The 1,125,303-nt window shown below is 41.1% G+C and overlaps 114 protein-coding genes, 4 long non-coding RNA genes and 1 other non-coding gene across 218 annotated transcripts in view; 54 read left to right on the top strand and 65 right to left on the bottom strand.

Moving 5' to 3' along the window:
• Positions 1–4,495, top strand: part of LOC119557699 (transmembrane protein 120 homolog) — an 8,830-nt gene extending 4,335 nt beyond the window's left edge. The window contains exons 4-8 of the mRNA XM_037870573.1: positions 2,011–2,143; positions 2,416–2,555; positions 2,625–2,842; positions 3,202–3,581; positions 4,166–4,495. Coding sequence (XP_037726501.1) covers positions 2,011–2,143; positions 2,416–2,555; positions 2,625–2,842; positions 3,202–3,581; positions 4,166–4,279 — 985 coding nt within the window. The 3' untranslated portion in view covers positions 4,280–4,495. The remainder of the gene's footprint in view (positions 1–2,010; positions 2,144–2,415; positions 2,556–2,624; positions 2,843–3,201; positions 3,582–4,165) is intronic.
• A 35,988-nt stretch (positions 4,496–40,483) lies between these two features.
• Positions 40,484–42,081, bottom strand: LOC119555849. Its single transcript, XM_037867480.1, has 2 exons — positions 41,532–42,081; positions 40,484–40,524 (listed from the first exon to the last, which is right to left on the bottom strand). The coding sequence occupies exons 1-2, from the start codon at positions 42,079–42,081 to the stop codon at positions 40,484–40,486; spliced, it is 591 nt and encodes a 196-aa protein (XP_037723408.1).
• A 10,554-nt stretch (positions 42,082–52,635) lies between these two features.
• LOC119555848 lies at positions 52,636–54,299 on the top strand. The gene is made up of 3 exons (XM_037867479.1): positions 52,636–52,755; positions 52,828–52,905; positions 52,961–54,299. The coding sequence occupies exons 1-3, from the start codon at positions 52,670–52,672 to the stop codon at positions 54,297–54,299; spliced, it is 1,503 nt and encodes a 500-aa protein (XP_037723407.1). The 5' UTR covers positions 52,636–52,669.
• An 8,708-nt stretch (positions 54,300–63,007) lies between these two features.
• Positions 63,008–67,542, top strand: LOC119557873 (syntaxin-4). Of its 2 annotated transcripts, none has more exons than XM_037870874.1 (8): positions 63,008–63,230; positions 63,420–63,592; positions 64,903–65,127; positions 65,975–66,068; positions 66,128–66,370; positions 66,604–66,677; positions 67,084–67,332; positions 67,397–67,542. In XM_037870874.1, the coding sequence occupies exons 2-8, from the start codon at positions 63,560–63,562 to the stop codon at positions 67,466–67,468; spliced, it is 990 nt and encodes a 329-aa protein (XP_037726802.1). In that variant the 5' UTR covers positions 63,008–63,230; positions 63,420–63,559; the 3' UTR covers positions 67,469–67,542. The 2 variants fall into 2 exon arrangements, with proteins under 2 accessions (XP_037726802.1, XP_037726801.1); XM_037870873.1 differs by having other exon boundaries at positions 63,008–63,362.
• A 797-nt stretch (positions 67,543–68,339) lies between these two features.
• On the top strand, positions 68,340–72,866 carry LOC119556675 (protein cramped). The gene is made up of 7 exons (XM_037869039.1): positions 68,340–68,441; positions 68,631–69,171; positions 69,535–69,738; positions 69,795–71,365; positions 71,428–71,800; positions 72,026–72,177; positions 72,241–72,866. The coding sequence occupies exons 2-7, from the start codon at positions 68,658–68,660 to the stop codon at positions 72,340–72,342; spliced, it is 2,916 nt and encodes a 971-aa protein (XP_037724967.1). The 5' UTR covers positions 68,340–68,441; positions 68,631–68,657; the 3' UTR covers positions 72,343–72,866.
• Positions 72,867–72,985: 119 nt separating this feature from the next.
• Positions 72,986–75,265, bottom strand: LOC119556676 (zinc finger protein 28 homolog). Its single transcript, XM_037869040.1, has 3 exons — positions 74,479–75,265; positions 74,190–74,414; positions 72,986–74,130 (listed from the first exon to the last, which is right to left on the bottom strand). The coding sequence occupies exons 1-3, from the start codon at positions 75,196–75,198 to the stop codon at positions 73,504–73,506; spliced, it is 1,572 nt and encodes a 523-aa protein (XP_037724968.1). The 5' UTR covers positions 75,199–75,265; the 3' UTR covers positions 72,986–73,503.
• Positions 75,266–76,073: 808 nt separating this feature from the next.
• On the top strand, positions 76,074–78,197 carry LOC119556856 (mitochondrial import inner membrane translocase subunit TIM50-C). Its single transcript, XM_037869328.1, has 5 exons — positions 76,074–76,582; positions 76,649–76,841; positions 76,914–77,442; positions 77,503–77,626; positions 77,690–78,197. Exons 1-5 carry the CDS (start codon positions 76,399–76,401, stop codon positions 77,878–77,880), a joined length of 1,221 nt encoding a protein of 406 aa, XP_037725256.1. The 5' UTR covers positions 76,074–76,398; the 3' UTR covers positions 77,881–78,197.
• A 184-nt stretch (positions 78,198–78,381) lies between these two features.
• LOC119556855 (zinc finger protein 660) lies at positions 78,382–80,927 on the bottom strand. Its single transcript, XM_037869327.1, has 3 exons — positions 80,338–80,927; positions 79,467–79,844; positions 78,382–79,405 (listed from the first exon to the last, which is right to left on the bottom strand). The coding sequence occupies exons 1-3, from the start codon at positions 80,770–80,772 to the stop codon at positions 78,497–78,499; spliced, it is 1,722 nt and encodes a 573-aa protein (XP_037725255.1). The 5' UTR covers positions 80,773–80,927; the 3' UTR covers positions 78,382–78,496.
• LOC119556857 lies at positions 79,293–80,031 on the top strand. The gene is made up of 2 exons (XR_005220003.1): positions 79,293–79,421; positions 79,470–80,031. It is a non-coding gene; the product is annotated as an uncharacterized LOC119556857 (long non-coding RNA).
• Positions 80,928–81,366: 439 nt separating the features above from the next.
• Positions 81,367–82,768, bottom strand: LOC119557356 (RING finger protein vilya). Its single transcript, XM_037870093.1, has 3 exons — positions 82,349–82,768; positions 81,670–81,827; positions 81,367–81,607 (listed from the first exon to the last, which is right to left on the bottom strand). Exons 1-3 carry the CDS (start codon positions 82,730–82,732, stop codon positions 81,400–81,402), a joined length of 750 nt encoding a protein of 249 aa, XP_037726021.1. The 5' UTR covers positions 82,733–82,768; the 3' UTR covers positions 81,367–81,399.
• Positions 82,769–83,103: 335 nt separating this feature from the next.
• LOC119557874 (mitosis initiation protein fs(1)Ya) lies at positions 83,104–85,403 on the bottom strand. The gene is made up of 2 exons (XM_037870875.1): positions 85,296–85,403; positions 83,104–85,240 (listed from the first exon to the last, which is right to left on the bottom strand). Exons 1-2 carry the CDS (start codon positions 85,335–85,337, stop codon positions 83,177–83,179), a joined length of 2,106 nt encoding a protein of 701 aa, XP_037726803.1. The 5' UTR covers positions 85,338–85,403; the 3' UTR covers positions 83,104–83,176.
• Positions 85,404–85,902: 499 nt separating this feature from the next.
• On the bottom strand, positions 85,903–90,540 carry LOC119556666 (putative ATP-dependent RNA helicase SoYb). Its single transcript, XM_037869016.1, has 4 exons — positions 90,156–90,540; positions 87,264–89,717; positions 86,877–87,185; positions 85,903–86,387 (listed from the first exon to the last, which is right to left on the bottom strand). The coding sequence occupies exons 1-4, from the start codon at positions 90,435–90,437 to the stop codon at positions 86,061–86,063; spliced, it is 3,372 nt and encodes a 1,123-aa protein (XP_037724944.1). The 5' UTR covers positions 90,438–90,540; the 3' UTR covers positions 85,903–86,060.
• A 491-nt stretch (positions 90,541–91,031) lies between these two features.
• Positions 91,032–93,952, top strand: LOC119556735 (activating signal cointegrator 1 complex subunit 2). The gene is made up of 5 exons (XM_037869140.1): positions 91,032–91,373; positions 91,428–91,588; positions 91,659–92,261; positions 92,336–92,614; positions 92,675–93,952. The coding sequence occupies exons 1-5, from the start codon at positions 91,257–91,259 to the stop codon at positions 93,753–93,755; spliced, it is 2,241 nt and encodes a 746-aa protein (XP_037725068.1). The 5' UTR covers positions 91,032–91,256; the 3' UTR covers positions 93,756–93,952.
• Positions 93,953–93,960: 8 nt separating this feature from the next.
• On the bottom strand, positions 93,961–97,981 carry LOC119556736. Of its 5 annotated transcripts, XM_037869143.1 has the most exons (8): positions 97,971–97,981; positions 97,520–97,913; positions 97,358–97,447; positions 97,055–97,129; positions 96,754–96,843; positions 95,033–95,884; positions 94,633–94,975; positions 93,961–94,502 (listed from the first exon to the last, which is right to left on the bottom strand). In XM_037869143.1, exons 2-8 carry the CDS (start codon positions 97,899–97,901, stop codon positions 94,160–94,162), a joined length of 2,175 nt encoding a protein of 724 aa, XP_037725071.1. In that variant the 5' UTR covers positions 97,902–97,913; positions 97,971–97,981; the 3' UTR covers positions 93,961–94,159. The 5 variants fall into 5 exon arrangements, with proteins under 5 accessions (XP_037725071.1, XP_037725070.1, XP_037725072.1 ...); XM_037869142.1 differs by having other exon boundaries at positions 97,520–97,971; XM_037869144.1 differs by lacking the exon at positions 97,055–97,129 and having other exon boundaries at positions 97,520–97,971.
• A 762-nt stretch (positions 97,982–98,743) lies between these two features.
• LOC119556375 (WW domain-binding protein 11) lies at positions 98,744–100,914 on the top strand. The gene is made up of 5 exons (XM_037868543.1): positions 98,744–98,978; positions 99,045–99,170; positions 99,236–99,333; positions 99,400–100,586; positions 100,655–100,914. The coding sequence occupies exons 1-5, from the start codon at positions 98,915–98,917 to the stop codon at positions 100,845–100,847; spliced, it is 1,668 nt and encodes a 555-aa protein (XP_037724471.1). The 5' UTR covers positions 98,744–98,914; the 3' UTR covers positions 100,848–100,914.
• A 161-nt stretch (positions 100,915–101,075) lies between these two features.
• Positions 101,076–105,147, bottom strand: LOC119556374. Of its 2 annotated transcripts, none has more exons than XM_037868541.1 (3): positions 104,029–105,147; positions 102,736–103,317; positions 101,076–101,845 (listed from the first exon to the last, which is right to left on the bottom strand). In XM_037868541.1, exons 1-3 carry the CDS (start codon positions 104,827–104,829, stop codon positions 101,276–101,278), a joined length of 1,953 nt encoding a protein of 650 aa, XP_037724469.1. In that variant the 5' UTR covers positions 104,830–105,147; the 3' UTR covers positions 101,076–101,275. The 2 variants fall into 2 exon arrangements, with proteins under 2 accessions (XP_037724469.1, XP_037724470.1); XM_037868542.1 differs by having other exon boundaries at positions 101,077–101,842; positions 104,029–105,146.
• Positions 105,148–106,604: 1,457 nt separating this feature from the next.
• On the top strand, positions 106,605–108,134 carry LOC119556377 (phosphoglycolate phosphatase 2). The gene is made up of 2 exons (XM_037868545.1): positions 106,605–107,083; positions 107,354–108,134. The coding sequence occupies exons 1-2, from the start codon at positions 106,694–106,696 to the stop codon at positions 107,879–107,881; spliced, it is 918 nt and encodes a 305-aa protein (XP_037724473.1). The 5' UTR covers positions 106,605–106,693; the 3' UTR covers positions 107,882–108,134.
• An 11-nt stretch (positions 108,135–108,145) lies between these two features.
• On the bottom strand, positions 108,146–109,778 carry LOC119556376 (translation initiation factor eIF-2B subunit beta). Its single transcript, XM_037868544.1, has 5 exons — positions 109,620–109,778; positions 109,473–109,559; positions 108,945–109,401; positions 108,401–108,786; positions 108,146–108,327 (listed from the first exon to the last, which is right to left on the bottom strand). Exons 1-5 carry the CDS (start codon positions 109,673–109,675, stop codon positions 108,255–108,257), a joined length of 1,059 nt encoding a protein of 352 aa, XP_037724472.1. The 5' UTR covers positions 109,676–109,778; the 3' UTR covers positions 108,146–108,254.
• A 900-nt stretch (positions 109,779–110,678) lies between these two features.
• On the top strand, positions 110,679–114,089 carry LOC119557053 (UDP-N-acetylglucosamine transporter). Of its 2 annotated transcripts, XM_037869601.1 has the most exons (3): positions 110,679–110,950; positions 111,048–111,167; positions 112,086–114,089. In XM_037869601.1, the coding sequence occupies exons 1-3, from the start codon at positions 110,938–110,940 to the stop codon at positions 113,021–113,023; spliced, it is 1,071 nt and encodes a 356-aa protein (XP_037725529.1). In that variant the 5' UTR covers positions 110,679–110,937; the 3' UTR covers positions 113,024–114,089. The 2 variants fall into 2 exon arrangements, with proteins under 2 accessions (XP_037725529.1, XP_037725528.1); XM_037869600.1 differs by lacking the exon at positions 110,679–110,950 and having other exon boundaries at positions 110,999–111,167.
• LOC119557052 (histone-lysine N-methyltransferase 2D) lies at positions 114,059–116,661 on the bottom strand. Its single transcript, XM_037869598.1, has 3 exons — positions 116,381–116,661; positions 115,994–116,315; positions 114,059–115,202 (listed from the first exon to the last, which is right to left on the bottom strand). Exons 1-3 carry the CDS (start codon positions 116,570–116,572, stop codon positions 114,298–114,300), a joined length of 1,419 nt encoding a protein of 472 aa, XP_037725526.1. The 5' UTR covers positions 116,573–116,661; the 3' UTR covers positions 114,059–114,297.
• Positions 116,662–117,941: 1,280 nt separating this feature from the next.
• On the bottom strand, positions 117,942–120,627 carry LOC119557662 (protein RFT1 homolog). The gene is made up of 4 exons (XM_037870521.1): positions 120,424–120,627; positions 120,117–120,331; positions 118,373–119,630; positions 117,942–118,309 (listed from the first exon to the last, which is right to left on the bottom strand). Exons 1-4 carry the CDS (start codon positions 120,481–120,483, stop codon positions 118,172–118,174), a joined length of 1,671 nt encoding a protein of 556 aa, XP_037726449.1. The 5' UTR covers positions 120,484–120,627; the 3' UTR covers positions 117,942–118,171.
• A 4,326-nt stretch (positions 120,628–124,953) lies between these two features.
• Positions 124,954–140,361, top strand: LOC119557547 (A disintegrin and metalloproteinase with thrombospondin motifs 7). 4 transcript variants are annotated; one of them, XM_037870321.1, is made up of 13 exons: positions 124,954–125,201; positions 125,300–125,525; positions 131,389–132,035; positions 132,570–132,689; positions 132,749–133,308; positions 133,553–133,651; positions 133,722–133,835; positions 136,335–136,481; positions 137,482–138,047; positions 138,780–138,907; positions 138,973–139,347; positions 139,794–139,971; positions 140,034–140,361. In XM_037870321.1, the coding sequence occupies exons 3-13, from the start codon at positions 131,517–131,519 to the stop codon at positions 140,327–140,329; spliced, it is 3,102 nt and encodes a 1,033-aa protein (XP_037726249.1). In that variant the 5' UTR covers positions 124,954–125,201; positions 125,300–125,525; positions 131,389–131,516; the 3' UTR covers positions 140,330–140,361. The 4 variants fall into 4 exon arrangements, with proteins under 4 accessions (XP_037726249.1, XP_037726251.1, XP_037726250.1 ...); XM_037870323.1 differs by lacking the exon at positions 125,300–125,525; XM_037870322.1 differs by having other exon boundaries at positions 124,954–125,525; positions 131,393–132,035.
• On the bottom strand, positions 140,348–152,037 carry LOC119557548 (myogenesis-regulating glycosidase). Of its 5 annotated transcripts, none has more exons than XM_037870325.1 (6): positions 151,648–152,037; positions 147,852–148,024; positions 144,257–144,425; positions 144,095–144,190; positions 141,468–143,313; positions 140,348–140,833 (listed from the first exon to the last, which is right to left on the bottom strand). In XM_037870325.1, exons 1-6 carry the CDS (start codon positions 152,035–152,037, stop codon positions 140,697–140,699), a joined length of 2,811 nt encoding a protein of 936 aa, XP_037726253.1. In that variant the 3' UTR covers positions 140,348–140,696. The 5 variants fall into 5 exon arrangements, with proteins under 5 accessions (XP_037726253.1, XP_037726254.1, XP_037726255.1 ...); XM_037870326.1 differs by lacking the exon at positions 151,648–152,037 and adding an exon at positions 148,362–148,990 and having other exon boundaries at positions 140,697–140,833; XM_037870327.1 differs by lacking the exon at positions 151,648–152,037 and adding an exon at positions 148,358–148,498 and having other exon boundaries at positions 140,697–140,833.
• A 4,365-nt stretch (positions 152,038–156,402) lies between these two features.
• On the bottom strand, positions 156,403–172,091 carry LOC119557549 (sorting nexin-27). 2 transcript variants are annotated; one of them, XM_037870331.1, is made up of 6 exons: positions 171,294–172,091; positions 159,017–159,119; positions 158,575–158,657; positions 157,673–158,508; positions 157,032–157,210; positions 156,403–156,609 (listed from the first exon to the last, which is right to left on the bottom strand). In XM_037870331.1, exons 1-6 carry the CDS (start codon positions 171,602–171,604, stop codon positions 156,541–156,543), a joined length of 1,581 nt encoding a protein of 526 aa, XP_037726259.1. In that variant the 5' UTR covers positions 171,605–172,091; the 3' UTR covers positions 156,403–156,540. The 2 variants fall into 2 exon arrangements, with proteins under 2 accessions (XP_037726259.1, XP_037726260.1); XM_037870332.1 differs by lacking the exon at positions 171,294–172,091 and adding an exon at positions 159,205–159,281.
• Positions 165,073–167,813, top strand: LOC119558287. Its single transcript, XM_037871671.1, has 2 exons — positions 165,073–166,224; positions 166,927–167,813. The coding sequence occupies exons 1-2, from the start codon at positions 165,276–165,278 to the stop codon at positions 167,373–167,375; spliced, it is 1,398 nt and encodes a 465-aa protein (XP_037727599.1). The 5' UTR covers positions 165,073–165,275; the 3' UTR covers positions 167,376–167,813.
• Positions 172,092–173,493: 1,402 nt separating the features above from the next.
• Positions 173,494–182,491, bottom strand: LOC119556192 (integrator complex subunit 6). Of its 6 annotated transcripts, XM_037868138.1 has the most exons (4): positions 181,284–181,565; positions 181,055–181,224; positions 179,594–179,926; positions 173,494–178,593 (listed from the first exon to the last, which is right to left on the bottom strand). In XM_037868138.1, exon 4 carries the CDS (start codon positions 178,529–178,531, stop codon positions 174,659–174,661), a length of 3,873 nt encoding a protein of 1,290 aa, XP_037724066.1. In that variant the 5' UTR covers positions 178,532–178,593; positions 179,594–179,926; positions 181,055–181,224; positions 181,284–181,565; the 3' UTR covers positions 173,494–174,658. The 6 variants fall into 6 exon arrangements, with proteins under 6 accessions (XP_037724066.1, XP_037724064.1, XP_037724063.1 ...); XM_037868136.1 differs by lacking the exons at positions 181,055–181,224; positions 181,284–181,565 and adding an exon at positions 182,354–182,491; XM_037868135.1 differs by lacking the exons at positions 181,055–181,224; positions 181,284–181,565 and adding an exon at positions 182,340–182,479.
• A 1,254-nt stretch (positions 182,492–183,745) lies between these two features.
• On the bottom strand, positions 183,746–186,353 carry LOC119557897 (PHD finger protein 7). Its single transcript, XM_037870903.1, has 3 exons — positions 186,136–186,353; positions 185,541–186,040; positions 183,746–185,471 (listed from the first exon to the last, which is right to left on the bottom strand). The coding sequence occupies exons 1-3, from the start codon at positions 186,238–186,240 to the stop codon at positions 184,391–184,393; spliced, it is 1,686 nt and encodes a 561-aa protein (XP_037726831.1). The 5' UTR covers positions 186,241–186,353; the 3' UTR covers positions 183,746–184,390.
• Positions 186,354–187,530: 1,177 nt separating this feature from the next.
• On the top strand, positions 187,531–188,955 carry LOC119556323 (delta(3,5)-Delta(2,4)-dienoyl-CoA isomerase, mitochondrial). The gene is made up of 4 exons (XM_037868411.1): positions 187,531–187,673; positions 187,828–188,002; positions 188,073–188,697; positions 188,758–188,955. The coding sequence occupies exons 1-4, from the start codon at positions 187,622–187,624 to the stop codon at positions 188,854–188,856; spliced, it is 951 nt and encodes a 316-aa protein (XP_037724339.1). The 5' UTR covers positions 187,531–187,621; the 3' UTR covers positions 188,857–188,955.
• On the bottom strand, positions 188,878–190,861 carry LOC119556321 (xaa-Pro aminopeptidase 3). The gene is made up of 2 exons (XM_037868408.1): positions 190,359–190,861; positions 188,878–190,299 (listed from the first exon to the last, which is right to left on the bottom strand). The coding sequence occupies exons 1-2, from the start codon at positions 190,722–190,724 to the stop codon at positions 189,034–189,036; spliced, it is 1,632 nt and encodes a 543-aa protein (XP_037724336.1). The 5' UTR covers positions 190,725–190,861; the 3' UTR covers positions 188,878–189,033.
• Positions 190,862–191,109: 248 nt separating this feature from the next.
• On the top strand, positions 191,110–192,957 carry LOC119556324 (TIP41-like protein). Of its 2 annotated transcripts, none has more exons than XM_037868413.1 (4): positions 191,110–191,234; positions 191,295–191,629; positions 192,060–192,279; positions 192,345–192,957. In XM_037868413.1, exons 1-4 carry the CDS (start codon positions 191,223–191,225, stop codon positions 192,591–192,593), a joined length of 816 nt encoding a protein of 271 aa, XP_037724341.1. In that variant the 5' UTR covers positions 191,110–191,222; the 3' UTR covers positions 192,594–192,957. The 2 variants fall into 2 exon arrangements, with proteins under 2 accessions (XP_037724341.1, XP_037724340.1); XM_037868412.1 differs by having other exon boundaries at positions 191,119–191,234; positions 191,292–191,629.
• On the bottom strand, positions 192,636–195,218 carry LOC119556322 (annexin B10). 2 transcript variants are annotated; one of them, XM_037868409.1, is made up of 5 exons: positions 195,056–195,218; positions 193,863–194,574; positions 193,221–193,402; positions 193,110–193,112; positions 192,636–192,845 (listed from the first exon to the last, which is right to left on the bottom strand). In XM_037868409.1, the coding sequence occupies exons 1-5, from the start codon at positions 195,065–195,067 to the stop codon at positions 192,789–192,791; spliced, it is 966 nt and encodes a 321-aa protein (XP_037724337.1). In that variant the 5' UTR covers positions 195,068–195,218; the 3' UTR covers positions 192,636–192,788. The 2 variants fall into 2 exon arrangements, with proteins under 2 accessions (XP_037724337.1, XP_037724338.1); XM_037868410.1 differs by lacking the exon at positions 193,110–193,112.
• Positions 195,219–196,673: 1,455 nt separating this feature from the next.
• On the bottom strand, positions 196,674–205,744 carry LOC119556003 (cytoplasmic dynein 1 intermediate chain). 29 transcript variants are annotated; one of them, XM_037867739.1, is made up of 10 exons: positions 205,585–205,744; positions 205,010–205,249; positions 204,781–204,927; positions 204,141–204,268; positions 203,706–203,768; positions 202,620–202,673; positions 201,300–201,347; positions 199,621–199,776; positions 197,761–198,683; positions 196,674–197,682 (listed from the first exon to the last, which is right to left on the bottom strand). In XM_037867739.1, the coding sequence occupies exons 2-10, from the start codon at positions 205,162–205,164 to the stop codon at positions 197,329–197,331; spliced, it is 2,028 nt and encodes a 675-aa protein (XP_037723667.1). In that variant the 5' UTR covers positions 205,165–205,249; positions 205,585–205,744; the 3' UTR covers positions 196,674–197,328. The 29 variants fall into 29 exon arrangements, with proteins under 29 accessions (XP_037723667.1, XP_037723665.1, XP_037723668.1 ...); XM_037867737.1 differs by having other exon boundaries at positions 199,621–199,797; positions 202,620–202,670; XM_037867740.1 differs by having other exon boundaries at positions 202,620–202,670.
• A 5,042-nt stretch (positions 205,745–210,786) lies between these two features.
• Positions 210,787–213,912, top strand: LOC119557700 (protein obstructor-E). The gene is made up of 4 exons (XM_037870574.1): positions 210,787–210,964; positions 212,184–212,387; positions 212,999–213,202; positions 213,261–213,912. The coding sequence occupies exons 1-4, from the start codon at positions 210,916–210,918 to the stop codon at positions 213,515–213,517; spliced, it is 714 nt and encodes a 237-aa protein (XP_037726502.1). The 5' UTR covers positions 210,787–210,915; the 3' UTR covers positions 213,518–213,912.
• A 2,346-nt stretch (positions 213,913–216,258) lies between these two features.
• Positions 216,259–221,342, top strand: LOC119556962 (protein obstructor-E). Its single transcript, XM_037869469.1, has 5 exons — positions 216,259–216,374; positions 216,471–216,533; positions 219,301–219,516; positions 219,581–219,775; positions 220,670–221,342. Exons 2-5 carry the CDS (start codon positions 216,482–216,484, stop codon positions 220,897–220,899), a joined length of 693 nt encoding a protein of 230 aa, XP_037725397.1. The 5' UTR covers positions 216,259–216,374; positions 216,471–216,481; the 3' UTR covers positions 220,900–221,342.
• A 514-nt stretch (positions 221,343–221,856) lies between these two features.
• Positions 221,857–224,349, bottom strand: LOC119556960. Its single transcript, XM_037869468.1, has one exon. It carries the CDS (start codon positions 224,214–224,216, stop codon positions 222,120–222,122), a length of 2,097 nt encoding a protein of 698 aa, XP_037725396.1. The 5' UTR covers positions 224,217–224,349; the 3' UTR covers positions 221,857–222,119.
• A 735-nt stretch (positions 224,350–225,084) lies between these two features.
• LOC119557308 (ras-related protein Rab-10) lies at positions 225,085–228,712 on the top strand. Its single transcript, XM_037870020.1, has 4 exons — positions 225,085–225,455; positions 225,930–226,129; positions 226,196–226,285; positions 227,296–228,712. Exons 1-4 carry the CDS (start codon positions 225,329–225,331, stop codon positions 227,491–227,493), a joined length of 615 nt encoding a protein of 204 aa, XP_037725948.1. The 5' UTR covers positions 225,085–225,328; the 3' UTR covers positions 227,494–228,712.
• Positions 228,713–228,778: 66 nt separating this feature from the next.
• Positions 228,779–231,320, bottom strand: LOC119557965 (N-acetylglucosamine-6-phosphate deacetylase). Its single transcript, XM_037871010.1, has 4 exons — positions 230,967–231,320; positions 229,792–230,060; positions 229,140–229,680; positions 228,779–229,078 (listed from the first exon to the last, which is right to left on the bottom strand). The coding sequence occupies exons 1-4, from the start codon at positions 231,223–231,225 to the stop codon at positions 228,897–228,899; spliced, it is 1,251 nt and encodes a 416-aa protein (XP_037726938.1). The 5' UTR covers positions 231,226–231,320; the 3' UTR covers positions 228,779–228,896.
• A 10,544-nt stretch (positions 231,321–241,864) lies between these two features.
• On the bottom strand, positions 241,865–243,879 carry LOC119556996 (innexin inx6). The gene is made up of 2 exons (XM_037869526.1): positions 243,099–243,879; positions 241,865–242,714 (listed from the first exon to the last, which is right to left on the bottom strand). Exons 1-2 carry the CDS (start codon positions 243,771–243,773, stop codon positions 241,953–241,955), a joined length of 1,437 nt encoding a protein of 478 aa, XP_037725454.1. The 5' UTR covers positions 243,774–243,879; the 3' UTR covers positions 241,865–241,952.
• Positions 243,880–269,565: 25,686 nt separating this feature from the next.
• LOC119556524 (chondroadherin) lies at positions 269,566–301,949 on the bottom strand. Of its 2 annotated transcripts, none has more exons than XM_037868800.1 (5): positions 301,671–301,949; positions 300,885–301,197; positions 284,825–285,436; positions 278,009–279,192; positions 269,566–271,656 (listed from the first exon to the last, which is right to left on the bottom strand). In XM_037868800.1, the coding sequence occupies exons 3-4, from the start codon at positions 284,945–284,947 to the stop codon at positions 278,038–278,040; spliced, it is 1,278 nt and encodes a 425-aa protein (XP_037724728.1). In that variant the 5' UTR covers positions 284,948–285,436; positions 300,885–301,197; positions 301,671–301,949; the 3' UTR covers positions 269,566–271,656; positions 278,009–278,037. The 2 variants fall into 2 exon arrangements, with proteins under 2 accessions (XP_037724728.1, XP_037724729.1); XM_037868801.1 differs by having other exon boundaries at positions 301,825–301,890.
• Positions 299,356–300,173, top strand: LOC119556525 (clumping factor B). Its single transcript, XM_037868802.1, has 2 exons — positions 299,356–299,618; positions 299,671–300,173. The coding sequence occupies exons 1-2, from the start codon at positions 299,438–299,440 to the stop codon at positions 300,165–300,167; spliced, it is 678 nt and encodes a 225-aa protein (XP_037724730.1). The 5' UTR covers positions 299,356–299,437; the 3' UTR covers positions 300,168–300,173.
• Positions 301,950–348,487: 46,538 nt separating the features above from the next.
• LOC119555846 (calcineurin subunit B-like) lies at positions 348,488–349,003 on the bottom strand. Its single transcript, XM_037867474.1, has one exon. It carries the CDS (start codon positions 349,001–349,003, stop codon positions 348,488–348,490), a length of 516 nt encoding a protein of 171 aa, XP_037723402.1.
• Positions 349,004–356,326: 7,323 nt separating this feature from the next.
• Positions 356,327–357,093, bottom strand: LOC119557214. Its single transcript, XM_037869872.1, has one exon. The coding sequence runs from the start codon at positions 356,951–356,953 to the stop codon at positions 356,381–356,383; it is 573 nt and encodes a 190-aa protein (XP_037725800.1). The 5' UTR covers positions 356,954–357,093; the 3' UTR covers positions 356,327–356,380.
• A 12,557-nt stretch (positions 357,094–369,650) lies between these two features.
• On the top strand, positions 369,651–370,582 carry LOC119557681 (RNA-binding protein pno1). Its single transcript, XM_037870553.1, has one exon. The coding sequence runs from the start codon at positions 369,761–369,763 to the stop codon at positions 370,481–370,483; it is 723 nt and encodes a 240-aa protein (XP_037726481.1). The 5' UTR covers positions 369,651–369,760; the 3' UTR covers positions 370,484–370,582.
• Positions 370,544–371,885, bottom strand: LOC119557680 (syntaxin-16). The gene is made up of 3 exons (XM_037870552.1): positions 371,720–371,885; positions 371,515–371,648; positions 370,544–371,455 (listed from the first exon to the last, which is right to left on the bottom strand). Exons 1-3 carry the CDS (start codon positions 371,798–371,800, stop codon positions 370,612–370,614), a joined length of 1,059 nt encoding a protein of 352 aa, XP_037726480.1. The 5' UTR covers positions 371,801–371,885; the 3' UTR covers positions 370,544–370,611.
• A 1,108-nt stretch (positions 371,886–372,993) lies between these two features.
• Positions 372,994–390,396, top strand: LOC119557588 (probable E3 ubiquitin-protein ligase HERC2). Of its 2 annotated transcripts, XM_037870389.1 has the most exons (12): positions 372,994–375,350; positions 376,001–376,569; positions 376,629–377,177; positions 377,262–378,199; positions 378,270–378,420; positions 378,476–380,244; positions 380,314–380,687; positions 380,783–382,992; positions 383,053–388,487; positions 388,574–389,057; positions 389,279–389,455; positions 389,525–390,396. In XM_037870389.1, the coding sequence occupies exons 1-12, from the start codon at positions 373,472–373,474 to the stop codon at positions 389,675–389,677; spliced, it is 14,688 nt and encodes a 4,895-aa protein (XP_037726317.1). In that variant the 5' UTR covers positions 372,994–373,471; the 3' UTR covers positions 389,678–390,396. The 2 variants fall into 2 exon arrangements, with proteins under 2 accessions (XP_037726317.1, XP_037726316.1); XM_037870388.1 differs by having other exon boundaries at positions 380,783–388,487.
• Positions 390,397–390,489: 93 nt separating this feature from the next.
• Positions 390,490–392,092, bottom strand: LOC119557518. The gene is made up of 2 exons (XM_037870291.1): positions 391,936–392,092; positions 390,490–391,419 (listed from the first exon to the last, which is right to left on the bottom strand). Exons 1-2 carry the CDS (start codon positions 391,990–391,992, stop codon positions 390,535–390,537), a joined length of 942 nt encoding a protein of 313 aa, XP_037726219.1. The 5' UTR covers positions 391,993–392,092; the 3' UTR covers positions 390,490–390,534.
• A 61-nt stretch (positions 392,093–392,153) lies between these two features.
• LOC119557521 (putative 60S ribosomal protein L33) lies at positions 392,154–392,717 on the bottom strand. Its single transcript, XM_037870295.1, has 2 exons — positions 392,507–392,717; positions 392,154–392,450 (listed from the first exon to the last, which is right to left on the bottom strand). The coding sequence occupies exons 1-2, from the start codon at positions 392,567–392,569 to the stop codon at positions 392,322–392,324; spliced, it is 192 nt and encodes a 63-aa protein (XP_037726223.1). The 5' UTR covers positions 392,570–392,717; the 3' UTR covers positions 392,154–392,321.
• A 342-nt stretch (positions 392,718–393,059) lies between these two features.
• Positions 393,060–393,645, top strand: LOC119557522. 2 transcript variants are annotated; one of them, XR_005220091.1, is made up of 3 exons: positions 393,060–393,115; positions 393,177–393,241; positions 393,332–393,645. It is a non-coding gene; the product is annotated as an uncharacterized LOC119557522 (long non-coding RNA). The 2 variants fall into 2 exon arrangements; XR_005220092.1 differs by having other exon boundaries at positions 393,061–393,115; positions 393,316–393,645.
• Positions 393,646–394,566: 921 nt separating this feature from the next.
• LOC119557520 (general odorant-binding protein 19a) lies at positions 394,567–395,905 on the top strand. The gene is made up of 3 exons (XM_037870294.1): positions 394,567–394,707; positions 394,770–394,937; positions 395,594–395,905. The coding sequence occupies exons 1-3, from the start codon at positions 394,606–394,608 to the stop codon at positions 395,795–395,797; spliced, it is 474 nt and encodes a 157-aa protein (XP_037726222.1). The 5' UTR covers positions 394,567–394,605; the 3' UTR covers positions 395,798–395,905.
• Positions 395,906–396,094: 189 nt separating this feature from the next.
• LOC119557519 lies at positions 396,095–397,350 on the top strand. The gene is made up of 3 exons (XM_037870293.1): positions 396,095–396,302; positions 396,362–396,584; positions 397,134–397,350. Exons 1-3 carry the CDS (start codon positions 396,125–396,127, stop codon positions 397,216–397,218), a joined length of 486 nt encoding a protein of 161 aa, XP_037726221.1. The 5' UTR covers positions 396,095–396,124; the 3' UTR covers positions 397,219–397,350.
• A 174-nt stretch (positions 397,351–397,524) lies between these two features.
• Positions 397,525–398,715, bottom strand: LOC119556423. Its single transcript, XM_037868639.1, has 2 exons — positions 398,369–398,715; positions 397,525–398,291 (listed from the first exon to the last, which is right to left on the bottom strand). The coding sequence occupies exons 1-2, from the start codon at positions 398,669–398,671 to the stop codon at positions 398,079–398,081; spliced, it is 516 nt and encodes a 171-aa protein (XP_037724567.1). The 5' UTR covers positions 398,672–398,715; the 3' UTR covers positions 397,525–398,078.
• A 1,446-nt stretch (positions 398,716–400,161) lies between these two features.
• Positions 400,162–401,751, top strand: LOC119556424 (general odorant-binding protein 19d). Of its 2 annotated transcripts, XM_037868640.1 has the most exons (4): positions 400,171–400,372; positions 401,085–401,173; positions 401,239–401,375; positions 401,441–401,751. In XM_037868640.1, the coding sequence occupies exons 1-4, from the start codon at positions 400,222–400,224 to the stop codon at positions 401,517–401,519; spliced, it is 456 nt and encodes a 151-aa protein (XP_037724568.1). In that variant the 5' UTR covers positions 400,171–400,221; the 3' UTR covers positions 401,520–401,751. The 2 variants fall into 2 exon arrangements, with proteins under 2 accessions (XP_037724571.1, XP_037724568.1); XM_037868643.1 differs by lacking the exons at positions 401,085–401,173; positions 401,239–401,375; positions 401,441–401,751 and adding an exon at positions 400,535–400,577 and having other exon boundaries at positions 400,162–400,469.
• On the bottom strand, positions 401,748–404,596 carry LOC119556422 (serine/threonine-protein phosphatase 4 catalytic subunit). The gene is made up of 3 exons (XM_037868638.1): positions 404,462–404,596; positions 402,859–403,754; positions 401,748–402,798 (listed from the first exon to the last, which is right to left on the bottom strand). The coding sequence occupies exons 2-3, from the start codon at positions 403,650–403,652 to the stop codon at positions 402,669–402,671; spliced, it is 924 nt and encodes a 307-aa protein (XP_037724566.1). The 5' UTR covers positions 403,653–403,754; positions 404,462–404,596; the 3' UTR covers positions 401,748–402,668.
• Positions 404,597–404,820: 224 nt separating this feature from the next.
• On the top strand, positions 404,821–407,306 carry LOC119556999. Its single transcript, XM_037869530.1, has 4 exons — positions 404,821–405,190; positions 405,255–405,399; positions 405,464–406,470; positions 407,002–407,306. Exons 1-4 carry the CDS (start codon positions 405,014–405,016, stop codon positions 407,185–407,187), a joined length of 1,515 nt encoding a protein of 504 aa, XP_037725458.1. The 5' UTR covers positions 404,821–405,013; the 3' UTR covers positions 407,188–407,306.
• Positions 407,307–407,436: 130 nt separating this feature from the next.
• LOC119557000 (putative hydroxypyruvate isomerase) lies at positions 407,437–408,404 on the bottom strand. Its single transcript, XM_037869531.1, has one exon. It carries the CDS (start codon positions 408,333–408,335, stop codon positions 407,541–407,543), a length of 795 nt encoding a protein of 264 aa, XP_037725459.1. The 5' UTR covers positions 408,336–408,404; the 3' UTR covers positions 407,437–407,540.
• Positions 408,405–409,381: 977 nt separating this feature from the next.
• On the bottom strand, positions 409,382–413,262 carry LOC119558008 (probable serine/threonine-protein kinase kinX). The gene is made up of 2 exons (XM_037871117.1): positions 413,070–413,262; positions 409,382–413,007 (listed from the first exon to the last, which is right to left on the bottom strand). The coding sequence occupies exon 2, from the start codon at positions 412,982–412,984 to the stop codon at positions 409,553–409,555; it is 3,432 nt and encodes a 1,143-aa protein (XP_037727045.1). The 5' UTR covers positions 412,985–413,007; positions 413,070–413,262; the 3' UTR covers positions 409,382–409,552.
• A 3,299-nt stretch (positions 413,263–416,561) lies between these two features.
• LOC119556513 (titin-like) lies at positions 416,562–420,079 on the bottom strand. 2 transcript variants are annotated; one of them, XM_037868782.1, is made up of 3 exons: positions 419,888–420,079; positions 418,509–419,825; positions 416,562–418,445 (listed from the first exon to the last, which is right to left on the bottom strand). In XM_037868782.1, the coding sequence occupies exons 2-3, from the start codon at positions 419,800–419,802 to the stop codon at positions 416,743–416,745; spliced, it is 2,997 nt and encodes a 998-aa protein (XP_037724710.1). In that variant the 5' UTR covers positions 419,803–419,825; positions 419,888–420,079; the 3' UTR covers positions 416,562–416,742. The 2 variants fall into 2 exon arrangements, with proteins under 2 accessions (XP_037724710.1, XP_037724709.1); XM_037868781.1 differs by having other exon boundaries at positions 416,562–419,825.
• Positions 420,080–422,447: 2,368 nt separating this feature from the next.
• Positions 422,448–438,611, top strand: LOC119557391. Its single transcript, XM_037870135.1, is given in 3 exon segments — positions 422,448–425,694; positions 434,494–434,679; positions 437,730–438,611. Coding segments are annotated over 3 exon segments (1,416 nt in total). The 5' UTR covers positions 422,448–425,105; the 3' UTR covers positions 438,371–438,611.
• A 573-nt stretch (positions 438,612–439,184) lies between these two features.
• LOC119558420 lies at positions 439,185–439,394 on the top strand. Its single transcript, XR_005220190.1, has one exon. It is a non-coding gene; the product is annotated as a small nucleolar RNA U3 (small nucleolar RNA).
• A 511-nt stretch (positions 439,395–439,905) lies between these two features.
• On the bottom strand, positions 439,906–452,097 carry LOC119556326 (plexin domain-containing protein 2). 2 transcript variants are annotated; one of them, XM_037868414.1, is made up of 8 exons: positions 451,942–452,097; positions 443,799–444,683; positions 443,083–443,292; positions 442,873–443,024; positions 442,726–442,798; positions 442,254–442,663; positions 442,151–442,168; positions 439,906–441,481 (listed from the first exon to the last, which is right to left on the bottom strand). In XM_037868414.1, exons 1-8 carry the CDS (start codon positions 452,015–452,017, stop codon positions 441,413–441,415), a joined length of 1,893 nt encoding a protein of 630 aa, XP_037724342.1. In that variant the 5' UTR covers positions 452,018–452,097; the 3' UTR covers positions 439,906–441,412. The 2 variants fall into 2 exon arrangements, with proteins under 2 accessions (XP_037724342.1, XP_037724343.1); XM_037868415.1 differs by lacking the exon at positions 442,151–442,168.
• A 599-nt stretch (positions 452,098–452,696) lies between these two features.
• On the top strand, positions 452,697–455,515 carry LOC119557178. The gene is made up of 7 exons (XM_037869791.1): positions 452,697–452,924; positions 452,985–453,101; positions 453,366–453,626; positions 454,267–454,389; positions 454,622–454,741; positions 454,984–455,088; positions 455,152–455,515. The coding sequence occupies exons 1-7, from the start codon at positions 452,845–452,847 to the stop codon at positions 455,465–455,467; spliced, it is 1,122 nt and encodes a 373-aa protein (XP_037725719.1). The 5' UTR covers positions 452,697–452,844; the 3' UTR covers positions 455,468–455,515.
• A 223-nt stretch (positions 455,516–455,738) lies between these two features.
• LOC119555839 (antigen 5 like allergen Cul n 1) lies at positions 455,739–457,227 on the bottom strand. The gene is made up of 3 exons (XM_037867467.1): positions 457,093–457,227; positions 456,129–456,508; positions 455,739–455,991 (listed from the first exon to the last, which is right to left on the bottom strand). The coding sequence occupies exons 1-3, from the start codon at positions 457,225–457,227 to the stop codon at positions 455,739–455,741; spliced, it is 768 nt and encodes a 255-aa protein (XP_037723395.1).
• Positions 457,228–458,256: 1,029 nt separating this feature from the next.
• LOC119555815 (ceramide synthase) lies at positions 458,257–475,672 on the top strand. Its single transcript, XM_037867433.1, has 4 exons — positions 458,257–458,906; positions 473,662–474,112; positions 474,185–474,514; positions 474,802–475,672. The coding sequence occupies exons 1-4, from the start codon at positions 458,530–458,532 to the stop codon at positions 474,898–474,900; spliced, it is 1,257 nt and encodes a 418-aa protein (XP_037723361.1). The 5' UTR covers positions 458,257–458,529; the 3' UTR covers positions 474,901–475,672.
• LOC119555814 (serine/arginine repetitive matrix protein 2) lies at positions 462,374–466,008 on the bottom strand. Its single transcript, XM_037867432.1, has one exon. The coding sequence runs from the start codon at positions 465,863–465,865 to the stop codon at positions 462,536–462,538; it is 3,330 nt and encodes a 1,109-aa protein (XP_037723360.1). The 5' UTR covers positions 465,866–466,008; the 3' UTR covers positions 462,374–462,535.
• LOC119555816 lies at positions 466,601–467,826 on the top strand. The gene has a single exon (XM_037867434.1). It carries the CDS (start codon positions 466,696–466,698, stop codon positions 467,728–467,730), a length of 1,035 nt encoding a protein of 344 aa, XP_037723362.1. The 5' UTR covers positions 466,601–466,695; the 3' UTR covers positions 467,731–467,826.
• LOC119555813 lies at positions 467,969–473,084 on the bottom strand. Its single transcript, XM_037867431.1, has one exon. It carries the CDS (start codon positions 472,921–472,923, stop codon positions 468,094–468,096), a length of 4,830 nt encoding a protein of 1,609 aa, XP_037723359.1. The 5' UTR covers positions 472,924–473,084; the 3' UTR covers positions 467,969–468,093.
• Positions 475,672–478,066, bottom strand: LOC119555818 (probable DNA replication complex GINS protein PSF3). The gene is made up of 3 exons (XM_037867435.1): positions 477,874–478,066; positions 477,420–477,814; positions 475,672–476,697 (listed from the first exon to the last, which is right to left on the bottom strand). Exons 1-3 carry the CDS (start codon positions 477,965–477,967, stop codon positions 476,557–476,559), a joined length of 630 nt encoding a protein of 209 aa, XP_037723363.1. The 5' UTR covers positions 477,968–478,066; the 3' UTR covers positions 475,672–476,556.
• A 2,515-nt stretch (positions 478,067–480,581) lies between these two features.
• Positions 480,582–507,030, top strand: LOC119556017 (serine/threonine-protein phosphatase beta isoform). Of its 3 annotated transcripts, XM_037867789.1 has the most exons (7): positions 480,582–481,139; positions 484,291–484,719; positions 485,564–485,596; positions 504,057–504,404; positions 504,493–504,836; positions 504,897–505,031; positions 505,094–507,030. In XM_037867789.1, the coding sequence occupies exons 1-7, from the start codon at positions 481,088–481,090 to the stop codon at positions 505,205–505,207; spliced, it is 1,455 nt and encodes a 484-aa protein (XP_037723717.1). In that variant the 5' UTR covers positions 480,582–481,087; the 3' UTR covers positions 505,208–507,030. The 3 variants fall into 3 exon arrangements, with proteins under 3 accessions (XP_037723717.1, XP_037723718.1, XP_037723719.1); XM_037867790.1 differs by lacking the exon at positions 485,564–485,596 and having other exon boundaries at positions 480,583–481,139; XM_037867791.1 differs by lacking the exons at positions 484,291–484,719; positions 485,564–485,596 and having other exon boundaries at positions 480,585–481,139.
• Positions 507,031–510,644: 3,614 nt separating this feature from the next.
• On the bottom strand, positions 510,645–559,670 carry LOC119557187. Of its 4 annotated transcripts, none has more exons than XM_037869834.1 (8): positions 559,371–559,670; positions 556,657–557,060; positions 528,184–528,381; positions 527,969–528,089; positions 525,464–525,611; positions 521,264–521,685; positions 520,356–520,592; positions 510,645–514,249 (listed from the first exon to the last, which is right to left on the bottom strand). In XM_037869834.1, the coding sequence occupies exons 2-8, from the start codon at positions 556,941–556,943 to the stop codon at positions 513,212–513,214; spliced, it is 2,451 nt and encodes an 816-aa protein (XP_037725762.1). In that variant the 5' UTR covers positions 556,944–557,060; positions 559,371–559,670; the 3' UTR covers positions 510,645–513,211. The 4 variants fall into 4 exon arrangements, with proteins under 4 accessions (XP_037725762.1, XP_037725763.1, XP_037725764.1 ...); XM_037869835.1 differs by having other exon boundaries at positions 556,657–557,057; XM_037869836.1 differs by having other exon boundaries at positions 559,600–559,617.
• LOC119558284 lies at positions 534,208–534,501 on the bottom strand. The gene has a single exon (XM_037871660.1). The coding sequence runs from the start codon at positions 534,499–534,501 to the stop codon at positions 534,208–534,210; it is 294 nt and encodes a 97-aa protein (XP_037727588.1).
• Positions 559,671–565,661: 5,991 nt separating the features above from the next.
• LOC119557078 (odorant receptor 9a) lies at positions 565,662–568,742 on the bottom strand. Its single transcript, XM_037869631.1, has 5 exons — positions 568,661–568,742; positions 567,934–568,329; positions 567,275–567,540; positions 566,269–566,790; positions 565,662–565,793 (listed from the first exon to the last, which is right to left on the bottom strand). The coding sequence occupies exons 2-5, from the start codon at positions 568,271–568,273 to the stop codon at positions 565,740–565,742; spliced, it is 1,182 nt and encodes a 393-aa protein (XP_037725559.1). The 5' UTR covers positions 568,274–568,329; positions 568,661–568,742; the 3' UTR covers positions 565,662–565,739.
• Positions 568,743–569,547: 805 nt separating this feature from the next.
• LOC119556811 (ATP synthase membrane subunit DAPIT, mitochondrial) lies at positions 569,548–570,126 on the top strand. The gene is made up of 3 exons (XM_037869264.1): positions 569,548–569,679; positions 569,750–569,826; positions 569,913–570,126. The coding sequence occupies exons 2-3, from the start codon at positions 569,752–569,754 to the stop codon at positions 569,982–569,984; spliced, it is 147 nt and encodes a 48-aa protein (XP_037725192.1). The 5' UTR covers positions 569,548–569,679; positions 569,750–569,751; the 3' UTR covers positions 569,985–570,126.
• Positions 570,127–571,894: 1,768 nt separating this feature from the next.
• LOC119556233 (neurogenic protein mastermind) lies at positions 571,895–585,246 on the bottom strand. Of its 4 annotated transcripts, none has more exons than XM_037868259.1 (6): positions 584,591–585,245; positions 582,214–582,480; positions 581,977–582,142; positions 575,897–581,907; positions 574,481–574,585; positions 571,895–574,405 (listed from the first exon to the last, which is right to left on the bottom strand). In XM_037868259.1, exons 2-6 carry the CDS (start codon positions 582,301–582,303, stop codon positions 573,749–573,751), a joined length of 7,029 nt encoding a protein of 2,342 aa, XP_037724187.1. In that variant the 5' UTR covers positions 582,304–582,480; positions 584,591–585,245; the 3' UTR covers positions 571,895–573,748. The 4 variants fall into 4 exon arrangements, with proteins under 4 accessions (XP_037724187.1, XP_037724188.1, XP_037724189.1 ...); XM_037868260.1 differs by lacking the exon at positions 584,591–585,245 and adding an exon at positions 583,902–584,057; XM_037868261.1 differs by lacking the exon at positions 584,591–585,245 and adding an exon at positions 583,802–584,052.
• Positions 585,247–585,490: 244 nt separating this feature from the next.
• On the top strand, positions 585,491–588,347 carry LOC119556239 (transcription factor grauzone). Its single transcript, XM_037868273.1, has 5 exons — positions 585,491–585,752; positions 585,812–586,208; positions 586,268–586,724; positions 586,785–586,997; positions 587,748–588,347. Exons 1-5 carry the CDS (start codon positions 585,630–585,632, stop codon positions 588,295–588,297), a joined length of 1,740 nt encoding a protein of 579 aa, XP_037724201.1. The 5' UTR covers positions 585,491–585,629; the 3' UTR covers positions 588,298–588,347.
• A 1,517-nt stretch (positions 588,348–589,864) lies between these two features.
• LOC119556238 (serine/threonine-protein phosphatase 4 regulatory subunit 2) lies at positions 589,865–594,184 on the top strand. The gene is made up of 5 exons (XM_037868272.1): positions 589,865–589,998; positions 590,340–590,658; positions 591,186–591,434; positions 592,027–592,215; positions 592,286–594,184. Exons 3-5 carry the CDS (start codon positions 591,218–591,220, stop codon positions 593,719–593,721), a joined length of 1,842 nt encoding a protein of 613 aa, XP_037724200.1. The 5' UTR covers positions 589,865–589,998; positions 590,340–590,658; positions 591,186–591,217; the 3' UTR covers positions 593,722–594,184.
• A 249-nt stretch (positions 594,185–594,433) lies between these two features.
• Positions 594,434–599,648, bottom strand: LOC119556241 (leucine-rich repeat-containing protein 58). The gene is made up of 3 exons (XM_037868275.1): positions 598,787–599,648; positions 596,019–596,235; positions 594,434–595,787 (listed from the first exon to the last, which is right to left on the bottom strand). Exons 1-3 carry the CDS (start codon positions 599,302–599,304, stop codon positions 595,407–595,409), a joined length of 1,116 nt encoding a protein of 371 aa, XP_037724203.1. The 5' UTR covers positions 599,305–599,648; the 3' UTR covers positions 594,434–595,406.
• Positions 599,649–604,374: 4,726 nt separating this feature from the next.
• On the bottom strand, positions 604,375–719,296 carry LOC119556234 (protein sprint). Of its 6 annotated transcripts, XM_037868263.1 has the most exons (11): positions 718,758–719,296; positions 709,139–709,482; positions 705,814–706,589; positions 645,629–646,474; positions 641,285–641,699; positions 628,936–629,193; positions 613,535–614,990; positions 612,011–613,012; positions 611,690–611,944; positions 605,731–606,557; positions 604,375–605,013 (listed from the first exon to the last, which is right to left on the bottom strand). In XM_037868263.1, the coding sequence occupies exons 2-11, from the start codon at positions 709,166–709,168 to the stop codon at positions 604,684–604,686; spliced, it is 6,195 nt and encodes a 2,064-aa protein (XP_037724191.1). In that variant the 5' UTR covers positions 709,169–709,482; positions 718,758–719,296; the 3' UTR covers positions 604,375–604,683. The 6 variants fall into 6 exon arrangements, with proteins under 6 accessions (XP_037724191.1, XP_037724194.1, XP_037724192.1 ...); XM_037868266.1 differs by lacking the exon at positions 645,629–646,474 and having other exon boundaries at positions 718,758–719,293; XM_037868264.1 differs by lacking the exons at positions 705,814–706,589; positions 709,139–709,482; positions 718,758–719,296 and adding exons at positions 675,283–675,476; positions 677,591–677,745.
• On the bottom strand, positions 691,724–692,557 carry LOC119556243 (MICOS complex subunit MIC13 homolog QIL1). Its single transcript, XM_037868277.1, has 2 exons — positions 692,484–692,557; positions 691,724–692,412 (listed from the first exon to the last, which is right to left on the bottom strand). The coding sequence occupies exon 2, from the start codon at positions 692,353–692,355 to the stop codon at positions 691,843–691,845; it is 513 nt and encodes a 170-aa protein (XP_037724205.1). The 5' UTR covers positions 692,356–692,412; positions 692,484–692,557; the 3' UTR covers positions 691,724–691,842.
• Positions 719,297–724,600: 5,304 nt separating the features above from the next.
• On the top strand, positions 724,601–725,565 carry LOC119556242 (GTP-binding protein yptV1). The gene is made up of 2 exons (XM_037868276.1): positions 724,601–724,701; positions 724,795–725,565. Exons 1-2 carry the CDS (start codon positions 724,671–724,673, stop codon positions 725,520–725,522), a joined length of 759 nt encoding a protein of 252 aa, XP_037724204.1. The 5' UTR covers positions 724,601–724,670; the 3' UTR covers positions 725,523–725,565.
• A 1,002-nt stretch (positions 725,566–726,567) lies between these two features.
• On the bottom strand, positions 726,568–732,360 carry LOC119556236. Its single transcript, XM_037868269.1, has 5 exons — positions 732,013–732,360; positions 728,950–731,949; positions 728,549–728,890; positions 727,784–728,479; positions 726,568–727,246 (listed from the first exon to the last, which is right to left on the bottom strand). Exons 1-5 carry the CDS (start codon positions 732,068–732,070, stop codon positions 726,849–726,851), a joined length of 4,494 nt encoding a protein of 1,497 aa, XP_037724197.1. The 5' UTR covers positions 732,071–732,360; the 3' UTR covers positions 726,568–726,848.
• A 2,962-nt stretch (positions 732,361–735,322) lies between these two features.
• Positions 735,323–737,497, top strand: LOC119556237 (FAST kinase domain-containing protein 5, mitochondrial). Its single transcript, XM_037868271.1, has 2 exons — positions 735,323–737,225; positions 737,357–737,497. The coding sequence occupies exons 1-2, from the start codon at positions 735,420–735,422 to the stop codon at positions 737,444–737,446; spliced, it is 1,896 nt and encodes a 631-aa protein (XP_037724199.1). The 5' UTR covers positions 735,323–735,419; the 3' UTR covers positions 737,447–737,497.
• Positions 737,498–737,555: 58 nt separating this feature from the next.
• LOC119556240 (mitochondrial ornithine transporter 1) lies at positions 737,556–743,413 on the bottom strand. The gene is made up of 4 exons (XM_037868274.1): positions 743,065–743,413; positions 741,043–741,718; positions 738,710–738,815; positions 737,556–738,039 (listed from the first exon to the last, which is right to left on the bottom strand). The coding sequence occupies exons 1-4, from the start codon at positions 743,311–743,313 to the stop codon at positions 737,748–737,750; spliced, it is 1,323 nt and encodes a 440-aa protein (XP_037724202.1). The 5' UTR covers positions 743,314–743,413; the 3' UTR covers positions 737,556–737,747.
• A 291-nt stretch (positions 743,414–743,704) lies between these two features.
• LOC119556245 lies at positions 743,705–767,305 on the bottom strand. Its single transcript, XM_037868278.1, has 11 exons — positions 767,047–767,305; positions 765,727–765,980; positions 765,089–765,624; positions 761,920–763,244; positions 754,030–755,714; positions 753,003–753,359; positions 750,798–750,999; positions 750,570–750,733; positions 748,543–750,488; positions 747,336–748,174; positions 743,705–746,509 (listed from the first exon to the last, which is right to left on the bottom strand). The coding sequence occupies exons 2-11, from the start codon at positions 765,863–765,865 to the stop codon at positions 745,414–745,416; spliced, it is 8,289 nt and encodes a 2,762-aa protein (XP_037724206.1). The 5' UTR covers positions 765,866–765,980; positions 767,047–767,305; the 3' UTR covers positions 743,705–745,413.
• Positions 767,306–771,561: 4,256 nt separating this feature from the next.
• LOC119555837 (aminopeptidase N) lies at positions 771,562–777,582 on the bottom strand. The gene is made up of 6 exons (XM_037867465.1): positions 776,936–777,582; positions 775,979–776,258; positions 775,491–775,883; positions 774,195–774,920; positions 771,980–772,476; positions 771,562–771,924 (listed from the first exon to the last, which is right to left on the bottom strand). Exons 1-6 carry the CDS (start codon positions 777,580–777,582, stop codon positions 771,669–771,671), a joined length of 2,799 nt encoding a protein of 932 aa, XP_037723393.1. The 3' UTR covers positions 771,562–771,668.
• A 711-nt stretch (positions 777,583–778,293) lies between these two features.
• On the top strand, positions 778,294–779,691 carry LOC119557073. The gene is made up of 4 exons (XM_037869625.1): positions 778,294–778,506; positions 778,673–779,052; positions 779,231–779,525; positions 779,582–779,691. Exons 1-4 carry the CDS (start codon positions 778,389–778,391, stop codon positions 779,590–779,592), a joined length of 804 nt encoding a protein of 267 aa, XP_037725553.1. The 5' UTR covers positions 778,294–778,388; the 3' UTR covers positions 779,593–779,691.
• A 535-nt stretch (positions 779,692–780,226) lies between these two features.
• LOC119557458 (dnaJ protein homolog 1) lies at positions 780,227–781,256 on the bottom strand. Its single transcript, XM_037870223.1, has 2 exons — positions 781,184–781,256; positions 780,227–781,131 (listed from the first exon to the last, which is right to left on the bottom strand). The coding sequence occupies exon 2, from the start codon at positions 781,116–781,118 to the stop codon at positions 780,279–780,281; it is 840 nt and encodes a 279-aa protein (XP_037726151.1). The 5' UTR covers positions 781,119–781,131; positions 781,184–781,256; the 3' UTR covers positions 780,227–780,278.
• Positions 781,257–785,241: 3,985 nt separating this feature from the next.
• Positions 785,242–875,317, top strand: LOC119558415. Of its 14 annotated transcripts, none has more exons than XM_037871951.1 (15): positions 785,242–785,259; positions 787,847–787,897; positions 845,592–845,638; positions 862,780–864,620; positions 865,538–865,732; positions 866,489–866,889; positions 867,612–868,301; positions 868,584–869,130; positions 869,771–870,277; positions 870,865–872,148; positions 872,985–873,115; positions 873,833–873,838; positions 874,103–874,870; positions 875,001–875,141; positions 875,196–875,317. In XM_037871951.1, the coding sequence occupies exons 4-15, from the start codon at positions 862,796–862,798 to the stop codon at positions 875,265–875,267; spliced, it is 6,567 nt and encodes a 2,188-aa protein (XP_037727879.1). In that variant the 5' UTR covers positions 785,242–785,259; positions 787,847–787,897; positions 845,592–845,638; positions 862,780–862,795; the 3' UTR covers positions 875,268–875,317. The 14 variants fall into 14 exon arrangements, with proteins under 14 accessions (XP_037727879.1, XP_037727877.1, XP_037727881.1 ...); XM_037871949.1 differs by lacking the exon at positions 785,242–785,259 and adding an exon at positions 785,264–785,340 and having other exon boundaries at positions 787,456–787,897; XM_037871953.1 differs by lacking the exon at positions 785,242–785,259 and adding an exon at positions 785,299–785,340.
• On the top strand, positions 821,823–825,931 carry LOC119558416 (thyrotropin-releasing hormone-degrading ectoenzyme). 2 transcript variants are annotated; one of them, XM_037871965.1, is made up of 5 exons: positions 821,982–822,112; positions 822,189–822,427; positions 822,908–824,342; positions 824,759–825,252; positions 825,325–825,931. In XM_037871965.1, the coding sequence occupies exons 2-5, from the start codon at positions 822,402–822,404 to the stop codon at positions 825,587–825,589; spliced, it is 2,220 nt and encodes a 739-aa protein (XP_037727893.1). In that variant the 5' UTR covers positions 821,982–822,112; positions 822,189–822,401; the 3' UTR covers positions 825,590–825,931. The 2 variants fall into 2 exon arrangements, with proteins under 2 accessions (XP_037727892.1, XP_037727893.1); XM_037871964.1 differs by having other exon boundaries at positions 821,823–822,427.
• On the bottom strand, positions 838,704–839,696 carry LOC119558417. Its single transcript, XM_037871966.1, has one exon. The coding sequence runs from the start codon at positions 839,594–839,596 to the stop codon at positions 838,727–838,729; it is 870 nt and encodes a 289-aa protein (XP_037727894.1). The 5' UTR covers positions 839,597–839,696; the 3' UTR covers positions 838,704–838,726.
• Positions 875,318–880,206: 4,889 nt separating the features above from the next.
• LOC119555938 (midnolin homolog) lies at positions 880,207–919,281 on the bottom strand. Its single transcript, XM_037867644.1, has 4 exons — positions 918,080–919,281; positions 895,522–895,609; positions 882,400–884,613; positions 880,207–882,335 (listed from the first exon to the last, which is right to left on the bottom strand). Exons 1-4 carry the CDS (start codon positions 918,445–918,447, stop codon positions 881,568–881,570), a joined length of 3,438 nt encoding a protein of 1,145 aa, XP_037723572.1. The 5' UTR covers positions 918,448–919,281; the 3' UTR covers positions 880,207–881,567.
• Positions 900,452–901,791, top strand: LOC119555939. The gene is made up of 3 exons (XR_005219946.1): positions 900,452–900,625; positions 901,206–901,348; positions 901,547–901,791. It is a non-coding gene; the product is annotated as an uncharacterized LOC119555939 (long non-coding RNA).
• A 976-nt stretch (positions 919,282–920,257) lies between the features above and the next one.
• LOC119557525 (histone acetyltransferase p300-like) lies at positions 920,258–920,959 on the top strand. Its single transcript, XM_037870298.1, has 2 exons — positions 920,258–920,428; positions 920,493–920,959. Exons 1-2 carry the CDS (start codon positions 920,416–920,418, stop codon positions 920,882–920,884), a joined length of 405 nt encoding a protein of 134 aa, XP_037726226.1. The 5' UTR covers positions 920,258–920,415; the 3' UTR covers positions 920,885–920,959.
• Positions 920,960–921,414: 455 nt separating this feature from the next.
• LOC119556809 (histone acetyltransferase p300-like) lies at positions 921,415–922,178 on the top strand. The gene is made up of 2 exons (XM_037869262.1): positions 921,415–921,563; positions 921,630–922,178. Exons 1-2 carry the CDS (start codon positions 921,551–921,553, stop codon positions 921,971–921,973), a joined length of 357 nt encoding a protein of 118 aa, XP_037725190.1. The 5' UTR covers positions 921,415–921,550; the 3' UTR covers positions 921,974–922,178.
• Positions 922,179–923,107: 929 nt separating this feature from the next.
• On the top strand, positions 923,108–923,847 carry LOC119556799 (histone acetyltransferase p300-like). The gene is made up of 2 exons (XM_037869237.1): positions 923,108–923,278; positions 923,343–923,847. The coding sequence occupies exons 1-2, from the start codon at positions 923,230–923,232 to the stop codon at positions 923,759–923,761; spliced, it is 468 nt and encodes a 155-aa protein (XP_037725165.1). The 5' UTR covers positions 923,108–923,229; the 3' UTR covers positions 923,762–923,847.
• A 1,478-nt stretch (positions 923,848–925,325) lies between these two features.
• On the top strand, positions 925,326–929,269 carry LOC119558395 (inosine-5'-monophosphate dehydrogenase). Its single transcript, XM_037871922.1, has 6 exons — positions 925,326–925,399; positions 925,592–925,896; positions 925,986–926,136; positions 926,328–926,979; positions 927,936–928,476; positions 928,539–929,269. The coding sequence occupies exons 2-6, from the start codon at positions 925,745–925,747 to the stop codon at positions 928,642–928,644; spliced, it is 1,602 nt and encodes a 533-aa protein (XP_037727850.1). The 5' UTR covers positions 925,326–925,399; positions 925,592–925,744; the 3' UTR covers positions 928,645–929,269.
• A 411-nt stretch (positions 929,270–929,680) lies between these two features.
• On the bottom strand, positions 929,681–940,569 carry LOC119558394 (rabphilin-3A). Its single transcript, XM_037871921.1, has 5 exons — positions 940,338–940,569; positions 934,547–935,010; positions 932,039–932,907; positions 930,851–931,065; positions 929,681–930,788 (listed from the first exon to the last, which is right to left on the bottom strand). Exons 1-5 carry the CDS (start codon positions 940,412–940,414, stop codon positions 930,485–930,487), a joined length of 1,929 nt encoding a protein of 642 aa, XP_037727849.1. The 5' UTR covers positions 940,415–940,569; the 3' UTR covers positions 929,681–930,484.
• Positions 940,570–944,742: 4,173 nt separating this feature from the next.
• LOC119558396 (vacuole membrane protein 1) lies at positions 944,743–950,539 on the bottom strand. Its single transcript, XM_037871923.1, has 5 exons — positions 950,423–950,539; positions 947,372–947,834; positions 947,030–947,311; positions 946,269–946,575; positions 944,743–945,788 (listed from the first exon to the last, which is right to left on the bottom strand). The coding sequence occupies exons 2-5, from the start codon at positions 947,809–947,811 to the stop codon at positions 945,270–945,272; spliced, it is 1,548 nt and encodes a 515-aa protein (XP_037727851.1). The 5' UTR covers positions 947,812–947,834; positions 950,423–950,539; the 3' UTR covers positions 944,743–945,269.
• Positions 950,540–951,279: 740 nt separating this feature from the next.
• On the bottom strand, positions 951,280–954,676 carry LOC119556113 (gamma-aminobutyric acid receptor-associated protein). The gene is made up of 3 exons (XM_037867985.1): positions 954,412–954,676; positions 951,960–952,157; positions 951,280–951,897 (listed from the first exon to the last, which is right to left on the bottom strand). The coding sequence occupies exons 1-3, from the start codon at positions 954,499–954,501 to the stop codon at positions 951,820–951,822; spliced, it is 366 nt and encodes a 121-aa protein (XP_037723913.1). The 5' UTR covers positions 954,502–954,676; the 3' UTR covers positions 951,280–951,819.
• A 376-nt stretch (positions 954,677–955,052) lies between these two features.
• Positions 955,053–957,872, top strand: LOC119556112 (BTB/POZ domain-containing protein 9). The gene is made up of 4 exons (XM_037867984.1): positions 955,053–955,808; positions 955,864–956,502; positions 956,580–957,026; positions 957,083–957,872. The coding sequence occupies exons 1-4, from the start codon at positions 955,182–955,184 to the stop codon at positions 957,620–957,622; spliced, it is 2,253 nt and encodes a 750-aa protein (XP_037723912.1). The 5' UTR covers positions 955,053–955,181; the 3' UTR covers positions 957,623–957,872.
• A 794-nt stretch (positions 957,873–958,666) lies between these two features.
• Positions 958,667–959,789, bottom strand: LOC119556114. The gene is made up of 3 exons (XR_005219955.1): positions 959,489–959,789; positions 959,234–959,420; positions 958,667–959,169 (listed from the first exon to the last, which is right to left on the bottom strand). It is a non-coding gene; the product is annotated as an uncharacterized LOC119556114 (long non-coding RNA).
• Positions 959,790–959,979: 190 nt separating this feature from the next.
• Positions 959,980–962,307, top strand: LOC119557469. The gene is made up of 2 exons (XM_037870235.1): positions 959,980–961,685; positions 961,745–962,307. Exons 1-2 carry the CDS (start codon positions 959,980–959,982, stop codon positions 962,022–962,024), a joined length of 1,986 nt encoding a protein of 661 aa, XP_037726163.1. The 3' UTR covers positions 962,025–962,307.
• Positions 962,308–964,853: 2,546 nt separating this feature from the next.
• LOC119556853 lies at positions 964,854–972,484 on the top strand. Of its 2 annotated transcripts, none has more exons than XM_037869324.1 (3): positions 964,854–965,343; positions 971,851–972,018; positions 972,079–972,484. In XM_037869324.1, exons 1-3 carry the CDS (start codon positions 965,176–965,178, stop codon positions 972,274–972,276), a joined length of 534 nt encoding a protein of 177 aa, XP_037725252.1. In that variant the 5' UTR covers positions 964,854–965,175; the 3' UTR covers positions 972,277–972,484. The 2 variants fall into 2 exon arrangements, with proteins under 2 accessions (XP_037725252.1, XP_037725253.1); XM_037869325.1 differs by lacking the exon at positions 964,854–965,343 and adding an exon at positions 968,689–968,939.
• A 378-nt stretch (positions 972,485–972,862) lies between these two features.
• LOC119556852 (ADP,ATP carrier protein) lies at positions 972,863–975,012 on the bottom strand. The gene is made up of 3 exons (XM_037869323.1): positions 974,538–975,012; positions 974,334–974,461; positions 972,863–973,622 (listed from the first exon to the last, which is right to left on the bottom strand). The coding sequence occupies exons 1-3, from the start codon at positions 974,856–974,858 to the stop codon at positions 973,148–973,150; spliced, it is 924 nt and encodes a 307-aa protein (XP_037725251.1). The 5' UTR covers positions 974,859–975,012; the 3' UTR covers positions 972,863–973,147.
• Positions 975,013–976,391: 1,379 nt separating this feature from the next.
• Positions 976,392–982,057, bottom strand: LOC119556075 (ADP,ATP carrier protein). 2 transcript variants are annotated; one of them, XM_037867899.1, is made up of 4 exons: positions 981,923–982,057; positions 977,374–977,674; positions 977,172–977,299; positions 976,392–977,100 (listed from the first exon to the last, which is right to left on the bottom strand). In XM_037867899.1, the coding sequence occupies exons 2-4, from the start codon at positions 977,668–977,670 to the stop codon at positions 976,626–976,628; spliced, it is 900 nt and encodes a 299-aa protein (XP_037723827.1). In that variant the 5' UTR covers positions 977,671–977,674; positions 981,923–982,057; the 3' UTR covers positions 976,392–976,625. The 2 variants fall into 2 exon arrangements, with proteins under 2 accessions (XP_037723827.1, XP_037723826.1); XM_037867898.1 differs by lacking the exon at positions 981,923–982,057 and adding an exon at positions 979,501–979,655.
• Positions 982,058–988,709: 6,652 nt separating this feature from the next.
• On the bottom strand, positions 988,710–1,023,112 carry LOC119557659 (insulin-like growth factor 2 mRNA-binding protein 1). 6 transcript variants are annotated; one of them, XM_037870516.1, is made up of 8 exons: positions 1,022,879–1,023,112; positions 1,022,679–1,022,817; positions 1,022,407–1,022,593; positions 995,936–996,109; positions 994,827–995,201; positions 994,054–994,762; positions 993,751–993,906; positions 988,710–993,674 (listed from the first exon to the last, which is right to left on the bottom strand). In XM_037870516.1, exons 3-8 carry the CDS (start codon positions 1,022,466–1,022,468, stop codon positions 993,261–993,263), a joined length of 1,890 nt encoding a protein of 629 aa, XP_037726444.1. In that variant the 5' UTR covers positions 1,022,469–1,022,593; positions 1,022,679–1,022,817; positions 1,022,879–1,023,112; the 3' UTR covers positions 988,710–993,260. The 6 variants fall into 6 exon arrangements, with proteins under 6 accessions (XP_037726444.1, XP_037726447.1, XP_037726442.1 ...); XM_037870519.1 differs by lacking the exon at positions 995,936–996,109 and having other exon boundaries at positions 1,022,879–1,023,110; XM_037870514.1 differs by lacking the exons at positions 1,022,679–1,022,817; positions 1,022,879–1,023,112 and adding an exon at positions 1,011,767–1,012,671 and having other exon boundaries at positions 1,022,407–1,022,555.
• A 14,507-nt stretch (positions 1,023,113–1,037,619) lies between these two features.
• On the bottom strand, positions 1,037,620–1,054,903 carry LOC119558242 (nuclear RNA export factor 1). Of its 2 annotated transcripts, none has more exons than XM_037871567.1 (10): positions 1,054,274–1,054,903; positions 1,054,016–1,054,176; positions 1,053,839–1,053,931; positions 1,042,600–1,043,121; positions 1,042,410–1,042,519; positions 1,040,729–1,040,765; positions 1,040,155–1,040,384; positions 1,039,903–1,040,074; positions 1,038,661–1,039,181; positions 1,037,620–1,038,592 (listed from the first exon to the last, which is right to left on the bottom strand). In XM_037871567.1, exons 1-10 carry the CDS (start codon positions 1,054,377–1,054,379, stop codon positions 1,038,493–1,038,495), a joined length of 2,052 nt encoding a protein of 683 aa, XP_037727495.1. In that variant the 5' UTR covers positions 1,054,380–1,054,903; the 3' UTR covers positions 1,037,620–1,038,492. The 2 variants fall into 2 exon arrangements, with proteins under 2 accessions (XP_037727495.1, XP_037727494.1); XM_037871566.1 differs by having other exon boundaries at positions 1,053,839–1,053,934; positions 1,054,274–1,054,902.
• LOC119558247 lies at positions 1,045,878–1,046,600 on the top strand. The gene is made up of 2 exons (XM_037871572.1): positions 1,045,878–1,046,119; positions 1,046,200–1,046,600. Exons 1-2 carry the CDS (start codon positions 1,046,051–1,046,053, stop codon positions 1,046,335–1,046,337), a joined length of 207 nt encoding a protein of 68 aa, XP_037727500.1. The 5' UTR covers positions 1,045,878–1,046,050; the 3' UTR covers positions 1,046,338–1,046,600.
• Positions 1,049,941–1,050,691, top strand: LOC119558246. Its single transcript, XM_037871571.1, has one exon. The coding sequence runs from the start codon at positions 1,049,994–1,049,996 to the stop codon at positions 1,050,411–1,050,413; it is 420 nt and encodes a 139-aa protein (XP_037727499.1). The 5' UTR covers positions 1,049,941–1,049,993; the 3' UTR covers positions 1,050,414–1,050,691.
• On the bottom strand, positions 1,050,414–1,053,192 carry LOC119558244 (putative sodium-dependent multivitamin transporter). The gene has a single exon (XM_037871568.1). It carries the CDS (start codon positions 1,052,660–1,052,662, stop codon positions 1,050,863–1,050,865), a length of 1,800 nt encoding a protein of 599 aa, XP_037727496.1. The 5' UTR covers positions 1,052,663–1,053,192; the 3' UTR covers positions 1,050,414–1,050,862.
• A 555-nt stretch (positions 1,054,904–1,055,458) lies between the features above and the next one.
• On the top strand, positions 1,055,459–1,056,658 carry LOC119558245 (probable 6-phosphogluconolactonase). The gene is made up of 3 exons (XM_037871569.1): positions 1,055,459–1,055,628; positions 1,055,769–1,056,244; positions 1,056,492–1,056,658. The coding sequence occupies exons 1-3, from the start codon at positions 1,055,490–1,055,492 to the stop codon at positions 1,056,594–1,056,596; spliced, it is 720 nt and encodes a 239-aa protein (XP_037727497.1). The 5' UTR covers positions 1,055,459–1,055,489; the 3' UTR covers positions 1,056,597–1,056,658.
• A 207-nt stretch (positions 1,056,659–1,056,865) lies between these two features.
• LOC119557406 (zinc finger and BTB domain-containing protein 17) lies at positions 1,056,866–1,060,390 on the top strand. Its single transcript, XM_037870153.1, has 5 exons — positions 1,056,866–1,056,950; positions 1,057,016–1,058,137; positions 1,058,206–1,059,154; positions 1,059,268–1,059,872; positions 1,059,937–1,060,390. Exons 2-5 carry the CDS (start codon positions 1,057,042–1,057,044, stop codon positions 1,060,002–1,060,004), a joined length of 2,718 nt encoding a protein of 905 aa, XP_037726081.1. The 5' UTR covers positions 1,056,866–1,056,950; positions 1,057,016–1,057,041; the 3' UTR covers positions 1,060,005–1,060,390.
• A 422-nt stretch (positions 1,060,391–1,060,812) lies between these two features.
• LOC119557710 (protein regulator of cytokinesis 1) lies at positions 1,060,813–1,063,236 on the bottom strand. Its single transcript, XM_037870591.1, has one exon. It carries the CDS (start codon positions 1,062,971–1,062,973, stop codon positions 1,060,955–1,060,957), a length of 2,019 nt encoding a protein of 672 aa, XP_037726519.1. The 5' UTR covers positions 1,062,974–1,063,236; the 3' UTR covers positions 1,060,813–1,060,954.
• Positions 1,063,237–1,063,764: 528 nt separating this feature from the next.
• On the bottom strand, positions 1,063,765–1,066,259 carry LOC119555878 (protein regulator of cytokinesis 1). Its single transcript, XM_037867533.1, has one exon. It carries the CDS (start codon positions 1,066,135–1,066,137, stop codon positions 1,064,131–1,064,133), a length of 2,007 nt encoding a protein of 668 aa, XP_037723461.1. The 5' UTR covers positions 1,066,138–1,066,259; the 3' UTR covers positions 1,063,765–1,064,130.
• A 570-nt stretch (positions 1,066,260–1,066,829) lies between these two features.
• Positions 1,066,830–1,072,378, top strand: LOC119555877 (serine/arginine repetitive matrix protein 1). Of its 2 annotated transcripts, XM_037867532.1 has the most exons (7): positions 1,066,830–1,067,099; positions 1,067,443–1,067,534; positions 1,067,598–1,068,335; positions 1,068,402–1,068,596; positions 1,068,798–1,070,104; positions 1,070,177–1,070,305; positions 1,070,866–1,072,378. In XM_037867532.1, the coding sequence occupies exons 1-7, from the start codon at positions 1,067,086–1,067,088 to the stop codon at positions 1,071,862–1,071,864; spliced, it is 3,474 nt and encodes a 1,157-aa protein (XP_037723460.1). In that variant the 5' UTR covers positions 1,066,830–1,067,085; the 3' UTR covers positions 1,071,865–1,072,378. The 2 variants fall into 2 exon arrangements, with proteins under 2 accessions (XP_037723460.1, XP_037723459.1); XM_037867531.1 differs by having other exon boundaries at positions 1,068,402–1,070,104.
• Positions 1,072,379–1,079,148: 6,770 nt separating this feature from the next.
• Positions 1,079,149–1,080,719, top strand: LOC119556015 (glycine-rich cell wall structural protein 2). 2 transcript variants are annotated; one of them, XM_037867785.1, is made up of 3 exons: positions 1,079,149–1,079,243; positions 1,079,811–1,080,150; positions 1,080,229–1,080,719. In XM_037867785.1, the coding sequence occupies exons 1-3, from the start codon at positions 1,079,232–1,079,234 to the stop codon at positions 1,080,591–1,080,593; spliced, it is 717 nt and encodes a 238-aa protein (XP_037723713.1). In that variant the 5' UTR covers positions 1,079,149–1,079,231; the 3' UTR covers positions 1,080,594–1,080,719. The 2 variants fall into 2 exon arrangements, with proteins under 2 accessions (XP_037723713.1, XP_037723712.1); XM_037867784.1 differs by having other exon boundaries at positions 1,079,811–1,080,156.
• On the bottom strand, positions 1,080,690–1,089,624 carry LOC119556013 (acid phosphatase type 7). Of its 3 annotated transcripts, none has more exons than XM_037867783.1 (4): positions 1,089,208–1,089,613; positions 1,081,606–1,082,116; positions 1,080,980–1,081,541; positions 1,080,690–1,080,916 (listed from the first exon to the last, which is right to left on the bottom strand). In XM_037867783.1, the coding sequence occupies exons 1-4, from the start codon at positions 1,089,353–1,089,355 to the stop codon at positions 1,080,776–1,080,778; spliced, it is 1,362 nt and encodes a 453-aa protein (XP_037723711.1). In that variant the 5' UTR covers positions 1,089,356–1,089,613; the 3' UTR covers positions 1,080,690–1,080,775. The 3 variants fall into 3 exon arrangements, with proteins under 3 accessions (XP_037723711.1, XP_037723710.1, XP_037723709.1); XM_037867782.1 differs by lacking the exons at positions 1,080,690–1,080,916; positions 1,080,980–1,081,541; positions 1,081,606–1,082,116 and adding exons at positions 1,082,285–1,083,204; positions 1,083,589–1,083,932; positions 1,084,581–1,084,744 and having other exon boundaries at positions 1,089,208–1,089,624; XM_037867781.1 differs by lacking the exons at positions 1,080,690–1,080,916; positions 1,080,980–1,081,541; positions 1,081,606–1,082,116 and adding exons at positions 1,084,979–1,086,429; positions 1,086,490–1,086,836; positions 1,087,386–1,087,579 and having other exon boundaries at positions 1,089,208–1,089,620.
• Positions 1,089,625–1,090,050: 426 nt separating this feature from the next.
• On the bottom strand, positions 1,090,051–1,105,259 carry LOC119558037 (open rectifier potassium channel protein 1). Of its 5 annotated transcripts, XM_037871185.1 has the most exons (8): positions 1,104,483–1,104,751; positions 1,099,775–1,099,938; positions 1,094,516–1,094,811; positions 1,094,099–1,094,350; positions 1,093,915–1,094,018; positions 1,093,617–1,093,764; positions 1,092,971–1,093,043; positions 1,090,051–1,092,611 (listed from the first exon to the last, which is right to left on the bottom strand). In XM_037871185.1, exons 2-8 carry the CDS (start codon positions 1,099,914–1,099,916, stop codon positions 1,090,516–1,090,518), a joined length of 3,111 nt encoding a protein of 1,036 aa, XP_037727113.1. In that variant the 5' UTR covers positions 1,099,917–1,099,938; positions 1,104,483–1,104,751; the 3' UTR covers positions 1,090,051–1,090,515. The 5 variants fall into 5 exon arrangements, with proteins under 5 accessions (XP_037727113.1, XP_037727110.1, XP_037727109.1 ...); XM_037871182.1 differs by lacking the exons at positions 1,092,971–1,093,043; positions 1,104,483–1,104,751 and adding an exon at positions 1,105,245–1,105,259 and having other exon boundaries at positions 1,090,051–1,092,630; XM_037871181.1 differs by lacking the exon at positions 1,092,971–1,093,043 and having other exon boundaries at positions 1,090,051–1,092,630; positions 1,099,775–1,099,950.
• A 4,090-nt stretch (positions 1,105,260–1,109,349) lies between these two features.
• LOC119558035 (putative ATP-dependent RNA helicase DHX57) lies at positions 1,109,350–1,113,772 on the bottom strand. Its single transcript, XM_037871179.1, has 6 exons — positions 1,113,620–1,113,772; positions 1,112,759–1,113,543; positions 1,111,411–1,112,697; positions 1,110,380–1,111,341; positions 1,110,117–1,110,318; positions 1,109,350–1,110,049 (listed from the first exon to the last, which is right to left on the bottom strand). Exons 1-6 carry the CDS (start codon positions 1,113,685–1,113,687, stop codon positions 1,109,484–1,109,486), a joined length of 3,870 nt encoding a protein of 1,289 aa, XP_037727107.1. The 5' UTR covers positions 1,113,688–1,113,772; the 3' UTR covers positions 1,109,350–1,109,483.
• Positions 1,113,773–1,118,148: 4,376 nt separating this feature from the next.
• LOC119558038 lies at positions 1,118,149–1,120,015 on the top strand. The gene is made up of 2 exons (XM_037871186.1): positions 1,118,149–1,118,304; positions 1,118,510–1,120,015. The coding sequence occupies exon 2, from the start codon at positions 1,118,522–1,118,524 to the stop codon at positions 1,119,752–1,119,754; it is 1,233 nt and encodes a 410-aa protein (XP_037727114.1). The 5' UTR covers positions 1,118,149–1,118,304; positions 1,118,510–1,118,521; the 3' UTR covers positions 1,119,755–1,120,015.
• The last annotated feature ends 5,288 nt before the right edge of the window (positions 1,120,016–1,125,303 follow it).

Here is a 1,125,303-nt window from a genome sequence, read left to right as displayed (position 1 = left end):
CAAAAAAGGTTCGAGTGCAAACAATGGCAAACAAGACAATTGCATTTAGCGTCATCACTTGACAAGCTCCACCGAAAACTCAATTATTGTTTACACACTAATGATCAAATAGAGTTGGGTAAGCCCGTTTTGTAACGATTTTGTTGGCTAGGTATCTCAGTTAATTGTAATTATAGAGTTGGGTGTGTGTACATAAGCTTCTAATTTGTTTGCATTTTTAAGTGTTTTTTGTTTTAGAGGTTCTGTGAATTTGAGAGAGGCTTCTTTGAATACTTTGTAGACTTTTTTATGGTTAAGTTGTGACTTTTGGCTGTGCTTTATGCCTAATTCAGACCTTTTTTGAGGTGGCTGAGCATTATCAAAAAACCTGTAAAAAATTGTACAATTTTTATTTAGACCTTATACTTATTGCCTTTCTAGATAATTATAATTCTGTTGCGACTTTTAATAATTGCAGAGGTAGGAAAATTTCCTGTTATCTTTTCCGAAATTATCTCGGAAAGTTTCCATGAAAACCATTAAACAATTTAGTTCCTCAACAATTTAAAGAATCTTAACTCTGGAGAACCGATATCATGTGGATAGTTTAGTTAACGATTTCTAGGGAAATATATTTTTTGTAATATGTACTCTTCCTATTACGAAATAATTTCCGAGAAATCGTAAAAAAAAGGTTTGTGCTTCCATAGTTTTTGGACTCTGCCATGGAAATTTCCCATTATCTTGTACAAAATAATCTGGCAGTCAACATCCCAGACGAGATTGGTGGAAGAAGGGTTAGTAGCGTTCCCATAAGCAAATGGAGCGGAAACTAATTTAATCGAACCACTTTGTATGGCCACCTCCATTATACCACTATACCGTATCGCCACCGTTCGGGATTCGTTATCTATCCATCGGCTTCAACGGGGTATTAGGAGTGTTTAAAAATAAAACATGAACTATAGAAGCGGCCTGATAAATGACCAGCCAGCCGGGCCAGTGCCATAATAAATCTACCTTTGAGGCGCCATATAGATGTGCATATACTGAAAGCGGAACCCACGTTTATGGTAACTGTTAATTGACCGCATAAACCCGCCCACTTTGTCCATCAATTATGTGCATCTAAATTGAACTTTGACGTTAGAAATTGCTCTACTATTCCATCCCCATTCACCTCATCTTTTTTTTTGTTGGCCGCGCAATAAACAAATAATTATAGGCGAATAAATTACAAAAATATAGCTAAAAATCATGCGTGTATCAATCAATAAAACAATAAACATAAATTCGAACAAAGTCCGAAATATTATTTTATGTTAATTTATGGGAATCTAAAAAAAAAATAGTGTCAACTGATACGATAGTTTAAGTGCGTTATACGCACATTATCTAATCGACTTCTGTCTCGAAATCAATCCATCCAAATCACGAGTAAAAGATTGTTTAAGGTTTTAAATTTATAGATAAATCGTAAATTTAGCATGTACTTTTACCTTGGAAAAAATAGTAGGTGCAAAATATATACATTTAGAGAAATAATCTAATCTATTAAAAATGTCTTGGATTGTTTTATATTTAATCACAAGTTGCAGTTTAATATGCTTCTGTAAACTTTCAGTTGGACTGTGAAATGAAGACTATACTTTATCTTATTCAAATTCAAAGATTTTTCTATCTTATGCTTTCTATCTTATCACATATTTTATTTACAACATTTTGTACATTTACCTTGTATAGACTTAAGAGAATTAAAATTTTTAGATATTTAGTGATACATTATAGGCGAATAATATTCTGGTATATAAATAATAGATGTTTTTTACGAACCGTAAAGATACCGTAAACCGTAAAAAAGATATTTGTAGTAAATTTGGGACTTAAATAGTAGTCTCGGCAAACAGATAAATGTTAAGAACTGACCATCAAATTAATACGATGTTAGATATAGCGAATATGGGTTATAAAAAAAATGTATTTCTGTATATTAAAAGCTAAAATATTAACCCCTATCTATGGCATTTTTAGGTTCAAAGGCCACTCCGTTCCGGCGGAGGACAAGGAAAAGGTCGATGACCTGCAAAAGATGACCTTGAAGCGCAAGGCGCAACTGCACGAAATTGAGCAATCCTTACCAGCGAAATCCGGCCGTTACTTGCAGGTGAGTCCCCAGTTCCGAAGTCGACAGACCCTCATATAAATGTCCGCCCACGCCATAAAAAACGAGAACTTTTCCTTGAAGTGGAAACGGAAAACAAGTAAAGTAAAAAGTTCTTTCCTGCGCGACAATCTGCGCGTCTTGAGACTTGGTCTTGGTCCTGGTATTTCACTTGGACTTCACTCCACTCGAGTTGACTCAACTCGACGCGACTTGACTTGAAGTTGACCCACTGAAACTCAATTGCGACCTCTGCCCTCCGCTTGCCTTTGCAGATAATCCTGGGCGATGTGAATGTCTCGATTCTGAACAGAAACGACAAAGTTCGCTATAAAGATGACTATGAAAAGTTTAAATTAATACTCAACGTAATTGGACTGATAATGGCCTTCTTCAATTTGATATTCAACTACAGGTAAGTGGCTACCCCCAAGCAATCCGTAGAGATTTCTTTAAGATTTCTCTTTAATTTCGTTTCCCCCAGGGCCCTGGAGCTGGCCTTCATATTCCTGCTGGTCTGGTACTACTGCACGCTGACCATCCGCGAGTCCATCCTGAAGGTGAACGGATCGAGGATCAAGGGCTGGTGGCGGGCCCACCACTTCATCTCCACGGTGGCCGCCGGTGTTCTTTTGGTTTGGCCCCAGGGCGAGCACTGGCAGATCTTCCGGATGCAGTTCATGTACTTCAACGTCTACATCAGTGAGTCTATTTCAAAACCTAAGTAGAACACTTGTAAAGTTTCTCGTCCGGGATTGTTTTGAATTGTCTTTAATATAATGGAGTATTTGTAGTGCCTCTCAAGTTAAGGCTGGCCTTTTTATTCCATTCTTAAGAGGAAAGAGAAGCCAGCTTTTAAAGTAAACTAGGGTTTTGTGATTATTTTTGGAATTTCGGCATGGGTAGCCTAATTTAATTTATTTATACATATGTATAGAAAAAAATAATAATCAAATTTCAGAGATTCCTGGAACCTCTGCTTTCTGATTATATACATAAAACTCCTTTTGTTTTGAGTTCACAACGAGTAATCGGTGGAAAACCCGCCCTTTTCTTTGCAGGCATCGTGCAGTATCTGCAGTTCGGCTACCAGAAGGGCCTGCTCTACCGACTGAAGGCCCTCGGGGAGCGGCACAACATGGACATCACCATCGAGGGCTTCCACTCGTGGATGTGGCGCGGCCTGAGCTTCCTGCTGCCCTTCCTGTTCATCGGCTATGGCTTCCAGGCGTACAACGCCTGGACGCTCTATAAGCTGGCCTACAGCCCGGCGGACGCACCGTGGCACGTGGCCGTGATGTGCGGACTGTTCCTGCTGCTGTTCGTGGGCAACATGGCCACCACGCTGTGGGTGGTGCCCGAGAAGATCCGGGAGCGGGCCAAGGAGCGGTACCGCCTCCAGAGCATGGGCAAATCGATGAAGCTGCGCAAGGAGATGAAGGTGAGCGGCCGCGGCGGCGGCGACTGGAGCTTTGTGAGCCTGTGTCCCCTTCCCAGCCAGTTGAGAGAGCTCTTTTAGCCGGAAATCTCATTGCAAAAAACATGCAAGCAATATTGTGGAAAATCCAAACGAAGACCCAAGCAAGTTAACAAAAGTACATTGAAACTGAAACACATAGTTCATATTGCAAAATTCAAATTGTTTATATTTAGTTTGTATATTTTTTAGGCCTTTTAAGGAATACAAAGCCATCAAATGTATTGTTTAATTGCATTAGCGAGGCTTAAATATGGGTTTGGCATTTACTATATACCACATATTTAACGTATCAAGGTAGCTTAAAAATTACTTTTGCTTTGTTGCCAAATGAATGGCAATTTATGTGCCACAAACAAATGTGTTCGCTTCAAGTATTTTGTTAGAATTGCAACGGCCACAAAACAATAAAGTAATAGAATGTATTAAAGAGTGAATTGTGCAATTGAGAGAAGGAGACGCAGGCATATTAACCCCTTGCAGCCGAAGTGCAACCCATACTTATGTTTTTCTGGTCTTCGTTCTTTTTTCTTAATATTTCCTTACAGAACAGTGCCAGTGATTTGGATATATCCAGTGGATCGAAACTTTCGCCGACTGGGGTTACGACTACTTCCATTGCGACTGCGACGCAAACACCCGCCGATAAGAAGGAAATTTAAACAAATCAATGGTTCTGTTTAGCCTGGCATTTCAATTATACATATATATTTACTGTTTTTACCATTTTTTTTTCCTATTTATTAACTTATCCCCTTTGGTTTTGTTCCTCTATCCCCCTTCCACTGAACTATGCTCTTTTCCATTTCATACACGCAATGTAAAACTGATGTACATTTGAAGCAACAAAAAACACTACATAAGCTGAAAAACAACAATATATAGTCATAATACACATTTTTTTTTTCGCCTAATTGTAAGTATGAACAAGGAAGAACGCTATAGTCGAGTACCTCGACTATCAGATACCCGTTACTCAGCTAAAGAGACCAAAGGGAAATGGAGATATGCAAGCAGCAAAGCGAGATTTAAATGCGCCACCTACCGGCGGAAGACAGATTTAAGCATTGTGGGCGTTAGGGTAGGCGTGGCAAATTTTTTTTTGGATCAATCGATAGGCATTGACGAGACCAATACATTTCACTTAAAATTTTTAATCTAGCATCAAAACTGTAGAAGCCACAGTTTTGGGCGGTTTGTGGGCGTTAGAGTGGGCGTGGCACTCTACTGAAACAAACTTGCGCTGCGTAAGAAGCTCAGGAATCTGCTCGCCAAATCTCAACAGCCTAGCTCTCATAGTTTCCAAGATCTCAGCGTTCATCCGGACAGACGGACAGACGGACAGACGGACAGACGGACAGACGGACAGACGGACAGACGGACAGACGGACATGGCTAGATCGACTCGGCTAGTGATCCTGATCAAGAATATATATACTTTATGGGGTCGGAAACGCTTCCTTCTGCCTGTTACATACTTTCCGACGAATCTAGTATACCCTTTTACTCTACGAGTAACGGGTATAAAAATGAGAAGATGAAATATTAAATGGAATTGAAGTGACCCGTTTTTGTTTATTTTTTATGCGTAGACTAAGATTGAAATGGAAGCTGAAAAAGACAAATAAACGAACAAGTGGTAAATAAATATGACTTTTGTTTTGTATTTATGAGAAGTGCGGAAGTGAAATTTAAAACAAAAAACGAGGCTCAGAGGGGAAAAAATGGTGCAAAATCATATAAAACAAATGTGAATATCAACAGCTTAGCTTTGTAATCAAAAGCTTATTGTTAATATAATACAAATTGCAAAATCCTAAATTAGAGTTTTCACAAAAATAATACAAATTTCGAGTTTTTCTTTAATGATAAATTTAAATGACATTATTTTCTAATAAAAAATAAAAAGTAAGTAATATTTTATTGAAATATATCGTTTGTGTTTTTTCAAACATTTTATATCAATTACATTTTTTTGGAAGTGATTTTAAATGCCGAAAGTAACAAAGGGATTTTGTTTTAAAAACAAAGAACTATGGAATAAAACCAAAATTTCGAATGTAGTCGGTTTGCCTGGGGTGCAAATGTTTCCAAAAAGTGGATGGCGACGTGGTGACAAGGCTTAGGTGATGTCGCCTTGTTTTACTGGCGGCCATTAATGCGGCTCCCTGATGGCCACTCCCCCTTCCGGAAAAAGGGGATCTCCCTGGCTTTTCCGAGCCCCCCCACCCTGCTCCCCTCCGCACACCCCCTCACATTTTGTGCAACAAAGGTTCGCCTCCTGCAATGCGGCAAAAAGCGGCGCGGTTTTTGCAGCTCCATTTTGCCATCGCCCGCCTCGACCGCGAAAACCACAAACCCAGTGTCTCTGTATGAGTGCGTTCATACACAGCGAGAAAATACGTGCAAGGTTTTTGTTTAGCGATGCAGTAACAATTTGGTACAGAAACCTATAATTACCTTGTCCAACAAAGAATTGAAACTATTATATAGCCATTTCTAAGGAAACCTTTTTAGTTTATTACAGTATATAATAAATATAAATATATTATAATATATAATACTATATATATAATATACTTTTAGTAGACGTCAGGTTTTATGTGAAATCATTTTCTTAAAAAACACATTTCTGCCACATTTTATTGCTCAATAATTTTTCATAAATATATAAATCGATTTAGGTCTAATGAAATTTATTTATGGTGAAGAATTTGTAACCAATCAGGGATCGCTAAAGTTCGTATTATAAATAAAAATAACATATAATAATATTTTAGTATTTAAGTATTTCTGTGACTTAAAAATAACCAATAATAATATTAAAAATAAATATTCATGAAAGGTGTTATTAAACAAATAAAATCCGAATGGGATGGGGCTTGATTAATTTGAAGAGTGAGGTATATTTTCGCGCAGTGCATGTGGCTCCGTGCAGTGGGTCCCGGATCCGGGATCCCGGGATCCTGGCCATTTTGCTTGTCTGCCTGTCTGCCGCAGCCTAATTTGGCGAGAGTTCATTAATTGCGTAAACGGCGCGCGCTTTTAATTATGTCGAACGTTGAGCGGTGGGTGGTGGGGGTGGTTGGGTGGTGCTGCTCGTATTTTGTGCATTTGTGGCACTGTTTGCATTGTTGTTACCAACCCACTGAGCCCACCACCACCCACTGTTTTTCTGCGGCAAATGGCAACAACGGAATTTACGACTTTTGGCCAACGCCGCCGCAGCGACCATCAAAAAGGAAGCGGCAAGGGTTAAGGCTGGGGGCGGGGGCGGTGATGGGTTAAGGGGGTGACCAACTATAACCCCCCCCCCCCCCCCCCCCCCCAAGCGATTATCATTTATATGCAACCACATACGCTCGCGGAAGGCGAAAAATGCCGGACGGGGGGGCCATTGTAAAAGCGGGTAATTCGATAATTTGATAAGCATACGCCATGTTGCACCGCCACCGATTGAAAATCACGCAGTACCAAATGGGGAAAAATGCAAAATAATGTCAAATGAGTGGCAGAAGAATTGATAATACCAATTCCCGAACACTAGGGAGTAGATTGATGAACCGTGGTTTCTGGTGTACCAAATAAATAATGTACAAATACCTTTATTTTATGATATTACCCTTGGCTTCTTATTATTAATAAAATACAACAATATTTATATGCTGCTCAAAAATGTTAGTACTTAGTACATAGTACTTTGTTGTATACAATACTAATTAGATACAATTTGTTTGACGACTTATTCAGTTGCACCTCTGGGACGAATTGCCAAATTTTTTGAAATGGAATATTTTGAGAAAAGCATTCTGCCGCCGATGCTGAATTTTCCGCACTCCTGTGGTCCTTTGGACGCCATGACGACCAGTCGGCCCGAATTGGCCGAAAGCAATTCGCAATGGTCCAAACCACAGGACGCGTGGGCGCTGACAGTCCGCTTTCGGCCAATAATTCTGATTTAATTTATGCGCGAAAAATCGCACTTAATCAGCATTTGATTTACGCATCGCACGGCAAAACGAGGGCATGCCAAAAATTATGTATTTTTCATTTTAAATATCAAACTTAAGGTTAAATATTAAGTCTTAATATATAAACATTGTATTTACTTTTTACTTACTATCAGGTTAGTACATTTGTTACAGCCTTTATTTACCATCAGAGGGTTAATCAGAATTTTAGAATCCTTTGAAATACAGTATGTACATTGTACATATTCTTGGTGAGCATCAAGATTACTATCCCTTATTTTGATTGTCAGTCCTATCATATTAATAAGAGAACCTAATATTCTATTACCAATAATATTAACAAATATTATTTTTAAGTTTTCTTCCCATTTTTTTTACTGAAAAAAACACTTTATTTATTTTAGCTTGAAAATACCATGATTCATCTAATGAAAGATGAATTATACAATCTATAAGTAAATTTGCAAAATACATTAAAATGTTGTTTATGTTTTTACCCGGAAAAAATTTAATCTACTTTAGCATTGAAAGACGCAGATTCTTTGAATGACAAAAACAAGAACAAATAATCAAAGTTCTGTAGACGCATATTCATCACGGAATGAAATCATACAATTTCTTGACCTCTAGAAACTGACCTATTCGTCATATAAAGATAGACATTTCTTATTACGTAGCACTTGGGCAGGTATATTACCTATAAAAACCCTGGTCTTATTCATTGCATTTTAAAGCTTCTCCTCGAGTGGTCATATCTATTCAAAATGCTGAAGTTGGTATTCCTTTTCTGGAGCTATCTCGTTCTCCTGAATTCGCAAGGATCATTTGGAGATTCCCAGGACAATAACCGATCCGTTTGTCTACTGACCGATCCCTCGAACCAGTGCGGACAGTTCTGCCTATCCAAACTCCATCCGATGATCGACTTAATTCCTGAAACCAATATAAAGTTAAGTGGCATCCAAGGCGAACAGCTGTCTACACAGATGAAACTAGTGGCGGTGCAGTCCAGGCTGGAGGCCCAGAGGATACAAATCCAGAATTTCATCAAAATGATACCCACGAAGGAGGACTTCGAGTCGGGATTCAATGGAACAGCAGGACAACTTATGGCGGTTAATTCAGAATTGAAGAATCAATTGCTGGGGCTTCAATCAAAAATGGAGGACCAACACACTGAAATTCAGGAATCTTTTAAAAAGACCAGCACACAAGAGGACCTTGAGGTGGTTCTAAACCGGACCCAAGAACAGGCTGTGCTCATAGATTTGGAATTAAAGAACCAACATCTGATTCTACAGAAAGGCCTGGAAGACCGGATGCAGATCCTGCTGAATGTGCAGCTTGGGGAGGTGCGAACAACACTGAATGATCAGAAAGAAGCCCTTTATGATTATTTTAAAAGCGAAATGGAAGGACAACTTATGACGGTAAAATCCGAGATGAAAAACCAGCAGGCGGAACTTCAGGAATCTTTTAAAAAGACCAGCACACAAGAGGACTTTGAGGTGGTTCTAAACCGGACCCAAGAACAGGCTGTGCTCATAGATTTGGAATTAAAGAACCAACATCTGATTCTACAGAAAGGCTTGGAAGACCGGATGCAGATCCTGCTGGATGTGCAGCTTGGGGAGGTGCGAACAACACTGAATGATCAGAAAAAAGCCCTTTATGATTATTTTAAAAGCGAAATGGAAGGACAACTTGTGGCGGTAAAATCCGAGATGAAAAACCAGCAGGCAGAACTTCAGGAATCCTATAAAAAGACCCAAGTAGATATCGAGGTGAGGATGAATCAAAAGGAGGAACAACTTCTGTTGCTCCAGACGACGACGGAGGACCGGCATCTGGAAATAAAAAGCGCTTTGCAAGATCTACTGGCTAAACTAGAGAACCAACAAAAGAGCCTTCAAGAAAACCTTCTCAAAACACTTTCCACTACCAAAGTACAAGTTATTCCACCCAAGTTCGAAGAAATTGGCACGGAATACTATTACATAGAAAGAACCAAAGGGCATAATTGGAGAGAAGCTTCATCCATTTGCCGTCAAATGGGTGGCTTTCTTGCGTCATTCCAAAACATACAAGAAATTGAAGCCATCATTCCGAAACTGTTCAGGCATAAAATTTACTGGGTTGGCAGCAGCGATCTAAAATATGAGGGCCTTTTCATATCTGAGGCCTCCGGAGAGCAGGAAAGATTTATAAATTGGGGTGAGGGAGAACCCAACAACAAAAACGATGAGGATTGCGTTGTTTTAACAAGCGATGGCTTAATGAATGATCATTCGTGTTCCGTTGAATTCGATTTTATTTGCAAAGCTGTGATCTAGTGATCTAAAGAAAACAAAAATAGTAGTCATTTTGGCAAATATATGATTTTAAATCATATTTTATACCTCTTTTGTGAAGTTTTAAATTAAATAAATTTGTAAAATCTGTTTATTAAATGTATGTGAACTGTTTGTATAATTTATGTTCTTCCTTTATTCACTAAAAAAAGAGATGTGCTCAAACAAAAAACACAAAATGAAATTGAAATTCTCAAATCAAATCAAACGAGCACAATAAACAATAATAAAATAGAGGCAAAGGCAATTTGTGTCTGTTTGAAATATGAATATAAACGCATGCATATGCGGTCTATTAACAATTGAACGGAATAAAAAATGAAATTAATTTTGAAATTAAATTTTGCCAACAATGGAAATGAATTTGGGCAGCAGAGGACAACAACAATGGGATGGCCGGAAAAAGTCATCAAAAGAAAATTCAATTTTCAAAAGAGCCAAAAACTTTTGCGGCACAAAAAGAGAGGGAAAAATCGAGAGAGATGAAAGAAATGGCAAATTAAATCGAGCAATCAAATGAGCATAATAAGTTAATCAAGAACTTGGCCAGGATCAATGGGGGTCAGTTTCTGGCCCTTCAATTTTTCCTTTCCTTTTTTGTATCCTTTTCTCTCGCAAAATTGAAAAGGAGACAAACAGGTTGACATACAAGCAAATAAATAAATGCACTCAACTATGTAATATGGCCAGCAACAATAGGGTGGAGGTGTGTGTGTAAGGGGGGGCTTTTTGGAATGTCCATGGTCAGACATTGTCTCCCCCAAAAAACCCCCCCCCCCTCTTTTTTTTTACTTCCTTCGAGCAGCAAATGTAGCGTGAAATCGTTAGTTTCGTTTTGGCCCGGTCCGGATTTTAAACCACGTAATCAGTCGCCTTTCCGCCCTTAGCCCCCTTTTTGGACCCCCACCATTACCCCACCGCCCATGTTTCATCCTGATTTATAGCCGACACACGATTTTCGGTTGCCAACAAAATGTTTGCAGCATTTCTTCGCCTTCGGTCTGTCGGCAACAATTGAAAATCAGATCAATGCACCAAGATACAAGAGTTCCGGAAGGATCGAGAAAAGACCACGAAAGGGGAAAGGTTTTAGCGTGGGGATAGTTTGGGTTAAGCTGGTGCTAAGATAGGGCTAATATGGGCTTAATATGCAGTTATGCTATTCGAATCTAACCCGCTAAGCACAACCCTAACTATATTTCAACCCCAATCCTATCTAAGTCCCAGCCCTATCTTACCAACCTCATGTTAACTCCACTTAAAATCTTAAGTTGCATAGAGACAAAGAAGCCTTATCAAGGGTTTAATAAGGGGCTTTGGAATCTGAATCTAACCACTGACCCAGTAACCCCTACTCCATCTTAACCCTAACCTTACCTAAACCTCAACCACCAAAAAACCAATTGGCATAAAGGCATTTTTGCCTCATTAAATAACTTTATCACAAGATCAGAGACAAATCACAAATATTGTAAAATAAAACAAGATGCCCTCGACTATTAGATACCCCTTACTTAGCTAAACGGAGTGCGAGAGGAATGGAGATACTGCCTTTTTTTTACTAACAAACCTAGTCTATAGCGCCACCTAGCCTGTAACGTCAAATAGCCCAAACAAACGGCTAATGATACTGATCAAGAATATGTAAACTTATCGGAATTTCCGACGAGTCTGGTATACCCTTTTTACTCTACCAATAACGGGTATATTTATTACATTACTTATATATTTTTTTGGTAATTTGAATAGTTTTTTCGGTTACAAACAACATTCAATTGCCTAGTATTTCGAAACTTGGTGGCATTTAACCTCTGACCGCATTTTTTTCAATTTAAATCACTGTATGGCATTGCGAAATCCAATTATAATTACGGTTTCCGCTCGTGGGTGTCAGACCACGTGACCCTTAACCCCTGGCTGCCAAACATCCCGGTCATTTTCCCATTCCACCCCCCCAACCCTACAAAACCCACAATTTCTAGCTTTGGTTTGAATTATGTGCCGCATTAGTTGGTCCTTTTTGGCGGGAAATGGTGTTTGGAGTGGGGGTATAATAAGGAGGTGGTAAGAAAAGCAAGGACGGGGGTCGCCTAAAAATTCTCCACCACGCACTGGCGAAACTTTCACACAAATTGAATTATGCAGTCGCCAGTCGCAGACACAAAGGGTCATTTTTGGGGAACGGGTTGAAAGAGTGAAAGAGATAGACAGTCATTAGGTGGGCGGTGGGTGGTGGGTGGTGGTTGGTGGTTGGTGTGCTGTGTGTGGACCTTCACCGCCCACCCAAGGCCACTCGGACTTTGTCAAATGTAACTGTAATTTATTGAAATTTGTTAGCAGACACAAAACCAGCCACAAAAGACCGCAGCTCCTCTGCGTCACTAAACCACTCCTCCTCCATATTTTTTGCAAACAAAAAGTACAAAAAAAAAGTTCGGGTCACGCTTTTTGTCACGCTTTCGCTGCCCGCGGTCAAAAGTCAGACGGTATCCACTCATCCTTTTTAGTTTTATTCAGTTTTTTTTTTTTGTTTTTTTGCGGTAGGAACCATCTAACGACAGCTCTGCGGCTCCTATTGTCAGTTGTCAGAACTCTACCGTATTACATCCCACCATATTATAGACCTTATGGGAAAAATACAATTTTTTATTCATAGAGGAATTTCTTTTCAATTGTTCTTTTTTAGGTTTTACATTTTTTGAGTCCTCGATCAAGTTCACCAATCAAATTTAATCGTCTGTTTATTAATATACAATATATTATTATTTTATTACTTTAACACTATTTTTAAAGCCAGTTAATATTAGATTTATACAATGGGAAAAATACAATTTTTTATTCATAGAGGAATTTCTTTTCAATTGTTCTTTTTTAGGTTTTACATTTTTTGAGTCCTCGATCAAGTTCACCAATCAAATTTAATCGTCTGTTTATTAATATACAATATATTATTATTTTATTACTTTAACACTATTTTTAAAGCCAGTTAATATTAGATTTATACAATGGGAAAAATACAATTTTTTATTCATAGAGGAATTTCTTTTCAATTGTTCTTTTTTAGGTTTTACATTTTTTGAGTCCTCGATCAAGTTCACCAATCAAATTTAATCGTCTGTTTATTAATATACAATATATTATTATTTTATTACTTTAACACTATTTTTAAAGCCAGTTAATACTAGATTTATAAAATGGGAAAAATACAATTTTTTATTCATATGAATATGAATTCAAATCAAAAACTATTTTAAATTTATTAGAAGCTCATTTGAATTCAAATCAAAAACTATTTTAAATTTATTAGATGCTCATTTGAATTCAAATCAAATGACTATTTAAAATAAATAAGAAGCACAATAAATGTAAGAATATTATTCAATTGATTTATATTAATTTATTATGTATAACGACTAAATATTTTTAAAATAAATTACGTGCCAAGCCATTTTTTAATCTGTTTTAAAATAACTTAAATAAGCTAATACAAATAAAGCATTGTAAATTGAAAATTAGTCTTAGTCTTTAACATACTATATTGTGATTTTAAAATTTTCATATATTTTCGAGGATAGATTTTCCTGAAATGCAGTGAAATAATTTAGCCGATAGGGTGTTTTTAGGGTCGTCAATGGAGGGCGATAAGTTGGCTCTGTACTTTTAATTGCTGACAGGCTTTGGTCATGACCAGGGACAACCCACTGGGGACCACCTTTTACAAGACCACCCCCCTCCCCGTCACACACACAATTTCGGGTTGTGCTTTCATTTTTTTTTTTTGGGTACCCGAAAAAGTTTGCCAGCTGCAACGTTTCGCGGTTGCATGCTAAAAAGTTTTAAGTGCCCCGCTCGACCAGTCACCACCCACCGCCCACTGCCCACTGCCAGCCAGCCGCTTTTCCACCCGATTTTCCAACCGATTTCCACCCGATTTTTGCCCCTCCCAATCTTCTTAACCGAACAATGCCCCCTTCGCTTTTCCCATACGCTTCAGTTTTTCTATTAAGCATCCCAGGCTCGTCTCATTTGTTGCCTATTTGTCCATGGCTCCCCTGGTTTTCCCAGCGTTTTCCCTCAGTTTTCCCCAGCCCGTTTTCCCTTGCCCATTTTCCCCCGGCCCCTTTTGCCTTTCACAGGGACATCGTAAAAATGCCAATGAGCCGACCTGAGCGGGCGGCGTTAAAAACTTTTCTCATTTATCAGGCGATGGAGGGACCAGAGCGGTTACCCCTGGACCACACCCTCCCCACATAGCACACCACCACCCACCACCAACCACCCACCACCACCCACCTCTCCAGTGGCGTCAGGTAAATTGATTGTCGCCGCCAACGAACTTCGACGGTTGTTGGTCAACTCACTTCAACTCAAGCTGAAGACACTGGAAAATGCATTTTCGAGGTCCATTTTAGTATCTATAAGTTCAAAACCTTACAAAAAATCTTAATTTAATATTAAATATGTTTAATGGAAATATTTAAAACTATTTTTTTAACATTTTAAAATTTAATATACATAACGTTAATAACTACTTAAATAAAAGTATGGAAAAGAGAAAAGATATTTAAAAAGTCTCTTTCTATTTGATGGTCATGCATTTGTGTATAGCGTAATGGGATATTTGGGACATTTTTAATGATATATTTAAAACAAGTTTAATGTAAAATATTAAAAAACAATATATAAATATTAAAAAATGGTCATACTCAAACATAAATGTAATTCTCCCTGAAATAATGGGCTTAAAACTTTGAATGGACATACATAAAATAATTATAAATTAATAATAATAATTGTGTTATAAAAAAAGCTCCTATAGTTTTTTTTCAATGTAGCCACGCCCTCCTGGGCCGCCTTAAAGTTTTCGCACGCCCAGTATTTAATTGCTGCAGTTTCCCCCAATATTTCCCGCCTTTCTCCGCACTCTTTCACACTCTTTCTGGATTTTTAAAAACGACAACAATGGCCGGCAAGTGGCAAAAGTTTTTGGGTCAGCTGGGGGCGTCAAAGGGTTAAGGGTTTCGGCCGAACTGCAGTTGAAGTTGAAGCCGGTTAATGGCCAGGCAAATGAGCAAGCTGGACAAGCGGCTAATGAGCAGCCGCCAAAGAGTTGGGCGAACAAATTTATACACAAATATGAAAAAAGTAAAAGAGTATGCCAGGCAGACACTAAAAACGGGGGTAAAAATAATGGGCAAAACGTACAGTTGCCTCAATAAAAAAAATATGTTCAAAGGGTAGGAAAAAAGTTAATGTTAAATGCGAATCGGATGGAATCAGGATGTTTTCAAAAAAAAAAGTGTTGAAATTATCACATTAAAGGCTCAGTCTGCATGTAAGTTACAGATTAAATTATTATTTTTTATGATTTAATACGGTACAAATGCATTCCAAATGCTTTTAGATGACTGGCTATTTAATGTACAATATTTCCCAGCTTTCTACCCCAAACTTAGATTTTTAAGTCCTTCCTTACGTATTTCAATTAACCCACAACGATCGCTTCTGTGGCCATTCGGTGGGGCTTTCGCCCGACGCCAATTCCTTTTAATAAATATTCGCACATTAACGAAAACTCATCGACATCAATTCCGGCAAAAGACCCTTTCGTGGCACTTTTCCACCTCCGCTTTTCCGACTTTCCACGCATTTGCGCAGCGCTAATGGCAAAAACAATAAATTTCCAGCCATCCCATCGATATCCTTTCGATCCTTGTATACATTTCGTTATTTCGGGCGTTTCCCACACACCCCCCCCCCCATTTTTACAGCATTTAAAATGCGGCAAAATGAATTGACAGCGATTTCCGTTGCTGAGCAGACGCCTTTAGTTTAATTATTTGTGCAGTTTAACCCGAGGATAAAGGATAAAGGAGCCACTGCACACATGTGTCAATTAATTATAAAAAAGTATTCACATTTATTCCAGCGCCATGGGACTGAAGCGAAGAAAAACAAACAGAAGGCGGCGGCTGGCGCAAGGATGTGCCAGGATATATACAGATTTAAATACACATACAGACACCCGACTCGCACGCGTTTTCATAATAAAGCGTTAATCATGTTGACGCGCCACTGTTCGCCACGCCCCCTCATTTGGGGGCCCGCCCCCCAATCCGATGAGGCTCAAGCCAAACTAACAAGATTTGGTGAAAAATGTGTTAAGGCCTTCGGATACATATATGCACGAAAATTAATTCCCTGCCATGGGAATGGATGGGCCGGAGGCTCCAGTCCTGGCCACTTTAAGGACCTTAAGGCCTCACAAAAGGGCAAAGGGAAGCAGATTTTAGCATTTCCATTCTACTATACTTAAATTTTATAAAAGATATTTACATATCTATTTTATTTTATTTCGCAGTTTCTTGGATCGAAACACTCCGCACAGTTGTTATTATTTTTAATTAAGCACTCTCTTTCTTTGATATATTTGAAATATGATCTGCCTGTACTTCTAATGTTTTTCAATTATTCTTTAGCATTTAATAGGAAACTTACTTGATCTTATCGAATTAGCTTAAATATTATCTATTGGAAACAAAACAATTTTCATTTCAGAAGACTCAAGTAATGAAAAGCGACTTAAAGGTCAAAGTATCATTATAAAAAACGTATTATTATACTTTAATATATTTTAATCAATATTTATCCATCTTCCCGTAGTTCTGATGATTTTAAATTATTATTTAACTTTTAATGGATAGTTTATGAAACAATATTAAATGTTTTCTATTGGAAACAATTCTGTAAGTCTGTAAAGACAAAGTATTATAAGAACATACAAAGTATTATAATGACATAATAATTAATTAAAAAAAGAAGTAAAAGTTATAATTACTCTTGGTTTTTCAATTAACAACCAATCTTAAACCTTCGTAACTGGTGCTGGCGGACTGTTTAAAATTCACTTCGATTTAATGATGGTAAATATTAAAAACCTGATATTGTAAGACCAATTAGATGGCATATTGTAGTGCCAGCGCTTCGAGGACCGTTGACGAAGGATCTGCGTGTCTCGTTGAATGCCGTATAGTCATTTCGACTGGCCCCTTGAAGTATGCAATGTTGGCAAACTCCTGACATGCATGGTCGCCAAAGGGGGTGGAAAATGGGGTGGCAATGGTTTGACGAGTGGGTGGAAGGGGGCGGGCTTGTTCTGTGGCAGATTCAACGAGCCAACGAGGACAGGCGGCAAAGCAAACAAACAAACCAGCCAAGCAAAATGAAAACAAAAACAAAACGACGGCAAACAGAAGCAACAACTGTGATCTCGCACACATACGGCAGACCAGCATTTTCCAGAAATGTCGTTTGATGGACGGGGAAAATTCGGCGCGGAGGGGTGGGGCTGGGAATGGCAACTCCAACTCCAAGTATCTGGCATTGTCCATAGCCTTGTTCAGGTGACAGCCGCCTCTCGCACAAATGATAATAACTGGGCAAGCAAAATAATGTACGACACAAGTTGGCAAATAAAAGCCAGAGGGGCTAAAAAGAATGGCACAGGGAAATGGCCAATGGGTATACACACTGCGGTAAAATCATTTTTAATCTCATAATTTTTCTATCTTTTAGTTTTGTGCCCCACTGCGTATGAGTGATGCATGTCTAGGAGTATATTACTCATACGCTGTGTATGATTTTGAAATTGTTTCAAATTAAAAATTTCTAAAGTATTAATAAAAAAAAAAAATAATTAAAAATTATTATTTTTATCATTAATATTAACATTATTGCTAATTTATCTTTTAGTTGTTTGCCCCACTGCGTATGAGTGATGCATGTCTAGCAGTATATTACTCATACGCAGTGTATGATTTTGAAATTGTTTCAAATTAAAAATTCCAAAAATTGTTATTAAAAATAAAATATTTACTAAGTATTATTATAATTATCATTAATATTAATATTATTGTTAATTTATAATGCCTTGTCTTATTTGGTTTCCACAATATTTATTTTTACTAGAGGTTTTTATTATTATTAGGTAGTTTTTCCTTAGCGAATACAACATATTATTGTTATAACAATAATATATATTATTTTTATAATATTAATAATATTAATATTATTGTTTATCAAATACCTTGTCTTATTTAGGTTCTACCATATTTGGGTATATTTTTTTCTCCACTAACATAGAGTTTTTTATATGTGTGATATTTTCCCGATCTGTACATTTTCTTCTCGTTTCCTTTTCGAGAGTGCCAAAAATATAAATATGTTCCACGGCCTTACGCCATTTTATACACTCTCCTCTAGGATTCACTTCCTTTGCTCCTTCTAATCCTTTGCACCTCACTTTCTTTTATTTCCATACCACCCCCCCCCCCCCCTTTATTTATTTTTTTCATATTTTTTTCGGCTTTGTCGCGTCGTGTGTTTTCTATGTGTTTGTGTCATGCAGTTGACGTGCGCTTATTTTCTATTCCGCTCCATATGTCACACTCACACATGTGCGCACACATGTACACTGTACAGACACGGAGAAAGCGGTGAGAAAGCGGTGAGAAAGCGGCGAGAAAGTGGGGAGAAAGCGGGCAGAAATGCAGAAGCGGCGGCGCTTTTGTTGTGCATCGCTTCAATATTTCGTGTTCACTTCTTTCTTCTGCTTTTTACTGCTTTTTTCTGCTCAGTTTTTGTTTGCCTTTAAAAAATATACCCTATGTGCATGAATAAGTTAAAATCTTTGTCTCCCAAAAGTGAAAAAAATACATTTTGTTTTGTCCAAATAAAAAACAATAGAAAGTAAGATTATAAAATAAAAGTTAATCTGAAACATTTGTTGTCCAAACAAAAAACAATAGAAAGTAGGATTATAAATTATAAGCTAATCTCAAAAACCCAATAATAAAACAGGTATTTATATCAAAAATGTCTAAAATGGCTTGCAGTAATTTTTAACGTGTTAAAAACTTAATAGAATCACAAAGTAAGTTCATATTAAACTTATAAAGAACAACTTAAAAATAAAAAATTATTCTAGTTCGCATTTTATATTTTTGAATTCCAAGAGCTAAGACATTTGATATATTTTTTATAGGAAGAAAAAAGAAAACTAATTGCTAAATGTATATTCATTTGGTAAGAGTATTTCAGGTGCATCCTAACGTTTTTTATTTTTAGCTTTTTCGGTTTCTGAGCATGTGTGTGAATATGTGCATATGTGTGGATTGCATTTGTGTGCGCCTGTGTCTGGAATTTTGTTGTATAAATTGCGTTGGGAATAAGAATTGAGTTCTAAAGAGATTTAATGGCACATTCTGTCTTACTCCCTCGCCCCTTTCGTCTCTTTCTATTCTTGGGCAACCGTCTCTTTCTGCCTTTCATCTTCTGTCTCTATCAGTTGGCTGTGAAACATCTTAGTTGACTTCTGCTTCCTCTCCATCGCAAATGGGTCTAAACAATATGTGCTTATATAAAGCATTTTGGCATTGTCAATTTTGCATTTTCATTCTGAGAGTTTGTGCAAAAGGGGCGGCCGGAAAGGGGGGCGGGGCTGAGGGTCAGGGGATTTGAGAAGCATGCAATTCTGGTCAAATCACTCGAGTCCCCATTTCGGTGTCCTATTAATGCACTGTGTTGCGAATCGTTTCATCTTTGTGTCAATATGAGTCTGTCTAAATTTAAGAATGAAACGTAATGATTTCAGTCGTATAGAAAAAAAAAAATTGAAATATAAAGTGGTGTACTGGACAAATACAAGGAATTTCAGGATTACTTGTAATTGTAAATGCCAGAGTTTTAATGGAACTTTAAAATTAATATGGGAAGAAAACATTTTAAAAATATTTGAATATTTCCTAATTTGATTTCAATTTAAACTACATTTAGTAAATATTCTTATACAAAAATATAAAATTTATAAAAGACACAAATGTAGATATGAACTTGAAAGATATTATTATTATTATTCATCTAAAACATTAGCTGATTTGTAATAATGTAATATTATAATAAGCTGAATATGTACCTAGAAAAATTAAGGTTTAATAACTAGCTGGTATAGAGTTAAATTCGCATATTATCCATTTGGCAGTACGTTGGGGTCCAAGAACCAGTTCTACAAATCCCTGCCAGACGAAAAGCTTTGTGTGCTAACTATAATCTGAAACCGAATCGTGTTAAGAACATTTCCCATTTTTTCACATGCAGCGTTCGATGGAGCCTCTTTAAACCATTTTTTTCCCCCGCTCGAAATGCGTTCAACGAACTCTCTGTGCCAACAAAGGGTTAAGGCGCAGGGGCGTGTCCGGGGTCGGTTAAAATCGCCTGCAGTTTTTCGAAAGCCTGGTAATATGAAAATTGCACTGGCTGTTAACCCTATTTGCAGTTGCTTTTGTGCCATAAACGCAGTCCTTCCCCACCCCTTCATTTTTTTTTTCTACCCCTCTTGGCACTACGCCCCTGACGCTCCTGCTCTTCCTACTCCTCGTGTTGTTGTTGTTGTTGTTGTTTATGCTGATTTCGTATCATCAGAGATTTCAGCTTGATGGCCTGTCAGGCTCCTGGCTTTGAAATGCAAGCTGGCAGAGCGTAAAGGAGCAAGAGGAAGCTATTTCTGCACTCAAAAAATTACATATCATATTTTTGATCTGGCTTGAAAAACAATAGCGGGGTGTACACTTAGAGAACTAATAAAGAACTAATAATGAAATCCTTATTTATAAGGTGAAATTTTTAGTCTAGTTTTAGCACTGATGTTCTAATACCTTTTATTGTACTTAGATTTGAATGGATATACAAAAATTAAAATTTGTTTAAGTTTATCATAGGGGTTTTACAAAAAGTTCACAAAAACTGGGGAAAATTAAGTTTAAATTTGTAAAATCACATTAAAAATTTGGTAAGCAGTGGAGGTTTTCACCAAAAAAAAGGGTTACTTCTTATGATGTACTAGCTTTATCTAGAGGACATTTTGTTGAGTGTAGTCATTGGGGCTAAAAAGTGTAGCATACTTTCAGCGCTGCCTGATTATATGAAGCAGAGCCTCGCTGGCGGGCACTAAAAAGGGGTTCGGTCCGAAATGTAAAGGGGGGGGGGGGGGGGGGGGGGGGGGGGGGGTATCGCAGCAAGTGTGGAAGAATGTGATGCAGCTGAGGGCTAAAAGGTGGCTGGTGGACCCAGGGGGTGGAGTGCGACTGCTAGCCAAGCACAAAACTGGGCTGCTATCTGCCAACAGGGCAGGGACGGGGGCGGTCTTGTTTTCCGAGGGGGTGGCACACATGCGTGCATCCTTAGACCCCAAGCCCCAACCCCCATCCCCAACCCCATCTCCCACCCATCCAGCACTCGTATTATCTTTGGCCAGCGGCGTGTAAATCATTTTGTATGCATTAAATCGTCTTCCACCTGTTAAGCCCCCCCTCTCAACCCACCCCCTCCCAGCCCACGCCCTTGGGCCAACTCATTCATATACATGGATTCCTGTTCTTACATATATTTTTTCTAGCACCCATTTTTTGTCTACATTTTTAGGGTTCTCATCGCTGGTTAGTTTTTAAGCAAACCAAATTAGTAACGCATGTGTGCCACAAAAGGCGAATTTCCGCTAATTTACTGAGCTGCATTACAAAAACCCTGAAGCCATGTCAGAAGCAGTGTATTTTCAGAGAGCGAATGGATATTGAAATTGAAGATTCATTTCAATTTAATTATCTAGAAGCAAGTTTTCAGCATGTTAATTTCATGGCCCAAATAGAACAATAGCTTTCTCATAAAATTTGTAATAAATCAAATTACACAAACTACTCAAAAAAACTTTTTGAAACTAAATCATAATTTTTTAAAGTTAAGTAAGGAAAGAAATTAAATTTCAACCCATACTGTCCCCAGATGGCGAAGGTATCCGGAAACCCCTGTCAGTGGACTTTTCACAACTTCCGGTGTAAAGAAAAGATTTCCACACACACACACACTCGCACGGCACTTTAACAAAGACAAATGCCAATTTGCCTGTGGCAACATTTCTGGCCAGAGGAAAACTGCCAGTGTTGGCAAGTTTATTAATGTTTGACCAAAGGACCTAGAAGAAAAACCCCCGAAAAAAAAACATTTGTGGTGTGCGTGTGTCAACTGCTTTCTCTAATTTGTCTCCAAGGAAATCATCACTGGGTTCGCGGAACTTTTTTTTTATTAGGTTTGTCTTGAATATGCTCACTTTTTATGACCTGAAAATTTCCACAAGCCAAAATCATTATAATTTCGAGCGAAATTTGTTGGAAAAGTTGGAAATTAATTAGGCGAAAGGAAGAGCAGGAGGAGAACACTTATTCCGTGTCGTTGAATATGGAATCCATTTGTTTTGCTTGTGTTGTTTTTAAAAACACTTGTGCTTGCTTATTTAGCAGAACGAATTTATACAGAACAAAAAATGTAAATAGACATGTTCTAATCATAGGATAATAATAAAAAACATATGGATTATATTTATTATTAAAACACTTAACAATACGACATGTGTATAAGTATTTGGGAAAACACAAAAGAGAAGCTAACTTCAGGAAGCCAAAGTGTGTATACACTTAAAAAAAAGTACAATCTAGATTATATTTGGAGCTATATGCGTTTTTAATTTTTTTAACAAAAAGAATGTCTATTTTCCTTCTTATTTTCTGATATTTTCTTGGCACACATATCATAGAGTCCTCTGATTTTGTCTTTAAGGCTCTGTTTCTTAGGATCCATTTCGCTCAGTGCATCGTGTGCGTGTGAGTTGAATGAATTTAAATTCATGTGCGTGTGAGTGCTACTCCTTTTGTGTGTGTGTGAGTGAGGCCAGCATTCATATGCATATTTTATGTTCGGCAGTTTATTTATGAGAAAACGTTTATACAACCGCTGGGCAGAGGTTGCCCCCGCCACGCCCCCTTCATTGCCGCCCCTTGGGAAACGGTACACAATGGAACATGGGTATAGTGACACATTTAGCCCTTAAAACACTCGACTGTTGCTTTTCCTTTCACATTTTGACAAGTGATTTTGAGGCCAAAGGTGAGGGAAATAAAAGTGCAAAAAGAAAGTTGTTGTGAACAATAATAATATATAATAATTAAGCAGCAAACTAACTTAAATATTAGAAGTAAGCACTCATTTAAAAACCTTAGAAAATGGGTAAAGTATTGTCCCTTTCTTAAAATTATTTATATATAATCCTTATAAATAAACACGTTAAAATTCATTTTAGAATACAAAACTGTTATCTACATATAAATATTGTGTTTAATGTTTATTTTATGATATAGAAGCTTCATTTTTTAATTTTAATTTACTTTAAAAAACCAAAAAAAGAAAAAAATAACTGCTTACTACTTCATGATTTGCTGATAGATTTCCATTGGTAATAACTAAAACTTCAAACTGTAACCTCAAACTACTTTAAACAAATTTCCATGGGAAATGTTCTATATACATATATACTTTCCCCCCTCCATTTTATTGTATATTTTTTCCTGTGAACACGAACCATTTCATCGAGTGAAGTTCGTTTTCCACACGTCAAGTTAGACCATCAGCCCCCCTTGGAGACCCCGCCCGTGGTAAAAGCGAAGATCCCCCCTTTCGTGTGGCGTGTTGAGTGCCTAATAAAATCATAAAATAGCAGGTGTTTAGCGCGCCACAAAACGCCCAAAAGGACAACCCAGGACTCGGCCCAAAAATGAGACAAAGGAGGAGAGGTCCTCCATATAATGGCCGCCCAGCGTCAAATTTGATATTATTAATAACCCTTTTTCTAAATGAAATTTTGTGGCAGCAAACATTTCGCTTGTCATTTTGCCAAGGGGAAACGAATGACACAAGTACATCACACAGGCGCCCAGACGAATCCCCAGTCACTTATATATATATATATGTATGTATAATGATATATACATAAGTATATATATGAACATAATCTGTCCCTTTGATACCCTGTGTCCTCATAGTAAAGTATTCCTCAAAATTGGCTTAACCTGTCTTATATACAATATATTATTTATCTAACTGGATACATGATTTTCAATTATACTTTAATTTTCGGAATTAAAATTATCTACAAATTGTAACATTTTTTAAACTTATTTTTATTTTATCTTAACAGCTCTGAAGAAGATACGTTTTCATATAATAAATCTAAACAACTTTTAAATAAAGCACACGCAGTTTTATAAAATCGTGAAACTTATTATTTATCGGAAATAATAATAATATTTTCTGGAATTTTTTATAGTTACCATGTTTTTATTTTATATATGTATATATATTTTTTTTTTCTTAACATATTTTTTTTATATTTCCCATTGTTTATTATTAACATATATTTCAAGGGTGTTTTCCAAATCGTCCTGTGTGTGAAGCGATTTTCCCTTGTCTTCGCCCGTTGACTGTTAGTAAGTTAGTTAGTTAGTTACCCTCTGATCCGGATCGGCCCCTCTAGCACCCCTTTTTTTGGCACCCCCCTTTTTTGCACCCCCCTTTTTTGCCCTTTTGACAGGACGTTTTTGGCGCTTTGATTCGAAGCGCTGCGGTGGTGGCAAAGGGCAAGGGAAATGGCTGAAAGCCTATGAAAAATGATGTATATCAGGTTGGGAGTGGGTGGCAGGGGCTGGTGGGGGGTGGTGGGGAGGTGCCTGGCACCGTTTCTCATGTCGAGTGGCCAGCATGGAAGTATTAGTGAGTATCTATGTGTGGCATGTCATACATTTTTCGTTCGTTTGTTAATTGAAAAATGTTGCCTACACGAGGGTGTGGGTTTTGGGAATAAAAGGGGGGCGCACATCACCAAAACTTGTCAAAGTCACACACCGACCCCTGACCCCATAACACCCCCTACCGCCCTTTGACACCACCTAACCCCCGCTATGTGCCGAAAACATGTCTTGGAAATTATAATTTATAGCTTGTCGCTGGCTTCCTTCGTCTCTGCTTTTGGTCTGATTTTATTTTTATAGGGCAGGATACTCTTACGTGAAATTATAAGGACACAGAAAATTAGTCAAGTCGAAAGAAATAAATACATTATGTATAAAAAATGCTATAAAATATAGCTATTTTTATATTTTGCCATTGAAGATATTTTTTACTTAAGAAAATTATTTTTGGTTCTTACAATTGAGATTTTGTATATATTTCTTTGACTTACAACAAATAAGTAATGATAAAAGATTTTTTTTTTTTAATTTTAAACAAATTTTTTTAAAAATGAGAAGCAAAATATTGCATATTACTTTTGAAGAGCATCATCGTTCAGCACTTAACCGTTCTTCTACTTAAGACATGGCCGGAAATTGAAAATTTTCATAGATGGTGGCTATGCGGGTGTGCCGGTCTATTTACAAGGACTTATTTATATATATACGTATTTATATATATATATATATGCACTCCAGCATGCAGGTTAATTAATTAGAAATATGCAGCTCAGCAGATTGCCTGGCAAAAGAACAAAACCGCAGCATCCTTGAAGCGTCCTTCCACCCACCGCCGCCTTCACCTCGCCACCACCCCCTCACTTTCTCCCATTTTCCGGCATTTTAAAAACTGCAAGCTGCATGTCACTAATATCTCTTCTAGCGCTAGAGCGAGATGACCAAAGCTACACTGAGCTAAACTACTTACCATTTTGAAAAACCTGTTTATATAAAAAGATTAAATATAATACAACAAAAATCTGAAAGTTGTCTACCGTTCTAAAGAATTCCAAGTCTACCATAATATTTAATTTTAAAACTGTTATAAAAATGCTAATTTTTTAATATTTGTAGAATAATCCAATTTATGAATAGCAAAATAAATAATTAAAAACGCTGAAACAAAATGTAATGTAAATTGTTCTCTTTTTTAAACTGTCGATATGATATAGGTTTAATAACTATTTATAAAAAAAGGTGAACATTTTTTATTAGGATTTAAAATTCTATTTTTTTGCAAGTGTTTGCTTCGTTTTCTTTGGTGTATTTGTGTGTGTGGCCTGGAAATTAATTAGCAACGGAAATTGCGCTAATAAACTAACAAATTTACGAGCTGCATTCACGCCAGACCAGCCAACCCCCATCCCCTTTAGCCGCCGCCCCTGCCACGCCCCCGATGCTGCTGCCAATGCCGATGGCTTTCCTTTTGGCTTTTCCCATTTTCCCAACCCTTGCGCTTTAGCATCGTTGGCAGGCGGAAACACTGAAGTGGCCATCATTAGAAGGCAGCGAAAAAAGGCAAAAAACAGGAAGCAAAGTGAAAAAAAGGGAAAAGTTTGGCGGAAAAATGTTTATAAATAGAAGAGTCTCGATTTAAATATCTTATAAAAAACCGCAACTTAGAAATTAAAGAAGAACTTTGAAAGTTATTGGTTCTCATTTTAAGATAAAGATATTTCTTATTTCATTTTAAATGAACAGATTTATATACAATATATAACACAAAATTGGCGGTAAGATGGTTTTAAATAGAAGAGTCTTTATTTAAATATCTTATACCTAACTTAAAAAACCGTAAGTTAAGAAATTATTTATAACTTAGAAAATAAAGAAGAACAAGAAAATTTTAAATGAACAAATGTATAACGTTTTGCATTTATTATGTCTAATTCTTTTGCAAAAATGCCAATTTAAAATGCTGTTTAATATTTAAAAGAATATTTTTACATGTAAATTTAATTTTGGTTTGCTTACTACTATTGAAGAGAACAAATGCCAAACAAACAAAAATAAGATGTCAAAAATAAAGAAAACGTGCGATTTATATATATTGTTTTGTCGCCAAAAAATAGGCAACACGAAACACTAGAGAGCAAAATAAATAGCTCGCCCACAAAAACGGAAATCAAATAATTTAAATCGCATTTCCGCTTTGCTGCCACAAACAGCCGCAGTATAAAAGCTGATCAAAAATAAAGCCAAAACAATCAAGTGCATATAAAACTATTTCTGTATAAACATATATAGCTACAGATGTGGTAAGATTGCTAGGAGTATTTCCATGACTTAGGATGTGATAAAAATGTGAGGGCAATTTATGTAAGTATACTTGTCTTTTCGGTTTTAATAAATCAAGTGATTAAGTAAATCAGCAAAAATTAAACATATTTTTTATCAGAATAAGCTGTACTTTTATTTTGATCACAGCTTTATACTCAAATATGTGGAATGGGTTGGAAAAAGTGAAAACAGCACGCTTATTTCGCTGTTTTCCGTATTTTTTCCTTTTGTGTTCATTTCTGTTTTTCGACTGCCAGTCAGCGAATTGTCTGTGCAGCGGGTCCGTCCCCGATGTGCCACGCCCCTTTGGGCAGTCACCTGCTGACAGCAGCCTGTGTGCAGCGGGAATCCTTTGCAGCATCAACGCATCGTTGCCTTTAAATGGTCAGGGAAAATAAGGGAAAAAAATAGGAGGCGCGGGCGAAGTGGGCGGCAAAAGCGGAAGTGGGCGGAAAAATCATGGAAGGCTGAACAAAATTGAAAAAAAAAAAAATGGTAGGGAGTTTGGAGGAGGCGTCAAGCGCCCGAAAGTGGATAACACGCTCGACACAATTTTGGGGGCTATGGTTGGGAGCAATCGAAAGTAACAGATGCTGGAGGTATTTGCCTACGAAAAATGGAGGGAGATATCAAGAAAGCTAGAAATAATACCATTAAAAAATCTTAAGATAAAGGAAAGTCATAATGAAAATGTTTAAAAATTGGTTAAAGTACTAGCACGGTTATTACCTTTTTTTTGTTATATAAAAGTATATTAATATTATTATATTATAATAAGAATTATTCTGATTTTAAAGTATGGAATTGTCAAATTTTAATATTTTTTATTAAATATACATAAATGCTTGACTATTTAAATTACTAATTCATTATAAAAGTTTTTTCTATAATAACTTATATTTCTATTTAATCATACCAAAATGTTTTTAGTTAATGAATTTGTAATATTTACACGCAGATTTATCAAGGGAGTTTGCATAAATAATTGCGACATTTTTCATGCAATTATAAAAAAATCAAAAAAAAAAGCTACTACTACTTTTTCTAAGCCCATCGCTGCCCAACTTGAATCTCGACGCCACGGCCCGTTTTCCACCAAATTTCCACCCACTTTTCATCCATTTTCCCCGCTCATCTGCATGCACAAATGCAATTTCACATGCATTCGGAATTTCATTTATTCGTTTTCGGTTTTACCGCTGGTAATGCGCTCCAGGTGATGGATGCCAATTTCACCCAACTTGCCCCGAAAATTCCACGCTGGGATTTCCCTATTTTTGTTTTCTATGGTCTACAGGGCTGCAGAAAGTGACAATAATTTCTGGAGCGAATGAAATGGAAAACGGAAATCAATATAGTGGGGAAAACATGTAAGTCAATTTTCAGATTTATCTTAATTAATGTTTTTATACGAATAAAACTAAAGTAAATGATTGATTATCCTTACTTTCAGATTTTATTCTTAATTTAATTTAAAGTCCAGTCCAGCCCTGAATTTAGCCTACACTTGCAGAAGAACAACAGCGCCATGAGGGTGTATTGGGGGCTGTTTGGCCCCCAATACCAGACCCCCCCCCCATATTATGAAGTAAACATCCCAATCGTTTTTACAACTGTCGGCAATCTGAGTCGCGTTGCCAATGACATTTCCGCCCGCAGCGCAATGTTACCCCCCTTTTTACCATCCGGCCACCCATGGCATTTGCCCCGCCCACATGACCCCCGCCCCCCTGATGGTCTCTTCAATCACAAAAGCGAAGCAATTTTTTATGGCATGTCGCTGTGCGATTTTAGTCGTGTCTTGTTTTGATTTACTTTCAATATTCGTTTACATTCCATTTTCGGCATATTATTGTTGCATTTTCCGATAAGTGTGCGTTTGAAAATTGAACACGATTTTTGTTATGTTTTTAATGAGTACATTAAAAAGTAAATTATGGTGTATGTGTGCCAAAGTTTAGTACTGAAAATATTACAAGTCTTTAAGGCAACACGACTAGAATGTCCTTGATCTTCCTGCTCAAGAAACAAAACTACTAACAAAACTAAAAGCCCGACCCGTGGGCAATATCCACTTGGAAATTGCCTACGAAAATAGCCCAAGTTTTCATTCTGCTCCATCGCTGCTCACATTTTCCCCCCATTTTTTGTCCTGTCCCCAAAATCTTTTTCTTGTTTCTTATTACGTTGGCAATTTGGCAATTGCATTGGCAGGACAAAAGGATTCGGTGCAAGGATTGTTTGCTCACTTCGTTGTCAGCGATTTGCATATCGTTGTTTTGTTATTGCACTTTTTGTTCTTATACCTCCACTTCATATTGCTGCTATTGTTCGGATTCTTATTTTACTTGGGGCACTGTGGATATTTCAAACTTACGTATGCAAATATTTTGTGAGAAAAAAAAAGTCAACCTCATATTTATAAATGGTCTGATTTGTTAAAAGCCTTTTTATAAGATAACAAATAATATTAAGAAAATACAATAAAATGTGTCTGATTTAATAATCCTTTTTAAATAAAACCAATATTAATTGGAAAAAATGTTTAATTATAAATTGATTTATACAATATAACTTATTCAAACATTTGTTTATTGTGTGATTTCATTTTTAAAAATTAAAAAAAAAATGGTATGGTTTTTTTAAAGCCTGTTTATATATTTAAGAATAATGTTTAAAATACCCTGAATGTAATTTGATTTAACTATAATAAAATTATAATATTAATAGTCCTTTGCAATAATCAAACTTGTTTAATTATTAAAATTAAAAGTACTCATAATATCTTGAACAAAAGTGATATTTCTTTCAGTGCACTCGGGCAGTCATTGTTGTTGCTGTCCATGCAGCAAACAGTTTTATTGCTGCCCTCCATTTGCGCTGTGGTCTCTCGATTTTCCATCTGCAGCCCTCTCTTTCTTGCCACCTATAGCCCTCTCTTTCTTTGTGCGGCATCAACCTTTTGTCTCATCATTTCCGCATTCGACAGTCGACGTGACTCAAAATGTTTGAGAAGGGAAATCTGCTGTTGCCAAAATTGTATTGCATAATATGCCTTGACATCAGCAGCACAAACACAACCTCAGGCAGGAAAATGCCGGGGGAGGGGGGGATGGTGTGGAAAATCGGGGTATTTTCTGGGGTAACCCCCTGCTGACTGCTGCACTTCCGCTTGCAACGTTTTACACTTCAATTATCTTCAATTTTGCCGGGCGAATGTCTCAAGAACAATGGTCCTGCTGATTGGAATTCTTTAACCCGCTGCATGTGCTCGGAAAAACCCCTACCGCTTTTCCGGGCTGTCTGAAGGGGCGGGGTGGATGCGACCGGTGCAAGACAGTTACAAAATGCGACAACATTGTTGCCCTTTGAACTAAGCCAGACTTTCCACAGCATTTGCCCGCCGCCTCAAGTGAAAATGGGGAAAATCGAACTGACGCAATGGCGTCTTGCTGATGGCATTCACTTTATTTTCGATCTCACATCGTTTTCATCTGTTTTTCCAATTTTTTTGTGCCCTCCACTTTGTGTTGCAATTGTGTGCGAATTTGTTGCAATTTGATTTTCTATTATCGAATAATTTGTCGAAATTCTCACGAAGAAAGGAGCAACAGGGAGAAATAAATTGGTTTTCAGCATATCTATAGATTTTAACCTTGATAGAAATTATATTTAATAAAGTTTCTGAACATCTGCGATATGTTTTTATCAATATCCTCTGATTTCAAATCAATTTAATTATTATCCGCATTATGCAATGAATATTTAAACCTAATTATTTTTCTATGTAAGTTAATAGGTTCATTAGAATTCAGAAAAATATTTAATTTAAAATATGTTCGAAATTAAATTAAATTCAATGCCCCATAAATAAGCGGATTACTTCCATTTTGATGCTGCAGAGATAACTTATGTCCGAAAAATACTTGTAATTTAGCTTGTTACGATTGGAATTCCGCTCCTGTCAACGTCATTAAAATGCCAAGTCAAATGTGATTTCACAGGGCGAATGGAAATTGGAATGGGAATGCCACTGAGGCAAACAAAGCAGGACCAAGCAATGAAATCTCTGCAGCAAACAAAATCAACAAAAATACGAGGAAAAAAAAGGAGTTTGGACCGGAGGGATCAGAAAAAAAAAGGACGTAGAGGCCGCCCGTGGAAAATGACAAAAGCAAACGAAATCAAAAAGCGAGAGACAATGGGCAACAGTATTGCATATTGATTGCGAACGGCAGCAGACCTGAAACCCCCTTTCCTTTCCCCCATTTTTTTTTTTTTACCATTTTACCCCTTCGTTCCCAACACACCCTCTAACCCCTGGCAAATCAAATTGATTTGGAAATCCTTTTGGACGGCGGCGAGTGCAACAGAGAAAAGGAGTCGCAAAAGTGGAGTTGGTGGCCGGAGATATACTAGGGAAGTGCACTACGAAAACCCAGAAGATTACTTTTAATTTGAGTGTTTGCATTTTATTTTGAGACATAATTGAGTTATGTATTTTTTTGTATTTTTTTCTGTGTGCAATCTTTATTTTTGATTTAATATACCATCATCGTTTATCTATTTATTATATTTATTTTGGTATAATATAAACTTCTTTGAACTTCAAATGTTTTTACTTCCCTTTATTTTTTTTATTTCTATGAATGTTTAGAAAACTAAGACTTATTAGACTTATTATTCATAATTTTTAAGTAAGGGTAATATGTATGTGCTTAAAAGTTACTTTAATGTTAAGTAAACTTTAAAATACTCGGGCAAAAATTCAAATAAAATAAAAAATACTAAAAATATACAAACACATTTTTCAAAAACTATTTGTTATAAACATAAACTATCTAGTTTTAGCACAGTTTTTTCTCAGTGCATATGCAATGCCTTCCCCCTTGACAACTGGAAAAATGACAAACCATTGTTGTTGCTGGCTGCTCCGCTTCGCTGTGATGTGATTTTTGGGCATTGCAATTTTCTAAGCGGCTTAAAGGTGTTCATTCCGAGTCATTGACTCGTCAGCTTCCCCACCCATTTTCCCCCGAAAAAAAAAACCCGACCTTATGCAATTTGTGTAGCTTAAAGCTACACGACAAAAAACATAAAAAAGCAATGTCCCCAGCGGCAAATATTTGAAGGTAACGTGGTTTTTATACATTTCGATCTGTACATATCACGGTGGTTATGTTTCACGAAGTACAGGGTATCAAGGGTTTACGGGCATAGAAAAAATGCTTTTAATATTTAAATAAGAGTATGGCAGGCTGTGCTATCAACTAAACATGATTTTAGATCCTTTAACATTTTTAAAATGAAACAAATGTATTAAAATATTTTTCATTTGGCTGATGCAATATTTTATGACCCAAATCGCATTAGAACTAAATAAAATAGTTAGTATTTTAATAGCACAAGAAAATTTAGAAATAAATAACCAAAGTACATTGCAATGTTTTCAAATATTAAACACATTAGTTTTTTTAAACGCACTTTTCACAGTGGGTAAAAAATATTCGTTTAAATTAAAGGCTATTGTTTTTGTTTTATTTTTTATTGCTCTTGTTTTTCGGCCCACCAACAACTGACCGCAAAAGTATATTTAAAATACTGTAGACAAGTGTAAAAAGTGGCAAAACGTTACGCGGTTGCATTCAATCGTTTTGTGGCTTGGTTTGTGTTATCCACTGCACCGCCCACATTGTGGTTTGACAATTTATGGAGCTGACCGTACATTTTCCACCCCCCTCGAAAAAAAAAGAAAATACAACGTGCCAAAAAAGTCGAGTCGATGGAAATTTCCATTGCGAAAAATAATTAGAAAATCGTCTTGCAGGCCCACAAAATTGTATGTCAGTGCACTTTATTTAGTGTTTGTCTATTATCTATGGTCAAAATATGTTGCAAATAAATTCCTTAGCACAAATGCGCCAACGAGGCGTATGTGTAATATTTCAATCGATTCAATTTAATTGTTTTCCATTTCAAAACAAGGTCTGCAGTCAGGCAAACTTAAATCTTGAACAAGCTTAGAACAAAACATTTCGATAATCATTAAATTAACAAGCTCAAACATTTTAAAATAACAAAAACTATTGTACAACATGTCTTTAGTATATTGGTAAGCTCGTTGGATGCTTCAATAGAATCTTGCTTTATGTAGAGAGTTTATAAACTTTTTTAATAATAAAACCTTTTTGTATAGATTGAAGCTAATTTAATTAAATGTTGTAAAATATTTCTACTCACTTTAGCTGCTTATTCCCAAGCTATTTATTCAATGCGCTTGTAAACACCCATTTTACGTAGAGAAAATGTGGGGAATATACAAAGCTCGCTAATTAGTCAAAGGCAAAAATTGTTTGCAAATGTTTCTCGCAAATAGATAATTGCAGCCGTGGTGTTTTGGGGGGCTTTTGAGGGGTTTCGAGTGTAAATGCTGTGGCAACTAATGTCGCATACGTTCACCAGGACACTGTCTTAATATGACATGTGGGCGGGTTTATTCCGCAGAAGTCCTGCCGCAGACAGAGAAGCCGCAAGAAGGCAACAGGGGAAAGTGGCAAGGACACCTTTTGGTGCGCCACCCACCACCCAAATAACCCTACAAAACCACCCAAGAAAACCGACGCACAAACCTCAAACCCTTCAACGCCAGCAATCTCAAGTTTCCCGCTGAGATAGCCCGGGTTTTTCCGCGTAAAAGGAGTTGTAAGATATCTGTCACTTTTAAATCACATTTAAAATGTAAGTAAATGATTTAATTTTTATTATAAAAATATTACTATTAGGCTAAGAATTTCTACTAATAGAACCTGAATTTATTAATTTATTAAAATAAATATGCAATTAATAGCAAATACTTATTAGTTTTAATATCGCTGTGACACAAAACCGTCTTGCTCCAATACATTCTTCAATATTTTTATACAATTATATTTCAAAATTTCTTACATAAGTCTTAGGCTTACTTACAGTAAGGCTTACTTATTACAGTAAGCACATAAAAAATAAATATAATTGAAATTTCAAAACCTTAAAAGTTTTAATTTTCATCTGATACAAAACTATCTTGTTTCATTACATTATTGAATATGTATTATATACTTTAGTCTTTGAAATTTTGATAATTCTGAAATGATTCTTTGGCTGATTTGACAAATATTCTTTAAAATCTGCAAATTCAAAGCAGTAAAGCTTTCAAGTGAAATAAATTTATTGATAAAAGGATAACATATATTTCAAATCCATATATGTATGCTTCAATTTTGCAACGATATATAACCATCTTGTTCAATTACATTTTTGAATAGCCTATTTCACAATTATTCGATAGAATCTTCCAAATTTAGAGCAATAAAGCTCTCAAGTGTTATTATTATATTTTTGTACCTATAAACGTGGCAAATTTCCCCCATGAAATCAAAGTCTTGGCCATAAACGAGCTGAGTACTCAGCACCCACATCTCCTGCAGCGTCATGCGCCCCCTGCGGATCCAGGGCCACCCTGACATACCCGTTCCATCTTCAGGCCCTCAAGGATCCGGGGATCTGGGGTCCTCCGTCGTCGCTGTCGTGAAGGTGTCGTGTTGAACATGTTAGGTGTCTTGTCGCTTATCATGTTAAGTGGGTGCACCCACGACTACGTGCCCGGCATTTGAGGAACCCCCATCCGCCGGCGAAAGGGGGCGGGACGGCGGCCATGTGTCTATGGTAATTTTCATAGAAAATATGTAAAATTTACAAGACACACAGACAGACAGACAGTTAAAGAAAAACAAAAAAACAAGAGCAGAGCAAGTGGGGAAATTAGCAACAACATTTGCCACTCATCTCGATACTAAGAGCACTCAGAAAAATTCTAATTCAAATCTTATAAAAGAATAATTCGTGATGTTTAATAATTAAATTTTTTTTTAATAATTTTAAAAAAGTTACATTTAATATTTTCTCATTACCCACTACATATTTCAAATATATATTTTTAAAGATCCGACATTATAAAATTACCCAAACATATAACTTTTACTTAAATATTAAATATGTTTTCAAATATTTCCAATATATATTTCTAAAGAACTGAAATTTTAAAAAATATTGCTTTTAAATTATAAAATTAACATGTTACTTTAACTTAAATATAAAATATGTTCAATATATGGAATTTTTATTAAATAATGTTTGTATATAGTTTTAAGTTAATGATTGTAGCCAGAAAAGAGTTATCCATTGCCGATTAATTAATAAATAAATAAATGATACTAAATTTAAGGTAAATGCAATTTAATAAGTAAAATATTTATGGAAAAACATGTTCAACGTTTAATTATTAATTCAATTATGCAAGCATTAAAAATGTACAATTAGAAATTAGAAAATAACAGAGTAGAAGTTATCAATACAAAAAAATCATGGTGACCCTTGACCAAGCAAAAATTTCACTTGAGAAATATTCAAATTATGTGTAGTATTTACCGATCTAGAACTGCGACAAGTGCAGGACTTTTTCGCACAGTGTTCTCTTGAGCCGGGCGCTCCTTGGGTCCTCTGCCACTTGGCCTACTCCTGGCAGCTAATTTCTTTTTAAAGTGCGCGACTCTGGCTCCTTGGGCTACACGGTGCGATGAAGCTGATGCTGATGCCGGGACAAGCTCATTTGCACCTCATTAAATGCTGCCACTCGACCCGATGACGACAACGAGTGGAACAAGAAGCGACAGCAGCTAAATCAGTTCCCAAAGAATACGACATGTAAGCATTTCCACATCTACATAACCCCGAGGAGAAGGGGCAGCCCAAGCCAGTGTTTACATCTCGCGGGCTAATGAAGCCCCATCTTGTTTTTGGGGGATCGCATGTTGTGTCAATTGATGGAATTCCACGGTGTGGCCAAAAAGAATCATAAATGACTAGATAAACCGCTGAGGTAATGGCTATATTAGCTTTATTATTATTCAAACACACATCAGATGAAAATATCTCAGCTTTTACAAATTAAAAACAAATTTTTAGAAACCAAAATAAATTGTAGGTCTTCTTTTTGATTAATAAATTCAAATTAATCAGAGGTGTCACAAAGCTCACTTATAAGGTGTTGAAAAGTATGCAACAATATATCATCAACTATATTTGCACTGCATACTTTTAGACACCAATGTACCATAATTTACTTGTCATATATATTTCGATAATGAAAAAATGTGTGGACAGTAAATAAATATAAAATAATTGTATTAATTTGCAAAGTGACAAATGAAATTGTTGTAAAAATATATGGAATATGTGGTGTGAAGAGGCATTGTGAATTCAAGTGAATGGTTCTCCAAATAGAAGTCTTTGGCAATTAGGCTGTGTTTTAATTGAACTGCATTGTTGGCATTTGGGTTCTCGAAGCGCTCGACTTACACACTCAAACCCCCGATCGCAATTATAACCATCCGCCAGCCGGGGCTCGCGTTGCCCATTAAATCAAATTAAGTTAATTTGCCGCACTGCGCACACAATAACGTCATCAGAGAGTGCCATTGCCATCCCACTAGCCCACTAGCCCACTGGCCCCACCATCCTTCCCTCGAGTGTGTCTGAGCACTGCTAATAAACGTCATCGATGCAATGATGCATGCCAATTAGCAGGAGGAGCTGTACACTGGGAATAACCATCATGGACATGGAGCCTACTCCTACTCCACCAACTCCTCCTACCGCTGCATCGATCTGCTGATGACGCTGCATCATCTTTGGCACAAAAACTCAACTGCAATTGCCGCATTAATTGCAACTGTCAACCGGCTGTGACCCGCTTAACCCTTGACTGCCTGCCTCCTCCGACGACTCCACCTCCTGTCAAGCATCCTGTCAACCCAGCCACCTGCCTGGCAGGCATCCTTCCGCCATCCTTCCACGGAAATCCCCGCGGCCGGAGTCAATCATCCGGACAGGCAGGCATCACGGTTTTCAGTACAGTGAACCACCGAAGGAGCCTAGTAATAATGTCCCAAAGAAAAGTGTTAATGAAAATAAAAAAATTTTAGGCAATTGTTTTAATACAATTTGTTTTAGTTTTCTAGTTTTCTAGTTTTAAAACTATCATATATATTTTTTCCACATTTAGAATTAATACTGTATTGAGAGTAGGCAAGCTGCTCAGTTTGATAAACAAATATATTTTAGGTATAACATATTTGGATTTATATTTAAATTTTTAAAATAAACTATGTGCCTTTTGCCCCAGGTTCATCAATGTTTTGGAAGACAAACAAATTAGTGATGTGCTAAATTCATAATATATTCATAAGTGGGGCTTTAAAATAAAATCGTCGCTGATTAATCAATAATTTGGTATACATAAATAAGTAAATAAACTCTTTAGATTTAGTAAAGCTTAAATAAATGTACAGCTGCACAACTGTTCACAAATATAAAAGGATTTTGCATAGATCCAAATTCATTTGCCGTTTAAAGAAACTTAATAGATGCATCCTTTTTTCCGTTGTCCCTAATCCATCTCGACAAGTTGACAATCTCCGCTATGGTATTGTGCCATCATCCAGGCCGAGGATAAAATGAAGATCATCCATCAGCAAATCATTGACCATCAAGGAGTTATTGTCCGGGCAGGGATTGTGCCTTACTTTACGTCCAGGCCATTTCTTTGCCATTTATTCTGAGCCGGGCTTAAAGTGTTTTCAAAGGAGGAGAACAGGGACGGGGCGGGAAACTTTTAAAAGCAAATTTCCCCGAGGATCCAAGGAGCAGGAGCTCCGGCTGCCGTCGACTATAAACGTCATCGGAATTCCCCAAAGCCATTAAGCGCAAATGTATGCAACACCCAAGCCAACCGGAAAAAAAAGAGGAGCTGGAGCTGGAGCTGGGGCTGGAGCTTCAGATGGAACTAAAACTGGTGCTGAAACTGAGACTGAACTGAAATAACTGAAAAATGTGAGCTGGCATGTCCCGCCAATATCTCACGCCCCCTTTCCGCCCACCAATCTTGGCAACACTTCATTAGCAAGCTCCGGAAAAAAGCGCCAGGACCTCCTCCTCCTCGGCAATAATTTCATTTTGCAACACTATTGGCTCGCCTTGAACTAAAAAGTAATTTCATTGATTACATAACAAGCCAAGCCAGCTACCAAACGAAAGCCCTACACTGTTGATTACAGTTTACAATAAGTCCGAACACAGTAAAAATCCTTATTTATTAGTTATCGAAGTAACAAATATATTAATTATGGTATATTGAAAGAATCAGTGTGCAAAAGAGCTGGAAATCAAAAGTAAAAATATATTTAAAATCAAAAAAAAAATATATTAGGAATTAGGGAATGTGTGTAGGTATGTTATTTACCTTTTTGGTAATTGTTGATATTGATATTTAAAATAAATTATAAATGTTATGTATAAATTATGTATTTTATGTATCTTTGTTTAATTTTTATATTAAACTATGTCCTCTGAATTAAGAAATATTGTAAGTACACTGTTTTAAAAATCCATGTTAAGCATGTCTGAAATATATCTATAACTTTATTCTTAGGTTATTATATTTAATTAGGTACACACTCAATACCACATATATCTCCATTAAAAAGAAGCTTAAAATTTAATTTTTAAATATTTAAAAAGTGTTCAAATTCGTTTAATTCAAGTAGCATCAAACGTATTTAAGTAAATAGAATATGCGACTTAATTTTAAGAAGTGTCATAGCAAGAAGGTATTTTTTCGAGCAGTGTAATCAGCCAAAAGCCAAGCCATAACCCAACCGAACCCAAACAGAAGCGAAGCGAGCAACGACACCAGCCACTTGGGATTCGGCGGGGGAGTGGATATTGTTCCTGGTCCTGGTCCTCGTTTTGGTCCTTCCTCGACCTCGTCCTCCGCATGCTCCTCCTCATCCTCATCCTGATTCCCTTTTTCGTCCTGGCATTGGCATATTGGAGAGGGTTCCAGGACTGCGGTTATTCCGGAATGGTTGGGGATTCCGATATGGCATCCATTGTTGCGCTGTAAGTAGCACTTTCATAAGCAAACACAACGAGCGCAAATCAAAATCGTAAAGCGTTCTAAGAAATCGAAGTAAATCAAATAAAAATAAAACAAATCATCTATAGACTACAATAGACACTCGCACATTGGCATGGGGTTGCGCATAACGAATGTGTTCTTTTATTCCTATTCCTTTTAATAAAATAAAATAAATATTTTCGTATTTAACAAATTTTATACACAACATTTTAATCTTTGATGAAATATTAATTAGGACTGTTAAAATATGTTGAAAAATAACACACATTGCGTATGCGCAATATTTATTTTCTCTCAAATGTTTAGCATTTCAATCATTTTAATTGAACATTAATAACTTAGGAAATTATTTAATAGGATTAATCTGAAAGATTTCTATCACGATGGTTCCTTTCATGAATATTCCCCTTTTAAGGGATGACCTTAACATTAAAATTCAATTAAAATGTTTAAGTCTGAGGAATGTATTTAAAATGTAGTTTAAAATATTTTCAAACAAGGCAAAACCACTGTATTAAACAAATGGATGACTGACTGTCAGCCTGGTGACTTTCCCATCCTTTTCCCCATTTTCCCTACTCCACCCACTTACTGGGCAATCAAACTGTCCTGCCCTTTCGACCCCTTACAGAAAATGAATGATTGGATCAATGACGATGAGTGACTGAATGGGGGTTATTATTTTGGGGTCAGGGGGGCGAAGGTCCTGCGTCTTTGTAACTTTGAATGCCCCCAGTTTATCCCGAGTTTTCCCGCAGTTTTCCCCAGTTTTTCGCCCATTTCCCCCGCCCCCTTGAACCATCCACACAAAGCGCTTTAATGGCTTTGTTGCCGTGGGAGTCCTTTTGGCTGTGTGTTCGAGCCAAGGAATCGTTTCCAATGCCTTTAATGATAAGCTGGCAGTTTTCCCGGCCATCCCTTCGATTCCCCTTGCCCTTTCTAACGGCGAAAATTAACTTATCAAACATACATTACCGACCCAGAGTTAACATTTAACAGCATTAACGTTAACACACAACCGAGAACTCAAGTGGGGATTCCCCCATTTTCCTCGCCGATTTCTACACCTCTTTTCTTACATGTTTTACACAGTAAATATTGGTGAATTTGTATTTATTCATTAGATGTTTATTCAAATCTAAATAGATTAAGCTATAATTTTCTATCCAATACATAAATATTTAATCAACAAAATATGTTATCTTTTAGGTTATATGATAATAAAGATCCATATTCAATGATATTATTTAATCTTTAGCTGGCTAAGAAGTGTATTTTTATTATGTCAAATGAAGATGATATACTTTTTGATGCTTGACAATTAAAAGTTAATGTTTTGCAGTACTTAAGCCATTAAAAACAATTTAAAAGCCCTAGCTTGTAGTTATTTACTATTTATTTTTCCGTGTGTGCCTCCTTTTCAGCCAACAATCGACCTCAACCTTAACTAATGGCAGAAAACGTTCTCTGCGAATTCCCCAAACAATTGAAAGTTGCCGAGAAGCTGCGCCTGACAGGGTTGGAAAATGTGGAAAAACGGGTGCGGAAAAGCGTGGTAAAAGAAAAGCACACATTGCCTCTAGCTGTTGTTGGTCGCTGATTGAGTTGGAGTTCCAGCTCCTCTGGATAATGGATAATGGAGATCGCAAGTCTTAGAATAAAATTCAATTTAACTCTAACAAACAGCCAATATGAAATATATTTTTGCGTTAATAAATACATTATTTAAAAATAAAATAAAGATATTTTTAACTAGTTTGCATACGTATTACCTTTTAAAAAATACTATCATAAATTGTGTGTTTTAGCTGGACCTTCTACCGTAATATTTTTCCAAAATGAAAACGTATGGCTAGATGTCTCTAGACTTTCGTCTGTATTTTGCTCACCATCTGTCTGCCGTCGGAATTAAATGATTTAATGGCCAAGGCCCGAACAATAAGTCTAAGTGCGACCAATATTTCAGCAGCACATGGACGTGGAGTCCTCGACCCCCTTTCATTCCCCAAATCCCAGCCCTCGAGACCCCCTTCCCTTTGTCCAGAGAACCTATTGGAAAATTCATTAATAAGCGAACGGGAAATGGGAAAATTGCGCGAACGCAGCTAAACAACAGAAACGCAAGACGGCAGAAGTACACTGAAATCAATTGGCTTAATTGAAATTTCAAAAAAGGTCTAACTCTTAATTATAATCTAAAATATTATAAGGTTTTTTTAAATAAATATTTAAAATATATTAAAATGTTGACTACAAATATGTTAAAAAATAAATGTAAATACTTTTTAGAAGCTTTATATAATACTACAAAAATTATCTTGGATATTTAGGAAATTACCTAACATTTTTACCTTTTCAAAATATCTGATATACAAAGACTTTGAAACTATACAAATAAGACCATTGGGAAAACCTTTTTATAACTTTTGTATTTGTTTTTATTATAAAAATATTGTATATATTAATACGACTTAATATTATTGGGCTATTATAATGATATTAGGTTCAGTTGACTTTGTTCTATACTTCCTTGTCTGCCTGGCAAATGAAATAAGTTTTATATGTACAATAGAAATCATGCATTTCGCCGTTGGAAAGCCAAACGCAGTTCACATTTTCAGCGTAACCTCTGGGATATCCGATGTGCCATTTCAAAAATATGGCCGGCTTTCCGGAGGCCAATGACATAAAGTCCTCCTTTAAGCCCCGATTGTGAATGCCAAGCCAGTAATAGGAGTCTGCGCTGAGTTTTTCCTTAATGGCATTAAGTTCCACTTCGTCTTGGATGGATGCCAAATAACCGCCCATCTGGCGACAGGTCTCTCCAGCTGTAGCCCAATCCTGAATAATATCATTTTCTATATAAAAATATCTCGAGCCGATTTGCTCGAACTTCGGAGGGATATGTTGTGAATTGCCTTTCTGAGGCAGTTTGTTCTGAAGTTCTTTGAAACGGGTCTGAAGCGTCAGAAATTCACCATCCAGCTGGTTTTGTAAGACCTGCAATCTCGTCTCGAAGTCTTCTTTTGTTATTATCGTCTTCAGGGATTCCTGAAGAGCTGTGTTTTGATCTCTAATCCCATCCAACTTTTTCTGGATTTCAAAATCTTGGAAATCGGCCAACGATTGATGCACGACAATAAGGAGGCACAAATAAAAAGCTGCAGGCTGCCACATTTTTGAAAAATGAATAAACATTTAAAAAAATTAAACACGCTTTTATAATGGAACATAATCAGTTTTGTAATCGCATGTTTTTGTGGCTTTACCAAATGTTTCTTTGTTTAAAAATATGTCTTTGTTTTGTTTCTTTGTTTTGAAGATAGTATGAAAACACTCATATGTTTTGCTATATAAATTTAGACTTGTAGTTATTTGAATTTATAATATTCAGATATTAACAGATATGCCTAAATACTTTTCCATTCCTATTTTTTAAGCACAGCTTTATTTTATTTCATATACTAGTAAGAATAAAACTAAGTTTAGTCTCAAATCAAGACTACTTTAAAGGCAGTTTTATGTATAAAGATGATACTTATTTCTCGCAGTGCTCAGCGGCGGAAGCGGAGATGAGTTGAGGCTGCCAGATGGACAGAGAGACAGTTTGGTTTAATTGCACCCACATGGACTCCCTCACACACACACACGCGCGCTATCTCACACACACCATCCCATCCACACACACACACACACACATAGGCAGCTTCTGTTTTGTGTTTAGGCTGCATGAATAATTGGCAAACTGGCTTCGCAGGCCGCGAGGTGCATTTTACTGGGGGACTGGAGGGATGTGGGGAATTCGTGGGCCTCGGGGGCTGCAGGATCCCCCAGGATTGTCGAAAGCCGAAACGGCACTTAAATCATCAATGAATGAGCAAATGGACGAGTGAACGATTGGAACATGAATTGCAAAGCAGCGAAAGGCAATTGGCCAAATGAGCGAGCACGGGGCAAATTAACATGTGTAAAATTCAGGAAAAATATCTTCAACTCAAGGAAACGTAAGGAAAAACACATGAAATTCTACCTTATGTAATTCTAATGAATATTAAAATCAGCTGTCCACTTCGTAATCAATGTTTTTAAAATGAGTAACATTTTAAAACAAAGCAATATTTTGATAAACCACAAGAAATAAAAACACTATACAAAATACATTTATCTTTAATTTGCTTATCAACTTTAAGTTATTTCAACTTGCCAAATTGTAAATAATATAACATTATTAAATGGAAAAAAAAACTCAATAAATTGTAGGTATTTGATAAATATTTATTAAAAATTAAATGTGGAAAGAGTTCAAAGTTAAATGCTGCGAAAATAATTTTTTTTAAATGAGTAACATTTTATTCAACAAAGAAATATTTTGGCAAAAATATACAAAGAAACAATACAAAATGCTCTTATCTTTAATTTGCTAATCAACTCAAAGTTTTCTTGGTTTTCAGAAATTAAGAAATTAACTGCATGACTTTTACAACACTCGATTGAATAAAACATCTCAATGAATTGCAAGTAAATGGCATATAAATGTGATAAACTAGAGTTAAAATGTGGGAAGAGGGCCAAGTTGAATGCAGCAGCACACGCAGGTTTCGAATGCAGTGAATAAAGTCGAGGAACCCCTTGACCAACTGGCCAACTGGACCAATCCGATCACTGACTACTGACCGAGACACGGAGAATCCCCCACTGGCACCTCAAGTTGTTGCCACATTCTTTCGAATTTGTTGCAAGTTCTTTGTGCCCAGGGCGGAGGGCAAAGGTCACGCGACCGCAGAAGTATCACAATCCCCCGAAAGCTGACCACAGCCACGGGTCTTGGCTCGGTCTGGTTCTGCGTCTGAGTCCGGGGACTTGGCCCCTTCCCGAGGCCAAGGAATCCACAACTGACTACGTGCCCAGATAATGCACTCGAAGAAATTACGCAAAACTATTCGAAAAAATCACCAAAAAATCGAAAGCTTTGTTGAAATTATATCATCAGTAAGATCAGTCCCAAAACTGGAACACTTTATAATTTTCTTCATTCTTTTAAGCAGTCAATCATTTACTAACTTCTTTAATTATCAAATCCCTAACTATAAAAATATATAAGTTTAGTAATTTTATTATTTATTATCAAAGTAAAATATACAAATATTTACATACATACATACCACATACTAGACATAGTTCTTATTATTATATAAAATTTAATAAATAGTATCACTTGAAAATTCTCTGAATGTGCCTTTGCCGCTCGACTGCAGATACTCCTCTGTATATTTTATTTGGTTTTATTGATTTTATAAAAAGGTTATATCTATGACTTCCACGGGGAACGCTGGTTGATCGGGCGGTATATATATATATATATATATATATATAAATAGAGGAGGGGTGAATAGGGAGCAGCCAAGTTGAGGCATTTTGGCTTTTAATTTCAATTTGACAAGCAAAACAGTTGGCACTTTTTCCCTCTCTCTCTTTGAATACGTGCAAATCGTTTCGGGAGTCTGGGGAGTTTTCCATTTTCCGCTTTCCCCGCTTATCTCCACTCTTCGCCCATCCTCGATATATTCCCGTCCGCATTAGAGTCGCAATTGAAGAACTCGACGTTTTACAATAACTCACGGCATTTGATGACGTCTTCTGGTATTCCCCATCTTTCCTTATCACTGTAAGGTGCGGTTCGGGAAAATTAGGTTTAATATACAAACAAAAGATAGCCTTTGAGTAAAATATTCAATAAATAAACAAGAACAATATATATATAGTTATGCTATAGGTCCTTGGGATTTATTGCCACAGAAAACTTTTAAAGTCTTTTAAATTGATTTTCAAACCCTAATGATTTCTAATAGTTTGTCATATTCCCATATCCCCATCGTCCGAAGTGGGTTTTTTAGCTCACTTAAGTGGTATTTCCCATTTAAATATTTTCTATATTAGCCGGAAAAATTATGAATCGACTGAAACGCACTGTCTGAGTTTTCTTTGGCCCCATGTACGTGCGTTTAAATCTTCGATAACTTTTCCGTCGGTACGTGACTAAAATGCAATGCGACCTATAGAGACTACCAAATGTCCAAATGGCTCGGATATATGTGCACATCTCCGGGATTTTTGTGTGTGTGGGATATGATTTTGGGATTTTACCAAAAATGAACAAGTCGGAATGGAAAGCGATGGGGGCTTTCTTGTGAGAAAAATGAAATGGAATGGAAAATGGAGAAGGAGCTGGGTAAACCGGAGTCGAATGTCTGCCCCGAGGCTTTTGTTCCTGCATCTCGATATGTATTCAACATTAGATCTCGGTTTAAAGTTCCCCTTAGAATTAAGTGCAAAAGGCCTACGGAATCATCAAACATTGATTTTTAGATGGTACATACTTGCCCCAGTCGCCCAATAAAAGCGATTGATAAACGAGCACCGGTGAAAGGTGATTAAGTGGATGTGAAATGGCTCGAATGGGAGACGATTGGCTCTTTGGGGGGCCAAGTGCTCATAAAATAAACCATTTGGGGTTTTGTACTTCAAGTCTATTATATTGAAAATGTTTTCAAAATATTAACACAAATTAAACTAGAGATAGGTGCATTTAATACTGTCTTACTCCTGATTTTATCCCTATTAAAATTACCTAAGCACCTCATTTATTCTGTTTATCTATCTAGTTAACTATTTCAAAGTAATTTGTGATTTATTCATATATCTACGCACTGCCTAATAAATTATATAAAACATTGCAACACACATTGTATGCATTACACAAACAAACATTAATTTAAATCGAACTTGTGCTTTGCATCCTTTATCTAATCAATCAACGTTATTAAATTATTATTTGGCCATTCCTTATTGAAACATGCACTTTAAATTCAATTTGGCAAGCTAGTGATAAATATGTATTACTGGAGAAATGCCACAGATTATCAATAGACATAGATCGATTTTTGGCACACATGGCAGGCACTTAAATCCTTTTGAATTGTGGCAAGGACATATGTTTGCAGCTAAAAAGGCGCAAAACTTCCGTTTTGAAATCGAACATTTTTCGGAGAAACTTTCCAACTTCCCAACTTGTTTCCGGATCCATAGACTGTCCCCTTTAGCCTTCTAAAAATTTTCTGAACACAGCTGGCCATTAAATGCCTTCTCTTTCTCTACACTGCAAATAAGGTTTATAGCTTCACTTTCGATTTGGAACCAGTGGCTTATTATAAAGACAGAATACAATTTATATATTTATTTTTAATCCATAAAACTATGAACATAATAAAGAATGTCAGGAAAAAAGGAATGCCTTCTTTCGGATTGAGTTCTTCAACTTCGGGCCCTAAATTATATTATTGCATAATTTAAGACACCTTTGTAAAACAACTCAACCGTGAAATATTATGTTAATTTTTTCATATTTCTTGAACCCTTTCGGGGATTATAGAGACTTAAGTATACAATTTATATTTGGTTAAATGTGTATACAAGTAAGCAGGAAAGAAAGAAATGCCATCTTTAGGAACTGATTCGCCAACTTCAATTAAATTGTTGCATAATTTAAGACACATTTATAAAATAATTCAGCCGTGATTTATTATGTAGATTTTTTCAATATATCTTTTTTACTTATTAGAACCATTTGCAGACTATAGACTCTTAATCCATACAACTTTAAATCTAGTAAAGGTGCCCAAAAGTAGGCAAGGAAAATTGGAATGTCATCTTTCGTAATGAATCCGTTGGCTTCAGGTCCTATTTTACATTGATAGATACTTTTAGCCACCTTTATAAAAGAATCCAACCGTGAAATATTATGTTGGATTTCCTTCCAGTGCATCCTTGCTGGACAAGGAGGAAAACTATTGAAGATGGCCTGCAGCAGATGTGGGTGTTGACATCTATGTCCTTCTATCTCTGTGTGTGTGTGGTGGGGGAGGGGGTTTCGGGTGTTTGTGTATGTGTATTGGTGTTGCCTGTGGGAAAATGTGCAAGGAAAATGCAATGACAAATAGGCGACAAAACGAAATGAGAAATATCCAAGGAGGAGCAAAGCGAGATGAAGAAATGCTCGAAGAAGGCAATGGTTCCAGCTGAGATTAGAAAAGCATTTGTTCCAATCAAAAAGCCAACAAAAGGGAAACAACACACCAGATAGAGATAGAGAGAGAGAGGGGGCTACGCGGTGCGAAAGAGACGGGTGACAAGGCCACCAAGGCGGCGTGTCCTTTGGCCCGGCCAAACAAAATGAAGGAACAAAGGACAAATGTGTGAAGATAAACTGCCGAGGCACGTGAATGTGGTTGACTTGCTGATGGAGAATCCAAAGGAATCGGAGGTATGGGGGGGGGGGGGGTTTGCTTGGAAAATGAGTGAAAAATGGGTGGAAAACGAATGAAAAACGGGTGGAGGACGGGACGTTAAGGCGTCAAGGCAAGGCCAAGTTTCAATTAGTGTTGCAAAACTTAATTAAGCCATAATGGCCGCAGCTATTCCGCACTTTTGTCAAGCCATTGCATAAATAACAAGGACATTTAAAAAGAAAAACTAACCTAAGACAATGGGTCAGGAAAAACAATTACAGACGCTTTGAATAGCTTCATATGGGATTTAAAAAAGCCGCAGCTCAAATTCAAAAAAGATTGCAAAACTGTTATGATCTACTAATATTAACATTCCATGAATTATAAAAAATTCATATTAAAAAGTAATTTATAATTTTAGAAATGATCGCCTATCTCAGATATATACTTATATGGCCCTTTTCTGCCCTTTAATAGTTTCTTACAATAAAGCACACCTTACAGAAGGTTTCAATCATCCTATTTAACCATTAGATAAAGGCGTCTCTTAACAAGATTCTATTTAAAAGAGGATTGACCAAGTTATGACTGGAACTTGGGTGCCTTTCACACGGCATTACCCCATCAATCCAGGCAATAGATGAATGGCCAGCTGACTGACTGGATGAGCAAGTGAATGGTGGCTGGGTGACCGAATGGATGGCTGAGTGAATGGCGGTGGACAACCCATGGTCTCAACTGTAACTGCATCTGCATCTTGGTGTTGGCGCTGGCGTCTCCTATTGTTAAATGCATGAAAAATTGCTGACACGGCGGCGTAATCCTTCAAGGTGCCGTAACTCATACGCCGCGTTGCCCGGCGATTTATGGCCAACGACTGCAAATGAACAATGCCAGTAGACCAGTCCATCTCCGCGCTTACTGTCTCCCTGACAATCACCAAAATGCACTTTAATAATAACGAGTAGCCTTAGGAAAGATCAAACTCAGCAGATCCTTAAATAAAAGATCTGAAACTCCGTCAGTTAACTAAAACATGTACCAACATTATTGAGAAACTAGGGGTTTTGCTTTACTACATTTGATTTTATTATAATTATCCTGTCTAGGTATAACTATAAAACCTTACTTATGTAGAACTACAAGTTTAAGGGAATATGCTTAGTAACTTTTATGATTTTTTATGATTTAGTTGAATTATTATTTATTTAAATTAGATTATTTGCCTGGCAAATAAAATTAGTCACACTTTGGCAATCGTAATCGTACATGTATCCGTCATTTAGGTAAACACAAAGCTGTTTATTTAATTCGTTGTCATATTTCTTGGGATACAATTTTAAAAATGTTGAAGGCATTTCGAAGGATATAATTTCGCCCTCGCCTTTAGCTTTATTATTCAGGCCAAGCAAATAAAACCGATCTTTCTTGAGTTTTCCTATAATGGCATTAAATTCCCCTTCATTTTTGATTAGGGCAAGATATCCACCCATATTTCGACAGGTGACAGCAGCCGTAGTCCAATTTTGCATAATATTATATTCGATGTAAAAATATCCAGAGCCAATTAGTTGAAACTGCGAGTAAAGGATTTTTAAATTGGTTTTGACCAGGCTTTCCTTAAGATCTGCCGTTTTATTCAGAAGGGTTTCATTTAAAGATTGAGCATTTTTAATAATTATGACCACTCAAGAGAAGCGTTTATTATACACTGAAGTGATTTATTTGTTAAAGAAGCCATAACCAAACTGATAAATTTATTTATTTATCGGTTATATTTTTGTGGTTTCTTAAATATATTTTTGTTGGCGAAAACTGTGATAAACATTTTAGTTTTGATTGCAAAAGCAAACATTAATGTGTCATGCAATGGTTATTCGTTTTTCAAATTTAAGGTACTGCTGATTTGTCATTAAAATTTGATATTTGAGTTTTAAATTACCTAATGTTCATATTTTCACAAAGTCATTCAGGTAAAGTGAGTTTTTTTTAATAAGCACTTTGTTTCTCTTTTGACAAATTGCATTGGTGGCTATGTATTCAATTACACAGGCAGCGGTTAATGGACAGGTAAAGGAGAAAGGGGGCGTGGCAGGATGGAGAGATGGCCGCTCCATCAGCTGTGGCATCCACTTCGGTTTCCATGGCCTTTAATTAACCAAGCGGCCAACGAATTAATTAGCTGTAATGAGAGTCTTACACTGCACCAAAAGGTGAACGAAAGTGTATTAAAGCTAAAGCACTGCACAAAAATAGATCTACCAAAATATTGAATTCTTTTTATTACTTATAATGGTGCTTAAAGACGTTTAACCAAATTTTATACTTACATTAAAGTCCAACTATATGCACAATAGGTGGAAAAATAAAAATACTTACTTTTAGGTATGCTGAAATTTGTGTTTAAATTGAATGAACAATTTATCTGATTGTAGTAACTTGACACAATTTTTAATTAACCCTTACAGCCTAATATTATTTTCAAAAATGTATTGTTCCGCATTAAATGCCTCTGGCATTATAAAGTATGATTGTGACTAAAACAGATTAATTTGTAAATCGCGATTTGTAGACCCATTTCCAGTGTTCACCAAACAAGACCTCCTGGCATCGGACACACCCGTTCTTGTGGTTCAAATCAATTTGCTTGGCCTAACACGCTGTGAACTATGGCGATTTGTGTTTAATTAGCAAAATCCCCTGCTGGAGGGGAATTATAGAATCCGGGAATCGGTTAACAGGGTGAAACGGGGGAGAACAGGGGTACCCACGGACCTCGATGGACACAAGTCGCCTCAGGTGGGACAAGAGCCATTTGCATTTAATGCGCCACATTTGTTCGTGCCTGTTCGCGTGGCCAACTCAATGGAAAGATATATGCGAATAATGCGAAGGACTCATCCTGGGGATCAGGGATAATGGTTTCTCCTGCCCAAAGCCCAGGGACTATGAAGTTGAAGTTTACCCTTACCAGCTAGTCCCTATATCCCTTTAAATAAAAAAGTTTGGCATAATATTTATAGAAAAAACTTGATTTTAAACATAAAAAACAGGTCAGAGATTAAATATTTTATAACTACAATTATTAAAAATAAATAATTAGTGTGGGTGAGAGTGTGTTTCAGCGAATATATTTAAGATACATCCAGTTATGTAGGCAAACATAGTTTTTTTCTATTCTTAGCCATAACCAAAAACCTGTAGGTGTTGAAAAATAAGTTTGTATGGAACTTTACTCCGCAGCACCCAAATATCATAGAAAACTAGAAATGGTTAGTGAAAATTTCTCAAAGTTCAATTTTGTCTTCCTGTGTAATTTAATCTAAAGTTACATTTTCCTATTTATACCATACAGGTCTGTATATAATCCCCTTATCAGCTTGACTTAATTGTCCGTAGTTTTCTGTCATTATTCTGTTAACTATATCCAAACCAAAATCGTTAGAGAACAATAGCCGTAAATCGGTTGACTTCTTATAACCTGCGTGCTGCTAAATCGTTCTTGAAAAGGGAATGGAATGTGGGGGGAAAATCAAGGGGTTCAACGGGCGGAAATGACTTAATAACCAATAAACTTTTGTTTTATTTATTCGCAAATAAAGCGTTAAATCAGCATAATAATTATTAGGGTGGGTGCGGTGGCGAAACTCGGTTGTGGGGATTACCGTTTCGAGGACTACTTTGCGGTAATTGAAGTTTTTGAATAGTAAATAAGAGCCTTGTTTAGCAAATGCCACGCCCCCATCCGCTGAACATTCACCACCTCCCCCCCAATTGCTCATTGTTTTTTTTTGCCCACGGCTCGGTAATATATCAGAGGTCAGACTTGGCTCGCTTTTCCAAGAATTTCCCCGCTTTTCCCCAAAACGATACCAGCAAATAAAATAAGTAAAAATTAAGTGCTTAAGAATGGTTGTACTCGACGAAGGAACTACTGTGGAAAAATAAATATTTGTTGTGATTTATTTCGTGGTGCATACCCATATGCTTTTAACATGATACATATGCTACAAATTAATAATTTTAAACTTTTAAAATGTTTTTAAAGCTCTAAAGATTTTTTAAAAAAAATTTATAATCAATCATGATTATATTATATCAGCAACACAATAAAATAACAAAAACAATGCAATCTCTTGAAATAACCTTTGGCAAATAAAATAATTAAAATCTTAAATCTTTAATATGGTCAAAATATTTCTTTGAATATTCATATAATTAAATAATAACATTTGCTGGGTACATTTGAAATTGAATCTTGGTTTTTTTTTTGGAACAGGTAGCGGGCATAATAAAAATATTTGCAGAAATGTTGAGACCGAAAGGTGGAGCTGCGCTGATTGTGTGCGGCTCACGTAGTCGAACCGCAATAAATATTGATGAGCACACAAACACAACATTAAAACATTGTGCGTAAAAGGGACGAGGTCCTGCCGGACCTAGGACCTTTTACCACCCACACGTATCCCCTGGCTTCCCCTAATTTGTCTGGCACCCGCAGCAACAGTTAAAGGCAGTAAAATTTAATAACAATAATAATGCTAGTCCAGGAAATTCGAGGACTTCGCTTTATTTTTATGCCAATTGCCGTTGGGGAGTGGGCACTTTCGGCCCCAGAAAGGTTAGATGCTAAGGTGAAAGCTTTACGGAAATGGCCCGGGAAATATATATTAAATATTTACAGCCACAAAGAGGGGAATATGTCTTAAATTACACTCCAGCCAAATTATAGAAGAATGGGTGGTTTCAAGAGTTCGCGAGTGTGTGTTTTCTTTAAAGGTTTGTGGTCATATATCTAATAATCGGTCTTAACTCGCAATCACTTAAAAGAACTTGCTTTTTTTGACTAATTCCCATTTTTCGTAGAAGTTTACGTCACATTTTTTTTGCGAAAATTGACAAAAATGGCAACGAATGGGAAACTAAGCTACTAGCTCGATGAGGTCCCTGATTCGGACCATTTAATGCATTATGCAGGATTTTAGTCAAAAATGCTATTATTCTTTGTTATTTTTCAATACTATGCAATGCTTACTATTCTATTTGAAAACCAAACCAATATAAAAACTCATGTTCGGGAAAAATAACCTGGGTATTCCCCAAACGGCTGAAATGCTAGGTTTTAAATTCAGCAGAAGATTTCAGCAATTGAGAAAACGACCCTAAATGGCTCCTGTTAGATTTTAAAGTAAATGCCTAAAGCTATTAATAAGGAAATAAGAACTAAAATATACTTTCTAAATTGGTTTTAAAATAAATAATGCTTACTGACTATATCAAAATGTTACAGAGTTGCCATTGCTTTTAAGGAAATAGGGTGACAACTCTGGTTTTCAGCAGATGTTATCGAACGACAATTGCTAACGCAGCAAGCCGAGAGTTCTTGAAAAATGTTATGTCTGACAATTCAGTTCGACATTTCTCATTAATCAACCTGATCTGAAGCTGTTAAGACCTCAATTAATAATTTTCTTCACACGATGCCACGTCGGTCGAAAGTCGAATTTCGTACTCCCAAGAAGAAGAGCCATAAGAAGCGCAGAAGGAATTCCAAGTGTTTTGACAGGTAGGAACGGAACAGATAATTTAATTTCTAGCTAAACACATGGGCTTTCTTACACTTATTTCATATATTTAGTGCCCCAGTGCCTGTAGAACGTCCAGAAATAAATGAACCCGTGCAAAAAGACTCCCCCTCTGAACTTCTTTCGTCCTGGTAAGCCCTCTTTACTGAATTAGGTAAGTCATTGTATTGCTAAAACCCATTGTAGTGCCCCGATTTCAGAACCATGGCCAGACCAGTTTTGTCTTGAGGGTGTCGTATTATATTTTGGTATCCAGGGGAACACCGAACCCGTCCACATGAAATCCGACGCGGAGCTCATGCCTCCACCAAAATCATGGATTGTACTGAAGGCCCGACCGAAAGTTAATGCTGTGGAGTCGCATGAAATGATCGCGAAAAATGAAGACGATGAATCCAAAGATGACGAATCCAAAGACGACGAATCCAAAGACGACGAATCCGAAGACTACAAAGAGATAATTCGTGAAATGCAACTAAAGGATCCTACGCCAGTTCGATTAGGATCCGTTCCTCCAAGGCCCCAGGATGAGGCCGCGACTGAGGGGTGGCTTCAGGACTGTAATAAGACCATTTCCGAGCAACTGCTACTTCTAGTAATTAAGGAGAGTGCCAAGCCATCTTCCGCAGACCCAGAGTCTGTTTACCAGATGATCCAGATGAACCAGATGAACCAGATGAAGCCCCGTAGCTCGAAAAAGTCTGGGATCGTAGTGGGTGCCGCCAAGAACGTGTGGCATGTTAGCTACCTACTTCGCAACGCGGACTTTGAGAGGAGTTTGGAACTCTACACCTGGAAGTACGGGGATCCCGAAGCCAATCGACTATTGGCCAAGTGGAAAGAGGTTTACGGCTCCGAGACGGCAAAGAAGTTGGACAGAACGTTGGTGCTTGCGCCCTTGCCAGTTCGTCAGGAGCAGAGCCTCCAGAAGTCAGGGATCCTAGGACGTCCCGCTGAACGCCAAAGCGAGACCGTGCGCTTGCGCCTGGAAATGAAGGTCTGCAAACTGTTTTGTACCCTGCAGATGCACAGACATGTGGATCTTGAGACAGCCGTAAAGAGCCTCGACAACGCCATCTACAGAAGCGACGTGGGTGTGATAGAAGTCAGATTCGAAGTCGGAAGTCAGGTAGGCTGGATTTGGGATAATGGCACAGTCATGATAATAGACGGGCTAAGTAAGGACGATTTAGCCGATGCCCTACAAGAAATAGTAGCCAAGACCATGGGCAAGGAGAATTTCCAGCTCGATCCGGGTCACAGGCTGCTACACCTGCGTCTCAACTCTGGCGCCTTCTTCCCCTGGAGCGTCGACTTGCAGGAGTTTGCTAAGGCCCACTCTCTTTCTTCGGATCTATGCCTTCATGAGACGAACTTTGCCCACTATGTGAACAAGAATATGCCCGGAGTGGCAGCCAGACTCCAAGAGTCTGGTTTAATTAAGGTATATGCCATGTCCCCGGGTGAGGGGGATGAAATGGTGAGGCAAATGTACCTGATTTCGGCCCAATATCGAAAATGTTAAATAAAGAATTTATTTTCATAATTCTCATGAACAAAATATTAATGAATATGAATATTTTTTGGAGTTCCGAATTTAAGCAAAAATCAAAGTTTAGCCAAATCAAGGCATACAGAAAACAGACGGACTGTTTTGAGCTCATTGCTATCTATTTTGCTATTTTAAAAAGGGGTCACATTACGTTTTTTAGCGAGAGTTGGGGAAAATTAAACATTTTCAATGCGAATGGATTTGAAATTAAACAACGAGATTATTGTGGTATGACAATCCTCGTTCTGACTTTTATTTTCTTTAAAGCAGCCAAGAAACTCATTTTTTATTGCGAAAAAATGGGATTCAGATTTAGTCAAAAATACGAGATTTAGAATTTAGTCAAAAATTACATTTTTCTTTCCCGTTTTTCGATCGTAATTTAGCCAAATCAAGGCGTACAGCTAAAACTTTAAGAAAAATTAATTTTTTGACCAATTTTCGCGTTTTTTGTAAGGGGTTACATCACTTTTTTTTTCCGAAAATTGGCAAAATGGAAATTTTTCAGGTTTGAATGCCTATCGATTGGAAATTAAACAACGAGCTCAACGAGGTATAGCATTCCTCGTTCTGAGGGTTATTTTCTTCATAGCAGCCAAAAAACTGATTTTTTATGGGGAAAAAATGGGAATCAGATTTTGTCAAAAATACAGAGACTCAGATTTTAGTCAAAACCAATGAAGAACCTTCTAACAATGATTTGAATTATACCAGCCAAAACAAAGATTTTTTTAGAAATACTCAAATTCTTAGCAGTTTTTAGCTGCGCTTCAATCGCAATTTGTTAAACCAACCCGATCTCCAATTTAAATTAGTACACACCAAATTTCTTATCTTCACTTTAATTACTTTATGATCCACCCTCTTCTTCGTAGAGTAATTGAAATACCCCCGCTCAGGTGGGTGGGCGTGTATGTGGGTGTTTTTCTGTCTGTGTTTCTTACTTAGGGGTTCACGTTTCTTTTATAGGCCTAACTCAATCTACGAGGACATAAGGTCCTCCACAGAATTCACCCACCCCACAGAATGTTTAAAAATCAAGATTTTACTTAACTTGGCAGGATATTCGTGAGTTTCCCTCCACAGAAACAGTGGCAAGTGATAGAAGAGACGACCACAATTAATTTGCGGCCCGGCTGCAATTGATAATTATCGAAATAATTGATGTAATTGCCGGCGTTTGACCAAAGCGAATACCACAATCAATGTCGCCCCAACCGCACGTTGTGTGGCAACAGGGGTCGTCTTATTAAGTGCACTGAAACAAATATTAGATGATATGGCTGTCACTATTTCACTGAAATCACTAACAAAGGTTCCTAAAAATATACTGAAATATATATTCAATCCAAAATTTTTGTTTCTTTAATATTCTGTAAATAGTGATTTTATAATACATATCAATTTACTGTGAAACAAATATTGGATGATAAGCAACAAAAGGATCTGTTTCACTTTAAAAACGCAAGGCATCATATCATTTGGGTTCTAAAATTACAAGCAAAGGTGTCTAAAAGTATGCAACAATATATTTTTATTACATTTAAGTCTTCGTGTACTGGACTAAATATGAGATAATAAACATTTTTACTAATTTACGAAAATCGCTAATAAGGGGTCCTTAAAGTATAGTGAAATATATTTCAATCCAACATTTTTTTTCTTTAATATTCTGTTATTAGTGATTTTATAATACATATCATTTTAGAGTAAAAAAAATATTAGATGATAAACAACAAAGGGATATATTTCACTATAAAAACGCAAACCACCAATTCGTTTGGGTTCTAAAACTACAAGCAAATGTGTCCAAAAGTATGCTAAAATATATTTGTAATGCAACAGTCCCATATATTCCATTTAAGATATTAAGTTTTTCTTCAAAATCGTTTATCTGAATTATTTTTTAATTACTAACATATATCATTTTACTGGAAATGGTGGATTGGCAACAAGGGCTTGTAAAGGGGTATATAGGGCGATTTTGCCTTTTCAGCAGTTGCCCTACTGACTTAAGCGGTAATCATCAATGGGCTGTGTTCTCTGAGCTCTAGAATAGGATCTCCAATATACGGGGAGTTAAATGTCTGTGGCTCCCTTGTAACACACTAAACAAGCAACTTGTGGTCGCTTGACACTTGTCTCTTATGTCTTAAATGGAACGTGAAGGCTAACCGCTGCAAATACAATTGGTAAATCATTCTTATTGCCAACAAACAACAAATTTTAATGTTCGTTGAGCTTTCCAAAATATTTATACCAACTTATATACTTTTAGATATATAAGAATATATGCAGTGAATAAAGTGTAATTATCTTTTTGAAAGAATTCATACTATTTCTGAATTTAGACACCTGATTTCAAAACCCATGTGATTTGTTAGGTATCCCCAATAGTATTTCTTTTAACATTCCAACATATTTTGTACAAAGGTTATGGCTCTTGCGATGAAAACATCCCAACATTTTGTATGTGTCAAATGGCATTTCGAACCTCAGTTGTGAAAATCTGCGATAAATCCGTCGGATGCTCTTCAATTTTTAAGCTGCCCAGCGAAATCCTTCGCCATTGCCCCATTCAGCCCACTTGCTTAAATGCATTTTCTAGCATTTTCCTCTCCATATGCGAGTGATTTTCCCCGGCGAGCGAAGCAAAATAAAAGAGATTTCAGTTAACAAGTTTTAGTCTCTTCATATGCTTTGACAAATCCTTTGGCTGCGGCAAGGACAAAGAATGAAATTTGTCTTCGGACAGGACAATTGCTGGCCCAGCTAGCCGGGCGAAATAAGGAAAAATCAAGGGAAGGTGCTGGAAAAGGCATTGAGTGGAAAGACGTGTTGGCCAAAAGGTCCTTTTCGAGGGAGGACCTCCTCTGGGGGGGGAGGGGGCTGTGTGGGTTAAGTGTGGCAGCATCAGGACAACATGTTGTTGCGGCACTAAATCCAGGGCTCTGATTACAAAGTAAGTCGTTTACTTTGCTGTATCCTCGGTTGGAGTTTTGCTTTATACAATCAGCTTGCTCCGAGAACGCCATGAACATAGTTTTATAAAGGAATAAATAAACCCTAATGGGATAAGAAACTGCATGTTAAAAATAAGGAGAGTAAACACACATATGGTTTTGCTACTTGGATATAGCAAAAACCATGTTTTAGAGAATAATCTTTTTAATTTTATGAACTTGTTATTAAGAGCAAATTATCTGTTAACTATTTGTATATGCATGTACAAGTTTGATACATTTTTTTCCAATAATTTTCCTGGCTAAATTCTGAGTGCTTGGATTAAGTGCACCCTTAGGTTATTTTTTTGGTACCCCTGCAGCTCTCTCGATTTTTCCCAGGACTACGGGTATCCATCGGCTTGGCAAACGTGTCACTTCCTGTGGCCGTTCATCACCGTCCCGCATTTTCCTATCGGCGAAGAGTGCTTTGTTGTTCTTTTGTGACTTTATTATAAACAAATAGGAGTAAAAATTTCCTTGGCTCTCAGCGAGCTTCTATCGTCTGCTGACAATGACAAGGCAGAACACAGGATGCACACACAAAAATAGGGCACTGGCACAAATGTATTGGTATTTGCCCTATAAAATTTTTGTTTTACACAGTCTATCAAAACAATTTTAATCGACTCAAGGTAAGACGCACAAATCAACTCTTGAAAATTTTAAAAAAGATTAATCTATAAATTACTATAAAGGAGTATGCCACATTTTCTGGACGATCAGGATACAAGGAGTACGGTTTGACTTTAAAATCTGAAATAATAAACCGAAATCAGAACATTCTTTGTGAAAAGCTTACAATCTGTATATCTATCTATGTTCTATCTTTAACTACATTTAGTTTTATTGAAGTGTTTAATGTTTAAAATGATATAATATTTTTTGTGATGCTTCGATTTATGTATATTTTCACTTATATGAATTAAAATGTTAAATTATTTTTGGTATTAAAAACGCGTAGTGCTTAGATTTTTTTCAGTGTATGGAGAGTGGGCGGGACGGGGGGCGGTGGCAAGGCGCTAAGAGGATGCAGGGCAAAGCAAAATATTGTCGCCTGCAATAAATGCCAAGCATCCGCTGCGACAAGAAGAACCGGAGCGTCGACAGGAAGCGACCGAACCACCAACCGCCATTATGAATGCAGCGCCATTTTGTGTTGGCCCCTTTCCGCTCTATCTATCCATCTATGTGTGAGTGTGTGTGTGTTTGAGTATATGTGTGTGTATGTGTGTATTATACCCCCCGATGCGTATACAATAAATAATGCGACTTGGCCATTTTCATTGCCTGCCTGTGGGTTTCATGCCTTTTTTGAAGATCCAACTTTAATTTTTCAATATTTAAAGTTAAAATATTATTAGAAAAATGTGTGCTTGAAATAATACAAATGTTACAAGCGATCTTTTAGAAAATTCCTGACTTCCCATTAATTTATTTATGTACAGAAGCATAACTTTCTTAATTAAAAAATAAAAATAAAAAAAATATATGACATTACGCATACGCTCTGTGTTACAAAGAAAATACAAATACTGCAAAAAATTAATATTAAAATTATAAGAAATTCTTAAAAATTTATTGATTCCCAAGCTTACATTTTCCCAGTGAAATACCAAAGTATAAATCTTAGCGAAAATCTGTCATGTCTGACTATTCATTACTCATACGCCCCATGGGTTTCATGAGGAAGTCCCCCGACCTTTGAATAAAAACAGCACTCACCCCATGACAACCAACAAGTTTAATTAAAACATAAACTAAAAGCATAAACAAATGAATAATTCAAATTATGATGAGATGCACGCCCCACGTGAAGGACGCTCCAGTGGAAACCATCGAAACCAAACACTTATCCTGACCGCAACTAGACAAAAAAATTTGCATTAGCAACAACAGCAAAAAATAGTGAAAAAACCCAGCAAAAGGGAATTTTTTGGCTTTTGGTTTCGTTGGTGTGACTTTTATGCAAATGGAAAGAGAAATATGAAATTTCGTTGCATAGTTTTGGGCGCACATTTAAATTGGTGCGGATCAACCTTCGCATCCTTTTTCCATCGTCCTGCACTTGCAGCATGCCTTAAAGGCTTTAAAAGCAATTTGTCTAGAGTTTTTTTGGTACGTGAAATATTTGGATATTTTTCGCTGCCAATATGGGAAGAATGCATGGGCATATCGACACATTTAAAGGTATTTTTTGTAGGCCAGCTAAATATTATAATTCTTTTTTTGTTCCATTCAAGGTCTAATTAATAATAATTAATGTCAAAGCGAAACAATATCGCTAAGATTGATAATAATAATTCTCATTACTTTTAAAGCGATATTTATCCACTCAAATGTTTCACTTTATAAGATAAAATCAATATTGTTTGAAAGAATGCTTTATAGAATGGGAAAACCCACTTTGATTATTACTTTAAATAAATATAAATATAAATTTTAAATATTGTTCTTTTTTTTAAATTAAATGCATAATTATTACTTACGTACAATAAATAAATCAAATAACTACCAAAAAATGCTACATAAATACAAATAGCTACCATTGTTTAAATTAAAATATATTTTATATATACTTTAAGCAATTATGGGCTTGCTTAAAGTATATACAAAATATAAATAAATATGATTTTTTTTAAATCAAATACATAATTATTATTTACATAATTATTATTTATTTAATAAATAAAGTACCGACCAAATAGATAACTACCCTTGTTTGAATTGAACTATATTTTATTATTTTGACATTAAAAAAGAAAAATTACAGGGCACCTTAAAGTCTAAGCCTTTCCACCAAGGCTCAATTATTTATTATATTTTTTGTATCATTCTACGTGGCCGTATACAAAAGTGCATTTTTTGTAGTTTTTTGGCGAGTGCGAATTTAATCAAAAGTCAAAAAGCGCACACACCAGCCCCCCACACCGCCCCATTTGATTTTCCCAAAGCTATCGCTTTTCCCCAGCTCCACCGGCTTTCCAGCGAATTTTCCTTTCTCGTTTTGTGCGTGAGGCCAAAAAAAAAACAAACATGAAATAACAACAGAAGTGGTAACTAAGGTGGGGACAACGCACAAAAGGCCTCATCAAAAACTCATAAATTTGCCATTTTCGACACATGACAAAGTAAATTGTAAACAAAAGGAAAGCGCGAGAGCCGCGAAAACTAACAAACGCCAGGACCACAAACTTGACTACCTATGGTAATGTTTTCCCTTCAGAGGCCTCCTTTTTTATAGTAAATCAATGAAACAATGTGTGAAAAGGGTGCTAAACGTAAAACTGCCACGGAACCAACAAATATTTCTCAACAAATGTTTTAATAATAAGAGATAATAAGGCACTTGAATGAAAAATTCGACTTAATTAAAATATTAAGAAGAGAACAAGTAACGGTTTTCATTAAATTGGCACTTTTATCTCTGTTGCATTAATATTAACTAAACTTGGTGAATCCCACGACTTTATAAAAATAAACTGGTTTCAAGGAAATGTATTGTATAGCAGTTATCGCCACTCTACTTAAATTAAATTTAGCTTTATTAAGTGTATTTCATTTACGCAATACAAAAGCATACAATTTCTTCATTGAGTCCGAGTTGTACATATGTATATATATATTGAAGTGGATATACAACTTTCAAGCAATTTAATGCCTTTTGATAACCGTTTAGCAAAAACTCGTTGATGAATCACAGGGGGAAAAAGGGAGAGGGGTATTACCCATTGGCATTTCACAGGTAAATGACACTTGGACGTCATATATGACTCCAAAGAATTTAGCTGATAAGCGGTTGAAAGTCCAAAGTATTATCGAGGGGTAAAAATATATAATTAGATCTTAGATCAAAAATACTTTGTGGATAAAAAGTAATACTGACCCAGAAGAACATTCATTATTATAAACATAAGATTTTATGAGCCCTGAAGCTTTTATTTCCTTACAAGTATTAGCCTATCAAATACACAATATTTTTTATTTAAATATACAAAAGTTTAAAACATGTATTATAGGGTATTTAAGATTTCCCATAGCTCACACTAAACTTACAGATTGATTAAAATGCTTTAAAATACAACAGTTCAATTCAACGTGTCAATATATCACACACACCATACACTTTTTGTAGAATCATTAGAGAGAGATGAATTCTCCTTGATTTTCTTTTATCCGTCTCTTTCACCTGACATGGCAACTTGAGAAGAATTAAAAAAAAAAAGAAATGGAAATTCGCAACTGTCTGGTGTTTATGGCTTTACTTTTTTATTGTTATTGTTGACGTAGTTGAGGGCAGTTCATAAGCTTCATTTTGCAACCACAAGAATTGCAAAAAAAAAAGAGGGTACACTTTGAAAATATCCTGTAAGCTATAAGGTTATAAGTATTTTATTATTTTAAAACACACGGCTAATGCTGTAAATATATATTTCATGAATGTTATGTTTTAAGAATATTTGTAATTTAAATTGGTGCTAATATTTTTGCTTAAGAATAACAACCATAGATAAATACTAAAAACTAAAATATTTATACTTTTAAATGTTTTTAAACTTAAATAAATTTTAATTAATTCAATGATTTTACTAAATGTCTTTCTTTTTACAAAGAAGTTAATCTTAAGAATTAGAAATGACAAAGTTGTATAGTAAACTACAAATATTTTATGGCATTTATACTCCACAGAAACTGTGTCAATGAATAAACCCTTGACCCAAATCAGTCGGACTCGTTGATACCCTGTAAAATGCATATGCGGGTATTATAGCAAGCAAACGGCAGTAGAAAAAATTCAAATAATTAGCGCAAGTGACTTTTGAACGTTGTCGTCGCAGGTTTGTGTACGTTTTTTTTTTCAATTTTATTTTATTTTTTTTCAATTGAACAGCGACATTGAGCGTGAAAAGTTCTGCCACAACAACATTGTCAGAACAGTGTGGAAATATCTACCATATAACAGAGTAATAATAATAAAAACAATTAACACATTTTTCTCCGCTGCCTAACCAGTTTTCGGGGGCAAAAGACGATTTATTCATTTTATTTGAAGACAGCAGAAAAATGTAGATCGTAACTAACTACACATAGTATAGTACGAGTCTCTTTATCGCTCTCCAGCAACACGAACGTATGAATTACACCCCAGTTCAACAAGAATGTATTATTTCAATGATTTCAGAATGCAAGAAATATCTCTTACAAGTTGTTAAAAAAAGCCAATTGCTTTTTGAACTTAAACACGAACATTTTATTTTAGATTAATATATGTAATATAATATATAAAAATAATATTCTGTGTTAAATGTATAGTTATGCGTATTTTTTAACTCATTTGTAGTATGTCCCATATTACGAGTGTTTGTAATAAAATAATATCTTATTAAAAAAAATTACCAAACAAAATTGTTATTATTTTAATTAATTAATTTAAATTATATTATAATTATGTATACTAATTTAAAAATTTAAATCATCATTATGATTTTAATAAAGTGTTCCTTATTATCCCATGTTTTTTGGAAAGTGGGGCTTGAAAAATTCAGAATGTTGCAGATAAATGCTATTATCTTGAACCCAGCTGTACGCAGAGTGTTTGCTGTCTTTAATCTTTTTAAATTGAAGAAATCTCGCCGCGACTCGAGGCTCTGCGGTATTGTGCCGGCGTCGATTTCTTAGTTCAAAAACGAATGCGGCCCGGTCAAGACAAAGGAATCGATTTTCAATAAATCGAATAGCGACAGAAGATGTGGCGGAAAAATCAATATAATAATATTTAAAAATATATAGAGGCAGCTATTTTTTTTTCAAATAAATCATTTTTCTTTGTGTTGTGAAAATGTGTGTGGAAACGCGAGAGCGAGGAAATTAGAAAAAAGAGCGGCAAATTTATGGAATAAAGGTGATAAGTGATACTCGCTGTCTCTTTCCAACGTACCACCCCTCTCTTTCGCCTTGTGAAGGGCATTCCGTGAATATTTAGGCGGCTCTTATCAGAAGCCCCGCCAGCTGATAAGCTTTGTTAGCAGATAAGGTGACAAGTTCCCCTCTCTTTCGTGCTCTCAATCTTAACTTTCTCATTCGCGAACAGCTGTTGAAGGCAAAAATAACACCTAAATTAAGCACAAAGCTCGACAAGCAGCTGAATATAAATTTTAAAAAATTAATGAACAAGAAAAAATACTATTTTTAAACAAATTAAAATAATAATCATTCGGAGAAAGACTCAAAATGGGAAAAGATCGACTGCCTGAGCTTTTACAGGTAAGTGAAATAACAATAGGAAAATATTGGATATGTGGGCGGTTGGGAGGTGTGCGGATGAGGTAACTGCTAATTAGCTTGAGGCACACTGGGTAAACAGCACTTAAAGCCGAGTAAAAATAATTTTAAAATTAAAAACACCTGTTTTACGGTGTTACTATATTTTAAAAAAATCTTATAAGTAACACTGTGCAACATTTTAGGGTCGTGGAAATTCTGAAAGTGCTCATCGAAATGATTCAGACCCCAGTTGGTGATCCCCCAGCATTGTAAAGATTTTAGGGAAAAATTCTTCCATAATAATATGGTATAGTCATAAATATTCAAAGTGCAAAACAAAGTTTTTTACGAACCTATAGGTTATAGGTTATGTATAGTGAAATAGGATTTAAAATCTCGGAATTATACTATATTGAATTTAATGTGGTAAAATACCAAATGCTATATATCTTATACATTGTTGAGTCTACATTTGTATATTCACTGTTCTAAAAAAAATTATTAATATTTTTTACTTCTCTATGTTTTTGAGTAAAATATCATTGAGGACCTATACCGGAAATCTGTATGGCCTTAAGAGACATTGTCCTTATAAAACGAGTCTTACATCAAATCCTTAAGTCGCTTTATTATTTAAAAGCAAGCCAAGTCGGAGAAACGACAAAAGATTCGTTTCGATGAGTAGTTTTAGATTTTAAAATCGAAACTGCGGTTAGCCGAAAACCACATCGTATGGAAACTCGATCTGTCTTTGTTGATCATCAAAAGTTATTTTAGATCTCTGTCATTTCTCATTTTCCAAAACATTCAAAAGACGAAATAAATCGCAAAATATTAAACATTTTGCCATTAATAAAACGTAAGACATAGGTGCTCTTTTTTTTAAGTACATTCTGACCAATGTTCAGCCGTCTTTTCTACAATTTGCTCAATTTCTCACCATTCTGTGGCCGCTTTTGGCACTATTTCGACTTGAGAACCCAAGGGGTTTGGCAAGGGGGTTCTCTATGGCATTTATCAGATCGGCCAGAGATAACGGCGATAATGGGGCCTCACATCACACTTACGGGACACCACCCCCGTACTCCCCAACAAACTTTTCGCACTAAGTGAATTCCAGCACCGAAGTCATTTTTATTGTTCATTTACACCGCGCCAGATTGTGAACACACAAACGTAAATAAACTCAACCAAAGTTGGTAGTTTCTATTCAGTTTTTTTTTTTTCTCAGTTTTTCACTGCAGTTCGTTAGGATCGCATGGACATATTTTGATTTTTTTTCGGATTTTTTTTTTTCGTTTTCATTTCAGCGCTCATTGAGCACGAACTCTTCGAATTCGTCGTCCAATGGTTCACTGCTTTTGAACGTGTACAGTGGAACCACGGAGTTCATCCTCAACAACACCGGCGGGACCAATAATAGCTACAGTGTGGTCAGCCAAAACAACAACAATAATAATAGTGGCGAATCCAAGGATCGGTTAAGTTCGAAAATGGCGCAATATGGAACAAATGTGGACGATATACTCAATCCGGTGAGTTTATAACAAGGATTTGTGATTAAACTAAATATATAAATAGATTGTTACTCGTTATGAATGGTGGACAGAGTGAATAATGTTTTATATGTTTTTTAGATATACATAAGTGAATATAGGTATTACTAAATCCCCATGCACAATACATATATCTGTAAGATATTTTCCTCTATCAAATTGGAGCATCATTATGCATAAGCTTGACAAAAATATATACATACAAATCTGTTGATATCCAGTTAGATGGTCTAATATTTCTCTCAATGAGAATTAAAGTTCAGAGAGCCAGAAAGAGAGATATATCGTTTCATTATATGAATCAGCTGTATTACTCAATCGTTGCCGGCGTAGCGCTAAAACTCGTGATAAGTGTAGAAAAAACCTTTTTCCATTAAGTACCTATGCCAGTTTTTGTTGTGGTCGCGGGAAGTTGAGAGAGCAATATGGAGAGAAAAGTACCGCCCACTTTATAGGGGGTTTCTAAACTCTCTGTTACTGTAAACAAATATTTCGCACTTGACAACCGGCAGAAAATCGTATGAGAAGTGAAGCAAGAGAACCTGCTCTCTTGCACTAGAAAAATAGGGTTGTAAAACTCTATTAAAAAATTTGGAACGAATCCCTAGAAGATTTAAGGTTTTAAGAAGTATTATTGAGGTTTTTACCTACTCTTGGTAACTCTCATTTAAATATATTTTTATACTGTTAAAATATCTTAGCTTAGAAAATTAATAACACAAATATATATATTACTTTTTTAACATCTTTGCTAAATATATCGAAAGATATATTTTACAAAATATTTTTAGATTGGAAGATATATTTTTTACTTTAATCCTTTCAGTACACGGAGATTCGCCAACAGCTCGCTCAGATAGCCTGCAATTTGGAGGCGATGAACCGCATGTCCCAGACCATTAATCTGCGAACGTTTAATGGTAAGAATTTCAACTTAAGACATGGAAAACTTTATAAAATCATCCAAAACCATCCCCAGAAAACGAGCTGGATGAGCTGCACAGCAAAAACCTGAGACTGGGAAATACGCTGATGACGAGATTCAAGGACTTCAAGACAAATCTTCCAGCGGAAAACGATTACAGTTTGGAGGCGAGGATGAAAAGGACCCTCTTCTACGGCCTCCACCAGACTTTTATCAATCTCTGGCATAAAAACGAGCTGTTCCTGCAGAATTACGAGACCAAAGTCAAAAAGAATCTGAGACTACATACGAAAATCAGTAAGTATAAAAGGAAATAGTTGAATCATTTACTCAACTTTTTTTAGATAGTACGATAAGATGTTTTCAATATTATTAAATTATTTAAGTAGAGAGAAGAGTTAATAGTTTCAATGCATTGTAGAATATCTGTTAGATACTTTGGCCAGCTTTATTAATTATAATATATCATTTATTTATATTTATAAATCATTAATTTGTTTGATCAGTTTCTAAATACTTATATATTTCAGTCAATTCAGAGGCCAGCGAACAAGAAATTGAGTTACTCATCGAGAACAAGACAACAAAACTCTTTGTGGATAATGTGAGTAAACAGAAAATGATACATGCGAATACTTACAACAGATACATCTGTTTAATATTTTTTCTTATCACTTAAATTAAAACAAAAAATAAAAAATATTCAAACATTCTTTTCGCGTGGAATAACGGGATCGTACTTCATTCTTTTAGAAATTGAGATATTTTTTTTAAATTTCATGATATTTAAATTATATTTTTTACGTAAACAAATGGAATTTGTATGAAATTTTCTAAAAAGCAAGACAAGATTGCTATAAACAACACAGCGATGAGCAGATATAGTATATGTTAAATATTTTTGGCTTTATAAGGACCTATGAATTTTTTTTGGAACACTTTCAAATATATTTGGTTTCGTTAATTTCTTATTTGGGAGAAGTTAGTAATCTTTGGTCTTACACTTCCAGTTCCTGCAGGAAACGGAGAAGGAGCGGCAGGTTCTGCGCGAAATGATGGACCGATTCAACGAGCTGCGCCGCCTGGAAAAGTCCATCGAGGAGGTCCACGCCCTGTTCATGCGCATCCAGACCCTGGTACTGGAGCAGAGCGAGGTGATCCAGCGGGTGGAGTTCCACGCCCAGCAGGCCACCCTCTACGTGGACAAGGGGGCGGACGAACTGGACCAGGCGGAACAGCACCAGAAAAGGGCGCGCAAGGTGGATAGATCCCAAATACCCGAAAACCGCTTTTCCACTGATTCCATTTGATCTCTATTTGCAGAAAAAAATAATCCTCATCGCTATAATTGCAGCCATTCTGTTGGTATTACTCTTTGTTGGTATTTATTTGTGATGCATGTGAGACAATTGCTTTTTTTTGCTTATTTTTAAGAATTATTTTTAAGAAAATAAACTTTAGAACCAGAACTAGAAATGGAATTCATTGTTAATACCTTATGTGAGTTGTCAACAGGTAAGTCGAATAGCATATGTTTTTGTTTTTTTAAGTAAGTAAATATTTTAATATTATACATTTTCTACAACATATGTATCTGTGTCCCCTTTTTTCTTTCTTATCTTCAGATTCTCCCAATACTTTTGTCAATACATCTTTAGAAACCCCAGTAGTTTTTATAAATATATTGTTTTAAGACTTTCAACATCTTACTTATTTTTTATGATTGTTGTTTCGTTTAAAAAATATTTTTTTAAGAAATAAAAATTCTGGCAAACAACAACAATAACGGCATATATTACTCTGTTAAGGCACACTGTAGCTAACTGCACTTGGCGCCATCTGCTGGAATGCAATTTAATTTTGATATATCTGATTTAGCGTTGTTCGGTATTTTATTTATGGTAATGTTTAATTTTTATTTTAGAACAAACCACTAACCAAATTGTCAAAACAATATTACGATATAAATATTTGTATTCAAAAAACATGCCGAACTAAATGTTTTATTTAAAAAAAAAAAAGCATATCTTATTTGATATGATATATTCCATGGCATATGTAGAACATTTTCTACAGAGCCACTAGAACTATTAGAAAGACAATCAGACACATTTTTTATATTTCAATTTATTTGCATTGGCACTCAAGTTTACAATTTTTAGCTTTGATCTTCCTACATTGTTTTGTTCAGTGTAAATTTTCAAAATATGTTATCGATAAGATAGCACGATAGGATAGTTGTTTGTTTGGAAAAACTATCGATAGGCTGATATTTTGATATATTTTTCACATCTCTAATCCCTGGCGTCTCGTTAATAATCTTTTTTATATAGCCATAAAGCACCGATTTTCCATGTCCGATTTCTAGGTGAGTGCCCGCCGGAGCTTTGCAAAGAGTCGCGGACCACCTCTGGTCAGTGGTGGATTTTCCCGGGTGAACGGTCTGGCGACAATAACAAACAATCCGACAGTCCGGCGGCGGCAAGCGCCATTTTTTGCCACTTTTCCCAGAAGACTACGCAGTTTAATTGATATTATAATTATTAAAATCGTGCAGGCGACAAGCGGATGTGGTTTGGCCAACATGGAGGATCCGTGCAAGGCGCCACCGTCAGCCATTGCCATCGAGGAGCCGCTGCCAAATGGCAAAGGAGCAGCAGGAGGAGGAGGAGCTGTGCACTGCAAGACCGAGCTGCCCGAGGAGGAGCTCCTGGGCTCGGTGACCACGCACAATTGTCCGGGAACGCGGGCCAGTGCCCGGGTCATCCAGAAGATGAAGCAGGACCAGACGCGCCCGATGACCCCGCCGCCCAGCGAGAGGGAGATGAGCAAGAAGGACGAGAAGGCCGCCCAGAAGACGCCCAGCCAGCTGAGGGCGGGCAGTGGGAAGACCACCTGGACGAATGTCGAGCGCAACTGCTTCTTCGATGCCCTCAATGAGTTCGGCAAGGACTTCGAGGCGGTGGCCAACTGCATCAATGCCAAGCTGAAGCGACGCAACGCCAACAGCGACTACAGCTTCAAGACCAAGGATCAGGTGCGCCAGCACTACTACCAGACCTATCACAAGATCTGCAAGTATGTGCGCTACTCGGAAGGTAAGCAGGGTCCATCATTCGCTGGTCAGTGGAACGTTCTCGACTTTCATAGTGTGAAAATCGGTAATTAGGTCAACAAATCTGCGCAGCATTCTTCTGAAAAATACAAGTTGTAATGAGTTCTTAAATATTAGGCTCGTAAATTGATAAATTTGTTTATAAGCTACTCTAAAAAGCTTTGAACATCAATAATATATGTAGAAAAGCGTCGTAGTTGGCGTCGTTATTTCTCGGAAAAATAGAATTTGCGCGCTAAAAATTCATGTTTTTACATGTTTAAACTGGGTCAACAAATCTGCGCAGCATTCGTTTATAAAAAAAAACTTAAAACCCACACATCTAATAACTTCTTTACTTTTTCAGAGTTAAAAAAGCCCGCCCAAGAATTGTACACGCTGATCAACTACGGCGAAATGCGTCGCAAGTTGCAGTTCCTCACAGAGAAGCACTTCATGAAGCTGAAGCAACTGGTTTACCAGGGACAGATCATCGTGCGCTGCAAGGGGAAGAACATCCGCATCAAGACGCCATCGTGCAAGGCGCTCCGGCGCCTCAATCAATTGGATGGTGAGTTCCCTTCTAGAGATTTTCGCCACTCGTATGTAATGCTTGCCAACCCATAGATTCCCTTGAGGACATTCGTCTGCCCAGCAAAGTGGAGGTGGTGGTGACGCCCGCCAATATGGAGGCCTTCGGTCGGGTGCAATCCCTGGCTCAGAATCCGCGCGGCAGGATCATTGTTCCGCTGCACAAGAAACTGATTAGCTTGATCAAAACATTCGAGTACAAATGGCGGAGTGCCAATCAGCGTCTGTACGAGGAGAAGAGCGTATTTATCCCCAGCAGCCTGGCAACGACTGCCTCCAACGCCACCAGCAACAACAACAACAATGAACCGGAGCCACTGCAGCCGGCGGCGTCATCGCTTGATCCCTTCCTGTGCTTCCAGCCCAGGCCTGGAGTGGCCATCCACCGACCTTTGCTCAGCATCACCGCCTATTTGAGCAGCATTAACATCTGCCTTACCGCTTACGAGGAGCGTTTGGGATTCAAAGTGCGCAGCGAGACGTTGGGCAACCTACCCGGCATTACGGTGGCGGCCAGCAAGAGACCCAGAACCGAAAGCGGCTCCGAGAAGCGTTCACCGGAGACAAAGAAACCCAAATCGGGTGCCAGTCCGCCGCTGGAGAAGAGTTTGGATGATGTGCCAGAGGGAAATCTGGTGAAGCTGGAGAATAGCAGCGGAGACGAGTTGGGCGAGGAGATTCACGAGTTTCTCGGTGACATAATGGAGGTCACGGCTCAAACACAGGCAGCCACAATTCCAGCTCTTCAATCCACCTCTGATGCCTCAGCTGTTGCCCCGGAAACTTCCACGGATCCTGTTACGCAGGCTCCTCCAGCCACCACCGAGCTACCTACTCCATCGGTAACCTCAGTCCTGCAAGCTCCAGCTGCCGCCGCTACTTCAACTGTTCCCGCACCTACAACTCCTTCAGCTGGTCCCTTCGTCGCCCAGCCGCCAGCTCGCTCCAAGCGCAAAGAAGCCAAAGAGGCGGCGGCCGCGGCTCAGGCGAGAAACTTTAAGCCCCTGCTCAGCGATGATATCCTTAAGCGAATCCGCAAGGGATGGACGGAGGCCAATGCGGCGGATATAACCATAGGCGACCTGTATGTGGTTTTTGGCCAGGACTCCAAGCTGGAGCTGGAGTACTATTGGTGTGAGATGGAGAGTTCGACGGCCTTGGCATCCAGCACTGCCTCGGCCAACGCTGTGGCAGCCAGCTCCTCATCGGTGGCCACCCAAACAGGTCCCTCCTCCTCCTCCGCCGCCGCTCAAGCAACCGCATCTTCCATCCCCTCCCCCGCCATCACCGCGAGTTCCTCCTCGCTACCCTACAATCCCAACGACTGTGATAGCGTGGAACGCGTCAAGGCCGTCACCACATCGTCGGTGAGCAATAAGCTGAAGCACCTGCTGCTGGTGGCCAATCTCAGCGAGCGTGTGCGCAAGCGCCAGTGCAACTGCGGCCACACCTGCGATCGGAAGCGGGACCTGATGAGCAAGGCGCAGCAGATGACGGAAGCGGCGGCAGCCGGCGCAGTGGGCGTGACGGAGGGCAACTTCCGCACCCCGATGTTGCCGGTGAGGCGACCGATAGCCAACATCGATCCCGTTCGACAGCTTTCAGCGGTGAGTGGGTTTTGTTAGTGACTTGGCTCAAAATCCCTTTGTAAATTAATTAATCTTCTCAGCTCACACGACAAAAGATCAGTCGTCACGTGCTCGTGCAGCGTCGACTCCTGCCCCCCGCATCCATTGGCGATCGTCCGTACGATTTGTTGAGTGTCCGCCAGCTGCACAGCGGCCTTTTCGAACCGATCGATCGCATGGGCAGAACCAGTTCCAGTGGGATCAGCTCCTGCGGCTCCGAATCCGATTGCAGCATGGGTTTGGCGATGCCATCGCAGAGTCAGCAGCAAGTGGATCAGCAGGCGATTCAGCTTTTCAGCGATGAAACCGATCAGAGCAGCGGACGAGATATGCCCAACCTGGACTACTGTGTGGCCACCAGCACCGCCGGCGTCAGCAGTTCCCTGGCCGAGGCGGTCCAGGATGAGAGCACAAGTAAGAAGATATACATTTAAGCCCGGTTTCGGGTTTTACAAACTATACTACTACTATTTGGTATTTTTTTAAATTGAGGCTTTCATTAAATGTATGTTTTTTTTATTGAATTCGAATATTTGCTTTGTTTTATCAGTACTTAAACATATTTAATGTAAATCCGTTAAGAATAAACCACGCCTTACATTTTGTTCCTCCTATTAAATATTGTCTATTCCCTGCTAGCACAAAATTTCTTCCATGGCAGTGTAAGCCCGATGCACTTGCTTAGAGACTCAACATCCAATGCGCGCTGGCTGGAGGACAACATCAATGATTTCTCACTGACATCGCTGCTGGGTCATCTGGATGAGATTGATGCCACTAGGGATATACTGGTAATTCTGATTGCAAAACTTATTCTTGAAAGAAATGTTTAAATATCATTTAACCATTTAAAGGATCCCTCGTCGAGCATGTCGGTGATCAGCGAGAGCAGCGTGGACTTTCGGCACAAGTTCCAGGAGATTGCCGCCCTGCTGCAGCAGCAGGAGAAGGATTAGCAGTGGCAACTGCGGGAATCCGGTCGTGTCTTCTTCGTTTACTTACACGGATCCGGACCCTGAGAAAAGATGAGAGGGATGCGATCATCGAAGTGGGAACCCATGAGTGCCTGCTGCACGTCTCATGTCCTTTTTTATTTTAACTCACTGATATTATTCATCCCATATGTTATATGAATTAACATCTATGTTTTTATGCGACTTTTTGTGATCTATTCTCATTTTATGTATGCCAAGTATTAGCAAGCACTCACATTGTCTAAACATATATATTTATTTATACATTAACTTTATGTATCATGCGATAGAACGCAATAACTCCCCATTTTTCGAAGAATTCTCAGCCCTTATGTTTGTCTATTCGCTCGCACACTCGTTCTGCACTCCTCTAATTGGTTTCTAGCTTGTAAGATCGGTTCAGTATAGTTAAGCCTGTAACACCAAACCCAATCGAAACTTCCATATGTATAGAGATTCTCCGCATGATAAAATAAATCACCTAAGAAATCCAATTCCCGAAAAAAGACTCGAACGTTTTAGAAGTCTGGAAATGGTTACCCCTTCCACGCCTCCCGCCCCTTGTTAACCATATTTAATATATATACATTAAATAAGTTAGGTGAGAACAGAGGAACAACATATAATCCTAGGGCGTATTTTATAACAGTAACATTTAAAACTTGTTATTTTACAGAGGCGAATACCGAAAATAAAAGCAAACTTAAAATACAACTTATTGTTATCCATGGAACTTATCTGGTAATGGTTAAGAAGCTGCGCAATTTAAATGTAAAATAAATGGATAGTAAAAATGTAATATGCCATTGTGGTAATGGCAAATGAATGATAACGAACCAAAGAGTAATGTATATGGTTTTCTTCTGATAATAGGAACGATTTTAGGTAACAAAAAAGAACTTCAACATAAAACCTGATACTCACCTCATTCAAAAAGGGGACGAAACAAAAATTTCCATACAAGAATGGCAGACGAAAAATTTTGTGAACCAATTTTGTATAGAGATTTTCGGTTCGTAGCCTTTTTGATTTGGGTAAGTATAAGGCTTAAAACAAAACAAAAATGTGAAAGTGTAAACCGGAGCACGCCCCAAAAATAAGAAGTATATGAAGAGATTCAAATGGTCTAGTCTATGTTTGTGATCAGGTCTCCTCCAGTGGATCGTCCACTTTTTGGTCCAGCTTCCTCCGCTTCCTACCCTCCTTATGCGACTGCAGGTGAATGTTGAGGGATACCTGTCGCTTGAAGGACTTGCCGCACTCCTCACAGCCAAACGGCCGTTCGCTGCTGTGCACGAGCATGTGGCGATTGAGCTCGGAACGGCTACCGAAACTCCGCTTCTGGCACACCTGACAATGATGCGGCTTCTCCTGGCTGTGACACCTTTTATGCGCAATCAGGTTGCTTGAGTACCGAAATCTTCGTCCGCAGATATCACAACAATGTGGCTTCTCGCCTGTGTGGGTAAGCATGTGCTTCTTGTAGCCAGACTTTTGGGTCAGCCTTTTGCCGCAGATGTTGCACTCGAACGGCTTGATGCCGGTGTGGATTAAGAGATGTGTGCGTAGTGATGAGGCCTGCCTGTAAACCTTGTAGCAGGTGGGACACCTGTTCGGATTGTTCACATCGTGCAGCGTTACATGGCCGTCGTGGGCATTGCGCGTCTTGAAGGACTCGCCGCAGATCTTGCAAACGTATGGCGTGGCCGTGCCATGGAGCTGCATGTGGTACTTGAACGAGTTGGTGGTGCTCAGTTGCTTGCCGCAGATCTGCCAAAGAAAGGGCTTGTCATCTTTGGTTTGTAATTATGTGCGTTTAGTCAACTTACCTGGCACTGCAATGAGGGGTTTTGTGGTTTCCATTGCCTGCTCCTGCTGGGCGAAGGCTGCTGGCCCTCCACTGCTCGTTGCTCTGTTTCCTCCACAATCTCGTAGAGATCTTTACCAGCTTTGCCCTGCGAAAGTGGCTCTGTTCGAAGGGATTCTTTAATTCTCTGAGGTTTTCTTGGTGGGTCATGTAGCGCTATGTGGTACTGAAAGGTCCTTTTGCGGATCTGCAGAAATAGGAAGACTGTTGAAGGGTTTTATATATACTTATTCCTAATTTAGCCAACATACCTGACACTGAGGCGACGAATTGGACGTCTTTCCGTGCCTGATTTTGCTGGCCAAGGGCTCTAGGATTTGTTCTTTCTCGCCGACAATCTCGTAGAGATCTTCACTAGATTTGGCCTCCAAGTGAAGCAGCTCTTCTTGGTCTGCCATCTCTGGAAACTCTTTCTGGACTTCCAGTCGCACACCCAGCCTATCCTGATGCAGGCTTGGCACTATCTCCCGACTTTCCTCTGGATCTTCTTCAATAACCAGCTGTTCCTCTTCATTTGGGATGGGTTCTACGAGCTCCTCCGCCACTTCCTGGTCATCGATCACAAAGACAACATCCTCGGTGGTTTCATGACAGATCCCGACGTTAGATGTCGACTGTTTAATCCTTTTGGTGCGGCAAAAGTCAGCATGGCTTTGCCTAAGCGTCCTGTCCATTCGGTGGACACTCCGCTTGAATTCCAGCGAGAGCCGCAGTTTGGCCACACATGCCGGGCAAATGTGATGGGGCAGGAAGAGCTCCGTCTCCAGGATCTTCAGACCGGTGCAGTAGCTCAAAATGTTGGCCAGAGTCGTTAGCTTTCCGGATATCAAGTTGTTGAGTGGTTTGAAGAGGGGCAAGCAGCACGGCGATGAAATGTGGCAAACGCGGCACAGGGCGTCCTTGGGCGTTTGGAGCCGTGACATGGGGCTGGCCGGCAGCTCCATGGAATCAGCCAGTGACGCGGTTGCCATTGCTTAGACTTCAGTGGCGATTACAAAATTCAAAACTAACTTTAGCGTCCCAAACTCAAGTTTTGTTTTCAAATGTCGTTAGAGATCAGCTGATCCATTAGTGTTGGCACTCAAAAAAGCTAGATCGATGACAACACAACAGCTTGAAGTTCGCTAAATAACAACACGATATCTGATTACTGATCCATCAATAATCAGTGATCAAATTTTTTTAAAAAAGTAAAACATTTTACCTGAAAAACTCCGTTATGCAATTCAAATTTCTTTTTAAATTGGTCCTAGGGTAGGGTTTTGACAGTAACTTTATAAGCCATTTTTTTTATAATAATTTAATTCTTTTTTTAATAATTATAATAATAATTATGTTAAATCTAACCGAAATTTTTCTCGTCGATACAAGCCAGCAGCAGTTTATCATGTATCACGAAAAGAAAGCGTATTATTTTTACGCACCCTTTTTACTGATCATAATGCAAGAATTTTTGCACCGTGATTAGTTATCATGTGCGTCCAGCAGAACTGTCACCAGAATTCCATCAGTAATCAGGTATCATGTTCCGCTGAACGCGACCAATAATTTAATAGTTACAATTTTTAAAAATAAATTAAACTCAACCAAATTTATAAATATTCAAAAAATGTCTATTCCTTACTTTACACACAAGAGTTAAAAAACTAGATAAATTATAAATTTTTATACATATGTATCACTTTTCTGTGAAAATTTGTTTTCAACCATAATAGGTACTAAAACAATCACTTTTTCTTTGCTTTCTTTGTAAAACACTTGATGTCAAGACTTTTCTGTTTCAGTACATTTATGAATATAAAAGTCCTAACATCAAATGTTTTTTGTATAAATTGATTAATTGCTTTATTAAACATTGGGCCGAGTTTGCCCAGCCACCATACATTAGTTATTCTAAAATTGAAAGTTATTAACCTTTTGTTATTGTGGTGCTGTATAAGAACGGCAAAGAACAAAATTCGTCGGAACTGGCTTGAAAGTAGCCGCTTTGGAATAACGGAGCACCACGTGCTGAATGTACTAACGCCTGCTGGCGACTGGCCACCAAATATCCCTAACGCCATCGCCGTGCCGGTGCGAGGTTGAAATCTTTCATTGGAAATTCTGTGAGAAAAAGTCCCTGCTAGGCGGGCAGGACTCGAAATCGGCGCAAGGACACGAATCCAAGAAGCATGACCATGGCACCGGCCACCGTCCTCCAGATGCTGCGCGGCCTGACCTCGCCGCGCGTTCTTACCCGAATCCGCCAGCCAAGCGCATTGGGTAATCACCCAGCCCACCACCACCGCCGTGCTTCATCGCGCCTGTCCACTTCCACATCGCTGCCATCGGCTCGCGGCTATAGCAGCACCACCAGTAAGTGATCCCCACTGCACAAGCCACCAGATCCACATCCAATCATTTGCCTTTTCCACATTACAGAGCAGGAGACTGGAGGAGCCGCCGGAGGAGCCACCTCCGAGGCCAACCCACCCGTCTCGAATGCTCCTCTGCTGGCCAAGCTCTTTCCACAGACCTCGCCCGAGGTGGACAGCACCGCCGAACAGGAGCGCCAGAAGCGCGAGGAGGAGGAGGCCAAGGAGAATGAGCGCGCCTGGAAACGCATGAAGCTGGGGTAGGTTCCCTGGCCTTTTTCTCTCTTGATCACATCTTTACTTATCCAAATTGGAATTCCGTTCTCCTGCAGCTTCGCAATCTTTGGCGGCGGCGGTGTGGCCGCTGGCCTTTGGGCCGTCTACGAGTTCGGCAAGCCCGAGGTTGATCCCAACGGGCAGACCATCGAGGATGATTTCACACACAAGCCGCTGGTGCAGCAATATCTGCAGCGAATGTGGAAGAGCATGCACTACTATCAGCGCATGATTCAGGAGCCGTCGCGAGCCAAGCTGCTACCCGATCCGCTCAAGCCGCCGTATGTGCAGCCGCGCTATACGCTCGTCCTGGAAATGAAGGACGTTCTGGTGCATCCGGACTGGACGTACCAGACGGGCTGGCGCTTCAAGAAGCGTCCCGGCGTTGATCACTTTTTGGCCGAGTGCGCCAAAGAGTTCGAAATTGTTGTGTTCACCGCCGAACAGGGCATGACCGTATTCCCCATCCTAGACGCCCTCGATCCCAACGGGTACATCATGTACCGCCTGGTCAGGGATGCCACACACTTTGTGGACGGGCATCACGTGAAGAACCTGGACAACCTGAATCGCGACTTGAAGAAGGTGTGTGCTCAATATGCCCGCTTGAAAACCAGTCTCTTTAAAACACTTGAGTCATTTTAGGTAATTGTAATTGACTGGGATGCGAATGCCACCAAAATGCATCCAGACAACACATTCGGCTTGGCTCGCTGGCATGGAAATGATGATGATGGTCAACTGCTGGACTTGATTGCCTTCCTGAAGAGTGAGTTTTACTGTTGATCAAGGTTAAGTTCGAGAAGTATTTATTGAGCCTTGTTTTCCCTAGTTATTGCCCAGAACAACGTGGACGACGTGCGTGAGGTTCTCCACTACTATCGCCAATTCGACGATCCCATCAGTCAGTTCCGGGACAACCAGCGCAAATTGGCCGAGCAAATGCAGGAGGCGGAACGCATCGAGCAGACGAAGACCAAGCCCATGGTCAAGCAGTGGTCGCGCAACATTCTGGGGCGTTAGGAGGCTGGCCATCCCGCATACCCCGTTCCATATCCATACCTTAACCTTCCGCCTGTCCCCAAGCACAGAAATCGGGATACGCAACGAACATACCCCCTGCAGCAGCACACTGGCCATAAATTTCGTCGGTTAAGAAAGGGAGTAGGGCGCAGGAAAGGAAGGCACGCTCTTTTTATTACTCCTTTGGGATAAGGATAAGGCGAATGTTTTTGTTTAAATAAATAACTAAACTTGCTTGTTTTTGTTGTTTGGCAATGTAATCATAATAATACTATTATAAACAGATGACCTTAAAGCGAAACCAAAAACAAAAAGAACCCATGTGTTTTATTACAGAAGTAATGACCATATTTAAAAGCCATTGGATTATAGACCCACTGGTACGATGTGTGATCTTATCAAAGATAGTGATTACACTATACACTATTACACTTAATACACACTTCCAAAATATTAAAAAGGAGACTCGTTTTGTGTGGGTAGAAAAATACATGTACATGGTACAGCGTCATTACTTTTTATTGTGTTTGATTTCTAACAGCTCCACGTAGTCGTAAATGTAAAAACCTTAGACTAGTCTTACAATATACAGCCGCACCCTCCGGCTGGTGCCCGCTCAAAGCACCACCACCACTTTGGAGGTGGACACCGGTTGCTCAGGTACATCGGTTAGGTGCAGGTTAGCGGCTCCTCCGGCGCCTGCTCCTCCAGCCACCGCCCGTCGGCGGTTATCGATTGACTGCCCGCCGGCGGTGGCCATCACCGGCGTCTCCTTGTTGTGGACACGCAAATGGCTATTCAGACGCTTCTTTGTGGGAAAGGCCTTCATGCAGATCTCGCACTTGAACGGCTTTTCGCCGGAATGCAGACGGACGTGGGCATTGAGGTTGCTGGTAAAGGTAAAGGCCCGTCCGCAGATGGGACACTTGTGCGGCTTGGCGCCGGTGTGGACGAGCAGATGCTTCTTGTAGCCCGACTTCTGGGACAGCCCCACGCCGCAGATCTCGCAGGTGAAGGCCTTCTCGCCGGTATGGCTAATCTTGTGCTGGCGCAGGGAGGACGAATCGTAGTACGCCTTGTCGCACAGATCACAGGCGTAGGGTCTTTCACCCGTGTGGGTGAGCTTGTGACGTCTCAGGTGATCGTAGGCCGCATATCCACGGCCGCACTGATCGCAGTTATAGGGCTTCTCCTCAGCATGCGTTCTCTTGTGGGCTGCCAGACTAGAGGTGGTGCGATAGAACCGATCGCAGATGTTGCACTGATGCGGCTTGACATTGGTATGGGTCAGCATGTGCTCCTTGTAGTTGCGCAGGTGCTTCAGTCGCTTGCCACACTCCTCGCACTCGTAATGCTTTTCGTCGACGTGGGAGCGCATGTGCTGGTTCAGTCGGCACTGCTGGCGGAACGCCTTTTGGCACACGGAGCACACATGCGGAAGAGCTTCGCCCGTGGTCAGAGGCGTTGAGTCCAGCGACTCCTCCAGGAAGTCCTCCTCCTCGCAGACATCCTCTCCGTCCGGCAGCTGTGGGTAAGGAATTGTGAGTGAGTGGTCTCCTTGAGTAAGTTATACCTTAACCACCTACCAGATGCTCTTCGCGCTCGTTCTCGTCTAGCTCGATGGCCTCCTCCCCGATTACCTCGTCTATGGCTCCTTCAGCGGGTATCACAATCATCTGGCCGTCCAGTATCTCGTCGTGTGCTCCGGACTCTTCCATTATCTCGATCTCATCCTCCTCGGTGACGATCGTTTCGAACTCATCCTTAATCGTCACGTACTCAACTTCAGCGGGCTGAAACTCATGAACACTCTCCATGGTGATGTGCTCCTCCTGGCCGCCCGCCTGCTCATGCTGTTGATCCTCCTCCGTCAGCTCCTCCTCATGATCGGCCACTTCCTCGATGACGAATTCCTCCTCGTTTATGTGCTCGTGAGGATCGGCCTCAACTTCTTGTTCTTCCAACTACAAGAGATCGAAGTCATTAAGGGTATTATTTTATAATTGGCTGTTTAATGTTAACTTAATGCAATGATTAAGGATCGTGTGTGAGACTTTTATATGGCATTCTACCTGAAACTTGGCAAAAGCCCTTCGTTTTATCAAATGCAATTATAAATTCAAATGAAAATATCTTGGAATTTGCATAAAACGTCTTAGACTTGTTAATTATTCGAGATTCTTACAGCAATCAAACCTACCCCACTCTATTTTTGACTGCCCCCATACAAATGTGTTCGTTAGAATCCAATTAACCAAGCTCTTACGATCTACCTCAAAAATATTAGTCATTAGAGTGGCCACGGCCCAGCTCCTATTTCTCATTGAAATAAGCCCTACAAACTCGTACTGAGCGACTCGATCCTGACCAAATCCCATTGGGAGTCTATTCTAGAAGGGTCCACAAACAACACTACCCATTGCTATCTTAAAAGTACAATATATTATAATTATTTACAGTGCCGGGCTCCTGCTCCTCGTTGAGCATCTCGATCATGAGGTACTCCTCGCTGGGATCGCCGGCGTGCTGTTGCTGGTCGTGATTCTCGTGGTGCTGCAGCTGGTTTTGCTGGCACTGCTGATTCTGTTGATGGCTGGTACCGTGCGCCTCGTCCAGGCCCAGGCGGAGCAGCTCATCGGAGTCGATGACCATGCGCTTGAAGTTGAACGCCTGCTCGAGGAGCTGCAGGCAATTGAGGCAGATGTGCTGCGGCATGGCGGCGCCGTCCTGCGGCTCGAAGGAGAGCCCGGCGCAGTAGTTGAGCATGCTGGCCAGCGTGGTGCTGCCCTCCGGTCCCAGTTCGATCTCCTCATCCAGCGGCTTGTGCTGCTTGCAGGCACGCGTGCACGTCCGGCAGTTAAGCACCACCACCCCGCCCGCCTTACCGGTCATCTTCCACTCCGTATCCGTACCCGGTGTCCTTATCCTGGTTCGCAGCGTCGGGAAGCGCCGGATTCGCCGCTCTTTGACGTTTGGCTTCTTTTTTTAATTCACTTTTTTTATGCGTTTTTTGCAGATGTTTAGTCGTTACAATCGATATTTTTGGCATCGATTGTGTTTACTGTGTTGTTTCACGAAGCGATATATCGATAAAGTCTTAACGTTCCTCTTAATGTTAACCGGCAATGGTAACAGCGAATGTTAATTTAACAGTAATGTGCAGGAAATTAATATAAATGCATAGCAAATTGCATGTTCTAACTTCTAATATTTGTAGTTAAAAACTTTTTAACCTTTTTACCTGACATGTTCTTGTACTCATTGTGTTAACATCTTATTTTTGTGGTTCCAGGCTATATATTTGCATGTGAATTAACTTTCATGTTTAAACTAAACTATTATTTAGATGTTCTTATTGATAATGTAAATAAAGGTTCATGTACTTTTGATTACAAACAAAAACGAATTGTAGGTTACCAGAACATCTAACTTTCTTAGTCTCAAGCTATTTACATGAGTTTCAGGCTAATTTACTTAACGATATTGTAAGGGTAACAGTTTTTTTATTCAAATATTAGATTAAAGATTGAAAGAGTGGTTTGGCTGATGCCTGAAGCCGGTGACCTGCCTTCGGTTAGCTTGAGAGCTGCGAATCGAGTCCTTGGAACTTCGACGACTTGGGGCCTGGGAGGCTCCACGACCTCGAATGCGTCCACGAATTGAGACCGGTGCAGGTGACGATGACTTTGTCGTCTCCAATGAGCGGTTCAGTTTGGCCTGGGCACTTCTAAGGACGATAGAAGTAAAACACGTCACAGGGATAAAAGAAATGTATATACCAATTCGAACCTTTGCATTTCCGCCTTTTGATTTGCCAGTTTGATATGCCGCATCCGCTGCGAAAGCTTCTTGCGCTCCACGCGCAGCATCTGCATCTCCAGCAAGCGCTTTTGGCACAAGGACTTGGCCAACTCGATGTCCTTGCTCAACTTGTTCATCTCCATCTCCTGCGGAGATAAAAGAATAAAATATTTTTTATATTTATATAGAGCTAAATTAAACATTAAAACTTAATTATAGAGCGCTAGCGACTAAGACCTTCGGGTCAATAAAATGGTCAATGGTCAAAAAGTCATCAAATATTTAGTAGAACTTTTATAAAATTTAGATTCTTCTGCTAGAACTTGAAAAGTTTTTATAAATAAGTAGTTTTATCATATCGAATATTATTCTGTAGGTTACTTTGGTTTTTTTTCTTAATGTTCCAAATTAATTTAAGAGATTTTTTAAGGTCTAGATGGATTTAAAGACCACGTAATTGCCTTATTGAATGAATGTTTTGCAAGAGTAATTTTTAAGCAACATTTACAATGGTACATAGGTAATAATATAATTCATGTACATTATGCTGATCCGCACCTCTGTTTTCTAGTACCTGTCTTAAAGGTATGGAAACTTTTACTGTGTATCCTGTGATATGTTTTGCAAGATCTTTGTTGTAAGGATCGTAGCATATACTTATCCGCACCTTCCTCTCCTTGAACCTGTCGAAGTGCAGGTGGTTGCGCCGCTGGAACTTCTCGGTAAAATCGTCGGCCAGGATGTGGGGCTCCGGGTGGAAGAAGTCCTTGAAGTGTTTGGGCATCGTGTTGGTCAGCTGGCGGCCGCGGACACTTTGCTTGCAGGTGGAGCACTCGTAGATGGGGGCGTCGGTGGGCGTGCGCCCGGCCGCCACCTTGATGCACTTTTCGCAGAACACGTGGTGGCAGGCGAGCAGGAAGAAGGCGAACTTCTTCTCGACAAACAGTTCGTAGCACCTGCTGCAGTGGATCCACAGCTTGCAGGCCTCCGCCTCATCGAAACTAGCGTCGCAGGCGGGCGCCTGATGCGCACCAGACCTCGGCTTGGACATCCCACAATCGGTGCTTGTTTAATCTAATCCAATTTCCAATTAAATTAATTCCGCTTTGTTTTGTTTTGGCGTCTGCACAGGATTATTCTGTCCATATGGCAGCTCTGCTTAGGGCCCCTCTACACGAGACAAGTTCTAAGCTGAGCTTTCGGGTTTCATTGGGCTCTAATTAGCTTAAATTAAATAGTGCCCCATCAAATAAAGGGTGTAAATATATTTACAGAATTCTTTATCATAGCTTCGTAAGGTTGTAATATACTGGAAAATTCTTAAAAGGCCTTAAATAAAGCTGCCAGAGTTGCTACTCCGACAAAGTGATCCTGTTCCGTAACTTATCGAACAGGTGGCAACGCTCCGCATAACGGCAAATGCAAGACCAAACATTTATTAAAAAAGAAATTCACAATAGCAATACACACAAATATGCAAATAAAACCTTAAATACTAGTGGCGTCGCATGCGCTCGATGGGCTCCCTGGGCCGGATGCGGTAGCGCTTCGAGGAGCTGGACGGCGACAGCGGGCTGCAGTACTGGTTGTCCAGCGTCTGGGTGCGCTTCCTCTTGAGGCTCTGGTTGTCGTCCATGGAGGACGACTCCTTGCCACCGGGACGCACCAGAGAGCCAGCGATGGAGGCGCAGCGGCGGATAAGTGAGACCGAGCCGGCGTTCTCCTTGTCCTGATCCAGATCCCTGCTATCCGTGTCCTTTTCGCCGCGCAGACTGGCCGGCAGCCGCATCATGGAGGTCATCAGCGACCACAGACGGCCGGAGTTGGGCGGCTCCTGCTTCTTATCGTTGCGCGTGGAGGCGTTCGTGGGCCGGAACACCTCGTCCTCCTCTTCGTCCGGGTCCTCCGACCCGCCCACATCCTGCACACCGCTAAAAACCCTACGCTGACGACACTCGCGCAACGGAGGACGCATCCTTGGCTGTTGCAATGGCGGCGAGACCAGAGCCAAAACCGCCATCTCCTTCTCTTTGGCCTTCATCTTCTTGGGTGAAAACTCACCGCTCAGCTGGCGCGGAACAATCGCCTGACGATGACGCCGATCTGGTCGTTCCGGCGTCCCAGGATCCGGTGTGAAGAACTGATCCTTGGTTTCGTCGCCCTCGCCATGCGCCACCAACTCCTGGCTTCCGCCCTTTGGCGGCGTCTCAAACTTGATCTGCTTCTTATTGATCCCAGCGCCAGTCACACGGATGGGCGTTATGGCCGGCACATGGACATGGACGTCGGCCGATTCCGAAGTGGAGCGTATGATCTCCACACTCTCGCACGAATTGTACACCGTGGAGGAGCTCTCCTGCGAGTTGGAGTTCATTCGGGTGATGATGATCGATTCGGTGGTGAGTTTCTGGGCGGACAGCAGAAACGGACGCTTGTAGAGATCGGTATTACGCGAGCAGCTGGAGCTGCTGCTGACCTCCGAGGTGATGGACTCGCTCTGGGTGCGCCGCATGGCTGGCGAGAGTCGTAGGTCCAGGGCGGACGATCCTGCCGCATCGCAGGAACTGTGCTCGCTTAGATCGAGGCGGACGCGACGTTGAATCACCGCGGATGGTGGCTGGTGGACCAGCATACCGCCGTGCTCCACGAAGGCCTTCTGTATGCTCTTCGACATGACCTGGCGCAATGGTGTGGCGGCGCTCATCTTATTCCGGGCGCCCATCTTCCAGGCGCGCTGCTGCAACGGCTGCTGCTGCTGCTGCTGCTGCTGCTGGACGGGATTGCTCTCCAAAGCCGGACTGGGCTCCTCGTGATAGATACTAGACACATGACCGCCATTGGAGGCATTGAAGACAATCGGCTCCTTGGGCTTGGCGAACACGGATTCCACATGCAGTGGCGTGGAGGTGGATCGTATTACCTTTCCCTTGCCCGCAGTTTCCGGCGGATTCACGCTCAGGTGGCCAATGGAGCGACGAATGGAGCTGTTGCTTAACGAGGACAGGTTGCGTATGGAGGAGACGCTGTCGCTGATGAACTCCTCATGGGTGACGCGGCTCTTGGCCTTCCACCGCATATTGATCAGCGAAATGGGCGTTACGCCCGGCGATGTTTGCGTCGATATGGCGGTGGTATTTGGTGCCTTCTTCACCGTCACCTTGGAAGTTTCCGTGTCGCCGGTGAGATCATTGCAGCTGGTCTCCGTGCAGCTCTGCTGCTGATCCACACACTTGCTAAACTCTCGCAGATCATCGACGCGCGTATAGTTACGCTGGCATTTTCGGCATCTCATCGGAAGGTGACAGGTCTCGATGTGGGCCAGCAGCTCGCCGTGCATCTCCTCGCGGAGCACCAGGGGTTGCCGCTCGCAAATGGGGCAGAATACATAGATAGTGGTCGCTCCGGACGCCATTTGATGGCGGTACTCCGTGATTCCGCCGCCGCCAATGGAGCCTCTCAATCCCAATGGTTCCCGCACAGCAATGGCGTGGGCCTTGAACTGATGATTCTGTCGGCATTTGCCGCAACAGAAAACCCGCTTACAGATGTGGCACTTGCCCTGAAAAACGAGGAGGAATCACTACTTGCGACAATAGGATGCCCTTGGAGCCTACCTCATGGGGCTGTCGCATGATTAGGACATTAGAAAACGACATTAATTGCGCGAACTTAACACATGGACATACACTTTCACATGAAAATCAAACGGTTCTTCAGTTAGATATGGAAGTTATAGAGATATACATATGTACATATGTAGGTAAACTAATGGGTGTTATTATAATATCGATTATTGTCCAAATATTTAACACTTAAGTGAGTTAAAATATTCATTTGACCGTCTTTGTACTCTTCATTAATTATATACATAGATCACATTAATATATGAAATATTAAGTTTTGGTGCTATAAGTAAGATTTATTAGTAATTCACATATCAACAACTTAATCAGCTCTAAAATGTTTTAATCAGTCCTTTTGAAATATTTGATTTTTTAATAAAATCAAGTCAAAAGTTTATGTTTTCATGCTTTTCAATTATCCCCAACACATTTAAAGACTTTGTTAAGTTCTTGCATTTTATTATACGAAAAGATCATTGCAAATATAATAAAAGCAAGCAGAAATTACATCAAGTATCATGATTAATAGAGTAATACAATGTCAGAATGAGGAATGTATAATTGTTCCATAATAAAATATTATGTAATAAATGCAGGAATAATCAAATGCAATTGTTCAATAAATTTCAAAAATCAGATCAAAATGTGAAAACGATTTCGTTTCAAGTTTAAATGCAAGCACATTATTATATAAGAGAATCGAAGTCAATTGTAAGGAGTTGAAAAATGTTTAGACAAGCAGGATTCAATATTAAATTAGTGGCTTATTGGGCATGGTTTGGGCACGGAGCTCTGCACCATCCTAATAAGTTTATCCAGGCAACGCTTTTCCTGATAAACGCGAAAGCGATTTGTAAGGAAGGTGCGGAGGTCGTTGCCTTCACAATCGTACACATCCCGAACGAAGATGGTATCCTTGATGGTGGCCTGCACAACGGCGAAGAACTCGCGGCTCCTTCTATTCTGCGTTCTGCTGAAGAACTGGTTGCGCACCACATTGCGCACATCCTCCGGCCAGATGCGATCTAGGCTTCCTGGCTCAAGGCCTGTGATCCTCACTTCCATCGCTTCCCTCGGTTGATCCTGTAATGGTTTCAAGATACAATAAGAAACGATGTTGAATGGAATATGATATTTTTTAAGATCTAATTGGGATAAAATATGCTAATACATATGGACAGTGCGAGTTTGTTTTTACTTAGGATCTATCAATTAAAATCATATTTATTTATTATTTAGTATAATATATGTATGTATTTAGTATAATTATAATATTATTGAAGATCAACCTGGGACGAAATATGATATGACATAGAGTCTAAAAATTTCGGTATGTGTTAGGACATAAATTCACTTAAGACAACAGTTATAAGTCTTATAATTAAACATATGATTAAGTTTAATGTTCTGTAGATATTACTTAGGATGCAATAAAAACTTGAATACAATCATATATCATTTCATATTAAAATATACTCATATATCATTCTATAATAATATAATAATAAACAGATATGATTCATAATTATTATAATTTAATATTTTAATGTTACAGCATATTATATTGATTACCTTAAAAATCTTTTCGCAGATGTACACTTGGCTGGCGTTGTAGCTAAGGACTTCAATGGACGTGTCCAACAGTTGCACCGTGACCTTGCTGTTCTCCACTTCCAGGATGACCACCCGCTCGTAGCGGTTAAGGTTCTTTACCACCGCCCTCTCCCCGCGCACAGGACTCGGGTGCCTGTGTCGGTTCTCCTCCAGTTCGTAGTGCCGCTGCACTTGCTGCCCCAGATTGGTCATCGGAACGTTGAGGAAGTGGGCCATCGTGGGGAATTGCTCGTTCAGACGCACCGATAGATTGGCTGGGCTGTTGCACTGGGGAGCACATTGAAAGTGAGTTAGAAAATGAGTTTGCTTCATGCTTTTGCTTAAAATCATACACAAAATACTTACAGCTAGGACCGTAAAGCGAATCTCGCCCTTGGTGGGATAGTGATCCGGTGGTAGCACCTCCGGCCGCCACATTTGATGGCGGTACCTGCAGCTGTTCCTCAGGCAATCCCCATAAGCGGTCATCTGGTGGCACAGCTTGAGCTTAGCCGGATGAAGCGGTTCAGCCAGGCGACGCTGGGCCAGGATGTTCAGCAAATGGGTGGGCCTCGGAAGGCCATGCTTCAGCAGGAAGTCGGACATCAGCCATATGGCATCCACATCGGTTTCCCGGGCGAAGATAACGGATTGACCGCGTTGCCATTGCGGAATCGCCTTGTAGTTATCGTAGAACAGGCTGAAGCGGTTCTTAAAACGCATCCAACTAGTGGACCAGCTGTAATGGATGAGCAGGGTTATGGAACCACACCTCAGTTTCGTCACCACATCATCTGTGACCAGGAGCAGGCAGGCCAGGGATTGCCGCCGCCATTGGGTGACTTGGGGGTAGCACGCCTCCGAGATGCAGGTCTGCACATCTATTCCTATCTTCTCCAGCGTATGGCGAAGAAGGAGAACTTCGGCTGCGCTTGAGCAGACCACAACCGTACGCTCCTCGGCGAGATTGGTGTCCCTGATCACAGCCACCAAGTGCTTGACTTTCTGCTCATCCGGCACTATCCTAGTGTCCAGCTCAACGCCGCCATAGATGCTGGCCTCCAAGGCGTCATCGAATAGGATAAGGACATCGGGCATCAGCGGCAGAATGCGCTGCACCATCAAATCATTCAGCCAATTCCGACCGGACACAAAGAGTTGGCACTTATTCTGGGCAAAGTCAAACATTTCGGGCAACCGTTTAAGCACCTTCATCGTGTCATCCGGCAAAAGGCGCACCATGTCATTCAGGTTATCCAGGGCTATATACTTCACCGCTCGGACATCGAAAATTGGCGACTTCTTGGAGTGATGCGACAACAGTTGGAGCAGCAGGTCCACGCTGGTCAGCAGGATTCCAACGGGCTGACTGAGCCGGCAGGCGATGTCCGCCACTTTGTCCTTGTCCCAGCAGGTGACCACTTCCTCCAGGGCCACCTCATTGCCCAGCGAACGGAGGAGCGAGCCCATCCAGCGGCCGATCTGATTGCCCTGCGATTGACTGAAGCACACAAAGATGCTGGTGGGCCCATGGCCATCTACTGGACGGCGTTGCAGCTCCTCGTGGCTCCGCTGGCAAAAGATGGGCAGATAGCACCAGGTCTTGCCGATCTGCATATTGCCCACAACGATCACGGGCTTCCCCGATGAGACATGTGGCCAGGCGAATCTTTGGACGGCCTTGGCCCGCGACTTGGCCACACCCAGCTGGTGTATGGCATTCCTGAGGGTGTTGCTTATGCCCGCCACTCCGCCCAGATCGTAGCACGGAACGACCACCTGGCGACTCCAGGCCAGAACGCCATAATTATAGACAGTCGTTCCCCCTGCAGTAAGAGAATCCTCCGTGGAAGCGAGAGGAGAGTCCTCCACACTTTGGTACGAATCCAGGGAATTGGTATCATCAATGCCTCCGAGATCAGGAGGCAGCTTCAGGGAGAGGGACTCTCCAATGGGAGCAATGGGAGGAGAAGGTACAGGCTTTAAGCCTTGAGGAGCACTTTGAAGTCTACATGCCATCAACAAGCTCTGCAACTCAACTTCCGAAGTCTGTGTTGGATATTTGGAACTCAACACGGAAAGGTTTTCTGCCGGAAAGTGTTTTGGAGGAGATTCGACTTTTGAAGGACTACATTTTGGAAGCATTATAGCCATATTTTCTTCGACTTTTAAAGAACTTGGTTCCTGATCAAGATTTGGGGTTTCTGGATTTTGGGACTTAACGTAGCCCAATTTGAGAAACTTTTCCATAAAGTCGTCTACCTTTAAGGATGATTGATCCTTATTTTCATCCAGTTGGATATCATCCAAAGGTTTTGGGATTCTCTCGAGGGCTACAGGAGAATTGAAGTCTTTTATACCAGAGAACGGACCGGATGGATAAAAAACAGCTTTTGCAAAGGCCTCCATCTGCGCTTTACCATCTTTTGAAGATTTAAACATTTCGATATCCTTTTCACTTAGGTTCTGCAAATATTTGGGGTCCATCTTGACCACTGGTTTTATATCTTTGAAGGACTTATTTTGCGGAGGTAGTTGCACTTCCGGATCAGGTTTACTTTCCATTTTGGGACTACCATTTACTTCGATCTTTGGGGATTCCCCCATATCTGCCTTTGGTTTTATTTCAGAAACCTCATTTTCCCCGCTTTGTGCAGTTATAACCAACATCTCGGCTTTAATTTCCGACTTGCTAAGCCTCTCCAAACGTTCCTCAAACTTTTTCAACGGCGGCAGCGTTGTGTGGATCACGAAATTTACCTCAAATCCCTCAAGAAAGTTAAGCATGGGATCGCAAAGAATCAGAGCTTGGTGGATGTACTGGAAGTGGGATACAATAAACGTATCATTAATAATGAGTGACCAAGAAAGGTCAAGACCTATTTAAACACGAATTATTTACTTTTAAATTTTCAATAATTTGTAATATATATATATTTTTTTACTTTTTTACTTGGTAATTAAAACATTTATTTACAGGAAAATCAATTTTACAACAAATTTAAGGCTTACAAATGTGTTTTTTATAGCACAAATAGAAATCTTTAAAACGATTGCGAATAAAAAAAAAGGGAAGACCTTCAATGTTTTTAGTTTTCAGGAAAAGTGCTTTCATGACAAACAAAAGGCAAAAACATACATACAATACATATTTCCATATGTCATTATTAGTCCACTATTTAAATTTCTCTGTGTACAACAGCCATTTTGGGGCCATATTATGAATGTTTAGAAATCGGATTTTCAGCCCAAACTTACCCCTTTTGACCAGAGGAGCAGCACTTGGTGGGCCATCGGGTCATCCGCCTCCAGGAGAATAGTGTTCACATCACGACCGGCGAGCTCCGATTTCAGATGCTCGGCCTCGGAGTTTTGCTGACAAATCAAAATAGTTCTGCATGCGCTTGGGTCTTTTCCTCTGATCGTTTGCGCTAAAAAGTCGAAGGAGGCTTCTCCGAGTTTCGGACTGGCGTACGTGAAAGTGGTTCCCTGGTACTCCACCGTAAAGTGGGGAGCTTTGAGATCTTCAAATGGCTTCATTGCTGCACTTTCTAGTCCGCGTAATCACTTTTAATTTGAATATATCACGAGCACAATCCAAGCACATAAAATAAAGAAATCCCAATTTTAATGGGGTTTTGATGGACAAACACTTCAAAGAGTTTCGATCGAACTGAAATATTTTGGAGTCTAGCGTTTGAAGTTTGACAACTTATCGATGCCACTTATCGATAACATTCACTATTTATAAGAAGCTTTATGATAATGTGTATCCTGTAATTAGGTAAAAATTACCTATTTTTTGGATTTCCCTAAAACGTAGGTTTTAAATTCAGTTTTTTGCCTTTTGTTTGTCGAGAAAGAACTTTTCCTGAAAACTAAAAATTTGAAGGTCTCTCCTTTCTTTTTTATTCGCAATCCTTTTGAAGATTTCTATTTGTGCTATAAAAAAAAAAACACTTTTTTATGAAACGTTGTAAGCCTTAAATTTGTTGTAAAATTGATTTTCCTGTAAATAAATGTTTTAATTACCAAGTAAAAAACAAATACTTTTTAAAATTGTATAATAACTTTGTTTTTTCCTTCAAAATTATTTACGCATATGTGTATATAACAGAGTTCAAATATCTTTCGTTATCTTTATATTATAGCTTTTTTCTCGCTAGACACCGCTGGCTCTCTTCCCGCCAACCCTCTGGCAACGCTCCGCCAAAACATTCGACGTCACAAGTTGCATTTTCGAGCGTCACCTCGCCAACCTGCGGCCACCTTGCGCTGCATGAAATTCGCGAAAGTTCACGTTCCATTAGGCCAATTATCCTAGTACTTAATTAATCCTAGCTAAGTTAAGCAACCGCCATGCTGGACAACGACGCCAGCAACAACAACAGCTGCAACCCACAAAAGCTGCCGCTGGGCGACCTGAAGCTAGCGCTTTCTGGACAGGATGGGGTGCGCAGACATGTTCCGGCACTGGTAGGTGATCATTGTGGTCTTTTCGGCCATGAATTAATGTGTGTACATTGGCAGGACGAGCACTGGGTGCGCCGCGAGAAGCCCTTTGGCAGCTACATCTGCCTGATGGGCTCCTACGGCCACCTGAAATCCGGAGCAGCGCTGGAGGAGTGGACCTTTGCGGCCAACAATTGCCGCCAGGACATGGAGTTCCTGCTGAGCCTGAGTCAGCACGAGTGAGTGCTGCAGTCCGATCCGTTTCTCCCTCATTGTATTAATACAATACTCCTTTGCAATCCCCGCCAGATTCTGGTCCTATATGGTGTACGAGGAGTCGGCCATGGCGGCCATTGTCACATTCTTGCAGCGCGCCAATCCCTACTACAGACAAACAGAGGCCAGCCAGGACAAGGAGTTGGAGCAGGCCAATCTGCTGTACGGGCAGCTCCTCGATCTAGTCGTGCGTCTGGTGATGCGACTGTGCACCGGTAAGGAGTCGGATTCGGAGTGGATCAGCCCCCAGCAGCACAGCAGCCTATTGTACAGCAACTACCTGATCTCTGTGCCAATGCTCTTTGATCTGCTCATTGCCGTGGGCGATGCGGAGCCCACCAATGTGGAACTGCTGCGCGAGATTTTCGAGAAAGTACTGCGTCTGCAGCCGGAGTACCGAAAGGATCTAAAGGAGGCACTGGCCTTCTACGAGAGCGCCTTCCTCAGCATGCAGATCCAGGTGGAGAACGAGGGCTGCGAGGGCGCCGGCGGCGGGGCGCCTTTGGATGCGGACTTGGAGACGCCCTACGACGATGTGGTGCTCTTCGCCATGGACTGCGCCTACACGCTGCGCCTGCTCCTACTCCTGTGCCCCGAGCTGGTGGAGACCATCGAACAATTGCGTTTGGGTCAGAGGTGCGCTGCGTTTCGAGTGCTCTAGTATTTTTTTTTTTGCGAGATTATATTTGACATCCCTTTCTCTTTCGCAGCATTGCCAATTTCTATGACATGACCGTGCCCATGTTGTACAAGAACATCTATATGGTCAACCCGGGCGCCAGCTCCCTGCGTTGGCTGAACGAGACGCGCCAGCAGTTCCTCTTCGTCTTCCGTCGCATTGTCAGCCTGCAAATGGAGACGGGTCGGGGCCAGCAACTGGTGGAACTGCTGCAGGAGTGCCTATCCGCCCAGACCTTCGTGGTGGACTACCAGCGACAGTTTCCCCTGGAGCACGATATGGAGTTGCTGCTCCAACGTTGCCCCAATATGTGAGTTATATATTTTATTTGAAAGCCAATCTGTGTTATTAGCCATCTTTCCACCGCCAGCAAAAACTACAAGGTGGACTTTGTGATAGCCGGCTACCAGAAGGCCCTAAGCAGCTGCCCCGGCGGCATAATGGCCGACGACATGGTCAGCAACCTGGACACCGAGGAGGAGGACGAATACGAGGACGAGGACTCCTCGCGCACATCTCCACAGTCGGGTACGACGGCCAACGGAGCCACCAGGGACATCGACTTGGAGGTGACTGCCGTGCTGGACGTGCTGCCCGATCTGGGCACGGGCTTTATCCGGCGCCTGCTCACCCGCTACGAGAATAGCGAGCAGGCGATTGCCGCCATACTGGACGACAATCTGCCACCGGATCTGGCGCAGATGGATCGACGGGAGGTATTTGTGCCACCCGATCCGCAGGACAAGCTGCAACGCCAAACGGGCGTGCGCCACTTCAATGTTCATGATGGCGATCGCTATGACGTGCTGACGCGTGATCAGCCGGAGTGCATCATAAAGCAGGGCAAGGGCTTGCCCGGAGCGCCGCGCAATGCGGAGCAGCTGCTCGACGACAAGAGTGATATGAAGCAACTGAAGGAGCGCTACCAGCAGTACGCCATGGTGGAGGAGACCCCGCTGGAGAGTGGCGAGTATGACGATGAGTACGACGACAGCTACGAGGCTTTGAACGAGGGTCAGGCGCCGCCAGTGAGCCTGCTGCGGGCCAGACTGCAGGGCGCTGCCTCCAATTCCGCCTACGAGGCACAGGATCAGGTGGAAGACGACGACGAGGAGAGCTCGAACAGCGGATCGGATACGGAGACGGCCAGGCGTAACAACAAGGACTTTTGTGAAAATCCAGAGGTTATACGCGCCCGTTATCAGCAACGCCAGATGGCCAAGTACGGCCAGAAAAGCGGAGGAGGAGGAGGAGGAGGTGGCGGAAGCGGAAGCGGAGGAGGTGCTGGACAGCAGTCCAACCCCTCTGTGGTGGGAGCACCCAAGGGGCAGGGACAGTCCCAGCAAACCCAACGCAACCGCGGGCAGAAGGAGGCCCACAAATCCTCGCGTGCCAATCACAATCGCAAGGCAGGAGCGGCCTTCAAACGCAGCAAGGGAATGATGGGTTAGCCTGGGCCCAAGAAATCCATTTGGAAGATTATAAAATAAATGTATTTATATATATAGAAAATCCATGTTGACTTTACTTTGGTAAGCGTTGAATTTGAACTAGACTCCTAAAACTGAAAAACGAGTCGATATATTTTTTGTATGGAACTGATACTCGCCTAACTAAACGCTATGTATATTCCGTTTAATTAAACCATGAACCAGCTAAGTTAAAGCTCTGTTTATTTTGTTTCAAAAAAAATCTTAAGTTTCTACTAAAAAATAATAAGTATGTCACAGTATTTCTTAAAGCCGCCTGCATTCTTGTGAGGGTCCTAAGTTAGTATTCATTCGTCGTTAATTTGTGAATTGGTAGTTAACATAAAATATATAAACTAATTTAAACGTAACAAAGGCGCTGCGCTCTAGCCCGTCGGAGCGTTCATCTTGTTGTACTCTTCGTTAAGCAGTCTCATCTTCGAGCTGTGCGTGCTGCCGCCCTCCTCGCCCAGCTTCAAGTAGTTTTCGCGGACGAAGGACTTGAAGGGGGTTATCTTGAAATCCGGCCGGGTGCCGTGGCAGATGACGTCCTTGCGACATAGCTTCACGCCCACCTCGAACTGACAGTGGTGGCAGCGCAGCCGATCCCTCTCGAATTCGATCCTGCCGTACGAGCAGCGGGAGCACATGGTGCAGGTATACTTGAAGGTGGCCTGGCAGTCCTCGATCACCGGAAGCTCCGGCATCGCGCTCTTCGCCTGGTAGACCCTAAGGAATGGAGGATACAGGTGAGTGAACGATGATAATGACATATAACAAATGATGTGGCTAACTGATCTACAATAACCCCTAAAGGAAGACCTATCTAAATGTATTACATCTAAGATCTGGATCTCACCATCTGCGGCAATTGTCGCCGTGTCCCGTCTCCCGGTTGAAAACGAAGGCCGCCGCATGGCACATCTCATGGAGCAGCGGCTTGATGAGCATTCCCGGCTGAGTGATGTTCTCCCACAGCAGAATGCGAGCGGTGCGCCTTCCGGAGGCGGCAACTTCCAGTTCGCTTTTGCAGTACGTGGTCATGCCGCGCTTCCAAACGATTGGCGCTATCAGTCCGCAGTGGAAGATGGCGTGATTGAACATATTAAACAAGACTTTGGCCAGTGCCACTTTGCAGTCGTTGAAGTTTTTCTCCCTATAGGTCATCGCCAGCGGATGACACATGTTGATCGAGGTCCTCGCTGAAAGGCAGAGGCTAAGTAAGCAGACTGAAACCCTGGAACACACACACAACTCACGGTTGAGCGACTCGACGAATCTGTAGAAGAGCGGATGCTGCTCCAGGCAGGCAATGCTGCTCTTGTGTCGGCGGCAGATGACGGCCACTTGTTTCCGGCTCGGAAGATCGCTCAGGTCGATGGGCTCCTTGAGGAAATCCGGCGTTTGCTCCTCGTACGAATTGGCATTGGCCTGCAACACCATGTCGTCGAACACCTTCGTCTGGCGCTCCTCCAGGGTTGGGCGACGTCGATGCGATAAGTTCAGGCTTGACCAAGTGGGGGTCGGTGTTCTGGGAGACTGAGTAAGGCGCTTGGGTGACGGAGTAATAAGGCCTGTGGCCGAGGAACGGGATAAATCCAACAAACGACTGACCGATATGTCATTCTCATTCTCCTCCGGTTCCTCCGGATTAAGATTAGTATCTGGATTGTACAGCCTGCGACGTGACGCCATCAAACCCAAAAACTTATGCACCTGCGTCTTGAGTTCCCCATCATCCTCGAGAACGATATTGGCCTTTGGCTCGTCCCTCACAATGGCGACTTGCTCGCCCAATTCGAGATAGATAATCGGCGGCACTGCCTCCGGCGAGCAGTGGCTTTCATCGGTGCTGCATAGACTGCTGCTGCTATTCCCCAGGCTGCGCCGCTTGGACGCATGCCACTTGGGCTGGACGAATTCGAAAGCCTGCTGGTATTCCTCGTCGTCGGTCTCCAGCGACTGATCATCGGACTCCTCCTCGCCATCGTCCTTTGACTGCGAGGACGAGTAGTCGAACTCGTGGTTCATGCGCAACACAACTGCACGACCGCTGCGCGTCACCACCGAACGATTCGAGGGGGTGGCCATCTCCTCCAGAGTTCGATGAACTGCGTAATGACAATACGAAAAAAATTGGTTTTATTAAAACGAAACAAGAAGCAGTTTGTTGGGTTTTTATTATTATTAGTGGAACTAAGACATTTTAAGACAATTGCGTCATTTATATTATCAAGTTAAGGATACCCAAAATCGACGTTATATTTTTTAAACTATTATTACATTTAATATTATCATATGTACATGGGTATGTTATCTTAATTATTGTTACAAAGATTCTTGGTTGGTCCTTCAATATACTTACTGCACTTCAGTTGTCCTCTTAAGATATTTAAATATTTTGGTGATTTTTACTTCGCATGTTCTAATAATAAATATATATGTGATGATTTAAATTTGTTAAAATCGCTTCTTATTTAACTAAGAATGCCCCTTATATCGACAATAAAATGGAATCTGAACATTGTAAATGTAATATTTCCTAAAATAAATAAACTTTACACTTTTAACAAATTTAAATATGTAAATAAATCAGGCAACGTAAATAAAAGTTACTTCTGATTTTTACTTTAAAAGGCCTACTGCGATTTTTAATTGTAAACGTTAAATATAACGCTCTCTTTTATCTAGTTGACGAAGAAACAAACCATCAACCCATTCGTAAAACAAACAAAACTATATTAACGCTTTTCTAATTCCCGCCTAACTGATTCAAAAAATCCCAGTAGGCCTTTTTAAAAAAAAACCTCTTATTTACCGTGTCTGAATTAAATAAAGATAAAGATTTCGTACAAGTTGAAACAGCACTCGCATTAGGAAGAAGTACTATTTTCAGCTTTCAAAATCTTTCAGTCTTACTATACCAGAAGGTAATCGTGTACTTTCACAGACCTAAATCGTTTTCAATACATCAACTCACGTTTCTTACAAGCCGGATCATTGTCATTATGATCCGAAGACCTTCTCTTCCTCATTGTGGCGACGTCAGTGGAGGCACTAGTACTAGGACCTAAGAATTACGACCCACGAATAGTTATTTTAATAGTATTCTCTAAAGAAACAATATCAAGTGGACTGCTCAACGGTCCAATGCTGTGTAAGATTATTCAAAACAGCCAACAACTATATAATAGGATATGAATCATAACTACAAATACTACTATACTGTTTGAATGGCAAGCGAAACAAATGGTTTGAGCATTGAGACACTAAGTATTCACCAATAGCATCTTCGTTCTGTGTTTTCTTCATCTCCACCTCACATTTCTGAGTCTCAAAATGACTGTCATCATGATCTAAGAGGTACTTAATTATTGATGAGGTATTCTCTACAGAAAATATATAAAGTGGAACCCATTTAGGTCCCTTCAGACACAGTTCCACGTAAAAAGATTACCCTTTTAAGGGACAATCGTTTAAAGTTTACAATGGAGTTGCTAGATCTTAACATATAAGGCAAACCCTTTCGAAACACGGATTGAAGTTGGAGCCTCTCACGCTTCCCCACTTAACCAACCACTCACATTTCTTGATCTCAAGATCATGTTCCGCGGGATCCGGGGAGTGTCGCTTCAATGTGAGCTTCGGCTTGTCCATGTCGTCGGCACCAGGACCTACGGCAATCGGAACAAGAATGTGCATGTTAGGAGTGACCTGGCCTAGTTGCTTTGACGCTGGGCACTCACGGCTGGTGTCCGAATCCAGTGAACAGTGTCCAAACTCGCAGTCAGTGGTCTCCTCGATGGTTATGGGCTCCTGGGAGGTGCTGTGGTGATGCTCGGACGAGTGAAGGCAGCTGACCAACGACTCATCGGACACTCCAGATGACACCAAAATAACGCTGCTGTCGCTGGTGATGTCGGCGTCCACAAATAAAAAACTGTCGTTGTGCACCGACTGGATTTCAGTTTGGGGCACCTTGCACGGCGACTTCAAATGAACCAGTTGGGATCGGGTTGTACTGGCCGGGCTGACGGATAGGTCACAGCCTGCCGGGTCCTCATTCTCGTCCCCCAGGCGGCAGTCCATGAGCAGATCCGCCAGACTGTTGTCCGGATTCCCAGACATTTTCTCGAACAACTAACAATATTGTTATTAATAATAGTATAAATGAATCGATTGGCTTCTGCCGCTAACAAACAAACAAAAATCGCCGGGCCGCCAGTGCTGGGAAACGGCAGGAAGTGACTTATAGCGGGTAAATTAAAAGCCATTATCGCCAGTTTGCATGGGCCTTAACTTTTTCTGTCTACAAAGTGTCACGCTTTTAAGGATTTCACTCACAAGTTCCATTAAATATAGTACTTTAATATAGTGCTAACACTTGATAAATAGTTTTCAGGCAAGTCGGTTGTATAAAAGTGCAGCTGGTATCAGTCAATTCAATAAAAGAGGTTACTTTCAATGGAAATCATATTAAAGAAACCTTATATATCACCTTATAAAAGCAATGTGCTTGTGGTAATAGTTCCATTTTTACGTTTAAAAAGGTGTATGTGTATTTGTAAATAAAGAAAATGTTCCATATTTTTCAATTAGTTTAATTTCTGACTATAAATAAAATTCCAATACCAACGTATGTTATGAACTTAACATCTAAAAAAGTTATATTTCCTAAAAGCTCATATGGTTGAATCCTTGAATCTTGATACTGTGCTTGTCGACTATTTTACGCAAATTCAAATGTGACAAAAATTGAATATACACAATTTTGTATCCAGGCGATCCTATGTATATGAATATATATATGAAGAAAAAATTTGAAATAAATAAATATTGAAATATTTAGCTTTTAGCTACTTCCCGCCAGATTTAAATGTGGTTGCCACACTGTCAGCAATAGAGTAGTGTTAATTTCCACACTGGACTATCGCCTTTGAAAAATCGATATCAGCATGCGTTCTATCGGACCTATCGTTCTGCGATAACATAATCCAAACGAATAATAAATAAATAAAAGCATTATTATTAAAGAAAAATTAAACGCCGGGCAGGAGGAAACTGCCGGACAACAAGATTAAAAAGACGCCAATCGGTTTTGATATTTCGTTGAGTTGCAGCCACCGTAAATCGCCAGGAAGATGGGGCGCCGCTCCATCAACACCACCAAGAGTGGCAAGTACATGAATCCCACGGACCAGGCGCGTAAGTACCACCATTGGACCCACATTCAACATTGAAGCCAACACGCGTACTTACCCCCTCTTTCAGGCAAGGAGGCGCGCAAGAAGGAGCTCAAGAAGAACAAGAGGCAGCGCCAAATGGTGCGGGCGGCGGTCCTGAAGAACAAGGATCCCTCACAGATTCTCGAGGAGATGGAGAAGATCGACGAGATGGGTGGGTAACCGCGAGAGCAAGCATTGATCCCTTCCAGCCACTGATGCAGTGCCTTCCATTTACAGAGTACAACGTGCTGCAGCCATCCCCACTCAACGAGAAGGTGCTGCGCGACAAGCGGAAAAAGCTGAAGGAGACCTTCGACCGCGTGATGCGACTCTATGTAAGATTGGTCCAATATTTGCCGAAATGAATTGCCGCTCTCAACACCCTCTTATCCATTTTCCAGCACAATGACGAGCCCGAGCACTGGGCGGACCTCAAGCGCAAAGAGGTGGAGTACGAGAAGAAGCGCCTGAAGAAGCAGCAGTACTACGAAAGCGTCAAACACGCCCAGAGCGTGCAGATCGATGAGATTCCCCTGCCCGCACCGGTGTCGGCGGCTATTCCAGGCGCACCTGCCGGCCAAGCTGGCGGTCCGGTCGTCCCGGGATTCGGTGCCGCCGTTGGTATTCGCCTTCCCCCGCCGCCCATGACAATGGCTCTGCCGCCCTATGCCCCCGGTGCTCCGCCAGGCGTGGCCAAGAACAGCGATTCAGCTGCTAGCGAGGCACAGGCGGAGAAGTCCAAGGAGGACGAGGAAAAGGATTGGCTGGGTGTGCCCCCGGGACCGCCGCCGGATCTGTTTGCCATGTCCGAACTCGATTCTGATGCGGAGGGCAATACGGACTACGATGGCGAGGGCGAGGAAGAAGAGCAGGAGTCATTGAGGAAGAGCAAGGACAAGGACAAGGAGGCCACGGAACCCAATAACCAAAACATCGATGATTTCATGAAGGAAATGGAGCATGTGCACAAGCGAAAGCATCGCAAGCTAGCGGCCAAGGAGGACGAGGAGGACAAACAACGGGAGGACGACGAGGACGATGATGACTCCGAGAAGCGTTTGGAACGAGCCTCTAGCTCGGACAGAAAATCCGCCAGCAGTAGCGAAAGCGACGACGACGATCAGGATGAGGATGAAGACGAAGAGATTGCCGAACCGCCTACCAAGCCAGCATCTGTGAAATCCTCCTCCACAACGGCAGCGCAACCAGCACCGGCTCCTCCGACGGCGCCGACACTGCCGACTATTCCGTTGCCCCCGGCGTCGTCAGTGCCAGCGCCACCACAACTGCCGCAACTCCCGCCTATTCACAATCTTGGGCCGCCGGGCATTATGTACCGACCTCCACCCTTGCGACCACCACATGCTGGGTCCGGTTTTGGCATACGCATGCCGCCTGGACCACCGCCCGGTGCGAGGCCACCACATGGCCTGGGACCAATGCCCCGCATGGGCATCAGGATGCCGCCGGGACCGCCACCGGGCCTGCCACCTCGCCTCGCCCACCATAACAAGCAGGGAGGCGGCGGCGGTCCGCCCAAGGACTCAGCCAAGGGTGTGACCACCATTACAGCAAAGCCACAAATCAGGTGGGTTTTTTTGGATATCCTTTAGATTTTGTTTTATACCCAAGTACTGACATTGTCCGTTTTACCAGGAATCTGAGTGCGGATGTCACCCGCTTTGTGCCGTCCACGTTGCGAGTGAAGCGCGAGGATCAGCGGCGGACGGCGAGGCCCAGGCATGCGGCCAACGATGGTCACCACGCCCCCACGGAGTCACACACCAAGCCGCCCACCAAGGACGACGCTTATATGCAGTTCATGAACGAGATGCAGGGCTTGCTGTAGCGTTTGAAGGGAGTCCTGTAAATTGTGTAGTCTAAGTCCTAGATAAAGCGAGTCATTCGAACCAATATCCAATGCGTTTCATTGATAGCTTCAGGAATAGTTTTTTTTGTAAGAATATGACAAACCGTAAAGTAAACTTGTATTTTCGTTCTCACTCTATAAAAGTTTTAAAATGAACTGAAAACAGTTTCACACCCATTTTGGTTTGAGTTTCTTTAATTTTACTTTCGAATACTTTGCACGTTTATTAGAATGGTTTAACGAAAATATTAAAAATTATATTGTATATATTATAAGTTATTTCTTTATGGTTTTGGTATACATTTCAATAGATTTAAATCATTTGCTATATTTACATGCTTTTGACCGAAGTGTTAAATATGATGTATAATTAAGACAAAAAAAAAAGGAAAGCGCACATGGAATCACTAGGTGCCATTGGCTTCGACGGGAGAGGAGGATCCTGCCTTGATTGACTTCTTGCTGAACGGCCGCATCTCCACAATGTCCGCCTTGAGGGCCCGGAAACTCCTTCGCAGCGAATCGGAAACCTTTTTCGTATAACTCGTACTATTGCTGCACTGGGAGAGCTTGTCGTCGCCATTTCCATTGCGCAAATCCGTAGCCAGGGGACGCAGTTCATCCTCAGCAGGCGTGGAGTCATTCAGAGTGTTCCGCAGATATTTGCGGTTGAAGTGCAGCTGCGGTGTGCCCCACTTGCGCTCGAGTTCCAGGCTACCATCGCCACCACCTCCGACGGACGACGCATCCTCCTCCAAGTCCGGCGTGGCCACCGCCTCCTTGGTCTGGGCAGCCACCTCGCCGATGGCTTCCTTGTAGGTGCGCGTAATGATCATGCTGGTCGGCACGCTCTTTCCATTGACTCCTCCATTCGGGGTCTGCTCCAGGTCCACGGGCTGCGGGAGACTCTGTCTAGGGGGCTTCGCTCGGCGCGGTGACTTGACCGCCAGCACACTCACGCGGTAGTGGAGAACCTGCTGCGTTACAAGGTGAGTTAGCAAATGCAAAGCCACAGGTTCGATTTCGATCAATAAAAAAACATTTCTGTATAAAAACTGTATAAAGAAACGTGTTCTCCCTATACTTTGCAATATCGTATGACTATCAGATCTATAGGAAATTTTTCCAAACATATATAGGATACTGGTATAGGTAGGTATATAAAAAAAAACACTTGCAAAAATGTAGCCCAACTTTTGGACCAAATTAAAAATTTTTTATAACGATTACTTCTTGTATAAATCTTAATATATACACAATGAAAATGTTTATATATATTTCTATTACTTCTTACGTTTAAAGCTCTTTGATTTTAAACTTTAAATATAAATATAAACATTTAGTAAATAGTTTCCTATTAGTAATATGTATTTTTTAATTACTCAAGTTCTCTGAAAGTGGTGTTCAACGCAACCGTTCCCCAAATTTTTTCTTATCGCCAATAGCTGGAATAAATTATCGAACATTATCTGGCCCTACAAGTGCAATTTATTTTACTAGCTCCGAAAAGCATTTTAGCAAAAATAGAATAAACCCTGCAGGAAAAATGTGAACTAATTGGGGCAAAGATAATAAACCGGTCTTTAAAAAGGTTAACAAAGTCGGATTTACTTGAACCTCCTTTCTAACGTTTTTTTTCGCTTAAGAGGCGAATATATAGTTTGCAAAAAAATATAAACTCTAAAGTTTGGAAACAAATTGCTCAGAACCAACTGGTTTTAGACTATGATAGCTTGATTAAAAAATGAAACTATAAAACCTTTCTTAACTAGTATTTTAAGAGACCAGAAGCGAAGGGTTTTTATAGGCTATACTTTTGAGTTTCAAACATGGGGATGAGATGTCATAATCGGTATTCAGAACTCACCTTGTCCTGGTCCAGGAACCGATTAAGCTCCGTCATGGGAATGCTGACACAGGTGCCCTCCATGAGGATGTCCTTGTCGTACTCGCTGTGCACGGGGAACTTCTGGGTCATGGACAGCGCCTCGTTGTCCGGCTGGAGCACGGTCACCTCGTAGGCGTAGTTGTACTTGCTGTCCCGCCGGTTCGAGGTGCAGGTCATGGTGAACAGGATGCGCTGCCGGTCGTGGATCTCGTAGAAGTTGAACATCTCGTCGTGCGCCTGGAAGACGTAGTAGCCGGTCAGCGGTTTCCGCCGCGTGGCCAGATTCCACTCCAGATCCGCGCTGCTCGAGCGGAACAGTCGGTCATCGTGGTTCTCCTCCAGATGCTCCTTCCACTGCACCTCGCGTCCCTGCCAGCGGCAGTCGCCCCACACGCGACCCATGAAGCACTTCATCGGCTTGTACATGCACTGCTGTTCGTGCCACGGCAGCAGGACCACTGGCATCCGCACCTGGCAGCCGCCGGAAGCGTGTCCGCACCGAAAGTGAGCCTTGGCACAGAGGGCCTCCACAGTCAGCGAACGGGAGTGGGTGAAGGGTTCCTTAAAAGAAGAGGATATCCCATCGTTATTGGTTACTTATATTAACTTTGAATGGATATGTAGGCCGGGTTAATATTATATAATATATTATATAAAGATCAATAACTATACTCTCTACTTTTTCGTAATAAATCATACAAATAATGATAGTAACTTGTGAATTTCTATGGAAATATTACTCAAGTATAAGCTTTTTATGACTTTATCTGCCTTTACCGATGGGTATACAAGTTTGTGATATATTTGGCAAGTAGAAAGCAAACAAGTAAGTCTTCACTCAGATGGTGATGGTTTTAAGTCCCGGGTAATATGTACTTAAGAGAATAAACTAACAAAAACGATAAAGACTCGAAATATTCCAAATTCGTTATAGTGTATAGAACCGTTTTTAAGAGAATATTTTATCTGCAGTACGATGCCTAATAACCCTACATACTATAGAAAGTATTAACAATCGGAGAAGCTATATTTATACTACTTTATAGTGCTGATAGTGGGTCCTCTTGAGAATTGATTGGAACACCCTCCATAAGGCAATAAAATTAATCGCAACTGGAGATCACTCTATCTTGCGCCTGTCAAAGATCGCAATCTCCGTCTAATTTTTGTTAGTTTCTACCTATATTTGCACGTCACCAGATAAGAAAAATATGGAGGGGATATGATATTGATAACCGAACATGGGGACATGGGACTGACGTCAATTTTTACCTTGCACAGTGGGCACATGAGCAGAATGCGGGTGCACTGTTCGCAGACACTGTGTCCGCTCTTGCAGAGGAGTATGGGTGCCTTCATGGCGCCGGCACAACCGGGACACCTCAGCTCCTCGATGAGTCCCTCGTAGTGGCGGGCGGAAACGGTGGCCGGTGCTTCGTCAATGGGAGTGACTGGGGTTTTCGCCGCCTTGCTGGATGAGAGCACACCCTCGGGAAAGCTCTGGCGCATCAGGGAGTTGTCGGGCGAGAGGGCGCCATTGCTCTTGCCATCGCCGGCACCTATGCTCCGGGTGCGACCCAGCATGGGCGGCTTGGGTGGCGGCGAGAGCGGGGATCGCAGGCTCACCACATTGGGACTCGGTAGGGTGGCGTATTTAACATTTAGGGTGAGCGTATTCGGTGGCTGGGGCTTGGACTGCTCCGCCTTTTCGGGCACCTTCTCCTGCTCCTTTTTTGGGGTCGCCTCTGGTGTTTTCTCCGCCACCTCCTCGGGAACTGTCTTCAACTCCGGCTTCTCCTCGGGAACTGTCTTCAACTCCGGCTTCTCCTCGGGAACTGTCTTCAACTCCGGCTTCTCCTCGGGAACTGTCTTCGGCTCCAGCTCCTCTAACTGCTTCAGATCCTTCTCCACGTCCTCCTCCTGAATCGTGGCACCATTCATGTCCTCCGTAACCTCCTCGTTGATCGTGCTGTTGAGGAATTTGCGGCGCTGCTCGTTGATCTGCTCGATGCTCTTCAGTTGACTCAGAATTTTCAGATCCTCATCTTGTCCTCCATTGGCTAGCGCAGACATTTTTCGAAATTTTTTTTTTGGTTGATTGGTAGTGGTTGTATAACCGGCGGGAACAGTTGCTCCAAGCTCGGGGGCCAGAATGTGCTTTTCTTCTGGCAGAATTCTCCGCTGGCGTTCGCCACTCGTACTCCCGTATCTTATCAGAGAGACGCCTAACTAAACTAGCTGGCCCGGCAATCGATTTCGACTTGTGATGTGTGGTGATATACCCAAAGCCCAAACCGAAACCGAAACCAAAACCAAACCTACATATCAAGTGCACGCCCTGTTGGCCTGTTCTTTTGCCTTCTCCGCCGTGGAAACCATTGTCTTCCGGACACCACCAATTGAAATGTTGCATTTGAATTTGAATTATTGGCCATTTGTGGTTTCCCCCTATTTCGGTTTCTTTTACATTCCATTCCTTTCCTTTTCGCCACTTCCGTTGGGCAAATACCGCAGCAATCAATGTCAAGGTGTTGACGTGTGGTGAGGGTCTGGGGCACAGTACAGTGGCTATCCGTATGATGAACCAGTTGCTGCAGGGAAAACACACACCTGAAAATAGACAATCAATAAATATTTTTTTTTTAAATGTATAAAATTAATTATAATTAAAATCTACATTTGAAAACATCTCGCATTTCAAAGCATATTACCTAACTTTTCTGTTAAAAAATAAACGTAGATTTTCGTTTTTAGGTGCTCTTAAACTCGAGAAACTTAATTTATTAAACGTCAAATGTACTTTCGTTCATCAAACTGAAACACGTTCATGCATGTACCAATCCTGCTTTTTAAACATTGTTCTATATAATTATAATACAATTTTTATTGGTTAAGTAATCAGTTAATAAATATCAACCTTTTCGAGTCATTACTGTACATGTTTGTGCATGCAATAGTTATAAGCTTGAACAGAACAACAAAGAGCAACAAGCAACTACATGAAAACAAAACGCAGATACATCGATCGATTATCCTGTCAATCGCCTTCAATCTAAGTAATTTTAAGATTAATGGAATTTTTAGTGATATGGAATAACTTAGAAAAAGGCAATAGCAAGTACCAATATTATTTAGCTAAAATTTTCGTACATTTAAAATTTTTAAATGTAAAATTAAAAATTTGCCAGGGGAAATAAGTGACTGTTCAATTAGCTTGGCATTATTTCAAATTCGATACTTTTAAGTGCGTACTTAAATTGAACTAGTTCCTTTAAATTAAATTAAATAGGACTATTATAAATAAAATACATCAAATAAATTCATAAAGATATACCTCACATAAATATTAAACTATTTCTCATATTTACCATTATATTCATAAGAACTTTAAAATCGATAGCTTTTACATACATACAGAAGTGTGCATATCGAACCACATAACGTTCTATTGAAAATTCCGTTAAATTCAAACCAAAATTTAAAAGAGAAGATTATTACTTATTGTAGATGCCAAACAAAAAATGAGACAAAAAACTTTTTAAAAAATTTAAAATCACGTCTATGGTTGTTGACAAAAACCCGATAGCTAGGAAGCAAGGGAGATATTTTTCGGATTGTTTTCATTGTTTTGCGAAAGATAACACCAGGAAGTAGCCAAAGCACGCGTCTTCCATGCCGCTTCCCACTCAGAAGAAGCATCTATTTACATAAGAAATCTTATCGGACGAGCCACTCAGCTCGCTTAGCTAAATCGTGTAATAAAAGATACAACACATATGTATATAGGTATTTCAGTGACCGAGGAATCGGGGGAACAATGTCAATGCGTTGACATTGAAGGTTAAATGCCGGCAAAGGCAGTCAGTCGGCTGTTGAATTTCGGTGCGCGCGCAACCAGCATCAGTTCATATATAGCCACATATAGCCGCCCATATCCATGTCGCCGCCACGTCACATTCTGAAGCTCAGCCTGGAGGAGCAGCGCCAGTTCATCGATTCCTTTGACCTGGTCATCAGCGACTGCGATGGCGTTGTCTGGCTCCTGGTGGGCTGGATTCCCAACACCGGGCCCGCCGTCAATGCCTTGAAAGCGGCCGGCAAGCAAATCAAGTTCGTGTCCAACAACAGCTTCCGTTCCGAGGAGGCTTACATGGAGAAGTTCCGGCACATAGGCGCCAAGAATATCCAGGAGGACGACATCGTTCATCCGGTGAAGACCATTGTCAGGTACCTGAAGAAGCACAAGCCGGGAGAGCGGGTGTTCTCCCTCATGTCCCTGGAGGCCAATGAGACGTTGCGTAAGCACAACATCGAGTTCGAGTCGCTGGTAAGAGAAAAAAGTTATAAGTAACAGCAAAGTACATATATTTATAAATGGGGCTTTGCTGTGACTTGCATTTCACATTTCGGATTTTTCTAGTATCCTTATAACTTTAACATAAGTTTAAATAGTTTTAAAAGAGTATCTAGGCATTTTAGTAAAGCCATTAGCATCTTAACATATGACTTTGAAAGGGTACAAACTTGTTAAATAGTTAGTGGCTACACAATTATTTTCGAATTTATTGAATACCTAAACGGACTTTCTTCCTTCCAGCAAGTCAAGGAGCACCTCACGGCAGCCTCGCTAGTGGATCACCTTGCCATTGAAAAGCCCGTAGGCGCTGTGCTCTTCGACATCCACCTGGATCTCTCTTATGTGGAGTTGGCCAAGGCCATCCGACATCTGCAGGAGAACGAGGACTGCCAGTTGATAGCCGGTGGCAGCGATGTCATCATGCCGCTGGCGGAGAATCTCAATGTGGCCGGGTTCTTTGACTTCCTGGAGCATGTGAAGCGTTATACTCAACGGGAGGCCACATTCCTGGGTAAACCATCGCCCATTTTGGGCGAGATGTTTAACGAAATGTTTGAGATCCGGGAGCCCAAGCGCTGCATCTTTATCGGCGACACTTTGGTCCAGGATGTGCAGTTCGGCAAGGCTTGCGGCTTCCAATCCCTCCTGGTGCTCAGTGGCTGCCTGACCAAGGAGGATATGCTGAATGCCCCGGTGGAAGCACAGCCGGATTACTATGCAGACAGCTTGGCAGACTTTACGCAGCTGCTTGAAAATATTCAAAAATAGATTCAAGATCCTACACAGCAGGAACATCAAAAGAAGAAAGCTACCTGAAAGAAACTTTAAAATCATAAGAGTGGAAACTAATACATTTCTAAACCGAAAACCGATCCACCGCAATGTTAGATGTTTTGTTATGGCTTTTAAGTAACGCCTAAAAACCTATTTAATATTGTTAAACCAGAAACTATTTGTAACCACTGTTATACTGTAAAATAGGCATTTACTTTCGAATGCATAAAAGGCGAATTTAAAATGAGTTTATAAATGTTTACTATCAAGAAGTTAATGAATTTATTTGGGAAAGGTCTGTTTCTAAACATTTCAGGGTCAGCCTTTATTAGTCGAGTTTTGTAAACATAACGAGACAAACACGTTTTTAGATTTCCAGGTCTTCGGGATGATACAGTTCCGTGAGTAGGCGGTACACATAAGAGGGGGCGTGGCCACCGCTGAAGGGAAATATCATAAATAGTATAATAAAGCCATTGAAAGGCAGAGATATAGTGAAGTATTACTACGTACGTATTGGATATGAAAAGGGTGACCAGCTCTGGTGGCACATAGTCGAACATGGGACTGTAGACCTTGGCCTCGCGGGCGGGAATCGAATCGTAGGGGATCACATCCTCCGCACAGCCGACCATGTTGAAGGCATCCTGCTCGCACAGATGCAGCGGGGATAGTTTGTACATGGGCGCCAGTACGATGACCGGCACGGAGTAGTGCTTGGCAGCCAGGGCCACCGTGTAGGCTCCGCAGGCCGCTCTCAGACCTCCATTGGCCAGGACACTGTGCGTGCCGATGATTACCTTGTTGACGCGCGACATCATCGCAAAGATGGCTGCATCCGGGATCACAACGATCTCCACGTTCTTCTCACCCGCCAAGCTAGCTGCCAAATTGTGACCCTGCAATGGGAAAAGCGATTTTAGTATGGTAAGGTGATAAGCATAAGCGACAAGGAACTGGAGCTTGCTACTCTATTGCTTTTGAGTCTCCTCTAACTTTAGAGTTAGCCCCAAGCCCGCTCATGTCAATAGAAGGATCTTCGGATCCCCCAACTCACCCGACATGCTGGCGCACACTCGGCCACGATGATAGTAAGGAACTGGCGCTTCTTAATCGCCCGCTTGAGGAAGTTCTCGACGCTGCGTGAGTGGCCCAGGGTTAATATGATCTCCGACGAGTGGATGTGCTCCTCGGCCTGCACACTAATGTTCTCCGAACTGGTTTCCAGCTCCGTTTCCACCTCCTGCAGATGGTCGAGCAGGGCCTCCCGCAATCCCTGCTGCGGCAAGGAGTAGTCCACGCTCACGTTGCTCTCGCTGGTCTGGGTGACCAGTTTGTGGAGCGACAGCGAGGCCTGCGAGTCGTCCGCAAAGTGCTGCACCTTGGCGTGCAGCAGGTCGAACTCTTCGCGTGTCAGCTTCAGGATCCGCCTGGCAATGTTCGAGGTGACCGTCTCCTGGGGCAGAGCTGCCTGCAGGATTTTGCACTGGCCGCGTACAATCTGCATGAGGGCACTGCCAAAATGGAGGGATATGAATCAGTTAGTGGGTCATCCTTGGCGGTGGCAGTCAAAGGCTCAACTCACTCCGCATTCTGCCAGCTTTTGCTCATGATGATGTACTTGAAGATGTCTAGTGTCTTGTTGGTTATGCTGTAGGATCCCTCCACCAGCCTGCAGGAGATTGCCCACTTTAGTGCCCGGCCGTAAAGCAATGCCTTCCCACAGACTTACCCCACTTTGATGGCGTGGATCAGCTGGGTGACCTCCTTCAGTGGCTGTTCCCTCATCCTGACCTGGCTTCTTTGAGTTTCACAATTGACAAACAAGTTGCCTGGTATTTACCTGTAAAAATGCAAGCGAAATCGCACACGGACGTGTGTTATCGATAAACGAGCTGGCGAAAGCACACGCTAGTGATGAGCAGCCCGGTTTCGATTACAATCAGCTGCTTTGTGTAAATAGAAAAAGCTAAACAAATGAGAATGAACGTTTTGTATTAATTGTATATCTAAATTTAATGTATTTATTTTCCCTAAATATAAATACAAGCATTTTGCCTTAAATACATCAAGCCGTAAACTAATTTCCGGTTCCTCTGGATTTCTTTTTTATGTGATTGATGATGAATGGCCTTCATCAACTTCTTGTTGTGACGTATGTTTGGCCGCACCTGTATCAACAAAAATAATGTAAGCCCTCTTTGTGCGGTGGTCTCCTAAACAAAATTCATATAATTCTCATTGCTTTTGAATTGTTACTTGAAAAGAATATTTTTGTTTGCTTTTGTTATTTATTGTTCTTTTCTCTTCGCGCCTACAACACAGAAAAACAACAGACGGAATAAACAATGGAATCTTAAAATAGTGTTCTTTTTATTTAGCTTAAGAATCTTGATCAGTTTGTTTAACTAGCTATAGAAATGCTTTCAATGCACCGTTTAGCCTTTTTTGCAAGTGGCTCTAGCTTTTTTTGCAAGCACCGATGTAATGTGCACGCAAATACCGCTGCAATGCCAACACTGTGGCTATCGAAGAGCCGGCCTCTGCCGCAAAAGCAACAACAACAGTTGAACGCATAGGCGTAGCGCGAAAGTGAATTTGAGGGGTTCCGCTAGATCATTAAAAATGTAAATTAAATTTAATTTAACTTAGTGTAAGTAAAAAAAGACTTGCTCAGATTGTTTTCTCTATATTGATTTTCCGCCCCCCTGATTAAAGTCCAAGCTACGCCCCTGGCCGCGGCAACAACAACCACATGGGCGGCGATAAAAAGTCGCCGCTGGCAGAAGCTTCGGGCTCAGATTGTTGTTTACGTGTCGCCCGGTACGGTGTGGAGTCTTCTTCTCTTCTGCTCTTCTGGCCAAAGCCACAGCCCAACCAAATCGCACGGAACGAACCGCCGAACGGAACGGCCCGCCGTCGACTGATCTTGGCCAGAAACTGAATCCACACATATTGTGTACCAAACCCAACTCCGGCATTTGTTTGCCTTTGGTTTTTATTGGTTTTTGAGTTGGGGACAAAAGCAAGGGAGTTTGACGCGGAGCAGCATGAATATACACAGTGAGTAGATGGCCTTTAGTCGATTGGCGTTGCTCCAGCGGTACTGACATGGCGCTCCTGCCCGCCCCCGTCTCCTATTCCTATTCCCATCGACCAGTGAACGCCAATACCCTGAAGTACATCAGCCTGCTGACGCTGACCCTGCAGAATGCGATCCTGGGCCTCAGCATGCGGTATGCCCGCACCCGACCAGGCGACATCTTCCTCAGCTCCACGGGTGAGTGCTAGCAGGTCAACGGGGTCATCCGGTTGACCGGGCTCATCAGGTTCAACCGGTGGCCGAGCGGCAGTTCCACGAAACCTCAACGTGGGTCTGTCCACGCAAGCAGTAACATCAGCAGAAAAAGCCAAAGAAAATGGAGTGGGAGGAGGAGTAGTAGTAGCAATTGCCGTTCGGGGAGATGTGGAATGGCCGAGGAAGCTGATAAGCAGCCACTTCCGCAAGTGGCACCTAATAGTTAGATAACATTGTTTGCGTCTTCTAGTGGAGCTATTTCTTCAGGGTTTCTTAAAGGTTCTTAGCTCACATTTTTGTGTTCGTTCGGTTTTCTGATCACTTAGTAATGGTACTTTAAAGATTCATAGTTGATCATTTTTCATTTACCCAAAATACATAAAAATAGTTTGGGGTCTCTCATCTCTTATCTTTTTTAATTTACTTCTTGAAATGATTTTTCATAATTTTGAATACAAATGTTTTAATATTCTATTTTCCCCAATTTTTACAAATGAAATTAATGCGCTAGTAGTTCTGAATCTAAATCAAACGGTTGTGTTTTTTCGAATAAAAACTATATGTTTTAAAAAATGTAGTTTCTAATTCTAACTTAACACAAATTCTAAAATATTTTGTAATACCTTCTGCTAAGGTTACGGATACCATAATTTCAAACACGTAATTCCTGTTTTTATTTTGTTTGGATTGTTTTGATTCTTAATTAGTGGCTATAGATAAGCTACATATCTCTACACTTTTTTAATTGTATCGAGGACAATTAGGGTCGTTTGACTCATTAGAAAATCCAAAAAACAACAATCAAATTTTAATGGAAGTAGCTGAGTAGGTTTAATTGCCATAGGCTTTATCACTTTCTTCCGAATCTTTACTGATTGATTCTCTCACCTCCGTTTGCAGCCGTGCTAATGGCCGAGTTCGCCAAGCTGGTCACGTGCCTGTTCCTGGTCTTCAATGAGGAGGGCAAGGATGCCCAGAAGTTCGTCCGTTCGCTGCACAAGACCATCATTGCCAATCCCATGGACACGCTGAAGGTGTGTGTGCCCTCGCTGGTCTACATCGTACAAAACAACCTGCTGTATGTGTCCGCCTCCCATTTGGATGCAGCCACCTACCAGGTGACGTACCAGCTGAAGATCCTCACCACGGCCATGTTTGCGGTTGTGATCTTGCGCCGCAAGCTGCTCAATACCCAGTGGGGTGCATTGCTGCTCCTGGTGATGGGCATTGTCCTGGTGCAGTTGGCCCAAACAGTGGGACCATCGAGTGGTTCATCCGGTGGAGCTGCAGCAGCGGCCACGGCCGCCTCCTCGGGAGGAGCACCGGAACAGAACAGGATGTTGGGTCTGTGGGCCGCACTGGGCGCCTGTTTTCTTTCCGGTTTCGCGGGCATCTACTTCGAGAAGATCCTCAAGGGCGCCGAGATCTCCGTGTGGATGAGGAACGTTCAGTTGAGTCTGCTCAGCATTCCCTTCGGCCTGATCACCTGCTTCGTAAACGACGGCAGTAGGATCTTCGACCGGGGATTCTTCAATGGCTACGATGTGTTTGTCTGGTACCTAGTTCTGCTGCAGGCCGGCGGTGGCTTGATAGTGGCCGTGGTGGTCAAGTATGCGGACAACATTCTGAAGGGCTTCGCCACCTCGCTGGCCATCATCATCTCATGTGTGGCCTCCATCTACATCTTTGAGTTCAATCTCACGCTGCAGTTCAGCTTCGGAGCTGGCCTGGTCATCGCTTCGATCTTCCTATATGGCTATGATCCGGGCAGATCGGCGCCAAAGTCGACTATGCAGGGTCCTGGCGGCGATGAGGAGAAGCTGCTGCCACGCGTCTAGCTCTGGAGGAATCCGGATCTGTCAACAGTATTTGTCTACAACCCGGAGGCCGTTCGATGATTGCATCTAATGTTCTTGATATTCCCCACGTTGTGTGTATATATGTTAGGATGGATATTAGTGTCTGGACAATTCGTAGCACTTTCCCCTTGGAAGCGATAGTTCTAATGTAAAGCAAACGAGAAACGATAAAAATACTTAATTATTTATGTAATTTAAATATAATTAGGGTATTCAATAGCTAACGTAAAGTATAGATTATAAAATGATAAATTCGAAATGCACAATTTTATATATCATTTTACTTGTTACTTTATACAAGCAAAAGAATACCGAAAACATTTACTGGACACATATTCTTTTCCTATTCTTTTGTAAATATCAACTTGGAGTTGATTAGGTTGAGAACTCATAACAATTTATAGTTTTAATGTTACAAGAGAATTTTTGGACAATTCCTTGCCGTATTTTTCAATAATTTTTACAAAAGTTATATTTATATAAAGCTTATTGAAAGCTTCGAATTGTCCAAAAAAGATTTTTTGCACCCCTTTACTATTATATTTAATGTGCAATTATACATTATCACCTTATTTTCGAAAAATTGTAATATTTGTACTAAAGTCGAATTACTCGCCAAGCGTTATAAGTATGATTCCATATCGAGTCAACGCAACTCTCAATATTTTGTCACTTTGTTCAAATAAAAATAAGACAAATTATAAAAAGGTTTTTAATTCGGGAGTAGGTGTAAAGACAAAATTAGTAGAATTTATGTTTTTATTTAATTATTGACAAAAATTACATTAAATTTATATGTATTTCCTCGAAATCTGAAAGACACCCTGTTTTTACTAAAGAATTCCAAGTCGTTAAACTTAAATGCTCGTAACATTTTAATGATACCATCCCAAACTGTTTTTAATGAGGCTAATTGCCCACAGAATTGTCACGTGCCTTGGTTTATCTATCTTTTTGATAGCTTTAGTCAATAAACTAGGAAAATGTTGGCCTTCCCCACTTTTAAAAAAATAATTTAAATAAAAGTCATATAATTTTTTGCAAATATAGCAGATATCATTTACAAAGTATGTGCATTTGCAGGTGTAGAATTACAGAACATCTTAAAAACTGGAACGAAATTGAAGTCATCCGGCAGAAGACTTAATATAAGCTTTATGTGTTGCCACCGGGTGAGCGATGGCTCCAGATGAGAGTATTGAATTAAAGTTACAATATGGTGCATGACCTTAGGTGCTAACGAGGTGGGGACGTTACTCGAACCAGGCGAGTCTCACGTCATCAGAGCGACTCTGCAGGGACATCACCAGTTCGAAGACGCGCAGCGCCGGGCCCAGCTTCAGGCCGAATCCGTTCATCACATCCTGGCGGGTGAGCAGCAGCAGGGAGGCGCCATCGATGTCCTGGTATCGGAACACGTTCGCCTCCTTTGGATAGTGCTGGGCAACAAAGCCGACAACCTGTTCCACGGACCAGGTGGCTACCGGCTGGTCCTTTATGTCCACAGGGCTTTCTGCAGTTGCAGGTGGCGGTGGCGGTGGAGGTGGCGTCAAACGTGCGGGAGACGATTCCTGACTTTGCTCCGGCTGGTCATGAATCTCCGTCTGTACAGGCTCAATATCCACCGTCTCCTCCTTCTCTATCTTCTCCAGCTTGACCTCAGCTGGTTGTTCGCGCAGCTCCTCCTTTTTGGCCTCCTTCTTTTCCTCCTTCTTGTCTTTTTTCTCGTCCGCTTTCAGCAGTGGACTGCGTTTCCCCAGCTTTTCAATCTTCGCTGGCTTCTCTTGACCAGTGGGATCGGATTGGACACGCTTTTTCCTGCCGGCATTCGATTTCCTGGGCACAACTGGAGGGTCGTCGCGGCTTGCGTTAGACTTCCTGCCCCCCGTCTGCTCCTCGCTGGATGGGCTGGTGTTATTGCCACTATTACTCGCCTCGCATCGGAAACACTTCCACTTGGGATTGGTATCGACGACTTTGAATTGCTTGATGGTGGGATCATTGCAGTCCGCATGGTAGGCCTCCACGCACACACTGCAAATGGGCAGATCCCGACCCCTAACGTTGCACACCTGGCAGTAGCGACACTTTTCGCACTTGTACTTCTTGCGGGCCGTGCTCTGGTTCTGGAAATTGATCGGCAAACACGGAAAGTGCCCTGAAAGAAGACAAAAAAAAGATGGTGATACATATTGATACAGATTTTATTGTTTATTCTAAATCATCTGATGGATGATATGGCTGTTAGTCGCAGACAACACTGTCGCATTGACCCGGATACTGGATTAATAGTCCTTGAAAAAAACTCTAGTGAAATTGACAGCAAAATGAAAAAGTTGTCAAATGTGAACTTTGATTGGACGGACACACTTGATTTGACAGACACACTTGGCCTGATGACAGACGAACGATTTTTGTAAAATTTAATATAGTGTTCTCTGTGAGCTGCATTGCTTTTTACTATCTTTGTGCGAAGAAAATATGGGTTTGTTTTATCATTAAGCTGTGGAGATGTTTGAAGTGATATGAGCCAAACAATATACATTAAATAAAATACATTTTAAAGTGAATTATTAACTATCAAGACTTCATATCATAAACCATTGACCCAAATAACTACAATACTAACTGGGGTATACTATCTACTTTGTAGACCTGTTGCAAACATTTGATCTTATCTTATGTTAATGGTTGCATAAAGTGCGGACATGGACGATGTTCCTTCTGTTATGACATTGCTAATTGGTATGTATTCTTAATCATACTTTAACGTATTTATTTGCCTTCTACGAACACTGTATACATAAAAACTTTATTTTCCCTGTAGCAATTTTTGCGGATCTGGTGAACTATGGATCTTAAACACCTTGCCTTTCTTGAAAATCTGATACTTCTGTAAGATAGCATTCCGTTTTTCTAAAGTTAAGTGGGACACTGATAGATATTTACATTTCTGCATGCATCCTTTGCAGGTGAGGAAGTTGCTCTTGTGACCGGAGCCGCGTTTGGGTTCACTTTTGCCACACTTCTGGCACGTGTCGAAGTTGCGATTCTGCGCCGCCTGCTGCTCCGAAACGGCCGGACTAGGTGTGGACTCCTGCGAATCGCTGGTCTCCTTGGCAGTTGCATTGGCAGGTGGTGACTGGACATTGCCGGTGGACGCAGCAGCAGCAGCAGCGGCTGAAGATGCCCCTGTTGCGCCGAGGGAATTGCGATTGCTGCTGGCCCGGGACACATAGTTGTCCGAGGGATCGTAAACCTGCTTGGGTTTCTGCAGCAGATGGATGGATGGTGAGCCGGAGTGTTGACAGAGGCAGAGATGCAGGCCGAACTCACCTTGACGCGGCCCGTCGTGCGAACGGAGGCTCCTGGTATCGAAGCATCCGAAACGGCTGCGGATGAAGTGGCCGCCGATGCAGTGGTGGCCACGGGAGATGTGGCCTCGTGGCCGTTGCTGCCGGCACTGCTGTTGTGCGCCGCCGGTTGGGCCGGCGCCTCCTCCTTGTCCTCGTCCTTGGTTCGCTTCATGGTCGCCGCTGAGTCCTCGGAAAGCGTTGCAAACAAAACAAAAATTACTTGCGCGCTCGGATGGAGTGTGACCGTCACCGCCAAGTTCAAATACCAGCCCGGTATTGGTAAGGCCAGATTCTGCGAGCTAGTATTTTCGTAATTTGCTCCAATATTTTGTATTTCCCCCAAATATTACTCCTTTACCATGGACTTTTATTGCACACTCTATTTTTTCATGTATGTTTCCTATTATAAAATAACACATTTTCGTTAATTCTTCGCAGCAGTTTCGTATAAAACTATGATTATTTATTACTGATATTTTGGTATTTTCTTTTACTCACTCCACCGTAGGACGCGTTAGTACGTTATCTACAAACTTTTAGTCTTGAAATAAAATATTTTGAAATTAATTAAATAAAAATATCTGCCTCAGTTTAATGTTATTGATAAGCTGGAGGCGGGCAAGTTGTGATAATGAAATAAGGAAATCATGTACTTTTATTTATTTATGGGAATGCGTTATTTAGATCCGTTTTCTCATCGGCATGTTTCAGTAAAATAAGATTTTCAATTTTAAATTTCCATACGTTTTCTAAGCTTAAAAACTAATTTTAGGTATATACATATGCGGACGAGGAAACCTTAAAGTGTAAAATAAATCATGGTACTTCAAAAGACGCCCTTAATTGTATACCATTGCAGAGGATATTGTAATTTTTGTAGGAAATTTGCAACGCGGATAAGAAGTCCTTTCCGAACACATAAAGTATACATACATACATATGTGTGTATTCTTGATCAGCATCGGTAGCCAAGTCCGTTCTAAAGCAATCCTTTAGTTGTAAATTTGTCGGGATAAAGCTATCTCAAGTGTCTTCTGCCGAATTACAACGTTTCTTAAGTCTATGTATCACCGAACTAACCTTGCAAATTCAGGACAATACAAGAGCTTCAGAATAGGATTGCTGATTTAAGCAATTTCATTTATTACAGCCATGTAAAATTAGGTTTAAGAATGTAGTTAATTAAGATGATTATCTAATCATTGAAGGAATAACAAACTCTCAAGTATTGCGGATAATAGGCTGTCAATTTTTCTTCGTTATTGTTAAGAATGTTATTATGACTTTAAAAACAAAAAATACAAAAATTGCTAAGCTAGATATTTCAGATTTGAGTTTCATGAAGGAAGGATTATCTGAACATGTTAACCTAAATAGCGAGTTATATTTAGAAAGCATTGCTGTAGCCAGCAACAAATTATTATGGTTATGTAAAAAAGTAAATGGTGCTGACAAGGGGATTTAGTTTTTTTTCCAAAATTCCCAAGAATGTTGAAATGCCTAAAAAATATAAATTGAAAAACAAAGAAATCCATTCCTTGTAATTTTAAAAAATACTTTGTAAACAGTAATCGTTGTCTTTTAATGCATGTCTTAACGTTAAATAAGCAATCAAGGCTCTACAAACACTCAATAAGTACACAACTTAATTTTGGAATTAATTTACAATTGTCAGCTATGTATAAATATGTCGGTATTTCTCAAACTGTGCGTTTTATTGCGGTTCATCTGTGCGAGGGAAGCGAGGAAATCAATCCAAACGGCAAGGCCCCTAATCGATCTTGATGCGGCGTCCATAACGCCAGGCCAGACGCACCAGATCCCGATGGGACAGTGCCCAGGACAGAAGGCAGGCCAGCCCAGCCAGGACACCCACGCCCAGATGTGTGGCAAGGCCAGAACTTTGGTACTGCAAAGAGTGGGGACATATAGTAAATAAGCAGCATACTCGCGAGTACTTTCAAAAACTTACCCAGTAACAGACTATCCCGGCCAGGAAGAGCGTGCCTCCGAAGAGTTTTCCCGGCCAGAGGCCCAGCAGCGGATCCAGCGAAAGCGGTCGATACTGATGCCTGATATAATAGGTGCTGTACAGAATCCTGCTCAGCATGTTTATGCAGTTGGCGAAGATGAAGCCCACCGGGCCAAAGATCCCCGTCAAAATGTAGGAGAGCACCAGGAAGCTGATCGAAAAGATGGCCATAAGATAGTTGTACTTGTCGATATCCCGACTGGTGTTCGTGGCGAACATATATCCCTCGCTGATCCCATTCACGGCTAGCAGATAGATCGCCAGGCAGTGCCATTGCAGCAGGCTCTGCGGCAAACCACCGGCCACAAAGTCTGGGCCGCCGTAGAGCAGCAGCACTGGATACGAGTAGCTCTGCCCGAAGGTAAACGCAATCAGGCCAATGGAGCTCACGCCCAGGAGCAGATTGTTCAGGACACTGCTTGCCTGGCGGACGCGCTCCTGCGGCTGCTTGGCCAATTTGGTGTCCCGGGTCAACGTCTGCGTGAAGTAGAAGTACGAACTGTCTTCGATGGGCCGGAAGATGAAACGGGCCGCCATGCTGCCCAGATTGTTAACCACATCGTAGGTGGCCTGTTCCCCGAAGCTCAGCACCGGCGACACGGACATCACATATTTCTCGCCCTCCGTGAGGATTTGCTTGAGCACGCCCTGCTTCACGAAGCTCAGGGTTAGCGTTTGCAGTTCCCGGTTGAAATGCTTTCCATTCGGATTGAACATCACGCCGGGCAGAAAATCGTTCAGCTGCTTGAAGGGGAAGTCATCCATGTGCTCGTAGAGGGAAACCTGCCACGCTTTCGGAGTCACCGGCTTCTTTCTCGCCTGCTGGGCCACGAAATCCTTAAAGCCCTTCAGGTAAAAGTAAAAGAAGCCATATTGACCCAGGACAATGGTCACAGCGCTGGAGAGCTGAGCAATCGCGAAGGCATTGATTGCTGCACTGCGATCACCGGTGACGATCCACAGGAAGATGGCGGAACGCACAAGAATGTGCAGCGTATTCAGCAGGATCTTCAGCTTTACAAAGCAAAAGACCTGAGCCACAAACACAGCAGACTCGGCTAGCAGTTCTAGAACGCAGGAGAAGGCCACGGCATAGCAGGCGAACTCGTACTGCGAGGCGTAGATGGCGTCCACCGCCGACAGCCAATTAAGCCAGATGTACAAGCAAGGAGCACACAGAACAGCGCAGATGGGCACCCTGAAAATAGAACACGGATTAGTGGGTAATCGAGCCACGGATAAAAGGTTCATAGTAGGATATGGGGAAGGTATCCCTTGCCATTGAATACAAATTCCATGTTATTTAAAACAGGATATGGGAAGGTAAGCCTTATCATTGACTGTGATCTTTGGAAGTAAATGGTACACGTAACACAACTTCTACAACTAAAACATATCTTATTTAATGGCGGTAAAGGCTAAGAATGTATAACTTTTACATGACGTCAGGCAGGACACCTAGATACTATCCAAGCTCTTGTCCTGGCCCTTGGACACTCAATAAGTAGGATCGGGGATCTTAATCCAAGGCATTAACGGACAACCAAACACATTTCTAAAGTGGCATAAGCTATGAAGGTGGACCTTTCACAGGACGTCAGGCGGGACACCTCGCAGGCAACAACAGGGTTGTCCCAGCAGAAATAGACGTAGATCCCCTGGTGCCCAGACCCCAGGTACTTACGTGAGCCACATCTGGTTGATCAGCTGCGCCCAGGAGCAGCGGTCGCCCTGCTGGGCATTGGCGCTCAGGGCCGCCCGGTTGATGGCCTCGCGGGACAGGAAGAGCAGGGTGCTCTCCAGGAGCAGCAGGCGCACGTTCATGATGCCCAGCACCTCGCGACCCACATGTCGCACGATGTACGCGTTGATGCCGAAGGTGAGGATGCGGCACAGTATCTGCGGGGCAATAAGATGACGACGGATGGATGAGTAATGGATGGCCGAGGTACTGGGTGAAAACACAAAATAGATTTGGATTGTGCGCTCACCTGAAAGATGATGCTGAAGCCGGCGCCCAGCAGGCTGCTCTCGAGCACATTGCGCGCCATTCGACCCCGTTGGAAAGGCTCCTCCAAGCAGGGTCACAGTGCCCGTGTGTCCGAGTGGCAAAAGCAGGAAGAATCAGGGCCCAATTAGTTGGCCAAAACAACACAAAAATTCTCTCACATCTGGATTCTATTGCCTATCGATAATTGACAGGTGCTGTGAATCAGCTGTTATGCTATCGAACTTCGATACCCAAGCGCGCCTTCTGGTATCGATAAATGGTTATTTGAAAACTGAACTGACGTGGCACTTGAAATATTTTTGAAAGTAAACCTAATTTCGCGAAAGCCAGTTGTCTTACTTTTAGAGTGGATTTTCTTTTCATGTGGATTTGATGTACGTTGTATTATAATTCAGATAAGGTATCATTTTTACCTTATGAGCCTCTTTTTGCCTTTGTTTGATATTATTCTAACCTAACATATCATTATTTTGAAGAGTAAACTATTTTTAAGCTATAGACATCCACTTAACTAGTTTGAATAGAGAAAATTGTATGGCTTATTTGTTTACCATTTACAGGAATTTTGGGTTATTGTACAAAATAAGATTTCTTATCTTAAATGAATATGTTCTTCTTTAAGATGCTCTTTGGGACTTGATAAAGCCGAAGTTGAGTTTTTACAATTTATTTGCGTAATTCCCATACTAATGAAGCTTTTAAGTCGGGACACGGGCGGCGTCGCATTGATGAGACCTGGAGACCTGGGGACTTGGAGACTGACGCCACCAGGCCAGTGAGATCTGCTAAAGATCAAATCTTGACATGGGAGTCACGCGAAAAATTACATAGACCACAAACAACAACCACAACCAGAAGAAACAATGCCAACAGCACGGATGACGGACAGACGAGCAATGATGTTGTTCCAGTCGCTTGGAGTCGCCTTGCCGCAGATACAAAGATACAATATCTGTGTGTCGGGACGGGTCGGACTAACGCACGATTCTGTTGGATCGGTTGGTTGTGGGACCTGGCTCCCATTTGGTCCCTGGCGGCCGGCGCCACTGTCTGCCATTCAGCTTCCTGTGGGTGGTCACGTGACACGGGCTGAGGAGCACTTTAGCCGATGGATATGATATAGATAGATATGAATCTGGGCTTTATAAAAGGTAAGTTATAATACAGGGCTTTCGATTTATATTAATAGCCGATAAAATCGATTAAGCCCCAAAAGGAGGATTGTTATATCATAATCAAGAGTTAGTACCTTTTTTTTATAGCATTTTTAAAATTCTCGAACTTTTTTTTACGATTTTTTTAAGGACATGGTCCCCAATAATGTTCTAATAAGAGTAATGTAAGCTTAAAACGCACATTTTAGACATTTTCTAAAATGATTTACCTGGCTATCGGTAATGATTTCGGGTCCACCTCTAGAGCGCAGCCAGGTAATCAGATAAAAATATATTATGACGTACCAGACCGACTTTTCATTGTTAATTGAGCGGCAGCGGCAGCTTCGTAAACGTAAACCTTTCCCGGAGCCCGGCCCTGAATGATTGAGATTGAGACGTGCTTGATATCTGTTGGCATCGCAGCGTCAGAGTCGGCAGTACACTGAAAAAAAAGTCTTTATGCACACATCTTCTATGATGAATTAATACTTATCGAAAATATCTGAAAGATACAAAAGTATCTGAAAGATACTTAAGAGATCTTATGTGAAATATATTCCTGATTTATGTAAATAAATTCACTTTTTCAGTGTAGGGGCGATGCTGCGTCTTCGTCTGCGTCGTTGTTGTTGTAGTTGTTTTTTTTTTGTCTGGCGTCTCCCTTATCTTGTATCTCTATCTCGACTGCTCCCCTCTCGCTCTCACTGCCTTGGTTTTTTTTCTCCTTTGCCTTATCGCCTTGTATCGCTGCTCATGTGTGTGAATGTGTGCACTCAAAGAAACGAAAAACGTACTCGATAAAAGCGAATTTATATATATATAGATACATTTTGTACTAATTTGATTGCATTGAAGATACAATTTATGAAACAAATACAATTGCTGGGTACACATAGATGTGAATTAAAAAGATATGTTATATGTATATAAACGATCACAAGTTGATATTGTGGCTTGTCCTTATTTGATATAACCTTTCAAAACTTTTCTCTTATATATGTAAGCAAATGTAAATAAAATGTAAGGTCAACAGAAAAAGTTATACAAGCGTTGTGATATCGTAATTGATCAAATCCAATTAAACTCTTTTTAATTTTAGGCCGATTATTTTTTTTAAGCTTTTAGCAAAATAATATCAAACATTATAATATTTTGTATTGCTATAATAATTGTCTTTTAAACAAAAAAATATTTAAAATGATACATATTTAAGCATGATAAGTATTCAAGCACTTAACTCTTTTTTCATTTCACTCCGATTTCTTTTATTTAAGTTCTTATCAAAATATATTTTAAATATTCAAGCGATTAAAAATAGCCAAATTATAAAAATCACTTATCGTTTATACCATAAATTCTATGTAAAAAAGAAATTGATTTGGCGCATTTGCTTAAACTGGTTAGGTTCCACAGAAATAGTATGGATCACCCAGAAATGTGTCGAAAAGTATGCAATGAAAATGGGATTAGTCCATTTTATGCAGTTTGCTGCATACTTTTAGTCACGTCGGGTGAGTGACTTCAAAACCAACGAGATTTCTTTGGCCCCCCTTATAGCATGCATTCTTAATTTGTGCTAACAGGGTGGCCCACTTTTCGCGCAGTGCACTGTTGAATGCTGCTGCCACGCTCCAGACGTGTCGCCGCAATTTGCAGCCAAACGCCGGCGACATCGGCTTGGCGCCTAAAATCAAACGGGGGCCGAACGAAACGAAAAATTTTAAAAATAACGTGCAACAACGACGGCGGCTAATAATGTGATTTGTTTTGTCTTCGGCGGAGATGGCCAAGGAGCACTTCCCTGGGTTCCTTGTCTCCGCTGCGACGCATCCTCGCGGCGTCTTTAGTATGTGATAATTTTAAACAATTTACTCCCCTTTTTTTTGCGCTGCCCCGCCGGCAATTGTCCGCATTTAACGGTGTGTCCTTGGCGGGATACACCGCCCCTTTATCCACCTCCATGGACGTGGACGTGGACGTGGGGACTTGGGACATGGACTGGGACAGGGACCCTCTCCCTGGATATTCGCGCTGTTTCTGGAAGCACCGAGATAAGGCAGCAATTTCTGCGGATCGACGCCATAAAGCAGATATGCATGATACGATTATAATTATACGGCAAACACGCATGGCAACAGTCTGCGAGGACACAGTGAGAACTGGCTAAAGGAAACATAGGAAAATACCTGCGAAATGGCTTTAAAAATGTATTTAAGCGTTGTGAAAATCATTCAATAAAATTAAGTGTTTTATATTTGAAGAATCACTTTGGATATTACACCATAAATTAGCGGGTTTTCGAATAAAACTAATCTTATAATTCGGACCGGACTTTATTGATACACTTAAATTATTTCCTACTTTTAAGGGTCTGCATTCTTTAACAAATATATGATTTAAGTAAGATATAAAAAATCAGAAAAGAATTTGTATAGAATGTTGCATTATTTCAATAGGACTCCAATTGGTTCAAGGATCTTATCATTTTTGCCCAATTTGTTTTTATTTGGGTTCTGAAAAATTCAGGATAAGGATAACAGAGGATATTTCTCAAATGTCTTCACTGTACAATTTGGCAATATATTTTAAATTAAATCTTATTGAATACAAATGGTGATCTTTGTTATAATGTTAACCAACTTTGTCTTAAACAAAACTAAGTTTTTTAATTAAGTTTTTGATTATTTTAATGAGCATTTTTAATGGAAATATATTAAGAAAGTGCCAAAGGCAAAGGAAAGACTTAAGTCGAGCCTTTTCCCCAAATTTTGGTCAGCTGTTCAGTCAAGGACACTTGCAGATTATTTTCACTGTTAACGCGAAGAGCTCTCTCTCTTGGCCAAGTAAAGTTCGACATCGAACCTGGCTCGAACCGGTTGGGAGAGATCGCCAGTGCTGCGTAATCATTGTCATTAAATTATTAAAAATGGTAGGAAAATAACTATTTTAAAAATACACAGCATGTTTCTGAAATTAAAAATATATAAATTAAATTATAGTAATTAAGCTGGAACATGTAGCGGAAATTAAAAAAATATCAGTAAAATATTAATATTTTAATGTTACATAAAATTAAAATAGAAATAATAGACTTTTCGTTTTTTACCATGCATATATATCATTGTTTTAATAACTTAAAATTTCCGCAATGTCAAATGCATAATTTTAGGAACAAGAAAATTAAGTAAAATTTTTGAGAAATTTTTTTCATGGACTTTAAATTTTTATATTTGAAAATAAATAGTCTAAATCGGCAACACTGGATCAGGTTCGATGTCGAGCCGAACAGATCGACAAGAAAATCTATTTAAGCAACACACAACAGCCGACACTTTGTATTTGCACGATATCTTTTCACCCGCGCTGCTTGTGCTGCTGCCTCGCTTCTTATAGAGAGCGTTTAAGAAACTATCTGAGAAGAACCTCGATATATCCGATACGACGCCGGAGAAAACTGAGTCCCTCGAAGAAAGTGTGGATAATATGATATATTGATTTAGTTTCGAACAGCCTCTGTGTGAACTTGCCTCTGCTGCACAGAAATGCATATTGTATGTGCATACAAGATATAGGAATATAAGGCCTGTGCGCATGCCTATATGTGAGTGTTATTGATTCGAAACGTAACATCAGTGTTTTGAAAAACGCGCTTTTTTTTTGCCCTGTTTGGGCATTTCTTTTTTTACCTGTGAACCAAAGTGAACCGAAGTTCGCGACTTGTGAAATCTTCGGCCATTGTTGTGAAAGAGCGGTTGTCTGGGTTTGGGTTCTCCTACCTGGCGTTATAATCGCCGCCTCTAAAATAAAAAAAGCTTAAGCTAAACTGCTGCCGTCGGGCTTTTGCTTTTATTTGCGGTTAAAATATTTGCGGGCTTCACCAACGGCGCCTTTCGGAATTGGATATTCCAGTTCGAATTCGGAATCGGTGAGTCGGGGCATCCGAAGAATGTGATATATCTTCGATACAGCGATGGTATAAGATATGTATCTTTCATGCTTGTTTTGTTGCTGGTTAAATATTATTGAAACTTTAATATAGTTTTAAAAATATTTATAAGGATCTGATTAGCTGTTTTAGTGGTTAAATTCACTCTGTTGGGTTTTAATGTAGAACGTTTAATATTTATTGCATCCAGTGATCCAGTAAGCTTAATAATAAAATTAATCAATTTGGTGTGCAGTTTTTGGAATACCATTATCATTTCTTAAAATTAAAATCTAAAACTTAATAGATCCAAACATTACTTAGTTAGTTTAATGTAGCAGAAGATTTAAATATATATAAAAGCTTAGTTATTGTTAAATAGATTTCACTAATCTCATTACCAAACTAAGCTGCTAAAGAATGTAATTATAAAGGTTCGGACTCTAACGAGCCATTCAAAATAAATATAAAGTTAACCAATGTTTTGCCTCAAATTATCTCATAAATGGTAAAGATTGATCAACAGACTTTAGATCATTGATAAGTGATTCCAATAAATAGCGAACTAAATGATCATTATAACACCCCCATCTATTGTATTTTGGTATCATATCAACACCATCGATCTATGACTTTTAGGGCTTTTGCTATTCCCACTTCCTCTGCCTTTTTTGTGCCCCAGTCAATTTCCTGTGTGATCTCAGCATGGCGACAAACAAAAAGAAAAAAAATGGAAACACACACTTTTATCTCACAGACAGAGTCGAAAATAAAAAAAAAATAAAATACGACTCCCAAAAAGGGTAAAAATAAATCCAGTCATGTATGGTCACAAGCGACGAGATGGCAACAATGTCATGACAAATAAACTGAAATTAAATGATTTGCTTTGTAGTATTTTGTATTTTGGCCGGGACCAGTTGGCCCATCCGATCCGTCGTCGGTCCATAAAGACGGCCAGAACATCCCCAAGAAATGCCAGTGCAAAAAATATATATACATATATAAAAAACAAGATAAACCCTCTTACCATCGGACATGTGTGTACTCGCTAATAACACAAACAGAAAACAAATGAAATAATAAATCGAACGACGTTGCCATAAAAATACATTTTCGGCCCACATGCGAGCGAAGCCATAGAGATTCAAATGTGCCCCGAGATATAGGAGCGAAAACATCGGAGTAACGTGCGATCCGGCGAGGGCGGGGCCGCGAAATTATAGAAGGGGGGGGGTTGGGTTCGGTTCGGAGATTCGGGGATCGGGGCTATGGGGAACCCAGCCAACCCAACCATAGCCGAGCGAGCAATATGGAATCGTCGTTTTACGTGAAAAGCTTCATTTCATTCATAAAAAAAACGCCATAAATGAAAAAGAAACGAGAAAGGAAGTCAATGTTTGGCGATACGAAGTTTTTACACCCTCGCATGTGTCCATTTACTAAATAGATCTTGTTGCCAGCTTATAAAGCCAATATAATATTTATGAAGACATTGTCTTGAAAAACAAAATGCATCCTATTAATTTTTCTTTATCTGCCTAATAATTATATATTATTGGAAACATTTAAATATATCATTTTGTAAAAACCTATTTACAATATAAATCATATAGATTTTGATTAAAATATTCACTTAAAAATGATTAAAATAGAGTTTGTGATTATACTGGGCTTATTTAAACTAATCCTAACGTAGTTTCTAAAAACAATACAAATTCCTTGAAAAATCTTATCGACTCTTAGTCGGTTATGCCTCCTTTATAGGGCATTGAAAAACTGAAACCGTGTGCCAGCTCCATATGCGTTTGTATGAGTTTCTCAATGAAACTACAATGCATGAATGGCAAGACATATCAATGGAGCTTCCAGCCAATCCACTCGTATCCCCAAGCCACGAACTCCGGATCCCCCCGAAAAAAAAAAAAACACCCCAGCCATCCACATCCAACTCCAATCCATTTTGGTCCGGTCTGTGGCCTAGTCTGAATCCAAAGTCTGGGGACTCGGTGCTGTGTGTACTGGGAACTGTGTGTCTTAAATACTGGGATCTTGGATCCGATCTGGCCAACTGGTGGGCGTACAAATTGCTTCGCCTCTCGGCTGGAGGCCTCCACAGAGTGAAATCGGAAATTTGCCAGCCAGAGGGTATTTCAGCTCTTTTTTTTTGCTCTTTTTCATTTCTCATGTATGTGGTCTTGGCCGCCAGGAAAGAGGAGGAGGAGTACGTGTATCCGATCTTGATTTGGCCTTTCATTAGCATAAATATTCGTCACCAATGATCGATGGTTGGCTTGACCAAAAAACCAGAGGTGACAAATCTTGTGATAAATGTTGAAAATCGCCCAAAGACCAAGAAATAAAAACGCCAACGTCTGAATAATATAGAAATTAGGAAGTTTTGGTAGACTTTGCGGAGGTGGGGCCATTTCGACTTGACCAACTGATGGGAAAAGTAAAGACTTAATTCAAGTGAAATTTCCGAAACGAACCCATTTGCTATGGGCGAAGTCAATATCACATGAGATCATGCGGCATTTGATGGGGACATTTCCGAGAATTTCGATTGCACAATCCATCCCCCTCTCAGTGAATTCAACCATTAAATATATGATAAGTTATTCAATATAAGCTTTGGGGTTTTGGGAATAAGGGGAAGTACCTTAAAAACACATAAAAATCGTTATCAAATTAGGGTAGGCATACATTAAAATCTAAAAATTTAAGATATAACAAGGTCTTGAATTTTAGAAAATTAGGATTAAGTTTGAAAAAACGCTATAGCGCCACCTATCGTTCATTCCTATCGGCTGATTTGGAGATTTCACTTACACCCTAGGTGGCGCTAGTGAAATTTTGTAAGGAACCGATTTGCTGTATAAATATGTCTCCATCCCTCTCGCACTTTATTTAGTTTGATAATTATTTATTATTGTTTGGTTATATCTTTTTAATGAATGGTCCGAATTGAAAAATTTTTGACACGTAGATGGGTATTGACAGTAAGATTTTTACAAAATATTTAAAAATGTATGCGGGTAACGGGTAGAAAAAGCATATTAAAACAATCAATTTATTATTTTAATTTTTATTATTTTTTTATTTTTATTTATTTTTTTTTATTACAAAAATGTAGTTTTACACAGTTTAAAGAGAACTTGTTTTTTGATTTAATGCAAAAGAATACGATAATTGGAAAAAGATTAAAAATATTAGATTTCGATTATTATAATCCACATATAGTGATTTATCAAAATATTCATAAACGTTTTTCTAAAATATTTTCGATGATTGATGGTATACTCAAAAGGTAGTGTTCGTCCTGTTCCCCCGATGCTTTCCATTTCCCTGCACCCCATCAAAATGCACCCAGTGAAGCCTGAAGAAGGGGAATAATGGGGGCCACGAGGTGGATATATATATATGTATGTACCTATATCTCGATCGGGCGGGGCGGAAGGGGAAGCGAGGGGAGTGGCAGACAGTCTGCAATCAATTGGCTGACATTTAATGGAGGGAGCCGTCGGGCGGCAGTGATTGATTGATTGATAATTAAGAGTGGCGCCTACTGGCATCCACCATTCAACCATTCAGCCATTCAGCCGGCTGAATGGGAGGCACTGCAGCATAATGGGACAAACGGAGAAGCGGACAAACGGATGGATGGACAATGGCCACATTTTAATATACGATCATGTGGCGCTTGCTAATTTAGCTGGGAAGTCTTTCAAGTTTCGCCGCGTCTCGAATTAGATCCACCGAATAAATATCGAAACAGGAATGGTCGTTGGGAGTGGGAATTTCGGGTATATCCAATATTTAAGCGCATATTTTATTGCCATCATTATGGCCCATGATGAGTTCGCATTGAATTCGGAATTAAGAACGGCACCTGCGCCTCAGGCGCCATCTCCAAGGTCATTGGCGTTCCATATATGCTCTTTCTAATATCGATGGGGTATCTTCGACTTTCGATGTTCCAATAAAATATTTTTTAGCTTTTAATTCTTATTTAAAAAGAAAGAAGATCATACCGTTTTTATTGAAGTGTGATAAATACAAAATAAAATATTTAATAATGGTTTTCTACACATTTTACTATCTATAGTGAAAAAAAATTGTATCTAAATAGATTAAAACGTTTGCCTGAACTTGAAATTTTGTAATGTTCTAATACTTCAATACTTTTCAGAGGTGGTTTCAAATTTTTTCAAATCAATATTTAATTTTTTCAATTCATTATGTCTATTTAAAAATATTTTTTTTGAAAATGAACTGCCTAACATGATCCCAAGATATCCTTCAAAAGTGCATATATTGCGATAATTGTAGGTAATCGATAATGCGATCAATGGCGTCATTTTAGACAAGCTGGTATTTCCCAAAGTGTGCGTCATTCCGGAGAAAAGAAGAATTTTAAACCCATGCTTTGAGATCTCCAGAAAAATGAATCCATTTTCAGGGTATGCAAATTTTGAAGGTGACAAGAAGTCCGATCTTTTGCTCTTCCTTCGATTGCAAATCGGCTTTTGAAGCTAATGAGCTTTTGTTTAATTTTATTAATGGAATTGCCAACATTTATCATAAATTACAAATCGTGATCGTGATAAGAGTGCGTCAATCTTTTGAATAATTAAGTTGTCCAGTCGCTTTGATAATGACTAGCCAGTGCTTTTTTTGCTGTTGTTTTTATTGTTTTGGTTGTTGGTGTCTTTGAAGAGCCGCATTCGGTAAAAAATTTGCTTTATTTTATGGCCCGTGGCTTTAGTGTTTTTTTTTTTTTTTTTGTTTTTCGCCTAACCATTGTCTCTGATCCAACTCGAAAGTGTTTCTGCTAAAAGCCAAAAAGCAAATCACCTTTTATTTATTATATCTGGAAGTGGTCTCTTTCTTTTTATGGCCTCTATATGCCAGACCAGAGGTTAATCCCAGCCCAAATCAGCCGGATTGGGTGGGTTTGGATTGGATTGGATGTCTATGACAACAACTTGTGGATTGGATGGCGCCAGGTCTACATCGAAACCACAATGATAGGCAAAAAAAGAACCGCAAAAGTAGGCACAGTACTTCAAAGATTGATTGCCTCATTACCACTCAGAAACTGAGGCACTTGGGAATCATAAATAATCTCTAATTTGCTACTGAAATCGAAAGGGAACGTATCGAAAAAACACTTCGATTTTTACCCAAAGCAAGCAGAGCTTCAGAGAATATATATAAAAGATTATACATTTAATACGAATTTTATGTGATTTTTGATATTAAATTAAAATAAAGTTAAATTTTATCAAGTATACAAGGATGTTATGATTTGAATAGTGGTTTTTGGTGTTTTGCAAAGGGATTATAGTCTTATGAACTCAAATAGCCTTTTAACATGAATAGAAATTGATTAGAAAAATACATATTTAATATTTAGCATTTTTAGAATATGTTTTTTTTTAAAATAAAATATTTTTATAATATTGCAAGAGGGGAATTTTAAAAGAAATTAAATAAAAATGTAAAGTAAATATTTCATTTAAAAATATTCACTAATTTAAATTAAGTAAGATATATTAAATATGATATTAGTTAAATTTATTTTAATATATTATGTTATGTTATGTCAAAGTATTCAAATTAACGTCGATTATCAAACGATAATTTTAAAACTTTGACATAACATAACATAAAATATTGAAATAAATTTTACTAATATCACATTTAATATTTCTTACTTAATTTAAATTAGATCAATAATTGATTTCAATATGTAATTCGAAACTTAGAATTCATAATGCCATTGTTTTTTAGTGTAATAATTTCTAATGAAAACTGAGATCATATTTGCAAAAATCCTAATTGAAATCTTTTTTTTTAGCCAGAGCTGATCTTGACCAGCCCAAGATCCGTAGTATGCGACCGCTGCCATGCTGCTGAGACAACGGCTGGACAACGGCTAGGGCTGTGGACAAGGATCTAGATCAGGATCAGGATCGGGATCGGTTCATGGTCATGGAGTGCAACAGGATGCGGATCAGGAGTCGCTGGTTGGGTCTGCTAATCTGCCTTTGGCTGTTCGTGAAAACACATGGTGTAAATGGGGGAGGAGGAGGAGGAGCACCTAGTGGCCCTCTGTACGGTCTCCATTCCGACGAACTGGTGGCGGGTGAGGGGCAGCTGGTGGTGCCACGGCGAGTCCATCCCGATGGGTCGTTTATGACCCACTCGCTGGAGTTTGCCCACGATCGTGACCATCGGCGGCATCGCCAGAGGCGTAGTTTGGCCACGGAACAGGATGCCCAGCCGGTGGATCTGCACCTCCAAGTGCCGCTGGCGAATGAGACACTGCATCTGGAGCTCACGGCGCACAGCTACTTCTTGGCCCCCAATTTGGTGGTGGAGCGGCATCGACGGGACTTGCGCACGCGGTCACCTTTGACCCCGAGGCACCTCAACTGCCACTTCCATGGCAAGGTGCGCGGCCAAACGGACACCAATGTGGCCATCTCCACCTGCTCCGGACTGGTGAGTGGCCCGGATTATTTCAATCTTGCTGGTTATTAAGGAAAGGTTATTAAATAGTTAGAGCCATGCATGATTTTTTGCAAGCAATAGATTTTTCTTTAAAAAATATTTTCTACATTACGTTAACCGTTTTACATTTTTTTTTAATTTATGTATAACATAGTTTTAAAAAAGCAATACTAGCATTTACATTGATAAACACCAATTTATAATAAATAGTCTTAGCTGTAAATCTAAAAATTAACACACTTAATGTTCAAAGACTAAGCAGAATAATTTTTTTTATCATTTCTTCAATATTAATAAAATGGCTTGTGATACTTTGATATATCAAGAAAGCTTCTGTGCTTAAAAAAATTCTTAAAGAAAACAAATATTTGCTTATATTATGTTATAAACGTAAAGTATTTTTGGACCCAGGGGCTGTCCATATATTATGTTATCATAGCTTTGCCGTTTTTTCCCCAACAAATATTATAGAAATGGATATGTTAGGCAAAAGAAAACCATCTGAACATCTGTATTTTTTACCAGGTGGGTCACATCCGGACGTCCAGCAACGAGTACTTCATCGAGCCCTCCAAGCAACACGATCCACATCCGGCTAACGGTCATCCGCACGTGGTCTTCCAGCGCTCCTCCGTGAGACCGAAGGTGAGATGGTTATTCCAGTTCCATGCAGTTATTACATTCCAATGATATTGATCCAAAAGCATCCGTCGAGGAAACGGAACAAAAACAAGCGCAAACGGGTCGGAGCATCGGGATCCGGAGCTGAGGTCAGCAACTGCGGAACCCGGGAGCCTCGCCGGCGAATGGAGACGCGGCTGGAGTGGCAGTCCAGGGGCAAGGTGAAGATCCAGGGAGGTCGCCAGATAAGGCGGCACCACAAGCACAAGTTCCAACATCATCAGCAGCAGCAGCAGCAGAAAAGCCATCGGGTGCCGCATACCAAGTTCAAGTACGAGACGCAGTTCCAAGCGGAGCAGGATCCTCATCTGGAGATCCCTCCCAGACGGCGACGATCCATCAGCAGTCCAAGGCATGTGGAAACCCTGATTGTGGCCGATGCCACCATGTCGGCCTTTCACAAGGACCTCAATGGCTACCTGCTGACCATCATGAATATGGTGTCCGCCTTGTACAAGGATCCCAGCATCGGCAACTCCATCGAGATCGTGGTGGTGCGCATCATCCAACTGGACGAGGAGGAGTCCCAGCTCCAGCTGAATCTCACCCAGAATGCCCAGAAGAACTTGGATCGGTTCTGCAGGTGGGTTTTATTATTAAATGCAAGTACTTAAAAAAGGATTATCTGAATAATATCTAACTTAAAGAACTTAAAGATCTTTAAGGATATTATTTTGGAACATCTATTACCTTGTTTGTTTTTTCTGAGTACATTGAATAAAGTTCTAAAGAATCCTGATCTTAAGAACATGTAGTGACGGCATATATATATTATATTTAACAAATTGATAATTTTTCTTATATAACCCATCCAAATCCCTCCAAAGTTGGCAGCACAAGTTGAACAAGGGCAGCGAGAAGGATCCGCACCATCACGACGTGGCCATCCTCATCACGCGAAAGAACATCTGCGCCAACAACTGCATGTGAGTGCTTGTGGGGAAGGATGATAATGATGATATAGGGGTTCCAAAACTATATCCGATTAATCCGCAGGACCCTCGGCCTGGCCAACGTGGGTGGCATGTGCAAGCCGAAGCAATCCTGCAGCGTCAACGAGGACAACGGCATCATGCTCTCCCACACGATCACCCATGAATTGGGCCACAAGTAAGTCAGTTACTTAATAGTAGATTCCATTTTTTGTATCTCAATTTTGGGGGCTTTTTGGGAGAATACTGATTACTTGGAGTCGCATCATTCCGAATTGAAAAAATCCTAGTTCTTAAGGCAATACTAAAAAAATTATTGGATATATATAAGAAAGCACAAATAATCTTTCATTTAAGCAATCCCAAATAAAATAATACAAAGAAATGGTCTTATAACTCAAATAGATAAATGTTGTAATAAAATGACTTGTAGAAAATCTATTTTTTTTACCTTGGCTGACCAGTTATGATCTTTGAATGAAGTTTAAGTGTTGAGCCAGGTAACGTAGACAGGTAGCCGGCAGCGATTTGCATTGCCACCTGCGGCGCCAGACGTTGACCAACACAAACAAACAAACAACACACTTGCCCCACGCGCTGCGATCCAATCCGATTTCCGATCCCCATCCCCAATCCGATCCACTGGCCAAGATTTATGGCCAGCCCAATTCGTTTAATGAATGAATTGCCAGCAAGATACAAAAAAAAAATAAATACGAAATACAACCAAGAGCACGGTTTACTTGAGTTCCACCGAGGCGGCTAAGTGGACGCGACGGATGCTTTGACACCTGCGTGTGGTTTTCTGCGACAATGATCGCCTGCGTTGCATATTGCATATTCAGATTTATATTCAGATATACTCACATATATGTGTATATTCGCGATCGGATCACCTCTCGGTGCCCCTGCTTCCTGCTCGATTCAAACTCAATTAGTCGAGACACCAAGAAAACAGCAGAGATGATCAATAGGTCACTGTGATCTCGGAGTCACTTGAACGAATAAAATATGGGTACACCCCACTAGAAAACTCTGTCAATTTAGGTTCATTTCCACACTTTCATTTTATTTTATTTAACAATTTTATTTAAATATATTTCAACAAGATATATATATATTTTTTTATTTATTACATTAAATGATTAATTTATTAGAATCATTAAAAACGATTTTATTAAAAAGCATAGCACACTATTTGGATACCAAAAAATAAGAATTCTAAAAACATTTTTAAAGGTATCAGCAATACAAAACTATAAAATTTTGTATGTTAGTTTATTTTACAACAAAATTTCTTTAAATAAAATTTTTAAAATAGATACAGTGTCTAAATTTTACTACGGTTATTTAACTTTGTTTTTTTTTCCTTTGCTGTTTTTAAAGGTATCCAAAAGTATGCAAGAAAAAGTTGGACGCCGTATTTGGATTGGATTGCATCCTTTCATTATGGAAATATTATTTTTAATGGAAAAGTAGACCTTCTCAGATAGTTAACTTAAAAAGAATTAAGTTATTTAATGATTAGGAAAACTGCCGCGACCACTTCTCGACTTAAGTAGTAGAATTACGACCTAATTTTCCGTTGACCCTTATACAATACTTGAAAAGGGAAAATAAACTATTATCGGCAATTACTGGGAACCGAGTGATTCACAGTGATCACAGCATCGAAGTCGATCGGCACACCCAGACACTCCGTCTCATTCCAACTCACACCCATTCGACAGCCGGGTCCGGTTTTTTTCTGGCTTATCGGGGGAGCTGCGGATTCGGATCGGAATGGATCCGATCGGATTGGCTTGGCTTGGATTGGGTCGGTCGTTCGATGATCGCGCCAGGCTGCCAAGCTTTCCAGTTTCCAAGTGGCTGGCTGTGGGCCGCCTTCTGTGCCAGCGTACACTCGGAAAAATTCAAGATCAATTTTCGTGAATCTAAAATTAATATATATTTTTTAGAAAATTTTACTAGTTGCTATAAAAATCTTCGTTCTAACAAATGTTAAACACTGAATAGATTAAACATTTAAAAGCAAATATGATTTGCATTATAAAGAAAAGTTTTTTGGCCAATACTAGAAAAAAGAGATATATATTAGTTTAGCTTACAAGGCGATTTACCTTATTTTAAGGTCTTTTTGCCAGCTTCAACCCAAAAATTAGGGACTTCTAATAAATATTTGCAGGCAGTCTCAATTTTTTTAGAACTTTTTTTTTCCTTTCTATGATGAAAAAAATTTTACCTCACCTCTTTTTCTCTGAGTGCCGCCCAGGGGCCGTCAGTCAGTCTAGCGTGCTCCGTCCGCGATTGACTCAGCACACCCCCTCTTTGGGTCCGATCCCTCCGATCGGCCAAGATATAGTGGCGATGGGTTGTGTAAGCCGACCGGAATCGGAATCTCCCTGGGCGGGAGAAACAGGTGGTTTGTTTTTGTATTGCTTGGTACTCGTTTAATCGGATATATCTGCTTGTGTATGTTAGAAACGATTTGCTCCGAATTGGCTATTATTCTATTAAAATATTCCGGTTTTTTGAGTGACAGAGGGGCTTTGGTATGGGGGGATTTCCTCATCGACTATTTGCTACTTTGTATCTACGCTCGGGCTCCCCAACTCTTCGTTTTTTTGCTTAGACAAACATAAACCCACATATTTCCTTTAATATATTTTCCCCACAGCTTTGGGATGTTCCACGATACCGCGAAGATTGGCTGCCATCCGCGTGTGGGTCCCATTGTGCACATCATGACGCCCACTTTCGGGGCGGACACCCTGCAGGTTTGCTGGTCGAACTGCAGCCGCAAGTACATCACGCACTTCCTGGAGTAAGTAGTCCATGTAAATTATGTGAAGATATAGAACTAAGTTTACCGCACTTTTTGCATACGCAAAAAATCATAGAGTTCTTGTAGGTAGAAAAATCTGATATTTTTCGGTGTTCTAAAGGTAAGTTTGTTTAAGGCCTTTAGAACCCAAAGTATAAGAATTTGAAACTTTTTTAAACAATTAAAGTATTCAAAAGAATTTCATCTTTTTAACTATTCATTTTTTTTTAAAAAGAAAATACCAATGAACGTTGTACAGATATCACTAGTTTACAATTTAAAATCCAAACGATATTTTTTTCATAGCAGCCAAAAAACTGATTTTTTACTGCGAAAAAATGGGATTCAGATATTGTCAAAAGTACGAGGTTCAGATTTTAGTCAAAAATACCATTTTCCTGGCCCGTTTTACGATCGCAGTTTGGCCAAATCAAGGCGTACAGATAAAAGAATGACTGTTTTAAGCAGCTTGCTAAAAATGCTAACGATCCTCATCACTTTAAGGAAAATTCATTTTTTGGCCAATTTTCGCATTTTGTAAGGGGTTACATCATCCATTTTTGCGAAAAATGGCAAAAATTAAAAATTTCCAGGTTTGAATGTCAATGGATTGGAAATTAAACTACGAGTCCAAAGAGGTATGGCATTCCTCGTTCTGACATTTATTTTCTTCATAGCAGCCATAAAACTGATTTTTTATGGCAAAAAAATGGCATTCAGATTTTTAAAAAATACAAGATTCAGATTTCCGTCAAAAATACCATTTATCTTTCCCGTTTTTCTATCGTAGTTTGGCCAAATCAAGGCGTACAGCTAAAAGACCGACTGTTTGGAGCAGTTTGCTATCTATGCTAACGATCGCCATCACATTTCGGAACGTTTATTTTTTGACCGATTCTCGCATATTTTATGGGGTCGGTCATCATGATTTTTTCATATACTGTAGTTTCGGACGCCCATTAGTGTCCTATCTAATTTTGAAAAATTCCCTGATTTTCAGCCAAGGACTGGGCGAGTGCCTGGACGACCCGCCGACGCCGCTGGACGAGTACAACTACACGGGCGAGCTGCCGGGTATGCGGTACAATGCGAGGGGCCAGTGTCGCCTCCAGTTCAACCTGACCACCGACAGCGAGGTGGGCGCCTGCTCCACCCCCAACGAGTTCTGCTCGACGCTGTGGTGCAGGGTCAACGGCGAGTGCGTCACCCACATGCGGCCCACCGCACCGGGAACGCTGTGCGGGCGGAACAAGTGGTGCCAGAACGGCAAGTGCGTCCGCCGGGAGGAGCTGGCGGCGGTCAACGGGGGATGGGGCGACTGGAGCGAGTGGAGCGAGTGCTCGCGGAGCTGCGGCGGCGGGGTGTCCACCCAGCAGAGGGAGTGCGACAATCCGGTGCCGGCGAACGGTGGGGTCTTCTGCATCGGCGAGCGGAAGCGGTACAAGATCTGCCGGAAGCGGCCGTGTCCGGAGGAGGAGCCCAGCTTCCGGGCGCAGCAGTGTGCCCGATTCGACAACGTCAGCTACCAAGGAGCCACCTACAAGTGGCTGCCCTTCTTTGACAAGAGTGAGTCCTCAAAACCTTTAGATTATCTCTTAAACTTTGATTTTAAAATAAAACTATTTTTTTGTTGATATAAGTCTTTAAAATATTAAAATATTACTAACAAGTATCTAGTTATTATTTAATATTGTGTTTTTTAAACTTAATTTTGACTGGAATTTTTTTTAAATGACCTCAAAACCTTTAAATTATCTCTTAAACTTTGACTTTAATATAAAACTATTTTTTTGTTGATATAAGTCTTTCAAATATTAACATATTACTAAAAAGTATCTAATTATTATTTAATATTGGGTTTTTTGTATTTAATTTTAAGTGGAATTCATTAAAAATTACGTTTTAATACGAAATTTTTATTTAAAAGTGGAAATATTTGTTTTTAGCATTCCTTTTCAATCACTGTAGTATCATTAAATGAAAACCCTAAATTATTTATCAGTCCTTCTTAGGTTAAATGTCACATATATCGCTAAACCAATAGGGCTTAAGATTTTCTAAAAATATTATACAAATAGGTTATAGAAATTATTAAAAACAGCGGTCGGCAGAGTCCTATTAAGTGGGCATAGAATAAAGCTCTGCTCAGTCTCTGCCGCAACACAAACAGTATACAATACATTGCCCAGTGCAAATTATCATTTAGGGTACAAGCATTAATAATGTATTTAGAGCATGATAAATACATTTGTTAGAATATGATGCCTGAACAAATTACCAATCTGTTATATCCCCCAGATAATCCCTGCAAGCTGTTCTGCAGCGACGTGGACGACACGATAATCGCCAACTGGGGCTCCACGGTGCTGGACGGTACGCCCTGCACGCTGGGCACGAACAACATGTGCATCGACGGCATCTGCAAGGTAGGGTATCCCAAATCCCATGTACGATATAATTGAGCCCTGAGCCCGAACCGCCTTTTGTTCAGAAAGTTGGTTGCGATTGGATCGTCGACTCGGAGGTGCAGGACGATCGCTGCGGTGTCTGCGGCGGTTCTGGCGATCAGTGCCAGCCGGTGAGGGAGACCTTCGCGGATCCGTTTGCCGCCAAGGATGGCGCCTACGTGGAGATCGTCACCATTCCGGCGCGGGCCAGGAACATCCTCATCCGGGAGCAGGCCAACTCGGCGCACTTCCTCGCCATCGCCACGGCCAGCGGGGATCGGTTCTATCTGAACGGGGATAGCCTCATCTCGATGCCCGGCGAGTTCGAGATCGCCGGCGCCGAGAGCCTCTACGATCGCGTCGACGAGCAGGAGACCATCACAATACCTCAGCCCATCCAGCATTCCATATCGCTATACGTAAGTGGACTTAAATGAAAAAACAAGAAAGAACGCTATAGTCGACGGCCCCCGCTACTCAGCTAAAGGTAGTGCGAGGGAGATGGAGATATGCATGCAGCAAATCGGCTGTTTCCGAGATTGCACACTTTATTTGCTTATAGCCTTTTACTGAATGGTCCGATTTTAACAATTTTTGGCATGTAAGTGGGTATTGATAATCAGAACAGAATCAAAATATTTAAAAATGTGGGCGCTAGATAGAGTGCCGAGATCAAGAATATATAAACATTATAGGGTCGAAAACGCTTTGTAAGTCAAATAAATTGATTTATTTCTTCGGGTTAAAAAGCTGGATACCAATTAATATTCTGATGTCCTAATTTAGAACACCTAGGGCTAAACTACATTTCTTTTTAGATATTTAAAATCCTAGAGATTTCACTGATTTTCATTTGTTTTCCCAGGCAATTGTGCGCGGCAATGAGAGCAACTCTGGCATTTTCTACGAGTTCACGCTGCCCGCGCTGAATGTGAGTGCCGGCAGGCAGTTCCTGTGGCGCCTGGGCAACTGGACCACGTGCTCCGCCAGCTGTGGGGGCGGAGTCCAGCACCGGGAGCCCATCTGCCAGGAGAACGGCAAGGGTGAGTCCACCTATTTCCACCGGTATATGATTAGTTATACTAAATAATCTACGATCCCAAAGGTCTGGGTGATACATTGCCCTGTTGGACGCACGCCAAGAACAAGAGGCCTCTCCGGCAGTCGCGAGGATGTGGCGAGCAGCCGTGTCCTGCCCACTGGTGGCCAGGTCCTTGGCAATTCTGTCCCCTGACCTGTCGTCCCCTGGGAGGATCAGCCACTCCTCCACTCCGCCGAAGATCCGTCGTCTGTTTGGATCAACACGATGTGGTGGTGGCCGATGCGGAATGCGGACTCCTGCAGAAGCCACCGGAAATGGAACCCTGCGAATCCTCGCTGCCCGATTGCAGAACCAAGTAGCAAAAGCAAAACCCTATATTTATTGACAGTACTTGAACAGTACTTTATAATCGAACATATTTATTCAGCGAGTAAGCGATCATCCCAGATGTACTTAACTAATCATACGCACAAACGAACAAACAAAAAAAAAATCGGAAATTACATAGGCTAAGGATAATGCTTAAGCGCTAGCGATAAGGCATCTTATGTATTACGATCGCGGGCTTATCGATAGATATATATATATATGTAGTATTTAGTTTACTCAATACAGAATAGATGTATGCGGAATTGCCGGCTGTCTATGAAGTTCATATCACATGGGTTGTGGTTCTGGGGCAGCTATACGATAATGGATAATGGATGAGGTGGATAAGGAGTTATCCTAGAAGCGAGTGTTATCCGGCATCTTGCGGAAGTAGGCTATCTTATCCGTGGGCACCCGGTAGCCGTGCATCCAGCGGCTGCCCTTCCTCAGCGATCCATCGATGCCATCCTTCCACACGCCCTGCGGCAGGTAAACTGAAAATATAGATACCGAATTAATAATGTTTTATTTAAATCTGGATCTGTATACCAAAGTTTTTGATATATCACATATTTCCCACCCCATAACTTGCCTTACCAATATTGTAGATTTTTGAAATAAGATAGACTGAGATTTGAAAACAAAAGATTCATTGCAGATTAAATAAAATAACTTTTAGTGATATACAACTCCAAGATCTTTTGAAAAATAATATTTTGCTATGATCTGAGAAACTCAAATTGTATTAATTTTGCAAAATTAAAAAATTATTTTATAAATACAAAAAAAAAAACATGAAATACCATACCAATACCCCATTAACAAATAATGAAGTTCCAATTAGAGAGTTTTAAAACTTTAGAAAATGACAAATATCTTTAAAAATATCTGGTTCAATTTAAACAATATATCTTTTAGAGATACCTATACCACTTCAAAAACGTTGAAAATAATAATGTTATGATGAAAGACAGTCATATCCTAGAAATCCATAAAAGGTAAAAATCGTTTAAAAATCGGATATAAAACTAAAAACACATCCTTACCTAGGCCCATATAAGAACAAAAGTGATATAAATATTCCCATAAAAAGGACTTGAATATCAGTTTCTTATAGCTAGGACTCACCCTCTCTCTCCTGACGCTTGGCATGTAGAATGGGCGCCACGATCAGCTCCTCGCCCACGGAGAACTCATCGCTGACGATAAGGCAGGCGGGATCGTGGGGATCCATCATCCAGAGCGGACGCACCAGGGGCAAGCCCTCGTCCATCGACGACTTCAAGTACTTCTTGAGCAGCGGAATCACATCGTTGGTGCGCACCTCCTTCAGCTCCTGAGCCACCCGGGTGACCAGGTCACTGCGATACTCCGAGGGCAGGTGGCTGAACTGCATGGCCGGCATAAAGGTGGCCAACTGAAGCCACCGGATGAAGAGTTCCGGATCGGGCAACGGGGGCTGGGCCATCGAATAGAAGGAGACCATCTTGGAGAGCGGTCGCTGCAGCAGATAGTCGCCTCCAATCACGCCGGGCAGGACAAAGGGATAGCCAATCACGCCGTAATTGAGCACAGCTCCCAGGGTCTCCCTCAATCCCTCCCAGGTGGCATTCGCCGGTGGGGTGCTGAGGAAAGTGGGCGGTTTGGGCACCACACTCGCCGTGGAAACGGCCATCAAACCGGCTCCCTCCAAGCTGGCGGTGAATAGCCTGGCATACGTATCCGGATTATCCAGGGTCTGGCGGCATTGATAGTAATGCGGCAGATTATAACCGGTACCCAAATCCAGATAGAAGCTCTGCACTCCATACTCCTCCTTCAAGCGCTGCAACTTCTCCAGCAGCCAGGGCACCGAGGCATTATTGGTGATATCCAACACGCCGGCACTGGAGCTACTCTTGTACCTGGTCAGGGCGGGAATACTCCGCTCCGAGTGGCGTTCGTAGATCAGTAGCTTTCGCCTCACTGCATCCTTGAAATTAGCACTATCCGTGCTGATGAAGGGCTGTATGGTTAGGACCACCTTGAAGCCCCTGCGATCGAGCACACGTATGGTGTCCTTGAGAGTGGGAAACCTGGCCTTGTCCACCGTAAAGTCCCCAATATTCTCCTGCCAGAACTCATTGATCACTATGTGACCCAAACCCATGGCAATGGCACTTTCCGAATAATCACAAATGGCGGTTTCGTTGAGCGAGTCGGGGGTTTCGGCATGCGGTATGCGCCAAACGGGTTCCTCGAGAAGGGAATTCAACACTTCCATGTCCAGCTTCTTGAGGCCATCCCACAGGCTCTGCTGCGTCATCAGCATGTGGAGACTTCGCATATCCTCGGTGGTGCAAATGCGGTAGTCCAACTGGGGCAGTGGGGTCAAATGATTCACAAAGGTGAACTCATCGTTGGCCGCCCGCAGGCAGAATCTATTCTCCGTCCGGTTGACGCCCAATTGCAGCGGAGTCCTCTCGCTCACCTGCATGGCCACCCCTATGGAGTTGATGAAGTACCTCTTCACCCCATTGCCAAACTGATGGATCTTACTGTCACCCGAGGCATAGGGGGCAAAATCAAAGTTGGCATAGCTCAGCGACCACTCCTGACCCTTGGTGACCCCGCCGCCGAACCACAACCCATTGTCCCGCTTCAGTTCATAGCAATCGGTGGGCAACAGACCCTGGGTCAAGGCCTGCCACTGCAGCGTGTAGCATCGGAAGACCCCCTTGTCCTCGAAGTTCAGATGCAGGCGGGCCACTCCGTTCCACTCGATGCACACGCTGCCATCACTCCGCCGATTCTCCTCCAGGCAGTGGAACGGAGCCGTGTCGAAGCCCAGGGTCACGCCCAACTGGCCCGATATCACCTCCTTGTCCTCGTGACTCAGGATCCGGAAGATACGGTCGTGCGAGTTGAACTTGATCTTCTGGAAGTAGCTCTTCGTGAGCATCTGCTGGTGGTAGGCCACATACGCATAGCCGATCTGTAAGAAAAGAGTTATATATTAGAAATGGGTTTCTGAGATGGTATTGTATATGGCAATTGGTTAGGTGGTTTCTTGAAACGAGGTAGAGATAGTGAAAAGTTAAATATGAAATATTATATTATGAAAACAACACCCGCATGATATACTACCTTGATGGTCTACTAAATACCAAAAACAAATTAGTATGATCCTAATGAATTTAATTTTCAATTTTGGAGTGTGAGGCCAAGATATAAGTAAGTTAAAATAATTTTAAATTTACAATTAATAAAAAATAAAGAAATTCTTTTGAACTACATTCATCCCCTACTACCACAAAAATAAACGATGAATGAATTTTAAAAGAATTTCCTCGAAGATACCAGTATCAGTTCGTTATATTTTTAGGGCCGTCAAAATATGACACTTTTTAGAGCTCTTTTAAAATAAAAAGCAATATGATAAACAGCTCAAATGAGGGCTTGAGACTTCAACATCTATTTTTGAGCACTCAGAAAGCCCATTAAGCAGCCTTTATCTAAACAAATGAAATACTTTTATCTTTGAAAGCCAGTTCAATGCCTTCAGTTCGTTTTGACAAGCTTAAATCAGCCCCTAAAACATCAATCGAAATTACATAGTCATCGTCTTATTGATTGTATGAGAATGTTCCTTTGTAAATAATCTAGAAATTCTATTAAAAGCTCTTCATCATGTTTATGATCACTCATTATGCTGGTGATCTGAAGTACTGAGTGATTGAATGAACAGATTGCTGAAACAGATTCAATATGCTTACCAGAAATATGATCATGAAAAACATGATGATGACGAATATCTTGATTTTGTAGTCCTTGGTCTCCCGTTTTTTCTTTCTTATCAGTTGTGGAAAGGCCTAAGAAGACGTATATTTATATTTGAAAATGACCTTTGAACCCTGAAAGAGATAGAGCGGACCCACCTGCATCTTTTCGCGCAGTAAACTGGCCAGGGAATTGACACTGGTGATGGAGGCCTGGTTGGAGGCCACACTGTGGCTATCGAAGTCGCTGGCCAACATCTCCTTGGAGTTCAATCGCAGGGCGGGCAGAGGGGCAATCGAGGCACGTCTCCGGCTGCGGAAACGATCGCTGCAGAAAGAAATCCACATATGTTTACAATATTACCATAAATATATCTTTTAAAATATTAATTATTTTCTTACAATCCAAACAACGTTTGGAAAGGTTTTCCAGTTTATTGTAAGTATGATATGTAAAAGGTTTTACGTTTGGTAAAATCTTCAAAGTGAATGTTTGTTATCCATGAGCATAGGTATATCCCCTCATATATTTGCTCTCATAAATATTACAAAAATTGTTCATTTTATAGACACGATCATAACATTTTTTCTGAGAACCAATAAAAACGAAGAATACCTCCGCTTGTTGTCTCTTTGATATACCTACAGTTCATCAAGCGATAGTACCTTAATAAATTTATGACACCGATAAGCAAAGCTGTCATATATACTCCCAAGTCAGCTGATGTGCATTATATACATAAGAATACAATCGGCTTTAATTAAAAGAAAAAAAACTTTGCAAAAAAAATTTTAAATCATAAATGGATGAAAGATAAGAACATGATGGAGGTATAGTTTGTAGGTGTTTATTCGAAAAATACCAATATTAAACAATTTTTGTACGGATAATCAAAGTTTCGCCTCTTTCAAACCGATTAGATCAAATTTGTATTGCGTGCAGAGATTGCTGAATCTTACAAGTTTCCAATAAGATAAGAAAAGATGCAATCGTATGCTATGGACCCTGAACTTGCAACGGCTTATCGCCCTTATCGGGGGCGGAAGACGGTCGTTAAGCCCACTTCGCGAGGCCCCAGACCATTTTTTTGTTTGCATAACGCACACTTTTCACTCCGTCGGTATGCAAATCTCGCGTAAACAAATCGCAGAACCCAAAAGTGGCAAAAAGCGAGACACGAAAATCTGGGCAGCTGATATTGTGCCATATAATTATATTATATATACTTGCTTGGCCTGATTTATTTACAGTTGATAAGCGGCTTGGCTGCTCTCAAAGTCGTAAACACTCCCCGGGGCCTATAGCCGATATATATATATATATATATATATATATATATGTTTATATATAACTCGAATGCAGTTTGAAATACAGATATACGGATGCTATCACGCCCAATCACGATCATCAACTGAGCCGAGACTCGTTTATGTCGCCATAGCCCAGTAAAAAGATACAGCTCCAGATCTGTAGAGTCCGGGTCGCGTACTTTTGCTGGGGCTTCCTCGCCTCCAAATTAACTTATCATCCGCGAGCAGATTGGAGACCCGTCGCTGTGCCTAAGCACTTAAATTGCCCTCATCGCGTGTGTGTGCCGGCAAAAGCCGTATGACACGGGTCTTTGGAGAGATCTTACAGAGTTCCACTAGTATTTTGTAGTATTACTGATATACCCTGTTTATAAGAAAGCTGTGTGACATAGGAACTGGGAGATATCTAAAAGATTATGAGCTTTATTTCTAAGTATACCTTTTTATCACTACCTTAAGATCTGAAAAACGTAGTATTTTAGAGAAATATCACAAAATTCCAGAGGTGTATTTGAGAATAACTGATATACCTTTTTATCAAAACAATCTAGAGAGTTGTTTTGGGCAAATCAGATTTTTTTTGTTGAAAATTGAATATCATCGAATTTTGTATATAATAAAAAAGCAGTAACGTACAGTTTTTTTTACCAAATGTGTTAATGATCTCTGTTTTTTTAGCATTCCTATTATAATAATATTTTGGCACTTTTTAATACCCTTTGTTTCTGTGGGTCAAATCAGTAATGAGAGAGCACAGACGAACTAAGCGTTTTCTATTACAAATAAGCAGGAAATGGTTAGTTGATTTGTGTACTGACATTGATTTCTTTAACTAGGCATTATGCACGCATAACACTGAAGTCAAAAGATACTTTGAGATACTATATGAAACAATTTTTAAATTAATAATACCTTTTTATATTTTACAAGGCTTTATGGCAAAAGTTGACTTCATCTTATATGTTTGTTGAAGTTGCTATGCTGATTTGTAATCACTCAAAAACTTACAATGCAATTTCTGATAACAGAACCCTTGAAAAAAGAATTATAAGTGTTAGAGTCAGCTGGTTTTAGCTGCTTTAAATTGGCATGGAACTAGATGATTAGTATAGTATTAAGTATATGTAATGGGAATACAAAAGTTCGTTAAGAGAATTTTCATTTGAGAGAGTGCCGTCTTTTGAATATGCATGATGGATTTTTAAGATTTATCGCCAGAGCAGCTTATTAAAAAACCTTTAAAAATGCACAGAAAATATTTATAAATTTTAAAGTCAATTTAAAATGTTATATTTTCCTTGATCCATAATTTAGATATAAATAAATATAGTAAGTATATATATTTATTTCCCTATGTTATAATATCTTGTTAATAATAACTGTTGTTCGGCCAACACTTGCCCGATTCCGAATAGGTAATCATAGGAATTCACGGCGCAACTCGGTTGAAATTGCCCAGGCGGGGAAAAATCGAATGAAAATTGCAATTGAATTAGCATGGAAGTGGGCAATAACTGTAACCGATACTGATGCTTGGTATGGGGCGTTGGAAATCGGGCGTTAATATCGGGGGGAATGTTGGGAAAGGCACGTTCCACTCGATGTAGACGCCACAATTGAATTACTGTCGTTCGGAGACAAAAGGCAGCGGCTTTCAATTAATTAATCTAATTGCCCGATGAATCAAATGGGAAATGTGCAGAATGACAGCGTGAGTTAAGATTAAAGTATGTTTATTCTGGATTCTGGTTGGAAGACTAGCGAAGAATTTGGGTATCCTGTCGGCGAACCTTTATCTTTAAGGATCTAAAGAACGCACATTTGGGTTAATCATCATTAGCATTTAAAACAATGTGATTAAATTAGTTGACTCACTCTTTAATGCGAATTAATATTAACACATTGCTTTCGATTTGGGATATCAATTAAGATATCATTTAGTTTTTCTGTTAATATTGTAAAGAGTTAGGTAATTATAATTTTGATCAGTGGAAAGTTTTCATGTACCTTATAATTAAAATAAACAAATTTTAAGATCAATTGTTTTTCAATGAGCTTTAAAAATTATAATATTAAGATTAACAAAATATAATAATATATGTTTACTTAACAAAAAAGGTATACATATAGTTGTAATAATAATGATCGTACTGCAGTTAAAAAAAAGTTTTCATAATTTAAAATATTAATAGGTAAATATTGGCTCCTTAATTCGATCTTATAGATTTTAAAAAGGTTTAAAAAAAATCCTTATAAAGGTTTTGAATAAATATGGCAAATAAAAGTATACCCAGTTAAAAGGAAAAGTATATCAATGAAATAATCTATTATATTACAAATCGATACAAAAACCACATTTGAGATATACAAAATTTGTAAAATGGGCTAATGTGGTATTCTTTTTGGGACATATGTTTATGTGGTATCAGAACAAATCACTCACCGGTGGACTGGTCTTCTGGCGTTCCCGAACTCGTCTTCGCTGTCATCGTTGGCGCTGCTGGCATTGGCGAAATTGATGGCCGTACCGCTGACGGCCTTATCCGGCGTATTCGCCGATGTCGTCGGCGCCGTAACGCCCGGAGTGCCCAGGCTGGAGGCCGTATCATCGGCTATCTGAAAAACAGGAATTTATATAGCCAATACTCGCATTTGGTTCGTTACACTATCCACCATATTATAGATAATGCAAACAGTAAACAATTGTAACTGAAAGTGTGTGGGATTTTGGAGGGGCATAATATATATATGGGGGTACATATACTGGATCGGTTCTGCTTGGGGTGCTGGGCTTTTGGCACCTGCCTGCACTTGGGCGAGGTGAGTACAATTAGCACGAAGGCGTTACCGCAGCGGGCCCCGTCAAGGTGGCTCAATATAACCGCAAAACCCCGGGCCAGTAATATCATCCGATTGGATAATTTATAAGCTGACAGCCAGACTTAGTACCTGCCTTATCCTTATCCAAATCCGCACTGATATCGAGTATTATATCGGTTTTTACATCTTTATCCGGTGGCTGATCTTCGCTGGGAACACTCGACAGGATAAACCGACTGTTGGGTGAGCTCATTTTTGGCACTTAATGGTTTTATTTATAACACTGAATATAATTTATGCAATATGATATTTCGAATATCGTTTATAAAAATATATTTTTTATAGGTATAACTATTAACGTTTTATAAATTGTATAATGTTTGTATAGCCTTATAAGTAATCAATCACATATTAAATTTTATCACATTTCACAAAGCCATTGTTTAGCATATAGTTATATAGTTTATTTTGTTTTTTTTTAAATAAATTTTGGTATCCAAAAAAAATATAAGTCACCGAAACGATTTTTCCTATCTGTGCTTAAATGGGTTTGTTTTTCTTGAGATGTCAAAATTTTGTAAAACCTAATTTAGCAAACCGATTTAATATTTCTGCTTGTATATTTGGCGTATGATTTTATTTTAATTATGTATTTCTTGTCTTCGAAGTCGAGAGTATTCGAAAGTTTGCAAATAATTAAATAGGGCGCCGAACCGAACGCTGTTAATGCCGCGATCGTACTGTTAACCGTTGATAATTGCTGGATTGCTATTGCCTGAATATTGTTTTTGAAGCCTCAATTTATGCGTTTTAATCGCTCCGCTCTCGCCGTCGCTGCCTCTGCCACCGCCGCTGCCTCAGTCGACGCCGACGTTGGCAGCGCAGTCACAGTGGTTCGTTGAGTGGGAATATTCACACCCACACTCAGAATAATCGCCACCAAGTTGAAGCGACTCAAATGGCCAGGCGAAAAGCCCGCCAGTGAGAGTGAATTTGATTTTGATAGAATTACCCGGTAGTCGTAAATTAATTGTGATACCCAGATTGGTTATGTACATACCACTTTAGCTTTATTTTTTTTTAGCGCCGAACGGTGGCGCTCGATTTAGCCTTTAACCGCGGCGACTGGCCATAAATACACTGCTACACTGATAATTAAATCTATGCACAAGTCATATTCAAGGGGAAAACATTTTTTTAAGTATCCTTAAGAAATGTGGCAAAGCCATATGCTTTTTGGCAATTTATTTATATATGTATTATATGTATATTATATTTTTTTTAAAAATGTATCTGGGTGTAAGCAATTTAATTAGAATGTTGGAATCTTGTTGGGTTTGAAACCAAAGTGTAAAGTATAAAATATTATATTTATTTTGCCACAAATTTATGCACAAAAACCTTTTAAAATTCATTTTTTTTATATGCTTGTCTAAGAATATATATATATTTATATAAGAATATAGAATATTTAATTTCAAAAAATAAGTATTTATAATTTTTGAAACAATTCAAAAACATTTTAATTTTTATTATATAATTTGTTTTGTTTTTATTGGCTTGATCTCAAATTGCTCTACTTTTTTGCTACCTTTTTTCTTTTAGTCATACACATATAACTACTTCTATAAATTGTTGGTTTTTTCAAAGCCTTACCGAGCTAAAATGATTGCTATTGCTAAATTTTTAACTAACAATAAGTGAGAGTTAAAGACAGAACAACTCGCTAATTAAATCTGCGTGGCTTGTCATTTATTTTGCCCTTTAAATATTTATTTATTCATTACTTTCTCGGCTCTCTTCGCTTTGAAAGCAGAAAGTTTCCTGTCCCCCAAGGCAGTCAGACAAAAACAATTGCATACTTTCGGGCAGACGTTGCAAAGACCACACTGCGTATGTGTGATTTTTGGCTTGTGTGACATTTGATTGCTCGGCTACATCACACATACGCCGCGTTGGCCTGGCCACGCCCCCTTCGCCCGCCCGACGGCTCGTTTGCATCTCTATAATTAGCGCAAGTCATACACCGCTTCTTTCTGACATCAGTAATGAGTTTGAGTGCTAACACATCTAACAAGTAATGGGCATAATCTCCCAAGGAAAAGGTATTGCTCGCGCTAATAATTCAATTTGAGTATTCCAGATGGGGTGGGATCGCGAAAATAGTGAAATATCACTAATCAATCATTATTTTATCACTTCGATCAATCAATCAATTTATGGGTATCCATAACATGCTAGTTTTATATTTATTTGCAGATCAAAAACAAGTTTTAACCTTTAAATGGCTTTGTTACCAACTTGTTTGAATTTGTTCAAAATTAAATTCTTTCAGATGATAATATCTTGTTAGCATAAATGCTTATGCTAATATCGGAACCACTCGGAAGCTATGAATTCGTATTTGGAGCACTATGCATACATTAATGGTTTTTTAATTTGATATATTATAAGTTTTAAGCGAGCCAGTCAGCCTGAAATTCTTGGAAATATTTTAAATAACTTTTTCTGTAAGCAAACAAATGTGTTGTATAACTAAAGTGCTAAAAATAATGGTGCCCATTTGTACCTTAGGACCATCATGTGACTATTAACTGGATTTCGGGCTTTTGTCACATGTGGTTTGTTTGTCAACTTCATATAATTAAGGCTCAATTAACGGTTGGATATTATTTTGGGGAACTTTCTGTAAACCGGCGAGAATCGCAGACTAGAGGCGATGACGCCTCGCTTAATTACGCATTGTATTTTAATTTCGAATGAGGCTTAGCTGCCCAACTGGTTTGCTGCAATTAAATACTTAAAAGTACAAAAAGATACAAAATGAATGAAGGAACGCCTTTTTTTTAATGTTCCGATTGTAAAATACCCTAGACTTAAAGAGCTTTAAAAAAAAGTATGTTAACTACTTTAACTCAACGTTTTATGGCCATTACATTTTAGTATTATACTAAAAAAATTCTACTTTAAAGAAGTGTATAAATAAAACAATCAAATATGGTAACTTTCTTATAAATTGTTGAAAATTATAAAAGCATATGAAAAAAATTGTATATAGCTTATTACAATTTTACAACCCCCTTTTTAAAGCTCCCAAAAAAAGTACATCTATTTTAGTTTCCAATTAAAATAAAAAGACAGACAATTCGTCAATATAGAACTATCTGTTAATGGATTTATGGTTCTTTTTTTAGCCTTTTGCTCTATAATTCTATATCCCATTGAGTAATAATATTAAAATTTAGAACTTATGTTTATATTTTTCTCCATTACGTTAAAATCATTTGAGAAAATGTAAAAAAAAAAAATACTATATGAAGTCTAAGCCTAAAATAATATATAGTATATATTCCAAAAAGATTCCAACTGACATGGGTATGGAAAGGCCCTAGAAATACAGATACCAGAACAATACTCACAATCTCCTCGTGCAGCGCATCCTGTGGCTGCATCTGGTGTCGCAGACGCAGTGCCTCCAGATCCAGGGCATTGATGCCCGATGGCATGGATATCGAGTTCCGGCGGAGTCCCGGGGCAAAGGCCTCCGGCGAGGGCGTGGGCGTGGGTTCCTCCAGATCCTCCCGTTCCTCCGGTTCCTTCTCATTGACCACCTTCAAAAGTGGCAGCTCCACATTGCGTCGCTCGCCCAGTGACTGCTTCCTGGCCATGTTTCCCAACAGCTTTCGCTGCTCCGGCCTTTCAGCCCTTCCATCCCGCTCATCCTCATCCGTGTCTGCGTCCGCGAAGGCAAATTCCGGATTTTGGCCATTCAGCGCCTGCGCGGCTCCCGATTGCGAGGAGTGGGCCATTTCTCCCACCGCTTCTCAGTTCCAGCGGCTGCGTTCCAAGCCCGATCGCGTTCCACTAGCGAATGAAAAGGGTTGAGCGCCAAGCGGAACCCCAAATCGCCGGCAGAGCGAAAGAGAGCTATGGTTGGAGGGAGGGGGGGAGGTGTGGGGGAGCGGCAGCGAGCGGACGGATTCGATTGCCATCGCTGTTTGCCTTTAATCAGCGCTTATCATCGGCCAGCGATAATCGCACACCTACCGAAATAAAGTTGGCAAAGTAATACTATATTTAGATTATACTTATACTTAGGTTTTTTCTAAATTATACTGGTAAAATCAGGGAAAGAAATATTATATTGAAAGATAGGTCCAAAAGGTAAGTAATACAAGCTTGTTCTGATTTTTACTTTTAAGATATTTCATCGAATTCGATACTCGGAAAATAATATAATAAAGTGTCTAATATCATCTGAACCTTTTTATAATAATTAAATACTTTTCCTTAAAAAGAATTCTTTTAAATCTCTTAAAAAAATTCGGAAATTAAAACCGTAATGGTTCTGATATTAACATAAACCTATCTAATAATTAACAACAATTGTTAAGACTTTTTCGAAATGTTTACAAAATATTTTCAAAATCTCAAAAGGCTTTTCTAAAATTTTTTTAAATTTAAACAACATAATCCTTTCTCTACTACCTTGTTTGGTAATAACAGTTATCCAATCACATATTTTTTTTCATAGTTCCTTAGTTCTTTGATCTCAAGTCGGATTTCTCAGTGTATTTTTATTGAATCGTAGTGCAGCGGTTACGCAGATATAGCTGATCCGCCTCTTAACTGCCCCCTTGAACACCTTTTCGGAATGCTTTGTGTCGCCACTGTTTGAACTCTGCGATTGTTCTCTTATTGATTCGGCTAATTAAATTCGTTTTCTTGGCCATAAGTCCATGCCGTTGATCGCATTTGTTTGCCCACCTAATTAGGCGTAATCTCGCTCTCTCCCGCAAAATTCTCGACCTTGTTTCAGCAGTAAGCGTACACGAAATAATAAAAAAAAATCATACCTTAAAATTAATCAACTGACAAAGTCAAGAGCGAAACTCGTTCGTCTGCCGATCCGATCGATTCAATCGAGCAGCGTCAGCGAGGGGTTTTTAATAATTACATGTGTTACCTGATAAGGTAAACAAAACCAACCCAATCACCCACATCCAGGCGTCCCCATCTCGAACCCCCTTTCGCATAAACATCCCCTGCTCGGAATAGTAATCTCACGGGGCCCGGAATGCTACAACTAATTCGCAATATTGTTTAACAAATTACACTCATAAATTCTCTCGAAGTGGGCAAATATTTGACGATTGAGCTATATTTATGATCAGCGCAACAAAAAAAGGGAAGAAGAGGAGAAAGCAGAGGTACGGAGATGTCTAGAAAAAGTTGACGCTACCCGGAAGCGTTATAAGGAAGTTTTAAATAAAAAAAAATTAAATATCTTATAACACTTTATAAGTAGGTTGTTTAACTATAACAAAACAAAAGGGGTTTGTATTTTTTTTATAATTAATTTATAGGTAGAGCCCTTTATTAATAGTTGTAAGGTAAATTTCTTTAAACGAAAGCCAAAGATTTTCACATTAGCCAGTGCTCACTGTACCTAAGCCATAACGCAATCAGACAGAATTAAATATTAGAGCCGGTAATAAAACGATTAAGTGAAACCAAAAAAAAACCTGGCAAACTTTTACAGCTCCTGATAAAACCCACTACAGTGGAGCTAGAAATAGGTTCCCAATCGGCACTCTATCACAGAAATACTTTCCCCAAAGTGAAGTTACCGAACCTGAAACTTAACTTATTTAAGATGAGTTTACTAATATTATGAAATGGTTCCAATTATAACTTGTATCTTCTAAGAGGTTTCACTGTCCCACGTGAAAAGCCACTAGGCCAACACTCTACCGACTGATGAAAAATCGAATTGCGAAAATAAACTGGGATTGCGAATTAATAAACACTTAAACGACTCGTTATAATGCCGTGAGGCGATGCCTGAGTTCAGAATTAATGAACCCAGATAATTGAAATGCAGCCCGCGATTCAAAGTCACCACCAAAGTTGGTCAACTCTCGAAATTTATTCGATATTATTATTTTTAGCTCTTACAGACTTTACCATGAATTTTGTATGACTATTGTAGTAGTCTATAAAGACTTTCTGAATATTATAAGACTTTTTCTTATTTTCCTTATATTTTAATCTGTAAAAAAGAAGCACAGTAATACAAACCATGAGCTGCCAAAAAACCATCAATCAAATATGGGAAAATGGTTGGTATGCCAAATTAAGTACTTCAGATAATTAATTTACCGCAGTCGCACAGGATATTATTTAAGTAATTTTGAAAAGGGGAAAAATGCAATGCTTTTATTATTATTTTTGTTTTCAATAAATTATTTTTAAATTTGTTCATTTAGTTTAGTTGTACACTTAAACATTTGATGAATTTTCCAGTTCTTATACGCTTTTATTTTTAGTTTGTCGTTAGCATATTTCTGCCGCGCTTTGTTGCCGTATTAGATGTGTAAGAAAACATTGATAATTATTTTCGTATTTTTCTTTAAGGAATGTATCTTTTTGTTAGCGTATATATACGTTTTCGATATATGTTGCCCCTGGCTGTCTTCACGGTCCCCGAGACGCCCAACAGCATATGTTTTGCTCAACAGTTACGTGACACAGAAACAATAATCAAATAAATAACGACAGAGCGAAGTTAGTTGTATAGTGTTATTAATTATTATATGGAATACACACAAATCTAAAGTAAGCGCTTGCTACATGTAAATGGCCAAAAATAGAAAAACAAAAAAAAAAATAGCATAATAAGAATAAACATAATTTTAAATTCACATTATTGTAGGACTATAACTAAACATAATAAATACATTACGTGGACTACGCACATGGAGAGATTAACAAATCCAATACAGATACAGATATACGAAAAAGATATGGAATCAATTAAATAATATGTAAAATTAATCGTAATAATTGTGTAAATTGTAAATATCACAAGCAGACGTCACTTGCATCGTTGATAAATGTATGCCCTATATGCCATTCTATAAGTATGCGGGTGTGTAATTATGTTCTGCCTTAAATCGTGTGAAATTGTTTGCTTTTTTTTTGTGAATTTTGTGGGTTTTCGACGTGAAAGAAAGCCATATTCGCTATTTGTGTTCTGCCCCTCTCTCTCTCTCTCTCTTTCTTTTGCCCGCCTGCCGTCTCTTTCTAGGTTAATTTTTGAGTTGGGTTTTGAGTTTTGTTGAGTTTTGAGTCTCGTTTTCGCATTTGTTCAATAACTATTAACGTTACCTTAAATTTAACTAACAATTTCTATAGAAAGTTTTCGAATGAGTACATTATTTTCAACATTTCATCGCTTTAGTTTTCTATTAAATTAATATTGTTTCGTTTAGCATTTGCTTGTTGCCAACCCGCTTTTCATATTCGTTCACTCTTGGCTGACTTTCTGATTTCGGTTTCTTGCTTTCATTTGAGTAGTTCCTTTCTAGGCTTTCCTACGTACATACAAATAAATAAATGATCAATGTTTGTTGATTTGTTTGCTAAACATTTATGTATATATGTATATATATATGATGTATCTTTGTGTATAATTAAAATTGACTTTTTACAATTTATTCTTCATAGATTTTCCATTTAGCCGCTGCTTTGCTATGAGCAAAACAAATATACAAACAAAAACGGAACAAAGGGTGTTTGGAAAAAATACGAATTAAATATTACGCTGAGGTTGGCTTAAATATACTCTTCTATATATTTTCCTTTTTGTTTATAATGTATGCGTGTCTGTGAGTGGTGTGTGTATATATATATATACGTATATATACCTATATATATTGTATAATGAGAATCGTCGGTTCTGCTTGATCGAAATTGGTGCCTGTGTTTGCTCTACGTGCTAAGTGCCGAAAACATTTGAAACATTTTTGTTGCTGCTGTTAACATTTTCCAACTCCATTCGATCCCTGGACCTGGCCAGACCAGACCAGAACATCCGCATCCCAAATTGGAGCATCGAGAGCCAAGGCGATTGCAATTGCTTGTCAATTTAAAAATTATATAAATGTATATATGTCAGTGCCAAATATACTTTACAATATATATGGGTTGAGGCTTTGGGTGCATTAAGCAGCGGGCAAGAGCACGAATCTGAATCCACAGATTCCGGAGCCCTCGATGAACTGACCAGCCGGAATATGGCAAGCTAACCGATGGGGATGGTGTGGTATGTGGGGCTTAGAAGCAGGGTGGCCCCATCCAACGACCCACTAACGAACAATGTGCAATGCCTCGGCCCGCCTGGTGATATTCGGTATGGTACTGGGTGGTTTAATCTGTGCTTCCTGCCGTCGACGCCGCCGTTGCTGCTCCTGCTGCTCCACTGGCTCCAGATTCTGCTTCTGCTCCTCCTGCAGCGCCTTTCGCCTTCCCTAGTCGCCGCTGTCGTCCCACTTGCGCTCCTCCATGATGCGATCAAAGCAGTCCGCAAGGAATGCATGCTGCAGGATTGAAAACCACATTAATTAAATGCTTTTCATTCGGGGGTTGGCATGGATTTGTGGTCTCTATATATGTATATACAGTGCGCAGCTGAACTTCTCTAATGTATCGAGTTCTAATCAACCCGAAAATTAATTATAGCCTCATTTGAATATGCAATGGGTTTGTCTATTTGATGCACACAAAGGGAATTATCTGCATTTGTAATTAACCCAAATACTCCTAGTACAACAATAGCCTATTAATTTGTAGCTTGTTGGCTTAAATATTTATGAAAATCACATATTTGAGATATTTTGATCAAAATCAAACTTTAGTTTAGACCAATTAAAACACCAAAAAGGGCTACCAACTATTTAAAGGTAATCTAGAGTTAAGCAGCGCAATATATAAGACAGAGCTTTTAAAGGATCCAACATACATATGGCGTGTAGACTTTGACCCAACGTGCTGGCTTATCTGGACGATTGTACTGAAAGCAGAATGACATGGACTCCTCGTCGCTCTCGTAGCGCGTGATGCTATCCCAGGTCAGCTCGACCATTTGCGCCTCCAGCGAGCCATCCTCACGGCAGGCGTGCAGCCGAAAGCTCTTCATGCCTGTCAGGAAATGGGAGTAATTAAAAGTGAAGGTATTAATAAAAGCAGGATACAACGAAAACCACTTTAAAATGACTTTTTTAGTTCGATTCTTAAATCATTAAAGCTCACAAGAAGGATAAGAAAAATATAAGAAATAATTTTACTGTGATATTTAAGAGTCGTTTAGAGGCGTTTCGAGAACTGTAATCAAAATGTATGTGTTTTGGAGCCTTATCTCGAAAAGTTTTATCAACCACAATAAATTTTTCAAAAAGAAACAGCCTGTTATACTTTTCAGAAATATTTTTTTCTGCCATATGTTTCTAATTTAACCGTATCTCAAATTTTTTTAAAGAATTTATCACAATATGGTAATCACCATGGCATGTAGCTTTATCTTGAATAGTTCTCATAATAATTTGACCCATTTTGTTGAGCCCTTTAAAATGTTTCCGATAAAACAAGTGCAAAGCCACTCACCCACGGCGGGCACCACGTGGCCCTCCTTGCGACTATCACAGGAGCAGTGGGGAAAGACAACGTCCCCGTATCCTGGCAGTGTGCGGGCCAAAGCCAGATAGTCGCCCGCCTTCTTGGCGTCCTGCAGCGCCTTCAGCTCGTACAGGCGTCCATCGGCCCGGATATTGCCGCGATTCACCTCATCGACCGCCTGATAGAAGACAAACCGGGCAGCCTGTTCGCCATCGGGCAGCGTCAGCTCCTTGGCCACCGAGAAGAGCCAGCGGCGGACGCACAGGCAGGTGGACGAGGCGGTACTATAGTTCTGCACGTACAGCTGATGCGGAATCTCATGCGGCTGCAGTTTTCGCTCGAAATTGTATTCGACAATCTCGAACAGATAGAAATACTGCTGCGTGTAGGCGGTTAAATTGGCGCGCTGCACCAGAATCTCCCATACCACCTGGGCATTGGAGGATTTCTTCACCGACACGGTGCTCACTTCATGGTCGGGCAGCATCACCTTAATGTCCACCGGCGAGGCGGATATATCGTCCTCGGTGTCGGTGAGAAAGTCCTGCACAGCATCACTTTCGGCAATCACCCGCACCGCGCACACCTTCTCCAGATACTGCTCCAGACCACGGCGCCTCGTGTCCAGCTGCTGTTCGCTCAGCTGGAAGGGCCACTTGCCGGGCAGCTTGGGGAAGTTGAAGCCGGAGAACTCCTTGCGCAGCAGGGAGTGCAGATTGGCGAACTCCCGATAGCGACGCGAACACAGCTGCCTTCCAGCCATATGTATATTGAAGACGATGTACCGCTCGCCATTCCGGTTCACAATCCCATAGTCGGGTATACTAAAAAAAAAAGGGGGGAAATATTAATGATCTTGGAAGGAGATCCTTTGCTGTGCAGGCACTCACCTAATGGGCAGCGAGCGTTTGTCCGAGTAATCAATGTAGGAGTAGCCGGTCTGATCCTCCTGCGGCTCCAGTCGATCGGCCTCCTAAAAAGGTTTAGGAAAAAGTAGATTTATATAGATTTAATCGAAATTATAGCATGTTGCGTTAAGAAATATTTTTTAAATGTTTTCTTTTATTCCAAGGTATTTTCTATATATGTATGTATGTATATAAAACTCTAGTTATTTTTAAAGGAACCAACGCAGTGCCTTAAATAGTAGAGCTACTCCATTCAATTGCTTGCTACATATACTTCTTGTCTTGTAGGTTAGTGCTATGAACCGATTTATCCCTAACTTGATAAAACAAATTTTTTAAAGGTATATAAACTGAAAACCAAAATGTTCTTAATTCATTTTTTTAATGATATTCCTAGGGCATATCTATTTATATTTTCTCTCACCTGCTGTGTCACCGATATCACTGTCAGAGTTAGGCAGTCACCGCCGGATTTGATCAGATCCACGACCTGTTTATGTGTGGCTCCCTCCACGCTGACGCCGTTTCTGCAAAGTAATAGATACAAGCATTAAAACATCTTTCTTTACATAGCAAGATATATATATTATAGGATCTAGAATGAAATCGAACCGAAGACAGCGCCTCTCTAAAGCTGTCAACTGTGCAAACTGAACGGAATGAAAAGGCAGCATTTCGCTGGAAATTGAAAATCGAGAGTGGAATCGATTGCGAACGATGGTCGCTGGCGGATTAAAGGCGTTGCCAACGACCACAGATCAATTTAAGCGAAAATTATAGCTGTTGGAGCCCAGAGATAGCGCCGATAATGGTTGCATTGACATCGGTGGAGCGTTGATAAGAAAACGACTCTGGACAGGCGGTCGATTGCGTTCTATTCGGGTCAAGTTGGAAGCACACGTATCATATCTTTCTAGGATCGAAGCTCTCGACTGAACTTGAAGGTTGATAGACAGAGAAAAAGATAAGGAGAAAACAGGGGATCACATATTGAATAAACCTATTTTAGTGATAAGAAATAAATTGGCATGTTGTAAAAATGACAGGGAATTATTAAAAAAAAGAAGAGATGTTTATATAAATACTAAAATGCAGGGGTCTTTAAATTCAGTAAGAATCCGAGTGAAAACATATTTATTGCATTGCATAGAGTACAGCGAAATCAATTCAATTAAGTGGGGGCTTTGAAAATGAAATGGGTACGTCAACAAGTAGCACAAATGTTATTTACACGACCGAGAATCATATTAAGTGAAATCAAATTGATTGCAATAAAAGGCAACAACAACAAGTGGGCCTTTGATAAGCGCAAAGTATCCAACCCACAGCCACATGAACACCCACATCCTCATCCACATCATCGTCCATTCCTCGAGTTCCACCACTCCACTCCTCCGGTGGAGTCTGTGTGCGATGTCTTTCCGGTTTGCAATTTGCCAACCGTGCCCGAATGCGAAGTAAATAAGTAAATAAATCCAAGCAGATATCACCACAATGTGACGCACTGTGGAACGCTTGAAAAGCTCCAGAGAGCCTCACAGCGTGACTCACATAGCGACATGTCAGAAATCCAGAAATCAGGCGACCAAGGCATACCATAATACTGGATGCCATTCGTATAATGGCCGATAAACCCGGGGGGAGATGAGATGAGAGCTGTAGGGGTGCAGAATCGGAGACGTGGAGGAGACCCAGTGCAGGAGACAGGCGCAGACAACTGAAAGCCTGAAATTGAAACTTATACCGAGACGATACTTTGCTCCGGAAACCTGTTTGCAATGGAACCCAGCCACTTGGTAAAAATAGTTAAAAAAAAAAAACAAAGCAAAGCAAAGCAAAGCACAATCATAGAGAAACACAAAGCTATCTATGCATTTATTTATAGGCAAATGCAAATGCAAATGCCTTTCCCTCTTAATTGTACTCGACAATATGCGGCGAATGTTTTCTTGTTTACCGAGAGACTATATCCACTTTCCGCTGATGGTTGATGGTTTAAATTAAAACATTTGAGCCATCTTTAACAACACCTCTTGTGGGTGTGATTAAAAGCTAAATAGGCGAGAAAAGCTTGTAAGCTGGCGCACAGTGGGACTAGGTGGCGCTGCACAGTGGGCGGCCACCCACAAATTGTGACGTGTGTGAAACAACATCTGGGGGCGTTGCGTTTCGTATTATTATAAACAGCTCCTGAGGGCATTCCCATATCGATTGATATTTTCTCATGAACATTTTGAACTGAAAGCATTATATTTATTTAAGGGGACCTCCCCCAATCTCAGTTTCAAGTGTTCGCGATTTTCAATGGGATGCCAAATGAAGTCTAATTATGTTAGCAAGTTTGTTATTTTATTAGAAAGCGGTATTTTAAGGAAAACATTTTTAATGTTTAATGTAAAGAGGTTTGAAGGTTTGACAATCTTTTTTGATGCGATAACTCTATATATTTAAAACACAATATCGTAGATATATCAAACATTACGTTAAAAACAAGAGAAAACGCTATAGTCAATGCCCTCGACTATTAGATACCCGTTACTCAGCTAAAGGGAGTGCGAGAGGGATGGAGATATGCTTGCAGCAAATCGGCTGTTTTCGCTAACACGCCACCAAGCCTATAGACGCTAGGGGGCGCTACAGGCTAGGTGGCGTGTTAGTAGCATAACAATAAAAAAAATGTTTTTAAGTGAATTAAAAGGGTTTATAAGCAGTGTTTCTACTAAAAGGTCAAAAAAATAGATAATTCCTAGACAAATAATTTTTGCTAAGAATTTAAGCTTAATATTTTTGTTTGGTTAAGAGTCATACTTATAAAAGTATTCTTCAAGTTAATTTTACAACCTACAATTTTAATTTATTCAAAATTTTGGATTATACATTTTTTGTAAAACCCCAAACCTCTTGAGAAGCCTATCCTTCAGAAGAGTTAAGATACAAAGCCAAATAAAAAAATCCCTTGGACTGTTTACACAGGGTATCTCGAAAGTCGTTAGGCCAAAGCAACTGTCTTGGACAAATACTAATGGCATTTCTATATTCATTTCGGTCAATGTTTATTCGCGATTTGTGTGCTTTCCTCCAGCACTAATTGGACATGGTAATGCGACTGTGCGATGGCATATATGGGGTATTACGGGGAATGCAATTGTTTGAGTTGAGCAAATCGAATAAATATTTGCCAGACACCGAACCAATAATGAAATCGAAAGAAAAAAAAATGTTTATACACAGATTTTTAATAGTTGCGGGCGAAATGAAAATATAATACGCATCTATAGGCTATACGGGGAGTGGATTTGAATGTCTAAAAATATGCAGAGATAGGTGGAGAGCGTATAATATCTGCTCGAACAACGACTGAACGAGAACATCATCCCCCTGGATATTCGCAATCAACGAACAAAGCTGGCATATGTCTGCATTTATATTTAATTTACCTTGGACACGTACTCGCTGCTACTTGCAACTGAAATGTAATTCCATTAACGGGAATGGAAATCGAAAATTAATTAAGCCCAACAGGAATCCGTTGGAAGGACTTGACATGAGTGCTTAACAAGTGTCCTTCGGCCATTGCTTAATTCTCGTTTTCTGTTTCTGTTTGATGTGTATTCTCCCCCATTGGAATTGAACTCGAACTCGAGAAATCGACCCCCCCCATTCCCGTTTACCCACTGTCAGGTTTATTTCTGGCTTAGTTTGGTCCGAATGAAACCGAAAAGTGAAACCTGAAAACATGAAAACCTGAAACCGCCACCGACGAACTCTAGGAAATGCGGAAATGTGGGCCAGCCAGCCAGAGCCAGGCAACCAAGTCGAAACAAAAACGACTAACACGACCACATCGCACTCCCCATACAATCCAAGTCCATCCAGTGACGTAAATCTATTGATTATTGTCGGGGCATATGCCACAAACCAGCAACAACAACTGTAACAACATTGACACAGAACCAAACCGCAAACACAAATTCGTGGCAGCATAAAAAAAACATGCAGGACGACTTGGAGGCAAAGGTCTCGATTTAACAATACCCAATAAATACTTGATTCAAAAACTTAAAGCGACTTCAAAAACCTTTATTAATTACTACTTATTTCCGAATATCGGTTTTTGATTTAAGGTTTGTATGTCGAACCGAAAAATATACTTTTCTCTTATAGCTATTCTTCAAATGATTTGTGGTACTAATATGATTACACATACATATGTATTTTATATTTTTTTAAACATATTTTATTTTAGAATATTCATACAGTATTTATATGGGTTAAAAGACTCTATTAATAACTACAAATTATTAGATTTGTATATGAAACTTTGATACTCCATAAAAATATACCCTTATTTTATACTTATACTTGGTTAAATTAGTTTTTTAACCCCTAGACTTTTGGGTAGCACACTAGTCCATATGACACGTACAGAATAAGGTAACTCGAGCTCCTTATAGGTGGTTCATATGGTTGGACAAATGTGCTGGCTACAAATCAGCTAATGACCCTTCAATAACTCAAGCCATATGCCACAAAACATTCGACCCGTGTGGCAAGTTTGAGTTGGGAAATTGTCTGCCACTTGCGTGTTTAAAGGCTTCTTAACACTCAATTTAGTTTGGGCCCAAGAAGATGAACTTTAAATTGTTGGCTTAAACTTGTACATACCAAAAAAAAAAAAAAAAAACGTATATGGTACGTACTTGTTTGTGAAGGGAAAATACCTTGGGAGTAATAGGATGAAAGCACAGGAGTTGAAAAAGAAAAGAAACGGAGAAAGGAGGGAACAAAAGTGAAGGAAATTTCCGGTTGAAGATGCAATTGTTCCTCTTGGTTTCAATCAAGTTCCTTTTTTTTTATTGTTTGCAATACTGGCAAAGTTGTTCTCTGTATTCTTTGGATGAATTTTTTCGTGTATCTTGGATACACACACTGAAAGAAATTTTATTATGCAGGGGAAAGATGGAAAACAGATGGTAAAAGTGGGTTTTTCCTTTTAAAGTTTTTTTTTTTAAATTGAATTCTTTTGAATGCCACGTTTTATAACAATATAAATGCCCTTGTATTTTCTCTTTTTACTTTTTAGTTTTGTTTTATTGTTATATTTATTTAAATGTTTCTATTTGTGCATTTTTTCATTGGCATGTCTGTTGTGGATTCCTTTAGCGGGCACTGCTGAGGGGGCGAAACGAAAGGCAGTCTGAAAATAGTACATAATCCCCATTGATTGAATCCCACAACCTCAGAACAACTACCCACGACCTCCCAGTTCCAAGTACAATGCCAAGTGGGCTGGGGGATGGCCAAGTGCAAGACGGCGTGCACAAAAGATGCAGTTGGAATATGGCAAAAAAGGACTGTCTGACTGCCGGGGGGTCCTTGGGGTCCTCAATTATGTCATGTATCCAGAAGTATCCATTCACAGGACCCGTTTTCATCGAGAGATGTCTCGAAAGGCTGCTGCCAAAAGGGTTCAGCGATTCATCAAACCCTCTTCAGGATTAACCCTAAACGAGGGTCAACGGACTCATCCATTTCCTTCTTAAACATCCAATAGTCAGTCATATTGTCATTTGAAGGCTCTATTACATGCTTGACAAACGCAAGTTCAAAGTGCAGTTAGTTAGTTGTGCCATTAAATCATCCGAAAAGTTTAACATCTCGACATTATACTATCAGGCCAAAAACTAAGTGACACATGCAATTGATGGCCCATTTTCTCGTTGAAATAAATTACGCTTTATGTATGAGTTAATTCAGTCAACAAAGTTGACACGGAGCTAACACAAATTGTCCAAGGAATTTATTTATTCAATTTAAATGGACAACAAAGCGAAGTGGGGATGTGAAACTTTCTTCGCTGCAATGTGGGTTAAATTCTCAGGCAAATTGAGTTTTCTTTATGCAAAAGTTTATAATATTTAATTGCCTTACTAAAGTGAAGGCAAGGATAAACATTAAATTGATTACATTTTAGATTGTTTGCACCATCAGGGCAATTGAAATTGACCTTTGATTTTATTTTATTACAAAGTGAAATACAGAGTGAACTGTGACTTGTGGTCAAAGTATTAAATCGACGAATAAATTTTAATTACTTGAGGGATTTACGTATCTAAATAAAGTGATTAAATGAGTTACATACATAACATTGGATACATTTTTTAACCATCTCCTGGTGTGGAAAGTATAGGTTAAGACTTTTATTGATTCCATTTTAAGGATAACGCTTTAAAGCCTATCTTATGTAGTAATGTTTTCCCGCAGAGACAATTTTTAGTTAAAATTTAATTTTAAAGATAATATATTAAATTTTCTAATGGTATCTTTATAGTTTAAGTTGTATTAGGTAAAGCCGAAATGGCAGGTGAAAAACAAAAAATTACCCAACCTACAGACCTAACCCCCACTAAATAGTAATACCACATTGTCCATCTCCGGATCTAGATCAATTTGTTTACTTTTATTTCTAGAACCAGTCAGCACTCCTCGATGAAATCTTCAGCACCATCGGGACCCACACAGAAATACCCATTTCGAAAACCTATGCGGACCAATCAGTGCGATCTTGAGACCACTTGAGATTCAAAGACCTATCTAATCGCCCCGTATAGCCTGTATTAATACTTAGCCACTAGTTCTTTCTGTCAGCCAGTTTGCCCGACGATTTGAAACCGATTAGAACGATGGCTAGGAGGCGAACATTGAATTCCCATTGCCAACTGCTATTCCTTATAGTGGGTGGACTGCTCATCGTGGGCTTGGCCATTGTGGACTCTTTGGAGTGCTACGCCTGCGATTCCGCTGAGAATTCAGAATGTGCCACTCGACCGGGTCAACAGCTGGAAGTGGAGGAGTGTTCCCAGGCGAATGACGAGTGTGTCATCTCCATTTCGGCGGGACTAACGCGACGCGGCTGCCTGGCTCGACTCTATCCCAATGGCTATTGTGCCGCTCCATGTGACCGTTGTAATACGAGTCTGTGCAATCGACACGTTTATCCCACGGATCGTTTGCGATGCTATCAGTGCCTCGGTTCAGACTGCATCGATGTGACCAATATACCGCAGTATCTGTTGCCATGTCCGGTCTATAAAGAGGGCGATAGATGCTACACGAACGTGGTCCACATGTCCACCACCCAGCGTGGCTGTGAGGCCACCAATATACCGGATACATGTCCTCATATCTGCCTTAAGTGCAACTACAATGGCTGCAATATGGAGAAGACCGTCACCGAATCGCGTTGCCTTCAATGCTCCCACAATCGATTGTCTCCTAATCCGGATTGCCTGAGGAATCAGGCCGATTCGGTGGATGTGCAACCAAGGTGCTCGCTGGACAACACAACGGTCACACATTGTGTCAACAAGGTGATGTACGGACATCGGGAGAACTGCTTTAGCTATGAGAACACCCAAACGGAGGTCGTACAGAGGGGCTGCTCCACCACAATGGGATTCTATTCCAGCGGCGAGGTGACCCAATGCCATGGTGAATTCTGTAATGCCAATTGCCAGGATATCGTCTGTGCCACCTGCAATTCCACCGCTGATCCGAGCTGTCGGGCGGGCCGGAACTTGCCCACGGAAAAATGTGCAGCTGGCACTACGGCCTGCTATTCCTGCGAGCAAGGTTAGGGTGAGTGGGTGGTTCTGGGGAATCGGTTCTGGAAATACCCATTCCGAAAACCCAATTTTCAGTATAAATAAAATGTTAGAAAAACAAAGCATCTCTTGAAGAAGTTTTAGTGGCGTGGAATCAAAAATAAAAGTCATCTTTGGAGAAAACATCACTAATTTTAGATACTTTTTGGTGATACATCTTCGGCATTTTCTTACAAATATGGAATATATAATAAAAGTTAAAAAAAAATGCAGTTAAAGTTAAAACCTTTAGACTAAACTATTCTAGCTGTAGAATAAGGTTAAAAAATATTACATTTATCAAAAATGTCCCTATTTTAATGCTTTCAAAAATGTTTTTCAAAATGTTTGGGATTTTAAAATTTTTAAATCTTTATAAAAATACCTTAAATTAAATTAAGAAATATATAATGGCCAAATATAAATATTCAACAAAAGTGTAACATAAAAACATTTAATTAGCCAGAAACCTGCCTATTCTAATGCCTAAAAATAATAAAAATTGAATATCATATATAAGAATTCAAAAAATGAATGTTCACTCAAAGTTGAACCCCTAGAACTAAAACAATAGCTGTAAAAGGTTGTAAAAGATTCAATTTACCACGAATTGGTCTCTTATAATGGCTTACAAATGTTGTTTTTAAATTTTCATAACATTCTAGATATAAATATTCCCCTATTTTTGCAGATACCTTTCTGCGGCGTGGCTGTGCGGATGCGAATTTTGCACCTGCTGGGCTGGGCGACAGTTGCCAATTGTGTCGGGATGCCGATGGGTGCAATCGCTACTCCGTCCGGAGTTGCTATCGCTGCAATGCCCAGGATCAGGACACGGATTGTGCGGCCATGGACTTGCCCTCGGCGATGACCACCAGCAATTGCTCCAGCCCGACGGAGCTGTGTGTCAGCACGGTGGTCAGTCGGCTGGACGGGATCTATACGGTGCGGGGATGCGAGGGTGAGGTGCCGGAGTGCTCCGCCAATGATCCGTACTGCGTCCGGTGCAACGGAAGTCTGTGCAACGATGCACCAACTCTTTGGAGGCAGACGCAAGTCGGTTTGGCTACGGATCGGGATAACCAGCTGGATAACTGGTGGTCACTTCTACAGTACTGGTGGTCCCGGAAACTACGATAATAACCTCCAATAAAGTGTAATGATAACTTTTTTAGGGGCAACGCCCCCCACATAATAAACCATATCATTCAGATAACCAAGGCAAGGTTGACTATACGGGCAATCTATTCGTTATCCCAAAAAACAATAGATATTGTCCCCTTGAGAGGCCTTATATACATGTACAGAAACACAAAAATAGCTCAAACTTTGAAATCACTTTGAAAGGCATTTAAAAGTATGCTATAATTTATTTTCAATACAAAACTGCTATGGTTTTATAACTAAGCATTAAATCCATTAGTAGTACAATGTGGTAGTTCTATCTAAAATGTACTTTGAAATAAAGTTCGTACACAGAAAAAATGCTGACGTTCTCATCTGAGTTGAAAATGTTCTTAAAAATAGAACATTTTTTAGTTGATATGTTTTTAATTTGCTCGTATCAAGTTGAATTGGCGGTATTTAAGTACATTGTATGTACAAGTAAACTATTAGTTCAGTCCTTAGTGTATACTTATCTAAAAGTTGTTAAATAAACTCAATTTAACTTTTCTCTTCTCATTATTTTGTTCTTATTTTGATACCAAAACGTACTTACACGGTTTTTAAGAACGAATGTTCTCAATTCAAGAACAATGTTCTCAATTCAAGAACAATGTTCTCAATTCAAGACAAATGTTCTCAATTCAAGAACCATGGTTCTCAATTCAAGAACAATGGTTCTCAAATTAAGAACATTGTTCTTGGATAGTTTTCTCTGTGTAGTTATAAAAATTGATTATTTATTAAACAAGGTTTTTATACGTTTTAGACGTACAAAAAAAATTTAATTTCTTTTTCAATGCCAATTGATAGGTTTTTTTTTTACGTAGTTGTGAATGCTAATTACCCATAGGTCATAACAAGCTAGAGTCCAAAAGCCAGTTTGCTTTTAATGTATATACTCATAATTTTAGTAAAATTTTTAGCAAATTTTTATGTCTTTTATATTCAGTAAAGTAAAAGAAAGATAAAAAGAATAAATTACCGGGATTTAAGCGCTTGGTTCCAGTTGAAAACTGGTTCGCAAAAGGCGGAAACCAAATGCAAATTTGTTTGCTTTTGCTTTCTGCTTTTTGCCTGCCCTCTGCAGTTTTTGCTTTTTTGTTGCTTTTGCTTTGCTTCTGCTTTTGTTAGCTCACGCGCAGCCGAATTATGTGTGTTGTTGTTGTTGTTTTTGTTGCTATTTTCGCTGATAATGAAATGATGGACACTGCAAAAAGCAACAACGAGCCGCATAATAGACAACCGCACCCCCCGGCCCTTCCACCACCACTCACGCCATTTTTGCACGTCACACATTCTGTTTGCAATGGGGAAAAGTGTGGAAAATTTGCGAATTTTTCGTTGCCGACGAGAAGGTGACGATGATAATTAAGTTTGCGTTGAGCGCCGAGCGTCGAGCGACGAAACTTTGGCAAAATTTATTAATTGAATTTTATCCCGAACAGAGGAGATAGTGGGCACTGTAGGCTAGAAAGAGAGAGCGTAACCACACCCACGTTGAAAATAAATTGAAACTACAAGAGTAACGAACTACAGTGAGGATTTTATTAGATCGAATTTTGTGGGAGTGACTTGATAGCGGGTGTTTGTTATATCATATCCTAATGTGTTTTTAAAAGGATAAATCCTATTAATAAAACTTTAAAACAGTGATTTAATTTTCAAATGATGTAAATTAAATGATTTTAAAAATGCAAGTCTTTTAAACAAAAACTTTTTATAGTGAATTAATTTTGGCATTTTTTTGTATCAATCATATGATATAACAATTAATAAATAAGAATAATTATTTTTATTCTTTTTAAAAATATAGACCTATTAAATAAGAACACTGGTCTACCTGGTCGAGTGTTTACTGTAAATGAGAAACGAATTAAAATTAAATGATTGATGGACAGCCTTGAATGTGAAGAAAGGGAAGGAAAGAGAGAGAATTAGAGAGAGAGGGACTGAGCTTGGCCACTGATAACGGGTATCGAGACTTAAATGTCAAAGATGCTAAACAAAAGCTTTGCTAGACAGGGATAGAAAATACTGACAAATAGCTGAGTAAAAGAAAACAGAAACAATGCAAAATATGAAAAGAAAATTCAAGTGAGCATTTTAATTAGCCTGCATGCAATAGTGTTGGAATGAGTGCCCATGTGTGTGTCATAATATTATGCCATTCAAGAAAACATAACGGCGAATAGTAGAAGAAAGAGGAGTAGTCATATAATAAGGTTAGGTTTTAAAGTAGGGAAAGGATAAACATTCAATATAAACATTGTCTCAAAAACAAAGCGAATATTTGCAATCATTAAACATCTTTATAGGCCATTTATAAAATTAATTTTTGATTTTTGACTGACTGATTGGACTTACATACATACATTTGTATATTATTATATTTTTAACACAAATCCAGCCAATAAGTCAAATATCAAGCTAGTATCAGGCCTTTAACCCCTTATCAACATTCCACTGGCTCATTTTTCTCCACCATAGAACTTCCTCATTCCAGTTTTTTATTTTAATGGGAATTCTTAGAAAGCGATAAATGCCTGATAACATTTCATTATTAGAAAGAAACATTAGCTTTGCAGCTGTAGCTTGACTTTATCTTATCCTACCAACGTATTTCATTTGAATCTGTTGTTTACATATTAACTGATATTTAAATTTGAATATGTTGTTTAAATATCAACTGATAGTTAATAAAATAAATATTTTATGTTACCTCACATTATAATGACTGGAATGGAATGGAACTAAAACCATATTTTTTGGTTCCGATCCAATAATCACTACATATAAATTTCTCATCCTTTGGCTCCTTTTTATCCATAGAAATACCTGTTCAAGTGCCTCCCATTTTTTAAACTTCGGATAGCAACCCCTTAAAATGGGTGGATAAATCCAATGGAACAACAACAAAAGCAACAACCACCTCATACAGAAAAAAAGCAACATACACACATACAGGCAAAAGTGTTTATTGATATTCCCGGGCATTTTTGACCCACTACAAACTCACTTCCATCTGGCTCAAACGCCCTGTTTCCACCCAAAAAGTGGGCGGGGTCAGAGGTTGGACATGCAAGCCCTTCGTTGGGTTAACTTCACTTACTTAACCCCTGGACACCCCAATAATGCCAACACCCTAAGCCCTGCGCTTAAAGAGCTTATTCTGAAGATTGCTTTTTGAATTTTGACAACTTTTTGTCAGTTTTTTCATTTCCACCAGGGGTTTAGCAAACAGCCTTCTGTACTAAAAACTATACACATAGTTCGAGCTATAATTTGATAAAACAAGAGTACTAAACTAGAACCAAGTTTTAAATCAAATTATCAACACACTTAAAACGAGCAGGCCATCATGTTATAACATCAACTTTTACCCATTTTCCAAATTGGTCATTTGCAATAACTAGGTAACGAATGAACTCAAAGTTTCAAAGGATGTCAGTGCTTGGAAAGGTTTACTTAGAAGCAAGAAGGTTACTTTTTGCTTTATACAGATGTTAGTGATTTTAGATGTCAAAAATACAATTTTAGAAACAAAAACAATTCATTTTACAATCATTGATTGCAAATAACTATGAATATTCGTTAGAACGCATAGTTAGGAGGATAAATTCTAGATAGAACTTGAAGTGTACCCGAAAAGATTTCCATATCACTCTTCGATTCAGAATATTAGAGATCAAGTAATTAAGATTTGGGTTCCAAAGACTGTCCGGTCCGAATTACCAACTTAATATAATGTAGAAATATGAAACTTTGCCACAAGCTGTCCTACGGAGTCCTTCATCGGAACTACTACCTGACATCTGGAAATTCTCAGCCCAGATGCGCAAATGAGTGATCCAAACCCCTCTTGGTATTAAAAACTGTGGGAATAATACTTACACTTCCAGTATGCGGTCGCCTTTTTTGATGCCCGCCTTCTCGGCTGCTCCGTTTTCAAGGACGGCGCTCACGTGCTGAAGGGGGGCGTACAGCTCGCCATTGATCGAGCGCAGTTGACCCCCCTCGGAAACTTGACCGCGCACATTGAATCCGAATCCCGTTTCCGTCTTGTAAATGGTGACGACACGGGGTCCATTTGCTGTGGTTACGCCTACGCCCATGACACCCCCTCCGGCTGATGATGCGGACACTACCACTGTGCTGGCGGGGGTTGGGGGTGGGAGGGGGTGGTTCTCGCCAACGATGCTCATTGCGCCGGTCGTTCTATCTCGCTTGCACTCACTGGTTCTACACTCGTCTTCCTCACCCCTCTCCGTCACCGACTCACCTACGCCTTCGCCCTCCTCTTTGTTGTTTGCACAATATCTTTTGTTATGTTGTGGTTATTTTTCTCTTTTATTTTGCGTAATGTTTTTCTGCAACTTCTTTTTGGCACACAGCAACACACACGCGGCACTCACGCACACACACACACACGTATAGAGACAGGCACCGCCACTTTTACTTTTCCCCCCTCCTTTTCCACTATGTTTCTCTCCACCTCCACTACTCTACAGAAACTCCTCTCCCTCGTTCGCTCTCCTCGGCTGCTCTGCCTCACCTCACACACACGCACGCACACACCGCAAAAAAATATATAATTTAGTGTGTTTTTCCTTTTATTTAACACGTATCGCGCTGCGCATTTTGTTGCTGGCTTCGCTTCTAGCCGTTGATTTTGCGTTTGGTTTTAGTTGGGTTAGTGATGCACAAACACATCGACGCATCGGGCATCGATATTTTTGGCGATGCCTATCGATGTTTTCTGTAAAATCGATATTTGACAGTGCTGCCAACTTTGAAAAAGCAGCTGATCAGCAACGATAAAGATAAAATAAAAACAAACCAAACAAAATCAAAGAAGAGAAAGTTAAAATTAAGTCAATAAAATGTATAATATTTCGAAGCTTAATACCCCTAGTGATTTATTCGCAGCTTATGATTTGTCCATTGCTGTTAACGAATCGACATATGTATGTTTATTTATTAATCAACCATTTCCCTTTAAAAAGCCCATTTTGCAACAAAATGCATCTACTTCTATTCGCTGTTTCAGAATTTTGGTTGTTTGGAATACGCTTTTATATTGAGAGAGTTTAGTGATATCGCAGTCCTTGGACATCGATATATCGGTGGGCGTTCTTTCGCGCATATCTGATCAGCTGACCTGCAATCGATACCTATCGGGCTGACCAACACTGTTATCGGTAGCCATGAACGTGACGAGAGCAATCAAAGCACCCGGAAATTTCAAAAGTGCATAGTAAGGTAAGGAATGAAATGTAATAAAATGAAAATACTTAAAAAATGCATTCAATTAACGAATTAATTTGTTTCCTTAAATGCTATTCAGTATTTCAGAACAAAACTTAGAACTTACATTTTTGGAAAATAATATACACCATAAGTTTTTAGAACTGAACGCTAAACTAGACTAAAGCGGTATTTTAAAAAAATTCAATTTTCGAAGAATCAATTCTACCCATCAGAAGGCAACAATTCCCATTATATTTAAAAATAGCTCGTTTCACCTAGCTTTTTAAACAAACGAAAAAAATATAAGAAAATCAAAGTTTCATGTGACTCATTGAATTTTATTATATTTATTACTTTAAAAAAAAATGTATATATTTTCCAAATTGTATGTGTACAATGCACTCTTGTGTAAAGATTTCAAGATTTTATAAATCTGATTTAAGCATATGCCCATCGTTTTTAACGATATGCTTCGGAAAAATCGTTGCATCTGTCCAAACCCCATTGAACAATATCTTCCACCAAAATTCAATGACTAAAAGTAATATAATGAATAACGAAGGTTTTGGAGGCGTCACTGCGACCATGAAAAGGGATCATTCATAATTCATACATGGGGCATGGTCGCCGACGCTTTTGGACGAGGATGGGGAAGCTGAAAAATTATGTTTCATAGGGGACGATGATTTTGGGGTCTCAAAAACCATAGATACTACCCACCCAACACATTATGTTGAATGCAATGCTCCTCTTTTTATTTTCGTTTGATTTCGTATTGTTTTCGGTTTGTTTTACTGCTGTTCTGTTGTTGATGTCTTATGAAATTTGTTAGATACGCAATGTCTAAGTTGTACATATTTATTTAATCCTGAAGCAGTACTAAAATCACTGCCCTCCGCCTAACTACTAGTAAACGTTTCCTCTTTTTGTTGTTATTACTCAATTACTCACAGGTCATGCATACAAACATACACGTAAAAAAATAGTGCAAAAATGTATTACTTTTTCTTGTTTTTATATATGTATATAACAAACGGTACGTTTTTCTTTTGCTTATCGTTTTATCTGCCTTTTAAATAATTATTGCGGGTTCTTATAGGCAATGCTCACACTGCAATTTGCATTAATATTTAATAAAGTATACAATTACATAAGAGCAAAAAGAATGGAAGGGTTCGAAGAAACCAAAAATACATAATAATACAATTATTTTAGATAATGAAACGCTGACCCGATTTAGGCAATAAATATATATATGTATACATATGTGTGTAAAGTGCTTTTCTTTTTACCTTCTCTATTCGTTTTGGCTAAAATCAAAGCGAATTGTTCTTGAAACATGTCCAACAAAAATTGGCTAAAACGTATGAGGCTCAATAAGCTCAAGCTTTTCCTAAACTTTCCCTTTTTTTTTATACACATACAATATACAATTAATTTGATAAAAGTCTAATTAAAATAATTCCTAAGTCCTTAGACGTACAAGAGAAAAATAATTGTATAAGTATTACTAAGTAAAAAAAAAACACAACTTAATCGGCTGCTACAAAAATCTTTTCGTTTTTTTCTTTTTCTTTTAAGTTTTATCGTTAACTAACGGCTAGCTTAGGTATTTATGTATATCATAATTACATGTATCTTGCCTTCTCGACGAGTGGATTTTAATCCGCACGCCCTACAAAATTCCTAAACTCATTAAATACTAAGAAATCACCCTCAAAAATGTGGTGTTCTCTCTGCTTTAGAATTGTTGCTGCTTGTTGATTTTGTTGTTGCTTATGTTGTTGTTGTTGGTTGTTTGGTATGCGATATAGTGGCTATATCCCCGGCGTTAATCCCGATCGCGATCCAGATCCTGTGGACTGGCTGTAATGCCATCTATTTACAGTACATGGAAATTGACGAGAATTTTTGGCTGCCGCGGCTGCTCTCCGATTTCGATTTCGTTGACATCACAGACAGATGGATTGGATGACCCCGCAGGCTCAGTGGTGCCACATGAGCCATCGTTAACTCTTGGCGACGGCCTGCTCCGCGTTGCCCGCTGGTCCAATGATTCCACTCGCCAATTCAGCAGTTAACTGCTGCTTTCGATCCCACCATTCTTGGATGCTGGACACCATGCGATGCCGGCGGAAGCGCAACGATTCCCCGATACACATCTCCACGAAATCAGACTGCATCTCTTGATCGCCCTTCACCAGATTCATGTGCTCCAGCAGCTGGCTATAATCACGTCCGGGTCGCCGAATATCCCGGAAGATCTGGAGGCGCAGTTCAATGTTGTGCACCCGGGCCGCTTCGCGTTGCTCCTCGCTGAGAGTGAGAGGCAGTGATTGTCCCGGCGAATTCATCCCCCCGTTGTTGTGCGTCGGTGACGATCCGCAGCTGGAGCTGCCCTTGACCTCCAGTTTGCAGGGACTACTATTATTGTGGCCCCGGTGGTTGTGATTGTTGCTTATCACAGAAGTGCCTGCTGTTCCAACGGCACTGTTATTGTTGTTATTATTGTGATGATTGAGACCACTGGCCCAATAATAGTGGGGATTCCCCGCTCCAGTGCCGCCCACAAGTCCCGCAGTTCGTTTAAGGGCATCAAAACTGTTGCCACCCAGCGAGGTATGATCCTCCGGTGAGGTTCCTCCACTTTCCGTACTCCCATTGCCGTTCAAATTGCTATTAATGGCTCCCGCTCCTCCCGAGGAGCCACTGCTGGTTCCATTGTGGCAGGTCTGAAGTATCCGTGAGATCTCCGAGGCATCGTTGATGTCGTTGTGGCTGAAGTAGGTGGAACTGGAACTAGAGCTGGAGCTCGATAATCCTGAGGAGCTGGATGCGACTACACCACTTGTTGCCAGAGGCGTTGGTGGCACCAACGACAATGGCGATGGTGGAGAGATGACTGAACTGTGCGCATGTCCATAGCCATTGACCAACGGCAGCGATCCTGGCTTGTTGATACTCAGTAACCCTGCTCCTGCACCAGTCACCGCTCCACCCAGGGAACTGAGGTTGTCCAGCGGCGAGCTCAGGCCGCCCAGATTGCTGCTGTAGGCCGCATGGGTGGTCAGCCCGTTGAGGGGTACATAGAGAACACCCGAGGAACTGGCGCTAGAACTGGTGCTGGAACTGGTGGAAGTACTGCTGCCTGCTACGGCGACGGGGCAAACTTCGCTGCCATTGCTGGCCTGGATCACAGATGCTGGTGGTGTTGCTGCTATCACAGCTGGTGATGCTCCAGCTGTCGGTTCGTTAGCTGGAGATGCCCCCGGCAGGGAAACACCGCCTTGTACCGGTTCCGCTTCCGCCGTTGTCGAATCATCGCTGATGCCATTGATAAAGTTGTGCACATAGCCATTGAGCGGTGTGTCCTGGTCGCTGGTCTCCTCCTCGTTGAAATCGAAACCAATGCCCAAACGATCCGTATGCGACATGGACATCCCGGAATCACTTGACGATGCCTCCGATGTGGAGCTCACAAAACTGCTGTTGCTATTGCTGTCCTCGTCGAAACAACTGGCATTGGGACTGCCATCGGCTCCACCGGAGGAATCGCAGCCGGCTATGGATGACGTGGCTCCTGGTATTGGTGATCCCGGTGCACTGCCCGTTGTTGAGGAGACGGAGCTGGAGCAGGAAGATCGCGAATCCGTTGACATTCGACGAAATTCAAAGGCACGTGGCAGCGGACCGGCTTTCCTTTTTCGCCCCCTCGACGTACCGTCGAGTTTCTTGGATGAACCACCACTGCCACTGGCTCCAAGCATGAGTCCGGACATTCCGCCGCCCATTCCAGGCATCCCAGGACCCGAACCACCGCCTGGCGAAGAACCCGGGGCCGAGGGTCCTCCTCCAGTGGGCGAGCCCGATCCGGAAGGAGAACCGGGTGGTGCACCACCTGGTCCATTGCCATTTGGCGACTTCATTGGCGCCACATCGCTCAGATCCGCCTCGTCAACCATCACCATGTGCTTGTCCTTTTTGTACGGATTGCCAAACATGTGCTGCCGCACATTCGTCGGCTCGATCTCACGCAGCGGATTGTCCTTGTTCTTGAGGTACTCCTGGTAGTTGCCCATTTCGGCAATGGGCAGGCAGTGGCCCGAATCCTTGGCCACCAGCGAGGCGGGTCGCAGGAATGTCTCCCGCATCCTGGCTATTTCCTCCACCAAATCCCGCCTTGGTATATCGAATGGATTGCGATACGTCTTGGCGGACGATTGATGTGTCAGTTGCGGCACCACAATCGTATAGTTATCCAACGGCTCAATTTCCGCATGCAACTTGGCGAATGTGTCTCGCAGCAGTGGATGTCGCACCAAATCCCTCCGCAACGCAGCTCCCGAGCAAAGTTTGGCCGTCTCCACTTGGCGATACGGTGGCTTTGGCTGTTTTAATTGCTTATAGACCTTCAGGCAGAGGTTCTCTTGATCCTGCTTGGCCGTGTTCTTGATGTGCTTCAGCTGATTGGCGATCGTCGGCGACAAGTAGTTGTCCACATTCTCCGGCAGCAGGAACTGCAACAGCTGATACGGCACATTGATGTTGACCAGCGCTTTGCGCAAAAACGGGCAGTAATACGGCGGTATCGAACGCACATATGCGTTAAATTTGTACATCAGATCGTTTGGCGGACTCATATTGTACTTGTGGATAAGGTCGTGCAGGATGGGCAGCAACGCTGGATAATTGTAGGCCAATACGTAGAGGTGCACCTGCGAGAAGTTCGGCGCCGCTTTGAGATAACCAAAGGGCAGCTCGAATCCATGCATCCCGTTGGTAACAATCACCTGCCAGCACTTGTTCATCTCCCGCTTATTGAGAATCTGCAGCGTCAACGGACAGCCCTCAATCTCATACTTGTCCACGGGGAAGCTGCGCACCAACTGCGGCTCATCCACTGCCGGCGTCAGGATCTTCAGCTTGGGATGTGCGTCGCGAGGCGGCAATGTGATCGCCTTGGAGTCCGGCCAATAGGGCTCCGGCAGTGGCCAATAGCCGATGGGGAAGGTCTTCTGCGTGATGTGCTTCTGCACGTAGATCATCTTCTTCACCGGTTGGAAGACAATGTCGGGTGGGGGATCCGCTCCGGACGTTAAGGAAATCGAACCCGTACCCGCCGATCCACCGGAGGTCGTACTGGCGCCCGCCTCCTTCGGAAGCAGTGGCTCAAACTGCAGCACCACACCCGGTTGGACCTTTTGGACAAGACTTTCGATGCACTGGTTGAGGACGTAGTGGCTTCGTACTCGATATGACCGACCACCCGTCACCTCGCACATCCGTTCGATGGGGGAATCATCGTGCGGCACCTTGCCATCCACTCGCTCGTCGATCTTGTTGCCCGGCATTCGGAGGACCAGCGAAAATAATCGCTGATCCCATCGAAAGGGCTCCTTGGTGAACTTTGTACCCGGTATTTGGTTGCTAAGCGGCAGTATGATCTCCTGGTGGACACCGTTTCGGTACGAATACCGTCCGCCGTCCGTAATCACAATGATGACCGATGGTTCCAGGTAAAAGGGACACCTGCCCTGACCATACGTATCGATACCCGACTGCATCCGATTCAGATTCAGCAGATCGAAGGCGTTGCGCAGCGATTCACCCATTGAGGTGAGGCCGTGGCTCTGGAGGTTCTTCAGTTCGTTCATAAAGGTGGCATGGTTCTCCTTCCACCCAGCCTTCACATTCGCCGGTGGCTCCTCGAATGTGAGCAGCATGTAGCGATCACCCAGGCAATCCTGCGTCCGCTGGCGATACTTCAAGAATGTCTCCACAGCGCCCTTGGCAATGTCCAGATACGTCTTTTGCACCCCATTCACATACGCCTTCTGGCACATGGACGACGAGGTGTCCACCAGGAAGAGTATGATTGTCATGGCGGTGATTGATCCTGCGTTATATTGACCTCCTTTCCCGAGCCGGGAATTGCTCTGTTATCCTTTAAAAAAAGAGACAAGTTTTTAGAAAGAGCTAAAAGTTGATTGGTTTATCTTAAAAAAGGGTTGCACAACGATTTTACAACAGCTGGTATGAGTTATGGGGCTTCGTTTTTGTGATAAAATCTAGTCCCTGAAAAGGATTATTTTCATATTGCTATTTGTATACCATTAATAATTTTTTTTAGTTTTGCGTGTTCAACCAAGTAACTGTGTTAAAGTATTCAAATTTACTTTTCTGTAATAATTTTTTTAAAATACAATATCATAGTAATTATTCAAACGTAGTCTTTACTATGGAGTGAGTAAAAGTCGGTTAAACGTTACAATTTCTTGGTACTTCCATAATAGGGTTATTATACCTTTAATCATTCTTTAAAACTTTCCTGTTCTACCTGTGTTAAGGATTTCAAATTTCCTTTACTTCAATCAAATTTTCAAAAATACAATTTTATAATATCTGAAAAGTTTTGCTTACCATAGAGTACGTAACGGTCGGTTAAACATTACGATGTCTTGGTACTTCTATAATACAAGTATTCATACATAATTAAATTAAACCATGACGCAATTTTTTTCTAAGACAAAACAAATTGAAATCTCACAGTGATGCACCAAAATAAAATGAGTAGAGTTTAGACTTTAAAGCCCAAAAATAGATTTGTTATACAAAATATAGGCAAAAATACGGGTTTAAGAACCGTGTTTATAAACAACAAACAGAAACCAAAGACGAAATGTAATTAAATTTAGCTGCTAAGCGCTTTTGTCAATCAATTGACATTTCACCAGTTCTCATAAGAAGCTAAAGTCCATAAACGAAAATTGCCGTTTTTTTAATTTAAGACTACTTTAAAAGTAAATTATAGTTTTATAAAAAGTTTGACTCCCGGAAAACTAGTTTTGTAATTTGATTTTCCAATTTCACAAAGTTTTGAAAGCGTTATCGGTAAGAAAATTCGTATCGATTTGCGAACCAATCGATAATCGAGCTTTACTTACTTGATCGGTTATCGTTGATCTTCCTTTATCCCTCGTTCTCTTTTCACTGAGCTCGGTTGCGATTTCTCCTTCTCTTTTCCTCGCTCTCTTTCTTCTTGCTGTCTTTTTATTGATGCTATCTCCCTTTATGTGTATGTGTGTGTTTAGTTTTTGTTTACGTTGTTAGCAGCTCTCTTCATCTGCTTGTTGTTGCTTCTGCTGATTCTCTTGCTTTTGCTGTTCTTGTCCTGGGCTTGATCGATTTGCTCTTTTTCTGCGTTTCGCTGTCCCGCTTTTATGGTACATGTTGCGTGAAACAGCTGACATTTGGACTGGATAAACAACAACAACGAACTGCAAATGGAAAGGGGGAAAAAAAAAACGAAATGGTAATGAAACGCGCATGCAACTGGTTGTTCGATATCAATAGGTTGCGCATACGCACTGTGTGCAATCGATTAAGGGGTTAATATATAAACACGTAGAGATAATGGAACTGCGTAATCACCGCTATCACACAAATGCTACGAATTCTTGTTGTATAAAACAAGTGCTAATTAAACAACAAAATGCAATTAAATTCCCAGGGGGTCCGTAGTAGTTGGTCCTCGAGAGCGGCGTTTCGTGGAAATTTATGGGGGCGGGGGGTGGTAAATCGCTTTGACACAAATCCAAATCCACTCCACTCACTGGCCATCACTCCTTCACTGCCCCCCCTCTCCTCTCGCCGCGTTCCATCTAATTTGTCTGTGCCCCTTCCTCTTTCTCTTTCTATTGATGCCCCACTACGGAGTCATTCACTCGATGCCACTGCCACCACTACTACGCTCTGCTGGCATCGCCTAGAGATGAGCGCGTGAGCCAGGTGGACGAGACTCGTGAGCGGATTGTCAAAAAATTGGACTAAAAACAATACATAATTCTAACTATGACCTGGTAAATCACTCTTTCTCGACCGTCTTACAAAATACTAACTGTTTTCAGCAATTGAATAATATATATTATTCACATATCAAAGAGACTGATCCTAAAACATTTTAATAGACGTTGGGGAGGCAATCATATGCAAATTTACCCCCTCCAGAAGTATTTTATTACAATTTTATTACAATCTCCACATTTGATTTATTTCTTACTCTCTTTAGCGATATAGATAACTCTCCTCACCATTCCCAAAAAAAAAACAAGCTAAAAGGTAACCGTAGAGTAAATCGATTACACAATGCCAACGCTCACGATCGTGAGTGTGTGTGCGAGAGGAGCGGAGCGGAGCACGACCTACGCATCTCTGGCGGAGAGCAAGGGAGATGGATGCCGAAAGAAGTACAAGGAGGAGGAGGAGGGGAAAGGAGGATGCCAGGGGGAGGAATGCGGGAGCGATTAACAAATGCCGGGTTAACGATCACTCGGCGATCGCACGCTTAAACCATATATCCCTGCACTGGAAATTAGGGCAAGTGCCCAGTTAAGAAATGTTATTACCAGGGGAGCCGTAATTGTCTCGAATCCGAGTGCAAAACATTCAATTTCTATTTGAATAAGAGCGCAAACACACACAGGCACTAGCGCACATGGATATGCACACGCAAACACACTGGCAGAGCGACATAGGGTTGCCAGACGTTCCCAGTCTTCGACAGGTGACAAAAAGGCTGCGGAATTTAAAGGATTCCTTATTAGATTCACTAAATGGTCTTGAGAAGATAATCACAGTTTCTGGGTTAAACGACTGGTGTGTGATTTATCGCCGATCTGGCAACCCTGCGGCCGTGTGGGTGGGGTGACGGGCGGCTGCGGGGGGCGAGTCGAGTCGAGTCGGCCTATTGTGTTCGATGGCAATCCACAAAGCTCACACACACGTCTCTAAAACGTTGATATAGGGCCGAGCACTTCAAGTAATCGAGTTTTTGCGGCTAATTAATCTCAACGCAGCTATGTTTTGGCCAACAAAATGACACGGCTCCCCGACTGAATTCACTTATGCAGCCGCGCCAGGGTTGCCAAGGCACGGCGCTCGGCGAGCAGGCGATAAACCAAACACACCGTTTTCATGTGTTTATAAAAAGGGGGCGTTCGAAAAGGGGTGCACAGCCTTTGATTGGTGGTCATTTTTCATTTGGATGACCTTAATTTGCATGTGATAATGCTGATTAGTGCGGCCGCGTTATCGCCCGAGCAATCGTTATCGCCAGAGTTGCAACCCGCACGCGTATCGACTGCCCGCCAAAGCTTTCGAATTTCGAAATGCCTGCTGTGGTAAATGTGCGATTTTTAAGGATCTCATGCTTAATATTTAAGTTTTCGATTTTTACTCTCTCTCAATAAAAAAAACAACACTCGCACACATTCACACCGGCAGCCAGCATCTTCAGGTAATAGTTTAGTGGGGGAAAAAAAAAAAACAAAAATAAAAAAAAATCACTCAACAAAAAGAATGTCTCTCTCCTCCCAATATACTTGCAATAATTTTCGATTAGCTTCTATATGCCGCGCCACGATTTTTTATTCTGTTATATTTTTACTTTGTGCCAACAGAAATTTATCACCACCGCGCGAGAGCGAGAACACACATCCACACACACACGCCACACACGGCACACTGAGCGGTAGGAGTATGTGGCGCTCTCTTTCGCTCTGCCGCGAAGGTGCATGAGCGAGAACGACCGACAGAACAGACGCGACTAACGGTCAGACCGACTGAACGACCGTCGCTATTGCCATCCCCCTCTCGCACGTTGGATTCGTATATCGGGGAGTTGTTGCTTACACGCACACACATACACAAGCACACGCACACTGGCGCCTCGTCACTGTTGTTGCGTTGCCGTCGTCCGCTCCTGCTTCTTCTTCGTATTATTCGTCTCGTTCTCTTCGGATTTTCCTTTGCCTTTGCTAACACAACACAACCTTATTCACGAGCAGCGCTCTGATTACTGTGCTTCGAAGCGAGCAACAACAAATGACCAAGTCGTTGGGGGTGGCACTGCGATCTATCGATACAGTCGATACTATCGTGTTATTGGGTGCCGATAGAACTCAGAAAAAAATTTGGAAATTTTGGTTTTACATTTATGTCGGTATATCGCAGTACTTCAATAATAGCACAGTGCAACCCGGAAAATGTAAACGCAGTTTGGATTTCAAAATCTGAAAGTAACCATCAAAACGAGTCCTCTAAGCCCCTTAAAATTTCTGCACTGTTGAAGGTAAACTCATAGAGAAGTTCAAAGTATTATTCTTTTATTATCAAAATGTACTAAAAAACTAATGGCTATTTTTTCGACATTTCACGATAACATCAGTTTTTCCTTAAATTTGGTTTTGCTTTTAAATCCCCATAGTAAGTCTGAAGACATAAAAATTCAAATTCAATCGGCTCTATAGATATAGCGAATTTTTACTCGAAATCTTAAGAACCGCAAGTTTAAGCGAAATGCGGTTACACTCCAAAACCCTTAAAATGTGGCTATTAGAATTGTACATTTTTTCGATTCCATGAACACATTTTACACATTCATGTGAGTGGCCAAAACTGAGCGGCTTGCTTGGAATTAAAATTTTAAAAATAATTTGCACCAATATGTATGTATAACTTATAAAAAGAGCGCTGAAAGGCAAAATACAGTGCTTCAATAAAAGTAATAATATCGTTAACCCCTAACATTGTTATGCTATTTATAGACACATTTTGAAACATTTTGCATAAGGGAAATGTTGCTTTTAAAGTTTAAAGTGAATATTAAATGTGTCGTGTCTAGAAATCATTCGCCCGGAACGATTCTGTTAGGGCTATCGATATTTCGTCAGATTGTGAAGCGCCATCTTCTCAGCGCTCTTTTCAAAAACTATATTAATTTTTTTTGACGGATAAATAAAACGTGAATTGATAGCTTTCCCATTTTTTAAGCTTAAAAACGATTTTTTTGTTAAATTTAAATCAACAAAAAACCAAGTCATGTCAGATGATTAAAAAAAAATTGTATCAAACTAAAAAGTACATGTTTTGGTAATCTATCAGTTTTAATAGTTTTCAGTTTATGTTTTAAATGAGTATTATTTTTTATTATTAAAAATAGTTTGAGGTATTTTAATTTCATTTCATATCTTTCTTTTTCCATTTTCCCTTTACGCGTCTAGCCGTTAATTCGCATTAAATATTTAACGATTTACCAATTATGTATCACCCTTGTTTTATTCTTATTTGTGTACCGTCCATTTGTACATTTGTATGTGAACATGTTAATATAATAAATTTGTACTGTGTCAAAAAAATGTGTTACAGTCATTCAAAACTCGTATTTATGTTCGTATTTATTCATTAAAAAAAAAAAATTTTTGGCCGGGGTCATACAAGGGGATTCGTTCTATTAAATTTCAAAAAAAAAAAGGAATGTGAAATTTGGAAGAAAAAAAATAAGTAACACAAATTTTGTTGAATGTTTTTCATAAACCATTGGTATAGGTATTTTGTCAGTTGCAATTACATCTTATTGTATGCATTGTTTAACACCAGTTTTAAACTGAAATGCTACAAGTACAAATAATTTATAAAAAAAAAAAAATGAATGAATGACGAATAAATACGTTTTTGAATGACTTAAAAGAAAGTATCCCTAACTCTTAGTAATACATTTCGTTTTTCGTTTTGAGATCAGGGTTCACCTACCACTAGCGTTTTGTGGTACGTGTAGTGTAAACGATGTAAAAACATAACAAACTAAAATAGCAGCAGCGGATGGAACGCACGCATTGGGATCCGCTGCATGGTCAATGTTTCTATACATGGAATGTTTTATGTAGAGTATAAGTTGGCCATCTCTACTTGCGATGGGCCATGTAGCTAGGCAAGCGGTTGCGAGTTCTGTTCGCCACGCAAGACACATCCATGTTGCGAGTCGGATTCGAGTCGGCCACTGTCCTGCGGCGCATGTTTCTCCCTGGTGGCGATTGGGCGTTGGAGCGACTTGGTGCGGCCTCCGGAGTGGTGGGGCACAAGTTGTCGTTCATTCTAGGCTCCGGCGTGATGGCTTGGATGTTGCGCACGTTGGACGCATTCGGCGTGATGGAGCGCAAGGAGCGCCTGTTTGCTCGCATAGCAGGTGGGGAGGGCGATGCGGCGCGCTTCTTCGGTTTGCGCTTGTTCTTCTTTTCGACATCGGTATCAGATTCATCGTCTGTATCAAGCATTCTGGCTGGCATTGTGCGACGGGAGCGCATAGAACGCCTGCTGGTCTGAGATGAGGAGCTGGCTGGCTCGGTGTTCTCTTGGTTGTTTTGGGCCAACAGTCTAAGGCTGCTGCGACGTGGTGCAGCTCGGGACGATCCGCTCGCTGCAGTGGAACGGGTGGACCTGCGGACAACTAACTGCGCAGCCGCCGCAGAGGTAGATGGCTGCTCATCGGACGAATCCTCGGGTAATTCGGCGATTGTCTGGTGACGTTCCTGGATTTCGGCCACACGCTGGAACACTTCATCATCGTCCTCGGTGTCATCGCCATCATTAAGATCCCAGCCGGAGGAATGCAGCTTGGGCTGGACATTATCGCGTTCAGTGGTCAAGGTGGTTGCGTTATGATTTCTCGGCGGTGTATGGTTGGAAGCCGCCTGAGCGAACGACTCGAAAGTGTCGCTGTCATCGGAGTTCATCGACTCGTTCTCAGATTCAACCAGGGACGGCGCAACGGGCGAGACAACCGCGCAAACATGGCAGACGTAACTATCAAATGCTTGGCCGATGCACAAAGCGTGTGCCGGATTTGAGCCGCAAGTGTTGCAGTACAGCAGAAGTATTGAATTGTCTGCGCGGCCGGCCAGCGCCATGCATTCTTCGGCAACGCACACCATGTCGCGACGGAAATGTTCGGCGAATGCATTGGGCTCGGTCTCCCAACTGGCGTCCCTGGCAAAAAGTTGGAATATTAGTATGAGGTATATATATATATATATATACATGCGATCCCGGACTTACTGGCTGGACAATGCGACGCCCCAGAGGCTCACGTCGTGGAACTCCTCGTTGTTGTTGCATAGTGGGCACTTGAAGAAGTACCCGGAAGTGTTCGCATACATTTGCAGGCATCTGCGGTGGTACCAGCCGTTCCGGCAGCATGGCGAATAAAGCATGTTCACCACATTGAAACGCTCACCCTCCTCGACCAGCAGCTCTGTGCAGATGGTGCAGATGGTGTCCGCGCTGGTCGGACGACGGCGATGGGTTTTCACATGGCGGTGGCAATACGACTTGTATGTCCCACGGAACTGATTCTGGGCAAGATGGTCAATGCCGCACTTTGTGTGAAATGTGCGACGGCATCCGGACTTGCAGCAGCCGATGTTGGCGCCCGGGCGTTGACAATAAACGCATATGAGATGGCTGCAACGCCTGGCCTCAGCGAAGATGTCTTCCACCAGGAAGCGCAAAATGCCGACACGGTTGTTGCCGCGCTGGACGAGATTGGAGCTCAGGTACTGCAAGGGGGTTGGAGAGGGGAAGCGAGAGACAGGGCGAAGGAGGGTTATAGACGGTTTTCCCCGGCATTTCCTTAAAAATTAATTGCACTTACCAGACAGTTGTGGTGCACCATAATATTTCCTTCCTCGATGGTGCGGCCGAAGGACAATGGGTCCTCCGTTTCGCTGCTGCAACACAGCATACACTTCTTGGCCATGGTTGCCTTTTAGTTTTCTCAACTTTTCTCGGTGAATTTAACTTAACAAATCGAAAACTAAATTCGCCGAACTGCTGACAAGAAAAGGGCCGAGACGAGAGCTGTCGCGCGCTAAATGCTATACATCGGAAAGCAACCCTGCTGTCACTGTCACCAGTGTGACCAGTCCGCACCACGCCAACCCCGCCACAATTTGAATTATGTTCCTATCGATATTTTTTATTGTTGTGCTAAGTATTATTATAGTCAGGCAAAACATTTAATTTGAGTTCAAGTGTATTTTTCGATGCCTGGCTTGTCTTTAATTTAGCTAACCTTAATAGTAATAATAAATAAATATAACAAACAATTAACTTGTTTCCCGATATCAATGGCCGCGATCAGCAGAACAATATGATAGATTAGTAAAAAAAAAAAAGGAGCGTTAAAATAGTACCATACCTTTTCTTGATTCATAGTACATTCCTGCTGGCGTGTATGGGTGAGAGAAATATCGATAGAGATCAGTAGTAATATTAAACACCGTGAGGTAAGTTAAATTCTTTACAACTGCTCAGCCCTTTTTGATTTTTACGTATCCACAATTTCTGTGCGCAATACTGTTGTTGCGGTTGCAATAGATATCGATTTTAAATCTTTAAATAAAAATATATGTGAAATATCGATAAGAATTGACAGAATTTTGTATAAAAAAACCTTGAATTAAGTTAAATTTTTGAGAATTGTTCATGCTATTTTAATTTTTACTTGTCAGCGGTTGCTGTGCGCAATGCTACAGTTGCGGTATCGGTTTTCAAACTTTTAATAAAAACCGATAAGTTAAATATCGATAAGAACTAACAGAATTATTATCAAAAGTCCACGAATTAAGTTAAAATTATAATCAAATGTTCGGGCCTTTATGATTTTTATGTATTTACGGTTGCTGTGCGCAATGCTGCAGTTGCGGTATCGTTTTTAAAACTTTTAATAAAAAACGATAAGTGAAATATCGATAAGAATTAAAACAATTATTATCAAAAAATAATGAATAAAGTTAAAATTATAAACAAATGTTCGGGCCTGTTTGATTTTTATGTATTCACGGTTGCTGTGCGCAATGCTACAGTTGCGGTGCCAATAGATATCGTTTTTCAAACTTTTAATAAAAAACCATTTGCTTATAAAGTGACTGTGCATGCAGTTTCGAAGTAACTTCTTTTTGACGTCGTAATGTGATTACCGATAAAACAGTGAACCGTGATTATGTTGTTCTGCTGACCGCGGCCAATTTGAATTCCGCAGCCAGGTGGCATCACTACCACTTATCGATAAGCAAACAAAACAAATTTCGCTCCCGCAACAAGTTTATTTGATTTCAAATAAGTTTATTTCCACAATAATGTCGCTCTCCCGAATGAATACGCTGATGAAGCTGGCACCCAAGTCCACCGGTAGGTGCCTATGACTCCGATAATCTGAAATCCCGCCCGGCGGATCCAAGATCTGGGTTCGGTTCAAAGTCCGAAAGTGTCGGTGAACTGAACCTTTGACTTTGTGTGAACTCCATAGCGTAGTGTAACATCCATTCTATTCCATTTCCACCAGCCATCCGAACCATCCAGATGCAGCCCCACAGGAACCTCTCTGCCCACGCCCACCCGGAATCCGGACCCACTGGCCACTTCAAGACCCTGGCCATCAGTTCGCCCAAGCCGTTCGTCTTCCATGTGGAGCTCCATCGTCCCAGCAAGTTCAATGCCATCAACAAGCAGATGTGGCTGTGGGTTTAGTAGTAGCTCTAGCTCAGATCCCGTTCCCGGATTCCTGGCTAACCTCCATTCCGTTTCCAGGGAGATCAAGGAGTGCATCGACGGACTGGCCATCAATCCAGATTGTCGAGCCATAGTTGTGTCCGCCGCTGGAAAGCACTTCACCGCCGGCATCGATCTCAACGACATGATGAGCCTGGGCCAGACGCTGGCCGAGACCGACGACTATGCCCGCAAGGGCGTTATCCTGGAGCGAATGATCAAGCTGTACCAGGACTCGATCAGCAGCCTGGAGCAGTGCCCCAAGCCAGTGATCACGGCAGTGCACAAGGCGTGCATTGGTGCCGGCGTGGACCTGATCACCGCCTCCGACATCCGCTACTGCACCGAGGACGCCTTCTTCCAGGTCAAGGAGGTGGACATCGGCATGGCCGCCGATGTGGGCACTCTACAGCGTCTGCCCAAGGCGGTGGGCAGCCAGTCTCTTGCCCGGGAGCTCTGCTACACCGGCCGTAAGTTCGAGGCGGCCGAGGCCCATTCCTCCGGTCTGGTGAGTCGCGTCTTTCCGGACAAGGAGTCCCTGCTGAGCGGAGCCTTGGCCCTGGCCGAAGTCATTGCCAGCAAGAGCCCCATCGCCGTGCAGACAACCAAGGAAAATCTCACCTACTCGCTGGAGCACACCAACCAGGAGGGATTGGATCACATTGTAGGCATACAAATATCTCAAGAAAGAAAAATACAGCTAACTAATGTTTATCCTTTATAGCGCCTGCTAAACAAGCTCAATTTGCAGTCGGAGGACTTTGCCCAGGCCGTGGCCGCCCAGTTGACCAAGGATGAGAAGCCCGTGTTCGCCAAGCTGTGATCTGTGATTAAAACCCAACGGCAGGGGGTTCGAATTTACAATGTATTTGTCTTGTATGCATTCATAAATACACCAGCTGCCTTTACTTTAAGTCTAGGACTACTGGCGTGCGAAATTATTGGGTGGATGATTGAAGGACGCACCGTCTTATGACTAGGAATTTTAAGCTCTGAGGGATCACAACGAAGCGGAAGCGCCGGAGTCCGAATCCCTTTGCTGCTGTTGGCACAGTTCCTGCAGAGCGCGTGGATCCTTGACGCAGGCGTCCGTGAGGACCTCCACCTGGCCGCGTTCGTTGATCAGCAGGTCGTCCTCGATGCGGATGCCAATGCCGCGGAACTCGGGCGGCACGTCGCCGCAATCCTGACCGATATAGATGCCCGGCTCCACGGTGAAGACCATGCCGGGCACGATGCGTGTGTTGCGCGGCACATGTGGCGTGTCGTGGACGTCCATGCCCAGGTAGTGGGAGACGTGGTGCGGACAGAAGCGGTATCCCTGGCCGGCCAGCTCCTTGTAGTCGCTCACAGATTTGCTCACCAGGCCGATCTCCTGCAGGTATTTGCCCAGCTTGTAGCAGGTGGTCTCGAACAGTTGGTCGAGTGTTTCGCCGCCCGGCTTCATCACGGTGCCAATGATCTCGGCCTGCAGCTGGTGCAGCATCTCGTACAGTGTGCGCTGCGGCTCTGTGAACTGCCCGCTAGCCGGCCAGGTACGTGTGATATCGCTGGTGTAGCCGCCGTACTCGCAGCCGGCGTCCATCAGGACCATATCCTGGGGCCCCAGCAATTGGCTGTTGCTCACGTAGTGGATCACCGTGGCATTCTTGCCGGCGGCCACAACGGGCGGATAGGCCAGGTGGCTGGCGTTGCGCATGCGGCACTTGTAGTCAATGGCCGCGAACAGGTGATGCTCCGATTGTCCGGGCCGCGACTCGGCCATCACCTCGTTGAAGGAGCGAGAGGCTATGTCGCAGGTGCGTCGCATCAGCTGCATCTCGGCGCGGGACTTGAGCAGTCGCATGGCCTCCAGGAAAGTGTAGGCGGGCAACAACGGACGCTGCTCCACGCCACTCAGGCGCTGCATGTCCTCCGCCAGCGACGGCAGATCGGTGGTCTTCTTGTCGAACCAAATGTGTGGCTTCAGGGCGGCAGCTCTCTTGGCCAGCACCGTCTCCAGCATGAACAGCGGATGGGCTTCCGTGACGCCGAACAGCGGCACGGCCAACTCGGGCCCCGTACGCGGACCATCCCAGAGCTCGGCATGCGGATCCTTGGGGCGCATGAACAGTTCGGACTGTACGTTTTGAGCCTCGTCGATGGTCAGCAGGAGCACGGCGTCCGGCTCCAGGCAACCGGTGAGGTAGTAGAAGTCTGAGTTCTGCCGGAACACGTAGGGGATCTTGCCACTCATATACTTCTTGGATGCGGCGCCCAGGACGAACTAAGAACGGTTTGGTTTTAATTATTAAAGACATGTATGTTTTCTAGAGCGGATCTCACCATATGGCAGGGACTCGAGTGGCCGTTGAACTCGCCGCCGAAGCTGCGCGCATAGGCACGGATGTTCTGCATCAGCTGTAAACGCCGCTCCTTGATCTCGCCCAGCTCCACGCCGGGAACCAGCTCATCCGGCTGGATGAGGTGCGGATGCGAGACGCTGGTGGGCTGGCCCAGGTTGCCCTTCTGCTGGCGCAGGATCTGGGCCACGCCGCGCACCTCGGCCGCATTCACCGTGGCGCTGGAGCTGCGACTCCCGGAGGAGCTCGTCGTGGTTTGGTTCCTGCGCGGCCACAGGCATGTGGAGATGGCGGCGCTGCGGCGGGCGGTCGGTGCCATTAGGCGGTCCAGGCGCCTCAGGGCATTCATTGTGCTTCCGGTTCCTTTACTTGCCTTGCCTTGCCGCTTAGAATCTACAAATTTCCCACATAAGAAATCCAAACGGACAAAAACAATAACAACAAGGAACGGAATAAAAACAAAACCGAAAAGGGGTTGCCAGACTGTTGGGTAACAAGTGTTCCACCGATTGACAGGTGAAGCTATCGATAGCTTTTGCGCGCTTGAATTTTAAAACAAAAGTGGTTTCTCTTTTAAGCAATTATTTAAAAAATAAGATTGGTGGTTTTTTTCTTGTTTCAACTGGTCAATTGAATAGTTATATGATTAATGATTTTTGATTTTCAAATAAATTGCGATAATCGAAAGTTTTCGATGGTACCGGCTAAGCTTTTAAGGTCATCGATGCATAAAAACACTATAATGTTGTTATCGATAATAAAAAAGTGCAATATTCTTTAATGACTTTTTGAACGGGATTTACGCTTTGTATACAGAGTCTTTAAGAGTTTTTGGTAAATCCGGACAATGTCGAACGAGGTAGGTGGTGGTACTTGCTATGTCCAATGGCCAATCTCAACCCAATCCCTCTGCCAGCAGTGCTTTGTGCCCCGGCTGCCGTTGGACAGAGAGGCGATCCAGTTCCATGGCTGGGCCATTAGCTACGAGAAGTCGCACATCCTGAAGAGCAGCTGCAAGCTGGGCACCACCGAGTGCTGCCCCAAGGAGGCCGCCGACCGCTGTGACCTCTGCCACTACCAGTACTCCCTGGAGCTGCCCCACCTGCCCGACATGGTGTTCCACAAGAACAACCTGGTGCTCAAGCATAAGGACGGCGCCGTCATCGAGTTCCGGCCCATGGAGGCGCTGGCCATGGTGTCCAACGGAAAGCAGCCGCTGGAGGTTGCCTGCGCCCAGGAGTGGCGGGAAACCCGGTGGGTACTCCCGCTTATCTATATACATTCGTTGGGAAACACGGGTCTCCGTTTTTTTTATAAGAGTATTCCAAGAGATCTGATCAACTTCGTAGTTCCGTCTGCATCCAAAACTTTGCCAAAAAAAAACATATCCCTAATTGGGGCATACATATCTATAATTCTAACAAGTACAAACGCTGTGATAATGATACATTTTCAGAAGTTTTTCAAACTTACCTTCAGAAATTGCTGGTAAACCCCAGTGTATCATTTGTCTCGTTATAAATCCATAAACTTATTAAGTCCATAGACCTATTTTCTCCAAAATGTCGAATCGGTTCCAGTTACATTTTATAAATTAGAGCCTTTGGATGATCACCAACTAAGACCTTTCCTTTTAGTGTTATTAAACAATTTACCACTCTAATTATGGCGTCCTTTTCTTTAGTTCCGAGCAAACAATCGAGGAGAAGTTCAAGCCCTTCGACTGGACATTCACATCCACCTACCAGGGCACCATGAACGATAAGGTGCGTTCGGAGAGCACGGATCAGACACTCAACAAGTTCAAGCTGATGCAGCGCGAGAATATCATGTTCTACCATGATCTTACCCTCTTCGAGGACGAACTGCACGACCATGGCATCTCCGTGATGAGCGTGCGAATCGTAAGTACACAGTTATCATCATAGAGAGATGCCTTTTTTAAGAAACCCCACTCCTCCTCCGACAGCGCGTGATGCCCTCTGGTTTCTTTATACTTTTGCGCCATTTCCTGCGTGTGGACGACGTGCTCATACGGATGCACGACACGCGCTTCCACTACGAGATCGAGAACGACTTTATACTGAAGGAGTACATCCACCGGGAGGCGCCCTGTTCAGAGCTCCAGAGCTCCGTGGCCTTTTGGACCAACCCAGATGAAATGCAGAACTTTTTGCCCGTTAAGAGCAAGCAGATGCACAAGCTGTTCTTTAAGTAGTCCACTGATGCCCAGCCCCCCAGGCCTTTGTCAAACTCCGTATTAGTTAGAACTGCTGCTATTTGCGTTTATTTAATGCCACCGGGTGTGCGCATGCGCAGACATTAAAAGCGATTTACCTAAAAGGCACCACTACAAGTAAGGCTATTAATACGGATAAAATATTGGGCGGACCAGCTGCCAACATGCCAAGGTTTAGACGGTTCCAAGAAGGGCGGTCAGGGCCCGTTTGTAGTCGCCAGAGGTCTCCGCCTGAAAAAGAATTAAAAACGAGATGAAAGGAACTCCGAACTGGGCTTGATTTATGCCCTAATTACACTACAATTACTTTTTCAAACTTAAGATTATATATAGTTTTTAGTAAGCCAATAATGAAATTTTTGAAAAATAACCGGGTGTAGAGAGTTTTTGGAAAAATCTATCCTACGATAGTCTAGCAAGTGTAGTGTAAGAGAAAGCATTTGAGACCGAAATTGGGATTGCAACCGTTACACCAATGGCGTGGCCAATACTTACGTCCTAGGACAACACAAACACCGCAACAAATACCGAATACGAGTAAAGAAAGGGGAAAGGGATGCATTAACCAGGTGCAAGGCACTCTCTTCCATCGCGAGATGCACTTACCTCCACGGCGCTGTGCAGCGTCCGGTTGTAGATCCGCTCGAACTCCTGCTTAATCGTCTCCAGGTCGATCTCCGAGCGACTGATGATGATCCGGATGAGGGTGGCGTCATCGGTGCCAGCTCCATTCATGGCCTTGTACAGACGATTGGCGAAGAAGGCCGCCGGTGACTGGACGCACTCAACTAGAAAACATTAAGGATACATTCAAGAACTTGTAGGCATGTAAAAAAAAGAAGGAAATCAATGCTAGCTTTTAAAACTTAACCTCAATTAACTGACATTTAATGCGCGAGTTCTTCAGTAGTTTTCTCTCACATAAACATTTTTCATATTTCAATACGCAGTTAAGAGATATTATAGTTACATTTTTTAAAATGTATTCTTGCCTTTCGATTTAACATTAAATTTGTTTTTTAATTTATAACTACTATTTATAATACAAAAAAAGTTTGTTAAGATGTAGATTAGCAATGGATAACGCCGTAAAAGTGATATCTCACCAGATAATAAGAAAATTAGATAACGATGCTTAAGGAGACTTGTTCATTTTGCGAATACTCTCTATTTACTAAAAAGTCTTCTAATTCTGTTGGCAGCCTACAAATAAGCCAAAATGGGTTGCTCAGGATAATAGTTACTGACCTATGGCCATCATGGCCTCGTGTAGCTCGTCGGACATCTCATGCTTGATGGCCTGCTCGATGGTCTGTCCGGAGAGCTCCTTGTACTCCTCGAAGACGAGTCGCAGCTGCGGGAAGCTGGCATGCGACATGATCCGGTTGAAGACCTCCTCGTCCGTTCCCAGCTTGGCCTCGCCGGCGGAGTACAGCTGGGCGGCCTGCTCCTTGGCCTCGTCGGCATTGACGGGTGTTCTCAGACCGTCGCGAACTCCGGTCACGATTAATGTAAGCAGGCGGCGGAAAAATCCGGACGTCTCGCTGCACATCTGCTCCGCCAAAGGGCGCTGGTAACGCTCCTCGTAGGTAGCCACAATCTCGGCCATCTCCTCGTTGCTCTTGGTGCAGAGGATCTCCACGAGAGTCGCCTCCTCGGTTCCCATTCCCGCCATGGCGGCGTGCAGCTGCTTGCACAGGTACTCCACCGGTGGCAACATCAGGCCCACGATCACGTCCTCGAACTTGCCGCCCAACTCGTCCTTGAGGTCATCGACCAGGTCCCGCTCGAATTCCGCATCGTAGATACCCCTGATGGCCTGCCTCTGCTGGTTGCTCCTGCCGGCGAGGATCTCGATGATCTCCTGCTCATCAGTGCCGAATCCCTTCATCGCTGCCCTCAGCACCTGGGCGTCCTGGGAGGCGTCGAAGGGGCTGGCGTTCTTCACCGTGGGCACTGGCTACACGGAAAAAAACAAGAAAACTCTCGATATCATATGTACATATAAAAACAGATAAGTGAATGGTATTAAAAATATATGTATCAGATTAAAAAATCATATTTCATTACGTTTTTAAATTTTATACATAGAATATTGTCATATCTGATAACATAGGACCGGGTTCAACTACCACCACAGCCCAAAAAACTTTTGTTTTATTCAGCCTTGTAAATACCATGCTGTTTCCAACGGACATTATAAAGTCCATACAATACATATCCCATAACTTTTAGACGAACTAGTAGTAAAGTTGTGAGTTGTAAGTTTTTTACTTATCAAAAGAAAGTGCTGGTATCTAACCCTAAATGCTGTGTAAAATCATCAAATGTATCATCCATACCACATTTTCTTTCTGTGTAGCTTATGACGCATCGAAGTGGGAAATCAATAAGTGCAATGGTGCAATAGAATCAACATAGTTCATCAGGTATCCACTTACATGATAGTCCATTATGTAGCTGGAAGATTTCTAAGTAATGTACGGATTTCTTCGGTGTTTTAGATGGCCGATTCACGAAAATCAACGTTTTTCTTGGGGTCTATTTATCTATTCCTCTTGCGACGTCTTGTTGTCTCCGCCTGCTTTCGGTGAATAATTCCGAATAGGAGGTATGTACTACTGCACTGGGGTCTCTTTGCGGCGCTCTCTGCATTTTACTCACTACAGAGCACAAGTTTTACACGGAAAAATAACTATATCATCTTGCGAATTATATCATATCAGGCTTAATCATTTATTTGAAATTCTTAACATAGAAGAAATGGAAAATAAAAAAATATCCAATCCATTCTTTGGTTGCTAAGAATTATCCAAATTAGATAGCACAAAATAATATAAAATATTTATAATTGTATCATCTTGCGAATTATATCATATCAGGCTTAATTATTTATTTGATATGTCAAACACAGAAAAAACGAAAAATATAAAAATATCCAATCCATTCTTTGGTTGCTAAGAATTATCCAAGTTAGATAGCACAAAATAATATAAAATATTTATAATTGTATCATCTTGCGAACTATATCATATCGGGCTTAATCATTTATTTGAAATTCTTAACATAGAAGAAATGGAAAATAAAAAAATATCCAATCCATTCATTGGTTGCTAAGACTTACCCAAATTAGATAGCACAAAATAATATAAAATATTTGTAACTATTGTTTTACCTGATAATTTCTATCAGAATTTTTTTTCTGTGTAAAAGCTTTTGTGAGCGCGACTTTCACGGGAGAGCTTTTAATTCCACTTCTAATGGGCCTGCACTTGAATTCCAAAGCAAGTGAATCATTCGGCACATTCTTTGAATTAATTAATTAAAACCTGCTGACGAGATCGTAAAAATAACGTATGCCTGCCACACTTTTGAAAGAGATATGTTCAAACATTTCGGTTCCAATGAAATACATGACTATTTAGAAAGTCATGACTCTCCTGAAATAAATTGAAAAAATGGAATTTGATTTGACTACTTGCATTGAAAAAGGCGCGCCTTACAATTTTAAAGAGTTCATCAAGCAATTAATATAGACACTAAGATAAAAAAGAGATTGTCTTAAAATTATATTTTTCGTAGAATTTTGCGACCATATAAGCCATACGAGTATTCCTGATTAGGATAAACAGAAAAAATGGAATTTTGAGTAATTCAGTAGAAATTCTTACTTACTTTCAGAAATCTGCTAAATTTGTTTCATTAATCCGACCACTAAAGTTAAAATGTTTATATGCTTTCTCTCCGATGAAACATTTTTATTTGTTGTTAAGACAACATTTTGTTGTGAGATGATCTCGTCAGAGGGTAATTCCACTTTATCTCCTTGTAAGTAAGTGCCAATCAAAAGACGTTATCACCTTGTATGTGTATATAGATATTATGTTTATTTAATCTCGTTAAATAGGCTTCGCTCTAATACATTTACATTTGGGCTCCTTCGGTCGAGTGGATGTAGCTTCATCTTCAGTTTTAGTGCTCTTACTCCCGAGCCCCCTTTCCTGTCCGACTTTCTTTATCTCTGTCTTTCTTCTTCTCAGGTTTAAGCTTAATACGTTGTTGTATATAATATTTAGCATTTAATTTATTTATGTGTGTGCTCTCAGCCTGCCTGACAGTCGAATAAATGATCATTCTTCAATCTTTTTAGTTCCACAACTTGAAATTAAAAATAAAAATCCCATTTACAGATCCGTTCCCATTATCGAACGAATTTGGCAAGACCGGAATTGATATTGCTGATACAGACCAAATAGGTTGCGATTGAAAATGGGAACAAATCTGGGAAAATAGCAATGGAATGAAACCAATATCTAATTACAAATGAATGAATATACCAATCAAACATGCGGGGAGACCAACTTCTAGTTCTTCTTCCACTGCTCTTCATATATATATATAATCTATATTCTGTCGAGTTTCATTTAATAAACTTTCTAATACAGTTACTGTGTTGGTTACCTAGAGAATGTTGCAGTTTCCCTCGATAGCTTGGGGATATATTCTGGAGGGGATGTGGTCAAGCGAATTGTGAGCATTTGGACTGCGGATGAGTTTTTAAGTTATGGGCTATACACAACTAAGGAGCAGTGGGATCACAAAAGATACAAAAAATATTAATTAAATTTCATTCAAGGACGCTCCTTCTCGGATTCCCTCAAGAATCGCAGAATTGGTATCAACTATTAACTACTACCAGTTAACAACTATTGTCCTAGACCTCGTCGCTCTGGTTCAGCTTGATCTCGTTAAGATGGGTATTAAACCGCGACCATTCATCGCGCGACGGTTGCGCCAGATTCTCGGCCACATCGTAGACGTACAGCTTGCCAGCCTCGTCGCCGATGCAGACGTGCAGACCAGATGGGGTCCAGGAGACGCGATTCAGGGCCGGGGCACCAGCCACAACAATTGAGGCTGTTGGCACCTCCGTGTCCTGGTTGAGGTTCCATAGGTCCAGGCGTCCGCTGCCGTCAACGGCGGCAAAGAGGGCGGGATGCACGGGCGACCAGGCGACGTCCATCACGTAATCCGAATTGTCCTCGAAGGAGTACAGCGGCTTTGTGTCCTGGAATGTGGAATGTATATCATTTTATAACAGAGCACTAAGTTGAGTTGTCTTTTCTTAACGGAAACTCTATATTACCTTGAGTGACCAGAGTTTGATGGTCCAGTCAATTGACGAGGTAAGGAATAGGTGGCCAAAGTCTGGCGACAGCTGGTTGTAGTGCGTGGATATTCCGGTGATGGGGCCCAGATGGCGTTCGTACACCTCGTTGACGCCGGAACGCAGGCCATGGCGCGAGGCGGAGTAGACATAGCCATCCTCACTGCCCATCACCAGACTGTTGATCTCGTTGGCCGGGAAGGCCATCGATGTGATGGCAATGGCCTTCGATTGGCGCTGCTGCAGCTCGAGCGTGTCCTGCGGCTGCGACAGCATGTCCAACGACCAGGAGCACAGTTTGCCGTCCGAGGATATGGAGATGACATTGTGCGCATTCTGGGTGCCCACCATTTGGAGGCAGTAGACGGGATGCGTGTGCGCTGCGGCACTGAGTGGTGTACGCTGAATGGGCGTGCGCTTCTGGACGCGATTGTCCCACAACACAATTTGGCCCGAATAGGTGCCGCCGAGGATTAGGTTGGGATTGAATTTGGCAAAGCAGGTGGACATCACCGCGCTCTGACAGTGGAAGACATCCTCCGGCGTGGTCTTCTTGAATTTGGTGTTCCACACCATAACCACACCATCGGGCTCATTGGGGCTCTCCTCGTTGTTGTGATAGGAGGCCACCACCAGCTCCGGGAAGTGGGTGGACCAGTCCATGCTGGTGATGCAGCGATTCTTCGACCAGCGTTCGTCGTAGAAGACGCGATTCAGCGAGAGACGGGCGTGGGATCGCTCGTCGTTCGCCTCCTCGCTGTCGCCGCCACCGATGTAGTCCGTGTAGATGTCCACGTTCTCCGAGAGGGCCCGCTCGATGACGCGGCCGGCGCGCACCACGAACCGCTGGAAGTCCTCCGACAGGATGATCATTTGCTTCTGCTCCTCGGACAGCTCGTTGACTGAAAGAGTTGTAAGAAGGGGAAGTTTAATGTGTGGATTATATACATATTTAGGAAATGGTTTACAAACTACAGAATATTACATTTTTTTCTGTATCCCTAGAAGGCTTAGATCCCAAGTAGGCTTTGGATATAACTAAAATGACACTTCAAAGTCTTCCTTCTTGACTAACCCAGAACATATTTCATTATTCGATCCAGCTCGGTTGTGTACGGACGTCTCAATTGAATCAATTTTTCTTCCAAAAAAAAAAGTATACAATTTTTTTTCGAGTAAAAAAATATTAACAAAATGTCGATATACGATAAGAATATGGCTCGTCTTGTGATTGAGTCGATGGGTGCCATGGGTGGTTCGGCATCCAAGGAAGTCATTCTTCAGATAATGAGCACGGCCACCGACACCGATATTCTCGAGTTATCCAGTGGTGTGAATAACGTAATCGACTATTTGATGGCAAAAGGAGTGTTCCGTGAGGAGAACGGAGTGTATTTTGTGGCCGATAAGCCGGATCCCCAAAGTGAGTTATTTCCAGACAGTTAAATTGTGGGAACAAAAAATCTATAGATTGATCTCAACTCTAGTCGTAAAGGAACTGATGGGAGAACAATCCCAGGAGGAGATTGAGCTTGATTCTAGCGATTAAGGATGGTGAAAAGAAAGGTATGATCACTTGAAGAACAAATTGTATATCATTTAATTTTTTTGTAGTTTCCTCTTTTCAGAAAATGATTCGTTAATGACCCTTTAAATTTGATGTGTTCTAATACAAGATACAAGAACGATTTGATGATATAATGGTATTTTTGGACTCTTGCGAAGGTTGGGCAAGCCGAGACACAACCTTACGTATCGTTTATCTGGGCGTCAGGTTATTCAGTTAATAAAATAGTTACAATACAAATATATAGATATCTTGACGACTTGATTACTCACCCTCCTTCTTCACCTCGGTCTCCTTCTTGATCTCGAGGGGCGTGATGGCCGGGGCAACGTCCTTGACGGTGGGCAGGCCGTGGGTGAGATAGCCCGGTGGCAGCTTGGAGGTGAATCCATTGTCCAGGTTCTGCAGCGAGCTCTCTTCGTCGTCTCCTTGGGCATCAAATGCAAGCACTGTTTAAGGTATAAAACTAACACAGCTAGAGGAACATGACAATCGACAGAACAGGAACAATTCTACTTTCGGCTCTTTCTTTTTATTGATTCGATTCGAGTTTGAGTATGATTTTGATTTGTTTTTGAGTTGATTCTTTTTTTTTTTGATTTGATTCTTTTTTCATTTTGCGTTCTTCTTCGTCTTCGTTTTGCTTGGCTAGGAACTGCAATTTTCTGAGGCTTTTGGCTTTGTTCATTTTTAATTCTTTATGGGTTTCTTGAGGAGAGATTTCCGGATTGGGTAGGATTATGTTATGATTGGTGGGGAGGGGGGGTTTCTTTAAGGCTTGGAGTGTGAGAGGGACAGCAGGATGGAGAAGAGAGAGAGCAAGAGCGGGAGAGATGCAGGTGCAGCACATCGATTCTTCTCACTGGGTTCTTCCTCTTTGGAGTGTGGGTGTGTGCGTGCGTGCGTAAAATCGGGAAAGGGAGAGATAGAGAGAGAGAGGGGGAGATGTGGCGGCAGGTGCATGGCTGTTAATAAACTGTTAAACACTGTTAAAGGCACTCACACAGGTGCATATATCAGACTGTAATTTGTTATCGATATATACAATGTTAGGGCATGGACAGGTGAGTATGCGAATGTGTGCGATTGCAGTGATTTTTCGGTTCTTTGGTTTTTTCGCTTTTTTCCACCTATTTAATACACAAAGCCAATTACTGAAATTAAAAAATTTACAATTTCCCTGCTTCGGTTTAGCTCTGTTTCTGCTTCGATTAACTGTATCAACGTTATCGCTATTGTACATCGTTTTTTTTTTTTGCATTTTCTCCACCCATTTTATAATTGCTTGCACTTAAAATTATTTAGTTTTATGCTAGAAATATATTACACATATATTAAACAAGGTAAAGTTAACGGCCGATTGATCGCTTTCGTTTCTGTTACAGTGCTGTAATTTAAGAGGGTATCGGTTATCGGGATCGATAGCTTACAGAGAGAGAGAGAGAGAGACAGGGTATCGCTCGCTGCCAAGTTTGTGTGAGAATGAGTGAAATAGAGCAAGCCTAGCATCCTGTCGCTGCTGCTGTTGTTTCTTTTCTTTTTGTTTATGAGAAAGGTTAGTGGTTAGGACAGAGTTATCTCGGGTTTTAGGATGAGTGATAGGAATTAGCAACACGACACACAGGGGAGGGAAGGGGCGGGGCAGGAGCATTAGCAGTCATGCAAATCTAGGCTGTACACAAGCAGAGATGGAGCGAGAGAGAGGCAAGGCAGGGCGCGGGTCCGTTATTTTTAGTGTTGTGAGCGCGAGTGTGTGTTTGCGTTTCAATTCACTTTTCAACACTGACACCTATAGGATCGATTTTCAACGCGCTTTCTTTTCTTTTCTGTTCTGTGCTTTTGATCTGATTTCGTTTCGCTTGCAAAGTGAGAATTGGAACGTTCCTATTTTGCTTCATGTCGATTCCGTCACTGCTCAATATTTTGGTTCGGGCGGCTGGCCTGTACCTACCTGTGAATTCATCCTCCCACTCTAAACCCGGATTAAGATTGTATTCATCTTGAAGAAATATAAAGAAATAAATATATTGTACATACATTGCTGGTAGTTTGGTATTTTGTGACTTCAAATCAAAACGAAAAAAAATTATGAGTTTGGCTTTAGCATACCGCCCATTTAAATTGATAAATCAATCGATAGTCAATGTTTTAACAAAATGCATACGGTAAAAAAGTGAAAAATGTTGGTTTTTAGTGTGCTTAACTTTTGTTGCTTGGCGAAATTATCACACGAATACATATGTATAAATATAAATATATATGGTATATGTATAAGAACTATTAGCACACAAGCCTGGCTTATATGATAGAACACAAAATGTAGCGGGGAGGAGAAAGAGTTTATAAAACAGCATAGGATGGTTAACTAATATATCTGATAGTTAATCATACAAACGATATAAAGATAAAGGCTCCGAATTCGTGCTTACAGGTGGAGTTTTTTTTTATACGTGTGTGTGTGTTTGGGTTATGTTTGTTTCTTAGAGGTTATCATAGACTTAAAATAACTGTTGGAAAAGTAAATCCAATATGTTATAGTTTTGATATGCTAAAAAAAACAAGAAAACTTAAAATGATAGCTTTCTATCAACTGTTATATGGAAACCCTTATTACTTACATGGGATATACGTAAACTAAAACTATGAATTAATAAAAAAAACATAAAACTCAACTTAAAATGATTACGAAAACTACTTAAACGAATTAAAAACTTATAAATTGGGTGGAGAATACAAATTTGTTGTTGATTTTCATTTCGATATAATCGCTTATCACACGAAATCTATTTGATCTGATACAAACTGAATCTCTTACCATGTGGTTCTAGAGCTAATTGAAACAAATCAGATATAAATCAATATAAAATGTGTACAAAGATAAATATGTATATAAAATCCCGAATGGGAAACAAATTAAACGACCGAATTGGAAACGAAGATCGAAGAAGCAACTACAAGAAGCTAGGGCATAAAAGTAGATATATATACTATTGATAGGATATAGGATAATAACACGATATCAGGCATACTCTAGGCAAGTCAGAAGAATTCTTAAGAGGAGCATAGAGTGTGTTTTGTGGGAAAAGATAGATAGCAAACTACACAAATACATAATGCGAGTAAATAGAGAAAGGTTCAGATTTAAGGTAGATATATACGGTTACAGGTTATAGGTTATAGGCATACGATACGCTTTACGGGTGGTACACAGACCGCTACGGAGGCTGAAAGTTCTAAGTACAAAATTACGCATACAACGGGGACTACTCACCATAATAATCCGTAGCATGAGCTGCAGTTTTTTTTGCGTGCGTGCCAAAAACAGATAAGGGGGAGAGAGAGAAAGTAAATAGACAAATTATTAAATGCGCTCGAACGGTGTAAACGCTAATGATCTAATGATCTATGGACACGGATAGATATGCATATGGATATGGATGATTGGGTGGCATAACTGATGGATGCTGGACAAAGGAGAATGTGCCGGAAATGAGTCGATACTGCAGCGGAAATGAATCGAAATTAAACCAATGGGTGAGATGATTTGAGGGGACGTAGTGCTACCAACAACCTTTTACAGAAAACGGGACATGTCGATCGAAAAAGTAATTAAAATAGGTAGTTATTGAAAAAGGCTTGAGGGAGAACATGACACATTGCTTTGAAATACACCTTAAAAAGTTTAAATGCATTATTAGACATTACACAGATACAGGGACGATATAAGGATACACATTTGTAATATTTTGGTTTAAAGTGTGTCAATTGTGTGCTAAGCTTTGCTATAAATAGTAAGTATAATAATCAGTTTTGAAATAATATGGTAATGCCAAGGATTGTACTTTTATATGAATCTTCTACATATCTTGATAACTTTAATTTTGAAAATGATCCCGTTTATAAATGCTCTTTCACTTCAATAAATATTGGTATATTAAAACTAAAACTCAAAATAATATATTACAAATCTATATACTTTTAAAAGAACGGTCTAAAAGGCCTAAATTGGCAGCACTGGAGGTCAAAATAAAATAAAGATGGGGCAAAGCAGGGGAAAGCTATTGTTATATGATCGATGGCCCAGTGAGTACTGTTCTTGGGGATCGTAACCAAATCGAGTTGAAGCAAAGCATAAGGAAGCTGTTCATAATTTGAACAATCGATTAAATAATCCATTAAATTGTCTACGTTTATACGATATTCTAATATCCTTCTGCCTTCAGAATTTTACAGGAATTTTCAACTAAATCGTATGGCTCTCTTCGTATACACATGTTTTCCGTTTCGTTTTTGTCAAACCAAAATTCGTGTGGTGGTGTGATTAGGTGTGGAGTTTGCTTAAAATTAAGATTAGTACCTTTACGTGGACGCCACCAGTCCTCCATATATCCTGACAGAGGCGAGGAGTGGCAAGAAAGAACTGTATTTGTTATTTTATTTCACTATGGATTATGGTTTTCGGTTTGTATCTTTGTTTTTTTCTCTGCTGGGAGGGGACGGGTTAGATGGGGACGCTTGATGGGCGGGATAAAGCGCGGAAACGGGGTCAACATGCAGCAATATGAACAAGCGCCAGGCAGAAGGGGACAGTCGGGTGTACAGATATGGACAGAAAAAGAGAGAGAGTTAGTTCCTCCGACGGACGGGGACGGGAACGCAGGGAAGCCAAACACAGTTAACAACGAGACCAAGAATAAGAACGGCAACGGTAGCGAAATATGGAGTCAAACTATGGATAGTGGTTACAGTAGAGAGCCCAGACCAGCTCCCCTTCCCCGGGGGCAATACGCACCATCGCCGTTTCCTCCGCCGGTACTGGTCGTCTGGGTCTGTTTCGTGTAGACCAGCGTCTCCTTTGGTGGAATGTTCGTAGCCTGGACATTGTAGACGCTCAGGTTCAGGGGCTGCTTCTTTCCGCCGCTGGGGAAGCACATTAGAAATCAGTTTCAGACAAATAATGAGGCTAGACCTTACAGAGGCTGTGCTGCATCCCAAAATATCGAAGCTATTTCTTTCCTAATAAGCTAATTACTCATTTTTAACATTTAGATAGATTATAAAACGGTTTGATTTAAAGAACCCAAAGGATATCTATCCAAAGTAAAAGTAAATTATGTTAGACTGCTCTTAAGGGATTTTAAATAAGCATCAAATATCTTTTTATACCCAAATGGTGGTGAAGTTTTTTTCTTTGTGAAATCCCCTTTAAACTTATTTTTATGATCACAATTATCCCTGCACCTATGTAATACAAAACCGAAAATTCCTAAGTAGGCTGAATTTAACTAATGTGGAACTTTCTTCAAGGAAAAGGCTGGGAAATGTCTTTTGCTGGTTTGGTATACATAAGCGCCTTGTAGAGTGAGATTTATAAGTAGTTCTGGCTAAGATGACAGCTTCCTCTGCAAGGCTTTACTGGTAACTGGGCTCACCTCTGGCCATTCACGGTGGCTTGTAGGCTGGCATCGGGGGTCTGTGTGTTGGAGTTGTCCGAGGTCATCGAATTGACGGAGGAGAGTGAGGAAAGGACCTCGGAGACGGGGGCCACACCCAGCGAAGACAGCATTTCGTCGAGATCCCTGAAAGAAGGCGGGGGGGAATAGATGATTGAATGGCGATGATGAGTCAAGTTTTTGGTTAGAAGGAGTTGGCAAAACCCACTTGCGCTGATCCTTGTCGATGCCTCCACCGCCGCCAATGCGACCGGCCGCCTCCTCCATGTCCTTGATCTCCTTCTCGCGGCGCCGGCGATCCTTCTCCTCGCGCAGGGCGGCCAACTTGGCCTTCTTGCGTTCCAGCTCAGCCTTACGATCCATGTTGCCAGTGGTTTACCTTCTGGGATTCGGAGTTTGAGTGGGTGTTCGGTGTGGGGGGATCTCGATCTCTAGCGGGCCAAGTTCTCTGAAAGTTGGTGGTATGCATGATTAATGGTCGCCAATATTGGTAGCTCTGATGATGTCACCAACTGCTGGCCAGAAGTCAAGAAAGTGGGTGCGCTCATTGGTTTTTGTTTTGTTTATGGTTTGCTAGAAATAGCAACCACATATGGTTTTTGGCATCTTGAATCGCACATTTCCCCGAAGTAACCCAGTAAATCGCAGTCACCACACTTTCTTTGCAAAAAAAAATCAATAATCTAGTGATTGAGTGTGACGTCTTTTCTTCCATGCACTTGCATTCTTTTTCGCTTTGAGCATAACCCCCTTGATATTTCAATCAAATACTAGAAAACCCACCTCTTGACGTTCTAAATGCGTTGTTCGGCTGCTGTTCAAGTACTTAAATCCGCATTTTTCAACCAGACGACAGAAGGTAAAAATGTTTTAATGTTTTGACTAACTATGAGAGAAACTAGGGATGGAACTTGGCCAGCGACCCGTTACTGGTCACTGTTATAGTCACTGCAGTTAGAACAGCAAATGGAATTGGATTATAGGGAACCCTTTAAGAGCAATATTAGTAATGAAAACTAGGACCCTTGAGGATTGTCCTGAAATATCACGTATTTTACACAAATAGTACTTTTCTTTACTTATTGGCGATAGCAGTGAACAGCTGTCGTGACAGCGATGGTTTAACAGCTCTGAATCAGCGATCTGGCAGCTCTCTTGCGCTTAACAGCTCACTGTTAATAACAGCTACATTTTCGATACATTTCAGCGCGTTTTAGATGCTTGTATATTTTGGCGAAAACAAAATTAAATAAATTTCATGAAAATAAATTAAGAATATCTGGGGTGTATTTGAAATAGTTAAATATTTTGTTCAAAACTAAAGTGATGAAAAAACATTCCGTGCCATTAGAAAGCGGTTACATTCCGATAACTTCGAACATTTGATGTCTATCGGTCATCATTTATCACTTATCTGTCTATTATTCAAATTAATCATCACTAGCAAAGTGGGATGGAGGGAGAAAATAAATTTAAGTGTAATATGGTATTTAGAATCTAAATTAAAGCCACTTAACAATAAAAAAAAACATTCCAGGTTATACTTGAAGTAAATATATTATATTATAGACTACAGATATACTATGTTTTAATAATGTATTCAATTGTGAGATAGGAAACAATTATGATAAGCCAAACTATTTAAAACCAAATTCATGAAACTCCAACTAAAAGAGTGAGGTATTTATTTAACAATTATGCTTACATACAGGTTTAATTTCTAGATATTCTCCCAACACTGCTAATTACATTCCATATGCGTTTGTTGGCAAGTGAAAACACAAGAACCTGCCATGAAAATAGAAAGCGCCATTAAATGATTTGTCTTTCTATAATTTATGCCACCAATGCCAGCTGTTGCTGGTGACTTAGCTGTAAAACCGAGTACGTATAAATGTACGTGCTTTCGCTGGCAATTACCTGTAAATTGCTTTTCTGACCCGACCCCAAAATGCCAAAGAATCTCCCGCAAAGGGCAAACGACCCCAACGATCTCTTTAAAGTTTATTTTTGGTTCGATTTTGGCGCATCTGCATTTAAATGCCAGCATTTGACGACCCAAAAACTGAAGTCCAATGCATATAACGACGGGGTCTTGAGTGGCTGCGGCTCATTTCGTAATCGCATTGATAAACCGGACTGGAATCGATCCCCATACGAAACGATACGATGCGATACGAACCGATCCCATGTTGCAGTAAAAACCTTGAATTGCCAAATCTTTAACTGCTTTTTGCTCCAGGCTGACAAATCTTGCATATGGGAAGTTGCCAAACCGAAGAGCGGCATTTTAATTTTGAATTTTTCTTTTTTTTTCTCTCGTTTTTTTTTTTTTTTTGCTAATTGCAAACCAAACCAGTCGCATATAACACACGCACACTATCGAGATTTAATCGTGATTAGTTTACAAATTAATTTGCCAATTGAATTTCAGATTTAGATTTCTGAGCTTCCAAGAACCACCTCTATAAGATCGGGCGAGAGTAAAAGTGTATTTTTAATTAGCCACTCCACGCCGCGAACCTAAACTAGTTTTCCAGCCCGTCTGGTTTTGCCGCATCTGTGATGTCTGATGTTGTATATTTTTTTTGATTTTTTTGATCGGAACGGATCGCATCTCCCAAGGACAGCTGCTTTTGGGTCATTGCGTGGATGTTTAGCATATTTATGCATATATTATGTACATATATTACCGGCATGCTCCGGTCTTTCAGTGGAAACATCGGGATGTGACACAGTTTTCCTTCCACATAGGCGGGGAAAAAAAGACCTGAAAGATCTATCAGATATGCCACAAAAACTTTCTTGTATTTTGGACCAAATGAAACTATTTTTAACATTGTTAGTATCTTGTATTTTCTGTACGTGAATAATAATAAATATATATCAATCAAGGCATTTTGATTTTTTAACAGGCTAATCTATATATCATTATACGTTTAGTGATCTTGGATCATACTATTCTTATATATTAAAAGTTTAAGTACAGCAAATTTTAGATTGTAAATTTTTTTTAAATATTGTTAATTTTCCGGAAGCATTAATGGAAAAAAAGCAATCTACTGAATGTAGAAATTGACAATGCAAACCTATTCCGCCTGAAATTATGCGAGTGAAGGCGTATCAGCATTTTTGATTTGCGGGAGTGGTAAAATATTTAAATATACCTAATATTACTCTGCGATTAATGGGTTTATTATAATGTGCATAATCAAGAAAAAAGATTTTTTTTTTTAAATTTAGGAAAATTATGAATGCTACGCCCATGGCGAATCCTCTTCAGCCTTGAAGCCATTTTTTGGCTGGAGTTTTGGACAAAAGGACGGCCCGGTCTTTCACTTCATCTCAGCGCCAATTTTGCTGTTTTGTATGATTATTCGTTTTTTTTTTTACTTAATTTGTTATGGTCTTTTGTGAGGTGGCCTTTTATCGGTGTAACGCCATTTGCATGCGGCCCATCAACTCAATTCAATTCAACCCAACTAAACTCACAATCGGCCCGGGGACCGTTGCCGCATATGAATTTGTTTATGTTCATTTTCGTATCGCTTTTTCGGCCACATCGACACACTGATCGCTGGGAACGGGCACCCTACCCAAACAGGATCCATTGGTCCATAGATGGTGGCTAACTTTTGAACGAAACAGCAAGACCCGGAAATATGTATCACATAGAAGCTGTTTTTTTTGTGCTATTCAACTAATTGGTACCCTATTCTCAAATGACTGCATTAAGCTTATATCGAATTTAAGTATGTATAAAAAAATGAAGTTTTACTTACGCTTACCCCCTCTGTTTTGTCAATAACACTAGTTCCACTTAGATTTGGATAGCAAAGCTAAAGAATTCGAGACCAGATATAAATTATTTTTTATTTTTTAATACACTCAAAAAAAAAATCACCATAAATATTAGAAATTCGCCCGTGATTTTAAAACGCCATTGAATTAAGAAATATTTTCTTGAATTAAGAAATATTTTCTTGATTATAGAAAAAGTTTCTAAAATTTACGGAATTTCGCCATATTTTTTTTTCTTTGTAAAGAAGAAGAGGAAGAATAAAAATTTTTCTTTAACTAATGGCGAATTTTTCTTGATTTTTTTTCTTGAAATAATGGTAAATTCTTACTTAAATTTAGTAAAGAAATACCCATATTTTAAGGAAAAAGTGACTTTTTTTTATACATTTTGATGGTGGTCTAGCTGGTAAAGACGTCCGGTCAATAAATAATCGTACAAAAGTACCTGGTTCGAGCCCACGCCACGGCTAGTCTACCCTTTGTTTATTTATTTTTCTTTTTTTTTAAATTTATTTAATTTTTATTTTTATTAGTTTCACTTTTCTATTTACCAAATTGTTTAAACGGTTGTTAAAAGAGTTTAGATTAGAATAAACGTTATTGGTATGCGTAAAGCTGGACCAAAAGCACCATAGCCCTCTTTAGTCATTGTATGACAAGAAGCACGCGTGGCCGAATGGTTAAGACGTCTGGCTATGGTGTGAGCAGTTGCGGGTTCGAGTTCACGCCGGGGTTGTCTGAGGTAAGGATTTTTCCATTTGTTATTTATATGTTTATAAAAAGTATTTATATAAAATAAATCTTACATAAATACAGGTAAATATAAAAATGTACATATATACTATATTACCATGTAATAATTGCCTTTAAAATTAGAAACGGTTTTATCCATTTAAAATCCAAAATTGGTATACAAAACCAACCAAATTCCTCAAATGTAGAAAAAGGTAATCTTACAAAATAAATATTTTTTTCTTATTTTAAGAAAATTTTCCTTAATTTTAAGGTTATTTACCATACATTTAAGAAAAATTTGTCATTATTTCCAGAAATGGCAAACCATAAATTCAAGAAAATTATTTACTTAAAATAAAGGCGAGTCGCCGTTGGCTCAAAATCATAGGCGATTTTCTTGATTTAAGGGCGAATTTCTTGATTTAAGGGCGAATTTTTTTTTGGGTGTAGGTTTAAAATATGTACAATGTAGAAATATTTGATATATACGATGTATTAATAATTGATATATTTAACCATCAAGTGGCACCTTATCTTGAGATTAAGCAAAAGGCGCACTGAAGAATTCGCGTTAAAATATTTTGGTTGCCTTTCAGATGCATGTATTGAATTAGAAATTAAACATCACCTAAAATCACTTCACCACATAAGTCTAATTGCTATTTCTGGCCGTTAGATGGTGCTTTATACTAAGACTGAGCGGTGCCTGCACTAAAGAATTCGAATGATGAAATTAACATCATACAAAATCACATAACCAAATAAAAATAGTTTCCTTTTCCGACCGTTAGATGGAGCTTTTTACTGAGATCGGGTGGTGCCCTTCCTGAAGAATTCGCGAAAATATATTTATGTTTTATTTTAGATGCATGTAAGTAACGTCATCCAAATAAAAAAAGATGCCATTTCTATCCGTTAGACGGTGCTTTACAGCCAGACGAGCGGTGCGGGCTCTGAAGAATTCGCGTAGTTGTATTTAAGTATCTTTTAAGATGCATATGAAGCTAGGAACGTCATCCAAATAAAAAAAGATGCCATTTGTGGCCGTTAGATGGTGACTTACAGCCAGACGTGCGGTGCGGGCTCTGAAGAATTCGCGTGGTTGTATTTAAGTATATTTTAAGATGCACATGAAGCTAGGGCATATCGCCAGCGGCTTGCTGCACCTCGTCTCTGGAACTTTCTTGTTTTTGTGCCATTACATCTGCGGCTCGCCTTTCTTCGCCGCCTTTGGAGCCCCGGTCCCAGCCCAGCTCCAGCTCCAGCTCGTTTTGGCCCGGCTTGGTGGAAGTGGCAGTGGCAGTGGCGGGGGCAGGGGCGGGGGCGGGGGCGGTAATGGCCCCGCCCATTGGCATCGGCTCTGCCGCGGCCGGCGCTGCCGTCGACGTCGCCGTCGATCGGAGCCGGTAAAAAGTCTTGAAAAGTGCGCCTCTTTGGCGTTCCGTTGTTAGTTTAGTTTAACCATCGCAGCGCTTGAGTCGCGATCAGTTGCTCAGGCCCAGTACCAAGTTCCCAGCTCCCAGGATCGTCTCTCTTTTGTTTTTTATTTTTTGTTTTAAGTCAGCATTCGAGTCAAAAATGAAGTTATTTTTATGTGCCATTGCTGTGACGCTGTGTGTGGCCACAAGTGAGTGTGAATCGGAATTAAACAATGGATATGGATCCGTGGGATAAGCAGTGTTGATGTGATTTCTGGTCAATTTCGATCCGAGCCATAGAAGTAGCAACTTGTTGCTAATTACTTTGACACTGACACCAAAATGTGTTGTTATTTTTTTTTGCCAGTCGTTTGGTTTTAGCCATAGCTCTAAGGCTAGATGGTATAAGCCATAAGCTTCAAGCTTTAACCAATGACATTTAGACGTCTCGCTAGATTGCGTTCCAGCTTTAAGTCGAGTCGCGTTTTCGGATCCAATCCATAAACATAAACGAGTTGGAGATGGAGGGCTGGTTTTTCTTTTTCCGTCTGGAAAAACTGGAATGCTGGCCAAGCCCAAGAGACGCTGGCTGTCTGGGCCGCTGGTTATGCAACTCCTGCAGTCTGTTGGCCAAGTCGAAGTCAAAAGAAAACCTTACTTTTCTAAGCCGTTAAACCGCGTTCATCTCTGTGGCCAAATGGTAACCGGAAGAGGGCATTGAACTCGGTCTGGTCTTGGTACATTTTGGTGTTTTAAAATATTAAAGCAAGTTAAATCTCTTGAGATTTGAAATCACTTAAAATAGGGTTTCCAAAAGTATACTGTGATAAAAAGATCGGACTACTTCCTAGCATACTTTTAGATACTTTCATAGGTGGTTTGGAATCTATAGAGATTTGACTTGAATCGTTGGGACTATACCTTTTTCGGATATATCTTAAGATTCTTTAACAAGTTAAACGATTTATAATCCTACTTTCATAGGTGGTTTGGAATCTATAGAGATTTGACTTAAATCGTTAAGACTATACTTTTTTCGGATATATCTTAACATACTTTAACATGTTAAACCATGTATAATCTGTAAAGATTTCAAATATTCCGTAACATCATATCCCTTTTTTTTATATTATTGAGATCTTGATAAGGAAATTCAATAGATTTCGTATTTCCATCAGATTCTGATCTGATTTATCCATTATTCCTTATGCTATCTTGTCTTCAAGTAACCTGTTTCCTGAAAACCATTGCTCATTTCTTGAGCAGGAAACCGCAAATGCGGAATTGCCATCGATGAATCGAGTGCTCGTTCGATCTTGTTACACTTTCGTGTGTGACTGGGGCCACCAGTTGCACCAAGAAAGTGAAAGTGGGAAAACAAGTTGACTCAATCTTTATCTGTTTGTACCTTTTTTTTTCCCCCCACAGCCGTTTCCGCCGCCAACTTTGAGTGCCCCAAGGCAAATGGCCAGTTCGCCGATGAAGTGCAGTGCGACAAGTTCTACGTCTGCGACGATGGAGTGGCCAAGGCGAAGCTCTGTCCCGATGGCCTGGTCTTCGATCCCCTCAACCGCAAGTTCAACAAGTGCGACCAGCCCTTCAATGTAGACTGCGAGGACCGCACGGAGCTCCGTAAGTCGGCCATCCTCTATAATTAAGTACCCATCTTATCTGACCCTTTGGGAGTAAACCAGTTTATGCAACATAAGTATTACGTATACGAAGTAACTATGTCAAGGCAAAGTCAACTTGGCAATGTGTATAACAGATCAGACTTAGTGGGCGGGCAGAAGGTCTTCTTTTTATGTCATGATGTTCGGGATAATGCTTCCTTTTCATTTTTTTATAATCATATTAAGGTTATTTTAGTTTTGAACTTCTTAAATTTGTTTTTATTTGAAACATTATTATCTAAAATGTATTAGTTCTAGTACAAATGTATTTTCAAATAGTGGATGTTATAGTTTTGGATTATCATATTATCTCATAATATATTTTGGCAATCTTTTTGGCTTTTTGTCTTTAAAAGTTTGAAAAAACTTTATAAAGATGTCTAAAAGTTTGCTGGAAATTATAAGACTTTATGCTTCAGCTTTGCAAAATAGAACTTCTGGTTTAAAAACATATTTTAGCATTCCATTGCACAACCTTATAAGGTATTTCAGATCTCTACAGATCTGTTTAAGTTGCCTTAGATCTATAGAAATTCAAGATCTAACCCAATATGATTTCCATTTATACAGAGGAGCCCAAGTCCAGCAAGTACTGCCCACGCAAGAACGGATTCTTCGCCCATCCCGATCCCGCCGTGTGCAACATCTTCTACAACTGCATCGAAGGCGACGCCCTGGAGACCAAGTGCACCGTGGGTCTGCACTTCGATGAGTACTCGGGCACCTGTGTGTGGCCCGATACCGCCAAACGCGAGGGCTGCAACCCAGAGCAGAGTAGGTCCACCCTGAAAATAGAGTGAGGTTTCTGGAAATAATCTATATATTTTTACAGGAACTTCCGAGACCGGCTTCGTGTGCCCCAAGGATCAGCCGAAGACCGATGACCGCGGCCAGGTGGTGACCCATCCCAAGTATCCCCATCCCACCGACTGCCAGAAGTTCTACGTGTGCCTGAACGGCGAGGATCCCAGGGATCTGGGCTGCCAGCTGGGCGAGGTCTACAACGATGCCACCGAGATGTGCGATGCCCCCGAGAATGTGCCCGGCTGCGAGGACTGGTACAAGGATGTCGATGACAAGAAGGACTAAGCCAGTTCCGGCTGACCTTTCCCATCACATCCACACTCACACTCATGCACACAAGCACACTGAGAAACAAAAAAAAAACAATCGAAACAAAACACAACACCGATTCGCGTCTTAGTCACTTAAATTTAGTAGTTCTAGCCCATTTCCTATAGAACGTATGTGTAGCAGTTAAACTTCAATACTCTGTTTACTCTCAATCTGATCTAACTCTCTACTGTTCTTTCTCTTTCCTTACTATCTGATCTGTCTCAAATTACCTCCTTTCCTACTACCTATATCTATTTATCTCTGTGCCCAACCGAATTCTACCAAAATTGTTGTGTATATATTTCCCACTTCCAGACTTTCAACCTAATTTTATACAAAAGAATAAACTGATTTTTTTATAAACTATACCTACCAAAATTATCTATCTTTCCCACTCCTCTGACTCTGATCTCTACACTTTCCTTACTATGTTTTAGCTATTTCTATGTGCTTTTCTCTGAACAATTTTCCACTTTGAATCGTTTTCTAAAAATATATATTTATTTATTTTTCCTAATCGTATTCTATATCAAACTTTTCTGACTTCTTTAATTGTTTATTTTTCTATATTTTATAAAAATTCTCTAAACATTATTTCTTTGTCATTTTGCCTTTATCATTGTATTTTAAACCACATTGATTTTTTTCAAAACTTTCAACACCATTTACTTACAATCTTATTCCAATTCTTATATTTCTTCTTCAAGTTTTAAGCTTTTATTTTCAATATCTTTTAGTGTTCTATACATTCCACATTTCTTGTCTAATTTTCTCCTTTAAATTCATATTTTTTCAAATACTCATTAGACTATGCTACTTTATAGTTCGAATTCGACAAACCCCAGGCTATTTATTGATTAATTTCTAGACTGTTATTTTTTCGAATGCATTGTGTGCAAAGCCTACAATATTTGCCTTAATCTAGTTTCTACATTTCTACTTTTACCTAATTTATTTAAGGCATCACTCATTCGACAGTAAATCTCTAAATGTAAGAAAATCCCTTCCGTAAGCCAACTTCATCCCAGTAATTTTCACTTTGTCTTTGATTAAAAACTGATTTCGAATCTATACAAAATAAGTGTGCATCTCGTTTGGGCATAATAATGATGGCTATTGAAGAGAGTGATCGACTAATCAATCAAACCTTTCACTGCGCACGCAACTCTGGGAATATATATATGGACGTAATATCGGGTAAATTTTTTGTTTGTGGTGGGGGGGGGGGGGGGGTTCCTGGTTGGTCCATCCATTATAGCCCTTTGTCAATCCAACGGACACAAAGAGTCGTTAATTACCCGGGTGGCCAAAGCAAAGCGAAAATAAAAAGCAGCCAAGAGATGTTATGCAATCGCCGAAGCAAAGCAGCAGCAAAGCAAAGCAAAAGCAAGAGTTTTGCAATAGTTAACAATGTAACAGCAATCAGCAAACGGGAGACCCAATCATGAATGAAGCTTATGGTCTGCGCGAGCTTTGCCTTTTACTTTCAATCACACATGTTGCCAGAGAAGCCCGATTTCCTCCTCAGACACGCAGTGCTGGCGGTTTTTCTACCAGGAGTGGATTAGCTATCTTAGTTTAACTGGCAAAGGCTAGATGTTGATCATAAACGTAAATCTTGGGGCGAAACTGACCCTAAAAACTTCAGGGAAATCATTTAAATGCTTAAAAGTATGCAATAAGATATTATGATGTCAAAAATCCCATGAATTTGTCCTAAAACTCGAGGTTATTCTTTTCACTGCATACTTTTTGGCACCTTTATAAGTGATTTCAATACCCCAGTGATATATAAGCATCATTTATAGTAAGAACTTTAATAATATAGTAAGACTTCTAAGATTTATAAAAAAGGTTGCTGGAACTACACATGGATGGATTCGTGACTTTTTTAAGACATTACTTTCAAATATCTCTTAAATTTATCATGATATACTTACAAGCATGAGTAAAATTATTTTAAGTTAGAGAATTTGCATTTCCCATCTTAAATTTCTAACGAAAAAATAAAATATCTGCAAACTTTTTGACGGTAGTCTTAGGCTTTGAATACAAGTTTTGGAAAGTCTTAAAAGAGTGTCTAAAAGTATTTCAAGCTATAAGGCTTCTACTTTTCACAGCATACTTTTAGACATATTTTTAAGAGGTCCTAAACCTCTAAAAATTTAACTGAAAGCCCTGCTTACGATTATTATGTTTGCATCCGGATCGATATGAAATTTGGTATATGGGTGCAAATAAGAAAAACAAATCAGAAACCTATATCTCTCCAAAGTTTTGATTTACTTATGGTTCATATTTGATGGAGAAAATGGCTGAATTGGCAGCACTGGACAACCCAAATCCCGTTTTGCATCCAAAGCAACCACCAACAATGCAACAACAATGGCAGCTGTGACAACACACAGCACCACCCACAAAACCCCGCACCCCCCCATATCACCCCCTATATCACGAACCCAAAAAATAAAAGCCAAATTTTAAGTTTTGCAAAACTTTGGTGTCGTTTGTGGGTTTTTTTTTTTTGTATTTGTTTCGATATCGGTTTGGTTCGGTTTTTTACTTAGTCGGTTTTTTGACCACGTTTCTTCTGTTTTTTTTTGTATTTTTATCATTTGGCTTGTGTTTTTTGCTGCCAACAGCAAAAACAACCGTCGAAGTCAACGCTGCGCAGTCGCAGCTCGGCCGCTTCTTCTTCTTCTTCTTGGAGCGCGGTATAAATCTTTTCAGTTGAGTTTGGAACGCGTAACCGTTAAAACGTACAGACCTCTTGGAGCGGAAGTTTCAACTTTTATCTGCGCGTATTTGAATATATATATATTTTTTTACGGTGCGTGTGTGTTGGTTATATTTGGTGTTTTCTTGCATTTCCTCAACTATTATTATATCAGGCATATAACATATAAATTATATATTCAAACATTAGGAAACAAAAACATGCAGCGATTCGAAGTTTGCAGTGTCCTAATCCTGGCCTGGATTGCCTGTGGTATGTATTATTATTGTTTATTATTATGATTATTTTTTGTAGGGCCTTGGTCGCCGCAAAACGATTATAATTTTTTTCAACTCCCGCTCACAATTAGCGCAACCTTTCAATTACTCGCGTGTGTGTGCCTCGAAAATGGAAGCTTTTACTTTCAAAAATTCCAATGCAATCGCGTGAAGTGTCCAAATGCGATATATTGGCGGTACATTAGTGCCTATAGTATGTACAAATGCCCCTTCGAATCAGCCAGACCGTTAGCTCTTTTGTTCTCACCTCGAAAATCGAGTTCGGATCTTAATATATATTAATTACTGGTTTTGAGCCGAAGGCTAGGCCGCAGATTAGCAGCCCGCCTGCTCCACTTTAACCGCCAGACACCCCGATCTTTGGCTATATCCATATAGCAATGGGCTATACCTGATTTGGCATGCAGATCATGTGCTCGATCACTTTTGCTTTTGTTTCCACCTAACTGACTCACTTGGCCGATCCGAGATCTTGGTGCTGGGCGCGGATAATACTCTATATGTGTATATATATATATATATATATCAGCAGGCAATCCGATCCAATCCGGCAAGTTAATGGGCTAAATAAAACAAATGCCAAACCCAGTCAAAAGTAGAACTTGGGCCCGTCAAACCAGTTGACAATTAAGTACGATAGCGTTCACATTATACGATCTAGTTCTGGGTTAACCAAGGCAACCAGTTTCAAACAACCCGGGTCCAACCGAAAGGTTGATAGGATCTAATAATTCGCCACACGCTTTGGCCTTTTCGATAAGAGATCAAAGTTACTTACGTCACAAGAAGACTCCTTAAGCTCGTTTCTAAGATATTTAGAATGATAATATTTTCAAACCTATATAGGTTTCTGAAAATAAATCACTTACACTTGTCTGATACCCATAAGATAGTTAAAATCTATTAAAATTAATCTGTTTTAATAGGAATTTCTTTAAAAAGCCACCATAACTACGAAACCTTAAAATATAAGTAACCGTTATATGATTTTGATTGACCTAAAACAAAAGATAGGTGAGATCTATTATAATAGAGCTATAATAAAAGGTTCCTAAAGTAAATTACTATTATTTGATTGCCAGTACCCATGAGATAGATAATATCTATTACAATCGATCTGTAATAGGATAATTATCTTTAAAAATCAACTGATAACTAAGAAACCTTAAGAGATAAGTCACTGTTATTTGAATTGGATTGACATTAGACATAGGATAGGTAAGATTTTGTATAATTGAGCTATTAAAAGTGAATTATCTTAGAGACCAATCGGTTTTTAAGCGACCAATCAAATAATCAAAGTTTTCCAGAATTAATAACACTCATTGTCGATTATTTAATGGTAATGACCTAAACAATTTACAGATTTTAGCAAATTAGCTTTCTTTATATTATTTGAATAGATCACGCATATCCTCTGTGATAAGGAACCAAATGATATGGGATCGATGACATTTTCACTAAATGATATTTCTTTCATTTCGAGACCAAGACAAATTACCGGAAATCTTTAAAGATTTAAATATATATGCATATGCATGTTTTGCCTTTGATTTTCGACTGTGGGCTTCGAGAAAATTGTGTGCAGACAGGCAGACAGTCAACAATCAACAATCAACCTGTTGCCCGATCTCGATGGCATCGGCATTTCGAGCTTACATCACACCAGCTCCAAAGCTCCATCTCCATCTCCACTTCCATCTCCATCTCCACCTCCAAAGCGATTCGAATCGCTAGACGCGGTGCGAAGATGCGCGAAAGTGTCGTGGTCGCAATTGTGGCGTCACTTGCACTTGCATCAAAACCAGTTGGGCAGGTGGAAAGGTGGACCGGTGACGATCCACCCGGGGATCGGTTGGAGGGGGCTAACGGATAGAGATAGACCGACTGGCGGACAGGAAGGAAGTAGACGCCACTGCGATTCGGGTTTGATAATGGTTAATGGTGGGAAACCGTTGGTAGCGTTTAAAAACAACCGATACTAAATAATCGGTTTGCCTACCATCCCAAAACTCTATAGAGCCCTTCTGAGCACGCCTTAAACAGACTCACCTAAACCCAGCTTCGAATTAGATCTACACAGAGAGAAATAACGCATTAGTGGACTATTAGCCGATCTGTTTAAATAGTTATATGTTGCTTACCCAAATGGCGAAACCAATATTATTTTTATAAATCCAATTAAAGAAAATACCAAAAACAGCTATCTAATATAGTATTTCGCTAGTTTAATATCATGTTAGATTCTGTATATCCTATTGAAATCAATATTGAATGTTATTTATGGGTCTACAAGTATGTAGTGTTTAAAGGATAGGCCTCACTCTGGATAAATTCATTGTACTTCTGATTTTATAATACATTGTTGCCTACTTTTAGACACCCAGAATGACATTTAAGAGGGATTTAAAATCCCTAGTGCTTTATCTGGTACACCAAAAAGAAAAGTATTATTATAATGTAGAGTTTCTAGAATAAAACAAAAGTTTGGGCTTCATTGGCCTCGCAAGTTAAATATGTACCATGACAGAGTCCAATACCGTATGACCATATAATGATAACTTCCTTGTGTACCTTTTATAATCCGATTAGTAAAATATACCAAAATATTTATGTATATTAAAAAGATGTTGAAATTTTAAAGCAGTTGAACTACGTATGTAAAACAGAACAATCTTGTTCTAGTTTTCTTAAAGTGATATCCTTTGACTCACCGCCACTTTATTGGAATCCATTTTCAGGACATGCCCTGGCCGTGGGATCTCCGGAGTGCCCCGAGAAGTACGGCGTGCAGGCCTACGCCCACACGGAGAACTGCGACCAGTTCTTCCTCTGCACCAACGGCACCCTGACCCTGGAGACCTGCGAGAACGGACTGCTCTTCGATGGCAAGGGCGCGGTGCACAACCACTGCAACTACAACTGGGCGGTGGACTGCAAGGGTCGCCAGTGGGATCGTGAGTCCTTGGGTTCCTGAGCACATCTCAAGCCGTTTACTAAATGGGTATCCTCTCCACCTAGCCACTCCCATCTCCACGCCGGCCTGCGAGTACCAGTTCGGTCTGTATGCGGTTTCCAAGGACTGCTCCACCACCTACATCAAGTGCGCCCACGGAGAGCCCCATGAGCAGGACTGCGACGCCGGATTGGCCTACGACGAGAGGATCCACGGCTGCAACTGGCCGGATCAGCTGCTGGATCACTGCAATCCCGAGGGTGAGTCACCAGTTGCACCACATACATTTATTGTTTTTGAAAACTTCAAAATATATAGGGCTTTTATAGGTGATTACAAACCAATAGGGATTTTTTAGAAATAAAATAAAATTCATAATGGCAAACAAATCTCATACATTTTTGAAGCCGTCTTTAACAAAATTAATAGCATTCTTTGAGGCACTTAAATGACGTTTATAGAGTTTTTGAAACCAACTTCAAAATAATGAATAGTTGCATATTTTTAGGGTCTTTTTTAGGTGATTTCAAACCTCTAGGGATTTTTTAAAAAATGAAATAAAATTCATGGTGTCATACAAATCTCGAAAATTTTAGAAACCACTTAAGTGATTTAAAGACTTTAAAGTTTTTTTAAAATATTAATATCATGGTGACACTTAAATCTTGTGAGTCTTTAAGACCAGCTAAAACCCGCCAAAAATATTATGTCGCTCGGTTTCGGTTCGAAAATATAATGTTTGGAGTCCCTTGAAATAACTGAAAAAGTAAAATACCAAATTAAAATCGAAGAATTTTTGAAAACATTTAAAAAGCTTACTAAAAGTGTGCTGTTGAAATAATATGTCGCTTGGTTTGGGTTCTAAAAAAAATCGTTGCATAATTTTAGACACTTTTATAGGTGATTTCAAACCTCTAGAGATTAATTATTATCTTAAGTATATAAGTATAAAAGTTCAAAAACCACATTTTAGTCAAAAAATTCAGTTTTTCAATGCATTGTCTAATGAATAAAGTTTTACCAGATACAAGTTTAAGTGTGCCCTTTACATTCACGCATTATTTTAAACTAAAAACCATCTATTGTATTAATGCATATGAAAACATTTCAAATATAATATATAATATATTAAACCATTCCTTTGAACAATCCAGCTGTCGTCGGCTTCAAGTGCCCCACCAAGGTGGACCCGAACTCGGTGGCCGCCCGCTTCTGGCCCTTCCCCCGCTTCCCGGTCTCCGGCGACTGCCACCGCCTGATCACCTGCGTCGAGGGCCATCCGCGCCTGATCAGCTGCGGCGAGGACAAGGTCTTCGACGAGCACACGCTCACCTGCGAGGAGCCGGAGTACGCCAGCGGCAGCTGCGCCAACTACGGCAAATAGGGATCGCCGATCGTTCCGTACATGTATATACTCACGAACCAACTACAGTGCAATCTCGATTATGTGAATGCTAAAATTAAAAAATATTATTTGTTTGCTGCAAATTTCGAACGAGTTGTTGTTGAAAAATATGTTGTTTGTTTTTTTTTTTTGTTTGCAAACCAATACTCCCTAGGTTTTTATTGATTCGCTGATTCGAGTGTGCACTGTACTGTGTTGTAAGGATCAAAGCTCCGACTAACTGCTGCGTCCACTCTTCTTCCGTATCTAGGTTTCACTGTATTAAAAAAACTTCCTAGCCCAATAGCTTGTTAACCTCTTTGCTTTTTAACCGTCTCCACATTATTGTCACTTTTTCCTTTATTCTTAACTTGTTTGCTGTTTGGTCTCTTTTGTATATGAATCACAATAAAGTTAATTTTATTTATTGTACATTTTTTAAAGGCACAACAAGTTATTTTTGGGTAAGATGGAGGAATCCATAAGGCCATTAGAAGAAATATTCTCTTAACTTTATGGTCTTTATATTTTTCGGGGTCGGTTTCGCCCCATATTCAAGTATAAAAGGGTATTACGATAACCTTCCTTTAAAATTGTTCGATTTTTAAATTGTATATTTAAAATTATAACTTTTAATAGGTAAGGTACGTAAACACATTTGTATGAAAGTTATATTCCCATAAATAACAAAAGTCGTAGTGTTGTTAATAAATCTATGAAATATATTTTATTAAATTGAAGTATACCAGTTTAGTCTTGTGTACATCCTAAAATATTAGCTTGTTGATCCACAAAAACCTAAATATTAAACATATATGTTTGGAAGCAAAATATTTAAGTGATGTTTGTCAGAAGAGATGTTTACATATCATTATTATTTGGCAGCTTAAATCAAACATGCGAAAAAATAAATGCACAAATTGGCTGCAGCTTTTCGGAACTAATTGACGTTGGCAATAAACTTGTAAAGAATATGTATTTAAATGTTATTGCAATTAAATAATACTAATAATGAATTTAGATAAGGAACACAAACAATCTACAAAAATATTTTAAGTGATGTATAAAACAATGCAGAATTAGTTCCCACCTTGTAAATATGAAATGGGAAATAATTCAGCTTACAGATCCATTAATTCCCATGGCCAAAGACGCCCACCGAAGCCTATCACATCGAAAATACAAAAAATAAACCATCTTAACTAATTATTGCTCCGGATTCAGTCGACCAGGTGACGGCCATGGTCCTGGGGCGTGGAGAAGATGATTGCGTAGATGAGGCCGTCGCGAACGGATTCCGTGGGATTGCCCACATTGAACATGAACTTGACGCGATTGCAGTTGGCGTCGGGCACACAGGAGTACATGGGATACCAGCCGGTCTTGTTAAACACCACATAGATCTTGTAGATCTGATTCCTGTAGATGTACACGGGTCGGTCGAAGGTGATGTCCAGCAGCGAGTCGTAGCGCACTCGCGCCGTGCAGTGGGTGTACGTGATCCTTGAGCCGTGCATGTCCTGGATGTGGGCGTACAGCACCTCGGTGTAGCGCTCCGTGAAGCCGGCCGACGTCATCAGCTCGCCGCACAGCACTCGCGTTGGCACCTGGACGCCCAGGATCCAGATGTTCGTGTCCACTTGGAAGGTCACGCCAGCGTCCGTAACGCTGGTGTTGCGGAAGTCAAACTGTCGGGTTAGGGAGCGCATGCAGTATGCGCGAACCATGTCGTTGTGCGAATTGCCAGCAGCGGATCCAGCTCCACCAGCTGGTGCTCCCCCAGCGGGCGCCGGTCCTCCTCGTTCGCCGCTCTCGTCCTCGTTGGCTGGCGCCGGAACAGCTGCCCCGCCCTCGTAGCCCTCGCCGAAGCGCAGCGGGGCGGGAGCTGGCGCGGCATCGGGTTGCACGCCCACTGGTTCGGGGGGGCGCATACCCAGGTCCTCGCCTACAAAGCTGAATCCCGCGGTGATAGATCCGAAACGCGGCATAACGCCCATCATTCCGCCGCCGCCACAGCCAGGACCTGCGCCGCGGACTGACGGACCCGGTCCCAGGAAGCCGACGCCGCCCGGGGCAGCAGCTCCAGTGCGGTACGAGGAGGACAGCTCCCGCTGGGCGTGTCGGTGGCCCGACTCGTAGAAGTTGCGCGTGCTGCGCGACACACAGAAGCCTTCGGGCATGTGGCAGTCGTTAAGCGATGGACTCGAGATCTTGATCAGGATGGAGAGGGCCTCGTGCTGCTGCAGCAGCTTGGAACGAGCCGGACCCTCGGCAAACTGTTGCGGTGTCATGGTAAGGAAGCGTATCTTTTTCACCGCCTGCCGGAGCATGGCTCCGTCCAGAATGGTACGTTGGGCGTCCATGATGTTGATCATATTGGCGGCAGCATCGGCGGAGGCATCGCTGTCGATAATCACCAGATCGTCGGAGCCCGAGGCCACGTCCAGAGGCGGCGAGGCAGCCGCGGGAGCAGCAGCAGCAGAAGCCGCTGAGGAAGTGGAGGCCATGCCGGCGTCCGTCTCGAAGCTGTCACCCTCGTCGTCCTGGTGCATGTGCTGCACCATGGCCGCCACATCGGGCTCCATCTTGATCTCCTCAACCAGCACATGGCCGGCGGTGGTGTCGGGCGACTCCTTGGTCGGCTGCCCAACCTGCCCGCCGGCGGCGCTCTCCTCCTGCCCGGATTCGTTGAGGATGCCCCGCTCGCTGGCGAACTTCAGCAGGCAGTTGAACAGATCCAGCTCAGAGTCGATATTCAGGCGGTTCTGATCGAGTATGGCCATCAGGGTGGAGACCTCGATGTCCAGGAAGCTGGGATCAGACAGCACCTCGCGCGTATTGGCCGCGATCAGGTCCATGCTGCTCTGCATGAGGCGCGGCTCATCGAAGAGCTTGGCGAACTCGTACGCCCGGCAGGCGTTCTTCGGACTAAGGTCCGCCCAGAGGAAGTGGGTGCAGCGGGTGACCACGTGGGGCAGCATGTACTTCTTGGCGACGTAGCACAGCTCGCAGGCCTTGTCGAAGGATCCGATGGTGATGCGGTCCGTGTAGATGTACTCCAGCATCGCCTCGAATGCCTCCGGCTGCACGTCCGGGATGACGATGGGATCGGTCTTGTCCGGCAGATTGCCGTAGAACATCCGCTCGAAGACCGGCGAGGCCATCGCCAGCAGCAGCTTGTGGCCGGCGATGAGCCGCTGGCTCGGCGAGGAACCCGATCCCACCAGGAAGCGGCAGTCGGCCCACTTCTCCGAGTGCAGCAGGTACTGGCCCCGGTCCTTCAGCTCGGTGAGGCTGTTCTGCCAGTCGATGTCCATTGCGGATGCGGTTGTGTGCGGTCAGGATTGCTTGAGACCAGGCGTTTGCCCCTCGGTTTTGTGCGAAAACTCCCCGTAAATACAACACGATACAATATTTAACCACCTCACCTCGATATCGATTAACGATGGGTTAGATGTCGGGTCAACTGATATCGATAACGATTTCAGTCAGTTTGCAAACCTTCAGAACTTGAAGTTTGACTTTAGGCTAGCGGTATTTGTGATATTTCGAAATCATGTATAACTGCAATTTATGATATCTCAAGCATTATAGGTCTTTAAAATTAATTTAAGTTAAGGTAATATGACAGTTAATAAAAATCCTGTCTTAAAATTAATTCCCATTTACTTAATCTTCGAAGACTTAAACTTTATTTCTTAAATATTTTGCAAAGGTTCTATAGCTAATAGTCAAGCTATCAGAGGTTAACATAAGCATGTTTTTTTTTAATGTATTATTATTTAAATCTTTTTTATTTTATGGACGTAATATCGCGCAAGGTTATTCACAGAGTAATTACTTTTCTATTCTATTTCATTTTCCCAGCTAAATTTCGGACTCATTTTAATTTTATATAGGTATATATGTATAAACCTATTGGCAAAACATACGGATCCGTAGCAATGAAATGGATAGTCCAAATATGTGACTTTTGGAAGACCTTGATTTTAGCAAACCTGTTTGTTTTTCCATGTTTTTATTGTTGTATACCCAAAAACTGAAAGATCTTTATGAAAATGGGTATTATGTTTAATTTAAAATAATAATAGTAATTTCGTTGTCTGTAATCGATATTTGCAGGGTTAACATTCAAGGAGTTGCCACACTTTCGGAATCATCGATAGTCTTGAATAATCATCGTTTATTGTACCAGCTCTAGTTATAATAGCAACAATTGAAAACGAAAATATAAAGTAATTCGGCGCATTTAAAAACCGCGAAGAAGACAATTGCATAAAGGAGGTGATAACGAAAATAGCGAGAAGAACAGACGTGAAAATAATAATATCGTTAGTCACCTGCATTCCCGTGTGTGTGTGTTTGTGTGTGCGTTAGTGCGTGTTCGTGTGTTCGTGCTTTGTTCTGCGAGCGTGTCGTTTTGGTTGAAATGGCAAAGAAAACCTACGACCTGCTCTTCAAACTCTTGCTGATCGGCGACTCGGGAGTGGGAAAGACGTGCATATTGTTCCGATTCTCGGATGATGCGTTTACGTCCACATTTATATCGACCATCGGTGAGTAACGGCACCTTGCATACATACATACACACATGTCAGCTGCACAGCCAGGATATGTGCGCCTGTGTGGGTGGGTGGGTGTGAGGGTGTGTGTGTGTGCCTGGGCGTGGCACTGCCTTATCGACTGGCGGACGCACTGCTTGCTTCGATCACCTTGTGGAATTGACATGAATTTCAGCAATTTAAGAAATGTTAACCCACTATGTACATACATATGTGACTCCCTTAATCCAGCACTAAAATAAAATCGAAACACGTAACACGAACGTGAAAAGATTTAGTTGGAATTTCTGCTCGATATGCTAGTGATTCATCACTGGTGCGGGGAGGGGGGACTTTATAAATTTACCAAACTTCAAGTTCTATTCCACAAACGTAATCGATAACATTACCGTGACGTCATTGGGGCTAATTTAATGTTTGTTTTTCCGCACCAAAACAATCGTTGTATTTGAAAAACCTTTCTTGCAGGCATCGATTTCAAAATCAAAACAGTCGAGCTGCGCGGCAAGAAGATCAAGCTGCAAATATGGGATACCGCCGGTCAGGAGCGATTCCACACGATAACCACCTCGTATTATCGGGGGGCCATGGGCATAATGCTCGTGTATGACATAACGAACGAGAAGAGTTTCGAGAATATAGTCAAATGGTTACGGAATATAGACGAGGTAAGTGATCCCCATGCTGCCGCAAGACCTATCATTCTAAATGTATGCCGGAATTTTCATTTCCAGCACGCCAACGAGGATGTGGAGAAGATGATCTTGGGCAACAAGTGCGATATGACGGACAAGCGGGTGGTCAACAAGGAGCGCGGCGAAGCGGTGAGCATCTTCCAAACCCGGGATCCCTTTACCCGTTTAGAGATTAGAGATCGTTAGCTAGGAAATACCTTTCAGATCGTTGGCATACATCCATTAAGAAAGGAATTATAAAAGCTTACGGTTCTAAACTGTTCTTCAATTCTATAGCAAATATTTCTTTACTGTCCTCTTATTCCTGGGTTCTATAAGTTTCAAACCAAAATGTTTTTGTTAACTAATCAATCATACAAATAATAGGATTCTTTGCATATTTTTAAAATCATGGCTAATATACATATTTAAAAAGCTTACACTACCCTCGAATTCCTGGATTCTATAAATATAAAACAAACATGTTTTTGTTAACTAATCAATCATACAAAAAATAGGATTCTTTGCATATTTTTAAAATCATGGCTAATATATTTAAATAGTTTCTAATAATTTAGGGGAACATAATTCTTCGTATATGTTGAAATCATTTAGCGAATAACTTGGTCCTATTATCCGTCTTTCTTTAGATAGACTGGTTTTATCACATTCTTTAGATATCTAGAAAGATAAACTGGCTTACGTTTCCAACGAATGTCCTATTAAATTCCATCAGAAAGCTATAATGTTAAACTGATTCGCTTACTTGAATGTTTCCAATACTTGAAGAGATTATAATTCTTGAATAAAAAAGAAAATATATTTTTCCTATCACAGTCTTATGGTATCTAAAAAAATACATTGATTTGCGTTTCTTATAGTTTAAAATCAATAAAGAGAAAAGAATTCTCTTTTTTTTCAGACAGCTAGAAAGTTAAACTGATTTACGTTCTTTATAGTTTCCAAATTAACCAAACAAACCAGAGGAAATTCCCCGGCAAACACAAACAGCCAATTTGCGTTAGAACTCATATGGTTATTTATTTATTGATTGCTGCTCGATGATCACATATGTGTATATACGATCCATGCCTGTTTTGATCAATTTGTTTACCGATTGTATAACCCCCTCTCCTCTTCCATTTCTCCAACGCGTTTAGATTGCCCGTGAGCATGGCATTCGGTTTATGGAAACATCCGCCAAGTCGAACATAAACATCGAGCGGGCCTTCTGCGAGCTGGCCGAGGCCATTCTGGACAAGACATCGGGACGCGAGTCGGCGGAGAATCCGGAGCGTGTGATCATCGATCGGCGGAACAACGAGAAGGCGCAGGGCTACAGCAAGTGCTGTGCGTAAAAAGCGGCATTCGAGGCGAACGGGGCGTGGTTTTGGCCCGGTTTGTGTGCTTAGCTGTGCGTGGGGAAGACGGCGGAAGACGGCGAAGGATGAATGGAATTGGAATTGTATTAGATCGGATTGGAATGCGTTGGGGATCGGTTTCTGAAACTGATCCGCACAAACGAAATGGGGAAACAAAGCAATAAACCCGGGGTCACTCGCGCACGGTGGGTACTTACTTACGCAGATGGAACAAGCAACAGAAACAACCTACCTAAAGTTTAACAACAGATATTGTAATACAAACATTTGGATGAATCTTTACAAAAAACAAAAAAAAAAAAACCCAGACGATTGGTGGTCAGATCAGATAGCAAGTGGAATGGGCTACGTTAGCACAGCTCCAATATAGGTGGGGTTTATTTGCATTTCGGGTTGCATTCTTTCGGTCAGCTAACGTGGAAACAGAAGATCAGTTCCAGGGACTTAAGATAAACAAAGACGGCAGACATAAGCAACTTTTGTAACGTAACTTTTGATACATATATAGTCTTACGATTCCTGTACTCAGTCGTTCGTTCGTTCGCCATCACTCGCACTACTCCCCTGCCGACCCCCGCTTAGTGTTTTGTTTTTGTTTTGCGTTTCAGCCTAGATATAACACCTATAAATAATATACATCGGGTAGTGTATAGCTTAGGATGTACCTAGCTTGCTTTCGCTTTGTTTTCAACGATACTAAGATACTAAGATTTCGATGGAGGGGGGCGGTAGGGGTTATTAGATAGTAGATTCGTACATAGATCCTCTCTGCAGTCACTCCACTCATCAAGCCCTGGGTCAGAGTTCGAGCTGTTCCGAAATTGTTTTCTGATTATTGCCTATATATAAATATGAACCATATATTGCATCGTTTTTATATGCATTATTCGCGCCCGCACACCCAATATTATAAGATATGTGTACACTTAAAGGGGGCGTGGGTGTGCGCGCGTGTATATCTCCATGTATGTGTATGTATGTAAGGACGGTGCACGCCATGAATGTAGCATCCGCAAGGGAGGGGCGCCCAACCCCAAACGCACCGACGTGCGCTCGCCTCCTGTCTCCTTGTAATATTATTCTACATATATTTTTTTTTCGTGTAAACCAATTATTTGTAACTGTATATGGATTTAGTTTAGTTGTCTACACCAAATGATTTACCGATTAAAAATATAAAGAACAACCTAAACCATGTCATATAATCGAAGGACTATCATTTTTGGGAGGTTAAGAGTTCCAAACATAAGAAATCCTTCCATTTGGAATGTATAAATTTAACAATTTAATTGGAGAATCTTCGGTGTAAAATACATCCTGCATCAGGTATATAAAAAAAAGTTTTAACTTATTTGCAAGTCTATTGTACATTTGATGTACTACTTGGCAGTGCGATGGACACATGTCCCTGCTATCCAGGTGGACAGCACCTGCAGCTCATCGTCCAGGAGAATAAAGTCCGCATCTGAGCCAAAGTCCAGGGTGCCCTTCTGTTTCTCGATCTTCAGACACTGAGCGGGATGCAAAGTGGCCGCCTCAATGGCGTAGACAACGGAGCAGCCTGCAAGATGGAGCATTCAGTGAGTGAGAATTCTAGCAAGGATCAGCTGCAAGGATCTCACCGGTGGCCTTCTGGAAGATCCGCACGCACTCGTCCATGGGGGCAATGCTGCCGCACAGGGTCTCCGTGCCGGCGATAAATGCTTTGCCCTGCTTCACCTGCAGCGGCAGTTGTCCTATGTGGTGGACACCCTCCTCCAGGCCCAGCGCCGATATGGCGTCCGTGACCAGGATCAGGCCCTGCGGATGCGTTCGATAGGCAATCCTCAGTGCCGCCGGATGCGTGTGCACACCGTCCGAAATGAGGCCAAAGTAAACGGTCCGCCCGCGAGGCACTGCGTCCGAGGCGAGCAATCCAACCAGGCCGGGATCGCGGTGATGGAACGGCAGCATGGCGTTGAACAGATGCGTGATTAGCGTGGCCCCCTGCTGCACGGCACGCTCTCCATCGTTCAGTGAGGCCATCGAGTGGCCCAGGGCCACAGTGATACCTCGATCAGCCAGCTGGCCAATTACCTCCGGGTCGGTGACCTTCTCCGGCGCCAGGGTGATGATCTTGATGCGCTCCAAGGAGCCGTAGGTGCTCTCCAGCGAGCTCAGTCCCTTTTTGAAGGATAAATAAAGAAGGTTTATTAATAGGATTCAAATAATTCTGAAAAGCTCTAAAGATGTTATGTTAGATTAAACAGCAGATCTAAAGAGTTAGGAACCCACCTTATCAATGGTCTGAATGCAGTTCTCCGGATGCGCACCCTTCTTCTGCGGATTTATGAAGGGACCCTCGGCATGGATGCCCAGGATTCCGGCGCCCTTTGGAACATCCTTGGGAATGCGCGGCAGTATTGTGTGGTAGCTCTCGTTGGGCGAGGTCACCAGCGTGGGACAGAAGGAGGTGACCCCGCTTTTGACCAGGCCAAGAGCCACCGTGGTCACGCCCTCCTCGATGGTCTCCGTGTCGTAGGAGAAGTCCACGCCATAGCCACCTTAAGAAAAGAAATTATAGATTTAATATTAAATTTTAAAATGATATGATACCGAAATGAATTCTTATATGCTAACCAAAACAGGAATTTGTATATCTAATAGTGAAAATAGATTATCTTTATCGCCATATCCCTCCATTGTCTCTAAAAGACAAAGAACCAGCTTATCGCGACTTAAGTTTAACCCCAGTGGGCCCTCGCTGCAAATGCCCACTGTATTTGTGGTTGAGCTGCTGCTTGGGGCCTTTGAAGTCACGATAAGATTAACTCGCTCCGATTACGAGTGCTCCATATTGCGGCTCGTCAAGGGGTAAACAGAAACGATGACCTTGGCGGCTGATTGAACCGCGGCGAAAGTACCAATTACTGGGATCGCCGGCAGAATAACAGCTCAATATCATCTATCATATCATTCTAATAAAGGAACATTTTTAAATAGAGATGAATATTATTTTTTGTAGGGTTGAAGGCATCTGAGTATAATAACTGAGTTAAAATACCACTGCCAACCTAAGATTTTTCTTTTCATCTTTACTATTAAATGTATTTTACCATCAAATTGAAGTGTATTTAAACATATTGGTAAAAAGTATGGCAAACATTTAATGATCTCATCACTCTTTATCATGATATACATGAAATGAAAAGGGAATATGATAATGATTATTATAATATGATTATTTTATTGATTTTATCCATATAATATTGGATCCATTGTGGGGCTTAGTTATAATTCCGAATACATGTCGTCCCAAAAATCATGAGATATGCAAATATGTGTTTGACCTTTCGGCATACATTTGTATTTTTTTTAACTATGTAGAAATGCTTTAAAAGTATATGGTTCTTCATATTAATCATATGGATATTTTCTGATATAAGGATAGTAAGGTCTGGGGAACTCACCGTTGATCTGGAGGTCGATGTAGCCGGGTGCGATGATGGCGCCTCCGCAGTCGATGCGGCAGTGGGACTTCACCTGCTCGTCGAAGAAGACGGGCTCCGGATTCACGATCCTTCCGTCGCGAACCCACAGGTCGTCGTGGATGATCCGGTGGCCCCGAACCAGGCGGCAGTTGGTGAACTGCAGCAGGCGGTGGCTTCTCTCAGGGATCTCCCCATCCGTCGCCTGCTCCTCGCAGGTGCAGTTCGTCCGGACGTCCATGGGAGGCTAAGGGCAGGGGGCGGGGCTGGCGATCCGGGCGGAATGAGCGATGGCTCACAAATAAACAACTGAAAAGAAAAGTAAACTAAACGAACCAAAAAAAAAAAACGTACTTATCAATCAGCTGTAGGCTGGCCAGCTGGCTATTTTATAGCCAGCAATATTAGCTATTTTTTAACTGGGTTTAAACACAAACAAATTTTATTTGGTTAAACCTTCAAGACATTTGGTTAATATAATTCCTAGATTTATTTTTATAATTTTTTTTTTTTTTAAATATACACTCTGTAAAGAAATTTCTTATTAGTTATTAGTTATTAGTTAGCTGCCTTTAGCTACATCTAGCTACATTTTAATACTTAGCGTGAGATGGAGTGCATTAGCTGACAGCCCTTAGGCGTAAGCATTCGATTGCCGTTAATCGTTATCGACTAGATTCAAATTTAAATTCCGCGAATTAACTAAATTTATAGCGGGGCAAACAACATTTTGTTTAATCATTCGTCGCGGCCTTGTGCCCCCGTCCCCGTCCAATTTGTTTTTATAGCCATAGTGTCGACTCCTTCGATGGCATCTCGTGGACGCTGCATAAAATGGCAATATTTACCCAACCAGCCGACAGTGAGCAGGCCGAAAATGCAAATGCAAATGATAATGACGACACGGCACCCAAACAGCAACAACAAAGAGCTTCAGGTGACAATGTGCACTGGGAAAAATATATTTTAAGTTTAACTTGTAACTAAATAGCTGAAGTTCAAAGTAATATATGGTAAAATTATAAAAAATTTGATCATTTGGCATATGTAAATTGAAAAACATTGAGAAAGGTAATAATAGAAGGTTGCCTATAGAATAGCATTTATTTTTAATTTTATAGTGTAATCAATTTGCTTTCCATTGTTTAAAGGATAAACAACTTAAAAAAACACAACAAACGTTTTTTAAACGTAAAATAGCTATTTTACCTTATGGAGAGTAGTTATAAAACAATTAAAAAATAAATAGGACTGAGCGCTCCCACATTTAAATCAAATGTATAAGGCAAGGTTTCACCAATAAAAATGTAATAAAAAAAAGTTCTTTAGATATATGTATGATCTCCCGGTTCCTAAATGCTCTTTTTTTCGAGTGTCCTGTTTTTGACGTGCTTTTGGGCTCCTCTGTCTCAGCTAATCCACAATGGCCGACATTTTAAATACAAATTGCAGCGCTGTTGCTGTTGTGCCCATCCAGCCCGTCCACATGGCCCATTCAGTCCACTTCCACTTCCACTACCACGTCCTCCTCCAAATGAGTTGCAATTTTTGCACTCTCCCAAACACACATTGTACACCCGGTTCCTGAAACATGAACTGCACTCGAGGTGGGGATAGGTTCGTTCTTTTTTGTCTATTGGCAACTGATTAGCATTTAAATTAAAATGTCGCAAAGTGGCCTTAGCAAAATGTTCCACACATTGGTGTGCTCGCTCCATGTTTCCCCTTTATGGCCACAGAAACCTCTAGTGATTTCAAATCACTTGAAAATGTGTACAAAAGAATGCTTTAAACATTGTACTTTGACTTTTAATAGATAAACTTGGATAGATAGATAGATAAATAAAATCATATGCCTTCTAACATTGTTCGTGTTTTAACATTATTATTTTTAAAATTCGTTGTACAAAATGAGTTGTATAAAATATACATATACTTATTGCTTATCTTTTATATACAACTAATTTTGTATAGTTGTATATAAGGGTTTAGAAATAAGTAATTGTTTTTTAATCAATTGAGAACTTTCATTTGCTTTGAAATATAGTAAATCAAAACCGTCTTTCTGAGTAATACGTAAGTACTATCCTTAGGGCACAATAATCTTTTACATCAAGCTGCAAAAAAACAAGTATAGTTTTTATTATTTAGTTTGTTTAATATTTTCATCAGAACACGAATCAAATCAATAGCAATTTTCTCTTTGATGGTAAAAAAAAAAGATATGAAATCGCCTGTTGCTAAAAGTATACAAATAAAGGCTTAAACAAAAGCTTTTAAACAAATTAGTTCTTCCCATGTTTTAATTAAATTGGATTCAATTTTTTTCTAGTTATTTTTAAAATTAAAATAACATTAAAATGAAATAAATAACTCACATTACTTTTCGCGCATATCAAATTACTGGTCGTTAAAGATAATCTTCCAAATGTTTGGGATTATCCCTGGCTGGAAATTCTAAAAGGGGAACCCCGGAAAAAGCTATATGTATCCGCGTTCAGCCCTGAGCTTTTCATTTTCAATCCATTAACTGTGAGTAGCGTAAACAAATATTGTAGTTTTTAATCAAATAAATTGTAAATCATATTTTTACGGGACTGCTCAGGTTTCAAGCAAACAAAAAACCATTTTAAATGTTTACTTTAATATTTGCCCAACTTCAATCAATTATTTTACACTGTAAAAAGAGGGTAAAAATGCTACATATTTTTAGGAAAATCAATCTTTTACCATACTAATTACCAAGTTCTGTGTGACCCACAATGGTATGCCCAGTGACTCGCCGTGCAAAATTGATTTGTCTCCTTGACATTGATCGAGTCCCATTACCAATCGATGTCTCGACTCCTGTCCATTTTTCATGGTCAGTTATTGTCCCTTTTTTGGGGCGGGAGGCCTTCTGTTCCGAATCCCCGGCCGATATCCTTGGGCCCCCAGTGGGCCGCACTCCTGAAAAGGACCATATGCATATGTGTGCGAGATTGTGTGTCATCTATGCTCACGTATCAATAAGTGCTCGAGACGTGGGCTGAATTTTTTATTAGAGTTTGTGTATGCACAATAGTGGATGCCCCCGGACCAATGCCAGGTCCAAAACCAGGACCAAAGCGATGGCGAAGACGAAGACGTTCCTCGTGGGCGTGTGTGGGGATGCGAAATTGCCTGTGAAATATTTTTTATATACACACACATATCGAGGCAATACCGACATCCACAATGCAGGTCGTCACATTAGGAGCAAGGCTTATTTAAATGAAGAAAAATATGCACACTGTTATTTATTCGTTTTATTTATTTATTCTCAGGTTAAAAGGCAATTGAAAATGACGTATAACCTATGTTTCTTATTGCAGCTTTAGCTGCTGTGGCCTTAAGCTAAGTTTATTATAAAGATATTTACATTTTGCTGCACACTGTTAATTATTTTAACTTAAAGATTGTCTTGTTGTGAAAATGTGTTGAAAATCTATTAGTGTTAAATTTTGAATGGAGTTCCTAAATTCAGAAAAGCAATCAGTCCAAAATGGGAGAAATGTACCTGATAATCACGGTTAACATAAAATTAAAGAAGGTTTTTTTTTAGGTTCTCGCAATTTTTTTTAGTCTGAGTGCACTCTAACAAACATTTATTTGTAACTTTTAAACATTTTGTATTATATTTGTATTTTATTTTAACAAATTAAAGCTAGTAAATAATACTAAAATTAATGTTTGATAATTATTTGGTACATTTTTTATTCATATACATTTTTTTTTGACAATTAAAAAAAATTTTTTTTTTTTTTTTTTTTATTGTACTCTGTTGCCAAAAGTTTCAAACTTAAGATACAGGGAGGAATCGGCCATAGTTGCTATGACTTTCGGCCGGACTAAATTATTATTACAGGTTTACTTAATAACTACAATTTTATATAATTTTTTTTTTTTTTTTTTATGATCTTAGAAAAACTTAATTAACTGCAAATCAGTGGTTATTTTCTAAAATTCAGGGTGAAAATTTTTTGGGTGTGCAAACGGTTAGTAAACTGAAAACAATTTACAGCCAGTGCTAGTTTTGTGACCTCATCTGTGCCGATAAGTCCTTTTTGCGGGATGTGGAGGGTCGAAGGAGTGTTTTTAAGTCGTTCTCTTTGTTATGGAGCGCTTAGCTGTAGGCGTGGCAGCACGCCCAGCAAAGGAAAATCGGCCGAGATGAAATCAAATCAGTTGCAAACTTAACCAGCCGTGGCTGAGGATGGGAATATGGGACCCGAATGGGGGCTAAGGAGTTTAATGCCCCCTATAATGGCGATTCACGACTAATACTAATCCAGATCGGCATTATGGGGCGGCATAAGTGATTAGCCTTGGTCCTGCCATTGTGTGATCCCATCTCCAGATTTTTGGCAGGACCACAAAGTTTTCGAGACATTCGGGAGCCAAAATCGCTTTCAGGTAATTTGCCTTTATTAATTACGGTCAGCATTTTACGGGGGCTAGCCTTCGGGTGGTAGATCCCGGGGAATCCCCGGGGCCTGCAATTGATTTATAAATCAATGAAACGATGTGCATAAATATTTGCCAAGACATTCTAAATAAATTACAGTGCAGTTTCTCTTCCCCCCTCCGCGCCCCCTGAAAAATCTCATGCAAAATGCATGCGAAATATAGACAAAGCCGGATAAATGCTATGGCTTACTTATTAACTGGCCTTAGGTCTCCATTCATATCCATTGTGTACATGTACATGTGTCCGTCTGTCAGATTTACTTTACTTGGGGCCAAAATTTGATGCATTGTACAATATGGAACGCAATTTAAATATGTGCGCAATTACGTAAAATGTTTGCCAGCCGTCCTCCAAATTTGTGTGGGTCGGTATATCTCCACCCAGATTTCAGTAAAACCAGTAGCCGTAGATGTAGCTGTAGCTGTTGTGGAACCAAGAGGCCCAAAACCCACATCCTACATCCGTTGCTGTGTGTTCGGTTGACCAAAACGATTCCGACCATTTCGGACGTTGTAGATGATTGAGGCAGGTGCCAACTAATCAAAAATGCTAGCAATTATAATTGATTAAAACGGTACGGATGATGACCACGACGAGGATGTGTGTGGATGCGGATGCGGATGTGGATGTTGTCCAGGGAATCCGATGATGGCGTTGAAGGCTCCTGAACGGCGAAAAGGCAACGGGAGTGGGGATGCGGAAAATGCAATTGCATCAGCACTGTTTACGGCTGTTTCTGGTCGAGCGTTTAGCCACCGCACATTGGCACTGCAACTGGAATTTTGGCAAAAATCTATTTTTAAAAAATTAAGGAAGTAAGTATGGCTCACCCTAAAATACATATTGAGTTAATTTTTGAAAATGGTTAATTTGGAGGTTACAAAATCACTTTTAAAAGCAGTTTAGGTGTCTAAAAGTATTCAACAACATATGTTAAACTAAGAAATACAATGAATTCATTCAGAAAGACAACTATTCTTTATTCACTGCTTTCTTTTAGACAACTAAAATTACATTTAAAAGAGATTTCAAAACCCGTTTGTAATAGTTTTCAAGCTTAGAAATTTTGACCTTGTAAATAGAACGATAAAACGTATAACATCAGTTAAGGGAAATGGTTTGGATTTACATCAATGATAACCTACACCCAAAAGAAAAAGTTCTTGATTTAAGTCTATCCACATTCATTTTAGAAAAATTTGACTAAACGGGATAAGTACTGGCCTTAATGATCTGCTCGATCTCTGCCGCAACACTTACTGTGTACAACAGCGTTGGGCAATCACATATACATGTGTGAACTCTTTCTTCCCATATTCCTTAAATTCATGATTAAAATCAAGAAACTTTTTTTCTCAGTGTACTTATTTTTAAATTTGACATTCCCGGAATTTTTTATTCATACATTCTTATGATTTTTATTTCTTTAAGATTTTTATATTACATATTATATTTTTTTTTGTATCTCTTATTCCTTAAGGGTTTTAAAACGTATAAACGAAAAATAAAGCAATTCGAAAAATTCACCCATTTGGTTAAAAATACATATACAGTATAAATTGTATTTTCTTTATAATTATCAGTTGATTGAAAATAAAAACTTTTTATATTTCTTAGCAAAAAACATTTTTTTGGCCAATGTGCAATGGATGAAGCAATCCCATCGCATTTCGAGCTTTGGACGCGCTATTTCATGCGGTCCGGTGGTTTGCAATATTTATGCCTTTATATCCAAGCAAAAAGTGTTTAAGTCAACATACCCAGTTTTAAATTGTTATTAAAGATTAACGGCCTGGCGCAGCTGCAGAATTAAATTACTGTCAGTGCTAAAACCACATATGCACATCTAATTTGGGGGTGATTCCAAATTAATTGGCTTAAAAAAATAATGAAAATCAAAATAGGGATGCCAAAAAAATATGAAATAAGGCCAGAAAAGGGCGAGATAGAAACTTAGTCGGAAGTAAAACATATTTTTATTTTTATTTATTATTTGCCAATGCTTTATCACCCATTTCCCTATATTATATACATAAATATTTTTGAGCTCACCTTCACTTCCTGCTGTTCATGTGATCAATGGTCATTCAAAATGCTTTGCATTCGCATCCGCAAAAATTCCACGGAATCAATTTTGCAGCAAATTTTCGATATGCAACAATGGAGCGGCGTGAATGCCGCCCACTTAGCACTTGTCCTTTGGGTCCCTCTGTTCTGGTCCTGGTGGCAGCCACCTGCTCCTCCTACTTCTGCTCCTCCACGACCATCCATACACCTGGCATGTGGTCATGGTCGCTTTTTAAAGGACCAAAAACCCCGGACCGCACACGAAAACCCGAAAATGTAATTGAAAAATGATTTTGTTGCACATGTCCCACATATGTAGGCCGGAATCCGGATGCGGACGTGGACCTGGAGATGGACCGGTACTGGGTGCCCCAAAACCAGGACGGGGCACTCGAATTGGGATTGCATTTTCTGGGCTTGGGCTTTTGTCCAGTGGCGGTGGCGCTTTTTGCAAATTTTTTGCGGCAAGGCAAAAAAGTTTAATTAATTCGTTGAGCGGCTGGCCGGGAACTTGAAACTTGCAAATGTTGCAGCGAAGCTATCCTGGCAGATGGATGGATAAATAGATAGATGGACGGATGGATGGATGGCACCTCCTTGAGCCGCCTTAATTAGCATATAAATGACATTGTCGCTTCCACCGCTTTGCCAGTTCCTTTCAAATATGTTGTGTTTGTTTATTGATTTAGCATTAATTGTTAATTGTTAATAACCGGCGGCGACCGCATCGGGAACCGCACAGTTTAACGCACCTGACAAACCGCAACGCTTTCGACACCATCATGGGGAGATGGAGATAGAGATGGGATGGCTAAATTATTCAGGATACAATACACAGGGTCCAGGACTCAGCTTCAGAACATGAATTACTAAAGTCACTCAATTTACTACCTAGTAAAATGGTATCTACACCGAAAAACAGTTCTTAAGAGATTTTCCAATACTCGAAATCGGTCCCTAAACCATATATATAAAATATTTGCATAGTAGAAAAGTAATACAAAATGATACATTATAAGTGTCATTTAAGTGAACAAAGGGTATGTTTAGCGTCCAGAATTGTTCTTTTCATTAAAAGCGTTTAGAGTTATTTGAGGATTCCCAATTTATCATAGGAAATCAATTTATAGCTTTACAAATTAAAATATATAAGAAATATGATTAGTGTCATTTGCTGTGCCTTGATTATTGATTTTGGATGGATAGCTTTACATATATAGAAGATAATGAACTTTGCAAATCGATTTTCAAAAATATTAAACTTTCTTAATAAGGAAATAATACCAGAAAGAAATATTTTAAGCATTTTTTGACATTTGCTATTATTTTTATATAATGATCAGTCTTCCATTTTCGATTTTACTTTAATTTCACTATAAGAAATATCTTAGGCTAGCTTTAAAGGCCTTAAGGGAAATGTAAACCTTTCGCTTGCAGTATCAATACCATATTTTGACCGCAATTGCGGGGGCTCCAGTGTCACCTGGCGACTCCCCCCGATTATTGGCCAAAAGGTGGGTTTCCTCTGAGGTCTCGGCTTTCGGGCCCCGTCTGTTTGGGATCGCTTTCGTTCGCCGCCTGAGCACGAAACTCAATTAACTTGTTAATTTATTTGAAATTTTCTTTGTTCGTCCTTCGCCATTGAAAACCACTCTGCCGGGGTTACCAAGGTGATGGTTCAGATGGGGGGTTACGGTTCAGCTGGGTGTAGCGTTGCTTGAGCAAGGGGTTTCGGCTGCTCAGTCTCTGTTAATTTGGCAATCTAATGCGCCAATAAGTTGGCAGTATATCAAATTATAGTGATGTATCGAGGGAATCCATAGAATCAATTTTGAATCTGTTAATAATTGTTGAACGTCTTAGAAAGAGTTTTAATTCTTAAGTTTTACCAAGTAAAGTTGGTTCTAACCTTATATAATATAATATAATATTATAAATAAAACTCTATAAGGGATTATTAACTTAGAGAACGGTCATGAAAGACATGTTTTCTGAATGGAAAGTACTGTACTCAAACAACATTAAAAAAAAGAACCAGCTTAAAACTAAAATGATCCTGGGGGATCAGGTTAACTTCCATATCTTCCACAGCACTTATGCTCAAAACTATTTTGGCATCTCAATCGCAGTTTGTTCAGCTACTTCTTCAAAATCTCTTCGAGGAGTTTCCCTTGAAACGCGAAAGGATCTGGTGGCTGTGTAATTTCCATGTGGATTGGGGATTGTGGTTAGCTAAAAATCGTTTACCGTTGCTCACTTCAAACTTTGATGCCGAAGGAGGGTAGGGGGTGGTTGTGGAAATGGTTGGTGGGAAATGGGAAATGGGAAAGTGGGTGGCAAAGTGTAGGCAAAGTGCGGGTATAAGTGCTTGGTATAATTAAAACTAGGCAAGAACGGCGTTGAAGACAAACGGAATTGTTTACATGTGTCTTTGTTACAGTTACAGTTATCCATTGGTGGGTGTGGATGGGGGTTTTCAGGGGGGTGGTTAGGGTGGTTTTGGGGGTCGGAGAAGGAATATGTTATGTTTCAGCCTACATTTCAGCTGTTCGTTTTTAGCTGGAGGCATCTTTCCTCTGCCACTCTACATATCTATCCCTGTCTGTGTTGCCTTGTTGAACATTTTCAGGACAGAGTTTCCTAATTTCTTAAAGGGGAAAAATATTGCAAAGGCCAACAATAAGTGATATACCTTTAATGCCGCTTAAATTTCTTAACTGTCTTCCAAATTAGTGCCCAAAAACATCTTAAAAAGATTATAAATTATGTAATGCCCGAAAAAGTAGGCTATACAAATTTATGGCCTGATATATTACGTATACGTATTATTACGTATACGCATTTATATAATTTTTTAAATAACTTAAAGTTATGAGTCGTACTCATCTAGTTATCTTTATTTGTTTTAGCTTTTTTTTTGGGTTTGCTGGCAGCACTGATCACTCTTTTTTTTATCTATTTTCTTCTGTTTATCGCAGTTGCATATTCAAGTCTTCCTGCTCACTCCAACGGCGTCATCGTCATCGTTATCGTCATCGGCTTCGCTGAGTCACTTCGTGCACGCCCATTTTATTTAGCATTTTGTTGTTTTTTCGGTTTCCTGCGGTTTTTAATTAAAATTAACTTTGTTTATTTTGCGCTTTTACCCACGCCACCTTTCTCCCTCACACACTCTCTCTTCTCGGCCGCCTCAGCTCAGACAAAGTGATGTTGACTTTGCCCGCGTCTTTCTTTTGCGCTCTGTCTCCGTCTGTCTCTCTCTCTCTCGCTCTCTCCTTTTCTCTTCCTCTCTTTGCTGTTGTTGTGTTATTGTTGATGCTGTAGCTGCATGTAATTGCCGCCATTTGCGTTGTCGTCGCCTCTTCTCCTGCCTCCTCTTCCGCTCCCAATCCCTCTCTTTCTGTTACGGCCAGTGGGGCTAATTCAGCTATTTAAAAGCCAGATCTGGTTATTGTAAGCCGTTTTATTTATTTAAGGTGATTTGGAAAGTGTATTAAGACAATGATTTGTTTTATTTGTTTCGATTTTTCAACATACAATTTAATTAAATAATTCAATAAAATAATAATTAAAAATAATAATTTAATGGATAATTTTTTCATTTCAATTTATTTTTTACTTAGGTATTATTTTTATTTTTAGCTATTCAGATGCGCTTAGAAATCTACAGTTGGCAGCACTGACACCTGCCCTCTCCACCTCTCCCAACTTGTTGTTGTTAGTTTTACCTGTTGGCAGACAGACAAAAGCTTAACCAGCGGAAGAGAAGAGTTTTGCAATCATCGCCATCATCTCTCAGCGAGAGAGAACGCTACACAACTTCTTCCCACAACTCGGCTTGTTTAACTTTTGTAAGTTTGTTAAAGTTTTTGTTATGCCTGCCGGTATTTGGTATTTACCCCGCTGGCCACCCCGCTGTCATTTTGATTAGTGCATTTTATTTGCATTCTGATGCAATTCACTTATTTACAAAACTGATAAAGCTTAAGAAGGGGAAAAAAGGCGGGGGAAGGCATTAGAAAAGATACGGGCGCGATTTTGCATACGTAAACTGGTGTAATGTGTTAAGGAACTACATCTGTATGTGTGCAAACAATGTGGAGTACAGTTGCTCCTTAACAGAGTAGTTAACATGCCGTTAAAGAGCTTAATGGACTTGTGATTTATGGCAAGGTCATCCGTTGGGCGCCATTTCTGTAAAAGTCAATTTATGAATAAAGGTAATTTCACAGAGAAAAAGTGAAATAATCAACTTTGCATATAAGTTAACATTAAGTAAAGTAAATTATAAATTAAATAATGTAATTTTGTATCACGATCCTAGTCAGTTGAGGCCATTACGCTTTATTCTAGATCCTAATATTTGATACAAATTCATAGAATATCAAATAACGTTACAGAAAGTCCATATCCTAGGCATGGCTCTCGTGGTAGAAGCGATCCATGCTGATGATTTCGTCGTTGGGCGCCATTAAATTGAGGGTCGGGGCCGTGGCTCTTGTGGGCACCTCCTGACGACGGCTGCTCACCGAGCTAATGGAGTTGCGATCGGTTACTGGATCGATACCAATGCTGCAATTGTGACTGACGCTCCTATCGAACTTGGTCTGCAGTTGCTGCGAAGGATGTCCGATCTCTGCGGATGGGGACACGGATACTGTTTCCATATCCATGGAACGAGCCTGCCTCTGTTTGGCATAGAGCTGCTCGACAAGCTCCCGAAAGAGTGAGGTATTCACATTGATGCTCACACACATCAGAACGAACCAGTCACCATATCCTGCATTGGCTAGGACCTCGCGCACATGCGCCTTGGGCATTAAGCGCAGGTGGGTGCGCAGCAGTTGGAGCCGCAACTCGGAGCAGAAGAAGAGCAGCAGGCGGTACAGGATATTAATCGCCGCCAGCATCGCGATGAACAGGAACCACACATACAGCACCGCGAAGATCTTCTCGTTCAGGATGTTCAGCGGTAGGACGCACAGAATGTCCAGGATATTCGGAGTGCCGCTTGGCCCGTAGACAAACATCTCGCACTTGGCCACCTTGGGAAAGACCCGCGACGTCATCAGGTTCCACAAATTCCAATCGTAAACGGGTATGGCGGCCAGGGCGTGGATATATTTGTGCCAGAACCCGTTGAACACCACGTCCATCAGCCAGAAGTTCAGAAGCTGTGAGGGTAGTAATGTTACATATGTAGATTAGGGTGGTCCACATTTGAATGGACATTTTTAGTAAACAGCGCGCTTTAGGGCATTCAAATTTCAGAAATTCGGCGTCAATGGCGTTTTTTTAAATTTAAAAACAAAACTCTTTCCTTAAAGATTTTTTCATTATTTAGGAAAAAGAAAGATTTTTTTGAATGTTATACGTTTCGAATGAGAATTTAAAAAAATCTAAGCGCGTTGCGAAATGGCTAAATCGAAATATATAATTTTTTACATTTAATATACCATATTTAAGGGTGAGAATTAAATAATTTTTTGATTAACTCCTTATTGTGTACATTAGGGTGGACCAAAAAATACAATTTTTGAAAAGTGGAATAAACTTACGCTAATAACGAGATTGAGAAGCTCGCAGAAGGCGTACTTCAGCGAGTAGCAGCAGTGGATGGGCGAGAACTGGGCGCGGAAGTACTTGGTGAGCATCTGGAGGCGGGTGCGGTAGGTGGACTCCAGGATGAGGGCGTCGCCGACCTCGCTGCAGAGCTGCTCCATGCGCTGCCCCTCCCACACCTTCCACAGGAACGAGGGGAAGTAGAAGAGCAGCGACTGGAAGAGCAGGATCATAAAGACCCACTGGTAGTAGCGTAGATACAACCGCTTGGTAACGCCCCTAGTTTCGGGACCCACACCCTCGGCAATCGAGATGACCCGGGCATACTGCTCATTGTGGGCCACCAGGGCACGCAGGCTGCTCAGATTGAAGGCCTCGGCGGTGGAGGACGAGTAGAAGCCAAAGTCCCAGCTGCTGGAGCTCTCCCTGTCGCCCTCGACGGGCAGGATGTAGGTGCCCATGGTCCAGCAGTAGGATTGCACGTACTCCGTGTGCTTCTCGGAGCTGATGCACAGGATCGGCTCACCGAAGTACTGTTTCGCCGACAGCAGGAAGGTGCACGTCAGCAGGATCACGATGGTGCACTTGGAATGCAGCGTGAAGATGGGATCGTATATGCGCACCGTCTTCAGGCGCAGGTACTTGGAGAGGGGCTTCACGGCTGCATACATCGCGCTCTTCCAGATGATTGTATTATATTTCGTTCTCAAAAGCACTTACTTTGGCTCGACTATTTATTTGTAGCTGTCCGAAACTATGTGTTACAGTAACTCTACTGTCATTATTCGTTGGGATTCAGAGTTGCCAGGTATTTGATTGGCATTATGAACTTGGGGTACGGTCAGGCATTGATATTATTTGAACAAAAAAATCAAGGATTGCCAAGTTTTAAAATGGAAAATTATTTAGTAAATTTATAATATATATTTTATATATAACAATTTCCTAAATTATTATCCATTGCATATTTGTATATTGTATATATTTTTTTGCACGTACATTTTATAGTCTGACATTACACTGTTGTCCTATTTTTGAAATATTAATGAACATATGTAAAGTAATATGTAATGTATTATTACACATACACAGCTTTCGAGTTTTGTTATGATTTTTATTATAATAGGTATTGTCATAGTTAAAGATAAACATACTTCATAAACGTGGTTATTAATGAAGTCTATGACAGTTTCTGGGATTCTTTTTTATGAAAAAACAACTTTAATTGATTCCTAATAATAAATGTTAAAAAAAAGTACTTTTTAGTTCTTATGTATAAGTATAAGTATAATATACCATCCCAATTTTATAAAGAAATCGGCGCAACCAGCGATTTGGAACCATATTATCAACAAAATACTTGTTAGCCTCTTTTGGCAGTCGTTTTCAAACGAATTCAATAAACATCCCATCCATTGAGCACATTTTCCCTGATTATGTACGATTATGAACAACATTTTCGATTCCATCAGTCCCGAGTGCGGACTTTTCAAAACTCGTATGTATGAGGATCACGAGCTATGGGAACGCCAACGAATGGCAATAATAATAAAATGATTAATCGATGCTACATGACTGCATATACGAATAATTCCCAGCGGTGTGTCGTCATCAGCGTCATTACCCACATCGTCGTCATCATCATCGTCATCATCATAATCAGCAGTTGGGGTGGAAGGTTTGTGGGGTATGGGTACGATTTTACCAGCATATACATCGTCATCAATATAATCATCATCATCATCTGCTCGTTGGTTGCCGGTGGAAATGTTTATTGTGGGAATTGGTTGTCTGCGACGTGTCGAGTGGCGACTCCAGCATCGGTTGCTCCTCCTGGCCAAGTCCCATTCCCAATCCCATCTCCAGTTTCAGTTCCCGTTCCATACCACATCGATCCAACCATCCTGCCATCCTAATCGCGCCACAACTCTGGCACAAAAATTAAATTTATGAATTGTTTCGTTAGTGCGTGACCAGAGATTTACAATAATCAGAAATCAGGGAACACGCTCAGGAGACTAATTAGTCCTGGTCGTAACGGTTATACGTATACGGTGCCAAACTGTAATTATAATTTCTCGTGTCTGCCGATTGCCGACAGTGGCAGTCCCTTGGATCTCGCCTCATTGATTGTTTGGCCACAAAACGAGTATGACAATGAAATATGATTCGAAGTTCGAGCCAGTGGAAACGGTTGGAAATCAAATGGAGAAGTCATACAATTGGCCAAATTCGATGGGGCTAATTAATAATAAATCATATTTGCAGGACTTGAAGAAATATTACTTTACTTATTAAAGATAATAGTAATGTTGGCAAAGCTGCGACTTACATGGGGGATTACTTACTTACTTACTTATGTACTTTTAAAGGAAAATATAGTATATTTGCAACGATTTTTAAAACAACTATTTGTTAACTATTAATATTAACTATTTTATTTATTATTATTATTATATATTTGCTCAATTAATTTATTTATGAATAATAGTACCTGATAAAAAGCATTTAAATGCTTTTTTAAGATTTTATATCTGAGTTACATCTTATATTTAACACTAATAAACGTACTTTATGCATTTTTCCATTGACCTTTACACTACATACTCAGATTAGCTAAGATTCCTACGTTTTAAGATAGAGTTCTATAAATAAGAACAGATTAATAAGTTATATAATAATTTAGCCAACTTCCTACCATTTTTCTATGTACGTATAGATATTCAAAACGATTAAGAATTCACCATTACCGAACCAAAGATTTCCTTTTGATTGCCAGTAGGTCATGGCTGAAAACAATGGGGCGTTAACCGACACCAATCAATGGCTGCCAGGTGCTGATCCTGATATAGTCACCCTGTTCAACTCAAACAACTCCATTCGGCCGGCCATTTGGAGCCCATAAAAGTTCGCTGACAGCTTTTTAAATATTTATTTAAATAAAATGCATTATTTAAAGCGATTTTTCATTGACCACAAAAACCGAAAAACGTTTGCTGTACCGTCGAGAGCTATTGCAATAGCAATAGCGGGTGTTTTTCCATATGGGGGGTGTTTCAAAGAGGGGTTTCCCGGGGTTTTGGATGGTCAGAATGATGGCATGATGGCCAGGATGGATGGCCAGGAAGGATCTGGGGGGGAAAAAACCCCCATTGCCCAGCGTTTTTCTGTGCGAACATTGCGTTGGGCCATGGGCTACGCATTTCGTGCTTAAATAAATAAATTTAACAATTATGCGTGGTTGCGGTTGTTTTGGCTTTGATGGAGCCCAGGCATAATCCTATTACCGGGCGATTCGCCAGTTGCCACGTTTCCATTTGACAGTGCCCCGATGACGACTCCCCATTGCCATTTCCAGTGCCACTCCCCATGGATGTAACTCCCCGATGCGGTGACTGCTATATGGTCAACGGTCGATGGTCCGATGGCGGTTTACTTTTCTGCATAAATATGGCAAAGCCAAAGCAGCTGGCCGGGCTTCGCCTCGGGTTGGCTTAAACGGGCCCTCGATTATTTGATGTCCAATTTAGTTAACATTTGTTAAAGGTAACTGCGATTTGGCCAAAAATGTACGAGGCTTGTTTGCATTTTCATAATTGTTTGGGTATGTTGGGTGTTTTTAGATTTAGTTGCTGTTAGCCGGCCATAATATGTTTATAAAATATAAAAGCTTTTAATTATCAGCTCGTATTCATTTGATTGTTGTTTATTATCTGCAGCAATTCTCATTAAATGATTTGTTTGAATATAACGCATTCGTTTTTATTAACTTTGTTAATTATGGGTTTCAATTAGGCGCTCGAAATCGATATATCTAATGAAGGAAACTAGTTTTTTTTCTTAATTTGAAAACAGAATGTGTCTTATGGCAATAAAGTTTTTACTGCAAGAACTTGATTTAATGACAGATGACAGGTATAAACAATTGAAAATTTGCAATGGAAGAAAAATAATAACATGTCACTACATTTTAGCCTGAAAGGCAGCATTTTGTTCAATGGTGAAACTCATTATTGAATTATTTGGTTGGCTTAACACGCGTGAATAGATTATTCCGACTATTCAGTACCTGACAAAAGGGTTTGCTCAATTAAAATTATTTGGGCACGTTTTTATAAAATAATACCTGTGCTTCTTCTGAAGAATTCGCGTTTCTATTTTGTTGTATAAGTCACACCTGCACGAAATATATTTTATAAAAAATGTATATTAAATTTGAATATTTGTATATATACTAAGAAAAAAAATTTTGCGTTTTTGCAATTGTAGTTTCGTCAAATCGAAGCGTACAGCAAAAAGAGCAACTGTTTTGGGCAGCTTGCTACCTATGCTATCACATTAAGTAAAATTAACTTTTTAACCAATTTTTGCAATTTTCATATGGAGGACATCACCTATTTTTTGCGAAAAATGTTAAAAGTTAAACATGCCAATAAATTGGAAATCAAACAACGAGCCTAACAAAGTATGACATTTCCCAATCTGAGTTTTTTTTTGCATTATGCCAGCCAAAACACTGACGTTTTAATAATTTTTGCCAGGGTTTTTATGTATTATTTAATGCTTGTGCTGAAGAACTCGGATTTTTATTTTTTTGCTTGCTTGATACCTACGCTAAATATTTATGATTTAATAATTTAATTAGCTTACATAGTTAATACTATTTTTTGGCCAAAGTTATTGACTTTGCTTTGAGGGCCAATGCAATTTTCGGTCCCCTGTCTGTCACCATTCCAGTGAGACTCTTCCGCCTACTGGCTCCTCAAAGAGCTGCAATTGCCCTAAGTTACAAGTATTCTCCTGGCCAATGGGCCGTGATGGCTGATGAAAGGACCCGTAAGCAGTTCTAAAGAGATATGCGGTTCTCGGTCCTCGGTTCTGTACCGACCCATCCGCCTCCGCAATTTCCATCGCCGGGGCTCCTTGTCAAATGCACTTGAAATGCGCGACCACTTACCGACCGCCGTCACTCGGAAAAGGATTTCCCCGGCGCATCGTCCTGCCTCCCAAAATGCTCCTGTTTCGGGGTTCCCTGCCACTTGACTCGAAATTTATGCGTTTAATAATGCATTGTACAGTCGGACATCGGACGTTCAAGTTCCTGGAAGCGGTTCTCGCGTTGACATTGCTTACCTCAAAGGCCACACCACCATCATCATCATCATCATCATCATCATCATCATCATCAACATAATCGTCTTTGGGGGCCCTGGCCGTTATTATGTGCCAACATGGTCGTCAATATGATGTCGTTCGTTGGCCAACACAAGGACAAAGACGCAGGCCAAGTTAAATTAAAGGCGACGATATCAGCATATGTTACGAGTGTGTGTCCCGACATGTTCCTGCCGTGCATTGTTCGATTAATGACTTAACGACGTGAGTTGAATAACTTTGATTTAGTGTCATCTCATTTTGCGTGCCGCACAGAATACACCGAACTCTGGAGTTCTGGCACACTGGAGATCCTTCCCTCCAGACTCCCAACTAATTATATTTATTTACTGGGCGTGCCCAGAGTCGTATAAGGAGTGTTGGACAAGGGAGACATCTCCAAGGCAGTGGGTCCCCGCCTTGAGCCTTTAATTATTATCAGAATCCCCGTAGCAATCATACGGTGGCGCATGATGAACATATTTGATATGAAATTGCCAACCGGGAACCATATAAAAAAGGGATTAGGAAAGAAAGATCTTGAGAGCGGGGTAAGACATTTCAAGTGGAAAGAGTTTACCGTTTTAATTTAATAAAAAGCACATGGGTTAGGGAATATAATCTGAAGATTAGATTGGTTTATTTAGTAATTGGATGTCACTGTGCGTTCTTCTCCTTATTTATTGTATTATTTAAAGTTATTTTTGATAAAGAACATTTTGCAATGTACGTATATTAAACAAATACTCGATAACATTAAATAATGGTAGTACATGAGTTTTACGAAAGCATACGAAATCCGGGCAGATGATTATGTTTGCAACGGTTTCTTTTTGCTGCAGCCGAACGTATACGGATATGAATTAGGAGCAAAAGGTCCTGTTCCGGTTCTGATCACGTTTAATTATGCCTAATGAATGGCCAGTTGACAGGGCACGTCTCCCCTTTCCTAAATTTCTCTTTTCGAGGGCAGCCTGGCGGTGGAATTTCCCACACGATTTTCTATTAGTACATAACGCCCAGCACCCCAGTTCCTCTCCACCCGAAATCTATTCTAGACTATGGTTTTTGGCTCGTTATTTGTAATTTGCTGGAAGTTTTCGTTTCAGTTTTTATACTCGATACCTCGATAGCCCAGGTTTGGAAGGGTATATTGCATTCGTGCAAATATTATGTAAGCTTTAATATAAACAAAAATTATAGAAATACTATCTACATATTTTCCCTTGATTTTTTTAAATAAAAATATGATAATATTTGTTCTAAAACATATTTATGACTTATATTTTTGAACTTACACAGAGAGAAATATTAAATTACATTGTTCTTGAATTGAGAACATTCGTTCTTAAAAACCGTGTAAGTACATTTTGGTTTCAATGTTTTTAATACTGGAACTAAATGGTGAGAAGAGAAAGGTTAAGTTAAGTTAAGTTTGTTGAGATATACAATTTAACTCGATTTAATTAAAATGAAAACATTTTCAACTTCAAAAATGTCGTCATATTTTTAAGAACATTTTCAACTCAGATGAAAACGTCAGAATTTCTCTGTTCATATATTATTTTATGGCTTTTAAAGGATAATGGCTAATCCATTTTATTGTGGTAGGGAGAGGTCTGTAGGTTGAGTCGGTCATTAAGTTGGAACAGTCAACTTTCTTCTAATTTGTTCATTTTTAAGTTGGGACACCCTATGCAGTATCACTTTTCCCCAGAGAAAACCACATATTTTTTTTTAGGTACTGGACACTGGGTAATGGGTATTTCGTAGTCGGGGCACATGATCTTTGTGTTCTATTCTGTTATTGTTAATGTTGTAGTGGGCTCCGGGTTTGCCAGTCGCCACACATGCTGTCCACACTCCCTGCCCTTCCTTGAACCCTCTAAACCCCTCTGAACCCCACTGAACCCCACTGCCCTCTGCTATCCCCCCACTCTCCCCTTTGCCACCTCGACTAGAGGACCGTCGTTGTTTTTATCGACATTGAAATGTGGCCCCAAAACAGTTTCAGCTCATAAAAATACAATTTGCTGCTGCTTATTTTTTACGATGCACCAGAGGGCGATGCTTGGTTGCTCCCGGGGTCTTGGCTCTGTCTCATATCCTGTCCGATTAGCTCGGACTCCAGCCCCAGCTCCATCTCCATCTCCAGCTCCAGTTCCTCCTGGCAGCCAGCACCAACGCCTTGCCCAATCGTTGGCCAAAAACTATTTTCGAGCACGAAATGGTGCGGACACATGCTCCAAGTGCGTCCAATGTCCACTTTTTCCTGTTCCCATACGCTTCCTGGAGAACAGGGTCCTTCGCAGATGCAATCGGTGTTGTCAAAGAGTTTTTGAAAATAGTTACTATCCATTTAAGGTTAGAGCTCACTAAGCTTTAAAGAACATCTTAACAATGAGCTAATTTAACTTAAACAAAATACTAATTTTAATATAACACTAATTGGATTCTAAAGCAATATTCATACAAGTATTTTGATGAGTTACTCTTAAATACAAAGAAAAATTACTATAAAATAGGTATATTATAAACAACACTAAAAACCAAAAGAAAATCCATTAACTTCATTGTGAATATAAATATTTTTGCATTCATTTTCATCCATTGCGGTTTTTATTCATTTGAAAATTAAATATAGCAGATAAAATTAATGTAAGGATAAAAATCTTTAATACGAAATTACATTTTATTATATTACTTACAGAGCCCGAGAACAAAATGCAGCTGTCAAGCACGAATTTTCAAGACCGAAAATATTAGGTTTTGGAACCTTTCGGTCTACAATCAAGTAAGAATAATTCTTAAATCTAGTCAAGTTGGTACTAAAAACAAGAACGATTTAATAATAAAGTAAAAAAGTTGCAAGCGTGATTTAAAGACGAATAATTCTTAAATCAATATACATATATGTATTGGAAACTGAAATAAACGAGATGTTTCCAAATAATATTAATATTTTAAGTTTAAATTGTTCTTGAATCAAGACTGTTTGCACTTGATTATAGCACGGTGTTTTCCCTGAGTGTACATAAACATTTCATTTTGAAAAATAAATCGAGTTCGAATTGAAGGTATTGTGGGTTTTAGCCCTTAGGATAGTGTATAAATAGTTCGCCTGACCAAGGCCAATACACCAATGCCTTTTCCTTTGTTTTGTCTATTTGGTGCTCTTTTTTTTGGTTCGGTTTCCGTTGCGTTTGTGGTGGTTCGGAGGGGGCGTGGCCACATGCAGCTGGGCTCCGGCATTTAAAACGTTTAAGGGATTTGTTTATGTGCCGAACCGAGTTGGACCAAACGGGACTAGTTCAGGTGGCTGGATATATTTCGGTTCCGTTTCTCCATTTGGAATTGGCAAAAGTTTGCCCAAAACATAAAAACAATGAGCGGCCAGAGCGAGAACGGCCTGAATGAATGAGCCTATCTATTCATATTCCTGCTTAATAATCCTATGAGCCATTCGGATCCTTCATCCTCCTGCCCATATCCCTGACTTCCATTTGCCCCGACTCCTTGTTTTGACATTTCCGGGAGGTCAAGGGATATTAAATAAATTAGCCTCAAATCGGAAAAAGAGTTGGGTACGACTGGTCATTCGGTGGAGTTGCAAAAGGACTATGCTGAATTATAGGGGAAGTTTTTATATTTAAGGAACATTTTTTTAAAGAATACATAATATTGATATATGGAAATGTGCAAAAAAATTAATTTTCCAATACAATATGCGGTAAAAAAATATATTTTGAATTATTAAGAACAGGGAATTCTTCTTAAGTCTTATGTTTTCCAAATGTATTTTGGTTTGTTTTTATTAACTCATTTTGAAATATATTTAAATATTTATTTATTTTTATATATAGAAAACTATTTGTCAAAGAAACATCGATCAAAGGGGGATTTCACAAATCCATGTTAAAATTTCTGAGCCGAAATAATACTTTTTGCTGTTTTTTTTTTTAAATATTAAATATAATGATACAATTATTTTTAGAACCCTTTTTATTTCTGCCACCGATTGGACTCCATTTTTAAGCTTATTGCGAATAAGTGGCCCCTTTTCAATATCAATATATGCATATTATCCTTTGCATTCGATGGGACCCACACCATGTGTGTGTGTGTGTGGTGTGTGCACACAGGCCACATCAAAGCTATATTTGTGCATGGAAAGTATATGCATTTGGAAGGGCGGTAGATGGGCGTGGCAATAGTGGGCGGGGAAGTGCGTGCGGTTGGCGATAGATGGCGTGGTGGTCGGTTGTCGGTGGGCGGAAGAACGCTGCAAAGTCGGTGCAGAGCCATTGCACTTATTGTATAATTATGCAGTTTAATGAATACTAAAAAGATGCCAGTCTGGGGTGTTTTTCGCAATAAATACAAAGCTGTGAAGGGGGGAGGAGGGGGGGGGGGGGGGCTAGAATAAGCCGCAGCACGGAAAAAGCAAACAAAAAAGCAGCAAAATGAAAATAAACGTATGTACAAAATTAAGAAAACGAAATGAAGAACATGCAACAGCAGTGTATCTGTGTGAGAGGGTGTCCTTGTGTGAGTGTGTTTGTGCCATGTTGATTATTATAGTTATTATTGCGCCCGGCTAGGGACTTCTGGGTCTTCAACTTCAGCGAACGAGCGCTGCAGTGCAACACACAAATGTGTTGCAGCATTTCAGGCGCCGTGGGCCACAAAACCGGTCAACTAGACTCTGCCACTTCACCAGTAGACTCCTCCTTCTTTGCCCCCTTCTTTACCCCTTCTTTCACCCCTTCTTTCACCCCTTCTTTTACCCCTTCTTTCACCCCTTCTTTTACCCCTTCTCATCCCCTTCCCCATAGAGATAACGATGCGGTATTTAACATAAAACGTTTTGCTTATTGCCCTGCCTCGCCATCGCACTCGACCCATGCCCATCTCGAGCTCACATCTGGAGCTATTTTCCTGTTTTAAGGGAAAAATTGATACTCTCGGTTCGGATTGGGTTCCTGCCACTTGGCTTAAGTGAATTCCACAAGCTATTGTATCTCTTTTCGCCAATGCTTTATATGTGGGTGTATTAGCATAAAAAGAAAGATAATTGAAAATTGAAAAGAACTTGTACTTAGGAATATGACAGACTTTTTCAAGCTGATTGCCTCAAGTTTAATTTTATGAATGGGTTAATACATTTTCAAAAAAAGTTACACATTCGCGACCCCATAAATTATAATTAAAACGGAAAATTAACATTTAATCATGAAAAATATATATTATGATTTTATTTTCCCTAAATATAAATACCATTATGTTTTGTTTACCTTTGAAATTTCTTAGAAAAGAAATTGCGCTAATGTTTCGATTTTTATTTTCTTTTTAATTTTTGTAAAGCATTAATTCATTTTGATCGAACATTTTTTAAGCCCCTTATTTATTTTATTTATAAGCAATCACGCTCTTTTGGTCTAATATTTATTTTATAAGAAATACAAGACACCACAAAATGGGCGTTAATTCACTGGGCGTTATTGCATGCAGCCGTTATTTTTTCGCCAAAAATGTTAATGCCTTTTTGGGAAGCATAGTCAAAATTTCTGGAAAGTGAAATCTGAAACAGGCCTGTAAATAACTTTTCTTTTTATCCGATCTTACAACTTTTTCTACGTAATTAGTATTCCTTGAATATCCGCGGAGCATCCGCAGTGGAAGTTGTTGGGCAGATAGCGCGCGATATCCGCAGCCATTCGCAGCAGACTTAAGCTTGAACTTTACACTTTCCACTCTCTATTTTCTGGCCATCCTGCCACTGCGTTTTTTAATTTGGTTCCTCCTTGAGCTGCGTATGTGTGTGTGTGTGGGGGGGGGGGGGGGGGGGGGGGGGGGGGTACGGCTGTAAGTGTGTGTGTCATTTTATGCATGAATTTTTTAATAGCTTAAATATGCGCCAATAAAACTTTAGCACGCTCATCTTATCGCCAGTGCCTAGGAAGTTCTGAAGACCCAGAGAACCCCAACCCCATCCCGCCAGATGACCTCCTCCCCCGCCCAGCTTCCACCCTTTGTGACCGCCTCACGTAGCTAATAAAACCCGATGGTGGGGGTGGGGGTGGGTTGGTTTTTGGGTGGAAGAATCGTTCCCAGCTGCCGACATGGCGCCATGCACGTGCTCATCCACCTGCATCAGGTGATTCCCCTCTCCACAAACCCCTTCCAAAACCCCTTCCAAAACCCCTTCCGAAACCCCTTCCAAAACCCCTTCTTTTCCACCCGCCACTTGGTGGCATCTTGACTTTTAACTAGCTAACTTGATAAAACTACAAAACTATACAATAAATATGCAAAAAAGCTGGAAAAAAAATACAGCGTGTGAAAAGAAGCGCAAGGTGGAATAAAGCCGGTAACCAGGACTAAAGTGGCAGAGTACAGAGTAAAGAACACAAGGAAAGGAGCTCGGAAGGAGGACCGAATCCTGCAAAGCATTTCGAGTGTCCCATAAGTGAGGCGGAAGGCTTTGAATTTATTTTGTTACACTTGAAAAAGCAACGAGTCATGAGCTCGGCATTTGGAGTTCCACTTCACTTAACCATTCCAAGTATTATCTACGTACACTGGCAACAAAAGTTATCCCATCAGTATTAGACGACTTTGAAAAGCATCGATAGCTTTCCCTATCGATAGTGGCCATAGATAGTGACTATCGATATTATCGATTGTATTCCATATTGTTCAGCATCAGAGATAATAAATGACAACTGCGAAATACTAAAATACCATCATTGATACTTTTCAAGAAAACACTTCAAATACTTTTGTTGTTTTAAAGAAATACCTTAATTACATGTATGGCTGAGCGATACTTAAAGCTTTACTTCAAAATCATCGATAGTGCTTACTTTTTTTTAACCAAACTTAAGGTAAACAATTTTACAGTCAGGTCGTAATTTGGTTTACTTATTCAAGGAATAAAAATATATAGCTTTATTCTAATTAAGCTTTAAATGATATCTTGGCCAGCCAGCTCTTTATTATAAATAAAAATATGAAATAGTAAATCAGATTTCAAATGCGCACGTTAGATGCAGTTATATTCACATTTTCAAAAACAGATTTCAAACATAGTAAAACAGAAAATACATTTGCATTTTCTGTTCTTGGTACACATAATAACAGGGTTTTATGTTCCCTTCCAATTATTTAATGTATCCAGAAAAATAACAACATTTCAAAATGTTGCTGTACTTCATATACATTCAATGAAATTCATTAAATTGGAAAATTGTCCGCAGCACACCTGGCCTTCTGATTTTATTCCATTTTACCCTCTCAATTCGGGGTTTCCATTTAATGTGGCCCCCCTTTTATACTTTTCACCTCCGCCCGGGATGCCAAAATTCCGGAGATGTGCGTGCGTGTGAATGGGTATGGAAATGGAATTGGGAATTGGCATTGACATTGGCATAGTTTTTATTCTTTCACACTTCCATTTGCCAATGTTCTCGACTTATTTCCAGCATTATAGGCTTGTTATTTCATTAGCATAATCGAATCGCCGGAGGCAAGGAACCTGGGGAGCTCGTTAAAAGGCGAATAGGGATGGTATGGGGATGATCGTAGGTATATTTTAATTCTTTTCCATGGCACTTGAGCACTGTGTCCCTCCACTATTCAATCAATTCCCATCGCTCTTACCGTTGTTTCTCTCAACGCCTTTGTGTCATTTACTCCTACTTTCACCCCTTTCTCCCCAGCTTTCACCGCGCCCCCTTCACAACTGTCGTTCCGGTGGCAAATCTCTGCTGAACGCCATCATCTTCGAGGCAATGTCGGTGACATAACAAGGACAACCCCAAGCCCAATTCCGAACCCGATCCCAATCCCAATCCCAAACCTAAAAGTTGAAGTTCCAGCTGAATCACAAGCTGTTTGCGCTTTTCTCGCCAAGACGCAACATAGATGTGCACTTGAAAAAATAAAATTTAAGAATAAAAAATGAAATAAAAGCTACTATCTAGGGAAATATTTATTTAAAAATGTGTTTACTTATAATTTTAATAATATTTTAAATTAATTAAATTAAAACTTTATAAGAAAATATATAATCCTACATAAGATTTTCATTATTATTTGTTTGTAGAGTTGCTTCACAGAAAAAAATTTTGTAATCTAAAGTTTTTCTTAAGAAAATGGCTTGTAAGTGTTTAGATATTTCATTAAGCTTGACAATTTAAAAATTAAAAGTTATGGCTAAAACACAACTATCGTACTGTTATAAAGTCTAACAAGCACCTTAAATCACTCTTATTTTTTATATTTCTGTCATAAAAATTATTAATGTTGGATTCCTTAAAAATACCAAAAAATAAAAATATTTATCTTTCGAAATTGGTTAAATAATAAAGGTTATTTTATTTAGAAACTTTATTAAAATTGAAGTCATTGACTTACAGCTATTTTAGACATAAACAAACAAATGTTGAAAGATAAAAGTTTTTTATGCTTTATAAAATGCTTTATACAAAACAAATTTTTACTTTTATTTTAAAGTGATAGGAATAGATACATTATTTAAAACAATATTTTGTAGGCTATTTTGTAAATTAAGATATCTTATAAGTATTTATATATATGAAAATATTTCGCTCAGTGTTCGGGGTGTGACGCCATAGTGAGAAGTAAAAAAGTAGCGCGTTTTGCATAAAGTGCGCTTATCCCCGCAGGATATGACTGGCAATGACGCGAGGCAGTCTCATGCCCATGCCCATATAGCATGCCCACATACCCGTATACCCGTATACCCATCGCCTCCGGGAGGATCTCAGATCCCTGCTTTCGGTTGATATCCCGATGTCCTGGTGGTGACGCTTCTGGTTATGCTCTGTCTAATTTCGCTCAAAGACGGCGAAGGAGCACTGTGACAACTGCGTACTTCTTGGGGGCCGCTCATCGCCTTGGCTTTTCAATTGCACGTGCCGAAATGCAGGTGGATGGCTGTCAGGTGGCATTTCCGTTTGCCACGCCCCCCTGCGGTCCACGTCACAAGGATGCAGCTACGTTTCCCAGCCATTTGTGTGTGTGTGTGTGTCTATATCTGTGTCTGTCTGTATGGATGTCCTTTTTCCTGCCGCTTTGTGTGTGTGTGTGTGTGTTAGTCTGTATGTGGGCTTCTGGTTGTGTCTCTGCGCCTGTCGCTCGCTTTTGAGCTGCAAGCTTTGATTTATGTTAACGCCACCTGAAAACCCCCGCTCGCCAAATCCCCCTCCCTTTAAAACCATTGTGCCACTGTGATCCGCCCCCCCGCCGAAATTGAAATTGCCTGCATCTGGTGAGAACAAGGCATAATGGTCAAGTGAAATACGGCCAACAAACTCGGGGAAACACATTCGCGATTTGCGAGCATTCACTGGCCTAGTTTATGGAAAAGGGGTTTGAATAGGATTTTTCGGACACCTTTCTAGGTGAACTATCCCTTCAACCAATCAGTTTTCTAAATAAATGCACATGACAATGGCTTAAATTTCAACTAATCGACTGGTTTAATTACAAAAGTGATAGCAATCCATAGGATATTTAGTATACCCATTTTTACGAGGCTTCCATGACGGTATTTAAAAATTCCAAAAATGTAGGCATGTGTTATATGGCCATAATCACTTAAATATATCTAGTTAATTATATCATCTTGCTTTTATTTATTCCCCATCTTCTTTATAATAGAACCTTGCCCCTTTTGGCAATGTCTCTGCCATTTGAAGATATCTACGTACTCTTAAGTGGATGGGCATTTCCATTGAGCTCTCGTTTAGGTATTCGCAGGTGTCTCAGCGTCCTCCAATTGATGGGTCTTTATCCGCTAATGCCTGGTACTTGAGTGTGCGTGGGTGCAAGGCCACTGCCTTTGTGTCCTGTGCCTTGAGTCCTGCGAGGACCTGTCAGATGGATTAAAATGGCTCAGTTCAGCCAAAGCAGTCAGAAACGGTTGGTAGTGCTTAAATTAGCACACAAAATAAAATGAATTTAACTTTATATAGCATATCTCCTGTGAAATATTCCCACGTATTAGAAAAATACATGTTTTTATATACGATAATATTTAAAAATCTTAAATAAATAATATAAAATATTTCTAAAATTTGTTTATAATTCTTTCTATCCTTTTGGTAAAATTTTACTAGTCGAGTTTAACCAGTTGCTGAAATGCCGCGAAATATTCTATTAATTTAGAAACATGAATATTATTATATCAGTAAATATTTTTATATCTGTTATAATTAATATTGTATTTTTAAAATTATCATTTTTGTTATCAATTTTGCCATTTAACCAGTTTTCCCTATCCCAGTTAAAATAAAATTTAATACAAGATAGTTTAGGGTGAAGGAATTTAATTTAAAAGTCACAACTAAAGACTGCACATACCAGAATCGCCAGGACACACTTTCTGCAGTTAAATTTAAAATTAAGCCTTTCCGCAGATGGGAAACTGAAGTGGCGTCTTCTGCATGGCATGTGTCCTCAATTTTCCCCCGGGCCGTAGTATAGGCCACAAATGGATACACAGATGCATCTGCAAGATGCACAATGCGAGGCAATCACAATGTAAACAATTGCCCAACGGCGAGTCCAGTATTTATTTTTTGGTGAATTAATCAAATTTCAGTTCCGTTCAGCATCCTTTCGTTCCTTGTCCTTCGTCCTGGGTTCTCATTTTTATACCCGTTACTCGTAGAGTAAAAGGGTATACTAGATTCGTCGGAAAGTATGTAACAGGCAGAAGGAAGCGTTTCCGACCCCATAAAGTATATATATTCTTGATCAGGATCACTAGCCGAGTCGATCTAGCCATGTCCGTCTGTCCGTCTGTCCGTCTGTCCGTCTGTCCGTCTGTCCGTCTGTCCGTATGAACGCTGAGATCTTGGAAACTATAAGAGCTACAATACTGGGATTAGGCATGCAGATTCCTGAGATTCCTGCGCAGCGCAAGTTTGTTTCAAAAGAGTGCCACGCCCACTTTAACGCATACAAACCGCCCAAAACTGTGGCTCCTACAGTTTTGATGCTAGAACAAAAATTTTAACTGAAATGTATTGTTCTCATCAATACCTACCGACTGACCTAAAAAAAAGTTTGCCACGCCCACTTGGACGCCCACAAACCGCCCACAAACTTCAAAAAATCGTAAGTATGAACGCGGATATCTCGGAAAATATCAAAGATAGAGATTTCAGATTTAGATTCCGTAGGCTTGAGCGCAGCGCAAGTTTATTACGCGAATATGCCACGCCCACTCCAACGCCCACAAACCGCCCAAGTCTGTGGCGCCCACAATTTTCATGGTAGATAAAAAATTTAAACTGAAATGTATTTGCCTCGTCAATACCTATCGATTCATTTAAAAAAAAGTTTGACACGTCCACTCTAACGCCCACAAACCGCCCAAGCCTGTGACGCCCACAATTTTCGTGCTAGATAAAAAATTTTTAATTAAATGTATTGGTCTCGTCAATACCTATCGATTGATTTAAAAAAAACTTTGCCACGCCCACTCTAATGCCCACAACGCTTAAATCTGTCTACCGCCGGTAGGTGGCGCATTTGCTGCTTGCATATCTCCATTTTCCTTTGGTCCCTTTAGCTGAGTAACGGGTATCTGATAGTCGAGGTACTCGACTATAGCGTTCTTCCTTGTTTTTTTATATATTGTTATTTCTGCCGCCGTTGTTATCGGTGTGCGGAAGCGCTTGCAACTTTCAAATTGAATCAAATCAATTTCGCTTCATTGAATGTTTACCATTTTCAGTTACTTTCGTGCTTTTTTCCCGTTGCCGCCTTTTACGTGAATTTTCCGGACACCGACTCGAAGGACAAGGACAAGGGCAAGGACGTGCAGGCGTCACGGTTGAACATCGGTTAACAGGAAGTTCTGCAGAATACCCCACGCCCCAAATTTTTCGGTGGCATGGTGACCCAGTGGTCCATGAAGGTGTTTTTCAACCTGACTGACCCGTGCTCTCTCTTTCTCTTCCCAAGCTAATTATAAAGAATCCAGATCTGCGATCTAAAGTTGCAGTCCGAGTCCCATATGGCGACAAAAGTTTCCACCACCTCTTTTGTCCTTTCTTTGGCGAAAGCAACTCGGTGTGATATTAAATTGTGAATTAAGAGCCATGTCCTCTTGGCCACCCACTGGGTAGGACCACCCCCTGGGAGTACAAGGTTAAAGCAGCTGACAGCGATTACAGCGACAGGCGACAAGGACGCAGGATGCAGGACCTGGTATTTGGGATTTTGGGAATACTGCTGTTAATTCGCTGGTATCGCTACGATTTGGGACTGGTCTAACAATTCTTGAATGCAAGTTGTGGGTCACATCGCAACTAGTTAGTAAATGTCCACTAGTCGGGCTAAAAGGGATATACAAATTGTTGAATGGTTTAATTATACAAAATATTATTACCTCTAAAACGTTGTGGTATTACTAAAAAAATCGAATGATCCAGCATTTTCCAATTTGCCGAACTGTGTGTAGAAATATTAGCGAACACCTAGGGTGTATATTATATATGCATTAAAAATTGTATTACCTATATTTTAAGGATACAATTTTGCCTTAACGAAGATTGCCAAGCTGTGATGGGAAATATTTGCAAGCGTGTAGGATGTATATCTATAAAAACATTTTATTATATATTAAGCTGATTAATTTTTTTAAGCAAAGAAGAAAATTTGGCGACAATGAAAATTTTAAATGTAAATATACATAAAGTAACAATAAAATTGTATTACAATTTAAAAAATTTATAATCCGTTTATAAAATTTATTAATAGGTTCGATTTCCATCTCAACATAGCTAAGCTAAAGTAAGATTGCCAAGCATTGATGGTAAATATTTGCAAACGTGTAGGATGTATATCTATTGTATATCTATAAAAACATTTTATTATATAATAAGCTGATTAATTCTTTTAAGCAAATAAAAAAACTTGGCAACAATGAAAATATTAAATGTAAATATAAATATTGTAACAATAAAATTGTATTACAATTTAAAATATTTATAATCCGTTTAAAAAATTTAATAATCGGTTCGATTTCCATCTCAACATAGCTAAGCTAAGATAACATAATTGAACGTGCAGTTTCCTAGAATTCTCACCTTTAAGCATTAAATTGAATCTGTTTTTTGTTAAGCCATTTCCTTGAGCTGAAACAGGTGACCAATCCGCGTTAATCGGTGAACAAAGTCTGTAATGGCCGTGGCCAGGACATCGATGATTTTGGGTATTCCATGGGGGAACAGCTGTCGGCTGCGGGAAACGGGGTATCCGTTGGTCCAGAATTAGTTGGCACTGCCACTGCAAGGTAGTTATGGCTTACACACACCCCCACACACACACACACTTTGTCGCCGTGCGGAAACTCTTTGGCCATTTTCAGTAAATTGAAAAAGTATTAAATCAATAAATAAAAGTTGAACCAACCATCGATGGGAACGTGTAACTTTTTGGCCATGTGCGTGGCTCCCCAGTCTGCTCCATATTGCAGCGCTTACGTTGCACATTTGCACAGTCCCAGTTCCATTCCCATACCCATTCCCCGAACCCAAACCCACTCCCAGAATCCCCAGCCACGCCCCCCTCCGCCCACACACGGTATAACCATTTGGGGTTACACACGCCGCGTGTTAATTACTCAGAACATTTTAAACGGCACAAGGATCAGATGGCCCGGGGGCAGCAAACGGAAGATGGAGCCAGAAAAGAGCCAGGAAAATGGGGGAAATCCCAGACTCCCTCTTTCCCCTTTTTCCCTCACCCCCCACCAACCATCCATGGCGACCCGCGAAATTTTTTGTATTGATTTAAAACGCGAGACAGGATAGCCACAGCAGCCAGGAGCATAGTTGCAGGTGGCTGACAGGTGGCAATCAATGCAACCGAACGGGGCACGTAAGCAGCGATGCCACCGACACCTGGATCACTCGGGTCTGGAGGCATACCCATCAATGTGGTACTCCTTTTAAGCCACAAATTATATAGCCCTAGGTAGTAAACCATGCACTACAAATGAGCTAGGCCCAGCCACAGATAGCATAAGTTATTAATAAATAACCCCTTAAAATACCCGAATTGCACAGAAGTAAACCAAAGTTGTACAATGTGATATAATAATATGCAAGATTATTCATATTCACCTAGATTACATTGAAAGAAAGTCGAGATCTAGACCTTAACTTCGATTTTAATGTTCTTTAAAAATGTTTTTATATAGGCGGTACAATATGTAGCAATACAAGACTATAATATTAGTTCATAAGAAAAATTCCAGAATCTCCCAGACGAAATTAACAACTTTAAAATGTGATTTGATTAATATTAGACAACTTAAATTCATGCAGACAACATTGATGGTCCCAAGAATTTCAAGAAAGTCGATACCTCCTGTATGATACCATGTTTTTTAATCCCTTTTTTATAGACCCAATAATATTTAGCGGAGAAGTAAGTCTGGCCTCAAAAATATATTAAAACTTCAAATAATACCGCATACTTTTACATAATTATAATGCATTAACTGTGTATATACGGTATATAAACATTTCTATATATGCGATCAACCATATACAGTTCCTTGAAATTATAATTATATTTATGTATAGGTAGTAAAATATGAAGCAAGGCCCTTAGAATTTTTCCATCCTTATATGTATGTACTCCAATTTAGTAATTAAAAAATAATAATCTTTTGAGTTCCTCCAGATAGGGTTCCCGAGAACCAGAATGCCCTGCATTACCCAGCAAAAAAGCGCGATGACGAGAGTGAGTTTTAAAAATGCAACCAGTGCAGAAAGAGACGTGGGAAACAGGACGAAAAAGAGAGCAGCGCAAGAAAGCAATACTAGCAAATAAAAAACAATTGAATGGCAAATATAAAACGAATTGTGGGATACCATCGGTGGCGAGTTGGAATCCAGGAATCGGGAATCAGGAATGAGGGATTGGGAATCGGGAATAAGGAATCGGGAATCGTGGGAGTCATCTACATGGATTGCCGGCATTGTAAAAGGGCGACAAGGAATTTCATCAGATTTTCCCCTTTTATATCTGAGGATAGAGCAGCTAAAATGTCTTTGTCAGTGCGTTGTCAGGGATATTTGCCCCCCTGATAAGATGATTGTTCTTGAGGCATGGGAATCCCCATACCATACCTTTTCACTACCGGAGAGGTTTATTAAAAACGAATGCAAATTTCTAGCAGCCCTGGCAATTTAATTAGCAGCAAATTCAACAATTTACATGCACACACAAAGGGTGAGAAGAAATGGCTCGTTATTAGAAGGACAAAACCCCCGCACCCCCCTCCCTACACGGCAGGACTTCCACTTTCCACTTTCTTTCTGCCTTCAAAAAGGGATGACACGGCCAGTGGGTGGTCCTCAGTCGGTGGAGGACAATTTTTATTAGAATCGTAAATAGTCTTTACGAGTTGTACGTGCTCAAAATTTGCAATAAGCCAAAAATATTCGGCTAACAGCAACAACAAATTATCGGCTATGCCTACATCCTTTCCATCGTCCTTCGTCTTCACTTCTTCTTCTCCTTGAAGGACTCGTCCCCCCCCCCCTTCATTATGATAATCATAATAATTATTATGTAAGCAATGTTTATGGCCCTGCAGCTAAAAACAATCTGATGAATTGGAAACTTGTTGACCGGCCATTACACATTCCAATGGAAATGGGGCACTTGAAATTCTCAGCAAGTTTTGCATTACCGAATGCCTTCTTAAAGTAATTATTGTGTATTTCACTGTAATCCAGAAAGCTTATTCCTATGATATTTGTTTTGAAAATTGCCTAACTCGATATGGAGCAAAGTGGAAATGACAGAGAAAGTGTCAGAAGCATTTAGCTCAAATTTATGCACAATGAATAAAAATACAATAACATAAATGTGACTTGACTAGTAAAATCAATATTTCTAATTTCCACAACCTGGATACCCTAAAGTCTATTAAATAAAAATAATTAAATTAGCTGTCCACTAAAACCAACTGGAAATTATAATTAAATACAAATTTAAATTTGGTTTGATTAATTTACATGGTTTTTCCGTTTTTATCAAATGGCTTGTTCGAGTATGATTGCTTATTTCCGCCTCGTCGCCAACGCACTTATGATTCCCAATCAGTTCAAGCCGTCGAAATACACACATATGTAAATATATTTTTGTCGATGAATATACAGTGAATAACTTTTCCTTTTCCATTCATTCATGGACTCTTCATGCACTCAACAATGCTCGGGGGTGAGAAGCAGCAGCGGCATAGATAAAAGTGTAAATATTTATAGCATTAAATAACGAAAACAAACACCGTTTTTGACATTTTAATTGAATAAAATCGTTTTGTGGTCTTTTAAGGATCATTTCATGGCCAGCAGATGCTTTTGCCATGTGAGAGCTCCATTCAGGACAACCCCCCCCCATTCCTCTGTCGTTGAGTGTTTGTCTGGGGCATCCAAAATGCAAAATGCATTGCATGCAATTGCAGTTCAATTGGTGTTTGTTGTGTTTGTGCAGCAAGTGAAAACAGTGGCAGGGGGGGGGTTTGGGGGGCTCGGTAACCCCCCCCCCCTCCCAAACACACACGCACAGTAGCCAAAGCCTGCTTTGCACACACATACATATACCAACATATATAAGCCATGCACATCGATCATGTTCGTACACAAAGAGAAATAGGTCACTCTTAAACTAATTTCAAGCGACCTTGATTTGACTAATTGGTCCTAATCAAATTATACTTGAGAAGTCATGGCCGACAAACTTATCTTTACCTAAGAGGGCTGTTTAAAGTTGCCAATTTCATATTTGTGTTTATTGGTTGACCATGACACCAGATGCCCTTCTTGATACCAAATGAACTTTAATGGTATTCTTTATCAATCTATTTAGGAGATTTGTATATATTAATAATTATTTTAGAATTGAAATGGTGAGCATTTATTATTTTGTTAGAATATTTAATGTACGACAGAACCATTAGAAGATGAAAAAGTATCCTGTTATGATATAACATAATATAATACATTTTTGAAACTTCCTTTCTTCATCTATCAAAATTATACTTGAGAAGCCATGGCCGACAAACTTATGTTAACTTAAGAGGGCTGTTTAAGATGCCAATTTCATATTTGTGTTTATTGGTTGACCATGACTCTAGATGCCCTTCTTGATATCACCCAAAAAATTAACCTAAATGGTACCCTTTATCATTCTGTTTAGGAGATTTGGGTATTTTAATAATTATTTTGGCATTGAAATGGTGAGCACTTAATATTTTGTTAGAATATTTAATGTATGACAGAACCAATAGGAGATGAAAAATTATCCTGATATGATATAATATAATATAATACATTTTTATAAAATCCTTTCTTCATCTATCAACATATCGGTATTATATCAATTTTACAAACATAAAAAAAGATTTCTTTTTCTAAGTGTAAGATTTGAATACCTTTTACAAGGGCTTACAATTGAGAAATAAGTGGTAAGATAGAGGAAATTGATTGAAATACCGGTGAAATTTAAGTGAAAAGCAGCACATTTCTCCGGGTGTAGTAATACATAAGGTGAGTGCTGGTTTGGTTGTGTTTACCTATGTGCATTTACGGATGGCGATAACGATGATAGTGATGACGATGATGATGACGATGCTGCTGATGACGATGATGCATGACCGACCAAACTAAACAACCAGCTGGCCATAGAAATAACAGCCAGCTCAAGTGACACCCAACAATCCCACCCACCGATCCACAGGGGCTCTTTTTACCAAAAACACACCATCCCCCCACCTGGATACACACACATACACATATGTGTTTATCCTTTTTGTCGGCTGATTTGCATTTAATTTCAATGATTTTTTGAGGACTCGAAAGCAGCACACACATACATAGATACACGCCTCCAAAGTAGCTTTTTGTGTGCAGTCAGTCACACCACCCACGCCTTTTCCCGCCCACTCGGACTTTTCCCTGGCCAGACTGTTTTTGTTTGGCTCTGTTTTGTTTCGTGTTCATCGCTTAAGCTGCTTTAAATTTATTGGTTTGCACAGTTTAAGCGATATTCGTTTTGTATTTTACATTTGCAGACCGTTTCACCATCCCATCGCGAGTTTCGCAAAACCTAATACCGAATACCGAATACCGAATACCGAATACCGAATACCGCATACCATGCCATACAGCACAACTACTCTCATTCTTTTTCGTCCTCGGTAACCATTACCAATGGATACAACTTGCCAATTATGTTCGTTCTCTGGCCAATAGACTGGACCCCCCTTTAAGCCCCCCTTGATAAACCCCCCTTCCCCCCTCACCAGTGAGTATGCAACTGCTCATATTCGCGTGGCATATGCCAATGTCGAGTGTGGGCTTTTGTTGTTGTTGGGCACTATAGATGGTTCCTACATCCCATCCAAAAAAGTAAAAAAAAAAAAAGAATACTTTCGGGGCGCTTTAAGCCCCGCTCATTTCATGGCAGTTTCCCAGAAGGGGGGGACTAAGGGGGGTCCAACGTCAGCATTGTCGCCAGCGCTAAATGTGGCATTAAAATTTTCGACCAACAAAACTAGTAGAGTCCGCGGTGGAAAAAAGTAGAGCTGTCCACTAGAGATGGCCACTATCTATGATTTTTTCAACACGACATAATTGGAGGTCCAATAAAAAATATTTTGTATTAATAAACCATGCAAAGGACTTATAGCTTATTAGCTTATAAAGCAAAAACATGTGATAAAAAGAAGTCGGATTATATGAGTAATCCAATTTGAAACATACAATTTTCTATGTTACTTGTTTATTAAAGGCCTTATTACACTTGCTTGATTTTTTACTAACAGACTCGATTTATTTCAATGTAATGGGTAACTTTAGAAGAAGCGGCAAAGGGCCTAACAAATTTATTTAGCAAGTCTCATAACCCTTTACAATTTTTTTAAAGAGATAATAATTATTTTAAGCCCTTATATAATTATGATTCTAAAAACGTGTCAGGAGAATGCTAGAAAACTGACGCCTTAAAAGTTATTTCACTTATAAATCGACGTCTAGTGATAAGTTTGAAAATTTTTGATTTGAGGTTGAATGGAAAATGATTCATGCTCTTTATTTAATAGATAAAATAATGGTGTCTTAGGTATTAAGGATTGTTTTTAGATGTACATATACAATCTCAGTCGGTATATGCTTACAAAAAAGACATAATACTTTCCAATATAAAGTGCGATGAGACACGAAACCGCAGCTTATTTCCACCTCTAATGGCAACGCACAAATGTAGTGGGTGGTGCAGGGGGTGGTGGGTAGGGGGCGGAGAAGGCGGAAGGCCATACACAACTGCTAACTGTACAGTAAAAATATGGCACGCTAGCTTCACTGCGCTTTTCTCTGTCGGTATGTGTGTGTCGCATTGTTGTAGTTCATATACTTACACAGACATTCACGGATGTAAAGGGTAGACAGGGGTAACATTTTTATTTTTAAGTCTTGGGGAATATTTTCTACATCTCGATAGATGGTTTTGAACCTATGTCTAGGTCAAAAATAAAACATATTATTGTTTTTATACCAAAACTTATATGGTATTCAGTGCTATTAACCCGTATTTTAAAAATACTAGTTCTATCTATTAAATGTTTAATAATACTATCTTATACAGATTTCCCTAATGGCAAGCGAACATCTAGTCAGTTTCAAATACTGAGTCATTACTTGGCCTGTTCTGTTACATTTTTTAAGGATTTCTTAGGACCCATCAATCTTGTAGTCCCTTGAGCTAGGGTATTAACTGGCTGACCCATCGCTCTATGTCGTTTTACAACAGTTCTCGTTGATAGTTTGCCGCGGCTGCTTCCGCACTTAGCAGTACTTTGGACTAATTTTTAATGCCGCTCATATTTTGCGCACAGGAGCAGCCGAAAACCGAAGGACTAACTGTGCATCTGCCCCTGTGAGTGTGTGTGTGAGTGCGATACAGGTGCCGCTAAAAGTAATTGGCCAAAAGAGTGCCATCAAGCAGGGCGGCACGATAGTATTCATCACCCGGCGATAGTTTTTCCTCCTTCCTTTCCCCTTCAAAAATGGGGGAAAAAATGTTATAGCGCCGCTGCAATAAGTTACCTGGAACTTTGTTTAGCTGACATCAAGGAAACTTCAACAATTTAGATAATAAATCATATATTATAATCTTTAAATAAAAAAAAAATTTTTTTTTCTTAAATCTTTTGTTTTATGTTTTACCTTTCTATTCTGGACATTGCTAGCTTAATAAAAAGATTGTTTAATAATACTGTGATGACAGTAACAACTTAAAAAGAATTTTTGAGTAAATAAAAAATTATAAAAATTATTAGAGGATTAAGCATCACTGTTTTTTTTTTTATTTTTTTATCTTTTTCGCGGTGCAGGAATGGGAATTCCCCGGTTTTGCGGAACTGTGCCTCAAAATGCGGCAAGCACTGGGTGAAATCATTTCAGCAGACACTGCGTTGGCGACTTATGCATACATTTGTCTTTTTCAAGAGGGGGGGCATTTGGGCGGAGAACTTGGCGGCGAAAAAAAGACAGCGTTTTGTGCGGCTCCTGTTTTTTTTTTTATTTTGTTTTCTGTTTTTTGTGTCATTTTTTGTCGTTTTTTTTTTTTTTTGCATTTGGCTGTGGCTGCGGTTGACTTGAGATATTTATTATTGTTGCTGAAATTGCTGTGTATCCTCTCGCCGGGAGTCCCCCTTTCCCGAGGACCTCCCCTGGGTTGTCCTGGTATTTTTGTGCTGCTGCTGGTAACGCATTTAAAGCTTTTGCATCATATAAATAAAAAACTAGCAAAGCGGAACAAGAAACATAAAATGAAGCAGCCGAGGCGGCCAGAGGAAGATGTTAAAAAAGACAAAGGCTTCGTGGGAAAGGGTTTGGGAAGGGGTTGGGAAGGGGTTGGGAAGGGGTTGGGAAGGGGTTGGGAAGGGGTTGGGAAGGGGTTGGGAAGGGGTTGGGAAGGGGTTGGGAAGGGGCTGGGGAAGGGGACTTTAAGCTTCGGCCAGCGTGGCGAAGAAGAGCATCTGTGATGCGCCAATGCTTGATTTATTGGACTCTGGCAACCCTTATCCGCCGCCGCCCATTCAACCACGCCTACTTACTGCGAACAGGACCCGCATTTATTGTCATCCCACCTCCATATCCACCAGAAATAAATAATCCTTTGGCTTGGCTTTTGAATTTATTATGTTTGTTTTTGTTTCGCTCATTCTGTTTTTTTTTTTTTTTTGGCTTCCTCATCGATAGTAGGTTTGATTATTATTATTATTATAGATTATCAATTTTTTCATAGGTTTAGTTTGGTATTCGGTTTTGCCTTTCTTGGGTTTAGTTTTCTTTTTGTAGCTTGGTATCTCATTATCGTTATCGTTATGCACCTGTATATCTCATATTTAGCCTACAGTTAACATTATATATATTTAGTATTATAATGCAATGTGCTTATGATGGCTCTCCCATTCACCTCCAACTCGATTCTCAAGTTTAGACACAAAATAATGATGATGGGAACTTACTTAGGTCACACATTTATGCTATTTTACATTTAATCGAAGACGTTATCGCAGTATTAACAATCGATATTTTCTAGTTTTACTTTTCACTATAAGTATTATTAGTTTGGTATAAGACTTGTTTTTTTTTATAGCAGCTTAAGGGTTGACAAGGAAAAGGTTTCTCATAAATACTATGGGTGACAAAAAAAATCTTCGATATCTATACGTTAAGTATTATTTGTATATCTAAGTGTATATATCGCACATATCTTGTGTGTTATTTTTCGCAATGCTCTCGCTCGTTAACACGTCTAATTGGAATAACAATTCTCCTGGGCCTCAAAAAAAGGATATGCAAACACACACACACAAAAACGCAGGCCAACACAGATATTACTCATACACCTAGAAAACAATTTGCTTGGAAAGATTTTTTTTTTATTTGCCGGAACAAATCGGTTGTTCTGTTTCGTATCATTTGATTTCCGTTTTGCGGCAAATTGTTTGGACAAATTGTTTCAATTTACATTTAATTCTCTGTTAGATCGAATTGAATTTCGTAGGCTGACTTATAAATATAGTTGGGTTAGTTTGGGTTTCGCTATAAAATGTACATGGTAGTTACCTTTGTTTTACATTTCCGATAAGCAAGTTAGTAATTGATAAGAGTTGTCCACCTGTAACCTGTTGATATGTACAGCCTGCAGTGCGGGTAAAAATGGGCGGCAAGAATAGATATAGCCATGGCTATAGGCCATAGCGTACCGCCCATTCCACCCAGATCTGTGAGTTTGTGGCATTGCAAACGTTTTATCACATATTTATCCATATAATAATAGTGTGTGCTCCGTATATAGCGGACTCGTATAGTTTCACTCGATTTATAAAATAAGTACAAATGTTTGTTTGTTTTCGTTTTTGCTAGCTTTAGAATAGCCATCGTAGATACAAAGATACAAGATACAGTGGCATTAATTGACTAGACAGGCTATGCATATGGATGTATGCATATATACTATATCCATCTGGCTAGGTAATGCAGATTATGTCTCTGCTGTTGTTTAATTTCACATATATAGATGTTTGTATAAATTGCATCTTTATTAATTGGCCAATAAATATCCCAGTTATTTATGAACTATCAACTATGATAAAAAAAAAAAAATTCTCCATCGTACATATAGCTATATGTTTATATATTTATCTGTCACATATACAAATACAAATAGAAATGGAAATACAAATACGCTTACATTGGATTTTGTCTATGCCGTCGTCCATATGTGTTCACTTTATGATTTACACACATTTGACTCGAAATTTGATATAATAATTTAGTGTTCAATCGGCAGTCCGCATTTTGTATTGTGGATTTTGCATTTCGCATTTCGCAGTTCGCATTGCGCAGACTGCCACTGCCCGCGTTTCACATTTAACGCAAACAGAACGAAATGGCAACACAAGCGTAAACAACTAACAATCAAATGTAGTTGGGCCCCCGGGCGAAGGATATGCAGGATGCAGTATCCTGGCTGCAGGATTAGCCTAGGCTTCAGCATTTTTCGGGATAGGAATGGCGAATGGCGAATGGCAAGAAGGGTTCCAGTTCCAGTTCGAGCGACATCAACAGAACCTCAGATTTCGCATGATGATAGCAAAAAACTGCAGCGTTTTGCTTTTGGCAATCTATGGCCCGCCTTTTCACTCTACATAAACACCAAGTTTATCTAGTCGATGACGGATACAACTGGCGAAGTCAATAATCGGAATGGACTTAATGGCAGGGAAAGATGATGCTTGAATTCGGTTCTTGAGATGTAGTCTGCAGTTCTCTGAAAGGAAAAAAAAATGAAGAAGAAAGTTGCATGTTAATGATCAGTATTTGAAAAGTATTTTAGATTTTCACTTAAGTAGACATATAACTGCAATGTGGCAGCCAAAGTGAACATAAAACCAAAAGCCAAGAGATCTTAAAAAAGATTACGAAAAGTTCACCAACAGTGAAATCCCCAAGTTGGCTAAAGTTTCTTCAGTAGCGAACCGCCCGTGACTTTTGGAAGCCTTTTAAGTTTCAACTTTAAACTGATTCGAAACGCAACTTGTCAAGTAATAAACAAACTGCTCAGTCGAAAAACTTGAGAAGCAAGCCCGTTTAGCTCGTTGAATTGGCAGTTCACAGGGTCTCCAACTAGTTGAGCTCTTCAAGGGACATTCGCCATTTTTATATGTATGTAGGACCTCTGCCCCCTCCCCCCCCCCCCCCCCCCCCCCCCCCCCCCCCCCCTATAACTCTATTTGTCTGTGTGTTTACAACAATAAAACGCTTCGTTGTCATAGCTCAAGCAGATTGATGTTCAACACAGCATTTTCCAGACTCCAGGCAAGGACGAACAGGAGAAGAATGACTACAGAGGGGGTGGATGTCCCCATCACAGGATGATGACGATGTCATCATCGCAACAAGCAACATTCGAGTGCACTTACATGCCTATCTATCGTATATATCGTATATCTATATGAACAGATATATCTGTGTGCGCCCATCTCCCCTGACATTGGTATGGCGGGTGTCCTGGATGTCCTAGATGTCCTGGATGTCCTGGCTGTGCCCTGTGCTCTGTACTCTGCACCGACTGTCCCGAACTGGTCGAGCAAGTGCAGTGCAAAGTTGCCGGCGCCTTGATTTATGTCCCAGTTGAAGGTCTGTCTCTGGACCCTGAATCCCTAGATCCCTCCCCCCCCCCCCTGTACTACTCCCCTGCCTCTGCCTTGGATTTTCGGGCATGGCAATCTCTCTATGGAGTTTACTTGAATTGTGTACACACTCGCGGCTTGTTTGTGCTTTTGATTTGATTTATATTGCCGACTCAAGAGCATGAAGATGTTGTTGATGTGGATGGAGATGTGAATGTGAATGTGGATGTGGATTTGAATGCTGATGCGAGTGGAGGCCAGGACTTTCGCTACGGCGATGATGATGATCTCTGTCTGGTGTCGGCCGGTCTGAGTGAGATGATCGGTCTGGATTTGTGAAATTTGAACCAGATTCGCACCGACACAACCGACTGGGAAGCACTTAGGCGGCCATAGAGCCTGGCTCATGTGATTTGCATGTGTCACATCAGGTCGCATCTCGAATCACCCATCTCGAATCTTTCATCTCCCATCTCGCACGCACTGGGGTGGCTAAAAAGTTTCTGGCAACTGAGACAAGTCGAGCCTCGGGCATAGGCGATTTTTCAATTAGTTGGCAGCAGTCAGCAGCCCCCCAGCACTCGACTTTACTCCACTTTTGCTACAGTTTGCCACACTCCCCAAAACAAAACACACTGACAACTACAAATTTCGCAGGGCTTTGGGCCATGAGCCCAGGCCAGAGAAAACTCAAATCCTACATAATTAAAATACTTAAAGGCTTTAAAGGCAGCAGCCAAAGTTTTTAACTTTTAAATTGTTGAGCCCGGCCCATGTTACCTTTCGCGACCCGCTTTGCCCCGCTCTTATTGAGTTTCATTGTAGCATACAAAAGGGCGCACATGTGTAGAAATGTTTTATGGGTTAAGAGGAGTTCGGAGGTGGCAGTTGGGCGGTGGGTGGTGTGGGCTCAACTCACTAAGCTTACTTAAGCATTTTTGCCTCGGCCTCGACTGTGTGTCAGTCGCAATCGCAGTCTTCAGTTAGCGGCCAAAATCGCGTTGATAAAGTTGTTCCTTGGCTCCCTTCTGAACTCTGAGTTATCGAGACTGACAGGCGGCTATGAAGGTGGAGGCTTTTTCTCCAACCCCTTTTATAAAGCTGGCTGGGCAGAAATTACCTGAATTGATTTATTTAAAGACGTCTGCCACATTTTAACATGTTAGCCTTTTAATTTAGATTTAATTAGCCATCCCTAGTTAATTAATATTAAATGACACCTGGCACCTTTATAATTTTTTTGGCTTGATAGAAAATACCTAGCTATAGATATAACTACAAAGCATTATCATTTGTTTATCTATTTCCGATTATTTCTCCTCGATTGGTCACGTCAAAGACCTATCATATCAAAGTATCCATTCCTAGTTAATTAATATTATATAATTATATTAATCACACCAAAAACTTGTATCATTTTGATGGTTTGATAAAGAATACCTAGCAATATATATCATTACAAGGCAATATTCCCTCTGATTATTTCTCCTCAATTGGTCATCCATTTCTAGTTAATTAATATTATATAATTATATTAATCACACCAAAAACGTGTATCATTTTGATGGTTTGATAAGGAATACCTAGCAATATATATCATTACAAAGCAATACCATTTGTCCATCATTCCCTATGATTATTTCTCCTCAATTGGTCATTCATTTCTAGTTAATTAATATTATATAATTATATTAATCACACCAAAAACTTGTATCATTTTGATGACTTGATAAAGAATACCTAGCAATATATATCATTACATAGCAATACCATTTGTCCATCATTCCCTCTGATTATTTCTCCTCCATTGGTCACGTCAATGACCTATCCTATCCAATATCCGCCCCCCAAAATAATCCCCTGGCCCGCATTACTCATACGCCCGATGTGCCTGCGCCTGACTGTGTGCCATTCGCCTCATTACAGGCGACGTTAATTGACAGGACACCCACATAGATTTTCATAATTTTTGTTATTAGATAAACACACAACGCACACCAAAATTAGCAGTTGTTCGGTGTGGGGATTTCATCCGTTGGGGTCATCTGGGTGCATATTTTATTAGATTTGTGTTTAACCCGAGGTCGTCTCTACCATCCCTTTCGATACTTTACCCAACCAGCAGTTTTAGTATCCCCCATTTCATTCCCTTCCATTTCGACCCCCGGCTTAACGATTTTGCTTTGTCATTTGGCCGTTTAATTATGTGCATGGAAATTTATGTGCGACTCCTTGACTTTAAATGAAGTGTAAGGACCAATGCCAATCCTTTTGGGCCGCCAGCTGTTGGACTCGCTATGGCAACTGCTAAAACGACCCCGACCTTGGACCCAGACTTCAACTGTGGACCTTACTTTCAGTTATTTATGGTGGCCTCGAGTCTGATAATACACAGAAAAGTGCAGAAAATCCGGGTGGGGAGCAAAAAAGGGGCAATAAAGTGGACTGGGACAGAATGGCAGAGAGAAGGAGGAATCGGAATATGGGCTGATTAAATTTTGTATTAGCCCAATAAATTCTCGACCAGGCAAATATGTATAAAAATGCCCTATGACACGCAAATGGACGTCGCTTAACGCGCCACTGGCCGTTGTCATATTTCAGGCGCACTCGACCAGAGTCTTATAGCCATTGTGGTCGGCTTTTAATTTATGTCGCTGGTAATTTGCCAGAGATTTCAGCACAGTGGTGTGGGAAGGGTTTGCAAAACGGGGGTAGCATCTGATGAGTAAGCAGTGATTCAGGGGGGGGGGGGGGGGGGGGGGTGACTCAGATAAAGATGATGGAGCATTACCTCTTTGGCAGAGGATTATTCCGGATGGGTTCTTAAAAGGAGGGAGTACTTAGTGCATAGATGTGTGGAAATTCCCCTTCGTTAATAACGCAAGTTAACCATCATCATTTGGGTGGCCCACAGCTATTTGGCTATCGGTTGGCTGGGAACACTTACTCTGGATTAATCTGCAAAAATTCCTCCTCAGGCGCCATCACAAAAATAACCCTACCCTTTTCAATTTGCAACTCTCTCAATTGCATTTCACTTTTCGCTCCACGATTTTTACAGCTCGCCGTAGTCGTCGATGATTTTATTTATCACCCTTCACTTTCCCATGTTTGCTTTGGCTCTGGACCCGGGCTGAACATTTATCACAGCTTTGCAGGGGTACGGATATGGTATGCTATGGTATGGTATGGTATGGTATAGCTATCATATACATATAGATAGATGGATGGACGGGATGGACAGCTACGGCTACAGCTGCGGGGTAACTAGAACGCTGATTCGGGACTCCAATTTAAGCTTGTGAATGGCAAATGGAGGAAATGGGGAAATGGGAAATCGGGAAATCCGGCGGTGTGGCCACCTAGTCCATGTTGGCCTCGCGTTAATTACGCGACTTTTGCTGCGGTCGCCTATTTGCTGATTGCATGACAGCGTCAACGTTGGCCGAGGCACGCACGACTTGCGCCCTCTAGTGGCTGCCACATGGGGTAGTCAACCCCCCTCCCCATATACACATCCTCATCCGATTCTCCGCCTGAAGCTCAGCAGCTCATCCGCAATGCTCACATCGCTTCCAGAGCTGAGTTAGTCACGCCAATTTTATTGCATTCCTGTTCCTGTTCCTGTTCCTGTGTCTCTTCCTCTTCCCGCCATAGGCGTTTGCCAGGGGGGGGGGGGGTGGGCCTTAAGGGGGCGTGGTCACGGCCATTCACGACTATCAGTCGCAACAATAGCGTTGGCAGTTTTCGGATTTCAAGCGGAACAATTAAGTTAACGATCTGCGGACGAGTGCCAAAGCGCCAAAGAGCAAAGTGCGCCTACAACATGGTCCACCCTAGAGGATTCGAGTAGGGGGGGGGGGGGGTGGGCGTTGTAGGGATTCAGTGGGCGTGGCAGGACGAAACCGGGGGAACGTGTTAAGCCAGCCACATTGGCGACCATCGCACGTTCATGTCGCCTTTTGCCAAACGAGGAGTGGCTTTAAGTCTTTAAGTGGACTCAAATTGCCGCATCCTGCCCGCCGGCCACTGGCTGTCCTTCAATTAGCCAAAGAAAAAAGAAGTCGGGGGGTAAAAAATGAAACTGATTAAGTGAATAGGCCATCTAATGTGGCCAGCAAGGAGGGCCATGCAAATGCAAACAGAACGGGCTCGGTGCACAAAAAAAAAATTGCCCTCTTTTTCTTTCCTTTCCTTTCTTGAACTTTTTAGCCCAGCTTGTGATACTGATTCTGTTTCTGAATCGACCTCTTATTCAACTGCTGCTCCTCAGACGAGAAAGGGCTTAAAAGTAAACAAAGTTTTAATTTCCTTCAATGATTTCTCTGGGCATTTGTTTTAGGCCGGCCAGGATCCGAAAGCCTTTCCCCTGGCCCAAGGAAGCCAGATGGAAAGGAACCCCCTGCCGGCCTCATAATCAAGTTAGATAAATCTAAATCCTTTGCGATAAGCGGCTGAAGAATAGCCTGGCTCCTGGCTCCTGGCTCCCCTCTTCCGCACCCAAGGACTCCCAACGTCTCCATCAAAGTTGCTCCGTTTGCTCTTGACTGCAAGGCTAAATGGGTTAGGCGATTGGGTGGCCCGGGGGCACAGGACTTCGGATTGAGGACTCCCGGACTCCCGGACTCTGAAGTGGGGCACCCTCCCACCTACAGCAGCTACGGCTACGAATTAGAGTGCCACAGTCGGGCGAGTGAATAGAATTTGTAATTTCCGTTTTCGTTTTGTATGCTAACCCGACAAACCACCCTGCAGCACACTCTTAAAGCGCTCCACAATGAAACTGTATCCGAGAACTGATGTTGGCTGCACTGCAGCACGGTTTCTGGTCCTTCAAGCTGTTCAATTGCTTTCGGGGTGCCGGCGGATTGGTTGGGATTGGGCTGCATGGAATACTTATGACGATGACTAAACACTTTGCTGGCCATGTTTGCGATTGCATTTAAAGATGAGAGGCCATTGAAACCGTTTTCCACTTGCCGACTGGCCACATTTTGTGGCACTCGGGGATTTTGAGACTAGAAAGTAAGAGCTGAGCAGGTGTCGCTTTACTTGCAACTTACACCGAAAACAAAATCGGTTTGTAATGATAATTGATTATCCGGCTCGAAGGACCAGTTTATAAACTAGCAGCAGATAAATATCCAGCTTGCTATTAAATATATATTATTTCGGATCATATATATATTAATATGCTATTCATTATGTGGCTAATTCCAATGCAAATTCAATCCGGCTCGTAGGACCAGTTTCAAAACTATAATACACGGATCAGAAACCATTGCAGCTTGCTTTTAAGTAGATATTTTGCGCTGAAATATAATTTGCTACACTATTCATATAGCTTTGTGATATGATTTCTGTTAAAAACAATCAAATCTGCTGGTTAAGCGCATCCGGCTCGAAGGACCAGCACCCAAATAATGTGGATTCAGGTCAAAAACTATGTGTAAAATGGTATGGTTTTTGCCACGTTAAGTTACCTACCTCCGCTAGTCGGTGCAGGAGACATCCGTCTAATTGCCCTTCCGCCGTTTTCGACGCCTTCGCCAGGCCACATGGCCAAGGAGCTGGGCCAGCCGGTGGGCCAAAAGACGGACGTGGCGCCACTCCGCGCAGCTGGCCACCGCGATGAGCAGCATCGAGTTGATCCCGAGGGCCAGCGAGGCCGCCGAGCTGCCCAGGTTGCCCTTGGTCAGCTGATCGGAGCAGCGGCCAATGGAGTCGATGTCCAGTTCGCTCATCACCCGCCCATTGACCTCCAGCGGCGATATGCAATAGTTCTTCTGCAGGAAGTCGCTCAGATTGTGGGCACCCTCGGCCAGGGGTCCGTCCAGCAGGGTGTGAATGTGACAGCCGCAGGGAAAATGGTTGCTCACCAGCTGCAGGTGCTCCACCCCATCGACGATGATCGCATTGGGATCGGGCGTCTCCAGCACATGATTGCCGAAGAACTTCAGGTGCTTAATGGCCGCCGTGCTGGTGAAGTTCAGTTCCTCAATTGAGTCGATCTTGTTGTTCAGGATCTGCAACGTCTCCACCTGGGTGAGTCCGGTGAAGGCATCTGCGCAAATCACCCCCAGATCCGATTCCTGCAGGGTGAGCAGAAGGACATTCGAGAGCCCACGGAATGTGAAGGGCCCGACCTCCTTGAGGTCCATGTAGGCCAGCTTTAGAAGACCCACCGTGTCCATGCCGAAGAAGGCGTCCTGTTCGATGCTCCGGATGCCTGATGGCAGGATCAGATGACCCACGTTCGTCAAACTGGAGAAGGCCGAACTGTCGATGCGGATCAGGGGGTTGTTGGTCAGCAGGATCAGCTTGATGTTCGAGGTGCCGGCGAAGGCGTTGCCCTCGATCCGCTGGATCTGGTTGTGGCTCAGCAGGATGGTGGAGAGATTCTGCAGCCCGGCGAACGCGAACTGGGCCACCATCTGGAGCGGCGTGTACTGGATGGAGAGCTCCTTGAGGCGCGGCAGGCCGCGGAAGGCGAACTGCTTGATCCGCGTGATGTTGTTCCCGTCCAGCGAGAGCTTCTTCAGCGCCCGCAGGCCGGCGAACGAGTCCGGCTTGATGATCGGAAAGTTGTTCTTGGTCAGCGCCAGGTTCTCCACCGTCGCCGGCAGCTGGCGCAGGGGGATCTGCTCGAGGCCGCCCGTGTTACACAGCACCTGGGGGGAAAAAGGGGGTTTCTCTTAAGTCAGAGGTCTATAATATAAGAGGTTTCAACCATACAAGTCACCTAGTCGGGTAAGACAATAATTTTCCATTTTAAACTAATTTAAGAATGGATATCTTATTGATTTCTGACCTACACTTTTTAGGAACAGGTATTTTAAGAGATAACTAATAAAGGTACTACAGATAATCTTCAAACTACAAACTAAAATTATTGTTCACTATTGAATTATAATTCCCGAAAAGTTCTAGCGTTGCATGCTTGATGAACTGACCTCGAATTGGCTTAAACTTCTCACTATTACACACCTTTTAAAAACAAATCCCTAGTAAATTTAGCTTGTAAGAGTTAGGGATTAATTAGGTATTCTAAAACAGAGCTACTTAGGGAACTAAAAAAACATAAGGTCAACATCAATTTCAGATTATAATTCAATCTAAGAATATTAATTTGTATTCAAAAAAATATCATTCTGATTGAAAAAGCAGTTTCGTATACATCTGATTCATATTTCCTATTTATTTCAGGAAAAAGGGCGAGCTATACTATTATATATATCAAAATAACATTAATCAATAAGAACTTAGTATTTGTAATATCGAGAGTTTTTGGATATGAATAGTATCAATTTGATTTGATTACCTTTAGACTTGAATAATATTAAACAAGCATTATATAAAACGATATGATTATATGTTTTTGCAATAAAATCGAGGTGTTTCCTTTGATTAGATTACCTCATGGCCGACAAAATCTGTTTATTTGCTTATCACTAGCATGCTCTACCCGGCTCCAGCTACATTGTTTGGGTCACCTTTTGATGTTACATTTATTCAGCCGCCATGAGATGGAGGTGGAGACCCCGACCAATGAAAGTTGTCAGCTTTGTCAGCGGACTCATCGACTCATCAAAGGTTTTCGCTCTTAATCAGTTTGTGTTTTCTTGCTTTATGACATTTCCCCGCCCGCTTTTCCCGTGGGCGCCATTGATGGCTCCGCCGTAGACTTCTCCGTGGCAACTGACAGCCGTTGGGCAATCAGATCAGACGCCACATCGGAGTGAGGGATGCGGGGTCGAAGGACGAAGGACGATGGACGATGGGCCGAGGAACAAGGAGCACGGAACCCGCAGTTGGACTTTGTTTGATGCGTGGCGCGAAAATTGAATTTGTGGCTTTATTGCTCAAAATAAAATTAAATCGAATTCTTGTTTTTTGGCGGTGGAGCGAGTCCGTGGTTACTAGGGAGGATATCCTTGTCTAGCATTGTTTTTCGCACTTCCTTCGCTCTCCGTCTTCCCTTTGGCCCTCATCCTTGTCTTCGTCCTTGGTCATTCTGCTTTGTGCCTTCATTTTTTATAACTTTTATGTGCTGATGTGTGCCGTTTTCCTGCCAGGCATTTTCTTCTGCTTACACTTTGAGAAAATGTTATAGTGTCTAAATTAACCCTCTGAAAACCCATTGTGAAATAGTTAAGCATATTCAATCTTATAGTACCTTGCACCTAGGAGATACATCTTTACAGTTAATAGCAGTGGTTGTTTGTGGTGGCGGGCACTTTGAGTTCTTGCGCTGTTAAAGCTTTAGGATTAAAATAGGTATTTACAACTTTTATACCCGTTACTCGTAGATCAAAAGGGTATTCTAGATTAGTCGGAAAGTATGTAACGGGAAGAAGAAAGTGTTTTGGACCCCATATATATATATATATATATCTAGAAATTTTTATCTATATGTCAAAAATTATTGAAATCGGATCAGTCTTTAAATACAGTGGTCGGCATAAGTATTTTGACAAAATAAAAGTTAAGTATACTCATAACTTGAATTTACTTCTTGTAAACTATAGGCATCAATGGAAAGGTAATTTCAATGCCGTTTGAATGATACAATACATTTCTTTACCCATTCAGTACTTATTGAAAAGGACAAATTTGTGTAAATCAACTTTTAAATTTTTTTTTCAAACTTTTTTCCTCGACTTGAAAACTTAAACTTTTTGATGCAAAAAGTTTCTTCAAACAAAAATAATAGTAACTGCAAAAAGAATTTTTCAAAAATCATTTTCCTTATATTTTTTATGATTTTTTGAAGGTGACAATGTCGGAAAAAATTTGTATGAAAAAGAGAAAAATATGGCTCAAATGCCTGTTTTTAAGCATTTTCAAAAATTCATAAAAAATATAAGAAAAATGATTTTTGAAAAATTCTTTTTGCAGTTACTATTGTTTTTGTTTGAAGAAACTTTTTGCATCAAAAAATTTAAGTTTTCAAGACGAAGAAAAAAGTTTGAAAAAAAAATTTAAAAGTTGATTTACACAAATTTGTCCTTTTCAATAAGTACTGAATGGGTAAAGAAATGTATTGTATCATTCAAACGGCATTGAAATTACCTTTCCATTGATGCCTATAGTTTACAAGAAGTAAATTCAAGTTATGAGTATACTTAACTTGTATTTTGTCAAAATACATATGCCGACCACTGTAGTTACAGCCAAATAAGAATCAATATTTTGCAATTCAATCGAGATTGAACATGCAGCAAATCAACTGTTTTCACTAATACGCCACCAAGCCGCTAGGGGCGCTATGGGCTAGTTGGAGATATAGGTGGCGCTATAGGTGGCGCTATAGGCTAGCAGAAAAAAGCAGAGTTGCTTTAAGCTTATCCTTATCACTATCGAGGCCATCGACTGTAGCAAGTTCTTATGTTTTTTCAATACAAAATTCGATAAACTTTTCCAACCGTTTCAAAAGAAAATGTACATAGAAAATTAAGTAGGCTTAAGTAGTGTTGGGCCTTGTTAAAATATTATTTAATAATCCTAATTAAAAATAGCATGTACAACAGTTTTAAAGGGATATATTAAAAAAAGGGTACTTCTGGATTTCTGTAGTAGGTAAGATGTCTAAATTCTTATTTACTTATTTTCTAAGTATATGCCAAATGTTATTTTTTAGATTATCATAAAACAATTATATGGTAATTAAAAAAATTTTTTATTTTTTCGAAGGCAAAATCATTTTTCGAGTGTATGTTTTGGGCCTGGCCTGAAGTCGACAGGTCGCCAAGTAACTGTGCATAACTGTCCATCGCCTGTCACGTTCCTCTTGACCCCGCCCCCAGTCCGATTCTTCTTCTACCTTCCATACCCCTCGATAAACCCCCTCCCCACCTTGGCTGCACTTCTTGCGTAACATTTGCACAATTTTCATACGCTTCACCTTTTTAAATGAACGAATTAAAAGTTTTCTTTCCTTGGCTCTCCACTTCCTTGGGAGAGGTCCTTTCCCTTTCACCCGAACAATCTACAACCCCACCCCACTGAATTGTTATTTTTACCTCGGTTCCGTTACGTTCTGTTTCGGTTCTGTTCTGTTCCGTTTAATGAAATTTCGTTTCTATGCATTCAGAGTTGCGAATTCAAGCGACACGGTTAAAAAGTCCCTTGTTCGCTGAACTTTAACTGGCACTGTTGGCGGGAAAGAATAAGGATGGGGATGGTGCTGGCGATGAGAATGGGTAGGATGGCAAGAACGAGGTGGCGAACATGGGGCCTGACCCCAAAAAGTGTGCTTCACTTTAGTTACCTTTCTTTTTTTTTTTTGGGGGGGGGGGGGGGGGGAAAGGGGGGCCTGAACTAATTTCTCCTCTTCAATACAGTTAACTAGGTGCCTCAAAAAAAAAAATAAAAAATAAAATAGAGCATCCAAAAAACAAAGAAGATGCGGCCAGAGCTCTCCAAGTGGAGAGTGGAGAGCGGATAGAGATAAGTGGAGAACAAGAGCTGAGTAAATCATTGCATTGTCTATAATCCGGAATAATGAAATCACTTAAGTTCTCAATTTGCTAGAAATGACGATGCCAAGTTCCCTCTGGTAATAAGGATGCGCATTAAGCGTGCTCCAAAACTCTCGCGGGACACCATTGAATACGGCCACATACAAAAATGCGGGTAGAAAGGCGCCTGGAGAAAGGAGCTCAGAAAGTATAGACGCAGAAACAAAAGGAAAATAACCATTTTCCTGCATTTTCGATTAATTTTCTACGCTCATCACTGTGCCGTGGAGGCCGACGAGCAGCTGTGGCCATTGCCTGACCACCAGTTCCCCAGAGATCCTCCCGATTCTCCAGCTCCATCTCCAGCTCCTTCTACTGCATCTGTTCCAGCTCTTTCTCCCGTCTTCAGTCCCCCCTTCCTTGACCACTTCTCCACTGAGAAGCTCCTGATGATGATTCTGCATACAACTCGACCGCACTGTGGAGCCAAGTGCCCTCACCATTTTTGGTCCAACTTGAGATTATGAGTCTGACCAGTTGCACTTGTGCTTAAGCTCGCTTAAATGTTAAGTGCTATGGTTTTTTTACTAGCCAAAACTTAATAAGCTGCCAGTTTTTTACAAAATAAAACTAGAACGAAACTTATCTTCAGCTAATCGCAGCATTTGTGCTCTTGCAGCTATCACTAAAATCTATTGGTATATATATATAATATACTTTTACTTGAATATATCATACTAGGTTGTTTCTATTAAATCTTGAATATCATATGATATTATGGGCTTTTTTCTTTTACTATTATAGTCGCACTGAAAAGAAAACTTAAAAAAAAATTACATTTATTTTTGGTTTTTCTGATAGCTCTGCAAAAATGCAATTAGCGAATGCAAAAGCGATAGCTTTTTATTTTCGACTACCGGAAAATATTTTTATTGCAGTATTTTTGTTTCGCCCTTTTTTATTTGCCATTCTTGCGTTGTTTTGTAGTCCTTAAAACAACGTGGTTAAGTTAAATGATTTTCTAGCGGTATAACAGACTGTTATATAATACTAAACGGAATTTAAAATATTTATTTTAACTTATAAATCGTATCTTTTAACTTAAAGATCTATTATATTTACAACCCCATCTAACCCCTGTAATTACTCGACTTGCATGAATACTTTTTGATTAATTAAAAAACGAAAATATGTGAAGATGTCTTTATAATGGAACTAGACTTCAGAATGAAGTGCATTGATAACATATCCAAGTAAGCACTTTCATAGTTAAAATAAATAGTTCTAAGTACTATATATCTGTGATACTTATCTAGGTATTTTATAAATAAAACAAAATAAGATATGAGTACTAAGTTTTAAGCAGATTTCCTGGAGATCTCTGATATTTAAAAATATAGTTAGCTAGTTCCCAAAGAAGTTCTTAAGTAGTCCCATTATATGATAGATTTTTAAAACAAATACTTATGATATCAAATAAAAAACAAGTATTAACAAGGTAATGGGTTTTTAAAATATAGTTAGCTAGTTCCTTAAGAAGTTCTTAAGTAGACCAATTATATGATTGATGCTTAAAACAAAAACTTACGATATCAAATAAAAACACCCCTTAAAAAGGTAAGGGATCGTGACGATCGCACCTTTAACATTCAAAAGTTCTGATACCAAATTTGCTGGTACATTCCACTGAGTAAATACTAGATAATCTAGATACCATATAGTAGATGGTAAAATCTTTAGTTCTGCGTAATCAGGACCACTGTGCAGCGTTGCCACCCTTCACAGACCCCCTCGTAATTCCCGGCCCTTGGCCCTGGGAGTACAAGTAGATTGTTAAGCTTACTTGAGTCTGGGACAAGCAGATGCACTCGGCTGGGCATGATTTGGATGTTTCGGTTTGTTGCGAGTTCCACAGGCAGACGACAACGGAGAGCGCAATTATGAGCACCAGCCAGGAATTGCACATTTCACGTTGTTGCTGACACGACAGTTTGGCGGCGTAATTGAGCTCTATTCTCTCTTGTCCGGCTGCCCAGCTCTGCTTCTCTTTCTCCCGGGTCCTTGGCCAGATTCTGCTGCTTATCCTGGAGCGGAGCTTCCTCTCGGGGGGCGGCAAACGGGGGGTAGTTCCAAATGCAGGCCTCACCTTATAGTATCTTCGGCCAGCCTCACGGATTCTCGGCTGCCGTTTTTTTGTTGCCTACTTTTTTGGGCTCTACTCTTCGCTGGCCCCTTCGACTGCTTCTTCTTCTTCGGCTCTTTCCTTAGTTATTTATGTTTTTTATATTGCGTTATTTCATTTAAACTTTCCCTTCTCCTCGCTTCGTCTTCTCCCCTTTATTATATATTCTTAAGCTTTATCATATTTATTTACGCTTCTTCTTCCGGCTCCTGGTTCTGTTTCCTGTTCCAGCCCCTTTTTGCTACGCTCGGCGGGGGCGTGGCATGCCAATAACTGCAAGAGATGGAAAAGGAAAGATAGTTATAGAGTCTGTGGAGTGAATTTGGTTGGCTTAAAAGGTGGGGGCTTGGTAGGCGGAAATTGGGGGATTTTGGTAGAGTTGTAGAGTTTGCAGTTTCAAAGTCCAAAGGCCGAGAGTGAAGCAATGCGACACTTAAAAGTTATGACTTACTCGATCTAAATAGAAATACAATGCTCTTGGACATTGCAGTATATAAACACGCTTCCAGTATATACATAGGTATTGGGCTTTGAATAAACCACTGAAATAATGAAACGTGAGCGTAATTTGTATAAAACTGGAATGAGACGGACCAATTATTGCTTTGACAGCGACGAAATTTATACATCAGTTATATTATAATTAAACGAAATAGATCCTCCCGAAACCCATGCCAAACGTCAATTTAAGCCATCATTTTCAGTTAAACGAATGTCTGGCCTGGGTAAAAACATGGTATAATCATTTGGTGAAGTTGGGTAAAATTACAATACGAGTACATTAGGTAAATGACAAATGGTAGTTTAATATTATAGATGAACGAACAACGAAATGCAATAGTTCGTATTATCAATGAGCCATATTAGGAACTAATTAGATTATGTTCTTTATAGGTAACTACTTTCCAGTTTCGAATTTCAAGCTCTTTTTGAGTCAAGTTAAAATACTAAAAGTTAAAGCTAAAAACGTGCTTAAACTGAGTCATTTTATTTGTCTAGTTTTATATAAAACTCATAGAATAAAGATAATATCATACATTTTATTTTCAAAATCAAAAAATTGCTTAAAACTTATAAAGAGGGTCTTTAAAATATAAAATCAAACGAAACCCCTAGTTAAGTATGAACTGCACAAGATTAATTTAGCATCTGAGTATGTTTAATTTGTTGTGTTATATGTAAAACTTATAAAATATTGATTACTTTAAAAGTTTTATTTTAAAATCAGGAAAAAAATAATACAAATTTTCATTTAAAAGAAAATGAGTCTAACCCCCGGTTAAAAACTATGGAGTATTATGTTCGACTTGGTAGCTGAGAGAGTTTTTTGGTGTTTTGAATATTAAGCTCCTATAATAAGGATTATTTCACAAGTATTTTTTAAAAATCAAGAAAAATTTATTATAAAGGGACTTTCAAATAAAGTAAAGCCTAACCGCTGGTTAAATTTAATTAATTAACCAAGATCGACTTCGCAGCTGAGTGCGAAGAAGGGCTTGTATAAGACTTATCAATGCATATGTATCTGTGGTCGCTTCTAACGTTCGAGGCTTCACTGTGCACAGGCCGCAGGTGGCATTAAATCGCTTCTCTGCTGGTCGTCCTGTGGCAGGCTCAGTCTTTCCGGCCTTGTCCGCTCAAAGCCTTCGACACATGAAACATTTATGGCCGGATTAGAAGACAGCTGGCGGGGTGAGGGGGGAGCAGGAGGTGACAGGACAAGCGGCAGGACAAATGCCACATGTGACAGCCGAGATGGAAGCCCGGCCTCAGGATCTCAGCAGTTGCGGATAGAGATGCAGTTGCAGATGCAAAATGTTCGATGCAGATGCCTCGAATTGAGCCAGCTCCGCTCTGCTCTCCAGCAAATAGCTGCTTGTTAATCATTTATAATAAATAATGCCCAGGTAGGAGTTAAGTTGCTGCAGCAGCAGCAGCAGCAGCATCAGCAAGAACAAGGATGAACAAAGCCAAAGCAATATAATAACTGAAATTACTCTAAAGAGAATTTGCAATGAGGCAATGTCGCTTGCACTTGCCACTGCCACTTGGAAAATGGGCTGATGGGCTGATGGGTGGCGGTGGGCCTTTGGCATAGCAGAATGGTGGGTTGGCACAGCTTGTTTGAAATGTTTAAATGCACAAATCAAATATGCAAGCAGTCCGAACTGCGAACCAAAACTCCGAGCATGGCTGAGAAGTGCACCTGATGTTAAAGGAGTTAGCCCCCTGTTAACCCCAGTCGCCCCCCAGTACGACCCGTGTCCGAATCCTTGCAGCAGCATCGGCTTTTAATTGGACACCGAGGATGGCAAAAAGGAGCTGGCTGGCAGGAGCGGCAGGACATCTGAGGATTTGAGCCTTGGATGGAGCGGGCAGCATCAGCACAATAATACTTAAATAAGCGCAGGCATAAATGCGTGACATTATAATTGAAAACCAACAAAGCAGGTCAAGCGAAATGCAAAAGGCGCCGTGAAAGCTGGAAAAGCTGGAAAAGCTGGGAAAGCCAGGGAACGCTGGGAAAGATGGTGTTTCTGAGATGGCTTGCCTAATGTAATTCACAGATGCATTCGCAAGCACAAGCTGTGGAGGATTTTCGAAATTCTAGCAAGCTACTTTTAAATAAGGCTCATTGAGCGAGATACAAAGTAGTGACTTTCAGTTCACTTAGCTGCTTCAAATGAATTATGAAGAGAATTTTGTGCACCCCTAAATTAAATCAGAAGCATTACAAGGTTATTAAATTAATTATTAAGCCAATTCGTGCACCTATCCATAAAAAAAACCGAAATGAAATCACACGTGATAGCATTAAAATATTACAAAATGAATTACCTAAATGATTTGTACACCTCCCAATAAAAACACCTAAAAGCCTAAAAATATTCGATATTTAAAGTAAATAAAATCGCATATGATGCCTAAAAATATTATAAAATTGGGAATTATCTTTCTTAACAAATTATATTTTGGGAAAAGTATTTCTTCATCTATCAATAAAAAATATACGTAAAATCATAGTTGAGTGTCTTAAAATATTATAAAATTATTGATCATCTTACTTCAAACATTCTTTTATAGGCAATTTGCTAATGAGTAAAAATAAGGTCTATAAAACAGGAAGTCTATTTCAAAGACACATTTTTAATGTGCATTGAAAATGTATACCAACATTTATAGAATGTTTGTTTTATGATAACTTACTTGTTTTTAAGCTTTAAAATATACATTTTAGCTCTCAATATACCATTTGATTATCAAACATAACAAATCCTGTTTGCTTGTCGATTGAACCTCTTTAGCTTGGCAAAAGAAAGCCATAGCATTTGAAAAAAAAATTGACTTTTTCCGTGGGAAGTAGAGCGCGAGATATTTGTCTTTCTCGACTTACAGACGGTTCTATGCTTATTTTGGAAAATCGCACAAGAATGGCGGGGATTTGTTTGCCACTTGCTGGCGATAAATACATACATTTCTTTTTTTTACCAGATTCCTGGCTACCTTTTCGGCAAGTGCAGTTGTCAGTTGCAAAAGGATTCGCGACTTGCCATCCCATACCCGTCTCTTTCTGTGCCTGTGTATATCTATCTCTATCTATATCTCTGTCCTTGTCCCTATCTCGCTTTGTCTGAATCTGTACCCGTCCCAAGCCATCGCATACTTTGCGTTGCCTTCATCTAAAAGGATAAAGCGAAATAACAAATGCCAGCACAAACTCAAATAATGTACAGACAATTGTGTAAGCAGACGACGGCAGGAGGGGCAGAAAAAGCAAAAGCAAAAGCAAAAGCAGCCAGGACTTAGACCAGGACTCCATCGGATCCATCGTAAGTGAGTTCTATCTACTCACGTGTACATATGTGGCATCAGGACAATGGCAAAAGGAATCGCAAATGTGGCAGAAGGAACTCAGAAGGACGAGCTCAGCATGGGAGTCTGCGATATGGCTTAGCATCCACTTGGAGCAGGAATCAAGCCGGGGCATCAATGCCTTTAAATAAGCATGTGGAATATGCGATCACCAGGATACCGCCAGGACCCCCTCCTCCTTTGATGACGACATCGTCTGCCCTGTGCAGCTAATCAATCAATTTCAACAGGCATTTTATTTAATTTGCACGGGGTGGACCAAGTGGAGTTAGAGGCCCAGACAGAAAGCATCACTATCACTAATTTAGCAGTTTTTTAAAGCTGCTGAAAATATTGATACCATTTAAGTCACTGTGTTAAAGTATCTTAAATAAAGTATTGTATTTTCATTTGAATTGGATTGTTTGTTTTGGGTTTATTTTTGTTAAATTAATAATATTATATAATCAGTAAAAAGAAATTCACATTATTAGAAAATGCGTAACCTCTTTAAAATAAAAAAAATTTATAAAACAATGTTTTATTCACCATCAAACTAATTTAGACAACCTAAATAATGTATCTCAAGTTAAATATAAAATATATTATTACTAACTTATTCATTAACTTTAATGGTGTTCTTATATATTTTCATACCCTTGCAGATAATTTTCTACTATGTTGTTTTTAGGATAATTAAACGAATAACCATTTTAAAACGTTAGTATATGTTTTAAAATAGTTTTCAGTTTGAGTTCTTGATGCCAACTCAAATTTATCGAAACCTAAATCAAACCTGATATTATAAAATACAATTGTGTTTAAAAAACACAAACGTCTACTCGGGCAACATATTTTTTTTAAGACACATTTTGCCAAAACAGTTCAACTTCTATAAAACAAGAGTGACAAGAAAACATGGTCAAAAGAGTAAATCAATTTGGACGGGTAGTGCGATTAGTGGCCGGGTCATTCGAATGCAGGTTATTAAAAATCAAAAACTAAATCCGCAAATTGAAATCAAAACGAAAGCAATCAGTGCAGCTGGCCCCTGAATGAATGCAAACATATGCCAATGAATAAACCAAAGATGAAAATCAAAACCAAAATCAAAATTTCAAAATAAATAAATAAAATTTCAATTTACACTCACCTTAAATTTACCGCCCCCTTTTTTTTCCCTTGGGTGGCCTTTTTACCTGGTTCTTAACTGCCGGCACTCAAGAGTTTTCTTTTATGGCCACCCCAGTGAAGGATTATTTTGGGTTAAACTATTGCGATAACCAACTGCCAAATGCCATTTTTTTTTTTTGTTTGTGGAAGAAAACTTTGAAAGTTACTTGGAAATATCGTAGGTCGTGGCCTTGTAATATTCATAGGCCACAATTCCAATTACGCTAGTTGCATTGAAATACCCTTTGCATTTTACACCAGTTAACACAATGAGTTGAATTGATTTCCCAATAAACACTATTGTGATTTGCTGTTTTACTGCTTTACCATCGGTTCGTTTAATGCAAATACAAATTTAACCTTTATGGGTAAGTTGTGATTGGGTATATGAAATAACCTTTACTTGGGTGTGAACGGATAACATTCTAAGTAATGCAAAATTGTACAGCATACACGTAGATTCCAAGTCCTTGCAATAGAGCTCAAAAGCAATAAGTTCTGTTTGGTTATTGGTTTGCCCTTTCAGTCATGTCCTGCCAACAAATGAAGTGAAAGCCGCTTTAAAGTCCAGACGCTAAGACAGGACTTTAGTGTTTTGAATGCAAGCATTGCTTAAGGCATTTCCCAAGTTTCTGCCTTTAAGATTCTTATTCTGAAATCATGTTGATGTTGTGTGTTCACTGGTATTTGAAAGCATCGATATAACTGTAGCTACAACTGATTCATAAATGCTGCAATTTCCAATGGGTTTGGTTGAGGAGTTTCCTCCAGTTTTGTCTGGGCCACTGCTAATTCCTACGATTCCTGCAATGTTAAGCACAGTGAGGGTCATAACTCACCGCCCAGCTAACTGTGGCAGCTGCAACAAGATGGAGGAGAAAATAAATAGGAAATAAATAAAAAAACGCAGTCGAATAAAACAAACATCTTTAGCTGGCTAAGTGATAAAAAGAAGCCAGTAAATGGAATTATTTGCGCAAAGGGAAGAGAATTCACGATGTAGTCCTCCATGGAGAGGTCCTCTATTCAATTGCCGGCACACTGGGAATATAGATGGGGGATGGGGGTTGGCTGGTGAGTGGAATAGCCCTCGGACCCATGGGGAATATTCCAGAGACCTCAGGGGGCAGACACACGCATTGGAGGCACCGAGAAAGTCCGGGAGTCCGGGAGGTCAACGCATTAGAGAAGCCGGCTGCTCTGCTCTGCGGTTGAAGCTCTTTAAATTGCCATGTCCTGGCCCGGAGGACACTTCATTAATGATCGACTGCCAGGGCACCGGTTTAGTTCCTGTTTCACTTCCACATCCCCTTCCTTTTTACCTTCCCCTTCCCGTTTCCGTTCCTGTTTCATGTGCAACTGGCAATCTGCTACATTCCTGGCAAGGTGGCTAAACGAGTCCGACGCATCCTTTAATTTAATTGCAACTTTGGCCATTTGCCAGGCAGTGTCCAGTGTCCACTATCCAGTATCCAGTATCCACTGTCCAGTGTCCAATTGCCATGTGTGTGCTGGTGTGTGCATTCCTTATCTTTTCACCCAAATGCCTGTGCAGAATGTCACTAATCAAATTATGGGATGTTTGTTAACCAAGACCCGGCAGTTAAAAACGGTGACTCGACCGAGGACAATGAGCGAGCAATGATGATGGGCAGATTGATAAGGCCGAGGGGGTTACTACCTGGTCACAGCTAAACTGACCGGGCTCCAAGCCGATAACAAAACCACATAACCCCCTTAAATTGCATCCAGAAATTCGCATAAATGTGGGAATATATTTGAGCAAACCGTTAGACGCTTTCGACTACTTTCGAGCGTCTGGGATTTCCCACCAGCACCTTCGCAACGAGAACCAGATGCACAAGACGCCCCCAGACAGCCTTTGGCCCCCAAAATGGCTCAGACTTGTCTGGGAGGCCGACCTTCTTGTCCTCCTTCCTTCCTAGCACTCCGCCGACGGCTTTGCCAGGCCAAAATTTGTGGCTGTCAACGACACTGCCAAGCCTCCAAAATCCCCCCCTGCCCCTGAGAAACACGGCGACTGACACCTTTGTCTAAGCATCTTATCTTGGCCATATTCTCCTAAAAGCCAAGTGCGTGACCTCCCACCATGTCAGCCAAAATCTGCCCAAGGAGGGCTTAGTTTCCCTTTTGGCTGGTGGATCACCAAAATGTTTCAGTTGATTTTAAAGACCTCTTTATGATAAGACATCAAAACCATATAAGCAAGGTGAGATAATTTAAGGCAAGCGAATGTTCAACTGGAATTTGAATATGATGTATGTCTATCTCAAAATGAAAATAAGTTCCCTTGATCGTTACCTTGATATACAGAATATTCTATAGTGTTTTGATCAGAAGTTCTGTATTGAAATAAGATTATCGATACTGCCTTCTAATATTTGGGTTGAACTAGTTAAACATTTAACGAATGGAATGTATTTTTATGAACCATACATGACATCATCGCCTGCAAAAGAAATTTTAACTATATGTAACATTTACAGATTGTTAAGACTAGCTCAAATACCCACATACTACTTAAAAAGACAGTCAATTATTTTGAATTTCTTTAAGTTCAAATTTTTTTGGCCTTACGACACTTGCATGATTTTTTGCCAACTGACTGGATTTATTTAAACAAGTCTTGGTAACCTAGGGAATAAAGGTTTTCAGGATTAACAACATTTTATGAATTTTTATATGATATCATGTTTAGTTTGTCCTGTCAGTTAGTCAATGATCAAGCAGGTGTGATAAGGCCTTGAAGACTATTCCAAATATTTTCAACATTCTACATTCAACTACAAGTTTTTTTGTTAGTCTTAACATCAAGAAAAAACATATCTTGTAGTTTTTCTAATCACTATTCTTAAGCTAGGACTCTGACCTATAAAAATTCCGCTCATATACGGCTAATTTCCAAAATGCCCCGAACTCATGGTTCAGTTTAACCCTTGAACAATCAATGACTTTGATAAATTTGTCTGATAACCTCCTCTTCCTCCTCAAGGAAAAAGAAAAAAATCAAAAGACAGGACTAAGCCCCGGCTTGTTGGCATATCGAATGGGCCCTTCCACACATGAGTGAAAAGATGTGTGGGCGTGTTTATTGCCATTTCTGGCTAAATAATTGGGCAAAGGTCAAAGGTTACATCACATTTTGGCATTTTTCGCTGCGGCTAGAGCACACAAGGAGGTTGGGTCGATCGCATAATTCAATCATTTAGTCAAATAATCAATCATTTAAGTGAATCATTAATTAATTCAGCATCAACCATTTGGCTTTGACCCCAGACCAAGCGCCCTAGGAAAACACTTTGCCACAGCAGGGGGGATGGAGATGGATATGGGATGGGATGGTAAGTGGGCGGTGGTGGTGGTTAGTGGGCGCCGGTTAGTGGGTGGCTGTGGGTCACCGGATAAGCGGAGCAGCCTGGATCTCGTCCTGGCGCCAATCTGGGTCCTTGGCCCGGCTCTTGTGTATTTGTAATTAACTGTTATTTAATACGATTTGCTTGATTTCGTCGGATGATGGGAAACAAACCGGTTGAGGGAAATCCCCAAGAGGATTCAGTCCCAACTGCGGTTATCCACACCACATCCTGCCCTGTCCTTTGTTTAAGCCCCCAACCACCGAACCACCCGGTATATTTTAAGCACCGATTTAATTTGCCAAACTTCCCGACGCCTTCGCTTCGGCCTCATCATTTGTTTGCCAGCCCGCCTGCCTGCTGTTTGTTTGTTTGATTGTTTGCTCGTCCGCCCGACTGTTCTGTTTGCCATTGATAAATGTTTGCCGGGCCGATGTTCGTTAATGATGACACTTCTTATTGTCAACTCGCCGGACTCACTTGGTGATTTGTCAGCCATAAGCGGGTGAGTCCTGTCCTATCCTCGCTGGCATCTTGACAGGTAAAGTCATGGGGCCCTTGGTCGGTCATTAGGTCCGGCTGATTAAGCGATTCAATTCGATTCTATTCGAATTGATTCGAGCCGACTGACTCACACAATCGAGCTGTTGAATGACACCACAATAAGTTGATCGGGCCACCAAGGGCACGCCCAGGATATAGGCAAGGACTTTCTGTCGAGCTTCAACCACAGAGACGATGACGATGGAGATGGCGATGACGTTGGCGAAAACAAAAGGGAATTCCGTAGCTACTGCGATAATCGAGCGGAACTCGACAGTAAAATATCTAGTAATTACAAAGGTGGTTTTATAATATAAAAACCATGTTGTAAACTTTAAGAAGTACCTATAAGAACTTATAACTTATAAGAGAGCACCCTGAAAAATAAAAACCAAAGAAAAGCCAAGATCAAACTATCTGAATTTGAGGAGAAGTGTTCTTAAAATCAAGACGAAATTGCTCTTAATTTTGTTTTTTGAGACGAAGGGAATTTGAAATAGATGTATGTAGACTTGATCTCCTTATCACCACTTTGAGAATTTTTGGATTGAATCGTACTTGTCTCACTTAAGAGACCGAAGACTATTATTAAACATAAGTTCTGGCACAGATGAGTCATTTAAAGAATATGAATTATTTTTCTTTGTTGCCCTTTAATAGATAATATAAAAAATTCTACTTTTTATTAAAGCACTGTATGACAACCTGATGTATTTAAATTACTTAGGAAACCTCCTTTCTGACTTTGCTGGCAGCTCTCTCCTTTGTGTTTACCCGGAGATGGGAAACCCTTTAGCGAAGCCCCTTAAATCAAAATGCTTGCTTAGCCGTCAACTAATCCACCCGGGGTGCCGGCGGTGCTGGGACAACAGGGTACTCCTGGAAAAACAGGTTATAAAAACATGTGTAACTAGACGACTTACAAGGATCACGCACTCCAGTGACACTTAATGCCGCCACGTCGACGCCGGAGACGAGAGGGCAATGGAAGTGGGCGTACTGGGTGTCGATAGGGCGGGGCAAGGACGATGAGGAGGCCAAATGTCACCAACTAACACAGACAAACGCAATTAGCTTTTAGCCATCATAACATTATGAAAGGCAGGCGACAGGCAGCGAAGGAGACGACGACGTCGTCTGAATGCTAACTGCTAATGACAAGGATGTGGATGATGAGGACGAGGAGGGGAATCCGGTGGCTGAAACTGAAACTAGGGATAGTCCTTTTTCGAGGGGCGTACGTGGGGGGGCACAGATAGGAAGGTCCCCGAAAGGAGCTGCGATGCGATGCGATGCGGTTAGGATGGATACCGAGCGAGCTGTGCCCATTATGTTGAGTTAGAGCGGCAGGACGAAGGACGAAGGGCTCGGCAAAGCTCACGGATGGCACGCGGCTGCCAACAATGCTGTTAACTTGTGTCGAGATTAAAATAAGGACACTCGGAGAGCAGAAAAAGCCCCCAAGACCCAGCCAGGACCTGCTCCTGCTCCTGCTACTGCTTCTCCTCCACCGGATGGACGTGCCCTCAACACGCAGTCGTCGGTGGCAGTTGACTCGCATGAGTTGCGAGCTGAAGCTTTGTTTATTATGCTGAATATGCTGGGGAACTGGGTACTGGGCTCTAGATCCTGGGAACTGCTAAATGGGTGCTGCAGTTGCCTTTTGACTGAGGCCAAAGTGTCCTTGTCCTGCGGTTGAATTGGATAATTCCGACGAGGGGAGCGGGGACAGCCGGGCCTCATCATCCAGTTGGCTTCTAAAAATTACTGCGTAAATGATGATATGAGATTTGGAGCATTTCTGCGGAATCATTCAACGGAAGCGGATGTCCCGACACGAAGTCGCTTGGTGGCTGGATGTTGTCGCCACCGGAAGGAAGTTATTTAACGCATACCCACACACTCGCACACTTGCACACTCACAAAGGGAAATGGGTTTGCGGATGCGGATGAGGGGATTATGTGGCACGATAATCATATTACGATTACGTCGCGTAAAATTTTCCCCACTGTCGTCACTGTGAGTGAATGAGTGAGGTTTAAGTGGAAGTTACCGGCTACAGCTATAGATAGAGAGTTATGCCAGATATATGGTTAACTGAGAGAGCAAAAAATCGAATAATTAGTGGAATACAAGGGGTATTCGACTGACTTTCGACAGGACATTGCATTGGAACATTCCAAATTATGTCATGCCAAATTTAAATCCGCCAAGGATTCCTTTCATATCCACACCGAACTAAGAACAATTAAGGATCCTTTGATATTTGCATGATAAGTATAATTTTTAATGGTATTTCTTGGAAATCCTCTCTTTGATTATTTTAAAGAATATAGAAAAGAGCAAGACAGCGCCTAAAATTACTCTGGGCAAGAGAGATATGGCAACATTCGTATCTCCCCGAAATAGAGACATAAAGGGCAAGAAGCAAGATGACAAACATACAAAATAGATATTGCATTTCATAAAATGAATCATCGCATATTTTAAATTCGTGTTGTCTGTGCAGAGCCTTTTTCCATAATTGTTTAATTTTATTTCATTGACTGTCGGGGACCCCGGGCTCCCACATTCGCTCCCGCGAAGCCTGTCACTGTCGCCAATCGTCGTCAACGTCGAGCTCCCATTCCCATTACTTTCGGGATGTGGATGTGGATGTGGATGTGGAGTGGTGGGAACGAGTTGCGGATCGCTTAGCATTAATGTCTTTCATTTATTATCATTGTTGTTAATGTTTTTTGTGCTGTGCATGGGAAAAAAGCATTTGCATTTAAGCGTTGCGAACGCGGCGAATGGAAAGGGTACCTCCAGTGGGTTTTGCTGGGTTACTTGGCGGGTGGGTTGGTGGGTTTTTCTGCGTTTCTCTGTGGCCGGAGCAGAGATTTTGCTTGGATGATTTTTATTGCTCGTTTGTAGTAAATTTGGTGTGTAATTAGAGAGAAAAGGGTTATTATGTTCGTTAACGCAGTGGGCTCCATTCCCCCTTGCCTCTGATTACGGCTTTAAGCTGGATATTGCCGGGGAAGGAGGACGAGATGGTAGTGGATTCTGGGAAGTGGATTCTGGGCCAGGGAATTTCAGGCGACACAATGCCGACCAGAGACGCACCACAAAACGACTGCCTCTGACGACCGGAAGGCCTAGCAACAGACAGAAGAAAGCGAAACAGCTGAACTACTGAACTGCTGCAAAAAACTGCACCGAGACCAAAACAGAAATTAAATTGTGGTTCGCCATAGTGGTACTGGCTAGGTCCTAACTGGGTCCTGGCTGTGTCCTGGGTCAAGGGAATGCGAGTGAAAATGGAAATGGGAACGGGCGAAAGTTCAGAGCCAGTGCAGTTCACCCAAGGGGTATATTAGTTGAGTCGGGGTCACCATTTCCCACCTAATGACATTAAAGTGGAACGAACAACTTCAGTTGAACAACTTCAAAAATTATCACCTACTAATGAAATAGAATTTAAATAGAGATTATATTTATATATATAAATAGAGATTATTATATTATAAAAGAATTCAAATTTAGCCAGTCTTAAGTTTTGTTTACTTTTTGTTAAGCCATCACATCATGCAAAAGATGTTTGATGTTCTTTGCCTCAAGCCTAGTGAACTTTGTTATTAAACTGGCGATCTTCTAAGAAAATGAGATGCTGGTATGATATAAAATGAAGTGGAATATCTTAATGAAGATTTATAATATTGTCACATATGCCTCATAACTCATCTCTTTAAAACAAATTATAGCTACTTTAATTCTAGTTCGTCTATTTAGTACACTTTTTTCTCGCCAACAAAACAAATGAAAGCACTGTTCAAGGAATAAATAACCAAAACAAATGGGAAAATATTAATTAACTCGTGAGCGCTCACTTTAGTCCCCCTGAAAAAAGTTTTGAGGTGAAAAACGAGGAATTGAATTAAATGTACTCGCGCCGCCATCGATACGATAATTACTTTCATAATAATTTATATCAATTTATGAATTTCATTTAAGCCCCGTTTGCTGTCTGGTAATTTGTGCCTATCCTATTAAGTGGCTAGCGAGCAAGGCTGCGGTCGAGACCCCCATTCCCCCACCGGAAGTCCCTGCATTGGGATGAGGTACAGAGGGCAGGAGGAGGGGACTGGGGAGGCGGAGGCGGAGGAGGCGTGTCGTCTGGCCCAGATGAGAGTGATACCATGATAACGACTCCTGACTCTGCAGAGGGAACCGGGTCAGAGGCAACTACTATGTGGCTCGCTTTTATACCCTAACAGATGGCAATATAATATGCGTCAGAAGTTCGCAACTCAGAGCAGCAGATATTTCGGACGTTATAAATCATATAATTCTTGATCAACATAAACAGCCGTGTCGGTAAGTTCATTTGTTTCTATGAAAACAAGTCTATCAGATTGTAAGCTATTTTCTAAAACCTTCCCAAATGTCTTCCCTTTATTCCAGGTACTACATAAATTGGAACTGGCCGTATAGAAACACTATAACTTGTAGCTTCCATACACACATAGAATTTGGTTGGTAAAATTGACCAATGCAGATAGTTTAGTAACTATACAAAATTGTTCTTTACTTTTATAAATGGTCGTATATGTATTTGTTTTTTGCTTTGCTTACTATTTAATAAATAAGCCACTAAAGAATTGACCAAAAAAAATCCTTTGCGTATCTGTTATAGGATCTATCTTCTTTTTAACAAGTCTGCTTCAGCTATTCGATTTATACGGCTTTTGTAATATAATTTTAATAGGTCTAGCTGCAAGGGTATATAAACGTCGGCTAGCCACGACAGCTTCTTTTCTTGTTATTTGTTGCATTTTTAGCCCCGGCCATGGAAATAAAATTTCAAATGTAACTTTGCTGCGGTAGCCAGTTCGTGAATGCGTCCCCGCACGAGTGTGTGTGTGTCCTGTGTATGTCCTTTTGGCAGTTTTAGTGTGCATGTGGAGCGCGGCCTGCGGCCTGTGACGATTCCGCAGTTAGCCGGTCCCCGACTACGGCTACGACTCCATCTTGGCCCTGTCTCCGTGGCGCTTTCCGTTTCGAGGACCTTTGCCATCGCCTTTAAGGGCAATGCAGTTGGCATAAAATTTAATTCTCCGTCCTTGGAGGAAGCGCCCAGGACATTACGTGCCGGCAGCATAGTTTCCTGCTCCCATCTCGAGCCCTAAAAACCAAAACAAACCAAACGAAAACCAATCCCAGTTTGCCGGGCAAAGCATTTCCAGCACGCATAGTAACAAGTTGGGAATCTCAACGGGAGGCAGTCAGATAGTCAGACAGATACATATAACATATATAGATATAGGAGCATATGCAGGGCTAGAGAAGATGACCGGCGATGCTGCCAAGTCGAAGCGGCACTGCTCCTTCAGGACCCAGATGGAAATGGCTGTGGCAACGGAGGGCCCCACGTTGGGCGCCATTTCCTTGAACGAGGATGCAGAGCCATCGAGTACCAGTGGCAGTGAGCAGCCAACCAGCTCTGGAGAAACGGATAGCGAAGCTGATGGTATTGATGCTAATAGCATTCCATGTCCTAAGATATTTTATCCCATTTTTAGCCAACAGCACATCCGATCCAGATGCGAACGCCAAAGTGGATGACACTGGCGATCCTCAGACTAATCTATACAGTCCACTAGCCGGAGATTCGGACAACGACCAGGATGAGGCGGACATTTTCAGCGAGGAGACCATCTCCCTGCTGGCCCACGAGATCCTCTGCTGCGAGGGCGAAAGTGACTCGGAAACGGAGGCGGAAACGGAAACCGACGGCGAAGAGGACACCGATGAGGCCAAGGAGAGTGACAAGCTGGAGGATATCCTGGAGTACGGGCTGCACAATCCCTATCAGCTGATGTTCAGCGAGGAGGACGACGAGAATCTCAATGAGAGTGAAGGTACAGAGAACACCCTGCCGATCGTCAGCGAGACAACCGTCCTCCTGGATGAGGATCAACAGAGCGAGGATAAGCCCGAGGCAAATATGGACCTGGCTCCCTCCAATTTATCATCTCCAGGCGGTTTTCACATTTCTACCAACATAAGCTTTAAATAAAATTCTTTGGGGTTATAGCTAAACTATTTATGGTGACCCGACGTATGGGTGTTTTAATATTTCCTTGTTAAAATAATTGCTATTATTTTCGAAACCAACCGCGGGACAATTCACTTTGGCATTTTATTTTAAGCCTCATATATATGTATTCATTCGAATTTACATGCAGTGTTTTATGCATAAGCTCCACAAACCACCGAAAGCGGTGAAAGTGTGACTCCCGCACGGAACAAAGAGTCTAGCTTTATTGTATAAATAAACATAATCTTTTCATTAACATGCTATAAAGGTATTTAATTTGTATGCCGAAAATTTCTAGACATGAAGTTCTATGCCTCAAAAGATTTTGGATCATACATAGAAGCCAAATTAAAATGAAAGACTGATGCCGAATATAAATTCAGCAGTTTAACCATACGTTTTTAAATAACCTATCTTGATTTAAAGTATTTTTTAGTACTATCTGTTTATATAAAGTATATGGACTATTTTTCAAATTAACCTTTCCATTTATTTAAAAGAATTTGCTGTCATTTAGTGGTAACCAATGTTATCCAAAAGGGGCTAAGAGATAAACTATTCTTATTTAAATTCAAAGAGGGTGTTATCCTGATAAATTCTTGATTTATTCAATTTTTGGTGGTGCCATAAAGTTTTGCCATAGCCAAGTCCCCATCTGCGATCCCTTTTGGGGTCTCTTTTCACGTTGTCACTCACCTGTTCACACTGAAAGTGGCTGGATGGTCGCTCAGGACACCTGAGGGAGATGCAGATCCTGATGGTGATGGCTGTGACGGTGACTGCGACTGTGGATGCGATTGTGACTGCGACTGGGGCAGTAACTTCAACAAAATGCTGACAGGCAACAGGCGGACTGAACTGGCTTTCCCTGGGCGGCTGGCATTTAGTATTTAATATTTCGCCTCTCGGTTATGGTTCTTTAAGTCCCACAGCCCCTCACTGTTTGCCATTTGCATTGGGGCTGGTCTTTAATTGCAAACTGGCAGCAGCAATTGCTGGCAACTAAAAACTAAAAAGCGACGACAAAGGATGAGAAAATGCGAATGCGAAAATGAAATACAACTTCATGCGGAAAGCGAAATGCGGAATGTTCAGCAGCCTGCTGATGATGATTATGATTCTGTATCCGATTCGGAATACCATTCCCATTTCCATTCCATTTTGCGTTAACAACCTCCCTTTCGATATAGTAATCGGCGTTTCGGTGTTGGCTTCCAAATTGCCCGCGACCACGTCAAAGCGACCACAAAACTAGCTGAACGGACAACCAACAACCATCGACCATCGGGGATCGGGAGTCGGGAAACGGGAGTCCGTGGCTTTGGCCCAGCTACTGATGGTGTTCTATCACCGTGGTTTAGTTTGGTTTTAGCTACGGTTTTTGTTTTGGTTTAGTTGGGCTTCATTCGGATTGTTGCTCTTAGTTTGAGGTGTAGCGTTTAAAGCGTTTGCAACGAAACAAAAACCAACAAAATCACTCACCTCGCACTCCAAACAAAAAGACACACATCACACACACCACGGGGGTACCGGGAAAAAAAAAAACCAAAAAAAAAAAGGGAACCAAAATAAACAAGGTAAGAAAGTGACAGAAAAAAATGATGCTAGATCTTCTCACGCAGAACAACTGAACAACCGCTGAGCTCTAAACTATGAACTTGTGTGTGGGGTCGCGTCAAGTCAGGACTTGTCGAGATTTGGCGAGAGAATTGCGGGCCACGCACGTGTCCGCATCCGCATCCGGTACCCGGTACTGATGTCAACAAGCTACCACACGCAACTAATTCGAGGAATCCAGCGAACGGATTACGGCCACCGAGGTCGAAGGAGTCGCCAATAGTGTGGCTCGGCGATTCGCGAGTACGTTTCCGAGGCACAAACGAGTCCTTCGGCTCCGGTTCGCCGGGTATCGGGTGTGATTCGTTGGCATTCGGTTGGACCACTCGTTTCCCATCGTTGGCCGTCGTTTGGAAGCAGTTCTTCAGTCGTTGGTCGCCAGCGGAGTGGTTCGCACGTGGCCAGGCGATGGTATATCACCCCCCTTCCCCCTTTAAAAGGATTCCCTTCATCTCACTGCCATCCAGACAAACGAGTATTAACCTGCTCGACGTTTTATTTGAAAAAAAAAAAGCAGCTTAACCCGCTTCTGTGACCTTTTCCCTTTTGGCCAAACACGTGGCATCAACAGCATCACCGGTAGCCCCACATTTGTCCACACATCACTCCTTTATCGACGGCAATGGATGGATGGATGGACGGACTGCCTCCGTCTGCGCCATGCGTGTTGATAAATGAGTTTTTATTTTGATTTTATTCACTGTTTGCCCTGCTTTTGCATATTCATTCACGGGGGCTTCGACTGTGATTCCGTTGGCGATTCCGATTCCGATTCAGAATCCAGAATCCCAATACCTTTCGCCTCCTGGTTTCAGAATCGACTGCAAATCCTCTGCCACCTATTGCCTTTCGGCCAGGACCATGCTGAAATGGTTTTCAATTTATTAGCAATCAGTGGCATTAACTGGCGAGTGCGATGCTGTTGCTCCGCAGCGGATACGGCCACTCGGATTATGGCCAGGTCAGTTGGACAGTCGCCGTCGCAGATAGGAAGCCAGTTGCCAATGGCCAACAGCCGGTTGTCACTGATCATTGACCAGGTCGATAAGGCGGGCCACAAGGCGACAGAAGCCCGCTGCGATGGGTGTGCGAAAATATGTGGTCAGCTGCTGTGCGAAAGCCGAGGTTTAAGCATTTAAGCATTGGCATCAGGATCACTTAAGGAATTATTGGCATCAGAGCAAGCGAAGAACGAAGCGCCAGTTGAGGGTCTTCATTAAGTATTTAATAAATTATAATCAAGTCTTAATGCAGTCCTCTGCAGACTGGTTTCAAATTATGTATATTGTTAATTACTTTAAGGGTACCGACAATACCCTTTCCGAAATGTTGTCTTTATAACATTTAAGCATTGATTTTGTATGTTTAATGTCGGTTGGTAAGATGTTACGAGTTCTATAAAATTTTCGACTATTATATATATACAGTGGTCGGCATAAGTATTTTGACAAAATAAAAGTTAAGTATACTCATAACTTGAATATACTTCTTGTAAACTATAGGCATCAATGGAAAGGTAATTTCAATGCCGTTTGAATGATACAATACATTTCTTTACCCATTCAGTACTTATTGAAAAGGACGAATTTGTGTAAATCAACTTTGAAAAAAAAAAAAAAAACTTTTTTCCTCGTCTTGAAAACTTAAATTTTTTGATGCAAAAAGTTTCTTCAAACAAAAATAATAGTAACTGCAAAAAGAATTTTTCAAATATCATTTTGCTTATATTTTTTATGATTTTTTGAAGGTGACAATGTCGGAAAAAATTTGTATGAAAAAGACAAAAATATGGCTCAAATGCCTGTTTTTAAGCATTTTCAAAAATTCATAAAAAATATAAGAAAAATGATATTTGAAAAATTCTTTTTGCAGTTACTATTGTTTTTGTTTGAAGAAACTTTTTGCATCAAAAAATTTAAGTTTTCAAGACGAGGAAAAAAGTTTTTTTTTTTTTTTTTCAAAGTTGATTTACACAAATTCGTCCTTTTCAATAAGTACTGAATGGGTAAAGAAATGTATTGTATCATTCAAACGGCATTGAAATTACCTTTCCATTGATGCCTATAGTTTACAAGAAGTATATTCAAGTTATGAGTATACTTAACTTTTATTTTGTCAAAATACATATGCCGACCAGTGTATATAAATATAATGTTATATTAAAAGAAGCTTACAAAAAAGATTTGCAATTGCCCCTAACCAGAAAGAAACTTTTTTAATTGTATTTTTTTTAATAAAAAAAAAAAATGCATAAAAAATATATATATTAAATTATACAAAAATATTAAAGAACAAATAGGGTACTTGCCAATTAAATACATTCTTTATCCATTTCAATTAGTATTGCTTAATAATATAATTTGTAGAGTAGTGGTAACCAAAGTTAAATCTTTTGAAATGTATGAAGTATTATGGTAAAAAATAATGCTCCTAATATAACCGTCAATTTAGTGCGTCTGTCTCTATTCAAATTGATTTATTTTAAATATTTAGAAAGGCTCAATTATGAACCACCTAAAATACTATTTTAAGTATTTAGAAGTGTCATATGTTTGCCCTCCTATCCAACTGCTGACCCCCTAATCTTGAACCTATGCCCAAAGTGGTAGACTGGTACATATGCTCAATGGCATCGCCCGGCGTCCTTCGTAGTTCGATTTGGCTTAGGGTCCCCACGATCGGTAATGCCGGGTGGACTTGCCCCACTGTGCGATGCCCTAATGCGCTCAACCCGGAACCGCAGGGGCGGCAAATTGGTCAAGTCGGTTGCTGGCCACGTAGCCAGTGTCTTGCGGCTGCAATTCCCGTTACCAATCCAATGCCAATGGCAACGGATATGCAGATGCAAATGTAGATGTAGATCTATATGTCCATGTGGATGTCGATGCAAATGGCAGGAAATGCGTGATAACGACCGGCAGCACACATAGAAAATATTGAAAATTTGAATGAGGCACACGGATAGAAGGAGCGAGTCGATTTTCGAGATGGAAATGAATGGCGGACGAGGGGCAAAGCCATATCCTGGTCTTGACTCTGATGTCTTTGTGGATGTGTCGATGTGTGGATGTTGTGAAAGTGTCGACACCAGTCCCGGCCAGGCCAAACACATGGCAAATGGCACATGGCACATGGCACATGGCAGACGCCTCTCGTCCAGTGTCCTGCCCCGACCACGCCCACCCATCGCCAGCAATCTTTCCCGCAGAAGCTTTCCCTGTTTGTGTCGCCGCCTAGTGTAAAGGAACGAGCATAAAGAACCGCAAAATCATGAAATGCAATAATGAAGGCTTCATGGTCGATCGCTCAAACACTCGCTCACACACACACACACCCGTGGCCCCTGTGATAGAGTCACACAAAAGAGGAGCTCAGGACGAAAAGGACGAAGTGTGAAGGACGAGGGGGATGCGGCTGATGCATAGGCAGCGTACCCAGCTAGCCTCTGGATGAGGGCCAGGCAAGACGTGCAATCGACACGACTGTCAATGCACTCGAAAAAATCAATGGAACTTATGGAATAGCCTAAGTTCACCTAAGGGCATTGCATCTTTTTGATTTTAAATCTTCTTTGAACACATAGTAAACCTCTTTATTTAGAGGATAGGTCTTGACAAGCAAGCAGTGCTGCATCAAACACTTCGGAATTATAAGAGCAGCATCATTATTTTTGGCAGTTTGTCTACTATTAATGCTTTATAATACATGTTTAATAAATTAGTTAAGAAAATGATTTTCCTGTATGTTAAAATACATATATGTGTTGAGAAGATAGGATTGCAAATGCAAGCAGTGCTGAAATAGGATTGGAAATGCAAGCAGTGCTGGAATAAACACTTGGGAATTATAAGAGCAGCTTCATTATTTTGGGCAGTTTGTCTACTAGTAATGCCTAATAATAAATGTTTAATAAACCAATGAAGAAAATAAGTTTCCTGTTTGTTCAAAAACATATTTGTTGAGAAAATAGGATTGAAAATGCAAGCAGTGCTGAAATAGGATTGAAAATGCAAGCAGTGCTGGAATAAACACTTGGGAATTATAAGGACTCTAGTGCTAAATGGGCCTTCAAAATAAATAAGCTAAGGAAGACAAAAGTGAGTGCAATTTATAAATGTATCTTTCCATGTACTCAAATGCCAACTTTTTCCCAGTGCTGGATTGCGGCAATGTGTGCGTGAGGGTATCTATGAGCCACCATTTGAGTGTGAGAGTGTGTCTGTCGACACCACAAAGTTGCCATATTTAAAGCATAAAAGCAACATTTCCGTTTGTCGCATGCCGATGAAGCGACAGGAAAACAGAGCAGCAGGCGAAGCTGCGGGCATGGTCGTTCGAAAGTCCTGGAATCGAGAAAGGAGAATGGAGGACGAAGGATTCCGGGTTGGGATGGGGGGTGCTCCACAGAACTAAGCAGAGGTCGAGGCCTACCTCCTTTTGGGGCATGTCCATGTGTATGCCTAGGTATGTGTGTGTCAATTTGTGTGCGTGCGCGTTGCAGTCATGTTCAACATGCAACAAACGTGAGAAACTAAAATGAGTGCAATTTGTATTCCACGTTTACGTACAAAAAGGAGTCGAAAGGGGGATGCCCGGTTTGGTTATAGGATATCTGAATATCTGGGTATCTGGAAAGGCGCCTCATCAAATCATCAAGCCTCCCCCCCCCCCCCCCCCCCCCTCCCCCCGCCACAATCCCGACCACAGAGCGCATCTTTACCCATTTTGCGGATGGGACAAATTTCATTTTTCCCTCAATTGTCGCATAAAATTTACAGATTTACACACAGAGGCCGAGGCGCTCTCGGTTCGCTGTCCTTGTTCGTCATTAAATTATATTGGGGCATGCATTTTCAAAAGAACAAAACTCGACCTGTTTGGGTCACCAGCAGCGGTACTTGGGTCACCACTTGCTACCCATTCGCTTTATTTTTTTTTTGTTGCCCCCTCCCTCTCCGTTGCAGCTGTTCGTGTGCCTTGGTAATTGTTTAAAGTAACTGCAACAAATTGAAATGGAATGCCAGCCAGCTAGCCATCCAGCCAGTGGAGAAGACAAGCAGCCGAAAAGAAAAGAGGGACCCGAAACACCGAAACACCGAAAACTGGAAACCGAAAACTGAAACTGCACGACCAAGTCAAAGACTGCATACCCTCACCGAGTTGCGGTGACTCAGTGGCTTCAATTAGCCCAGGGAACTTGGTGTGGAGCCCAAAGACAGGCAGCCATCTCGAAGGCAGCCACCGCTTCCTTGCCCGTGACCATCATTTGGAATTAGGAATCATTGTCTGGCTGGGGCAAAAAGTTCGAGGACTCCCTTCCATGGCAGTTAAAGAGGAGCCGCATGACATGGGTGGCAGAACCAGGAGCAGGAGAAGGATCAGGAGGAGGAGCAGGAGCAGGAGGAGCAGGAGGTGTCGCGCTGGGGCATAATAATTTCGAGCATTGTTTCCATTTCATTCCATGCCGTTCGTGGGGTGGCCTTTCATGTTATTTCGCTATTTTGGTCTTAAAATTAAAGGCCGACCCAGAGAGAGCGAGCCGAAAGAAGCAGCCTTTAACCACTCTGGATAGCTTGTGGGCTGTGGACTGTGGATTGGGTTTGGGCTTGGGTTTGGGAGCCCCGAAGCCATCAGAGACTGGGGCTACAAGTCTACAATGCACTTCGGTTATCCTTCGCCATTCTCTGCACCATTCACATGGGGATGAGGATGTGGATAAGGATGGGTTGGCAGACGGGCTCTGTGCGTGCGATGAACAAGTGCGGAATGTGCAGCGAGTTGAGGGAGTCGGCTACATTATTGCTATCTACACTCAAAACCAGCGTTCAAAGCCTACCTCTCCGACCTTGAATAATGTAAATACTATCCATAACACAAGCGTTATGCGAAAAACGGCAAAAATAAAAAAAAGCCAGGTGTGAATGCCAATAGATTGAAAATTAAACTACGAGCACAACAATGATTTTGTAGAATTTAGTCAGAAATGCGAAAATATGAAAAATACGAGATTCAGATTTTAGTCAAAAATACAATTTTTCTTTCCAGTTTTTCAATCGTAGTTTGGTCAAAACAAGGCGTACAGCTAAAAGACCGACTGCTGTGAGCAGCTGACAATCTATGCTAACAATCCCCATCACTTTCCGGAAATTTAATTTTTGACAATTTTTTTTCATTTTTTGTAAAGGGGTTCACGTCTTTTTTGCGAAAATTGCGAAAAGTTGAAAATTTTCAGGTTTAATTGCCAATGGATTAGAAATTAAGCAACAAGTTCAACGAGGTATGACATTCCTCATTCTGACTTTTATTTTTATTACGGCAGCCAAAAAACGGAATTTTTAGGGCCAAAAAATGGGATTCCGAGTTTAGTCAAAAATACGATTTTTCTTTCCAGTTTTTCAATCGTAGTTTGGTCAAATCAAGGCGTACAGCTAAAAGACCGACTGTTTTGAGCAGGTGACAACCTATGCTAACAATCCCTATCACTTTCCGGAAAATTTAAATTTTGAAAAATTTTTTCATTTTTTGTAAGGGGTTACATCGTCCTTTTTTGCGAAAATTGCGAAAAGTTAAAAATTTCCAGGCTTAAATGCCAATGGATTGAAAAATAAACAACGAGCTCAACGAGGTATGACATTCCTCATTCTGACTTTTATTTTTATTACGGCAGCCAAAAAACTGAATTTTTAGGGCCAAAAAACGAGATTCCGATTTTAGTCAAAAATACAATTTTTCTTTACCGTTTTTCAATCGTAGTTTAGCAAAATCAAGGCATACAGCTAAAGGACCGACTGTTTTGAGCAGCGTGCTAAATATGCTAACGATTCCTATCACCTTAAGAAAAATTTATTTTTTGACCAATTTTCGAATTTTTTGTAAGGGGTTACATCACTTTTTTTGCGAATATTGACAAAATTGGAAAATTTTCAGGTTGGAATGCCAATCGATTGGAAATTAAACATCGAGCTCAACGAGGTATGACATTCCTCATTCTGACTTTTATTTTTATTATGGCAGCCAAAAAACAACATTTTTATGGCGAAAAAATAGGGTCCAGATTTTTCTCAAAAATACCATGTTCAGATTTCAGTCAAAAATGCGATTTTTCTTTCCGGTTTTTCAATCGTAGTTTAGCCAAATCAAGGCGTACAGCAAAAAGACCGACTGTTTTGAGCAGCTTGCTAAATATGCTAACGATTCCTATCACTTTAAGGAAAATTTATTTTTTAACCAATTTTCGCATTTTTTGTAAGGGGTTACATCACTTTTTTTGCGAAAATTGCGAAAAGTTAAAAGTTTCCAGGTTTGAATGCCAATGGGTTGAAAATTAAGCAACGAGTTCAACAAGGTATGACATTCCTCGTTCTGACGTTTATTTTCTTTATGGCAGCCAAAAAACTGATATTTTATGGCAAAAAAATGGGATTCATATTTTGTCAAAAGTACAAAATTCAGATTTTAGTCAAAAATACCATTTTTCTGTTCCGTTTTTCGATCGTAGTTTGGCCAAATCAAGGCGTACAGCTACAAGAGGTACATTCTTATGTTTATTCAGCATTTCTTAGTAATATTAAACTCATTAAAGTTCTTAAAGCTATTTTGTTTTGTGTGTAAGCTGCGCTGCGTGGCTTCTGTTGGTCCAAGTCGGGGCCCTGGGATTCGCCAAACCGAATCTAATTTAGTTCGTCAGGAGACAATGCCTTGTTCTCTTGTCTGTCACGCATCCTTTTTGCGTCTCCTTGCCGGATGGCTGGCTGGCTGCAAGGATACAAGGATACAAGGACACAAGGATGCAGTTAAGCCAGATACAAGATGCAGGCGCATATTTATTTTTTCGTGCTGTCTGGCAAATGCCATAATTAAGGTGTCGCCTCAGTTAGACAAGCCGTAGCGATCTATTTCCCAATCGTCTCGATGGTTCCTGGCCCGAGGATAAATACTAGATCAAAGGGGCGGTGGCAATGGCCATGGGGCCAGTTTCAATTCCACTTGTGCACAGCTCGGAGATTAAGATGTCGACTCGATGCGACTATGAAAATGGCTGATGGAATCCCTTAGCTAACCGCAGGGCCTCGAGCTCTCCTACTTCTGTACTAGTACTCCACCTGGCACATGGAGTGGGGGATGTAAAAATATACTAAATATAAATGCACATAAAAATTCAATTTCTCTAAAGTGTAGCTAAGCATGTAATTGAATTTGTAATGGGGAACATCGTTGAGAATATCGCTTGCTCCCACCCTTTCTCCATTCGTTCACGAATTCACGTTAGCAAAATGTCTGTCCCATTGACAGACGGACCAACTGACTGACTGACTGACTGACGAAGTGACTGACTGACGAACTGAGTACCTCTCGTATGCATGGGAGATCCCGCTCCTGCTGTTTCCGTTGAGTGTGTGTGAATGAGTCATACAATCGAGTAGGTCTGTGTGACATTTGACATAGGATTCCATTCAAATTCTCCACTTGGCCCCTCGAACGTTGCCATTATGTCTGCGTGGCAATTTTTCGCTCCTCTTTCGATTACCGCCTGCTTTTCGTACTCCGCTTACCCCATTTGCTGTCAGCCGGGACACAAAGAGGCCAAAGGAAACGTAAACCAAACACCGGCTCACTGAGATATAGATGTGTCTGCGGATGACAAAATTAATTTGTATTTTGTATGCACATCAATTGCTAATAAGAAAAGGAAAGCGCACAGGCGGGCTTAAGCGCTCCAAGCCCTTCCCATTCCTTTAGCCCTTTTCCTGTTGGCCCCACGTTGGGCGCCACTTTTTCATTTTGCGCCCGTAAGAAACTCTTTAAAGGGCATTCGCGCTCGCAGCTGCCGTTGGGGGTTTCATTTCGGTCATCCGGTCCGTTTTATTGGCAAATTAAATGCGACTTCTGCGGCTGTGGCTGCTGCGGGCGAGTCCGTTTAAGTGCTGCACAACCAATCTCGAGGTCAACGCCGTCGCCAACGAGTCGCACTAAAAGTAACGGCGCACAAAATGGATGTGAATGTGAGGCAGTCACGCCTCGTGCATCCGTCAATCAGGCAGTCAGTCGGTCAGTCAATCAGCGGCATTGACAGGCCATAAAATTGGGCAGGTCAATCAATTAGTGAGCGACCCCGAGCCCGACTCTCCATGGGGGCCGGGGCGAAACAGTCGATGTCTCGACGATCTTCGGCCGACATCATTATCGCCTGTCGACGCCAGTCAGGACATGTCAGGCGGCGTTCAGGTTCTGGTCCACATCCACATCCACGTCCTCGTCCAGATACAGATTCATTCCCAGGACCTGGCCATTGTCCAATGTCCCGTGTCCATTGTCCACTCACTTCCACTCGCCTGAGTCGGCATGTAAATTTCAGAGGACTTGTGGCGAAGGGGAGCAGCCAGAGCAGTCAGTGCAGCCGGAGCTCAAAAGGAAACAATTATGCTGAGCCAATGAAGCAAACTTCATCCGCCCTGTTGCCGTGACACGACTCCTGTCAGAGCCGTGACACGTCGGTGCCGCTTCCTGCCCTTTTCCCATTCATCCTCTCAGCCCCGAACCCTTAACAGCCGCTTGTCGAGGAGGCACTTTGCAAAATAAACAAGAACGTGAATTGTAGTCGAGTTACTCGACTATCACTAACCCATTAATCTCTTGTCATAAAAAAGAATAGGTTTAGTAAATGTCTAAGGGCAAACACTTGTAAAATATATCATCTTAACAGTAATACCCGCTAATCTCCTGTATTAAAAATACAAAAGCCATAAAAATGGATAAATAAATAAAGCGGCTTAGCAAAGGTCTAAACTTACAAAAACTTGTTAAATATTATTTTTTAAATATTAAATATTATATTTTCTCAGATCCAGCTTAGCAAAAGTGCAAACGAATCGATCCTTATTAAGGTCTGATCAAAAATATACGTACCACATACATACTTGATAGGGTCGGAAACGCTTGATGCCCTTTTTTTTCTTCCCGTGTAACGGGTGTAATAAAATGAAAATTTGCTACTTCCGGACGAGGCCGGGGTCCCATCTCCAGCTCCAGCTCCACCTCCTTCTCCCTCCCAACGTATCCGAATCAGCCGCATCCGTGACCATGTCCGTGTGTTATTTCTGCTGCTCCGCCTCCGTCTGCTTTTCTTTTCAACATAATTTTTAATGGGACGCAACGAAACGAAAAGTGAGAAAGCTGCAATGCACAGTGACGTGACATGCGCATTAAATGAGATGGCTAAGATAACAATTTATTTAATGTATTTAACTTAATCTATTTCCGCATTTCTGAATATATTTGCTAGTGCCCAAACTCAACAGCAGCTTTAAAATTACCTTAAATGTGTTGTTGTGGGTATTTAATTCAACAAATTTGTTTATTTTCCCCTCTAAGGTTTTCAATTAGCGATATAGCAATTATAGCATCACTAGCAAACATCATTGTATGACTAGGAACTACGTCGTTATTTATTCAATTTTAATTTATAAACAGATCTTTTTTGTTTATAAAAGTATAACTTGTCTTACAATTTTTTATTAGGTTCAGTACAGAATCTCTACCATGACAAAAAATTCAAAATTCTATTATTTTGGTTGTCACAATGTTTTATGAAGTTAATTGTTTTGGAGGCAATTTTTTAATTGAGTACTGAGGATAGTTCTTTTTTAATCATGGTTACAGATATAGAAATATAGATATATATATACAGATACAGATATATATATATACAAGGGTGGTCAAAAGTATTTTCACAAAAAAAAAGTTAAATATACTCATAATTTGAACTTACATCTTGTTAACTTTGGCATCAATGGAAAGGTAATTTAAATGCCGTTTAAATGATAATATACATTTCTTAACCCATTCAGTACTTATTGAAAAGGACGAATTTGTGTGAAAATGTCCTTTTTGAACTTTTTTTCTCGACTTGAAAACTTAAATTTTTTGATGCAAAAAGTTTCTTCAAACAAAAATAATAGTAACTGCAAAAAGAATTTTTCAAAAATCATTTTGCTTATATTTTTTATGATTTTTTAAAGGTGACAATGTCGGAAAAAATTTGTATGAAAAAGAGAAAAAAATGGCTAAAATGCATGTTTCTAAGCATTTTCAAAAAATCTTAAAAAATATAAGCAAAATGATTTTTGAAAAATTCTTTTTGCAGTTACTACTATTTTTGTTTGAAGAAACTTTTTGCATCAAAAAATTTAAGTTTTTAAGTCGAGAAAAAAAGTTTAAAAAGGACATTTTCACACAAATTCGTCCTTTTCAATAAGTACTGAATGGGTTAAGAAATGTATAGTATCATTCAATTGGCATTTAAATTACCTTTCCATTGATAGCAAAGTTAACAAGATGTAAGTTCAAATTATGAGTATATTTAACTTTCTTTTTGTGAAAATACTTTTGACCACCCTTGTACAATATTTGCCCAGTGATTTAACGCCCAGTAGCTTACCACTTGGGTTCTAAGTGCTGATCCCCCAGAAGTGTTAATACTTATCACCAATTTTCTCAACATTTCAACCACTGTACCTCCCATACCCGTATGCCTACCCCTCCAGACCCATCCGGAACTCACTTCCGCAGCCCAACTAACTGTTAACGTGCGTGTGGGTGAGTGGGTGGTTGTGCGTGGAAATGCAAATGATGCTATCTGTGCCCCGTCCTCCTGCTCCTCCTCTTCCAACTCGGCTCACACTTATCCTGGAGGAGTCCTGGTGCTCCGGCATCCTGGCATTCTGGCATCCTGGCCTGCTTGACATTCCGCAGCCGTGCGCTCAGCTTACTTCGCAGAAAAGTTTTCATTGCCGTTAAGAAATTGATCAAGTGAAAAGGTGAAAATTGATTTTGCTACATGTGTTGTGTGCGCCCCCAGATCCGCCCTGCCGTATAAGTGTCAATTGTTTATCAAACAGAGACATGCGAGAGCCCAAGTGACTTTCACATGTACGCCCTGGTGACTTTTTACCGACTTACTTCGTTTAACTCGCCCGCAGGATGGATGGTATAGGGGCTGGGACTTGGTCTTGGGCCTGGGGATTGGGGATTGCGGATGGTATAGGGATTGAGGATGGGGATGAGTCGGCCGTCGTCAAGTGACTGCCTCTCTGGATGACTGACATATGGCGTGTCATTCGATTACGTTAATCAAATGATGCACAAACACAAGGCCACTCCCCAGCAATTTCTCGAAAAACGCCGCCGCCCACTGGAAAGCCCACCTTCATTTGTGTTTATACAATCGCAACAGGATAACATGACTTTATAATACACCCTCGGGGGCCAACTGAAAACCCATCATCCTTTCACCGAGAAGACAGAAATTGTGCTTTGATAAGATCCTAAATATCATAGAAATTCCAGTGGCAAAGCATTTACCAAATAATGTTTAAATGTGGAAAATAAATCATGGATTTTATTCGATAAGCAAGTCAAGATTTGTTTCTAACCTCTATTTAAATTCACCGAAGACAACTTTAGTGGTCATAACTAGAACAATGTTTTATATTAGTTGTTTGTATTGCACTTAAGATGACCTGAAAGATTCTCAATTTTATGATATATTGTGTAACTAAAAACACGAATTTTGTATCTTAAAGTATTATATTTTAGTTAGTTTCAGTTTTAATATTCATGTGTGCATTCCGATAATTACCTTTTCTCATTTAATTAAAATCAAAGCCTTAATATATGTTTTTCCACGTATTCATATGCATATGAATCGGTGTTTTTATATAAAACATTTACAAATAAATGTTAATTTCACACCATGTGCATTGAAGCGTAACCCGCATAAATAGTCGACACTCTCGAAAAGGCATACATACATACATCAAATACGTATATATCACCCAAAAATGGGCAGAGGGTTGGGGGGTTTGGGAATCCACTGAAATAAGTGTTAAATAGTTGGCATTTACCATAAACTTCGGCCACGTCTAGATGGCCGCACCATATATATATATATATATATATATAGTGGCATTTATGAGGGCCGCGGGGGCTGTGAGAGCTGAAACATCTGAAAAACAGGGTACTGGCTATGATGATGATGATTATGGCCCAGCAGCTGCTGTGGGCAATATATGAAATGAAAATCTCAGCACCCGCACTTGACTCACTTTGGCCGCACAATTCATTGCCCCGTTCACGAACCCAATCCCAATCCCAATCCCAAACCCAAACCCCATTCCTATCCCACACTTCCTATCCCCACCGTTGTTAAACGCTTTTTTATGGCCTGCCAAAATCATATTGAATACAAATGAAAGCGAGTCGGCTGTCCCGGAGCAAAACGGACGAACAGGATGTGGCCAGCAGTATAATATCGTTGCGGGTATTCGAGGAATATCGAGATTCCTAAAAAGTTAAACCAAAAAAAAAAAAAAAGAAAAAACCAGCACAATCAATTGCCATCCACATGCACAGCCCCTAAATGCAAAGTTCAACAACTGCAGATTGTGGATGTAAGTCCTTTGGCCTTCTTGCCGCAGCCTTTTGTTTCAACTCGATGGCAAATTGCAGGGTAAAACTTTATCGTGTAATCATTTTAAGTTCACTTCCTTATTATTTTTGCACAACAAGTTGCAACAATTGCAGTTGCCTATGTCATTTTCCAAGTGCTTAGTAGTGGCCCCCAGTCCTTCGTCCTTCGTCCTTGCTGCACTTGCCCCACTTGATTCCTGTTCCTGCCCGCCTCACAGTGGGTAATTGTTGCTGCTGCCGCTGCAGCTACTTCTTAAGTTTTGTGTACAACTTTTATGACACTTTGTCGTATTGTTTCTTGTTTTTTGTTTTTTGTTTGCCTTCTGCCGTACTTTGCGGCGAACGTGTCATATTCAGTTATGTATTTATTCCTGGCCCAGTTCCATTCCTCCCCGAGATCCAGCCTCAGCTCCATCTTACCAGCTTTGAGTCTCCACTTTCAGATTTGCCAGTCTCAAAACTATTCCCCACAGATCGCCCACGCCGCCACCAGGATGGGAAAGGGTTGAGGTTGAGTTCGGGGTTTGGGGTTTGGGCGGAGGCAGAGGCAGAGGCAGCTGTCAGAAAAACGCTTTGAGCACGAATCAAGTGTTTTTTTGTCCTGATTTTTCAGTTGCCAGCTTTTATTTTCCAGACGGGCTGAGCAATTTGGATCACAGCAGCAACTGGGGTTTCTCCCTCAGATGGACTGCTTATCGCTAGGAATGCGGGGACGAGCAGAGCGGGCACGTAAAGGTATTCATAATCGATTCGGGACTACGTATTACTCGCTAAGATATTTTGCTATTTTACCGAGGCTTGCAGGAAAAACAGGCTAGGATATTTGCTTTAAGATTCAATACTAACAGCAGTAAAAAAAAAAAAAAAAAAAAAAAAAAATTGTACTAACTGGCTGAAGTTTTTTTAAAATATCTTGGCAACTTTGATAAAATAGGTCATATTCTCCAAAACATTTTATAATTGTGCATGCGGCTTTCTAAAGCCAATCAGTTAGTTGAAATATAGCCATAACCGAATTTGTATTGTCATCATGTATTAAAGAATATCTCTACAGGTATAATTTCATAATAGTATAGTTTAAAGTATAACATCTCCTCTAACAACTCAGGAAACAAATTTGTAGGAACTTTTTACCAATATGCTTTTTTGGATAAACCATTTCTATATTAGTAATATGAACTGTGCCCTATGACAAACAATATGAACATAGGTTGGGTGTTAATTTCTTAGAACATCTTACGATGATAAAAAATCTGACAAAAAATAAAACAACTCAAATATGATTTTTTTTTGAAAAGATAGCCTAAAAATCAATACAATTGTGTTTATTTAAAGACCTCTACTTTTTTTTACAATAAAATAGGAGTCGAAGCATAGCAAGGTCAGTAATTTTAAAAAGTTATAATTGAGTTACGAGGAATGAACAGATTTGTACCCCTGCAAGCACCTTAACGATGTGATTACATCCTAAAGCTTCAATTAATTCGGCACGCCACTCCCACAACCCTCAAGTTATTTAAATGGGGGGGGGTTCTAGAATTCACTTACTGAAAGCGATTACACAGAAACAATTCAATCGAGCCGGCTGCTCAGTGCCTATCCGTGATCTCACTGGGTCATAGTTTGCCGACCCAGGACTCCTCCTACCGCGACCTTTCCCCCCGGCAAATCAGTGCCACCCCTGGGGATTTCGGCATTGCGATAAGGAGGTCGTCGAGTCAGCTCCCCAGCTTCCCAGCTCCTTGGCTGCTCAGCTTGTGGGCTCCCTGGCTCGCTGGTTCCATCCAGCCATTGGATTGGTCCCTGTAAGTGCTCGAAAGTCAATTTTGAATTTAAAATACACCACGTAACGCAATATGTTGATCTTTTGAATACGAATGCGGCAGCCACGTTGTTCGATGTTTCGATGTTCGGGGGAGGTCCCTTAAAATGGCAGCACAAGCACAAATACCCAGACACACATCTTTAACGAATTTAAATAAACTTTACTAATAAAATGTCGTTTACAAGTGGCAAGTGTCGAAGTGGCTGACTGAGTGACTGACTGAGTGACTGACTGAGTGACTGACTGACTGGGTGACATGGGTGGATGGTGAAGAAGTGGTTGGGATGCATGAGTTGATGCCAACAACGTATTAATTTTGTGTATCAAAATAAACTTATTGCTCTGGCATTCTGCCCGAACGCCACAAAAAACGAAGAGCCCAAGCCCCAGCACCAGAGAGACAAACAATGCAAGGAAGCTGAGGGGAATCCGGCTGGTTCCTTACCCGGTTGGTTGGGGTTACAGCCATATCTATAGGATAGGATGGAAATGGAACTGCGGCAACGGCAAAGGGCAAAGGGCAAAGGGCAAAGGGCTGAGACGAGGGCCAAAACCAAAACCAAAGGCAACGTCAATGGCAACGAAACGGCTACGGCATGTATAAATATCTACATCACGTTCCAAGCTCGGAATGCCAATGTAAATATTTTCAAACTTTGATGAAATAATCAAGGTAAACAGTAAATGTCGTCGTTGTCGTTGTCGTTCTCGTTCTAGTTCTCGTTCAGGTCCTCATCTCCTCCAGCTTTGGATTCAGCCCCAGAAACAAACTCCTCATTCTACCGACGACTACTGCATACAGTTAAAAAAACAGTTAAGCATTTAAGTATTTTTTAGTTTTTAGTATAGTTTAGTTAGTTTGCATAAGCATACATTTTATTTTATTTTATTAGAACATGTACATTGTACAGTTTGTTGTAAAATTTTTAAATATTTTAAACCAAATGTAAACTATATTTGACTATATATATACAACATTTTGGGAGTTTTCGCAACTGACTTGTATTAGTTTAAAGATCCTTAGGTACATTTTATATCATATCAAATAGTTTTTCTTGGAGATTAATTTAACATCCTGTCATAATGGTACATTACTTACATTTTAAGAAATTCTCAGAAAGTTTTTTTTTATAAATAGTTTGATTTCTTTTTATAGGACAATACATTTCAAACAAATAAATCCCAGTGTACTTCCTCGATGGAGAGAAGGGGTATTGAGGGAGTGCTGGAGCGTTTGCGGCTCGTGTGGACTTTAGTGTTGCAGGCGGATGCTCGTTTTAGGCAGTCCCCCCTTACAATTGTTTTCCCAGCCCACCGGGCATATCCCACCCACCAACCACCAAAAACACCACCCACCACCCACCAGTGTACTGACCATTCTGTTTGTTTGGCAGACATAAATGTTTAACAGCCGGACGAGATTCGGAACAGACTCGACCGCAGATGGGACAACTTCTGATGCAGGGAAAGTCACCGGAGGTGTGGTCATCCGGAGCGGATCCGAGCGGAGATCCCCTGCAGCGAACCCGAAATCTGAAATCTGAAACCCAAAACCTGACCAGATCCTCTACCAGTCCCAACTGCAGGCCACATCGTCAATCACCCGGCAGACCTTCGGTCTTAGCTGCCGATGATAATGATGAGCCCAACCCAAGCGAATCGAACTCTGAACTGCTGCTCAGTCGGGCATGAGATCGTCAAGGCTGCTGGCGATGGCCTTTAAATTGCCACCTCCGCACGGACAGGTTCCACACATGCAGGTGCGAAAAAGAAGTGGCCAAGCCGCTAGGGTGGACCTTGTGACTAAAAGATTATTCAAATTTTGCACAAAGCCCTAGGACAGTCGGTAAAAATACCGCAACTAATATATAAAATAGTATTATCATCCAAAAATCAAAGTTACTTTTAAAGATCTATGTCTGCAAGTCCCTTACCGTCTCACTGTGGGTAATTGCTGCTGTTACTTTCTAAGTTTTGTATACAACTTTTATGACACTTTGTCACATTGTTTTTCTTTGCCTGCTGCCTTACTTTGCGGCGAACGTGTCATATTCAGTTATATATTTATTCCTTGACCAGTTCCATTCCTCCTCCGTTCTCGGTTTTCACTTGAGATCCAGACTCAGCTCCAGCTTTTCAGTTTAGAGTCTCCACTTTCAGATGTGCCAGCCTCCAAACTATATCCCACAAATCACCCAAGGAAAAGGGTTGAGTTTAGGGTTTAAGCAGAGGCAGCTGTCAGAAAAACGCTTTGACCACGAATCAAGTATTTTCGTCCTGATTTTTCAGTTGCCAGCTTTTATTTGTCAGAGAGAAACGGCTGGTTATTAATGGAAATGAAAATATAAGTAGAATAATACTAGCTTTATAATGGCGATCATTTAGATGGGGAACTCATTGCAGCCCGTCACAAACTGCATCCCTTTGTCATCTCTTATTCAGAATCTGAAGGATAAAGCAGCCCCTTCAAAATATGAGGCGTATTTTGAAGATTCAGCCTTATCCTTCAAATTCTGAAAGATGATCTTTGTCTCTATCCATAACTAAGAATGACAAATTTTCTGGGATTTCAGAATTATCCTCCAGATTCTAAAAGATGATCTTTGCCTCTATCCATAACTAAGAATAAAAAACTTTCTGGGATTCATTTAAAGCACAAATAAAACGTCTATATCAATTGTTGGATTATTGGTTAAGGTCCAGTCTATTTGGTTCAGTCTGGAGGCTCCGGGATGCCAGCGATTGTCACCTCGGCGCCTTCCAGCGATTGGGTCGCCGGTGGCAGAGGTTGGGGGAATGGGAAGTGGGAAATGGGATATGGGATATGGGATATGGGACATGGGATATGAAGACAGGCTAAACGCTTTCGCTCACCACCTCCAGCACCTCCAGCACCTATGCACACTCCAAGTTCACCGAGATAAGCCACCATAAATCTGTTGCCATCATTTTAAAGCGATTACTACAAATGGATGTGCACACGGCAACGGCGATGCGACTGCGATGACAACAAAAATGGGGAAAAGCCAGCTGGATGTGCTGGTGTGTGTGTGTGTATGAAAAGCATGTGGAAATACAGTCTGTCTGCCTGTATTTTCGCACGCTTTTCATACGTTTGCTTTTGTGTTGGCTTTTCCAGCGTTGTCATCGCAGCAGAGTCGCAAATGCCGAGCAGCAGTCAAAACGTAAGCAGAGCAGACCAATGGAAATGAAAGGGTCATCGGCGCACTAAAACAAAAATCCAGGCCAAACAGCACTAGAAGAAATGGTCTATTGTTGGGGAATATTTGAATTCTAATACCCAATCTTAAAAATTAATAATCTCATAAAAAAGGTAATCATCTCAAGAGGTATTCTAAACACTTGTTCTTAAGAACACCAAATGAAATGAAGACAGCTTGATGAATATGTAATCAGTAGCTGCTTTTTTGATGAAAATCTTCTCAGGGCTAAGTTAATTCAAGGGATCTAGAAATATTTCAAAAATCCCAGAGATATATTGATATATTGATTCCCAGCGCCTAAGGAGATTCGTTCTTTTAGTGTACCGATTGCGAGGAGTGGGGGGTCCTTTTAGAGGAAAGTGGTCTGGAGATGGGCAGTATGTGAGCCTCGGTTTGAATATTGGGTCTAACAAGAGCACAAAACCCCGGGACACCAACAACTGCAAAGAAGTCGAAAACAAAAAAAAGGGAACCGAGCCAGCAATAACAAAAGCAACGATATCATCGTCAGGATGAAAAAATGCATCCACCAAACAGGATAGAAAAAAGGAAGTGCGAGGAGACAGGAGCAACAAAACAACTGCGCAGAATAAAAAATAAAACAAAAAACAGTAGAGCTCGCCAGTAAATTGCTCTGGCGAGCATGTGAGGCGTTTCGATTGCGGTAGGTTGCCCACAACAGGGTGCCTCTGAAAATTCCCACATCCCATACAGATCCCGATATCCACGATATAAAGAAATTCCAAAATCTAAAATCTAAAATCTAATCTAAAATTGACCAATATAACAGCAAGAATCCAACAATCCACTTATTATTGCTTCTTATTTGAGGATACTAATAAACCTGTTTCAAAAATTAGACCTTTAAAGCAACAAAAAATGTAGATAAGAAGTTAACCCTGATATAAAATATATATATTGCTTAAGAAGGTCAAAACATAAAAAAAATACCAAAATACCTAAAAAGGTAAAAAGAAATATAGAAAATTTTAAGGTAGGTATATTTAAACCGATAAAAATGCTTAACCCTTTCTTTTTCTTGTTTTTGATATAAGAAGCTTGTCTTGTATTTGGACACAGGGAGAAATATTCAAGGACATTGTTCTTGAATTGAGAACATTCGATCTTAAAAACATTTTGGTATTAATTTTCTCAATATTAGAACCAAATGGTGCAAAGACAAAAGTTTAATTGAGTTTATTTAACAACTTTTTAATAAGTATACACAACTTACTGGACTAATAGTATATCTGTTGAGGTATACAATGTAAATAACGCCAATTCAACTTGATTCAAGCAAAATGAAAACATTTTCAACTTCAAAAGTATCGTTTTATTTTTAAGAACATTTTTAACTCAGATAAGAGCGTAAGAATTTTCTATGTGTACTCTTCTTTTCAACGAAGACTTGGAGCCAAATTTTGGATAGAAGTAATACCACTCTCAAATTAATCATTATTTCTAAGCTGTTCTAGTTTTGATTTTCTACAAAATAAGGATTATAAAGAATACAATGAAGAAATTGATACATACTCTTTGTAAGAGTGATAAAAGTAACCTAAATTAACATAAGTTATGGCTACCCCTGAGCTTAATTTTAGTAAAAGCAACATTTGACTGTACACCCTGTTGTTGCGGTGTCAATTTGTCAATGTGTCAATGAAATTTAATGAGCCAATTTAAAGCTGCGCCATATTTATAAACTATCTGAAACGCAATTAATTTGCCAGCTTCAGCTGCAATGAAGTGGAGCTGCAGGATCAGGATTGCGGAGATTGTGGGGTTTATTTTTGGAGTTCTGGAGGTCAGAGGATGGGGGATGGAGGAGGGCGGAGTCGGGATCAGGGTGCCTTGTTTGGGCAAGTGCGATTGTTCAATTATCGTTCAAATCTGCAGCTAATTGTTGGGGATTACCAATCTGAGTTCGCCGAGGCGCCGGCTGAATGTGAATCCCCCATTTGACGGCATTCTCGCCCGGTGGCCAAAACTAAATGAAACGAAATCAAGTGCAATCGCACAGAAATGATGAAATCGCTGGCGGAGCAGCATTCACATCCACTTGCACAGCCACATCCACTAAAATGCTCTGGTGATGGAAGCTCGGCGGGATGCTCTGCCAGGAATTGATTCAATGCAACAAAGTGGCAAAGTGTGCGGTCAGGAGAAGGTTGCACCAGGTGGCCCAGTTCCCAATAGGAGCTTCAGTCCCAATCCCAATCCCAATCCCAATCCCGTTCGGCGCTCGCCGTTCGCCATTCCCGCCCTCTACTGTCTTTGAGAATGTCCGTGTCCGTGTCCTGGCAGTGCTTATGTTTGCATTCCTTTTTGGCATTTTTGCACTTGAATAACTTTGAAATATGGGATTAAATCGTCTCTTATGGGATTTCCTCGATTACAGCTATCATGGCGAACGGGGGAATAGACGGTGGGGATTCGGGGCTCGGGACTCGGGACTTGGGACTCGGGATTGGGCATTGGGCGTTTGAGTGGGTGAATGTCCGCGCAAGGTTCGCCACTGAACCTGAACTCGACTGGCCCGTAGATCTCACTCCCACGACCTCCAGCCGAGGGAACAAAGTGTTGGGAATCTCGCCAAGCGTGTGGCCACCGGCCAGTCACGTCTCCAGACTCACTGCGATGTGCACTGAAAAAAAACTATCGTAATCATAAAAGTGACTTATGATTTTATATGGGTTTTATGAAAATAATTGATTTTTCCATAATTTGAAAAAGTGTATTTAGTGTGTAATATTCATATATATATTTTTTATCACCGATGTATTGCATATAATTAGTCAATTTAAGCCTCTATAATTACATAATACATAAAAAAAGCTACTATTACTCAAGTAACAATTTTATTGAACCATTTTAATTAATGGAATTGCAATTGTAGGATAAAATTTTTCATAAATAAAGTTCCAACCGGTCCAAGAAATTATATTTTTCAGATTTAATTTGATCTGCAAAGAGGTTTATCGGCTAAATGCCTGGACTTACTTAAAATAGTAATGGAAATTGGAAAAATTAGCTTTTATTTGAGATTACATATCGATGTTTACAGATATGCTTGATATAAGCAGCCGTGACTTTTTTAAGTAAATCTAGTCAGTTAGGATATTACGAAAATGCTTTATTTTCAGCTAACTCTCTGGGTTTATTATTAAAAATTCAAAAATGAATGACACTTCAAAAAATCCATAAATGTATGATACCCTAGTTGAACAAAAAGAATACAGGGTGACCTTACCAAAATTGGTTCGACTTTTAGTAAAGTAAAGTATCAAGTAAATTGAGTATTTTATATTTAAAGTGTAAAGATCAAGCTGAAAATATTTATATATTATTACTTACATCTTAATAATCGCCTGAAGTCTTAGGATCAAGTGCGCTGCTCATTGGTATTTTTCGTGCAGCACTTTATTTTTTCTTCAATATTTTTCTTGCCGTGTAGAGTCCGCTGAGCCAGTGGAAGAATCTGCAGGAGCAATTGGGGCAGGAGCGTCCCCAGACTGGACTTGACCAAAGCTAAGCAGTAAAACAAAGCGTCGAGCAAAAGCTTAACACTCGCACACACACACACAAACACACACACACACACTGGCAGTCCATGGTAGATGGTACACATACATATGTACTTGGAGTGCGGGCAGCAGCTGCGGAATTTTCACTTGAACGCGTAGCTGCCGCCGCTAATGTTGGTGTTACTGCTGTTGTTGCTGTTGCTGCTGTTGCTGTTGCTGCTGCAGTAGCTGTTGCTACTGCTTCTGATGTTGCTGTTGCTGTTGCTGTTGCTGTTGCTGTTGCTGTTGCTGTTGCTGTTGCTGTTGCTGTTGCTGTTGCTGTTGCTGTTGCTGTTGCTGTTGCTGTTGCTGTTGCTGTTGCTGTTGCTGTTGCTGTTGCTGTTGCTGTTGCTGTTGCTGTTGCTGTTGCTGTTGCTGTTGCTGTTGCTGTTGCTGTTGCTGTTGCTGTTGCTGTTGCTGTTGCTGTTGCTGTTGCTGTTGCTGTTGCTGTTGCTGTTGCTGTTGCTGTTGCTGTTGCTGTTGCTGTTGCTGTTGCTGTTGCTGTTGCTGTTGCTGTTGCTGTTGCTGTTGCTGTTGCTGTTGCTGTTGCTGTTGCTGTTGCTGTTGCTGTTGCTGTTGCTGTTGCTGATGCTGCTGCTGTTGCTGCTGTTGCTGTTGTTGCTCTTGCTGCTGGTGTTGCTGTTGCTGCTGCAGTTGCTGTTGCTACTGCTTTTGCTGTTGCTGTTGCTGCTGCTGTTGCTGCTTTTGATGTTGCTGTTGCTCTTGGTGCTGCTGTTGCTGCTGCTGTTGTTGCTGTTGCTGCTGCCGCCGCTAAGCTGCAACTTTCATTGCTGCCCGAAATGATGGAGGGCAATGTCCAGCTCGCTGTCTGTCAGTGGTTCGTGGCGCAACGGGAAAGAGGTATCCTAGCGGACCAAAAAGATGAAGCGTACTGCTCAAATAAAAAAACAAAAAAAAAAGAAAGGAACTCACACAGACACGGACAAGTAAAGAAATCTGCTCACCGAAAAATCGTAGAACATATTCAGCGACGAAGAAACTTTAAAGAGGGTAAACTCTTTCAAGTTGTTGAACAAACAGGCACCAACTTATTGAACTTCTTGACCATCTCAGCTATCCAAATAGATTAAAATTATCTTATATTGCATTTAGATTCGCCCTGTATAAAAAAGGTATGGGATTTAAATACATGAATGTTATTTGGCCCTTGAACGCGTAAGCAATTATTTTTAAAGACAAAAAATTGCAACCCCTATATGACCAAGTGCCATTCTTATCACTAAATAAATATGTAAAGATGGACCTTAGGGAACTATGAAGTACTGAATGGTACTCAAGAGCTGGAACCAATGTTACTTTAACATTTGATAAAACATTTTTTTGAGAAATGATAGTTATTTCAATTAAATAGTTAAATTTAAGAAAATTCTTAACTAAAATATGATATGATATAATAATAGTAATTCCGTTATAAGAAGGAAAGGCCAAAAAATTGTAATTCACCTGGGGATTTAGCAAGGTTCCAAGAAACTTTTACAGAATGAGGTGATACTTCCACATAACCTTGTTTCAATTCAACCGATAATCAGTATCATCTACTTCAAACTATTTCTTAAGCAACACTGCATTTATTTCTTAGATTGCAAAGTGTAAGCTAATACATTTCTTGGTGTGCACCTCTGGATTAAATCTCAATTGCCACTCAGTTCCCAGAACTTTTGCGAATTAAAGTTATAGTGGGAAAACTTGGACTCCGAGTTCGATTTGGCCATCGAGTGTGGACCCAGGGGAATCGGGCACACTTTCGGCTGGGACGCGTGGCAAAGGTCAGGCGACTTTCCATGCGAGTGCGGAAACCAACTCACCTCCCACCACCACCCACCGCCCACTGGCACCCACCACCCACCAGTCTGTTGATATTGCCATTGCCTGCGGCAGCAATGAAAATAAATTTCCACCAAGATGACGACTATGAGGCGAGACATTGCACAAAGTGCTACACCAGAATACCCGGCATCCTTCCGCAAATGCACAGAGAGAATCAAGGCTTAAGATCTTCTAATTTTCATCATCATTGCATTGAAGTTATTTTAAAGACAATACTCGTTTTATTGAACTTGGGAACCAAAAAAAAAACTGGATTCTTAAAAATATGTAAAAAAAAATCCCTTTTTATCTAATCAACATTTTTAATTACCCATGTTCTATAACAGGAATAACAGTTTACAAATCCTAATTATTCGGATCAATATCCCAAAGCCTAATGTGGTTTTTGATTATCTGGAAAAACAAGAAAGATTTGTATATTCCCATCTGTAGGCACCAAATGTTTCTTAACTTTTAATTTATATAAAGGCTAAAGGGTCTTAAGTTAGTAATTGGTTTGCAACCTTTTCTGTTTAGAAAGCATAAGTATTAGATTCCAAAATGAAATATTTTTGTTTATGGACTAAAAAAGTCTTTTTTTAGATATAACAGATTTTAAGGGCATGAAATCTTAATTTAAGATTTTCCGCTGTGTAGCCCTCTCGCTCACACGCCGTCACAGACGGGTGTGTGTGTGTCTGAGAATGTCCCTTGGCATGTCCTTTAGCATGTCCATCTGGTCGAGTGAGTGCATTTGCCATTTTGGTTGCCGCTTTATGCGCAAACATTAAGTCAACACAATTTCAAATTTAGTTTTTATAGAAAATTGTCTCTGTCTGCACTCGCCTCGTGCCCCCCATCGACTTTCTACCACCGCCTCCTTCACGAGACTTCCCTGCTCTCTCTGTGCTTTCTTTCAATTTGCAAAATCGTTGCCCGCACCAATTACCGTTTGATTATGCCCCCAATGTGCCGGAAAAGCGAGGAAAACTAAGGAGACCGAGCAGAGAGTGGTGGGAAAATGCTAGTCAGAGTCGGAGGAAAAGCGTGAGGAGTCCACTTCATAAACTGTTGACACTCCGTTTCCCATTTTCCATTTCCCATTGCACGACTTAACCCTGCCCCTCCCATTGCCCCTCCCCCTCCCCAGCCCCAGCCCCTGCCCCATTCCCCTCCACCTTCCAATTACCCCAACGCCCCCTTTTCCACGGGCAGCATGCCAGGCAATAATTAAGGCAAGTGCGCCTCCAGGAATAGCAAGATGCACACTCACACTCAGACACCCACACACACTCCAAGGAACCCCCCACCCACACACACGTACGCACACACACACATTCCACTGGTGCTCGACTTAATAAATCCGAGAAGCCAGCATCGTTACACTGAGCAAAACGGGTTTCTATATAATCCTTGGGCCAACATTTCCAAACAACTTATTGAAGCTTTTTGAGTTCTTATACCCGTTACTCGTAGAGTAAAAGGGTGTACTAGATTCGTCGGGTAAAAGGAATAAGTACCAACATGCCAAAAATTGTTGAAATCGGACCATTCATTGAAAAGTTATAAGCCATTAAAGTGTTCAATCACTGAAACAGCCGATTTGCTGCATGCATATCTCCGTCTTCCTCACACTCTCGTTAGCTAAGTAACAGGAACCTAACAGTCGAGGCCATCGACTAAAGCGTTCTTTCTAGTTATATCCTATATTTTATAGATATGTACAATTTATTAGGGCTATTATTTCTAATTCTTATTATTATTGTTCCTTTACTGCTATATTTAACAAGCTAATATAAATTAATCGAAAATATACATTTTAATATTTTTCATGGCTGGTAAAAATGTTGGTAACCATTTTTCCCCTTTAAGCAGACCATTACAAACCATTTCAAATAATTTTTTCTTAATAATACCAAAATTAAACCTTCTTTAATACCCAAGTAAGATACGACTAGAATGAAAATGTTAGTTTCCTAAAATCAGTTGTTATTCAGAACTCATCTGATGTGGTCTGTTTCCATTTCAACCCAACAATCCTGATCAAAAAGTTACTGCACCTTTAGTGCCTTTCTGCTCCATCGGCTTTGGCATACGCTTTACAGTTTCGCCCAGTGTAGTGGTGCCGTGGAGTCACCAGTTTGAAGCCAAACTCGAAGCTGCCACATCAAACACTGCAAATATTTATGTCGCCCCCACTTGTGCCCACTTCACCCCACTTTCACCCTCCTCCCAACCAACTCCCTTGCCCCGCAGAGGCATCAAAATGCAAATGCCTAAACGTTCCCGGAATGAGGATGTCGGCGGGGCAGGACGAAGGACGAACGTGAAACGCGAGGCCGCTGATTGCGCAACGCTCGAGCTCCGTTCAGCTCGAGTGTTGAATTGCAAATGCGTCAATTGTCAACTGTGTGGGGTGCCCCAACCCCCCTGCTGCTCTCCTCTCCCCCCCCCCCTTTTCGGGTAAGGAAATCGAAATGGGAACGGAAATGAAAACGGCCTTTTGTTACAATTTCTTGGGCACTTTTCTTGTTCTTTGTATGCAATTAACGCTGCAATTTGTAAGAGCAGATACCCCGCCATCCCCACGGAATTTCCGACTCACTTTCCAGGCTGTGGGTAAAAAGCCTTCCCTTTTTGGCCATCATTTTTGGAAGTGGGGTGTGTGGGTCCCAAGTCTGGCTGGGTCATCATTTTAACTGCTGCCAAGTCCTGACTTCATTATTAAAGCCGCCCAGAGAATTAAACTGTGGCCTTTAACCCCAAAAGCACACACATGTTGCATGCACACCACAACCCCTGGCAAAAAGCTGACAAAGTTTTCCACTAAAAAGGGAGCATAAAAAATAAAAAGAGATATGCCATATAGAAAAATAGATTTCCTTGTTGCTCTCTCTCTCTCTGGCTGTAAAATAAAGTATTTGTTAAATATTTACGTTCCATGGGTTTAATATGTCCGAAGCTGTCCCTAAACATCCACATACCCCCGACCACTGCCTGCACCTTGAGGCAACCGCACACACGCATATGGTGGAAAAGTCGATTAATGGGTGGGTGAGTGGGTGAGTGGGCGGGTTGGGTGGCTAAAAGGCCAATCAAAGGCCACTCACGAGCGGCTTAGGCGGCGACTTTTGTCTCCCATACATCCACATCCACATCCACATCCAGTAGGGCAGCCAGCCATCCAGAGATTAGACTTGGCACGGAATTGACTATGGGTTGACCATCCACCAGCAATATGGAAAAACCAAAATGATAAGCGGGGCTAACAATAGAAAAGTTCGCGGCAACTGGAAGGGGTCAAGAGGTCGGAGGGCAACTATTGAAACAGGCCATTGAAATCGATAGATTACTTCAGTGAATTAAGAAAGGCGCTTAAGCGGTGACTCAAGCTTTAAGCCTTAAATGAGTACTGCCTTTAATTTGACATCAGAAATGGAAAATCACCAATAATAACCGTCTGCTAATAATTATCATCCATTTAAAAAATTATCCAATTAAGGGCAACGGCTTTTAATTGTCTTTAAAATAAAATGAACTTTGAAATATTGAATGACTCAATCGAGTTCCATAACCAAGTGCCACAGAAAAGAGTAGCCAGCTTAAGCTGACCAAGAATAAAATCATGTTTACTCTAAGGAAAACACCAATAACAACCGTTTGCTTACTGTTATTATATTACAAAACAATCCAATTAAGGAAAATTCTCTTAATTGTATCTAAATTAGTAATAAATTCGAAATATTGAATAAGTCATTGAGTTCAATCACCAAATGTGACATAAAGGAGTTGCCAACTTAAACAGCCCAACCGTAAAATCATGTTTACTTTACTTACAAAAGGGAATTCACTGCCCTTTCCATCTTTCTTGACCGCAATATGCATATCCTTATGCATATCCTTTTGCATATCCTTGTGTGCGTATAAAATGCCACCTCTTCAGGCGCTTATCGCAGCTTAATAAAAAATCCAATCCAATTGATGGGATTGAATCTTTTGTTTGTGCGTTACCTTGCGCCTCGCAGCAATTGATGTTCTTGTTACCGTTGTTTCATTTGCCATTGTCCTTGTTGTTGTCCTTGTTGCCATTGTTGTACATTAAGCTGGTAATAATTGTAAAAAGATTAAAGGGAATTTTAATTAAAAATTATATTTATTTGATTTAATTTTTATTGGCGCTTTTTAAAAAGCCATTTAACGACTTGGGCCTCACACACACAGACAGCACACAGACAAAGGGATTGGATTGGCCAGAGGAGTGGTGAGGTGAGAGTGGGTGAAAGTGGGCTGGAAGTGGGCGGTATGCCTGCAGTCGAGTGCGCCCCACGTTGGGCGCCACATAAGTGTGAATTCAACAACGCAAGGAAATTAATCTTAAGCCGCAGACAGCGAAAAGCCAAAAATAAATCAACAATGCAATAATTTATCAGAAAATATGTGTCCATTGCAGTCTCTCTCTCTCCCTCTCTCTCGCTCACTCGCTCTGTACTTTGTCTGTGTGTGTGTGTGTTTGGGTATGTGGATGTTGGTTGCAGCGGGCAAAAGTATGCAACAGTGTTTGCGTTTGAATTTGGAGCGTCAGCAGAATGAGTCAGCTGAATATATCAAGCGTACGCACACACACACACACACACACACACTCTCGCTCACACAGATACACTACCACCAGCAGCTGGCACTTAAGTATCTGTAAAATCCACTGTCATGGCAACGCAATGGACAAAAACAGCATCCACATTCACATACACAACGGCAGCATCATGGGCCCGACGGAAACGAGACTGTGGGAAAACGAAATATGAGCAGCAGTCCAGGACACACTTTTCTCTTTGTGTGTGTGTGTGTGTGGGTGAGCGTAGTGTGCGGTGCAAGTGTTGGTGCTCAGGGACGTCAGAACATGTTGCAGCTATTGCGGCGCTCAGGTTCAGGTTGGTGGCCAGGCTCGTTGCCAGTTCATGAATCAGTAGCAGGGACCAAGTCAGTTAGTCACTCAGCCTTTCAGACGGACAGCCATACGGACAAACGGACGGACAGCCATACGGACAAACGGACTAACGGACAGACGGACGGACAGACAGTCATGGGCCGACGTTAGTCGTCAGTTGGCAGTCGGCAATCAACACCAACTCACTCACGGCATGTCCTCCAAGTTCCCAGTTCCCAACCTCGTATTCCCGACACCCATCTCCAAAGCTCCCCTCCAATGTATTTGCGCATTTGCGCCTGGTTAAAATTTTGCTGCTTCATTATCTGGCCGGGGCAGCGCTGGCTCAGCTCCGCCTGCTGTTGGCCATTGCCCATCGCCATTGGCTACTGGCCAGGTTGGAACCAGGAGCTGGATCTACACTTGGAAAAAGTACAGTTCGCAGCCCATCTAAGCTTTGGAGTGGGATAGTTAAAGCTTTTGTGAACTCTAAATGGAACTTTAATTAAATTTTCAGAAGTATTAGAGTCGATTAATTGTGTAAATTCGAAATTGTGATATTACTTATATTAACTAGATAGTATAAGAAGTTGGTAAAAAGTTGATGATTTCGGTATAGCATGACAAGAAGTATCTAAAATTTTGAATGATCCATAGTATCGATAGTAAGTAGCATATAAGAAATTCATATACTCAATATTTTATCAGTGTGTTTAAAAACTTACACTCAATCGTCCGACAAATGTATGATATAATTTTCTTCAGATACTGCTGTCAAAATAATTAATTAAGTACAAATAATATGGCAATATTTATAGTTAAGAGTTGCCAACTTCCTCTTGACCGAATCGCCGAAGTTTGCTGAGTACAAAAAATATTGTGAGGGACTATTTTAGTTATGCTATTTTGATCGTTTGTTGTTATAAAGTAGATTGTATTATGTGGCTTTAGATCGTTAAGTTTTCTGCATGAGCAGAACATATGCTTTTGTATATTGATAACTGTAAGCTTCCTTCTTGGCAAATAGTAACTTGCTAACTTAATGACAACTTTAGTTTTCTGTGTGCAATAATGTGGTAACCGTTTCAGCACCTTGCCAGGCCGCTACGGTCCGTCATCCGCATCGCTGTCGTCCTTGTCTTTGTCATCGGGGGCGCATCCTTGTCGGCGGTGTCCGTGCTCGCATGTTCATTCCCCCTACCAACTACCAACTACCAACTGCCCCCTGTCCCACTCCCATATTTCGCATTTCGCATCCTCTTCCCTTTCCGCTGGCGTTGCACAAATTGCTTAAATTATGCAAAATATGCGCGCCACATCATTCGGGCTGCTCCTGCTGAACCTGCTCCCTTTAATCCCTTCGATCCCCGCCATATCTCAGCCACACACACACACCGACACACAGACACAAGGACAACAACAACAACAACAATGGCAACACTTTCAAATTCATTTTCGAAATTGATGAAAGTTGAGTGCAAAGTGTTAGGAATGTGTGTGACTGTGTGTTTGGGGCTGGCCACAAAATCCATGACGGGATCTCGACTTTGAAGTTGTTAATGGGATCGATTGGAATAGCAGGTGTGCCATCGCCATCCCTCGTCCTTGTTCCCAGTACCCGGTACCCGGTACCCATTTTCCACCTCCCACTGTTCGTCCTTGTGGACGACATTCGTCCTTCCTCGCCCTCCCGACCATCCCGACACTCGACTCGCTTTGTATTCACAAATCCAATCCAATTTGAGAGTGTAATTACATCAATTAAACTTAATCAAACTGTTTCAAAGTAAGAGCGCGACGCAAATGAAAACGAAAAGGAAAGCCAACTTCAATGTGCCAGCACAGTGGGTCCAGCATTGCACCATAATGATCAGAATATTTAGTTATGTCTTCTTTAGTACATAAAGAAACCATTTAATGGTCCCGTTTAGTGATAGTAGAGATGGTTAAGTAACTTAAGAAATGGTAATAGGCTTTTTTAAGACTCCTATTTTACTTTATATTCCCGATCAAAGAGCTAGATTGACCTGTATTTTCCGTTATTATTTCCTCTATTTACTATACACTCGACTTGACATCCCTACCAAAATTTTTGTTGCTTAATGCTAAGAGTTTACGGAAGTCCGGTTAACTAAAAGGGGTGATTTATTAAATATGAATGGATAAATAATAAGTATTAAAAATAGTTTGAAAACAGAGTTCCATAAGTAAACATAACTAAACATTTATAAAATAAATGTAACAATAAAGAGCAGCTGATTCTGTTGAAATTAAAGTGTTGATTTTAAGCAGTTATCAGGCTCTGTTCATTTATCACTGCTCGTCCTGTTCTTGTTGACTTCCCCATTTCGTTCCAATCAGTCTCTCTAAGTCGAAGCCCTGACCCCAACCCCCAATCACACACTTATGAAAATTCACGTTCCCGAAATTTGCGCACACTAATTAAGCGCTGCCAACTAAGTAAAGTAAGTTGCCCCATGAAGACCGGCGACTGAGGCCCGAAAGGAAGGCATATGATAGTGTCGAAAGGGAGGAACACCACCCCGCAGCCGACGAGCCGAGCAAGCCGGCAAAATGGGAATGAGAATTGAAATGGGAATGGGAACGGGAACCCACTCGTCACCTCGTTTGCCCCAGGCATCAGCTTCCTTCGCCTTTGCTTTATATAATTTATGTTGCATTTGCTGGCTGGCATAACTTTGGCTCGACTTCGTCTCCGTCTCCGTCTACGTCTTGGTTTTGGTCTGGGTCATGGTTGGAAGGAAGAAGGAGTAGGACTACGAGTACGGCTGTCAGTTAGTCAGTCAGTGGCGGGCCAGTCACTTTGTGTTCCATATCAAGTTGCCACACACCCCGCACACCCCGCACACTCCTCACACACCACGCACACACCCTGCACGACCCGCACACCCCACACACACACCTGCAGGATTGGCGTGCGCCCGAGGTGAGATGGCAGAGAATATGGCACGTGACTTAAATAAATTGCAAAAATCTTTCTCACAGCATCCTTCGCATAGTTTGCCATTTTCTACTCCCCCTTACCCCCTTGCTTTTTTTTCGGCCGACGCTCCTGCTCCTTGGCCTTTGTTGCTCGCCAAACGGCGGCATTTATGTAGTCCTGTGTGTGTGGGGGGGGGGTGTGTGTTTTCATGACTTTATTAGCAAGCAGCTTGAAAAGTTCCCTCGAGGCTCGAGGAACCGAACACCCGGTCGCCACCTGTCGGCAGGCGAAAACTTTGGCAAAGACACACACATAATCAACACCTAATCAAAGTAATAGAAACTTATTGGATTAATCGCTGTATAGAATTTCTATTTGCCGATCAAAGGGAGTCCGTGATTGTGCGATTGTGCCATTAGACTGTATGTGGGGGGGAGGGGGGGGGAGGTCTAACGCTTTAGGGCAATACTAATTGTGCAAATTCTCGGACCCACTTTCAAAGTCTCTTTCCCACCCAATCTCGACTCCTCATGCCCGGATCCGTGCTAATTGTCAAAATTGGAAAATCTCCGACCACCGATGACAGCTGTCAACGGCGGTATGACAATGGCAATGCAATCTAGCCATCAATTTTGATTAGGCTTCCATTCGTTTGCGATGATTCTGGTGTTCATGAGGCCGATGATATTGCCGATTCCGATTTCGATTCCGGTGACGCTGCTCTCGGCCAGTGGGTGGCTGGCGGAAAAGTTGATAGAGTTGATGGCTCCAGTCGATAATTGAAATTATGCAACTGCTGACAACTTTGATGGCAAACGGCTCTGGCCAAGAAGAGGGACAAGAAGCAGTCGTCAAGTTGCTTGGCTGCATTAAAATCACGAAGGATGTTCGGGGCGGCACTTTACTCAAATACTTATTATAAGTTCTGTCTAAGAAACTTGGAAAACTTCGGAAATTTTGAGCTTACGTTAGGGAGTGTCTTTAAAATGCAAAACAATTTACAGAATTTTCAAAATACCTCTGAGACATTGTTGGTTTTTGATCAGCTCACACAACTATAACTTCTTTTTTAAATGTTAAAAAATAGCTCAAGCTTTTTGTCAAATGAAAGCAATTTGCAATCGATAATTATTTAAAAATTCTCTTTGAAAAGGTAAATTTTGACAAGAATATTATGGTCAGCAATTTTCGAGACTCTCCGAAATCAAAATAGAGAGAAGAAAACAAGATGAAGAACATATGGATTTGATACTGCATTTCATCAAACTGATCATCATATCTTACCAATGATTTTCTCTGTGCGAATTCATAATCTGAATCAGTTAATCAAGCAAATCTTATAGGATTGCAAGATTACTAGAACAATTGTTTTTAAGTCCCTTGAGGTCTCTCAATTTGCAGCTTTGTCCACCCTCGAAAGTAATTGTCAGGCCCAAGTATATTCGGTCCGAAGCCACCACAAAGTGGGCGGAATGGTGGTGGAGGGGGCGTGGCTGGAGATGCTGCATCAGCAGATGAATCCGCTTCAAAGTCCACCTTTGTCTCCATCCCCATTTCGTCGGGACCATCGTTTCTGTGTCATCGTAGTGAAGTAAATAAAAAAAAAGATGTATTTAGACCAAGGCATAATTATACAAATTGGGAATGCAATTAAATTTAATTGTTCCAGCGTTCTTAACAGTCTGTCTTCTGTATGTGCTGCATGTGAGTGTTTGAGTGTTTGAATGTTCCAGTGTTTCAGTGTTCAGTGTTCAGTGTTCAGTGAGTGTTCCTTGGCCCCCATTGCTCCCTCAGTCGATAAAATGTAAAAACGTTTTGAGCACGAACCTTATCTTCCACTGTCGCCCGCCTCGCAGGATTCCAGGACTCCGGGACTCCGGGACTTCGGGACTCCAGGACTTCAGTACAAGTGCGCGTAAGTGCCGTAAATAAAACAAGCTGAAATTATAACAGGCGGGCGACGAAGTGCCGCTGGGATAAGGGGCCGAAAGGGGGGACAACTATCACCCAACTCCCCCGAGCCAAAAAAGTAAAAGGACCCAGGCAACGAAACAAAAACATCTTTTAATGATACATTAGGCAAGCAGACTGGGCCTATAATGAGGCACAAAGTGTGAGGAAACAAATCGCAAGAAACGAGCCACGTGCCATAAGGACAATGGTCCGATTGAGCCCAGGATATAAGGCCAGCCAGGAGTTCCTGGGATAACAGAGACCCAGCCCAGGAAATATTCAAGCAAAAAACAAAAATTGATGCTTACCATTTCTTGCTGCATTGGATTGTCAATTCGGAGTGACAGTTTGCTCTTATCATCTTTGGTCTTGGCTTCCCTACAAAAACTATTTGAAAACCCAATATACACAAGATCGTTATTTATACGAAACATAATCTAAGGAATACCTTAAGTTTAAGGAATAGCATAACTGAGCTACGAAAAACATCTGTGGAATAAGAAACATTTAATTACTATTGAAATAAATTTAGGTTAGCCAAAATTGGTTACGGGAACTCGAGATAGAAAATAAAATATTCATGAACAAATCTAAGGAAGATTCAAAGTGCACTTAAGGAAAAGCTTTTGATCATATGTACATAAAATTAGATATTTTTAATTCTGATATTCGTCCTAGAAAAGGCAAATGGTTTATTAAGATAAAAAGCATTTCTTACACTCCAAAATCAGCATTTTTTGGTGGTATAATAAAAAAGTTATAAGTAGAGCTTATACTGTGCGTATTTTAATACAAACACTTCACCAATATAATAATTTATTTGATAAATAAACCATTACCAATAAAAACGAGTGTTATTTATAAAGAAGTGCTATCGATTTTTGCCAGTGTAGAACTGAAGGAAACGCAGGGATGCCGGCGGGCGTTGGCAGTCTGAATCGGAGGTTCGTGGCATAATATCTTAATTATTTCTTTACATGTGTTTTAATTTTTAGTAAGCACTTGCTTCCCTGCAGTGGCTGCCGCTCCTCCCAGTCGCTTGGAATTTCAGTCACGTGCTGCAACTAATCCCCGGCTCCACACGCGCCTGCCACCTGGGCTCCACCAGGAGCAGGGCCAGGACCAGAAAGGAGCACCGAAACCGGGACCAGGAGTTTCCAATGGCAACAGATGAGATGGGCACAAAGACCAAGACGAAGTCGGGGGGGCAGGACGAGGACGAGGACGAGGACGAGGATGTCAGGATGCTCGCTGGCAAAGGTAAATGCCAAAGCAACTAACTGTGTATGCACTCGAGCAGTCGAGGCTGGTGAGGATTGGCAGGATTGGGAGGATTCGGGGGGTTCGGCTGGGACCCGGATGGGCTCTGGCCGGAGGAACGGGTAAAGTGGTGGCACTGAGAGGACAGTCAGCTCGTTTGCAGACTGAGTTTGCCCCTAAATCGTTTATGCGGAGAAGTCAAACTACTCAGAATAACCACTATTGATAAGTTTAAAAATACCTTAAAAATTAAGCAGACAGCCATTTTGATAAATTAATAATAATTCATAATATAATGTGTTTTTTAATGACTGATTCGATTCTTTATTTAAATTCAATTAGTTCTATACCTTGACATAATCTCATAAGCATTGCAGAATGGCCAGAATCAAAAAGTACCTTCATGGCTTAAAGCTAAAATAATTTAATTATATAATTGGGAACTTATTCTGTGAGACCACATATTTTGCGGAATTACTTTTTATTTGTTTATAAAAATTCTAAGACATCGTTTTCCAAGATATTCGCTTATTTATATTATTTGTATAAGCGTTTATAACAAACAAACGAAATCGCCTTTTGGGGAGCTAAAAAGTAGTGACTATCCCACCTTGGGATTTAATATTATGCGACGAAAAATGATTTAGTATTCGACTAAGCAAATACTGTATTTACTAAAATGTTTTCATTTGGTTAGCTGCATTTAAAGATTAAAGTATTTAATATATATTGCTCTAATACAAATAAGTAGTTCTTAACAAGACTTGGTATTTACGATATTTAAGAAAGAAAGTATCATAAGTTCCTACTAGCTTCCTGAAATGCTCCACAGGCTGTTCTCATATTTGAATGTGGGTAAGTCCTTGGCTGATCGTGATATCAGGGCAGGCATAAACCATGTTCGAGCTGTCGAGACCGACACTTGCGTCGAGTTTTCTCAATTACTCGGGCCGGTCTCAGCCTCCTCGGAGCGTCCTCTGCGTATGTTGATTAAACTTAAAAGGCGAATGGGAAACTATGGGACTGTGTGTGTGTGCTAGTGCATGCCAGTGTGTGTTAGTGTGTGCCAGTGTGTGTGCCCTTGCCAGCGCCCTCTGTTTGTATTAATCCAACATAATTAAGAAATTTAATTAAAGTGCAGCACGCGCAGAATGCGGAATAGCTAGTTTGGCGCTAAGGGAAGGCAGCTCGGCAACTAGTCGCCGGATTCGGATTCGGATTCCGATTTGGATTCGGATTCCAAAATGAATTGGGTGGAGCTGGTTCTGCCACGCGTCAGCCCTAAATCGGTGGCATCAGATAGACTTCCTCCCTCCACAACGACCACCAAAAAAGATATCAGTTCCCAAGAATCACGAATGTCGCTGTACTTAATGTCCACCATTAATTGCGATCAGGTACTTGATAGAAAGTAAGCTGTAGAACTTAGATAACTGATTTTGGGGGTAAGTCTTTTTTAAGCTCTAAGTTCTGGCCAAAATAATTACGTTGTACCAATATACAAAAGTATCTTTTTAGCAAAACCACCGACGAGCTATCCATTGGAGAACCGGGCTCCGCATCTTTTGAATATTGCTTGATCTGAGAGAATTTTCAAAGAAATTTTCAAAGGATATCCAAAAAATTGTAAAAATTATCCATATACAAAGCTAAACACTAAAAATACTTAACAAATTTATTTTTCTGTGTGAAAATGGTTCCGTTGTTAATGATTGATGCTGTTTTTAATTCGGTTGTTATTTTTTATCGGTTATATATTATTGTTTCATAATTAAGCTGTTATTCTTGTTCATCAGATGAGAGATAAAAAAAAATATTTTATAATGTTTGTCGTCTGCCAAGAAGCATTACTGCTAATAAAATAAATAATCAACAACACAAACTCTTAACAATATTGGCTGTGAGCCAAAGGAACTTTCTCGAATGGCCAACGAATCGACGGAATTTGGTTCCGAAAGATTTATCCTATAACCCATTGTAACCATTGTCGGAGTGTGGAATGTATATCGGTTGATTGTTTAACAAAGTCCCCCGGGTGGCAAAGGCCAAGTTGCCACTTCAGCGGTCAAAAACCGACCAGCAGATATCGGAAATCAGACATGCGGGGTCAAAGATCAGCGCCTGTGCTAACGGGCACAACGACAAGTGGTCGAAAAGCAATCATCGATGGGGTAACGAAAATGTGCGAAAATGTTGCCGTCATTTCTGCACAAAATATGCATAAATACGAACATAAATATATGTCGAAATGGGCACACACACGCACACTGATTCGCACTCGAATCCCATCCATATTCGGGGCATGACTGTGTGGGTTACTGACTCTGTCTGTCTGTCTGTGTGTGTGTGCCACCAGCCACCCACTCCTCCCCCTCCACCCACTCCTCCCACCTTGCGTCCTTGCCCCAAACATCTCCTTTGAGGTTAATACACCCCTTACTTTTGCAAAAAGCTTGTATTATATTTTTGCAAGGTAGGCAAGAGTGTTTGGTAGCACTACTTCTTTTAAATCCGATATATCTTTTTAAAACTTGACATATATACTCTTTTTTTATTTTCTTAAGTTTAAAAAATACTTTAAAAACAAAAGTTTAATTCGAGGTTTTATGACTATATGACATCTCAAAAAGAGTTACCTATGGCTAGGATCGTATAAACGTTGATCAGGTAGACAGAGAGATATATTCAGGTACATTGTTCTTGAATTGAGAACATTCGTTCTTAAAAGCCATGTTAATACATTTTGGTATCAATGTTCTCAATGTTAGAACAAAATAGTTAGAAGAGAAAAGTTAAATTGAGTTTATTTAACAACTTTTGAATAAGTGTACACTACTGACTGCACTAATAGTTTAGCTGTTGATATATACAATGTAAATACCGCCAATTCAACTTGATTCAAGCACAATAAAAACATTTTAAACTTCAAAAACTTCGTTATATTTTTAAGACCGCCAAAGTTCCCTCTGTGTAGTGTTATAAATTAATTTGTACTTCAATTTTTTTCTGAAAACTATTTCAGTAGAACATTTATATCAATTTTGTATAGCTTGCAGCCTTTTTCGGTGTGTTGTTCATATATTGAGTATCTTGTAGTCGACTAAGTACTTGCACATATATATTTTTGCGGTTGGCTTGGCCTTTCGATGATTTTTGCTCACTTAGCCCCCCCATCGAATCGAATTTGTTGCCATTTTCGTACCCATTGATCCAAGCGTTCATGAGCATTGTTCTTGCCCCTAATGATTTGCAAGGAATGTCAGTGGTTGTTGGCCACTTAAATAACCTTTGCACATGCACAGGAACATTTTAAGACATCGAAGAAGGAAATATTTAAGAAATGTATTTTATGTCTATTAAATGTATAAAGTGCTCGATGTTTAAATTTTCTGGTTGACTTACCTTAGCTCTGGGCAACACTGCGTATGAGTGATAGACTTGAAAGTAGCTTTCACTAATACGTAGCCGATAAGCATTGAACACCCAGTGTTAAGTTGCCCTTTATCCTCCTCTGTCTTGCTTGACTTAATACTTAAAATAATACAAAAAGAGCAAAAAAAGACAAAATAATAAATGCTCAACACCCATACATCTTGATAAACGTTATGAAAAGTGAACAGATTTCGGTTTTTATTTATATTTTATGAATATGCAAATACTTTATGGACCTTTTTCATAGACATTTTCTCTTGGTTTGCCTTTTTGTTTTCTGTTTGCATTAAAGTTACGCATTTTACCTTTGCTTCACCTGACTTTTCCCCTGCCATCCGTGTGTGTGTGTTTGTGAAGTGTACAATAAACGCGGATTTCCCTGCCAATATTTGCCGGCAATCATTTTGGCCTGTCGGCAGTTCACAGAATCCGACTGTCTGTCTGTCTGAGTGGCTGGCTGCCCTCTTTCCAATTCCTCGGAGGGGATTTTGCCTGGATTCGCCACTTCCTTCCAACCAGGCCAGACCAATAAAACCTCCGCCATCAGTAGCAAGCAGTAACCTTCGAAAGCAGCAATATCCAGGAACTGCCAGTCGATTAACACTCTCACAATTTTTTTCAGGATCATGCTAGACGATTTCTTACGTCATTAGTTAGTTAATGCTAACTGCCAGCTATGGATCTATAAATAAATTTATTTTATAACTTTTTTCCTATTTTATTGATATTAAAAATCTCATTAAAACCCTTTGAAAAATCATTCACTGATATTAAACGAAATAGATACAAATATTTCAAATTTAATTTAAATACATTTTGCTATCCATTTTGGATTGTATTCACTTTTAACATGAAGATATTTAATTGAACAATAGGAGTTAATTTAACTATTTTAAAATTTGAATTCAGTATGAACCTATTCTTTTTAATGAAATAAAATATTTAGAGAAAGTATGACTAACATCTAAACTAATATTTTCATATTAAATTATGTGCTTGTAGTTAGTTTAAATATTTAATAAGAGTTCCATGTGCAGATATTTATTTCTACCACTCCACTTTCGGATTAGTATTGTCTTGGTTACAACTGAATTTCTTCTTCGATTAATGAACTGCATTAAGTTCTATGTTAACTTAAGCCAGTAAGCCAATGGTAATTGCAATTAGCCAGCTCCCTGTGGCCCAATAAATCCCAGCCAGTCAGTCAGTCAGTTGAACTTTAAGCCAGTGTCATTGGGCCTTTGGGAATTGCAAAAAAAATCCTAATTAAACAATAAACAAATCATTTATAACAGCTTAAAATCTACCTACTCGATCGAAATAATGAAGGAAATTGTAGTTTTCTGTACCAATTAGCCTCAATTAAAGGATCATTACGAGTTGCAAACGATAAACAAAAGGACACAGGTTATCCTTCACATCGCCATTCAAAGGGATAGAGTCTACCACCCAACCAGCACCCTACTTTCCCCATTTTGGACAACAGGCAAAAGCGATAACTAACTAAATAAATAACATAAATTAACTAAATTTGTTGACAATTTAGTCTGCTAAGTGTAAAAGTTTTTTGTTTTCCCTGTCGCTGTTTTCATTTTAGTTTCTACTCCTTTTTTTGGGGCCATTGTCATTGCTACCGTTTTTGTTGTTGCTGTTTTTTTGTTACTGGCACTTTTGCACTGGCCAAAAACGGGGGGTTCTACAAAAGTGAAAGGGGATTTTGGTTTTTACGGGCAGGGGAGCCAAGTTTTGGTAACGGTTTTGTGCATTTTTGTAGCTTTTGAAGCAAAAACAAGAAAGGAAGTTAGCTTCGGCAAGCCGAAGCTTATATACCCTTGCAGCTATAATTATTAAATTTAAAAACACAAAAAATGATATTCCCAATAGTATAAGATAATATGTCAAAAAACACCGAAGCTATAATTTGTTTCATATTATTTTCCTACCAATTTTCCGATCGTTCCTATGGCAGCTATATGATATAGTCGTCCGATTTTGATAAAATTAAATTCGAAACTCAGAACTAATTAAAAAATGTTATTTCCAAGCGTAGGAGGTTATATGTTAAAAAACACCGAAGCTATAATTTGTTTCATATTATTTTCCTACCAATTTTGCGATCGTTCCTATGGCAGCTATATGACATAGTCGTCCGATTTTGATAAAATTTAATTCGAAATTCAGAACTAATTAAAAAATGTTATTTCCAAGCGTTGGAGGTTATATGTTGAAAAACACCGAAGCTAAAATTTTTTTCATATTATTTTTCCACAAATTTTCTGATCGTTCCTATGGCAGCTATATGATATAGTCGTCCGATTTCGATAAAATTTAATTCAAAATTCAAAATTATTTAAAAATTGTTATTTCCAAGCTTAGGAGTTTATATGCTAAAAAACACCAAAGATATAATTTTTTTTCATTTTTTTGTCCGATTATTCCTATGGGAGCTATAAGATATAGTTGTCCGATCCGGCTGGTTCCGACTTATATACTACCTGCAAAAGATATAAGTCTTTTGGGAAAGTTTCAGCCCAAAAGCTTTAAAACTGAGAGACTAGTTTGCGTAGAAACGGACGGACAGACGGACAGACGGACAGACGGACAGACGGACAGACGGACAGACGGACAGACGGACAGACGGACAGACGGACAGACGGACAGACGGACATGGCTAGATCGACTCGTCTAGTCATGCTGATCAAGAATATATATACTTTATGGGGTCGGAAACGTCTCCTTCACTGCGTTGCAAACTTCTGACTGAAATCAATATACCCTCTGCAAGGGTATAAAAAAAAAGAGAGTAAAAAGGATACGCTTGGATCGGACCCAGTTTGGGGCTCCTGTCCGGACCGCTCTTATGTCACCGTTCAAGGATGCGCCCAGCCAGGACACCCAGGACACCCAGGACACCGAGGACACCGAGGACACCCGGGACACACACACACTGGGGCACTCCAGAAAGAAAGTCGAAAGGGGCCGGAAGGGGCATGCAGTGTTGTGACATCAAATGTTCATGTTAACAACTTTTCCAAAACTCAATGAGCTGTTGTTTGTGTTGTTTGGCGCCCAAGTGTGTGAGCCAGAATACTGGCTGCAGGATATAGGAAAGCGAGATGGAGATACAGAGATACGATAGAGATGGCCATAGAGATGTAGAAAGAGAAAGCTAGAGGGCAGGCAGCCAGGCGCAAACACGAATCGAGTGTTTTGTAGCAAATAATTTTGCACAAAGTTCTCGCCTTAACGATTTGAACACATGTTAACATGAAGAGTAACAACAGTTGCAGCAACTCCTGCTCTGGATCCCCATCCTATGGCTCCTCCTGTCCAAACACTGGGCCAAGGACCAGCAAGGATAACACTTCGACACGATAATAAATATGCTTGAGGCCCGAGGATGAGCCAAATGAAGGCGATTGCAGCAGCGACAGCTCCTTTAATCCTTATTCTCGCACAGGATCTTAGATCTCAAGCCATAATTAGAGTGGCACCATCACCCAAAAAATAATAATGTTGATACTAGGGACCTGTGCCACTTTAAATCATACATTATTTGTTAGAAATTTGTTACAATTTGCTTTGCCTGTAACTTCATTGATTCACATTGATTCTTATTAAACAAATATTTCTTAGTTTTATTACACAGCGTTATTTTAATTTAATTAACATTTTTTGATTCTCCTTTAAATCATTATTATTTGGAAGTTCTTTGTTTCAATAATTTAATTTAACTGTTCTAAAGCTAATTATACTATCCAAAATTAATTCTACTTAACTTTATGAAGTACGGAACTATTTTAATATAATTATTAAATCAAAAAATTTTTAAATTGTGTTGCTTTAACAATCCTACCGCTAAAAGTATTTACACACATGGATACATTAAACCTTATTAAATACATTTATAACATAACATTTTAATTTAATTCATATTTTCTATAGAAATTGCACACATTTAGATGGACTCTTTTATTTACAGAATATTACTAATATTTATTTTGCAAAATAATGGGGTGAAAATTAAATGGCAGCTTAACAGCATTTTCAATTTTATATTAAAACCGTAGTAACTTTAAGGCTATGTACAATTTTGTTTTACACTTTAAACTATTACAATGATGCCATTAGGAAATTTATAAATTATTCATATGTTCCAACAACCAGTTACATACTTTACAAACAATTTTCATTTATTAGCATAGACATCAGCGACACCACTATTATTGTAACCACAATTGTGGTTGGGTGGAGTGTAAAATGTCAGTGGTATAACATGTTTATATGATGTCTAATAAAATGAAGCGCGAAAAATGTGAAATTCGTATTCCGAGGAGCTTCGAGGAGCCACTTCCTTCAGTTACTCCTCAGCCCGCGACGGCATGGTAAATTCGCATACCAAATTCACGCCAAATTCAGCTCTCATCGGGTGGGAGGAAATTGCGTATTTGAAACACGTTTAAGCAGCTGCAGGAGCATAAAAAGGATAAGGGACTGGCGCAGGAGTGGTGCGAAAGAATCCTGCACATGCAGCTTTCTTGGCTTCCCTTTTTTTTTTGAAACCCCCACTCACACCCCCCCAATTTTCCCATCCCAAAAAAGCAACCGCGATGCATAAAACTTGCAACGAAGACAAATCGTGACACAAAATATGGCAAATTGTAAGCGAAATTATTTGGCAGGGTGGACCAAAAAAAAAAAAGGGTGAATTCTTGGGGGGTACGTGGCCCGATTGAATTACGCTCGCGGCCCAGTTGGCCAAACCATCGGCTCAATCACTGATTGGCATCGCCTCGATTGATCAGCGAGGCAATCAAAGCCGCAGGCTTCTGGGCAGTGGCGCACACAAAAGGGGGGCGACAAGAAGGGGCGCAATTATCACCCTTGATTACCAGCCAGACATTCTCGCCAAAATTAATATAGTCTCTGCAGCCTGTGGTGTTATTAGTTATCCAGAAATAGTACATCCATAGAAGCCTTTCTAATATTTTGTATTCTCATCTAGAGGAAAAGGTCCTTAAAAAGTGTGCATTGGAATTAATGTCATTACCCGATAAGTCCCTTTACGATATTTCACTATTGCAGGCTCATTTTCAAACCGATTGCGCTACAAAGCACATCCAAAGTAAGAACAGAAAGTAAAATACTTCTATAAAAAGTGGATAATAATTTAACCATAGGAACTCATCGCATCTTTTGTCGTCTGAAGGGCAACGGTGGACCCTCACAATATGCGGAGTATTGTGAAGGACTAGCGTTATCCTTCAGATTCTGATAGATCGTCTTGGTCTCTATCCTTAAGGGAGGCAAACTAGTTTTCTGATATTTATTAAAAACGTACAAATAAAAGTAGATGCTTAGAAATAGCTATGAGCATCATTGCGCATCCTTCTAAAAATTGGATATTTGCTTGGTAAATTTATTAAGTATCATCGAATAGAGAGAAAATATCGAGGTATCGAGCCAGCAATATTCGAAACTAACCAAAGTAGAAATAAAAGGGGCAAAAAGCAATATGGCAAACATAACAGAGTGAATGCATCCCGATATAATTGATATTGAATTTCATAAAAATGATCATCAAATATAATGAATTTTGTTATCTGTATATTTATAAAAACCAAGATATACATATATTACAATCAAAAACAGAAAAGTGAAACTTGTTAAGGGGACTAAATCACTCTACGCCCATGGTTCTCCAAACTCAAGGCTTGTTCCTAACTCCAAACTCCAAACCCCCAACTTAACCCTTTGCTCTGATCCTCTGAGTGGATGGGATGGCTTAGGCGGCACTTGAAGACTCCAGGAGGAGAACCAAGCACAGAAACGATGGTAAATAGGTGGTAACACATCCTTAAATATTTACCCGACGGTGGGTGAGCTGTTGGGGATGTCTTGACCGGGTAAGCCGCTAAGCTAACCTTGTTACACACGCCACATCCACATCCGCATCCACATCCACATCCTCGACGGATGCTGATGGTGTCGGCGGTCGGGAGAACCGATTTGCCATGTGTCAGGTGGATGAAGCGCGGCGGCAAAGGAGCAGCGTTAACAAGTTGCCCACCTGGGCACATGCGAGGAGATTTACTGCGGGGGCAGGGGGAACTCCGGGAGGTCCTGGGAAGTCCCAGCTGTCTGGCTTCCCAGTGGATGCCAGCTGTCTGTCCCGATCCAATCCCATCGGCTCCGCTCGTCTGCATCCTTTGTCTTTGCCATCGAACAGGGATTTCGGGGTTGGGGGATATGATATAGGGTACAGGGTATAGTGTATATAGGGTGTAGGGGATTCCGGGATAGGAGACTCGGGGACAACTGACAGCCAGTTCCGCGGTGCACACCCCCCCCCCCTTTTCCCCATACACTTTTACCGTGCGCTTTTATTATTATAAAATACGCATGAGTTAGTGTGCATATTTCATGGATTTTGTGTATAAAAGGGATAAAAATGCAATCAGTTGCAAAAACCAGCAAAGTGAAACGGACATAGGATGGAGCTGCAGGTGGAGGAGCAGTCTGCTTTCACCCATCCACCCCTGCATATCACACCTTTTTTTTCACGACTATCCAAAACGAATCCCCGCCAGCTGTCACCCGCAAAATCTCCGCGAAATCCCAGCTGAAATCTTCCGTACAATGCGATTTGTCCACACAAAAAGACCTTGATCCTGGCTAATTTCATAATGGATATCTATGAGCTAGTGTGAAGTGGCTGTGGATGAAGTGGAATCCCCAGAATTTTATTCTCTGCATTATTCCTTTCATTTCTCCATTTTCAGCATAAGTTAGAGTGGTGTACTTTTAATGTTGTGACCTAAATTTAAATTTACCTAAACTTAAATACGGAAAATACCCAATTAGCCAAAGAATGTCCATTATCAACACCTAATTAATATCGATTATCATTAAAGTTGGTATCATAATTCTTGTAAGCTGGTACTCCACCGTTTTGGGACTCCCCCAGACAGCGCAGGAAAATCCACATTTCAGGGTCATCCACTGATTTGAACCATGTGTATAATCGAACCCGGGGCCAATTACTCAATATGATGGATGACCCACCGAATGCTCAAATGAGTTGCCCGAACCAAAACCCTCTAGAGCACACTGAAAAGCGGGCGGAGGTGGTGGTGGTGACCCACACACGCACCGTAACAGGTGACCTCAACCAGAGCAAATGAGCAAATGTCGGATTAAACAGAACTTGAAGCCCGTGGAAAGGTGAAAAGAGAATAGCTTCAAGTGGATGGGTCTAAGATGGTCTAGTTCCGGTGCCAAAGCAAACACTCGCAAAAAATCACGATATGCATAAAGTATGGTAAATGGAAGACCTAAATCCAATTATTTCCCTTACAAGTTCATTTCTAACATTTGGTGTTTTACACTTGAATAGGTTCCTTTGATGATATACTGATTTCACTGTGCCTAAAATCGTATAAAAAAAGGGAAATTACTTTTAAAGTCTTTCGCGATCTCTGAATAGCTACAAACTATTTATATTTATGGTTTTATAAAGATTAAGACTACAATTATTTGTGATTTTATGCAAAAAATGTATAGCTTATCAGATCTGAAAATCGGATATTAAACTATAAGCCCCTGTCTGGTCAAAAATTACCATTCTTAATAATGGGGAAATATGTGTCATTAAAATACAACTAGAGGAGAAGCCAATGGTCATGAAAAAATCATTAGATCATATTTATGTTATAATCACTTGGAGATTGTATGCTTAAAAAACGATTACCATATGTTCTGTTTATATTTCATTTTTAATTGTGGGCTAGTAATCACCTTAAAATTACTTGAATATTGGAAAAGCATAAGAACCAGTACCCCCTTTTTTCGCCCAGTGTTGAAATGGAGCCAGGGCATATGCATGTGTGAGTGCTGCCTGGTTAAGGACACAAAAGTCATGACTGGCATGAGAACGAGCTCAAGTGCCATTGAGGAGGAGTGCTCATATTCCCAGACCCGCCACGCCCCCTGCCACGACCGCCCGCCCACCAAAAGGAGCGGCGCAAGTGCGCGAGTAAATTCAAGAAACAATTTTCAGGAATGACTTAACTTTTGCGTTTATGTGAAAAGTTTCGCAACGTGATGTTATGCGAGAGCGGCGAAAGGATATGCAATTCACTGGCATCGTTTGTGTTGGTGTGGGTGCTGATGTGTGTGTCTCTGTGTGTGTGTGTGTGTGTGTGTGTCACTGTGTATCTGTGTGGGTGAAGTGGTTGAAGGTGATTCACTAGAACCACTCGAATCAGTGGAATCGCAGCGAGAGACTCTGCTCCAGGTCCAGGCCCCTGGTGATGTGGCCAAAGTCCTCGGCATTCAGTTTATCCTTCTCGGCCAGGATCTGATTAAGGCGCCAGCGCATCCCGCGCGATTCCCGCCGCGTTGCCGGTAGGCGGGCCAAAAGGGCGTGGCACTGCTCGGCACTCAGCAGCCCATCGCCATCCTCGTCGAACAACCGCAGCGTGGAGGCCAACTTCCGGTCAAGCGGTTCGCCGCGCCGGAAATTGGCCAGGCCGCTCACGAAATGCCGGAAGCCCAGCGACGGATGCAACATGGCGTCCACCAGACGCTCCTTCAACGGATGCGTGGCCACCGGCGGCACTCGCAGCAGTTCGCTCCTCAAGACCCGATCCTCCGAGTCGCGATCGAGGGACTGGTAATGCCCGTACAGGTAGTCAAGTCGTGCCAGCGAGAATCCCGTCTCCGCCTGGATTTCCAGCAGCTCCTCGCCGGTCAGGTGACGGGAGGCGGCCGTGCCCATCGCATCGATTCGCCTGGTCCTTCGTGCAGTTCGATAATACGAAAATATATATGAGATTACTTCTGGTTATTTTTATGGAGCGCTTTTCCTGTGTATGTGGGTGTAGCCTTGGGGTGTGTGTAAATGTGTGTGACACTCCCGGGGGGAGCGATCGATGGAGAAAGGCCTTGTTCGATCGGAAAACTGATCAGAGATCACTGTAGGTAGTAGTTGACAAATTTTCCTGTATTTTATAAGGGTTTTTATCATCGTTTTTTTTGCAAGAAATGGAAAAATAAAATGCCAATAGATTGGAAATTAAATTACGAGCTTATTTTGACCTTTTCTTTGTATTATGCCAGCTGAAACACAGAACTTTTAAGGCGTAAAAGTGGTATTTAGATTTTAGTTAAAAATACTTAATTTTTCTTGTTTCATATCTGTATATTTGTTTTATTTAATCATTATAGGTCTTAATTTTTTTATGATTTACAGGTTGGCTTACCAACATAAAGTGTTAATTAAGTTTTGCAATATATCTTAAATATGTCAAGCCGAGTAATAATAAACGTGTCTCATTTAGCTATGATACGGCTAATGGCTAAGGATGTCCATACAAAGCCATGACGTTGTCATGGGAATTAGCTCACATATCTCAGCCACGGCGGAATGATAACATATTATATAATTTTGAGTCGGAGCGCGGCGACACCTGACAGCCGCCACTTACCCCTGATCCGGATGTTCTGGACAAAGCCCTCACTCATTGTGGCATGTGTCAAAATTAATTTCGTAGGCAATATTTTGACGGGCTTTCATGCTAAGCTGAGAGGGTCACGCCCTTTCCATCCCACCTCTAAACCGACACATCTTACCCCGCTTTGAAATTTCGGGGAATGTGTTAGCATCGTATGATTAGGTAGCACTTCTTGTTGTACCCTGTAATTGGGGGGGTACTCTAGATCCATAGGATATTAATATATCACGCAGAAAGGAGGTAAACGGTAATGAATTTTTAGCTGAAGGCCTAGCTGACGAGACTTATTTTAAAAGGTCATTATAACCTTTCAAAAAAATCGTATACAGCTTTACAAAATTTTTTTAAATTTATGTATGAAGTCATTTTTTGAGTTGCCATATCTCTAAACAATAAATGCATTTAGTTAGTCAAAAATCAGGAGAGTGTCAAAAGCCTTAGCCAAATTTAAATATCGTAAAAATCGAAGCACACTTTCAAGAGATTTTAACGAACCTAAATCTTTAAATTAGAAGAAAACAACAGAAAATACTTTAACAATCTTTATTAGTTTTCAAACAAATAGACTTGACTGAATTTGAAATATAATATGGGGTCGGAAACTCTTCGTCTATGTCTTATAATGGGTATGAAAATGTAACCATGGCAAGGTTTTAGAAAATAAGTGTTTACGGAGTGTATCTAGATACTTTCCGTCACTAATACTCACATGCAAAGTTAACTTTGCCCTCTGGCTTCATATCCCCCGCTTGGTATTGGATTGTTTGGCTCTAGTTTGGGTTTCGTTTGGTGAGGTTTAGATTTTGTTGTTTTGTACGTTTTTTTTTGGGCAGTCATTGCCCGAATCTGGTAGAATGGAATTTTTTCCACATCATCCGAGGGATTTGGGAATGGGTAAGAGATGGAGGACCCAAAACCCCAGCTTCTCCTGATGGCATCACTCCCACAGTATGCAAATCTCATTGCGACGCATTGAAGGGACCACAAAATGGGGGGGGGGGGGGGGGGTGGGTTGGCACTGATGTCCTGATAGCTGATATTAAAACCATTACTCCGATGCCTGGTGACCCATCCCATACCACCCAATCCACAGTGTCTTCTTCCAAACTCCTCACAGCAAGGCAACAAATTACAAAAATTAAGAGAACATTTTTGTGGATGAAAGGCATTTGGTTGTGGGTTGCGGAATGGTATTCCTCACCCCCCAAGGAGGTGTGACGTTCCTGGGCCACGCCCCCCACCTACGCCCCTTTTGCGGGTGCCAGTGGGTGTGTGCAAATTAATTAAATTAAATCGTCTTTATTTGATGGTCGTGAGAACCGGAGAAAAGAATTAACTCGTCGTCACCACAGGACGCATGACAAATATCCTAATGGAACGCAGACTGAAATAAAAGAGGACTCTCTGCAGGTGTACTTCAAATGAAAGCAACATTGTTTGAAAACCGAAAATAAGGGGGGAGACTGATGTCCTGATAGCTGATATTAAAACCATTACTCCGATGCCTGGTGACCCATCCCATACCACCCAATCCACAGTGTCTTCTTCCAAACTCCTCACAGCAAGGCAACAAATTACAAAAATTAAGAGAACATTTTTGTGGATGAAAGGCATTTGGTTGTGGGTTGCGGAATGGTATTCCTCACCCCCCAAGGAGGTGTGACGTTCCTGGGCCACGCCCCCCACCTACGCCCCTTTTGCGGGTGCCAGTGGGTGTGTGCAAATTAATTAAATTAAATCGTCTTTATTTGATGGTCGTGAGAACCGGAGAAAAGAATTAACTCGTCGTCACCACAGGACGCATGACAAATATCCTAATGGAACGCAGACTGAAATAAAAGAGGACTCTCTGCAGGTGTACTTCAAATGAAAGCAACATTGTTTGAAAACCGAAAATAAGGGGGGAGACTTTCGGAAATAACAATAATAAAATGACAAGATTAGAGAAGTGCGAATTGGACATTCAAAGGGGATTCCATCTCGATAAACAAATATTAAAGAAAAGTTAAAGAGCAGATCACAAATGAAAAGAAAAGAAAAAATGCACGGAAAACCAATCATCAAACAAACAGTATACCAAAATATAAATTTTAAATTATATATTATTTATTTAATGAACTATCTGACTAAGGACTGATTTGGCTATTCCAAACACTTTTAAAGCATGCTTATTTTAATACTGTGATGTGTTTTTACCCTTAAACTTCCTATGATTTTTGGTTAAAGTCTAGTTGGACCCCAAAGGCTTTCAAACCAGGGCATACCCACTTCGATCCCATGTCGAAAAATCCAAATATCGTCTCGACTGGATGGCTGAATTAAATGGGAATGGGAATCGGGATGGGATATACGTATTGGGTGAACGCAGATTGCGTTTTCACTTTCATCATTGCATTTAATACGGATGAAATTGTTTGGTGATGGGATCCGAAACGTGATGAGAATACCCAGAATTAATTGCAATCGGAGAGACGGCGACCAAGGAATCAAGCCGATTTCCAGGGAGCCAGCAATCCTACGCTCATAATATCGTTGGATTCCCCACCGTTTTCTGTTCTTTGTGCCCTGTCCCACGTCGCCCTTTCTGCATGCTGGGTGCTACACTGGGGGAAAAAATTTGAATTACGTAGCGAAACCTTTTCATGGAGGTATTACTTTGTTATACTGATATAGGTATTCATTCATGAGGTAATAAATATTAAAAACAAATTATAAAAATTAATATTTAAGGCACTGGTAAGGCAGTGTTCTATATGAAAGATACTGAAGATACTGAAGATACTGAAGATACTGAAGATACTGAAGATACTGAAGATACTGAAGATACTGAAGATACTGAAGATACTGAAGATACTGAAGATACTGAAGATACTGAAGATACTGAAGATACTGAAGATACTGAAGATACTGAAGATACTGAAGATACTGAAGATACTGAAGATACTGAAGATACTGAAGATACTGAAGATACTGAAGATACTGAAGATACTGAAGATACTGAAGATACTGAAGATACTGCAGATACTGAAGATACTGAAGATACTTAAAGAAGCAAATAAAATTTAAAAACTTAAGACATAAAATTTATCTATATTATTATTCGCACCATCATCATTATAACTTATTACCACCATTATAATAATACTATTATTTGTAGTATTTTCCTTTACTTTTCTAAAGACTTCCTTAAGGAAAGTTTCTTAGCTGTGGCAAACGTTCTTTCGCTCAGTGTGCCGACTCGATGGTGTCGGTAAATGTTGCCAGTGGCTTTCTTTTGTCGCTGGCCGCACAAAAGCAGCGGGGCAAAGGACACCACACCACAACAACACAACACCTTTTTCCGGCTGCCCCCGTCCTCCTGCCACGCCCACAGCCTAACGCTGGGGAATCCCCCATCCCCATCCCCATACCCATACCCATGCCCATCTAGAGTTCCATTTCCATTTCCGGCACCCGTGTGGGAATCGCCCGCTGATCTTTGCAAAAGGTGCCCAGCAGCCGGTACTAATTCCAATCCCCCCCCAAATCTCCCCATTTTTGTACAGCCCAGCGGATCCAATGGACAACAGAAATTAGCAACTAGAATCAACAGACAAACGACAATTAACGGATGGGAATGAGCATTAGGTGGGTGAGCTGGGGGCGCGGGTCGGATTGAGTGGAAATGAATAAGTAAGTGAGTGAACCGTCTGTGGGTGGGTGCTCTCAGGTGCTTTCAGGTGCTTTCCGGGTGGGGCGCATCGCAAATTGTTTGGAACAAACGCCGTTGCAAACAGAAGGGAACAGCACCGAAAAGTGAAGGTGGCTCCATGGGCATTTGGTCCCGAAAACGGAAAGAAAGACGGAGGTGTGACCACCACCTGGCGATTTGGTATTTTGGGCTTTCCCCTTTCGGCTCTGCCAGTGCCTTTGGACCATTGTGGTCGCTTTTCCAAAAAAAAAAAAATAGGAATGAAAAAAAGAAGGCGGTAGATATGCATAGATGGTTGCTCTATGTGTCCGACCAGGCTGCTTTATTGTTCTTTGCCATGTCTGTTTTCTGGGCCAACTGCGGGCCACTCAAGCTCTTAAATTTTTGCGCAGAGCATTCAGTATTCAGATTTTCTATTTCATGGAATTTTAGTTTTTACAATAAAAGCTTAAGAATACAGACTAGAAAAATATTCCTTTTCAATCCACATAAAACAAGACAACTTCTTCTAACGATTAAAAAAAACTAAACTTATAGAACACATTTGAAACCTTTCCTACTCTCTAAGCAGTCCATTAACAATTAATATCTCATTTCGAATACATTTTAATTTATTTGAGGACATATGATAATGACAAAATGTTACAAAACTAATTTTAAATATATTTGAGCTTATTCGTAATAAAATAAAAATAACATGGTTCAATTATTTTGTTAATTTTTTAACATTTTTATACTTTAACATTCTTTGGTTAATCACTCATTCATTAGTGTTTTAGAATTTGTAAAGTATTTGGAAGCATGGCTCCCACAAAAATCGGAGGGAACAACTTAATAACTGCAGAGAAGTCTCCAAAGATATGTCTAAGCTGTCAGATAATTGCAAGAAAAATAATTAAGTCAGGTCTTAAGTTAGTGTTTTATTATAAGATTCGCAGAATTGTCTTAAGATAATGCTCTCTACTTTTTTGCCCAATCTATTGTATACAGATAAGATATTTTGGGCTATTTTGGGTAAGGAAACTTAAAGTGGCGCCCGCATTCACAGTACAAACTTACCTTTCCCAGCAACCCACCCCCTTCCCTAAACCCACCATCTTGTTCGGCCCACGCGGCGTATGAGGAATGCGAAATTGCTCATACCGCCCGTGGTCCCGCATTTAAGAAACTGGGTGACAGTTGATTTGCCTGTCGGCAGTCGCAGCTCGCAGTTCGCTTTTCGGAGCACTAGAAGGAGTAGTAGGTGGCACTGGGAGCTGGGAAGCCCTGGGAGCCCTAAAGGCGGCACTGCGGGCACTGCAATTACGGCGACTACAGATTTTTCTAAGAAAACCGCACAAGGCGACGACGGCATTCCAAAGTAAATTACAAACAAAAATGTTGCAACGAAAACGAAATCGCAAAGCAGAAACCGCAACAGCCAACAAAAATGTAAACAAGGGTTTGGGGGTTTGGGGGTAGGGTTGATTTTGGGGCGGAAAAACAGAGCACAGCTAAAAAAAAAAAAAAGAAGGGCAGGAAAAAATCAAATTGAAAATGAAATGCAGGGGGTGGAGACGGAATGGGGCGGTTGGAATTTCAAGAGCCTTGGCGGCCAAGCGACTGACGGCGTCCGTCTTCCAGTCTTTCAGTCGCCAAGGACCGAACATCCATCCCTCCAGCCATCCCTCACCCCGTGAGAACCGCCCTATTTCCGCCGCCCTCGGTGGCCTTGCCTTGCTTATGCAATTTGGTATGTGTTTCCCAAGAAACCTTTGTTGCATTATTGCCGCAATTTGCAGAAGTGGTGACGTGAGAGCCATCAGAGTGCTGCGTCCACGAATATTGCCCTGCCCTGCCCCGCCCTGCCCTGCCCCTCCTTTGCCTCCCGAGTCCTTCGTCCTTCGTCCTGGCTTCTTCATCCTTCGAGCCCCTCGAGCCGCCTCCTTTCCGCGCTGCCCCTTCAGCCAGACAGCGAACAAATAACAACTAAGTTGGCAATTTGAAGTCGCGCGAGAAGGCCACTTGGCCACTGTAAACCGAAGTTTGATACCCTTGATTATATGAAGGCATTTTTATAATATTATTTATAATTATATCTAAAATATTTTTTTACTTTTATCATTTTAATATTTAATCCTGGACAGCTACTCGTACATTAATTTTTCCGCAGGGCTTTATAAAAAATAATCTTAATGTTGTCCTAACATTTTCAAGATTATGAAATTTGTAAACTATTCATTTGTTTTATTTATTTAACCCCAACTAATTAATCAATTTTTTTTTAATATTATCAAAAGAACTCTTATTAATTTGAGTGACTTTTTGAGTAGTTTTTAGCTAACTCAAGGAATTGTTAATATATTTTATATATTTTTTAATATAATAATTTAAGAAAACACGTATAAGTTTTTATTATTATTAAGTCCTGGCCAGCTAGAAGAATTTATCAACAGGACTTAGTCACAATACACTAGTCACTTGCATATCTAAGTTTAAGGAGTTTTAATTTTATTTTTAGCTAATATTTTTTAGAAAACAAAATTATTTGTATTTAATTCAAGAATTTATTAAAAGGATTTGATCAAAATGAACTCATTACTTTTCTAACATTTATAAGTTTAAAGATTTTTTATTTTATTTTATATTATTTAATTTTAGCTATTCATTTTACAAAACAATTTGATTTGTAATTGATATTTAAGCCCGGCTACAAGAATTTACCAAAAGGTTTTTATCAAAAATAAAACTATTATATTTCTTAGAAAAGTTTTATTAAAATTATATTATTAATTTCTCTGCTTTAGCTATTATATATTTTTTCATCCTATGAAAATATGGTTCTATAATCAAAACCCCTTTTAATATCAGATACAGTACTCCCATCCAATTTATCATCTCGAAATAAGAGCCACAATTTAGTTAGATTTTTTGTTTATTCCCCGAAAGAATCAATTTGAAGTTTAAGCGATTAACCCTCGGTGAGTGCGTAGGTCATAAGGGCCAGGATTCCAGCATTTCCCAGGGTGGCCACTTGGGCGCCGAAGCCCTCGACGAAGCGATCGGCCAGGGCTGCTCCATATCGGGCCATGAAAGCGGTGGCCGCCACGCCGAAGTACAGATGATTACCATTATTGATCGCCAGATACAGGGTGGACCCAATGTTGCCCAGCAGGGCGAGATCCTTGAGCGTCTCCGTGGAACTGTCCCAGTCGTCGCCCATCTTACCGATCATGTCGTAGAACAGTGGGATTAACGATAGGCCATGCACCAGCGCCACTCCCGATTGATCGGATACCAGGTAGAACTCGATGTTTGCCAGCGGTAGCGGGATGACCTCCAGAATGCTGGCCGAGATCATGAAGGTGCGCCCACACTCGTCGGGCTCCTCCGTGTAGGAGCGCACCAGGCCCAGCAGGCCATGGACCAGGCTAAACGATGCCGCCAAATAGCCGTACGGATGGTCCGCCGGGGTCAGCGAGTACATCGCGTAGATGCAGGCCGAGATCAGCAGCAGATTGACTAGAGCCCCAACCACATGCATTTCGCAGCTTTTTTTTTTGCTTTTTCGAATTTTTACTAAAATATCACGATCCGATAAATCACTTATTTCGTCCGAACACTAACACTAGGAATTTTGAATGTTGCTTGCTTGAGACTGAGTTGTGGAATGACTGAAACCCAATGGCTCTCTGTCGATAAGGTTTTGAGTGGCATGTCATAGCCCACTTTATAAGCATTAAAAAAAAAAACAAAGGGCAGAGTAGACCACATTTCGTTTGTTCTGAAGAATTCGCTTTTAAGCAACACATGTTATTTCTGATTTTATCGTTTCTAAGCAATGCAAGTTTGTTCTGAAGAATTCGCGTAGAGGCAAATGCGTGTTCTTTTTGATTTAATAGTTTCTGTGAAAATGTAGTATAATTTCTTTACTTCCTGATTTTTAATTATTATATATTTTCTTGAGATGGTACAACTTAAACACAAATAGTCTCCATCAATAAGGTTTTGAGTAAGGTTTTGTCAAGGCCACTATAATTTTTTTTTACATATAACTAAGGCCAGGGTCAACTACTATTATGTTGTTCTGAAGAATTCGCTATAAAACAAATACATGTTATTTGTAATCTTATCGTTTCTAGGCAATTTTGGTATTAAATTAGCAAAATAAGTTTGTTTTGAAGAATTCGCGTAGAAGCAAATGCGTGATTTGATTTACTAGTTTCTGTGAAAATGTAGTATATTTTCTTTGTTTCCTGGCTTTTAATTATTATTAATTTTCTTGAGATGTACAACTAAAACACAATAGTCTCCATCAATAAGGTTTTGAGTAACTTGTCATTTCCACAATAATTTTTTTTTCTACAATTTCCTACAATTCTAACGCCAGTTTCGACTTTTATTATGTTTTTCTAAAGAATTCGCGTTGCAGCAAATGCATATTATTTCAGATCTTAGTGCTTCCATAAAAGCATAGTATTAACCCACCAAAACAAGTGTTTTTTCAAGGGTATATAAACCGCAACTTAAGTTTCTGGGCTTTCCCCTTTTATAATTTTTATTAATTTTCTTTCACCTGAATTCCTAAACCCAATAGGGTTGGAAATGTAGGGTATTTGCAGGCATGCCACCAACCACACCCGGAATGGGGAATGTGGAATGTGGAGCTAAGGGCAGCTCATCTCCAAAGTGGTTAACGTTGGCCTCCTCAGTTCCGGATTGAGCCGGGGATTACGCCCAAGGGCGGATATTGGCAGGGGTACGAAGTTCCTGGCTGAGTGGTCAAGGAGCACAACAGGGCACAAGGACATCGATCATAACACCTGAACGCAGTTCATGAATAATAACCAACCCTTGGTTTAATTTTCTTCATAATCCCGAGCGCCTTTTTCGGGATACCATTGCTTCAATAAAACTGCAAAGTGCCAATTACAAAAATAACAAGTTTGCCCCCAGAAACTTATGTTGGCCACCCGGCAGCCCAGTGTTTCTTCGTATCGTATCGTATCGTTTCGTTTGTTTTTCTTTTTGGTTTGGTTTCTTCTGTATTTGTTTGCCCCGATGCATTATTAAGTTTATACCCAGAAATTGGCAGTGTGCAATGTATGTTTGTACACGAATGTGTGTTTGTGAGTGTGGCATTTAGCTGGCAAGGACATTTTCATGGTTTTCCAGTTCCGTTCCGACAGCAAAAGCAACTTTTTCGTAGCATACTTTTGCCGGCGCATTGATTGGCCCCGGGCATTTGTTGGACTGGCAGCAGGAGTCAACTAGCAGCTAACTTGATCCATCTGCAGGCCTGCAGCCAAAGTGCAGGAGTCAGGATTCAGGAGTCAGGAGTCAGGAGCCAGGACTCTGGATTCAGGACTCTGGACTCTGGATGCTCATGGGGTGGTCAACTCAAATTGACTGCAGCTGGGGCCACAACACCCAGAACTTTTGCCATCGCACCCCAAAAACAAAGCCCCAAGTACGAGTGCCAACTTGAAATGTTAAGGGTGTATGGGGGGGGGGATGGTTGATTTGAAGTATTGGGGGCTGGGATTAGGCAGCCATTGTAAAAGGGGTAGGGAAAAATATTGACGGGTGCAGGACAAACTGTGGCATGACCAACGAAAATAATATGAAATAATTTCCAATAGAGCATCCGAAGAATGAGAAGTTGAGTGGGCTTGAGCTGAGGTCAATTGGGTATTGGGGTGAGGATGGGGATGGGGATGGGGACTGGGATTGGGATTGGCCAAGATGAGTGGCCAGAGGTCGGGTCGGGTCGGGTTAGGCTTGAAGGGCGGACTGCAAAAGGGCCGGCGACCAACAAATCCTTACAAATTGAATAAGAACTCAATCTTGGCTACTGTGCGAACAACTTTCCTTGGAAAGGACCCGAGACCAAGGCGGAATGATAAAAACACAGGCACACGCCCAAGATGCGGAAAAACATAAAGTACAGGAGGGGTAGTAGGAGCAAAGGGGAGGCCACTTTCCCGACCGAATGATACTTTTCAACTTAATACACTGACCATGAAAATGCGGGCAATAATGTCAATAAAATATAAAAAACCTGTATGAATGAAATTCAATAACCCTCAGGTGCATTTTATAATATCACATTAGGAGGAGTTCTATTTTTGGAATATTAATCTGGATATTAAACCTATTTAATAAAATAACAAACTAAGCGTTAAAAAAAATAGTATATATAAATAGCAGGCTATTGTAATCAAAGTTGCGAATTACATATTTGTATATATTACAAAAGATATACAATTGCACGTTATCTCTTTTGAAAATATTCAAATAAATAAAATATTAGGTACAATCTAAATCATACTTACCTAATACTTAATACAAAACTTATAAAATAGTATTATCACATTTGGGAATATATGAATTAAGGTGGAATACATTGGAAATAATCTTATTCATATATACGTTAAACATTGTATAAAAGTAAATAAGGTTTATATTAAAAATTAAGTATTAAGTTTTTAGATTAGATATAAGGGATATTTCCGTATTTAAAATAATATTATATATTTTAACTGGATAAGAATTCTCTTGATTAACTACTCACAAAATATCAGCATAGTAAATCAATGAGATATTCAAGTTATAATAAAATTGCAAAGTGATTTTTGGATATGACTTTGAATTATTAATTTGTCACCTCCCTATTCCCTAGATAGAACATGCCCAAAATCGTTCCGATAGATGGGTACGAAAAGAAATTGAATTGAAATTCCTTGGCAATTGTTTGTGTATCATTATGGTCATCATCAGTGACCACGACGTTGGACTGTGTGTTTGTTTGTTTGTTTGTTTGCGCCCGATGTTATTATTATGGCTATCGATGCAGCAGGCCCCGATGAATGGGTCCGGCTTTAAAGTCGGTCTTACTTGGTACCGCGGGCACGTAGCCATAACCTAACTCAAGATATGCCGGCTTTAAGGACGCGTATTTCGGGGGTTCTGGGGGTTCGCATTGGATTGGATGGGATGGAATGGAATGGGGTTCCCCCGACCCCCATCAATTGATTTAGCTTCTTCTCGGGTGTTCGGCGTTTGGCACTCGGCTTTGTCGGCCTGTCGACGCACGCGGCACTATTAATTATCATGTTAAAATGTAATTAATTAAAGATGTCATCAACGTGCGTTTGCACATAACTTTCAATGAAAAGTTAATAAATTACATAGTGCCGAAAACGAAATTACGAGCCACGACAGCCGCATTAACAAAAAAAAAATCCAAAAAAAAAGAAAGCAAAAAAAAACCCAGCCAACAATGATAACAAATCAAACGAAAATGTTTAACCTGAACCACTGACATCCATTGACGGTAGTATCTGAATATATCTGTATATCTGTATTATGATATGGGGGGGGGGGGAAACCACAGCAAAACAAATTAATAAATGCATAATAAATATGCGTAATAATAATGACTAAAGAAAAATCAGAAACAATAAATATTATTTGAGTAGTGTCGCCCCGGTTTTGTTGGCCCACAAAAACCGAAGGCAACCGGCGGAATTGAAGGAGGATGGCCCCCCTCACATGTCATAAACGTTTATAAATGTTCATGTGCGTAAATAAAATCGTAACAATATTAAAACTGATGCGTTGTCGCTGTATTAAATAGATGTCTGCGGTGCCCTAGAGGGTCGGAAAACGGAAGAGTGGAAAAGTGGAAAGCGATGGAAAGCGGAAAGCGCGCTTTAAAATAATTTATCGCGTGCAATATTCACACACATGCTCAATACGTGCGCGAGTCCTCAAGTGCGTGACGCCCTCGTCCGCTTGGAATTTCCACCACCCCCCGATTTCCATCCCATTTTCCCCACCCCCACCCCCATTTTCCATGATCTTTGGCCCCGAGTCAAGGCGAACATTTGTAAGCAAGTCAGGCAATCGCTTGCCCAATTAAGTGCCATGGAGCACCGGCTGAGCAGCGAAACATCGAAACAACACACAACACACAACCCCTGAGCGGACTCATAAATGTTATCACAATGGCTAATTCGACAAAGTCAAAACACTCGGCACGCCGCCAGGAATCCACAAAACAGGAAACACGCCTCCCCTTCTCGCAGCTCAATTAAAAGCGGCAAGCACATAAAAAGCTCCTTAAACTCGCAAACATTCACTTTGATTCAAAAACGTCCTTAAAGAGCGGTAGCACTGGGTTCCAAGACAATCACAGCAGTGAGGTGGTAATTCTTTAGACCTATCACTATCGTATGATATGGTAAGATACGATATGATACGATATGATATGATATGATATTATATGATATGATATATGATATGATATATGATATGATATATGATATGATATATGATATGATATATGATATGATATATGATATGATATATGATATGATATATGATATGATATATGATATGATATATGATATGATATATGATATGATATGATATGATATGATACTATATGATATGATATGATATGATACTATATGATATGATATGATATGATATGATATGATATGAAATGATATGATATGATATGATATGATGTGATATATGATATGATACGATATGATATATGATATTAAACACCAACAACTTAAGGATTTTATTAAACAGTTTGAAATATTTCAGAATAAGCGTTCAGAAGAGCCCCATAAAGAATGTATTTCGATATAACAGGTAGATGGTAATTCATATATTATGTTAAGAACTATCAGAGGTTTTGTTTTATTACAAGGGAAAATATATGATATATGATGATAAGATAATAATGAGTTTATTAAAAAGTTTGTAATATTTCAGAATAAGCGTTCAGAATAGAGTCTTTCAAAATGTATTTCTATAAAGCAGAAATAAAAAATTGAGCTATTATCTTAAGATCTATCAAAGATTTTCTTTTATAGTTAATATATATGATAACAAGCACCAAAACTTTAAGCATTCCAAATATAGTCTTTACAAATTTATTTCGATTAAGTAAATATTTAACATTCCTATTAAATTACCTTTCTAACTTTCATATCTATATAAAACAGGAAATTCAACTGCAAAACAAGCAAGCATTTTCTAAAAAACTAAACTTGTTATGTACCTAGTGTTTCTATGTAGAAAACTATCTATGAATTAATATCCGATTGACCTTCACTTCATATTCAAATTTATTCCTGAACAACGGAGGATAAGTGCTATCGGGCACAGACCACATATTCGCATTTATCTTGTCTGCGCATTTTGCCTCCTCAACTCTTTTCCTGTTTCTTTCGCTTTTGTTATTTGCGACTTTTGAGAAGTCACACCGCAGTTCAGTAAAAATCCAATGGAGAGCTTCTAACCCTTTAAAAGCACTCAAAATTATTGGTTAGTATCTATGAAACTTAACTTTTAACAGTTAGAAAGGCTTTGGATGTTAATCCTATTTGTTTTGTAGCATATTGCATAATATTTACATCAAACAAGCTCTTACTAAAATTGAGTCACATATACATCAACCATAGTCATGAGTCATGATAATATAAACCTTACTTAAAATATTGGTTAAGTATGGATCATACTTCATTCAAATATGGAACATATTTTAATCCAGTATGGTTCATGTATGGATCATTCTTACCCTTATTAATTTATGTATGATACATAATTGATTTAAATTAAGGAACCCTTTAAACCATAATATAATTTATACCTGGGGCAAACTTAAATACTAGAATCATACATGAATAAACAAATACACAAATCTTAAATGAACAAAGGATTATAATTGTACTTAAATAAAGTATGGACCAAACTAAAATCATATTTCAATTATTAATAAATCATACTTCAATTTATCGTTGGTGATACATTAATTAATAATGGATCATACCTAGATCATATTGGTTACTATAGATCATTCTATCACCTTTGATATTAGCTTAACCAAATGGAGGTTATTTTGTTTGATAAGTGAGTGATAAAATACGATAAAATTGTTTTCCGTGCAGGATCGAGGGTAAATGCGATTTTGAGGGGAAGTGGAATATACTGCGATGCGTTGCCGTTTATCAAATCCTTTGGAATGTTGTGTGATGTGTTCCAGACGCGACGCGTTTATCTCTGACCCCTTTCTCCTTTCTCCGTTCTCCAACCACTTTACTTTTCGCCCCATTCCGGCCACTTTCACCACCACCCCCTCGCTTTTGCGGCTGAGAAAAAGCGCAAATCAGCCACAATTGCCGCTGACAGACGCAAGCATCCTGCTTTGGCTTTGTGTGCGTCCTGTCACAGGACGAATGCCGTGTGTGTTGGTGTGTGTGAGAGCCTCACTTTGTGACTGCCTTCAAATCCTCCTGTTTCCCCCTGTCTATGTGTGTGTGCGCTTGGCTTTGACATTATTTGTGCTGCAAGCTGACAGATTTTCGTTACGGCAGCATTAAATTGAATTTTGACATTTCTTTGCATGCATATCGAAGCAGTCCCCCTACGAAAATCCCACCCCCTCGAGTGCATTGCGGGCTGGAAAATTTTGGGAAAAGCCAAAAATACCTCAACAACATATGGCAGTCTGGAGAACAAATATTTCCCCAAGGCCTTTAAATTCAGTGTAAACAATGCAATCAGATTAAAAGTTTACAACAAAAAAGTAATAAATATCATAAACAAATCTTGTAAACGAATAAAACAAAATGTGTTACATTTTTGATTTGCATTCCAATATATATATATATATATATTCTAAATGCATTTATCGAATGCTGATGCGGAATATAAATACAAAAAGTATATTTTACAATACTACAAACTTATTGTATACATTGTATTACCCGCTGAACTGATACAAAAAAGTTGAGCTAAATTTTTGAGTAAGGAAAACTGTATTAAAATGTCTTTAAGGTATCTGAAAAAAAATCTTTAAAAATCCGAAAGGCTCATACCTCAATCTAACTTATAACTACCTATTAAAATATGAAAGTATATACAATGGCAACAAGGACTAGGCGAAATATTTTAATTTTGTACTAATTTTTTAATTTAAAAATGTAAGTAATTGAAATTATAAAAATATCAACAAATATTTTATAAGTTTCAATCTAAATAGAGTCTAAAAACACACTGAAATTGAAATTTCTTCGATCGAAAAATAAAAATCATCTCGTATGCAGATGGCCAACTAAGATGAGAAAGTAATTTCGGGACTCTTCTTCGGGATTCGCAGCGCAGGCGAGTCAAACTGTTCCGTGGCCACATTACAAATTAATTTCTCACGTTTCACGTACAATTTGTATGGCCGGAAGCGTTTTCAATCCGTTGCGGTGCTGCGGGCGTCGTTTTCGCAGCACCTCCACCTGCAACTCCACCTCCGAAAAGCAGTTCGCTAATGAAGGTTTCATATTGCTCTTGGATCTGATGTTGCTGATGCTGTGGATGCGGCTGCCTGTTGTTGCCGCCAGTTGTGGCACGGCATTGTAAGGGCACCCAAATCGCCGCACGTAGCAGCAGCTCAACTTCTCCGTCTCTCCCCTTAACGGGACTGCAGTCCAGACTCCGGACTTTGGACAACGGACTCTGGACTCCGGAACACTTACACGGACATGCCAGGGGCAACGGCAGCATATCTTCCTTGGGGTCCAACGAGGGGCCAATTCAGAAGATTCTAGCTTGGCTGCAACACTTGTTGCCACCATTTACTCACACATTTTTATTCACCAGTTAGGACTAGTTAATTTTTTGATATAGGATAAGATAATACTGAAGAATACAAACCAAATTCCTAGCAATAAATAAAATAAGGATAATTTTTAGGCATATTATCTTCAGGGGTATCTTTAAAATCCTATAGCCCCCTTTCTTTTAAAATGGTATACCTACTTTTCTGGCCTTTTGGCTTCCACTATTAATAAGAACTAAAAGTTTTCTTGTTAGATCATCAAAGATTGTCCTTAGGCCAATGTAAATTCATCAATCTATTATCCTAAATTATATTATAAAGCTGTTATCTAATGTCATGTTCAAAAAAATGAAAATAAAATCCGGTTGGTAGGACCAAAATAACTGAATTACTTGAAAATGCAATAAGCAGCATCCATTTGACTAGGACTCGAACTCTGGCCTTAACTCTGGACCCTCTGGAGTAGTGGGGTTCTTAAGCCCCCCTTTTTCGACCGCCCCTGACGCACGCACACAACCACACACACACACACACATTTGTTTCGTATTTGTAGCGTGTAAAGTGATTTTTGTGCTGGTGTTGTTGTTTTTCGAATGCTGGTCCTGCTGCCGTTTGCTTTGGTTTCGTTCGGTTATTATTAGCTTCCACTGGGCTTCGTGTTCTTGGGATTCCCCATTTTACCCACCATACCAAACCATACCATACCATTCCATTCCGTTGGCGTGTGTGTTTGTCCGAATTGCACAGGATTATGGGTCTTAATTTTATGATTGCTTCTTTAATCAGCCTCCGTAACTGCACGCCAATTACGTCCTGCTCCGTGCTAATTGTTTCTGTTTCTGTTTCTGTTTCTATTCCTGCTGCTATTTCTGTTGGCGTTTTTCTGCTTTCTGTTTTTGGTCGAGGCCTTCCTTGGGTCTTCATTCCCATCCCCATCACCGGCCCCGCCCCCTTTTACGCCCCTCTTTTTCGTGGGTATATGTGCCTTGTAATCGATGTGTGTTATTTGCGATTAGTCGGGCACCAAATGAGTTGGACGAAAACGAAAACGGGATCGAGAACCGCACGTCACGTTTTCCGCCTTCGATGGAAGCCAGCAAGGATTTGTCTTGCATTGGTGGTTGGAAAGTCAAGATTCTTAGAATTCATTAAGATAAAACTTAAACAAAATTCATGGGGAACTTGGAAATCTCTCTTAAATGACAATTAAGGTGTTTAAAAGTATGCAACAATAAATTTCCGACGAGTTCATTCAGATTGATGACTATCCTATACTCGCTGCATACTTCTAGGCACTTACTTACTACTACTACTTTCTCGTGTTTTCAAAAAGACAATCAAAATTATAACATTTGAGCAACCTGCCTGCCCGCTATTAATTTTTAATAGTCGATGAGAATGTTGCGGTACATAATACAACTGGCAGAACATGGATATCTCTCAGCCTCAGAGGAATCTATGATGAAGCCTTTTCTTTTTCCCTCCCCCGATTAGCCACAGCAAACTACATATAAGTGGTTAGTGCTTACAACCTTTCTAATTTGACAGTGGAATGATTAGTTCGATAATCAATCAAAATAAAAGCATTTATAAATATAAAGTGTCTAAAGGTATGCAGTTTCAGGATGAACCCATCAAACGTTAGTATTTAAAATATATTATTGCATACTTTTAGACATCTTTATAAAAAGTGTTAGAACTCTTTTAAAATTTGAATCACCCTCCATTTTAATGATTCCATGTGGATTTCAGATCTATTTTTGTTGCTGTGTCTTTAATTTCAGTCCATATACCATACAAGCCATTACATTTATCGTTAATTTTTTACCCTTTCATATTCGTTATATTCTATAATTATTTAATTTACTTATACGAACTTATATTGCCCGATTAAAGGGTATATGGATAAATATGATCACTGCGCACAAGTAATTCTACCAAAAATCATAAACTTCTTCCCTCGGTTACAGTTTAGTTAATAACCTACGCTTAATGTCCACTGTGCCTCTGCAAGATGTCAACTGATTTCCTCAATTTCGCCGAACAACAGAGCTATAAAATATTTTACATTCTTCCAGGCCGCAATCATTTCGCCCTGTGCTCCGGGCTGCGGAATACCTACGGAAAACGAAAGGATTCGGGGAGTCCTTGGGGCGACACCCGCTAGTCAAAACTCTGCCACAAAGTAAAACTTGTGCCACAGGCCCTTTTACGGGAGTCCCTACCAAAACTCGGCGGAGAAGCCAAATGAGAGCGAAAGAAAAACCCAAATGGGCCTCGGTTAATCAGATTATCCTTGCTGGCACAGGACATGCGAATAATGCACGGAAACAAAAATCATAAATCATTTTGTAAGCAAATGTAAATACTTTGTAAAATGCCTTTCTAACAAATTAAATACAAAGTGGATACTATCTTATTGTAAAATATTAACGGCCGTTTTCTCGTCTGCATGTTAAACTAAATGTTGGTTTTAAACTGTTATATTACCCACGTTCTCTAGGTTTAAAACTTACTTTTAGTTTAACATGCGGATGAGAAAAAGGCTTCTTAGTTTAATGACCTTTCTAGCTTATTTAATATATTATTAATATCCCATTATGAAATATCTTGGGTTGACTTATTTTAATGTGGATTTATTTCCTGTGTGGCTCACCCAGAGATATATGTTGGCCTTTGAGGTCCTGTGTCCCGAATCTAACCTCAACTAATTATAACTTTTATGCAGTTCGTCCAGAACCTTTGAAGCCCTTACGCGTGTTTCGCGAATTTTGCGTTTTCAGTTTAGTCGTCAGTTCCACAGCGACGGCAACCAAGGACAACGTCGCCGAAAAGGTCCTCAAAGGGGGCGGTGGGCGGTGTGGCTGGGGGAGTGGCAGTACCGCCGCCCCATCAGCTGACCTGGCAGCTCGAGAACCGAGCGCTTTTAGGCGATTTTCCTGGCAAAATCATGTGCAGCCAAAGCTTCGAGAGTCATTAAGTTTATTAAGTGGGCGAGCAGATAAACCAAATGAGTGCATGCCAAATGAAAGCCAACGCAATTTGCACTCATATCGCCCCCACGATTTTTCCGCACTGAGAAAAAACTTAGTTGAGTTTCTTGAAGAAAAAAACTGTAACTAAAGACAAATAATTTGGAAAAAGAATATATTTTAAAATTTTTAAAAATATATATATTTTTTTAAAAAAAAAGGCATTGTTTTTTTAAGAACCCATATATATATTATCATATATAAAAAGTCAACTTTTACTGTTGCTTAAAGATGGCATATAATAAAAATAAAATGATATAATGAAAATTATTATGAAAATTATATAAATCCTGAAGAGCCTACTTCTATTATAGCTCATGCCCACTTTTAGCGAATAGTTTACAATTAGTATAATATATTTCCATATTTATGTTGATTTTATAAAGACTACGCTAATCAATTAATAAAAAGTCCTAACTTAATTTAAATTACATCAAAAGAATGTATATCAAAATATAATAAAGTCCCTTAAGTTTGAAAATTTTTTTAAATACATGAAATGGAAAATTTTGTAGGCAAGACAAATTTATATAACATTTTCCCCAGTGCCCTTATTCAAATAGCTCATGCTCGAGGAAAAGTTTCCCCAAGAGCCCGAAAGTAGGGCCAAAAGCGGGAGAAGGGAGAAACAGGGAAACGGAGGAGATAACAAACAAATTGCCAGTGCTATTGCAAACTTGAGATTATCGCCCGCCTTCGGTGGCCGCATTACTCGTACTTAACTTTACTTAACTCCACTTTGGCTTACTTAACTTTGCATTGAAGGGCCGGAAAAACAGGAGGCATTCCGAAATGCAATGGCCTGCTTATCGCAGCGGCTGATGCAAAAATAACTTCCATTGTTGCCAAAGAAACTTTTAATGGCTATAAGATGAGCGCCGACAACGGTGACCACAATTAATCTCAAAACTTTGCAGTCGCCCGAGGATATTGATATTGAATCTTCCCGCGTACTCGATTGGCAACTTTCGATAACGATGGGCGATCAAAACGCTTAAGGCTGCCTGATATAGCACTCATCACTACTAAAGTACGGTTCACACTACCTCTATACGCATTTCTGAAAACAGTGATGCCAAGCATTTTATTATACAAAAATTTCAATTTATTTCTATAAAAATCACTATAACTCATACTTATCTGAATATCAGTATAGCTTAAACTATATTTACTTAGATAGTGAAGTGCAGAAGAAGTCCAGTGCTCTTGACTGGTAATTTGTAATAATATTGTACTATGCCATTTAATTATAAACATATCATAATTTAATATTATTATATAAGACTAAAAAATTTTCTATAAGGTTTTTATCCATAACATTGGACAGCAGAGCAACATGATACCTGATCACTGATGGAATTCTAACGATAGATCCACTAAACGCACATAATTAATATTCATGATGCAAAAATTCTTGCAATTCTTCCATCTTTTAACATCGTGGTTTGGTTTTGATATTTGTAAATATAACTATTTTATTTAAGAGTCATTTAAAAATTTGAAAAATTGTTTGATCACACTGCAGCTCAAGCTGAAATCGATAGCCGATAGGTAGCAATAGGTCAAACCCGATGGCCGATAATTTCAGTAATAAATAAATATCGAACTCCAGCACGTGGAAATAAATATTGCTGAAAAACAACGCAATTTGCGAGGAAAAAGGAGCCACAACAGACCCAATCCCAACATGGAGGTAGAGAACATCAAGGCGGACGCATTCGAGCCGACGAAGCGGGCACCCAAGCGCGGAGCCACCGGTGGTGGGCAGCAGGACGTGGAGATGCAGGTGGACGAGGCCACCGGCATTGAGGGCCAGGTGCTGGAATCCCTGCGAGCCTCGGCTCCGCCCAAGGCCAAGCGCGCCAGGAGCGAGCTGCGCAAGGTGTCGGTGCCGCCGCACAGGTACTCCTCGCTGAAGGAGCACTGGATGAAGATCTTCACGCCCGTGGTGGAGCACATGAAGCTGCAGATCCGCTTCAACATGAAGGCGCGCCAGGTGGAGCTGCGCGTCGGCCCCGAGACGCCGGACATTGCCAACCTGCAGCGCGGTGCGGACTTCGTGCGCGCCTTCCTCTGCGGCTTCGAGGTGGACGACGCCCTGGCCCTGCTACGGCTGGAGGACCTCTTTGTCGAGTCGTTCGAGATCAAGGACGTGAAGACGCTGCGCGGTGACCACCAGTCGCGTGCCATTGGTCGCCTGGCCGGCAAGGGTGGACGCACCAAGTTCACCATCGAGAACGTGACCAAGACCCGCATCGTGCTAGCCGACAGCAAGATCCACATACTCGGCAGCTACCAGAACATCCAGCTGGCACGTCGGGCGGTCTGCAACCTCATCCTGGGATCGCCGCCCAGCAAGGTGTACGGCAACCTGAGGGCCGTCGCCTCGCGCCTCTCGGAGCGCATGTGATCGGGGGATTGGGAGTTGAGATGGAGAAGTAGTTGCATCTTTTTTTTAGCATTAGCAATAAATAATAAATATAACATGTATTCATACATTTACAATATACACACATAAACACGGGAATGACTGGATAACTAGAGCTTGGTCAGGATGAGCAGCAGCAGCATGAAGAAGGTGACTGCGGCCAGGATCAGGATGACGCACATCTTGCGGTTCTTGCGCTGATACATCTCGGCCTTGTGCAGCTGGCGCAATCCCTCCGAGACACGCGTCTGCGTCTGCTCCACATTGTAGTCGATGCGATCGAGCACGGTGCCCTGCTCCTGGACCATGTGCCCCAGATCCTTGAAGATGTCGTTCAGGTCGTAGATGGACTTGACTATCTTGGTCACCTCCTGCTCGCGGTGCTGCGCCACCCGTGAGTTCTCCTCCTCGAAGAGCAGCAGCTGCTGCTGGGTCATCCGGCTGGCCGGCGGCCTCTGGAAGTGATCATCGATGGCCTCATCGTCTTCCTCGAACAGGTAGCTGTTGCCATTGCTGCCCTTGCCCTCCGCCGGCGGCTGCAGGAAGTTGTCAAAGGAGTCGACGAAGTTCTCGACGCCCTGGTCGCCTAGTTCCACATTTGTGAAGACATCGCCGGCGCCGCCTCCGTCGTCAAAGTACTTTTGCGAGCGCTCCTCGCGGGAGTTGAGCTGCAGCAGGTAGGCATTCTGGCTGGCCCGGAACTTCACCGTCAGCTCCTGCAGCTGGAGCAGGGCGCAGTGCACCGCGTTGGCGGTCAGACACTGCTCCACCTTGGTGCCCACGCCGATGCTGGAGCGCACGCACTGGATATGCCGGTGCGTAGAGGTGATCAGCTTGGAGACAATCTGGCTAAGCACCTCGATGTCGCACTCGTCGTCCCGCTGGTCATCGAAGGCGGGTCGCAGCAGGTGGCGGGCGTGCAGGGAGCCCAGTTCGTCCAGCTTTGGCTTGATCCTGCAGGTGGGAGTGAGTGAGTGAAATCTATCATAAAGTTTGGACTACCGATTACCCACTTGGACATGGTGTACTGCGCCTCCTCAAACTTGTCCAGCCAGGCGGGCGGTGTGCCGTAGTCGTCCTGCAGCTCCAGTCCCTCCTCCGCCTCCCGCACCGTGTGCTTCAGCAGGCGCTCCGCATCACTGCCCCTCTGCAAACCCAATCACGAAAACAACATATGCTTAATCACAGACCCACATTGACCCCAGATTTCGGACTTACCCGGTCGTCGTAGTGGTTCCGGTTCTTGGAAGCATTGTTGCGCATGATGACAAACACCTCCGTCAGGTTGCGGGACGTCATCCTGGCTGTCTGCTCCCGATTTCTGGAGGAGATCAATAATTTGGAAGTTTCCGATTGGAATTCTGTTTGGGATTTGCAGTGTGCCCGCCGCTTGTTCCGCCCGAAATACCTTGTGTGTGGTGACACTAGCATTTTTTGGCGCTACTCTATTAATTTTATGATAATTGATAATACTTAAAGTGCGAACTTAAAGGGATTCCGAAAATTTATCCGTCCACTTTGATTGAACCAACTCCATCACTTTCTGGATAATTTATATTTGTTCATGTTTTTTGTTAAGAAGGGGCCAAAATATAATTTCGAAAACTGAAAAAAATGAACAACTCTCAGGCTGGAGTCCCAATTGAATGGAAATTAAACTAAGAGCTTAAAAGGTATGAGTCATTCAGACTTTTATTTTTATTATGGCACCCAAAAAACAGAATTTTTAGGGCGAAAATAGGTTTCAGATTTTTGTGTAAAAGACGAGATTCAGATTTCTGTTAAAAATGACACATTTTCTTTGATTTTTTCATCGTAATTTAGCCAAATCAAGGCGTACAGCTAAAAGACCGACTGTTTTGAGCAGCTTGCTAAATATGCTAACGATTCCTACCACTTTAAGGAAAATTTATTTTTTGACCAATTTTCGCATTTTTTGTAAGGGGTTACATCACTTTTTTTTTGCGAAAATTGGCAAAAATGGAAATTGTTCAGGTTTGAATGCCAATCGATTGGAAATTAAACAACGAGCTCAACGAGGTATGCCATTCCTCATTCTGTCTTTTATTTTTAGTTTGGCAGCCAATAAACTGATTTTTTATGGCGAAAAAATAGGGTCCAGATGTTTCTTCAAAAATACGATTTTCAGATTTAACGATCGCCATCACATTAGGGTTGAAGTCTAACAGTTTACAATTTAAGCCTTGTTTTACATCAAAAATAAGTCCAACTCCTCAACCAAAGTCAACGTAAAACCCTATTCTTATATTCATATGTAAAAATGCATCTTCAAGTTTGTTTACGTTTTGCGGAACAAAGAAAATCAAGCACAGGTAGCCAGTACCCACTGTATTGTTTTGTTTCCCTAGCAGTGACTGCTATCCAGACCAGTGACTGGAAACGGGTCACGGCTAAAAACTATCGCCCATTGAGGCATATCGATAGTCTGCACTACTCGAAATCGATTGCCTGATGGGTAGTTTGCACCTCCCCCTGATATCGATTGCCACAATTTTATTTCATTTTAAAATAATTCTTTGATTTAAATTCGCATTGTACTGGCAATTGGGAGGTCGTTATAAACGGAAAGTGCGAATATCGGAGAGTGCGAGTGCAGGGGAACCAGTGTGGGTGTCGTAACTCCGGGAGGAGTAACAGAATGACCAGTGCGAAAAAGGATAACAACGGACTATCCTGATCCTGGACTCGGACTCCCGAGTGCAGTTGTGTGCGTGCCCTGCGTGCGCCCCCGCGAGTGCGTGCATCTGTGTGTGTAGTGTGTGTGCCAGTGACGACATTGACCCGCCCCCGCCCACAACACACAACACACAGCCCCCTCCGCCCCCGCAAACACCAACCCCTTCGCAGGGAAAATGTGCCATGCCATTGCTGTTGTTGTGGCTTTGCTTATTGTTTCTAGGCTAACTGAGGCGGGGGAGCACTAGAAAAAGTCAAGGCCCAGAAAAAACCATGTTCAATCGCCAAGCGAGCGGAGGAGCCGGATCCAGTGGCCAGGGAGCTGGCACCAGCTCCCAGGCAGCTCCCGCACCAACAGCCAATGCAGCTGGAGGAGGAGGAGGTGGATCCGCATCTGCATCTGGATCATCCGGATCCGGATCATCACAGCCGCTTAGCCAATCGCCCGATCTCTACCTGCGCCCGCTGCCCTTCCTCGACGCCAAGTGGCTTCGCGCCGATCTCATCGCCTCCCTGCGCAACGCCGCCAATGGCTCCGTGCTGTGGAACCACCTGATCCAGGACTGTGAGCTGGTCTCCTCGCCCACCGCCCCCCTCCTGAATGCCCGCGGCCAGCTGTCCTACCTGGGCGACGATGGCAAGCACTACTGTGGCGCCCAGCAGCTCAAGTGCTCCTGCTGCCAGCCGGAATACTGTGGTCCACTCTCCGCCTGCAACTGCGATGGCTGCCGACCCCTGGACTCGGACACGGCCATCAAGAAGCTCACCACCCAGGCCGCAGCCCAGCAGGCGGCCCATCTCAGCCAGGCCACCGACATGGTCCTCAGCGGCTGGCTCTGGTGTCAGCCGCCGTCGCAGCAGGCGCGCCTGGACTGCCAGCGTTCCATGATCTCTGAGCTGCAGGAGCTGGCCCTGCGCGCAGCCGGCAACTGCCTGTCCGCCCAGCATCTTCGCCAGCAACTATTTATCTACGAGCGCTACTTTGTCGCCCTGAAGAGGGAACGGGAACGGGAGCGCCCGCCTGCGACAAGCACACAGACGGTGCCGGCCAGCAACACCGCTGCCACCGCTAGCACCGCCATTGTCGCCGCCACCAATGCCATCAATGTAGCGGAGCCACAGCCGACGGAGCAGCCGGAGCACGGAGCCCTCGGCTTGGCAAGAGTGGCCACCAGGGCCGCCCTGAACTTCAGCTTCGCCTTCCTGCGGCGCGCCTGGCGCTCTGGCGAGGACATGGAAATGTGCAGCGAACTGCTAAGCGAGGCGCTGGCTTCTCTGCAGGAACTGCCGGAGGCCACACTCTTCGAGGCAGCCGTCGTCTCGTCGCTCTGGATGGAGGTTATGGAGCGCTCCATCAAATTCCTGCGGCTGGTGGCGCTCGGTGATCCGATGGGTGGTCGCTGTACTGCACCGCTTAACGATCGCCACACAGCACTGTGTCTGCTCCTGGAGCTGGGCGTCCAGAAGGGCACGCTGGCTGCCACGCTCGAGTGCGTTGTTTTGTTGCTGATGCTCTGGGAAAAGGATCGCGCCGGCAACGACAATCGGGACATGCCGCGCAAGACGGGCGCCCCGCTACAACGCATCCTGCTGCGCTACCAGAAGATTGGAGTCACATGCAAGGGAGGTGGCCTCGTCGGTGGAGAACCTGCTCCAGTGGCCAGTGCCACCGAAACCTTCCTGCGCTTTCTCTCGCTGCCCAAGAGCAGTGCAGCCATTGTGGACCTTCGTCGCGCAGCCGTCGTCATCATTTCTCACCTGGACCGGATGGTACAGCCGCTGGTGCCGCGCTGTCTGCTCCGTGGTGGTCACGCCCCTGCCGCATCGTCCAGTTCGGCACCCCAGCAGAGGGTCTATGCCCTGGGCTGGCCATCGCTCTCCAAGGATCAGCAGGGATTTAGCGCTGAGCCGACCCTCAGCTGGAGTGGAGAAGCGTCATCGGTGCCCACGCTCAACTGCCGCTTCCAGATCAAGCAGGTGGCCTGCTGCGAGAGCCAGATGCTCCTCCTTAGCCAGGAGGGCAAGCTGCACACCTGGCGTCTGGCCAAGCCGGAAGCGGAACCGCTGCCCATGGAGGAGGTCGCCCAGGAGGTGTTCATCAGCATCGCCGGCCACTGCGAGGGTCGTCACTTTCTGGCCATTGATAGCAACCGTAAGTGGAAGAAAAAGGCTACCCAGGAGTGGGTTTCAGCTGCTTGGAAGAGCATGTTTATGTATTAATACTTGATCCGTTTTAACTAGCATATTTGTTAAACCAAATTTGTATTACCATCAGTAATACAGGAAAGAATCTATATAACTTTTATTAGATGGCTATAAAAGGATCGATAAAGTATCAAATAATTATTTACCATGTAGCGCTCAATATCGCTATTCAGTAACCTAAGATTGTATACTTTGTAGGTATGTACCAGGGTAAAGATTCTTGAAACTTTCTACTTTACTGTTGCAATGTCTGGAATATTGTGTAAATAATCCTATAAAAGCCACTCTAATTTCTGTCTTACGTTGCATGTACAAATATTTCTGAACAAATGGTTTATATAAATATTTATTTAAAAGCGGTGATCACCTGTGGTGCCAAAGAAGATATAAAGTTGCATAGGTTATTTGTTGTTATAAGAAAAGTATTCGAAGTATTCGCTAAGGACTGATAAGGACTTTTAAAAAGTTGATAAGAAAAGTGTAGCATGCTTTTTAGCGTTATCAAAGTTTTAGTTGGTGGGTAGAAACTATAAAATGAAACATTAGCGTAAGGTAACAATACACTATTCCTAATCCCAATCTCCTTACTCCTTGCAGACAATGCTTACTCCTGGGGCACTGGCGAGGATCACCGCCTGGGCCATGGGGACACGCATGCCCGCGCCGTGCCCACCAAGATCGCTGCCCTGGAGCAGCACTGCGTCCAGTCCGTCTACTGCGGCTGCTCCTACAGCGCGGCCATCACCTGCGGCGGGAACCTGCTGACGTGGGGACGCGGAACGTATGCCCGCCTGGGCCACGGCAACAGCGACGACCGCTGCTTGCCCACTCTCGTGGCGGCGCTGGCCGAGCACATGGTGGTGGACGTGGCCCTGGGCAGCGGCGATGCCCACTCACTGGCCCTCACATCCAAGGGATTGGTGTTTGCCTGGGGCGATGGTGACTACGGCAAGCTGGGCAATGGCAATTGCAACGGCAGCTTGCAGCCGATCCTTGTGGAATCGCTACCCCGGGTGCAGCGCATCTTTGCGGGCTCCCAGTTCTCGGTGGCTCTGAGCAGCGAGGGCCAGCTCTTCACCTGGGGCAAGGCCACCTGCCTGGGCCACCAGTTGGTGGAGCGCAGTGTCCAGGGTTGCAGTGTTCCGCGTCTCGTCACCAGTTTGCAGGTGAGTTATTTCAAGGTTGCATCTATGCTTCTATCTCACTTGCGCATCTTTGCTTTTAGCACAAACGCATCGTAGACGTGGCCGTGGGTGTGGCTCATTGTCTAGCGCTCTCCAGCAGCGGGGAAGTCTTTGGATGGGGCCGTAACGACAGCCAGCAAATCTGTCCAGCCTCCGTGTCCAGCGAACCGTTGTTGCGGACGCCCATCCTTGTGGCATTGCCCACGCTCCCCGCAAGCGGAATCGCCTGCACCAGCGCCCAAAGTCTGGTGTGGACCCAGAGCTCCCAACAGGGTGTTCCGCTGCGCGCCCCCTTTGTCATCGATTTGGGGGAGCCCACGTTCCGCCTGCTCGACCAACTGTTGAGCATGTGCAGCAGCCAGGACAACCGCCAGACTCCGAATCAGGAAAGCGAGTGCATCGCCGTGGCCTGCCTCAATTTGATCCGCCTGCAGCTGCTCGCTCTCATCGCCAATGGAGTTGAGCCACGCCAGGTGGGCCTCGCCAGTGGCAGTCGCCTCCTCGGCAGCCTGAAGACGCGTGTCCTCGGGTTGGCTGGTGGCAGCCAAGTGCTACGCACAATCCAAGTGGCCGCTCAACAGGCATTGCAGGTAAGAGGAGCTGGGTTTAGGTTTAGTTAGTTTATTTACAGTTTTCTTGAACTAGTACAAACCTTATCTTACCTTTCCCCATAGGACGGTTGGAGTGTCCTGCTGCCGACAGCAGCAGAGCGTGCCCAGACGCTCACCTCTCTGCTGCCCTCGGAACCGGGACAGGCGTCCTCCGCTGGCCACCGCTTCATGACGGACCTCCTAGTCAGCTCCCTGATGGCCGAAGGCGGTTTGGAGTCCGCGCTGCAGCACGCCATCCGCCTGGAGACCAGTTCCTGCTCCGCGGACTGCGGTGACGGAGTCCATTTGCCTTTGCTGCAGCTAATCACACGACTGCTGGGCAATAACGCCGCTCTCTCGCAGACACGACTCTCGCCCACTTTGGGCAAGCAGCAGGAGAAGGAGGAGGAGGAGCGCGAGCAGCAGCACCAGGAACCGAGCACCACTCCCAGCTTGAGCCTGCTGCACCGCTTTCAGCGCCTGCTGTTGGCCCACATCCACCAGGCGGAGCCTGAGGAGGAGACCACTGGTGCCGAAGCGCTATTGTTGCAATACCTACACGCCCTAATCCCCGCTTGCGTGAGCACTCTGCAGAAGGCCTACGAATTGGCGCTGCAGTGTCGGGAGCCTGGCGAACATTCCCTAAGTCATCAGGTCGGTCATCTGGGGCGCGTCCTCCAGGCGGACATTTCAGACGCTCTGCTGCACGAGCTGCTAGTGGGCCTGGTGCTCCTCAAGCGCGATCGTCCCCAGTGTCTGGGTGGTCTGCGTTGGGCGCGCCTGTTCCTGCCCCTGCTCCGCGTCCTGGACAGACTCAATCGGGCCCTCGGCGAGGGAGAGCTGCGCGATGGCGACGACATGGGTTGGCCCGGCATTATCTGTCGCGGTGGACCCAAGGGCGGACCACCGCCGACCGATCTTGAGACGCACTACGTGCGCCGCGCGGACATGGAGAATTTAATGCTCGACGGTAGTCGCTGCATCATCCTGGCCGGCTATGTCTGCGATCTCAGCGGATATAAGTGAGTAATCTTATTTAAACTTATAAAGCTCCAACTCATGCTCCTTTTTTTTGACATTCACCCATTGCAGCTGCGAGTCGGAGACGCTACGAAGCATTTTGGATGCGGGCCTAGGTAAGGATCTTACGGCCGAGATGAGCAACCACAGGAGCGCCATGGAATACATTCTTCAGCACCACAAGCTTGGCAAGTACATGGCGCAGGCTAGCAACGAAGAGAAGGTATGATCTAGATAAGACTACAATATTCCTTGACTAATGATCTAATTTTATATAGACGTCGGCGCCTGGACCCAGCCGTCTCACCCACTTTAGCTCGGAGTGTGCTCTGGCGCAGCTGCTTGGTCTGGTGGCAAATCTCATGTGCAGCGGTCCGGCCCTGCAGCCGGCGGAGCTGCAATGCCGCCAGCTGGACAAGTCCAATCTGCTAAGCGGTGGCCTACAGTTGCTCCAGCCGAGCAATCCGTTCGACGAGGAGAAGGGTGAGGCGCGCAGCAGCCAAAGTTGTCACAGCACGGCGGGGAACACGCCTACGGAGCAACCGCCTCCGTTGCCTCTGCAACAGCAACTGGCTCCGGGACGTGGGAAGTCCCAGCTGCAGCAGCGGGCAGATGCTTTTATCAGCGGTCTGGCAGAGGCCCGGCTTACCGAGCCGCCGGTGGCCGCTTGGCTGGCGCTCACCGAGCGCTACTGCAAGGCGCATAACTTGATGTGGCACCAGGAGTTCGCCACGGAACATCCCGTCCAGGAGCTGGAGCGCTTGCTGAGCGCCGTGCTCATCCGGCACCAGTATCTGGGCGGTCTGGTGCTGAGCGCACTGGAGGCGACAGAGTCGCCTCCGCCAAGACAACTAGGAGAAATCATTAGGCTGGTTCACCAGGCCAAGTGGTCGGTGGTTCGCACACGACAGCAACTGAACCGCAGTTACAAGGAGGTGTGTGCCCCCATTCTGGAGCGCTTGCGCTTCCTGCTCTACGAGGTGCGACCGGCGGTCAGCCCACAACAGCGTGGTTTACGTCGCCTGCCCATTCTGCAGCGTCCGCCGCGCTTCCGCATGCTGGTTCGTCGTCTCCTCCAGGAGCTGCGCTCCTCGCGGCAGCCGGCCAAACCGGAGGACCTGGTCAATGCCACTATTCAGCAGGAGCAGGAGAAGAAGCCCCAGGCCATGCCCAAACAGGAGCTAGAGGAGCAGGAAGAGGAGGAGACGCTGCTGCGACGGCTTAATGAACGCCAGATGCACGGCGAGGGAGAGCTGGACCCGGGACTCATGCAGGACATTGTGGACTTTGCCCTGCAGGATAGCTGCGACGTAGAGACAGCACGACGGGCCATGTACTGCCAAATGCAGCGATACCAACTGAGACTGGCCGGGCTCCAGCTTGTTCAGCAACTGCTGGAACTGCATGGCCTGTTGGATGCGGCGCAGTACAGTCTGCTAAACGGTTTCCTCGGACTGCACTTAAAAGCCACATGCGCCGAAAGAGGAGGATCTGCGGGATCCGGGAGCTCCCTGCATGTTCTTGGCCAGCTGAACATGATAAGTGCCTACCAGAAGGCCAGACTACTGCTGGCACAAGCCCGCGTCCTCGACTGGGCGGTCCGGGAGCTGCGTCGTCTGGTTAACCAGGAGCAGCAGGGCCACGCCCGCGGCAAGGACAGCACCAATCTGGGCACCTATGTCCTCGTGAAGCGCTTGCCGCGTGCCCGCTTCCTCTTGAGCGTATTCGGACTGCTGGCCAAGGAACTGGGCCCCAACGAGCTGGGCCTGCTCATCAACTCCGGCCTGTTGGGCACCGTGTTAGGATTGCTTGCGCAGACGGGCGGCGATGGCGTTACCGGTGGCCAGATGCACGGCGAGCTGAGTATCCTTTACGAAGACAGCGTGCTGAAGCAAAAGTCCAGCAAGGCGCAGCTCAGTGGACCCGATTTGGCCAAACTCATGAAAATCGGCACCAGGATTGTGAGGGGAACGGACTGGAAGTGGGGTGACCAGGATGGCAATCCACCCGGCGAGGGGCGCATCATTAGTGAGGTGGGCGAGGACGGGTAAGTTCTGAGACACTGATTTCTGCATCTGATTTCCCAACTTATTCGTTTTGCTTTTTTTTTTTTCAGATGGGTGCGTGTGGAATGGTACACGGGAGCCACCAACTCGTATCGCATGGGAAAGGAGGGACAGTACGATCTCCAGCTAGCTGACAGCGCTCTCAATGTTGCATCACCCACGGAGCCAGAGCGGGAGGATGTCTCTGGTAGCGAAGCCTCGCCTAGCAGCGATTCGCATCCATCGAAATTGTTGCGTCACTGTGCCGCCAAGCTTCTCCAAATCCTGGCCGTGGGAAGTGGACTGCACGGTGCTCAGCTGGATAAGCACGCCCTGCGCGGCATGACCAGCATGTTCCGGGCCATAATTTACCCCAAACCATCTATGTCCAACATCTCTCATTCGTTGGGTTGGCTGAACCTAGGATTCATTCGAGCCATTTCTGGTGAGTGTCATCTGTGTGACATAAACAACAATATTGGGAATGTGTAAACATATTTAAAAAAATGAAATCCACTAAAATCTCTTTAACCCTCCCAGGCGATTGCCCACGTCTTTGCCTGGAGCTGAGCACCCCGGGGTGGTTGAGTCACTACCTTTCGCTGCTGGAGCAGCCAGCGGGCAATGAGGCTGGCGTCTATCGGCAGCTCCACTGCCTGCGCCTGCTGCAGTTCATCCTGGCGCAGTGGGGTGTCGAGGAGGAGCCACGGATGCCCGCGCTGGTCCACCAACTGTTCGCCACTCTGGGACGCATCGCGCTCCACTGTCCCGGTGATGCCAGTCTGTTGCCCACGGCCGAGGGCAAGGCGCGCGTCCTGCTCACCGCCTCCCATTCGGGCAGCGTGGCCGAGGAGCTGGTGGCCCTATTGCGCCGCCTGCACACGTTACCCTCTTGGAATCCCGTCATCAATTCCTTCCTGGCGCAGAAACTCTGCGTGGCCGCCGAACTGCTGGCAGAGCAATCGCCGCACTCCACGCCGCTGGACAGTGAACAAGTGTTCGTGCTGGGTGTGCTGGGCGCCATGGGTGGCCACGATCTGCGGCCCCGCGTGGGCCTCAACTGCTTCCACGAAGGCAGCCACATGGTGATCGCCAGCTTCACGCCCAAGGGACGCTGTCTCCTGGCGCCCGGCGGCGTGGGTTCTGGCGTGGGATTCGTGAAGGTGCAACTGCCGGCGGTTATGCCCCATTTGGATCACAGCGTCTTTAGCCTGAGTCGTCTGCCGATGAACGAAATGCTACTGAATGCCTGGACAGTGCTGCTTTACGGACCAGCACCGGAACTCCGGGACCAGCCCAGCAGCCCGGATGGTCGCCTGGACTTGGCCCTTCTCCGGGCCCAGCAACTCCAGTTGGCAGTGCTGCATACGAATGGAGTGCTCTATCGCCACCAAGTCGCTTTGCGTCGCATCCTCAAGCAACGTGCTCCGGGCAGCATCTATGCATCTGCCGAGGAAACGGACCGAAGCGTCCCGGATTCGCAGCAGCAGCCAGTGGAGCAGCAGGAGCCAGAGCAACAGCAGCTGTCGGCAGGAAGTAGCCAGGAATCGCAGCTCTTGATACAGTGCATCCTTTTGCGAGCCACCCAGGCGTCGCCAGTGAAAGCCTGCTACAGCTACATGGATCTGGCGACAGCTGCCCTCAACTGCATCCAATCTCTGGCCACTCAGGCTCACCAGGAACTGAGCGAGGGTGGCAACGTAGCTCCCAACGCCCATTCCCTGTCAACACCCCCTCAACCGACGATGGTGCACGGAGTGCCGGTCTACAATGTGGCCAAGAAGGAGCAGAAGCCTCCGGAGCAAGTGGAGACCAAGTCCAAGTGGCCGGCAGCGGCCACCGATGCCCAGCTTATTGGGCAGATTATGGAGATGGGATTCACCCGTCGCACCGTGGAATTTGCCCTCAAGCAACTGTCGCTGCAGGCGGAGATCATGACCACCCCCGAGCAGATAGTGCAGTGGATCCTGGAGCATCCGGACGTGTGTGCCAACACCATTGAAGAGGATACGCTGCCACTGGCGTCTTCAAACTCGTCGCACGATCCGGAGGCGGATTCGGATAATGAGTGTCCTAGCTCGGATTCAACGACCTCATCCTCATCATCCTCATCCTCCTCCTCGGACACCGTAGAGGGTCAGCCGGTGGCCGCCAGCGGAGCCATTCCTCAGATAAAATATCAGACTCGCAAGGATTTCCAGACCGCAGATCTCTACGCCTTGTATGTGCGCGGACTGGTTCGCCCGGGAATGACGGTGCGCTGCTGTCGGGACTTTGAGGAAATCAAGCAAGGCGACATGGGCACCGTACTCATTGTGGACACCGAGGGGCTTCACGATCTCAACGTCCAAGTCGATTGGCGCAATCATGGCAGCACCTATTGGGTGTGCTTCGTACACATTGAACTGGTGGAGGCGGCGCAGATCCAGCACCAACCGCGTCCCCCGCCAATTGCGGTTGGTGCACGGGTGAGGCTGCGCGCCTCAGCGCTACGGTATGGATTGCTGTGCCAGCTGCGTCTGGGCAGGACTCAGGGATCGACGGCCATTGGAGTGGTGAGCTCAGTGCGCAGCAAACAACTTACTGTGGACTTTCCGGACCTGCCCGCCTGGCAGGGTCACATTAACGAGGTGGAACTGGTGGCCCCGCTGCCCACGTCAATGAACAACCCTTCCTTGAGCGATACCTGCAGTCCGGCGGCGCCCAGCGATCTCATCGAGGATTGGTCGCGATGCATTCGGTCGCTAACGGTGAGTTCCAATGAGGCAGCTGCCAAGCATTTGCTTAATGGCAGCAACCAACCGTGGCAGAGCTGCTCCAGCGGTGCCAGTCGCCATTGGATCCGTCTGGAGCTGCATGACCGCATCCTCGTCCACAGCCTGACCCTTAAGGTTAGCCCAGAGGATCACTCGCACATGCCATCGCTGCTGGAGATCCGTGTGGGCGAATGTGTCGATAGCCTGAAGGAGTATACCTGGATCCCGGTGCCGGCGGGTGCGAGCCGAGTGCTGCTCATGCAGCACGTGCCAACGTACTACCCCTGGGTGGAAGTGGTGGTCAAGCAGTGCCAGAACAATGGCATTCAGTGCAAGGTACACGGCATCAAGTTCGTGGGTCGCCGCCAGCAGCCGGATCTCCACCACATACTGGCCAACGCCCAGTTCCTGGCCAGCGAGTACGGCGGCGGAGTGGGACCGACCTCGGCAGGAGCCGGATCCGGAGCGCTGAGCACATCCCACGTAGAACCTGGAGCTGCGCCCGAGCAGGATCTGCCCTGCACCGTAATGGTGTGGGGCCTTAACGACAAGGAGCAGCTGGGCGGCCTCAAGGGCTCCAAAGTGAAGGTTCCAACCTTCTCACAGACCATCAGTCGGCTGCGCCCCATCCACATTGCCGGCGGATCCAAGAGTCTTTTCATTGTGAGCCAGGATGGCAAGGTTTACGCCTGCGGCGAGGGAACCAACGGAAGACTTGGCCTGGGCGTAACCCACAATGTGCCAATGCCCCACCAACTGCCAGTGCTGCATCAGTATGTGGTGAAGAAAGTGGCCGTCCACTCTGGCGGAAAGCACGCTCTGGCCCTCACGCTCGACGGCAAGGTGTTCTCCTGGGGCGAGGGTGAAGATGGCAAACTTGGCCATGGCAACCGAACAACGTTGGACAAGCCACGACTGGTGGAGGCGCTGCGAGCCAAGAAGATTCGCGATGTGGCCTGTGGCTCATCCCATTCGGCGGCCATAAGCAGCCAGGGTGAGCTCTACACTTGGGGCCTGGGGGAGTACGGACGCCTGGGGCATGGAGATAATGCCACGCAGCTGAAGCCCAAGTTGGTGGCAGCGTTGGCCGGAAGAAGGGTCGTTCAAGTGGCCTGCGGCAGTCGGGATGCACAAACCCTTGCCCTCACGGAGGACGGAGCTGTGTTTTCGTGGGGCGACGGCGATTTCGGAAAACTAGGGCGCGGCGGCAGCGAGGGATCGGATACGCCGCATGAGATCGAAAGGCTATCGGGGATCGGAGTGGTGCAGATCGAGTGCGGTGCCCAGTTCAGCTTGGCCCTAACACGAGCCGGAGAAGTATGGACTTGGGGCAAGGGCGACTACTATCGCCTGGGCCACGGCGGAGATCAGCACGTTCGCAAGCCGCAACCCATTGGAGGATTGCGCGGCCGACGGGTTATCCACGTGGCCGTGGGTGCCCTGCACTGCTTGGCGGTCACGGACGCCGGTCAGGTGTACGCCTGGGGAGACAACGACCACGGACAACAAGGCAGTGGCAATACGTTTGTAAACAAGAAGCCAGCTTTGGTTATCGGATTGGATGCGGTGTTCGTGAATCGGGTGGCCTGCGGCAGTTCGCACTCCATCGCCTGGGGATTGCCCAACACATCTCTGGATGAGGAGAAGCGAGGCCCGGTGCCCTTTGGCAGCACGCGGGATCCCTTGGGAGGAAGCAGCCTTGGCATCTACGAATCGGAGACGGTGCAATCGCTAAAGCAGGATACCAAGCCGGTGAATCTGTCAAGCCTAAGCGAGAGCCTGGCACTAGAGAGTCCAGCGGCCAGGCAGGCCGCTCTGGGTCACGTCCTCCGAGCAATGAGCATCCTGCAAGCACGCCAGCTCATCGTGGCCGCGTTAACCAGCCACAGCAAGGTGAACTACAAGGAGCGGGGAGCAGCCGGTGGCGAGGAGGATCAACTGACGGGTGGAACGATGATGGGAGCACCGCTCCAACTGGCAGAAACGATTGCCCAGGGAGGCGGCGAGGCGCCCGCCGATGCCACAGATGCCGCTTTGCAGGAGCACAGTCCCGAGGCAGCCATGGATGCGCTGACCGGAGGCGTAGGAGTGTCCGGTGGAGCTGCCACACTGCCGCCACTCACCGCTGGCCCACTGAGCGCCTTCCAGAGCCTAACCGGATCCCTGTCCATGTCGGGATCGCTCTCCAGCAGCGCCCTGCCCCAGCACAAGCACTCCCGTATGTCGGCCAGCGCCATGTCCGTGATGGCCGCCACCATGACGCAGCAGGAGGAGATTCTATCGCACATTGGCCACTGCCACGGTCTGGACGATTTTGGCGGACTGCTTGGTGAGCCGGAGGCCAAGAGCCTGGTGGAGCTGCTCAAGTTGGCCGTGTGCGGACGATGCGGACCGCCGAGCACCGCCCAGACCATCGGCGACACCCTAATTTCCCTGGGAGCTGGATCACCGCCGGTGGCCGCCATGCTTCTGGAGACATGTATCACAGAACTGGAGGACTTGTGCACCTCGCGCCATTGCCTGGGTAAGTCACCCAAGCCAATTATGCAGGAGAGTAGCCACCCGTATGTGGATAACGTCAATGTGACCGGAGTTGTGCGCATTCCCGGAGCAGAGATGCTGCGCCTGGAGTTCGACAGCCAGTGCAGCACGGAGAAGCGCAACGATCCTTTGGTGATAATGGACGACGTTGGTCGGGTGCTGGCCATGCGCTCGGGCAGGGAGTTCGCCCACTGGGCTCCGGAAATTCGGGTGCCGGGAGACGAGATGCGCTGGAAGTTCTCTTCGGACAGCTCGGTGAACGGATGGGGCTGGCGCTTCTGGGTGCACGCCATCATGCCGGCGGCCACGCTGGGCGAGAGCGGATCGGATAGGGCGGTGCTGTCGCAACCCTCTATGGCGTTGGTCATGTCGCTGCTGGATTCCCGGCTCGCTCCTCGCCAGCCGACCGTTCTGCTCCGTTTGGCCTCCGCCTTGGCCGCCTGCTCCCAACTGGGAGCCCTCACCACCGCCCAGAGAATATGGTCTCTGCGCAAACTTCATGCCGTTTTGCTTCTGGAACAGGCACCTCGTCCACAGGATCCTGCACTGTCCACGCTGCTCCAGCCCCTGATACCGGAGCTATTGCGGCAGTACGAGTACGAGGAGCCTCAGGTGCGTGGTGGAATCCATCTGATGCACTCGGATTACTTTAAGACCCTGGCTGCCCTGGCCTGCGACATGCAGCTGGATGCCACGCTGCCCGCCACTTCATCATCCTCGGCCGCAGCAGCAGGCTCCTCTTCCTCAACCGGAGATGTGCACAAGTGGGCCTGGTTCAAGCGCTACTGCATTGCCGTCCGAGTGGCCCAATCCCTCATCCGGCGCACGGAGCTGCCACGAGCCTTTTGCCTGGAGATTCGCAAGAAGTTTGCCGAAATGCTGCCCAGTTCCAGCACAAACTCGCATACTAATCCGGGTGGCCAATCGCCAGGTGCCTCCATGTTAAACTCCACAACTTCACTGTCGTCAAGCACGGCCAGCAATGTGTCCCCGCCGCCGGGTACCATTAGCGAGCATCACGATCTGCACTGCCATGCCCACCACTTGGAGTCCACCAGCACGCTGCTGCACGAGGATCACACGCTGTTCCAAGCGCCACACGATGCTCAACTGCTGCAGTGGCTCAACCGGCGACCCGACGACTGGGCACTCAGTTGGGGTGGAGCCAGCACCATCTACGGATGGGGACACAACCATCGCGGCCAGCTGGGCGGACTGGAAGGCAGCCGGATTAAGACGCCAACGCCCTGCGAGGCGCTAAGCCTGCTGCGTCCGGTTCAGTTGGCCGGCGGAGAGCAATCCCTGTTCGCCGTGACGCCCGATGGCAAGCTCTTTGCCACGGGCTACGGATCCGGCGGACGACTGGGCGTCGGTGGCAGCGACAGCTGGGCCATTCCTACGCTGCTAGGATCGCTGCAGCACGTGTTCGTCAAGAAGGTGGCCGTGAACTCTGGCGGAAAGCACTGCCTGGCGCTGACCACCGAGGGCGAAGTGTACGCCTGGGGCGAAGGCGAGGACGGAAAGCTGGGTCACGGCAACCGGATGAGCTACGACCGGCCCAAGCTGGTGGAGCACCTGAATGGGATGAGCGTGGCGGACATAGCTTGCGGCAGTGCCCACTCGGCGGCGATCACGGCCAGCGGCCATGTGCTCACCTGGGGCAAGGGACGCTACGGTCGACTGGGACACGGCGACTCCGAGGATCAGCTGCGTCCCAAGTTAGTTGAGGCGTTGCTCGGTTACCGTGCCATCGACATTGCCTGCGGCTCTGGAGATGCACAGACGCTATGCATCACCGACGACGATAACGTTTGGAGCTGGGGCGACGGCGACTACGGGAAGCTGGGACGTGGCGGAAGCGATGGCTGCAAGTTGCCCTACAAGATCGAGAGTCTGGCCGGACTGGGAGTGGTCAAGGTGGAGTGCGGCTCGCAGTTCTCAGTGGCGCTCACCAAGTCCGGAGCGGTGTACACCTGGGGCAAGGGCGACTTCCATCGCCTGGGTCACGGATCCGTGGACCATGTCCGCCGTCCCAAGAAGGTGGCCGCCTTGCAGGGCAAGAAGATCATTTCGATTGCCACCGGTTCGCTGCACTGCGTTGCCTGTAGCGACTCCGGTGAGGTGTATACCTGGGGCGACAACGACGAGGGCCAATTAGGTGACGGCACCGTCACTGCCATCCAACGTCCACGCCTGGTGGCCGCCCTTCAGGGCAAGCACATCGTGAAGGTCACCTGCGGATCCGCGCACACCCTTGCCCTATCCACATCGCAGCTGAGCGAGCGACTGCGTCCGCTGCCCAATCCGCCACTGGAGTACGACTTGGTGCGCGATCTGGCACCGGAGGCCCTGCACGCCCGCCTCATCCTGCTGCACCACTTCTCGGAGCTGGTGTGCCCCTGCCTGGCCATGCTGCCCATCTCCGGCGACCTGAGTTTGGGCGCCCTGAAGGATGTGCTCGTCTACAACATCAAGGAGGCCGCCTTCCGTAAGGTCATCCAAACGACCATGGTGCGAGACAAGCAGCACGGACCCGTCATCGAGCTGAACCGCATCCAGGTGAAGCGTTCACGCAGCCGGTGCAACGGACTGGCCGGCGTGGATGGGATGAAGAGCGTTTTTGGCCAGATGGTGCAGAAGCTGCCGCTGCTCACCCAAGAGGCACTGGCGCTGCCCCATCGCGTCTGGAAGGTGAAGTTTGTGGGTGAGAGTGTCGACGACTGCGGCGGTGGCTACAGCGAGTCCATCGCCGAGATGTGCGACGAGTTGCAGAACGGCAGCGTGCCGCTGCTGATCAACACGCCTAACGGACGCGGCGAGGCGGGCGCCAATCGCGACTGCTTCCTGCTGGACCCCACCCTGTCCTCGGTGCTCCAGATGAACATGTTCCGCTTCCTGGGCGTCCTCATGGGCATCGCCGTACGCACCGGATCGCCGCTGAGCATTAAGTGAGTATGGATGGGATTAATTCCCTTTGTGGCCCTACTCCTTGATCCTTGGATAAGACACTAATACTTTCTCGTTGCCCTTTCAGTCTGGCGGAGCCCGTCTGGCGACAGCTGACCGGCGAGATACTGCGTCCCACGGATCTTACCGAGGTGGACCGCGACTATGTGGCCGGGCTGCTCTGCATCCGCAACATGGACGACGACCCGAAGTTGTTCAACACGCTGGAGCTGCCATTCTCGACGTCCTCGGCCCGCGGCCACGAGGTGCCGCTGTCCACGCGCTACACGCACATCTCGCCCAGGAACCGGTCGGAGTACGTCCGCCTAGCACTCGGTTTCCGGCTGCACGAGTTCGACGAGCAGGTGAAGGCGGTACGGGACGGCATGTCCAAGGTGATTCCAGTGCCTTTGCTCTCGCTCTTCTCCGCCGCGGAGTTGCAGGCAATGGTCTGCGGCTCGCCGGACATCCCGCTGGGCCTGCTAAAGTCGGTGGCCACCTACAAGGGCTTCGATCCCAGCTCGGCCCTGGTCACCTGGTTCTGGGAGGTGATGGAGGAGTTTACGAATCAGGTGGGTCAGCTGATAACCTTATACACTTATCATATCTGTCGGAAACCAAAGAAAAGGAAGCTAAAATCGCCAAGCCGAATTTTATATACCCATGCAGCTGAAACTATATTAATAATATATCAGAAACCGATTAAAACTATAGTATAGTTATGATGATGATGATATATGATGATATGATATTGTAAAATTCGAATACTTACTTATACTTACATAACTTTCAGGAGCGCTCTCTATTCCTACGCTTCGTCTGGGGTCGCACCCGTTTGCCGCGCACCATTGCCGACTTCCGCGGCCGTGACTTTGTGCTGCAAGTGCTCGAGAAGAATCCGCCTGACCACTTCCTGCCCGAGAGCTATACCTGCTTCTTCCTGCTCAAGATGCCGCGCTACTCGTGCAAGGTAAGAGGACAGGCAATCGATTGCCATCCTTGGGAACTTTACTAACGATGTGTGTTTGTTTGGTTTTAGGCCGTGCTCCTGGAGAAGCTCAAGTATGCCATTCACTTCTGCAAGAGCATCGACACGGACGAGTATGCACGCGTGGCCATGGGCGAACCCACCGAGGCGACCGGCAGCGAGGACAACAGCGACCTGGAGTCGGTGGCCAGCCACGAGGGCTAAACCCACTGTCCATCCACGTTCATCCGGCCCACACCGATCCAACCTGCCTGACCTGAACAACTGGAAAACTGAATAACCGAACAAATGGAGCAAGAGTCAACCGATGACCTTGGACACCTGGCGAATCTCCCAGCATTTTATGATGATCCTGAACCACTAGGATACACGAAGCCTTCAAGTTAAACCCACTCACGCAACACGTACACATATATACACGTATAAACATATATTTTAAATTAGCACTTGAATCTGAGCAAGACGACGAATCGAGCGAGAGAGACGGCATGTGAGCGAGAGAAAGAGAGAGAGACAGAAACAGAGAGAGAGAGAGATAGACGGCGAGAGAGCGAAAAAGAAGTAATGATCGGTCGATCGCGTAATGAAACCAAAAAGCAAAGCGTTAAAGTTATTTCCATATTACATATATTATATTATATATATACATATAAATTTAAATATAAATGTTAGTTGAAGTCCACTCATAATTATACACAAGGCTTAAACGTTAGACGCAATCCAATCCATTCCCATCCATCCCGAGTACGAACCCGGCCCCCCAAACAGTTAATAAGCTAATTGATATTGATAACCCTAAAGCCCTAAAGGGGCTAAATCCGTTTCTAATGATGATCTATTCAAAAGTTAGATGCGCCCTCAAAGCGCTGCAAAGAAAACTATCTGAACTAAACTGAAGCTAAATAAAATACTATGAAATGCAAGAAACCCTGTTTTCGATCAATTGAAATCCACCCGGGGGCGCCAAAAGGTTGAAATAAGGATCACATTTCATATTTATTTGTAAACTATGAATTTAGCAGATCCCAAGAGGCATAGAACGTGGCCACCAGTGGAGTTCCTTACTTCTCGTCGCTGGTGAAGTACAGGCCGGAGGCGAAGCCATCGCTAAAGGCGTTGTACTCCGCCTGTTCCTCCGACTGGGCACCTGCCTGTTCCCGGCTCAGCTCCTCCGGCTGTCCCGAGGCGTTCTCCTGGCCGCCACTGCTGGTTGGCACACAAGACCGCGGAGCGGTGCGGCGCTTCAGCGGCGACTCATCGCTGTTCTCGTAATCCTGACCGTCGTAGCGCTCGTCATCCTCCAGCTCATCCGTAGAGACTCCAGCTCCGGCTGCCTGACTGGAGGCATCGGTGGCGGAACCCGCCCCGCTGGTGTTGACCGCCGCGGTACCCAAAACAGCCCCGACGACTCCTTGCAGCACCCTGTAGAAGGCGTCGTGCACTTGGCCCATCACCTGGCTGGCTGGACGCACTTGCTCCGCCTCGGGCTGCCTGTACTGGTGGTACTGGTAGGGCGGCTGCATCTGCTGGTTTCGCGCCCTGCTGCTGTTGCTGCTGCTATTGCTATTGCTGCTGTGCTTCAGGGATCCATCGGCTCGCCGCTGCTGCTCCTCGCAGGGGCACTTGCGTCGCGGAGCTGAGCCGGATCCACCGGATGCAGGTGGAGGGGGTGGAGGCGGGGGATCGTCGCGGCAGCCACCGTCATCCTCGCCCGCCGCCCGGCGTTGCTGCTCGCGGTCATACTCGGTCATCGCCCGCTCCGATCGCTCCCGGCATACGGAGCAGTCGGGATCCACGCCATAGGCACCGATGTCGCTATTGACCGACGGATCCTGGTCCGATTCGCAGCTGCACTTGCCGCCGGCCAGTTCGCTGGACTTGGACCCGCGGCGCATCCGGTAAAAGATGAACAGCAGGGCCAACGTGGCGTATGTGGCCTTGGCCACCTGCAACAGTTTTGGAGGTATGTTATGTATACAATAAAGGATTTTTAACAATGGACCTAGTATAAAGTAAAAATTGAAAATGATTAATTTTATTTTCAAAAACTTTTTTACGAACTGGAATTTGAACTTGTTTTGTAAACTATTATATTATCTTAAGGCTATAGATATTTAAAAAATATATATTACTTTTAAAAGCATTTTTCGAAAACTTGTATATTATCTAAAAGCTATAGATATTCGCAATGAATTGTTTATTTTTCTAAACTTGTTTAAAGCAAATGCAAATTATAAATTCAAGTTTAAGAAGAAACAAAAATTGCACGCCTATTCGATATTACGTACTATATGTAATTCCTAAGAGACGGTGATGGTAACTTAAGTTATTGTTGATGAAATGTAAAATAAATCTTATGAAATAAGACAACGAGAAATTCTAAATATGGAAAATATTTTGATAGATGTACTAATTTCTATAAAATCGGATCCATAATGAAACCACATTTTATTCTTTCTTACGTTAGCGCGTCCATTGATGGTTGTCCCATTGAAGTACTTCTTGAAGCCGTCGGCCATTGTTTGGCGCTCTGGGAGCTAAGAATCTGGGAACTGGGGATCTGGGATTGGGTCCGGGTGCTAGGTGTGTGTATTCTGTCTCCGGGCGAGGGCCTGATAGAATGGGGATGACAAGGGACGAAGTCTATGGACAGGCCTACTCGAGTGAAAAATTCGGTTCGTTGTCAGGATTTGAAATTTATTAGACTCTACAGGGTACACGAGGATTGGGGACTGGCAGGGCCATCAACTAGGGGACTGCAAACTGGGCCGCTAGCTACAGGATTCTTGACGGATCAGTGGGGTATGGCCTGGGGGCTGGGTTAGCGGTTAGTTGGTGGTATCGCCCCCTAGCCGTGCAGCATTGCCTGCTGGCAGCCCTTGCAGTAAAGCTTGGCCTCGCGACGCTTCGAGTTGCGCCGGTGCATCTTGACCAGGACATAGACCAGGCCCACCGAGGCCCAGGTGGCCTTGGCTACCTGTGGGATTCGGTTTTGGTGGGATCCTCTAGACTATTGGATGCTGGGTGACTTACATTGGCGCGACCGCGCATGGTTTGGCTATTGAAGGCGTCGTTAAACTTGAACTGTTCGGACATCTTTGTATCGTTTTGGACCGGACTCCACGCAATTGGGGGGCAAAAGATTAAAATTTGGATACGATATTCGACCTATACTTTTAACCGGATTTCGGATTGTGCTTGGAATACAAATTTACAATCACTAAACTCTCGACAAAGCCAACTTAAAACTTGGGTCCCCTATTTGTATTCATAAATTATATTTACTTGTCCAGTCTTAAGAGTAGTATTTCCTATATTTACCATACCTTACTAGTTACAATACTATAATCGCATTGCTGCAAAAGAGACAATCGGGCTTAATAATCGATTGGTTGTTGAAGATAATATTATGTTTAACAGAAGTTAAAAATCGCAGGCGGTAATATCACTTGCTTTAAGACTAAACGAATTTTTCATATCGATATGACTAAGAACAGCTCACGACATATTTTATTTACCTGGTAAAAAGTTACTAACAGAGTGGGCCTTGGAATTAATGTCATTCCCCGAAAAGTCCCTTTACCACATTTCTCTAACGCAGTCTCATTCCTAATTCGGTTGTGCTTCAATACAGACCTCATAGTAAGAACAGAAAATAAAATATTTATATAAAAAGTGGCTAAAAATCTAGTTTTTCTTTTAGCAAACAAAGATATCAACACGAAAACGTAAAAAAACAGCCAACAAAACGTAGAAAACACATATTAGGTGAGTGTTATTATGTACATATTGTATATACACTATCTTAAACTGAAATTATTTTGTAGTATTTTTATTATCAGTCTCTCATCTTTGCAGTGGAACTCACAATGGTTGTGGTATATCATCGCTGATTTTTCCACCAGACTTCATCAGACTCATCAGCTTTTACATCTTCCTTGGACGATCTCAAACAGATCTCTATAACGCCGATCGTCCGTGGTTTCACTTAGCTGGGGAACTCATCGCTGCTCGTCACGTAATGCATCTATTTTCGTCTTAAGGGAAACGCTGGGCCTTCAAAATATGCGGCGTATTTTGAAGGACGACCTTGGTCTCTGTCCTAAAAAAAAAACTAATTTTCTGCCATTTATTTAAAACGTACAAATAAAAATAAAATGTTTAAATAAAAATTAAATGTGTTACGGGATGAGGATATGGGAAATGGGATATGTGGGGAAATGAATGAAGAACTGTATATATCAAAAATAATTGACAACAGTGAGTACTGAAACACCCTCTACGTCGCCATTACCTAATATCCCAGCTTGCTTCTAGTTTTAATTATTTGCTTGCACTTCATAAATAAGCAATTCAAATTTTGTATTGCCCTCTTAATCAATTATTTTGATTCATGCCACACGCAATTGTAATTCAACGTCATCAGTCGTACAAACTGCACAAATTAAAGTTATTCCCATAATAAATAGCGACTGGCAACTAATTTAAATGGTATTCAAATGTACCTACTTATTTTGAAATACGGTACTGCGCCTTTATAAAGGTATACCAAACGTTACACATTCTTGATATACTAAAGGCACTTTTATAGGTGTTCTTTAAAGCTTAAAGAGGAACCCTTACCCTTACCAAGGTGAGGGACAAGAGAACTAAGAATCACCATGGTAACAATTTTTTTAGAGCTAACCATCAGAAAACCTATATGAAGTCTTAAGACTATAAAACCGCGAATTCAGTCAGAACAAGAAGAAGCAACCGAGTTCCAACAGATGGGAACATTATAATTCGGGGGCTAGGTAGCTATATTTCGAGCTCATAGGCTTGGCAACCGCCCCAGCAGACCTCTGATTGAAATCTTGTTTGCATTCGAATGATCGGAAACAGTCGGAAGGTGAGGCACATCAGTCAACCCATCTCGGCCAGAATAGCGCCTCGCATGTCACCTGGCATGGTGACCCAACACCAAACGGTCAATTAATGTGGCAAGATTATAGCCCGGCCAGGGATTTCGATATGGAAATAAGCAGTGGGCGGTTATTTGCGCTTGACCCATAATTTCCACACCCACTAATGGGCTCGATTCAATATCAATTCATTTGCATGTCGGGAGTCGCGTATAAAAGGAGATTCGAATGGCTTGCGGATTCCACAGTATCGTCTCGAAAATGAAGTTCCATTTGCTGCTGATCGGTGTCGCCATATTTTTGGGTTCGCTGCCCGGTTCGGAGGCAGGGGTAGGTGCTCAAGCCCCCCGCCAAAGTTCGCCCTTACGGACACCTTTGCTATCCACTTCCAGGTGACGGAGGAGCAGATGTGGTCCGCCGGCAAACTGATGCGCGACGTCTGCCTGCCCAAGTATCCCAAGGTCAGCAAGGAGGTCGCCGACAACATCCGCAACGGGAATATACCCAATAGCAAGGACAGCAACTGCTACATCAATTGCATCCTGGAAATGATGCAGGCGGTACGTAAAAGCATGCACCAAAACAATCAACTTGGTGTCTTTGGTTACTAAAACAGTACACTAAAAAAGTTTAATTTTTATTTTATATAATTTATAGTAAAATTATAAGGAATTTTGAAAATTGAGTTAAAAACCATTTGTTTCTAATTGGCCAAAAATAAAATTTTTTAAAATCTTATCTTACTAGAACATATTTTAATTTTTAAAGATACCATTTTCCTGCTTTTTTGTAATTTAATGAAAATTATAAGAAATCTTTTAACGCAGAGGAAAAATGTTTTATTATATCATAGATATAATAGTTAATCATTTAAAAAATACATTAAAATAAATTTGTTTTCTTCCGATTTTAACTGAAATCATTCAATTAAATTATTTTAAAAATATGATATGATATATAATATTGCACATTAGAGTGCTGGATAACAAAGACGTTTGACCAAACCCTTCTAAGTTTCAATTAAGCGATAATATATGGATTTATATTTAATAGCAATAAAATTAAGCAAATAAGGCTTGCTAGCTTCTACATATATAAGCTTAATAGATATCGCCATTCGATCCGACTCTTGTTATATCCAGAACCATATTGATAGTACCAACTTATTAAAACCCAATCCCTGCTCGATTAAATCCTCTGACTCGATCCCATTCAGATCAAGAAGGGCAAGTTCCAGCTGGAGCCGACCCTCAAGCAGATGGACATCATGCTGCCGGACAACTACAAGGACGAGTACCGCAAGGGTATCAACCTGTGCAAGGACTCCACGGTGGGCCTCAAAAACGCACCCAACTGCGATCCCGCCCATGCCTTGCTCTCCTGCCTGAAGAACAACATCAAGGTGTTCGTGTTTCCCTAGGAATCCGCATCCGCAGCAGATATATCAGATCAAAAGTATCCATTGAGCACAGAACCCCTACCCTTCCCTCGACCAGATCAATAAAGGTTAGCCGGAGGGCTACGTAAATTGTGATGCATTCTGATTGGGCTGCGATGGTTTGTGGGTTGTGGTGTTGGAGTTCTGGTTGGGCTTGCATGATCCGCCCCAGCAATGTCATGGCTATCGCCGAAAGATCTACAACCCGGGGGCGATTGGCATGTACCGGATGTGCCGGACACGATTGCTATGGGTATAAAATGTCCAGCGGGCATCGCTGGCCGTCCACTAACCACAAGAGAGGCGAAAATGATGCAGAACAACCGGATGACGATGACGAACCTCCTCCTAATGGCACTGGCCAGCGCCGTAGTGCTGATGGGATCGCCGGCGAGGGCGGAGGAGGAAGAGGTCTCCATGACCGTCGACGAGGTGGTCGAGCTAATAGAGCCCTTTGGCGATGGCTGCACTCCCAAACCGTTGAGGGGTAAGCCCATTTGATCCTTCAAATACCACTTAGCTTAGCCACAATTCTGTAATCCACAGAGCACATCGTCGAGATGGTGCTAAACAAGGAGGACGCCAAGCACGAGTCCAAGTGCTTCCGCCACTGCATGCTGCAGCAGTTCGAACTGATGCCCGAGGGTCAGTTGCAGTTCAACGAGGACAAGACCGTCGAAATGATCAACATGATGTTCCCGGATCGCGAGGAGGATGGCCGTCGCATCATCAAGACCTGCAACGAAGCGATGAAGGCGGAGAAGGACAAGTGAGTGGACCAAGGGTATTTAAAAGTCTGGTTAAACCTATTCCGAAAGACGGGAAAAATCCCCAAATTCGATGATGTTTATTTATAGAGTTTGTAAAGGATATAATCTGCAATGTTTCAGAAATCTCAGATGATTTTAGGGACAGTTGGTTTGAAGAATCACAGAATCTTAGAGTTTTATTTGTGTTTCCGAGTAAATTTGCTCTGATTTTAGGAACCTCGTTTTTCAAAACATATTATTTGTATAGTCTTACTCCAAAAATCCCCAAGTTTTTTTTAAAGGATATAATTTATGCTGCACAGAAACCTCAGACGGTTCGCCGGGTTCACAAAATCCATCGATTTATATTTGTTTCGGATAAAATTTTTTCTTATTTTAGAAACATTTTTATATATATTTTAAATCGTCTTTTATATTTTGAAACGGTTTCTGTGACATCGGGGTTTGCTTCTAGGGGGCAATTAGGTTGGAGGAGATTTTTGAGACACCCAAAAATATATTTTAGGTATATTATTCTATACATTTTCTTTGTATATCCCTGTTTTTAGGTGCGAGGCTGCCCACGGCATCGCCATGTGCATGCTCCGCGAGATGCGCTCCTCCGGCTTCAAGATTCCCGAAATCAAGGAATAAGGTCTCTGAGCTGACCTTCTATTGCCTGTACTTCATTTTTTTTTGTGTATTAGTCCGGTTTAATTTAATTAGAAACAGCTCGAGAATTTGGGGTGGTTCCCAACACAAATAAAAAGCGCCCAACCAACGAAATGCTGAATATTTATTGGGTGGGATGGGAGTAAGTGTAGCTACATACCAAATTTAACATGCCACTTTGAATATAATGAACCCTAGCAGAGGCAGTGGGTATTATAATTTGAGTCTAAACTATAAAGTATACCCGACCCTATAGGCACTTGATGAAAAAGTAAAAAAAAAAAATTGTTTTTATATTTTTAGATTTTATTAATATTATTCTGCAAACTAAACAACCTTTTGTTAAAACTAAAAACATTTGTTGAATCATTCTAATGATTAATACAAAATACTTGGAGTACAGTTCACATTATAACAATTTTGTGAATGCATGTAGTATTTTTGGTACACTGATAGAAAAACGGAATGGTAAAAATAATTATCTTCTTATTGATTTTAAATATTCGTATTTAATATTTAAGTTTAATTTCAAAGTTTCATAGCAAATCAAAGTTTAAAATGCCTAAATTAGTTATAGTTGTTAAACTAAATATTTCTATATTCAAAATAAAAAAACACCGCATTTAATGAAAGTCAAAGCGAAAATGTTTAAATTAAATATGTAGTCCTTGGACTTACTACGTTTTTTTTATCAGTTTACGAATAATATGAACGAATCTTCACCAGATCATATTATAAGTTATAATTAATAGTATGGCCCATGTACTTGGAGTATTGTTCACATTCCCGCACTTTAGTTAAATTTTAGTGGTTCAATTTTAGTAGAAGATAATCCCTTTGCCCTACCAGACCAGCTTCACGTTGTTGCGCTCCAACTGGCGACCGATGCACTGGTTGAAAAAGTGGGCCGCCTCGCAGGCGTTCTTGGAGGAGATGCCCCGGTTGCAGGCCGAGGCCATGCTGCTGCTGACGGCGATGGCCACCTTGTTGTCCTGGGTCACCAGGCTGGTCAGCTTCTCCACCTGACCAATGTTTAGCTTGTTGTTCTCGTCCATCTGGGGATTGTAATGGATGGAAATTGGAGAGGGGGAGTCAAGCCCATCTTCCCTACATCTGCACCGATTCCACTCACCAGTTTGATCTTCTTAAGCACGCACTCCGCGAGGCACTTCTCCTTCTCGCTGGGATTGGACACCTTCATCAGCGGCCGCTGATCTCTGGGAAGGTTGAGCTTCTGGACGCACTCCTTCCTGGCCGCGCTGATCATCTCCTGCACCTGCGGCAAGTTGCGATCGATCACCGCCCAGACGGGCTCCGCTCCTGTTTTGGGCAGCAGCTTGGTGAGATCGAACGCCTGGTTCTGGCCCTGGATGCAGTGCATCTGCAGGAGCACTCCCATCACGATCGTTATCAGCGTAATGGCGGATGGTTTCATCTTTGCACCGGCTTGTTCTTTGGTTTTTGACTTAATTGGGTTCTTGGTTTCTTGGCTTATATAGTTGCCCATCACCCGAAACGTATTCTTCTGCACATGTCTTTTCTCCGCTTGATTTTGCTGATGACAGCGACTTTTCCAATGTCAAGTCCATTATTCTCAGTGTCGCCCCCTTAAGTCACGCTCCAAAGACGATCTTTCACTTTGCCAACGCTACCCAGCAAATGGGTCAGTTCTGTTTAGGTAATGGTAATCGCATTAATGTATGTTGATATTTAATCTTACAACTCTCAAGGAAATCTTTGTACACGAAAGTTTGTAAGGTATATATATTATTGATCACTATTCTCACGGCTTAGCAAAAAGGACAAGTATTTAAAAATAATAAATATTGTAAGTAGTGATTATGATTTTAATCGCCCCTTCATTTCCCTAGGAATACAAATGTTAAATCACAAGAAATGTAAATTTAAAAACCCTTGAAGACCTATTTCAAAATATTGAAAATTTCTTTTTTGGAGAATGTTTTATTTTTTAATTGGCCTGATACAAATTTTATTTATATTTAAAGTCCGAGTGTTTAAACACATGATTTTATTCATTTTTTTTAAGTTTAGATTCAAATTTATATTTCATTCATAAAATACAAATATTTTTATTACATTATTTGAAAGGCGGAAACCATCTCATTAAAACTCGATTATATATATGTTCGAGCATGAATAACTCTCAAAGTGTTCACTTATTTGAATTAAGGCAATTTTAAACTTGTTAATACCGAAAACTTGCAAACCTTCTTCAACCTTATAGCACTAGAAAATTGGCACGCAACATGCTTGCACGATATTGGAAATAGTCCAATTTTAGCGTTCGATTGTACAATATAGATTGCGTGCCCTGAAATTTCCACTCGGTGGAAATAGCAAATAGACTGTCCAACATACAGAATATTCCAGTGAATTATCAGACAAACTGGGAAACAGACAGGCAACAGATCAAGGGTACATTATGGCCTAAACGGCCAATTTGCCTGGATGAAACCCAGTGGGGGATCGGGAATCCATATAATAATATAATAGCTGGCATGGCCACGCCAGTCACAATCACTCATCTCACCCAGAGCTGTTGATCGATTTAATTACAAGCGGTACTTTGCATTTTGCATTTTCATTTCCATTTCTATACCCATTTCCAGTGATTTCATGCCAGTCACCAATTAAGCAGGTAAGTGGAGATCGGTGGGCCATCTCATCTCGCAGCTCGGGCGGAGTGTCACTTGTTCACACGATGCCCAGTCGAGGGCATCTCCGGCGGATCCCGTCCAGAGCGGCGGAGTGGAGTGGTGTCATGTGCTGCCCATGTAGTTCATAATTGCGGGTAATTGCCGTAGCGGCTTGAGACGCGCCTGCCGGAGATTAGCAATTGATCCGATCTGCCAAGTCAATCACGGGACCCGGCATTTGGGTGTTGCTCCTATAAAACGCCGGTGTCGCCAGCCATTCGCATCCAAGTCAGAGTTCGTACGTCGCGCAGTTCAATCGCAAATCGAAATGTCGCGTCTGGTCAACCAATCCGTTCTGCTCCTCCTGGTCCTGGTGTGCCTCCTGGGAGCCGCCTCCGCCAAGCCGCACGAGGAGCTGACCAAGGACCATGTCACCGAGCTGGCCAACGAGTGCAAGGCTGAGACGGGCGCCAGCGATGGTGGGTGGTCCAGATGGGGGCAGCCAGGATTATCAGGATGGGGAAGATCCAAAAAAATATATCAACAAATTGATTTATTAATAGTGACCTGGAAAAAGTATTAGGATTTTTATCAGGATGCAAAGATACAAAAATAATTTCAAAACTTTTTTTTATTAATAGTCGCCTGGAGTTTTTTGAAACTTTATAAGGGCACCATATTGGATATCCGATTATTAGGATTTTTATCAGAATAGGAAAGATACAAAATAAAATAAGATATATCAAGTATGTTATCCAATTATTAAAATTTGGATTTTGCATGCATAGGATTTTTATCAGAATAGGGAAGATGCAAAAAATATATCAAGAAAAAAAAGTCTGAAACATTTTTAGGGCACCAAATATCAAAATTCTACTACATTTATACAGAAAATTATACAAATATATGTATTTATCTCAAAAAATATAGGTAAAAAATGCCAAAGAAAAGGTTGTGATGATATGATTACCAACTTAATGATATTAAATTTCATTTTAGAACACACTTAAGCATTTCAATATTTGAAATTGATCAATTGGAAATTTACACTTAAGTTCTAAAAGTTTGTACCAATTTATACATTTTTGTAGAAAACACTTAGTTAATACCAGGGTATTGGTATCCTAAACACATTTATGAACAGATTTCAAAATCATCTTAAACCTAACACTACTCACATATCCATTACAGAGGATGTGAAACAGATGATGGACCACGAGGCGGCCGAGGGACACGAGGGCAAGTGCCTGCGCGCCTGCGTGATGAAGAAGTTCCAGATTGTAAGTGCTGCTCCAGTGATCCAGCGGTGATTGGCGATGGTGGTGACCATCTTCTCCCTTTGCAGATGGATGAGTCCGGCAAGCTGAACAAGGAGCACGCCGTGGAGATGATCAAGGCCATGAGCAAGCACGATGCTGAGAAGGAGGACGCCCCCGCCGAGGTGGTGGACAAATGCGAGGCCATCGAAGCACCCGAGGATCAGTGAGTAGTTTGGGCCCACCTCTGATTCGGCTCAACAGCCGCCATAATCCCCATATCCTTTTCAGTTGCGATGCTGCCGTCGCTTTTGAATCCTGCCTGTACGAGCAAATGAAGGAGCACGGACTCGAGCTGGAGGAACACTGAAAACCGATTTGAGACCCTTCCTGAACCCGTTACTGAATCACAAGCGCCCCCTGTGGAATATAACCATCTATTTTTTTTATGTATAAACATATAACTAGTCTCTAAGTAACTGATAAACTGAAAACTGCAGAAGATAATGGCAAAAGTGAGTTGGAAAGGGAATATTTTGGATGGCCTTTCTTGGGCAGAAGAAAACATTAGCATTACCATGCTAAGTATTCGGAATTATAAAGTTATAAGTGTTTTTTATTATCCTCGCGGTTCTGAAAACATACGGAACTCTTGATCAATTGCGACCTCAGCTTACAATCTTTATTTTAAATATAAGTATATATAATTAACTTGTATATAATATCCCAATCTGGGGCGTACTTAAAATTTCTTACATTCTACGAATTACTACAGTACTTTCTTCGTATCTGGTCTTTACCAGCTGTTTCTTGCTGAGAAATTCCGTCGCAGGCATGCATGCAAAGTCGTTTTCAAATCTGTTAACATATTGAGGACCTAACACTTCTCCTCCTAATTCCTTTCTAACTCTGCCGACTTCATGCAATCTGTTGGCCAATATAGCTTATTGCTTTAACCTACGTGTATGTGTATAGTAAGTGGACCGATCTCGGGGGAATTCGCATCGAGAAGACGACAGTTACGGGTGTGAATGCAAACCGTCCGCGTCTGCGCCAGGCGAATTCGGAGGAGCCTCGGAGAAAGGTCATTAATCCTATTAGTTAGTAGCTATATGCAATGCGCAGGTTGCATAGGCGATCCACGATGATGTTAAATCCTTCGCTCACACGGAACACGCAACAGCACAAACAGCCAACAAAAGAACGCGAATTGCAGATGAAACACAGAGGTAAAATGATGGTAAAAAAAAAATGTATATGTAAGATATCTAGATAATTTATGTAAAACTGAACGTGGAACTGTGTCTGGCTGCTCGGGATGCAAGTGCAGTCTGTCGTTGGTCGCCGTTTCATATCCTAGCTTACGTGTATGTTACAAATGTTTCTCCTTGTACCTGCAGTTGCAGTTCGTGTTTGCTTTTCTTTGCTTAGGCATGCTGGCAGTTTGTATTTTCTCTTTATATTTTGTGCTCCACGTTCGTAAGCGGAGCCGGAGTGGTTTGTGGCGACTGCGCGCGTCTTACAGGAAGTAATCCGCCTGGGGCTTCTTCGAGGGTATGCCACGACTCTCCTGAGGAGCCGCCTCGAAGATGACAAAGTCGCGGTGCAGGTACTCGTTCAGCTCCAAAATGGCAGCCACATTGCCGCATCTGCAAGTGGATAAGATAGTTACTAAATAAATTCGATCAGTTTGCATGCGGCTAACTCACCGATAGCAGTAGTTGGGCGCCGACCAGACGGTGAGGACAGTCTCGTTGAAGTGCCACTTAAAGCCCTCCATCACCAGCTGGTGCGCACGGCAAATCATGTCGATCTCGTTGGTGCGATTGAACTGAGAGACCACGTCCGAGCCAAAGAGGTAGCCAGCGCCGCGCGGCGACACGCCCCAGCCGGTCTGGTCCTCCGGATCGCTCCAGAGCAGATCGCACATGGGCCCATCGTGCGGCACCTCCTGCTTGCGATCGATGCTACGGATCTGGTCCAGGTACTGGATGGACGGCGACAGGCCGCCGTGCACGCAAAATATCTTGCCGTCGATGATCGCTGACAGGCTGAGGTAGTCAAAGATCTCCGTGCAGTAGCGCCACACGGCCGTCGAGCCGTATTTGCGCAGGCACTCGTCATAGAAGCCGTACACCTGGGTGATCTGGCGAGACTCATGGTTGCCGCGGATCAGTGTGATGCGATCCGGATAGCGCACCTTCAGCGCCAGGAGCAGCAGGAACGTCTCCACGCTGTAGTAGCCGCGGTCCACAAAGTCACCCATGAAGAGATAATTCTTCTCGGGCACATCGCCGCCAACCTTGAACAGCTCCTTCAGATCGTAGAACTGACCGTGGATGTCGCCGCACACGGTCACCGGTGAGTCCACCCGCTGCACATTGCCCTCCTCCACAAGGATCTCGCGTGCCTTGGCGCACAGGGCCTTAACCTCGTTCTCCTTGATGATCTCGCAGCGTTTAAGCTGCTCGATCTGGCGGTCAAGGTCGCTGTAGTCGGACATCTTCACGCGGAGGATGGCGGCAGCCGAGGCAACGGGATAGCGATGAATCGGACAGCTGTCTTTGACGGGGCGGAGGGACAGCGTCTTAAGTCGTTCACCGGGCTGGAGTGGGTGGTTCGCAGGGGGCAGCAGGATACCAAGAGGGAGAAACCAATATAAAAGGCACAATGAATATCAATTTGTATCGATTGCTAAACCAAAGGCTGGTACACTTATGATCGATTTCTAAAATATATGTTTTAAGAACTATGTACCCAAACTTTGACACTTGTTGAAGAACCTACTTCCTTTAAGAAACTTCTGTGGTACTTATTAAAGGTACGATGGGAAAACGACTAAATATCATTGTGATTAAGGTTTTTAGCAGAGACTAGGCTATCTCCAAGTCGACTATATACATATGTAGGTATTCCCAGTTTGTGTTTCAATATTAACCATAAATTTGGTGACCGCGAGTACGGTATTCCAAAGTCGACTACCGTGCTATCCTCAAGGTTGTATCAAACCGGAACATTTCTAGAGAAGTTACCACTTAAGCTTGGTTTTTGTAATCTGCCCGGTTGAAGTCTGGGCAAGACATATGTATACACAGCGTATGTACGATGTAGGGTATCCCCTAGTCGACCAAAAGCGAAATTTTTTGTTTGTGTTTCAGTTTTTGCATGCGCTGTGCGTGCGCCTGTGTGCGTCGGCTTTGTGCGGGTCTTGTGTGTGTGTGGCTTGTCGCTGGCCTTTTGCCGCGCGCAATTTCCACCGTCTGCCGTGGTTTTCCCGGCTTTCCCGACCGTTTCCGCGGAAACGCTACTTACTCAGCGCAGTGCTTGGGCTCGCTCAACAATCCTTTGGCTGGTGGCTCGGCTCTCGTGCTCGCAAATCCGTAAAAAAAAATGAAAACTCAATTTTTTTATGCCGTGCCAGTAGTCACATTCGATTGCCTTGATGTTTTTAAGGCAAATATTCGATTGACACGATAGCATCGATGTTGTATCATTTTTTAGCTTCCTATCGATAGCCGATAGTTTTACACACCTAGTATCGATATAAAGGCTGTAATCTGGAATAATATCGTCGCGTTTATAGAATTTTCAGGAGTTCTCTGTTATTAAGAAAGTGCAGCATACCGAAAAAGCGCAAGTTTTCATATAAAAACACCGGGAAAAACACCCTCTGGCCGGAAAAGTGAAAGTGGCTTGGTGTTGCCAGACCAAGCCAGAATAATTTCATGTTTTTGGGAAAGACGATTTTACTTCTTGCCTATCGATATCACTGCACTTGGGGCTTTTATAAAATGCCGCCCCAATCTCCACCCCCAAACCATTTAAACACAATTGTGAAATCAAAACACAACGCACTCGAGAGCCATGTCCACCTTTGGAGCTGATGTTGACCAAGTTTGGCCCGCGATCACCGGGGATTCCCTGCCGCTGACCAATTTCGGACGCAAATTGCTAAAGGATTGCCGGCAGGTGAAGAAGCCTGTTGCTGGAGACAATGATTTGGAAAATGTGATGGCCAAATCCCAGGAGTTTCCTCTGGAGGTGGGTGGTAGTGGCAGTCAGTTCAGGTGGTCGCTATTTAAAGCTGTCTTTCCTCATCCTTCAGTTTGGTGTGGAGAGTGTCCGGGTGAAGAGGCAATCTCCTATGCGGCTGACCAGGATCAACGAGGAGGTAGCCTCCGCCTATCCGGTGATACACGAACGCACTCTGGGCCTCTATCTGCAGTATCTGGAGCACAAGTGCCACTGGGGTGAGTACCCCTCCTCCTTCCATTAATCATCTCAAACTAATGCATTTCCCACCTCTGGATGCAGGGAACTCCGTGGAGAAGCCCATCTACAGGCCACTCTCTCTCTGTGGATTTGTGCAGCGCCTCCTGGAGAAGCGCTGCGCCAGCTTCTTTGCCCGCAACGACAAGTTCCTGCTGCTGAGCGGTGAGACGGGGGCCAGTGGCTTTGAATCCGTGGGCACGCCGGAGGAAAAGGCACCCCTGGTGCTGGCCGACGTCCTGAGCTACGACGACATCAAGTTGTCCGCCCTGCTCTCCGTGAGCTCACACACTGAGTTCGTTAACGAGGGCGAGCGGACCAATTGCGGTCACGTTGACTTGCACACCAAGACGCTGGAGCGGACAGGCGTTATAGTGGGCATGATTGGAGCTCGGCTGTCGCGGCGCAATCTCATGGAGTTCCAGGACATTGTCATTGCACGCCAGCAGAATACGCGGGAAAACGGCTATGGAATGGCCTTGGATGAGTCGTCTAAAACGCGAAAAGAGGACTACCGGCGCCTGTGGCGCGGATTCTATGCCACGCGTGATCTCATCCACGGCGAGGCTGTGATCAACAACAGACGCTTTGGACCCTCAAGGAACAAGCAGGACGTCTTCGATAACCTGGTGATGAAGCGGCGCTACGCCATCAGCTTCGACATGCTGCTGCTGGAGGCGCAGGCGAGGGCTCAGCGCGCCAAGAAGCTGGCCTACATCCATGTGGTGGGCTTCGGCCTGGGTGTGTGGAAAGCAGCTGCTCAGCAGGAGCGCATCTTCCTGGAGACCTTCGAGCAGCGCATGCGCACGCTGGGCAACAAGCTCAATCATGTGGGTCTCGTGCACTTCTCCTGGTTTTCGATCACCGACTGCGGCGGACTGCGCAACGGATCGCTGGTGGAGATCCCCGGCCATCCGAAGGACGGCATCAGGGTGCTCATTTCCAAGCGCAATCCCGCACGGAAGTTGACTGACCCCGAGCACGCCGGAATGCTCCTAGTGGTGTCCTACGCCTGGGACGGCAACGCACTACCGGGCAACGAGTTCTGGATGGTGAGTAGCCTAGCAAAATTAAATTCATTTATTTACCTAAGGACATATTATATCAAATTATCATACCATGCCCTAGCCACAAAAATAAGATAACGACCTACCTAACTAAAGAATGGTTTTCAATGAAGCTAAAGCCTGGTTAAATTTGTGCGGTTTTTGGCTTTTGTATATCTCAATATCTTTATGAAAGCTGTTTAAAATGAGGACAATCATTATCAGCTTAGACATTAGTTCGCTTGTAATCTTAATTTAGTTATGTATACGTGCTAATTGCAAACAGAAATAGAGTTAAACAACAATTCCTTCCTTAATCATTTATTCACTTATCAGTTATTCAGAGTTTAACCTTTGGGGAAAGTGTCTTGACATTTAGCACATTAGCTATGAGGCAGCATCATTCAGATCTGAACTTTACAGTCTTTCTTTATGAACTGAGTTATGAAAAAAAATATAATTGAAATAATAAATTCCATTTATGATATATGCATTCTCCCTATACTAAAACTTTTTTGAAAAATTGTTTCGTTTTAGAAAATGCTCAAGTCCACAGGCGACTCCTCGACAGCCTGCTCCACGTTGGTGGCCGAGCTGCACAATCCTTACATCAACACGGTTTTCTGCAACGGGGACAACCTGCACATCGCCTCCCCGGAGCTCGGCGTGCTCCACATCGCGGAATATGCCAAACGGGTGATTCGGAGCGAGAGTGACGGCTGACGAGATATGGGAATCTGCCCACTATCTAATCTTATCTTATCCTATACGCGTAGCTACTGTTTTATTCCACACTTGCTGTAGGTCAATTCCATGACCTTTTGACCGATGCATGACAATTCCTTGAGAAAGAACGGGATCATATGATTTTCATTTAAATAGGGAATGCAGAGAAAAACTATTAATTTTTGAAAGGAACTAGAAACCATTGTAAGAATACATGAAAATGCCTTGGAAAAACTCGATACAGAGTATTAGAATAGAGAATATTGGTTCAACCATCTTTATGTTTGTAAAAAGTGTAAATACATGTGTGTAAATGCAATCCCCAGTGTCTTTCGTGACCTTCGCGATGATCAGAGCGTGTAGCCCAGCTTGCTGACCCAGCCCAAGCCCTCGACCGTCGTCGTCTTAGGCTTGTACTCGCAGCCCACCCAGTCCTGGTAGCCGAACTCCTGGAGGGCCTTAAAGACGTAGCCGTAGTCCAGCTCCCCGGAAACGTCCGGCTCGTGGCGATGCGGCACCTGGGCAATCTGGAAGTGACCGATGAGTGACTTGTACTCCTCGAGCGTCTTGGACACATTGCCGTGCAGATGCTGCAGATGGTAGAGATCGGCCAGCAGCCGGATGTTGTCGGCACCCACATCGGCCAGCACTCCGGCGGCCTTGGCGTACGAGTTCATATAGTAGCCGGGCACGGCGTACTTGTTAATTGGCTCAATCACGCCAATCATCTTGCTCGCCCTGAGGCTATCGGCGGCGATCTTCAGATTGGAGGTGTACGTCCTCGTGTAGTCGCTCTCCTGGCCGCCCTTGAAGAGTCCGGCGGTGAGGTGGATCTTGCCGCAGTCCACCTGGCGGGCAAACTCAATGGTGGCGTCCAGCTGGCTGCGGAAGAGCTGCTCCGATCCCGGCACACTGGTGGAGCCGAAGCGCAGCTGGTCGTCGGTCTTGTCGAAGGCCAGGTTCACCAGGCTGACCACCATGCCCGTCTCCTTGACGGCGGCCACCACGTCCCCCGTCTCGCCCTCCGGATAGGGGATCTCCACGGCCCGGAATCCGCTCTGGTGGGCCAGCCTGATCCGCTCCGCGATCGTCACCGCTCGCTCTGTGAACAAAAAGTTCAGATTCGCCGCAAACTTGAGTGCCATTTCACGGGTCTTGCGTCTATATCCCCTAATCACCGCCTGCGTTCACGCTTGGTAAACAACTGTGGAGCGTTTGCGATTACCCGTTTTTTATATTATATCTTGGGGGCTGGGTTACGTAATCGCTTGTTGTCGGGCAAAAGGTTACTGCTGTGAAACAAATAAGTTTGTCGTTTGAAAAAATAATAACATGATTGATTTTACTTCAATAATATGAGTTCTTGAGCATAATACATCATAATAATTTAGAGGTATATTTTATATGTACTGCAAGCATTTTAAATATTAAATATATCAAAAATTGGTTTATGTTTATTTCGTTTTTAACCAAATTATTGTCATATTATTTTAAGAGACTATGTATCAGGTCAATGTTATTTCAGCATAAGCATTTTATGATTTAATTTCAAATCCAGCAATGAATAAAATAAAATAACAATTTTTCTAGCGCCATCTGTTGAACGCTTTCAGAAGGCTAACAGTGCAAATTTTGTTGTTAAGCAGAAAAATATTTAAATAAATAAATCGTTATTTCTTATAGCTATAAATATGCTATTTATATTTAAAATTAATAGATACATAAATAATAAATAAAACAATAAAGGGATGCATAAATGTGTTGTATTAATAATATATTTATTTTTAATTTATTTATATATATTATTATGTATTTTCGCATTTTTTGGAAGGGACTCCAGGCATGAAATGCCAGGTAAGAGGTATGACATTCCTTGTTCTGAAGTTTAATTTCTTCATAGCAGCCAAAAACGGATTTTTTATGGCGAAAAAATGGGATTTGGTTTTTGTCAAAAATACGAGATTCAGATTTTAGTCAAAAATACCATTTATCTTTCCCGTTTTTCGATCGTATTTTGGCCAAATCAAGGCCTATTTATCCCCGATTTATTTCTTGACCAAGTTTCGCTTACAAATACAGATTGCTTGCCTTCTCTTGCACTTGTTAAATGAATACATCTAAAAATGAATTAAGTAATATCTTAAGTTTCACCCACTTAATTCTCCCATTCGAAAACTCGGCTTTAAAAATGTAGATTCCAAAAGGCTTAATTTTATATTATAGATTTTACAAAACCTAATTTAGCTGCTTATGTAACAAGGACAAGATTTTAAACATAAAAAAGAGATACGGTAATTTAGCTGTGCTTTGAGAAGGGTCTCCTAACGAAGGGCGACCGGAAGATAGAATTCGTTGGCAATTATTAGGAACGGTCGTCCGCCGAGGTGCAGCAGGCAACGTCCTGTCTACTGGTGGCTACGGCTACATCGGCGACCCTAACGAGATCGGGTTTTCTAATCAATAAACGAATGCCACAATGAAGCCGCACTTCGGCCATGATCTGCTCACTGGTGAGATTGTCCTGAGCTAGCACATTGGCCAGATCTACAAAAAGACCATCTACTACCATCGAACTGGCCAGACTCGTCCGGCTCGCAGGTTCATATGGGGAACTGTTGCTTGGATGAGGGTTCCATCTGTCCAGTGAGAGTTCCTCGTCCTCCTTCGCCTCCTGTGCGACTTCCATCTCGCTGGAATCTTCTCTGAAAATCGGGGACCTGTAGATCTCGATGAGTTCATGTTCACCCTCGATTTCTAAGGTATTCCGGATCGTCTTGGGTAGTTTGGATTCCTCCTCAACTGTCGTTTCAATACCTTTGTCCTTATTAGTATTGTAGTTGTTATCCATACACTGGGTACTGTCTATGTCTATCTGATTTTCTATGTTAGAAATATTGTCCTTGTTATCGTTGAACTGGGTAGAAATATTGTCCTTGCTATTGTTATCGTTGAACTGGGTATTGTCATCTATGGACGAATGGGAAAGTCTACCTATATCACCCAGTTTAGCACTCAACCCATCATATTCCATTTTCAGCTCTTCGACTCTCTGCCTGATGAACTTTGTTCTGGGCGACTCCAATGCCGTTTGCTTGGCTTCTTCGAACCGCTTGACTCGGTCCCTTACGCCTTCAAATCCCTCCGCACCTTTTCCAAAATTCTCCTCTATACGGCGGACTTCATCCTTGACGCTCACCAATGGCTTCTTGAAGTATTCCAGGGATTTCATTGGTTGTTTGATCTCAATTGGTTGTTTGATCTCAATTGGTTGTTTGATCTCAATTGGTTGTTTGATCTCAATTGGTTGTTTGATCTCCACTGGTTGTTTGATCTTCAATTGTTGTTTGATCTCCATTAATTTTTTGATCTCCCATGGTTCTTCGATATTCGATGGTTCTTCGATCTCCACTGGTTTGTTGTTCACATGTGGTTTCTTTTCCTGCCAGGGCTTCATCAATGGTTCTTCGATCTCTAGTTCCTCCGGTTCTTCGAACTCATCTGATTCTACGATCTCCTGTGGTTCTTCGATCTTCACTGGCATTTTCTTCTCCCAAGGCTTCTGCTTAGTTCCTGGTTTTTTAAGAACCACTTGTTTTTGATAAACAACTTTGATCTCCAAAGTTTCTTCGATCTCCAATGGTTCTTCGATCTCCACTGGTTTTTTGTTCACATGTGGTTTCTTTTTCTGCCAGGGCTTCTTCAATGGTTCTTCGATCTCTGGTTCCTCCGGTTCTTCGAACTCGTCTGATTCTACGATCTCCTGTGGTTCTTCGATCTTCACTGGCATTTTCTTCTCCCAAGGCTTCTGCTTAGCTCCTGGTTTTTTAAGAACCACTTGTTTTTGATTAACAACGTTGATCTCCAATGGTTTTTCGATCTCCACTTGTTTTTTGTTCACATGTGGTTTCTTCTTCTGCCATGGCTTTTGTTTTTTATTAACCAACGGTTGTTCGATCTCCAATGGTTCTTCGATTTCCAATGGTTCTTCGATCTCCACTGGCTTTATGTTCTCACATGGCTTCTTTTGCCGTGGCTTCTGTTTAGCTATTTGTTTTTGACAAGCCAATGGTTTTTTTTTAACCACTTTGATCTCTAAAGGTTCTTCCATCTCCAATGGTTCTTCGACCTCCACTGGTTTTTTGTTCACGTGTGGTTTCTTTTTCTGCCAGGGTTTTTCTTTAATCTCGATCTCTGGTTCCTCCGGTTCTTCGAACTCGTCCGATTCTTCGATCTCCTCTGGATCTTTGATCACCACTGGTTTTTTCTTCTCCCAAGGCTTTTGCTTAGCTCCTGGTTTTTGACGAACCACTTGTGGTTTCTTTTTCTGCCAGGGTTTTTCTTTAACCTCGATCTCTGGTTCCTCCGATTCTTCGAACTCGTCCGGTTCTTCGATCTCCACTGGTTTTTTCTTCTCCCAAGGCTTCTGCTTAGCTCCTGGTTTTTGACGAACCACTTCTTTTTTATTACCAACTTTGATCTCCAAAGGTTCTTCGACCTCCACTGGTTTTTTGTTCACGTGTGGTTTCTTTTTCTGCCAGGGTTTTTCTTTAATCTCGATCTCTGGTTCCTCCGATTCTTCGAACTCGTCCGATTCTTCGAACTCGTCCGATTCTTCGATCACCACTGGTTTTTTCTTCTCCCAAGGCTTCTGCTTAGCTCCTGGTTTTGGTTTAGCCACAGCTTTCTGGTTAGGGACGGGCTTCCGGTTAACCACTGCCTTCTGTTCAACATCCGGCTTCTGGTTAACCACCGGCTTCTTGTTAACTACAGGCTTCTTGTGAACCACCGTCTTTTTGTTCTTCACTGGCTCCATAAGCTCCAATGGCTCCTCACTTACCGACGGCGGAACAGGATTCAGTTTACGGTTGCCCTTGATTAATAGCTTTTTTTGACATATCTTGACTTTTTCCTGCACTGCGTTCGGTTCATCGTCTGAAGTGTGTACAATCTCCATGGGAGAAAGAAATTCCTCCACTTCCATGTCATTGTTCAGAAAGAAGAGTGAAGCTTTATCCTCGTGGACTCGAGGCTGGGTCTTGCCCAGCTTTGGCGAAAGGGGTCCATTCTTGCCCTTCGGCTGCCTCCCGACCTCCGGCTTTTGCTGCTTTCCGAGTGCCGGCCTACGTGGAGTTTCCAAACGATCCCGGACAGGAGGCTTTCGGGGAGTCTCCAAACGGTTCTGGATAGGAGGCTTTCGTGCAGACATCATGCCATCCTCGACATCCTCGACATCCTCGACATCCTCGACATCCTCTCGAGCTGCAGTCACCCCCTTAGCGATCCTGGGCGTGGCCACTAAAGGCTTCCGTCGATGAGCAAAGGGTCTGGCACTTTGTGGCGTATTGGATCGCGAGGCACCCACTCCTATATCCTGTTGGCCACGGGCAGCCAATGGATCGTAGTCGCAGCAGTCGGCCTCATTGTAATTGGCCGTGAAGAAGTGGCGGAACCAGACGGCGAATTCAAAGTTATCCTGGAAGCGACCCTTGATCAGTTGGGCCACCGGGATGGGCGCATTGACCTTGGCCCGATTGAAGCAAATCTGGAGTTCCTTGAAGTTGGCAATGTATTCGTATTCCTGATTCGAGAGGAACTTGACGCGACTCAGGTTGACCAGGCCGGGAAAGAGCATGTCCATCAGGTGGCAGTAGGCAGCCCCGGTGCACAGGTGCTCGACCTTACTGATCCTGCACTGGAGCATATCGTTGCACCACTCCAAGATGTCCTGACGCGACCACTGGACCAAGGAGTTGTGGGTGACGGTCACGTTGCGGGCCCGCACGAGTCTCGACATTTCGGCGCGATGTTGTTCTAGAGCTATTCAATTGAATTTATTAGCAATTGTATTTTTGAATGGTGTCGTTTCACTGCTCACTCACCTGATGTTTGTATATCGGCTGGGTATATTAGGTTTATTGTGCTACAATGAAATTGGTGTACCGCAATACACGCTTTGTAAATTCCGAATTACTTTTAGTGAGTGAAAAGTATTGTATGGAATTGTATAAACTTTAGAAATGTGTTTGGTAAAACTGTGTAGTTTACTGTTGGACGGCTCTAAAATAATGATTTTCTGACCGGCGAACACAGCCCACATCGGTTGAAAAATTGACGTTTCATTCCAAGGCCCACCTGATTTGGAAAAATTTAACTTTGTTTTCCGGTGAAAAATACCTTTTCGTTCCAAGGCCCACCTGATTTGGAAATATTTCACTGTGTTTTCCGGTGACTACTCTCAAAAAAAAACCTTTTAAAAATGATTTTCATCAAGTAAATCTAATTTATTTAAAAGTAAAGTCTTGTGTCAATTAACTCCGAATTCAGGGAGAGAACTTTTTGCAAATCAAATTTGAATTTAAGCCACGTATTTTGGCCTTTAAAAGCCAGCACTCAATTTCTGCTGGCAATCCAATAGCCATTGGCTGCAAACAATTCAATACTTTTGCCAAAAAGCTGGACAAGGATTAGGGAAATTTAATTGGTTTGTCTAACCAGGCAGAATCGGGCAACCCCATGTGGGCCATTTAAAAACAGGACTTTACGCAAAATACGGAAAAAATGAGGAAAATATTCTAAAACGGACATGTCGTTGTAATAGCACAAATTAATTGCGCAAATTTAAATAAATTATAACATGTTTGATTTTACTTCAATAATATGAGCTCTTGAGCATAATACATCATAATAATTTAGAGGTATATTTTATATGTACTGCATTTTAAATATTAAATATATCATAAATTGGTTTATGTTTATTTAGTTTTTAACCAAATTATTGTCATATTATTTTAAGAGACTATGTATTAAGTCAACGTTATTTCAGCATAAGCATTTTTTGATTTAATTTCAAATCCAGTAATGAATAAAATAAAATAATTTTCCTAGCGCCATCTGTTGAACGCTTTTAGAAGGTTTAAAGTGCAAATTTTGTTGTTAAGCAAAAAAATATTTAAATAAATAAATCGTTATTTCTTATAGCTATAAATATGCTGTTTATATTTAAAATTAATAGATACATAAATAATAAATAAAACAATAAAGAGATGCATAAATGTGTTGTATTAATAATATATTTAACTTTAATTTATTTATATAAATTATTATGTATGTATTTGTCATGTATATATTTTCTTCATAACTGATTTTTTATGGCGTAAAAATGGGATTCTGATTTTGTGAAAAATACGAGTTTCAGATTTTAGTCAAAAATACCATTTATCTTTCCTGTTTTTCGATCGTAGTTTAGCCAAATCAAGGCGTACAGCCAAAAGACCGACTGTTTTGAGCAGCTTGCTACATATGCTAATGATCGCTATGACTTTAACAAACATTTATTTTTAGACCAATTTTTGCATTTTTTATGGGAAAAGTGTGAAAAATTAAACATTTTTAGGTTTGAACGCCAATGGATTGGAAATTAAACAACGAGCTCAACGAGGTATGACATTCCTCGTTCTGACGTTTATTTTCTTCATAGCAGTCAAAAAACTGATTTTTTATGGCGGTAAAATGGGATTCAGATCTTGTCAAAAATACGATATTCAGATTTTAGTCAAAATTGCGATTTTCTTTCCAGTTTTTCAATCGTAGTTTAGCCAAATCAAGGCGTACAGCTAAAAGACCGACTGCTTTGAACAGCTTACTAAATATGCTAACGATCCCATTCACTTTAAAAAAAAATTATTTTTTGTCCAATTTTCGCATTTTTTGTAAGGGGTTACGTCTTGTCTTGCGAAAATTGTGAAAAGTTAAAAATGTCCAGGTTTGAATGCCAATGGATTGGAAATTAAGCAACGAGCTCAACGAGGTATGACATTCCTCATTCTGACTTTTATTTTTATTACGGCAGCCAAAAAACGGAATTTTTAGGGCCAAAAAATGGGATTCCGATTTTAGTCAAAAATATGATTTTTCTTTCCAGTTTTTCGATCTTAGTTTGGTCAAATCAAGGCGTACAGCTAAAAGACCGACTGTTTTGAGCAGCTGACAACCTATGCTAACAATCCCCATCACTTTCCGGGAAATTTAATTTTTGACAAATTTTTTTTATTTTTTGTAAGGGGAAGACATCGTTTTTTTTTTGGCGAAAATTGCGAAAAGTTCAAAATTTCCAGGTTTTAATGCCAATAGATTGGAAATTAAGCAACGAGCTCAACGATGTGTGACATTCCTCGATCTGACGCTTATGTTCTTTATAGCAGTCAAAAAACTGACTTTTTAGAGCGAAAAAATGGGATTGAGATTTTGCCATAAATACGATATTCAGATTTTAGCCAAAATTGCGATTTTCTTTCCAGTTTTTCAATCGTAGTTTAGCCAAATCAAGGCGTACAGCAAAAAGACCGACTGTTTTTAGCAGCTTGTTAAATATGCTAAGGATTCCTATCACTTTAAGAAAAATGTATTTTTTGACCAATTTTCGCATTTTTTGTAAGGGGTTACATCACTTTTTTTTGCGAAAATTGACGAAATTGGAAAATTTTCAGGTTTGAATGCCAATCGATTGTAAATTAAACAACGAGCTCAACGAGGTACGACATTCCTCATTCTGATTTTTATTTTTATTTCGGCAGCCAAGAAACAACATTTTTATGACGAAAAAATAGGGTCCAGATTTTTTTCAAAAATGCCATATTCAGATTTCAGTCAAAAATGCAATTTTTCTTTCCGGTTTTTCAATCGTAGTTTAGCCAAATCAAGGCGTTCAGCTAAAAGACCGACTGTTTTGAGCAGCTTGCTAAATATGCTAACGATTCCTATCACTTTAAGGAAAATTGATTTTTAGACCAATTTTCGCATTTTTTGCGAAAATTGGCAAAAATGGAAATTCTTTCCGGTTTTTCAATCGTAGTTTAGCCAAATTAAGGCGTACAGCTAAAAGACCGACTGTTTTGAGCAGCTTGCTAAATATGCTAACGATTGCCATCACAATAAGGAACATTTATTTTTTGACCAATGTTCTCATTTTTTATGGGTTCGGCATTTTTTGGGAAAAATGTGAAAAATTAAACATTTCCAGGTTTGAATGCCAACGGATTGGAAATCAAACAACGAGCTCATCGAGCTCAATCCTCGTTCTGACGTTTATTTTCTTCAAAGCAGCCAAAAAACTGATTCTTCGGTGTTTTTCGACATATTATCTTACACTATTGGGAATATCTTTTTTGTATTTTTAAATTTAATAATTATAACTGCAAGGGTACACAAACTTCGGCTTGCCGAAGTTAACTTCCTTTCTTGTTTTTTCCAATTTTCGCTTACAAATTCAGATTACTTGCCTTCTTTTACACTTGTTAAATGAACACATCTAAAAATGAATTAGGTAATACCTTAAGTTTCACCCACTTAATTCGCCCATTCGAAAACTCGGCTTTAAAAACTTAGATTCCAAAAGGCTTAATTTTATATTATAGATATTACAAAACCTAATTTAGCTGCTTATGTAACAAGGACAAGATTTTAAACATAAAAAAGAGATACTGGTAATTTAGCTGTGCTTTGAGAAGGGCTCCTAACGAAGGGCGACCGGAAGATAGAATTCTTTGGCAATTATTAGGAACGGTCGTCCGCCGAGGTGCAGCAGGCAACGTCCTGTCTACTGGTGGCTACGGCTACATCGGCTACCCTAACGAGATCGGGTTTTCTAATCAATAAACGAATGCCACAATGAAGCCGCACTTCGGCCATGATCTGCTCACTGGTGAGATTGTCCTGAGCTAGCACATTGGCCATATCTGCAGAAAGACCATCTACTACCATCGGACTGGCCAGACTCGTCCGGCTCGCAGGTTCATATGGGGAACTGTTGTTTGAATGAGGGTTCCATCCGACCAGTGAGAGTTCCTCGTCCTCCTTTGCCTCCTGTGCGACTTCCATCTCGCTGGCATCGTCTCTGAAAATCGGGGACCTGTAGATCTCAATGAGTTCATGTTCACCCTCGATTTCTAAGGTCTTCCGGATCGTCTTGGGTAGTTTGGATTCCTCCTCAACTGTCGTTTCATTACCCTTGTCCTTATTAGTTTTGTAGTTGTTATCCATACACTGGGTACTGTCTATGTCTATCTGATTTTCTATGTTAGAAATATTGTCCTTGTTATCGTTGAACTGGGTATTGTCATCTATGGACGATTCGGAAAGTCTACCTATATCACCCAGTTTAGCACTCAACCCATCATATTCCAGCTTCAGCTCTTCGACTCTCTGCCTGATGAACTTTGTTCTGGGCGACTCCAATGCCGTTTGCTTGGCTTCTTCGAACCGCTTGACTCGGTCCCTTACGCTTTCAAATCCCTCCGCCCCCTTTCCAAAATTCTCCTCTATACGGCGGACTTCATCCTTGACGCTCACCAATGGCTTCTTGAAGTATTCCAGGGATTTCATTGGTTGCATGATCTCAATTGGTTGTTTGGTCTCAATTGGTTGTTTGATCTCAATTGGTTGTTTGATCTCCACTGGTTGTTTGATCTTCAATTGTTGTTTGATCTCCATTAGTTGTTTGATCTCCCATGGTTCTTCGACATCCGATCGTCCTTCGACATCAGATGGGCCTTCGACATCAGATGGTCCTTCGACATCAGATGGTCCTTCGATATCAGATGGTTCTTGGATATCAGATGGCTCTTGGATATCAGATGGCTCTTGGATATCCGATGGTTCTTCGATATCCGATGGTTCTTCGATATCAGATGGTTCTTCGATCTCCAATGGTTTTTTGATCACACGTGGTTTCGTTTTCTGCCAGGGCTTCTTCAATGGTTCTTCGATCTCTGGTTCCTCCGGTTCTTCGAACTCGTCTGATTCTACGATCTCCTGTGGTTCTTCGATTATCACTGGCTTTTTCTTCTCCCAAGGCTTCTGCTTAGCTCCTGCTTTTTGACGAACCACTTGTTTTTTCTGAACAACTTTGATCTGCAAAGGTTCTTCGACCTTCACTGGTTTTTTGTTCACGTGTGATTTTTTTTTCTGCCAGGGTTTTTCTTTAATCTCGATCTCTGGTTCCTCCGGTTCTTCGAACTCGTCCGATTCTTCGATCTCCTCTGGTTCTTCGATCACCACTGGTTTTTTCTTCTCCCAAGGCTTCTGCTTAGCTCCTGGTTTTTGACGAACCACTTGTGGTTTCTTTTTCTGCCAGGGTTTTTCTTTAATCTCGATCTCTGGTTCCTCCGATTCTTCGAACTCGTCCGATTCTTCGATCACCACTGGTTTTTTCTTCTCCCAAGGCTTCTGCTTAGCTCCTGGTTTTTGACGAACCACTTCTTTTTTATTACCAACTTTGATCTCCAAAGGTTCGTCGACCTCCACTGGTTTTTTGTTCACGTGTGGTTTCTTTTTCTGCCAAGGTTTTTCTTTAATCTCGATCTCTGGTTCCTCCGATTCTTCGAACTCGTCCGATTCTTCGAACTCGTCCGATTCTTCGAACTCGTCCGATTCTTCGATCACCACTGGTTTTTTCTTCTCCCAAGGCTTCTGCTTAGCTCCTGGTTTTGGTTTAGCCACAGCTTTCTGGTTAGGGACGGGCTTCCGGTTAACCACTGCCTTCTGTTCAACATCCGGCTTCTGGTTAACCACCGGCTTCTTGTTAACTACAGGCTTCTTGTGAACCACCGTCTTTTTGTTCTTCACTGGCTCCATAAGCTCCAATGGCTCCTCACTTACCGACGGCGGAACAGGATTCAGTTTACGGTTGCCCTTGATTAATAGCTTTTTTTGACATATCTTGACTTTTTCCTGCACTGCGTTCGGTTCATCGTCTGAAGTGTGTACAATCTCCATGGGAGAAAGAAATTCCTCCACTTCCATGTCATTGTTCAGAAAGAAGAGTGAAGCTTTATCCTCGTGGACTCGAGGCTGGGTCTTGCCCAGCTTTGGCGAAAGGGGTCCATTCTTGCCCTTCGGCTGCCTCCCGACCTCCGGCTTTTGCTGCTTTCCGAGTGCCGGCCTACGTGGAGTTTCCAAACGATCCCGGACAGGAGGCTTTCGGGGAGTCTCCAAACGGTTCTGGATAGGAGGCTTTCGTGCAGACATCATGCCATCCTCGACATCCTCGACATCCTCGACATCCTCGACATCCTCTCGAGCTGCAGTCACCCCCTTAGCGATCCTGGGCGTGGCCACTAAAGGCTTCCGTCGATGAGCAAAGGGTCTGGCACTTTGTGGCGTATTGGATCGCGAGGCACCCACTCCTATATCCTGTTGGCCACGGGCAGCCAATGGATCGTAGTCGCAGCAGTCGGCCTCATTGTAATTGGCCGTGAAGAAGTGGCGGAACCAGACGGCGAATTCAAAGTTATCCTGGAAGCGACCCTTGATCAGTTGGGCCACCGGGATGGGCGCATTGACCTTGGCCCGATTGAAGCAAATCTGGAGTTCCTTGAAGTTGGCAATGTATTCGTATTCCTGATTCGAGAGGAACTTGACGCGACTCAGGTTGACCAGGCCGGGAAAGAGCATGTCCATCAGGTGGCAGTAGGCAGCCCCGGTGCACAGGTGCTCGACCTTACTGATCCTGCACTGGAGCATATCGTTGCACCACTCCAAGATGTCCTGACGCGACCACTGGACCAAGGAGTTGTGGGTGACGGTCACGTTGCGGGCCCGCACGAGTCTCGACATTTCGGCGCGATGTTGTTCTAGAGCTATTCAATTGAATTTATTAGCAATTGTATTTTTGAATGGTGTCGTTTCACTGCTCACTCACCTGATGTTTGTATATCGGCTGGGTATATTAGGTTTATTGTGCTACAATGAAATTGGTGTACCGCAATACACGCTTTGTAAATTCCGAATTACTTTTAGTGAGTGAAAAGTATTGTATGGAATTGTATAAACTTTAGAAATGTGTTTGGTAAAACTGTGTAGTTTACTGTTGGACGGCTCTAAAATAATGATTTTCTGACCGGCGAACACAGCCCACATCGGTTGAAAAATTGACGTTTCATTCCAAGGCCCACCTGATTTGGAAAAATTGATCTTTGTTTTCCGGTGAAAAATACCTTTTCGTTCCAAGGCCCATCTGATTTGGAAATATTCCACTGTGTTTTCCGGTGACTACTCTCAAAAAAAACTTATTAAAAATGATTTTCATCAAGTAAATCTAATTTATTTAAAAGTAAAGTCTTGTGTCAATTAACTCCGAATTCAGGGAGAGAACTTTTTGCAAATCAAATTTGAATTTAAGCCACGTATTTTGGCCTTTAAAAGCCACCACTCAATTTCTGCTGGCAATCCAATAGCCATTGGCTGCAAACAATTCAATACTTTTGCCAAAAAGCTGGACAAGGATTAGGGAAATTGAATTGGTTTGTCTAACCAGGCAGAATCGGGCAACCCCATGTGGGCCATTTAAATACAGGACTTTACGCAAAATACGGAAAAAATGAGGAAAATATTCTGAAACGGAATGCGTATGCTACTGTTTTAGTTGGCATAACAGCACAAATTAATTGCGCAAATATATATTCACCAAATGCTGAGGAAGCCTTACCAAAATGTTCAATTGTTTTGGGCATTTTCCTATGGATCAAACCATTTTCGTTTCCATTTTCCCAAATGCATTTCCCCAATCGGTTACGGACCATAAACAAAGGCAATTAAATTTTGTAAAATTCCGCAACGAGTGAAAAGTGAAAAGTGCAATGTGCAATGTGCAATGTGCAATGTGCAATGTGCTACCTGTGTCCCTGTTGATTAGCCAGATGCTGTTTTGGCAGTTGGCCTTTATATTTAAAATTGATTGCATTTGGCATAGAAATTGGATTGCAAAACCAGGTGACATTTGGCTAGCTTTCATCGGTCGTGGCAGGTGACTTTAGTTAATGAGAAAACCAACAATTAGAATGGAAATTGGATTTCTACGATGTGCTGTCCAAAGATAAACAGTAAATTTTATGCTGAACGGAGTGCCTCAAATATGATAAAAGCTGGAAAATCCTGTTCTAATATTAATTTAATATTCTCTTAGTTGTTCCCCTTAATAAAAATGATTTTTTTTTTAATTCTTAAAATCACATTGACAAACTGAAAATTATTTAGAATTTAAAAACGTTCCAATGATTTTATTATGTCCCCATAAAAGAGCCTAGGTCACCAAATTGAAAATTTATCTTGTATTTCGCCTGTATTTGTTTAGCCGGTTTCGATCAAACCATGAACTGTTTGAAAATTCATCGAGTGGCACGTATTTTTATGGCAATTTGCATCGAATCGAATCAAACACGAATATATTACGCGAGCTTCGGTCCGGAAATTTTCAATCGTGTTTGTTGTTTGTTGTTGCTGGCATCGAATCGGAAAAGTGTGAAAACCAGCCAAACACCAACTTGACCCACTTCGGCAGATTGCACCACAACACATACCACACTTAACCGAAAAAGAATTCAATGGCTGAAGGTCTTTAGTACTCTATGACCAGAAGTATTTGTAAAAAGAATGGTATCGAAAATTCATTCAAAATTCTTCTTAAATAGGGTTTAACTTTTGTGTAGAGTTTTCAGGCAAGAGTCTCCAGGCAAAATAATATAATTTCCATGACATATCCATTTCGAAAATTGCAATTTTCACTTTCTCTCTACAGCTTTTTCTGTAATATATTATTTGTAATTTCAAAAGAGGCTCTAAAAATATTTTGTTAAATATTTTTAAAGTAATTGTTTTCGTAGTAGAGATACAAAAACAATGTATCTTATTATTACAGACACAACCGATTTAAGCAATTTGAATTGAACTTCCATAATTCCAGCAGATTCTGAAATTGATTTGTATTAAGAGAGATTGGAATCAAGTTGGTTAAAAAAAAGAAATTACATTCTTTAGGGGAACCGCAAAATCGGTTAGAGACTTAAGCAGATTTAAGTTTTGATGCCGTTTACATAGTCTTTAAGAATATTTTGTGGCATACTTTTGTGCACCTTTCATTGGAAATTTCAAACCTGTAGCCTTTTCATTTGTTGTGGGCGTATATTTAATGTTTATAAATGAAATTGGGTCAAAGTGATTTAAAATTCGTGAGTGGAAAATCGGAATTAATTAAAGAACCTGGCCGTTTTGTCGACGACCTGAACAAAAGCATTGACTTGTGTTTGTCTTTCGACTTGAACAATAAATAACGAATTTCTGAATTTCTTGTGAATTTCCAGCTGGCCAAGAGAGGGGAGAGTTTTACCCAGATGGCCATTTTCTCTTTTGGGGAAATTGCTGATGGGGGAAATTTTGCGGCTATAAAAGCCCATCGCTTTCGGCGCGCGCGTCACAAAGGCAGGCGGACTGCCGACGCGAGTGGAGCGGATAGGGCGGATAAAAGCGGTTTCAAGGAGGCGCGGATAAAAGTACGAACGGTTAAAAGGACGAAACCAAAGGCTAACGGTTAACGGCGAACGGCGAACGGCAGGCGACAAACGACGTAAAGTGTTATTCCGTTGTTAACCATTACAGTTATTTCGGTTGCTCCGCGATCCTTCCTAACGGTTCGCTGCTTTTTTTTTGTCCCTTTCTTTTCCTGTGTGTGCCATCCTTGTTTTGTCCAGATTCTCAGATTCACAGTTTCAGAGATTCACTGAGACAAAAGTGACAAAGTATACTTCACATTTGAATGGGCATCGCATCGACACATGAAGCGCCGAAGGACGCGCGCTTTTATAACCCTCCCCCCCTCTACGGAACCATCCTCAATTCGTTAGAACCTCAAGCGAACCCCCCGGAAAGCCATTCATCCATCCTATATCATCCCCGTACCCAGCAGTTCCATTTCCCGCTGGGATAGTTTCTGTTTGCGGTTCGTGCATTCCAACCAGCCACACTGTTCAAAAAGTATGGCTCCTATATCAGCAGAGAGATAAGTGCGAAACGGTATTGCCATTAAAACCAAGGGGGAAGCGCAGATTTATTATCCGATTAGGAGTTTCTAGATATTTATGGGTATTTAAACCCAAGCCAAGCCTAAAGCTAATAAAGATTTTGTAAGGCACCCCCAAAAAGGGCTATAAAAACATAACTCATATAACAACCCTGTAATACTTGTACAGGTTTCTTCCCCAAGATACCTTTGTTATAATATTATTACCCTTAAAGCCAAAAGAAAAACCTATTTAACGGTGCTTCCCGTAATCTTATTAATTATCCCCCAAGGAAGATAGAAAAAAGTCAGGTCTTTTATAAGAAACCATTTCCGTATAATAATATAATAATAAATATCTATAAAAGGGATTTGCGTGGAGGAACTAAAAGGTATTGCAATTGTTAGAAATCTATGGCAAGGCATACTCACCAAGGTATCGTCACTCTCTTTATAGATATATTACAAATTATCAGAAAGCGGTAAAAACGATTATTCCCGAAAGTCTAGTATTTATCTGTGTAATTTGTGATCAGAAAATAGGTTAATTGTAGTCCTAGCCTTAAGGCTTTAAGAAAGCCATTTAAGGAAAGTAATAAGAGGTTTTTTTGAACTTACTTCCCATAAGAACATCCAGGGAAGCTAGAATATTTAGAGTTTTGAATTATTCCCGATCAGTGATAAGGTTTTTTTTGGACTTACTTCCCATAAGAACATCCAGGGGTGCTAGAATATTTAGAGCTTTGAATTATACCCGATTAGTGATAAGAAAACCTTTTCTTTTGGCGTTATGGGAAGGCCTAAAGCAACATTTTTCCCTTGATAGTATCAAATTGTTCTCTCTGCATAAGGAATCGTGCTTGGCCATTTAATTGTGGTCTCTGGTGACCAGGGAGGTGGATGAGGACGAGGATGTAGACGTGAATGTGGCAGTAGAATGGCGCTTCCTTCGATTCAATTCGATTTGTCGTAATGAAGCTAGTCCACAGAGCCCCATGCAATAGTTAACATATTTTTATTGCCTGTTGTCGCCAAAGTGTCCTCCCGCCAGATCCCCATCCGCATTCGCATTCGCATCCGTTTCTCCATCCCAGGCGACCATCCCATAGCCATACCCCCACCGATATATATTCATCTATAGCCCCGCTCCCTCGGCAGATTCGGTTTCAAGTGCCATTGGAGCTGAAGCTCCAACGGATTGCTCACTTGATGGCCGAGGGTTGGCCGATTCAATGTTTGCGCTCTTGCGTATCCAACAAGTGCGGGGTATTGGTATAGGGGGTATTGAAAGTGGGGGATCTGGTGGATTGACAATGGGTTTGGGGAGGTCAAGAGCCGGTCATTCGGGAGCCGGGCTTAGGTCGAGGGCTTTCCCCCAAAAATAAGTTGCTTACATCACTTTCGGGGTTTTTAAAAGTCATGTCCTCCCGTTAACAAATCCCGACTAATCAACGATGACAGGAACAGCAATATATATTGTTGGGATTTAGGGTTCGGAATTTATGGAGCATCAAATATGGCAGAATAAAGCTATGTGTAGCTGCCTATGTGAGTGGAGTACTTGAAATATTTAGGGAATGTAGCATAGAAAATATAGATAGTTTAATCAAAACCTCTTCTAACGTATCTGTGAGTACGGAATTCCATTTACAAAATATTTTAGTTATTTTATGATGTTGTTATTTGAAGTGGAGTCCCAAAAATAGTTATGAATTTCTTGGTTTAGTGCGGTATATTTAAGAGAAAGGTTTTCATTTGTGCTTCGGTAAATCCATGGGTTGCATCCTCTGCAGAAACCTTCACCATGGTGACCCCTGATCGCAATCAATCGTGGTTGTTCAAACTTTCGCCATCCGAGACTTCCACTTTCCCCCTACTTTCACCCACTTTATCCCACATTTCCCAACAAAAACACACACACTCTGTTTGGCCAAGTGATTCATTAAAGCAATTAGCAAAGTCCTGTGTCCGGAGTCCTTCGTCCGGAGTCCTGTGACCGGAATCCGCGGCTGAGGACAAACATTTAGCAACACTTCTCTTGCATGCAGCCGGGATTCAGGATTTAAGGAGAGTGCGAAACCACCTAATGCTCATTGAAATTTACGATTATGCTGCGAAATTATTAAACAATATGACCGCCAGAGGAGTGAGGGAACCATCAGCCGGCGGAGGCGTAGGCGGAGGCGGAGGCGAAGGCCAGGAGACCATTAATAACGAATCTGCGGGGAATCTGAGTCTGAATGTGAGGGGCATGCTGAAACGCACCCTGGCCAGAGTGGCCCGGGCCAATCCCGCCCAGCACGTGACCAACCTGCCCGTTTCCGCCCTGCTGCTCCAGGCCCTCGACGCGACGGACGTGGCCCAGGGCCAGGACATCGATCCATCGACCGGTGGGCCAGAGGTGGATGTGCCCGAGCAGCCATTCCCATTTCCGTTCCCCAATGCCACTGGCAATCCGTTGGCGGGGAATGGGGACGCCGGCACGGACGTTTATCTGCCCGCGGGCAATCTCAGCGGTTTCATTGAGTCCTCGACAACGGCGGTGATGAGCACGCTACCGCTCCCGATCCCCACCAGCAGCACCATGGCCACATTCCACGCCCAAACGGTGGCCACCTTCATCGCCGCCACCGGCACCAAAAATCGCCCAACGACCATCGTTGTCTACCCAACGGGTGAGTTCTTAAATTTTTCCTTGAATTCAATTAAAATATCTCTACACTCGAAATAAAAACCGAGAAATAGATAAGGAAAATTCTGAATATCTCGGTAAATTTAATATTACTTGGCAGAAAAACGCGAGTTCTTTATTATTATTAAGAACATTTAGATTCTAATCTTTAGATCTTATCTACTAGATTCAAGTAAACTCAAAATGTATTTATACTTAGTTTTAAAAGTTTTTACCAGGCCAGCTCCGATTTCGATATATTTAAGAAATGTCTAATTTCATTTTATTGTGAATCTGTTAAAAAAAAAAAAGTTAAGTTAATATTGTTATGTATTTCTTACTTTCTTAAGTATTTAATACTTAATATTAAGGTTTGTGAAAATGGAAATCGAGTAAAAGATTCGGAAACATGTACATCATAAAATGAAAATCACATTTTTAAACAACGAATTTGAATTAAAAATGTAAGTAAGGAACAACAGGTTTTTTTAAGTGTGGCAATTCTCCTTAAAAAGTCACATGAACTTTAGAATTTAAGATATTGTTTTATATTTTCCAACATTTTATCTTTCTGGGCCAACTTTAGTCATAAATACTGAAAGAACTGTGAACAAAAATTTGTTCATTTACATTTTTTAACAATTTTCCAGATTTTATGGCATTTCTTATTGTGGGCAAATGGGCATTTTATTGTTCGTCTACTTAAGGAAGTAATTACAATGCTAATTGCTATGCATTTTCATGAATTTTTGAGTATGTGAAATCAAAATCACTTCCTGTTAAAGCGCAACTGGCGAATTAAATATGCATGATGATGTGGTGAATCCTTAACAGAACAGAATGTAATTCCTTTCGTCAGCAAGAACGTATCCATGGGAAAATTACCTTTAAATTTAATTTAAGGTGTCTAAAAGTATGCTGCAAAATATTTCAAGCACAGAAGTACAATGAATTCTTTCAGAAAGATGGCTATGCTTGTTTTTACTGCATACTTTTAGGCACCTAAAACCTTATTTAGTGAGAAAGTGTTAGTTTTTGGTTTGATACCTCGTAAAATATTCAGAAGAATTAAAATATATTTCTTAAATAAATAATCATATCTGAATCATATCTGAAAAAACAACCATTTCTGAAAGTACTTACCAACTTTCAAGGCACGTTTAATCAGCAATGAACTCTGATTGAATTTGTCACTGTTTAAGGCAGTAAACAGTCGCATCTCCCCCAAATTAAAAGACTCTTAACGGCCCTAAGTTAATTAGGGACATTTGCCGGATCGGATAAGGCCGGAGTTCCTGCCCCTGCGATGGCCCACTGAGGTAATCAAATCAGTGCAGTCAGTCAGCCATCGAGGTCGCGTGCCAGTCTCAGATCCCTGCCAAGACCAGGAGTCTTCTCCAGCTCCAGATCCTTCTCCTCCTCCTCCTCCTCCTCCTCATCCATTCCCACACCCATCCCAATTAGTCGCCCCGTTGGCGGCGTTAATTTGCATGAACTGACAACCAAGTCCTCATTATCCGCATTGACTCCTCCAAATTCTCGGGCTGCCACGTCAACTTATTTTTTATAGTTTCGAAAGTTTGCCTGGCTTTCGGCCTGACTTGGGCCAATCCGAAAGTTGCCCCAAGAGTTTCACGACAGAGATCCCAATCCCCAGCCCTAGCCCCCTCCATTGCCACTCCCCTACCCATTCAGCAATTAGACAAGTCTAAGTCGCAGTAATTGCAAAGAGTCGCACTCGAATTTAGCTGTTGATTGTTCGAGGCAAGTGTCGCCATCAGTTGAATGTGGGTGGTGGAAAAGTGGGTTGGGGAAAAGTGTGTCGTCGTGGGTGGGCAAAATGGTTGGGCAGCTCCTGGGCCTCTGCAGCCGGCGCCAATGTCGTAGCGCCCCGAGCCATTCACAAATTAGAGTCTTAAAAAAGGCTGCACGGTAAATAAATAATATTCACTTCAGTGGTGTCCCCAAATTTTCTGGTCGGAAAAACACTCGTTGGGCAAGAATTAAAAATGTTGTTTCCGATTCAATTTCTTTCCGATTCAATTTCCTAAGTCCTTTTTAAAGAAATCTTTGATTTAAAAGGTTTATATAAGCTGAAGAGATTTTTATGTAAAATGTATGTGCAGTTGAAAAGGTAGAAAAGAAGTAATGGTTTTTCTTTTTAAGAAAAGGTTTAAAGATTTATATATAAATATGATTAAGTACTTCTTTGTAGATTAGTAGCTTTTAAATGATACAACCAATTGGATTCCGTTTTAATTTCCTAAGATCTTTTGGAATAACTCTTTTGTTTAAAAGTTTCACACCCAAAAAACGGATTATACATACAAATTGAGAGCGGATTGTTCTTGAATCATGAAAAATAATTTTTTTCATTTCTCGGTTCTTTTTTTCTGGCTGTACAGATATTAAGTATTTAGATTACTGCCATTGTGGGAAGATATACTTGAATATATGATAAATTTTTTTAATTCTTATTGACACACCCCAAAAAATAACTATTAGAAATGTTCAAGAACCAAGCCTAGATGGCGTATAAAGTTTACGTCATTCGAGCTTAAAAGTTTAAAAAGATTTCGCAACCAAAATATTCCTTTAAACAAATATCTACCAATTTGTATTGAAAGATATATTATAAGATATTAAATAAGCAATAAGTTCCTTTTGAACAACTTTTTGTTTAGTTTAAAATCTTTTACTTAAATTTGAGAGATTTCTATATATTTCTATATATATACGCAGTTAAAAAATTATTTTTTTTTGTTCCAAATATATAATTGAAAATAATATAATATATATATTTAAGGAATGATCTGTGGATTTTAAATAAAGATGTTGCCATATAAAATTAACTTTGGCTTTTCCCCCTTCCGAAATTGGTTTGTTTGGGAGCTGTTTAAAAATTAAACAAAATCAAGTGGATTTTCTTTTCAAATTAATTGAATTAAATTACATTTTTTTGTGTGTGTGTTTGGCTGGGGTCTTTATTAAGCGAACTGGCTCCTTCATTCCACTGCCAAGGCTTCGGTGCCAGCGAAATTTGTCGACAACATTGCCGACTTTCCTGCTCGCCTTATCAGACTGTGGAGTCTGTAGGCCCATAACCATCTCATTTCCCCAATTCCCACTACAATCAGTCGTATATCTGCAGCATTATCGAGAGCAAAAAGCGAGGGGGTGGGGATTATTTTGGGGAAATGGGAAAATGGGAGGCACGTCAATGTCAGCGCCCTGAATGGCCTGTGGGCGTGGCTCTCGAGCTGCTGCCACCTTGTCAGTTCGACACAAGATACAACTTTTCGTCCATGACAGCAAAATGAAAAATACAAAAAAATCAAACAAAACAAAACAAAAAGAATCGCAGATGGGGGGGAAAAAAAAACTTGGCCATTACAATTTTCGCCAACAAAAAGTGCGTAAATTCATCCGATAAAATGGTGTAGCAGGAATGAGATGTCCTTCAGCTCCATTGATAAGTTAACAATGCATTCTACTTAGCGAAACACTCGAATGCCTGTTCGCTTTTTGGGGGAGTTCTCGTTTTTTCAATCAGATGCGAAGAGGGATGTTTTTCGGCGAACAATACTCAAATATTCGCTTTATTTCACATACACAGAGAACGGGCTACTGATATCAGCTTACTTTAATAGTTGTTGCCTTTATATGAAACTTTTTTAAAAGGCAAATCGATTAAACATAAATTAAACGCATCAGTTTTGGTACTTGTTTCACAGAAATCGCTTATAAATATTTTAGGGTTCCAAAAAGTAGGCAACAGTTATTTATAAAAGCCCAAACCACGACAAACCTTATTTCACTGCGTACTTTTAGACACCTTTTTATTGATTTTTGTAAACCCTAGTGTGCTCTCATATTTTATTTAATCAATTCGCAATGTGGCTTTAATTAAAATTCTTGCTTTTCCGACTAAATAATATATTTTTTCGTATGCCGGGCCTCCATACTCATTTTCTTCTTTTACTTTATTCTAATTGATTACTTCTTTTGTTCAGCTTCACTTTCTCTTTACGACCGCATCCTTTTTTTTATTTATAATATAAAAAGAATCCCTCTGATGAGTTAATCAAGTTAATGTGTTCACCAGTGTTATAAGGGTTGGAGCAAAGACGTCCTTTTGTCCTTTATTGAACCGAGGAATTCGGTGTAAGCCCGAGAGCTTAGGGCTTTAAGGACTTTGGCTAACAATTTGAATGGTTTGTATTTGAGTTTAAAAACGGTTATGTAAAAACCACATTTTACTGGTCACCCTGAGTGTCTCAGCTTATGCCAAAGTCCAGTCAACAACAGACCAAAACTGACTTTGATTCGGGCGAAATTCGGTAAGCTGAAGCCCCGAAACAAAGTGAAACTTTGGGGCTGTATTAAATGCAAACTATCTTCCGAAGTTGGTCCTCTCACGTCCTTCCACTTCCATTTCCTACTTAACTTGCCTCGAGTTGAACCGCAATCAAGCTCGAGTTGACTTTGATGGGAATATATTCGAGCTGGAGAAATCACTTTGTGCAACTATATGTACCCAAGTATCTGTCTGTGCCGTTAAGTCAATACACTCGAAAAAGAATTAGATATTTATAGGGTGAAAATAGCCCACAAAACTGCCAATGTGGGAAGATCAAATGGGAAATAACATAAATTTACTTAATACTCATTGGCACACCCAGAAAAATAACGATAAGAAATGCTCAAGATTCAAGGGGTAAGAAGATTAAGACATTGTTTGCTTTTACTCGACATCGTTCACTCCCATTAACTGAGTATACATACAAATTGAGAGCGGATTGTTCTTGAATCTTGAAAAAAAATTCTTCCATTTCTCCTATATCTTTTCTGGGTGTACAGATATTTAGGATTTAGATTACCGCTATTGTGGGAAGATATGATATGATTTTCATTTATCCGTTCTTTTTTTCTGGGTTTACATATATTTAGAATTTAGATTACTGCCATTGTGGGTAGATATACTGGGAAATATGATAAATTTATTTTATACGTATTAACACACCCCGAAAAATAAACATTAGAAATGTTCAAGAACCAAGCTTAGATGGCGTATAAAGTTTACGACATTGTTTATTTTTAATTCCACAACGTTCACACCTTTAAATTCTGTATACATCAAAATTGAGAGCGGAGTGTTCTTGAATCATATAAAATGATTTTTTCATTTATTTTTCTGGGTGTACAGATATTTAGTATATAGATAAATTTTTATTATTTTAGCTATTAAAACAGGTTGTCTATTAACTTTTTTCACAAGAAATATGTATCTGGGAAATAGTCCCCGATTTTTCCGGGTGCACTATGTGTGTACATTTGCTGCGCACATTCGAATATTGCCTCTCTGCCTTCGATGGGCTTTGTTTGTAGCGCATTCCTCCGTCGACGTCAAATATGCAAACATTTAATTTCCATTCAAAGGGCACGTCTGCCTGAGTGGGGAAGAGGCATTATTTTTATTGTATTTATTGAAAATTTCTGGCATCAAACGATTCCTGATGACTCGGCTTGAATGGCGGCTCCTTCTCCAGCAGCATCTGCTCCTTTTCGCCCTCCGCGACTTCAAGATTCCTTCGTGGCAGCAAACTAAAGTGAACTAAGGACTAAGGACTCGAGACTCGAGACTCAGGACTCGGGACTCCCCCCTCCGCGCCATCAATTTGTGTAAATTTGAACTGTCACTTTGAAGGCGTTAATTGGATTCAGTGGCACAGGTTCCCCGAGAGCTGGAGTAGCAGAAGGGTCCTGTCCAGAAGCCCGGATCCTTTTCCGTGAGGAGCACCTCGTCCGGGTGACAGAGTACAAGTTAAGTAAAGTAAACCCAGCTGAGGCGCTGATAACGCCGCAGCAAACATTTCCCGTCTGCTCTTCCGATCGAATTCGGATTTAATCGAATAATGTCAGGCCAACAACGAGTGCTCCATTTACCCTGGGGGCGGGGTTATCCAAGTTTAAAGGAGTGCTGGCCCCGTGTCGATAAAGTAAACACCACTCAACCGGAATTTATCCCATTTGTATGCCTTGAATAAGTTCTGATAATATTCCATATTGTTTCCACTGCTTTTAAATTGTTTTAAAAATTATTATTGAAAAATACATTATTATTTGTGGCGAATCCGATTTAAGCAAAAAATTTATGTATAGTTTGATTGTTAAAAAAGACATTTGGAGGCTGTAACTTTGGAAGTAAAGGCTCTGCATTGATTCTTAAAATTATAATGAGAGTTTTATACATAAACATAAATTGTTAATATATTTTTATGAATTCAAAAATAAATTATCAGCATTAGGCTCGTTAGCTTTTAAACTAAACAGTGGTATACATATGTATATGATATATCAGCTATACCTTCCTTCAAATATGCTTATTTTATTGTAGTTATACTTTCAATATAGTAATTGTTTAAGTAGATTCCTGTTTTATAAAATCAACACCAATATAGTTTCGAAACTTTATTCCTTTCAGACATAACACAAAGGAAATGCGTTTTAAAAAACTTTTCAGAGCATTCCCATTTCGGCACTTTCTATTCGATTTGGTTTCCTTTATGCTACTTTTTCGACAAACAAAATTTGGGCCATGGCTTTTGTGGCTTAGATTAGAGCATCCTTTGGCAAGGACGCTTGGCGATGGTGGCGGTGGAAGTGGAATGTGGAAGTGGATGTGACTTATGAGTGGCTGAGGATGGTAAATGAGGTCGGCGGGCCAGGGGATTGGGTTTTTGCTGTCGCGCGTAGGATGGTGGGCGGAGTTCGCCAGGTGGATCAGGCCGGGCTGCAGATCCTGGCGAAATATGTAAAGCGACAAATGGAAGCCGCCACGTGTTTCGGGCTTAAATATTCTACCCAAGCCTGAGCTTAATCCTATAAATCTTCTAGCCAAGCTGGGATTCTATACATTTTACAAAAATATTTAATATTTATTTTATTTTGCAGTACCTTCAAATATGTTTTTTAATATTGAGTTCAAAATTTAAGTGCTGTTTTAAGCCTCATAACTATAAATATCTGATATTATATGTATATCTACACTGAAAACAGTATTTAAGACTCTGAAATGTACGTGTATCTTCAAGAGCAACGCTTCTTAAAGTCTAAGTACATGATATTAAGAACTTTTTAGGAGCGAAACATGTTGAGAAATGTTTCGTGTCCACATGTTTGGGGAATAAATGTTTTTTGTATTTGCTAATTATACCTAATGGAATAAGGGACGCTGAGGGCCGAGCGGTGGGAGATGCAGATTTGCCTCGACTTAGTTTATGACTGAGAGCCGAAATTAAAGAGGCAAACGAAACGTTAGCGGAGGAAAATGCAAATGGCTTAAAAGGAATGCGCCCCCGAAAAGTCGTTTGGCATACAACCCACCATCGTGCCCTCGCACAGCATTATCCTTCCGGAGCCCAATGCCCCCCCCCCCCCTTCTATATAATTTCCAGTTTCCATCCCCCCCCCCCCATCCTGTGCGGATAAATGTTGCCTACTTTCGGGCGAATTTGAGGCCATGCAAATGAACCGGAGATGAGATGAGCTACGGAATTATGAGTTTGCGTTGCCCATAAAAACCACCCATTCCGCACTTGGTTATTGTGATAAAATAAACATATAAATAAATAATCTACCATCGGATGATGGCGATGGCGATGGCATTTCTGCGGCTGACCACAACCACAACAATTAGGCAAATATGTTCCCAAACCAAAATTCCAATTTTGGGCGTTGACAGACCGGAGAGTCGGGCGATTAACATTCGTGCATCATTTGGCAGGGGCACTTTTTGTGGGGTCATAATGGGCTTCGACAAGGTCACAGGACGGGCGTAGGATGCCAAGGGGTCAAGGGTCCAGTCGGGCAAAAGGTGGGGTCACGAATGAGTACGGTTCTGCGATTAAGTGGACTATGCAAAAGGCGGACATGGAGAAAAAGATGGGCATTTTACAACGACAAGGAAATGCTCAATAAATTTTGGGTCAAAATATTTGCCTAAAGATGGGTCAGGTGAGATAGAGTCAGGTACGCTGATACCAGCAAAACGGTCGTGTTCTACATGGTGTCTTAAATTTAGATAAAATAGGAGAGTACAGTTAGAAAGTACCCATCTTTAAACAGTTAACATTTTTAAAAACCTTTTAAGTAACATTAAAATAATTCCTCAGGAAGAAAGTTGACTTTAAAAAAGGCTGTTCTTTAAAATAACTATCTTTAATATCTATATGCATTTATGTAATTACCTGGAATGTAATAAAATTAAGTTTCAAATGCTATTCTTGTTATTAAAGTTTTTGCTTACTAAGACTTAAAGTTTAATTGTAATACTAGTCACATTTAGGTAGATGTCGTTGAACGTTGATTCAAGTGGGCAGCTCTAAGTATATAAAGAAAGAATATAGAAAAAAACACCTAGGGATCAATTCGATATTTTTATCCTGAAATATTGTAAATTTGACTTTAAGGAATGATATTTCTTGGAATTCCTCTCTTTGAAAGCTTCTCTCAAATCGAAAAGAGAGAAAAAAGCGAGAGAGAGCTCAAAACTACTCTGCCTGAGAGCGAGACAGCAATAATAAAAACTCTCCCAAATATAAGAAGAGAGAAAAATTAAAGAAGAGAAAGGTTAACGTATCAAAGTAATACGCCCCCTATCTAGATAGAATTCACACTAAATATCATCAAAATGATCATTATATCTTATTAATTGTATTATGTTGTGAGTTATTTCGATTGTAACTGTGATCCATGGTGATTTTCTAACCCTCCGATTTTTCTTATGCATTTCTCATTGCAGTTTCACCCGAATCGATCGTCATCCCGATCGTCTCGTGCATCTTCGGCTTTCCCATCCTGGCGCTCCTCGTGATCTGCTGCCTGCGGAGGAGGGCCAAGCTGGCCCGGGAGCGGGACAGGAGGCGGAACTACGACATGCAGGACCATGCCGTCAGCCTGGTCAGATTTAGTCCAATACATAGGCTTAGTGAGTTTGAATGTTGTCGTGTAATGTGTGTTCGAAGAACGTTTCTTTGCTCTATTTCCTTTCTCTCTGGTTTTGCAGCCACACTTGCAGATCGAATGAGTTCGATAGACTGTCGAATGCATCGCATCCTGCATCCAGCATCCAGCATCCAGCATCCAGCATCCTGCATCCCCACCTCACCACACATTCTCACTATATTTGCACCCATGTTTCTCCACTGATACACTCCGCTCGCCATCTCTTTTTCACTTTTCCTCTTAATCTGTGCCATGCCGTAGTCATTAATACACCTGTCGTCCATTGTCCTGCCTGCATAAAAGCAAGTTAAAATTCACAAAGGGATAACAAAGAGCCCCACACATCATCAGCATCATAATCATTGTTTTTTAAGAGCCCGCATGTCCGAAATATACCTTGTGCCACCAACTGAGTGGCCAATGTCAGTGGCCAGGGGCCATTGCAGAATCAATAGCAAAATACCCCTCGAACGAGGACCCGTGATGCATTAGCCAGTGGCCAGAGGTCACACTGGGAGAAATCGGTCACTTAAAAAAGGTTCACACATTTCGAAAATATCCAAAATAACTTTTTTACAATTCTTGGATTTTGCAAAGAAAAAGTTAATGTTTAGTGCGTAGATTTTTCATTAATTTGTTTGTTAATTAAGCATTGTTAAAGTAAATAGTAAAAATTATAATATCATTATTTTTTCAAAATTTATGGAAGAACTAATTGTAAATATTTAAGATTTTTAGGATTAATCCAATAATTCTACAAACCATCCTGAAATTGTTGTTGTATATATTTTTTTAAATTACTCAGTCCTATGAATCTCACATTTTTGGATGAATCATTTGTGATTATTAAGGTATTGTTCTTATAATTCTAAAAACTAACCTGGTCATTTATATGGAATTTTTATTTTGCAAGCGCCTTACTTCTTTTAATTTAACATTTATAGATGAACTATTTGTGAATATTAAAGAAATTAATAATTGTTTTAATAATTTTAACTTTTGTGCTTTGTTAGTTAGTTTTAAAAAGAAAGTTCAAAATGATCCTGTACATTTTTATTGTATTTTAAAAGGCTTTCCGCAGAGATTCCCTATAATTTAAAAAAAAATTTAGTTCAAAATTTCTACGAACATTTTTATTGTTGGCATTACTTTCTCCAAGTCTCTCCCGTGAATTCCACATCTATGGAGACATACAGGCAACCCAACAATATTGCAGTTCTTATCGTGACAACAAAAAGATTCAATTTATTCGAATTCAGAAAGGAAGCCACGTTTCCCCTAAAAGCAAACTACGCGAAACGTGAGTTGAGTGAAAGAAGTACAACTTGACTGGGAGAAAGTAAGGCATCCACACGTGGCCCCTCGTGGGTGTGAGTGCGGTGTGTGTGTGTGTGGGGTGTGTGCTTGTGTGTGGGCACACACACAGTTGCTTTACAAGTGTCGCACGCAAGGAGAAAGGCAGAGCGAAAGCGAAGTAGCCTGGCTGCATTTGCATTTGCATAGCATACCTTTGGGCGCTCGCAGCCCTGTTTGCATATCACAAAATCAAATGGGGGAAAGCGAGGAGGGGCGGGGGCGGAAAAACAAAAAAAAAAGAAAGCGGGGGAAAGTGGGGGAAAGCCGTAGCTACTGTGCTAAGCTAGCCCGCTTATTTAGAATGGCGACACACGATGACCCAACAACAACCCCAAGCCCAAACCCAAGCCCCTGCCACGCCCACTAAGCCACGCTGTCGAGCGAGAATTTCCGAGCTTTATGCACGCACGAACACGCAGAAACATTTTTTATAACTGTAAATTTCACATTCAGAACGCGGGGCGTCGAGTGAATGTGAATGTGAATCCGCTGGCACTTCAGGTTGGGATAGAAAGGTACTCCGCAAAAAAAAAAAAGCCAACACACCCTTTTCGCTTTCCGTCAAAAATTCACCAAAAATAAATGCAGTCACATTTTTCTAATACCCTCTGTATAAGGTGCATTCCTTGCCCCATAAAGTATGTTAAAGTACATAAATTTCTTTCCGAGGGTGTGTGGCTTTCAGAACAAATATTTTCTAGCTAACTTTTTAATGCCACTCGAGTGGGCGGGGATTTTTACTACCCTTGCAATAAATTTGTAATACCCTCTTGAATGTAAAAGTTGAGTCATATATGTATGTATGATTTCCGAGACATTTATTCTCTGTGCAACTCCGCACGGCGATGATGAGATGATGATCAAGGTGGTGGTGATGGGGGTCGACATAACCGCAGGTCGAAAAAAAAACAAACGACAACAAAACCCCAGAAACCGCCAACTACACTTGTTTTTCGACTGTTTTCGCATTCTGGTCCCAAAAACAGCACGCATATATGTATATTTTGCGAACCCAAACCCCCCGAAATGGGGACATGCGTTTTTTGGCATATAGTACCATACGATTTTCGCAAAACGATTACGCATCACCGCCGAGGCCTTTGTTTTTTATTTTCTTTCTGTCCCTACCAATTTCCCTGCTCTGGTTTGCACACACACAAACTTTTCACCAAGTCCTTATATATTTGCTCTACATTTTCCAAGGCTGAAATTAAATTAAGTTAATCACTGGAAAAGGGAAAGTTATTTTCCTTATTCACTGCATAATGAAAGTTCTTAAATTGCAAGGACTCTGTTGGTTAATTAATTTAACAATTTATAAGCATGTAACACGTAGTTTTCACCATAGAATCTTATTACTTCACGACACTTTTAAAACATATGACATACTATTAAATTTATGGGGGGAAAAAAAATGCTTTTGCTAGTTTGACAATGATTTATTTTTGAGGCACTCGACATCAGGTGCGCTGCAAGTAAATCACATTTCACCACCCCACAAAATTCTCGTTTTCGGTGCGTGACACCTGCACATCCGTTACATTTTTAATGTGTATCCTTCGATATCCCAGCCAGACATCCCCCACCAGCGAATCCTCCTCCACTCATTCTGCCATTCTATCTCGCCCCAAAAAATACTCCAAGGACTTTCACTAAAGTGCCCATAACCATCCGCAGATTACCGACCGTCGCGAGCTATCAGTCTACGTCCTGAACGAAGCCTAAGCCAGGGCTTCACTTCATTGGAGCTGGACACTGTGCTGGAGGAGCGATGCAGCGACGTGGAGCAGACGCAGACGGAGATCTTCAATCCCGAGTCGCCAATGGAGACCACCTCCTACAAGATCTCCTTCTCCTCGAGCTAACAGTTAGCCAAACAGCAACTGGGGCAGGCCGTCGATCGCCACGAGGAGCCGGAAGCAAAGGTGCCGCTGGCCAAGACCGCGTCGCAGCTGGTGGTACCACCACCGCAGCTGCGAAAGACGGCCAGTGTGCGAGACGATCCGGCTGGCCTGGCCAAGAGGCGCAGTCGCCTCCAGGAGATCCGGGCTGCCAGTAGTGGAGGCGGCGGCGGCGGCGAGGCAGCTGTCGCCTTTACCAAACGCGAATCCAAGCGGGATCGCCGGCGAGGAGGAGGAGGAGGAGCCGAGGAACCAAGTGGTAGCACCAGGGATCCGCAGTCCCAATCCCCGGCCATGCGCAAATCGCACTCCCTGGACGCCGCCGAGAGCTACTCGCTGGCCAACATCCAGGCACCACTCTGGGTGACCCTCACCAATGCCCGCACCATCGACGAGCTGGCCCAGCAGAAGATGTGAGCTCCAGCTCCAGCTCCTGCTCCTGCTCCCAGCTGCATATGAATCTCCAACAGAAGCGTTCACTTAGCATACCTCCGTCAGAGTCTACGTCCCGCCCACATAGAAAACCTGTAAATGTTTAGATGGAAGTTCGAATTAGACACATTACTAACACAAAAACGAGCTATTTGCATCATTAACTCAAGCTTAACAAATTCAATAAAGTTAAAGACCAACAGAAATAGGAAAAAACGAAACTAACATTAAATTGTAAAAATTTAAATCAAACAAATTAACTGGTTTTTATCTGGAGGGGGGTTTATATATCATTAATGTTTTATAAAGAGCATCAATAAGATTTGAATTTAATTTTTAATATTTTATTATGATTATATGCATTTCCAATCTTAGGTTGACAAGTTTTGTTTTGCTTTCTTAAAAATAAAAAAATTTTATTATTTTTTAAAAGGCTAAAGAAAGAAACAAATTTAAGATTTGAATTTAATTTGTAATATTGATTATGAATGTATGCCTTTACAATCTAAGGTTCACAAGTTTTGTATTGCTTTCCTCATATATAAAAATATTTATTTATATTTAAAAAAGAAAAAATTTTTCACCAAAGGTAGGATTTGAACTCAATACTCCACGTACAATATGCTGACACTTTCCCTTTCGGCCAAAGTCGAACGAAAATAACAATGGTTAAACCAAAAATGTGTTATCAGCACGCATTCTGTTCTATTTTTGTCCGCTGTGTGTACGCACGCCTATAATTCTCAACAGGTTCTAGCCGGCAGCACACCGAGTGCCCATGGCTGGCCACTGAAAATTTAAGACTATACTTCACAGGATCATTTCTGTAGTCAGTCTTCACATACTTTCACACTAGCTGAAAGCCAAGTGCACCCGCGTTGATGAGTTGAATCGTCCTGTCCGGCAGCGTGAGGATTTGTCCTGTTCCTTGGAGGTGCTTTTGCATCTGTATGGGAACGAGCCTTCGATGATCGCTCGGTTAGAACGGATAGAGCGAATTCTGAGTGGTGCCCCATTTTATACAAATCAATTTTAAAACAGGAAACAGTTTTGTTCGAAGAATAAAACATGATATGGGATATAAGGGCCGATTTCTCAAGTAACGGGTTACATTTCTTGGACAGAAAAAGTCCCTGTAAACGATATTCGGTTTTCTCAAGCTAGGGACTACTTATAAAGAATTTTTCGAATCGATAAAATCCCAGCTGATTTTACAAAGCATATTAAGATGTTTTAATCTCAAACATAATAAAACCTAAGCAGCTGATCCAATAATCAAAGTACCAACCTTACATCTCAATTTTGTGATTAACAGCACTCTGTCATTGTTTCTCGTTCGGATAACTTCAAGAAGTCTAGAAAACCGATTTATATTTACAGATTTTTCGGACAGACAGCTATCAGGGACTCGAGAAACTGGCCCTTAATATTTTACGTTAGGATAGCTAAAAAAGAAAGCCCTCTAGTGATTGATTAGCAGTTCCCCAATTACAAAGCCAGGCTGGGTTCATTTTCGAGTGTTTTTTTTTATTTAAATTATCATGTATACATAAGAAGAGCTTAAAATACAAGTTTAATTTCTTTATCAAAATACATTGTTATACAATTTTCTTAGTTGTTGTCGCTTGCATGCTTGGGGTTTTAATTCGGTTCTGTTAAATCTGTTATTGATATTACATGTTTTAATCTCCTCTCCTTGTTCCAATCTCCCTTACTTAGTTAATTATGTATTTAGTTTAGCTTTGCACACCGCTTTTAGTTATAATTTTTATATTCTTTTATTGTATATATAAGTTTATTTTCTTGGTTTTCATTTTCATTTGTAATATTAATTAATAGAAAAAAATACTAACAAAAAGAAGAGGTTTTCTTGGATATATCCATGATATACTCCATGTATATATAAAGTATATCCGTATATATATAGAATAGGGGCGATGCGTGCTCGTAAAAAAACAAATGTGATTTCCGTGCACGCATATACACACATAAAACTTTCATACAAATCGCGTATAATACAGTATGAAAAACTGCGCCGAGTGTTCACAGTAATACATTTATCCCGTAATTGCTTCCCAAGCTACACACACTTAAAATAAAACAAACGAACAAAAAAAATTACACAGACTGAGGAAGAACTTTTGGCGAAGAGTCCAGCAAAACGCGCACGCACACAAAAAATATACAGCCCTTCCTCGGTATTCTTTTTTTTTTTCAGGCTTGTTGGTGGAGTACAGAGTACGGATTACAGAATACAGAGTAAGATACAAAAAACCCTAAACAAAAAAATTGAACTATGAAACAATTGAAAGCACTTCGCCCTGTGTCAGTGGTGTGTGTTGTGTGTGTGTGTGTTAAGGGTGCTTTGGGTATTAGGTATAAGGTATATCGTGGTGTAAGGTGTATGGTGTAAGGTATGTGTGCGTGGCCTGGTGGGAGCCGTTGGTCTGAGAGTTATACAATATACATAGTTGTCCTTCTGGGGGTATGCTGGTTTTTCTTGGGGCTGGCGGTACGGTTACGGAAACGGTAAAAAGGTAAAAAAGATACATTTACAGGATCACTTCATGCTGTTGTTGCCAGTCGTCTTTGTTGTCTTGTTTCTTGTCTTTTCCTTTATATTATGGTTTTGAGCAGTTGGTTTCGGGTGACTGGGACTCAGGAACTTGGGCTCTGGGACTACTAAATATATATATGCATGTAGATTGCTTTTAGTTTCATCTTCGGCAGCGTTCTGAGCTAAATCTCAACAATCAGTTCAAAATCTGTCATATGACTTGTGGACAATGGAAATGGAACATCACATTATAAGCGGGTTAAAATTTAATTAAAATACAGGAATGCTCTTGGCACTTTCCGCGATTCCTTGATTTAGTTCGTGTTGTAAAAATCAGTTCCCAGTCTACGACACTGCTCCATCAGGGATTTGGGTTGGGGTTAGGTTGGTTGGTTCTCCGTCGGTTTTGCTGCAGCTCCCTCCCACGTCTCGCGATCTATGTACCCCTCTACGTCTCCGGCGATCACCCCCTACATGTGTATCGTGGCCGCCGTGTAGCGGGCCTCGCCACGCCTCCATGACCACTGGCTGGGACGGAACTGTGGAGAAAGTAGCGATTAGTATGGTTCAGCAGTCACATTTGTACATATATTAACTACAAGTATTTAAAGAAACTAAAACTAATATTTTGCAACCAGAGAATACAAAAATCTATAACATTACATTTTATATATACTGCTTCTCAAATCTTTAAAGTAAGAAAATCTATTTAATATTTTGCATTAAAAAAAATATAATAAATAATATTGAAACTAATGAAAAATATGAAATATGGCATTTAAGGCATACAAGGCTATCAAGCGATTCGAATCCCAACTATTGAGTTACATACAAGACAATCTCAAGTTTAGAGTCAATTTACAAGTATTCAATAACTAGTAACTGGTATTTTGCAACCAGAGAATAAATAAAGCTAAAAATTAAATTGCATGTTAACTGCTTTTTCAAATCCCTAAAATAACGAGTATTTTCAAAATCCAAATTAATATTTTGTATTTACGGAAATAATATAAAATTAAACTAAACAAAAATATGAAATATTGCATTTAAGACATACAAAATATCAAGCGAGTCGGAAACCATCTTCTAAGGTGTATAACACAATAATCCTCATTTCAAAATCGTTTGTAAAATACAATAAATCTTAGTAGGACTCAAAAATAAATTGAAGTAGCATGCTGACAATGGTTCACTCTGGATCGACAAACCTGGTGTAAATGCTTGGACTGCATGTAATTGGGAGAAAGGCGCAAGATAACAATTGAGTATCCGTGAAAAGCATGGCATAAACGGTCTGAGAAAAGGACTCACCTGGATGAGCAGCTGGCCGCTCTTGGTGTGCGGATTGCGGTACGCGTAGAAGAGCCACAGCGTCACGGCGAACACCAGGCAGATGGGCACCATGAAGCCAAAGGCCACGCCCACGCTCTTGTTTTCCGCCTCCGCATGCGAAAGATCGGCCGTTCCGATTTTGCCGTCCATATGGACGCCACTGGCGGCCTCCATCCCCGGCTTCGACTGGGCGGTGGCATGCGGTGCCCGCGTACTGATAACGGTGGGCTCCGTCACCGGAGTGGAGGAGCCGGTGGGCGCCGTCGTGGCGCTACTCGCACTGCCCGCACCACTGTTGGCGGTTCCGTCTTTCATTTGGGCTGCATTATTTCCCTTCTCGCCGAGCGCCGGACACGAACTGTTCACACGGATGGCGGCAGTCTCACATCCTGGAATCAAATCATACAGTTAGATCCGCTTGTTAGTAGACTCGCGACTGAGCAGCTCTTACCCTTTTGGATCCACTCATGCTTCTTGCGGTCGGTGCCCGTGGAGCAGCGATTCAGTGCCGAGCACCAGAGGCACTGCAAAATCGGAATTGGAAACGGAATTAGCTGGTGAACCCATCTCGGGCCGGAGTTGAGAGCTCCGTACTCACCGTAAACGTAGTGTTGTGATTGATGCACGCATTACAGTCACTGTAGCCAAGACAGGTGGGCTGGGCTGTCAGCTTGATGATAGTGTTGTTGATGATCTCATGCTGCTGGAAGGTGACTCGGTGGTACTCGTAGATTGTCTTTCGGCGGACAACTGGCAAAGGGATATTGATGAGATTTTGAGGCACAACAACCAAATAACGAATACTCACAGTAAAGCTGTTTGTCGATGATATAGGCGTCGGAGAGGCCCACCTTGACCGGATGCTCCTTGTCCTGAATAGAGTTAATGTGCGTGGGCACCTGCAAGTAGGCGAAGACGACGTCGCCGCTCTGGTGCAGCGTCACGCTGAACGTGAACTTGCCGAAATCCGGCTTATCCTGCAGCGTCACATTCTCCCACACGGCGGTGAAGGCGGTCCCTGAAAATATCATATTTTTCATTACAAAATGGACATGATAATATAATATAATATTAGCTACCCCACTGCATGCAAAAAATAACAATTATTCAACACCATTGGCAGATCAATTTGGGTGTTGTTTAATTTAAAAAGAATTTAGCTTTCTAGTGAGATTGAGAAGAAAAAACAGCTGTCTTATCGTTCGTTCTTAAATTGACATGGAAATACGCATATTTTTCCCTGAATGTACAAATATAATGCTAAATATTGAGTGTAAGCGAAACAAAGCGATAGAAACGCTCTAATCTTTCAAAGAAGTCCGGTTTTACTCAATGACAAATTCTAGTAAAATTAAATTGATATATAAATATTTAAGAGGATTCAGTGGAATGTACATTTGATTAAATTTGTTCTGGGTTTCAAAACAATAGCAACGATATTTTAATTTTAGCATGGTTTCCGCTTATGAATTTCGACATTGAAACAATAACAATATCATGAGAATGCCGGTAGCGTGAACTCACCGTTGTCTTGGACTCGGACAAACGAGTCGTTGGATATGCTCGTGTCGAAGTTGGCCATCAGAGGGGCGATGTACTGGGTGGCCGCCAGCCAGGAGTGGACGTACTCGCCAGTGTACAGGAATCCGCCGGTGGCCACCGTGATATTGCGCACATAGTGGCCGTAGAAGGGGAAATCGAACTTGAGCTCCACGGTCATGGCCCGTCGGTGGGACGAGGAGAGCATGTCGTTCTGGGGCGTCTTCTTCAGTTCCTGCCACAGCGAAGCCATCTCCTCGTCGCTGACGTAGAGCACGCTCTTATAGTATTCGTGGGTGTCCTCGTTGCGCACCACCGACGCGTTCTTCTCCGCCTTGTAGATCTCGTCCTCGGGCACATCGACTTTGGCCACATCCACGTCAATGTCCGCCGCCGAGCTATCCGTGCTGATTGTGGCGGCAACGCCGGATGGTGCCACCTTCTTAGGATAGCTTGACTGGGCCAACAGGGTCTGCTTCTTGGGGGCCACATTGATTGGGTTGGTAGTAATGTTGGAAATGGGGGCCGAAGCAGCGACCACGTCACTGTATGTCTTGCGCTGTCCGGTCCCATTGACTCCGACCTTGTGCACGTTGTAGGACACACTGCCGCCGACTGCTGTCTTGTTGTCCACGGTGGTCACCATGGTCATCGCAGTCGCACCTGCGGCTCCAGTTGCAGCTCCGACTGCCGCTCCAACTTCCGCTGTGGCATTGACGGGCTCGCCCGTCTCCAGTTTAGCGACCGACTTCGCATCCACCGCAAGGGCCCGCCTCTGGCGGTGCAGCTTATCCGTTGGAAGTGGCACCACCCCATATGTATCAAGGACCGGCAGTTTTGTGTCTAGAATCTCGTATGTATCCCGTTTCGCTGTGAATGAGAAAAGCAGGCGAATAGGTCAGAAACTGTTAGAACTTTTAAAGTAAGGGCTACGCTTAGATTTAGTTTAAAATTCCATTAAATTAACTTAATTAATTAATTTAATTAAGGAGATTATAGTTGGTTGGGTCGGTGAAATAGAGTGAGAACTTGTGTTTCTTGTGGAGCAATTTCTTTTAAATAAATTTTAAAAATCAATAAAAATTCCACTATTGCTATAAAGTCGTTAGGGATGAGCTGACGAGATTGCTTGGAGGTTAAACTTGCAAGCAACCATTTGGGGATTTTGAAACCATGGTATTTCAAGTGAAATATCCAAATGATTTGAACGGCTCTGAGTCATAAGCAATGTTTTGCAATCAAAACCTCAGCATGTCGCCCAAGTCAACTGGATGTCCTGGCATGTTGGACCTTCGCCAGGACATTCGTAGGGCTACAACCACATTTCGTGCTCATTTGCGTGCCCATTAGCTTGCTTTGCAATTAAGCCAGCTGTTATTTGAAGCCCCCCCCTCGATATTGATTTTCTATTTCCATTCTCACATGTGCTGACATATGTACAATGCACATATGTACTTGTACGAATACCACAATGGCACATCAAAGACGATTGTCGACAGCCCTATTGCAATTACAACAACAATTGCAATATGCGGTCAGCGGTGGGCGGTTTGTGGGTGAGTTGGTTTTTAGATCTTCGGGGTTTCAGGGGACTCCGGGGGGGCGGCTGGTAGGCACATGCATACCCTTAAACAAACGATATCGATTGCAATTGCCCTAGCTTCAGCAAGATGCCGAGCAAAACTGCTCACTACTTTGGACTGACCGAATGTTGGCCGTGATTGATTGGCTTACAATTGGTATCCATCGCCCAACGAGGATATAACATATGAAACAGCATTAGACACAAGATAAAACAATCGTATTATGACCTCATTCCATTCTAAACTTGTTTAAACATGTGATTTACTAGTTTAATATTCATATTGCAATCTAATTTGGAACTAATGTAAATGCTTTGCAAATGTGGCTATCTGTAAGAGTCCTTGTGAATCAAAGTTATACATTTAATTAGAGACAAGCCATAATTCTGTCCGGAATCCATTTGAAGATTAATTATTCAAATAAGTTTAATACTTATGTTGCAATCTGATTTAGGCCTGAAAACTTGTCTCTATATCTGTAGATATGCAAATGAACCAAAGTTTTACATTTGATTAAAGCAAAAGCCATACGATAAAACAATCCAAACAGTTATAAAATATTGTAGTCAAATGTTAAAAGTCCTATGGATTAATACTTATTTCACAATCTCATTTGTAACTAATGTAAATGCAATGATAACCGAATTCTTTGCGGTCAGCTTCACAGACAATGTTATTTTTGTTATCCAGATAAATGGTATTCAAGCACTTTCGCCAGGGCTTTGACACCACTCACCCGTGAGACTTTCGCTTTGCCTCGTTAGCCTGCGCACTTGCCATGCTTCACAAAGTGAAACATATGTTCAAAACATGAAGCACATTTATTTACAGTGTGAAAAACAATGTACACGAATCTAAACCACAACACATTTATAAAATGGGTTTAATAATATTGTATTATACTATAAAAGCGAACAAGTTCGACAGAAAAATAATGTATATATTTTTTAAAATTGTTTGTAAGCTTGGGTTATCTTCAAATTGTAGTATAATTTCTAGCAAAATGAATAATGTTAGGGGAATAATTGTTTTGGAAAATCCACTGACTGGAACCCAGTTACACAGACGATTGACATTATCATAACTTTTCTATTTATAACTATTCGGTGCAAATGACTCGACACGACCTCAGCGAGATGACATGCACATCTATCGGCAACGTCACCTGCCACCCCACAACCCACAGCCCACTCGACCCGCCACCCAATACGGCCACTCTCACCGCCCCCAAAAACCCTCCTCCAACCAAGCGATCCACATTCGCGTGACGCCGATCCAATTGAACCCGGTGTTAATTGCTGTAAGTGGCGGTTTGTAGTCTTTCCCCAGGGTTTCTGTTATGGTCGTTGAAATAATTGGCGTAAATTTATGCGATACTTGATTGAAAACCGATTCGCCTTTTTAATATCTCACTCCGTAGAGAAATAACTAACAATGCCTGCGTCGTATTTCCATCTCAATTTGCTTTTGTTTTGAAATGATATTTAAAGATTTTGATTAAATATATTGTATGTATATCAAATGGTACTGGTATATGTTTCTCAGTGTGGTTTTGTTTGGGCTGTCATGATGATAACGACCCCTGGAGAACCCAAAGAAGACCACAAGTGGGGCGCATAATTTGCACAGTGACCCACTTTTGGGAAGATCATTAATTGTCGCTTCTGGTTAGTATTGGTTGCAAAACAAGGTGTGAAGGACGAATGAATCAATGAAAGTCGATCGTATCGATAGCAAAAACAATAGTCTTTCTCAACTTTGTCATCCAAAATGCTTAGGTGGTACCTTCTATCGAAAAAATAGTCATTTCGAACAAGATTCTTGCCGGAACCTAAACATTTCTTCAATATTTTTGTTTGGATTTCTCTCCAATTTCAATTTTTGCTGAGGCTTTCATTTTTTTTTACTGCAAGAACAGAAGTGTTCGTTATCAACAGCAAGACATTTTTATGTATTTAGAGACTTTTTACCGCCACCAACACAACCAAATATTAAATGGTTTTTTAACCGTCCATAAAAGATTTATTGAAATATGCGAGGAGTGGAATTTTTTGTAGAATTTTTTTTGTTACTTATGTGCAATGGCATACATAAGTCGACATTTTTGTATGACTTGTGAAAATTATTATTGACGAAATATACATTTGCAAAGCAAGCGAAACATACTCAATTCGGTTATGCAACATATTTTGAACCATGTTTTGACAATAAATTTGCATTGATGAACCATTTGACATTGAACTCGAGAATCGAAATAAACGTCGAAACATTTGTTCGATAAGAACACGTAAGTACATATATAAGTATAAGTATTGCTACGTTTTTATACGTATTTCTTAGAACTTTATCAAATCAAATTTAATGTTTTTTGCTCAAATTTAATTGGCTGTACACCTTTGACGTGTACCTTCTATAAAAAGCGCTAAAGATTTTATTAATGATGCTAGAACATTAGGTAATGCAACTTAAGTTTGCTCTGTTTGCTGATTTGTTTTCCCTTTTGAACTTATTTAAACTATATTACCACTCCATAATTTCCACCTGCATCTCACTGATTAGCGGTTCGTCAGGGGCGGTGACGAGTTTATCAGCGTTTCCCTAAAAACGCCTGCCTTGCACCGACGCTTCGACGGGCAATTTGCGTCGCACGCTTTTACCTGAACTTGTCCAGTTAATTAACGGTCGGTAGAACACGTACACGAACCCAACTACACCGGGAAAAACAATATATACTGAATACGCGTGAATAATATCTAATGGGCACATTTACACATCTTAAGAAATATCGAGATAGAAAGTTCGAAATAAAATATTTAATAACCTAATCTATGTAAGAAAATAGATTTTTTATTTCCTCAAATATAAAATAAAGGTTCGTTCGTCACTAGTTTCCTATCTCGTTCACTAACATTATCCACTATGCTGTATTTTTCTATTTTAATGTTTTTGTAAAAAAAATTCTAACACGTCTTTAGAAATGTTTATGAGACATAGTAATTACAAAATCACCACTTTTTATCATCACTAGAGACTCATAAAAATAAAAATAAATTGTTAGTATGCAATTCATATGTTTTTGTTAAGTTGGGATACAATTTATATTCCCATAAAACATACAGTCAGAGTCCAATACCCACCGTTGCCTAATAGAATTTTGTATATTAAACTTTTTTTTTGTCTTATTTCCATTATACCATTTTGTTGTTGTTTTCGAGCATAAGCAATTTATATAGTGGTTTCTGGTCCTCCTATTTTTTCTGTGTACCCAATGCCGTGCATTCGTATCCGTTGTTTCTACTCTACAGACGTGGCCGGAGTGCCAAGGCACTAACAGTTCTTCTGACCCCGTTAGCCGGAAAAGCTTATCAGCCCCTCCTTTACCCCTTTTCACCGCGAGGCAAATCGGTGGAAAGCTGCAGCTTTTTATTCCGAGAAACGAACGACAGGGCAACCAGATCATGATGATGATGGCGATCTGGTGCTAATGATCTTCCCATGGCCAAGAGAAACATTGACAAAAGATGCATTTGTCGAAATGCGCAGATCTTGCGGATCCACAATGGGTCGCAGTTGTTTGGTTCCATCGAGGGCTACAGTTGGGGTCTTTAAACTTCCATGAATAAGAAATACGCAGCATGAACTCTATTCAGCAGCTTAGTCCTGATTTTTGGTTCAATCTGTCATTCTTTTATTTTAAAAACTCTAAAACTGAAGTGACATGTGAAGAGGTCATGCAAATATTTCAAATAGAAACAGCCCCCATCGAAGAAACCTGTTTTAAAGCACACCACATCAGAAATATCATTTACCAAAGATAACCTGTTGTACCTTTCTCACCCGAGGTCTCGTGTAGTTTCCTTTGGTTGGGAAGAAATTGCTTAGTCTGTATAGTCATCAGTCATCAGAGTTGCTGACCTGACATTTTTGACACCCGGCTTTAAGTAAACAACGGAAATTGGTAGATAACCGAATTGGGAAAAACACGTCTTGGATGGGGAATCATGTTGGGATGTTTCACGTTTTCAATCAGACTTTGTTGGGTAAAATCCATTACTTGTTGCTTAAGATTGTTTGCATTTTACTAGACTGCATATAAATGTATTCCCATTTCATACGATTACGTTCAGTATTAACACAAATCGTTTAAATATTTTTCCCCGAACAACAAACAATCTATACACTGTCGATAATAGATCGAACTCATGTGTAACCTACTATTAAATTATTTAACAGGAATTTATAAACACTGATAGTGAGAAACACTCACTGAGTGCTTAGAGTTGAGAATAGCTAGGCAATATCTATTCATTTTCTTTGTAATTCCTGGAATTTCAGTATTCCCAGGCTTATGTATGCATGTTTAGATCCTCAACTAGTCATTACTTAGGAGTGCCGGATAAGCGGCGGGGTTGGGTGATCCAGAGCAGATTGGCGAGCTGCAGAACGGGAGGGAGGGGTGTGCCCGGATGATGCCAGTGGACAGAAGCCAGCTTCCAGAGATTGGAGCAATCAGCGAGTGCCCTTGATAAGCGGTGGTGCCAGTAGCGGACTGACGCCAGATGTAAATGCAATGGAGAGAGTGGGCAGCGAAATTACAATTGGAATTCCGCTGCAGATATGCGAGTCTTTGCGATTTGGGCCAAACGCGGGTTTATCTGATAGTGGTCCTAATGCGGGTTTCTGCTGATAGCAGGGGAGCACGGGTTTGCTTTTCCTTTAAGCCACCTTTTGAATATCGATTTTAATTGACTTTTGTTGGCTTCTGGGCTGAACATTATTTGCAAGACCAAAACAAACAAAGACGTAGTGCTTGTTGGGAAGGCGTGAATAATCAAACCTGATAAGAAAAAATATCTTTTATCTTTGTGAAACGTTTTTTTTTAGACGTGAGGTTGTCTGAAAAATCATACAATCAGTCAGTTGGTAAGGAGTAAACAACTTTATTTTGCAAATAGCTGGACATGTTAACATAGTTAAGGGTAATTAATCAAGGCATTGGTGTTTATGACCTTATGACACGGACTTTAACTAAAAAAAAAAACAGCTAGGAACCCAGAAAATAAGGGAATTTTATATATTAGGTCAAAACATACACGTTATAGGGCCGTGTAATAATTTTAAAAAGTCTTGCCAACCTAGGGAAAATCCTGTTTAGGTTAATATGACTTTTTGAAATTTATTTAAGACAAGTGACATATGGCCTTTACAGATATTGTATAGCCTATAGGCTGGTAATTTTTTTTTTAATAAATCCAGCATGTTTTTAGATTGTTAAGCCAGTGTCATAAGGCCGTAGTTTTTCTTCCCCAGGCAAATTGCAGGAAAATACACCTGTTCTCACACCGAAAGAAGGGAGCAGTGTGAACGGCACATAAGTTGGCCACGCAGATAGGCAATGCACTTTAACTGATGGTTTGCTGGCGATAAATAAGTGAGTAAATAACTGAGTAAATGAGCCGATAAGCAGACAAAGAAAGCTAAATGTCGCACAAACTGAATAAACAAGACGGAAATAACTGAAACTGTGCAAACTGGGCGGTAGATGGGTGGTATTACCCGTTACGTAAGCGATTTTCCCCCGTTTTCCTTCTTTTTTTTTTTGGGGAAAAACTTAAAAAGTGCCGTTAGCCGGCGAGCAAAGTTGCCACCTGTCGCAGTAAACGCGCGAAAGCGAAATTAACGGTGGCCAGAGAGTTGCCAGAGCGAGGTTTAATTTTTTTTTTTGTTCAGCTCCAGCGTTTCAATTGCAAATTGCGACAAAAACAATGAGCTTTGCGCCTTAATCAGCGATTTCAATTGATATATGCAGGTTGTTCGCCTGACGGCGACGTCGCAGATGGAAAATTGTTGCACGTTAAGTGGAGCATGGCGCAAATGAGCGCGTCGCACAAAACAAAACTCAAAAATAAAAAGCCAGTGGCGGTGGGAGTTGGTTTTATTTCGTTGAATAGGGGGGCCTCATTCCACAGGACGTTGCCTATTTTCACACTCGAACATTTGGCTTTTCGTTGTTGTCAATTAACGCATTTGATGTGCCAGCACACGAGGAAAAAAAAGCAGAAAAAAATGCTACAACATGGCAGCGGTAAATTTCACCATACGAAAAAGTACCGATGGCCATTGCCCCCCCTTTGGTGATCCCCCCGCCACTGTCATGATGTATTTGTCTTTTGGCTTTTTGTGGACTTTGTGTACAAACAACAGGCTGTTAATATATAAATACACCCCCAGAAAACTGGCCATATGTGCATGGCCCTCCCCCTTTGCCCATCGTTTTTTTTTCAGGTATTTCTTCGCCTTTTGTTGGACTTTTCGAGATTTTCAAACTGCGTAGCGTACAAGAAAATAACAACCAGATTTACAGCCAACACTCACACACTCGCACTCACTTACACACACACACACACACACAGACACATACGCACACCAGCGAGGTGGGTAAAAGAGAGATATGATAAAACAAAAGAGAGATGGCGGAAAGGTGAAGACGAGTGTTTTCATTCCGTTTAATGGCCAGCTGGCGGCCAACTAAAGATTGCACTTACACAGGCCCGATGCACCGCAGAGTATGGCCAAAAGGATCGCAATTAGCGCGCACGCACCACCGACACTCTTCGCCATTGTTCAACCGTTATTTCAGCCGTTGAGTTGAGAAAAATAAAACACGAACGCTAGCGGTGGGGCAACATCGATGTCATCATCGATACCCGGATACTTTTGGAACATCGATAACGCCATGCACACAGAATCGTGTCTTCGGTGACCTAGCGGAGACACACGCCTGACATATCGCGCACACAAACATAATGTTGCACAGTCTTCGTTTTTTGACAGGCCTACCCCATGTCCAAATATACCAAATTACACCGAAAAGTAAAAATATACATGGATTTGGCCATGGTTTTTGTTGAAATCGAATTGTTAAAGACGATTTTAATATCGATATGTTGATATCGAGTCTACCTATCGATAGACAGGTGAAAGTCTGACCTAGCGGAGACTCCCTCCTGGCATAGCGAGTACAACCGCCTAGACCCAGTCTAGCGAATACCCCAACCGATTTCATGGGTTTCCCATTTTTTGAATTTAAGGGGGTTTTTTGCAGTTTTTTATTAAACTTTTCAAACAATATTTTTTTCTGAATGATTAGGCTTATTGAAGGCACCTAATTGCTGTGCTTGGGTGCCATAAATAATTAACAACTAGTTTTTAAATTTTTTATAAATAAGAGGGCGTTGAAATAAATGTCAAACGTCATTCAGGGGCAAAGCGCTTCCTGTTCGACTTCTTACTTGCTCAGGCTCACTTGCAATCCGGCTGTGCTACAAACCACATCTAAAATTGTGCTATCAAAAAAAAAACTTAAAAACCTCTAAAATTGTGAATTTTAAAAAAAACCTCAAAAAAAGTAAAATCATTTTCGTTTATTAATTCCTAGGAAAATAAAAATGAATCGCGGAAAAAACTTAAAACGCTCCAAAACCGTACATGATATAAGTGTGCATTCCGACGATTACCGCAAGTCGCAGTAAGATCTCGAAACAAAATTGTCGCGTAGCTCTTTTGTTTGCTATAATTTCTTAAATAGGAAGAAAATGATGAACCGCGGAAACAACTTCGAACGCGAGAAATCTATGGCTATGGCATCCGGGAGTGAGGGATCCAACTCTGATTATGAGGCATCCAATGCAGGCCGCAATGCGCCGTAAGTGTTTGCAATTATTCCAAGAGTAATTTCTGAAATAGGAAGGAGTGAAAGGAATTGGAGTACTATTCCTAGTCTATCAAAGATCCCATCCTATTTTATGGGTTTCCCTAGGTTTATGGGTTTGCTGTGTGTGGGTACTCTCAATTAACTCGTTTTTAAATTTTTCATACGTAAGAGGGCTTTGAAATAAATGTCAAATGTTTCCCGTTTAAAATAACTCTAAATAAAAAAAAAAAAACAATTTTTATTTATTATTTCTAGGAAAATGATGAACCGTGGTAATAACCCCAAACGCTTCAATTCAGTATCTTTTCCGCGTATGAGCTACGACGGCGAAAGATACAATTCGGCCCCGGAAATGTCTTCAAAGATGAAACAAGTTGGTCGCAAGTTCGGTCGCAAGAAGCGTGGGGATATGCGCACTGTAGCCAAACCGGTAGAAGTACGTAATTCGGCTATGGCATTCGGGGACGATGATTCCACCTCTGAAAATGAGGAATTACATGGAGACCGCTATTCCCAGTAAGTGTTTCCAAGTGTATTATGTGTAATTTCTGAAATAGGAAGGATTTAAAGGCATAGCGAGGAGACTATCCTATTTCATGGGTCTCCCACTTTTTGAATTTAAGGGATTTTTTTTTAGCATAACAGGTAGAAGCAAGTGTTTCTGACCCCATAAAGTATATATATTCTTGATCAGGATCACAAGCCGAGTCGTTTTAGCCATGTCCGTCTGTCCGTATGTGATCTCGGAAACTATAAAAGGTGCTATACTGGCATTAGGCATACAGATTCTAGAGATTCCTGCGCAGCGTATGTTTGTTTCGTCAGGGTGCCATGCCCACTCCAACGCCCACAAGCCGCCCAAAACTGTGGCTCTTACAGAAAAAAAGTATTGTTCTCATCAATACCTATCGTAAATAAATCGTAAATATATGCTTGCTTTGTTTGGGTGCTATAAATTAACTAGTTTAATACATTTTTCATAAATAAGAGGGCCTTGAAATAAATGTCAAATGTCATTCAAGTGCCAAACATTTCCTTTTCGACTTTCATTCGTCCAGGCTCACTTGCAATCCGGCTGTGCTACAAACCACATCTAAAAGTGCGCCCTCAAAAAATAACTAAATAAATAAAACAAATTTTGTTTACCAACTTCTAGGGAAATTATGAACCGCGGTAACAACTCAAAGCGCTTCAAGTCGGAAGGTGTTTCGCCTAGGGATACCGTGAGCGAATTATACAATTCCTTTTTTGCGTCATCTGGTTCATTCCGCAATCCGCAGTAAGTATTTCCAAGTGTATTAAGTGTAATTTATTTTTTGTCTGAATGATTTGGGTACCAGAACTTGTTTTAATAATTTTTCATAAATAAGAGGGCTTTGCAATAAATGTCAAATGTTTCCTGTTTGATTTTTTATTCGGGCTCAGGCTCACTTTCAATCCGGCTGTGCTACAAACCACATCTAAAATTGTGCCCTTAATAAATAAACAATTTTTATTTTATTAATGCCTAGGCAAATGATGAACCGCGGTAACAACTTCGAACGCCTGGATCTAGAAGCTGATTCGGCTATGACAACCGCGAGTGAGGGATCCACTACTGATGATGTGGAATCCGATACAGACGGCAACGAGTAAGTGAACTATTTGGCTTATTTAAGGCACATATTTGCTGTTTGGGAGCCATAAATTAACTAGTTTTTAATTTTTCATAAATAAGAGGGCCTTGAAATACATGTCAAATGTCATTCAAGTGCCAGAAGTTTCCTGTTCGACTTTTATTCGTTCAGGCTCACTTCTACAAACCACATCTAAAAGTGTGCCCTAAAAAATATAGCTCTAAATAAATAAACAATTTTCGTTTATTAATGTCTAGGGAAATGATGAACTACTTTAAGAACTTAGAACGCCAGGAATCGGCCATGGAATCCGGGGGAACAAGCTCTGAATTTGTGGCAACCGATACAGGGCGCACTTTGCAGTAAGTGTTGCCAAACAAAATGATAGCTTTGCTCTTTTGTTTTATTTATAATTTCTTAAATAGGAAGATGCCAAAGGATTGGAAGAAGTGGTCTCTAACGCAGAGAAAGAAGGCCTTTTATCGCTTGAGGAACGAGCGTGATCGCAAGCGTAACCAAACACCCGACAATCCTCCAAAGGAGCCTATGCGCACTGTTGCTGAAGTGGTAATAGAAGTCCCTACTTCGGCTGTGGCATCCGGGGACGAAGGTTCAAGCGGGGAAAATAACAAAACCCGTCGGGCCTGCGGTACCATTGTTGTGCCCAATGAGATCTTAGTGGCTGGTCACAACTATATTAAATGTACTCTTACCCTTAAAGTGGAGCCCAACGAGGAATAAATAACCATGGCCAACTTGGTTGATGCCAAATGGAAATTTCCATAAGAATTTGGTCTACTTCGAACGTTTCTTTGGGAAAACCAAGCATATTCTTTTGGTTATTTAAGTAAGGGAGCTTAAAAAGGGCCAGTTCATTTATTCTTGATGGTTTGCAGAATACAGGTCTTTAAATGGGGAATGTCACAGAATACTCTTCCAACCAAAGACGTTTTCGAAATGCAGAGAATTGGTAAGACGATTCTCGAACCCCTCCTGGATAAGACTAGCTTTATCATCCCGACCACTGGTTGTAGTTGTAGACCTCGTTCGGGGAGCAGAGATTGGGATAGTTGGAGTTCCGACCTGTTGTACACTCTGAGGCGGCAGGACCCGCCCTATAGACTGGGTTGTTCAGGACATTCGTCACCGCATAGTTGCAGGCCAGCAGGGTGGCCTGTACCCCATTGGAGTCTGTAAAACGCGCGATGGCACAGCCCACTCTATTATTGCGTTCGTTCACCATGGTGGTAAAATGTCCGATTGCCCTGAAATAAATATACATACATATATTATATGATATAACCGAGGCAAATTTGACAGTTGTAAACGATGAATCAGCTGCACCTGCGCAGAATGCAGGATGCATCGTTTACAGACCTCTTTGGTAATGCAAAGTACTCACGGTCCACCCCGCATCTGGTAATTCTCCATATCCGCACTCGTGGCATCGCGATTCTCATCGAACCAGGCTGCAATTCTTTGGCGCAGAAAGACTGCCACCTCCACGTTCCGGGTGAAGAGAATGCTGAGGTTCTGGCCCGCATAGCGATATGTGTTGGTGTTCCTGCACTCGTCGTGGGCCATGCGGCACTGCAGCGCATTGTAGGCGGCCAGTTGGGCCAGAGACGCATCCCAGGCCATGGTGCCCATGTGCCCTGCGCTGGGGAAGCCACTCACTCCGCCGCCTGCCATCAGGTTGCGGCGCTCGTTGTGCAGCTGCAGGATCAGCGGGATTTGGGGATCCACTGCAACAAACTCCCCGCTGCAACCGCTCACGAAGCGCTGTTTCAGGCGTTTGGAAGTTAACCAAAATCAGTTTATTTCAATTATATTTCGATTTCAATTTTGTACTTTATGGACTTTCTAGCTTTGAATCATTGAGTGCTGACAAAGACCATATAATAGTTTATATTATCTTTGGTGCTGAAGAATTCGCGAGACGAAGTTACACTACGAGGAAATATGGCACTGATTTCCCATATTTTTTAACCAGAAATAAAACTTTTGTTAATAATTTTGCTTTAAAGTATCCGATCGATGATTTCCGATCTTTTTTAAACCAGAAATATTACTTTTTTTTATAATTTTGTTTTTAAGTATCTTACAAAATAAACTTTTTTTATTTTTATTTTTGCAAAAATAGCCTACTTATTTGTAATCTGGGCAGCAACAAACTGGCAATTTTAAACGAGAACAAAGATCAGTGTCATATTTCAACCCAAACTGTCTGTTATCCGCGCGAATTCTTCAGTTATAGTTAGACCAATACACTTAACAACAGACAAGATGGGTAAAATTCGGAAAATTTGATCAAAATAAGTTCTTAAGATTTTTCAAAAATATTTTTTCTTGGTAGAGAAACTTACTCCGCTGCTCTGACAGGCCACATGTCGGCCATTCGGACATAGGGCCGGGTCACAATAATTCTGACCAGATGCAAGAGCAGCCGTTAGGAGCAAAAATAGTTGGATAGTCCACAGCGAAGATTGGGAACGTGTCATTTCGGACTCATATGCGGAAAACTACTAAGTTGTTTACAAAAATGGCAATCAGTCATAACTCTGAATGAGTGTGAATGGAATGACCTATATATTTAGGCAGCAGCTCTGCTATTTTTCACGACAAAGTAAACAAGTACTTTATTTAAAAACATACGCAGCGAGTAAGTCCAGAACAAGTACATATTGATTTAAAGAATGCAGTACAGTGTGCCCCACAATGTTGTTTTTTATGTAAAAAAAAGCAAACAAGGTAGATCACTTCTAATCAAATTTAATATTTATTATATGGCACTGATTTCTTTTTTTAAATCTATATAGTTGTCTTGTTGAGAAAATAGTTTGAAAAAAAAAGTTTTTTTTATTTTTAAGTGCAAAGTATTTGTTAAGAATTTGAAAACGATTTTGTGTAGAGAATAGTATAGATAAATCGAGTATTCGGTTTTCCTAATACTTAAAACGATGCCTATCGAGCTTATCGAGTATTTTGACAATAAAATTGGTATTTTTTAACGGTTAACGGTCTTGCTGCAGTCGCACTTCCGATTGGCAATAAACCTGCCTGTTGTTATCGCGCATTGGTATTGGTATAAATTGGTATATTTTGCAGAAGCTTGGAGTATTAGAGTATATTTTCAAGAAAATTTAATAAAGATGTTAATAATCGTTAAAGTTCAGTGAAAAACGAAAGATTTCTTTTGAATCCGATTTATTCAGAGTGACCGCTTGAAGTATTTTAAAAAATGCTAGAATGGTATTAGAAATATACTTATTTGCGGCGGTTGGTATAACAGCTCGATAAATACTTACGGTAAGGCTAACTTCCATGGTAAAAATCCACCGAAGCTGCCTGCACCTCTCCCCCAGATAACTATCCAAAATATTTAAGTACTATTTTATTAATCCGTCTTGTTTTCTTCCTTTAGAGGCCCTAATAATCCGATCCGTCGATAGTTCTATTCTCTTCCTCTTCGATTTCAGGAGTATCGATAATGGCTTGCTAAACATCGTTGTTACGCTATCGATGACACCGATGTTAACAATCAATCAATCCAGAGGAATCCGCTCCAGCTCCAGCTCCTCCCGTTCGCCCAGCCGCCATGTCCCAGACGCAGTGCCGCCTGTAAGCAGCCGCCAAGAGAAGTCCGCCCGCATTCAGCGGGAGCAGAAGCGTCAGGGTCAGGTGACCGGAGCCCAATTCCCGCTGCCCGCAACAGGTTGCGCCCCCCCGCCCCCAAAGAAGTGTTTACCCCGCCGACGCCGAGTGAGCCCAGCCGAAGGTAGAGTGGTTCATTCGCCGCCAGGATGCAGCAGCGCCGCCAGCCGGTGAATGGCAGCAGCGGAGGAGGAGGAGCCCGCCAGGAGGAGCAGTCCCAGTCCCAGCCCCAGGATGCGGCGGAACCAAAGGATGCAACAAGCAAGGCACCGCGACGCGGCTGCTACTTCTCGCTGGCCTTCTCCATCGGTTCGATGGGTCTGGCCTGCGGCAGCCTGTGGCAGATACCCAACAGCAGCGACCGCATCTCGCTGCAGCGCGGACTGGTCCTCACCTCGCTGGGATTCATCTACTTCGTCTCGCTGACCGACTTCTGCAACAAGTACCTGCTGGAGACGAGCCATGGCCAGCGGTTCCGACGCAAGTACCGCCTGATGATGTCCGACGTCCTGGAGATCACCAACAAGTGAGTAGAGGTGCCACACGGATTCGAGTCCTGCACGCATATTTCTATTGATTTTCCCGCGATGCCACCCACACACGCACTCGCTGCACTTGCGTTATGCAGTGGGTGAAGTGGGTGGCGGTGCGAAATGTGTGGGTGTGCCATTACGCAGGTCCCCTTTCCCAGAAAGCCCTGGAGGGTCTACCACCCACCCCCCAAAACTGAGTTCTCTCCACGTACATGTACGATTCATTCAATTAAATTGAGCGTTTTTAATACTTATATAATTCTATAGAAATAGAAACCGAAGTATGTGTGTTTGGGTTCACTATTTCCATAAGTTCAACTGGAATAGTTCAGTTTTGTGCAGTTTCTGGTTGATATTCTATAGGTAAAATTGCCATTGTAGGTCAACTATTTCCTAGAGTTCAGCGAGCCAATCCCAGCATCAAGCACACATTTCAGACAATTATAGAGATGAAGTACACTATGGTGTCATCGATTGCGTCGTTAACAGGTATTCTCACTGTCAATCAAATGGCCGCCTTAGAGAATGGGTGATTCAACAGCAAGAGTTTTATGAAACAGAAACTATTTCCCCAAAGTGCAAGCCTAATAAGATTGGGAACAATACTCCATCATAGACAATGGGTGAGGTACTTAAATTTTTCCAGTACCCTTAGCGTTATCTATGGAAATATATTTAGTGGCGAATTTATAGGGCCTTGCCCAGTTTGAAGGGCCCTTCCTATCGGTGTCTGCAAACAGACGCAGACAAATGGCTTTGTATAATGCATATATATCCCAGCTGGACGTGGGCTGGTGTCCCCGACATTCGGCAATGGCGTTCCTTAGCCGACGCTGATTTATATCATCATCTCGCATCGCGACATGCGGGTCAAGGTCTCGTGGCGGGCGTGGGATGTGGAAAGTGGGCACGAGGGGGGTCCATGTGGACGATGGAGGGACGGGTTAGAACGGGTTTAACTCAAGGCGAGCCAGTTTTTAAATGAAATCTTAATTTACAACCCCCTTTTAATCGAACTTTGTCAAACGCCAGCCAATAAAATACGCCCCTTCAAATTGTTTAGTGCCATAGACCTCCTCATTTGGCACACTTCCTCATGAGAACTTCTTGATTTATTTATTTTCATAGCAACATGATCTTTAAACAACGCCTGAATGCGCATCAAAACATTGGCGAATGCCTTAAAGATAACAACTGAATTCAAATATTTCCGAGAATCAAATTTCCCAGCATTTCAATTCGACGGATTTGAAATTGTAGCCCACTATTCATTGGTAATTGCCCAACAACAGTACCCCCTTTGAAAAACTATTGCCCCCGCTGTCCAAAGTGTTAATTAAACTGTGTGTAGAATTGCTTAGCGCGCTTAAATTGAGTTCCACCCGCCTCCTCTCCCCAGCGATTACATATGTACATGGTCATGATGAAACAGAGAGTGCCGGGCTATACATTATACAGGTGTTATACAACCCGATCTCTGGACGGGAATTGGCTCAATCTACTTTATCACAGCGGCAAACTTGGATAAGCGCTCATCACATGCTTCCTCTCTCGCTACCCTTTGAAAGGGGGTATATAACTTTTAGGTTATCTTTGTGTATCTTTCAATTTTTGTATATTTTTGTATTGCATACCATTTTAGGACTATAATACCTTTAGTAAAATATGTTTTCAAGTTTCTTATTAAATTGTATATCAAGAATGACGTGGTTTAGTCATTTAATCATATATTGTATACCATATTAGGCCAAAAAAATACCACTAAAAGCTGTATTTAAGCTCCTAATTAAATTGTATATCCAGAATGACCTAAGACACGACCTTAGTCATTCAAGTCCCGACCAGACGACCCAATTTCCTGATTCCCACCGATCGTTGTAAGTCCAACGGACGCACTTCACCTCCACGTCTGCCGATAAGACAATCAGTTGGGGCTTTGTCGATTGGCCCCGCCTATCTGCCGCCTTCTATCTATCCGGGTCTGTCTATGGTGTCTTCCTATCGGGCCGGCGAATCGATTTGGGTGAGTGAGTGCATCTGAAATTGATAAGCGGCCCTGTTGTTAGATGCTTAGGGGCTCTCAAAAGCTCGAGGGAATCGTTAACTCGGTATAATAGAACGTTGAGAAATTTTCCACCGCATTTCCCTTCTCTCCGGTGCCCTTGACTTTCATCATAAATCTTAATTGGACATAGTTGAGGCTATTTGTTTATTTGTATTACCGCTGGCTTGGCTCTACGGTCGCTTGCTTTGGACTGCGGACATTTGCGGCGTTGGACGACGACCCAGTAACCGATATCGAAATCACATTCGATTCGAATGCCCAGCCCAGAAATACACCTATGTATACCCTATGCTGCATAGTAAACACTGTGTTTGCGCAGTCAGCGCATTGACACCTTTGGGGCCATTCATTAGGTAGAACCGCCGGCGCTTCTAATTGGAACTAATTCCTACATTCGATATGGGGACTTTGGCTCGGTTCTCTTGAGTAGAGTCCCATTGAGCGGGCATGTTAGGGGTGGTGCAGGGCGAGGTCAAGGTTAAGATATCACTTTGCACTAGACGGAATCACGGCTGACTAATTGGTTGTGTAGGTAAATGGGCTATTTATAAATGCTTATAAGAATATTAGAAAGGGACTTGCCATTATGCTAGTGGAATTAAATCTTGAAAGTAACTATCCAGGCAAAAGTAACCTACAATTAATGTAAATAAATTGCAATTCCAATTAATGTTCGGTAATAATAATCAAAGCAATAAAAAACCTAAACTGTTGGTTATGTTAAACCACTAAGCAATTATATGCAAGCCACTTCAGCATACTCGAATCTATTTCTAGCGGTCCCATTATCGCAGTGGTGGGCTATCGCTTCCTTTTGGTCTCAGACCCAGGTTCTGCGCTAATGACCAGCACCCTGACATTGAGCAATAGCCCCAGCAGGGCCTTGACCTGGATTACCCCACCCATGACCTTTCACAGGTGTGCCAGGTGAAGTCATCGCCTTCACCATTAAGTTGAATCCTTATAAAAATATGAATGTTCTCTGGTTCAGTAGAAATTTGGGTTTTGAAGGTGGTTTACTGCCAATTTAAGATTGATATCATATAGGATTATAATTTATACTATTATGTAATATAAAATTTATGCTTTCCATCTAAATAATTTAGGAATTCCAAGATTCGATGTTTAAAAAAAGGATATGACTTATATTATTTTTGTTATATATGCTTTGATTGGTGCATAATCTGTATGCAAAATCCTACTCCAAACATTGGATATTAAGCGATATTTTGGTAAAAACAAATGGTTCTCCCAGTAAATCAAATTACGAATCATTTTTTAAAATTACCAAAGTTCGCTAGGTTCGAATTCAAAGAATACTGTTTTGCATATAATCTGATGTCTAGTTATAAAACCTACCATCAAAATAATTGAGGAAGACCACGCTAAGATGTCTTAAAATGGGAATTTGCATCTATTTTTTTTTTGTATATTGTGTTTACAAAATGTTTTACAAAACCATTAGGGCTTTCATTCCTACAAATTCACTTGCAATTTTTGATGAGTTTTAAAAAATGTCCGAAAGGTGTATTGTCTGTTGTTGCCAAGAATTTCTCTTCACCTGCGGATTTTGGCCTTTCCCTTGGCCTTGCTCTTACGTAAAGTGCGGCGTCCCTTGGTCTTGGTTCTGCCACAGCTGCTGCTGGAAGTGGAGCTGATGCTGATGGAGCTGCTGCTCCTGGCAGGGATTTCACTCACCTTCACGTCGCCGGGATCAAAGCTCACGGACTTGATCATGACAGTGGCTCCCTCTTGGGGTTTCTCTAGAGGAAGAGCCTCCGCCTCTGTCTCCAGTGGCAGCTGCTGTTCCTCCAGTTGGTCCCTCTCCTTCCGATCGATGTCATCGTAGGTTATCGCCTGAATCATGGGTTCCACCGGCAGCACAAAATGGCCCGAGTCCACTTCACTAATTTGCACGGGCGTGTGATACGAGATGGGGGCTCCGGAGGCCGTGCTAAGACGATCGGCCTCCGGTCGATAGTTAATCAGCTTGGGCCGTCGGGATCCAGATTTCCAGATGGACGACACCTGCTCCAGGGAGCGCATTTCATTGCGTACGGCATCGCCGCCCCCAGTGCCCACGTGTTGCTCGGATGGAGGCACCTGATCAGCACCGCCGGCGGCGCGTGCTCGGCGGTTGGAGCGTCGAAGACGACGATTGGTACGCTCCTCGGGATACGGCATCTGGGCCAGCTGTTCCATCATGGACTTGAAGCGGGCATCCAGCTTGAGCGGTGGAACCTCGTATGGAGCATTCAGCACTTCTTCCGGATCAAGGAGGATTTTCGATTTACCCTCCGGCTCTGGTGATTTCTCCGGAGCCCTTGGTGGATCCTCTAGCGGCAGTGGCATGCCGCCAAGAGCTTTCAGATCGGGATCCATCTGTTGGGAACCATCTTCCGCCGCAGGTGGCTCATCACCGCCTGCCGCCGCCGCTTTCTTTTTCGAGCGCCTGGAGTTGCGTCTATTGGGCGAGGTGGGTGCGTTTAGTTGGCGCACCATCGGGCGGTAGAGATAGCGCACCACCTGCGGCTTCTTGCCACGCTTGAGAGGGATAGATACGAAGTACTGGTAGCTCATGTCGATGCCATCCTCCATGGTACGCGGCACCTTGTGCTGCGTTTTTCGGACAATCTTGCTGGCTGTCGGGCCCTCCGACTGCTGCTGCTGCTGCTGCGGTTGTGGAGGAGAAGGAGGAACCACATACGGGCTGCCAGTGGAAGTGGATGGCCGGTTGATCCTGTTCAACGAAACAGGCGGGCTCTTTACTCTTGAAGGTGTTCGCTGCGTCTTGACCTGAAGCTTAGATAGTCTGTTGGATTCCCCAATGTATGGATTCTTTGAGACTCTCGACTGAGGTATTAAGGAATTCAACTGGCTTTGCGATGGATTTTTTTCCCAGTTCTTTGGCGGAATCGTGTACTTTGGAGGATTTGCACTAAGACTCATCAAATGCCGCCCAGCCTGGCCGATTGACTCATTTATCTGCTGGTTAACCGCGCTAACCTTTGATGGATTCATATAACGACTTGAATGTAGCCTCGGATGGTCTTTAGATTCGTCCAAATAATGATTGGTGTGCTGTTTCCACGTTTGATCCCTTGGCGGATTTGAATACAAATTTATAAATGTATCCGTTGGTTGCTCCATCGGTTGAATAACCCACGCATCCTTGGAAGGTTCGTTTGATGAAGTCTCTGGCTGGTTTTCCGGCTGATTCATGAGGAGATAAAAGGAGGGCTTTCTCGATGGAGCCTTTGATGTCCACGATTGGTAGACATCTTGATCCTTTAGAGCCTGTTCCCTCGGCTGCTTGTGCTCATCCTTCGACTGAACCATCGCGGCCTCCTTAAGTTGGGCTGTCAGTTGATTGACCACATGGTTAACCGACTGACTGATTGGATTGGGCACCTGAACCTTTGGCGTGAACTTTGGTGGCGCAATCGATTGGACCATGGGTGCATTCATGGCCTGCCTCGTTTCCGCCTGTCCTTTTGGTTTAAAAGCTGAGTTGATCTTGGCCTGAAGTGGAGCAGCCACCTCTTTCTTCCTGGGAGCTTCGGGGAATCTCTTGGCCTCTGTCGATGTGGCCGGCTTAATGATCTCAATCACCGTCGAGGTCAGCTTGATGGCTTTGGTGCCCCATCTACCTGTGGCCATCCGGACTGGACGACTCAATCGCTTGGTGACGGGCATCGTGTGCCCACCTCGGCATTCGCTTCCACTGGTGCTGAGACTGCTGCTGTTGGTGCTGCTGGGGGTCGAGTATTGAGTTGAGCTGGAAGTAGAACTTTTTACACAAGTCTCCATGGTACAGCAGCTGGAGTTCCAACAGGTACCACTAATGCTTGGACTCTGGAGGCGACTTTGACTGGGAAAGGGACTTGCGATCGGACTGGGCGAGCAGGAAATCAGGCCGGACGTCGGTTCGGGTAGCTGGGTTACGGGTCTGGAAGCTTCGAGGGGCACATCCTTCAGCTGCTGCTGCTGCTGCTGCTGCTGCTGCTGCTCCTCATCGTCCGATGGCAGGCGACTGGGATTGGGTTGGATTACTGGACGACTGGACGGGCTGCCTGGATACCTAGAGGGCGATTGATGGGGCAATGGACTTGGTGACCGACTGGCTGACCAGTTAGGAGACCTACTTCGTGATAGACTGCTGGAATGGGTCTGGTTCTGTGTCCTCGTCTTTCGCGGATGCATCTGCTGCAGCTGGGCCTGCTTCAGCTCCTCGACACGCATGATTCGCTGGCTGGGCACACGGAACATGCGAGAGGATCGCACCTTGTTTTTTGCCTGGCCAACGTGTTCAGCCGTCAATCTTCGACTGCTCCTGGTCTTGTCCACTTTGGTGGCCAGCTCATCATCCCCCTCGTGGGGAATATCGGACTTATCGGCGATATTGTCCTCGGAAGAGGATTCGCTGCACGGCACAAAGCATAGTGATGGCTTCATGATCCACTTGATCTCGTTGGTGCGGCGGGGAATGGTCAGCCTGGGAGGAGGCGGGGGCACTTGCCTTCGACGCAACGTGGAGGTGGCAGTGGTTTGGATGACCCTAGTCGCACCACCACCAGTTGCTCTCTTGGGAACTGCTCCGCCTGGCTCGGCTGTTACCCCCGGTTGGGGTCTCACTCGATTTACGGGCCTCTTGGGTGCAACTCCCGCCGCTGCAGTTGCTCCAACTGGTGGCCTTTGATTCCACCTCGGTTGGTGCGCTGCACCACCACCATTTGGTGGCCTTTGAGTGGACCTGGCTGTTGCAGCTCCTGATCTGTCAACGACCGTTGCGATGAGCCCAGTTCCCACCTTGGTCCTGGTTGTTCTGGCCCGATCTTGTGGAGTGCGGCGGACTCCACCTAGAAATTGAGTCATATCATGGGACATTGCGCTAGGCCGAAAATGTTGGATTAGGTCTTTTGGTCGAATGGGAATTTTAACTGATCTCAAATTTATATTGTGTACTTTTTCTCAATAGTTAAAAATGATTTTGATTATTTTTTGGATAATTTAACATAATGATTGGTATAAAGACTAAACAGGAATGACACACGTTGGATAAACCTACTATGATTTTACGTAGTAACCTGAAACTGGGTAGTTGATGGATGTAGAAGTTACTTAACCTCCAGTTAAAATATGTTTATTAATTTTATTGGATCTTAAAATTTTTTTTTTGCGTATAACATTTTATATACCCTTATCGAATCTACGGTTATAACATATAATGAGGCTAACCACGACATGTAATAGATAAACTCATCTGATGACCCGGATAATCCCCAGTTTAAAAAGATTTACTCAGCTGATGATCCTGATCAACAGTATATATACTTGATTGGGTCGATAAGGATATTTTCTATCGGTTACGTTCAATAACCGCATAACTAATTTAATATATGGTTTAATCGCGATCTTACCTTCATTATTAACCATCAGTCAGTTTTCTATTTGCTTTGTTAGAACGAAAACGATTTTTCCGAGGCCATAATTCAATATATTTTAAAGTCAACTAACAGCGGGTATATAAAAGAATACAAAGGGTGTACAAAGCTGCGAATATAAAATTGATCCATCTGATTTTTTGTTCCAATATTTGTAGCCATGGATTTATTTTCAATCGGAAAATCAGGCAAATCCCCTTTTCGATCAAAAAAAGCCTAGGCTCGCTAAATTAGTAGTTTTTCGGCGCGGGACTCAAGGCGAGACTGTGGAAGATGTGCTGTGCTCCGTTGTGCGGTGCTCCGGCCTGCGGGCCCTCGATGTGCTGTCGGCTCGCCTGCCGGATGCCGCCGGAGCCACTGCGTCCTGCGACGGTCCACCGCTGCTGTCCGGCCTCGAAGTGCACGCTGTGCAGCCAGAACAACTCGGAGCAGGAGTGCCGCTGCACCTGCCAGCGCAACAAGCACATCCTGGAGGCGCTGAGCTGCCTGTTCCGCGTCACCAAGTTCCAGATGCTGACCACCCTCTTCCAACTGGCCTACCACGAGAGCCGGCCCCTTCTGCGCTTCCCACGCGATCGCATCTGGTCGGTGATGGAGAACGTAAAGGCACCGTACACGGAGCTCCACGACCTGAAGATCTACGACAGCCTGTACGATCGCTGCGGCCAGCCCATCGATCCGTTGGACCGGACGAATGCCTACAAGCTGTTGCGCCTGATCTTCCTGGGTCCGGTGCTGGTGCCCGAGCAGAAGGCCCAACTCCAGGCCATGCTCCTCAAGCTGAACGACCGTGCCGCCTGCCCCGTGGACCTCAATGGCCTGCTGTTGGTCCTGCAGCAGGTGCAGCTGGATGAGCTGGTGTGCGGCATCTTGGAGCAGGACGGCAGGATCAAGCGGTTCCACAGCGCCCGACAGTGCCTGCAGCTGTGCAATCTCTACCACAAGGTGGCCGCCACGGACAAGAATGCGGTTATCCGCAAGCGACGGCGCCGCAAATTGGTGTCCAAGGGCAAGGATGCGGATACACAGAAGAAGCCGCAGCGCAGGACCATCACACCGCAGATATATTGCACCCGCCGCGTACCGGAGATCGAGGAACCGGCCAACCGTCTCGAGAGCGGCTCACCCGTTATCCGCAGCACCGGCAGCTCCCACCGTCGCTCGTCCAACAAGAAGAGCTGGGCTGCGGGGGAGAAGGGATCTCGCCGGGAGTCGCGCAACTCCACGGGATCCCCGAAGAAGGCCAAGAGCGAAACGGCCAGCGCGGGAGTACGGATGCAAGGTGGCGACCGCCGGAGGAGTAAATGATGTCCGGAGCCTTCGTAGCCTTTCTCTTACTATTCTGTCTGTAATCTCGGTCCAACCAAAATTCACTATATTCCGCATTGCAAATGGTCGTTGTCTATTCTCCTTATTCTGTCTTTAATCTCGTTTTATCCGAATGCACTTAATGCCGTTTCGTATTGCAACTTCTGTATTGCATTACCAATTCCATCATTGTCTTTATTTAGAAACCTAGACATTAATGCAGATCTACTATCCTTAAGGATGATATTGTATTTCATGGGAAAAAATGTCTTCACTGAACACTTATTCCACATTTACTTTACTTATACATAAAATACTAGTCTATTGATACATAAATCCCTTCGGATCCGGCTGAGGTTGAACCTATGTCCTGCGCTTACACCGCGGATTGGGTAAATACTCGCCGAGCACTTGCTCCTCCAGGAGACCTGTGTAGGTGGATGGGATGACCATGGTCTCCTCCGAGGCTTTGCGCAGTCTGTTCCTCCAATAGAGGCTGTCATCCGCATCCGCGTCATCGTCACTGGAGGTTGGAGTTTCGTGACCTTCGGCTTGAAAAGCACTAGGCACATTTTCCAGTGTAGCCACTTTTCTAGGCTCTCGGTTGGCCGTCTTCTGTGTGTTTCTGGTAAGGATCTCAGATGCAGCATGTTTCGCTCTCAAGCTGTCCAAGAATATCGCAAGAGGGGTGTTATCGATTTGGGGAGAAGCTCCTCCAGTTTGTCTTGCCCTTTTGGGGAAAGAATTCGTTCTCCTACATGGAGACTTGGCTTGGGAATCATGGAAGAGATACCCAGATGATGATCCTTCCCTTTCCATGGCTGATGGATCCACTATGACTTTACCTCCTCCACCTTTCATCCTGAACCACGACTGTTCCCTTTCCATGTTTTGTATTACATGGCACCTGGTGGGTCTCTCATCCACTGATAGGTAGTTCCCATCCCTATCCATATTTAAGTTGGTTGTTCTTGGGTAACCATTGAAATCTGGACTAACCGAGGGGTTGTTTCTGGATAGGAAGGCCGAGGTGGATGCTCCCATGTAAATGGGGGACTCCTCTCTATAAACTGGTTGCTCACTGGGTGGCCATGTGGGTCTCATGGGAGTGGCAGCATTGTTATGATTACCTTCTACCTGTGCTCCACAATAGCCAGTTGGTTGATAGTAATCTGTTTGAGGATTGTGTCTCGGTCGATGACGAGTTCCTCCCAAAGCCTTAACCAATCCTCGGAGTCCCTGGGCAGCAGCTGTAATGGCTCCAGCTCGATCCCTTCCCCGCCCAGTGAGGCAGTTCGTTTGACCTGGGTAGTTGTTCCTTAGGTCATCATTGTGCTGAGTCCCCTGCACGGGATAGTTGTGATCCCTGTAATATTGCGAGTCTTCAGCCTGATCCTCCCACCTTTGGTTACCATCTTCTGGACAGCGACAAGGAGTTTGGTACTCTGGAATCCACTCCCTGGTCTGTTGCTCTGCCTGGTACTGCGGATATCTTGCCAACTGTTGGTGCTTCGGAGGCGGAGGACGTTGGGTGCGCAGCTGAGTGCGGGCGTGGTGGTGCTGCTGTGGCTCCCACCGCAGAGTTTCACTAAAGAACTTGGGCTTAGGACGTCGGCTGCAAGAGCACGATTGGAAGTAGGCACACGGAGGAGGAGGAAGAGGAGGAGGCGGAGAGGAACTGGTCTGCAGATAGGGATCCTGGTATCTACAGCAGAAACACTGCCCCGCCTCTTCCTCCTCCACCTGTGCCCCCTCTTCGGGGGGCTCCACACTGGCCACCGATGGAGCCGGAGCACAGGGACACCGCACACTGTCCGTATTGGAGCTCAGTGCCCGGATAGAACTGGTGGAACGCAGGGAGCGACAGCTGCAGCGGGAGCCGACCTCCTGGCCACCCGGCTGTGTGTCCGTGTAATAGCGTCGACCCGTCTCCAAATGCGAAGGTGCAGTTTCGGGGAAGGAGTTTATCGGCCCGGGATCAGGATGCCATTGGACCGGCGCCTTCTTCATGGCCGACTTCAAGGGCGAACATCGGCACGGATCCTCCTGCTCCCACACTTTCGAATACTCACTGGAGTAGGCATCGGAGCAGGAGCGATACGATGAGTTGGACAGGAATCTCTGACGGCGATCTGGCTTCTTTGGTGGCTTCTGCCTGACATAGTCATCCCGGCTCTGTTGTGCCCGGTACGAGGAGTCATCCGACATGTTGGGCGCTTCTGAAATGGAGCTCGCTTTGGACTTGGTGTAGCGACAGGCTGCACTGACTTCCCCTTTGGAGGAACGCTGTCGACGAGATTGGCCATGCAAACTGCAGAAGGAGCAGCAGGATGACGTTCTCTTCTGACTTGTCCTTCTGCTCGAACTCCTCTTTGGGGGCTTGGAATCCGGAATCCGCTCCTCTCGATTCCTTTGTGCAGATGTGCTCCTTGGTGGCTCTTTGGTTGGGGTATTCCAACTGGGATTTGGACTGCTGCTTGGTTGGTTGGACACTTGAGGTTGGCTCCTTGTCGAGGGAATATCACTTTGCGCCTGACAGATGCCCAGGCTGAGGGAACTGGTGCGCCTGGCTGAAGAGGCTTCCTTTAAGGACTCCTTGCTGGGCCTACGATCCACCTTCTTCTTCTTGACCTTCGGAAGAGGCTTTAACTTGGGAATTTCGTTGGCCACCTGGGTGATAGGCCGTTCTTCTGGCAGGACCCTTGGTTTTGGTTTTGGTTTGGGTTTCGGTCTAACCCTGGGTTTCATAGGGGTTTTGGGTTGGGTTTTGGTTGCAGGACATGTTACTGGAGCTTCAGGCTGCTGGGTCACCTGAGTTCTGAGACAAACTGCTGGTGCCTCTGTCGTCTTTTTGGGCCCTCTATTTGAAGTTGGTTTAGGAGCGAAAGATTGGGGTCTACCTGGAAGCTGAGTCTTAGGTCTTGTTCTCTTCCTGGCCACCCGCCGCATCAGCTGATGGAAATCATTGGCCAAATAGCAGGCCTTCACTCGATGACCGCACTTGGAGTACTCCGCCTCGCTGGAGGATTTGCCCGGATCCTCGGAACTTTTGGGCACCTCGGAGCTCTGTACAACCTGCTGTGCTGGCCGATCCGGCGCACAAGTGCACCTGGAAGCGGGCGGCAGCTGGAAAGCCTCCTGCGGAAGTCCACACTTGCAGTCCGGTTGGCATTGCATCATCCCCAATTGCTGCTTGCTCCTCTGCTCATCTTGATTGCTCGATGGATTCCATCCGGCCAAGGTGCGATCGCTGATGGGTGTGCGAAAAGGCAGGGACTGTTCGCTCTTCGCCTGAACATGATTAGTTATGCAGTCCTGTGGACACCGCTGGACACCACATTCGGCTTGAGGCGTCAGGGTGGTGCTGCTGTCCCCCTCCTCAATCCAATCTCCCTTGGACTTTCGCCAACTGCAGGGCGCCGGCTGCGAGGCCATGTGGAATATGTCCCGTACTGGCCGCTCCTCCTTTGACCGTTTCTTATTCTGCCGGACTTGACCGTACCGCTCCCGATTCTGCTGGTAGTTGGCATTCAGATTGTATAGCAGGTGGCGACCCGGCTCCATGCAGCGCTTGCAGATGCCCGTGAATCCACCCAGAATGCCCTTGGGCTGGTGGCCACACTGAATTGGTGTCCCATCGGTGGGCGTTGCAGGAGGAGGATGAGCGGATGGATAGGCACATGGATGAGCTGATGGAAGAGCACACGGATGAGCTGATGGATGGGCACATGGGTGATTAGAAGGCGGAGCAAAGTTCGTGGGCACACAGGCTGTCCTATATGTTTGGGGTTGCCGGCGAAAGCAATTGGGAAACTTCCTTCGCCTCTCGGGGGGATTCGTCTGTTTACTCTCCTGCTGGTCGCCCCATCTCCACAGACGCTTCTCCGTCGGGGGTTTCTCGGACGGATTTGAAGATTGAAATGACTGCCTGCTTTCCATTTCCCTATCCTCCTGACCCTCCTTCGTTTGCTGTTTGTCTTCCTGCTTCCTACGCTTTAGGGCCGATTGTTCATCCCCGGAGGATATGGACTCCTTTTCGCTGCCCTTAGTTCCATGACAGGATTCATTAAGACAGGTTTCGTTGGTGCACTGCTTTTTTGGCTTCTTCTCTGCTTGGTCCTTGGAAGATCTGAAAGATATCTTCTTCGAGGATGGGCTGGACTCCCGACTCGCCTTCTCTTGATGCCTCCTGGCGGTGTGGCTGTACTCCTCTTCATGCCGAGACTCCAATGGTGCATAAGTGGGAGGAACCACGGCGGTGGCCACCGTATCGTCGCCCAGGAAGCGATGCCTCAACTGAGAATGCCGATCGCCGCACGGACAACATGCCTTCGTGTCGCCCCAGTGATGCATCGAGATGCCGTAGAGCGGACAGTTCTCGCTCATGGCCTCCTCGTAGCTGGCCAGGATGCGAAAGAACTCCGGCGAGATGCGGCGGAAGAGCGCCGGATCGAGCCGACGTTGGGGCGCCTGGCGCAAGTCGAACTTGCGGCGCAGGCGCGGCAACAGCGGCTCCGTACGGCGCGCGGCCAAGCAATCGCTGCCCATGGGCTGTCCATCGGCCTGGAAGAGGCAGCTGCAGGATGAGCCCGCGCGGCGTTTCAGGCAGGAGCAGCTGCCCCGCCTGGCCCCATCCAAGTGGAGCTTCCTCCCACGCCTGGGACTCTTGCCACGCATCTCCTCCGTCTGGGAATGATGACCGATCAGGAAGGGATTGCTATTACCCGCTCGGGGTTCCGTGGTGGGAATACATGCGGCCACCTTGCCCACTGGAGCCTCCGCATCTTTCTTTTGGTTGGCCACTGGACCTGGACAACGGCAACGACGGTGTACTAGCTGCTCCTGATCCTGGCCCGACTTTTCGCTATCCTTGTCCGCCAATCCATCGCTCAGGGCGGCCAGTTCCTCCGGCGTGAGCTTGTCCAGGAAGACTTTTTGCTTGCGGAACCATTCGGTGGCCAGATCGGGCACCAGCAAACGCTCTGATTTTCGGCTTCCGCCGCAGAGGAGCTGCTCGAACAGCGAGCAACGGGAAGCCTTGCCCTCGAGGGAGGAGGATGGGGGCGGGAAATTGGTCATGCCCTTCATGACGAAGCGGTCCATGCAGCCCGTGGAACGGGTGGTGCCGGTCTCCAGCAGCTGCGATAGGTATTGCCGCATGACCCTTTCCGGTCCGGGATCACATGGCTCCATAGCCGGTGGCTTGGTTTGAGATTTGGGTTCCTGTTTTCGGTTTTTTGGGACGGGGGATGACTTCTTCCAGTTGGTTACCAAAAATTTTGAGTTAATTCCAATGAATATATGAGTTATGTCAAAATGTGAAGGTTTCGTTGAATTTTGAGTCGATTGTTTGTAAGAACTGAGCTAGATAAAAAGATTTCTGGAATCGCTGGAGGACTGGTGTATAAGAAGTGGCATTTTACCAAACTTATTCCCAGAAGTTATAGTCTTTTGATTAGCTGTTTTGTTATGAGAAATAAGATTGAGTCAAGAAATATGTATACAATTTTTATATTAGGTATTTTGCAGCATTACATTTAAAGGGGGTTTCGTAATATAAGGGCAAATATATGATGCAAATTTGTGATTTTTATGACCTACATACGTCGAAATAATATGAAATTTCTAGGCTTCTTTAGGCATCACATTTGTAATTATTGCATTCAATCAGTATTCTTGATATATTTCTGTAATGATTCTTGGAAAAATGCTGTATTACACCAGCTCTATTTTTATTATACTGCATTACATTTTTAATTTATGCATTCAATCAGCAATCTTTGAATAATTCTGTGTTGAAATAGCTCTTTGTTCTTTAAAATGTTTTTATTAAAATAGCTCTTGATTCTTGAACAAATTCTGTATTATAATAGATCCATTCCTTGCTCTCTAAGTCATCCATTTAATCCAAATCTCGTTCATTAATTGCAGAATCGTATCGGCCATCCAGGCCTTCTTCTCCTTCCTCGTGGGACTCATCGTTTGCAAATCTACGTGCACCAAGTCCTTCGTTTATGCATCACACTTCTTGATGGAGGCCTACGGTTGGTTCGGCACCGCCTACTTTATGTACGACATCTGGTCGATGTACAAGGTGCACACCCAGAAGATCGCCGACAAGCTGCATCTGCTGCGCATTACCAAAGGTCAGGGGGCGGCGGTGAGCAATGGTCATGCCAATGGCAAGGCCAACGGCAACTCATCCGGCGGCAACAACAACGGCAGCACTCCAGGCACCCCGAGCGAGATCTGCGACTACGACGGCGCCTGCGTCCAGATTCCCAAGGACGGCAGATGGGATTTCCTTAAGTACGTCCTCACGCACCCAGTCATGATGATACACCACGTCTTTATCGGAACTTTTGGACTGCTGGTGGTGACGGTAAGGGCACTATAATCTATATTTTATATTTAAATACCTTATACTTATATTTGTTTTTTCTTTCGATTTCAGTATATTCGCGGCGGCGGCCACTGCATCTACAGCTACATGTTCATGATGGAGTTCTCCACGCCGTTTGTCTCGATGCGCAGCATCCTGAGCACCATGCGCCTGAAGAATTCGCGCGTGTACATCGCCAACGGGCTGCTCATGCTGGCCACCTTCTTCGTGTGCCGCGTCTGCATGTGGCCATACGTGATGTGGCGCTACAGCCTGGCCATCGAGGCTGCCTCCATGTGGGCGGCCATGTGCGGGCTGCCACGAGGTTGCCTCGTCAGCATCGCCATTCTGTTCTTGCCACAGCTTTATTGGTTCTATCTGATGGTTTTGGGGGCTCTCAAGGTGAGCTATACTTCTTTTCCACTAAAAAATTACATGGTATACCCATTATTGTATTTTAAAATCATATTTGCAATCATAGGTGCCCATGCCAAATCTATTTATAAATTAAGATACAAAACTGTGACCTAATTTAAAGAAATATTGCATTTTGTAATGTTTTTATATTATTTCAAATTATTTTCAAATGTTCCTTATAAATCACTAACTACTTAAAAAATATGTTGCATTTGAAAGAAGAAACTATATAGTTCTGTCTCACTTATATTCGTGTATTCTTTTTTTTTCAGGTATTCCTACCGCAGAAGCGACGACCGCCCAATGCCGTTCTTCCAGATACAAATGCGGCCACGCCCACTCCCACCGCCCTCATAAATGGCAAAAACTAGTGCAAATTGTAAACTATTTGTTTTCTATACATGTATTTATTTTGAGGCAGAGTTCCAGCCGCTTCCATTTTGCGGAGATCTTGCTATTGTTTATACATTTTTAACAATTAATTATACAACAACGACTCATCAGGACGGACGGAATATTGTTGACACGGAAGAAGGAATCGGAGAGGATTTCGACGGATTACGACGGAAAATTACGACCAGGGACAGATCTTTAGTTGTAAAAAGACATTTACTAAAAACCTGAAAAAAAAACTAAGAACAAACAGAAAACTAAAACCAAATGCAGATGAAGCGAATAAACTAACTACATACGTTGCTTATTTTTTGAAGCAAGCCCCCTAACCATAAATGAATCAATGTTGCATTCAATTCTTGCTATATCCATGAAATCGATGTTGTAATTCGCCCCAAAGATTGTCGAGGGAAAAGCTTGTGTTAATAACATAGCCTGTTAGAAATATATAGCGAATGCAGAAGAGATAACTGAAAAGCATATTAAAGCCAAAGGAAATTGGCCAGATGCATTACTAGGAACGTTCGATGTGCATATATTGCGAGTTAATATTGTAAAACGAAGAGAAAATTTATAGCGATTAAAAAGTAGATTTCCAGGGACCGTAAAAAATTATTTCGATTTCCTTAAATGTTTAATATTGTTTTTGCAATCATTTAAATACGAGCCACCCAGAAAACAGCGTGGCAAAAACAATGAAGCCCAGTTTTAAATTAATTTAACAAAGATAAAGAACAATATTCTTATTTATATTTGTCTGTCTTTATTTTTTCTTCATAAATTTCCTTAAAAAATATTTTAAACTTCCTTTAATGCTAATGTATTTCCTAAAGGCTCAATTGTCTGCAAACATATCTTCATGTCACCATCACTTTTTGATATTTTAAGAAACAGTATTTTCATTTGGAGAATGCCTTAGCATGAGTTCATATTTTCATCAAGTCAAATTCGAAATAGAAAGCCATTATTTCATCCTAACGTAATTACAAATGAATAATTGCAAGAAACTATAATTATCATTTACTTGTCTATACTTTGCGCTCTAACCTAACTTGTTTAAATCTAAATCTAGGAAATAAATATAACCACACTCTTCCAAGATACGAAAAGCACAATCCAGACGTACAAAAACTTATGAGCATTACGGTCCCTGGAATAGAATGAAGTCCTATTGGTTGCTTCTAACGAACTACCTATGTATGCTGACATTGGTGAATGTTTATTCGTGAAATGTATGTGAAACTAGCACAAAATCAAATTTTAATTGAGCTTACAAGATTATAATTATATATGTAGTTAACTATTTATATGTAATAATGTGGCGCAAAATCATATATATGGATGCGCGGTTGTTTGGCTTATTGCCAAGTCCATGGAAAACGCGGACCGGCAGATCCTAGGAGATTAGCCTAAGCCCGGATTGGATGCCCTCAGATTGGATGCTTAGTTATGTGTAGATGTATGCGAACCTATGTGTTTTTGAACTGTACAAATTGGCTGTAGCCGAGTGCGTAGATGAAGTGTATTTTTGAGAGGTGAGGCTGTCCTATGGCCACCAAAAAAGAATGGACGAAATAAAGTTGCTACAGTTCCAAGACATCAGAGCCTCCAGTGGTTTACTGTGCTGGGTGGGGTCACAAGGTGGCCCGTTTGCTGTTGGGCAGCACATCGCTCTCATCATCGCTGCGGTCCGCCCGCCGCCGCTTCTTCTGATGCTCCTCCACCAGCTCCGAGGTCCGGATCTTGTTGCCCGTCATCTGCAGCCATTCGATGTACTGAAATGGAGAAATAATGTTAATTCATTTTGCTCTAAAGTTGTGGTTTTAAAAGAGGGTAATGTAGGGGAGATTCAGAGGGAAGAGGCTTCCCTGCCCATGCAGAAGAACTATGCTCTTTGGAAGAAGGATCGCATTGTACCCATAAACACTGGGAAATGAAATACACGCGGACTGGGATTATACGAGTGGTATGAGGGACTACCAAGTCCGGAAAGCCTTGACCCAGGAACAAGGATGTGCCTTTGGATTAGTGAACCTTAAGGCAAGGTAGGAAGTTCATCAGACTAGGAGTATAAAAACCAAATATGGACATCCCAAGTCTGGAATACATCGCACAAGCAGGCGAATGTGCCCTAAGATAAGGTTACCTTTGGAGAATAGAATATACTAGGAGAATAAAGGCTGAACATGGAGCTACCAAGACCGGGTGCCCTATTCCCAGGCATCAGGAAGTGTCCTGAAATTTGCCAACCATAGGGGAATATAATTTACAAGAGGAACGTGGGTAAAAATCCATCGGACTAGGAGACCAAAGGAAGTACATGTAGCTAACAAAGTTTAGGGAAAGTGAATGCACAAGGTACATGGTTGATTGGACTAGGAGAATCAAATCTGAACATGGATCTACCAAGTCCAGGAAACCTTTGCGCGGACATGATGATGTGCCCTTCGATTTGCCGGCTAATTCGGGTATCCTAAACAAATGAGCTTGTGCCCACCTGGCTGTTGGTGCGCACTCCCGCCTCGTGCAGCTTGGCCTCGATGTTGTCCAGCCGGTGCTCCGCCTTGGCCGCCTGGCCGTCGCTCTTGGAGATGTCGAGCAGATGGCGGACGCGCTGGCGCAGCGTCTCGAAGATGATGCGCCCGATCACGTGGTTGCGGTCGTAGGGCGTGAGGTAGCGGCCGAACTCGTAGAAGTACGGATGCAGGCGCCCCAGCTCGATGTGCGTGGTCTCCGCCTCGCAGACGGCCTTGTGCACGTTGCGATAGATGTCCGGCACGGAGACGGTGAAGTAGGCATTGTTCACCTTCAGCTCCTTGATGTACCACAGCGGCAGATTGACCGTGCGGCCGGGTTCCAGGTCATCCGACTCGGCGCCGGAGTCCAGAAAGCCTGCAGAGTATTGCTTGCTAGTCAATGGACTGCTGGACACGATCCACACGGTTACTCACCCATCCGCTGCAGCTTGGTGTTCACCCGGCACTCCACCTTCTCCTGGGTCACGAATATGTCCTCGATGGAGTAGTAATTGGGAAAATAGTTCATGCCGGCGGTCGCTGGTTGCTGGTAAATTGAAAACCGGTGGAGGTGGGGTGCGTTTATTTACGTTTGCGCGGTTGCCAGGGCTGCACAGTCGCATGCGAAAGCGGAGGTGGGGTGGAAAAATACCGCAGCCGCGCAATGCCAGTGCTCCAAAGTGGCCATTTTCCTGGGATTCCCACGATTCACGCGCGGCCGGTGATTCGAAAAAACGAAAAATACACTTTACAACTGTCAATAACACGTGTTTGTTTAGTTTTTATTAAAGCCAACCTATTGAAAACAAACGCAGACAAAAGACTAGCTGTTTTTGGTATTCTTTATTAATGCCAATATTATTTCGGCCTAACCTCTTGCTGCTGAAAGTTAGGTTAGGATACTGGGCCGCAAGAGGTGCCAAGTTGGGTTATGATTTTTGTTTCGCCATTTTCATTTTCATGACTCTTCAGTTTTCTTCAATTTATTATTGTTAAAATGGCCAATCTTATTCGACCTATCCCCATCCATTTAAATTCCTGTAGAAATTAAGGTTAGAAAACTGCGCCGCAAGAGATTCCAAGTTAGGTTAGGATACTTGCTTCGCCATTTTCATTTTCATGACTATTTCATAGTTTTCTTCAATTTATGATTGTTAAAATGGCCAATACTCGTCGACCTAAATTCCTGTAAAAAGTAACGTTAGAAAACTGCGCCGCAAGAGATATTTGATTCGCCATTTTCCATGACAATACCATTTTATTCAAATTATGATTGTTAATAATAAAAACACTTTGAAATTTTAAGGGGAGTTTTTTTTACAGGAGGCTTTATTCGTTCACACATTTGTACACTTTTATGGTCGTCCTGCTGCCGGAACCCCTCACATTTAGCGGCGTACCCTGCCAACTCGGTTCAAGTTTATGACGCGGTGGCGTCTTTGGTTAAGGATTGCATAAACCATACCCGCGAACAGAATTGCAAACAGAATCAATGTTGTCCAGTGGCTGAAGTAAAAGTTTCCCGTCCACTGGAGGGGAATGGTGTTGACGATGGCCTCGGCTACCACGCTGTCAATATCCCATATTGTCATCGCAATGGAAACCACAAACATTAGCAAGCAAGTCAATATGTGGCGCTTGTTGGCCCATATGAAGCGAATTAAAGTGGGCTCATTATTTTCTCGCTGAGGCATCTGAGGCATAGTTATTGAGCTGTGGAAAAACACTTTGAGCAAAAGAAAGAAAATTTAGCACGAGCGTTACCTTTTTTCAACCAAAAAAAAAAAAAATTAAATAAAACGTTTTCCAGACAACGACCTTATTCGGTTGACTCCAGAAAGGAAAAGGAAAGACTTTTGAATGGCACTTAGAATATTGACTTTTAGTGCTGCGTTGCTGAGCACTGTTCAGTTCTATCGATATGTCGCATTGCCAAAACTTTTAAGTTCAGAGAACTAGTTTATTTACAATTTACAAAGTTTCGTGAAAAAATAAAATAATTTTACTACAAATTTAATTTTGATGATGCTATTTGGTCAATGCATAAAACATCAAATTATATGCATATTTTGTAATTGGGTTTTTACTATTTTAATTCTTAAATACTATTCAATGACCCAAAATTTAAACAACAAAATCGATTATATCGTTTTTTTTGCATGGCCTCAGCAATTTACTTTTTGTATGTCTTTCCTTTTTGATATTAAATTACATTTCTTGGTTGATAGGAAATACTATTTTATACCAGGGACTGAAAATAAATTTAATTTAATTTTAATTATTTTTGCTTACAAAACCGTACGCCTCACAAAAAAAAATAAAATTCTGAGAAAAAATCATAAAACCGCAATGACATAAAATACCTTTTCGAAATAGGTAATAGAATAACGATTACTTTAAAACTTGTATAAAAATGTCAGAAAATAACTATTATTATTTATGATCGAAATATACCCATAACTGATATTTCGTAATATTATATACAAGTTTTAAAACATCTCGTATTTTTAACTAACCAAAAAAGTCTATAAATAAGTGTTATTCGAAGACTTATACCGTAAAGGTCTATAAATAATTATTATTAAATGATCAAAAATATATATGTTTCTGTTACATTTTCAAACAGCTGATTCAATTATACAATAATGTCTAAAATTATTAATAAGAAATGAAGATCTAAAGTATACTTTACAAATTGATTTAAAAGTGAATAATACGTACTGGTGACAGCATCGAGGCTGTTGAATTATTGAAATTTCTAGAGCCCGACGCCTGTAAACCTAGAAATTTATCAATATATAAATGTATATTTCTTCAAATTTAAATTCAAAACTAGGTGGATTTTATTTACACCTATCAAACCATCGATGCATGGTACCGATTGTAACTATCGATGTGTCTAGTTCTTAAATATCGATGCTTATCGAGTTGTGCATGTCATTACCGGCGTTCTCTTTCACATTATCAATCTCTTTTACTTCCCTTCTCGAAATTCGTAAGTTTTCGAAATTGAAAATGGCGCTCAAACATGGCGCATGCGCAAAAGGGAGACAGCAAAGTGACCGTTTGGAATGTTTTGGTATATTTGAAAAGGCTAAAATGGTATTTATTTCATCAAGCCGGACGGTATTGTTCGAGTCCGCGGTCACACTGGGTCTAGCTGGCGATTCTGAACTGACGAGTTTTGTTATTGGCGGAGAGAAAATTACGGTGGTTTATAAATTCTCAGTTAAGCCGATTTCTCAGCCACCCATATAAATATATATATATTCATATATATACATCTGTGTTTCCCGGCCGATTTGCGATCAAATCGAAAGCACCGAAAGTCGAGCGGCAATTCGTATTTTTTTGTTTCTGTTTTTGCCCCTCGTGCAACATTCAGTGGAACTAGCGGCCCACCGAGAAAAAGTGAAATTGCCTTTTGCGGCAAATAAGAAGGAAAATAAAGGCCAAGAGAATACAACAAATTAAGTACACGGCAACGGCGGCCGCAAATTGTTGTTTACAATAGAAGTATTTAAGCCAACGGGCGTCGCTGTGTGCGTGTGTGCGTGCGTGTAGTTGTTGCGCCAAAAATTCCAATCGGAATTTTGGAACAGCTGGCCACAACAACAAAACGCGGCCAAGAAAAGAGAACTGCTGAAAAATGGGCGATTTCGATCTGAATGTGGACAGTTTGATACAGCGGCTGCTGGAGAGTAAGTAAAAGTGCCCCCTTTGTATTCCCGCCCCCCCTCTATTCCCCCCTTTCCCAACCCCGCCCCTGTCCTTAGCCCCATTTTAATTTATAACCCAGTTTATCAGTGTGTTTTTGTGTCTGTGTGCGATTGCATTTTCTAATTATTGCACATTGTTCGCTTAAATGGTGGTGAAGAAGAAGAAAAAAAAAATCCCCCTTTCTCCGCCGCCGCTGCTGCGACTGCGACCGTTTGAATTTGACTCTTGAATCAATTAGTTTTAATTGATTTTCATTGCTCCTCTCGGAAAACGGCAACAATAACAACAGAAACAACAACAACATCTACTGCTACGCTCATTAGCGTTTACATAACTCTAACAGCGATCGCGCTGTTAGACATGCCATCTCCCTCGCCAGCTGTTGTCTCTCAATGATTTTTGGTTTATTCGCTTTTCGACTATATCGTATGCCCATGACGTCATCGAGCTGATAAACACGGGCGTGATTCAAACAAAATATATACTTATGTATATACGTATGTGACTATGAAATTGCCGGCGAAGGAATGGAATTGGATCACATGAGTTCTCGATAAGGAGCTTAGCGGCAAATAACCCCACTGACCGTTAGGGAGGGACCGCAGTAAATATCGGCTGAGAATATGCTACTTAAAAGCCCTAACATCCCAATAAATAAGAATTCTTTTGATATTATTATATCATGTTCGTTCACAAGGAAAAGGAAGTACAACAAAATATTTGAAATGATTAACTAAAATACATTGCATCCCAATAAGTTATAATATTTTTTATATATTAATAACAGATTAATATCAAATAATATCATGTTCGATCACAAGGAAAAAAAGCATACAAAATATTTGAAGTGATTAACTAAAATACATTACATCCCAATAAATTACAATCTTTTTGATCTTTTAATAACAGAATATTATCAGATAATATCATGTTCGATCACAAGGAAAAGGAACACACACTAAATATTTCAAGTGATTTACTAAAATACATTGCATTCCCATAAATTACAATGTTTTTGATATTTTAATAACAGATTAATATCAGATAATATCATGTTCGGTCACAAAGAAATAAGTATTTGAAGTGATTAACTAAAATACCTTGCATCCCAATAAATTACAATGTTTTTGATATTTTAATATACGATTTTTTCCCAACAAATTAGGGAAGCACTCAGTAAATATCGTTTGAGCCATAAATACACCTTACATCTTAATTGTTAATTTTTGTTTGCCTATTAAACACCCGTTTTGATATATTAATATCCTATAAATTTTTTTTTTTCTAGAAAAAATCGGTTAGTTTTGAGCAAAAGATGAGTTCACGAACTAATCTTAAATGTCTTTTCATGATATTATGTTTGGCAATGAAGTTTGGAAGCTTTTCGGGTTGCTCTTATAACATATTTAAAATTATTAAATACCCCGTCTATCCAACAATAGTTTTAAAACCTATTAGTATTTACCATATTTGTCATTCAAAATTGAAGGACTTTATCCTACCTAAGTCTAGTAAATCACATATATAAGGGCCGGGTTCTACATAATATATTTTCAATATGATGAATTTTACTCTGAATTAAAATAAATTTTTTTTTTAATTCATAAAAAATGATGCGTACAATTCATATGTGAATCACTATTATGTTGTATAAATATTTTTTTTTTGTGTAGGTTAAACTATAGACTGTTTTTTATGCACTATGATGAATGTGAATTTTGTGAATATAACTTATCAGTGGATGAATGCCGGTTGCCAAACCAAAAAAGGAAAATTCAAGAAAATGCCAAACTTTTCTGGTCAAATTGTAGCACTTTCTTGGGTCAGCTCTAACCGATATCTACTGTGGGGGGCTTAGAAGACGCGGTAGGGGTTGTGTCATCGTCACCGTCATCATGCAACCTTCCTGCAAAGCGTGAAAGCGCTAAATAGTTTACATTTTTGCAACCTCTCTTCGGTTTCGGGTTCGGGTTCGGTCTGCCCCTTTTCCGGCTGCCAAACCAACCGCCCATCATCTGCGAGGGTTGCTTAAGCCGCTTAGCGCTTGTCTCGTTTTGCAAGTGTCAGCCAATGTCGAAGATGAGGTTGGGCGGAGCCCAGCCATTTGACTTTGGCTCTGGACGACGCTTCGGGGAAATTGCATTCGAACATTGCGATTTTCGGCTTTTGTCCATTTCCGCAATGAGTTTCTCTTTTGGCCCGACGATTCTGTCTTTCGTTTTCACTTTTTTTCCTACCCTAAGATGGCACGACCCAGCTACAGTGGTCACTGGCCAGTAGGAACCCTTAAATTGGGGTTCCTTAAATTTTGGAAATATTTCAAAAGTGTCCAAAAGTATGCTGCAGGAAATGTGACTAACTCAAAGTAGACATATTTCGTAGCATACTTTTGTGCTACAATTTATGGGGTTTTAAACTTCAGATTTTTAAGGAACCCTATAACATTCGCTCGTTAAACCACATTATTCAAAAATTTCAATCTTGGTTTTTAAAACCACCCAAAATTTCCAAATTATTGATTTGTTTTATCTTTAAATGCCTTAATACTGCTGTGATACTTTAAGAAAATGAGGAAAGCCCCTTTTTTGCCAATGGTTTTGGTATTATACAAAATGACGTTCTTATTTGAAATGGTTTCTTTTATCGACTGACCCCTGTAAGCCGCTCGCAGATGACAAACTACATGTATGGGCAATAGGAAAACAGACAGATTGGGCGAGATGGTCGAGGAAGACCCACCATTTGTCAAGGGCATCGAGTGGGCTAGGTCATGGCACTCAGCCCCGTTTTACGCCCTCTTCAAAAAAGAAATGCCATTAATTTTGATCTATGAAGCGTCATCAGCCTCTGTCACCGGCAAAAAAGCAAAAGCAAAAGCAGAAAGCAGCAGCAGTGGCGGCAGATAAATTTCATTTGTCAAATGTGCAAATTGAAATTGAATTTTTAGGGCACTTTGTCGGGTGTTGGCCCTCCACTTTTTCTTTCTCCTTTTTATGTTTTTTATATGTAAGTTTTTTGTTTATATATTTTATTTTTGAGTATCCGCAGTCCACTCTTACCTTCCTTGCCCCAGTTTTATGTTCGTTATGAATCTATCTATATATACGTATATGTATGTGCTTTCATCGAAAGACTTCAAAAAACAAAAAGAGGCCGAAGAGCACGCCCAGAAGCTGCTAATCGCTCAACAATTGGCCGCCGCCGGCGGAGCGGCTGCCGCCGTGGCCACCGCTTCAGCCGCCGCCGCCGCTGCCGCCGTTTCCGCCTCATCGCCCACATCGAGCAGCAGTTACCCGGCGGTGGCGGCCTCCTTTGGATCGGGACTGGGATCGGGATCGGGATCGGGTTCCGGTTCTGGTTCTGGTCCAGGTCCATCCTCCAGTTACGATCCCCTGGACGAGCTCACCGAACAGCAGCGCCGCCTGCTACAACAATACTCGATATCACCGCCCAGCGAGACGATGATATCGGCCGATGGCGACCAGATCACCGTCCATCATCCGCGCGAGGAGCCCAAGAAATCCCGATTGAAATTGCGCGACTTTTTCGTCGCCGAGTTTGGTATTACCATCTAAAATCTAAATCTAGACCACCACCCTCCCCCCCACTTCCAGATCACTGTTGATGTGTTTTATTGATGATCATATCATCATCATCATCATCGTGCTCCATGGCTCAAAGTGCAAAGTAAACCATTCAACAGCAGTGGTGCCCCCCCCTCCAGCAAGCCACGCCCATGACTCATACACTCTTAAGTAGCGTTCTGTCGTCTATACAAAAATCCCTTCGTATTCCACGTCACTGAAAAAAGGACCTCTGGCGCTTGTTTTCCCAATCGAATTGAAAAACCAACCAACCCACCCACCCACACTTAGCTCACTCGCTTGTCACACGGCTAAAAGCTTGGAAAGCACAAAGGGATGCAATTTCAAACCAATAAGCGTTACATATCCACTCAATCAGCACTATTACTGGGTGCACTCTGCAAATCAAGAGAGACTCAATTCACAGCTTAGTATTCACAAAATAAGTCACTTCGTATTACTCATCCTTCGGAAGTCACACTGAATCGTTGGACAAATTCCATGCACAAGTTTCATCCTTATTTTCATATTCTTATCGAAAAATTAAATTACAAATTATTAAGAATTTTGGTTCATGCAAAAACAGTATGATGGACTGTTCGGGATCTCATTAAGTAATTTCATAATGTTTGAGTATGGCTTCAAGGTATTGGAAACGAACAGCTCTATACAAATATTATTGTTTAGAATCGCATTTTGCAACGTTCACCCAAAATAGCAATAAATACAATCAATTATATAGGGGAAGAATTTCATAATATTTATGATATGGTGTGCGGTTACTGTTTACTGTTTTTCCGGAACTGCAATCGCAATGTCAGGGCCCACGCTTGACCAACGCCTGCCCCGATTAGGTACTTATAGTATTTTACAAAAATATTTATAGTACATATATATCTGTGTGTGTTATGCAATAAATTCTATCCAGATACTCGCAGAGCCCTCCCCCTAGTAAAAGCCACAACCCAAATTGCCTTCATCTAATTGTTTTCACACGACGCAAAATCCACTATCGTCAAATGTAATGCGAAACAAATTATATAAATAAAACAGAGAAAAGTGCCAGAAAGGGTTGAAATTTGGGGTGGGATGGGAATGTAATTGGGGATGGTAATGGGTAGTGTACGAGGAGGGCAATTGTTGTCCAAAAAAGAATCTCGTTGAATGTGACACGCGACATTACAAATAACTGCAGTGCTTCTGGGTGATAAACAATAATCATAAACTATATAAAAATTGATTGGCGCTGAGTGTGCAGGTAGTTAATAGACAAAATCATGGAATGAAGCCAAAACGACTGAGGGGTTATATAAATATTTCTGGTCTCGAAAGCGAAACTGTATTACTTCTTCCTGTTTTCTTTTTTTTTTTAAACCAGCACAGTATAGTTCTTTATAATTTTGGATTTCTTGCTGATAATTATTTTGATAATTAATCATATACAAAATGAGACTATCATGTTCGGATCATATAAGATATAGGAATTGTTCCAGTTTTGTAATCAGTTCCTTGAACTTGAACCCAGTTAGTTTGCAAGGGTTTTTCAAATACACATAGGCCCCCGAGCAACAAGTTACCTTCCAAATATCCCAATTATCATGCCCCGAGCCTTAACCCCAAGCCAACTGAGGGGTAAACCTTAACCCCAGTAAATGATTGTTAGCCATGCCCCCTTGTAACATCCTGCACCGTGTTATTGATTGGCCTGTTGTCCCATTTTTTCCCCCGTTTCGCACGTGCTGGCGCCTTGAAGAGTGTGCCAAGGCTTGGTTTTCCATGGGTTTCCTCGGTTTTCCCCGCTTTCCCAACGGCAGAACGGAAAAGTCACTGCCGAGTCATCCTTGCCCCAGTGACAGACGTCGTCGTATGTTGGCCCCTCCAAGGGTTCCGTTCTGTTCCGTGCCTTGACAAATATCCTTCGTTATTTTGATGCATTTCTAATGTTTGTATAATATTTGTGTAATTGAGTCGGTAGATTCTCCACCCAGTTGTCGCTTGCATATTCTATAACCATCTATAACTGTAGCTATCTCGTCTGTCGTCGATGTCTCCAAAAGGCTTTCTCACATGCCAGGGTTGTCATCGCTCTTGACGTTGTGTGATTGCCTGCCCTGTAATCGCGGAATGGTATCATAAGTTTGCAAAAGCCTGCTTTTAAATGTCTTAAGAAGTGTTCTCTTCTCATTGAAGTTTTTACAAAAATTACACATTTCAATTTAATAACAATCACTATCATAATTTATCATAAAATTTATTAAATGGGTGTGTAGTTGTCGATATAGTTAATAATTTTTATTCGAGAGAAGGGATCTGTACAAGTTTGTTTGATTAGCGCGCGCTGGTTATTGAATATGTACTTTGAATGTCATAACCTTCACTGGAGTCAATCAGCGAGGCATAATAATAATAATAATAGCAAAGAAAATTCAAATCCGCCAGAGAAGAAGACCTGAAAACTAGTGGCTTAAAAGCCAAAACAACGGATAACTGGCATTGCGTGCCCGGTGATTCTGTTTGCAAAGGGCCGTTCGGTATTTTCCACTTCTTGGATCGGTGGGGAGGTTTTCCTAATGCCTCCGTTTCCATTTAAGTGGTTTTTGATTAGCTTTTGCCATCGGCTTTCGGCACATTTAGGGAGGTACTGCTGAGATATGGACTCTGATTCGGGGGACGGATAGTGGGGTAATGAGAGCCGCTTCAATTGCAATTTGGCACAAGCTTTTTCTTTGACGCAAATTCAAACGAGGGTAGATCGATAGATATCCGTCCCGTGGTGCTTAAAAAAATATAAATATACATAAGTACATAAGGTCGAAAACTAAGATCTTAAGTATTAATATCAGGTATTATATCATATTTGTTGCATATAATATTATATTGTTCTGAAATCTTTATTGGGAAGTAATATGCTATAGAAGTCGCAGATACTTTACTATACTCCACTAAACGAATATCTCTTAAGTAAGTATTAATACAAGTTATGGTATCTTTTTATGTTGCATATTATATTATTATGTTCAGAAATCTTTGTTGGAAAGTAATTTATTATAGAAGTCAAAGATACTTTATTATACCCATCCAAACGAATATCTTTTAAGTTGAGTTTTGATTCTTGGTAATTGCCATAATTTTTCTTTTCACCTCCGTCAGCCAGTTTAATTATGTTAACCGCTAGTCCAGTCGAGTGTCATAAGCACGGGGGAAAAACCAACGAAACAGAAATTCACAAACAAACACACAAAGCAACAACCAAAAAAAGTTGGCCTGCATTCATAATCGCATATAAACTAGAGAGCGCAGCGAGATAGAAGTGGGAAAAAAAGGGGGTGAAAGGGGCCAGACACCAAAAGTTAGTTCATTAATTAAAAAAACGGAAAAAACGACAACAGAACAATCGCTTCATGCATGCTTAATCATAGTAAAACCAAAGCATAAATCCACAGATCTCCCTTGGGTTTCTTATAAATGTACCCGTTACTCGTAGAGTTAAAGGGTAAACTATATTATATACTCTATATAAAGTAAGTAACAGGTAGAAGAAAGCGTTTCCGACCTTATCAAGTATAGGTATTCTTGATCAGGATCACTAGCCGAGTCGATCTAGCCATGTCCGTCTGTCCGTATGAACGCTGAGATCTCGGAAACTATAAAAGCTAGAATGTTGGGACTTGGCATGCAGATTCTTGGGATTTCCGCGCAGCGAAAGTTTGTTTCAGCACGCCCACTCTAACGCCCACAAACGACTATAACACTTAAGCCCGTCCACACCCCACACAGTTTAATATTTTGTTAAAATCGAAATGATATTTTGCTCTTATTATCAATATCCATCTACATGCCAAAAATTATTGAAATCGGACTAGTAATTAAAAAATTATAACCAAATACTAATCAATATATTGCAAATCAGCTGTTTTCACTAATGCGCCACCAAACCGCTAGGGGCGCTATAGGCTCGGGGGGTTATAAGCTTCGTGTATGCGTAAGATTTTAAATATTACTTGACCGTTTTATCTTTTTTATTTTTCTTTTGATTAAAATTTAATCAGATATCTAGTTTTTAACACAAAATTGTTTTGCCATTTACCGAAGTATAAAGCTTTACCACACCTTTTATCAGTAACCGATTAAATGTTACATTAAGTATATCGATTTTTTTAAGGAAGGAAGAGGTTTGTAATATGTAAGTTCAATTATTTTTTAACACATAAATTATTAAAAAATCTTAAAAATCAGGTGCACAGTAGTTTAATAAAATACCATCTTTGAAAATCACTTTAGAAATACGTAATATTTTTTTTGAATAATCTAGTGCCTGGTATTCCTAAGTCAAGAATGGAATTCAAATTTTTTCTCCCAGTGTAAGCTGCAAGCGGTAAGCGGCAGTTACCTACTGGCTTGCAGTTAATACTACAACTGCAAGTGTTTTAATTATGGTGTTGCTGCTGCACTTTCTCCCCCATTTCCCCCCTTACATGTGGTTCTATTTTTATTTTTCCGTACGAACACACGTACATGGCACGTTATATAATATGACACTATAATTCTCACCAGGGTCCAAAGCCACCCACCTGAGCCCGCCCACGTTTTGTCACATTGCGTGCACTTGGCAAATAAAAACGAGCGGCAAAAAGCAAAAATGGCAGAGAATGGGTATAAAAAAAAAGGGAGAACGAATTGCCAGTGGCGTAAAACAGCAAGAACAGAACAAAAAATACAAATAAAAATAATGAAAACAAGCAAATGTTTGTATCTAATGACACGTGTGTGTGTGGGTCTTGGCTAAAAGGATACTTGAGGGCTTAACAGGATACTCGGCCAAAATTTTGAAGGTCACCGCCGCAGAAAGCAGGTGGTAGGGATTGCCAGCAGAGCAACCTGACCATTTGACCCAAAAAAATTTCAATTTCGCGTTTACTTTCAGAGAAACACACCCAAGACACACACACACACACACATACAGTAGCAGCTTAATAATACATTTGACCTTTTGGCTTAGTTTTTTGTGTTTTTTTTTTGTTTCTTCATTTCTGCTTTCCATTTTACGGCGCCATTCTCTTGTTTAGCATTGTAAGTTGTTTTTTATAGTTCGGTCATCTTGGCTCGTCGGAGTTGTAAATGGCTGTTGCATACTTCAAGGGGTTGAGGTCCTTGAGCTTGGAATAGGATTTTGAAAAGGAATAGGAATGGGCGGACAATGGCATAATTTGGGGCTACGGATTTACGGCTGCAAGTGTGAATGGAATGTGTCTGAAATACACAAAAAAAAATATATATAAATAAGACCTTTGATAAGGTTTCATCGCGATAACTTTAAAACTGAGAGACTAGTTTCCTTAGAAACGGACAGACGGACGGACGGACAGACGGACGGACAGACGGGCGGACAGACGGACAGACAGACGGACAGACAGATAGGTAATCAAATTTTCTTTTTGATGAAGAAGGGTTTATTGAACAATAAATATTTTTTTTTTGTAACGAAAAACCACAATTTTATTTTCGAACGATGCAATAAAGAGTTTTTAAAATTTTTTCTTTTTTTATCCCGTAAGAATTTTAAAATTGGTCTGAAACTTCGAATTAAATAATTCTTGCGATCCAATCTTGTCCATATCTCAGTTTTTAGCAAAGATCTCAGCTGGTAGTTGCCATAATTGCCGACACATTTTTGGGAAACCTTTTTTTCGCGGTCCTTTGCGCCATGTCCATTGCATACTTTTGTGTGCATGCAATTTTAATGCCTATTGGCATTACACGACGACCCCGCCCTCCTGGTGCAATTTTCATGAGCCGGAGGAGCTATGAAAGTATAAATCAACAAAGTTTTCTCCAAAGAAAGGGGTTGCCAAGGGGGTCATGGGGGTCAGCGGTGAGCAGTGGGGCGAAAGTCGCAATCTGCTGGTGCTGCGCAAAACATAACTTAAGGACCCCAAGGAAAACCGAGGCGAATGACTCCTCGTGCTGCGGGGAAATACTTTTTAAGCTGCTTAAGGAAGAGCACCTCAAAGGAACCAATTTGCCTTTAATTGCCGTTTAAAACCAAAATCCCCAGCGGGAGAAATGTTTATTAAAGGCACAATAAACTCAAAAATAGTTGCACTTTCCAGAAAGCGTAAAAGAAATAATATATAAAATATCGTTATAAAACGTTTTCTCTTTAGGATAAATATTTATCACCGTTCAAAAAATATTTGCCAACCTCTTACGTTTCTACTTTTTAGATAATTTGTTTTTCATTTTAAGAATATAATTCGAAAGTATGTTCATTATCATTAATATTACAATTTTGTTCTTACTTTTAAATAGATTTTGATCTTGCGAATAGTATTATCAATATATTGAAGCATTTTCCCATATCTTGTTATCTAGTTTAATCCCAGCATTTTTCACAACTTCACCAAGTTTTTATTTATTTGCAAGTATTACAACAAGTTTCAGTCTCAATCAGCGTTTCCTTAACTTTTTTGGCCGGCTGTCAGTTGTCCTTGCACTAGTTTACTTGAATTACTCAACTTTTCGACCATTCCACTTATGACCACCCCACCATCTTCAACTCTTGGTACACGTGTGTGCAAGAAATTTAAGGTATTTCTGAATACCACTTATTCTTCAGGCCCAAAATGAGGCGGTAATAAACTGGCCATATACCTTGACCTTTAGCCAGGCAAACACACACCCTGAATTCCCCCAAAAAGGGCGAAGTCGATTGGGCGTGGCCCGACAAATGGCAAACAAATGATGGTCGAAAAGCAGATGTCTCGGGTTTCTTTCCGGCCATTGCTAAATGCGGTCAACAGTCAGATAAAATAGGGATTTATTTTATATGAAAATGAAAAGGATTTCCGAAATCTCTTTAAGGCATTCGCTTTTGATACAATTTCAACGTCCTTAAGTGTGCATTTAAGCATTTAAAGAGTCAACAAAGCGAGTATAAACTCAAACAAATTCAATTAGTTTCTGAGAAAGGGGCGAAACACCTGCGATGGACAGCTTCAATGCCGTCGACGCCCACAACACCCAAAACACCATTAACGCCCCCAAAACCTCACCCAGCTGCCCACCTCAGCTGTCTGGAATGATGTTGAAAAATTAAACATCGTCGAAAAGTGAAAATTCAATGAAAAACAAAACTAAAGGACAACAAGAAAAAGTTTTCTTCGAAGTTTTGGAGTGAAGGCTATTCTCAACCAAGGTGTAAATAAGTAATTAAAGGCTTATAACTTTTAATACTAGAGGAAAATCACCAAGACTTATTGCAGGATATTGTATATATCGGCTATTTTTTAGCAAGTTTTTTGTTTCCAATTTGTTTCTTAATTTTTAAAAAGATCACTTATTCAACTGCTAAGTAAATATATCTTCCAGTTTGCTTGTGACTATTATTACTCATATATTACATTCTTGTATAGATATATTCTTAAACGTTTTTATTCTATAAGTTTAGAACTAGACACCAAAAAACAGCTTTAAATGGAAATATATTATGTTTTTTATCCACCCACGAACAAAGGAGTGGACAGCGTATATTTTTTTTTAGGGTGGATCTTGTTTTTCTTTGTGTTTTTCTTGTGGCTGCTCTCAGGGTTTTCCTTATGATTGTTAATTAGCAAATAGACATTGCAAATGTTTAAACAATTGGAGCCACTACAATTGAACAAACACAGTGTTCGGGGTGGCAATTAAATGGATTCTCGATGGCTTCGATATAAATAAAGTTGTGGGAAAGGAGGTGCGAATATGGTTATGTAATACTTGTGTTTATGGGAAAATCCGGAGAGTGATCATTAACGAAGAAACTAAAAAAGGCATTTTTCTTAATTGCATTTCAATTACTCGAACAGAATATCTTCTTTATAACTACACACTATATACATTACAATCATTTGATAAGAGCAAGTCACAGTTAAGTTTAATTGACAAGTTTAAAGTATTGGACATTCCATAAATTACGAAATGGAAAAGATCTTCGTGGAAGTGTGGCAAGAAGCAGCCGTAAATTGGGTTAATCGACGACCCTCAGAATGGAATCGAATCGAATGGAATCGAGGGAACCGTAGAGTACATACGAAACAAGAAATTCAACCACGGCCACGGCAAATATGTAGAAGCGCTCATTACTCATACGCCGTGTATGCTCGCCGCTGTCTTTGTTCTTCCTCGTTTACTTGTTGTCAAAACGGAATGGCTATTTTTAAGGTCGACCGAGATATACGCATGTGTTTCTTCTTCCAATTATTGGCGATAAGATAAGTTGGAAAAACGCTTACAGCAAGCAAAGAAAAACAAGACAGAGAGAGGAGAGGTGCATTTGAGGCACCGAATTTTGTATACCCTTGCAATTATAAGATGAACCCAAATAAAACGACGAATTAATCTAGGTCAAATTCCTATTATACGATATAGTGATCGATGATCAAGAGACCTTATACTTTATAGCGTCTGACTAGAAGTATAGAACCGTTTCCAAGGGCATTACAACAAAGATACGGTGGTAAAATGCCAAAACCATAAGACAAATGAATCAGTCGCATAGTAAGGGGTGCCCGGGGGTTTTTTCAGTGGGTGGCTGTTCGGGGGTCTTGGTGGGTGGGTGGTGCGCGGTGGGTGGCAACAGCTGGGGAATAGCTTCCGCCTACCCATCGTCCGTCCTTCGTTCGCTCAGCGTCCACGACACAATCATAACGAGGCGCTAATTAAGCAAAAGCTCCAAGTAAATAAAATGGAATTTGCACTCGTAGATATAGAAACAATACGTCGGCGTAAATGCCATTCCCGCCATCCAGTCCCCGCCATTCGCATCGAATCGATTGAGCTATTTCCCTGAACTATATGCAAGAAAAATAATTAATTTTCTGTCAATCTCGTGTTATTTTGACCGTTTCACACCTAAAATAGGGGTATATTTAGAATATGTTTATTTCTAAAACAAAAAAGGAAAACAAGATTTATTGAGGCTAATTTAAATGGCAAAGCTATCTTTAATAAACAGTATTTGTTTAGATTCTGTAGAAAACTTAGAAATCTTTATTGTATAAACATAAAGAAATATAAGAAATTAGAAAAATACTTTCCAACACTGAAAAATATAGATAAAAAATATTTTCAACACTAAAAAACATGGGAAATTTTTGAATTGTATTCAACACTGAAAATATATAAAATTTAAAACCGTGCTATTCAACACTTAAAAATATAAAAAATTTAAAAAAGTTTATCCATTCTTATTATTAGAAAAAAAAGGAATTTTAAGCATTCAAAGAATCTTAAATTAAACAATATTGTACATTTGAAACAGCAGTATCCTGTGAAATATTTGCATTGAGCATATAACAAAATTTCAAGGGATCACAGTTTTCCTGTGAGTTCTGAAAGGGGTAAATACTTAGATGATATTCCTGAACCTATAGGTGATTCCTGCCGTCGATCAGCCAAAGGACTGCTCTCGTTTAGCCGGCATCCCAGGTCTGGTTATAGTTTTTGCAGTTATGTCGCTCGATAAATGGCCAAAGGCGATGACGACGACGACGACGACGACCAGTCAAAGCCAAGCCAAATGAGTGCAGTTGGTGGAACTTGGGTGGGTTGCTGGGTTGGTTCAGGGTGGGGCAAGCAGGGAGCTTCTTACAAAATCGATCCTACTGAGGAACCAGCGACCAGCAACCAAAATGCGAAAGAGCAGGAGGAGTGCCTCCTGTGTGTATGTGGCATTTTCAATGGCTGGCCGAGCGCCATGCTGGCCTCCTCCCCCCCTTGCATACCTCATCCCCCTTCCTATTTTACCGCCCTGCCTTTTGCTTTTTTGAGTTTTCCATTTTCCAATTTGCCAGGCCAGGCCAGCAGTCGAAAAAATTAAACTAAAGCAGCGGCAGCAGAAGCTGAAGCAAAACCAGCAATATGCTAAAAATAAATGTTTATTTTATAAGATTCTTTTTGCCTTCCCTAGCTGGGTAGTCGTTGGTATATTTTTTTCTCATGCCTTACAGATTGTCATTGTTTGCTTCTTGGGAAGGCTCACGAAATTCGAGGGCAAGTAAAAGGGAAAACGAGCCAGATAAGAAAGGAAATTGAGGGAAAACTGATGTTTCCAGGGGGAGATATTGTGTTTATGCTAATCATTCGAAATGGCTTTGTGTGTATTTTAATAGTTTTAGGGATCATAGGGTCAACATAAGTGGTGTACTCTTATATATATAAAAAAAAGAACATGATATTAAATAAATTTAATTTTTAATAAAGCTATGAAAAACCTGTTGATATTCCTATTAGTTCTAGGATTATGAATAACATCCGATTACTTGATTTCAGAGTGCTTGTTTTGCTCGCTTATAGACTGAAAACATAAAATCATTAGGATTAAGTAGATATTTGCTCTGCGCAACAAATTGGCCATCCACATGGCCTAAATGCGACGACGGAATAAGAGGTTGCAGATGGGGAATTGATGGGGTGTATCCACAGGCCAAACAAAGGAAAGTTAGCCAAGGCAACTTCCAACCTCTCCTGATTTCGCTTTAAACAGTGTTGTTTATTTATTTATTTATTTCGCAGCGTTGTTTGTATTTTTTCATCTGTTTGTTTGCAATTCGGGACAGTGTTTCTTGGGCGCTTCTTTGGCTCTTTCGTTCGGCTGCCAAGGCAGAAATTGATTTTTATAAATAGCGCGCATACGCAACGTGGTACGCACTGAAGTAGAAAGCACACGCGACTGTACTTACACACATACATACCTACATACATATATGCCCCATACATTTTCCATGTGCATTTCTTATTCGCCAAGGCAACGCACAAACATCGACAATAGATCGCTCCAATGGCCACAGTGAATTCGAAGTATTGCACAAATTTGATTTGATTCGATTTGTTTCTACGAAATGAGTTGGCAGGCGAAAAGCAGGAGAACAGAGGTCAAAGGGAAGAATTCAAGAATATACCATATAGCACATAGCACATAGCACATAGCATCGTTCCCAATTCTTTTTCTTTTCTTTTCATTTTTGTCCGATTGAGTAGCAGGAATTTTCCCCAGATTGCCAACAATTACGAAATATGCGAGCAATTTCCGGGAAATGGAATTCGGTTAATATTCTACGATTATGATTGCGTTTGATAGCGAATGAAAATTCCTAGTGCTAGCTGATCTATAAATATGCGGAATGAAATTGTAATTGATTTGTGGGGAATTGCGTGATTTCAATTAGAAGGGTTTCTTGTTTTGGCCAGAATATAAATTAGTTTACAAATTGTTAATTGAATTTTTTAAAACCACGACATCAGATTGAATTGATTTGATACTACAATAGATTTTCTTCTTGCGTGACCTCAATTCAAAGGGATTATATTAATTTTCAGGCACTCACGATATCAGAGAATCTATAATTGATAACTGAATAGTTGTACCTTAACCATTTCGAAAGAGTTTAATAATGTGATGAGAATTTTTTTTATAATTTTACCCACTCTAAAAAAGATAATATTTTCGATTAAATGATATATTGCAATAGTTTAGATTTGTTTGTACTAAGACCCATGTATCAAAAAGTGGTGTTTACAAAAATGAAATTTTATTTCAGTGCTTAAAAGCCGATTCTCTTGAGATTTTGTAAACACAGCGAGACTTTTGCAATTTTATGCATTATAGGAAACGAGCTAGAACTTTTAACACTTTGTGGCTTTTTTTTTCATTCGCTTAGGCTAATTTGTGCGGTACAAATTAAACAAATTTCGTTGTGTGTTTGGTTTAATTTCCCGAAACATTTGTGGCCGCAATTTGCACTTTGTTTGAGTTTCGATTTGAAAAGTTTTCTGCTCAATTTCATTTGGCAATTTCCAGGATTTTCGTTGATTTTTTAAATAATGCAAGAGTCTTCTCATTCGCTTCGCTGGCCCGCTGAATATTTATCCAACGGATTACGCATACGCCATGTGCACCCCCCGCCAAACTTTGCACCATTTGCCATCGGCTGACGACTGACTCTCGTCAGCAACCCTCAAAAATGTTGCTTCTGTGTGATGTAAACGCCGTTATAATCAGCGCTAATGTGCTTAAATGGGGACTTTGTTTGGGGGTAGGGTTTAGTGGGAAGTGTTGAGGGAAGGGTTTTTCGTTTTTCGTTTTTCGTTTTTTTTTTTGAGCTGGGTTCAGGTGGTTACCCAATAAGTGGTTGGTGTGCCTGCCGCCGGATCACAATCGGCCTGGCTTTGGTCCACCTTTTTCGTTTTTTAAGGGGAATATATTTGCATATATTTCGCCTAGCCGTTTACCTTAGTCCGCCAATTAGTTTTGAACTACTTCCCCCTGACATTCAACCCCATCTAAATCGCCACCAAGTGGGTCAATGTTGAACGGAAGTATTTACGAAAGTTTATTTCGCCAATTTGGACTTCACTCTTTTTTCTTGTTTTTTTTTAATCACTTAAAATCACGAAGGAGATTTCCGTTTGGCAATGGTACTCTTGATAGGGAATTGTTTTTCCCCTTCTTTGCTACACAGAGCAAAATATTGATAAGATATAATGATCGTTTTGATGAAATTCAGTCATAATTCTAGCCAAAGAGGGTTTCGAATATTGCTCTTAGGCGCTATCTCGCTCTTTTGCCTCTTTTTCGATTTGAGAACATTTTCAAGAAGAGGAAATCCGAGAAATACCATTTCTCAATATCCAATTTACAATATTAAATGGTAGAAAACATACTTAATAAATGTATTATGCGATTTTTTTTCCGCACAGAGAAAACTATCTAAGAACATTGTTCTTGAATTGAGAACATTCGTTCTTAAAAACCGTGCCAGTACATTTTGGTATCAATATAAGAACGAAATGGCGAGAAGAGAAAAGTTAAATTGAGTTTATTTAACAACTTTTTGATAAGTATACACTAAGGACTGGTGAATATTGCCAATTCAACTTGATTCGAGCAAAATAAAAACATTTTCAACTTAAAAATGTCGTTATATTTTTAAGAACATTTTGAACTCAGATGAGAACGTCAGAATTTTCTCTGTGTGTGTACGAATCGGTTAAATAAAGATTATTATCCGCTTTGTTCCGTCCGATTCAGGCAAATCCCCCTTTTTTAGTGGTAAGCAAATCTCGTTTAACATTTTCATGTCGAGCACTCGATTGGGATTTGCTGACCCGTGGGTCGAGTCAAGCCAAAAAGACCCGCAAAGTGGGTCAATGCAAAACGGAAACAATTACCGATTCGCAAATGAATTGTTTTCTATTTTTTTTTTTTTTCTACTTTCGGAGGCAACCTCAAAATTTCAAACGAAATTTCCTTGCACTCTCGTCCTTAATCAACGTCGGTCGGCAGCCCAAAGGCGTTCATTATTCGATGTTTTGTTGCGGCTGTCGACGTTGTTATCATTGCTTCATTTGCTCGGATTTCAACTTAGGCACGCAAAGGACGCAGGACGACCTAGGACATGGTATTAGTGGTGGTAATGATGGTGGTGGTGGTGGTAGGCGGCAGTGGGCGTGGCGCCTAATGGGCAACAATCATTCGATGGACATGGAAATATGTATTCTGCTTGGCAGGCATTAAAGCCAAAGGTCGTTGGGCGGTCCAATTACGAAGTAGAGGGCGTCGAAAGAACAAGATTTCGACATTGAACCTCGCCCACATCTGAGTACACTGGCGCAAAAGGGGGAAATAAATTAACAATTAAATTAAAAGGGTTTGATATCACTTTTGAATCACTCCGTTTAGGTGTCTACAAGTATGCAGTGAAAAAGGGATATCTTTATCCGGATGAGTTTAACATATATTGTTGCAATAAGACACCGGAAATTAGTTTAAAACGTGAATTTTAAAGTCCTAACTTTCTATACAAAACGCTTTTTTCAATCAATCAGTTAAGTAAGTGAACAATACGTTTGATATTTCCTATTTAACTATTTTGTTAACAGATTACTTTTAAAAAATAATTCTTGTACCCCACCATTTGCCTCAAAAATCAAGTATTTTCTTATTTTATTTGTACAAATAAATTACGAATACATTAGGGGAAAACCCGTTCTCAACTTAATACAATTATCTTATAGAATAAATCAAACTTATTATTCGAAAACAAGAATTTTGAATATCTATAAGAATAAAATGTATGTCCTTAAGTTTAATACAACACTTTAAAACTATTGAGTTGCAGCATTTTTAGCCATTTATGATAAATTTAAAAAACATATTCATAAATTTACAATGTTTCTAGTTTTCGGAGTAAACTTCTGATATTTACCTCTTTAATCAGCTTGTCCTTTAAAAAGACGGAGAGGCCAACCACACTGTTAATTAACTTGTCAGCTAACCCTAGCTAGAAGTATCTATGCAGTTGTGGAAGGATCTATCCGCTTGCGGTTGAAACCCGGAGAAATGAGATGAAATCCTGAGATTTCATTGCTATTCAATTTGTGGTGTGAAATCAATTTCAGCATGATGAGCAAGGTAAAACTCAATTTTACGGTCCAAAGCGACAAATATTATTGATGGATTGAAAGTGGTTTAGTGCAGGTTTAAGAACGGTTGAGAAGATACTGCAATCAGTGGGGAAAAGTCCCTTGGGAGATGATAATCTTTTCAAGCAACCTGTCACCCTTGTTTTTGGTGTTGCAAATCCGTCCAAATCCTTTTCCAAGTCGGAGAAAAAAAAGCCTTGCTCTTAATTTGCTTTTGCCAAACTTTTCCTGAGCCTTATCTCTCGCCTTGCCTTTTTCTTTTTGGTTATGTTTATTCGCCTCCCATGTCCACATACTTTCATCTTGGTAGTTTAGCTATCTAAATGGCTTAACATTTTCATTCAGCTCTTCCTGTTCCTTTAGCTCTCGTTGGCTCCAAAGTTTGCTGAGCAGGACGGCGAGTGTTTAACTTCTGGCAGCTGCTGCTCCACTTTGCTCCAGCCAGCACCACCTACTCATCATCAGCATAGCCATCCCTATACCCATTCTCCTCCTGGGAGTTAATCGGGTCATAAAATGTCTGACGCAGACGCCCCTTTGACTCCACCAAATGTCTCCCGTAACCATTCCACGCAGCGGGAAATTGTGAATCTCGTGATGGATTCCGTTTTGCAATGTACTCTCGCATCTGATGGGAATGCCCTCGGAAATGAGTGAATTAGGGACAGGTATCCCAAAGGTGGGGAACGGCAATATCGTAAAGTTCTTTAATGGAAATGGAAAAGACTGTTCATAGTGCTGGTTCCAAGGGAGAGCTGGTTATTAGACTTTTCACAAAAACATAATATTGCAGAATTAATTTTTCCTTAATATAATTACCCTTTAGAAAATTACTCACCAAAGAATTAAAATTAACATTTTCAGACATGGTCTATAAGTCTTAATCCACAGCTTAATCTTTTAGATGTAAAATATCATTTCAAAAGGGTGTTCTTTTAGTTGGGGTGTCATACATATCCCTAATTGAAAATGCTTAGGTCTGTCAGTCCTGGTTGATGGGTTGCGCTTAAGTACACTGGTCGGCATATGTATTTTGACAAAACAAAAGTTAAGTATACTCATAACTTGAATTTACTTCTTGTAAACTATAGGCATCAATGGAAAGGTAATTTCAATGCCGTTTGAATGATACAATGCATTTCTTTACCCATTCAGTATTTATTGAAAAGGACGAATTTGTGTAAATCAACTTTTAAATTTTTTTTAAAAACTTTTTTCCTCGACTTGAAAACTTAAATTTTTTGATGCAAAAAGTTTCTTCAAACAAAAATAATAGTAACTGCAAAAAGAATTTTTCAAAAATCATTTTCCTTATATTTTTTATGATTTTTTGAAGGTGACAATGTCGGAAAAAATTTGTATGAAAAAGAGAAAAATATGGCTCAAATGCCTGTTTTTAAGCATTTTCAAAAATTCATAAAAAATATAAGAAAAATGATTTTTGAAAAATTCTTTTTGCAGTTACTATTATTTTTGTTTGAAGAAACTTTTTGCATCAAAAAATTTAAGTTTTCAAGTCGAGGAAAAAAGTTTTTAAAAAAAATTTAAAAGTTGATTTACACAAATTCGTCCTTTTCAATAAATACTGAATGGGTAAAGAAATGCATTGTATCATTCAAACGGCATTGAAATTACCTTTCCATTGATGCCTATAGTTTACACGAAGTAAGTTCAAATTATGAGTATATTTAACTTTTGTTTTGTCAAAATACTTATGCCGACCACTGTAAGTCATCAACTGCTGCAGCACCACATTCCCTTCCATTCGGTCCCATACCATACCATACCATCCCATACCATATCACACGAAACCATATGTTTTCTTACATTTTTAATTTGTTAGCGGAGGATGGGATGCTGGCGATAATGAAAGGATGGATGGTAGGATACGATGGTTGTTTGTTTGTTTCAGGGGAGGGGGCAGGCGGCTAAGACTTGTTAATCATGATGAACCAGTTAGATGTGACAGCAGACTGACAGGAAGTTCCCATGTGGAGTGTTTTCGGAGTGGATTCGGCACGTAACATAGCCTGATGTCTGCGTTGATGCGTTGCTGTGGTGCTGTGGTGCTGCCGGTGGTGCCTCCTCATGTAAAATGCATGATAAACAAACATGCGCGTCTTTTTTGCTTACGCATAATGCCACATCCCATCCCAGCCCTCCCAACCAAACCACCCACCGCCCCCAAAAGGCAGCAGCAGACCACCCAACCAACCACGCCCCCTTTGTGATATCTTCTTTATGCTGACAAATGCCTGACAGCCGGCGAGGAAGTGGGCACCAAGGCAGCAGGGCAGCAGTTTTCCGTGGAGTGGAGAGCACTGCGGAAATTTGCATAAAAATGAAAAATAAAGAGTCTCCCTATCTTCCTATATATCTGCCCAGCATCCCACCGAACTTTGTGTCACATGTGTGTCAAAGTGTTGAGCTTAAAGTCGCCCATATATGATGCGAATGGCAACTATGGTGAATCCCAGCGGCTGAAAAGTTGTATTAAAATTGTAACAGAGACTTGTTATATTTGTTGTGTAATTACTTTCATAGATTCTTAAATATATCACGGTTAGAAGGTTAGATAATTCTGAATAAGTTATGAAAGTGGACTAGTCTTTGATGATAAAAAGTGCACAATTTTACTGAGAACTTTTATATTATTATTATTTATATATCAGAATCGGAGTTTCCCACATTAGATTTGCTACCAAATCTAACATAAACCACATATCCTCCGTCAAACCGAATAATCTGAAAATCACAACGAAAGTCGAGCAGATGTTCTCCGAAATTTATGCACAGGCGGAAGTTATTCTTGGCAGACCGGAGGACCCATTACATAATACGACTCCTGAAAGTATGCAACAGCTATAAAAGGTTCCGGGAAGGAGTCTCGCATAACTTAAACGGATTCCACTTCTCCGAGTGCATGAACCCATGGCTTGCATAATTTTGTGTATTTAACTCTTCTGCCTTCAGGTCTACTATATCATATGCTAATGCTAATGCTCACGATAAGCACAAGTTGCAGAAGTGTACGAGAAGTTGGCAAAACAACTTTGCCTCTATTTTCATTTGATTAACTGACAGTTTCCGAAAGGAAAACGTTTAACTGTGATTTTTCTTAAATTCTTTTAATATCATAAAATGGATATGCCTTTAGTCTTAAATTATACATTGAGCAATAACAACAACTATGGTAAATTACAAACAAAACTTCTTCACAATCTACATGCAATACTATTACTATATGATCATAAATGTAACAATTGCACCATCACAGCCGGTATTGTTAATTCTTTATCTAAAGCTGCCAGCACTTGTGCCTATTTACTTTTTCGTTAAAGTGTTGATCGCTGATATAAGCAATGGTATTACCAAGGTTAATGGATTAAAACCTTATCAATAAATCAGACCCTTAATAATGTAAATAATAGGATCGAAAACATTTTAGTAAAATGGTTTGATACCTTTGTTGATTTATAGATTTAAACCCTTTTTACGCTTTATTAATAGAAAAACGTATACAAATGGCAGCTTTATTTGTAGGTTTTTATTCCCAACGTTTTGTTTTCGACGATTATAATTTTATTTACTGATGGCCAAATGGAAATTTCTGCGATACATTAAAGGCAATCCCAATCCCCACAGGCCGTTCGCCATATCGATGTGCGATAACTTTAATTAACCATTACTGAAATCACAGCTGCGGCAAAGTGCAATGCTGACGTTCTGGGAATTGGCTTTGTGTAGCCAGCTCGCCCATCCGTACCACAGCCCACTTGAACAATCCCGATCCCAAACCCAATCCCACATCCACATGCACATTCACTCCCGTTCCTTGGGCCACATAATGCACCCCTTTCCCTTTTTCCCCATTTTGGGCCAGCCCAGTGCTCTCGACCCAAATCCAGAGTTGCCGTTGGCTCACAACTTCCCAGGCAAGGACGAATGGATTGGGCTTGTCTGTTTTTCAAGCCAAACGCTGGGCCAGCATTTTGGTCTATCCAAATTTAATTAAATTTTTTGTGCACGCGCACACACTCTGACACTGACTGAGGGCGACCTACTTGTATTCCCAGGATAAAGGATAGTACTATCATCGTTTTCCCTGCCTCAGGAGCAATTTTTTTTATTTTCTCACAAAATTAATTGCACGAAAGGGGAGGAAGCAGTGGGGAAAATGGTGGGCCAGTGGCTTATGTGGTTACGCCCACTTGTTGGCCAAGGTTTCGAGACATGGTCTCCGAGCGGCGACAACCTGCAATTATCCGCAAGACCAGGAAGTCCCACCACCTTGCTGCGTCATTGTATGACACCCACACAATAATCATCTACAGTAGGGGTCGCAGGAATAGTATTTAGAGATTGAAATGGCTTTCTTTTAAATCTGTAGATTATAGTAAGTTAGTTTTTATGGATTATTGATAATACTATGGATGTTAAAAACTATGTATCTTGCTTACCAACTGTGACTACTGCATTTTAGTTAGTTACGCTGTAAACATATATTTTCAAAATCATCTGTACTTTTGTTTTGGGCGCAACTGTACTTTCACCTCGGCATTGCCTGCACGCAGTTTCGCTTGTGCCACAAAGTATGCAACCATTTCTTGTGGCATTGTTCTCCCGCCAAAACCTCCTTCTCCTCCATTTGTGGATTCGTCACCTCGTGTCTGCGTCGATAGTTCTCGTCCTCGTGCCCGTGCTCGTCTGTCCTCCGACCGCGTTTGGCTATTGCTAAATCGTCAATCGTAGGCTAAGCTCTAGTTACTATATCTATTTGCCATATCTATCTGTCTATCAATGTACACGCATCCCTGAATCCTTCCAGTCCACTAATATCACGATTACTTGCAGTGCGCAGCTGCCGAACGGGCAAACAGGTCCAGATGACCGAGGCAGAGGTGCGTGGCCTGTGCCTCAAATCGCGCGAGATCTTCTTGCAACAGCCCATCCTGCTGGAACTGGAGGCCCCGCTGATCATATGCGGCGACATTCACGGCCAGTACACAGACCTGTTGCGGCTATTCGAGTACGGCGGATTTCCTCCGGCCGCCAACTACTTGTTCCTCGGCGACTACGTCGATCGGGGCAAGCAGTCCTTGGAGACCATCTGCCTGCTGCTGGCCTACAAGATCAAATATCCGGAGAACTTCTTTTTGTTGCGCGGCAACCATGAGTGTGCCAGTATTAATAGGATTTATGGTAAGTGGACTATACGAACTGTCGGTAGTATTAAAATACGGGTTTCATCCCTCTTGAAATAAATTAAATTTTATAATCCGTTTTGCAGGCTTCTACGATGAGTGCAAGCGCCGATACAATGTCAAACTGTGGAAGACCTTCACAGATTGCTTCAACTGTCTGCCGGTAGCCGCGATCATTGACGAGAAGATCTTCTGCTGCCACGGTGGCCTCAGTCCCGATCTTCAGGGCATGGAGCAGATCCGTCGCCTGATGCGGCCCACAGATGTGCCGGACACCGGGTTGCTGTGCGACCTCCTCTGGAGCGATCCCGACAAGGATGTTCAGGGCTGGGGCGAGAACGATCGCGGAGTGAGCTTCACGTTCGGCGTGGATGTGGTCTCCAAGTTCTTGAACCGACACGAGCTGGACTTGATCTGCCGTGCGCATCAGGTGAGTCAGATGATATACACCATATACATCTTAGTTATTATGACGAACGTTTTTCTATAGGTTGTGGAGGATGGCTACGAGTTCTTTGCGCGTCGCCAACTGGTCACATTGTTCTCGGCGCCTAATTACTGCGGAGAGTTCGACAACGCCGGCGGCATGATGACCGTGGACGACACGCTTATGTGCTCATTCCAGGTGAGTTCCATTAAAGTACTCCTCCCAATGATCCCTATTGAAACGGTAATCTTTCCTTGCAGATCCTGAAACCATCTGAGAAGAAGGCCAAGTATCTGTATAGCGGAATGAACTCGTCGCGACCCACAACACCGCAGCGCAGCGCTCCAATGCTGGCGACCAACAAGAAGAAATAATATATCCATCCGCTTCCATTTCCTTAAAGGTTCAACAAACAACAGAAATAAACTTTTACATAGATACACACATATATATATACATATAAATATAAAAAGAGTAGCGAACGAGAGATCGATATAGTAGAGAAGGGGCAAATGATAAATGATAAATGATAAATTAAATGTGTGAGCTAGTGACGCAAGACGAACCCAAGTGCATAAAGATAAACGTTAATGTGTATCCGTCATTATCTGTAAACAAACATATTGCCTGCTTTATTTTGGGTGTGGAATCTGTGTCTAACTTGATTACCTTATCCGTGTAGCTGCTAGTTGATGCAATAGCAACATCCGCAGCAACGGCGGAGCACTCACAGGCCCTAGTTAAGTTGAGTCCTGCATTTGATGATTATCTGTTGAATGGAAATTGTGACCACTCCCCCTAACAGCAGCTCCCCAGCCCAAAAAAAAAAAAAACTCCCCGAAACATGCAGATAAAAAAATAATTAAAAAGTACAGCGATGTTAAGCAATGAATTTATATATAGGCTTATTAATGTAAACTATATACGATATACTTATATATTCATAACTACAAGAGAGAAACGAAAAGAAACCTATACAAAAAAAGGGAAAGCAAAGTATCTAGCCACTGTGCGGCTCCTTTGAGGGCGGCACAGTGGGACAAAAACAGCATAAACTAGCTATCACTTTACTTTTTCTTTTGGCCCTGCGCCGAGCTTACAAAATTCGCTACAATTGTTCGATTTTTGGTTCTCTTCCTATCAACTAAGTGCGCATTACAAATTTGTCTAACAAAAACTTAAGGAAAATCAAAAAATAAGAAAGCAAAAGATAAAATTAATGAAAAGAAACTAAACAAAAACCTATGTATTAAGCTTAAAACAGTTCAACTCTCTGTGTGTATTTTATTTATTATTTATCTATAAATATAAATATATGTTCTTTTTTGTCATTGTTTAATTAATTTATTGCTTACATTGTATTTATAAAACGAAAAATATCTAATAACTAACATCTATTTTTTTTTTTTTCATTATACTCAGTTTAAGTGGCAAAATACTGTTAACGTGTTAAAGGGCATTTAACAATTGGGGCTTGTTTTTTAATGCCCACAACTTTACCTAGAGAAACTCCAACCTAACTATAACTTGCCTCACACACAAAAAACAAAAAAAATAAATAAATGAAAATGTTTAAATTTAACGAATTTTGAAAGCATTACTTCGAGTACTTGAAACACCAATTTTTGTGCATATTTAATTTATCAATAAGAAACGTAATTCGTTGAAGAATGTAGAAAGAGCGAATAAGTGAACGAGAAAGCATATGAAAATATACAAGTATATACAGGAGGAACGAAAGAGAAAACTAATTTTTTCATCGTCGTAACTTATTAGATTATAGTGCCTTTTTTGCCTCCCAAAAAAAATCCACAAACGATGACGATCGTGTAAACTAACAAATGGTTTATATATACAGATCATATACGTATAAATATACAGCTAACGAAAGCTAATTAGAAAGACGAATATTGCGTTAATTTTGTAAAAACTAATGAAAACACAGCTGATGCAATAGAGTATTATTATTCGCATTCATTACAAACATTAATTTTAAACAAATATACGTTTTTTTTTACCATTCATACAACAGAAGTTAACGAATCAGAAAAGATTTAAAAATAGTTATTTTCTTTACAAAAAATGTAAGCTTATTTCAATGATAGGTTTCAACTTATTTGAGCTGTCTGATAAAACACCTCTCTTCTTTAAATCAATCATAGCCGAATAAAGTGATTTGATAGTTTTTCGTCAAGAATATATTATGATTTTAAATTTATATGCATCGAAAGAGGACGAGGGTGGCAAACAAGTCAATTAATTACATTACAAATAAACCAAACAAGAGATAAGTGAAACAAATAAGTAAAAAAACAAGGAACTTTGGATCGATTTAGCATTTTAGCTTTGAGCTGTTGTTTTCTCACTCTCCTATTTGTTGTTACTACGGATTATTACCAAACACATCCCAATTATCAGCATCAGTTTTGTGTGTGTGGGTATACGTATATGTGAGCATTCGCATATAGACACACACATGCAAACATACGAGAATTTATATATATGTATGTATATATATAAATAAATAAATCAAAATAACAAAATATACGAAGTACTACAATGAGAAACCCATGCGAAAAATACAGAGAGAGAAAAAGCAATACGAAAACACAAAAAGTATAACAGATAAATATATTTATTATTAAAAATCCAATAAAAATTAATTAAAACTATGTAAACTAAGTGTAGTGTGTTTCCTTCAATTTATTTATTGTTTTTGAAGACATAACCTGGGTGATCTTATTATCCCTGATCTTCAAGATAGTTTCATGACATCGGAATGGGAATCTGGGGAATACTTGGAAGATCTGAGATCGCATTTTCACCTTAACTCATCCGCTATTCAAAAAAATTTTTTTAAAGAATAAGGTTCTGATACGGGCGTACGAAATTTAGCTATCGAGTGCTGTTTTCCCGACAAACTGACTGATTTTTTCAAAAGTGGTAGAACTATAGTCTCTTATGTTAAGCGGATTTACATCATCTAAAATTTCCAGGACCCTAAAGCAACATTTGGGGACAAACTGACAATAAAATTATATTGTCATTTTAAAAAGTCTCCTAAAAACATGATGCTGGACCCAAAAAAAATGCGAAAATTGGTCAAAAAATAAATGTTCCTAAATGTAATAGCGATCGTAAGCATAGTTAGCAAGCTGTTCAAAACTTTCGGTCTTTTAGCTGTACGCCTTGATTTGACCAAACTACGATTGAAAAACTGGAAAGAAAAATCGTATTTTTGACTAAAATCGGAATCTCGTTTTTTGGCCCTAAAAATTCAGTTTTTTGGCTGCCGAAATAAAAATAAAAGTCAGAATGAGGAATGTCATACCTCGTTGAACTCGTTGCTTAATTTCCAATCCATTGGCATTCAAACCTGGAAATTTTTAACTTTTCGCAATTTTCGCAAAAAAAGACGATGTAACCCCTAACAAAAAATGGAAAAATTTGTCAAAAATTAAATTTTCCGGAAAGCGATGGGGATTGTTAGCATAGGTTGTCAGCTGCTAAAAACAATCGGTCTTTTAGCTGTACGCCTTGATTTGACAAAACTACGATTGAAGAACTGGAAAGAAAAATCGTATTTTTGACTAAAATCGGAATATCGTTTTTTGGCCCTAAAAATTCAGTTTTTTGGCTGCCAAAATAAAAATAAAAGTCAGAATGAGGAATGTCATACCTCGTTGAACTCGTTGCTTAATTTCCAATTTATTGGCATTCAAACCTGGAAATTTTTAACTTTTCGCAATTTTCGCAAAAAAAATACGATGTAACCCCTTACAAAAAATGAAAAAATTTGTCAAATATTAAATTTTCCGGAAAGTGATGGGGATTGTTAGCATAGGTTGTCAGCTGCTCAAAACAGTCGGTCTTTTAGCTGTAGGTCTTGATTTGGCCAAACTACGATTGAAAAACTGGAAAGAAAAATCGTATTTATACCCGTTACTCGTAGAGTAAAAGGGTATACTAGATTCGTCGGAAAGTATGTAACAGGCAGAAGGAAGCGTTTCCGACCCCATAAAGTATATATATTCTTGATCAGGATCACTAGCCGAGTCGATCTAGCCATGTCCGTCTGTCCGTCTGTCCGTCTGTCTGTCCGGATGAACGCTGAGATCTTGGAAACTATGAGAGCTAGGCTATTGAGATTTGGCGTGCAGATTCCTGAGCTTCTTACGCAGCGCAAGTTTGTTTCAGTAGAGTGCCACGCCCACTTTTACGCCCACAAACCGCCCAAAACTGTGGCTCCTACAGTTTTGATGCTAGAATAAAAATTTTAACTGAAATGTATTGTTCTCATCAATACCTATCGATTAATAAAAAAAAAGTTTGCCACGCCCACTTTATCGCCCACAAACCGCCCCCAAACTTCAAAAAATCGTAAATATGGACGTGGATATCTCGGAAACTATCAAAGATATAGAATCAGGATTTCAGATTTAGATTCCGTAGCTTTGTACGCAGCGCAATTTTGATACGCGAATATGCCACGCCCGCTCTACCGCCCACAAACCGCCCAAGCCTGTGGCGCCCACAATTTTCATGCTAGATACTAAATTTTAACTGAACTGTATCGGTCTCGTCAATACCTATCGATTAACCAAAAAAAAATTTGCCACGCCCACCCTAACGCCCATAACGCTTAAATCTGTCTACCGCCGGTAGGTGGCGCATTTCAGTCTTGCTTTGCTGCTTGCTTATTTCCATTTCCCTTTGGTCCCTTTAGCTGAGTAACGGGTATCTGATAGTCGAGGCACTCGACTATAGCGTTCTTTCTTGTTTTGACTAAAATCGGAATCTCGTTTTTTGGCCCTAAAAATTCAGTTTTTTGGCTGCCGAAATAAAAATAAAAGTCAGAATGAGGAATGTCATACCTCGTTGAACTCGTTGCTTATTTTTCAATCTATTGGCATTCAAACCTGGAAATGTTTAACTTTTCGCAATTTTCGCAAAAAAAGACGATGTAACCCCTTACAAAAAATGAAAAAATTTGTCAAAAATTAAATTTCCCGGAAATGGATTGGGATTGTTAGCATAGGTTGTCAGCTGCTCAAAACAGTCGGTCTTTTAGCTGTAGGTCTTGATTTGGCCAAACTACGATCGAAAACGTTAGAGAAAAATTGTGTTTTTGACTAAAATCTGAATCTCGTATTTTTCACAAAATTTGAAATTATAATTCTTAAAATAAAATGTATCATTTGGTTATACTTTTAACAACCCCATCTTCAAGAAGTATAATATATTCCATTTATAGATCTTCGATTTTAGAAAGAGGGGCCTAAACTTGGATTAGTCCTGTATAAAAAGGTGCTTTAAAGGAGCGAGCATAAACTAACTAAGGACTTGCAGCTTTTTTGGTCCTCAACTTGGTTTAGTTCCTGTATAAAACACGAAGCTTACACCACCATTTTCTACTCCAGAGCTTTTTTAAGCTGCTAGGTTCAGGCGGTGTATCTTTACCCAACTATTACGAACTATTTACTCCGAAAAGCTTTCCGGGCCAAAAGCTGAGATTAGCATAGCATACCATGTTAGTTAACAGGGTCGGGATCTTAGGGGGTGCTGGAATGGTGGATGGGGTGGACGGTCTTCTGGACAGCTCCATGCTGATTGCCAAAAGGCCAAGCCATGTTAGCCAACAAGTTCGCTTAATGGTTGGCTCAGGCTTCCATGACGGGCAGCCAAATAATTTCGAACTCCTGCTGGGGCTTCCATCTTTCAACCTCCATCCTTCTGCCCCCCAACTACCAAATATAAGCCAAAAACACCAGAACCATGCTGAGAGTGAAAACAAGCGAGATTTTTGTGATATTTTATGTTGAACATTTATTTCATTATATTTTCAGATGTTCTAGAGCGGTCTGTCTGCCCCCAGAGTCCAGTGCCCAGTGGTCAAATGGCCATGGAACACCGCCCACCGACCGCTGACCAAGAGATTCATCATCAATCAATTGGCTTTGGTATCTGGTGGTCGGGCAATCTGGAGACAGAAAGTACTGCGAAATAGAACGAAATGTAGCGGGGAGGGAACAAAAATGTTTTAGCAATCTTTGGCTGCGATAGATTCCACCTCATAAAGTATAAATAATGCGGTTGCGGATCGGGAGTCTTACAACTAAATAGCCATCAATACAGTGTATACATATATGATTGTATATGGGATTATGTATTCTTTAGTGTATTCATAGAAATGCATCACATTTAAGTTTATTTTTTTTTTTTTATCGCATTTGCGTTAGTGTAGCGTTTTCGAAAATCAAGTAGTAGCTTGGCTTGTCAAAGCAACACTCACATAAATATATATGTATGTATATAGGTTATATATTTAAATATCTATAACGATCGGCATATCGATCTGCACACAGATGGCATGGGCCAAGCACAGGGATTGCGATTACCAAATCGTTTTACATTCATAAATTCTTCATTATTCAGTGTGTTCAATGTTGCACATTAACTCTAGACACATATACACAGAGATATTAGGTAATATTTGTTGTCAGTTTTGTTTTCCCTTTAGTATATATTTATTCATAGTCATATTCATATGGTTACTCGTACAGCTAACATTAAAAATTTTCGATATCATCGGTTTTCTTTACTTGGTGGTTTAAGTATGTTGCGCATCTTAGGATGGCGTTCTCTCAAATAGGATAATTTCCACGATACTTGCAAAAACTCTTTGGGTACGTTTCAATACGATTTTAAAAAACTATAGCTATAGTGTCGATCCTCTGTGGGTGTTCAATTACTGTTCGGAACTTTGTCAATAGATTTCGTTCTTCAAAAATTGGGCTGGCCATCAGCTAGCTGGACGAAAGTGCCCACGGCTGTCTGCTTAGTTTACCTAATTTGACCATGGTTTTAAGTCAACACATTGCGACAATTATATGTTGACATTGGCAACAAAAGCCCGAAAACCTACAGATATGTGTTGTGCACGTCTTTTTGTGTGGGTATCTGGGCATCTGGGTTAAATTGGTTATTTTGATATTTGGTTATTTGTAAATACTTTTCGTCAGTTTGAAACCGCAAAAGATTTCCGATTTAGATTTCACACAAATAGTCTGCATTTTGCAGCTGCATCCGCCCTTTGGCCTCTGTAATATTTCCTTGTCGTTTTGTAAATACACATCAAACATTTAATATTCAGTAAATATATGTGATTATTTAGGTAGTACACTGTTGAATATGGGTGCGATTTAAAAGGGTTTTTTTTTTTTAAATTGGCATCTTTGTGCACTCGTTAATTAATGCAGAATGGAAACACACACTCACTTACGATCTAGGTAAATATATAGGTATTCTTACTGTGTTTTTCAGCTTGGCTCGCTTTGAATTTAGTAGACAGTCGAGTGTCGCGATTTTCGATACCGATTTGGTACCGATTTCGACTACTCTAACCTGCCAATCTAGACAAAATATCATCAATTTCAACGCATTGCATGGCTAATATCAAATGATAAATCCTAGCGCTACTAACTACGCGTGTATATTCTACTGCTCATCTCCTTCGTTTTTCGCCTCGTCCATTTCGAATTTAATCAGAGTGCAAAAATTTCACCTCAATTCATTGTCTAATTTCTAGGGAATACCGTTTTCCAACTATGTAATTCCAACACGGACATCCATACTGTCTTGCACTTTCACTTTCAATTGTGGAAACCTTCATCTGTTCATCGGTTAAATATAAACCTTCTTATCGGATGGCTTCCTAACCTCTAACCTCTAACTTCTAACACCTGTCATTCGTCTTCTGAAACCGAAACTGAATAGTTATTGTTTAAATTTACACTGGGCTTACATAACCCCTAGAGTTGATACTTAAACTTATGGCCCAACAATGGTTACATGAAAAATTTTTAGATTGTTTGAGAATATTTGGATAAATTTAAATAATACTGATTTCGCAAATTTTTGATCTGCCATCGTTGGGCCAGAAATTTAAATAGCAACTTAAGCTTAAAATCTTTTATTTTACCTTTACTCCATTTTTAAAATGCTGCTGAAACGACTTAATTGACTGATTCAATTAGTTTTGTATTAAAGTTACAAATCTTGAGTCTATGAATGTAAACAAGATGTGTAGTAAAATTGCAATGGAACTTGAAAATTAACACTTTTAAATTCCTTTCTTTTGGTGACTTTCACAAGAAGTTGTATTAAAAATAATGGAAATATTTAAAAGAAAATCTTGATTAATGGAAAATGATTATTGATTAATATGGCAGAAGGCCATATTGAAAAATCAAAAATGATCGATGGGTGGTGGCAAGGTGCCAGTGATTCCAGTCCTCTATAAAATCCCAACCAACTTGCAACTTGCCTTACTACGGCTTCCTCTTGCGTTTGGCGAACATTTGGGACCACAATCAGAATCACACATTCGACGACTTGGGCACCGCTCCGGTCTCGGCTCCGGGGGCATGGCCCTGTGGCTCCGGCGCCTGCTGCTGCTGCTGCTGCTGCTGCTGCACTTCATCCCTGTCCGGCGACACTTGCTCCAAATGGATCTGGACGATGTGGTCCTCCACCTCCAGTCGCTGGCCACCATGCTCCTCCTGCTCCTCCAGATCCCGGGCCAAGGTCTCGCTGCGCAGCAGTCGCCGCTTATGGCCGCCATTCTTCTTGGGCACTGGCACCCTGATGTTAAACTCATCATCCAGTGTCTCGATCAGATCCAGATTGCCGGAATCCTGTTGGCCAGCTGACTTGGCGGCGGCGGCGGCTGCAGCAGCAGCACTGGTGGAGGGTCCATCTCCAATCTCGGTGGATGTGGGCCCCTGTCGTCGTCCGTTCCTCCTGCCCACCGGTGCATCATGCAGGGCCAAGCGCTCCATCTCCAGTCGCAGCTCACCCAAAGTGGCAGAGGCGAATCCCGGACGCTGGGTCTCATCCACATGGACCAGAACGAAGGGCAACTTCAGGGACAACTCGCCGCCCATGCCGCTTAGGGTGAGCTTCACCTTGACATAGTACGACACATAGATGGCGAACACGTTGCGCTCCTCGCCATTTCCCGGTGCATTGGGATGTCCTGGATGACCCTGACCCTGACCCTGGGGGGGCTGCCACAAGTGTGGATGTGGAGTGACCAGGGCCGGACTGCCCAAGGGATGACCACATCCACCAAGCAGCTGGGCATTCTGCATGACAAAGTGCGGCGAACGGATGGCCGAGGCAGCGATGGCGCCGGTGATCTCATCCGGCTCGGTGCTGCGCTGCAAAGTGTCCTCCAGGGCGATCCAGTTCTTGGTGGGACCGCGCTGCGGACGGAGCACCACGGTGGTGTTCAATGAGGCCCCGGCGGCCACCGTGCGGTCCACCGGCGGTGAGATGTTGTCCGAATCGGCCACCACATTCTTGAATTTGCCATTGTTGAACATGCAGACATCGACGTGCTGGATGGCGCAGACCTGTCGGTGGGGGGAATACCCGGAAGAAATAATACAAAAATCAGAGAGAAGTGTTATATGGTCGAGGGGAAAACTCCTGGGGAAAGATGTGGGTAGCAAAGGATGCCTTTAAGGGAACTGTGCAACTGGAGAAGGCCAATTCTGCGTAGGAGCTGGCAATCAAGTGGGCATATCCACTTAGGCAATCTACACAAGATTGCCCCATGGCAATATAAAATCCCCAGTTAAAAAAAACAATACATTTTTGATTGGAAATCTTGTGATTTACTTGTTCCATAAGTTTTCGAATATTTAAGCGTTTGGTGAATGTAAAAAAATTTCCGTTATATTAGTTTTTCCAAATATGTTTACCAACCCCTTTTTATATTCTATAGTGGCTTTGGAAATAAATAATTAATAATAAATAAAAGCATAGTCAATAATAGCTATGTAGTAAAAACATTCTATACATTTTATAAGCACTGTACAATACAAACAATAGAAAACATTGTAACTATAATCGAATTAGAATCTAGAAAGACAAATTAAAAATGTTTTGCAGATAGAACTTTAGGTTCCTATGTATGTTTGTCTCAGTTTTTTAATCAATACTTCCATCGAAAAAATAAAAAATGTAAATACATTATAAATTTCGTAATGAAGAATTTTCTTAATTTTTAAGTATGAAACAAAATTAAGGTAATTAATTAAATAAAATCAAACAATAGATTTGTTATATCTTGTACATAAGGTGAAACATATTAAAATCAATAAGTAATTAAAGACTCAAACTTAGGCCATTGTATACTCATGAAACTACCAATTCAAATGGTTATAATACCAAATCAAACTTAGCCAAGAAACCAGGATTATAAGATTACTTTTTCCGATTCATTAGAAAACCTTTTACCGAGCTTTTCCCCACAGAGCATTGTCTAGTCACCCAAAGTCCCTCTGCTGGCTGGCCTTTTGGGCCCTGTTTGTACTTGGACGTTATTTTATGGCTGCGACCAAAATGTCCCTGGCCCAATCTGGCACCCAATCTCAGATAATGCACTCAATTACCGTCCATTCAAGTGGCCTGGTCTGCGAATTGCCAGAAAGCAAAAAAATAGGGGAAAACAGCAGAAATAATGTATTAAACTCAGGCCCAGACTCGCTTATTGGCAGCTCATCAGTGTCGATTTCTCGTTGCGAGCTTTCACGGCTTTTTATGTGCAATTTAGGCTTCATTTATTTGTTGGCTAGTCTCTTATGAGGCCAACAAACAAATGGAAATGAAAGTGCATGATATGTGAAAAATTAAAAATATATTACTCATCCGCCATGTTGACCATGTTCTGTGGAATATTTCAAAAAGAATACTAACAAAATATTCATATAAAAATTATAATTCCAGTTATTAGATATTCGTTTTTTGTTTTTTTCCTTTTTTTTTCTTACATAAAACACAATTTGTTTTCGTTAATTAATATATATATATATAAATTGATTATGCCACTTATTTGTTTTAATGAATTCTCCAGTCTGCAACATTATTATGGCCCTTCTTTGATTTCACGTATTTAAGAGCTCGTGAAATGTATCCCTTCGTTGGCGGCAATCGAAGTGAGCAATCAAAATCTTCCATCGAATCGACTCATTGAATTCACGGTTTTCAATACCATATAGCATTTAAATGGCCGTCATCCAAGTCGCCGTTTGCCTTTGTGCCAGACTTTCAACTGGCTGGAGGGCAAAGGACTTTTGCCCGCCAAAGGACTTGTTGCTAGACCCATTCTCCCTTCTCCGCTCCCCATTCCCCAATCCATACCATCCCCAATTCCCAATCCGCAGTCACCACATCCACTTCGATGGAAATTGGGGAACAGATGTCCAAGTTACCCAAGGGCCCAAGGTAACTTTTGACATTTGCCGGGCGACTATGGTTGGTAAAAAAAATACAAAAAATAAAAAAAAGTACAAAGCAATCTCAGCATTCAGAATCGCACACACAGAGAATTGTAGGTACATATTAAATAAGGCGCAAAGTGCACGATGAAAATAAAATAAACGGGCAAGAGGTTTCCCCCAAGAAATCTCGGCTTGGTATAAACATTTAGACCGTCTTTCTGGGCGGCAAATGTGAAAAGGGGGGGGGAGTGAGGTGCCGGGAAAAAGCCATCAAATCGAATTATGCGATTCCATAAAAGATGGCTGAAACTTGACACAAATGTACAAGGACTCCGGGGCTCTGAATGGCCAGAAAGGACACGAGCACTCCCTTCTAAAAGAGGCAAACGAATCGAAGCAAAACAAAGCAAAACACAACCAGTTGAGAATATTATTTACTGCTTTAAACCAATCCTGAGCCATTTGAGAATATAAATTGTAGAAAACAGGAAGTTCGGCAGACTCTGTGAATTATGCAGAGCAGATGTAGCCCAGTGTTTTGGGCCAGGATATGGAAAATCACTGTTTTCATTTTACAAACATCTGAAGTCAGACAATGGTTAACATATTTATAAAAAAATTTATAAAAAAAAATGCACACAATATTTTTTATTTTTTAAGTCCTATTCGTCTGCCGAACGAAAGACCTTCAAATATTCAATAAAATATATTTAATAGCCAACCAAGGTACTTCACTTTTATATTAGTTTCAGTATTATATACTGGCGTTAATTTGTTTAAACTAACTACAAAATATTTGACTGACCCAGAAACCCGAAAAGATGTGAATTTATTTTTGTGGAGAACCCAATGGCTGCAGTCAATCAATCCAATGTTCACCCTTTTATGTAACAGCCGATTATCCCAAATGGTAATATGCTTCGGTTGACCCTTTCATTGGCTTCGTTATGAATGTCCTGACCTTTTTTCTGGCTTTTTCCCAAATGTTTTCGTTTATCCACAAGGAGAAGAATATTGAAAAGAAAATATCTTCGAAGGAAATAGTAGTCGACCATATTAAAAAAGAGTTTTTTTTTTAAGTGTCTTTAAAAATTGGAAGGAAATATTATTCTAAGTTTTCAACATTAAATACAAAAGGTTCTTATTTATGTAATATGTATGTTTTGAAGACCTAATTATATAATATTTAAACTTTTTTTAATAGTTCTTATTATATTTAAATCAATTTAAGCTTGTTTTGAGTGTAGAATTGGAAGACGAAGTAATCGCAATTTTAGAATTTATAGAATATAACATACGCAAGTTTCTTAACTTAAGTATACCCCTGTCCCTTAAAACCGCCCTTGTGGATCGCTATTTACGCGTATGGAAAAGACAATTCCACGTGCACACGTCTACTCGTATGTCATAACATGTATCTCTGTCGATGGCTGTGGTGGTTATCCCTCTGTTTCTTGGCCAACTTCTACTCGGTCTATTCAGTCAATTCAGTCTATTCATCAATGAACAATGCGCCGTGCAGATAATGGAGGTACAATAAAAATAAACAATAACATTTGACAGGCGGCACCATAAAACATTTTCCAATGCGCACTGAAGTCCTGAAACGTTTGTCTCTTTTTATCCTTACAGGATTGAATTGTGCTTGCCATATGCATTTTGCATTAGCCTCGAGTTCCATTTTCTTGAGCTTAGATGCACATGCACATTCACTTGGGGCTGTCAAACGTAAGTATTGCCCCCATCTCACATGCGTAATATCCGGTACGTAATTAAATGACGTTTCAAGGCTCCAGTGCGCCACCTGATTCCATTCCCACCACCACCCCCCACCCTAAATTTATGACATTTAGATTCTCCTTCTGGTTCTTCCACTTAGTCAGAGAATCGTAAGCCAGTTTTGTCCTTATTCCCAAAGCTGCACAACGAAATATTTACTTAAAATATAATTTTGTAATAATCACAAAGAATCAAATGGTTGTACAGACGTTACGCATCTTTCCTCCAATGAATATCTCTTTTCCACTTTATGTTGCTAGTATCTTAGTTCACTGAGTGAATACTGTGATCGATGCAAACTGCGGGTTAACGATGGCCCATAACCGTGCGATAAAGGTGGGTTGGACCAGGATTAGACATAGCCCGGCACAATGTAAAACTGTAGCACACTTTTGCGCGTTCCATTTCCCGTTAAATACAGCATACTGGAGAGGGGGGATGGTGACTGTTGTGACGACATGGAGGCTCTATGAATGCCAAAGAACCCAGAACCTCCAATAAAGGTGTGTGTGCGGCTCACATAGAAAGGCCTTCGGGGCACAATAAAAACCCAAGCCGAGAAGCCCATGAGCGGGAAAAAAAGGGGGTGAAAAATAAAGCCCATAAAATGTATAAACACAATTTTCACTTTAACTGCGTCTTTTGCCAGCCTTTCACTTTGCCAAGGTCCTTTTACACAGAATTTGGGGGGAAAGCTAAAGTCTCTTCGCTTGACAATTTCATTCGGCTAAGCGCAATTTGCATATGTTCGTGAGTGGGTGTGCTTAAGGAATCAACTGGCTGTTCTGGCTGTCCCCAGACCCAAGGGATCCTTTCGACTTGTCGCCCTGTCCGCCCAGCTGTCTGTCATCCCCTTCATTTGAGCCGTCACCTGGTGCGTATACGTAATCTTTCCATTACCCCATCGCGATTAGCACGCGATGTTGGGATAAATGAATAAAACCCAAGGTACGATTCTTTTGCGATAAGATAGTCTGCATAAGAACTAGAACAATTTGAGCTCATAGCCAATGGATAGCCACTAAAAATATAGAAATTACATAAGCTCTTAAACGTCCGCCTTTAAGACTCCGTCTGCCCAAATTGCCTCTTAAGCCTTCTATTGTTAGTCACACCTATTGTTTGGCCACTAATTGAATCCGATTGCCCCGACATGCAGAAATTCGAAAATTATCTTTGGTAATTGGTATTTATTTCATTAAATTGGTACTTGGTCTGTGGAATGCGACAGTGGCACTGGCAAGGGACCAAAACAAAGACAATGGCCCCCCAGATGCTCTGAAGCTCCTTCTCGGGTAACTCAAAACTGCAAATCCATCCTCATCGTTATCCATTTGCCATCGAAACTCATTGTTCATAGATGGGCGGTGCCGGGCAGGCCACAATCAGCTTAACTCGAGTCTCTGCCCTCTGGTGGGCGTTTGATTAACTGTCATAACTAGGTTTTCATAGAGGCAACCCTTTCAACACAAAATCATTCGCAAAGAATGTTTTGGTCCTGTCTCTCTCGACTACAATACACCTGCTTAAAATTCTAAATATCAGGGGTGCCATATAAATCACTGGGGTTCTGGAATTACATTTAAATGAAATATTAGGTGTCTGAAAGTATGCAACTGCGTACTTTTAGACACCAAAAGTGACATTTAAAATGATTTCAAAACTTTTGTAAGTTCTTTGGCACCCCTCATATTAAAGAACTAATATGTTAATACAAAAATGATGAAAATATGATGTACAATTAAATTGTATTAAGCAATGCCATTGTATGTAATGAAAACTCTTCAATTTCTCTCTGTATTTTAATTCGTTAATTCTATTCAATTGTATTATACCTTCCACCGAACAAAGCATCATAAAATCAGATTTCCTTAGTGTTGGGTACAACCATCGACTAATGGGTATGAAATCCCAGTGCCTATTCCTGATCCCGACCCGCCCTGTTTGCATAGACGGAGTGCCAATGCTGATTATGTACCCCGGTGTGTGCAGGCCAGGACAAAAGTTGAGGATGAATATGGATGGATGCAGTGGCGCCGACCGGTCAGTTCCTTATACGGATTTAATCCTTTAAACAAAAGCCAATCACTGACTAAATAGATGAGCACATTGTAAATTGAATCTTATGCTAAGCGCTCAACTGCCTTCCTAAAGATTATATCTTTCATTTGGTCTTTTGTAAATGATATTTGATATTTAATACTTGGTATATTGTCTTGAATTGAAACTAAATTCGAGACTGCCAATCAAATTGTTCTGCAGGCACTTAGGGTTTTTCCACAGCAACCGCACATACGAGTATTCCCCACAAAAGTATCCATGGTTTTTTCACCCGGCAGCATCACGTTGCGTATGCGTTATGCGATTTTTAATGATGGCCTGCATAACTTCGGGGGGCTGGGGCTTGTGAACTGCGATTGAATCGAAAGTCTGGGGAAATGCCACAGAAACTTACCCGCACTTTGCGGACCGTCTTGCGGCTGTCGTTGCGTATATTAACGGTCACATTGACGTCCTCGCCGTGGGTGTACCAGCCCTTGTCCAAACTGGCCCTCAAGCCGACCCTTCCATCGTGCAGCAGGAAGGGCTTGTCCACGGACCCTTGGGGACCGCCACAGGGTCCCACGCTGACGCCCCCGATGCCTCCGGTGACCCCGGCACCAGTGTGCGGCGGCAACATGCTGTCACAGTGCTGGAAATCGTGAAAAATCGAATATAAGTGCTTCCCATCAAAACAACACAACACTTTGGCATAGCTTTATGTGAAGTGTTCTAAAGTGGCCTAAAAATTTTGTTGATGTAACCACAAAATTATTTTTGGGAAAAAGAATGTAACAAATATAATTTAAAATCCTAGGTCTTGAATAACTTACTCTTATTTTCATTGAATGGCAGTCTTTGAAAATCAATCCCCTGAATAAATACATTTATGTTAAGACTTCTTAGAAAATTGTTCACGAATATTTCCCGGTAAAACGATACCAAAATTTTGTTGTACGTCTAGTTTTTCTTCCGAATATTTAGTGTAATATGCTTTAAAGTGGCCCAAAAATGTCTCTATATTTTTTACATTTTGTATGTTATCATTTGGCTTTAATATCACTTTTCACTGCACACTTTTCGACTTCCTATTGTGTGGCCTGGGTGTCTAAAAGTATGCAACAAAATTTGTAATCCAAACATTTCTGCCGAAAAACGACATTGCTAATTTTACTGCATACTTTTAGACACCTTTATAAATGATTTTTAAATCCTTCATCTTGATACATTTCGGTTAAGACTTCCTAGAAAATGTCCCACTTATAATATCGGGTTTCTTGAAAACCCCGATGGGTATCCTAAATCTGGGGCTTTGGAACTCACCTCCTGGAAGGACTTGCTGTAGTTGTGGAACGGATCATTGGGGCACTTCTCGATCTCGCTCTTGCTGCGCCCGAAGCGACCGCTGAATCGAAAGGATTTTGGCGAGAGACGAAGCTTGGGAAAGGAGTCGCCCCGCTCCGACTTGGACTTGTGCTTGGATCCGCTTGACGGCTGCGATTGCGATTGATACTGCGCTTGTGATTGATGGGATGTGCTCGGCTGCGGCTGCTGCTCGCCACCTCCTTCCCCGCCCGAGGGGGGCGTGGCACTGGCCGGGGGCGATTGGGCGCCCTGTTGTCGACCGGCATAGGCGGCAAACTGCTCGGGAGCCAAGTGCTGATGAAAGACATCCGTGCGATAGATCACCCTTACGCCCATCTTCACGGAGGCCCGTCGATGGAACTTCTCATCCGTTTTGTCCGCTGCAAGATTATTTTTTTGTGGGAATTGGGGGGAAAACATAGAATAAGGACGGGGTGATATTAGTATTATTAAAATTTTTGTATTAATAAAAAAAAAGAAAAATTCGCTTGCCGCTGTCGTTGCCGCCGCCGACGCTTGCTAAGCTTTTCAATTGGTGCAAGGACTTTCTAGTCGAAATGTCCTTTAATTTTGGTGGTGTTTTGTAATTTTGTGCCAGTCCTGGTCCGTCGATCGTCCGAATGGCAAGTGATCATGAGTTTTATTTTGATTGGCTTTTTTTTTTTACCTCAGGCAGGCAGGCGGCCACTTGAACGGATAGCAAACACATTGAACATGAAACATATGGAGGTGAAGAACACAGAAATGGCGGAAAAGAAACAGGTACATGTTTAGGGTAGAGGTAGTGATGGCGAATGTGGTGATGAAAAGATGGAGAGATGCAAATTGGAAGGGGAAACAGATGAGCTATAGGAACACCAATAGAGATCGAGCACAACAACGGAAAGGAACAGGTGGAGGCGACAGAAGAGACAGGCACCAGTGTTGGGAAAGGCACTTCAGTCGAAGTTCCATAATATGAAGCTGGAAGTTCGATATATGGAATTTCGAATGTCATTTTGTTAGCCTAGGTAAAATACATTGCATTTTATATATTTCCAGTGTTGGATATTTAATTTATTTTATTATACCTTTTTGTGTTTGCATTACTAGGTGTTTTCCAACACTGACAGGGACAAGTACAAAACAGAGAGACAGACATAGAGAGACACACAGAGAGAGAGAGACAGAGAGAGAGAGAGAGAGAGATAGAGCAAGCCACAACACCAAGAAACTGCAAAACGAAACGGATTGAAACGGAACGGAACGGTACGGGGATACAGAAACGGAAATGGAAATGGTTAGGAGCACGATCACGAGCAGCAACAGGATAACGACACCGATAGCGTGGCCGATCCGATCGGATCCGACTCGAACTCGAAATTGAATTCGAGTCCGGACCTCGACGTCCACATTCCACATTCACACTCAGATATCAGATCAATCAGATTAGTGCCAATCAGATATACCTTGGTCGGGGGCCGTGCACATACAGGCACAGCATCCGCGGCAGCAGAGCCTAAAGACCCACCTGGCCAGCGGATTGGGGCGCTTGATCTTGGCTTCTGCTCAAGTGGGCTCGTCGTCGCTCAGATGCTCTATGGGATTGGAAGGGGGGCGATACGAACGATACGGGATGAGGGGCGTGCGATCATGAATGGGGTTTAAGTTATACGAGTATGTGTATGTGTGTGAGTGTGAGTGCTTTTGGTCCACCTCAGTGCGTTTGATAACCCGCGTTCCGCATTCAACTTTGTTTTCAACTGTGATCCCACACCCCTTTGTTCCCTCGATTTATTAATTTGTTGATTTTTTCCAAAATGTAATAAAAAAATATATAATATATCAAATAATATATGTGTTATAAAATGCAGTGTCATGAAATTTCACTTTCAAATGGGTCATATTTTTTAGCTTTTATAAATTCTATTATTTTCTTTCTATATGTCATATCAATAAAGTTAAATATCCGATTATAAAATGTCAGTTTTAAATTTACCCACAGGCTAATTTTGTTGTCCTGTAAAATCTATAAGCTATAATCTGCAATAATTTTCAGCTTAGGCTTCAATGCGAAATGTGTAAATAAACCTTGTTTCCTAATTACTGAACCATTTCATACTAATTAGATATTTAATTTCACCCATTATGTAGTAAGCGCCCAAGTTAAATATGCAATGCCTGAGTATTGTTCAATACAATCGCCGTTCTTGACCAAACAATTGAGCCAACTGTTCCGATGCGCTTTGCTCTGCCATCCAGTGCATATATTTCCGAGTTGCTCATTGTTAGTTATGAAATGCACCGCATCCGTTGTCTTTAACCTTTGAACTGCTGGCAATGCGGAGAATAGGGGATACTGGATACGGGTCCAGCCAACGGCTGATATTGTGTAATTATGGAGGAGCACAGCAGCACAGCAGCACCGCAGCTCAGGGGCTCCGGGCTCAGAGGCATCATGCGGCAGCAGGAGCTGTCCATCCCAGGCCCAGGATTGCCGGACCCCTGTGTCCCTGCGTCCCTGCGTCCTGTTTCCTGTGTAGGTTGCCCAGAGCTACCGCAGTTGAGCTTTGCCTGCTAGCTCCAACAACTTCACGAGTGCCCCGAGACAGAGGCGTTGGGCAGGGGGGATTGGAATTGTAGGATGGGTACAAGGATGGCGATGGGGCTGGGATGGGCGATGGGGTTGGGAATCTGGGGCGATTCTCGCCTTGTCCCTCGGCGATGGCCAAGTCACACGGTTTCATTAAGCTGGATATTTTGCATGGCGCATGGCGCATGGTATGGCAAAGAAAATATACAGAATCACGGACATATTTTCTTAAGGCCGCGGGCGCCACGGAGCGACTTAAATAATATCAACAGTATCTCAATCTGGATATTAAACTCAATCTGAATCGGAATCTCGAATCTGAATCCGAGCCAAAGGCATTTAATATTGATTTTATGCTACCCCTTGTTGGTCCGAAGTTTAAATGTTTTACTTCAACTCATTTGTATTGACCTTAAAATATATTCAGTTTGGCAGCATTTCCACCGAGTTGATTTATTTTATTGTTTTAAATTTAATGCACAAGGGCGTATAAAATTAAAAAAAACATTTTCTCTCTCGCCCTTTTGCATTCACTGGAATTGTCCACTTTAAGAACACCCCCTCGAAAAAAAAGAAGAGAAAACAAAAGTGACAAACAAAAATAAAACCCGAACGAATCGTTACGAAAATCAATCACAAATTCCCCCCGTGCTGACGTCAGCGATTGATTCGATGAAAGAAGATTGAAGGGGGCGTGTCCGCTGGGGGATAGATGGATATTTATACACATATAATTGAACGGTGGAAATCGACTTGATTGTTACAATCCAAGTCGCAACTGGGCTTCAGTTGGCGACGGTGTCTGGATCTTTGATGGCGATTCGATGGGTTTGACTGGGTTGGTGTCAGGTGGTCAGGTGTTGTTTTTTTTTTTTTTTTTTTTTTTTTTGTGGGGGATGCCAGCAATGCGGGTGAGTGCTTCGGTTGAAGTCCCGATGTCTGTCTGTGACCCAGTCCCAAGGCATTCCGCTCCAGACTGTCCCATAATGGAAATCTTTGTCTATTTAAGGTGACCCAGGTAGAGCCCTATAACACTTGCTTATGGTATAAATGACACTTTGCTGATTTCAGGCTAACTAATTGGATCTATGTCAAATTCAAAAGATGCTTTTTAGCTGGGTTGGTTATACTTTTTTAAATAAATCCAATAAGTAAGACGACAATGCAGCAAGTGTCATAATACCCTAACCTTTCGAAAACCACTCATTGGATTTATTTAAAAAGTTTATGGTTACCTAATTATATTTAATCATAACATACGTGTGAAAAGATATGCTAAAAGTTTGCATATTGCCATATAACCTTTAAGCCTTATTTTACTCAATTCACCTAAGGTCACTCTAAAAATCAAGCAAAACCCAATCCACACTATTGCTATAAAAGTAAAGTCCTAATATAAACCTGGTCTTATAAAATTTAATTATATTTCTAGCAAAATAAAGATAAATTACCCTTTTAGACCGTAAAGTAAAAGTTCTACAAAGAAGTTCCTTCTTAGTTAAAGCCCTTCTGCCTGACTTTCCCTGACTCCTATTTCCAATTCCCCCTGGGAAAACCCCCATTTGTTCGGGGGTCGCAGGACTCACCGATGAAGCAGCGGACATCGTAGCTGGTGCCGATCGGAGCTCCGTAGTATCGCTTGGCCGGAACCAACTGGACACTGGGTGGGGCGTAGGAGGATAGCGATAGGGTGAAGGGATGGGCGCCGTCTCCCAGGCGTTTCATCAGGGCCTCCTGAAATGGTGAAAACAAATGGTGGAGTTCCAGGTTGAAGCTGAATTATCAGGAATGGAATGTGTTTGTTCATTTAACTAAGCTAAAATACTACGCTGCTCCTTTGTTTTCAGCCAGCATTTCATTTGCATTTACTTAGGGCACATCTATAAGTATGTTTGTATAAACATTAGAGTGGACCTTTGTTGGTAGCCGACTGGATTATTTAATTTATTGAACCTACTTTCTTTTGTTTCATAACAAACGCCACATAAAGTTATTTAATGTTTTTAAAACCCCACTTATTTTCGCACACATTTGTGGTTCACCCAAATGTATACTTACATGAAAACAAATTTATTTCAAGGTATAATCGCCTGCGCGTGTCTTCTTAGGTTGTCCGGACAACGGCAGGAATGTCCTTTGGACTTTTCTTGTCCTGAATTCTACCGCAAAAACCAAACCACAATAATATTATCAGGTGGCTTATCCTTTAAGACGCAAGTGAGCATTCAAGGAAGTAAGTAACTACAAGCACAAGCATTTTTATTGCTGCATGAGAAAGCTCCACTTAACATGGATTTTATGAAAACGTATTAAATACTCGCATCAAATTAAAGTTAATCGTTTGCAAATCTATCAAAACTTGACTCCGGCCAGATACAGCAAACATTTATTTATTCCACACTCAGAAAAAAAAAATTTAACAAGCAAGAATATATTAAATAGTAGTACCAAAGAACTAATGCTCATCGAAAAATTTTGATTAAATAGATTAAAAATGTATTTTTGATAGAAAGAACATTTCTATTTTAAATCGATTTGGATCTAATAGTCCTTTTAAAATTATTGTAAATTTCAAAGCACTCTGGTTATTTCGTATTTCTTTGAGTGTACTATTCAATCTATACAAGTCCCTTCTCCTCTTTTTCTGGATCTGTTTGTTGAGGCCTATTTTTGGCCAGCTTTTCTGTATCTTTGCCGGCTCCTGTCGTTCGGCAAGTTATTAAAATCAAATTTATTTAATTATGCGAGTGCCTGTGTGTGAGTTTCTGGCGATGAGCACCCTTAACGAATCCGGATCGTCTGCCAGTCGAGTTTATAAAGAAGTGGAGGGAAAAACCCATTGGCTAACCAAAAACGGGATGGCAACAAAAAAAAAAACTAGATTATTCCATGTCAAATTTAATAAAAAATGCGAAAAGTTGAATTTCAAAAGTTTTCGGTCAGACGCAGACCCCTTTCCACTCCCCTCGTCCTTCGGCCAGGGTCTAGAAACAATGCAGAAAAGAATTTGGAGATTTGGAGAGGCAACGCAAACATTTGTTTGGCTTTTAGTTAAATGAAATTGATTTTCAATTGGTTTAAGTGCACCGAACGGCCAGAAGGCAGGTGGATACCCAAATACCCATATACCCATTCCCATTTCCCATTTCGGTTCCGAAGAACAACGGCTCCCATCACTTGGTATACTTTATACACGGATATGTGTACACATATGTACGTTGTTGGGGGGTGTACAAACATCGAAGGGCGCACGTGAGATGTCAGCATCCGAGCATCCAAATGTACAAGCATCTAAACATCCAAATATCCAAACATTTAAACATTTAAACATCTAAGCACGAGTTCGGCGTGCTGCTCATAAAAAACCAAGTGACCCGGATCCAGGGGTTCAGGTTCGGGTTCATCTTGATACTGAAGTGGATCTCCAGGTTGAAGCAAAGTCATTGAAACAGTTCGTCATGAAGACGGTTAAACATTACCATACACGCAAAGTAAAATGGATAAAAATAAACCAGAGTTATGTGCTTCAAATCCAGTCTACTTAAGTATGCATAAGGAATCAAGCTTAATTTTAAAGACTTTACGAGCACCTTTGAAAATCAGCTTAAAAGATGTCGATATAAAAAAGCTTAGTTCGTTAACTTTTGAAACATAATTCAAGTCCTTCGAACTTACTTTGAAACTGGTTATACCGATTTTATTTTCTTATCACAATGCCCGTATTGCCTTGGCTTCTAGCCGAACTAATCTCTACTTCTTCTGTGCCGAAATTGGTACGGAAAAGCCAACCAAAAAATCGGTTGAAATTTCATCGACTCCCCAAAAGGGCCACGCGATGCAAGTCCCAGCAAATTGTCCAATTATTTATGGTCCAGAGTAGCGAGCCGCGATTCCCTTGGCGGATTGATGGAGCTGGATTCGCAGGATGGTGGGAATCAGAGAGTTTCCGCAACGCCATCAATTGTTAATGCCAAAGTTGGTCAGCTCCTACCCCAATCCCCCCCAACAGCTGTCAATCAAGGGCGCGTCATATTTGAAAGGAAGTGTCCCCAAGTCCCCCAAAAGTGCATAATTTCAATTTCAGTGATTACCTGCAATGGACTGAGGGACTCCGGGGTGGGCTCCTCGAGACGTGGCCAAATCTGGTGCAGCGACATGATGGCCTCGTTGCAGAATCGCAGACCCATCACCTCCTCGTCCTCGCGGCCGTATCTATAAGGACGGTTTAAATGGGGGATTACGATGAGTTGGGAGGAGTCAGCATGGTCAGCATCCAATCTTGAAGTAACCGCTGCACCAGACTCACCGGAAGGTCAGCGTCAACTGGGCGTATACGCGATATCCCTGGATGGCCTTGGGATCCACAAAGACAATGCCCCGCAAGACGGACGGATTGTTCCCGGTGAGCGTTATCTCGCGAGTCGGTAGATATAGGGTCAGCACGCAGTTCGGCGAGGTCTTCTTATAAACGCGCTGCGTGCCAAACTCATCCCTATGAGTGGACCTGATCGAAATGGAAATATACCATCGTTAGAACTGCGCTTTCAGTGAGGCTTCAACTAAAAAGCAGCTTGATTCACTGGGAATCATTCAATTTTGTATAAGTACCTACATTAAAACTTCCATTTGTTTAGACGTTTGAATGTAGGTATTATAATAATATCAATAGTGCCAACAATAAGGTTAAATACGAAAGTCCAAGAGTATTTTTATGATTCTTGTTATTTTGCAAGCTACAAAATACTAGTTGTGGTAAATAAAGATTAAGTTTCGATTTTCAATGAAGTGTTGGCGTGGGTATAATGAGCATGAAGTGTTCAAGATGTAAAATGCATTCTTGCAGACCCTAACTACTCAAAAATTATTTAAAGGGCAATTAACATACCTTAATTAAATGCGTAATGAAGTGCCTACTAGCCAATCAAATTAACTTATTCATACAAACTAATTACTACTCAAATGGCGAGATTATTGTATAATGTATGTATATTTGATTGTGTATGTACCACCAACCAATTGCTCAGGCGTGCAGTTCAAGCCACATTAATCAAAATGGAAATGCAATGGGAACCCAATTTGGATGACCGCAACATGCTGCTCTTAACACGGCAGTCGGTGGCTAATGGGCTCAGAAATTTAATATCCCTTCCGCAGGCTTTGTGGCCGAAACTACAATGCAGTCGATCTGGCAAATTAACGCTACATGTGCGTAGGGCCAGCTCCTTTCTCGATCCTGCCATCCTTTCGCCTGGGATGACAGCCAAGCTGCTACTTGACCGCAAGTCAGACCAAGCTGGCTGAAACTGCGGTTTGGCAACATTTGAGCCAGCCACCCGCACGCTCGACTTTTGGGTCCCGGAAAGCACAGTGCGAAAAATTTGGAAAAATTCGTTCATGGTAGGGGTAAAATAATAATTTTCCGAACTTAACAGAGTGTTTAAATCAAATTAAAATCGTTCTTAGTTATTTATGTCTGCAGTATTCACATGAAATGATAACCTGTTATGGGTTTCAATCAACAAGTATTGAAGTACAGCTTTGGACCAATTTTCGCATTTTTCATAAGGGTTTACATCATGTTTTTTTGAAAAAATTAAATATCAAGTAAGATTTTCAGGTTTGAGTGCCAATGAATGGGAAATTTAAGTATGAGCTTAACGGGGCTTGTCATTCCTCTTTCTGACTTAAAAAAAATTATTTTAAAAACCAATTTTCGCATTTTTCATAAGGGCTTACACCATGTTTTTGGAGAAAATGAAAAATTCTCAAATTATCGATATTTGCTAAATTGTAATACTATCGATAGAATCGATTGTGCTTCTAATCGTTTACCAACCCTGATTTGTAATTTAATGTAAGTCTTCAGATATTAAAGTTACTTTTCCACCTTTTTTGTTGAGCTAATGCCCTTGGAGTAGATTTTGTTGCAAGTGCATTTCGAGGTGGGTGCAAGTGACAGGTGGGCAATTAGCAGGTGCTGCATCTGCAATCAGAGCGCCTTTATTCGCATTGCCGCCAACATTTCCATTTCCATTTCCATTCGCAGTTGCTTTTCCCATTTTGGTACCTCAGTTCTAGCTTAGCAACCGAAATGCTGGGGCCAAGAAATGTGCAATTAAAAATTGCCGAGCGAAATAATGACACGAGGCCACGTTGCGAATGCAAGTGAGGTGGGTGGCCCATTAAGCAGGGTGGCCCAAAAGAGGTCCTGCCAGAGACAGTCACATGCCAAATGGCCCACAGCTCTTCGAGCTAAGTGTTTTAATTAGTTTCATTTTCATCATTTGCCCTCAAAGCGTTTGCAAATTTATTTTCTCTTTGTTTCGTGTGAACATTTTTGCTCCAGCTTTGCCCAAAAAGTGCCAAAGGAACATTTTGTGAAAGTTGTGCAACAAATATTCTATTCAGAATTGCAGGAAAACCTTTTGGCCACTAAATTCAAACGAAAAATTACGTCTTTGTGAGTCTAATTTTAAGGTTTTCTCTTTTGATTTTCACATTCATAGATATTTATATTTTAATACTTGTAGTTTTTCGATCGCTTGAAAGTTTATTTGGTTTTTGGCAAACAAGTTTTGCCTTCAGGGTAGAAAAATACCCATGTCTCATTACTTTAACATCTGTACTTTAATATCTTGCTACCGTAGCACCTAAAGGAATCCTTTGGAGTCCATCTGACGGCTGAAATTTACGTCATTGGCCCCGTGGGCGGGGAAAAACAAGATGGAAAAACAATTTTTGTTTGCTGCAACAATGGCTCAAGTGCTGAGCTGACTGGCTACATGAGCTGGCTTGAAAGACCGCGCTTTTTCCCAGCTTAGCGCATAGTTAAAATTTAATGAGGAACCGTCTTTCCCCCCGCTCTGGTAGAGGTGGAAAAAACGTGGGGCGGAGAAAGTGGTGAAAGTTTCCGTTTACATGGCCCTGCGGCATTTGGCAGCCTCGCTGCTGCAGATTCATTTAGCATGGCTCGCAGGCCGAATAATTCTAAATTCCCAGCCAAATCTGTCAGTTTTTGGTTGGAAAAGGGGTGGAGTTGGCGGTGGATGGTCCTGACTAAAACTGCAATTCGAGATGCCGATGCAACCGGAATCTCTATTTGTGTTTTTCCATAATGGGGCTTCTTTGTCTGCTGCAGAGCAAGCCGTTGTTTATGCTATTGGCAAAACCGAAAATACGGTTCTGTATGACGGCAAAAGTCCTAATTAAATTCAAATTTGAATACAGAGTTTACAAACTTTTTGCAACAGGGTTCCGGCCCGTCGATATTAAGTTTCTCTATTATTATTTCCAGAATTATCTGCGTTGCGGTAGCTGGTTGTTTAGAATTAATTAAAAACTGCAGTGGAAATTATGGTTTCAATCACATTACTGCTTTTCTAGCTCGTTGTGCTTGTATTTTGCATCCAATTAAATGTGATATCATGATAAGGGATAAGTTTCCATCAAAATGCACTTCGTACATTAAAGACCTGTCTAGCTGCCTCTTGAATTTAAACGAAAATGTTGTTAAAAGCCAGGTAACAGCATCAACGAAATGGCAATGACAGTAAGATAGCAATAAATAAGTCGATTTATTTAATTGAACGAAATGAAGCCAAGCAACAAGTTGCTTAAGTTGTCTGCAAATATTTCGTAGTTAATTTCCGTTTGCAGCGAATACAAAAAAATATTAAGCCGGATTAGGGCAAACTTTTATTTCGCATTTCATATGAGATTTAAATCCGCTTAAGGATTACGGCAATTGGATGCAAACTGGCTGCCCTTTCATCGGAGGATCCATTATGTCTGCACAAGTATTTCTATTTAAAACTAATACTCGACAGCAGGTGAAGACACGAGGAAGTGACAGCTATAAATTTTGCTTTATTGGCACAAACTTGAAATGAGGGAACGGCCTCCAGTTAATCCAAAGGCTAAGTATGACAGCGGTTGATCGATGATGGTGTTGGGAAAAAACCCAGCCACACTACCTGGTTCCATTCTAATGCAATTAACGGCCCAAGGCCAAGGCCAATTTCAATGTCAATGTCGATGCGTCAAGAATATTTCAGGATGCAGGATGCAGGATGCGGAAATCGCAGTGGGGAAAAAAGCAAATTGAATCAGCGAATGAGAATGTCAACCAGGGCCAAGGTCGAGTGCAGATGACCAGGGCCAAAGGCAGGGAATCATGCCATTTCATCCTTTAATTGCATTGCCATGTTACCAACTGACCCCTCACAACACCAGGATCCCAGGATCCGCGGACCATCTAAATGGAAATGGACAACCGAGTCGCTAATTCGATTCATACACTTGTCAACTCAACTCAATTCAATTCAATTTAACTCAGTTCGATTTCGATTTCGAGGGAATCCAGCCGCGAATACATTATTCAGACGCATTTCATCAGCTGCTGCTGGGCGTTAATTAATTAATTTGCCGCATGTCCACGTGATTGATGGGGCGGTAAGCCGCCAAGGAAGTGTCAAATGCCAAACGGGCACATTCCAATCCGCACATCCTGCCTAAACACTCAAAACATGCACTATTGTTCACAATTTTCAGCCACCTTTGACTAGCATTTACAAGGATTGGGCAAGCGGTGAAGTAAGTAATTAAATCAGAGGGGAAAATGCATTGCCTCCTTATAATAAATAAGCAAAAGAACATTTGCACAAGAGGAGTGGTTGGGTTTTAAGTAATTAAGTGATGCCAAACTCAAGTGGGAACACCAAGAAAAAAGTACTTCCTCTTAGCCCTTCCAAATTAATAAGCCCATTTAAGCTTCTAAAGAATAATAAGTACCAAGCACTTTTAGAACTATATTTATATTTAACTCAATTTGAAGTCCTTTAAAAATTTTTCAAAAATTTCTATTTCGCCTTGGATCCCAACATTCATACAATTTTCTGCGGATTAGGAATGCAATACGCCCTAAAGCATGAAAATATCTTGGACAACGTAGCTGTCAAGTGCTTCAAACAGGAAAACTTGTGCAATAGCAATAAAAATGTCAGATTGCCGATTCATGAAATGCCTACAAGCTCGATAATTGCTAGCCACCTGGTCCAAACATCGGAATTACTTCATTTTCACCGGAATCGAAATTAAATTTGGCTTGGAATAATAATAATGGCTGCCTGTGGCCACTGGCACTTAATTCACTTTTCCCCATTTCGAATTCTAATCCCAATCTCTCAACGCGACAAAGGTGGTTCGCGTGCTCAAGTATCGAGTACGGCTGTTTGGTATCCCCAAATCTCAAGTTTTACTTTGATTTCTCGACTGCCGTGTTGTTTTATGGATATCAAGTGTGCTTTGGCGGCGAGTTCTATTCACTCTCATTTCGATGGAACTTCAATTAGGTCCTCGAATCCTTGAGCGGACCAAGCCTGGAGTATTTCCCAACGGAAGTGGATATATTGGGGGCGCGGTATTTAAAACATGTTATTATTAAACATGCCGGTCACAGCATTCTGGCTCAGTTTTTGCTGCATGGCAGGAAAGGCAGAAACGTAATTAAACTGCAGCAAGAAAAACAATATCAAATTGATTGATTGATTAATTTTCTGTAATAAAAAGAATGGATGTAATTGTGATATTATAACTCATGTCAAATAAATATTTAAGTGAACAAATAAAGATGGATTTCAATGGATTAAAATAAAGGTGCATTTCTATCCAATTTTCAGCCTTAATGTTTAAATAAATCATTGCCTAAATATAGATGTAAATTAAATTGAATTTGCGCTGCAAAAACATCCGCTTTTCCATTTTCCTCTGTAAATTCTGCAAGCTTATGCTAATTAATATGGCTAGCTTATATATTAATACCTTAAATAATAAATACCTAATAAATAAGTTCCTAATAAAATATTATAAGCCATACAGTAATTATTGTAATTTATTCTTATTTTAAATATTATAATACCCTTGCAAAGGGAACTATCGGAATATTTATGTACGGTAATATATATATTTTAGTTTTAATTATATGATAGTTATAGTTTTAACTTTGACTTGCCGAAATTTATTGTTGATATCGAAATTGATTTTTAAAAATTTTGAAGAGTTTTACACGGACCTTTTTTGCCAGTGCAACATCCTCCTGTCAGCTAAGTATTCTGCTCGCTGTTTTTATTGTTTTCGCCTTTATTGAGATCCTTGCTGTTTAGCAGGACATTAAGTATGCGCCCGAGTGGACCGGGCAACAAATGTTTTTGGGGGTGTCTTGTGTCTTTGTTGTGTTTCTGATTTTGTTTCTGTTTCTGTTTCTGTTGCGGGTTCTGTTTCTCGGGGTGGTGTACTGTTTGAACTGAAGGACCCCGAAAAGGACCAAGACGAACTACCTGTACGGCTCATGGAACTCCTCGCCGGTCTCCAAATCCAGGAGCAGCTCCTCGCTGTGGAAGCTCAGATTGGGGCTGCCCAGCGACGACGACGTGGATGGTAGGGTCTGATTCCGATTCGAGCTGGAGCTCGGTGGCGTCGAGCTTGAGCTCTGGCCCCCTAGTGGTAGGAGGTCCTTAAACTGGGTGAAGCGTCCCTGTCGGTGCTTTTGGTCGGTTTTAATGTGAATGTGGATGATGTTGATGCTACTGCTGTTCGGACATTGGTGGGGGGGGCAATAAAATATCATCAGTGTATCATCAGTATATCATCGTCATTATCATCGTCATCCGTGAGCAGCGTTTGTCAGACAGATGGACAGATGGAGGTGAAGAAAATGACAGAAAGTTTGGGTTATACACATGTGTGCTATGTACGCCGCCAAAATGCCAAATTGGGTATACATATTATGTGGTATATATGGGGTGGGGGGGGGTTATAAATATCTATTTAGGTACATACGCGTGTGAGTGTGCACAATTTCACCTGTACATTTCGCTTAATTTCATTTGATTTCGGTTTAAGCCCGCTTTGGGTTTTTTATGGCCGCGTTTTAGTGTTTTTTCCAGATTTATAGGTATTTATCTGTTCGTTTTCCTTGTTTGCTTTGTTTGTTTACTCAGGCCCCTTTTGTATTTTGTTGTCTATTGATGCAGCCTGCCGTTTTTTCCGAGTTTTATGCCATTTTACTTTTTACGAGTTTTTATTTTAATGCGTCATAGAATGGAAAGTGTTGGGTTCTTTTTGCCATTCATGTCGCTCTATTCGCTTGTTTGCCTCTGTACACAAATGTTAAATGCTGATTTTATTTCGTTTGTTTTTGAATATTTGCAGAGCGGGTGGCTTTTCGTGATATCTTCTCAGTTTGCAGAACTTTGGCATGCAGGGGTTAAGGATCATTGGGGATCAGGAAGGTGGAGCTTTGATCTGCCCTTTATGGGCAAGTTAACCAAAATATACAGGACACTTGGACAGTCGAAGTATTTCAGGTATTTGTTTTACACATAAAATGTACAGCATGTACCTACAGCCTTACATATATTTATAAAATTTGTGTGTTTACCTTAGCTTAAAACCGCTTAATTACGAATCAAGGGGCTGTCAGTAAGTATCACGTTTTAATTTAATAATTTACTTTTATAATATTTATTTTATTTGCGGTTTTTTACACAATTTTTAATTCAGTTTCCGTTATTAATTTGCTCTATTGTTCAATATTTATATAGACATTTATTTACACATTGGCACAATGAAGGGAAAAAAAGAATTAATGAGACACGTTTATTTGAGGTTTTCCGTTTATTTAATTATGATATATTCTGCAAGCCAACCGTAGTTGAGAAACATTTACTCAGCGTGGCAAAGAATCCCACAAATGTAATTTAATTGTTTGTTAAATTCGCCATCAACTAAACATGAAATAAGAAACATTTCAAACAAAATTAAAATTAAAAAGTTACAGGACCAAGTGAATTAATATATGGTAAAATGCGAATAAATGTGAATTATTAAATCACTTCGTGTTTGCGTGGCTCTCAAGCTCAAATGGATGTTTGCGAAGTTTTCCCGGAATTTCTCTCCTTGGCTGGATGTTCTTATGACGAGATTTATGTGCGTTTCCGGTGGGTCGGCTCCCTATTTTTTGCCTTGTGATATTATTTTATTGTAATTTAATGAGTTCTGAGCCTAGGGCTGGGAATTGGGAAGTGGATTCGAGCAGGAAGTGAATGTGTGTGTGTGGCTTTGGGGGATTTTTGTACGAGTACTTTGCGGCAACTGGGCCAAAACCCATCATCATCAGCAGCTGAGTCAGCTGAGACAGCTTCCAATTGCGCCTTAATCAGTCAGCTGTCTGCTGCCTCCTGTCCTCCTGTCCTCCAGCCCCGCCCACTTGGACTCCTGGCCCTCAACCGCCCACTTGTTTATCCTGTGGCCTATTGAAAAGAAATGTAGGTCTCCCCATCCCCCTCCCTGGTTTTCCCCGCCACTTCTGCGGCAGCAGTTGAGGCTTTCTGGGTATGAATTTGCACAAATGTAAATATTACGAGGCAAAAAAAGTACAACTTTTGTTAAAGTCCACCAATTATTTTCACTTATCTTTGTTGAGTCGCTTTCCCTGAATTCCGAGGTTTCACGGTAAAAGCAATTACCTTAATTAGTCCTGCCTGGCAGAGAAAACTTTAGTGTTGAAGTAAATAAACTAGGACTACTTGTATACGGGATGAAACAACGTTTTGTCCCCAAATACTTTAAATAAAGTAGCAATTTAAATTCTTTAACTTCTTTAAGGATTTTGTAAATATGTTTGTATCTACCTTAATTACTCTTCTTGGGCAGAAAAACATTTTTAGTTGAAATAGAGAAATTCTAAATACTTGAATAATATATAAAACACTACCAACTAAGTGAATGAATCATAAAAATTACTGCCTTAAAGTTGTTGAACCAAGAATACTAAATATATATAAATATAAATATATAAATTATAATATATACTTGTACATATATTTATTTCATCTAGTCATTTGATGTTATGATAAACACACATCTAATTAATTAATATTCTTTCCCCAAATGCGTGCTCTATTTTAGCCTTGACACTTTTCATCAAACCTGTTTTGATACTGTCTTCCATTTCAATATCACAAAGGAGTAGACTGGCTCAACGAACAAAACCCATATAGACAGACACCCATGGGTGTATGTATATCTAGACATCCTGGGTATGGCGTCGAACCTCTTTGGGAAATTGTTAAAGCGAGAAAGAAGAGCTCCTCGAGGGAGGGGCAGGGAAGTGAAAAGAAAGAAAGTAAGGTAGTTCTCGTGCATGTAAATCAATAAGCTATCAATTACTTGGCCCCAGTGAATATTGATGTGAACCCGAACGAGTGTGTTCCACATGTCGCTGTGTGCGACACACTGTTTATTAATAACTCAAAATGCCAGCCGCCAGCCGGAAAATGGAGCAAAAACTTGTTAGCCAGCTTGGAAAGTCTTCGGGGCCACAAAGCAAATTTCCTCGTAATGTACACGCACTCATTAAATGGCAATTTATGCTTTCGGGGCGCACTCGCACATACTTGTATAAAAGTATTTAACGACAGTTGCCAGAAACGAGTGGAGTGTACGAAACTGCCAAATCAGGGTGAAAGTTTTTGGAGCATCTTCTTCATCAAGTCCGAGCCGGCTTTAACCCAAAAGTCCTGGCCAATTTGGTGTGCTAACGTGCTGCAGGATGGCGAAAAATTCAATGCAACTTAAGAGCACTTTACCTAATCACTTTCAAAGATAAGTTCATAATTACCTTAAAAACTTTTCGAATCTCCTTAAAGCATTGAACAATTTTATGGCAAGCCTTTATATTTAATGTTATTATAACTTTTTATTAGGGTTTCAAAACAATAATGTACTTTATTTGAGAAGAGAGATTCTAATTTGTAGTTCAAAAAAAAAAAACTACCAAGAATTTACATTGTAATTATGGATACAAAATTGGATTTCTTTGGAGGTGTTTGTGCTCAGTTAAGGCAAAATCCTTTGCTAGCACAAATCACCACAAATTATGAGGAGGCCTGCGTTAATCAGTTTGAAATTGGGCAATGCAAGGGAGTACACCTTAATAATCTTAGTGGGGATATTCAGGACTTACTGGCTATCAACTAGCTGCAGACAACCACCAATCGACTTAACCTTATTCGGGTCTCCCAAATGGGAAATATTGATTGGGATGCGGTGCCCGCATAAGTGGGCAATGGTCCCAAATGAACTTTGGAATTTGGGCTGCCAGACGAATATTTCCGATTTTAATTATGTCCGTACCCAAAATGCTCTACTTTCGCATATTGCCCGAGCCTGAGAAAACAAAGGGGAATGAGGCTTTAACACAGAGGCTGGCGAGTCAAATTAGCAAACATTTTGGAAAATATTTACGCACAAAGTCTTCTCCTCCGTCAATTGGCCAAAACCCAGCGATCAAATGAGCCGCAGCTGTGTACACACAAGTCCTGTTTGTGTGTGTGTGTGTGTGCAGGATGTCGCATCCTGTCTGTTTTTGTATGGGTGGGAAAGTGCCTTCAGGCAATTCGGTTGAAACTTGGAAGTTTACCGTGGCAAACTTCATCGAAAAGGATGTGGATGGGGGTATGTGTGCCAACAACTTAGAAACAGCTTGGAAAAACGACAAAGTTGACTGACTGTTTTACGTTGTCATGTGGTTTGCAATTAGAATTTCGCTCAGCTTGGTTACATTTCAATTCAGGAAACAAAATAGGACGACATGAGGTAAAACGAGCCTTTTCGACTTAACAGCTATATCCCAGGAAAAATAGGAAAAGTTAAGGCATTTGGGAAATCCTAATCCAGACCTATCTTTTGGATTTCATTTCAATTAGAGAAGAAGAAACGTGTAATTGAATTATTGAAAAACAAGAGAAAACGGTTTAGTCTGAGTTTGCTAATTATTAATTATTGTTTGGTTATAATTTTTTTATGAATGAATAAGAACAAAACCTAAATTACATTTTTTATAAAATATATGGTCGATTGTGGGCGTTTGAGTGGGGGAAACAAACTTGCGCTGCGCAGGAATCCCAAGAATCTGCGTGCCAAAGTCAAAAAACATACCTCCTAAAGTTTCCTAGATCTCCGAGTTCAAACGGACAGATGGACATGGCCATCGACTCGGCCAGGATCCTGATCAAGAATATAAATACTTTATAAGGTCGGTAAAGCTTCCATAAGCTTATAATCAAGCCAGGTACCAAAAGATAGGGAAAAACCATCAATACCTTGAAACAGTTACCAATTCACCTTGTCAAAAACTGCAAAACCGCAAAACGATTAAATTGCCGCTTGTAAACCAGCAATCATAAAAGTAAAAAAACATAAAAACCTCTAGAGTGTGCAAAACAAATAACGAACGCAATCTGTCACATATTGGCCATAAAAAGGATGCCACAAAAATAGCGAAATGAGAGGCGGGAAATATGGACATGTGTACGTACCATATACATTTTGATATGCCCGATGACATGAAATGATTGGTGAAAATGGTTTGATGCCAACCCAATTTGCACTTTGGCTGGGTGCTGTCCGTCCGATTGTCACGCATCGAATGCAGCGGCACGTGTCCTGGATCACGACAACCCCCCCCCCCCCCCCCCCAAAGGACCACGCCCCTAGAAGCCCGCCCCCACAGCTTAGCAGGCGCTTAGCCAAGAGCAAAGTGTAACAAAATCAGTGGCAGCACAGCGACATCAAGTAGCCGCCACCGTGCCATCGCCATCTGCCATTTTAGCATTTTCCTCTTTTCGTTTCCGTTTCCGCCCGCCATGTTCCCTGTGTGCGTTTGTGTGTGTGTGTGTTCGTGTGTGTACTAGTGCGTGTCTGAGCACGTTAAGTGTGTGTGCTTTGAAGTTTTTATTTCTTACATCCACACACAAAGACGGATGCGTGCCTTCCTTTGTGTGGTAGTGTGTTTGCTTTGCCTTTTGTTTTGTTTGCGTTAAGCCAAAAAATGGAGAGCAAGGAATAGGCCGCTTTGCAAAATACCCTTGGTTTTTGTGAAGTTAACCAACTTTTGAGGTATGCCACAAAACAGTCCTGTAAAAAGATTACTTAAGTGGAGAAAAAACTGGCAAGAACTCAAGGTATTTCTTGCAACACTTTCCCCACAGAAGCACTCAAAAGGATTAAGACTTGGTTTAAGTTTTTGCCAGAACTTGAAGTATTAATAAATTGGTTTGAGTTGGCATACCAGTTATTAAGCAGAAATAATCAAGACGGGGAACAAACCTAGAGTAATTAATAGGCCCACAAATTTAAATCCCTAGCAAACTCTGGTTAATAATAATTATTTATTAAGAAGATGAAAATAAGTTTATTCCAAGTTTGCTAAGAATGTAATGTTTTTGCATATAATCCGCAGACTTACAATAATGGCTCTTAAAATAGGTAAGTGCAATTTTGTTTATACTGCAAATTTAATAGAAATTGCAAGATTAAATATAAAATATTTTTTGAGCACTGTAAGTCTAAAACTCCAAACATTCTTTGGTGATCTAGAGGAAACAAAAAAAGAAACTTAAAAGCACTACAGGACACTGAGGCAATGTCTGCAATAGGTAAAGCTTATGCTCCTTGTGCAAGTGCCATTGGGCAAAGAGTACACTAAAAGAAAGACTGCAGGCTTTTCATTAAAAAATATTCATGTAGATCTTGGATAAAAAAATATAAGACGTCTTAAAAAGGAAACAAAGAGTTGCTAAAAAACATTGCTTCTTGGCTAATATTTTTTTAAATGATTGTGTATTCTTCTCCATTTTCCCTTGCATTTTAGTTCTTTGCGTTGATTTCGTTTCAATTTGGATTTCGCTTCGTTGGTTACTTTCCCATTTCTCTGCTTTCCCTTCGGCTTTTTCCTTTGCGAAAAGCGAAGGCGATAAGGGTCACTCGCAGGGTCCTGCCCAACAAATTAACTTACGCCTATGGCTTAAATGCGGGCAGAGTTTAACGCTCGAGCGAGGACTTTGCAAGGATTTTGAGCTATATGTATGTATCTCGAACTTAAGAACCCCTTGGAGGTGACAGGACCAAGGGACATTACGACAGGACGTGGAATTGCAAGACACAAAATGGCATTTAGCTCCAATCGCGCGTCTAATTTGCTATGAATACAAATTGAAAATTGATTTGAGAAATGACTAAGGTAACGACATATAAATGGTTGCGATTTGCCAGGTATTTCGTGCGCCACTGGTTGGCCGGAGAATTTTTCCAGTCGTTCTTGTTTTTCCTTTGTTCCGCAGCCCTTAAGCGGCGTGCTATTGATTTTGCCAACCTGACCCAAATCCAGGACACACGAACGGAGCCCAGCTCCTCGTAGCATGCATAATTCACGCGCCTTAAATTGTACCCCAACCATTTCAGCCATTTTCAGTCATTTCAACCATGATTGAAGTGCGAGTGTGAGTGGGTTGGGCTTGGGTTTTGGGCTTTGGGTTTTGGGTTTTGGGAACTCGATTTGCAAGTGGCTGAAAATGTGCGAGGTGTGTGTGTGCGGCACCAAATTAGTTTATCTTTTGATTTAAATTCCAATTAAGTCTGCCAACTGCCAACCAACGTTCATTCTTTGCTTTTTTTTCGGACAGACACACACACACATATTTGCTTTGCCATGGGGCCACGGGGCGGATGTGGAACGCTTTGTGTGCCGAGTTTCATTAGTTTACCCATGCGATCTGTGCACAATGCCAGCTCTCAGCTATGACAATGCTCTAAGTCATAATGCTTAACAGTTTTAAAAAATAAACATATTCTATTCTTTTATATGCATATTTCGAGTCCTTCATCATTTTCCTAGAAGTCCACAGAGGTTTAATTAATCAGTACGCTTTATTCTTCCTTTTTTGTATAGCTTATGATGATCCAATCATATTTTGAGCTCTTTAAATCTCAAGTGAATAAAAACTTCAGTAGCACTGTGATTTCATATGTATATATATATAATTCATATAATATATATATATAATATTATACTACTATACTACTCTGCTCAACTTTATATATTTATAATTCCTATTACCTGGAATGGTGGCTGAAAGTATTTGTTAATTTAACTACTTAAGCCATATAAGTTGCAAAACTATCTAAGCTAGCAATCAAACAACGCAAAAAGTATAAATTAGAAAGGTTGTTTAAGCAAATCCTTTTATTTGAACTTCCGCTGGAGTGCAGCAAAAACTGGGAAATGATATAACCGCTAACAGCGAGTGAAATAATTGCAGAAGTATGGTTTGCGATTATTGCATTCCCACGAGGGCATCCTGGCAAACATGTTGACTATGATTAAGCACTAATTATGTTTGCATTCGTGTTAAAATGCTCCCAGTTATATTTGCAGCTTATTGGGTAAACGGGTAAACAGGTGTGTATGTGCAGCAGATGAGATCCTGGGGGTGAGGACTCAAGGATATAAAGCCAACGAATAGAGCTCAGGAGAGCACTCACCGTCTTCCCATAAGAAGTGGGCATCTAATTAGCAGACAGGATGGGATAGATAATAAATCGAACAACTTTCAGCAAGCACTTGAACATCGTTTAAAAATGAAATATACAAGAGTTTTTGCGAAAGATAAAACCGTTAAAGCTAAGTATCAAATAAAATCATTATTAAGTAAATATTAAATCAGTCAAATAGAATGTAATTATAAGTAGAATTTAAGGTCCCTGCTAAATATATTTAATTCACTAGATTTCCCTGTGCCATGTATGTCATTAAACCCCTAATGGCAAATGCCTTGGGAGCCATAATATTTTACCGGGCTTAACGCCGAAATTAGACTCCACTGGCCAAGCGAAAGGGGCTAATAACTTTTATTTGCACAGCTACTTAATGATGTAGGCTTACAGGATGAAAGTCTGGGCATAACTTATTTATGGCGAACAGAGCTAGATCTTTAAGTGCCTAAACAGAGAGAAATATTTAAGCACATTGTTCTTGAATTGAGAACATTCGTTCTTAAGTACGTTTTGGCATCAATGCTCTCAATATTGGAAGGAAATGGTGATAAGAGAAAAGTTAAATAAACTCTAAGATAAGTATACATTACTGACTGAACTAATAGTTTATTTGTCGAGATATACAATGTATTCGTATTATTAAATAATGTCGTTCCATTTTTAAGAACATTTTTAACTCAAATGAGAACGTCAGAGTTTTCTCTGTGTACTGAATTCAATTGGTATAGGCTATTCTCAACATTTGGCCGTTGAAGTACAGCTTTAACTCTATCTACAGATGTCATTTACCTAGCAGCTGTGTTTTAGATGGGAATTTGTATGTGCAATGCTATAACATTTTCATGGCACACTTGGCAGCGTCTTTAATTGCCGGACTAAGGCCAATTCATTGCCGCCCCTTAGGCATGCCTTATGTATCGTCCTTGGTCCTGCCAACCTGCCATCCTGCTGATGTCAAAACAGAATCTTGGTTGCCGGTTGACAGCCTGAGCTTTGTTGGACAGCTTACGAATGGCAGGACTTTAGATTTCCCCTCGTTTCGTTGCTAAATTGTTACTGGGACTAATCCCTTTGAGGGCTTTGCCCGAATTCAAAAACGATTATGCAAAAATGGCAAAGGGGATTGGGAATGGAACTAGAAATGTGTACTGATCCTCGTACTGATCCTGGCAGCAACTATTGCCTCGCCTGAGCCTTTGTGGCCGTCACATAATTAAATACAAAATGCGTTTAATTATGAGCGGCGTGTCGGAGGAGCCCAATGGGGAAATATGGGAAATAAAAATGGCCACAACAATATCCAGCCCACACACACAGGGTCCCAGAGACAATGGGGCGTTGATGCATTGCATTTTAATGATGCTGCATTGCTCTACTTTATTCTTTATAGGGGGGTTCACTCATAAACACCCACTATCCACCACCCACCACCCACTACCCACTGTCACACCCACTTTCACAATATCCTGCAGTCTCTGCTCCCTCTCCTTAGCAATTTGATTTCAATTTCGACTTTGTTGTCGTTGATTATGCTCCGCTGCTCCGTTTCAGTGTTTTTCCCAGTCATTTGATTAGTGCGAGGAATTGCGAGGCATTGCGAGGAAGGATAATGAAAATAAATAGCAAAAAGTGTCGATGATGAGATTGCTTTTGTGGTCCATCTGTGTGGGCAGCAAGAAAACAATGTCCTGTCTGTGGCTATTTCTGTGACAAATAATAGGCTTAGGGGTCGGAAAAACTAACTACCGACTTCTTGTGGCAAAATAACAATCTGTGTGCTTTATTGCAGGCATAAAATTTACAATTTTCAAGGCTTTTCTTTCCTTGTTTTGCCCACATCCTTTGTATTTAAGTATTGAATAAGAATCTTCTGCATAGTTCATAAATATTGAAAATTAAACTTTATGTTTTATGCAATGCAATTTATTCAGAAAATGCCCATTGGAACTGGACACTTAAAAAAAATATCTAAACATCATGCAAAAATTTATAACTTGAATTCTTGTGTTTATAAGACTTAATTATTTAATATGTTTTTTAGATCTCTTGAGTTTTAGGCAGCTATTAGAAATTAGAAACTATGAAAAAAATATCTAAGCATCATGCCAATATTAATAACTTGATTTAAAAGCCTGTGTTTATAAGGCTTAATTATTATATATTTTATTAAGATCTCTTGAGATTTAGGCAATTATTAGAAATTAGAAATTTAGAAAAAAATATCTAAGCATCATGCAAATTTTTTATAAGTTGATTTAAATGCCTGTGTTTATAAGGCTTAATTATTAATTTTTTTTAAGATCTCTTGAATTTTAGGCAGTTAATAGAAATTAGAAACTTAAAAAAAAAAAAAATATCTAAGCATCATGCTAATATTAATAACTTGACTTAAATGTCTGTGTTTATAAGGCTTAATATATATATTTTATTAAGATTTCTTGAGTTTTAGCCAGTTATACGATTTTATTTAAAACTTTAGTTAATTTATTTATTTTCCTTTTAAGTATGCACTTAAAAATGTAGCTTAAGTCTAACTCCCAACCTTAATTAACTTTAAACATGTTGTGTTTCGTGAAAGAGAATTCATTAGGTTTCTAGAAGACATGTTTGCATTTTGTTTCCTTTTCTTTCCGCTTTCTCCTTCAATTGTTTTAGACTTTTTCCACTACTAATTTGTACACATATATACAAATTTAATTTCTTGCCTGGATGCCGCTGTTTTCTTTTTTATCCACTGTGTGCACTCGGGGGTTTTTAATTATACGACACAGCAAAACACCACAATAAAAATACACACAAGTTCGCATGCGAGTTCCGGCATTTGTATGCCTACCAAAAAAAAAAAATATATATATATAAAGGGAAGAAATTTTGGGCACGGAGGATATGATGGCGCCACTTGGCCGCCATTGTTGTCGTGCTAAATTGCAGGACCCAGCGCCCTTTTCTTCGTCCTTACACACTCCCCCCCCTTTCCTCGTATATATTTCAACTTTTGCACATGTGAAAAAAGAGGAAAATGGGCAGGAGATGGGAAATTTCATTCTGCCCGGCTTGGCTTTCACAACTTTCACGACTTTCACGACTCCGTGGCCTGTCACAATGGCAATATGCAGATGTCTGGCAAACCCTTATGGCCTAAGCCCCCCTTTTCCCCTTTCCCCCGCCTCCTCTGTCATGGCCACGCCCCCACAACGTGACGTATGCGTACCTTTTTTCATTTATATTCAAATGTCACCAAAGCCTTGAAATCGTCACAAAAATGAAGCCAACTGAAAGGAAACTCACTTCCTTGGGCTCCAAAAATCTTTATTAATTAAGTCACATTCCCAAAGTGTTCTAAAAATGTCTAATGATTAAGTTTTGATAATTAGAAAATTCTTCTGCACGAGTAACTAAATAAAAATGTTAGTATTTAGAGTATCCTTTTTGGCTAAAAACCATTTGCAATACAATTAGTTGCCTGGCTAAATCAAACAATTAAGCAATTGGCCCAGGATACACACAAATATTGGATTACAAGCATATCATTTTATGCCTTTTCTCTACCAAAAAGCTCTTGAAAATCATGGAAATATTTATAGTTGGTGAAAATTCAGACGACATGCATGATTTTCAAATGTCTTTCGGCTGAAACATATTTGATGTGGAATTATGGCAGGTCCTAGAAGCCCCAAAGTGCGCAAAGCATATCAATGTCGAGCCCCAGGGAGCGGAAGTGGGAACAGGATAGCAGTTGATTCCGAGACATTAGAGGCGGAACAATTTGGTAGAGGCCCACAGCCAGCCTCTCGTTTCCTGATGGGATGCAGGAGTACCAGGAGGAGTACCAGGAGGAGGACCAGGAGGAGTACCAGGATTAGGCTGAGGCCGAGAGGACGTGCATGCTCATTCTGTTTACTGGGACGGCCTGTTGCATATTTCATGGCGCCTCAAATGAAGCACTTAAGCTGACAACATCTCGAGCGGCCCCGACATGGGCGTCCTCGGAGGGGGGCACTTCAAATAACTGCCTGCCAGGGCACAGTAGAAGGAGAGGCTGAAACTTGACAGTACTTTGAAATATTTCCGAGATCTATCAGCATTTTGTACACTTATTTAGTCATCTATTAGATTTAATTACATTTTTTTTATTTAGTAATTAAGACTTCTCTGGCGTTTTGTTTTCTATCTTATTTGTATTAGATATGTTCCACTTATGTGCCAATTAAGACCACTGTGATGTGTTTGTTAGTATATGCTCAGGCACATCGGAATTGCGAACGCATAGTCTACCTCGCTTTTGGGAAACACTTGGGGTGTCGCGGCTTATTAAGTAAATACCTTCTGCGACTCTGATTCCAGTCGCATCTGCAGGATGGAAAAGGATCTGCAAGTAACTCAGGTACTGTTAACGGAAACCGAAGCTACTCCCCAAATAAGTTTGAGATTTAACAAGATTACAGTTTATGGCAGTACCCAAGAAATCGTTGCCATGACTACAGCCAGACATTTAAATATTTGTGATTACTTGAGCAAAAGTAAAGCACTTTAAGCAAAATGACAAAATATTTAAACATTGCTTTATTCAATAGGGAGTACAAAATTTCTACCACACAGGCTTTGCATATGGGAATATGGACTTAAGAATATCAGATCAAATGGATGTGGTGTGCTAAAAAGTAAGGCAAGCATTATACAATCAACTGTTCAATCAATGGGAAACTCGATGAAGCATTTAAGATTGAAAGGCCTGCTTAAGTGGCCAGGACTCCACTCATCCCTGTCGTTATCCTCATCCTTAATGGGTAACTCATCGATTTTCGGAGGGCAAGGGTTGAGAAATGGCCATAGGCGAGCGCCAAAGTTCACAGCGAAATCATTTCATCAAGAAATTGGCCTCGGCCTCAACAACAAATTGGCCCCAAACAACGGACCCAAAAACTTTAAAAACAACTCCAACAACCTTCGAATCCAATAAATGCCACTGAATAACGACGGCAATAAATGAAACACGAAGTCGGCGGGAGAAAAACAAAAACAGAAACAAAAACAAAAGCGAAAAGGAAAACTTTTAAGTACGCTATTAATGTTTAATTCGAGTTATTTAAGTTGGGCACTTAATTTAGCCGGGACCAGATGCGACTGGAATGGAGTGGAGTACTACTGACATAGTTATATCCCCACCTATACCCATCCCAATTCCGAATCCCATTCCCATTCCACAAAAAAACGCACTCAATTCTATGGTGCGTGACCTTTTCTTATTAAATGTTAATCATAGGAGCCCAAACCAAATGGCCGCTGCCCTCTAGAATGGTGAAAATTGAACTGAAACGGACTTATCGCCTTGTCAGCCACGCCCCCAGTCCCAATCCCAATCCCATTCCAAATCCAAAACACCCCCCCCCCCCACTCCCGTTTGGCCAATGAAGTTGTCTTATAATCCGGTAATTAATTTCTGCGGTCTCCGGAATTGCGATGAGGATGGCTCCCAGGGATGAGGAATGGGCCGGGTCTAATGAAAGGCAATGAAAGTGCCCAAGTGACAGGATAACAAATTAATAAACTTTCGGCTGCGGCAACAGCTCGTGAAATTCGACTAGAAAGCCCAGCCATTGATCATTCTAGCCAACTGGCTACCACTTGGTAAGAGCACTCAAATATTAGTGTTACACACTAAAAAATTAAAAATTATTATATATATGTCATTGTAGATTGTTTTAAAATCAAAAGTAATGATTTTATATTTTTAAAATAAAGTTCTTAAAAAAAACCACATGGTTAGAATACCAAAAAGATAGTTTTATGTATAAAAAATAACACGAACCACTAATTATATGTTTTAAGAGTTTAATTTTATTTATTTAAAATAAAACATCATTTCAATTTTGTTTAGGGAGTACATACCCAATAACAAATAATGTTTTAGGAATAAGATAGCAAATAAAATTTAAAAATAATGAGGGAAATGGTTATATTGACCAAAAATAATCCCTTTGGTGTTTTTACTTACTTTTTGTGGGTCTATTTTAAATTCTTGATTTTTTGTTTCAAGCGATATATTATTTAAAAAAAAAATATATATATAAAATATATAATATATATATATAAATAATATATTAAGTTCAAAATTTAAGTTTTTACAACAAATTAAAAACCGAAATATAACACCTTTTACCAATAATTCCTTCGTGTACACAACAACCTATTTAGTGGTATTTTCCCATATTCAATATCAATATATTCTCACAAAGGTTACAATCTATTTGTATTTTTTCTTTCCCCTAATTATTAACCACCCTTAAAACAAATACAAATGTTTCAGCTAACTTAAGCCATATCCTTACAGATTTTTCTATGTGTCCCTATAACTTTGGACCTGCCAGTACTGTCGGCACCCAGATCCGTTCCATTGGTTCCGAATTGTTTCTGACAGGCAAGCTGCTGCCAACGTTTCAGCATCGTATAAAGTGTCCTTGAAAATTTGTGAATTTTTACGGGCATGCGAACTGCAACATAAATCGCAACCCAAGGTATTTCAGGCTGAGATGGCAACATGTGGCCCAATTAGACTAGAAATATGAATCGTTGGGTTATTGCTTATTTTTCAGGACATCAAAGTGTCAACAGGTAACCACAAAGCATATGCACTCCATTCAAATAGGTCTCAAAGGCTCTCAATTGTAAAGGATATTTTTTACACCCCCCCATTGAAGGAGAAAAAAAAAAAGAACAAATAAACTACGTTCGGAGAACTGGAAATGTTTAGACTTGCATCGTTATTCAGGGATTACGGGTGTTGTTGAAATGTTTGAACTGCAATTAAATGACTGCAATTAAAACGGCTTCGAAATGATGTTGTGGACGTGCGACTTAACTTTGTTTCCACGAGCAATCCTTTGTGTTTGCCTTAATCCGACAGATACTGGCTGCGTGACCATTGACCAGAAGCACAGATATGCAAACTGGCTATCGGGGGGGACTAAGTGATTGCTGAAATGCTTCTGGCAGCCACTTTTTGCGGGGCATAAGGAAAAACACCGGGGATTGGGTCAAAGCACATATCTGGTTAAAACGTTGTTTGGCTATCTGGTTAAGACAGCGCCCACCTGCAGTTTTTCACTTTTCTTTCATATTCCTAGGGGGGCGGTGTCAGCCAACTGCACAAACAAGTTAACAAACTGCGTGGAAAACAAGTGGGTGCCACTGAAAATGAAACTGACTCCGAATCGGAATCGGAAGAGGAATCGGTCGAGTTATGGGAATTGAAAGCGGAAATGAAAACGGAAATCGCCGGAGCAACCGATGATAAAAGGCGAAAAGTGCAAAACAGCAGCTGCAAGTGACGCGGTATTCGACTCAAGGACTCGTTGAATCGAGGAAGCAAGGACTCAAGGACTCGGACGCAACAGGCAACAAGATGGGAATAATATTTGTTGCGCTTGGCTCTTCGCCCGGCCATCCCGTGTCCAATGTCCAATGTCCAATGTCCAATGTCCATTGTCCTTTTGTGAAATGTCAATCGCTGGTTTTAAAAGACCTTGGACCTGCTCTCTTTTTTTTGTATTCTCCACCAGTGCTGCCATTTTTTCAGAACAATTTCTAAATATAAGAACATTTTTTCTTCTTTTAGATCATGGCTAACATTTTCTACATTTAAGAATAGCTTTCTTGATTCAAGAAAAAAATTCCTTGTTTTTGGAAAATAGTCTCTGGCATTCTTTTAAGATTCAGGCTTATAACATTTTTTCTTCTTTTAGTTTATGGTAAACATTTTCTACATTTAAGAATAGCTTTATTGATTCAAGAAAAAAATCCTTGACTTTGGAAAATAATCTCTGGCATTTTTTAAGATTCAGGCTTATATCTGAATATTTATCTATCTTTATAGCAAAAGGAAGAGGAAATCATTTTAAAACTAACAAAATTGTAAATTGTTTTAATTTAATAATTTGTAATAATTGCTTTATTTGCATTTACTTAAAATGAATTTTTCCTTTAAATAACACTAAAAAATTACGTATACGCATAAATAAAGTAGTAGTAGTGCCTGAAAGATCATTAAATATTTGATTAAGCTATTCAAACCATTTAAATTGAGTACAAATGTAATGTATTAATATAAAATGTTACTAATGTGCCCTTTTTTGTTATTTTTACATGTTTGTTGCCCCTTTATACCCCTTTTTTGATGTTCTGTGCTGTTTTTTAATCTAACCTTTGGCAGCACTGTTACCCACTTTTTCACGCAGCCGGTTACATTGTCACACATTCTCGCTCCACGCACTCAGCCTAATCGATAGCAATCAATACATTTTGTGGTCTACTCCGAAAACTGTTGCACACTCCCGCGTTCCATGGGTTAGACAAACTCGGGGGTTGAACGTTCACCGGCATTTTCACCTGGGAAATTCACAACTTCAAGGTGTGCTAGCCACAAACGAAAAAAATCACGGTCAAAGTCACGGCCCAAACGGATTTACTCGCCGCGGGTTACGCATTTATTAAAGCCAACATCAATACCTTTTTTTTTGATTTTCTTATTTGCAGTCACAAAGCGAACAAGGTTCTACCAATCACATTCATATCTATCTGTTATGCCGCACTCCGTCGGGGGTTTCGACCACCTACCAGCTCTCTTTTGACCAAAAATCCACAATCTATTGGTATTCGATGGTGTTTCTTATTTAAAATACCCTAACTCATCAGTTCAATTTCAAAATCACTTTCGACTTGGAAACTTTTAAATTATGTTTGAGGAATGTGAATTAAAAAGAAATTGTTTTTATTTATTTTTTATTTAATGTAAAAATGGTACTTTCTAAATGTACTACTTTATTTTCTAATTAAATATAACTTAAAAGGGATTTTTACATGCTTATAAGTATAGAAACTCAACTATACTTTTCGACTTGGAAATATTTAAATGATATCAAGCTTAAAGAAATGTGAGATGGAATTCTTAAAATTGAGCTATAAACCTTTCAGTTTATCTGTAGGCCTTGAGCTCACAGGTGGTTTCTCGGCCTAGTTTGTTTCTTTTTTGTTAATATTTAGCTGGAATTGGATTACAAACTGATGGACCAAGCAACTATACCCCTTGACCGAAGGGTGTTATAATAAAGGGCAAACCCAAAGAGAGCAAACCGAGTGACAAAATTTCAATGGCGATTTATTACCGCTACCAACGTCAACCGTATCTTCGCATGTGTGTAACATGGCATGGGATAGTATGTGGTCTGGGTGTTTCTGCTTTTGTCGTGGCACAAAAATCGATGGTGCGGCGACCAAAATAAAGGGCAGTAAGCCCCAAAAAAGAAAAATTAAGGGACCAACAAGTAAGTAGTATATAACGAAGTTTATAAACTTATTTTGATCCTACCCGAAGACTTATATCTCAGCACACAGTTGGTAATTAGTCGGTAGTTTGGCCAGCAGAGATCGGAGATGGTATTGCCGTCGTTGAAGTTTCAGCATCGTCTGCTGTGACGTCAGTTGCTAACCGATGACCAAAGGCCCAGTTATAACTAGTCGGCTGGGCCGGGCTAGAACTGAAAACAGGGCGTAGACAAAAGGCGTCTGTGCCTGACGGCCCACAAAAGGCCTTTGACATGGGCGTGTTGCAGCGCAAAAACTGCCCATCGACCAAAGGGAAAAACGCACTTTTAATGAGCTACTACTCTCTATATATCAAGAAAAAATAGATTTGTAGATAGCAATGCCTTTGAAATATGCCCTGCTAATTATCCCTCTATCCTTGCTAACATACCATAAACATATGTACTTAGAGAGTAAGTGTTAAATTTAATTTGTGTGAAACTGACAACATAAATTTGCCAGAGCTTATGGATAATGGGTGTTACAGCTTAAGCGTCGAGACAACGCGTCGTATACTTAATGCGTATACGTTATGGATTTGAACACAAATGGCAGTGGCTAAAATTGAAAAGCAACTGGGCAAATGAGTATCTCAAACTTTGATCCCTCATGCTGGACATTGTATCTTGTGGTCGATGGCATGGCTCCTTTTTGTCGCCTTTTCCGGTGGCCAGCTGCTAAGTAAGGGTAAGATGCCCTTGTGGTATTCCGGCATGCGTTCAACACCGTTTGTGAATCCCGTCACGTTTCTGGGTTTTACATCAAACACCATTTTGGCCAATTGCTTCTTCCGCCTCCGAGCCCCGGGCCCTGTCCCCTGTCCCACGAGTCCTGCTAGGCCTTAGAACCATAGTTCTGTTTAGTCATGTTTTCAGAAGTTACATTCTGGAAATGTATTTACTTGGGAAAGAATCATTTGTGGAATTTTCCAACTGATTTCTCTATACAAATGCGGATTTGTAAACGATTATTTTATTTAATTTCAAGTTTACCGAAAAGGATTTGGAATTTCCTACTGGCAAACTTTAGATGTTGGCTATTTGTTACAATGCAATAATAATTTGCAAATAGGGAAAAAATCTTTTCCAAGTGATTTTTCTATTCAAATGCCATACACTTTATTTTTTCCGAATTTACTTTGGATAACTTGCAAATGGTTCAAGAATACCACATCATTTTCACAACTAAGCCAGTGGCTTTTTCGGGAAATTCTGCGTCAAAGCTCAGCACCTTCAACCTTTGGGTTCGCTTGGGTGGACCTGATTTCGCTCCCTTCCACTCCAATCGCTCCACATGCATATTCACATTCACATCCACATTCACATTCACATTTACATTCACTGCCACATCCACATCCACTTTCACATCCGCGTCCTTGTGCCTTTAATTGTGGCACTGTCTGTTCCACGGCGCACAGGAGTGTGCATAAGTAGTCAAGGGCACATGGTGGGGTCAAGTTCCGGTTTCTGGTTCTCGGATTGGCCTTTCTGAATGCCAAATCCCGCTGGGAACTGAATAGTGAGTGCTGGGAACATCCAACATCCAACATCCCGCATCCAACTGGTTTAGCAACCGTAAATCACTAGCTACCGAACTGCTGCCATAATCGCAGTCACGACCAGATTCCCGGGGTGCAGAGACCCACTATTGATTAGAAATCACATTCGCATTCGCATTAGCTTCCTGTTTGGTCAATTGAATCCGATTCAATTGTGTGAACAGTTGATTGCCAGCAGATGTCGATGTTCATACCGTATACTAGTTCCATTTTCCCCCATTTGAGCCGGCTTAAGTATGCCATACCTGTCCCAATTCTGATTTTGATTTTGATTTTGATTTTGAGGGGTGTTCAACATCCACCGAAAAAGTCTCGAGCTGAGAAAACTTTATAATTCGCAAACGGCCAAAATATGCTGAGATACAAGGACTCAAGGACACGAGTATACAGATACAGATACGGATACAGATACAAACTGCCAGCTTGGGGCTCCCATAAAAAAGGATTGGCAACGGAAGTCGACTGCCATCCACGACTTCATACAAATTGTTATCAGTGATCCATTGGATCCAGCTTGGATATTTACTGCCTCCCCGTTTTGGAATAAAAATGTGCGCTCATCCACTTGGCAATTCTGGGAAACAATTGGGCTGCCTTCGCTTGTAATCTTCATAAATAAACTGGATTACAGAATATTTTCTGTCTAGATGTTGAGTGATTGAAATTGTTTCGCCTATGCTACCAAGAATATTATTTTATTTTAAAGTAAGACAGTCTTTTATGGCCCTCTTTTTTGTAGAAACCCAAAACTAGATTGTGGTAATATTTAATTATGATTTTTGGAAAGCATTTCTGATACTAAGTATATGCATTGTAAGAAATATTTTCCAACTAGGTCCTATATATATCTTGATTGTCATCTTTTTAGAAACTCAAAACTAGATTGTGGTAATATTTAATTATGATTTTTGGAAAGCATTTCTACATATTACTAAGCTCATGCATTGCAAGAAATATTTTCCAACTACTTAGGTCCTATATCTTATTTGCCATCTACAAGTTTTGGTGATAATGGCAGTAAGTCAGCCGAGATTCATCAAAATATGCTAAGCAGCTAATAACTAATAATTTCCATTAACAATTTGGCAGGGCTGAATGGTAATTGCCAATCGGGAGTGGGAAACATGGAGATTCATGGGTTTCCATGTCCTCATCTGGCAGCCAGCTCACGTGCCATGTCCGAAAGCCAGGGGCTCATTGTCAATTCCGAATACATGGCAAACTGGGGGGAGGATGAAGGGATACCATACAGGATCCCCACTGTACAACCTTGCTTAAAGATATGGTTAATGCTCTCGGGCAGCAATAAATCGTGGGATTTCGCTTGAAAAATCAACGGAAGTGAAGGACGAAGATGGTGGATGGCCGGGATATGGATGTCTGCTGAAGAGTTGTTAATTATGCTGTCAAAACTCTGACTTGGGGGGTTGAGAGGGGCGATTGGGGGTAGCCGGATGTGCCCTGACAATGTTGACTATCGCCGCATCCCCTGAAGCAGCCAACCAGCCATCCCAACAATTGATGTGCATAAAGTCAACAAACGGTGTGACACTTGGGCCAACCCTTCTGGATAACTTGCAATCTCGGAGGAGCAGGAACCAGGACCACATTGTTTGATGTCCCCACAATTAGGTACTTAATTTATAGAAAAAAACATATCAAACAGAATGCGCAGCTAAGTGTCAATTGCAGTGCTGAATGGCCAGAATGAGGCAATGATTGATTGCGAGGCGATGACGAGGCCCCCGGGGCAGTCCGGAAATGAAAGACAGAGGAGCAGGGGGAACTCAGCCGGAGCAGCTCTGAAGTTTCAAGGGGAAAACACGGGGGAAAACAGGTCGCAACCTTGTGGAGTGGGTCTCGCGCAAGTTCAAATGGGATTTTCCTTACTAATTGACCCAAATGACACAGAAACACACTCAGGCATTGAACTCGATTCGATTATTGAAAAGGCTAACTTCGGTAAAGTATAATTCCGACTTAGTTGCAAGTGAAGTTTTTGAAGTGCAGAAAATAATGATGATAAATTAATTGGTTTCCATCATTTCCAAATAGATTCAAACAAAAAAAAAGGTTTTTAATATAGCAAGTTCATAATGGCAAATAACTGAAGGGAAAATAATAACAAATAAAATAATAGCAAGAAGGGACCAATTATCAAAAATTGTTTTAGAATTTATATTTATTGACTTAGTCACTGTCATTGTAAAGGCAGTTTATGAGTAAACTGTCTCTAAAATATACAACATTTTGAGCCTGAATACTTGTTTAGTTATAATCAAAGTGGTGTCTGTAATGTGAAATTTATTGTATAAGTTGGGTGTTGCTGAATCAATTCAAGGATACCCTGAGCTATGCTTTAGAAATAAATTTATGTTGATCCGGTTATAAATTATAGTGCGATAGGCGCAGATTAGACAAGGAGGGCAACGGCACAATCAGGTGGTAATAGGTTCCATAGAGATAAGATCTTTTTATTTTATCCCTGAACTACAAAGCACACACAACCTCGCTACTGAAATTGTTTTAGTTTTCACATTATTAATTTGAATTCTTTGATAGATTGCCACACTTTTTAGTTCATTTAAATGTCTCAGGTTATTAATATGCCGACACTCAAAATAACACCCAAGTTAGAGGGACAGAAAAGGGTTCAGGTTCAGGTTCGGAATACCCGGAAATGGGGATGTCAGCCCTACTTCATGGAGAATTCCAACAAGATTTTGTTACCCGAGTGCTTTAAGGTTCCATTGGGGAGTGGCTGTTGCCTATTTATAAAGCTTCCCTAATTGGAGTCCCCCCACAAATGCAAAATGTGTTAACTCGTTTTCGCCCAGGTTAAAGAGGGGGTGGATGGTGCGGGATAGGGCTTGGGATCCAAAGTGAGGGTGCACTTAGGGTAAATTACTCAGAAATCTTCAAGTGATTCCAACGTTCGCTTTTGCAAACATTGCTTACACATTGAGTGAAATAAGCATTTGGAAACTCTACAATAATATCATACATTTTATAATTCATTTTATGACATAAGATACGATAAGTTTTATAATATTATATATAGATGTCATAAGGGTGTGTGTTCGATTTACAATTTACAATACCTACAGCTGTACAACTTAGATTAGCTTTCCTTGTTTGATGGGGGATGAATCTTGTTAAAATGTTAATATTAAGCGTTAGCTGGATATAATGCGGATAAAATATGATTAAAATATGCTGTTAATATGGATAATATTATCAGATATACATATATACGCATGCTAGTATATATTGTAATTAGGTTGATATCATTCCGGGGCCCAGTTGAGCCAGTTGCCTTCTTTTTGGGCCAGACATCCTTGGCATCGCATGCCCAATTAGCTAATGGATATTGACAAGGACGCACAGAGTGCGTGGATGGATGGATGGATACGAAATGGGCAAAAGGCCAATGGAAGTGGAAATGGGATCGGAATCCGCTTGACTCACCTGTCGCCATGGGAGTCCCTGTCCCTGTCGCGTTCCAGTTCCAGTTCGGTGTTTGGGTTGGCCGGACCAGGTGCTTCCGAGCCGGCTCCGTCTGTTCCGGCTGCCGATCCCGAAGCCGCCTCCTCCTCCTCCTCCTCCACCACTTCCGGTTCCGGTTCCGGTTCCGGCGGAGATCCGCAACTGCCATTCCTGCTGCTCGGAGGCTCCGGCTCCATCTGCTCCAGCTCCAGCTCCTCCTCCTTCTGCTCCTTCTTCTCCTCCTTAACCTTGCGTCCTTGGTCCGACATACTTTCACCTTTCTCCTTAGGTCCTGCTGATAATGGACGGCTCCTTTCCAGGTCGCGATGAAACGGTACAGAGCAGAGATGCCCAAGTGTTGTAATTGTTTTCTAATAAAGTCGCTGCTGCAGCAGGTATCCAGTCAGAAGAAACGAACCGAAACGAGACGAAGGAAAACAATGCCATGCGAACAAAGGGAAATTAATGTAAATTAATTGCCTAGGCTGGGGGAAAGACTTTTACCACCCCCAATCTCCCGCCAACTGCCATTTCTTTCCGCTTTCTTTTGCCTGTTGTTGTGGTTTGGATGGTCGGACCAAATTAGCCGCAATATTTTTTTAAAAAAAAGGGAACTTCTCCCATTTCTTTTCCCTGAATTATGGCAAAGTAAGGAGGTGGTCTATAATAACTTTTTAACGCTTCGGGTAAGCAAGTCGTTAGGAAGTGGATCGAAGTCCAGACAGGTTGGCTTGAGAACGGCCCTTTGTGATTCTGTTTCTGAGATTGCCTTTGAGAAATCAATCATTGTGGGACACCAGTTTCAATTAATAAATACTAAAAGGAAAATCACAAACTTCATCAACATGATAATCAGTTTGTTAAGCTTTGCAGAACCTACATATCATATCAAATACTTGTGGTTAACGATTGGCGAATAAGTGCCAATCTGTATATAAAAAGCTATCCTCCCGATACTAAGAATCAACGCACAGCAAAATCAATTTAAATTACACTCCGAAAATGTCTTTTCATTTAATTTTTATAACCTAATTTGATTTGCAACGGTGATCTATAAATCTATATATAAATAACTAAACTACACAACTTTAAAGGTTTTATTGTGGCTTACTATGTGATATTATTCTAATGGAACTATAGTTTCACTCATTTACTCATTTATATAAATTCTTTTTGATGCATTTTCCTGATTTTGACCCAGTTTCCGGATAAAGCTCCTCACAAACACTGAGGTATGGCCGTGAAAAGGCCAAAAGCCGGTGGTGGTGCTGATGGATAAGAGGCTTAATGCGTCAACATCGCGCCGATTACAATTGATCAACCATAGCAGATTATAGCCACCACATATATGAAGTGTAAAGAGTTCGAGCAGAGCGTGAAAAGTAATTGGAACACAAGTATGAACGCCGTAGTACTTGCTAATGATTTTTTAGGGAAAATATTCCCTCGCTTTCATTTCGATTTGGTGTTTTTCATTTGATTTATTAAATTGTTAATAGAAAATGCGATTACTTACTTCCTTTTTTTGTAGCTTTAATATATAAATTTATATGTTTTTTTTATAAAGACAGAAAAAACTTTATAAGATATGATGATCATTTTAAGGAAATTCATTATTACTTCTATCTAGATATAAAAATATTGCTATTTTGCAAAAAAAAAAAAAGAAAAATAATCGTACATAAGGTAACCATGCAGATATCAAATCGATCCTTTTTTCCGTGTATTATTTTGTACAAAACACTCAGTGCTGAACTCTCAAATTAGGAATCAATCGGGCTGGCTGGCAAAGCCGATTAGATTGGGCCGAAAAGCGGTTAGTCATGGTCGCTAATGAACTGCTCACCGACCGGCGTAATTGTAATTGGCCAGGGCAAACAAAGCGGACGGGAGCCGATAAGTAGGCAACACTTAATCGAGACCAAAATATGGCATTGGCCATCGTTTTACCCCGGCCCATACCATACCCATCAGAAAACCGGAGAGACCACTGAATGACTTTGCCCATTGTTCTTCTTCCCCTGCGGACACATCCCAGTGGTTTCTGCGGGATTCCTGAGAACACAAATGAGATTTTTACACAGAATTTGCATATGAATGATTCACACGGCCATGCATAACAAAAGGCCATGGAAGGGCGGACAGATAAATAAAGTATAAAATGGTAGGGGATGCTCTGAGTCCCGTGGTGCCAAGGAAACGGAAAAGTGGAAAACTGGAGCTTCTGTTTTAGGTGACACCCCCTCTCCGCCATCACACGTCCTCATCAAATATGAAAAGGCAACGAAAATTAACCCAGAAACCAAACAAAAAAAAGAGGAGAGCCCAAAACCGGAACCCCAACATGAGCTGAAGGAAATAACGAAGCAAGCCAAACCAAACCGAACCGAAATGAAATAAAATTTTCCGCATAGGTCTGCATAAGCTGGTTTTCACCTCGAACGAGCCGAGGCAAGCAGAAAAAGCAATGGCTTCTAATAGAGCTGGCTGGACTGGGGAACTGGGGATACCTGACCTCCGACTTTCCCGCTCAGCAGCTGCTTTGTTGTAACTTATTTTATGATTTTTTTGTTTTTTTTTTTTTTTTGTTCAAAAAGAAAACCCCTCAAACAAACTTTTCATAACACGCACGCACTTCCAAAAAAAAAAAAAAAAAAAGGTACGACACCAAATGAGGGGAGAACCAGAATCCAAACCTTGAATTTGGTCGATTTCTTCAAGCACGCGGCAATGTCTTTTGGCACCAGAAAACTGTTGTTATTGTTTTGGAAATTTGAAAAATTTGGATTTTTTTTTTTTTTTTTTTTTTTTCAGATTGAGTTAGAAGGTCCGATGATTGGCTGGCTTTAGAGCCTTAGATTTCAGTTTTTTTTGGGCTAAAGATGTGATTCAGATTCTGATTCTGGTTGTGATTCAAATTCTGACTCTGATACTGATACTGCTCCACACTTCCTCGACACTTCCGGTGCTCGGCTCACGGCAATCGTAACCGACTATGGCTGAACAGGAACTGAGTCGTCTTGTCAGAGGACGCGCTATTTTAAATCGTCCAGCGCACTGTTGCTTCCCTGTTAACTGGGCCAACAGCGGGTCTTGGCCAGCTGTTGCTAACAGCCGGACCTGTTACTGCCACTCCGAAAGCTTTCTCCGAAAAGCTCTGGCTGCTAAATGGATGGGCGGGGGTTCACCTCTAGAGTTTCCTGCAAGAATTTCGGATAAAACAGGCTTAGCTTACCATTAGGCCTTACTTAAAAGCAAATTAATTAGGCAAATTAATAGGGAAGATTTTCACAATTACATATATATTATAAGTATCAGCTGTGTTGCATTTTCAAGAAAATGAACATTTCCTAGATATTTAAGAAACACCTTTTCTTGAACAAATACAATTTTAATCACCCTTTTCTCATTAGAATCCCTGCTTTGTATTCGGACTGTGTGACTTTTTATTATTAAGAAAAATGGCAGGTGAATGAGTAAAGAGATTGTGAATTCTTGGCTGGCTGACGTTAAAGCAAAATAGAAAGTAATTTCACTTGAAAAAGAAAATTGCGAAACAAATATGTCAATGGCATTTCCATAAAAGAACAAGCTTGACATTTTAGTGTTTGACAGTTTCAATGAATTTACATTTTATGGTTTAAATTATATAAGCTACATTTTATTAAATATGCCAAAAGGGGAAGTTGTTTGTATAAATTACAAATTAAATAATATATTAAATAATATATATATATAATATATATTTTTATAAGTTTAAGTTTTATGGTTTAAATTATATAAGCTATATTTTATTAAATAAGCCGAAAGAGGAAGTTGTTATATATTAAATAATATATATATAAAATATATATTTTTATAAAAGTATGTATATATAAACGTTTATAATGGACCTTACCAAAAGAACACCAATATAAAAATGTTTCCAGATTTTAGAATACGCTTTTGTTTGGGTGTTTAATAATGGAATATAAACAGCAGCAGGAGTCTGGATTATTAGCTCGCCTGTGGAGGCGCTAAAATGCAGCTAAACTTCGCAGTTAAACTTTTTGGCCGCTTGCAGTCGGGCAATAAATCATCATCAATGACAGTGGGCCGCTACATCAGCTGCCCCCCGGGTCCGCCCAAAAAACGCCAAAAGTGAAAACATGAAACATATAAACTTTGATGGTTCTAGCACTCTTTCTGTTTTGTTTTTTTTCAAACGTTTGTGGCTTTGGCGGGCTTAGAGGACAGCAGGTTTAGGTCCCCAGCAAACACGACTGGAGTTTACCATCCGAGGTCATGTCCGGTTTGATGTCCCGACATTATGGCCGCAATCGTTAAGCTCCAATGTTACTTTGTGACCATTTTACGAAGTCAGAGAGACAGGACTAGCAGGAAAACCAGGACTTCTCACATGCCAATGCTTAAATTTTTGGGTTAGCATCCGCGGAAATTATGATTGCACGTACCTTTCATCACCCTTAAATTACGATAAATAAGGCTTCTGGTCTAGGTACCTTTTGCAGAGTTTTAAAGTAAATGGCCAATAAAATAGGGCACATGTTTTTCAAGATCAGGAAGTGTTTCCCTTGAATTTATTTTAAAGTAGTTAGCTTGCAAGGATATTCATGAATTAATAAAAGTTAAAGATGTTATAGTATTTTAACCCTTTGTGGTTATTACTAAAAACGCATTGATATATATCTATAGTTTCAAGGATCCATAATGATACAATCTTTATTGTTGTTGGTAACTGAAGTTTTTACTAATCTACAAGGCACATACTTTTCAAGATCACGAAGTATTTTCCATGTATCTATTTATAAGTAGTGATTTTCCAAGGATATTAATTAATTAATAAAACTTAAATGTGTTATATATATGTTATCATATCATTTTGGTTACCCTTTGTGATATATATCTATAGTTTGATGGATCCAGTTTTCCTGTTTGATGGACTGCAGTTTTAACTATTCAGCAAGGGCCTTTAAGGATTGCGATAGGTCAAATTCAATTACCGCCACAATATGCCGCTTCTTTTATGGCAAAAAAAGCGCTGCAAACAGACAATAGGATGGTTAAAAACTAAAACCCGAGGAAGACCTTTTGTTTTCCCACCTTCTGATGAGAAGTGAGGGAAATATACCCATGCACTGCTAATTAGTTTTACGGAATTGCAAAACTCCTGCCGGAAAAATAGAAATGAATCCCCTTTGTTTGCTCACACACGAGCCCACAAGTTGTCAAAACAGTTTACTGTCCTTGGTCGGGCATTTTGTTTATGCCCGCTTACTACACACTTTATTTATGCTCAATCATGGGGTTCGCATAGCACATATTTCAAATGATATTTTATTTGCTTTTTTGGGGGTCTGAGAGGTTGGTGGGTTGGCTTTGGTGAGTACAAAAAGTTTAGAATATCCCGTCGCTATGCGATCCAATAAATCATGACCAGGTCCAGGGACATTTCAATTCCGTTTATTTTGTTTCTGTGCCAGTTCTCCCATTATTTTTATTGCAAAATCTGACTTTCGGCAGGGGGGCAAAGAAATTTGACGAGAGGGAGATAAATAAATTCAATTTTGCCAATGTAAATCAAGAATCGTTTTTGGGGTCCGGGAAGGGGTTGTTGGAAATCTGAATCGGAATGGGATTGGGGATTGGGGATTGGGATGCTGACCTTAGGTAGGACGATTGAAATTAGAAGCACAAAGCCGCTGAGAAATTCAATATGAAACAGGAATAAATTCCCTGGTTGGGTTACCGACTCCATAGTGTGTAGATAACATAATATTATGTTTTATTTAAATATTTTGAAGCATATTTGAAGCAAAACTCAATTATTTTTTCAATTAGACATCTATGGTTCGTACACGCGATTTAATAACATTTTTTAATTAAGATAGGAGCATATGGGCACTAATCATTTTTTTAATTAATCAACTAAAATGAATTAAAGGATATTATTTTAATGATATGCTTAAAGTAACAAACACTTTTCACCTTGGTTTAAATTTTTTTATGCGTGGCAATCTAAATATTTTGTATTATAGTGTGCCACTCATTTTTCTGTGAGCCCCATGGCGTATACGTAATTAAGTGCTTATGGACTGTTATTCGCAATTTGAAAACTTTAAAACAGTTGGCGGCGTAAATTGTGGTAGATGGTAGATGGTGGAGGCTGCTGGGCAGTTCCATTCAAGTATCCAATCACGCGGCTCAGTGTTGCGTGTACCTAAGACTTTTGAATCCAGCAGGAGTTTACCTTACTCCTCCGCAGTCGGCTGTCATCAATCACGGTTCAAACAGGAAATCGTTACAGCCCGGTGGAAAATGGATGGCATTGGTGGGCGTTGGGTGGTGGGCTCAAGGGCAAGCAATACTGGCGGAAAACGCGAAAAGATTCAAATAGTTTGCAGCAATATCACTTGCAATCCGCTCTATTTTCCCTAAACCCCACCCTCTCCCATCACCTGGTCTTTTATAAAGAGCCAGGAAAAATGCTCAAGTTAAAAAAGTTGCCGTCATGATGGTTGGGTGGTACGACCTTTGGTCTCTGCATTTTTAGCTGCCTATTTTGCCTGGCTGGTTATAAAAATAAAACAGATTAATCCATCAAGACCCACAAGTACGAGTTTTTCGATTGGAAAGTGTGTCAGTATAATTGCTTTTGAATTGAACTAACCACATATTTTAATGATTATTTGAAACACCCAAAAAAAAAACCAAAAGTATACACTTAATAAGCGTTGTGTTAAAAGTATACTAAAGTTAGTATTAAAATGTAAGTATTAACTCAACACTTATTAGTTTCAACTGTATACTTTGTAGTATTAAGCTTATACTAATTATTATATGAGTGAGACTCAGTAGTATAAATAGTATACTGAACATTAAATAGTTTTTCATGGTGTGAAACTAGGACAATAGCGATTATTCGAACATATATTTTGGTGTGAAACCAGGACAAAAGCGAGTATACGAACACAGAAAATGCTACCGGAGTTGGCGTTGCTTGACGCGTTAATTATTATTGCCATCCGGACGATCTCGGACGACGCAGCGCTCGTCATTGCAGGCCAAGTTCCCCTATGTGAACTGGTGCGGGAGCCACAGAACCAAGACCGAGGTGAAGAGGAGTGCCAGGATGCAGAGCGTCGACAACTGGCAGGCAGCCTGGGACAACTCCAGCAAGGGACGCTGGACGCTGGACGCAAGGGTAAATAGGAAGCACGGCCAGGTAGATTTCTACCTCACGCAGGCGCTGAGTGGACATGGTTGCTTCCGAAGCTTCCTTAAGCGCTTCGGGCACGACACGGAGAACGGTTGTCCAGAGTGCGGCAGAGGGATTGTTGAAGACGATCAGCATGTCCTACTTTAATGTCGCCGCTTCGGGTCTGATCGCTAAATGCTGATGAAGACCACCGGAGCAAGAGTTCGGCAATGTTGTTGGCGATGGTAAGTACATTTTTTTAAGTAATGATATTTTTATTTAAGAACTAAATTCTTTTACATCTTAGGCCCAAGGGACTGTATATTGTTTATGGCCTTGCACGCTGTTATAAAACCAACGTACCGGTACACTGTTACTCAAGCGGACCAGAAGTTCTGTCGAAAGGCGACCATCGAAGACAGCGTTAGCGGCGCGGTATTGCACGTCACCGAAATCAATGACATTCAAAACATAATTGAAACATTGAACAGAAAAAGTGTCGAGTCAAACTCCCCCATTCAACCATTTATAATTGTTGTGGGCGTGGACATTTTCAATTTGGTTGAATTCTATGTTAGCTTTGGAAAGTCCTTTTATAAGTTTAACTCTTTCATTATTGCACTAGATATATGTTTTAAAATTTATCAAGTATTTGGTCTAAAGTACCCAAATGAATCCCATAAAGTTTGGTCTTTTTTACAATACTTTTTCTATAATATGAAAACTGAATTTGATATTATATATCCGTGCGTATCCAATGTCATTGAAGATTTAAACAAAATGTAAATACTTTGTAAAATATTTTTAATTTCAAAATTTATTCATATCCTTTTTAATTTTAAGATCTTGAAATATTCTGTTATTAGTTAAGTCTTATATTTTTAATTTCTATATTTAGTTCTTTTATAATATTAATACCTAGCCATTAACAACATGCGTTGCTTTAAGTGTTTTAAAGAATTTTCTGTAAAATATCATAAAAAAAATGCTGTTAGCTATGTAAGATTAAAATCATTTTAAATAAAACTGTATAAATATTTATGAAATAATAACAAAATAATATATGAAATAGTAATAAAAGAAAAACAACATACAACGTGATTTTATTGGGTTTGGGATTATTGGGATACCACGAAAAACAAAATAGTATAAATTTTATGTATACTACAGGCAACGGGGAAATCGTATAAGTTTTATACGAAATAGTATAAAATGTATACTAACGATTTCGATAAATAGCTTAAAAAGTATACTACGGCTCTCTAGATTAGTATAATATGTATACGAAATAGTATAAAACGGAGACTACATAGCATAGCTTTTATACTAAATAGTATAAAAAGTAAACTATCAGCAAAAATTTCAGTACACTGAGTGAGTATAGATTGTATACTCGTTAGTTTAACTTTGATAACTTCGAAAGTTTCAGTTTAATACTTTCGGTGTCATAAGGTTAATACACATCTTATCAAGATATTTTTGACACTCAATAGTTTAGTTTTAATGTACGAATAGTTTAGTTTCTATGATCATTTTTTTTTGGGTGAACTAATAAAAATACTTATTTATTTTTCTTCTCAAAAAATACCTTACAAACATTACAATAATGTAAAACAAAGAGAAGAATTTTTTTAACATGTCTATTGGTTTATGCAATTATAAAATGTGATATTGCATTTTTTATATACTTTAAGTTGTAATATCAATATTAAATTTGCCAAACAGAAAAATACCTTAAGTTGCTTATCTTTTTCACTGTTTTCTGTTTAATATAAATCCCATTTCATCTGCCTATTTTTTAAACTGCTTTGTCACCAGACCCACCTGCATATTATATTCCCTCCATGAGCACTTTTTTATGTCCTTTTTAAGCATTAAAGGAGCGCAGCATCATAATGTACGACACAGCGGAGCGGACAATCTGCAATGGAAAAAAGCCGGTTTTACACAGAAAAAAATGTGTATTTAACGAGGATGTAATACCAAACTCAAACGTACCCGTATCTATAAAATATACCTTTATTTTTTTTACATTCCAGCTGTTATTTATTTTGATTTTTGGGTATTATATACAGGATTGTTCAATGCAGCTCTTTGTTTGTAATATCATTATTCGGGTTTTTTGAGTATTACCCATATATTGGATTTCGTAATCAATACCACCAGGGCTTTGAAATCCCTTTTGCATTTTATTTTAGGTGCCTAAAAGTATGCAGTGTCTAAAGGATAGTCGTCTTTCCGAATGAATTCATTTCACTACTGAGTTTAAAATATATTGTTGCATACTTTTTGACACCCAAAATTATTATTTTTTTGTTTTTCAATAAAATGTAAACGGTAGATGGAAGTTTCGTTGAGTACACTTGGGCGGCACGTGTTCGAGTAGGGATACTCACCGCCGAGAAGGTGGCCATGCTGGCCTCGAAGAAGTAGCCCTTCATCTGACAAGGTCGCTGGGCGCGCATGGCGGCGATGAGGAGGGCTCGCTTGGTGGGCGGCGAGAAGTCGGTCCAGTTGCTCTCGTACAGCCCATTGCCAAAGTCCAGGCTGGCACTCTTGATATTCTCCCCGCACCTCGAGTAGATGAACAGGGCGATGAGCAGCGAGCCCACAAAGGCGATGAAGTAGAGGCTCTGGGGATTCGGGAACAGGTCCGCCACCTGGAATCCAATGAAGCAGATCTGCAGGGCCGACAGGAAGAACTGCAGAAAGATGAGCGGACGGTACTTGTCGGCGATGTGGTCGGCGATCTGGAGACCCTTCTGGTGCAGCAGGAGCACCTGGACCAGGCCCTCCACCTCCTCCTTGCCGCCCACCGCCGGCAGGTGGATCATCCGGTGCTTGGCTATCTTGAAGATGGCACACACGTTGTAGGTGAAGAAGAAAAGCAACGAGTCCACGCAGAGCGCCATGGTCACCTAGTTGAAAACAAGTATATATTTTCCTAAAATACTCCATTAGATTTGTGTTATAAATTAAAGTACAAAAGTCCCCTACATCATTTACACTAAAAACCTTTACATTATAAGTTCTTCAATATCTGCATATTGAGTTCAAAATTTTGTATTTCATATTTGAATTAAATACAAAAACATAATATTTATTAAGAATTCATATAAAATTGCATGATTTAAATTTTAAATATTTGTATCTATGTGGAAAATGTTCTTTAAGATGTTAGTCACATTTACATGAAGCATTTTATGAACTTCTTATGTCAATTTGAATTCAAGAAATTTACAATTTTATAATCCCTAGATTTTAAAATCCCTAGGTGTGTATGTTAAATTGAATATTTCCATATTTAAAATTTATAAAATCAGCAATGGATAAAAATAAAGGGGATAATATTTAAATTAAATATAAAAGATCAAACTAATCACTCTTAAACTTATTACTTACAGCACTGTAGCTGGCCATTACGTTCCATAGATAGGTGGGCACATACCACACGACCACCTGGAGATCATATGGGTACACCCCGTTGTGGGGCAGCTCCAGGTGAATCTCGTCGCCGCGAATCAGGGACACCACGATGCCCACGAAGGGCTTGATGGCCGCAAAGATACCCGCCAGTCCAAAGCAGCGGGTGTACGTCAGGCTGAGCATCTGGTCGCTGTCGTTCTCCACGTCCACGATTTCCCGAGCATCTGGCCAAACACGGATTTCTGCGGGTTTGGGAGAATATTATAATAAACATATGCTTTTCAAAATATAATAAACTAATTAATTTGTTTGCCCCAAATGTATAAATTTTTCATTTTTTATAGAGCGCGCCATTTAAACAGATTTTTTTTGTACACAGAAAGAAAAAAAATAAGGACCACTTTAATATTAGCAAAGAAATTTTATTAAGTACCAATTGTACCATTAAATATTGTAAATTATGTAATGAGAAATGGTATTTCTTGGATTTCCTCTATTTAAAACGGCTCTCAAATCGAAAATAAAACAGCAAAAATCGATATCTAGGTTGAACTTATGCTAAATATCCTCAAAATCATCATCAAATCTTATCAAGTTAACTCCCTCTGCAGAAGGTGAAGAATCTATACACTCACCCCTGTCGAGAATGCCCCTGATGTGGTAGACCAGCCCGACGAACTGCTTGCGGTGGTAGCAGAAGAGCAGGAACTTGACCAGGGTGAGCATGCTGGCGAAGGTGGAGCCGAGGGTGTCGGAGAGCAGGCTCACCTGGGTGATGTACTCGTGGGCGGCAAGGAACATGGGCAGCATGAAGAGAAAGAGCGGGCCCATGGTCACAAAGGTGAGCCATGTGCGGTCGTTGGCGGTTGTGGGACTCCAGAGGTCGATGCCCATGCAGCGGTAAACGAGGATTTGGACCCTCAGGGATCGGTCCTGTTTCTGGTCCTGTTTCTTTTCCGGGACCTTGTCGCTCATCTTGAACAGTCGGTTTTTACAGTCGGTTTCTGTCTTCTGATGGGTTTTTATAGTCCCTAGGCAGTGGGCGTGGCAGTGAATGTCATGTCAAGAATACAGTGGAACTTATATAACTAATATCCAAACAAAAAAGCCTTCTAATTTAATTGATACATTGATAAATAATTTTTTTGCTCATATATTTCATAAATCTTATTTCTAAAAAAATCAAATCTTGGTGTTATTAACATTAGGAAATGACAGTCCATTTAAAAATCCATATAATTTAATTGAAAGTTTGTCCTTTAAAACACCTTCGTATTTCCCAAAAAATATTCTTAAAAAAAAACCAGTTTCGCAGTTATAATAAGTACTAACTAAAATCATTTTACCTATTTTTGAGTTTACCTCTATCAAGTTTCAGGAAAGACTGTATTTTTCCGCTAGTTGCTGAGTTGGAGGATTTGGCACTGCTTTCATTTAAAATGCTTCCTTTGTGCGCGGATTTGTGGGTTAAATGGGTGTGGACTTGGGTGGACTTCAAGTGCATTTATGCCTCTAATTACACGATTTTTTTTGCCTCTCCGCTGCATTCTATTTAATGCCGGCCCTTTCTCTTGCTCGTCTTGACAACGAAATATCAGCCTTTAGTTCCCAGGAAGTGTAGTTTAATTTTAATGAGTCTGTGGGGCGTTTGTACTTAGCTGTTCAATTAGATGCGATTTGACAAAGCTGCTATTGACATTTGATAAGGACCCTATAATTTGCCATTCGACTCATTTACGTTGACACAAATGCAAAGGTAAATATGTTGGACGGTCAAGATCAAATTACACCTTGTCCATTTTTAATAAGTACCTTGATCGCAATTTATTTTTGGAACAAAGTAATAAAAACACCTCATAAGAGCAGGGAATTTCTAAAGAAAGTAGCTGAGTATGCACCATTTTATTTTTACTTTAACCGGCAATTTATATTAGTTTAAAATAACATAATCTAATGTCTTTACTTTTTAATGATTTTGGTCAGAAATATAAGAAGTATTATTTATATCTCGAAATAAGCACTTTTTTATTTTTCTTAATAAAAAATAAAGTATATTTTATAAAGTATACTGTCATCAATTGATAAAATAAGTACTAATTTAGCCTTTCAAATTTTGGCGCCTAACTATTAGCAAGCAAATAAAACAGTGTTGACTAACGCACCCAGCAAGCCAAATTGTTCAGGAGGAAGTCTCCGCTAGGCTAGCAAAGACACCTTAGCGTGACCTTTTAGGGATTTTCTTTTGGTATATTTGAATACATAGAACTGGTATATTATATCGATAACTTATCGGTCAGACTGATGACAGTTGTATAACCTCCGCCGAAAATATTTTTTCTGGCGACTACATCAGCTCGAATTCCGTGCAAATAAACCTTGAAGTGAGTAGAACAGGACCACAGAGCACTCTCCACCAGGCTGCACTAACAACATACCACATTTAATCCGCAGAAATGGCTGCCGAAGGCGAGAAACTGACCGGTCTGTCGAAGATCTTCAATGGCTCAACCATGAGCGGCCGTGCTAACGTGAGTAGTTTGGTCTTCCGACTCTCCCCATCGTAATCCTAATCCGGATGTTATGCCATCTTGTGGTTCATTTTTCTATCCTTCAGGTGGCCAAGGCCACGTACGCCGTGATGGGCCTGCTGATCGCCTACCAGGTGCTGAAGCCCAAGAAGAAGTAGGGCGCTCCACCTCTCATCCGACGCATCCGAAGTTTTGGATCCGTGGATCCCGGGGACCCACCGCTGGATTCCGGATCAGTTTATTTTATGTGTAGTGCAAGACCTTGAAGGAATAAATAAGCTGAGAATGTAACACACTGAACTCCGAAGTGCATTATGTAACGATCCTTGGACTACCATTTGGTTTCATGGCATCTATATGGCGGAACTCAATGAAATAAGCTCGCCAAATCGTGCCTCCCTATCCATACTGATCATGAGGCCTCAAGACCCATATAAAACCATATAGCTTCACCAGGTTATGGAGAAAAATCCATATAGACTAGGGGCCCGCCTGTTCTTACTTCCTTGTTGTGCATCTCCAAGAGAAGTCCAATTGTCCAGTGCCTTAAAGCCCTTTAAGCAACAGAAAAATTGGATTTTGGAAAAGACATTACCTTCATTTGAAAGCCACAAAACTCTATAAACCTTTCTGCATATTCAAAAAATTATGATGGTTCTACCTAGTACCTGTTTCGAGTTAGTAGGAAATTTTAGGACACAAAAATAGCTAACAATTTCTGAAATTTAAGTTCTTAGTTACCTAAAGATGGGCAAAAATCTATATGCTAACCAAAATATAAAATCTTTAGATTTAATTTCATCCAGAAAAATATTTTTAGCTACAACTTATAACGTTCTTGATACTATTTTCTGTTGTTATTTAAAAAAGCTTTATTGACTTTATGTTCAATAACTTCCTTAATAATGATTTCTTTGGGTTTTGAAATGGAAAACCCGTGCTTAAAAATGATGTGATTGTGTTATCCATTATAAACAATGCATCTGTGCATTCACTTCAAACAATTTTTAATAATCTTTTTCTAGTCCTATTGAGCTCAATCCAGAATCCAGAAAATATTTAGTTAGATCTACAAAGTGAATATTGAAAACTTAAAAATATGGGCTGGGGATATGAGATAGTTTTATGCTTGGAAAATAGCAGCGCCAGCGAATCTCTCTCATCTCTTTTAAAACCATATAAAGTTGAGCTGATGATGCAGATCACTTTTCTTGAACAAAAATGCAAGCTGCAAGTTAGAAAATATTTATGTACTTACATTTTCCATGCTTTAAATACAGCACCGCCTTTCTACCCCATATAATTACAATAAGTCGCCGAATGGAATAAGCAAAAGTTTTAAATATTCTAGGAACACATCTACCAAACTTCGTGTTTGATTTCCTTTTTGGTTTTGGTTTTCTGTTTTAATATTTTATTTAAAGTTTTTATTTCATTTCAAATTTGCTTTAAATTTCCTCTTTTTTTGTGGGTAGGGACTTTTTGAGGGGCGGGGCGGGGGCGGAGCGTTCGCTGCCCCAGTTTATCGAAATTTCAGTATTACTAAAAATTAATTTGAATGAATTGAATGTAAAAATGGTTTACATATACTTGTATGCATATATGCCATGTACGCCTCTCTTCTCCACCACTCTACTCTTCCTCTTCGTTCCGTTTCCTGCCTAACCGTCATCGTCATCGTCATCGCTATCGTTATCATTCTTATGTTGTTACTATCCTCGTTTGGTGGAGACGGAAAACCAGATGATGCATTTAAAATATAGGTATAAATTAATGTTTATATCATTTATCAATATGCTATATATTATACCTTTTACATGTATTGTGTGATAGCAAGCTTGCTTTGTTACTTTTACTCATCATTTCATTAATTTGTGTTTGCTTTCGATTTCTTTTTGTTTTGTTTTCATTTCTTCTTTTTTTTTACTTTTATAACTAAACATTGCCTGGCATAGCAAACCGCCCAAATATTTTGGGCTTTTTCGTTTGTGGGCGTGGTTTGGGCGTATGTGAGAGAGAGTGTGTGTGTGTGTGTGTGGGTGGGGGTCTAATTAATATCGCTATATGGTTTCGTTTTTTATTTTCGGTTCAGAAGCCTAGCGAAAAGTGCCTTGCTTTTGCTCTTCTTTTTGTTTCTTGCATTTCTTATTTTGCATTGTTTAATTATTAATTCTACTACATTTAGTTGCATAGTCCTGCGGAACAGGGCAGGGATCTCGTCGCACCGGTTGGCTTTATGGGGTTACGAGATCCCTGCCCTACTCCACAAGATTTCGATCCGAGTATATTCGTATTAATTACTGTTACTGGGATATATGTGTGGATTTTTGCGTTTTCCTTAAAAATGTTTGCTGGAGTGTTTTCGTTTTTCGCTTGGATTTTGCCTATATATATATATATATTTATGTGTGTGGTGTCGTGTTTGTTGTTGTCTTGTATATGCCATACATATCATATCCATGTTAAGTTACAGTTACATAATGAATTACACATTTATATAAATCGGTTAAATTTCATTTTGCCTCCACACCTCACTTGCCCACCGGCTTGCATTCTACCATTGAGCATAAACGTCCTTTCACGCGTTTTTATTTTCAAATTGTAGCAGGACTGGCGGGTTAATGATAATCGATTAACTAATTATCGCCGGAAGCGGCCGAGGTGGCAGCACTGGCTGCGAGGGTTTCGGCGGCGTTGCCACCCGTGTGCGATTGCGCTGAACACTATTTTCAAATTTTAGCTTGGGTCCATTTTCGTTTTGCCCTCTGTTTTAGTTTTAGTTAGGATCAGGGTTTAGTTTACTATATTATATATAACAATATAGAGCCCACCGAGTACAATTTTGTGACGCAAGTGTCTATATGTCTTAGTTGTTCTTTAAAAGACGACAATATTTCTAAATGTATTTGTTTTACGTTTGAACTTAACTTTGCGCTTAAACAAAATCTTATTTTTTTCTCCCTCGTTTGTTAGCTCTCTCTCTCTTTTTCTCTGTCCGTCTATGTATGTCTGTCTGTCTCTCTCTCTCTCTCTCTGTCTGTCTCTCTCTTATTCGCTGTCTACACAGAAAGATTTATATCGATAGATATAGATAGATAGATAGATGGTATATATAATGTATATTGTAGCATAATCATAAATTAGAATTATTAGTTGATTTTTTGTTGGTTGCAAAAAAATTAAACAATATGTATGTATATATATAAAGAAATTAAAGCAGACGCAGTGCCAAAGGTTCATTTTGTTTTGTTTTTGCTTTGTTTAAAGGAGAAAGACTCTACTACAAAAAATCATAAGTATATAAAAGTAATATATTATTATGTAAATTTGTTTGACAAAAAATACACTGCTATTTTGTATGTATGTATGTATATGTAAATGTATGCATGTGTGTGGGTGTGTGTTGTGTTTTTTAAATATTTCTTCTTGCAATTAGGTATTCCTTACTCGTTTCCTGTTGAACCTTTCGTCTCCTCACTTTCGATTTGCGATTTGCGATTCACGATTACTTTCTTCGCTACGTTTACTTTCGCCGATTTTTGCTGAGTTGCCATTTTTGCGGTTGTGAAGGGGAATCCCCCCAATTAGCTCACTTTCCTACTCACATCACATCACATTGACCCCTTTCTCGAAGGTTGGATGTCTGTCTGTGTTTCGCCTGGTTATGCTTGTTTTAATATTCCACTTTTCTAGTTTTACTCCTGACTTCCTCGGTTTACGTTTATGTTCTCGGTTTGGATAGCACACTTTCCTCCAGCTCTGGGCCAAACTGCGCTTGATCTTCCTCTTGCTCCTCCTTCTCCTCCTCCTCCTCCGCTATCCATTTCCGGTTCTGTGTTTCTGTTTCGGGGGTTTCCTGGTGGGTGCTAGTTGCTGGCCGGGGTCGACTGGGCGGTGGTGGCTGGTGGTGACCACCTGGCGCTCAGTTCGCATGCCATTCACCCCGATTGCCGGCACCGCCAGCTCCTGAGGCGTTATTCGCATAGTAGGGCTTTCCGGGACCAGAGCCCGCCGCTCCGCCTGCTCCTCCTGCGCCGCCCGCTCCTCCTGGTCCGCCATTGCCACCGTTATTGCCGCCGGGTGGGCCCACAGGTGTGTTGCTGCCACCGCCGCCGGCACTTCCGGTCACGCCGCCGCCGCCACCGGTCACCTGTCGCATATTCTGGGCCCGCTGAGCCGCCGCCGCCACTGCCGCTGCCTGTTCCCGTTGCTGCTGCTGTTGTTGTTGCTGCTGCTGCTGCTGTTGTTGCTGCTGTTGTTGCTGCTGCTGCTGCTGCTGTTGCTGCGGATGCTGCGGGTAATTGTTGGGCCGCTGAATGGGCGTGGGATAGCGTCCTTGACCGCCGCCGCCGCTCTGGCCCACGCTGCCGACGCCATTGCCACCTCCATTGCCGCCCACTTGGGAGCCACCGCCTCCTCCGCCATTGCCGCTACCGCTGCCCACGGCTCCGCTGCCTCGGCCGCCCAGGGCGTTCATGTTCGGCCCGTTGCCACCGCCGCCGCCGCCCTGACGCTGTTGCTGTTGTTGTTGCTGCTGAGATTGCTGCTGCTGCTGCAGCACTTGGTTCTGCAGATCCCACTGGAAGGAGAGAAGAGGGGAAAGGATGGTTAAGGCCAGTTCGCCGGAGAGCTCAGAGGGGCAGGGCACACTTACCGCGCCGTAGTTCTTGTGGTGCGGCGGACTGGGCTGCGACTGCACCTGCTTGGCCAGACCGAGGCTCATGTCGGCGCTCAGTGGACTCTTTAGCTGACGACCCATCTGCGAAAAGAAGCGGGAAAAATATGATTAGCGAATGAAACTACAAACAACCATTAATGTAAACGACTATATCTTTTGAGGTCACAATCTATAAAAGATTCTGCACTTGTAGGTATATTACGAGTTTTAGTAGTTAAAATCATCTTTGATCCTTAGTTGAACCAAAAGTCAGCAATTAATAACTTTAACTAACTAATAACTATTCACAAGTTCATATATCGACTTTCTTAACTTTATATTGGAGCTTTTCTCACTATTTCTTCTTTTTTCAATACGAGATGAATTCCAAACGTCCCGTATTTATAGCCTTCTTTGGGATTTTAGGGATTCAAACCAATTACAAACCAGAATTCTAACTCGACTTTAAGAAATCTTTGCAAATAGACTTAGAAACTATAAACTATCCCATACTTCTGTCGTTGCTAAACTTCTATAATACTTCGGGCTCTTTTTTCAACTAATAATTTAGACATATAGTTTTCAAAGACATTCTGAAACTTCTTAATTTCGGTTACTGACGGTGTCAAAACTTTACTCATTTAATAAGTAGCAGCCGAAAGCAAAATCCTGAGCAATTCATATTTAGGCAACCTTCATTTCTGTAGTTACTTTTTGTATAGCGAGGAATGGAAGCTTTGAATCAATATCGACCTCCGACTGCACAAACCACATTAATTTAAGACCCTTGTATTATTTAAAGTATGAAAACAACTTGATACTAATGTACCAATCGTTTATTGAGTATTTATTCTTCACATGGTTCAAGCACAATTATCTCGCTCAAAATCAATCAAAGTTTTCTACTTTTGAACCATATTGAAAAATTCGAACGTACATGGCGGTGGAAAGCCCATTACAAATGTATTTGTGGCAAAAAATATTACATATCTGTGGCAAATAAACATTGGGAATATAACACAAAGATAAATACATCGTATATGAAATTATTTCTGCACTTCTCTGGCTCCAAATCTTGCTTAATTCTTGATTCCAACTTCCGTTAATCACGTTGGCATTGTTTCGCTTCAAAAAACAAATAGTTAAACGATAATATTGTAATGGCTTTCTTCACTGCGAACAAGTGTTTTCAAAAAATCGGGAATAAATCAACGATAAATCCAACATATATAATATCTCTCTGGCTCCAAATCTTGCTCAAACTCGCTTCCACACACTTTCCATTAAACACTTAGGTGTATGGTCTTTATGGTCTTGAATTGTTTGTCTTGTTTTTAAAGAACTAGGAAAACGACAATATGGTTAATGGTATGGGATAGTGGGTATTGGGTCGTCTCCTCCTCCTCCGCTTACCGAGTCTTGCATGTGTGCCTGTCCCTGGCTTCCCTTGAGATAAGCCGCTCCGGGTGTTGGTCCGCCGCGGTACTGATTGATGCTGGCCGCCGTCAGGAGCTGCGAGTTCATGAACTGCGTGTTAAAGGTGCCCATCGTATGCTGCGACTGCGGCGGTCCATTGGAGCCGGGCGGTCCGCCCTGATGGCCGCCATACATGCCGGCGGCAGTGGCCAATCCATAGTTCTGCGCTCCGCCATTGCCCTGCGGCGGTGGTCCGCCGTAGAACTGCGGTCCGCTGGGTCCGCCTGGCGCCGAATTCGAGTAGTAGCTGTTCGACTGCAGCTGATGAGCGCCCGGCGGTGGACCACCCTGTCCCGGATGCTGCGGCGGTGGGCCCGCATAAAGATTCATGTACTGCTGGGTGGTGGCATATGGGCCGGGTCCTGGTCCCGGACCGCCACCGCTGCCCGCCGACTTGGAACCGATGGCTCCGATAGGCTGCTGGCTGGGCGGCGGCTTGGCCGCCCCTGACGTCATCATGGAGTTGCTACTGGACGAGATTATGGCCACGGCGCCGTGATTGCTCGGATTGCTCAACTGCTGGGAGCTGGGCTGGCCAAAGGGACCCGGTCCCGGACCCGGACCACCGCCCAAACGGAACTGCGAGGAGAGGTTTGAGTACATGTCCGGGGTGGGCGCTGTGGGCGGCAGGCTGCCGCCGTGCGGTGTCTGCATCGCATAGGCGTTCACGTTAACATTGAAGGGACCGCCGCCCGCGGCCGCTGCTGCCGCCGCCGCTGCTGCTGCCGCATAATGGTTCGGGAAGCTGTGGGCGGCCGCCGCCGCCGAGTAGGCGGGCGAACGGCTCGAATGATCGAGCGAATGGAATGGAGCGTACAGATTGCCGCCCTGCGACGGTGGCGGCGGCGGCATCTGCGACGAGTTGAACACCACGGCCGGCGGGCTGGGGATCGTGGGAATGCCACCAACGCCAAACTGTGGTGACGCCTGGTAGAATGACGGCTGCTGCTGCTGTTGCTGGTGTGCCTGCTGCTGCTGGTGTGCCTGCTGTTGCTGCTGCTGTTGCGAGTGTTGCTGCTGCTGCTGCTGGCTGGGCGGCGGAGACATGCCTAGGTGCTGCTGCTGCTGCAACTGCTTGGTCTTCTGGTGCGCCTGCTGTTGCTGCTGGGGACTGGGGTAGTCCTCCTGCTGGAACTCCAACGATCCCGCGTCGAACGGCGACCCATGGCCGTAGCCATGGCCATGACCACCGGGCACCGGGCCCGGCGAGGAGAGTGCATGGTGCTGATGGTGCGCCTGTGCCTGCTGCTGCTGGTGGTGCTGCGCCTGCGCTGCCGCCACCGCTGCTGCCGCCTGCTGTTGCTGCTGCTGTTGGTGGTGGTGGCTCTGCATGTGCACCGCCGACACCGCATAGTGGGGCATTTGCTGGTGCTGCTGCTGGTGCTGTGAGGCGGCCACTGCGGCTACAAAGGAGGCGGCACTCATGTGGCCACTGCCATCGTCACCCGCCTGCTGCGGTCCTACCACCTGCTGCTGTTGTTGCTGCTGTGCCTGCACCTGCACCTGCGACTGCTGTTGCTGTTGCGGCTGCTGTTGCTGCTGCTGCTGCACTTGAGCCGGCGATGGGCCGTCGGACATGGGCGTGGCCGATTCCCAAACCTTCTTGACACTGGCTATCTTCATGTTGAGATCCGCCGTCGAGTTGTTTTGCTGCTGCTGCTGTTGTTGCTGTTGCTGCTGCTGGGAGTGTTGTTGCTGTTGCTGCTGCTGGCTGGCCGTTTTATCGATCGTGTCCACCACCTTTAGGGGTGTGGTGGGATCATCGCCGAAGCTGAAGCCCAGTTTCATGTCCTGCGAGTCCTCACCGGCTCCCGGTGCCGTCGCCTTGCCTCCGAAACTCATCTGAGACAGAGCACTGGACAGGCTGTCCACGGTCATGGTGGCGCCGCCACTGGACACCGAGAGCGCTCCGGGCTTGGTCACCACTACGGCAGCGGCCGCTGCCTGCTGCTTGTACGTGGAGTTCTCAAAGATTATCGTGTTTACCGGGGCGCCGGCATCCAGCAGGAGATTAGTCGATGGACCCGAGCCAACGGCCCCCAGCGAGGCCTTCTCGCCAATGGCGGGCAACTTGCTGCCCGCCACCTTCTCGCCGCCGACTACGGCACAGGACTCACCCTTCTTCTTGTCCGCCGAGCCGGGAACTGCGACCGATGAGGATGTGGCAGTTACGGATCCTACCACAGAGCCCGCTGGCGAGAGGCCCGGTGGCAGGCGGCCCGCTGCGTCCTTCTGCAACTCATCCTTCGCTAGCAGGGCAGTGTTGTGGGCGGGGGCCAGAGTGGCAGTCTTGTCCTTCTCCTCGCCGCTAAGCGCAGACGAATCCTTGTCATCCTTGCTTGGTTTGTGCAGGCCGGCGCTGAGTGCCAGCTGGTTCTGCTTGGTCTTGTCCAGGTCCGCGTCCGACTCTGAGGTGCGCTGTTGCTTGCCGTATTCCTCGTAGCCGAGTCTGCCATAGCTACGACCCGCTCCACCCGATCCCGATCCTCCGGCAGAGCCGGTGCCTACGGGCTGGCGACGATAACCAGAGGCGGAGCCACCGCCGCCTCCTCCGCTAGAGAGGCCACCGCGTCCTCGTCTCGAGGGTTCGCCACGGGGCGAGAAGCCCGCCTTGTTGGCCGCAGCCTGACCGGAATTGGATGCAGTACCGCCTGCTTCCTTTGGGCTGCGACGCGCTGCTCCTCCAGCTCCGCCTCCGCCGCTGCTGTAGCACTCCTCGTCCACGTCCTCGGAGTGCTCAGATTGCTCACCACCACTGCCGTAGTAGCGTCTGCCACTGCTACGATTGCTGCCCCAGTCGCTGGCGCTTCGCTGACCGCGGTAGCTGCTGCCCGATCCGACAGCTGATCCGCCACTGCCGCTGGTATAGCTGCGACCACCACCACCTCGTCCACCACATGCCGCTGCGCTCCTGGGACTCGGCCGCTTATTGCCGGACTTATCTTCGTCCACCTTGCCACCGGCTGATGCTGCCTTTGACTTGTCCTCCGATTCCAAGGCAGACTTGTCGTCAGCTCTCTCCTCTCCTGTCTTCTCTATCTCCACGCTGCGTCGCAGAATCTGTGTGGGCATGGGTTCGGTCACCAGCGTCTTCTGCTGTTGCGGCGAGGCGGGCAGCTGCTTCTGCTGGGTCGAAGACTCTTCACTGAGGCTCGGCTGACGGGCCGGTCGCTGGAGGATCTTTATTTGCACAGCCGAATCGTGGCTGTGGCTCGAGGAGAAGCTCTCCTCGCGGTGGCGATGATGCACCTTCTGCTCGGCATCCGTTTGCTCTGCCCACGACGAGCAAGAGCCGCCCAGCACATCATCACCAGCCGATGATACGCTGGTCTTGCGGTGTGAGTTCTCGGATATGCTGCGCGGCAGGGCTTGCACCTGCCGGTAGTCCTGACCGCGGGTGAACCGCTGCTGCTGCTGTTCCAGCTCCTGATCCTCGCGAGCACTGCTGCTGTCGTGTCGGTTGCGTCCGTATCCGCCACCGCCGCTTCCTACGACGCTGGCACCGCGCTGCGCATAGCCGCCTGAAATGCTGCGACCCTGGCCAGCATTTGTTGGTGCTCCTCCACTTGCGCCAGCTCCACCGCTTACGCCACCCTTTTGCAGGTAGCGAGAATTGCTATCGAATGCGCTGCTGGCAGAGGCGCTCTTCTCCAAGCGCGGCAGCTGCTGCTGTTGCTGCTGCTGCTGGCGCTGGAAACGTGGTGGTAAATTTGATTGGAAATGGGTGAGGAAGGTCTTTTGACCGTAGTCGCCGCCAGCTGAGGAGGAGGCAGATACTCCTCCTCCAACGCCGCCAGCTCCTCCCGTGGGAGTGACGCCACTGCCCAGACTGGAGATGCTTCCCCGGGGTCGTCGGTGCAGTCCGGCGCCGCCTCCTTGGCCTCCACCTTCATCTTCGCTGACATTACCCAGTGGTGCGGATGGGGGCGCCACATCATTGGACAGCGATGTGGAGCCCGAGGATGAGAGGGCTCCAGCCTCGGCGCCCGCCAGAGCTGCTGCCGCTGCCTTTTTGCTATTCATCTTCATCTCTAGTTCTTGCAACTTTTTGGCCGCCGCCTGCTTGCGTTCCATCTCGCGACGCTCCTCCTCCTCCTTGCGCAGCTTCACTCGCTCATAAACGCTGGCATCCAAGGCAATGCCACCGGCCACAGGTGCTCCCACATTGCCAGAGCTGCCGCGATGGCCGTTCTGCTGGCGAATCTCTTGCTGCTGCTGCTGCTGTTGCTGCAACTGCAGCTGTTGCTGTTGCTGCTGCTGCTGCTGATCCTGATTAACTTCCGACGGCTGTTCGCGTTCGGTGCTCTCCTTGCCGCGCTGCCAACTGGTTGTGGAGGCGGACAACTTGCGTTGATCATTTCCAGCCAATACTGAGGAGGATCCCTGCGACTGCTGCTGTGCGGAGCCGTGCTGCTTACCCTGCCCCTGATGCTCCTCCGGCGTGGACTCGTCGTCCGAGAATGTTAGTTTCTTCGTGTAGTCAATGTCGTCCTGCTTGGTCCAGCTATCGTCCTTGGCGATGGCATTGAGGCGCTCCAAGTCCTCCTCGCGAATGATGGGACGCTGCATTTGGGCAACCTCCGGCTCTACCACATAGTCCTTATCTTTGCGTCCGGCTCCGACGCCGCCTCCTCCGTTAGCCTGCTGTTGGGATTGTGGTGGAGTGGGTGATCCTCCAATACCCAGTCCGGATTGCGTGGGTGAGGAGGAGGTCGGTGGTCGCTTGGGAATGACAGTGGCTGCTCGGAAGCCGCCACTGCCCACCACAGCTGGCGAGGCGGAACGAGCACCGAGGATGCCGTTCTGGTAGGGAGCGCTGGGCAGGGCACCAGAGTCCATGGATCCGCCGGCCAAGATGCTGGCCGCCGTCGCTCCTGTGGCGGGCAACGGAGCACCGCTGCGCATGAACGATGGCATCAGCGAGAGGATGGGCAGGGGCACAGCTCCGCCCGAACCTCCTCCTGCCCCGCCATTACCGCCCATCTGGTGGTGGACCGGGCCCTGTAGGTTGAGACCCTGGTCCGCTGCCGCAGCAGCTGCCACCTTCGCCGCCTTCTCCTGCTGCTGCAGCCAGGCGGCCGTGTCGTTCTGCGGACGAAGGCTGAGCTCGCCAAGCTCCGAGGACCCGCCGCCGACGTCGTCGCTGCCATCTCTGTAGTCGCGATGCGAGTGGTGTCCATACTGGCGCCCGTGGCCATGGTGGTAGTCCCGATGGTGCTGTTGCTGCTGGTGGTGGTGCTGTTGATGCTGCTGGTGGTGCTGCTGATGCTGGTGGTGGTTTTGGTGGCCGGCATGGTGCGCCTGATTCTGATAATGGCCCTTGCCCGCTCCAGCACCGGATCCAACACCCGTTCCCGAACCGCCGCCGGCGCCGCTGCCAACTGTGCCGTCCAGCGTGGGGAACTCGTACTGGAATTGCGGACTCTGGTAATGGGGAACAACCTGCTGCTGCTGGCGGCCAAAGTGCTGACCGCCCGAGACGCGCTCGTGTCCTGTGGTGATTGCAGACCATGTCTTGGGCGAGTTGACTGAGTGTCCGCCCGATCCGGACCCTGGTCCTCCTCCTCCTCCTACTCCTGACGAGCCGCCGCCGCCCGATCCACCTGCACCTCCGCCGCCGGAGCTGCCAACGGAGTTGTTGATTAACCTGTTCTTGTTGCCGCCGCCTGAGATGCCGGCGTTGTTGTTGCTGCTGCTGTTGTTGCTATTGACGAACTTTCCAGCGTTCAGGCCGAGACCGATGTTGTTGTTGTGGTGGTGCTGGGTATGAGCTTGCTGCTGGGTAGGATGTCCGCCAGCAGATGACGATGCAGCTCCTCCGCCTGATCCCGCTCCGCCTCCTGCTCCTGAACTTCCGCTGTGGGCAGTGGTGTTGTTGTGGCTAGTGTTGGTTCCTGCCGCGCCTGATCCCGCTGATCCGCCTGCGCCCGATCCTCCAGATGTGGCTCCTGCAGATAGTTATTTATCAGTTAGTTATACATATAATATATCTATTGTCTTGATTTAGGACCACCCACCTTCGACTGAGACTAGGAGATTGTTGTTGCTGCTGGTGTGGGTCTCGGCCTTCAGGGATGGCAGATTGGCTGGTGGTCGCCGAGCGGACGGCACTTTGCCCAAGATTTGCATTCCATGTTTACGTGGCACTTGATTCTTTTGTGCAGATGGTTCACTTGACTCGCCCTGTGTGAAAAAAATCCAGATATGTTAGCTTTTAGGATTGTTTTAGATGAAGATCTACAGGCTCTACTTACGCGGCTATTCTTGTACATGCGATTTATATCCAACGCTGTGAATTTGGGCTTGGCATTTCGCTCTCCCCTACTTCCCCCCAGTGTACTCATGCTGCCAATAGATCCTCATTAGCGTTAGCTTCCTTCACGCCGCCGCCGCGCTCCTCGTCTACCCGCTGCGCTGGAGGATGGGCTAGGATGTGGCTGTGGCTCTGGTTGAGAACGAGGATAAGGTGCTGGGATCACCGCTTTTGGGCCGAAGCTCCTTGTTTCAGTCTTTCTAGTAGGCTGTAAAAAAAAATAACAATAAACGATAGGAATAAAATTGAGTACAAAGTGGGTTTTGTTTGGTGTTTAGGTGCGCTTGGCTTTGTGAACTCCTCTATTTAGCCACCCCCGACTGATCTGCACCACTAATGAGACCAGTGGTGGATCTGAAATACAATGTAAGGGGGACTTGAACTTTATTGGGAATTGAAAAAACATTTTCGACCAAGTATATTTTGGCATATTCTCTCCTAACTTTAACTTAAGTTATATAGTCTAAAAAAATTGATTCTAAAGTTTGCGTTCCTCGGAAATACTGTAAAAAATTAAAAGTCCTGAAAAAACAAATAATTTCTAGGTAAGTTTTTTAAACTAAACGTTTGAAAATTGTTTGAAATTCTTAGACCTCGACCTAAGTTTCCATTTTCTCAAAAAAAAAAAAAAAAAAAAAAAAACCTTAACAAATTACAAGTTCTGAGAACGGAATGATTTCCAAGAACTTTTTCCAACAGTTTAAAAATTCGATTTGAAACTCTGGGCCACCAACTGATTGTGCTAAACAGTAAAATTAACCCTTTCAATTTTTGGCAACTGTTGAAATAATCAATTGGGATTTTGTTGATATTGCGTTTATTACGATAGTAATAGGGGAGAGTTATCCCCAGTGACCCCCCTCGATCCACCCATGGGTGCACCAATGTTTGGTGCGAGCAGGACGGTTAGTGGCACTCGGCACACGCAACTGAGAGGCTGCCTTAGGTGGGCAGCAGTGGGAGAGAGACGGCTAGACGGGTCTGCCAGCACACACACACAAACACCAATAGACCAGCGGCAGAAGCGGCAACGCATTGAAAGAATTTTTTGCGGTGGCGTCTTGTAATAATTGTTGGGAGGGGGTGTGGGGGCGAGGACGAACAATGGCTGACAACTGCAGCAGCAGCCACAACAACAAACACAACAGAAATGGGGACAGTAAAATCCTCCCAGCAACAACAATACCCGGTTCAGGGAATTTAAAATGTAAGCAATTTGACTGATGCAAGTGTGGGATACAAGACAATCTCTAAACGCTTGGCAACAATTCTTTTTTCTTCTCCTTTTTGTTGTAATAACAACCATTCACAAGAACAACGCACACTAACACAGGCACTGGCGCACACACACACACATATGCACAGGCACAGAGAACGAGAGGCTTTCATAGATATTATTTAATCGACGAATGCAATTTCCTTTTTTGTTTTACAGCCAAGTCCTTTTATTTATGTTTGCATGTGTGTGTATGTATGTATGTGCAGTGGCTGGCAGAAGCAAACAAAGAGAAGAGAAAAGTGAAATATACCGTTTAAACACCACACACGCACACAGCCACACACTCGGGGAGTTTCGTTTTTGTTAGGCAGCGATGATAAACTGAATGGAAAACGCTCAAAATGGTTTACTTTGAATGTTTCGCGGTTTGCTGGCACACTCGGACGCCTGTCTAACGGATATTCGACTGCGGTTGATCGTTTTATTTCGCATTAATTGCTAACTTTTGAATCTGCTTTCCACCGTCCGACGTAAAGTTTGCCGCTGCTTCTTCTTCGTCGTCGTGTTCTTCCTCTTCCACTTCGCACTTTTCGCATGTATTGCGTGCGTGTGAGTGGTGTGGAGCACGGCGTTGCCACCGGTTCGTGGAAATTTGGCCAGACCGGTGCGGAAATTAATGCAGGGGTGGCAGGCCAGAAAACACCTGGCAATTATTAAACAATTAGAGGGCCCTTCGCTCGCTTGTTGTTTGCTGATTGACCACAATTCGACGCAAACACTCTGCGTATATAAGCGTTAAAAAGGAAAACGGAAAACGAAAACCTGCCGCCGACAAATGCAACGCTGTTTGCCGGAGAGAGCAGGACAACAGGACGAGCTGCGCTCTGTTCGCTCCCACTCGCACACAGCTCGCTTTTTTAACAAAGCCAGCGAAAGTATTATCCATTTAGAGTAGATTTCTAGGTAAAACCGCCGATAAATGGGTTTAGGCCATGTGGAAATAAGCAGAATTCGCAATACCCTGTTGGCCAAAATCTCGATTCCGGCCTAAGATTCGGCCAGTGGCCAGAGCGAGAGCAACAGTCAGAACATAGCTTACCCTTTCGCACGCAGAGCACACACCGCAAACACAGTTCGTTGCTCCTGGCTTCTTTCTTTCCGTTGCTTATTTCCTTTTTTTTTTTGCACTCTTTCTGGCGCTTACTCAGCGCCGCTTGCGAAAACGCGGAACGAAAACAAAAAGAGAGCCAAACGGGATGTAGATGATGTGTTGTTGCTGTTCGTGGGAAGTCGCCTTTGTTAGCCAGAATCTTCGATTTGGTTGAATTTCGATTGCGATTTTCGATTTGGTTGCGATTTTCGCCTATGTAGCGATGGCTTTGTCAGCGCTCTCGCTCGCACTCACTGGCCCTAGCCTCGCACTCGCAACTCTCACCGCTCTCCCTCTCCGCTCACTCGCGCCGTCTCTCTCGCGCGCTGTCGCTTTTTGCAAGTGTAGATGGATAATGGTATCGAATGAGATGGAGATGAGGAGGCCCCAAGTGCTCGGTTCCGATTCTGAAACCAGTTTGAATCACTTTTCCCACGGGTTTTCGCTGCAGTTACGCACACACGCACACGCGCCGACTGGGCTGATTGACAATTGGGTTTTAATTACTTGCGTTGCGTTCTTTTCACGTAATACGTAATTGTCTTTAGTTTTAAATCGTATGTATTATTTTTTTGCCATTTTACGGCCACCGTTGCCAGATGTGAGTGGGTGAGCCGCGGTGCTGCCCAATCGCGCATAGTTGTCAATCGTTATCGATAGGTGTGGCTGTCAAGATAGCGGGTTTTCTTTATTTTATATGAGTATTTATTCAAATAAAACGGCCTTTATGCTCTAATTAAAAGCTTTATTTAAAACGATTTTTGTGGGAGTTAATATTTGAATTAAAGAGATTGCAGGGTGTACCCTTAATGTTTTCTGGGGTGGCGTTGCCACCCATCAGAAACACACCACACCTGACTGGGAGTTTTGCCATCCCTAATTTAAATGTTGTTGTTTACAACAGCGCTGTTGTAGCAACGAAAATTTATGTTTAAACATATTACTTAGTTGTGATTTTGTATTTTTTGCCGTCTTCGATTCGCGCAAGATGATTTGTCGCCTGTGCCTGCGGTGCCTCAGTCCCGGGAGCGCCGTCTTCCTCTTTGAGACGGACGATACGCTGGCGGAGACGCGACTGGTAAAGATGATCGCCAAGTTTTTGCAGCTGGAGGTGAGTGCATCCTTGGGGTTTCCCTGTCGACAAGTGAAGGCAACTCCCATACCATTCAGATCCTGCCCGACGACGGCATCTCGACCAGCGTCTGCACCGAGTGCTGCGAGCACCTGGAGGACTTCAACGGCTTCTGGCAGCTGGTGGAGCAGAAGCAGTGCTCGCTGAAGAAGGAATTCCTCACCGTGGACGTCGATTGCGCGGCCATGAAGTGGACGGGCGGCGTCGACGTGGACGTCAACATCGATGAGCTGCCGCTGGCGACTGGCGACATGGACGAGAAGCCACTGGATCTACACAACCTGAGCCTGCTGGGCAGCGTACTGGACGTGAATGTGGACAGTGTGGAGGTCAGGGAGCAGGTGAAGGAACAGATGCCTGGCGAGTCCGAGGAGGAGAACGAGAAGCCCTGCCTGATAGCCAGCGAGGTGCAGCTAGAAGAGGACTCCTCGGATGGTGGTTATTCTTTTGTTTTCACATGGATTCTTCGTTACTAATTCCATGTTCCCTTGAAGATGAACCCCTTGTCCGGCTGCAAACCAAGATGAAGCCCAAGCCCAAGGCCAAGCGCAAGGCCTCAGCCCGTTCTTCCACTGGCCAGAGCACAATATCCCTGCACCGGGAGCTGGCCGATCTGCTCGACAACGGCAGCAAGCGGCGACGCAGAAGGACACCTGACCAGCGGACACCCACCGAGGTGCAGGAGACCGAGCTGCAGGCCGTACTCGAGCGCAAGCCCAAGGGCTGCTCCCGCGCCCAGCTGGCCAAGAGCTATGAGGAGGCCATCGCCAGCTACATGAGCGCCAGCTGCGACCTGTGCGACTTTAGTGCTCCCTACCTCTCCGAGCTGAAGGCCCACTTCCTGGAGGTGCACCAGCGAGAGTACTACATCAAGTGTTGTGGAAAGATCTTCACGCGCGCTTCCAAGCTTATGGACCACATCCGCAAACATGTCAATCCCAAGCTATTTACGTGAGTGCGCCCCAAGATGTAGCCCCGTTTTTCAGTTTAACAGAATTGTATCCCCGTTAGCTGCACCATTTGCCAGAAGTCGCTAAACTCGCAGGACTACCTGGCCACCCACATCGAGACGGTGCACAACAAGGTCGCCCAGATCGACAAGGTGCTCAAGTTCCCCTGTCCCAAGTGCGATCGCACCTTCAGCAGCGAGCGCCGGATGGCCAACCACCTGTCTAAGCACGACACCGATCAGTTGGAACACACATGCGCGATCTGTTGCAAGAGGTGAGCAGGGTGGAAGGGCTCTGAAAGAAGTGTAAGCCTCAACTGAACAAGATCTGGGCAGCCAATATTAAATTAAGCACACTTATCAGCTTTGTATTAATTATTGAGAGGTGAGAGGTGATTGGTTTGTAATGTGTTTAATGATAGGGATATTAATCATTTTGATCAGTATAGTATGGCAAAAATATAGAAATAACGTATCGATTAGGTACTTAATACTTTATAGGACTTTGTAGTTCATGCTACTCTTAATACTTTCAGTATTAAGGTGTTGAAAAGCTGGTACCTAAATGATTATTCTGTTTATAAAACGCATTTGAAACGTTGCACATGCACACATAAATGAGCGAGATAGATGAAATATTTTCCCTATAAGAGTGTTTGAAAAAGTTAAAAACAAAGTAAACAAATAAACTTATAAAGTATTAGTAGGTACATCTATAAGTATATTAGAATAGTGCGAATCAGCTTCTCATCTGCCATTCGGTTTTTAGGCGATTACTCTCATAGTTAAAAATGTTCACATTTTGAAGGTTTAAAATAAGGCTCTTCTTGGTCAACCTTGTAAATAATTATAACTATAATTTTTTTTACATCTTTTGTGTTCAACTGTAAATTTATCAGGAGATACAAATCGCTATTATTTGAAAGCGCTATTGTCCAGTAATTTTTTCAGTACTACACTTTATTGTAGCGAGTATGTAATGTAACCACTTTCATTAATTTACTCAAATTGTTTATCTGTGACAGCTTTGCGAATATACACAGGCTGCGACGCCACATCCAATCCATCCACGAGGACCTGCATCGCCACGTTTGCGACATCTGCGGCAAGAAGTTCAAGTTCAAACCCTCCTTCGACCGCCATTTGCTAGAGCACCAGGGTGTGGTGGCGCCGGCGGTGGAGTGCCCTGTGTGCGGAGTCTGGCTGAAGAACGAGCACAGCCTGCGCCTCCACCGTTTCACGCACGACAGCACAGACACCGTGTGCCCGCATTGCGGCAAGACATGCACCTCGCGCACAGCGCTACGGGGTCATGTGAAATACGCCCACAAGCTGACCACCAATCTGCAGTGCACGTTCTGCAACAAGACATTCAAGCAGCAGCGCAACCTGGACGAGCACATGGCCATCCATACGGGCCTGCAGCTGTACAACTGCCCGCATTGCCCGAAGGAGTGCCGCTCCCGGTCCAACATGTACGTCCACATCAAGCAGCGCCACGCGGACGAGTGGCTGCGCGCCAAGATGGCGCGTTCGCACAATCCCCAGTTCAAGCCGGGCTCCACCGATGTTTAATCCTGATCCTGCACAAATATGTCTAACCATTATACATTTAATTAACTGTACCCAACCGTTTCTTTTGTGGACTATCTGATGGCGAAATTTGTGGGGAATCCAATTGTATTACAAGCTCAAGATTATGTATTACAAAACGCCGCCGATTGCGATGCCTCTCATCTCCAACGTCGACGAAGTCAGTCCCTGGTCCGGGAAGCGGCGCGTTGGGCGATCACCTCACCATGTGTGTAGAGATGCAGCTGCTCGCCCTGGAAGGGCAGACTTCCAGGTGGGCACCGCACACCACCTGCTTCAGCGAGATCCGGGCCGTGAATCGCAGATCGCATCCTTTCCGGCGGAAGAAGGGGTGTGGCTTCTTCCGAGGGATTGAACAGAAATGGTGTCTATGACTATAACTTGCCAAAAACACTCATTTCAATTTATTTTAGACTGACGGCAAGTCAAGACTACAACATTTTAGGGATTACCACAGTTTAGATTTCAATATCTAAAAGTACTCATCGAATCCAGATAAACCCCATTTGACGTTCCTCCAGCTTAGCTCGCGTCCGGATATTATATCAATGTAAAGAATTTATGGGGCGATTGAAATTGTATTAGTTGTCTTCAGTGTTGTTATGGGAATGTACGTACGGATTTAAAATAGGGACTTGATAAAGAGAAGAAAAAAAAAGAATTTTTCGAGTGTACACATACATTTGGTTACTCTTAATAATCAGTTTATCAAAAACATTTATTCTGGTTTACAGTCAAAATGCTCCAGGAAGAATGTTGGTAGTTTCTTGTAGAGTTGGACCCCCAGGGTAAGTTCTTTTAAAGATTTTTCTAAGTAAATTTGTTTGGTATCTCCGTGCTTTTAATTATATTTTGAGTTGCGCCTAACCAATTTAGGTGATATATATTGTAGTTTACATCTATAATGTCACCCTTTAATTTTGCCGGATAAATTAAAAGGCTACATTGAGTATATTGTGAGCTACAACTCGGCAAACTTTGAAAATGTCAAATTTTTTAACAATAAAGTGGCTGTAAGGCGTCGGTTGATATCGCAATATAAATAATAATTAAAATGTAATAATAATTTAATAATTGTCTTATTTATAAAATAAAATAATAAATAATAAAATAAAAATAATATAAATAAAAATAATAAAGAAAAATACCTTTTGTTTTGACTGTAATTTTTTGATTTTTATTATTCAACTCAGAAGTAACAGTTACGTTTAACAAATATTTTGTGAAAGTCTTTCCTAATAGTTATCAAAAACTTTTATAAAACTATAAGTTTGACAAAGAATGTTTACAATAATACAAATTTGAAACTTTTAAATAAAATTCGAAAAATATCTTATCTATAAAAGTTAAAACCGTTACGGTTCATGATTTAAAATGCTGAATAAAGTTTTTTAAAAAATTTCCGATTTCGTGAAGTGTGCTTCAAAATGTCGAAAAATACCATATTGTATTTATTGTTTATTTGTTTTATTTTTTACATGTTTGTGACTACATTTTGATTCAAAGTAGGCCTTTAAATAAAAATCACAAGTAACTCTTATTTACGTAATGGGCACCGTATACATTTCAGTTCATTCAATTTGAGTCTTTGGAACGTATCGCACAACATTTAGAAAATTTTTTTTCTTAATTTTCAGACCAGAAACCAGTGTCTGTCAGACTTCTATTCAAGATTTGTATTGTGTATGTTACGTTTAAATCATAGTTTTTTGTATCAAGACTTATAAATAAACAAGTGTATGTCCATACCCATAATAACACTAAAGAAAACTAATACAATTTCAATCGGGCCATAAATCCTTTGCATTGATATTAATCCGGTCGCGAGCTTAACTGATTGAGTACATTCAGATCTTGAAATTTAAATTGTGGTAATCCTAAAAATGTTGTAGTCTTGACTTGCCGTAAGTCTAAAATAAGTCGAAATTAGTGTGTTTGACAAGCTATAGTCATAGGCACCGTAGACATTTCGCACAACATTTTTTCCGGAAATAAAAAAAAAAAATTTTTTTCTTAATTTTCAGACCAGAAACCAGTCTTTGTCCGACTTCCTTATTTGCGAATACCGTTATTTGCTCTTCCATTCGATATTTACCGCCATCATCTCTATGGCCGCTCATCTCTATGACAATCGATAGGCGGTCTTCAGTTGGATGGTCACCCCACCAATTGCAGAGGCAATCGACTGTCGCTCATCGCTGGCGGCATCGAACGGTCATACTATTTGCGAAAATAATCCACAAATCCAAATCAAACTAAAGGAACGATCCAATTGTCAACTCCACTGGATTCTAGTGTTAAAAGGCGTAGTTGTGATAGAAAGCAGTAGCGCAGCTAGTGCAGGTAAGTGGTTCGATTCCGCCCCAGTGGGCGGTGCTGAAAAGGGAGCAGTGAGAATATTCAGATGGGGCCGGTTCCAGGGAAATTCGCAAGGCGTCGCATATATGTATAATTTTTTTCTTTTTTGGCCGTCTGGCGCAGACAGCTACAACAACTACAACGATGGCCTGGCAACAAGAGTTGCAGCCGCTAACACACACACACACACACACACAGAGGCGCAGAGAGCAGCTTTTGCGAATTTTAGCAAAATTGCTTGGGTGTGTGTGTGTGCAGCATAACTAGTTTTCTCCTGCAAAGCTAATCCTCCACCAAAAGAGCGGGAGGGTAAGAGAGAGACAGCTGGCAGATGCAAGATGCTTCATGTCCATGTTTCGCGCATACCTGCACATACATAAGTGCAGCCAGTTACTCTCTTTCGTTCTCTCGGCTTTTCTGTGTGTCTACCTCGAGGAGGAAAATTTTACTCACCTGCCGGCCGGTTTTCTGATCTCTCTTTTTGCTCCGCTTTTCCCCCACGCCCCCAACAGTTTTCCACCCCCCCTGCTCAGCGATCGCCTAAATGGTCACCATGGAGAACAGCGACGAGATCCTGCAGATCCTGGAGCGCTTCACGCGGCTCAAGCAAAAGGAGATACCCAAGGAGCTGGAGGACTATCTGCAGTATGTGGCCAAAACCGGGGACACCATCTTCAAGTGGTCCAGCCTGAAGTATCTGTTCCGCGAGAAGCTGCTCAACGTGATCAAGCACTTCAACGAGGACTCGCCGCGGTTGGAGGGTGAGTTTCTATGTCTTAAAGCTGGCATCGGGACTAGACATTGTATTTCATAGTTTGTTGGGTGAAACTTATCAATTTCGTGTTTTTCCAGGATCATTATAATGTAATGCCTGTTTCAAGATACATGGGTGAAGTAATTACCATCGTGTCATATTCAAAATTCGCATATTATGGAGTTATTAAAAAAAAAATACTAAGAATACTTGCAAGAACTTTAAGGATTCTCTAGAATTTTCCTTGTTATGCAGGACAAATTTATAAAAAAAAAGTATACTAATAAAAATCATATATGTATGAGTTTATAAACCTCTTAAAAATTCTTAGCTTTATAGACTTGTTCGCTAGTTAAACTAAAAGTAGACATTTCAATACTTTTCCTAGGCCTAAAACCTACCCTTAGTTTGACATGCGTTCGAGAAATCTGCCCTTCGACATATAATTTTATTTGCACATACTAACACCTTTTTATTTTGTCTTTTCTAGTTTTAAAGAATTAAGTTACATTGATAAGGCGAATTAAACTTCAGGTTAACTTTATAGGACAGTTTACAAACCAGAATCTTAAGCTAACATTGATATTAATCCTTTGCAGAGATCCCTAACTACCCGAATGTGGATCCATTCAACTATGAGACCATGAAGTCCTCGCTGCTCGAGCGTCTGGACCTCTTCAATGCAGCTCCTTTTACCATACAGCGCTTGTGCGAGCTGCTGATCGATCCCCGCAAGCAGTACTCGCGGATCGACAAGTTTATGCGAGCTCTGGAGAAGAACATTCTGGGTAAGGCCTTTACTTGACCCCCTGTAGCAATGAGCAAGGATCACCCATGATATTATCTATCTCGTCATAGTGGTCAGCACCATTGAACCGGGACGCAAGCGCACCGAGAGCGAGAATGGCGATTCGCTGGACTCTGTGGTAAACGGCGACCTCTCTCTGGAGGTCAACATCGACATCGAGATGGAGAACGAGGCCCTGTTTAACAATGGCAACGCCGAGGAGGGCTCAGCGCCTAGCTCCGGTTCGGCAGGTGGTGCTCAGAAGGTCAGCTGCCCGCGATCGGACGACAATGAACAGCCCAAGGCCAAGAAGGCCAAGCTGGAGATCGGCGAGGAGCCTTCGGAGGCCACCGATGATGTGCCCGCCGAGCCTGAAGAAGAAGTAGCCTCCAAGGCCAAGAAGGACAAGGAAGAGAAGGGCGACAACGATGAGACTGATTCCCCACAAGAGGCCGCCGAGATCGAGGAGCCCGATGAGGAGGTGGAGGAGGCCGAACCAGAGGCCAAGACCACCAAGCAGGATGTAAACGGCAGCAAGAAGGAGAGCGAGCAGGGGGGGAGCTCCCCAGCATCTGCCGATGAGGAGGTGGAGGACCCAATGCTGAGTAAATCACCAGAAGCCGAAAAGGAACCAGCTACTAAGGAGAAGGAAGAGTTGGACAAAAAAGAGACGGCCGGGACACCAAAAGATATCGTAAAGAAGACAGAGGCCGAAAAGGCCGACAAGTCGGACGATAAAGTGGAACAGCCAGACGATAAGCAAGCTGGCGACAAGGCCACACCACCAGCTGAGGCCGAAAAGGAGGAGCCTGCCAAAGCAAAGGCAGAAAAGGAGAAGGAGGAGGGGGAAAAGCGTGCTCCAGTTGCAGCCGATAAGCAGGAGGAGAAGAAAGCAGCAGAGACTGAGGCTGCGCCAGCAGATAAGCCCGCTGAGGAGAAGACAGCTCCCGCCGAATCAAAACCGAAGACCAAGTCTGAGGCCAAGCCAGAGGCCGATGCCAAGGAGAGCCAACCCGAAAAGACTGAAACCGAGCCGGCCAAGGAGTCGTTGCCGGAGGAAAAGGAGTCTGCCGAGCCGGCAGCAAAAGCCGAAGAGAAGAAAGAGGGCGAGACTACGTCTGAAGCAGTTAAGGAAACGGCTGAGGAGTCGCAGGATGGGGAAGCTTCCAGTCCCGCTGTTGAAGACCTGGGCGCCGCCACCACACCACAATCTCCACTCGGTGCCGCCGACTCGGCTGCCGAGACGCCGCCCGCCGACTCGGCTGCCGATGATTCGCAGGCTTCGCCCTTGGCCGCCGTTACTCCGCCGACTCTGGCCCTTAATGACCAGCCCATGGAGGACACCCCGGCCGAAGAGGATGCACGAGTCTCACCCTCGGCCGCCGTTGACGAGGTAATGGCCGAAAGTGGCCCCGCCGCCGAAATGGCCACCGAAGAGGCTGCTGCCAAGGATGAACCGGCCGCCATGGAGGTCGATGACACCAGCCAGGAGGTGATGGACCAGTAAAGCGGGCCCATCGATGCGCCGAATACAACTACATTCAACTACTACTCCATATAACTAGAATTTTAAGACAAGCGCCCCATTCCGAAAGTAATGCAGATGTAATCCTGCCCGCGCTGTTGCCTAGAGAAGAGTTACGGATTCGTGTGATCCCCGTGAAACAGGCGGGTTGGCAGCTCCCCTTTTGTAGCCGTAAGTCGCAGCCGAGACAAGCTCATGCACTAGAATCTGTTGCTGTATTCGTTCCCCCAGTTTGTGTCTCTATATGTTGGTTCCTCCTTTAGTTTTGTATTTATATTTTTTAGATCAAACCCTGACCACTGTACGATTTAAGTGGTTCTGCCCCAACCCCACCCCGTATGTCCCGTTTTTTTTATTAAAAATCTAGTAGTAGATGCTGTCTTAGAAGCGAGCTTCGGTTAGATGTGAGCGATTGAACACACAATAAACACTATCCATACAAATACGTCGCTGGTGTTATCCTTCAGAGGGGTCATCCAGCCTAAAATTAATGATTCTAATAGCTTCTGCAAAGGATGAAATAAAAGGAGAGAAGCGTATCGCCACTTAGCATGTTGCCAAAGGTTAAATCAATTTTTTATTTTAGAAAAACCGCATTAATAACGTGATTATATTTAATTTGCCAAACTTGAATAAGATAAGATGCTGTATTTTGGGACAAGGCACACCTAAGGATTAAAAAAGTTGTGGGAACATTTTAAGGGATTTTTAATGCCGAATGATGGTATAATTTTTGCAACAATCCGTTTCTATATTTCTTTATGAGCGTACTTGCTTTTATATTTAAAGACCGGTTTTAAATTTTCAAAACTATTTAGTGGAATCTATTAATGAAACCTAACACGGATAAGTGTATTGTAATCTTGTTTACAAAGATTACTGACTGTAACTAAGATAACCGAGCAAAACTGATAGCTTATAATCATTTTTGAATTGGATTGAATGGTATTACTTTGTTACTATCGTGGTAACATTTGATAAGGATCGCTTTTCTAGTTCTACGAAAAAAATTAATGGAATATCAATTCCTTGTAGTTAAGTCTTCTGTTGCTAACTCGTTAGACTACCTAAATGTAGTATATACATAGCTCTGGCACTTAACAACTGCAATCTTCGATATCGGCGAATATAATCGTTAAATGCTCCGCAAGCCACTCGAATCCTTCTTTCGCCCAGTGAAAGCCAGCCGAGTTTCTTTGGTATAGATTGTGTAAGTGTGGATAACAACAGGCAAACAAACAAACAAACAGAAAACAGAGAAAATGGCGCGCAAGGCGAGCAAACAAACAGGTCGTAATCACTTAGCAAACTAGTTCAAATTGGATTTGATGACGTGTGAAGAAGCCAATGGGAATCCCGGCGAGCGGCAAGGCGGCGATTGGCGTTTCGGCGATCGGTGGTGGCCAGGTGGCTGTCGGACTCCTCGGATCCTCCTCGGAACGCATAGATCCGCCACCATATTTGCAACCGCTAATTTTCTCATTTCCGTTTCCGCTACCGCTCCCGTTTCCGATTCCGCTTGTGCGATTCCTAATCCGATATCGATTTCGTGTCTCTGTGTCTGCTCCAAATCCGATACCGGATCGGTCGACGCTCCGATCGCGCTCCCGGCAAATATGGTTATGGATATGGCCCAGGAGGACGGAGTGGGCCGGGCCGGAATGCGGCTAGCCCAGCAGCACCTTGCGCATCATGAAGCCGCTGCTGGCACTGGCAGCCGGCACGGATGATCCCCGCGCCGCCGGCTGCTCCGGCTCGATGCACTTGGATGAGCAGAGGTACTGCAGCAATGGCACCCGATACTTTCCGCAAAAGTCCACGAACTTGATATGCTCTACGCGATTGTCGAAGAAGACGCCCTTGCAATTGGGATTCACACAGCAGTTGGCGCTGTTCAAGTACTCGGCCAGTGTCCTGGGTATGTCATAGGGTCCGGGTCGCTGGCCGCTGGCCTTCACTATCCGGCCGGCCAGCTCCAAAAGGGTGGGCGGCTTCAGGGCCATGTCCTGCACGAAGCGCACCACAAGCGGATTGTCGCGCAGACTTAGCTGTGAATGGAGAGGAGACGAAGGAGCACAGGATCAGTAAGGTACATAGTGACCAGGAATTACTTAAGATATTGGAAATGAAATGGTTAAACTAGGTAAAGAGGGAATAATATATGGGTATCTCCATATATGTTATCAATTTACCGATTGGAGGTACGTATGTATGCATTTAAAATGAAACTTAGTAACAATATTAACTATAATATTGTTCTAGTGAAGTGGTTGTCTTACCTCCGTCAAGTTCTTTAGTGCCACAATGTCCTTGGGAAGATGTCGCAGGCGGTTCTTGTGGAGCAACAGCGACTTAAGATTCTTCAGTCGGGCGATGCTCGTCGGCAGGATCTCGATCAGGTTGTCGCAGAGGACGAGGGCCTGCAGCTGGTTTAGGGAGCCCACTGCCTCGGGCACTTCGCTGATCAGATTGCCACCCAGGGACAACACATGCAGGCTGCAAACGATCAAATGGATCCATAGATTTATTCGTTGTAAACTATTGGAACTTAAACTTTCAGGTAAAACTATGATGATGATGAATTTGATAAACAAATCATGAGTTCTTCAGCTAAACAATCCGTATTCTTATAAAAATCAATTAATAGTTATTTGACAAACATTAAAATGGAATTCAATCATTTTAAAAGATACATGTTTTATCAGTTTATTATTAATTTGTATACCTTAAAACGCCAATTGAAGTATTGTCATTAAGAGGTATTTATTATATCATTTTTTAACTAGAAGCTTTTTTGATATACATTTAGATAATTTATATTTATAAAACTGAGCTATATATAAGCCATGTGGGCAAATAATTTAATTAACTTGATTTGAGATATGGGTTCACTAATACAAACATATTAAAACCCAAAGTTCAACTCATTTGTAGAGCACGAAATCGATTGAATTTTGGCCTTGGGCATAGCCAAATAATGTATGCAATTTTATTACATTTAAATACTGAATTGATTTTTCAATTACATTTAAAACTAAAACCAACAAGCAACCCAATTTACTTTCAAACCCTGTAACTGCTTTTTACAATGATCGATCGATTATTTAGTTTTAATTTTAAATTTGACTCAAAAGTTCTAACCTACTATATCAAGAAGTAATAATATTCCTAATATAGCTGTTCTAACGATATCAAGTAAAACATTTCCAAATAGGTATCTTAATAAATATCAAATATATTGCTGATAAGGATCAGTAAGGAAAAAAAGTTAAAATGTATTTCAATTGCCATAGACATGACTTTTTTCAAAAACATTTTCTTGTATCATTGTTTTTGCTAGACTTCCTCTTGCTACAAGTGCATATATTTCCTCCTAGTGAATCACTAAGCTTATGTCAAGGTTTATGGCGCACACTGTACAGTGCACACCGCTACGCCTTCTGGCCCTAGGGTCCTCTCCAAAATTCCAGAAGTCTTAAGTGCGAAGCAATCAATTCCCCCCGTAGACGTTGCAAAGTCCAGGCCCTCTGATAACTAATGCCCATTTGAATTTATATACTCGGTATATGTAGAACTCTTGGGTATATTGGTTGGACTATAACCACATGGTCGAAAGTACCTTAGTATTTCATGAACTTTAAAATTGATACAGATTTCGTCAACAATTTACGTAAACATGTGAAAATATTATTTAGTGGTGCATCTTAAAATGTAATGTAATTAAAAAAGGTGCTTCTTATATAGGGTATACAAAATGTCGGGAACCCCAACCAAAAGAGTTATTTATTGTTTAATTTGTTTTTCAGCTGATATTTGAAGTTTTGTTGTGCGATTTTTTTTATTTGTGCCATTTTTGCTCTTGTTTATTATTATATTAATACACGGCCGTATCTTTATGGGCCGACCAAATCGGTTGGGCCGATTTGAGTACTTGTTTTTGATAGATTTGGCTTTTACGACGCCATCACCACCACCCCGACCGAGCTGCCGATCCACCGAATCACCCACCAAGCAACCCACCCATCCATCCCCGTCCACCGGACCGATCCATCGAACCGCTCAACCGCCGGACAAGTGGCAGACTGGCGTTATCAGCTCCCCGGGTATATAGCTATATATTACGATCTCGTCTGTGCTTGGACTTTTATACATGGCAACAGCAACAGAGCTCGCCAGTCGTCGCCCCTTCTCCACGAGTGGCCAATGTCAGTCCGCAGGAGGAGAGCGGGGTGTACACTCGCAAAAATTGGGAATTCCGCATCCTTTTCGATAGGAGATTAAAGGATTAGGCCCAAAAAAATTAAATAGAACCACCCTTTGGTAATGCTCATAATGCAAAAGTATTAGGGAAAAGATATTATAAATATTTTGAATGACTCAATATGATACAAATATTATAATCATCATAATCAGAAATCTTAGCGATCTTAACATTTGTTGATCGCATGATCGGAGTTTAAATACTGATCATAAATATACATATATATATATAGGAAATTTTGGCAAGGGACTTCCATATACCTTGGAACTTACCCCCTCATTAAGATGACCCCGCCGATGGAATTCTATTTGAAAAGCTCTCATAAATCTAACAATTTGCTTATTTTTCGTTATCTATACTATTAATTTTGTTCAGACTTATCGCCCTTTAGTGTGTTTTGACCATTGTTTGTCAGTCTAAGTTTTATTTTTGACCTTCACAGACCTTAAGTCAAATTTGGCAAAAAATCGAGAATAACTTATGACACTAGTTTTTTGAAATTTTTATGTTAAAACTAATTGAAACTTATAGAGATTTTTACCATCACCACAAAACTTGAAAATATCATTTTTTAGGGAGATCTTTTTAAACATTTTTAATGTTTCCAACCTGCTTTTGACCCTGAAAGTTTTCATTTCTTAGTTCTCTGTGTACCAATATAGATAAATGTTCCCACGTTATTGGCTTTGGAAACCAGTATACCTTATTACAATGAAATGTTTTTTTTTTTTTTGATAAAACAGAGGCAAACACTTGAACAAACAGGCGGAAGAGTCGTGAACCTACCTTTGCATCTTCCAGATATCCTTGGAGATGCTGGAGATCTTGTTGGCGCCCAGATAGAGGTACTTGAGATGGCGCAGCTCGGTGACCTGTTCGGGGAAGTGGGTCAGCTGGTTGCCGCTCAGATTGAGCTCCTTGAGCGTGGAGGTGGAGCCACCATTGCCATTGGCCTGTTTGGAGAGCAGCGATTTGGGCAGCGAGGCGTTGGTCAGCAGGTTGTTCTTGGCAATCAGGGTGACCAGTGGCAGCTGGCAGACGGCATCTGGGAGCGTTGTGATGGCATTGGAGCTGAGATCCAGGACCTTCAGGTTGGCAAATTGCATCACGAGGCGGGGCAAGCCCACCAGCCGATTGTGATTGAGCAGCATGGTCTCGATATCGCCACTGGACTTTAGCAGCGCCTTCTGCGGCGAGGCCAGGTGATCCTCGAGGGTGACCAGATCGAGGCTCATGCGCCCAAAGTCCAGGGTCTTCTGCTCCCGCGAATCCGTGTCCGAGCTATCCGACGTGTACACCTCCATGGCTATGGATTCTATCTTTCTGCCCTGCGGAACTACTGCCTCACTGGATCTGGATGGATGGATGGCGCGATCGCGATCGCTTTGTTTACCACTGATGATCGAGATGGGATGGTCGATCGATCGATCCAACGCTCTCTCGCACACGAAAAAAAAAATAACGCAACGCCCGAACGAAAACAAAAAACAGATGTGGATGTGGATCTGAATCTCTATGTGAGCGGTGTTAAATGGAAAATACCGTCGCGACACTCGACGCTCGCAGTGTTCAGCTCGCCCAGCGCGAATGCCAAGTGGTTTGCTTTTGCGACGCCTGCTTTTCAGATCGCCAAAGCCGACTCTACGACTCTACGACTCTGCGACTATATGACTCTATCAGCGCCATGCGATTGGATCTTCGGCTGGGCCTCGGATTTTGATTGCGCCAACTAGGCGCTCTCGCCGCACAGTGGTATAGAATTAAGTATTTTGACGATTAGCCTAGACAGATAGAAAAACAGATCGATGTAGATTAGATATTAACAGATGAAACATCTATCTTTTTTAGACCATATTATTATTTTATTTGATTTCTTAATTTAATGGTAATTGGTTACCAAGAGCAGGTAATTTTTAAAATTTAATCTGTTATGAACCATGCCTAATGGAAAATAATATGGAAAATAATAAAATAAAAGGCACCATATCGTATCAATATAATTTTTAATCAAATATGAGCCATATCTTCACGATAATTATATAGAAAGTAAAGAGAATATCCATATTGCATCCATCTTTTTTTTTTGCCTATTGAAATGCATTTACATCTATATACTCAAAATGGCCTATAAGCAATATGTCCATCATTTAATAGTATTTTTTTAAGATTGATATTTTGTTTATTTAACCATTTAACGATTTTCTTATAACTGAACAAATTTAAAATTTTAAATAATATATCATATTACTTATTTAATAAAATTTACATAAATTAACTTTCGATTTTTATTTTTAATTGTTATAAGTGTGTATTATATTTATATATAATATATTTAAATGTGTTATTTAAATTTGTAATATAGATGATTTTGGCTTAAAGAGTTAATCTGAGACGTCGTTAAATATATAAAATGGAAAGATAAATTTTAAAAATTGGTTAAAACCGTGCAGTTATATCTTGTTTGGTAAAATTCCCGCTTGGATTACACTTTTTCTTATTTATATGGTTTGATTAGATTCAGGCTAAATAAAGTTTTTACTCAACAATATTTTTGGGGCCCAATGTGCACCTGCTCATTCTGCGCACGAGGCGTATGCGTAATGCGATTATGGGCACGGGCTTGGTTTTGGTTGTGTGATTTTGGTGATGGTGTTAGTACTAGGGGTACTACTTATTCTGGTACTGGGCCAAAGGTACGAGACTTCGCGTGGGTGGGCCAAACAGTTGGATTGCTTTTTGGGGTGGGCCCAAGCGCTTATCGGCGGCGGAAAAAGCTGGGCCATCCGGATTTCGTCTGACTTCTGGGAATCATATAAATACTTTCGTCCTTATCATTTACTTGACATTAATTATTTTATTGAAATTGTTTATGGTTTTCACTTGGGCTCACGTTCATCAATTATAATATAACAATATAAATATTAACGCAAGTGGGGTCCTTTGTTGAGGGGTTTTCCTATCTGGTTGTGAAAAAAATTACGGGGAACCCGGATCTGATTGCCTAGAGTTTTGGAGAAGTTTATGATCCATCTGTGAACGAAGATTAGGATTTTATTTTAACAATGTGGTAATTCTACTTGATTGTGGATGCTTAGAAACTTTTCTAAGAAATTGATTTAATTAAAAATAAAATCTACTTGGGTAATTTCAAATAATTATTTTTTGAAAAGTAACATAAAAATGTTTTAAAAAAGAATAAATTATATAATGATATCGGTTAAAAAATTAAATGTAATTAAATATATAGATAATATCTAAAAAGTTACTATCATGAATTTAACACTTGTAAAGATTTGTTAGCCCTTAACCCTAACACTTTGCCCTAATTTAAAATTGGCTTGAAGATAGTGGCCTAAATTATAAGCTAATGTGTTGGATAAATTTAATTACTGATCGTTAATAACCTCACAAAAAATGGGGAGGTTCAAAAACTTCTTAACTGCCACAGGGTCTCCAACGTCTGAAGATCGAATCGATGGATCACACGGGCACTGAAACTTGAATTTGTTTTATGGCTCACCGTCGCCAGTCGCCCCTTAACCCAATTTCCCCACTACTCCGCCGGCTTGCACCCACCAATCACCAATTGGCCATAGCTATAGGCTTGTTCGCTCGGGTCTTGTGCGAAAGTTATCGAACAGCCCACTTCATCCATGCAATAATCAATATATTTACTCTCGTCAATCTTTTGTTTTTATTGCGCGCCTGACTTTCTGTACTTAGAAGCGTCTAATCAAAACATCGGACCGCCCCTTCTACACCCCCTACGGTCAATATTGGCTGCACCGCAAAAATTGTGATTAATATTATTGTATAACAAGAAAACATAGTGGCAAATTGTATATGTAATATAAATAAATACGTTATATAATCGATTTAATCATAAAATTGCATCTTAAGGTATGAATCTAAAGAATTCACGAACTGAAGATCAGAAGATCATGTTAGCTTAGGAATTTTTGATAAGTCGATAGAGTTACCTATAATATTATGTTATCTAAGGGATTCGCGTTGTCAAATCTTACGAATATGGAAACACCTAAAGATCACATAGAGGGTTTGAAGTAAGGGAAAGGAAAATATTTAGGTATGACATAATCCCACCCACATTTTTTGGTCGTGCACCAGTGTTTGGCTCCTTAATCTTCTTCTTCGCCACGGGGGATGGGGCTTTTGGGGCTGAGACCATTTGGCGTGGCAATAGTTGTTTATTATCACGTCATTGGACCTTTTTGTTGCTGTTGCTGCTGCTGTCGCCGTGTCGCGCTGATAACAGCACACTCAAAATTTAATAAAAATCGAGAGCCGCTGCGATCGCGACTGGCCAGCGACGGCGATCGTTGGCCAGCTATCTATTTATAATTAAACCAAAAATTTATGGCTTGCTCAAACTCCAATCTGTATCAGTTTACAACTGTTGCACGATAACACGACAAAGAAAAGGTTCCCAGACCAGTTCCTCGAAAATATACATCAATATTTGATGTAACGTGATTTAGTTATTGCGATTTAGTTATTGTTATTATTAAATTTGTTTCCCTAATTATATAGTATTCTTGAAAGGTGATCAAAATTAGTCGGCTATCAATTATAATTAATAACTATAGCGCTATTGTTGGTTATCGCAAAAAAAAATTCGCACAAGAAATGAATTTATGGACGAAAACTTTGTTAACAGCCTAACTAAAATTAATTAATTAAGTTTGGTTGATTCAGGTTTTGAACAGCTTTCTACATGTGCTTTCGATCCCTATCACTTTAAGGAACATTTATTTTTCGACCCATTTTTTATAAGGGGGTAGGTACATCAGATTTATTTGTGGTTCAGATTTTGGTCAAAAATACTAATTTTTTAGTGGTTTTTCTGCTGTAGTTTGGTCAAGTCAAGGCGTACAGCTAAAAGACCGACTGTTTTGAGCAGCTGACAACCTATGCTAACAAATCCCATCACTTTAGGGAAAATTTATATTTTGTCAAATTTTCATATATTTTTTAGGGCATCATGTTTTTTTTGCGAAAAAAATGGCAAAAGTTAAATATTTTCAGGTTTGGATTCCAATGGATTGGAAATTAAACTACGAGCTTAGCGAAGAATGACATTTTTTAAAGACATTAGCTATATATGAACAATGTACATATGTACTTGTTTTGTTGTTTTTTTTTCTGTGCAGACCTGTGGGCATTTTGCACACGTTGCGAATTTTAAAAGTTCAGCCCGTGTCCGTTCGTTTGTCCGTCCGACGATTTGTCCGTCTGTCGTCATCTGTTCAAATGTGTGTGGTCCTTATCGCACCGAATTTGAATTTCCATCAAAACAAAGCGAGCAGAGGAGCATTGATAGTTCTACTATACACCAGATTAAATCGCGACATTTGATTCGGCTATTTTCGCATTCGAGAGCCCAAGAGAGTAACGATTCTTGGCGACAATAAATCCGCACATAATATAGTCATATATATATAGGCAATTTGATTTTGAGACCCAGGCGACAATCGCCTTTGTAAATCTATCACCGTCCGTTATCGTTATCTGTCGCGCCGTCTGTTTTGATTCGATTTAAATGGTCTGTGGGGCCAATTAAGTCCCCAGATGGCTGCCGGTTTTTTTTTTACTTTGGGGAGTCGCTTTGGCGTGAACCTGGGCGATAGCCCCCACCTTTCTAATCCATAAGAAAGCAAAAACATTTAGAGGATCGCTGAGATCTGGCTGACAGAGGGGTGTATTTGCAAATTTCAATTAAAATTTATTTTAAATCATCAGCCACAAAGTATGCGGCACTGCAGTGTGCAGCAAGAGTAACCAGGCCTATCTTAAGGAACCAACAGCAAAGCTTTGATTAACTTACTTATTAATAGCAGTTTTGAATCGAACCCAAAGCTAATTTAAGATACTTATTAAAAAGACCTTTGTTTTTTATTTTGGTTATTTATTTGCTTGCTATTTGGATTACGTGTCACATATTTTACAAAGTATACAAAAAAAATATGTATGTATTTGATGTATATCTCGAGGGTTGATATCAGTGTTTAGTTGAACATAAATATTAAAATGTAGTGGTTTATATTTTAATATATAATATGGTTTAGCTTCTTAAAAAAAACACGAAACCCATTCACACCTAAATGCCTTTTGTGTAGTCTGATGGTATGCACTGATCGCATGATCGATTGAATGAATGATTGATTGTGCTGTGATTGTTGAACTGTGCTTTTGGTCTCCAGGGTGGCACACACGATCCATACCAAATGGTATACCTCGTGTTTGCATATATATATTTTTAGGGGGTAGATTCGTTCATATGACTCCTTACTTCCTTTGTGCAGATTTTGCAGATCTCTACTCGCTTAAAGTTATATATATATCGTATATGTGTGTATATGTATATTATTCGCATAGTACATTTTATTAGCCAAAAAAAAAGGGTTTGACCCGAGGAGGGTCAGGAAAAAAAAACACACTTAACTCAATACTGATGTTTAGTACACATTAGATGTTTTCTAATTAGCATTAATTAGCTTTACTTACAGGCTACTAAGTATATTTTAATGTAATAATAATAAATTATTAATCAAATATGCTTGGTTAGTGAGCAAGAAGGGCAGGGCGGGCGGGGCGGTATGTCGTATGTGTGTAAATGGGGGGGGGGGGGGGGGGGGGGGGGGCAAACCCCCTGGGCAGCTGATTCAGTGTCCGGCCAGCTGGGCAGTCGGCCAGGCGATCTTGGCATCGATCCGCTTGTAGGCCAGCATACAGTGCTTCCCCTTGGCCGCCAGTCGGGCATCCTGCGGACACTCGGCGTCCGTCAGCAGCGTCTCCTCGCCGTCCACCAGCTTGAAGAGGGCATAGTCCTGTGGATTCGTGATGCGCGCCTTGTGCGCAATAATGCGGCACACCTCGCGGGTGGTCGTGTGGGGTCGCACCGGCAGGGTCCGGGTCTGCAGGGATCCGTTGCACTCGTCGGGAATGATCACGCGCAGCACACTGGAGCAGGCGGGCAGGCAGCTGGAGCGCCACTGGAGGAAAAGGAATGTATGGTTAGTCACTGAAGCACTTTTGAGTTTTTAAAGCTTGATCTGGGTTCCCCCCCTAAAGCACTTGGAAAACTTGTCTATATAACTTATTGATGTGAATTACCAACTATAATGTATCAATGAAAACTAAACTTGTTTTACCAAAATTGAAAATATAAAGCGAATATATTTTAAGAATACATATATGAGGAGTATATATTTAAAATAAAAAATCAAATTTGTTTTCAAAAGGATTCGATTTATATTTTCATTTTTGATAAAACAGAAAAGAGATTTTAAAAATACTTAAGGCTGAAAGATAAAATATTAAACTAACGCAATTTGAATATCTTTTCTTTATTCTTTTGCTGTATGCTTATATATGAATCTATTCATTCAATATTAATGGGATAATAATTTTGATTTGAAGAATACAAGCAAAGCTCAAGTGTAAATTGCTATATATTTAACAATGAAAAAATTCGGAATATTAATTGGTGCAACTATTGCTATTCATTTAAAAAATATTATATGAGTATCTAGTAAGCTAAAATAATTTATATTTTACTGTTGTATGTCTTGTTTTAAGCGTCAAGTTGTTTAATATGTGGTCTATCCTAGTTTCTTAGATAATTTTGTATAACTAAGGTGTTTAAAAGTGTATAATAAAGTGCTTTAAGGGAACAAAGGCAACCCAGCTCATTGGCAACAGCTACTTACGTCCAGGGATCCGCTGCCGCTCTCTCCCTCGGAGGCCATGAAGGTCTTCAGCACCTGGACGGCGCTGCAGAGGGCGGTTAGGTAGTAGCCCGGCTCCCCATTTAGCAGAGTCGGCTGCAGGAGGCCCCACATGAACTCCGCCTCAATCTCGGCGCCAACGAATCCGCACTTGGCCACCACATAGACGAGCACGGGCAGGAAATCGTCGGCGCCCAGCTGCTGGCCACGCGGACACCCAGTGGCATCGAACACCGTCGAGATGACGCACAGGAAGAGCTCCAGCTTGTCCAGTGGCAACTCGGCCTCCTGGAGGCGCCACAGCAGGTTGGCAATTAGCCGCAGGGCGGCCTGTGAGGGCGGGGTAACCGTTGGCCTAATCCCAAAGTCGGCGGCCTCCCGTTCGCAGGCATAGCGTACATTCTGCGCCAGCAATTGGATATCCTCGCTGCGCTGATAGTGATCCACAAAGATGCCGTACAGGTGCTCCCGCAGCGGCAGCACCACCAGCTGGTGCATCACAGTCTCCAGCATGGCGTCCAGATTGAGAAACTCATCGGACTTCAAGCGCGCCCTGGCCGTTTCCAGTTCGGCATGGAACTTGCCCTCGCCATGCTTCACCAGATAGTTCTTCATGCCGCTCATAAACTGGCGCATGTTGCGCATCACCACCTGTGGTGCCGCCTCCCGGGACTCCTTGGTGCAACAGATGAAGTTCTCGATGTTGCGGGCAAACGTGGAGCTGGGATCCTGGGCCAGTTGAAGGGTGTAGGCCCGCAGAGAGTCGCCGGGGCCGCTGCTTTGGATGCTCATCTTGTTGCGGGGGTGACCTGGAAAAAATCAGAAAGAGGATTTTGTTAGACTTTTCGTACAAATTATTATATTATTTTACATATATATTATTATTATATGCAGATAGGTGGGATTACTTTGGGCAAAATCTTGTTTCCTAGCACTATTCGATACGAATGAAAGATTGTGTGGTAAGAACTTGAATGTTCTAGCTTTACTATTTGAAGTTCTGCGTTAATTCCTTACATGTGTGACAACAGTTTTATATATAAAGAAGATAGATGTTATTTTTATAAATTATGTAGACCCTCCCTACATTCCCTATCCTTTCAAGGACCCTGTCTCTCCTTACCAGCTATTAATTCACACAGCAGTCGAAGCAAACGACGCAGGATGCGACAGCAGCCCCGATTCCGGCAGAAATCCTCGTCGGCACACTCACAGCCACGTAGATAGCGACGATAGAGACGGCGACTCTGGGATTGAAGGCACAGGCCCAGCGCCTGGCATTCCACAATGTGCGCCATGCTCAGCAGGATGTTGCCCTGTTCGTCCAGGTGAAAGAACTGTTTGATGTCGTAGTGATCACAGGTGTTCAGCTCACCAGGATGGCACTGATCCGGCTCGTTGCTGGCCGAATCCTCTCCAGCCGGGCACTTGCCAATGGCACCCATTATGGAGCCGGCCAAAGCCTCAGTCTTCAGTTGCTTGCGATCGATGCGGCAGTCTTTGAGCACCTGTTGCGGACAGGTGGTTGGTTGGTTGGTTGATAATGGGTTGGCCATGCTGCTGGTCGAACTGGCCGACTTCCTGGACTTTTTGCACAGCACCGCCGATGTGGGCGAGGAGCAAGTCCGTGTCTGTGGATGCTCATCATTCTCATTTTGTGGCAGGACAATACCAGTCTGAATATTATCCACGAAGAGGAGTTCCAGGAATTTACGTTTTCGCTTGGGCTTTGTATTGGCTTTAGTCTCTGGTTCAGTCTCTTTATTCACAATTTTCGATGAGCTGATGTCCTCCAGCGAACTCCTGGGCAGCTGTGTCCTTTGCTGCAGCAGCTCCTCTTCAAAGTCAGCCGAGAAGTAATTGGTCTGCGGCGGATGCTCGATAATCTCCCATTCGGACATAATGCTCAGGAACTGAGCCTCCTCCTTGTAGTGCCGCACATGATCGGGATCGTGGAAGAACTCCTCCGGCTCCTGGCGCTCAATGCACCGCTCGTCCAGCCAGCTGAGGGATTTGGACATGTCCCGCTGACCAGATGGATCTCGGGTCGAGGGCGAATGCGGGCGGCTCACGGACTGTGCACGCGACGATCTTCTGAACCAACTCATGGTATATCCGGTAGCGATTCTTGCCAGCTAAAACGAATTGGCGGAAACGCAGGTTTCTCATCGGCACACGCTGCGGCTAATTGATAAGCGATGGCGGTCGCGACCAACTCTCACTCTTCCCCGATCGATCGTAGTTTTTCTCTATATATATTTTTTTTGTATAATTTTTTTTCTTTTTCTGCTCTGCTCTCGCAGGGGATGCTGCTCTAAACGCGGCCAATGCAAAACTAATTCTGAACTTCATACGCATTAGTTTATAAGACGACGACGACGACGACCATCTCGCTGCCGACGTCGCAGTCCGCGAAAAACAAAGATAGCGACGGCGGCGCCGCTAAATGTGTCAACTCGCCAAGAGGCGGCCTCATTCGAATGACCTTTTCCAGCCCAAAAAGCAGGCCATCTTGGTGCACAGGTAGCCGCGGATCCTTGTGGATTGGTATATACCTATATAGGTCCTAGGGAATTTCCCGCCATTCAGGTACAGTTGCGCAAGCCAATGACTCAATCGCAGGTTTGGATTGGTTTGCAGTTTGCAGTCAGTGGGTACTCCAATCGCAGGGATTGATTGGACCCAACCCACTCTACCTGTAGAATCGCCAGTAAAATTATCACCATTGGGAGCTGATTCATAGAGGGTCTTTGTGAAAAAGTCGGAAACCCCATTGCAAAACAAAACCCAGATGTTTGCATGTACCATAAAAATCATTTTTAGAACCCCCTCATATTACTCAAGTTAATAATCAGGCCTGTAAACCCTGTGGTTTCGGTACATTACATTAATGTAACAATCAGTGCTATGATAATTATGTGTAATTTTTTTGTTATCATGTGTTGAGTAATAGTTGTGTCTTGGAAAAAGACATTTTGTAAAGTTAATATTTCATTTCTAGGTTTAGAATTTACTTTTCGTTCATTTTATTGTTCATTCATTCATCGTTGCTTTATTTAGTGGTTCATTTTAGTGTTCATTTTAGTATTCATTTTGTAAAGTTAATATTTCATTTCTAGGTTTAGAATTTACTTTTCGTTCATTTTATTGTTCATTCGTTTATCGTTGCTTGATTTAATGGTTCATTTTTGGTTCATTTTTGTGTTCATTTGTTCATTCATCATCTCTGCCTCATTCTTCGTCCTTGGAGGGGGAAGTGTTTGGAGTTCTCTTTTTCTTCTTTTCTAATGCTCTATCTCTATTAACTGTCTTATCAACAGACACGCTGGCTAGCTCGAAACTGGAACCGCGACTCCGTCCGGGTTCTCGTGCAATGGATTGCCCGGATTGCATCAGCAATTAGCCTGCGACTTGGATCTGATGCGCAATTCGGAAAAACCTCCGGGCGGTAAATGGAGGTTTTCAGGTTAGGGTTGAGGCCTTTTCGCCGATCGATCTTCCTCGTTCAAAGTTCAGATTTTGAGGGTTAACCTTGGGATAGGGATCACTGAACCCCAAGTACCTGGCATTTTCTTGAGGGATTTGTGTTGGGCTAAAGATTTGGCTTATCAATCCCACTAGTCAACAGCCCCATTAACTTTTACAATTCCCGCAGGCAAACAATTCACTTGGCAAGGCGGCGAAAAACGAGCACGTGTGAATTGGGCTGGACCAAATTCAAATTCAAATCCGATAACGATCCGTAACTCCTCCTCCTGGAATGCGTTTTAGAATCGAGTGCGTTTTTAAAATAGCAACGCATTTGTTTGGCTTTCATCAGATGGCCTTTGTTGTCTGGCTAATCATTAATGTTTGTCTTTGCCTACACTGACCCAAAAATAGACTGTCTAGGTCGAGATTTTCCTACTCTTTAGCTGCATTCCAATCTGCAAACATCTACTAGAGTGTTTGTGTTGTGTTTGCTCATGTATTAATTACGCATCCCATTCAGACTCTCTAACTCCGCGCGGTGAAATTTGCGCTCGCTGATAAAAACGCTGCCGGCGTCGCTACGTCGGTTTACATTCCAAAGTCTGTCTCCCTAACACTCCCCCGCCATCAAATCGGAAAATAAATGTATAATCAGTTCTATACCCTTGCCGATCAAGAAGGCATTCTCAATATAGGTATAAAGGTAGTTTTTAAAAGTCAGTATAAAAAGCAGAATCAAATTTTCTAAGCGATCGGTTTTCTGCGAATACCGCTTAAAATAAAAATCAAAAACCGAAATTAGGAAACAAATCGAAGCTACGAACTAAGAAAGGATTTTACAATACTGGCTTTTAAAATATTCAAAATGTGTCTTGAGTTGGTTTTTTATTATTTATACTTTCATTGATTCAAGAATTTGTATTTCTCTTGTACTCTCACTCTCGGCTGCCTTGTAAATATATCTAAGTTGTATTTAGTTGTCAACTGCGACGCAGAAATCAGGGGGCAGCGGATAATGGAGTGGGCGGGATTAGCTGGGACTGGAATTGGGTTCGACTGGAAGGCGTTGTGCAGCAGATAAGTTTCGGCAAGGCTTTGTAGTCTTCAGTCGACGGCAGCAGCAGAGCAGCGGCAAAAAGCGCAGTCAAGTTTTTTTCTTGTTTCAGATAGGCCGATGTCGCTGCAAACCAGTTAAAACCGCCGCAGACGACAGACATAAGTCATTCACAACACAATGCTGCACAGTGAAAAGCGTCCAAACTCGAATTACAACAAATGGTGAAAAAGAGTTCATATTCAAACATCTTTCTAAAATTTAGTGGCGTTAGATCACATTTTTTCCCTACAGAAATCATTTTTCCAACACTAATAACTCCGAAATCTTTATAACCCATTTTTGTTTTACAAAGTTCTCAACATTTTTGAATAACTATAAAGTTAATATACTAAAAACAAACAGCCTTAACTAAATAAGCAACCAAAAGCAGCTTTCAATTGGAATTAGCTCTTTATCGCTATAGTTATATTTGCGTTTCTTGCGTTTACTGTTTATAATAATAGCTGCGTATGAGTAATACTTGTGACCCCCTTTTCTGTTAAGGTTTTAAAATAATCTGATTTATGAACAACAATTTCCTTAGAAATACAAATCGCAAGGAATTTTAGTTTTTATGTAATGACAGTCAGTCAGTTTGTTAATAGCATTAATCAAGTTCTACTCTGCTTGATTCATTTGCTTCGCTTTCTGCTGTCCAAGTTCCGTGGACTCAATCAACCCGTCAATCGATGACGATGTGCTGCTGATAACCAGTCATGGTGACCATGGGGCATACGAACGCATATGATGCAACAATAACAGATTGCAATTGAGCGTGATCCCCAGCATCATTACTCCACTTCCCAAGCACACGAGACGACTTCTGAAGGCGAAGTGCTGTCAGGTGCTTAAAGACATATGACACTGTTTCAATGCTCTATAAAGCGAAATAATACACAGATAAGTCCGATTTCTGAACGAAAAGGGACTACAAACTTTAGTTTTTGTCAAACTTATGAGACATATCAAGTCCTTGATTTGAGATTTACTTATTAGAAATATTTCACCTTAATAAATGCCTAAAGAAGATAGAATTCTCAACGATAAAGTTTAGTTTTTATCAAACGTACTATACAAATCAAAACCTTCATATGATATTTACCAATTAGAACTACTATATTAATATCCAAAGAAGTCAGATTTCTAAACGATATGGTTTTACAAACTTTAGTTTGTATCAAATAAAGTCCTTGATATGATAGCTACCAATTATAAATATTCCACCTTAAATAATACCCAAAAAAGTCACGATAGGGGGACTATATAAACTTTAGTTATTATGAATCATACTATGCAAATAAAATCCTCATTATAATAGCTATTTTTCGCCCCTTACTACCGAACTCCAGTAAAAATAATCAACATACTACTTACATAAGACTTCACGATCCCGCATGCTGGGGTTCCGCAGAATTGTGGCCACTTTGGGTCGACTGTTGGCCTTGCCATTGCCGTTATTGTTGATCTTCTGGTGACCAGCACCATTCCTATTGGCCTTGAGTGTGTCCTGGTTGCAGCTGCCATTGCTGCCGTCTTTGGTGCTTTGTAGTTCCTCAATGATTGTGTCGTCCTCGGAAAGAGCGGGTCGGCACTTGGACAGATGGATGGTGTCCGAGTTGATGGTGGCGTCTAAAGGGGAATACATTTTATTAGACAATGTAGAATAGAGTCTAGGGATTCTTGGTAGTGCCTCACCATCGTGGGGCAGGAAGGAGTCCCACTGGGACGAGTCCCAGGGCTCCGAGAAGATGGTGCCATCGTCGGACTGGGCCGAATCGATGCCACCGAACGAGTTCTGGCAGAAGACATTGTCGTAGGAGGAGAGACGGCAACCGAGTCCAACTTTATCCTGTCCCTGGACATGCGGCTGCAGTGCAGCCGTTTGCGGCGGCGTGGAGCATCGCACCAGCTCCGGCAGATTGAGGTCGGGCAATCGATTGGCGATGATCTGGTGAATGGTCAGTGTTCGCTTCTTGCCCAGCGAATTCTCCTTCTCCTGCCAATCGATGGCCGCCGCATCGTAATCCCCGCCAGCATGGCTTCCCTGATCCTGCTTGGCCATAAACTCCCAGCTGCTGTCCAATTGCCAGTGATCGATGAGATTGCGAGCCCGCTTGGTGGGCTGTTGCTGCTGCGAATGCTGATGCTGTTGCTGTTGCTGCTGCTGATGCTGTTGGGAAACCTTTGGCTTGGGCTTCAGCTCGTCCAGGCTGCCGGCCATCTTCTCCAGCTCGCTGGGCTGCAGCAGGGCCCCATTGCCGGTACCTCCGAAGCCCGCTTTTAGTGGTTCCGAGTGTCTTTGGCTGGCGTGCAGCACTTGGTTGCGATGCTGGCGTCGCAGAATGGCGGTGGCTGCACTGGTCAGGCCTGCCTGACGCAGTGCATCCGCCGGTTCCGCGTAAAAGGGACTGCCCTGCTTGCTGCGACTGCCGGCGAGAGTTTGTCCCTCGGCCGTGGGTGTGGTATCGCCACCGTCGTCCTCGCCACCCGCCGTCATGGACTGAGTCATGGCGGACGGTGGAGCCGGTCCGGAGAGATTTGGCAGGAGCAGTCCTGCTCGAGAGCGGGCTGGAACATCACCGGAGAACTGCAGCAGGGATTGGCTGGAGGTTTCATTGGGCGTGGCAGTGGTAGTGGCAGTGATTTCCTCCTCGCAGGGCGACAGGTGCGTCTGCTGTGTGGGTGTGGGAGTGCTCGCTGGGGAGGAAATGCGAAAAAGGAGATAGTTAGAAAGATGTTGGCATAAAGATGTTAGCTCTACGAAAATCTTTACAGGTTCGAAATCACCTTAAAAACAGTCAAAAATATGCTTCGTTTAAGATAAACCTATAAAGATTTTAGTATCTAAGCACTATATCAACATTTCTGGCCATCACAAAGATTTAAAAATATTTTTATGGAACTTAATTATTGGTGAAAAGATTTTTTTACTTCCAGTAAATTTTTAAGTAATTTTCAACCTCCCGATGAACATGTACTGGTTTTGGTGTCTAAAAGCATGCAGTGCATAAAGGATAGTCATCTTTCTGTACCTCTGAGTTTAAAATAAACTGTTGCATACTTTTATACACCTATAATTACTTTTAAAATTTATTTTTAAAACCCTATAGATTTTTGTGGCACCTCCGTGTGACTTATACAGCGTATTGTCATTTAACGCCATAGAACATTTTTAGATGTTAAAGAAAATGTTTTTGTTTTGGTGAAAAAGAAACCTACGAGTCTCGGCCAGCAGATCCGGTCTTCGGTTCATCACTCCGCCCACCGAATCCAATGCCGGGCGGAAACTGGTCAGCAGGCTGGCCCGATCGCTGGGATCGTGCGACCAGACGTCCTCGTAGTCGCTGATCTTGTCGCTCAGCGCACTGGCGCAGTACTGCGCCTCAAGGATGTCCGACTCCTTGTAGTGCTGCGACTCCTTGCCGGCTCGGGACTTCCGGGATTTGCCGCCACTGCTGCTGCTGCCGCCGCCGCCGCCGCCGCTGGGCGTGAGCGGTGTCAGGGGTGAGGTGGTGAGGAGCTTTCGGGCCGTCGGTGGCCAGCGGCCGTCATTCGAGGAGGATCCCTGCGAGGAAAGCGTATCCTTGCACTCGCCCTCCGGCGACAAGCGCTTGGCAAAGGTCTGGAAAGTGCTGGCCTGGCCATTGAGCAGGGCATTGAAGGGATTGTTGGACGCTGGCGTGGTGACCTCCACGAATTTTCCATTACCATTTCCCGCTGCCGCTCCACCCGCACCACCATTCTCCATCGAAAAGGTAACCGTGGTGGTTACCGTAAAATTGCCATTGGCACCTCCATTCTGATCCGGAGAATGGGGTTTCGACCAGCGCAATGGTGGTGCCGGTGGCTTGAGATTCAATGTATTCGGCGGCTTTGGTCGCTGTGGACGCACTTGATCCGCCAATTCCGGTGCCGTTTGGGCCACCTTGAAGGTGCTCAACTGTTGCTGGTCAACCAGTGAGGGGCACAGGGGCTGGGGTGCCAAAGGAGCCCCCGCTGAGCCGGGCATATAATGCCCTGGATTATCCACCGGTGACATGGTCAGAATTACCGAATCCACTGAATTCGGACTCAGAAGCTGCAAATGCTGACCTCCGCTGGTGGTGAAGGAGCTGAGGCTCGAGTTCGTGGTGTCCGACGGAGTTCCCGCCTGGCTAAAGAAGCCAAGCAATTGGCCACTACCGGTGGGACTAAAGAGACTGCTGCCCGGAATGGGTGGGGCTCCAGTGGGCGGTGGCTTGGCCAGGGCATCGCTGAAGAAGGTGGCCGTTCCAAGGCCACTGGTTTCGGTCAGCGATAGCGGCGATTTGGCGTCCAGCAGGTGCTGATCCCTCAATGGGGCCACCGTTGGCGTGGGCGGACCCAAGAGGGCCGGACTGCTGGCATAGCTCCAGAACTCCTGGCCCAGCAAGGCCAAGGAGCTCAGCTTCTTCCGGTTGTTCGCCTCCCGCAAAACTCGTGGCAACATCAGCTGCACCGGCAACTCATCGCAACACTGGGCATAGTGGGCAATCAGCGAGGGTATCGAGCCGAACGTAAACCTCGAGCTCTCCAAACTCAAAACATTATCGTGCGACTGGATGAGATAATGCTCGATATAGGGTCCCGTATCCTGGGGCAGTCTCACCGAAACAGCCATCGTATTCGGCTGGCTAGAACCGCGAACTATAAAGGTCTGAAATTAAAAATACAAAATAATTGTATAAGTATAAGTTGAGTAGAAATAAAATATAATATATTTTACGTTTATAATAATTCATTTTAATATAGTTAATCGGGGATGCCACAAAAATCACTACGATCTTGAAATTACTTTTAAATTTCGTTTAGGTGTCTAAAAGTATGCTACAAAATATATTACAATGTACATTGCATACTTTTAGACACCTAAAATGATATGCAAAGGTGATTTAACAATCCTAGTGATTTCCATGACAATTTCTATTTGCATTTGTGGTTAACATTTTGCTTAGCTTTGGTTACCTATAACTTAAAAGCAAATACATCAAGCTCACGATTTAACTACCATCCCATGATATATATATCATAAAAACATTCCGTTTTATCTTTCCACATCTTGGAGGTGGTTCAAAAAGTCCTTAAGTGAGTCTTTTTCCTCTGACTGCGCGTTAAATGTTGCGTTCACAATTCGCCCATGAATTCCCACTTATGGATGATAGATCGTCCCTACTCCCTGGTTCTTCCTTCCATTCTAGCAACAATGCCCTTCCTTTGGCACTTTTTTCTTTTTCTCCTGCCTTTTTACATCTTGTTGTTGGCAAAAACTTTGCAGACGCTGCGACAAATCGCGTTCTTGGCTTATAGAATGGGAAATGCAAGATGGGCAATGGGTGGTAATGCCTCTTCAGCCGCCAAACCTGGTCGAGTGTGGCCAAGACCAGAGCCAAAACTTCGGTTTGCTAATCGCCTGTGAAAACTTTCATAATGAGCGTTTTACTTAAAGTCACGCGCAGGCCTTTGATAAGATCGAAAACATCATAAAATGTATAATTCTTTAGTTAACTAAATAAGAAATAATAGAACTATACTAATATTTTTTAAAATATATCTTTAAAATAATCTTTACACAGAGAAAAATATCCAAGAAAATTGTTCTTGAATTGAGAACATTGTTCTTGAATTGAGAACATTCGTTCTTAAAAACCGTGTAAGTACATTTTGGTATCAATATAAGAACGAAACGGTGAAAAGAGAAAAGTTAAATTGAGTTTACTTAACAACTTTTTGATAAGTATACACTAAGGACTGAACTAATCGTTTATTTGTACATACAATGTAGTTAAATACCGCCAATTTAACTTGATTCGAGCAAAATAAAAACATTTTCAACTTAAAAATTTCGTTCTATTTTTAAGAACATTTTCAACTCAGATGAGGACGTCAGAATTTTCTCTGTGTAGGATTCCTTAAATAAATATTGTATATATATATATTTAAATATACCATATTTATTCAAAAATTAAACATTTTAAGTGTATAGCAATATCGCTGTGATCCGATTAAACATTGCCACCGTTTTATAATTCTTTTAAACGGAATTTTATTATAATTTCCATTCATAATCTTTGCCCAATCAATTCTATAAAGTTGGGAGACCCCACAACCCCACCTGGCCACCAGTCATTCAAGGGGAATTAAAAAGCGACAGCGATTTCGAGGGGAAAAGTTCTTAAGTGTTTTGCCTCAGTCTACGAGATTCACTTTCTGCGACTCACAGATTTTCCTGGCATTGTTGTATTTGCTTTTCAATTTTCAATTTCATCGCAGCAACCCTAAAAGCATGCAATTATATATGTATACACACACACACCCACGCTTACTAGACTATACGTATGTACATATATAGATATATAATTTTTCTTCTTCAGATTTCAATAAATGCCAACTGGAAGGGAGATTTTGTGCACCCTGTGGCGTTGTTTATGATTTCTGTGCGAGTTGCGCACAATTTTTCAATAAGCAGTTGAAAGAAGATGATAAAAACCCATGAATCGGGTGGTTTTCCTTTTTTTTATAAGCACCCTCTATTCGCTTTAGCTGCATCGTTTTTAAAGCATACTTTTCAGCTACTACATCTGCTTTTGATTCCATTACCAAATAAAAGGAGAATAGGATAAATAAGAAAAGGTAGATGGCCAAGGGTCAAACATTTTATACTGATTTAATAATGCGGTCACAAGGGGGCGTGGCCATCGGGCTTGCCCATTAAGAAAATGCAATTTATAGGAAACACAGACGGGCTGAAAAAGCCAGTTGGCCAGACAAAAACGAGCGTTAAAGTTCCTTAACAGGCTGAAAGCCAACCAAAATTTGACAAAAGGAAAACTTAATAAAAATCCGAGATGGAGAAAGGAAAGGACAGCCAATGCAAGGAAAGTCAGGAGATAATGCACAAAGGTTGCCAAGGAGGCGGGCTGCAAAAGATGGAGAAAGTACCTATACAACGAGAATACAGTGCGATTCAGAAGTTTAAGAAAAGTCAAAAAAAGTATATTTAAAAATATCAAACAAACAAAATTATCTAAATTTAAAATCAACTTTTAAATAAAATCAAGAAATTTTTAGATTCTTAAAATATAAATATTTTTTAACTTGTCGAAAGAGGTTTTATTAAATAATATTCATGATATCTTAGAGTTTATATATTTTTTTTTAACTTTATAAAATTGTAGTACCACCATTTTTTGGCAATCCCCTTGCTTACATTGATATTTAATGTCAGTTTAATATTGTACTGCAGACTTATAGTTTTCTACCGCACTGTACCAGCATGTGTGTGCTTCGGTGCCTGCATTTTATTGGCTCGAATTGACAAATTTCATTTGGGTGGCGAACAATAAAAAGGCGTAACGGCATTTGCAATTGACGACAGATCAGTTATATATGGGTATTATGTCCCATGTTAAATGGTACGTTATATATAATATATATGTATATCTGTTGTTTTATCACCATATATATTATATGGTGGATTTTAAAGAAATGCATTAGATTAAGACCCTGGCCAGACAGGTGGATGTGCTGGTAAGTATGTGGGTGTATATACTACATGCTCGCTCAACTGCGTTTGTTCACCTGTCACAATGGCTCTTCGTCAGCCATTTCCATTTCCTGCTGCACTTTCCATACCCATTCACATTCTCAAAAAGCTGGCCATGGCTTTTTGCAGGCTTTTAGCCATCGTCTGGCGAAACAAGGAAGGCCTAGAAATGCACACTCCAGTTCATTGACTCAAAAAACGAGAGAAAAGTATGCCAGAAATGTGCCAGTACATGGTTTAAGAAATACTAACAAATATTTTTATTTTGAAATAAGAAAGAAAAAAAATGTTTTAAAAATATGGAAAACCTTTTTTTCTTTTGTTATGGTATAATACATATTTTTTTAAAGGTGGACTTTTTGTTGAAGTGTAATGGCATAAAGGGTAAGGAAAGGCAGGGCCTTTTGAGCCTGGACACGGTAGATAAATAAACCATGAGGGGGTTGAGGCCCAGGTCCACCTTTTCCCCAATTGCATTTCACTTGCACTTTTCCACTCGCCAACAGACTGATGGATGCGGTTTGCTTTTCGATTTGTTCTGCTAGCCAACCGCAAAAGACAGTTAACGGTTTAATTTCCGTGTTTGTTGGCCATTGCATTTTCAATTACACAGGACTAGAGCTGTGGGTCTCTGTGGTTGGGCCAGAAAATGTCGTAAATTTAAACGTTTTTATTGACCATTCAAATCTGGGAAGGGGTTAGGTCGGATATTAATTTCATGTTCAAGGCAGATGTGACTATCAAATTGATTCAGGCTAAAAAATTTTTTTTATTTTACTATTAAAATGAACCTAGTAACGGGAAATAAAATTTATAATCAGACTATTAAGATCACATTTAGTTGATTTTAAAGTCTTTGCCTTTTTTTTTTTATTTATATAGACCTTTAAAATGTGGTAAAGAGGTACAGGTCGGTTAAAAAATGTTTGTTTAAGGGAGAGATATGTCTATTTTCTTTATACATATAACTATCTCAAGTTAATGAAAACTAAGTGACACAGTAAATAACCCCTTTTTTTATTTTACTTATTATTATTATTATTATTATAATATTTAGAATATTAAAATTCCAATAAATAACTCATGTTTAAGTGTTTTTCTTGATAGAAAATCTATCGATCCTTAACCACCTTAAACGGTTTCACTTTCTATTTGCCATGGATATCCTCTGTACAAGCACCTCCTACCAAAATCTTTCCCATCCCGCCCGGTAATCATTTATCTCTTTGCATTTATTTTGCATTTAATTGCATGTAAATTATTGTGCATTGGGCAGCACATGGCACCGAATGTTCGCACCTCCTCAGCCTCCCCCCTTTTTTTTGTAGTCAACTTTGACCTCCACCCCCGACCAATCTCTTAACCCATTCCATTCGACCGTTTCGCTCGATACCCTGCGGCGTTGCAAATCAGACACACAACACACACTCTCGAAAATAACGATTCGCCGCATTTGCACCCATTTCCGGGATGCGATGCCCATTGGTGCCCCATCTCCACCGGAGAAGGTAACAACATTTCCGGTTTCCATTTCTCGCCGCGTGCCTTCGGGGCTGCATTTCTCGAAATGTCCGCAATGTCCCGGCCTCCTCCGCTTTCACCACCTCCTCCTCCTCCGATCTCGGCTCAATCACCATCTTCATCCTTGGCCAAGTCACCCCTTTTTTGGGCCCCAAAACACAATGCGCAACGTGTCGCAGCTGCTGACTGTCTGCCACCGAACCCCCACAGAAAAGCCCCCCCTCCTGTCGCTTTCGCCCCGTCTGTTTGTGGTTTTGGCCATCGAATCGAAAGTGCAGCCGTTGCCAAGTGCCAAAACACGGCAAAAATAATATTTACTATTAGTAAAACAATAAATAATACTTTCAGTTACTACATAATGTTGTAATTTAAACCCTAAAGTTAGTTAAAGTTATCAGATAAAATTGTAAGGTTAAGAATAAGGTTTTTTTTTTGATTATATTAAATAACAACAGGGTATTTTAGAAACATTTTTTTTTGTTTTTCTGAAACACGAACTTTTGAATCTCTGCCGATTGTAGGGAACAAAAATAAGATAAGGTAAGACATGCTAAGAAAATATCCTCATTGTTCTTTAAACATATATTTTTATGTTGCTGAGATGTTACTAAAAATAAATATAAAAGTTTAAATATGGAGGTAATAATGTTTTACGTTATTATTTTGGTTTATTAATATTAAACTAATAGATTAAATAACGACAGGGTATTTAAAAATATCTCTGCCGATTTTAAGGAACTAAAATAAGATAAGGTAAGACTAGTTTAAAAAAGTATCCCTTTTGTTCCTTAAACATATAATTTTTTTTGTTGCTGTGATGTTACTAAAACTAAATTTAAAAGTTAAGGAACTGTAGTTAATATAGCTTTACGTTAAAATATTTGAGCATTTTAATAACAGACATATATTATATGAAAATTGGATAATGGTTTTTTAAAACTTAAAGTATACAGGCACTGCGCGGATTATAAAAATTCCAGGTTTTTTTTGTAGAGCAGATTTAAAATAGATTTTCTCAGTGCCGTCGCAGGATGTCTGGTTTCTGGCCGGCATAATCAAGTTTTGGCCCGCAAATAGACTCGTCGTCGCTCGTTGGACTCGTTGAAGCGCCAAGTCTAGTCTATAATCATCAAATCATGCCACAAATGTTATACCCAGCAGCAACTCCATTGCAATGCCCCCTGACCTCTCTCTCTCTAATCCAAGCTGTCTATCAATCATGACGCCATCAAAATGCTTGACAACAAATCTTGACTGCTTAATGGTCATGGACAACGAAATGTAATGGAATAGAAAGGCTGCCAAGCCAACTGCAGTCAAGTGGAATGGAGTGCAGTTCCCAGGGATCTGGATCCGATTCTGAGTCTGGACCCGGGATCCTGTGCCAGATGGCCAACGAGCTTATATCAGGGACAGCGGTCTGGGGAAAAGCACCTTCGATGGGTATATGTAAGTCCCCCGGAATGCAATGTGCATTGGCCGGATTAGATGCGGTGCTTGAGTGGCAGATTAGGCTGCTTCAAAGGTCTCGGATGACCGGAGCAATTTATTCAATTAGAGTGGATAGCTTCGGGGCGGCTACATTAAATCTCCTCTTAAAAGAGATTGTCTCGCTTTAAATACAAAATTATTTTTTTAGCTCTCTTAAATTTATTTTTCTCTAATAGCTGGACAGGTTTTTTTTTATATTTGAACCATCTTTGAACTTTTGCAACATTTAAGAATAAGGTGCTATTTTATTTTAAGATATAAGATTACTTTCAAATGGCTTTATCTCACCCCATAGATAAGCATTTTAACTAATAGTTTCATATTTCTTTAAGTAAATTGATTAAAAGTGATGGGTTTTTGAACAGGTTGATCTGAAGGTGCGAAAAGGAAATAAAAAATATTCTTTAGGAATTGTTACATTACATTTTTGTATTGTATGTGGCTAACTCTTTGGTTTTAAAGAACCTCCTTAACAAAAAAAATACTCAGCTATTTTTTATGCCTTTGTCAGAAACTTCAAATTTTCCCTAAAATTAAGAATATATTATTCCAAGTTTAAGTTTCGTATTCAGCGTATACTTGATATACTCTGAATAGGGAAACCGGTTGCCTACTTTTTAGGGCTACATGCAAATTTTTAAGCCAAAAAGAGCCAGGCCAGTGAAATTGAATACGGAACGGCATAATGACACCCATCCCCTTTGACCTTTCTCTCTAAGCCCCCCCCCCTCCCACAGCAACATTCAACCCCCCTGGAAGCCCCAGGGGCGCCGTCTAATGAGTGTCGGCGGTTTCTGTGGTTCGAGCAAACAAAAAAAAGCAGGCAGGGGAAGTGGGTAGAAAAAACTTGCATAAAATAACCAAATTATGCCAAGGCAGGACACCAAAACTGGACCTGCCATTATCCTGCCATTCGCTGCTCATTAGAAGGGGCCAGGAATATGAATTTCCAGAAGGTGGGGGCTGCTCTGTTAGCCGGATCACATAATAAAAAGCTCATATTTTATTGAAACTGGTAATGCGAGAGCGCTTTGAGAGTTGGCATCGAAATGCAAAGTGAAACCATGAGCAACGCCGCGGGATGCGTGACAGAGATGGGAAGACATACAGAGAAAGAGACGGGGAGATAAGTGGAGAAAGAGACAGGGCTAGTAGCTTCCTTTTGGCCATTTCAACACATTTCCGATTTGCATCTCGTTTATATTCATTTTGACGCTACAATTGCACTTGGAATTGTACTCGTAGATTTTTCAGGAATATCTTGATATGCATCACAACTACCCTTAATAGAAGTGCAAGTAGTTATAATATATTAAAAACGAAACTGATTTAATATGCTAATTAAGACTTAGCCATTATTTTTTTATTAAGAATACCTTTTATATTTCTATCATTGAAAACTAATGTAATTTATTATTTTAAAATAAATATTAATTAGTTAATATCCTTTTGAATAAATAAGTTTATTAACATATACTTCAAATTCCTACAAATGCCATTGACATAGATTATAACCAACGATTTTATTTATAACATTTAAAAAATGTTATTGGGTAATGGTAATAGTTTAAAAACCTTTCCTATAAGAAAATCAACTACAGAACCGATTTGAAGCATACGCAGTTCTTCTTTACCAGAATTATTTGCATAGAAAATTAAATTTGGCTGTAAAAGTCCAGTGTTTTGGTCTTTCTGCTGCGGAACCACCCTAGACCATCCACATAAGCCCAACCACCCTAATCTGCTGGCATTTTCTGCCGCCTTAATAATGCGTTTTCCTCTACCGTTTTTTCCTCCTCCTTTCACCTGCCAATTGCCTCGCTAAGCGGATTTCGTTTTGCAGTTCAAGAGTCGTGGCTTTGGGTTTTCCCTTCAAAATCCAACGCACTGATGCCCTTTGTGAGTTTTCCACTGCCGCCTTAAGCTGATTACCCTTTATTTCCGTTCGACTCAAAAGCCCCAGTCTTTTCATCATCATTTCATCATTGGCCTTCCCCCCCCCCCCCCACTTTCCCCCTCCCTTTTTCCACCCACATTTTCCAGCCGCCAACGGGACAAAGTGCATTAAACTCATTTGCCAAACGGCTTTCAATTATAATTTTTGTTAATAATTCATTAGCCAAATGTGTTGCTGAAATGCAGTCAGACACACTTGCAACCAGGATGCTAATGCTGTACTCGATCCTTTTGTACTCCCCAAAGGGCAAATGCGCCATGTGCGGCACAAAAGTGACGCAAAGGTAGTAGAGGAGAAAGGACTTTATAGCAGCTGCCATGAAAAAGTTTTCACTTTTTATGAGGCTTATATATCCCAAAAATATTTGGCCATAAACAGGGTTGCTGTCGCAGTAGGTGTTTAAATTTAACATAATAAAAAAAGGGTGGCAAAGCTAATAATATACAAATGAATTTAACACATGTTTAGCTTAAAATTTAGGTACCTCACATAATGGCTGTCCATTGAATTTACGAAAGAAAAATATAATTAAATGATTTTTTTCAACTATGTTAATAATATACAAATGAATTTAACACTTGTTTAGCTTAAAGTTCAGGTACCACACAGGTATCCATAGAAAAATATAATTAAATGATTGACTAATCAATTATACTTATTCGTTCAAGTTATCATTTTATAATATTTAAAAATGTATTTTTATAAATTTAATAAAAATGTTTAAGTCTATATAGTAAATTCAAAGACAAATTTGTGAAAATAAAAGGCCTGATAAAAAGTTGGAATGTATTTTACCACTTGTGAATACTTTTAGAGTGTTAGTTTACATTAACATATTTTATATATATATATATACAGCATATATACATAGATCATTTTCTAAGTTAGACTGGGTTATGTCAAATTATAATAGGGTTTAATATGGATACATTTATGAAGCTCTCTCACAAAATGAAAATTATAATATTAAACAATTTAAAATGTATGTATATCGTATGATGCATTTTTGAAAATCCGAGATATAATATCTTTAGACCAAGAAAGAAAGAAAGAGAAATGTTTTAATCGATTGAAGTGTGACCAAATCCAGTGGGTAGTTGGCATTGAAAGTGGCTTTAAGGCCGACAAGATGCGTATAAACACGTCAATAAATGCGACATCCTGTGGATCCTGCCGCCCGTTCTTCTATCATCTGTGGACTTGATGTGGGATGTGGGTGTGGAGTTTCCCTCTTGGCTTGCCATGTGGTTGCTAATATAATTTTGGACACACTCGCATTGGATGGGGGCGGGGGGAACCAAATCGAACTGGAGGCCGGACTCGTCCTGGCTCATCCTGGACATCCTGGACATCCTCCCATCCTGCGGCTGTCTGCTTTCCCTTATCGCCCCATCAGCTGGCTAACTGACTGACTCTCTGTGCCTGTTGTTGATGGCCATTTGCCACCCAATGGGACTCCTGCTCCAGGTCTTGGCATTGGACCCACCTGCCCATCCCACGATGGCCATGTGCCTGGGTGATAAATAAAAACTGTCTGCGCCTATGTGGCTACTGTTTGAATGTAGTATGTATGTATGTTTTTTCCATCATTCCTTCCTTCGTTTTTTTTTTGAACATTGTCTGACTTTTTGCCATGTAAGCTGAGACCAAAAAATAAACACCACCCCAAACCCCAGATGAAATGTCATTGAAACACATGCCAAACAAAGGCTGCAGCCGAAAAAATTCAATTTCACTGTGTTCCGCATTTGCACACCACACTTCCCTTTCTTTTTCTCGATTTTGTTTGGCCAAAAGCATTGGCCATTTAAGGATGTCAATGTGGATTGGCCAAAAGTGAGTGGGCGTGGCAGCTGCAGCTGCAGCTTAACATGTTCATTTTGCCCCGCTTGGCCATGAATTCATAAATCAAAAGCAAGGCGTCAATAAAGCAGCCAAAAAATAGTTCAAGAGCCGTGGCAAAACAAATATACAGGATTCGTTGCGGGGATCAAAGGATGTTTGCTTTTCCCCAAATCAAACTCATATCGGTGGAATGCAAAAGCAAACAAAAAAAAAAAGAAAAAGTGCGAAATGAATGAATGAATCGATTACCATGAATGCAGAGGGAATTTCAAATGTGTTGCACACTTTTTTTTTTTGGCGGCAAAAGATTACGCGAATTAAGATTCAAACTGTCAGCGGGGGAAAAGCTTAGTTTTACGCCATATGGATTGTCCATTTAAAACGCGCTTAACTTTGCCAGAGAAACAGCAATACAAGGGATTACAAAATATTCCAGTGTTGTTAAAGAATTAACAAAGAGAATAGAAATATGGAAAATACGTATATACGGAAACAATGATCTTATTAAAATAAATAATATTATGTTTGAAATTTAGTATTTATTACATTTAAAACGAATCTGTATTTCTAATTTTCTTTTTTAAGGGACATTAGGAATATAACATATGATAAGTGATATAAATTTATATCATAAAACAAGGGATATAAATATATTTCAAAGTAATACAAATAAATATCATATTAACAATTAAATTATTTACAATTTGGAAATTTAGTTTTAATTACATATAGCATGAATCTGCAGTGGGTTGTTAACAAACATTTAAGTGATTAAAATCTCTTCCCTTTTTAGACAATGTTATTATATTTAAGTTTAAATAGTTTGGGGCTACCAATTGATATAAGATAATGGACTCAAATTTACATCGTAAAACAAGTGATATAAATATAATAACAGGTATCTCACTTTAATATGTAAGGAACAGTATTTAAGCCATAGAATCTTAAGCATTTGGAACTGATAAAGAGACCAAATGTTCAACCAGAGGGTCATCAAATGGCCATTGCTCACTGTACAGGTGACGAGCGCTAATGATGTCGGGACTGAACCAATCCCCCCGTCCCCAATCCGCCAATCACCCAATCAAACTCCCTCTTCAGCCGATTACCCAGACATTAAATGGTTGCCCCAGCTGTTGACCAACTCCCACTCATCGTTTGGTCCATAAAGCATCGACATTTGCTGCTAATTACATTCTGTGGTCGGCATAACAAATCCCGGGGCAAAATCGGGCGAAAAAAAAACCTATATACATATATATATATATAAACTGGGGGAAATGGAAATGCGAGACATACGCACACATGTGACCCACCACGCATATTTATGATTGATGGCGTTGGGGGCAGTCGGATGTGAAAGGTATCCGGATACAAAAAATCACGAGAGATGTGCAAACAAAGCAGGGAAAAAATCTGTTAAACTTTGGATACGATACGGTACAACGAGTAATTAAAATACCAGGCTGGCAAAATGGATCGCACTTCTTTCACAGCCATATGACGCCACAATGCACTGTGTCCAGTTCGAACATATTGATTGATTTTTAATTACAAACTAGGCATGCACCCATGGCCAACGAATCCGATTGCAAGCCAAATGGATGGGGGACGACTACTTCAATTTCAATTAAAAGGCTTTTTATTAAACGCATAAATAAATGGCGAAGGAGGAGTGCGTAGTCTACGTCGTGCATCCTAATGGGGATTTAAGGACTTTTCGAAGCGTTCGCCGTATAATTGAGGCAGCACACCGTTACCAACGACGTACTTTTGCTGCCGTTGACGCATGCAATTAGCAATCGATGGAAAAAGGAGCATCCGATGGATGGAAAAAGGGGGGCAGCAGCATGGGCTGCTAAGGGGGGCATGTGGCATGTGGCAGGTGGAGCTGCAGACAATTTCCGAGGCACGACGCCACTGAAAGAGTAAGCAGCAAAATGCAAAAGTTGGCGAAAAACTTTGTATATCCCACAAGTACCCCTTACACAGCAAAAACGAAAGTGAAGAACCCTAAATATCTAAACGAAACTGACCACAAAAAGTTTGGAGTTACTCGTAGAGTAAAGGGGTATACTGAAGGAAGCGATTCCGACCCTATAAAGTATATATATTATTGAGCAGGATCACTAGCCGATCTAGCCATGTCCGTCTGTCTATCCGTCCATATGACCGCTGAGATCCCATAAACTATAAAAACTAGAAAGTTGGGATTTGGCATGCAAATTCTTGAGGTTCTGGGACAACGCAAGTTTGCATCAGCAGTCTAGTGCCCACATGTTTAAAAAAATGGAAATTCAATATTGTTTTGATTATCAATATCTATATTCATGCCAAAAATGGTTCAAATCGGACCATCCATTAAAAAGTTATAAGCAAATAAAGAAATCGACGCTAGGTGGCGCCATTGCGCCTCGCACTCCCCTTAGCTGAGTAACGAGTATTTGATAGTTGAGGGCATATTGATTATTATAACTTTAACTTGTTAACTTTATTTGTGATATAACAAACTAAAATCTTAGCATGACATTGAGAATCCGGTGCTTAGTCAAAATGGGAACCGTTACAATATAAAATATACTTGATGTTTTTTTCAGTGTCGGAGAGGAGGAGGTTGTAAAATGGAGTGGTCTTCTGCAAAGGGAAAAAAGGGGCCGACGTTGCAATCAATGAGCCATTGTTACGGCGCGTTCGACGATTGAAAATTGCTAAGCTGGCAGGAAAAATGGAGGGAACCAGAGAAAATGCTCCACATTCATTCAAATAAAGAATGTGCGTGCCGTTTCCGATTTTCCAGTGCTTTCGGATATGCCCCTACTATTGTAGGTTCCACAAAGTATTATACTTTTGGTATTGTTTTTGAAATTCTCTTTCTTCAATTTGTAAACAATTTCTTAAGGAAGGATGTTATTAATTGATCAGTTACATTGATGTTATATTAAGGTACACCCAAATTTTATTTCTATAAACTAATTTCCTGGCAAGTTCACATAAAGTTGGAAATAAGAAATAATAAGGTCGTTTTATAGAAGAGTTAAAAGTACAGATTGAACAATGAAACAAAAACAGAAAAAAGGGGATAAATATTTTGCGACCCTAATGAGTTTCCTGCCAATCGGCGAACACGTGATAATTGCTGGTTCAGTCTGCAAGTTAAAGTTGGAGCGGGACTTTACCTTATTGAATCTGTACAATTTGTTGGACATTCCATTATATTCTCTGTTATCCTTCGTCCTGGCTTTTAGCCATTACCTGTTCTATTCTATCTGCCAGTTCCACAGGGCTCTCGTAATTTCAATTGTCTATGCAAAGGGCTTTGAATCGCAAAATGGTCAGCCCACTCTTACACTAAGAGAATTTGTAGGACAACAATTGAATTAAAAAAAAAAACTCTTTTGGGTGCGAAATCACATCTTTTGATGCCTAAAAGTATGCAATAATATATGTTTAAGCTCAAAATTACAATGAATTCGTTCAGAAAGACGACTATTTATTATTCACTGCATACTTTTAGACACCTTAATATTTTATTGCCCTATTTTTAGGCAGTGCCTTTTCTCGCAGTGCAGACTCCAGGACCAGGATCATCTACAGTCCAGCTTGTGCTCCTTTTTATCAATCCCTGCCTACTGACCATTGCCGGCTTGGCTTTTGTTTTTGTCGCCTTTTGTGAATGGGTGCTCGTTTCTCGTTTTTCATGCAAGTTATGTACAGGGGTTCTTCATCCATTGCCATCTCTTTTTTTTCGGCCCTATTGTCTACCATTTGCTGCTCGAGTCAGATAAATTTCAATGAATTTGCAAACGCAGCAGAGTCCTGTATCTAGTCCTCGTTTTCGTGCTCGTCCTCGTCCTGGCTACATTTCTTTGTTTATCTTTATACATTTACAATTAAAAGGGCTTGGCATTGTTGTCCTGTCGTAATATTAATGAATCTTCCCCTGCCACGTGTGGCAGATACGCAGGACATCACAGGACATCGCAGGACCCGCTGCTCGTTAATTGATTGCAATTTGTATATGTAAATTTTGCACCGAATGAATGAGTCCCCAATTGTTTTTTTTTTTTTCTGCTCTGTGGATTCGTTTTCGTTTTTGTTTGTGTGTTCTCTGCCCTCATTGTTGTGCAAATTTGTGCGGTCACATGTGTTTGTTAATTTACCGCACCCTCGTGTGTTTCGCGAAATTCACCAAATTGCCTTATTAAGCTAAATCAATAAATTAATAATTATCGCCAGGACACTCACCCCCTCCTCCTTGCCCTGGAGCAGATGGACGGCCCCGGATCGTTGGATGCCGGGCAGGAACCACATCGGATGGGTGACCAGCAGGCGCTCCATGAGCCCCAGATCGCAGGGCGGCGAATTGTCGCTGGAGTCCCGGCTGCTCTCCTCGCCCTCATCCTCGTCCTCCGCCTCCACGGGCTCCTCCTCGTCGTCCTCGCTGGACGTCTCACCCTCGGCCAGGATGCCGCCCTCCGAACTGGACACCAGAGATGTGCGCGACTGCAAAGGGCAGAAAGAGGAGGAAACATTAGTATGGATCCAGTTGACATAGTTCACCAATAGTAGGAGACTTTTTTAAAAACTTAACTATCATCTGAGTTTGTGTTTTCATATACTTAAATTATTCCTATATACCTAAGTATATAAATAAATCTATACTATAGTTATACCACTTGGAAATTGTACCTTTAGCTCTACAAATATATAAATATGAACTTGACTCAAAGAAATACTTGAAAATCTCTAAAATTATATTGGAAATTCTATAGCACAGTCCGTTTTTAGCAACTAGATATAATTATATAGTGCTTTCAAGAACTTTTTATAAAATAAAAAATATTTTTAAGCCGCAATTACAGGTGAATGGATTTTTGATTAGGAAGCTTATAAATGAAATTTACAACTGTTTGCTTTTCAAATCATAAGTTCCCAATAATTTGTTAGATCTTTTTAAGGTAATTATCAGCGAAAGAAGGACATAGTCTAAAAACGACGTTTAAAGGTATTGCTATAAGTAGGCTATACAAAAATATATAAAATGTAAAGTTTACTGGGGGCATCACTATATAAATAGGAACTGAGGGGTATCTTAAAATATATAACAATATATTATGAATTCGAAAGTACGAAGGATTCATACAAAAGGCTGACAGCCCTTATTTCACTGCATACTTTAGGATACCCCTCATTTACCATTAATTTTCAGTCCTTGCTAATGCACAACATCATGGCCTCGAATTACAAAGATTGTAATATTTTTGTAGTACATCATAATAAACCTTTTCCCAGATATGAAGCTTCAATTTAGGCTAAGGCACAACATTAGAGCCACCAAAATAGGGCCCAGTGGGAAGAAAACTTCCTGAGCAGCTGCTGGCACACACAGAGAGGCCCACACTTGACCAAGTTCAGAAGGACACCAGTTCTCCGCGGATGGAAAACTGAAAATCTGAAAAACTGGCAGAACTCACAGACGAATCTCCGACACTTGACACATTGCCTGTGGCCATATTTCTGTAATCTCCATCAGTGCGAGTGCAATTCCATGTCGTGATATTTTTGTAGAATGGCTCCAAGCTCAACATTAAAGCTATGCTGTTGTGCTATGCCTATCAAGAATTTTCCAGAGTGCCAGAGACAGAGAGAGAGATAGAGATTTTCAGGGGAATTTTTTACCCGCAGGCAGGGTTTTCAGGGCAAACAAAGCGAAACAAAAACACACACACAAAAATTCTATGGCAGCAGAAGTATGCGAAAGCAGTCGCGTTGTAGGCGTTTTTAATTGAAAATTGCCATGGGCTGGCTTTGAAGTTCCTTCTCTTTATTTTCCATGAGTGGGAGTGAGGGATACTGTGTGTGTAGCATACTTTTCAGCATCAGGATGTGGAGGTTATTCGGGGGCTTTTATGCTAAGTAAGTATAGGAGTGTGTCACCCTCTGTCAGAATGATGATGACGATGTTTACCAACGGTTAGCTATGCCAAAATTGATCCCAAAGCGAATCCCTATGCATTTGTAAGATGAGGAGAGTGGAAATACCTTGGAAAAACTAATGAATGAAAATAATAATTTTCACATACTTTTATTTTAAAAAAACTCATTAAAAAAGATCTACAGAAATTTTAAGAATTTGGTGGTCTTAAAATATTTTCTTTTTAGATATTCCATTTGCTTTTTTGAAAGATTACAATACTTTTGATAAGTTGAAAATGAAATATTAATGTGATTTGATATTAAGTTTATTTAAATCTATGTATAGCTTTAATTGTGTTAAACAAAATACTGCCTTATTTCTAATTAAAATGATATGCTTATATAATTTTCCAGTAATATTAGAAATTCCATTAAAAGCCCCCAGATATTCGCACTGCTGGATTCGTTTAATTTAAAATGCTAAAATGCTTAATAATCCCTTCATTAGAAGATGGAACCGGCGGGCAAGGCCATCGAAGCGTGTTTTGGCTTTGGAAAAAAGTCGAGTGGTTGTCACCCCTTTAAACTCGACTCGTTACCACTAACAACGTCATGGATCCGTGTTGCCTTTTTCTGTTCTTCAACGTTGGTAAAACATTTTTGTAATTTTTTTTTGGTTCCCATACAAGAAGGGAGACTTGCTCGAGTGGCGGCAAGTGTCAAATTAGGTTGCCTAGCTCACCTTTTTTCCCTCCCCCCGATATTCATCATCATCCAGATGCATATCTCTCTATTGCTTTAGTAAATTTGAATTTGAATAACGCTTCGGCGGCGAATTTTAATTTTTTTGATGTCATTTATTAAACGGGTTGGTGCTGTGGGCGTGAGTTGGGGGAGAGATCAAGTTTCAGGGTCTCTGGGTTTCAGGTTCTCAGTGCCCTGTTCATTCCGTTGGCCCTTCTTTGACGCATTAATCATACGCCGAGTTGACAGTGGCAGCAGGAAATAAAACCGAGAAGCTGCCACAGACATTCAGACAGAGGTCTTAAGACAAACGCAATGAAATGGAAATGCAAAATGTTCGTCTGTTTATTTGCCAACCATTTAAATGCGAGTAATATTGAGAGGGGGAGCCTTATAAAAAAAAAAAAAGGGAACATCAGACAGATGATGGCTGGGTGGAACAAAAAAATGGAAAATTGCGCAAATCCCTTGAAGAAATGTTTGAAATTTTTCAGTGCTCACAGCGGGCAGCCCCAAAAGAACCCGGCGAAATTGTTGCAAAATTATGCTTAAATCAAAAATCACAGCAGCGGCAAAAGAAACGCGCACTGCAGGCGACCAAAAAGAAAAAAAAAATGAAAAAGGACGACTGTGCTTGGGCAACCCTTGTGTCCTGGGTATCCTGGAGTCCTGGGTGTCCTGGCTGTATCCTGGGTAGCCCGGAGATATTCGAGGAGGCGGAGCGAGGTGACTGCGAATGCTGCGCATATTTTATACCCTGCATTAGGTCTTAAGTATTGCTTATTACGTCAGCGGCTGGGACCCTTTTTCAGTTTTTATTCGCTCGCCTGGGACCCCAAACTATTTGAAAGTGGTCGAGCTTAAGAGGGGGCTAATGTTGGGGCCAATGCCAGCTGAATTCAGAAAGCTAATGATACTCATTTAACGGTCAGTTCTTAAAGTCACGGCCCAGACGAGGAGAAAAGTTAGCAACTTAACGGGGAATGTAGGAACTTATGTTCAGGTATTCGGAATTTGGATTTTTAATACAAACGTTTTTTAACAAAGAAGTCGAACATGTTATATTTATCAAGCTCTAGATAGCTGAAAAGGATTTACGTAAATTGGTGACAGGTTTAGAAAACACATAATATATTATAATATTTTTACTTATTATAGCCTTTTGCAAAATGAATGCTTGGTAATATTTAAACAAAACTCTTACTTCTTTAACAAAACTTTGCAAATAATAGATATAAAGTCATAAATAGATTTCTTATCGTGCGATGGGGCAACGTAAATTGGACGCGTCAAAGAAAAAACACGACCATCTTCTATTTCAAACAACGTATTTTGATATCCCCGCTCCCATTTCCTTCACTCTAATGCGATACTTATTAAGTTAGCCCAGGAGCTCCCCCAGTTCGAATATTATAGCTATCTGCCCAGATCCCACTCATTTGTTTACAGAATTACCAAAAACACATAAAAAAGCACATACACACACATATGTACATGTCTGCAAGGATATCTAATAGCTTTATGTTGGATAAGGCTGGATTCCTTGCCGGGTGCAGGCAGCAACCCCGAACAAAAAAAAAAAAAGCATAACCGTGCCCAGAATCGACTTCTGAGTAGCCTGGCTGCATTTTTGAGTGGCGCACAGTGGTTGGAGTGGAAATCTAAGCCGAGGGTTGATGCTGCCAATCCCCACCTTCCCATTTCTCCTTACTTTCTGCCTTGAAATACACTCAGATAATAAAACTATGCAATTGGAAAACATAAAATATATAAAAATAATCAATTAAATATAATATAATAGAAAATAAAATAAAAATGTATAGGTTTATAACTAATTTTCAAAGATTTAACCTTGGCAATCCCATTTTTAACTACGTTCAAATTTAGTATTAGTCAACTTTGGCTTTCCTGTTTTTTTAAGACCAATTCAATTATCATTATTATGTGTTCGATTTAAAACAATCTTCTAATCAGTTAATAATTTTTCTATAATTTAATTTTATAAAATTACAATTCCTTCTCTCTGTGTAACTACCGCACTGTAAATAACCCTCTTTAGAAAGCCTATTTAATTTAATTTTTCATATCTGGAACCACCCCACAGCAAATAACCCTCTTTTAAAAAATGTTATTTATTTAAATTTTAAATTTCTGGACATCCAAACAAAGGTAAAATATTATTTCTTCATGTGTATCTACAGATTTGATCCTGTGGCTCTCGGTTTTATATATGAGTTTGTTTGATTTTGGCTTTCCAAAAGGGATCTCGTTATGCTGGGCAAACAACAGTCGCGACTTTAAGTCCGCTGTGGCCGTTCTATATATATATATATGTTCCATGTTCTATATGTGGCTTCCTCGGAAAGCGAGTGTATCTGAATCTGACAATGCAACAATGGGTAGCCAAGCGAGCAGATGGGTAGCCGAGCTGGAGCGGACCAAGTCGAAAGCCGACTTTTGTGCCAGGGCCAACACTTTCACGGTCATGAGAAAGCACCGGAAGTTGTCATCTTTGCCAAGGTGGTGGAACGGGCCAGACTGCGACGACAGACGAAGAAAGTATTCTGGGTTCCGTTCTGGCAGATGTCGAAAACGAAAATCATTCTCAGGACCCAATCTCATTTCCACGCCCTGGAAAGTTCACCACCTCCCCCCTCCTTCTTAAGTATTTGGCTAAAATATTGGCAAACAATTGTCTGGGTCTGTATCTCTATCTTGCCAATATTGGTGAAATACTTTTGGCCAAAATTCGATGGCAATATAAAAATTCCCAGCCATTGAAAAAATGTCCTGTAACTTCACTTGGTTTTTTTTTCTTTTCTACCATCTCTACCAACCAACTGCCATTTAATAAATTACACAACAAGCAGCAGAGGGTAAAGAAAGAAAATAAAAATCGTGAAAAATCAAGGGCAAGGGGGAAAACTATTTATTTTACGCCGCCCGAAAACGGGCAATGAAAATTGTTCAAATGCGACAAATGAAGGGGAACTTTCCAAAGGAAAAACTGTGAGTAAGAGCGGAAGTTGCATTGGAGACTAGCGGAAATGAAATCAGGCAACTGAATTGCAAAAAGTTAAAGTACAAGCTCTGAGAAAATTAAGAAAGTATTTAAGTTTGTAAAATGAATAAGTTGAGAATTAAATACAAGGTTTTTGCGTAATCCGAAAAATACTATGATTTTATAAATATTAAAATGTAGCCAAATATTTTGTATAATACTCCTTCGAGTTTTCAGAATTTATATTGGATTATTATTCCAACTTTTACTATCTTTCCTATCAAAATAATAACTTTTGGTTTTATAAAAAGAGTAATTAAGTAAAAAAGTTAAAAAGAACTTATGATATTGACTTGGGGTAAATTTAAAATAATTTCGCACCCCCAGACATAAACTTTCCTTTTTTGCTGCTGGCATTTCCCGTCCGATCAAGATAATATGACTACATATGAGTCGGGGGTGTGAGAACAAAATCCCTGCATAAAGCATCTCTTATCGGGGTCGCAGGTCCCAGCGTGAAATTAATTTCATAAAAATCATATAGAACGGGTGAGTGATTTTTCGCCATTGTTCGCATAAAGCTGATTAACAGTCCCACCGTGCACGGTGGAGGCCCCAATTCCAGTCCCTGGCCAACAGAATTTCCGCTTTCAACTAATAGTTTGACAAAAGGTGAGAGCGATAAGCTGCCGTGCACGTGTCTCTATAGAGGGTGCCGCCCCCATCACACCCACAGTTCCTTTTTAGTTTCAGTTGCTGTCTCGTGCCGGCAAATTGCACTCGAGACTGAATTATTGCCCGACGCAGCGCAGAAGCAAGTGCACAGGGAGAAAATCTGGTTTATGGAATAGGGAATACATTATATAAATTATTAAAACTATATAACATGGCCCTTGAATTGCCATTGAATATTCTACACTAAGTTATATAGAACTGTTTTGAACTTGGACAACACTTATCCAATATTATTATATCATCTGTACGGGCGTAGAAATAAAATACTTATCTATAAGAAAACTACTTTTAAATCGACTAAGGAAAAGTTGTTGAAAACGAATGCCAGTATAACACTTGAATTTTCTGCTGAAAGCAAATATAAGAAGTTTAAGTCTTATTTTACTATAAATATTTTTACATGGCTAACAAATTTATTGATCATTGATAGCACTGAAACTAATGATAAATGAACATTATGACCTATAAGAACTGTAGTCCACAAACAAGTCCTATTCTTTCTTTCTTAGTTATTTAATTTCTTTGAAGAATCTTAACATTCCCATTAAAAATCAACAACATTTTATTCTCAGTGTACCAACTGAAAACTAACAACAACAGCAACACAATATACGTGCACAGGACACAAGGGAAGAAAGAGTGGGATGGAGAGCTCAAATGACAGAGAGGGCAAGAGTGCAGCAGCCGTGGAAATAAAAGATAAATAGCAGCCACGTAAAATGTTGTTGAATGTTTTAAAAAACCATAAAAACCACAGAGAATTACATTTAATGGCAGCAACAGCAGCAGGATGCCCCAAACGGTGGCCCAAAATGGTAGGGATAACCGCAATGGGAACAACAGCAGCTAGACATCACACAGACTGACTGATGTGTGTGCGTCTAGTGTGCATCCTCACAGGTCACATATTTGGTTGTCCTTTGAGCACACAGTCCCCTCGAAAAATATACATCCATAAAGGGGATTAAACATATGCATATGTCGTGCTTAAAAGCGGAAAAATTATAGGAATCTTAATTAGATACTTTAAATTCCTTAATTTTCGTATATTTTGACTAGTTAATTACTTATAGCCATATGATACTTGCATCCATTTGGACTTATCATCTGGATTTAATTAAAAAAAGGCATGGTAACTTAAAGAGTAGATGCTTTATATTTTATGAATTTATATTTATGGGTTGCCAAACATTTTTAAATTAAATTTAGATATTTATCCTCGAAAAATAATTTTTTCTTATTATTTGGATCCCTAAAATTTTATAAAATACTTCTAGAAACTTGGAACTAATTTAATTTATTGAATTAAAATGCCAATGAAAAATATATGCTCTTTCCTTAATTTTTAGCGATTATTTTCTTGTTTAAAAAAAGTACATAAAAGCAGTTGGAAGTGCCTACTTGGAAGCACTATAAATTTAATGCTACTTTAAATTCGTATTGCAAAAACCGTTTTAGACTTAAATAGATGTAAGTTTTTTTTACAAAAACAGCTGTGGCAGTCAGCTGAAAGAGTTTAAATCTATTTGTCAGCGAATGCACTATGAATGCATAATTAACAAAGCGGAAATTCGGCAACATTGCAAAACAAATTGCATACAAAACGGAAGCGCTTGCATAATTAACAAGCCGGCTGGGAAAAGTGAAAATTGCCGGCAGGGCTGAAGAGTAAGTGGAAATTCCACAGCTTCGGAATTCTAAATACCAAATGGCAAAATGGGAAATGCAATAAACATTCAGCTCAAGTAATAAGCCAACACATAAAATACGCCATTAAATGGCCGATGGCCAAAACGAAGACGAGACGTTCAAATGACCAGTCTGCCAGAGGAGGGGTTCAGAGGTCGTTGGTTGGGAAAAACTGGAAGGAAACCCCGGATGGAAACGCTGGGGATGCTGTCAAAAAGTCAAAGCCATTAGGCACACACCAAAGAAGATGCGTCCAGCGGCGACAAAATTGAAACGAGAGATGGCAGTGATGAAAATGGGGGGGGGAAAAGTCCAAGTGCTGACCACTTTTGACACCGAAAAACTAACGCAAATGAACAACGAAATTTAAGCATACAACCACTTCATTAGATGGACTTTAAAAAAGGACATAGATTGGGGAAAAGGAAAAGGGGCGACCGCAGGACATGCACGGCACAGACGCCTCATTGGCTTTGACAGGACACAACAAACTCCATCCTTTGCATCCCTTCGAGCCTGATTGCTGCGGTCGTCTGTCGCGTGTCCTTCGTCCTTCGTCCTTCGCCCTTTCGTCCTGCCCACCTGACAATATCAGCAAACATCTCTCGCCTGAGAAGCAACAAGAAGCGAACGCAAAACCGAACAAAAAAGTACTAGAAAATGGGAACCCATGTTTGGTATACCCTATAATATCATGGAGTTCCATCACTTCATTATCACATTCGCCTCAAACATATCTTTAAACTCAGGAATACCATGAATTTATTCAAAAAGACGACTATCGTTGCATTCTTTAAGACACCTACAACTATATTTAGAAGTGTTTTTTATAATATTATTTATTAGTTATTGGTGTTTAATACTATTAATTATATTAAGACACCTACAACTATATTTAGAAGTGTTTTTTTTTAATATTATTTATTAGTTATTGGTGTTTAATATTATTATTATCTTGACACCATATATCTCTCTCAAAAAAAGCATCTCTTCACTTTAAATGATTTAAAACTTAGCTTCACCTACAATAATAGGAAACCTTATACATTTTAAAAAATAATAAATATTTACTAAAAGGTAATGTATATAATTCAACCTAATATATATATTTATGGCCTTAGATTGTAAAAATTCAATTACTTTTCTAGTTCTCTGTCTAGTTCTGGTTATTTATCTCGAAAGTACCCCTTCGGAGGGCATCACAAAACAAGAAAAGTCCCCTGGTGGTACATACACATCCATTTCAAGGAAAAAGAGTCCGGGGGCGAATGCTTTAAGCCGCTGACAAAGCTCCTCTAATACCGCTGCAATTAGCAAACCCGTGCACCTGAGCAAACAGCTGCCCCAAAAGCCCAGGATCAGGGGGCAGCAACAGTAGAAGTAAAACCGGGGACGAGGACTGGGAGATGTCCACTCGACATGGCCCGCAGCCAGGAGATTAGAGCCCCAAAGTTGTTTATGGCCAAGGTAGGTAGGTGGAAGGAAGGTGGTCACCGCCGGCAGGGATAAAGCATAATGAAAGTAATAAAGTTCCACAGTTTCAGGACTCCAACTCAAACTCAGCCTGCTGCTGCCCCTTACTTTTGATCGGCGCCTGGCGATAAAAACTTGTGTTTGCCAGACAGCGAAACAGAATCCAAAGAGTGAGAGTCCTTCGACATCCTTCCATGTGTTGCATGTGCTTCTTTTTTTTTTTTGCATCGTTCTGTGGTCATGCCAACATTCCTGCACCGGAAAATATTGGCCAGAGTATAGGGTATAAAGGACTTTCCAACCGGGGGCAGACAGACACTTTTATCGCCATCGTCGATGCTCGCTTGCTGTTGTTTTTATTGAATATTCATAAATGGCCAAAAAAGACCAAAGGAAGCTGCAACTAAAATGGTCGCTTGTCGGCCTCAGCTGTTTTTGGGCCCTTCTGTCTGGCAATGGAATCAATATTTTATGCCCAGCTGCTGGTCAGAAGGAAGATGCTACCAACCACACGAGAATGGAAGGCCGCACAGAGAAAATGCACTGAAAAAATTCAAATTGCATAAATAAAAACAAAACATATCATCACCGTTTTAAAATAACTTTAAAGTGTAAATTATTTTCTACACAATAAATTAATTAAATAAAAAATTCTATGTGTCTAAAAGTATGCTCCTATATATATATATAAGCTCAGAACTACACTTGGTTCTTTCACTGCATACTTTTAGGCATCTACAGTATAAAAATTTAAATTCTTTTTTACAATTAAACAACTTTTTAGAAACTTGTAAAGAAGATAGTCAAATATTGTTAAATTATTATCTTAACGAGGAAACAACGCTTAGCCTAATTAACATATATTAGACTATACAATAAGACTAAATACAAAATAGATTTGAATTTTTTCAAAGTGTAACATAGATAGCCTGCATATGCAACAGGATGTGCTGGCCACAAATTAAAATGTAAGCACACACATGTCTGATTGAGCCACGCCCCAGTCGATTTGGCTTCGACCATCTCACTTGTGGTTGCCACGCCCATTTCGCCTTTGAGTATATAGTTGGCAACGATTTTATTGCCTAATTTGAAGAGCTCTGCTCTCTACGAAGCTAGGTAATATTGAATTTTGGCAACGATGCAACCGAAATACACATATTTGCAATGGCCCACACAAATTTTGAAGATAAATTATTTAGCAATTAGTAGGCATGACTGACTTTCTGGCATCTCAAAATGAATGCTGAATTGATGTGGCATAGCAACGCATATCAAATTAACTAACAAATTGAGTTGTCGAACTCTTTTCTGGCCCACGGCAACGCCACCCGAAAGGAAATTACAAACCATTAGGCACACAGGACGAGACAGAGGGAAATGGCAAATGAAAATGGAAAATGGCAGGCACACACACACACACAAAGGATTCTCAGTTATTAATGAACAAATCCCAGGGAACAGCACGCACGACCAGCTCGCAATAATGAGGAAAATGGCAAGGGGAAATTTTTATTTTTATGCCATAGCGAAATCATTTGATTTCATCATTTTATGGACCCGACACAGAATTATCATTATCATTGTTATGAGAACTAAGACCCTTTTTCCGTTTGCCCATCAACAAGGCAACACGTAGCAAATTATGAATGAATGAGTGGAATAAAAGCCGGGCGGCACAGTGGAACTTGCCTCGTAATTGCCACTTTGCTGTGGCAAATGCCACATGTGGCAAGTCCTTCGAATGGAGGCGACAAATTTCAGTGCTTCGTCCTCCAAGGAGTTGCAAACTGAGTAAATTGCGCAATGAACGGTGGCAAATTACATGTGCAGCCCGAGATGGAAGCCCCAGGAGTCTGGATTGAAATAAGAGGACCCGAATATGGTTCTTCGTCTTGGTTTTCTTTCTTGGGAGTGGTCTCCAACTCTATATCAAACAAGGGAGAACGCTATAGTCGAGTACCTCGACTATCAGATACCCGTTACTCAGCTTAAGCGACCAAAGGGAAATGGAGATATGCAAGCAGCAAAGCGAGATTTAAATGCGCCACCTACCGGCGGAAGACAGATTTAAGCGTTGTGTGCGTTAGGGTAGGCGTGACAAATTCATTGTTCATTGAATAAGTTAGCCGCGCACTTTGCTCTCTCTGAGCGCCGGCAGTGCTTTTCTCTTTGCCGCTAAGTTCGGCCGGCAACTATTTACATACACACACATACACGCGTAAAAACATTTCGCACTGTCTGGCTCTGACGTCATAGCTTTTTTTCTTGGGAGGTTTGTGGGCGTTAGAGTGGGCGTAGAAAAATTATTTTTGGGTCAATCGATAGGTATGGACAAGACTAATACATTTCAGTTAAAATTTTCTATCTAACATCAAAACTGTAGGAGCCACAGTTTTGGGCGGTTTGTGGGCGTTAGAGTGGGCGTGGCACTCTACTGAAACAAACTTGCGCTGCGTAAGAAGCTCAGGAATCTGCTCGCCAAATCTCAATAGCCTAGCTCTCATAGTTTCCGAGATCTCAGCGTTCATCCGGACAGACGGACAGACGGACAGACGGACATGGCTAGATCGACTCGGCTAGTGATCCTGATCAAGAATATATATACTTTATGGGGTCGGAAACGCTTCCTTCTGCCTGTTACATACTTTCCGACGAATCTAGTATACCCTTTTACTCTACGAGTAACGGGTATAAAAATGCACCCCACATGGTTCATAGCATCACTAGGTATTTATAATTACCCTATAGGTGTCTAAAAGTATGCAGTGAAAAAAGATAAATATGGCTTCACATATAATTTAGCATACTTTTAGACACTTTTAAAAGTGGTTTTAAAATCCTAGTTCTGAAAAAAATCGTTGTTTTGTTATGATTTTGATATATTAGCTAATTCGTAATATCATAACTGACATATTTAGATTTAAAAGTGGACGGAACACAAAATTTCACCGAGTTCTGGCTATTTTCCATCCCAATTTTCCCAATTTGATTGATTTCCACTCATTTTTCGAGGTAATTGATAGGAAAGCTCACCTGACTGAGCTCATCCCGGGAGCGACGCGAACATTTGGGCAATAGGGCCTGCATGTCATCCTCGAAAGCGCCGCCATGGACTGCATCCACTACATCATCCACATCCCCATCCGGATCCACGCTGCTACTGCGTCGGCTGTCTGTGTTTTGATTTTGATTTTGGTTCTGTTTCACATTTTGAATGTGATTCGAGGCTGATGTCATGGATCCTGACTGAGTGCTCGTATTATTGTTATTCAGATTGGACTGGGCCAGGTTATTCAGTTTGCTGCTGATGGCGCTGAGACTCGCCTGTTGCTGAGATTTTTGTGACTGTTGCCCATTGTGATTGTTGTTGATATTGTTACTGGCATCCACAGAGGCCGCCTCCAACGAGGAGGGCGTGGCTCCGACAGACGGAAGTGGCTCACTTGTCCTAAAAACAAAATAAAGGAATGCTTAATTAGATTAGATTCATATTTTTTATATACCTATTAATTTATTGAATATAGACTTTAAAATATATATTATAATTAAAAAAACACTACCCATTTTAAACAAATATATAACAAAATGAAAGACAAGACTGTCTTAGGAGTAAAAATGGAATAATGTGGTCTTCGATCCTTTGACTTTGGGGTGTCTTAAAGTTCCGCCTTATGAAGAGGAAACCCATCCAGCGCTCATTCCCATTTGTCAATGGGTCTACCCTCAGTCAGCTGTCAAAAGGTTAATTTGCGACACATTTTTTTCGCCCCCAAAGTGGCTAAATTCAAGGCAAGGATGAAGTAAGAAGGATGAAGGACGCACAGGACTCGCATCGTCATGACGCCTCAAAGCGGGCAATTTTACGCCATTTTAACAATATTTCTACGATAGGGCACAAATGTTATTAATGAATGGCTAGAGAATAGAAAAGAAAGCGAAATGGTGAACAAAAAAACCAGTATGAGAGCCTTCAACTTCAAGGACTCGCAACCGCAGGACAGCCTGGCTGTTGATGGATCAGCGGCCACAGAAAAGGACCTCTTGTCATAAGCAAGACGAAGGCGAAAGAAAAAAAAGCCGACAACCCAACATCGCCCCACATACATATGAAAAGTTGTCAAACACTCTGACATAATCATGTCAAATTAACACGGAACAAACAGGATGTCAACTTGGCGTGGGGTTGGTTGGGTTGGGTTGGGTTGGGTGGATAATAAAACACTCTCAAGAAATTAGGCGGCTTTGGAAAACCTGGGGCAGGCTCAAGGACACGGCAGGCCGCCAAAGAAAACACGCTTGAATTTATGGGGATTTATAGAACAAACAAGGGCGAGCGATAAACAAAACAAGCAAAATGACAGCTGGGTAGGTGGAGAACTTTGGGATAGTAGGAGCCCTATGGAGTCGATGGAGCCAACGTATGGAAATGGATGGAAATGCGCCCACTCATGGCAATTAAGATTAAGTGGCAGTGGATTTGTTTTTCGGTTATACAAACGGTCGAGGATGAGGTGTCCTTTGACGGCGAACCTTGAATGTTTTGGCCATCCAGCGAAGTGAAGGTCAATTCAAGCCATGAATTAAATGTAAATATCCCTGTTGTAGGGGGGTCAATAGTGGGAGACCTTGATAGACACTAAATTCCAATGCCAAAAACTAAAAGAAATTCTTTAGAAACGAAAAATAACATACGAATAAAAGCCTGTTCTATAAAACTGACAAATAAAACCATCAACTACAAGTGTCATATATTTACAAAGCGTTATTTTATAATATCAAGTTAATATTTTTATGGGAAATGATAAAACTGACATCATTCTTTTTTAAATTTTAATATAATAATAATCCCCCTTAAAAGGCAACAGAAAATCCCTTCATTTATCCCATTTAGCCACCAAAGAGCTACTCAAAACTACGAGTATTTTAAGATTTCCCTTTCATCTCAATCTTTTATTCACAATCAGCAGAGGCAAAGTGCCAGTGCTAACTCAATTATTGGTCTGCAGAAATTTGAAAAGTTTAACCGGCAATCCCATCCGTGGTATTCCGTCAATCGGAAGTTTCGTTCGCAATGGAAATCCGTATTATTGCCCTTTCTTCACTCAGCACATCAGCAATCACAGTTGGCCCCCAAAAATTGTGAAAAGTTTTCGCTCTGCAAAGAGTCCCCATGAATATTTACTCTTTGTGCTCCGGGAAACGAGATGAAATCAAAGTGTGGGAAATAAAACAAAAAGTAAGCATATGTACTATAGAGGTGCAGAAACTGGGGTTTTCGGGTTGCGAAGGATGCGGTTGGGATTGGATTGGAGTTGGTTTTGGTCCTGGTTCAAGTCGACAGAGAAGGAGTTTGGGTGGGGGCATGCAAATTAGTTGTGACAGCTTTCAAAAAGTTCAACATAGTTGTCGATGGTAACCCGGAGTTGTGAGTTTCGTACTCCTCATTTGACAGCTGAGACTGACACATCGATGTGAGGAGATGGCGAATGCACAAGAGTTCACAACGTTCAAAGTTCATACACTGGGTGCACTCAAAACTTCAACTATTACCTTGGGATCTCTGTATAATTATAAATATTTCTACAAGCCTTTAGAAAATATTTATTAATAATATGCTGCCTAACAAACTAGCGCATTCATATAATATTGCAGCTAATAAACTTATATGATCTCTAAATTGAATATTTAAAACTCTTATCATAGATATCTTTAAGTTCTATCATATAAATTTTATTTTTATCTATTTCTCATTTAGAAATGGTTTCTAAGCATTTTGAAAAAGAAAAAAAATTTATTCTCTATCGTATATCTTAATAAATTACAGTTTTCGGATATTTTTCGTGTTGATATTCTTCAGAAACATTAGGAAATTAACGTTAAATTGTATATAAAAGAATACAAAAAACTCCATGTGCAAATTGATTTTTTATACAATAATCATTGTTAGATTGAATTTCCCAGCATTTTTAACCTTTGGAATCAATTTTCTAAGCTTTTTATGTCTTGAATTTAATTCTAATCAAATTTAATATTATTTGCAGCACACTTTTCTCCAAGTGCAGTTGCAGTGCATTTCTGATCTAGCCAAAACTGAAACAGAAAAGAAGTACATACATGGTAGGCGAAAGGCAAGGAGTTTAACCCCCTGTCTATGCCCCACGGGCTCGGCAACCCAACCGTTTTTGATATGGTAATGTGGCAATGGCAGTGCGTGTGTGGAATGCTCCATTATTAGATTTTTCCCCAGTCTAAGCTCAAAGTCGAGCAGAGTGAAGTCTACAGGAGATGGAGTTGATGGAAAAGGGGCAAACATCGTCGAGAGTGCCATAAAGTAGTAATACTAATTAAGTTGTGTATTATGCATGTGCAGCTAGATGGGGCAACGGTTCGGGGTACTGCGATTTGGATTGAGAATGGAAATGGGGATGGGGATGGGGATGGGACATCCCAATCCCAGACAGCTCGGTGGGATGCCTGTGGTCGGGCCCTCGACTCGAGCAGCCGGTTGACATCGTTTAGTTGAGCACTCGGCGAACAATGGCGATCCAGTAGGGGATTGCTGGAGGAGTGACTGCCAAGTGGATGCGGTTATATAACCTGGAGGATGTCATCGAAGTGAGTGCTGGTTGAGGCAGACCGGAGACTAGGTCACTTTTTGTTGCCACACTGTGATATTGAATGGGATGTTGATAGGGCAAGGCACAGGAAATGGAATCAATTCATTGAAGGAGGAGCAGGTAAAATGGTTTCAAATTTACAATCTAAATCAAATTGTCTTTTACTTAAGTTTAGTTTATAAGAAAGTCCCTTCCGCAGAAACAAGAAATTTAAGTAACAACTTTTAATGTTGGTAAGAAATGCAATGAATAATATTATTACCACTACTGTTTTCAATAAATTAATAAAGGTTTGAAATTATAATAGTCTAAATTCGTAGCCGAACTTAATTAAGAATTTTTTAATCATTGCTAGATTTGACTCGTATTCAAATATGTGTTTCCTATATCTTAAAAAGTTTTTATAACACGTGGTTATTTGTAAAATAAATTATTAATATTTTTAACAATTATTAAATAATATTTAAGTATTGATAGATAAAACTCATATGTAAATTTTATAATCCTGAACCTAAAAATAAAGTTTTGTTTATGGTAAATTGATGAGGATTAATAATAAACCTCAAGTGTTTTGTAAAAAAAAACCAACCAGGTTGAAAAATAGGTTTTTAATTGAAATTTATAATATAATATTAATTCATTACAATCCCATTAAGCTTTATTTATTATATATGTACTTAAAACAAATGAAATGACTTGTGAATCGTAAGGAATATCCCAGTCGAAGCAGTCGCAAATGCAATCGGTTAGGTTAACTCACCTGGCCTTGGGGTGACCTTTGAACTGGGCCACCTCGGCGTAGCGTCGTCCCAGGGGAACCTCCTGGGGACTGAGTAGGGAATCGCAGAGGGCAGGGGTTACCGTCGACTGCTGATCGCCGACTGGCAGACTCATGCCCTTGAGCAGGCGAACGGTGGGTTCAGCCACCCCTGCTCCTCCTCCACCTCCTCCTCCTCCTGCTCCTCCAGAGGATCTCAAAATCTTAGGATCCTCCACATTTCGATTGGCAAAGTTCTTGAGCTGCTCCCGCAGCGAATAATCCGCCGAACTGGAGCACGATGTGGTCTCCGAGACGGAGGAAGAGGAGCTAGACGAATGGCACCTGGACACCGGCGATGGTGAATGGTGATGATCTAAGTGATCCTCGCCAGCATTGCCATTCTGCAGATCCTGGTAGGCGGCGTGGGCATCGTCGGAGCCACTGCTACTGCCACTGCTGGTCGTCGAGGAGGAGGAGCCACTGTGGCTTCCACTCGACGACTGGTTGCTCTGACTGGTGGTATTCGAGACACAGCTATCCATGCTGGCCGTGGAGTTGCGATTGAGATTACCATTCCCATTCTCCCTGGCCTTTGTCTGATCCACCTTGGTCTCCAAATCCACATCCACGTCCACCACCTGTTGGGGCACTATGATCAAGGATGTACGCTTTCGCAGCGTATCATCCTTGGCATTCATATTCTGTTTGAGCGTCTTATCCGACTTGGTGGTGTACACGATGACCTCCACCTTCGACGACGAGTTATCCACACAGGACACCACCGTGGACACGGCTCCTCCTCCTCCTCCTCCTCCTCCTGGAACTGCTGTTTCGTGCGACATCCTGCTGCAAAGTCGCTTCAATTTAGAGATACTGGCAATTCGAAATGACTGAGGGGGGGAAAATGGAAAATTGATGCTACCAACACTCATGCAACACTCATAAATGAAGACTCCCCCACACATGTGTCAATCTTTTTTATTGATTCCGACATTAAATACCCGAGGTGAAATGCCATATCGTATATCGTATATCGGATATCGCATATCGCATATAGCCTATAGCACATCCGATGAACCACTCAAAACATGAATTTTAATACAACCCCGCCAAGCTGTGGCTTTCAAAATGTTGTTACTAATAAAAATGCCAAGACAAACACATTCGCAGTCTGTGGTGGTATTATGTAACTGCAGTATAAAAAAAAAAGAGGAACACCTGCCAACCGAATGGAAGTCGGAGACAATTTTTAACTGCCCAGGGTAGATAGGTTTGGACCCTCAAGAGGGATCCTAACCTATGAAACAGGTGAACCAAACTTTCAATTCAACCAGCTTATGTTCAAGTTGTTTTAAGGAAGCTTTTAAGATAACAGTTATAAAGTAAAGATAGAAAAGAAAATTCTTTCAAAGCTTAACTAAAAGATTTACTTCAAGAAGATATATTATTTTATTTCCTTTATTAGTATTAATGCTATTCCTTACTAACATTGTATAATTATAGTAATAATATTTAAGATCAACGAACGATTGGTACTTATATTTATTTTGTTATCATACCATTTTGCCTATCGATATTATGGAATCTTTAGAATTATGCGGTCGTAGCACCCTGTCCATTAGAGCATACAACATTCGACCGATTGCCAACCAGACTTTTATGGTTTTTATGAACTTTTAACAATAATTCCTCTGTCAGAACGCAAGTGTTTGAGTGCTTGTCTCGGTGGTTTTTTTTTATTTTGCCCTGTATCGCCGTGTTCCGTGTGCACGTATCCATTTCATTTTGTTGAAAAAAATTATTAAGCATTTCTTGGCATAAATGGGGCTTACTTCGGGGGGGGAACCCAAAAACATTATATACATATATTATAAGTACGCCGAACGGAAGGCAAAAGGTGACCGCTGGCTGCAGATGAATGGCCCATATTTGTGGGAATGGGATCCCATTAGAACACTGGCTTTTGTAAACAACAGTTTGCGTTTGTGGCGATAAGCAATTACAAACATTTTCTGGCTTTGTTTTGACATCAAAAGAAATTGAAAGAAACCCCCGGAAAAAAAGTAATATTAATAAGCGAAAAAGAAACATTCAAGAGAAAATACATTTACGAGAACCAGAAACCAGGCGATCCAGATCAGAGAGACCAAAAACCAAAGTGGGTTTCGTTTTTATCCGTTGTGGTCGAGTAAATTCATAATTTATTTATTTTGATGTGTTCGGCCTCGGTTCACTTCATCCGAATGGAGTATGGTTTAATCATATATAGAGTATAGGTATATGTCTCTGGATCTTTCGTCGTTCGGCTATACAAATATTGCCAATTTCTTGGAGATTTGTCGCAGTTTCCGCTTATCGCTAAGAGATAAAACGGCAATCCGAAAAGATTATGTATTGTTCTAAATATTTCTCGAAAGATTCATCAAACGAATCATTTATCAAGAATATATGTATTGACGTAGGTGTAATATTTTCGGTTTATTTTCATTGAAATATTTAGTCATATCCGGTTTTTGAGATTTAACTTGAATTTCTGAATTTTGGTTTCTGATTATGAAATATATGTACCTTTAACATTTAATTTAATATTTTTTGATCAAGGAAACATTGACATATTGTGTCCACAAATTCGTATTACACATTTGAATGAAATATATGAAAGTAATACTAAATACAAACATATTAAATTGCATTACTTAATTTTAATATATTTGAATCAAGGTAGAAAATATTAGATACGAAGGTAGTCATATGTACTTTAAACATTTTACGTCATTAAAAGAGTTTCATATTAAAATCAAAGTGTAACTTGCTTAATTTATTAAACTCAGTGAACAATATCTCAATAAATTTTGAAATTGTTGAATTTACTACGTTTTTTACACTATTAGTTTAATGAAAAATATTTGTATGTGTTCATATTTCTTTGATTTTTCTGGGCAACCTAATTGTTTATACCTCATATAAAGTAAAAAAAAAAAAGGTAATGGCGACCATTTGGTATCATATGGTATTTTTGAAATATCTATATTTTTTTGACCGATTTCCACCCACTTTTCCCACGAATTTTGATTCGCTGTTTGAATGTTAAGTGTTTCGGTATATTGCCGTCGATGTTTTGATTTTTTTCTTGTCTGGTTTCCCTTGGCTGCACCTCTCCAAATTCCAATTTCAATTCCCCAACAACTCATCAGTTTTACCCTGTTTTGCCCAGCACTTTTCCGCATACACCGTCGTCGTCATTGTTGTAACTTTCACGATTTCGCCGATTCAGTCGTGCTCTGGTTGGATTTCGAATGCAGAATGCATTGGACAACAAATAGCAGCCAGGGAGACATACATTATGAACATTGCCGCATTTCGCAATTACCTGAATCACTTGACGAGCCAACAATGACAACAATTACACTTTAATAGAGACAACCGCGTTGCGTTTCGTGTTCGACATATTCGAAGCTATTCGATTACATTTGAGTGCATTTGCGGCACAGCTTTTGATTTTAAATAAAGAGAAGCGCATATATTCCATATATATTACATTTTTGATTGCGATACGGATTCCGATTTCGATTCTGATTCATTTCGCTGACAGAATTTCCTTGTAAATAATATATTACCATAAATTGTCTCGCCTTCAATTGGTCTCGTATTCGAATTCGAGTTCGGAGTGGGAATGGGAATGGGAATCCTCTTCTTCATTCGCAAACATTGCTTTTATGAACTATGCAAACTCTATGTATCTTGGTTCTCGGTTTGCCATTTCTGATTATTATGCAAAGTGTGAAACGCAATTGTCAACAAATTGTCAACCAAACTTGGGCTAGTTGAGCGGTTTATTATATATATATATATATGTATATTTTTTGTATTCTAAAAAGGAGGAGGGCACGGTACCCAACTTGGAATCATTCGTTTCGATTTGGGCTGGCTGCCAGGCGAAGCTTGACGCGATTTGAATGCCGCGTGCAATAGAGCTTGCTGTTTGTCTTTGCGATTTTCTGCTATTTTTTATGGATAACCAACGTTTTGAATGGTGGATAGTGATTGATTTCAAGGCCAAAGGCGTCATATTTGGACGTTAAATGGACGAAAGTTCAGCAATCACTGAATCTTTAAATGGCATAATAAAAGGCGCTTATATTAATTTCTTTGGAATTATAAATCGAACTTTAACTCTCGGTTATTTTACAATATGTATAAGTACGAATTTATAAATTGAAGTTAGCAAATTATGATTAGGGGGCCATTTCGGAATTTCATGTTAAAGTTCTAGTCTGTTATATGTCATGAAAAGTTACCATAAGGGTTTATTGTTCGGAAAAATAAATCGTTTTCTCAATGTGATGTTAATTTTAGAACCGACAAATTTAACTAGAACACTGCCTCCAGTTGAAGCTTTTAGTCAGATATATAGAAATAAATATGATGTTAAGAAATGATATTAAACTAAATTTTTCTTAAAAAGCAATTAACCCAATGACAAAAGTTAACATGACATTGAGAAATCGGATCTTAGAGAAAATGTTGCTTCCAGTTGGCATTCAGTAAGTACTGATTTTTATTCTTTAACGAATCCCATCTCCGGTATTGACAAATGCCAATTATTATTGTCTTAACTTATGAGTCAAGCATAAGTGTGTAATACCCATGTTGTGCTCTAAGTGCATCTATCAACCAGAATGCAATTAAAACCATCCCATAAATGTGATTCATATGCGAGTGGAGTGAGTGTGTGAGTGAATAATGAATGAGTGCTTATCGCTCTTGCTCAACGGCAAAAAAGTATATATGCTCCCAAACTCTGGGGATTCCGTAAGTGGAATGCAATAAACTTGGGGGCTTGCCCCGCCCCCCCTTTTTTGGGTGCCTGTTAAAAAGTCAAAATTATTATTTTTTATATTTATTTCCCATTCATATGTACACAAATGTGTGTGGGTTTCTTGGGTGTTTTTGTGGTGGGCAGTTCCGAAAACACGTTCCGCGCTCTTGTGTTTAGTAATTTTTCAATTCTTGTTTTTTTGGTTTTTTTTGCCCTGGATGGGGGTGATGTGGTTCGGTTTTGGGTTGATTCTTTCGGCGACTGGAGACTGGAGGGTGAGATATATATCTGCCCCCGGTGGTTGCTTTTTGTCTGCCTTGTTACTACAAATTATCGGCGGTACGCTCGGCACGTGCGCGACGTGTTCCCACAACGGGGTATGGGAAATGGGAAATGGGCAGGGGGGTATGGGATTTTCCTTTCCTCCATCACAGACCTATTCCCCATCCATGGGTTTTAGTGTAATTGATTTCGCATTGCAATGAATGCGTTTGCTGCGTGCCCGGCTCAACGATTTAAGCTCTTTGATGGCTTTTGACTTTTGTTTTCGGTCCTGTGTTCCTGTCCCCAGCATTTCAAGATTTGCTCAAGAACGCTTTATAAATACTAGAAACAAAAAATAAATGTTTTTCCGCTTTTCGAATATGCTAATTTAAAGTCTTGATTAAAGCAACAAAAGACTTTTCTATAAATCTGTATTTTTAGTTGTCACTTGCTTAAATTTCGGCAGACTGGATTAATTAAAAATGGAATGGCAAGATAAGATAACAAATGTATATAGATATTTTAAATGTTCATGCTTATTGGACTTTTTTTTATTAATCCATTTAGTTAGTCGATCTTTAAGACAGTGTCATACGGCCATTAAAACTTTAGATTATTATACGACTTTCTAAATATTTTTTAAAATATTATTAATGTACTATTTCTGCAGATATCTAATCTATATTCTTCGAAATCTCTAAATCGTTTTGAAAATGCAGAAAAGTGTGAAAATCAGAACAGGGTCGTCAGGACCGTCAACCCATGGCGACAACATTAGCCAAATTGATTTCAACAGCATTCGCTGGTCATTGAGGTTACCCACCCTCCATCTTTAAGTCCCATTCCATTCTACTTTGCTATATGTTTTCCCAACTCAATGGAGCTCAAGGCCTTAGCAGTCCCACCTACAAGAAATCCACGCCCACGCCTTGTCCCCCAAAATGCGTTGTGGAATGCCAGACGTTGTGGCATTTGGAGCTCAAGAATCAAACAAGATAAAATGAAACTAGCGACAAACAACAAAAACAATAACATAAGCAACTTGGCAATGTTATCTAAATAAATATATATATGTGTATATGTGCCACTGCGACACGAGTCTATAAATTATGTAAATGTAAGTTTCGTTTATTTCAATGTTTCCCTTCCTATCCCCCATAATTTGTTTTGGTGTTTGAAAATTTTCGTAAATTTTATTTTCGCTTTTCTTTCGAGGTTTTTATGAATTTTTAATTTGCTCGCCGGGCTTCGGTTGAATGAAAATTTCACACTTTTGCCCCAGAGCAATTTGTGTGATTTGTGAACTAAAAACACCGGCGGGCATCAATGAAAATTCATCGTTAAAGATATCTGATAAATGTGGGATGCATTCGATATGGTGGGCGGATCGAACTTTAAGTGTATCGCTGTAACGTTGTAATGCAAATGCAAATGAGGAACGTATATGTATCTCTGAGATACTTTCGTGGGTGTGGTAAAAATATGCTTGCAGAGCGTATTTACATTTTTATCAAATGTTTTTTGAGGCGTATATATTAGTATATCCTTGATCAGCCCTATAAAAATAATTAACATGCCACAGCTATGTTGTAGATTATATGTTATTACAGATAGGTTATTAATATTTTGACAAGCTTCTATCCCGCATTCTTGTTTTCCTCCTTACTTCCTGTTAAATTGCAAGTGAAGAAATATATGTCAATTCGATTATGTCGTTTCAATCATTTTTATAGAAATCTTTAGAAGTTCATATTTAAGATCCACTGAGTGGATAAACATTATAACCAAGGGGTGCCAGCTATCTATAGATTGATTTTTGTTTTAGGCACAAATCGTAAACATTTATTTATTTACTTATTCTCAGGTTAAAAGCCAAAATCGTAAACATATATAGTGCTGTGGTTTTCCTAACCCACGAATCGCATCGCTCTCATAACACATTGAACTCTCATTTATCTGTGAGATAGTTTTGTGTGTGTTTCCATCTTATTTTATTTTTGTGGGCCAAAAGCTAAACCAGTGACTAATGGGTTGCCTCACGCAGTCGAAAAGGAAACGAAATTCGCCGCTTACACAATTTGTATCTATCAGATACCGCGCCAAACTTAATTTGCTTGGTAGCCAAAGATGCTGATGGTGAAAGGCGCCGCTAAAAAATATCGCCAGAAAAGCAAAACACGCGCAGCCAATAGAGGCGTTGAAATATTTATGATATGGGGCAGCTAAATAATGCACACGGCAAGAAATGCAGTTCGATATCAATTACAAATGAACTGGTGCAAATTGGCTTGAAATTTAAATGAAAAAAACTTAGAAATTGATTAATAGTCTTGTTTTACAAATTTAAAAAGTTTTTTATTTAACCCCTTTTTTATTCTACATTTATTCAACTAATTTGTATCCCTAATTTAAACTTTCATGCTCAACGAGTCTACCTGTCTCACCCAATAAAAGTATCTTCAAAACAAGAATTGTGTTAAACCATTATGGCAATTTGGTGTAATAATCGGAGCATGGCTGATATGATTCATTAATCTAATTTTCTACTGTGCAGCTAAGCTACTTTTTGGGGCAGCCGTTTCCCGCCGTTGAAGTTTACCGATGTTGCTCCATTTGTATCTTACGGTTTGTAGTTGCAAAACTTGACCATACAATAGAAGCACAACACAAAACAACACAACACAAACTGCACACAAAAATATGAAAGTGCAACAACTGCAGCAGCAACAAAGACAGAAGCATGAAAAAAGAAGCAGATTTTAAGCAACAACAAAAAAACCTGCTCAGCAACTTTTATGCCATTGTATGCCATTGGCAGTCTGAAAAGTATAAAAATAAAAACAAAACCAACGGCAGCAAAAGATACAACAACGGTAACTCCACAGCGGCCCCAGCAAAAATGCAGATAGTTCAAAAAAAATAAAACCCCGAGAATTTCAGATAACTTGGAAAAGTCGAAGATAATATACCCTTGCATTTAATAGTTTAATAATAAAATTAATATAATATCTTTAGATGGTATCTTTCTACCTGTGTCCATAATAAGTGTATTTATACGGTAGTATTTAAACAGTTTTTAAAGTAGGTAATCCCTTTTAAATGCTGATAGCTAAGAAATTACATTTTTTAGAACATCCAAACATTTCTATATAGATTTCCCGAAAAACATTATATAAATCTTTAACAAACCTTCGATCTAAATCGTTATAGTCTCAAAAGAGACACAAAACATAATAAAAGCTGCGGCATCGCTGTCCATCGGGGAAATTAACATGTAGCCGAGTAAAAGGGGTCGAATTATTATTTCCCCATTGGAGATCGGCGGGAATGGCTTCCCACCAGCTCACATCACATCATACATAGTTATAAAGTTCTAATTGAAGAGACGAGAGCTTAACTGCCCTACGATTTTGTCGAATGGGGAGACCAAGGGATCGAGAATTGAGAATCGTGAAAAGCACAACGAATTTCAAACTGGGCGTGTGAGGCTCTAATTAAAGAGAAATATGCGCACAACAGTCCATCGGTCATAATCCATAGAGATCACTTAACGAAACGAATGTCGAATGGTTAACGATTCGTTGCCAGAGTTGTAAACATCTTGGAAATCAATTGGATGTGCTTTATTATTGAGAAAGTCCAAAATCCAGATGCGGCTTTAATTGGGGATCTAATAGATAGGACTGGGTTAAAAAAAAGGGGAGCCTTCAAAAGTATTTTAAGATCAGCTACTTCATATTGATCGCTTATTAGATATAATGGAAACTTAAGAAGTATTCACAAGATTATCATAAAATCTTGTTAGAACTAATTATAATAATTATTTATTTATTGTTGATAATTAACTTAATTTAAGACCCCCTTACCAAAATGCTGATACTTCAAAAGAGCCATATAATCGATCAAGTCGTTAGCCAATAATCATGCCAAATATGTATGTTAAGCACGCACATCTTTCAAATTAGTCCCCCAAAAGACGAGAAAATCATGCTCGAAACGGTCGATCGATCGATCGTCTTTCAGCCCACGGATCTGTAAACTGAAATGCGGAAATTACCAATGAAATGGACAGCGAAATGTGTCATTTTGAAGTCGTGTGCGTGTGTGATTCCCAAAGATCGATCGATGAATGGGCCAACCATTTGGCAATTGGCGTTGTCACTGAATTCACACACGAAATGTTGATTTATGACGACACAAGATACAAAAGTTGACACTTTCGCGTTTTCGATTTGAATAGGAACGCGATCTATTTGCATACGAAGCACCAGAGACTAAGAGTCAAATGAAATGAAATGAAATGGGATGTTGGAAATTAGCATAAACGATCAATCGATCGGATATTCATTGATCTTTTATATCGCGTTCTTGTCTTGATAATATCGATCTGTTTTTTGTTGTCTCTGGGTCAAGTCAATGGTACCGTTACAATCTGCTCTAAAAAGCTTTTCATTTATCTTTCTCTCCATATTTTTCTATTCTGTTTCCATTCCCCCTTGTTTGTTTTGACTCCGCTCTATCGCAGCGATTATAAAAATATTTTTTATTACAATATTTTTATATTCGTTGGCGTGATGTTTTCTAAGTGTTTTACATCGAATTAAGTTGATTTTCGTTTTGTTTTTACGAGATGTTATTTTTATGCATTCAACTTGTTGAATCATTTGACAGGCGAGCATAAAACGCAATTTCAAAGAAATACGGCGAACACACAGACAAAGCCAGTCGGAAAAAAAAAAAACAAAACAAACGTGGGTCGCGAGAAACTTAGAGATACACTCCACATAAACAAAATACAATCCACATTGTACATATGTAGATATGGCAATATTTATCTAATGCAAGCTTGCTTAACACCAAGACCTACCGCACCCTTTTTGTAATCTCGAAAAGACGTTAAAAAATGCACCACACATTATTATAACGATTATATTTATAATCCCTATAAAAATTTAGACTTCAAATGAACTCTTGATAATAATATTGTATGTATTTCAATATTATCAAACCTATTGATACGAAAAGAGTGGAGTTCATCTTACAAAAAATAGTTTATCTTAACATTTCAAGTAAAAATAAATGTTTATACGTTTTCTAGAAGTTGGATCATAATATGGAACACTCTTTTTAAATGATATATATTCTTTCTGTGCAATGAGCAGAATATGGGAATAGGGAGATCATTGGGTATTGCCACGAGCAAGTATAAAAAGGGTGTCGTTGGGTCAATCTTAATTGCTTCTGGAGGAAGGGGAGTTTCGAGAGTTAACAGATGATTTCGCTGTTCCAGCAACTGCAGTTCCGGGAGATAATTGAAATGGTCAGAAAGCTATGTATACCAATCGGCAAATTTAATGTATATACAAAAAGTATTAGTACTTAAGAAAAGTACCTAGTCTTTTTAAAAAATTTTCGAAACTAGGCATATAGATCAAAGTACGGATATACCATTTTTAAACCCAAGATTAATTATGCCAATGATTTTCATCTCGTTCTCCATTGGTCAGTAATCGCCCGTATATTTGAGATACTTCTTATTTATGAACCCGTTCTTTATCGATCCTCAGTTAATACCTCACCCACACTCGATTGAAAAAATGAATAAAAAAATACAGAAAAAAAAGCTGCAGTCGAAGACCTGAGCAACCTGCTCTGCTGGAATGTGCCCGTCCCCACTCACAGATAAAAAAAAAAAACACACAAAAAATCCAAGGAAAATCAAAGGCAAAGGGGATGGTGGCTGGGCTAGTATCTGATTACAGTTTGAATGGTTGCAATGAACCAGAAAATTTGCTTTTGTATGCTCTGGTTACTTTTCCTTGGTGTTTGTTAGTGTTCTTTGCCCAGATACTGGTACTTTTTAGCCGCAGGTGGTGGCGGAAAGTTAAGGGAACGGCCAGAAGAGGGAACCACCTAACAAAGAAGCAGGTGCAGGTGCTGCACAGCACGAAAATCATTGAGTTTATTCATACCCCTTAAAACGATGCAAAAAATGTTAATTAGAAAAATCCTAACATTTTGTTGTAATTTTAAGGGTGTAAGAAAATGTAGGCATGCTATCTTAATATACCCAATTATAACCATCCAAGATTTCTAGTTATAGATCTAGATCTATTCTTAAGATATTATATTTAAAACTTAAACTGATCATTTAATAGTGATATAAGGAACATGACTAAAGATATATGATTCTAAGAAATGGTACAAGATCACATGTTAATATTTAATAAAATATCGATCAAATGTAGTTTTCAAGAACCTGGGAATATTCAATATAACATCGATACGGTTTATTTTCAAGAACCCATGATTTTTCCCATATATTTTTTTTGCTGCCTGGAACACCCCACTTTACTCCTCTCTTTCCACTTTCCTTGGTCATTTTATACGAGGTGAAACGGACACAAAACGTGACTGGCAACAAGTTGAAGCCGAAACTAAGGCGAAACTGAGGCGAAAACTTGGTGGCTCAAATGGCCGAGTGAAGTGCGGCAACGTTTCTTACCGATGGTACGACAATTACAGTTATTTTATGAGTTTGCAGAGCATAACCAACATCAGTCGAGAACATCGGCATCCGAATCCCAATCCCAATCCACATCCAACCACATCGTTTGGCCACTTCATTTTGCAAAGAGAGCGGAAATTTAATGAGCAACACGCCCTCGCAGTTGCAAAATCTGCTGCCACACTTTTCGCCCCACATCATGTGGTGCATTCATTCCGTATCCATCAGATACTTTATTTCACCCGGGGCAAAAAGGCAGCACAGCAGCACAGCATCCACATCCACTGTAATGATGCGTTTAGCAGATTATGAGCTCAGCTCCCGGGCCAAATTGGAGCAGCCGGAGAAGAAACAGAGCTGGAAATTACTAAATTGCAAACGCAGCCCAGCATTTTGTGGTCATTTGGAAACTGCGAAAAACTGCATCTATCGCTCGAGGGTTTTTTTTTCGAGGTGATTTAAAACGTGCGGTAGGACATGGATAGTTGAAAATAACAGAGTTATACTTTGACAATCAGCTGAATTGCCGCCAGACGTCTGGTAATTGGAATTTTTTGTCCCCAGTTTAAAAAATTTGTAAGGAAAACGCTGTGTGAAAAGGCTTTTTGGTAAGTTAGTTGAGCTAAGCTATTTATGACAGACCTTAAACATTTAGGAACGTGTTTAACTACTTGGTAGCCATCTTACTATGCTTTTATATTATACATGCTAATTAGTTTTAAGAAAAATGGAAGTATAAAGGTGATTTTTAATTTAGTACTTTGAGCTAAATTATTTTTGACAGACTTTAAACATTCAGAAATGAATTTTATTAGTAGTTAACCATGTTATTATGTTTTATTACCAAGTAGTAAACCTATCTTAACTTTAAACGAAATTGGGTTCTGTAAAATAAACATAAATTAAAATAGCTACAAGTGTTATTAACATGTTTTAATAATACATACATAAAGAAAAACAAAGTAGTAAAAAAAGATTTTACAATTACTTTATAACCTTACTCAAAATTTATAAAAACGTATTTAGGATGCCGAAAAGAAGATTAATAGGCTGAGTATGCGATTTTCATTGGTTAATAGAGGTGAAAACCCAGGCTTCAAGGCCTTGAAAACCCCCATTATTTATGCTCCGCTCAACCCCTCGATACTGGTTAAGTGGGACAGCTACAAATCGCTTCATTTACGAGCCACAACACTCCACGACATGCCACTTTCACATAAAAATGCCAAAACAGAGCAACGAAATGTTGGCCAAAACCAACTGTTGTCAGGCCAACTTGCAGGCAAATCAATCGTTCGGTTAAGTTAAGTTAACCTGGTCTAGAGTGAGTGTTTTGCGGTATATAGTTTATGGCAGCATAATACACTCCCCCGAAACAAAAAAAAAAACACAGAAAAACGGGGGAAAATTCGGGGGGCGGGTGCCGAGAGAAATGCGGCAACGCCGCTTAAACTTCAACTTGGCCATGTGGCATGTCAATTTTTCCACCATTTGCGGCAATTTCTTTTCGTTTTCGGTCTTTTTTTTCATTTTCTTTTTTCCCGAACTTATTTTTTATTTGTGTTTATTGTGAGAAGGCAAAAGCAAAAGGTTATGCCCGCCCCCGCTTCTTTAATTCCACCGATTTCGTTGCCGTTCGTTTAATTTTATTGCCTAATTTTCAACTTTGATTGCTGACACACCCCTTAGAAAAGCAAAAAAAAAATGGAAAACCCCACCCTCTTTCTCCCGTCACTTTCACGCTCGTTGACATTTCTTTGGCAGAGATTTCCCACCATTTTACCGCAGTTTAACTTTCAATTTTCGGCTGGCAGTGTTCCTACTGGTAATCCATTTTTATATTTCATTTAGCATTTTTATATGCATTATTACAGGGTCGGAGGATATTAAGCGCTTCATTTAGTAAGGGGCGAAAATATCATAAAGAAATTAACATTTTCCCGCTCCTTTGGGGAAAATGGCTGAGAGGAGAGGAAAGCTCATTATCGCATTACCTGAGGGAAATCCACAAAAGGATCATTAACTACAATTTACTGCCGCTTTTGTGGCATAGAAAGTTGCTCTTGGCGCAACAACATCTGTCTTGGGGAAACTCTTAAATCTCAACCGGTATATAAATTGAGATATACTAGATAAATTTGGACTATAATTTTAGCGCAATGCCTGGCTGTAAATTGTAAGTAAATTGTTAAATTCACCTAGCAGATTTTTCCATTAGAAAATACGATGAATGGAACTTTTTTAGAGAAGTGTCAAGTGCAGCACCACAATTTGATTGCAGTAACCATAAAAATATATAACCTTTTTATCTCGTTTGGTTTTAGTTCCTCTTTATAAACCCACTTGCATTTCAGCAACTGCGTTTGATATTCCATAAAAAAGATGCCACTAAAAGCTTTTGATTTTATCAGTTGAGTGACATCCACTTTATTGAAAATGCTTCAAAAATACACACAAAAAATCATAAAGTTGCTGTCGTCAAAAAACGAGGACATCCGCTTCTCTTGTGTTTACTATCAATATCATTATAACTAGTTTAAATCGAAAACGAAAGAGGAAATTAAGTTTTACAAGTTTTCTGCACCACAGCAAAAATTGTCTTTGAAGGACGATTTCAAAAGACCAAATAAATATTAAATGAAACTAATTTGAATTATGTTTAAGTAAATTTAAATTTCTATTTGTTTCTAAAATGCATGAAAAATATTTTTAATTTTCCTTTTCTATAGTAATTTTTAGAAATATTAATTAATAGTTGTTTGGAAACTATATGTATTTAAATAAAAATATTAATACATTTCAATAAATACTATTTATATGTATCTATCTATTAACAAATTTTAGCCAATTTTATGGCTTCTTGACTACTAGCAATCTTTTACACAGACCATGAGTTAAACCCTCTTATAAAAGGTAGCTTTATGAAAAACATCTTAAATTTATAGATAATATTTCGACCACAATTGTGTTAAGTATTGCATACCGCCTCATGTGGTCACCTGTTTTGAACGTGGGATGCCAATGTTGTGGCAAGAGATATTTATTTCGAGGGTTTGAGTTTGGCTTGGGCTTTTTGACTTCAGTTCGGGCTTGGTGGGGCAAATCAACCCACGCGCACAGATTGCGAATATCTGCGTATCTCTCAGATAGACGAGCTCCACTCACGGCCGGCGAACAAACCAACAAACTATCAATAGCATCGGCAACAAGAAGTTGGCTTTGTCTTTAGCTGATTTCCCTCTGTAGGCGGCTGTGCTTCCAGTTGGCTTCTTGGCTTGATTAAATATTGCCAACGACAACGGCAGAGGCCGAATCTCGAGTGGGAAAGATGGGAAAGAGCGTCGTCGCGACTTCATCGTCGTCATCGTCTGATGCCGCCTTTTTAGCTCGAATCTTCAATCTCCGGATCGCCCATTCTCCCTGGTTTTTAGTTTTTAGTCCCCCCCCGTAAGCCCCTTCTTTATGAAAAACCCCTTTGTAGCCCCCTGACAACCCACAATTTGCAGTGCGTCGTCAACGTCTGAAGTATCTTGAACAAAAAGCAAAGAAGATGTCATGGCACAGTACAAAGAGTACGCGGAAGTGAGGCAACAAAAAAAAGAAACCAGAAAAATACCAAAAAAAATATAAAAAAATGAATTGAGCCCCGCCCCTGCCTTTTTGCAAGCAGCTTCAATTGAGTGATGCTAAAGATCGCAATTATTTGTACATCGTCTGACTCTCGGGGACCCTGAAAAAAGTTTAACGCTGTTTACAAGAGGTTCAGGGATTTCGGTGGCCAGGGCAACATTTAATTTAGCAAGTGAATTCAAATCAAAATAATTGATTTCATCACTAAAGATTCATTAAAAAGCTAAAGTATCCGACTGAGAATAGAAACATCTAAATATATATTCTTTCATAAATTATATAGTATTTTTAATCAAGCATCTTTCATAACATTCAATATCCAATTAATTTCAAAGCTCTTAAAGTTCCATAACAACATTGATGTACACAACTCTTTGGTAACCTGTCAATCAAAATTGTGAACCATTATTAAAATCAATTTAAGCTGAACAAATCCCCTTCGTTCTCCTATCAAATTCTTAAACAATTTTAATGACCAGCTACTGTTACAATTTCGATGCACAACGAAAATCCCATTATTTTACTGGAAATTACGCAATTGCCCAGCTATTGAGATACCGACGAGGAGTTTTGTAATCGGTGATTGGGGATGTAAGAGTGGCATTTGGAATGGGAATGGGCACTCCAAAATGGGTTACGAATTGGTTATTGCAGGGGGCAAAACAAAAATTAAAGACTTTGATAAGGCAGGTGCCCTTCCTTTTGCTCTTGGGAAAGCAAAATAAAGAAAGAAAACGAAAGTTCAAATTGGCCCAAGGCTGATAACAGACCGGGTAAAAAAAAGAGGAAATGGGGAGTTGATTCTGTCTTCTACTTATAGAATGCAATTTGTTGTTGTTGACTTTTCAGTTTGCCCGCGGTTAAAATCTAGATTTGACTTCAGTTTGCTTTTCAAAATCTATTTGAATGTTTGTCCAGCGCAAACACAGTGGGAAAATAAGAAAACATTTCGGTTAAGATATTCATGACAAAATTATCATTCGAAAAGAAAAAAATTTTTTTTTAAATTCTCTGTACACACAGAAAGAAACATAATCAATTGAATATCTTTTAATGATACATTTAATAAAAACGTTCAAAAATTTCAATTTAAACTTGAAAACAGTAAAGATATGTTCAAATTTAAAAGCCAGCGGTGGGTGTCGAACTCGGGTTTTTGTTAAAAGAAGCTGATATTCTAAAATGTTGTGATCTATTATAACAATCTAATTAGATGACTTTTTGTCACGATCATTTAGATCTGATTTAGTTTTTTGTTTGGTGTAGATAAAATAGTAATAGTAATTTTGTCACGATCATTTAGATTTGATTTAGTTTTTTGTTCGGTGTAGATAAAATAGTAATCGTGGGGAAAGGGAGGAAACCACGGCTTCGGGAAGCAGACAAACAAATTACAAAGAAATTGCCATCGTAGCTTGTTGTTTTTGGGGACATCATCGATTGTCCGTCGATATCTGAGGCGCCTTCCTCCCCTCACGACTGCCCCCCATCCCCCTTCCACATCGAAGAACTTTCCTAACAAAATGTTTTCCCCTTATCGCTTTCAGGTGGCAACTTTGATTGGGTGGAATGATGTCGGCATGTTGGGGGGTCAGTTGTTGTAAGAGTCTTAAATGTTCCGTCGTGTTTTGTCACATCTATCTGACCAAAACTCAGAACCCCTCCCCCGGCGGTTTGTTTGTGTTTTGCGCAGTGCAAGACAACTGATAACGAAAAGCCGGCATATTTGTTGCACATGTGGAATTTTGGATGGGGGAAATACGTTTACAGGGGAAGTTGACTTCAAATCGGAGGGTGAGAATCGTCATTAAGTCAACCGCTCTGGGCACTTTGAACTCTGTATATAATCTCTATACCAGACATTAATTGCCTAGGGTAGGTTGTATTGTATCTTTTAAACTGTACAATCAAGTTATTATTAGCTTTGCCCTAGGCGTCGTTTAATATTTATATGGGCATTCAGAAAATTATATTTTTGTTATGTACAGATATGTATAAGCATTTTCCCATTAAAAAATAAATCAATTTATATTTTGATAAGTTAAATGTAGCTATTTTTTCAATACAATATCAAGCCGATAAGATTCAAAACAGGACATCAATTTTAAACATGATTTACTTTATCAATATTCGCGGAGCACCACTATCAATTGATTAAAGCATAGTTAATCTATTTAAATTTTTTTTTATTTCGATCGTTTGTACAAGACCATTTGTATATTTAAAGAAAACAGTGTTATACCTTGAATATTGGCTATTTCTTGCCGTAAAACATTAATCCCTAGCTTTATTTGCCTTGAAAATATTTTACAGAGCGTAAACCCCGGGTTCTTTTTAGCAATTCTACTCAAGTAATCTCCCCTAAAAAAAAAAAGCATAAAGAATTCTTTTATCTTCATTATTGAGTGCAGTTTTTGTGTTGGTAGCGAAACAATTTTTCATTTTATAATCTTTTTTTTTCGTCGTTTTTGCAATTTTGCATTACTTACATGTTGCTGCTTTCTGTGTCGTGTTTCTCTATGCAAATTTCAGAGGGGAGAAGAGACTCTGTCTCTGTCTCTCCCTGGTTCTTCCGTCTCTTTCGCTCCTCTGGATGCGATGACAAGTTCGTTGACTGTTGAAAGAGTTTCTACTCGTATTGTTTAAAATGCAACTTCTTGCACTATTTTCCAAAGCTTCGATGGCATTTTTACAGTTTGCACTTTTCGTTATTTGTTCATTCAATTGAAATGGATGAAACTAAGAATATTTAAGAATTAATTACTATGTTTTCTGCTGAAGAATCGTTTATCCAGTCATTCTCTCAATTCATTCGAGTGGTTGTCATGACAATAAAACCGAAAAAAAAAAACCCCATTGCTGACCATCGCTCTTGATATGTAAATAAAATGGAAAATTCACTCAGGCGTACAATGCACGTTAATGAAACTCCACACTCCAAAAAAGGGGAACAAAAAGTGTTGGAAAAACCTGAACAATTTTCAAGATGAAAAACTAAACGAGCGAAAATGGCAGTGCTGACCAAACAAGGGAAAATAGCTTACATTTAAAGCTACATTAAATGTATGAATGTTTATGGGTTTTAAAAAAATATAGCAACATGTTAAGACCATTTATGTTTATACGATTTATATAGATGTAAAAAAAATTGAAAGTCCCATAAAGCAAAGACTCCTAAAATATGCAAATATAAACAAATATAGAAACAACTTACAAAATGATGTTCAAAGCAGTATAAAAGAAAACTCTACGTTGATTTTCCCTGCGGCTTTTTGCGCCCAACTGCAATCTGCATTTTGTTTAGGTTTCGATGAGTGCTTTTCAACATTTACAGTTAATAAACGTTAACCGCAAGTGGCCTAGTCTTGGGCCATTAAACATTAAACACATATTGGAATGCGGCTGAGGAGAATCGCATCTTAAGGGGCCCCAGCACATGCTAGCAATTCTTCTGCCCATTCTTCGCCACAGACCTTCGTTCTTCCCCTTTTTGAAAAACTCAAGTGTCGTCACATTTGTTGTTAAATTGATTTGCCGATCGTCTCGAATGACATTAATGATGGAAAAACCGAAAAGGATTGAGGAAAAGCGAGCGGAGAAACCAAACTTAAGTGCAGCCAGAGGAAATTATGATTTCCACAAGCTATTTTCGGACTACAACCCGAATATGAATATGAAGAGTGGATCTGGTATTTTTAGTTTACACCAAATATTCAAGAAAACTTTGGAGTTAACGAGAAAAACGGATGAAAGTTCTAAGCATCTTAAGTAAATATAAACAGGTGACTACTACTGCCTAGGGAACAGATGTATTTAGCTAGCTACAAATTTGTATAGCGTGTTTAGGATCATCTAACTTTTTTTTTAATATTTATGTACATTTCTTTAAAGAAAAAGTCTTTCTTTAAATCATCAAGCAAAACTTTATAAAGATATTGTATCATATGCCATATTTCTAATGATATTAATAGGTTTTCGGATCCTAGAACGTTTATTGATGGCCTAAACTTTTTAGTAATAGTAAAAACTCGTATAGCATATAAAGTTTTTAAAGTGGTTAGCCAAGATTTTACAAATTGACGCCAAGCCAATCCCCAAAAGTCATAAGTATAGATTGTAATATCCCCCACTTTTTTGGCTAATTCAAAAGACCGTATTAGGCAATCCACAACTCTTGGGGGTATTTTATGCTGTTTTTCTTTTTAAATGTGATAATCGCGATAATTCCAAAGAATCTGGGACTGAGTCAGAAAGAGATGGAGACACTGGTGGCGAAAGAGAGGGCAACATGAGTCACCCACGAAGATCAATGTGCGACATAGATTTCGATAAAACTGCAGGCCTTGCAAAATCAAAATCACAACCCAATGAAAACTCGTTCCAAACTCTACAAACATTTTTAGCTCAATTTGCATTTATGGCAAAAATAAAAAAAAAACGAAAACAAAAAACACATACACACACACACACACACACATACGGAAACAGAAACAAAAACAAACAAAACGGCCTGTAAAAGTAGAAGTAAGAAGAAGAAACAGTGGCAGCAACATTTTTGTTTTCGGTTTTCCTTTTTGTTTTTCCTGTTCTTTGTTATTCTTTGATTATTTGTATTTGCATTGCGAAGAATTAAAATAAATAAATGAGACACAAACACAAACGCAAATACAAATACGCACAATACAAGTACACACACCCACACAAACAAAAAGAACGGTAAAGCATAAAATAATTGCAAGTGTTTGTTTTCGGCTTCCTTTTTTTTTTCGCTTTTATACATATGACACTCGAATGTTGGTTAATTACACGCACACACAACAAAAATGCCGCGCACTTACAAAACAAAAAATCGCAATTCGAAATTATTCGCGTGTGAATTTGACAAACATTGTCGGCGTTTTTAAGCTTTTTTTGAGCAACCGCGATGGCGAACCGTTAGCGTCGAGCATTCCAATCAGAATGAACAACAACAGTAGTTGGCCGATGGGAGAGCGAGCGAACGAAAAGCCGAAGCGCAGCCGAAGAGCGCGAGACACGAAGAGAGCGAAAGAGAGCGGGCTTTTGGCGGCTTGTGTGTGTGTGTGGGTGTGCGTTTGTGTGGAACGAGTTTGCTCATTGCAGTTCCATTCATTCAACAATTCATTATCACCGCTGGATTCCCGAACAAAACATTGATGATAAATTAATCAGCATATCAACAATAATTTTTAGACGTTTTTTGTATCAGTTAATTATTATAATTATTTATAGAGACAAAACGAGAGCGATGTGTGAGAGTGATGAATAGAGTTGATGAAGTGCAGTGGATGCTGCCCACACATGCAAACACGTTCGCTCACGCACACCAATACAAAGGCCGCCGGGTAAATTGCGCAAATCGCATGTGTTTTTTCTTCTTCTTTAACCACCGTTTTGTTGTTGCCGCCGCGATCGAAATCACGAAAAACCGCCATAAAAGCGTTTGCATTGTTTTTGGTCAACTGCATTGCAGACCGCACCGCGTCATCCACACAGCCACAGAAATTAACAACATCCAGTGATGCACAGTTAAAAAAAAGGAGGAGATCATTTACACTTGCAGCCTAAATTTGCGTGAGAACTAATTAAAAATATAATATTATCAAAAGGAGTATTTTTATGGAAACCGCAATACAAATCAGACGCCTAACAAACCACCAATTTATGGATATACAACTGTAAGTAATCTTTTTAGATATATAAAAAAGCCTATATAATCCTGCATTCCTTCAAATATTTATGCACACATTCATTAAAAAAAGTAACGGGCCCACCGTTGGAATTTCTATACATACATACATACATGTAAGTGTATAGTGGCTTACATACATACGTACAAAATGTAAAATGCGTGTAATTATTATCAAAAGTCTTTTGCAACCAAATTCAGTTGGAACTGAACAGTGAAAATTACAACTGTTATTTAAAAATAATTTCGGGTGACTTGCATTTTTCTCTCTGTGCACCACATCAAATACTGAAATGAACGCAGGCGACTATTTAAAGACGCCATGGCGAACTCATCTAGCGAATCGAGAGGCGAGAAGGCCAAAAACCGAAGGCGGTTGCGTGCGGGGGCGTGGCAGTGGGCGGATGAGGGAATCTGGGCGAGGTCGCAAATGCTGCAACTTCAGCATTTTCCTTCCCTTGTTTTAAAATACAGTGTATGGGAAACTAAAGCGGTTTAAGTGTTTTTATTACTTCTTAAATGTGAGTTGTAACAAAACGCTCTAAAAAATTCGTTTTTAAATATTCGATATCTATAAAACTATTACTTGGCAAAATTATTAGTGTACCTTCTTGAAGTACCATTTGTTGGCTGTACTTAAAAAAAATCACCAAAGTGTATATTCACTGTTCAATTACATAGTACTCTCCACCAAAAGAAATTTGCATATAAAATATATTTTGTAGTATAATAGTGTATTTTGGGCTAAAACTTCATATAAAATGTTTCTAAGCTTTTTTTGCCCACTGTAAAATCAACGGAGTGAGAAAGAGAGCGATCATTTTGTCCGCTCGATTTCCAAGGAAGTGGAACGTATGTATGTATGTGATGTGAAAAACGCACACGCACACAACTTGAACGTGGGAGAGCCCTTCGTTCAAATCAAATCGTCAAAAACTGCGCCAAAGTTTTTTCTTATTGCTGTTGTTGTCTATGTTTCCCTCTTTTTTCTTCTGTTGTGTTATTCGCTTTGTTTTCATTGTTGTTTGGCCTGTTCTTTTACATTCTTTTACATTTTGAATGGCCTCGACCGATCGAGCAAGTTGCACGGGAATAAGAAGAAGAAGAGTGTGAAGGAGAAGGAGAATGAAGAGAGGAGGTGGGAGTGGGAGTAAGAGAGAGAGATCGACCAGCTGTTGCGACCGAAGCTTTTGTTTTTGTTATCCCAATTGAAGCAGAAACCGGCTCCAAAAAGAGCAAAAGAGAGAGAGGGATACTCCAATTCCAGAAGGAATGCTGCTTTTACTTTACATCCCATTTCCATTTTCATTTCCATTTGACCAAGTTGACAAATTGGCTTTGACATTCCAGAATGCGAGAGAGATGGAAAGAGAGAGGGAGGGAGACGAGAGCAAGCCAGATAAATCAAAATTAATGCCATACAATTATTAATTAATGTAATGAATGTGCTATTTGCTTAGACAGATGTTGCCAACAGCCAAAAAAGGAGGATTGGGCATAAAGAGGGTCGCACAATGGGCCCTACTTAAATTATGATTTCTTGACCATTTCGCCTTAATTACACATGCAAAGCCAGGCCCCACTGGGTGTGCGAGCGAGACAGTCTGTGGCACTGCAGTGGTGCAAGCGGGACAGCATGTGGCTTAAATTGCAGTTACCGTTACAGTTACAGGGCCTAGGAGCAAGGTACAGTGGGCACTCGGCAACCGAAACCCAATAGTCCCAGAAATATTTTTTATATTTTATAAATTATTTTTTAGCAAATTCAAGATTATAAATATTTATTCCTTCGATTTTCACAACGACATTTTTCAAACATTTGTTTAAAAGTAAATTTGTTTTTGTTTAAATTTTGTAAATTAACTTTTTCTGTTATGTATCCATGTTAATTCATTCTCTTTATATACAACGTTTTATAGCCATTAAGTAGGTTAATCGACGTTAATTAAATTTATATGTTATACTAAAAATATTTTTTTTTTTTAAGTAATCCTTCAGAAATTTTAGATGATTTTGAAATCACTTACAAAGGTCATAGACAGTGAAAAAACGGGGTTTTTGGGAATAGGAACTTCATTCCTCCGGATACAAAATTTATTATATATTTGTAGAGTTTTTTTTTTACATACATAAGTGCTCTAAAAACACCAGGTACTTCTTTGGTGTCCCACTATGTATATTTGTTTCAAATATATTTTTTACATATTCCCAAAAACATACTAATTTCAAATACATACATTTACAAACCAGTCTCCCTTTTCGAGCCACCACTATAGACGGTTGCTGTTGCCCCAAAACGCCGAGCATTAACAACATAAATTGAAAAACTATTGTCAACCCCACCGGTTGCCGCGACCCAAGGCGGGCATTATCACATGGGATAAATATTTATATGGAAATGTAATGACTGCCGCCCCGCCCCACCCCCCTGCAAACACCCCCTTCCCACCCCCTCATTTCCACAAAATGGCTCGGCCTTCGTCGCGCAATTAATGTCACCACATCCTTTGGGCCTTATTAATGTCCTTGGACGCCCGCTTCGAATGTGTGCGTGTTCTGCTCGGGGGGCGGGGACTTTAGGGGTTGGCCATTAATGCCATCCCCTCACCCCCGCCCATGTGGCCGGTGAAAACAATTAATTTGCCTATAATGCAATTTATATCGGTTTGCTTTCCGTTCTCAGATTGCTCTACACTGGGGAAAATGCTTCAATTTTTGTTAAATTAATTTAAAAATTTATTTTATCTTTGAGCAGCTTTTGGGAAAATCTCTGCGTTTTCTAATACTTTAAAAATTCTGTTGATTTAAAATGTTAGGAAAACATAAAGTGAATAAAAAGTAATAGGCTCTAATCTTTATTTTAAAATTCAAAAAATGATTGAAACAGTACTTTTTTTACTGTAGAACAAATTGATATAATAATATAAATTGGTTGCATTTAATAAAAATTATTGTACACAGAGAAAACTATCCAAGAACGTTGTTCTTGAATTGAGAACATTCGTTCTTAAAAACCGCGTAAGTACATTTTGGTATCAATATAAGAACAAAATGTTGAGAAGAGAAAAGTTAAATTGATTTTATTTAACAACTTTTTGATAAGTATACACTAAGGACTGAACTAATAGTTTATTTGTACATACAATGTACTTAAGTACCGCCAATTCAACTTGATTCGAGCAAAATAAAAACATTTTCAACTTAAAAATGTCGTTCTATTCTTAAGAACATTTTCAACTCAGATTAGAACGTCAGAATTTTCTCTGTGTAGGCCCAGAATTTTGCAATGTCACTAAATTTTATTATTATTAAAATTATACCTAAACATTTTGCTCTGTGTAGGCCACTATCCATCTCTTATTATCCCTTGTTGCCATCCTGTTCTCCAGCAAACTTCATTCTTTAGACTCTGGCCACATAATGTGCATATTTTTGGGTACTCTGCGTTTTTGGTTTTCAGGCCAAATGATTAATTATTTAAAACAACAACGACCACGATGTTGAGAACAATTCGCGATGCCCACAGAGAAATTCTAATGGCCCTAAAATGGTCACAATGGGTGAAAAAGATGGTACGAAATGGGCGAGACTTTGTAGCCGGTTGTGGTTTCGAAATTTTGAGATTCCAAAGAGCAAGATTTTACATTTTCAAATTTGCCCAAATATATCAAAGTGTTTTGTAAAAGGCACTTGATTTACTGGTTTTTAATGAGATGTTTAAGAAATCTCTTGAAAATGTGCCTAAAAGTATGCCACAATATATTTAAAAGGCAAATATTGGGTGGACATTCAATTTTCACAGCATACTTTTACACATCATGTTAACTGACTTAAAACCTCTATAGTTTCTACAGTTTCCTTCTAGAAACCATTTATTATACTCTGTAATTGACAAACCAGATAAGATTTCAATGATATGAAATCAAATTAAGTGCGGATGCAGCTGTCTGGGCAAAGTTCACATCTGCACTTGCTTTTTCTGACATAATTGGGCAGTTCTCCGGTGATGACAAGGGCCACCAAAGTCGGAAAAGCGGGGAAAAGCCCGCATGGAGATGCCAGACACAGAGGAGACCACCTCGCCCTGAGAAACATATTGTAAACAAACTGTCACATCGGGAAATGTTTGGAAAGCGGCGAGGGAGGGGGTTGGGGCACAATTGTAAGATATATGTGTTTGCGGGGGCGGAGAAAATGTTGTGGAAAATCTCGAAGCAAATCCAGAAATCCGACTGCAGTTGTCGTGCAAGATGATGTGTGCAACATGGTGTGTTTCGAAACTGCAAGACATTTGCCAAGCGGGTTTTGGGGGAAAGGCTTTGGGGAATTTGGATGCCATAAAGGATAAGGCATGGAAATTACTATCTCGCCTTTTTGCACACTTCTTATACTTTAAAGCACCTTTATAGTTATAAAGTTAAGTCGAATATTTCCTTATTTAATTACCTCAAAATATCCAAGATAAAATAACATAATCGGTATCGGTATCTTAGTTTTACTTACATGATGATGCTTTTAAAAAAGGTCTAAACTTTACTTATAAGCAACCGTAGAACTTTCATAATACGAAATATGGAAAACTCACCTGGAAGAAAAACAGAAAAAGAGAAGGACACTAGTTAAATATTCCTGGTTGGGATTATTGCATTTTTAAAGAACCTTGTAAGATCAAATAAAATATAAAAAAAATGTGGAAAAATTCGGAAATTAATTAAAAACTTGCTGCTGTTTTTTGTAATAACATTTTTCTTTGAGGCTCCCAGAGGCCATTGATGGGTTCAAGCTATTGAAGGGACCCCAGTTTCCCCGAACGCCAAACATTCCATTTTAAAAACCTCGAAAATGGCAGCAACTTGAAAATATTTTTACGACTTTCAAGGCGAAAAAAGTGCGGAATAGTAAAAAAAAAAGTGTGCCGAAGGAATGGCCAGGACAACTGTAGTCTAGTAATTAAATAATGCCCTTGCTGATGCCCTGCCCTTTTGGCCCCTTTTGCCGCCCACTTTACGACAAGAAAAACACAAACAAAAAGTATCTCAACAGCATTCAAAGTTGAAGGAGCCGAGGTCCTGCGATGAACAGGAGTTATATCCGTGTTTACTGGCTACTGACCCCCAGGAGAGGTAAGGGGGAGGGAGAAGTTCCGGGGGTCAGGGATCAGGGGTCAGGAATCCGGGTATCCGGGGATAGCAAAGCACACAAACACACGCATCGAACTATTGCTCCCCTAGGATAAATTAATAAATTTTCTAGCGAAAGTTACCACAACAACAAGGGGAGCAAATGAAATATTACATAAAAGTACTTCATTTATTTTTAGCGAATTCTTTTCTAATTTGAATGGGTTTCTTTTAATTTAACTGTTTGCTTCACATGTGATAATATTCGTTTAAGGTTCATAGCAGATATTATGTTTTCATTATAAATTCTGCATATACCAAAAATCGTAGAAACAATTGTTGATGATTTTTTTTTATAATTTTGTCATTTTAAACGGGGTTTCCAACCTTTTATTTTATTAACTAATGAAATTGCCTGCCCAAATCAAATAAAAATAATAGAAAATTTCAGCATTTGGTGGCCCATCAACGTTGACGTTAAAAATGCCAGTATAAATAACTATGAGTATGATGAAGTTGAAGTTGACTTTGCCAATGATGAAGACAAAATTGTATGGCATCTGGCCATTTGCAACATTGTGAAATTTATGTGAACGAGTATGCATGTACATTAGTGTACATACATGTATGCCATTTATGGCCAAATGCATTTTAGCAGATTGCAAAATGGCAAATAAAAGCGGACAGAAAAAACTGCAACTTTCTCTCTTCATTTGGCAGAATTTGCAGATGTCAGGGATGGATGGCGTTCAAGAGGATGTATCTCACAAATAAACTATCGCGAATTCATTGCTCATCGCAAAAAAAACCTCCTAACGAGGTATGAAAGTAGTGACGATCATTAGTATATTACGCTTTATCTTATATTTTATTATACCTTACCCTATACGTTTTTAGACGCGTTTTATGACGCCCACTTTCGAGTTATGTTATGCATGTTAGGCGTTAGGGTATAAGGATTTGATATCGTACGGATTTTATAACGCTTTATCATACGAAAACATAGCGTCTACCATATACCATCCTATCCTAAGGCTTAATATAATGCTACATTACGCATTATCCTTAGCGTTATAGTAAGCGTTGGGATAGGATGGTATATGCTAGGATGGTATATGCTTACGCTGTGTATTACGCGTTAGGATAGAATGGATAATATGCGTGAATATTACGTCATGATATACTGAATATCGTAGGCGTTCTATAACGAGCTATCTTAGGATAGAAGGAATGGATATGGTTCGCAATTTGATTACGTTTTATCATACGCGTTCCATTACGGAGGTATCCTCCGCGCTGTAGACAGGATGGTATGCGGTATATTACGTGATATATAACGCGTTAGTATGAAATCGATATCGTATGCGATCTATTATGATCTTAAGCGTTATTTTATGCGTCAGGATAAACTGGATACGCGTTACATTATGTTTTTTCCTTAGCGCTATATAACTCCCATCCCTTGTTTCCCAATAAACATGCATGACAAAAAACATAAGATGATGCCACTTCCTGACGCCTTCAAACTGTCGACCACCCCCCACTTTTTAGTCTTTTGAAGAACTTAAGTTCGCACCCTTTCACATGCTTCCATCCCGAAATCCCCACAACATAAAATGAAAGCAATAAAATTAGGGCCAATTCCATTTTTGGCTCTTCACACCACAAAAAAAAAGAAATACAATTTGGGAAGCAAAAAACGCTTGGCGAAAACTTTCGGAAGAGTGAGAAAATGGAAAAGTGAGCAAAAGTTTTCCCTTTTCCCTCTTTTTTTTGTACTCCAGATATGGCAAATTAGCAGGGCGCCCCCGTTTTTACCATCATTTTCGGGCTTCACTCTTCTGCGCCATTTAATCAACAAAAACACTTTTTATTGTGAAAAATTATGACATTGTTGTTGCCTTAATGTTGGCCATTTTCCGCTGGTTGTTGTTAATGTCAAAAGTGTTATTGTTATGCAGACAATTATGGCATGCGATAAAAATGCTTAGGAAAATGGTCTGCGATGAGTTCGCGTTCGAATGGAAAAGTGGGGGGCGAAATAATGAGACTTTTGCAAATGAGAAAATATGTTTATTAGGGTTACCAGTCAGTCAGTCAGTCAGTCAGGATAATGCGGTATAATTGGGTGGTGGGTGGTGGAAAACTGGGGAAAACTCAAGAGGCAGCTGCGATCGTTCTGGTCATCAAAAGTGTTTATTCATTGTGGCCCCGAAAACAGCTGCAAACTGTAAGTAAACAATGTTAACTCGAGGAGAGATAGTGAGATCACTAGAGACAAATCAGGGATGTCCAATGTATGGCATCCATCAAATATCTGACTTTAATTACCCATGACAAATGTGAAAAGTTGTGGCTACTCTTTGATGATCGTTTTGGAAAAACGATTTTAATTTTACCCAGCACTCTTTTGGTGGCAAGTAAGTTATGGCCATACTTCAAATTAAACTCAGTTTGTATGCAAACCGCGAACGTTAAGAAAGCAATTTCGAAAATCATAAATTTAATCGTCATTATACAAATTAATTGGTTTTAATGCATATAAGGCTTGTATTTTCCTTAAACAGACAACATGAGATTCGATATAAACAGAGAATATTTTATAAATTAACATAAATTAAGGTAATCAAAATTCATACAATAATCATTATACAAATTAATTGGTTTTAATGCACAAGAGGCTTGTATTTTCCCTTAAAAATATAACTTGAGATTTGAAATTTATAGAGGGAGGTAGTAAAAACAAATTAAACATACAAAAATATGTAGGTAACCGAAAAATCATAAGTTAATCATCATTATACAAATTAATTGGTTATAATAGGAGTCGTACTTTGATTTAAAAAACAAGAAAGAAAGTTGTATACTGAAATTCTTAAAAATACAAAAAATGATATTCCCAATACTATAAGATAATATGTCAAAAAACACCGAAGCTATAATTTGTTTCATATTATTTTCCCACCAATTTTCCGATCGTTCCTATGTCAGCTATATGATATAGTCGTCCGATTTTGATAAAATTAAATTCAAAATTCAGGTCTAATTAAAAAATGCCTTTTCCAAGCGTAGGAGGTTATATGTTGAAAAACACCAAAGATATAATTTTTAAAAATTTTTTTTCCGATTATTTCTATGGGAGCGATAAGATATAGTTGTCCGATTCCCACTTATATACTAAAAAATTTAGGGAATGTTAAACTCAAAACCCTGGTTCAAAAATTCCTTTGTAGTTAGGTTTTCGAATATAATGATATCAATTAAGTTTGCCAAATCTGGTTATAAACGGTACAGTTGCAAATATTGGGTATATTTTTGGGTTGCGACCCCATCTATAAATCGGTTTCTATGGATGCTAGACAAAATAGCAACTTGCCAAAAGTTGGAGATTGAGTAGGAGATCGGGAGTGGAATATAGACGTGGACGGAGTGGGGGGCGCATCATTGTCAATCTTATGAGTATGGCGGTTCCCGTCCCGACGCATCGTCGTCGTCGCCTGACCCATATTTATTTTTGGCACTTTGGCATTTTTCACTTGATAGTCTTTAGGCGGTCTTTAGGCTCCGCCGAAATAGAAGTACATACTATGCTCCTTGAACACTTACCGAAATGGAAAGAACTTTTCCAGTATTTGTCTGCCCAGGCTGGTCGTTGTCATGTTTTCCCGATTTTCTTGGCGTCCGCAATGGTGGTGGTGGTGCCTCCTCTATTTCTTTCTTTTTTTTTTCAATTTTAATGCCGCAGGAAATGTGGTGCAACAAAGACAGCGGTTGGCGGTGGCATTAACAACAACTGCGCACTGGGCAATTGAAATACGCTTTAATTAAACTAATCAGAAGATATATACACCATATATAGACGAGCGATACTGAGCAGACGCCCACACACACAGGGAGTCGCTTAAAAGATCTTGTGGCTGCCTCGGAAAAAAATATACAAACTGGCGAGCGGAACAACTGGCTCGTTTATATATTTATATTATATTTTCATGGGATCGTTTCACTTGGGGCACAACATACAAAATAATGTAAAACTGAACAGAAACAAAAAGATGGAACTACGGATAAACACTTTTCAATACGATGCGATATGAAAAACGCGACGCGATTCGCCAGTCGGTCTTTGTCACGCTCTTTTTGGCTTGATTCATTGGGGATATATAGGGATATATAGGCCTGATGCCGTACTATATCTTTTGTAAATTAAGCAATTTAAAAAATACTCTGACTAACTTGGGTTTTTATCAGAAAATGGAATTGGCTAGGCATTTCTTGAGAATTTTTAAGTACACAGAGGATATGATTTGATATGATATGATATGATATGATATGATATGATATGATGTGATATGATATGATATGATATGATATGATGTGATATGATAAGATATGATATGATGATATGAATACTCGGGAAGTTCTTTTGAATTTGGTTATAGAAAACCCTTTTAAATGTATGATTGGATCTGATTCGATTATTAAAATAGTTAAGAAACACGGGAATATTAATATTTGGGATCTTTCATAAAACATTTTTTTTTATATTTTTATTATTTGTTATGGTTAAACCTATCTATTATTCACTATAAACATAATATCTGAGAATTTTTCAGTAAAGAAACCATTTATGATGCTTAGTAATGGGAATTGCTAGTTGAATCATGGGTTTTTTATTGATCTGAACAAAGGAGCCCTCTAAAATACCCCTTTTGATGGACTCTTCGCAGATTCTTCGCAGATATATCCATTTAGAGCAACCCAGAAGCCGGGATCTGTCATTTGTCAGTCGTTAGTGGTTAAAGTCTGCCGATCGTTTGGCGTGTGATTAATGAACAAACCGATTCCGCAGAATTCTGCAGTCTTAAGGCTTTTAAGACCCACAATTTAGTCTTCATATCTGCATGGCGATCGGATCTTTTCCTCGCTTGTTTTTTCCCCCCTTTTTTTTTGCCATCCCAATTTGATCTCGTACTTGGGGGCTAAGATGCCAATGACCCAGCCACAATGGCCACAAAAATTACATAAATTGCAATTTAATTTGCCTCGTTTGTTACCATTGCTGTTTATCTTTTTCTTTTCCTTTTTATTTCGTTTGTTTTGTTTCTTTTACGCTTCGTTGTGTCGTTTGTCAAAAAAAATAAAAGTGTTTTATTTTCTTTCTTTTTGTTATTATCATCATCATCATCATTATTTTTTTTTTGTTAGTCAGCTCAGTTTACCGTTAACCGTTAGCCAAGTTACAGCACACAGGGAAATCACAATCATAAGAGCGTTAAACAATCACACACGAAGAAAAGGTGACCCCGAAATGGGTAACTTTAGGCCCTATTTTGCATACAATACGAATAAATGTGGTAACAAAAGATTTTTCCTTGTTAAATTTCTGTTGGCACAATTAATTTTATTTAATTTATTCGGAAAAACATGTGTCCATATTATGTTTTTCCAGCACTTCATTTCGCAACTATCACCCCTGGCAACAAAAAAACATAAAATGTCTAGGAAAAGGGTTGCAAATATATTGATTAAAATTTAGTCATGTTAGAATGAACGATCAAATCGAGTGTAACATGGTAAATCAAGTACTTTTTATAAAGGGGTAATACAAAAAAACATAGTTTTAAATATTATATTCCAATTTCTCATTGATATAAGACTTGAAGAGGGTGATTAATTTAAAATGTTCCCTATTTATGAATACAAAATGATATCAATAGTTTTAAAGCATTCTTTAATCATTAGTCAACAGTATTATTTTATAATCTTAAATTGTTTTCTGTGTGATATTGCTTTTGCGTTGCGAAAAAAAGCATCCGATTTGGCGAAGAATTTCAAGCGAATCGCGGTGAATCACATTGGATTTGTTTTGTGGGTTGGGGTCAGGTAGGAGGATTCCCAGGGGCAATGGTCACACCTCTGTGGATCGCGATCGAGGGGCTCGAACTCGTGTACTCGCAATCGTAATCGCAATCGTAATCGAAATCGCAATCGTATACCGTGTGTGCCCCCCGAGAAGCACAAAAAACAGCAACGACGGAGAACGTGGAGATGCGGCGCGCGTTCGCATCGAAAGTTTTCTTGTGACTGACGGGTTTGAGGCTACTGTGGCATCGACTTGGGCATCGCGGCCCCAAGAGGCACTGTGGTGTCAGATCGCCCCGCAGCACACACAAGTTGCGGGCGTTATAAATAGAAGCCCCGGCGGAAGATCCACATTCGATGCGAACGAACTGTGTCTTCGAAGAGAAGGGAAAAACTCAAAAGACCAAAAACCAAACTTAAAAACCACATAGTACATGTCATATGGGTGTGTTTATCGATGGGGAAAGAACTCGGGATCATATAATTATCATAATATCGAAATATAATATCGAAAAAAATTTTTTTTAAATTATTTAATATATATATTTTAAAACCTTGGTTGAATTTTTCTTACCACTGTGCATATGCAAAAAATATAGTTAGTTTGTTACTTAAGAAAAATGAGTCTGACAAATTCTCATGAATATTAATCTTAGCTATGTTCTATATTTTTTAGTTGATCCAATTACAAACAAATGGGAGTGTGTATCGAAGGCAAAAGATCTCGGGATCATATAATTATCCTAAATATCGAAAAAATATCGTATAATGTCTAATTTTTAATATATATATTTTAAGACCTTGGTAGAATTTTTCTTACCACTGTGCATATGCAAAAAAATATAGATTTTGAAGTTTGTTACTAAAGAAAAGTGAGTCACACATACTCTCTTAAATATTAATCTAAGTTATGCTATACATTTTGTAGATGATTCAATTACAAACAAATGGGAGTGTGTATCGAAGGAAAACGTTTATATTATTAAAATCAAAAATACAATAGATAAGTATTCAAAAAAATTAGGATGCATTAGTATTAATTACCCCAAAAATTGTAATATTTTGGACACATTTATTTTGGCTTCCAATTTTTGCTTCTAATGATCCACTGTGCTTATGCAAATACTACACAATTGTGAGATTTTAACAGAAATCAAATGAGTCAGACTTAATATCAGTTTTGATATTTCGTTTTAAAGACGGCACATACAAATTTACAAATAGATTTCAAATTTTTTTATATATGAAATATATTCTTGCACAAAATAAAAACAGTTTTTTTTAGTGAGTACATTTTTTTGATCGCCTTGGCCATCGATCGCAGCCACTGTGCGAATTTTCCAGAGAGCGGAAAGAGTTGGCCAGGAAATGAGAGTGGGCTAAGGACTCGCTCTCTCCGGTCTCAAATTACTGATTAGTGGCTCTCCCGCCGATCGGCACACTCTTTTTTTTTTTTTTTTTTATTGCTCTCCTGGAAGTTCAATCAACTTCAATTGGGCGACGGGCAATTAAATCGATAAGCGACGCAACAAACATCGGCAAATGCAAATTAATTAGACAATTTTGCTGCCGCTTCCACTTTTTCTCGCTGCCTTGGAAAAATCCAATCCAATTGAGCTAAACTATTTCAGAGCTTTCAGGCCAGCTTGACCGGCTTTTCTTGACGTCGCTAGAGATTTTCCCCTGGATTCGCGTTTTTCTTCCTCGCTGCGTCTGGTTTTTCCACTGTCCATTGGCCTTTTCCAGTTTTTCTTGCGGCAAATGCGGAAGTGTGTGAAAGAGAAAGCGCATAATCCAATAAGCGAGCGGCAGCAGAGGGTTAAGGAAAATGGCGGGAGGTGGGCGGTGGGCGGAAAAGTGGGTGGTGGGCAACAAGTAACAAGTGCAACCGCAAATTCGCAATGCAAATTGTGGCAAGTGGCAGAAAAGTTGCGGCGAGTAAAAGTTGCAGAGAAATTCATAAAAAGGGAGAGATACATATATGGAAAAAAAACAGTATCATCTTTTTTATTTATAAAAAAAAATTTTTCTAACCAAAAATATGTTTAAATTCCCATTTTTATGCAAAACAAAACTTTTAAAATTTAAATATCTTAAACTTAAAGGACAAATTCATATAATTTTTGTATTTTACAAGAAAAGTGAATCTTTTAAGTGATATTCTTTAAAAAAATTGGTTTGGTATCTCAAAGTCCCTTTGATAAATCGTAACAAATTCTACAAAGTCACATAAGTATAATTTTTTTTATTTTATAGGAAAAGCGAATCTTTTATGTGATATTCGTTAAAAAAAAATTGGTCTGGTCTAAAACCATTTTGGATTTGTAAATAAATATCTGAAGTATCTCAGGATCCTTTTAATAAATCGTAACAAATTCTACAAAGTAAAATAAGTATAATTTTTGTATTTTATAAGAAAAGCAAATCTTTCAAATGATATTCGTTAAAAAAATTGGTCTGGTCTAAAACCTTTTTAGATTTGTAAATAAATATCTGAAGTATCTCATGATCCCTTTGATAAATCGTAAAAAATTCCTCTTTTCACTTTCATATTGAGGAAAACTATCAACATTTTTTTTTTTTACCAATGAATGGCAAACATAAATTTTTCCTTTGCGCAATTGACTTTTCCCTTTTCCGGCAACTTGCGCAATCCGTGGAATCGAAAGCCGTTAATGGAAAACCTTCGAGACTTTTAGCTATTTCAATTTCAAGTGGTATACGTATATTAGTAGCGTCAACTAGCCATATAAAAGTGATAGACATATTAACCCACTAGTCCACATTGCTGCTGAATTCAGAGAGTGCCAGACAAAGTAGCAATTTTCAGCTCAGTTGCGTGCTGTTTGTTGTCTGTGTGGGTGGAAGTGGGTGGCAGTGGGTGGCAGTGGGCGGGGTGGTGGGCGGTGGGCGGGTCGGTAGTGAGGCATGCATGCCAGACACGCGAATGCGATAAAACTTAACGGCGACGCCGCAAATTTAGTGGCTACATTCGCATCTATCGTTGTACTTTTCTTACAACTTACCATCGATGTTTCGCTATCAGGATGAAAGTTTAATCTGGGGTTATTTTTCTAAACAATAAACCATTTTTTTTAAATATTTATGAAAGACTTTTCTTTAAGCTATCTGGTGGAAATATAATATGGAGTTATTATATAAACAACATAACATTTCCTAACATTTCTGACAGTAAGCATCTTTGATTCTTATCCTTGCTAAGGCATTTTAAAGTTTTATTTTTATAAGATTGTAATAATTTTAGTGGTGAATTTGTGATTATTATGATAATAATATTTTTTGAAATTTACAATTAGTTTTAGAATAACAAATATTCTTTATGTTTGTTTTTAAAAAAGAGACAAACAAACATTGGTATTATAAAGAAAAATTAAACACCAATAAAATGGTTTAGATTTTATAAATATAAAACAGATAATCCAATATATTTAATAGTTTTTTTATAATCAAAGTGGAAGTTTTGAGTAGGAAGTGAAGCTGTTTCCTTAAAATTTTCCTTTTTCCTCTCTTGTTTATTTACGATTTTCCTCCAGAGTAACCGCAAACGAACGAAAAAATGATAACAAATTGAATTGGCAGCAAAAAGGAGATGAAGGAAAAAAAAGTGCTTTATGACTTTGGCTAACTTTTGCTACGTGCATTGAAAAACCAAACTGAAAAGTGGCCGAAAGCGAGGAAGGCGGGAAACTGTTGCATGCTTTTAGGCCGGAAATTATATGGATGATGTGACCGTTAGTCAAGATGTCGGAGGGAGTGGGAATTATATTCCTCTATATATACATATATACCCATACAAAATGGTTCCCAATTGGCCTAGCATCTACAAATTCGTGTTTGATGGTATTAGAAATGGCTAAAAAGTTGTTTAAAATGCGCTGAAAATATATTAGCTTGAATTTAAATATATATTTTTTGTTTACCTTACTTTAGGTGATAGTATTTAAATTTTTATTTTATTTTAATACTTTTAATTCAATTACGTTGGTGTTATTGGATATATTTGAAGTACAATATAGAACTAAAAATTATATCCAGAGATAATATCCTAAGATAATATCTTTAGATATAGATTATATCTATAAATATACATAGCACATATAATATTTTCTGCCTTTAAATTTCCTTTTAGGGATTAGCCAGTTCAATGGAGGAGTTTCCCCTTTCTCTAATTTCTAACCCACAATATATTTCGATTCCTGCACCTGTATTTCGGGGATAAAATCCACTGCTTTTCCCCCAGTTTTTTGAAGGGGCTTGAGTGTGCATGCGTGATAAATGGCTTTTATCTTTTTAAAGCACTTCGCTGCACGGCTTTTCCAACAACAACAACGAAAATGGCAAATGTCTGCTGGAAAAATGGGAAAAAAATAATGTGCGGCAACAAAAAAAATGATCCAATGTTAGTGCCACGCCCCTTCCGCACGCAATGCTGCCCCCTTTTTGTTTGTTTTGTTGTTGTTTTCCAGCGGGCAGCATCTGGCGTCTCCTTGCCACCTCAAAAAAAAAACCCCCTTTTCCACCCATTTCCGCCCACTTTTCGCCGCGACGAGCTGTCGTCCTTTGTTGCCGCGTTATGAGCAAGTTAATTATGGTGTCTGAAATTTTCCCGACACTATTTTCTTCGGATTTTCCCAGCTCTTAAGCTACCAGTTCCATCGACTGGCTCTACCAACGATTCTATAAAGACTTTTAGTTCTCTTCGAAGTTTAAATTTATTTACATAGTTATTTTTATTTTCATAAAACTCACAAAAATAACTTTGCGTGTTATTATTATAGATATGAATTTAAAAAAATATAGATATGAATATAAAAAACAAAAAATAGGTACTGATATACGTTATGAGAAGACCGTAGTACAGTCTTCTCAAAAAGTATTCACCCAGGATTTTTAGAAATTTAAAGTCTATTGTGTTTTTTCTTTAAAATGAATAAAAATATCTACTTGTTACATTTACACATTTTTTAGTAAATTAACTAAATGAATGAAATTTTAACGGAATTTGAAAAAAAACGGCAATGACATTTCTAAAATGAAGTCTTAATATTTTTGGCGTGTATGTTTAATACAAGTAAGAAATACGATACCAAAATGTTAGACGTCCAAGAGTCTTAAGATATTTATACCCTTGCAGAGGGTATATTGATTTCAGTCAGAAGTTTGCAACGCAGTGAAGGAGACGTTTCCGACCCCATAAAGTATATATATTCTTGATCAGCATGACTAGACGAGTCGATCTAGCCATGTCCGTCTGTCCGTCTGTCCGTCTGTCCGTCTGTCCGTCTGTCCGTCTGTCCGTCTGTCCGTCTGTCCGTCTGTCCGTCCGTTTCTACGCAAACTAGTCTCTCAGTTTTAAAGCTATCGGGCTGAAACTTTCCCAAAAGTCTTATATCTTTTGCAGGTAGTATATAAGTCGGAACCAGCCGGATCGGACAACTATATCTTATAGCTCCCATAGGAATAATCGGACAAAAAAATGAAAAAAAATTATATCTTTGGTGTTTTTTAGCATATAAACTCCTAAGCTTGGAAATAACAATTTTTAAATAATTTTGAATTTTGAATTAAATTTTATCGAAATCGGATGACTATATCATATAGCTGCCATAGGAACGATCGGAAAATTTGTGGAAAAATAATATGAAAAAAATTTTAGCTTCGGTGTTTTTCAACATATAACCTCCTACGCTTGGAAGTAACATTTTTTAATTAGTTCTGAATTTCGAATTAAATTTTATCAAAATCGGACGACTATGTCATATAGCTGCCATAGGAACGATCGCAAAATTGGTAGGAAAATAATATGAAACAAATTATAGCTTCGGTGTTTTTTAACATATAACCTCCTACGCTTGGAAATAACATTTTTTAATTAGTTCTGAGTTTCGAATTTAATTTTATCAAAATCGGACGACTATATCATATAGCTGCCATAGGAACGATCGCAAAATTGGTAGGAAAATAATATGAAACAAATTATAGCTTCGGTGTTTTTTGACATATTATCTTATACTATTGGGAATATCATTTTTTGTGTTTTTAAATTTAATAATTATAGCTGCAAGGGTATATAAGCTTCGGCTTGCCGAAGCTAACTTCCTTTCTTGTTTTTATTCACTTCTTTATTTTATTTATTAACTTTTATTCAGGCTTAGACGTTTCTTATGAAGAATTGCTGGAAGTCTTCATGTACAACCATATCATTAATATATTCAAAACGGTTAACAAGCTTTTTTGGGGACATACTCGTACTTCTTGTGTAAGAACACCTGGGAATGTTCTTCGAATAATTTAAAATAAATTTAGCTTAAATTGCAAAGACGGAACCTGGTCAGACCCAACCATTTAAATCGATTCACAGCAGGTGTAGCTTATGTGGCTGGCAAACTAAAATCCCTCGACCTTTCCTTTTCCACACCAAGGACTCCAGGAATCATGAGTCACAAGTTCGGAAGCTGTGGTAAACTTTTCTCCATTTCGTCCGCTTATGAAAGGACCAAAAAGCCGAACTACTGCTAGTTTTTCGCCCCCTTTCATCATTAATATTTAAGCATCGTCGATTCAATCGATCCACATAAAATGAGCAAAATGGCAAAAGTTGTTGGGCCAAGAAAAAAATATTTAAGTGTGAGGCTGATGGACAGAGAGTCACGGCCAAGGAGACGGGCATCAAGTCAAATTGAAGTTGAATTTCTCTTCCGCTTGCGTTTAATTAGCGAAAAGTAATTACTTAATTAGTTTGTGCCTGTGTTTTTTTGTTTTTGTTGGCTAGACCATGTCGCATGCCCCATTAAAGCAGCTTAACTTTGATGGTCCGAAAACGTATTTAAGGTTGATTAGTTTTACGGCCAAAGATCCATGGCTCCAATCTTATCTCGAATATGTGTAGAACCGGAGTGGGATGGAAAATACTGTCCACCGCAGGCAAATCAAAAGCCCATCAATGACTGGTCAGCAATTTAATTGACTAGTCGCCCCTGGCAAACCACCGATTTCACTTCGATTTACTCCCCCCATTCACAATTTACCATTCAACATTCGATTGCCACCCCCACAGAAAAATATAAAACATTATGGGCGAATAAAAATGTTGTGTTGCCTACTTTCAGGCCATGTTTTTTATGCCCCTTGTGGCGCGATTCAAACACAGATACAGAAACATGTACTAATGCAGATACAGATACAGATACGGATACTTGCAACGGAGACTACGGTTTGAAAAATAAACAAAGCATGAAGTTTGAGATCCGAAGTCTGAAATACCCTTGTAAATGGAATTGTTTTGGAATCCATATTGGGAATTCTTATACTCGTATATGTTTTATAAGAGCGGGGAAAATATTAAAGTTACTTTATCGGATATATCTTTAAAATATTTATATATTTTTATTTATAATATTTTTTATTTTTAAATGTACACTTTTAAATCTGTATTGATAAGAAAATTTATATCTTTCTTAAAACTTTCAATTTTATTCTATACATATTTAATATTTTAGTCAAAAGGGATAAAAGGAAAGTGCAGTACATTTTTTATAAAATACTTTGGTCAGGATTAGAAATAATAATACTACCTGTGTTAGGGACGCAATGCCTTCAATAAATATTTCAATAAAATAAATTGTTAATTAATTTAACATAAATAAATAATAAATATTTTTGAAGCTCAAGTAATAGTTTTGTTACAAAAATGTAGTAAAGTTTTTAGAAAAATATGTTTGAGTAAGTATTACAGATTATTATGGCACCCAATAATGCCTCAAATTTCGATTTCTTGTTTCAGTTTTAGACGAAATACAAAATACCCCGAGCCAGGGTATCGAAATATATGCAGGGGTATAAATATATTTTTGCATACTTTCGGATGCCGGCATAAAATTCAACTTCGTGTCATAAACACCACTGAAATGAAGGGCCGTAACACCTGCGACTGCTAAAACGCCGTCGGGCCACAACAAATCAAAAACATGACTACCCAAAGTTCCACTTTGGAGAAGGGGCCAAAAAGGGGGGGAGGGCCAAAAGAGGGTTTTGGGGAAATACAGGGGGACTTGGAGATGTTTGGAGTTATGTCTAGTAAATAAATAAAAGCAATAAGCAGACAGCAGGCGACAGAAGACAGCAGACAGACGACAGCAGACGGCATCGTAAGTAGGTAAGCAGCGCTACTAAATGACAGTCGTATACCCCCCTCGGAGTCTCAGATTCTGCCCCTGGTTTAGTGTTAAATTTTAAACCATGTAAGGGGGAAAACAGCATCAAGGAATAGGCAAGTTTAGCCGAAAATAAATGTTACGCTGACATAAATATAATAAACAGAAGGTTAGGTGAATACACTTGGGCACTGTTTGGCCAATTAAGTTAAGGAATCACATTTTTTTTCCTAGGAAATTATATATTTTTAAAGTATTATACTTGTTTTGTAATTATATATATTTTTTATTTTATACTTTAGAGTTATAGATACATATATATTACAATAACCAACAATACATTAATATTATAATTATAGCATTATAATTACTTAGAACACAACATTTTTTTTAACTAACTTTTGAACTACCACAGTAGTAATTTAAAGGATACTTTAAAAATTGTATAATAAAACTTCTTACCGCTCTTGTTTTAGTTTTTAAAATTTGGTGATGAAAAGCACTTATTAACTTGATATTATAACATTACCACATAACTTATATTATTTATAACTGGTATTTGTTTATATTTTATTTTATGTAACACAGCTAAAATGCAATAGATACTGCAAAAAGCTTTGACTGAACACCAACTAATATTATGTGAATATATTATATTATAATATTTTGAACTGAGAATTGAAAATTGTAATCTTTATATCATATTTAGCTGTTAGTTATCTTCGCCAAAAAAATACAACTTTTTAATTAAGTTCCCTTACTGTATTTATACCCGTTACTCGTAGAGTAAAAGGGTATACTAGATTCGTCGGAAAGTATGTAACAGGCAGAAGGAAGCGTTTCCGACCCCATAAAGTATATATATTCTTGATCAGGATCACTAGCCGAGTCGATCTAGCCATGTCCGTCTGTCCGTCTGTCCGTCTGTCCGGATGAACGCTGAGATCTTGGAACCTATGAGAGCTACGCTATTGAGATTTGGCGTGCAGATTCCTGAGCTTCTTACGCAGCGCAAGTTTGTTTCAGTAGAGTGCCACGCCCACTTTTACACCCACAAACCGCCCAAAACTGTGGCTCCTACAGTTTTGATGCTAGAATAAAAATTTTAACTGAAATGTATTGTTCTCATCAATACCTATCAATTGACCCAAAAAAAAGTTTGCCACGCCCACTTTTACGCCCACAAGCCGCCCCAAACTTCAAAAAATCGTAAATATGAACGTGGATATCTCGGAAACTATAAAAGATAGAGAATCGGGATCTCAGACTTAGATTCCGTAGCTTTGTACGCAGCGCAATTTTGTCACGCGAATATGCCACGCCCACTATAACGCCTACAAACCGCCCAAGCCTGTGGCGCCCACAATTTTCATGCTAGATAAAAATTTTTAACTGAAATGAATTGGTCTCGTCAATACCTATCGATTGATACAAAAAAAATTTGCCACGCCTACCCTAGCGCCCACAACGCTTAAATCTGTCTTCCGCCGGTAGGTGGCGCATTTAAATCTCGCTTTGCTGCTTGCATATCTCCATTTCCCTTTGGTCCCTTAAGCTGAGTAACGGGTATCTGATAGTCGAGGTACTCGACTATAGCGTTCTCCCTTGTTTATTTTTAAGTAAGACTGAATTTAGTATATTTCCCATGCACCGACAAGTATTACACACTTAAAAAAGAAAACAGAAAGCGGGGTGAAAAGGTAAGGGGCTGAGTGGATTACAAGTTCGCAACAAGCTAAAGACGCTCCCCAGCAGGCGGAGATCTATGTACTTTTTATGTCCTCGGTCTCCGTGGGTGAAAATGCGATGTTTCAGCCGGGTATGGATGGGGAATTCGAGCCATGGGGAGCCGGTCAGGTGGGAAATGCTGAAGAACAACAGTTGAAATTCCCATGGTGCAAACTTTATTCTATTACGACTGCCAAAGAACAAGAGCTTGGGAAATTGGTGGTGCGGGGTTAAAACGCGATGGAAACCCCAAAACAAGAACAGCGAAAGCGAATAATTGAAAGTGAGGACTGGAGATTTCAAGTTGAAGCTTGCAGAAAGGAGGCTGCGGCTTTCTCTTAGAAACATCTTTCTCCGGCGACTTTTTCAGCCAGCTGAGACCATAAGATTCTTGCCTTTCCCCTGGTCCATTTCCCAACATTTTCCGACTACGCTAATCCAGCGCCACATTTATGGCACTGGTATTTGGTGGGGCTTTGGAGTTGTGCGAGAATTAGCTGAGCTGCCTTCGCTTCTGGGCCATTAAAATGATTTAAATTAGCGATGGGTGGGGGGGCTTGTATGTAAATGAAGTCTTAACTGTGGCTAAGACCCAATGCCACGGGAGTTGGTTAAACAACAGCTGCCAGTGGGGAGCCAAAATCCCAAGGGATCTGTGCAAAATGCTCGATTTACTTTTGGTTGTGGCATAAGTTAAGCTATTTTCTATCAATTTTTTTCCCCTTTGATAAGTTTTTAAATTTAGTCTAAAAAAATGTATACGTGTTTGGGTTAAGTTTAAAATATGATAACAGTCTTTGGTAAAAGTATTTAATCTAAAGACAACACTTCAGGGTCCGAAAACTAGTAGAATCCAAGTCGATTTACCTGATTTACTATGGAAGTGAGTATATAACAAGCTAACTTGAAACATTTAAAATAAATATTTTTAAACATATCAATATGGTATTTTCAAACACAGCAAATTGATACTTTTAAACATATTAAGTTGATATTTTAAAAACATATCAAATTAATTTTCAAACAATGTGGTACTTTCAAACATATCAATAAGATTTTTTAAACATGGAAGGATTATTTTTTGAAGAGTTATATATCGATACCTTTAGAATAAATGGACGGACATTTCTATATCGACACGAATGCTGATGCTGCTCAGGAATATATTTACTTTTTAGGGTCGGTCGGCATAAGATTATAAAGGGTATAAATATATTTTGCAGTAAATATAGTATGTAAATATTACCCTCTTACCTTCTAGCACTTAAGTTAAGTAGGAGTTTCTCCATTACAAATTCCATTAAGACCCACTTATTTAAACCACCACTTCTATGCCCAACCCAAAGACTCTCCAACAAGCTCTCAGTTAATTTTGGCAATTAACTCGATTAGATCCCTTTGAGTCTGCACCTCTAACCCAACACCCATTTGGCAGACAGGTCACTTCGAAGTGGCAAGCCGGAAAATAATAATTGCCAGAACAATGAACGCCGGAAACTTTGGCTAATAGAAAATGCAAACAACATATTAAACAATTAAACGGAAATTAGCACAAAATATTCACGGATGAGACTGAAGTGTAGCAGATCCGGAAAAGGGATCCGGCATCAAGACGGTTCATTAATAAACGGAATTGAAAGTGAACGGAAATGAATGCAGTGGCCAAATGAATGTATGAAAATATGGCAAAGAGGAGGGTTCTTCATCTAGAGTGATTACTAATGAAGCTGGCTTCGGTACGAACACACTGGGATATTCCAGGTAGTTGGTAGTAGAACTGAGCGGAAATATCGGGGCAACCGGACGTTGAGAGGGGTTGGGAGTTTTTGGCTAGCCCCCAAGCCCCCAAGACAAAGGGGGATGCGGCCAACTTAAATATGCAAGACAGCGCTCGGCTGGGCGCCAAATGTGCCACCCCCCATCAAACCTCGAACCCACGAATCCAACCCCAACCCCAAACCAGAAACCCCCAAGCCCCTGAGAACTTCAGCGCCAGCTGTGCCGACAACAGCGCCAAGAACTGACTAACATTCACACTCAACACACACTGAGCGAAAATGTAGCTTCACAATCAGAACAATTGAGAATGAAAATAAGCCAAGATTAAATGTTATTAATTTAGGAAATTGTCTTCTCACTTTTTCGAGTGAAAATGTTCTTGAAATTGCACTTAAGTTTGTTTTTCAGGAGTAAACAATTTTGAAATAGAGATAAAAGTATTCTCGATTTGGTTTTTTGAGGAGTTAGTCTCTCGAAATTGAGATCGAGAGAATGGTAATAAATAAAGGAATTTAAATACTACAAACGTATACTAAAAAAATTGAAAAAAGATTATTCCCACAAGTAAATACAATGAGCTTAATCATTATTCATAATCATATCATTCTGAAATATAACTTTGTTTTAAAAGTTACACTTCTTACCATTTATAAATGTGCTCTTTTTTTAAGTGCACCACTTCAGAGCCCACGCTTTAGAGCAGCATAAACTTACAACACTTTTACCTCATCATCAAGGACTTGAACTTAGGGAAATTGATTTTATGCAACGTTTAGAGGAGCAGCAAGGAAATAGAATGTGGCAGAATAAAAGGGCTGGGACCGGAAAAACCAAGGACCAGACGTTTTGTATGCTAAACCGCAAAGAAAAATGGTGCCAGCGTTAAGAATGGGAAAAGTGACATAAATAAAATCCGTGACTATAAATCTAAGGCATAAGCGGTTAAAGAGTCAGCCAAAAGACGCGGCACGTAGCCTTTATCCTTATCCTTGGCCTCCCTATCGTAACCTTTTCAGCATCCTCCATCAGGAGTCACCGAAATGAATCCCGCAAAACGCTGATAAATATGTAAATAGATACAACGTGGATTATGCTTTGGACAACAATGCAAGGGATATACTTTAAATATTGAATGGTAGAGCTAGGATAAGGAATAAATTTAAGACTTTGAATAAGACTTTAGAAGAAAATGGTTAAACTCTATGACTAATTGAGTTGAAGAAAAACTCAATTACATTTGTAGAATAACTTAAAGCTAATACAATTGTAAATATAGTTTGAGAAACCCTTTTTAAAATGTAAGCAAATAAGCTCAAACTTATTAAAATTTATGTTAAATAGACCTGAAGCTAGTTTTTCAATCACAAGTTCTCGCTTTCCACTTTCCTTTGTGTCAATTGCCTGGGGCTGTTTATAAAGTTTATTTCCCTCCATTTGAAGAAGGGAATTGCAACCCTTCCAGCACGACCATATCCTCCACCTGTAGCCCCGTTTTTATGACCCACCAACCTGTTTACAATTCAAAAATAAAAGCGAAAATCAATCGAAGCCAGTGAAGAAACTGTCCTGTTTGAAAATATGTTGCATACCTAAAAGGTATTTGGCTTTGCTTTAAATATATGGTAACTTTCTTGAACATCATTATGGTATATAGGGTATTTTAGATTTGGAATTGCTAGGTGTTTAACGAATTAAGAAAATTTGGAACCAACTTATTGATAATAGAAAATATTTAAAAAAATAATATTAGGTCGAGGTGTACATAGAAAATACTTTATAGGTATGGTCGAAGCTCACTTTTTTTTTTTTTTTTTGTAGATATAACCCTTTTAATCTGCAAGCTACGGGTATCAAAACAAAAACAATGTCCCAGAGAGAAAGGGCTAAAGGGATGACCTCTACCGACGGGGATTTTCATAGGTAAAAAGTGACCATTTTTATGGGCCCGCAAGGGTCACATTAAAACGCATGTTAAGCAACACGCAGAACAACTGGATAAAGAAAATGGGGAAAAGGGTTGGGTGTTTGTTTGGTTGGATTGATTTGGTTTGGTTCGCTTGGCTTCAGTTTTCCTTCTTGGCGAGTTGGGGTGGGGGCGGGGAAGGGTTGGAAAATCCTTTTTCGCACGGCTTGACTTTGGTTGGCAATGCGGCTCGACTGGCATTTTAATAGACTGTTGACTGTTCTCACTGTTTACCGAGTGTCTGGGCGTAGGAGCAGCCAAAGATAAAAAAAAAAAAACAAAAGAAGGATAGTAACTACGACTACTGTTGCTCTAACATGAACCAAAATTGGCTTTTTATCATTAATCTTCTAAAAGTTGGTTTTTAAATGGCTTGAGAACGCGAATTCTTTAGAACTTCCTTTAATGAAATGAACTTTAAAGCTTTAGAAACCGAATTCTTGAGCACTCCTTAGAATTAGAATGTATATTCTCTAGCACACTTTTAAATGAAATTCATTTTAAAGCTTAGTAACTTTTTAGTTTTCAGAGTATCAACACTGATGAGTTACATTCAAGAGCTGATTTAAATAGTAGTACTGTACCCAAAAATTTAACAATAAGATTTAGCAGATGACAAGTCATGATGAAGTTAGTCTTTGTTTTGTGCTATTAAATTCCTCACTTTGTCCTTGGTTTGAGGGCAACTTCGCCATCCCCAGCAAAGCCATCTATATCCCCCGGCCTCTCGATAAGGATTACTTCGTGGGACGGTCCATCTCCGGCAGCAGGATGTGTAGGTTTAACTGGATCCTCCAGCTTAGCATTATCCATGGTAATATTCCACCATCTTACATCTTGTTGGCGCAACTCCTTGGCCTTTTCGACCAAGTCGAGACAGGCGATCTTGGCCCCATCGGCCAGATCTTCCGAGTAGTTCGGTAGGTTTCGGATTATATGGAAGGTCTCCTTGACACCCTGGTTGTAGTATTCCCGGGCCAGTTCGCCCACACTCAGATCAGTCGGCTCAATGTGTAGAAAACGACGCAAAAGTCCGAAAAATGGATGAAGACCCGTGGTTATCTGATACAACAGGCGGTCCGTCTCCTCCGTCTTGCCCCAAACTCCCATGCGGTTCGTCATGTAGACCGTTATGGAGACCACCGCCGTTCGTGCCATCAGTGTGGTGATCATTTTCGCCTTAGTTCGGGAATAGAACTTTTCAGAATAATTACGATTCTTCAAAAAAATCTATAAAATATATGCAAAAACAACGGAAATCACGAACTTAATAGTAAAACACTTAATTTTCTAACTCACACCTAACGCGTTTCTGCTTTTTGTAATTTGCCTTACTAAAAATAGGTTCCAGACCTTCTGAGATGAAGACAGAAACTTATAAGCCTACTTTATTAAATTGAAAATTCATAAGACGTCTGATTACATGTATATGTGAAATCTCTTTATAAACCTCCCCCAAAAAATGTAAGGCCTAAGAACGCGAATTCTTAAGCACACCTTAAAATCAAATTGATTTTAATTTTTAAAATGCAAATTCTTAAGCTCCCCCAAATGGTTAGATTTAAAATTTTTAAAAAACAAATATTTAAATATATAAAATAAATGTTGATTTAATCAAGGAGTATTTCAAGTAAGATGTTACAAAATTAATTTCTTATAAAGTTGGATGTCTAGTCATAACCAATCGTTGGCAAAGAAAAACTTCTGTTAACTAAAAGGAATATATAAAGTTTTTTTAATTTCATCAAATTGACTTAATAGATGATTCAGAATAAAAATCAAGTTCCCGAAACTTATTTTTTCAATAGCATAAAGGGATGCCTTCCGTTGCCTCTTTTTCAAACACATCAGCAAAAGTTTTTAAGTAAAACAGGAGTTGTAAGTTTTTTCAAGTTGGTTCCCTGCATCCCTTCATCAACGGCGTGATATTCTTTTTTTTTTGGGGGCTATAAAAAACGAACACACTATCATCCGATGAAGAAGCGCGGAAGCCCAAAACAAGTGAGTAAAAATCTAATCCATTACTCAAACCAGCAAACTGAAAAAGTAATGGCATTGCCCACAATGCAGGAGAAAGCGTTGAGGTTTGGATGGTGTAAATCTTTTGTAACGTTTTGGTGTCGCCCTTTTTTTGATGTGTTTTTCCTACCCTTTTATTTGCAATGTAAAAAGAGCATGTTGCTTTTGGATCAATGAATGTAATCCCATCAAATATATATTTTTTTGATTTTTTTACTGTGAAGGTATATAAAAATGAAGACACAATAAGAGGTATGGGGTAGTCGGTACACTCGAGTAGGGATTTTCTTTACTTTTTTTTAATTTTATATATGAAATCAACTGTTTTGTATTTTAACTATATAATATTGAAGGTTGTAGATTGTCTATTGGTATAAACCATAACTTTAAGATGGAGCAGAATAACAGGTATCGGTTAGTCGGTACCCTGGATTTCAACTATTCTTTACTTATCCTCTTTTTTTTTTGGGAAAGGACAACATTCCGTGTGTGGAGCTACGTGAATGGAAATAAAACTGCAATTCGGTCCAGCACTTGGACCAGTTGAATGTCACTCAGGCGAGTCAAAGGCGAGTCGAATCTTTAGGTCCTGTTTGAAGGAACTTTGACATCAGCCACAGGACGTTTTCTTTTTTTTTTTGGTTTTTTTTTTAATTTGCACAACTTTTGACCCAAATTCATTTGTCACAGAATGGAGGCGGCCAAGCAGCAAAGGACCAAATTCTTAGCCCCAGGCGTGACTCTGGCAACTTTCTATAAATAAATAATAGAGTGGCCGGAAAGGTGGCAGAGGGTCCTTGGCCAGGCAGGATGTGTCCATTCATTGGCAGAGCCATAAAGCCGGGAATAGATGGGTCCTGCGTGGCCGAGGTGCAAGGCGTGGAATTGCGGCAGCATGGGTTAAGGCCTCTGGAAACATCACTTCACTTGTGCCTTTATTGGGCTGAAGATAACATAATGGAATCTGCTTTACACATGCTAGATAAAGAATATGTAGCAAGGTTTCTTAGGGAAATTCAAGTTAGAGATGGAGAGACCTTTCTTGTCTCCTTAAACACTATGAATGTTCATTAATACTTCTTTATTTGATTATATATTTATTTGAAAAGGGTTTTTAATTTTTAAAATACAATAACAAGGTACCAAATTAGCTTTATTTATTGTAGGCTTAAGCTTGAAGAAATGTTAGTGTTTTAAAAGGAAAGAGTAAAGATTACAAAACCCACGCCTTTTCTTTTTCATTTGAACTTTAGCACTTCAATTTCATATTCTGATGGGCTCTGAAAAAATCTTTTTGAATTGGCATCGAGATTTGCATTAAATATCCCGATGATATAAAGTTGTTAGGAGTGATAAAAAAAAAAACTCTCCTTATAGCAACCAACCAAAAACGTGACTGCTTTGTGATCCTAATGAGCTTCTCCACTTCTCAACAACTTTCCCTTTTTTTTCTACCCACAACTATTTGCAAGCCCAGAATTTTCATTCCAGCTTAATAGCCGGAAATTAAATCAAGATTTGCGGGCTCAACTTTTGGGGCTGCCGAAAAACGGAAACGGATATGGAGACACCAGGCTTCCATTTGCATATTTTGTACCGCCGTTTGTGAACACGCGGTCCTAACTCTCATTTAAAATTTGTACATTCATTCCCATGGTCTGGTTTTTTACCCAAAAAAAAAAAAAAACAAACCCATTCGACTGACACTTTGACCATGAAAATGAAAATATGTTAGAGTTTTTTGTGGCCGGGGCTAAGAAAAATGTGGAAGTCATGTGAGCAGAGTTTATGTGTGTGGATCTGTAAAAAGCGCAAGTGTAATTAGTGTGAGGCTTAACGGGGCTAAGCCGACAAACACACAGTGGGTTGGGTTTGGAAACAGACTACATAAAAAACCGAAACAAAACTCTGGGCATACCAGTTTGGGTTTGGAATGCAACCTCCCTTTTCTCATTCTACACATATCATATATCTGGGGATTTTAAAGTTCCATGGTTCGGAATTTTCTCGAAAAATATGTATGTATAATTTCCAGGGACCGAAATTAATTATAATTTGTAAGTTTTATAACATTAATATAATAATAATAATAATATAATAATAATAATAATATAATAATAATAATAATATAATAATAATAATAATAATATAATAATAATAATAATATAATAATAATAATAATAATATAATAATAATATAATAATAATAATAATAATATAATAATAATATAATAATAATAATATAATAATAATAATAAAAATATAACAATAATAATATAATAATAATAATAATAATACGCTTTTTGCTGTTTTTAGAAAGAATTTTTCGATAAGCCAAATTAAAAAAGAAATTAAACCTTTGTATTAAACTACACTTGTCCAAAAAGAATTTTAAAAATGAATTAAAAAATGAAATTTATAACAGGTTCTTTCATTTAATATATTCATTTCCATTTGTTTTTTATACTTTATAGTACAAAATGGTATTTAAGAACTGCTCATAGCCTGGAATTCTAAAAGCCCACATAAAGTTTGCTAGTTTTTTTTTAAATGTTGGGTGTTTTATGGCTGTGGTTTATTTTTTTCACACTTGGGACCTGGCTTTACAACTATTACGAAATTGCATTTGAATTGTGGTGGCATTTGGGTATTCTGGTGCTTGGGTTTTGCCACCACGAATGCAACTGAAACTGAAACTGGAACTGAAACTGTCTCTCTGGGCTGATAAATCGCCGGTGCATTATTTACGGTCTGCTCTGCTTTTTTTCAGCTATGCATGGTTACTTTTTATGGGGCGACACCGGCAGCTATGACGTATACGTGATATTCGGTATGCGGCATTCAGTATGCGACATGGGGACACCGAGACTTTGTTTGTTCTTTAATTTAGTGGGCAGGCCAACAGAAACCGCACATAACAAACAGCAATCAGAGAAGCCAACTGTAAATGGCCTTGCCAAGAGTGCCAAGAGTGCCGGGAATTATGATCCGCATAAAAATGTTTAGTGCATGGCAGCGACAAATCGATGGAGTATGGGGCTGCTTTTTATAGCCTGCCACTCGAGATGGAGTTGAAATGTTGAGAAAGAAGGTCAAATTGTACCCATGGACTATGACAAAAGTTTTCCACGGTCTTTCTCTACAAAAAAGCAAACATCTGTGGGCCAAGCTTTGTGTTTGCTTTTATAATTATCTCAATAAATTACACTTATCAATAGAAAGTCACTTCAATTGGATGAACAAATAATGTTAAAAATATCTAGAAGTTAATCATATAACATTGTGTGAAATAAAAAATAAACAGAAAGATAGTTGTTAATTTTATTTGATTTATTTTTGGAAAACATGGTATTATAAACGTTTTTTTGAGATAGAAAAAAATCAACAATTGGTATAATAAATATACGAAGTGAATTATAATAATAATAATTATAATAATACAATATTTATCACAATACAATAGTTATAACTATAGTAACAATAAATATAATTATTATAATGAATATTAACAAAAATGTCAATAAGAAATAAATGCCTAATATTATTATACCCTTGCAGAGGGAATCTTCATCTCTTGGGAATTATTCATATCCATTCATTTAATATTTCAAAATGTTCAAATGGAACATTATCTTAAAATTTCAGTAATTTGTTTGTAAATTGTTTAATTTATTTTAAAACAAATGTTTAATTAAGATACAAATAGGTCAGAAAAAATTGCCATTAGGTAAATATAAAATACTAACTGAATTGCGTGGGTTAATAAATATCCCACCACTCTGCTGCCAGTCGTAATTGCTTTGCAACGAACGATTTATTTTAGATTGGCAACATGTTTAAGCATTAATTGAATGAATTATTAGCGGCCAATATATAAAGTGAACTTTATCGATATTGTCGATGGAAGTGCGGCAACAATGCCTTGAAATATTGGCCCAATGCGCATCAGTCAGTCGGTAAATAAAGATTCGAGAAGCTTGACAGTCATAAAAAACACATCCATCAGACGTGTTTAAACGATTGCCATAAACGATGAGGATGATGGTGATGATGAAGATGTTGCTGGCAAATCGAGGGGGTGGATCTTCAGGGGTTCGGAGTGGAAAGGGTTGACTATATCTGCTTTATGAGTCTGTCATGCTCGTTGCATCGCCTTTTTTTTCCTCTTGCTAGCGATTTTATGGCAAAACTTCCGGTAATCAAGGCGATGAGAACAGCTGTTGTTTGTCTTTTGCATTCGCACACGCATTTCCATTGAAACACCTTCGCACAAAAAAAAAAAATAAGAGGCGTGACTGGGTGGTGCATTGGACCCTATCCAAAGGCGGCCTTGATGCCATCAACACTACAGCAAGTCCAAAAACAATGAGCCTTCAAATTGCATCTTGAGATATAGGCATATGCAGTATCGTTCGTTCCTTGGGCATAACCAGAGTGCTGATGGAAATCAGAAATAGTAACAAGTGACCATGAAGGGGGGCTGAACATACAGGGGCGTTTCGGGAAAGATTAGCGGAGGGGGACTGGTGGAGAAATACAGGAGCAAAGTCTTTTGATTTATGCGCAGCAATTAATTTTTTGCACATTTTTGCCGCTGCTGCCATGGATGTTGCCATGGGGAAGCCGATGCTGCTGCCCCTGATGCTGTGCGGATGATTTTGGTGTTGCTGCTGCTGCTGGCGACACGGACACAGAACTATGTAACAGGCGACAAAGCATGAGGGGCACAGTGTCCTCGGGTCCCTCGAAAAGGGGCGAAAATATTCACCATTATACTCAAAAAAAAAATCGGTGAGATTTACCAATACGGATAGTTGCGTAACTATAAAAAACGATAAACAACTAATCAAAATAGAGATATGCATTTTGATTTTGCTTTGGTTGCTATATAATGGTAAAGCTACCATAAAATAGTAACTTTTGTGCATTTTATTGTATTAAAACTACCTTTTTTTTTTTAAATTGACAATTCGATGAATTAGAATATTATTATTAATTATTTGATTAATAATTTAATAAAAAATAATAATTATTATTATTTTTTGAATATTAAATTTAATAAACTAATAATTTAAATTGACAAATAATTTGACGCAATCGCTTTTTGAGTGTATGATCCATGAAAAACTTACTTGGACATTGTAAAAAACTTTGTGTTCAAAAGTTGTATAGCATATTAAAACTGAATTGGACCAGAATCTAACGAAATTATTATTTAAAAATTTATTTAATATTTAAAAATATTTTCTTTGGGGATAGTCAAATTTTCTTATTAGCTGATAAAATTGCCAATAACTCAAAAATTCTGAAATGTTGGCCAAGTACTCTTTTGACTATAGGTACATATATCTTTGGCGAGCTTAAGGCCTTCGCAGCTTTAGCTCCTAAACAAAATATCATTAAATAATATTGGTAAAAATAATTTTTAAAAGATTTTTAAAATACATTAGTTATTTCGAAAAAAAGCTGTAGTTAAATTATAGATTTGGTATATTTAAGTTTATTTAAACTAAATCTATAATAGTTCCTAGGGTTTTCTACAAATTGTCAAACTTTAAGCTACATTTTAAGTGTTAGGTATTTATTTTCAATCCGATGTTAAGGACCAGGGGACTTTACCTTGTAATCTTTTTCCTTTGCTCTCCAAGCAATTTGCGGGTCGGTTTAGCCCCATCCTTGATTTTATTGTTTCCATTTTCAATTGCCAGAGAACTGGAAACCACAGTGCGGCTGAGCACGCAGACACACACTGGCGCACAGTGCCTGCAAAAGGTGCGTTCACGCGTAGCAATGCATGGGATTCACACCCCCCCTGCCCCATCACGACCCCACTAAAAAGAAAAAAAGAAAACCCCTCCGCCCCTGTTTTGTGATTCTACGGACGGAGGGACGCCAAAGTCTCGGCCACGGTGCGGAATTCTCCGCAGTTCAGTTCCGTCCGCATTGCCTGAAGTTTTTGCGGCCGAAAATGGGCAACGTTTTCGGAATTTTAGTTTCGCTTTGTGAACAACCCCTCCTGCCTGCCTGCCTGCCTGCCCCCCTCCCAGAACGACCTACGCCCCTGCCACTTGTCTCCGTTTTTGTGGTTGTTGTTAGGCTAAGTGTTTGTTATGATTTATATTGGTTTTATTAAATGTTTCAACAACCTTTCTGCCAAAAATTATTTACTGCAGCCCATGGAAACAGGCGACACTCGAGCACACGCACATATATCTGTAGTATGTAGGTAGGTATATGTATATATACGCACCCGAATTGAGGGGGCTAAAATGACCAGACACTCGTTGCTGCTGCATGAAGTGACATTAAAGTCGTGGGCTGGGCCACAATGTGGCAACTTTGCGTAGCTAATGAGCTTTAAAGGTGCACTTTACAGCGGCCAAAAAGGAGTAGCAGCTGTCCCAGAACGGATGCTAATGGAAAAAGGAGCCCTTAAGTGTTGGCATCAATGCAGCGTTTAGTGACGAAGTGTTTAAGATAAAAGCAATGAAAGTAGGGACATCACAGCATGGCATTATGAATCTTCTATGCCCTACCAATTTTATGCGGGAAATAAGGATTAATAATTTGGTCAAAAGATATTAGCCAAATCAAGGAGTACAGCTAAAGAAACCACTCTCCTGAACAGCCTACATTGAAAGCTAAAAATCCGCTTTACTTTCCAAAAAATTATTTTTTTTTGACAAATTTACGAATTTTTTTAATGCTTTATGTATTTTTGTGAAAATTTACCAAAATACAAAATTTTCAGGTTTAAATGTCAATGGATAGAAAATTAAACAACGAGCTAATGATCTTTATAACTTCCAGGAAAATTAATTTCTTGATCAATACTCAAAATTTTTAAAGAAGTTTCATCATGTTTATTTTGCAAAAAAATTTGGAAAATGGGATAAAATGGAATTCCGATTTTAGACAAAAATACACTTTTTTTTTCGGTTTTTCAATCGTAGTTTAGCCAAATACGGCGAACAACCAACTGTTTTGGGCAGCTTACATCCAAAGCTAACAAGCCACATGGTTTTCTGGCAAATTGATCGTTAAAAATTTAAATAAATTTAAATTTAATGGGTTGCTATTAGATGAGAAAAAAGAAAGTATTAAAACAAATTTATATACACTTTAAAATTTTCAAAATGTATATTTTTGGTAATTATATAGAGATTAGACATACTTAAAAATGTGTTAAAAGTGATACAAATGGGGAAAACCCATCGGTTTATACGACGAACGCAAAGGCATACTGAAATTCCTCAAGTTTATTTTGAACAATGATTATTCGAATATAATTCGCATGCCGCACGCTTGAGAAAATCGGCTTAGAGTGCCCCGGATTGCCGTCAATTTCTTCTGCCACTTGAAGCAACTTGTCATTGCAGCTTAGATGACAATGTTGACTGCAGGAAAGGAGCAGGTGGACCAAAGGAGCCAAAAAGTGTCCTCGTAGACGATGCACGTTTTTGACGGCTTTATTGTTTAGCTTGAGCTCCAACAACACACCAACCCCAACCCCTACCCCCGGTGGGGAAAACTCAGAATTTTCCAGGGGAAAATGAGCAGAAAGTGCTCGAAAGTCGCCAAGTCGTTGATTCGTCTGGGGAAAATGGTGGTTGAGGTGGTGGGCTGAACTTGAATGACTTTTCATAACTTTATAAAACTTTACACAACGGCCACGACGACAATGAAGAAGAAGCCGCCTGACAATGGCCAAATGAGTGGCTGAAAAATGGAAGGAAAATTGGAAGGGGAAAACTGGGCGAACTGGAGAGCCTGGTTTGGGGTCACCTTTTCTTGCTTTGGCACGTTTCCGCTTCCGTTTAGTCTGCGTCGCTTACACTTGAGCATAATGAATATTTTCCCAAATTGAAATGTTGTTTTTCCTTGCCAAGGGGGCGAGCTCTACCTCTGCCTCTACTTCTACTGACCCCACTGTACTTACAGTGGGCAGATGGGTGATGGGGATATGTACCTACCCCCAACTTCCTTCGAGTCACTTTCACTTTACGACTGCCTTGGTGAAGCTGCATAAATATGAAAAATGTAAAATTTAATATGCAATTTACGTCACTCGAAAGTTGTTTCCCTCATGGTCTCGGTTTTTTTTTTGGTTTTTTTTTTATTTAGGTCCTTTCAATTTGCATATTTCCCGAGTTCCTTGCTTCTTTGTTGTTCTTCTTAATGTTTTACACTTTTGTTTAGTGGACTTTCTTGTTGGGGCCTTTTGTTGGGTATTCTTTTTATGTCTTTGGTCAGTGGTATTGTCTGGGGAAATTTAGAGCGGGTCTGTGGCCAAAGTGTGTTAAATATGAAATAAAATGCGGGGGAGTTGCATAATTGCCAAATCGGGGATTTCAATTGAAGTCCATCTAGTTGGCATTGAAATTGAAATGCGGGAACCTCGATTTTGTTTCATGGCTTTTGCCCACAGCACTCAACCAGTCACTCATTCATTCATTCAATCGCTCAAGGATGGATGGACAGTTGTATGCTAAATATGATTGATATTCACACAAAGAGAGAGATATCTCTCTTGAGATCAGGTCATGATTTCTATGGTATGAATATTCAAAGAGATCTGCAAAAAAAAATGAACAATCATCTCAGTCCCAACATCGATTCGTTTGGCCTACCTGCAAGATGACAAACATCAAAACATTAATGAGGCCGCAGTCATGATCCAACCATAAGATACTTTTCCCCCACGGATTCCTAATCACACACATTTCACCGCTTCGTATTTGACTTTGACTAATTTCAACAGCTTAATTAAGTTAATTGCATCCCTTTGACAAAGACCTCAAATTAGTTTGATCAATTGCGGGGGAAACTTGAGGGATAAGTTCTGAGTAAACCAGATATACTCTACCTATATATTGAAATTTAATTTAATACATGTTTTTATTTTATAATAGAATAAATATAATAAATGCTCAAAATCCAGAAAACAACCTACCTTTTTAATACATTTTTAATGATTGCATGCTTTTATTTTAGTTTATAAAATATACCTTGAAAATAGGTGACCTATTCTTTTAAGCCAACTTTTAAAAACTAGCAAATACTTCAAGCATATTTCCAAAAACTGGCAAATGTTTGGGGATAATAAAATAAACCGTAGATATGTAACGAATTTTAAATATAGTTTATTTATTGTAGATTTATGGTATACATATTCTCAATAATAAGGTGTTGTTACCTTTTTAAGACTGGATATCTTAAACTTATTTCCAAAAGCTAGAAAAAATAGTAAATGTTTAAGGAGACTTTAAACTTTTTTAAACACCTACATATTTTCTTGCTATATATTTTGAAGTATCTTTAAGTTGTGTATACCCCTGGGAAAGAGTACAACATCTTGAGCATTAGACGATGACAGCAGTGAGCAAGAGGCAAATAAATTAATTATGTTAATCTGTTTACATGTCAGCCGCATTATGGCCTTTTCCTAACGCCACTTTTTCGGGGATGTCTCGAGTTTCGTACATTTCTGTGTTGTTTTAGTTAATAAAGCAAACACCTGTCGCATTTGATGCCATTCTGTCTCCTGTGGACACGCATACGCATCGTTGACAGTGTCAAACTTAAAACGCTCAAATTGCACAAACTTTTGACAATCATCAAGGCCATGATGATGATGATGCTGATGGCCATGATGGTCATGATGGCGGGTCGAGGGATACTCGCAGAAAATATATAGACGGTCCTAGACATCATCAATTCTCGGAGTCAGAGGGCAGGGTTGAGGATAAAGACCACAAAACACTTGGGAAGCCGAACCGAAAGTTTCTGCGGTTCAGCGTAGAACAGTGGGTCAAAAACGAACTGTGGGGAATGAAAATATATCTATCTCATATATTTAAAAGAAAGGATATTTAGGACTAGTATCTTAAGGGTTCTCTTAAAATTTAAGGTAAGGGTAAGGGTTTTTACTATAAATATGTTGTATATAGCTATGGTTTAAAAATAATAATACGATTTCAGGATTCGTAAACAATAAATTAAATTAAATATTTTTTATTTTAAATTGATTTATTGCGGTTTTTAGCTTGGGAATTAGCTTTGTAAATTTAAATTGTCATCAAATTTGTTGATCTTATTCTTTTGAGAACTTACTAGTACTACTTTAATCCATATCTTTTAAATTCTTTTAAAAATGCTTTTCTTTTGTTATGCTATCACATTTGTTAATCTTATTATTTTCAATATTTTCTGTTGCGTTTTCTAAAACACTAATTCATTGACGTTTGAAAGGAGCTGGTGCCACAGTCCATGGTAACTGATGTTGATGAGGCATCGTGCACTTTAAGCAAATTAGTTACGCAGCTCATGTTCGTGTGGGTCCTTATGGTCTCCCCCTTTGGAAAAACCGAACCGAAAACCCACCCATTCGCCGATGTGTTGGCAAACAAATTTAATAAATAGCTAAACACACAAAAGTCACAACCCTTTGTACCAGCAGGATAAAAGGGGATGTGGAGGGATGGGATGGTAACGGAATGAAATGGTTCTTCCGCCCGTCAACAGGCAACATAGCCATGGAAAACCCCTCTCCCCAAGCCAAAAATAAGGTCCTTCGCCCACTCGCCCATCCATTCAACCAGCAAACCACCCACCCAGTTAGACATATTCATATTTACTCAAGTTTATGGTGCCTTGTATTTGTCTTTGGTTTTTGTCATCGCCGACATTGCGGATTGCCACATAAAATATAACACTTCATTTACAGACCCTCGTTTTGTCTCCTTTCCATTTTTTTTTCTCCTCAAGTGGAACTTCTTTTAACGACCATATACCACTAAGAAGGTCGAAAGAACGGGTGGGTTTTTGGATGGGTATGGCTACCAGTCGAAACTCTGGACAGGGCCTCATAATTTATATGCTAAACTTATTGCGCTTACATGGATTACACAAATATCGATATACTATATTTTCATGTTACACATTTTGTGGGCCCAAGTTAGTTGGCTTTTGTGCCGGTTACAACCGAATCTTTTGGTCGGAGGAGTGGCTTCTTGGGTGCGGGGCTAATGAAAAGGTTAAGACTGAGACTTTGGCTGCCAAGGCTTACAATGTGACTGGTGTCAACCGGAGTGGTGACCCCGACTTGCACCCTCGTCAAGCTGTCGCCACGTAATGAAACCTTAATATAACAGATTAACCACTAAACTAAATGGAAAAAAATTGATACACTCAAGGAATCTATAAACTATGAAATAATTCGCACTAATGCACTCCATGAATATATAAGCGATGATCTATTATGATCCCACATACATATAAAAAACTTAATGGAATAAAATTGATATACTAAAGGAATCTATATTGAATCTAAATTGAATCTAATATAAGACGATCATAAAATTTCCAATAACCTGATATTCGGCAATGTTTTGCAGATGCATATTTTTGTCTTCAAGGTTTCTTAAGATTTCTTTACATTTCTAGATACGAAGCATAGCTGACTTGCCCACTATACCATATGTACCTTAATGATTAATAACCAAATGTTCAACCCCTTTGAAGAAGTCTTTCGCATTTAACCATTTGCATTTTGCCAAGCTCATCCGGAGGTGACCCCGAAGTGATCCCCAGTTCAACTGGTGACCATGACGTTGATGATTCAGCTGGCACACCCACCCGCCGGTTAAACTGACCTGGCTTAACCCATTAGGGCGCTCTTCTCGGTGCCACCGAAGCATTCCGCCGATTCCCATGAAGCGCTCAGCGGAGCATGAACCGTTCACAGCCCATTGCCAACATGGCTAACCCTTCGCCAGGGGCACCAAGATTCAAGATCCAAAATCCAAGACCCCAGACCCAAGGCCTTCGACTTCAACTTCGTCTGGTCAGCCGGCCGGGTTCCGGGAAAGCACAACTCCCTTCCTTATGGCCAAGAACAACAGCGAAAGGCACGGTTGCCACTTTTAATATTGTTTTGACCCAAAATCTGACAGTGCTACGACCACTTTCGCTTTAATGGGCCAGATCTTACACTTTTCCTTCTTTTGCTTATTCCCCTTAATTTCAGATTTCACAAGTGCTATAAAAACATTAATCCGAACCAAGTTTCTGTTTGCTTTAAATGCATCCATTTACTACAAATCCTGGAATATACCTATGGATATTTAACTAATGATTATAGTTTAAGACTTTTGGAATGAACGTGCGCTTTCAAAAATTATCGCAAATCTATTGTATCTATAAATCGAAAATATATATGTTTACATAAAACGAATCAAATGATTAATGGTATCAAACTGGTTTTGTTCTTCTTAAATAATGTAGTTAGCCTAAAAATATAAGAAAATAAATCAAACATAGTTTTTATAGTAATTTGGAAAAACAATAATAAAACAAAGAGGGTAGCCTTAAATATTAAGGGAAGAAAATATGTTGTTATTTTAAAATTTTGTAAAAGATTGATCCATCTACGGTGACAATACAATGTTTAAAATCTAATCCTGATCTAAGAAATCGACGTTTTGTATTATCATATCATACTATCACATCAAGTGTTTGTTGTCTTATTTAAAGATCACTTCATGTTGATTCTATTTAATCATCTAAAAAATTTGTAATCTAATATTTTGAGAACTTTATAAAGGGAACTTACCCATGCTGAGGTCGATGATGATGGACTCGATGGGTCAGAATTCGCTGCTGATGACCTTGGATTGGCAGGCGGCGTTGCACGGAGGCGTTCGTTGGGTGGCAGTGGGTGTGGGTGTGGGTGGTGCTTCCGTTTCCGGCATTTCGGCCGTGCCACAGGGGCAGCCGCTGAACCTTTTTCACTTCCGGCGAGAGGCCGGTAATTCGAGTGGCCGCTGCAGTGGCGCTCAGCGGTGATGTCATGTTGGCCAGGTCGCTGGCATCCGTATCACCATCCTCCTCATCCGCCGGCCCCGCCTCCTTTTGCCCCGATGGGCGGCTACGTCGCGGGGGGCGTGGCAATGGTTTGGGGGCCACACGACGTCGTTGTTGTTGCTGTTGTTGCTGTTGCAGCTGATTGGAGGTTGCTGTTAGTGTTGTTGTTGCAGTGCTGGTTAATGTGGTTGCTGCCGATCGGCTTGACTTCAGTTTGATGTCGATCAGGCAAGGTGGGTGTGGCAAATTATTGTTATTATTATTATAAATATTATTATTGTTGTTATTGTTACTGATGTTGTTATTCTTATTGTTGTTAATGCTCTGCCAATGATGTGCCTGCAATTGCCTTGATTGCATTTGCTGCTGATTATGGAGATGATGTTGCTGTTGCTGTTGATGTTGCTGTTGGTTTGTTGCTGCTGCTGCTGCTGTTGCTGTTGTTGCTGATGTTGCTGCATGACTCGGCGCCGAACGAAGATCGTTTAGCATTATGTCCAAATCGCTGGCCAGCGAGCTGAGCAGCTGCAATGATATAGCAATCGTTGGGGTTAACGGAGAGTTCGTTCGACAAGCCTCCAAATCACTATACATATATATGCACATTGTACAACCTAATGAATCCCACAATGGCTTAGCCCCAATACAATCGTTGAAATTGACCAACAGTTGAAGATCATTATGGGGCTATTCATTTAAAGACAGGGGACCACTTGATAAACAGTAATATCTTAAACAGTCAGTTTTCATATATTTAGAAGGCTTATAAAAAAAAAACCTATTTTAAAAAGGTTCTCTGCTAAAATCTAGATAGCTTTAAGATCATTTATGGCAAACACTATTGCACTTTTCTGATCTAAAGAAAAACGTGAAGTTTGTTAAATTTCCAACTATACATATAAAAAACACTTCCTCTTTAGTTTTTTTTATGACCCCACCACTTCATCACACCTTTTCCGTTTCGATGCGGTCTAAAACCTGTACTGTTTTTTAGAAACCTATAGAAACCAATGTTTGGCATTAAAGTAATTACAGTCGTTTTGTATTGACTTAGTAATATCAGTTTTATAGCCAAACTAGATAATGAGTTGTCAATACTCGATGTTGGGATAGATATATGATTTTTAAAATGAAAGATGGAAAGAAACTTTTAACTCGTTCTTCGATTTTAAATAGTATTTATCTATAGTTACTTGAGAAATCGTTATATATACATATGATCAATGTTTTTTTATATAATTACAATATTAATCAAGAATAAAAAATTACAATGTATAATCTATAATTTTAAGAAATACATATGCTTTTCATTTTTCTTAGTGCACAAATCGGTGGCACTTGGACTTAGCCTTCGGAACTGGGTCCGTGAGGAATTTTCGTAACACAAACAGTGGGTTGGTCTGGGCTTGGGAACTGTAGATGGAGTTGGACTTGGAGTTGCAGGGAGGTTTCCGGGGATCGGAAGGCGAGACTGGGTGCCTGGGTGCCTTTGGTACCTGTCCAACTGGTCTTAACTTCCGGCGGTCTGTGGCGAGGCCGTACTTGTGTGTCGATCTCCAATAATTACGCGCCACTGTCTCGGCTAATGCAATAATAACGGGTTTTTTTTTTTCGCCGGTGTCCCGTCGATATGCCCCAGACCCCCCAAGGCCCCCCAAACCCCCTGCCCCTGCCAATAGGCCACCACCCATGTCTGCGGTGGCTCCATGTGCAACATGGTTAACGTTAACCATGTCCCGAGTGCCAAAAAGCAGCAAGGCAACGTCAACCGAAAAGCAAACCGGCTCCCACGCTCTGTGCTAATTTGATCTCCACTTCTGTTTCTTGCTGTCTTTTTTTGTGTTTCGGTATTTATAAATATTTCTATGGTTTTTTCTCTCTTCAATTTTTTTTTTGTTATTTTTCTGAGGTTTTAAGGCGAGTTGTATGCAAATGCTGGCCAAAGAGTGAAATGGAAAAAATCGGGGAATGAATTGTTGATGTGAACCAACCCGATGATCGATGCAAAAGAACTGCAAGCTCAGTTGTCTGCCAAAAGGCCATATAAGGTGCCTTTCGAAATCATCATATATGTATGTCTGTATCTAAAATGTATGTAAGATCCGAGGCAAGGATTCAAATCATTTGAAAAGCTTGAATCTATGAAGTCTTACTTTTAATTGAAGCTAATACATGTTTTATTAAAGATTGCATTTAACAAGGTTGCATATTTATAACAAAAGACATTTTCTTACTGGAATAACTAATTGAAAACTGATTAATTCAAAAAGTTCTTAAGGTAGAGCTTGAACACTTGATTGATTTTATACTAACCGGTTAGATTTAATAACAAAATTCTGAATTTATATAAAATCATAAAATGTTGTAAAGCTGTAGATATTTATTTCTATGTTGCCATGACAATTTAAAATAAATCCAGTTAGTGAAAAACTTGACAAGTGTCAAGACCTTAATGTTTTAATTCTGCATATTATCCCCAATCTTAAAGCATTATAACAATTATCTAACTACAGAGAACATTTTTTTTTTCCAACTCAAGGATTTGTTTTTCTTGTTCCTAGGGTTTTTTCCTAATCCGCATCGCGTATACGCCCTGTTACACTCCTTCATTTTCCAGCAGGAAAAAGAGCGAAACGAGAAATCAACTTAAACATATGGATTAGCATGTAATATGCCACACTCGCACACTCGCACACACCCACACACACAGACAATGATTGAGACAAAGACATAGACAAGCCAGCCAATTGAGCAATTGCCACAGCCAACAAATTCAAATTGAAAATGTGGGCAAAACAAGCAGATACAAAAAAAAAAAAGGAAATAAAATAAAACAAAACGAAACGAAACTCAACCGCAGAGTGTCTTGTTTGAAGTACAAACAAAACTTCAATTGGCTGGCGGGGAATTGGGGAATTAAAATGGGAAAGGGGAAAAAGGGGGCCTTTCAGTCGGCAATTTCAATTTAGGCATCATAAAAACGAAACGGAGAATCGCAAATTATTCTGCATAATATTGCAAATTAAATTAAACAAGCTCCCGGTGATCAATCTGTTTTGACCCCCCTCACTTACCGCTATGGCATCCATCACCGCATTAACCATTTTCCTTATTTTTCGTTGAGATTTCTTTCGCTTATCCAGATATATCTCCTTCTCCTCAAGGTTTCTTCGGTCTTGTTCTGATGATGATGATTCTTATGATTTATGTGACAGTCGGGCAAACATTTTGCACAATTTCGTTTGGGTTAAATACTGGATACTCGGTCTCCAGTTTCGAATCCAATTCATTTGGCTCCTCGGACTCTTCGGCTGGATCTTCCTGCTCCCCTCCCCTCGGATGTGTTGACATTTAATTAACGACAGGTGGTGGACCCTGATCCGCGAACAGGGACTGGCAATTGTACGTGCTCCTTTAACTGTGGGCAGAGAATTTAGAAAGAGTTATGGGTTTTAGTGGGAACTCTGAATGTGGGTTCTGGAGAAGGCGTTCCAGCCGATAGCATGGTTCGCATACATTCGCATACTTAATAACGAAAGAAATTCAATTAAATAAGCTTGAGAATGATATAGGGATTGGTAAGTGGGTGGGTTTGATTTATAAGAAGTTCATGATTGACAATATTCACACCTATGGTCTTCACTTATTTTAATCTTTTTAAGATCAATCGAAATCATTTTTAATAACTGCTATACAAATTTGAAAAAGGAAAATAAAACCAATTAATATATCATTTGAAAAGTTCTTTAAAGAAATACAAAACATTAGGAACTAAAAAATCTCTTAAAAGGTAAAAACCCAAAAAAATACATCTGAAAGTATGCAACAGTATATTAAATACCAAAAATATAACAATGAATAATAGTATTCACTTATGTAAATCTTTTTAATTATAAATGAAAATCATTTTTAATAACTGCCATTTAAATTTGGAAAAAGAAACTATAGGTAGTTCAATATATCAAAAAAGTTCAGAAATTTAATCCAAATGAAAATATCTTAAAAATTGAAAAATCCTAAAAATACCTCCAAAAGTGTGCAACATTATATTTGATTTAAAAAAAAAAAACAAATAAATAAGACATTTGTGTTTTAAGTACAACGAAATTTTTAAATTGGCGTATTTTCCACTTTATTTTGTTTGTAAAATATTTGTTTAATAAACTCGGTCTAGTTTTCTAATATATCTTTTCTATTTATTATAAATTAGTTATTTTAGATTATTTATACTTGTATTAAAGAACTTCGAATTACGTTACCATTGTTAAATTTAAAAAATTGTGAATAGGGAATAATTTGTTTTTAAGAATTATTTCTGGCATTTATATTAATTTTCAGTACAACCGATTGCAATAAAATTTCATGAGAGAACAAAAGACAAATATTTCCTAGATACTTTCAGGGACATTCATTAATGTCATTCCCATGACTCCAGATAGCTGCAAAAGTGCCCGGCAGACAGACAGCAGACAACATCTACTGGCAAATGAAGTATTAAAAATATTAAAAAAAAAGACTCTACGCGACTGTCCAAAAGTGAATGTACATATCTGCAAGATACATTCATACGTTTTTAATTAAAACCCGTGCACGAGCGATTGCTCTGCCCCTGTCCAAACATTGGCCCGAAGTTTGTTTGACAATGTCCGAACCCGAACCCGTACCCCTACTTAAGCTCGAATCCGAATACGAATACGAATCCGAATCCAAAAACCCCATTGCCCTAACCCCGCTACGCATTTCATGGGGATTGCGATGGATGGTGATAATGGCGATGTAGATGTTGAAAATGAAATAGCAACAGAAACTTAAACAGAAACCGAAGTTGAAACTGAAAACTGAAAACCGAAATAAAATGAAAAACTCGTTTCACGTATTTTTCCACAATTTTCCGCATTTTATGCTCATTAATTACATTTTCATTTCAATTTCTGCATTTACATAACCATTTCATTCCATCTGTCCGCTTAACTTGTCCCTCTCGTTGACTCGTTTTAAAAATGTTTTTTTTTTTTTTTTTTTTTTTTTGTTTTTGCTGAACTGGCTCAAAAAGCCACGAAATTCCTCGGCCAGTTGACGGAAGTTGAATTGCAAATGAAATTTTTCACCAGTTCAGAGATACCAGATACAAGATACGCGTGTGTATTTTATATACGAGTGTATCTGACGAATATCAACGGTGACAACCAGAAGTTTTGACTCCATCTGAAATGCATTCGTTGTCAAGCGCTGCGCAACATTTCCCAAAGTCCGAATTCCAAATCGCTGGCAATCAAATGAGGAGCGTGAAAAAAATACAAGTCAACGATCTCCACCGATCTTCAAAAAATGAGGGGTAGGCAGCTCATTATAATAGCTTTAAATGCATACAAAACGAGTGTTTTGTCTTCGAGCTGTTATTTATTTAGCTTCGTCACACCTCTCCACTCTAGCTGCATAAATTGCCGATCAGATATATCGATGGGGTAATGGTAATGTCGGACTCGAAATGGTATTGTACACAAAATTAGCGGAGTTGCACGGCAAGCTATAGAATTGCTTCTGGCGAAAAAATGAAATTTAATTCTGTGGAACAAACCTGTGTCACATGGTTTCTGGGAAAGAATGGCTTTATTTATTAACATCTCGCATTTGCTTTTGTTTATAACTCTGTGATACAACTTATAAACATGGAACTGCGACTTGTGCATTGGAATAAACCAATAAATGTTAACACAAGGAAGGTAATAAAATAAGTAGGTAATTATTTTGTTTATAATGATATCATTTGCACAAATACTGTGCCTTTCTGATTTTTATAATTTCATATTCTCGTTTTATCCAGGATAGCAAAAAAAAGTTCTTAAATAAAAATAAAGCATGAATCAAAACTTAAAAATTTGTAACTTCGATTTCTAAAAATATTTATTTTATAATGGAGTTGCCTAAGAATCACAGAACTTTATGATATTACTATTTTAAAAGGTTTATTCTCGAAACTCTTATTTATTTTTCTTTCACTAAATCAAAACAGAGACTTAGATAACCCTTTACTAACCCAGCATATTATTAACATCCCAAATATCTTGCAGATCCAAACAGGTCTTTGGTTTGTTTTGAGACGTTTTGTTTACCACACTTTTTCGGAGCTCATTAGCCAAATGTGAAACAAGAGTCGACCGACAGCTTTGCCCCCCAAACATCATGACCAAGAAATATTTGAGGCATGAAATATCAATAACAATATCAATATGATACGAAATATGGTGCTTGGCTAACGAGGCTGTCGATCGGATCGATCTCTTTAGGGCTTATCAATTTCGCTGGTATGTGAATATTTTGGTTTCGCTTCGGTTATTTATTGAATTTGTGTTAAGGTTAAATAGCAGCGTGAAATTGAAATGAATTGTGTTGTGTGATATTATAGCTTTGGCTTTCCGAGATACATATAAACGAGAATCTCAAACGAACGGCCAGAGATTTCGGCGGGCCTACGTCTAATCTTCTCGGAAGAGTAGAGAGTCTTTATCGCTAGGTTCTTCTGGCCTTTGTGCCGGTTCCCCGATAAACCAGCGCTGCTCAAGTGTAAATTGAATGATAAGCCCCATCAGTGGGTCTTGAGAATCAGAATCAGAGCCACAAACTTCGCTCTCCGATGATGATTGCCTTAATGATGTTGACGATGATGGGCTGAATGGTTGGATGGTTGGATGGATGGCCTCTCAATTTCAATTGGGCCGAAGGTGATTTCGTAGCCAAGGCGAAATCGATCGCACTTTGTTGCCTATCAATTGAGTTCTGGGGTAAGTATGGCTGCACAGGGAGAAAATGGTCAGCAATTCATATTTGAAATCAACCATTTCCCTTAATTCAAGTCAATCAGCTTGAAAACTTTTACGTACTTTTCCCCACAGTTTCTTGATATACTTTTTTTTTTTTTAAGAATTTCTTGCATGTTTTCTCACTGTGTATTTTCAGAGTGGCACTCGCCAATTGAAATGCATGTGGGTCATGCATCCAATGGTTCCAATCAGCGAACAACAAGTGTCCCTTTAATTAATCTGCACAATTGCATTGGCGTCACTGCAATCGACATGCGATATGCAGTCGTCTATCTGTCGTAATATAGCCTATCTATATACCTACATCTATATCTATAGCTATAGATACGGGCAATGCAGATCGCGTTGACCAAGGTCAGTTAGCGAGTGGTTAGACCAGCTCTAGATAAGTTCGGGTTTTGAGTATCTGCATATCTGACGGATGGCTTTCATCGCTTACCAATGGCTTTATGGCCAGAGTAAAAGACCCGACTTTTACTTTCCACCAGACACAGAAGAAACTACTGCCAGGCAAAAGCCAGTCGAGAAAAGCAGCAAACAAACAAACAAACAAGCCAAGTTCCAAGTGAAGGAGAGACAATGCAATGACGACAGTTTGCACGGACAACAGTCTCAACCAGGACAGCCAACCATACCATATCATATCAGCAGCCGTGGGCAAACAGAACGCACCAAAAAACAAGACAGAATGGTATGGTCGATCGTGCCGACTTCACGATACCCATTGTCATGTATTTAAAAGTATTAAAAAAATGTAAGATCAAAATGTATGGTACCATTCTTGAATGTGGCTAGAAATCATGGTATATCTAGGTTTAGTTTGGCATACCTAAGCTTTAAACAATGCTTATAAAGATTATATGCACATTATAAAGTCTGAAACATTGCCTACACCCAAAATATATTGGCCCTGAATTTTATTAATTCACCATCCAATTGGACTTATTAGAAATTTTTATTTTTATTTTAGGAAAAGTTGTTTAATTCAGGAAAATGTTCTTCAGGAAAAGAACAAACCCTATTAACTTCTCATCTATAAGTAATTTCTAAAATTCAACGATATTTTTGTTATGCTTTGAATATTTAAGTGTTTAAAGTGCTTTATTTTGTGAACTAAAATTAGTTAAGAAATTGATTTTATTCGCCATTTGTTTTATTTTATTCGCCAAGATCTTTATCCCTTTGCATGTTGGCTCGAAAACGCAATATATCATTTACCCTGGGATCACTGGGTATGGAGGAAACATTTTGTTTGCAGCGCATGGCAACCGAGAAGTGGCACCAACTTGCTGAAATCTCGAGGCGTCCGAAGAAGGAGGCGAACTAGATGAGGGACAGTAGGCGGACGAATACGAAAACGAATACTTATAGGCATACGAATACGAATACGACTACGAATGCGAAGGCCTTGTTTATGAATACGCGGGCATTGTCTGAATGCGAGATGGAGATGCCGACATGGCACAACCAGGAAGAGGTGGATGTGGATATGGACGTGGACGTGGATGTGGATGTGGATGTGGATGTGGATGCGAAGGAGAATTGGCTGGCCAAAAAGATACACATCAAATATAGATACTTCTGCGCTCACAGATACAGATACAGATACAGATACAGACTGAGATACCATGGGCCGTGTGTGTTTGGAAACTAAACAAGAAAATATTGACATATAGATTAAGACTTATTAAGGGAGCTCGAGCTCGGTAGTCGACATCAGATCGCTGGGAATGCTGAGGCGAAAATAAAAAAAAAGACGGGCAGAACTGTGATGGAGAAATGTGGCATGTTGCGTGTAGTATGTGGCATGTCGCGTGGGGTGACATGTTGCCCGATCTGCCGTCTGCCGCAAAAACACGTGCAGTTGCAGATACACTACACATACTACATATATATATATATATATATACATAAAGGCCCAGATACAGATACCATAGCCATACCCACTTGAATTGAGGCAGGTTCGAGCGTCGCACACTCATGGCCAATATTTGCCAGCAAATATGGTCGAAATCTATATTTAGACGCTGACGATCCGACAATCGACTGATCGACATGCCGCCGATCGACTATCCACGATCCACAATTCCCATCCTCGAGCGTCTTCTCCCTATCATCTATCTATAAAACCCAAAACCGGAGCGGATCGCTGTTAACTGGCTTTCTATTGGAACAGTTGGGCACAGCGGTTAGCGCAGATAGCCGAAAGCAAAACAAAGCCGAAACAAAAACAAGAGTGAGACTTAGAGGCTTTTGGGACCAACTTGGCCAACTATTTTGGCTGCTGCGCCCACATGGATCTCAACTGGTGCTAAAAACCGATCGCCAAAAACTGATCGCAAAGCCAATGCAGCGCATTAGTCAAAGCTGACTTATTTTGGCAATTTTTTCGCTTTTTTTTTCTTGGCCACCCAAACTGATGCGAATAATTGTGACGCGCTTGCGGCATTTGGTGTGTGGGTGAGAAATATTATTGGGGAATTCAGCTGAGATCATAAGGGCTTCTGAATGAAGCAATAATCGTAAGGAATTTTATTAAGTCCAAGTTTAAAATGGTTTCTATTAGAATGTGGTCACTTATAAATCAACAATTATTCCTACGTAGTTTATTAATACAAATATTGTTATTATATATGATTTAAGTCCAAAATTATGTGTGAATCATTTGCAAATGATTTATTTTAACAAAAAATGAGAGTGCAAATTTTTGAGGAATTTATAAAGACATCAAATTTGTAAATACAATGCGTATGCTAAGAAATCAGTATCATTACAGTGGTCGGCATAAGTATTTTGACAAAATAAAAGTTAAGTATACTCATAACTTGAATTTACTTCTTGTAAACTATAGGCATCAATGGAAAGGTAATTTCAATGCCGTTTGAATGATACAATACATTTCTTTACCCATTCAGTACTTATTGAAAAGGACGAATTTGTGTAAATCAACTTTGAAATTTAAAAAAAAAACTTTTTTCCTCGTCTTGAAAACTTAAATTTTTTGATGCAAAAAGTTTCTTCAAACAAAAATAATAGTAACTGCAAAAAGAATTTTTCAAATATCATTTTGCTTATATTTTTTATGAATTTTTGAAAATGCTTAAAAACAGGCATTTGAGCCATATTTTTGTCTTTTTCATACAAATTTTTTCCGACATTGTCACTTTCAAAAAATCATAAAAAATATAAGCAAAATGATATTTGAAAAATTCTTTTTGCAGTTACTATTATTTTTGTTTGAAGAAACTTTTTGCATCAAAAAATTTAAGTTTTCAAGACGAGGAAAAAAGTTTTTTTTTTAAATTTCAAAGTTGATTTACACAAATTCGTCCTTTTCAATAAGTACTGAATGGGTAAAGAAATGTATTGTATCATTCAAACGGCATTGAAATTACCTTTCCATTGATGCCTATAGTTTACAAGAAGTAAATTCAAGTTATGAGTATACTTAACTTTTATTTTGTCAAAATACTTATGCCGACCACTGTACATCATCAGTCTATACAAAAAAATGTTTAGAAAACATTTTTGTAAGCCTAAACGTAACCAAACATTTTCAATAAATATTTATGAAGCGAAACTTAGGAAACTCTATATCTACAGAGAAAGCAATTTTAGATCTAATTATGATCTAATTATTACTAGAACCTTAAGTTTATTAAGGTGTGAAATGATTGATGGAAGTCATAGGTGTACAATCAACAAAAGAGACCCAAAAATCTTAATAACTACAACCTGATCATTAGTTAATAGAGTTGGCAAAACGATATTTATTGGAAAGCGCCCGAAGGAAGCCAAGAACAACTGTGCACATAGGGGGTCTTATACGATGGTATCCCAGCAATTCATGCATACATATATTTAAATGACCATCGAGATAAGCGAAAATGCTAAGATATATGAGTGGATTAGTAAGCGTACATATACTCGATGTTCCTACACAGAGCGAAGATCATTAGCGAAGTAAACCACCGACGATGGCTATCAACAGACTGGGAGGGCAAACACATACAAAGTCGGGCAACTCTACCTGGAGAACTGACCAGCGAAAGCAACCCATTGATAAGAACAAGACTATCTAAAGCTAATAGCAGTGACAACCGCAAATTGTATGAGAAATTCCATATCAACAGGGGGGAGGGGGGATGGTACAGGTAGTGAGACACAGGTAATGACAGTAAACATTCTACAGTTATCAGCAATCTGATGATGCACGCACAGAGAACAAAATAAAGAATACTTAACGTTTAACAAAAAGTTGCTATCATGGAAATAATTCAGTTGCGAACTATGCCTTAAAGATTTAAAACTGAAATCTTATGATCTTAAATATTCTTAACTGAATAATATTTTAAGGCATGAAATCACTTTTTAAATCTTTTGTTTTTGTCAACACCGTTCTCTTATTGTATTAGTAGGTACATATCTTTTCTTGAAAATACGATTTGAAACAGAAATGAATTTTCAAGCAGTGAAATAGGAATTACTACTCTGTTTTATAATTTTTGAGATAACATTAAGGCGATACTGAGCCAATTAAAATATTGCACACTCATTACTCAGGCGCTTTAATTAAAATGTAATGTATTGTTTCAAGATTGTAATATTATAACTTCACAAAATATATTTTTTCTGTGCACTTGGGACAACCACAATGAGGTAATATAGACCCGATTCTGCGGTTTTGTTTATGGTTTTGGTTTCGGGCTCGGATTTAGGTTTTTTTATTTTTGGTTTGTCGGTTTTGGCATGCGATAAGGCCTGGGACAAAGCCAAATTGTACGGCTGATTTTACAGGGGAAAGAGGGGGAAACTGAGTGGTAGTGCTAACAGCAGCTGATTAGCCATTTGAGCAATTCGCAGCAATCCCACAAATTATCAAAATTTCAGCTGTTTATCATCAGGTGTGTGATAGCAAGAGGGCGCTGCCCGACGGTAGGAAATGACAACCTCGGCAGGAATTCGAATTCGAAGGCAAAAGATGGTGCATGGCGTATGGTATATGGTAGGGGCTATAAGGTGGACTGCGAATACCTGGCCGATTAGCAATCCACTGTCAAAATGCATTGAAAGCGAAAGACGACACCAAAGGAAACGCGGCCCAAAAGGTGCAATGTACTGAGTGGGCAAAATAAAGAGAACGAGGCAAGAACCCAACGCACTTTTGGCCAGAAAGAGCGAACAACTTCTCACTCGAAGAAAAAGCAAGCTTTTTAAAGCTGAATACAGTCTATAGTCCTATAACTCGAAACATATTTATGCAAGCCAATTACTTAAGATTCCATAAAATATATTAAAGTATTATTTGTCAACTAAAATTTAACTACACTCATATAAATTATTTAGAGCTTTACAAACTCAAAATAATTTAATATTTGATTTTAAAGACATCACAATATTTTTAAATATTTTTAAATTTGTATTTTTGAAATGGTTATAATATCTTATATGCAATTTTGAGCCTAAAAACAGCCTTTAAATGGGCTTTCTTCATAATGTACTTTTAAATTTGGTAACCGTTATCCAATTTTTTGGCAAGTGGAATTATTGAAATGAATACAATATATATATATATATCTTAAAAGATATGTTTTCACTATTTTAGGTAAAATCAAATTATGCACAATTTTAAAAATATTTTTTTTTTTATAAAATACTGATAGTATTGGCGTTGTATTTAGATTGAGTTTGATGGGCTATACTAATTTGCTGTTTTAAGTATGCTTTATATTTTCTTTAAGTGCAAAAAGGGCAAGAGATAAAGAGAAAATGCGAAGAGGAGTCGGCGTGGTCGCTGAACTTGAACTTGCGAAATGATGGGAAATGCGGGGAAATGTAAGTAGAATACGATCATCACTTTCAATAAAATTACCAAGGGATCGCCAAAGCCACCCAGACCGAAACTCTGGAACCTAGGAACACCAGAACTGTAGATGGAATATCTCTGGAACCTGCTCCAATTTTTTTTGTGCGCACTCGCGATCATCACTCGCACTCACTCGTCGGCAAACTCCACTTCACTTTTCGCACTTTACTTTGCTGTTGCTGCTGTTGTTATTAAACAATTAAATATAAATAACAGCGATGTGTGGTGCAAAGAAAAAAAAAATGAAAAAAATAAAATAAAAATAAAGACTAGGGGGAAATAAAAATAAGTATGTGTATTTAATTGAGCGCGACACGCAGCGATCTTGTGCGACACATTATTTTGTTTTCCTTCTAGGCTGCAGCAATTCTCGCGATTGTCTAGCGCCGAAACGCTGGTGACTATACACGGCTACGGCTTTTCGGATTTGGAGACCCGGTATTACTGCGGTACTACGGTCTTTATTCTCTTTTCTTTTGGCGGTACGAACGCGACGATTCCACCGGACCCACCGAAACCACCGAAACCAACCAACCAACCGACTGTCTGTGGCCGAGTGCGAACTCGAACTGAACTGAAGCCGCCGACAAAACGAAGATCGCCGCCAAACGGCGACGCCGGCGGCGCAGCAACAACAACTACTCCGTGCGATAATAACAGCGGCAACAGCAACAGCAACAGCAGCATCAACAGCAGCAACAGCAACAGGAACAACAGCAACATCGGCACAACAGCAACATTACGAGATGCGAAACGATTGCGCACTGTGGTCACAGCTCTATAAAATATAAAGTTACTGGAGAATCCAATCTTTGATCTAGAATTTGAAAATCTCTGTTAAATTAAGTGATATTTAAAAAATCTTCCTGTTTTATTAAACGTTTGTTTCTCCAATAGTATTGAATCACAGATCTATGGAATAACTAAATTAATAAAACATACCTGTAAAATAAAATCTAAGTCTAGAATTTCAAAAATCACCTCTTCAAAATCACTGTTTTGTTAAATATACCAGGACAATCAATTCTCATTCTAGAATTTTAAAAATCTCAGTCTAACTGAGATGATCTTCCTGTTTTACCATCACTGTTTTATTGATCGTTTGTTTCTCCAATAGTATTGAATCACAGATCTATGGAATAACTAAATTAATAAAACATACTTGTAAAATAAAATCTAAGTCTAGAATTTCAAAAATCACCTCTTCAAAATCACTGTTTTCTTTAAATATACCAGGACAATCAATTCTCATTCTAGAATTTTAAAAATCTCAGTCTAACTGAGATGAGTTATTTAAAAAACCAAACTGTTTTATTAAACTTTTGCTTGTTTTGTATTGGATACTGGTAGAATTAATTATTATATGTCATAAAATTAAAAGAACGTATTGAAAAATGTTTAAAAAGTTGAAATTTTGATCAGTAATATTCAGTTTAAATGTCATAAAACGAAGAACTTTTAACCTGAAACACGTTTCCGTTCAATATTCTTGTATTATAATGTCTTATCAAATACTTCTTACTAATTAAGTGGCAGCCCATATTTTGGTATATATTAACGTTATATTATTTATATCTATGAGTTTTTCTTTGTTGATAAACTTAATAGGAAATGCACTGTATCTGTAAGGTCTTGTCTAATTAATTTTGTTCCAAATGCTACAAAAGCAGTAATTAAAATTCTTCCAACGGTTGCAGTTTAAAAGTTGAAAAATATTCTTCACATAATTGCTGTGTTGGCAGAAAAATAAAAATGCTAACCATAGTTGAATATTTTGCGATGGGTGCCGATTTACACACTTTGTAAATCAGAATAGGTGCTTGTAATTTTCATAAATGTGGGCTGCCCCAAATACACTAGGTACCTGAAGAAAAATGAATTTTTTTTGTGGGCTTTGGATGGTAAAATCAAGCTACGGCATATCGAAGTCATCTTTTATTATTTCCCAATAACATTGGTATTTTTTCACATGGTGAATGCTGACCAAATCAATATTTATCGTTGTAAAATGAGACTTTGGATTTGTCGGAAAGTTATGACACGTACAATTTATAATTGGTAAGCTGTTCTTCTTGTCTTTCGTAACATACTTTAGCTTGAAATTGGATTTACTGTCTCTTTTAGATTTATTTTATCGTTGCCGTATGCTTGGTCTTTTGTTTTGACACCTGTGGGTTTTATAATCGCACAGTTAATTCATTTGCAAATATATATTTTGATATTTAGCAATTTACAAGCTTTTTTTCATGTGTAGAAGAATCTAAGATATTAAATATATATGTTAACTTTACAGCTGTTATTGTAGCTATCTTATAAGTTAAAGCATGATATATATTTTTGCCAGTAGATAGTACATACATCTATATATGTAGATAAATGCTTCAGAGTGACGTTACCTTGCTTAAAAGAATAGGATCCATTATATCTTGTTCAAAGTGTGACTTGTGTGCCTGGCTTTACGGCCAGGTGATCCCATTTTCTGCTCCCTCTATCACTTTTCTCAACCTTCTATTTACCATTCACTACAGAACCCACATACTTTTTAAACTCAAAACGCGCCGATTACCGATCGACAATTACCGATAACCGATTAGCGATCACACACAGCATTTCGGCTTGTTCAAAAAATATAAGCTTCTGTTTCTGTTTTCCTTTTTGGCCCTTCCATTTGGAATTTCAGGTTTTCTTGCCACCCCAACCCATTTCGCAGTGTCGTCGGTGGTGTGCCATTGTATCGTGTCGTCGATCTCATTCGCAAATTATCTTTGTTTGCGAAATTGTAATTGTTTTTGCCATGCACAACTCAGCAAGAGAACCAAGAAAATAGGGTTCGTTTCGACGACCGAAGGTGGAATACCCTTCGTCCTGTAAATATACATATACCTATCTTTAATTGGATTCTTAAAAAAAAATCTTAAATCGTTATAAAAATATTTTATATCTGGTATTAGATGCTATTATTCAGAGCAGTTATTGCAAAAAAGGTTGGGTATGAAGATAAGAAAAGTTATTTAAACCAAAGGCAACATTTTTCAGGTGACACAGATCAAAAATATATTAACTTTTTATTCGTTGTGAACTTTTTCTGATACTATAATACCCTCAAAAAGAGTATTTAAAAAAAACACCTTAAAGCACTCGGAAAAATACAAGCACAGCTGTTTTATATTCATTTCAATATTTTTTGTACATTGAGCAAGGCATGGTGTAGATAATGAGAAAGGTATAATATCATTAAGTTAAATACATTTTAGAAATATTGCCCTTATTGCATTATAGTCAAAATTAAATTAAAATCAACATTGTAGTGCCATTTTTCTCAGTGCAACCGGAGTGCTTAACAGCAGCAGCTCTACTATTGTTATTGTTGTACTCGATAATGGCTTTTCTGTTTACTTTTTGCTCGTCCCCAAAAGCGGGGCGTGTTCGGTGCTTTGTACTTTTGTTTTGTTAATAGTTTTTGTGGGGCTGCTTAGCTATTTTCTGTTGTTGTATTATTTTTAATATACCTTGACGAACATGGGGTATTTACATTTTTAGTGGCTTTTCGCAGGGCACCCGCGAAACTGGAGTTTTTCTAAAATCCATTGCAATATTTTATTTTAGTGCTCTCTGGAAGACGTCTGGGAAAATTGGAAAACACTTTTATATTTGTGTAGTATGGTACCATATATTGTCTTGGCCATATCTTTAAAAGCATACCTTCTTTTTTATACCTCCATAGGTTTGATTTATGATCTCTGCGGAGATTGTATGAACAAAACCCACCCAACACCTCTTAAAAAACGGAGTAAAAACTTACGGATCTTCGCAACCCACGGACCTAGATCTACCCTATCCAAGTACTTTTTTCTGGACTGTGTCCCAGTAGCAAAACATTAACCTATACTGAGTCTGAGCGTCAGATTCCGATTTCGATTCTGGGTTTTGTGTGGGTTGCGGATTGTGGATTGCCGCCGCTGAAATTGTCATTAAATAGTTTGCTTTTCGCTTTTTATTATTACTACTTTTCTGCTATTGTTTTTATGTGTTTGTTTTCTTAACAATAAAAGATGGGTGAATAACAAATGGAACACATGAAAGAGAAAACAGCAACAAAAAAGCGTTCAACTTACTGTTTTTGTGGTTACTGAATAAGCTAAGCCATAGAGGTAAACTATAGGGTAGCATATGATTATAATCCTATAGAAATGGGGCTTGAAGGGATGCCCATTTGTTACCTTGCCTAAAAAAAGTTTTCTTTTAAAAAGTTAATAAATATTAATTAATAGGTAAATGTAGAAAATAAAAAATACAAATACATTGAAAACAAATTTTTAAACTGGAAGAGTTTGAAATTGTAATGTTCTTTAAAATCATAACATATTTATAAATCTTTTTTTCTTTGCCATTTTATTAGAACTTTTGAGACTTGGATCTGTTTTTCGGTGCAAATAAAAAAATATGATTATTTTATATTGATATGGGCAGGGTAACAAAGATCTCTACCCTCTACCTCCCCGTAGAGCCTTAAAAAGCGGATTTTACAATGGCTTGGAAATTGTGAGTTTTATTTTTCCCATTCACTCTCGACGGAGAATGAATGGCCGTGCAATCGGCCGATTAAGTGGCTCATTAGACGCGGAGGAGGTCATGTGAACCATTTAGGGAAATTGCATAAGCGATCCACTAGAGTGTTTACTCCCCGACAACGGACAATGGCGAATAGACACGGTAATCCACGAAGGCCCCAAGAAGTTGTGGAAGAACACCTGTTATAAGAACACCAACCCCCAACTACTGGGCTAATGGAATTTTAACGTTACAAAAATGTAACAACCCACCTATCCACCCATCCAAAAAGCCGCATCCAACGACCAGAATTAATGCGAACATGGGTCGCATGTTGCTAATGTATCTCTTATTAGCGGACGTACGCATCCCCATTCCGGTTCCCATTCCGGTTCCCATTCCCCGTCCTTTTCCCTAGTCCCCCCCGTTTTCCGTATCCTGCATCCTGTGTCCTCGGCTAATCCACTGGAAACATCATTTTGAGCACCTGTTTAATTGCGTTAATCACCAGGAGCAAACATTATTGCCAACGCCATCAGATGTCGGGATGATTATGATGGGGGGTCCTCATCTCGGGTCCCTGATTACCGCGCTTTTTCGCCCTCAGCACTTCGACCTTTGGATCCCCTCTGAGGGCCGGGGTAATGCTAATTTTTATGGACTTTCTCCTGGACGCAGCTGGATGGAAGTGTCTTTGTTTCCTTTCACAAGTAGTATAATGAACTAGCTACAAGAAAGTCCACCAAAAAGTTTGCTTTAATATGAATCCTAAAATTTTTTTGGAACTTAAATATTTAAAATATTACACATAAATGTTTGCTATTTTGTTAAGCATTAGCTATTTCAAGACTCGAAATTTTAGTAGGCAAATATTTAATTATTATTAATGATTAATGATTAATGATTATTAAACCACTTATAATAACAAAATAATACATATTTATAGAATTTTTTAAATCATTTATAATTTTTTGTCCTTAGAAATATATGTACATGTTTTTCTAAAATAGATTTAATGGAAATTTACATAGAAATGAGGTTGGCAGCAATGAATTTATTTCAAGATATAACTATGTATAGAGAATAACAGGAAATATAAATGTTCAAACCCAATGGAAATCCAAAACTTTACTTTTATTATCCATAACTTGAGTTGTTATTAGATTCAGATTTAGAAGTGAAATATCTCTATAATCCGATAGTGTATATATGATAATATGTCATTTTTCTGTTTTAATATTTGACAATTCATTTCAAATCTCTCCAACCATTGTTAAAACAGTTTCATAAACGCGGTCTATATATATGATATAGTTGTCCCAAAAATTCTACTAAATTTGCTATCAACAATTCGGTTGTTTTGTTATTATGGTTTTAACATTAGTAATAGTAGTTAAAGGTATGTTAATATTAGATATGTAAAAATGGTCTTCCTGATTGAATCGAAAACGTTTTGATTGATTTGGTTGTTCGATCCCAAATGAAACCCTAGAACAAACCAGGCAAAGTACGTCACTTTCATCTACCCCTTTCGAGATATATCTGGCGACTGACCGATTGATGATGAGCGACTACAAGTACATGTTCAAGATACTCATTCTGGGTGACTGCGGCGTGGGCAAGTCCTGTCTGCTGATGCGCTTCTCGGACGGTCGATTCACAGGGAAGTACCTGTGCACGGTGGGCGTGGACTTCAAGGTGCGCACCGTTGAGGTGGCCGGCCAGGTGGTGAAGCTCCAGATCTGGGACACCGCCGGCGAGGAGCGCTTCAAGTCGGTGCTGCCGGCCTACTATCGCGGTGCCCATGGCATTCTGCTCGTCTACGACACCACTTCGGCCAGCAGTTTCCAGAGCATCGATGGCTGGCTGGAGGAGATCCATCGCAATTGTCCGGACAGGGTCAACATCCTGCTGGTGGGCAACAAGTGCGACGACCTGGAGCGCCGCCAGGTGAGCCAGCAGCAGGCGGCCCACTACGCTGATTACCGGACCATCGCCTTTCGCGAGGCCTCCGCCAAGAGTGGCGCCAATGTGAATCACATATTCGCCGCCTTGGCAGTCAATATTTTCAATCGCCTGGTGGCCAAACCCTCAGCTCCCAGCCGAATGCTGGGCGGGCAGGACGCAAAGGACGACGACATGGAGAAGCCACCAGCTCCCAAAATCCGGCTGGCGGGCTCTCATCGCCTGCGGCCCAAACATGTCGCGTCTTGCTGTTGAGAAACTTGCTTCTTATATATTTTCTTTAAGTTTTTTCTTTTCTAGGGTCTCCAAAACCAAGACCCAAACAAATATTTCATCATTATATATTTTTAAACTAAGAAAATGCATTCTAAACTTAATACCTACACTAGGGCGGGTTGATTTGTATGGTGTCAAAAACAGTGACGAATCATAGGGAAAAATGTAATTGTAAGCAATATTGCCGAACAATCTTATGGTCTAAAATGGTTTTTTTGAGGAAAAAATGTAATAGTTGATTAAAAATTTCTATTAAAACTGTAAATAGAAAGAGGGGTTTTAAATTTTGTAGTACAAGTGTGTTGGCTACTATGATAATACTAGTTTACAGCCATAATGCCCCAAGAAGGATGATGATTGTTCCTGGTAGAGTTGGACCCCTAGATCACGAAAAATAAGTCACAAATATTTTTTATGGATTCGTTTTTATTCAAGATTAAAAAAAAATTGTTTGGTATCTCTGTGTTTGTAATCACTATTATATCTCGAGTTGCACTTAACCAACTATTTTATCAAATGGGTTTAAAGGACACAAATTCTTTGTTTGCACTAGTTTTCCCGTTAAAACAGGCTTTTTGTATGTTGTATATTTAAAAAAATCCATAAAATAGTTTTCTTGTTTGGTTTTCTACCCATTTCCTTAATTCCCGGTCAATCATCCCCCAGTGTTATACGTGAGCTCAATTATCTCCCACCTCCACAAGCATAGCAATCAAATCGTTTCGCAATTGTCCGTCCTCAATTTACCCGGGCTTACTTTTACATCTTCGAAGAAGCCAAACAAGTGGGCGGTTCCCGTTGACCGACAAATGTATCCACCTAATCAAAAGGCCTCGCCCTCATCGCCATCTTCTTACGACTTTGAGTCCGGGTTATGGCCGAATATTATTGATATTATATATTGCGCACATTGTAATTGCGTCTATGCGTTTTAGGGACTATAGGATCAACGATCATTATTAAAAACAAGTTTTACATTTCAGGGACACTCAAGAAATAAATTTCCATTACAATAAAAAAAAAATGAATAAAGAAATGGAATTTTCTTGCCGTTTATTTGTATTTGTCTTTGAATTTCAATTTATTGTTTCATACTGAACTTGAACTCAAATATCTAGGTGTTTACTTATCGTAAGATAATATTGTTTGTATATGAAAAAAAAAATCATATCTTGCCATTACATGCAAATAATAAATAATAAGTATCGAATGACAATTTAGAGCGCAATGGGGTTGTCGATGGAACGGTGAGAGTTCTTAAAGAGAAAGCTTAGATTAAATTAGGCGTGTCAAGAGTTTGGACAGCTAAGGCGGTGCCGGATAAACCCAAGTGACATTGGCCTCCTCGGCGTACTTGGCGAACAGCTGCGTTAGCTTGCCGAGCAGAATATCCTGGCTGGCAGGGGACAGGTTGCCAACGGCTTTGGCCCAGTTCTTCAGGACCAGGCCAGGGCTGCAGGTGGTCAAGTTGATCTCCGGCACGAATCGCTGCGGCTCAACTTCCTGAGCTGGTTCCGTAAGCGATTGATTTAGCTGCTGCGGCGTGCGGACTGTGAGCGGACCGTTGGGCTTCACCTGCTTGTAGATCTCTGACATGTGCCGGAAGTACTTGTGGCCCATGGCGCAGCGATGCATTGGGTCCGTGATCTTCAGGTAGCGCATTTCGCGTAGAGCATACTGAAGACCCAAGCGGCATTCCGTCACTGTAAAGATATTGTACAAAATATAGTATTTAATCAAGCCAAAACTATAAAATGACTAGGTTTGGGATTACTTGGGGCTTAATTAGTTATTGGCACAAACCTACACGACAGTAGGAAAATGTAGTTACAACCTAAGCCTTACTATCTATGGATCTGCGATTGTTCTTCAAATTTTAGAAAGCATTTTATATATATAGATGTGTATAATGAAGAAAACCGATTTAAAAACAAAACCTCTTTTAGTCAACGGCGCCTATTAAACTTTATCTTATAACTCGAAGTCTTTTTAGCATTTTTTGTAGTAGGTTTTATAAAGTACATGACCTCAAGGTCATAGCTCTTAGTGCTTAAAAATCAAAAGATTTCTTTAATATATATAATATATGTATAGATATATTATATATTTGAGTTTTATAAGTGTTTATAACCTATAAAACTTAAAACTACAATTCTTCTTAATGTTTCCGCCGCTAAAAGACTTTTGTACTTGTTAATAGTACTTTGTTATATTTAAAATCCATGTCCGTTCTTGCATACCTGTGGCATTCAGCTCCTTGGAGACGCGTACCCAGGCGGTCCGCTTGTCGATGGTGCTGGCCCGCTCAAAGGTATGCGGATGGCGGCGCAGTACATGGGTCAGCTCGAAGGCCTCGATGGTGGGCAGGTGACCGGCGACGCGTTTCATTTGAGGGAGCCGTTTTTGGGCGCTGCCGTTGCGTTGCTGCACTTCGACTCCGTCGCTTGGCGCTTTTGTTACCGCGTTGGACTCTGCAGCGGGAGTCTTTGTGGGCACGGGCGTGCCACCAGGTACGGGAATAGGAGGGGCGGCGGCTGGCGGGATCGGAGCTGCAGCGATGTTTTTCTTCGTGTATACGCTTTGCGAAACACTCAACTTTCCGGTAAGCAAGCGCTTGGCCTCCTCCGACTCCCACGGCATGGGCTCCTTGGCTAGGCGGGCCAAAAGGGCCGCTGGCGTGGGTTTCTTTTTATCGGCGGGATCGGCGGACATGAGAGCCTCGTACATGCTGCAGCGCTTCACCTCCTCGGCGATCTTGTTGTGCACAATGTAGTAGTACGGCTCAAGGGGATGATAGCGCACATCGGCCAAGAACCTGAGCTGCTCCAGGGCCTGCCACCAGTTCTGTGGCCAGGGATTCTCGATGCCACGCTCCAGATCCTCCATGTACGTGCGGAAGGCGAACTTAAACATCGACCAAACGTCCCGATGATTGACTGCAAGACGATAGAGAGTTAAAATATAAGTGGATAAGGCAAACTAAAGATATCACAATTGAAACCTACGATTGGGGAATTTAATGCGCGCCTCGCGCCACACCTCTTGCCGCTCCTGATCCGTGTACTGGCGCGGAGCTACCACCTCCTCGCCAGGTCGCGCCTTGCGCAGCTCCCAGTAGAGGTGCTCGTGGTGCCGGAAGTGGCGTATCACATCCGGCAGCACATCCTTGTGTTCCATCCATAGGTACTTGCGCGCTATTTCGTCAAACTTGCTGAACAAGCGGTGCGACTTCTCCCACACCTTCACGCTGGCCTTAAACGGACGCATCAGCTCCGACATTGGCGCAATGAGCGGAAACACACTGATGTTCTCAGCCAGGAACTTCCAAACTGCGCGCAAAGCGTCCTCTGTAAGATAGAATATGATGAGATTATTGTGCTACCTTAGATTATGATCAAGTACCCACCAGGCATGTGAAACTTCTTGCCGATAAGCTTCCAGAACTCATCACACTTCGCGGCCAATTGCGGATCCTTTTTGTGCAGCTGGGGCACAGCCATCACCTCGCGTATCAGCGTCGCCGTCCTAACCATGTTCAGATTGTAGCGAGTGGCCTGGTTGTCGCACAAAATGTGCAGCATGTTGTTTCCGGTTGCGGGATTCTCGTGCAACACCACGGTAATATCCTTTGTATCATTCTCTAACTGACTATTGGACGATAATGTTGTTGTTTCCTTTTCTGGCTGGCATACTGCTGTTGCTGTTTCATTGACTGCAGTTTTTGCATTAGATACAGTTTTCTGAATAGCCTTAGGTTGTGCATTAGCTACTGGGGGTGCTGTGAAAACTGTTGCTGATGAGGATACCGTGGATATTGTCTCTGATGTATCGTCTGCATTCGTAATGTCCACTGTTGCAGTGGTAGCTAATGTTGCAGCTCGAGCTTGTGTTGCTGTTGAACCTGGTGTAGTAGATGTCAATAATGTTGCAGCTTTAGCTTTTACTGCAGACGGAGCTGAAGATGCTGCTGCTCGAATTGGGCTTATGGTTGCTCCTGTGCTTAGTGTTGCTCCTGTACTTATTGTTCCTCCTTTAATAATCGTTGCTCCTGCGCTTAGTGTTGCTGGTGTACTTATTGTAGCTCCTTTGCCTATTATTGCTCCTGTACTTATTCTAGATCCTGTACTTATTGTTTGTACTGCAGGAACTGAAGGCAAAAGTGCTGATTCTGCAGCAGGTTTATTACTTATCCTGATAAGTGGTTGTGCCACTTGTCCATGTTTTTTGGCATAGTCTGGTAGTGGTGAAACTGAGCTCCATTTTGATGTTGCTGCTGAGGCATTGGCGCTTATTGTAGTAGTAGTAGTTGCTGCTGCTACTGTAGGCACAGATGGTGCTGCTAGTGATCCCATGGGCTTGTTGTTAGCATCCCAACCGCTTAGCAATCCTGACTGATGTATACGCACCATCGGAGCCCCAGTGCCTGATAATTGGCCACTATTGGTAACAATATTCGATGATTTTATGGGCACCAAAGTGGGCAGATGCTGGGATGCCGGAGCTGGCTGCAGAATTGGCGGCGGAATCTGTGGCGTAAGCGGCGGTTCGCTAAGTAGCGTTCCCAGAGCCGTCGCTGGAGGATACCGCTGAACTGTTATTCCGACAGTCCTTTGTGCCGGCATATTTTGCCGAATCAAACTCCGAGATGCTGCCGATGGCATCTGCGGTGGATTCGGTATGGGCTGCTTGGTCTGAATCGACACCTGCAGACCAGGACGCTGCGGTAACGTTGGACGCACTGGCGTGATATTCGCGCCTGATAGCTGAATATTGGCCGGGCCGGCGGGCAAACCCATGCCCATGGCGGCGGCCGCCTTTGGCGCAATCCGTAGGGTGGGCGGCAGTTTAAGGGGTACTATATTGCCCGTGGCCACACTCATGGCGGAGGTGATTTTGGGGATCATAAACGTGGGAACAGATGGATCAGAGGCCACACTTGAGCTAACGCTGGTTGGAGCAGCATTTGAGGTGGAATTGGTGATGACGGGGCCCGAGCAGCTTCTTACATTCGTGATGGTGGGTAGCATGCCCGTGTTGGTTCCGCTGGCGCTGTTGCTGCTGCTAATGCTACTGCTAGTTTTCGAGGCGGGCGGGTAGACAATGGCCAGTGGCAGGCGCGGCGGTGTCGGTAGCGTTGGCAGAGATATCTTGGGCGCCGGCTCTCCGGGCATCGATATTGCCCCATTGTGTTTACGCTTATAGCTTTGACGTGCCGTCGTGCGGGCGGCCACCTGCTTGAAGATGCTGCTTAGCGCGTTCTCGAAGTACCACTTGTCCTGCAGCTGGTAGCCTGCCGAGCGCATGGCCTGCAGTTCGTGGTGGAAGGAGCGCAGCATCAGCCAGGTAACCTCGCAGCGCTCGTGGCTGCCCACCACCTCGATGCCGACCTTCTGCCAGAACTCGTCGTAGCGCGGCGGCTTCACCTTGTAGGCCATCGACTCGTCTGTTAGCTGCACCAGATCGGGCATATTACGCATCGTATTGATCAGCGACATCACACTGCGGAAATTCTCGATGGGCTCGTACCAGCCGTTCTGCAGATACTTGGAGGCCTTGCAGACAGTGTTGCGCAGGCGCAGTACATGCGGCCGCAGAAATTCCATCAACTTGCAGAGCTCCGAGTTGCTGCACTTGTCGGGCCGTTGGGTCAGCTCCCATTCGTAGCGGGTCTGGATATTCAGCCAGCTCTTCATCAGCTTGGTGGCCTTGTCATGAAGTTCGTTAGCGATTGCACCCCAGATGAGACCGCGATGCCGTGTGTTCTCATAGCCAGGAGCCAGGCAATTGTAGAGCTGGGGATAGGCCTGCACAGCCTCGATGAGGCGACGCTGATCATCGGTGAGGCGGAATTGGAAGCCGGCCTCATCTTCGAGATCCACATCGATTATGTCCACGGGCGGTGGTTCCACAATCTCCACATCGGGCAGAGTTTCATTCTCTTCGATGACCTCCGTGGGTTCGCCCACCTCGGCCGGTTGGATCTTCTCCACCGTGAGCGGGAACCGGGCCACATGGGGATACAGGAAGAGCAGCTCCTCCTCGTGCCTCATACAGGGTCGTTGGCCTTTGGTGCCTTTGCGATTGCGCTGAAAGGCCCTTAGGCGGCGCACATGACGTTGGTAGCGGTACCGCAGCTCCGCCCAGGCAGCCAGGCAGTTGGTCAGATCCGTGGCCAGGCGATTGGCGACGCCCTGCCAAAGTTTCTCCCGGTGGACGTCGTCATGGAATTTCGGATGCCGGGCATCGTACAAAGCCGGCTGGCGACGAACTAAGCTAATGAGACGCCACTCCGCCTCGGTCTTTTGAAGGATGTCGGCTTCCCCGGATACCGATCCTGGTTGGGTGACTCGGATAAAGGGTTTGGCGAAAACGTCCACACTTGCATCCTTGGGTACGATTTTATCGGCTGTCGGGGAGGAGGGAAAGGAAGTTAGTTCGATGTGCCGAGGTGCCCAACTGGCGGACTCACCATTGATGATCAGCGGATCTGGCGGACCACCACCGATGGCCATGACCTCCTCATCCATGTCTTAAATCTATATGTATTACCGATGCCAAACGTAAGTAAGCCGCGCTTTTCCGGCACAAAAGACGCGAAGTATCCCCCCGATAAGGACAATCCGGTGGTCAAACTCCCGGCTTAACTGCTATATCTGCACTCTCTATACACAATATCGAACGAAGAATATACCGATGCATACGGGATTCACTGCCTGGCCAATAAAAAGTTGACAGGTTTCCCGAGAAGCGCGTTTTTGCGACGCCAAAAAGTCGGCGTTTGCCAAACGCAAATTGCTCGCAGGGCAACTCAAGACAGCGCTGCCAGACCGCGTGAGCGTCAGTTGACTGTTTTGCAACGGTCTGGCAGCCCATATCGTAAAAGAACAACAATGGCTGCCCTCGTTGACAAGTGAATGGCAAACAGCTCAACAACGTGTTTTCATTAAAATGGATTGAAGATAAGTAAGGAGATCAACATTGCTGAAAGCCAATAAAGTGAAGCAACTATCTGCCAGCGCTCCTCCTTTTAAGTGTCGTTTGTCGAAAGATTTTTTAGCAAAGTGGCATCAATGCACAAGGCTTAACAACAATGGCGGTCTTCGATGACATGTGATTGTCAAACAGCTGTGACTTGCTGAAAATAATAGAGATGGAACCAACCCGTCAATCGATTAAAGTCAAGATAACACCAATACAACTTATCTGTACTTACCACAGTGGGAGAGTAGTTAACCTCTTTTATACCGAAACCAATTTAATAGTTTATTTTGTTAAAGTTGTGTTTTGCCCAGCAGCCTCATTAGTTACTGCGGTTCATGTTTCAAACTTTCGATTAACTTCCGCTCTCAGTTTACCAACTTCGGCTTTAAACATATATTTGGAAAGTGGTCCCACTGTCCTTTCTGTGTTTATAGAATCGAGTACAAATCAATTTTATTATCCATCCGCGCCTTGGTTCCTCGGTAATCTAATTCAGTTTATAATGACTAAATGATCTTTAATCCAGTACTCAGATCAACGATTGTCTTCATTATACTCGCAAGGCCATTCCTTGGCCTTGATGGTACAAAACGTTTAGTAAAACACTTTGATCTCACAATATTCTACGAAATACCAGTACATTCATACATGCATTGTACGAAAATAGCATATTCCACGAAAGATCAGTACTAAATGTGTTGATAGTGTCACTGTTATGTCGTTGGCTGTTAGCATAACTAAGCAAAAACAAGGATATCTTGGAGCGAAGGACCAAACCATTAACATTGAAAGGCCATCAAAACTTATTGACAGAATGCAGAGGTCTAGGGCATGTCTGCTGAATACACATGTCAAAGTATCACTACCTTTTACACTAACTAGGTATTACTTTGGAATTGAGAGTTTAAACGTTTCCACTTAGAAGAAATTTGATTCCAAAAACCGAGGCTATTTAACCATTGAACTATCGAAGTCAATTTAATTTAAAGTTTTGTATATAAAGGTGGCATGAACATTTTAGTGTCCGTAAAATACAAAAGTGCTAAGTAAAGACTCTACCCCGACGTCCGAGTACAAGAAATTGGTGTTTCAGGGAGTCCAACATAAATATCATGGCAAAGCTAACCGAAAAAACCTTGTTGTTACCCGTTGCTATCAGGACTAGTCAACGATCAATAGAAGGTAAATAGGTCAGTGCAGCTCTCGAGGTCTCGATCCACGGATACTAGTCCTTCCATAAGTAGTTCCAAAATCCTAGGTAGTTCGGTCAATTTGGAGTTCTAATTAAAGTTATTTGAATTGAACGCATTGCCGAGTCAGACCACTAAAGGCAAGCATGAAGGATTTGAACTAGGAAGTCTTCTCAATTGTCTCAGCTCGTTCCTAAGGTAGCTGTATGATATGGTCGACCGATTAAAAACTAACTTTATTTGAAATCCGGAAATCGTAAAAAGAGCTTTACCCCAGATTAGAGAAGAATATAATCAACAACAGAGATTACGCTATAGTCGACGGCCTCAAATATGAGATAACCGTTACTCAGCTATCAAAACAGCGCCATCTACCGTTCATTCCTATCGGCTGTTTACGGAATTTCGCTAGCACATAACGTGAAACCTTGGTGGAAATTTCGTGAAATTTTGTGAAATTTCGTAAGCAGTCGATTTTCTGTGTGAAAATATCTCCATCCCTCTCGCACTCTATTGAGTTTGCTTATTATTTATTATTGTTTTGTTATAACTTTTTAATGAATGGTACGCTTTGAATAATTTTTAGCATGTACATAGATGGTAATTCATAATAAGAACAAAGTCTCATTTTAATAATTGAAAAATATTTTAAAATGTGGGTGAAAGATAAGTTTTAGCGTTATGGGCGATTGTGGGCGTTAGAATGGGCATGGCACCCTGCTGATACAAACTTGCGCTGCGCAGGAAGCCTAAGATCTACATGCCAAATCCCAACATTCTAGTTTCCGAGATCTTAGCGTTCATACGGACGGACAGACGGACGGACAGACGGACGGACAGACGGACGGACAGACGGACGGACGGACGGACAGACGGACGGACAGACGGACGGACAGACGGACGGACGGACAGACGGACAGACGGACAGACGGACAGACGGACAGACGGACAGACGGACAGACGGACAGACGGACAGACGGACAGACGGACAGACGGACAGACGGACAGACGGACAGACGGACAGACGGACGGACGGACAGACGGACATGGCTACATCAACTCGGCAAGTAATCCTGATCAAGAATATATATGCTTCCTTTTTACTTTCCGGCGAATTTAGTAACCCTCTTACTCTATGAGTAACGGGTATAACAACGAAGCTAGAATATTTATAAGGCGCTTACACTGCCTCCATGATTTTTGAATATTCGACAATGATTTTATCAGTCCAAGCCCACTATTACTCTTCGAGTAGCGGGTATAAAAATGTATAATGACACATTTCCAACTTGAAGATGACCAGTAACACATTTAATTTTGTGCTTTTATTGTATCAATGGAAGTTGATTGAAGCACTAGGAAGCTAATAAAGATCATACAAATAATAACAATATTTTATGTTTTTTATATTTCATACTGTGGCGTGACAATTCAAAAGGCACGCTTTAATCGTTGATCATTGATCACTGATCAGACCAACTTGGCCCATGTTTTTTTTTTGATATACCGATATCGATAGCAGGCGAGCACAGTGGGCACAGTGCTTTTGTTTTGATTTTTCCTCTACATGTTTTCGTCGCTCTGGCAACGCTGCACGAAATCAGCTGATTAACCGGCCTGCTTTTCGGCAAATGTTTTCATAACGCGCCTTTGATTGAAATTCGATTGAATTGAGTGAATTTATAGTGAAGATCTGATCCCAGCCATGTGGACCAGGACGCACTGCCTCTGGCGCAGTGTGGGGCGCGTGGGCCGCCAGTTGTGCGCCTCGAGCGTTGCGCAGGCGCGGATTTTCGCGGATCGTGAGAATCAGTTCGCCCACGGGATCCTCATGGATTCCTTGAAACCCTACGCCATACTGCGACCCCGGGACTCCGCCTGGCAGGATCTTCCCGCCACGGAGGGCTTTATGCGTCCACCACATAGCGACGCCAATCCCGACGATCTGTACGCCGACTTCCTTGGCCTGGTGAGGCACTGCATCCGACTGGAACTGCAGATTAGCGATGCCCGCTACGACGACTTCACTCGCTGCTTCTGCGAGCAACTGCATCGCCTCACGGACGAACAGCTAGTGGGATCGCTCAGCGCCTTGGCCGAGCTGCCCACACCGGAATCGACGAAAACCCATAACTACATGGAACTGTGGAACACCCTGGATATCGAGTGCTGTCGGCGCATCGAGCGTTGGTCCAGCGAGCAGCTGCTGCTTGTGAGCGACGCCTGGTATCGCCTGGGTCTGGTCAGGATCGGGGAGTACGTGTGGCTGGCCCTCAAGAAGCTGGGCCGCAAGTTGCGTAAACTGCCGCCCGAGCAGCTAGTCCACTCCATGTTTCTGTGCAATCTGCTGCGCCGACCCGTCTTCGAGATGTTTGACTTTGAACTAAATCTGGCCCGCTGTGTGGACCAAATGACCTTGTCCGAGCTTGGCGTAATGGCCATGGGCTTCTTCAAAACGCAGACGCCCATCAGAAATCCGGAGCTGCTGGAGCAAATATACCAGAGACTGGGCAGCGAGCTGAACACCGTGGAGGACATTCCCCTGGTGGCGTTGCTTAAAATTCTGCGCTACAGCAGCAAGTTGCCCCAGGTGGAATCGCTTAAAGAGCTGCTCTGCGCCCTGGAGTCCCAAGTGGAGCGGGTTTCGCTACTCACGTGCCTGCATATGGCGCTCCTGGGCTGCGAACTGCAGACCTGCAATGATTCGCTGGTGGAACGGATTCTGTTGAGATTCGAGCGCGAATTGGACTCCGCCCGCTTGAAGGATGTTGAGCGTATCTGCTTGGTAATGGCCCTGTTTAATATTACCACTTCGTCGGGGGTGGATCGACGTTTGGCAGACAGGCTGCCCGATTTACTGCGCCAGCGGATGGAGGAGATACTGCGTCATCCTCGTTGTTTTAGCAACTGCCTGCAGTTTCTAACAATGCGCGGCGTTTACGACGTGGAGCTGCTGGGCGTGGCGCTGGAGCCGCGTCTCGTGCAGCACGCCTACCGCAGCGGACTACCTGGGCGGGAGTACTTCCACCTGGACGGGTTCGCTCGTCTCCTTGGCCCGCAGGAGTACCAGGGAGCACTGCTCACCGATCGGCAGCGGCAGCAGATGGGTCGCCTCTACACGCAGTACATCCCCCAGCGGGACGGACGCTTCAAGCTGAACAGCACCGATCGCATCCTGGTGGAAATACGGGAGGCAATCTCTATGATCCACCGATCTGTGACCTTCAAACACATCCTGCCGCAATACGATCGATGCGATTTGGTGCTCTGCTACGACCACAGCCAGCAGAAGGCTTTGCCCCTGGACGCAGAGGCGTGCCAGGATTACAGTGGTGAGATTCTTACCCGCAAGCACTTGCTGGGCGAGAAGAAGGCGGCGGATGACCAAGTGGCCACTGTGGTCATCGTTATTGCGGGCTGGAACAACGTGATCCGTGACAAGGAACGCTTCACAGGGCAAATGGAAATGAAGCTAAGGCAGCTGCGGCAGTTGGGACATCAGCCTCTGGTGGTAAGTGCTTTATGGGGAATGTTATACAAAACTATGTTAGCATTCCCAATTCCAAGGCTATCAAGATGTATGTTTTTACATATTATTATTTATTCATCATTATCTAACCGTCTATTTTCTGCCTCATTTAGATCTATTGGCACGAGTGGCGAGAACTGGAAACTTCTGCGGACCGCCAGGATTTCCTTAGACGCCGCCTCAGTCAAGTGGCCAAGATTTAGCGCATCATCGTCATCATCAGCAGATGCCAATGGAACCTTAGTAGAAATAAGAAGAGCAAGACGGAAAAACAAGCTGCCAACAACCACAGGAATGAAAAACGGCTATAAATTGGATATTAGTCAGTCATTAGCATTATCTGAACATTGTACAGGCACAACACTACGATCTATTAATTATCTAGAAAAAAAAGGAATAATTATCGAATATTTAATAATGACCGCCCGCGGCCACGCGCCATAAGCCCACAACTACTAGCACAGCGTCACGCTCCTTGCGACCCTCTTTGGAAGTTGGAGTTGGTCAGAGGGTGGCGCTTAACGCCCGCTTGGTGTACTCGTATACCACGAACAGAGTGGCCGTTGCCGGAATGGTGCGCAGGACAGATGGCAGCAGGCCACGGTACAGAGCCAGGACACCCTCGCGCCGCACTATGTCCGCTCCCACGGCGAACATGCTCTCGTTGAGGTTCTTCACCTGGATCCGGCTCTTGATCACGTCCGCCGGAAACGTCGACGTCCACAGACAGACGCCTCCAATGGCGCCGGCGATCATCGTACGCAATGGTCCAATTTCATCCTTAGTTTGATCATCGCTGCCGGGGAAAACAGAGATAATTCAAGGTAGATGCATGCCGGATAAACTAATGATGAATATACAAAGTCGATCTTTCATAACTCAGGGAACTTCAAGTTTTCAAATTTATTTTACCTTTAATTTTAGAGTCTCTTTACTTTAATTAAAAAACGTTCGAGTTATGAAAGTTGGACTGTAGTTTGATCCTAACCAATTGCCTTTAGTACAATAAGACTGTAAGTTGTTAAGTTAGGTAAAAACGTTGTGTTCATAATTGCAATTATGTGAATTTAATAATGACCTTTGCTTAGTGTTTCTTAAGTAGTGTGTTTCTGGATGATTGACGATTGTCTAGCTTGTTAAATCATTTTTAAACCAGTTTTGTAAATTACAAAATATATTTGTACAATTGTTTACTTTTGGAAAATTTTAATGGAAGTTATTTATCTCCTAATCAGTGATCAGTCTTTAACGTAATATAATTTCTGAAATTAAAAATTTTTTTTACTAGGCAATATGATTTTTTGTGAAGCATATCAAATTTGATCCTAATAACTTGTGGCGGATGTTTAACAAATTTTAAGGAATTAGGATAAATATTGTAATTGTTTCTGAATTCGTGTTTAGTTTTATCTTAACTAACTTTAGGCTACCTGAAGCATCCTTTCAAGGACGTCTGTTGGACTTACCGTCGCAGTATTTCCCGGGTGCCCTCGTAGCTGCCGAAGAAGAAGAAGTAGCCGGGCATTTCCCGCAGGAACGTGGAGCTCAATCCCCGATAGAATCCTCGAATGCCTGCGGAGAAGATGTGTTAAAGAGACGGGTCAGTGGAAAGACAGAAAATAGCTGGGCTGGAGATTGGGACGTTAGGACGTGACTATCTATCTATAATTAAACGGACATCGGACATCAATCAATGGCGAAACGGAAACGTGTTCATGATCTGCCGACTTGAGGCTGTGAATCGCGGAGCGTTTCAGAAAAGTTTCCACTTGACTGATAGTGGCTCAACCATGTGCATTATCCACGACTGCACTACCCCATCCCTATATTCCGATACCGCTCTATAGCACACATATATGTATAGCTCTATGGCGATCTTGTACTACGTCACTATGATGCGTGGCATGTTCTCAACCGCGAGGCTATGGCTATGAACAGTCTTATCAGCCTCCATAGAAATAATTCGCTTTTCGCTATCTGCGTAGTAAATATTCATTATTTATGTTTCAGAAATTAACGAGAGTAATGGCAGCCTTCTCAAGTTCGATTAGATTTGATTAGCGTGGAGGTATTACAAAATTCATCGCTTGACAAGCGTTTTATAGCCTTAGCTGATTTTCTATGGCTTATGCTTCCTGTTATTGCTAAATGTCAGCATAAAATTTCAACCATGCCCATTGTACATGACTACTAATAATAAATATTACGGCACAATTTGGAATTGCATTTTAAAATTATATAATAGGCATGTGCGTATTACGCATCTTTTCGGGTATTTATAAAAAAAACATTCCAAAATTACTTATTTCATGTGCAAAGATTAAGTTTCAGACTGCTTAGCTCATAAAAAGTTTATGGTTCCTTAATCTGTATTAGCAGACTAACTAATACAGAGCATTTCATCAGTTTTTATGGCCCTTACACATTCAATTTAAATCCCAAAATGTTTTTTTTTCCTTTTTTCCTATTTTTTTCGAGGGAATTTAAGCGTCTCCTCACCGTTTCTGTTTGGAGATTGCAACTTTGCAATGTTTTTCACGATTGCATTATATTACCCTGGCATTCAGCACGTAATTTAAGTCAACTTATGTGAAAGTTGTATGCTCATATTTACAGCTTTGTATTTCAATCAGCCGGTAAAGGAATACTACAGGAATTTTTAATGCTTTAAAAATTAAATTTCAATTGTGGCGGAAAGTTTCTACATATTTTTAACAACACAACCTGATAAAAACCTATTAAAATAAGAAAAAATAGTATAGATGTAATATTCTTTAAAAGCAAAGAGGGTTCATAATTGCTAGGCGATACAGTAGTTTTTCTACTCTATCTAACAAAACCTTAAATATTTCCAATATTTTTATGGATAATATTTAAATCCAAAATTGAATTCAACCGCCTTATTGCCCATTTGGTGCAAGAGATCCCCAGCAGATCCCCAACGGATCCGGCAACCCCAAGTGATCCCATCCCCAACCATGTGGACTCGTGCCTTTGTATGGGTGCGATGCGTATCTGTGTTTATATCGCGCACTGCGATGCGATAATTGTGAATTATTAGAAGAAAAAGATCGCCGAAAGCCGGGCGGAGATAATCTAATCGGAGCACTTGAGGGTCGAGAGCAACACAAGCTTTTCTAAAACTCCAAGGCTACGCCCCCCAAAATATTCAGGGATAAATGCGATCATAATGGATATTAAAGTGTCAATATGTTAATTTTTACTTTGGCATTTACAAATTACTAACTACAGTGAGCATTCAAAACAGTGAACTTGAATAACTATGCATTTTTTTTAGTATTTTCTATCTATACATCTATATCATAGATTCTAAAAATATTGAATATTACATAGCAGTTTGCAGAATTTTTTTTTTTAAATATGTCAAAAAATTTTTTTTCAATTTTTTTGGTAGTTTTAATAATTGAGTGATATCTTTTACGGCGTGAAGGTTTCTTAAAAAAATTAAATATATGTATGCCAAACATATCTACATAGCTGAAACAAAAACCATTATCAGAAGACACTTGCTTAAGACAGAAATAATTATATTTGGTTTTACTGTAATGAAAGATAATACAGTTGGGATACTTTGCACATTAAAAGTATTTTTCACTTATTTAAAAGCATGTCCCTTGTGATAATTTTTTCAAGGTTTAGAAACAATGATATTCGGGTCTATTATAATGAAATACTAATGGTTCGTTCAATCCTACAGAAATATTCAAGCGAATATTACACTTGTGTGAGATAAAAGATATGGAAGGCATGGAATATGTTTCGGGATATTAGTACTCACCCTCGGTACGCCAGATGTATCGCGTGAGCGACCAGGGCGTGCGCATGTCCTCCGGATGGGCCGGCTCGACGAAGTGCTTCATCTCGCGCAGCGCCTGCAGTTTGCACTTGATCAGCTCCGTGGGACAGAGGGTGAGGGTGGAGAAGCAGGCGGCCAGGGAGCCGGCACAGGCGTTCTCCACGGTGGTCAGCTCACCGGAGGTCTCCTTGCCCACGAAGAAGGCCACGAATTTCTGGCAACCACCATAGGCGGCGAACAGGACCGAATTCTCGGCCACGTTGGCGAATACGGCCGGAACGGAACCGGCATACAGGCCACGAAGGATGCCATCCTTGCGGTATGTGCTCACAAAGCAGTCCCACATGCCGCGATAGACCTCCGGGAAGGTCTGCAGCTTGACCTTGACCGTGTCGAGGGGCTGCGACACGTACACCTGGGCCGCACCGCCCAGGGAACCCGCCATGAAGTCGATCAGCCCCTCGACGAAGTTGATATTGTTGCCGGTACCGCCGCCGTGCATGTCTAGTCGTCGAAGGAAGCGCAGGAAACCGCCGACCACGAACAGCAGGCCGTCGCGTACCGCTCTCAGCGTCGATTTCACACTGATCGGTCTGCTCAGCCAGCGCTTCGACTTGCCCTTCTGCTCTCCGTCGCCCTCTCCGTCGTCTTGCCCCTCCTGCGGGGTAGGGGGGGGGGGGGGAGCGGTACAGTAGGGTTGTCAGCGTTTGGTTACTTATCGACCACGACCGTGTTCCCATTTCCACTCCATATCTCAGGCGGAATTGGGATCTCAAAAGGTCGCAAAATAATATTTAAGTTTTCATTACGTTAATAAGTTTGGTTTTACCTATTGCTAAACTTCCCTCGGAAGATGTTTTTAGATCCTAACTTTGACTTCATTTGTTTGTACTTTTTAATTGTGAAATTGAAACCGCTTATGGTCTAAAAATGTATTTTTGAATGTATTGATGAATGCATTTCGATCAGTTGGCAAGTTTTAACATTGGGATGACAAACGGTTCTAAAATAATATTTTTAATTACGCTATTAAGTTAGTTCTTAATTATTTGTTAAATTTAACATTAGTTTATTGTGGTCTATCAAAAGATTTTTATAATATTTCATTATGGAGATCAAAGCACAAATGGTCTAACAATTATAGTTTTTTTTTTGTTAGTTTTGACATTGAGATAACTAATAGTCCTTTAAAAGCAGCTAAATTAGAGTGATTAATGAAATTTAATAAATTTATATATAAAGATTTTAAATATTTGTGCTATGAGGTGTGTTTCCAATTTTTGTTTTTGAAGTCACTGGCAATTTTTGACTTGAAAAATGAAATCATTTGAATGTCTTTAGAATTATCACTCTCAATTATAATATTTTGGTGTACAACACTATGTAATCTAAATTTGTCCGCTAATTGATTACTTTTCTTATGATAACTTACTATAACTGAAAATATAGATATATTTCTTATCGTTTTCTATCAAGATTGACAAAATAAACTTCGTATAACTTTGATTAATAAATAAATTATCTGTTAATTAATCAGTAATCATTTATTAATTTGAACGAACCGAAATTGTCGAATATATCGATTTTGGAAATCTTGATCTATTTACGTTATCGAAAAAATGCAGATATTTCGTCTTCTATCTATGGTCTACAATTGGTGTAGAGATGCAAAATTAATCTGTTCATTTAGCAGTAACCTTTTGGCTTACTTATTTACTTATTAGATCAATCTTTTTAATGAACTTGATCCATGAATATCATAAGATCATCAATACCGTTACCTTTACTGTTGCTTTCATTACGATCGAACTAAAAATATCAAATATATCGATTGCCATCGATTGTTTGACAAACTTGATCCATAGACATGATCGAAATAAAATTCATATACATTTTTCTTTCGGTGTAGAGATAAATGCTATACGAAATTGATCGACTAATTGATCAGTATTGAACTAAAAAAAATATCGATATTTTTTCTTGTCCCGGGTTCGACAACTCTACCTGCAGGGCGCGTTCGTAGGCCTCGATGATTTCGTCGGGCGTCATTATCAGCACGCTGCTGCCCGCTTGACTGCTGCCGATCCGCGGGGGTGGGGGCGGTATGGGCGGGGTCTGGGGCTCGTCATCGGTGGGCGGTTCGCCGGGTGGCGCTTCGGGCGCCGGCGGCGGATTCTTCGAGCGGCGCTGCTTGATCGCTTCCAAAGATGGGCGGTAGCGGTACGATTTCTGCCGATCTTCTGGCTTCTCCATTATCTTCGTTCTTGTTTGTTGTTGCTAATGTCGTCGTTGTTGTTGTTGTTGTTTTTTTGGCGCTGCGGCGCTGGCGGTGTCTCGCTCGCTCTCGCGCATGGAAACGGGAACGAGAAAGGGATGGGGCGCTAAATCGGCGGCTCTTGCTGTCCCTCTCTGACCCTAGGCGAGCGATTTCCGGGGGAAAACGACAATTTTTGGAGTGATTTTTTTTTTGGTGTGCTTGAGATGTTTAATGAAAAGCCGGGGAGTTTGGTTTCCTTTCAAATAATTGTTCGATTTACGGTTTATTAATAATCGATAATTTGATTACGCCATATGCATATATATAGGTGTATACATATCATGTGGATCAGCGATCTCTCTCCCCTTATCTCTCTGTGTGTGTGTGTTTTGGGGTGTGTGTGTGTGTTTATATTTATTATCATGGGTTTTGTTTGTTTTTTTTTCATCTTATTTTTTTTTTTTTTTTTTGGTATGTGGTGTTTATCTCGTTTCATTATGCGGTATTTCCTCTCCTTTATCGCCTTCTGCACTCTTATATAAATTTAATAATTTACATTAAATCATAACTTAGTTATACAAATACCATTTAGTACAGTTATGGGTAGTTTATATCGATATATAGCCCCTATACCATACTGGATACGTATTATTTATAATTAAATAGTACAAAAAAAAGACTTCGAAGTTTCGGACTCGTTCCGTTAAGTGTTAAGATGCTTGAGCTAAGTTCCTGATCGGTCGCGTTTTATATCTATGTATATCTGCTTTACATATATAGTGTGCATCTTGTTGTGCCTTTCTTGTTTTTTTTTGGATCGCTGAGTTTGCATACGCAGTTTTGGATGTGGGATGGGGGGATAGCCGAAGAAGATGTAGAAGATGGGGATCTGGTTTTATAGGAAAGCCGAACTTGGGGATTTTGGAGCTTCCGTCCGCTTCTAACACTTTGTACTCGTTTATATGCATTTATTTTCACTTGGTGTAAAAATATTATTATCAACATCGTTTCCTATATCATTTACCATTTTCTATCCAAACTCAGCGGCGAATTTGCGTTTAAAAAATTGTTCGCATCAGGCTTATGTTTTTATGGTTTTCTATGTTTTCTGTCGCATTCATTTCTGGGTTTCTCATATATATATTTATATATATATATATATATATATTTATTATAATTATGCTTCCTATACAACTATACATATTTAATATTATTGTGTACAAATACAAATCGACTTGCCAGCCGTCGAATGTCAGAGAAGCAAATCAAAATTTACACTTAGGCGTATTGGCACACATTTCGAAATAAAAATTTTAAATTTTAATTTAGTTCCAGAGGATTTAGTAAGTTGTGTGAAATGCAAAAACTTTTTTGACTTTTTGGGAATTTTAAACATAAGTTGGAGTACAGTTTTCCAAGGAATCGTTGTTTGTTGTACGTTCTTAGAAGTTCTTAAATTTTTTAGAATATTTAAAAATATTTAAAAATTCTTTTACAAGTTTCAAAGTTGTGGTTTCAAATTGAGAAATATCAACAAGGATTGCTATAAAATTTGCATTGGAAATCTTAGAATGTTTCTGTGTCACTTTTCCAAATGTTTTTGAGTATTAAAATATTTGAAAATTTAGAAAACTTTTATACAATTTTAAGGTTTTGGTAATAAATTGAGAAATATAAACTACGAGTATTTTTAAATACGCATTGAAAATCTAAGAATGGTCCAGTGTCACTTTTTCTAACGGTTTTTAAAATTGAAAACTTTCAAAAAATCGAAATCTCAAAGATTATATTTAAATTTGCATTGAAAACCTAAGAATGGTTCAGTCACCTCTTAGTTTTTAAGTTTTATTTGTAAAAAAAATTGTATTTAACAAACCCTTTTATATTTTATCAAATCAAATGGAATTTTATATTATAAAATGTAAATTCTTTGGAATCTGCATCAACTGAATGGGGGGGACTCTCAAGGAAACTAAACTTTAAATTAAATTAGGCTACTCGATTCCGGATGTCCTCCAGTTGGAACCCACAAAGTGCACTTTATCCCGGCTGACTCCGACTCCGACTCGGAATCCCATCCCTCCGCCAGATGCCCATTAGTAGTAGGCTGGGAAGGGATGGTAGTTCGACGGATTGGAGGCATGGTGGTTGGCGGAGGGCAGGACGGGCGGTGGCCTCACGCCTGGATGGTAATTGCTGGAGGCCACCTGGTGATAGGCCCCAAAGCTCCTGGCCATGTGGCGATTTTGGGCAGCTGCCGCCGCCGATTCGCCCAATAGACGTGACTGATCCGCCGTGCCCAGCAGCCGATTGTTTTGCTCCATCAGCAGATGGGCGGTGGGATCGACCAGGAGTCGGTGCTGATCCGCTGCATTCGAGGCGGCCAAAATGCGATGCTGCTCCACCGTGGACAGAAGGCGATGATGCTCCAGGCTCTCGCGACTCTGATGCTGCATCTGGGAGGAGAGGAAGGATCGATTGTTGCCCACCGCCATGTTGGCCGTATTGGGTGTGAGATCCAGCGAGGCCATGCGCAGCATGTCGTGGTGCGTGGGATGGTTGTAGGGCAGCTGGGGCGGCGATGAAACCACATAGTTGGCCGTCCGGCTGAGATCTACCGAGGTGGTCTGGTCGTGCTCCTGCTCGCCCAGCTGTTCGCTGAGCATGTTGTGCATGGCGGCCGCCGACTGCTGGTGCTGCTGCATCGCATGGTGCTGCCCATGGCCGTGCTCCTGCTGGTGGACCACCGAGGCGGCTCCTCCGGGACCACCACCACCGCCACCACCTCCTCCGCCACCTCCACCACCGCCGCCACCACCACCAACCACGGAGCCACCCGCCTGCTGGGCCTGTTGGCTCTGTTGCTCGCGATCGGAGAGAATGTCGTAGATGTGATGATGATACCGACTACTCGGCAACTGGAAGTTGTGATGATAGTTACTGCTCGCCGCATTCGATCTGGAGCTCATGTCCAGGCCCTGCAGGTCGGACAAATCACTGGCCGCCGCTGCCGCTGCTGCTGCCGCGCTGACCGCCGCATTGCCGCCGTTGCCGCCGCCCGCCTGGCGGTACTCCGCCGGCGAGTCCAGCTCCTGGCTGTTGTACTTCAGGTTGCTGGCCATGCTCTCGTACTTGGAGTACATCAGGTCGATCTGCGACTGCGGGAACTTCATGCGCATGTCCTGGCCGGCGCTGCTGCAATCGAATCGGATTAGGATCGTTATGTGTATGTTATGCGAGATCTTGAACCAAAAAAACTAGAAAAATATAAGTAATAATAATTAAAACACAAAAAAGTTCATAAAAATTAAAAACCACCTCATTTGGATTTAATAATTAAAATATAGTATCCGTAATCTCAAAGGAATAACTGAAATATCCATTATTTTTTGAGGAAAAAGATGCGTTTGAGCCAAACACTTGAAAAATATTGAAATTGAAAGTTTAAATCGTATAGTGTTTACTAGTGAAAACAAATATAAACTATATAAATTGCACCTTAATAAATATATTTCAATAAAATTATAAAATTTTTTGTCCACAAGTTGTGTACAAATAAGACTAATTGAAAAAAAATATTTATATGCACTATTGTCCACAAGGTTTCTAAAAACCAGCCGAATTGGAAACAGATATAATAATCAGAAATTCTGACTATTTCTTGTTCATTTATTAAAACAAACAAACTTAAAATTACAATCAATTAATTTAGTTTGAGCAATCGAAATATAAAATATATGTTCTTACTTGGAACAAACCAAAAAACATAAAACCATAAACTTGGAAAATTTAAATCCGAGTATAAGTTCATTAACCTAATTTTATTAAGAAGTGTAAATCGAATAAATAAATAAATATATACTACATAAAGAAATTAAATATTTTTAATAAACACAACAGAAACAAACTCAATAAATATGAACAATGAGTTCATATAGATTTATTAAAGTATTTTGAAACAATAATGTAATGATGTGAATGGTTAAACTAAAGGGCGACCATGACACGGAATCATCACCTGTTCTGGGGCATGATGCTGTTCTCCTCGTCGCTGGACATCTGGTTGTGGCGCGAGATGTTCTGCCGCTGGCGCTCCTGGTGCTCCTGCTCCTGGGCGGCCCGCTTGTGGCGCATCATGTCGCCGTTGAAGTTGTAGCGCGGAATGCTCGGCGAGGAGGCGGGCGAGATGAGCTCATGCTCCGGATAGGTGCTGCCCACGCTGGACGCGTTCCTCCTCTGCGGCTGGAGGGCGGGCAGGGGTGACGAGGCGGACATGCTGTTGGCACCACCCCCACCAGGGCCACCGCCTCCACCGCCGCCGCCGCTGGAACTGCCCGCCGGTGTGCTATTCGATCCGGGGCCACCGCCTCCTCCATTGCCCGCTCCAAACATGCCGCCGTAATCGCGTCCCGGCGAAATGGGCGGCGGCGATGGCGGAGTTCGGTGGTGCGACGAGGAGAAGCCATCGGAGTCCGGATGCTGTTGACGGGGCGTGCTGCCCGCATCCACATCCACGTCGTTCTGGTTCTGATTGCTCTGCGGATTCGTTGGCGTCGAGGCGCTGGGCGATATATTGCAGGCACCCTGGAACATGGGCAGCGGTGGAATCTGCATTGGGAAGCTGCCCAGATTCTTCATCATCTTCAGCTCGTTCTCCAGGTTGTCCATGGCCCCGCCGATTCCTGTTCCGTTCGCCCCGCCCGAGGATCCTCCGCTGGATCCACCTCCTCCTCCTCCACCACCGCCTCCTCCTCCCGCTCCCGCTCCACCGGCACTGCCCGCTCCAAAGCGCTGCGACTCGGGATCCACGTGGGCGCTCATCGGACTGTCGCTGTTTATGTGGTTGTCGGTGGGAACCTGCGGGGCGGTACGAATATGTTTAATGAGGCAACCAATTCATGTTATTAAATTAATTTATGGCATTAATAAATGATGTAACCCCTTAAAACCGCTAGTTTGCATACTTTAAGACAGAAAAAATTAAAAAAACCAAGGAATTTTGGCGGTACGTCGTCCAGTGCAATAACGCCCACTTTTAGTTAATTCAATTTGTTTCGTAAATGTTCATAATTTGCTTATTGTTTTACTTCTATGGGCGTTAATTCACTGCCCGTTGTTGCTTCTTTTGATTATTTTTTTTACTGCTACGGGCGTTATGTCACTCGGCGTTATTGCACTCAGCCGTTATTAAGTTGATGTTTCCTTACCATCCTTAAAGCACTCACCTTGAGGTCGCTGCTCTCGCTATCGATCATATTGCCCACGGAATTGAGGGCCGCCTCCACGAGCATGCTGGCCGATGAGGAGCCGCCGCCCACGCCCACGCCGCCCACTCCGCCCACACGGGCGTTGGCGTTGTTGTAGAAGGAGCTCATGAAGGACTGCGAGTGGGCGAGGGAGTTCATCTGCATCTGGGGCTCATCGGCGCCGGAGACTGTGCCGCCCGTCGCAGGACCCGTGGGCGTTTGACCACCACTTCCGCCGCCACCGCTGCCCCCACTACCGCCACCACCTCCGCCGCCGCCGCCGCCGCCCGTACCGCCACCATAATGCGACATGGCCGCTGCAGCTGCGGCGGCGGCAGCGGCGGCGGCGGCAGCATTGTTGTTCGACTCGACGACGTCCAGGAAGGAGCTGTTCTCGTCCTCCTCGCGACTGTGGGCGCTGTGCTGGTGCTGCTGGAGCGGCTGATGCGTTTGGTGGGCGTGCGCATGGGCATGGGCGTGAGCGTGGGCATGGGCGTGGGCATGGGCATGGGCGTGGCTAGCGCTTGCGCTGCTCATCAGGCGGGCCAGGAAGTCACGATTCTGGCCGAGCAGCTTGCTGTGCTCATCCACGGCACTGGGCGGCACAGCGAATCCCAGATCCGAGCCTGGACCGGAACCACCGGGCACCAGTTGACTGCAGGCGCCGCTGTCACCGGGTCCACCACTACCACCACCGCCCGCTACCTCGCCGCCGACCTCGCTGGAGTCCTGCACCTCCTGGATCCATTTCTTGCTGCCCTTGCTGACCACCAGATTCTGGCCGAGAGCCGCATTCATGGCGGCCGCATGGCGGTAGTCCTGCTGCCCCGCCCCCTGGGCGGCGGGATGCTGGTGCGGGTGGGCGTGCGAATGGGAGTGGGCGTGGTGCGGGTGGGCGTGCGCATGGACATGGGAGTGGTGGGCCGCCTGGTGGGCATGGACATGCGGATGGACCGAAGAGCCACCGCCACCACCACCGCCACCGCCGCCGCCATCCTCGTCGTCCTCGTCATCGTCCTCCTCCTCGTCCATGCCCACGCCCACACCCACGCCCATGTGACCCATCATGTGGCCCAGCTTGGCTGGATCCTCGCCAGCTCCGGCCATGGCCGAGACCGCTGCCGCCGCCGCCACCACTTGTTGCACCTGCTGCTGGGCACTCAGCCGCTGGGCGGTGGTGGTCAGGAAGGACTCCACCAGACTGAGCTGGGCGTTCTGCTTGCGACGCACCTGCTCCAACCGGGCGTTCTCCACCTCCTCCTCATCGGGATCGCCGTGCAGTTGCTGCTGTTGTTGCTGCTGCTGTTGTTGCTGTTGCTGCTGCTGTTGCTGCTGCTGCTGGTGGGGCAAGGAGTGGGCGTGCAGCTGATGGGGATGATACTGCGGATGCTGCTGCTGGGGATCATGATGCAGCTGCTGGTGTTGCTGGTGGTGGTGATGTTGCTGCTGCTGATGTTGCTGCTGCTGTACATGCTGCTGTTGCAGCTGTTGGTGTTGCAGTTGCTGGGCATGTTGTTGATGGTGCTGCTGCTGTTGTTGCTGCTGCTGCTGTTGCTGTTGCTGTTGCTGCTGATGTTGCTGCTGCTGCTGATGGCTATGATGATGATGATGTTGCTGCTGCTGGGCCGACGCACTAAGCTCCTTCTTGCGCTTCCGCTTGCGACCGCCCGAGGAGGTGGCACCGGAAACGGAAGCGGACAACGAGGCCGCCGCCGATGGCACCTTGTCACCGAAAATGCTGGAGATCTTGGAGCTGAGCAGCGAGAGATTCGGCTCATTGCGACACAGGTCCTTGATCGATTTGCCACTCTTCTTGATCGCCTCGAACAGGTTGTCATCGCTGAACTCCGCATCGCTCTGCAGCGAACCGCTGAGCATGGAGCTCTGGTCCTCGAGGCTCTTGCGCCGCCTCCTCGGTGCTTGCTCTGTGAACGAGGAGGGGGAGACGACGGCCGCATTAGGGCGTGGCTGCGTGGCCGTTGCCGTCGCCGTCGCCGTCTGCTTACCCAGAAAGTCCACCTTCATGCCACCCGAATAGGCATCGAACGTATAGGCCACACTCCTCTCGATCTTGGGCATCTGCTCCTGGGTGTAGTTGTGCACCTTCTTGTAATGGAACTGCAGGCACTGCTTGGTGGTGAACGCCGCATTGCACTCCGGTTCGGCGCATCTATCAGATAAAAAAAAGGATATGAGATTATAATGATTCTATTAAATTGTTGGTTTCCACCCACTTGAATGGCCTGACACCCGAGTGGGTCAGCATGTGAATCTTGAGATTGCTGCGATTCTGGAAGAGTTTCTGGCACCGCGGACAGCTCACCACCGTCGAGTTGCGGCTGTGCACCTCCTTCGAGTGGCGCTGCAATGCCGCTCGCGATCCTAGAAGTTTTGAACATAATTTACACTGAAAATCTCGTAAAACTTCAGCCATATCTAAAATGAAATTGTATGAAGAAAATGAAATTTCGGATTGTGGTGATTTTGAAAGAACAACTTAGTGATAATCCATAACCAGAAACCAACCCAACAACGAACGAACCAACGAACGAACAACGAACATAAAACAATAAGCCGAATCACAAAAGGCACGGATCACAAGGTTTTGGGGTATGGCAATCATAAGGGGTGGAGAGTTGGGCTTTATTCTATAACCAATGACCGACAAAATGATAAACAAACCAAGGCAAATCATTCACTAAAAGCGGTTACACAATGCAGGCTACTTTTCTGGGCTATTACTCAAAATGCACTGCGACTGAAGGACTGTTACTTATCATCTGAAGTTGATATTTGCGAAGGAAATACTTATAAGTATGGTTTTAAAGTGCTGAACAAAGTGTTCATTTTAAATCTAATATCTAGACTTCAATTGTATGTAAATTCATTTCCTAATCGTCCTTGAAAATGTTTTATATAAAACCATAGTTAAAGTTAAAAACCCTTATGATTTTATGACGAAACATGTTAAGCCAATTAAGTATAGCTGGAAATCGGATAGTAAAGTCTTTTACACATAATCCGACGTCTACTGATGACATATTTAATTAATAATCATTAAAAATTTATTTTTCGCTTTTTTAATTCGTAGAAAATGGAGATGACTTTCTTTTTATGAAAAAGCATTTATTTCAAATCTGTTAACACTTTCGAAAAAATTTCATTCTTGTCACGATTATTTTGAACCGAATCTTTTTAAATATATTTTCTAAAAAAAAGTACATAACTTTTTTTTAAGAAATGTCCACTATCATCACAATTATTTTATTCTGTGAAGACCCTACAGCAAACGTATTTTTACGTATTGATAGTCAAAGAAAAATTCTAAAATAAGGTTGTATAACCAAATTTTTCTAATTTCTTTTGTAAAAAAAAAGTACAAAAACTTTTCTAAAGAAATATCTATTATCTTCAAGTGGAAAAGTTCATAAACAATTTTTATAACAAGCACCTTATCTGATCAACAATTTTCAGTCACTTCAGTGCGGAACTAAATGTGTGATTGTCATACGATATTTTAATAATGAATAATAGCATATACAAACGGAATACAAACTTCAAGTAACTAACAAAGGATCTTTAAAGTATACATATCAACCAATTTAGGCGGTGTACAACTAAAAAGTTTGGCAAATAAAGAGAGATGAGCGATCGCAGATGCTTTTAGTGTTACACATATCGCGAGTGTTGCGGTGATGGTGACTTTGGGTGTTGTGACTTAAATATTAAAGCTAGTTTTACAGCTAAGCGACTCTTTACGGTTTACGATTAGTTTTTAGGACATTATTGGGTAGATCTAAAGTTGTTGTTAGTGTGGTGATATTAGCGAATCAAGATCACGGTTGCCACCTAAACCACCTACTTTTCTTAATAAATGTAAAAATATAAATTAACCAAACGTTTTCATAAGATAATCTACGAATAAAATATACAAGACGTTAAAAGAAATAATGTTTAAAATTAGTTTTTATACCAAACAAATATATAATTGATCCAAGACGTTTGTATGTTTAAAATTTTATAAAAACCAAGAACTGAGTAATTTTAATTCGGCAAAAGAAGAATCTCAGCATGTGGAAAAATAAACAATAAATAAAAAACTTGCCTATTGTGTGGAAACTGTGAAATCGATTCGATATTAGTACAATTATATGCAGGTAGATTGATTTATGCAGAAGCTTACGGTACATACGGCATACGGTGTTTATTCTATATGCTATATACTATATACTATATGCTATATACTATATGCTATATGCTATATGCTATATGCTATACAATGTTTACGACACACTATACACGAGCTTACGACATACGGTATGGCAGTCAGCTGGCCTACGATGCGGCTACGTTATATTGGGTTACGCATACGCATGGGTGTACGATCACAGTTACGGTCTAGAGTTTGGGATCCGGCGAGCGGTGCGCTGCAAACTTACCGCTGTGCATGCGCTTGATGTGCGCCTTCAGCTTCTGCGGCTGGCAGAACTTCCGGCCACAGAAGTCGCAGACGGGTCGCGATCGATTCGGATTCGAGGCGCATCCGTAGGTCCGGTGCATCTCCAGGTAGTTGAGCCGCAGGAAGAACTTGCTGCAGAATTGGCACTGGTACGCCCCCTTGCCCTCGTGCTTCTCCGCCGCATGCTTCATGATGTTGTCCTTGCCCAGCACGGGCTCACCGCACACCTTGCAGTGGTACTTGCGGATGGTCAGGCTCATCGAGGGATCGTGGAAGACGGAGCAGTGGGTGCGGTAGTACAGGGGGTGCTCGAACTTCAGGTTGCAGCCGCCGCAGTCTGTGTTTATGGAGAGAATCAGGGGTTAGTTAAGGAACTTTGGTAAGGAAGCTGTGATGGCACCATGGCCTACAATATTTCAATTATTTATGTTAAGAAAACGCGAATTCTTTAGTAATAGGACGGTAAAAACTGGTACTTTAAACATAAGAATAACTTGTGTTTGTAAATCTGTGATGGCCGTATCACCTACAACATTGCAAGAAGCTATAATCAAAGAAACGCGAATTCTTCAGCATTGCAATTTCTTATTATAGTACAGAAATCTAAAACCTGGATTTTGAAAATATTAATTGCATGGTTTTCAGCTATTGCAAGAAGTGAGAATTTAAAAAATACGCGAATTCTTCAGCATTACAGTGCAAAATATTGGGATGGTGACTTGGAACATTATAACAATTCAAATTAAAAAATCTACCTAAATGAACGATTTTCAGAACGATTATATTCATAGACTTGGTCTTTAATAAGGCAAGAATTAATAGTCGACTCTGTTAGCATTGAAAAATAAGACATGTAAGACATTCGGATGGTGTATACAGGGATTGAAAACATCAGCTCATTAATTTTCATGGACTAATATGAATGAAGTGCAATTTAGAAAGATAACGCGAATTCTTCAGTATAAAGTATATGTATGGTAATTACAGTCCTGTGCCCATCTACTCACTCGTCTTCTCCGTGTGCTTTTTGCGCCACATGGTGTTGCAATCGTCGCTCCAGTAGAGCAGCTCCATTCCATTCCGCAGGTCGCGGCAGCTGACGAAGTACGCCTGCCGATCGATGGACACCAGGTTGACATTGCGATCCTCGTAGCTCGGCGCCGGACGCACGAATCTCAGCCAATTGGAGGCATTGGGATTGTCGCAGCACAGCAGATATGACTTGTCCGCCCCGGCCTCGCACATCTCAAAGATCCACTTCATGTCGCTGCCCTCGCGCACCTCGCCAGTCTGCACCGGCTGCCCGATAAGTGGGCCCAGTTTGGTGAAGGCTCTCACCTCGGTGCGGGCAAACACACCGGTGACATTGGGCTCCACGTTGTGCAGCTCGAATTCCGCCGGCACAGAGGCCTCGGCGAAGGTGATCAGTGGCTTGGTCTCCAGCTCGGACAGTTGCGACGACTCATCCATATCCATGTCCATGTCCTCCATATCCTCCATGTCATCATCCTCGTGCCGCTGACGTCCGCTGGCCCGCTTCGCCTGCCGCTGGGCATCGGCCTTCAGCTTGGCCAAGGCCTCCAGATTGCGTCGCTCGATCCATTCGCCCAGATCGACGGCATCCGTCACATTCCCACAGGCATTCCGCAGCGGGCACAGCTTGTGATCGTGGGCAATGGAGCATTCGCGGCAGGATTGCTGCGACCGGAAGGCGATGTCGTGCTCATCCTCCTCCTCCACGAAATTCTGCTCCATTTTCATTTCGCGGGCCAGGGCCTCCTCGTCCAGTTCCTCGTCCTCCTCGTCATCGTCCTCGGGTCCTCCGATGCCACCGCTGCCGCCAACGCCGCCGGGCTCATCCTCGTGCTCGTCATAGGAGTTGGGCGGCATCATGGCCGCCGCTGCCGCTGCTGCCGCCGCCGCCGCTGCCGCCGCCTTGGCCGCTTGGGATTTCTTGGATCCCTGGGATTTGGAACGCACATGGAAGTTGCCCGCCTGGCCATTGCTGGCGGTGATACCATCGACGGCATCGGAGGGCGCCAGGACGGGCAGGAGATGGGGATGTGGCGGCTGATCCTCATCCTCGTCCTCCTCCTCGCTGCCATTGGCCGCTGCTGCTGCTGCCGCCGCTGCCGCTGCCGCCGCCGCTGCCTTCTTGAGGCACAGGGCATTGGGCAGGGACTCCTTGCTATTGGCCTCCAGTTCGCTCTTGATCTTCTCGGCGATGCGGCAGTCCAGGACCTCGGGCAGGGCAGAGGAGGCAGCCGCCGCCGCTGCCGCTGCTGCAGCTGCTCCGGCCTTTAGGGCAGCCGTTGCCGCCTTGGCCTCCTGCTTCTTGGACTTGGCATAGCTGAAACCAGGTCCCGCTGCACTTGCTCCACCCGAACCCGCTCCCGATCCCGATCCCGATCCTTTGCCCTTGCCGGCGAAACCATTCAGCGCCTCGGAGGTGAATTGCACTCGCTTTTTGTAACGCTTGCGTTGCGGCGCTGTGGGCGTGGCCATTGGAATGGAGGCGGCCGAGGTGGAATCGCCATTTCCGTTTCCGCTTGTATTGCCATTTCCGCTTGCGTTGCCATTGATCGACGATTCGGGCGGTGCGGCAAAGTCCTTGGCACTGAGATTCGGCTCCAGCTTGAAGTTGCCGTCAAAGCCTTTTGTGGGCGTGTTCGCCGGTGAGGGCGGGGGCAGGCTGAAAGGAAGAGGTGGAAAAAAGAAAGAGAGAGTGAGTGGGTGGATTCAATAGTTGCACTTTGAAGCATTTTCTAGTAGGTTTCACAAAGGGATTGAAAGCAAAGAGATGCAAAAAAAAAAAGTGAGTGGTTTGATTAGATACTTAGTGACAGTGACACTGAGAACAACTCTGAGTGGCTTTTCCAACATTTAAAAAACTTTATAGAGTATTTGCATAGGTAAACATATTCTGCCTTCAACTATGCTTAGAACAAAATAAAACTTTTTTTCAAGTAGCATGATGAATATTATGTATAAATATAACGAATCTCATGTAAATCTCTGTGAATCTTATTTAAAAATTATAGAAAAACGAAGTTTAATTAAAACTATTTAAATTATTTAAAAACTCCTTGTATATTACGTTGATCAGAATAAAAACCTTGGCTTGGTGCTTTAAAAAAAATAATACTATATAGTAAATACTATTTTGTAAGGCAAAATATTTTTGAATGTAATATGGTAAAAATGAGTGGATACTACAGTTGGCGGCTCTGTAAAAGTGGGTCGATGGAATATATTTATTTTTGCTTTCCGGCCCAATCCCTTATCCTTCTGCCAGGACCACAACTTCTCACCCTCCCCCTCTTCCCATCGAGTACTGTCCTTCCATGTTGTTGTCGCCTTTGCGTTTAATTAATTTCGTTACGCTTTGCTTGTTGTTTCGCGTGCCGCTTGAGGGGTCAAAGGGAGGAAAAAGAAAGGAATCGCTATAGGAAAAGTCTGGACCATCGCCTGAATAAGGAGCCAAATAGGTACGAATCCGCAAACACCCTAGGAATGCACTCATAGTTAAACTTATTCTTCTCTTTTTGCTTATATACCGAAAATAATGGTTGTTCTAATATTCAGATATAGTTTTACCTAACAGTCTTCTTAAAACTACTGAACAGCTATAGTCCATATAAATGGTTTGCATTGGATAACTGAGAATCAGCAGCTAATAAGTCTTTTTTTTTTTATTTACTACTATTTTAAATTCGTTTTCGCCTTCCTTTCAACTCTTTAGTCATTCACCAAACCTGGTTATCATATGTCTCAGCAACTAGTTGTTGCTCACAAGTTTTTAGAGGACGGACAGAGCTCGAAAAAATGGTAAAAAATTTTTTTTTTTGGCAATGCAGTCACACATCCGATAGCCGGCAATCTTTGAGTTTCCATCTTTTGAGTTCGTGTGAAGGAAATTAATCAACGGTCGCATTGAATGCGATACGATGTTGGCGTTGAACTCTAGATGCTGCATTCTATCACCACAAGCCCCCTCCCTGTAATCCCCGCCCCTGTGTTATCGTTCATTAAATCCTCCACCTTGGAAACATAAAAACAATATCGAAAACAGCGGCAACAGCAAACGATACCATTCCATCTAGCTATCCAGCCATATAGAGCCACCCACCCATCCTTGGTATCCACTTACCCTGCTCCACTTTGTCTCAACCTTCTACCCAAACCCCAACTGAATCCCAAAGCCAACCAACCAGCCAACCCATCATCGCGCTTCTTTGACCGCAGAGAGCGAGCATATTCCTGGTACCAGTTCCAGTTCCAGTTCCAGTTCCAATTCCAATTCCATCCAACTGCGATGGGGGTTCCGTACTCGGAACCCTGGGGTTTTGGGTTTTTGGGTGGTGGTGGTGGTTCCTATTCTGGTGAATGCGAGTGTCTCTACCATTAATGTGCTGCTTGAGGGCCCAGCGGGGGGCGCTCTAGTGGGTGTTCTTGGGGGTGTTCTAGGGGGTGTTCTAGGGGGTGTTCTAGGGGGTGTTCTAGGTGGTGTTCTAGGGGGTTTTCTAGGGGGTGGTCTAGGGGTTGGGTGGTCTATTGGGTGGCTCAGCTCGGTGGGTTTTTCGATGTTTGGGATTCTGTGTTTCGTGTGCGGTGCTTGTTGGCGCATTAAGCACACAGTCGGCGGCACAAACGAGGCTCTCACACAGATACATAACACACATAAACACACACACATAGCCATACACTCGCACTCACACAAAGACAATCGCACAACAATTTTGTGCTTTTTGGCGAAAATTCGCAGAAATTGGCGACATGGCGTATACGAAATGTGAATTGGCAAAAGGCAACGAAGGAAACGATGGAAAACTGTGGTGTTATAGGGATGTTACGGGGTGGTATTGGGCTAGTGGGCACAAGGTTTGGGGTTGGCATGTTATCTATTGTGTATGAGAGTGTAAGTGTGTGTGTGTGTGTGCCTGCTGAGGCTGTGGAAAATCGCACTGCCACAAGGAGATGGAAAAATGAGGCTGCTGCTCAGTGGGTGAATGCCACGAATGTGCGAATGCCGATGCAAGGCTCTTCGATCCCATGTGATATCATCTATTTAATGCTAACTCACCCTAAGTCTGAATTTCTTCTTAAATGCTTTTTTTTAGAAATTATATATTTATATTGGTTACTTCTGTTCCAATAAAATGAGGTATTTTTTGTGTTACATAGGTAGAAAAAAATCCTACAGTTCTGAAATTCTGAAATAACCCCTGCCTCTTGGCCTTAACTAACGTACATCTATTATATTTTCTTTGGAAAAAATGGAGTTGAATAAAAATCTACCTGTTGGCAAAACGAATTTGAAAAGAGTTCCCTAAAAATATTAAAGGTAGTGCTGGCAATCAAGAGCTTGAGATAAAGAAAGTAAAGTTTTAAGATAACTATAATCCTTTAAAATAGCTTAAACGAGAGAGGCTATCAGAGGTGGTTTAAACTCGATATCTGTTTAATGCAATATTAAATAATTATAAATTAACAGTGTGTAGTTCAAGAAATTTCATCCCATTGAATTTCCCTATTAGCATTTAAGGTTCCAGGAACTGCTTGCTGCAACCTAGCTTCCAGAAATGGAATATTGTTAGAAACTTGATATCTCACATTCACATGTTGTGCAACGTGTGCTCTAATGATCGAATCGAGGCTCCTCTCCTGGCCCCAAAAAGGACTCGGATATGTCTGTTATCCAGGCAACAACCTCCTACTCCTCGTGCCATTCCCCCCCCCCCCCGAAACCCAGCCAATGCCAAAGGAAGTGGCCGATAGAGTGGAGGAGGTGGGGCAGAAACGGAATACAACTGAGATTCAGACATTTCTGCATTGGGATTTTGCATTTGGTTAAGGAGAGGCCCCTGCCCCGATCACCCTCCCTTCATATTCAAAGCGCCAAATGGCGCCCTCGACTGCAATGCAACAGCAGCAACAAAAAGAGCGAGGCGTGGCAAGTGGTGGGGGGCGGGGTGCGGGGGGCGGTGGAGGTTGGAGGTGCACCAAAAGGGGAGTGGCAAGGGGGGAAATTCGCGACGCATTCACGTTGCAAGGATCCGAAGAAACCCCACCAGTCACATGTATGTGTGCGTGTATTCCCTCTACCTCGCTCTGTTTTCTACACTGCGCAAAATTGTGTACCTTGTCTTTCCTAACTACTGAATATTGATTTTAATAATTAAGTCCTTTACCACTTTATTGCAATATCGGCTTATATCAACATTTTATTTCGCATAGGTAAAAATATTATACTAATTAAACTTCACTGTTCATCTAAGTCAATTTTAGTTTTATCTTTATTTGGAGTTGTTGATCTTAAGGTTTAAAAATGATTCATTATTGCACTACCAGAACCATGTAGATGTTAATCGTTTCAATCCCCATCAGTTGAATTTTTTAAACATTTTTTAAAGATATATAAGAAAATGTAGTAAAATCAAAGCTCATCTATACCATCTATACCTTTTTTCCTTTAACTTAATGATGTTTATATAAAGGCTTAAAAAAAATAATAATTGCATTTCTATATAGAACCCTGTTGATCTCATAAATATATTGTCTGATTAAAACTTTAAGGCACGTATTGATATGTAGGCAATTTTTTTTAATACTTCTAAGGGGAAAAAGTAAGGTGAATTTGTTTTTAAAATGAAAAATTTATATTTATTCTTCTAAATCTATTTTATCCCCTTTAAAAAAACTCCTCCCGATAAAATACACTTATGACAAAGATATTTCCGATCCTCGAAACATGCCAAATAGTCCCTTTCCGGTAAAGTCATCATCGATATATTTTATCTCCTCAATCGACTCGAAGTTTTGAGTTTTGGGAATAGCCAGAAGTCACACGGAGCAAATCAGGCGAATATGGTGCTTGCGGAATGATATGCTTTGAATTTTTGGCGAAATGTGAAATGTGCATTATTGTGAGGCAAACACCAAGATTTGTTATTACGCATAAGTCTGGTCTTTGTAGACGAATTGCATCACAAATAATATTTTAGCCGGGTGGCAAAACAAATACACATTACTTTTGCCCACATCACTACATCAAATCGATCAAATTTCAATAACCATGCAGCCCATTTCCCTTCAACTAAAGTTGTTAATATTTCGGCTTAGAATTAATTAATAATTGCTCCTCTGTAAGCTGGTAGATAGCACAATTATATTGTCTGGTGCTGCCTGCTATCAAGCATATCGGATGGCTCAACATTTTGGAATTGCCGAACAATGCGGCTCAGTTTCCAAATGATTGCCTTTGTGCACCACCAATTTCGGTCGGTGCATGTATGTAGGTGTGTGTGTGTGCGTGTAAGTGGGCGATTGGCAACATGGCATGCAAATGCAGGCAGCAGTCATCAGCAGCAACAACCACATAAACTGCCCCTTAACCCCCCAACCACCCCCCCGTACCACCCCCTCCTATTTTGCTTGAGTTTGCGCCTGTGTGCGCGTGTGAGTGTGTTGCTTTTTCCGCTTCCGCTGACATGGCGGCTGCGACTGCGACTGCGACTGCGAGTCGAGCACAGCGGGCTACGGTTCCGAGACTACGGTTCCGATTCCGACTACGGAAAGTACGGAAAATACGGAATATGGTCGGAATATGCGGAATATACGGAATATATGTACGAAAATTGCGGCAGAGGCGCCCCCGAAGAGGCGGCAGCAACATGAAAGCTCCGTTGCATGCAACCGCATGAGTACCGCATTTGTGCCTTTGTATCACGCGGCCAAAAGGGGTTGTTGTTGGTGTGGGGTGGTGGTGATGTTGTTGTGGGGCTGCTTATGGGTTGGTGGGGCGGCCAGGATGCATTCGGGCATGAATCGCTTTTACATGGATCGCTTTTGTACCGCTCGCTTCTTGTTCTTCTTCTCTTTTTGCCGCCTCCCGTGGCACTTGAGTCACCATCCCAAAAAAAACAGAAGAATCATCCGTGTGTGTTTGTTTGGGTGCCCGAAAAAGCTCTCTGTGTACGAGTTCATATCTGCGAACCACTATCAACAATGATGGCCAGCGAAGCGTTGCCAGATCTCTCACTTTCAGCCGATTCCACTCTTTTGTACCCTCCTTTGGGACGAGCTTAATTAACAGAGCAAGATGTGAACAAAAAACGAAGGCTATGGTCGCATAACCGACTATATGATACCCTCTTATGTTTTCTAACCAACTTTCGAAACTTTTCTGCATTCCTTTTTCTTCGATTTTATCTTTTCTTGGTAGATTTGAGCTAAATAATTGTTATGATATGGGGTCAAACTTTCATAGCCCAAAATATTACAGTATTTACAAACAAGTAAATACCTGTTGCGTTGCCTTACTAACCACAAAATTTAAAGTGTCATGAAAAGTACTAATAATTTGTGATGATTTATGGATGATTGTGGAAACTAATATCAAATATCAGGTTAAATTAAATTACTTCTTTTGTATGTGATACCCAAATTAGTTTTTAAATAGTTTTTCTTTGAAAACTCTTTTTACTTGCCATACTTTGATATTGAAAAGGATTACATAAAAACTATACCAGAAAGAAAGTTAAATGATGGCGCTACCCAGTAAATTATACTTTCTAGGTCCCCTTTAGTTTACGAAACCACTTTTAATTGTAAAAATAGTATCCAAGAAAGTAATACTAAGAAAGTAACTATTATCAAATAAAGAAATAATAAAAAGATTTGAGTTTGTAAGTGATGTTCAGATTGAAGCGTTGATTTTGAAACACCTAGGATACTTAAAATATAAATAGCTCAATTTTAAAGAGCCCTTTTTTCCAGAAACCATGCTAGAATATTGTTTTAAAGATGGGGCTACATAGTGATTGGTATTTTTCAGGCTCCTTGGTATACGAAGCCATGAAAAATATATATATGTATCTATGAAAAGGCCTACTCACTTGTTTAGCCTATCCGTGTCGTTATCCGCCAGGTTGAGCAGGTAGGCGACGAACTCCACGTCGTTCTTGAACTGCAGCCGGGTGCGCATGTGCTCCCACTTCTCGGCGTTCTTGGTGCCGATGTAGATGTTCTTGCTGTAGTTCTGATGGCGGTACTTCCGCCGCTCGCTGGCCGCGCTGCTGCTTCCCCCGCTGCCGCCGCTGCCCCCGCTACCGCCGCCATGTTGCTGCTGTTGCTGGTGCTGCTGCTGATGTTGCTGCTGCTGTTGCTGCAGTGAGGCAGAATTCATGCCCATGCCCAAGGACGAACCGCCTCGAGAGTTGCCGCCGCCGGTGGCCAATAGATCGTTGCTGCAATTTGTGCCCTGACCGCCCGCCCCCATGCTCCCATGCGTCGAGCTGAGGGCGTGGTTGCTGTTGTTGTTGGTGGAGAAGCTGGCGTTGCTGTTGCCGCCCAGCAAACTACTGGGCGGTGGCGGGGCAATGGGCGTGGCCATGTCCAAGGCATTGGCATTCTGATGCTGCTGCTGCTGCTGCTGCTCCAGCTGGGCACTCAGCTTGGCGGCCGAGGCAGCCGCTGCCGCCGCCGCCGCCGCTGCTGCTGCCGCTGCAGCTGCCATATGGAGGCCGCTGCTCTCGGCAGCGGCGGTACTGTTCAGGTGGGCGGATGAGAGGGTGGCACGGCTGTCCAGGTGGCTGCTGGCCACCTCGTCCTCATCCTCGTCATCCTCATCCTCGTCCTCGCCCTCGTCATCGTAGGCAGCGGGCTCCTGTTGCTGCTGCTGCTGCTGATGTTGCTGCTGTGCATGCTGCTGCTGCTGCTGCTGATGATCGTGACTGCTGCTGGGCATCACATGACGCAGGTCCGTGGGCGTGAGATCATGCCCATTGCCCTGCTGATGCTGCTGCTGCTGCTGCTGGTGCTCCTCCTCGTCCTCCTCCTCATCATCGTCGTAGTCCTCGTCCTCATCCTCATCGTCCTGCGGCTGCTGCGATTGCTGCTGTGCCTGCAGATGATCGTCGCGATCTCGTGACTTGCTGTTGCCGTTACTGTTATTATTGTTGTTGTTGTTGTTGTAGTGCTGCTGCTTGTTGCCATTGTGCAGCGCATTGACCGCCGCTGCCACTACGGCCGCCGCTGCCGCCGCCCGCTGCTGCTGCTCTGCCGCCAGTTGGTGCTGTTGTTGTTGCTGCTGTTGCTGCTGTTGCTGTTGCTGTTGCTGCTGCTGCTGCTGCTGCTCCTCCTCCTCTTCCTCGTCCTCCTCGTCGTCATCCTCTTCGTCCTCGTCCTCCTCCTCGCCCACGGCTGGCGATGAGCGGAACGTCTGTGGTGCAACAAGGTGTTCCAGAGATCGTAATGGTGGAGTGGTTTTATTGGCAGAAACGAGAAATAGATAGGCACAAATTAAAAAGGTTAGCCAAAGAACGAGAAAAGTTAAGGGGTCTAAGCTATGAGTGCACAGAAAAAAAATATACTTAAAAATCAATTTGATATTCGCATGGTTAACATATTGAGTATAATTTTAACCATTGCGTAATGTGATCTTGATATTGAGAGGTGGTTGTTCTTAATTGATTTTCGCTCTCAAGTTGTTATCAAAATGATCTTAACAATATCTAACACTAATTTCTCTCTGTGTATTTAACATTAAAACTAAGCTTAGAAACATGGTTGGTAACCCATGGGTTTTCTCAGGTCACCTACAGCATTGTAAAGTACCATAAAAGTATTATTTCTTAAAAAAGAAAACCATGTTTCTAATAAGTTATTCTTATAAGCTAATCTTATTTCTTCCTAAACACACGAACTTTATTTATAAATTAGAAACTGTTTTGTAGAAAAGTAAGAAATAGCTATTAATACGTAATTAGGCGTGCTCCAGTTTTCACTTTTACGAGGTTTTTGTTTTACTTTTTAAAGCGCAAAACGCATTGTTATGGGAACGGCAAACTTTTTCGCATAGAAAAAAATTAATTTCATTCAATCAATGACTTATTTACGTTTATTTGCCACTAGCACTAGAAAATCAAGGACGTGTTTACCTTATAAAAACATTATTTCTGACCCCAACTCAAAATCAACTGGAAAGGAACGGCTCTAACCAATAAAAACTATTGTTTTGGCCCGCATAGCAGCAATCTTACGTACGTTGCATACATTATTTTTAGCTCCCATTTTACATTTTACCAAAACATAAATTAAATTGTTGTATACAATAAAATATTGTTCAGTAAAAGCAGGAATTGTAATAATTTATTTTATTAATAGTTATTCGAAAATCCTATTTTATACTAGTGATGCATATTGATGATGTGGTCACCTACTTTACATTAACTATGATTTCGAATAATTTCTCATATAAAAGGCCATAGGACACTAGCTTGATTTTTTGGGTAAAGTTATGGAAACCGATATGTCATACTTTCTTATATAACAACAAATAAGTTGATTAAATGTTGTTAGGCTGTAGACCATCCTTTTTTTTATTGTTTCCATAACTGTTTTAAATAAGTCCAATGAGTGGGTCGAAAGTTAAGCTAGTGTCATAAGGCCATAAAAGTTAAAATGAGGTTATAATGATTGTAATAGGATGCTCTGGGTGAGTGATCTTGTTTTAAAGGGCTTAGTGACTAACTTAGTTGTTTCTTTAGGTTTCCTTGAGTTTTTAAAATAAATCCAGTGAGTAAGTCGAAAGTTGAGCAAGTGTCATAAGGCCCATATAGTTAAAATGAGGTCATAATGATTGTCATGGGATGCGTGGAGTTAGTGATCTAGTTTCAAGGGTCACTAAGCACTAATTTAGATGTTTCTTAAGGTTTCCACGAGTTTTTTTTAAATAAATCCAGTGAGTAAGTCGAAAACCGTGCTAGTGTCATAAGGCCCATAAAGTTAAAATGAGGTCATAATGATTGTGATGGGATGCGTGGAGTTAGTGATCTAGTTTTAAGGATCACTAAGCACTAATTTAGATGTTTCTTAAGGTTTCCATGACTTTTTTGAATAAATCCAGTGAGAAAGTCGAAAACCGTGCTAGTGTCATAAGGCCATAGTAGTTAAAACGAGGATGCTGGGATTGTAAGATCTAGTTTTGAGGGGCTTAGTGACTAGCCTAGCTTATATGGCTAACTTAGCTAGGGGAGGCTAGCCCCAATTGAGGGCTCTACTTACCCCGACGGAGGCATTGGGACTGGGGGTTACCGCCGAGCCCGCCGAATTGTTGCTAATGTTGAGGGCGGCTGCTGCTGCGGCTGCTGCAGCGGCGCGGCTCAGGAATGGTGGGCGTGGCACCAGGGGCGTGTCAGAATTATCGGAACTATCGTTAAAATCGAACGCACTAAAATCGGTGGCATTGGCGGCATTTGTTGCATTTGCTGCGGCTGCTGCTGCTGCTGCGGCGGCTGCTGCTGCTGCTGCTACTGCTGCTGCTTGTGTTGCTGCTGCATTAGGAATCCCGCTGCTTGTTTTGGACATGCTGCTGGCGTCGCTGCCGAGGCTAGCGTTGCTGCTGCTGCTGCTGCTGCTGCTACTGCAGCTGCTGCTGCTGCTGCGACTGCGAATGCAGCGCTTGTTGCTGTTGCTGTTGTTGTTGTGGTTGTTGTTGCTACCGCCGCTGCTGCTGCTGCTGCTGTTTACCGCCTGTCGCCGCTTGGTTGCTGCTGTTGCCGCTGCAGTTGCAGTTGCAATTTGTGTTGCTGCTGCTGCTGCTGCTGTTGTTATTTTTAGTGTTGCCTTTGTTGCTGTTGCTGCGCTTTGCCGAACGCTGCTCAGTTTTTGCTATTTATTGTTGTTGCTGGCGCTGCTGCGACGCGAATTGCTGTTGTTGCTGTTGTTGTTGCTGTTGCTGCCGGGGCGGCCTGCCTCCGATTCCGCTTCAGATGGCGCCTTGCTCTGCCTCTGCTGCTGCTGCTGCTGCTGCTGCTGTTGTTGTTTCTGCTTCTTCTTCATTATTCACACACACAAGTCGCGCGTGCGACCCACTACACTTTTTGTTGTTGCTGCTGCTGCTCTGCTCGCTGTTGTTGTTGTTGCATTGCTTTACCACAGCTTTTCTTTAAGGATTCTGTGTTTTTTTTTGTTTTATTTTTAGTTTTTGTATGTTGTATTTACGAGAAATGTTAAGGAGCCATTGGGAGGAAAAGGAAAAACTGAATATCTATCAGCAACGCCGCCGCTGCCACTGTCGACGTCGACGCCGACTGCGACTGCAACGGCAACGGCGACGGCGACGTAGGGGAAACGCGAAAAAGCAGTAAAAAAAAAGTACCGTTCGCCGAAAGCCACTCGCTGAAGCTCCCTTCTTTGGCACCGGGTGGCAACGCTGCCACGGGAATTTTTCCCTTTTTTTCGTGTTATTTTTTGGTTTTTCCTATTTTTTTAAGCTGCCCCCATCATTTTTTTTATACATATATACTTTTATTCAGCGGGGAATGTTTACTTTTGCGTATTGCGTTTAATTTTTTCTCATTTGCCCCTGTCAGCTGGGAATTTGTTGTTATTATAAGTTAAATATGGGGGTCCTGTCACTGGAACTTGTCGTTTAGAATGTGCCAAACTTGTGTTTTTGTGGCACATCCTTGGCCTGCGGTTTTCTTTGGCATTTGTGGTGAGGATAGCCTGTCTTGTTATGGTGGTTCCTGCTGCTGCAAGGATCACACACACACACACACATACACACGCAGAACATAAGGTTGCAAATTTTTGCAAAAACCTTTATCAACAATCACTTACAATCAAAAAAAAAAACAAAAAAAATTACGGATTTCAGCTGATTTTTTAACTTTAACTTTTGTTTTTCACTAGCTACTTGCAGGCTGTTCAGATATTTTGTTGTTATTGTTGTGTTCGCTGTTTCGATAATTTCGTTACTATTTCATTTTTTTTGGAGGACAAGGGTGTGCGTGTGTGTGTGTGTGAGTTGGTGTATTGGTGGGGCACCCAACGGTAAAGAGAGAGTGAGTGAGAGAGAGAGAGAGAGAGAGCGCGAGGCGGTGGCGGTTTTCGCCCAGTGGGGGACTAGCAAAAGGGGGGGTGGGTGGTTGGGCGGTTTTTGTGGGTGGCTTGGGGGGTGGTGGGCTCAGCTAGACGCCTCGCCTTCTCCTGCTGCCGCTGCTGTTGGCCTTTCTTACACAGTTTTCCACGTCTTTTCACTTTTCACACGAAAATAACTTGTCAAAAAAATAAACGAAGCACACTTTTCAGCGGTCTGGCACTTTTTTTTGCATTAATTTAACCAGCCCATCTATTTGGCAATCTGGCTTGATTTCTATGCTTTTTTTTCTTTTCTGCTATTTTTTTCCTCCTCTGCCTCTGTTCTTCTTGGGCTTTTGTCGTCCGCCGTTCGTGATTAGCGATTTCTCTGCGAGCGCTCATATGCCGTTACTCGCTGGTCGCGACGGAATGAAGGACTTTTTATTTATGTGTATGTCCTCGCCGCAGTCGCAGCGGCAGGCAGCGAAGCTGGCAGCGACGGTGACGGCGGCAGCGCCACTGCCTCTTGCGCTCTTCGTTGCGAAAAAGTCCTGCGAAGCCGCCGCCGCCGCTGCCGCCAAAGGACCCCCTCCTCCCCCCTTTCCACCCAGCAAAAGTACCCACACACACACACACGTCTGGATTACGGAGAGCGTTTCGCCCCCACTTCACTCGCTCTCACACACTCGCGCTCTCTCTCTCCCTCTCTCAAAAGCTCGCTGAGTTCGCGACGTCGACGTCGTGTCCTGTCGCTGTTTTTGATGTCGCGATTCCTTGGCTGTGTGCGTGTGTATGCGGGTGTCCCTGCCATGTGTGTGTGCGTGTGTGTGTGTGTGTACTCGCGAATTGAGATGACGACGACAGCGGCAGCAGCAACAACAACAAGAAGGATAACCAGGACTCTGCTGGTGGATACTATTCGCGATTGCACTGCCACAAAAATGTAGTTAGTCACCTTTAAAGCGAAACTACGAGAATGAAGCCTCTGAAGTTGCACACGTGTCGGGTTTTCTTTCGACAATAGAGTTTCAACCAGTTTTCGATACCATTACAATCGGTTTTCTTTTTGGGAATTGGAACTATTCATCGAAACAAGTGTTTACCAGGGCAGGGTTTTCTTGTGTTCTTTAAAAATTCAAAAATATTCTAGATTCAAAAAATATACTGAATATACTGATATTGTTCTCTTGAGGTATTTAAAAATTTAAAAATAATTTAGATTCAAAAAATAAAACAAATAAATATGAGAAACTATAGAACATCTTCTGTGTAAAATTAGAATTACTTAATATACACTAATATTATAATTAACAGAATGTTGGAAATTAAAATATATAAAATAAATTATTAAGGAAGAGTGACTATAGCTTTGCCTTTCTTCAGATAAAAAACAGAATTTATTAAGAATTAGTTTTTATTATTTTTTTCAGAGTAATATTTACTTGTTACTCAATCGACTATAACATTGATAATTGGATCAGTGTATGACTTTTGCCGCTGCCATTGCTACACATCGACATCTGCGCCAAGTTCCGTTCTCAGCCTCGCACCCGTTCTCTCTCGTCCTGCCCCGCCCCCGCCCCCTCACACACACACACACACACACACACACTCACACACTCAGTCATTCAGATAGGCACGTATTCCGCGCCCACCGCCTCCCCGCGAGTCCTTGTCGGTGTTATCGTTGTCGTTAGTGCCAGCTCACTGAGAGAAATTTCACGGAGAACATTTCTTAATCCATACTCACTGGCTTAAAAAATGATCCTACTAAATTGTAAAAATAACTAGGGATGTACATCTGTTTAGTTGTGTCGAATATGAAAATATATGTCTAATTTTCTGGACTCAAAGATTGCCAAGTAACATTTCTTTTAATACTTCTTAAATAGCAGGGACTGTAAATAATGATTATTGATCAATTTTTTGAATCAAAAAATTAACCACTTAGGATCGACACTCGCGGAAAAGGAAAATACCATAGTGATATTTTTGGATTGCCTATCCATTTTCATCATGATTTTAAAATGTGTGATTTTTATGATATTCCTCAAAAATAATGATTATTTTTTTATAATAAAAATCAAAAATAATCATTATTCTTCTTCCTGTGCCGATTTCATGAAATTTTTTTTAATAATCCCACAAAAGGAACGCAATGGAGTGTCCTGAAAAACAAATGGTTATATGTAGCTTGGATAAAATAAATCAATATTTTTGAAGTGTGCTTAACATTTTTTCAATTTGTCCCATATATTTCTTTATGTAAATGGAAAATTTTGATTTTATGGAATAACTTTAACTTGGTGGTATTGTATTTATAAGGTTTTTGTTTTCAAATATAATAACCTATGTGGCTGGGCTTTCGGAAAGAAGTTGGATTTAATATTTGTATTCTCAAGAAATATACAAATAAAGTATATTTATAATATATATTTTGTTTAGGTTTTGGTCAATTTTGATTTTATATGTTAACTTTAACTTTGTAGTATTGTATTCATTTTCAAATACAATCAATATACAAATTAAATATAGTTATAATATATATATAACTTTTTCGCATAGTGTGACAGGAGTCAGGAGCGACTGGCAGGAGCAGAGCGAATTGGCGCCACCCCCAAAAATCCATGCGAAGCCGCCCGTTCGTTCCACTGCCGCTCCCACTCCCACTCCCACTCCCACAGTGGTCATAAATCGAATTTTTGTTTATGTGGTGGTGAGGCTGCTGCGAAGCAGTCGCTGCCACCCACAATCGCACCCCGCTGCGTCTGCAGCCGACATCCTGTCATTCCAACGGTCGCGAGCGTCGACGTCGCTGCCGGCGCCAATGGTTTACGGTTTGTTGTGTTTCGGCAGCAGCAGCGGCAGCAGGGGGTGGTGGGTGGTGGGTGGGCGCCTTGGATGCAGCTCCTTGTTTTCCTTGGCCGTGCGGGTGGTGGTTCTGCTGGCGGCGACGTCGCTGCCTCTGCCGGCGTCGCTGCTTTGGCGGTGAGGCGCCTGCGTCGCTCTCGGACATCCTCTCTCTACTCTCTCTCTCTCGCTGTCGCTCTCTTTGCGCCTGCTCTGCGCGGCTCTCTTCTCGCTGCTCCCCTTTTCCCCCCCTAAACCACTGCCACCGCCTTCTCCCCCTCCCCCTCCCACCCACAAAAGGGACACGCTCAGCCTGAACGTATGCAGCGATTTTTTCCGTGCTGCCTTGTTGTTGTTATTCTTCTCGCTGGGGGTTGAAATTCCTTCTTTGTCCCCCTTCTCCTTCTCCGCCCATGTATAAGTCAGCGTGTGTGTGTGTGTGTGTGCCTGTTTGTGAAGCGAATGGACAAACAAAGTGCGCGACTGTGACGTCACTGGTGTCAGGAGCAGGGCTGCAGTGCAAAAACAACAGTACCAGGGATACTGCAAGGCGAGTACAGTAAAGTCTCCAAAGTGCACACTGAAATTAAAAAGAAATGAAAACGAATACAAATTAACTAAGTGTTAATAAATTGTGTGGTTTAAATATCAATGTAAATATAAAAAAAGGATTTTACCTTTGGCACTATCACTGAATTAGATTAAAATAATGAAAGGCAACACTTTTTAAAGGTCATTTCCAAATTACTCTACAAGTATGGTAAAATATTTTAATTATCTGCTATTGTGTTGAATACAGGTACGCAATTTAAAAAATGCAAGCTAGATGGTCCTAGTTTGTAAAATTAAAATAAAGCTTAGGCACATTTTATAAGGTTAATCAAAAAGCATTACATAAATATGTCAATATCAATCAGGTTAATATGGAAGATTATTATGAACAATTGTTGGCTAGTGTTGTTAGTTTGTTTTATTTTTTTATATTATTTTATTTATTTACCTTTATATATTTTTCAAATATCGCGGTTACAGGTTTGCTACTGTTACTCCTTGAGCGACTCCCTGCTAGAGAGAAAACGAAGCTTTAGACCTGCGTATTGTGACACCTGGCTCAATACAAATCGTGGTCTTGAATCTCGTTGGACTAATCTCGCCACTCGCTAATGATTTGAAATCCAAAACATATTGTTCTAAAATATTTTTTAGTAATTAAGTAGTTAAGTCGATCGAGTGGAGTAGCTTTTTTCCATATACTTCTAGTAATATATTTTTCTAAACTATGCTTTATTTAAATATTTGTAATACATTTAATGCAGATTGGCCAGTCATCTTAAGGTTTTAACAGTGTGACCGTTTATTTTAATTATGAAAACGGTTTAAAGCAAGAAAATTATTCATTTTCTATTCACAAGTTCATTTTTCAAAACGAAAACATTTTTATAAAAGTATATATATCTATGATCGAAAGCACTAGCCGAGCCGATCTAGCCATGTCCGTATGTCCGTCTGTCCGTATGATTGCTAAGATCTCCCTGATCAACAAAATATTTTTAAAAGTTTTAAAAAATTATAACTTTATTGTTTTTTGACATATTAACTTCTACTCATGGAAATATTATTCTTTTTATATATAAGAATTTCAAATAAAAAATTAAAATCTTTTCTATGTATATATATAACCTTTATGGAGTTGGAAACGTTTCCTTCACTGCGTTGCAAACTTTCGACTGATATCATTATACCCTCTGAAATGGTATAAAAACGGACGAAAGATATGCCATGGAATTTTGTGGATAGTTGAGGCACTTGTTTTAATGTAGCTTTGTATGTTTTATTTTTGTCTAAATCAATTTGGGGCATACACTGTGAAATCGTATTTTCTTGCCAACTGCCGAAGAAATCTGTCATCCTTCAGGCAACCCAACGTGACCTAGTAGAGGCACTGTGGCTCTATGGATCCGGTTATGTTGCAGACGGCAGAGACCACATGGAGGTAATGCTTCGTGTGCCAGGCTATATGGTCGAGTCCCACTTCCAGGATGCGTCGAGAGCTGGTCTCGATGCCCGGCAGGTCCTTGAGGTCTGTTTTCATGAACGTTCGTATAGGTTCGAGTTCTGTCTCCGTATAGATCTCGTCCACCAAAACCGTAATGAGTTGTGTGAGGTCATGGGTGCTGTTTTCGTAACTGAAAGATGGGTAGAAGTGTATTTAGGTAAATTTAAGATCTCAAGACCCCTTACAATTTCCTGATTTCCTTGATGTTGTCCATCAGGTATTTCTTGGCCAGTATGAAGCCCAAAGGATTCTGTGCCACGGCGCTAAAGATCAGAAGGACATCGTCCTTGGGCATGTAGCGACTGCCGAAGGCCAGACCGAGCAATTTCTCCAGTGCCCAGTTTTCGCGACTACACGCAAGGGCACCAAGGATGATCCTCCTTTCCTCAGCCACATTTGACCTTTTGTACAGCCTCCTTAGAATCGACCAATCAGCCTCCGTTCCAAACTCAATAGCAGTGCAATAGATAGTGCCGCGTCGATCCACCGGAATGCGATTGGCCTCCAGGCTCAGGCCAGCGAACTCCTTGAGGGCCAGATTCGCACAGGATCCCAGATCCATCTGGCAGGACATCTTCAGTATTATCGCCATTAGATCTGTGCTGTTGGCCTTTCCAGCTCCCTGGGTTTTTGGGTTAAATAGCTCGTCGAACTTGGGCTGCAGTACGGATCTCATAAAGATCTATAAAGTATGATAGGTATATATATCAACGGAATATTTATATATATTTTTACAATTTTTCAAATCCAACTGTTTCTGATTTTAGTCACCAGAGCTTCGCCTTAAAAAGTTCTTAAAAGCTAAACTTACAAAAGTTTTGCCAAACGTTGTATGGCTCCACCTACATCACATATTATGGATGATTTCACCTATTTTATTAACCCGTTTAGAAAGCTTTGGCTGTAAAAGGGTTTTAAAACTAACTACAGAAGCTTTTATATCTATAATTTAAAATCCTTGCTTAGATAATAAATAATCAAGCATCACCAATGACTAGTTAATATTGAAATATGCGGAATCTGATATAATCTTAAAACTTATAATTTTAAAATAGCTATAAAAGGAATGCGTTTAAATTGAAGGCATATGCCCAAAGCTCAAACCGTTTGAGCTAGAGCAGCCAAATTTGTACACAATGCTTCAAACAGCTTTTAAAAAAGATTTAAGGAACCAAATAAATATCTTCCAAAGTTTATATAGAATATATATAGAATATATTCGAAATAAGTTTATGAAAAAGACAATTCCTTTTGAAATCCATTATCAAACAAAGATTTAAAAAAATCTAAAAAGAATCCTTTTGAAATCCATTATCATATAATCATTTGGCAGCTAAAGTTAGTTTTAACTTTTTAATTAAAAAACAAGGAAGAACGCTATAGTCGAGTACCTCGACTATCAGATACCCGTTACTCAGCTTAAGGGACCAAAGGAAAGTGGAGATATGCAAGCAGCAAATGCGCCACCTACCGGCGGTATACAGACTTAAGCGTTGTGGGCGTTAGAGTGGGCGTGGCAAACTTTTTTTTTAATCAATCGATAGGTATTGACGAGACCAATACATTTCAGTTAAAATTTTTTATCTAGCATGAAAATTGTGGGCGCCACAGATTTGGGCGGTTTGTGGGCGTTGGAGTGGGCGTGGCATATTCGCGTAACATACTTGCGCTGCGCTCAAGCCCACGGAATCTAAATCTGAAATCCCGTTTCTCTATTTTTGATATTTTCCGAGATATCCGCGTTCATATTTACGATTTTTTGAAGTTTGTGGGCGGTTTGTGGGCGTTAAAGTGGGCGTGGCAAACTTTTTTTTTGGGTCAATCGGTAGGTATTGATGAGAACAATACATTTCAGTTAAAATTTTTGTTCTAGCATCAAAACTGTAGGAGCCACAGTTTTGGGCGGCTTGTGGGCGTTAGAGTGGGCGTGGCACTCTTCTGAAACAAACTTGCGCTGCGCAGGAATCTCAGGAATCTGCATGCCTAATCTCAGTATTGTAGCTCTTATAGTTTCCGAGATCTCAGCGTTCATACGGACAGACGGACAGACGGACAGACGGACAGACGGACAGACGGACAGACGGACATGGCTAGATCGACTCGGCTAGTGATCCTGATCAAGAATATATATACTTTATGGGGTCGGAAACGCTTCCTTCTGCCTGTTACATACTTTCCGACGAATCTAGTATACCCTTTTACTCTACGAGTAACGGGTATAAACATAAACCTACTCCTATTAGGATGGTTGGATGATGAATCGTTTAAGTAACATTTTCTTAAAGTTTTTTCAGCCGTTGAGACCCGGGTGACTTTTTTTCTAGCGCAACTCTTGTATTGGACCTTACAAAAACTCTCATAGGATTGTAAGCAAGATCACTTTAAATCACTCTTCCTCACCTTGAAAACGGAGAATATTTGAGTGTTGCGCAGGATGTGGTAGAGCCACCCCAGGCTCCTGGCCGCCGCTTGCCACACGATGACATCGTTCTCGTGTCGGAGGCTACCCACAATGTTCAGGGCCAGGTCATAGGTGACAATGCCGGCGCTGGCCAGATTGAGGACGTCACCGATCAACTGGGCCCGGGTGAAGCGGTCAATGCTGCTGGCGTTCTTAGCCGCCAGAGCTTGTCCAATCAGCCGCCAATTCCGCTCGTCGTAGGTGATGCGGCATGGAGTGGTCACCCGTAGGTTGAAGACCACCCACTCGTCCGGCTGAGCCACCTCGTCGAGGATTAGGGGACTGGGGGTCTGGTGGGGGCGACAGGTCAGCCACTCGCTGGGCAGCGTGGACGCAAAGCTCCCGCGGCCCGCCGAGGTGAAGGTCAGGGGAACCCACCAACACTGGTGGCGGTTCATCGGGCGCCTTCCATTGCCGCCACTCGGATTGCGCAGGAATCGCTGCTGGGTGACGGTCACCTGGTTGGTATCATAGTCGCGGACCACCCGGATCAGCGGATAGCCCGGCTGCAGCGTCCACGAGTCCATCAGCTGGGTCACCTGGACATCCTGGCGCAGGCTCATGTGGCGATCCGATTCCTCCTGGAAGGCCTTCCACAGGAGCGTCTGGTTTGAGGGTCCCTTCTGCGAACGCCGCAAGTACAGTCGCAACGCATTGACAAACACCTGGATTAATCATATCATATTATAATGTTTTAGGACTCACATATGTGTAAGATGTGCTACAGATAACTTTAATGTGTTTAAAAATGCTTTAAAATATGAAGTGGAAAAAGAATGCCTTCATTTGTTGCATACTTTTAAGCACCTTAATAAGTGATTTTAAGTATGGTGTGTGTAGGTACATGTTACCATATCATAGGATTCACATGTATAAACGTGCCACAGAAATCACTAGAGCTTTAAAACATATTTGGTATTTGTTTTTAAAAGTATGTAGTGAAAAAATTGCATGTATCGGACTTCTAGACCTAAAATATTTTGTTGCCTAGTTTTAGACACCTTTGGTTTTAGCCCTAGCCTAATGTTTCCTGCGGCTTTCTTAATAGGAAATGTTTTGTAATTTAAAACATTTTTTATAAAGCATGCTGTGAAATATATGTTAGACGGTTATTTTGACAGTTATCCCTCGAAATTTGTGCCTTAAAATATATAGTAGCCTACTTTGAAATAGTTCCATAGGTGGTTTAAAGCCTTAAAAGATTTCTGTAGAACCGTAACCCCTATAAAACCAACCTGGGTGCCAATGAGGGAGTGCAGCATACGGAATAGCAGGGCTGACTTCTGGTGGGCCTGAATGTCCGTGGGATGGGAAACGTGGGCGAGGCTCACGGGCTGGGCACTGCCCCTTGAGTCCTCGACGAGGACGCCGAAGGCCTGCCGCAACATGGATAGCTCGTGGAGCCGCCAGCTGGGCTCCACATTGTCCACGGCGAAGCCACCCAGATAGTTGGACAGACCATAGTGCAGCCAGTAAAGGGCGGGATTCTCCAGATCGGAGAACCAATGGTGGGCGAACTCGTGGGCCAGGTTACTGACCACCTCCTGCTTGGCCCTCGCCGTGGACTGCTTTTCGCTGTAGAGGAACAGTCGCTCCGGATGGCGTACCAATCCCAAGTGCTCATGACTCTTGGTTCAATAGAAATACGAAAGGAAATGGAAACAAGTTACCTAAGTGCCATTGCCCTCCAAGGCCTCGGGCAATACTTATTTAGAGTCCTTACCTGATAAACGGTGTCCGGCAGAACCAGCTGGTCAATCTTATCCGAGACATATGGCCTGCCAAAGAGACCCACAAAGTATACGATTATATGGGGCAAGATGCGAATGGCGTACTCCCCCTGATCGGCGATCCTCGGTCGCAACCAGGTGATCAACATGGGGCATTGAGGCAATGGAGGGGACTTGCGACTCGTGAACCGATTGATGGAGAAGGCCAGCTTCTGGACAGACGTCGGCGGTGTCTGGTAGAAGCTAGTCCAAATGTAGTCATCCCTCTCATGGCTGCCAAGTAAATTCAGAAAAGTAATAGATAAATTCGAATTGGTCCTATTCAAGGAAAAACAAAAATCAAAATACAAATATTATTTTTTTTTTTTTATGTTCATTCCGATACAAAAATGAAATACAAAATAAAAACTTGTATATTGAATTCCAAATTTTTTAGTATATATGCGTAACCTTAAAATCAAAGTTGAAAATCTGTAATTCTCAATTTTATTATTTCTAGCTAAAGGATGCGCAAGGGAGACGGAGATATACAAGCAGCAAAGCGACTTTTTCCGAGATTGCAGGGCGCCCCCTAGCGGAGATTACAATATTTGGTCATAATTTCTTAACGAAGGGTCTGATTTGAACAATTGTTTGATAGGAAGATAAGTATTGATAGACCAAGCAAAACCCCATTTACACTTATACAAAATCCTTAAAAATAAAAAAAGACCGACTGTTTTAAGCAGCTTAAAACCTACATATGTATGCTAACAATCCCAATCTCTTTAAAGAAAATATATTTTGTGGGGGGAAAACATATAAGGCAAAACAATTTTTAAGATAATATTTCAACATTTTACATAGATATGTCATAATATTTGCGGGTGTTTTCTGAGTGGTTGGATAAAGATATTATGGAATTTTGTTGACACTTTAAAAATATAGCTTTAAACTCGGGCTCTACTCACTCGGAGGTCTGCCGTACTCGCATGGTGCTCACGGCCCCGGTTGTCCTTGGGTGGGCCAGATTGAGGACGACGGGGCTGAGGTGGGTGGTATCCTCGAAGCAGGGAAAGACGGTGTTGGCCAGGTCGGGTGAGAGCTGGCTGACCGCCACCCACTGCGGATGGTGGCTGGCCACATCCGTGTAGCCGCCAAGGAAGTAGCCAGCGGTGCGGGACATTTGGCCACTGAACTCGAGGATCAGGGTGTACTCCTCGCCCAGCCAAAGCAGGCTATTGAAGTCGATGCCCAGACGATGGAGGCGGATCACCTGCCACAGTTTGCGCACCGTCACCCGGCCACCGGTGCTCTTGCGGATTAGCCACACTTTGGGGCCCATCCGCAGGCCATTGGAGCTGAGGACGATGGTGCGGGTATCGCGCCACACGCGCATCCGGATGGTGACCTCGCCGCGGAAGGTCCCGGCCAGCTTAACCGCATCCACCTCGGTCAGCAGACTGAGGTTGTAGTGCAGCGGATGAACCGCTGAAACGCCCACCGAATGGCTTCGCAATTCGATGCGCGGATAACGCGTCCTCGCCCGGTAACCAAATGCTTCCAATAGAACCGCTAGTACAAATATAACAACCAAGTACCAGGGTAACCTCAGCATTATTGACGGTTTCGCGGGGCGTAAGTGTAATGGATCGTCTTTATATCCAAAATTCGACACACGCTGTCGCATTGACGGGCCTGACGAATGCCCTCGCGGAATACACTCATTAACAGAAAATTATTACCAGCCATAATCATTTAAAAATTGGAAAATATATGAATATAAAACCTTTCCATTTGATATTATTTTATAACTATTCCTTTTCCTCAGAAAATACATTTATTGGCAGAATATCAGCTAATTTTAGGCTTCCATAATCTTTTTAAAAATTCACGAAAATTATAGAAAATTAGAAAATTGCATTAAATTCATTATCTTTTGTTTTGTTTATTTATTTTCCGAAGTTGAAAAAAGAAAGACACTCAAAACCAATGTTTCATCTAGTTATTACCACATATAATTATTAAAAAAATTGATAAAATATAAAACCTAGACTAATAAAAACCGTAGACCATTTGTATATTTTCACATTTTATTTAACTAATTTTTACTTATTAAAAATGTATAAAAAAACTAGACTGGTAAAACCTGTATTTAATTTACACATTTTCAAATTTTATTATATGATAAATATTTATTATTCTTTTCAAGTTCAACAATGAAATGCACTCATTGTAATATTGAAAAAATTGAAAAAGCATAAAACAGATAGTGGCTTATTCCTGTTCCCTAGCTAGATATAAATTTTCAACTCTGTGAGGACTTTGTCAAACAATAAAATTCATTCACACTCACATAAAAACAAGCTCCTTGGGCTTTGGTACTAAATTCATAAGTATTGCAGCTCTGTTGCTAAGGTCGCCATGGACGTAGTATCCGTGAGTCAGCTGATTGATGGGGCCATTGCCATATGCCTGTCCCTTTTGACCTGCTTGAGCCTGCAGTTCGTAGCCCTGGTTAGCCAAAAGGTCCGAAAACAAAGTAAGTAACTTGAATCAAGTAGGCTGTGAAAGTAGTGTTCCACTCGACGATGACTGTTCAAATTCAATTGTGAATTTTCTGCCTTCACTGCCCCACCATACTCTTCGTAAAAAACTCTATTGGGTAATACACACACGAATTTTAACAATGGAAAATATTACCATAGCCGGAGTGATATGGGATGGTTCGACCACGGTGATTGAATGCGAGGAGGAGAATTGCTACAATGGTCGCTCCTTCGACGAGTACACCGACATACTATGGACATTCCTCTTGATCCTGGCCCTGTTCAAGTTGACACAGTTTTCCGAGTGGTACTTTAGCCAGCGCTTGCTGAAGAACAAGGACTACTTCAACGCGAGCTCCATGAACCGCGAGTGGGAGCAGACCCTTCAGCTGCACGAGGAGGACAAGCGTCAACTGGACGAAGAGGTCCAGGTGCTCACCGAGAAGAATCTGAATCTGGAGCTCATGATAAAGGATCTGCGCGACTGCAATATCCATCTGATCAGCGAGAATTTTATGCGCTCAATGCTAGTGGAACAGGTCTGCAATAACACATACAATTTTATTATTTTTCATAATTTATGAGACGTCAAATCATTTTTCTGACATACAATTTTCTTTGGTTACAAACATTTTCTTTTTAAATTTACCTAAATTTATTATTGCTTTTTACAAGATATATATATTATTATTATATGATATTATCGTATTATTTCAGAAGGAACAGCCCGTCCAGCCGAACATCTATATCAACAACAGCTACTTTCACCTGACCCGTCAGGTTTTCATTAACGATGCACATGTCGACCTCAATGTTCGCAACACCGGTGGCGAGGATCAGGATCTCAGCCCTATGGAAGCCTCCGAGGAGGGACTGAATGTCTGGATGCAGTACTTGAAGATGCGCAAGTGCTACATGGGCCCCATTGCCGATCCCAACTTGATAGCACCCACTAGCCCCGATCAATTGATGCCCATTGTTATGACCACCGAGCAGTTGGCCAAGTTGCAGGGTGAGTTCTGGTGGCGCCCTGTTCATGGCCTTGTCATAATCTCTTTTTCGTTTCAGGCATAATATAATTGGTGTTACACAATTGCCCCCAAACAGTATATGATCAAGTTCTGTTAATCAATGAAGAAAAGCTCCATAAAAATCAATAAAAAGTATTAAAATCAAAAGATTTTTTTCCGAAAATATGTGGTTTGGGAAAGATGTTTTATGCCATGTCCCTATGTCCTTCCGTCTGTCTGTTTCTAGGCAAACTAGTCTCTCAGATTTAAAGCTATCGAGATGAAACCTCCCCAAAAGTCTTATTTCTATCGCTGGTAGTTATAAGTCGGAACGCTCCGAATCAGACAACTATATCCTATATGAATAATACAATATTTTTCTTTAATATATTAACTTCTACTCTTGGTAATATCATTCTTTTAATATTTCATAAAATTGAAAAATTAATCGGACGACTTAATTATATAGCTGCCATAGGAATGATCTGATAATTTATGTCAAAAACATATATATTAGTAAATTTAAATGGAACATTATCTTAATATTTCTGTAATGAACGACCTGCAAGGGTATATAAACTTATGCTTGCCGAAGTTAGGTTCCTTTCTTTTTTTAATATATTTCTTTTCATATGCGAATTCTACAGGGGTACAAATCGCTTTATATTAAAGACGCCATTACCCAGTATTTTATTCAGTACTATTATACATTGTAGCGAACTGCCCAAAATAACTTATTGGAATGTTTTTTATTATTACAGCAGGAATTTCACCTCTTCTGGAACTGTTTCGGGGAAGTCGATGACGAAATTGACAATTAAGTCGCCGCGTCTCGAGCCGTTCACTTGATGGGGCAGTCCCTGGCCCGGGAAGCGTCGCACGGTGTCTGCGGTGATAATATCGTCGGTTATATTGACAGGCAGTATTCCGCCCTGGAGCGTCGGCACTAAAAAGTGTAACCCACTTAAAGCTTGTCTCAGGGAAATCTTGGCCGTATATAGCAAGTCACACCCCTCACGGCGAAAGTAGTGGTGCGGCTTCTCCCTGAGGACAAAGACCACGTCGCCGGGCCGCCGGTTGGGCACCTCGTCGCCCTCGCCGGGAAACGTGATCCTGGTTCCCGCCTTCCAGCCCGGTCGAATCTCGACGTTGAGCATTTTGCTTTCTTGAATCGCCCGGCCGGTGAAGGAGATCCTACGTTGCGAGATCTCAAGGCGCTTAATGCACCCCTTCAATATGTCCTCCAGAGTGATAAGAAGCACGTGCTCCACTGTCGAATTCTTTGGGAGCAGCGGAAAGTCGACATCATAGGAGTTTAAGACCTTGGCGTAGGTGGCGTACGGATTACCCTGGAACTGGTAGCCGGTCTGCTGGAGACCCTCTTCGCCCAGAGCGTCGAACAGTTCGCGCTTCTTCTTGTCCGACAGGACCTCGAAGGCCTCGGCCAGCTGCTCGAAGCGCTCGGCGGCATGGGGGTTCTGGCTCATGTCCGGATGGAAGCTCTGTGCCAGCATGCGGTACGTCACTCGGATCTCGTAGTCAGTGGCTCCGCGAGGGAGGCCCAGCATCTTGTAGAAGTCTTTGCCCATGTTCATGCTGTTTAATTAGCTATTGCAAAACACCTTGAGCACAAGAAAAAAGAGTTAAGCACGAGCCTTACCTTTATTTCTTTTACAAAAAAAAGTAATGAGAGAAAATTTCTTCCAGATGCGAACTGATTCGGTTGACTGCTAGACATCAAGTGAAAAATTTTTATATGGCACCAAAGCACATTGACATTTGGTGCTGTTCTATCGATAGATCGCATTTTCCAAAACTAGTAAGTCTAGAGAACTAGTTTATCTTAAAAATATTATTAAAATACCAAAATACCAAATTGTGATGTTGCCCTTAATTTGGCCCATACATAAAAAAACCAATTACATGGATATTTCGTTCTTAGTCCAATTTTTCTCAAATTGGATTCGTTATTCTAAAATATTAAAAAAATGCTATATACCGGAGTATGATCAAAAATAACGAAGCTTGAATTATTATGTATTCCTTTTATTCTAACCCTTGTTAGGGACAAAAATAAAATTGTTTTATTACGAATTTAATTGGGATGTTGCCCATATATCAAAAAACCAATTACATGGAAATTTCGTAATCAGTCCGATTTTTACTCAAATTGGATTCGTTATTCTAAAATATTTAAAAAATGCTATATATCGGAGTATGATCAAAAATAACGATGCTATAATTATTATATTATATATAAGGGTTCTCTAACCCTTGGTAGGAAAAAGAACCTTTTATAACGAATTTAATTGGGATGTTGCTTTTAATATGGCCAATGCAAGAAACAACAAATTACAAGAATATATCGTAATTTTTTATACCTTCGCAGAGGGTAATGATTTTTTTCATGTATTAAAAAATACAATTCCAAATTTTAGATAAACTAGTTCTCCGGACTCAGTAGTCTTGGAAAATTCAATCTATCGATAGAACAGAACAGTGCTCAGCAACGTAGCACTAAATGTCAATGTCGTTTGGTGCCATATAAAAATTGTTCACTTGGTTTCTAGAAGTCAACCGAATCAGTTCGTGTCTGCAAGAAATTTGATCTCTACTTTTTGAAGAACTTATAAAGGTAACGCTCGTGCTTAGATCCTTTCCTATTGCTAAAGGTGTTTTCCCACAGATATTGAAAGATGTCGCTTATTAACAGCACCCTTTTTCGATTCATTTCGGCGAATAAACGCCACTTGATTGTCTCTCTCCTTATGTTCCTTGTTTCCGGAGCGATGTTCATTTGGGACCTCGATAATTTGGTTGCAGAGATGATAGTCCAAGGGTTACCGCTTCAATGGATTGGTCGTTTTTCCTGGAGTAATTGGTCCATCATAATCCTGTTCCTAACCTTACTTTGCTGCATGATATGGTCAGTGTTTAACCAAAGACGCCACCGCGTCATGAACTTGAACCGCGTTGGCAGGGTACGCCGTTAAATGTAAGGGTTACGGTCGTCGTCGCAGCGATCCGCCCGCAGCCGCGTCTTCAGATGCTCCTCCACCAGCTCCGCGCTCCAGATCTTGTAGCCCCTCATCTGTAGCCATTCAATGTACTCAAATAAACAAAAAATGATCATCTATTTTGCTGTGAGTTGTGTTTTTAAAAGGGGTTACATATGTGGGGAGACCCAGCGGACAATGACAATGCAGAAAAATTAGACTCTTTGATAGATGACTTGCATTCTACCTATGAACACTAGGATTAACCTAAGGGAAATATGAAAATTATTGCTTCATTAATTTTGATCATATAGCTTTTTTTTTAATATTTCAGAATAAGGAATTAAATTTGCTTAAAATCGGACTACTATATCATGTAAAATAAAAACACCTCCCAACGAGGTAAGGGGTCGTGACGATGACACATCAACTTACAAAAGTTCTGTTATCAATTTTGTGACGAAAAATTAAACTAAATTGTTTTCATTCTTGTTAAGGCTAAAACATGTTCATAATGTTTCTTTATTGTGGTGAGTTAAGACTTTAGCGGAAGCTTTGAATTTTTGGCTTAGCATGGGTGGTAAGCTTCGCGCCACATAAGTTGTACGTAATTAGAGCCTAAATCTTTAAATCAATTACAAGGGTGGTCAAAATATTTGTTTTTTATTAATATATATAAATTTTCCAAAAATGTTAAGTACAACTAATGGCCTACTGTGATTCAGCAGATTATTTTAAACAAAGCTTTAGAGAAATTGTGTTAACATTTTGTAAATAAATATATAAGCTCTACTGGCGCCCTCTGTCTGCCACAGAGGGAGGCTTGCGTTGCGCCCTTGCAACCAGCTGAGCGATTCGTGGGGGTGGCTTTCGATACCGATAGCTGCGCCTGCGCAGGGGTGTCCTCTCTCTTGTCTTGCTCGTCTCGGGGCGCTCCCTCTCTCGTGTACTGTTATTCTCCCGCCTGCGAGGCGAACACGTTGCGAATGCCAAAGGCATGACTTCAGAGTGACGGGGTCTTCAGTTTCGGTTTCAGTGTGTTCTCTGACTTTGGAGCACTTCCTTACCCCCATACGGTGCGCACACCAACACGTCAAAAACGCATGAAACGGCATGAATACAGTTATACGATAATAAACAAGACGGAAGGCACTGAAAGTCAAACTGAAGGGAAATTGTGTAAAAAAAACGTGGTACTTTCGCGAGTGTGGCAAATGTCAAAGAGACTAACTTTTATATTTTTTTGCGAATTTTTTCTTCGATAACTTAAGTCTGAAATTGAATTTCCTTAAAAAAAAAACTTTGCGGCCCATAAACGCGCGCGTGTTCGCCCGATTTGCCAGTGTGTTGGTGCGTGTGCCTGTGTGTGTTGTGGCTGTATGTGTGTAAGTGTGTTTCCCCCTGTGTGTGTGTGTGTGGCTAAGAGTGCTTATTATGTAAAGTGCTCGTCTTATTGACATTTGACAGTAGGTTGCGCTGATTTCCACACCGATTGCCTTTGACCAACTGCCCAAAAAATGGGAAGCTTCAATTTGCTAATTAATAGAGTGCGTCCGCACTTAAGTATGCTCCACAGTTTGGGCACGCACACACTTGCACAAGCGTGTCGTGTCGTGTGCGTCGATTGTAGCAACATGTCTTTGCCAATCGCACTTTTCCATGCAATCAGCCAGAGAGATAGAGAGAGAGAGAGAGAGAGAGTGCCAGAGAGCCAAGGCACTCACAATTTATAAAATTTTATTAGTTTTACTCCCCCCGTCACCCTTGTCACCGCCCAATCGCTCTTTTGCCCTTCGAAATGTCAAAATATTGCAGACTTTTGTCTGCTCTGCACAACATTGCCAGTTCAAAATACAATTTTCTCTCGTTAGTCACATGTTTTTCCTGACAGCTTGTCAAAGGGCGAGAAAATGCGATGGTATTGGATGATTTATTGATAAAAAATATTTACATATTTCACAAATATCTACCCGAAAACCGTTGATATAGGCCCAAATTAATTGTAGATACTTATTTAGTTCCTGCAGGCCAATTGACATTGCCAGGCTCAATTTGAAAGTCAATTCAAATTGACCGCCACTTGTCGCGTTCTCCACATGCGCCACTTCTCTCTCTCTCTTCCTCTCTCATCCTTTTCCAGTGGATTCTCTTGGCAGTTAACATGTGTAACTTCTGTTAACTTTGACAGCTTAACACTTATCTCCTGTCTGATAATTGAAACATCGAGTTGGCTGGAAAATAAGTCATTTTCATTTAAGCTCAATATCTAAGAGCACTAAGGTATTTCCAACATTATTCTTTAGCTGAAATTTAAAATTTGCTTTGAAAAGCACTTATTTTAACTTTCGAAATTTTATACTTAACTACTTATTCCTAGTGTGAGCTCAAAATACAAATTTATTAATAAATCTTTATATATTTTAAATTTGGAAGTCTACAGCTATTTAGCTAAACGAAACAATACTCAAAAATTAAGATGTTATAAAGTATTAATATATGTTGAAAGAGGTCCATGAAGACGATGTTTTTCAGTCAAGGGTTAACCAAGGGTTAACATTGCGCCAACATAGTCGCTGCTTAACAGCGCATAACGGGACCGCCTCTCCTACTCTCTGTGTCTCTCTGCCTCTCTCCTTCGTCGTGCTCAGTTGGTCGGCGGACGCGTGCTCGTCCTGTTTGGCTTGGTTTAGTTTTAGTCCTTCTTCGAACGCGCTGCCGACGAGTCACGAGTTCGCAAGACGTACGCAGGGATTCCGATTTCCCACTCTTCCAGTCACATACTTTTTTTTCCAGTGTTTCTTGCTCCCAGTTGAGAGCGTGTGTGAGTTTGCGTGTGTGTGCCTGTTTCTGTATGTGTGTGTGTGTGTGTTTTTGATGAGCGTGGAAACAGAAGGAAGAGGAAGAAATAACACAAACACACGCTCAATACTCAGTATAGTACTCTACAACTACAACTACTGGCCATTTGCATGTGATGTGAAGCGAACTGCTTACAGCTGTTCGAATGCAACTCTGCGCGATCTCCGTTTCCGGTTTTGAGTTGTCCTTTTGAACCGCTAACCGTTAATTGCTATCCGTTAACCGATTTGCCGTCCTGTGTGCCCGTCATTCTGACAATTTGTGTGTGTTTGACTGTGTGTGCGTGTGTATTTTGTCATCTATGCTTAATTTCTTGTGTAGTTTTTTTCTTGTTTTCTTTTTTTTTTTTGTTTTTTTTTTTGGTTCTGCCTGGCAAGTGCTATTGCTCTCTCGCTCTGAGTCAGCAGCGCCTGTCAAGCAGAGGGTTGTTTTTTTCCTGCCCTGCCGTTCCGCTCCACACCCCTCCACCCGCCATCAAAACTTCACTTCAACCACTTGCCGTCGCCGTCGACGTCATCGCAGCCATACAACAAACCACCGAGACACAAAACCCCCCCCAAAAACCATTCCCAGTTCCATTTCCATTCCCATCCCCATTCCATCCCCTCAGTGTCATTGGCACTCGCTTACAGTTTTATTCAGTTTGCCTTTAAATTGTGCGTTGACTGCGTTAAATGAACATAAAGAAAAACAAAACATTTAAGATGGTACAAAACCAATGCAATGCGGCATGGCAAATCAGTTGGCGATAATTGTCAACGCTTTTGCCCATATGTATATGTAGAATACAAAAACACATCAAGACAATAATACATAAGTGAACTGAGAAACGAGAACCGAGTATTGCGAACCGCTGAAAAACGTTGCACCCACCACCGCCTCACGCTCACCGCCTCACCGCTCGCCCGCTAGTTTAAAGCTAATGCCACCGCCCACCACCACTAGAACTACTACTTCCACCACAACCACTAGTACCACCACAACCAAGAATTAAGAACCAAGAACCATGAACCACAACCACCAACTACCAGCCTCGACCTGAACCACTTCGCAATAAATACAAAAAAATAAAAAAGAAAAGAAAAGAAAGTAATCTAAAAAGAAAGAAAGAAAGGCAGAGCCCAAATTCCGAGTCCACTTGTCCAAAATGTCGTCAGTTGAAAAATGTGAGCTCCACCAAAAAAAAAAATGCATTACTAGATGTTCGTTCCCGTAATATGTGCATACATATAGCATCCCCCATAGAACCTCTAGCTATAGCTCTACCCCCTCGAAGAACCTCCAAAATCGTAGCGCCTCTACTCTCTCTCTATCCCAAAACAACTAAGTAACTAACTAGCTAACCCACCTAACCACTCCCCGATTTGTCTTGCCATGTTTGCCACTTTAGATCTAGACTCTTGACTACAACAACTATATAAACCACATTTCACTCTTTTCTGTTCTGTTCCATATTACCAAATACAATACTAAGTATAACTTATACTATATATCGGTCTGCCTCTCTCGCTCTCTCTCTCACTATCTCTCCCTCACTCTGTCTTTCTTGTTCTGTCTAGTAAACATGTCTTGAACTTTTACCCACTCTTCTAACTTCTCCTGGCAAACAAATAAAAAACTTTCCCACTTAAGTCTTTGGAAATTGGGAAGACCGTCTGAGAAAAGCATCTGAAAAGTGAAGTTCTCAAGATGGTTCCTGTGCGTTGGCACTCGTGAAAACTTCCCCACTGATTGGCTGGAGTTCCGATATTGTAAATAAGAGCCCGTACCCCAAAAACAATTTTCCCAAGACCCCGAACACATTTAACCCTTAGAATTGCCTGCTTTTTCTAAAACAACCTGCATGCCCGAGATATCATCAGCTTCTTCTACTGGTTATCGATTTATCATTTGAGAATGCGACACATCCACACACAGACGAAGTCGATTGGTTCGATCGGATGGGATCAGACGTATATATAAAAATTACAAGCCTCACACACACACACACACACACACACACTATATTGTACGTTAGCCAAGTAAAGTTACATAATTTCCGTTCCGTTCCGTTTCGTTCCTCGTTCGTTTCTCGTAGTTCCCCAGTTCGTTTGATGCGTTCCGTTCCTTCGTTCGTTCGTTGTGTTTGCCAAGTTCAATTTTGTTGTACTCGAATTCCCAACTGGCCAAGAACCAGATAGTCGGAATTCGGAATTGGCAAGCCAGCAAAAGCCAAAACTGAACAGAAACAAAACAACAACAACAACAGCTACCAGACAAACAAACAAACAAACAGCAAAATAAATCGAAACCTTAACCCAATCTAAATATATATGTATACATCCAAACCTAAAGTGTGTCTAATCACAAATTCTTAATGTAAAATTCTCTTTAAACAAAAAATAATCCAAACACGAATCACACAAACCAAAAACCAAAATCTAAACCAAATAATCGAATCGAAATTGAAATCGAAATCGAAATCGCAGACCCAGGCAAAACTCGCATTGACCACCAAGCATATGAGCTTGTGGCTAAAGGTAAGCTATGAATAGTCAATATTTTAATGTTTATTTGTGAGCGGGAATCCGGAAAATAGAGAGATTAGCACTTTCATTTCGGTGTGCAGCTTATATAGGTATACAGATATATCTGTTGCGTTCTACAATGTAAAAAAAATAAAGTGTTTAGCTTAAATTATAAGCCATATGTAAATGAAAGGAAATGTTTGTTATTTAATTAATTAATCGAAACGATGTCAAAGTTATTGGTTTTCTATAATAAAACCTTTGGTCTCCTAGTACATTTAGAATTTTTTTTCTAAATAACGTTTAAAAAAAGAATAGGGGAATTTGTAAACCATATATTTAAACCATATTATCCTGTTTCTTTGTTAAACGAAATCCCTATATCTATAGTTTTAATTGTCTCTGCTTGATGAACCGAACTGTTGTGAATAACCCATGAATATTTTCCCTCGCTGGCATAAATAAACCCTTAAAGCTTGTCATTATGTTGGTGCCGCAGTCGACTTGCACGATGGCCCAAGGGAAATTTCCTCTAAATTATTATCTTCGGCCCGTTCCTGGTTCCGCATTGATTTGTCGCATGTCCGGATGTTGTCGGCCCTGCCCCCACATCTTGCCACATGCAACTATTCATTTTCAATTATCCTGTTAAATTAATGCCTTCTACTTGTACCCGTCTGGCCCATTCTCGACTTCCTTGCCAGCCCTTCCAGCGCATCCCCACATGTCCTTTGTCTGCGGCATGATTCAGCTATCTGTGAAAAGTTTGTTTTTTCGCCCCCTTTTGTTGCTGGCGACAAATTCAACGGCAGACGGCGGCTTGGCTCTAAAATATTGGTTATTAGCATAGCCCGGGGGGTGTACATGGGGCTATACTACGGGTGTATATATATGTATAGGGGTTGGGGGCTTGCCCTGGAAGCTGACAAAGCAGCCAGCGCTTTTTGTTGCCTACTTTTTGGGGTCAGGGACTTGTTTTGTCAGCTTAAGCGAGGCGAGAGCGCCTAGCAAATTGCCAGACACACACACACAGAGAATCGAGTGGGGATGGGCACTCTGTATAGATAGAACCCGCTTATACATCTATTTATCCGCTACCCACGAGTTTTTCATCCCCATTCTCCAAAGGACCGCTGCATCTTTTGTATTGTGAATCATAGCCAAATGCATTCGACGCCACGGCATCATGGCCAATGGGGCTGACAATGCACAAAGAGCCAGAGGAAAGATAAGTGGGTGTCTGCCCAGAACCACCCACCACCCACCACCCACCGCCCATTAGCCATCAGTCAGCCCCGGTTGCTGTCGTCATCGCTTGCTCTCTCATAATCCTTGGCGTCATCATCCTATCCTTACCATCCTGGCCATCCTATATCCCTTCTCCTGACATCTCCGTCTCTTGTTCGATCCATGCAGTTCAGCCAGAGCTAATTTAGCGTTAATCGAAGTGTATTTACACTAGGCTTTCTCTCCGCCCATCTCGTCCTGAACTCCACTCTGATTGCATTAGCTTGAAGGCTGCATTGGCTTGTCACTAATTAGTTTTCAATCCCTCAACTTCTCCCGACAACTGGCCAAAAAAAATAGAAGAAGAAAAAAATTGCAACCAACCCATTTTATTTCTTTGCCTTGACAGTAAATGACTTATTGAGGTTACAACTAATAGGAAGTCATTGCCCCCAAAAAAAAAAGTAAGAAAAGGCGTGCTTTAGAAAACTATTTCATGGGTACATGTCTCAATTAGTAACCGAATGATTGACAGATTGACAAATGCAAGCAACATTAAAAAGCCCTTAATTTCAATCCCCCTATCAAGTTGGTATAAAAGGATATAAAAAAGTTTACAAACTAGAATTATTTTAGTCACAAATAACCCTTATCTAAATATATTGTTTGCTTTTGAACAGGTCAGTTGCTTCTGGGAATGTTTATATCTGATGATTCTACTTACTTAACTTTGTTTTTAGATGTTCACTCCAAAAGGCAGCCACTTCAAGGTTACATAAGTATTAGCGTAGTTTTCTTAAAATAAACTTCCCCATTATACCCGGTCATAGAAATGTTATAAAATTGTCATTCATTTGAAATCTGATTGCATTGTCAATGACTAAATACAAATCCTTTGTGACTTTGACCGAGTACTTAAACAAACCAGCACTGCAGCTGTGGATAAATGCTAATTCTGTTGAATAAATTCCGATCTCTTTGAGTTGTCAGTCCGCCCATCATGATTTCACTTCAACGACTGCAATTCCCTACTTTATAAAAGGCTCTTGATGGTTTCGAGCGTTGGAATTGGCTTGTTCACTATCCGATAATTCCGGTTGTTTAGCAACAAACCGATTCCCAGTCGATGTCCCAAAGCAATTCAAAGTGACAGAGCAGCTTGGGCCAATCTGATGCGCTTGGAGCGTCTTTATTTCAACAGTCGCAGTCCTCATTAATTGACCACAACAGCTGCCGGGTTGAACTTTAGTTTCCTTGGTAATTGGAGCACTTCTTCTGCTGCTCCAGCTGCCGTTTCCATTGCCATTCTGCACTCGGTACTCGGCACTCGACTTTGGATGCCTCCGTTGTTACAATCCAAGGAGGGTATCAGAATTATGGCTGGCAAGGAGAAACGCTCCATTTGCTTGGGCCCTAGGTTTTAACGTGGTGCACTGCGAGAAATTAATAGCAGATTCTGTTTGTTATCTACTATTAGTAATCAAATTTAATCCAGATGACAAGCTGTTGCATGCGTCATCGACGTTATCGTATACTGTGCGTGTGTCAGCAGAGCACGGATTTCGATAATATTGTATGCTAATAGCTCACTTTCCATAAGGTAATAAACAACCATAAAAGGTGCTGTCAGAAACTAAGAATAGGGGATGCCACAAAAAATAATTATCGTTTTAAATTAACATACAAATTTAATTTAAGGTGCTTAAAAGTATGGAATAAACAAATCACAGTCCTCCATATGAGCTAAAAATATATTGTAGCATACTTATAGACACTTAAAAATATGTTTAAAATCGATTTCAAGCCCCAGTATGAATACATTTATACAAAAATGTTTAGATTTGCATATAAGTGGGTAAATACAAAATTATTAATTATTTAGTTACATAGTTTTTTTGCCGTTATTAAATTCAGCCCTCAAGAGCTATGATAAATACTTTATTGTTTAATGAAATCTCTTTGAAGTGGCAAAATGTCAAGTTGTTATTCCATAGATAAGGGCTATTCTTGATGGAAAAACCAAACTTTTTTTGCTGTGTTTGGGCTTGAATCACTTTGTTCGCTTCCGTCTAACATTTTCCTTTTTTCCCAAGCCTGTGTGAGTGTGCGTGCGAAATCCGGATGTTGGCATATGGCTCAGCGCATCTGTGAGTGGAAAAACGTTGCGCATACGGCCCGTGTGCCGAGCTGCATCCGTGTGTATGTAGGGGTGTGTCTGTGTGTGTGTGCTTAACTAATATGCTATGAACGTCGCTTCGACACGTTGCAATTGTCGCCCCTCATCGTTGTTGTTCCTGTTTGTGTTTGTGTTTCTGTTGCTGCCCCTGTTTTGGGTCCTGTTCCTGCCATTGTTGTCCTTATTGTTCGCCACATTTGTATGGCGATTTCCACAACTTGCACTCCAGAATGGGCTGGCGCAATAAATGTTTGCTGTGGCCAAATATTGGGCTAGATGCTGGGCCGATGGCCTTGTGCACGGCAAATGGCAAGTACAAAAAAAAAAAATAAAAAGCAGCGCACGAAATGGGACATCCTGTGCCACGGAAGCACCGAGATGGAACACACACTCAAGGAGTGCCATCAATGCGATGTGATAAAAGCTGGGAATTGCATTTGAGAGGAAGCATTTACTTTCCAATATTTAAGAAAATATTTAAGCTCTTTTATTATAATAAAATAAACCCCATTTAAATACAGATAGTCATGTAATTCTTCTTTTATTGAATTTGATAACGAATTTTGAATGGTTCGTAAAACATTCATCGCTTATCTTTGTATGGGGATTACCTCGAATGACCAAATAAACGCATAGCCCCTTAAAATGGGTCCGCAGCTATATTGCTGCATTTGTGATCGCAAAGGCATTCAACCCGTATTCGAGGATAAAGGTCCTGCTAAGCCAGGCAACGGCTGCGAGTCCTGCGCCTTTTTGTGAGCTTGTGTCCTGTGTCCTGTGCGTATGCGTATGTGTATGTGTGTGCGACAGGTAAGTGAATTTATGTTGCACACGCTATGCGAAACATGCCACTGCATCTGGCCATAAAAACGTGACAGAAACAACAACAGCGAAGGGGGGCAGCCAGAGCAAATAAGGAGCCATGCCCCAGGGCTGCGAACATCCTCGCACATCCTCGCACATCCTGCCACATCCTGGCAGCAATGTCGCCTCCTTGCTGGTCACACAAAACTTTCAACGTTCGCAACCGAGGCGAGCCAGAAATATTATTTATTGAGGCGAATCCTCTGCCTACCTGGATGTGCTCGCTCGCATTTGGCTTGCCATTTCGCTTGCCCCTTCTTACACTCAGGGAAAAGTTAAGGACTCAAAAAATTAATACATATTTGGACAATGGTTTTGGGATTTTAAAACATGCTGAATTAAAATTCATTCATTGTAATAAATGAGCTGTCTTAAAATTTTTAAGAAGGAATTTTCTCAACTTATGTAGTCTACATAAATGGCATAAGCCTACACAAAAGTAGGAATACTTGGCAAAATGGCAAAAATATGGTCGATATAGCTTCATTGCTTTACGTTCTGCATTAATTCTTCAAATTGAAACATGCGTTTTATATATATAGATAAATGATAATTCCAAATGTACAAATTACAGTATTAAAATTCCTCTAAGGCTATTAAATTACAATAAATATAAAGCACTTGACACATTTTTGTTCAGTGCAGTCTGTGTCTGTTTCACTCGCAGCGCGCCACGCATATAAATCGTTCAAATTGAGCGGGGTGCGCTGAGCACCATGCCCCATGCAGCATATTCATGGCCACAATGGCCGCATGCAACCGAAGGGGGAATAAAAGTTAATGCGACTTTGCGAGTTGTGAAATAAGATAGAAATTGCGAGTTATCCCCGCCACCCCTTAAATCAATTTGAGAACAATTCGGACACACAAATATTTAAGTACACCCCTGGCCAGGGTCTTTAAATCGAGTTCTGCAGCCGGCCTTTCATTTATGATTTCCAATCAGTTCTGGCCGATAGCTCTCCGTCCGAGTTTGGACCTAAAATTATATTACATAGCCGAAAGTAAAGTTTGCCACTCGATGTGTGTCGGTGGGGGTACTACAATATATACATATGTGTTTATATAAACACTCTGAAAAAAAATCAAGTATTTTGTGCTTCAATCAAGTATTTTCGGTGTCAAGTCCGAGAAGAAAATGCAGCTTTCAGGCGCGAATTTTCAAATCCGAAAATATTAGGTTTCAGAACCTTTCCGCCTACAATAAAGTATAAATAATTCTTAAATGTAGTCATATTTGTACTAAAAACAAGATCGATTAAACAATATATAAACTATATTGTAAATTTTAGTTGGGTTTTAATTATATGCTAGGAAGAGAAATAAGTATTGGAAACTGAATTAAACGAGATATATCTAAATAATATAAATATTTTAAGTTTACCAACGGCTAGTCGCTCACGGGCATTAACACTGTGTAATTTATGAGTCTTAAGTACCGAGCACTTTCAGAATAAAAATTTGTGGATTATTGTTGGGTAATACTTAAATCCAAAATGTGCCTAATGTGCTGAATGTGAGAACTTTATCAGCACGAAAGTTCATAAATGGTAAACATGAAGTCGTTCTTAAATCAAGGCGTACTTGATTTTAGCACAGTGATTTTCCCTGAGTGTACATATCCTTCCCTGACCCACACAAGTCATTGATTTTTCGGGGCTCTCAATTGACTTGCTGCCGTCCTTCGAGTTACGTCCTCTCTGGTATTACGCTCGAATTACTTTTTATTCTACACTCCCCACGTTCTGTCGTTCGAAAAACGTAGTTGTCTTGTAGGCTAGATAGAAGGTATTGGGTGTTGTTTTTCCTGAGGCGCTCAAGGATATCAAATTTTAAGCCACGCGTCACACATGACAGCGCCAGGACACACGGGACAAAGGGCTGCCAAAGGATTGGGATGGGCTTTCGGAATGGGAATGGGAATGGAAATGACCGGTCCTTGCGGTGTGACTCACCCACACTAAAACACGCAAGACCTGAAACCGAAACCGAGTCCAAAACCGGAATACTGATATTGCACCACCAAAAGCAGCGACCACCTGCCAGGATGTGCCTCGATTTGCATTTGCAGGATATGGACTTAATGTCTGCCTGCAGAAACGTCACTTTAGCAATCACTTCGAGGCTTTAGTTCCTGCGGTTATGTACATTTGTTTTCTAAATAAAAGGCAACTTTTACAGCATTGCCTTATGTATCTATTCATATTCATAAAATCAGTTTTTTGGCTGCTATGAAGAAAATAAACGTCAGAAAGAGGAATGTTATACCTTGTTGAGCTCGTCGTTTAATTTCCAATCCATTGGCAATTAAACCTGGAAATTTAAAATTTTTCACATTTTTCACAAAAAAACATGATGCTAACCCTATAAAAAATATGAAAATTGGTCCAAAAAAAAATATTCTTAAAGGATATGGAATTTGTTAGCATGGGAAGCAAGTTGTTCAAAACAGTCGGTCTTTTAGCTGTACGCCTTGATTTGGCCAAACTACGATTGAAAAACAGGAAAGAAAAATCGTATTCTTGACAAAAATTTGACTTAAATCTGATCCCACTTTTTCACATAAAAATTCGGTATTTTGACTGCTATAATGAAAATAAACGTCAGAAAAAGGAATGTCATACCTCGTTGAGCTCGCTGTTTAATTTCCAATCCATTGGCAATCAAACCTGGAAATGTTTAATTTTTCACATTTTTCACAAAAAAACATGTTGGTAACCCTATAAAAAATATGAAAATTGGTCAAAAATAGATTTTCCCTAAAGTTATGGGATTCGTTAGCATAGGAAGCAAGTTGTTCAAAACAGTCGGTCTTTTAGCTGTACGCCTTGATTTGGCCAAATTACGATTGAAAAACGGGAAAGAAAAATCGTATTCTTGACAAAAATTTGACTTAAATCTGAATCCCACTTTTTCACATAAAAATTCGGTATTTTGACTGCTATAATGAAAATAAACGTCAGAAAAAGGAATGTCATACCTCGTTGAGCTCGCTGTTTAATTTCCAATCCATTGGCAATCAAACCTGGAAATGTTTAATTTTTCACATTTTTCACAAAAAAACATGATGCTAACCCTAAAAAAAAGTATGAAAATTGGTCAAAAAATAGATTTTCCCTAAAGTTATGGGATTCGTTAGCATAGGAAGCAAGTTGTTCAAAACAGTCGGTCTTTTAGCTGTACGCCTTGATTTGGCCAAACTAGGATTGAAAAACGGGAAAGAAAAATCGTATTTTTGACCAAAATTTGACTTAAATCTGAATCCCACTTTTTCGCTATAAAAATTCGGTATTTTGACTGCTATGATGAAAATAAACGTCAGAACGAGGAATGTCATACCTCGTTGAGCTCGTTGTTTAATTTCCAATCCATTGGTAATCAAACCTGGAAATTTTTAATTTTTCACACTTTTCACAAAAAAACATGATGCCAACCCTATAAAAAATATGAAAATTGGTCAAAAAATAAATTTTCCCAAAAGTGATGTGATTCGTTAGCATAGGAAGCAAGTTGTTCAAAACAGTCGGTCTTTTGGCTGTACGCCTTGATTTGGCCAAACTACGATTGAAAAACTGGAAAGAAAAATCGTATTTTTTACCAAAATCTGAATATCGTATTTTTGACTAAAATCTGAATCCACTGCTGTACGCCTTAAAAAATCAGTTTGTTGGCTGCTATATAACATCCATAAACTTGCTTACTTTCTAAATTCTGATATTTTTAAAAACTTGCACACTGTTCTATATATATTTGCTTTCAATTTCACGCAAATTACTTTGGAAACCCTTACCTGCGTTTTTGATTTGAGAACTGATCAAAACCAAGATGAAGGTTGCGAAAATTGGCCCTTGCTTAAATATTTGCCATATTTTCTCCCTTTTGGGGACTTAAACCAAAGCGGCTTGTTGAAGGGGTGAAAAACAGGCCGACCGACTCAAAGAATTCAAATATCCTTGCGGAACTTTACTGTCTTCGCTTCACTTGCCATTCGCTTAAGAATCCCCAATTTTCCCTTTTTATACCCTTGCAGAGGGTATATTGATTTCAGTCAGAAGTTTGCAACGCAGTGAAGGAGACGTTTCCGACCCCATAAAGTATATATATTCTTGATCAGCATGACTAGACGTGTCGATCTAGCCATGTCCGTCTGTCCGTCTGTCCGTCTGTCCGTCTGTCCGTCTGTCCGTCTGTCCGTCTGTCCGTCTGTCCGTCTGTCCGTCCGTTTCTACGCAAACTAGTCTCTCAGTTTTAAAGCTATCCGGCTGAAACTTTCCCAAAAGTCTTATATCTTTTGCAGGTAGTATATAAGTCGGAACCAGCCGGATCGGACAACTATATCTTATAGCTCCCATAGGAATAATCGGACAAAAAAATGAAAAAAAATTATATCTTTGGTGTTTCTTAGCATATAAACTCCTAAGCTTGGAAATAACAATTTTTAAATAATTTTGAATTTTGAATTAAATTTTATCGAAATCGGACGACTATATCATATAGCTGCCATAGGAACGATCGGAAAATTTGTGGAAAAATAATATGAAAAAAATTATATCTTCGGTGTTTTTCAACATATAACCTCCAACGCTTGGAAATAACATTTTTTAATTAGTTCTGAATTTCGAATTAAATTTTATCAAAATCGGACGACTATGTCATATAGCTGCCATAGGAACGATCGCAAAATTGGTAGGAAAATAATATGAAACAAATTATAGCTTCGGTGTTTTTTAACATATAACCTCCTACGCTTGGAAATAACATTTTTTAATTAGTTCTGAGTTTCGAATTTAATTTTATCAAAATCGGACGACTATATCATATAGCTGCCATAGGAACGATCGGAAAATTGGTAGGAAAATAATATGAAACAAATTATAGCTTCGGTGTTTTTTGACATATTATCTTATACTATTGGGAATATCATTTTTTGTGTTTTTAAATTTAATAATTATAGCTGCAAGGGTATATAAGCTTCGGCTTGCCGAAGCTAACTTCCTTTCTTGTTTTTTCTTAATTTTTTTTGCTGGGCTTCACTTCACTTTGTTTTGCATATGACAACACGTGGCTGGGTTTTTGTTTGCCCCCAAAGAGATGACCCCTTTTTGCCTTTATTTCTTTTTGTTTATTGTGCATCTCAGTGTGTTTGGCTGTGTGTGTGTGTGTGGGAAGAGAGTGTCGGCTTATTGTTTGCCTAATGTTTAGTTTTTACTTTCACGCAATGTTTTTATTAGAATGTCCCCCAAAAAAGAGCCCCAAAGAACAACAGGATACAAAAAAGTCAACAAACATGCCCTGGAAACATGGGGTGGACTTAAGGTATCGGGTTGACTTTGGGGTCCGCTGATGTTTTCATTTCGCCCTTGGAGCCACACTCCGTTGTAGGCCATCTTTTTATGGGCGAACACATGCCGAACCCAGCCTCAGAGGCCCAGGAACCCAGGAACCCAACAGAATCCTGCAGATTCCAGCCCACTTTTCAGGAATCGCCCCGTGCCCCGAACCTTTGAGCATCTGTCTTTGGCGGCTCTTTTGTTTATTTTGCTTTAGCACATTTTAGAAACAATAAAGCAAAACTTTGAGCTCTTTGTGACCTGCCGATCCTTTCTCATCCGCCCATCCGCCTCCCAATCCCGTATTATCTCCATTGACTGCGCTGCAAGGTGGCCATAAAAAGCGAAAAAACGGCGTCAAAAACAAAAGGCAAAGTTGCCTCGTCCTTTGCCATTTTCCTCTGGAGTCCTCGAATTATTAAAGGAACGAGACGGAGCTACTTGGAGACTTGGGGTGGGAAAGAGTGGGAAGAGCGAAGCCCTCTTCCTTTTATGATATGTATGCGTCTCCTTTTTATTTTCAGCAATTTTCGTTTATTGATTTTTCCCCACCAACATTTTCGCTGAACTTTAGTCACCGAAAAGACCCGGCCAACTGGTGAACGGGGGGTCGGAAAATGTTGGGGGTTGGGCTAGGCCAGATTCCGGGCAAATAAGTTTTCTTTGGTTATCAAATTTACTCGGTATTGAATTTCGCACCAATGATCATTTTGGTCGTTAGGAAGTTAAGGAATCAGTTAAGTTTTGCCCTAAAAAGTAGTCATACCTTAAACAGGTATTACATTTATTTGATTTACTGTAAAACAAAATTAAATTTATTATGTTTGGGCTTAGGAACTGTATATAATCTTTTCAATAAATATCACTTATAAATGAGAAGTTCTTCATTTAAGCCATTGGTTTCATATTTGTTGTTCTTAAAATCATAATTAAATTATAACTTAATATAAATTTTTCTTTATACAAATATTTTGTAACCATTTAAGGAACACAGAAAATCCAAGGATTTTAAAATCTCATACTTATCAAAAACTGAAAATATTGAATACAACTTTCTAAATGTGTTTTCTTTAATCAGGACAAAATGAATACTTAATTATTTTCTTTGGGTAAATCAGTAATATAGCCTAGATACTTCATAGAAAATAAAATGAAAGCCTGCGGATAAAGATACACTAAAATCAAAATTTCGATGTCTATGCGATTTCTTTAATCAGGATAAAATAAATTTGTATTAATTTTCTAAAGCTAAGACAGTAATGTAGCCTAGATACTTTATAGGATCGTCAGAACCTTAACGATATAAAATGTTAGCTTGTAGAGAAAGGTTCCGCCCCCTTTTTATTGTCCTGTTCCGCCCTCGATTCTTGACGAAATCAAGGCATTTAGTTGTGTGGCATTCAGCTGCATTTGGTTACGCTTCCAGAGGCACTTCTTCATCATCTGCAGCCAGGTTGCCACTCGGCCACAGTCTCGGCTTTTCCTCTGACATTGTGGCTTTTAAATTGCTTATTTGCCTTAGTCGTCGTCGTCGTCAGCGATGTTGGCTTACCGCAACGTGCCGAGCAGTTTAATAACCAAGGAAACGTCCACCGGTGACAATCCGTTGCCCTCCATCCTCATCCTCATCCGCATCCGCATCCGCATCCTTGTTCTTTATATAGCCACAAACTGGGAAAGCGGTTTTTCCGGGAAAACCACTGCCTGACGCCAAGCTGATCAAACGTTGAGTAACTGAACTTGTGTTGAAAGAACGCCAATAAAAAGGAGCCATCTTGAGGACTAAGTTTCTTCTGTGCATACCATATTGTTTCTTGGCTTATATTCGGTTTTAGCCCAAGGAGACAATGAAGAAAGTTCCGGTTAATCCGGAGCACAGAACTAGTGAGCCAAGTTTTGTCTTATTAGTTGCATTTTTAATTAGTTGATGCTCAAGATTTACATAATTCTTCTAGTTTTATAATAATAATAATAATAATATATAAACAATAAATAACAAGGAAGAACGCTATAGTCGAGTACCTCGACTATCAGATACCCGTTACTCAGCTAAAGGGACCAAAGGAAAATGGAGATATGCAAGCAGCAAAGCGAGATTGAAATGCGCCACCTACCGGCGGTAGACAGATTTAAGCGTTGTGGGCGTTAGAGTGGGCGTGGCAAAGTTTTTTTTGGATTAATCGATGGGTATTGACAAGACCAATACATTTCAGTTAAAATTTTTGATCTAGCGTGAAAATTGTGGGCGCCACAGGTTTGGGCGGTTTGTAGGCGTTCTAGTGGGCGTGGCATATTCGCGTGACAAAATTGCGCTGCGCTTAAGCCTAAGGAATCTAAATCTGAAATCCCATTTCTCAATCTTTGATATTTTCCAAGATATCCGCGTTCATATTTACGATTTTTTGAAGTTTGTGGGCGGTTTGTGGGCGGTTTGTGGGCGTTCAAGTGGGCGTGGCAAACTTTTTTTTGGGTCAATCGATAGGTATTGATGAGAACAAGACATTTCAGTTAAAATTTTTATTCTAGCATGAAAACTGTAGGAGCCACAGTTTTGGGCGGTTATAGTGGGCGTGGCACTCTGCTGAAACAAACTTGCGCTGCGTAAGAAGCTCAGGAATCTGCAGGCCTAATCTCAATAGCCTAGCTCTTATAGTTTCCGAGATCTCAGCGTTCATCCGGACGGACAGACAGACGGACAGACGGACAGACGGACAGTCGGACAGACGGACAGACGGACAGACGGACATGGCTAGATCGACTCGGCTAGTGATCCTGATCAAGAATATATATACTTTATGGGGTCGGAAACGCTTCCTTCTGCCTGTTACATACTTTCCGACGAATCTAGTATACCCTTTTACTCTACGAGTAACGGGTATAAAAATATAATAGTAATAAGCTATTTAACTGCTTATTGGCTTACGATATATTTAAGATTACCAGAAAATGTACCAATAATTATTAATACAATTTATTAACTATAAAAATTAATAAAAAAAAGTCCAACGAGGTAACATTTCTTCAACAAGTCAATATAATTGATTTTTTCTGTGGGCACTTTATTATAGACCTTTCCATTTTAATTACCTCTGCGAGTTCTCAAAAGCCTACAATATTGCATATGGCAAATATAATATCCGGCAAGAAATGGTTAGATTAAATACCAAATACCATTTAAAAGGCGAACGGAAAGTGAAAAGTTGAATCTTTTTGCCTGGTTATTGGGTATTCCAATCCGTAATATTTGCTGGACGGCAGGCAAACGGCCACAGGAATCAAAAAAATTGGGAAATCAAAAACTCAATTGCTTCCGAGCCTGCGGATGTGTGTGTGCATGTGTCCGTGTGGAGCCATAAATCATTCAGTGGATTGTATTCCCAGCAGAAATGCCATTACATGATTGAGCCGCATCCGTATACATTGATGCAGATGCAGATGCAGGAGTCAGATACAGATACAGATTCAGATGCAGAATCCGTATCCGTATCCGTATCTGTGTCATTTTGCAGGACGTGGTCGAGGCCGGTCGGCAGAAACTTAATTGCATTGTCGGGGCAAAATTTTTGGCATACTTTTGGAGATTTGTGACAGCTGCAAGTGGGCAAATATTGAAAGGTGGCAAGTTCGATTGAGTCACTGGCCCATCCACACTCTCCCCCCTCCGCACAGTGGTTGAAATTAGCAACTTTCCGGTACGAAATCGATAAAAAGAAATAATTCATAGACTACCACAGTGCTTGATTGCTCAAGTGGCTAGATTTTTGGGCGAAATTAATCATACATATATATGTATGCATTTCATTTCGAGATGAGTGAAAATTCGAAATGATTTTTCAGCTTGGCTCGTCAAATGCACAAAAATGCAAACAGCTGCCCTTCCGCCATAAAATCAGGCTTTCGGGTCAGCGGAAAGGAAGAGTTGCCAAGGCGACTTGGTGGGTGTGGGTCAATATTCGGGGCATTTCATTTTCGTTATGGAAATTGCAAAGGAAATTCTCGCATTTTCCCAATGGCAATTTCCATGGGTATGGGTAAGGGTATGGGTATGGTCATTGGATTTGGGTATTTGGTAGAGGAATGGAAATGAAGGGGGTGGCTATAGGGCATGTATATGAACATTTTAAGACACTTTAATCGATTTATTCTGCAAACGCTGGCAAAACTCGCGTTCGATGGCAACGACACGATTTGGCGTCCGCTTTCGCATCGATCACGAAATCGTATGTGTCCATTTGCGCTTAGAGGGATTTATGCCATCTCCCCCCAGTTCCACATTTCTTTTTGAGATTATTGAATAAAGCTCAGATGACCGCAGTTCGATTTGGTAACTGCACACAGGAAAACCCTGCTCTATCTGTTGCTTTACGTCATATGTCATCATCAATTTAAATGGTTATAGGTTTCCGATTCCAATAATGGGGAATCGATAAGGGGGAATTATAGATGGATTATTCCTTAAAACAACACATTTGGTGCTAGTTTCTCAAAGTGATGTTAAACTTCTTGCTTCTTATCAGCAATGGCAAAAGATAACATGACATTCAGAAATAATTCGTTATAATAGCCCATATATGTATATTTTCTCAATGTCATGTTAAGTTATCTTTTAGTTATCTGTCAGAGAAAGTTGTCATTAACTGAAATCGTTCGGAAATACAAAGCAATATCTAAACTTAATAAAAATTAACTTGTCGATAAGAAATGGACCTTCAAAAGGTTAAAAGGTTATGCATCGATCACGATATCGTATGTGTCCATTTGCGATTACGTCCATGTTCTCACAGATGTCAATAAATGAAATTTTTTGGAAAGACACAACAATATTTAAACTTAAACAAATTAACCTGTCGATAAGAAATTGGCTTTAAAAGGTTTCGCATCGATCATGAAATCCCATTTTGAGATTATTGAATAAAGCTCATATGACTGCAGTTCTTTTTGGTAACTGCAGAAGAGCATGCATTGAAGTTGCGATGGATTGTGTTTGAAAAGTGCCCAAAAAAATAGGAAAAGTGAGATTAGATAACATACTCTACGTCTCATTCTCATTCTCCCTTTGTTTATTCACCCATCCATTTTGCCCGTTCTGTGTGTGTGTGTTAGTGTATTGTGTTTAATTTTGTAAAATGTTTGCCTGGTTTTCCAACTCTCAATGTTTGTCTAATTTCGCCACCCATCGATCCGCCAGCCCACATACCATTTCAACTGACAGAGCCCCGAATCTCAGGAACCCCTCTCCCATTTCAGCTGCCCCAGTACAAAGTTTGCTCGTATTCCCTCTTTTGCTGCTTTCGCTTAGAAGTTGATGAGATGTTTATTATGTATGTATATACATACAAAGTGGTTGGGCTCGGGAAAATCGGGGGGGCTGGAAAATGCCCAGGATGGGGCGGGACCCCTGCAGCCCGTTTTATATGTAAATGTGCGATATCAAACAGGTGAGAGATGCCCGAGGCACGGCGGGGTCACCATAAATTAGAATAAGTTATTCTCGGTTTACGGATATCAATTGCAAGTGGGCAGGAATTGGCAGGGCAAGCAGCGAAGGGCATTAGTGAACTAATTTAAAAGTCTTTTTTGGGATCGGAAGGGATAGTTATGAAGAGCCCGGTGGTAAAAAGTTTGCTGAGTGATAATGTGTATCACAAATCCATTTATATTTATTTATTTATTTTTATAATGCTAAGAATTGAATATAAACTAAATGCTAGCAATGGGCATGAGCTATAGCAGCTATAGGCCTTCATTTCATTTTGTTTTCTTTGGTCTACTTCAATCTAGCTTATATTCTATAGGGTTAGATATATACATTGTTTTTTTGTGCCTATTTCTAATATAGATTTATTATTTTTATTTTGTTCTTTTAGTATATTGGAATTTTATTTTTATTTATTTTTAAGAAAGTTCAAGATGTCGTTTGTGGAGTTGGCTATAGATAGAATGGGAACCAGGTCAAAAATCCATTAGTTATTGTAGTTAAGTTAAAAGCATACAAAATTTAAAATTATTTTCCCTCCGGTGGTTGTCCTGGCCAAAGATTTCTTTGTCCAGTCTGTCGTTTTTAATTATTGCAAGGCATTTTATTGTTTGAAATGTCAAAATTATACATATATGTCAAATGCATTCACAGTGAACTCAATTACATTTCGATTAACGTTGACTTGCTGACAACTTGTTTGCCTTGTGGCTGAAAACCTTTTGTATTGTTCGAAATAAGTGGAGTTGCAGCACCCTCGATCCCAGCTAATCATGGCAAGGATCTAGTTCGGTTCCCGGGTCCCGTGTCCAGTTTATTTCGTAGGTCCTTGGGAGGTCCTTTCGTTCCGCCAGACCAAATAGCTTCGTTTGCATCAAAGGGCAAGGTGGAAAAGTGGAGCAGGCCAAAGGGGGAGCCCCCTGAGCAGTGTAAATTTAATTCTATTCCACATAATTTCTGTGCGGGATTGGGCACACAAAGAAAGTGCCTCGCGAGGGCCGCGAACCTGAACCAGAGCGAAACCCGAGCTGGGACCTTCCTGGGACTCCTCCAGCGGATGGATGATGATGATGATGATGGGTTTGGGGTTGGTAGGGTATATGTATGGGAATGGAGATGGAGATGGAGATGAGAATGTGACTGGCGACGAAAATGTGGATGGGTTTTGGGGATGGGGATGGGGATGGGGATGGGGATGGGGATGGGGATGCTAGCCAGCGCGAAAGGACGACGCAAATTTATTTAACCTGCGGGCGCAGAGCGCATATTTGAATTTATTTGCATGGGGAATGGCGGGGGCGGCGGCGGGGGCGTGTCCTGAGTGTGTCCTGGCCGCTGTGGCACTGAAGTAATGCCAAAAAGTGCGCAAGCAACCAAAAACAAAAAAAAAAAATAAGAAAAAGTAAACCCAAATTGTGACGATGGCGAGCGAAGAGAAGGGAAAAACTTTTGCACAAAGTTGTTGCAAGTTGTTTGTACGCGCTCCGCCCCTCGAACCTCCAACCTCTGACCCCTGACGCCCCGCACACCACACACCCCTGGACACGCCCACACAATTTTCCCGAAATGAGCCGCCCGCCGTTTGACACATGCAGCGCCACCTGGCGGCCGTCGCCATGAATTTGAATGTACCAAAACAGCCGAAAGAGACACAGTTGCAGGGCATAAAAGCAGGGGAGTAGGTAGCGGGGAGCGGGCAGCGAAGAAGCAATACGGCTAAGAGGGGGGCTGGCGAAAGCTGGTAACTGTAAACTTTGCCCTCGGCCAACGGGGCGGATGGGTGATGGGTATTCTCACTGGCGCTCTGGCTGCGGAACGGGGCGAATACGTAATGCCATTTCGGTGTAGCATACTTTCGTGCGACATTTAAATTCATTATACCCTGCAGGAACTCTGAGCTCAGCCAATGTCTGAAAATCTTACACAATCCTCTAGGGAATTCGAGATCGGAATCAATATCACTGTCTATATAATCATTATAGACTTAAGATCATTGAAAAACTCAAAATAATATTACAAATTGTTAATAAAAAAGTTTGTCCAGTGGTAACTTAAATTTCGATAAACTTAAGCCCATCTTAGAACATCCTTGAAAAGCTCTAAATATATATGATATTATCTACCTTCGGCTTGTTTGTAAAATCACTTTTAAAACTTCACTTTTCTTCCGATCCTTGATTGGTTAACGTTTTGTTGTATAAACCCATTTAATTAAGGTACCCTGACTTGTGATCCTATTTCACAAATAGTCTGACGTTATTAAAATAAATTAAAGTGAATAAGTTGTTTTTATATATGCACATATATTTAAAATATTTCGGCTTGGAAGGGTAGAGGTAATATAATACCTAAGTAGTATACAACATATAATAAGGGACTGCGATGATGGGTAAATACATATATTTTTTTTCAATTTCAAATGACTATTTAGAAATTCCAACGTGCTATTCCATTGCAACTGTCACTGTCCATCTGAAGAGGAAACTGGCCATCCAATCCACCTTGGAGTGGCTTCCACTCCGCAGCTTAACCTGAAGTTCACTTGAAACTTTTCGCTCAGCATAATTTTTGCCAGGCATTTAAATTCATTTTAGCCAGCGAGTCAGACTGAGGGACTAAAAATATGCCAAATTAGCTGTGATGAGGATGGGGCGGATAGGGGGATTTGGCATGGTCCAGGCCTAATTAGACCGACTGATTCGCCTACTGTGTGTGTCTGTTTTTCTGTGTGTGTTTGTGTCTTCATTAGAATGCAACTGTTTGCCAGGCTCTTCAAGAGGGCCTCTCATCCTTGGAAACATCCTGTGTCTGTGACCCATTTCCCGGCTCCTCCAGCTGTCGGCTTATTAATGAGTTTTTGTTGGCCAACTTTGCCGGCTTTGCCTTTGATTTTTGCCCAGTCTCTGCCGATCCCTCTCACTCTGTATCTCTTTCTATCCCTGCGTTGCTGTCTTCACAATTAGCTAAGCTCTGTCTTAGCAAAGTCGACAACATGACAACAACTGCCTTCCACCGTCTACCGACTGCCGTCTCTTGTAATTTGGCTTGTGCCGTCTATGGGGATCGACTTGTCGACGTGTTCGCGCATAAATCAGAGCTGCAAAAGTCGGCAGTGGCACTATTCACTATTCACTATTCACTGTTCACTATTCACTGAGCCACTGCAGCTGCAGTTACCCACTGTGGGGCTGCATAATGAATGGCTTACGGCCCCCAAAAGGGGGCGGTCATCTCACCCCAGATCCCCCTCGCAAAAATTGCAGACCCGCCCGTGCGGATTATGTTGGGATTGAGGGGCATTTTGATTGATTGAAGTGAAGTGCAGGTCCCGACATATACACATACATATACACCCGAAGGGACGCACAGATTGCTTATTGAGAGCTCATGAAGTGGGCTCAATAATTGATGGATCCTCGGAGGTGCAAGCACATCACGAAGTTAATGTGCGCTCTTTAGGTGTAGTTCCCATAATTAGGATATTAAAAGTGCTTTAAAGAGATTGATGGCTTGCAAAGCAGAGAATATACATATATTATTTATACTTTGCCTTCAACTTTATTAATCTAAACGGGAGTTGCGAGAAAAACATGTACCGAAAGGGCTGAGGCTTTTGTTTAAAGTTCAACAAAAGTGTATTTCGACCGCAAATTGTCAGCAACTCATACACTGGTTGTCCCCTTCCGAGTTGGCAGAAAAGTTATGAACATTTCTAAATACCGCAAAAATATCCTGTGAAACATATGCAGACTTTGGTCAGTTATGTTTTTCATTTTTTGCTGTCTGTGCTCTGTGGCCATGATCTTTTAGAACTCGTCATGTGTGTGTGTACAGTGTTTAGATTTCACATTTCATTTTTTTGCAAAAAGTTTGCCATTCTGGCACTGTGTCGGTGTCTCAGCCATCCATGCCACTCTTTTGCCTGCGGCTGGGGCCCCGGGCTCAAGTCCCTTGCCTACATTTCAGCGCACACAGAGTTGTCAACAAGCATTGACATTAATTAAAGCCCAGCGTTGCATGCGACAGCAAGTTGCAACTCTGCTCATTTGTGAGTGTGGCGCGTGTGTGAGGGCCTGCGGCGGCTTCAGTTAACCATTAGACTTTAATTACTAAGCTAAAATTCACGCTCGTCTGCCGCACCACAAAGCACCAACAAACTAGAAAAAGAACAAGAGGTTAAAAAGTAGTAGTAGTAGTAGTTGCACAAGTGTAGTATGCGCGAGTATTCTCTTCTGCTCGTTGCCCCCAAAGTATGGTTTAAAATTGCATTTCGCATTTCGTTAGCCAACCATAACCCCCACTCGTCCTGCGATTGCCAGGCATTCTTGTGGAGGCCAAATAATTCCGCTAACCCCTGAAATGTCCCTGTGCCATTTCTGCATCATGACACTTACATTCTATTATATCTTAATCGTGCGTTTCTTTTCACTGCTTAGAATGCCATTATTTGCATCTGCTTAAGTGCATCTGTGTGATGGCAGACTTAAATACCAATTTAAATTAATTGAAATGCTGATTTTAATATCTTAATAGGTATAATTGTTACACGGAAAAAACAGAATGGTACAAATAAATATGGACATGTTAAATTTATCTGAACCAATGCTGAAAATATTAGATACGATGTGTGCCATAGGTTATTTACCAATTTAAGCAAAGTCATAGTTTTAAATTTTTAAATTACCTATAATTGTTAAATGCAATATTTCCATATTTCAAATGAATAAAGCAAAGCAAAAAAGCTTAAGTTTTATATGAAATCTATGGAGATTCTACGATTTTCTGTCAGTGTAGCTTAGCAGCTTCTTGCTTTCAATATCAACGGGATATTAAACCTTCGACAGCAAATAAATTGAATATTTTCCTTGAACTTGAGTTTATTGTTTATTGAATTTCCCCTGAATACCCGATGGAATCTATCCTTTAAGGCGTAAATAAATCCCACAATAAGGGATTAAACTAAATACTGTATCAACCAAATGGCAGATACAAGTAAGATAATGGAAAATGTGGATAATTTCAAATTGTGTACTTGTGGGATAAATTGATTTGGGATGGTGTTCGCCGCATAGCTCCGATTTATCCCAGTCCATTGCAATTTCCTTTCCTTTTCCCAGGCTCCCAGTCGATTCTCCTTTGCCTAAATCCTCCCCTCTTGATTATCATAATTAAACAATTTAGTTTCAAGTGCTGGCCTCCCATTTGTTGCACTTTGCTCCGTTTCCCAAGTGGCAACTGCAACAACTGCAACAACGATTCAAATGCATTGTTCGTGTTAGTTGGCCGTTGTTGTTGCTTCCTGTTCTTTTTGCAGCAGTTCTTAAATGTAAATTACGCGCTTTGTTGACTTTGCCCCTGCAGCAGCAGCAGCAAACACTGAAAAGGGGTTTTGGCTGTGGGTTGGATTTAGATGGTACCTACTAGCTACACACACACACACACATATAGTATAGTATATATAGGGTGGTGAATGAGGTAAGCAGTGCACACATTATAGGTCCCATTACCGCCCCTTAACCCCTCATCGCCCCCTCTGCCCCCTTTTGGGTGCTGTAATTGTGGCCAGCTTTGAGTTGAGAATTTTCCTGGGCTTGTGTGCGTGTTTGCGAGATTGCTGTCAAAATGTTGTAGGCCCCCCGAAACGTAGCCCCCTCCTAAAACGCCGCCCCTTTCCTGACGGCGCCTTTGATTGTCAGTTTTGGACAACGTCTCTGTTTGTCTGGAAAGTGAAATTTTGTTTGACGTTGCTCGATTATGCATGGGAAGTGAAAATGGGTGGTGAAAATGGGTGCACAGAAAAAAAGATATACTTCATAATAGCATAATACATTTATTTAGTATCTATTTTACCATTTAATCATGTATTCTTGATATTAAGAAGAGCATTTACTCTCTTAAAAAATTCTCTCAAGTCAAAAAAGAGAGAAGAGAGCGAGATAGCGCTTACAATTACTCTGGAAGCTCTTTATATTATACTTCATATTAGCATATTGCTATTATTTAGTATCTATTTTACCATTAAATCATGTATTCTTGATATTGAGAAAGAACATTTCTCTCTAAAAAAAATTCGCTCAAGTCAAAAAAGAGAGAAAAGAGCTAGATAGCGCTTAAAATTACTCTGGTAATACTTTATGTTATAAATATATACTTCATATTAGCATAATACGTTTACTTAGTATCTATTTTACCATTAAATCATATAATCTTGATATTAAGAAAGAACATTTCCTCTCTTAAAAAATTCTCTCAAGAGACAGCAATATTGGAAACTCTCTGATATAAAACAAGAAAGGAAGTTAGCTTCGGCAAGCCGAAGCTTATATACCCTTGCAGCTATAATTATTAAATTTAAAAACACAAAAAATGATATTCCCAATAGTATAAGATAATATGTCAAAAAACACCGAAGCTATAATTTGTTTCATATTATTTTCCTACCAATTTTCCGATCGTTCCTATGGCAGCTATATGATATAGTCGTCCGATTTTGATAAAATTAAATTCGAAACTCAGAACTAATTAAAAAATGTTATTTCCAAGCGTAGGAGGTTATATGTTAAAAAACACCGAAGCTATAATATGTTTCATATTATTTTCCTACCAATTTTCCGATCGTTCCTATGGAAGCTATATGACATAGTCGTCCGATTTTGCTAAAATTTAATTCAAAATTCAGAACTAATTAAAAAATGTTATTTCCAAGCGTTGGAGGTTATATGTTGAAAAACACCGAAGCAATAATTTTTTTCATATTATTTTTCCACAAATTTTCCGATCGTTCCTATGGCAGCTATATGATATAGTCGTCCGATTTCGATAAAATTTAATTCAAAATTCAAAATTATTTAAAAATTGTTATTTCCAAGCTTAGGAGTTTATATGCTAAAAAACACCAAAGATATAATTTTTTTTCATTTTTTTGTCCGATTATTCCTATGGGAGCTATAAGATATAGTTGTCCGATCCGGCTGGTTCCGACTTATATACTACCTGCAAAAGATATAAGACTTTTGGGAAAGTTTCAGCCCGATAGCTTTAAAACTGAGAGACTAGTTTGCGTAGAAACGGACGGACAGACGGACAGACGGACAGACGGACAGACGGACAGACGGACAGACGGACAGACGGACATGGCTAGATCGACTCGTCTAGTCATGCTGATCAAGAATATATATACTTTATGGGGTCGGAAACGTCTCCTTCACTGCGTTGCAAACTTCTGACTGAAATCAATATACCCTCTGCAAGGGTATAAAAAGAGAGCAAAAAGCAAGATGGCGAACATATCACAGTAATAGGGAATTTCAGCAAAATAATCATCATCTTATCATATTTTTTTTTCTGTGTGGTGAAAATGGGAAGTGGCCTGCGTGTTTTAGGTGTCTGGGTGTGACCCTGCCCCTTGGTTAGTTTATGCGATTGATTTTTGGTTGTACTCGTCCTTGTTTTTGTTTTTGCTGTTGTGTTAGTGCCACGTGCAAGACAACGTCATGTATTTGTGTGTGTGTGGCCACGCTGCGTATACGTAATTTCCGTTGGGAATTGTTATGTAAATCTCGTGCAGAGATTTCACATCGGGCCAGCGTTTCCTTCTGGGCATCAATTAAGAAGTTTTTAACTAATTGGATGAAAGTATTGGCCCAAGTTGCTGCCTTTTGCTTGGTTGATTTTTGCTTTTCTTCATTTCCAATTAAGTCCTGTAATAAAATGCATTTTAAAATCAATTAGCAAAGTCTTATTTAAAGACATTTTCATTCCGTTACACAGTTTTCGCTTTTTTCTTTTTCTCCTTTATTTAGATATTTTTTTTCCTCAGTCCTTGTATATCTTTCTTCTATTTATTTTTGTTCATCAAGATGAGTTATTTTCTCATTTTCTCTTTTAAATTCATTAAGAATTTAAATTACATATACTCTATATTGCCAAGTAATTGAACTTTTCTCCCATCTTTTATATTTTCTTAGTCCAAGTCTGTTCTTGTTACACGTTTGCAAGTGCAGTTCCAACTAATTGAGAAAGCGCTGCTTCCAGGTATTTTATACGCTCTCATTATTTTTTACACTTTCTCATTTTCTTTTGGCCTTTTCCCATTTGCGCGCCATGTTTTCCGTTTTGTGTCCTCCTACCGTGCTTCCTTCTCCAATTTTATTCAAATTTTCCTTGGGTGGGGTGGCATTTCTCACCTCAAAGTTTGCCCATTTCGACTCCAGTTTCTTGTAGTTAATGTCGAGGTACTACCATCACTCCGGATAACCTCCTGACACATTGGCCTTCAAGGTTGGCTTCTCTTTCGCCCCCAACTTTCCCCCTGACCGCAGCATCAGCTATTTCTTCGCCATTATCATTTGACACGCTACCATTTCCTCCCCCCCCGGTGACCCCGCCAACCCTTCACGTGGTGACCCCGCAGTATTGCCTAGTTTCCGGCACGTTTGCCCCGACAATTTTCCCATTTTTGCCTTCTGCTCTCTTGCTTTTTAATTTGTTTTAATGAACTTTCAAGCAACGTATTTCCAAGGGGGGGGTTTGGGTTTTGGCTTGGCGAGATTCAGTTGCAATATGCTAGCTCACTTGTATAATTACAGGCGCCATTGCATGTGCATCTCCAGCAGAAACCCCCCAACCAGCACCCCAACCCCCCTGGAAAAGGCCCCTCTTCAGTCGACCCCCTTTTACGCCGCCTCTTGTTTCTGGTCCTGGGCCTGAAGTGCGTGGCTTTCATTAATTTTAATGAGTTTTAAAAGTTGTTGCATTTTTTTGCCACACTGCACGCCGAGTCCCCCTTTCCCCCCTTTGCAACGTCTCTGGTTTTTGCCTTTTTTGCCGCAGACTTTTTGTTGATTTTATTTTATTTCATTTATTTGATTCTTCCCCACTGTTTTCCCTGTAAGTTTTCTTCATTCTTTTTTTTTTTTTGTCGCCCAACGTGTAGTTTCTGTGCACTTGTTGTCATTTGTTTGCCGGCAAGAACAGCAAGAACAGCAAGAACAACACTGACAATACCAGACTTTTATCCATTGAATGCACACACGCACTTAGAAACAGAAACAGAAACTAAAAACAGGGATATATAGATATATAGATACAAATTGTACAGATGCGTAGGTATATATGGGAATGTATGCACGGACAATGACATTTATTTCTATTTGTAGCTGCATTTGCTGAAAGGCATTGGAAATGGGAAGTAGGAAATGGGAAATGGGGGGGGGGGGGGGATTGTAGTTAAAGGCATGGGTGGGCAGGGGGTGGTGTCATCGCCACCTGCTGTTTGTATAGTTTACGCTTAAATAACTCAGAGCTGTGCATAATTTAGACTACAGCCTAGCAACTCAGGCCCCCCTTTTGCCGGACATGGACATGGAAATCAGGGGGATTGGGGTATTTGGGTTTTCCCAGCTGAAATGCTGTCACTTTTGGGCCAGGAGGCAAAGGAAATTTCTAGAGTGGAAGCTTAGGATTTTTCCGGGTTAAGTGGTAGACAGCCCAGATTTGTGAAATTATGTGAACCCCTTGAGCTCCATGGAGATCGTTGAGATCCTTGAGATCATCGCTTTCAACGGCAGAGCATAAGATGACAGCTTTATTAAAAGTACCAGGGGGTAGTGCAAGAAAACAGACAGTTTTTTCTGTAGCCCATCTTCTCGGTAAATAAGATTGTGCTCAAAGTTTCCTTGTCTTGTTGTGTATTCTGTTTTTTTTTTTTTGCCTTTGGGGGTTGGGAAAAGGGGAAGGGAGCTTGATGGGAAAAAGATGAGTGACCAACATCAAGAGCCATAATGGAAATCAAACCAGAAAGCCAAACATTTGCCAAGCTGTCGTGTTACTAAGTGCGTTAGAACAGCTCAAAAAGAAGTGAAAATGGAGCTGCCAGAGTGAAGGGATCCTTTTATGATTTTGCATTCCCCGTCGCGAACATTAGACCATGTATTTTCCATGGCCCTCCACTTTCCACTCTCCACTCTCCACTCTCCACTCTATTCCTCTTTGTAGGCTCCTTGTCGAGTGCGTCCTTTGTCCTTTTGTCCAACTGCTTGTGGCGTTTTCGCAATTTGATTTATGTGTTGCCCCCAAAAACATTCATTAAGATATAATCATAACGCACAGAAAGCGCACACAAACAGAATGAGTATGGCTATATGGTTGTATAAATATAAATATAAATATAAATATATGTATGTAGTCGCTTCTGTGTGCCTACATGTATCTCTATCTCATATATCATAGAATGTCCCCATGTTTTTTTGCCCCCACTTCTTTTCAGTCGCTTACTGTTTTTGTGGCATCATCAGTGGCGCAAACATCTTTGCAAATTTCTAGACACATTTTTCGGTCATAAGATTTCATTAGATCAACATGACCAGAAGCGTTAATGAGGCTGGGCACCATCTGGTGGCTGCAATAGGAGCCAAATCAGGCTAATGGTCCAGATCGTTCAGATATGTGTCTTTATTGTTGTCCCTATTGGGACGTATACAAATATGTAGCTGTCAAATATGAGGAGGTCCTGTAAAAGCCACTTAAAGTGGAAATTTCTTCCAGAGAAAGTTTAAAATTTTGAACATTTCTGTTTATGCGTTTGTTTTTTGCCAACAAAAAAATCGTTATATAGTCTATATATATATTGCTCTATAAAATTAGAGTTCTCAGGATATTGTTTAGTGAAGCCGTAAAAAACTATAAAATATATATATCTCACGTCCTTCTTGTGGGTGCCACAAAAATTGGGTCATTGAAACCACGTTTTGAATGCTGGGGAAAACTTTATAAACACAAACTTTATTCTCTATTAAATCGTACCCGCTCTTGGTTATTTTTGCTGCTCATTTTAGTTTTAATTTCCTGTCTGCAGTTCACTCCCCCCACAGCCCCCAGCTGAAAAATGCAAAATAATTAGAAATGTCCCCACCTACAAAAGTCAAAAGTTTAGTATGTTGTGCGTGCCTGAGTTGGAGCCTCATTTGCATGGCTTCAAACCAAATAAACTAATCATACACAAGCACAATTTTATTCTATGGTGTATATGCTATAAATTTCACGACTCCCTGAATACATGAAATTAAAATACGTAACTTTTTATGCGACCCAGATGATTAAAAACGGAAAAACAGGAATACATATAGTAATAGTAAACTTGTTTTGCTCAAGCGAATTTATAAATTAATGCTCATGTTACATAAAAATGTTAATAACGTGAAAAGTATTTCGCATAAACGTAGTACATGTAGTCATAGCAATTTATGGTTATTTAAAATGTTGCTGCTTTGAACTTTGAAGTTGCCATTTTGTCCTTGGTATTTCATTCTGTTTCAATTAAATTACTCTATAACTCACTGACTTACTTCTCTTCATTCGGCATGACATTTACTCTTGTCTCTATATCTATGTTTTTAGAGAAAATAAGAATATTTCTACTTGATCTAATCGAAATCCATTTACGTTTTGTTTATTTTCAGGTGAGTGCAGCACTTTTGTGCAATTTATACGAGGGCGATATATCGTAAATACAGTGCATGCTAAGATATGGTAAGGAATCTGTTATCTATGACTTCTTTTTGGGGGGGACTTTCTCTATTGTTTATGCGGGGGAGGAATAAAAAAAAGAAAAAGGTGTTCTGCTGTCCGCTGGAGAATTTATGAACTACGCCTTGGGAAAACCCATCTTGGGAAAACCCCTGCTGGCTGCTTTTCCCCACCATGTAACTGCAGAAGCTAAACCAATATTATTTCTGCCTTCCATCTATCTTACTCCTTTGCCCTCCTCCAATTTTCCGGCTGCACTTTGTCTTTGGCTTCTCTTTACTCGATTTTTCGGTCAGTGGCAATTGGCCGTCGACGTCCGGACGGAAATGCCACGCCCCCTTTCCCCCCTCCCAACGCCGCCTCCCTTTTTTGGTATAATTTTCCGGCTGTTTTCACGTTGCAGGAAACCCGTGAATTTCGCGTTGAATTGGCCGCACGAGGGAGCGTTGGAAAATGGGAAAATGAGTGTCGTATTTGTTCGCCACCGCCCCCATCCCCATTCCATCCGCATTTTCATGGTACGCTTTTCTGTGCTAATTTCTGCTCCAGTTACGCGACTGGAAAATTGGTAAGCATTTTCGAGGGGTGCAGAGAATGACGCCCTTCCCCCGAACGCTCCAACTTATTAAGTATAATTCATATGGCAAGGCCAAAAAGTCGTCAAAGAACAATGGCTGAAAGGGGAACCGCCAACGAGTTAATTAAGTGGCTTAAACAATCGAAACTAAACGCGGAGAAAGGGGCAATGGTTGATGGGGAAAGTAAGGTACAAAGATCGGTGCAACTGTTGAGTGGTAACGTTGCCAAAGTTTAAGCCCCATTTCTCAATCTGCAAGGGAGCACAGACCGCGCACAAGAAGCTGTCCCGACCAAAACAGCATTTGCACAATTGCGAATCGAGGAAATAGCATGCGTGCCTTGTCGTTACCACACTGTAAAAAAAATAATGCAAAAGGGGGTTACGTCTGAGATGTTAAAAAAAAGGATTTAATTTTTGTACACCTGATAACACCTTGAATATAAAAAAAAAATAACATAAGTCTCTAATTTCAATAACACAATTTTTTTTTAACTGCTTTGATAATTTCTCACAATGTAGTTAGAAAATAATTAAAAGTTTGCAGAAAAATTCATTTTTTAAGACTTGTCACTTTGTTAATTTTTATATGATATACATATGGTATACATATCCAACTATATCTTATAAGGAAAATACGAAAAACATTCAAAATTCCATATAAATGTATTTGCTTTTGATATAATGGTTATACAATGAGTACATTATGACTCATTCAACGTACATTTTTGTCATAATTCATCATTAAAACAAACAATTAAATGTGAAGCAAGTGGTCATGGTGGCCTTCTTACATTTTTATCGCATTGCATTAAATAAATTATGTGGAATGGAAATGCCCCCGATTCAGAATGTATAAATATTTGCACTTGAAATAAGATCGGAAAAGCAGATTATGTTGAATTTTTCATATAAATTGGCGAATGAAATCAACATTTCTGACTTTAAATTGCTGCTGCCCTCTGCACTTCTGATATGATTTATTTTCACATTGGTTTTTTGTTGGATTGGTCGAGTCTTTTTTCCTCACAGTGAGCTTTCTTTTTTCTCTTTTAATGCATGTTGAAAAGGGCTCGCGGACGGATTGTCGAGCGGTTTGGGATGGGGCAGAGGGGCCAGAGGGGGCGTGGCAGTGCAGGGCACATGGCAAGCGCAGTCATTGCGGCTGAAGCGGTTTCTGCGGTTTCCGGTTGCCGCAAGGCAGCTTCCTCTGACCCTCTCGCTCTGGCATCCTCTATCTCATTCCCGCCCAGCCGCAAACTGCTTTTGGTCGTCGCCTTTGGCGTCGCCTGACGCTGCATTGATAAAACTCCCCCGGGGGCTTAAGGGGTTAAGGGGGGGGGGGGGGGGGGGGGGGGGGGGGGGGGGGGGGGGGGGGCATGCCCCTGCCCCAGCCGCAGTAAAACAGTTGCACTTGCAACCGAAACTGAAACAGAAACTGAAGGGGGAGCCCAGCTACCGATGCAAAATTTAACAAGATTTCCACAGTTTTGTTAAGGGACAACAAATTTGATTAAATGTATCTTTGGGGTGAAAAGAAAAACCATGTTTCCATTTCAACTCGATTTTCTTTGGAAATTGGTTGCCTGGAAAAAACTTAACAACACTGTAATTCGATTGTATTGAATAGGTAGAAGAAACTATTTTAAATCGTATAAGGATGTATATATCATTATAATAATTTCATTTCTATAAGAAAGTACAAATATTTATAATCAGATAATACCTTCTGGGTAGTTATCATTTTAGTTGGACTAGTATCTCTTACCAAAAACTGTAAGACCAAACGAAATGTGAGGAGTTCTTACGGACTTTTAAAATGCAGACCTATTAGCTTAAAATCCTGAAAGTTTTCAGAGGATGAGACCATTTAAATAATTCATCCTATTTATTCCGGTGTTCTGCAAATACTCAAAATGTACATTAATCACAAAATGTACCTGGTACGATTTTCCCCTTCAATTGTATTCTGTCATTCCCTTTTCATTCAAGTTTCCTATTGTATTTTTTTTGTCTAGTTCTTAACTTTCTTCAGCGAATTTTCCACTTTTTCTTTCCCTCTTCAACCCATTTCATATCCGCTGTTTCTCTTTCGTTTTGCCCCCTCTTGACGAAAAGGAGTTTTCCTTGGGCTTTCCTGCCATTTTCCCGCTCTCGCCCACTTTCGTGTGGCATTTTGATGTGTCTGTGTTGTTGGCCATTCCGTTGTTGTTTCATTAGATCATTTGAAATTGTATGCCAAGCAGTTGTTGCCTGTTGTTGCATATTTGCATACATGCACAGGGCCAGCATATCTAAGCAGTTGGAATGGAGAATGTGCATATATATGTATGTAGCCTTATGTGTTGCCATTTTCCAGCTAAGGAAGCCCGAGTTTTGCATGTGGAAATTGAAACAAATCTTGGACAATGCAGCTAACTTTTCTGTTGTTGCCCTTACCACTGAGCCGTAAGTTATTAGGGCCCCAAAGTGACTGGCCCGAAAAGTAGGCGATTCAAAATGCAGAGGCCCCGAGTGTGGCTAATGTGGCACACATGAACCACTCAGCCCAGAAATTCCCAGCCATCCAAATGTCCTCACCCCTGACCCCAAAGCCCCCGGAATTCCCTGCATTTCAGGGGAATGCAATTCGAACTTAAAGCCTTTAAAGTCCCCAACTGAAAAGGCCGAACGGTGGGTGGGTAAGTTTTCCTTCTTGTTTATGATGCAGCCCAAACGGCACGTTTAAGCAATTGCAAAACTTTTTATGGAGTTTTTCTTCCTATTTCATAGCCTCGATATGGCCACATGGTCGTAGTCCACAGACAGCAGTTCGTGTTGGGTCAGATTTCCAGCTTTTGGCAGGGGATCAAATAGAAAACCTGAAGCAACTTTTAGCTCACATTGTCGTTAAAGTATAGAATTTACCAGAGGTATCAAATGCTAACAGAAAACATAATCATCTAGAATGTGACATACACCATTTTTTCTGAAAATCTTGAAAATGTAAAAAAAGTAGCTATTGTTCCATTATCATCGGATCTGTTGGCCAGACAATGTGGTCACATTTTGAATAAATTCCCTTTATCTATACTCCACACTCAACCTTTCTCCTTCATTTAAGTAGCTATTTTGCCTCCCATTGTTAATCCCATTAGTAATTAATTGACCGTTTAGATTGGCATGCAATCGAAATTCGCCGTTTAATTGTTATAATTTTTGGTTCAATTCGATAAATTATAAATCATTAACCCCTCACCCACACCGCGTTCGCTTGGAACCACAATATCAACCCCCTGCAATTCGCTGGCAATTATTTCAGTTTCAGTCTGCCATTAATTATTTCATTTTTGTGGCTTTCGTCTAATGAAATTGCAATAATAACGATTGCCACGGTTTGCGAGCCACTGCAATGACCTCACAGCTGTTATCGCTCCGGATGGCGTTGGGTCTTTGGTATTAATCTTTATGGTTACCGGAGGCTTGGGGTCGGGGGTCAGGAGCGTTACAAGTCGTAAAGGCCAACCAACGGTGGTCGGAGGCAGGGCCGTAAACTCCGCCCCGCAGGTTACTGCCGTTGTTGTTATTTTTGGCACCCTATAACGCTGGAAATATTGCCATTTTTGCTTTGGAAAATATTTCATTTGCTTTTCACAGAAATGTTTATTTACAATACCAGCTACCTAGCCGACAAAAAAGGTAATAAAAACAAGAGGAATTTATTCAACAGTTAAATGAATGGCATTTAGCAACTGCATTCTAATAACCCCACTGAAATTAATACATAATGTTCTCAAATTATTTATGAGAATGGGATCTATAAATTTGTAATTGAAATGTATAATACCAATGTGACAAATTGAATTAATTATTATAAATCTATCAATATACTTACTACTTCAAATAGGAATTCCTATAACTTTCATTTAAGATGGATTATTTTATGTTTAAGATACATTTTACAAAATTGTTCCAGGCAATTTTTAAGAAACATGTATGTAGGGTATCTCTTCCTTTCGATGATTTGGTAAGCTTTTCGGCCATTTGCCCTCTAGCCAAGCAAAACAGCACAAAGACAAATAAAAAATGTGGAGCTTTGCTGCTCGCTTTGCGTTTGGCATCTGTCAAAATGGCAGCCAACTTGGCGGATGGCTCAAGGGGTGGCAAAATTATGGCTGTTTTTGGGGTGGTAGTGCGAGATTGGGCGGCCAACTTGGTGGGCGGTGCTGTCACGCAAACGTTTGAGCAGAAAATGACAATGTCGTTTGCCCTTCCCCTCGCCTCCTCTTGTGCCGGTTGTGTGTGTTTATAAACGAGTTTTGCATTAAAATTTACAACAGCAGCAGCATATCGCCCACTAAATGGAGACATCAACGTGGATGGGTGTGTATAGCTGTGTGTTTTGGACAGGTGAATGTACCCGTTGCCTTCTTGGCAATGACAGTTCCCGTTTCCGTTCCCATTCCCATTACAGTGCCCCATTCCGCATTTCAACATTTCCTTCCACTTCTGTGCGCTGATTTGTCAGGGTATAAAAGGGAAATATAAATGTTATGACTTAATAGCGGCTGGAGGCTGGAGGCAGGCGAGGGGAATCATCATTTTCTGGGCTCCCAGCCTGCAGTTTCCCCCGTTGAGTCGGTGAAGTCGGTAAAGTGTGCCACGCCAAGTGGCCAAATCAACAGATTGCCATTCCTCACATATACTTCGTACACATGCCATCACTGGATATGTGAGCTGATGGGCATGCCAACTGGAAGATGACGAGCACACCGGTATAACACCTGGGCAACAATCTCACACCAGCTTCATCAATCGAAAGGCATTTAGACAAGGGAAGCAGAAGTGACGTTATGACGGCAAGATTTCCCTAGTCAAATCGATCAAAATCTTAGAGGATTAATGTAATGAATATACGCTAAAGGGTAGTTAACTTACGAGCGCCCTTATCCAGAACCATAAACCCCTGATCAAATTGAATAGACCGGAAAATGAAGGCACTAACATCATCGCTCATCGAATGTAGAGTGGACCCCATTGAATGGCTAGGATGGCTTTTGAAAAGTGCAAGGAAATCGAAGTGAATTCTTGGCTGGCATTGTGGCCATGTGGCAATTGCCCTGGCTTAATTCACTGACTGCAGCTTGAACAATTGGCCGGACGAAATCGACTTACTGAACCCTGGGCCATGCATCAAACCCCACCAGCACCCACTTTCAGCATCTCAGTCAGCACCTCTGACCCCTCCGCTGGGCATTTGGCTACCAGTTTTTCTGGCTTTCATGCTAGGCTTTTTCCTCTCTCTTTTCCCTTTTCCCTTTTTTTTTCTTTTGGGCCGGACTATGGCATTTGGTTTATGGCAGCAACGGACTGCGGCAGTTTTGGCATTTGCCAGCAGTCCGCACACACACGACAGCTGTGTGTGTCATGTCCAGAGCCATAAATCATTTATTTGAAAATTGCTATTGTATTGCGGTTTAATAGCATGTGATCATCATCATCAGCAGCAGCCGCACGAGCTCTACCTTGTGGGCAGTGAAATCGTTTGGACTGTTTGGGCCGTTTGGTTCGTCACCAACTACATGTCGTATTCATAGCCAACTGTCTCGCCTCGCCTCGCCTCGCCTTCCCGCTCGCATCGTTACATTTAATATCCCAAATCGCAGGGAGCGAGGCGTAGGAAAGGTCGGTAGTAGGGAAATGCGGGTTCGCATGCCCCAACATGCCCATTAATTATAATGCCGCACTGCGAGCACAGCGAACGTTGAGGGGCCTCAGCCGACTTTCGCTAGGGCCAGGGACATGCCTCCTCCGCCCACCCATACAGCAACATATGCCGCACGTTCGGTGCCTTTGTCGCCCTTTTTTGTGTCGTGTTGTGGCAGTGATTTTCCTGCCTTTCCCCTCGCTTTTCCCCACGTTTTCCCACCGGGGTAACGAGGTCATTTGGCAATATACCAACACAAACAAAAATTATGTTATTGGTCAATGTATTTATGAGTACGCCAGGCTGGCCCCTAAAACCCAACTCGCCGGACCACGGACAACCCCAGTCACCTCTATAGGTATGTGTGCCGCCTGCTCTGCGAAAATTGCACGAAAATTGGAAATTTATTGCCAAGCCCACACAACCACACACTCCTCACGCACTCACAAGCACACACACACACACACACACACACACTCAACACAGATAACGAGTGAAAGAGAAGACCAACATGCGCTAATGACATTGTGCTGTGGTTTGTCGCCCCTTTTCTTCCCGCCAACCAACCGCTTTATGTGTGCGAATTCGATACGATTCCCATCCCCTTTACCGGGAAACAAATGAAAGCCACAAATTCTGATTCAGATTTCATCAGAGAACCTTACACATTTCGAATTATTACATCTTTTGTATGAATATTGCCTCAATGGAAAGTGAACAAACGTTTCGAAATTATTTTCATTTGTATATCTGTTATTGGACATCACAATTCTTGTAAACCTTTACTCGAAGTATTTCCTTTCAAAACATTAACGAATCACCTAAACTTTTAGCATTCTAAACATTTTCTATGAAAAGTTTAGATACATTATTATGGAGACTAACCACCATTTTAAGTGTATGTTATGGATTATTTTAATAACCCATTACAGAGGTAATAATCAATGAATACAGGGTATCAAAATTGCCATATGGTCTGCGTTTGACGGGCCTGACTAATCGAATGGCCGATTGGACACACCAATCCCGAACCCCAAATCGAAACAAACTAAAGCAGCTAGAATTCTACGTAGTCATGCACTGGGGCTACCTGACAGTACTCACCGTCTTGTTTCCCTTGCTGGAAGGTCAATCCGTTGGTAGCCGCCTGCCGCGGTGGGTGGTGCCGCTGCGATATCGCCTGGAGATCGTGACGCGGATCACACAGCCCTATCAGCCCTTCGGCGGAACGGTTCACATTGACCTGCGTTCGGAGCGGCCCACCAAGAAACTGGTGCTCAACTCCCGCGATCTAGAGATTCGCAAGCAGAGAGGCGTGAGCTTGGTGGCGAAGGGTGGCAGACCCGTAACAGTTAGCCACATAAGGTTAGATACCCAAACCAGCCGGCTGGCTGTCTATTTGAAGAGCACCCTCACGGTCAACACCACATACACACTGAAGGTATCATTCACAAGTGTTTTGAGAAACGACAACAATGGGTTCTACAGCAGCAACTACGTGGACCAGAACACCACACTCGCCCAGTGGCTGGCGGCCACCCAATTCGAGCCCAATCACGCTCGCGAGGCATTTCCCTGCTTTGACGATCCCATTTTCAGGACCCCGTTCGGGATCAACCTGGCCCATCCGCATGAGTACCGCGCCCTGTCCAACATGCCCGTCAAGCGGACCATCCGCCAGTGAGTAGTGGTTGAGGGGGTTTTGAGATTGGCTTTGACCTAATAGGTTTCTATAGGTGCGAAAAAGATTCCATATGTAGTTTTTACAATCTACATTTTTTAAAGCTTTTCCAGGCTCTAAAGAATTTGCGGTCTTATTGCATAAACATTTAATTGGCCCAGCAGATTTGTACAGTGCGAAATTGAAATTAGTTATGTTGTTCCAAGTTCTAAAGGATTCACAGTATCTTTGCTATGAGAAGTTAGTTTTGGAACGTTATTTTAAAACCATAATTTAGCAATGACCAAATTCTAAGGTTACTAAAATTAAACATAGCAAATTAAAGGACTTCTTTTGTTGTTCCGAGTTCTACAGAATTCGAGGTAATTTTTGAAAGCTCGCTTTGGAGCATATCTCTTCTAAAATGCTTATTATGTAACGAAAAAACTAAAGTTGCGATAGTAGGACTATCAAAATAAATGCTTTCAACCCACCCAAAGTGCCAGCCTGACCGACTTCGTGTGGACGCAGTTTGTGGAGACCCATCCGATACAGACGTACCTGGTGGCCTTCTCGATCACCAAGTTCGAGAGGCCGGGCTTCACGTCCAAGGAGCGCCCAGGCTGTCCGATCAGCACGTGGGCCCGTCCGGATGCCCTGTCGCAAACGGAGTTTGCCAACCTGCTGGTGGCGCCACTACTCTCCTTCTACGAGCAACTCTTCAACAGCAGCCTAAAGCTGAGGAAGATCGACCTGCAGGCGCTGCCGAGCTTCGCCTACCGGGCGAATGAGAACTGGGGCCTGCCCACCTTCGCCGAGGAAGCCATCCTGTACGACAGCGAGTTGAGTTCGATGGACGATCAGCAGGGCGTGGCACGTGCGGTGGCGGTGATGGTGGTGCACCAGTGGTTTGGCAATCTGGTGTCCGTGGTCTGGTGGCACGAGATCTGGCTGAAGAACGCCTTCGCCTTGTATCTCTCCCGTTTTGGGGTGCACGCTCTGCGTCCGGAGTGGGACTACAAGGAGCGGCATGCCCTGCGGCTCTACCTGGAGGTGCTCGACCACGATGCCCATGTGAACACCGATCTGGTGGCCCACATGGTGGCCGATGAGACGGACATTTGGTCGGCCTACAATGAGATTGGTGAGCGCAAGGCCGCCGTGCTCTTTGACATGCTGCACCGCATCATGGGCGAGGAGGCGTGGCTGGCGGCGGTGCGTCGCTATCTGGTGATTTATGCCAATCGAAGTGCCACCTCTACGGATTTCTGGGACATCCTGCAGATGCAGGTGGATCGCAATGGTCGTTTGGGCAAAGGTCTAAACATCACGCGTACCATGGAGTCCTGGCTAAGGCAACCGGGATATCCCCTGCTCAAGGTCACCAGGAACTACGGAAACCATTCGGCTCTGGTGCAGCAGGAACGCTTCTTCATCAGTCCGCAGTTCAAGCACCGGGCGGCCAAGAATCCCTGCTGGTGGGTACCGCTCACCTACACCTGTCCCAGTTGCCTGCAGTTGGACAGCTCCACCGCCAGCCGCTGGCTCACCTGCCCCATCTTCCCCAGTCGGGAGGATCGGGTCCCAACCGTTCTGCTGGAGAAGGTGGTGTCGTCCTCGGGGGAGTGGCTACTGCTCAATGTCCAGCACTCGGCTCCCTTCCGCGTGAACTATGACCTGCGCAACTGGCAGCTGCTCAACGAAACGCTAGCCGATCCGGAGAAATTTCGCCTTATCCATCGGGTGAACCGAGCCCAATTGGTCGATGACTTGTTTAACCTGGCCTGGAGTGGCTTCATGGAGTACCCGATGGCCCTGGGCATTCTCAGCTTTCTCGAGCATGAGGACGAGTACGTGGTCTGGGATGCCACGCTGGTCAACTTCGAGCGGATCAACAATGTGGCCAAGAGGGATCAAAACTACCGCGTTTACAAGGTGGGTTCAGTGGATCCACGGAAAAAACCATAACTCACCAGAACTTTGGCTTTTCAATGTTATTTCTTATATGTACATTTATCGAAAGCTTGTTTTTTGACCGTACATAGAAAAAAACTTAAGGATCAATTTGATACTCGCATGGTAAATTTATTAAGAATAATTTTTACCATTGAATAATGTAAATTTAACATTAAGAAATGGTTTTTCTTGAATTTTTTCTCTTTGAAAATTCTTACAAACCAAAAAACAGCAAGAACAGCTAAGAAACTCTTTGAAAAAGAGAGCAATAATTTGGTATTTATCAAAACTATCATCTTATCAATCTTCTCTGTCTACTGACTAAGCAGATATTGTACGTTTGTGTTAAGATTCCATTATCGATATAGTTTTTCATGCATTCCCCCTGTTCCCAGAGTTATATGCGCCTCCTGCTGGAGCGCCAGTTCCAGCGGGTACTCACCCTGTACCGGTCCAACTCCTTTGGGAACATGACCCACCGCCAGGTGATACTCCAGCTGGCCTGTCAGTACGAGGTGCCCGCCTGTGTGAGCCTGGCCCGCCGGGAATTCGAGAAGGGGACGCCGGCGAAGGCCGGCTGGATGACCATCCGGGAGCGGGAGACGGTCTTCTGCACGGCGGTCAAGTTTGGAACGGAAGCGGAACGTGAAGCCGTGGAGTCGATGTACTATAACTCGAACTTCGCCGCCGAGCAGGAGTCGCTCCTGACCGCTCTGGCCTGCTCCCGCAACGCCTTCGCCCTGAAACGGGTCCTCAAATGGACCTTTGAGAGTGTGGGCATTCGCAGGCACAACGCCAGGCGAACCTTCAAGGCGGTGGTCTCCAATAGCGTGGGTTATGGTCTGGCCATGAATTATGTGGCCGCCAACATGAAGTACATACGGAACTAGTAAGTGGAAGAGGTGGAGTAAAATGGAAAGGATAACGACTCCTTGATTTTGTATTCCCATCGAACCCAAAGCTACAGCAACTCAACCAACAAGATTGTGAACCTCATGAGGCCGCTGGTCGAACGGCTGTCCACTGCCAAGGAACTGGAATTTTTTAGCAATTACTTCAAGGAGATCCTGCAGGATATGCACGGCATGGATCAGATGATCAGGATCCTTCTGGAGCGCGGCAGCGATAACATCCACTGGGAGCGCACCAAGTTCCGGCCCATGATGAAGGCCATCCGGGACATTATCCTCTGGCGAGATCGGGGGAACTCAATGGGAACGCACTAAAATAGAGTTCTTTAAGAATGACTGATTTTAAAGACCAAATCCAATCAATATATTCGCAATCTGAAATGAATTCCTTATAAAACAGTCTTCTAAAAAATCAAACATCCCAATTGATGTAACTTTCCTGGAAAAGTTTAAGAAATTAATATATAACGCATTTACAAGTATAAAGACTTTAAGTCCTAAACATGGGTATATATATCTAATTAAATTTTCATTGCTTAAGGTAGAAAGGGAAGGCCAAAGTTTCTAGACATTACATACGGAATATCATAGTATTTACATTTACATGGAAAGGAGATAGACATTTTAAGGGAACTAAAGTAGGCTGGCTGATTTAAAAAGTAAATGATTTGTTGGAGATTTTTAAAAGTAGGGCTTTTTAACTTTAAAATAAATTAATCCTCAGATATTTATATTTTGAGGTATTGTACATAGCTTTTTCCAAAGACAATGAAGTGATGTTAACTATATTGCTGCTCATATATTGATTGAACCATCCTCCATGAAAACTAGACTGCGTTTTCAGCATTTTGTTTAAAGACTTTCGTTGGCCACAGCCCAAGGACCATAGGTTTTAAGCTTCTCCTCGCCCAACAACATAACTAACGCGATCTAATGGGTGGCGACTCCATCTGCCCTCCGTTCGGTGGCAATTAGTGGGATTCGCCTGCCTCTGCCTCTTTCTCTCTGCATTCAAATCCGAATCTGCCTATCTGGTCCTGCCAGTTTCCCAGTTTTCCAGTTGCCCCAGCTTGCAACATAGTTGGCATTTACAGTTGCTGCATCATTCAGATGCGCGTCGCAACGAAACGCATCGCATTAGCAGGCCACACGAGGCAGCCAAGTGACAACTGACAACTGACAATTGACAACTGGCAGCTGAGGAAAACTGGCAGTTGGAATATCGCAGAGGGGAGCGGTGAAAGGGGGGCTGCCTTAAGGCGCTTAGTTCCAGTCGCCTGCTCTCTGCGGCTTTTCCACCTCCCCCCCCCCCCCCAGCAGAATGGATGTATCGCCAGAATGGTTGTGCAACTCCCAATGAAAGCTTTTGGCTATCTTTTCGGGACATTTCTGCCATGCTCCCATTAGCGAATACTCCAGCATTCATCACCATATGGTGTAGGTGGTGAACTGCCCAGAGGCCATGAAGTGGCATCAATCAGCGCCTAATTAGCTTCTTATTTGCATCGCTGTTGGTGTTCGGCGAAGTGGTGTCGCATATTACGCATTCGCCTCGTGGCCGGAGCAAACAAAGTGCTAATGAGGTGAGTCTCACATTTCCCTCAGCACACCCACAATATATGTATATATAGATGGTATATCCGATGACAGAGTGTGGGAGTAGGGTTGAGCTATCATTTATTCATGAATCCCCAGGCGGCCGAAAAAGAAAGGAGAAGAAGACTATGCTCAATAAATGAATGCAACTGTAATTTACAATTCTCTTCTTCGAATGGTTAGGCTGAGGGGTCAGAGGTCAGGGATCGGGGATCCGGGTATCCGGGGGTCCGGTAGCTTGGACAGTGGCTAGCCAAGCGTCAAACGTTGGCCTGACTGTATTTACATGTTCTTGATTTGAGCCAAGTTACTTCCTTCCTTCCTTCCTTCCTACCATTCAACCTTCGTTCGCTTCCTTCCTTTCCATTTTGCTGGCCATTTGGCTGCAGTTTGCCATTGTCCGACCGGCCTTTTGTTTAAGCCTTTTTCATTATTTAAATGCAATTTTAGATGCCATCCCCATACCATTCTCAATGTTTTCCCTCCTTTGTTTGTGGGCCCACTGCCACTTTATTTTCCCTGGCCTTGCATTTGTCACATGAGCAACTAATTGTCTGTTCCTCGGACATTCGATATATGCCTGCCTCTGTTTTGGTATTATCCCTCCGCTCGGATCGCTCCCCTCTATATAGATTCGTATATACATATAATCCTTTTCCATGGAGCTGAAGCCATCCAATCTCTGGCCCTGTATCAATTACAGCGAGTGGGTGCGGTACATAGTTAGCATATTATGCTGTCTAGTCCTCCAGGTCGCCAGCTCCGCACCTCACCGCCCGCCAGACCCACAGACTAATTGAAAATATTGCGTACTGAAAATTGCATAAAATTAATTGTCATGCATAATCAATGAGCTTGCAGAAATAAATTGAAATTTAATTGAAATGTTGCATGTAAATAAATAAATAAATAGTGAAGTGAAGTGGTAAGCGAGAAGCTCATAAATAATGCAGGTCAAGGAAATAAAAGCGCAGCAGCAACTAATTTGATTGCATTTTTTTTGGGAGTAATTAGGAGATTCCATAGCTCATATTTATTGGCAGAAACGTGTTGTAATTTATCTAATGATTATCTGTTGTAGTATTTTCTAATGCATTAAATTGCCTAGAGTTGGGAAAACATCGATTGGCTATCGACAGTGGCCACCAACGATATAATAATATGAAAGAAATTAAATGAATAATAAGAAAAACAAAGGAAAAGTAAATATTTGTAGAGTGTAAGCCTTGCTTAAATCTTAATACATATTTATAGGAATATATCGTTTGTTAAATTAATTTTTTTGCTGAGCCATACTATTAATGGTTTGAATAAATCAATGATGTTTACTTAATTGAAAATCATCGATAGTATCGATAAAGCTATCGATTGCTTCGACAACCCTGTCCTAGTAAGTATTTTACAGAGTTACTATAAATTATGGGGGCTTGCACCTTAATAGGTATTCTACTCTTTACTCCGTCCGTTGGAATAAATCAATGATGTTTACTTAATTGAAAAATCATCGATAGTATCGATAAAGCTATCGATTGCTTCGACAACCCTGTCCTAGTAAGTATATTACAGTTACTATAAATTATGGAGATATGCACTGCAATAGTTATTCTACTCTTTACTTCCTTCCGCTTAAATCCGTTGGAATAAGTCAATGATGTTTACTAAATTGATAAGTCATCGATAGTATCGATAAAGCTATCGATTGCTTCGACAACCCTGTCCTAGTAAGTATTTTACAGTTACTATAAATTATAGAGATTTCCACTTCAATAGTTATTCTACTCTTTACTCCCTTCCGCTCAAAATGTACCTGTTGAAATACGAGAAGCCTCATCCTTGGGCAAAAGTCTAGTTAGCACAATTGGCTTTAGAAATGCATCTAAATTATGTGGCTGTGCTTGGTCTGGCCAATTAATGCATCACAATTAGCACTGCCCGTGTGGTTGAGGGTGGGCCAAAAGCCACATATATGGTGGCTCAGTGGTTCGGTGGTACAGTGGGTTCAGTGGTTCGGTGGTGCTGCCACAGTGCTCTCTGTGCATTGATTGACTAGCAAACAGAAGCGGATGAGCTCGGAAATCAGGAACATCAGCAACCAATGGGAAAACCAACAGCATATAGCCTCCTGATGTTGACGTGGATGCGGATGTGGATGTGGATGTGGACAAGGATGTGAATGTGGATGTGAATGTGAATGTGGATGTGGATGTGGATGTGGATGCGGACGAGGATGTGAATGTGGATGTGAATGTAGACGAGGATGTAAAGTTGGATGTGGATGTGGACGTGGATGCGGATGCAAATGCTGATCCTGATCCTGATGGCCCTCATGGAGCCGTCATCGTGGTCGTCCCCACATCTTGTTTGCTTTTCTGATTATCATTGCATATTTCTGGGCGATTCCCCGTGGTGCCTTTGGCTTTACTTTTGCTGTCCATCGGTGGTTGCACTTGCTTTTCCAGCACTTTCCTTTTTTTTTTTTTTTGTTTATCATCCGCCGCCGCTAGAGAGTTTTCACTTCCGTCTGCTGGCTGGATAAACCATTTGGCAACATAAAATGTAAAAATATTATTTCAATACGTGCAGCGTGTGTGGGTGTGTTGGCGACTGTTTTCTGCATTTGAATTGTTGTTTATATATTGTTTCGCTTGGCATTTTCGGCTGGGTATTTTCGGCACCGCTGTGAGCGGGGAGTTTCCAACTAAATGGTAAATCCCACAAGGATATCAGTGGTGCGATACCATCCGGTTTTTCGCCATTTTTGCTGCCCTGTTAACGCCATTTTGTTGTGTAATGGCTCAGAAGTTTGTTTGCTCTATCTACCCATTTGTCCTTCTACCCAATCCTGTGTGGCTGAGTGTTTTGTGCTTTTTATAGCATTGTTCATTTTCAAGTGCCAGTTGAGTAAGTCAGCACAGGGGAGAAAAAAGGAGGAGATGGCTGGCGATGGGGTGGAGTTCCAGGACATGGCTGGACATTTTAATATTTATTAATTTACGTCGTGTTTGGCCAGCTCTCCACTGAAGCGCACCAACTTCGCTCAATGATTTACAGCCCATTGGAACAATGGCAACGAGGATACTATGTAATGTACACGATATATATATGTATACTCGGTATATAGACCAATGTACAACCCAGATTCTTCGCATATTCAGCCTCAAAATTGCATTGTAAATGAGTAATTTTGTCATCGGAAATCGGTTTGTTTGCCTTTTCGGGCTTGTAAACACGTTTGCCCAACATTCATTATGCACGATTCCAATTAATTGATTTTTTCCCAATTACCAGAGATTTTCCGGGTAAATGGCCGCACTAAGCGCTTAGCTGTTGAGGCTGGAATTTTAACGCTCATTGCACATTTAAGTTGCATACAAAGGATGATATTTTGGCAAACTCAATATGTTTTTGCGAAATTTGACCAGGCTCATTAAGCCGCTTTTCCTTAGAAAGGGAGGAATGGAAGAATTGCATTTTAATTGCATTTTATTTTAAGCTTTCTGTTTTTCACAACTGGCTTACATATTTTCTAACTTTGGCTTGCGGTTTGCCTCAATTCATCGAGTCTTCATCAAAAGTCATCATCATAATTGTACAAAAGTACTCTCTAATTATGCTCGGTTATTTGTCATTGGCCAATTAGTCAATCATCATTACATTCGAGTCATTTCCTGTTAACTGCAACATAAAACCAAGTTGCATACAAATTTGTTAGCCAAAAACATTGCCATTTTCCATTGACGAGTGAATTAATCATCCTTATATTTTGTCCAATTAAAATCTAATTTCTCCAGCCATGTTCGACAATTAAATTCTGTTTCACTAAAATAGTGCAGTCTGAAACCAAAATTAGGAAGTGCATTAAAAGCCAAAAATGTTCGGGTAACAAAATAATGTAATATAATGACTGTCGGTTTCTCATTGATTTTAATGACTTGACAAGCTGTAAAAGTGGGAGAGGCCAACATTGCGTATTAGTAATAAAGTGGGCAACACTGCGTATGAGTAATAAACTTCAACAGCAGCTGCATAAGGGCGTTACGCCGCACTATATAATATATATATATATAAATATGTTCCTTAAAAAGTATATTTATTTTTTGTAATCCCTATTTGGGGTTAAATGAGTTATGTAAGCTGCAGTAAAATTTAACAACATGTTTTCGGGGTCTGGGAATTTTATAATGTTCACAGAAAAAACTATCTAAGAACATTGTTCTTGCATTGAGAACATTGTTCTTGAATTGAGAACATTAGTTCTTAAAAACCGTGTACGTACAATTGGGTATCAAAGAAGAACGAAATGGTGGGAAAAGAAAATTAAATTGAGTTTATTTAACAACTTTTTGATAAGTATACACTAAGGACTGAACTAATAGCTTATTTGTACATACAATGTACTTAAATACCGCCAATTCAACTTGATTCGAGCAAAGTAAAAAAATTTGTAACTTAAAAATTTCGTTCTATGTTTAAGAACATTTTCAACTCAGATAAGGACGTCAGAATTTTCACTGTGTTTATATTTATATTTATTTAAATAGAAAGCTGAAATCTTTTCCCGACTAACATATTGATGGTGCTGAATGCTTTGCATCATCTCGCTTGCATGCCATTTTTCCACCTGTACACCATTTTCCGGACATCCCCCCACCGATTTTCCAGCCCCCGCGATTTTCTAAAGGGGGTGGCACTCTGCATTTTATTACCGGTGTCAGTTAACGGCTTGTCGTATTAATAAATGTTTATGTGTGTGTGTTTCTGCGTTTATCTCCCTTTCTCTTATGCTATGTGGCTGCTGTGGGCGGGAAAAATGGGCGCGTGGCAGGGGCGTGGCTGGGTAGGGGGGGGGGGGGTGGTTATAACCGGCCAGCAAGTGCAGTGTAATGAGCATCGAAATCGCCTGGTTAAGCACTTGTAATTATTTCTCATTCGATATTAATGCGCCCGAGAGCATGCTGCACTTTTTCACCCCCCGCCCCCGGACTTTCCCCATTTCCTTTTTTCCCTCTCTCCATATTTCTCACAATTTCCGCATTTTCCCGCTCCGTTTCGCCTTTGTTCGGGGTGAGCATTTAATTGAGGTTTATGCGCGCGCTAAGTGCGGCCTCCAAAACTTTTCAAGAGTGAAAAGCCGGGTGGGCGGGGTGCAAAAAAGCGTCCTGGCAAGTGGAAAGTGGCTTAAAGTAATTTAATTATGACAAATTGGATTAGCAGGGGGTGGGCAAAGGGGGGAGCGGTGGAGCGGGGGAGCGAGGTCGCAGCTCTTTGTGCTTATTTTTTTTTATTTTTAATTTATTTTTTTAATGCACGTGTGCGTGTTTGTGACCTTTATCCGGTGTCGCTTACATGCGTGTGTATTTGTGCCTCTATGCAGCTGACATTAAAAACAATTTTAATGCATTTTAATAGACGCCCGCACGAAAAGTGGATACTGCAATGGCCCGACCTCAGCATCGTCAGTTGTTGTCTCTTAATTTATGGCATTTTAAATGCAATTTACAGCCTCCGCAGGCAGCGCACTCGGTGCTCGGTGGCTCAGTACTCAGAACTCAAAACTCGAGTGCTCAAGGCTGACTCTGAGATCCGAAAGTGCGGCGTGCCCTTCCGGAATCCCAGAAACTATTATGCGCTTCCCGCCCCACCAAACACCAAACACCAAGCACCGAACTCCAAGCTTCCCCAACAGTTGTACTGAAGATATACAGAATACACTCGAACAAATATAATATCATAATATATATACATATATAATATATAATAACATTTAATATCAGTATCAATTCGATATTATATTATTATTTTATCAAATATTTATCAAATATAATATCATAATATATATATATAATATATAATATCATATAATATCAGTATCAATTCGATATTATATTGTAATTTTATCAGTTTGATTGTATTATGTAATTTTATAATATCAAAATTGATTCAATACTATCTATTTTCGGGAAAATGAAATGTTTGCCATCTTGCTCTCTTTTTCTATTTCGGAGAGTTTCGAATACTGCTGGCTCGCTCTAACCCAAAGTGACAGCTGTTTTCTGTCTTTTTCGATTTTAAAAAAATGTCAAAGAGAGAAAATTAAAAAAAATTTCATTCCTTAATATCAATTTAACATTATTCAATGGTAAAAATGATACTTAATAAGTAATTTACCAGGCGATTATCAAATGTTTATGTTTTTTTCTGTGTAGTATATGTATACCCAAAGCCACAAACAAGTCCTAAGACTTGTTTGATTGGTTCGCTACTGACTTCGGCTTATCCACAGGGTTTGCAGTCCCATTGCCCATTTCGCATCTCACAGATCCCAGTTACCAGTACCCAGTTTGTTTGTTCGCACCTCTGCTTTTGAGCCTTGGCTTTGGGTTCTCTGTGGTCTTTTGTATCTGGTATCTGGTATTTGGGTCTGGCTTGCTTTAATTGTTAATTTGGCTCATGGCTTCTTCATTTTCGTCGCCCGTCTGGACCACAAATCATATTTTGCCCCGGGGGAGCGGCTCCGGATCCGTCCACAGGGGAGGACTCACTTAAGGTGTCTTCGGATCCCATTTGGCGCAGTCGTTTTGCGGACCAGGGGGCTGGGCAAATGTAATCAAAACCAAATTGCTGAAATTATTATTTAATTAATATGGGGCCAGCTGTGATTTGCCTTCACCAATGATAGACTGCGGTGCCATATGGTAGGTCTTTGTTTTCGGTTTTGATGCCGATTCTGGTTTTGCCTTTGCAGGGGAATGGAGCATAATGCCCCTATTGAAATGGCCACGTGCAACAGATTTGAGCATTGATTGAAAAGATTCAAGACTGGGTTTCAAGCAAATGTTTTTAAAACTTCAATTAATATCCTATATGAAGCCGCTTTCTCTAGCGAAATGGAAATTAATGAAATAAATTAATTAAATAATAATAAGAGGCAAAGTATTTATAATTTCTGAATAGTAAAGCGTACATTATTAAAGTATAATAATATAAAGTATAATAAATATCTTTGTATATAATCTATAGTATTAATAAATAATCATGAAGATTATTTCTTAGAAGACTTAAAAAAAATAAAACAAATATTTTTTATAAAAACTTGGTTATACAAATTAAATATTTCTGGATAGAGGTTTCCTATATTACTCACTTTTTTCACAAACCACCCTAAAGAAACTTGGAATTTGTAAGTGTCAGCTTTATTTCGGGGTCTTTTAAGAAAATTGTGGGTTATAATAACTTGACCCAAAATTATTAAAACATTTGGTCATGCCTCTTCCTTCTTGACATTATTTGTTTAGGATATCGCAGGATGTTTCAGGGTCTTCACAGCTGCCTCCGTTGTCCTTGGAGGGGGTGGGGGTGGGCGTGGAAGGAAACGGAAGTGGAGGTGGGAAAGCAACTCGGCGATAACTCAATGGCTAAATCAATTGACGCCCTCGACCACTCTGGCAGCCCGTCGAGAGTGCAGCAGCTTATACACCGTCATGGCCGACATGCCACACCCCCCAGCCCCATCTGACTTTTCCTTACCTCTGTCTACCGCCCCCCCCCCGCCGAAAACTTTCTCGGCCAACTGGCGTTGTTCTTGGCAATCCTTGAGTACTGCAGCATCCCTTCCCGCATCCTGCAACCTGCATCCTGCAACCCTTGTGCCCCATCCCCTGGGCCACTCGACAGCTTTAAAACAAAAAGTCAAATTGAATTACTTTTGCAACATGGCAGCGACGCCGCTTCTGAGGCAGCCACTCATTGTTGCTCAGGTCCCGTTGTTGTTGCCGCTGCCATTATCCTTGTAGTGTTTCCGCACAACAGTGGCAACAGCACCTGGCCCGGGGAACAGGAGCAGAAGTTTCCCACCTGGCCACCCGGCCACCTCCTCCGCCAGTCCATCCGGGTGAGAGGCTATTGAAAGAAGAGTCCTTGGAGGAAGGGTGGTCCGTCGTCGAGGACGGCGGATTGGCCAGCTATCTCCAGGAGGCCAGGCTGCACTGCATCCTGCATCCGAGCAACAATGTGGTCACACGGAGAAAAAAAAGGGACCCTGACAATTTGTATTTTACTTAAGGATTTCCTGATAAATTACTTTAATTTAATTTTTTTTAAATTAAACCAGGAAGCAACCTGCAGAATGCAGCGAATTTAAAATTGCATTTTCAAAAACATATGGCTCTTTTAATAGAAAAGTTATATATATATATAATATAAATAAAAGATTTCGAGATATACGCAGGCTCTTAACGCAAACGTCTTCCAGCAAAGATTACAACATTAAAAATTTCTCCAGCTGTGTGAATTTAAAATAGGACGTTTAATTTTTTATATAACATAGATTATTACACTAAAAATACTTTTGCATTATTTACTTAAATATAGTATTTTATAATTCTAACAAAACAAAAGGATAAATTACAATCTTAGAAAACCAAAATATTTTCAAGTAATTTTTATGAGCTGAAAAGAAAGATACATATTTTTAAAAATCATTATTTGGATGTGGGCCATGGCATTTTAATAAAAGTATTTATTGAATGATATGAGCTATTTCCATTAGAAATTGTTCGCAGTGCAATTTACGAAGAAGTGAATTGTGTGTGCTTTGAAAGCAGAAGTGTGCGAACTTCCGAGATGCAGTGGATGAATGTGGCGGATGGCAGGGTCGTCGTAAAGTTGGGATGTTTTGGAGGGGGCTCGCTTTAAACGCCGTCGCACAATGGCAAACATTTCGCTGCATAAGTTGCCGACCCCCTGAATTACTCTGCCAGCCACCTCCCCCCTTCGCCATATATATATACTCACACATATATATTCCACTGTCTCTTGCCTCAAACTTTTGCCATCGTCCAGGGTTTTGTCTGCCCCTATACAATGCAAGTTAATTCAGCACCAACTCTTGGGCAACAGCTGCTCCTGCCACGCCCCCTCTTCCGCCCATGCGGCCACCCCTTTTTCTGTGGCAGTGCCGTCAACAACTTGTTGGCGTTGTTTCCTGTCAATCAGCTGCGCCCCCGCCACCCCCCTCCGCCGACGCCCCTGTCCATGCCACAGTATTTAAGCTGCATTGTTTGTGGCAAGAACAGAACAAAAAAAAAAGGGAAGAATAAGAGATGAAAAACGAAAACATAATCTAAATTTTGTAATTGTCCCAGGAAGGACCTCGTTTTGGCCCCGGGCGGCGAATGACAAAAGGCGGGAAGGATGGATGAATTCAGTTGGATTTCATTCTGCTCAATTCTGACTCCAGTTGTCCTGGAGCACTGCTAAGTCCTCCTGCTGCTGCCTTTTGTAATCACCCAGAAGCCCCAGTCCCCAACCCAATTCTAGGACAGAACATGTCCCTTCGTCGTGTTATCCCGCCTAATACAATATCTTCCACTCAATTTGATGCTGTCCATCCAATCCAATTTTCTCTCTCCGCTTTCTTCCCTCTAATTCCCGCTGAAAGACTCCTTGGAACTTGAAAGTTCTCAGTTGCCACCAGATTTTATTACCTATTCAATGGGGTTTAAACTCTTTTCGTGCCTTACTCCTATAGCAGCACTCCCTTTAATCATTTCATTGCGTCCTTTTTAACAGCGAATTGTATTTAACGGAATGGCTGTTTCTAAAAAAGTGAATGAGGGAACCAGCTAAAAATATCACTTAGATTTAAAAATTAATCGGGGTAGTCTCGAGGATCGAATTCTTTGTTTTCTGGGATTCTTGAAGTATTTGTTTGTTTATTTTCTATATTAATAGATTTTTGATATGATTAAAAAAACCGTTCTTATACAAATCGGGATTACCATTTCTTAATGGTTATATTTTTTTAAAGGATTTTTTTATAGTTTATATCTTAAAATTCATTTTTGTAACTCTGCTAATAAGTTTCCTATGAAACTTAAACACTTTGAAAAGATTGTTAATCCTGTTTTGCAACCAAGATTGTGGTTTCTAAATTCAATCTGGAAAGCAGTAAAAATTCCTTATGATTCTAGGCTTTTCTCAGTTCAATGGAAATGATTAACCGACTTGAATGGACCTTCTGATCGATCGAAATTGGAAACATTGTTTTTTTTTTGGGCTGGACTGCATCTGTAGGCGGAAATTTGGGTCAGGGCATGGACCAGGCGGTACGGCAACGGGGTCAGTGAAATAAATAATGAATATCGCTGCCAACAGCAGGGCAAACGGCAAACAACAGTGGCAGCAACAACGGCAACAGCAGCAGCAACAGCAACAACTTAACTCTTGAGTTGCAACACGCGCGCTAAGCGGCTGCATTAAAAGGCCACTCAAACACACAGCGAGGCGCCAAAAAGGGGTGGCGAAAATATAAAAAACAATGCACAAGGGTGCCACCCCTGCCCCACTTTCTCCAACCTACCACGCCCCCTTATTTTACTACACTGATAACAAAAATGGAGACTACTCCAAATAAATATATACAAAAACACAGTATTCAAAGCGAAACATAGGCAACTTCATTATTGAATTTAAAAATATTAAGATCAAGCTAGAAAATATTAGAAAATATTTATGTAAGTCATATTTTTGTTTAACATTTTACGTCACTAAAAAAAAAATAGTTTATTATTAAAAAGTAAAATCTTTAAGTTATCTGCAATTGTTATGCATAACATTACCATATTTTTAACTAACAAACACCGCAATCGAAAAATATTTAAATGGAATATAAAGTCCTTGAACTTACTACGTTATTTTTATCCGTGTATGTAGGCTCACGAAATCGAAATGCTGAATAAAAAATGGAGAGAGAGATGGAGAAAATTGCGTTGTTGGCAGGCAAAAGCTGGCAACAAATGATGAAATGCTAAAAAGCATGGAACGGCAACAAAAAAGGGGGTTTTCCAGGGGTGTGCAAGAGGGGGGGGGGGGGGGGGTATGGGGGAAGGACTCCTGAAGTGGGCGCTTGATTACACTGAAATGCACTCAAAAGTGGCGAACGAAGCGATGCCGCCAGCGAATGCAATCGAATGGGCAACAAGAGCCCCCCAAAAACCCCCCTCCAAAATGCCTCGACCACGCCCACTCACACATACAGACACACACACACGAAGCCCTAAGGCTGCGCCAAAAAGTTCCACAAATTACATTTAAGTGACGCAAAAGTTAACTGAAACTCATTGCGAAAATCGCGGATAGATGCAATGTGGCATGACTGAGTGTGGAGTGCGTGGAAAGGGGTGAAAGTGGGGTGGAGAGTGGGCGGAGAGAGTAGGCGGTGCAACACGACTAAGTGCTTTGGCTTGCCGAAAGTAGGCACTTGAACTATTTCTGTGTTCTCGCCCACTTACATACGCCTCGGTAGTTGTTTATGGCCCAGGGATGCCTCCGAAGGCCCCGATTGCGGATTTATAGAGGGGGCAAACGAAACGATACAAATATGAGGGTCTTGGGACTGACGCAGATACCACACACAAATGATCAACTTGCCAGGGAAAACCCATTGAAAGGTTTGCGAAAGCGGTACAAATAATAACACTAACACAACTTGGTTTAAATAACTTGAAATTTATAAACTTAGAATCCATATATCCATGATATACACTCGCTATACCTTTTTACCTATTTGAACTTTAATAATTTAACAAAAGATTAAAATCAATTAACATCGGTGAAACCAAGAAAAGTATTATCATGAGAAAGAAAATATATAATCCATTTAATCCTAGCAATTTAATGTATCACTAATATCGATACTCAGCGGTTGTTCAATGAGAATCAATAAGAATAATCTAGTTTGAAAGAAAATACATAATATCATCAAGACTCAAATAAATTCTTAATCAAAAGTATTTCAACATTAGCTACTTATTACTTTAATATTTGACCTTAAAGTACTGTAAATTTGTCGAGACCTTAAACTTTTGACAAGGACTTAAGACGGGTTCCGGCACGGTTTTCTTTTCCTCTCCTGGCCACCGTCTTTCCCTCCGCGGGGGGCTGGAATTTCCTTTGAGCTCCCGCCGAGGGGCGAATGGGGACCTCGGGCTCGGGCTCCCAGATGACCTTGGCCGGATAGACAATGGCCCGGTGCTTGCCCTTATGCGAAATGACCTCAAAGTGATGGTACCTGGCCAGCACCACGTGCGGCTGCTTCTCCTCGAGGAACTCCCGGATGGGAGCCAGCGCGATGCCATGGCAATTGATATAGACGACGACGAGGTCCAGATGCAGGGCCGCCTCGTAGACGGTGGCCATCTTGGGACCCCAGATGGCGGCACTAACGAAGGGCACCCGTTCGGTGGCCAGCAGGCGGGGCAGCTCGGAGGCGTGGCGAAAGGTGTGCAAGGTGATCACCGAAGTGGGTCGCGATCCACCAAAGAAACTCTGATCGAATTCGCACACAATCACCGGTGAGGCGTGGGACATTTTGTACCGGAAACGGATGTCGTCCGGTGTCAGCAGGCAGACCACTTCCGCTTTCAGACAATCGACCATCTTGATGGCCCTCAGATAGTGAGCATGGGTGGCCGCCTGGCGGTGCATGGGTTCCATGGAGGAGCGAACCTGGTCGCAGAAGGCAACCCTCATCGTCTCGTGGACAAAAACGCTGGCCACCTGGGCGGGGGCAAAGGGCTGCTTCAGGGAGCGCAGGAGCGGCTGGATGGCCGCCTGGATGTCGGCCTTCTGGCAGATGACCAGCAGGGTGGGATCCTGCCAGGACAGGTCGCTGCCGTCGCCGGGAAAGTCCGGCTGACGCCATGTGTAGGGAGCGTGTTTAGGCATCGCAGTTATTGGGATATCCAAAAAAAACTAGGAACTATAAATTTTAACAAGAATTAAATTATTTCCAGATTTCGAGAGACTGAAATTTCACTTCATTTGCTTTCGCTTGGAGTCTAATGTCATTTAATTCGCCTGTGAAATCGCACAGGTGTCAAATTGTCTCTAAACATTCTAGAAAAAACATTCTGCCAAGTCACTAATTTTCTATGTTTACTCAACCCCCGGGTAATATCCACAAACTTCTTAATCATGGCTTAAAGCCCGTTTCATTAGGAAATTTATGATGTTATTTTCTTAATGCGAATCAATTGAAAAGTCACTTTCAACAAAGTTAAGTCGTTTTTGTTTTCCTTGGAAAAGTTAAACAAAATTTGCCAATTTACGAGAGTAATTCACTTAAAAATTGTAAACTGTTAAAATGAGTTTTAGCCTCGAGAAGAGAATGTACTTGTATGTATGCCTAAAAGCTTACATGAATTTTAATATAGGCATTATTTAAACAGTTTAATCAACAAATCGTAATGCTGCATAAATATATAAATGCATAGATGGTAAAGGAATGTGGCCAAAGCTTTGAAAATAATTACTCTATAAGCGAGAACAAATTGGATAGAAGTAATGCCATTAAGGTCCTGCCTGAAATGTCCGATTGATAATTCAATCTCCCTTTTCGAGCGAACTCAGTCAAGCGTACCGATTCCAGTATGTATGCACTGATAAAGAAAACGTAGTAAGTTTTTATTAATTTGAAAAAGGTGTAAAATTTAATGAGCTTAAACTTAAATGTTATTATGAAACTCTTTTTTTAAGGACGTAAAATGTTTCAAATAAATATTATCTTCTATAAGATCATTTTAATTTTATGTTTTGTATTCAATATTACGTTTTTGTATTTATTTCGAATATTATTTTTGGTATTCTATTTAATTTTCAGTGCACCTTTCTCGCTATTCCGCACTCTGCTGCTGCTTGAATATTAGTTTCCCGGCAAGGAAATGAACGTTGACTGCTGTCCTGTCGTCTTCTGTCCTGTCCTGTTCCATCCATTGCCGGCATATATCCATCACTGCCACTTGGCAAGTGAGACAGATATGGAGAATCGGAGACGAGGACGTCTTCTCTGGTTTTTGCCTGGCTTCACTTGTGTTTTAGCCTCATTTGCCACATGGCTTCGTTTCCCTCCTCTGAGAGTGGTGTACCCGTATACCATATACCATATACACCGTATACCCATTTCCCAGTGGGTTATTTCAGACCGGAGTGCTCTGCTCTTTCCGCCAGCAACACGTGGCTTTCCCGCACTAATGATGCATTCTCATACATGCAACATTGCAACATACACACGGGCCACCAGAACAACAGCCTGCTCGGGTTTCAGACTAAATCTCTATCTGCGCCCCAGTTTACTTGAGTAAAATGCAATCTACCAGCTTCTGGCTCTTGGCTCTTGGCTCTTAGCTCTTAGCTCTGAGCTCCCAACTCGCAGCATTCGGCACTCATGGGAGCAGCCAACCAACCAGGCCACCAAGAATTTCACGCATTCAACCATATTTCATGTTTGCCATATGCCAACTGCATCTATATGTACTGCTTACCCAGACGCGACTTTGTCCTCATCATCCCGTTCGGAATAGCGGTTTCAGTTTTATAAAATAAAAAGCTTAAGCCAAATTTAGCAACAAAATGATAATGGATTTTACAAATTTATTAAAATTTACAAAATAAAAAAAAACTGTACGGTATTTATTTTGCTTTTTAGATATTTTAGGGGCTGTTTGGGGCCACTGGGGGCATATTCCATACTTGTGTGCGCCTAGAATATTCTGTAAAAACTTGGCTGTTCTAGCTTTTACAATTTGGGCTGTGGGCATACTCCCCTAATGTTTTCCCTTTCCTTTTATAGATGTACCACATATAGCTCCCTTATCCTTCCCACTTTTTATTTATTTTCTACAAAATCCAGTGCACTTTGTTATAACGAAATATTTTTAAATTTAGTTTGATAAGAAGACTAAAAGTTCTGTCAAGATGGAATGTATTGTATTGACATCTTATAAACATCTCTCTAATAAAAGAAAATCTTAAAGGAAAATTACTTTTCAATGAAATGGAAAATATGGCCAGATGTCTAAAATGACAGCTTTTGAGTTAATTTAACCGAAATGAAAGCTAAAGGTAAATGTTTGTAGACCTAGGCCAGCAACGTTGACATTTTGCCGAAAGTGGCTCAGAGAGATGAAATCACTGCGCAGCTTGCAGCTAAATGAAAACCCTTTGGTCATACTAATGGAGCCTGCCTTGAATGGAAGGACATTGTCCTGCATTGTCCTGCATTGTCCTGTATTGCCCTGCACTTTCCTCCTGCGTTTTTATTTCTTTCCCCTTTTTTTTTTCTTTGTTGCCACTTCCTTGGACCAACTTTGTGCACTTTGTGTGGCAATATTGTGAGAGGTGCTCGATAAACACGTTGCGCAAAGAAATCGTTGCATAAATTAAGGCTTAATATCCTGACCTCATCGATGCCTGTGCCAACGGCGATATCGGCGACAATACAAAGTATATGTACGAACCCCTCTATATATATCCAGCAGCCCCGCCCACAAGCGATTACTCGACCCTGTCAGCAGATTGCAATTTTTCGCTCATACCGAAAATCAAAAAAAAAAAACAAACTACGAATCGGGATCCAAATCAAGAGTCGTTAAATTTTTCAACTCCGACAAATGAATGCTTAAGGCCACACAAGTGGGAGGAAGCCAGTGGCCAGTGCCAAGTGAAAAGTGCCAAGATTTACGAGCAGTTCTCCCTGCCTTCTTTTTTTTTTGCCAAACTCAGACAACCTTGGCAAATTGACTTTTGCCTTTGGCCTGGATTTTAAGAAAAACACCCCTCAGCCAATTATTCTCACAGAGCTAAGGTAGAAATCGAAAAAAAAAATATTCCTGCTTAATTTTATTGAGCAAAATATAACAGATACCTTAAATCGACAAACAAGTATTGGGCTTATGATAACTAAAAATTATTTTTGCTTTGAAACATCATCAAAAATAGGGGTTTTTCGGTTTTTTTTTATACTAAAATCTGAACTCCACTTTTCGCACTAAATCAGTGTTTTGGCTGCCATACTGCAAATAATTGTCAGAATGAGGAATGTCATACCCCGTTGAGCGCGTTGTTCGATTTCCAATCTAACCTAGACATTTTCATTGCGAAAATTGGTTAACAAATCAATTGGTTTTAAAGTATTGGGGATCGTTGGCACAGGAAGCAAGCTGCTCAAAACAGTCAGATTTTTAGCTGTAAGCCTTGTTTTGAAAACAGCAAAAACAAGTATATTTTTTTACTAGCTTACAGGATGATGGTAGTTCCTGGTATAGTTGAACCCCTTGTCAAGAAAAGGAAGTTTAAAAAATTTTGTTGTGGTATTTTTTAACAATTTTGTGACTGTAAGGCGTCTGTTTATATCGTAAAAACTCGAACAATTTAAAAAATATTATTTTGTGAGCTAGTGTAACCAGTGTTTTGGCTTCCATACTGCAAATAAAAGTCAAAATGAGGAATGTCATACCCCGTTGAGCTCGTGGTTTATTTTTCAATTTTTCGCAAAAAAAACATGATGGGTTCTTTACATGTGCCCCCTCAATTTGATGACCAATTAAGCACATATTTCCACTAACATGGCTTATTGTTTTTAATGTTCTCTTCATAACTGTTCCTGCTGGGTTCTTAACATCTGTGTTAAACAAACAAAATGATATTTTAAAAAACCCGAACTAGATTAAATCAAAGTCCTGGTGGCTTTATTTTTACGACCAACTGGAAGGTGGATGTCCAAATCAATAACCGATACAACACATTGCTGGCAAGGCCAAGTTACTACAGTCGTTGTCCTGCGAACAGTTGCCAGGCTCAAATTGGACAGGATGAAAGGAGGAGGGGATTTCCCGGTGCTGGGCCTGGCAATAAATTAACAAGCTGCCGGTCGAGGAAAAGGGAAAATTGGAGGGAAAAGTCCGCAAAATTGAGATCTGCTGCCGGCCGCAGAAAAGAAAAGCCAAACAAAGATAAATGAAAAGCAAACTGAATTAAAAATTTTTCCATGAGCCCGGAGGAGAGCGGAGCTGTTATCAACTGTTATCATGGAAATGCTGGCGGGGCTCCGAGTTCAGGGTCCAAAAACATGGCAAATAATAAAAACTAAAACAAAAAAAAAGAATGAAACCAAGATGACTCAAAAAATTTATCAAATATCAGCTTCCGGCGAAATGTCGATGACAACAAGGCAAGTGTCGCAGCCAATTTGCAGCGTCGAAGGAGCCGGCGGGCAAAAATGGAGGACACGAAGGGCAGTACACTGGAAATGATGACAGGAAAGGGCCAAGCAAATTGTTTATTGTTTCATAATTGATGCCAAGAGAAGCCAGGAGCTCACCTAATACGATGCCCATGCCCATGCCCACGCCCACTATCCGCTTTCTTACCTTCATTTTCCACCCACTTTTCCTTTTCCAGCCACCCAAGGTCGAAAGGGAACCGAGAAATGCGTTGCATAGATGGTGTCCGATTGCCGGGTGAATTATAGTTCACCAGTTTTTCCAACTTCACTACTTGGCCCATAATAATAATGATTATGCAACGGAATGGAAAACTTGTATTTATTATCCTGGTTTTGTTTTCAAATGAGAGATTTGCTGTGTAAACTTGGACTTAAATGTTTTACTTAAGAAAATCTTAATGTGCCACTAACGGAATACTTAAAAATATACTTAGATTAAATATTAGAGTGATGTTCTAAATTTTAAGCCTCGAGAATGATTGGCGTTATGTTGGAATTTATGGTAGATTATTAGGGTGCAATAACGCCCAGTGGAAAAAAATTCCAGTGAAATAACGCCCACGTTTAATAACATTTTTCGTAATTGTTCTTCGTTATTAGCTAAGAATTTATTTATATATACACATAGAATATACGTTTTCTTGGTACTGAAGTCTCGCGGGTACTAAAGTCCTCTGATTATCTGCTGGAATTCCTATTATTAATTCTCCACCCTCGCAGCTTTTTAAACAGCGTTGTTAATTGCCTTAGCGCAAATAAATTCCGACCAAAAAGAGCCAAGGTAAAATGTAGGTAGAGGTAGATGAGAGCGAGACAAAAGCATTTTATCAGGGCCATTTAAAATGATTTTCGAGAGCCCTCTGGCAGCCTCAGCTGGTTCATCAGATCCTGGCTACCCATCAATTTCTCTCTAAGCAGCTGCTTTTAAAACAACAGCAAAAAATACTTCATTAAACAATGTTCAACAATAGCATTCATTCTCATTCACTCGCACACGAATTCAGAGATTTATAAGGATTTTACACCTGTGGCGCCTTTTTAGGCCTTGAAACCAGAACCACCCACCACCCACCATCCACCATGCATCAAATGGCTAAATGAAAATGGTGCTCCCACCCATTTTGGCATGTGTGTGCGTGCAAACAAGCTGAAAATTCATTAAACTGAAGCAATAAATTCTTTTAATTGTTTTCTTTGCCACCCCTGCACCACACTTTATTTCATTAATTCATTCCTGGCCCTCTCTTCTTTTGCTTTCCATTTTTTTTTTTTTTTTTTTGGATTTTCTTCAACAACATTTCCATTTGGCAACAGCAAACAAATTGTTTGCCCATCTCCGCATTTTAATGTTTTACGTGATATGTTTGGCATGTCTTTGACGTGGTGGCCACTCTCTTTACTTTCTTCAATGCCCCCCTTTAAATTCTTTTTAATTTTCCGTAAAGATGGCAATCTGAAGAATCTGGCAACGCCAGAGATGCCTCATTAGCAGGTACAGTCTCGGCCCGAAAACTTTGACAGTTGCATCATTAATACAGTACATTTTTGGGTAATAGGCGGTGGTTTTGGAGTATCAAAGGGAAGTCGAGTGTAATGAACTGCCAGCCTTGTCAGAAACTTAACTAATGGATTTCTACCCCCCGCCTCTTTTACTTACAGGTGTCTCCGGCATCGACTTGTTTCATGTTGTAACTCGAGGACTTTTGGTAAGTTATTTGGGCCCCAGAGATAAACACCGAATGACAAACATTGATAATCGAACCGGTACTAAATTAAAGGGATGGGTCTGTAAACTAAAAAGTATTTGGTTTGGTTTTCTATTTGAATTGTTGCACATTCCACGACACTGTAAACTTTCGGAAAAGGAAAAATAAAACAACAAGAGCGGAAGGACAATGCCGAGATTGTCGTCCTGCAACTGCAAGTTTCGATTTAGTTTTGAGGTCAGATAGCCATTGGTAGGGGGAGGATGAAGAATATATAAGGACAAGGGTCACAGTTCCAGTTGAGCCACACAAATCTCCTTCTCCCTACCTTTTTGCAATAGATAAGCGGACAATGTTGCAGATAAAGCGAACAAACTTGTGCAGCTCCCACTGAACGGGGGGATTAAAGCTCGCATTCGCAAAAGTCAGGTGGAAACTTAAGTCCACTCGAAATAAAATACAACGAGGGGCTGCAATGGAAACCATCTGCGGAACAGGTTTCCCATGGCTAATGGTGGGATCACAGGACTTTAAATGCAATTCGAAAGTTTTGCCATGGTAATAGTTGAATTTGATGGAATCTTTTGCAAGCGATTCTTGATTCTTGTAGTTTATTAAACCTCTAACTAGACTTCATATCTATTAAGGGCACTTAAGATTACTTAATATTGTATCAAAACCTTGAGGTCAGCCCATAAATTCAAAAACTTTGACATTGCATTAAGGAAAATTAGTTCTTTTAGTGCCTAACTATCTCTTAAACTTTATATTACCCAACAACCGACTTTAAGCCCGTATTGCCTTGACCTTTTCACATTTCTTGTTTGTCTGCCAGATGAACAAGGAGCAGTAGCAAATTAAAGTGCATTCTGTGTTGTTTTACAGGTGCAAGGGAATTAGCCAGAATGCCTTAATCAGTCCGAATCACTTCCTGACCTGACAGTCAGTCGTCTACCCCTCTGAGGGTCCTCAATCCTGAATCCTGGCCGCACACACATGTTGGCCGTCTTATGTTGCTGGGAAAAAGTTGAAATAACAGTGCTTCAACTGCAGTCGAGCACACCTGGACCACCTGGCCGGGCTTAAGTTCATGCCAATATATTAAACTTATTGTGCCTGGCAGGTGACCTCCAGCCATTTTCCTGCCCCTCGGGTATTGCCTGCCCATTGGCCGTACTGCACTTCCGGCTGTCGTCCTTGCGGCAACATTTGACATTGCACAAAGCCAGAGAAGTCCTTCGGTGCCGGGCAACCAGCCAGGCACATCCTGCATCCTGCATCCTCCATCCAACATCCCTGACCCTTTTCGTGACTCCATCTCCGGCTTGCTCGCCGTTCATTTCAGGAAATGCATTTCGTCAGCGTTAAATGAAATCGAAATTGCCAATTTCAATGTGGATAAGGAGAGCGGGAGAATGAAGATTGGCGGATCCTTTAGGAAGTTCAAAAAAAAAAATAGGTGGGGACTCACACACATCTACGTTCTGGTTCAGGCTCAATCAGTCATTCACTGGTCTGTGATTTTTTGCCAGGACTAATGTGATTTGCACGAATGCGAAACTAAGACTGCGACACACTGACGTAAGAAGGGAAAAATTGGGTTAAAAAGGGAGAGGAAGATAACGAGATGGGATTGCGAGATGGTCGAAAAAAGGAGAAGAAATCGAATGGATATAAGATAGACGTACTGGTGATCCCATTTCTCTGCTCTTACATTCCGAAAGTCCAGAAATATTAAGTTATCTTATATATATATTTCGTTCCCAACAAGTCGTTACTACTTTATTTGCCTTTCCCCAAAAAAACTAATTAATCCTCGCCTTGAAACCATCCAAAGCTCAAAGAGAACTTGGTAGCCAATTCGAAAAGAACCCTTAAAAATAATAATGCAGTTGAAAGTCAATTGCAGGGAAGCCTTAGCCCAGTTATGAGAGCAACTGCGTAAATCAACTCGAACTCAAGCGAATGAAAGCCAAACAAAAAGAGAGTCGTTTGCTTTTACTTAGCCATCCAAGATCCTCCATCCTCTTGAGCTAGCCATAAAAAAAGAACCCCTTCTTCTTAACGCCCCCCCCTTCCATTGGCAATACAAACAAAAGCGGCGCAGAATTATGTCAATGGCATCGTTGTCATGGCCACTGCTGCAAAAGTCCCTCCGTCGTAAGGAGGTCCCCCATACCATCTTTCCCTACTTTCCGCTTTCATCTTCCTGCGGGAGCTCCTCTCCAGATGCCATTGTCGCCAGGAATTGCTACTCCGCAGTCGAATAAAATCCGAGCAATCCCCCCACCCACTTTGACAAAACTAAAAGCCACGTTGAACCCCCCAACCACCCTATGCAAAACTCCTGAAAACCCCCTGAAAACCCGCCTTCAACTCCCCAGAAACCCCACCCATTCCGCGATGCGTTGCTCGTTACCTATCAAAACCAAAATTGAATACAAAAATCTCATCAAAAATCGATTAGAGCTGGCAGCGATGGGGGAAAACCAAGGAGTAATACCTCGAGGATTCAAGTGGCAGCCAAGTATATATATATATATATATATATTTTATATGGAAACACGGTGCGAACACCGAGAATCGTGTTAATAAACGAGCTTCATCGCCAGGATGTGACAATCCAGGAGGCACCTGTTCCTTGCTCCATGAAGAGAAAGCAGCAGGCAGCCAGTGGATTGAATAAATAACATTGGCAAATGCAATTTGCGAAATTAAAACCGAAAGTAGTGAAAACTTTTCCCCCAGTCCTCTCCCTCGACCAAACTGCTTTCGACCATTGTCAGTCGCCTTATCGGTGACAGCAATCATTTCTGCGGCTTGGGAAAACTTTCTCCTAACGATTGCAAACGATGAAAATGATGATGATGATGATGATGATGATGAGGATGTGGATGAGGATGGGGGTGGTGGTTATGAGTGAGGGGTAACTTCTCATCAACAGAGCATGGATTTTAGGCTTATTGCGGTCGAATTGGAAAGCAAAGCGTTCGTTTGTAAAATTAATAAAAATAGTTTCTCATCGGCTTTCAGCCAGGCTCAACTTGGAAATCAGTTGCTTGTCAGGAACAAGTTTGTCCCATTTTCAGGCCTAATGAATGTGGCTAAAAGTGTCCACAAGTTCCGAAACCAATGGGTCCGGAATGGGTTTTCATCGATCAAAGGACCTACTGGACTGGGTTCCCAAGTTTAACTCAACTTTCCTCTACTTTTGTATAACTTTGCGGCCGTGTTTTATCTAGGCTTAAATATAGTTGCATTATTTGGTTGCCTTTTTCCGGATTGTATATATGTTTGCATATCTGTCAAATGACCTAAATTCCCTTTTGGTTTTTTTGTTTCGCTGTATTGCTCACGCTTGATTGCGCAAATCCCATAAACAATTGATTTAAAACTGAATCAAATTATTAACAATAAATGCAAATAATTGCATTGAAAAAATAGAGTAAATTGATTTGGATACCTGGTACACTCGCTCATTGAATGCCTGTCAAAGTTGATATATTTTTTTTGTAATCAAACAGAAAGAACCAGCTATTCGCTGGAATTGTCACCCAACTAAAAAGCTTATTTTTTTGTTGTGCTGTTTGATTTAGCGAACTAAATACAATTTCATTTTGATACTTGGTTTTATTGCCTTCGCTTTCCCTCTCTACCAGAGGGAAGTTAAAGCGTTTTCACTTAAAAAGGTATTTCAATTCAAAGCCTTTTGTGGCTCAACCGATTTCTTAAGGGTAAAATCATGCTTTTGCCAGAGAATGCAGGCTCCCATCTTTTAACCCTTGTGTGCGGCAGGGCTCTCATATTTCATATTTCATATTTCATATTAATACACAACATCCCTATCGACCGTCTGACAACACCCCTTTTGGATTTCTCGAGATTAGATGTCATCTTGGCCATGTTATTTGCCGGCCTGTCCTGTCGACCCCGCCTTTAATCCTTTTTCTCGAAGCCCCCAACGATGGACGTATGTATGTTGCATGTTGTACGTCGTGTATGTCGCATGTCGCATGCCGTATGCAATGTCCCATCTAGAATTTAGCTATGTACACAAAAGACGAAAGCAAATTGTGTTTTGTCAGTGACATGGAAATCAACTGAAGCGATGTGCGCGATTTACGGGCCGAGGACATTTTGCAGGGCTAAATCAACAGAGTGAATGGCTTCGGATGGCTGGATTTTGGATAGGGTAGTTGCATATAGAGAGGGATTTAGATGGGGGGGGGGAATGGGTGGCGTTTTGGGGCTGTTTGCCTCGATAAACTGTTTGAAGCACACATGTGGCCACGCCCACCGCTGGGAGGCGCCCCAAAGAGGAAGAAAACTGAAAGGAAAAGGATAACGTAGGGTGAGAAGGGAAAAGAAAAGCCCGGCGGACGGGGACAACTCAATTAAGCATGCACAATGCACACGAATTTAAACCGGCTATCTCCCTCTCTTGGGGAATTTCCCAATGCTCGCTGCATTCGCGTAGGACACCCAAATAAATGTACAAAAATTGTGCAAAAATATCGCAATGTATACTGCGTCTGGTGGACCCGGGGAAAATAAAATTGTTTGATATTTGAGTCACATAAATTTCCATTGATTTTCCTCGCTTTCCCATTCCTGCACTTTGTACGTGTCTTTGGGCGATTCTTTAAATCGCTGGCTCACTGAAAACGCCAACGGCATTTGACAGCAGAAAAAGGGAGAGAAATTTGATGCGATAGAGCCGATGAACTGATGGCTAACTAAGAATATGACAGCTCCATCATTGGGACTATGTTCCCAAAAGAGACTTTTCCCCGTGATAAGATCTAAAATGATATTAGCAGTATTTCATCTTGTGGTACTGCTCAATATTAAAACAAAGATTTCTGAATAGGATAAGGCCTTTGAATATTAAGATAATGTTCTAAGAACTCTGGAGAATATATTCCCAAAAGAATATTTTCCCATTATTAACAGACAACATGCCATACGCATTATCTTTTCTATTGGAACTAGTCAATATTGAACAAAAGATGCCCAAATAAAATATATTTATTCAGTATTAAGACAATGTTATAGCAACTGTGGGGCATTATTGGTGTGTTTATGTACTAAACATGTCTATAAATCAAGCTATAGTAAAACATTCTTTGCCACCCATATTTAACCCTAAACATTGATTAATTTTTGATCACTGGATTTGGTTAGAAAACCATAGCCATGCGAGCATCTTCAGATTATTCGGAGACATTGTAGCTATTAACCTTTGTGACAACTCTCCATCCTTCCCTCGTTCGATTGGGGGTGTGGATACATTGCCCGACATTGTATTGGAATTGGAAATAAATAAGGGGCCCGACCTTTGACGCCTGTCGCTATCTGAGCCCGCCCACCTAACACCCACCACCCACCGCTCCCCAGGCGACCTTCCGCCCCCCTTTTTCCCTTTTCACCCCGCCGTCTGGCAGACTGTTTGCTTAATAAATGAACGTGAAAAGTGCTCTGAATATTTGTACAGTGTTTTTCCTTAGCTCTCGCTCTTATTTTCTATGCTTTCCATTCCTCCCGCTTTTGCTAGGTCTTCTGAAAGTTCTGCGTATCTTTTATCACAATCCCAATTGCGGACCACGCGTGGCTTTTTATTTGTCAAGTTGCATTTAATATTGATATATCGGTATTTCGCTTTGCTAACCGCAGTATTTGACCTTAAGCCGAGGATTTCTGGGCCCTCATCCACATACTTTCATCCGAATTATGCTATTTGTCGTACAATCTTAGTATTCGAAAGTTCGAACTTTAAAAGTTCTTGTAGTAACTACTTACTTTGCAATCTCACCGGAAGTAGAGTTAAGAAATAGAAAGTCGTTCCAGTTTTAAACGAAAAGCACACAGTTCCTGGTGATTTCAACTCACTTAAAATAAACCCCAGTATGAAATAACAAAATCAAACGGCAAATCCTTTATGAAATAACTACTTTCCTTTTTCACCCAGCCTGGAGATTTCCTCCAGTCGCTGCCTTGGTAGCTTTATCAATCAATGGAAATCGATTAACGTGGGGGCGAAACGAGCACCCCTCAAGAAAATGGGAAAGTTGTGGGGGCAGACAGAGATAGAAAGCAAGGGAGAGTGAGAGAGAGAGAGAGCGAGAGATTGGCAGAGAGAAAGCCAAGAGAAAGACACTCACTCGGCCCAACCCTCTGCTCTTAACACTTAAATAGGCAGCCATCTCCTCGTTGTCGTGTCATTGAACTCGTCCTCAGCCCCTTGGGGTGTCTTTTTCAGATAATATTTGGGGTGGCCATGTCACTTTGTTGTGGGTGGTATGGTGCAAAGAGAAAATGAAAGCGAGGGTGGTCTAAAAATAAAAGTTCCTACCCGCCAGCTTAGCCCGAAACTAATTTTGGCAAACAAGCCAAAACTAAAACTAAAACTGTAAGCGAAACCGAGTCCAAAACAAGAGCGCAACCTTCAACCCTCCAAAAGGCTGTGACTCATCGATGACGTTCCACGAAAGACCCATGCCATCCCGTTTTCCCCATTACCCAGATTTTGGTCCCTCCCAGTGCCAAGGATTAAGCCAGGGACACACCACTTGACTCTCAGATCGGGGCCCCCCAAAAACATAATTGAGCTCGTCGTTGTTGTTGTTGCCGGCTTAACGCTAAACGTTTTGTGGTCCGGGTCCGAACACCCCCAACCAACCTATTCAACCCAAGCAACCCATCCAAGAATGCAACTCCCACCCAAACTCAGTCGAAATGAGCGCCAACTGTTGCTAGCGAATGGATCGCCATATGTGAGGTGGTCGGTGGGCACCTTAATGACCATAATCCCAGCTCATAAAGTATGCAATGGGTTGACTCACACAGCGGGAGTTGGGGGTGGGGCTATTCCAAAACACGGACAGGGTCTTAAGTTATTAAGGGCATTTAGTGGTAGATTGGAAAATACTTGGCCAGATTGCGTCCAATTGACTTGAGTCGACTGCTAGCCCTGCATAGAGAAATCTGGATAATTTCAGTGAATGTGTATGGGGGGGGGGGTTGTCTAATGGAGCGCCAAATCCTCTCAAGTCTCCATCACTCCTTGCGCAATTTGTCTTAACCCAACGCCTTTAGCTGCATAAATCTCAGCAATTCCAACTTATCAGAGAATCTTAAGTTCTGACCAAAAATTTAGTCAGCTCTTGCACTGAAAAGAAAGTAGTTCCAAACTCCTAACTCGATTTTTTAGAACAATTTGTTAGATTCCACAAATTACTAGAATTTCTAAGGTGTCTAAAAGTATGCAATGATTAAAGAATAGTCGTCTTTCTGAATAAAATCGGTGTACCTCTAAGTTTCGAATATATTGTAGCATACATTTAAGCACCGAAATTTTCTTTTCTTTTTAATCAAAAGATGTTTTGAAGTTTTGAGGTACTCACCCTTGCTTTCAAATCTTTTTCCGCAGCTTTTCACTTTCTATCCGCTAAGTGAATCAGTCATATTTTTCCTAGTGTGTCAACTGTGGGAAATTTGCAAGAAGAACTTTGGCTGCTGCCTCATGCAACGCTCATATATCTTGCCACCGCCTGCGTCAACGTCTTCATTCCGGCTGTAATATAAAAATGCGTGCCCCGGGATTGACTAGCAAACTACATGTATATACATATATATGTAAAGTGTAGTGCAGTGTGCGGCAGCTCTACGACTTTTAAGGGAGATGGATATTGTGCATACACTATGTCCTGGCCCCGTTTCACCCGCTTCCTTCGTCTTCTCGTTGGCGGTGACGTTGACATTTTGAGTGTCATTTTGTTGGCTTGGGCTTGGCGTGGCTGCCACAGCCACTTGCAACACCCAAACTCCCGTTTTACATCGTCTTTACCGTGCTTTATATACCCTGGGATCGTAGGGATTAGCCGTATGTTGGTTATCCCATTGATGCAAATATACTTGCTCATACTTTTTATGATCAAAGGATTTGTTGGCATTTATGAAGTTCCCCTTGATAAACTCAAGGTCAATACGTTCAGCTTTTATGTTAGAGATTCTAAATTGACAGAGTTTCCATAAGAATCCCTCTTATGAAATTGAAAATGCTGCAACAAACTTGTATTTCTTTATTTCTTACAGTTTTTAAACAAATAATAATGTTAAAGATCTATACAAGCGGTCGTCCCCCAATACAATGACATTTAGTCTTTCATTTGTGTGCTTATCGCTGTTGTACACTGTTTGTGTGGCGGCAGAGAATAAGCAGAAAGCGGGTCTATAAAGGTGTAGCCAAGCTTATCCAAATTAAGGGCTGTAAATAAAAGAAAGCACCAGGTATCCTTTAGTTTAGTTTCAACTGCTTATCCAGAGTTTCTAGAGCCCAACTCCCCTCCAGGACTCTGGATCCGGGTTCCAGGATCCAAGATTGGACTTGCGTCGGAGCTGCACGCACTTGGTGCCTCAGTTTGTGGCCAGCGGAAACACATTACATACGGCAGCTTGACTAGAACAACAAGCAGCGACACGGAGTGGGTGGCTTGCTAGAGCCAGCGCCTGGCGACAACAGCCGGAAACGGAAATAGAATAAAGTGGCTTTCTGGCTGATGAGTCGCTGGCTCTCATGCCACATGCCGCATGGCGCATGCCACACCACCCCATCGCCACAGCCCCTCTCATAACTCGCTTGTGGTTTTCCTCGATTCTCGAGGCTTTCCACCGCCGACTGGCAATTTATTCCAATTGTCGTCGACGTCGCTAGCATTTCATTAGCTCGGACTGGCCGTCCATTGCTGGTCTGTCGGCACTTTCTCCGCTTTCTTTGCCCTTCACTTGGGTTAATTGTCCTGGCAACTGTGTGTGTGTGTGTGCGTGTGGTAAAGTGGGGGGGGGGGGGTTATGCTTTGAGGAGAGAGTGCCAGCATTAACGGTCTATCTCTATCCATCAACGACTTGGGGTTCCAGGAAGCTGCTAATGAAGATGGGAAGAGTTAATGGCCAGCTGATTCATTGGGCTTCCAAACAAGTCGACTCCTTACAGCGAATAACCTTATAAAGCAGAGAAAGTACTTTGACAACTGTCCCTTGACTGGAATGTATATTAATACTACTTTACGTGAAAGGCATGAAGGAAAAAGATTTTAAGGTAAAAGCAGGGTGAGCTTTCTTAAACCCTAGATATTAAGACTTAAAATTTAAACTTACAATTAAATATTAAAGTATTCTTTTATTTGTGTAAATACTCCCGTTTAAGTGCTTATAATCTTATAATTTTTGAAAATATTTTATTAAGTTGGGTAATAGAAAACCAAGTACACAAACTCACCAAATTGAACTTTGGCCACACTAATATTTTTCCAAACTAAACAATAAGAAATTTAATTTCATTTAATTTGCTAACTGCTTTTTCGCATTTCTATTCCCCTTGTGATTTGCCAAGATAGCTAATGTAGATATACGTCTATATTTATTTGTGTAAGGGTAATAGAAAACCAAGTACACAAACTCATCAAATTGAACTTTGGTCACACTAATATTTGTCCCAGCTAAAAAATAAGAAATTTCATTTCACTTAATTTGCTAACTGCTTTTTCGCATTTCTATTCCCCTTGTGATTTGCGAAGATAGCTAATGTAGATATACGTCTATAGTCAGACTTGCTTCAACAAAGTGACAGCGAATTCCCTTCAAACGACGCATTTGAACCATCATTGGAATTCACCGACAGAACTCACGCTTTAATAAAGTTTATCTGGCTAATAAAGCATTCTCAAGGCTCCCATTAAAGCCCCCCCTCTTAACCCCTCGATCCCTTTGGTGTTCCAATTGTCTAGCAACAAACGTTAATTCGAAACGTTTTATTGCCCTCGAAAAACAACCAAAAATGTTTTTGCAAAACTGGAACTACGTTTGTCGGGTGGGTGGATATAAAGTGGGTGGAAATTTCCAACAAATTGCAATGGGGCCATGAAAAAAATAAAAGCAAAAGAAAAAGGGGTGTGTTCGGTTGGAGGCGTGCAATTGTTGTAAATTTCGCTAGCTATTTTTGTAACTTTTGTTTTATATTTGGCTTGGTCGGCGAGAAAAATCGTTACGAGGAGTTATAGGGGGAATGCGGCCATCCATAGCACCATGTAGCGCCCTATAGAGAAATCGGGGGAATGGGAACGAGAAGGCGGGGCAGACACGAACGAAGGGACGTGACTGGAATAGTGTTCCAATAATTGAAGGCAGCGACGACAGCCGAAGACGTGGAATTAAAGCCCAACATGAAGTATAGCAGCTATATAGTATCACCTACAATATGTGTGTCAGTGGGGGGATGGGGGGCTTGGGAGTTCGGAACCTTTGATGATGGGCACCTTAAAAACACATTAGACCAAGCTCCCGTCCAAAGAACTTTATGGATTGCATGTGCTTCAGCCAAAGCCGAGTTCTCTGCAGCTGCAGCCCCACTGATAATGGACTAACATATACCATCCATCCGCCACCCCAAATGCAACCATCCGGCAAGAAAAAAAAAACATTTCCACAGAGAGAAAAAAATCACAGTTATGGCTTAAAGCAATATTTACAATTTTTTCCACGCGTTTTTTGCTCCCAAGTATGTCAATACACAATGTGGTTAAAAATAAGTGTAATCCAATTGGTGTGATAAATTGAAATTGTTTTAAAATTCCCACAAAAGTATAGGTTGATGAAAAACGAATAGCGGCATTTAACAAGTGTCTAAAAGTATGCAATAATATATATTTTAATCTGTAAGCCACCTTTTTGTATTTGCACATCAAAATAAAAGCCTTGTTTTTGTCAAGTGCAGCGCCCACACTCGCACATTGTGCTAAAACTTTCATTGCTATCAGTTTAAATACTGCAAGCTCAAAGCGGCATTATGCTGCCTGCAAAATGGGGGGGGAATTTTGGCACTGAAGAGACGATGCGTACATGTGAAATGTATCCAATTTTAAATATGCATTAAGCCAATGAGAAGTTGTGCCATAAAACCCGCTCAGCACGCACCGAGATATGTCAAAGAGCCGGACCGGAATTGGCAGGAAAAACAGAGGACCAGAGGACCAGAGGTCCTGAGAGAACGAGAGGACCAAAGGATCCAAAAGGGAAGCCAGGTGACTGTGCATTTCAGGTGATAGCCAAGACACTTTATCGCCAGCCAAACAGAGGCACATGCACACACGAAAAATTGGCCAAATAATATTAGCATTAAGTCGAGAGCCAAATTTTACGATCCATTTAAGAAGACGTGGCGAAGAAATCGGATGATGGGTCTTCGTAAGCCGCTTAAAGGTGTTTGCATTGTAGCGAAAGAGAAGGGGGTTTTCAATCGATTAGGGCCCTCCTCGGTTGTTCAGGACACCCCTGCCAGTTGAAATATATGCCCAACTCATTTTATTAATGGATCCGTAGGCCCGTAAGCAACACATTTGCCAGCGGCGACAATGACACCCATTCAGCACGCTCCCCCCCAAGAAACCATCCCCCAAATGTATGTCTGTATGTTTGATATACCTACGCTCACCTTTGCAGTCAGTCAGTTAGTCGAAAACATATCAGACAGTCACTCAACCCTCGAGTGTTACGAGGCTTACAGCAAATTTGATTTGTGTGTGTTTATTTGGGGCGGGTGGACTGAGCAGTTCTGGTTTATTTCAGGAAGGTAATCGATTATTGCACAGTTTTTGTTCAGTTTCTGCTTGGAAATAAAATTTAATTACAAGTTGGGAAACTGGGGATAATCACACACTAAGGCTTTGAAAATGTCAGCCAGTTAATAAATTGGGTTTCCTTTTCTTGAACGTAGAGCAAATATGCAATGTTTTTTTTTAATACCAATTGTTTTTCTTGGGAAGAGGATTACAAGCGTAAACGATAAGCTTCTTTAAAACAAATCCTAGACAGAAAAAAATATGTTGTAAATGAAATTCAGTATCAATTCTATCTGATATGTTCGCCATCTTGCTTTTTGCTGTTTTAGTATTTTAAAGAATCTAAACCAGTGTAAGTTTCGGCGCCAACTCGCTTTTTTCTTTCTGAGAGGATTTTGTAAAGTGAGGAAACCTAAGAAGTAATATTTCTTAGTATTAAATTTACATTATTCAGTGGTCACTATAATATTTAATAAATTTACCGTGCGAGTATTAAATGTATCCTTTTTTTGTCTGTGTTGAAATTTAAAAACTCTCTTAATTGGGCTAGTATTTCGGTCTGTAATTTTTGTAAACTCTTTTGTAAGTAGTTTGCTAGGATTTGGGATACACTTTTCCATTTCCCTGAAGAATACTTTGGTGGCAACCTCCTCCCCTTCGCTATTCATTGTTTGCCACCGCCTGTTGTTCCGTTCGTCATGTTTGTATTCGCCTCGTTCGCCATCTTCATCGTCATCGTCTTCGTCGGTCTCTCCATTCCGCCCACTTTTCCTCCGGCTTTTCCGCATTTTCCGCCTCTTAGCCCAAATACAGTTCTCGCCATTTTGCGTGCTGCCATTTTCATTTGGCAAACGTAACAATTCCGCCATTATTGTTGTTGCTTTTGTCAACATTACTACTCGCCCACGTCATCAACAGCTCGGAAAAACATCTTAGTCACTTTCACTTTTCATTACATTTTTCGCTTTCGTTTTTCGGTTTTTCCCCTTTTTCCCCTCTTTTCCCTCTTTCACCATTTCTTTTATCGCAGGGTGCTTTTGTCATGCGGCGTTTTCACCTCCCCGTATTTTTTTTTATTTTTTTAGTTGTCTGTTAGGGGTTTTTTTGCTTGGCCAAAATGGGTTTTAACCCAAATTGCAAGAGTTTTGCATGCACTGCCTGAAAATCCGCTTAGCGACAATTTTCCCCCATAATTGAATTAATCCTTGAGCACTCCGTGTGTGTGAGTTTTTGTGTGTTTGTGAAAGCCAAAGGCATGCTTAATTGCACTCACACACATCTAGGTGAAAATCTGCAAAATATTAACTAAACTAGACTAAACGCGAAGGCCCCGAGAAGTGGGCTACAAAAAAACACGAGGGAAAAACTGCGAACTGGGGAGTTTTGTATTCGTGAGCTGAGCATTCAATCGCCAGACAAAGCTGTACTTATCGCACCACTGGAATATGGGATGGCAAGTAATTGCATAACGGGCAAAAAGCAAAAAAAAAAAAAAAAAAAGAAAAAACAGGCAACGATTCGGGTTAAAATAAATTGCATGTTTCATTTACGGCAGTTGTGCCGTGCATGCAACCGCCAGGAAGTCGAATCGAAACCCCACAAACGCACACACGGGGACTTGCCACCACCCACTGACAACTCCCCCCACCTCACACAGAAAAGCACCCACCGCCCCCCAGCAGCGTTAGTTGTTTTGCATAATTAATGCCATCATAGCCAGAGGTAATTGCATCTAACCCGTTGCCCATGTCGTTAGCCGGCCGCCTGGATGCCTGGCTGCCTGGCTGCCTGTGTGCTGCCGGAGCTCTGCCGCAATGTGGCTGTAATGACGGTATCAGGACCCGGACCCCGGGACCACATTAGACCACCCCTGCACCACCCCAACACCACCCCACACATCCGTGGCAAACTGTGGGCACTGGCAATTGATTTCGATTTTGATTCATTGGGCAGCAACGAGCGACTGAATTAATTTTAAATATTTAAAGACCAGCAGGCGGCGCACCGTTTAAGCAGACATTAAGTTAATAAAACTCCAAGGACGCCAGTCGACGGGGTCCTCGTCGTCCTGGTAACTTAATTATGCACCTGACAGGTCTAGGACAAGGATGGAGTCTCGCTGTGGATGAGGTTGGGGATGGGGGTGTCAGGATGTCGGGATGTCAGGATGTGCATGTGTGCTGCACGGCTGAAGAGTTTATGCCATTTTTTATGGCTCGCACTTAATATCACGAAATATTGCAACAATCTATATATGATAATTAGGCTTTATTTCATAACCAAGCTCTTGGTATTCAAAGGTGGCGAACTGGAATTTTGAAAATTTTATTTTGTACTTTTAAGCTCTATCTATTTTTTTAGTATTATGTTGGCTAAAATCAAATTACCTCAAAATGTACTTAAAAATTAGGAACAACATAACCATCTAGAAGTTGATTATAAAGTTATACAAGGGTGGTCAAAAGTATTTTCACAAAAAAAAAGTTAAATATATTCATAATTTGAACTTACATCTTGTTAACTTTGGCATCAATGGAAAGGTAATTTAAATGCCGTTTGAATGATACAATACATTTCTTAACACATTCAGTACTTATTGAAAAGGACGAATTTGTGTGAAAATGTCCTTTTTGAACTTTTTTCCCCGACTTGAAAACTTAAATTTTTTGATGCAAAAAGTTTCTTCAAACAAAAATAATAGTAACTGCAAAAAGAATTTTTCAAAAATCATTTTGCTTATATTTTTTATGATTTTTTGAAAATGCTTAGAAACATGCATTTTCGGCATATTTTTCTCTTTTTCATACAAATTTTTTCCGACAGTGTCACCTTTAAAAAATCATAAAAAATATAAGCAAAATGATTTTTGAAAAATTCTTTTTGCAGTTACTATTATTTTTGTTTGAAGAAACTTTTTGCATCAAAAAATTTAAGTTTTCAAGTCGGGGAAAAAAGTTCAAAAAGGACATTTTCACACAAATTCGTCCTTTTCAATAAGTACTGAATGTGTTAAGAAATGTATTGTATCATTCAAACGGCATTTAAATTACCTTTCCATTGATGCCAAAGTTAACAAGATGTAAGTTCAAATTATGAATATATTTAACTTTTTTTTTGTGAAAATACTTTTGACCACCCTTGTATGTATTATATCGTTTTGCGAAGAAGATTTTAAATATCTAGTTAATGATGAAGCGAAGATCAACAAAGATTGGTCAAGGTTAAGATAGATAACTATATAGAACTCCTGCAAATGCCAACCAGTCATATCTTTTTGAATTCAAAAGGAGTTGAAATTCCTAGTTCCAAAGTTTTTTCAAAATTTAAATTGATTAATTTTAAGCAAAACTTTGCTGCAGTGCGGACACCACAGTTTTAGTTGAACTTTCAGGGTTCTTAAATTCAAATATGTTATCATAAAAAACCAACCCATGTGGAGACTATGTTTTATTGTCACCAATTCCTCTGACAAGAGACTATCTTGAACCAACATCCCAGTGGGAAGCAATGAAAATGTTTGCCCATCTAGCCGTGTTCGTGTCGTGTGGGGCCTTAAAGAAAATGTTGCACTCGATCTGGGGATGGTTCCGAGTTCTGTTTATGGTTCCCGTTCTCGTTCTGGTTCTGATTATGGTTATGGTTCTGGTTGTGTCCCTCCTCATCCGGTAAGCGAGTCTCTTGCTGTCGCTGCTGCTGTTATACCTTGTTAGCTGTTGTGTAGATTTCGGTTATGAAGGACCCCCTCCGTCTTGGTGGCATCCGAGGGCCCCTGCCACCAGATCCTTGCCCTTTTCGCAGCCCCGGCTGTGTGTGTGCTATTCCAGAAAACGAAAACATATTTTCCATGCGAGTGCACAAAGCGATGTGAGACGCACAGCAACAGGAGCAACAAGAGAAGCGACTCCAACAGGATTCGGCTCACATATCTTGCTGCTCACTTGTATGTGTGATTGCCACTGAGCGAAATAAATAGTACAATTTTCTTGGATTTATTTATTTATTTATTTATTCTCAGGTTAAAAGGCAATTGAGAAATAACCCATAACCTATTCTTTTTTTTATAGCAGCTATAGCTACTAAGGCCCTAAGCTACGTTTAATTTTCTTGGATTATTTTAACAATTTGGATAGTAAATGGATTTGTTTCAATACAATATTTTCGAATTCTGAAGTTTCTATGGTAGATTCTGGAGCCACAGATAAAGAATTATATTTAAAATATATCGTATTAGCATATCAAATCATATTAAAATTTAGTATGATAAAACATAGGGTAAAATATAAATACAGAGAATAAAAATAAATATTATTTCAAAAATAAATAAGATAAATATACATTTTTAAAGTAGTTTAGCCCATTTTCTCCGGGTGTTTTTGTACGCTTCTCTGAATTTTTTCCTCTCGTCTCGCTGCTGGCTCCTGCTGCTGTTGTTGTTAATCCTTTTCGAAATTTTTAGTTTGATTGTTGGAAAATATTTTAGACCCCGGGCACAAACACAAAACATGCACATACATATACCCACGTCCAGAACACCGCACGCATTAGCATAACTTGTGGGTGGGGTTTTGGGATGGATTGCGGCCTGGAATGCGAAAATGGAGTGTTTGGGTTCCCAAAAGGGAATACGTGCTGCAGCTTTAAGCGATTTAAGAGCGGCCTTTTTGGGGCAAGCTAGCCGTTAATTGGTTGAAACATAGCAAATATTCCACAAAAGTTCCATCAATACATTGGACATACCAGCATTTCACTACCAATTTTGCAAACTAGATTTTAAAAGCGTGTTTAAAATCTAAAAAAAAAAAACAAAATCAAACGAAAGGAATTAAAATTCTATTCAATTGGTTTTCCCACACGTCAGATGGCATTCGGTTATTTGCATATCACCTGGGCCAACAAAAATGTGAATCTCTCTGCAATATTACTTGTTTTTTGCCGCCCTCCCCCCTGACTTTTCCAAAGCTCCAAATGCTCTACAGAGCCGAAAAAGCCAGCAGCACGCCGCTTTTGCATACCACATGACAAAAAGCTCGTGGCGAGCAAATGCAAATTAAATCCAATTTAAACGCAGGCGGTCATTTTAATATTTTAAAATTGAAGTTCAACAAAGCGACGGCAATCGCTCAATGACATTGATTGGCTGCTGAACGAGTGTTACGCATTTTGCGTTTTTCACTTTCACGGGTGGGGGGGCAATTAAATATTTGCCTGTCTTATGGCAGCCATTTGTTTTGGCCAGGAGCAGGGCGAACTGACTGTGCCATTACCATTCCACGAGTCCACCCCATGAAACGTGACCCAGACGAGCCGGGAATGGCGACAGAACTCGTTACTGTCACGCCCCGTTGCCGTTTGGACATGACAAAGGTTGACATAGCGCCTGCATTTATTAAAACAACTGCCAGTGGGACGTGAAGCGTAGTGTATTGGGTATACACAGGATCCTGGGGGCTGTTCAAGTGGCTTATTAAACGTTGAATCACTCTAATGTTGCCTAACAACCTAACCATCTACCATTTTCACTTGCAGTTTATTGGCAACAATAATGGTCAGCACAACATTGACAACACTGGCTGCTGGACAAACAACTAGTAGCAGTAATCATCATCACCACCACCATCACCACCAGCAGCATCAGCAGCAGCAGCAGCAGCAGCAGAATCCGCAACAGTTGCAGCAGCAGCAGCAGGATCAGCAGCTGCATCAAGCGTTGCATCAGCCGTTGCCCTATCAGCGACTGCAACCACACGCCGCAGCAGCAGCCGCAGCGGTTAGCCAGCAGCGCGGCTTCTACGCACTTAACGGCAGCTTGGAGCTAGACAGCAGCAACAGCAACAGCAACACCAACAGCAACAGCAACAGCAACATCAGCTACCAGCAACAGCAAGCGCCTTTGATCCTGTCGCAGGCTTTGCTGTCGCCTTCGCCGCCGCTCAACGATCAGATCAGTTTGCTCTTCCCCAAGTGCCGACCCAAGCAGCAGCCGCAGCAGCAGCAGCAGCAGCAGCAGCAACAGCAATCGCAGCAGCAACATCAGCCAGCACAGCAGCAACATGCCCTTGCACTCCTCGCGGACGTCGTAAGTCCCAACAGCAACAGCCACAGGAGCAGCAGCCCCACGGCAGCAACAGTTGCTGGCGAACGGGATCGGGAGCCGCTGGCCAGCGTTAGTCCGCCGCCGCCCAAGGCCACGCCCACCAGCACGCCCAGCTATTACAAGAGCGTGAACATCATTACGCAATCGCCGCCGCCGCACTCGGCCTCGTCGCACTCCTCCGAATCGCTATCCTCGGTGACGCCGCGCATCTCCACCAATCCCTTCCTGTGCGCACCGCTCACGCCGCCCACACCGCCGCACCACCAGCAGCAACACCAGCAGCAACACCAGGACACCACGGGCGAGTCAGCTGTGGAGCGGAGCAGGAGCGGAGCGGCCGGCGAGGAGCCCGACTATCCCGCCTCCTTTTACTACCACACGGTGGGCGAAAGTAGGCGTGGCCCCGGTGGCTACGCGGAAATGCCGAGAAAACGCAGCGGCGCCTTGCCCGCCAGCAACAGGCAGCAGCAACAGTTGCACAACGGCAATGGTAGTCAGAATCCTTTCATCAAGGAGAACTACTGGGAGGCACCGCCCACAAGAGCCAGCTTGCTGCTCCATTCGCCCACGGAGTACTCCGAGGAGCAGCAACAGCAGCAGCAACAGCAGCAACAGCAGCAGCAACAACAGCAGCAGCAGCAGCAACATATGCATGCCTCAGCCAGACGAGCTTACCACCAGCAGCGGGAACAGGTTTATGGAATCAGTCAGCGACAGCAGCCACAGCAGCAGCAACAGCAACAGCAGCAGCAGCAGCAGCAGCAACAGCAGCAGCAACAGTCGCACATTTTGCGGGTGGGCAGAAGTCCTGTGAATCGCAGCTTCTCCCAGCAGCAACAGCAACAACAGCAGCAGATTGCCGTGGCCAGGAGCAATCCCTGCGCCGATGGGCTGACTCCGCTGGCCAGTCACTATCTTTATGGCAGCAAGTCATCCCTGGATCAGCAGCCAGGCGATTGGGAGCCGCGGGAGCAGCGCAAAATGAGGCTGCGCGAGGAGCGGGAAAGGGAAAGGGAGCGAGAAAGGGAGCGGGATCGAGATCGGGATCGGGAGCACCTGTTGCTGGAGCAGCAGCAGCAGTTGCACCTGCAGGAGGTGCAGGCCGCCAGGGAGAACCACCTCAGCCATTTGGCGGGTCAGCAGCAACAGCAACAGCAACAGCAGCGCAAACGGCATGTCTACGGCGAGGAGCGGGAAAGGGAAAGGGAGCGGGACATGGAGCGGGATCATCGCCTGGTCAATGGAAACGCAGATCCCAACGAGAGCTGGCAGCGTAAGTTGAAAATATATATTAAATGATCAAGAATCGAAGGGAAATAAACCCCTTAAAAGTGCCGTTTTAAAACATTTTCATTCAAACTTTAGTAGAGCAGTATGACAATTGCTTAAATTTCCACTAACTTCGACTAAAACATCTAAACAACAACTTATGGATTAATAAACACTCAATTAAAAAAATATAAAATAAATTACTTTATATAAATTAAAATTTAAGCAAGTGTCATATGCCTTTAATGGTACAATAAGGCAGTTAATTTAATTGACTTTCACATATTCTGGGAACTTTTAATATTTTAAGATCTTAATGTAGTGAAGAGCATAAAACCATTCGGCAAAACCAATAGCATTGACACAATCAATTCAGTCAGTAAGCCACAACTTAATCAAGTGTCATATGGCTATAATATACAGATACAGATACTTTTACACTTACTTTATACACTTTTTAAAGAGGAGCTTAGCAGCATCCCCGGTGGGAATGCATTTCTATGCCTCTGTCCGAGCGCAGCAACCTCTGCGGTTGCACGTGCCTGCAGCAATTTGTGGCTAGAAGGACTGACTGCCGCCTTTTCGAAAGGGGGAATTTTGGGGCAGCCTGCGAAACCAATTTCCGACTGGCTGAATGCCCGACTGATAGACATGGGCCGGGTAATTGAATTGCAAATCATGCGTAATGAAGTGTACGGCAAATATGTATGAAACGGAGCAACAAAACATTGAAGTTTGAGGGAAATCCGGGGAACAAAGCGATAGAAGCGCGCCAAAGTGGAATTTAATTGATTGCAATTAATTGGCATGCCAAGTATTGTATAGGGTCCCCCCCCCCCCCCCAATCCTTGCTGTGCAACCCTTGTCATTGCCACCGCCCCTCATCCGAGCTCTGTTCTATCCCCATCTCATCCCATCCAGATCTGCGCGTTACGACCGAAACTTTGGCGGAGGAGGGCGGCAAGCTGGCGGATAAGGCCCAGCACCAGATGCAGAGCCTCAGTCTGAACCAAGGTCAGAACCCGGAGGCCAATGTCTACAGGGAGCACAAGCTGGACGCCTGGAAGCTCGAGCGCAACTACACGCTGGCCGTGGAGTCGCGCCACGGCATCATTGGTACAGATATTTAGCAACAAAAATAATGTTTTTACTTCTGAAAAACCCTCTCTAACTCAAAACTCATTGGAATACATATATGCAAATGTATAGAACTTCCTTCAGATTTTTCAAATGATGCATTCTACATTTTAAAATCACTAAATGGATAAATTAAGCTTAATAATTTTTTAAAATATTATCTTCTGCTTAAATTACTATTTCAATTTCTACTTCCGTCTACTGAAAATCTAGTTATCAAATGTGAACTTCACATTTCTGAAGAAAAATACATAAAAAGTTTTGCCAATATTACCAAAAGTAGTATTTCCTTATGAAATTTACCCTTATTTAAAAGCCACTAAATTTCCAAATTTATATTTCTAGGAATAGATTAAAAAATTAGTTGAAAATGTTATTACCTTCTTAAAATATTTGTTTAATTATTTGGAATATATATTGCATCCCTCTGTCAGTTAAATAAAATCTAGATAACAAACTTAAAGCGCAACAGAAAAAGTGAATTTTAAATTTTTGCTGACCTCCTTTCATCCAAAAAAAAAAATATACCAACGAAAATTGCATATAAAAAATCTATAAAAAGTTTTGCCAATCAAACACTTTTTGTAAAGAAAAACGTAACGTTATTTGGTTCGGCCTTTTTGCGGCCCTTTTAGGTAGGCAACATATTTTGTAATACGCAGTGCAGACCTTTATGTTTTTATTCAAAATCATTCGACCCACTTAAACTCGATTTTGAATCGCTTTTATCCACAGAATACGAGGGCTCACCGAGGCGCATTGGGGTGACCAGCAGCAATTTGGGGCAAGTGACGGCTGCAGCGGCAGCGGTAGCAGCAGCAGCAGGGGCAACAGCGGACGAAAGCGAACCACCAGCAGCGGTAGAAGTAGCAACTCCACCACCACAGCAACAACAACAGCAGGTGCCCATGGCCACCATTCCACCGCTGAGCTCCACGGCCACCTCGCTGCAAAAGACGGCGGCCCGGGCAGCACTGGCCGCCCTTGCCCAGAGCCACCCCCACAACACCCACAACATCCTCAGCTCCCTGCTGCCGAGCTCGGGCAACCCCAACCCACTGAATCCCAGCCAGATCCAGATCCACTCGCCGCAGCAGCCCATGCAGAACTATCCCGTTCGTCCGGGCTTTCCACAGGTGGGTGTTGATGTTCAATTGATTTTTGTTTTAAATATAAAAACATCATTTCAAGAGGTATTTCACATGTTTTAAATATGATGTTATACTGAAACATTTAGTTCAATATTAATTGATTTTTTTTCTTAAATTTAAAAACCTTGTTTCGAGTGGTATTCGACATATGATGATGTTCTATTGAAACAGCTTTAGCCCATCCAATATGTGTACCTATTTATTTCTATATAGATATATATATTATATTTTGTTTTTAATTGTTTAAATATTATTTGGAGAGGTACAAAAAATTGTTTAATGTTTATTGGAATAATCCATCTAAAATATGTAATTTACCATTTGACAATTAAATCTAAATAATCTAAGATTTATGAAATATGTTAAAATTGCTACTTATAATAGATATGCTAAAATATATATGTTTATATTTATAAAATAAATTTACAATGGTCTAGATTATCAGACGCATCAAAATCATTCTTGAAAAAGCTATAATCGCTCTTGGAAAATATACATTTTTATATTTATAAATAATATTTATAAAGATCTTTATTAAAAATATTAATGTATTAGGAAAATCAGTAGCAAATCGGTTGCTTAAACTATTTAACTACATAGTAATGTTTCGTTTGTAATTCTCCTAAAACTCTATATTATTTAAGAATACAGAGGAAATAAATCATATTTAGGACATTTCTAACTTGACTTCCTTTGTTTAATCATAGCGCATCATCTCGCCGCCGAATCGTGAGCCCCGCAGTAGCTCTCCTCCGCTGCAACAGCAGCAACACCATCAGCAGCAGCAGCAGCAGCAACAGCAACATCAGCAACACCATCAGCAGCAGCAGCAGCAGCAGCAGCAGCAACAGCAACAGCAACAGCAACAGCAACAGCAACAGCAACAGCAACAGCAACAGCAACAGCAACAGCAACAGCAACAGCAACTGCAACAGCAACAGCAGCACTTTGCCAGTCTGATGAGCAATCATAGCAACAACTCAAACACCAACAAACAGCCGCTGAGCAGCGACAACAACGCGGAGGACACCAGCAACGATGTGTCCGAGATTGGCACCATATCCGACCTGACCACTCCGGAGGCCGTGGGTCTGGGACTGGCCATTGGAGCCGCTGCCGGCGAGGTTGCTAGCCGTTCGGCCACGCCACCACAGGCACCAGCATTGGCACCACCGACAGCAGTGGCGGGCAGCACTGCCAATGGAACCGGAAATGGAAACGGTACCGCAACCGGAAATGCAACAGCAGCGGTTCCCCTGAGCCTGCACACGAAATCGTCGACCTTCGATTACCTCTACGAGTTCTCGGAGACGCGCAAGGTGCTGGAGGAGTTCTTCAAGTGTCCCTCCACCGACGAGCAGCCCATTATGGAAAACGGCAGCGATGTGGACAGCATTGTGAGTACCCAGATGATGATTATGGAATATGAAAAAATATTTAAAAATCTAAATTGGACTTCCAAACATTAAACTAATATTTAATATTCTAAACATAACTAATAAAGTATCTTCGGGAATGCGAACATTAACAGATGATATATCATAACAATAAGTAATGCATAAATTTATAAATTCACAGTTTGCGGAACACTTCATTCTCAAAATGAGATATTGTTAATACAATATCATTTAAAATCCCATTAGTTGTTTTATAATGTTTTTTGTTGACTCTTCCTGCAGGATATCCAGTACGAGTTCCACAGCAACTTTGAGCGCGATGAGGAGGATCTGGCCGAGGAGGAGGAAGCCGAGGACGAGGAGGAGGGCGACGACGATGCCGACGAGGAGAACGACGAGGCCGAGGATGAGGACGAGCCGTTGGGTCAGGATCGCGACCAGAACTACCGCCAGCAGGCGCCTCCCACCGCCGGCCACGCCTCCGAACGACTCGTTTACGGGGGCGTGGGCTATGGCCAGCAGTCGCAGCCCCAACTGACCGCCCAACCGATGGGCGTGGGCGTGGGCGTTGGCATGGGCGTGGCACGGCGACACTATAGCGGCAGTCCGCTGATGCGGGACTTCGACTTCTTCCTGGACTCCACCAGTCGGAGCAGCGGCGAGCGGGACGGCGATCAGGATGGGCTCAATCACAACCAGCTGCTCAGCACGGGCAGCGGACATGGCGGAGGCGGGGGCGTGGGAGTGGGCGTGGGCCCGGGCGGAGGACACAACTACCGCTACTCACCGGAGACCACCGACTATGACTCCAACTGCGGCGATCTGGACAGTAAGTTGTAAAACTAAAAGACTTTTAGTATAAAATCTAACTTTAATAAGAAAGGAAGCTAATTTCGGCAAGCCGAGGTTTTTACAACCTTGTCGATTTCCGATGTTTAGAAATCAAAAACTAACTACAGAAATTTTAAGATAATGTTCCATTTCCATTTACTACCGTATATGTTTACCAAAAACGAAATATAACGATCTTTGTATTATTTTGACATTAATTATCTGATATTTTTGTGATCATTCCATTGGAAGCTATAGGATATTGTTGTCCGATACTACCTGCAATATAAATAAGACTTTTGGGAAGGTTTCATCCCAATAGCTTTTAAACTGAGACTAGTTTGCGTAGAAACGGACGGACGGACAGACGAACGGACAGACGGACAGACGGACGGACGAACGGACAGACGGACGGACAGACGAACGGACATGGCTAGATCGACTTGTCTAGTGATGCTAATCAAGAATAATTTTCTTTATGGGGTCGAATAATTCTCCTCTGCAAGGGTCTAAAAATGTGTTGTAAGCTTTAAAGTTAAAATGAACTATTACAATGGTGGTGCAACTTAAGAGATTAAGTTTTTAACCTGAAATCTCTCTTAATTTTAATGCGATTTTAATCGAACTTGTATCCTTAGGTCTCTCGGGTGAGATGAACGGCGGTGTGTCGACCTCCTGCTCGAACTACGCCAAGTACTACGCCTCGGCCATGCCGGTGCTGGAGGATGGACTCTCCTCGGGTCACACCAGTGACACCGAGAACAACAACAACAACCAGAAGAACCTGCAGCAGGCGGTGGCCAGCCAGGGCACTGTTGGCTGCCCCACCAGCCTGAGCGGTAGCACCAGCATCGGCGGCAGCGGCGGCATCTCCATGCTGATGGACATGAAGCGCGTCTCGACGAACAACAGCCTGAACAGCATGCACAACCTGACCACCACCGCCTCCACCACGGACAGCAACGGGGGCATGGCGGGTCACCACCTGGTCGCCACGCCCAGTCCCAGCAATGGGCAGTCGAAGGGTCCGCTGGCCAATCAGGCGCAATCACAGCCGAAGACTCTGACACTGGACCAGAGTCCCAGCAACCACAGCAAAGTGTTCAAGAACATTGATCCGGAATTGGATTCGCTCTACTCGATTGGTAAGTCCTGCCAAAGGTAGCGGTATTCAAATAATTTTATTTGTATTTAAAAAAAAATTGAGATGGAAAGCTTTGAAATGGAGTCTTGACAAACAAACTATTTAAAAACCATTTAACTCTATAAATTTTGACTGTACAAGTTCAAAACATGTTTTAATGAACAAAATGTGTAAGATACACCCAAAAGATTTGAGAACGGAAAAAACCTAGACCAAGTCACTCAACTACAAGAGCGATATATCTAAAAAATTAGCATTTTGAGATAAACGCATTTAAAGTTTTCAAGTTTAACATAGATTTCCAATAATTTCACTTCGTCCTCTCACTTATTCGAGAACAAATGTACTTAAAATCAAGAAGAATGTACTCTTGAAAATGTTTTTCAAGATGAACAGTTCTTGAAATAGAGATAAAAGTAGTCTCAATTTCGTTTTTCAAGACGAAAGTGTTCTCAAAAACAGAGAAATCTTGAGAAAGATTGAGGTTGAGATTAAGATAGAATTGATCTTGACTTACTTTTGATTTCATGGAGAGCAACAAATTTCCGTATGCCACATGGATTTTGATCGATGTTTTTTCCATCCCAGGAGTTTTCCACCGCCCGGACACGGTGCAGATGACCCCGCCGCCGCCCGCCCCGGCGCCACATCGCAAGCCCAACAACAGTGGCACTTCCAACGCCGTTGTCAACACCAATGGCAACAACGATGTGGATCTGCTGCAGCCGAGCAGCAAGCACACTCCATTGGCGGCGGCCATCAGTTCCACGCTGCAGCGCAGCTCACCCACCTCGACGGTCACCGGAAATGGAATCGGAATGGTAACCGGAAGCGGAAGCGGAAGCAAGCCCCGCAGCGCCGGCAGCAATTGCAGCAGCAACGGAGGCAATGGCGGCGGGCCACCGCCCATTCCGGAGAGGACGAACCTCATCTCCGCCCCGCAGAGATCGCCATCGCCGGGCCTCAACTCACCCGTCTGGCTATCCCGTCACCTAGATGGCGGCGCTGGCAAGGAACTGCTGGAGTCCGGTTCGGATAATCACTCGAAGAATCACAGTGCCGACGAGGAGGACGTGGACACCGACCTGGAGACGGATCGCCTGCTGGGCCACCAGCGGCTGGACGATCAGGGCTACTACGATGAGAACAAGAGCTGGGACCGCAAGCCGCGCTCGCTGCTCTCGAAGATCTCGCCCAAGCAGCAGATACCGAGCACCAAGACGCGCAATGGCTACAATGCCCTGCTCAGCTCCACGCCGGAGTTGCCGCCCCCGATTCCGCCCAAGGGCCAGTCCGGCCTGGGATTGGGTCTCACCTTGGGCTCTGGCAATGGTGGCAAGCTGTTGGATCTGGTTGGTGGCATGGTGCAGCGCAGTCTGTCCCGCTCGTCCTCGGAGCACAGCGATAAGTCGCCCAGCAAGTTGGCTCTGCCCATTTCTGGCGGAGATCTGTGTGCAGCCGGCAGCGTGGATGTGGTGGCCTCAGCGGTGGCGGCCGCATCGGCAGTGGTGGTCGGCACACCGGCACTGGGTAGCCCAGGAAATGGAGGTGGATCGGAGAGATCGGCGGGTGGTGGATTGACCAATCCCGGGGGAGCAGTGAAGATAGTTGGTGAACCGGAGAATGGAGCCCTGAATGGAGGCACACTGGCAGCTCCGCCGCTGGCAGGATCGGCAGCTGGATCGGGTGGAGGATCGGGGACAGGATCTGGTTCTGGATCGGGATCTGGAGCGGTGGCCAATGGAACCGCCGTGGCCAACAGCAACGGCAACAACAACAACAACGGCAACGGCAACGGCAGCAACAACAACAGCAGCGGCAGCAACAGCAACAGCGGCGAGAAAAAAGTGAAAAAGAGTAAGAGCAAAGAAGGTAAATGCGTTGGGTTTATCCTTCGTTCGATTGTTCCTATGTATAACCATTTAACCATATAACCGTATATGCATATAGCTATATATATATATGTGCAAATCTATATATACATATATATATTCTTGTGGCCTGCCATGTTGTCGATGTGCATTGATGTGTTGTCGTTGCGCCAAAATTGCGATTACGATCTCGAAAAGCGCAGCAGAGCAAATTCAAAATTCAATCTTGGCTGCGTAAATACGAAATTGTATAATGTGTAAATTTTGATTAACCTATATATGCAGTATTCTTGATCCAGATCCAGATAATCCGTATTAATCGTATATATATATTTACCTATCATTTCTCTGTATTCTTTCGCATATTTATTTGCGTATTTTTGCATGCGTCGTTCGTTCGTTCAACCAAATCAATACCAAACTCTACTCTTCATTTTACTGTGTCTGTGTGTGTGTACAATACTTTGTAAGATAAAATTCCATTATGTACTAGTACCTAAGATCCAACACTAACAAGATAACACGAAACAATGACCTACCTGACCCCAGACAGAATGCTCGATTGAAATACTCCTCAAGTCAAAGCTATCGGAAAAAATATAAATCCTTAACCATCTTTAAGATGTTTAATGATTTAAAACCCAATCAAAATTGGATATACTATGTCATAGACAATACTTGTATCTTGTATCCCGAATCTTATAATACAAAGACATGACTTTCATAGATTGCGGACAAACCCTTGCACGTACACTAATCAACTTATACTCCACATGTACTCTGCGATCCCTGACCTCAAGAAAACCGACCTTCTAACCGGGTTCTCCATCTTCTCAGGCGGCGCAGTGCTCATCGAGGGCGTTCTCTTCAGGGCCAAGTACTTGGGCTCCACGCAGCTGGTCTGCGAAGGTCAGCCCACGAAATCGACGCGCATGATGCAGGCTGAGGAGGCCGTTTCCAGGATCAAGGTAAAGTTCCGTTAGAACCCTCCTGGAAAATAGATAATGCTCGCCCGACTCGATCGATTGCTTCGATCAGCTTGAGTTTCATTTGTGCCACAATCGGTTTTTGATCAGAGATTGCCACAACTTAGTTTATATCATAAGCATCCCAAATTTATTACATACAAGTCCTTTAAATGTTGTCCTCATAAGATTCGAAGAAATCTTTCTAGTTATTAATATTATTGGAAAACATTTAGAACTTTAAATGTTATTATAAGATTGAGAACATAAAGTCCTAAGCTTGAAATATTTTTGAGTATACTTGGATTGTGACAATGCCCTGAGCTGCTCCCCCAGATGCCCCTTGCACTAATGACCAAAATTATCAGCTATTTTTGATACCTCCGATCTCCGTTTTTTGATTTGATACCCGCACTTGACCCCCATTTCCCCCACACCACCCGCCACCCACTAGACCCCCAGTAAGCGACCTTGTGCTGTTAAGCTGATTGAAGGACCTCGACCTCGAGAGCATAAAAAAGAGAAACTCATTAACTGTTTACTGTTATATTTTCATGCATCACCTCCTCCACATCAAATGCTCCGCATCCGCGACGACTAACCACGCTAACTAAACCACGTATCGCCATGCAAACGAACAATTAAAATATGAAAAAAACCAAATCTATATCAAATAAAAATATAAAAAAAACACAACCAACCCAAAAATTCGCATAATAGGCGCTGGTAAGTAATGGAAACACTAGCAATACCCAATATCCACAGACCCACTGACCCCCGGAACCACCCAACCAACCACCTACCTCTGGTTTGCCTGATTTGCCTTGAAATAAATTGGATCGAAGACATTTGGCCCGCTGTAATTCTTGTGTTACCCAAAAAAGCGAAGCTTGTTCCCCTGAAGATCCCGCCAAATCCCAGTTCCAGAACCAAATTGTATCCATCTTATTGAGTAATTAGTGACTAACCTAGATATTAACCATATTTCAGGCTCCCGACGGCGATGTGCAGCCCAGCACCGAGGTGGATTTGTTTATATCGACGGAGAAGATCATGGTCCTGAACACGGACCTCAAGGAGATCATGATGGACCATGCCCTGCGCACCATCTCCTATATTGCGGACATTGGGGATCTGGTGGTTCTGATGGCCCGACGTCGCTTCGTTCCCCAGGACATTGACGATGCCCCCAAGCCGAATCGCACGCCCAAGATGATATGCCATGTGTTCGAGAGCGACGAGGCCCAGTTTATAGCCCAATCGATTGGTCAGGCCTTCCAGGTGGCCTACATGGAGTTCCTCAAGGCCAATGGGATCGAGGACCATCGGTTTGTCAAGGAGATGGACTACCAGGAGGTGCTCAACAGCCAGGAGATCTTCGGCGATGAGCTGGAGATCTTTGCCAAGAAGGAGCTGCAGAAGGAAGTGGTGGTGCCGAAGTCCAAGGGTGAGATCCTCGGGGTGGTGATCGTGGAGAGCGGCTGGGGATCCATGCTGCCGACCGTGGTGATTGCCAATCTGATGAGCTCGGGAGCAGCGGCCCGATGTGGACAGCTCAACATTGGCGACCAGTTGATAGCCATCAATGGGCTGAGCCTCGTGGGCCTTCCCCTGTCCACCTGCCAGACGTACATCAAGAACACCAAGAACCAGACGGTGGTCAAGTTCACGGTGGTGCCCTGCGCCCCCGTCGTCGAGGTGAAGATCAAGCGGCCGGAGACCAAGTACCAGCTGGGCTTCAGCGTTCAGAACGGAGTGGTGAGTTGGGTGGGCGGCTAATGCCAAGTATTACACGTCTATGGGCACTTTTTGGGGTCATGAAAGTGTATCCCAAATGTGAGTTGCAGTCTTGGGATCTTCCACTAACTATCTATATCTCAACTTGCAGATCTGCAGTCTCCTGCGTGGCGGCATTGCGGAAAGGGGTGGTGTTCGTGTGGGTCATCGCATCATCGAGATAAATAACCAAAGCGTGGTGGCTGTGCCCCACGAGAAGATCGTCAACTTGCTGGCCACATCCGTGGGAGAGGTACTAAACGAATCATTAAGTATGATATCGATACTAACTACCCATCTATTCTAGATCCTCATGAAGACGATGCCCACGTCCATGTTCCGCCTGCTCACTGGTCAGGAGAATCCCATATATATTTAAGCCTGCGGGAGAATAATAAACGGCGATTATTGTTAACTATAAAAAAAAAACCTAACAAGGATATTACGATATTAAGTATATATATACCTATTCATATAGAAAGATTGATAGAGAGATTTACTCTGTATGTATGTATATGCGTGTGTACCTATATATATATATATATTGATATATGCTTAACATATATTACACACGAGTGTATCGATTTTTTTTTGTGAGTAAACTAGACAAAGTTCGATCGGAGGCGAGTTAAGAGCAGCTACTACGACTAATAAGAGGAAGCGATAACTAACACACATGGCACGCCTTTTTGCAAAGCTTAGTAATAATAGTTAATAATGTGTGTGTCATCGGGCCATCGGCCAGTACATACATATATACATAATACATAAATATATATATATATATATGAACACAATGACCTTTTTGCGAAAACGTCCTTAGCTTAGTTGAACGGCGACATTAGTCAAAGAATACTGAAGCTAGTAACGACCCCGATATATATGCTTACCCATACTTATTGTAAAAACCAAAAACCAACAACAACAACAGAAAACCAACAACCAAAAGACCCAAACGAGATTTGAATCCAGACAGGAGGCAGGCAGCTCTTTTGATATAGTATATATAATCCACACACTATATAGCACCACCCCCAAATATATTTATATAACAGAATAGAGGGCGGAAGAAAAGAAGCTTGAGGCAGATAGGAAATGGAAATGGGAATGGAAATGGAAATTGATATTGTAACTGCAGCGTTTCGTTTTCTACTCGCACCCATAGCCGAGAATTTTGATAGTTATTTAACGGATATAGCCAGATCGTAATGTATGCAAAGTGTAAATTGAGGAGCGCTTTACACCCCCCACAAATACATATTCCCCCATAGAGGATTTAGTTTAGCAAACACCTACACTCACACTCACTTAGACGCTTCGATTTCAACCATCTTCGTCCAAAAATTGTGCTACTACTCGTTAAACAAGTTGATAGATATAGAGACAGATTAGAAAGGGATAACAGGAGGGGAGAAAAGAGAAAGAGAGAGGGAAGGCCGCCGAAGAAAGAGACAGAGTTAGACCCCCCTATAAACCATAATAATTAGAAAGAGACGGGATAGAACCAGGAAAGCTTACAGCAACATATGTACGTATGTTCACCTAGACCCGCGTTTTAGAGCTACACATGTAGACCAGACTCGAACAGAAAGAGACGGCAACAGGAACAGAAATATAGACAGACAGAGAGGGAAAATTGCATTTCTTTGTGTGTATATGTATGTGTAAAATACTCGCTATTGGCCCCAATGCAATCCACAAGCAAGCGGCATCAGCAGTCACTAAGAGAACTATTATTAACTACGAGTACGATTTAATTATGTAACGGCAACGGGGCATTTGCTTGATGTTTGTGAATTGAACGACTTTTCGGCCTCATTTCCGCTGCTTGGCAAGGGCCACGCCCACGCCCACCAAAAATCTAAAAAAAAAAAAAAAACAAAATTATTATACAAAAAAACATAAAACACAGATCATTAAAAACTGCTTCAGCATACCAATGATATGACAGGAAACCGAAACAAATGCATACAACTAATATTTAATGAATTGTTTTTTTTTTTTGGTGTACATTATTTATATGGAATGTGAAATTGCATAACAAATTTAATGAATATATTGAATATTTATTAAACGGGCTAATTGCATAGAAATTATATAAGAACGATCATAACGATGATTATTTGTAAAGGCAAACTAAACCCAAAAAAAAAACCGAAAACAGAATGAATAAATAAAAGAATATATAATCACATGCATAACAAAAATATAAAACCAAAAATTGGGCATAATAAACAGAAAATGGAAAAAAGACTTTAATAAGTATTATTATTTAATGGTTCAGGAAATGTTTGGTGGTACTTTGTGCTTAGTATTGGGAAGCAAAGTCATACAGAAATATGTTTTGTTTGACTTTGGTTGGTTGGGCTTTTTAAATATTGACCTTATTTTCCTTTATTTTAAACGTACATATGTAATCTAGTTAATAAAAATCTGCAAAAAAAAAACAAGGAGTGCCCAAGCTATTCCATTTACACTTTTACACAATCTCATCGTAGTTTAGTCAAATCAAGGCGTACAGCAAAAAGACCGACTTTTTGAGCAGCTTGCTAAATATGCTAACGATCCCCATCACTTTAAGGAAAATTTATTTTTTGGCCGATTTTCGCATCTATTTTTGCGAAAAATGGCAAAAATGAAAAATTTTCAGGTTAGAATGCCAATAGATTGGAAATTAAGCACCGAGCTCAACGAGGTATGACATTCCTTGTTCTGACTTATATTTTTGTTATGGCAGCCAAAAAACGGAATTTTTAGGGCGAAAAAATGGCTTCAGATTTTCGTCAAAAATGCGACATTTTTTTTCGGTTTTTCTATCATCCGACTGACCGACTGCTTTGAACAGCTTGCAAACTATGCTAACGATCCCAATCAATTTAAGGACAAATAATTATACCTGTTTCTCGTAGAGTAAAAGGTTATATTAGATTCGTCAGAAAGTAAAAAGTCTGTTTGTCTGTCCGCATGAACGCTAAGATCCAAAAATTACGAAATGGCAACAATTGTTCAATTCGGACTTATTTAAAAATTATAAGCAAGTAAAGAAATAGACGGTATGTGCCGTTGTTGGCGTGATGTGCAATCTCGTAAACGGCCGATTTGCTGCATGCATATCTCCATCTCCCTTGCACTCCCTTTTGCTGAATAACGGGTATCTTATACTCGAGGTTCCTAACCATTATTACCATAATTACCATTGTATACTTACCACATTTATAATAATAACTTCTTTAAAAATTAAAATACAATTGGAATCATGCCCAAAAGCATTACTCTCCCCATTAACACGCTTAATACCTTTAGGTTACTGTGTTTGGAAATAATGTTTATTGACGAATACTTTTACTTGCATTGTTTCATTTGCTTACTTTGTATCATTTTATACATGCAATTGTATGAAATTGATTCCCGACTTTTATTTCAAGTTCATTCTTCCGGTTTTTGGCTATGGCAAAGTGTGTATATCTATATGTATATGCATCTATATATATATATATATTTGTGTATATAAGTAATATGTTCACGGTCATTTAATCAGTACACACAACAATCAAAATTGGATTTTTTCATGACAAACAAGTTGACCATTAATTTTTCATCTTATTAGTATGTTTTTCTATATGCGTGTGTTAATGTGCACTTTCCCAAAAAAAAAAAATGGCGACGCCATTTCCGCTTTCCAAAGACAACAAAGCCATCGAGATGCATTCGATTTAACTCTGTTCGTTTTCGAACATTTGGTGACGAAACTTTGTCAGATCTTAGAACTCCCATTTCCGGAGATTGAGACATTTGTGTTCTGTTTACCCACAAGTTCTCAAGAAACTTGCATTAAAATTTATCTAAGTTCGCCCGATGCGAACCCACTTAACACCTATTGGTTACCATATAGACTTTCATCCAATATCCTGGATCTTCTACATCGTTTTTATACATTTTTAAGTTTTTCAAGTTTGTGGGGAACGTGAGTGGAGAACATTTTCGACTCGCAGTTGGATGTTCTCAACTTTTTACTCAGCTCAAGGGCCTGTAATAATTTAGCTAATTTCATTAATTTTGCTTTGATAATAATCGATTTTTATGATTAAGTAGATGTCAACAAAAAAGACGCAAAATGTCAATTCAAAAATATATGTGTATATATATCTATATATAATATTTATGGATGAATATAAATATATATATATATACGAGTTTTTTTTGGGCTTGGGACTTCATTTTGGATAAATTTTAACTATTCAAAATAAATACGACAAAAATTTAATTTAGTTTACAATTCAAAATTTGTTTTTCACATAGAATTTATAATTGTTAGTGTTTCTTTTTCGTTTTCAGCAAATGTTGCGCATATGTTTTGTGTTAAATTTCTTATCGAGTGAATTGAGGGTGTGTGTAAATATTTGAACTATGTTATATATGTAAAAAATCTCATCGTTTGTGTGTTTGTACTTGTTAGAAAATCGCGCAGATATGCTGAAATTATCCAACCGAGTCCGAATCAATCAATCAATCTAACCGAAATCCCATCTGAACCAAAGTAATACCCTTGCAAAGCCACCCATTATCATCAGTGTCCTGTCTCAGCGTTCCTCCGTCTTCCGATTCCCACATTCCAATGCCTTTTTCTTCTGTCCTACCATTCTTTTTCCCCATTCTTATCGATATATCCTGCCTTTGGTGCCCTTCGTCTAAGCCTAACTCTAGATTTGTTATCGTACATCGAACTTATGTGTCTCCTAATGCTAATATAACTACCGAATTCGTTATGTAGAGATAGATGGAAAGCTTTACGAATATAGATATATAGATAGGGGTATAGAAGGGAAACTATAGAAACAGAAACGGATGTTTGTATAAATTGCACATAACTTTTACTTAGCACTTATTAACTACGACTTACAAACATATTTCTTGATGCCTTTATATGTCTGTCAAGTTGGGTTTTTCCTTTGATAAAAAGTTTCAATTAGTTCGATACTCCTCGTTTCTCGAGTGTGTGTGTGTGAGGAGGTTATATATAGGTAAAGGTATGGGGTATATATATTTATATATATATATATATAATTTACAATTCTTACTAGGGTTCCACATATATACGCACATGTATTTGGATTTGCAATTGGCACATCATTTCTAAAAAGAGTCAATCAAATCAAAATACTTGATGTTCACTTGCTCATTCGATCTCTTATTCGTTTACGAGTGTTTTTGTCTAGGTGTGGTTGTATTGCACAAGATGCAGCCCGAAAATAAGCTGAAAATAATAATTATAATAACAATAAGGCAACCAAAATCCAACGAAAATAATAAACAAAGAATAATTTAGTTAACTAAACCATTTACTAAACATTTATTGAAATCAAGTAGTTGTGGTGCACACAAGGCAAAGACAAATGAAACCAACTCAAAAGTTTAACTCGCCTAGAACTAATTGCATTATTTGAATTGGATAATAGTAAGTGTAGGACAAAAAAATAGTAATTGCTTGTGTTTAAATTATAATTCTACAGCTAAGTTAGCGTTACTTGCTGCTTCTTAGACGCTTCTCTTGCGCAACTTATTGAACTAATCCAATTGGTAATTATACGTGTAATGGTAATTGTAAAATGAATAGAAAACATAGTCTTACTAACTAATTCAATAGTATAGGTGTAGGTGAACAAAATTCAATTCGTCGCTCGTTTTTTCCCCGGCGCGTTTCGAAACACATTCTTGGTGATAAAGTATACAAAAAAAAGTAATAGGTTAAAAACGATTTTCTATTAAGGCAAATTAGGTTAAAGCGCCACTTTGCAGTCGCATTTGCATGTGCAGATTTTCCTTCTGTCGTTGATTAAAGTTAAACATAACATAAAGCTGCCAAAGCCAGGTGTGTGTGTGTGATCGTGTTGTGTGTGTGTGTGTTAGATTTGGTGTGTCTTAAATTAAATCTAAATTTCGTTTTAGTTCTACCAAAATTTGCCACCGCTTTGGCTTACAATTCATTCAGCATAGTCTGTGTGTGTGTATACGTTTTACATTTAAATCTACATTAATCATATCCATTATTAGATGTTTTCTTTCCTTTTTCTTATGATTTTTGTCGCTTTCTATCTTTTTTTGTTGCTACTTTCCGCTCTTGCTGGATTTTTGCAATTGAAATTGTTAATTTCTTAACTTTGCGTTTGCCTGGGATGCACACAAAAAATTTCACTAAATTTAATTTACAAAACATTAAAGGATTTCGCCTCCAGAAGCTGATTAATTCACTCCAAGTGTTTCCAAATTTGTTGGCATGGACTGAAAAGGGTGTGTGTTAAAGGATCTTAAAATTAATTTAACAGCTTATCGACTTTCCGGGCGCTCCCATTCCCCCTTTGCCTCCTTGTGAAGGTGGGAATATTGAACGAGCGGGTGTTCGAACATAAGAATTGGTGTTGTTATGCACTAACTCTAGATTAATATAAGCTTTAGTTGTGGTTCTAGTTTCTCTTGTTTGCCCATTCTGCTTCTACTGGTCCTGCATCTTCATCTCCATCTCCATCTTCATCTTTAAATCCCCTAACCATCTTCATCTTCATCTTCATCTCTGGTCTGATCTTCTTTCTTTGTTGCTGCTGCGTAAACTAGTAAATGCTACAAAATAGGATAATGTCAGCGGGGCTGGTGATTGCTCCAGCTGATGGTGGTGCCGCTGCCTTTAGGCCGCCGTATCCACCTCCTCCACAATGTGGTTGGGGGAGACTTCGCTGGGTGGTGCTGCCGTTGCTGCTGCGGCGGCTGCTGTTGCGGGTGCCGTAGAGTTGTTGCTGTTGGCATTGGTGTTGCTGCTGTTGCTGTTGCCTGTGATGTTGCTCGCGGGTGCAGCTTTTCCCGCCTGGACGGGCACAGCGGCTTGTTGCAGGGGCGTGGCCACCAGGGCGCTCACGGCACTGTACTGGCCTGCGGCACCACCCATTGAAACGGCTCCTGTACCGCCGGCTGCCATCGAGGAGAGGCTATCGGCCGCCGAAGCTGTGGCGGGCGTGGCATAGGGGCCGCTCTTCAGCTTGCGCGCCTCTCGCTTCTGCTTGTGCTGCTGCATCACCAGGCGCAGCTGGTCCATCTTTGAGCGGGTCTTCATGTTGGCTAGCTCCACGGTACATTTCTGGCACGTGTGCTCACGCTCCCGTTCTCCTTGTCCATCCTCCCGGCGATAGCGACAGCTGCAACCGTTGGTTTGACTGGCCACAGAGCTTGCTGACTCAGCCTGGCAGCAGCTGTGAGACGAAGACTTTGAGCTGCCGGACGCCTTGGAGGCGCCAGCGGCGGCGGAGGAGGAGTGATAGCTGGGACAGTCACGGAAGGAGCAGCTTCCTCCACCTCCGGTGGCCAGAGCTGCCGACTGCTGCTGCTGCTGTTGTTGTTGCTGCTGCTGCTGCTGGGCGCGACTGTTGCACTTGGCGCAGTTATGATGCTTGGAAGAGTACTGCAAGTATGGTAAGGTATTAGCAAGTTGAGCTTTGAAATTTAGTTAGGTATACTATACTTACCATTTTGCTGCGCGATCCGTGATGCATTCCTCCGCTAGAGGACGTCGTCGAGGTGGATCCACTGCTGCCGGATCCCGAACTAGATCCCGAGACCGATCCAGTGGTGGGGGCCTCAAAGCTGATGCGGGCACCACGTCCGTATTGCGGTGTGGCACTCAGCAGGTCGTTGAGAATGTGGATCACCGTAGAGATGTCGCGTTTGGGTCGTCCATAGCGATCCTGCAGCGCCGGATTCAGAGTGCCCGAAAAGGTACCCGAATAGATGCCCTTGCCGTGGTTCTTCATCGACTCGATTACGGCTCCCGATCCACCCTTGCGCGGTGCCTCCTCGCCACTGGCCGTACCACCTGAGGCTGCTCCACTGCTAGAGCTGCGGCTGCTGGTCACCACGCCGGCCCCGGATAGATCGATTTTGTGGGTAAACACCTCCTTGGAGAGTTTGCGCAATGTCTGGGTGAGATTTCGCGATGCCTCTGCCAGAGTCCTGGTATCCGACACACCCAGCAGGGAGTCCTCGGCTTCGTTGGCGGTTGCGCTGGCTGGCAGAGCCACCGTTGCCGCTGCCGTTGTGGTTGTGGCTGCTGATCCTGCTCCTGCTCCTCCTACTGCTCCGGCTGTCATTGCCTGCTCCAGCTTGCGACGCGACGAGGAGGACGAGGAGGAGGAGGAGGAGGAGGAGGAAGAGGATGAGGAAGACGAGGCTATGGCAGCTGCGTTAACCGATGACTGGTTGCCGGCACAGCCTTGATGGTAAAAGTGGCTACTGCCACTGCTGCTGCTACTATGACCATGTCCATGTCCATGACTGTGACCATGTCCATGGTAGTGACGATGCTTGGTCCTGGTGATGCGATTATTGCCCGTCTTGTGCAGCATCGAATTGCCCGAGAATGTGACGCCGGCGCCCGAGGAAGTCGAACGTGCTGCGTATCCGGCATTCACCCCACTGCAAGTCGACTCTGAGCATTTGCCGGATGAGCTGGTAGAACCGGATCTGGTTAGAGGAACACTGGGTGAGACCAGGGAGGAAACCGGCGGAGCCACTGACGGCGTGGGTAGGCGTGTGCACAAGCAAGAGGTCAGCTTGGCGGCAATGGGATCCTGCTGGCAACCGCCAATGGTGCAGGCTCCACTGGAAGAGGACGACGATGATGCGGAGGCCGATGAGCTGGAGCTGCAGCTGCAACTCGAACTGGAACTGGAACTGGCGGCAGCCGTTGTGGGCAGGGGAATGTTTTTGATGGCCGTCATCTTGATGGGACTGGACACGAGATTCGACAGCGACTTGATGGGCGACTGCTCCAGCACCGGTTTGCCCGGACTCGAGCCGGATCCACCATTGGCCACAGGACGAGTTGCAGCACCGCCGCTTGCCTCCTTCAAAGCGAAGCTCTTCTGCATGATGTTCTGAATGCCGCCCTTGATCAGCAGCTTGGTGAGATCGGGTCCATTGAGCGTGGACGAGCTTTGGGCCTGACCAGTGCCACTTCCAGATGCCCCAGAACCAGCTGCTCCAGATGAGCTGGGCAAATCGCCGTACATCTTGCGCAACGATGACATCCCACCGCCGCTGCCCGCAGCCACGGCCGAAGCGTTGTGATAATGATGGTGATGGTGGTGGTGATGATGGTGATGGCTGTGCCCATGTCCATGTCCGTGGTTGTGCCCATGACCATGACCGTGTCTGTGGCCAATGTCATGCATGTTAGCAGCATGTAGGCTCGGATGCTGGTGGCTGTGCACATGGCCATGGCCGATTCTTCCACTCGATCGCTGGCCAGAAGAGCGGGTTCTCGTCGACGATGATGACGAGGATGTGGATGAGGATGAGGTGGTGGCGCCACCGGATCCAGTGCTTCCGCTGCCTCCTGCCACCGCCGACGATGAGGTGGAGGAGGAGGAGGAGGACGAGGAGGAGGATGTGCCGCTGGAGCAGCCAGTGCCAGCTGGCATTACGGACGCCGATGACGTTGTGGTGGCGGCAGCAGCAGCAGCTGTGGTGCTGGTGGAACCACTAGCACCACCGGTGGCCGTGGCCACTGTGGCACCACCGCCCGCCGGATTGACCGTGCTTAGCTGCAGCTGGATGAGCATCATGTGGTCGCCGAGACGCATGCTCAGGTTGAGCGGGGTCTTGCCGCTAAGAAAGTCATTAACCTGCGAGTCGTTAAGCGATTCCAGCGCTTGCATAACCGTATTCTCAGGACGCTGAGCCTGCAAGGAAAAGAGGGAGAATGATTATTACCATTATCATCTTTATAAACAATCTTAGATTCGCAAGTAAGTTGCTTAATTTAAGACCCTATGCTGTTTTGTTAGTTTTCACAATATGTATCTTAAACAAAAAGTCAATAAATACGTATCTTAAAGAAAAATAAAATAGATTAGATAAATAAATATATAAAAGAAATCAAATCTGAAATAATAATAAAGAAAAAACTTAAAAACAAGTAAGTAAAAATTAAAAATCAAGTAAAAGAATTTCAAAACAATAAAAATAAATATAAGAAATACTAATTGAAAAAGTCTATTAAACAAATCAATAAAAAAAAAAAAAAAAAAAAAAAAAAAAAAACAACGAGTAACTACAAAACTGAGGTTGTACAGGCTATTTAATAATTGGAAATTAGTGTTATAATTAGGGATGATCGTTACACATTGGATGGCAAATGTTCTAAGTCAACTGCTAATTGATCCAGTCTCTGTGTATATACATATTTTGTAATTAAATTAGTTTTTTCTTATTTATTTCAGGGCTTTACAGCGCTACAACCCCCTTTTAATCAGCGTTACATAAAGACACACCGCATTCCAACCAGATGAACTACGCCCCGTAACTCCCTTCCCCCATCGGACCTAGACCAACTATTCACAAACCCCCTTCTTTCCAGAACGTATTATTTCTGGCTCTGTGTTGTTATTCTACGTGATTCAATGCGATGCCTTTGTGTTCCGTTCAAATATTTGCAAAATAAAAAACAAAAACCAGGCAGTAAAGTCAACGCCTCGAGTTGCGTCACAGAACTAAAATAAAGGGATAAAAAGTATGAATTCCGAAGAATAAACTATCAAGCTGTTATAAAAACAAGTGAAATGAAAAGTAATTGTGAAAAATTAAGAGCAGCTAACAAAAGGCAGAATGTATTATACATATAAGCGTATATATACTGCGACTCAGTTCGAAGTTTGATTTTTGTTTTTTAAGGTCTGGGTCTGGGTTAATTAATCATTTCCATTGCATATGCACGTACAATGGCGGTCAAGCAATTAGTAGTGGTGTGTGTTTTTGAAGGGAATTTACATTATACCAAAAATACAATCAAACCTCTCGTTAGAATAATCAAAATTAAATAAATTAAATTCATTATATGTAAAATACTAAAATAAGAAAAAAATAATTAACGATTATATAATGGTGTTGCAATGTCCTTCAGTCAATTGCTATTTTTACGACAGCCACTGTTCGTGGCCAGCAAGTGAGCAACAACATGTGCGAATGAGGGGGGCGTTACAGGGGGTCATGTTTTAATTTTTATTGACTCTGCTGCTCTGACACAGTGACCCAATAATATTCAAATGAAGTCGGCGACAAAAGCGCGCTTAAGTTTCAGTTTCAGCCTCAATTTGAAGAGACTGAGTTGTGGATGGATACCGCCGAGACGATGATCATGATGAAGATCAGGGGATGATGATGAGGCTGCCCACTTTCCCTTTGCCATTTGACGTACCATGGGACCTTATGCAACCTCGTCAAGTTTCCCTCCCAAAAAAAAAAAAGAAGAAAAAGCCCAGCCTAGCAACCAAACCAAAATTTAAAAAAAGAAATGGAGGCAAACCAAAAACTACTCCAAAAAAATAAAAGACCCACTTTGAGTCGAGCCTATTTGTTGACGTTGTTGTTGCTGATGGTTGATGTTGCTGCTGTTAAGTGTACCAAGGTCAACTGACGTCGCACGCAACTTACGTCATCAGCCGACAGTCACAGCGAAATCGAAATTTTAAAATTTAACCCAAGAGCAACACCAAAAAAAAGGCAGTAGTAGCAACAACAACCGCAACAAAGCAGTCAATGCTGTAATTTATTAACTTTGTGCAAATTGACTCTTTTTTACACATTTTTTTTTTCTTTGGCAGGGAAAACGTTTTTTGGTCAACCGGTTTCGGTGGCTTACAACTCAAGTAACTAATACATCATAATCGAAGCCCTAGATTCCGTTTAAATACTAAAAACATAACTAATATCATTAAAAATCCTTAAAACAGATTTATGGTAGTAGTTTTGACTCATATAGCATATGTTTCTCAAAAATTCCATACCTTATCTTCAAAGTGTGATAACTACCCCACAAACTAACTAACCCAATTATTATTGTACACCATTTATTGATTCAATTTGGTTTATTATAATTTTCACAATGAACAGTTGTTTTCTTATAAGCGTTAGAAAATACTAAAAAAAATCCACTATTTGATCTAAGTATAATACCTATTTCCCACTTTTCAAAAAACGCATAAAGACGTTTGAGGATCTCCAATTCAGACTTAAGCCACTTAAAGACCCAATTTGTATAAGCTATTTAGCATTTGAAAAATTGTATAACATGGTGCTTAAAAAGTTTTGCGACCCAGTCAAATTGGTTTGGGTTATGCACCATTCAAGCTAATAAAACATTGTAAACATTTGCAAATAAATGTTGTATAGATTATTTCTCATCTTAATTTCTTTACGGGCGGGAGCAGTGCGCACTTGAAAAAACCAAGTACAAAGAAAAACAACAACAACAAAATCAAATATTTGTACATTTTGGGGACAAAGCAATTTTTTGCGTTAGTTTTTCAGTTGGGTAGGCTATCTTGGCGTGAGTGTGTGTGTTTGTTTGTTGACCATGAAATTATTTTTATTGCGTAGCGTTTTCAATGGAAGTTTCGCATGTGAGTGGACCGCCCCCTTCGCACTTCCCACTACCCCCCCTCCATTCGCCATGGGCGGGGAAAACACTTGACAATGTGTAACAAATTAAATTGGCCAAACGGCGCGCTGCCGGCTCTTTGATAAGAGAGAAACCCCTTGCCGCCCCCTTTTCAACACACTTGTAGGTATATTGGTTGGACTTTTTTTTTATAGTGCCAGGCGGGACAAAGACAAAGACCGGCGCCAGCGATGACGCCCTGTTTGCCTCCATTATCAGACGACAGTTTGCGAGGCACTGGACTTGACCACGTAACCCGTTTTTATGACAATTGGCATGGGTTTGGCTTTCAAATTGAGCTATCTCGAAAGGCAAATAAAAGTACCAAAGGTATTGGTCGCATTTTTGTTTTCACTTTACCAAATACGTAGGTATTTGTCATTCGATCTGGTTTTTTTATTGAGTGGATTCACACATAGTGTTCTTTTGTCTTGCTATGGGGATTCCCCTTATCAGCTCAATTATGGGAAACTTTCATGCATACATTTCTGTTAACAAAAATTTGCTATTGTCTTTTATTTTCTATTGAAAACCCACATCATTTAATACTACAATTTTTATATTGATTAATACTTGGTTTGGTTTTTTAGTATTAGTGGTATTTTTCAGAATTAGTGGAATGTTTTCAGTATTAGTAGTATGTTTTTAGTATTTGTAGTATGTTTTAGTATTATTAGTATGTTTTTAGTATTAGTAGTATGTTCTTAGTATTAATAGTATGTTTTCAGTATTAGTAGTATGTTTTCAGTATTAGTAGTATGTTTTCAGTATTAGTAGTACGTTTTAAGTATTAGTAGTATTGTTTAACTACAAGCTTAGTCACAAAGAAAACAAAATATGATTTGTTATCATATCAATCACCCACTGTAAACAACAACTTCAGGCGCCAGTTTAAGTATTTCTTCAGTTTGATTAAATCAAATTGCAATAAAGAAATCCGCAAATGCAAAAAACAACTACAGCAGGTGATTTCCCTAGCCAATTATTGCTCATGCCCAACGGCAATTAAAACGAAACTAATAATAGCAATTTGTAAATGGCAAAAACGCAGATCTGGAATTGCCAATCGATTCACAGAAATAATAAATATAAATTAATATGCACATATGAATAAAATATCTCGTTGCGAGTGGATAAAGATAATTCACTCTTGGAATTTAATCAATGAATTTCAAGTTGAGATCGGAATTCGTATCGTAGATGAAGTTAGTCACTTAATCGATGGATGATTTCGTTTTAAATATATATCTATCTTTCACTTCCGTTCCACACTTTACAGAGCTGTTGCTTACCGCACCAGAAGATAGATAAACCGGAATCACGGAAATTAAGTGAGTCAAGTGAAGTTCTTCCGTTCACTCCGTTAAGTTATGAACAAGAACGTACCACTTGTTGACACATAGCGAGGTTTAAGTATATGATATGTACATAACTGGGATGACGAAAGACGGGAAAGTAATCTTAAAGAGATGAAGATGATCGGGTACGGAAATGTCGGAGCAGTTGATAAAGATGCTTGGACCCTGATATCGATGATATGGGTGATATGGAACGAAGCACAGGTTAATGAAGTTGCCTCCGATACGAGTGCAATTATTTTATTCAATAATAAACAAATGGGAATTCCCCTCTGTACAATAAACCCATTTCTAATTAAAAGTCTGATCATAGTATTGATAAGGTTTCTAATGTGATTTTTTGAATAAGACAATGATGACTAATTACAATAATTTGAACTTAATTTTGAAAAGCATGTGTGTTTTCACCTGAACTCTGGTATTATTAAGTTCAAAGATGAGTTATTGCAGAAATTAAAAACAAAAAACGTGGACAAAGAAGCCACTTTTAAGGAAGATCTATATAAGAAAGCTGATAAATGGTAGCGTCTCGACAATGAGGCATCCAACTTGGGTTGGCCCCAACATTCCCGATAGCACTTGGCATTCCATAGTCAAGTGAGTTTCGAGATAAGTTCTCCGAATTCATTAAAGAAAAACAGATAGACAGAGATAGAGATAGAGATGGGGATGGAGAGGGAGAGGGAGATGGGCGCTGGGCGATGAAGTTCCCCAGACAAAGACAAATAGAACTGGTTAATAACCTGTCCCCATGGCTTCTTTGGCATCTGTTGCTCATTCTTGAGCATTTCCTTTGGCCGTTTTCCGTTTCTTTCTTTTCTGGCTTTTCTTTTTTTCTGCTGTTGTTTTTGGCCAAACATACAAAGGATGCATAAATTCGTCGACTGGTCGGTCACACCCATACACCACCATCGTGGCGGGCCACCAGTTCATATTGTTGTCATCATTTTGGGCTGTGGTGGCGGTGGGCGCCACCATATCGCTGATATATAACCATATCATTTTTGGCTTTTTATGAGCACATCCCAGATCTTTGTTGCTTTGTCTCTGCCCCCTCGGCGTCTCCAACTTGTAGACCCATCACCATTACCATCGCCATCAGCATCACCATTCTCGAGATCCTCCATCCTTCCACAACCCGTCGTGTTATCATCGCTGGCCCTTTGTTTGCCGCTCGCTTTTGTCTTGGGCTCCGTTGTAATGCGAGAAAGACTTGCAATTAAAATCATTTTCATAAATCTATGCAGCCTTCACTGCCACCCACTCACACCACCCCCTTGCAGCTGACCAGCAACAAAAACAATGGGAAATTGCCCAAAAAGAAGTCCCGGGGTCCGAAATTGCAGAGAGAAAAAAAAGAAAGCGAAAGCAATTAATTTGACAGGAAAACGCCAGCGCATCATTTAAGCGACATAAATAATAAAACGAATCGAAACCACTCGAGATGAGTCGCTTTTGGTGGGTGGGTGGTTTGTGTTTCGGGGGGCGTCGCCTGGGGGAACCCCCCTGATTTCTCCTTCTCTGTCACAGTCGGTCATGGTGCACCGTGAATGGTGAATGGTGAATGGTGAATGCTGCGACTGACAACGCCCACCCACTTGATTGTCAGTGCCGTCAGTTCCGTTCTTACACATCGAACAGAAAATAAATTCACGTTTCATATCATTTAAATGATTCGTTTTCTATATTTTATTTTCATTTGTTATGATATATTTCATTCCTATCTTTTTTAATATATATTTTTAATAATATATATAGTATATAATTATTTTTTATAATATATATTATATATTCGATTTTATAAATATATATTTTATATTCTATTTTGTATAATATATTCGATATACTTTATTAGTTTTTATACCATAGTTATTTTATTTAATTTTTAGAGTACATTTAAAAGAATAACCCTCATTATTTTGTGTACCCACTTCGAATTTTCTCCCAGTGCACTTTCTGCAGCTGACTTGTATTATTGGCCAATGTCTTCTGGCAACGAAATCGAAAATAATGACAAAAACCACAAAAGGTGGCCCCGTGGGGCGAAAGACATACGAAGAATAAAGGAATGACAGAAGTCTGCGGGGATTATGATTGAGCTGTCGAAGACAGAACTTGCAAGGTGCTCCATTCCACTGGGAATATCTTAAGGAATATTGCAAATTTTAAATATTTTAAATACAATAACGAAACAGTTTTTTACAAATTTTTACATTCACAGAAATTATAATATTAAAAACAATCAAGTATTTTACAAGTTTTATTACAAATCGCCTTGTGATTCTTTTTAAAATGTATAACTATGCCTTCTTTTTAAACATTTTAATTATTTCACAGAATAATTCTAATAATATACGCTTTGTATTTACATTCTCGAAATGTCAAAACATTTTTATCCCGAACATGCGGGGCCAACTATGAAAATCGAAAGTATTTTCGAGCAGGAGACCACTCATCTCCATTCGCAGACCTATAGACCATATTCCCTCATGTTGCCGCCAAGTATGTATATATTCCTTTCTTCTCACTCGCGGCTATAATAAACTTTACAAAATATTATTACTGCTAATAGCAGCTGAAATAATTCTCTCCTCTTCGTCGACAATTTTTGGCTGTCTGCGATGTGTCAAGATAAAATTGGAGCAATATGCAAATGTCGTGGCAGACAAATGAGTATATATTTAGGCTGTATGCAGCAGGCTGTGTCCCGCCGATCCCAGATAATTGGCAAATAATTTGTTTTATTTACTTTATTTAGGGTGAAACATGGGCGACTTCTGTGACCCACAAGCAAGATCGGTCACCTTGCGGCTTACTCACTCGGCCATTTAGTCATTTAGCCATTTAACCATTCCGTCACTCATTCAGTGTGGTGCCAATAAATCCAGAGATGTCTCCATCAAATCAAGCTGTCACTTGTTAACACACATTTAACAGGGGGAGGGGTGTGGGCGAAAGGGGGCCAGGAGGTCCAACAACACCTGTCCAGGTTGACAAGCAGTCGCCACCGAATTGCAAATTGCAATGTTTCGGTTTACTTTGCCTCTGCTAATTAGGAGGCAATGGCATGAGGTGGCAAAAAAAAAAGCAAAATGATATAAAATACTGAAGCTGAAGCATCGTGACTCAGAGAACCACAAGATATAGACTCCCTCAGAGGGGATTAGAGGAAGAGACAATGCTCCAGGCACTCCTTTCGCTTGGAGCGGCACACATATAATAAAACACAAAATTCCTTTTCAGAGAAAAAGTGATCCCAAATTCAGAATTATTACTGAAAAAAGTCATACCATCGATTTCAAACATTTTGGTTTATATATAACAAGTTTAATTGGAAGATTACAACAATCTATGTTTTATCTCGAATCATTTCTTATCAAAGATCCAGATATGTATTTAAAATAAATGATATAAGTATAATATCAGAATTTCTGGAATCTTAAATCAGCTTTAATTTTTTCTCTCAGTGTAAAGATCTCACACCTTTCTGGAGTTCTGGCAATTGGCAGACTTATCCCCTCCTTTATTCCTCTCACACCATCGGATTTATTTCGTAAATTTGCACGACAAACAACAATAGCAATTTCCAAAAAACAAAAGTAAATAAAATTTATATGCTAAAGAGCCGTAAATTGTTAAACATTTTTTTTATTTTCGTACATTGCAATTTCATTTTGTTTTGTAAATAAATTTTAATCAGCATTTTTTATTGACTCTTTTAAAGGAGAGACAAAGAACAGATGAAAAAGAATAGCACGACTTTTATTTCGGCATTCTAAGAAGAATTTAATACTACCTGAAAGAAATTTATATTGTAATATTTATATCATTAGATAGCTTTATTGCAAGGGTATTATTCAATCAAGTATTTTACCAAATATCTATTAAAACAAAAACAAAATGCTATTAATGGTATAATGTATAGGTATTGAGTATCTGCAATATGTGCACTTGCTTATATGTATGGACAAATGTTCGCGTATAAGTATATGTAAATTTAGCTGTTGTGTTTTGTGCTCGTCTTTTTGGGAATTTTTATGGATTTCTCGAGCACGCCAAAATATTTCTTTGTTCGCATCACAAAAAATTGCATGAACTTTTTTTTATATATGTACGTGTGTGTGTTTTGAATGCAATACGAAATGCAATAAATATGGCTAACAAATGTCCGTCAAAGTAACAAAGTTACGTACATATTTACTCAGGTACAGAGCACATAAAAAAGGTGATTTTTAAAACATTTATCTGATCTTATTTAAGTTTAAAACTCTTTTCTCTTTAAAATAAAATTGGCATAGTCTTTAATTTGATATTTGAGATAGTAAAACGTTTGGTAAAATATTTACAAAACTTATGAAATTTACAAATATTGCTTGTGGTGCTTTAAATGTTTAACCCATATTTTTTCCGTAGCAAAGTGTCATCGTCTTGTAAATTCAATTTGTATCTTTTTTCTCGCACCCATGTGACAAAATTTAAGTCGAGACTTTAACAAGTTTACAACCACTCTCTGTCATCATCTTCTTTCTTACCATCCCATATGCGCAACTTGAACCAATTTCATGTGAAAAGCAATTGAGACAATGGAGAAGAAGTGAAGAACCAGCAATACGACATAAAATGCATAAATGTTATTAAAAAAAAGAAACAAGAAAAAATAATAGACTTAAAGTGGTAATGGAGGGAGAAAGAGAGCGTCCAGGCCAATATTGATAAACGTTATGTGGCACTGTTGCCAGATGGCACTGATTGCCTCACCTGACGAATCGGTGTCACCACAAAGCGGGAAAAGCGGAAAAGCCATTGCAAACTAAAATACCTAAACAGTTAATAAAATCAGCAACGAAACCAGAAAAACTCTTAAGACAGCATAATGGAATTCCAAATGACAAATTTTTTAATCAAGAGATTTTGGTTTAAAAAATAGTCATTTTTAATAACAAAAAACATTCGTATAATGGAATTGTCTTAGAAAATATATTATTATTTATAAGAAAATTTCATCAAAATCAGCTATGTATTTTAACCAATTTAATAATAATTTAACTACACAAAAACGTGTAAACTGCTTAATTTACTAGTGTATTTAGTCGAATATAATAAAGTTGCAAATGTTGGTTGGACAAGCAACTTGTTGCTGCGGAGGCATGTTGCAATGTCACGCGCGGGATTTGCAAACAAAGAGATTGGTAATACGGAGAGGCAAGTTAAGAGTGGAGTTACCTGAACCAGGTATACCAAAAAAAAAAAAACACCGGCCTATAAGCTAAACCGTAAACAGTAAATCAAACGGAAAAGCAAAAAGAGAAAATCTGAAAAATAGTTAGGAAATCACAATAAATACAAAACTTGAAGACCTTGTCATGCAATTTTCAGGAACTTAAGATCCATTTTAATATTCAATCCTAATCATTATTATAAAACCAATTTTGCATCGCAAATATTTCTCTGTCTATATATGAAATACAATAATCTTAAGCCAAATCTTTATTGCAACTATTTTTCTGTCTTATATACAATCTTAAGGAAGAAATGAAGGAAAGAAATACAATGATCTAAAACCCAATATATCTGTTCAGCACAGTATTTAGGGCCATTATCTTCGTTCCACGTCGAACTTCCAATTTCTTGGACCTATTTTTGTGTCTAATATAGAATCTTAAGGAAGATATTAGTTAAATAATTATAATGATCTATAGCCAGATATTTTTTGCAACTATTTCTCTGTACAGCACTGTAAATAGGGTCATTCCCTTTGTTAATACAAGCAAGCACGTCGATTTTCCAATTTGTAGCTACCAACCGCCTCACAAAACTCAGCTGCGCATACAAATGCAAACTTGACCTTTAGGTTGCGCTGGCGATTTAATTAAAATTGCTCAAAACTTTCACATTTAAAACACGCACTGTACAAAAACCTTCGAAAACTTGAACACAATGACCAAAATAAGGAGAAGGAAGAGAGTTATAAAAAGCTCTGCAAGTTTTAAAGAAAGAAACATATAATGATTGTCATGACCGATCGTCAAGCGATCGTCAACTCCAAAACTCCTGGTATTCGTTATAAAAAAAATACTGCGGCATAAATTGAAGCCAAAATGCAGCTTGTTTCAAGGGGATCCTTTTAGTGCTCTTTAAGTATGCTTTTTATGACTTGAATAAAAATATAGGATGACCCCCTTTAAGTTAACATCCCTGTGAAAGGCAAACCAGTTAGCCGGCGGGTGTCAGACAATCGAAAAAATGTGTGTAATAAAATAAATATGTAAATAAATTCAAATCCATTAATGTCAAACAACTTTGGCAACGACAAATGACGACCAGCCGCCGCAACAAGAAACCGATGAACAATAATCAGCAGAATTCGAATGAGAAACGGAATTAGTCGTATTAGTCACAGTCATCAGAGGCTGAGGGCAAAATGATTAAGATTCCTTGGGTAAATAATATCTAATCGTCAAATTAAAAAAAATACAAGATTTTTGGTACATTAGAGAGTTTATTTGGAAAGCGGTTTTGAATTTGGCTTTTAAAACGGGGTCAGGGTTGCAGTTTGACTTTTAAATATGTTTCTTGACATTCGGTTGATAATTCAATTGGAATTATTTTATCATATCATTTTTTATCATTTAAATTTGTTTAAAAAAAAATCCACTTGATTGAAACTCCACATTTTTAAGCTATATCCTAAAAAATATATATAAAATATCTCTATTTCTATAATATTTCTATCGCCTTGTTATTCTTAGTTAACTTATATATTAGTTGTTGCTTTTTGGATGCGGTTGACTTACCAATAAACCAGTTTCCACGTTTGGTATCAAAATGATCTTGGACCCGTCCATTAAGTTGTGATCTCTGAGCGTGCCATCCTGAAGTTCCCTGCAAGATAAGGATAAAACAATAATATCGGTTAGAAAAGTGCAATTAATATATATATAGGGGTGTGAAAATAAAAATAAATATAAGCGGCCATACAAAATATGGCCTAATATTATAAAACATTCTTAAAAAGGAGACGTTAAGTTTAATATTAAAATTTAAAAAAAAACCCAGACGAACAACGAATGTAGAGTCGATTCAACGAAATCCAACAAAAGGCGTGCGTCGTATTTTTTTTTTTTCTTTTTTTTTTGATAATGGTTATTGTTTTTAACTTCTCTCGATTCTCCACTTTACAGTACAGTCACACAATCATACTATACACGCAATTGGGTATTATATCGGCATTTTAATGGATAATATAATTAATTTGGCATTTGGCTTGCTTGCATTGTGACAAGCTCTCTCCTTCTTTCTTTCTTTCCTGCAACGAAAGCGTTTTGCGGGTATTTTTACCGAGCCAAAAACAAACAAAAAGAAATAATACAATTGCCAAAAAGAGGGGCGGGGGTTTTTTTAAGGCGTTGATTTGCTGCTGTCAGCACTTTTGCATGCGTAATTCAGTTTTTAGTGACATTCGAGTCAGTTCTTTCTGAAGAGTTTTAAAAATATTTTCATAATAGCATTATTATTGATAATCTCTTTGTCAATTCAACAAAAATGTCATTTAGAAATACTGTTCCTCCATAATTATAATAAAAATGTTATTAAATCTAATATTGTGATAAAAGTTCTGTGTTCGAAAATGGCATCTTCTAAATTTAATTTATGAACAAGTCATTTTTAAAAAATTCGTAGGTAAGAATGGTTCCTCTGCAAAATACGAATATATTGTCTGCTTTTTTATATACAACCTACCCCGTTTTACTAAATGAGAATTTAAAGGCGCACAGGTAAGAAATAAAAAGTTCAAGCACTTTACAGGTTTTTTTCTTCCCTCTCTGCTGCTTTTTGATCAAAAGCATTGGTGCCAGTTGATTTCCATTCCATTTTTGTTCTGTTTCTGTTCGTTTTAATTTATTTTATTTTATTTTCTGTTTCATTTTTGTTTTACTTTTTCTCTGTAATTGCTGATTTTTTTCGTTGTTGTCTGACGGTGGAGTGAAACAAAGTCAAAAGTTAAACGCTGTTGACACTTTTCAGTTGCTGAATTTCAATTGTTAAACTTTTTGTTGTTGGATTTTTTTTTGTAATTTTTGGGCATTGCAATTTGCAGGTGTTAAGAGAGTCAAAAAAAATAAGATACAATAAAGTGCCAACAGACCGACAGCCAAATAAACAAACGAACCGTACAGCTGCCTCTTATTTGCTTAATTTCGTTTACATGGATAACAATACAGATAATATAGGAGAAAGCGAAATCGAGTGGGTTGACATGAGAATTAACTGCCACAAGAATTTTGCTTCCATTATTTAAGTTATATGTGCAAAAAAGTAAACTAACCTTTTGTATCTTTTATACAATTTTGTATCTTTTCTAGCATAATGTATCTTTTATACCATTTTGTATATTTTCTAACATTTTGTATCTTTTCAACGTTATGTATCTTTTATAACAATTTGTAAATTCAAAGCTTTGTTTTATTATAATCTATTTAAATAAGCAAATTATTTTAATTTTGAAGTGAAATTATTGAGACTTTCACTGATAAATGTAAGTTGCATCTTTAATTTCATCTTGGATTTGAGTCCACAAAGTACAGTTGCCCCCACAGCTTTTCGGCCCTGAAGCAAGTCTTTCATATACCATACCTACATATGTAGGTATATAATTACGTGTGCTTAGATATTCAGGTACAATCAATGTCGGGTTATATATAGACGGCGATGCATTTGTTTTGGCTAGCAACGCAAAGCGGTGAAGCCACAACAGAAACGAATAAAACGCTGATCCGAAACATAAATCGAGCAATGGGCGGTGGGAGGTATGTATGTAAATAAATATGTACAGACAAAGGGCGGGGGAAAATACCTTGTCGACAGGTGGGGCCCCCACACAAAGCCAGACGAAGAAAGGGGATCGGTTGTTTAAAATTACTCAACTTTATGCTCCAACAGAGAGATAGAGGGGTTTCATATCTCGTCATAAGAGAGTTGGTTCACGCACACAAATAAAACACTACATAGCTACAAAGGAGAAACTATAAAATTACCATCCACGACGGGATTTTGTGTCTGTAACCAAAGTTAGACCTTGACAAATTGTTTACCTATTACCTGATAATTTGAATAAAACAATTGAAGCATACATTTGAATTATTCTTATCAATTTCACCAGAAGTGCAGTGTAACCATACATTTGCAAATTAAGGAATTTTTTTTACTCTATTGGTCACACTTGTGTAAAGATTTCTTTTAGCTTTCAAGCCAACTTAAATTTTAAACTGACAAAACATTTCCTAAGTTTACTTTAAAATTATAGATTATTTTCCTGAGCATTTTATGATAATATAGTTATAGATGTGGGATAAAATAGTTTTCCTTTATTAAATAAATTTAAAATTTTATTTTATTTTTTAAAATATTTTGGAACCAAAAATTTAAGAACTTTATAAGGTTATCAATATCCACTATTTCATATTAAACCTAAACATTAAGATTTACGTTCAAAAACCATGTTGTTTTAGCTGCATGTTGCGGCGAAGGAAAGAGAGAGCAAGAGAGAGCTAGTTACGGCGAATTCGGTGGCGATGCGGTAACCCCGGCAACAGCAAAAACAGCAACAACTGTAACAAGAGCAATCGAATTCAGCCAGAAACAACAACAAAGGCTATTAAACGAGGCGAGCGTTTAATGACTGCATGCATGATTGATGAATTGATAAGATTTGGTTAGTTGGCTGGCACGAAAAGCGAATTTGGGTCAGCGAAAGGGGCGTGGCACGTCGGCGGCAGCAGCAACAGTAACAGCAACAGCGACAACAACAACAACAACAACCGCTGCGGTTGCACGCAACACTCAACTTTCAACACTCACGCACACGTTCGCATGGATACCAAAAAAAAAAATAAGTATATAAAAACCATAACCGAAAAAACACAGAAACCCCCGTCGAATCGAAAACAATTTGAATTTATTGCAGCTTTAACGAAATTTATTGTTTTTCCCATTTATTGAGCTAGTTTCGCTGCGAAATCGCTGTACAATGGGAGCAATACTTAATGCAAATATGTAATTTAATTGGTTAAACCACTTATATATAACCCAAAATGTAATAAAACGAAATAAATATAAATAATTATTACTTTTTATATATAATTAAATTTGTGTTCTTTACAGCTGTTTAAATTAAAAAATATTTAAAATGATAAAATAACCTCATGTTTTGTCAATGAACAATAAGAAAATTATTAAGAAATTATTTAACCAACATTTTCAAACGCCTTACGTTACGTAATGCCACGCATAGCGTAACGTGTCTGTGATTTTTCACCTCTCACAGCAGCAACATGTTGCAGCTGCTGCAGGTGCCAAAGCAAAAGAAACTCACCACAGCGGCGAATAACAGTAACAGTTACAGTAACGTAACGTGGAGAGTGAGAGAGACGCGAGAGAGAGCAAAAGAGAGATATGATAGCCCATTAAAGAGGTGTTCTTATTTAATTCCTATCCTGTCAAAATTTTGGTTAAATTTTCTTTATCATGGGTTTCTTCCAAATAAAAACTCTTTGCTCAGAGGTTTGAAAATTGTTTGAGGCTTTATTGTGAATATCCTCGCAGATGGTCTTAAAATTTTGTTAAATATGATAACAAATTTATATTACTGATTATTATTGAATTGGCATTAATTCCGTGTTTAAAGCGATGAATTTATATTCCTTACTTCAGTAAATAGTCCTTCTTTATTTAATAAATTTTATTTAAAGTCGACTAGCTATGGTTATATAAATTTATTAAAACTGGGCAGTGAGTTAAGTATAATTTGAACTAAACCTCCATAAAATCTTATTTTGTCCACTGAATTTAAAAATGTTTAAAATTAATGCTGGAAACAGCACTTGTAAAATAAATATTATTATTAAATTAAAATTATATTATAATACTAAGAAATCGGAATTGTATGAATTCAGATAAAGAAATAATCTTACTTATTGTTAAATCATATATCAAACCATATTTGAAATGTGAAGAATGAATTTCAACTGTGAATTTCAATGGTGTTTCTGTTTTAAGCATTTAACTTAAAAAAAAATTTTTAATGTAAGAATTCAGTATAGAGATTTCGGTTTTTCAAAGGTAACTTAATCGTTTCTTTTTTAAAAGCCTTAAAAAAAAGGGGGTGTGTGTGCGTTGGTTTCGCTGAGGTGTGGCTGTGTTTGGCAGAGTGTGTGTGTGTTGGTGCTTAGGCTCCCTGCAGTTCCACAATTGAGTTAGACGCCTAATCGGCACGAAGCCGACTGCGACGTCGGCAGAGCAGCCAGCGACGCCGGCAGAGCTGAGCGCAACGGCGGCAAAGAGGCGCGCTCTCAGTCGGCGTCCGCAAAGAGAACGCACAAAAAGTACTTTTGGGCTCTCCCTGTCTCGCAATGTCTCAGCTGAAGAAATGCGTGTGAGGGCAAGGAGGCCCAGCAATTAAAATAGCTAGACTTTTGTGCACCCTTTCCTTTTGAATAACGCGACATTTTTTCGTAAATGTTAAAGCAACCAATTAAAATAATATGTTTGGGTTTTAAACTATTTGTATTTCTTAAAAAAATGTATATGTTTATTAATATGTGAAGTTTTAAAAATATATTTTTTTACAACGATTTGCATAGTCGGATATGTCTATAAATACCCTGCTTCTAAGTGCAAGATGCATAGACCAAACAGGACATGCCAAAAAAACAGAGCAACAACGGATTAGCGGAACCGTTGTTGTTGTTGCTTGTTGTTTTTCTGGAAGGCACGCGCCTTTTTTCGTCTTTTTCACTTGCGTTTACTTAAGTGAAGGAGTTAGAAGTGACAGAAATCTACGAGCAATTAACTTTGTCAAATTCAATAGTGTCTTAAAATTGAAATAGAAACAATTCCCAGGTAAGTCGTTCGCAGACCAACAGTCTGAAAACAGTGAGACTAAAAAACAAGATAATCTATACTTAAAATAAGGGAAATACAAGATTCCCAAAAAAACACGTGGCGGAAAAAAAATATCTGTGAAAAATATTAATTTTTGATGTGAAAAGCAACAAATGGTGCATATAATAAACAAATAAACAAATCTGTGAAAGCATTTAAAAATCTTATTGAGTGCAAAGTTTCTAGGGACAAAAAATAAGAGATGTTTGTTTTGAAACTTATGTTTGTGGTTAAAATTCGTTAAAAATTAATATTAATAACATTAAACCACAATTCTTACTTTTGTGTACGTAAACAAACGTGGCTATTTAAATAAAAATCTCAAACATCTCTTATTTTCAGTCCCTGGAAAAGTGTTATTTTTTTTCCGCATCTGCAAAACCAATGAATGTTTTAATAAATAATAAAAAATACATAAATAGTGTGTGCTATATTTTTCTTAATAATTTTTTACAACAAAATAAAATAAATCAAGTGACCGAAAACAAAAGTTTGCAAATTTCTTCTCGATATTTTTTTAATTTTCTTATATTTTTAGACAAGGCTGATGGTAAAAATGGATGGCTAAGTCAATCCATTTTAAGCATATTATCCGAGGAACTTGTTCTGTCCCACAACTTGGAGGGGGCCAAAACAAGAAGAAGCTCAAAGTCTACCCAAATTTCGTCCGCGCCTTGTTAAGTAAGTTTTTATTGGGGCCGAAAGTAACTATTGTTTGTAAGTTTAATTTTTAAATGACTTCTGGGATTTTTACATTGAATACCAAAGATAACACATCTTTTATTATAAATAAAACTTACAAATAATGATTACTTTCGATCACTCGTTTTTATTTTCGTCTCGTTCTATTTTCAAAACTAATTTTTCTTCTAATACTAGATTCAATCGCTCGGAGCCCTCGGAGCCTCCCGAAAAGGCACTGCAAAAAGCAATGAGGTGCGTGAAAAACCAGATGCTGAAGAACCGACGACTCCGATAACACCGGGAACCCCCGAACTGAAATTTTACATAAAAATAAATAAAAATAAAAATTACAATTGAAATTATATTTGCTGCTAAGCGCTCAACGGGTGCCGAATGTGTGCCTTTTCTACTGCCTAATCCAGCGCTCAACGTGTGCCGAATGTGTGCCTTTTCTACTGCCTAATCGAGCGCTCAATGGGTGCCGAATGTGTGCCTTTTCTACTGCCTAATCGAGCGCTCAACGGGTGCCGAATGTGTGCTTTTTCTACTGCCTAATCCAGCGCTCAACGTGCGCCGAATGTGTGCCTTTTCGACTGCCTAATCGAGCGCTCAAAGGGGTGCTCAAAAATGCGCCGAATGGGTGCTAGTTTTTATGCACTGATGAACCCTAGGACATGCCCATGTTAATTTGAGCACCTAATCCCATATAAATTAGGCGCCTATTAGGCGCTGAGTGATGAACTTTTTGCAGTGATTGAGTGCCTAATCGGCGCCGAATGGTACTGCAGGGCTTTTTGTCTGCGGGGGTGTCTGTGTTTCATGGTTTCTGTACTACCGTGTGACTGTGTGTGTCTGTGCCTTTACGCAATAGGCAGCAGCAGCAGCAGCAGCAGCAGCAGATGACGCCGACGACAAAAGCGACGCAATATGACGCGACAGAAGCAACAAAAACGGCGAAGGCCAAACGAGTTGGCTCGCTCGTTGGGTGGTTGAACGGTCGGAAAAGGGGGAGTGGGGTCGGAGGGGGGCCTGACCCAGACAGACAGACGGGAAAACTCAGGCATAGAAAATGCAGACATCAAACTGTACAGCCAATGTTAAAAGTTGAACGCTCTATACAGTAAAGCAATTAGAATAAACTGTATTTACAGTAGAAATTGTATTCTATTGTATATCATAGGAAATATAAGAAAAGGAGTATAGTTTTCAAAAACAAAAAACATTGCAAACATAGTCTCAAAAAGATTAAACATAATCATATTCATTACAAATCTTTAAAATAGGCTATAAGGTCGAAAACCCTTTATCACCTTAATCTTTATAAGAAGTATGGATTTATATAGCTTTAAATAGCTAATGGTATAAGAAATCTTACACAGATTTTTATTCCAGTTTTATGAATTTAACAATAGAATACATATATGTATAAGACCCTACAAAACTCTTTCATTCTCTTATTATTACCTTAACCTTTATAGGAACTGATTCATATAGTTTTATTAATTTGACAATAGAATATATAAGACCCTACATAACACTTTCTATCTCTTATTATTACCTTCACCTTTATCAAAACTGATTCGTCTAGTTCTATATATTTTTATGAATTTGACAATAGGATATAAAAGACCCCACAGCAACATCTTGAAGGAAGACTTAAAGAGCTAGCTGCTTCCTTTCTCGTAAAACCTGAAATACCCCTATTGCAACCGAAGCGTAACCGTTCAAAAGGTGGAAGCGTGACACCCGCAGAGATCAGGGGTTATATGGTGTAGTAAGTATACGGTGTGGTATGCTATCCTATGCTACCTCCACGCTCTACACACGATCTTTTCCTGTAATTCCGACCCCATCCCCGGGATATAGGGATATATGTACATATACTTTGGTAGACCTTTGGTGGGGGCATTCGGTATTCGGCGTTCGGCGTTTTCCAGCTATGTAATTTCAAACCGGGGAACCAAGTGAATTGCCCTTTGTTGTCATAAAATTCCACCACCTTGCTGTATTGCAAACGCTGTGTGTATTGGGCATGCTGCGTAAATTATCATGTTTGCTGCCTTCGAAGGAAGGAAGGTTCAGGGATTGAAGAGAGAGCATCGCACAAGGACTCTCTCAGGCCATCTCCCTCACTCCTTGGCCCCTTCTCACTCGCTCCTTTGCACATGATGGTTTTTGTAGTCAGTGCACAAGGGTAAAAGCCTAAACAAGAAATCGAAAAAAAAACAGAAAGGAAGTCTGACTTGTCAAGACGAAGTTTTTATACCCTTGACCTTTAAATTGTACCCTAATATGTAAAATGTATCTATTATAATCGCTAGAATGAACTTACTATACTTTTTTAAGACGAAAATGTTTTTGAAAAAATTTCATTATTTTATTTATAATTTCATTCATTAAACATTTTACAAAACCACATATGTCTATATATTTTCGATATATAATACCTATATAATAGTTCAAGCCAATTGGTACAAGGTACACCTGTTGGCTATTTAAAATAGCTTTTAAAGTCATTAATCCTTTACTATGCTGCGTGAATCGGAACAATTATCGTAATACACTTCTGCAAGGGTATAAAAAGTGAAGGGAGAGTTGGAGAAGAAGAAAATCTGGCATGGGAAAGAGGAAAAGAGCATAGAGAAAACAAGAGAGCGACGCATGGAAAACTGCACTGAGAATTGAAAACGAGTACGAGATTTTCCGCCAGCGAAGAGAATAACCCAAGGGAAAACGCGTGGCCAAATAAAAAAACGAGGCACAAAATAAAGAAAATAAAAGTTTGCGTTGGTGTGTATCTAAAAAATGCCACCTAAATGTCTGGTCAACATTTTTGGGGCTAACACAAAGGGAAGTAAACGGGGGGTGTTGACTGACTGACGGACAGAGTCCCCTCGTCGAGTCAAGGGCAACTGTACACACGCCCAAAGGCCACCCACCGCCACTTTAACCGAAGACCAAGGGAATAGAGAAATTCAGGGAGAAATCCTTTGGAATAAATGCCAAAGTTTAATATGAATACCCAACTTCATCAAACTTTTAATTTTAAATATATAGAAAAATGAATGAAATGTTTTCAGAAATACATAAGAGTTATCATAAGTATCTTAGATATCATATCGTTAATATAAAAATCCCTTGGAAGAAATGCGAAAGTTTAATATGAATATCCAACATTCATAAATTTTAAAATTCAATATAGATGGTAAAAACTGAATACATTTTTAAATATTTAAAAATTTTCTGAGAAGTTCAAGAGATATCATAGATATCATATCGTGAATAGCGAAATTGCCGAAGAAATCCCTTGAAAAAAATGAGAAAAAAGTTTAGTACAAATTCCCAAAATTCATAAAAGTTTTTTAATTTAAAGAAACGAATATAAAAATATTTTAAACCAGGACATATCATAAGATATCATCGCACATCAGGGATTGAATGCTGCTCCCCTGAAATTCCGGCATTATTCCCTCCCCTTTCGAGGAAGTCCAGCGGAACCCGAATCTCTCTCGAAAGATTGCATAACCTTTTCTTTATTCTCGACTAGTCACTTGTTTTCAGTTCCAATTCTATTTCAAGTTCAATTTCAATTTCGTTTTCAATCCTCCCCCTGCCTTTCCTTCCACACGGAATTGTCAGCCCAGGTTGAAAAAAGATATGAGTTTAATTTGTTCTCTAATCTAGTTTCACATTCACATAGAAACAGTCTCAAATTTTTTCGTTTATGCTGATATATTTCTTTGTTATTGTTTTCTCATTTGTTTATTAGATATCATTTATTCGACTGCTTTGTTTTCACAACTCATTTCGGTTTCTTGCTATCGCAAAAATTGAAACGCGTTAAACGAGAATCTGAGACCGAATAATTTTCGACGCTGACGAATTATTTGCCAAAGATATGAGGAAGTATTTCTCATATTTGCTCTCGACTACGTCTAGTGTATATGGCAACAGATACAGATACAACCCGCACAGCTGCAGATAGAAACGTGTTAATTAATAGAATTTTTGAGGCTTCTTTACCGCTACAGTTGTAGACAGATACAGTTTTCGGTGGGTTGGGCTTTTGCCAACTACATGTGATTGAGAGTGGGGCCGTCGACTTTTTCATAGATATGTATGTACTTTTGTACATGTGCGAGGGTTGAAGATATGTCCATACGCATAAATACTGCAAGTGACACTTGGATTAACCATTGGTTACGAGGGTGTTGGAAAAGAAGTTGGGCTGAGAAAAGGTCTTTTCTGACCGGGAGATGACAATCTTTCATTTTGAGCTTCTATCAATCTCTGTAACATGAGATTTTTCCCAAGAAATACATATGTATGTATAACATAACACTTTAATATTATTTACTTTATTAATTTTATTATTTTAGTTCAAATTCATAATATATAATTTAAAAGTAGTTATTATCTTTAACCCTATTGCCATACCTTTTCACATTTTACCCTTCGGTCCAAACCAAATATTAATGAATAGTTCCCCCACAAGCCCGTCCCATTCCTTTCGTATTTTTGGTATAGACACCTAAGAGATACTAAAACACTTAGAGCCCTATCCCTTTTTTCGGCCTACACCATAAAAAAGAATGGGGCTTCTTGTGTGGGGTTGTTGAATGCAGCGCTTGCTACCCCTAGGGCTACTTTAAAGTCGACTAATCCTAACTTTGATTACCATTCGTTCGTTCGTTTGTTTGTTCGTTCATTTTTTCGGTACACACACATTTATAGTAGGCAAAAATTGAGAACACCCACATAGCCCTAAAAAAACGGCCGCCACAGCCTGGTGCACCATCATCAACACCAGCAACCACAGCAGCCACCACTTTGGTAAAAAGGATGACGGTGGGTGATGAGATGGGAAAAAGGAAAACGGAATACTGAAAACAGAAAACAAAAAACACAACATTTTCAGCCCAGCTTTCACTTGAGCGAAGCTTTTCCTCCTTCAGTTTTCAGTGGAACCAAACCGAACCACCCACATGATGGTTCGTGGCAACTTGGGGTTGCAACCACCGACCGCCGCTGTTGCTGATGAGTTTCATTAATTTCCGGACGAAAAGCTGCACCACCACAAGGGAAAAGCGGCGGATGGGGCAGGATGTGGGATTAGAACGCCCCTTTTGGCCGAAACTGGTGCTGGCCATATGGTCTAGACCCGATCCGAATGCCACTCGTATTATAACGGAAGTAAAAACATATATCAGGAATGAATACTTTTAGTCAAAACTTGTGTTATGAAACATTTACCAAGCGCTATGTACCCTTTACTAAGTGCCAAAAATCGAATACTTTGGAATTATAATCTTAAACAATAATATAGTAGCAAATGCATGAAATATTAAAGATTCGAAGTGAACAGATTTGAGTAAATGTAAAATCCCATATGATATATCATCATTTTTTTTTTACTTTCTCATCATTGATAACTGCAGCTTTGAAGGAGTTATTATCCCAAAATAATATCATCGGCAAGCGCTAGAAATATAATGGATTGGCCATTAATATATATATAAATACACCAAATGATATCCCATATCTAGTATCTATCTGTTTGTGAGTAAGAAATATTTGTTGAAACTAACACTCGGATAATCACAGCTTTGTAGGAAACTAGTATCTCAAAGTAATAACTTCTTAATCATCATAGCAAAAGCTCGAATATAATGTTTTGATTGTACATATAGATGAATAATTGCGAAAACCTCAATCCGCTTTATCCGTAGTACCTTTCCATTTGTGGGTAATACATATTTCTTTAATATTATACTCTGATAATCGCAGTATCTATCTGAGATCCACCCACCATCAAGGCTGTCAGCTGCAGTTCTACCAGCTAAAAAACCCGCCCTCTTCAGCCACACCCCCAAAACGCCCACTTTAGCTTTGCTTTTGGAGCAAAGACTTTGGGGGGGGGGGAATCGGGAAAGGGTTGAGCCAGCCAGGAAAAAGGGGAATTGGGGGAGGGGCGATGGGAAATCCAGAAGAGAGGCCTGAAAAATCGATGGCAACAGCTGAATCTCAGCTTTGTAGAGTCAACACATCGCATTTGCATGCGCCAAGGGGCGTTGAGGACGTGGGGGCGTGGCACTGGTGGTGGGCTGATGGTTTTAGGTGGGGAGTGGGGGGTGGTGGAGGGTTCGGCAGAGGGGATTACAGGGCAGCATCCACAACAAAGACAAATTAAACAAAGGAATCGGCGAGAAAGGGGCTTAGGGTGGGGGATCGTCGAAGGCAGCAACAAACAACAATGAGAAATCACAGCAAGCGACTAAAAATAGCAAAAAGCAGCAACGGCAAAAGCAAAAATAACATCACGCCCCCGCACATTGAAAGCAACGAAAGCCCCCAACCCCCCTTTCAACAGCCCACAAACAAAAATCAGCAAATGCTTCTAATTTCGAACTATTGATTCAGAAGTTTTCATCCATATAGCTATATACTGACTATAATATAGCCACCGGAAAACATTTGCGAAAGGGCAAGCACTGAAAATGCTAAAACAGCCACAGTGGTCGCTCCGTAAAAGGAATACAAACAGGTAATTAAGCATCAAAATAGAATATTTTATGTGTATGTAGATTTTTTTAAACTGGTAACTGCCATATAACTACATATCTATAAGATAAAAGTATGCAACTAAATCATAAAGTAAATATAAATAACTTTGTATTGAAAAAAAAATTGTTTAATATCTGTGGATAGGAAACATGTTTTAATGGTTCGTAATTGTAATAAGGGAAAGTGTTTATAAATTTGATACTTTATGATATATTTTATGATATTATTGACAAAAAAGGTTCTTTAAATTGTAAACAAAATCAGTTTAAAACATTTACAGAAATTGATAGACAAATATTTTTGGTAGTATGATGTAATATTTCATTGATCAAAATGATATGTGTTTATTTTTTAGAATCTGGAGATAGAACACTGTCATTGCATGCATATATGCATCGATTTCAAAAGGTGAGTCTGTGAAAATAACGTAATATCTTTGAATTTGACATGCGTAATGATCACTGTGGCTGGATAATAGATGGATTGATTTGAAAGGGGAGACTTAATCATCGGATCTCTAGCTAAAGGCACACAAACAACAACAAAAACGATAGCAACAACTGCAATAACAGAACAGCAACGAAAACAGCTTTTTTTTATACGTATGCATGTGTATATGTGTGGGGCTGCGCGCGCACACAAGCAAAAAAAAGAAACCCACACACACACACACAGAAGAGCTTAGCAACAAAGAGCAAAGAGAACAATTGCCGGCCGGCCGAGCAAAACTGTTGATGGGTGGGGAGGGGGAGGGGAAGTGGGTGTTGGGTGTTGGGTGGTGGGAGGCAATGGGCGGTCACGAGAGAGGGGAAACACTTCTCTCCGATGACGTTATTGATGCCGTAAGTTGTTGTTTTTCCCTCTTCTTCTTATTTTTTGTTGATCGTTTTGCATTGAAAGTAAATGCAATTGGATGACGTTGTTTTTCCAGGGCTCTCCGCTTTCATCATGAAAATGGAGCACTCAAAAAATAGTTAGATCTTCTTTCACATCGATACTGTAAACATTTATCGGTAGAGCGTCGATTCCCAGACGGTTTTAAAGCCATGTTTGTTTTAAACACTTATCCCTAGTCAGGGATTTTCAAATCCCACGCATATCCCAAATTTCATAACTGTCGGTTAAAAATTTCGCTGACAAAAGCGTTTTGTTTTTTTTTCAGTTATTATAACATCGTATTCCCAAAAAAAAACCCATCTCTATTTATTCGCAACGAATATACAGAGTTTACACAAGTGTGTGAGTAATTGAAAATTAGAACGAGTGTGTTTGCAGTGTGTGTAGGATGCTGCTGATGATGTGATGGTGATGATGATGATGATGTTATTTAGATTCCCCTCAATTTGACAGCAAATGCATGTGAATGAAAACCAGAATCAAAGAATCGAGCGACTGCTGAATGAAATCGTTATAAAGGGGAGAAAATCGAGGCGAACAAATTTTTAGCAGTAAATAAACGATGAAATTGTCATATAAGTTGTATTTCGTCTATGGTATCAGTAAATTAAGTTGTTTTTGTGTAACTAGTTAGAATTAAATTTTTCAAGGTAAAAAGTTTAAGTTGCTCATACTTGGAAATTCCCCAGAGTGTGACAAATTATTTTTATAAATATAAAGTAATCGTGAACTTGCTAGCAAATAAACATTTAATTGTTGCAAAATGACACATTTTAAAACTAACCCATTATTTAGATACATTTATGTATAGCTTAAGCGAGCTTATAGTTCTAGCCATTAAGCATTAGATAATAATATTACTCGTGTTTAGATTTTTAGATCAATTCAATACAAGTTTGAAATTACATAAAGAAATATCCCCCAGTATAGACAACTATTTTTTGCAGTAATATTCCGTTTTAGCGTTCCATTGTTTCGCAGTTTCTCTGGCATTTTTCGTTTTTAAAATATTTGGTTGCCTTTGCTTTGTTGTTTGATTGTTTCTTTGTCTATTTTCACTGTGAACACTCTTTTAATGGCTGAACATTTCGTTGAAACTGCTGCAAAAGATGATATAAAATCAAAGGAGTGAAGAATGGTAAAAGGGATGGGTTAAAGCCTTTTGGTTAATCACCAGCAATTTCGATTTGCATTTTTTATGAGCATAAACAATGATTTTGGATGCGTTCGTGGTTGGTGGTTTTCCCTCCTTTTTTTTTCCTGTGGCTCGAACGGATGGTGGTGCATTGACACATCGCTACCAACCACTGAAGAAAACAGCAGGAAGAAAAAGTCATTGGTCTGGGACAGAAATAGACGGCGAATATGTTTCGGGCATTTCGTGGATCTTCGCGCTGGCATGCAATTTGGCACAATTAAGGCGAGTATCCGCCAGATACAAGATACAAAATGCAAACACACCCGTCCGCACAGCTAACAGACATGCAAACGTGCCGTTAGCCCAGACTTGGCCACTATTTAATTTTATACGAGTATCTTGCAGATACCGACTGACACAAACACACACTCGCCGCCGCACACCCAGCTAGGCGGCGCATAGGCATTAGATATTAGATACACACAACCGCAGCACCTTAAATACACTTAAAAGAAAACGACCAACCACCCAAAACAGCACAGAGCAAAGCCAACCAACCACCCACCCACTAAAGCCCAGACCAACCCATCACATGCACTGCAAAAAACTTTTGCAAGTGACTTCAAATAATATTCCAATGGGAGTATTTACTCAATGCTTAAGAATTCGTGTTGTCCTTACAAAATCCTTTAAAATTATATTGCCTTCATCAGAACAAAAATAAAATGCTTTTAGAAAAGTATCTCAATAATAGTTGATAGTCATTGCTGAAGAATTCGCGTTGCTTTCACAATATTGCTCATAACTATTTTGTTTAAATTTCCATTAATGCAATTTTCTTGCAGTGCATTATAGACCAGACCATCCCATTCATTCACCATTTAAACCGAAGCGAACTGAACCGAAGCAGAGCAGAGCAAAAAGCGAATGAACGAGCTAGCGAGCACACATCCTCCCGATTCTGCGATGCTTTCTATTTTTAATGCCTAGCAACTTTGTTGCACCAAGAGCTTCAGTTTATTCTAATAATTCAGTGGGTGGAAAAACGCAAAGCTGCAGTAGTGATGGGAAAATTTATTGAATGCGCCTGCAGCAGTGAAAAACGCTGATGATGGTGATGGTGATGATGATGATGATGATAAAGAAGAAGAAGGGGAGGCAGAGGCATTGAGGCGTGGCGCCATCTAGCGGCGAACAAAGCCAAGGCTAAGGCCTGAGGCCATAAACAAATGCAAGGAGGGGGGGTTTTCAGCAAATAACGAAGGGTACAAAATGGCAGCCAAGGGCCATTTGGAAAAAGGGGGCGGCACTTGTGGGGCTTGGAAATTGGCCAAAGGTGAAGGGGTGTGTGTATGGGGGGGGGGTTCATGGGGAAAAGAAAAGGGTGGAGCAGAGATGAAGCCAGGGGAAATGCAAAAGCAGGTGATGTGAGCTGTTGTTAGTGGTGGTGGACTGACTCTGTGTATCTGTGTAACGTTACTTCCCCAGTAACGAAACCAGTTTTCACAGGCACACATCCTATAAAAGGACGTTACGTTTAGGTCAGACTCGAAAATATGATTTAAATTCCAAAAATAGAAAAAGCATCTTAAACCATAATGAAAGTTCTAAAGTTATCTCTATCCCAATTTTTGAATAGAACCAAAATATAATGCTCATAAATTCAAGAAAAACCACATATTTAAATTTATAAGGTAGTAATATGTACATACATATATGTTTTCGTTTATATTGCTTTCCTTATCAAGTTTTTAGTGCCAGCTTATTAAATATTTGTGCAGACCACAAGTCAATATAACCAAATTTTAGTGCTAAAACAAAAATCTAGAACTTAAGAAGTATTTGCCATCTGCCCCTTGCTTATAAAGAATGATATAAACCTGAAATTATAGTTAAGATCTTAAAGTTTTCCAATTTGGAAAAAATTAAAGCTAGTACTCGACTAGTCTTGATTCACTTGGGGTTCTAAAACAAGAAAACCCAAAATACATTTAGATAGTCTGCTCCAGAAAAGGCCTTTAAAGTGGGGGAACTAGACGGGTAAGGGAAAGAGGAAGAGAGAGCGGGTCTTGTGTAACCTAATCTGCTGGGAGAGAGAGCGAGAGCGGCGAACAAACACAGGCAAACAGTCGAGCGACAAGGAGAGACAAACAGACAGAAAGAGACGGCAAGAGGCAAACAATGAGCAAAGCAGCAAAGCAAAGCAGCAGCAAAGCAGAACAAAGCACGCTTGTTCGTACATATTCCAAACAAGATCTCTTCTCGCCGCCTAATCAACAACGTAAAATAATAAATAAAAAGCAACCAAGAACTGCGCAGCAAAGGCAACAAAGAAATGTGCCTCTTTTTCACCCTTAACCCATGGCAAACCAAACCAAACCAAACCAAACCAAACCAACCCAATGCAGTGAAGTTAGATCAAACATGTCCGATAACAACAAAGATCATTTCGGCCTGCCGTGAGCCTTTTAAGAACCTTTCGTAACTGAAACCATAAAAGCAGTGCGGCCTGAGCGAGACGGGTGTATGTGGGAGAAACAGAGACAGAAAGGGAGCGAGCCACTAAGGCAAGCCCCAAAAACGCGGCCAAAATCCACCACTCGGCCCAAGAAACTCAACTCGTTGGGCTCAACTCTACACGCGTCAGCAGCCAAAATTCAACATGTGGGTAAACACGGGGACCAAAAAAAAAAATCACCAAAAAAAGCAAAAATCTACGATAAATGTTGATATTACAGTTGAAAATATGTATTTAAAACTATTTCTTTTTTAACTCTTAATTCATATATCTAATTGATCAAAGATCCTTGATATTTTGGCTTTGTCTTATATTATTATTGGATTGGTATATTACAATCGATTTATTTTATGTGAATATGTTTATAAGAAAGTCAGTAATATGTTTTAGACAGTCCATAGTTCAAGTAGTCACCATGGTTTGCTATGCTTTATAAGAATTTAAAATATTACAAAAAAAATAGAGAAGCTTTTTAAAATGCAATGACATTTCAACTTTCTGTATATTACGTAGCTTATAGTTCAAGTTAGACAAGTTCGACTGTAGGCAGAAGGTAAAAACACACGCGCTGCTAGTTTATGACGTCGCCATGGGCAACGAGGCCCCGAAACATCACCGATTCCCCTCCGTACTGTCGATGGCCCATGCCCCACCTATTTCCTCTGGCTTTAAAATTAAAATTATGAAGAGAGGCGAAGAAAAAGCGCATACTAAAATTAAAACTGTTGATAATACAGGCCCCAGGGCCAAGCGAAATCATGGGAGGTGGTTGTGGAGGCGGCGGTAGGTGGTTGCGTGTGCGTTGCTTTATACAATTACGTAGCTCTATCTGAAGAACCCTAAGGTGACATATGGGGCGTGGGGAGCGGAACTTGGGCTTATGTCATACTACTATATAGCACACACCTTGGGAGTGCGCCACTAATCGGGGGATGGGACGACGGGACAAGGGGCTATGCTGATAGGAATGGGGACATTTAATCTGTTTGCATTATTCTGATACGACATTATTCTCCTCTATTCGCGCTATTTTGTAACTTTTTTTGTGTTCATAATATATCGAACTTTACTAATGGGTCTAATACCGGTATTATTTACATTGGCTTTATTTTGATTAGCACTACGTAATCAGTTTTTTTGTTTTAATCCGTGAGCATCTATATACATAAGTAGCTCTTCGGCTTTTGTTATACTAGTACTTGAATATTATGTTACTGTTGTATAGGTTTGACTTGAAATCCGGTTTCTTTTTTATATGGAAACAGTTCAGTTCAGGTTTCTTTCACCACCACGTGTTAAAAAGGGTTGATATTGCAAAAGACAAAGGAACATAACTTGTAAATGGGTTTTAGCTACGGCATTATCTTGGTTATATTTTAAAGATTATTATGAGCAGATTTTAAATATCCCTTAATATTTCTATATGGGATTTTGAAATGATGAAATAAGGTTTTGTTAACGTTTATGTTTTTTAGGTGCTTTTATAATGGATTCTATGATATTTTCGTTTCTTCATAATATCTACTAATCAATAATTATGACTTTGATAGGTTCATATTTTAGCTTTAAAACGTAGTAATTCCAATTGAAATCAGGTTTAACCCTAACATCTGGTCTGGGCATTCTCATGACAACCACGTGGTTTTAAAGGGTTGGCCTTTCGAACAGATACTCTCCGCTTTTCCAGCGTATTTTCCATTTGACCAGTTTCCTTGTGGTCGGTCACCTTTTTCCACGCCAGTGATATGAATAGTGGATAATATTGTGACTTGGAGATTTGCGTTTGGTGGTGTTTGGACGCCTCTCGAAATACATTTTCCAATTCGGATGGTGGTGACTTTGCATGCAGCACGAAATTCTCATTCTCATTCACTGATGTGTGCAACATTTTGCCTTTTCGCTGCCCAAGCACAGAAAGAAAAAACTGATGACATGATGCTCAATGATGATTTTACATAATATTTTAAAGATATTTAAAACTATCTAAGAATTATATAGAAATATTAAAATTCATTGGATAGCGCAGGGTGTCGAACCTGAACAATCTCTATAACAAGCTGTTTTTTTTAATTTTTTCAATAAAAGAAACGTAAGCCTGTTGTCTCTGTAGTTTATTATGTATGTTTTAGGGAAAGATTTTATTAAATAATTCTAGGTTATTTTTTTTTTGAGCTAGGGTTCTTCATCTACTTTTTCTTCCAGCCGGTGGTGGCTTCTTCTTTCAGCTTTTTCTGCGGGCGGGTGTTTCTTTTTTCCATTTGGGAAATATTGGTGGTGTGAATAAGCTTTTAGCGAAAGGCTTTTTTTGCTTAGCCGGGTGGTAGGTTTTCCGCATCAGTCTATATATTTTATTTTGGCGGGGGTGGCATCTATGGCTTCTTCTTCTTCCCACTCGTCCTCTGTTTTTTGTCGTTCTTCTGCTTCAACAACATATGACATTCAGACAAAGAAGAAGAGGCGAGGAGAGTCCATTTTCCGAATGTCCGATAAGCGCAGCCTGCCAACATCATCATCATCAAAGAAGAAGGAAAAGAAGAAGAGGCGAAATGTGGGGGAGAAGAAGAAGGAGAGGACGAGGAAGAAGCAGCAATTTGATTGCAGAACAAAGAGAAGCGGGCACAAAAATCTCTGCCACACACACACACACACGCGCGTAGAAACACAGAGGAAGATGAATAAAAAAAAACTTCAAGTGGAAGCAGCAACAAGAAAAACAAAAAAAACGAGCGGCAAAAGAGATGAGAGTAAAAAAAAGCCGTGACGCCATTGCTTGCTGCAAAGTGGCATAAAACAGATGCAACAACACGGCGAAGTAGGGGCAAAGGAGAAGAAGAAGAAGCAAGTGAAATTCTTATCAGTCAAATTTGTTCTTCCTTTTTTTTTTTGTGCAAGCCAGACAAAGGAGAAGCAGGCAGAAAAGAAAAAGAAAGGGGAAGGGCAGTCACTCCTCTCAATTAGAAATCTATTTGCAGAAATAAATGCAGCAGAGAGCGGGATGCCCACGAGAGAGAAAGAGAGAGGAGTAGGAGAGAGAAGCCCGCATTATTGCGAAGCCTCTGTAATGCACCAATACACACACACGTGTACATAATGCATATAAGAAAACCAAGCCAAAGAAATGCAGACCCTTCAAAATTCACTTTTGACCAATCTTAAATCAAAATAACTTAACTGACACGTTTTTTTTTTTAAATTAAACAATCTTAAAAAAGTATTCACATAGAAGTGAATACATAAAACATGAAATGAAAGTTTTAAAATAGTGTTTCTAAGACAAATGTATAACATATAACGAAAAAATTTTGAAATCTCACAAAGTTAGCTATTAATATTAACATTTTAGACTGTTAAAGCATCAACAAGACAAAATACCTTAAGAAATCTTAAACATTACGAAAAGAGAATAAGAAAATCCATTCTTCTGCACGCGAAACGTTAACAGAAGGCGTAACATTAACAGCTGCACCAAGATTAACAGTTGCAGGTAACATTTAGCTTTTAACAGCGCAATGCAACTAGTTGGAACAATGACGTCGACGCTGGCTGCGCTGCCTCCCTCTCTTATTTTTTTGATTTTCCTTTGGCTTTTCATTTTCAATTTCATTTTCTGCCACTGCTTCTGTTTTTGTTTGGTTTTTTTGTTGTACCGCTTTTTTTTGGTTTTTTTTGCCGGTTTTGTGTTGCGCGCACATTTTTTTACACTTTTATTTTGCCTTTTTTTGTGATGTTTTGTATAAATAACAAATTGATTATGAAATCGCTGGCGAACTGTGTGTGTGTGTGTGTGTTTAGATCAACTACCAATACATTCGAGCACTTTGTGCTTAACCCTTCAAACATGCCATTATTTTTGGAGGTTATATCAATAATAATCATAGTAGTAACGAGTACAGCAGGCAAATCAACTAAACAATGGCAACTTAGCGACTAAAAAGAACATACATACACACACACACATACACACACACCTCCATCCCCAACAAAGCTCAACAAAGGGGTTAGAAAGGGGCGCAGCGGAGGGGGCGGGGCGGCGGAAAAAAGATAACAGAAACGATAATCAAAAGCATTTAACTAAACAAAGCTCTAAAAACAGAGGGTTTCAAGTCAGAAAAAGCTGCAGAAATTTCAATACCCTTGCTATAATATTGTTACTTTAATTCATTGCTTGAAAAAAAAAATTCCATAAAGACCTAAAAAATATTTCTATTAAATAACGTAAATTTAAAACAACTATTTTCACCTTTAACTTTCCTAATTTTAGTAGATTTTTTATAGGATTCGATTTTTTAAATAAACTAAAGGAAAAGTAGAATGTTTATAGCTTTGCACACATCTGTTTAGAAAATTCGTAGAAGTAGCGGTTATTCATAAAGGTGGAATTACAAAAAAAAAAAAAAAACACTTAACTTTCAACCAAACCGGCAAGATAAAATGCTATTTCCAAACATTATCATTTGCATTATCAGTGGTTCATTCTGGGTAGATATTACCTCATCGGCACAATCGTAAGAAATTCATGGCAACATGCAAGTGACACACTTGTCGAAACCGAAACACCACTATCACCTTTTCAGGGGTGAGTTTTGCACATTGGAGTGCAAATATAGTGGCTTGCAATACCAGGGGGTATAGTCAAGTATGTAAACCTATTCCTATTGGGAGCATAATGGAAGGATCACACTTCCTTGAAGATAGTAAATTTTAGTATTTTATGATTTAGTTTCTGCAAAAACCCTTTCTGTTGTCTAAAATTTAAATACGATTTCAAAGAATTGGAAACCAGGTATCAAAGAAATTATACTGAAAATGATGCCTTCTTTCAAACCATTTATAAAATTGGGATTCCTAACTCGATGAAATTTATTTGATTTTTTACAAATGTGCTGTAACGTTGGTAATTCAAAATAGCTCAAAGATTTTATTTTAGAGAATATAAAAAAATGTTGTTTTCACTATAGTGATGTTTTTAACAGACGCTGGTATAATTTAAGGGATTTTGGAAGCTTAGAAAAACTAATTCTACTATTGAGAGGATTTATTTGCAAGTTGTAACCGTCTGAACTGTAGAAAGTTGAAATAATATATCATCCTATGAGGAGTTTCCTATTGTACTCACTTTTCGCATAGTAATTTTTTAGATTGTAACTTGTGCCTTTAACCCCGTTAACCGGTATTAAATTTGAAAAATATACCATCCTACTAGGAACCCAATTGTACTAATTTTGTATATATATATTGAATATACCACCTTACAAGGAACACCATTTTGTATTCTAATTGCTTCTCGCGGAGTTACTTTGTGAGTTGAAATTTGGAAATATGTATACCATCCTATAAGAAACCCCATGTTCTACAAACTTTTCTGGGAGTAATTTTGTAGGTTCTAACTAGTAACCCTCTGACCCTATAAAATGTTAGAAAATGAGAAAAGTACTATCCACAAAGGAACCCTGTCCCAATATAACCTTATAAGATATTTATAAAAAATTGGAATAATATACAATCCTACAATGAACCCAATTGTACTCTCATCTCCCTATATAAACTTATGAAATGTTAGAACACTCGAAGAGTATACCATCCTACAGGGAACCCTTATATCTCTACTTACTTCTCGCGGTGCAGCAGACAGATGCGATCCTTGGCCACCTTCAGCTTCTTGGCGATGATCTTCTTCAGGCTCTCCACGCTGATGAACGGCTCGACGCTGACGCCGAAGTTGCCGCCGGTGGTGGTGCTGATGTTCAGGTTGATCGTCATTGGGGATGCCACCACGGCACTTGTTGTTGTTGTTGTTGTTGCTGATGATGATGATGTTGTTGCCAAACGCTGCAAGTCGCCGTTGTTGTTGTTTGTGGTGGTGGTGGTGGTATTGCTACCGCTGCTGCTGCTATTGTTGCTGCTGCCACACCCAGCTGCTGCTGCTGCCTCGTTTTGGCCATCGGCAGTGGCCGAGTTCGTGGCCGCTGATTTATCCATGTCCGGTGTTTTTCTTTTCTTTTTTTTAAGAGGTTTTAGAAGAGCTCTTCTTTCGCTCTCTCTCTCTCTCTCTCTCTCTCTGTTTCGCTATCACACTCTCTTAAGAGGACTTCACAGGCAAAAAAATAAAAGCAATATCTCTTGTAAATCGCGTAACGGCACACTCGCGGCGACTGCGGCGACGATAGTAGCTCAGCTCAGCTCGGTTCGGTTCAAATTGCCAATCGATTTTCTATACACACCACACCTTGCACACACACACACACACACGCACACCAGCACACGCGCGGGCGACGTAACGGTAACCGTAACGTAACGAACGCCGAAGATGATGATGATGATGACGAAGAAGAAGAGAGGCCGCTAATCGATTTTCGGTCTATCTAGTTTGTGGGGCGGTGCGGGGGCCGGGGGCGGATTACGTGAGAGCGACGGCGGAACGACAGCAACAACAACAATGTCGATGTGTAGGTGGTGGCGGGGGAGGCGGTAAATCTCTGAATCTCTGCCCAGGTACGCATGTATGTGCAAGAGGAAGAGGAAGAAGGAAAAAAAAACCCGTATTCGCTTGGCTATTGAGCTATTTTATTTTAGCTATTGAGTCCCGGTGTTTTATTTTGTATTTGATTTTTATTTTTTTCGTATTTATGTTTGTTCACCTCAGTTCAGTTTCGCTGCTGCTGCTCACCGCGCGTCTCTTGCTTTTTTGCTTTTGACTTTCTGTCAGTTGGTGTTTCTGCAACAACCACTACGCACACACACACACACACTCGGCCTGGAGAGTCACACACTGGCAAGTCAAGCGGCGCCAACCGCCAAAGAGCATCTAAACGACTTGCGGGGCTCGAAAAAAATCCACTCCACGGCTAGAGGTGGCGAAACATCGATGACATACATCGATGTTTTCAAAGCATCGGTGACATCGATGTTTTCCATCGATATTGAAGCTCTCTCGCTCACGCTCCCTCTTTTCGGAGAGCAAGAGCAGAAGTCTTCTATCTCGCTTTTTTACTCCCACTTACGTTTGCTTACGTTCAAACACAAAAATACTAAAAAAAAAAAAAACGATTTCGTGGGTAGAAAAACCATCTCGTATTAGCTGGAAATGCAATGCTCTCATCCTTCCAGCTTACATTTAGCTTGATATTTAACCCTTTTTAGCTAAAAACATTACACACAATAAAAGGCTTAAATTAATTTGAGTTTGGCGCCAACCGCCAAAGAGCATCTAATCGACTTGCGAGGATCGAGAAAAAAAAACTATCGATGGCACTATCGAGGAATCGAATATTTAGCTTCCTGAGCCACCAAAAAATTATATAGTGAATTCAAAAAGAAAAGGTAAAATCATTTCTTTTTTATAGACAATGTATGTATATTCAACAAACACATCAAATTTCTTCGTTGAAGATTTGGCGGTGTCTTCATTGAAGATTGATTCCTTTTTAATCTTTGATTCCTTTGATCTCCTTTTAATCATTTATTTCATCATTAAATATGATAAACAAAACATAAAATACGAAAGAAAAATTCAAAATGGCTAATAATTTAAATAATTTAAAAGAGCTGTACAAAAAAGGAAACTATCGATGGCATCGAATTTGTGTCTCCCAAAACATCGAATGGGGCCACTATCGATAGTTTTCCAGCTCAACTCCACGGCCCCGGGAAACACACTAAATATGCCCGCAAGGCATGTTCGCTCGGTTAATTGGGATTTTCGCAGCACAGCCCCACTGGTGCACGAACTATCGATAGTTCGCCTTAGACCTGGGCGAACTGTTCTCGATTAATGGCGCCATAGATATCGAGTGCCGCGCATCACAAGATACATCTATCTCTCAGACTAACATTACTGAATCATCTATGTATTTTCATTAGATCTTACAAATTGTATCCTAATTTAATTTTTTACAAACTTTTTTACCGAACTTTCGTTGTATTTTGAGGACCTAATATAAACACATCATGGAAGCGGATGGTGAGTTTCCCCGACTTATGGCGATGGGTTTCCCTATAAGGAATCGCGATCCTCCCGCTTGCAGGCCCCTCCTCTGGAGTGGATCAGGATCAGAGTGGTGGCAACAGTCCCCAGGAGGGATCTGTTGTGCCGGCAGTGCCTGGCGGACAATACGGTGGCGCCCATCTTAATGTGGATGAAGACCGGAAACTGCAGGTCCGAAGACAACTGTTGTTGCTCATCCATGGCCACTGGTGCCGCCAAGAGGACTGCCCCATCCGAGATTGCTGGTTGATTAAAACGGTGCTGGGCCACATGACCACTTGTTCACGAGCCTTGGACTGCCCCTGGGATCGTTGTTTCTGTTACCGGACGACCCTGTTGCACTACAGGAACTGCAGAGACCGTGTCTGCATTATTTGCTCCATAAACCAACGACGGGCTATTGTCATTCCCGTAACTAAATACTTAAATTAAAAGCAAATCGAATCATTCGTTAATTACCAAAGATATAAACTAGAATATCCATTAAAAGTCATTGCTTTTATCGTTTAAAACCGGATATTAATGAAAATAAAGAATTAAAAAAATGGTTGTTCCGAAACCCCGAAATTTCATGATTGCGCATTGCAAAAAAACCTCTTTTGCCCGATTTGAATGACACATTATCCATTATCCATTAATGGAATTTGCAAATAACACAAACATGAAAAAGACAAAAAATTGTTGATAAGGGAATTTTGCTTAATTGTGCTGAACTACAAAAGAGAATATGTTTGGGATAGAAAATCGGAATCCCCAGTGTCTTGACTGGCAAAACGTAAATAAAGGCTAGAATGAGGAATGTCGTACCTCGTTGAACTTGTAGTTTAATTTTCAATCCAACAGCATTCAAATTTGGTAATTTTATTTTTAAACAATTATTAAATTCGAAATTTTGTTAAAATTTATGGCGCCATAAATATCGAAAGCGGCCCACCACTATATTCGTCGTTTTCTCAGTACCGAATACGGTCTTACTAAAGAACATTTCATTTGATTTCATTTCATTTAATCTTGCAATATTTTCTTTTCATTTTATACAAAGACGAATTTTGTTTTTTTAAAGATCAAGTACTAACACATTCCACAAAGAGATTCATCATGGAAGCGGATGGTGAGTTCCCCCGACTTATGGTGATGGGTTTCCCCCTAAAAGGAATTGCGATCCTTCCGCTTGCAGGCCCGTCCTCTGGAGTGGCTCAGGACCAGGGTGGTGGCCACAGTCCCCAGGAGGGAGTTATCCGCGATGGAGGCGCCGCTGGCCATGCAGACGAAGGCCGAAAGCGACTAATCCAGCAACAACTGGCGCTGCTCCTCCATGCTCACAAGTGCAAACGCAAGAGGCAGTGTCGTGTCAACCATTGCAGGACGATCAAAACAGTGCTGGCCCACATGGCCACTTGTCGTAAAGGCAGTGAGTGCCCTGTGACTTATTGTGCTTCATCACGGCATATCCTGTTGCATTACAAGACCTGCAAAAACAGTGACTGCTTTTTTTGCTCCTTTGTTCGACAGCGAAACTGAAAATATCACTGTGCACGCAGTGACTATACATACGTACACACGAAGAAATGAAAATCTCCTATGATGGTCCGATCGTAACGTTTGACACACTAACCGGAAGGCATCGCAAAAACTATTTAAAATAGAACCAAATAATATCATTTGTAAATTGCCTAAGAAATAAACCAGAGAATCCAATAAAAATCATTATTTTTATCAACCAGAACCCAATATTAAAAATACAAAAACAATGGCTTAAGAAATTGGGAGAATATAAAATATCTTTGGAGAGCACTGATTTTTCTAGCTTGGATGAGTCTATGTCTGACGCAATCATTATTTTCGGTCCCTGCTTAAGCTGGCACGACGCATTCAATGTCATCCGATAAGGGAATATAGTACCACGCAATGACGTTCCGAAACCCCGAACGGTCATTATTGATCATTATAAAAAACTGTTTTTTTAAATCTCTCTTTCCTTGGCATATAAACCTAATATTGAACAATTTTTGCTAAGTTTTGCAAAAGAAAAACATTAAAAATTGGATATTGGTAATATATAATTTTGTTTAGAGTGATGGGAATCGTAAGCTTAAATAGCAGCTGGCCAAAACAATTGGTCTTTTAGCTGTACGCCTTGATTTGGCTAAACTACGATTGAAAACCCGTGTTTTGGATGACAAAATGCAAATATCGGTTCGATTGACAAGTGTCATACCTCGTTGAGCTTGTTTAATTTTCCATCCATTGGCATTCAAACCTGGACACTTAAATAAATTGTCTTTAAAGTGATGGGGACCGTTAGCATAGGAAGTAGGCTGCTTAAAACAGTCAGTATATCAGCTGTTCGCCTTGATTTGGCTAAATTACGATTTAAAAAGCTCCTGAAATAAAAGCATTGGAGTAAATAGAGCAAAATGTAATTTCTTCTTTTCCGCCCTAAAATATCAGTGATTTGACAGGCACATCATACATCGTTGATCTCGTAGATGCATTTCCAATCCGATGGCATTCAAACCTACAATTTTTTTTTTATTATTTTTGAAAGCGTTTTCAAATTACGCATAGCCGTGAGCGAGCTCTACGATTGATGGCGCCACAGTTATCGAACGCAGCCCACCACTAGATACGTCGATTTCTCAGTACCAAATACGGTCTTACTGAAGAACGTGAATCATTTGATTTAATGTTGATGTTGGAATACAATCTCAGCTTTATTTGGCCCAAGACGAATCTCATTTTTTATTTGTAAAGACCTCATATCAACACACTCTACAATGAGATTCGTCGTGGAAGTCGATGGTGGAGCTGGTGGCCCAGAGGATGGTGAGTTCTGCTTGCCAGTGGTGATGGGGTTTCCCTAAATGGTATCGTTTCCTTCCGCTCGCAGGTGCGTCTTCCGGGGTCCGGGATCAAGGTCAGGGTGGTGGTGCTGGCACCGGTGCCCAGGAGGAAGTCGCCATCAGCGAGGGCACCGCTGGCGATGTACCGGCGCTGCCTGGCGGACAAGCCGGTGGCGCCCGTCGCTTTGTGGACGACGTCAAGAAGCGGCAGATCCAGCGGCAACTGGCGCTGCTCCTCCATGCCCACAGGTGCCGCCAGCCGGAGTGCCTCGTCAACTTTTGCCGGGACATGAAGGCAGTGCTGGCCCACGCCATCCCCTGTCGTCGGGGCAGGGACTGCCCCACCAAGCATTGTGCCTCCTCGCGGCAGATCCTCATGCACTACAAGATCTGCAGAGACCACGACTGCAGGATTTGCTCCATTTTTCCAAGGAGCATCCCGCTTCCGGAAACTGAAAATATTTAAAATCAACCTGATCAAATCATTTTCTGTAAATTACCAAAGAGAAAACAGAATATCGAATAAAAATCATTATGTTAACAAGATTCCAATAGATAGTATAAGAAACTGTGAGAATATCAAGTTGCTAAGAAACAGGGACCATATAATAATTAAGTTTTATTTATAGCTGTAATTTTATTTCTCGATTGTTGTTGGCTTGGCCATATAGTTTTAAAAGTTATAGACAAAAAATGCATATTAATTTTGGGTTATTTCGTACTGTATTGTATGTACTTAAAATCAAAAAAATTATTTTAATCAATGATATAGAAAAAAAGAACTCAAAATAAAAGCATAGTGTGGCTTGCATATTTACCCCAATTTGGAGTTCACTGGTTTTCTTGTTTTTTTGGTAACACTTTTCTAAGTGAATGATTTTTTAAAATAACACATCAACATACCTCGTTGGGCGCGTAATTTAGTTCCCAATTAAATGGAATTAAAACCTGGAAAAAACGTTAAAAATGCAAAAATTGGTCAGAAAATATATTTTTTTTAAGTGAGGCGGATTGTTAGTATAGGTTTGCAAGCTGCTCAATACAGTCGATCTTTTAGCTTTGTACGATTAAAAACCTCTAAAGAAGACGATTTTTTTTAAATTTATAAAATGATTGTTTTAATTTCCAAATACAGGGAAAGTGTGTACAAACTAAAGGAATAAAAAAAGTACCTTGGTTTAGTAAATCATTAGATTTTTTTTACTATTTCATATTTTTGGGTCCTTTAATTTCGTAATCGAGTATATAGGTTTAATTTTGCTAAACTCTTCTATAGTGTTGGATTCTTTGATTGCGTAATCGAATAGAAAAGCTTGTTATTTTCCAAAACTATTCTATGTTTTTCGGACCCTCAATTTTGTAATCGAATAGATAGATTGGTTATTTTTTGAACTATTCTATAGTGTTGGATTCTTTAATTTCGTTATTAAATAGATAGGTTAGTTATTTTTTTGAACACTTTTATAGTGTTGGATCCTCTAATTTCGTTATCGAATAGATAGGCTTGTTATTTTTCAAAACTTTTCTAAAATTTTCGGACCCTTAAATTCGTAATCGAATAGATAAATTAGTTGTTTTATAAACTTTTCTATAAACTTTCTATAAACTTTTCAATTTCGTAATCGAATAGATAGGTTTATTTTTCCAATCTCTCCTAAAGTGTTGGATCCTTTGATTTCGTAATCGAATATATAGGCTTGTTATTTTCCAAAACTATTCTATGTTTTTCGGACCCTTGATTTCGTAATCGAATAAATAGATTGGTTATTGTATTGTATCCTCTAATTACGTTGTCGAATAGATAGGTTTGTTTTTTTCCAAAACTAGTCTATATTTTATTAAATCATTTGATTTCGAATGGTCAGGACTTTTACTTTCCTAAGTGTTCTGCATTTTAAGATCCTTTAATTTCGAAACCGATAGCCAGCGCGCCTTAGTGTGGCTGCTCTTGAGAAGAGCAATTAGGGCGGGCGGCAGAACTTTGGGCATTTTTAGCTGGTTTCCCGCGGCGGCGGGGTATATTTAAGGGCTCCGCCCGCGGTCATACCACTTGACGTACCTCACTCGATTCGCGAGCACGCGGCGCTTGGACTCCAGTGGACTGGTAAGAGGTGGCACCATGTGCTCGCTGCCACTCGGCATTCCCATCGAGTTCCAAACGCTGCAATTAACCTTTTTTCCCCCCCAATTTCAATTGTCTTCCTCCGCCCTGCTCTCCACCTCTCCACCTCTCTTGTTCTATCTTTCTGCCTGTGTGCTTGTGTGTATATCGGTGCCCCTAATTGCGTCTCAAAAGCTCCCGAGGAATCGAATCTTTATAGCGAAGGCTTAGTGTCCCGCAAAGAACAGCAAACAGGAGACCGAAGCGACCCAGCGACCATCCAAAACCGGCGTTCTTTATCTCTATCTGGCTTGTTTTTGACTGCTTTGGGTTGAACGCACGCGGAGAATGGAGGGCAAGACAAAGGTGAATGGCTTTGTGGAATCATCGGCTGGTAGGAAGGACTCCACCTCCACCACCACCTCCACGGTGGACGAGCAGCTGCAGGATGGCCTTAGCTGTCGGGAACTGTTCGAGAACGGTGATGGTCTCACCTACAAGTGAGTGGTATCCCGAAAACTCATGGCATTACCATTACCAGTAAACCATATTAACCCTTCCGAAATCCCCCTTCCCAACACCCCCACAGCGACTTTCTCATATTACCCGGCTACATAGACTTCACCGCCGAGGAGGTTGATCTCAGTTCGCCGCTGACCAAGTCGTTGACACTGAGGGCTCCTCTGGTTAGTTCGCCCATGGACACGGTAACCGAATCGGAGATGGCCATCGCCATGGCGGTAAGTATCGGATTGTAAAGATCTGTATTAGATGTATATACCCAATTATGGCCCAGAACCGCTGGCGGGTTCGCCTGAGCTGTGCTAGCCTGTGGTTGTAACTCAACACTCTTATGCGCCTCTCTAACCGCCAATGTCTCTATCCAAAAAATTGCATTACTCACTATCACGCATTCGAATCCCGCGCGCAGCTGTGTGGTGGCATTGGGATCATCCATCACAACTGCACGCCGGAATACCAGGCGTTGGAGGTGCACAAGGTTAAGAAGTACAAGCACGGCTTCATGCGCGACCCCTCGGTGATGTCGCCCACGAATACGGTGGGGGATGTGTTGGAGGCGAGGCGGAAGAACGGATTCACCGGCTATCCGGTCACCGAGAATGGCAAACTGGGCGGCAAGCTGCTGGGCATGGTAACGTCGCGGGACATCGACTTCCGTGAGAATCAGCCGGAGATCCTGTTGGCCGACATCATGACCACCGAACTGGTGACCGCCCCCAATGGCATCAATCTGCCCACGGCGAACGCCATCCTAGAGAAGAGCAAGAAGGGCAAGCTGCCGATTATCAATCAGGCCGGCGAACTGGTGGCCATGATTGCCCGTACGGATTTGAAGAAGGCTCGCTCCTATCCGAACGCCTCCAAGGATTCCAATAAGCAGCTCCTCGTCGGCGCCGCCATCGGCACGAGGTCGGAGGACAAGGCGCGACTGGCCCTGCTGGTGGCCAATGGCGTGGACGTAATCGTGCTCGACTCCTCGCAGGGCAACTCCGTCTACCAGGTGGAGATGATCAAGTACATGAAGGAGACCTATCCGGAGCTCCAGGTCATCGGCGGCAATGGTGAGTTCACGGCCAGTCTTTCCACTTCTTTCTTATGTTATAATAATATTGAAAATGTTGTTTCAAAAGCTAGCTTAGTCTTTTTAAAAAGTACATACAAATATTAAAAGAAAGAATTTATTTTCCTCAAATACTTTAAGTCGAAAATAGGCATCACATTTAGAGACTTTTACTTCTATTATTTTTTTCACAAAAAGAACCAACACTTTCTTATAAGATCCATGTATTTTATTATTTGTTAAAAAAATGTTGCATACTTTCTGAAAAATTCAGCTTTATATTAATATCTTTTACGAGAAAATTAATTTAGCTACGTTTAAACTTAAATGAACAATTTCCCATAAATAAAACTATTTGGGGGTCAAAAGCCTGAAGAGTTTATAGAATGAAAGAAAATATATAAAAAGTAAAAAAAAGAATACCTCAGTCTAAAAACATAATGAAATTTTAGGATTTTTAAGACAGAACATTAAACATAATTATAATGCTATCCCTAAGTCAGATACTTGAAATCAACATCAGAATGTTTCATTTTTCTTGAATGCAACATTACAACATTGTATTTTTTTTAGTTTGTCATTTAAATTAAATTTAAATGGCGCATAAAAAGAACTTGGGGTAAAATATAGATATTCCAAATTTTTAGAATCAGCAAATAAAAAGAACGCAAAGCTTTTTGATAAAGTGGTTTAATTGGGTTTTGAGAGCAATTATATTTCCATTATCTACCGCTATGACTAATTACGTCGCGATCAGGTACATAATATTGTACCAATAATGAATTGGGTTCAACCATATTGTTATCTTTAATATCACGAGATGGCTATTGGGCGTACCAAGATAATATTTAATATCAAATATGCTCCAAAATTGGATTAGCTTGAATGCATTTTAGAAAAATATTTACTTATGAAATTTAGGACTTCACAACTAACTGATATCCTTTCGTTTACCAGTGGTAACCCGTGCCCAGGCCAAAAATCTCATCGAGGCCGGCGTCGACGGACTGCGTGTGGGCATGGGCTCCGGCTCCATCTGCATCACCCAGGAGGTGATGGCCTGCGGATGTCCCCAGGCCACGGCTGTCTACCAGGTGTCCACGTACGCCCGCCAGTTCGGAGTGCCCGTGATCGCGGACGGAGGCATCCAGTCGATTGGACACATTGTGAAGGCAATTGCCCTGGGAGCCAGCGCTGTGATGATGGGCTCCCTGCTCGCCGGCACATCGGAGGCACCCGGCGAGTACTTCTTCTCGGATGGAGTGCGCCTCAAGAAGTACCGCGGCATGGGCTCCCTGGAGGCCATGGAGCGTGGCGATGCCAAGGGCGCAGCCATGTCGCGATACTATCACAACGAGATGGACAAAATGAAGGTGGCACAGGGCGTCAGCGGAAGCATCGTGGACAAGGGCAGTGTGCTGCGCTATTTGCCCTATCTGGAGTGCGGTCTGCAGCACAGTTGTCAGGATATCGGTGCCAATTCTGTGAATAAGTTGAGGTATAGTGATGGAATTTTACCTATTTCTGACTATTTCTGACCTCTATTTCATCTTTCACCAGGGATATGATCTACAACGGCCAACTGCGCTTCATGAAGCGCACCCATTCCGCTCAGCTGGAGGGCAATGTCCACGGCCTCTTCAGTTATGAGAAGCGCCTCTTCTAACATACGACCACGGCTGCGGCGGAAATGGGCACTGGAGGAGTGGCTGCCTCTGTCCTTCATCACCAGCAGCAGCAGCAACACCAGCAGCAGCAACAGCATCGCCACCGATCTGGAGCAGCCAATCTGCTCGACTACACCCGCCGATTCGATCGCAAGTGAGAGTATTGGACAGCAACAAACGCTCGGACAGCGCAACCTTAACATCCCCCCCCCCCCCCCCTGAAGTTTTACCAGTGTTAGGTTAAGTCTCGTTGGAATCGCCGACGTTAACGATTACGATTCCAAAATAGATTCCCTTTTTTGGTGGCGCTGGAGGTTACCTCGAATCGCCCGCATACATGTGTATACCCTATCCATCTGTCTGGTTGGCAGAAAATCCTATTATTAAGTGTTTACAGGTTACTTGATCTGTATAGAAACTACGTAATCTTCATATATTTGCTATATATATATCTTTATCTAAATCAAGTGCAACGCGTTTGTTGGCCGCTTACTTATTTGGCACGCTATATGTACATAGATGTTAATCCTCTATTTGTATAGTGTTGGATGTTTACTATTATGATGAAGCTAGCTTCAAGTTTTAAAACTCTGCCAAACTTATTAAATGTGAACAGAAACTAAATGGAAAAAGTATTGCGAAGCAATTTTGTATTACTGTTCCGGCTTTGTGGGGGTCAAACCTTATCAGCACCTTCTGGAAGGGATTTGGGTCTTATCACTATACTTATTAATAATGTAGTGTGTTTTAGGTTCTGTGGCATATACAATGGATTTCTGTTTATTGCTTGTTTTAGTTTTTAAAAAGTCAGGCAGGCAAAAAGCATTTTGGGAGCGATAAAAAGGATTTTCTGGAAATCTAAATCTGAAAACCCAGAAAGGTTTTGGAATTTTTTTGTCGGCACTTTTAAGATGTTTATCTGATGCTTTTCATATTTGGGATACTTTACAAAACTACATAACCCTTTTACAATAAAAAAGCATTTGTTATTTTTTGAGAATATAGATTTATATATTTCGATATATTGAAGTACATAAGTATACGTTTGAATATAGATTAAATTTAGCAATGAATCGAAAAGATTTTGATGTTGGTTAACCCTTGATAAGGACACTTAAATAAGCTATATACAGTGTAAAAAATGTCGTTAGGAGCCAAAGTATAGACATAGAAAAATTGAGGTTAAGTACGAGATTTTGGAAAGCAGTCACTCAAACACACAACATTCCTAGCGCTGTCTCGCTCTTTAGCTTGTTCTCGCTTACTCACACCCACTCAGGCTTATCAAAAATATATGTATATAATATATATGTATGTATATGCTAATATATATGTGTGTATATTTGGAGCTAAAGCCTTATTTTCGCGACCTGATTTCTCGGCTTAGTTATGTCCTTTTTTCTGACATATTAAAAATACAATCGATGCTATCTGTTATTCTGTTATTATCTGTTATCTGTTATTAAAATAAAAACAATACTAACGCCACTGGAATTTTCAAAATGCTTAAAGTGTTAGATGTTCAAAGCACAAAATATGGATTGAAAAGTTCTAGCACTGCTTTGAAGAAAACTACGAAAGGTTGTTTACTTAAAATCTTAGATATGGTTTTCTAGTTATATTTCAATTGAAATAAACTGATACAAAATGTATTCCATAAAAATCCAAATTCGAAATATATTTTGTAAACGTTATAGTTGTGTGATTACGACTCGAAACTTGGCTGAGAAATCAGTTCGTAAAAATGTGTCTTACAGGAAAACATCCATATCGGTTCAGATAAGATCGAATCAACTGGATTGGGGTGGATCGAGTTGGGGATTGGATGGGTGGGTCCTCTCAGTGGGCGGGATTATCGGGGGCGAGGCAATGCCACTTTTCGTGAAAGTGGTCTGGCAATCGGATGCAGTCGAGCCACTGCTGCAGGCGGTCGCCCTTGCTCTGGGCGCCCAGTTGCAGGCTGCCGAGGAAGTCGTTGCTCTTGCCGAGGTCCTTGTCCCAGACGGTCAGGATGAGCATCTCCTTGTTTAGGTCATGGGGACTGGCCTCGAAGTAGAACTCCTCGTTGAAGATTGGATTGAGCGTGCGCCACTTGACGCTGGTCTTGTGCTTCTTGTTCTTGTGCGCATCCGGCTTGAGTTGGCTATCCAAATGGGGTAATCGGTATAATTCAGAGATGGTTACGTTGCGCATCCTGGTACTCACATCTTGACAAAGGGATCGGAGCTGCCGTTGTTGTCCATGGCCATCAGGTTGATGCACTGCTTCACGTTCACCACCAGCGCCCTTCGCTTCGTGTTGTAGCACAGTGAGAGCAGCATCTTGCCGTTGGGCCAATTCTGGGCCATCTCCGCCGCGTTGCTGTACTGGTCCTCCACGCCCAGGGGCACCGAAATCCGGTATTGCGAAGTGCTGTGCACCTGAAAACGAATCAAATGGATAATATTTTGTTATCAATTATTTGATATTCGAGAAAATCACAGAATTTACCTAAAAGGTGTCTAAAAGTATGCAAACATTTTTTTAAACAGACAGGTCGATGTTCTTTTGCTCACTTTATACTTTTTGTCATATTGAAGGCTGTTTTTATTGACATCACCTGGAAATGTGTCTAAAAGTATGCAACAATATTTCTAGAATCCGCAAATAAATGGATGCATTCTGAAAGTCGAAGATCATTTGTTCACTGCATAGTTTTAGACGTCTTCAAAGCTGTTTTCAAACGTAGTGTTATCCCAATACCCAATAAAACAAAATAAAATTTAACTGAAATATAAAAACAAAGTATTACTATCAACTTATGACAGTAAAAAACCTTTTAAACCAAGCCTTTTATAGCACACTTTGTCCATAACAGACTTTCGGCCTTCCGTTGCTAGTTTAAATACTTTTAAATCCAATTACAACTTGGTTGTTAAAACCGAAATAAGCTAAAAGTCAGCGCAAAGTACCCGACTGCAAAAAGGATGTAGCTTTACAACATTAACCGAATCCCTTTGTGCCACAACGTTTGTGCATAAATTCAGTTGGTAGCAGGATATCCGGAGGGCCTTAAAAGCAATTACGCATCCTAACGGTTGCGAAGTTCTGCACAGCAAGAAATCAGTCTAACAAGGTGTCTTAAAGTATCTAGTTCGCTACATAAAGTCGGAAAGAAGGAGTTTTATTTTTCATAGCATACTTTTAGAGACCTTAAGGAGAAGAAAGAAAAATTGGGTATGGTTCTGAAATCGGTTAACAAGGTGTTCAAAAGTATGCAGCAAAAAGGAGGGAACATAGAGTAGGAAAGATGTAGCTTACATTTTTATAGCATACTTTCAGACACCTTTAAAAGTTATTTTTAAAATTGTAGAGGCATAGCCTATTTTTTCTGGTGTACCACCCCAAACTCACCGTGGAAAGGCAGACCTTGGCTGCGCCGAGGAAATCGTGGCCGTACTTGTCATCGTCGAAAAGGGCCACATAGAGCAGCGAGTTGCCCAGCTCCTCGGGCTCCACGCCGACGAACTGCAGCGTTTCGTTGAACTCCGGATTCCGGGTCTTGTGCACCGTCTTGGTGCGCTGCCATCGCGTGTACTTGGTGTGCGCCTCCGGCGTGATGATGTTGAGCTTGCAGTACGGATCCGTCAGTCCGGCGGCATCCATGGCCGGCAGATCCCTTGCCCGCACCATGGTGCAGTCGAGGCTGTGGAAGGCCTCCCGATAGCTAATGGCAATCTCCAGCCAACCGAGCAACGGATCCCGACAGTGCAGCTGCTGTTGCTGATGATGCTGCTGGTACTGCGACTGCGATTGCGATTGCGACTGGGAGTTGCCCGAGTTGTTGGATCCGGAGCCAGAGCTATCGCTGATCGACCAGGAGGAGCTGACGGAGCCGCGACGCAGGAAACTGCTCTCACGCCTCAGCTTGGACATGCTGACGCTGTCGTAATCCGGACACTCCGATGGCCTTTGACTCTGCTGGCGGCCGAAGAAGAAGGAGTTGGACAACTTCCGTTCGCCGCCATCGATGAAACTGCGTATGGATCCATAGGCCCTCAGACGGAAGCTATCCTCCCGCTGCAATCGGCCGGCGGAGGATACGCCCTTGGCCACGCCTCCACCGCCCACTAGGCCCACCACGCCACCGGCGTCCAACTCGTCCTCCGGCTCCGAGTGACCGCTACTGCTGGAGCTGCTGTCGTTCACCCGGATCGTGAGCTTCTTCACCCGCGCTGGACGCGTCGGCGTCGCATGGCAGCTTTGAACGGCCCGCGTGTCTCCTGCGATGACAGAGACAAATACATCGATTAGCGATAGACCTCAATCATCGATAGGTTGTCGATTTTTCCGATAACATGTGCTCTCAATCGAATTTGGAAAGAAGCAATACCTTTACAACAGGTGCAATTCCGATTCTCGGTTTCGTGCGATAATAGCGATAGTCGTACGGTCACGATTTCCGATTAAGACTGCGCTGTATCGGTATCGATAGCAATCGAAATGCACCTAAAACTGATCATCATACTTTGAGGTTAGGAAAACCGCCTTACTGACCAGACTCTGGGCTATCAGATACCGATTCACAGACTGCGATCTTTTCGATAAGCGACAAACTAGATAGAACCCCGATTATAGCGATGGGCGGACGATGATAATAGCGATAGTCGTTGATAAGTCGAAGGTATTTTAGTGGTGTTGCTCTGAATAAAAGATTATAGATTTATCGACGACTGATGAGTTTTAAGCTGGAATGGGAGAAACATCAGAAGAATTCGAGAAGAATTCTTGTGCCTTGATTAATTTCATTGTCATTTTTGTCGAACCGATTTTATAGTTGGAATTGTTATATGACTCTGAACGAACTACACTTATTGACTTTTGATTTTAACCCATCCAGTTGAAGCTCTGATTATGGCTACCATAAAGAAGCGTCTATAACGATTAATTTGGAATTGAACTATTGAAATGGAAACATTTCATGATGTTCCTGAAACGAAATTCGAAAACAATTGTTTAGCTGTTTTCTAAAAAGCATTTGTGGGTTCCGTGGGCTTCTAACATTCAGCATATCACCAAAAAAATCAATTTAACACACTGATTTACAAAAAATATTTCAAATACTGAAAGCTTAATTAGTTTCTAATTACTAGATAGTTAAAAAGACAACCCTATGCTCAAGTTAATAAACGATAAGTTGTCATATTAAAAATTGATTGTATAAAAAATGTGTATTTAAGAGTGTAGTATACTTGTTGCTGCTAAAATCGCGTTTCGTTTTTTGTGTTGCCTTCAAAAAGGTTGGGCTTTATTAAATTCGATTTTGTCTCTGGTGCTTTGCGAGGGATTAAAATTTTTTGCGGCCTTTAAAGCTCCTGTGTTTATGTATCCAATAAAATATGCGACCTTGACCACTGGGCACCAAAAAAGTAAGTAAAATAAACATACTGGAGTGGCATAAAAATAACAAGGGCTTTAAAATCACTTTAAAATATAATTTTATGTGGCTCAAGGCTGGCAAGCATATATTTTAAGCTCTGAAGTACAATAAATTCAATCAGAGACAACTATCTTTATTTTAGTGCATGATTTTAGACACCAATAAAATTAAATATTGTAAAAAACGATGTTTTCCCTACCCAAGTTAACTGAGATATATTATTTGTACAATGTGTGTAGGTACCACACAAAATAATCTTTAAAGATAATGTATGCTTTAGAATAAAGATAAATAAAACGTTCTTATTTGGCACACTAATGTTATAACTTGCATAACTTGTATACCGCAATGTCTCTCGAGCCTTAGTTTAAGGAATGAGGGCAAAGGGTTTAGATTCCTGGCACGTCCTAGCCTGCTATCTATAGCTTCCATTCACAACGCTCTTGAAAACCCCCACTACCCCCGAAAATAATGCCACCCACCTGCCATGGATCCGGGTCCTGGGGTGGGAATGGGCGTGGCACTGGCGCTGCGCGGCATATCGTACTTGGGCAGCCCCTTGAAGAACCAGGCGCCCGACTTCTTCCACATCTCGCGGGTCTCGGAGCAGATGCGGCACAGCCAGATCTCGCGGGAACGCTCGCTGGTGTGGTACCGGATGTTGATGTCCACGCTGCACTTGGCGCACACCGACTGGCGGCAGTCCTCGCACAGGATGCGGTGCGGCCGCAGGATGCCGAAGGTGTCGCCGCAGAGGCGGCAGCAGTTGGGCCCCCGCTCCACGGCATGCTGCTTGATCTTCTCGACCCGCTCCACCAGTCGTCCCACCCGCTGCCGCTCGGCCACCTCGATCTCCTCGTTGCGCCGGATCACCGAGATGATGGCCTCCTGCTCCTCCGGGCGCAGAGGTTCACTGGTCTTTGAGCTGCTCCAGCCGGCTTTTAATCTGCGCAGAAGAGTAATGGAAAGAAATTGAAGTATGGTTCAAGTGATCTCTGGCAATTTGAAACCTCTTCAAAAGGCTTCTAAAAGTATGCTACATTATTATAAATAATGCTAATTATGCTATATTTACGGTCCGAAAATCCTTAGAGGCATTGATTTGACCAAACTACGATTGGAAAACCTTTAAAAAAACATTTTTGACTTAAATCTAAAGCAAAATGTTTTATTCGGCATAACGAAAATGAGGGTCAAAAAGGTGTTCGCTGGATTCAGAATGAGGAATGTCATACCTCGTTGAGCTCGTTGCTTAATTTCCAATCTATTGGCATTCTAACCTGGAAATTTTTTATTTTTGCCATTTTTCGCAAAAATAGATTACAAAAAATGCGAAAATCGGCAAAAAATAAATTTTCCTTGAAGTGATGGGGATCGTTAGCATATTTAGCAAGCTGCTCAAAAAAGTCGGTCTTTTTGCTGTACGCCTTGATTTGGCTAAACTACGATGGAAAAACCGAAAAAAAATTTCGCATTTTTGACAAAAATCTGAATCTCGTATTTTTGACGAAAATCTGAGGGCATTTTTTCGACCTAAAAATTCCGTTTTTTGGCTGCCATAACAAAAATATAAGTCAGAATGAGGGATGTCATACCTCGTTGAGCTCGTTGCTTAATTTCCAATCTATTGGCATTCAAACCTGAAAATTTTCATTTCTGCCAATTATCGAAGAAAACATGATGTAATAATGTAAAAATACGAAAATTGGTCTTAAAGTGATAGGGATCGTAGCAAGCTGCTCATGATTTGGCTAAACTAGCATTGAAACCCCTCTGAAATAAAACGTTTTTTTGACTAAAATCTTATCTGGAAAAACCGCAAATAATACGAGTATTTTTGATTAATAACTGAATATCTTTATACGCCCTAAAAAAAGTGTTTTGGTTGGCATAATGCAAGTGAAGGAAGTCTTTAGCTTGACACCAAGCATTTAAAATCAGGCGGTCTCTAGGGCATAACACTAAATTACAATTTTTTAAAGCATACTTTATGACACCTTTTTAAAATGCCTTCAAAAAACCAGGGATATGTATAACATTTTTGTACTGCTAAGTTAACAATTGACCAAGGCAAGTAAACTTAATCGTTTGCTATTTAAAATGTATGCGGATTATCATTATAAATCGATCTTAACTTTCTGTTTGTGGTTAACCCGGCAAGGCGGAAAATTATAAATGCGGCGGCTTCTACGCAAATGTGTAAAAGGTGCAAAAGTGGGTGGGCTGGGGATGAGTGGCTGCCTAATGAGCATCGTTAGTTGTGGGTCGCCTAATGCGGTTTCCATGTTGCCCAGCCACTTGGCCAAAAATGTTGGGTTCAAAGTTAATTAACTCGTTCATGCTGTTGGGTCCCAAGTGCTCGGTTCATTTCACCCATTACTCATAAAACGAAGGAGACCGAATTCGGTTTGAAAGAGTCTAAAGCATGCATATTAATATAATCTTTTTAAATTAAAATTAAATTAAATATGGGTATAACATTTATTTTTGCATTTTATATCGCAATGTCTACAAATAAATTATGAAAACTATACCACATTTGTGACTAAAGGTGTCTAAAAGTATGCAGTAAATAAAGAACGTCGCCTTACGGTATGAATTCATAGGACTTCCGGGCTAAAAATATACTGTTGCATACTTTTAGACACCTTTACAAGTGACTTCAAAGCCCTAGTAAATTCTGTGGCTTTTGAGTTTGTATGAAAACCAAGTTTTTAAGGCAACTGGCTTATTTGCATTGCTTCTGATTGTTCCGCTTGGCCATGTTATGCCTAAGCTTCGTTTTTTTTTTGAAAACAAGTGGGTGCGTGTTGCCTTCACGTGGGGTTTATTGACTTCCCTTGTATTCATATACATATATCTGATTGTGTGGCCATGCGAGTTGGCTCCACGGTCTGTGTGTGTGTTTTTTGGGAGGGTGGGCGTTGGCCTAAATGCCCTTGCAGGTTCCTTAACATAATAATTAAATTACAAATTCGGTTAGTGCTCTATCAACATTTGCCTCTGTGGCAACGAGGTTTTTTCCCGAATAAGCAAATAAATAGCACTCCAGGCACTCAAAGTTTTGCCCCGATCGAGGCACTTGAGTGACATTTAACCCCTGTCCTGGGGACAGGAACAGGGATAAAGTCCTGTCCTGCGGCTTGAGTTGAGCGCCAGCGCCAAAATTGATGGTTAGGCCGGAGTTTATTGTTGCCAAAAATCTGATTGTTTCAGCCATGACCATGAACCTAACCGCAAATTTAGGCATTATCTTTGCCAAAAGACAATGAGCGAAAATAACTTTACTTACAGTTGACTGAATGACGAAGTCAATTCATGGCCTTAACTTGACTTTCATGAAATTTAATCTATCAAAGAATAAGCAGTGAACTCGCTATTAAAGAATAAATTCACCGTGAAATGGCTTTTTTTTGGGGTATTGATAAGCATGCAATTTTTTTGGAATATTGACTAAAATAAAAATATTTACATAAACAGAGAGATACTCTTTTTTAATATTTTTTGTGCCTATTTATAGAAAATATATATTTCATTAGGTAGATTTCTATACCAAGAATAGTAAACACTTTATAACAACTTTATCAAGTACCCCAACTTGAATAGGTCCCAAAACTTTGCTCAATATGGCTAATTGAAAAGTTCTCTTACAAGAGCAAACATAAAAGTCTGGCCTTAACAATAAGAAACCTGAATTTACCTCGATTCACAATTGTACTTGGGCTCCTTCAGTTCAAAAGTGAAATTAATCTAGAGAAAGAAAAAAGAGCAAAGCAAAAAATGAAATGTACCATGAAGCTCGATTTCCTTTCTGAAAGGGAAAAGCGAGCTTTGTGTTCGGACCTGAGTTTGCTTTCGATTTGAATGCAATACACGAAGCTTTATTAGGATAGCCTTTTTCTTGAAATTGTCCTGCCGTTATGTATTTCGATATATATGAGTCTTAGGTCCTTTTTTATTAACTCTATGCTCCCTTCTTAAAGATGATTTCCAAATAAATGTCGCCTGTCTGACTTTGCGGCCTGAACTGAATTTAGTGAAAGTCAAAGTGCTTGCCGTCAGATTTGGTGGCCCGGCAAAGATCGTCTCATTTGCATAGTTAAGCATCCCGAACCCAACGCACTGGAGGAGCGTCTGGCATGTGGCCGCGATTTGAGTTTCGCGTTAATTCTCCACTTGCCTTTTAGCTTCATTCACTTCCCTGAGTTTCAGTGGATGTGGAAGCAGAGGTGTACGTGGATGTGGATGTGGATGTCCCCATCCCATGTGGATGTGAACGTGGACTGGGATGTGGAAGTGGATGTGGATGTGGATGTGGGTGTGGATGTGGGACTTTGACTCCCTTGAGCTGTAATTTGAATTTCAAGTACGGAGCCAATGCCACGAGCGCAGCGCTTAGTGTTCAGTGCTCAGCCACCCCAAACCTTTGGCACTGGCACTACAGGTCCACCCTGGCCTCCCTGTGTAACCCCTCACTCGCTGGCGAACGCACAGAAAGCTCTTTGTTTCTATGCTGCTGTGTGTTAGGGTGGGCCTTGGTTTAATGCAAGATAATTGGTTCAGTTTAGCGAACTCAAAATAGCACCCCCAAAGAGTTGGTGCAATATTACTTATACGCAGTGTTGCTCCTATGCATTCATTGTTTCAGTATAGGAAAATAATGTAATATTTAAATTTTGTTATAAACAAAGTGCATCAATGAGTAAAGCTTTAACACTTCTCTTTAACATTTCCATATTTTTTTTTAGAATATCACTTATACGCAGGAAACTACAGGTATTTTATTTAACATTTTTGTAGAAATTAAATTAAAATTGTACTATAAAACTAAGAACTGCAACTCATTAATATTAAACCGACCTTTGTAATATGTAGGTATAAGAGAAAACATAGTCTTATCAGAATCAACAGATGACTCTGTTATAAGAAATTTATTCATTTTATTGTAATGCAATGAAAAATATACCCTTATAAAAAGTTTCGGCTTAATTCAATGAAAACTTTAGCCTGATCAGAATTATCAGGTGACTCTGTTAAAAGCACATTATTCAAACAGTTGAAAAACTATCAATATTCTTTTTAAAGACTCCACTTTAAGCTTATTTTTATGCAAACCTAAAAAAAATAATTTCTAGTAGCGTAATGCTAATGAAGTTGTGGTTAAACCAGGTCCACCCTAACTTGGCTGTCTGTGTGCAAGAGCGTGAGTGCTTACAATGTAGCGGGCGAACGGAAGTGTAAATTGCACACTTGAAACCTGCCAGCCTTCACCGCCCCCTACCACCCAGAACCGCCCCAAAACCACCACAAAAACACCCCACTGTGCGTGTCTGTGTGCGACTTTTTTTTTGTATTTTTAATGCGCCCAAGTCGCATCCACAGTCAGCTGGGATTGATTTGAGTCGAATTGAGTCGAGTTGAGTTGGTTGGCCCCAAACAGTATGCTATGCGGAGCATATGTTGGGGATATATGGTGGGATATATAGATATACTACTCGTTGGGAACCGGGCAAATGGTTCCATTTCGTTTTGAGGAATGGAGGATGGTATTCGGTTGAATCGCAAATCATGTAAACGGTCCCCGCGCCTTTTTTTCTCTTCTTTTTTTTATTTCTTTTACTTAAGCCCTCCCATCAAGTGCAATAAATAAATGAAAGGCTCAGCGAGGGGCCATAAAAACCTCTGGCTGGCTGGCGAAATTGTCGTAAAAAATGGTGCGTTATTAAAATTTAATTAATCTGTCAGCATGCAACAATTATGATTAGAGAGTTGGCGCGCAAACGTGGTAACACGCGGTTCTCCTTGAGTACCCACACTCTGGAGCTCTATACTTGACAGCTCAGGGACACTCCATATCGTACTTCATATGATATATCCCTATATATGTATATATGTGCCTTCTCTGTGTGAGTGCGCACATGTATTTGATTTGATTAGGCTTTCGGCTAATCAGCCGCAACCACACGCACACACAGTCAAAGTTAATTAAATTATGGCCAAAGCTTTTGTCACATTGTTGCTGGTTGTTGTTCTTGTTTGTTATAAGGACTCACATAGAAACGCACCGCAAAAAATAGAAGAAAAAAAAAAGAGAAAGCACTCTTATCATTGCAGCTGCTGTGACGCACTCAAAACGAAAGCCAATTGTTGCATTTCAATGCCATTTCGAGGATAATGTGCCGTCTACACTGTACGCACTATGTTTCTCTTATACACTTTGCACACTTTATGCATGCAAAATGCGAAATGCAATTGCAAATACACCGTACTTACTTGGCACGCAGGGCGAGTTGCCTGTCGCTCGGGCAGACGAACTTGTTGGCCGTGTTGTTGCGATTCTGGAAGTCCATCGTGTCCAGTCACATTATATACGTATATTAAGCTCCAGTCCGCTGGCCTCTTTCGTATTTGTTATTCTTTGGCCTATTGGGCGGTACGAGATGGGGCCCAAGAACGGATGCGAAAACACGTCCGAGTGCGCGGGCAGCTGGTGTGCGACTGACGCAACGCAACGCGGTCGAAGGAAAGGCGAATGGCCAAATGGAGTCGGCCTTTAACCGTTATCGCAGCCGCCAGGGGTGGCACTTTCGAAGTCGGGGTGTATCGAAAGGACAGAAGTCTGTGGGATATATGGACATGGAGGTTAGGATAAGTGATACGATGATAGAAAATAATCCTTTTTAGAACAAGTAAGCATCTATTTTAAATTTAAGAGGTGTATGTATGCATATATATTTTAAGTTTAACACTAATTCTTAAGCATGTTGTAGATATAGGGGATAGGATTTTACATGATAATATTTAATTTGTATTTAAATTCCTTTAAACTTAGAATATAATATGGGTAATATCTTTTAAATAAAAAAAACATTGCATTTCAAAGGATACTCAAAAATGTCTTTTCAATTCCTACTCCTCGGCTACTTCTAAAACTTTGGTCTGCAATTTCTAAGATATAATAAACCACTTTTCATTGCATACTTCAGGGCGGTTGTAACTTCAGGGCGGTTTCAAATCAGGATAACAGAATACATATATTTTGTTCTTAAATAAACCTATTATATTATAATTAAAAAGATAGGTTCAGAAAGAGAATGAATTGAAATGTTGGTTTCAGTGGTTTATCACCAAACTCCAATATTTCATTAGTTTACTATAGTAATACCTAGTAACATGAATTAGGATTATTAGTTAAGTCTCGCTAAGTTGATCGATAGGTACATAGATCCAAGGGGGTCATCCCTAGAAACTATCGCCTCGCCTGCCTCCGCAGCTCCCCTCGCCCCGCCTGTTGCACAGTGGAGTCGGTTAACGACCATATGGCCGCGCGCAGGGAGATACCACAGTGCCGGGCACCGAGGCATGGGATGGGTTGTGCTGGAGCTTTGTCATATTTGCACGCGCACAGGCCGAAAGCAAAGCTCGCGGACCCAAGCCTTCTGAAACGCACCATCTGTGATGACAATTTTTTCCACTCTCTGGTAGCTGAAATTAAGGATATCTTTTCCTGTTTTATTTTGAAACAATCACATTATTGTATTTTTAAAAACCAAAACCAAAGGTGCCTAGAAGTATGCTACTATATCTTTAGCCACGTATTTATTTCGAAATATGAGTATACTTTATAATTATCTTTATTTTTTCTCTGTACTTCATTGCTGTTCTTAAATTTACAAAGGTTTACTGGTTCTGTCCTACATAAACGATTTAAAATATAACTTATAATTATAGTTTTTAATATAATATTATTATAAGTACCATGTAACTTATTTGGCAATCTAAGTTGTTTTTCGAATACCAGCTAATAACTAAGGATGTTTTGGAGTGAAAATAGCCATGTGGTTCGCACTGAATAAAGGCTCGGTGTCTCTCCATCTCACTCGCTCTCTCAGGCTCTGCTTTGCCCGTCCCGCTTCCTCGCAACATAATTGTATTGCATACTTTCCGGTGGGGCTTTTGTTGAAAAGGAAAAAAGGGCACGTTTTTCAAGAATCAAAAAGAGTGCAGAATTCCATGCGACGACGGATTCAGAAACCTGAGTTCTGGCTTACAGAATGTCATACCAGCTAGTATCTCTATCTCTCTGAATTTTGCAAAATTCTGTTTACCCAGAGGCCAAGGTCCAAGGTCCAGCTGAAATGCCAAGCCATGAAGGGTGTTGATTTTGAAGCGGCATGAAAATGGGAAAATGTGAAAGTTTTCCGACCCAAAACCGAAGGCTTTGCTCCTATGTATCACCATCAACCAATGTCAGAGGCGACAGAACTCGGCCGATTGCCATACCACTCACGTACATGTCCTGCGACTCCCATATCTGCCTGTCTGTCTATCTGTGAAGGTGCCACACCCACTTACGCAGCCAAGCGGAATGTATGCAGTAAGGGCGACTACTGTGTTCCCGCACCTTGGTGTTTCACTGTACGAGCATACATACATATATCACCCCTTTTCCCCTTACAGAGTGTCCATTTTAAATAAATGCTGACAGCTAAATGAAAATATTTAACGTACGTGCTAAGTCCTGCTTCTCCTCCGTTTCGTCCCGTCCATCTGCCCCACTGTCCATCCAATCCAAGCAGGAGTGTGTTGTGTTGTGTTGTGTAGTGTTGACACTGTGTGACGGCTTTTGCCGCTTGGCCGCTGGCAGTTGTCATCGCTGTTTGCCTTCCTGCCAGTTGTTCTTGTTTTTGTTAGCTGTAAATGTTGACAGGATTAGGCATTCAAAGCTCGTCCGCATCATGGCTCCTCTGTCCTTCCCCCCCCCTCCTCCTTCTCTCCTCTGCCATCAACCACACTGACAAAAAAAATCTATATAAAATTCATGTTTAACTTGACACGGTGCGTATCACTCTGATATGTTCAAAAAAGTTAAGATATAGCATTTTCCAGTTTCAGAGTATTTTCAAAAAGATACAATGAATGAAAATTGCATTTTTCAATGATAAAGTTCTAATCAATGTCTTGCTTTCTTACACTATATCGTTTAAACATTATTTTTACAAAATGGAGAGAGAAAATCGCAATTTTTAAAAACTTTTTTACATTATTCAATGCCAAATTATTTGCCGTTGTCTGTATTTTTTACCCTTTATCGATTTCAGATTATTTTAAAAATTAGAGAGAGAAAGAGAAATTTTCAGTTTCCAATAACTATTTTACATTGTTCTGTGATAAAGTTTTAGTCGCTATCTGGCTTTTTTATTCGTCATCGATATCACATAATTTTCAAAGAGAGAAAGAGAGTAAATTGAAATTTTCAATAAAGATTTTACAATATTTGGTAATTTTATTCGTTATTGACATCAAATTATTTTAAAAGAGAGAAAGAGAAACAATTGCAATTTACAATATCTATTTTAAATTATTCATTGGTAAAGTTTTAGTCGTCGTCTTGCTTTTTTACTTTATTGATTTAACCTTAAGTTTTATTGACCGATTTGATTTCTTCCTTTTTTTCGATTTCATATTATTTAAAAAAAAGGGGGAGAGATTAGTACAATTTCCAATATCTATTTTACATTATTTTATGGTAAAATTTTTGTCGTTGTATTTTAAGTGAGAGAGACCTATTAGCAATTTTCAATATCACCAGATGTACACATACATTATAAAATGATAAAAGATATGTGTACATTTACCTGCGAAATGGTAATTTTTTTCCTCAGTGCAGTTCCAACATGCCAGCAGCGGCAATTGTCCTTCGAGCCAGATTCTAAGAGAGTGAGAAAGAGAAAGGGAGATCGAGTAAGGGGGAGGGGAACAATTGAGCCGTAGCCATGGGCCAGCAGCTATTTTGGCTTAATGAGTGCCAGCTTGATTTCGAGCTGTTAGCCAACTGTTGATAACGGATTTTCTGGGTATCGGCGTAACCGGCCAATAAACGGATTTCGCTGTTCTACCAACTGCTGACCCCCTTTGCCAAGCATTTAACGAGTATTATCTATATTTTTAGCCTAAATTCCCACTGCTGTTAAATGGTATTATCTATGTTTTTGTCTTTTCTTACTCAGCATATCCGTTTTGTCGTCTTTAAGGAGGGTACTCCTTAAATGCAACGCCTGTGGGGAGAAAAAAATCGTATTTACGATTACAAACTCAAGCTTAATAATTACTGATTATTTTTTTTCATTGTTATCATAGAGTTATATTGAGTTGTTTTGTAATAAATCATAAATTATCATTTAAATAATCATAAGCGCAATTAATTTTTCAACGATTTGATGTTCTCTCTTATGTTCTGTTTCATATTTTTCTCAGTATTCCCATTAAGTATTCCATAATATCTCAAGAACTTACTTTTTATTATTGCCTTCAATATGAAAATGCCGAGGATTTGTATATTCATAATTTATTTATTAATTTGCACTTAGTTATTTCATTTTTCCTCCCACACTATATTCAGTTAAATGTTCCCTGTTTAAGGGGTTTAACCGAGAATCCTAAGAGCAGCTTGCCTATCCGCATGATAATCAACTGATAATTTTCAGTTAAACCGATTCAGTTCCTTGTAAACTGATGCGTACATACATTTGTACGCTGTTTATTCTGTATCCGTATATGGTTTATTTTACAGCGTTTAATATTTAATCAAGCCAGGCTTATATGTTTGGATTAATTACTTTTGCCCAACTGGGTCAGTCAACTTGACCCACTGAAAACCCATTTAAAATTGCTTCAATTCGTATATCCATATTTCATTTATTCTTCAGCAATTTTAAATCTTTTTCATACCTTTTCATCGCTCTCGGGTCTGCAACTTATTTTGGGCTCTCTGTTTGCTCTGGCTTGTTTGTCTTTTGCACAACTTTAGCACAATTTGCTTTTCATTAGGCGCGACTAGCTGCGTCTCTCTCACTTTCGTTTCATCAAAACGAGACACACACACACAGAAAATTGCTAAGGTGTTTTTTTTTTTTTTCTTGTACATTACTAAAATATATTCTGCTCTGGCTATTGTTGTGGGCTACTACACGCTTTACATTTACTTTAACTTTTTTTTTCCTAATCTAGTCTACAAGGTAAATTCCTCTGGCTTGGTGGCCGTCTCTTTCTCTCGCGGTCACACTCACATACAATACATAATTTGACTAAGAGCGAAAGCCGCAGTAAACAAAATAATTTAATCGAAAGGAGGGCGGGGTATGATGATTTCGGGTTTTTTTTGGGGTAAAACGATCAACGAAAAACATTTCTAGCGATTTTACTCTAGTCCCGTAAAGCTTTCTGCTTTCCCGACTTCTTGCTGGGTCCCGCCGCAGCCGCCGCCGCCGCCACCAGTCGAGTGGGCGTGGTCGCTGCTCCCGCCGACTTTTTGTGCAACCTCTTGTGATAGCTCTGGGCCAGGGAGTTGACAATGGACACCACAAAGTAGCACACCATGCCGATGACAAACGTCTCAAAGATCCGGGACAGCAGGTTGCCCGAATCTCCAGCTCCGGCTGCCGAACCGGCCGCTCCTCGCTGCTGGCGATGCAGCCGCTGTTTCTGGTTCTTCAGGAAGGACTTAAACGGCTCCTGCAGCTTGTGGCCGAGCAGCGGCAGCGAGGCCAAGAGATCGACGGCCCGCTCGATCAGCGTCTCGTTGAAGGCGATGATCACGAAGATCTTCTGGATGTGCATCTTGATCACCGCCTTGCCAATCAGCGTGGCTCCGAAGAACGTCCAGAATGGCACCAGAAAGTGGCCGCAGGTGATTCCTGCCAGATCGAACAGGGGATTGGGAATCTGCAAGGAAGCCAGCACATTTTTTATTAAAGCATTCTAAGGCAATGGAGTTCGAAAACATCAGGATTTTAAATGGGTAGAAAAATATTTAAATCAAATTTCAAAGAGATTCTTCAAATAATTATATTTTTTCTCATTATAATCTTCCTTCATCGATAATTGTTAAGTATCGTTAAGTATCAAAATTAAAATTTTGGTTTTCAGGTCTAATAATCTGCGAAAATATCAGGATTCAAAATAGTTACAAAAAAGTAATCTATATTCTATCATTAAAAATACAAAGAAAAAGAATTTTTAGGTCTACATTCAGTTGGGTTTCAATAAGTGATATGAGACTATAACCTTTCATTTCAATCATTCTTGAAAGTTATCTATTGTAACTTATCAACAGTGATTTTTCAATTAAATGTAAAATTTGTTTTCAAGACTGATTATCTGATTATCTGAGAAGCACGCTGGTTAGCGATTTTCACCACTCACGCTTGCACAGGCCAGGATGCCAAAGAATCCAACGCGCTCCACCACGCGCTCCATGAACAGTTTGCCCTTGTCCATCAGACTGAGGTTCTTTTGGTGGCGCTTTGCGTTCAGAGCCTCGAATTCGGCCAGCTCCTCGGCATCCTCTGGATCGTAGCCGGAAAGCCTCGCCGCCTTGGCCATGAAGTACGGCGGTAGCTCGCCCAGCGCCGTGCCCGCTCCCCAGAGGAAGGCCTCCATTCGCACCTTGGACATGATGGACCAGATGTTTGGCACCCGCTTGTCGTACGGCTCCTCAGGACAGATAATACTGTGGGTTCAGAGAAAAGGAAAGAGTCAATAATGGGCAGATAGGAAAAAAAAAGTAGGTACACTTATCAATTAGTTTAGTATTCATTTCATTTTTAATATGGGGTCTGATATTTATGGGTAACATTTAAGGTGCTTCGAGCCTAACAGAACTATATATTTGAGTCTAAATCTATGAAAGCCTTTAGGGTGTGGAAACTAGGCCTCGCGGTCTTAATTCACCTTGAAAAGTGAAATAAAGGCGCGAATCAAAAATTAATAAGGCAGCACCTACCTATTTTATTTTCTTATATCAAATAAGAGCGCCACTCAAAAATGAGACTCTATTTCACATTTCAAAATGAATGATAATTTTGTAGTCATGGCTTTATTTTACCCTGCTCTATATCACGAAGCCAAGACTTTTATAGGAAACCACACCAATTGATCATAGTGTGGAGTCTAGAGATACTTACTCATCGGGATACGGGGGCTGTGGGAATCGCAGCGAGTTGCACTCGTAGGCGGCCAGCGTGACGCTGGCTATGTGCGGCCCCAAGTAGAGCAGGAACGTGTGCAGCCCAGTGCCCAATCCCACCGAGGACAGGACGCCCAGGCCCAGCCAGTAGACGAAGAACCAGGTGTTCCTACGCACAAACTCGATGGCCAACTGATGGGGGCCGTCTATTTTGTAAATTACGCTAAATACGATGCCTAATACTATCAGGGCGGCCAGCAGGAGTCGCTGCTGCAGTAGCCTGTAAGTTGAAGATGGGTTATTAGTCTCCAAGGATATATCCCGACCAGATAGTGCTCACCTGGTGCTCCACGTACGCAGGAGAGCGGCCAGCTCGAGGCCGCAGTATTTGGTGGTCTGCAGGGGATGTCGCCAGAGGACCAGCTGGCTGCGTTCCGCGCGCTCCTTTTCGCGCTGTTTGTCTTTTTGGTTCTTCTTCTGTGCCTTGCCAGCGGCCGCCGCTGGCAGCAAGGATGCGCTGGTGTCCTGCATGCTGCTACCGCTGAGGCTTCTACTGCTGCTGTTGCTGCTGGAGTTGCCGCTGCCGCTGCTGCTACTTAGCGTTTTCGAGGAGGTTTGGCTGTGGGAGTGGTGGGAGTTCGACTGGGCCTTCAGATTGCCATTGGCCGCCTGCCGCTTGTGGCTCTTGTTGTTGCTGGTGCTGTGCTGTCGATTGCTCTGGATCGCATGGCTACTACCGCTACCGCTACTGCTGCTCTCCTTTTTCGAGTGTTGTGACATTTAAGCGGTTGGCTTGCAAGCGGCTGTGTTTTATTTTAATTTTTTTTTTGGATAAAATAAAAATGGGAAAAAAAGACAGAAAGTCCAATTGGTTAGTCGAATCTCGTTTCGAATCGGTGACCGAAAATTTTAAGATTTTCAAATTTTAGTCCGCTTCCCGACGGCACGCACTGCGAAAAGAGTGTTCGTGAAAAGTGTCGAGACCGAAAAAATGAAAATTGCCCGCCGGTGGCACTGATAAACTGATAAGCTTTCGACTGGCGAGGGTGCAAAGTGTATTCTACTGAATGCTACTCTAATTTCGAATTGTTCCAACGAGCTTGCCCTGATTTCGTTTGTTTTTGTGTCATGCCCTGGCAAAGGGTACTGTCATTTGGACGACAGCTACGAATCAAAAATGTACATGGGCACTGATAAGGGGATACATGCTTATGTGATAATAAACTAGGTTGTAACCCGAGCTCAACGGTTAGAGATAATTTTGAAAGTTCTTAATCTTTGGGTACAATATTTTATCCTCTTATCAGGGCATACAATTTTATGGTTCGCTGTTTAGTTGAAAATCCATTTTCATTTAAGGTTTGAAAAAAAATTATACGATACTTCTTTAACACAATGTTTTAATATTTTTAAGAGAACTGTTTAACTGTTTAATAATTACCTAAGTTGTGACTAAGTGGTTAATCTTTGGCTAAAATATTTTAGCCTCTTATCAGGGAAATTTCATTGTTCGCTGTTTAGTTGAAAATCTATCTTTACTTAAGGTATAAAAAATATGATACGATATTCCTTTAACACAATATGTTTTAATATTTTTAAGAAAACTGTTCAACAAAAATAATATGTAGTTGGGAATTAATGCTAATGTAATAATAAACTTAGTTGTAACCCGACCTTAAGGGTTAGAGATAATTTAAAAAAATGTAAATCTTTGAGTTCACTAGTTTATCCCCTTATCAGGGTATACAATTTTATAGGTAGCTGCTTAGTTCAACATCTCTTTTTATTTAAAGTGAATTAAATAAAATTAAAAGGTGTTCCTTTAATACAATGTGTTTTAATATTATTAAAGAAATAATATGAAAGTTTTTTTCCATGACTCACATTTTTAGTCACGTGTCAGAATTGCCACGATTTCTTATAAGTGATAAGAAGTATGGTAGTGAAAAAAAGCTGAATCATTTTTGTTTTCAAACCAAACTAGAAAAACCAAAAATTCACGTTAAATAAATTAACACAACATTAGTTATTTAGAAAAAAAAAGTTTAAAAAAACAATAAATATAAATGTGATTAAATACGAAATAATCAAAAGGGAATTAAAGTTTGTTGTTTAGAAAATATCTTTGAAAAGTTCTTAAGGGTTTTGCAAAGATTGGATACGAAATCTTTGACTTTTGGTAATATCGAAACTATATCTCGTTGTTGTTATTGTTTAGGAAAGATCTTTGAAAAGCTCCTAGGGTTTTTCAAAGTAAGCGTAGAATATTTTGGACTATTGGTAATATCGAAACTAAATTTTGTTGTTGTTTTATGTTTAGGAAAGATCTTTAAAAAGCTCTTGAGGGGTTTTTTTTTAAAGTAAGGGTACAAAATTTGTTGACTTTTGGTAATATATCTTGCCTTAGGAAAGATCTATGAAAAGTTCTTAACGGGGTTTTGAAATATTAGGGTACAGAATCTTCGACTTGCCTTGACTTGATTTTTTTCTTACATTCTGCGGGTTAGTTGATAGTTTTCTAAATTGAATTTGATTTGCTGGGAAAATGGCTTCAATTTTCGGCAATCTGGCGGTGCCAATGTGTGTGACTGTGTGGGTGTGTGGGAGAGGCGGAAAAGCACAACAACAAAAGCTCCACGAGCAGAACCAACTGCGATTACAACAACAATTACGAGGGACGTAGCGTGAGATTATCATGCGATACTTGAGCACCAATAAAATGAATCCACATGCGCGTAAAAAAACGGGGGGAGAGAGCAAGAAGAAGCAGGAGCACAAAACAGAAGCGATGAGCACAAAGCGGACAGCGAGAAAGACAACAAAAACAAGCTGAGTGGACAAAAACACGACTGTTGTTGTTGTTCTTCTTTATCACTTATTCGTATTCTTTTGTTTTTGTTTTAGTCAGCGAGTTTCGCCATAATTTAATAAGTGTTAAGTTAAGTTTTCCACCGACTTTGTTTTTTTTTTTTCGTGTGGCAATCGTTGCAGCTGTTTTTCCGCCCAGAGTTCAAAAACCCGGGGTCGGGGGGGGTGGTGGTGGCTTTGCGAGGGTTATTTAAAACCACCCCCTAACAACAACAAACCAGACATGGCCCAAAAATCAATTGAACCCACATATATCATTGCCGAACTACCACTGTTTTTGTTATTTTTTTTTAACTTCGTTACTAACTTACTAATTTCCATTGTCACGAGTCACAACAACAACAACAACACTAGCACAGCAATAACAAACAATTCGCAATAGTTGGAAGCTTTTTTTTCTGGTGTTTTGTTTTCTGTTTCTCTATTTTTTGCACCTCTTTGGGCTGTTTTGTAACTAGTCCGCTTTTATCCGGCTTTTTTAGATGTTGGCCTTCTAGTAGCTAACCAGGTGTATTTCATTTACCTGCTTCTTTGACTGTCTGCACTTTGGCACGATCTTTCACATTTAATTCATTGAAAATTACATTAGGGTCGTCTGTGGCTGCCGAAGAAATGCCGAAAACGCCATGCGCAGAAATCGCCAAGTATTCAGTATTTTTGACACAGAGAGAGATGGGCTATATAGCGGTTTTAAAAAAGTTACCTATCGTTAGTGTGACCAGACTTCCCTTGGCGGCAGTGCTGCCCATCAAAACGGGAATGGGCGCCAATTGCAAATGCTAACCACTAACCTTGTTTTTATTGTTTATATCTTGCCTAGTACCACGTCATTTTCTGTGACTCTATTAAACATTGAAAAGAAAAATAATTTGTTTTAATTACAAATTAATATACAATCAATTTCATTAAAGTAAATTGGTAATCTAGGTACATATGGTTTTGCATAATTGGCAGCTCAAAAAATATAGTTTATTTCTTAGTTATACGATGATAGCCTAAAAAAGCGTTTAACAAAATGATTTTTGTTATTACCTAAAAAATACAAGTGTTTTACCAAAAGCAATTATAATCAAATAACTAATTCTTTGTCTTTCAGATTAAATTAAATGATACACCAAAAGATATAATTCCTATTGTTCTCTACTTATAAGAAATACAAGAAAAACGACCAACTCATGGTATGAACTCATTTCCTTTTTAAGTGATAAGAATCCATTGTTCTTTCAACAAAAGTAAAAACAGAAATCACTTATTCCTGTCTCATACCTCGCAATCAGTTTAATGTTAATGATAATATACAATATGGCCATCTGACAGTGATTCCTAGCCAATACCAAAGAAAAGCCATCCCCATTAACACTCTCCGCTTGTTATTTTTGTGGTTTTTGTTTATTTAATAATAGATTAATTACCGTACACTTAACCGAGAGAGTCCTATTCGTAACCATACACACTAAATATGCACAACATTTTGTTGTATTGTAAAAAAAAAGGGTGAAATCATTGAAATAAGCGAACAAAGTACAAGTGCAATCGCACGGATCAAGTACAGCAATGGAAATTAGATGGGCCGTAGGGGGTGTGAATAGATCTGTTTTCGGGGGGGTTAATGGTAGGACAAAGCAGATTTTAATTCAAATACTAACGCATTTAGAAAATGTATATATATAAAATAATGTTCACATAACAATTCTTTTTGTAGTTTTCTTTCTGTTTTTTTTTTGTGGATTTTTTTTGTTGCCCTGTTTCAGATCATTTTCAAGTTCTTTCTTTTTCGTGTGGCATTTCCTGCGGTTTTCCTCAATTCGTTTAGCTAACTCGCGTCCATATTTTAAGCTTGCATGCTAAACACAAAATATATTTTATTTATATATAGATTTCTGTATAGGGGGTAGTTTTCCGCCGCAAACCGGAGCAGAGTTAGTTGACCCTGGCCATGCCGTAGACGTTCTCATCGGAGTAGGCAATGTACAGGAAGTAGTCCTCCTCGTGGTGTTCCTTTAAAAGCGAAAATGGATTAGATTAAGCATGGGGATACGACGATAAGCGGCCGTAGTTACCTGGTACAGGGAGCCCATGGTTGCCGATGTTGGTGGAATGACGTTGTTCACGAAGAAGAAGAGGGCATCCTCGGGACGCAGGTGGATGCGCTTGCGAATGAGGAAGTAGAACTGACCGACGGTCAGGTCGGAAGGCACCAGGTACTTCTTCTTGTCCAAATCACCAATACGCGCCTTGGGAGCCTTCTCGACAATCACCTAATGTTGGAAAAAAAAAACAGGAGGTGAGCTACTTAAATATGCTCGCACTTTAAAGACCCGATTACGTGCCGAAAGATGTTCACATATTTCGCTAAAAATGGCATTTGCATTTCTAAAGTTTCATGTGTGCTCGAATACGTGCTACCTTGGAAATCGAATATAGTTATAACCAGTTCAAGCAGGCTCAAATGAAACTATTTTGTGGTTAATATTTAACAAAACCACGTAATTTGGATTGCTAAATTGTTTATTTAGAATAAGTGTACTATTGATATATCGTCACCTATCATGGACCAAATTGAAATAAAAAGCAGAGAGTATAGAAAGAAAATGTGTTACATATCCGTAACAATTTTGTATACCTTTTATGTAAAGTTATCATAATTACTAAAAACAATTTCGAATATTGATATTAACAACATTAATATAGAATGAGTAATTCCGTAAGAGCAGTGAGTAATTACGTGCTGCATTCAGTAATTTCGTAAGTTTAAACATGCCATTACACAGACGTGTATTTCGTGATTAATTTGAGTTCTATTATTATTATTATTCTATTATTTCAAATCCAATTTAATTAAGGATTATTAATCGGAAATTTTGGAATATAGTTTGAAAATATATGTATAATATATTTATATGCTAATCAAGGTCTCTAGGTCTTAACTGGTTTTTGATTTGCAAAATTAGGGCAATATCTATTGTATTCAAAATCTAAGTAAATTGGATAAGTTGTCAGATGACAGACTTCGTTTTCATTTGTTTTGATGTATTGTTTTGTATTCCAATCAAGGTCTCAAGGTCCTAACTAGTTTTTGATTGGTTAAAATAATGCATTATCCTTTGTATTAAAAATATTAGTGAATTGAACAAGTTGCCAATGCTTTGGCCTAGACGATCCGTTCTAGCCAGGGGGTTATAAGTTAGCCTTTGGCCAAATTATCGATAAACTGGTTTGGCAAACTTTGGAACAGGAAGCGGGGCTCAACATAATGAATACGAAATTAGCAAACTGCTCATCGCACTTGCCAACCCCCTAAAACATCTACTGCAATACCTATCTAAATCCCCCACCAAATTCGTTGGCGTCATTGGCCGAAATCAAGGTGTTGGGGTATGATATTATAGTATGTACAATATATAGAATTCGGATATATATGGTGCGGACCAGCTGGCCTTGCCCCTGCTCAGCTGTTATGTGATTTGTGTTTTGGCATCCGTGCACTTGCCAAAAACAAACGAAAATAACACTCGGATACGGGCAATATTTGGGATGCATATATCGCGTATATGTAGGTTTATACATATGTATGTATGGTCCAAATCAAAATCGAAAACAAGAGCGTGAATATAATGCACTTCTCGTTGCGATTGGGGCACCTTCAGGGTTTTTGTTTTCAGTTGTTTTTTTTTTGTTTTTGTGAAAGGAGTTTGCAGATAAGGTGGTGAAATAGCAGAAAAACAACGAAGAAGAAGAGATTCCCCTCGGTTTTGTTTTTAATTTTTTGTTTTTCCTTCAGCCCATCTATGACTAATTCCAGTCGCAGTTTGTGTGTTTGCGAAAACAAAACGAGCAGCGCTAGTATTAGTGTTTATATTTTTTTATGCGCAGTACTCGCTCGTTTTTGCAAGCAAACAAACGAAATTAAAATCAAAAACAACTGGTTTGTGCACAGCGAGAAAAGGGTGGCCAATTGGACAATACAAGTGTTTATATGTAAAGTATAAGAAATCAAACTGGATTCTAGGCTTATCTCATATAACTTAACTTATTAAATAACAAGTTATATACACATTTTTTTTTCTGTGTAAATGTGAGGGAGGTGAAGAGAGGAAAAAACAGGAAGAGAGGAGAGCACTGAAAAACAACAACACCTTAACAGCTGAGCAAGTGAAATAGCTGCTTTGTTCTCTTTTTGTTGTTTCTTCTGTACATCTGTGTGTTCTGTACGTGTGTGTGTACACAATTTTCATTTGAATTTCATTTGAGTTTTTCGCAAATGTTTTCCCAGCTGCAAATGCATTTTATGCAACCCCACTCGCACGAAGTTTCCCCACCCACCTGCTTTTCCCTGCAATAATACTAACAATCATTGAAATAACCAATATGCGCAGTATCGATTTTCTTCGGTACAAACAAAAAAAAAGAAAAGAAAAAACGACGCAAAACAAACGCATACACAGAAGCACGCACATACACGCATATACATATAGATAATATATATACATATATATATAGACGAATACTTACGGGCACACGGTCTGGATATTTGCGACGGATCTTGTCGCCCTCGGCGCGACGTTTCTCGAAGGCGTGCTCCTCCTTGTATTGGAACTTCATGATTGTGGCTAACAGGTAATTGGCTAGGAAACGCAGCTTTCGGTTGGCTTTTCACTTGTTTCCTTTCGCTTTTCTTTTCAACGGAAAATATCGATGCGATCTGTGTGTGTGTGTGTCCTCTTGTGTTTTCGTGCTCTGTGTTTCGTTCGACCTAACGGGCTGAAATTCAAGTCTAGAGTAGAGGTGGAGGAACATCGATGGAAACATCGATGCAGCGATGTTTTTCAAATTTTAGAAACATCGATGTTTCTTGGCGACTATCGATGTTTTTGACACATCTCTAAACCTGTTCATGAATAAGCTAATCTCCTAAGTTGATCTCCCAGAAGATGATGACTTCTTGAACTTTAATTTGCTTGGCAGAACAATGCTTTTGCTTTAACTTGAGCCATAAAAGTCTATCATTTAATAATTAGCTTTTCGTTTAACATCGATATATCTCCACCTCTAGTCCAGAGTGACCATTGCTGGACTGCGATAGCAAATCGATATTTGAACGCTGTTATCGATAGACAGGCATATATGGACTTGTGTACTCGCTAGGAGGATATTATCGATAGCCCGTATCATCGATGGTTTGACGCAGCAGCCGAGACGTATATTGTTAACTGTTCTCGGGCAAAAAGAAGAAACACACCATCCAATCACAAACAGAAGCAGAGCAGCCAAACAACACCAGGATGAGCAGCCAGGGACACCACAAGATGCAGGGATGCGGAGGCGGTCTGTCCGGCGGCCTGCAGAATGCGGCATCCAGCGCCTCCGGCAAGAATAACGGCGGCGCCCAGGATCAGGAGTTCACCGACGAAATCGACCTGGGCGACCGCTTCTCAGCGGACATGGCCCGCCTCTGCATGAACGAGCGCTACGCGGACGTGGAGTTCATTGTCGAGGAGCAGCGCCTGCCCGCCCACCGTGTCGTCCTTGCCGCCCGCAGCGAGTACTTCCGGGCGCTGCTCTACGGCGGAATGGCCGAGACCACACAGCGTCAAATACCGCTGGAGGTGCCACTCGATCCGTTCAAGGTCCTACTGCGCTACATCTACTCGGGCACCCTGCTCCTCTCGACCCTCGACGAGGACTCCGTCATCGATGTCCTCGGCATGGCCAATCAGTACGGCTTCCAGGACCTGGAGATGGCCATCTCGAACTATCTGCGCCAGTACTTGGCCCTCAGCAATGTCTGCATGATCCTGGACGCGGCGCGACTCTACAACCTGGAGGAGCTCACCCAGGTGTGCCTCATGTTCATGGACCGCAATGCCGCCGAGCTGCTGCAGCACGACTCCTTCAAGACCCTGTCAAAGGTGGGTTTAAATCGTATTGATTGATTTTATATAATCCTAATGCTAATCACTGCAGGAATCGCTGGAGGAGGTGCTGCGACGCGATTGCTTCTTTGCCCCCGAGGTGCAGATATTTCTGGCCGTGTGGAAATGGAGCCGCTACAATCCCAATGTGGATATCCGGTCGGTTGTCAGCTTTGTCCGCCTGCCGCTGATGAACCTCGAGCACCTGCTGCAGGTGGTGCGGCCATCGGGTATCCTGGATCCCGACAAGATCCTCGACGCCATCGACGAGCGGAGCACCTCGAAGACGCTGCCCTACAGAGCGGCCCTCTGGCCAGAGGAGAACGTGGCCACGGCCAAGTTTCTGTCGCGCTGCATTCAGGGCGAGTGCCGCACCGCCCTGCTGGACGGCGATGTGACCACCTACGACATGGAGCACGGCTATACGCGCCACTGCATCACGGACAGTAACGATGCGGGCATTGTGGTCGAACTGGGCACGCTCTGCATGATCAATCACATCCGCATGCTGCTCTGGGACAGCGACAGTCGGGCGTACTCGTACTTCGTCGAGGTGTCCGGCGACCAGCAGCATTGGGAGCGCGTGGTCGACTACAGCGACTACCACTGTCGCTCCTGGCAGTACCTGTACTTCGAAGCGCGTCCCGTGAGATTCATCCGCTTGGTGGGAACCCAGAACACAGTCAACCGAGTAAGTTAGCCCCTCGTTGGGGCTTGTGCCTTGCATATTACAATGTCTTAATCTTGAATTTAATCTCCCACAAATAGGTATTCCATGTGGTGGGACTGGAAGCTATGCACACGGCCAAGGTACCGCGACTCATCGACCATTTTGTGGCGCCCAAGGCGAACGTGGCCACCATCGAGATGAGCGCCATTGTGACGGACGGCGTAAGTCGCACTCGGAATGCTCTGATCAATGGAGATTATGTGCGATATGACTGGGACTCGGGCTACACGTGCCACCAATTGGGCAGCGGTGAGATTGTCGTCCGTCTGGGGCAGCCCTATCACGTCGGCTCCATGCGCCTGCTGCTGTGGGACTGCGATGACCGCACCTACAGCTTCTACATCGAAACCTCGACAAACCGAAAGGACTGGCAGATGGTGGTGGACAGACGCAATGACAAGGCACGTTCATGGCAGAACTTCCACTTCGCTCCACGACCCGTCGTCTTTATCCGCATTGTGGGCACTCGGAACACAGCAAATGAGGTTAAAAGTGGGCCCGAGCCTTTAAGATTTTTGTACTTATTGCTTATTTCTTTCAGATCTTTCATTGCGTCCACCTTGAGTGCCCCACCCAGGACAAGGGTTACCTAAAGAAGATTGCCGATATGGAAAAGGAGAAGGAGAAGAAAGAAAAGGAGCGGGAGAAGGATAAGGCAGTCAAGGCTGTAGATGACAATATTGCCTCTACCTCGGGATCCTCGTTGGTTGTCCTCGCCGAAAGTCACTCCACCTCTACCGGCAGTCAAAGCGTCTTAAAGTCCACCCATTGGCCGCCACAGACACAGTCTCCCAAACCGGAGCAGACCAAGGAAAAGGCAGCGGCCGTAATGCCCTCCATGCCAACCAACTCCCCGTTCAACACGCCGACGCTACCGGCTCCCCTGACTCCAGCCGTCTCGTCGCCACTTATGCAGGAGCGCAACGAGCCGAGGAAGAGTCCAAACGCAAGTTCCAACACCAGTCCCAGTCCCAGTCCAAGCAGCAATCCAAGTCCAAGCCAAAGTAGGAGCAGAAGCGAGAGTACGGAGGCTGAACCAGTGCCACCGTTGGTGGAGCTGGACACGAAGGAGTCGCGCTGAGCCCTGCAGCAGATGATGATATTTTGTACTTGAAATACTCCTGTGGTCAAACTGTTAATCCCCGGCAGACTGTGTGTATCCTGTTAGTTGCGCTTAGTTGTAGTTTGCAGGCTGTGCTGCCCTTGTTATCTAGTCCTCCCCAGTGCCCGCCCCGAATCATTCGCATCGCTAGTTGTTTTTGCGCTCTTACCTTAATCTATATATAAAAATTATATATGTATGTATATTTATGATTTATTGTGATCCAAAATGAGAATTCCTTTTGTTTGCAAGGCAGCAGAGTTATTTACTTAAGCAATACCACTTAATTCTATGCACATATCGCGAATTCGAATCCGATTTCCGAACAGCTGTACCAAAATTGTATACGATATCCGATCACCGAGTCGGATTCTGTCCAGAGTTGTGTCCTGTCCAATGTCCTTAACCAATACAATCCAGTTGATCCGCAACTCATAGTCTAGGCTCTTGGAGCGGCCAAAAAAGTAAGCTCCATTTATTAGGCAATTTTTGTCATAGTTTGTACTGCACCCAAATAAAAGCTAACCAAAAAAAGAATTGCTGTGCTCTTGTTTGACTGCCGTAGCAATTATGATAGCAGGCTGACTCGATAATGATGGCAAGATCGTGATAAGCCCGAGATCACACCTAATTACAGGATAGTATCGGGAGAAGATGACGGTCTTTTTGTTCACAGTGGGCGAGGAAGTGTGAGGAAGATGGCGATGTGCAAGCATCAAAGCGACTCTTCACAATACTGCACACTCCGCTCAATTGCGGTTAAAGTTTCGTTAAATTTTTGGGAACGCTTATCGTTTACAATTAATATTAGTATTATTTAATTACAAAACAAGAATACTTTCCATTTGCTGTTTTCCAACAATTTGAAAGAACTTTTTTGTTTTTAAATTCCTGAAGGGCGTTTAAACGTTTTAAAGGACCGCGATACTTTAGTACCCCGGAAACTTTAGCCAACTTTTCCGAAGAACTTGTCATTAGCTCCAGATTCCCGTTGAGAGACTCGAAATCTTTTAAGATATATTATTTATTTGTATCGCACTTTTATTTTTTAAATTCAGATTCTGGATTTAATTCCCCTTTTTTTTAAAGCTCTATTCGAACAGTGTTGGAAGTTTACAAGTAATTTTAGTGTGATCTATATAAAAAGGTTTTCACATTATGTACCTATTTTAAGACATTGGTAGAGCTTATAAGAGAAGTAATCTAACTTACATCGATCCATACATAGTAAAAAAAAGACAAACAAAAATAAACATAAAGAAATATTACACATATTACACAAAAAACCTCATTGTAAGTGTCAAGATACTCTGATATCCTGCTCCTTTTCGTTTTCTACATATTAAAAAGGATTTTGTAAATCATAAGAAAAACCCTATAGATAATTAAACAATAAACTGTTCTTATATAAGTATTATTATCAAATCTCCAGGCAGTTGACTTGGCAAAACCTATTCCAGCTCTTTCCGGGTCAAATAGGCAGGCCTTTTACTTGTTCGAAATTCAGGAAGCATCCCACGTTAAATCTTAATAATTAAGGAAACAACAGTCGGATAAGACTAAATTCAATTAAAATTATTATCAACTAACCTATGCATAACCAATGTATAGGCTGTCTTTGGACCGATACCGGGGATTTTCTGCAGTTCCTTTACGCTGCCCCTGTTGAGTAGGTCAAGAAGTAAGCTTTTATTATGGGTCATCCCTTCCTCGGGTGGAGAAGATATGTTCTTTGAGCGACTTCTTTTTGGGGGGCTTCCGTTCGTGTTATCAGATCCTTAAAGTGGGGATGGAAGCGGAATGATTATGGCTTTCTGAATGTTGCGATCTTCGCAAATTAATTACTTTGGAAATGTCCGTGAAGTTCTTCAATATGCGGTTGACTATACGCAAGGAGCGTCGGAGAATAGACGGTTGCTTGGGGTCAGGTTTCAAAGTCTCCTCCGTTGGCTGGATCCCGCTGAGTTCCTTCGGTATGCTGGAATTCGTCGGGAATTCTAGGGTTGTTTTTCTGGTACTCACCTTTTCTTGGCTTCGGGGGTCAGGCCCAATTCGGAACGTGTCCGCTGGAGAACGTTGGTCAGTTTTCGGGTTTTGGGTTGGGAACACACTGGCTATTCGGATCGGCGGCTTGGCGTTTGATTGCCTTCAAGCTGCTGCACTAAGGGCTGACTTTGCGGAAGACGTGAGCCGTCCGTGTGGCCAGCGATTGCTGCAATCAGAGCAAGATAGAAGACAGAAACCTGAGTAAGTGCATCATTCGACTTGCGGTCGTTGCGGTTGGATTTAGTTATCTATATAAACGGGTCACACTCGGGGCGGTGTCGTAGTGTGCAATGGAGCAGCCCAGCGAGAAGCAGCTGGAGGACGCGGATGACCAAAAGGGGGAGCAACTTATAGAAGAATATATCCAAAATATTTTGGATTGTGGTCTTGAACGGCAAGAGGATGAAGACCGACTCGATAAGGATATCGCAAAGGAGCACGTGGAAGAAGTAAAGAATAGTCCGAAGATTGAGAACGATCAGGACTCGATGGAGGATCCGGAACATGAAGAATTGAGGAGAGGTGAATGTCAACAGGAAAGTATTCTAGCGGAGCACTTGGTAATAGAAAAACTGGACGAAAATGTTTTAAAAAATAAAGATCCTAAAGAAAAACAAGAGCTCGAAGAAGAAATTCCCGAATTGAATAGCAAACTTAAGGATCAGCTCTTAGAAAAAGAATCTGAATCTGAATTCAAAGGACAACTACAAGATGAACTGGATGGAAACACGCAGACCGAGGAACGTTTGCCAATAAATCTGAAAGACCAGGCAGTTCTGGTGAGAGACGAGTCTTTAGAAAACGAAGAACAGCATCCACAAATCTCAGAGAACACGGAGCAGCTCACAGATAATCTTGAAAATCTGGAGAAGCAGGATAATCACAAGGAGCAAGCTGCTGGGGAATGCACCGAAGACAACCTGCAGGACCCAAGTGTGGACACCCAGAATAAGGAGAACAAAGACAGAATTGAGGAAGAAGAACAGGAGAATGGGGAAGAACACGGGGGAGAAGCATCTAAACCAGAAGAGGATCTCCCCAACGAGCAAGTTACCCAGTTCCTCCGCCAACTGGTTAACCAACTATGGCCCGACCTAGAAGCCAATCCAGAACTCCGTTTAAACAGAGCCAGTGCCAAAGGTGACAACTATTTGGGTGTGGTTTGGCGGTTACAGGTGGCTTCCGACTTGAAACGCAGCCTGGTGGTGAAGCTTCCTCCCCAGAATCGCGTGCGCCGCAAGCAATTCTTCGCACGACCTTGTTTCCTGAGGGAAACGGCAGCATACCAGGTGTTCCTGCCACTGGCTGCGATGATTCAGGAGAAGTGGAAGATCCCCGCAGAGGATCGTTTCCGGCAGCACGCCCTTTGTTTCGGAACTCGTCAGGATGAGGCGAACGAATGCATTGTACTGGAGGACCTATCTTGTTCTGGTTTCCATCTGCACAATCGCTTCCTGGACTTATCCATCGAGCATGTGCGTCAGGTAATCTGCACCTATGCCAAATTACATGCGATTTCTCTGGCCGGGAAGCGTCAATTTCCTGAGAGAATGTATGAACTCCAGAAGCTGGTTGACATCTTTGAGCAGCGACGTGAGGATCACGCTTTGGGTGTCTACTTTGAGAATCTCAAAGGGAGTGCCCTTTCTTCACTGCTCTCACCAGGGGATGATCCCTACAGGGTTCGCCTGGAAGAGTACTTTGCCAGAGGATCGTACTTTGAGCTGCTGCTCCCTTTGGTCAGCGGATCCAATTGCGAACCCTTCGCTGTTATCTGCCATGGTGATTGCTGGAACAATAACATCCTTTACAAAACAACAGGAGGGGGGGATCTAGAGGATGTTCGTCTGATCGATTGGCAACTGATGCGATATGCCTCCCCGGTCACCGATCTAGCCTATTTCCTCTTCACATGCACCTCGCAAGAATTCCGGCAACAGTACCTCAATAATATGCTGGAGGATTACTACGAGGAGTTGGGTCTACAGCTAAACAGGTAAGAAAAACAAAATCTGAAATATTCGATTGTAGTAGTACAAGCCACTTTTGTAATAGATTAGGCGAGCAGTTGGAGGAACTTCTTCCCCGTCCTGCCTTCGATGACCAGGTGGCCACCAAAGCTGCTGTGGGCCTGCTCCTTGCCATGATGGTTCTGCCCATCGTGACAATGCAGGGCCAGGATGTGCCCGACCTTCAAGCGATTAGCGACCGAATCGAGGCCGGAGCCACCACGGATCTGCAGGGCGCCGGATTCCTGGGCGTGGGCAATGAGGCGACTTTCAAACGGCGTATGCGTGAGGTGATCCTCGACTGCGTGGACTTTAACTATATCTAGCAATGGGTAAGGGAGCTCACCTTTTGGCGAACCACTTGGACTCGGACTCAGGCGGAGCTTCTTGGCCAAAATGACCAACGTCTCGCTAAGATAGCATCGATGGGTACTGATGCAGGCCAGGAAGGTTATATACGATTGCGCGGTGAGCGAATCTGGAAAGGATAAGGGGATTAAGTACATATATTTAGTATTGGAATTTTAAACAGGATATTTATACTATTAATAAATGCTTTAACACGACAGATGCTTTGAAGGAATTAAATTTTTTGACTTTGTTTTGAAACTAAATGAAGTATAAGGTGACAATGTCGGAAAGCATTTGTATGAAAAAAAGAAAAATATGGCTCAAGTGCATGTTTCTAAGCATTTTCAAAAAATCATAAAAAATGTAAGCAAACTGATTTTTGAAAAATTTTTTTTGTAGTTACTTATATTTTTGTTTGGAGAAACGTTTTGCATCAAATACATGAAGAAAAAGAAATTTATTGGTATGATTTAAATTGTGGTGTTACTACTCAGACTAAAAAGAAAACACAAAAGAACAACAAATGTTAATGTTAATTTTTGCCATTCTTAGCTAAAGAATTTGATGTTTGAAAAATGCGAAAATTGGCAAAGTGATAGGGATCAATAACATTTGTAGCAAGCTGTTCAAAACAGTCGGCCTTTTAGCTGTACGCCTTGATTTGGCTAAACTACGACTGAAAAACCACTAAAAATGAGTATTTTTGAACAAAATCATAGTCACAAAAAACCCCTTACAAGAAACGCAAAAATGCCTCAAAAAATAAAAGTTCCTTTAAGTGATAAGAATCGATGGCATTTCCGGCAAGCTGCTCAAAACAGTCGGTCTTTTTGCTGTACGACTTGCTTTGGCTAAACTACGATGGAAAAACCAAAAACAAAAAATTTCGCATTTTTTTCAAAAATCTGAATCGATTTTTTCGCCCTAAAAATTCAGTTTTTTGGCTGCCATAACAAAAATATACGTCAGAATGAGGAATGTCATACCTCGTTGAGCTCGTTGCTTAATTTCCAATCTATTGGCATTCTAACCTGAAAATTTTTCATTTTTTCCATTTTTCGCAAAAAAAGATGATGTAACCCCTTACAAAAAATGCGAAAATTGGCCAAAAAATAAATTTTCCTTAAAGTGATGGGGATCGTTAGCATATTTAGCAAGCTGCTCAAAAAAGTCGGTCTTTTTGCTGTACGCCTTGATTTGGCTACACTACGATGAAAAAACCGAAAAAAATGTCGCATTTTTGACCAAAATCTTAATCTCGTATTTTTGACGAAAATCAGAATCCATTTTTTCGCCCTAAAAATTCCGTTTTTTGACTGCCATAACAAAAATATATGTCAGAATGAGGAATGTCATACCTCGTCGAGCTCGTTGCTTAATTTCCAATCTATTGGCATTCTAACCTGAAAATTTTTCATTTTTGCCATTTTTCGCAAAAAAAGATGATGTAACCCCTTACAAAAAATGCGAAAATTGGCCAAAAAACAAATTTCCCTTAAAGTGATAGGGATCGTTAGCATATTTTGCAAGCTGTTCAAAACAGTCGGCCTTTTAGCTGTACGCCTTGATTTGGCTAAACTACGACTGAAAAACCACTAAAAATTAGTATTTTTGAACTTAATCTGAAGTATAAAATCGCTAACCCAAAAAAGTGATTTTAGTCAAAAAATCCTGAACTCATAAAGGGATTGTTTGTTTAAAAGTAATTATGCCGTCATTTTTAAATTTATGATAACAACTTTTAGCTTTTATAGACATAACGAATACATTAATTTTTTTATTGTTCTATATTCATTGATTGTCTTTGGGATAACTTATACGGAGACCTCTGTTCACGGCAGCATAAAAGTAAAATCAGAACAATAAACCAGTTGCGAAAATCGAACAGTGGGAGTGAAAAAGACAGAGAGGGGTGAAAATCCAGCAAGCGAAACGGAAGGAGATAGCAATCGAGCTGGTTACCTGACTTAAACAAAAAATTTACATTAAACAAAAATTTTAAATGTTTGTCAAATACGTTTAAAATATTTTTAATAACTTGAAAATAACAAACATTATAAATGCTTTCCAACTGAAAGTAAAGTTTTGATGTAATTCAAATTTTTAAAATAAATATTTGTCCAATTTTGAATATTTTTTCTCACAAACTTTTATAGACAACAAAATAATATCTATAGAACTTACAAAGTACTTAAAAGTAACAAATCATAATCATGTGCGGATCCACGGGGGATAAGGGGTATAGACAACCCACTGGGGTTAAAAAATATATGTAATATGTATTTTATTCCAATTTTTTTATTTTTACACAAGAAATTTTTTTTATATCCCCCGACAACCAAATTCTAGATCCGCCACTGCAAATAATATTACTCATCCGCAGCATTGGCTTTAACTATGTCCAGTTTAATTTGAATTTATTTTAAATTCATTTGTTTTTAGAAAACAAATCTCCAAATGCATTTTTCTGGTTTAAAGAAAAGGGTAATGTATGTAGGTTGAAGTTAGGCCCAATAAAGCGCCAACCTGTCCCACTGTGCAGTGTGCAAGAATCGGCGGCGCAGGCGCAGCAAACTAGTTTGCCCCTGGGGGGCGTTGGGTGGTGGGAGGTGGTTTTCTCGCAGGGGCGTCGTCAAAGGGCGCGCGCAACTGACTGACTAACTAACTAACTGGCTAACTGGCTGGGCTAACCGGCCGAGTGGGAGAGCGAGCGAGGGTGAGAGCGTGAGTGAGCGGGCACTCGGCGCTCGGTTAACCGTTAGGCTGCAGCGGCGGCGGCAAGTTCAGTTCGCAGTTCAGTCAACAAGCGACCGCCGTGGACAAAACAACGCCAACGGATATATATAGCGAACGGATATATATATACATATATGGCACAGCTATAGCCCCTACTACCAGATATACCTACACACTTAATATATTTCAAAATCAGAGGCGCGCGAGGGCGTCACACGTATTTATACAGATATATAGGTATAGACATAGCCGCCGATCGACCAGTGAACAAGCTGTGGTTATTTTTTCGTCTTATTTTATTGTGACAATCGCGACAAGTGTTTAAAAATAGTTGCCCAGCTAAAACTCCCCCGCCAGCAAGTAAACTAAAGAAAAAAAAACAGCAACAATATGGTCGAGACCGTGGTCAATATCGAGCGCACCACAACAACAACCACGAGCGGACCGCCCGGTGGGGCGAACCCGACCGCTGGCGGCGATGGCGGTTTCTGGAACGGCATCCGCCTCAACATCGACTATTTCCGCACCATTCCGGGCATTATCAAAATTGTCCAATTCGTAAGTACACTCAGCTCCCAAATATACCCAAAATGTTCTGTACGGAAAGAGAAATGTGGGTATTATACTAGATTATTTTCGAAGTACAAACATTTTAATTTTAGTCTTTGAATGAATGTTGAATTTATTAGGTTCAAATCTTACATATTCAAATTCAAATATAGGTAATTAAAAAAAATGTGAATATAATTCACATCCAAAAGTCTGTTCTCTGGAGCAAAGCCAAATTTCCAAATTTTGAAATGTGAACTAGACTATACTTAATGGGTATGATTATGCTGAGAATGTAACATAAATCATTTTGTTTGTTAAGAACAACGATACATTTTTTTTTTGAGTGTTTGTGACCTGATTAATATTTTACTGTTAAGAACTCTATTTCCTGTGTAATATTATTTCCGCAAAATTTTTTTCTTTTCAAAAAATTCCAAAATAGCTGATAAACATATACAAAAGTTATTTTGTTATTATTTGAACGTTGAACTATTTGAACTATAGAAAAGTTGAAAGGCAAAAAATAATACTCTATAGAACTGTTATCGTCATAAATTGAACCGTTTTATCTAAAGTTTGCGTTGCCCCACCATTCTTTATCGAGATATCTTGGAACTTCAGAAAGCCTAGGGTCCCTCGATGTGTACTCAATTCTACAAATATACACTTAGTGTAGGTATGTCAGGATCTCATTAGGCTTAAGGCGGATAAGATAGGGGGAGCCAACTTGTGGGAACTGCAAACATGTGAGAGTCCAGGGCCATGTGGTCAATTGGGCCCCTATCATTGGACCCTTGTCTGCAGCATATCTAGACAGAAGTCAAAGCCAAAGAGCGAATACTCCATTTGGCCTGGTATTTGGAACTCTGAATTTTCCCACAGCCGCAATGGGCACAAATCAAGTGGTGTGTAGGCGATGGATCAGTATTTACGCCAACACAAGATACTCGCAATCCGCAAGTGTGGTTTGGGCACTTTTGTGTCTTACCTGCGTGTCAGGTGTAAAAAGTCCCCCACCCCCTCACTACGTCTACCATTTAATCAAGGTCAAAGGATACGGTCGCCGACAACTGGTGGGGCACACATGAAAAATGCATTATTAAACGTTCGTCAGTTGTCACAGAAAATCAATACTGAATAAGTACGAGGGGGGCATTGTCGCTGATATGATTAAACTGTCGGCTATTAAGTGCTACTTATTGATTTTCTGCCAGGACAAGCCATGAAGTTATTGGATATTCCCTACGTTCCTCAAAACATTTCTTAAAAATCACACTGATCAAGCATAAACGATCCAACAACTTATCTCTCGCATGCATTGATGTCACCAAATGGCCATTTATTTTTTTTGGTTCCCATTGTGGCTAGTCTGTCAAATGGGATATTTTTGTTGCAACTAATCTTATCGGCCGCCTTTTAGCGATAGTCTGCTGATAGTCGTCTCAGCGCAATATAAATATGTAAAAGTGCTTCACTTAACGTTGCCACAAAAACATGGCCACATACATATATAGTATGTACAAAAAAAAATGCACCTGCGTGGTTCCCAAATGCGAATCGAGTGGTCTTAACCCTCTGAATAAATAACTCGATAATTGCACAATTTTCGAATTATCATCAACTTAAACTACTTAGCCATGAAAAGTTATTAGGTGGCTCTTTGAAAGGAAATATGGGAAAATGCCATGTAGGATAACAAAGATAATGTTTTATACTATACTATAATAATATCAAAAATTAAATATTACATGATATCGCATAGTATCTTACATTTTTTTATTATTTATAAGAAAACAGTTCCACAATAAATTATATGATTGGAATGAACATTATACAGTTTTAGGCAATTAAATATGATATGGTATCTTACAATATATTGGGTTATTATTTTTTGTAACATTTCTATAGCATAAAATATTCGTTGTTTTACTGTAGTTGTTTTGCCATGGGCTAATCGACCGTGACTCATTTTCCCCAATTATGAGGATAGATGGAAAATTGGCTAATCGCCCGTTACTCATACGCCCCGTTATCCGAGCAAGGTGGGTGATAATGAGGCGACCACCTGTGCGATCGACGGGAAGGAGGGCACTCTCGGTAGCCCAGCTATCATAGTGATAAGGCAATCCATGCCTGACACCTGACCGTCGATTGCTAATTTGCCCAGGCCCATTACTCATCCGCCCCTTGGTCCCGAATCGAAAAAACCCCCAAAACCATCAAACTTTTAGAAGTTGCAACCCAATTTGTCGAATCCTATCGGCCATATCTTATCGTACTAGCCCGACAATTAGCATTTTGGACCCTGAATGGCCCCGACTTGCAAGTATATATGTACAATGTACATATATGTATACGCAAACATATTTATGTATGCATTCCATGGCCAAGTGTGCGCTCTATATACACAGCAAACACACAAAAAATATATGCAAATCGGAAAGAGAACGATTTATTATTAAGTTTTGTTGGTCTTGGTCCCTGCCTTTGAGAACTTTTTATAATAGCGCAATTACGTAAGATATTTTGGAAGCTGCCGATCCGTATGGCAGACAACAATGTTTGGCATTATTGTCGTGGATTTTAATTTTAATGTTCTCGCCAAAAGCGGAAACTATGACACACATTCGGTGTCATTCAAGAAATTTTTACCACAAACCGCGGGGGCGGGATCGGAATTGGAAATGGAATCGGAATCGGGGATTCGACCGAGAAGTCGCTTTACACAGTGGCTGGTGTTTGTTGGTGGTTTGGAGAATGCGATCGATCGTTACGGCATCTATTTGTCGACGGTACAGTACGTTTCATATATGTAAACCTTATTTTTACTGATAGCAAGGCCCTTAAAGTTATAAAAAAGAAAAATTCTATTGATTTAGTATTAAATTGATCTTTTTAAACTATAAATCGACAATTAATATTTAATTTAAATGACCACGATCAGAGTTTTCTAGGTTGTAGGAGTATATTATATTTAAAATAAGTACTTACAAGAAAAATTATTTCTTTTGAAATAAATTGATTCCAATAGTTTTTACCTTTTTCGGTCAATTGCATTGGTGACAATCCATTTATAAAGGTAGAAAATATTAATTAATAATGGTCATATTTAATTTAAATATTTTGTTTATTTAATTTTTAAATCAAATTTTAATATTTTTAAATTAACTATAATTGTAAAATAAATCCACAATGGATGTATAACATAGCAAACAATTTTTAAGCTTAACTCTAGATTTGCTACTTTTTTTTTATCGGTGTAGGCTATTGTTTTTCCATCCTTTCAACCTTTCCAAGTAATTGTGTCTAGCCTGTAAATAGTATCTCTGATATATGAAAATAGTATTTACAAAATTAAGGAGGAGTTAAGGAGCTGGTGTATCGTAAAGCCCCATTGAAGAGAATTAAACGCACTGCAGAAGAAATGCCAACTTATGACCCTCAAGTCCAAGTCCCAGTTATGAACATAAATGTTGATTACTCGTCTGATGAGGATGAAGAAGAGGACGATAATGATGTGATATTTATCTGTGACTCAAAGGATCCGGTAGCATATATAGATTTAACGCAGAGTGATTCAGAAAGTGATTCAGAATAAGATGGTAAAAATAATTGGTTCAATTACTTAGCTTAACTTGTAATAACTTAGTTCAGCGGTCGGCACACAATACGCTCATTTGTGTAAACAATTTGCACCGGGACTCTCGTACGCTGTACATGTGCCGGCAGAGGTTGGGAGGAGCTATTCCCAATGCCCAATTAATGCCGTTCGCTGACTTAGTTACATGCGGTTAGGCTTACAGCTGAGAAACGCACTGTACCAAGTATACAAAGTTATGCAAATACTTGTTTGTATATCGTGTGCTTATGTACATTTTAGGTAATTGACGCTGACTAAGTGTACTGCGCTCTGAAAAGTGAGCTCATCTTTAAAGCTCAGTCTTGGCCCTGTTAACAGATTGCCAGCAAACGATATTTATATATATATTATACCATTACACTAACGATTGTCATTTAGCCACTAAACTGCGTCTATCTTTCTGGCATAATCAATACTATTTTTATTGATCATCCATGCACAGAAAATATCAATGATGTATTATAAATATAATATATATATCAGACCGTTTATATAAACCACAATAACCAAAACTATCAGGGGTGCCACAGATATCATTTCAGTGATAAGTCGTGTACAATTTATATAGATGCACATAAGAAACTTACGCTTAATGAGCGCTCCAATTAAAAGTATTACAAAATTAAAATAATAGTTAAATTGAGTCTGAAAATGTATTTATTTTGCAAGTAAAACTAGTCAAAAATCTTTTAAAAAAATTGCAGATTCAAAATCAGTTGCTAGCACAAATCTACACTACAATAAATATATATGGTAACAAAAAAGGCCGCTGTAGCTTTGTTGGTTTGAGCTATGCCTTCTTAAAATTTTACATAGCAACTTATTTATATAGATATGGTATAAACTCAAATGGATCTTGTTTGTTTTCTGTGACGCCACTGAAACTTCCCAGACAACAGACTAGGAACCCAGACCGTATAAACGGAGGTCAAGAACTAGATCCATTTCAGTGGCGTTTCGCGTCATTGATTGCGCTAGAAAAGTACATTATTATGTTGGGACCGTGATCGATATACTTTGATGCACTCGCTCTCTACGCACTATTTCATGCTCCACAAGGCAAATTGCTCGTTACCATATGTATAACGCTATACCGTATACCAAACTACAGTTTTTATTGGGATAAACTTTTGAAAAGCATAGACCTCCAATCGCTGAGCATAAAATGCGTATTTCAACTAGATCTACAAATATTGTTTACAATATTTGAGGAAAAAACAATGGGTTTTTAAGAAGCCAGCCCAATTATTCGTAATCAGGGGGCCAAAAAGTTTAATAATGATTTCAGTTCGGAAGTATCCACATTCAAGGCGACATAAACTATTTATAAAAGATCCCAGCAGTAAGCGCAGTATATATAATTATATACAAAACGTTTGTTGTTAAATATACATATACGTACACACAAGTACATATAAAAAAAACACCCATAAATTATGTTTAGAAAATAAAAAAATTCATATTATTCTTAGACACATTTCTTTCTTTTATTTTTGAAAACTGACGCAAGCTTGTGGATTGCAACAAAATCAGCATCTGTCTGGTTAAGAGCAAATTAAAAAAAAGAACACCATTCAAAAAAGGTGGGAATGCAATCCAAGATCAACGAATTGCTGACAGTTCAATCAACCTTTGATTTGCTGCTGCTGTTAGTTAATTGTTTGTCAGATGGCAAAAAAAAAAAACAAAAAAAAAACAAAGGAGACACCAGCAAAAGAAAAAGAAACAACAAGTTGCCATCAACAGGTCGCTTTTGGCCTGGCTACAACTTTCAGCTTTCACTTTTCGTGTACCTTTTGTTTTAGCCAAAACCAAATGCCGAAGTCGACTGCGCACCTGCTTGTTTTCATTTTTTTGTTTTGTGTTTTGTTTCTATATTATTTATCACTTGATGTTTGTGTCACCAAAGGCTTATTGCCTTTTAATTGCTCAAAGAACCACGTCACCTTAGTTTTAGTCGAAGGAGAATGTGTGTCATCACCGCCTGTCATCCAGTGCTGAATTCTCAGGGTACTTAACATATCGTATCACCCTGCGAGTTTTCTTGACTTTCGATAAGGTTCTCAAAACTGACTTAGCAATGCATCTGCATTTTCCAAAGATGAATATTTTGAGTCATTTAAGTGTTATGAGTTTGAATACAAGTTTTTGAGATATTACAAAGAGTACTTAAAATATTATAAACTAGAACACTGTATCTCTGAACTTAAATATCTTTTAAAACCATTAGTTTTGGAACTGGAATGTTTTGTTTATTTTATAAAAAGTAAATATGTTACATTGAAATTAAAAAAAATCTGTTAAAAACAATACATTTATAATACTTAGTGACAATCTTTTGAATTCACCGCTTAATTAGACGGAGAGCAACCTTCGTTGCTCAGCACAGCCATTTCATTCATGGTGTGCATTCAATTAAAGGTGACATCACGACATGATTCCAGATTCCAGATTCCGAATCAAAACATGGCCTTGAAGAGGCGCCCGTCAATTGGAGATCACGATCTGGGTGATCATCGAGCAAAAGTACAAATTATTAACAGTTTTCGCCAAGAAGACTGAAACTCTTGACATAAGAAAATATTTAAAATAAATGATTGTACAAAGAATTTAAGATTCTCGCACCAATAGATCATATCATAGAATTCCACAATATTCTACTTCATATTTTTTTAATCTTCCATTAGTTATTATCTATGTATACTTTTAACAAACTTTATCTACATGGTGTTCATATAAGTCTGTGCTCAAACACATCTTCATCTATTTATTAAAGATCAAGAAAAAATTATAAAAATAAAATCTCAAAACGATGATGAGTTCTGTTATCACCTTTTACTTACGAATGTTTCCAATCCTTTCCAAATTCGCAGGTGCTGGGCATTATCTGCATGGCTCTGGCGTCTCCTCCCATATACTTTGCCACCTCTTTCTTCATGTTCGTAATCGTAATATCATTTATCCACACCATTCTACTCATCGCCGCTTACTTTCTGGGCATTCGGGAGGCCAGCAACGTAGCTGTCAACTGGATATTCTCGGTGAGTATGGAATCAAGGAGTAGCACTATCAGGGTTACTAACCATCTCTATACCAAACAGGAACTTATCACCACCGCCGTGCTTACTCTACTGTACTTCATCGGTTTTATCGTTGAACTGGCCAGATGGTCGGATTCTACAGTAAAGGGTGCCGGTTCTTACACTGCCGCCGGAGTCTTTGGCCTCTTCAATTTCCTTGCCTACGGGGCGGGCACATACTTCCTGTTCCTTGCCCACAGATCCGGAGCCACACACTAAGTCCGCAAACACTCAATGCTGGATCTAAGCGTAGTTTAATTTCTAATTGTTTACAAATTAAGTGCAACTCGCGTCTATGTAGTTTCGTCTCTATTTTTTTTTGACCAACATATTTTGGTCTAACATTGTTTATTTATGCGATGTCATACAAAAAACGACACAGCACGTGCGGTCAGCTCAATGGAAAGTAAAGCCTTTCTCGACTTGATGTGTTTTTAATGTTACTTTAAATGTCTAACTAACGTTTAAGCTAAAACCCACCCGCACACGAACACATCTGCGAAAACGAGTAGGGTGGGAGCCCCAAAGAAACTGAATTCTTTTTAAAATACATATTTAATCTTTCAGGTCTTATTTACAATGTTTTTTTCTACTTTTTTTAAACACACTGTTTTTAATTTTTTGAAACAAAATATGCAACGATTAAAACAATTATGATTAAATAAATGTTGTTAAAGTCAAGAACAAAAAAAAAACAAACAAATTTCCTATGATTTAGAAAGCTTAACATCTTTAGAATCTTTGTGAAAACCAGCCCACCCTAGTCAAAGCACACATGCACCAAAAACAAAGAGCGCAACAAAGATTAAAGTTCAATAAATTATTTGTATTTTCTCAACCACTGCCGAAGAACACAACTGAGATGAGGTGCAGCCAAACAGCCATACGGCCATCCTGCCACCAATCAAATAGTTAATTTATTGGGCTCTATTGGGGCCCTCGGGGTCCAAGTCCTCCTCCATTAAAGGATGAAATCGGTGTGCTGACGGTGGGATGATCCGCAGGTGCGGCGAGATCGTGGTGTGCTATTGGGTGGGGTGCTGCTATATGGTGGCCGAATGGGCTCACCACAAACGGCCGGACATCGGGGCTAAAAGTACTTCTTCATCTCGTCGTAGATCGCGAGAACCAAGGCGCCGCCCGTGCCGCGGATGATGTTCGATAGGGCGCCCTTGAAGAAGGCGCCGGTGCCCTCCTGCTTGGCAATCACCATCCAGCAGTGGGCCGTGTTCTTGTAGATCATCTCGGACTTCTTCAGGCCCGACTGCATCATCATGCGACGACGCACCGTGTCGAAGGGATAGGACGCAATGCCGGCCACGGTGGTGACCACCTGGGCGATGGCCCAGCTCACGTAGAAGGGTGTGCTCTTGGGATTCGGCAAGAAGTCGCGGCACGTGTCGTAGAATCCAAAGTAGGCCGCTCGGTAGATGATGATGCCCTGCACCGATACTATGAAGCCGCGATACAGGCCAATGGGGCCGTCACTCTTTATCACCTTCATCAGGCAGTCGATCAGGCCGTTGAACTCCCGACTACCGCCCTTGCCCACGTCGGCGGCCAAACTGTTGGAAGAAGATAGGGATATTATCAAAATATTGTATAATACAAGATATAGCATGCGAAGCTTTTGGGTAAAGATTGATTTATTAACATAAATTTACATTCTACTAGATATAGCATAAAATGCGGTTCCATTTTAATAACTAATAATTATTAATCCAAATTATTAGTATTATTAAAATGTATTATAATTATTGGACCAATATGGAATTATTTTTATAAAGAGAAGAAACCAATATTTAGGCCCTACGATTTTAGGAATATTAAAATGGATCTAGTTTTATGAAAAAATTAAATTAGGAAAAATGTCTTAGCATTGAGAAGCATTCAAAACTTTAGGCAGACTTCTTATCTTTAAAAATATTATTATACCCATAAGGTTAGAAAAAATATTGGTCTTTTCAAGTAATCTCTTAAATATCCATATGAAAACTGTATACATATATAGTAAAGTAATTAATACAGAAAGCTAGAAAAATAATGAGCCACCTATGTTATGTGGCTACCAATCCGCACTATTAACATACGGTAATTAGATAAAAATGCTATTAGGGGTTATATAATATAGGAACGTTGTGTGGGCCCCAAGTAAATAGTGAAATAGAAAAGCTGATTTAACAGTTAAATATTAAGTATCCTCGCTATTGGTTTCCATTAAAAGATTAAAGTAAATTAACTTTATGTAGAACTAGTAGGTGAAAATCCTAACTCACCGGGTTCGGGCAAAGTCCAGGGGATAAACGAAGCATAGAGATGTGGCACCTGCTGCACCGCCGGAGGCCAAGTTACCTGCAAAGTGGCGCCAAAACTGCTTGTGCTTGTCCACGCCGCCGAGGAAGACCTGTATTAAGATTGGGATATTAAGTGTATATACAAAAGTATGTTAAGATGATCTAAAGAATTTAACGAAGACCTACCGATTTGTACACATCCTTGAAGGCAAAGTTGAGGGCCTGCGTGGGAAAGTATCGGATCACGTTGGCCAAGTTGCCGCGCCAGAAGGACGAGAATCCCTGCTCCTTGGGAATGCGAACGAAGCAATCGATTATGCCCTTGTATCGCTGATCCGCCGCGATCTGCTTGGAGACCTCCTGCACCTGCAGGATGAGCTTCACACGCTCGATGGGCGCCACCGCCGTCTTGGCAATCGCCGCCGAAACGCCGCCCATCATAAAGTCCATGAGGAAGGACTTGAGGTCGCCTTTTCCATGTCCGCCGCCACCGCCTTCATCACCCATGTTGGATTATTGTTCGCTTGATTTTAAAATGATTCCGATTAGCATCAACGATTGGTAAAAAGAATAAAAACCGACTTTCACTTTTTGCAACTTAAAATTTTGATTTTACAACGAACGAGATCTGAACTGATATAGGCTATCAAAAGTTATGACACCGTTCGAGTAGTTGACAAGCGATAGGATCGGCTTGGCCAACTTAAAGCCACAATTTTAAACAAAATTTAACAAAAAAAAAAAAAAAAAAACCAATTCGTAACAAAAATATAAAGAGAGTATCTGTGGTGCACCTTCCCTTGATAAATATAATAAAATTAATTAATTAAATGCCTTAAATTAGACATCGGTACTTTTTAGAATTAAAAAGAATTTCAACAGCCTCCTCCTGGCCCACTAGCTATAGCTGGAATTATAATTGTCTCAGAACCAGAATATAAATATATATATAAATAAATAAACAAACAAATAAATAAACAAGCAAATAAATAAACAAATGAATAAATAAACAAAAAAATAAATAAACAAATAATAAAAAACATAATAAAATAAATAGCTAAATAAATAAATAAATAAATAAATAAATTTATAATAAATGAATAGATATATAAATTTACAAAATTATAATAAATAAATAAAATTATAGTAAATAAAAAGATAAATAAATTAATAAATATATTAATGTATAATATATATATTAATGTATAATATATATATTAATGTATAATATATATATTAATGTATAATATATATATAAATGTACATATAATAATAAATACCTATGTAGATAAATAAATGTAAAGTAAATAAATGGAAAAATTAATTTATAATAGATAAATAAATGCATAATAAACTAATAGATTCCTAATAAATGAGGTTTCCAATTTGCACAAGTTTTCGAAAATTAAATTTTTTAAAAGGCTACTTAAAGAAATACAGTTGCATTTTCCAAATCATGTAAATATACATGACTTAAAAACGAAAAAATTTTCAATCGGTACAACACTTTCCTTTATTTTATTTTATGAGGTGAACTTTTAGGCTCGCCCAATGACGCTCTAAAACATCCAACCCATTTCACTTCTCGTTCTGAAATCAATCGGTTAAATAACTGCATAAAAACGCAAAGTATGCTACTGCAATTTGTAAAAATTCAAATGCATATATGAATAAAGAAAAACACAAGATTGTACTATTTTTATCAATTTTTATATATTTTTAAACCAACCGAAGTTGAGTTTGTTTGTCGTGCCGGATGCTAAAGAATCTACAGGTCTTCGATCGATTCTTTGCACCCTATCGATAACACTGATTTGGCTGGGGAGATGTGGCGCGACCCAGCAACATGAAATGGTATATAGTAAATAGCCTAACCCAAACTTAACAATACTAATCAATAATATCGTCGCTATGTTCGTTCGTCTTTCAGTGTAGTGGGTTTCTCTCATGAGCCGAGTCGGATCCTTCTCTCCTAGCATTGCTGTTGTATTGTTGTTCTATTGACTCTGGCCATCGTTCCGTAAATTAATTTCCCAGTTATTATAAATAATATAATCATTATAATTATATCAGAGGGGGAGGGTGGAAGGGTTGTTATTGCTTGCCGTTGTTCTTGGTAAGAGGTGTTGGTTGCAGATCAAACTTTGCTGTTGCTGTTGCAGTTTTAGCTTTTCTCTTTCAGTTATCTAACATAATTAGCTGGTAGTGTTTAGTTTTGTTGTTGTTGTTGTATGTTGTTGTATTTTGCTTGTTTGAATAATTTAATAATTTAATTTACAAGAACTTCTTGATCTCATCGTACAACACAAGCACGAAAGCGCCGCCAGTGCCTCTGAGAACGTTGGAGAAGGCGCCCTTGAAGAAGGCACCGGTGCCCTCCTGCTTGGCAATGGTGCCCCAGCAGTGCAGTGTGTTCTTGTAGATGATCTCGGTGGCCTTGCGACCCGACTGCATCATCATGCGACGACGCACGGTATCGAAGGGATAGGACACGATGCCAGCGACGGTTGTCACAGCCTGGGCGATGGCCCAGCTGATGTAGATGGGTGTGTTCTTGGGGTCGGGCAGCATGCCGCGAGCGGTATCGTAGAAGCCGAAGTAGGCGGCACGGTAGATGATGATGCCCTGGACAGACACACCGAAGCCGCGGTACAGACCAACGAGGCCGTCGCTCTTGAAGATCTTGGTCAAGCAGTTGCCCAGACCGGTGAACTCGCGAGCACCTCCCTTGCCGGTATCAGCAGCCAAGCTGTAATTTTAAGATTGAAATGGTATTGTTAATATCTAAACATTGTTTTTTGGTTCAGTATCCAAACTTACCGAGTACGGGCAAAGTCCAAGGGGTAGACAAAGCACAGAGAGGTAGCACCAGCGGCACCACCGGAGGCCAAGTTGCCGGCGAAGTAACGCCAGAACTGGGTGTTCTTGTCAACACCTCCCAGGAAGACCTACGTTATATGATGAGCCACATATACGTTACATTTGAGTTCCAATTTTAAATGGCAGTCCAATGACGACTCACCTGCTTGTACTTGTCCTTGAAGGCAAAGTTCAGAGCCTGGGTCGGGAAGTATCTGATGACGTTGGCCAAGTTACCGCGCCAGAACGACGAGAATCCCTGTTCCTTTGGAATGCGGATAAAGCAATCAACCATGCCCTTGTACTGCTTGTCGGGGCTGATTTGTTTCGAGATGTGCTGAACCTGCAGGAGCAGTTTCACACGCTCAATGGGGGCGACGGCAGTCTTGGAGACGGCTGCGGAGATGCCTCCGGCAGCGAAATCCTTGACGAATCCAACAGCATCAAAATCCTTGCCCATTTTGCTGTAAACACATTGCGCAATTGCCCGAAACTCGAATTAATCTCCTTTTTGTCTCAATTAGCCATCGTTGGATGATACCCCGCGCATATTGATGATTACCGATGATACACTTCAGTGATGTTATATGGATTGGATGATATCCCAATTTCATGCAGGTGGTGATGGTGCTTGATATACGAATGGGGAGGCACCCCATGCGTTGCATAATGTTACGTTTAGCGTTTTACGATATAATACGTTTGTATGGTAGATGTACGATTCACTTTCTTTACACAGGTGCAGAGGGCACAAAAGAAGAATAGCCCAAAGCCAAATGAAAATGTGAAAATTGTCAATGTTCTAAAATAATAATTGATGGGGGGGTAATACACAAACCGAAACCGAAAGACATGCACTTTTTTTTCCTTTTTTTTATAAGCACTAAGGGTTTAATAAAGGTTGTGGAGGGTAAGATAAAATGTTTTAGCGACAAATGAAAACGCGTAAGTGGTAAAACATGCAGTATGTGTATACAATGTGTTAGTATAGAATACATATTATAACTTAAGGTTAAAGGTGGTTAATAATTGATGATACATATATGGGGAGCTCAGCATTTTCGTTACAACAAAAACAAGCGATTGTATGGGTATGGGTGTTGCCAGTCGCCGGTAAAACAGGTTTTGGTGCAAAAAAAAATAAGGGGGTTAAAAAGATTATTGGTCGGTTGTTGCCACGTGTTTTGAATCGAGCTCAATAAGTGAATATTGTAGGAAAATCGAATTGAGTTCTAACCAGTTTTCAGCCAGAATCTAAAGAGTTGAGTTGAAGATACATATGTAACTTTGCGGTTGGGGAAAAACTATTACGTGGCATACATTGCTAATCCAATTTATTTGAACTAGAGAATGGCATAAATTATTTGCAGTTCTAGTTAAATAAAACAGCCTTTTACTGGTTTTCATTGAGTAATGTTTGGGATTGCATAATTGCCACACCGCAAGAAAAGAAAAGAATAGAATAGAAAAAGTTCAATGGAAAAAGCCAGTATATATGGGCGTTTGCGTGGGTGTGAGCAAGATGGCTATAGGGGCCCACACTTTTTTGGCAGCTGGCATTCGCCATTGAAGCGTGTTTCGGTTTTTCGTTAATTTTAGACTTTCAAGAGCAGCAGTGCCACTGCTGCTGCTGCTCTTCTTTAGCCGTGTGTTTCAATAAAATTCAGCGAAATTAAATTAGCATTTCATTGACACAATGGGTTTATGTAACCACACTTGGCAAGGGAAAAGGCAAAGAGAGCTTGGTTTCTCTTGCGCCTTTCGCTGTTCGGCTCTTCTCTTCCAAACAACCGTTATCTAATCGTGTTAAACTTTTGATTTGATTGACGAAGACTGGAAGAGAGCGAAGCTTTTCTTGTGTGCTAAAAGAGAGAGAGACACGAGAACTCGTGATGTAATAGCCTCAGCTGGAAAAATTCTACAGTTGCACGTGGAAAGCTTCCACCGAAGGCCGAGTAGTATCCTCAACACAATCCAGGGTTAAGTTTATTCTTTATTCATTGTTATTGATTGCATAAGACCGAAGAAATAAGCACCGCACACCAGAAAAAAAAGTTGTTAATGATTCAAGTTACTCAACTCTTCTTTCTTCAACTCTTATTGCTTTTACATAACCAGGCAAATTCTGTTCATTGCTTAGGTTGCAATTAATAAAAAAAAAAAGGAAAAAAGAATCACACACGCGTTTAACTGGGCTTTTGTTCTTTAATGCTATATGATGATGATGAATGCACTTGTATCGTTTGCATTCAACTCGATAATTGAATTCCAATTTGTTGGCCATACGTACTATTTGTATGTGTTTTATATCACAGCACAAAACCGAAAAAAAATTATCCTTATTCCCTTGGAAGTCAGAAGAGTCTGAACCGGACGGCAACTGAATTGCTTGTGAAAGTTCCGTTCGCCGAAATCAGCCAGCTAGCCTGCGCTGCCTGCGTCGGCTGCGGCTGCGGCGGCGACGGTCGTCGTCAAGTTCAGCAACAGATGAGCGAGAGAGGGAGAGGGAGAGAGAGCAGGAGAGGGAAATGTGCGAAATGCAGAGAGGAGAGCTCCAACTAGCGGTTGGCAACAGCACGTGTGTGAGCGAGAGAGAGAGGGTGGGTGGGTGTTGGGAAGGGGAGGGGCAGGCTGGCAAAGAGCGAGAGATCGCCGCTTATCAGTGCTAAGAATTCGAATTCAATGCCGTTCGTTGCATAAGAGGAAGTGTTGTACTAGCACCACAATTTGTACTCATTAGCAAACACTTTTTGTTTCGTTTTGCCATGCCCAAAAATGCATATATGGCCAATTGTTTTTCATTTACCCCTTTCGAGGTTTTCGGCGGCGCTTTCTAAATGCTTGCCAAAAAAAAAAAGGAAAGAAAAAGAAACGCACAACATTTTACATTTGGCAAAGAGCCGACAAGTCAGCTGCGTAGCAGACAGAGTTGACAAGTTAGCTAGTTTTTTATAGCCAGAACATCAAAATTAGAATCTAAATTCACATACATAACAAGTATATTTTTAAGATAACATTAAGGAAATAAATAAAAACAAATCGAGTCAAATTTAGTTGTTTAATGTGAGAAACATACGCTAAGATGGAATTTGTAAAGCAAACCTATAACTCAAACAAAAACTCCCCAAAAATGAACAACTAAAAGTAATTGAGTTGTTTCATTTATCTTTCAACAATATATATTGTTTAGCTATTTTTAACATTTGGCTTCATTGCAAAATGTAGTCAACACTGTTAGCATGTGACTTGGCTTTCTGACGTCCGCTTGCCGCTCTCTCGCTCGCTCTCCGTCTCTTTCGCGCACGCGGAAGGGCGGCAGCTCGAAAAAAAAGTGCGTGAAGCGATTAGATAAACACCGCTGCTAATACAGTTATTTATATAACTGTCTGCGACGCTTTTTCAAGGTCCCGTTATCGCAAAAGTAATTACATAAAAAACAAAAGAGAGCGCACGCTGCGATAGAGATAACAATTGCAGTTGCTGCAAAAAAAATATGCCAAGCTTATCTTTTCGCTCAGTGTGGGAATTGGATTTGCAAGACTAAACAAAAAAAAGGGTGTGGAGTAAACAGGCGGCTTGAAAATTTCCCCACAGCCAGCGAGAAATGTGATGCGATTCGCGAGGGAGATGTAACAATAAACACTAATCTCTAATCAGTGCAAAATGGCGCTAAAAGGCCACACAAAGGGGCAAAATAAACATAAATCACATGAACACTAGACGTAGTTTAACGATTGACGTCAAAAGGGGTTAAGAGTGTAGGGGAAAGATCTGCAAAATGTGGGGAAACCCGTTTTTTTTTTTTTGCAAGAACTTTTTGTCTTCACCGTGTAAAGGTAGAAAGAAAGCAGGTCAGAAAAGAAAGGGAGAAGAGAGATGGTTACATTTTCTCTTAAGAAACGGCACACTTACTCATTCTCTTGCACACACACAGCTAAGCACTTGCACGCGCAGCTGGTGTCTGGCATGGGAGTGAGCGAGAGGGCGCTAGTGGCACATGGAATTTATTCGCCAATGTGTGCGTGTGTGTGAGTGGGCTGTAGAACAATCAATTGCCACACTTTCAACTAATAAATCGCATGCATTTGCTCTATTTTCTAACATATATATGCAAATGCAGGCATATTTGACTCAGCAGCAGTGAAATTATGGGTAAAAACACCAAAATCTGATGTGCAAATTTCTCATACCGACGAACCGGCCTGCCAACTCGATGCCAATTGCATAAGTTGGCAGTTCCAGCGTGGTTGCAAAAAAAAAAGGCCGAAAAAAGTTGGGCAAAATGATCCAGCGTGGCTTCAATTTTCTCTTTTTGGCTTTTCATATGTACTATAGATCAAAGATCAAGAACTTATCAAGTTCGCTAGAACGCCCAGTTTATTACGTGTTTCTTTCAAGGCAAACTCAGTTTCGGCACAATTAATTCTCGCCTTGGTTATGTAAGCACTTTTCGGCTTTTTCAAACCCCATTTTGGGAGTTATTTTAGGTGCAGTCGAACCTGAACAGCTCGTCGTAGAAATAGACAATGAGTTAAACCACCACCGACACAATAAAAAAATTAGCACATTACATAACTATAGAATCTAGCGCAAGGTGACGTGAAAAAAAATCAATGGCAATTTACTGGGTTCACCATGCACTTGTACGCCGCCTTCTTTTTTAAAGCAAAAAGGCCGTGGAAAGGTGATAGGAATAGAAAATAGCACAATACCTTCAGTTGATAACTTCTCACAAAAGTCACAGAATAAAAACTTCTTTTGCAGAACCAGACGAAGCCGCGTGCTCACTTGGCGAATGAAAATTCGTGAAGTGCTGGCTGAGGATAGCTGGGGATGGCGGATGCGAATTTAAAAAATATTACATATCGGTTATTGAAAATATAAAAATAAAAATAATTTGGGGTGACCAGGTCACGACTATCGGTTCGGCACATCTCTAAAAGTTTTTAAATAAAATATCGTCTATCGCTATCAGCAAACGTAAGTGCCAGGAAAACTAAGGGTCAGCAATCGTAAGAGTCACGTAAGTGTCAGTAACATGGGAGATAGCACCAACGTAAGTGTTTTTAGCCACAGGGATGTGAAAAATATATTCAAATATCAATATATCGATATTTTTGAGTTTATAAAAATATTACATATCGATAATTTGGAACATAAAAATAAAAATAAATTGGGGTGACCAGGTCGTGACTATCGGTTAGGCACATCCCTAAAAGTTTCCCGCGAATGTTAAATGCAATCGTTCTCTAACAGTGCACAGTGGGCTAGAATGTTAATTGTTGGGCCTTAAATCTGAAATTTCTGAAGTATACTTTCTGAAAAGATGGAACCATTCAACAAACTAAAAACAATGTGAATTTGATTTTTATATGGTATAGATAGTCCAAACCATTGTCGGTTTTCTTTAAAAAAAAAATGAAACTTGAGAACCATCTCAAACAAAATTACTGACGGTAAAAATATTAGGAAGTTCAAGGTTTATTATTGTCTAAGAATCCCAACTTTCGGTGGCTGCTGGACCAAAGTTTATTGAAAAATCTACTTGCAAAATATATATATTTTTTTTTTGTAATGCATTTTTACTTTTGCATCATCAAAATGTGGAAAAATAATTTATTTTGTTGTATTGTATTTTCTTTTTAATAAGTGTTAGCTTTACCAAAACAACTTCGAGTCGGCAATGAGTGATTTAAGTGAATTGATCAATGGGAATGGCACCCAATTTCCAGAAGATGACGAAAGGGAGATTCTCTTATTTTCTAGGAAAGAAGCAAGACAAAGTAGGTACATTATATTTCTTACTTGTAGAGAACCACCTGCGAAAATCGTTATGAAGAAGTCTGAACAGCTACAACATTATCTTGGACTCTAAGATATTGTTTTCCTTTTTTTTATAAGATATTTCATGAACATTTATCTTTAAAAATAAGCAAAATATGCTGAATTTTTTATAAAACGAAAACCGTACTTCATTTGTTAATTTTTTAAAAAAAGAAACGTATTTTTGGCCAAACACACGGAATGGCTGGACAAGTGTGCACTGTTAAAATAAGTTTCATCATAACATTCATTATAAAAGAAAAGCGTCCTCAATTTATCGATAACTAGAATATAAAAATAAATTGTGGTGACCAGGCTGCGACTATCGGTAACTGGCACATCACTAATGTTAAACTTAACATAAATGGATGGTGTCCTTGCTAAGCACTTAGCCGTGTCACAAACCGCATTTTTGGTAAGACCGTTTGTAGAACCATGTCGGTATATTCCAGTATATTCTGAAGACATCCCACGGTTTGGCCGAACGGTCTCACCAAAACGATAGAGGGTGTCCTCGCTAGCTTAGCCGCGTCACCCTCCTCAATTTTTGGTTTGATCATTTACCGGACACTACTGTAAGCGTGGTCTGGCAACTCCGCTGGCATCGAGTTTTAAAGCGCCATCTTTTGACTATTCTACTCTTGGCGCACTTTTTGAATTTTATATTTATTATTTTACTTTATATTGAAAGACTTGCTTATTGAAGATTCTAAACAAGACATGGCCACTTACAAGATGGTGATAAAATGCACTGAATGTGAAATTCTTCACAATCGAAATGTGAAAAATGTAAAAAATTAGTGCATCTTGAAACAAATGAGATACATTAGTTTGCTGAAAACTTTAATTTCCTGAAAAAAACCCCTTCCCAATCCAAAGTTAGACCGACACTTCTTATATACGAAAAATCATTTATTGAGTAAATTTCTTTTCGATTTGTTTTTCACATGTTCACAAAATTGTATTTGGGTTTAGTTGTATAGCTTGTTTTCTAATATTTTCCTTGGCCTTGGGATACAATTAAGCTGTCTTTTTTTTTGATTTTTTTTTTGCTGAATGTGGGTCTTGTATACGGTAATTTCGTATTGAGCGCTAGCAATTAACATTTAGTTACACCGAAATGGGGAAAACATCTTACGCAGATTAGTATGTTATGTATACACCTATGTATATATAGTTTTTGTATCAGCACCCTGGGGACTGGCCAGAATACTAGGAGTTGTGGGGGGTGCTGATGGGTGGGGGTGGCGATCAAAATGAGAACGATTTTTGATTCTTGTGGGGCTGGGCTTTGATTAAGGGTAAACAAATGCAAAGTACTCGCTAGTAAATACTGGGCCTCTAAACTAAGACGACACATTTTTCGACATCGAGTGCCTTTACTTTGTTATCTAGCTTACTTTTTTCGGGATACATATTCCATGGCAGATACAAAACATACACAGAGTGGATATTTGATATATGTATAGTGTGGTTATCGTGTACCGATTGTGATAGCTTTTTGCTTGCTTGGTTAAAAGACAGTTAATACAATTTAATGGGAATATAGCTCTGCTCCTCCTATTTTTGTGATTTATTCGCTTTTTTTTTGTTTTCATTTCATTTATTTGTATAGGAAACAACAAAAATGGACGCAAAATTATTGTTATAGTAGTATTCAAGTTTACCCATCTTGCTTTTACGTTTTAAGTTAACTATATAGGAATATGCAAAACGTACACTTAATATATTTTTTTTGGTTTTGTTTTTCTCGATTTTGTTTCTATGTTTTTCTTATCGATCTGATACTATATAAATGCAGCTCTAAAACTTGTATTCTTTGACATTGTTTTGTTTCACTTTCCATCTGGCGGCATCCTGCATTGCACTTATGCATTGTTTGTATATTTCTTACGCTTTTCAAATACATTTAATAACATTTCTATAGAAATATTCAAAGCTGAGGTAGTTTATTCATCCATTTATTCTTTATTTTAGTTTACGTTTGGTTATGTTAGATGTTAGTTTAGTGTACTCCATATATATGATCGGTGTAGTTAGTTAGGTATACATCTATGTACTCACACGCAATTTGAATGTATCGTATCTGACGGCCTTAACCTTTCTCAAATTCACATTAAATTCATAATTTAGACGACTGTTTGGATAGGGGGTTACGGGTTTTATATGCATGTGTGTGTGTGGTACAGTACAGGGACAACATCGAAAGCCTCACGAAACGATTCGGGAGATCGGGATCTGGGAATCGGAGCCGAAACCAAGCCAATTCGATATCAAAACGTAATACCAACGTAGGATAATAAATAACAACTGAAAATCATAAATGCTGAACTACAACAAAAATAAAAACAAATGAACGAATAATTTTTTGTTTTTTTTTGGTTTTTTTTTAATAATATTTTACTCTTTTTTTGTTATATTTATAATATTTATAGATATTTTAGCTCTGTAATGTAGATACAATGTACAATGTAGATACATCCTGTGTCGTCACATCATCCTCATGTAGATTATGTGTAGATTAAATGAACTTAAATCGTAAAATGTAGACGACGCAAAAAAAAAGCTCTAAACTAATTTAGGTAAAGATAAAGATAATTTTAAAAATAATTAATGTAAATATAGTGGTATTTTTTTGTAAATTTTCATCTTTAATTTTATGTTTTTTTTTTTATTTAAGATTTAGTTTATTATGTGTAAAGTGGTTTCTATATAGTTTGCTCGCCGTTTAAAAATTTAAAAAATGATCCGGGCAGGATGGGGTGTTTTGGTGATGGGAATGGGGGGGTGGGGGTGGACTTATGGACTCATGGGGGTGTCCAGCGGATGGTTTTAATTATAAACTACTATCACACAGGCAAACCAGGCGCTGGACGGACGAGAAAAAAGGGGGGTGATCGGATGGTGGGTGATTCGATGTGGGGGTTTTTTTTGGGAGGGTCGAGAAGGGGGTTATGGGAGTAGAGTGTTTTTTTGGGGGTGACGAGGGCGGCAAAATGAAATACACAACAACAAAATTATAAAAATATAGTAAATAAGCGGGAATCGTAGGTATTCCCATATGGGGTAGGTAGTACGAAATCAATCGGATATCATTTCTAAAAAAAATGCCAAATAAAATGCAATAAACTTACTACACAACGCAAAGTTTATCGTATTATAATTTATTTATAATTATGTATGGTTTTTATAGATTATTGTTTTTAGTTAGGTTTTGGTTAGGATATAGTTTGATGTAGCATGTGGTGGGTGGTGTATGGGTGTGCTTTTTGCATGTGTGTGAGTGTGTGTGTATGCATGGGGGTGTTCATGTGTGTGTGTCTTTGCAATAAATATAACGGTAACTAAATATATGTTGTAGCTCAGTCTCCAGTTGATTACCGTATATAATCTATTACAAATCGAAACAATAAAAAAATATATGTATAGTATATATATATATATATATATATATATATGAATAATATTAAATAAGGACTATCAAATATATAAGTATATATATTCAAAATGCTTGAAATGTACAAAAACAAACAAACAAACAAAGCTCAGTGGTCGGGCAAAGAGAAATCTTTCGCTTTCGCTTTTGCTTTCATCTCATTCTGTTTTCGTTTCGTTTCGTTTCGTTTGCTCCTTCCTTTTCCTTTCTATCCTCTCATTTTTTCGTTTCGTTCCTATGCGTTGTCTACATCATACATCATTTTGATGAATCTTGATGTTGTGTGGTTGCTATTGTACATTTACATTACGAATAGGGGTTTTCATATCGAATTTTACATAAAGAATTTAGTGTGTGTGTTTTCAAAATTTGGGGTTTCTTCCCTTCGGTTGTTGGGTGTTTTTATAGTTAATGCCTAATCGATTTTTTTGGGTTTCATTTTGTTAGTTTTTTTTTTGTGTTTTCTTAAGAGTGTTTTGTGTGTGTAAACTTTTTTTTAGTAAATTTTTTTCTTACGGCTGACACAATAGGTTTTTTTTTATCTTCCATTTTGGATCTTAAATGCTAAAAATATATAGTAAATGTTGAAAGTGTTGTGTTAAATGTTTTCTCTTCTCAAAAAATGTTATATTCAGGTTTGGTTTTATTAGTTTCAGTTTTCAGTTTACGATTTTTGTTTTAACTCGCTTTCTGCTGCGTTTTGTTGGTTTTTCTTTTTTGTGGTAGATTTAGTTTTTTCGAATCGCATGCGATTTCCATGCGTTTCACTGTTCCATTCCATGCGTTCTGCAGTTGATTTCAAATTTAAGTTGCTTTTTGTGTCGCTTTCAGGGTGAGTTTGATTTCGATTCTTTAGATCATTTCTGCCTGTTTCTTCTGACTTTAGTTAGATTTTAACTTTTTCCGGCTGCTCTGGATTCTGGCTGATTTTGCGTCCAAATTTCATTTCGAAACTAAAAAAATAATGAACCCCCAATTTGTATCGATTAAATGCGTGCTGTTTTATCTTCGCTGGGATTTCTAAATCCTCATATTGGTTTACGTTTTTCACTTTCGATTTTCGTTATATTCATATTCTCATGTTCACTGTGTGAGTGGCGGCTTGGCATTTTGGGCTATTTGCTCTGCTTTCTTGCTGCTTTCTTGCTACTTTCTCTGCGCGGCTAACGGTTCTCTGCCTGTTCTTCTGCTCTATGTTTGCTGTCTCTGCTCCTGGCTGTTCTGTTGTCAAGCTTGACTTATGGTTAAACTCGCTTTATATCGTTATATCCCTATCGTTAATCCTTATCTTCGCTTTAATAGAATGTCTCATTAATCAACTGTTCCTCTCTCTCTGTCTGGCTACCTAACTCGGGCTGCTGCTGTCGCTCTCTAACCTTTACGCGCCTAACAATTGAGGAAAAAAAACAACTCCGTTTCTTTTTTTTTTTTAGTTTGTTTATATGCCTAAAGAAAACTCCTTCCGATAGGTAAAAAATCCCCTCTCATAATAGACAAAAAAAAAATGTTTTACAAAATAATAAAACTTGATTTGTACTCATGTTTGTACCGCTAAAAACGTTTTTCCCTTCCTTTCATTTAGTTTTCCTTTGTAAATATTTATATATATGTACATATATAAAAAAATATTCCTTTTTAAAAAAGTATTCTTCCCTTAATCCGTGTTTCATAACATTTTTTATGCTTGTAAAGAGTTTATCGTTTTTCTTTTTCATCGACATCGATTACCTCTTTGTCCTTTCATTTCACTGCATTTTCAAAGAGTACAAACTTGTTTGTTTTCGTTTTATGTTAAATTATATTTATAAATCAAAATTAAATTAAGCCTTCTGAATTCCGGTAGCAAAGCAAATTGTTGTTGTTGTTGATTATACGTGTTTTCTTAACTGATGTTCCTAGGGTTTTTAGTTTTTATTCCTGTCTTTTCCTATTCCCAAAGAAATTGGCTGTCAAAGTACTTTTGTGGGTTGGTGTGTGTTTTTGTAATGTTGGTTCTTGCGCGTGTGTGTGTGTTTGTGTATAAAATGTACATCAAAAGCATTTTTGTTGTTAAATAATAAGATTTTTTTTATAAATTTTAATTTTTTTTGTTTTGTTTTAGTAAGTAGATTTTATAGTTTAAATAGTTGTTAAATTTAAAAACGAGTTTATCACACCTTAAACGTTATCAGTACTTGGCACAACTTACAACACAAAAAAGTACTTTTCTCATTATTCTTTTTCTCTTTTCCCATTTTTTCTCCTCAGCGGGACAATTCAATTTAACGTTCTCCGGAGGGAAAAACTGTACAAAATCGGCATGAGTGTTGGAGAAATGTTTGAAAAATAGAAACTGGATTGTGTTAAAATGCAATGTTTAGAAAAGGTGGCAACCATGTAAGCAGGGTTGCACCCCAAAAGCTTAGTACATTTGGTGTCGACTGTACTCTGGGATTTCGAAATGCTAAGCCTACACCCATGCCAGGTTCTGTTTTTTTCGAGATTTGCCCTATTTATTTCGTTTTCCCATGGGGTTAAAATTTAACTTGCTCTTGCTAAACTGCCATTCATTTTTCGCTTTTTCTGCTGGTATTTTTCCCTCAACTTTCTCTCGTCCTAACCGTTGCCTCACTCTCCTACCTGCTTTAATAACGATATAAAATAGCCTCTAAATACTAAAAAATAATTTCGTTTCTGCTTTTCACACTTCTCACAATCGCTTTCCTCTCTCTCTCTCTCTTCGTTCCTCAAACTGAGTTCTCTTTCTACATCATTATCATTATCTTTATTCTTATCTTTGTTTTCGTTTTTAACGCGCACGCTAACTCACAAGTTTTCAGTAATTTCTTCGATCTTTGTCCTCATTTATGTTATTTTTTTTGTTATCTTTTATCGTGTTAAACCCCCCGTCAAAATAAACCAGAGCTATAGCTAAATTATTAACTCGCCCCTTTCATCGATCTGACTTTTCTTTGATTCAGCATTTGGAATAATAATTTTCATTTCTTTGTTCTTTCCTTTTTGTTGGAATTTTTTAGAAAAATTCCGTTCCTTCTTCTTTATAAATATCGTATTTAAGCATAGATCCACATATCTATATATAGATATATATGTATATGTATTTGTCTTTATATTGACAACTTTGGACATTTTTCCATGGAAAAAAAATAAATGGGGTATAATTAGTAAGAATAATTATACGTTATAAACAAGAGGGAAAATTTCTTAGATTTATATACATATATATATAGATATACATATATAGATTCTCAAGTATAACAAAACAAAATGTCACGCATTTTCAACATACACATATATATCGCATATATATATATACATATATAGCGGCTTGATTTCTCGTATATAAAGATCAATGTTAATGCCCCGCAACATTCTTATATACACTTCCCATCCCTCCTAATCGCATCCTGCTCCTATATCTCCTATATCCCTATGTCCTGGGTTGATCTGCTTCGGTTGGTATGGTACATACATATGGTCTGGGTGGGGAGTTCGACCCAAAACTATTTCGCGAAGGGCTTTGGTGGGTGAGTGATTGTTTGATTGGTTGCTGTGGGTTTGATTTAGATTGGGTTCGGTTCGGATTCGAATGTTTTTGCTTGTGTTCTTGTTTTTTGCTCATAGAAACTTTTGAAAAAAAAAATCCATTCGCCAGCATTTGTCTTTTTGAAGATTTCTCATCGAAATGCGTTCATTTCTTCTGTGATTTGGTGATATGCCTTCTCCAATGTTTGTTTCTTTGATTCCGGTTCTGTTTAGATTCGTTTTGTCTGTTTCATTCATTATTAGTTTCTGTTATTTGTTTGCTTATAATCTACATTTTATTTTTAGGGCTTGCTTTTTATATTTCGTTTTCTCTCATTAGGATGTTCTAGCATTTTTTAATCCATTTTTACGCTTTGCAAGTTTGTTTTTAGTTGTATTTTTTCTTTTTTTTTTTTGTAGAAGATAATGCACTTACATTGAGGTATTTTAATTACTTTTTCAATCTTCTTCAAATTTCATCATCTTTTCTGCTTCTGCTTTCTGTATTCTTTTGTTTCTTCTTGAAAAAGAACAAAGAAATTGTGATATTTCAAAAAATTGGGCTGTCCTAAAGCTTGTACACGCTTCTTGTTGGCTTTGAGTTTTTGTCCAAAAATTTTGTTCAATATTATATTTTATCCAAAATAATGTGCCGCTCAAAAGTTTTTCGTTTTGTTGTTGCTTGTTTGACCGAAATGTTGTAATTTTTTCTTTCTTTTAGGTTTGCTTTTTGCCGAAATGTTGATTTTGCCTTGATATTCATGTGGTGTTTTGAAACTGTCTGCCTTCGAAGCAAGTGTTATACAAACAAAAGGATTGGATCGCTAGGGATTGGGGTTTCGTTTTGATTTGATTTGATTTGATTTGACTTGGTTGACTGCGTCCGTCTCAACTATATTTCGTAACATTAATTCTATGGAATATCAATTAGTTTAATATTTACGTTACAAAAAAAAATAAAAACTGTATAGTTACTAATTAGATAATAGCTATATCAAAAAACAACACAAAATTGGGCTATTGCATTAGTTGCTTGTTTTGGCTGGTGGTACTATAGATTGTAGTTTGATTGTTTGTTGCTCCGATTCAGTTACTTGGGTTGCGGCCTCTAGCTATGGTGTTTGGTCATAGAGTTATGGTTTTATGGTTTATTGTATATATTGTCTGTTTATCCATCTGTTTATTTACGCTACGATTACGATCTCTACGAAATGCATCTCTCTGTTTTGATTGCTTTGTGGCTGTGAGTTAGAATTTGATTTGGGTTCAGATTGGCTGGTTTATCTTCGTGTGTAGTGCAGTGTCCCATCCATGTATAACAGCTTGTCTCTCATACACGCTCAAACGTTATAACGTAACACTTAACGTTAACGATCGATTAAAAAAAATTAACATTTCAGCACCGTTATTTCATTTCTAGTTAGTTTTGTTTTCATTTCAAGGCAAACACATTACAATAGTTTCATTTTTCTTTTCCTTCCTTTAACACTATCTCTCGCTCTGGCATTTGCTGTAGCGTTCCTATCCTCTCCATCCTTACGTTTTTCTTTTTCCTCCTTTCGGCTGCTTTCGCACTAAGTATAATCAACAATTCTTGTAACTCTTTCCCTCGCGAAAAAAAATATGACTGGTCTCCGTTTCCGTATCCATCCATACAAACAACGTTTTTAGGCATCGAAAAAACTATTTTACAGCTCTGTACAGTACAGTAAAACATTGCTCTCGCTGGCGTTTCTTGTTCCATCCACATCCCTTCTTCCTATCAATATAGTAGTCCCAATGTACACACTGATCCATCCATCAATCCATCCAGTACAGCGCTCTTAACGATATTGTATACATAGATAGTTGTTTCTTTTTGGTGGTTTGGGTTTTGGATTGAGGTCTGTTATACTACGTATAACGTAAGGGGGGCGCCAACAGTTGCATCAACTGTCGCACACATTGTACACATAACGTTATCGACTGTTATACATTTTTATAAGCCAGAAAAATGAGTGCTTGTTGAGAACTTTCTTCACCTTTGTTGTTGCGGATGTGGGCTCCAAATAGTTAGTTTATATTTGTGTTTTCTGACGCTTTTGTTGTTTTCCAAGTCTGTATTGTAGTTCTTTTTTTTTTTGTTTTGGATAGTTATTGGTTTTAAGTTTTGCCTGTGTACAATTTTCGGTTATTTTGGAATCAAACAACCGGTTGTACTTTACTTTTTCTTTTTTGCTTGATTCACAATCTCATTCTCTTTCGCTTTGCTTACTTCTCCTCTCCTTCGAATCTTTCCACTTAAATATAAGCTTACTAAATCTTTGTTAAAAAAAATAATTAAAAATAAACGTTTTATAGTTAAGTATATTTAAAAAAAATATAACGCATACACTACTAAAGTTTCCATCTTTATCCTTTAATTCCTTTCTTGCATTCAAATTTGTGGGTTGTTAGTTGTTTTTTTTTTTGGGGTTTTCTCATTAGTTACTTTGACTCTTTGTGTTGTTGTTGTCGTCAAAAATATTGTTTACTTTTAAAAAAAATTAATATATCAAGATGTACTGGTGGTACTGCCTTGAAAAAGAAAAACTGTTTGGGCGGTGTCGAATTCTCAGCCGACACAAAAGTTAACACCTAACAGAACACAACAACAACACAAAGTTTGGGCTGGGTGTTTTTTAGTGGTGTTTTTTTTTTTGTTGTTTTTTGTTGTTTAGTGGTTTGGATGTGAACGATATAGCGCTTTCTATTTTAACGTTTTCTCTTTATTTCTTAGTATGCAAATGAAGAATGTTGTTATGGTTATTCTGGCTGCTTTGATGTTCTTCTTCTTGTTATAGTTGCAATACACTGTTTTTCGAACTAGTAGAGCTTCTTCAAGCGGCTCACTTTTTAATGTAGTTGTTGTTTTTCCCCTATTTTTTTTATTATATGTATATGATGATTTTGTTTATGTTACTGCTCCAGGTTGTTTGCTTACTTTTGCCGTCGCCTGTGCCAGCACAAAGGTGGCGCCTACGGTTAGCTTGTAATTATAGGGTTGTAAATTTTGGGTGGTTCTTGTTGTTGTGGTTGTAGTTGTTGTTGTTGTTGTTGTTGGGGAAATGGGGGATTGAAGATTGTGTTGTGGGTGTGTTGTGGAGGTAGTATCAACAGTAGAAAACCCTGTTTGGCTATTGTTGGCGCTGTCGCTGCTGCAGTTGTTGTTGATGTTGCTGTTGCTGCTGTTTTTGCTACTGTTGCTGCTGCGGCGCCGGCTCTCCTTCATCGGTGATTCATCCTCCTTACTGTTGTGAGCTCGCCAGCTGCTGTTGCTGCTGGGCTGCGGCTGCAGATGCATTGCCAGGTGGTGGCGATGGCTGCTGCTGCTGCTGCTGCTGCTGCTGCTGCTGTTGCTGTTGCTGCAACTGGTGCGAGGTCGCTGCCGTCGACGCCTGCTGCTGCTGATGGTGTGCAGGCGGCGTCGACGATGACGACGCCGACGACACAGGCTGGTGATGCAACTGCGGCGGCAGCGCCTGCTGTTGCGATGGTGACTGTGGCTGCTGCTGCTGCTGCTGCTGCTGGGACCCGCTGCTCGCAGCTCCGGCTAGGCTCTGTTGCTGTTGTTGCAATTGTTCTTTGGCAGCTTTCTGTTTTTTGGTTATTGGCGGCGGATTTGTGGAGAGCATCATGGCTCGGATGCGTCGCTGTGCAGACTGAAATGTAAGTAATTGGGTTGGCATTAGTTAACTTGTAATGACCAATATGCTGCCCCCCCATGTAAACACTCACCTGTACACTGTAGAAAGGTCCAATGATGTGCACCGGTGTCTCCTCATCTCCGCCGGATGGCGGTGCCAAAGCATGCTCCGGCAACTTGATCACACTGCCCGTCACGCGCTGCAATTCGCGCACATTCTGGCCACCCTTGCCAATAATGCGGCCCACCTAAGTTGATGGCGATGAATAGTAAAGGTTATTATCAAGCTTCAATTGAAGAGCAAGTTCAGGGTTTAAAGATCCTATTAACCATTCAGTTAGTCATGTATATTGTTATGTTTTTTGTAAAGTATATAGTATATAAGCATAATTTACCTGCGAGCTGGCCACTAGCAACTCAACCGTTAGGCGTACATCGTCCGTGCCACACATAAAGCCCTCCTCGCGCATCTTCTCGAAGATCATGTACTGCGCCTTCCACTGACCCTCCGGTGTGCCAACAATCGTCACCTTGCGCTCCGTTTGTTGGTCCAGCGGCTTGTCGGCATCGAGGGGGGCGATTTTGAGGGATGCATTCGAGAAGCGCATTATGCTACGGATGTGCGAGCCCTTGGTGCCAATGATGGCGCCGACAGCGTTGTTCGGTATATAGAGATAGGTGGTCTCCTGCAGGTCATTGGGGAACACCGGTGGCACCACACTGGCCGGGGTCTTGGACATGGCAAAGCTTTGACACGAGGGGAACGGCATGCTCGTATTGAAGACCATGCCGTTGCCCGGTGTCGACATCATTGCCATGGGATGGAGACCGGGGAACATGAGGCTCTGTGGCGCCATCGCCTGCAGATCGTTCTCATAGCTCTGGCGCAGTTTGGTGCTAATTTGATTCTCAGCACGCGACATGTTCTCAATCAATCCCTTGACCGTGATGATGCGCTCCAAATTGAAGCTATTGATGTCGTTGATCGAGCTGACGGTGATCTTCGTATCGGTGTCCTGCATGATCCGTTTAATGGTATTGCCCGACTTGCCAATGATCCGACCAATCAAATTGTTGTGGGCGAGTATTTTAAGGCAAATTTCCCTGTAAGTGAAGTAGATTATACATTAGATCATTTAAATGCAGAGAAAACAATGTAGAAACCTACCCCTTATTCGTGGAGAGGGCCTCTTGTTGCATCACTTCCAAAATGCGCTTACAGGCATTGGTGCAATTCTCCGGATTGCCATAGATCGTGATCGATTTCTCCAGCGAGCCAACGTTCTCCTTGCGATGGACATCGACGCGAGCACGGCTCTGTTGTGTGATCGTCCTGATGGTGCTGCCCTGGCGGCCAATGATGGCGCCCACCATCTCGCTCTGCACAAGGATGCGCAGCGGGAAGTCCGCCTGGCGTCCAGGACCGGGCATTCCCGGATACGGATTGCGCTGGTTGCGCTGGCTGCGCCGCTGGTTCTTGTCCAGCTGCTCGGCATGCAGCTTGCTGCCCTCGAACTCGACACCGTTCAGACCACCAGCAGCTCTGTTTGGGAGAGGGAATATGGTTGGAGAAGAATTATTGATTAGTCAAGTGTGCTTGATTCCAGACCGCAAACATTTAGCTGCAATGACAGTTCTCTAGAAAATCAGCTAATATCCCAGCTAGATCAAATGTTTTTTTCAATTTTATATAATTTTGCAAATCTGCATCTTTATACATTTGTCCAGCGATCCAATTTAAAGGCATTCATGGAAATGGAAATGAAAATTGAAGTTATAAGAACTTGAAACCTTTCATGTTGGTTCACACATTCATACATTTAGATTCTATAGAATTCAAAATAAACATTTTAACATTTTATACCTTAGTTTTTAATAAAGTTGGACAATGTACATAGTTTTGCTATGTATATTGATATATCTTTTTTTAATTTTATATAATTTCCTTTAGTTTTTCAAGATCATATTTCCTATTTAAAATTTAAGAGAAACAAAGCCCATTTAGCCATCTGGGTGATTTGGAAGAAGTAATAAATTTGGGAAAAGGATCAGGTAAGCCACACACAAACGCATCCTGCACAAACTCCAAATATAAAGCCCCCCAATTTTCATCCCCACGCCCAATATAAATATATACATATAAGTAATTCTTTCCATGCCTAACACTAGAAATCAATGGTTCTACATGAGATCTGGTGCTAGGCCGGAAAAAAAAACCCCTTAGAGAGCTTTCGAATTAGATGAATAGTTTTAAAATGAGTAGTTTTGGGTATATACCTTTGCGCCTGCTCAGGATTTTCGAATGTTATATGTACTGTTTGAGTATTTTGATCCTTACTAGAAATAGCCTCACACTGTTTGACGATGCCATAGGGCTTCAGTAGCGGTTCGATGTCTTCGAAACGTGTTTGCATCGGTATGCCGCTTATTAAGATTTTTGATGTCGTAACACTGTGAAGAAAATAGCGTAAAAACACACAAGAACAAGAAAAACAAACAAACACAAAAGAAACAAAAATAGTAGTAGTTTGTAGTACAAGTTGAAGTGGTAGTAGTAGTAGTAGCAGTAGTTGTTGTTGTTGTTGTTGTAGTAGTGGTAATGATAGTAGTCCAAAAACAAGTGGGACGGAAGTGGGTGTGTGGGGGGAAATGGGGAAAATGAATTAGATAAGAAAATATATGCCAATAAAAGAAAAGTTAGTAAGTAGTAGTAGTAGTTGTAGTAGTAAAGAGAAAGCAGTCGTTTAAAGAGAGTGCTGTCGAGAAGCTAGGAAAGAAGTGTTGCCAGAGTTACAGCGAAAAAGGTTCAATAGATCTCTAGTAATTAGTCAATCCTTAAAAAAAAATCCAAAACTCTCGTAGGATTCTAAATCAAATAGTACAAAATAAAGAATTAGAGCTTCGTCCACAGCGTCCAAGCCTGATTAGCAAATTCATCATTTTTTACAGGATAGTTTCATAATTTTGATGTCTTTAAACTATATTGTAGTTTTTTCCCGCCCAGATCCCGGCAGCACTGAGAAAATACAGATAAAGATAAAACACAAAGACAGAGCAAGATCAAGCGAACTAGCATCTAAAGAGCGATTTGAGCGAGCGAGCGTGACAATACAAATGATTTGGGTTCGGTTTTATAAGTACGATATTTCATTTTTGGGTTGGCGGTGTGGGGATTGAGTTGGGTAGATAGGCCAAGAGATGCAAAACACAAAAAGTAGCAGAGATCCCCCGAAAGTTAAGTGCGTTTTATGCGGGTGTAGGGGGGATAAATGTGCAAAATGTGCCCTGCACACAAAGAGCGGATTTATGAGAGTGAGGGCGTAAAATTAGGAGTAAGACTATCTACCAATAACGATACTCCTACCCCCGAAATTTATCAAAATGTAGTAAGCTACTTTAAAACTGTACTGCGATTACGTTTTAACACATACTTGGCTTGCGAATTCGGGAAGTGCAATTTGTTTTAATGAAAATAAAGAGAATATATGCAAACATTCTATAAACCGACCTTTTTCTTTATTCCCATGTAAATCAGAACCCAAAAATGGTTTCGAACAGTCTTTCAGCAATATTCGATTTTAAAAATCTCTGTTCCGAACCAATTAAATTTTATTTCGATTTTGTGGAAAAGACCAAGTTTCGAGTTTGTAAACATCCTGCTGACTGGACGGCATTGCAATAATAATGAGAAAGAGCAGCAGCAAAAGAGCAAGAAGATCAAGCATCTTTTTTACACAGAAAGAAATTAATATAATTAATAAAAATTTTAAAAATATTTGTTCATATTGTTTGTCGAAAATATATGTACAATTAAACCGAATATAAATAAACATTAATATATGTACTATATTTTTAAAATTTATTTTTAAAATTAAACATATTTTTTATAAATATTTATTATATTTTAGTATTTACCAGCGGTACAATTTTGACGTTCTTTTTTTATCAAAAATAAATTAGTCATTTAAACAGTATGTATGTATGTATTTTGCCTCGTCATTTTGATTTGATATTTGTAGAATTTCCTTTGTGTGTAACAATGTTGCTGCTGTTTGTTGTTGATCTTCGAAGAGACCAAAAAAAGAGTAAAATAAAAATAAGAACGAGAGAAGACGACGGCGAAGGCAAACGCAAACGACGCCTGGAATGTTGCACATTTAATATCGTGTTTATTTTTCTTGGAAGTAATTTCACTCCCGTCGCCACCAAGCTAACAAAAAAAAAAAAAAAAAAAAAAAAGCTAACAACAACAACAAGGCAAGAAAGCCCCAAAAAGGAGTGAAAAAGAGAAGAGGAGAGACGTGGGACGTAAGACGAGAAGAAATGAAAAAAGAGGAGACAACGCGTAGAGCTGGCTCATTTCGTTTCTTGTTTTCCTCTGTGTAATCTCTTTCGCTTTTGTGTGTTTGGCACTTTTCTTAATTAACAGTTTCAATTTTTTGGATTCTCACACACGTTTGTTATTCGTGGTTTAACTCCCTTTCATGAATGATCTTTAATTAGCTGTCAAAGCGCATGCGTGAATGTCAAACTATGTACAGCTGTGTTCAAGAAAGTGCTACCAACGCGTTAAAAAATTATAATATTAACCCTTTTTTTAATGGTATTGTTATTAAATATGTATAGTCGAAAAATTCCTGTTAACGACTGCGCTAAAAATTAATAGTACTATTATAATAGTACCACCTTAGATGTAGAGTTCTAATATTAAAACCAAGTCAATACAAACATTTTTTAAAATTATCCAAACCATTATCTGTTCTAAGTTACTGTAAAATACGACTGGAAGAAAAATAAGCGAGAGAGCGCGAGAGAAAGATCGACTCATTCGCATTCGCATTCCGACATTCCGATTCCATTTGCCATTCACAGACCACCCTCCGTTTTGTTTTTGTTGTTGTTATTTTGCTATTTTCTCCACTTTGCACTCCCGCTTTGACCGGTTTTTATTTTTTATTTGCTTATGCCAGCACATTTCTCAAGCGATTTCTCGGGCTGTGGCGCTTTTCCAGGAACCACAGGCGAAACGTGGAACAAATTCTGCCACCGTTTGCTATTTTCCCCCCGACTGTCGCTTCTACTTCTTCTTCTTGTTGCGCTGAAAATCTTGGATTCGCTGGAATTCGATATTACCCATTCCAGCACATTCCCCAGTGGCTGTCAAACTGTGTCGGCTAACTGTAATTGCTGAGCGCATGCGTCACATCTGCGCTTGCTGTTTGTTGTTGTTCTTTTCGATGCAAATGACAAGTTGCAGTTCGTTGACGTTGCGTTATGTTGTTGTTGTTGTTTTGCGTGGCTGCGTCTAGTACACCGGCTGCATCCAATGAGAGAGGAGAGCGCATCGTTTTCTCACTCTCTCTCTCCTGCCCTGCTCTTTTTTTGCCTCTTATCCACTGCCCGCTATCCCTGTCTCGCTCACAGTCATTAACCACTAGTCTGTGCAACAATTTTTGTTGGCCTTTTGTTTTTGTTTTCATTTCACCAAGTGTACACACATATGCACATGTGTATGTTATTGTTGTTGTTTTTCCTGACATGTGACCGATTCTAAGCAAATGACCTCTGGCGCAATCACACAAACACGCACGCATCCATTTGTAGCCACTCGTCGCACCTGGAAAAGCTTTCTTGCCGTTTTTGTTATCAATGCGCAACCTTAATGCGATACAGTCGCGGGCAGAATAATAGGCAATTTGCAAAGCAATAATCACGTTTAGGTAATAAAGATAATAATTTAGTAGTACGGCAATATTGACTTTTAATTGGAATTTACCTAACAATATTTCCTTTTTGTTACAAGCAATATACATAGTTCTGATTTAATTCGAAATGCAACAAGGATACGAAAAAGTATTATATACATATGTTCGTACTTAAATTGGTTGAATGTAAAAATTTATATTTGTATTTAATTGAAAACGAACGATTCATTTCTAAATGACGAATCTGTGAAATTAAAAAAAACTTTTAAGTAAAAGTAAGATGTACTATTATTTTGACCCCCGCTGTATCAAGTGCATACACTGGCAAATCCAATCAATAAACGACATACGGCGCCCTCGCGTTTTTTTTTTGTTTTTTTTTTTTTGTTTTTAGCTTTTATCTCTCTTAAAAAAGGCGGCGCTCACTGCACTCACACTCAACACCAATACACCCATACACACACAGATAGAGATGCTTCTTTTTCAGTGCACAATTGCATGGCGTTGGCGTCTGTGTGCGTCTTTCATCCTTCCTCTTTGTTTTTCTTTCCTTCTTTTTGTATAATTTTTATGAATGAAAAAGTCGGAAATCTGCTGGTTGTTTTTTTTCTTCTTGGATTGCAACGTTATTTTTGTCTCATGAATATACGAATACTTCGTATTTACATTGCGTTGAATGACGCATGTGCCACAAACTCACATATGTACTTATGTATGTACATAAGTTTGTTACAAATGTATTTATGTGTGTTGCTCCATTTCCATGGCACATTCCACAAGTTGCTGACAAACAAACAAACACACACATGCACACACACACAATCGACTAAGGTTAGTTTTCTCATTTGTTGCCTTTCCTACAATTTCTTGTTTTTCCTGCATTTTTATTTACCAAGCTTAACTACATATTTGCCACCACTTTGCAACGCAAATGGCAAAAAATTATACAAAAAAAAGTAGCCAAGATTTGCTTTGTTAACATACATATGTACTATGTATATGTATGTAGAAAAGAAAAACTTCTTTTCCAGTTTTCATATCACAATTTTGTGATATTATTTATTCCGCATCCTTTTTAATTTTTTCTTTGAGATATCAATACGGATACACCAAAATAAATTTGATTAAAATTTTAAAAATCCTCGGCCAGTGGGTGGGACTTGAACTCGGACATTTGTTACCACACCGAACAAGTATTAACCCGGAATTTAAAAATATTGCTTTACAATTTTGTGAATTAATTAATTTTTTCTTTGATCAAAACTAATTTTATAAAAATATTAAAATTTTTCGGTTGGGACTTGAACTCGGACATTTGTTATCACACCAAACAATTATTCACCCGGAATTTAAAAATATTGCTTTAAATTTAAAAAGAAATGTTTTCCAATTGGTAAACTTACTTTATTTGGAATACAAAACTATATTTATTTAAAAAAAAAATCGCCATTGACTCAAAATTTCTAGTATTCAGGGCAAATACTTATTATTACATATGAACATGAAGCAACACAAAAATTATTTTGATTTTACATAATACATGACATTTTCTTTCGGTGTGAGGGGTTTTAGTCAGAGGAAGGGAGAAGGAAAATGCAGAGAAAAAGGGGCGGGAAAAGCACAACGCTTGCATTGTTGCTGTCTGGTTTGACCTAAATTGGTGCTCGGTGGTGTGGGGACGCTTGTCATTGTCGTTCCTCCCCCCTCCCCCCTCCCCACTTCGTCCGCCACGGTACGTGACAAATGCAACACCCACTGGGAATCCTATCGCGAATCTGTCACCTTCAGTTTGTCGGGGGATCCACCAATGCAAACCGAGTAGTACAGGTGCGGCCACGAAAATAGCATTTCCATATTAAATGAGATAGCATAGCTCAGAAAATTATCACTGATCAGTTATCAAAACTTGCAATATTATTTAAATTACTCAAGCTAAAACTTTGAAGGGTTATTATTGGTGTAGGAATAATAAACCTTCAAAGTTTTAGCTTAAGTTTAAAGACCAAACATATGTTGTATGCATAGAATGCGTTTTCACAACACAAAATAATTATATATTTAAATTTTTTCAAAGAGTAATTATAAGGAAAAATGTAATGAGGCTCTATTTATTTGATTATATTTTTTCAAAGTCAAATGACTCATTTACTAAATGCCTTCAAAGTCACGTTTTTGATATCTTTTGGTGCTACTACTTCATCCATAATTGTGTGCATGCAATACATATGTAAGTATCTATGACAAATTTGTTCTATTTTCCTCTCCATGGGGTACAATTGCTTTTTATTTCGTTGTTTGTTCGTTTGTTATTTTGTTGCTGCTTTGGCGATTATCATCATCATCATGCAAAACGTAAACAAAATGGCGAACAAGGGTGGTGGTGGCAGGAAGGAAGGAGAAGGGGGGCGCCACGGAGGCTGGTTGGTTGCGAGTCCGCATCCGTATGCAACAGGGGGCGTGGCACTGCCACATGCATTGTACATATGCCATCCATTTTACAGAAATCAGCAAAAAAACAAATAAAGTAAAGTTGAAGACGTGTTGAGCAGTTTAAAATGGGAGAACTGGAGAAGAAACTCATAAGATGAGATTTTCATTTTGTACTTTTAAAGTATATTCCTTAATATTTTTAAAGAACTTCAACATTTTTTCCCTAAACCAATTTAAATTGAAATCCTTATATACATATCTTATCATTTAACTTTATTTGCATATTTTGAACCCCATATTGACTTACAGTTGAGCTGTAATAACTCGAAACATCTGCCAGCAGAACCAATAAATAAAAAACTATTTGCTTTTGCAAATATGATATATATACATATATAGATATATCAATTGGCTATCTAATGTTTTATGATACCAAAAGCGACTGCAATTAAAGTTAAGCCAAGAAATGCAGAATCCAAGTGCTTTCTTCCAGTTCCAATTGGATCAGTGAAGAAAGAGAGAAAATCTTGAGAGCTGTGCGAGTGTGTGTGTGCCAGATAAATCCAGATTTACAGAGATTTTGCAATCCGTTCAGGTGCGGGGGAAAGGGGGGAGTAAGGGGAAAGGGGAAGTGAGTGGTCTAAATACCCAAACATATGAATTTGATTTGATGTACATAATTCGCACCTTTTGCTAGCATGATTGAAACTGAATTCTACATAGGTATGTGTATGTATGTATGTGTATGGCTTACATGTGCTTACAGTGGGTCAAACTTTTGCTATTTGAGCCACAAAAATAAATATTTTGGTATGCAATGCAAGGAGAGGGGGATTGTTTTTTTGGGGGGAAGTGGGGTAACACGCAAAACTCACCGATCCAAATACCGTATAAACGATTTTTGTTGATAAAAGTTGTTGTTGCTTATGTTGTTGTTGAGTCTGCTGCTATTGTTGTTGCTGTGCATTTTGTATTTCTTTCCTTTCGTATTCTTTTATTTGCGCTAGCCGACTGTTGTTGTTGCTGTGACTTTTGTCTTTGCAAAACTTTTCTCTTATCTCTAATAAGACGTTCTCTCTCCCTCTCTCTCTCGTTCTCTCTATTTTTGTGTGTTTTCCCCACTTCCTTCCACGCACTTGCTTCTTCTAACCGATCACACACTTTGGCATTGGTTTTTTTCTGGTTGTTTCTTTTTTATATTTTGCCTTTGTATGAACTTGTTCGATTTTGTCTATTTCACAATTCGCAAAAAAAACTAAGGCAACGAAGAAGAGAACATTTATGACAAATATATCACGCACACACATGCCCACAGAGAGAAAGAGTGGGGGAAGTGGAGATGGAGAATGTTTCTCTCACTCTCACTCTCTGCTTTGCTCCCACTCCTGCTGCTTCTTCTCCTCCCACCATCCGCCGTCTCACTTTCCCGATCCACGCGCTCACTTGTTAATCACACAAAAAACTGTGTAGAAGTAGGGGCAAAAAAAAATTGCTTTTGCTGATATGATTTTGGTGTATCTCTTTCGGTTCTCCTTCTCCTTTTTTCCTGCTGGTCATGCGTATGGGCTTTAATTCGCCGTTGGACTGTGATTTCTTCTGGATGCGCTGGCGTGTTCTTTTTTTTTTTTCCTTTATTATTTACCCCCTCTCTTCTAATGACTCACACGCACACACATGCGCGGATAGAATGCAGCGCAATCGATCTCGCGCTGGCTGCCTATCGATACATATCGGTGAACCGTTATGTTTTTCCACTGGAAAAAACGTGGTTGGCTAATTAGCGGCCAGCATAGCAGCAGGGTTGCCAACTGTTGCGTTTAGCGAGTTAGTGGGAAGTAGGTCAGTTTATCTAAATTGATTTTTATTGTTGACTCTCGCACACACACACACACACACGCATTTTCCAGGCCGAATGAGTAGGAGACGGAGGAGAAAAAGACCGAGAAGAAAAGCCGGCCCAAGAATTTTGTTTTTCCTCTGTGTCGGTGAGTGTGCAAAAAGATAAAACAAAAAAAAAAAAGGAAAACTGCACAAAAACCTACGAAACTGAGGAAGCAGCAGGGCTTGGAAAAAAATCGAGACACCTATGTATTTTCGTTTCTTCTTCACACACTCACTGTTGTTTTTTTTGTTTGCCTTTTCTGGTGCTTAAATGCCAAATGCGTATGGGCAAAAAAAAAAAGCGCTGCAAAACGCAAGGCGCTAGTTTTCTGCAACTTTTTCAAATTTTCGCGTTTTATTTCGCACCGAAGAACGAGGTGTGCAAGGCGTAGGATGAAATAATAAAAACAACTGCTGGCAAAGGCACAAACGCACACTCACAAACACACACGCGCGCCTATATTTTATAATTTTTGCCGTTTCAGTTTTTGATTTGTGATATTAGCCGTGTTGTTGCTGTTGCTTTAGTTGTTGCTCTTTTGTCGCTAATGTTGTTGGTTGTTGTATTTGTTGTTGTTGTTGTGCAACTACGCCGCGCGTATTTCCGAAAAAGACGACCGCAAAATGCAGAGAGTATTTAAATACTGAGCTCAGCCAAAGGCGAACCGAACGGGAATGCGAAAATGTGAATGTGGACAAAAAAAATTAAAAAAAAAAAATATAAGCGAAGAGAGTAGGAGAATAGCCGACAAGTGAGCGAGCGAGCGAGAGAGAGACCTGCCGAGCTCCAATAAGAATAACTTCGGGTTTTGTTTTCGACCGTATGTGGTGTTGTGGTGTGAGTGCTTGCGAAAAGAAGACGGCAGAAGTAGGAGAAGGAGAAATGACCACGTTAAGCGGTTACGTTATATGGCGTTGCCAGACGGTCGCAGTTCAAAGTAAACATAATTAAGTGCCGCATTTAACGGTCTTCAGTCTAGTGATCTTGTAAAATTTAACTTTATTTCAAACAAACTTTTTTTAGAAAAATAAGGACTACATTTTATTATAACTTACCAAAGGCAAGTGATCATTTTATATTGTTGCAATAGTTTTTATCAAATTGAAAATTTATTATATCATTCTTTTAAGGATTTTAATAATATGTAAAACAAAAGCTACAACTTTCTGCTAACTACTTCATTTATCTATGTAGATTTTCTTCATATTTTTATTTTTGATTATCAGATAATTGGCATTAGAGATTATAATATTATAATTCTTTTATCATTGGTTATCAATGATTTTATTTTTTGTACCTATCCTTAAATTCCAATTTTTGCAGCCAAGTGTGACACTCTCCCTCTCTTCCTCTCTTTGCTGGGCTCCCACAAGTATAAATCTTATTTGAAAAATGTGTTTTGACCGCAAAACCGGCGGAATCAAGCGAAAGCAACGGTAAAAACAGTTGTAAGCGGGCGATAACAACCCGCTTAAAGTTAATACAGAAATAAGAGGAGAGAAAACTGAAGCGAATCGCTGATAGTGCGCAAACCCCAAAAACTCGCACCCACAGCAGCGGTCAATTGCATAGGAGTGTCCCATTTGGGAATTACCAATATGTTAAAGTATGTTAGAAAAAGTAGTTGCTTAATATTATAAATCAATTGGATGACTTTATGTATTACTTTATACTACAAAGCATTTAATTTGATATTGAAATAGTAAAAATTGTATTCACAATGCAGAAAAAGTATAAGAAGTAAACATTGGGCAGCAAAAGGACTTGAACACAGGCTTTTAGGTGCTGGTGAGTCCCATTTTGGACATTTATGCTATTTTACTTATGTTGAATTTAGATATCTTCATTTTGGAGACCAAATATTTTATTGAAATAATGTTTTTTACATCAAATGAAGTGATTATAATAGAACAAAAATAGGAAGTTGTATAATTTTAGCTGAATCAGAAGATCAGAAGTAATTATCTATCAATTTTCAAACAAAACTAGTTGGCTGGTCGCGACTGTATGGACAGAAGAATATTGCGAAAGCTTTCGCCGAGCTTTGCTCGCGCCAAAGAAACCGAAACAAGCTTTTTTGGCAGCTGTCGACTTGAACGCGAATTGAATCGAAACGAATCGAATGGAAAGGAATGGAATCGGGAATCGCAACCCCTAACCCATCGGTGAAATGCTTTCTTCACTCGCGGGAAGCACATATAAAACAAACAACGGGCTAGACAGGAAGAGGACCCGAAAAAGGGCGAAATATCGCGAACAGGACTCGAGGACCCAGGACCCAGGACCCTGTCAACTAATTTCGAAGTCCTACCTGCGTGTCGAACACGCCGCGATCACGGGGATCTCGAAGATCAGCGGGAACACTCGACGACACGAAAAGGGTTGGTCGATCGCAACTGGCAGCTGGTGAAAAAAAGAAAGAAAAGACGCAAAGAAAGTGGTCCCAACGGGGGAAGAAAGTTGTGGAAAGGTAAAGGTGTCCTTCTGCCACGTGTACCGGAACAACAACAGTTGCTATCCCATGTCTTTAGAGCGGTGCCCGCAGGTCGATAACAATGGCCCAGGACAATAGCACATGCGGATCGCATTAGGATCGGGATACCTTTCCCGTTCGCAAGGACATCATTTTCCTAAAACCTATGTTTGAAGGCATGTAATCCCAAATTTAAAATTGGTTTTAGCTGAATTTTCAAGGCTCTTATTAAAGGCAAAAAGTATTGACGAACCAACAATAGGGATGTTCTAGGTTTTACGAATGCATGTATAAAAATAAGTTTTAATTCGTGATGTCCTATACAAAATGTACAAATCTTTAAATACTGAATTCTTCTAGGGTTGAAGGTATTTATACTAAGGTATACACAACATTTTATGATATTTTTCAAGTTCAATTCAATACGGGTGATGCATCGATCTATAAAACGGTTGAATGAGAATTTCTCGCGCCATCTCCCTCGCTGCAATCTTGCCACCACTTTCGCTCATTGTACCAAAAATCACACGATCGTGTGTTTTTGTCTCTTCCTTGGCTGTATTTTTTTTCATTTTCGGTTTTTTGGTTTTGGAAAACTAAGCCAGCAGTAACACGAATCTCCAAATCTTTCATGCCTCGCTATACTCTTCTCTCTCTTTCTCTCGCTCTGTTTAAGTCTGGCCCCTGCGCATGTGTGCGTTGTCGTTCGAATTCTTGGAAATTTCTAATGAACACAAACACAAAAAGGAGCGCACACAAAAATGTGGTAGAAAAAAAGAAGAAGAGAGGAACAACAGAAACGAAACCAGCAAGATTTTGCCGCCAGAAAGTTGGAAAGAGACGGAGGGAGGAAGATAGAGGCAGGAAGATGATTCGAAATTAGATGCAGGTTAATCGATGTTCGATGAACGATAAGTTGCTAATCGGAGTGCAACGCTGTTAGATTCGCAAGGAATCTCAATGATAACGATTAAGTTATAAATGATTTTTACTTAGGGAGGTAATTTTAATACAATAATATCGAAAATTCTTTATACTATTTGAAAGAAATCTCCAGATCGAACTGTAAGAATGAAGATTCTTATAATATAGGATTCCTAATCAGTCAATGAAAGTAGTACTTCAAAAACAAAGCAAAACGTAATTCCAAACTCAGAAAGAGATCCTCGAGGGCCCCTTAAACGTCTGTCAAATGCTTAACCTGGTTACAGCATCACCTTGAAATTAGGGCAGGCCAAGACTGTTCTTGTTTTGTACCTGACAAACTCGCACACTTGGGCATTCTGGACTACCTGTCTACCTGGGGCAGGAGTACAAAACGAAAAATGTGCATCCTGTTTGCTGTCCGGAGCGATTTGCCAAAGTCGGTGTCCTTCTGCTCTTCCGCTGTGCAACAACTTCAACTTCCAGCAATCGCAGTTCGCAATTCGCAATTCCCGATTCACCGGCAGCGGAAATTTGGCGGACCACGCCTTACCCGTCCTACCAAAGAACCCCCTTCTCCACACAACCCCATACTCAACTATCCCCAAAAAAAAAAACAAACTCAATATGGGCCAGAGCATATTTTGTTTTTGGACAAATGTAGGTAAAGTGTACCAGCGCCTCCCCCGCCAATCCCTCAGTACTTGATTTCATTCGTTTGATTCTATACAACGATGGTGCACTGAGCAAAATTTATTCCCAATTCGGGGTACTGTACTGATATAGTCAATTCTTTAAAATCTAAATATTTGTTATTAATAGACATGGGATTATATGCAAAACAGTATTCTTTACATTCTAAACTAAGCAAAGTTTGAAAAATTAAAATTAATTTTCAATAAGTAAGTTTGTTTAAGCTTTAATTCAGTTACGAGTTTAGGAGAATATATTTTTAAATCAAAAGTTCGTGTAGAATAATATTTACAGAACATGATATTGAGTATAACTCGATGTGTAGTTATTATTCTAACGGATTTAAAACCACTTTCCTTCTAAATATGAATTTAAAAATGAAAAAATGATATTGTAGTTTTTACCTTAACAATACTATTATATATTTATATGTATATAATATGTAAGATTATCGAAATGTAAAAATATAACTATTGTAAAAACCCTTGAAAATGGAAAACAAGTGGCTTAGGTAGGTATATTCTATTCATATTCTAACTAAACAGTGATCTATTATTAATAATAGATTGTATTTGTTTCGCCCAGTGCATAATCATCTCCATATATGTAGATGCATACACATAAACCTGGGCTCATGTGAATCGGGTTTTGGCTCGATTTTGGCTGGCTTTGTGAAGTGATGACAAAGGCGGGGGCGATTGGAATGAATGGAGCGCAATAAACCAAGGTCAGGCCCCGTTGTTCGATGAGAAGCAGCTGTTGCTCTAAGGCTTAGGATGCTAGATCGCTCCCATCCATCCATCCATCCAATCAATCCAACCCCCAACAGTGTGAAAATGGAATACAGATCCCAGCCTCCTGTCGCTTTCCAAGGAGTTCTACTAATTTGACTGTCAATCAAAAGAGGCGAGTAGCAGAAAATCAGCAGGATCTAGAGGATCAGGCGGCGAAGGAAGCAGACTCCTTCTGCTTTATGCTCCCTGCTCCCTGATAATCGATGGGAATCAAATTTGCTCCTGGCTTCCACAGAGTTCGCTTTCTTAAGGCTAAGTGGCAGAGGCAAAGATACAGATATGCAGATACGCAGATACGCAGATTCAGATACAGATGGCAGATATACAGGGGCGAAAGGGTTGCGATTAGGCAGAGAGCCAGCGGCAGTAAAGACAGCCAAGTGGCAAAGGACAAATTGGCAAGCAGCTCCTCCCCAATCGCAAGTGAACAAACATTAGAAAAAAGAAGGGCAAGGCCTCCTCTCGCATAATAATTAAAAATGTTTGAGCTCACATTGGCAGCGCAAAATGAGAGCGAGTTGGAAATATGAGAAACGTGTTTTTAGCGCTGCGACTAGAAAACCAACCATCACGAGGGGCAAAACCAAAAAAGCAAAAAAAAATTAAGAACAAAAAAAATACACACAACAATAAAGCGGGCAGGAAAGCCCCTAAAACTCAGCCAAAATCATATTTCCAGCAAAACGCCAACTCTCCTGAGAAACCTGATCATGAGATCACCAAGACACACGCACACACGGCCGAACAGCAAACATAAAACACTCTGGAACGACGAACCAACAACAGATTCCAGAGATGAGATCTCATCTCATCGCGATTGCCGGCGTTCTGGGTCAACCCTTCTTTCTAAGCAAAATCCCAACGACCAAGACACCACACATTAGAACCAAAGGCAGAGCACAGCAAAAGCATCGAAAAAGCAAGTCAAACCTGGCAAAAGATTCCTTCTGCGGCAGCGGCATGTTTCCTTTGGCGGATTAAACCAATTGCTACAGAAAAAGATTGTCGTTCTGTGCCTTTGCTGCTGTATTTTTTTTTTTTATTTTTTTTTTATATCTTTTCTTGTGAGATTCTTTCAGTTCTCTGGTCTTTGGATTTTTCTTATTATTATCTCGTATTTTTGCCACCACTCTGCTGTTTTGTTTACTTTGCATTCCTGCTGGAAATTAGTTGGGATTGGGATTTTTTCTTAGTTTTTTTATTCGCCTACCGGCTTAGCAGTTGTTGCAACAAGCGGCTTAACACGGAACAAACTGTGTCGCAGCGGGAACTTGGATTCTGAGCTGGAAAAGAATCGCAATCCCCGTCTTAGGATTCAACAACAAGTTTATGAAAAACATTAATCTCTCTCATCCAATTCTTCTGCAAGCTTTATAGCATTTATGTTCGTTTCTAATACTTCCTAGATCTTTCCTTTCAAAACTATTAGTTTACTTTGATGATAATCCTGAACACTTCCTAAGATCGTAAAAACTAAAGGTCTTAACAAGATGGTAGCTGAAATAATTGATATGAAGAAAATCTTATCCTTTAGAAGTTCTAATTTTCGTAACTTTCCAATCTCCTTATTCTACTCAATGGTTATTAAACAAACAACCGCGAGTTCTTGAGAAAATCGCTTTTTGATTCCAAAATTGAATTGTTCAAAGTTCAATACAATAAGATATCTACCAGATCTTATTATTTGGTATAATATTCATTGACTTTCGGAGAGGAAAAGCAAAAGCTAACTGAAAACGCCTAGTAGTTAATTTTTTAGTTAGGCAATCCCTGATTCCGTGGGTCTGATACCTTATACTATTCTAATCCGTTTAGGACATGCGCTGGCAATCTTCCCAGCTACAGGCTGTTTGATCTTTAAGACTCTTCCCTTTTTATTGTATCAACAAGAAACCAACAAGTAAAAAAAAAGCTAATCTGTTTAGAGGTGCAACACAAACATTATCTTTGGCTCCCTGAGTTGGGTCGAACTTCGATCAGTCGTTGTTGTCCTTCATTGATCTTTTTGCACCTCCCTTTGGCCAGGGAAGCGATCCTGCGTGGAGGATGCTAAGTGAGTTCCTCCCTCCTTAACCCTTTCTGGCTGTTATTGCCCGTTGCTCCTGTTCGGCGAGCAGCGTGCGGCAAGTATATCAATTCTGTCAGATCGGGGGTTGGCCGAGAAATCCTCGGGATCTCGGGAATAGGAGGATTGGAAGATCGTAGGATCGAAGGTATAGAGGCTGAGGCGCTGAGGGGCTGAGGGGCTACCGCTTCCCGGGGCTTTTTTATGTGACAATGATGATGGTTTCGCCTACCCCAGCTTGTTCTAGGCCCGCTCAGTGTTTACTTACACCACTTGAGCTTGGCTCGAGGTGGGGAAGAACTTGACGAGGGTCGAGGGTGAGCAGGATCCTCCCTGAGAGCCATTTTTTTTTTTTGTTATATTTCTTTTTTTTTTTTTTTATTTGTCGGCCCAGTGATATGCCCAATTTATCACAGGAAATTAGCTGCTATTTAGCAGCGTTGTATGCCCAAAAAAAAGGGGGGTGTTGTGAGGGGTTATAGGGTTAGGAATTGGGTTTGAGTTTTGGTTGGCAAAGTAGGAGGGCCACCGTGTGAGGGGCAAACTTCATGTTATTTGGCGTGATAATTTGTGCAATTGTGGATTGCCAGCGAGAGCATAGCATCTCAGGTTTAGATTCAGATTCAGATTCGGATTCGGATTCGGATTGCTCAAAGAAAAACGCCCGAGGCTCGCCTTTCCGGGTTTCCCATTACTTATGAGATCCTCAGAATTCTTTTTTTTGTTTTTTTTTTGCCCAAAACCTTGGAGAGGCGCATCGAATCGCGGCCGAGGCGTAGCTAAACACCATTTGGCGCCATTTTCAACCAGCCTGTATATAAGTATTTTTACCCAACTATTCTAAACTGATCTATTCTGATCCTAAATCCAGGGGTAAGAGTATCGGATTTCGAGGTGGAAAGGTATTGATGGTGGGTGGTTGTGGCTAGGGAACCCGCACTAAAAAGCTAAAAAGCATCATACAACAAACTACAAAAGCTACATCAAGATCAATGAAAGATGGTAGGAATGTTTGTGGGTGTGGGGAGAATGTTTTCTGGTTGGGGGGATATATCAGTTCTGGATAGAGAGAAAGGCCTTGTGCGATCTGTTTTTCGGATCTGTTCTAAAATGGGGTATAGTTTTATACGGGGGGTACATACCTTGAGGTGCCAGCACCTTCCAACTGCTGTCGATCCAGTGGCGGATCGAAGATCTGTTCACGATCCTCCTTTGAGAGTTCCAGGTCGGCGAATTGATCCAGTTCGGATGCCATTTTCGGTAGCTCTTTTCTTTTCTTTTCTTTTTTTTTTTTTGGTAGAGTAGTGTGCGTGCGTGTGTTTTTGAGGTTTACCTTCGGGTTTTGTTGAGTCGAGTTGGGATTGGATATATAATAGTTATATATTATATTATCTTATCTCGGGGCGGGGGGGAGTAGCTTAGGACTGCCTGAAACCGAAGTTTTGCTGCTCGAACACTTTAGAATTTGTAGGTGGCTTTCGAAAACGCGATTCGTAGCTTTCCGAAATCGATCTTTAATATTTAATATATGTTGTATTTTTAAGCTTGTCTTCTTTTTACTCCTGCTTCAACTCTTGCTCGTTTCGGATGTTACGTGTGGAATGATGACTTTTTGAATTTAGCGCGCTCAATTAAACGATTGACTCATGTCCTTGACGAATTTATGTTGTTTTTGGTAAATTTGATTTATTTTTTTAGATTCGCCGAGTCGAAACTTTTGCTACCCTCTGCTGAACCGGGGAAAAAAAGCGTTTAGCAAGCGTTTGTCAGTGGATTTGTGTGTTTAAAGTCGCGTTTGCATTTCTTATTTTGATTTTTCACTGATTTTCGCAACTGTCTTTTTACGTTTTTTTGCGGGGCGTTTAATTTAAACTTTTTTAATTTTTTGTTTGAACTCGAAACTTGGTTTGTGCGTTGCGGTTTTTTCTTATACTCGTCCTTTTTGTGGGCTTCAAAAAAAGTTACATTAGTGGTTTGTGGTTGTTTTTTTTTTTTTTATAATTTGTTGTTTGTTTTTGGTGTCAATTGGGCCAAAAAAAAGAGTTATCTGTGGAGAGAGAGACGGGGAAAATGCAATTAGTTCTCGGGGGTCATTTCAAGCGGGAGGGGTAGAGATGGGGCTAAGGCTAACACGCCCACACAAGGGTTAACATTAACAGCTGTTGCGCGCGATCGCCGGCCGGCAAAAGTCAGCTTTCTTTTTCATTTCTCTTCGTTTTCGGCTATTTGCTTTCGTCATCAAGGCGGCGTGGGAGAGCCGCCAAGAGAATGAGGAGGGGGGAGATAGAGAGAAAAAGAGAGCGAGCGCGGGGGCATTAGAAGTACAAGTAGAAGAGATTTATGCGGGACAATGCGTGAGAGCAGCCAAAAAAAAAAAAGTAAGGAGAGCGAGCTTTTTGTTTCGTCATGTTGACTTTGATCTTGGCTCTCGTGTGTGGATGTATGTGTGTGCGTAAGTGTTGTTGTTGGCATTTTTTTGGTTTTGTTGTTTTTTTGTTGTCTTTTTTTTGTGGTGAATAAGTAGGCGAAGGAAAATAAACCATTTCGCATATGGCCCAAAAAATTGCGGAAATTTCTGACTGTCGTTTGTTGTGTTTCTTTCTGTCTGTTGGCTTACTTTTCATTTGTTGCTCTCTCTCTCTCTCTCTCTCTCTCGAATGTTGTTTGTTGTCTGCTGTTGATGTTTAAGAATTGTTGTTGTTTTGTGTTTTATCTTTTTTGAATTTTTTTCGGTGTTTCTTTTTTCGCGCAGTGGAGAGTGGAGCTTTGCAGATGATGTCAGAGTGCCTTCAAAAAATATCAAAAAAAAATTGTGTTGTTTTTGTTGGTGCGCGGTTCTTTTTTTTTTTTGGATTTTGTTTGTTTGTAATTTTGGGCCACACTTTTTGTTTTGTTGGGGCGGCAATTGAAAATGGAAAATGTTATCAAGAAAAAAAAAGGGAAAAAAACGTATTACAATCTTTGTTGTTGTTGCTCAGAATACACATGCACACGCCTTAGCACACACACACACACACTCAGAAACATACACTAGCACAGGGGCAAAGGAAAAAAGCAAAGGCAAACGAATTAAAGTCAAAGTCAAAAAATATGCCACGAAAAAAGTAGCAGCAGCAGCAACAAAAAACACACAGAAACCCCCCACAAGCCCCCCCCCCCCCCCAAAAAAGTTATTCACCACCTCCCCCCCACTTTTTCGGTTTTTTCTTATTTTCTTTTTTGGGATTTTCTCAGCAGCGGAGATAGTTTGTAACGGCGGATCCGTTAGCCGTTTCCGTTATCCGTGGATATCCAAGAATCCGTGGCGCGAAAAAGGGGAAAATGAAAATGGCACAAAGTAAACTAAGTGTAACACACAGAAAAAATTGATTCAAGGCTGCTGCTGCTGCTGCTGCTGATTTTGGTGTTTTTTCGTTTTTTTTGATTGGCTTTGTACAAAATTTCTTTCTGCTTTTCTTTTTTTTTTTATAATTTTTTTGGTATATTATTTGGGGCAGCCCGCGAGTCGCGACGCTACGTTGCTTACAGTTAGGAGCGTTTTCAGACACTGAACTGAACTGCCGACCGAGCGCACAGCCACAGTTTCACTCGAAAATTCACATTTTGTTTCTCCGCTGCCGAAATTCCTAAACACAGATACGGCACACACACACACACACAGCCCGTTAAGGCGGCGGGGAGAGAGAGAGAAGAGAGGCAATGGCAAAAGCAAAAGGCAAAGGCAATGGCAAAAGACGTAAGAAACCGCGTGCATGAGTGTGCGTGCCGGATTGCCGAAAATTTTTTCGGCGAGTGCTTTTCGAGTGTGAGTGTGTGTGTGTGTGTGAGATGAGTGTGTGAATGAGTGCGAGTGCGAGCGAGGCGGCGAGTGTTGAGTGACTTTGGCGTCTTCTGCTTCTTCTTCTTCTTGCCGCCCGTCGTTTTTTTGGTGAGTGGCGCGGAAATTGATAAAAGCGGTAATTAAAGCTAACAATGAGACAGATGAAATCTAAAATGGAGGTTTAGTTCAGTTCGGGTTATCAGAAAAGCTTCGAGCCAGATCCTGAGATATTCAGATGCCATCTAAGATACATAGTATCTTTAAGAACTCTTTCACCAATCATACATTTTTAATCTAGTTTAATAAGAAACCTTAAGATACTTTGACACGGCAAATCAAGCATCTTATAAAGTTAAGTAAGGCCACCTGGGCTCAAGTCTTTGAGATATACTCCCACATTGGTATCGAAGTTTAATTTTAATTGATTTTTAAAGATCTAAGAAGCCAAAAACTTTTAGTTACACAATTTAATCGCATAAGCTACATATTTATTTTAGTTATGAAAACCAACTAGATTACTTACTAGATTACGTACTTTTGAAACTAATTATCTGGCATTAGTTTTAACTTTGTTTTGTGGTAAGCAAAGCCATAAAAGTAGAAAACAATTTATGTATGTACATCATCTGCATAAGTTAGATTTCAGATAGAAAAGTTCGTAGTAGTTAGAGGTTTGTAAACATATTTGTAGCTACTTGGCAGTTCATATTTCAGTTATTCCTAACATTTTTGGTAATAACGACAAATTTAAAGCCATTAATTAGCTCATCTTAAGGCATTTCGAGTTATCATTATAAAAAATTTAGGGAGTAAGATCTAACTTTTGTTTGGATACTTCTTAAGGACTCTTATTTAAGGTTGCTCGGGTAAAAAAAGTCCTTAAAGTATATGTTCTATATCGTTTTTAATGGAATCGAGATATTCGCATTTTTACAAAACTAATCCTACAAGGTAAAAATAAACGCTTTTAATTAGAGTTTACTAAAAAACACATTAATTTCAATATGATTATGGGAGGAAGGTTAGAATTCTTTAAAATTTGATGATGTTTGGAAATCCTTGTTAGTTATAGTGATAAATATGGGTCGTGCTCTTTAATAGGGAGCATTCCCTCAAGATTGCTTCCGATTTGAGTCATAAAAACTGGGTTTGCTGGCGTTTAAAGCTCGAGTGGAAGATACTTTGCCTGGATACTGGATGTTCCAGCTATGGAAGTTGGACTGTATAGGGAATGCGAATTCCTGTCTCCACACTCTACTCTCTCTCTGGCACTCTCCACAAACTCACTCAAAAAAGCGGCTCAGAAAAGACGCGCGTGTGTGTTGCCCCCCCTCCCCCCTCCCCATCAGCGACTAAACCCAAACCCCCCACCCACCCCCCATCATCCTTGAAGGAGCACGTGCGAGCGAGAGGCACAATGCTCAGGACTGCTCTCTCACACTCTGTCTGTCTTGCTCTCTCTTTTTCTTTTTTTTTGTATTGCTGCCGGCGTCGACGTCGACGCTGACTGCGCTGCTGGCGTTGCCAAAAAACGAGGCACACATGGATACACACATAGAAGAGGTGCCTCTGTGTGTGTGTGGCGATGACGACGGCGCTTAAGCTCTGGAAACTGAAAACCAAAAAGGAAGAAGGAAGCGGCAAAGGAAGTGAACTGCGAACACACAATAGCTGCTGCTGCTGCTGCCGCTGCTCTGTATACCGGCGTTCTTGTCCTTGTTGTTGCTGCTTTTTTTCTTAGAAAACAACTGAAACGCAAAAAGCAGCCGAAAAATTGAAAAACGAATAGGATGCGGAGTGGGTGAGAGGGGGGGGGGGGGGGTAAAGGACACTTAAAGCGAGTTTCGCATAGAATCCTAGTTGGGGGGAAGGATGAGTGGAGGGGGGGGGGTGGAAGTTGGGATGGTGTAAGGTTAGTACAATGTCCTTGAGCTTGAGCCACAAGTTCAAGTCCAAAGCTGCGATTAGCGGTGAAAAGTTTTCACTGGTAAAAGGAACTTAAGAACTACTGAGTACTCACTTTCTCTAACCTTAAACAGACCAAAAAATATTTCAATATGGAACCACTAAGCACTCTAACCATATATTCCTAGAACATACCTATTATGTTTTTCATTGATGATCCTCTTTTGCCCCCCAAACAGTTGGAACCACTAACCATGCTCATCCTTAAAAATAACATGTCTTTCAAACTTTCTTTAGGATTTATTTGTTTTCCATTTCGTTATAAATAAAATATTAATTAAGAACATCCAATCACATTGGTTTTCTAAAGAATATCATATTATTAGTTTATTTCTAGTATCTTTTTATTTATTTTATATTTATTTTTATTTATGATCCTTTCTCATGCTCCAATATTTGAAACCACTAACAACTTTTTACATTCAAAGCACATTGCTTACTTATCAATCCTTACTGCTTATAATTGATCTACCAAATTATTTTGTATGATACAACTACATTAAAGTGGTTCAAATTGTATAGCTTTATTGTTTTTGGTATGTACATATATGATCAAATTGCTTTTTGACTAATAGGATCCTCTATTATTTTTATGGATTTATACCATCTATTTATAACTTATCTTTAACTGAATGAAACGACAAAAGCTTATGGGTTTTCGAAATTGTAATCATTCTTATAGCTTGTTTAGTCTTCTAATTCTTGTTCAGGAAAGACAAAAAGGAATTGGGTATACTATTGACTATCAATTTAATATCTACTAATAGTTTTTAAAACAATAGACTTTAGAACCATAGTTTTTAGAACCATAGTTTTTAGAACCACAACGGAAGTGCTATGTCTTTCATCTTTCAATGAATCCATTTCAACCTGGCCATATCTTTCTGTATCTTAAATAGTAAATATCACCTCCTTAAGAAACCTAAAAGTAAAGTTTGTTTTTGTTAGGCCTAAGAAACTGACTTCACTTAACATCTTCGACCACCACTCAACCTTTAAATTGAGCAAACCTTAAGAGGATATCATTATCACACGCAGAGCGTTGAAATGCCTTAAGAAATCAAAAGAAATTCTCCGTATATTGCCTGCAACCAGCTTAAATCTTGTCCTTTCGCGAGACCCCCGTCGCTATCTTCAAGGATGCATTCAAATGGCGACAATAAAGAGGGCTTCTGGTTCTGTCGGGGCTCACTTGTTGCATGCAACAGTGCACTCTGACCCTCCGCAGCCCATACCCTCTGCATATACATACATACATACATACATACATATATCCCTGCACGCGTCGCAATCAAAACATAATCACAATCGAGAGGGTAGGGCAAAAGGGTTGAAGGACCCTAAAGGAATCGCGAAGGATGGGCGAACTGCAGCGATTGCAGTTCAGTTGTTTAAAGGTGACATTAATTGACGTTTAATAGGCCTCTACTTCTCGTAGGAAGGAGGAGAAGGGTGCCGCTGCCAAGGGTGCGGTACATGGTACATGGTTTAAATTAGTTCTACCCTTTGTGCCGATTTCGAATCCTTGCTTCCACTCCTTCTTTTTTTTCCGGCGCGACAAGCCAATTAGAGGTGGCGAGGCTTGTAAAGCTTTTTCTTTTTGTTGTCCTCGCCGGCAATTTGCAACAAAAGTGCAACGGCGGCGGCAAGGGTTTCCGCATCTCAGCACAACCACCACCAGCAACAGCGAGAAGCCCTCGAGGGGTGGCCACTCCTGCGGTTGCAACATCATCCTGCTAAAGGTTATAACCCCCGGGGTGGGCGGGCTTGACCTCCAGCCCCCTCAACCCCTCCTCCGCTCCTGATTTTTATTTTATTTTACTTCCTTCACCGGCGGCAAATGGCGAACGCCTGTTGCAGTTGCACTTTTACTGCCCCCTTTATTTTTTTTACAAAGCACAAAATGGCGCGCGCGCAGCAAAGTGCAACAGCAACCCCTCAAAAGTATGCAACATCGGTCCTTGCCACCCACTATCCACCACCCACAACAACCCCCCCCCCCCCCCATTAAAGAGAGAGGGAACTGCGAATAAAATCATCGAGAGCTATGTGTGTCCGTTTGTTCATCCACTTAGCCACTTGTGGGTGGCTTGGGTGGTTCGGTTGGCTCAGTGGTTCAGTGGTTGAATACACTTTTCCCGACTGCAATGGCGAACGCAGTCAAATGTGATTGAGATGCACACGAACCGGGCCGCAAATGCATACACAAATGTGCTCGTGTCCTGCGGGAAGGAAACTTCGTTGGGGGATTCCATTTTACATATGCTCAGTGGCTCACAAAGGGCAACATATGTGTATGGGGAGTTTCTCAAAAGCAACTTGTAGCACTTCGGATATTAATATTCGATTTTTAGGATAGTGAATAGTAACGAATAGAATAACTTGATATAAGATATAGTATGGAGTTCCCTCGAAAGCAACTTGTAACACTTCCGAAATGAATATTACATCTTTAGGATAGTGAATAGTAACGAATAAAATCCCTTGATATAAGATATAATACAATATATGTGAGAAGTTCCCTCGAAAGCAACTTGTAACACTTCCGAAATGAATATTACATCTTTAGGATAGTGAATAGTAAAGAATAGAATCCCTTGATACAAGATATAATACAATATATGTGAGAAGTTCCCTCGAAAGCAACTTGTATCACTTCGGATATTAATATTCGATTTTTAGGATAGTGAATAGTAACGAATAGAATCCCTTGATATAAGATATAGTACAATATATGTATGTGAGGAGTTCCCTCGAAAGCAACTTGTATCACTTCCGAAATTAATATTACATCTTTAGGATAGTGAATAGTGAAGAGTAGAGTAGTATGATACAATATATGTGAGGAGTTCCCTCAAAACCAACTTGTATCCGAAACAAATATTACATATTAAGATAGTGAATAGTGATGAATATATAAGATATAATACAGTATATGTCGGGAGTTCCTTCGAAAGCAACTTGTAACACTTCCGAAATGAATATTACATCTTTAGGATAGTGAATAGTAACGAATAGAATCCCTTGATATAAGATATAATACAATATATGTGAGAAGTTCCCTCGAAAGCAACTTGTATCACTTCCTTAATAAATATTACATCTTTAGGATAGTGATTAGTAAAGAATAGAATCCCTTGATATAAGATATGATACAATATATGTGGGGAGTTCCCTCAAAAGAAATTTGTTTTATTACCGAAACAATTATTTAATTTTCGGAGAAGTATAGAACAGTATTTCTTTTGAATTCAAACCCTTGATATAAGATTAAATACAACATATACGACAAGCTTCCTTTAGAGCAACTAGTCTTTTGACAGTGAAATATAACAATTTGTTTTGTGTATAAAACCTTGATATACGATTTAGTAGCTTATTAATAATATTATTAATATAAGACTTTGGTTTACAAGTGAAACTTATTTTTTAACATTCGATATGCAGTGTTATTGACTACAAATTTTAGTTATCCCAAACCCTAATGAGACCATGGTTTTAAACAAACATTTTGTAACTAGTCAAGGATCGCGGAAAAATGAAAGATCAAAAAAATGAATTTACATATGATGCGCTGTCTAATGTCTTTATTCAAAATCGGTTTTCTATAATATATTAATAAAAGTAACCTTTAAAATTTAAATCACTAAGGAATAAGGAATGGTATTCCTCAATCATTGCAAAACATATAAACCGTTTTTCAATCTATCTGATCTTAAATTATGCAATATGGAAAAGAGTACTTTGGTTTCTTCTTGGTAAACTGAAGCACGTGTTCAAAGATTGTATTGCAGTACAAATAAAAACTTATTTCTTTGGAACTTACGAATCATTAAATATTAATTTTCCCCGTTCTCTAAAAACTGAAATCAGGTTACTTGTCCTCAATGTCTAGGGTTAACTCGGCGATATCCTGATTCTAAGGCACACACTCGCCACCGAACAGGACATTAAACAATCGCACGCGAAGTGCTGGAGAGATGAGGGATGGGATGGATGGGATGGCAGTGGGGATGGGGTCGAGGAGCTCGTTTGCTCGTTTGGCTACAGGACACCTTTAAGGACTAGATAAGGAGTGCTCGAGGGGAGGGCGGGCGAGGGGCAGCCAGGCGACCAGGCAGGCTGGCAACAGCTGCGAAAGCTGCCTGTCTGCCTACCTAAGCTTTCTTAGAGAGCTGCCTCAAGGACAACCCGCGTCACAGGAGCGCTAACGAGGTACAGTTGCCGCCAATAGAACGAGATAGATGGACGCATGAAGATCGAGGGATCGATTGAGCGCCCTCAAGAACAAATTAGATACTAACATATCCAATCTAGAAATATATATACTATAGAATGCAATATAACATGGAAGCCTGTTTTTGAGAAATCAATTGGGGTGGATCGGTATAAGTAGTATGGTATCAAATCTATTCAGGTAGAAATCTTAGATAAATAGTAGGAAGTCTGCTTAGCGTCTTACTAATGTTTTATTTTTATTATAAAAATTTAAGATAGGTTATCTAAAAAATATAAGAAGTATAAATAAAATCAATCACAATATGTTATCATATTGACCAGTACCAAAATGTTCTGGAAAACAGAAAAAAAGAACTTATTTTTATCTTAAATTAAGTCCAAAATCAACTTAAAAATGGAACGAAATCATCTCATTTAACTTTTTTAGTTCCTACCATTTCGTTTTAGAACTAAAAACATTCAGCTCAAAATAAGAACATTTGTACTCACACGGCTTTTAAGAACGAAAGTTCTCAATTAAAGCACAATGTTCTTGGCTTTGCTCTTTGTGTATTTAAAGGAATCACATTTGGAAATCATTTTAGTAGATCTAAACTAATCTAAAGATCAAAAATAGACAATTTTAAAGGCGTATACCTCCTTCACCCAAAAAAAAAACATTTCGCAGAATCAAATGTCAGGAGGTAAAAGTAAATATTATACGACCCATTTTTATGGTAGATTTAAATTGAGAAATTTGCTAAAACTATTCCTTTTTCTTTGTCAGTTTGCTTCTAGTTTTTACCCCACCACCAAAATACATACATAACTCCCTTTTGGTTATATCCATCCCACTGATTCACTCTCTCTTTTTTTTTCACCGGCTGTTGAACTTTAGAATTGATCCGATTCTTTTTCGCATCTTCCATGAATTCGCCGCCTCACTTGAGAATGTATTAAATTTAGACGCAGACGAGCCAGATTAGAATGAGGAAGAGAATAAGAAGAATAAGAAGGCGGGACGACAGACGCTCCATTCATGCCACGCGCATCTTGCGCTGTCGACATTTAAAATAGACGCCAAACACGCAACCTCTTCGTTCAACCACAGAGGAGCCTGCCCCACTCGGTGGCGCTTTCATTCTCATCGACGGCAATTTATTATCCAACTTGGGGAGCACTCCCTGTAGTCGCCGTGTCATTCCCACAATGTTGCAATGGAGTGAAGGCCCCCTCTGTTAACCAAAAGCCAGAAAGAAACGGGAATTTCTCATCGGAAATATGAATGAAAGATGGCCAGAGAAACTGGGGGAAGCGGTTGTGCTCCTAAGTTATAGGTTTTTAATTGATCTCAGTTCTATAAGTGAAATTTTAGTAATCAGAACTACTACTCATAGAAGCAACTTTTAAATATTATGAGTTCTAGTTAGTTGCGCCTTATAATATCATTTCAATTGATAGACCTAGAAGGTCTAAGATATCCATTAGATCTCAAAGAAGAAAAGAAGAAGAGTTGTATGTAGGTATACGTTCCTAAGGGTAGTGAATTAAGTTTATAATAACACATTTTCCAATTAGTGATCACTAATGCTGAGTTATAAACTAAGACTGATCAGAATTTAGCTTTTATTAAGCCATCCTCATTCCTTAAAATCATACATCATACTATAGAGATATTTCAGATAAACCCAAATGTGAGAAGTGTTTGTTAACCATCTTGCAGGGCATGTCAATACAATAGGTGGGGTGTACATATGGCAAATGCCATAGGATACTTACAGTTTCAATTGCCTTAACTGCTGATCATCGATTGAACAATAGGATGTCGGCTGAAACTGCATACGATTGAGGTGCTATCGCTGAAATTCCAGAGAGTTCTCGGTTCGGTCCAGGCTATTGATCCCTTTAAGTTTCCAATTTCTGGCTATCGGTTTTCGGTTCAACCTTCATCGATGGACGTGGCTATCTGAGAGATGTTTGATAGGTCAGTCTTTAGGATTGAATATTGGATGTGTGCAATTTTCTCAAGGGGGTGGAGTACTCTGTGCAACCTTTCTTTTCTTTTCTACTAAATGAAGCCGTCTCACTGCTGCCGTCTCACTGGTTCTCTTTTTTGGGTTGGGTATTACGCGATCAGGGATTGGGGGTTCGGATTGCTCTTAAATGTGAAGATCTATGAACGAATTTTAACTGCAAGCCGAAAAGTCTATGAACAATGAGATAAGAACTTTTTGTACTGAATGGGATTTACTGAATTTGGATTTAGATCTGTTCTTGTGGCCCGCGTCCGTTTTCTTCTTTCCTTTGCTTTCCTTTACTTTACTTTCTTCTTGTTTTATTTTGTTTGGGTTTTGTTATTTGTTTTTGTTCGGTCTCTTGTCTTGTTATGGTCTGTGTGTGAGTGTATATTTTTGATTTTGGGTAAATTTTTGATTTTTTTGAGCGAGAAAAAAATTGAAACAGAATTGTGAGAAAGTGAAAATTTGTAGGTGCCTTTTGGCAGCTGGGATTGACAGAAGAGCCAATGATGTCTAAGAATTGGGGTGCCTACAATCATAACACCCCCAACTTTAATATGACATCTTGTTATCATTCAACTGCTTAAAGTTTGAAAAGGAAAAGAAATACATTTTAACTGTATGGTATTACAAATATATTAAAATCCTTGAATATTATAGTAAACCTCATTCTTAAACTATTTCAATCATAGATACAGAAATTCCATGATTGAAATAGGAATAATATAATTCTGTTTGGATTAAGAGATTATAATAATTATAGGAAGGGTTGTGTAAGTATTGGAGCGAAAAAATGACTACCATAAAAATTAACAAGTTCTGTTCACTTTATATGCATTTTACTAGTGTTAGTTTTAATCCAATCATTGGGTGTTTCTCAGGGATACTACAGAACTAACCCCCTTTTAAGGTTTTTATAAATGTAGGACCCTTTGAGCTGGGTTTGTGTGGGTTTTTGAGTTTATGGCTGATTTTATCTATTGATTGATTACGACCGGAAGTAATATTTCGTTGGCCTGTTTTCGTTGGCGATGTGGATATTATTTGATTTGCTTTCGTTATTGATTTTTGCGTAGGTGACAACTCTGTGGGTGGGTTGCGGTGGTTGGCATTAGAGTGTGCGGGTGCGAGCGAGACGGCAGTAGCTGCGTAAGTGCGTACAAAGTAAGGCTGGAAAAACACTCTCCCCCTCTCTCTCTCTCTCTCACTCTCTCTGGTTTTGTCTTTTCTTCCCTCTCCGTCTCTCTCTCTCTCTGTCTTTCTCATTCACTTACACTTTGGTGTATTTCTTAAACCTCAAGAATTCTCGTAGAATACTTATATTTTATGTTTAAAATCATCAATTTAGCACTTTTCCTTTTGCTTTTCACTGGTTTTTCTTTTCTTATCTATTTTCTTTTCTTTTTTTTTGGTTTTGTTTTCACTTTTTGGTCATGGAAGAAAAAACAACAAAAATCGCAAATGGCGGCGACAACGGCGGCGGCGGCGTCTGAATCTATCTGAAAACTATCTCGATAGCGCTATTTAGCTGTAAGCGACGCGGCGTGAGCTATTTGCTATTTGCTGTGAACTGTGAACTGTGAGCTGTGAGCTGAGAGTCGAGAGTCGAACGAACTGACGCAACGGCGACGAGTGAACTGCCTGCCCTGCCGGATATACGGATCCCAATTCCAAGGTGTCTGCTCAGCGCCCGATGAAAATGCGAGGAAAACTCTGCCACACTGCTCTGTTCTCTGTCCCTCTGCCACCGCCGCAGCAGCAGCTGCGTTGGCGTCAGCGTCGGCGTCGCATTTTCCCACCCATCCAAAACAGTGAAAGTTGTAAACCAAAATGGCTGACCCTGCTCCTGCGTACGTGTGAGCGTCTATCCGCTCTATCCGCTTTAAAGAGCAGCAGCCGGCTTTCACCACACTCACTCCAAACAGTCACCGACCACCAAAAAAAAAGGATCTTAACTTTCCAAAGACTTACAAATACAGTCATCCAGATACCCGCAGGTGTAAAGATATCTTAAGAAAATATCATAAATTAAAAAAAAACGATTTAGCTATCATCAAAAATATAAGAACATTGTTCTTGAATTGAGAACATTCGTTCTTGAAAACCGTGTAAGTACATTTTGGTATCAATGTTCTCAATATTAGAACGAAATGGTGAGAAGAGAAAAGTTAAATTGAGTTTATTGAACAACTTTTTGATTAGTATACACTACTGACTGGACTAATAGTTTATTTGTTGAGATATACTATTCAAATACCGTCAATTCAACTTGATTCGAGCAAAATAAAAACATTTTCAATTTAAAAATGTCTTTTTATTTTTAAGAACATTTTCAACTCAGATGAGAACGTTTGAATTTTCTCTGTGTGGGGTTTAGTTAGAGCTAATATATTACTTAGCATACATCTACACTTTATAGGGAATTTTTCGCAAAAAAAATTGGATGCTGTAGCTTTACTAGATTGCGCTCTGCATAGACTCCCTACATTTTTAGGGCGCGTTTTATATATAGATTTTATATTTTATGTAAAGAGTTTAAATATCTAGTCAATTTAGTGATAAATTTTAGAGGCATCTTCTTACTTTATAAGAGGGGAACTATTTATGAGATATATGCATAAATTTGATGTAATAATATGGATCTAACATGATGTTCGTTATCCCCTAGTTTCTGGCGATCACTGTGCCAGCTGTTGGACCTGTACTTTGCACTGCTGTTCTAGATGGTTTTCCGACCGAAAGGAAAAACCATCCAAAAACGCTACGGATAAACGAATATTTTCCATCTGATTGGTTTGGACCGGCTTGCTGTTGGCAGCGCAGTCGGCGCTGGCGTCGACGTCGACGTCGACGCAGCTGCGACGGGGGTGAGTGTGAGAAATGTGAAAAGCGAAAATTCATAGTCCCAGGCGGAAAACTCGGGGAAAAACTCTGGAAAACAAGGGTGGCTCGAGCAGCGACGCTGGCGTTTTTCCCTCTCCCTCTCTCCCTCTCTCACTTCTCTCCGCTTTTCTCTTTTCTCCTCTGCTCTCCTTTCCTCTCTCTCCTTCTTTCCCTTCATTTTCCAATCGCACTGTCTGTTTTGTCTGCTGGCTTGTGAAAATGTCAGGAAAATTCAAACTGCCACAGCTGCTTACAAAGGCAAGACTTCAATTTTGAGATATGAGGAAAAACAAGACGAAAACGGAAAATGTCTCTCGGGGAATTGTGGATTGTATTCCACCTACGATTGCCACTTGAGGCAAGTTGTTGTTCAAAAATAAACACGGAATAATTTCATTTTAACCAAGGAAAACTCTGTGAATTACCCGATACTCAATGCCTTGTCTTATGTTTTCTTAATATATTATAGTAATGGTATATATGTTTATGAATGAAAAAAGATTTCGATATATATACATATATGTATCAATCATACCAAATTTCACTTAGGAGCGAATTTAGTTTGCTTCTTTTACTTAGGCTTCATTCAAACTCCAGAAAGTATGCAATAGTTTTTGGTAATGAGGTTTGAGAATTTTTAGATAGCGTTCCGTGACGAAATTTTTAATAGATATAGGTATAAAAAATATATAAATGATGAGGAAACGAAAGTAAAATTAAATTTTCGATGTATTTTGATTTTCCAACAAGATTTTTCCACAAGATCTTAAAAGAAGAGGTTTCTAAAGATAGTGGATTGAAAACGCATTTTGATCTGAGAATCTCTCTTTCCGTCAATCTCTCTCTCTCTCTCTCTCCCTGTTTCGCTCTTGCCGTCTCCCTCTCGCGCTGACCTTGCTGGCATCGAAATTCCCACTTCCTGCTCTCCTACATTTTCCCGTTCCTCTTTATCGCTGCTTCCTCGTTTAGCTAAGTTCGATGCGCACCCCAGAGCATATATATATATACATATATATATATATATATTCGACTGTTACCAACCCAACTCAGCCCACAAATACATCCACAACAAACTCGCACACACACACATTGCGTCCCGTTTTCGAATTTCGAGCGCAACTTGCGTAGTTTTTCAACCCCAAAATACGGGACAAGGACAAGGTCGAGGATGTGGCCCTACGATGGGTGCAAAATATGTGCGATGTCCAAAACCCACCAGCCATGCTTAAATCCTTCAGCCAAGCACACACTTTATCCTTTATGCTGCACTTTCCATCGCAAGATCTATCTATTGAAGTTATACTTTACTCTTATCTGGTACAATTCAACCAGTGATTAGTGATTACTGATTAAGGGAATTAAGTACATGGTGAATATTCATATTCGAAAAATAATATTCAAGAATTTATGACCTTGCGTTAAATCCTATGTTTATAAATAACATGGGAATTCCATATTTACGTTAGCAAATCACTTTAATATGATATAATATATAATATGATATAATGATATAATATATTAATAGTGTCATTTAAATGGATTGATTTTGAGTTTCGACTATAAAGCTTAATATACAATATAGATATTGATATAGTTTTAGTATTCTGCAAAAATATAGAATATAGGATAGTATTTTATCATTTCTATATTTGCAATTTTATTATGATTTAATATGAAACTGGTGATACTGGTCTTGAATATATTTCTTATAGAATAGATATTATAATATATATATATAAAAAAAAAGGTTTTGAGGAAAGAACTTACATTTCTCGGACAATCTCTATGGGGTCTCAGAAAAAAGTTCTTTAAAATTGGTTCAATCAGTTGATGGAAAACCAAAATTTTCTCGGACGCATCAGGAGGCTGTTGAACCCCCAGAAACCCCTTAACTTGTTCGCCACCACCGCTGTGTGAGCTGTGGTTGAGATGCTTTGCTGCGTTTGCCAGGAATGTTTACAGCCGGCTGGGTCTGGGTCTGGGTCTGGGATTGGGTTCTAGCCAGCTCTAGCCGAGTAGCGTGCCTCCCCTGCACCGCAGGACGAGGACGATAGTACGGGTGGGGGTAGACAAGGGAAAGGGAAGGGAAAGCCACCACCCACCCCTAAGGCAACTGCGACGCAGTTTGCGTGTGCGTCCTGTGCGTTACCATGCTGCGATTTCCATTTCGATTTGGGATGGATGGGATCGTATGGAATGGGATGGGATAGGATGGGTGTATGGTATTGAGTGCACAGTAAAAAACGAAAACAGCTCTATCAGGGGCGTCACAGCAATCGCATGAAAGTCCCTATTAAGGCAAATCTCGATGACAAAATCAAATAGAAGATTTAAAACCAACTAACCGTATAATCCTAAAATTAGAGCTAATTTACTCTTAAGTACATACAAAGCTCTTAAGACTTTTGTAACATCAAATTATCTTTAAAAGGTGGCTGGTTCAGGTTAATACATATTAAATTCCAATTTCCGATGTAAGAAAGTCCAAAGATATCCTTTTTACTTCATAACAATACTATTTTCTTAATAAGCTCAAATATATAAATGCAACTTGCTTCATAACTTTAAATTATATGTAAAATCATCTAAAAGATTAAATATTCTTTATGTGTGGGGTGATTTGAGTTATAGTGGGATAGAATAAGATAGAATGGAATGGGGAACGTTGGAACGCACATCGGACGTTCCATTCCGCTGCGTTCCCGCTTTTCGTGGGGGTGTCCCGTTACGCATTTATTCGCCATCTCTGTTGCACCCCCGCCACTCGACAATTACCGTTCGAGGATCAAAAGCGGCTGCGAATGAAAAACGGGACTTGGCCCATTCTCCTCTGTTCCTCTACCGTTCCGCTTTCCCCCCTTTTTCATCCAGATTTTGCCCTTTGCCTTATTTACTTTTTTATTATTATTATTTCATTAGATTGCAACCCTCGTGTGTCTCTATTCTGGCATCTCCCTTCCCTTTCCGTCGCCAATTCTAGTTGTAATCGTCCCGTCGTGGAACAAGGACAAATAATGTGTGTGTGTGGGGGGGGGGGGGGGGGGGGGGTGTATGTTATGGGATGAGGTGAGTGCGTACTTTGGAATCTTAACGGAACAAGGATTTTTATTGCGTCCAATGCGGATTTCGGCTGGCGCTGACGTCATCGCCATTGAAGTGGAGTTAATCCCTCGAGGTTGCAACTTATTCATCTTCAAGGTATGGCCACTTTCCTTAACTTTCAGTGAATCTATGACCTACGGTTGTCTTGGATCTTGAGTTATGTCCTGCATTTCATAAAAACAAACTTGAGCATAAGGTATTTGCATACTTTTTATATAGACAACCTCAAAAAACACCAATTTTCTTCTGTTTTCACTTTATTCTAATGCCGTAAGGCATAAAACAAGCCGTCGGATGATATGGCAATTCATTTTTAAGAATCCAATTTCCAGTAATAGTTGGTTGGTTAAAAACTTTTTTCTTTGAAATAATTTTAAGCCTATTGTAAACAGTTTTATAAATCCAATTTTAAACCAGTTAAGGATCTCAAAGGAAAGAAGAGGGAGGCTTAAAAATAGATATGTATATAACGTTTAACAATTAATAAAGTGTAAAGTTCTTTATTTATTTGGTATACTATTTGTATTCAATTGTGAATATCATCAAAAACAAAGTTATAAGTGAACCATATAATCGACTTAGTGGTATCCATAAATTGTAAGAAGAACGCCATCTTTTACTAACCAAGCTTGACTATTTCTTGTATATAAATGGTTGTATAGTAAGTATGTTAAGGTGTATTTTTCTATTCGTGCGAGCCACTCTCTTCGGATCGGATCCTTCTCCATCGAAGACTTTCTTCAGGCGTTCTTCTCCTCTTTCTTCTCCTGCTGTTACTGTTAGTGAAGTTTCTTATTCTTCTGCTGGTGCGATGACCTCAATGCGTTTTTAATAAGTTCTGGAAACTCGGGAACTCGGGAGTGGGAACTGAGGAGTCGGGACTTGGAAGACGTGACCCGGCTGATTGGATGATGGCAATCTCACGGCAGGACCTTCCAATCCCCTCTCCCCCCCCCCCTCCATGTTGCAAAGAAAGCGCGTGCGGCATGCAACGTGCATCCTGCGATCGAAAGCGAGCGAAAGTGCCCGCCTGTCCTCGATGGCACACTCTCCCTTGGGGATTCAGGATTCGGGACTCAGGACTTGGAACTCGGGACCCAGGACCCAGGACCCAGGTTATTCATACATATAAACTTTATTTCGGGGGTCAGGCCATGCGAGATCGACGGACAGAGGACACAAGACCGAGGACCCTATCATCGGCAATCGGCGATCCTTGATCTCGTCGCCAGCTGCACCTGCAGGACATCGCTGGTGTGTGTTTGTTGGTTTTTCGCTCGCTTCTTTCGCTTCGCCCCCCCCTTTTTTTTTTTTTTTTTTTGGTCGACGGCGACTACCCATTTCTCACTCGCTAACGGTTCCATGTTAACGGTATTGCACCTGGGAGGGGTGCACCAAACGCAAGTGTTGCCATAGATGCTGTCCCACTTGATGCCGATACCCTTTGGCAGCTACCCCTTACTTGCACTTTGCAATACGATCCGCACAATCTTGACTCTCTCTTATAATTATCAAATCAACCAACCAACGAACAGCGATAAATGAACCAGGGCATTAAAGGATAAAGGATTGCATTTCACCAGAAAATAATGCATGGGGGGAAGGGGGGGTAGGGGGGGGTGAGTGCAGTCGCGTGGCAATGGCAACCCTTCGAACTTCCACGTTGCATCGTTGCAGCCTCCCCTTGTCTTCTTCTTCATCGACATGCCCATGCATCTTAGTCCCCGCGTACACTAAAAGAAACTAGAATATTTAAGGCATATTAGCCTTATATAATGAAAACATAGCATATAGGAAATACTTTTGTCTTTTTTCCTTAAAGTAAATACCCTCAAAGTTTGAATAACAATATTGAATGTCTTCAAAAAATTTTAAAAAAAGGAGACAATTTCGTATTTAAATCTCTTTTTTTTTCCTTCTTAGTTGATTAGGTAAAAAAATATTGTTTACAAAAAAAAAGTTTTACATCAAAATAATTATGTTTTAGTGTTATCTACCTTACCGGAATATTGAAACTATCGTTTTTAAAATTTTTATAGAGACTTAAAAGATTTATCGAAGGGGTACAATGATTTTATGGACTGAAGAATTCGCGTTTTCTTTTTCTCAATTACTGTCTTAGTTTAAATTATCGGATTTAAAAAGACATTGAACCTGAATTGTTGCAGATCCCAGCTATAAGCAATTTATATGTGTATAGCTATTCTATCCACATTTAGGTTATATTGGTGTTTCTATGGACTGAAGAATTCGCGTTTTAATTTTTGTAATTATTATGTCAGTTTGATGTTGTGGTTAAGTGGCCATGGAAAATGGTTTAATATATTTAGTTTATTATAGAGTTAACTGCTGAATCTATTTAAGACATGTCGAATTGTTTTAACTTGTGAATTAAACAGTATGAGCAAGTGAGGTGTACACAATATTTTTGTTTCCGTGCACTTCTGCCAGTCACTGCAGGATCTCCTGTGCAATCTGATCTGTGTCAGTGACTCCCAGTTGGCCAGTCCCTCAATCTCGCAGTCTCCTTTTTGCATACGATTGGCTCCCAAGTGTCTTAATCAGCGCTTAATGTGTTGTGATTGCGTAATCGAGAGGAGGGCAGCTGGCTGCCTGGTTTTACCTGTGGCAAGGGCACGCGTCACTGGTTGCAAAAGCCACTGAGCTGCTGGGCTGGTGAGTTGCTCACCTGCCTGCCACCTGAGAACTAAACTGAACTGAGCTGAATCGAACCGAACCGGGACTCGCCCCAAAAATGAAGCAATTATGCACGCGCTTTTTTGGGGCACATTGAGCCGAGGCTGAACTGAGACTGCTGGCATGGCCAAGAGGATTTTTGGATAAAAGAAGGGGGCAGGCGAAGGAGGTGTAGTTCGATAATGTTGTCAGCTCAATTACAAGCTATTGATGGCTCTCAAGTACAAAGAAACAAGCGGAAAACACCGAAAAGAAATTAAAACATAAAATTTCAATATGCAGCGGGAAGCGAAGAAAGAGTAAATATACACCATGCCTTGGCAGAGGTATTAAATTCCTTTAAAGAGTGGCTCCAAAAAAGAGGTAAAAAGGCAACATTAACATGGGGCATGGCCGGGGGGCGATGCCTTGGGCATCCCGTGGAGCGATAATGCTCGGGGCTTAAGTTGCAAGCTGGAACTAAACCAACAACGCATAAGGGAAATGGTCCTGTGAGCACAACGGACCCGATAATGTCCCAATTAATGTGCACATACAGGACTAAGGAACTACAGGACATCAGAGCTCCAGGAACCGGGAAACTGGACCTCCGATATCCCAAGTGCATTAAAAACCACACACAAATTATAAGCGGGATGGTTGATAATTTCCTATCTTATTTTCGGAACTTGTATGCAATAGTCCATTAGCTTTTCAATTTCCTAATTTTAAAATGTGAACAATTATATCACGATTGATTGTAATGGATATATAACTAGTAAAACTGGTACTGGTGAACTTACTGTCCTTAAATAATATTTCTTATTTATTTTCCTATTGTAACCATTCAGAAATCATGTTAGCCAATTTCTCAATACTCATTTTGGGTATATTATAATACGAAAAAATCTTTCTTAGGGCCGATTTCTTAATGTCACGTTAAGGTTTTAGCTTTTTATTGAGAAACTACATTTTTCGAAACGGAAATTCAACTCAATGACAAAAGTTAACCTTACATTGAGTAATCAGCCCATAGACACTTATGAAACTCTCTAAAAAAACTAATTTGTAAATATTTAAACTAAAATGTTTTATTAATATCATTATAATATTATAATGATAATGAACAAGAAAAGTTTAATTTAATTGTTTAAACTTCATAGTATTATGAACTGCAATGATTGTACCGTTTTAAAAACATAGCTACATGATGGTCTTTTAATTTCTTGGAATATATAAAAAGATTAAACCAAATTATGCATTATTATGTATGTAACTATAATGTATTCATTCGTTTATTATTATTGTTATTATATGAAAATTCGCTTGTTTTAATAAAAGCTGAAGATGAATTTGTGAACGTGCATATTATCCTTACGTACTCCATTATCTTATGCAATCAATCGACGGGGCACGATATTATATCTTTGGAGCGGCTTATCCATACCGATGGAAGGTGTCAGCGGCAGATTGCAGACCCTCTACTGGTTATTAGCCAGGTTATTATCGTTTATAAAATAAATAAGGCCCGGGCCACAATAATGATAATAAGCAGTCGAAAATTGAAAAGCTGAGGGAGCTGAGGTAGCTGAGGGCCATCTGCAGGCCACCCAGGACATGGTATATGTACATGATATGGGGCCTTTGGGATATGGACACGAATGCCAGGACATTCGCATCGCATCCTTGTTGGCAATGCGACGCTTGGCCTCATTAACGCCGCGAATTAACGGGCATTTAGCCAGAGAACAAAATGCACAAAATGCCCAAAAGCCGAGGACACCAACGAAGTCCAAAAAAAAAAAAGAAGGGGGGTGGTGATCAGGATAAGGGGTTCCCAAAAACCTTGCATGTCTGGCGGCCATAAAAATTCATATTTAAAATGCATAACAATGAGTGCCGCACGCGAAGCTTTAACGGGCGAACGTTAGGATCGTATGGGATGGGATCATATGGGAGGGGATCGTTTGGGATAAGGGGATCAAGGATCGCTTTGGCGGGACTACTGGCACCCACATATAACAGCAAAACAGGGTTGTATTTTTTTTTTCATTTTTGGCCACACAACAAAAGCCGACGAACAAACAACGAAATTAAGCTGGAATTTTGAGTGGCACGAGCCAGCGATCCAAGCGATCCTTGCGATCCTCGATCCCGCTGCACTGCACTGCTTATCCTTAATTTCGCTGGCCCTGCTGTCGTCCTGAACCCCCCCCCCCCCCCTACTCCCTGGGTCCTTCGTTTCGGGACAGGTGCAAACTCTTTTCTTTCGTGTTTTTTTTTTTTATTTTTATTATTTTTCGGCTGTTTTGTTTGTGTGTGTTTTTCGGCTGTCGGCCGTCGGCCGTCGTCTGTCCCCCAAAAAGTCGCTGCCGAGTGTCCCGAGAGTGTCCTTACCCCTTGATCCTTGAGCACACAACACAAAGACAGAGACAGAGACAGAGACACACACGAGCTGCATTAATTCGCTTCTTTATTTTTCGGTAATTGCCGAAAATGTTCCGAGTGAACGAGCGAATCCCCGTGCCCACACACACACCCTGGCCACGTCTGCGTGTCCTGATCCTGCGTCAGCCGGATTAGGCGACCCCCTCCTGCTCATCCTCCTGATCCTTTGCGCTTGATTGCGATTTCACGTTCCTCTCATTTTTCAACAGTTTCAGCAGCCGTGCGATCATTGACTCTTGTCAGGCAATGAATATATATACATATATATATATATATTTATACATGTCCTGCGGCAGTGCCCCGATCGTCCTTAGACCCCTTTTTTTGGTTCATCTGGGGTTCCCGTCCCCAGTTTCGAAATTGGTTTTGCCAAAGAAATGCATTAAATTCTTGTTCCTACACATTGTTTGAATATTGGGTATACTTTATTGATTTTAAAACACTTTAATCAAGAATGTAAAATTACCTTATATTTGGAAATAAAAGGATTGATCTAAATTTAATGTATTTACAATATTACAGTTTCCATTTTGTTTTATATCTAAATATTTTAATTAAAATAGTTAAGGATTAAGACATGGCTATAACATTTAAGAAATCAAAAACCATTTTCTTATAAGAGGTCCCTTTTCTTAAAGATAATAAACATATCATCTTTTTGCGTCCGCATGCTAATCTACAATTAGGTTTCAGGCTATTTATTTCCATACATTTGCTGGGTTGACGAGATAACTGCCCTTAGACACAAATATATCAAGAGTATATGGAAAACCAAATTGGTCCTTAAAGTAATGGGGATCGTTAGCATAGATAGCATGATACTCTTTGACTAAAGTCAGAACCCCATTTTCCGCCAGACATAATCAGTGTTTTGGCTGTTAAAACGCTAATAAAGGTAAAAATCAGAAATGTTATACCTCGTTAAGCTCGTAGTTTCAATTCCAATCCATTCGCATTCAATCATGAAAATGTTAAGTTTTTGAAATGATGAAAAAAACATCATGTACCCTTTTACAAAAAATTCGAAAATTGGCAAAAAAAAAAAATATTTCTTAAAGTAATTGGGATCGTTATCATATTTAGCAAGCTTCCCGAAACTGTCGGTTTAGGCGTACGTCTTGATTTGGCTAAACTACGACTGAAAAATTTGAATTTTTGACCAAAATCTGAATCACAAAAAAAAAACCGATGTACCCCCTTATAAAAAATGAGAAAAAGGGTCGAAAAATAAATATTCCTTAAAGTGATGGGGATCGATAGTATTTGTAGCAAAATGCCCAAAAGAGTGGGTCTTTTAGCTGTACGCCTTGATTTGGCTAAACTACGACTGAAAAACCACTAAAAAATTAGTAATTTTGACCAAAAGCTGAATCACTAAAAAACCGATGTACCCCCTTATAAAAAATGAGAAATGGGGTCAAAAAATAAATGTTCCTTAAATTGCTAAGATTCGATAGCATTTGTAGAAAGCTGCTCAGAACAGTCGGTCTTTTAGCTGTACGCCTTAATTTGGCTAAACTACGAATGAAAACCCACTAAAAAATGAGTATTTTAACCAAATTCTGAATCACAAAAACAACCGTTGTACCCCCTTATAAAAAATGCGAAAATGGGTCAAAAAATAAATGTTCCTTAAAGTGATGGGGATCGAGAGCATTTCCAGCAAGCTGCTCAAAACAGTCGGTCTTTTAGCTGTACGCCTTCATTTGGCTAAACTACGACTGAAAAACCACTAAAAAATAAGTATTTTTGACCAAAAAAAATATAACAAATGAGAAAACGGGTCAAAAAATAAATGTTCCTTAAAGTGGTGGGGATCGATAGCATTTGTAGCAAGCTGCTCAAAACAATCGGTCTTTTAGCTGTACGCCTTGATTTGGCTAAACTACGACTGAAAAACCTCTAAAAAATTAGTATTTTGGACCAAAATCTGAAACACAACAAAAAATCGATGCACCCCCTAACAATAAACGCAAAAATGGGTCAAAAAATAAATGTTCCTTAAAGTGATGGGGATCGATAGGATTTCCAGAAAGCGGTTTTTTAGCTGTACGTCTTGATCGGGCTAAACTACGATTGAAAAACCACAAAAAAATGAGTGTTTTTGACCAAAATCTGAATTCCAAAAAAAAACCTAATGTACCCCCTTATAATAATGCATAATGTTCGTATTTTCTTAACTTGCAAAATTCTGTGCATACAAGAGAAAGTTTTTTGAAAGTTCGACGAATATTCCTGTTTTCTTTAAAAAATATAAGATTCGAATTTATAGAAAATTTTTTGAACATTCGACAATGATGTTAGCAGTCTAAACGCACCATTAAATTCTACCAAAAATATTATGCAAATTTCCCCCAACCTAATGGACATTATAAGACAAATTTCGCATATAGAGCTTTCTGGGGACAGCTGAGGATCAGAGAGTCAACCGTTAAACCTGGAACAAGCTGAACTTGATGGGCGCCATTCGAGATCCTCATCCTCGACAGATGCTGGCAGCCTGGTCAGTTGGTTCTTTGGTCCAGTGGTCGCCTTTCTTCTGGCTAATTTTGAATAACAAAGAGGTCCGGTTGTAGACCGATCCCGTGTCCATTGTGTGGATCTTAAGAGTGGGCCAGCTGGCCAGAGGTTTTCACTTGGGATGCTGGGCGCCCGTCGCTTCTCACGATGCCCACTGGTCACTGGTCACTGGTCACCGGTTGCTACCAGTTGCTGACCAATTGTTGAACTCAGGCCGAAGCCCACCCGATTGCCGGACAGCTGTGGCCCAAAACTGAGGAGCCGACACCGCAAACAAAGCCTAAAGATCCGAACAAAACCTAAATCCGGCTGTGGAAAGCTGTGAAACTAGAAAAGCTTTTTGTTATTCGACTCCTTTGTTGTCCTTGCCCCGTCACACGCTCTCAAAGGGGCCCTCGCACAATGGGCCTAGGTCCTAGGACTCGTAGGACTCCTAGGAATCAAGTCGCAGACACTTTCGACATTTGGGCGCTGTCTCGTCTCAGCGGGGACGATGACAATGCGAGGCGGTAAAGGAGTTGGTCCAAGGCGCCCGGAACTGGTTAGGATGGATTAAGCTGTACAAAAGAATCTTCAACATTTATTTGACACTCAAATTTAATATTAATTTATTCATTTTAATTTCGTAGCAACAACAAAACGATACTTTCGAATAATGCCACTTGACTTACGTGTATCGAACATGATAACCTATGATTAAAAATTAAACATTTGTACTTTATAAATTTCAAAGTGCACTTTCTTTACATGCTGGTTTGTTTCTTAATTATACATCTTATTAATAAACATTTCCATAGGATTCCTTTTTGAATATGGTAGTGCTATGAACGTATTCCAAAATAATATGTTATTTTATTAATGCACTCTATAAGACACCCTTTTAAGTGACTTTTAAAAACCTTTAAAACAAAACTTTTTTCAAATCACGATTTAAGATTAATATAAACTATAGTTTATTATAATTATAATTTTGTCCTGTCTTATATTTTATTTTTAAATTAATTTACTTTAGCTCATTCAAATCGTTTTAAACTAAATGCACAATTTCTTTTGGGCGCCATCTATCGCTTGATTTTATTTGACACTTTTTCTACACGGTTTTTCTTGTAGGCGACATCTAGCGGTAAAAGTAGATTCACAAATTGTTGTTTTGGCGACACCTAGCGTTAGAAGCTGATTGGCAATCTAGCGTTAAATTTTAAATATCATTAGAGACACAAGTTTATTTAAATATTTGAATTTAGGAAACATTTTCAGATAAATTCTTTAAACTTTAATAAATTCCTTGCTAGAGTAAATACATGAGAGTAGTTGTGGTACTCCAAAAAAATAAAACAAAACAGTATTCTCATTCGATTCTGATCAATTTATTTATGATTCTACACTTATTGTATTCATGTATATAATCCTATATACCACACAAACTTAAATTCAAGTGGACTTAGGACTAAGCATTTAATGTTATTATTTTTGCTATTAAGGAATAAAGGTAATGTTGGTTTCTGAGTCATTACAAAATTTACACAGTGGTCATTATTATTTTTAGTCCAATGTCACTATTAATAAATGTTTATTTGTTGTAGTTAAACAAAGTGTTTGTTTTCGTTCGATGGTCTTTGTGTACAAAAGTTAAGGCTACTTGAGGAGCAGGGAAGGCGGAATGGGCATAATTGGATACTTGGGATTGGCGCAACACATGCACTTCCAGACATCGCCGTTTCCAGGAAAGCCTTGGTGGGGCTTGTTTAGGGTTTCTTTTTTTGTGGTTAAATAATAATTGTTTTTGCGTTTGTTTCGACAACATTGTTGTATACAGAATTATTGTGTATTTTCTTCTTTTTTTTTGTGTGTGGTTTCTTAGGGATATAAAACAGTTTTAAATTCTAAAAGGGATAACCGTTGGCAGATACATCGACCTGGCGCTCAAGTTTTTAAGTTGGCCAGGGGTTCTGCATACGGAACTTAAAGCTAGTTAAATATATACCTATCAAAGGCTGGGATAGTTGTGGCTCATGGCCCGCAGAGTTGGGGGCTAACAATCGCCACTGCCCGCATGTGCGCACAACTTCTCAGTTCATTACAATTTAGATGTGACTCTAAAAAAAATTAATTATAAGTATTTAATTACAAAACAAAAACAAATAAACAAAAACATTTGATTTTGTATACGTGTGGCACTTGGCTCTGTTCTTCGGGGGCTGCTCAAATGTCTGTCGATTTACTTGACAAAAGCCTCGGGCGGTATTTTGTTTTCCTTAAAGAGTTGCTCGAAAACGAAGGCGGCATGATTATAATCCCAATTCGTTTCCTCCAGGCATCTGAAAAAGGTATAGATTTATTTGTTAATTTGTTTAACTACATATGTGGCATGATATATGCGTCTTACTTGCGGCTCCAGAGCACATTCATTTGGCTTTGCGCGCTCATGGCTTGGATCATCTGCATTTTGGTGTTTTCATCCTGCAATCCCGCTGCTGGTGCGCCACTGGGAGCCAATGCTCCTGTCGATATGGCGGCACTGCCGCTGCTCACCGGTGCGCTGGATGCAATCGGTGGTCCTGGCAAAATGGCCACCGGCCCAGTCGCCACGCCCACCGGATTCAGACGACCCTGCAGACCCGTCGTCACAGGCTGCGACTGCGCGCTGGTCGCCGTCGACGAAGTGCTGGCCATGGACCCCGGAGCCGGCTGGTGCTGCGAGCGCTTGAACTCACGCACCTGCTCCTGCGAGGCGTTCGTGATGAAGATGGTCTCGTTGCGGATGCAGTAGCCGGTGTTCTGCGGCACCACCACGTAGGTGCGGGCAAAGTGGCGCAGCTCGTAGTGCGTGGACATGGAGGAGGAGGTGCTGGCCTCGCTGTTCAGCTCCTTGAACAATCCCGTCACCGTGAACACCATCATGGAAGTCTGTACGAGGGGAGAACATTTGATTGGTTTAGTGTATTTACTTAAATTATAGAGGTATATATTAAAAATAATAATTCAATTTTGTATAACCCCGAATTTGATGTTTTTCCAATCCAAATACTTTCCTCAATCATGATTATATACAGAATGTTTAAAAAAATCTATGCTGTCTATGTGGTTTTTTTAATTTTTAGTTCAATCAGGACTTATAGTCCCAGTTTTAGTATGATTTGTACAGCACAGTTTTAGAACACAAATATATGCCTAAGAAATTATTTTCTTAATGATATATAAAACGTCTTTGGATATTATAAAAAATGTCTTGATAAGAAATCATTTCTTATAAATGGTATTTTATAGGTATATGGATAATATTAATATACGAGTCTGGATAAATTATCAAGGACAACTGATAATTTTTATTTTATTCTAATATCCGTGGGTCCACTTATGATCCTAGCAGTTTTAGTATGATTTGTACAGCATAGTTTTAGAACACAAATATATGCCTAAGAAATTATTTTCTTTATGATATACGTAAAAAACGTCTTTGGATATTATAAAAAATGTCTTGATAAGAAATCATTTCTTATAAATGGTATTTTATAGGTATACGGATAATCTGAATATACTAGTCTGGATAAATTATCAAGGACAACTGATAATTTTTATTTTATTCTAATATCCGTGGGTCTACTAATGATCCTAGCAGGTGACTTACATTGAAAATGGTCAGGTCGACGGTGAAGGTGCGACGCTCGTGAATCGTCTTTGGCCATTCGTCCAGCGTGGAAACGCAGGCCAGGCGTCCGTACTTCAGGTGGCGAGTGCGGTTTTCTTCGCCGTTCACCAATCGACGCAGGTTGCGATTGAATTTCCAGAAGCTGTTCAGCCTGCTTGCCACAAAAAAAAAAAAGGGGGATATTAAGATTATTAAACTGAATTTAAAGTTATTATTAAAGACATTGCTCACCTGCCCGCCTGATTGGCCGACGGCATCGTTATGGACAGCATTGCGTTCTCGTGGTAGGCATCCAGCAGGGATTGGCGGTTGTCCGAATCGAATATGCGGAAATACTGGTCCAGGAACTGGCGCACCACCTCGGCGCCAGCGTTGTCGCACAGGAAGGAGGCCTTCGTCTCGAGAATGCGTCCCTGCTCGGTTATATCAAAGGTGACCTGCGGCGCCAGTGTCTCCCCATCCTATATGGATTTAAGTTAGTTATGGTTTATGGGGTCATTTAAAGCGTGTAACTAGCAGTGATGGGAATTAAAAACACATATATAATGTACGTTACCAATATTCCCTAGATAAGGCTATCATCTGGGGAATAACAAGATATTATTTTGATAAATTGCCATCCTAGTTGTGAGGATCGTTTTTTTTTTTTTATTATCTCACCAGAAAGAAACCTTTACATTGATTTAGCTGTGACTGTCCAACTAAGGAAGCCATTTTGCCAGATCAAACTATAGGGTAGCTATTCCCATCATTCTGCTAAATTGGGGCAAATACGAAACCAATTCTACGGGGACTTTGGACTTACCAACTTGATCAGTTTGGGGAACTTGCGACGTACTTCGCTGTAAATAGTTCGAATTGGATATTCGGCCGTAATTGTGTTGGCATTAGCAGGGAGGCGATGATAGATATGCGAGTTAAATAGCGAGAAATAATAATTAAATGGTTTTTTTTTTGCTATGTGGGCTGTGTATGCGCTGCAGATGTTGCAGACAATCCTAACTACTAGATGTGACTCCACCCCTCTGCCACATGATATATGTACATACATATACATATGTGATCTATAACTTTAGCGTTACTCGACAGGCTCGCAAAATTTCGCAGAGCTTTTGGGCAGCTGAAGAGGCAGAGGCACTAGGTGCTTGGCCATTGTTGTGCCATTATGCGATTGATGCTAGCGTTTTGAGTGCAGCGGAAAAGTACAATTGAGCAGTGCATTGTGCCCTGGGCATCTTTTGTGTCTATTTTGTTGTATTTCATTTTTCATTTTTTTTTTTTAACTTTTTTCTCTTATCATTTTTTAAGCTGGTTGTTTTTCTCTTTTTTCGGGCAGTGTGGCCCCAAGCAAAAGATGGCTGCGTTACCAGCCGGCAAAAGCTGAATGCTGTGTCGACGTGTCTGGTCATGTCTCGTCAAGTTCGCACATGTCGCATCCGCAGGCGGATCATGCGCCCAAGTCGTACAAAATTAGTGTAAACGACTGGCAAAACACAACGCGGCGGCCGATGGCGCCAGCAGGATGTCCGGTATGTGTTTTTTGGTCCTTCGTCCGGTTGTTTGGTGGTCTTGATAGTCTTGTTATGTAGTGTCTTCTCCCGCTGGACGCAGCACCACTCCTCCTCCTCCTCCTCCTCCTCCCCCTCCGCCTCCTCTTCTTGGCAACCGCCGCATAATCAACAAGCGGCGACACAACAACGCAACTCAACGGCGCGCACAGGGCACGCAGCTTTTTTCAGGATCATGGCGCGCAAACGCAAGTGCGCATGCGCATGCGTGCGTGCGCTGGCGTGAAGTGGTCACATATGCGTGTGTGCCCGTGTGTGTTGTAGCGGGGTGCGCGGTGGGTGGGTTGGTGGGTATTATTTCTTTCTATTTCGATTATACGATTTTATGATTTTACTATTGGTACTTTGCCATCGTTGTGGTTGCTGCTGTGTTCGGGACTGCTGCATGCCCGCCTGCTCAAGTGGAAGTGCGAACCGTGCAGTATATTATAGTGGTACAGTTGCGTCTTAGTTTCAGCGTTGCCACATTGTCGAAAGTGTAGTACACTTGGCGTGGTGGCGGGTTGCTTGGGCACTACTGTACTTGTTTTTTTAAACTTTTTTCTTTTTTCTTTTTTTTTATAATATTTTACTGCCCTGCCCAAAATCTATTCCGTTGCATATTATTTGCCCTTGCTTTAAGGCTGTCTAATTTGAAACTGTTTTTCCTTTCAATGCCTTTGCCTGCTCAACCGCTGTTCAACCTGGCTGAAGGCCATGCAAGCGTTTTTGCAGCAAGGAATGGAGTTCCACCTAGTTTTGGGGTAAGAAATCTGCAGCGCATCCGCTTCAAAAAAAAAATAGAGAATGGAGACAACAGAACAATGGAAATGTGCTAATCCTAATTCCTCTGTGACTCCCGACGCAACAATTCCCACGTCGACCATGCAGTAGCATCCTCTAGAAGGTTGGAAGAGAGCCAATCACACCATAGTATACCTGATAAAATGCTGCGTGTCCTTATAGCGGGAACGGCACGGATTGTTCTTTAAGACAAGTTCCAGAATGGACAGGTTGCGAAAGACCACAAGATGGGCTAGTGATGGTATCTGGAAAAAGTCAAAGGTAAATCCGAAATATATATATTTTTAAATTATTATTTTTGTTTTATATTAATTCGTATGCCCACCTTATTATCCCCCAAATAGAGAATCTTGAGGTTCGGTATGCGCTTCTCCACACCTTTGAAGGCCTCCATGCTGGTCATATTGTTCTCATTCAGGTTAATGGCCTCCAGATCGGGTATATTGTCGCAGATAATGTCGATGGCGGCGCTCATCACGTTTTGCCGGAAGAGTGGGCAAAAGGTCTGCCTGAGATCGGGATCGGCATGGAAGCGGGAGAGATCCAGTGCCTTGGTCTGTACATTGTAACGCTTGGCCATGGTCACCTTCATTGCCTCCTTGAAGGCATCGTCGATGGCCACCAGTGGTATACCGCTGCGCACACGCGGCATTAGCCTGTATCCATCGGGTAGCTGGGCGTGCTTGCCCAGATGCTGGATGCGCTCGGCCACCTCGTAGTCGTCGGTGAAGAAGACCACGCAGTTGCGCTCCGCTCGCCAATATTGCGGTATGAAGGCATGCGGCGACATTGCTGCCAATAAGGCACGCAAAATGGCTTCCTTTTCGTAGATCTGTGCATTTTGCAACTGCAAAAAATAAATGAAAACGGAAATTATTAGACATCCGACTTGACAATTATATTGGTTTATTTTATTTGGCGCTCAGATAGCAGCCGCAAAAATTATCTCATCGGCCAACTCATGGGCGCTGTTCTATTTGCCAGCACTGCTCCACATTTCGTGTTGGTTTTGTGTGATCTATCTATCTATCTATTAACGGGGAGTGTAAAAAGCACAGATAGCTTATAAAGAAATGTCACGTACAAGTCTGGACAATATATGCGGTAATATCCAACTTTCGCCGGTAAAACTCATTTAAAATCGTCTGAACGTATGTAAATCGTCGATGAAGTGACTTCCTATGAAATTATCTTTTTGGCACGCCCCATAAGATATAAATTTAAAAGTCAGTATAGAAATATATAATAGTTCGTATGAATAAAAAAAAACCGATTAGAGTTTTAATAAAAAAAGAGCTATAAATAAAGTAGTTATTATAAAAGTATTACAACTAAATTAAACCATAAATTATTCATTTATAAAAATGAATGTATATAGTCGACGGCTTCGATAATGGTTATAACGTGAAATCTAGATGGCGCTAGTGAAATTCAGTAATCAGTCGATTTTCTGTATGATTATATTTAGTTTGCTAATTTTTAGTTATATTATATAACTTTTTAAAGAATGGTCAGATTTGAATAATTTTTGGCATGTAGATGGGTATTGCTAATAAAAACAAATTCTCATTTAAATTTTTTAAAAATGTTGGCGCTAGGCGTTTGGGCGTTATTGTAAAAAATTACCAACGGGTTTGCATTTTCTTTTAAAACAAGTGTAAAATTTGACTGATATCATAACAATATCATATTGGTAAAACAGAACCTTAATAACTACGACCATTGGCTAATTGGATCTGTTTACCCGTCACATTGCGCCCAATTACGATATGAGAAATTAGTGGAACGCTCGCCGATTTGCATGCCATTCATTTTCATTTCCGAATATGTGGGTCTCGTCACCTAATTACATTTTCGGGCAGGGCACTCTTATCACTCAAACTGTCAGTGATTTAATTACGAGCACTTATCCGGATATGGTGAGTGTATCGCAAACAGCAGATAGAAAACGGAAAACGACAAACTGTGGTGGAACCAAAACCGAGAGTAACACTTTTTCTGCTGCCAATGCGAAGGTCAGATTTATAGCAATATCGGTCACTTGGCTAGTATTGTTATTATTGGCCGATGGTCGATATCTAATCGGAATGCAGACAGACAGACGGACGGACGTACATATGAGCCTTGCATATACATATGTACATATATATCATATAAATAGAGGGTTCTGCATACAAAGAATCACTGGAATCAGTGGTAATTCAATTTATGGGATCACTTCGGGTACAGTCGGGCACAAAGATGGGGGGCCATATGCGAATAATGATCGTGTGAATGATCGCCATGATCCCCTCTCCACCGCCATCGCCACTCGACCCTATTTATATATCAACACAGTATCAACCAGATAAGTCTGCGAACAGCCGAAGCTACGGCACATCTAGCCCACTCATTCATTGCGCATTAATGCGATAAATTTATTTATTACGGGCATTAGTTGTTATTATTATATATATTTTTGTCTCCCTTGTCCACAAAGTTCACGATATCGCTTGAAGTTGTTAACCCTAAGGCAGGTCTTTATTTTCCATTGACAAGTATCAACTAGTTATTAATATTATCGTATTTAAAAATGACTAATTGTAGTTGCCTTTTCTCTTATCAATTTACTAGCATTTGTTTTTCTTTATTTTTTCACTATGTATGGATTCTTTAAGCCCTAGCCACAAGCTATACCTTTTTTTTCTTAAGTCCTAAAGTAGGAGACCCAACTAATGGCCCATTTGAATTATTTTCTTTTTAGCGTTTATTTTTCAAAATGTTTTAACATATAATAAGCTCTTATATTTTTAAAGCCATGCCTTTGTTTCTTAAGTCCTAAATTAGAAGACACAACTAATGGTCAATTTGGGTTATTTTATTTATTGCCTTAATATATGTTAGAATGCTATTAAAGTATAAGTAACGGAAAATCAAGAACTAGGTTCCATTAGTTTTAGTAAGTTAGCAAGTTCTAAGGCCGATATAATGTTCGGATTAACTGTATCTGTTTAGCTTCAATGGTTTATTGAAATAAGTGAATAAATATTCAGTTTTTCATCGGAATTCCTGTGTGAAATATTAAAAATTCATGGGGATTGTTTACTCATCCTTTGTTGACTTTAAATCGCCCACAGACAACAATGGCAACCCTGGAATCGAGGCGACGCACCTGATCGATAGGAAAATGGAACCGTTAAGACGACAAGGCCAGAGGTTCCGCTTTCGAAAATAAAGATGATGACTGTATTTGGGGATTCGGGATCGAAATCGGAATCAGACATTCTCGGGAAATCTACAAATCTAAAGTTTCGCCCGGGGTGCTGTGGGTGGTGTGCGTGGTGGGTGGAAGAATGTGAATGGTTTGTTTGTACAGCTCACAAATATAGCCACTCATATATGTATGGTATACAACACACAATACAATACAAAATACGAGCTGGCTGAGACATATTTCTAGAATTGATATGGAGCTATGACAACTCCGGCGTCGCAGTCGCAGCTGGCGGCGCAGCTTGGGCTTGGGTTGGGCTTTTTTTACACTTTTTTTTCTCTTGTTTTTGTTGTTCAGTTGTTCGGTTGTTCGGTTGGTTGGCCAACAAGTGAACAGAACAGAACGCCACACCATCGAACACCGGCGAACGGAGCGGCATTCGCTGACAGACGTGCGCCGATGAAGCAGTAACAAATAACTGGCCCCCGTGTAGAGAGATATAGACGGCAGGCATCCCTAAAGGTGTATATATATATATATATATATCTATACCTCGTTGAATAATAAAAATAAAAACCAAAGGATGGGTGGCTGTTGCTCAAAGGATCTGGACGATAAGCGCTCCTGGAGCCCCGAGGAGACCAAGAATGGCGTAAGACTTCCTCCCAAAATCATATATACCATATCATATCATATCATATCATATATATAAACTATAACCCCCTATTCCAGAGCACCACCTCGACCATCATTGCCCAGCCGCTGGATGAAGTGGGCACCACCGGCGTCTTCACATTAACCCGCACCACAACCAGCACCACGCGCCAGGAAAAGACGGTGACCACCACCAACGACGAACAGTTGGATTAGCTGCCACCTCCCAGTGTAAAAGAAAAAAAAATTTAATATATAAACCAATTTTTTTTTTTAAAACACCTCCTTTTGGTTGAAACAATTTCAATGCCATGCGTGTGCTTGTGTGCTGTGAGAGTGTGTGAATACTGAAAATGTACATACCGATACAATGTGAATATGAATATGAATCAAGTTAAGCTGTTAACGAGTAATTATTAATTGTTATGCGCCTGAATTCCAATTTCGTAATAAATTGTTGAATCGCTAAATATTGCAAACCCCCTTTTCACAGTGCCGGCAAATCAGTCTTGGCTTCCCAAGCAAATCTAAAATGCAGTCAATGTCGTTTCATAGTGGGTTCTACTGAGAGAATCAATCATCTATTCTGGTTATATCTCTCGTTCATCTGGATCTGGCTTGGTGGAAACCAATAATTATTTAAAACTAATTTGTTTATGGAAAAGCAAAATACCTTAAAGTCTTGCATCTTTAACTGACTAAAAAATATCAAATTGAAACAAATTTAAAAGTGATGTTAAAAAAAATGGTGACTGATTATTTTTGTTCGCAATTGTTCCAACTTCTTTCCGATTTTACAATGAATTTCTGACATATTTTAAGTAAAAATTATTTCTAAATTACTTTTATATTGGTGGATAAGAGGAGCATGCATTGGAGCATTTGGCTCTGATAACGCAAGTCCGAGTTCAAATCCTACCGCTGACCAACGCAATTTAATATTTTTTTAACAATAATTTTAAAACTAGATGATCAATTTGAAATGCTAATAAGCTAATAAGTTAAATCACAAAAATAATTATCATATATCAACATAATATAATAGATTGAATGAAAAGAGTGAGATATCCCACAATAGAAGTACTTTTTCTAACAGGTTTTATAAATAATTTCTAACTATATGTTTTGATGAAAATTTATTCGTAAGTTACTTTTGTATTTTGTAATGACATGATAGTAAATGGCTCCGGGTTAAAATCCTACCGCTGACCAATGAAATATCATTTTTTTTTTAAATATTTTTTTTTAATTTAAAGTCATATGATCATTGAAAAGAGTAGGATTTCCTTCAAAAGAAGACATTTTTTCAAACAAAATCAAAAAATTTTATAGCAGCCTTTGGCAAGGTTCACTCAACCGATATTGACTGTACCAAAGTGGGATAACAGATTGGAAATGTGGGACTACGAGCAGAGCGGTGTGGAACCGGGGAATCTGCCAGTTCAATTGGCGAGATAAGGGAAACGAACCAACGCATTACTGGCCGATGACATCAGGAGATGCACGCAGCACAGAAAACGAAGCCAAATGGTGGGCCGGAAAGTGGGGGGAATTGGAATAACCCCCCATAGCCTATCCTCTAGCCAGTGAGTCAGTTCTTTTTGGCCCACAACTTAGGTCGGTTATCAACGGTTCTACATACGAGTACATTCCGTTTTTATTCTCGGCCAAAATAGAGTGACTAACAATCCGCCGGGCACGTGTTTGCCGTCAGCGGACGACTAATGAAAAATAACAACGATCCGTCATTGGAATGTTTTGGCCATTCCATTTACACGTATTCATATTTTGTTTCTATTTTTTTTTTTTTGCATATATGTACAGTGTACACAGCATACATAGTTTTTGCAACCCAAAGTGGTCGCATGCCAGCTGTGAATCCATTAAGAAAATGCAAATAAGACTGGCAATTGCGATTTTCAAATTGCAATTATCAATACTTGGCCAGGTCGCTCGTTACATGCGAGGCGGCAATCTCCACTTGTTCCGTTGTCACTCAAGAACCTCGTTACGTGAATTGTCAAATCGTAATAAAAAAAAATACATAATAGCACGATATAATAATAATAATGCCTTTGTTGACATTGATTCGGCGACAAAACAAGTGAAACTTTGCTAGAAAAATAAATCATATGAAAAAGCTTTTTCCCCAACGCCTGAAGGCAGGCAAAAATAATTGTGGCGTAAGGTAATTAAACAAGTGCCATGTCGATAAGAATGTAGAATTCATGACACGATTACCCACCCACACCTTTTGATATTGTACTGGAAAATGTATTTTACATTGTAATTAGGACAATTTTTGAACATATCAAGCATATAATATTTAACGGATTACTTCTTTTAATCCCCTTATTGAATCATAATCGCCTAACTAAGTTACTATCATATTATATTCTACTCATTTGAATTCATATCATAGACCTAAAAATCTATCTTTCCATGATACTAAATAAGAATCCAGCTAAAATGATTCAAATAAAAACAAAATCATGTCAAAACCAGACTGTTTTCCTATATCAAAAAAGTTCAGTAGCCCCTCTACAATAATTCTTGACCGATTAGCGTACTTTTTAGGGTTATTATTGAATGACTGATTGGATTTCAAAAAAAAATTCCTTAGCTGATGATCTACGGGGCGTCTATTAACCCATATCTACTGCAATTATTAAAAATTCTAGTTGTTCAATGAGGGGTTTTGCCAGAGCGAGAGAGGGAAAACAACAATAGATAAGATTAGGCCACCAAACATGCAGAAAATAGAAGACAACGAGCGCACAAACTGCGCAGATAAATTAAATTGGAGGCGGGCATAAACGTAACACAAAATACGAAATACAAAATACAAAAGCGAAATCAAACGAACTCACAGGCAATTAAAGAACATATGTATATAGGAGACCCAACGGAGGGGTCGATGTATGTGCAGCATATGCAGATAAAATAATTCAACCGACCGACCGACCGACCCTACACTGACTTTTCAATCAAAAGCAGCACCCCAATGACAGTGTTGCGCCCATACTAGTTATTTTCGCTTTAAGCGGTTAATGAAAAAATAGCTAAACAAAATTAAATAAAAATTTAAGTAATCCATCTTTGTGTGTAGGGATGCATATATGACCACTTTAAGATATAATAAAACAGTTAATCTAATTTAATGTCACATTTCCCAGGGGTTCGCCTTAGTTTAAGGAAAAAAAATTATTTGATCCAAATTTTTTTTTTTTTAAGTCTAAAGTTTATTATATTTACAAAAAACTACATTTTCTTTAAATTCGCTGTGAAAAATATAAAATTTTTTTTTTATATATTTATATCTTTTTTTTACAAGCGCGGCAATAAAATCTTAATGTTTATTCTATTTCTTTTTTAAGAACGAAAGAGTTATAAAAAGACCTATCATATTTTTAATGTGAAAAACTAATGCAATCATTTTTGAAGGGTTTTGAGTTTTGGCAGAGTTCAGTTCATACTACATTTTTTTTTTCCATAAACATGTTCAATACCATAGCTCTCTGGGTCTATATTAGAATTGATTATATTTACAAAATGGCAGAGTTCAGTCCATACTACATTTTTCTTTTCCATAAAAATGTTCAATACCATAGCTTTTGGGGTCTATATTTAAAAAAAAAATTGTTTCCGTCTCTAAAATATTATAAAAAAAAAGCCAGACGTTGAAGAAAAGAATGACGCAATCGGGCTGCACTGCCACACGGGGCGTTCGAATGTGCGATAGGGAACCGAGTGAGAGAGCGGGGTAGAAGACGGCTAGAAATTGGAGCGCACCCCAAGTCCAGGCCACGATCGACAGACGCGACGACGGCAGTGCCACAGCAAAGCTTCTCGCAATCGGACGCAACACAAACATGAATTCCATTCCGGGTAACATTCCGGTCCTGTTCCTGGTGATCCTCGGCGCCAGCCTGGCCTGGTCACTGCCCATAAACCCCGATCAGGATCAGAAAGATCTGAAGCCAGTGGGTCAGCAGTTTAACCAGATGGCCAATAGCGATGCCGAGTCGGAGTTCATTGAGCGAATTCCGCCCAGGGGCCAGCACAGTTCGGAGGAGGAGAAGGCCCAATACGACGTGGTCACACTGCTGGACATGTTGGAGTCCGCAGGAGTGACTTCAGCCGATAACCGGGAATTGCACTCGCTCAGCTACGGTGAACTGATCAGGTTGCTGGCCCTCTGGAAGATGTCCCAGGACCGCAACGTTTACGTAGCCAAAGGTCCCGAGGTGCAGCCCGATCAGGCCATCGATATCGATAGCGACGCTCGTTAATTTGGATTGCTCAATGAATCAGATCGTTTATTAAAGCCAAAGTTCAGTTAATATAATGTTGACAAGAGGAAAAGGCTAGTACGCTCTTCGGAACGCGAAGATGGAAGAAACAACGAAACAACTATATGATACTCTAATTTGATGGTTTCAATTTGATGCACCCTCAAAAACGACAGAATAAATAACAATGTAACTACAAAAGACATTTTTTTTTCTATGACAATTATTTTCTTGTATAAAATTGCTATTAAACTTAACCATATTGGAAAAAAAAAAAATGAAAAGTGGTTTTTCTATTTTTTGTTTGTTTTGAAGTGATCTAAAATAAAGCTGACTCAGCTGAATGGCATTCGCAATGATAAGATGGGTGAAAGGGATAGACCAAAAATTGGTCTTTACAGAACCCAGTACCCAGCAGGGCTTTGAAACTCGAAAATCTAGATTTTAAGCTACGCCACAGCCTTGTGTTTCTCCCACTCGATCTCGTCTAGCCGCGGCTCCGCCGCGATGCCGCCAATCTCCGAACTGGTGCCGGTCACCACCAGCAGCGGCATTTGCCGCCGTTGCAGTCGCTTGGCCAGCGGCGGCACGAAGAGATCATGCTTGATCAGCGTACAGTCCGCATCCTGGTAGATGCGCCTATTGTTGTCCCAGTTCAACAGCTCGAATAGCCAGGACAAGAGCCAGCCGCCGAAGAAGGTAATCAGGAAGCCCAGGGCGGCGTACCACATATAGCTGATCCTGTACAGGTAAAAGTAATGCTCATCCTCAACCTCCGCCTTCGCAAATTTAAGGAAAATGTCGCTGGCATAGCTTTTGTTCAGCGGACAGCCCGCGGTGGACATATCCAGGCTAACCAAGGGTGGCTTTGGCTGCCCGAAACCGATCCAAAAGCAAAAGGCCAGCGAGATGAGCAGTCCTCCGATGGCTCCCTTCTCGTTGGCCCTGGTCACGTACATGCCCAGCGTGAAGAGTCCCAGCAGAGGGCCACCGATGATGCCGAAAATTGAGAGCGCCGCCTGCAGGAGTCCTCCAATCGAACCCGCCATGAAGGCCATGCCAATGCAGAGGGCTCCGAAGAATAGCGACAGCAGCTTGGAGTACCACAGGGTCTGGCGATCGGTGAGTGTGCGTTTGGCACAGCAGCTAACCAACGGCTTGAGGTAGTCCTCCAAGGTGACGGCTGCCAGCGAGCTGATGATCGAGCTAATCGTTGAGAGGCTGGCGCAAAAGATTCCCGAAACGAAGAGGCCAGCCAGGCCGGTGTAATCGCCCATTGTGTCCACGACGAAGAGCGGCATCACCTGGTCACGCGAGTTGACCCGTCCCTCCAACAGTGGATCGCAATTGCGATAGTACCAGTAGATGCACAGCCCCGAGAAGCATGTGCTCACACTCAGCAGGCACAGAATGGGCAGGCACCACCACAGGGCCGCTCGGGCGGCACTCAAACTCCTCACCGCCATCAGGCGTTGGACTTGCGTCTGGTTCACTCCATAGATGGCCAGGTAGGTGGCACTACCACCAAGTATCTGGGTAAACCAGGTGTGTCGCTCCGTGGGATCCACACTAAAGTTGCTCAAATTGATGCGCCCATTCTCCTGGGCCACGCGCCATATCTCCTCCAGGCTGCCCGCCTTCACCCAGGCGCAGATGATCACGCTAAAGACGGCCGCGAACATGAGCAGCGACTGGTAAATGTCCGTAATAAGTACGGCTTTCATCCCTCCAAGCGTAGCGTAGAAGGTGCACACAACTCCCACGATGACGATGGAAAAGACCTGGTTCAGTCCTGTGACAGCTTCGAGGGCCAGAGCCGGTGCATAGACCACAATGCCCATGTAGAGGACCATCTGCAGCGAGAAGCTCAGCGAGGCGGCCAGTCGGGTGGCATAGCCAAAGCGAAGCTCCAGATACTCATACACACTGGCCGTCTTCAGGCGATAGAAGACCGGTATGATGAGGTAGGCAGCCACCGGCGTGGACAGCACATACGATAGGTTGATCACAACGAACATGGTGCCGTACTGATAGTTTTCCATGGACACGCCCAGTATGGTGATGGCTGACATAAAGCTGGCCATCAAACTAAAGGCTACTGGTGTAATGCCCATGGAACGATCCGCCAGTAGGTATTCGGTGGTGGTGCTCTGCTTGCCGCCCACAAAGCGGTAGTAGATGCCAATGGCCACAGAGATGATCAGCACCACCGCCAGGATGGTGTAGTCCCAGGCGCCCAGGGTGGCCATTGTCCTTGCGCCGGATTGGATTGGATGGGCTGGGTAGGTGATGACAAGTTGGTTTTTGACCAGCAACCCTAATCGCACATTTAATCGCTACGGCTGATAAGTTGCCCTAGTAATCGGGCCTCTTGAGATTCAGCAAACTGTTGCCTTTTGGACGCGTCGAGAACACGTCTTCACCGTCTGCCAGCCGTCGATGAAATAAAGGCCCAAACGGAACTGGTGAGCCAGAGCATTGGGCATTTACGGCATTTACGACCCCGCCGAGAGATAGCGGCCTGTTGTTTGGTGCTGGCCGTTAAAAGGGGTAGCTTTGGGCACAACCCAGTTGCCAGGCGAAGGATAAACCAACCGCAGCTAGGACTGTCCTTGGAATCCATTTTGGAGAGCGGGTCAGGTCATCCCACGAGCCAAACCACCCAAAAGGGCTCGGCACCAGCTGCATTTTTCAGCTCATGGGGACACACACTTGTGGATGGCACTGTGGCCACCGACAGAGTTTAGCCATCCATAAATATTTATTTACCCGCTCGCTGGCTTGCAATTGTAATTGTTGTACCGATTGTCGTTAGCTGTGTAGAGAAGACTGCCTACCCTCCCCCCCCCCAACACTTTGTTGTTTGCCTTACGATTTTTACGAGTGAAATTAATTAATAAACACAACGAGCCCAGGCGGTAAGTCAGTGGAGCACTGGACCAGTGTGTCAATAAATAAACAAGAAAGTTGCAACTTATGCGATTCTTCTCTTTGCGGATGTTTGCGGCACCTTAAGCGACCATTTGTTCATATGAAAATAACTAACAAACGAATCACATGACTTTTTGGATGACCAAAAATAGTTCTGTGGCTGATATCGTAAATCTGGTATCTATATGGACCAGTCTGGGGTTTCTAGTTGTTGTTTAGTGAACTAATAAACAAAAGAACTAGAATGTTTTGTGTTTACAAGACATATGCAAGATATGCAAGACGCAAAGCGACCTTTAGTTGATGCCATAATCTGGAAATTAATGGTTATATGGCTGCCAATATAAATCTGGCATCTAAATGGGACTATAGGCGACCTTTAACTTATGTCTAAGCAACTAACAGATTGTGATTGAGTCAATCACATGATTTTCCTGTAGGCCATGGCGCCTAACGTAAATCTGGTATCTATATGGTAGGTAGTCCAAACTCACCGTCACTTGATACCAGCCAAAGCTGTTGGGCATCAGTTTGCCAAACTTGCCGCGCGGAATGGGCGATCCACGTCGCCGGGAGGTGGGTCGATCCTGCTGTTGGTCACAAAACGAAAGGGTATAACATTAGTTGGAGGCTTGGTATTGGGAAGTGGGAGCAAGTGGTGTGGTGCTCACCCTGACGGTTGTGGTCATGTCGCTCATGTCGTCGTCCTCGTCCCAGCGGCGTAGATCCTCGGGACGCAGCTTGATGTCCTTTTTGTTGTGCGGAAACTGCGAGGGTTTAAAGCTGACGCGACGTTTGTTACGATCCTTGCGTCGTTGGCGATCCTCTACTTCTGTAGGGGATTAATAGATTGTATAATTGTTATTGTTTATTGTAATTGTGAGGTAGGTGACAGATGACGGGTTTTTCAAAGGGCTCCCAGTACTGACCATCGAAATCCTCGAGAACGGAGTAACGTCCGCCCCCATTGCCGACGTTGTTGTTGTTGTACCGCTGGCCACCGCCGCCTCCTCCGCCGCCGCCGCGCTTGGGCATCTTGGTTTTGGTTCGTTTCTTCCCAGAAATTTGTACAACAATAGCAATAACAAAGGATGCTTAGTTTACCACGTTTTTCGCTGCCTTGTTGTTGTTATTGTGAAAACTCTTGTGGCCAAGCAAAAAATAAAAAACGAGCTGTTTTTATATTTGCGCAAAAAATGCAAATCTTCAGAAAGTAGCGCCAAATTCTGCGTGCAAATCACTGCAAATTACTTGCGTCTGCAATAAATCCTCTAAATCGCTTTTGTTTTTTGCCAAATTTTCGGCAAACCACATACAACGCAATTTTATGAAATTCAACACTTATTTAGTTGCTCTCTTAGTGAAGAGCGATCTGCTTTCGATAGATGGCTTTGGCCCGATGGTTTTGCGCAAATTCTTGTGTTTTTTTTGGTACTTGCCAACTTCTAATGGCCTTCTGTAACCGGAAAATTTATATATTTGCGATATCAACGCTGCGGGAAGGCAAAAAAGCAGGTAAAATGTTAAGTGTTAAGTGTTGTTTTGCAATCGGTGGTCTTAAGATGGTCTATCGATTGTGGCGGGCCAACTATCGCACAGTTCGCGAGCGGTGATAACAGTTTGGCTACAATCTATCGCGAGACTCTCAGCGCGATAATGGCTACTTTTCGAAATTCGATTTTAGTTCGAAAAGTGGAAAGCGGAATATTTCGTATGTATTTATATAAATTAAAGTTAAGATTCAAAGCTAAACCGAACTAATTTGGGGTTTGAGCACTAGCTCGTAAACTTTTTGATGATTTAATTGTGGGGTCTATGCAGTGTGTACACTTAATTTTAAATTATAATCGACGAACTTTTTTCGAAATTAATAAAATATTTATATTATGTTACATGCGCTAAGGAAAAAGCATTTTAGTTTTTCTTTTAATGAAACTGAAAATTACTTATGTAGTTTATTCAAGGGCAATTATGTAGGGTATAACACTTTGTTTCTATTTTTAAAAGTTCAGTTCACATTCAGTTTAATTCTTCGCAAATGTTGCAGTGTATTTTCTTACCACTTACCAATTTAGTAATCGATAGTTGGTGTGATTTATTGAAATCGGCCAGTCGAAGTCCGGGTTTCATTATCAGATCAGAAATATGTCGGAGCGAAAGAGTCCGCTGAAGATAAACCGCTCCAACTCGGAGGAACAACTGGTCCAGGTGCTGGCCGATCTCCTGAAGCGTTGCTCCCAGGAGGCGTTGTCCAGACAGGATAAGTTCAGCGTGGGACTTTCGGGTAAGGATCGGGATCGGGATCGGGGTCAGACGTGTCAAGTGGCTGGCGGTGGGCTGATAAGCCCAACTTGAGGTGACCTTGCCCCAGGTGCGATCTGTGAAATTCCACTCCCAAAGTCATGTGTCTCACTGCGTTCACAGGTGGTTCACTTATCCAGCTGCTGACGAAAGCCCTGAAATCCGGCGCCTTGAAAACCGAGAAGTGGGTGTTCTACTTCTGCGACGAGCGATATGTACCGCTGGATGATAGCGATTCTACCTATGGTGCCTACAAGGCCGACTGGCTGACCCATTTGCCGAGCATTAAAGACTCCCAGTTCGTTCGGGCCGATACTACCAAGCCGCTGGACGATTGTGCGTTGGACTATGAGGCAAAGGTCAGGGATCAAGTGGATCGGTTCGACCTCCTGCTGCTGGGCATGGGACCCGATGGCCACACCTGCTCCCTCTTCCCCGAGCAGCCGGCCACGCTCCAGGAGTCCCAGCGCCTGGTCATCCCCATCAGGAACTCGCCCAAGCCGCCACCCGAGCGGATCACCTTCACCCTGCCGCTGATCAATGGCGCCCGGGAGGTGGCCTTCGTGGTCACGGGTGCCGGCAAAGCCAGTGTCGTCAAGGTGAGTTCAAATACTAGAAAGGTAGAGTTAGGTTTTGACTAGAAGATATCCTATCTTAATAAATATAATCTCACATATGTATAGTACTTGTTAGCAACCTCAGGTACTTAATAAAAATATCAAAATAATATTGATTATTTTATATATTATATTATTATATATATTATAATATTGATTGATTTTTTTTTTTAAATAAATTTAAATTGTTATCTATTTTAAAATTATCAACATTTTTTTTTAATTTCAGAGTGTATTTGTCGATCAGGACAAGAAGTTTCCCGCTGCCTGGGTGAATCCGACACAAGGACAGTTGACGCTAATTGTAGACGCGGGTGCTGGAAAAGAAATTTGAATCCTATAATGACATTTGTTCTTAGATCTTGTAAAATAATTATATTTTTTGATACAAATGTACGGAGTTTTGTTTATTGGGCATAGGTGAAAGCTGTTGTTGGTAAAATAATATTAATAAGTAATAAGAACAAAATAATTGGTTAAATGATTTTTTGTTTATAATTAAGTAAAACCTTAAATTTTCTGTGGATAAAAATATATTCAGATTTGGCTTGAAAATGTTAATCGAACTAGCACCGGTACTATCGGCAGCACACTATTTATCGATGATTCGTGTGCCCGTACTGGGTAAGTCAGCGAACGGCGCACCCAGTATGACCGCACTTAAGGTCCCAACAAACGCCTTGTATTGGTAAAAAAAAAAATTAAGGAAATGCAGCAGCAGTTGCTCTAATTTTTGATGCCCACATGCAATAGCAAGGACCTAAGGACGCGATACAGCCATGGCAACGCACCAGCCGCACGCGCAGCTGGAGCCGGGTTCGGGTCAGGAGCAGGAGCAGTCGGCTGGCCAGCCGGCGGGCAGCAAGATGATTCTCCTCAACGCAGTGGACACCACCATGGACACGGAGCGCGTCTGTCGCGTTTGCCTGAAGGACGCCTCGCTGGACGGGGAGTTGCACTTCATCTTCAACGATACGCCCGTCGAGGAGGATGCCAATCTGGCCCGCATCCTTGACGAGTGCACCCTGCACCAGTGTCATCGGCACGACGGGATGCCCCCGCATATGTGCGGCCCTTGCGTGGACGCGGCCCGCCATGCCTATCGCTTCAAGCGGCACGCGGAGCGCTCCTACTGCTCGCTAGTGGCACTGCTGGGCCGCTCGCCCCAGCTGAAGGCTCGCGGCGCCGAGGCGTCCAGCCAGACGGACCAGGTGGCCCTGCTGCCCTGCGAGATGTGCCACGACCAGTTCCTTAACAGCCTGGAGCTCCGCCTGCATCGCAATCAGGTGCACAGGACGAACAAGGATGGCAGCGTCGCTACGGGGACGGATGGCCAGCAGCAGGCAGAGGAATTCAAGTGCAAATTTTGCCCGCAGCATTTCCCGCATCTCCGACAGCTACGCAGCCATTTGGCGCGCAGCCACGAGCAGGTAACGCGACTCCAGTGCGGCCAATGCCATCGCACCTTTAGCCGTCGTGATCATTTGCTGCGCCACATGCGCAACAAGCATCGCGACCTGGACGACGACCTTCTGCGCACCTGGCCGCCGGCGGATGAAAATACCATGAACAGCGACGGCGGGGACGAGCTGGTCTCCGCTGAGGTGCTGCTGAACGAGGAGGACGACGACCATGATGGGGTCGGTGAAGCTTTCCAGTGCAATACGAATCCCATTTCCAGCAACGAGGAGGACGATGAGGATGACGAAGAGCCCAATGTGACCAATCAAACTCTGTGGCTGCACATTAAGCCGGAGCCCTGCCTGGAGGCGGAGGAAGTCGACCTGGCCATGCAGCTGAAGCTCGAGAAGAAGCGTCGACGACGGGAGAAGGCGGAGGCCCAAGCCGAGGGCTCCATGAATCGGCCTGTAAAGGGTGGGTGTCCAATGCGTTGTGGTCACAAGGATGTAAGAACTAACACAAATCCCTTGCGCATTTTCCAGATGAGCCCATTGCCATCGGCGACTCGCCGTTTAGCATTAAGGAGGAGAGCCACCCTGTGGGCAGCGAGGACGAGGCACCAATGGGAGTGGAAGATTTCATGAAGCTGCATGTCAGTGGCGAACTGACGCTTAGTGACGAGGACCGGTTCGGCGAGTTCGTGGACGATGATAGCGACCTGGATGAGGATGAGGACGACGACGACGACGACGACGGTGGTGAAGATGGTGGTGAAGACGAGGATGGGGAATACCGGCTCAAGCAGGAGCCGCTAGACGGCGAGAAGCCGCCGAAGAAGTCCAAGTCCGGAAGGCGACGGCGCCGCAATAAGGGCGAACCCAATCCCGAGAACCGCTGCGAAGTGTGCCAGCGCACCTTCTCACGCCACTGCCACCTGCTGCGTCACAAGCTGTCGCATTTGGAGAAGAAGCCGCACAACTGCCCACACTGCCCCAAGGCGTTCGCGCGCAGTGACCACCTCAAGGCGCATGTGCAGAGCCTGCACAGCAACAAGGAGCACAAGTGTTCGCTCTGCGAGGCTGCCTTTTCGCGACTGGACGCCCTGGAGCGTCACAAGGTCAGCAAGCACAATGGCGAGGGTCTTGAGCCGGGCAGCGAACTGAAGCTCCAGCTGGCGGAGCACACATGCGAATACTGCTCCAAGCGTTTCTCCAGCAAGACCTACCTGCGCAAGCACACGCTGCTGCACACCGACTTCCTCTACGCCTGCAAGACCTGCGACGAGACATTCCGCGAGCGAGCGCAGCTCAGGGAGCACGAAAAGACCCACACCGGGCAGCGCAACTTCCTGTGCTGCATCTGCGGCGACAGTTTCGCTCGCAACGACTACCTCCGAGTGCACATGCGTCGCCACAACGGCGAGAAGCCCTACAAGTGCCGCTACTGTGTCAAGGCCTTTCCCCGCGCCACCGATCTCAAGGTCCATGAACGGTAAGTGGTGCTCCAAACTAAGTTATAAATGGAGCTTTAAAGTTGTTAGTCAGTTGCTATACAAAAGCAATTTTAACCCTATAATTTCTAATCGCTGTCCCTTAATCCCACAGTTACCATACGGGCACCAAGCCGAATCTGTGCAATACATGCGGCAAAAGCTTCCACCGTGCCTACAACCTGACCATCCACATGCGCACGCACACCGGTGAGCGGCCCTATAAATGCGACCAGTGTCCCAAGAGCTTCACGCAGAGCAACGACCTCAAGGCGCACATCCGGAGGCATACGGGCGAGCGGTACAAGTGTCCGCACTGCGACGCCTACTTCCTGCAGCTGTACAATATGCGCAATCACTGTTTGAGCGCCCACAACAAGCACATCGAGACGAAGACTGGCCGTCTGCAGCGGACGGGCCTGCTGGACGATGGCGGGCAGTCGCATTTGACCACCGTGGTCATGCCGCCGGCACGGTATCCACATGATTTGGATCCCCAGCTGGCCGTGGTGGCCGCAGCTGCTGGCACTGAGAGCTCATCCGCGACTACCGTCATCCACTCACCGGGAACGTACAATGCCACGCAATCCTCTGGACTGGCGCCGGGATCAGCGGCCGCTGCTCCAACCAGCACCCTCGATGGAGCCAGCTTTGTGCCCACGACGGTGAATGCGACGGCTGCTCCGTTTGGCGCCTTCAACTTTCCGCCTGTCGTTATGGGTAAGCACTGCCAGAATAATATCTCCCTCCTTGTCTAAACTATGAATATCCCTTATGATTTCAGCGCATCTCATGTACAACCACGGAGGAAGCAGCCAGCACAGCCAGAGTGGAAGTGACACGGGCAAATAGCCATCGTCTTGGCCCATATCGATGCTGTACTGCGTGCTCCTTCTCCAGAGGACTCTGCTCCACCTCAACCCGAACACAAAACAACTATTCCAGTATAGACTTAAGCTTCCCTCTGTACATAGCCGGCGGAATGGAATGGAATGGAGAGGAGAAGGGTTGAAGGGTTCATCACAAGCGCTGGCATCACCCATGCCGGCCATTTTAATGTGTTAATATGTATTTAATAGTCGAATAAGAACTGCTTACATCTTAGTGCGCAATGTAGGCGGTTGTAACATTTTTATATAGCTTACATAAGTGCGTATGTATATTAAACTAAAACTCGCTCCCATCCCCCTAATAATTTAAATTGATGAGCTAATAAACGTGAAAACATAGTAAAACAATCTATAATTACATCTATTAGTGTTCATAGTTGAGGATATAGTAACTTTAGATTCAGTTTATAGAGATTTTAAAATGTAACAATCGGATTCTCTTGAACTCTACAGCACGTCCATTTTGGATACAATTTTAAAGTTCTGTGTGAGTGATTAACTCTTATAAGTTTTTTAATAATGATACATGTACATATAGTAAAGAAGTCTTATCTTCAAGTGTTTTATTCTAATTCGCTAAAAATCGATCGATTAAAAAATGGAATAAAATAAACAAGAATTCCAATGATTCTTAGTGGACATAATACTCGAATAAATTTCCAATGGGATTTTTACTATTTCTGAATACTTCAACAATTTCAGCTTACAAAAAAAATATTACAGGATACAATGAATTCTTCCCGTTACCACGGTAACAATAAAACACACTGTTGTGGTCAAGAAAAAACTGACATCATTTTTTTTTATTATGAAAACGTAAAACAGAAAATAAAATGAAATACATAAAGAAACGCCAACTGTTAAGAATAGTAGGTACGTGTTAATTTCAGATGATCCGCAGTGGAACTTAAACTAGAACTGCCTTCGTGGCTGCACCACCATCAGGCTTTCCCGTGGCACGGGCAAATTGGGATTCACCTCCGGGTGGCGCTTTCTGGGCACGGCCAATTGGTGTCGCTGCCGCGGCAGCATTGAGGAGCGACTGGTGGGCTGGAATTCGTCATAGCTCACACCATGCTCGGCATTCTCGTCCGTTGTGTAGTCCGTGTCGTTGGGTGCGTCCTGGTCCGTGGACTTGGTGCGCGGCTTCTTGCTGGAGCGCGTTCCAATGCTCCGTCTGCCCATGCCGCCGCTGCGGCGCAGTGTGTTGTCCAAAACGCGCACGCGCTTCAGCGGCGACTTGGTGGCCTTCAGGTGGCCATGCGGCTGACTAGCGGCGAGCAGGCGCTGGGCCGGCGACGCCTTCATCGAGTTCAGCGTGTTCATCAGACTGCGCTTGGCGTTCGGCGTCCTGGGGCCCGTCTGCATGCCGGATGGATTTGGATTCAGCCGCTTGTGCAGATTGCCAGTGCTCTTGGTCACGTTTAGCGGTCGTAGGTGCTGTTGCGAGGGCGTCTTGCGCAGCGACATGGTGGAGCTGGAGAAGGTCGACATGTTGCGCAGAGTGCGTGGCGTGCGCGGAGCTGTCGATCCTGGAGCAGGCGGCGGCATATTCTTGCTGGCCGATGCCGGGGCCTTCTTGCGGGCCGAGTTCTGCTGCTTGGTCTGGCGATGGCGCTCCCAGTCGGCGGCCATGCGCTCGAGTATGTTCTCGCCGTGTACCAGGAAGGCCGTGTTCTCCTGGGCCTCGTAGGCCTGCACCAGTTCGGTGATCTGCTGCTCAATCTTTGGCAACTTGGACGTGATGGCCTTGCGCTCCTTCTCCTCCTTGAGCAACTGACCGCCGCGGTTGTTGAAGCGATTCGGCTCACTGGCCTTGGCCTCCAGTGCCTCCATGCGAGCCCACAGCTCGGCCCGACTTTCGTACAAATCAAATATGTCCTTGTTCTTGTTGTAGAAGGTCTTCAGGTCGTCCAGCTCCAGTTCGTGCAGCTCCAACAGATCCTCATTGTACCAGTCGTTGTAGTAGTTGGAGAAACGCTTGCGCTCCTGTGGGCTCTTCAGCGTGAGATCCCACCACTCCTTGATCTCGATGCGCAGCTGCTCGATGAAGGTCTTAAGGTTCTGTCGTCGCAGGGCCTGGCAGCGCTGCAGCTCCTCGCGCAGGACATCGTAGGTGCGTTGGGTGTACGAGGTGGACTCGCGCACGCGACGCATGGCATACTCGTCCGTCTCCTGCAGCCGGTCCCAGAGAACGCGAATCTTGTCGCGCATATCGTCGATGCGCTCGCGCAGCTCCTTCACCTGATCGGCAAAGGACTTTTGCATGTGACGCAGCCGCTCGAAGGTCTCCGGCGTGAGACAGTGATCCACCTGGTTGAGCAAACGCTCCTCGGCGTCCGTCTGGGGCAGACACTCGAGCACCTTCATGTCTTGCTTGATGCTCTGGCGCAGCTGGTCCATCTCCTTGAGGCGCAGCACTCGCTGGTCACGCAGCTGCTCCAGGCGATCCCGGAAGGCGTCCATCTCCTCGGGCAGGGGCAATGGATCGGCCAGCAACGGCTGCGGCAGTTCGCCCAGCTCCTCGCACAGCTGCTCCTGCTGCAGGAGGAGCTCACAGATCTCTGCCCGCCGGCGGCCCAACTCATCGCGCAAATGCTCGATGCTCTTGTCCAGCTTCAGTTGCCAGATGACCAGCGGCATGTCGTCCGGACGCTCGCCAATGTCCACCGACTCGTGGAGCAACCTGGTCAGATCGGTGGCCTCCGCCCGCAGAGCGGCTATGTCGCCGAGGATGGCCTGCTGCTTCTCGCGCGACTCGTTCAGCAGATCCGTGAAAAAGCTGTGGGCATGGTCTTTCAGCCGATGGAGGAACTCGCCGCAGGTCTTCGGCTCGAACAAGTGCGACCACATCGCATGCAGCTGGTCCACGTGCTCGCCCGTCATCTCCAGGATCTGGGCCTTCACCGCGGTGGCACTCGGCGTGTTCATGATCTCGATTTCTGCGAAAATGCTTGTTTCTATCTTTTTGTTTGTTTTTTTGGGATTGAAGGTTTCACTTGGGATTGGGATCACTATTTGTTCGGCATGTCTGTCTGGCGAATTGCCGAATGTGTGCGATCGTTGCTTGGATTTTGTATCGAGGATTGAATTGAATTGGATTGGGAATGCAATGTGGGTTTAGGGTTTATTTAGAGTGCATCGCTGCACGAAATTAAGTACTGAATGAAACGATGACGCCAGACGAAATTTCGGTAAATTCAAACTGAAATGGCGGCCAAAAAGTATTGCCACCCTGTTTGTGGGCAGCGTTGCCAGAGTTCGCAAGGCGACATAGACCAGGGCTGCAGGTATGGAAATACCCTATTAAAACGGTACCTAGGTACATTTGATATTTAAACAATAATATTTAATTTGGTACTCCCGAAACTGTTCCATTTCAAATTGTATAAATTTATTTATATATAAAGCAAATTCCAATTTTACAAAAAAAATTTCAAACAACATTTTTGATAGCTTAATTAAATTAACGAAGCATAATCCTTCCAGGAATATTCCAGAATCTGTTATTTTTTAACTGCTTTCAGACCTTGCATTTGCACAAAATATATAGTAACAATGTTAGATATTCTTTAATTTCTTCATTTTATTTGTTTACTATGCGCGTGTTAAAATAGAGATGTTATCAAACAAATAAAAGCAGCCTTCGTGTTATTTTCTCAAGATAAGCCCCCTTTTTTGTATGTACATTGTACAATTTAAAATAAATAACCAAGACGAGGTAATGTAAAAATACATACATATTTATTTTACTAAAATTTAAAAGTCGACCATTTGCTCATTCAATCAGACACAGTTATAGCCGAAACAGAGTTATCATGTGGGAAACACATCAAGTTTTAAATTTAGATGGTCTTTGTGTATCAAATATGAATATGAAATGGTCTGCTCACAAAAGGCCTAAACTATTTACTAAAAATGTAAAACAAAAAGCAAAACTGGGCATTGCCGATTGCTTTGCTTTTTGAGTCTTGAGTAATTGAGCGAAATACTTCAATACAGGTAGAGATGGAACACAGATTAGTTGCCGCTTTGATTGCAATTAGATGTGATTAAGGTAGGACCCTCAGTAAATAGGCCGAGTAAGCCTAGATCTCTCCGCTGCCCTCGTTCTCGTCCGCGTAATCGTCGTCATCCTCATTCTCTTCGCCGGACGGAGGTTGCACATGAAGCTGGGGGATCGGACGATTCCTCGGGTGATTCTTGCTTCCAATGCTGGGCCTGCCCGCAGCCTTTCCACGGCGCACCGAATACTCCAGCACTCGCACCTTCTTCAGTGGCGACTTCATCAGCTTCTGGCCATTCACTCCTAGTCCTGGCTCCGAATTGATGCACTCCACCGAGGTTATTAGATTTCGATTGGCCACTGCCGCCGCCTGAGCCATATTCTTGCCGTCGTTGGGATGGCGCCTCTTCTGCAGATTCTCTGTGCCCTTGGCGGCATTGCTTGTCTCCAGCAGCTTCTGGCCATTCATTCCCAGCACTGGCTCCGAATTGATGCACTCCAGCGAGATTATTAGATTTCGCTTGGCCGCTGCCGCCGGCGGAGGATTGTTCCTACCTTCATTGGGATGGCGCCTCTTTTGCAGATTCCCCGTGCTCTTGGCGGCAGTGCTGGCGTTTACCTTGGACGGGGTCTTTTTCAACGATGATGAGGATCCATGTTTGCCCCGGTTGCCTTTCAGTGTATTTGGTGTAAGAGGCACTACCGGCGGCTTCATTTTACTGGTCGTGTTAAGCACCACGTCCTTTTTTTGGGCAGACGGCTGCTTCTTCGACAGACGGTGCTGCTCCCAGTCCGCCGACATGCTCTCCAGTATATCCACACCGTTCACCAGGAACGGCGTGTTGTTGTGGCTCATGTAGGCCGTCACTAGCTCTGTGATTTGCTGATCGATTTTGGGCAGCCGGGACGCCAAGGCCTTGCGCTCCTTCTCCTCCTTGAGCAGCTGTCCGCCACGATTGTTAAAGCGATTCGGATCGTTGGCCTTGGCCTCCAGTGCCTCCAGGCGTGACCAAAGCAGCGCACGACTGGCATACAGTTCGAAGATTTTCCTATTGCTGTTGTAGAACTCCTTAAGGTGATCCAACTCCATTTCGTGCAGCTCTAGAACTTCTTCGCTCTGGTTATCACAGTAGTAGCCGGTGAAGCGCCTGCGCTCCTGTGGGCTCTTGAGCGTGTAATTCCACCACTCATGGATCTCGACGCGTAGCTGCTCGATGAAGGTTTTGAGGTTCTGGCGCCGCAGTGCCTGGCAGCGTTCCAGCTCCTCTCGCAGTATATCGAAGGTGCGCTGGTCGTAGGATGTGGATTTGCGCACGCGACTCATGGCATATTCGTCCGTCAGCTTGAGGCGCTGCCAGAGGATATCGATCTTTGCGCGCATCTCGTCGATGCGCTCGCGCAGCTCCTTTACCTGCTCGGCGTACTCTATTTGCATGGCTTGCAGCAGTTCGTAGGATTGTGGTCTGATATCATGACTCTCCGGGTTAAGAAGTCGCTTTTCGATGTCCGTACGGGCATAGATTTCGAGTGTTTTCATATTGTGCCTGATGCTCTCGCGCATCTGCTCCATTTGCTTGAGGCGCAGCTCTTTCAGATCACGCAGCTGCTGCAGGTGACACCGAAAGGCGTCCAGCTCGTCGGGCAAGGGCAGGGAATCGGTTGGTAGCGGCTGTGGCTGTTCGCCCAGCTCCTCGCAGAGCTGCTCCTGCTGATGGAGCAGCTCCCCAATCTCTGCCCTTCGCCCGGCCAGCTCCTCGCGCAGATCCTCAATTCTCTTGTCCAGCTGCAGTTGCCAGATGACCAGCGGCATGTCGTCCGGACGCTCGCCCATGTCCACCGACTTGTGGAGCAGCCGCATCATATTGGCGGCCTCCTCGTGCAGTCCTGCTATCTCGCTATTGATACCCTGCTCCTTCTCGCGCGACTCCTTGAGGAGATCCATGTAAAAGCTGTTCGCGTGATCCATCAGACGGATGAGGCAATCCTCGCAGGTTTGCGGCTCGAACATGCGCGACCACAGCTGGTGCAGATCGTCCACATGCTCGACCGTCATCGCCAGGATCTTCGCCTTGTGCTCGGTGAAAATCATTGTCTATGGTTGTACGGCTTTCATAAAGGGCGAGTTCAAATAAGTAGAATTGTTTAAATAATTCGAATTAGAAAAATGGACGCCAAGTGACTTGCTGCTAAACCGGTAAACTTCAAACTGTACATAAGTCCTGTCATTTCGCACACTGACAGTTGAGTGTTGTGAAACGACAGACGGTGCTGCCATATCTTCAGCTCTTGAACTAAACTATATGGGGGATTCAGATATCATTCTTGTTAGAATAAGACCAACTCAAATGGAAATGTTCGGTTTTTTTTAACAAATGTACTAACTTATTAAAACAAACATACATTTCGGAGGCTCCGCAGAAATCACTCTAGCGCAAAGTCTTGCAAAATTAACATTAATGCACATACAAAAACTTATGCTGAATGGGCGCTCTACTTAATAATTTATCCGTTTTATCTTCTCAAATGTTGTTTTTAAAATCTCGTTTTCCATGCGCTTTCTATATCTTAAGCCCAATTTAAGTTTATCATATGTATTCAAATAAATTTGTTAAATGCTTAATTTGTTTTTAGTAACTTATCCACTTTAAATAATTTAAAAATTGTAATTTGATTGACTTTTTTTTAATAGGTCAAAATAAGCAAAATCATCGATATTTTCAACTGTCTGGCAGCACCGCCTCGCCGATAGTCTCGCAGCAACATCGATTTTAGTGTCAGCTCTAATACGGATTGCATCCCTCGAAAAATTGACACAAACTGCGTGTGAAAAAGCCCTAGTTTTTGCATACCTTTCGGGTATCTATTTATCGACTGCAAAAAAACGCGCGCGTTACGGTTTTGAGTGCGTTAACTGCCCGAGGATCGACAGAATGTGGTAAAGGGGCGCGCAGCCAGTGGACAAACACTGTTCTACTTCTCTAAATAACACACATACACGCGCGCGCCGCCGAGTGTCAACAGCTGCCCTGGCAAAAAAATGTCGGACATTAAGTAAGTGGATGCGAAAAAAGTGGGTGAAATCGAATCCTCGAGGAGCTCCAAGGACTAATCCTGCGATCAGTGGTCGGGGGTGGGGGTCTCGCAAAAAACCCCCTGCCAAAAGCAGTGGCGGGGGAGGTCTGCATGTGTATAACATTTTCGGGCTGCCTGCATCGGTCTTTGTGTGTGTGTGTGGGTGGATGGATGTGCGTGTGAGTGAATGCCCCCGGCTGTGTGTGTATGTGTGGGTGATTTTTTTTTTCTTTTTTCAATGGAACCTCGAAGGAGAAAAAGTCTCATTTCACCTTGGTTTTTCGCCTTTCTCATTTCTCCTCTCTCCAATCTTCCCCCGCAGCGATGACCTGCTCAACTACGAGCTGGGCGACGACATCGATGACCAGGCTTTGCTCGGCGCCGACGAGGATGAGTTGCTACTCTCGGACGAAGGTAAGTGCTAGTACTGATCCAGCTGATCTTGGTGTTAAAAACCCCCTTCCCACCACTTTACAGAGCTCGAAAAGGATGTAACCAGCGAGGTGAAGCAGCAGATGCGCGCCGAGGCCGAGGAATGGGCTCAGGAGCAGATTCGCCAGCACGAGCGCAAGCACAAGGAGCAATTGCAGGCAGGTGCAGCTGCAGCGGCTGTGGCAGTCACAACTACAGCTGCAGCCACAGCTTCGGGAGCCCAGAGAGCAGAGGTGGCGCCGCCAAAGACATACCCAGAGGCCACGATCCCAGTTCCTGCCCCAGTTCTTACTCCAGCTGCTGCTGCTGCTGCTGCCTCTCCGGCGGCAGTTAACCCGCCCAGCGGCACAGTAGAGAAACAACCGAAGGAAAGCCACGCTATGGCAGCAGAGTTAGCGGATGACCTGGTGGCAGTCACTCAGAAGGAACCGCCAGTGCAGCAAGCTTATGGAGTGGGTCCACCTGCTGATGGCGCTGAGTTGGAAGATCGTCCGAACAATGGCAACGGCGAGGAGGCGGCCGAGAATGCAGGCAGCCAGAGTGAGGGTGAACTGGGCCTCAGTTCGTTACTGGCCTCCTCCCAGGAGAGCCTGCCCAGCATCGTCAGCTCAGTCTCGGCCATCTCAGAGCTACCCGATCCGCGTGAAGACGATGAAGAGCGCGAGGAGCGCACCAATTACAAGACGGCCAGCGAGCGGGCCGACAGCAGCATGAGGCAGCAGCAGGAACACGCACACATGTCGCCCTACCAGCACCAGCAGCGGCGACACCACGGCCATGGTGGTGCGTTTTGGCCTGCTTAAGCCTTAAACTCTGTATTCATGTCATCTCTTTAATCTATAATTGCAGACAAACCTCGCGTCGGCGGCGGTGGACGTTTTATGCATGGCCAGCAGCAACAGCAGAATCAAATGGGCAAGCCGCCGCGCGGTATCGGAACTCGTCACCACCTTCTACGCAACCCCTCGCCAATGTTCGGTGTTCAGCAGCAGCGCATGGGCATGGCCGGAATGCAGCCGCCGCCACAGCGATATGGCATGCCGGGTAATGCTCCACAACCACAGCACCTGGCTCTGATGAGCACGCCAGTGGGTGCTGCTCCCTCCGCTGCCTGCCTCCTCCCACTAACCGTTCCCGTCTCCCCACTCACCCTGTCAATACCACAAGCCCATCCAAGTCATCAAGCCCATCAGCAGCAACAGCAACAGCAGACACTGAACAATCCAACATTCATTCCAATTCCAGGCCAGTACCCGCCAACTCAGCCACCCAACCAGTCATCACAACAAGCACCGACCAACACACAACAGCCACACAGCGCTCCCGCCTCTCCCCTCCACACTCCCACGCATTCGCACATGATGCACCACAGTCACAATCCGAACGGTGGCGTCCCACCCCACCTGCTGACGCATCCGCACGAGCAGGTGCGAGTGGGTCTGCTCCAGCCACCTCCGCTGGCGTATGCCCCCAATCAAGGTGGCTACCGCAATGGAGCGCTTCTGGGTCCGGGACCGGGGCCTGGACCGCACCAACAGCACCAGTCGCCGCACCAGCAGCAATCGGGCATGCGTCCGCCGCTGTACCGCAACGCCCCGCCCTCGTATGGCTACGATCAGGGCCATCCGCCCCAGCATCCGCCGCAGTTTATGCGGCCACACAACGGCTGGCGGCCGCAGGGCGACAATACGCGCATGCAGCGGCCCCCTCTCCAGACTCTGCCGCTGCACATGATGCCCGGCGCCCCGCCTAATTACGCCAACGGCATGGGAATGAGAGGACCGCCGCCCCAGCAGTCGCCGCAGCAGCAGCAGCAACAGCCAGCACCGCAGCAATCTGGACATCCTTCGCAGCAGCCAGGTAATCCTGGACAGCCGCAGCCGCAGCCAAATGGACCGCCACAGCAGCAGCAGCAGGGTTCGTCATCGGTGCCGCGGGTGAGCAAGGTGCTCATCAATCCGAATTTCAAGGGCGGCGTCGAGGCGGCCACCAACAAGTTTATCAAGGAGACACACTTTATGCCCGCCATCAACAGCGAGGCCGAGTTGCTGCGCCAGCAGGAGGAGTTCATCAACAAGAATCGGCAGTACTTTGAGAAGCGACGCATGGAACGCTCGCCCCCGTCGGCAAGTTCCAACTCGGGAGCCGTCGCCTCTGGCCAGGCAGGCGAGCGCAGACGCACACGCAGCCGCAGTCGCTCCCGGGGCCGCAGCTACTCACCGGTGAAGCGTATGGAAAGGGAACGCGATCGAGAGCGGGAGCGTGAGAGGGATCGGGAGAGGGAGCGGGATCGTGAGCGAGATCGTGAAAGATATGGCGCCAATCGGCCGCCAGGACCACGAGGAGGATTCCGACGAGCATCCAGCCGGGATCGAGACGAGAATCGAGGCGGCGCGAGCGCAGCCAGTGCCCAAGGAGCGGGCGGAGTGCCAACCAGCGGAGCGGCACCTCCCAAGCGACGGAGAAGTGGCTCAGCCGGGTCAGGCGCCGTCCGCAATCCCTTCTCCGGCGAGCCACGCGGCCGACCCTCTGAATCAGGCAGCCGCAGTATGGTAAGTGATCATCCCAGTTTAAAGACTTTCTCCTCAAATAGACTAATTTGTTTTGTTTATTTCCGGATGCAGCCCAGCGACGAGGACGAAGAGACCCGCAACTACCGCCTGGAGATCGAGAAGCAAAAGCAATTGCGCGAGAAGATCATGCGCGACAAGGAGCTGAAGCGTCGGCGTGCGGCCGAGGAGAAACTACACGAGGTAAGTCCTTAATATCTTATATTGACGGGGTTAATAAATGTGCAGGTTTTTACACCATTTTAATGCCCTTGCAGGGGATAAGTGATTAGTATAAAGTGAAAATTAGTGTGAATTCGTGAAAATTAATGTGAGGCAAAAGTCTGTAGGTTGGAACACTTTTCTTTTTGTCCTGCCATTTGGTCATTCGCTCATGAAACTTGACGTGTTATGAACCTTTAGAAAGCTTGACCTTGAGCTTACAATCAAATCAAATTTCTCAGAAAGTTGGCTGTCCCAACTTAAAGACCTCTACCCTACTGTCTAAAATCTGGTTTGGATAGAAATTCGATACGAACGTATATATAATTTAAATTGGTACTTTTTTAACCCTTAATAATAACAAAATGAAAACAATTTTACTATAAAAGGGTAGCTATTTATTATGCCTGAGGTTAACAATATTTCTTTCCCTAATGCAAGGGCATTTGATTCTTCGGCCATCGAAGCTAGCCTTATTGTTATGTTGCTAACAGTAGCGAACCGAAACAAAGAGAACTCCACAAACAAACTAAACTTTTTAGGAAAAGCGCGCCGAACAGCACAGTTCGCCAGCTCGCGACGAACAGGAGGTGGCTGCGGGACAAGGATCTGCAGTGTCGACAGCTGGAGCGCCAAAGCATCGGCCTGCCCAGCCAGCCGGCGAACGCAAGGTTATCTCGCTGAAGCGTCGCGATGACCAGGATGCGGCCAGTGCTCGCAACAGGCAGGCACCATCGCAGTCGCTGTCCAATGCCCAGCCAAATCAAGCCCAGCAGCAGCCGGCGCGCAAGCAATTAACGGCGGCAAAGATAGCGCCAGAGGCGAAGCGCAGCATAACCGAGCACCTGGCTCCGTCATCCAAGCAGCAGCAGCATCATCATCATCAGCAACAGCAGCAGGTGGCTGCAGCTGTGCCGGCGAGAGCGTTGGGAGGAGCGGCGGGAGCTGCGGCTGGCGGCACTCCACCGAAACCGCGGGATATGCTGCGCCTGGGCACGCCCAGCGACGATGAGGTGGAGCTGGACTACGATGACGATGACCTGCTGCTGGACGAGGAGGATCGTTTGTTGGCCACCCCATCGCCGCCGCCGCAGCAGAAGGCGAGCAGCAAGCGATCGGCCACGCCGGAGTTGTTGGTGGTCAAACGGAATCACAAGGTGATGCGCGGCGGCGGCGGCGGCAGCGGCTCAACGTCGGCGACCAGCTTTAGCTCCGGCCAGCGGCGGGTGGTGCTGAAGCCCACCAGCAATGGCAGCAGCAGCAGCGGTGGAGATCAACAGCAGTCATCGCATGGCGGCAGGCAGCGGGAGAGGAGGCAACGCGAGGAGCACAACGCACTGCAGCGGAAAAGTAGCGCAGGAGGTGGAGGAGGCGGTGGAGGCAGCAGCAGCAGTTCGGGAACTGGAGGAGGCATCTTCGATCGGCTGGAGAAGCGCCAGGGAGCGTCCTCGGGAGGTGGAAGCAGCGGGGGAGGCGGCGGCGGGAGCAGCCACAAGCAGCGCTCCAAGGCGCCCGCCCGCATCGTACTCAAGCACGATTGATAAGCATATAAACTAGATTAAGCCCAAAGTTTTTTATATCGATTATCTCTTTAGTGCATAAGAGATGCACGACGTTTAGGAGGAGGCATAGAGGATTAAGAGGAACTTTAGCTTTAAATTATAAAGTTGCAAATTGTTGATCTGTAGACTTGTATACCCTCGTCTATATAAAATGCGGTTTATATATATATATATCTATATATATGTACATGTCATGTATTTGGTGAGTATGAGTATGGGTGTCTACACCGTACTCCATACGGTATACATATATATATATTATATTCATTTAGCCTTAAGTGTACAAATCTAATCTATGACTAAAACGTGCTTCGTTTTCTTAACCGCAATTTGTATTTAAATTTAGAATTAAGTGGGATGCTTAAAGCTTGACCTAGACAACAAAACAATTATAGCAACACAATTAGAACTCAAAATTGCCGTTTTGTGTGCTTGCATATTAGCATATGTAACCAATTGAAATATATTTACACTACTTATATATAACTATAAATACTTCAATTTAATTTTAAGTTAAATGAGCTGAGCGTCTTGCTTTTTAACGATGACGGTTCTAAAAGATTTTATTGAAAGAAAAATAGAGAAGTAAATCCAGAAAAAAAGATTGAACAAGCGCAAAAATGCTCCTACGGAATTTACCTTGTGTTTAAGTTATCACCCTAACCTGGATATTTTATTTAAAATAATTTTTTTAACATTGTGTCCCGTTGTTTGTAAATTGAAATTTATTGTCCTTTTGTTTTCCTGTATGTAACTACTATAAACAAATTACGAAACTATGTTTGCTTGTGAACTAGTTTAACTAATAAACTTGAAATGTTGTAGCATATTATATGTATGTGTACACAGAAAGCAATACCATAATGGCCTGAGAAATCGCAGTCACATAGAATGGTAACCGATAACTGGGAATGCAGAAACCATATAGTAGCGTAGCATATAAAAATACCACACACCCCACATGACATACGGGCCAGATCAAGAGTAATCAGCGGAACAAAGTCTTCGTGGGTGTACCGCGTCTTTGAAATTCGATTGATAGCCTAGATATTAAGTTAATGTACATACCACACACACATACACCCACTATATTCGCCTAGCCACATTTATGTAAACGTACCACACTCCCTTCAAAAGCTGAGAACATAATTATCCATCTAGAAAAACAGCCATAACTCCATTAAGATTATTCGTATCTAAAATAATGCGAAATGCCTAGACTAAAGAGATTGTTAAATTATTTTCACTCCCACTAAAAAAAATACATACTTAAATCCTCGAATGATTTGCAAGACTCGTTGTAATTGAACAACATCATATTTGGCAAGCGTTGTACTTTGCAATTATTCTCAGAGGAGCATAATATTTAGAAACTCTAATTATATTGACAAGCTTATAATGATAATGTTAATATGAGTCATTTGTATTGTAACTAAGCAGACTAGATAAAGAAAAGGCCAAGGCGCAATAGAGGAACATAGCAAGCCTATATGACATAAAATGTACTAAAACCGCTCTATATAATCGAATCGAATCGAATCCCAATGCACTAGCATCCGATTTGGTCCCAAGCAAGTCCACACTTGAGCTTGACTTTGCATCAATGTAATTGTAACTTTTATTCATGTGACAACACATAGAGATATAAATGTAACTACTACCTATGTGGCAAAGGTCTTGCAATGCTTGCAATGCCTGAGACCTGTAATTGTTAAGGGTCGCAACGCTAGAAAATGGTATAATATAATTGGAAGCGCATAAAAAGTCGTATATGCCTAGGTATACGTATAACTCTAGTAATCGTAATGCTACACAATATGATATAATATATATGGACTAATAAAAAACAATTATACTACGTGCACACATACAATCGTGCGGCAGCATAACTGTATAAACATCTAAAGTTATTCCAAGTGATTTTAGCTTTATAAGAACTAAGTCGAAAGAAACCGATCAACTACAAACTGAACACTCGTAGTGGAATACACAAATAGCAAAAACTAATAGCAAACAAAAATGATTCCAATCAGCAAATCCGAGTCTGTGATTATTTTTATATTATTCTTATTATTATGCATAATCTATATTACTATATATAACAACTATCCATTATGGCCCCCACTACCCTAACATAATTTGTTTACCCGCCCGACCTTTTTGATTTCTTATTTTGTACACCTCAAAGACCACAACTAAAATCAAATACTAGATATAAGTGCTAGATAAATCGGTTTGCAATCAGGTCACCACTCCATTCCCAGTCAGATTAAGAGGGATTCATATTTATGTGTGATATAAAGTACTGTGTAGCGCTATTTCGTGGGGGGTTGAATGGAGTGTGTGGTCTGTTGTGATCAACGCCTATTAATGTATAAGTCCAATTTTTTCGGCACTAGTTGCGATGCTGGGCCCAAACAATACAACACACCTAATATTCCTCGCATTTTCCCAGCTTTATTTTCAGTTCGAATCGCAAATACATTTTACCTATGTGTATAGTTAAGGACAACTAGCAGAAATGCAAAAACACTATTCGATGTTAGTTATGTATACCTAGAAAGTTACTCTCTATGTGTGCACGAACCTACCCGTAAATATTTATTATAATTTTAAGCATTTTGAACGATATCTCTGTTTCTACACATATACACGCCTATAGTTTTTTGTTTTGTTAGCCCTAGACCAATTGTTTGATTTTGTTATAGTTTGTAACTTATATTTCGCCCTCATGTTTTCTGTTGTTGTTACCGAGTTAAACTTGCCATACCCCATCCCATCCCACCCCAAATTATTACCATTTATACATAGAATCCTTAATTTAAAATTAACCTATAATTGTCAACGAAACTTTTTACGATGGCAACGCAACTGTACCCCCAATATTCCCCATCCCCTTCTCGCTCAGTCTTTTCCACTATCACCTATCTCTTTCTCGAACACCTACCTTTTTCTCTTAACGCCGAAATTGCTCTGTCTATCTCTCTCTCTCTGTCTCTACTTGCACATGCATTAGAGCAGAGCAGAGTACCAGATATTAACCCTAATTGTAATCATATATAAAAACCTATACCTAATTTTCTTTCAGCACTATTCTTTGTACAAATCGAAAGAAAAAATTGATAAAAAAAGAACGTACAAAAAAAAAATCAAATGAAACGAAAAGAATGACTAAAAAAAAAAACAAGAGAAAAAGAAAGAAAAAATTACAGAAAGTATTTAGATTAGGCGAGGTGCCATTTGACGAGGGAAGCTCCGCGGGCAACTCGCCAAAGAACTTTTGAAGAAGACTAAATAAACTGATATATACACGAATACATGATATATATAGCGACCCAGTCCTGTATATATTTGTATATGTATATTTTTTACAGAATTCAAAACGAAACTGTCTTTCAATGGGGGGTTATACATTTTTGTGCCCATGGCATTGTCTCTGCCAGCGATTTATGCCTTGCCCACGCCTTGACTGTAGATTTATGGATATGTCATGCATCTTCAAATTATTCATTGTTTCGTTTTCAATCGATGAGAACTGAAAACCCTCGTTGGATATATCGAATCTAGTTATTCATGAGACGCATCTAATCAATTGCAACTGATTCATTTCGCGAGTCGATCCCCATTTATTTGTAAAGTAAAGGGACCCCTTCACCTTCGATATAACAGATTCAAAAGAGCAATTTGAATTGTCTGCTCTACAAAGTAGGCAGTAGTAAATGGACAACGTACTTTTGCACTCATCCTGTTTAAAAAAAAACCCATTTATAATAGTGAAATGATACAAAAATGTAATAACAAAAGTAATATCAAATCATTATTACTCAAAAAGGTAGTTTTTCGGAAACAAAACTAAGCTTACTATTGGAATTTTAAAAGATACTTTAAATGATCCTTAATTTGGGACAGTAAATATATATGAAAATATATTTTATAGTTCATAATAGTGCCCTTAAGAAAATAATTGCTTTTTAGCGAGATTGGATAGTTTGCTTCCTTTGTATTGGGTACCATGAGTACTGGTACTTGAGGATATCCTTACAGTTGGTCATATTTCCATCAAACCCTAGTTTCTTAGATTAAAGTACTAATGCCAAGGTCGCAGCCCCGAGATCAGAGCCATGGGGGTGGTCACCGTTTTAGCGAGGGATTTGGCTTTGGGGGCTCGCACAATGCACATGGATAATCGTGTGAAGTATTCTTGGTCTTGGCTGATGGTAATATGCAATTATGCAAAGTGCAAGTTCAACGGAAAAGGCCATGGTTTCGTTTCGTTTTGTTTTGCTTTGTTGGGTTTTTTATTGTCGCCTCCATTGTCTCCAGGTCTGAGATTTGTGGCTCTGCGGCGGAGTAGCCACCCACTTCCACCCACTCCGCCTATAGGTTTCCAAGTTCCCATCACAATCATCACAATCACAATCATAATTTTCAGCTTCATTTGCTCGGTGTACCTTGCTTGCGGTTTTCGTTTCATTTGGAACGTTTTAGTTTTCAGATTTTTTTTCAACTAACCGACCCGTTGTTCAATTATAATTAAATCTGTTTGTAAGTATAATTGGTGGGCGTGCGACTGGCATGAATGATGCAAGATTGCAGTTGCCGCTTGAGCGTGATTTGCTTTTGCAAATTAGAACAACGAATCATGGCAACGCCCCAGGAAAATGTAGCTGTCTAGTCTTGGTTTTGGTTCTTCCCTTCAAACGCACAGCAAGAAAAAAGGTATATGGTGATGAGAACCTTATACTATACATTTACCAAGGTCCAAAATGGGATAATGTGTATTTCAGTTTAGGTGGTTTGGGATCCATCTATTGGTCTTTGTGAGGAGAGAATATACAATATAGGTATATTAAAAGGTGTTAATTTTTTTAACAAGCAATTTTATTATCACTAGTTAAATGGATATAGATATACAACATAATTTTTCTATACTATTAAATAATAATAATACTTGTAGAGTTCAAATAATCTCCTTTATATTTCCAAATACTTGATCTTTTTTAACACTTTATCGAATACATTTTCTTCCTGTGCCGTTTTACTGTTACGCTGTTTTGATTACCCATACGCCGCGTGTGTTTGGTGCCTAAGAAATGGTGCTTTTGCTTTGGAGGCTACCACTTACCGAGAGATTCACGGGCTGCCCGTGTAATAGGCTTTTAGGCCTCGGCATTAAAGAATCATTGTCTCAGTACTGGGGTAAGAAAAAACTCCCAGGCCATCGCCGAAGTGCACCCATGGCCAAGTCAAGTCATCGCTGTCGTTGCCTCAGAGCTTCCAGCCAGTTAACACTTTTCACATGCCCGGCGGGTTCGAACAATGTGGCCCCACTCATATGGGGGCGGTATAACATCCATATGTATATGTGTACATGACACAACCTCAACTTCGACAACTATTTTGACATATTTTGTACTATTGGCACACGTATCAGCATCAGTAACTAAACAGATAGAAAAACAATCTTATATATCTTTATACTATATATTCGTATAGGTCCTTAGATCTATTAGTTTATACACAAAGAAAAAATACCACAAAAGGATCCATTTGATATTCGCATTGTTAGTTTATAGACTATCTTTTTCGCTCTTTGAAAACACTCTCAAATCAAGAGAAAAAGTATGGGTAGGGTCTAAAATTCTAAAATAGAAATAGGAAGAGAGCAGAAAGCAAGATGACGAACATATCAAAGTTATACACTCCATATCTAAATAAAAATGATACCTAATTTCATCTAAATAATCAAATTTTTCTCTGTGCAGATTTCATAATAATACTAAACATTTGGTTAGTCCTGATAAATTCTCTATTTGTATTCCGTTCTGAGAGCTTTATAATCTTTTGACAAGTTTAGGCTGGAAGTCCATTCAACCCATCTTAAGTTATGACTACGGGCCGTTATGTTTTAAAAATGTGTCACCGCTGGAAAGTGGAATGGGAATACTGTGGCCTAGGCCTAGTGCTAAGCTCTTGGCCAATACTCTCTAAGTGGACAGCCCCAGCAATATTAACAATTGTCCTCTTTGTTGGCGAAAATCAAACATTTAGATCCGCTTGGGTTTCTCTTTAATGTTTTGTACGAAATTTCAGTTGGCAAAAATAAGACCTGGAAAGTGAAAACCCAGCTAGAGTTTTAACTCGCTTGAATTGCGCCGAGACTCTCGCAATGAATCACGTACTAGCCCCAATATTTATCTAACTAAATCGTTTCAACTGGACTCGGATGATCGGTGTTTTTATTTGTGTGGCTATTTTGTGTTTTATGTTGGGCAATTACCTGTTCCAGGGTCAAGTTAATGATTCAATTAGCATTTGTCATCATTGTTATTGTTTCTCCTGTGTGCAGTGTGTTATAATTGATCCACAGATCGTGGGAATATTTATAATGATGTATGATCAGTCACACGCCCTTCTAGCTTCTTATGTAGATCATTTAAATCGTTTTTTGATACACATTTTAAGGTATCAGTGGCAATTCCGAAATTGAGATAGGGTTCTTGGTAGAGAATGCCAATTTTACATCAAGTTCTTGTGCCTTTCTTATTTACTAGTGTCAATATACTAAGAATAAAATATCCTACAAAATATAGGTAAAATATTTTTAAATTTAAAAATATATAAGAACTAAACAGTGAACTGTTCCTCATTCGATTGGTCGAAAATTCGTTTGGGTATACTGGTTTAATCTTATATATGCATGCCAGCTTTTTATATATACATTTCTTATAAAAAAGAAGTATTCAAAAAATATTTTATAAATTAATTTTGAATAGAGATTTTCCCCAAAGTCAGAAAAGTTATGACCTAAGTGAAAGCTTACTAATAATCATAAATATTCGATTTTATGAGCTCTTTTTATATAACAATGTAAGGGGATATGGAATTTCTAGGGTTTAATGTTAAAATGAGTATTATTTATAAGTATAGTCAATATCAAAATATTCCCCTAACTTGTGTTTCCAAAATTCTTTCAAAATGTCAAGAAATAAAATCTCTTTAAATTAGAACTCAACGAGTGTGGATCATTCATAGTATTCATAATCTTAACGGCTATTAAGACGGGACCCTTCACCATATCATTTGACAAAGTGGCTCGTGGCATGCGTCATAAGGCAAATCTGTGAGATGCAGCAGTAGTCTGAGCCACTGGGCTCCAACTTCGCGGGTCTCTCTCTCGCTGGGATTGGATTGGAATTGGGCTCGTTGTTCGGTGGGTATAAAAGCGACTGCTGGGCCGGCAGTGGAATCATTAGACAAGTGTCGAACGGCGCGTGCGCAACCAAGTCTTAGAGGAGCAGTTAGCCACCAGTAATCAGCGAACACCACAAACAGGCGACCACAACATGAAGTGCTTTGTAAGGAGTCGCCAAAGGATCTCTCTTGGATTATACCAATCAAATCAAAACCGTTACAAAAAAACTAAGTGATCCAAAATTTTAAAACATTAATATTTGAATGAAAATCGTATTCAGTGTGTTTTTAAAGTTGTTTTTTTGCTACTAATTTTTTTTTATAAGTCAAGTGTCAAATTCTAAAAAAAACTTAAGTTTCTTGTTTTAACCGGTTTTTTTTATAAGTTAACCAACTATGCAAAAGTTATTTTTTTTTTTATTTGAAGTTTCTTCGATTTTTTAATAAGTTTAATTAAAGATATTTTAAAAATGATATAGATTTTTTGCGACCTTTTTATAGGGCTTGGTAAAGCATAGGTTCAAGGATATGTTCCCTATTAGATTCCATTTTACCATTTTGGTAACATTTGGGCTTTCTTAAATAATTTCAAAAAGGATTGCAACTTGATGTCAAAAGAACAATTAGTATTATATGTTGTTGGTTTTTGGCAACCCATTTAAAGGGCACGGATCCAAACTATGTTCCCCATTAAATATGATCCATGTTGGTGACCTTTTCTCTGCATGCAGTTCATCCTGATAGCGACGAGCCTGGTGCTGAGTACCTGGGCCCAGGATGCGGCGGATTCCGATCTGGCATCGGCGTCGGCTCCGGAGGCGGTGGCTGTGGAGGATCAGGTGAGCGCCGCCAGCAGCTATGCGCCGCTGCAGGATAAGAAACAGGAGAAGCGATATGTTGGTGGATACGGTGGCTATGGAGCAGGATATGGAGGAGGTTACGGCGCAGGATACGGTGGCTATGGAGGCTACGGCTCTGGCCTGGCCGGCGGATACGGAGGAGCCTACGGCAGTGGCGTTGGAGTGGATGGCTACTACAACCCGTACAGCTCGCGATCTCTGGGTGGATTAGGTGAGGGTGAGAGTGAAAAGAGGGAGCATTCTGGACTGCAGGGACTCCTTAATGACGCACCACTGTCTTCCTCCTCAGATGGCGCTGCAGTGGCCGGTTACGGAGGCTACGGATCCGCTCTCGGCGGCTATGGATCCGGCCTGGGCGGCTACGGCTCTGCCCTGGGTGGCTATGGATCGGGCGTGGGCGTGGGAGGCTATGCTGGTTCCTACAACTCGAATCCCTATGCGCTATCCTACTACAATGGCAGGCTGGGCGCCGGAGCCGGCACTGGGTATCCCTACTACAACACTCGATTCGGTGCCGGTGGATACCCATCCAGCTACTACACGAGCAACTATGGCAACAGCGTGGTCGGCGGTGGACTGGGCGCCCTCGGTGGAGTGCCGCCCATAGGATCTGGCTACAACTACGGCTCCGGCATCTCGGGCACCGTCTACTAGACAATGCTGAAGAGCTGGTCAGCCGGACCAGCGTAACGTTCAAGATCTAAGCTAGTGGAATTTATTTTTTTTCTTCGATATTTTTTTCTAACTTTATTTTTATTAAAAGATGCTATAAAACAAAAAGAATTTGTTAAGTCATGTTTAAGTAGGAATTTAGGATATTAGATAGGGACGTAATCTCATTGGGGAGGCGGATAGGAGCCATGCTTGTCCTTGATCACCCAGAAGGAGTCCACAATGGCGCCATCCTGGTCGTCGGACACCTGCTCGAAGTGCAGATGGGTGCCGTTGTGGGCCTTCAGTCGGGTGTAACCATAATCCTGCAAAGATTATAAAGAGTATGAAGGTTATTAGGTTCTTAAAAAAATCATTCATTAATTTACATTGCTGTGGTAGGCATTCCAGGCGGGGAGGGCGTGTGAGAAGGGTTCGCGCTCCTCCTTGCAGCCCGCGGAACCGGTGATAATCTGGATGGGCGCCTTGGGATTCGTGTATGGCGCCTCTGCACTGCCATTGTACACCTTAAAGTCGTAGATTGGCCAGAGGCGGGTGTAGAAGTGCTCGTGCGCAAAGAACTCCACATCGACGCCATGCTTATAGAAGAGATCCTCCAGGCCGAACCACTTGAGCATGGGCAGACCCTGACGGATGTACGTCTCCAGCTGGGCATTGCAATCGTACTCCTTGTCATCGCTGCAGTACATCGGTCGGTGGCCGTAGGTGATGATCCAGGGCCGCTTGGCCCGGTTTTCGGGCAGATTCGCCTCGGCCAGGTCGCGCTCCAGCCACTCGAATTGCTTGGTCAGCAGCTTGAAGCCGTAGCCGAGGAAGTAGTAGACCTCCGTGGAGAAGGAGACGAAGTGCACGGGTCCCAGGTTGAAGCTGTACCACAAACTGTCCGTTTCGCCAGGCATATTGAAGCGGGCGCGATAATTGGAGAAGTTGCTAAGGGGAAATCCAATACAGGTTAGTTAGTTTAGGTGGATGATCTTAGGTCTGCACTACTCACTACTTCTCCTCGTGATTGCCCGGACAGACCATGTAGGGCACATAGGCAGCCACCGATTCGATCTGCCTCATAAAGGCATCGCCCACGGCCGCGTTCGAGGTGTCCATGTCGTAGGCAAAGTCACCCACATGGATGATGGCATCGTACATGCCGCGCTCCGTGTCCTGCTGAAGTCGTCCCATCGACTGGGCATTCTCGTTGCCCATGTCACCAAAAATGGCCAATGAGGGTGACCACTTTTCGCCCGCCGGCGGCGTTTTGAAGCTGAACACCGACGACCAGCCAAGGGAACTGCCGCAAGCGTACTCGTACCGGGTGTCCGGCTCCAGATCCTTCAGCTCCACATTGTGTATGTACTGGATGCGAGCCTTCTTGCCGCCGTCCACGAATCGCTGCCAGGTTCCATTCACCGTGTTCAGCTTGTCGTTAAGATAGTTCCGGGCGAACTGGACCACCGAGGCGTTGGGGGAGCCGCGCGTCGACCAGGTCACCACAATATCACGCAAGTTGTCTATAACGAAATTCACCAGCTGGGATTATAATTTTGTCTATATCTTAACGATTTCTTATTTTTTCCCACTTATTAGTCCAATTTTTGTATTCTTTCTATATCCCAATGGTAAAATAAAATTATATTTAAGGGTTCAGACTTAAGACTGCAATTATTGAAAATGCCACATTCTCTTAATCATTCTCACTCATCGGTGGTTTATTTGATTTGTGTATATTCTGATTACATTTGATAATATTTATATGGTCATGTGTATTATAATAAAATATATGGTTTTCGCTAAGTACTTTAAATACAGGACGGTTGTTTCTTATGAAAGTGAACCTCTTTTGTAAAATACTTCAGCATAGATTGTGTTTAATATCACAGGTTTTCAATTGAGATCAGGCGCGGAAATGGGATCGTATGGTCCATGCTTGTCCTTGATCACCCAGAAGCGATCGATGACCTCGCCCTTCTTGTCATCCGATACCTGCTCGAAATACAGATGGGTGCGGTTGTGGGCCTTCAGCCGGAGATAGCCAAAGTCCTGGCTGTGGAAGGCGCTCCATGGAGGCATACGCTTGAAGAATGGCTCCCTGCCCTCGTGGTTGCCAGCAGCCCCCGAAATGATATGAATCGGGGCACCGGGATTCACATACGGCTCGGCCAGGGATCCATTGAGCACCGTATAGTTGTACATTGGCCACATGCGCTCGTAGCAGTGCTCGTGGGCCCACAGCTCCACATCCACGCCGTACTGGTAGAAGAGTGGCTCCAGTCCAAAGAAATCCAGCATGGGCAGTCCCTTTCGCACAATGGTCTCGTGATTGGCACAGTCATCTCCGTTGTCATTGCTGCAGTACATGGGTCGATGGCCGTAGGTGATGATCCACGGACGCTTCCGGCGATTCTCCGGTTTGTTCGCCTCAATCAAATCCCGCTCCAGCCAGTCGTACTGCATCACAATCTGCTTGATCCCAAACTGGGTGAAGTAGTAGACCTCGGTGCTGAAACCGATAAAATGTACCGGTCCCAGGTCAAAGCTATAGAACATGTTCTGTGATCCGCCCGGCATGCTGAAGCGATTGATGTAGTGCGAAAAGTTGCTGTGGGTTCAAAGGGGAAAATTCTAGAATTAGACTAGCTAGTCACCACACACAGACTTACAGAAAGCGCCCTTACAGTTGAGAAGTCACCTATATTTTCAATAGTTTTTTAAAGTTCAAAGCTTAAGAAAATTCCAATTAAATTGCAATAAAGTTTAACTTGAAATAAATATTTTAATTAGTTGTTGGAATTTGAATTTCTCATGGAATTTAAGAGTAAATATATATATCTACTGATATAAAAAAAGATTTTTAATAGTTTAAATATATCAAAAAGTAGTAAAAATCAAATTTCATATAGAACTTTTTTTTTTGATAAAGTGCAGGTAAGAAAGTGGCGCCCAACGTGCGGACGATATGCTTGGCTTTCGATGGACCACTTACTACTTTTCCTCGTGGTTGCCCACGCACACCATGTAGGGCACATAGGCGGCTATGGTCTCCACCTGGCGCATGAACTCGTCGCCCACCTCCCCGTTCTCCCAGTCCATGTCGTAGGCAAAGTCTCCCACATGGATGATGGCGTCGTACTTGCCACTCTGGGTTTCACGTTGCAGCGCTGGCAGGGATGCAGCATTGACGACGCCCATGTCTCCGTAGATGGCCAGTGTGGGCGACCAGTCGCCGTGCTCGAATCGTGTCCGGAACCAATAGGTGGCGGACCAGCCCAACTCACTGCCGCAGTGGTACAGGTAGGTGGTGTTCGGCCTCAGGTGGGACAGCGTCACCTGCGATCGGAGAGGTTCAGGTTGGTTGTTTGTGGATTGTGGATGGTGTTCCTAGCAGAGCCCCACATAGGACCATATCACAGGATCTTTCTAAACTCTTTACTACTACAAAAATTAACTAATCTTAAGTTAAGTTTCTAAATTTGCTTTAAATGTATACCATACAAAAAAATTTAATGGTCAAATTTTCCAATAAAGAAAGTTAAGTAACTATACAAAATAGTAACATGTATTTTGTGGTTACTTTAGTTACTATTTAATAGTACAACTTCTATTAAATAGTAAAACTGTTATAAAATAATAAAACTACTATAAAATAGTAAGAATAAGTTGTGTGTACTATGTTGTTCTGAGAGTAACCATATCATTGGTCAAACTGATAATTCGGTGGGTTGGGCCCAATCAGCTATCATAGAGGTCAATTTGACCAACAAATTTTAGACACCCGTTAAAAAAGTACTTATATATCAAATTGATTTTTAATATTGAAAACAAAAAATGAAAGTAAGTACTGTGTAAAACATATATACTGCTCAGATCTAATATTCTAAAATCGCTAAATCGAAAGAAAACCTATTTATATCGTAATATAGTCCGTTTATTGAAACATATAAACGAATCGAGGACTCTTGGTGCGGAGTTACTCACACGATGAATGTACTGGGTGGCCTTTTTGGCTCCGCCGTCCACGAATTTCGTGGGCTTCTGCGCCGCCTTCACTCGACGATGCAGTCCATCGATGCCGAACTCGCAGATCGATTCGTTGGTGTTGTCGCGCGTGTTCCAGGTGACGACAATGTCGAGCACGGATTCTGCAGGAGCACACTGATTAACTGGGGGTTCAACACTTTGGATGCCACGTATTTACAAACATTTATGGCCAACTAAATTGGCAAACTTAGCCCACAAACCAACATACTACCGTGACAAATGCGAAATAAATAACAGCTAATGAGTTATCAAATCATTGTTAACTTCTTGAAACATTAAAATAAATTGAGAAAATCTTATGTCATAAAATGTACCAGCCCACGAAATGAAAACAATTCAAAGGTCAAGACATTTATTGCAATGATACTAGTGTTTAAAATACATTTCAGTAAGTAGTCCGTTTACTTGAATTAAGTATAAAATACAACTGGTACTCGGATTTCGCGCACTTGTAAGGAATAAAAGTAGTTTAAAAGAGATATACCTTTCTATATTCAAAAGGAAATCTTAAGAAGTTTGAAATCATTAGGCTTTTTCTTATTTGAGAGTAATTCCAAATTTTTTAAAATTGAAATTTTTGTAGTGCCAAATACGTTAGGAATTATATAGAAGGATTTATAAAGAGGCTAAGTTCCTAAAAACCACACACATTTAAATTTATTACTAGAAAAAAAAATAAAACACCATATTGTTTTAAAGCTGTCGATTATAGGATTAACTCCTTCTCTGAAGTTAAATGATACTTATAATAAAAGTAATAATTTTTAACGTGGACAACCCGAGTACCGAGTTGTAAAACAGTTATCAATCTAAGTATAGATTCAAAGTTCTTGGTATCAGCTCATGTTAAATGCTGGGATTGTAAAATTGGCTAAGTAAAAAAACTGTAGTTTGTTCCGGGCTGGGGCTGAGAGATTCGGATAAGGAATGTGCCACCCTTATATGCTATAGTTTGTAAAATTGTGATCGAATCAGGTCGAGGCGAATGTGCGCTACTAATACTGCTAGTTGCTATTGTTGCGTGGTGATGCCTTGTGGAGACTCCTTTAGCTTTGATTGTGGTTCGGGTCAGATTGTGAACGACGAGGTTCAATTCTGGTAGCTGCCGTGTTTGGATTTCACCAACCAAAAGTCATCGATAATGGCCCCGTCCTTGTCGTCCGACACCTGTTCGAAGTGCAGGTGGGTGCGATTGTGGGCCTTGAGCCGCGTGTAGCCGTAATCCTGGCTGTGAAACGCACTCCACTCGGGTATTTTTCCCTTGAACGGCTCCCTTCCCTCCTTGCAGCCGGCGGATCCCGTAACGATATGCACAGGAGCACGTGGATCCTCGTAGGGCGAGCCCTTTAGCGTTCCATTACGCACCTCATAATTGTAAATGGGCCAGAGTCGCTCGTACGAGTGCTCATGGGCCCAGATGGCCACGTCCACGCCAAACTCGTAGAGCAGCGGTTCCAAACCGAACATGTGGACAAAGGGCCAACCCACCCGGGTGAGCGTCTCCGCATGGGTGCAATCGTTGTCGTTCTCGTTGCTGCAGTACATCGGCCGGTGGCCGTACATGATGATCCATGGCCGCTTGGCCCGATTCGCTGGCAGATTGGCCTTGGCCAGATCCTCGCGCAGCCAGTCGAACTGGAAAACCAGCGGCTTCAGGCCGTAGTTGAGAAAGTAGTAGACCTCCGTGCTGATGCCCACGAAGTGAACGGGTCCCAGATCGAAGCTGTAGAACAAGTTATCCGTGCCTCCCGGCATGCTGAAGCGAGCACGATAGTTCGAGAAGTTGCTAGAACACGAACGATTAGATCCTGCTCCTGGGAACTATTCTCCACCATCGACTACTCACAACTTCTCCTCGTGATTGCCGGGCACCACCATGTAGGGCAGATAGGCGGCCACCGACTCGATCTGCCGCATAAACTCATCCCCCACGCGCGCATTCTTCGAGTTCATGTCGTAGGCAAAGTCACCCACATGGATGATGGCATCGTACATGCCGCGCTGCGTCTCCTGCTGCAATCTGGCCAGGGATTGGGCATTCTCGTTGCCCATATCCCCGTAGATGGCCAGCGATGGCGACCAGTCAACGGATTCGGAGGGCACCGTGCGGAACTGGAATATCGACGACCAGCCGAAGTCACTGCCACAATGGTAGGCATAGGTGGCATTCGGTTTTAGGTCCCTAAGCGTCACCTAATCGGGGTAAAACATGAGTTCCTCTCTCTGTTCTCTCTAATTTGATTTTATAATGGGTCGATTATATGGTTAAATATAGTGAGATGCAATGCAATCTTTGAATATTCTTGGAAAACAAACTTGGAATTTGTTAAAAGATTGATTTTAGTATTTTAACATTTTAATTAGCTACAAGAGCTCCTCAAAATCCATTTCTATGCTTACAGATTTCAATCTTAAATCACCTTGATATCTACGTTTTTAAGACATATATAAAGTCTCCCTATTATTTGTTATTCCTATAAATTATATTGTTAAGTTACCAAACTAATAACATTTAAAGGTACCCATTTTTCAATACAAACGAATACGTAGACCAAAACAACTGAAGAATTTATCTTTTGTGTATCCAAGATAAGTTAACGTAACGTAACATGAAAAGGCAATATAATGACCCAATATTAAACTTAAAAAGCCAGACATATTGCTAGAAATTATTCAAGGATTGCATCTTCTTTACTCTCCCATAAATCGACCCACTTAAACCGTCTGAGTTCTCTGGCATACCCTGTGGATGAACTGCGTGGCCTGCTTGTGGCCGCCGTCCACGAACTTGGTGGCCGTGCCACGGGCCTGTTGGGTGAGCTTGGCCTGTCCGGCCACCAGCTGGCCGTACTCCACCACGCTGGCCGCAACCACTTCCGGATCCGGCGGCAGGCTGCGCGTGGACCAAGTGACGACTATCTCGCTATCGGTGTGTTCTGGTCCAGAGCAAAGCGGATGTCGGGAGTCGGGGGAGCGGAAAAGAAAAACAAACTTGAGCTATTTCGTTTTGCCAAAGTTGGGGTGGATCGAAAATAAAAAGAAAACAAATACCCCTGACAATTTAAAAAAAAATTACTGATTAATTTTTAGCGATCATATAATATTAAAAAATTCGATAATAAAGATTTGTTATTTAATTTTAAATCTTAGCTGAATCGCAAACGACCAGTAATCGATCTTATTTCAAATAACTTGTGCCAAATTGGATTTGAATCCGTAACGGGAGCAGGGTCTTGAAATCATTAATGACCAAATATTATTGTTTGATAATCTATTATTTTTGCTTTGATGCGAGGCTCTGTTGTTTTTGTTTTCTTATCGCATCCCCAGCAGAAACTAGAACACATAGCACGAATGGTCGAATGACGATCGCCCTTATCGGCGAAATGGGGCCCCACTGGGAGCCAAAGTCTATGACTCTTTCGAATGCATTTCAGGGTCTATATAGTAAGTTTGCCAATGCCTACCTTATCGTAGAATATATATACAAAGCTACACCAGATAAGTGGGATTAGGGCGACTTTTGGGGGAGTCACCTGATTACGAAAGTGCTGCCAAAACGGCTCACGTTTCCAATCTCATTCGATTTTTTTCGCCAATCACATCACACAGCGATCAAGTTTAAGGTTGTTCACGACCATATTTACAATGGCACATATGTAACTTATTTTAATTGTTTAGGAATATCAAATTTTCATTTCCCCAAGTAATATATAAACGTGGTTGTTTATAAGTCTTTAGACCTAACATTGTTTATCTGATTTTTCTGCTGATTATGATTATCGAAATTACAAATGATCAGTGATTAAATTACTAATTAGTTAAGACTTGTTGGATAATATAAATTCCAAAATTCTTAAATTATGCAAATATATTAATTCAAGGTCCACAAATATTTAATCTGCTTTCGAGCAATCATAAACAAATAATGGTTACTGTTTTCAATTCGTTGGGTACATTTTACTGCTGAATCAGCAGGAAATGTTGAAAGTGCTCATAACTGATTTGTTTATTTATTTTGGAAGCGATGGAATTTTGAAAAGGGTCTTATATGAATTCTACAAAGATAAGGCTTCTTTGAAGATTTTTTTTTACTTTAAACTATAATATAATAGTTCCAATGCAAATTGTAAAAGCCTTTGTAATCGCAAACCCTTCTGGGCGGGATCGAGGGGCAAATAATGATATTACTCGATAAAGACCCTGGGAATTGCGCACTCTACGATCGTTGCTTTTACAGAGAAAGGAAAGTTAGAATACATGCTAATAATCGAATAACCAGATGACAGATTTTGGAATAAATATTCAAAAACATATATTTTCACAAATACATTCTATAAAAATCTTTAAAAAAATCGAAGGATAGCTGTGGGATTTGAACTCAGGCTTATCTGAGGAAATTAAAAATTTTAACCCAGGCTTATCTGAGAAAATTCAGAAACTAACCCGATTTACCGGAACAGAAATGCTACACTGATTTATTCCAGTGTAGATTAGAATAATAGAAATGCAACAGTGCAGGTGCGTATAATTTACATAATGCCAAAAGCGACGAAGCACTCACCTCCAAAGGCCAGATGCACTTGCTCCGGCTGATAGTGGACAATGTTGACCTCCTCGGTGGACACCTGCTGGGAAAGGGTCAGGATTCCCGGCAGCAGCAGCAGCAGCAGAAGCAGCGACGCCAGCAGTGGAAGTTCCAGGCGCTGCATTTTAACCGTTGCTATTTGTTGTTGCTCTTCAATTCGATAGGTCACAAAAACATTGCCAAATCACAATTGCGTCGTTGGCGAAGTCGGGCACTTTTTTCCGGGAATCGCGGGGTATGGAAATGCAGTGGATTTGGATCTCTGGAGAGCGACAAATGCGCTAGCGGGAACAACAAAAAATGAGCACTAATATGGAAATATCCAGCAATTTATAAGCGCAGCAAAACAACAACACAACAATACGGGATCAGTGTGACCTTGGCCGGCGAACTGCAAATGCCAGGGGTATCGATTGTTGGCTCGTGGCAACTATCGATAGAGCGCGATAAGTGAGCGCGCGTTTTTAACTGGTTTTGAAAATAATTAAATTGTGAGTGACAAAAAACTCGACACTGCCGCTGGTAAGGTAAGGTTTTTAAAACCTATTGAACCCATCGATTTTATGCCTGCTTTAATTTAAGCTTTAACAACCCTCAAATTAAAAATGCTATTTTAAATGTTATATAATTTTTATGTGCTATTACAAGTAATGTGACTGCACCCTTTTAACATATATATAACTCACTCAATATAACTTTAATAAAGTTGCCATTCGTGATAGTTTTACTTTTAAACAAAAAATGAAAATTTTTTAAAGTCTATAGAGCAAACCTTAAGAAATTTGCAAGGCTTATAAACTTTTTAATAACCCTAATTCGTTAGGAATTTCAAAATACATTTTATATTTCTTTATTGTATAACAGCTTTTGGAATGTTTGGGGAATGAAGTGACTCTAGGAGCTAAATGATATGACATACGTATTGAGATCCTTTTCGGGTCGCAATCGAATGCTTGAAAACATGTGGATAGTTTTGTTCATATAAGCCCCTTCTTAGCAATAAACATAAAGGAATACATATATATATATAATAGATTAATAGATGTAGATGTAGATACAGGTATAAATACAGCATAACAATAGAGGAAGAGATAGTTTTAAAAATACATAACACTAGGATAACTGCATATACGTATGTTACGGATAACATAACAATAACAACTAAGGACTTTTGGCAGCCTTATCGACTATATGGGATACAAACAGTGGGTGCAGTGATCCCGTTGGACATGGACATAAACGAGTTGGCAATACATCTAATGGATTACGGAACTACGTAGATAGTTACTTCTCGCTGGTAGATCCAGTCGATCCACCGGCACCCGATCCTGATCCCGATCCCGAACCCGCCGCCGTGCTGGGCATGCTGCTCTTGCGCTGCGCCTGCGAGATCTGCACGATCCTCGAGAGCGGCGAGTGGGTGCTGCTTGTGCTGGGTCTCGTTGCGGCGGGCAGGGGCAGCAGCCGTTGGGCTGACGTTCCGCCGGACTCCTCGGTGGCGCCGCCCAGAGCTGCCGCTGCACTTCCGCCGGGCGGCGAAGTGGGCGACAGTTCGCGGGCCAGCGGCGATGGTCGCAGCGAAAGGCGTCGCTGGAGCGCCGACTGCGAGGACTGATCCATCAAATTGGCACCTGGCGGCGGCGCCTGTCCAGGTGGAATCTGCAGAGCCGTCGGCCTGACGCTGAAGCGACGACGGAACTTGCTCTGGCCAGTTGTTGGAGCATTCGCCGATGGACCGGAAACAGAATTACCCGCCGTTAGCTGGCTCTGATTTCCGGCCCTTTCGGTGTAGCTAGGTGGTGGCTCCAGCAGGGATCTGGCCGGCGGTGCGGCAGCTCCTCCGGTCGGCGATATACCCACAATGGTGGACCGACGGGCGTACAAACGATTGGCAGCCGCCGCCTGCAGTGTCCTCGTCTGATCGCCTGCAAAGAGCGAGAGGATCGGCGGCAGCTGCGGTGGATCTAGTCCCGCGTTGCCCATCTTTCGCTGCTTCCGGCTACCCTTTGATCCACCTCCTCCTCCTGCTCCACCAGCCGCAGCCGCTGCCTGTTGCTGTTCGTCCAGAACGGCATGGGTGTGCACCACCTCCAGGGCGCGAATTAGATCCGCAATGGTCGTCTGCTCGAGGACATTCATATCCTTGTCAGAGGTCACGGAGAAGATGCTGCTGCGACGCGGAGCCGAGGTCATCGAAGAAGCCGATGCGGTGGCCGGGAAGAGGCTGCCCCGGCGAGCGGCCACCGCCGCCATGGCTGCCGATCCGGAGCCACTGTTGGCCAAACTGCCGCGGCGCATCTGCATCTGGGCCAGGGCGTGAGCCGTGGGCGGATACATGCTACCCCGGCGAGCGGATGGCGCCTGGTTCTGGGTGTAGATGCTCTCGCGTCGCCGCTTTCCGGCCGCCACCCGGCGTTGATAGGCTCCTCCGCCCAATGCCGAGGGCGGTGTGGCACCATCCTCCAGCTGGAAGCCCAGGTTGGTCAACCCGCCGGCGCTGGCCAAGCTTCCATTGGACTCGAAGGGCGGCGGTGGACCGCGTCCGTTGCGCATATAAAATTGACTGGAGGCCGCCGTGACCGTGTTGCTGTAGTAGTCCATCGGAGATCGGGCCTGCTGCGAGATGACTCCCTCGGGCACCGACACCACCGATAACTTGCGCTCCAGATCTTGCGATGGTCGTTTCTTTTGGAAGGGAAACAGTCGACGCAGGCCATCCGGCATCGAGAACTTCTTGACGCGACCCGCACCCGGTGGCGATGGTTTCTTCAGCTGCTCCTCCAAAGCATCCGGCTCCAAATGGATCATTGTCGAGTTGGCCGCTCCATTGGAGCGTTGCTGCTGTCCCTTGTAGCGCTGGTTGAAGGCCTCCTGGATCTGCTGGTTGTCGCCGCTCCATGTCCATTCGTTGTGGCTGGATCGCAGTGGCCGCTCGCTCTGCCAGCGAGGAGCCTCCAGGTTGAAATCGGAGCAGGCACGGGCACGCGGACGTCTCGGTGTGGTAAACTCGTTCACCGTCGAGAAGGACCATTCGCTGGCCAGGATCTGGGAGTCGGAGAAGCCATGATAGCCACCGTAAAGGGCAGCATCCTCTTGCTCCGCCGGCGGTGGCTTCACCGTGGCCAAAGCACTGACCACCTTGGCCAGCAAATCGGTGGTCTGTCGATATGCCTCCGCCGTCTCGAACGTCTTCTCGCGATCCAGTTTGCTCAGCTCGGTGTCGGAACTGGCGTGCACCAGGATGCCGGCATCCCGCTGGGCGGCAACCAAGTCGGCGCACAAGGAGAAGGCCCTCTTCCGGCTGGGAATGGGAGCCGGCTCTATGCGGTACATGCTCAGATCCGGACACGAATTGGAACGGGGCATTGTGTAGGCGAAATCTATGTCGGTGTAGACGGGCTGAGATTGTTAATATGTAGTATATATCATATTATATAGTCAGATAAGTAGGAAATCAGTATTAAATCCATGGTCAGATGGGCAATACAAAATAGGATACAAAACCCATGTTTATAGACCATATGTGTGTTCAGTTTTGGAAGATGAGTCCCATTCAAAGTAAAAAGTGTAGGATGGTGATTGGTGGTGTTGTACATGTAAAGAGAATAGTTTGAATTAGTTTTCGAGCTTTCCATATTTTTGGATGTCAATATTGGTCTGTCGGGCTCATCTGGGCTAGCACTATCATTTATAAGTATTTTTAAAATGGTTCCACTGGGAATCTCGGGTAGCTACTTACTTCGGCCGCTCTTCTTTTTCTGCTCAGTCTTAGCCTTATTCTTCGACTTCTTTCTATTTCCCTTTCGACAAAACTAGAACGGAGAACAGCGGCTGTATCAGAATTTAAGCTTAGTAATATTGGCTAGTAGGAACGTGGATATATGGATACCGCTTAGTTTGACACGAAACATTGAAGAAAATCTATCTGTAAGATCAATGGTTAGTTAGCCCCTTGATGGTGGACGTCTAGGAATAAATAGGTACATAATAACATCGAACTTATTTTACTTCTTATCAAAAATATGTCCAATTAGTATACATTTTGGTAAAATATTCCGTTTTTAAATGTAATTCAATGGTGTTGTATGTATATAATATATGTATGTTCCTGTATATGTCTGGGCATTGGAAAAACTTGTAGATAGATTATTATTTGTATTACCCTTTCTATGTATTATATATCAAACAACTTATTCTAGATTAAATTGTACGATTTTAAAATGACCCTAGTGGTATAAATGTATCTTCCCAGGTTATTGTCATTCATAGATAGATGACTAATGTAATATTATATATGGTGCTATCCCATTTTAAAACAGAATCGGGATTTGTAAACATTGAGTGCTAGCCCATTGGATGATAAATTGCCTTGGATGATCGTTTACCTTGACTTTGAGGATGTAGAGCTCGTTGAGCATTCTCCTCAGGTAGCCCACATCCTTGGTAACACCTGTCCATATGCGATTTTGAGTGGCCTTAAGGTTGGAGGACAACTGCTGCTCTAGGTGCGCCAGCTTCTTGCTCTGGAGACCTCTGTTCATGCCGAAAGCCCCATGTTAAATGGTTGATTGTTTTATGCAAACAGATATTCAGAGAAATACAAGTTAGGTTAGAGCATGCAAAAGAGACGAAACGAAGGAACCCAAGGACATGCTATGGATTTTGATGCAGCCCACCACTTACCGAGTTATAAATGTCATGATCATGACCAGGTAGCCCAGGGAGAAGATAAACCACACGATGACAAAGATCTGATAGACCACGAACCAGCCGCCAAACTCTCGGGGCTATAAAGGAAATCAAAATTATTTTATATGGGTATGGATTATACTTCAATCCTTTCAAGGATTCCAGGAACGAGTCTCACCTGATTGGCCCCAAAAGTGGGCACATAGTCACCAAAGCCTATCGTGGTCGTGGTCACATAGCTGTAATACAGCGAGATGGAATAGGGCCAGTCCTCAAAGTAGGTGAACACCCACGAGGGTAACAGCAGGAAGAGGGCTATGCCTGGAATCAGGGCAATCACCACCGTGGTAATCAATCCCAGTTGCGGCGGAACATAGTGCATATCCGAGGACATCTTGTACTTTTTGTAGCGCCTGTAGATCGCTTCAAACTGAAAGGGATAATATGAATTCGTTATATAAAACATATATCATCTTCTATACACATAAAGCTATCTCCTTTAAAATTCTTATTATTATTGATAACTTGCGGTTCCCCAAGAGCACTAATCACTTTCAATCGGAAAAACTACGAGTAATATATATCACCCACTTACCGTACGTCCAAAGTATTCACCCAGACCGGCAAAGAGGATTCCATTGACGGGGATTCCAATCACCGAGTACGCAATCATTATCATCCGCCCGGCGAAGGTCGTTGGAGATATATTACCATATCCCACGGTGGAGCAAACCGTAAAGGCGAAGAAGAAGGCGTGATAGAAGGTCCATGTGTAGGGCGTATCATTTTGGGTCGGCAGGGTCACCGGCTTGCCACAATAATCCGAGATCCGCTCGAGAATCTCGTTTTGGACGGTCTTGTTCTTGTCCGACAGCTCGTCCAGTAGATATTCTAAAGAAATAAATATGGGAAGAGGGTCAAAAGATTGAACTTTCATGCCTGATCGAGCGTGAAGTCAAATCATTTTTAATTGGCCCCATTGTGGTTCACGTGTCCAAACGAATCCGATCCGGATGCAAATGTGCGGCCGGCGGCTAAACTTCCGTTTTCCGCTGGGGAACAATATGTATAAAAGAAATCCGTTACGTTTCCAGAGATCACTTATCGTCACTGGTTAGCTAACCCTCTGATTTTCCCCAGCGCGCTATATTTTACACTAAAACAATTGCCACTCGGACTGGTCGTTGATCCGATTACAGTGATGTCGTTTACACGGGGATTTTTCGGAAGTGATCCTCTATAGATTATAAAATTCTTTATAATTAAATACTGATTTATTATTTATTAACGATCCATACACTCTTTAAGCTTTTTCAATACGATGTTTGTTTTAATCGGTTTGTGTTATAATGAAATTCTAAAAGACTTTATCAAGCGGTTCTTAAATTTAAGTTCCACTTCGTCTTAAGTACTTATTTTCTACCCAACAAGGCACGCTTTTTTAAAATATTAAAAGAATTTGGTAAAATTGAGTAGTTTAAATCTTAATAAGTGATCACCACGAAGTTCTTTTTCCGTGGTGATACTCTAGACATTTGAAAATGAGCTCTTCCTTTTCTAAGCTTTTATCATTCTAACTTTTTATACCCGTTACTCGTAGAGTAAAAGGGTATACTAGATTCGTCGAAAAGTATGTAACAGGCAGAAGGAAGCGTTTCCGACCCCATAAAGTATATATATTCTTGATCAGGATCACTAGCCGAGTCGATCTAGCCATGTCCGTCTGTCCGTCTGTCCGTCTGTCCGTCTGTCCGTCTGTCCGTCTGTCTGTCCGTCCGGATGAACGCTGAGATCTTGGAAACTATAAGAGCTAGGCTACTGAGATTTGGCGTGCAGATTCCTGAGCTTCTTACGCAGCGCAAGTTTGTTTCAGCAGAGTGCCACGCCCACTTTAACGCCCACAAACCGCCCAAAACGGTGGCTCCTACAGTTTTCATGCTAGAATAAAAATTTTAACTGAAATGTATTGTTCTCATCAATACCTATCGATTGACCCAAAAAAAGTTTGCCACGCCCACTTGAACGCCCACAAACCGCCCACAAACTTCAAAAAATCGTAAATATGATCGCGGATATCTCGGAAAATATCAAAGATAGAAAACTGGGATTTCAGATTTAGATTCCGTAGGCTTGAGCGCAGCGCAAATTTGTCACGCGAATATGCCACGCCCACTCTAACGCCCACAAACCGCCCAAGCCTGTGGCGCCCACAATTTTCATGCTAGATAAAAAATTTTATCTGAAATGTATTGGTCTTGTCAATACCTATCGATTGATTTAAAAAAAACTTTGCCACGCTCACTCTTACGCCCACAACGCTTAAATCTGTCTACCGCCGGTAGGTGGCGCATTTGCTGCTTGCATATCTCCATTTTCCTTTGGTCCCTTTAGCTGAGTAACGGGTATCTGATAGTCGAGGTACTCGACTATAGCGTTCTTCCTTGTTTTATTTATTTTTTTTACTATGAAATTAAAGAATCGATCCTTTAATTTGTATTTTTACTTTGTTTGTAGAACCTACATATGTATGTCCTACCCAACAAGGCACGCTTGTGTATAGTATTTCAAAAACATTCAAAAAATTATGAAGCTGACATTTTTTTTCTCCGTGCACCGATCTGAATAGGCGATCACCACGATCATGACCTGACCCAGACGATCTTGCTCTGGTTAATTGAAATGCGCTGGATGAATAAACCCCGACGGTCTCAATGGAAGATATTTATCAAGCAAACTAATAGTGTTCGTGGCGGGCAAGAGAGCTTTGCCATATCTTGCTGTAGGTCAGTAATGTAGAGCTTTTTCGATCAGATTTGACTTCTCGGAATTAATGAAATGACAGGAAATTTACGCAATTTATTGAAAGATTTAAGATAGTATTTAAAACTGTGATTTTTTTCAAGGATTTATGAACTATTATAAGAATGAATCGTAAAGAATCTTTAAGTATTTCTGATTTGTAAACTACAAGCTTATCAATCAGCTGTAATATAACTGAATCGAAAAATTATAGTACACTTTAAAAATAGCTGCGTATTATCAAGTTTGATTGTAATCTAAGATTTATTTTCAGTCTTTGAATGACTTTACACTATAAAGTATATAGTTAAATGGCTATTCTATTGAATGGTCATTATACCAATTGATTAACCCATCAATCGTAGTCTATGACGATTGATTGATGGATAGAAACGATCGAATACCCTCTAACCACTGGAGATCTTTCCAGTTTTGTGTTATCAGACCAAGTGCAAAAACACTTGGTTGAGATTCTCATGATCGGCTGTCTAACCTTTATGGCCAAGTTCATCTGACTCGAGTCGAGAAGCCTATTCGGTAGATTGTCCGACTGCGGCTGCAATCATTCAATAAACCCTGACCCTTGTGCAAATGCCAAATGTGCCTTTAGGTTCCCGGTAATCTTTTAACGAATTGCATAATTCAATAAATGCCTCCGGAGTCCAGAGGCTAAATTCAGTCCAACAAAGGGACTTGCAGTGGTGTCATCTCATCGCTGTCATCTCTGATCTCTCTGATCACAACGGGACGCAATTGGGGGCAATTCAGAGATTAACAGCTACAACATCAACAGTGTGGCGGTCTATAGCGAGCACTATATATCCCTCATATAGTGGAACCAGTGACGGACGGGCACAAGCGGTCACAATTTAATCGCCTTTGTTGGTCCACTGGAAATCTTGATTGCTGGCAATTTGTTCATAGAAGTCGATCATTATCTCGAATTCTTGCAAGTCCTCTCGCATCTTTAGCAGAGATTCCAGGGCGTTTACACTGATTATCTCGGTGATTGAGTGAGGCCCGGAAAAGTTTGTGGCAAACAAATTGATAAATTAATTTAATTAAAGCTGACGCAGTGGCTGCAAATCAGCAGGCAGTGCATTATCAAGCCATCTGAGGTCGAGGTCAGTGGTGCATGTCGTCTTGAGGATCGTTCGGAACCTTGGTTCCTTCAATGTGATCTCAACTGAAGATCTGCTTTAAGTTTTTTCTACCCTTTATAACACATATTTTTAAATTCCTTCCGTGTATACTTATAAATCATACTTAAACCCTCTAATTAATATTTTAAAACTCCCTAATTCTCACATCCTGTCCTGAGGTTACTCATAGAGTCAAAATAGATCATGGTCTATATATATAAAAAATTTTGCAACTGTTGGCGAAAATAAAACCCACATTATATATGTAATCTCTTAATCGTTCTTGGCAAATAATTAATTTTTATTTACTTTAAATTAAGCTGTTATATCATGGGGATCAATGCAAACAGTATTAAGTTCTCGATTTTTCGCAAGAGTTTAAATTTGTTTTAAGTTAAAAGATATAAGAAGAGAACAGTAAATTACTTAGATATATCATTATATCAAATCTAACAATAAAATGTAGTGACCCTATAGATAAGGAATCTAATATTTCTTTTAGGCCAAACCCTTTGGTAACAATCCATATATTCCAAATCACTGATCAATCACCTTTCATGGGAACTTTTGTGGGAGATCCCTTGGAATTGTCATTTGGCCCGGTCACCTTATCAGGTGTCAATAGCTCAAACGTAATCACACCGTGTTTGTGGACACTTGAAAGTCATCGGCATTCGGTGGTGGTCATAGCCGATTGTCCAACTTTTAACCAATTGAAGTGCTGTTTTTTTTTTTACTTCGGCCAAAGTCGGGGAGTGATTAAAGTGACTTTGTCCAGTGGCTTTGCCCGACAAATTCTGTGTTCGATTGCGGATTCCGGGGAATTAGTTGGGGTCTCACAAGGCCTATCTCGTAGATACTAGATAGTATCCTTCGATATGCTTGATTGCTCATCGAACCCTTGACAGTGCGTTACACTTGTTCAGAGTGACCTACGATCTATTTGCGGGGCTTTTAGGTCGACCGATGATCGTGTATCAGGTATGTAAACCGCCTCTGATTCAATCCGTTACGATCCACACACGTCTTGGGTCGATGGTTACTAATTAGCGCGTTTATGGGTTATTTATTTGCACAATTAGCACATTTTATGTGCTATTTAAATCCGGATTTATTGCAATTGAAGAGGCATTAAAATAAATACATCCGAGACTGCGGCTCGATTTAGCGTAGATATAATCGCTCTCACACCCTGATTTATCTAGATATTCGTCCGAATATAGAGGTCGCGTTGTCTTGATGGCGGACTTGTTGAATCGTAAACCTCACACTTTCCTTCTACATTTACGCACGTTTTACTAAAAAAAAAAAATAAAAGCAGATACCATTTGGTATAGCGCATTACATGAACTTCAAAATGGGGGATTTTTAATCCTACGTGTTTTATTTGGTCACTTTGTTAAATAACTCTTAGGATTGCAATTGAATATTGTATTCTTTTCTATAAATAGTATCTAAAATAGTATCAAAACTAAGAATGAAGGCTTACATGAGACAAAACAATCAATAAAAAATATCTTTAATTTGAATTCTTAAAATATCTTATATCTAAATCTACCTCCATCTTAATTCTTAGACATGTAGCGACCCCATTTTGAGGAATCATATTTTAAGAGCTTTTTTCTAAAATACCTAGGAACTTAAGACGCCTTAGCTTTATCCCAAAAACTTCCATTCAACTACTTTGAGCTAGACTTCACAAACCACATGTCGAGAAACCTCAAGAAGTGGGTGCCGACGCTTCAAACGATCCGACATGGCTCTAGACTTTCTATCGAAGTCGTGGGCGACTATTTAGTTCGTGGCGGGATCACATGCTCATGGATCGCCATGGATCGATCCGGATCACGCGGCTACGTATGACTATGGGGTATTGGGATATGATAGTTTTTCGTTATTGGAAGCTCACCCACCGTTGATATCAACCTGCTCCTTCATTTCGGCGGCGCGGGCTAACTTCTCCTCGCCATGCTCAATGTGGTAATAGATCGCCGCCCCGAACATCAGGTAGGATATGTAGAAGATGAGCAGCAGGATCCATCGATTCGGCGACATGCTCGGCGGGGTGTCGCACTACCTGAAAGGACAGCTAAAGTTGCTAAAGTTTCCAGTGTGCCGGCTAATGTGGCCCTGGTTGGGGCAAAGGAATCTGAATCGGAATCGAAATTGCTATTGGAATCGGAATCAGTAGATCAGTGTTTTAGGGATTCGGTGGGATCGCGTCGCTCTTGTTGTCTGTCGTTATTTATGGTTGTATCGCCGCTAATCGAAGCTTGATTGCGATTGCTCAAGTGCTGGCCAGTCGCTCTAGTTGTTGTCTATATGTGTACGATAAGAAAGAGCAGATACCGGACTATACGGCTCCAGGCGCTCCGCCTAAAGTTTTGGGTCTTATGGGTTTTGGGGTAGTATTTCCTATTAACTTACTGAGTAATATATTGATTTCCAACAACTTATGATTTTCTATTTAACATTCTTAGGGAATTATAATATTCTTATCCAAAACTTGGTCGATATATATCGAATCTTATATAGTATAGGGTACAGTACCCTCATTTTCGGTGAAGTTGATCCATTCTCACGGCGAATTCCTTTGCGAGAACCACGCGCACCCCTATCAAAAGTGGCCTCCTTCGCCAACGATCGTCATCGCTGGATCGCTCCGGAGGCGACGTCATCGCTCCGGCTTACACCTATTGACACTTCTAATCATATCACCGGGGCGGCCCAGAGCATTACCGCTAATTTTCCACGATTTCTCGCGGTGCAAAGTAGTCCGCTAACGATTAGCGACCGTCGCAGACGTTGCCCTCCCAGCAGTCCAGATCTTGGGGACTCTCTTATCTACGAAATATAGTGTGTGTGCGAATGTCTGAGGCTCGGGGAACCAGGGTTATGGGGGCTGCTGTGGGTGTCAACCGACAACTCGCAATGTACCGCACTTGGCTGCCAATTAGCGATCGCGAATGCAAAACAAAAATGTTGACAAACCTGAGTTCCAAAAACAAAACTCAGATCAGGTGTCAAACGTTTGGCGAGAGCTTTAGTCATTAGCTAATGATTAGAGTTCTTGAAACACGGACACCATAAAGATAAACGGTGCAGAATTTTAGTCACTCAACCTTTTGAAAGGAGCCCTCTTCCAATAATACGATCGAGGTCTATTATGATGAAAGCACTTGACATATCGGCCCGCCAATTCTATTTACGTCCGATGGCTAAAGTTCTTACTACATAATAAAGATATAAGATAGTGGTGCATTATACAGGTAACCGATTGGTTGCTAATTGCCAATTGATGGTGAAAGTTCTTACAATATCATAAAGATAAACGTTTTAGGGGCGCTCAAGTCAATCGGTGGTACAGATTTGTGGTTCTTACAATATCATAAAGATAATGATGGCTGCGTGTTCGCCCTAATGAGTTCATGTTGGGGTAGTTCGTGTGGAATTTACGCGCGTAGAATCGCGGGGAATCGTGGAGTCCCCCGCCGATTCACGTGAATCGCCTAATCTCGGTTCCCGGTTCTCTGCAGTTGGCTTTGGTACCGCCATGGGTTCCATTTTCAACGCCGATTCCCTATCACTAAATTCTTCTCATTACACGCTTGATTACATTGGGACAATTCGAATTGTTTATTCCCGTTGTTCAAGTCAAGTGATCGCTGATAACGATTCTCCCTGTAGCTTTCTTCTACAACAATTTTAATTATTATTATCGTTCTTACTGTATAATTTCTATTAAATTATCTATGGAGTAGTCTTGTTTTTGTTTCGAATCATGGGTGCTATATCCCCTATGGGCTATAGCAACTAAAACAACAACGAACGAACGAGCAACGGCGACTACAATAATTTGTTAACAATAAAAAATAAAATCGTCTATGGGGCGCGTTCCTCGAGCACTGACTGCCTGGCGATGACGCCGTTCAATGGAAGTCTTTTCATTTATTGTGTTTCCTTTTTTTATGTATTTATTTATTCGGAACAAACATTTCGATGACGCTGTGTGTTGCCAAACGATCTTTTTAACGCTTTTTTTGGGCTTGCCCCTTGGAATTCTTTTGAGTGGAAAATTCTGCCAAAAAAATGTGGCGGAAATCAGTGATAATCGGTTAATAATGCTGGCGATAACAGTCATTTGGAAAGTTTTCATTCAGTAAAAATAAGGATACTTTTAGGAATACAAATAAAAGATCTCATAGATACATAACTCTACGAAAACAAAGACCGTTGTCTTTTAATTTTTAACAGACCCTTGGTAATTTCGCGGTCACCCACACCCACACCCACACCCATCGTAAACCCATAAAATGGACCCACTCTTTATCAAGCCGAACCCAAATCACAAATGACAACAACAACAGCAACACTGATAAACATTCGATGATCATGTAAATGAATTAAATCAATGTTTGACGTCAAGTGGAGTAGACAACAGAACATTTAATATGGCAATAAAAGCGTTTACTAATTGATAACCCAGACTCCACAGAGATCGTCGAAGGATCGACGGTTCGAATCGATGATCAGTTGATCCTCACGTGCTTTTCCAGAGAGAGCTGACCTCAGATCCCCGTGTTACGTGCAGAATTGGGGAATTGGGGGGAAACCTCGACTCTTATGTATGTCAATTCGAACTACAGCCGTATATTATGTGGAACAAAATTAATAAATAACACAATGTTTACATATACCGTCGCTAAATAGTCGTATAATCAATAATAAATAGCAGCAACTGCAAAATGAACACGTTTAGTAAATAATCGCAAAAGTTGTCAAGCGTCAAGAGCCGTGCTTTTTTTTTTTTATTCATTCCTCGAAAAGCAAACGTGAAAATCTCGGAGGGAGGGGCAAAAGAAAAGGAACAAGAATCGCAGGCATTGTGACCGGAGTCTGAAAAATCTGGGTGGAAATACCAGGCGGGCCTACGGTTCGCTGATGAGCCTATTGGGTGCTAATGATGACATTGTTTTACAAGCCGCCCCGGCAAGATGATTAATTGAATTGCGATCTATCAGTGTCTCGTTTCCTCTGTCAGTCTCGTCATCGTCTTATGTCTTAGTTGCTGCTTCTGGTTTTTCTTCTTGTGATAAGACTACGTTAGAACCCAGAGTTATACGCGGCAATTAAGAACGACAGTCAAACATATGCAGTGCCATACGATCTTAACTTTATTTTGCAGAAAATGGCTTTAAGCTGGGTTAGAAGAGTTGACATCAACACCTCTTTAAACTGAATCCTTTCCTTTTTGGAAATCTTACGAGAAATGTTTTTTTAATGGTTAGTTTTATACTTTTTAAATCTCTTAATTAAGAAAATCAAAAAGTCAAATGATATATATATTTATTTTAAGTAATTTAATATAACATCATATCATACATTTTAAGATATTTGTATAGATGTTATAATTGGTAATTGGGTTTTTTAAAGATCTATAATTTTGGAAGTTTGACTGTAAGTCTGTCTGTCACATGTATTGATGATTGAACCGAATCCAGCACCCATTAACTGAGTTACCAACTACATAACTGATTGACGAAAACCATGGGGATCAGTAGTTGGGCCCTATTTGCTTATAACCAAATGCCCAATGATGGATGATTTTGGCCCGTAAGCTTAGCGCAATCGCAAGACTTCTTGAGCCCTCTGCCCATCGACTGATCGATAACAGATAACGGTTTGCTAGCTCTAGCTAACGGTAAATTCGGCGCTGTGTGTAAGTGAACGTTTTTGCATATGGTAACAACAGTTAAGCAAACACTTTTGCACAGTGAAACAATTTCGTTAATTAAATGCATTCATGCTACAGATACCGTAAAGAGGTGCGGAACAGATTGATTTAACGGATTTTGTATAGGCACTTAAAAAAAAAGAAAATTCGATATTGCCATCATTCGTTAAATTTAGCCAAATTTGTAAATTAAGCTATATTTTTCGTTTAAAATTAGTGTCCTTACACGAAAAGTATTATATAAAAATTAAAATATACAACTGATTATAAAAAAAATTTAGCCTGAGAATATCAATTCTTAAAACTTTGTGAAAAATATTAAAACTTTATTTTTTTTAATTTTCTATTTATGATTTTATTTTGTTTTAAGCAGTAGCTTTAAATAATTTTGTGTCTTCCAAACTTATTTAAGCAACCTTTTGAAGGCTTATTAGGAAGCTGATATCATTGGGAAGATTTGTTTTTCTAGAAAATTTCTGCTATTATCCTTTTAAGATCTGAACTTTTCGCCGAGTGTATGTTGCCCTATAGACAGCGCGTCTGAAGTGGATCCGATCGTTCAGATTGGGCCCAGAAGAACTCTAACCTGTGCAATAAGTAATCGTTTCGATTCCGGTCGAGCAGTCCGATCACCCTCCTACTTTCTTTGTGGCCCACTCAGATAACGGTGTGCAAGGTGAAATGACCACGAAAACAACACCAAAAATAATGACAACAACAACAGGGATCGGAGATCGGGGGAGATGGCGATAATGGCTGTTGTTGACAAGTGCACTGTTTTTTTTGAATTGCATTCAAACCGAAATCCTTCGACATTGATCTCGTTTCGTTCCACAGTTCCGATTCTCTTTCTTTATTTTGTTTTGTTTCACTTTCAGGATACCCACGATTAAAAATTGATGAAAAAAAATAGTGTGCACTCGGAAGAACCGTTAGCTTTTGCTTCTCGATGCGTTTTGTGTTTGTTTTTTTTTGTGACTTGCGGCTTAAAATGCAAGGAAGATCGCGAAATACTGGAAGGATGGGCGATCGCCTCGCAGGACCGTTACCGTTAAGCGGCGCACGCTGAATTGAAGCGCTGCCAGCAGTCGGTTGACACTTTTTGTTAACGGTGACGATCGGCGGCGGTGACGTCGCTCCGTCGCTTCTCGATTCCCGTAACCGTTCTGATTTAAATGGAACGCCGCTCCAAGCTCACGTCTGTTTCCAGTCTCTGCCGGCGTTGGCGTCGCGGCGGCGTCGACGTCGCTGCCAGCTAACCGCTATTTCTGTTTCGGTTTCTTTTTCCCTTTCCAACGATTTCGGCAATTTCCAGCCGAGCTTGAGCCTCCTTTTCCTAGCCGTTATTCCAGGAGAAACCGCTATCCGAGAGAGAGAGAGAGAGGGAGCAGAAGGAGCGTTACCGTTACGACATTTTTCGCCAAGCGAGTAACAGTGAATTCTAGCAAAACAAGAAGGTGAACCGAAATCTCCGAGTGCGGCACTCGAAAAATCAGAGCGGAAAAGCTCAGAACCGCGCGGTTAACGAACGCGGCATTAAGTAATCGTCCCACCTCCTTTAACTGCCGATCGGTGTGTTTATATGTGTGTTTATATTAAAGCACATATGTGAGTTTGTAAGTGTGATCTCTAATCCAGTGCTCACTCACTTTGAGCTCTTTCCTCATCGCGCGGGGCTCCAAAAAATAAGACAGGTCGAAATCACTCAAGAAATGTGTGAATGTGCTTTTTTTTCTTAGAGTGCGCGGGTGGGGGAGCCCCACCCCCAACCCTGCACTAACTAAACTAAACTAAATCAAGTCGAAATGCCGATCGACAAACGGCAACTACGAAATTCGTTCAGCCCACTAAACGCCCCCAAGCCAACCACCCCCACCAATAACACCCCCTCCCCCCAAAACCGATCGTCGCAAAAAAGAGATACTGTGTAGTATCCAACGGAACACGGGACAGTACAGTGGAACAAATATGTAAGTCTTACAAAGCACTGATTTTTTAAGAGTTATTAAAATCTTTTTAAAAATAATCTCATTTTAAGTTCGATGTTTCAAAAAAGATATACATATTTTTGATCCCCTGATCTTAAAGAAAATATACGTTCTCCTTAAACTTATCCTTTAGGATCTGTTCTTTTCAGCTATACAAGGTAAAAATTAAAAATAAAGTAAAGTAAAAAACCCTTATCGAATGTGATGTTGATAAAATTTCATAAATATTTCCTATGAACCATAAAATTTGGCCTTGTCTTACCCATTTAATTTACGTCAAAACATCGATTTTATACTTCCAAAAATAATATTATCTGCCGCAAAAAAGTTGAACTCATTGAGTTTTTCTTGTAATTGCCAATAAAACTGATTCGATTTTAGCTTGAGGAAAAGTTCGAGTTAACGAAAATTCAGGTAGGTAATTACAAGTAGAAAAGTTCGACTTTGAATTCAAAAGAAATATATACGATTAAAAGAAACTTTCTAAAATACTATTTTAAATTTAACACTTCATCCGAACAAATATAAGGACTATTGATCAGCGAGCCAAAGAATTCCTGGTACTAGGAAAAACTGTGAAGAATTGGTCTATAATATTTAGTAATTTAAGGCTAAGGAAAAAGCCCTGCCATAAATCTTTAGGTGTTTATGGTCCATAAAAAAAATTATTGTACTCTTTTATGGTAGTTCGGAGAAGTCTTAAATCTAAGTAGTATTGCATCGTTTACCTTATTGAGAGATGTATAGATCATAGGCACTATATTTCTTATCGGTGTTGTATGGTTCTGAGTGAGCATCACTTATCTTGAACCACTGTGTACTCTGTTTTGATCGTCAGCATGGCCACCGACCTTTTCAGAATATACGGAACATGGGCCAGATTCCCCAACCTAGAGTGTCACAAAACCTAACCCACGGCGCCACCGCCACTGCCACGCCCACCAACGAACCGTCAAGCCCAGGAAACACACCTAAACGTGCGTTGTCAAAAAAATAAAAATAAAAAGACAAACAACCGAAGCGACCACAATCGCAACCAACGTAAATAATTTGTCTACGGATTTTAGTGCTTTACGACGGGCACTAGCCGAGCACAAACTTTAATCGTCAAACGGCAGACGAGCCACCCATTGGCCCCCCACACCCACCCACTGAACCACCGAACCACCTGGTAGCACCTTACCCAACATCATTTCCCCTTGATCTTGGGAGCTTACACCAACTGATCCTGTCATCGTGAAAAGTATTCACTGTCAATGCCAATGTCAATATGAAGAGCCCTTGATGAGATATGGAAATTTGAATTTTATAACCAATACCTATAGATATTATCAATTACAACACGTTTCTTTGTATACAAGAAATTTTCATAATCAGTTAAAAAGTAATCCATAAGTATTTATAAAATATTATGATCTTAACTGTTTACTGAAGATTTCATTAAAATTGCATAATACCAATAGGGTTCTGCTAAGATCATGGTGATTCCTTGGTATATCCCTCAATCAACATTTTTAAATAAGTAATTCTTTAAAAATATAGATAATATTAATTATAAATCGTTCGTTTTATATATGATCTGTGGTGCAGAATAATTGATATTTCTGTTCCGAAAGTCCAAAAAGGACCTCGTGACCCACTGTGCATTTGGAATACCTGCAAATGGACGAGGGAACCGAATCGCATCGAATGGGAATCGGGAACTCGATAGGTGAGAGTCGTGTAAGTGCAACTCAGAACCGCTGACACTTGACGATCAGAGTTGAGTTATCGCCTCGTTTTTTGCTCACGCTCCATATTTCGTATTCTCCCCCAATCGATTTGGATTTTGCGACTGTGGAAGAGCAGAGAAAGCTCAAGAGAGCATGGAGATGGAGGTAGCCGTAGCCCGGGGCATCGGATCGACTGGGGACAATGATAGTGTTGATAAGAAGTGCTTTGCACTGGATAGGAGTAAGCGAATCTTCTCGGATGTCTGGATCAGTCAACTGAAAGCCGAACGATTCTAAAATTGTATCTCCAAAATATTTTTTGATCAAGTGTTGATGGGAAATGATCTAGTTAAAAAATCAAATGTCTTAAATTTATTTGTGTATTAATCTGTGTACTGGAGAATTCAAGAAAAGTTTATCTAGTAGGTCTGGCATTATGCCCACTGTGCGCCGACGCAGCTTAGCGGTCGTAAAAAGCACAACTCACGATCATCGGAGATCTATAGTTTTCAGAGCAAAAAGTAGAGCAGTGCTGACAAACCTAGATTTTTAAAAAATCTAAACTCACATACACTTTGTAAAAACTATAATCGTATGTATATATAAGTTTGACATTAATTGCCTGATATTTATATGTCATTATATTTATAAATATAATCCAGAACATTAAAAAAGTATTTTTGATCAAATGTATTTTCTTAACTTCTTGTAAAATAGTTTCCCATACTTATTTATGGACGAAAAATCATCATGTCGATAAAATAATCTTAATTACTAGATCCACACCAAGTTCCCGGAAAATATATGTATATAATATTTAATGTTGGACGATTGCTTGAACTTCCCACGTCATTGATCGTGTTTGACCAACTCCCCCCATCCCCTGCGATGGGAGGGAACCCCCCAACAGATGGGTTTGCTCCTCAAATCAGAGCTGGGCAAATAGCACTCGACGAGGTGCTAAAATGTCCCATTTGTACTCGATCAGTGGAGCCTTTAATTGGAAAGATAAGCTACTGCGAAAAGTGCGATTTTTCGTTAAACAGAGATCCAGAGTGGGCCAAAACGAAAGAGAGAAACCGCTCAAGGCCCCGAATATTGGGCTGAATCGGAATAGCGGACACCTATTTAAATTGGCAACTGATTCATGGGTGCATTAGCCAATGTTGATAAGCATAATTAATTAATTACGCTGCAAGTACGAATGCTAGTCAGCTTTGATGTATCGACGGAACCGCCCCGGTCTTTCGCCTGTCATCGCAAAGTGGCCGCCACAAATCCAAGTGTATTTAAATAAATGCAAACGAATTGTAATTGATGGGACACCAGCCCCCGGGCCTCTAGAAATGTCTTGGATCCCGCCGGTTGGAACGCGGACAACCCAACATACATAAATGATCGATTCGCAGTTGACATTTGGTGATGATTTGGGCGCCCTTTCGTTTGGTTTAATCAATCATCCATGAGATTGATGGATAATGTGAAGAAATTCCTTCAAGGAACTGAGATGATCATAGATCATGTTTATAAGAAATGTGTCTTGCCCAAACCCCGACGAGTTACAAGAAAACTTGGCCAACAGAAACTAAATATCTGTAACTGACTTTGTTTTTAATAGTTTAGTACATATAACTGCTTTTTTGTATGGTTCGACAGAGTTCTTTACTGATTAAGTGATATTTACTATTTGATAAGTATTAGCCATAATATTGATTTTTTATATTTCTCTTTTTTTAAATCAATCAATCAACCAATCGGTTCTTCATCAGGCAAATATTCTAGCCCGAAAATGATTGATTACAAATTAAATCAAGGCATTACAAGACATGGTTCAAATAATGATCGTTTATTAAACTTGATAAACCAGTATTTGCGGTTGGGAGGTAATCGTAAAATAATATTGGTCTATTACAAAGAGTACATAAGTTTTTTAACTAGACGTAAAAAAAAAACAAGATTTATTAATGAGGCAGTTAGCGATGAATATCATTCTGAACTAGGAACCTTTTCGCAGAATCCACTTCTCTATTACCCATTGAACAAACTCTAAAAAGCGTGGTTTAAAGCCATCGATTCGGTGATTCGTTATTGGTCTCGTTTGGCGTATATTACAGGTATTTTAAATATCGGCTACAACTGCTATTACACAAAATGTACAATCGATTTGGGTAGTTGTGAAATGAGGGTCTCAGCTATTTTTACTGATCAGGTGGACTATGTTGCCGATCATCCGGCAGCCGTTCTTGTGGTGCAGCAGGTTAAGGCACGGGTCGCGAATCTTCTCCTCCAGCAGCTTGATCATCTCCGACCGCAGGCACTGCACCATCTCGGCGGTCTCGAGGTCGTGGGCCTTCAGGATAATCCAGCCGCTCTCCAGCAGGAACAGGAAGTCGCCGTCGTGAAGCTCCACCTTAAAGTCACTGCCGGCAAACAGGACCATGGCGATGAGTGGCAGCATCGAGCAGTCCCGGATGTAGATGGCGCTGGTGCGCACCTTCTCTTGGTAAACAAGGAAGGGCGCCTGGAAGACAGCCACATGCGAGTTGACAGACGACGGGTGAATCTTTACATAGCCATCGCCGCGCGTCTTGAAGCGCAAGTCCTGGTGGCTCGGCTCGCGTGGCACAGCACCGCCAGCCGTCTGGACGTAGACGCGCTCCGGCGTCATTATCTTTACGATGTTTGGATAGAGGGCGGCGCAAAGGAGCGAGGTCAGCAGCCTGTTGTTATCGCCGTTGTGATTCTGCTCCACACCTGCAGGAAATTAAATTTCGTATTATTTTGTAGGTTTCAAGGGAAAAAGGACAGCTGGGAAGCATACCTGTTAGTGTGAGAATATTGTCGCAGGCATTCTTGCGCCTCCGAGGCACATTGATGGGCACAAAGCCAATGGAAACGAGTAGCTCCAGGTACTGGTACTTAAGGTCGGCTATCGTCTCAAGCGTGTTCAGCGACAGAAAGTGCTCACTGGCGTAGTTCCTGCTGGCTGCATAGTTACCCCTACGCGCCACATCCAGCCATTTCTTTGGAATAAGAAATCAAAGATTATAAGAGTGGCTTTTTCTTTAGGGAATTTTAACTTACCCTGTACGCATTCAGCACGGTGAGGTGATCGCTGTTGCCCAGGGCAAACATCCTTTTGCACTTGTCCGCCTCCGTGCGCTTGCTCATGGGACTTACGAACGGCGACTTATTGCTCAGGCAGGCGGCGATGGTCAGTACGCTGTCTAGGCACTGGAAGATTGCCCCGTACAACATCAGCTTGCCAATGCGCACGTCCACAGGCAGGGCGGCGAGATGGTGACCCAGCGGCGTCAACTGGTCCTCCGCATCTAGAGCTCCCACATCCCTCAAACGTGTTAGCGCACCCAGAACACTATCCTCTGTGGGCGCCTCCAGGGTCTCCAGGAGAACCGAAAGCGTGTTGCGCGAGGCGAACGTCTGCAAGGTCTTGATCCGCAACACAATCTGCTCAAGCGGCACACGCTGGATCTCCGGCACCGGCTGGCCCAGAATGTGGTGGTTGTAGCGGTAACTGGTATACAGGTGAATGCACACTCCCGGCATCACGCGACCGGCACGACCCTTGCGCTGCTTGGCATTGGCACGGGAGACCCAGACCAGGTCCAGTGATTCCATATTACGGTTTGAGTCGAAACACTTCTCCTTCATCAGGCCGCAGTCTACCACGAAGACACAGTCGTCGATGGTCACCGAGGTCTCGGCGATGTTCGTGCTTAGCACAATCTTCCTTTTACCGGGTGGCGCCTTCTTAAATACCAGCGCCTGATCCTCGCCAGAGAGAGCAGAGTGCAAGGGAACCAGGATGAATTTGCCGGCACGTGGCGAGAAGAGGGCATTATCCATCAAAGAATCATGCACGGTTTGGATCTCCCCGAAGCCGGGAAGAAAGATGAGTATAGTTCCCTCGCGCGGCCAATCGTGGGAGCCTTCAACGATGTATTTAAGTACGGATTCGATCAGTTCCGGATTGATGGTCATTGGCTCCATCAGGTAAATACTCTTGCACGTGGGCTTGCTGTATTCTAAAAATGATAACAGAAGAAAATGTTAAGCTGTTGGTAAGCCACCGGAAGGCCCATTCAGCCACTTACCCGCATAACGCTGATAGATCTCGGCCAGAGTAAGTTTTTCATCCTTGATCTTCTTTCCTGGCGCCTGCCCGGAAGCCTGGACATCGGCGTACTCCAGCTCACGCTCCAGGACGTCCTGTTCATGTTTCTTCAGCTTACGGCAGTACTTGGTGTCATACTCCATGACGAAATCGCTCATCTCCACAATATCCTCCAGGAAGAGCTGCTGGACGGGAAAAGTGCGACCAGGAATGTCCAGCACGGGAGCTCCACCAAAGTAATCCGAAAAGAGAGTGGCATTTAGAGTGGCCGACATGAGGATTACTTTGAGATCCTTGCGTTCTTGCAACAAATTCTTCAAGATGAGCAACAAGAAGTCCGATTCCTCGGAACGTTCGTGCACTTCGTCCACTATGACATGGGTGACGCTGCCCAGCAGCGGATCGGAGGCCAGGCGGCGCAACAGAATGCCCGTGGTGCAGAAGCTGAGGCGCGTGCTCTGCGACACCTTGTTCTCCAGCCGTATCTGGTAGCCCACCAGCTGACCAATGCGATCCAGCCGCTCGGCAGCCACACGCTCCGCCACTCCGATGGCCGAAAGACGTCGTGGCTGCGTGCAAATGATCTCCACGTGGGGCAAGTTCTCCCTCGCCGGCAGTTGGAGGGAGCGGAAAAACCAATTGTCTAGGATGAACTGTGGCACTTGGGTACTCTTTCCGCAACCCGTTTCACCGGATATGACCACCACAGGCGAGCTTTCGATTAGCGCCAGTATACGTTCAATTTCGGCGAACGCTGGCAGCTGTTTCCGGCCATCAATGACCTTCTGGTAGCGCTCTTCCTTTCGCCGCTCCACGAACTGCTGCAGCAGGCGACGATTCTCCCGGCTCTGCGCCTCCACATTCCGCTGATGGCCTCCATCATTTCGCGACGTTTGCCCACGGGCGTAATGCGTTGGCTTTGGCGCCTGCTGATCCAAACCATTCTGATCGGCGCCACCGCCCTCTGGTTCGTCGTGGAATATTGAGCGCTTGGGCGAGGGAAAAGGTGACGTGTCCAGACGACCGGATAGCTGTTCATTGGACTGCAACAGGTCGCAGATGCTGTACACACACGGAATGCCATCGCGGCAGATCTCTCTAGCTTCTTTGTACAGGTGGCGGGCGTAGCGAAGGCGCAGCTCGTGCGGGATGTCGTGGCAGGTGGTTTTCAGGTATACAAAGGGTGCCTCATATGGATAGCGGCTGCCCGGCGGGAAGCGCACCTCCACATGGAACCACAATTCGTTGTCGTTCTCGTCAACGCTGTCTGAAAGAGGAGACTTACTTAGAATAAAATATATAAAGCTAAGCCCGCATAGACCACTCACCCTTCTTGGCAATGTCCGCTTCCGTGGGCTGCGGTGGCAGGTGGGCGAACCGGCACTTGGGGCCGAACTTGCATGTGCCGTCGCGGTCAAAGTTGCGACACCGCTGCGGTGCCTTCTTCTTCTTGTCCAGCGCCGCCTGGGCAGCGGCAGCAGCAGCTGCCAGGACCGCCTCCCTGGCTTTCCGCACCTCCGAGGGACTGTGGGCAAGCAGGTGATCGATGCGGAACTTGAGATTCCACACCCGATTCGCCTCGCGCTCCTCGTATGCCTGATCGTAGATGGATTCCAGGGCCTCCTTCTCCTCGGCGCGCATGTCCAGCAGTTCCTGCTCGCCGGGTGGCTCGAGGGTCAGCTGCTCCTCCTCGGGAATCCTCATGTAGCGTCGGTAGAGTAGCAACAGGGCGGCCTCTGTGTCGCCGGAGCAGTGCTCATAGGCCTCCAAGCAGTGGACAGCCTGGAAGCCATAGTTCTCCAGCTTGGCCAGGGCATAGCGACGCAGGCGATCCCCATCGCTGTCGTTGCCGCCACGCGAGGAGCTCACGCCCTGGACACTCTGGACGACCAGGGTGCCGCGATCCTGCCAGTACGAGTGTTTCACGCCGTGGCCGCCGCGTCCGCGATCCTTGTACTTGCTGATGTCGTCCAGCTGGAAGTCGGGCCCATGGATCTGGCGCAGCGTGTCCATGGTCATCTGGCGGGACTCGTCGTTCAGCCGGAGGACGTGCAGCTCCGTTTTCCGGGACTTGTTGTCCGCCGCCTGTGATTTCGGCACCGCGGGCACGTTGCTTTTTTGGGCGAGAAGAGGATTTCGAATGTCAGTCGGATGTGGTCATTTACGGGGCTGGCGCAGGGCATACTCACGTGGTGCGGATGTCGCTGGGGCTGCGCAGGAAGCAGTCCTCCATGTGCTGTCGCGAGGATTCGTCCATGGCCACCGGAAAATGGCAAAAGTAAATCAGGTAAATTTCACAACAAACGCCTAACAGTGCTGGCAGGTTGCCAGTGGCAACTCTGGCTTTCCAACGGCAGCTATTTTTAATTATAAAATTATCTAGATTTTATTTCTTGCCAAGTTTATGTTTAAGTTGACAAAAACAGTGAACATAAAAATATATATTACTTGTTAAAATTTAAATAGCATATTTTAAACCTGAAAGCAATCAAAGAATATGAGAAAATCAAAAACCAATTTTCAACATTATCTAATCTGGCTATAAAGTAGCTGAACGTACGACGCCAAATCTAGCGCTGGTACGACCAGACGCCAATCGAACGTTATCGGTGGAGAAATTGGATAGCCGCTAAACTATCGATAGACAATCGCAATCAAAATAATTTTGACGCTGGTTAAATTGGCATTTGGTTGAAATCACTTTTAATTCGGTTGTCATTTTGCTATAATACTAGTAAATAAAGGTTTAAATATATTACATTTTTAGCTAAAAATAGATTTTATTCCTTTTTTCCATGCAGTTGCATAATACTCTAGAACTGAAAGAATTAAAGACATAAGACCATCAAATAAATCTGCCAACCAATTGATCAAGCAACCTTTTAAAAATGTTAAGTTAATTACTATTCCCAGTTAGTAGCATAGCTATGCCCCCATTTAAACTCAGTTTTAAAATGTTATCGGTCTGTAATTAGAGGGTTTCCAGGGTTTCTCTTCAAGACGAAACCAGACCGCAACTGGGGCCGAAAGGGTTTAAAATGGTCCGAAAGTGTTTTCTTTGTGGGAAATTAATGATTTTTTCGCCTAGAGTTTGGCATAGCTTCCAGAACTCAGACGGCGCCCATGGTCCTTCGTTTCAGCCTGGATCGAGTCCTCGATCTTGTCGTCATCGTTGCTATCGTCCAGATCCTCTACGTCCTTGGTGTCCTCCATGTCCATGTCATCGACTCCCTCGATGTCCTTCACGTCCTCGTCGTCTTTCATGTCCTCAACGCGCTTGCTGTTCATGTAGTCGTTGAGGTCCAAGACGTCCTTGATGTCCATCTCCATGTCCATGTCATCAGCGCCCTCAAGGCGCTCAATGTCCTCTACGTCCTGGACGCGCTCGACGGCCTCGTCTTCCTCGATGTAATCTACGTCATCGACGTCTTCGACGCATTCCATGTCCTCGACGCATTCCGTGTCCTCGACGCATTCCATGTCCTCGACGTTCTTAGGATCCACGTCATCCTTACTGTCCTTGATGTCCTCAGCCTGCTCGCCGTCTATGAAATCCTTGAGGTCCAAGACGTCCTTGATTTCGTCGTAGTCCACGATGTCCGTTATGCCAGCGAATGCCAGCTCGACGAGATTCGGGGCATCCGTTCCACACGAAACAAAGGACGGTGGCGCCAGGGAGAAACTTTGATAGTTCCGGGCGGCCAGCGGATCATAGGTTAGCCTGCGATTGCGATTTTTGGTGGTCAGCAGCCTGAAGTACTTGAAGAAATTCGCGGCAAACTTCAGATTGGCCTCGAAGTCGCACCAAACGAGCTTTTCGATCGGAATCTCTATCGGTATCTGCAGAAGATGAAGGCAGTCCTGCAACAACGAGAAGTTCTTCCTGAAGTCGGCTACAGCGTTTGTCGCGATAATCACATCCTTCATTGGCACGACATCTTCGAAAATCAGGTCCAAGAGCTGACAGTAGATCGCGCCAGAGGAAAGTTCCTCGATGCACTGGATGTCAGTCTCCAGGGTCTCATTGACCCACTTGCGTATTGTGGCCGAGATTCGCATATAGGCACTCTCCTTCGCGCTTAACTCGGCGTTCTCCATTGTTGGTTCGACAATTTTCGATATCTTATTACTTAGAAAAACAAATTTATATATTTAACTTTTGCAAAACGTATCGAAAATATATCTAAAAACCAGAAGATTATTTCTTTTTAGACTTTTGTGTCTGCACTCAACTGAGTAAAGTAAAAGAATGAACAAATTGGAATCCTTTCGGTGTTAGGTTCTGATTTCCTTTCCGCACGCCTACTTTGTGAGGGTTTTTTGATAAATTTTGTTTTTTACGAAATGTGTAAACACTTTTATCATAGTAGGCTATTGCAGGGTTAGGTTGTCTACTTTGTCGGGATTTCTAAACTTACTTTACAAATGCCTACCATGATAAAAAGTGCTTACACTTTTTTTCTTAGTCACATTTATTCAAAAATCCCTGACCAAGTAGGCGTGCGAAAAGGAAATCAGAACCTAACACTGAACAGATTCCAATTTGTTCATTCTCATACTTAACTCTCTGCGGTGCGAACACAAAAGCAAACACAAATATTCCTTTTGATTTTAGTAATATTTTCGATACGTTTTGCAACATTCCAAAAATAAATTTCATCTACTAAGTAATAAGATATCGAAAATTGTCGAGCCAACAATGGAAAACATCGAGTTGACCGCCAAGGAGAGAGCCTATATGCAAATATCTGCTATAATACGCAAGTGGGTGAACGATACCCTTAAGACTGACATCCAGTGCATCGAGGAACTTTGCTCTGGCGCGATCTACTGCCAGCTTTTGGACCGGATTTACGAGAATGTCGTGCCACTGAGGGCTGTGATTTTCGCGACAAACGCAATATCCGACTTCAGGATGAACTTCGTGTTGTTGCAGGAATTACTGTATGATATGCAGATACCGATTGAAATCCCAATCGAAGACCTCGTTTGGTGCGACTTCGAGGCCAATCTGAAGTTTGCCGCGACTTTCTACAAATACTTCAGGCTGCTGACCACCAGGAATCCGCACTGCAGGCAAAGCTACGATCCACTGGCCGCCCGGAACTACAGAATATTCTCCATGGCACCACCGACCTTTGTTTCGCGTGGCACCGATGCCCCGAATGTCGTCGAGCTGGCATTCGCTGGCATGCCGAACATCGACGACTATGAGGACATTAAGGACGTCTTGGAACTCAAGGACTACATGAACAGCAAGCGCGTGAAGGACATCGAGGGAGTCGATGACATGGACATGGAGATGGACATCAAGGACCTCAAGGACTACATGAACAGCAAGCGCGTTAAGGACATGAAGGACGACGAGGACGTGAAGGACATCGAGGGAGTCGATGACATGGACATGGCGGACACCAAGGACGTAGAGGATCTGGACGATAGCAACGATGACGACAAGATCGAGGACTCGGTCCATGGTGAAGCGAAGGACTATGGTCGCCATCTGAATTCTGAGAGCTATGTCATACCCTAGGGGAAAAAAGCATTAATTTCCCACAAAACAAAACCCTTTCGGACCATTAAAAACCCTTTCGGCCACAGTTGCGGTCTGCTATCTTTTTGGAGAGAGTGCCGGAAATCCTTCAATTACAGACCGATAACATTACATAATCGAGTTTAAATGGGGGGATGGATATGTTACTAACTGGGAATAGTAATTATCTGAAAACATTTTTAATAGGTTGTCTAATCTATTGGTTCCATTGAGAAGATAGGGCAATTTAATGGACTTTGAATTCTGGCAGTTTCTGGCTGTTTGGCAGTTTCATTTTGATAATTCAAAATGGAACCAAATACAAATTATGTTATCGTAAATGTTAATAAAAACCAGAAAAATATTTTTGTTTTTTACTTTTGTGTATGCATTCATTTGGGATAAGTTCTGATTTCCTTTTCGCACGCCCACTTTGTCAGGGTTTTTTAGGAGGTGTTTTTGTTTGAAAATCGTTGGGTTCTGGTCGTAAATTTGTATTTACTCTTATGAGATATCCACTCTAATTCAGCGCTGCGCGATTTCTATGGCACCCTCGATAATGAACTTATAATAAAATTTTATTTATTTATTGTTTTTATTTTATTAATTGCCGCACACTGTATATGCCAACTTATCGATGTGTGTGTTCCTCTGTGTTGACTACATGCGTCATCCCATGTAGAAGATTTTTTTCTGATTAAAGGGGAGATTAAGATCTAGGATTTTACAGGTTAGCTATACATTTTGACTTAAATTTGCATCTATTGATTAACCATACTATTTTGGTCAGGTGTTTGTAAACTAGAAAACCGGATGTCGGTTGGGGCTCATCAGCTGGGGGTAATTCAAATTTCAAATCGAAATTTTGCGATCTTTAAGAGGTCCTGGAAGTATTTGGAACCGAATTTTTCAAAATCGTTTTTTTAATGGACAACTGCTCTATAACACGGTTCAAACCAAATTTTTTCCATTTGGATTGGGCGGAAATCGTTAACTATTTTATAGAAATTAGAATCAGAAACATTTTTATCATAGTAGGCATTTTTATCAAGCCTACTTTGTCAGGATATTTGGAAAACGATGATTTTCTAACAAAAAAGGGGGAAAAACTTTTAGCATAGTAGGCCTGGCGAAATACGGTTAACATGCCCGGAGGCCGGGCCCTATATCGTCAGTAAGTTCCTAACACTCTAAGTGAGCACGTCGGAATCTCCACTAAATTTTTTTTCGTTTATTTCGGGGTATTTTTTTTGTATTCCGATTTGTAAGAAATTGTCGCGAGATAACTTTGGTAAATTTCGGTTTCCGTTTTTTTTTTTCACCAAAACATTGCTGTGAAAGGTGGGTACCGGTGTGCGGTAACGCTCAGTGAAATAAGGCCGAAAAAAAGCACAGGGTTGTATTTCACCGGGCGTTATATCACTGTGCGTTTTTTTTTTATCGGGCGTTATTTCACTGTGCGTTGTTTTCCGGGGGCGTTATTGCATGCAACCGCGGTGTAAAAGTTTGCTGATACCCATCGTATGTACCATCTCTTCATCGCCAGATCGTCATCGAGATGGTTAACCGACTGACGGAGCAGCTGGTGGAGGCCAAGTCCAAGTGCTCGGACTACCGCAAGGCCGTGAAGTTGAATGCCTGGGGCAGCGATCTGGAGGACATCACCATCTGTCTCCGCATGCCGCGCCTGGAGGTCCTTGCACTGAGTGTTAACAAGATCAATACCCTGAGTAGTCTGCAGAATTGCCACAAGCTGAAGGAGCTGTATCTGCGCAAGAACGAGATTCCGAGCTTTGAGGAGCTCAACTATTTGTCCAATGCCCATTCCTTGACCTCCCTGTGGCTGGATGACAATCCATGCGCCGTGGCCGCCGGCTCCAAGTATCGGGCATGTGTGCTCCGCAAGCTGCCGCAACTGAAGAAGCTGGACAACGTGGATGTCAGCGAGCAGGAGCGCCAGGCCGCCCTGAAGCAGGAGTACTATCCGGCTCCAAAGAGTGCGATCAGTTCGCCGGCCACTGAGGTGGGTGCCAACAAGCTGAAAGTCACCAACTCGAGCTCCGGCTCGCCATCCAGTTCCAGCTCCAGCGCCAAGGCCTGTCGCGAGCGGATCGAGCGGGAGGAAGAACTGGAGCGGCAGGAGATGGAGCGCCGCAGGGAGCGTCAGCGGGAACAGCAGGAGCAGCGCCAGCTGCGCCAGCGGGATAGCTTCGATGGCCTGCCGATGCAGATGCAGGAGTTGGCCAAGCCGAACCGAAGTGCCGGCGGAGATGCTGCCGAGTTGGAGGGAGGAGCCTGCCTGTCCAGGACCCCATCGGGGCCGCGTACAATTGCAGGAAGTGATCACATGCGCATGGCGCCCAACTATCAGCAGGGACATCAGGGTCACCTGGGACACCAGGGACACCAGGGACACCTGGGCCACCAGGGACGGCTGACTCCGCAGGCTGCTACCCAGGGCTATCGTGCGAATTCCAGCCCTGCAGCCACAGCAGCCGCTGCCGCCTTGTTGGGCCATGGCCGCATGGATTCCATGGATGGCAGGCGCCGTGATCTCGTCGATAACATGGCCAACGGAGGTGGAGTGACCAGTGTATCGGCACAGTCGCCGGTGGCCACCACATCCTATTATGCTGGAAATGCTGGGAATTCCGAGGAGCGACGCTACCGCCAGAATAGCAACCTGCTATCGGCCACCCTGTGCCTCATCCGCGAAATGGACGCACCCACTCTGGAGACCCTCAGCCGTGCCATTCACGATCAAGTGACCAGCCAGACGATGAACTACTAACTTTGCTCATCGCTGGCTGTTAGTTTCCGTTTACAATTGAATATTTTCCAAATTTGTTTAGTGTTCAGAAGTCGACGCACCTTCATTTCGGGTCACACGGAACCATTGGACATTTCCTATAGGGTGAGATGCTAAAGGAACGACGTCCCCCTGATAGCTTAAATACCAAGAGAGATTCCCATAAGACGTGCGACTTTTTTTTGGACCTCTAGTACGAGTTTGTACGTTTTACTAATGATAATAAAAGAGTGTCGTCTAAAATGGTGTTTATACTTAGGGATCTAAGTAGAGAAAATTACCTAGCGTTTCATTAAAACATATGATTGATAATTAATTAATTAAACATTTTTAATTGACTTACTTTTACTACTTACTACTCAGATTATGGATTTAGCTTTCTTTGTTTTTAATATTATACATTTTATATTTTTATATTTCTTTATACTGATTGCTTATTACAATTAACATTTAATCTAAGAATAATTTATTATTATTTTTATTTAAGTTAAGACTACGTTTCTTTATATCATCAAGTAATTTTAAGTCATTTTTATTAAGTAAACTATGATAACACTTATTTCTAATTGTTTAAAGTATTTATATTTCCTTATATTCTATTGTCTATAAAAATTTCGATTTAAAGATAATTTGTGGGGATCTTTTAGTAAAATTTTTAACATCATATACCAACTAATTAATAAAACTATTTAAGCCAGTGGCAACTCATTAGGAAATCCTTCGAATGTGCCCGTCATTTGTCTCGTTAATCACTGTCGCAAGATGAGCTCGTGGCGTCTTTGGCCAGATGAGTTTGGTTTTGCAACTACCAGGAAATCTCTGGCCGCGATCATGATAGAGATATGGCCACCAGGTAAACACTGCGACTTTTCCGGCTTACAACAAAGGGCGACTCTTGGCAGTCGTAAACGGAGTTACATGCCACATAGGAATAGGAATGGCAACTCTGCATGGGTCCGTCGTTGGTTTGTTTGTTTGATTTTCGTTTGTTTTTTGTCACCGACACCAGGCGACATGTGAGCCCGGAAAAAGATAGGAAAACAGACACCTCGTCTTCTCCTTCAGCCCTCCGTCTCAAACAATTAAAAGCCAGTTAGGTGAATTTCTCGAAAGGGCGGGCCAAGACGAAGATGTTCGAGAAGAAGACACTGGAATTTGTGAATTTGATTTATAGAAAATGTTTTTTTTTTATAAAATTCTCAAAATATTCGAATCAAGGAAAAGCATAGTAAAAAATATCACAATATGTCTTTTTATAATTACATCTTATTTCACAATAAAGTGGTTTAAATGGATTTGGATTGTGTATAAATGCTTTCACTTAGAATTTCTGAAAATCAAACTATTTTTAAGAGAAATTTTTTTTAAGTTTGGCACTTATCGAATTAAAAATATTATTTTTTTTACAGATAAGATTTTATATTTTGTCATATTTCCAAAACCATTACTTCTTACACAACTAATTTAATAAATCATGAAGCAGACTTTTATATTACATTTTCTTTCTTCTTTCTTTCAAGTCTTTCTATCTTAATATTTTTCTCAGTGTTCATTTGTTTTTAATGTTTGGTGTTGGTTTGGCTAGAGACGAGTTGGGCTTAAACATTGTAAGCGATTTCCTTCTAATGACAATTCTTACATCTAAATTTATTCGTTGGCCGGCTACATTTTTATGGCCTCCATTTAAGGGGAACTCACTTAATGATCTCGTTTCGCTCGGGCTTTAATTTTCACTTAGTCGCTTTGAAGTGCGCCAAAAGTGAGCGAGTTCAGCGAATTTTGTGAACCGTGTTTCGGAAATGGTTAATGTACCCCAACCTAATATGTATTAACATTTACATTGGTTTGGACACTAAAGCGTTGGGAATGGATAATACATTTTAGGTTTAAATATATAAAAATGAACATTTAACTGAGCAAATCTTGAAGTTTTACCTCTTGCTGATATTATAGCTCTATATCTTTAATCAATCTTTAGTATTTCTAATTATTTGTGTATACTTTTTTAAATTTAACAATTTAACACCAGAAGTTACGTTTTATATTTTTATCATATCAAGTTCATCCATTATCGAAAAATAATTGGCAATAATTACAATATTTACTATAAAATGCTTGTAAACTTCTTTTGCATATTGTGGGTCTTATCAAAATGGAACTTAAAAATGTGGAAATGTTAATTTTAAAGGTTTCTAAAAAAGATTTCTTGCAACTAATAACACACTATATGCAAAGAGATATAAAAAAAATCTATAAAAATGCATCAAGCGACTACAATACTTAAAATGAAAATGCTCTTATAATTTTTTTCAGATTTTCCATCATTAACATGGGTAAAAATCTTGAGCATTGCAACTATAATTGCCAAGTCAGTCGCATTTTGAAGACACGATGTTCCCGCCGATTGACCCCCACTTATAATGCCGAGTCACGCACACGGCGACGTTGGAACCGAAGACATTGAACCTTGAGACATGAAAAGCCCGGGTCGAGGGGAAATCTTTTCGCACATACGCTTAAAATCGCATTCGAATTATGCGCATACTTGAGGGCTTATGAAAATGTCAGATGGCAAGTGGAAAATGCAGCGGCCCAAAATGAAAATTAGTCAACTTAAAGACGGCAATTTGGCATCGGATCTGCGCAACTTCCAGCGAATGCAATGGGGGAGTAGTAGGTATACCATATATATATATATACATATATAGATGGTAAATAAGATGGTGTTTTCTGGGCCTGGGAGATTCGGCGACTCGGAGACAGCGACGACCTTTAATGGCGGCATTGTGTGCTAAACAGCCTCGGAGTTTCCAGCTCCAAAATGGGAGATTTCTGGGTATAAGAAAAAAGTCGAAGAAAAAGAAGCCCCCGACGCGTTGGCGGTGGCAAATTCTCACGCTCGGCAAACGTTCCATTGTTCCCACAATTTTCCATTCATTCGGTTTGCTCGCGATCTGCTCCTACTTAGTAATAAGTTTTGCCCGGAATAAGAAAAACATACGCCCCATACCCCAGAGGAAACCCTCTCTCTCTTTCATTGGGCTGTCATCGTCATCATCATCGGGGCCTATAGCTATAGCCATGAACATCACATCACATCACCGTCCTCTTTGCCGGGGTAATGAGTCGGTTTTATATGGGGTTAGTAAGTACGTGGAACTCTTTCCTATATACTCACGTCTGCATGTACAGCGGGCACTTGTTTGTGGCCACTTGCAACGCGATCCCATGAAAAGATCCAAATCGGATCACTTGATGGTCGATTGTCTTGCTGACACCCCGTGTAAAACCTCTTCTACGTCGGCTATGGAAATTTAATTAAGAGTCTGGGACTCATTGCAGACGCTACGATAAAACTTCCAAATGGGCAATAAGAATTTACGTCATTCATGCGATTAAAAATTCATGAATGTTATAGTACTAACAAGGGGACTAAAAGCGCATTTGAACTCAATATGATGGTCATACCTACCAGAATTACTTAAGAACATTATTAGAATTTCTCTTATATCACTAAAAATAACCAAATTCCTGGGCTCAAATAAATATTATAGAGTATTTTAATTTAAATGCTTAATTAATGGTATTCTTTTTTTGGATTTTACTAAATATTCAATGTTTTTGTTTTAATCGTGTCAATTGAAGACCTAGTTACAATACAAAGTTCCGTAAAAATTTCTTAAATTGGTATGCGGTAAAGCTTATTAACCCAGATCATATCGCATTATCGTGACTGAGTTCTGTTAACACAAAGAAAACGAGTCTATCTCACGGTATTCACACACGGTGACACATTTATATAGGCGTTCGTATCATTAACGTCACACGTCTATGTCTAATCACTTTCATTACGATCACGATCATCTGAATCTCCACTTCCTAAGTTTATGACATGAGCACGTCTGCTCGCTTTGGGACCGGGTAATCGCAAATAGCCGCCAAGAAGTGTTGTCCAACTTACTTGCGGCCATAAAAAACTCGGTCCCAGTGCGTAATCCGTAATGTTTGCTCCCTTCTCTGGGCCCGGTCAACTAACATGCGATCTGTCCCCGAACCGAACCGTCATTAAAACGTCGAGTTGGCCCTTGCACGCTCGCAATATAACCCCCACATTCACGCCCACCAGTGCTGTCAGCTATATAAGGCTAATATAATATATTATATTATTGTATATATTTTCTTAAAATGTAGCTTATATTCTGTTCAAATATTTGTATTTTATATACTACTTTAATTTCTAAAAATGTGAGAGCTCTTACCATAACTTGAGATATATGTATCCTTCGTTTACCATCTGTTTAAGCTTTCTTCTCTGGTTTTATTTTCAAAGATCAAACATTTTTTCAATTTTAATCATAAATTTCAGGTATAGTAGGTATTATATAAGTTCTTATATAAGTTTTGAAATATTTTTTTTCCAAATTGATCGGGAAAATAGCTAGTCTGGCATCATCTGACCCCTGCTTTTGTCGCTCGGTTTACATGCACCAACCACCTTTGCTTCTGTTTCTGCTTCTTCCGCTACCTTTCTCCGTCATTCTGCTCGGTTTTTTGCGCATGCGCCCCCAAGACACCAAAGTCGACAGAGACATTAATGTACAGTGGGATCGAAAACAAAGAAAAATGCATAAAATTTTAAACCTTTTTGAATTGTCTTTCTTATTTTAAATTTCATATAGTAAAACAAATGTCCGAAATTAATTCGAAAATCGTCTTTTGTAGGAAAAATTGTCATGAATACTTTCTAACATATGTAAATAAAATATGTTTTACCAAAATTTACTAAAATGAGAATATTAAATTAAAGTCCACAACCATAAAATTAGAATTTTTACAATGTTTGAACTGAATGAAATGTTTTGAAAAACGGATTCTTATCCTTGGATTCAGAAAAGTATCTTTGAGATTTTAGCCTCTTAAAAACATCTAAAGTCTAAAAGCATATCTTTATAGCTCTGGAAATTTGTTTTTTTCAGAGCTTAGGAACTGTGCTGGATTATCTGTAGAATTTCCCAGCACATAATACATATTCCTTTACTTTCTCAAGTGATTAAAACAAACCACTGTGCGACGGTGGCAGAGAAAAAGGCCGAGATCGCGACGAAGACAGGGTCTTCGAGGTTGGCTTTCCGTCGAGCTGCTCTGCGTTTGCTCAGTCGACTTCCGTCACGATTCGCGTTCGGACGTGCGTCGAGCGGTTAACAACCAGACTACCCAACTACCCAGAAAAAACCAACCCATTTTACCAAGAAAACGAAAACGGAAGGTCGAAAACCGGGAAGAAAATTGTATAAATACCACGATATATTTTTTTTCGTATTTTGTTTATGTTCCGAGTTCCGTTGTGTGTTTTGTTTTGAACATATTTTTTGTGTTGACGGTGGTGTATTTGCTGGCTGTTTTTTTTTTGTTTGGCCGCAGTGGCGCGTAACGCTGGGTGTTCCAAACGTCAACCCCCAAAAAAAAACCGAAGAACTTACGAGTATTATCTGGTCCTGGGACAAACAGGATGCGCTCGAGTGCCCCTGCGC

Source organism: Drosophila subpulchrella, chromosome X (genome assembly GCF_014743375.2).
Source record: "Drosophila subpulchrella strain 33 F10 #4 breed RU33 chromosome X, RU_Dsub_v1.1 Primary Assembly, whole genome shotgun sequence".
NCBI classification, from domain to species: domain Eukaryota; kingdom Metazoa; phylum Arthropoda; class Insecta; order Diptera; family Drosophilidae; genus Drosophila; species Drosophila subpulchrella.
Note: the sequence above shows the minus strand (reverse complement) of the source record. Positions and strands in the feature narration are given on the sequence as shown.

What these genes read in the sequence shown, in the direction of transcription:
- LOC119555849 (XM_037867480.1), bottom strand. Translation starts at nt 42,081, where the DNA reads ATGTGGCAGCCTGCAGCTTTTTATTTGTGCCTCCTTATTGTCGTGCAT. An exon ending in GCACATCGGATATCCCAGAG is followed by an intron (nt 40,525 to 41,531) that starts GTTACGCTGAAA and finishes CATTATCCAGAG; the next exon opens with GAGCTGGAACTCCAACTCAA.
- LOC119555848 (XM_037867479.1), top strand. Translation starts at nt 52,670, where the DNA reads ATGCCACGTCGGTCGAAAGTCGAATTTCGTACTCCCAAGAAGAAGAGC. An exon ending in AATTCCAAGTGTTTTGACAG is followed by an intron (nt 52,756 to 52,827) that starts GTAGGAACGGAA and finishes TCATATATTTAG; the next exon opens with TGCCCCAGTGCCTGTAGAAC. An exon ending in TCTGAACTTCTTTCGTCCTG is followed by an intron (nt 52,906 to 52,960) that starts GTAAGCCCTCTT and finishes AACCCATTGTAG; the next exon opens with TGCCCCGATTTCAGAACCAT.
- LOC119557873 (XM_037870874.1), top strand. Translation starts at nt 63,560, where the DNA reads ATGGGAAAAGATCGACTGCCTGAGCTTTTACAG. An exon ending in CAAAACTCTTTGTGGATAAT is followed by an intron (nt 66,678 to 67,083) that starts GTGAGTAAACAG and finishes TTACACTTCCAG; the next exon opens with TTCCTGCAGGAAACGGAGAA. An exon ending in ACCAGAAAAGGGCGCGCAAG is followed by an intron (nt 67,333 to 67,396) that starts GTGGATAGATCC and finishes CTCTATTTGCAG; the next exon opens with AAAAAAATAATCCTCATCGC.
- LOC119556675 (XM_037869039.1), top strand. Translation starts at nt 68,658, where the DNA reads ATGGAGGATCCGTGCAAGGCGCCACCGTCAGCCATTGCCATCGAGGAG. An exon ending in GCGCCTCAATCAATTGGATG is followed by an intron (nt 69,739 to 69,794) that starts GTGAGTTCCCTT and finishes GCCAACCCATAG; the next exon opens with ATTCCCTTGAGGACATTCGT. An exon ending in ATGCCACTAGGGATATACTG is followed by an intron (nt 72,178 to 72,240) that starts GTAATTCTGATT and finishes AACCATTTAAAG; the next exon opens with GATCCCTCGTCGAGCATGTC.
- LOC119556676 (XM_037869040.1), bottom strand. Translation starts at nt 75,198, where the DNA reads ATGGCAACCGCGTCACTGGCTGATTCCATGGAGCTGCCGGCCAGCCCC. An exon ending in ATTCGTCGCCTCAGTGTCAG is followed by an intron (nt 74,415 to 74,478) that starts GTATGTTGGCTA and finishes CTATTTCTGCAG; the next exon opens with ATCCGCAAAAGGACCTTTCA. An exon ending in ACCCCTCATTGCAGTGCCAG is followed by an intron (nt 74,131 to 74,189) that starts GTAAGTTGACTA and finishes TTTCTTTGGCAG; the next exon opens with ATCTGCGGCAAGCAACTGAG.
- LOC119556856 (XM_037869328.1), top strand. Translation starts at nt 76,399, where the DNA reads ATGACCATGGCACCGGCCACCGTCCTCCAGATGCTGCGCGGCCTGACC. An exon ending in CGGCTATAGCAGCACCACCA is followed by an intron (nt 76,583 to 76,648) that starts GTAAGTGATCCC and finishes TCCACATTACAG; the next exon opens with AGCAGGAGACTGGAGGAGCC. An exon ending in TGAATCGCGACTTGAAGAAG is followed by an intron (nt 77,443 to 77,502) that starts GTGTGTGCTCAA and finishes GAGTCATTTTAG; the next exon opens with GTAATTGTAATTGACTGGGA.
- LOC119556855 (XM_037869327.1), bottom strand. Translation starts at nt 80,772, where the DNA reads ATGACCGGTAAGGCGGGCGGGGTGGTGGTGCTTAACTGCCGGACGTGC. An exon ending in AGGAGCAGGAGCCCGGCACT is followed by an intron (nt 79,845 to 80,337) that starts GTAAATAATTAT and finishes GATCTCTTGTAG; the next exon opens with TTGGAAGAACAAGAAGTTGA. An exon ending in ACGAGCGCGAAGAGCATCTG is followed by an intron (nt 79,406 to 79,466) that starts GTAGGTGGTTAA and finishes CCTTACCCACAG; the next exon opens with CTGCCGGACGGAGAGGATGT.
- LOC119557356 (XM_037870093.1), bottom strand. Translation starts at nt 82,732, where the DNA reads ATGTCCAAGCCGAGGTCTGGTGCGCATCAGGCGCCCGCCTGCGACGCT. An exon ending in ACAGGTTCAAGGAGAGGAAG is followed by an intron (nt 81,828 to 82,348) that starts GTGCGGATAAGT and finishes TTATCTCCGCAG; the next exon opens with GAGATGGAGATGAACAAGTT. An exon ending in CAAAAGGCGGAAATGCAAAG is followed by an intron (nt 81,608 to 81,669) that starts GTTCGAATTGGT and finishes TATCGTCCTTAG; the next exon opens with AAGTGCCCAGGCCAAACTGA.
- LOC119557874 (XM_037870875.1), bottom strand. Translation starts at nt 85,337, where the DNA reads ATGTCGTTTTCTAATGTCCTAATCATGCGACAGCCCCATGAG. An exon ending in TCATGCGACAGCCCCATGAG is followed by an intron (nt 85,241 to 85,295) that starts GTAGGCTCCAAG and finishes CTCGTTTTTCAG; the next exon opens with GGCAAGTGCCACATCTGTAA.
- LOC119556666 (XM_037869016.1), bottom strand. Translation starts at nt 90,437, where the DNA reads ATGAAGCCATTTGAAGATCTCAAAGCTCCCCACTTTACGGTGGAGTAC. An exon ending in TTCGCTTTACGGTCCTAGCT is followed by an intron (nt 87,186 to 87,263) that starts GTAAGTATTTTG and finishes TGTGCTCCCCAG; the next exon opens with TGCAACAGCCCAGCCAATCT. An exon ending in TCTGCGAAAAGATTTTTAAG is followed by an intron (nt 86,388 to 86,876) that starts GTAATCAATATA and finishes AAACCATTACAG; the next exon opens with GATCAACCGAGGGAAGCGAT.
- LOC119556735 (XM_037869140.1), top strand. Translation starts at nt 91,257, where the DNA reads ATGCTGGACAACGACGCCAGCAACAACAACAGCTGCAACCCACAAAAG. An exon ending in GCAGACATGTTCCGGCACTG is followed by an intron (nt 91,374 to 91,427) that starts GTAGGTGATCAT and finishes GTACATTGGCAG; the next exon opens with GACGAGCACTGGGTGCGCCG. An exon ending in CAATTGCGTTTGGGTCAGAG is followed by an intron (nt 92,262 to 92,335) that starts GTGCGCTGCGTT and finishes TCTCTTTCGCAG; the next exon opens with CATTGCCAATTTCTATGACA.
- LOC119556736 (XM_037869143.1), bottom strand. Translation starts at nt 97,901, where the DNA reads ATGTCTGGGAATCCGGACAACAGTCTGGCGGATCTGCTCATGGACTGC. An exon ending in TGATCCGGCTTGTAAGAAAC is followed by an intron (nt 95,885 to 96,753) that starts GTGAGTTGATGT and finishes GTCATTACGCAG; the next exon opens with TTCATCGAACTCTGGAGGAG. An exon ending in GGCGACAATTGCCGCAGATG is followed by an intron (nt 94,503 to 94,632) that starts GTGAGATCCAGA and finishes TCCATTCCTTAG; the next exon opens with GGTCTACCAGGCGAAGAGCG.
- LOC119556375 (XM_037868543.1), top strand. Translation starts at nt 98,915, where the DNA reads ATGGGGCGCCGCTCCATCAACACCACCAAGAGTGGCAAGTACATGAAT. An exon ending in ACCGCGTGATGCGACTCTAT is followed by an intron (nt 99,334 to 99,399) that starts GTAAGATTGGTC and finishes TCCATTTTCCAG; the next exon opens with CACAATGACGAGCCCGAGCA. An exon ending in ACAGCAAAGCCACAAATCAG is followed by an intron (nt 100,587 to 100,654) that starts GTGGGTTTTTTT and finishes CCGTTTTACCAG; the next exon opens with GAATCTGAGTGCGGATGTCA.
- LOC119556374 (XM_037868541.1), bottom strand. Translation starts at nt 104,829, where the DNA reads ATGTCTGCGCTAGCCAATGGAGGACAAGATGAGGATCTGAAAATTCTG. An exon ending in TCATGTGCCCACTGTGCAAG is followed by an intron (nt 103,318 to 104,028) that starts GTAAAAATTGAC and finishes TCTTCTTTTAAG; the next exon opens with GAACCCTTCACCCACTCCCG. An exon ending in GGTTCCTGGACCAGGACAAG is followed by an intron (nt 101,846 to 102,735) that starts GTGAGTTCTGAA and finishes CTTGTAACGCAG; the next exon opens with CAGGTTCTCCACTACCGCGT.
- LOC119556377 (XM_037868545.1), top strand. Translation starts at nt 106,694, where the DNA reads ATGTCGCCGCCACGTCACATTCTGAAGCTCAGCCTGGAGGAGCAGCGC. An exon ending in ACATCGAGTTCGAGTCGCTG is followed by an intron (nt 107,084 to 107,353) that starts GTAAGAGAAAAA and finishes TCTTCCTTCCAG; the next exon opens with CAAGTCAAGGAGCACCTCAC.
- LOC119556376 (XM_037868544.1), bottom strand. Translation starts at nt 109,675, where the DNA reads ATGAGGGAACAGCCACTGAAGGAGGTCACCCAGCTGATCCACGCCATC. An exon ending in ATCCACGCCATCAAAGTGGG is followed by an intron (nt 109,560 to 109,619) that starts GTAAGTCTGTGG and finishes AATCTCCTGCAG; the next exon opens with GCTGGTGGAGGGATCCTACA. An exon ending in AGTGTGCGCCAGCATGTCGG is followed by an intron (nt 108,787 to 108,944) that starts GTGAGTTGGGGG and finishes TTCCCATTGCAG; the next exon opens with GGTCACAATTTGGCAGCTAG.
- LOC119557053 (XM_037869600.1), top strand. Translation starts at nt 110,999, where the DNA reads ATGGCGCTCCTGCCCGCCCCCGTCTCCTATTCCTATTCCCATCGACCA. An exon ending in CATCTTCCTCAGCTCCACGG is followed by an intron (nt 111,168 to 112,085) that starts GTGAGTGCTAGC and finishes CTCCGTTTGCAG; the next exon opens with CCGTGCTAATGGCCGAGTTC.
- LOC119557052 (XM_037869598.1), bottom strand. Translation starts at nt 116,572, where the DNA reads ATGAAGCGAACCAAGGACGAGGACAAGGAGGAGGCGCCGGCCCAACCG. An exon ending in GCACGACGGGCCGCGTCAAG is followed by an intron (nt 116,316 to 116,380) that starts GTGAGTTCGGCC and finishes CATCTGCTGCAG; the next exon opens with AAACCCAAGCAGGTTTACGA. An exon ending in CAAAGGATGCATGCAGAAAT is followed by an intron (nt 115,203 to 115,993) that starts GTAAATATCTAT and finishes GTCTTCTTTCAG; the next exon opens with GGCACTTTCCGTGTTTGCCG.
- LOC119557662 (XM_037870521.1), bottom strand. Translation starts at nt 120,483, where the DNA reads ATGGCGCGCAATGTGCTCGAGAGCAGCCTGCTGGGCGCCGGCTTCAGC. An exon ending in ATCAACCAGATGTGGCTCAC is followed by an intron (nt 119,631 to 120,116) that starts GTAAGTACCTGG and finishes TTCTATTTTCAG; the next exon opens with GGTGCCCATCTGCGCTGTTC. An exon ending in CCGGGATAGTCTGTTACTGG is followed by an intron (nt 118,310 to 118,372) that starts GTAAGTTTTTGA and finishes CACTCTTTGCAG; the next exon opens with TACCAAAGTTCTGGCCTTGC.
- LOC119557547 (XM_037870323.1), top strand. Translation starts at nt 131,517, where the DNA reads ATGGTCATGGAGTGCAACAGGATGCGGATCAGGAGTCGCTGGTTGGGT. An exon ending in GCTCCTCCGTGAGACCGAAG is followed by an intron (nt 132,690 to 132,748) that starts GTGAGATGGTTA and finishes TTGATCCAAAAG; the next exon opens with CATCCGTCGAGGAAACGGAA. An exon ending in CTGCCAGGAGAACGGCAAGG is followed by an intron (nt 139,972 to 140,033) that starts GTGAGTCCACCT and finishes ACGATCCCAAAG; the next exon opens with GTCTGGGTGATACATTGCCC.
- LOC119557548 (XM_037870325.1), bottom strand. Translation starts at nt 152,037, where the DNA reads ATGGCCCACTCCTCGCAATCGGGAGCCGCGCAGGCGCTGAATGGCCAA. An exon ending in TTTTCATGATCATATTTCTG is followed by an intron (nt 143,314 to 144,094) that starts GTAAGCATATTG and finishes CTTTTCTTACAG; the next exon opens with ATCGGCTATGCGTATGTGGC. An exon ending in CAAGCGTCAGGAGAGAGAGG is followed by an intron (nt 140,834 to 141,467) that starts GTGAGTCCTAGC and finishes CTATATTTTCAG; the next exon opens with TTTACCTGCCGCAGGGCGTG.
- LOC119558287 (XM_037871671.1), top strand. Translation starts at nt 165,276, where the DNA reads ATGGCTAGGAGGCGAACATTGAATTCCCATTGCCAACTGCTATTCCTT. An exon ending in CTGCTATTCCTGCGAGCAAG is followed by an intron (nt 166,225 to 166,926) that starts GTTAGGGTGAGT and finishes CTATTTTTGCAG; the next exon opens with ATACCTTTCTGCGGCGTGGC.
- LOC119557549 (XM_037870331.1), bottom strand. Translation starts at nt 171,604, where the DNA reads ATGAGCATCGTTGGCGAGAACCACCCCCTCCCACCCCCAACCCCCGCC. An exon ending in TGATATCGGTGACACAGCAG is followed by an intron (nt 158,658 to 159,016) that starts GTGAGAGAAAAT and finishes AAACCTTTTTAG; the next exon opens with GAGGCCGATCGACTGGAGCC. An exon ending in AAACGCTCGCTGCCCATTAG is followed by an intron (nt 158,509 to 158,574) that starts GTGAGTGCCTGC and finishes TTTTTTTTTTAG; the next exon opens with TATACCCGACTATGGGATTG.
- LOC119556192 (XM_037868136.1), bottom strand. Translation starts at nt 178,531, where the DNA reads ATGACAATCATACTCTTCCTGGTGGACACCTCGTCGTCCATGTGCCAG.
- LOC119557897 (XM_037870903.1), bottom strand. Translation starts at nt 186,240, where the DNA reads ATGGCCAAGAAGTGTATGCTGTGTTGCAGCAGCGAAACGGAGGACCCA. An exon ending in TGGTGCACCACAACTGTCTG is followed by an intron (nt 186,041 to 186,135) that starts GTAAGTGCAATT and finishes ACCCCCTTGCAG; the next exon opens with TACCTGAGCTCCAATCTCGT. An exon ending in GGCGTCGCATTGTCCAGCCA is followed by an intron (nt 185,472 to 185,540) that starts GTAAGTCCGGGA and finishes ACTTTTTGCCAG; the next exon opens with GGACGCCAGTTGGGAGACCG.
- LOC119556323 (XM_037868411.1), top strand. Translation starts at nt 187,622, where the DNA reads ATGTCGCTCTCCCGAATGAATACGCTGATGAAGCTGGCACCCAAGTCC. An exon ending in GCTGGCACCCAAGTCCACCG is followed by an intron (nt 187,674 to 187,827) that starts GTAGGTGCCTAT and finishes CATTTCCACCAG; the next exon opens with CCATCCGAACCATCCAGATG. An exon ending in AGGAGGGATTGGATCACATT is followed by an intron (nt 188,698 to 188,757) that starts GTAGGCATACAA and finishes TATCCTTTATAG; the next exon opens with CGCCTGCTAAACAAGCTCAA.
- LOC119556321 (XM_037868408.1), bottom strand. Translation starts at nt 190,724, where the DNA reads ATGAATGCCCTGAGGCGCCTGGACCGCCTAATGGCACCGACCGCCCGC. An exon ending in ACTCGAGTCCCTGCCATATG is followed by an intron (nt 190,300 to 190,358) that starts GTGAGATCCGCT and finishes AACCGTTCTTAG; the next exon opens with TTCGTCCTGGGCGCCGCATC.
- LOC119556324 (XM_037868412.1), top strand. An exon ending in CAGGAGTGGCGGGAAACCCG is followed by an intron (nt 191,630 to 192,059) that starts GTGGGTACTCCC and finishes CCTTTTCTTTAG; the next exon opens with TTCCGAGCAAACAATCGAGG. An exon ending in CCGTGATGAGCGTGCGAATC is followed by an intron (nt 192,280 to 192,344) that starts GTAAGTACACAG and finishes CTCCTCCGACAG; the next exon opens with CGCGTGATGCCCTCTGGTTT.
- LOC119556322 (XM_037868409.1), bottom strand. An exon ending in CGAGGCCATGATGGCCATAG is followed by an intron (nt 193,403 to 193,862) that starts GTCAGTAACTAT and finishes AATGTTTTCTAG; the next exon opens with TTGAGTGCGTCCAGTCACCG.
- LOC119556003 (XM_037867737.1), bottom strand. Translation starts at nt 205,164, where the DNA reads ATGGATCGTAAGGCTGAGCTGGAACGCAAGAAGGCCAAGTTGGCCGCC. An exon ending in ATCGACAAGGATCAGCGCAA is followed by an intron (nt 204,928 to 205,009) that starts GTGGGTTTTGCC and finishes GCCTTCTTTCAG; the next exon opens with GGATCTCGACGAAATGCTGT. An exon ending in GACCGAGGTGAAGAAGGAGG is followed by an intron (nt 198,684 to 199,620) that starts GTGAGTAATCAA and finishes CAACTCTTTCAG; the next exon opens with TCAACGAGCTGTCCGAGGAG.
- LOC119557700 (XM_037870574.1), top strand. Translation starts at nt 210,916, where the DNA reads ATGAAGTTATTTTTATGTGCCATTGCTGTGACGCTGTGTGTGGCCACA. An exon ending in CGAGGACCGCACGGAGCTCC is followed by an intron (nt 212,388 to 212,998) that starts GTAAGTCGGCCA and finishes CCATTTATACAG; the next exon opens with AGGAGCCCAAGTCCAGCAAG. An exon ending in GGGCTGCAACCCAGAGCAGA is followed by an intron (nt 213,203 to 213,260) that starts GTAGGTCCACCC and finishes ATATTTTTACAG; the next exon opens with GAACTTCCGAGACCGGCTTC.
- LOC119556962 (XM_037869469.1), top strand. Translation starts at nt 216,482, where the DNA reads ATGCAGCGATTCGAAGTTTGCAGTGTCCTAATCCTGGCCTGGATTGCC. An exon ending in CCTGGCCTGGATTGCCTGTG is followed by an intron (nt 216,534 to 219,300) that starts GTATGTATTATT and finishes ATCCATTTTCAG; the next exon opens with GACATGCCCTGGCCGTGGGA. An exon ending in CAAGGGTCGCCAGTGGGATC is followed by an intron (nt 219,517 to 219,580) that starts GTGAGTCCTTGG and finishes CTCTCCACCTAG; the next exon opens with CCACTCCCATCTCCACGCCG.
- LOC119556960 (XM_037869468.1), bottom strand. Translation starts at nt 224,216, where the DNA reads ATGGACATCGACTGGCAGAACAGCCTCACCGAGCTGAAGGACCGGGGC.
- LOC119557308 (XM_037870020.1), top strand. Translation starts at nt 225,329, where the DNA reads ATGGCAAAGAAAACCTACGACCTGCTCTTCAAACTCTTGCTGATCGGC. An exon ending in CACATTTATATCGACCATCG is followed by an intron (nt 225,456 to 225,929) that starts GTGAGTAACGGC and finishes CCTTTCTTGCAG; the next exon opens with GCATCGATTTCAAAATCAAA. An exon ending in GGTTACGGAATATAGACGAG is followed by an intron (nt 226,130 to 226,195) that starts GTAAGTGATCCC and finishes TTTCATTTCCAG; the next exon opens with CACGCCAACGAGGATGTGGA.
- LOC119557965 (XM_037871010.1), bottom strand. Translation starts at nt 231,225, where the DNA reads ATGGACGTCCGGACGAACTGCACCTGCGAGGAGCAGGCGACGGATGGG. An exon ending in CATCGACCTCCAGATCAACG is followed by an intron (nt 230,061 to 230,966) that starts GTGAGTTCCCCA and finishes TCTTTTCTTAAG; the next exon opens with GTGGCTATGGCGTGGACTTC. An exon ending in GATCTTCCAGAAGGCCACCG is followed by an intron (nt 229,079 to 229,139) that starts GTGAGATCCTTG and finishes TCCATCTTGCAG; the next exon opens with GCTGCTCCGTTGTCTACGCC.
- LOC119556996 (XM_037869526.1), bottom strand. Translation starts at nt 243,773, where the DNA reads ATGTATGCAGCCGTGAAGCCCCTCTCCAAGTACCTGCGCCTGAAGACG. An exon ending in TTCTCAATCTCGTTATTAGC is followed by an intron (nt 242,715 to 243,098) that starts GTAAGTTTATTC and finishes CTACCCTCACAG; the next exon opens with CTTCTGAACTTCTGGCTGAT.
- LOC119556524 (XM_037868800.1), bottom strand. Translation starts at nt 284,947, where the DNA reads ATGTGCAATTCCTGGCTGGTGCTCATAATTGCGCTCTCCGTTGTCGTC. An exon ending in TCTGCTTGTCCCAGACTCAA is followed by an intron (nt 279,193 to 284,824) that starts GTAAGCTTAACA and finishes TTTTCCCCCCAG; the next exon opens with GTGCTGTGTAACACGGGCGG.
- LOC119556525 (XM_037868802.1), top strand. Translation starts at nt 299,438, where the DNA reads ATGACCGGCGATGCTGCCAAGTCGAAGCGGCACTGCTCCTTCAGGACC. An exon ending in AACGGATAGCGAAGCTGATG is followed by an intron (nt 299,619 to 299,670) that starts GTATTGATGCTA and finishes TCCCATTTTTAG; the next exon opens with CCAACAGCACATCCGATCCA.
- LOC119555846 (XM_037867474.1), bottom strand. Translation starts at nt 349,003, where the DNA reads ATGGGCACGGCCGCCTCCCGTCACCTGACCGGCGAGGAGCTGCTGGAA.
- LOC119557214 (XM_037869872.1), bottom strand. Translation starts at nt 356,953, where the DNA reads ATGCATGTGGTTGGGGCTCTAGTCAATCTGCTGCTGATCTCGGCCTGC.
- LOC119557681 (XM_037870553.1), top strand. Translation starts at nt 369,761, where the DNA reads ATGGAGGTAGAGAACATCAAGGCGGACGCATTCGAGCCGACGAAGCGG.
- LOC119557680 (XM_037870552.1), bottom strand. Translation starts at nt 371,800, where the DNA reads ATGACGTCCCGCAACCTGACGGAGGTGTTTGTCATCATGCGCAACAAT. An exon ending in GGAACCACTACGACGACCGG is followed by an intron (nt 371,649 to 371,719) that starts GTAAGTCCGAAA and finishes TTGGGTTTGCAG; the next exon opens with AGGGGCAGTGATGCGGAGCG. An exon ending in GCGCAGTACACCATGTCCAA is followed by an intron (nt 371,456 to 371,514) that starts GTGGGTAATCGG and finishes TCCCACCTGCAG; the next exon opens with GATCAAGCCAAAGCTGGACG.
- LOC119557588 (XM_037870388.1), top strand. Translation starts at nt 373,472, where the DNA reads ATGTTCAATCGCCAAGCGAGCGGAGGAGCCGGATCCAGTGGCCAGGGA. An exon ending in AGGCTAGCAACGAAGAGAAG is followed by an intron (nt 378,421 to 378,475) that starts GTATGATCTAGA and finishes AATTTTATATAG; the next exon opens with ACGTCGGCGCCTGGACCCAG. An exon ending in AGTGAGGTGGGCGAGGACGG is followed by an intron (nt 380,245 to 380,313) that starts GTAAGTTCTGAG and finishes TTTTTTTTTCAG; the next exon opens with ATGGGTGCGTGTGGAATGGT.
- LOC119557518 (XM_037870291.1), bottom strand. Translation starts at nt 391,992, where the DNA reads ATGGCCGACGGCTTCAAGAAGTACTTCAATGGGACAACCATCAATGGA. An exon ending in CCATCAATGGACGCGCTAAC is followed by an intron (nt 391,420 to 391,935) that starts GTAAGAAAGAAT and finishes AAACTGTTGCAG; the next exon opens with GTGGCCAAGGCCACATACGC.
- LOC119557521 (XM_037870295.1), bottom strand. Translation starts at nt 392,569, where the DNA reads ATGTCCGAACAGTTCAAGTTTAACGACGCCTTCAATAGCCAAACCATG. An exon ending in CCATGCGCGGTCGCGCCAAT is followed by an intron (nt 392,451 to 392,506) that starts GTAAGTCACCCA and finishes CGAATCCCACAG; the next exon opens with GTAGCCAAGGCCACCTGGGC.
- LOC119557520 (XM_037870294.1), top strand. Translation starts at nt 394,606, where the DNA reads ATGGCTTGCGGATTCCACAGTATCGTCTCGAAAATGAAGTTCCATTTG. An exon ending in TGCCCGGTTCGGAGGCAGGG is followed by an intron (nt 394,708 to 394,769) that starts GTAGGTGCTCAA and finishes ATCCACTTCCAG; the next exon opens with GTGACGGAGGAGCAGATGTG. An exon ending in TCCTGGAAATGATGCAGGCG is followed by an intron (nt 394,938 to 395,593) that starts GTACGTAAAAGC and finishes GATCCCATTCAG; the next exon opens with ATCAAGAAGGGCAAGTTCCA.
- LOC119557519 (XM_037870293.1), top strand. Translation starts at nt 396,125, where the DNA reads ATGATGCAGAACAACCGGATGACGATGACGAACCTCCTCCTAATGGCA. An exon ending in CACTCCCAAACCGTTGAGGG is followed by an intron (nt 396,303 to 396,361) that starts GTAAGCCCATTT and finishes TGTAATCCACAG; the next exon opens with AGCACATCGTCGAGATGGTG. An exon ending in ATGAAGGCGGAGAAGGACAA is followed by an intron (nt 396,585 to 397,133) that starts GTGAGTGGACCA and finishes CCCTGTTTTTAG; the next exon opens with GTGCGAGGCTGCCCACGGCA.
- LOC119556423 (XM_037868639.1), bottom strand. Translation starts at nt 398,671, where the DNA reads ATGAAACCATCCGCCATTACGCTGATAACGATCGTGATGGGAGTGCTC. An exon ending in TGCTTAAGAAGATCAAACTG is followed by an intron (nt 398,292 to 398,368) that starts GTGAGTGGAATC and finishes TACAATCCCCAG; the next exon opens with ATGGACGAGAACAACAAGCT.
- LOC119556424 (XM_037868640.1), top strand. Translation starts at nt 400,222, where the DNA reads ATGTCGCGTCTGGTCAACCAATCCGTTCTGCTCCTCCTGGTCCTGGTG. An exon ending in TGAGACGGGCGCCAGCGATG is followed by an intron (nt 400,373 to 401,084) that starts GTGGGTGGTCCA and finishes TATCCATTACAG; the next exon opens with AGGATGTGAAACAGATGATG. An exon ending in TGATGAAGAAGTTCCAGATT is followed by an intron (nt 401,174 to 401,238) that starts GTAAGTGCTGCT and finishes CTCCCTTTGCAG; the next exon opens with ATGGATGAGTCCGGCAAGCT.
- LOC119556422 (XM_037868638.1), bottom strand. Translation starts at nt 403,652, where the DNA reads ATGTCCGACTACAGCGACCTTGACCGCCAGATCGAGCAGCTTAAACGC. An exon ending in GCGCCCAACTACTGCTATCG is followed by an intron (nt 402,799 to 402,858) that starts GTGAGTTAGCCG and finishes ATCCACTTGCAG; the next exon opens with ATGCGGCAATGTGGCTGCCA.
- LOC119556999 (XM_037869530.1), top strand. Translation starts at nt 405,014, where the DNA reads ATGTCCACCTTTGGAGCTGATGTTGACCAAGTTTGGCCCGCGATCACC. An exon ending in CCCAGGAGTTTCCTCTGGAG is followed by an intron (nt 405,191 to 405,254) that starts GTGGGTGGTAGT and finishes CTCATCCTTCAG; the next exon opens with TTTGGTGTGGAGAGTGTCCG. An exon ending in GGAGCACAAGTGCCACTGGG is followed by an intron (nt 405,400 to 405,463) that starts GTGAGTACCCCT and finishes CTCTGGATGCAG; the next exon opens with GGAACTCCGTGGAGAAGCCC.
- LOC119557000 (XM_037869531.1), bottom strand. Translation starts at nt 408,335, where the DNA reads ATGGCACTCAAGTTTGCGGCGAATCTGAACTTTTTGTTCACAGAGCGA.
- LOC119558008 (XM_037871117.1), bottom strand. Translation starts at nt 412,984, where the DNA reads ATGTCGAGACTCGTGCGGGCCCGCAACGTGACCGTCACCCACAACTCC.
- LOC119556513 (XM_037868781.1), bottom strand. Translation starts at nt 419,802, where the DNA reads ATGTCGAGACTCGTGCGGGCCCGCAACGTGACCGTCACCCACAACTCC.
- LOC119556326 (XM_037868414.1), bottom strand. Translation starts at nt 452,017, where the DNA reads ATGGCGAAGAGTGTCGGTGGTGCGTGCGCGCTAATTGCGATCCTTTTG. An exon ending in CATCGACAAACAGCTTTACT is followed by an intron (nt 443,025 to 443,082) that starts GTGAGTATTCGT and finishes TCCCTTTGCCAG; the next exon opens with TTGTCCGCCGAAAGACAATC. An exon ending in GCATGAGTGGATCCAAAAGG is followed by an intron (nt 442,664 to 442,725) that starts GTAAGAGCTGCT and finishes ATTTGATTCCAG; the next exon opens with GATGTGAGACTGCCGCCATC.
- LOC119557178 (XM_037869791.1), top strand. Translation starts at nt 452,845, where the DNA reads ATGAATCGCGGAAAAAACTTAAAACGCTCCAAAACCGTACATGATATA. An exon ending in CATGGAGACCGCTATTCCCA is followed by an intron (nt 453,627 to 454,266) that starts GTAAGTGTTTCC and finishes ACCAACTTCTAG; the next exon opens with GGAAATTATGAACCGCGGTA. An exon ending in GATACAGGGCGCACTTTGCA is followed by an intron (nt 455,089 to 455,151) that starts GTAAGTGTTGCC and finishes TTTCTTAAATAG; the next exon opens with GAAGATGCCAAAGGATTGGA.
- LOC119555839 (XM_037867467.1), bottom strand. Translation starts at nt 457,227, where the DNA reads ATGACACGTTCCCAATCTTCGCTGTGGACTATCCAACTATTTTTGCTC. An exon ending in TGGCCTGTCAGAGCAGCGGA is followed by an intron (nt 456,509 to 457,092) that starts GTAAGTTTCTCT and finishes CGCCTGAAACAG; the next exon opens with CGCTTCGTGAGCGGTTGCAG. An exon ending in TACCAGATGCGGGGTGGACC is followed by an intron (nt 455,992 to 456,128) that starts GTGAGTACTTTG and finishes TATTTATTTCAG; the next exon opens with GGCAATCGGACATTTTACCA.
- LOC119555815 (XM_037867433.1), top strand. Translation starts at nt 458,530, where the DNA reads ATGCAGCAGCGCCGCCAGCCGGTGAATGGCAGCAGCGGAGGAGGAGGA. An exon ending in GTCCTGGAGATCACCAACAA is followed by an intron (nt 458,907 to 473,661) that starts GTGAGTAGAGGT and finishes CATTAATTGCAG; the next exon opens with AATCGTATCGGCCATCCAGG. An exon ending in TTGGACTGCTGGTGGTGACG is followed by an intron (nt 474,113 to 474,184) that starts GTAAGGGCACTA and finishes TTTCGATTTCAG; the next exon opens with TATATTCGCGGCGGCGGCCA.
- LOC119555814 (XM_037867432.1), bottom strand. Translation starts at nt 465,865, where the DNA reads ATGTCCCATGATATGACTCAATTTCTAGGTGGAGTCCGCCGCACTCCA.
- LOC119555816 (XM_037867434.1), top strand. Translation starts at nt 466,696, where the DNA reads ATGTGCTGTGCTCCGTTGTGCGGTGCTCCGGCCTGCGGGCCCTCGATG.
- LOC119555813 (XM_037867431.1), bottom strand. Translation starts at nt 472,923, where the DNA reads ATGGAGCCATGTGATCCCGGACCGGAAAGGGTCATGCGGCAATACCTA.
- LOC119555818 (XM_037867435.1), bottom strand. Translation starts at nt 477,967, where the DNA reads ATGAACTATTTTCCCAATTACTACTCCATCGAGGACATATTCGTGACC. An exon ending in CACCAAGCTGCAGCGGATGG is followed by an intron (nt 477,815 to 477,873) that starts GTGAGTAACCGT and finishes AATACTCTGCAG; the next exon opens with GCTTTCTGGACTCCGGCGCC. An exon ending in GAGTGCGCACCAACAGCCAG is followed by an intron (nt 476,698 to 477,419) that starts GTGGGCACAAGC and finishes TCTCCATTTCAG; the next exon opens with TACATCGAATGGCTGCAGAT.
- LOC119556017 (XM_037867789.1), top strand. Translation starts at nt 481,088, where the DNA reads ATGGGCGATTTCGATCTGAATGTGGACAGTTTGATACAGCGGCTGCTG. An exon ending in GATACAGCGGCTGCTGGAGA is followed by an intron (nt 481,140 to 484,290) that starts GTAAGTAAAAGT and finishes TTTCATCGAAAG; the next exon opens with ACTTCAAAAAACAAAAAGAG. An exon ending in CAGTATTAATAGGATTTATG is followed by an intron (nt 504,405 to 504,492) that starts GTAAGTGGACTA and finishes TCCGTTTTGCAG; the next exon opens with GCTTCTACGATGAGTGCAAG.
- LOC119558284 (XM_037871660.1), bottom strand. Translation starts at nt 534,501, where the DNA reads ATGATATTTTATTGCCCCCCCCACCAATGTCCGAACAGCAGTAGCATC.
- LOC119557187 (XM_037869833.1), bottom strand. Translation starts at nt 556,943, where the DNA reads ATGTCGGACCAAGGACGCAAGGTTAAGGAGGAGAAGAAGGAGCAGAAG. An exon ending in CAGTTGACGCTGACCTTCCG is followed by an intron (nt 528,090 to 528,183) that starts GTGAGTCTGGTG and finishes CCGTCCTTATAG; the next exon opens with ATACGGCCGCGAGGACGAGG. An exon ending in AGACGGTCCGCAAAGTGCGG is followed by an intron (nt 514,250 to 520,355) that starts GTAAGTTTCTGT and finishes CCCCACCGACAG; the next exon opens with GTCTGCGCCATCCAGCACGT.
- LOC119557078 (XM_037869631.1), bottom strand. Translation starts at nt 568,273, where the DNA reads ATGAGCGACAAGGTCCCGGAAAAGAAACAGGACCAGAAACAGGACCGA. An exon ending in TAATGGCCAGCTACAGTGCT is followed by an intron (nt 566,791 to 567,274) that starts GTAAGTAATAAG and finishes GTTTTCAACTAG; the next exon opens with GTGACCATGGCGCTCTGCGT. An exon ending in GCATGGCCACCTTCTCGGCG is followed by an intron (nt 565,794 to 566,268) that starts GTGAGTATCCCT and finishes TTTCCATTGCAG; the next exon opens with ATTGTCCGCTCCGCTGTGTC.
- LOC119556811 (XM_037869264.1), top strand. Translation starts at nt 569,752, where the DNA reads ATGGCTGCCGAAGGCGAGAAACTGACCGGTCTGTCGAAGATCTTCAAT. An exon ending in CCATGAGCGGCCGTGCTAAC is followed by an intron (nt 569,827 to 569,912) that starts GTGAGTAGTTTG and finishes TCTATCCTTCAG; the next exon opens with GTGGCCAAGGCCACGTACGC.
- LOC119556233 (XM_037868259.1), bottom strand. Translation starts at nt 582,303, where the DNA reads ATGAGTACACTGGGGGGAAGTAGGGGAGAGCGAAATGCCAAGCCCAAA. An exon ending in TCTCCTAGTCTCAGTCGAAG is followed by an intron (nt 581,908 to 581,976) that starts GTGGGTGGTCCT and finishes AACTATCTGCAG; the next exon opens with GAGCCACATCTGGAGGATCG. An exon ending in AGGCACACATGCAAGACTCG is followed by an intron (nt 574,586 to 575,896) that starts GTAAGCGGAGGA and finishes TTCTTTTCGCAG; the next exon opens with ATGGGTCGTCAGCTAAAGAG.
- LOC119556239 (XM_037868273.1), top strand. Translation starts at nt 585,630, where the DNA reads ATGATTTGTCGCCTGTGCCTGCGGTGCCTCAGTCCCGGGAGCGCCGTC. An exon ending in GTCAATCCCAAGCTATTTAC is followed by an intron (nt 586,725 to 586,784) that starts GTGAGTGCGCCC and finishes TATCCCCGTTAG; the next exon opens with CTGCACCATTTGCCAGAAGT. An exon ending in TGCGCGATCTGTTGCAAGAG is followed by an intron (nt 586,998 to 587,747) that starts GTGAGCAGGGTG and finishes TATCTGTGACAG; the next exon opens with CTTTGCGAATATACACAGGC.
- LOC119556238 (XM_037868272.1), top strand. Translation starts at nt 591,218, where the DNA reads ATGGTCACCATGGAGAACAGCGACGAGATCCTGCAGATCCTGGAGCGC. An exon ending in GGACTCGCCGCGGTTGGAGG is followed by an intron (nt 591,435 to 592,026) that starts GTGAGTTTCTAT and finishes AATCCTTTGCAG; the next exon opens with AGATCCCTAACTACCCGAAT. An exon ending in TCTGGAGAAGAACATTCTGG is followed by an intron (nt 592,216 to 592,285) that starts GTAAGGCCTTTA and finishes ATCTCGTCATAG; the next exon opens with TGGTCAGCACCATTGAACCG.
- LOC119556241 (XM_037868275.1), bottom strand. Translation starts at nt 599,304, where the DNA reads ATGGAGGTGTACACGTCGGATAGCTCGGACACGGATTCGCGGGAGCAG. An exon ending in GATATCTGGAAGATGCAAAG is followed by an intron (nt 596,236 to 598,786) that starts GTAGGTTCACGA and finishes GATCGTTTGCAG; the next exon opens with CCTGCATGTGTTGTCCCTGG. An exon ending in CACTAAAGAACTTGACGGAG is followed by an intron (nt 595,788 to 596,018) that starts GTAAGACAACCA and finishes CTCCATTCACAG; the next exon opens with CTAAGTCTGCGCGACAATCC.
- LOC119556243 (XM_037868277.1), bottom strand. Translation starts at nt 692,355, where the DNA reads ATGATCACCACACTGATGGCACGAACGGCGGTGGTCTCCATAACGGTC.
- LOC119556234 (XM_037868263.1), bottom strand. Translation starts at nt 709,168, where the DNA reads ATGGTTAATGCGGTGATGGATGCCATAGCG. An exon ending in CCCGGGATGAGCTCAGTCAG is followed by an intron (nt 629,194 to 641,284) that starts GTGAGCTTTCCT and finishes TGCCCTTTGCAG; the next exon opens with TCGCGCACATCTCTGGTGTC. An exon ending in TCCAGGGCAAGGAGGAGGGG is followed by an intron (nt 614,991 to 628,935) that starts GTGAGTGTCCTG and finishes TTTTAATTTCAG; the next exon opens with ACCTTTATAGTTCGCGGTTC.
- LOC119556242 (XM_037868276.1), top strand. Translation starts at nt 724,671, where the DNA reads ATGGTTTTAACATTAGTAATAGTAGTTAAAG. An exon ending in ATTAGTAATAGTAGTTAAAG is followed by an intron (nt 724,702 to 724,794) that starts GTATGTTAATAT and finishes ATGAAACCCTAG; the next exon opens with AACAAACCAGGCAAAGTACG.
- LOC119556236 (XM_037868269.1), bottom strand. Translation starts at nt 732,070, where the DNA reads ATGGATGAGGAGGTCATGGCCATCGGTGGTGGTCCGCCAGATCCGCTG. An exon ending in AGATCCGCTGATCATCAATG is followed by an intron (nt 731,950 to 732,012) that starts GTGAGTCCGCCA and finishes CCTCCCCGACAG; the next exon opens with CCGATAAAATCGTACCCAAG. An exon ending in GCGCATTAAATTCCCCAATC is followed by an intron (nt 728,480 to 728,548) that starts GTAGGTTTCAAT and finishes ATCGTCTTGCAG; the next exon opens with TCAATCATCGGGACGTTTGG.
- LOC119556237 (XM_037868271.1), top strand. Translation starts at nt 735,420, where the DNA reads ATGTGGACCAGGACGCACTGCCTCTGGCGCAGTGTGGGGCGCGTGGGC. An exon ending in TGGGACATCAGCCTCTGGTG is followed by an intron (nt 737,226 to 737,356) that starts GTAAGTGCTTTA and finishes TGCCTCATTTAG; the next exon opens with ATCTATTGGCACGAGTGGCG.
- LOC119556240 (XM_037868274.1), bottom strand. Translation starts at nt 743,313, where the DNA reads ATGGAGAAGCCAGAAGATCGGCAGAAATCGTACCGCTACCGCCCATCT. An exon ending in ATACATCTGGCGTACCGAGG is followed by an intron (nt 738,816 to 741,042) that starts GTGAGTACTAAT and finishes TCTTCTCCGCAG; the next exon opens with GCATTCGAGGATTCTATCGG. An exon ending in ACCCGGGAAATACTGCGACG is followed by an intron (nt 738,040 to 738,709) that starts GTAAGTCCAACA and finishes TTTCCCCGGCAG; the next exon opens with CGATGATCAAACTAAGGATG.
- LOC119556245 (XM_037868278.1), bottom strand. Translation starts at nt 765,865, where the DNA reads ATGAAGAAGAAGCAGAAACAACAACAGCAGCAGCAGCAGCAGCAGCAG. An exon ending in CAGCAACAACAGCAATTCGC is followed by an intron (nt 765,625 to 765,726) that starts GTCGCAGCAGCG and finishes TAACAACAGCAG; the next exon opens with CAGCAGCAGCAGCAACACAA. An exon ending in GTCCCAATGCCTCCGTCGGG is followed by an intron (nt 763,245 to 765,088) that starts GTAAGTAGAGCC and finishes GTTGCACCACAG; the next exon opens with ACGTTCCGCTCATCGCCAGC.
- LOC119555837 (XM_037867465.1), bottom strand. Translation starts at nt 777,582, where the DNA reads ATGCTGAGGTTACCCTGGTACTTGGTTGTTATATTTGTACTAGCGGTT. An exon ending in CGAGTACGGCAGACCTCCGA is followed by an intron (nt 776,259 to 776,935) that starts GTGAGTAGAGCC and finishes TTTACTTGGCAG; the next exon opens with CCATGAGAGGGATGACTACA. An exon ending in AAATATTCTCCGTTTTCAAG is followed by an intron (nt 772,477 to 774,194) that starts GTGAGGAAGAGT and finishes CATACTTTATAG; the next exon opens with ATCTTTATGAGATCCGTACT.
- LOC119557073 (XM_037869625.1), top strand. Translation starts at nt 778,389, where the DNA reads ATGGACGTAGTATCCGTGAGTCAGCTGATTGATGGGGCCATTGCCATA. An exon ending in CCAAAAGGTCCGAAAACAAA is followed by an intron (nt 778,507 to 778,672) that starts GTAAGTAACTTG and finishes ATATTACCATAG; the next exon opens with CCGGAGTGATATGGGATGGT. An exon ending in GCTCAATGCTAGTGGAACAG is followed by an intron (nt 779,053 to 779,230) that starts GTCTGCAATAAC and finishes GTATTATTTCAG; the next exon opens with AAGGAACAGCCCGTCCAGCC.
- LOC119557458 (XM_037870223.1), bottom strand. Translation starts at nt 781,118, where the DNA reads ATGAACATGGGCAAAGACTTCTACAAGATGCTGGGCCTCCCTCGCGGA.
- LOC119558416 (XM_037871964.1), top strand. Translation starts at nt 821,823, where the DNA reads ATGCACTGGGGCTACCTGACAGTACTCACCGTCTTGTTTCCCTTGCTG. An exon ending in GTCAAGCGGACCATCCGCCA is followed by an intron (nt 822,428 to 822,907) that starts GTGAGTAGTGGT and finishes ACCCACCCAAAG; the next exon opens with TGCCAGCCTGACCGACTTCG. An exon ending in AAAACTACCGCGTTTACAAG is followed by an intron (nt 824,343 to 824,758) that starts GTGGGTTCAGTG and finishes CCCTGTTCCCAG; the next exon opens with AGTTATATGCGCCTCCTGCT.
- LOC119558417 (XM_037871966.1), bottom strand. Translation starts at nt 839,596, where the DNA reads ATGCCTAAACACGCTCCCTACACATGGCGTCAGCCGGACTTTCCCGGC.
- LOC119558415 (XM_037871951.1), top strand. Translation starts at nt 862,796, where the DNA reads ATGGTCAGCACAACATTGACAACACTGGCTGCTGGACAAACAACTAGT. An exon ending in GCAGCGATGTGGACAGCATT is followed by an intron (nt 868,302 to 868,583) that starts GTGAGTACCCAG and finishes CTCTTCCTGCAG; the next exon opens with GATATCCAGTACGAGTTCCA. An exon ending in CAACTGCGGCGATCTGGACA is followed by an intron (nt 869,131 to 869,770) that starts GTAAGTTGTAAA and finishes TTGTATCCTTAG; the next exon opens with GTCTCTCGGGTGAGATGAAC.
- LOC119555938 (XM_037867644.1), bottom strand. Translation starts at nt 918,447, where the DNA reads ATGGATAAATCAGCGGCCACGAACTCGGCCACTGCCGATGGCCAAAAC. An exon ending in TGTCTGCTGCACCGCGAGAA is followed by an intron (nt 895,610 to 918,079) that starts GTAAGTAGAGAT and finishes CTTATCTTGCAG; the next exon opens with GGAACTTCAGGATGGCACGC. An exon ending in ACGTGGAAACTGGTTTATTG is followed by an intron (nt 884,614 to 895,521) that starts GTAAGTCAACCG and finishes TTTTCCTTGCAG; the next exon opens with GCTCAGCGTCCTGAGAATAC.
- LOC119556799 (XM_037869237.1), top strand. Translation starts at nt 923,230, where the DNA reads ATGAGATTCGTCGTGGAAGTCGATGGTGGAGCTGGTGGCCCAGAGGAT. An exon ending in AGCTGGTGGCCCAGAGGATG is followed by an intron (nt 923,279 to 923,342) that starts GTGAGTTCTGCT and finishes TTCCGCTCGCAG; the next exon opens with GTGCGTCTTCCGGGGTCCGG.
- LOC119558395 (XM_037871922.1), top strand. Translation starts at nt 925,745, where the DNA reads ATGGAGGGCAAGACAAAGGTGAATGGCTTTGTGGAATCATCGGCTGGT. An exon ending in GGTGATGGTCTCACCTACAA is followed by an intron (nt 925,897 to 925,985) that starts GTGAGTGGTATC and finishes ACACCCCCACAG; the next exon opens with CGACTTTCTCATATTACCCG. An exon ending in CCAGGTCATCGGCGGCAATG is followed by an intron (nt 926,980 to 927,935) that starts GTGAGTTCACGG and finishes TTCGTTTACCAG; the next exon opens with TGGTAACCCGTGCCCAGGCC.
- LOC119558394 (XM_037871921.1), bottom strand. Translation starts at nt 940,414, where the DNA reads ATGGACTTCCAGAATCGCAACAACACGGCCAACAAGTTCGTCTGCCCG. An exon ending in AGGACCCGGATCCATGGCAG is followed by an intron (nt 932,908 to 934,546) that starts GTGGGTGGCATT and finishes CTGTCATCGCAG; the next exon opens with GAGACACGCGGGCCGTTCAA. An exon ending in CCAAGGTCTGCCTTTCCACG is followed by an intron (nt 931,066 to 932,038) that starts GTGAGTTTGGGG and finishes ATTCGTTTTCAG; the next exon opens with GTGCACAGCACTTCGCAATA.
- LOC119558396 (XM_037871923.1), bottom strand. Translation starts at nt 947,811, where the DNA reads ATGTCACAACACTCGAAAAAGGAGAGCAGCAGTAGCGGTAGCGGTAGT. An exon ending in CAGCCCCCGTATCCCGATGA is followed by an intron (nt 946,576 to 947,029) that starts GTAAGTATCTCT and finishes CTGAACCCACAG; the next exon opens with TATTATCTGTCCTGAGGAGC. An exon ending in GCATCCTGGCCTGTGCAAGC is followed by an intron (nt 945,789 to 946,268) that starts GTGAGTGGTGAA and finishes GCTTCCTTGCAG; the next exon opens with ATTCCCAATCCCCTGTTCGA.
- LOC119556113 (XM_037867985.1), bottom strand. Translation starts at nt 954,501, where the DNA reads ATGAAGTTCCAATACAAGGAGGAGCACGCCTTCGAGAAACGTCGCGCC. An exon ending in AATATCCAGACCGTGTGCCC is followed by an intron (nt 952,158 to 954,411) that starts GTAAGTATTCGT and finishes TTCCAACATTAG; the next exon opens with GTGATTGTCGAGAAGGCTCC. An exon ending in CCATGGGCTCCCTGTACCAG is followed by an intron (nt 951,898 to 951,959) that starts GTAACTACGGCC and finishes TCGCTTTTAAAG; the next exon opens with GAACACCACGAGGAGGACTA.
- LOC119556112 (XM_037867984.1), top strand. Translation starts at nt 955,182, where the DNA reads ATGAGCAGCCAGGGACACCACAAGATGCAGGGATGCGGAGGCGGTCTG. An exon ending in CCTTCAAGACCCTGTCAAAG is followed by an intron (nt 955,809 to 955,863) that starts GTGGGTTTAAAT and finishes TAATCACTGCAG; the next exon opens with GAATCGCTGGAGGAGGTGCT. An exon ending in CTCGGAACACAGCAAATGAG is followed by an intron (nt 957,027 to 957,082) that starts GTTAAAAGTGGG and finishes TATTTCTTTCAG; the next exon opens with ATCTTTCATTGCGTCCACCT.
- LOC119557469 (XM_037870235.1), top strand. Translation starts at nt 959,980, where the DNA reads ATGGAGCAGCCCAGCGAGAAGCAGCTGGAGGACGCGGATGACCAAAAG. An exon ending in TTGGGTCTACAGCTAAACAG is followed by an intron (nt 961,686 to 961,744) that starts GTAAGAAAAACA and finishes CTTTTGTAATAG; the next exon opens with ATTAGGCGAGCAGTTGGAGG.
- LOC119556853 (XM_037869324.1), top strand. Translation starts at nt 965,176, where the DNA reads ATGGTCGAGACCGTGGTCAATATCGAGCGCACCACAACAACAACCACG. An exon ending in TTATCAAAATTGTCCAATTC is followed by an intron (nt 965,344 to 971,850) that starts GTAAGTACACTC and finishes CCAAATTCGCAG; the next exon opens with GTGCTGGGCATTATCTGCAT. An exon ending in CTGTCAACTGGATATTCTCG is followed by an intron (nt 972,019 to 972,078) that starts GTGAGTATGGAA and finishes TATACCAAACAG; the next exon opens with GAACTTATCACCACCGCCGT.
- LOC119556852 (XM_037869323.1), bottom strand. Translation starts at nt 974,858, where the DNA reads ATGGGTGATGAAGGCGGTGGCGGCGGACATGGAAAAGGCGACCTCAAG. An exon ending in TCAAGGATGTGTACAAATCG is followed by an intron (nt 974,462 to 974,537) that starts GTAGGTCTTCGT and finishes ATCTTAATACAG; the next exon opens with GTCTTCCTCGGCGGCGTGGA. An exon ending in CTGGACTTTGCCCGAACCCG is followed by an intron (nt 973,623 to 974,333) that starts GTGAGTTAGGAT and finishes TTCTTCCAACAG; the next exon opens with TTTGGCCGCCGACGTGGGCA.
- LOC119556075 (XM_037867899.1), bottom strand. Translation starts at nt 977,670, where the DNA reads ATGGGCAAGGATTTTGATGCTGTTGGATTCGTCAAGGATTTCGCTGCC. An exon ending in TCAAGGACAAGTACAAGCAG is followed by an intron (nt 977,300 to 977,373) that starts GTGAGTCGTCAT and finishes CATATAACGTAG; the next exon opens with GTCTTCCTGGGAGGTGTTGA. An exon ending in TTGGACTTTGCCCGTACTCG is followed by an intron (nt 977,101 to 977,171) that starts GTAAGTTTGGAT and finishes TTAAAATTACAG; the next exon opens with CTTGGCTGCTGATACCGGCA.
- LOC119557659 (XM_037870514.1), bottom strand. Translation starts at nt 1,011,879, where the DNA reads ATGGCATCCGAACTGGATCAATTCGCCGACCTGGAACTCTCAAAGGAG. An exon ending in AATCCTGAGCAGGCGCAAAG is followed by an intron (nt 995,202 to 995,935) that starts GTATATACCCAA and finishes TCTCCCAAACAG; the next exon opens with AGCTGCTGGTGGTCTGAACG. An exon ending in GCCCTCTCCACGAATAAGGG is followed by an intron (nt 994,763 to 994,826) that starts GTAGGTTTCTAC and finishes CTTCACTTACAG; the next exon opens with GGAAATTTGCCTTAAAATAC.
- LOC119558247 (XM_037871572.1), top strand. Translation starts at nt 1,046,051, where the DNA reads ATGGGTGGCTGTTGCTCAAAGGATCTGGACGATAAGCGCTCCTGGAGC. An exon ending in CCGAGGAGACCAAGAATGGC is followed by an intron (nt 1,046,120 to 1,046,199) that starts GTAAGACTTCCT and finishes CCCCTATTCCAG; the next exon opens with AGCACCACCTCGACCATCAT.
- LOC119558246 (XM_037871571.1), top strand. Translation starts at nt 1,049,994, where the DNA reads ATGAATTCCATTCCGGGTAACATTCCGGTCCTGTTCCTGGTGATCCTC.
- LOC119558244 (XM_037871568.1), bottom strand. Translation starts at nt 1,052,662, where the DNA reads ATGGCCACCCTGGGCGCCTGGGACTACACCATCCTGGCGGTGGTGCTG.
- LOC119558242 (XM_037871566.1), bottom strand. Translation starts at nt 1,054,379, where the DNA reads ATGCCCAAGCGCGGCGGCGGCGGAGGAGGCGGCGGTGGCCAGCGGTAC. An exon ending in TTGGCTGGTATCAAGTGACG is followed by an intron (nt 1,043,122 to 1,053,838) that starts GTGAGTTTGGAC and finishes TATTTTTTGCAG; the next exon opens with TTGCAAAATGCACAGATCTA. An exon ending in TCCCCAAACTGATCAAGTTG is followed by an intron (nt 1,040,385 to 1,040,728) that starts GTAAGTCCAAAG and finishes AAATCCATATAG; the next exon opens with GATGGGGAGACACTGGCGCC.
- LOC119558245 (XM_037871569.1), top strand. Translation starts at nt 1,055,490, where the DNA reads ATGTCGGAGCGAAAGAGTCCGCTGAAGATAAACCGCTCCAACTCGGAG. An exon ending in GTTCAGCGTGGGACTTTCGG is followed by an intron (nt 1,055,629 to 1,055,768) that starts GTAAGGATCGGG and finishes CTGCGTTCACAG; the next exon opens with GTGGTTCACTTATCCAGCTG. An exon ending in GCAAAGCCAGTGTCGTCAAG is followed by an intron (nt 1,056,245 to 1,056,491) that starts GTGAGTTCAAAT and finishes TTTTAATTTCAG; the next exon opens with AGTGTATTTGTCGATCAGGA.
- LOC119557406 (XM_037870153.1), top strand. Translation starts at nt 1,057,042, where the DNA reads ATGGCAACGCACCAGCCGCACGCGCAGCTGGAGCCGGGTTCGGGTCAG. An exon ending in GATCTCAAGGTCCATGAACG is followed by an intron (nt 1,059,155 to 1,059,267) that starts GTAAGTGGTGCT and finishes TTAATCCCACAG; the next exon opens with TTACCATACGGGCACCAAGC. An exon ending in CTTTCCGCCTGTCGTTATGG is followed by an intron (nt 1,059,873 to 1,059,936) that starts GTAAGCACTGCC and finishes TTATGATTTCAG; the next exon opens with CGCATCTCATGTACAACCAC.
- LOC119557710 (XM_037870591.1), bottom strand. Translation starts at nt 1,062,973, where the DNA reads ATGAACACGCCGAGTGCCACCGCGGTGAAGGCCCAGATCCTGGAGATG.
- LOC119555878 (XM_037867533.1), bottom strand. Translation starts at nt 1,066,137, where the DNA reads ATGATTTTCACCGAGCACAAGGCGAAGATCCTGGCGATGACGGTCGAG.
- LOC119555877 (XM_037867531.1), top strand. An exon ending in GCGACACCACGGCCATGGTG is followed by an intron (nt 1,068,336 to 1,068,401) that starts GTGCGTTTTGGC and finishes CTATAATTGCAG; the next exon opens with ACAAACCTCGCGTCGGCGGC. An exon ending in AATCAGGCAGCCGCAGTATG is followed by an intron (nt 1,070,105 to 1,070,176) that starts GTAAGTGATCAT and finishes TTCCGGATGCAG; the next exon opens with CCCAGCGACGAGGACGAAGA.
- LOC119556015 (XM_037867784.1), top strand. An exon ending in TCTGGGTGGATTAGGTGAGG is followed by an intron (nt 1,080,157 to 1,080,228) that starts GTGAGAGTGAAA and finishes CTTCCTCCTCAG; the next exon opens with ATGGCGCTGCAGTGGCCGGT.
- LOC119556013 (XM_037867781.1), bottom strand. Translation starts at nt 1,089,355, where the DNA reads ATGCAGCGCCTGGAACTTCCACTGCTGGCGTCGCTGCTTCTGCTGCTG. An exon ending in AGTGCATCTGGCCTTTGGAG is followed by an intron (nt 1,087,580 to 1,089,207) that starts GTGAGTGCTTCG and finishes GCTCTGGACCAG; the next exon opens with AACACACCGATAGCGAGATA. An exon ending in CCACGCAGTTCATCCACAGG is followed by an intron (nt 1,086,837 to 1,087,385) that starts GTATGCCAGAGA and finishes TACCCCGATTAG; the next exon opens with GTGACGCTTAGGGACCTAAA.
- LOC119558037 (XM_037871185.1), bottom strand. Translation starts at nt 1,099,916, where the DNA reads ATGTCGCCGAATCGATGGATCCTGCTGCTCATCTTCTACATATCCTAC. An exon ending in GTGAATACTTTGGACGTACG is followed by an intron (nt 1,094,351 to 1,094,515) that starts GTAAGTGGGTGA and finishes TATCCCTTTCAG; the next exon opens with TTTGAAGCGATCTACAGGCG. An exon ending in TCTACATCCTCAAAGTCAAG is followed by an intron (nt 1,093,044 to 1,093,616) that starts GTAAACGATCAT and finishes TCTCCGTTCTAG; the next exon opens with TTTTGTCGAAAGGGAAATAG.
- LOC119558035 (XM_037871179.1), bottom strand. Translation starts at nt 1,113,687, where the DNA reads ATGGACGAATCCTCGCGACAGCACATGGAGGACTGCTTCCTGCGCAGC. An exon ending in CCGTGCTGAATGCGTACAGG is followed by an intron (nt 1,110,319 to 1,110,379) that starts GTAAGTTAAAAT and finishes CTTATTCCAAAG; the next exon opens with AAATGGCTGGATGTGGCGCG. An exon ending in CAATATTCTCACACTAACAG is followed by an intron (nt 1,110,050 to 1,110,116) that starts GTATGCTTCCCA and finishes AATTTCCTGCAG; the next exon opens with GTGTGGAGCAGAATCACAAC.
- LOC119558038 (XM_037871186.1), top strand. Translation starts at nt 1,118,522, where the DNA reads ATGGTTAACCGACTGACGGAGCAGCTGGTGGAGGCCAAGTCCAAGTGC.